This window comes from Lepidochelys kempii, chromosome 7 (genome assembly GCF_965140265.1).
Source record: "Lepidochelys kempii isolate rLepKem1 chromosome 7, rLepKem1.hap2, whole genome shotgun sequence".
NCBI lineage: Eukaryota > Metazoa > Chordata > Testudines > Cheloniidae > Lepidochelys > Lepidochelys kempii.
Genome location: NC_133262.1, coordinates 6,323,625 through 7,246,874, shown reverse-complemented (window position 1 = coordinate 7,246,874; position 923,250 = coordinate 6,323,625). Strand labels below are relative to the sequence as shown.

Below are 923,250 nucleotides of genomic sequence, written 5' to 3'. Positions count from 1 at the left end.
CGCCTCATAGACGCTGCTGTAACAGCTAAAATATGTATATAGGCCAAGGTTTTCTAAACCCACTAAACTGATTGTGGGGGCTCCATTTCTAGGTGCTCAACTTGAGATACCTTCAAGGGGCCTGATTTTCAGAAAGGGCCGAGTCTCCACTGTCTCAAAATCAGTGTCCTGCATGGTGCTTCAACCTGGGCACCTAAAAACTGGAGCACCGGTCAACATCACGAGACACTTTTGAAAAACTTGGTTACGACTCATTGAGCAGCTTGAATTTCCAAAGCAGGTTGTAACTGTTAACAATTCACTCACGCGAGGGAGATCAGTAGATAGGATTACCCCCACTTTACAGATGGGAAACTGAAGTGGGGAGGTTAAATGACTTTCCAGAGACCGAAAAGGGAGTCAATATTAGAACTCCAGTGGTCCCAGCCTCTAGTCTCATCTTCAGACCACCCCTGTATTTAGAGACATGGTGTAGTGCATAAATATGCACAAAACGGAGCACACCTTCCCTTTTGTGGGGAGAAGGGTATCCTGGGGCACCACAGTTTTGAGACAAATAGTTGATATCAATTGTCCAGCCACACCACATGGCACTGCTGAGGCAAATAAAGATGCTGCCGATTCTATGCAGACCACTTGTGGGCACTGAAAGGGCCTTATCAGCTTCCTGCTCCGGGAAGGGATGGGTTCTTAATGCTGCCTTGCTGTAGACAGCAATGGAGACTACACTGCTGTGCTGAGCTGCCTCTTATGTCTTGGATAACGGATCTGCACCCCTCCTAGATCATTACCGCGTTCGTCAATAGGCCATTGGACCCTCTGCAGCATCTTGTTGGCTCTGTTTACTTTGGTTCATGTGGCAGTAAAATACATAAAGTGTCCCATTCGCAGTCCCGTACAGCACAGCAATGTTTTTTTGGTGCTTCGTGTTCTTTGGTTAAATCCTCTAAGTTTGGTTTATGATGTACAAGTAGAAATGGAGAGTGTCCGGGAGTGACTTATAGCTTATTGCTAATTCAGGAATGAGCCCCTCTTTCAAAAGTGGGGGAGAGTGTGTCAATTTTCCTGCATCTTCTGAGTTTCAGGAACCTGATCACCCGTTTATTTTAACAGGGATAGCAAAATATTCCCTGGTAAATATAAGTCATTTGAGGGGTTCAAAGCATTAATGTACCACCTCTCAGGGGGAATATATGACAAGCATGTGCCACTGAGACTAAGCACCCAACTGTAGAACAATAATGTGCCCAGCAATGCTGTATGGGACAGAAGCATGGGTGGTAAAGAGACAGCTGGTTCGACACCTATGGGTGTTTGAGATGAGATGTCTTTCCACCATAAGAGAGGTTACACAAAGAGACAGATTTTAAAATGAAAGTGGTAGGATGAAAGGCGAAATGTGTGATGTGACTGACAAAATCCAGGAAGCATGACTTCGCTGGTTTGGGCAAAGGCAAGGGATGAATGAAGTGGACCTGGTGAATGAAGTGGACATGGCTGGAGCGGGTGGTAAGAAGGAGACCCCCCAGGAAAGCCGAGGAAGTGATGGATAGATTGCATCAAAGAAGATGGTAAGTGGGTGGACGGATGAAGATGGCCACCTCGGACAGATGAAAATAGCAGATGCTTCCACAACAACCTAACCCCAGCTGATGGGATAAGGGAAAGAAAAGAAGCAGCAGCAGCATTGTACAACCATTTAACATAGCATCACAGTTCCCTGGAGCTGAGATTTGTTTAAGGAATAGAAAGTAAATTAGACACAGGTGGTTTTGTGTTGACGGGAGAGAAAAGACTTATAAAATTACGAAAGGGTTTGTTTCAGTTATAAATGTTGTAGATAAAGGGATTGCCATGGAAATAAAAAGTAAATAGAGCTGACACATTCACACTTGGGACTTTTCATCAACCTTTCCAGTAAATAAAAATCATGAAAAACATGGTTGCTGCAAGGGATAATGGGCTAGCTGTTAAAGTTATTGTGCACTCATCCACTGGCTAAAGATAGAGGTTCCTTAGACCTCCATGTCTATTGTCCAGCCTCCACACTTGGCTAATAGGAGGGGAGAGGGGACAGGAAAACAAATGAAATCTTGCCTCTAAACTTGATTAAGTGCTGTTGCCCCGGTTTCTCAGGCATGTTGAAGTGGTGCCCCGGATTCACCCCAACCATTTCTAGCAATGGTGGGAACTCTCGTGTAGATAGGACTCCTTCCAGTCATGTAGCCCTGGACAGAGCAGGTCTGTACATTAAAATTAGGCAGGTCAACAAACTTCTGTCAAAACTGTTTGATTGAAAATTGGTTTATTGACTTAACATTTTCCATGAAAAGTGTTTTCCATGTAAAATTTCACTCTTTGTTGAAAAACTAATGCCCAAAACCTGAGACATTTTTGGTTTGGGGCCGAAAACCAAACTATTGGCTGAAAATCAAAGTATTTCAATTCAGCAGTGGTGCCACTTTTTGCACACAGGTCATTGTGGTGATTCATGTTCACATTCTCCGTCAGGGGCCAAGATCCCCAGCTGGACTTCATCTCTGTGATGCACTACAGCCAGGGGACTGCCATGGTGCACCGCTTCCCCTCACCGAGTGTGGGGACAGTGGCGTGTCGTAGAAGATGTAGTCTGAGCCGGGAGCCTGGTCATTTTCCAACCAGCTCTATTTAAAATGCTGACTGCCACTGTCTCTATGCTGATTCTCTTGTCTATTGTTATCACTGACAGAGCTGAATCAGCCATAGCAGTGGCAGGACCTCATGTAGACAGGACCTAAGTAAACCTAAATTGGCATAACTTGTACCTTCTTTGGGCCCCTTTATAGTGTTGGGTGCAGCAAGTTCTGTTCCATTTTAATTTAGATTATCACCCAGACCACCAATGTTTTGGTACTGTCGCCTCACAAACCGGATCGAGGACTTCAATAGCTCAGACATAGGTGAGAGGTTTTTCGCAGGAGTGGGTGGGTGAGATTCTGTGGCCTGCGTTGTGCAGGAGGTCGGACTAGATGATCATAATGGTCCCTTCTGACCTTAGTATCTATGAAAGAAGCCTTTTTCCATTGGATGTATACTACTACAAGGGACACAAGTCAAAAAATCACACATTTTGAAAACCAAATTTCTTTATCACCTCAAATCTCTAAAAGTGAACATTTGAAAAATTGTCAGGTTGATAAAAGGTGTCTTGGGACCAACAACGTATATAAGATTAGTTAAACCCTTGTTTTACTCATGTTAAGTTATTGCTGGCTTACACCCAGTGTAAGAACCATCATTAAAACTTGTTAAATTTTTACTAAACTCACAGAAAAACAATATCTAACTATAAAATGATGGGATCTAAATTAGCTGTTATCACTCAAGAAAGAGATCTTGGAGTTGTGGATAGTTTTCTGAAAACGTCCACTCAATGTGCAGCGGCATTCACAATACTGCGTGCAGATGTGTTGGGGATTGGTCATTAGTTGGGGATTGGTCCTACTTAGTTGGGGATTGGCCCTGCTTTGAGCAGGGGGTTGGACTAGATGACCTCCTGAGGTCCCTTCCAACCCTGATATTCTATGATTCTGTGTGGTTGCCCCATCTCAAAAAGTAAGCCAAACTGAGAAGTGATGTGGAAGAGGTGTAAGTTCCAATACACCCTGGCACGCCCATAGATGGCATCTATGTGGGTAGCCCACGGATGTAACTTACATGCTAAGGAAGATATAAGGGGTGACAGAAGAGCAATGCTGCCAGCTCTCATGATTTTATTGTGACTCTCTTGATAGTTGGTGTTTTTCGTAAAGCCCCAGCTCCTACGGATGGGTGATTTTGTAAGAATCTCAACTTTCATTAAAAAATGGATATTTGCAGAGAAAAAAATCCCCAAAAACATGAACCAAGGTTTAAAAATCAGAAGGCAAATAAAAATAAATAAGCATTTATTATTTTTTAAAATCTAAGGATTCTAATGAGCCAATCTCATGATTCTTGGGGGGGATTCATTTGTGATTTTTAAATGCATGGATTTGGCAATCCTGCCTAGATAGACAATATGAGATTTCATGGCATTCCGCTAGAATCACCTCTTGATTTTGGCTCACAAAACACCCTATCCTTTCACACAAAGTGTAATACTCCTCTTCAACACACTATGTCTGTCTATCTCTCTCTCCTCCAGTGCTTCCTTTACACATCAATCCCCAAGAAGGTCACTCAGTCCAAACAGGCCAAACTTGATTTAATCTTTGTGGAGTTCATTCAAGATAGCTTTGGTTTTGATTCCTAGAAGACTATGGAGATATAGTAAACATGTCATCTGTAAAATAGAGCAGAGGCTGCACTGTGGACAGATATTAGAATGAGACCAAAAACCTAACGGAGTGCCCGACTTTCAGAAACATCCCTGCTATTTTAACAAGAGAAGGAAATAAAAAAGGATCCAGCATCTGTCACTGTCAGCTCATGTTACAGTGAATAATGCAACAAGTGTATCAGTCCAAAGCTCCTCACTTTCCAAGTACCTGTCTGTCATTCAATTAGATACCAGAGAAGATGCTGGAAGGAAAAACCGTGCAATTGCAGCAGATGAAGCATACTCTGAAAGTTACTGTCATCCCTACACAATCCACTGATGGTAGCATTTAGAAGGATACTTTATTCTCCAGTTAGACCCCTGAGGCCCCATGATGTAAAGGTTCTTCAGGGTCTCAGCAGCCATTTTTCTCATTGTTCAATGTGAAGCTTTCCAAATATGCTCTGTGGCACTGTGGCTCTTTTTATTTATCACCTTCTGTCAAATGAACAGCAGTACTCTATTAGAGAGACCACAACCTTTTGTTCTTCTGAACCGTTGTCCTGCCGTAAATGAACAAGCTCTGTCTAATGCTACGGGCCTAACATTAATCTTCTTGATGCGTCCCACAGTGAACTCCCACCGAGTCTACAGAGGAAGTTGAGCAAAGAAAGAGGTTGGTTTTCTCGTGTCCTTTCTCCTTTGTGAGACAATGCTGTCGATGCTGCAGCAGCAAGCTAAGCAACAGGGCAGAGTCGAAAGGCTAGTGCGTTAATACAACTGTTGCACACTTTGTTCCCCTCTTAGTCACTAGTATCGACCAGCAAGGAGGTTAGCGTGTTTATTTGTCCACCAGCTGAAGCTGCTAGACTCACACCTGTGGCAAACAGGTGCCACCAGTCCTGCCCACAGAATTTACAATACAATGGAACATCGGTCCTGGATGATTTTGTCCTCCTTGCTCTGTGAAGGGGGCAAGTGTTCCCCACTCTATGGAAGACACTGCAGGGCCCACCCACACGTACTACAGCTACTCAGGAGACCAGGCACTCCTTGCAGAGGCTCGGTACGGGCTCTGAGGGTGTGTGTAGCCTGCAGTCACAGGGTATGATTGCAGTTCAAGTAGTCATACCCAAGCTAGCTTTAATCTAGCTAGTTTGGGTCCTAGACCAGTGAAGCCACAGCAGTGAGTCCTCCAGTGTACAAGCCTACCTGGAACCCTGGGTAATTACTTGTGGCTCCACTGGGAGTTAGGTGCCTTTACAAGTCTGGACCAGAGGCCCTAGGTTGTAAGATGTGCCTTTCAGAGGCTAAATCAACAAAGTTTCCAAACCATACCTTGCTAAAAGTAATGATCTCCCAATGGGAGTTAGGCACCTATAGTCCCTTTAAAAATTTGGCCCTGTGGGGATTAGGCACCTTAACACTTTTAAAAATCTGTTCCTATGTCCTTCCCAAATTTCAAGTTTGCACTGTTACCAGTTGAGACACTGGAGCTGTTCCAACTTAAAAAATTGGCTGGGAAAAAAACCCTTCTGTTTTCCATAAACGTCAGATGAACTAGATTTCTCTGGAAAAGAGAGTCACAGGGTGTTTCCAGCACTGAGGCTAAATGGTGATTCAGACCCGTGGTGGAAGGGACTAACTCAAGTGCTCATGAATTGCCCAGGACAGAGATAATAAACAGAATGAGGAGAGCAATTGCTTTAATAAATAAACTGGAACATGTGTGCAGCTGATACTGCCAGGGGCTGATATATGCCAAGTAGTCTGTTGTTAACATCTGCTCTTCAGCAGCCTTAATATGCTCTGACCAGATCAATATATCTTCGCTGCTGTGGCAGGCTTCCTTTAGCAAAGACCCGCAGGCTTGAAAAAAAACTGTCCCACGCTGAAAGAATTCATCATTCCGGTCAATAAGTAATGGGGCTGCAACAGCCCAGATATACAAGATCCATCGGTAGCGCTATTCACTCTATGTGATCTATCTATATTTACCAAGGTAGAGGCCCAGGATCAATATGCTGCTGGCATGTAATATTCCATTCAGCACATCTGGAGATATGATATGTCACGTGTCATGCTGGAGTTTAATGGCCTTTCATGCTTTGCCAAAGCCTTTGTGTGCAGCTCTGTGGGTATAATGGCCAGTTTCAAAGGTGTCCTTAATATCCTGCAGCCACATACAGTGAAAGAAAGACAGGCTAGGAGGAGGTTATTAACAAGGCAGGAGATGCGAGAAATGGGCTGAGTGGATGGACACTTCAGGGACTGAGAGGAAAAGAGAACCCTGTGTAGGCCAAAGGGGGAGGGATAGCTCAGTGGTTTGAGCCTTGGCCTGCTAAACCCAGGGTTGTGAGTTCAATCCTTGAGGGGGCCATTTAGGAATCTGGGGCAAAAATTGGGGATTGGTCCTGCTTTGGGGCAAAAATTGGAGACTGGTCCTGCTATGAGCAGGGGGTTGGACTAGATGACCTCCTATGGTCCCTTCCAACCCTGATATTCTGTGATTCTGTAAGTGCACAGGCTAAGTCAAGGTCCTTTACTTAGGAAGGAAAAATCAAAGGCACAACTACAAAATGGAGAATTAGTGGCTATTTGGGGGTACTGCTGAAAAGGACCTAGAAGATGTAGTGTATCTCACTCAACAATGTGATGCAGTTGTGAAAAAGGCTAACAACATTCCAGGATGCATCAACAGAAGTGTCGTACGTAAGACATGAGAGGTAATTGTCCTGTTCTATTCAGCACAGGTGAGGCCTCAGCTGGAGTCCTGAGTTCAGTTTGGGGCATCACACTTTAGGAAAGATGTGGACAAATTGGAGAGAGTCCAGAGGAGAGCAATAAAAAATGATCAAAGGTTTAGAAAACCTGACCTATGAGGAAAGGATAAAAAAACCAAGCATGTTTACTCCCAAGAAAAGACTGACACAGGGCCTGATAACTATCTTCAAATATGTTAAGGGCTGTTTACATAATCAATTGTTCTCCATGTCCACAGCAGGTAGAATAAGAATTAAATGGGCTTAGACTGCAGCAAGGGAGATTTAGGTTAAATATTAGAAAAAAGCTTTCTAACTCTAAGGGTAATAAAGCTCTGGAATTGGCTTCCAAGGGAGGCTGTGGAATCCCCATCATTGGAGGTTTTTAAGAACAGGTTGGACGAACACCTGCCAGGGATGGTCTAGGTTTACTTGGTTCTGCCTCAGCACATGGGTCTGGACTTGATGACTTCTTGAGGTCTGTGATGGGGTGTGTGTGTCCCCACAGGCCCTGAGGCGGTTAAGGTGGGCTTGAGAAGCCAATTATAGTACCTGGCTGCACCTTGAGGGAAAGCCAAGCTTAACTGACCATGAAGCCCAGCTGGGCAGGAGCGGGCTAGTTGGTATAAAGCCAGGAAGTTGAGTGCAGAAGAAGGCTGTAGGGAGTGAGTCTGCAGTCATGCTCTTGGAACAGAAGTGGTGAGGAGGACACCCAGGGGGGAGAATAAGCCATGGGATCCTAGCCCTGGAACAAAGGTCAACCCAGAGACGTTACAGGGAGGAAGGCCTGAGAAAGGCTGGGTAGGAAGAAGCCCAGGGAAATAGCTGTAAGGAGTAGGACTGTGCAGACCTTGGCTGCTGATTATAGAGTCCCTGGGCTGGAGCCCAGTGTAAAGGGAGGATGTAGGTTCCCCTACCAGCCACTGGGGAAGTGGCTCCGGACCTGGAGACGTAGAATGGAAGACCGTCTGAGGCAGCGTCTGGACAGCTTGTCCAATAGGGCTTAGTTACCCCAGAAAGGGGGCTATATAGCGATCTGGCTGGAGGGAGGTCACAGAGTGAGAGAGAGGAGCCAGAGCGCAAGTAACCGACAGCAGGATGTGCCAGACGGGGCAAGAGCGAATTCCCAGATTCAGCCAGAAGGAGGCACACCCTTCACAATCTTGCCCTTCCAGTCCTACACTTCTAGGATTCTGTTTGCCGTTTGAAGGCTATGTGATTGAAGTGACTGAAAAACACTTAAAGACCCTTTTGTTATTAGTATCACTGTTGTGCCTCAACTGAGATCTGGCCCCCACTGTGTTAAGCACTGTGCAGACACATAGTAAGAGACAGTCTGTGCCCCAGAGAGCTTACAGTTTAGGAAGAAAGGACTTCCCATTGGGAGTTTGGCTCCAAAATCCCTTTTAAAAACCTGGCCCAGAGTCCCTAGGCTGTAGATGTGCCTTTCAGGGGCCAATTCAGGTGTGATTTGGCTGAGTTATAAAGGTTCCAGAACCACACCTTGTTAAAACTAGTGATCTTCCAATGTTCAAGTGGCAACAGGTCATGTATGTGGATATAAACTGAGTGTTCATTTCCACTGAACAGTTGTTCTCTCGTGTAGAGGAGAGTTAACTGGATTTTGCAGGGGCTAGTGGGATATGCTGTGAAAGTGTGTAAGGAAGGGGACTGGGGTTTGAAGTACCTCTATCTCCTTCCAGACAACTGGGTTCAGCACTATTGCTTTCCTCCTTATACATCACATGGAAAGGTGTCTACGTACTGAGGCTAGGCTCCTGCCACATTCACTGCACATGTTGTTGGGACGCTTCTGCTATTTTTACAGAGAATTAGGCAAAGTTGCTCTGGACCAGAGCCTCATTCACAATACAACCCTGCCTCATTCACTGTCCATCGGGGGCATTGAATGAGGCAGGGGTCCTGTAGATAAAATAGCATGTAAAAGTGTATTTAAAGATAGTATCATAACATCTACCCACAAGGGAACTGAATTAAGGTTGCTGAGTCCAATTGCTTCACTTTTCAGCCTTTAACTTCTTTTAAGGGCTGGGGTAAGGTTGGTATAGAATCTGAATATGTTATGTCAGAGACCATAAGCTTCCCCATGCTGTTTACAATAGCTTGCCCCATTCCAAAGAAATCTGGCATTTTTAGAGAAATTTAGCTAAAACACTAATTGCAGTAAATATCATGGAAACAGATGGGGAAACCAGACAGCCAGAGATTTAATAACTCCTTCGAGTACTTAACAGTAGAAACACCTGTCCCAGAATTCATTAAGAAAAAATGATTAATGAAGATGTAGTTTTTGCATAATTATAGAAAGACCTGAACTGCACAACTTTTATTACCCTTATTTATTTTGGAATCCAGCCCTTATTGGCAACCTGGACAACCTAAGATGAGTGGGTTGGGAATGACATGAAATGCTCATTTTTATCCATTAAGCAGGGCTAGTGCAATGACTAATCTAATAGCAAGGCAAGCAGACGTGAAGGAGCTGTATGAAATGGCTAGAAATTAACCTGAAACCCCTACCTTTTATTCCTGGCTGAATCTGTTATTTCATTTGGCACACAAGAGAAGGGGAGAAAAATCTTACTTCCACCCACGCTTGTGCTTACAAGGCCCGTGTGGTGGGCTGGGTCACAGAGACCCCCTTGGGACTGCCACCTGATGTGTTGAGACTACCTCTGAGCCCATTTTCCATGGCAGTTTGGGACCTCAGTACCTTGCCTGGTTGTGCCAGACACGCTAACCTGCTACAAACACAGACCCAGGATCTGAACCACATCCCCAAAGCTGCAGACTTAACTGAAAACAGCTTAGCAAGTGCTCCTGTCTCCAACACCCAGAGACCCAGTTCCCAATGGCATACAAACCCCCAAATAAATCTGTTTTACTCTGTATAAAGTGTATAAGGTAAACTCATAAGTTGTTCAGCTTTTATAACACAGAGATATGCACAGGTGTTTGCTCCCCCAGGAATTAATTACTTGCTCTGGGTTAATTAATAAATAAAAAGTGATTGTATTAAATATAAAAAGTAGGATTAACATGGTTCTAAGTAATAACAGACAGAACAAAGTAAGTTACCAAGCAAAATAAAATAAAACACACAAGTCTAAGCCTAATACAGTAGGAAACTAAATGCAGGTAAATCTCACCCTCAGAGATGTTCCAATAAGCTTCTTTTACAGACTAGACTTCCTGCTAGTCTGGGTCCAGCAATCACTCACACCCCCGTAGTTACTGTCCTTTGTTCCAATTTCTTTCAGGCATCTCTTTGGTGGAGAGGCTATCTCTTGAGCCAGCTGAGGACAAAATGGAGTGGCTTCCAGTAGCTTATATAGTCTTTCTCTTGTGGATGGAAACCCCTCTCTCCACCTGTGTAAAATCCCCTCCACAAGATGAAGTTTTGCAGTCACCTGGGCCAGTCACCTGGGCAATTCACATGTGCATGAATGATTCAGCTTTTTGCAGGTCGACACCATTGTTTACATGTTAGTTTGAATGTTTCCAGGAAAGCTTAGATGTGGATTGGCGTCTTCCAAGGTCCATTGTTAGCTAAGTACTCCCAATTACTTGAATAACCCCTTCACACTATGTTGACCAAATCTGCCTTATGTGCTTCCTACAGCAAACACTTTAAATACAAGCACAGAGCCAACGCTCATAACTTCATGTATAAAAATGATATATGCATACGAATAAGATGAATACGTTCAGTAGAACATAACCTTTGCAAAGATATGTTACATGGCATATCTAGCATATAAAACATATTCCAGTTATGTCATATTTACACTCAGAAGCACATTTCTATAAAGCATTATGGGGTGCAATGTCACAGCCCGATCCTGCAAACACCTACATATGTGCTTAACTTTACTCACTTTATGAGTGGCCCCAGTAACTTCCATGGGACTCACTGAGTAGACCGGAGGAAGCGTTTGCAGCATCAGGGCACCAATTGCTCTCTCAGTTGCGTTTCTTGACATGATCAAACTATTCTGAAGGCTGACGACTGCCTGAAATGTTGCACGGGCAATATTTTCAATCATCAAACTGCTCAGGAAGGCTGTCTTTGTAGCTGTGGCTAAGAGTCAGGTGACTTGGGTTCGGTTGATAGCTCAGTCACTGCCTTCCTGAACCATGTCTGGTAAGTCAATTCCTCTATGTGTGACTCAGTTTCTTCATCTATAAAAAACCTGCCTTCCTCAAAAGGATGCTAGGAGAGTTAATTAACACACATTTGTAAAGTGTGCCGAGGGTAAAAGCTGCCAGGTATGTGCATGGGCAATATACTCCCCATGGTGGACAGAAGGTGTAGGAAGTGCTAAGATACTAAAAATGGGTCTGCACAGCCCAAATCGCTGATTCCCCCAGGATCCACATGGATCAGCAAGAGGTCAAAGCTCAGTGCCACCACTCAGGCTGAGTCCCTGTAGGGCTTCTGCGAGGAGGGACCCGGAGTCCTGCATAGATCTCAAAGATTCTTTGGATTTGGAGGATCCAACTCCATTGCTGTCCCACTGCAAATGAACTGTGGCTGTTCCTGTGCAGAGAAAGGGCATTTTTTTTAATGTTAGTTCACTGCAAATTGTCTGCTCAGCTCTGAGTAATATAGCAGCTGAATTCCTTCCCTGGACTCTGTCACGCACCATCTGATACTGCTAGCAATGACATAGAAAGCAGCCACTCCAGCTGAAAATACGGTTGCCAGGTGCATAGGCGCCAACTCCATGGGTGCTCCAGGGCTGGAGCACCCACGGGGAATAACTGGTGGGTGCTCTGCACCCACCCCCCTGCTCTGCCTCACTTCCCCTCCCCTCCGTCTCCGCTTCCTCCCCTGAGTGTGCCGTGTCCCTGCTTCTCCCACCGTTTGCCTCCGCAAAACAGCTGTTTTACATCGTAACAAGCTCTGGGAGGGAGAGGAGAGAAGCGGGAATGGGGCACGCTCAGGGGAGGAGGCGGGGAAGAGGCGGGGCTGGGGCGGGGATTTGGGGAAGGGGTTGGAATGGGGGCGGGGCCGGGGTCAAAGGTGGGTCAAGTACCCACCGGCACCAGCAGAAGTTGGCGCCTATGGCCAGGTGTCCGGTTTTTAACTGGAACGCCCAGTTGAAAAGGGACCCTGGCAGCTCCAGTCAGCACCGCTGACCGGGCCGTTAAAAGTCCAGTCAGCGGTGCTGTAGGGCTAAGGCAGGCTAGTCCCTACCAGTCCTGGCATCGGGCTGCACCCCGGAAGCAACCAGCAGGTCTGGATCCTAGGTGGGGAGTGCCTGCAGGTGACAGCAGTGCGTGTAGCCTCCTGGCCCCCCCACTTAGGAGCCAGACCTGTGGGCTGCTTCTGTGCCAGGGAGTGTGCCTTAGCCCTGCTGTGCTCCTGACTGGGAGCCACCCAAGGTAAGCCTGCCCCAACTCTGAGCCTCAACCTCCTGCCCCATCCCTGAGCCCCCCCAACCCAGAGCCCCCTCTACCACCCCAAACCCCTCATCCCCAGGCCCACCCCAGAGCCTGCACCCCCAGTCTGAGCACTCATCTCTCTTTCCCCCCAACCCCCTGCCCCAGATCAGAGCCCCCCCACACCCTGAACCCCTTATCCCCGGCCCTACCCCAGAGCCAATATCCCCAGCCTAGAGTGCTCACCCCCTCCCACAGCCCAACCCCCTGCCTCAACCCATAGCTTCCTTCTGCACTCCGAATCCCTCCATCCTACCCCTCAGCCTGGAGCCCCATCTTGCACCTCAAACCCCTCATACCCAGCCCCACCCCAGAGCCCATACCTCCAGCCTGAGCTCTCATCCCCTCCCTCACTCCAACTCCCTGCCCCAGCCCAAAGCACCCTCCCATACCCTGAACCCCTCATTTCTGGTCCCACCTCGGAGCCCGCACCCCCAGGTAGAGCCCTCACCTCTTCCCGCACCCCAACCCCCTGCCCCAGCCAAGTGAAAGTGAATGAGGGTGGGGGACAGCGAGCCAGAGAGGGAGGGGGAATGTAATGAGTGGGGATGAGGCCTTGAGGAAGGGGTGGGGCTAGGGTGTTCAGTTTTGTTCGATTAGAAAGTTGGCAACCCTAAGCTGAAACCATGCTCCTCCTGGAAGACACCACTGGATACAAGGGCCTGAGGGTTTATGTGAACAGCTGGATCTTGATGTGTGGACTATAGCTTTTTTTGTAGTTAGATTTAAATGACTGTACCGTCAACAAGAGAGCAAAATGTCGTTGCTGTAATTCATTCATAGCTTCATAGATGCTACGGCTAGAAGGGACCATTGTGATCATCTGGTCTGGCCTCCTGTAGAACACAGACCAGAGAACTGCCCTCAAAATAATTCCTAGAGCAGAGCTTTTAGGAAAACAGCCAACCTTGATTTAAAACTTGTCAGTGATGGAGAATCCGCCACCACCCTTGGGAAATTGTTCCAGTGGTTATTTACTCTCACTGTTAAAAATTGTATGCCTTATTTCCAGTCTGAATTTGTCTAGCTTCAACTTCCAGCTACTGGAATGCAAATAATAATAATACTCCCTGATTCTGAGCCCTCCGTCTAGCCAACTACACCCCTGGGTTTCTCCAAGGAGGATTATCTTAGTTTCCCACATGAAATACGCCAAGGAGAAAAGTTCCTTAACTCTTCAGTATATGCCAGGATGACGTACATTCACCATTCTTGGAATTCATATGCTCACCATGGGGAAAACGTTATTATGTGGACAAAGATATTACCTAAGGAAAATAAGAACATAAGAACGGCCATACTGGGTCAGGCCAAAGGTCCATCTAGCCCGGTATCCTGTGTTCCGACAGTGGCCAATGCCAGGTGCCCCAGAGGGAATGAACAGAACAGGTAATCATCAAGTGATCTGTCCCTGGGTACCTGGTCCATTGTGAGATGATGTGGGATGGAGATGCCTCACAATGACTGTGAAGTTGACAGATATTACTATTCTCTGTCTTATTAAAACATACCTAGTGCTGACCACTTACATGTCATCAATAGCCGCTGCTAACATGGAAGGACTCCCAAGTTAGGAAAGACCCTTACTGACAGTGTTATATAATGGCCTGATCATGCAGCCCTCATTCCTGTAAGGAGTCCAGTGATTTAATCTGGGTTACTTGCAAGACTCGGGCTATTTAGACAAATAAGGATTGTATTCCATATTGGATCAGACTGTTGCTTTATCTGAACTGGTATCCTCTCTCTGAGTGAACCTGCTCCTTCATTGGATGGAGACCATTTCCCAGCAAAATAACACAAAGATCCAGGGTTTGCAGGTCTGTAAAAAAGTGGTGACCTGGCTTTGGCCAAACCCGGCCGATGCCGCAAGGCATATTTTAATACTCTTCTAATATTGTCTTCAGCTTGTCTAGCTGAAAATATTATGGATGGTTCTAAAATTATGGACACCTCTTCAAATTCTAGCCTCTCTCTTTGCCTCCAGGCGCTTTAGCTTCAGGTGAGGCTGGATGTGTTTTATTTCTCCCACTCCCATTGGCACTGAATTCAAAGGGAGTTTTGCCAAACACTCTTGCCTGGAAGGAGTTAGTGACAAAAGCCCTGATTCCAAGCCCTTTTGGAGTCAACAGAAAGACTGCCATTGATCTCAATGGGCTTTTGATCAGGCCCTAACAGAGAATTTTACAACTTCTAGTTCTACTTACAAGTTGCAAGCCTAATTCTTAGTTATACGGACTTATTCTTGCAAGGGACCAATCCAAAAATTCAGATATTGTAATTAGTATATTTTTGTTATGGAGTAAGTACAAGAGTTGTTATTTTAAAGCCAACTCCGTCTTGTACTGTCATAAATCAATTTTGAAGTTCACACTCCAAATTATTATAATTTTGTTAATACTCATAATTTTTGCCCATGCCCCACATAGATATAGGGTCATTTTAACGAGCTCTAACCACCCACCATAGTTAGAAGTCAATATGGGCATAATAATCAAACTGGAGTTTCTGTGCTTAAGATGATTTGTATCAATCTACACCCCCCTCTCTCAGTCTAATTAACTGCTCTAATAGAATTAATCAGCACCCTAAATATGAGACTCTCTAGCGATTAAAAAAAACCCTGAATTATCTGTTCCAAAATACAATTACACTGACAAACTCAATTACATGCCTCAGTCACTTCTTAAATTACTAGCTGATATTGAATTGTGCACAGTTTGTTTCATTGTAGACAGAAATCATAAACACTTTCTAAATCATACAATGTTTACCAAAATACACAGAAATGCTGCTTTTATTACCCAGGCTGCAAAATTAATTTGACACGTTGAAAGCCAATGAGTGGAGCTGGAGAAATCTATTGATGCTGCATCCTTTCCACTGATACCATTTGCAGTAAAGAAACATTTAACTTATTAACCTCATTAGAATCTTAAGTTGGTAAATAGCTTTTCAAAGTAAAAGAGGTTATATAAGTCAAAATTCTATCTGCATTTGAACGTCAGCATCGATCACTGCATGCAGTGTTGTTGGAGCTGTGTTGGTCCCAGGATATTAGAGAGACAAGGTGGGTGAGGTAATATCTTTTACTGAAGCAACTTCTGTGGGTGAAAGAGACAAGCTCTTGAGCTACACAGCTCTTCTTCAGTCACCTGTATAAGCTTGAAAGGTTGGGTCTGTCACCAACAGAAGTTGGTCCAATGAAAGATATCACCTCACCCACCGTGTCTCTCTAGCATCAGTTACTGCATTCTAACCATTCATTTCTTCCAAAAAGACTTTTCACTAAGTAGATTTTTGCCCCAGAGTCAGTGAAATGTTTACAGCATGTGCAATTTATACTACTGTAACTATGAACTTGGGTTTAGTGTGAAGTCTGCAAGGAGTTTGGTGAATCTTTCGGCTGACAATAAACGCCAGTCAGATTTGATCATGGGAGTTGGTTTAAATTGTACTTCTGCTATGATCTAGCTGAAGCAAGACAGAAATGGTTAAGTTGGTCATAAAAGGTTAGTTTCAGAGTAACAGCCGTGTTAGTCTGTATTCGCAAAAAGAAAAGGAGGACTTGTGGCACCTTAGAGACTAACCAATTTATTTGAGCATAAGCTTCGTGAGCTACAGCTGAGCTGAGCTGTAGCTCACGAAAGCTTATGCTCAAATAAATTGGTTAGTCTCTAAGGTGCCACAAGTAATCCTTTTCTTTTTATAAAAGATTAGGCTTCTTGTGTGGGGGGCAGGCGGTGTATATTAACCCTTGTCTCTCAATTCCCTGTGCTAATTCCGAATACATCTTCCTCAGAGCAAGAATTGTATCAGCTGTACTGAAAAACTCCTGATGCAGTTGCTTCACCTGAAGGGCCTGAGAAGGCATCAGTATATTCAGCACACACACTAACTTCCTGATTAACCAGTTTTCTCAGTGTATGATCATAGGCCCTAATCCTGCAGTGAGCTCCATGTGCACAGACCCCTGAGTCTGCGCAGAGCTCTGTTAAGTTCAACGGGGCTCCCCGCAGAAGTCGGGGTCTCCAAGCATGGAGTTCATGCCAGGAGTGAGGCCAAAGGCAGTACTATGTGAACAGCTTTAAAAAGAGAGTGAGTCATGCCACCTCTCAAATCATGAATTGTTCTGGAGACGGGCAAAAGCAGTGAAATTTGGATCTCAGGATCCAGATTTCTAGCCCAGATGAAGTTCTGAATCACTTGGATCCAGGGCTTTGGTTCAGGCCCACTTCTGCTTTTATGCATACTCCAGACCTGTCTCCTTCTGTCCAAACTAAAATTTCAGCCTGTTTCTCTGACATCTCCTCCTAGATGTCTAACCATCAGCTCAGAAGCAACATGGCTAAAACAGAGCTCTTAATCTTCCCCCAGTCAAGCCGGCTACCTGTCTCTTGATAATTGCAGAGACCACCACCATCTTGCTTTTCATTCAGGCCCAGCGCCTGGGCATCATTTTTGACTTGGACCTCTCTGTAGGGTCCTGACATCCAGGCTATGTCTAAATCTTGCCAATTTCTTTCTACTGAATGTCTCTAAAATATGGCCTTTCCTATTCCTCCTCTCAGGTAAAACTCTCATCCAGGCATCTCAATGACCTTAACATCCTTCCCTCTAGCCTTGAAAAATGCAACCTTTCATATCCCTTTTGTATAACACTGCAAAGATCATGTCCCTAGCCCATTGCTCTGACCATGTCATCCCTCGCTTTGCATCCCTCCCATCGCTCCCGCTTCTCTATCCCATCAAGCATAAGCTGCTGTGGGTCTTCACTTTCAGAGCTGCATGACCTATCCCAATCCTCCCTGCCCTCTCATATCCACAACTGGGATGTTGACTCCTGCCTCCAATCTGCCCATGATGCCAGCCTCTGTTGCCCACTTGTTAAATTTTCAAACAAGCATCTTTGTGCTTTCTGCCATGCTGCCCCACACCCATGGGAGGAGCTGCCTGCAAACATCCACAAAGCTAACATATCATTTATCTTCAAAACCCTCCTTAAAACTTTCTTTGCCAGGATGCCTACTGGTGCATTGAGACAACTGCCCGTCGTGCCGAGCAATATTGTCTCCTTGCTTCCTTGTGCTATTCCAGCAGTCTGTATCCACCTGTTGTCTTCTTTCTTATACTTAGATTGTAAGCTGTCTGGGACAGGGACTTCCTTTTTTTATTCTGTTTTTGTACACCTAGCACAATGGGATCCCGGTCAATGACTGGGAGTCCTCGATGTGACATTAATATAAATGATAATCAGTCAAATGTGCATGATAAATGCAATTAATCACATGGATATCCTCATCAGGGATGTGCTTTGTAGACAGATTATGCACACACTTTACGTGCTATTAAATAATTATTTGCCTGGCAGATAGGATAATGCCAGCATTCACATTCATTCAGTCTCACTTAATATAGGTTGCCCAATGCGATGTATGAAGTTATTGAGGTATAGCAGAGTACATTTGTGCAGGTTGTCACTTCACTCTAACGCAGAATTCGGAAGTGTATTAAAATTAGATTCTCTTCTATTCAGACTTTGCATTCAATTTACCTATAAAATATTCCATGGCTGAAGCTGTATTTTAGGATAAAGGCAAATTTGAAGATGCTAATGGAGGACTAGTGCAAAAGAGTTACTCTGCTGAAACTCTAGGATAAGACTCATTTCATAAAACAACTAATACCTTTGATACTTTCCTCAGAGTTCAGCAAAATAAAATCATACATCAAACTGATAGCTTTCTTCAAAGCTGGAGTTGCTTGGGTGTTCCATGCAGAGGCACCATCCTTTATTAATTCTACACATGTTTCTCCGGTCAGCAATGATGCATTAGATGACACTTGCAAAGGGTTACAGAGCTGATACAATATTAGATAAAAATTACAAGTGAGAAGCTATTTTACTGCTATTTATTTTCATCAACTAAGTATCGCTCTCCTAAATGTCATTCTAGGTTAGTCGATATTGGCTTTTCAGTCTTCTGAAAAGTTTTGTAATTCTTTGTTTCACAGCTTATGTATAGAAATCAATACTATTCTGCAATTGGTTGAAACTGTGAAATGGCCAAGTTAGTGCTAATGTATTCCTGATTTCTCTTCGCGTTATTCCCAGTCACTCTCCGAATGCAAATAAGATTTTTTTTTAAAGTCAACCCCTGTTATCTTAAAATTGGGAAAAAAAACCCATTCCTTCCATGTTCATTAACATTTCCATTTTGGTCTAGTTCTAGAATTTATCATTAATAAAAGAAGCGATAACATGGTGATTGGTCTTGCTCAAGTCCCACTGAAGTCAATGTGAGTCTCTCCATTGATGTCGGTAGAAGCTGTATGGAACTTTCTTCGAAGCAGTACCGACGAAATTGCATTAATGTTGGTCATTTGGGGATACAGTCAAATTAGACTTTCTTTGCCGCTTCAGAACTACGATTAAATTTGCCTGTTCCTGCAAGTTTAATTCTGTACCTGATTTTTATTTTTTTTAAATCCATCAGCAATAATTGTAACTCATGGCTTAAAAATTCTGACCCCCTTAACTTTGTTTCCCTCCTGGGACCAAGCGCCGTTGTCTCGGAAGAAGAAAGATTTGCTGTAGTTGTCCTCTCCAGCTGCACGGATGGTTCAAATGTAGAAAAGTAGGGCTGGCCAGAAAACAAGAATTCCACTGCATGAAAAATGTCAAGATTTTGAAAGTTGTTTTCATTCCACATTGAAATAAGTGAGGGACCTTTCAAAAATTTTCACAAAAAATTCATACATGAGAGGACCCCCGCCCAGTACAGTTCAGTGTTTAGGACATTCATGTGGGAGGTGAGAAATCCAGGTTCAAATATCTGCTGTGGCAGGGTTCAGACCAGGAAGCTGAACCTGAGTCACTCCCATCCCAGGTGAGTATCCAAACCCCCAGGCTAGAGAACCTGTTTCTTGGCCTGATGAATATTTACTTATTTATACAAAGTGGAACCACTCCAATAGAGGGAAAAGGATACCCTCTATAGCAAGGGCTCTCAAACTGGGGGTTGTGACCCCTCCAGGGGTCACAAGGTTATTACCTGTGGGGGTCACAAGCTGTCAGCCTCCACCCCAAACCCCGCTTTGTTTTCAGCATTTATAGTGTGAAATATACAAAATGTGTTTTTAATTTATAAGAGGGCTTGCACTCATTGGCTTGCTGTTTGAAAAGGGTGACCAATACAAAAATTTGAGAACCACTGCTCTATAGCCTGGGAGTTCGGGCTGTAGGAAACCCAGCTTCCAATTCCTTGAGTCATGCCGAGCAGGGACTTGAACTTAGGTTTCCACATCCCAAAAGCCCCAGCCTGTGGGCTATTCTGGGATGACAGTCTCGTTTTCTGGTTTGGAGCAGAAATTCCAGCCGGGCCCTGAGAAATCTTCCTGCCCAGCCAGTTCTAGTTGTAAGCTTAACTCAGGAATAGCTTCCCCGATAAACAGTTCTTAAGACCTCAATCCTGCTCTCATAGAAATCTACTGGAGCTTTGTCGTGGGCGTCATATTTATGGCCTGATTCTGCTCTGACTGAAGAGTTCACTTGTTTGAAATAATGTTTCTACATGAAAGCTGACTTATCTCAAATCTAGCTGGTGTGGCCAGCTCACAGGGGGGAAAAAACCCATTTAAAAATAGATTTACTGTGACTGTGTGCAATGTCATATAGCCCATAGAAACTTCTCTGGACTGAGACTACCATCTAGTGTTCTAATGACAGACTGCTACTTTGGATGGGGGCAATGCCCAGCACTATAGCTTGATGACTATTGTAACTGGTTTCAGAGCAGCAGCCGTGTTAGTCTGTATTCGCAAAAAGAAAAGGAGTACTTGTGGCACCTTAGAGACTAACCAATTTATTTATTGTAACTGGATTGTTCATGATGACTGCCTACCTGTGGAATATGTTCAGGCTTGAGGGAGGATACAAAATACCATCTCTTTTGTGTTGTAGTCCAAGTACAAAAGTCTCCTAGCCCTCTTCTGATATTAGACATGCAGCTGTCATATCAGTTTAAGAATAGCTATTGTGAGAATGGAGCCAGTGATCCAGCTGATTTTCATCTTTATCTTCTGTGAGCCAATAAAATAGACAGTGCCCTGTTTTAAGTCTGCTTTACATCACTGACTGTTTGAAAAGCTCTGAAGGCGTGGTGCTTCGCAAGCTATTCCTGTATGGAGTGAGACTTGAGTGGCTTCTAAAACATTCTGTGGGCCAGCTTGCGTCCTTTGAACACCACCTTAGGAAGAGAAAAGGAGGACTTGTGGCACGTTAGAGACTAACAAATTTATTTGCGCATAAGCTTTCGTGAGCTACAGCTCACTTCATCGGACTTCATCGTGAGCTACAGCTCACTTCCGGAGGAAGGCTTACCAGGCTGCAGCAGCCAGCTGTGGGAGCCTGCAGGAAGGGTCAGAACAGGGATAGAATGAGGAAGAAAGGTGGACACTAAGACCCAGGGGTGCCCCAAATTTTTGGGTGCCCTACACAGCCGCGTATGCTGGGTATGCATAAGGACAGCCCTGCATGCAGCCTCGTAGGTCCCAGGGACTTGTAATTAACTGCTATCCTGTGCCATTAGTAAATTGCTACCCTTGATGCACCAGATCAATGGTGCTGGCCAGTGCATCGTGGAGGCGGAGCCAAGGAATAACCCATTCCCTGCCTGCTATTTGAGAAGAGAGGAGTAAGCAGGTGTGTCGCACACATTCTTCAGCTGGCCCAACTCCCACGGTCTTACTCCCACATCTCATTGTGGGAGGCGTGCACTGGGCCAAGCAGGCTAGCCCCAAATGAAAACAGGATCTCAGATTGGAGGAGAGACTCTTGTTTTAAAACCACTCCAAGTTATTAAAAGAACAATCACTCAGGTTAATTGCCCTCTTGGAGAAGAATTCTGATGGAGACACTGGAGCAGAAGCAGGAAGCCAGGTGTGTATCACCACTGACTTTTCAGATCAGCTGCAACATGGAACTGATTCCAAGCCCATCAAAGCCAATGGAAAGACGCCCACTGGTTTTATTTGGGTTTGGATCTGGGCTTAGCTATACCGTGTTTCTGATACTGCCCACCGCCTCTTTGAAGTCCTGCACAAAACTCAGCTTGGGTGCTGGGATGAAATGCCGCCAAGGAGAGGGTGTCAGTCAACAGAGATGCCGCTCTCCATGGTACAATTCCCTGGAGAGTCCAGGGATTGCTGCACAGAAACCCAGTGTGGAGATAATACTGTATTACCTCACTCTGGTCTCCTCCATGGCCTCCATGAAGCAGCTGGGGGAGACCCAGCTAATGACAGCCTGGCTCTTTCCAGTTCCCTAGTGCCCTGGGGTAGAGGACAAGTACCCTTTTGGCTTCCAAAACTCATGCTTACCTTCCCCCACACCATTACATTACACCTCTGCATTACAAAACATTGTGACGCTGAATTCTCCTGCCCCCAAAACTGGTCATTTTGCAACCCAGGAAAGGATTCAAATGAATATTGTCTAAAGGTGACATTCACCTGCCCGTTCCCACCATCCCTGTCAAAAATGTGGTGATTCCAAAAGCACAAGTAAGGAAGCCCCTACCTCCAGGAGAGCAATTGGATGCACCCCCCCCCCTACTCTCAGCAAGGGAGATGGCTAAGAAACTGCAACCGCTGAGAGATACAGGGGCATGTACAAACACAGAACAAAAAGACAGTCCCTTCCCCAAAGAGCTAACAATCCACTCGTAGAGCTGTTACCTGTGTCTTGAGTTTTTTACATAAAAAGCACTAGTGAAATCAATACAAACTAACTTTTCATACAATGACTTGATTATACTGCTCTATATACTATGCACTGAAATGGAAGTACAATATTTATATTCCAAGTGATTTATTTTATAATGATATGGTAAAAATGAGAAAGGAAGCCATTTGTCAGTAATAGTGTGGCCGTGACACTTTTGTATTTTTATGTCTGATTTTGTAAACAAGTAGTTTTTAAGTGAGGTGAAACATGGGGGTACACAAGACAAATCAGACTCCTGAAAGGGGGACTGTAGGCTGGAAAGGTTGAGAGCCACTGCTGTAGCCTGCGGTTAGGGCACGGTGACGCACATGAGAGGTAGCAGATCCTCGTTCAAATCCCTTCTCCTCAGGCAGAGAGAGACCTTGAACTGGGTGCTATCCATATCCCAGGTGAGCATCCTCACCCCCGGACTGAAAGTTACAAGGAAGCTGCTCCTCCGCCTCTGCTTTGTGTAAGGTTATCTATGGGGGCCCAATCCAGTAGGTGAAGTCTGAGCATGCTGACTCGATGGGGCCCTGCAGGTGAGTCAGGCCGAGGAACACCCATCTTTCCCCATTTTGTGCACTGCCCTGGGCTTTAGGAATCTGGGTGCCTGGCGTGGAGATGCAGCGTGCACGTGTAGAGGCAGAAACAGGTGCCTATAGAACCTTTACTGCAAAAACGTAGGTGCCAAGTGCTTTTTTTTGTTAGGCACCTACCGGGTTCAGGGGCAGCTGAAAGGGGGGTTGTGTGAATCCCAGAGGAGCCTGATTCTGGGATTGAGGCACCAAAGTCCTTTTGTGAATCTAGCCTGGGGGACATTTTCAGTCACTCTGAGGCTCTCTCATGGCTTTGTCACGGTGTCTAAACCCTGCAGGTGCTATCCTCCTGGATCTTATTGCTCACAAGTGCTTTTTTGAATGAGCTGTTAGCCCACTGACTGTCACTAAGCAGATTGGTCACAGTGAACTGAATCCCAGCATACAATGCTCAAAGGAGCCTAACTGAGTTAGGATTTTTTTCAATTGATATATGGGCATCTAATGCCCTAGGCCTCTGGGGAAAAAAATCCCAGTCTCATCAGAAAAGGCATCTGTGTGAAGGTGTTAAGTCTAGCAAGGTGGTATAGTCTAGTGCAGCAGGTAGTGGATTAGGTCTAGTATAACACAGGCCAGACCATGTCCCCAAAATAATTCCTAGATCAGACCTTTTTGAAAAGCATCCAATCCTGATTTTAAAATAGTTAGTGATGGAGATTCCATCTCAACCCTTGGTAGATTGTTCCAGTGGTTAATGACCCTCACTTTTAAAAATTTACACTTTATTTCCAGTCGGAATTTGTCTGGCTTCAACTTCCAGCCATTGGATCATGTTATACCTTTCACTGCTAGATGGAAGAGCCCATTATTTAAATATTTGTTCTCCTTGCAGATACTTATAGACTGTAATCAAGTTATTCTTTAATCTTCTCTTTATTAAGCTAAATAGATTGAGCTCTTTCAGTCTATCACTATAAGGCAGGTTTTCTAATCCTTCAATCTAATCGTAGTCCTTTTCTGAACCCTCTCCAATTTATCAACATCCTTCTTGAATCGTGAGCACCATTAGTGGACACAGCAATTCACCAGCAGTCACATTAGTGCCAATAACCTCTCTACTTCTACCTGAGATTCCCCTGTTTATGCATCCCAGGATCACATTAGCCCTTTTGACCACAGCATCACACTGGGAGCCCATGTTCAGCTGCCCCCCAAATCTTTTTCCGAGTCACTTCTTCCCAGGATAGAGTCCCCCATCCTGTAAGCATGGCCTATATTCTTTGTTCCTAGGTATAAACACTTAGTTGTATTAAAACACATATTGTTTTCTTGCACCCAGTGATGCATAGATCCTGTAATTGCTCTCTACCAGCAGAGTATTTCACTATCAGGAATTTTCTAAGACCAGAAAAGAAATCTGTGTCAAAGCAGGCATGACATCTCAAGAGCTCCCGGCTCCCAGTGCTGTGGTCAGACCAGGTCTTACACGAAGAAACATTCTTGACTTGCTTTCATTTGTGCTTTGTTAATGATTGTCAATCACCTGATTTTAAAGGCGCTGTTTGTAATTCACATACTTTGAATGGGTTTCCCCTTCCTCTCCACAAAACCTCTGGCTAGTAAGCCCTTTTGGTGAATTAAGCAGCACTGGTCCACCAAGGTACCTTTACCACGTTTGTTTGTTTGTTTGTTTGTTCCTTAAGCTCCAGGTACAGTGCAACAGTATAGCAGCAGTTGTGAGGAGACCTTTTCTGTTCCGTGGGTTAGCCTTTTATACTTCCCACTTCCTGGTTTCTCCAGCTGGTGAGCTCATGGCCTCATTACCTTGTCAGGCTACCAACAGATGTAAGTGCTTCCTTATGCCTTACCACACCCACTGCCCTGCATTTTCGAAGTGACCAGCGCGCTGGCTTCCATAGAGCCTAATTTGAAGCTGTTAACACCACTCTGTCACACATACATTTGCATCTTTGGTTTCCAACTTAATCATCATCTACTTGTAAGGAAAGATGGATCCAAACTGGAACATTGCATTTGAACACACACATACACACACACACAGTTTCAGAGTAACAGCCGTGTTAGTCTGTCTTTGCAAAAAGAAAAGGAGGACTTGTGGCACCTTAGAGACTAACCAATTTATTTGAGCATGAGCTTTCGTGAGCCACAGCTCACTTAGAATCATAGAATCATAGAATCATAGAATATCAGGGTTGGAAGGGACCCCAGAAGGTCATCTAGTCCAACCCCCTGCTCAAAGCAGGACCAATTCCCAGTTAAATCATCCCAGCCAGGGCTTTGTCAAGCCTGACCTTAAAAACCTCTAAGGAAGGAGATTCTACCACCTCCCTAGGTAACGCATTCCAGTGTTTCACCACCCTCTTAGTGAAAAAGTTTTTCCTAATATCCAATCTAAACCTCCCCCACTGCAACTTGAGACCATTACTCCTCGTTCTGTCATCTGCTACCATTGAGAACAGTCTAGAGCCATCCTCTTTGGAACCCCCTTTCAGGTAGTTGAAAGCAGCTATCAAATCCCCCCTCATTCTTCTCTTCTGCAGGCTAAACAATCCCAGCTCCCTCAGCCTCTCCTCATAACTCATGTGTTCCAGTCCCCTAATCATTTTTGTTGCCCTTCGCTGGACTCTCTCCAATTTATCCACATCCTTCTTGAAGTGTGGGGCCCAAAACTGGACACAGTACTCCAGATGAGGCCTCACCAATGTCGAATAGAGGGGAACGATCACGTCCCTCGATCTGCTCGCTATGCCCCTACTTATACATCCCAAAATGCCATTGGCCTTCTTGGCAACAAGGGCACACTGCTGACTCATATCCAGCTTCTCGTCCACTGTCACCCCTAGGTCCTTTTCCACAGAACTGCTGCCTAGCCATTCGGTCCCTAGTCTGTAGCTGTGCATTGGGTTCTTCCGTCCTAAGTGCAGGACCCTGCACTTATCCTTATTGAACCTCATCAGATTCCTTTTGGCCCAATTTTCCAATTGGTCTAGGTCCTTCTGTATCCTATCCCTCCCCTCCAGTGTATCTACCACTCCTCCCAGTTTAGTATCATCCGCAAATTTGCTGAGAGTGCAATCCACACCATCCTCCAGATCATTTATGAAGATATTGAATAAAACCGGCCCCAGGACCGACCCTTGGGGCACTCCACTTGATACCGGCTGCCAACTAGACATGGAGCCATTGATCACTACCCGTTGAGCCCGACAATTTAGCCAGCTTTCTACCCACCTTATAGTGCATTCATCCAGCCCATACTTCCTTAACTTGCTGACAAGAATACTATGGGAGACCGTGTCAAAAGCTTTGCTAAAGTCAAGAAACAATACATCCACTGCTTTCCCTTCATCCACAGAACCAGTAATCTCATCATAAAAGGTGATTAGATTAGTCAGGCATGACCTTCCCTTGGTGAATCCATGCTGGCTGTTCCTGATCACTTTCCTCTCATGCAAGTGCTTCAGGATTGATTCTTTGAGGACCTGCTCCATGATTTTTCCAGGGACTGAGGTGAGGCTGACTGGCCTGACATCTCTGGCTAGCTGCAGCTCCAGGTGCGATTTGGCCCTCCTGATAACATTCCTACATGCCCGAGCAATATTTTTATACTCTTCCCTGGTCATATGTCCAACCTTCCACTTCTTGTAAGCTTCTTTTTTATGTTTAAGATCCGCTAGGATTTCACCATTAAGCCAAGCTGGTCGCCTGCCATATTTACTATTCTTTCGACTCATCGGGATGGTTTGTCCCTGTAACCTCAACAGGGATTCCTTGAAATACAGCCAGCTCTCCTGGACTCCTTTCCCCTTCAAGTTAGTCCCCCAGGGGATCCTGGCCATCCGTTCCCTGAGGGAGTCGAAGTCTGCTTTCCTGAAGTCCAGGGTCCGTATCCTGCTGCTTACCTTTGTTCCCTGCGTCAGGATCCTGAACTCAACCAACTCATGGTCACTGCCTCCCAGATTCCCATCCACTTTTGCTTCCCCCACTAATTCTACCCGGTTTGTGAGCAGCAGGTCAAGAAAAGCACCCCCCCTAGTTGGCTCCTCTAGCACTTGCGTCAGGAAATTGTCCCCTACGCTTTCCAAAAACTTCCTGGATTGTCTATGCACCGCTGTATTGCTCTCCCAGCAGATATCAGGAAAATTAAAGTCACCCATGAGAATCAGGGCATGCGATCTAGTAGCTTCCGTGAGCTGCCGGAAGAAAGCCTCATCCACCTCATCCCCCTGGTCCGGTGGTCTATAGCAGACTCCCACCACTACATCACTCTTGTTGCACACACTTCTAAACTTAATCCAGAGACACTCAGGTTTTTCTGCAGTTTCGTACCGGAGCTCTGAGCAGTCATACTGCTCCCTTACATACAGTGCTACTCCCCCACCTTTTCTGCCCTGCCTGTCCTTCATCGGATGCATACCGTGGAAACTGCAGAAGACATTATATACACACAGAGACCATGAAACAATACCTCCTCCCACCCCACTGTCCTGCTGGTAATAGCTTATCTAAAGTGATCATCAAGTTGGGCCATTTCCAGCACAAATCCAGGTTTTCTCACCCTCCGCGCCCCCCCACACAAACTCACTCTCCTGCTGGTAATAGCCCATCCAAAGTGACCACTCTCTTCACAATGTGTATGATAATCAAGGTGGGTCATTTCCAGCACAAATCCAGGTTCTCTCACTCCCTCACCCCCCTCCAAAAAAACCACACACACAAACTCACTCTCCTGCTGGTAATAGCTTATCAAAAGTGACCACTCTCCCTACAATGTGCATGGTAATCAAGGTGGGCCATTTCCAGCACAAATCCAGGTTTTCTCACCCCCTCACCCCCATACACACACAAACTCACTCTCCTGCTGGTAATAGCTTATCTAAAGTGATCATTAAGTTGGGCCATTTCCAGCACAAATCCAGGTTTTCTCACCCTCCGCCCCCTCCCTCCCCCCCAAACTCACTCTCCTGCTGGTAATAGACAGTGGTCACTTTGGATGGGCTATTACCAGCAGGAGAGTGAGTTTGTGGGGGGGGGGGGCAGAGGGTGAGAAAACCTGGATTTGTGCTGGAAATGGCCCACCTTGATGATCACTTTAGATAAGCTATTACCAGCAGGAGAGTGGGGTGGGAGGAGGTATTGTTTCATGGTCTCTGTGTATATAATGTCTACTGCAGTTTCCACGGTATGCATCCGATGAAGTGAGCTGTAGCTCACGAAAGCTCATGCTCAAATAAATTGGTTAGTCTCTAAGGTGCCACAAGTACTCCTTTTCTTTTTACACACACTGTTGTAACTTCCTGTTGGGGAAGTTATATAGAACTTATACAGAATAGAATAGAAATTCAGATCCAATTTCAAATCCATAGTTCATGGTTCAGACATCTAAATCTGTAATGGGCTGATCCAGAATTTTGAATCCAAAACATCCCCAAGCTTTGGAGAAGTTTGAATTCTTACCTAGATCCAGACTTTATGCCTCATCTTTGTAAAGGAACAACCCAGAACTCTGAGTCTGAACACCAACAACTCTGGGAAGTTCAGATTTTGATCTGATTCCAGCTTGTTTCTATTAATAGGACAGCTCTTCATTTTGGATTTTTAGCTACTTCTCTACTCACATTACCTTCATGTTGGTCCCATATCCAGAGTCGATGTTAATTCGCTAAGAGTTGTGCAATGTATGGGCTGCCCCAAGGGCTGGATTTTTGGAGCTTACTGTTACTTAGCATTTTTCTGAAAGCCTTTAGAGAAGTTATTCTGGGGTTAAAGGGCCTGGCCATGCTCCCATGGAACTCCACAGGAGTTTCCCAATGACTGCACTGGGAGCAGAATCATGCCCTAGACATGTTAACGACAATGTGTAGGTATCAAGCCCATTGAAGCCAATAGCAAAGCTCCCATTAACTTCAATGGAAGCAGGATGAGTCCCTGGATTTTTCTACTCAAAGACTTTTGTCTGGGTTAGAAGACCAGGTCCACATTCTAAGGTCAGAGTTTGGTATTTTGACACCTTGTTTCCCCTATCACCTTATTTAATAATCCATTGCCTCCTAGTTATTTGCTTTCTCCTTTATTAGCCTGTATAAATCAAACTTGCATGGTTTTATCCTCAACACACCATCTATTTTGAAGCTAGAATAATGAATTGTGCTCCTGTTTTGGAAAAATTCCTGTGTCAAGGGCTCACCTTGGTTTTAGAATTCAGATGTCAGGATTTAGAGGGGAAACACTGAGAAGCATAATAATGTGCAGCCAATGATAACTTAGCCCTGCACAGAATGCAGAGTGATGAACAGGCAGTTGCAAAATACCAAGGACAAGGAAACAGCCCTGCCTGCTCTCTCTTTTCATTGGGTAAGAGCCCGACGTTGCTTCTACTGGAGGCCCAGCAGTGGAGTGGTTGATGAAAAACATTCTTCTCTTTCATGACAGTAAACGTTTTCTTGAGGGGCAGAATGAATTTCAGGATCAACATTGTTGGATCATATTAAAGAAGTTCTGTATTAAAATCACAAATGAGTTTGATTCCCCAGAGTTTAAATTCCAGGGTATTACTAATTAAGAGGTCTCTTGGTTTTTGGTGCTGTTTCTCTCCCTCTATGTGTGAAACTTGCAAGCTGCTAATTGTGTTAGTACATTCTAAGACAGTCTGTTCTCAAAGCAATTCACAGAGAGAGAGACTCAAAGCAATACTCTAACAACAGAAACAGCACCCAGAGACTCCCCGCCCTTTTGTTGTATTAACAATTGTGATTAAAATAGAGATAGAGGATGTATGTGGATGGATGCTTGGTGTGGATAATAACTGAATGATCAGGGAGGTGCCAGCCTAAGAATCCAGTGTCCCTCGGCTGAAGAAGGCGTCAAGTGGAAATAACCAGAGGACCCCCCGGAGGGCAGACTGGAATCCACCCAACAGCCTCAAGAATGGGAGAACCAAAGAACAAGATAACATCTTGGAGCCGTCAGGAATGTGCTATCTGCTGATTGATTCAGCAACAGCATGATGAAGCAATTCCCATAGACTGGCATAGGAAGAAATTCCTATAAAAATAGACTCTAAAAAGTGAGAACTTTGGGGTCTGATTCTGCAAACCAACTTCCAGGAGCATCAGATGAGCATCTGACAAGGCCCTGCTCCCTCCTCATGTCCAGGCCACCTGGCCAGTGGCTTGGCATGAGCAACTCTAAGGCTGGTAACTATGATAACAACCTTGCAGAACCTGTGTGTGTGTGTGTATGAATGAATGTGTGAATAAATATGAGATTGAATGGAATGTTATAACTATAACTAACTGCTTACTATGATTCTTTCTGTATTCACAATAAATGTGGTATTTTGCCTTTTTTTCCCTTTAATAAGATCCTGTGGGTTTTTATTTTATTGGTACAACAACATCACCAAGTATCTTAACCTGCCAAGATGCTCTGGACAGGAAGTTGGTTTCATGCTGTGAAAGTAAGGCTTTTTAAAAAAACACCGTAAGGCTATTGTCCCCAGGAAGACCCCAGGAGGGCATCCAAGGTCCACAAAGGCCATGAAGAGCAAAACTCACAGAGGAACTCCCATTTTTCCTCATTTTATTTGCTTTTCCATCACGGACTCACTGTGTGGCAAGTCACTTCTTCTTCTCTTGCCTCCATTTCCATCAGGTTGCTTTCATTTATACCCAGGGCACAACTTGCCCAGGAGCACAGGAGATGACTCAAAGGCACCTTTGCCCACCCCACCACAGCCCTGGATGCACTGCGTGCTCCTCATCCAAAGCCAAGGTTGTAGGCTGCAAAGCCTTCTTTAAGTTCTAGCAGTGTGGAGTCTGCTGGTTTCTGTATATAGTCTGCCCTTTCTAGGAACTGGATCGGCTATAATTGAAATGCCCTCCTATTATAATCTCCATAGCAAAATTTGTGCCATACAGTAACACTGCTCTCCTTGAAACTCCAAACTAGTTGATCGTGCTGTCCTCAACGGCTGCCTTGAGTTCCTTTCATTCAATTCTATTCTTGACCCATTCCAATGTAGCTTCTGTCCTCTCCACTCCAATGAAACTGCTCTCCCTAAAGTCTCTAATGACTTCCTCCTGCCCAAGTGTCATTGTTGCTACTTCATCCTCTTCTTTCTCGACATCTTTTGAAACAGTCAGACATTCACTAACTGAAACGCTCCTCTGTCTTCTATGAGTCTGCCCTGTCAATGTTGTGTGGATGTCCCCCAGGGCTACATAACTGACACCCTTATCTTCCCCCATCTGTAGGTGATCTTACCTGCTTGCATGGCTTTGACGGCCACCTTACTGCCAATGAGTCACATCTACCTCTCCATCCTGACCTACCTTCCTCCGTCCCATCTAACATCTCGGCCTGGCTCTGACATCTGCTTCTAGGCATCCTGCCACTCCTTGAATGAAACATGGCTAAAAATGAGCTTCTCATTTACCCTCCCTCTTCCTTCTTCCTCTGTCGCCTGTTTTGACAACACTGCTTTCCTTCCCGTGAGGATTTGGGGGGCGAGGGGGGTGTCTGTCTACATACAATTTATGAGTTCTGGCTGATTTTACAAAATTGCTGTACTACTGGATGCCTCAGTGGAATCAGCCATCTACTGTCAGGGCTGGTGTCACATCCCTCCCAGACCAGGGACAATGGCGAATCATTCACATGAACCATTTTCATTCAAATGGGAACACCTTAGGACAATGGGATGGCCCCATCCCAAGTGAAATCAGTTTTCTCCAACTTCTCTGCAAAGGGCTGGGGTTTGAAACAGTTGAATTTCCCCAGAAAGGGAAAACAAAGGAACTAGGTATTAGTGCTAGCCTTTAAAACCACAACGGCTGACAAAGAGGAATGCTTTCATAAGGGACAGGCCTTGTTTGACTGCAGGACCAGTCAAGAAAGAAGGAAGCTGACTTCAGGAGAGAGAAAGAAAGAGATGGAGATTCAATGATGTGGAAGAGAAGCCATGGCAGGAAGGGGATCCTGTCCTCCCAAGAGGACTCTGACCAAATCTCAAAGAATGTCCACGAACGGTGAGAAAACTGGGGCAGGGATGGTGTACAGCTGTTTTATTTTTGTCTAGATCTGTGCATTTCTTGTGCTAGCTAAAATAAAGAGTAATTAGGTTAGAAACCTTTGCAAATCCTGTGTGTTATATGCTTCTACAATCACCTGCCCCTGGAGAGACGAACTGTAACCCAGGAGCTCTGGGACAGGGTGTGTTTAAGCTATTGGAGAGCCTGGGTTCGGGGTCAGCACTAGTCCTGGAGACCTCAGGCAGCTGGACTGTAAAAGGTCCCATTTACATGAAGGGGTGACAGACAGACAAGGGAAGCTTAAGAGCCAATGTCATAGAATCAGAGATTCTATGACATTGGCTCTTTCATGCTGCTTTTCCCACCATAAACTCTCCAAGACTTTTCTTTCTGTCCAGAACATTAACCCCTCAAGCAGGCCGTCCTCATCTTGCACGTGGGTCACTGCAACCTCCCCAACAACTGGCCTTCCTAATGCTGCCCTTCCTTGCCTCACTCTCCTCTGTTCAGCTCACTGCTGCTAAAGTCATTGTCCTGGCTCATCGCTCGATACTGTTACCCCCTCATCAAGTCTTTTTGCTTGTTCCCCCACTTCCACTGTGTCCAACACAAACTCTGGTCCTAACCTCTCAGACCCTTTCCAGCTTAGCTCCTCCGTACTTCTTCAGGCTGTCCTCCCACTGGGCCTGGCTGCTTTGCTCTGCCAACATGGAGGACCTCCATTATCCACTGCCGCTGTGATTCTTCTACAAGCCCCTTCTTCCAGGCTGTCCCCTGTGTACATGGAGCCTCTTTCCCCAGATCAGTTCACACAGCCATTGCCCTGTCCTCCTTCATGTCCCTTCTTAAATTCCACCACTACTGCAACCTCCAGGATAAACTGCCTGATGATCACGGCTAGGCCAGTGATCTGATAATGATCCATTAATACCTCTTAGGTACACCAGATAGAAGACTGGAAGGGCGACTTCTGGAACATTAAGTCCAGTCCCCTTGCTCTTGCAGGCAAGCCCATCATATAATCTCATGTCTTAATTACTAAAAACCCTCCAAAGTGTACACACAACGAATATATGCAACTGCATTCTTGGCTTCCTCTCTCCCCACCCACTGCCTCTTGTTCTGTTTGGATTGTAAGACCTTTAGGGCAGGGGATGTGTGGTCTGCCCACTTAAAGGCCAGGAGGCATGGGGCTGGCCAACCCTGTTCAATTTGCTTTGCCTTGCCATGCCTGCATGAGTGTAGAAGTTAAAAAAAGAGAGGAAGCCCAACTGCGGAGGAGAGCAATGGAGCTGGGTTATGGCTGGAGAGCTGAGCCACAGGACTGCTGTGGGGGCCCCTGGAACAAGGGGCCTGGCTCCAGGGAGACAGTCCTGGGGCTGTTGTTCCACAAGGAATCTGGAGCTCAAGAGGGATGATGAGCCTAAAGAGGGGTGAAAGATGCTTCACAAGTCTTTCGTTTGTAGTTCTGAGCATAGGCGCAGATTCCGTGGGTGCTCCAGGGCTGGAAAAAAAAGAGTGGGTCTTCAGCACCCACTGGTAGCTCTGCCGATCAGGTCCTCCTGCATGCCCCCAGCACCTCCCACCCACTGGTGGGCCCCACGATCAGCTCCTCCGCCTCCCGCCTGCCAGTGATCAGCTGTTCAGCTGTATGCAGGAGATGCTAGGGGGGAAGGAGAGGAGTGGGGATGGGAAGATGCAGGGCAGGGGTGGGATTTGGGGGAAGGGGTGGAGTGGGGGGGGGGCCTGGAGTGGAGCAGAGGTTGAGCCCCCCGAGAACTCAGAAAATTGGAGCCTCTGGTTGTGAGTTCTACTGAAGGCCCCCAGGGTGAAGCCCTGGGACCATCTACTCTGGAAAGAAGAGTGAGGTTTTGTCAAGTTCTGTGGTGATTTAGAAGGGCTTTGCTGCCACCTGAAGGGACTTTGAAGAGGCCAGCTTGGGGCCTGACCAGTTACAGCTGGACTAGGATATCTCAGTAGGGGACTGAACTTTTATGTGGTCTGGCCAGAGGGCTTGATCATGGAAGACAGAGGTAACCAACAGAGGGAAGCAACCAAGGGGAAGGCCCAGCAATGCTGCACCTAACCACAAGGGGCTGTGACAAAGTGACTCAGCTAGGTGTGATGTTGCCGGGTTTTTCTCAATGACAGTTCTGCTGACTGGCCTGCCAGGCCTATTAATGGCCCCTTTGCTTTGTGACTAGGTCCTCCTCTGGCTAGGTCACTCTTGAGTCTCTCCTCTTCCAAGGTAATTCAGAGTCCAGTCCAAAAGCCAGGAAAAACCCAAAGTCTAGCTGTCTCCATGCCAGTCCCTCGGCCTGGATCTGGGGCTTGTTGTTCTTGACCTCTTTCAAGAACAAGTCTGCCCCTTCTCCTTTTGGACTCGGGGAGAAATAGGGAAACCCAGGCCCACCCTCTCCCCTGAGTTCCAGTCCAGGGACCCAGTTTTAGGCAGCTAAGGATTGTTCCTTCAGTTCCCTGCCACTCCCCTGGGCTTCTCCTACACTTCCTTGCTTGTCAGCATCTTCCCCAGGCCTGTGAATGCTGATATTCCCACAAAGCTTTGTGGCTTTTTCCCAGCTGGTTACTGAGGAGCTTCTGCCAAGCTGCTCCCAGCCTCTCCAGCTGTACCTGGGCTGTGTTTCAAACACTCCTTCTGGCACCCCCAGTACTCCTCCTGGAGCTGGGGTTGTGGTTCAGGCAGTCTCTCCATCTCTTCTCCCCAAGACAGGAGAGTCACAGCTCCCTTCCATGCAGCTAGACTTGTAATGTGGACCAGCTGTGGGGCCTCAGTTTGCTGCTCCTTCAGCTGACTCCTTTTTCCCCAGTTAGTCCCCAGGTTCAGGCGGTTCAGCAAGCCAGCCTCCTCCTACTGGTGTCTCCTTCCTAGTAGCTCGTGGGGAGAGGTCTGTCCACCTCTCAGGGTTGGGCCCCTAACTGGAGCGTCTCCCTTTCAAGGCTCCTCTTACAAGCCTGGCAGATGCCATGCAGATGTGATGGGGCAGGATTGCCTGCACCCACAGTTGTTCCTTCACCCCTTCTTGCCTGGGGCGGGGATTGTACACCCCGTCACAGGGGCACAGGCTGGTGAGTTGCTTCTGTGCATGTGGGGCTGACTCTGGGGCAGGGCTCTATAGCAGGATGCCTCTCACTCATCTTTTGCACAGCACAATGGGATTCTGATCCTCACTGACCCAGAGCTACTGAAAAGTCAATCAATAACATGGCCACGTATTATGTAAAAACAACATGTTCTGTGATGCACAATGTTGACCAAATGATGATTAACGAAAGGCCCAGAATGGTTCTGTTGTGATTTCCATGGTTGGAGAGAATGGTTATATAGCTTGGGGTGAGAGAACTAGCTTCAAGAGGAAGAGATCTAATATCAACTCTAAATGCTGTGGCCTTCCTGCTGCTGGAAAATACAAGTGGAAGTGCCTCCTAGGAGGGGAAAACTCCTCCAAACAGTACTCTGTTTTGCCACTAGATGAAGCTCATGCTGCATTCTAAATGACCCTGCGATGGATGCATTGTTTCTTCCAGCTAGAGTTTGCTGTTATAACACGAATTCCCCAGCCCAGGGTGTACGTGTGAGGAATGAGAGAATCTTTATCTTATACCCTCCTGTCCTTCTGCCTACTACACCTCTCCTGAATTTCCACCAGGCTCTGTAAGTTGCACCCATTTGGAATACCAAATCAGTGCTCTATATGTATTCAATCCTGATTTTTAGTTTCTCAAAAAAAAACAGGAGGACTTGTGGCACCTTAGAGACTAAGAAATTTATTTGAGCATAAGCTTTCATAGGCTACAGCCCACTTCATCAGATGCATGCTTATGCTCAAATAAATTTGTTAGTCTCTAAGGTGCCACAAGTACTCCTGTTCTTTTTGCGGATACAGACTAACACGGCTGCTACTCTGAAACCTTTATTTTTTCAGTGACCCTCCTCAGTGCTGATGGTGGAAGTGTTGGAAGGAAGCAAACCAGGTGGGTGAGGAACAAATCGCTTTTCAGCATCAAGTTGAATGCAATCGTTTGCAATGAGGTTTCTCTTAATTTTGTTTTTTTCAGATAGGTTTAACACCGTTTGCAGTGCATTGCATTGTTTGGAAATACTGGCTAGTGCGTCCAACAACATCGGTTCAGGGAATAGAGCCTTCAAGGGGTTGTAGGTGCAGGAAGGAAATCTCAGTGTAGGCCCCTCTGTTACGTAGTGATTTCAACAGGGAGCGGCACCGGTGGGTTTTCTGGATCTCTACCCTTGATTTTAGCATCCCATGTGCTTTTCAGGAGATAAATTCTGTCTAACAAAGCAGGATTAGGAGCAACAAGAAAATAAGTCTCTGGAAAGAATGAGAGGCAGAATCTACATCTGCTACATGTAAAGACAGTGCCATGTCCTGTATCTCCTCTAGTTTAATGTCTGAGAAGAAACAGACGCGCTCAAACTCAGGCTGCTGTTGCATGGATTGAAGGATGCAGCTGGAGGTAGATGGGGGGAAAGTAGTACCAAGATAGCGCTATGCCTCAGTGTGCAATTAGAATTCCCTAGACAAGAGCTGCTGTAGACTTTGGCAGACGATTGGTCAAAAAATCCTGCCCTTATGTTTTGGAGTTTTTTTTGCTGTGAATAAATAACATGAGTCATTCAGAGTTAGCTCTCAGTAGAGAGAAGCATTTGGGGGTTGATAGCATTTCCCAGGCACGTGCAAAAGGCAGGCCGATTTACGAGGGCTCCCAAGCAGAGCTGCACATCTTGGGAAAATACGAGTGCTCAAAGTCCAGGAAACCATCTTGCCTCCGTCACAACCTGCCCCTTCCTGGACACACACCATGTTCCACACCAGTGTTTCTGGGTCACTAACACTGCCTTTTTACCCCTCTCTGATTGGTCTGTGTCCCCTGGAAACTTAAGGGACCCGACTTTTCTATAGGCTGGGTAAATTCCCTTTATTCTTATTAGCATTGATGTACAACCTTTAATCTGTGGTTATGACACATGTCGGAGACAGGTGCACCTTTACAGTATTTTTATGATCTAATATTAATCTTCTGGGTAATTTTCGCAGTCTTACCACTTGGTACCTCTTTTCCCATAATCTTAGGGCATCGGGTTATTTTCCGATGACTTATGTCATCATTTCTTGTATCCAAGGCCTAAAATAGCTAAGCTAAAGTCTTGCAGGCCTCAACCTACAGGTTCTTTCATTTCAGCTGGTCTTACTCATGTCTAATACTTGGTTCCTCTAACTACTGATCAATCTTATATTTTTATAATCCTACAAATTAACTCTAATTAACATACAACAAATATATGTAATAACATGGATTAATCATAACATCACACAATAAATGAATACTAAACTAAAATCATTGGTTACAGAAGGCATATAAACAGATGTGACACTAGACATTATCGGCAGCATCTATATGTATTTCTGCGGAGAAACTCCCATAGCGTTAGGCCTGCCGTTTTAGTACCTTTATTTTTATTTGACGACAGTGTGATGCTCGTATTAAACAGCTACCTCTTGGGTTGAACAACAGGGTACCTACTTGATTAGCTTTTTTTAAAAAAAGAAACCTGAAACAGTCTCTTCATCGTGCAGTACATGAAAAAAAATTGCTCAGTCTTGCTGTGAAGGAAACATTAAGTAGTGCTTGCAATTTGTAATATTACTTTGAGCTTCTGCTTTTGTGCTGAAAAGGGGGCTTATCCCTATAAAAGCCTTTTAAATATCAGATTCACGCACTCTCATTCTCTATGGCTCCTTTCAATTACATAAACTTAAACTGGTCACCATGGCAACCCTTGGCTGTCCAGCCTGTCCACTTCTTTACGAATGGCACCAGGAATCATGTGTGAAGTATGATTATAAATAAAGAAATCAGATATAATTCAGTCTTCTTCCCCACAACAGCCATTCATTTTATCATCATGATTCTAGTTTTTCCATTAATATTGCCTTAGTTTAAACTACAATTGGATCTGACCCAAACCATATATTCAAACACTGAACTTTGCGGGATGTTCAGATCTGCATCCCAAAGGTGTGACTTGGGCCCATGTGTCTGTAGAAATGTGTTCAGAGCTAAGGGTTAGCATGCAAAGTGCCAGTCACTTTTAAAATGACTTGTGTACCCCATAGGGCTAGCTTGCCTTTATTATGCTCACTGCTTTGCATTATATTCAGCAGTAATGCAATGAACCTAGAGGCCCGTTATTAGCCATTGAGGGAAGAGAGAGGAAGCAGACTCCCCCACACCCTCCTGCCGCCATCTGCTTTTTCTTGGGACTTCTTTATGTAATTGTTGAAACTGTTTAAGGGGTTAATTATTTGTGGAGGGACGCCTGTACATATGTATAGTGTTACGTGCTAATTGTATCGTGTTAGAAATTTGGTATTAGGCTAGCTAGTAGAATTTAATTAAGCTCATTCAGAGTAGAAGTTGAAGGTGAGTAAAGTCAAGTTAGTCAAAATTTCTGCAAACCCAGTTGTGGTCGACCAAAACTCAGCATAAGTAGACTTAGACACAAACTCTGTCTCTCACACACACATATACACACACACACACAGGAGTACTCGTGGTCCTGACCATCAGACTTGGCATGCCTCATGGGTGACTACCCGTCTCCCACCATTAGGTCTCCACGGAAATTGTAACTGGGTAAGGATCCCTCATTCCACTCCAAGGGCATCCTCATTGGGTAATATTTACTAGTCATTGGGGTTTAGAATCTTTATACAAGTATCAAAGGAGTGTGAGTGTTGCAACTGTGCACATTGGGGTTCCCAACTACATAATAATTTGAATAATACTGGGCCTGATCTTGGGACAAGAACCTGACTACCCTCAAAGCGATAATTGGGGATTCTTAAGTAATCAATATAGTTAATACATAATCCGTAGATCAGGCTACAGATGTCTAGTAATTATACAGGCCCCATCACCACCATAGCGGAAGGCCTTTCAGTTATTTATTGATTTCTCCTTGCAAAATTACCCCTGCAAGATAGGGAAGTATTATCGTTACCCAGAGATTTCAAGATTTTTCAAAGTATTTAGTAAAGTTGGGGCGACTGGTTTCTTGGGAGCCCAGCTTGGCATTCACTGGGCTTGGTTTTCAGAAGCAACAAGCCCTCCATGCCACACCCTGACGTCAGAGGGAGCTATAGGTGCTGAGCACTTCTGAAAATCCTGCCCAAGCGTCTGCAGGTCAGTGCCCAAACGCAAACCACCCAAAATCAGAGGAGGCTCTTGAAAATTTGACCTTTACTGACCTGCCCAAGGCGTGAGGGGAAGTCTATGGCAGAACTGAGCGTTCATCCCAGTTCTCCTGAATGGCAGTCCGGTGCTTGCATCACAAGATCATCCTTCCTCCCCTCTTTAATGAGAATTTGGTTGGTTTTGTTCAGAGCAGTGTAAAACATGGGAGAAAAATAGAAGCAGACGTTTTTAGACAATTTCTCAGGCTCCTGCAGCTTCAAAGAGCTTTTGGTTACATTGGTTTTAAAAAACATAAAGGTTGGCCTAGGGCTTAGTGCTGCACTCCTCACTCGGGCAAAACTCCCATTGAAAATTGCCTTTGCAAGGACTGTAGGACTGAGCCAACCCAGAAAACTTGCTACTACTCATAAACCAGATTTAAAACCTTTGTAACTGGTTGGGTTTGGTTTTTTTCTTCATCTTCAACATGCTTCATTAGGAGCATATTTCTCCCTTTGATTTATGCCTGCATTAACCGTTAAGGTTAATGGAAGCTGGGTATACTCATGAGAAAGGAATTGTACCCGCTAGAAGAAATGTATACACGCCAGCGCATTGCAGTCTGTTGTGGCCACAGTTCTACTCCTGCTAAGCCTTTAACTAGGTTTAGACCAGATATGTGCACAGTTGAGGAAAGTAGTGAACAAGGTGATGTGAAAGTATAGAACTGGCAGCTCTAATTGTCGTTTGTCTTGATATTTCTACCTGTTCCTGTTAATCAGTTCCAGCAGCCCACCAAGAAACTACACAGGCTGAGGGGGAGTCCAGAGTCTTTGGAATCTGGTGGTATCTCCCATCTGAGTTACTTAGACGCTATTTCTATTATTGCTCCTTTGAGCAGCTTTTCTGACTTTTCATGTTCGGGTTTCATTGGCAGAACACCAGTGCAGCAACACTCCCATTGCCTGAATAAAGGCTGCAGGATTTGGCCTCTTGTTATTAGTGCAAAGGTTAGGGTCATGCAGAACGCAGAGGCATGCAGGTCTCTAAAGAGTGTAGAGTTCTGGGTAAACTCAGAAACCATAAAGCTATCACATCCTTGAACATTTTTCTCATAAAGGAATTATTTAAACCTGCTGTTACAAAGTGCCTTTCCATAACAATTCTGAGTACTTTCCCCCCGGTACCCAAAGAGATGACTGTGGATTCCTACATGCCTGTGAAATTCCCCTGATTGAAGGGAACAGGCAAACTATAGCACATTAAAGGCTCTATCCTGACACTCCTATTGACGGACACGGCCTGAATCCAAAGTCCATTGAAGTCCATGGGAATCCTTCCATTGATTTCAATGGACTCCAGATCAGGCCCATAGTTCTGCATACAGCCCCATTGAAAAGCCACATGCATGAATAAGGGTTGGAGAATTTGCTTTGTAAATTCCTGCTTTTCTGTTCTGGTAAAAGAGGGACATTTCTCCTTTAACTCCCGTAAGCCTGGGCTTCTTCCAAAGTTCAAGAAAACGGTATCTCTGCAAAGTTACCTTCAAAGGGTGAATTTTTTATTTTCTTTGTGATTAGGCTTGGAAGGTTAGATTTGTATCAGTAAATGTCAGTAAACATCAATTTCAGTGCACACACACACACAAACTGACAACATATTTCCATCATTAATAATCCAAACTTACAGCTAGGCAAAGTAAAATGCTGCTTGAATAGGCACCGACTCCGTGAGTGCTCCAGCCCTGGAGCACCCATGGAGAAAAATTAGTGGCCACCAGCAGCTAAGTCCTCCTCCCCATTCCCGCCCATTGGCGGTACCCGCTGATCAACTCCTCCCCCTTCTTCCCAGCGCCTCCTGCATGCTCAGGGAGTGGGTGGGAAGAGGCGGGGTGGGGGTGGGGTCTTGGGGGGAATGGATGGAGTGCAGGCGGGGACAGGGGCTGAGCCGGGGTTGAGCACCCCCTGGGAAAATTAGAAGCCAGAGCCTGTGGCTGCTTGAGAATTTATTAGAGTTCGATTTTACTGTGTATATTTTGCCATGTGATGTTGACAACAAAGCTATACTTTATAAAGCTTTAACTTTTTGAATCGCAACGTCTACAGTCATTAAATGATAATTGTCTGACCCCCCCATTGTCTGACTCCCCCATAATTTTCAGCAACTGTGAAAACTAAAAATGGAAAATATACTTAAAAATTAACTGATCTGATCTGTCAAAATTACAAAAAATATAAAAATCAAATTTTGCCAAGCCTATTTGTGACACAAGTTCTACCAAAATGAAGCGTGTTTCTTTCTTTCGCTCTCCTTTTCAGAGGCCTTGGAATTCTCATCTGCTCCTTTTTGAAAAAACTCTTGTGAAGCGTTGTGAGCACAGGAAAGATGTCTTTCATGAAAAATATTGCTAGCTTTGAGATAGCAGTAGTAAGCCTGTACTCCTGTTAAAGAACTGATTGTTTTTCTTTGTTCTGCTAGGGAAAAGTAAACCTAGATAGTACGGTTCTTATCTAAAGTCTGGGAGGAAGCAAGTTAGTCTGGCAGTTCTCTCTCTGGAGTACCATATTTCTCCACTGATAGATCCACTGGTGATATTTTAAGTGTTAAGATTGTCATGATGAGACCCGTTATTTAATGAATATAGTCACACCCTATAGTCAACTCTTGCCTCTGTGCACTGGTAGTAAAATGGCAGTAAATGGATGTGTGCAGTGTTGTTGTGGCTGTGTTGATCCCAGGAGATTAGAGAGACCAGGTGGGTGAGTTAATATCTTTTATTGGACCAACTTCTGTTGGTGAGAGAGACAAGCTGTCAGGCTTACACAGACCTCTTCTTCAGGAACGGGAAACATAGGCCAGGGACCGGAAAGACACGCCAGCAGCTCCTCCGGCTCGTCTCTACCACCCCCAGCCCCTCCCGCAGCCCCGTCCTCCAGCTGTACAGATGGAAGAGACCCTGCGTAGAAGGGCTGGGATGGTAGAACTGCAGCGGGGGAGCTGTGGGCATGGAGCCGCCCAACGGCCCCACATTCTGCTCCTTTCGCCGCTGCGGTTCCGAAGGCTCCAGAGCAGCGGGAGGAGGACAGAGCCCCCCCCCCCCAGGTAAGGGGGGAGGATCATAGAATCACAGAACTGGAAGCAACTTTGAGAGGTCATCTAGTCCAGTGCCTTGCACTCGTGGCAGGACTAAGTATTATTCTAGACCATATGGAGAGAGGACGGGGAGAGCATAGGGGCCCCAGGCTGGGGGCAGGGTGGGGAGAAATCACCCGGAGGGCCACATGAGGAGGTCATGTGCCCCCCCCGTTAGCTGCTGCTGCTGCCCTCCGCCCCCATACCAGTGAGAAATGGGTTCCACTTGCACCACTGCCTGCAGTGTGTAAATCAAACCAAAACCAAATCAGATTATTTGTTTGGAGGATTAGATGTAATTTCCCTCTCTCTATTGGGAAGGCTCTGGGGACAGAGATGAGCATCGTGATGAAATGAGAAAGAATTGCTTTGTTCAATCAGCGTATTGATGCACTAATGAATAATTCATGGGGACTCCCAGTTGAAAGTACTTTGGTCTTAATAAACAAACTTGATATTCAAAGTTGAAAAGGTCAGTTCCCGGTAGGGTGACCAGATAGCAACTGTGAAAAACAGGGCGGGGGTGGGCGGTAATAGGCGCCTATACAAAAACCAGGACTGTCCTTTTAAAAACGGGACATCTGGTCACCCTAGTTCCAGGTGACTTATACATTCCTCAGCCATCTGACCAGTATGCTCCTGTAGGTGGCAGTGTTTCAAGATGTGCTTTGAGGGGCTGATTCTCCATTCACTGGCGTTGATTTTACAGCCGTGTAATTTAAATTCAGTGGCATTATTCCAGATTGACATTGGTGTGAGTGTCACATCAAGCGCCACTCCTGCAAACACTGAGGCTATGTCTACACTACACTTTTGTCGGTACAACTTTTGTCGGTCAGGGGTGTGTTTTACCGACAAACAGCGCCAGTGTGGACAGCTCTGTGTCAGTGCGAGATGCTCTTCCGCCGACATAGCTACTGCCCCTCACTGGGAGTGGTTTTATTTTGCTGTCAGGAGTGGCTACACAGAAGACCTTACAGCAGCACAGCCTCCCCCGCACCCTCCTGCACCCCAAACCACAGCCCAGAGCACCCTCCTGCACCCAGCCCAGAGCACCCTCCTGCGCCCCAAACCACACATCGCTGGCCCCACCCCAGAGCCCGCACCCCCAGTCAGAGCCCTCACCCCCTTCTGCACCCTTCCCCCGAATTTTGTGAGCATTCATGGCCCACCATACAATTCCCATACCCCGATGTGGCCCTCAGGCCAAAAACTTTGCCCACCCCTGCACTGTAAGGTATGCAGTGTAGACATAGCCTTAGCCATGTGAGTAACTTGATGAATGGGAGTGGTCCTGTTGAGCTCAATGGAGTTACTCAAGTGCCTAAGTGTTTTCGGGATCTGGGCCTTCATCTCTAAAGGCCGAAACCCGTTCCTAACACAGTCTATGGGCTTCTTGCCCTTCGGCGGGGCTGAGCCCCAGCTGAGAACAAAGTGATGCAGTGCCACTCAGCCTATGAATAAGAGAACTGAAGGTAGGTAGTCCCCAAACGCGCCCAGGAGTTTGGCTCCTCCTCACAGTTAAGGTTCTATCTCTAGCCCTCTCGGGCAGCCTGACCGCTCTCCCACGGTTAGATTGAGCCACATAAGACCACGAGGCTACAATTTTAATATTTGTAGAGAAAATTATAGCAGAGAGCAATTTCTCAGAAGTGTAGTTTAATTTGCCTGCCTGCTGAGCTTCCTTCTGTGCAGTACAGAACAGGTGCAAACAATGAGCCCCCTGGACTTCACTTCTGACTTCCCCCAGCCTTCCACGCGCACGCCCTGGCTTTTGCGGGGGAGAGGAGGGTATATGTGTGTGTGTGAATAGAACAGCCCGTTATGAACCAGCTGTGAAGCCCAACCGTCAAGCCCAAATCTGAGCAGTGCAGAACTTGGGGGAAATTTGAATCCTGGTCACACGGTGGCCAGCTGTGCAGATGGTAGCCCCTTCTAGAGTCAGACTCGTGAAGATGCTACGAATTCCATCCCCCCACGCAATTTTTTTAGCCCTGCCCAGGAGAAACCCCCTGGGATTGGCTGCCTTCCCCGGTTTTCCCACTTCCTGAGGAAGATCAGCCAGTTATAACTGAAGCAGGCCGCAGAACTTTCCTGTGCCCCTCACTCTGAGAGGAGATTTAGGGTACGGGTGAGTGGGGAGCCCGTTGTGACATTATCTGATTAAAATATGACCACGTAGATCATTTTACTACCACTGTTATATCACTGCAACAAATCTTATATAAAGTTCAGAGTAACAGCCGTGTTAGTCTGTATTTCAAAAAAAAAAAGGGGGACTTGTGGCACCTTAGAGACTAACCCATTTATTTGAGCATAAGCTTTTGTGAGCTACAGCTCACTTCATCGGATGCATACTGTGGAAAGTACAGAAGACGTTTTTATACACACAAACCATGAAAAAATGGGTGATTATCACTACAAAAGGTTTTCTTTCCCCCCACCCCACTCTCCTGCTGGTAATAGCTTATGTAAAGTGATCACTCTCCTTACAATGTGTATGATAATCAAGGTGGGCCATTTCCAGAACAAATCCAGGGTTTAACAAGAACGCCTGAGGGGGGGGTAGGAAAAACAAGGGGAAATAGGTTACCTTGCATAATGACTTAGCCACTCCCAGTCTCTATTGAAGCCTAAGTTAATTGTATCCAATTTGCAAATGAATTCCAATTCAGCAGTCTCTCGCTGGAGTCTGGATTTGAAGTTTTTCTGTTCTAATATCGCAACTTTTATGTCTGTAATCGCGTGACCAGAGAGATTGAAGTGTTCTCCGACTGGTTTATGAATGTTATAATTCTTGACATCTGATTTGTGTCCATTTATTCTTTTGCGTAGAGATTGTCCAGTTTGGCCAGTGTACATGGCAGAGGGGCATTGCTGGCACATGATGGCATATATCACCTTGATAGATGTGTAGGTGAATGAGCCTCTGATAGTGTGGCTGATGTGATTAGGCCCTATGATGGTGTCCCCTGAATAGCTATGTGGGCACAGTTGGCAATGGGCTTTGTTGCAAGGCTAGGTTCCTGGGTTAGTGGTTCTGTTGTGTGATATGTGGTTGCTGGTGAGTATTCGCTTCAGGTTGGGGGGCTGTCTGTAGGCAAGGACTGGCCCATCCCCCAAGATTTGTGAGAGTGTTGGGTCGTCCTTCAGGATAGGTTGTAGATCCTTGATAATGCATTGGAGGGGTTTTAGTTGGGGGCTGAAGGTGACGGCTAGTGGCGTTCTGTTATTTTCTTTGTTAGGCCTGTCCTGTAGTAGGTGACTTCTGGGAACTCTTCTGGCTCTATCAATCTGTTTCTTCACTTCAGCAGGTGGGTATTGTAGTTGTAAGAATGCTTGATAGAGATCTTGTAGGTGTTTGTCTCTGTCTGAGGGGTTGGAGCAAATGCGGTTGTATTGCAGAGCTTGGCTGTAGACAATGGATCATGTGGTGTGGTCAGGGTGAAAGCTGGAGGCATGTAGGTAGGAATAGCAGTCAGTAGGTTTCAGGTATAGGGTATTGTTTATGTGACCATCGTTTTTAGCACTGTAGTGTCCAGGAAGTGGATCTCTTGTGTGGACTGGACCAGGCTGAGGTTGATGGTGGGATGGAAATTGTTGAAATCATGGTGGAATTCCTCAAGGGCTTCTTTTCCATGGGTCCAGATGATGAAGATGTCATCAATATAGTGCAAGTAGAGTAGGGGCATTAGGGGACGAGAGCTGAGGAAGCGTTGTTCTAAGTCAGCCACAAAAATGTTGGCATACTGTGGGGCCATGCAGGTACCCATAGCAGTGCCGCTGATTTGAAGGTATACATTGTCCCCAAATGTAAAATAGTTATGGGTAAGGACAAAGTCACAAAGTTCAGCCACCAGGTTAGCCGTGACATTATCGGGGATAGTGTTCTTGACCGTATTTTTTTTTTGTATTTGAAGTTATGAGTATTGGATCTATACCTGCATTTCAAATGTTTGCTCCTGTGAAAACACCAAAAAGGTGTTTAGCCAGCACATTGTGAAGGAACTATTCAAGTTAAATGGCCCATCAAAGAACACTTAACTCACAATGGACCATGGGAGATGCCTGTCTGCACTTAATGGACTATCCTGTGATGGCTTCTGCTATGACTAAGGGAAATCATGCATGGACATGTGACTTGCCCATGTGATTCCAAACACCATCTTGTTACCTGTAATTTTCCACAGTGAGAACAATGGGATTCCCTTCACTTGGCAGAAGCTATAAAAGGCCCTGGAGACATCTCCATTTTGCCTCTTTCCTGCTCAAACCTTTGGACTATGAATTTGTACTAATGGGAACATTCTAACCAAGGGACTAAGGATCTTCCAGTGATTTGGAAGCAACTAGAGACTTAACAAGCCAGCAGTATATTCCATCACAGCTACAAGCCTGAACCAAGAACTTTCCAATTATTATATATATTTGGTTCCTTTAACTGATTTTAACTCTCACCTTTCTTTCTTTCTTTCTTTCTTTCTTTCTTTCTTTCTTTCTTTCTTTCTTTCTTTCTTTCTTTCTTTCTTTCTTTCTTTCTTTCTTTCTTTCTTTCTTTCTTTCTTTTATAAAAAAAACATTAGATTTTAGATACTAAAGGATTGGCAACAACATGATTATTCGCAAAAAGAAAAGGAGTACTTGTGGCACCTTAGAGACTAACCAATTTATTTGAGCATAAGCTTTCGTGAGCTACAGCTCACTTCATTGGATGCATATTGAGCTGTAGCTCACGAAAGCTTATGCTCAAATGAATTGGTTAGTCTCTAAGGTGCCACAAGTACTCCTTTTCTTTTTGCGAATACAGACTAACATGGCTGTTACTCTGAAACCTGTCAACATGATTATTGGGTCAGATCTGAATACTATATTGACCTGTGTATGTGGCTGGTCCTTTGGGATCAGAAGAACCCTTTTATTCGATGAAATTGGTTTTAAATAACCACTCATCTTTAAGTCTAGTGCCTGGGTGTTAAATTCAGGACTGGAATGCCGAAGGAGACTGCTTTTCTGACTTCTTGTTACCCTGAGTGGTGAAACAGAACTTTACCCTTGTTACTGGCTTGGTATATCTTATAGGGAGAATAACCACCCATTTTGGGGTGTGTCTGCCCTATTTCTCAGCAGTTTGTCTTGAATTTGGTATTCTCAGTTGTGACCCCTGGGAGCACGGTGACACCCATACCATTTTCATAAGAGGGGAGGAAAGAGCCCAGCAGGAGCATCTCAGGCCAGCTCTGCTCCCTGCTCTCCCTGTGAGCAATGGGTCAGTCTCTCTCTGCTCCCTCCTGTTCTCACCATCCCTTCAGCACCCAGGCCTGGGAAGGGGGGAGAGGTGATGAAGAACCCCGGGAGCTGCCCCTCTCCCACACAGCTGATGTGAGGGAGACGAGGACCCTGTTGCAACTGACCTCCCAATCCTGGAAGAGTGGTGACGCGCCCCCCACAGCAGCAAGAGCAACCAGAGGTGCAAAGGCAGATGTGGGGGTTGTGGGGTGGGGGAAGCTGATGCGAGGGCTGGGGAGGTACAGAATGAATTGCTGGGATGGGCAAAGGTGGGGCTGAAAGGGGTGCGTCATTAATTAGACTGTTTGGGGGTTGGGGAGAAGGTGGAAGCCTTGGACCACCAGGCAGCTTTTTATACAAACCAGTGTAATTTGATCTTAGTTGGGTCCTCCCACCAGAGGTCCTGCATGGAGGACCAAAACCACCTCACTCTGTACAAGCAAGAGAGTTGGCATAACTGTGTAATTGTCGCAGGCAGCAAGAGTTCCAAAATGAAAGAGCAGACCAAAAAACCCATTTGATCATCTTAATTTAAAAAGCTCCTGATCTGGGGGGCCCCTGTTGCATGTTTTGGGGTCTGTCTCATAATTTTTGACCTTTTGGGGGTTGTCAATAGAGGGGTTGGAACTTGCATGACTTGCCCATAACGGCCCTGCTCTGATTTTCCATACACACACAGAGTTAGTTAACCAAACGCTTGTCAGAGAAGAAAAGCAAAACAAGAAAGAACAAAAGAAAAGTCTCCATGACAGAGTAAAAGCCCAGCGTGCATGTGCACCCGCTGCAGAAGGCAACACAAAAGCATCTGCCACTGAGGCAGGGAGGCAGGGGCTGCTCTGCATTTAAAGGAGCAGTATGAACAAACCAAAGCACCTCTGAGCTGCGTGAGAACCCCCAGCTCTGAGTATTCCTGAGTTCTGGGGCTAGTTAGATCAGATCTGAACTCTGCTGCTGGGACTGATCTCGACTCCTCACCAGGCCTATGCACCTAGCAGTTGCTCCCTGTCAATGTAAAGCCACCACTGGCTGCAGAGGAGTTATTCTGCTGGGGCAGAGTAGGGACCTGAGGTGAAGCATTACCGGAAGAAGGCAGATGTGATCTCTGCAGTGTCAGTTTAGCCTGAATTACTTTACATTTCTGAGCAGGGCGATTAGCCCCATGGCTGTGTGAAATAGTAGCAAAAGAACCTGAAACCCATTTTGATGTGACGCCAAAACACAGCCCAAACCGGTGTCCAGCTTCTAGTATTTGTTCCACATCCACCCCTTCTCTCCAACGGGTCTTAAGAATCCCCTATTTACAGCAGTCTCCCTAGAGTTGTGGGTTGGCCAGTGACTTCCAGTGCCAAGGTTTTGCTGTGATCGCCCTGGGTAACCCGCTCCAAATTCGGGATGAGTAGGTAGATCTGGTAGTCCTACCATTCTACTTCCACTACCACCCCACAACACTAACATCCACCCCACTGCTGAACTTATGGAGGGCAGGAGGCTGCTCACTCCCAGATGGGCACGAATGAGGCATTAGGGACACCTTAGAATGGTAAAGAATATATGGATCCACCAGCTACTAACTCCCACAGAGAAGGAATGCAGGGAGGGCAGCCGCTGCCACATCCCCAGAATAAAGGACATTCTGGTACTTCTGGGAATAGGGTGGGGTGGGCCCAGCCCACCCGTCCTTGCCCCCACTGGTGTGACCTCACATGCAAAACCATGTCTGGTTTTGTCTCAGAACCGGACCGGGGACAAACCACAGAAAAAGAGGACTAGCTGGTTTAAAACTGGATGCATGCCTGGAGTATGCACTGACTACAGCCCCATGACCTGGGTGGCAGGACATAGGCATCACCCTAAGGCATCAGACCAGTGCTCCTTCTAGCCTACTATAGGGTGTATGACAGGGGTTAGTACCAGATGCTTCCAGGAACATGCAGCAGCTTTGTAGGGGTTAAGGTGCCCTAGGGAAATTTTCATCTTAATCCATATTAGTCAGAGATTGGCCAGTGTCCTGAGGTAATTCCTGAAGGGGTGGGGATTCTCTCCTACACCCTGTGGGCAGAGAATGCCTGTGCAAGGCCTTTATCCACAGGCTTTGTTCAGGGGTCCAGATTTGGCCCTAACACCATGATTTCTGTGCATCATTTCATTTGTTTCACACAGCAGCCCCATGTGTCCCATAGGCTGTCAAGCCTCCTGCACATACTCACACTGAAGGGCTGGAGTTCCCTTTTAGTCTCTTTGGCCTGCAGTCAGACACACGCCGTGCCCAGAGAAACACACTCTTCCTCAAGGACGCTTGGCAGAGCTCTCCAAAAGACTGGGGGAGTACAACGAGATATATTTATAGTGACTGACAGCCAGTACAGTACACAAGGTGGTTAAAAAAACAAAAACAACCCTCCCTCCTTTCTATCTTTGCTTAACAAGCTGGAAAAGCCTGGCTCATTCTCATGGACTGTGCACTTTAATATCAGGCTGACGATGCTAATTTAATTATGTGCCAGCAGGTGGTGCACAAGGAGGAAAGGGAAACGATTTAACATTGTCCACTGGCCTAACGTGCAGTTACATTTTCAGATCAGAGCTGAGCCACGCTTCAGCCATTCTGCCTCAGCGATACCATTTATAATCCACAATGACTCAGACGCTGGTCTTTTTTCCTCGTTCCCTAAACCAACCCCAATGCCATTCACGCGATTCGAAAAGTGGGAAAGGCTAAAAATCATGACGCAAAGAAGCTAGATATTCTTATCTCCATGCTACGCAGCCCTCTGGCTTTCCTCACTGGCAGAGCCGGTGCAAGCCCATTGGGGGCTCTAAGCCGGGATATTTTTGCCCTGCCCAATACTAAAACAGGCACGTTCTTATAATAAAAATCGAATAGGGAGCCCCTTGAGCTGCTCGGGGCCCTAAGCAATTGTTTAGTCTGCTTATGCCTCGTGCCGGGTCTGCACACTGCCCTAGCCAACTTATCTAATGGTTTCCCTAGGAAAGTTTCCCTGGCCGTAGGAAATGACAACGTGCGTGATGTGAAGGAGGGAATGAGGGGGGAGCTACAGCAGTGGGAGTGAACTGGTGAAGCAGCACTCGCCGAGTAACAAACGGAGCCAAAACACTCCAGGGCCAATTGTCATCTGGTGTCAGGTGTCACAGCTCCATGAGTGGACCTGTGACAGTTTACACCAGATGGAGATATGGCAGTTTATACCAGCTGAGCATCTGCCCCGGAAGGATTATCGTAGGAGGGATCCTGCAGCAGGGTGGTTTGTTCCCTGGTTCCAAAGTGCTGAAGTACAAAGGCCAGCTTCATGTCTGTGTAAGGGGGCTGCTGGTCCCTTATGGAAACTTTCTCTTGACACCCAGAGAAAGGGGAAGAGCCAAAGAGGAACCAGGAGCCGGGGACTGATAGTCCCCACAGCCAATGGGGAGAGGCTAGCACTCCAAGTCAGTGGATTGACAGGGTGGGCAGGCCAGTGAAAAAAATTGAGAATCCAGGGCCTGCCCTCCATGGGAGCTGGGGCTGCCAGGGCTGAGGAGCAGAGAGCTGGGAAGAGAGCAGCAGCCCAGAACAGACCCGGAGAAGCAGCCCAGAGCTGGGTACTGGAGAAGCACAGACCAGCCACAATGATGGTGAGCCAGGACCAAGCTACAGTGGGGAGCCGCAGGACCAGAACCGGGATAGCAGACTGCCGGCCATGGTGCAAGTCAACTGGAGCGAGCATGGTGAGCAGCTAGGGAGAACGAGGTGGGGAACCTGGACAGAGAGGTGCCCAGTGCAGGGAGGTGTCGCCAGACAAGAGGGCCTTGAAGCCTAGACTCACAGGAGATGCAAACCCAATGGGAGGGCTGATGATAAGGAGAAGAGTCATGCCATCTGGAACCTGCAGGCGTGTAGCCACCACAGCGACAGCATCCTGCTCCTGGGAAAGAGGCCTGGGACACGTAAGGAATAGGCTGTGAATTTTATTGCATTCCAGAGATTATTGTTTATGGTGTCCCCATGCCCAGACTGCGGGACTCCCAGATCCTTTAAACCTTTTCTGTTTTTCCCTTATTTTATTCCCATTTTAATAAATGATGTGTGGTTTAAATTCAATGTAGTGATCAGTGGGCCAGGGAAGTGGCTGGTGTGAAGAGAGAACCTCAGAGTGAGGACACCCTAACCCCCGAGCAACCCACAAGAAGACTGAAGTGTTAAGCTCCCCAGAGATCCTGGGCCCAGCCTTATCAGGGTTACAAGGACTCCACTGCACGGAGGATCTGGCTAAAGGGAGTTGGGATGGGGACTCAGATCCTTTTGCCACCTGATTCCACTGGGATAGTACAGAAGCCAGGAAAATTCCCCGCAATAACGGGACCAGTCCCTGCTGACACCTGCTATAACTTTATTGAAGTTGATTAAGTTACATCAAGTGTTAATTTGGCCCTTAGGAACACAACTGAGAGAAGAGCTCTAAGAACCAGGCTAACAGTGTGTGTATCCCTCCAGCAGAATACTCCAGCATTCCCAAATGAGAGTCCTAAATTTTAGTAGGAACGTTACAGAAGTGCAGACCAGTGTGTGTATTTTATACGAATGAACAATGAAATACTGATGGGAAAACAGACATAGAGAAGTTAAAGGACTTGTTTGAAGTCACAAGTCAGTAGCAGAAGTTGGGACTGGAACCCAGGTATCCTGACTGCGGCCCCGTCTCACTTTCCACTCGATCATATTCCCTCCACATGATCTGTATAAAGTGAGGAAGCGTTCCATTTGTGGTAGAAGAGCAGACACAGGCATTTCCCCCTCTGCAGTCTATAGCAGCAGCTATTACTGTAATAGGTGGCTTAGAAATGCTGATAGAAAGGAGTCAATATCCTTCCATCCAGCAGAACATAAAGAAGATCAAAGGGGCTATGAAACGACTGAACTGAAGTCTGTTAAGTGGACAAAATAGTGACTACTATGGGAGGAAGCAGAGGAACACTGGATTTGGTACACTGTCGGGAACCACTGGTCAGGTAAGTCTAGTGTTGTGCTTTGGGAGGTGGCCAATACCAGATTCATCAGCCTGATCATTCAGTACTGCACGGTCCTGGGAGAAAAATCTTCTCCAGACCCCTGGAGTCAGCTTGCATTTCCAAATGTGATGCTGACCTTTATCTGAGTCTGCATGTGTAGCTACCAAAGGGTGTAAGGAAAGTGATCTAAATACACAATGAACCATTTGGACTAACAGGTGACTGTCTGGGAATTAGCAGAGGCAGGGCAAGTTAGCTGAGGAAGCTCTAAAATGCAGGGGCAGCATATTACAGGGTGGGAGAGAACAGGGAAGATTTGAAAGGACTGTTACCAAAATAGACTGAGCTGATTTGGGGATTAAAATCAGTGATTTAGAACAAATAAATCAGTACTTTGCACCTTTCACCTGAGGAGCTCAAAGCATGTCACACATCTTAAATATTTGCTTCATAGTTCCCCTATGAGATGGGCATTAAAATGCCACCCTGTTTTATCTGTCTGCCACCATAGAAACCAATAAATAATTTGGGTAAGTTGAGACACAGAATGGCTAAGCCACTTTACCCAAGGCCAGGGACAGAGCCAGGAATAGGCAGGACATGTCCTGAACCCCAGTCCCATGCACTACTTCACAATGCTCCTGTCCTGCAAACATAACGAAACACTTAACAGATAAGAGCAGAACCCATCCATGCCCATGGTGGCGCTTCCTGTGGAATAGGCTAACCACTCCTCTTCCTTCTCACATCACAGCTGTCTCAGTGAGGTCACCAGCATTCTCACTTCCGGCAAGCTAAGTCAGTCGAATGTGAATAGAGGAAGGAGGGAGAATCAGAGGGGAAATAAACAATGAGCTGCATACTGGTCTGGTAGTAAATGGCTTCCTACTGACCGCAGTGGTACAGGTGGGCTGAAAGCATTACTGCTCAGCAGGGTTCACTGCCCAACCAGGCTGCAATGGAGTCCATTCCTTTTAGGAGTTTTCTTTCAGAAGGTTCTGCTGCTTTATGCATCAGACTTGGGCCCAGAACTTAGACAATGTATAAATCTGTGAGGGGGTGTACTCCCCACACTGACCCAGAGAGGGTAAATGAGGCCCCGTTAACTGCCCTGGCTGCACCTGGTGTGTAGACAAGCACTCAAAGGTCATGAACATCCACTTTCCCTCTGCATCCGGGCTGGTGTTTGGGGTGGAGTATGAACCTAAGCTAGTTTTTCAAGGTGAAGCTTCACGTAGCTCTGCTCACCACTTCCAGAGACTTGGAGCAAGGCTACTCAAAATAATGAGCTTGATTCCTACTGAGTATTTTATACAGCAGGAAAGAGTCTGTGCTTAATCTCCTGCTTAAAATATAAGGAAAGCGACTGTATCTCTTTCTCTTTACACAGCCCCATAGATACTGCTGCTTTGGCTGGTGTCTGGGGGCTGCCAAAAACATAGAGCACAGGGAGGACTCACACACTATTTAAAGGAGCCCTGTCCATTACAGGAACGGATTGGTTTGATGTAAAAGAACTGACCTAAAGACAGAGGAGGCATCACTGGGTATGTCTATATTTGAGCTGGGAGGTGTGATTCTCAGCTTGCATAGACATACCAGCGCTAGCTCTGCTTGAACTATGACCTAAAAATAGCAGTGGTGGTATACGTTGTCGCTTGTACTAGCTGCCCCGAGTACAATCCCACCCACCCTCCGGTACATACTTGAGCAGCTAGCCCTAGCCACCATCCATGCTGCCTTAGACACACTACTGTCTCAAGCAGAGCTAGGGTAAGTATGTCTACACCCATCGGGAATCACATCTCCCAGCTCCAATGCAGACATACCTATAGAGGACTGGATGAGTGAAGAGTATGTGGAATAGGAACTTGCGACTAGAACTTTTTATTGTCATCCTCTCATGAATTTAAATTATGAAAATCGGCAGCTTAGCTCTATACTGTTGCAGTCTATAAACGTGATGTTACAATTAAGCTAACTAGATGGTGCCTAGAAGCAAGTTTTTCCTCTGATCTATGAGGGTAAAGGATTTGTACTGTCAGGGAAGAATCTGTGCAAGAATGAGATTTTCCTGAATGTGAGAAAGCAGAGTCTCTGTCCTCTGGTCTGGTTGAAATGCCCAACACGAACAGACAAGCCTTATTAGAATCTATATATACTGTTCCTTTAGGAGTAGAGAAGACAGGAAAGACTGTCAGGGAAGAAATTGCTTCCACTGGTAATTCAGGCAGTTACTCTCAATTTTTTCGCCCCTTGGTGAACATAAAATACTCTTGCTAGGGAAGAGATGAACCATTCCAATCAGCTTCAGAGACCACTGAACACTGATTGCTCAGATACCTTAAAGTAGGTGGAGAACTTTGGTAGCTATGCCATTACCTGCATATTAGTGATGAGCAAATCATTTTGCTAGGGATTCCAGCCATTCCACCCCCTAAACCCAATTTCATTGTTTCCAAATTCTCATCCAGAGAGGAGTGGGGGAGAATACAGATGTTAGGTGACATGCCTTTCCCCCCCTCCTTAGTAAGCTGGTTTCCTGACTCTAATTGAAAACATGCAGTGGTCTCAGGGGGCCAGAAATGGTTCACTTTAGTGTTTCCAGTAGTGACGCTCCTTCTCCATGTGTGCTCATGCTGACTGCCATCGAGCATTAAAGGACACAGGGAGAAGACCCCGTCTCTAATCTCGGATGCTGTTCTATGTCCTCTTATGTATCCGGGAACCAGACTAGGAGGAACAGAGAAAGATGGCGAGAGAAGAGTCGATGGGCCATGCTTTGTGATGTTTGTAGATATGCAGAGTTAGCATCCTTGCAAATTAGTCTCTTAGCATGCTAGTTCTGTGACCACCTGTTACTTTTATTTTGTAAATTGTAAGGAAACCAATACTAGCTATAGAAACAATATACAGGTATTAACAGAAAGGAATAACCAAGGGAAATTGATTACCTCTCTCCAAACAGTTTATGCCTAATCCAGGCTCTTTTACATCAGATGTTCCAGCTGGTGGAGCTAGAGAGCCAGAACAACCAGTTCATTGTCTCTTCTGCAGTAAAAAAGCATATTCCTGCAGTTCCTGGTGTCATTCTCCCACCAAAAGCCACGTAAAGGGCACCTTTCTAATTTACAGATACAATGGATCCACACTGAAGTGTTGAAGAGGATGGGGAAGAGAGCATTTTAGGGAGGGCCCATGTCTTTGGACTGGGCAGGGAAGTTTGGTTTGGTATTTTTTTTATAAATTGTCTTGGCAAAACAGCAATACAACAATACTATGTACAAAACCCATCTCTTGGACTCTCCAGCGACGAGTCAACTCCCACTGAAGTAAATAGGAGTCTTTCTCATAACAATGGAAATGATAACCCTTATAGCCCTCTCTTCAGAGGGGGCTTGTGGGTGTTTCCACTGAAGTCAATGATGAGACTCCAGTTAACATGAGTGAAAGCAAGATTAGGCCTTAACTGATCGCCATTATTTTAGGGGCAAAGAGTCCTGTGGCACCTTATAGACTAACAGACGTATTGGAGCATAAGCTTTCATGGGTGAATACCCACTTCTTCAGATTTTATTTTTGGGGCTGATCTACCCCTCCTGCCAGTGTTTAAATAGATAGTAACAACAGAAGGAGAAGGTAAGGTTTGGGAAGCATTGCTTACCCAAGCCAGGGAAAGGAGGGGCACCTGGACTCCCCCTCAGCACCTTACTAAACAAGAGTTTAGGATCTTCTCATACAACATTTTTCCTTGTGTTGCATTATTACAAGTCATCCGGTTCTCCCCATGCCAATAAAGTGCTTTAGTGAGGTTCCTTCTGGCAGAGAGGGGATATGCAACTCCCTTTGCCTCTTATCTTGCTTCTGCCTTCTATGTGGTCAAATTTCAATTTCTCTCTGAGGTACATAGGCAAGGGAACTAGGGATGTGAGGGGTGCTGCAGCACCCCCAGATTTTGCGCAGGGTCCCAGCCACCGGCCCCTCACCCAGGGCTCTGCACCCTTCCCCCCACAGCTGTGGTCCCAGCCTCAGCTCCCTTTATCTCTGTCTGCATCCACCCCCCCACTCCCGGAGCCACACCCCCATCCTGGCCTCAGCTCTGGGGAGAGCGAGCATGGACAGGGGTTAGGGGGGTGCAAGGTAAAACATTTGGGGACCACTGGCTTTCAGCATCCCCATTGTAAAAAGCATTCCAGCACCACTGCTGAAGTAACCCAAAGCTGTTATCCCCAACTCAAGTCTTCACATGCAATGCAGGCTGCTTTAAAGAAAAGCAGGTTTTAATGGGCAATTATTGCAATTTAAAAAGAATCCCAGAACAGTTAATAAATGGATTTTAATGCCTTTAACCAGATTCCACAAAAAGCACTGCTTGGCAGGCCCAAAGCTTGGATTGCAAAGTGCGACCCCGAACATCCAACGTGTCACAAGGATAAAAGCTATGTCCCTGATGCAGGGTGGGTCTGCGTTTTATAGTACAATTTTCCTTGTCTTCCCTAAAGCCCACTCCTTCATAACCCAGGCACAGAGTAAACATCATGTTGCCTTCCCGAAACTAGTTGTCTGACTTATGTGCATTCTTTTCTTCTCCAGTCTTGCATCATTTGCATGACAGTCCAACTCTTCCTTAGCTCCTCCAATCAAAATCAAATGCATGGTCATCGTTAGCTTTGATGATTTACCTGATTTGATTCTCAACCCAGTAAAGCCACCTGAACTTTGCTGGCTGCTTCACAGTTCTTTGTAGTGTAATCTGCTCTCCCATGTGTTAAATGGCAACACTTGTTTTGAATATAGTAAAGGGCTTGCTATCTGCCAGATGATCGTCTTCAAATCTTCTCTCAGATGCTATTGAGCACTGTGGTGACACTCAAATAATAGACACAAAGAAATAATTTAATCATATTAGATATTGTCCTTTCCAGTTTATATTGTTTCCCATAGAAACAGTGGCCTGTGGTTATTGCACAAGTCAAGACAACAGTACAGCGTCTTCTGCTTATCTGGAAGCTAACTTATCAACCTGCCAAGAGCTGCTTGTAATGAGACACAGAACAGAGAAAACCGAGTCCGTGGATGGCACATGCCCTCTTTACAAATGCTGATAGGATTTACTTGAGGCGGGGAAATGTATGAGAAATCTGACCAAACAGGTTGGACAATAACATTGAGTTAGTGTAAAGAACTAAATAATGCCAACTACACAGCTAGGGTTCTAGTCTATTCTTAACAGACCCCATACAAGTAGCCACTATGTGTTTAGCAATAGTTCGCTTGCATTCTCAATCATTAGAACCTCCATCAATGAAAGAAGAAATTTTGGCGAGGACATTGGCGTTACCTTGCTTTATTTCCAACAAGTGTCTGGAATCTTTAACTTTCACCTGGACAGTCAGAGACTGGATCCTAGTTTGCGGTCTCCTCTGACCCAAAGGAGAACTGTCAGCTGTCCCAAGAGGAATTCCTGCCTTGTAGGCTTTTATTATGAGCCCAGATGGTATGAGTTAACGAATGCTGACTAGACTTCTTGCTTATGAAATTATTAAAGAGGGACTAATGCTGAGCCCATTCTCATAAAGTCAAATCAATTGCTGACCCAACTGGTGCAAGAGAAATAAGAAGTTGTCTTAAAATGAGGGCAGTTTCAGAGCAGGGACCCTAACCAAACACTGACAACTTGAATTATTCCAATAAGCTTTGGCCACCAACCCTTGCTTTTCCCTCCTTCCCACAGGGGGTGGGGGTTTGAAAAGGTGCAGTGACTTCCCAAGGTTGTTTTAGCCAGCAGGAAACTAGGTGACACTCCTAAGGGTTGTAGCCATTCCTGTTCCTGCCTATACAGATAAATGACTCGGTACCTGAGAGCAGAGCTAGACAAAGCGGGGAACATGCCCAGGCTCTGACACACAGCCCCTGTCTGACAAAAGGGCAGATCTGTTCCTGACAGTGCCTCCACCTTCCCGAGGAGCAGCACAAAATGCGGTGTAGCAGGGTGCAGTTTGCTCCCGCCTTGTTTCACCCCAGAAACCGGCTCCAATTCCACTGGCGAGGTACACACACCCTGCACTGTGTTTCTTCCCTCCACCACCACCTTTACAGCAATGCTATTTACAGTGTTCCCTCAGTGCTTTCGGTCCCTTCCCCAAGGCCTGAGAGAAGACTTTAAAAAAGGGAAGAAGGAGGATCCTGGGAACTACAGGCCAGTCAGCCTCACCTCAGTCCCCGGAAAAATCATGGAGCAGGTCCTCAAAGAATCAATCCTGAAGCACTTACATGAGAGGAAAGTGATCAGGAATAGTCAGCATGGATTCACCAAGGGAAAGTCATGCCTGACTAATCTAATCGTCTTCTATGATGAGATTACTGGTTCTGTGGATGAAGGGAAAGCAGTGGATGTATTGTTTCTTGACTTTAGCAAAGCTTTTGACACGGTCTCCCACAGTATTCTTGTCAGCAAGTTAAAGAAGTATAGGCTGGATGAATGCACTATAAGGTGGGTAGAAAGCTGGCTAGATTGTCAGGCTCAATGGGTAGTGATCAATGGCTCCATGTCTAGTTGGCAGCCGGTGTCAAGTGGAGTGCCCCAGGGGTCGGTCCTGGGGCTGGTTTTGTTCAATATCTTCATAAATGATCTGGAGGATGGTGTGGATTGCACTCTCAGCAAATTTGCGGATGATACTAAACTGGGAGGAGTGGTAGATACGCTGGAGGGCAGGGATAGGATACAGAGGGACCTAGACAAATTGGAGGATTGGGCCAAAAGAAATCTGATGAGGTTCAATAAGGATAAATGCAGGGTCCTGCACTTAGGACGGAAGAACCCAATGCACCGCTACAGACTAGGGACCGAATGGCTAGGCAGCAGTTCTGCGGAAAAGGACCTAGGGGTGACAGTGGACGAGAAGCTGGATATGAGTCAGCAGTGTGCCCTTGTTGCCAAGAAGGCCAATGGCATTTTGGGATGTATAAGTAGGGGCATAGCGAGCAGATCGAGGGATGTGATTGTCCCCCTCTATCCGACATTGGTGAGGCCTCATCTGGAGTACTGTGTCCAGTTTTGGGCCCCACACTACAAGAAGGATGTGGATAAATTGGAGAGAGTCCAGCGAAGGGCAACAAAAATTATTAGGGGTCTGGAACACATGACTTATGAGGAGAGGCTGAGGGAACTGGGATTGTTTAGTCTGCAGAAGAGAAGAATGAGGGGGGATTTGATAGCTGCTTTCAACTACCTGAGAGGTGGTTCCAGAGAGGATGGTTCTAGACTATTCTCAGTGGTAGAAGAGGATAGGACAAGGAGTAATGGTCTCAAGTTGCAGTGGGGGAGGTTTAGGTTGGATATTAGGAAAAACTTTTTCACTAGGAGGGTGGTGAAACACTGGAATGCGTTATCTTGGGAGGTGGTAGAATCTCCTTCCTTAGAAGTTTTTAAGGTCAGGCTCGACAAAGCCCTGGCTGGGATGATTTAATTGGGGATTGGTCCTGCTTTGAGCAGGGGGTTGGACTAGATGACCTCCTGAGGTCCCTTCCAACCCTGATATTCTATGATTCTAAGATGGGGTCTCCCTTCCTAGAGCACTCTCTGCCCCTAGACTCAACTAGCCCTGCTCCTCCTCCTTGTACTTCCTTCTTATCGGGTTTGGGCTAACTGGCTCTTTGGCTCCCCAGCCTGCTATCCTGATTAGCTAATCACGTTTCATTCCCCAGTCATACCTCTCTAATTAGTGTCAGTGCTGGCTCGCCTGTTGCCTCTTGTGAGGGAGTGCCTGGAGTTCAGAATATGCAGTCCTGGAATTAGACTCTTCTGTAATGATACACACCAGGGGGCAGAGTTAAGGTCATTCAGGGCACCCTTAACTTTCACACTTCCAGACCTCTGAGTGCATAAATGTGCAACCTTGATATCAACTTTTTACAAATAAGACTTGTGGAAATAAGAGCCCTAATGATGAGCTCCTTTTCTATTTTTCGTTAAGAAGGAAATTATTTTCATTTATTACCATTGACTAAACTTTAAACCATGCTTCATTACAGCCTCCCGTTGCTCACAAAGAAATAAAGCTGAACATTAGCCATTATTTAACAACCTATTGCTGTAAATTGGAGTCCTGAAGGCAATTATTCCACAAAAACTAATCAATTTCTCCACCACATCTTCCTGCAGCAATGTTAGTCATTGTGTAGATGACCAATGGCTTCAGAAACTTTGAAAGCCGAACTGCATCAGGAGTCTCTGGATTTCATGTTCCCAATATACGTGCTCTGTAGATGTTTCACTTCAACTTTAAAGCAGTGCAGCCGCCTTTGTGAAAGGAGAGTTGTATATCTTTTCAAACCACTTTTTACCTTGCCCGTGACTACAACGTTAACATTGGCTGCCTTCCAAGCCTTTTCAACTTTCCAATTGTGAAGCTGGAATGAAAGGTTGCTGCTATAATTCTTTCTGGATCACCCCATTCGATTACAGGTTAGGTGGAATGACTGCTCAACTCACTGCTCCCTCACCTCTGAAGAGTTGGGGTCACATTTTCTAAAGAGCCAAACCAAACTCCTGTAGAATGATTTGCTTCTGGGCTGAGAACTTTGTGAAGAAAAATACTTTGTCATATGACCCACAATTAGTCTGTGAGTGTCTTGCCACAAGATATTGAGGTCAAGAATTTATCAGGATTCAAAAGAAAAAAAATGGACCGTTCTATAGATCACAAGAATATCAAGAGTTAAATAATACCTATCTGTCATATAGCACTTTTTGTCAGTAGCTGGTCAGTATCATTATCCCCATTTTACAGATGGGTAAGTTGAGGCACAGACAAGGCAAGTGAAATAAGCCAGTTACAGAGCTGGGGGGCAAAAACAGATCTCTGCGCTAATGCACTTGCCACTAGATCAAACGGCCTCCCCAGTGAAACCAAGAATTCTGGAAAGGACGAACTCTTATGCTTCAGTTGCTATTACTAAAACAGTACGTTAGTTTCAGTGTTAACTCCCATTGACTTCCGCAGGTCCAGTGCTACTGTCCCACTATAAATACTAATGGGGCTTAAGAATGCTTCTGTGGGGGCAGCACTGTATGTGGCAATTATTGTATTCTTTTTTTAAAAAAGAAGACCTTTTCTGTTAGAAGTTGTGCTACTACTGTATATTTAAAGTTTTCAGGTGAACTCCTGGCTTCGTTGAAGTCAATGGGAGTTTTGCCTTTGATTTCAGAGGAGGCAGAATTTCACTCCTCTTTTCTGACAGTTGAAGCAGGATTGCTACGCACTACCACTGTCCCCAGCATTCATTTTTCAGCAAGATGGAAGCTGCCAGCAGGAGGTTCAGAATTACCGTTCCTGGGGGAAAGTTTTTAATTCAAGTGTCGTTTAAAGTGTCTCTCACCGTGGGTGATTTCAAGATGCTGCAGTAGGCTAGAATGGAGCCCTGACTCCTCTTACATGATTGTCAGTATTCCAGTATTAGAGAGACCAGGTGGGCGAGGTAATATCTTTTACTGGACCAGCTTCTGTGGGTGAAAGAGACACGCTTTCGAGCTACAACAGCTCTGCTTCAGCATTGCAACATCACCCTCAGGCCGCAGTGCTCTGAAATATGTCCGGGAATGCTGCCTGCAACTGATGGCACCCACACAGGGTGAAGCGGTTCGTCACGAAGCAAAACATCTGAAAAATGAAAATCCTGTTTTTAAAATGGAGCTTGAGCGGGAAAGATGAGTAGCCAAAGCCAAGCTGTAGGTTTCCAGAATGGACCACGGCTTTCTTCATTTGCACGCGTGAATTGCAGCTAGTGACTGAAGAAGTCAGGGTAAGGATCCAGTGCTAGAGAGGAGAGTTGTTGTCCTTCAGTTAAGATCCCAGCAGGAATAAGGAGACAGGGTGGTGAAGGAACGCAGACAAAAGCGCTTTCGACCTTCAGGAACACCCACAGCTGCTGTGCTGAGAACTACAAAGCCAAAGACACCTCATAATTAAGCTTTAACATCAGTTCTAGGGGGAGGAACTTTGTCATACATTTCACTCAGCCAAGCAGCTCCTAGTTGTGTAGGGAGCATGTGCTTCATTTGGTTCTGGAGTAGCCAGCACAGCTGTATGATTCCCTCGTAGATAGTACCACACAAATCTGATGTCATGTCTGAAACTCACAAGGAAAAGGGATGGATTGAGGGCACTTGTCTTTTTTCTCCATAGGGGGGAAAAATCTGGCAATTGAGGTTTTGTTTTCTTTTGTTTACACACCCCTCCCAGCACAGAAAGTGGGGTGGGAAGCTGCGGACCTGCCTCTCCACCTTTGCGTGGCTTTATAGGGGCCACTCACAATCTGGATTGTTAGTGATGCAGCATAGATCTTTTCTTGCGCTAAAGGAGTAAAGGCCAGGCATTTAACACAAACTGATTTCAGTGGGGGTTAGGTGACTAAATACCTTTAGAGATCAGGTCCTACCTAGAAGCAGTAGTAGGTTTTTATCCTCTAGTGGTTCAACCACAAGATGAGAATGTGAAACATTTTGCCAGTGTTTTACATGTGCACCATTTAAATCCTACAAGAGACAGGCTGCATAGATCTTGTGCCCAGGAGTGGGTTTCACCCTAAGGGAACAATGTCCCCCACAATGGGCTCAATCACAAACCAGCAGTGTCTGTGCCAGGGAATAAGGGGGGGCATAAAGAGACTCCCTTATACAGGCTAGCCTCATCACTGAGCCCTGTGTGGTGTGGAGAGCAACTGCCACCAGGTTTCTACTCCATGTTCCCCATGCAGGTGGGTGGGCAGCAGAGGAGTGGGTGGAGTCTTATAGAATCATAGAATATCAGGGTTGGAAGGGACCCCAGAAGATCATCTAGTCCAACCCCCTGCTCGAAGCAGGACCAATTCCCAGTTAAATCATCCCAACCAGGGCTTTGTCAAGCCTGACCTTAAAAACCTCTAAGGAAGGAGATTCTACCACCTCCCTAGGTAACGCATTCCAGTGTTTCACCACCCTCCTAGTGAAAAAGTTTTTCCTAACATCCAATCTAAACCTCCCCCACTGCAACTTGTCTCTGCTCCTCCCCCCATTCACTAGTCAGTGCAGCTGACCTAGTGCAGGCTGAAATAAGTTGCAACACCATCAGGACTAGACCTGGGCAAACTTTTCTGGCCAAAACTTTTTTTTTCTTTCTCTTCTTTTTTTGGTGGTAAAAGATTCAGATTCAACATATGTGAAATGTTTGTGTCAATTTCACAGAATTGTTTTGACCAAAAACAGACAAAATTCCCCCAAAGTCAAAATGTTGTTTTGACATTTTCTAAACAAAATGCTTTGATTTTTTTATTTGAAATGATGCTTTGCTTCAGAATTTCCATCAATCGTATAAAAAGTGAAAAAAGCGGAAAAAACCCTTGAAGTCTAAATGAAACGTTTCATTCAACCCAAAATAGCTTCCTTCAATTTTGGGGGGAATTGCCAGTGAAGCAAAAAATCAGTTATTTGCTCATCTCCGGGCCCCCTGGAGCAATGGTGACGAAGGGACCAGATTATGACTCTAGGAATGCCTGGAGCTTTAGAGTTATGATTTCCAGCTCAGGTAGATATACCCCCACTAGCTCTGATTGACACAGTGCGCTAAAAATAGCAGCGTGGCCGTGGCTGCACAACAGTGCTTAATTCGTAATGAAAGGGGCTCAAGCAATTAGGTGCCGGCACTCAAGCAAATCTTTTACATTCATAACTGATGCAGCAAGTCCAGAGGTGCTGGGGCTTTGTACTGCCAAGCCCAGAGGTGCTGGGGCTCAGCCCTGGCACAAATTAAACACTGCTGCACAGATTAGCCACCCTGAGTGCAACCCCAGCCAAGACCCTCAGTCCATACTTGAAGCAGTCCATCCTGCCATGGCTACTCTGCTCTTTTTAGCATGCTAGCTCAATAAGAGCTAGCATGGGTCTGTCTACCCAAGCTGGAAATTACACCTCTAGAGCTCCAGCAGAGAACTAGGATGAGGATCTGCAGGATGAGACCATGGGTTTGCTGGTCCCCAGGTGACGGCTACATCCATGCCACAACCACAGTTCTGGCAGAGTAGTGATTGATAGGCTGTGAGCCTTGTGGCGCCCAGCACCCCAGAATGTGGCACTCCCTGATTTGTCCAGTCACACGACTTAAGCCTGGAGGAGACACCAGCAAGTTGTCTGCACAGCTAGGCGGATCCCTGCTTGCTGCTACAAACGGACCCTGCTGTGCCACCTGATACCTTGCTTTGCTCCTGGTTCTGGACACCGCCCTGGTCCTGATACCTGGCCTCATTTCTGGTTCCTGGTCCCCTGCTCCATTCCTGACACCTCACACTGCCTCTGTTCCACTAATCCTACTTTGGCGGTCACAGCTGGCTCTGAGCCGCTGTGGTTCCTCAACCTCGTTTTGACCTGATTCCATTGCATGACACTAGCACGAACGGCTGCTTCTGGCCTTGACCCCATTGAACTCAGACCAAGTCCCCTCCAGCCCTGGCCCCGGCCTCAGCCCATAGTCCTGTGGTGGCGTCCTGACATGTGCCCTCTGAGTTACAGGCTGATTGCTGTTGCAGCACAACCCTGTCCTCTCCTCAGGCTGGATTGGAAATTACAATCCAGGCCAGTGAGCGTTTTCATTTTCAGCAGTGAAAGGATTAAATCTATCTTGTAACCTTCCTAGAGGTCATTAACCCAAAATAAATGCCGTGTAATTACGAACACATTTGATATGTATTATAATAGTGCTGATGGTAAGGAATGAAGCCTGTATTCAGGTGAGTTATTTCCATAGATAATTTAGTGCAAGTTAAATTTTCCTTTACAAAATCTGTTTTAAACTTGATCTTTACTATAACTTTATCTTTAATGCCTGATGTATCACTTAATGACACGTTTTGGCTGTGCATTAATGAACTCTGGTAAGCACAATATTTCTTTCAGCTAATTTTCCTGGAAAAGGAAATATAATATTTCTACTGTGTTCCATGCCAGCTCTGAGGGGCTGAGAAGTTAGAAATGTATATAATGGGGAGAATATAACTCTCCATAGGTGAAGGATTAAGAGGGCCTTGGGAGCTCTTCCTTCTCCTTAGGCAGTTCTTTCAGTTCCCTTTCCTCGATGCCCTTGCCCATCAGTCTCTGTCTAGGCTATCAGCAAGTACATTAGTGCTATTTCTGGTCCAATGTTGGGCCTGTTTCACTGTTGACATAAGTTAGCACAGCTCCAGTGAAAACTGCTGGTGCCTGGGGGCCGGGGGGTGGATTTAGGCCTACTGCAAAGTCTTCGGAGCGTACCTGTGTTGCAGCAGCAAAAACCTTGACCAGCAAGCAGAAAAATGAGCTAAGGCCCAAGTTCTGAACGCCTTGGGTCAGATCCTCAACTGGTGTAAATCTGCATTGACCTGGTCCATTCATATTTTTTAACCTTATTAACATGGGTCTTGTGCCACCCCTGGGTCTTACCCTGCCCTTCTCAAGCTCCCAAAGCCATGGGTGATCTGCCCAAAGTGGATTCACTGTAGCTTACATGTCTCCTTCCCACTTCCAACCAATGCCAGCCCAATCGCAATCTTGCACTTCAGGGGGCACTGATCCAAGTATCTCCCATGGTCATGACGACACTCTGTCCCATCTACGTTTGAGTGCTAAGCTTCCACAACTGACAATCTGTTTCTTACATCCATTTCTACCTCTGTTATATTATAGGCAGCTGTCTATTCTGTGGTGCCTATTGTATCTGTTGTATCTTTTTACTCTGGTCTACAAATATACCCTTTCCTTCTTCCCAAAGTCAAATCCAACTTCCATCTGCCATTACACCATATGCACTGCACCATATGTAGGAGCAGGATTTTATATTTGTACTATAAGAATTACTGCATGTCTTGATTTCATCCTGCTAGCCCTCCGCATTTGTATAGCAGAAAGGAATGACCCTCTGGGACTATGAGATTCTGTTTTCCCTATGCATTACAATTAGGACCTGTTATAAAGTTTAGTTAATAAGAAACAGGATTTTGTATTGTGTCTACGTTAATTAGATTAAAGGAATGTTGAAGGCCTGAGCACGATGTAAGCTGTTTTTGACCACAAGATTTAGTGAAGTTTAATTTCTGTCTTCTCTGTGGGAGACTGTGTGAATGATGAATGCATGCATCAGGAAAAGATAAGGTGTGAAGGCCATTGTTATAGCCAGATGGTCAAGGAAGAAGGAATGAAGAAACTTAAGGACACCAGAAAATCATCAATGCGCATCCATAATGAAGGAAGGGCAGATTGACAACCCTGAGGGGAAGGCTAAAGACAATTGATTAGGGACAATTGATTAAATCGAAACCAGGACAGGATGACCCTCTCAAAGGTGTTTCAGAATGTTAACACCAATCAAGGAGTAACCGGTCAGAAACTGACAAAGCAAAATCCATAGACTTCAACAGAGAAAAAAGACTATAAGAACAGGGTGCTTGGGCATGAGACTTTGGGTTCATCTTGCCACACTCCAGGATCATCGGATTGCGACCGACAGAGCCCTGCTTCCCTCTGTGACTAATCTGGCTGGCCACTAGATTGATCCAGACTCTGGACTGGCAACTATAAAAATCAACTTGCAGGACTGTGTGCATAGGGGGTATGTGTGTGTGTGAGACTGAAAAGCATATGCTAACTGTTGTATTTACAATAAACGTAGCATTTTGCCTTATCCCTCTTATAAGATCCTATTGGTATTATTTTATTAGCGTAACACATATGCACAATGTGAGTCTCTGCAGACAGCTTTTTCTCTGCTGGCATGTAATCAGGGACCCTCCAGATTCAAAAGCAGTAGCTGTTCTCCTTGTGCGAAAGATGAATCCCTCTCAGTGCCACTTGTAATAGGGCTTATATTCTCTTTGCTGTCTTTTATCTTCTGGAGGATGACACCCTTACCAAGGTTTTGGTCAAGAAATGTTTAGGAGAGAGCGAGAGAAGAAGCAGGTTAAAGAAATAACGTGACCTTCCCGTGACAGAACTGGTTCAAGGTTAATCACCATATCCACAGCCATCTCAAGAGTAATGGGACTCGGTCAAAAGCAACACCCAGAAGTGATATGTCACTTAAAATATATGGTTAAAATAATTTGACCTCCATTGCTGAACTTGGTAAGACAGGGACAAGCACCATGTCAGCCCTAGCTACCGTACAGAAATAGAAATGAAAAGGTAAAGCTGAGTATCGTCATAGCAGTAATAAAGAAGGGTAAAGTGATTACAGTAAAAGCAGCAGCATCATAAACAAAGTACAAATCAACTGTCCCAGTATAAAGTCCTGGAAGGCCCCACACCATGGGATAACCTCTCTAACTTGTACTATAATATGGCATGATGATTTATTTTTGCAAAATAGAGCAGGAAAAAGGCATCTTTGTTGCCTTCTACAGTCCATTTTTTAAAAATGCTGATTTTGCATTACATTTTGTCCACTATTCACCAGTTTCTTCATATAAAAAGGGAATTTAGTTAAAATAAGCTGTTATATTGCAATTGTCTCTATTAAAAGTTTTAAAATCCAGTCTTTCTGGGAGAAAATCTTCAAACTTTGGAGCCCTTGAAACTCAAAGTCTACCTTTTCTAAATCAGATTGCTGGACACAGGAATGAAGCTAGCGGCATTTAGACTGGCACTTGTCATTGAAGAGAAATCAGTAAACACCATAATGGGTAACATATTTTCTTAGGACTCATGATAAGGATAATTTCTTTGAAAACCTGGGAAGTTCAAACGTGACATCATGAAACTCCCTGTCCTCTGTATGCAGGCAAATTGCTCTTTTCTGTCTCTGTCCTGAGGATCAGATACACTTTCACATTGCCCTGGGGGGCACAGCATTTTTGTAATATATTCTGGGATGTTATCGGCCCATTTAGATTCCATAGGGAACCACTGTGCATTCAGTCAGTCTCCTTTTCAACTGTATCTAATGTGTCATAAATACTATGAAAGATGCGTTTCAGAAATAGCTCATGATTCTAATACTTTGCACTTTTGTGTCGCTGGTCCATTTGTGGCTTCTAATCAGCTGTTGTCCTTGTTCAGTGCAGGAGGTAATTTCAATGTAGCATAGTAGCAGTAGGGGGTCTCTCTCTCCCACTCCTCACTGAGCTGGTAGGGGGCTGCAGCTGAGTTTCATGTCTATAGGCAGCTTTTCTTCCTCCCTACCTGGGCTTCTCTACCCACTCCAGGTGTCTCTTGGTATGTCTACACCTCAATAAAGGACTCATGGCACAACCATGGCTGGCGTGAGTCAGCTGCCTTGGGTTCACGGGACTTGGGCAGAGAGGCTAAAAATGGCAGTGTAGTTGTTTGGGCTCAGGCTGAAGCCTGGGGTCTGAAACCCATAGGGGGGGGTCTCAGAGACCTGGATCCAGCCCAAGCTTGAACATCTACACTGCTATTTTTAGCCTCACAGCCCAAGCCCTACTGATTGATCCAAGTTCTGAGACAGGCTTTTCACTGCAATGCAGACATACCCTCCGAGAGTCTGCAGTGGAGGAGCTAAAAATATCTCGCCAATGAAATATTTCGTAGATCATAGAAAGCTCTGCCCTGTTTGTAATATGTGGAATCACAGGCCCTCTGAGGCATTTAAAAACAAAAACAGCAACGGACACAAACAGCCGTCCACAGAGCTCGAGTTCCTGCTTTGTTTCCTGGTTTATTTGCTTTTTTTTTTTTAAACCAGGGATCATACCGGGTATGAAACAGCACACAGCAACATCGAGTGCCTGAGCAATATACTACAAGCAAATATGCCATTACACACCCTCCCTTTTATTTTGAGGCCTAAACTAGCCCCCTGAAAGCAAAAGCAAACAGCAGTACAATGGGGCACACCTGCATTACCATTATTTATTTGACATTAATGTTTCTAAGCAGAGTATAGGTCATGTTTAAATGTATATGGATCTCAGGGCTTTCTGCCAGTCATTGCAGTCTGAAGCGTTTTGGGGCAAATCAGTGCATGAGTGAATTGTATTTCCCTAAAGGAAACAATCGAATTATTTCTGACCTAGAACATTAGTTTTTTAGCAAACTAACAGATTTAAAATAATCTTGTCAGTAGTTTTCCTGCAATGCTTTGTGGGTAAAAATGAAGAGGGCTGGCTAGGGAAACAAATGAACATTTTTTAGGAGTGTAAAACATCTTGATTTTGCTACCAGAAAGAGCTCAGTGTGTTTAATGAAGGTGTGTGAGCTGGAAGAAGGCCAATCTTTCCTGTTCTATTAGATAAAATGACAAAAGATAGATGAAGTTTTTGTTTGTTTGTTTGCTTGCTTGCTTGTCACCAGTGGTAGGTAGGAAGCAAGTCCCTTCTTAGGAAATCAACTTTATGAAGGACCAGAACTAGATACAATTAACTGAAGACACAGTTGCATGCACTGCTATGTATGTTTATGTTCCAATCTACATTTCCCCAGTGAGAATATTTACAGAATGACTGCTTGTGCTAAAGTTTATAATTAAAGCTGTAAATCTTGGCTTCCCACTAAATTTTCCTGCATGAGAAGAGCGGGTAGGAGGGAAAGGGAGAGGAAGGAAATTCTCTCTCCCCCCAGAGAAACCTTGTTTACTAGTTTTTTGTACGTTTTATTATGCTGGTGGCATTTGTCAGGCTTGCAAAATATGGGGATTGATATCAACCCATAGCTTCTTTTTTATAAGATTGTTCTGGACCTCATAGCATCACAAACACTGATCAGCTTTCCTACTGAAGCTGAGGTTTGCAGTATATAGCTAATGATGTAAGCAACTGTCTCTTAATGTATGTTTGCATTTAGGTTTCCATCATGGCATGATATTTTGGGGCACACAGTTAGGACCTCAATAAATAGGACCTCTTACTTTCATGAAAAAACAGCAGAAAGGTTGACAAACTAAAATCTTCACTGTGAAATTAACTAATTACAATTAATGGTATTAGTCGTCTTACAATAGTGCCATGGAAACCACTAGTTAACAACCTGTCTCCTGTAAAGATTGTTAGGATATCAATGAATTCATCCATTCTTGTGAACTACTGCAGTTTAGTTCTGAACTGTAACTTGCTTCCCATAGTGAGATTCACAGGTTTATACATTTTCAGTTGAAATCAGGGATGTAAGGCCATATTCTCCTAATTTTCCATCCAGTGGTATCTTATTGCATAAGTAGTCTGTCTCCTTGATTTCTGCAGGACTATTTGCAGAGTGAGATACAATTGTGAGCCCTTAACTCCCAGTGGCTAACAATTACTCTCACAAGTAGGTAGCCCTGTTGATACCAATGGGACTGTCATATGCAAATAACTTCCCCCCAGTAGGTAGGATCCTGCCCAATATGACTAACGGTAGCAGAACTGGGCCCTAATTTATTCTGCCCACATTGTGGAGTTAGCTGAGTCACTGCTTGTTTTATACAATGCAATAGGAAACTATATTACAGTCGTGTAAATAGACAGATGACAAAATCAGTGTTTTATGATTAAGGATTCCACTGATGCTTGGTGAGGAGATGAGTCTTTTCTGCAATGGTGACCATTTATTACTATAAAACTAAGATAATTAGTGAAGTTTGGAAAGTAGTCCCAGTCATTCAAAAGCCTGCCTACCCATGTGATGAGTTTCACCAAGCATACAAATTCAGTAATATCTTACGAAAACAAAGCTCCCATGGGACAACATCAAATTCAAAGGTCATGTCCTGAGGGACGCTGCTGCATATGCCCAGTGGCAAAATTGATGCATGTAATCTAATGGTGTTTAAATGTGAAATACAATAGGGTTAACCAAAAAACATTTAAATAACCAAGAAGGATGCTGTGATCAAATAGAATTATATGGCTTCAATTGGCCATCTGCTGCACTGTGGTTTATAATGACCAAGATGAAAACTTTGGCATGCTATAAAAGGGGGGAATTACAATGTCATTTCTAGCTGACCATAAGGCAATGTCATGGGCAATGTCAGCTAACATAAGTAAGAAAAAATGACATATTTCATATTCTGAACAGGTCTCCGCATTTAGCATTAGTGCTAGAGCTTTCTATCAGGTGACGTTATAATGGAAGTGTTGGTCACCGTTTCATAGTTAAGGTTCAGTTGAGTTTTGCTCTTGAAGAAAGAATTCCCCTATTTGGTGTCATATGAAGAACATACCATATCCTCTTCACCACTACAGCGCTTACGCTTGGAAATTGAACTAATTTTCTGCACATTTTTAAGTAAATGGATTAAGGAGTTTAGGAGTTATTTGAAAAAGCTTCCTTTAAGAAAACTGGCATCCTGTGGCAGACCAATTTTAGTCCCAAATTATCTTAATAAGAGAAGAATGCAGACTCATGCAACTCCCTGTGTAGTTAAAAACTCACTAAAATCTCACTCATTAGCTACCTTCAAAGACATTTTTTGTAGGATAGAGTCTTTTTGTTTGTTGCCATTTTTCTTCATAACAGAAAATTTCTTCATCAGCCAAGGCAACCTCAGTGGCTGACAAACAATGTTCTTCTAGAAAATTCCACAGTTCAAAATGGCTGCCATCTCCTATTATTCTCACTGAGACTGAGGCCACAGGCACCTGCCATTAAGATGCCCACTTTCAAAATGACCGCTGCCTCCAATGGTTCCTAAAGGGAATGAAGCCACATGGACTTCAGCAAAAATAGTGGCCCCTGACTGTGACACCATGCAGTAACTGTACACGGATGATTAATGGATAATAGGGTTTATAATCCCAGATTAGATTAGCCCGATTTTTAAAGACATACTAGATTTTTTTTCCCCTCACTATGGCACTAGAAATTGGAGTAAAAGCTATTTGGGTGCTTTAACCGTGCAGTTTTTTTACCATACAGTGTTCTGGATTTCCATTAGGTTTCTATACTGACCATTCCCTAGGTTTGTAATGCTTGTTTGGGGGATACTTACAACATCCCTGTAATGTTTTTGCCCTTAAATAACTGATATATGCTCTCATCCTTAACTCCAGTTTAACATAGCTGTTGTCTCTGAATAAATCATGGTGAATTTATTGCATTCCAAAGGGAAATTTTTCTTCATTTTAATGAATTATATCCATGGACACAGCAGATCATGAATTTGTGTGAAGGCTCAGGCTAATTTTGAAGAACCGTCTTGTCCTTTTTCATATTCACTTTTAAAGCACACTGACAACTAGTCTGGTAACAGGTCACACAACCTAACATGCGCAAAAGGGTTTTTGTTATTGTAAACTGGTGGAATGACTCAGGGGAGGGAATGAATTCATGGCAGTTAGCAATGGGATTTCCTTAGGGTAGCTTGTGCCCATAGGCACAGCCCTGACCAAGGGGCGGCACACCATCCAAGATGTACCATCCAAGCTGCACCTGTCATAAATATAAAGGGAAGGGTAAACACCTTTAAAAGCCCTCCTGGCCAAAGGAAAAACCCTTTCACCTGTAAGGGTTAAGAAGCTAGGGTAACCTCGCTGGCACCTGACCAAAATGACCAATGAGGAGACAAGATACTTTCAAAAGCTGTGGGGGAAGGAAAAACAAAGCCTCTCTCTCTGTCTGTGTGATGCTTTTGCTAGGGACAGAACAGGAATAGAGTCTTAGAACTTAGTAAGTAATCTAGCTAGATATGCATTAGATTCTGATTCCTTTAAATGGCTGAGAAAACAAACTCTGCTGAATGGAATGGATATTCCTGCTTTTTGTAACTTAAGGTTTTGCCTAGAGGGATTCTCTATGCTTTGAATCTAATTACCCTGTAAGGTGTTTACCATCCTGATTTTACACAGGTGATCCTTTTTACTTTTTCTTCTATTAAAATTCTTCTTTTAAGAAACTGAATGTTTTTTCATTGTTCTTAAAATCCAAGGGTTTGGGTCTGTGGTCACCTATGCAAATTGGTGAGGATTTTTACCAAACCTTCCCAGAAAGGGTGGGGGGTAACGTTTGGGAGGATTTTGCGGGGGGAAAAGACGTTTCCAAACGGACTCTTTCCTAATAATAATACCAGTTAGACGTTTGGTGGTGGCAGCAAAAGTCCAAGGGCAAAAGGTAAAATAGTTTGTACCTTGGGGAAGTTTTAACCTAAGCTGGTGAAAGTAAGCTTAGGATGTTTTCATGCAGGTCCCCACATCTGTACCCTAGAGTTCAGAGTGGGGAAGGAACCTTGACAGCACCACCTAAGGAGCAGCACTGGGAGGCACTGGGGGGCAGAGACACCCCCCTGAGGTACCATTTTAACCCAGCTCCCTTTCGGAGGGGGATGTACAATGTTCCAGTCCAGTGCAGCTTCGGTCCCGTTTCCCTCACAGCCAGTAAGTGTGTGTGTGGGGAGGCCGGGGAATATAGAACCAGGCCTCTGCTCACTCCCCACCCCGCTGAACCTTGTCTCTACATCAGACCCAAGGCCCAGGTAGGCTGAGCAAGAGGATGGGGAAAGGCCTGCTTAGCCATCAAAGAAGGGCATAATCCAGCGTTTCTTACAAGAAGTCAACGGCACTGTAAGTAAAGGAGGCTAAAGGGAGAATTACAAAGCATAGGGGCTCGCCATGTCCTTCGAGCCCGGTTGCAGAGCCCTGACTTCCTATGGGTATTTATTCATCCCCCCTGCAGCTGAGCTGGAGTGAACCCTTTTGCTCCCCACAGATCAGACACTGCCCTGCACCCTTTTACAATGATCACTTGAAAGTAACTGAACTGAAAACACTTTTATTGTGAACTTTACTGCCAATCCTTCCAGCTGATGCACTTTTCCCCCCTGTGCCCGGGCCTCAGAGACATTAGAGAGAAAAAAGACTGATTAGGTTGGTTTCCCCCAGTCCTAATATATCTGTGGAGCAGAGATGGAGTAGTAGTAGTATTAATTTATTACTACTTTATTTACCAGCTGGACAGACTGAGCAGAGTAGGGGATTTCAGCAGCAAGCAGCTGCAAGAGCTGGTGAAAGGGCCATTCTGTAGCTAGCTCTGCAAAGGTGAGCAAGAACGTCCCTCCCTGAAAGTCTGAAGCCACTTGCAGCTCTCAGTAGCTAAGAGCAAGTTTTTAGGGATTTAAAAGTATGAAACTTCAGAAGGAATCAGTGACGTGCTTTCAGGGGCTAGGGAAAAAGCAGGCGGCCTATTGCCTTAGAGACACAAATATTTCCATAGACTTCTTCGGCCAAGTGACCTTTGCCATTTTCTGACGTGCCCCCAAAATACAAAGTGAATAGGTGTCTGCACACTGATGAATCGAGAAAATCAAGATTAATTTGATGAAGGGTTCAGTTGACTTTCAAAAGGGACAATGAAAAATCTGCAGCCCCGTGTTCAGGTTCATCTGGAGCCGAATCCAACATATTATTGGGATAAGTTTTATGAAGCAACCTTATTAAAATCCTGCCAAGCAAGTCCTAGAAGAGGACTGCTGTTTGTGCCAACCTCTCTGAGAGTGCTTTGTTATGAATGAATCTGAGCAAAACGCAGCAAACATCGAAGGCGCAACCTACCATCTTGCAGGGTTTGATTCCAATCAATGGGAGTCTTTGCCCCTGATTTTGGTGGGTGTTGTGTTGAGTCCATCATGGGAGCGAGTATCTGACAGGGGAAACCAGACAGCAGGAAGTTGATTTCAGAGAAGCAGTGTCATTGATGAGTCTTGTTCTAAAGTCCTGAAAATATAAGTGAAGTGCTGGGTACAAACGCACTCCGCTTTCTCAATTAAAAAAAAAAAAAATCGCTGCGTGCATTTCACCCTGATTAAAACCCTATGTAAATAAATATATTGTGATGGGTTGGACCCCGCTTCCTGGGGTGCCACCTGATGTGCTGGGGGTCTCACTGATTCTGCCCTTTCCACCAGCCTGGGTTTCCTCACTCTCTTCTTGCTGTTTTATGCTCTCAAGCCTTCTCCAGCACACACACAGGGAAGGCCACACCCAGCTGCAGACACAGATGAAAATCAGCGCTGTGTGGGAGGACTTAGCTAGGAGAATGGCCAGCACTCATGTGCACATCTCCTTTGGGGTATAAACCCAAAATAATATTGTCTTGCACTGTATAGAAAGATCTGCACAGCGCAAGCTAATAAAAATCGCCCGCTCCCTCAATGTAGAGAAAGAGATTTGCCCTCCCCGATATGAATTGCACAAACTGGGTTTTGAAATAAACATGAAATAAGTTTATTAACTACAAAAGGTAAATTTTAAGTGATTATAAGGGATAGCAAACAGAACAACGCAGATAACTGAGCAAATAAAACAAAACACGCAAACTAAGCTTAATACATTCAAGAAACAGGTCGCAAAATGTAATTTCTCACCCTAAATGTTGTTTTAGGCAGGTTTCAGATTTCCATAGCTTAGGGTTTCAGTTATTACTCTTCACAGACTGGACCCCTGGCTCATCCTGGAGTCAGCCCCTACCTTTCCCTTCAGGAGTTTTTAGCAATCTTCCTTCTTGAATAGGAAGGCAATGGAGAAGAGTCCTCATTGACTTACTTCCCAGCCTTAAATAGAATTTACATAAGGTGGGAATCTTTTGTTTCCTAGTCTGACCCCCCACCTCCTCTTAATGGAAAAACACTGAAAGTCCAAGATGGGGGTCTAGTACCAAGTGACCCAATCACCTGACCCTGTAGTGTCAAAGCAGCAACCCTGGGAGCTTCTCAGGAAGGCAGGAGATTATTATCTTCCAATTCTTATTGTTCTTCCTAATGGCCCTTTGAGGCTGATTGCCTACTGGCTGATGGGCCTTCCCTCAAATACACACAGAGTGGTAATTGTTACATTGTCAATATTTCTAACCTCAGTCAGATATATAAAAGATACAAGCATACAAACTGGATAAACACATTCAGTAGATCATAACCTTTCCAATGATACCTCAAGATTCATTTGCATTAAACAATCTTAGTTATGCCATATTCATATCATAAGACTATTTCTATGAAAATATGGGGTGCCAAGTCACATTTATATGCAAATAAAGTGAAAATCTTGGGCTACTGGTAAGATGCCAATACAGCCTACAATTCTGCAAAGATTATGCACTTTGGGGTTAAACCATTTCTGTAAGGAGGAAGTCTTATCCCTGGCTCATGAAGATACTTTAGAAAAGGAAATATTTTGCTTTTGGATTGCACCAAGGTGTGGATTTTCAAAGCACATACCACAGTCCCTCCTTAATAGGGTTTTGTCCCCTTTCTTCTGCAAATCACTCATCCTGGATGCTGTGCAATGTACACCGTTTGCAGGAAGGGAGATGCACGACCCCCTGTAATTGAGGAATAATGCAGTACTGGACAATGGGGAGACTCACTGATATTTTGAAGAAGGGTTATGATAGATAAGCTCTAGAGGCCTGATTCTGATCTCACTGGTGATTTCAGTGGTGCATCTCCTGATTTACACCAATGCTCATGAAATCAGAATGAGGCCATATACTAGGAACTCACACAGGCCAGGGTTTAACTGTCACTCCGGTGAGACATACAAATTAGCACTTTTAACCCTTCCTCAGCCATCCCTCCAATACCCTTCATCATCTTTATTGTGAGCCTCTGAGCCCCCTTCTATTTCTCAGTACTTTTCCAGTAATATGATGCTAGAAACAGAGGGCCAGTGCCTCAGAGGCATTTATTTAGGTTCCTAATTCCCACTTAAATTAATGGGAACCAGGTGCCTAAATACCATTAAAGATCTAGGCCTGGTCCAATGCCCATTCAAATCAACAAGAGCCTTTCCCTTTGCAGCAGCAGGTGTTGGAAGGAGCTCTGAATGCAGTACCCCAGGAAGTTGGCTACTATGATGACAGACACTTTTTAAAGAGCCTGATGCAGAGTAAATTAAAGGCAGATGCCGCAAAGACAGAGAGAGGGTCTGTTACCTCCATTAAAGGCGTTAGGCTTCCCGGCTGAGACTAATTAGCTGACTCCCAGAGATGGGTCTGATTTCTTTTATTGGTACACCCACAACCCTTCCAGTACAAGGCACTGACAGCATGCCCCAGGGTCTGTGCAACTGGAGAGGAAAAGGAGCCCCCAACCCCGATGTTTACAGCCTAACTGCAAAACACAAAGCTCACAAAACAAAGCACCTGCAATGCAAAGATGAGTGTAGCAGAGAACACTGATTCTGCACAGCTGCAGCCAATGGGAACCTGTATCCTGATGGGTGCACCAAGCAAGGCAGGTTCAGGCTTACCTGTGTATAATTAGCTACCTCCCAGGTCTGAGTCTGGGCATCAGGTTCTTAAATAAAAAGACTGGCTAGGAGCACTGTGCTTATCTCCTCTATGACCCAGGTCAGTGAATTTGTTCCTCCTATTAATTATTGTTTGAATTAGAGAGTCTTGATTTAAACCTTTCTAGGAATAGAACATCCCCAGCAGCTCTTCGTAAATTGGTCCAATGACTATTAACACTCCCTGTTAAAAAATGTATGCCTTGTTTCTAATCTGAATTTGTCTAACTTCAACCTCTAGCCATGGGTGTTATGCTCTTATCTGCTAGAGCCATGGGTGAGAGTCTGCAGACCCCTTGGCGCTCAGATAAAAGGCCAATGAGTACCTGGGGGAGATGGGGGCTGTAAGATGTGCAGGAAGTAGACAGGTTGTTGCAGGACACAGGAGCTGGTTCATCGCTTGGCTTTATTTGGAACAGTTTTGGGGTGGAGAAATAAAACTCAATGCTGAAGCAAAGGAATTGAAATCCTGGTATTGGTGGGAGTGCTATTTGATGTGAGTTGGCCTAAAAACGGCTGGCTTCATATTTCTGGGACACCATACCTTTGCATAGGAAATCTGGGTAAACTCCTTTAGGAAGTTGTCCATGCAACCCCCTTAGCTGCGTGGCTTTGCAGAACAAGCCTCTGCTTGGCCTCATGTAAAAATAATCATATGAGTAATCTCCCAACCCCAAGCTTTAATGACAGAGCTGGGTTTTTTTAATGATCCCCAGCACAGCAGATACTCCTTAAAGTGGATTTACATTATAGCCAGTTGCTATGAGGCTATTTTATTAGTATAGTAAATATAGAGAGGAAAGGGCAGTTTTATTCTTGTGGTTGTGTGCGCTTTGCTCCACTCTAATTCACAACCTGATTGGTGTCAAAGCCAGGGGGACTTGGCTCTTTCCTGGCTAGAGTTCCTGGGTGTCAGTCCTGGTGCCCTTTATTGCTCCTCTTAAAACAGGCCTCACTGCTTCGGGGAAAACTGGTGTGTGTCTTTGATGTGGGAGTGTGTGGATTTGAGCAGTATGAGAGAACTCGTGCGGGCCTCAGGGTGGGATGGGAATATTCACAGCCATACCTGTGCAATGGTTACTGTGGAGGCTGAGGGGTGGTAGCATCTGTCTCATTCACACACACCTCCTACGTTGTCCTCCATGTGCGCACACTCCACAAGGGCTGGCCTAAACTCCGTTCCTTGCTGCCCTAATCTCTAAGGATCTGTCTATACCCTAATTAGACACCCATGGCTGGCCCATGCCACCTGACTCAGGCTCATGGTGTTAGCCCGAGACAGTTGGAACTAGGCTTACTTTACAGAAGATGGTCTATCTGCAGTGTTCTACCCCATCCGCATCTATCATCGGTAATTGTGTGGTTAAGACAAAGGCAGACTGAGGTTGCAAACTGGTGATATTTAAGTCCAAGCTAGGACTCCCTGCAAACTAAGAACACAATAACAGCTCGGTTGTTAACACAAATGATGTAAATGGGGGTGAACCCTAGAGCCCCAAACCTTGTATACAATGGGGTACAGAGGACTAAACAAGAAGGACTATCCATATCTTGCAGACACTGGGCAGGAGAACAGGAACACAGGTGGGAACCAGGGTCTCAGGGACAGGTGCCAAGAACAAAACAGAAACCGGACCTCAGGAACTTCAGTGACAGTAAGTAGATCTTCAGAATGGTGTCTTCTGTCTTCTATTCTTGATCTCGTCGTCCTGCACGCTGAATGCGAAAGCTAGCTCATGTGATGATAGAACCAGTGAGTGGAGGTAAGTCAAGGGAACCTTGGTGTAGATGTTACTGGTGCACCTCAAGTCCTAATCTCTCAGGGCTCTAGCTAGCATTCTATGGGAGGCCTTCTGCACCTCACTGGGATGACCTGCTGTCACAGCATCCAGAGACACAGAGTGGTGACACTCCCTTATAGGTGTTCTCTGTTGCTAGGCAGATTCCACTGCCACGAGATGCTATCTTTCCCGCCTTTTCCTTGTTTCGGCGCCAAAAGTTGAAGGAGAAGGGATGCCAAGATGGAGGACGGGTTGCCCTTTTACCAATCCAAAAGGGTGACTATGTAACTTTTCCTACCCAACAACGGGGTTCAGCCTAAGAGGCTGTTCAACTGGAAGGTAGATGCTCGCCCAAGCCTTGGGACCCTCACACGGTCCCAGAGTCCAGGCTGCAGCCTAGCCTAAATGTCTACACTGCAATTGGACAGCCCCTTAGCCCAAGCCCTGTGAGCCCACGTCAGCTGGCATGGGCGTCTAACTGCAGTATAGACTTACCCTATGGGCAGGGCCGGTGCAACCACTAGGCAGACTAGGCGGTTGCCTAGGGCGCCAATGGTTGGGGGTGCCAAAAAGCGGTGCCCTGGCGAGGCAGGGAGGAGCTGCCTACCGGAGACCAAGAATATCGGCTTGCGGGGGCAGCGAGCCCCAGCCATGGAGGAGCCAGCACAGCGCAGGGAGGCAGTCAGGAAGCAGGGGAGGTTAGATGGGTTGGGAGTTCTGGGGGTCCTGTTCGAGGGCGGGGAGTGGTTGGATGGGGCGTGGGAGTCCCGAGTGTCTGTCTGGGGGCGGGGGTGTGGATAAGGATTGGGGCAGTCAGGGGATGGGTAGGGTCCTAGGGGGGCAGTTAGGGTTGGGGGGGGTCTCAGGAGGGGGCAGCCAGGGGACAAGGAACAGGGAGGCTTAGGTAGGGGGTGGGGTTCTGGGCGGGAGTTGGGGGCAGGGGTCCCAGGAGGGGGCAGTCAGGGGACAAGGAGCAGGGGGAGTGGGTTGGCGGTGCTGAGGGGGGCAGTCGGGGGTGGGGAGTGGATGGGGGCAGGGCTAGGACAGGGCTCTCCCCTGTCCTCTTTTTTGATTGTTGAAATATGGTAACCCTAGGTGAGGGGGGCACTGGGGGGCGCATGGGGGCTGGCACCCGCATGCATCCACTGCAGCCTGCAGGAGCCCCCGGGGGGGGCCAGGCCGCAGCCAGGGCAGGGTGTGCGGCTGCTCTCCCCTAGCGGCGTCACCGCCTTTTCAGGGCTGCTGCCCCTCTGTGCCATGACAGCTCCTCCATGGCTGGGGCTTGCCACCCTCACAAGCCGACGCTCTGGCTCTCCGGCGCCTCCAGAAGGCGGCTCCTCCCTGCTGAGCTGCTGCAGTGGCCCAAGCCTGGCAAAGCCAGTGAGTGGACTCAGGGCAGGGGCCGCCGGGGTAGGGTGGGGAGGGCTCATGGGGGGCCTTGCATCCTCCAGGGGAGTTCAGGGAGGGGGGAATCTGGTCTGGGGAGCAACCCCTAGGCACATCTGGGCAGGCTGGCCAGGGTCTATAAAGGCTCATTGGGATTTGCCCCTCAATGAACCAATGTGCAGGGGGCAAGGTGGAAGTTTTGCTTAGGATGCAAAACATCCTTGTACAGGCCCTGCCTATGGGGCTTGCAGCCGTGGTGAATGGGTGAGGCACAGTGCCCCAACCATGCCTCCTCATCTGGCCTCCATTCTACCCGTGAATATGACTATATCCTGGGGAGATACACCAGGCATAAATACAGGTCTGCACTATAAGGTCTGTTAAGTGGGTGAATGGGAGTTTATGGCCCTGGCACAACGGGGCTGTAGGGCAACTGTAAATTTGACCCAGTGCTTCAAGGAGCAGTGGGTAGACTGGCCCGTTAAACATCCTTCTGTGTTTGTCTAGGGAGGACATGTTAAAATAGCGGACGTGAGGGAGTGACAGTCAAGTTGTCTGGCCCCGAGGAATTCCTTCTGAGAGGCAGTGCTCCTTTTCTGCAGTACCAAGCAGCGTTTCTGAGCAGTGTATACACAAAATGCTATAAAACCCCACTCGAGAGAAAAATAAAGTTTAATGAAATGGGGGGGAAGGAAGAGCTCCTAGTGGACTGGGATGTATTGAGAGCAAAATACATTGCACTGATATAGGTACCCCGCCAAGTACCATTAGTCCCACCAACCCAACTAGTAACTCAAATGGTAACCGTACTGACAATGAAGCAATATAGTATGGGCCTAATTCTCTACTAGCTTAATGCTATTGAAATCAGCAGTCACAAACAGATAACGTGGGCTGGCGTATTTAGGGGAGATGGTAGGGGAAGCAGAACCAGGGTAGGTAATCAAGTAGTGTCATGGAGCCTCCACCTTTTATGTGGTCAGTGCCAAGGTGCAAAATCTAGTAATTTGCACAGGCAAGTCGCAAACAAGTGAAGCCGCATCTACGCTAGGAGCTAGGGAGGTGATTTCCCCTGCTCACGCAAGGTCTCGTCAAGCTAGCACAAGCCAGGGCCGGATTAACCTTTTGTGGGCCCAGTGGCAAACATATTTTTGGGCCCCCGTGGAGATAATGGAGCATGTCGATGGGCCAGCCCCTTGAGTGAGGGGCCAGCCCCTTGAGTGAGGGGCCAGCCCCTTGAGTGAGGGGCCAGCCAGAGGCAATGGGGCATGGCAGGGGCGGCCCCACTCTGCCTAAGGCGAGGGCACTATTTACAAACCAGCTGATTACAGAATGCTAAAATCAAAGAGCCAGGCTGCCTAAAGAAAGGGGCTGATGTACCTAGTCTTTGTTTTGGTTCTGAATAGAATTCGGGACTCCTGACTCCCAATCTCCTATTCGGTAAGTTACAACACCAATACATTGAAACTAGGCACCAGGATGATGTTTATTCTCTAAATTCAGCATTCTGTCCTCAGCCCTTGGGGCCATAGAAAGACCTTTGTCAATTAACCTTTTGCAAAATGTAACTATACAAAAGTATTCTACAAACAAATGATCTCCTCTCTGCACATGTGACCATGAAGAGGTTCACGGGAGGTACAAATCTACGGTCTTATAGTTTTTGAGTTTCCCTGGCTCTCTGCAAACTGTTGCCGAGCTATGCTGCTGCTTGCCTCCAATAGTAACAAATTTCAGAGTAACAGCCCTGTTAGTCTGTCTTTGCAAAAAGAAAAGGAGTACTTGTGGCACCTTAGAGACTAACCAATTTATTTGAGCATGAGCTTTTGTGAGCTACAGTTCACTTCATCGGATGCATACCGTGGAAACTGCAGTAGACATGATATACACACAGAGACCATGAAATAATACCCCCTCCCACCCCACTGTCCTGCTGGTAATAGCTTATCTAAAGTGATCATCAAGTTGGGCCATTTCCAGCACAAATCCAGGTTTTCTCACCCTCTGCCCCCCCACACACATACTCACTGCTGGTAATAGCCCATCCAAAGTGACCACTCTCTTCACAATGTGTATGATAATCAAGGTGGGTCATTTCCAGCACAAATCCAGGTTCTCTCACTCCCTCATCCCCCTCCAAAAACCACACACACAAACTCACTCTCCTGCTGGTAATAGCTTATCAAAAGTGACCACTCTCCCTACAATGCGCATGATAATCAAGGTGGGCCATTTCCAGCATAAATCCAGGTTTTCTCACCCGCCCCCCCGGGGGAACACACACACACACATAAACTCACTCTCCTGCTGGCAATAGCTCATCCAAACTGACCACTCTCCAAGTTTAAATCCAAGTTTAACCAGAATGTTTGGGGGGGGGGGTAGGAAAAAGCAAGGGGAAATAGGCTACCTTGCATAATGATTTAGCCACTCCCAGTCTCTATTTAAGCCTAAATTAATAGTATCCAATTTGCAAATGAATTCCAATTCAGCAGTTTCTCGCTGGAGTCTGGATTTGAGAAATACTGAGCAACCAAACTTCCCCGCTCATTTCTCCTTGTCCTCTAGGTGTTTCAGATGAATGAATGAATGAGAGAGGTGAGACTCAGACTATCATGTAAATTATCTGAAGCAAGCAACAGTCAAGTGGGGATTAAGAAGCCCTGCTCTGCTGAAAGGTTAGGCCGTATCCCTTACATAGGTACCTGAACTTATGCCAAATCCTTCTTCATACTAGAGAGAGAGCGAGTAATAAATATGTTGAACAGCCTGTTAGTGCCTCTGGATTTTTTGGGGGGGGTCATATCACTTTTGATAAAGCTGGAGGAGAAGGCCTATCGGGCCAGATTCCTCCCTGCTATAGCCCCACAGACTTCTGTAGAGGTATGGCGGGAATGGATTTTCCTTTTCCTGACATAAGCCTCTTAAAAATGAGTAAAATCTCTGACCAGAATCTCTACATTTGTATTATCCCCCTCCACCTCCCTCAGAACCCTATGTCGGGATTGGCATGGCCCCAACGGTCACCATCATATCAGGTCTCCTACAAACAGTAATACAGGTCCTCGTGTCACCTCGTATCATCCTCTTCATTTTACTAACAGGGAACTAATAGTCGGAGACATCAGACTTGATCCAGAGACTATCAAAGTCAATGGAAAGACTCCCATTGACTTAATGGCTTTGGATCAGGACCAAAGTGACTTGCTCAAAAAATCTCTGCACCAGTCAAGGCGTGAACCCAAATCTCCTGAAATAATGAATACGGCCTTGTTATTAGCCCTATCAAAGTTCAAAAAAGCCTTTGGTGTGACTAAAGGGGGAGGGATAGCTCAGTGGTTTGAGCATTGGCTTGCTAAACCCAGGGTTGTGAGTTCAATCCTTGAGGGGGCCATTTAGGGATCTGGGGCAAACTTGGGGATTGGTTCTGTTTTGAGCAGGGGTTTGGACTAGATGACCAACCTCCTGAGGTCCCTTCCAACCCTCATATTCTATGAAAATATGAAGCAGAACAGAGGCTGCGGAGCCTCGAAATACAGTGAATGATGACCATAAGCATGTCTGTATTAATTTAATTTTGCTACACCATTGTAGCAACTAGTGCCTAGCGGGTACCAGTTTTAAAATTATACATATAAAATGCAGTCCGCTACAGTATTGACCACATCGAATAGCCACACCACATTAGCTGTTAGATAACAGACCGCACTGCACCTTGTCTGGTGTTACAGGCTTGAAATTTCATCAAGGTGATCTCAAGATGCAATAAATTGTGCAAGTGAAGATCATGCATTTTAAACACACATAGCCACAGTCAGACTGCCAACTACCTATAGTGCCAATGGCAGGCAATGAAATTACAGCCCTATCACTGAAATAAGATGCTATTCTAGTATGTTGCTGTTCTCATTATAATCTTTGTTATGAGAATGGATAAATGTGCTTTGTTCCGTTCTTGGTACTAAAATAAAAAGGAGGGTTTTTTCTTTCATCTTCTGTTCTCATCCCCGGCGTTAGCTATCAGAATGAGTTATCACTCTGCTGGCAGGGCCTTGATAGATCTTCATTTTCACTGTAGGCTCTCACTCACTTTTGTGACTAAGATTACTAGAGTAGAAAATAGCATGCCATTAATCCATTCCTCAGGCGCTAGGAGTACTAAAATGGAATTAGGTTAATGGGGGGAAATGGCACAAAATGTGCCTGTCCCACGATCAAAGATAGTAACAAAAGGGAAGGAGATGGCACCAAATTAAGCAAGGTTGGGGCCAAAAGGTAGAACTCAAAGGTCAGGTGCCATCTCTGCTTAGCTGTACACGAGGATGTTTCTGTACTCCAGATCCTTTGGGGGAGCCCAAAGGCCAATTACAACAAAACATATAACAAAATTGTATCTGGCACCACCATGTTTGTTTGATTGTATGTTCTGACCCATTTTGTGCCCTGTGTCTGCTTTTGTGATGCTCAGGACAGTGGGGCTCCAGTCATGATTTGGCCTTTGGGTGCTACCATAACATAAATGTTAACGATAAATATGGGACTAATATTTCTATTTAGATTTTTCTTGCTACTAAGGGGGTCTTCCAACAGGCTCTATTGCCATTGGGCAATTGCGTCCTCCCACAAGCAACCCCACTCTACTAGTGCCACCAAATCAAGTGATCCAGTGCTCCCCAGTTCTTGTCTTGTTATAAATGAGTCCGGTGATCTGTTACCATAGTATTTCCCACTGCCCTTACCACTTCCACAGCTAGACTCTTTGGGTATGTCGACACTGCAATCGAAAACCCATGGCTGGCTGGCCTGTGCCAGCTGACTGGGGCTCGCAGGGCTTGGGCTAAGGGGATGTTTAATTGTCCTGTGGACGTTTGGGTTCAGGCTGCAGCGTGGGCTCTTGGACCTTGCAGGGTGGGATGTCCCAGAACTTGGGTTGCAGCCTCAGCCTGGACATCTAAACCACAATTAAACAGCCCCTTAGCCTGAGCCCTGGGAGCCTGAGTCAGCTCGGACGGGCCAGCTGCAGGGTTTTAATTGTTGGGTAGTAGACAGACCCTTAGAGGGCAGGAGGGGGGCATCCCAAACCCTGGGACCGTTGGCCCCGTAGACTATGTGGCTGGCTGGTCTGTTCTTCTACCAGTGTCGGTGGGAAGCTACAGAGGACACTGAAGCCGCATAGCACATGCGGCTTCAGACAAGTCACTTCATCTCTCCACTAGAACTGGTTGAACATTTGCTGTGGAAACACTTTATGACAAACGGCTTTTGACCAAACAGAGAATGTCTGACAAATGTTGAGAGTTTTCATTGAATTTTTATCAGCATGAAACTGAATTTTTTTTAAAATGGAAAATGTTTGATTTTAAAAAAAGGGAAACATTTCACTTTCACTGATTTTTTTTTTTTTTTTTTTGTGGCAAGAAAATATAATTTCCCACCCAGCTGTACTCCCTATGCCTCAGTTTATTTGTCTGTAAAATTGGGGGGAAAGACCTACCGCAGAGTTGGACCTTGCTTGTTTTGGAGAAAATATGAGAAGAGCATCTTCAATTTCTTTCTTCCCTCTATTTCACTGGGGGGCACCCACAACATTCTCAGCCCTTCCATCTTCCTGTTTAGAATAGGAACCTCGTTATTAGGGTCATGGATGCCCCGGCACTTCGACCTCTGTCAGGGCCCCATAAGGTACAGAGGCATCACATGGAAGTGTGACGTTTTGGACCAGCTCTGAGTGGTGTGTTGCACACGGAGCTAGTTGAAATATTTCGTATTTTGATTTAACAAAATAAAATAAGTTTGGGGTTTTTTTAGGAAAATGTTCCCTAAAAAGTCCTTCATTCCCAACCAGCTTTAATTGTGAGAATTGTTGCAAAGAACCTTGCAACTATAAAATGTCATAAGTGCTAAGTACTGAATTACGTTATCATCAGGTTTCAGAGTAACAGCCGTGTTAGTCTGTATTCGCAAAAAGAAAAGGAGTACTTTTGGCACCTTAGAGACTAACCAATTTATTTGAGCATAAGCTTTCGTGAGCTACAGCTCACTTCATCGGATGCATACTGTGGAAACTGCAGAAGACATTATATACACAGAGACCATGAAACAATACCTCCTCCCACCCCACTCTCCTGCTGGTAATAGCTTATCTAAAGTGATCACTCTCCTTACAATGACAGGTTTCAGAGTAACAGCCATGTTAGTCTGTATTCGCAAAAAGAAAAGGAGTACTTGTGGCACCTTAGAGACTAACCAATTTATTTGAGCATGAGCTTTCGTGAGCTACAGCTCACTTCATCAGATGAAGTGAGCTGTAGCTCACGAAAGCTCATGCTCAAATAAATTGGTTCGTCTCTAAGGTGCCACAAGTACTCCTTTTCTCCTTACAATGTGTATGATAATCAAGTTGGGCCATTTCCAGCACAAATCCAGGTTTTCTTACCCCCCCCCCTTTTTTCCAAAAACCACACACACAAACTCACTCTCCTGCTGGTAATACCAATTTATTTGAGCATAAGCTTTATCATCAGGCTGGTAGCTAACACTGCCATTGTCTTCCAGATCTTCCAGCCTTCCTCTCCTAAGGCATTCCATGCTCACTCAATCTATTGAGTGTTACAACACATTTAGAAAACTGGGAACTTTGTTTATGGGGAATAGATTTGCCTGAGCTATTAAGTTCACAGCAAACTCCAAACTTCACCAAGATCAGGGGCGTGTTTGGAGCTAGGGATGTGGTTTGGGCCCAATCTCTGTTACAGAGTGCAGAATTGCATAGCTCTGCAGCTTCAGTTCAGTTTTGAGGGCATCCCTGAGCTCTGCCCATTCAAGTTAATAGTCAACAACAGATTTAAATGGCCAGGTCTCCCTCCTGCTGTCATTATAAATGGTAATGAGGAGATAACGTGGCTGTCAGCTAATAGATCATTACTCTCTTAGTCTATACATTTATAGAAAACTGACCTTTAACGATTTAACAAGTCACTTAGTTGCTTACTTAGAAAATGTAGTGTCTGGACCAGATCTCCAGACCTGAGCAGCTCTAAACTATGAGGTGGATCCAAACTTCAGAGGAGACTCCTTTCTCTGAATGGGCCTCAGCCCCAAATGACCTCAAACACTGGGAACCTGGTGTGTGAGTCCAGATCCACCTCCAAACTGTACAAGTCTTATCCCCAGCTGCTTTTAACAGGTCTTGGGCTGGAGTCTGAGTTGGTGTCACTCCAACGAGGTCAGTGGATTCACCCTGATTTACACCATCTTGAGGATCTGCTCCCTGCTGCTTATATCTGCCATTCCTGTAAGATAACCCCATTGCAGAATGAAAGAGAGTGAGGCAGAGTCTACAGAGAAAATGTATTACTTGGACAAATCTCTTCATTGAATACATGAGCTCTGATTTCTCTTTTGCCTTTTGCTTGAGCGGGATCATCTTATAGATTCATAGATATTTAGGTCAGAAGGGACCATTATGATCATCTAGTCTGACCTCCTGCACAACGCAGGCCACATGAGGGTGTACGACTTATGCCATGGGAGGGGAGAGGCTATAACCTCATGAAGTCATTCCATTGTGGGGGAGTGTCTTCCCAGTAACCTCATGCATCTCCTAGTGTTCAAAAGTGGGCCAGGGCCATCTGTGCCTCTGAGACCACTCTCGGCCCCAGCATCACCCCCTTGCCACCCCACTTCCTGGTAGCAAGCCCCCAACTGAGCCACAATACCAAGGACTCCCTTGAAAAGGAAGGGGCTCCATGAAAACAGTAATACAGCTGGAGGTCTCTAACCCCACATAATTTCTAAGGAAATGATCTTATTGTCAGGGGAATGGGGGAGGAGATGTGTAGTTTCCTGGCCACACCCCATGCATACCCAGTCTTCACCCCCTCCCACCATGCTCGTTCCAACCTCACAGCTAGGCCTCTGTGCCCCTCTGCCACAGATCTTTTTGGGATAACACCTCCCTCTCCATGTTTGGTTTGATGCCCATAGGGTATTCCTCCACTATGGGTCCGATGCAAAGCCTATTGACATCAATAGGAATATTTCCCTAGACTTCAAGGGGCTTTGGCTCAAACAGCATGATGGTACAGTTTCTTCATAGGGAAGCAAAGTTGAGTTGAACCCTTTGTTCTAACAGCAAATCTCGAAAATTTGAATATTTCACACATTGAAATGATCAGAAATGTTTATATTGGACCAGTACACGCAGTCCTTGCTCAGAAAAAAACTCTCATTAAAGTGAGTAAGAATTTTACCAGAATGAGAATTAGAGAATTTGACTGTACGTCATATTTTTTCTGTTTTGCAAGATTTCTTGTGGCCTTCAGCATAGACAACCTTGAAATATATGTAAACATGTGTAACCCTTCTGCCCATCAGAGTCGGCAGCAATAAGGGCCAGGTTCAGTATCTAGGGGTTCCATTCCAATAACACAATGCAAAACCAGCTCGAGCCCCCACCCAGTGACCTGGGACAAATATATACCACCCCACTGGGCACCTCTACGAGGCAATACTTCCCCTCTCGCAAGCAGAGTCTGAGTGTAGCAGAAGCCTTTTAATAACAGAGAGAAACAATGTGGCATTATGTTGGGGAAACACCACCAACAGGATTCATAACACAACCCATGATTAAAAACCCACCCCAAGCAAACTGGGCCTTTGGTTCTTTAGTCCAGCAACCCAAAAGTCACCCAAAGTCCCAAAAGTCCAAAAACCCCAAAATCTCTGTCCCTGGTCAGTGCAGCCCCAGAGTTCAAAAGTTTATCTGCAGAGTTTTACCTCCCAATCTGGGTGGAAATAGGGGTGTTAAGGGGCACCTTACATGGTCCAAAGCCAATTGCCCCACCTCTCTGTGGGGGGCTCTGCTCTGCTCCACCAGCCATCCCATGAGTCGCTCTGCTTTGGCAGCCACTCCGCTCCAGCCCCACAAACTGCTCCGCTAACCGCCCCACAAGCTACTCCAGCCATCCCACGAACTGCTCCGCAATATAGCTTCTTAACTATATAGCTTCCCCACTACTTAACACAACGCTCAGTGATTTCAGCTCTTAGTCATTTTAGCTTGTAGTAGGGGAGCCTCAGTGCTGGTGGACCATTGGACCAAAGTCATTTCAGCTTAGCAGCCTGTAACTAGACTCCTATTCCACAATGGAAAGGCAACAGTACAACTAGCAGGTAGGACCCTCACCAGGGGCCACGCCACCAGATATTAATACCCAGCCTCTCTCCATTCACTGGGAATTGGAACCCATGACCCTTGCCTAGCGAGTGCTGCTTAGTTGATGGTGAGTCCCTCCATCATAACAAAAGGCCAAGTGCAGTTCCACTGTCCTTGATTCGCATAATCAGGATAATAATAGTTTATTCCTGCCCCAATAACAGAGAAACTGGGGCTCCTACAGCAGCCAAAGTGACCATCTAGGCAGGGTGGGTGTGCCTATGCAAATAAGATCAGCCCCTGAAGTTCTTTTCCACAACCCACCACGACTCGCCACCAGATGTCAGGGTAGAGCTCATCCTGACTCTGCTTACACATATATGGCAGATTGTTAAGAATGTGCATGAGTTACTTAAATCACTGAATCCTCACAAGAAAGTCAAACCAAAAATGTGGCAATTCTGACTGGGTATGCTATCCCTAACAGGCTTTATCAATGCCTGAGATAAAATGTATGTAATAGGCTGAATGCTGACAGCAGATCTGTCATAGAGAAATGGATTTAAAAGTTTGAAGGCACCTCTTCTGTATGGAAAACTCTCTCAGACCCTATCCACATTACAGAGCAATTGTTTTAATTATTTATTTTATTTGGTCACCTTGTTTATTTCTGTCACTCTGTTCATTAGAACTGTTGGTACTCAATTCCAACTAGAGCCAGCCTGGCTCTGTTAAGTCCTGCCTCCAACCTTTGTTACAGGTCCACATATTGAACTTCATTTTAGTAATCTATTAACAAGACATTGCTCACTGTAGTCTCTCCAGTTAATGTGCCAGAAAATGAATGGTTTTCACAGACAGTATGAATAAAAAAGGGTAAGTGAATCAAAAAAGCAGGGGACAGTGGAGCCACTTACTATGATTCAAATCCTTAAAGGAAACCAGAGTTCCTTACATTAAACTGCCCCCAAAGTAGTGCCAATGGGCTATGCATCTGTTCTTAACCAAAGGTGGGCAGTCCTGACACCTAATTGAGATGCAGAAGGGAACAGCAATGCAGACTTTTCTCAACCAAAGCTGAGAATCACCAGAGACTGCATTAAAAAAGTCTTTCCACTGCCAGGAACTCTGTTAAATAAACAGTGATCTCTTAGGGGCTTTTTCGGTGAAATCACAAGTCAGGGTTGTTTGTTCACCCCACTCCCATCCCAGCCAGTGGAGCAGCCGTCTGTCTTCCAGGTCACTGGTGAGATGTGAGGAGTAAATCACAAATCCAAGATCTCTAATGCAGCAGCCCCTTCAGTTGCAAACACGCAGACGGGGTTTGGGGTGAGCGCAGCACTAGGATAATAAAGCTGAGAGCTTCCCCTGCCAACCACAAAGCTACTCTTCTTTCATTAGCTGCATCAGACTCATTCTGGTTCCTTTCACCCTGGTGTACAAATGCATGCTGCCCTTTTCGCTATGTGTTTGTGAGCGGCGGTCCTAGTTACAAGTAGGCAGCAAGGCCGTGAGACTGTGTTTGTTTTAATGTTCCCTGCAGACAGTTGTTGTCCCCTCTCGTCCCTGCACAGCTACCATCACCTCTTGTCCTATAAGAGGAAGAGAGAAAGTCCATGATGGAAAGTAAGATTTGGGAAATGCGGGGGGACGGAACAGGTGGTGGGTAGGGAAGGGAATGGGTGTTGGGAAGTATCAGAAGATGGAAATGCCGGTAGAGAAGGTTAGAGGGGCAGTGAAAGTGCAGGGGAATGGGGCAGAAGAAATATGTTAAGTCTGACATATTGGTATCTTTTAGGAGCTATATGCCACTAGAAAGCTTTCTAATGAGAAACGCAGCACCTGCTTCCAGCCTTGGATTTTTCCAAAACATCAGACCTTTAAATCAGCACATTATTCTAATAATCTATTTAATATCAATTTTAGAGGTTTCTAAATGTTCTTAGTTAATTTTCTTTTCTCTCTGAGCCCTGTCCAGCTGGACCCAAAACTAAGGGAGCCTGGCTCTTCGGCAGGACTGACAGAAAAAAGTTCCAACAATCACTTTAAAAACTCTCTAAAAGGGGGAGGAGTGTTCTTCTGCCATATACATAGCCCCCCTAGGAGATGGGAGTGTGGAGGTGAGAGATAAATACTGTATTGGCTCTTATTTGGGATGACCATGCATAGCCAGCAGAACAAAGGAAGGGGCTTCAGTTCAAGTCACCTCTTTCTGAAAGAACAATGGTCTTCATCTCACCACCCAGGTGTGGGGTTGGAACAGTTACATCATCATTATTTTTTGTATTACAGTAGAACCTAGGGCCTCCAATATACAGTCACATAGTGAGAGATCGACCCCACTCTCGAGGGCTTACCATTTAATAGACAAGACCGACAAAGGATGGGAAGCGGAGCAGAAGCACAGAGAACAGAAGTGACTTACCCAAGTTCACACAGCAGGTTAACGGAATAGTTGGGAATAGGACCCGGGTTGAAATTCTTTGCTGTACCTCTAAGAGATGAAGCCCAAAATTCACAGCCCAGCTGGGAGTGGGAGCTAACGTGGGTTTCAGCCACTTTGCACACTCTCAATCCAGGGCTGCCCCAGGGATGGCGAGGGCCCCATAGCAACTTAGAAGCCCTCAGGGCTGTTACCCAAACAACATTCTCTGTTACACAATCTCGGGGCACCCACCTTTACCCAGTTCCTACAGCTCAAGGCATAACCCTCTTAATTTAGGCACCCCCACCCTTACCCTGTTCTAGGGCTCAGGTGTAACCCTGCGGGTTTGCAGGACCTTTTACCAGTGAAAGAGCCTTACACGGTAGTACCCTTATCCTATATTTATTAACAATCACCAAAAACAGACTGCACACGCTATACATACAGTGCTCGCCACTCCCAATAAGACACATGAACTTTCTTGATGGCCAGTCAAGATCAGGTCCATCTGGGGGACTCCAGTTTCTGCACGAAGTCATTGGCAGAGTGTTGAGGTCTGGCAGCTCTGATCTTTGGGGCTGTGTCCTGGAGTTGGTTCCCAAAGAACTTCCTTTCGGACCCCAGTTTATATAGTGAAATTTGAGTCCTTTTTAGCTATACCTTAACCAAATGTTATACTAAAATTTTACTAACCAATCCTAACACAGTGTAACAAAATTCTCTAACCAATCCTACCCCACCACCTTAATTAATTTACACCTAACAAAATTAATTATGTAACAGACAGAAACCATTAAAGAGCCAGACAGAGACCATATAGATAAACAATAGGGAAATGGGGACCATAATGACAAAACAATAAAGAAATGTGGATTTCACAACCACAACTATTGATGAGTTTCAGAGTAGCAGCCGTGTTAGTTTGTATCCGCAAAAAGAACAGGAGGACTTGTGGCACCTTAGAGACTAACCAATTTATTTGAGCATAAGCTTTCGTGAGCTACAGCTCACTTCATCGGATGCATTCAGTGGAAAATACAGTGGGGAGATTTATATACACAGAGAACATGAAACAATGGGTGTTACCGTACACACTGTAACGAGAGTGATCAGGTAAGGTGAGCTAATAGCTCACTCTCCTTACAGTGTGTATGATAACACCCATAGCTCACCTTACCTGATCACTCTTATTACGGTATGTATGGTAACACCCATTGTTTCATGTTCTCTGTGTATATAAATCTCCCCACTGTATTTTCCAGTAGCTCGCCCATAGCTCACAAAAGCTTATGCTCAAATAAATTTGTTAGTCTCTAAGGTGCCACAAGTCCTCCTTTTCTTTTAACTATTGATGTGTGATTTCTTGACAGACAGAATGCTGTCAAACTAAGTTTTCATTCACCATCTTAAGATCTGGTTCTTTATCTGGTGATAGGCGGTGCCATTCGGACGGGGTCTCCTTCTTAACAGCCGGATATGACATCGTTTTAATGTAGTTTAGATGGAATGTGAGGATGTGACTTCCTGCTTCTCAGCTAATGGCTGCTGCTTGGCTGCTCTTTTAATCTAGCTGCAGACAAAGGCCTTATGCTTACAGGGCTGTGTAACTGACAACAGTCTTCATCAAGCATGAAGATGTGAGGGGAACAATGGCTCTGCAGAAGTCGGGTCCATTGTTCCCTGCATCTGGCCCTGGGAAGAAAGAAACGGAGGTGACTGGAGTGACGGGTCACTGCTTTCAAGAAGGCATCTGATGTTCAGTGGCAGTAGAAGGATGAGGGAAGAGAGACGATTCCTCTGGCAAATGCCAATATACAGAGGCCACCTTGAAGAAGATGGCTAGAGATCCAAGCTTTTCAAGTCAGACACTCTAGCTTTAAAAGCTACGATTATCTCATAATCTTTGTATCTGGCTCTCAGCGGAATGTTTCACTTCGTATTCTTCTGCAGCTTGGCGAGAGCTCTGGCTCAGGCAACTTTCCCTGCATTGCTCTCCTCTTTGCCTTTTTTTTACTGCAGGAGATGTTTTCCTTCGGGTGGCAACAAAACTCTCAGGTGGTCCATAGATACCCAGCCTCCCTCCCTCAACTAATGGTTCAGATAACATGGCATGTATTTTTAGCACTTGAGTTAAAACCCCCTGGACTATTAACAGGGTTTTCCTTGTTATTTCCTGTGACCTTGATAGATGCTTTAGGGGCTGTGATGCTACCCGAATATTTCACAGCAACATTTTGTATCTCTTTGACAGGTTCTCATTCAGCAGCAGCTTTTCTAGCAAGAGTCTCAGCTCTCTGCCTCCTTTGTTCTCATTTTTGTTTCGTTTGATAAATTGCACTTTCCCACACTGTCGGCCTGTACTCCAGACTCCTTGGAAGGTGGATTGGAATGGCTATTCATTATTCCCTTTTACTCTTTCCCAATCACTCCCCACACTCCTTCAATGATGAGATTTTAAGATTGCAACCAGTGAGCCCTATCCTGTTGCCAATGCAGTGAATGGGAATTTTGCTTATGCCTTCAGTGAGAGTAGTTCTGGACCACTGGTCACATTTCTGCTTCTTGTTGCATCAACCACAAGTTAGCCCATACATGGAAGGCCACTGTCCTTAGTGACCAGGAGCTGAATCCTGCGAGACTGTCTGCCCAGTAAACGCTACAGGATATGGCATAATATTAGAGACGTTTTGCTGTTACTCCTCAGAGATCGTTGCAAATCTTGCATTTATTTCAGCATCTGAGCCAGGCTGTCAGCTGCACTAGAGAATCTCTGGAGCTGCCAACCTTTTCCCCTGTACACTGGGTAATGCAAAAAATGTTTTAAGACTCCAACGAGATTTGGATCAGGCACTAAAGGCCTAAATTCCAAAACCATTGTAATTAATGGGAGTCTTTCCCTGAGCTTCAAGGGACGTTAGATCAGGCTACCTATCCGCAAAAGCTCTCAACACACTGCCTACTTATATTTATCCACACACACAAAACACCTCAGCTATCAGTTTAATATTTGAGATGTGGCCAGACTATCTGCATCCTTATTTTTGTAGCCACGAAAATATGATGACTATTCAAAAAAAGAAAAGCCAGCCAGCGAGCCACATGCCATGAGAGACTGGCTGAGGAAACTGGGCAGTATTGCTTCCGAATTTCCTGGGTAACATATTGAATTATTATAGGATTTAACATCTGAAAGACTAAATTACCCTTGTAAGTGACCTCGAATGTAATAAAGAACCGAGACTAGTCAGTGTTATGGTTTTATTGCAGAAAATCACAAAGTGATGTGCTATAGCAGCACAAACATGTTGTAAATTACCAAGAGTAATAGACCATCCAAAATACTGGAGGAACATAGACTGTATATCTTTGTGTGGGCATATATAATAGATATGTGAGCTGTATAGGGAAACCATCTATGGACGTAATTAAGCCTGGTGAGTTAATGACTATTGTGATTTAAAATATATTGGGTGAAATCCTAGACTCATGGAAGTCCATGGCAAAATGCCCATAGACTTCAGTGGGATCAAGATTTCATCCATTATGCATAGGTATATATGACCTGTCTATTTCAATGAAAAAGGAAGAGCGCTGAGAAGAATTAAACAACTTTCCGTCCAAGCTATTTGGACCATGACTTTGCATGTTTACACAGCACCTAGTATAATGGGGCCCTGATCCGTATTGGGTCCTTTCTCCAGAAGACAGAACTATGCTCACAAAAACAATGTGTCCTTTAAACAGCTGTGGAAAATATATAAGGCCATATCCTCAGATGATGTAAATATGCATACTTCCAATGAGTTCAATGGAGCTGTGGTGACTGACACTAGCTAGGGACCCAGCTGACATAGCTTACCATATCTTAGAAGGTAATGTCATTTGTTCCAATTCTTCACTGGTGTGCATCATGTATAAACAATGCTGCCATTCTGATATTCTATTTGCTTTTCCCGGGGGTAAATGTCAATGTAGGTGCAAGTATGCAGTGTTCTTGTAGCTGTTTTGGTCCGAGGATATAAGAGAGAGAGACAGAAAGATGAGAATCAGACCCATGAGCTACCCAGTCTCTGGCCTCTGACCCTATCATTCCGCTTCATATATACTGCACAAGCAGCAGTACAAGCTGTGTTTGAGAGCTCTCACTGCTTTCACAAATCTCATGATGTATGGGGATTTTCTTAAAGCCTCAGCTCCTGGAGTCAGCTGATTTCATCACACTCTCAGCTTTCATTTAAAAAAAAAAAAGTTTCTATCCTTCATGGCTCTGGAGAAAAGCTTGAAAATGTGACTGCCTAAAGGCTCAAGAACTAAAAATAAAAATAACCCCACACTTTTTTCCAAAATCGTGATTTTTCAACCAATCTCATGAGCCCAGATCTTGGTTTTTGAATGGCAGTACTATGGAAGCTTATACCTTGACTGCGACTAGCCCTGCACCTGGTCCATTCAAACATTCTGTTCATACCAAAAGCAGAAGTAAAGGGTGAAACCCAGACCCCAGTGAAGTCAATGGGAGTTTTGCCAGTGACATTGGTGAGCCCAGGATTTCACCCAAAGTTTGTGGTAGGGCTGGGAAGTGAACTCAGATATTAAGGCTCAATAAGATCAGCGAACTGAGCAAAGCTCAGGCAAGATTCACACTTTTCACAGTGAAGGCAATTGGCCATTGGAATAGCTTATTAAGGGTTGTGGTAAATTCTCTGGCATTTGCTGTCTTTAGATACAGATTGGATGCCTTTCTAAAAGATATGATCTAGTTCATCCACAAACTATTGAATTACATGTGGGAATCACTTGGTAAAGTTTTGTGGTGTTATACAGGAGGCCAGATTAGGTAATCATAAAGGTCCCTTTTGGCTTTAAAAAGCTCTGAATCTTTTAAGTCCCTATGCAGTACCTTCACCCAACTGAACTTTGCCACAGTTGAAGGGTGTTTCAATCTTGGGTTTCGATTCAGGGCTGCCCCTAACAATAATCTGAGATAAACAAATGAGTCCCATTTCACCTGTTCCCAACAACAAAAGGAGAAAGAACCTGTTAACATTTGCAGTTTATGGATGAAGCCTCATCTCTAGAGTAACCATATGTCCTGTTTTGGTTGGGACAATTCCTTTTTTAAGCCCTGTTGTAGACACCCTGACTTTTTTGGCAAAACTGGGTATTTGTCCCATTGCCAACTGATCGGGAATGTTGGGCCGGTGTGAGCAACCACGCCAGACCCCGAGCCAGCCCCATGCTGAGAGGAGGGTCTCAGGTGAGCCCCCACGCGGGGGCAGGAGGGAACTCGCGCTGTCAGCCCTGGGCCTGGGCGGCAGAGCTCAGGAGAGCCCTGTGTGGTGTCCCATTTTCCCTTTGGGAAATACGGTCACCTGACTCATCTCTTTTGGGAAAGACGTGCAAGGAAAAAAGCCTCAGCTCCACCAATGCAGTGTTTATGTTTCATTGGCTTCCACTCATGCCAAGTGATTACCGCACACTGCCGCAAATGCAGAGTAAAGTTATGGATTTATCTTATCTTTGAACTTTACTCCATAAAGTTGAGGATGAACTATGGGGCCGGGGGAAGGGCACCAGGCACCGCAATGCTGATTGCATTCCAGAAAGCCATATAAGCATTCTTATTCATCTATCTAATCCCCACAGCACATGACAAATTGCCAGCATTCATCTATCTAGCCTTAGCAGGCTTCAGAACCCATGAGTCATATGTTCACGCTACCGCCTTTTGTAAACAAGAATTCTAAATATGCATTGATCTGGCAAACATCATTATTATTTATCAAAATGTTCTCTTGTCTCCTAACACTTAATAACAATAATGAAGAATAATGCTAAGTTCCAACGCTGCAAAAAAAATTCAGATCTGTATATTTATTTTGCAAGTTTAATTGAGGCTGTTTGTTGCCATAAAAATGAGCAGATTTGTTTTCCTATGTATTATGCGGCTAACAAAATTATCAGGATTCATATTGTAGCTTTTTTAAGTGACATTGGACTAAATATTAGTCATTGCAAGATGCATTTGTGTTTACAATTTTCAGTCCCTTATGAATTATTCAGCAACAAGCAACCATAGCTTTTACAGATTTGTATGGGGACTGAAAATCTGGTCTCCTGGGTTCTAGTCCTCACTCTGCCATTGACTCTTAGAAAAATCATTTATCCTCTCCATGCCTCAATTTACCTGTTTGTAACACAGCTATAATAATAACTCAACATTGATTCAAGGATTAATTAATATTGTAAAGGGCTTTTAGATTGTGAGATGAAAGACCATTTGCATGTAAATTAATTTCCTGTCGTTACACAAAAGAGAAATCTTGGCTGAGGAGTGGCTGAAAACAGCCATGTGATGATTCATTATATTTATACAATATTACCTTAACAATGCTGTGGTCAAGAGCAACGTTAACCAATCTAATTATTTATGCAAATGAGTGCAGCTTGACTAACTACTGTTGAGACAAATGGAAAACATTCATCTGAGTCAATCCAGTACTGTATTCAAATCTTTGCTTCTTGATTGACACATCAGAGGAGACTAGCATCCCCCTACCAGACATCTAACTTAATCTCCCCTTTAAAATGTTAGTTTATAAGGCAAAATGATGCTGATATAGGGTTGCCAATTTTGGTTGGACGTATTCTGGAGTTTTCATCACATGATATAATCTTTAATGAAAGATTAAACTTTAATTCCTGGGGACTCCAGGGCAATCCTGGAGGGTTGGCAACCCTATGCTGATAAGAGCTCAGTATTGTAATGATGACCACTACAATCAGGGTATTCATGAAGTAAGATTGGCATTGTGTGTGGTTATCTACTAGGGTGTCAGAATAGTGGCTGATCTTACACAGAGCCTGATCCTTCTCCCATTTACAGAGACGGGAGCAAGATTTAGCTGATACACTGCAGTACCCCTTGAGCTGCAATATATAGGCACAACTCTATGCTGTTGGTTAGGGCGTCCATGATTCCTTGCTATCAGTAACATCCTTGTATCTATAGCCTGGTGTTTGAGCGTTATTTTTAAGTAACGCTCTATATCTAATTTTGCAGACTATAGATCACAATAAGTATGAAAGCCAGTATATTTTTCAGCATGTCATTGGAACTGAATTCTTGTTTGGGTTTTATTCTGCAAGAAGCATATGGGCATATCCTGTTACTGCAAATGGGATTCCAAGTAAGATAGCACTAGCATGTATTTTTGATTTACTATCACAACACACTCACTTCAAACTGATATTAGTGTATCGGGTTGTAAAGAAGCAAGGACAGTCACATTTAGAGGACACCAGACACTGCCTGCTTCAATTTTTTAAAGCAGAAAAACTTTCATCTCTCTGACCTTTAGTTTTCTATACTTTTTTACAAGATTTTATTCCAGTGCTACAACTTAATCTTTTGCTCCTTCTCAAATCTGTATTTGTTTACATTGCAGAATATTTTGGAGATGTCTTATGGAGAATCCTGTTGGTTGTTTTTTTTTATAGTATTGGTATTAAATAGGTTTAGTTTTTTACAAAGATTCCTAGGATCTGTCACTAGAGACTGACTTAATCAGAAACATTTAAGCAGGTCTGATTTCATCCAGCAGAGGGCAAAGGTACACATCAGGAGCTAGTAATGTATAGATAGCAAAGAGAGACTAGTTCATTGCATAACGTGATTGCCTTCCCTTTCCCTGCCCCGCCCCGCAAAAAACCCAAAGCTTTGAAATGTTGAGCCACTTAAGTTACCTGTTCGGTTTAACAATTCTTTATAATTGTTTATGTAATTCTTATTTTTAAAAAAATCAATGAAGAGAATGTATTAAAATGCATTAATGAAGTTTAGAATGTCTCCTGCGGTATAGTGATAGATCAGTTCCTCTGAACATATGGGATGAGACAGCATTGTTCCTAACTCTGAAGATTTTTTTTCATATATCATTTTTAATGGGGGGGGGCATTGTTTGGTCTTTGTTTTTTCTTTATTACAATAACCAAACCAAGATTGAGGCCCCACTGTGCTCGGCACCCTACAAACACACTGAGAGATTGGCCCTGCCCCCAAAGAGCTTGCAATTCTGCAGTTTCCACGGTATGCATCCGATGAAATGAGCTGTAGCTCACGAAAGCTCATGCTCAAATAAATTGGATAGTCTCTATGGTGCCACAAGTACTCCTGTTCTTTTTGCGAATACAGACTAACACGGCTGTTACTCTGAAATAAAACACAGGGTAAGAGGAGAAAGAGAGCTTGAAGTGACTTGCCCAGTTCACACAGCAGCTCAGTGGCTGAGTCAGTTTCCTGACTCCCGATCCTACCTCAGGCTCCACCTCTGTATAAGAATAATTAAAGCTACAACAAACAATGATCTCTCCCTTACCCACTTTGTCTCCCACACTACAGGCATATCCTACAAGGTACTATTCACATTCATTTCCTATCAGCCCTTCCTGTCCCTTCACACTGCTCCTCATCTCAGGCCCCTTACGAGCAGGCTGTCATCACACGCTGTCCACTGTCTAGGTCATGGGTATAAATTAGTCTCCCTTCCATGCCAGAGGGCGCTGGTAGAATGCAGCTCTTTAAGGGCTAAAGTGTACCATTTAGTTACTGCCCGAGTTGGTGCACCAGAGATACTTAGAGCGATGCACTGCTTGCCATAAGGAATTGCCAGATTGGGTCAGACCCATGGCCCATCTGCTCCAGGACTCTGTCACTTACAGTGCCCGATGCCAGATGCTTTGGAGGAATGCGTGATAAACCTGCAATAGGCAGATAAATGGTGGGATAATTAGCCCCCATGAAAGTCTCATCCTTATGGTTAGAAATTGTCTTCAGGTTTTGATCCTTTCTAAAATTCTTTGTTTGCATTAACTGTTCTAACTGGATACTCTTGCCATGCAGACCCATGCCTTTGAGTTTTACTGAATCTTTGAATCCTCCTGTAGCAGTGAGTTCCACAGTATTATTATGCACTGAGTGAAGTAGTAGTTCCTTTAATCAGGTCTGAATCTGCTACTTCTTTGAATGTCTCATTCTTGTGTAGTGAGACAAGGAGAATAGAAGCTCCTAATCTATTTCTCTGTCCCATTTACTATTTTATACACTATTTATTTATCTCCTTTCTAAGGGAAATAATCAGAATCTTGCCAATCTCAATTAGTCTCATCCACCTTCTCTGAACTCCTTCTAATTCTACAGTATCCTGTCTGAAATGGGGTGACCAGAACTGCACTCGGAATCCAGACAAGGTCACACCAATGATTTATATAATGGCATTATGAGATTCCCCATAATATTCTCCATCCAATTCCTTATACATCCTAACGTTTTGTTCGCTATTAGACCACAACTGCAGGTGAGCCGAGGACTCCACTGACCTGTGTGCAGTGATGCCCAGCTTCCTTTGTTCAGTTGTATCAGTGGTGCCCAGTATTAGTAGTCTGGTGTATGAGTAATTCAGATTTTTCTCTCCAGTGTAAATTTACTTTGCATGTATCAATATTGAACTTCATCTGTCATCATGTTGTCCATTCACTTAGCTTAGTTAAGTTCCTCGGAGTCTTCTCTAGACTTGAGTAATCTACATCAGTAGTGCTCAACCTTTTTGGGCTCAGGACCCATTTGTAAATGTTTATGGCCTGTCGCAACCCAGTAAACTATCTGGGGGCAGAGGCCCTGGGGGGTTTCAGTTGGGTCTTGGGTCCTACCCTGCATCCATCCCACAGTGGTGGCTCCTGTGCTGTGGGGCTGGCTGGGATTGTCTCTCCGCTCCGGACATTGCAACCTCTGAAGTTGCAGCACTGCTCAGGTTGGGCCCCACCTCCATGACTGAACCAAATCTGTCTGAGTGGAGCTGTGACCTGGGTCGTGGGGTTGCAGGGCCACTCACTCAGATTTGGCCTACCCAGACTCCCGTCACCATGACGGCTGGGCCAAACCTGAGGGCTGCTGAGACCCCGGAGGTTGTAGTGCCTGGAGCAGGGGGCTCAGCCAGCCCCATGGGACCAGCGGTGTATTAACAAGGCCTAGGCCGAGGGCGGGAAATTTGCAGGGGCTGCAAATTTATAATAGCCGCCAGAGGCTGCTTCCCCCTGGTGCCGGTTCGCACCCTCCACCCCTGGCTCTGGCCCAACTCCACCCCTTCCCCGCCCCCATTCCCCACCCCCTCCCTGCCCGTATTGGTCCCCTTCCCCAAATCCCCGCCTCAGCCCCGCCTCCTCTCCTGAGCGCGCCGCGTTCCCCCTCTTCCCCCCTCCTTCTCGCACAAGCACTGGCGGGGAGTGGGGAGAAGCAGGACCCGGCGGCGCGCTCAGGGGAGGAGGCGGAGTCGGAGCGGAGGTGAGCTGGGGGCGGGGGGCGGCAATTATTTCTGGGCCTGGGGGTGGCAAAATCATTCACGCGCCACTGGGGCGTGGGACAGTAGCTGCAGAAGCTGCCACACAAGCCTTTGAAACATTCTGGGGACCCAATTTTGGATCCCAACCCATGGGTTGAGAGACCCTGGCCTAAATAACTCAGAGCTCCCCTGTGAATGGGGAGCAGAGACACCTGTCTCCCCTTCAAGGGGTGCCACACACTAATTCTGCCCCAGGCAGGCAGCCAGCTCCACTTGCCAGTATGGAGGGGATGGGGAGAAGGCGAAGCCAAGGTTCCACTGCCGGAGGAGAAAGCAGAGCCAGGCCAGGGCCTATTCTTCAACTTTCCTTGCCCTCTTTGACGCATCAACCTGAGGAGGCAGAGGAGTTCGGCTCCCCTGCACTCAGGGACCAAAATGCCACCTAATCATTTTTGTTTCCCTTTTCTGAACCTTTTCCAAGTCCAATATATCTTTTTTGAGATGGGTGACCACATCTGCACACAGTATTCAAGATGTAGGCACACCCTGGATTTATACAGAGGCAATATGATATTTTCTGTCTTATCATCTATCCCTTTCTTAACGATTCCCAACATTCTGTTCGCTTTTTTGGCTGCTGCTGCACACTGAGTGGATGTTTTCAGAGAACTATCCACAATGACTCCCAGATCTCTTTCTTGAGTGGTAACAGCTAATTTAGACCCCATCATTTTATACATTAGGTGGCCAGTAATTACTGCAGTGGCTGATTTCACATTATCCTCCTTCTGTCGGTGGAGCACGTCCTCACCAGGACCGCTTTCACCGACTGAAGAGGGGCAGCGCGGGGAGGGTGTGGGGTGCTCCGCATGCAGCTCCCCGCTGGGAGTCCAGCTGCCTGCAAGCTTCTCACCTCCCCATTCCCTGCTGGGAGCGGGGACCAGCTGCCCAGGCTTCTCGCCTCCCCATTCTCTGTCAGGAGCGAGAGGCAGCCACCCTGGCTTCACGGCTCCCTGAGTGGAGAGCCGGGCAGGGGCAGCCCAGCTCGGAGGGGGGGAGCCGGGTAGGCACAGCCTGGCTGGGAGTGGGGAGCTGGGGACAGACTGGCTGTAGCAGCCCGGCTTTCTTATCAATTTCACAGCTCCAGCATGTAGCCCTGAAACTGCCAAGGCAGCCAATGTAAGTAACACAGCATCTGCACAGACACTGCGTTTCCCTAACTACGCCGATGCCTGAGGTGGAGTTGTTATGTCAGTGTAGTAGGGCACTTAGGGCATGTCTACACTTACCAGTAGATCGGCATTGCTGCGCTCGATGTAGCAAGTGTCAATCTAGCAGGTCTGGTGAAGACACACTAAATCGATGGGAGAGCACTCTCCCATCGATTTGAGTACTCTGCCTCCCCAAGAATCGTAAGGGACACTCTCTCATTGACACAGCACAGTGTAGCCACTACGGTAAGTGGATCTAACTACATTGACTTCAGTTACATTATTCACATCACTGAAGTTGCATAAGTTAGATCGGTTTATCACGGTAGTGTTGACCAGCCCTTACATTGGCGGGACAAGGTTGTAGTGTGAACACTGACCTAATTAGGTCAATGTAAGGCAGCTTACATCGACCTACCTGGGTAGTGTAGACCAGGCCTTAGAGAGTGGAGACTTCTGAAAAAGCCAAGGAAGAGAAGGCGAAAACAATTAAACCAGGGAAACATCTGCAAAAGGTTTTCTCCTAGTTCAGAATTTCAGGAATGCCTGTATAATGGAGGGGCTCTCAAACTTTTTTCATAGTGCAGACCACATCTTAGGAAAGAGATTGCCATGCCATAGATGCCTTGTGTCCCGATCATGATGAGATAACCTCCCTGTGGCAACTCTAGCAACTGCTGACATGGAAAAGTAGTAATGGGGGAATGTATTGATGTAGCAGAGCTACCTTTTAACGGGCTTGAGCAACTGGAAATGAGAAGGAAATACAGCACAATGTGACTAGCCCATCCTCCATGTACCACCAGCAGCTGCTTTGCTGATCACTGTTTGAGAGCCCCAATACAATTAACTGCTCTCAGTTCATTTGAATTCAAGTGCACTGAATTATGTAGTGCTCAATAACCTAAAACTAAAACCCTTTAGGTACCTTTTAGGAAAACACCCATGGAACTGTGGTAACCTTATGTGTCTTGTTATAAAGTAATGCAAAAGGCTGGTCTCATTAAACTTTTAGCAGAAGTGCATTTTAGCTCCGTACATAAAGAAAGCTGAGTACTAATCTGATTCTTGAATTTGTTCAAATCTTGCTGAAAATGTAACAGGTGAAGTGCATTACATTTTAGGATAAAAGGCAGAAATTCAGTGGAATTGTTCTGATGCCATCATAAATGAATCATAACTTTGCTATTAAAATCCATACCACATCACGCCACTTACAACACATTGAAAAGCCTTATTTATTGATTCATGTTAAAAATATCAAAGCCAAAATAAAAAATGTCGCTAGGTTTCAATGAAATATCCTTGATGGTGCACGGCCCTGGGTACATTTTGGTGGTGGGATTGGAAAAGCCTGTCTGTTGGGCATACAGGGCATGACTGTAAAGGTGGAAGTATGACACATGGAGGAAAAGAATGCGGCGAGTGTTGGTAAGAAGCATCTTTTCTTTAAGCCCCAATTTGGAGAAGCATGTGAGCGCTTGCTTAGCCCTACCTTACACAGGCAAATACTTCATGCACATACTTAAATCCCATTGAGCTCAACGGGACTTAAGACCGTTAAGTACTGATCTTGCACCACCAAAGTCAATGAGACTTTTATCACTGATTTCAGGGGGACCACCGGAGCAGGATTAGGCTCATGGCTTGTTGAATAGGGAGGAGCATCAGCCCAGAGCTAAGGCTAAGCACATGTTTAAATGCTGTCCTGAATTGGCACCATATGTTATTTAAAAAAGCAATTCTGAACCGTCAAGAGAGGCCCTGTGTCCCAGATGAAAATGAGAAAGGTCGCTTTGGTCACAGTACTCAAAAAGTGCAAACAGCAACCACAGCTCTGCTGAGGAAAAGCCCCTGGTCCAGGAGAAGAGAGCTGAGGGATAAGACTGTGAGTATTCGTGGATTGTGGTAGTGTCCAGACTCCCCAGTCATAGTCCAGGACCCCCATGTGCTCCAAACACAGAACAAAAAGACTGTCCCTGCCCCAGGGGTACTGAAACAGGGGGGTCAGAGGGCCATGGCCCTATCACTTTTTACCCACAGTATAGTGTGGCCAACTTTCTCATTTGTGTAAACTGGTCACTGAGCGCCAGAACCTCCCCCACCCCCTGCTCCACCTCTTCTCCCGAGGCCCCGCCCCTTGTTCCACCTTTTCCCCTTGAGGCCCCGCCCTCCTACCTCCCCCAAACCGTCACCCGCTGCTCTCTCTCCATCACCCTCCCCCTGCCAGCCAAGCAGGGCTCTAGGGGTGGAGGGGTGACTGGGGCAAGACAGGGGGAGGAAGAGTTGTGCTCCGGGGGTGGGGGTGGGGGGACTGGGGCAGGGAGAGCCATGCTTGGGGCAGGATGGGGGAGCCACTGGTGCCTCTCTCTGCTGAAGCTCTTCCTGAGTGCTCCACAGCTCCTTCAGGCGTCAGCAGCGGCTGCTGCTCTTCCCACCCCCGCAGTGGTAGAGGCTGGTTACTGCCAGTAACTGGACTTTGTGTCCAGTCAGCAGTGCTCATCAGACATTGCCAGGTTCCCTTTTCGACAAAACTTTCAGGTCAAAAACTGGACACCTGAAAACCCTACTGCCATAAGGGTAAGTGACAGGGGGAGGGGCAGAGAGGAGCAAGCATGAGGGCGGATCCTGAGGGGAAGAGGTGGCGTGGGAGCTGGGCCTCAGGGGAAGGGGCAGCACGATAGTGGGGCCTTGGGGAGAAGGGGCAGTGCGGGGAGGCAGAGACATGTTTGGGGGCACTGGCAGCCTCCTCACTTTTAGGGAGCTTCTGTTGCCCCTGCCCCAGCCAGCTTTGCTAATGTGTAAAGAAAATAATGTCTGCAACACAATAATACACTAAGACCTTATAATACCCTTAATAATGTACACATAAACACCTAGCAGCTTGTAGCTAGGGTCATTTTCAACAGGAGGTAAGGTGTAGGTATGATTATTTTTGGTGCTTATGAAAGGCGGTAGACTCAGAGATCTGGAGCTTGAGGACTGCTCTGTTTGGTGGATAAACAGGAAGGACGCTGGCAATGCAAGCTTCCCCACATCATTAATGAGCCTCAGCCATCATGGGGCGAGACTGCCCCTAGCAGCAATTCAGTATGTCAGCTCAGTCGACCTCTCCGCTAATGCTGACCTTGCTGTCACTCATGGTGTGGACTCGGACGGAGAATACCAACTCATTTCAGACAGTTCACTGAACAGCATTCAGTCACTGCTGCCCCAGGCTGGATTTGAACCAGCGACCCACAGAGAACAGGGACTGAATCCTGTTACCCATCCCCTTAGAGTCACAGAGTTTAAGGCCAGAAGCAACAAATAGAGCATTCTAGTCTGATCTCTTATATATCACAAGCCACCAGAACCACCCACACACTAACCCCAACAACTCATCTTCGACTCCTGAGTATTACAGCCCACAGGAGACTAGGCTATTATGTCTTACAGGAAGAGAACAGGAGGGGCCAAGGTGCACCAGAGCTCTAGGCCTTCACAATGGCAGGGAAGTGATTAAGTGAGATATACCTGGAGAGACTCTGCCCACACACTGCAGAGGAAGGCGAAAACCCCTCCAGGGCACTGCCAATCTGACCAGGGGGAAAATTCTGTTCTGACTCCACATATGGTGATCAGTCAGACCCTGCTAGACCCCCATCACCCTCAAGCCTGTAATATATGTAATAAAACCCATCTTTTAACGAAAGATTTTTTTCTGGTTCAATCAAAAACATACGGTACTAACCTTCGGGGGGAAATACATCAAGATTTACATTTTGTCTTCAAGGAACGTAAGGAATTGATTTTAGGGAAGAATATACCATACACTACAGTAAGGGTAGATATCAAGTTACTCGTAGGGCAATCATCGTTTAGGTACCATACTAGCAGGCATGGTAGGAAAACCTTAAGCAGACAGTGACTATGTAAGCGAGAGCATATACATTTAGCATGGGAGTGGCTAAACTAACGAACACCTGGATTAACCCTAGGAGCATGCCTAGTGTGAACTAAAGGTTTCCTGAAGTTTGATTTTAATAAAGAGCATTGTACCATCTCACTAGAAAGCCTGTCTCCTTGCTACGCGTGACAGCTGCAGAGAAAGTCACGCGGTTCCTTCTTCTGAAAGGCTAAGGGCTGAGAGTTTACTGTACAAACAGTACTCATAAAGGGCAGCATTCTGGCCTGCTTGTCTTCCAGACAAGCGCAAAGTAACACAGTGGGTTCCTGGCCAAGGGCCCACCCTACAACTCAGCTCTGCAATTAGAGCTAAGAGACAGGCTACTGGCACTGGGCTTTCTGAGTGAGTGGGTTTTTCTATATTTTCTCTTCTCTCTGAAGGAGGCCAGTCACCGTATGTCTCCTTCCTTCTCCTCCTGGGAGGCAGGTTGCTCCTTCTATAGGATACTAGGCCAAGATATTTTAAAGTGACTAGCAATTCTAGGTGCTTCCGTTTCTCAATGCCAAGCTAGAGACACCTGACACAGGGCCACCTCTTCACATTTAGGGTTGCCATCTGTCTAATCACACAAACACAAACACCCTTGCCCTGCCCCTGCCCCTTCCCTGAGGCCCTGCCCCTGCCCCACCCCTTCTCCCAGGCCCCACCCTCCTCACTCCTGGGCTGAGGCAGGGGGTTGGGTTGTGAAGCAGGTGCAGGCTCTGGGCTGGAACCGAGGGGTTTGGGGTGTAGGAGGGGGCTCTGGGCTGAGCCTGGAGCAGGGGGTTGGGATGCAGGAGGGGTTATGGGGTGCAAGCTCTGGGAGGGAGTTTGGCAGGAGAGGGCTCAGGGCTGGGGCAGGGGATTAGGGTGCAGGAGGGGGTGGAGGATCTGGGAGGGAGTCTGGATGTGGGAAGGATCTCAGGGCTGGGGCCTGGGGTACGTGTTCTGGGAGAGAGTTTGGGTGCAAGAGGGGGCTCCGGGCTGGGGTTGGGATGCAGGAGGGGGTGAGGGCTCTGGCCAGGCGTCGCTTGCCTTGGGTGGCTCCCAGTCAGCAGTGCAGTGGGGCTAAGGCAGGCTCCCTACCTGCCCTGGCACCACGCTGCTCCCAGAAGAAGCTGGCACATCCCTGTGGGGAAAGGAGACAGGGGTCTCCGCGCACTGCCCCTGCCTGCAAGCACTGCCCCGCAGCTCCCATTGGCCTCAGTCCCAGCCAATGAGAACTGAGGGGGCAGTGCTTTCAGGCAGGGGCAGTGCGCAGAGACCATTTCCCGGAGCAGCACTGGGCCAGGGCAGGCAGGGAGCCTGCCTTAGCCCAGCTGTGCTGGCGGACTTTACGCAGACTAAAATCTCCTGGATTGGCTTGAGTAGTCTCTGGGAGATAGAGCCCGATTCTAGGAGACTCCCGGAAAAGCCAGGAGGGTTGGCAACCCTATTCATATGAGGAAAGTCCAGCCCTTTCAAGGTGTCTCCATTTATACACGCAAAATCTCTAGCCACTTTTGCAATTCTTCACCCTAGTTCAGACCCCATCCTGGGATCGTTGTTAAAGGGAACAAGAAAGGGTGGTCATTGCCATACGTAATCCAGCAGATGTGTATTAAGTTTGACAAAACTAAACAGGATTGAAACCCTGGGGGCTGACGTGTTTCAAAGCAGGGCCCTGATCCTGCATTCAGATCTGCATGGGCAAACATTTGTACCTCCACTGTACCCCTTTGCCTGCAGCTCCAGGACTGGGAGTGTAGTCTGCAGAAGGAAACATGCCTTGGTGGATGAGGGGAAGTGCGCTTGGCTCCTTCTATTGCAAAGCAGCCCCCTCATAGAATTGTGCGTGAAAATTAGGAAGTGAAAACAACCAGTCTCCTTTTATTGCCCAAGGTGACCGACATAAAGGGGTAAGTTTGGGTGTTATTGTCGCTGTGTTGATCCCAGGATATTAGAGACAAGATGGGTGTGGTAATATCTTTTATTGGCCCAACTTCTGTTGGAGAGAGAGACAAGCTTTCAAGTACACAAAGCTGTTCTTCCTGAAGAATAAATGTCTTAATAAAGACCCTAGATGTACGGCTTATTACAACAATCTGTAACCCACTAACCTTTTTGTCCTATGACTGCAGGTGTGTTAATGGGCCACTTCACCTTGTATAGCCGCCTAGAATATATGCTAACTACTTATGCTAAACTATCTGTTCCATCTTGTCTTTCGCTTGGACATTCTAAGTACTTTTCCCAGCCCTGAAGAAGAGCTCTGTGTGGCTTGGAAGCGTGTCTCTCTCCCCAACAGAATCTGAAACTTGTGTGTGTGTGTCTCTCAACCCCTCTGCCACACAGCTCAGATTCCTGATCACATGGCCTGTGTTTTAGGCCATGGTTCCCATTGTTTCAGCTATCTAGTCCTGAATATAGGGCAGTTGTCACACCCTCCAACTTCAGTGAGGTGTCACCCAGCCCCCAGACTAACACTCTATTAACTATAGGTTCTTATACCACATTCATCACTATTATGTCTGAGCACCTTCAAGTAACCCATTAAGCAATGTGACTAACATCTGTCTCTTATTGCCTTCCTGGGGGAAATGTGCTTTGGTTTTGGAATTTTTCTATAATATCTAGGTTAGAATAGCTGATTTTTCAGCTCGTTGATCAAACCAAAAGGCTCCGGGGTGGGGGAGGAGAAGGGAATTGTTTTGGGTCAGCTCAAAATGTTGTTTGTTTTTTTTTAAATCTTTGGTGAATGGAATAAACCTCAAAAAACTGAGTTCAAAGGAAATATATTTGCCCCATAATGAAACATTTTGTTTAGTTTTAGAGTTTAAGCTTTAAAAAAAAATAAATTTCAACAAAATGTATCAATCCACTCAAATGTGCATTTCTCAGCAAAGAAAAGTTTTGTCGGAGAAATGCTGCCAGGTCTTATGTGCACACACACACGTAGTTGCATGTTTATGCAAGAGAAGTATGCAGTGTAATTGGCGCCGTGTCCGTCCAAGGCTATGTAAGAGAAGGTCAAAGAAATGTGAATAGAATATAGTAACAAAGTAGTTACTTAGATCTATTGGATGAAATCCTGGACCTATTGAACTTAGTGGGAGTTTTGCCATTAACTTCTAGAGTGCCAGGATTTCACCCATTTTATTAATCTTGACAATGCTCCTTTTAAAATCAAAGCATATGCTAGGCTCGAGGAACAACTAGAAAGCATAAAAGAATACAAGTCTTACCTCTATGAAACATTACCCTGTATTTACTGGTCCCACACCCTAGCAGTCTTTACAAACATGTTCTGCTTTACATCAGAAAAAAAAAATAACCCAGATTTCTGCTTTCCTCTTTAAAAAGAAGGTTTGTGTGAGAAATGGGATCAGAAAGCATGCAGAGTCCTCTGATCAGTTCACCACTGCGGTTTGCTTGTGCTGGTTCTGAGCTCAAGCATCTTATTGGCATTTTTCTGATATCAGAGAAGAAATATCTGTCGGAGCCTGCAGGGCACTTGGAGGTTTATGGCCAAATTTCTTCAGCACCTGTGTTCTTTTCAACAGAGGGAAATTTTTAAGCAAATAGCTGGGTGCTGCTTTATTTAATATCCACCAAAATGTCATCTTTAGGTCCTTGATCCTACAGCCCTGCATACATATTGGTTTCAATGAGGGAGTCATGTGCAGCATTAGTCAGAATGTAGTTTAGGCCGTTATTTAAATACACTTGGGTTATTTATTATTTTCCTTTGAGAATTTATTTGAGTTCCAGTCTAAGGGTGGGGCAGGACTGGGAAACAGGCCACAAAATGGCACTGCAGCTCCACATAAATCAGCAGAGAGTGCATTTAACTGGGCAACTAAAAAAAATTTCTTGCAAAACAAATTCAAACAAGGGTAATGTAAAGCATTGGGATTGCAAGAGTAGCCTCCAAATGTGCTCCAGAGAGGCAGCCAGGAAGCCAAGCAATATGATAACAGTTGTTATCTGCATATACCATATATAGACTATGGGTTTTATCACTAACCTGTATAGTCACGTTCAGTAACAGCACAGTGAGAGACAGGGCTGTATATTTAGACTTGAGTGAGCTCTTAGACCAAACAAGAGATGTAAGAGATCAAGAATGAATTTAACTTTATACCAACTGTTTAAACTTGGACCTCCCTTAATTATTATTGATTTTCAGACTGATATTTCACTAGACCAGGATGGAAATTCAAGTTTGGTCATAAACAGGTGTATTCAAACTAACATAATAATTAATTTTATCCTTGAAACTTTACAAACACTTTTTGAATGGGAATGATCAAGACTGCATACAATATTATTGAACTAGCTAATCTAGCATATTCTGCTAAGGATAGAAATCATTAATCGTGTGAACACGAGTTTCCAAGTTCAAGTAATGGCAGGCGTTTTCCCCCCCCAGATGACTATTTAGACATTTTGTGGTGTTCATCAATAATATAGCAAATAGAAAGCAATTAAAGGTAGAAAGAAATAGATGGCCTGATTTGCAAGAATGGTGAGTTACCCGAATTGCAATTAAAGATATTAGAATGATGCAGGTGCTCTGGACCTCTGAAAAATTTCACCACAATCCCTGGGGAAAAAGAATCTAACTAATTATGCATTAAGATATTCTTCTGGACATTTAAATATAAAGAGGGCTCGTTTGATGGATGCGTTAATAAATTGATCCATTAATCCACAGGTTAAAGAACCAGTAAAATACACACTCAAAAGCATCTAACAGTTATCATTGCTATAGCATTTAAAACAGAATTTAATTTGCCTTTTAAATTATTGAAATAATTTGGTTTGTTTTGGATATAAACACAAGTCAATTTTTTGAGATTTTTCTCCCATCCCAAAAGCTTCCCTAGTTCCATTTTTAACTCACACTGTGCTGGCACTTTTCATAATGAGATGAGTGAAGTTCAGAGATGGGGTCTTAGTCTTAAACTTTGAATTTTCTGTCTTTTGTTGCTTTGTGTTCCTTAACATTATCTAATCCCTTCACTTCCACCTGCCATCACATCTCCCTATGCAGTGGCAATGTTCTATTTCTAGCATGTCAGATAGGATGTACCTCCTGTGTGGTTCAGCATTGAAGGATTAAAGTCTCTCTCTTTACATTGTGGACATGAAGTAGCTGCTTTTTCATTGTATATAAAATTGGAAGGTTAAATACAACAAAGGTCAGATTGTCTAGTCTGACCAAGCTGAGCTTGGCACAAGACTGCATGTAGAGGGGCAAAGATGGCTTTAGGTCACTGTTGTGTCACCCCTAATTCTGGCTGGCTCATCACTAGGTTGGTCTCTCAACAGAGATTAGAGCACCCTGAAGACTGCTCTACACTACACTGGCTTGTAACAGGCCCAGTGAACCTTTTGACAGCTAGGGATCTCCAGGGTGTTTGGACCATGCCCCCGTTTCCCAAGATATGACTCCTCCACTGAAGCAGGGGGTACTGTTGTGACAGCCACTTTGGCAGGTCTGCACTACCCAAGGATTTTCTTATCTGGGAGGATCTTCTGCTGGCTGGATCCACACCAGAGAATCTGGCCCAGAAATTATACAACCATATAAATTGACATTTGGTAAATTAGTGTCCTACTCTTCATTAGAGCATGTGAGAAATCTCTGTAATTAGACACTGTGAGGACAGTTCTCAGTGGCCCAAACCTTGACATCAATAGTTAGATTTTACTAAGCATAATAATAATGCTTAGCTCTTATATAGCACTTTTCAACAGTACATTTCAAAGTGCTTTATAAAGGAAGGAAGTATTATTATCCTAGTTTTACAGATGGGGAAATTGAGGCACAGGGAAGTGAAGTGACTTGCCCAACGTCAGCCAGTAGGCAGGTAGCAGAACTGGGACTAGAACTCAGTCTTCTGAGTCCCACTCTAGTGTTTTTGTGCCATAAAACCACACACAAATTGCTATATAAGAGCAGTCCCTCAGTCTATCTGACAGTGGCCAACACCAGATGCTTCGGTGAAGGTGCAAGAAACTTCCTAAACCCTTGTGGTGAGAGACTGGTTTACATCCTGAAGCATGAGGTTTAATATCTCTTCCAATATTTGTTACCCTTACTTAGTAATGCAGGATATACTTGTTATCCATAGTAAGTGTCCAATCCCTCTTTGAATCTTGCTGAGTTTTTGGCTGAAATAACATGCAGTGGCAATGAGTTCCACAGTCTAACTGCACATTTTGTGGAGAAGTATTTCCTTTTATCAGTTTTCAATTTGCTACATTTTAAATTGAGTTCATTGTTCTTAAGTTATGGGATAGAGAATAGAAGCTCCCCATCTATCTCCAGATTTTACATGTGACTGAGTAAAACTTGACAAAGGTACTCAAGCCTCTATGGAAGTTTTGTTTGAATAAGGAGTGAAAAATTAGGCCCTGTTATCAACATATAGGGACACAAAATATTGGGTAAAATTGTGTTTTTCTTCTTTTTGGTGCTATTAATGAACAAGATTGAATTTTGAGATTTAATATTTGTTACCCTTACTTAGTAATGCAGAATATACTTGTTATCCATATTAGATGCCCAAGCCCATTAGTCCATAGTGAGCATTAGGTTGCCTTAATAGTTGTATTATGATCACTTAAAAATCAGCTTTTCTTTCGTGTGGAAAGCAACTTTTTCTGAAACTGGAGGGTTTTTTAACTCTTACGCAATACAGATGGGATTTTCAAAACCCTTCCAGGCTGGCTTAACTCCCCTTTGAAATCCATAGGCGTTTCCCCATTGACTTTAATGGAAACAGTTAGGCCAGTGCTGAGCATTTCTGAAACCACATGAGAAACATTCAAATAGCTGTGTGACACAAGATAATTGATGCTTATTGCTTCGTACAAGGTATGTCAAAAATATACTTCAAAACCATTTCATACAGCCATAAGCCTTTTTAAAAGTGAAGCTCAAGATGCAAAATTCTCCTCTCAATGCAGCTTTCCATTCCTTAAATTCCAGGGTTGTAGAGAGCTGGGATTTTTGGGCTAGCCCATGATATAAGCAAGGTGCAGTTTCAGAATTTGAATCTCGGTTTGGATTTGGGACATCCCCAGCATGGAAGATGCTCAGATCTGGGGATCTGGTTTGAACCAATCTTTAAATGAAACGTTAGGCTTCCCTAACAGAGCCAGTACAGCCCATCCAGAAAATTATAGCCTTCACTTTGAGCTTCTTTGGTTTGGTGGGTCTAAGCCAGACCATTGATGTTACATGAATTTTGTCTTCTGTGACTTGATATTCATCTCGGAATTAGGAAGTTGGCAACCATAAGGCTTTCCAGTTTTAAACGCTGCTCTTGGGTAATAAAATGTTTCCTGCCTGTATCAGGAGCAGCATTACTTCTAGAGTGTCTATATCATTCATCTGTAATGGACCACAGGAGACAGAAGTATTTGGTTAAATACTATTGGGAAGGGAATCATTGCCTAGGCTCCAGAGCCAGGCTCCCTTCCTCCAAAGCTAATGCCCTAAGAAACAGCTAAATACACTGCTGCACTAGCTCAAAACCAGAGTGCTGTAGCTCACGAAAGCTCATGCTCAAATAAATTGGTTAGTCTCTAAGGTGCCACAAGTCCTCCTTTTCTTTTTACAGTTAATACAGCAATTCTCATACTGATGAATGACGTCACTATTGGTCGTTGGTCTCTCTGAAAGAATGAGATGGAACAAGGCTAAAAATATTAATTCGATGGGACCAACCATGCACTCCTTATTTGGGCAAAATTGCCATTGTGTTGTGACCCCATTTCAACAAACCGGGAGGGACTGTGGGGATGAACAAAGGACCAGACCCTCAGCTGGTGTGAATTGGTGTAACTCCACTAAAGTCAATAGCAATACTCAGATTTGCATCAACTGAGGATCTGGCCCATAGTGTGCAGTAGAAAATATATTGTAAAGAAACATCTAGCCATGGCTGGCTACGTAGGGGTGAAACAGGCTAATGTTTGCTACTTCCAAGTTCCTACAAATGTGAAGTTCAGGCTGAATTTGGCAAAAAGTTCACTGACCTTGGGCTGCTTAATTAAGCTCAAAATCCAGCTTCTGGAAGTGTGACCCTCTCCTCACGCAGCGTTTGCATGATTCCCTGTGAAACCAGACAATTAACTAACACAAGACTCCATTCACAAGTGAAAATTAGTTCAGTCTAATTCAGTCTAACATCCGGATCCCCTAAAGCTAATTGCCTTGGCATTGGAGAGGAAGGATAAAAATCAAAGTGAATGTTGTAACTAGCATCATTTTAAAGGTAATTTAGAAATTTTAATTTTTCATAGAATCACAGAATATCAGGGTTGGAAGGGACCTCAGGAGGTTATCTAGTCCAACTCCCTGCTCAAAGCAGGACTGATCCCCAACTAAATCATCCCAGACAGGGCTTTGTCAAGCCTGACCTTAAAAACTTCAAAGGAAGGAGATTCCACCACCTCCCTAGGTAACACATTCCAGTGCTTCACCACCCTCCTAGTGAAAAAGTTTTTCCTAATATCCAACCTAAACCTCCCCCACTGCAACTTGAGACCATTACTCCTCGTTCTGTCATCTGCTACCACTGAGAACAGTCTAGATCCATCCTTTTTGGAACCCCCTTTCAGGTAGTTGAAAGCAGCTATCAAATCCCCCCTCATTCTTCTCTTCCGCAGACTAAACAATTCCAGTTCCCTCAGCCTCTCCTCATAAGTCAGGTGTTCCAGTCCCTTATCCATTTTTGTTGCCCTCCGGTGGACATTTTCCCATTTTTCCACATCCTTCTTGTAGTGTGGGTCCCAAAACTGGATACAGTACTCCAGATGAGGCCTCACCAATGTCGAATAGAGGGGAATGATTACATCCCTCGATCTGCTGGCAATGCCCCTACTTATACATCCCAAAATGCCATTGGCCTTCTTGGCAACAAGGGCACACTGTTGACTCATATCCAGCTTCTCGTCCACTGTAACCCCTAGGTCTTTTTCTGCAGAACAGCTGCCTAGCCATTCAGTCCCTAGTCTGTAGCGGTGCATGGGATTCTTCCGTCCTAAGTGCAGGACTCTGCACTTGTCCTTGTTGAACCTCATCAGATTTCTAACCTCAACAGATTTTCTCCCTGTTATCACATGTCTTAAGAAAACCAGGTAGCCTCATAGCAGGGTATGATGATAATTTACATGTCTTATTTCTGAACTAAAAGTATGGCTTCTTTTATCCAGCTGCTGCAGACTTCTGACTAATGTGATATTTTCTTCTTGATGCTTCCATAGATTAGGATCAAAAGTACTGTCCACAGAAAGGTGGTTCTCCTTTTGTCTGCAAACAGAAATAACAGTTTGAGGCTTTAGTACAAACAACTTATTCTGAGATCACGGGTGAAAGTTGGATTGTGACTGTCCGTTGACTGTCAAGCAAAAAGTCATAGTGCTCTCCATCAGGCAAAGGAACTGGCTTGGAATTAGGCTCTTCCCTACAGAAGACGTCTTTTGGCCTTGCTTGTTTACCCAGAAATGTCTTACTCTGAAGTGTAGCAGATTTATGCTTGTGTTGTATTAGGAAGAACAAAATAGTCCTTTTCAGTTGTTAGTACAATGGGATAATTTACAGACAAAAATCATCCATCACTGTCAGATGATGCAGTGAAGCTAATTTGCTCTTATGAGCAGAGGAAATAAAGGCAGCTCAGTAAATAACAATTTCATAACCAGTTTTCTGAGGACTTGAGTCACTGCCCATGTTATTTCTCCTGAATACTAAACCCAGTTAGTTGCATGTGTACACTAGCATTTTGTCTTAGCAGCCTGGGTCAGTGCCCAGGGAGGCCTGTATTTGTTTATGTAAAACCATGTGTGCAAAACTGTATATTTGTGTATGCATGTATTTAGATACATGTATATCACGAATGGGCCTGGTCCTACAGCCCTTTCTTACCTGGAGGATCAGAACATAAATTGGAGGTGGGGGTGAGGATTTCTGCATGCATCTGATTGTGTGTGTAAAGTATGTGTGCATTGCATATGACTTCTTCCCTGCAAGAAACCCCTTTAGGTAGCTGTGAAAAATCTCACCCAGGATCTTGAGAGTCCCTGTCTGAGCTGTCCTTTTCAGGCAAATGATAGGCTGGCATGACTGAAATGCCGTACTACTTTCCTTATTTGGCAATAACCATGGTCAGTTACTGGGCATTTCCTGGGCCTGAGTGACAATTTGAATGCAAGAGAATGTCAATAGCCCTCCTTAAAGAAGGATTATCACATATATCTCTACTGGGCTTTCCCTTCTTACTGTGAGTTACACTCAGGGAGGGCAATGTCTACAGGCAAAGCAAACGGAATCCAAGGTGGATATTCGCAAAAAGAAAAGGAGTACTTGTGGCACCTTAGAGACTAACCAATTTATTTGAGCATGAGCTTTCGTGAGCTACAGCTCACTTCATCAGATGTTTACCGTGGAAACTGCAGCAGACTTTATATACACACAGAAATCATGAAACAATACCTCCTCCCACCCCACTGTCCTGCTGGTAATAGCTTATCTAAAGTGATCAACAGGTGGGCCATTTCCAGCACAAATCCAGGTTTTCTCACCCTCCACCCCCCCACACAAATTCACTCTCCTGCTGGTGCTAGCCCATCCAAAGTGACAACTCTTTACATAATCAAGTCGGGCTATTTCCTGCATAGATCAAGGTTTTCTCACATCCCCCCCCACCCCCATACACACACAAACTCACTCTCCTGCTGGTAATAGCTCATCTAAACTGACCATTCTCCAGGTTTAAATCCAAGTTAAACCAGAACATCTGGGGGGGGGGGGGTAGGAAAAAACAAGAGGAAACAGGCTACCTTGCATAATGACTTAGCCACTCCCAGTCTCTATTTAAGCCTAAATTAATAGTATCCAATTTGCAAATGAATTCCAATTCAGCAGTTTCTCGCTGGAGTCTGGATTTGAAGTTTTTTTGTTTTAAGATAGCGACCTTCATGTCTGTGATTGCGTGACCAGAGAGATTGAAGTGTTCTCCGACTGGTTTATGAATGTTATAATTCTTGACATCTGATTTGTGTCCATTTATTCTTTTACGTAGAGACTGTCCAGTTTGACCAATGTACATGGCAGAGGGGCATCGCCGGCACACGATGGCATAGATCACATTGGTGGATGTGCAGGTGAACGAGCCTCTGATAGTGTGGCTGATGTTATTAGGCCCTGTGATGGTGTCCCCTGAATAGATATGTGGGCACAATGGGCAACCTGAAGCAAATACTCACCAACAACCACATACCACACAACAGAACCACTAACCCAGGAACTTATCCTTGCAACAAAGCCCGTTGCCAATTGTGCCCACATATCTATTCAGGGGACACCATCACAGGGCCTAATAACATCAGCCACACTATCAGAGGCTCGTTCACCTGCACATCCACCAATGTGATCTATGCCATCGTGTGCCGGCGATGCCCCCTCTGCCATGTACATTGGTCAAACTGGACAGTCTCTACGTAAAAGAATAAATGGACACAAATCAGATGTCAAGAATTATAACATTCATAAACCAGTCGGAGAACACTTCAATCTCTCTGGTCACGCAATCACAGACATGAAGGTCGCTATCTTAAAACAAAAAAACTTCAAATCCAGACTCCAGCGAGAAACTGCTGAATTGGAATTCATTTGCAAATTGGATACTATTAATTTAGGCTTAAATAGAGACTGGGAGTGGCTAAGTCATTATGCAAGGTAGCCTGTTTCCTCTTGTTTTTTCCTACCCCCCCCCCAGATGTTCTGGTTTAACTTGGATTTAAACCTGGAAAATGGTCAGTTTAGATGAGCTATTACCAGCAGGAGAGTGAGTTTGTGTGTGTATGGGGGTGGGGGGGATGTGAGAAAACCTTGATCTATGCAGGAAATAGCCCGACTTGATTATGTAAAGAGTTGTCACTTTGGATGGGCTAGCACCAGCAGGAGAGTGAATTTGTGTGGGGGGGTGGAGGGTGAGAAAACCTGGATTTGTGCTGGAAATGGCCCACCTGTTGATCACTTTAGATAAGCTATTACCAGCAGGACAGTGGGGTGGGAGGAGGTATTGTTTCATGATTTCTGTGTGTATATAAAGTCTGCTGCAGTTTCCACGGTAAACATCTGATGAAGTGAGCTGTAGCTCACGAAAGCTCATGCTCAAATAAATTGGTTAGTCTCTAAGGTGCCACAAGTACTCCTTTTCTTTTTGCGAATACAGACTAACACGGCTGTTCCTCTGAAACCTGTCAAGGTGGATATTGTTCATCTCAAAACCATGGAGAGGAGCTCAGTTCTGGGAGATATAGAGAGACATTTTCAGGGCAGGCCTTGGAGAAAGGAAGGGAGAGTGAGTGTGTGTGTGTGTGAATTTCTGTTGTTTTGACCTGCAGTACAGCACAATGTTGAAGTTGCAACATCATAGCCATGACCATTGCAAATAGCCCTGTTGCATTAAAGTGACCTGGATGGAAGAAGACACTCATTAAAATCTTGACAGGTTTCAGAGTAGCCCGATGCCAACTCTGTCCACATATCTAGTCAAGTGACACCATCATAGGACCTAATCACATCGGCCACGCCATTAGGGGCACGTTCACCTGCACATCTACCAATGTGATATATGCCATCATGTGCCAGCAATGCCCCTCTGCCATGTACATTGGCCAAACCGAACAGACTTTATGCAAAAGAATAAATGGACACAAATCTGACATCAGGAACCATAACATTCAAAAACCAATAGGAGAACACTTCAACCCCTCTGTTCACTCAGTAAGAGACTTAAAGGTGGCAATTTTGCAACAGAAAAACTTCAAAAACAGACTCAACAAGAAACTGCTGAACTTGAATTGATATGCAAACTAGACACCATTAACTCAGGCTTGAATAGAGACTGGGAGTGGTTGGGTCATTACACTAATTGAATCTATTTCCCCATGTTAAGCATCTTCACACCTCTTGTCAACTGTCTGAAATGGCGGGTTTCAGAGTAGCAGCCGTGTTAGTCTGTATCCGCAAAAAGAAAAGGAGTACTTGTGGCACCTTAGAGACTAACAAACTCACGAAAGCTTATGCTCAAATAAGTTTGTTAGTCTCTAAGGTGCCACAAGTCCTCCTTTTCTTTTTGTCTGAAATGGGCCATCCTGACTATCACTACAAAAAAAATTTTCTCCTGCTGATAATAGCTCATCTTAATTAATTAGCCTCTTAGAGTTGGTCTGGCAACTTCCACCTTTTCATATTTTCTGTATGTATATATATCCTCTTACTATATGTTTCATTCTATGCATCTGATGAAGTGGGCTGTAGGCCACGAAAGTTATGCTCAAATAAATGTGTTAGTCTCTAAGGTGCCACAAGTCCTCCTGTTCTTTTTATTAAAATCTTGGTCCAGTCCAGGAAATGCACCATTATTATTGTTATACTTATGCTATTTGTTTCCAATTATACAGCTACCTGTGCCACATTATTATCCCCATTTAATAGATGAGGCAACTAAGGTCAAAAGATTAAGGGCCACATTTTTCAAGGAATTGGATTTCAATGGGAGTTAGGCACCTATGTACCTTTAAAAAAACTGTTCCAAAGTGACTTGACCAAGGCAAGTAGGATGTCAGTGTCAGAACCAGGATTAAAATGCAGGAATCCCACGTCATCTCTAAGGTGCCACAAGTCCTCCTTTTCTTTTTGCGAATACAGACTAACACGGCTGTTACTCTGAAACCTGTCATTATGCAAGGCACTGCATTTAGCCGTATGGAGCATCTGAAGAAGTGAGCTGTAGCTCACGAAAGCTTATGCTCTAATAAATTGGTTAGTCTCTAAGGTGCCACAAGTCCTCCTTTTCTTTTTGCGAATACAGACTAACACGGCTGTTACTCTGAAACCTGTCATTATGCAAGGCACTGCATTTAGCCGTATGGAGCATCTGAAGAAGTGAGCTGTAGCTCACGAAAGCTTATGCTCTAATAAATTGGTTAGTCTCTAAGGTGCCACAAGTCCTCCTTTTCTTTTTGCGAATACAGACTAACACGGCTGTTACTCTGAAACCTGTCATTAATCCTGTGCATTGTCCATGCTGCTGGTAGGAGCTTGCAGAAATCCTAGCAACATCAGTAGCATCCACAGGCTTTACAACCCCTAACAGCAATTCTATGGGGGACTCTAAATAACTCATGGGATTTAGGAGGAACCACTGAGAGAAACGTCTCACCCCAGTGATTGATTTACATTTCCAACATCATCGCTGCAAAAATTGCTAAGGATTCACTGATATTTAATGAATGTAAATCTAGATTATGCATGACAGTCTCAAAATTCAGGTCATCCTGAAGGTGCAGCCTCTGTGGACTGAAAGCCATTCCCTGTATTCATGTGATGGGCTATTGATTCCCTGTCTCATTCAGGATCCACACTTTCTTCATCAGTGGGTTGTTACCCTGAGTATCACTAAACAGATCAGCTAGTTAAAACAACCAGCATGAGATTATTGTGGCAACCCAAGTTTTTAATGCAGGAGTGCCTTTGCGTGTCAGTGTTTGCCGTTCTTGCGGTTTCTAATTGCTATTAGGATATACACCTGACATAACAGTAGACACCCCAATTTGCCCCTCCTGGCCTTGAGCCATAAATTCTTAGATTTACTTGCCACACATAAGGATAATATATGTGGGTACTTTACACAAGCGAATGTTTTCAGTATCTCTTTTTGTGTCCTATTCCGCACCCAGTCATTTGCTTTGACCTCATGCTCCCATGTCTCACGTAAAACATAAATCAGCTGGGCAAATTAATGATGCTGAGAGTGCACTAATGCTTCCAAGCCTTTAAATGTCTTCTTTAAATAGGTATTATATGAGTAACATCATGGCCAGCCATGTGAAATGCTTATTTAAGTCCTCTAATGAAATGGTCATGGGGCTCATTGTTTATTTATGTGATGGCAGGAGTCTGCCTTTAAATTCTAACTTTGTCTCCAGCCAGCCATTCATTGTAGGCCAGCAGCTTTAATGACTAGCAAAGAAATTTGCTCTGTTTCAGACAGAGCTATTAAAAGAAAATTATTCTAAAGTAATTCTTATCTTCTGATGGGGTGGCTGAATTACTCTATATTATGGGAAAGGAAAGTACAAACATGCCTGGCTTTTCTTTTGATTGGAACTATTGTTTTATCACAACTCTTATGTTAAACATACACCTATTTTTAAAGCTTTTATTTTAACTGCTCTGCATTACGAGCAATGGGAAGATAAAAGACAGCAAAACTAAAGAGTAAACCTCATTGACACCTCTGCAGGGGAAAGGCAAGCTCCTGATTTCCCCCTCTGTCCATGGACACAGGTCTTCGGAGAAACAAGTAACGAAAGGACACAGAGAGGGGTAAAAACCATCCCAAAATTCTGCAACTAGTAAGCTCCAGGGTGTGTCGGAGAGGATAATTTTACCCTTAAGAAATCTGATTCATACTTCAGGATACAATCCCAAACCAATAAAGACTCCTCATAGCAGTAGTCAGCTATCTTCCATGAAGATTAGTCACTAGAAGGGAAGTCACACACCCTGTACATGGTTTTACTCTGTCACAGTGGCAAAAGTTCTTCTTGTTCTAAGGAAAATCAGGATCTTTACAAAGAGAAAAACAGCTGATCTCTCCCCAAAGTAGATTCTTAGATGCAAAAATTCTCCCCTTGGACTCAACCTTAAAGCTCAGAAGGTCAGATCTCTCATTCCGGTTTGGGCTCACCTTTGGCTCTTTCTGACTCACCACCAGCCTGCTGCCGTTGAGGCTGAATTAACAACAGCTCTGTTAATGATGTGTGATACTCAGGTAACAATCAGCTGGCTCTCCCTCACCTGGGTTGGCTCTGTGGCACTAACAGGAGTGAGAACTTGCAGACATGACTGAATACACAGGGGGAGCAGCTCTGCTTAATAACAAGCCATTTTCACCTCTCTGGGCTTCTCATCAAAACACATTTACGTTTCAAAGCACCAAGAAGCTGGTGAGAATTTTTTAACTCATGTTTTAAAATCATCATAAAAATTAAAATTGGCTACTCAAGCCTTCTATGAAGCACTACATCTTCATCCTTCTTGGTTTCTTGTTATAATTTTGCACCACTCTGTTAATGAACTTCTTGAATGCAATACGTTCATCTTTGGTGGCTCTCGTGTGTCTAGTACTTTCATTCCTTCAACTGATATGCTCATTAGATCATTCACATGATCAGGCAGAAGGCGACTTCTTTCATAACACAAAATTCTATTCAATGAGGCAAAAGAACTCTCAACTGTAGCTGTTGTGACTGGGAGTAACAAGAAATGAATTTATATTTCTTTCATCCCAGGAAACATAGCACAAAGAGTTGGTCAAGCCACTAGTGATGATAAAAAAGAAGCTGAAGTCAAATCTTCGTTCATTTGTCGTATGATATTCCACTGAGTGTACAAATTCTCTATTCTGTCCTGAGCACATGGCAGCCCCATGGCTGGTAGTGCCTCACTCCACTCAACTGTCAGTGTTTTAGAGGACAGGGGTCTGTAAAAGCTACGTAGAATTTGAGTAGAATCTACAAGTTGCTGTTGTAGATTTTTAAGAATCAAGTCTGTGTACTTTTTCAGTTGTCTTAACAAACACTTCTTGTCCTCTTCACTTAACGATTCAATATAAATGCCTTCATTACTCACCTTATGGACTGAAGTCTTTGCTTTTTCCAGTACTTTTTCAGCAGATAGCTCTCTGATTGATCCAAATGTAGCTACTAATGCTGGACAAAGATCTACTACTGTTGTAGCAGATGCCTGGGTGGCCATTGTTTAATGACCCAAGTGGTTTCAACAGTAGACTTACAAGGGAGAGAATGGCAGTAGTCTTCTCTGAACGTAGTAGCAAAAGTAATCCACCAGCCTCACTACTTAGATCCATCCCATCTTGGTAGATACTTTCCAAAGCCAGTAATAATGACTGGCGTAATTTTAAGACAACAGCCAAGGATCGCTCATGAGAAAGCCAGAGGGTTTTCCCAGGTTGGACTAATTTGAACTTCAGTCCCCATGTATCTTCTATATTTTCCAAGATATTCAGTCTTTTTGGACTCTTGCTGAAAAAAGAATATAATGAAGACATTAAATTTATAGCTTTTTAATGTCTTTTGAAGAGTCTGCAGCTTGTACTAGCGCTAGTTGGAGTAGATGGCCTCTGCAGTGTGTATAGAAAAGATTAGGGTTACACTTTTCTCTGAGCAAAGCTTGTGCTCTACCATGTCTTCCAGAGAAGTTTGCAGCTCCATCAAACACACAAGCAGCCATCTGTCTGGGGTCCAGCTGACAAGCATTTAACTCTTCTAAGATGTGGGTTGTCACAGATGCAGCCAATGTGTCTTCTATTACTTGAACATCTAGAAATGCATCTACTGGCCTATCACTGACATCAAGCAAACATACACAATGACTTAATACTTGATGCCCATTTGCATTGGTGCATTCATCAGCCATGTATCCAAAAAAATTTTGTGGTGAGAGAGTTCTTCACTTTTTCAACTGTTGAGTCTTTCACTGTTGCACCAGATGCTTCTAGCTAGTCAGTTGAGTTTCTTGCAGAAAGACAGTGAGCATTTGCTGGTCTTGTTCAGAACCAGTGTCCAACTTCAGGATGAACAAGTGACCATGCACTTAACATTGGCCTCCAGTTTGTAGTGTGCGGTATCTCTTGCTTAAATAGAAAGACTGATGCGACAGCCATGTTTGTTCACATGAACTGTGTTGTGTCTCCAGCATTCTTAACAGCCTCATTGACACTCATTGATGTTCTCCGTGGTCAGTGGAGACTCAGAGTTCAGAGGTGCTTTCACATGAGTTCACCTCCCAGGTCGGGGGCAAGAAGGCACCTTGTTCGCTCCTCCAGCTGCTCACTGTTTGCTCTGGCCACTGTTGTTCGTTGTGCCACCGTTCACTCCATCGCTCTGTTGCTAAGGGCCCTGCGCATCACCTTCTGCTGCCACCTGCCACTGTGACCTCTGCGAGTTGGTCTCTTGAGGTTCCACCCAGCTCTCAGTGATTTTAGCTGAGCTCTCAGTGAGGGAACCTCACTGCTAGTACAGACTGGGCTGTCTCTTCCACAGAAACATGGTCCCACAGCAAGTCTAAGCACTTAGACCTGATTATCAGTGATTTCAGCTGTAGTGGTCACTTAACAGAACCAAGACTATCTATGGACCTAATCAGCTCTGTCTTTAAACAGAGGAGAGGGGCAGGTCAAATAGTACTTGTGACTCAGGCAGACCATCAAGCAAAACACCTGTCCCCACCCTCTCTCTTGATGCCCTCAGTCAGCACAGGCTCAGGACAGTTCTACTGCCCTTTACTCATACAATGAGAACAACAACATTTCATTCCCCCCCCACCCTCCACCCCGTATTCAAGTGATTTGTAACCCAACCCCAGCCAAAATCTATCACTTGGGCAACACAGCTCTGTTTGCTGGATACCTAGGTAGATTAGGTGTGAATGTAAATACAATCTGGTCCTGAAGCCTTTCCCCCCAGCCCCAGCTCATCACTAGTTGTCTGGGAGAGCTCATTTAGACTTTGCTTACAAATCATAATTTGAAATTATTAGGTTGGGCAACATCACCAAAATGAATGCACTGACATTGTCATAAAAAACAACAGCTGTATAAGGAAGCTAGTCTATGTTTATACGTTTCAAATCTATTATACTTTTTCAGATACACTTATTTTATCATACCCTGTATATGCTTTTAAAGTGTGTATTAATGTTTCAATTTTAATTCCCATTTCCAAACAATCACTAAACAGGTAACACGGCAGGTAACTAGTTCACAAAATTGGTGAGGGGGGTGGGGGGGATGGGGGTGTGGTGTGGTGGAGAAATTCAGGAGGGGTGTGGGGAAATCCGGTCTCTTCCTCCACCATTAAATTCCCTCTGCTAAATGCTTCCTGGTGACAGCGGTTTTGAAGCTGGGCAGGACACATGTCTGAGATCAGGAAACTGACCAATTTGCCCCAACTGACCAATTAATCAGCGGTCCCCATGGCCACTTTGGTGCCACTAACCCTTTCTCTTCCTCTTGTCTTTCTCTTCCAAAATCCTCTCGTTTGTGGGCTCAGCATTTGGGCCATTACTCTGAGTTCCTCCACTGGCCATCACCCTGCAACCCCTGATGGTGAGTCAGAACGAGGAAGCAATTCTCCACTGATACCTGCAAATGGGTGTGCCATGGGAAATTTTGCTGCCTGGAAACAAACAGGAAAAGAAAAGCTAAGGGTCACGTTGTCAGCTGGCACAACTCCCATGGCTTCAGTGGAGTTACCCCAGCTGAGAATTTAGCTTTAAGTGTCGTTCAGATAAATCCCCTGCTTATAAGCAGTCCTAAATAAAGGCAGAACGAGTTATTGGACCATACAAAATCCATAGTAGCAGAGGAAAATCCCCTTGAATTGTGGGTCAGTCTTCAATACAGTGTGAGCCTCCGGGTCTGTTGTTGTCTGAGCACCTTGATGAGGGAGCAGGAAAGGAGAACTTGTGGGATTAGTACAGGAAGCGTTAGGGGAGACTGAAGTCATTCGTGGGAGGAAGAGGTGGCTGAGAGAATGGAAGCCTGCAACAATAACCTCCCTGGTGGCCACAATATCTTGAATTGGGCCTTGGCCACTGGTATGTGGCATGTACAACAAATGAAGACTGTGCTCATGTGTCCACTGAATAAAGCGCCGGGAGCCCAATCCTGCAAGGTGCTGACTGTCCTCAGCTCCCACGGAGGTCAGTATTGTCAACCCCGTACATTCAGAAATCATGAGCCACGCCCGCAGAATCATTATCTCTCTCTATATAACATGGGTTCTTTCTCTTTGCCTTCTGGTTTCTCAGCTTTTGGGGGCACTCAGGTCACATTTTCAAGCTTTTTTCCACAATCACAAGGACTAGAAACTTTTTTTTCCTTTTTAAAAGTGAAAGCTGATATTGTGCAACATTTATATGACTCCAGGAGCTGGGGCTTTAAGAAAACCCTTAAAAATTGCCAGACTTGTCATAATTACCAGAGTTCCTGCAATAACCACGCCCTTAGAAAGCACATTCCCATAATTAAGGTAGAGATTCTGTCACAGGTATTTTTAGTAAAAGTCAGGGACAGATCATGAGCGATAAACAAAAATTCACGGAAGCCTGCAACCTGTCCCTGGGTTGGGGACAGACAGGGTGCTGTTGTGGCTTGCAGCTGCTCCAGCCCCACCACTGCTCCTGCGGCAGGGTCTGACTGCTGCTGCTCCAGCCTCAGGTGGGCTGACCCAACCCCAGTTGCTGCTCCGGCAGGCCAGGGAGAGGGGCTTTGGCAGAAGACCACCAGTCAGCTGTTTGGCAGCCCCAGGCTGACCGCTGGCCTGCTGTACCAACGGCTCCATGGTTGGCCTCTGGTCAGCTGTTCCGGTGGCCACTGCTTTTGGGCTGGCGTATGGTCAGCTGTTCCAGAGGCCCCAGGGCTGACCACCAGTCAGCTGTTCCTATGGCTGCTGCTCTGGCAGCCCAGGGGCGGACAGCTGCTCCAGCCGTGCCCCAGAAGAAGTCACAGAGGTCACGGAATCCGTGACCTCCCTGATAGAATCTTATCCTTACCCATAATTAAGAGTACATTAGCACTCTGATTCCACAGCAGTCCGTCTTGTGACTGGGCACAATCCTGTAAAATAATCTGCATCTGTAGCCACTTCCTATTGCATGGGGATAACTGGATGCTAAGTGCCTGATTCTCAGGGACTCTTTTCCTGTCCTGGGATAAGGATGGCGCATGGGGTACCTTCAAGACAACTTCATGCTCCCTGTATTCTGGGGCCACGCAGGGACCCACCCAGCACCAGGGTTAAGATAGAGCAGCATCACGGCCACTCTGATTTACACTCTGCTTTCCTACGGGCCATGGAAAGCAGAAGATAGCTGTAGTGCAGTGCATGCTAGCCAAACAATACACCTCCTGATCTGCTTAGGGCCAGTGTGGAATCCTTTGACCAGCTTGACAGCTGCCATGGTTATGAGAACAGATAGGGAGCCATTTGCACCACTTGAAGAGCATATTGTAACACAAAATCAAGTTCTACGCAGCTCAGAACACTTTGGTAATGTCTGGTAAGTAATCACTGCACGTGTTGTTGTTAATAATATTTATTAGTGCTGACAATATAATACTTTAGAATGGCTGAAATGCATACCACAAAGCACTGAGGGACTAAACTAGTCTTTTGAATTCACTCATTTATTCTTCAATTGTATAGCCACCTCCCACTGTCATATTTTTAACCATGCTTTTGTTTCTTCGTGGTTTAAATTACATAAGACAGCTAATGATTTTAATTTAAAGTATGCTGTGGAAGAATACAAATAATATTTCTGCCCAGTCAAGGGCAAATGTGAACTTTTTATTGTAAAGTAATTAATCATTGTGTTCTGCTGGAAGAGAAATGACTTAGAGAATGGGGGTTCTTTCTGTTATTTACTGTAGGTCATGTAGGAACAGCATGCCAAAGGTTATCAAGCCAGGATCTCGATGTTTAAATAGGAGCTGATGAGACTAAATTAATTTAGACATCTGGGTTTTTTCCCCTAAATTGTGGGAAGTCAGCTAAAGTCACTTTCAAAAGTGAGCTGCAACCACAGCAAAACATGTCAGTATAACATGTCTTGCTCCCCTTACATTAGCCTGGAAGGTTAGAATATCTAACCCAAACCAGACTTTCTACTAAATTTTTCCTTGAAGTGAATTTTTCATAATTAATCAAGTCAGATGTAGATTGCTCACCTAGATTTCAAGTTCTCTGGAACTGTGACATTCTTTTGTGGCTTGTTTGTCTAGTGCCTAGCCCAGGGGATTTTTCTAGACTAGTGTGTGCTGTCCTGTCTTAGCTCCAGTTGGTTGCCAATTAAACAAGGGTAGATGTGAGTCTAGAGTTAGACACTCCCCCGCAATGTTTCTTCCAGGACACAGATAAATCACAAACATGTATATCCTGGAACAAACAGGGAGTGTCTAGACTTGCATTTATAATTACATTTGTTAATGTCAGTTAACTGGCAATCAATAAATTGGAGTTAAAACAGGACCAAAAACTCTAGTCTCCACAAAACTACTTTGGTTGAGACACTGTAATATTAATACATGTACATTGAGACAGCTTTGGTGTTTGAAAATGCTGAGAATCTCCCAGACCACAGAAAATCAATAATTAACAGGTAAAACTCTTTTGACTTCCATGTTTCTCACCATAGTGACCTCAGTGGAACCCTTGCCTGCATGTAGCTGCTGGATTGAGCCGCCTGGTATTAGCTAGCACTATTTCAGCTTTTGTCTTCGTTTCTAGATTATTAATTGGCAATAGAGATGAGATGTCTTAATGGAATGCAATGGGATGAGTGCGAAGGCACATTAATAGGATACCATTACTCTTCATAAAAACAAGGAGTCCGGTGGCATCTTAAAGGCTAACAGATTTATTTGAGCATAAATGTCATAGACACATAACAAAGCCTTTCAGAATCTATGTAAGTGGTGTATATGAGATCCATTATTACTGGATATTATAGATAATTTAGTTGACAAAGTCCCACAACTCCTGAACATAAAGAGCTAGGTGTTCCCTGTTGCTGCATGAGTGTGCAAGAAGTATTCCTGCACACGGATTGAGCACAGTCACAATCCTTGTACTAGCAAGGCTAGGAGAGATGGCTAATTAGAAGATGTTACTGCCCTTGTGGGATTTACCTGAAATTGTAAAGCAATGTAAAGGTTTGATTAAATGTGAATATGGCCTGGGATGATCAGGATATTTTGAAGTAGTTCTTTGAGGTGTGTCCCATCTCTTAGAACAAGGGGAGATGTAGCTGGTTCAAACCTAAACACATTGGTAAATCCAGGACCTGCTTTTTCTCCATTGGCTACACAAGGGGAAGGTGTTTATACCAGTGCAAAGTGAGTAGACAGAGGGTGCAAAGTGCTACTAACTACCCTAGTACAGGGCAGCTGGGAATCGGGGCCCTTAATCCACTTTCCACTCTCTTGATTAGCCTTATGTGCTATTTCACCTGTCATCTGGATCAGAGCAGCTGTTGTATCTGTTACCAGCCAATCCTTTTATCTGTATCGAGCCACACTCGAAGCTCGGCTACAATAGGGTTGCCTGCATAGTTGTGTTATTATGGCAATACAAATATAATAAAAGGCAGCAGGGGTCAAGACAAGTTTCTTAAGTCAAAAAACCCCAAAACCTCTGAAGAGATGGGATTTTATGGGGGTTTTGCACAGCACACTGGAAGAAAATAAACCAATCTTAGTTCCATGAAAAGACAATGTCAGACCCAGTTTATAACAGTGCAACATTTGAAACTAATTTCTTTGCCAAGATCTGTGGGTCAGAGCAGGCTCAGGGTCCCTTTCTGAAGTTATGTGCTACCACAATTTCTGCCAGTAACATCCAGACTGATCAAGCTCTGATTATGGGTTGGCAAGACGTTGTTTGAAATCACTGTTTCTTCCCAGCCTTCACTCTTCCTGTCCCACAGGACTCTCTCGGCCAGATATTCTGCCTCTTTGTGCTCTGTCCCCTTGAAGCTAGGGCAGTAAGCCACAGAAGGGTTACCACAGTGCAGGGGATCTTCCAGTCATATGGACCTCACTGATCTACATCCCTCTGTCCTGCCATCATAGGGGGGCATGGTCAAGGTTTCCCTACTGATCCATGGCTACCATACAATCTCCTTTGGGTCATTGGCAGCCAGCGGAACTTAAAGTGGCTTTTTGGTTACACTCGGAGTCTGTCACAAAACACAGCCCACTCAGGATGGGGATGGGGGGATGCGCAAAGGACTTGCCCATGACTGAGCCACGCTATGTGCTCCACTCAGCCAAGCATCTGAGCTCTCATTTTTCTTTTTCTCTTTCTGGGTAGGATCCTCAGCTGGTGTGATGTCAATGCAGCCGCTGAGGATCTGGCTCTTTCTGCTGCGAGGTTATGTTATGCTTTTAAATGTAATTGTGACATAGTTACTGCACTGAGGAACGCACCAAAACATATAATGACATCTCACTACCTACTGGTACGGTCTGCATCACTGTAGTGTCTGAGCCACTTGCAATCTGGCTTTTACTGTGAGTGAATGGCTTTCCACAGCCATGTGCGGTTGGGAAGCATTGGCCTCATTTAGAGACGGGGGACTAAGGCATAGGGTAGATTAAGTGTCTTACTCAAGCTCAAACAGGAAATTTGTGGCTTTGCTGGGAATTGAACCCAGGTTGCCAGTGTCCCAATCGCCCCACGACTATCCTTCCTCACACGCTGCTAGTAACATTCTAGTATTTTCATGCAAACATTTCAAATACACAAGAAGGCATGTGTGACATTACGCCCCATATTCTTCATAGAAATAGTGTTATGATATGAATATGGCATAATGACATGTTTTATGCAAGATGGGTCATGTGAGGTATCATTGAAATCATTATGAGTTACTGAATGTGATTATCCAATCTGTATGCATGCATCATTCCTGTATCTGAAGTTAGGAATATTGACTATGTAACAACTACAACTATGTGTGTACCCGGGGAACGCCCCCCAGAAAGTATGCAATGAACCTGGATGGGCCATTAGGAAGGACAATGGGACTTTGAAAATACTAATCTTCCTCCTTCCTGAGAAGCTTCCTAGGATGCTGCTTTGACACTCCAAGGTCCTGTGATCATGTCACCTAATACAGGACATTATCTTGAGCTGGGATTTTTCCACTGGAAGCGGGTGGGGGTCAAACTAGGAAACAAAAGATTCCCATCAAATGTAAATCTTATTTAAGGCTGGGGAGTGAGTTAATCTAGGCTCTTCTCCACTGCCTCCCGCCCAAGAAGGAAGACTGCTGAAAACACCTAAAGGAACAAAGGAACTAAGCTGGGGGAGGCAGGGGCTGAGTCCAGCCGAGAAAAGTCAGCCTGTAAGAGGAATCCCTGGAGATCTAAACTGCAAGCAGTGCAGTTTACCTTCAAGAAACTCTGCAACCTGCTTGAAACAACATTTAGGGTGAGAAATCATTATTTGTAGCCAGTATTCCTTAGTGTATTAAGCTTAGTTTGCAAGTTTTGTTTTATTTGCTCAGTAATCTGCTTTGATCTGTTTTCTATCCCTTATAATCACTTAAAATTCACCTTTTGTAGTTAATAAACTTGTTCCTTGTTTATTCCAAAACCCAGTTTGCATAATTTGTAACAGGAGGGAGGGGGCAAAAAGCTGTGCATATCTTCCTCCACATTGAGGGAGGAAGCGAATTTCATGATCTTATGCTGTATAAATCTCTATACAGTGCAAGACAATATAATTTTGGGTTTACACCCCAGAGGGTGTGTGCACCAAAGTGCTGGGCAATAAGCTGGGCTGAGTCTTCCCACACAGAGCTGATTGCAGACCCTGTGTGATTCTGCAGTTGGGTGTGTCCCTACCTGTGTGTGTGCTAGAAGGGGCTTGAAAGCCTGTCACAGCAGCACAGAGTGAGGGGAACCCAGGCTGGTGGGACAGGTGGGCTCAGTAGGACCGCAGTGCAATAGGTGACACCCCAGAGAGGGGGTCCAACCTGTCACAGCATGGATAGCTTAGAAAATTGTGACCGGGTCCTGCAGACCTGATCCTTGGATGTAGTCCTATTATACTTGGTAACTGTGACATGATGGACTAGGCCTGGAGGTGCCCTACTGGAGGTCTCATGGCCCTGCCACACCCCACCCCAGAAAAGGGCAATAGACAGGTCCTCCATGCTGCCTAGAGCGGCTGTGTGGGACACAGCCAATCGGGGCCCAGCAGGCTAGTATAAGAAGACCTGCAGGAGCCAGCATGAGAGCAGTTCCTTGCTGGAGCTGGAAGAGAGTGGAGGGTGTGATCAGGCTGAGGAGCTACAGGACCTCGGACAGAACAATGCTTAGGGAACTTAAAGGCGCTCCGGGCTGGCTGCTGGGACTCCACCAGGACAAGGCCCTGAGGTAAGGGTGAAGAAGGTGCTGGAGCCATGGAGAAGTGGCCCAGGGAATTAGAGCAGCAGTCTAAAGGGACACGACACAGCCTGCCACAGGAGGTTGATCTGGATGGGGGCACCCCCTATGACAGAGAGTTTTATACCCTAACTCCTAAGTCTATTCCCTCTCCAGAGCTACATCGCTTTGTATTCTGCTCACATGCATCCACACACCTTATTTTGTATCTGTTATATCCTGTGTCTGGCAGCATGTCTCTCTCCTTATGATTTCCTCCCATTTAGGGCACGGTCTTCCTCAGAAGTAGCGCATGCCCTCGTCTCTTGTTGCCTACAGCGGGAATTGAGGCTGCTCAGCAGCCCCCAGGATCAGCCCCTAAGTAGCTCTGAAAACTTTTTAAAACCATCCCACCAATCATTCATATAAGACATGACTTGATGCTGATTTCTCTGGCTCTCTGTTGCAGTGTTCTAAGGGACTTGGCCGAGGCATAAAAGATCAGGAGGACTTAGTAAAAACTCATCAGTTTCTCATTCTTACCCAGTCCTGTAAGGTGAGAGGGGTCACTTGATTAAACTTAAAGGAATAAAAAGTCACTACCCCCTCATATAAGGCCTGATCCTGATTTGATGTCAGGGCAAAGATGGTCATTCATTTGGGCTTTGTAGGTGACCCATTATCTCTAATGGGACAGTGCAACTTAAAGGAGATCTCTCTTTTTATGTCCACTATAGCATCTGAGTTTTAAAAACTATGACAAACAGCTAACTCTCTTCATACTGTTATTTTATTTTGTGGTGTTATATTTTACTATAGATTACTTGATATCTTAAATTTAAAAGAGTCTGATGAAATTTCATGAACAATTTATATCTGCAATTAGCTGGGATATTCAAATATTGTGCTTTAGGGTGGAAGAGGATATCAGTAGGATTCATGAAGGAATTGCCTTCTATACCATCACGTGCAGCGCAGAACAATTGGCTACATGCATTATAGGGATTTCCCCTTTCTAGAGTACAGTACCAGTTTTTGGCCACTGCTGAAGGCAGAACAGTGGATAAGACAGGATAATGATCTAATTTGGGATAGCAAATCCTGTGTTTTTACTAATGACTGTTTCTTTTGTACCATTTGCAACAAACCTCCCCCCAAAACCACATCAAAAAAACCTAATAATCAACATGTGACAATCCATTCCTACCGCAGCCCCAGGTTTGTATTAACATTGCACGTTCCTGTAATATACAGCATACAAAGGAAAAGTCCTTATATTTTTGAGCTCTGTGGTTGTTACTTTTATTTGATAAATAAACAGTGGCTGTTGTAAACCAGTGAACAGAGTTAATGATAGCCCTAACACCCTGAGCTGCTCGCAAACAAATTGCTTAATGAAAATGGCTGGTAATGAGGGGTTTTTTTCAGGGATTATTGCTTAATTAACTCTCTGTTAAAATATGGCAGTTGAGTTTTTAGAGTCCAAGACAGAGCAATCGAGAAGAACATGCATTCTTGATGCAGACTGCAGTATGTTAATGGGGACGCTACATCATGTATCACTGCTAATTCCAAGCCAGGAAACAGGGTTGCTACTGATGTGCTTTGAGAGTCCCAAGGCACCATTTACAGCAGGATGCAATGTGACAGACGGAAATAAGGTAAAACAAGCCATCCGCATGGAAGGGAAGTACAGTTTTAATCATGGAGCAAAAGAGAATCGTGCCATTTAACAAACGCGATGACTCAAAGCTGGTTTCGGCTCGGACAGTCCACGGCAAGAGTTTTGGCTCTTTTGTGTTTGTCAGTATTGAGTTTGCTGGGGTGTTTATTGTTGCCCTTACTTTAAACACGCCAAGCAGTTCAGTTTCTCATGAAAGCATTCCCCGTTCACAGAGGAGCTGAAGAATGGTAAGTGCCTGAATAGCCTGTTGTGCCAGGCCATCTTATAGTATCCCACTCAATGGGATTTCTCTGGTACCTGTAATGACCCGTGATGCATCTGGGTGTCCTAGATGTCCATGTAGCAAGGTCTGCCGGAACTAAAGGAAAGTCTGTTTGGGGTTTCGCTTCTGTGTCCCTCTTTTTCTCAGGCACTGTCATCATTTTCAGGCACATCTGTTCCCATGTCTCCTTTCTGCTGCTGAATGATGGAAGTAGTGCACAGGTACCCGCATGGCCCCACAGTATGCCAACATTTTTATGGCTGATTTAGAACAACGCTTCCTCAGCTCTCGTCCCCTAAAGCCCCTACTCTACTTGCGCTATATTGATGACATCTTCATCATCTGGACCCATGGAAAAGAAGCCCTTGAGGAATTCCACCATGATTTCAACAATTTCCATCCCACCACCAACCTCAGCCTGGTCCAGTCCACACAAGAGATCCACTTCCTGGACACTACAGTGCTAATAAACAATGGTCACATAAACACCACCCTATACCGGAAACATACTGACCGCTATTCCTACCTGCATGCCTCCAGCTTTCACCCTGACCACACCACACGATCCATCGTCTACAGCCAAGCTCTGCGATACAACCGCATTTGCTCCAACCCCTCAGACAGAGACAAACACCTACAAGATCTCTGTCAAGCTTTCTTACAACTACAATACCCACCTGCAGAAGTAAAGAAACAGATTGATAGAGCCAGAAGAGTTCCCAGAAGTTACCTACTACAGGACAGGCCTAACAAAGAAAATAACAGAACGCCACTAGCCGTCACCTTCAGCCCCCAACTAAAACCCCTCCAACGCATTATTAAGGATCTACAACCTATCCTAAAGGATGACCCAACACTCTCACAAATCTTGGGAGACAGGCCAGTCCTTGCCTACAGACAGCCCCGCAACCTGAAGCAAATACTCACCAACAACCACATACCACACAACAGAACCACTAACCCAGGAACTTATCCTTGCAACAAAGCCCGTTGCCAATTGTGCCCACATATCTATTCAGGGGACACCATCACAGGGCCTAATAACATCAGCCACACTATCAGAGGCTCGTATACCTGCACATCCACCAATGTGATATATGCCATCATGTGCCAGCAATGCCCCTCTGCCATGTACATTGGTCAAACTGGACAGTCTCTACGTAAAAGAATAAATGGACACAAATCAGATGTCAAGAATTATAACATTCATAAACCAGTCGGAGAACACTTCAATCTCTCTGGTCACGCAATCACAGACATGAAGGTCGCTATCTTAAAACAAAAAAACTTCAAATCCAGACTCCAGTGAGAAACTGCTGAATTGGAATTCATTTGCAAATTGGATACTATTAATTTAGGCTTAAATAGAGACTGGGAGTGGCTAAGTCATTATGCAAGGTAGCCTATTTCCTCTTGTTTTTTCCTACCCCCCCCCCCCCAGATGTTCTGGTTTAACTTGGATTTAAACTTGGAGAGTGGTCAGTTTGGATGAGCTATTACCAGCAGGAGAGTGAGTTTGTGTGTGTATGGGGGTGGGGGGGATGTGAGAGAACCTGGATTTGTGCTGGAAATGGCCCAACTTGATTATCATGCACATTGTGTAAAGAGTTGTCACTTTGGATGGGCTATCACCAGCAGGAGAGTGAATTTGTGTGTGGGGGGGTGGAGGGTGAGAAAACCTGGATTTGTGCTGGAAATGGCCCACCTGATGATCACTTTAGATAAGCTATTACCAGCTGGACAGTGGGGTGGGAGGAGGTATTGTTTCATATTCTCTGTGTGTATATAAAGTCTGCTGCAGTTTCCACGGTATGCATCCGATGAAGTGAGCTGTAGCTCACGAAAGCTCATGCTCAAATAAATTGGTTAGTCTCTAAGGTGCCATAAGTACTCCTTTTCTTTTTGCGAATACAGACTAACACGGCTGTTACTCTGAAACACTTACCAGCTTGCTAGGTGAGTATGGGAGATAGAAAACCTGCAGCATGGTTGTGGTGGTGGTTCTTCCCCATATGTGTCTGCTGCCTAGATCCTTGCACTGAACAGAGATCAATAGCATGCAGATAAAATCCACAGTGGGAAAACATGGAATAAAAGTGTTATGCTGTAAATGCTTCAGTTTCAGCTGAGGCTTTCAATCTAAGTCTTGATATATGGATTTTAATATCTCACCCATTTTGGCTTGCACTGGGTGACATTTTAAATGGCTACCAGCTTGAATGTGAATGGGAGTTTTGTTGATAAAATAGCTTTTTTAAAACATGTGACTATTTTTTTCCTGGTTAAGGACATATAAAATGTCATGGTAGTCTTCCTTTTTTGCTGAGCTAAGGTCATTTTAGAGCAAATGTCTGAGCAGTTAGGCCATGTTGTAGCAGTATCTTCAGCTACGGCGGGGAAAAAAGATTTGAAATACTGACTCTAAGTATGAACTATTGTAGGGGTTCTCAGCCTGGAGGTATTGACCCCCTTGCCCTCCCATAATGCTAAGTGAGATGGAAGTCCCAGCTAGATGGGAGCAGAAGAGGTTTTGGGAGGCCCAGTATGGAAAAAGTTGAGAACCACTGCAAACTAGATACCATTAACTTGGATTTGAAGAGAGACTGGGAGTGGTTGGGTCATTTCACACATTGAATCTATTTCCCCATGTTAAGTATCCTCACACCTTCTTGTCAACTGTCTAAATGGGCCATCTTGATTATCACTACAAAAGTTTTTTTTCTCCTGCTGATAATAGCTCATCTTAATTAATTAGCCTCTTTCGGTTGGTATGGCAACTTCCACCTTCTCTTATGTGTGTGTGTGTGTATATATATATATATATAATCTTACTGTATGTTCCATTCTGTGCATCCATTTTGTGAAGGGGCTGTAGCCCACAAAAGCTTATGCACTAATAAATGTGTTAGTCTCTAAGGTGCCACAAGTACTCCTGTTCTTTTTGCATTATTTAATAACTCTTCTACTTCACTTTGCTAGTTGTTCACTCAAATGGAAGTGGGCCGAAGTCTGCTGTGTTATGCCAGTGTAAAGGAGCAGAATTTGACCCCAAGCTGCTGAAGCAATTGATTACAAATGTAATCGCAAGTCTTAGGAGACCATTCTTTGATCTTAGGATCCCAAAACACTGTACAGACCTAAATTTAGTAATGAGGTAGTAGTGTGAGGTAGGAGAGTAGTGTGAGGTAGGAGACTGTGGCTATTCTTAGTTTACACAAGAGTAAACTGAGGCAGAGTAACCCACAGGACTACACAGATTGATACCAGCTGAAGTCAGTTTACACCAGTTGAGGATTTGGACCTTGGTATGAGGCCTGTTATGAAAGAATTGTTAAAGGGATATTAATAAGTTGAAATATTTTATTGTTAACAACCTAGATCTCAAATGTAGTTGGTCAAATTGAAAGCCCAAGTCTGGTGTTTAGGCTGGTCTGCTAGTTGAGGCTGAGCGTTGTCATGGAAGATCAAGGAGCGCTTCAGTTCATTCTGCAGTCTACTTCTAAGGCTTGGCATTGATGTTTCTCTAATGTATGTATGAGTGGGATAGTTATTAGAGAGGGGTATGGCCAAAGGTGGTTAGGATCTACCTGTGTATTTATTCTGGGTTCATAGGCGCTGACTCTGTGGGTGCTCTAGGGCTGGAGCACCCACGGAAAAAAATTACTGGGTGCTCAGCACGCACTGGAAGCCAGCTCCTCCATTTCCCCCAGTGCCTCCCGCCCGCCGTGATCAGCTGTTCCGTGGCGTGCAGGAGGCTCTGGGGGAGAGGGGTGGAGCACGGACAAAGCACGCTCGGGGGAGGGGGTGGAACTTAGCGAGAAGAGACCGTGCGGAGATGGGGTCTTTCGGGAACAGGTGAAGTGGGGACAGGGCCCGGGGCTGAGTACTCCCAGGGAAAGGAGGAAACTGGTGCCTGTGACAGGGCTTATTACTTTTTTACTGAAACCCCTAAAATTAAAAGTAAGGAGGTCTAAGGGTCGAATTAATGGATCTCTTCTCTGTTTCAAACCCCGATGGCAAAAGCTAGGTTTTTGCAGCTGTGTTAGCCCCATGATATTAAAGAGAGAGAGGCTGGGTGAGGTAATATCTTTAATTGGACCAACTTCTGCTGGTGAAAGAGACACACTTCCGAGCTACACAGAACTCTTCTTCAGGACCTAAAGCTCAAAAGCAGTCTCTCTCACCAACAGAAGTTGGGTCCAACTAAAGATATTGCCTCCCCCCCCCCACCCCCTTGTCTCTCTAATATCCTGGGCAGGAGCCAACTAAAAAACAGGGGTCACGGGCACCCGAACTATGGCCCCACCCCCTGCACTGCCCCTTCTCCCCGAGGCACCACCCTTACACCACCTCTTCCCCCCCAAGACCCTGCCCCCACTCACTCCTCTCTGCCCCCTCCCCCTGTCGTTCATCCTTATAGCTGGTAAAAAGTGGTGCTGCCCCCCCCCCCCATTCCAGGGCCCCTCAACCTGGGACCAACGTGGCTACAATGCTACAAACAGATTTCAGACTGGTCACTTTCAGTTTATTCATCTAACGTCAACACACACGCATACACGCCCCTTCTGGGACTGGTCCTTGCAGTCTGGGACTGAAGTTGGTCCAACTAAAGATATTACCTCACCCATCTTGCCAATCTGGTCATTGCGACTCTGTCCCTGTTTCACATTGCACAGCTCTTCCCAGATAATGGAAAATGCTTTTGAGATCTATTACATTATAAAGACATCAATAAATGAGATCCTTGTGATGTTTAAAACTTTCTGCACAATGGAATACCCAGACACAGAAAAGCCAGTAATGTAATGAAAAACGTAATTAAAGTTTGAGTCACATTGAATCCATTATAACTCAACCATGTACCCAGCATTGATTTCACTCCTGACTCAAAGAATGTGTAGTTTGATACCTCCTGAATCCCATTAACAGAGGCCTATGCATGCCATTTGTGAGGTTTAAAAACAAGAGTACCCTTTTAATCAACTTTAAATCCACAGGATTCCTATTTTATTGAGTCTGAGTAAATGATAGTGAGCGAAAACTGTATCTGCCACAAGGCAGATGGCTTTTTAAATACAATCTCTAAATACAGTGGAAAAGGACATTTTAGCTATACTTCTGAACTGGCAGGAAACTTCAGTAGATTACTTTATTCAGTGGGTAATTTAATGTTCATACAGCCTGATAGCTAAAGGAAGAGAACCTCCAGTTTAATCATTTAGTAATACACTTACATTGCCCATTATAGATTTGTCAACAGTCATAAATGAACTGCAGTTTTATCCGTGAACTACATGTAGAATAACTATACTTATATTTTTTTCATCTACACCTTAAGCAATTTTTAGATGGGATACAAATGAAGGCCTATTCCATTCAGAGAATTCCTGAATGACTTTATGTAGTAGGATGCAACTTCTCCTTAGTGGGCTTTAGGTAGTGAACATATTCAATACTACAATGGCAGTTTTCAGAAAGCCACTTAAAGCAGCATGGGTAAAGGCAAGGAAAAGCTACATTTTAAAATATATATATATATATAAAGGCAAGGAAAAAATATATATAAAGACATACACTTTGTCTTTTTATATACAAATTCTAGCACTTCTCAAACAGAATATTCTTCCTTAGTGCCAAGTCACACTGCTTTCTCAGCTGTGTCTCTGAGCAATGTCACTCTAAATGATGCCCTGCACTAGAAAATGGATCACTGATTAATGTCGTTGCTGTGCCTTTTTTTTTTTTTTTTTGGTCAAACTGATTTGCTGCTACTGTGATCTTGAAGAAAGATTTTAATTTGTTTTCTTTTTTGAGGCTTGCACTTGAAAGAATTGGACTTAATAGGAACCTGAAGAAACCACAAGTGGTGATGGTGGTTATAAGTTTCAAGTATTCTTACTGTCCCATCTTGTAACTAAACTATTAGTTTATGTGGGGAACCTCCAGGGGGCTTTTTGACCATCTCCCCATTGTTGCACCTCCAAAATAATGATCAATGATTTTGAGAAGACCGGCCATGTTTTCATCTGCAGCATTTACCTCCAGAGTGAACGCTAATTTATACAGAAAATGCAGTCTATCCTTACTGCAGGATATGCTGATTTATAGACTGTGCATCTGTTTCACATAAAGTGCCCTGAGTGCAACAAAATCCTACATTCTAGCAAAACCCAGGGCATTCTTTAGTTTTTAATAAATCACGTTCCACTCATGGGATATTTGCTAATGAACATATAATGAATCCAGAAAGATTTCTCTACCCATCACTGCATATTCTGAGTTTCTGAGCCCTGTTCAGCATCCTTATTACTCAGGCAAAACTCCCACTCATTTCAAAGCGTTCGTAAGGACTGCAGCCTCAGAAAGCTCATTGTTAAAATATACATGGGTACCTACACACAACAGCTATTCAGGCCACAGTGACCAAGACTAACAAGCGAGCCCTGTAAGACCCTAAATGAAAATCCTCAATTTTGCTTTGTAGTTACCAGTTTTACCTTCATCTAGTAAATCTATACCATTTGGGATCTCATTTTCTAGATTGGCTATGCCAAACTGATTCCTGGCATGAATCCACTGATTTGTTTTGTGTACTAAAGGAACAACACATCTTATAGACATGTTACATTAGGGCAAGATTCCAGTACTCTACTCTGGGAGAAATCCCACTGAAATCTGAGGAGGGTGCTACTCAGGGTAAGGGTTTCAGAATCCATCCCTGTATACCTGTGGATGTGATAGGGTAGTTAACTTCTAAGTAGTCTATTTCTCAGACAGTTAGTTGAAGAGAGACTTGTGTTGAAGCAAGAATGTTCTCTTTCCCAGCAAGAGAACACTGTGCAGCTTTCTTCACAGAGAACGTGTATGTTTAAACAGGAAAGGTTTCTCAGAGGAGCCACCTGACATGACTGAGTGACTGGGGACACTGGGTAATCACTATATAGTCATCATATACTACAATAAACTACCTCGTTTTAAACATTTTGAGCATATGTCACCAGGCACATGGAGCTTCTGACAGTGAGGCCTAGTCCTGGAGCCATGTTTCGTCTTTGCTCAGCTAAACATTGGTGTGATGCTACATCCCATATTCTTCAAAGAAATATGGTTATGATGTGAATATGGCATAACTAAGATGTTTTATGCAAGATGGGCCTTGTGAGATATCATTGGAAAGGTTATGATTTACTGAACATAATTATCCAATTTGTATTGTGATGGGGTCAGGCCAAACGGCTATAGGAGAGTGATAAAAGGCAGGTGTATTCGCTCCAGGATAAGCAGGTCCCTTTTCCCCTGATAATTGAACAGGGGTTACTCCAGGTTAATTAGGACACCAAACCTAATAATGTTATGGAAAGTTCACAACTAGAATAAATTAAGCCCTTGACATTAGGTACCTGTAATGCAAAAAGCCACGTGTAGGTGCTCCTTGCTGCCATGAATTTCACCTGCTCCAATCAGGAGAGTTACACACATAACTCCCCATCAGTAGGACGTGAGCTCTTGGTCTCTGTTGCCATCTGTAATGGCATTATCATACTTAACTGTTTGCTAAATCAACTGCTTTCCTTTTATCAGAAATGTCGTTTCTTAATGATAACCCCTTTTCCCCGGCAGTATCCTTTTTTGTGTTTAGGCCTTTAATTAGTACACTGCTAAGCTTCTCTATAAAATGGCACCTACTGTGTTAGCAATCCGGCTATCTGTCTTGGCAGGTCTGCCCTGGGATGTGACAGAAGGCTGTGCCACAGGAAGAGAGGAAGGGCTTGCTTGGCATGCTGGTACATGTTTTAAATTGTTAGCTGTACCCAGGGGCTGTCGGAGTGCAGGGATCAGGTCTCAAGATCAGCCATGCAACCTGCTCATGAGATTCCCCTCCCAAAATCAGCTTTCTTCCTCAGAAGACTTGGCTGAGATGAAAATAAATGCCACTTGTATTTCCCCCGTTACGTTTTACGTAGCCGTAGGGCCAAATCCGGCACTGAGTTATGCCTTGTGCCATCCCAGTTAAGTCACTGGAGCCAAGGACAAGTCACTCAACTGTTCTTTGACCCCGAGTCATCTCCAATTCGGCCCTAACTTGCTCCCCTGTTATAAGAGCCCCTCTGGGGCTTTGGAGTGTTACAGAATTACCAGAGTACAAGGCCACCCTGACCATGCCCCTCTTTCCTCGTGTCCACACATGGCCTACCTCAGCCTTTTGCAGAATGCCCCTTGTGGCTGGCGCTACTGCAGAGGTAGCATACCATTCCCCAGAGGAGGTTAAAACTGCCTTATGCCCCAGCCTAGCTGGCACAAAGAGGCTTCAGGGTAACAATGAATTTGGCCCTTTGTCACAGCTTACACATCTTCTCCAGTGATGGAATACTTGTCTCCATTGCAGGGTTATTCAGAGGCCTAATTAAATTAATAGCTTCTAATTAAAGTGCTTTGAGATCTTGGAATGAAAAGTGCTTTGAAAGAAGGAAATATTATCCTTTCTTTAAAATGTTATGTTTTTTCCGCCAACTACCTTTTGTGGTAGGCTAATTTTAGCAAGTTGAAAGCAATAAAGTATGATTCACCCTTTCAAAGGCTTTCGTGACATTAGTTAAAGCATTTCCTAATTTACCTTAATCAAAGAAGCAATCAAAAATTGCTAATCACCTTTCTCAAGCCTCTTATGCCAGAGAAAGCTAGATAGTAATCAGGCATACAATAAAAAAAAAGTATATATTAGAAGGAAATAAAGGTGATGGGCCCAGGCATCATGGGAGACCTAGATTTGAATCCCAGCTTCCTATGGTAAAATTTTGGGTGAGGATGGAACACTGCTAACAGCAGTGACCCTCTGGATAATTAGCAAGTGGTGCTGATGGGCTCCAAAAGGGACTTTATTCAGACCTCTTTACCTGGGATGTTTGTAGGCTCTCTGGGGGAGGAGGGTATTAAAATAGACAACATGGAGGAGGAGCAAATTATGCACAAGAATCAGGGTGAGGTAAGAATTATTCTGATTCTGACCCTTACTCATGTTGAGCTGGACCCTGCTCCATGAGAACTCTTACTGAAGTCAATGAGGTTCCTTCTCAGTATAAGGTATTCCCTTCTGACCCTAAGGATAGCTACATTCAAAGAAATGGCCATTAAGAGCTGTATGACTGTGCATCTTCGCTCAGATGAAGTCTGCACTTTTCCATTTTGAGATGCTAAAAAACAATTCGGACATAATCAACCAAATCAAAATGCTTTCCAGAGCAGAGTCAATGAGATGTCTTTAGTGTTTCTCTGCTATTCCTACACCCTTCACATGATCCAAAATGACCAGTATTTTCCCTTTGCACAGCAAAGTCAATGTCAACATTAATAAATTCCAACCATTGTTTATTTTATGATTATATGCACAAGCGGACATTTATGGCTCTTCCATTAGATATGTCCTGATTTCTGGTCAAATTAGTTCCTGATTCTCCTTCATTATGTCATATGGTCCTCACCTCCAGGGGTTAACTGTTCACTCAGTTCACATGAAGTTTTTGTGGGTTAGGCAATCTTCTCATTTTATGAATCCTGCTTGTGTTACTCACTGCCTTTTGTAATCAGAAACTGAGTCACTCAATACCAGTTTTCAGAGTTGACTGAAATCCTATCTTCAGTCTGCCACTGCATGAGTGCTTTTTCAATCTTTTCTATTACTGTTATTTCACTTAGGGTATGTCTACACTATGAAATTAGGTCGAATTTATAGAAGTCGTTTTTTTAGAAATCGGTTTTATATAGTTGATTGTAGGTGTCCCCACACAAAATGCTCTAAGTGCATTAACTCAGTGGAGTGCTTCCACAGTACCAAGGCTAGCGTCGACTTCCGGAGCGTTGCACTGTGGCTAGCTATCCCACAGTTCCCGCAGTCTCCGCTGCCCATTGGAATTCTGGGTTGAGATCCCAATGCCTGATGGGGCAAAAAACATTGTCACGGGTGGTCCTGGGTACATGTCGTCAGGCCCTCCCTCTGTGAAAGCAAAGGCAGGCAATTGTTTCACGCCTTTTTTCCTGAGTTACCTGTGCAGACGCCATACCACGGCAAGCATGGAGCCAGCTCAGCTCACTATTACCGTATGTCTCCTCGGTGCTGGCAGATATGGTACTGCATTGCTACACAACAGCAGCAACCCATTGCCTTGTGGCAGCAGACGGTGCAATAGGCCTGAAAACCATCCTTATCATGTCCAAGGTGCTCCTGGCCACCTCGGTAAGGTCGGTCAGGAGCGCCTGGGCAGCCATGGGTGCAGGGACTAAATTAGGAGTGACTCGACCAGGTCAGTCTCTTTAGTCCTGCAGGCAGTCCTATTGTACCATCTTCTGCTGAGCAGCCAGGAGATGTGGATGGCTTTCAGTCCTACTGTACCTTCTGCTGCCAGCCAAAGATGTAAAAGATAGATGGAGTGGATCAAAACAAGAAATAGACCAGATTTGTTTTGTATTCATTTGCTCCCCCGTCCCTCCCTCCCTCCCTCCGTGAAATCAACGGCCGACAATCGTTTTGGTGAGGTCTGTCAGTGGCACCTTGAATACTTTAATGGAGATTCAGTCCTGCCTGAAATACCAGAGAGAGGGATAGCTTAGTGGGTTGAGCATTGGCCTGCTAAACCCAGGGGTTTGAGTTCAATCCATGAGGGGGCCATTCTGTGTGATAGTTGTTTTTGTTTCTCCTTGATGTAAAGCCACTCACTTTGTTGATTTTAATTCCCTGTAAGCCATGTTGTCAGTCGCCCCTCCCTCTGTCAGAGCAATGGCAGACAATCGTTCCGCGCCTTTTTTCTGTGCAGATGCCATACCACGGCAAGCATGGAGCCCGCTCAGATCACTTTGGCAATTAGGAGCACATTAAACACCACACGCATTATCCAGCAGTATATGCAGCACCAGAACCTGGCAAAGCAAAACCGGGTGAGTAGGCGACATCAGCGCGGTGACGAGAGTGATGATGACATGGACACAGACTTCTCTCAAAGCATGGGCCCTGGAAATATGGGCATCATGGTGCTAATGGGCCAGGTTCATGCAGTGGAACACCGATTCTGAGCCCGGGAAACAAGCACAGACTGGTGGGACCCCATAGTGTTGCCGGACTGGGACGATTCCCAGTGGCTGCAAAACTTTTGCATGCATAAGGGCACTTTCATGGAACTTTGTGACTTGCTTTCCCCTGCTCTGAAAAGCATGAATACCAAGATGAGAGCAGCCCTCACAGTTGAGAAGCGAGTGGCAATAGCCCTCTGGAAGCTTGCAACGCCAGACAGCTACCGGTCAGTCGGGAATCAATTTGGAGTGGGCAAATCTACTGTGGGGGCTGCTGGGATGCAAGTAGCCAACGCAATCAAAGATCTGGGTAGTGAGCCTGGGAAATGTGCAGGTCATAGTGGATGGCGTTGCTGCAATGGGATTCCCTAACTGTGGTGGGGCCATAGATGGAACCCATATCCCTATCTTGGCACCGGAGCACCAAGCCGCCGAGTACATAAACCGCAAGGGGTACTTTTCGATGGTGCTGCAAGCACTGGTGTATCACAAGGGACGTTTCACGAACATCAACGTGGGATGACCGTGAAAGGTACATGACGCTCACATCTTCAGGAACTCTGGTCTGTTTCAAAAGCTGCAGGAAGGGACATTATTTCCAGACCAGAAAATAACCGTTGGGGATGTTGAAATGCCTATATGTATCCTTGGGGACCCAGCCTACCCCTTAATGCCATGGCTCATGAAGCCATACACAGGCAGCCTGGACAGTAGTCAGGAGCTGTTCAGCTACAGGCTGAGCAAGTGCAGAATGGTGGTAGAATGTGCATTTGGACGTTTAAAGGCGCGCTGGCGCAGTTTACTGACTCGCTTAGACCTCAGCGAAACCAATATTCCCACTGTTATTACTGCTTGCTGTGTGCTCCACAATATTTGTGAGAGTAAGGGGGAGACGTTTGTGGCGGGGTGGGAGGTTGAGGCAAATCGCCTGGCCACTGGTTACGCGCAGCCAGACACCAGGGTGGTTAGAGGAGCACAGGAGGGTGCGGTGCGCATCAGAGAAGCTTTGAAAACCAGTTTCATGGCTGGCCAGGCTACGGTGTGAAAGTTCTGTTTGTTTCTCCTTGATGAAACCCCCCGCCCCTTGGTTCACTCTACTTCCCTGTAAGCTAACCACCCTCTCCTCCTCCCTTCCATCACCGCTTGCAGAGGCAATAAAGTCATTGTTGCTTCACATTCATGCATTCTTTATTAATTCATCACATAAGTAGGGGGATAACTGCCAAGGTAGCCCGGGAGGGGTGGTGGAGGAGAGAAGCACCAGGAGGGGTGGTGGAGGAGGGAAGGACAAGGCCACACAGCTCTTTAAAAGTTTAAAACTTTAAAACTTATTGAATGCCAGCCTTCTGTTGCTTGGGCAATCCTCGGGGGTGGAGTGGCTGGGTGGCCAGAGGCCCCCGCACCGCGTTCTTGGGCATCTGGGTGAGGAGGCTATGGAACTTGGGGAGGAGGGCGGTTGGTTACACAAGGGCTGTAGTGGCAGTCTGTGCTCCAGCTGCCTTTCCTGCAGCTCAACCATATGCTGGAGCATATTAGTTTGATCCTCCAGCAGCCTCAGCATTGAATCCTGCCTCCTCTCATCACACTGCTGCCACCTTTCAGCTTCAGCCGTCTCTTCAGCCCACCACTTACTCTCTTTAGCCTGCCACCTCTCCTCCCGGTCATTTTGTGCTTTCCTGCACTCTGACATGGTCTGCCTCCACACATTCGTCTGTGCTCTGTCAGTGTGGGAGGACAGCATGATGTCAGAGAACATTTCATCGTGAGTGCGTTTTTTTCGCCTTCTAATCTTCACTAGCCGCTGGGAAGGAGAAGATACTGTGATCCTTGAAACACATGCAGCTGGTGGAGGGAAAAAAAAGGGACAGCGGTATTTAAAAAGACACATTTTATAAAACAGTGGCTACACTCTTTCATAGTAAACCTTGCTGTTAACATTACATGCATAGCACATGTGCTTTCGTTACAAGGTCGCATTTTGCCTCCCCCCTCTCCATGGCTAACAGTGGGGAACATTTCTGTTCAGCCACAGGCAAACAGTCCAGCAGGAAAGGGCAGCTCTGAATGTCCCCTTAAGAAAAGCACCCTATTTCAACCAGGTGACCATGAATGATATCTCACTCTCCTGAGGATAACACAGAGAGATAAAGAACTGATGTTGTTTGAACGCCAGCAAACATACACTGCAATGCTTTGTTCTACAATGATTCCCAAGTACGTGCTACTGGCCTGGAGTGGTAACGTGTCCTACCATGGTGGACGGAATAAGGCTGCCCTCTCCAGAAACTTTTTGCAAAAGCTTTGGGAGTACATCCAGGAGAGCCACAAATGCCAGGGCAAAGTAATCCTTTCACATGCTTGCTTTTAAACCATGTATACTATTTTAAAAGGTACACTCAGCAGAGGTCCCTTCTCCACCTGGCGGGTCCGAGAGGCAGCCTTGGGTGGGTTCAGGGGGGACAGCCTCCAGGTCCAGGGTGAGAACCAGTTCCTGGCTGTCGGGAAAACCTGTTTCTCCGCTTGCTTGCTGCAAGCTATCTACAACCTCATCATCATCATCTTCCTTGTCCCCAAAACCTGCTTCCGTGTTGCCTCCATCTCCATTGAAGGAGTAAAACAACACGGCTGGGGTAGTGGTGGCTGAACCCCTAAAATGGCATGCAGCTCATCATAGAAGCAGCATGTTTGGGGCTCTGACCCGGAGCAGCCGTTTGCCTCTCTGGTTTTCTGGTAGGCTTGCCTCAGCTCCTTAAGTTTCATGCAGCACTGCTTCGGGTCCCTACTATGGCCTCTGTCCTTCATGCCCTGGGAGATTTTGACAAATGTTTTGGCATTTTGAAAACTGGAACGTAGTTCTGATAGCATGGATTCCTCTCTCCATATAGTGATCAGATCCCGTACCTCCCATTTGGTCCATGCTGGAGCTCTTTTGTGATTCTGGGAGTCCATCATAGTCACCTCTGCTGATGAGCTCTGCACTCACCTGGAGCTGCCATGCTGGCCAAACAGGAAATTGAAATTCAAAAGTTCGCGGGCCTTTTCCTGTCTACCTGGCCAGTGCATCTGAGTTGAGAGTGCTGTCCAGAGCGGTCACAATGGAGCACTCTGGGATAGCTCCCAGAGGCCAATACCATCTAATTGCATCCACAGTACCCCAAATTCAACCCGGTAAGGCCGATTTCAGCACTAATCTCATTCTTGGGGGTGGAGTAAGGAAATCGATTTTAAGAGCCCTTTAAGTCGAAAAAAAGGGTTTCGTCGTGTGGACAAGTGCAGGGTTAAATCGATTTAATGCTGCTAAATTCGCCCTCAACTCCTAGTGTAGACCAGGGCTTAATGTAACTGAAAGAGCTGTGACATCTCCCAAAGGAAAACAGTCTTAGAACTGGGCAATTTGTAATGCATAAGTTATTCCAAGAGTTGGTCAGGAATTTTTGACAAAACTATTTTTTCATCAAGAAGTGCTGAATCATTGAAACCAAAACATTTCATGAGGAAGGGTCAGTTCTGACAAATTTCTTAACGAAAAAAACTGTTTTCGAAAAAAAGTTTAGAATTATGGAAATGTCCTGTTTTTGTCAAAACAAAACATTTTGGTTTTCTGGTTCAAAACAATTCTAGTTGTGAGTAAATTTGCCCCTTTCCCAAGTTACAAACAGACTGCAATGATCTCAAATGTAATAATTCTTCCCATAATTCTTGGTCCATAGTTCATTCACAAACAGTTTGGCTTTGCTATTCAAATTTCTATGCTTGAGCTTTTTTACTTGGACATGTAAGTCACAACATCGTATGTTCCTGTCCCCTAATTGGACAAACTCTTACAATCAGGTTTCCTGCATAAATACTCGTATTTGAAAGTTCAAAATTTGCCAATTCTGCCCCTGAACTACTGTGCCCACGTATCTATGGACAGCAAACACAAAAGGGGTCTGAACCAGCTGGAGTGAATTGTTTAAAAATCTGAAAGAAAATTCACCAAAGCCTGTTGGCCACATTAACCCAGTTCGAAATGCTTTACACTTCTAACAGGCCCGATTCTGGCCCTGGTGTGCTGCTCTGGTTGTGTATAGAGGTCATTCAGGAATAGGGTTGCCAACTTTCTAATCACACAAAACCGACCACGCCTGCCCACTTCCCCGCCCCTTCCCCTTGGCCTTGCCCCTGCCCCTGCCCCACTGCTTTTCCAAGGCCCCTCCCCCACTTGCTCCATCCCTCCTCCCTCCGTCACTCACTCTCCCCCACCCTCACTCACTTTCATCAGGCTGGGGCAGGGGGTTGGAGTGCAAGGGGGGTGTGCGGCGGTGAGGGCTCCGGCTGGAGTTGTGGGCTCTGTGGTAAGGCCAGGGATGAGGGCTCCAGGCTGGGTCAGGATGTTGGGGGTGGGGTGGGAGGGAGTTTGGGTATGGGAGGGGGGCTCTGGGCTGGGGCAGGGGTTTGGGGTGCATGTTCCCGGCAGCGCTTACTGCAGCTCCCAGGAAGTGGCCGTCAGGTCCCTGCGGCCCCTAGACGCATGGGCAGTCAGTGAGGCTCCACACACCGCCCTCGCATCTGCAGGTGCCGTCTCTGCACCTCCCATTGGTTACGGTTCCCAGCCAATGAGAGCTGCAGAGCCGGCTCTTGGGGAAGGGGCAGCACGCAGAGCCTCCCTGGCCACCCATGTGCCTAGGGGTCACAGGGACCCAATGGCCACTTCCAGGAGCCACATGGAGCTAGGGCAGCCCCGGGCCCCTACTGCACTGCTGATTGGACTTTTAATGGCCCGTCGGCAGTGCCAACTGGAGCCACCAGTGTCCCTTTTCGACTGGGTGTTCGAGTCAAAATTCTAGTCCTGGCAACCCTAGGGAACTGGAAGGGGCCAAGGAGTATTCCACCAGCACAGAAACAGTGCAGGGCTGATGTAAGTGACCCAATGCAGCTACCGAGGCTGGGGTTGGGGTGGGACAGCACTGGGTATATCGGGAGCAGGAAGGCGATTAGCATGCCACTGCGTGGTATGGGGAGTCTGAGCTGCAGCATAGCCCATAGGCATGGGCGGCAGATATAATAGGCCAGGGGAAGCTAAGCCTCCCCAAACAGGATGCACCGCACCTCCCTTTGGAGGCGCACCACTGGCCTGCCACCTTTGGAACTCTGCCAAAAGGGTGCCCAGGCCGTGGCCCCTCCACACTCCTCCCTCAGGCCCCACTCCCACGTCTTGCTCTTCCCCCTTGGCCCTGCCCACGCTGCTTCTCTTCCCGTCCCCGCTCTGCCTCTCCCTCCTCAGCCCCCCACCCACCACTCCCACTTCTCCGCCACTTCCACTGCGGCCCCCCCCCACCTCTCATACTTCTCCGCCACTTCCACTGCGGCCCTCTCCGCCTGCCTCTCGCACCTCTTCGCAGCAGAGGTGCAAGCGGTGGGGGGTCCTCCTCCGGGGAGGGGGCAGAGAGGTGCGGGTGGGGGAGCCCCTCAGGGGAAGGGGCCAAGCGGAGGGAGTGGGGGTGAAGGGCGGGTGGAGCCTCGGAGGGAGGAGCCCGAGTGGGGGTGGGCCTTGGGGTGGAGCCGGGGTAGGGCCACAGTCCAGGTGACAGTGGCCCCTCACACTTCTAGGGGGCTTCCCGAGCTCAGGCCCAGGCTCTCCAAATGTGGAAGTCACGCCCCACCCTTGTCCCTAGGCAGCCCTTGTGAGGTTGCCATAAATCAGAGCAGTCCCTGGCACTTCTCTAATCTATGCTGGCAGTTGCACTGGCCCCATCCAGCAGCCAAAAAGGCATATGGCACAAAATTGGTAGAAAGCCACTTTTGCTCACCCCCTCTTCACCGTGAGCTGCCTTCTTTGCTGCATCTCCCCTGGGGGAGACAGCACAGAATTTGTCCATTCCTATTTATCACCATTTGAACATTCTGAATTTACAATTGATTGATAGCTTCCCAGGCCAGAAGGGGCCACTGTGATCAATTCTAGTCTGACCTCCTGTGTAACACAGGGAACAGAAGCTCCCTGAAAAAAATTTCTACAGCATATCTTTTGGAAGAACATCCAATCTTGATTTAAAAAACTTAAAAATGAAGGGAGACCAAAGTTAGCACCAACTCTCTGACACATAAAACCTTATGAAAAACAATTTCAAAATGTCCTTTCTTCAACTGAAAATGTTACCGTGTACATCAAACATTCTGGTATTACCTCACCCCCCGAGCACTGATGGCAAGCACACGTTAGATAAACGTCTGATACATAATAAGAGAGTCTTTCACAGTTGTCCCATGCCATTCCGAAGGACAGCGTGACAGACTGACTTGTTGTAGATCCTCCTTATGTAGATCCAGGTTCAGATTTTAAAAAATTAGTCCTGATTTGGGGTGGCTCAGTTGACGAACCTGAAAGGTGCCTCATTTATAGAGGATGGGCAATCAACACTCACTGAAAATCGGGCACCAAAAAGATGGATATCCCCATCATCACAAGCACTTGTGAAATTCTTAGCCCGAGCTACTTTGTTGATTTTGGTTCTGGATCAGGGTGATTTCCTCCCCGTGATAGTCAGTGATCAGTACCTAGATAGATTTAGTTGAAGTCCATTGCTTGCCATGTCTTGATTCCTTTGTTTTACCACTGGTAGCTGTGGGGATTCCTGCATCAAGGTACATCTTTGTTTTGCAAGCAGAAGTACCGCCTGGAGAAATGTTTCTAATCTGCATCAAGGGTTATGTTTGACAATATTCTCTGACAAGGTGAGGATGAAAGAACTTAAAGCCTGCTTTCTGCGTGTCCAAAAGCGTTCATTTTATTCTGTAAAATCCAGATCTAAGAGAAGGAAGTATTAATCCTTACCGTTTCATACATTCTAATACCAACTCAGCCAAATTCCCATTGCAGCTACTTCATTTCAACTGCGAAATTGGCAAGTACACTTGCGCACATTCAAAAATCTGCTTTTGTGCAGAATGGGTGATGCTATATGCAGGGGTGGTGCAGGGAAAGGATAAGATCGCATGGGCAAAGAGAGGTTTTTGTGTGCAATAAAGGAGACCTCCTGGAGATTTGACCCCAAAATACATCAATAAATAGATATGCAAAAGGTATTTAAAATAAATAAATAGTTGAAACACAAAGGCTTCAACTGTTTGCTGATTTACATCGCACTGAAATCAATAAGGTCACAGGGGATGTAAGCCAGCCCACAATTTGACTCATTTTCTGTCGCTAACTTTCACTACTGACCCACTGTTCCAGACAGAGAGGACCAACTCTTCAGCTGGTTAAAATCAGCATAGGTCTATTGAACTCGCTGGAACTATATGGCTGAAGGCCAAATTCAAACTCCACTTTTCTAGATTCTTTTGTGCTCAGTTCTCAGTTACTGTAAATAAAGCCAGATCAGCCAAAGTCATGACGTTCAGGGAATCTAAGCTTTATTTAAAACTACAAACCAATAGGGCGGTCTTACAAGAAACTATGTTGATATGAATCTACTCAAAGAGCAGAGTATATTACAATACAACAGCAGGATGTCCAGTCAATGACCAAACTAGAGCAGTCTGAGAAGTAAACAGCCCCAACTATAATTCCGTATGTCACTGAAACAGCAATAAAACCTTATCAAGAAGGAATTGCAAGTGCCTAATGAGAATCAGATGCAATGTAATATAGGCTACAGGCCATATTTTTATCCAGATGTACAGGGAATTATGTACATCAACAGAATATAATTTGGTTTCTTATTGTATTTTTCATACTCAGTGTCTCCCAAAGAGTTTTCAAAATAAATGAGTTAATTACTGGCTGCAGCAGGTAGGAAAACACAGCCATTATGTACTCAGCGCTCTTTCACACACAGCTTTGGATGGTAGAGAGTTGTCTTGAGAGTCGGTCACTTATTCCCGAATCCTGGCTCCTTGCAAAAAGTGCAGCGGGTCCTGTAACTTTTACCTGTACAGTCATTAGATGGGTGAAAGGAACTTAATCTTAATAATAATCTGTAAAGGCGGGGGTGGGAATGGGATTGGGCCCTCTTTTGTGTCTTTCTGATTGAGGGCATGTCTACACCGCCGCTGGGAAGGGTAATGCCCAGCTTGGGTAGATGTACATGGGCTAGCTCTTCTTGAGCTAGTGTGCTAAAAATAGCCGCGTGGGCAGGGGCTTAGGCTAGCAGCCCGAGTAGGTGCCTAGGATCTCAGGCAGGGTTGTACTTGGGCAACCAGCCTTAGCTACTGCCTGTGCCCTCGTTCTATTTTTAGTGTGTGCACGTCTACCAAAGCCAGTAATTACACCTCCCAGTTGCTGCATAAACAGAGCCGTATACAGAAGGCCTGGAAGAGGGAACTAGGTGGGTGGGTAGTTGTTTAAAGCGGTTCTTTTCTGAGGGGATCTCGTTTTTCTACTATGAGCTTTTCCCACACTTAGTCTGAAAGGGAGATGGCAGGTCAAGCACCCATTTCCATCTATTGGCGTTAACCCGGGGTGTGGCTGATGGTCTAAGGCCTATTAATAGCTCATTATTTCATGGTAAGGGAAAACTGAGACAAAAGATTTTTAAGTGGAGGCCAAGGGAAAACAGACAAAAGATTTTTAAGCAGAGGCCAATAAAAACTGGGCCCAGCCAGACCAAATGATCTGTGAAGGGCTGCATTTGAGTGTGGCATTTGAAAGAGAGTCATCCTGCATCCGTAAAGAACTTTTTATCTCCTCACTAGACCATCTCCTGGGGAAGGCTCCAACCCCTATGGGGTATTTAGAACTCTTTGGGGAAAATGAGGGATTCTGCAGTGCCCTGGATTGAAGGGGGTTCTTAGACTGTGAACTCTGTGGGGCAGGGGCTGTCTTTTTGTTCTGTGTTTGTACAGCACTTGGCCCTAGGAGCTCCTGGTTCAAGACAGGGGCTCCTAGGCATCCCTCCCCCGCCAATACACAAAAATAAGTTTTGTGTGGGTGTTTCACACAGACCACATCTAAAGAGAGGCAGAGACGGCAAAAGGAATTCTGGAGCCTAACCCTTACCCAGTCTTGGTCAAAGGAACATGGACAGAGATGTGTAGTGAAGAGCTATGGCAGGCATGCACAAGGGCAGAAGACGACTCTGAACTGCCTGGGAAGTGGGTGGGATGATGTTAACAAAATCAAAGAGTTATAAACAGTCATAATAATAAGAGTCAGCCCCTTCTCAGCTTGGGCCGGACCCAGCTCCCATCACAAGAAGGGGCACGTTTCTCAAGAACTGCAGTGGAAGTTGGTTCAAGTCCTTAATTAGCTTTTACTTGCTTGATCTGTACTATCTCAATCCTGCTCATTCTCCAAGACAGACTTCCAGGAAAGGAAACAAGGTACACAGGGCATGAATTCATCATGTAGAAAGACATGCAAAGGGGAAGGTTCCCAGTATTATGCCAGTGTCTCTCTATACCTTGTAATATAAATAATGAAGCTGTGAAATTCACTTATGTGCAGAGGGACCTGCCCAAAACCTATAGAATGCTCAAGTTCTGCTTAAGCTCGTTTTGACGGCTCTAGTGGTGCAGAGGCCTGATGCTAGGCCTTTATAGAGGGGTGATTTGCTCTCTGAGGTTGGTGGCTCTTGCGAAGACTTACACAGGTGCTGCAAGACATCTCACTGACTTCACTGCTAAAGGGAGGTGAATGAGAATTGAGCCTAAAATGCCTAACATAAGGCATGTGTTTAAGTCTGTGCAGGATTGGAGCCTTCACCCTAACGTCAAAGCTAGGGTGGCCATCTTTATAATTGCAGGTAACCAGACCCCTGAGGCCCTGCCCTCTGTCCTACCTCTTCTCTTGAGGCCCCACCCCTTCTCCACCTATTCCTAAGGAGGCTGCCTGCAGGTGGGAGGCAGCCCTGCCTGAGCAGGGGCTGGCGCGGGTTAATTTCCCCCGCCCCACAGTAACTGGACTTTTGGTGTCCAGTCAGTACATCTGACTGGACACTGACAGGTCCCCTTTTAGACCAGACTTTTGTCTAAAACCGGGCACAAGGCAACCCTTATTGGCACCCGGACACAGAAGCCAAAAAGCGGACTGTCAGGGTTAAATCCAGATGGGTGGCATCCCTGTCAAAGCCCTTAGCCAAAATCAGTTCAATCTCACAAGCCCTGGTGAGTTAAGAATCATTCTCCCCATTTTACAGGTGGCCAAACTTTAAGAGATGCTAAGTGACTTGCTCAAGGCCAGCGTGAGAGTGAGGGTACATCTCCACAGCAGCTGGGTGGTATAATTCTCAGTCCGGGTGGACAAACACCCTGCTCAAGCTAGTGCCTACAAATAGCAATGTAGCTGCATTGACACAGGGAGAGACTTGGGCTGGCCACCTGGGTACCAACCCACACAGCGCCACTGGGTATGCAGTTGGGTGTCTAGCCTAAGCTGCCGCCGATGCCACCCCAGTGCTAGCTGGAGCAGAGTTAGGGCATGTCTGTCTGCCCACACCGGGAATTACACCTCCCAGCTGCCATGCAGACATAGCCCATGGGTGAGAACCTTGCACCTGAAAATGAAAGTGTACTTCCTTTCTTGCACTATTTATGGATAATCCAAAGCTAGCCTGGCTCAAATGCGTGCACATTTAAAGCACACCATTGTTTTATGGCTAACGTACAGAACTGGGCGTCAGGAGAGCTGGGTTCTGTCCTCTGTTCAGCCACAGACTTTCCGTGCAGCCCTGGGCACCTTGCCTCTCACCTCTATGCCTCCAATTCTTCACTCGTACATTGGGGATGGGAGGAGACTTCACGGGAGAGTTGTAAGTGTCTGTTCAGCAAATGAAAAGGGCCTTGAGATGCTCAGACACAAGTGCAAATATCCACATTTCCCATGAATGAGAACCATGCTTCTTTCTCATTTACCACAAATTGGAGTTCAACGACCTTTTTTATTTTGTTTTTTTAAACAAGTAATGCACGTTTCGGTCACGGTTTAGGTTAATACGTATTGCTCAGAATCTTACCTGGAACCACCAATGTCTATTTTAGAGCTGTGCTGATTTACATCAGCGGGCAGTTCAGCCCTTCGAGTTCCCTGCATTTTTCATAAGAGGAGGGGGCTGCCCTGGTGTGCTTGATCAGAATCGCCTCTTCCTTCGCCAGCCTTCACTCCTTACTTTGTTCCCCCTTCAGCTCAGTGGTGAAGCAATTCATGTGTGAGCTCCTGCACTAAGGCCCCTCCCCTCTTCGCTCACTCGAACGAGAAGTGAGGGTACATTAGCAACTTGCAGCTTCAGGCCCCCATACAGCCAGCCCTTTAAAACAGTAGAAGCTATAAAAATGTCAGCGATTAGGATTAATTAACCACTCACCTGTGAAGATCCCGAGGCAGAGAATTGAGAAGGTTGAAACAACACCCAGGGGACCTTTTCAGGAGCAGAAAACCGGATAGTTTGTCTCCAAAGTCACTCTTTGCATTTAAAGTTCCCCGGTTTTGCCACTGGAAGTGTAAGGTTTTGTGAACTCCAGTTCAGCAACTGTAGGAAAGATGGTCATTGCTTTATTTATTTTTGTAATCAACACTTGAGCTTTTCTTCAGTGGCAAATAACATAGCACTGATGCCCACTCTGCTTCCCAAGGGAAGGCTAAATCTATGGGGAACCTTCTGATAATCTTCAGGTGTTCAGCTGGTTGGAGCCCCAGAGCTAACAGGAATATTTGTTTTGCTATTCAGAAAGGGCAGAGCCGAGCATACCAGGAGAAGATTGTCTCAGCTTCACTCTGTTGCATCTGCAGTCAAAGGGGCAGATGCTCTGGCTTGTTTTGTTCCCTTTGTGCTGCACTGGGAGGGGCATGTTGTGGGCACAAAGGGGTACTGGCCAGAGTATGCAACATCACAGCAAGCCCCAGTTGGTGGATGCTCTCTTAGGGACTGTTGCCAGCTGGCACAAGTAAGAGCAGTCCCTACACTGCTTTTGCCCTTGCTGGGGCAGAGAATCAGGAGGCTATTAGCAGTGAGCACTGGGCCCAGCAGAGACTGTCTCAAACAGGAAGAACGTACCTTACACTGGAAGCTGTTCAGGGCAGACACTGTGTCTCCATGTATATAGAGGTAGGATTGTCCTATGGTTAGAGCACTTAGCCTGCACTGTGGGAGACCTAGATTCAGTTCCTGCTCTGCCACAAACATCCTGTGTGACCCTGGGAAAGTCACTTAGTCTCTGTGCCCCGGTTCCCCATTTGTAACATGGGGATCAGAGTGCTTCCCTACTTCAGAGGGGTGTTGTGAGTATAAATACACTCAAGGCTGTGGGGCTCTAGGGTAATAAGGACTCAGAAGTTCCTAAGATAGATAGATATACAGACAGCTACTACCAGAATTCACATATGAAAGAGTAGAGGGACATGATTTGGATTCAGTTACTTTCCACTTACTATTGGTGTTGCCTTCAATTCAAATATGGGTTCTAAGCTCTCAGACTGAGGCAGGTATTATTGCTACCTGTAATGCTAATGTGTTGAAAGAGAGAAAGGTGAGCTGGCTTTGTACTCTGCTACTGCTCTGTGCCGTTTCCGCCTCCCAGCTCCTCATGAGCATGCTGTTACCGTTAGAGACCCTGAAGGCGATAGGATTTCAGCTAGTGCAGAACTTCATACAGGCTCTTCTTAAGGATGCCTATTAACTGTGCACAGTGAAATATCTACAGCAATAACCTGAGACACACAAATGATGCTATCTGAATGTGTGACGTGCCTCGCTTAAAGTAGATGCTTGTTTTATAGTGAGGTTTGTCACACATGAAAATAGCATCATTTGTTGCAAAATAACATCACTGACAGGTGTCTTTCTTACCCAGAGAAGAGCCATAAGGAAGCTGGATAAGAAATGAAGAGCATTCAGTGGGGTGGATGGGTACAAACAGATCAACCAATAAGCCTTCTTTGGGCAGTGAATGTATCTGTTGGTCACACTCAGCAGAGCTGAATTACTCAATCATAGATCCGCCCCTCGCTTCTGATCAGTTCAGAAAATATTGTTGTTTACTCCTGTTACCTTGGGTAACATGTATTTTTCAGGGGAGCCGAACTCAAGGGAACAAACGTGGAGTCAGCGGGAACTTGGCAATTTGGGGGTGAGAGGAGCATTCCCGATGTGGAAAGAATGTGTGCTCATCGAGCGTGTAACTTGTATTAGCGCGCTCGTGAAGAACACAGCACAAGCTCCCCGGGTTGGGGCGTGCTGTGCTCAGCACAGGAGCAGAGGGGAGAGGGATGGGGGTGGGAAAGAAGTTCTGAGACTTCTTTAATCTGCCCTGATCTTGGGGTCTGCTTTGAGCTGCTCTAATTTATGCGGGAACAATAGCTCCTACTAGCACAGGATTGCCAGAGCACAGCATGCTCTGACCACACCCCTTCCCACCTCACCACGCCCTGTATGCCAAGGGACCAGGAAGGGGCGGTGCTCGATAGCTAGGCTGGCTTTATGCCACCCTATGCAAAAGGAATCCCCAGGTGTCACATAGGACACCTTTCTGGCTGTCCGGGAGAGTGGTCTCTAGTATCTCTGGCCCATGCAATCCACATATATCTGAAATTTGGATGCATCCAGAATGCAAGCAGGGGCAACGAGGGTCAGAGAGAAACAGCCAAAATGAAGATGTCTTTTTTAAATTTCACAAAGCTGGATCTGAACCCAAATTCTGTCCTTGTCCCCCTCCTGTGTTTTTTTATATTACCACTCAGGAGAGACTTTGCAAACTAGAGATAAATCATATCAGTAAAATGTCAGCCTAATGCTTTCATTCTGTAATAACATCATGGGAAAACATATGTATGATGGGAAAGATTTTTTTCTCTCATCATCCACATTCTGAGGATTCATTCTATGATGCATATGAATTTGCAGCATTTTAGATTTGAGGAAACTAAATAATGACTAGAAAGTTTGTCTTTATTGCATCCATCTGCTGGTTAGGATAAGGAGCAGTTCCTTATGACATATGTATAATGACACATCTGCTGCCGGGAGTCCCAGTAGAGAGTGCTGGCCCTCTCTAGTTCCTTTCTATTAGGCAATAGAACAAAAAAATAATAACTCTGGTTGCCTCAAGTTCTCAGTGCTGCAGGCTAGATGAAAAATTCACACAATCATGGCACCATACAATATGTGTTTAAAAATATTACAATATTTATAATGGAGAGGTCACCGCTCGCTACCCAGAGGTTCCAGGGAGAAGACAGCAGCGAGCTATAGTACGAGCACACCTGACACAAAAGAAAAAGGAAGCAGAGAAACATAATTTAAAATGCTGAGCAGCAATTAAAACCATGAAGACTTCGATGCAGGGAATTTCAATAAACTGAGTCTGAGGGCCTGCACTGACTGCCATTGAAATCAGTGGCAAAACTCCCTCGCCTTCTGGAATACACAAATTGGGCCCATTCTGTGCTATGATACGCACCTGGTTTTCTCTCAGAAGGGGAGGAAATGACTGTTTCTGGAGAGGCATGTAGGAGATGCAGTAGCATGAATACAGCATTGTAGGAAAGGTAAAGGATGCAGGGATCTGATCCTGTTGGGGCCAAGCAGCAGGGCCACCCAGAGGTGGGGGGTCAAGTGGGGCAATTTGCCTCAGGCCCCCGGGCCCCACAGAATGCTATAGTATTGCAACTTTTTTTTATGGAAGGGGCCCCCAAAATTGCTTTGCCCCAGACCCCCTAAATCCTCTGGGCGGCACTGCCAAGCAGTGCCTATAAATTGTGCTGTGAAAATTAGCTCCTTGCCAGACACCAACTGGGAAACTAAAGAGATTGGGAAGGCAGGAAATTGGACTACCCAGCCAGGTGATCATTATGGCCCCTCCTGGCCTTAAAGTCTATGCACCTAAATCTATGAAATGGTCAGTTCAAGTCACCAGGCTCGCTCAGACCTGAGAGCAGAAGTGGGCATTGTGAGACTCAAATGACAAAAGATTGGGAGTGGGGAACATGCTGTCCCATGGAAAGTGCTTCCAGAAGAACCGAATCTTGACCAATAACAACACTCCCTTCAAGTTCATGCTGGTGCACTGCTTTTCTGATCATTCAAGCATTTTGCTGCTAGTCCCTCTTCATAGCCATCCTCTCTTTGAAATCCATTCAGAAAACCATTTATTATCCTGCACGAATGTTGATTTGTCTGTGCTGAACTTGCACAGAGGAAACAGCTCAATGTGGTGCCGAAACCAACATTTAGAGTAACGACTTGCAGGAGGTCAGGATGAATGATCAGATGAATGTTCCATCTTTGGGCTACCGAGAAACTAACTCATGTCGGACACGGGCATGGAATTGATACTTTTCTTCCTTTTACACAGTTTGGCCCTCATCCAACATGTGAGTGAGGCCGCATTGACTTGGGTTGGGGCCTTGGCTTTTTTCACTCTCAGCCAGGGACCAGCAGGTTGAACTCACTGCCATCTCTCTCATCACCTGTCCTCTATTTTGGGCCCTTTTAAACTAACCTTCCCATCCTTTTGAAATAATTATGGGCCTGATCCAGAACTAGTGAAGAATTTCCATTCACTTCAGTGGACTTTGGATCAGGCCCTAGGTTACTAGCACTTCTCATTGCACGGGTCACCTTCGCAACAGATGTTTAAGAGTTTCTTACAATGATTTTTCTAAAAACCAAATGGTTTTCAAGTTCCCCACCTTAATACCCCCAAGCCAAGAAGAGGGGCCCAATAAGCCCACAACCACTAGTCCCCTGATTTTTGTGTCTCCCACCCACACCAATTCTTGCCGGTAGAGGCTGTATTGGTTTTCCCACTACTGGAACTAGATCTGCTGTAAACTCCACCCTGACAGCCACTGCAAGAGGAACAACAGTGTTGGGCTGCCAGTATTTTGACAAGGGGTTTCCTCAAAGATATTCCACCCCGGTCACTGACATCAGACTCCTTCATCCCCTGCAAAAGGAACCCAGCAGCTGGATACTTCCCCACCCCCCTGTAAAAAAATAAAAGAAAAGAAGACCCATTAAGGCCTCCACAAAATGCACAAATTCCCTATTTTCCCCTGCCTCCCAGATCCACCCTTCTATTCCTCACCCCAGACTCCCATCCTCTAACCTCTCATGCTTCCCTCTCCCCGCATATGCTCAAACTCCTCTAGGAACACCCCCAGCTCTAAGTGGGCACTGGCAGCAGCTGCAGAGTTCTCCTTATGCTCCCACACAGGCTTGCAGTCAGAGGCACAGCCTAGCCCATAAAAATGACATAATGTCCGCGGCTTCGATCTATGAAGGCTCTGGAGCGAGGATCAAAACTCCAAGCACAAGAACATGCAGCTGGGTAACATTAAAGATGATGTCCTGTGGTGACTAGATATTAAAGGCTTGATCCTTAACTCTGAATTTCCATCCTTCCTTGGGCTCAGGCCTTTCTTTTAATGTAGAATTTTACTGGAATTTCCAGGGGGATTTTTCTGTTTATGTTTTATTTTAGTGCTGATGCGGAATCATCTAGGAACTGAGGCTTGGTTTGGGTATCAATGTGCTTTTATAAATTCTCCACATACTGAGATTGGATTCAGTTCAAAGTGAACCTTATACCTATTTTTAAATTATTATTATTTTTGGTTAATGTTCCTTCAATCCTATCCCAGTCATATTCAGTGGAACTAAAAGTATCTGGCACATCACGATTCTGAGCCATTCAGAGTTCCTTATTCTCTGTACCTCCTGATCTCCCTGCCACAGAAAGGTCCTTGTGGCTGATGTTCTTCATTTTACAGAGAGTCATACATCAGTTTGCCTTAATTTACCATTGCATGCTATGGTGTCTGGAACTAATAAAAGTTGCCATGCAAGGCAAATGGCTCCTGGTGGGCAGCTCGCCTCTGGACCTTTCCCATGTCTCTCCATCCTTTCTATACATTGGTGACCAAAACTGGACACAGTACTAGCTGAGGGCTAACCAGCACCAAGTAGAGTGGTACTAGCATCTCCTACAATTTGCAAGCTATGCCTCTGCTAATGCAACACAAAATTGCATTTTTGGGGGGGTTTTGCAACATCATCACATGGCTGATGTTGAGGTGGTGATGCACCACAACTCCCCTATCCTTCTCAGCTGTGCTGCTGCCAAGCCAGTTATCCCCTATTCCATATTTATGCATTTGGTTTTTCTTCCCTAAGTGTAGCACCTCACATTTGTCTTTGATGAATTTCATTTTGTTGTCTGTAGCCCAGTTCTCCAATGTATCAAGATCCTTTTGAAGTTTATCTCTATCCTCCCCTCTAGCTTTGTGTTATCTGCATATTTGACCAGTGGGCTCTCTATTCTTACATCCAGGTCCTTACTAGAGATGTTAAATAACACCGGACCCGGAATAGATCCCTGTGGAACCCCACTTGAGACCTCCCGCCAATCTGACATCATTCCATTAATAGTTACCGTTTGCTTACAATATAAACCATAAGACAAGAGACAACGGGCCGGGGGACACAAGGAAACAATGGGACAAAACTGGACAGCATGAAAAGCAGTGGTCACAGTACACCAGCTGCCTAACGACAAGGCATCAAAGTTGAGGAGAGCTTATAAATATTTCTTCACAGCAAGTAGACCAGAGGTCCCTTGTGGAGGAATGTTTGTGGGGGGCCGGGTAGGGCTTGGGCCAGCCCCAACAGGGAGTGGGAGCGGGGAGGGAGTGCCACTGAGCCCCACTCTGCCCCCAGCTCCGCTCCAGCCCCGACCCCAGCTCCTGGCCCTGCCTGAAGCTCAGCCCCCACCCTGGGGCATCAGCCCCTGGCTCCTGACCTCAGCCCGGCTTCCGGCCCAGCTGCTCCCAGCCCTAACCGCAGCCCCACTCCCCAGCTCCCAGCTGCGGCTCCCAGGAGGACACAGGCAAATTACATTATGGGCAAGGGGGGCGTAACTTAAAAAGTTTGGGGACCACTGAAATAGACTCATGCTTTGCTTGTGCTGTAATCCTTGAGTGCTCTGCTGCTACCACTTGTGTTTAATGCTCTTGTAACACCTCACTCTAGTCCATTCATTAATGTCTCTTCTTGACAGTCAAACTTAGCTTCCCGTAAATGCAGTGGTAGGGGCCAGAATACATCACGTTCATTTTGATACCTGCGTAACCTTGAACTGAAATGTGGAGTTAGATCCTCAGGTGCTGTAAATCAGTGTAATTTTAGGATCTGGCCAATAATATTGTTCATGATGCCAGGAAACTGTGAAACAAGCAATGCTGCAGCAATAAATTAGCTCACGTACAATGTACAAGCCCTATGACTGTTCCCATGATGTGTCCTTAAGTCTTCATTTAATTTAGAACACAGGATAGTCTGGCAGATTATGCAGAGAGGGACTTTATTTTGGGGTTATTTTTCATGGGAAAGAATTAAAAAACAGTTATGGAGACAACGTGATCTGCTGGCTAGGGCACTGGGCTGGGAAGCAAGAGTTCTGGAACGCATACTTTGGGTTTCAGACAGGACTGTCCTCATTCCTTTTCCTGTGCAGCTGCGACTCCACTGCTATTTTTAGCACGCTAGCTCTACCAAAGCCGGCACAGATATGTCTACCTGAGCTGGATATTACAACTCCAGCTCCAGTGTAGACATACTCTTAGACGCTGTCAGCTGTGTGTTTGAACCATGCTAGCATGATAAGCCACTGATCTCAGCCGGGGCGTCTAGGCATTAACATGTACTACCAGCCTATGTCAGTGATGCGGCTTTTGTTTGATCAAGATTGTATTTCCTGAAGAATTCTGTGGGAACAAGGAAGATAATTTTCTTTTCCACTGGATTAAGTTTGAGTGTGAAGGTTCTCCTATTCTGGGCCTGCAGTGGAAACAAGGCCAAAACAGAAATGTGCTGATCAAGTAAATTTTCCATGAAGACAGTAGCATCAGACAGTGGGATGTGTTTCCTCATTTCAGTGAATTAAAAAACAAACCCACATTAGTATAATTTCCAGATCGCAGAATGGTTTCTGAAGCTTTCCAAGTGTCTAAATAGGCCCCATCCTGCAAACGCTTTTGTATGTGGTTAACTTCACGCACATGCATAATCTCACTGAACTCAATGGCTCTACTCATGTGTGTCAAGCAGGTGAAGGAATGTTTTCAAGAACAGGGCCCTGAGGCATAGTGCTGCTGTAGTTGGAGAGACCCCTCCCAAGAGCTTATCAGTGTTAGTGTACAAAGAATGACAATGCTTTGGGGAATTCCTTCCTGATCTTTGTGCTTTGTCCCTTTGTTCTCTCATCATCGCTTTTCTTTTAATGTTACTTCTTTGTAATCAGGCCAGTGGTGCTGGGGCAAATTTTACTTACTGGGCATGCATTCATTCTTTAAGGGAACACAAAACATCTTCCCTCCACCCACAGTTCCTGGGTGGGGGAGGGAGGGAAGGGATTCCCATTCTTCATTCTCCATGATGTTTACCATTAATGTTCAAAAGAGTCATGGTACTAATGTACATAGTAATACACCACTGACTGCCAAAAAATGCACAATGGAGCTAGCGGACAAAGTACAGTGCTGTGCATTGTCCCAGAGGAGACTCACTGAATCCCAGCTGTCATTCTGATTTTACCCTTGGGAAGGCTAGCGTCTCTCCGGTCCATTTTATTTTCAATCAAAAACCATGAGGCCAAAGATCCTCAGCTGGCAGAAATCAGAGTAGCTCCTCAGAAGTCAATAGAACTACACTGAATTACACCCGCTGACGATTCGCACAATCATAGCAATGCAGGGCTGGAAGGGACCTCAAGAAGCCATCAAGTCCAGCCCCCCCGAGCTGAGGCAGGACCAAGTCAACTTAGATCATCCCTGACAGGTGTTTGTCCAACCTGTTCTTAAAAACCTTCACTGATGGTAATTCCACAACTGCCCTTGGACGCCTGCTCCAGTGCTTAACTCCCCTTGGAGTTAGATTTCCCTAGTACCTACCTACCCTCAATCTCCTTTGCTGCAGATTAAGCCCATTACTTCATGTTGTACCTTCACTGGACATGGAGAACAATTGATCTTCCTCCTCTTTATACCAGCCCTTAACAGATTTGAAGACTGCATCAGGTCCCCCCTCAGTCCCCTTTTCTCAAGACTAAATATGCCCAGTTTTTTAACCTTTTGTCACAGGTCAGGTTTTCTAAACCTTTGATCATTTTTGTCGCTCTCCTCTGGACTCTCTCCAATTTGTCCACATCTTTCCTAAAGTGTGGTACCCAGAACTGGACACAGGACTCCAGCTGAGGCCTCACCAGTGCCAAGCAGACCAGGACAGTTACCTCCCGTGTCTTACGTAGAATCGTAGGACTGGAAGGGACCTCGAGAGGTCATCTAGTCCAGTCCCCTGCACTCATGGTAGGACTAAGTATTATCTAGATCATCCCTGACAGGTGTTTGTCCCACCTGCTCTTAAAAATCTCCATGATGCAGACACCACAACCTCCCTGGGCTATTTATTCCAGTGCTTCACCACCCTGACAGTTAGGAAGTTTTTCCTAATGTCCAAACTAAACCACCCTTGCTGCAATTTAAGCCCATTGCTTCTCGTCCTATCCTCAAAGGTTAAGAAGAACAAATTTCCTCCCTCCTCCTTGTAACAACCTTTTATGTACTTGCAAAATGGTTATCATCTCCCTCCCCCGAGTCCTCTCTTCTCAGACTAAACAAACCCAGTTTTTTCAATCTTCCCTCACCGATCAGGTTTTCTAAACCTTTGATCATTTTTGTTGCTCTTTGCTGGACTTTCTCCAGTTTGTCCACATCTTTCCTGAAAGGTGGCGCACAGAACTGGACACAATACTCCAACTGAGGCCTAGTCAGCATGGAGTAGAGCAGAAGAATTACTTCTCGTGTCTTGCTTACAACACTCCTGCTAATACATCCCACAATGTATTTTCTTTTCTTTCACTGATGTTATGCTGTTGGCTTTTATTTAGCTTGTGATCCACTATGACCCCCAGATCCCTTGCCGCAGTACCCATTCCTAGGCAGTCATTTCCCATTTTTTATGGGTGCAACTGATTGTTCCTTCCTAAGTGGAGTATATTGCATTTCGTCCTTATTGAATTTCATCCTATTTACTTCAGAGCATTTCTCCAGTTTGCCCAGATCATTTTGAAATTTAATCCTATCCTCCAAAGCATTTGCAACCCCTCCCAGCTTGGTATCATCTGCAAACTTTATAAGTGTACTCTCTATGCCATTACCTAAATCACCTGATGAAGATGTTGAACAGAATTGGACCCAGAACTGATCCCTTCAGGACCCCACTCGTTATGTCCTTCCAACATGACTGTGAACCACTAATAGCTACTCTCTGGGAACGGTTTTCCAACCATTATGCACCCACTTCATAGTAGCTCCATCTAGGTTGTATTTCCCTAGTTTGTTTATGAGAAGGTCATGCGAGACAGTATCAAAAGCTTTACTAAAGTCAAGATATACCACATCTACTGCTTCCCCACTATCCACAAGGCTTGTTACCCTGTCAAAGAAAGCTATGAGGTTAGTCTGACCCAATTTGTTCTTGACAAATCCATACTGTTACTTATCACCTTATTATCTTCTAGGTGCTTGCAAATTGATTGATTGAATTGCAAATTGCTTAATTATTTGCTCCATTATCTTTCCGGCACTGAAGTTAAGGTGACTGGTCTGTAATTCCCCGGGTTATCCTTATTTCCCTTTTTATAGATGGGCACTGTATTTGCCCTTTTCCAGTCCTCTGGAATCTCTCCCATCTTCCATGACTTTTCAAAGATAATCCCTAATGGCCTCAGTCAACAATTTGAGTATTCTAGAATGTATTTCATCAGGCCCTGGTGACTTGAAAACATCTAACTTGTCTAGGTAATTTTTACCTTGTTCTTTCCCTATTTTAGCCTCTGATCCTGCCACATTTTCACTGGTGTTCACTGTGTTAGACATCTAATTGCTACTAACCTTTTTGGAGACATCTGAAACAAAAAAGTCGTTTAGCACGTCTGCCATTTTCATGTTTTTTGTTATTGTCGTGTGTGTCTCCCTCCCCCCCACCCCACCCCACTGAGTAACAGATGTACCATGGCTTTGGTCTTCCTCTTGCTTCTAATGTATTTACTGTTAATATACCCCAGAATTATATTAACCTTTCATGTAACTGCGTCACATTGCTGAGTCGTATTCTATTTGTCATCCACTATAACTCACGGATCCTTTTCAGTGGTACCACCTCCTAGCTAATTATTCCCCATTTTGTAGTTGTGCCTCTGATTTTTCCTTCCAAAGTAAAATATTTTGCATTTGCCTTTATTTTGCAGAGGTTCCCTGGAATATTTCCATTGCAAAACAGTATTTCCTCTAACCCTACCTATCGAAGAGGCCAGGGCTTCAGTGCTCTCAATCCACCAATGTCCCCAGGCAGTCAGGGTGGATCTTTAGTAATCCACTGGAAGACAGAGCCTTGCCTTTATGCTGCTGCCTGGCTTCCCTCTACTCGCTCCTTGCATCCCTTGACAGCACATCTCGACTGTCCTGATGTTCTTCAGCTGCCTCTAGAGCCGCAACAAGGGGAGCCTCGCGCTGTTCAGACCCAGATCCCCAGCTGGAATAAATGGACATAGGTCCCGTGACATCAGTAGAGTTATGCTCATTTACGCCTTCAGTCTGCAGAATCTTGCACTGTGGAGATCTGTGGATGAAGGGGGCCAGGGACATACAGTGAAACACAGATTGCTTCCCACGTTATCCCAGTGTCTGCAACCTGTGCAGCTCCCAGCCCCTGTTGCCTCTGCCATCAGGGATGAGTGCAAACCCCCACGCCCCCCGCCACCCCTGGAAGTGGAAGGCAGCATTTGGCTCAATAGTTAGCCACCCATAATTGATCAGCATTCATGGAACAGGATTGTTTTACCCCAGCAAAATAATATAGAAGGGGTCTCTTGCTCATATCTGCTGCTTCCAATCCAGGCAGCACATTAGAAACGCACCTAGGGCAGCCAGGGCTTCCATTCCCTTCAACACATGGTGGCTCAGTTCAGTCATTTTTATTTGCATTTCCTCTTTCCACCATCCCCTCCCCCCAGAACTCCCAGAAGCTATTCCTTGCATGCTGGCTGGGGTGTCATTTTTATGCAGAGGTTAGTGAAGCTCACTCCCAGCTAGGGCTTGGGCCCAGAGATCCTCTCTGAGCATCCCCCAGACAGCTTTCTATATGTAAGACAGGAATCTGTCACATTCCAGACAATGCTTTTGAAAGGATCGAACTTTGCATCTTCTTTGTGGCATGATTCTGGCTACTTAACAGCAAAAATACCCCAGGTTGACGATCATCCGTCTCCCACAGCTGATGTGCAGTGAAAATTATCTAGTTCAGCAGGCTTGCATTGTTTGTGGGGTTTTATTAGGGAGCAAGTGGTGGGTAGAAAAAGAGAGAAATGGCGGCAGGGCCAGAGGAAACAGCATTAACGTTCTCTTACCGAGATGCAGCAGAAGACAGAGGAGGCAAGGGTGAGACATGAGCCTGACCCTCTATAACTGAGTTCAGTGGAGTTGCATCGGGATAGACCTAGTGAAACAGAGTAGAGAGTCAGGCCCAGAGACTTGGGTGGCAAAGCTGTAGGGGCTAATGCTTACTGATAATGAGTCGTCCAGAGGAACCTTTATTATGGCAGCAGCACTGCTAATGTCCATCTCATAGGTTTGGAAGAAACAGCCTTCCTCCTTCTACCACTTGCAACCTGACGTGCCTCTCACTGCAGTGGCAGGTGCTGCAGCAAGCATGGGAGGCCTCGAGCCTCCTGGCTGGCCATATCCGTTCTGTTCCCTAAACCCACTGAGAGCGTTTGCTGCCAAGGTGGAACGTCTCACCCAAGTGCTAATAGCTCCCCTCTGGGGAAGGGAAGTGGCGGGTTGTAGGTGGGAAGACCCACAGGCAACCCCGTTGTGCTCCAGGCAGGATGATGTGCCATTAAAAAAACCAAACAAAACAGGGATGGTATTAATGGAGGCTGCTCGCCCAGACCCCAGGGGGTGAGATGGAGAAGAAGTACCCAGCATGGCTCTCTGGTCACGGTGTCCTACGTGTGTGTGTGTGTGTGTGTGAGAGAGAGAGAGAGAGAAACAGAAACACACACACACACACACACTGACTGACTGACTGACTACAAGGGGTAAGGCTTGGGGACTGGATGAGTGTGAGGCCCCTGGACAGTTGGCCCAGACCTCACTTTTCCCTGTCAGGTCTTCAGGGAACCAGACAGGCAGGAGTCAAGTAGCTCTGGTGGAGATGCAGCTGGGGCATCTTACCCTAGCAAGCCCAGCTTATTATGTATACAAGAAGGAAGGTCCAAAGAGCTAGCTGTGCTCAGATTGAAGGGAGGAGATGAGCATGTCAGCTAGTGTGGGCCCAGGAAAACAAGAGGAGGAGAGTTACATGCTCACCTGGAAAGGGTATTTGTTTATATCACAAGAAAGGGAGGAATTTGAACTTTGGGCTTTTCTCCTCTTTTGCGTGACTCCTCCTGACCCCGCTGATGATGGAACAGAACCTTCCGGGGTAGAAATGTCAAAATTATTTTTTTTTAATTTAAAAATGTATTTAAAAAAATAAGGTGGAAATGCTCCGTAGTGCTTCAGAGCCTCACTCGCATTCATAGTAGAACCCAGTAAACTTGAGTAGAAACCTACTGAGTGAAGCGCTCAGAGCCAGGCTGTCGTGAGAGAACTGTAATGCGAGGCACGCTTGCAAACTAAATCCAATCTTTACTGCAACCAATAGGCAGTGCCCTATCTCCACAATAGCTTTAAAATGTTAGAAACAGACTGAATTTTGTGGTTGCCTCTAAGGCCACACCCATGGTAATAATACGGCCGTTAAAGTCACACAGTTGTAAGGGGAAGACTAGTCAAAGTCAATGGACTTATGCTTCTAAATTCCTTAGGGATATTTAAAAATCTGTTCCTTAATAATAATAATAATAATTTCTATTTCACACCAGCTGTAAGACTTTTCAGGCACAGCATTCCTAGCAGATTATATCTGTTGCCAGCTGGCTACAACTCTTTGTTCTGTCGCCTTATATTTGCATGAGGCACTCAAGAACAACCCCAAAATACACTGCGTATTGTGTGTTATTTAAGCCATAAGACATGACAGGGTATGTTTTATGGAGCTATTAATTCATGCTGCCAACAACTTTAACCACCAAAGAAGTGTATTATTGGCCCCATAAAACACATCCTGGAGTGTCTTCATATGATTATGAGATTGATCTTCAACTTTAAATTCTGTTGTATACTTAATCACGGTCTGAAGGAGCTCTCCCCTGACATCTAACACACCAGGGGAGAAGACTTCAGGAGCAGACTGTATTTGCATAGACACACCTCCTCTGCCTAGGTATTCAGCAAACAGCTGCATTGCCCACATGATCAGTTTTTGGCTGGTTTGGGGTTACAATTCACATTGGTGTTGAATGCCGGGGTACTAGTAAAATGTTGTTATCCTTATTGTATTGACAAAGGGCAGCAGAACTGTACTTAGCCTGTCCTGATTGAGGGTGGCACCTCAACCTCACTTGCTAAGCAGTGGGGATGGATATCAAATCCCACTGATCACGCTAGGGGGTGTAGATGCTGTGTAAAGAGTTCTACACACCATGGGACCCTCCCCTTCCTAGTGTATAAAGACAGAGCTGGTTGGACTCACTTGAGCATCTGTGACAGGTTTCAGAGTAGCAGCCATGTTAGTCTGTATTCACAAAAAGAAAAGGAGGACTTGTGGCACCTTAGAGACTAACCAATTTATTTGAGCATAAGCTTTCATGAGCTACAGCTCACTTCATTGGATGCATTCAGTGGAAAATACAGTGGGGAGATTTATATACATAGAGAACATGAAACAATGGGTGTTACCGTACACACTGTAACGAGAGTGATCACTTAAGGTGAACTATTACCAGCAGGAGAGTGGGGGGGGGAGGGAGAACCTTTTGTAGTGATAATCAAGGTGGGCCATTTCCAGCAGTTGACAAGAACATCTGAGGAACAGACCTGAAGCAAATACTCACCAGCAACCGCAAACCACACAACAGAACCACTAACCCAGGAACCTAGCCTTGCAACAAAGCCCGTTGCCAACTGTGTCCACATATCTATTCAGGGGACACCATCATAAGGTCTAATCACATCAGCCACACTATCAGAGGCTCGTTCACCTGCACATCTACCAATGTGATATATGCCATCATGTGCCAGCAATGCCCCTCTGCCATGTACATTGGTCAAACTGGACAGTCTCTACGTAAAAGAATAAATGGACACAAATCAGACATCAAGAATTATAACATTCATAAACCAGTCGGAGAACACTTCAGTCTCTTTGGTCACTCAATTACAGACCTAAAAGTTGCAATTCTTCAACAAAAAAACTTCAAAAAGAGACTCCAAGGAGAGACTGCTGAATTGGAATTAACTTGCAAACTGGATACAATTAACTTAGGCTTGAATAGAGACTGGGAATGGATGTGTCATTACACAAAGTAAAACTATTTCCTCATGTTTATTCCCCCCCCCCCTCCACTGTTCCTCACATGTTCTTGTCAACTGCTGGAAATGGCCCACCTTGATTATCACTACAACAGGTGTCTCCCTGAGATTTTACATTATAAACAAACAGCCGGGTTTGTCAGAATAAAAGTTGGGGCCAGAATCGAGCAATTTACCCACGCTGGCACCGAAGCCAATGGGGCTCTGCACAAGGGTCAGCACAATTGGAACAAGCTGAGGCCATAGCTGGTTTGTGTCTTTCTCTAGCAAATTTGTTGTTATTACTATATTGCTTCTGTACATGTTTGGATGTAGGTAACTGTATGCCTTTCTGACACCGCTAAGAATCTGCTCTCTGATACAAGTTAGACAGGTTTCTATGGGGAGTGACTTTTGATTGGGAAGCATCTATTGGCTACTAGTAGTACCAGTGGAACAGAAATCATTGTATGAATGTCTCTGATGTGATGGCTGGACCTGCTAGAGAGCTTGGAAATCTCCCTTCACCCACTTTCCCTAAGGACCAGCTTCTGAAGACCCCAAAGGTGATGATAAGAGGGGAAATTAAAAATGAATCATGCTGGTACTAAATATCCTATATTTTGTTCATATAAATGATCACCGCTAAGCTTCTCCTTGATCTCCATTAACCTCTGTCCTGGGAGCTTAGAACATGAAGCAAAGCCTTTGGGGTTAATAGTTATTGGTAGAAACCATGAAAAATTCAGCAGCTGAACACAGTTTTCACCCCCAACACAAGCAAAGTGCAGTGGTTTTCTATCATTTTACTTTCAAACTTGGGGGGGAAATGATGTGGTTTTGGCTGAGTTTTGACTCTTTGGGTTCATTTAGACCCAAGATTATTCATGGGATGCTGATGTGGCTTGGACAGCATTTGCTAAAACGCTTGAACCATAGCCTGTTCAAGAGAACTGCTGTTTATTTCCAGTAGTGCCCACGGTGCATTTTAGAAACAGAGAAGAAAGCACAACCCCTGCCCAGCACAGATCACAGACTAAGGCCAGGCAGACAGACAAGAAATGGGTAAAGGTACATGGGGCAATAGGTAAATATAAAGTTGGGTTAAACATATCTAAGTGGGACGTGAAAATCATAACCTAGTTTGACAATGTTTAGGGGAATACCTGGCTGGGAGGTCCAAGACTAACTATGCGACCTTCTCCCTAACATCTGCCTGAAACCCCTGTGCAATACCACCACTGTAGGGAGGGAAAGGGCTGTGTAAAGAGCTGATACACATATAATTGGGGAAGAGCAGCTGTAGATTTCCTTACAGCTGGCAGTTCACTCAAGAAATGAGGAGCTGGCAGGAGCCTCCCTAGCTGTCTGGCTGGGGTGCTGAGAGACCCAGTTCAGATCTGTAAAGCTCTTTGAGAGCCTGTGCTGGAAGGAGCTATTGCAGTGCAACACAGTATTGCTACTCCATCCTAATTCCCCGAGATAATCAGGCTCCAATGATCACCGGAGAGCCCTGAGCCAGCGTGCAGCAGCTTGCATCCCACACCATGGGGCTCTTGAGCTTGTAAACAGTCCGCGAGCTTGTCAACTTGTCCCTGGTGGGGTGAGGCCTCAGTGGCTGCAGGTTTGGTAGCACGCTGGAACCAACCCTGAGACAAGAAACTGCTGAGCACCTCGCTGCCCCAGTGACATCATCAACTATCCCATGGGGACTGTGAAGCTTCACTAATTAATGTTTATCAGGGGCTTAATGTCCCTTGCAAGAAATAAAGTAGAATTAGAATTGTAGTAGTTAGAGATGGCAAAGGCCCATTAGATCACCGGGTCTGGTCTCCTGCAAAGGCAGGTTATGGTCTCTGTCATCACGCAGATCTGGCTGGAGCATCCTCCTGCAGCAAGCCCTGGCATGGCAGGCCTACCTGCCTCAGTTTCCCTCCTCCTTCTCCTCCTCCTCAATCATTTCACTTCAGGCTCTCTTGACACAATAATACCTTCCTTGGGGCTGGATTATTTTAAAACATTATGCAAATGGTCCAAGACATAAGCCCCAAACATGTAGTTCATTATCTCCCCAGTGCCAGCAGTCATTAAAACTCAAGACATCTTGTTCCTTTGATGCCCCACATATCACATGCTGGCACCTTCAACCACACCCAGACTCTGTCAGTCCTCCCATGTCCTTGTACCAGGACAGCCTCCCCAGCCCTTCCAAGTAGAGTGAAACCCCACGCTGCCCAGCAGGACCACTCACAGCCTCTCTCCGCTGGGGAGCATCCCTCCCTCCCTCTGATCCTCTCCTGGTTCCTCTGGGTCCAGCTCTCCAGTCCTGCATATGTCAGCGGGTAAGCTCTTCTGCTGCCCCCTTGCCTTCAACCCTCTCCTTGGCTCTGGCTTTCCATCTTACAGCCAGCAGGTACCTCCCTCTGCTCCTGCTGCCTCTCCTCTTCCTTCTCCGCTTTCAGCCCTCTCTGGCTGTCTGGCCCTGGCTGTCCAGCTTGGGATGCCAGTCAGAGAACCCCTCTTACTACTCTCCTGGCCGTCCACCAGGAAACACCTTGTACTTCCTTCTGGGAGCCTCTCCAATCCTCCTGATCTCTGCTCGTCACCTGCCCGACAGCCAGTCTCTGCTCTGACTCACTGGGATTCTCTCCACTGGGTGTCTCCCTGATCCTTTACAGCCCCTGGGTGCTGCCATGCCCTCTTAAAGGGCCAAATGGGAGCACCTATCCTGGTTCAGGAGCGTTGGACTTATTTCATTCACAGGAGCTAGCCACCCTTGGACAGTCTCCTGAAAGGGCATACTGGATATTTCAGTTCCACTTGCTCTTAGCCGCACTGCTAAGACGGGTTCTCATGCAACAGAGCGAACTGTATATTGTTTAAGTGATTTTGATGGACAACTTCAAAACTGCTCTACTGTGTGTCACGGGCTCCACGCTGTTAATAGCTGACAGAGATTTTCCTTCTGCTTAAATAGCAGGGGCTGACCATTTGGAGGGACCATTTGCAACAATGGATTTCTGAGTGTCTAGAATGAGAACAACATTAAAATCCTATTGGCTAGAATGGATGAGTTACACCTGATGTCAGCATTTAGGACTCGGCGGAGAGACCTATAACTAGTCTCCTGACTCATGCCGAGAGCCAGACCAAGTGAGCCTTATTGGTTCCAGCTAAGGAGGATAAAAGGCTTGGAAGTCACTCTGCAGCAGAGTGAATAGAGAAAGCTGAAGCTTTTGTCTACTCTATTGTCCTTTAAGTTAACAGTAAGTGCAGCCCTGAGAAAAGAGGGAATCCAGTGCACAAGTGTACTGTGTGAGGAGCAGAATGGGAACACCACCCGTTTACCTCACAGTATTATAGCACTAGTAGGAAAACAACCCCCGCCCCCAACGATCTGTCCTTGTGTCCTATACTATATAATATAGCAGCCGAATTGTTTCTTCATAGTTTTTTCAAAAATTTTCCAGGAGATATCAGTGGTTCTCTCAGATCCAGGCACCAACCGAGGGAAGAGCAGCCCCAACTCATGTGATATTCACATGGAGCCCAGATGAGTTTAGCTGGGGCAGGGCTGTCACAAAGCAAATCATGCGAACCAATGCTGGGAATAATCTACACCCTGTTCCCAGCAGAAACACAGTCTCTTCCCACTTGCAGACTCAGACTTGTTGCATGAATTCTATCAGTTGGATCTTATTTCTGATTAACAGCCATGCAGAAAATCCCACAAATAAACTATAAACCCTTCTCTCCTAGCTATGCTGCTGTGTCTCATGTTTAGCAGACAGACTGAGCGTTCGATCCCTGAGGAATTTAGTCAGCTTGGTCACTGATTCAGCTGTACTGCACAACCCACAAGACAGAGAGGCATGTTATGGCCCTCTGACTGGCAGGTTGGACAGCCAATTGGAGGGACAGATACAGCAGACTAGCAGATGCTAGGCAGTTGTTCTTGGAAGGCCAAGACACTGCCGTGCCACCAGCTTTCAGGTCAAACACAGAGCAGCGGCAGATCTTTGTAATAAAAATTCCAAGTTAGAAGAAGCAGGGAGAAAGCTTAAAGAGATGGAAATGGACAAACAAAAAAGTACTGGACTGAAAAGCCTTTGTGGTGATCTGAGGTTCTTTTTGGAAATTTGCTCACAACATTGACCCTCTGAACATTTCCACTCACCTGTTCCCATCTTCAGTCCATAGCAGGCCCATTCAGAGGTGTTTACATCCCGTATTTTGGTCTGGATCCCCAGTCCTCAGGAGAGGGTGAATATTGGCATTGAAAGGCCACTGGACCGGGACTCAGGAGACCTGGGTTTTATTCCTGGCCTTTCACGGCAACAGGAGCCAGCAAACTCCTCTGATGTCATAGAATCATAGACTATCAGGGTTGGAAGGGACCTCAGGAGGTCATCTAGTCCAACCCCCTGCTCAAAGCAGAAACCATCCCCAATTTTTGCCCCAGATTCCTAAATGGCCCCCTCAAGGATTGAACTCACAACCCTGGGTTTAGCAGGCCAATGCTCAAACCACTGAGCCATCCCTCCCCCCTGTCTTGCCTCAGGCAAGTTGTTTGGCCTCTTTCTTCTCCTACCCTTTGTCTGTCTGGTCTATTTAGATTATTATGCCATTCAGTACAGATTGTTTTTTATTTATGTGTCTGTACATCACCTAGCACAACGGGGGCCCCACCTCAGCAAGGGATTTAAACACTACTGTTATACAAATAACAGTAATCATGCTCCAAAGAGCATTTTTACCCCTTTTACAAAATGGCCGTACTCTAGGTCTCTATTTGGGGGAAAGGAGCAGAGCAATACCTTTTACCTGGACCAACGACAGCCTCCTGCATGTTGATACTAGAACACAAACATCATGTTGAAGCAGAGTTCATTGGGCTGTCTTTGGAGGTTAGTGAAACCAGTTTGGGTTCAGCTATTTCTAAGCAATTGCAGCCAGCCAACAGACAACTCTGCCGTAGGCACGGTCGTGATCTTCTGTCCATACCTGTCAGAACACTGGTTCCCACAGACCTTCTTATACTCCAGCTTCACAGGTCACCTTGGCATAGAAATAGCCAGAGGGAGATGAAGTGTGAGGGGGAGATAGCTAGAGGGCTGGTGGCAAACGTATGGCAGACTGTTAACGTGACATCTGACAGCTGGCTGTGCAGGAAGCAAAGAAGGGCTTATTTGTTTCAATTCCAGGATCCCAATCAGCAGCAATGTTGTGGGTGGTGTGTGCTCACGGTCTCAATTTAGGAACCAAATTGAGCATTTCTTGCTATTCCGGCTTCACCCATGGGTAAGACTGCTTGGATTGCTGAGGAAAAACCAGGTGTAGTTCGAAAGCTTGTCTCTCTCATCCAACAGAAGTTGGTCCAATAAAATATATTGTCTCACCCACTGCATCTCTCTGAATTCAAATAAGGCTTTCAGCTTCAGGGAGCGTGGAGCTCATCTGGGAAGGGATAACTGCCTTTTTTTTTTCTGCTCAAGTTTCAGCCTGGGACAGTTAATGACATTCTGGAGATGCTTGCAGAACTTTGGCCCATGGAAAGCATGTTAGGCCCATGTCCTTCTCAGTGGGAAAAATCTAGTAGGGAGATGTTGGTGTGGGATTATCAACGCCTTTCTGTGGAAGGGCAGGGTGCAGGCTTCTCTTTAGGAATTGGTTCAAGAAGCCATTTTTAATAATCTCTCAAACAATAAAAGTACATTGAAAAAACTATGTCAAAAGAACATTATTAAGGTTGTAAAGTCAGAAATACCAGAATTAAGGATTCCTGTGCAACCTTAATTCCCCCCCCATGTGTGTGTGCACCTTATGAAACAGTCTTTAATTACATGACTACATTGTATTTTTTCCATAGGATCCCTGCCTCATTTAGTCAGCCTTCAACAAACCTCTACCACACAGGTGTGAACTGTGATTTTCAGAGGCCACCAACTTAGCCTAATTTTGGTGGGCTTTCTCTAGGGCAGTAAAAGGCACACTTGTGACTCCAGGGCAAGAACCCTACCAAATTTCAGCTCTATAGCGTGGACATGTTTTAGCTTTGGTTAAAACATTTTAAATTTTTCCCTAAACTCATTCTGTGAAACAGCTGAGCTGTTTCTGCTAGAACTAAAATAAATCAAAAAACCAGCCAGAGGCAAACACCCAGCCTGGAAAACTTCAGCTTGAACAGTTAAAGTTTGGAAAAGTTATAAGCAACTGAAAACAGGGTCCTATAATGGAAAGAGTTAGGCAACCTTCCTACCAGCTCCACCTATTGTAACTAATGAAGGAAAGTATGAAATAGTTGCATTTGAGCAATTCAAAAAGGGAAAGACTTGGATCAGCTGTGGAAAAGATGGACATTGCCAAAAATATTGTCATGCACCCAGAAGGGATTTGCTCAGTTTCTCCCCCTGGCTGCCAGGTACTCTTGGGACAGCAGATAGCCAAGCTGCCTCTTCTTCCACTGTGGCTGATCCCCTGGCTGGATCCAAGTTAGCCTGGAGCAGTCAGGAGGGGAAGGTAGATGTGGCCAGCTGCCTCAATGCCCAAGAAAGGAAGGACAGGCAGGGGCAGAGTGGGATGAGTTGATTGGTGAATAGCAATGGGAAAAGAATAGGAGGGAAGAAGAAGGGAGGCTAATGGAGATGAAGAATAGAGGAGGCTGTTCTAGAAGCTTTTGTCTTAACCACCTATGGATCAGCTGAACAACCTCCTCTCAAGTTCTCTCCACCAGCTCCTCTCCGCACAGCAACCCCCCAGGCTCCCTCCACCTTCTCAGTTCCCACCTTAGCACCCCCAGACTCTTGTTGCACTCGGAAGTATCATCAACATGAACGCTATAATCCAGGGATTCTCAAACTGTGGGTCGGGATCCCAAGGTGGGCATGACCCCATTTTAATGGGATCACCAGGGCTGGTGTTAGACTTGCTGGGGCCCAGGACCAAAGCCGAAGCCCGAGTCTCACTGCCCGGGGCTGAAGCCGAAGCCCGAGGGCTTCAGCCCTGGGCTGCGGGGCTCAGGCTTCGGCTTCAGCTCTGGGCAGTGGGGCTCAGGTTACAGGCCCCCTGCCTGGAGCTGAAGCCCTTGGGGTTTGGCTTTGCCCCCTCCCTCCACAGGGTGGTGGGGCTCAGGCTTTGATCTCCCCCTTCTGGGGTTGTGTAGTAATTTTTGTTGTCCGAAGGGGGTCGTGATGCAATGAAGTTTGAGAACTGCTGCAAATCAGTGTGTGTGTGTGCTTCACGCCTGTGTGCTTCATGCCTTGGACGTCTTTCCCCTGTCCCTTTCCACCCAACACACAGGCAGCATCTCTCTCTAGCTCCCCCCCCCCAACAGTAATTTGTTCCCCAGCACCCAGGCACCATCAACGTGGACAGGATGTTTTCCTTCCCTCCACCTCACCCCGGAAAAAGTATCAGGCAGCTTTTTCTCCCCATCCCCCTTTCCCTGTGTTTCTTCCTCACCCTCTGCTCCCCCATCCCAGCTCATCCCCATCCCCCACCTCCCGGAGCTGTTCCTTGACCCGCTCCCTCAGCCCCCAGTCCAGCTCCTTTCACCTCCTTGCACCCCATCTTGGCTCCTTCCCCTCTATCGCAGCTCCTCACCATCCCCATCCTCCATCCCTCAGTGCAGCTCCTTGCCCCCTGCTCCCCCTGCAACGCTGGTCCTCTTCCCCCTGCACCCCCACTCCTTGCCCTCCTTTGTTCCCCCATCCCCCCCTCCAAGCCTGGTCCTGATCCCCCTGCACCCAACCCAGCTCCTTGACCTTTGCTCCCCCATCCTTCCTACTATCCCAACCCCTACTCCCCCATTCCCCCCTGCAACCCTGGTCCTCTTCCCCCTGCACCCCCACTCCCAACCCAGCTCCTTGCCCTTTGCTCCCCCATCCCCCACTGCAACCCTGGTCCTCTTCCCTCTGCACCCCAGATCCCAACTCGAATCCTTGCCCCGCCAGTTCCCCCTCTTGCCCACTCCACCCTGCAACTCTGGTCCTCTCCCCTCTGCACTCCTGCTCCCAACCCAGCTCCTTGTCCTTTGCTTCCCCCATCCCCCCCTACTCCCCCAATCCCCTCTGCAACTCTGGTCCTTTTCCCTCTGCACCCCCACTCCTTGCCCTTTGCTCCCCCATCCCCCCTCCAACCCTGGTTCTCTCCCCCCTGCACCCCAGATCCCAGCCCAGCTCCTTGCCCGCCCCCAGCTCCCCCTCTTCCCCCCTCCACCCTACAACTCTGGTCCTCTCCCCCTGCACTCCTGCTCCCAACCCGGCTCCTTGCCCTTTGCTTCCCCCCTCCCCCCCTGCTCCCCCAACCTAGCTCCCTCCACCCCGCAACTCTGCTCCCCGGCACCCTATTCCCCAACCCAGCTCCTCCTTCCCTTTCCCCCCCTCCCCATTCAGCTCCCCCCCGCCCTTGCACCCCGGCCCGTCCCGCCCCAGCCTGGCGGGCAGGCGCGCGCGCGCTCCGCGAGCCGGGGCAGCCGCCTGGGCGCTCCCGGCCCGGGAGAGGACGGGAGAGGAGGAGGGGGGGGGGGAGGGGGAGCGTGCTTAGGGCGCCTGCGCCGGCGGCTCCTCGGGCTCCCGGCTGGAACGGGACGGGCTGAAATGTAACCAAACAAGCGGCGTCTTTGTAGCGGCTTAAAGGGGCCGCGGCCGCTTCCTGCCGAGCGGGCTCCGCGCAGCCCGGGGGGGGGAGCTGCCGGGCGCTGTCCGGACGGGCGGACCGGACCGGACCGGAGCCAGGGGGGAGCCGGAGCCGGAGCATGGCTTGAGCGGCTGGGGAAAGTTGTGCGCCGAGCCAGGCTCGCCCCGCCGGGCCACCTGTTTTGCATCCGCTTGGTTGGCGGGGCGAGGGGAGCCGGAGCCGGAGCCACCATGTCCAAAGTGATCCAGAAGAAGAACCACTGGAGCAGCCGGGTGCACCAGTGCGCGGCCAGCCGGGCGGCCGGCGGCCGGCCGGGGCTGCCCCTGCTCGGGGGCGCGGAGCACGGGCAGTTCCCCTACGTGGGGACGGCGGAGGAGGGCGGCCCGCCGGTGCTGGCCGGGGGCGAAGACGGGGGGCTCAGCCCCGGGGAGCTGCTGCTGGAGGTGCAGGGGGTCCGCGTGTCCGGCTTGCCCCGCTACGACGTGCTGGAAGTGATCCGGAGCTGCCAGGAGCCCATCGCGGTCAAAGCCGTGAGACAAGGTAAGGGGGGGGGCGGCGGCAGGGGAGAGCCGGGGGGGGGCACTTGGGGTGCAAGGCAACCCCCCGACACCCCACCAGCCCCCGGTGTCATTGCTCTGGCTGGGCCACTAACTCCCCCTGCCTCTCCTCCTTCCCCTGGGTTTGCTGGGGGGTGTGTGTGTGAAGTTTTTCCAAGCGGGACCTAACTTCTGGGCTTTCCACCTGCCGGCTGAGCGGCCCCTCTCCCGGCCGGCTCCGGGCGCGCAGTGGCCGGGGGGGGCAGCGTGCGGACCGGAGGGGAGGCTGGGTCCAGCATGGGCGGGGGCACGGCTTCAACGCCGCCGGGGAAGCGTTGGGCTCTCTCCGGCTTCGCGAGCGCAGATCCGCACCCCCCGGGTTAACCTGGCATAGAGTCCGGCTGGGGCCAGTGGCAAACCCTGGGTCTCTCCCTCTGCCAGGCTTGCTGAGTGGCAAAACGCGGACTTCAGACGGTGATGAAATGTTTGCACCGGAGTTGTGCTTCTTCCTCCCCCCCCCCCCCATCATCAGAACATGCAACCAAGGTGACCAGCCCCTCTCTCTCCCTTCTTGGGGCAGTGTTTGATCACAGAGATCAAATGGAAAACGCCAGGCAGGCGCAGCTCATTGGTGTGGTTTAATGGTTGGCATACAAATGGTTCATTTTTATCTGTCATCAAGGGTCAGAACATGACCTTTGGAACACCTTGCTCTCTTCGAGGCAAAGCCTGTAATTGGGCGTCATTTAGGTTTCCCTGTGCATTCAGAGCCCTGCTTTCATGGGGAAATAAATCTTTTAAGTTTTACTGCCTTCAAGTCTGGCCTGCCTTGAGCACAATGAGCAATTCCCTTAAGACATTCTTTAAAGTGTCCTGAAACCTCTAGCTACAGGCAGTTCTGGAGGCTTAGCCTTTTGTGGAGTGAAATGCTTGGATCTGCTAGCTAATTCTATTAGGGAACAAAACAAATATTTCATTTCACTGGACCCGGAGGAATTTCCTGACAGATTTACTCCTGCAGCAGGGATGCATCCCATAGACTTGTAGCATTTGGTTGCACTGCTGGATAGACTTGTTAGTCTTGCTAGAAGCATGTGATTGGCAGCTCCCTTCCTTAGCTTGTCAAAGGGTTGGCATGGAGTGCCCACGAGGAAGGGAAAAGATGTAACTATCTTCCCCCTTGGAATGGTTAGTTTGGCCTTGCCTTCACTCTTAGCAGTAGGTCATTTCTGCATCACTTTGAGCCATGCGGAAGGGAGGTGAAGGGATTGTATGAGATATAGCTCTCAAATGAGGCAATGGAAGACAAAAGCAAGAGTCTTCCCATGTGCAAAGGCCGCTTCACATTTAACAGGTCAGCACAGCAGGCCTAGATAATAGGGTTGTAGTTTCCAGTGTGGGACTTGTTGCAGCAGCTGTTAAGGTTATTTGTATACCCAGGATTTTGAAATAAACAAGATTCTGTTGGAACACCTGTAGGTTTGCATGGTGGCCTAGCACACCAGAGTCATCTATAAATGGAGGCAGGAAGGGAAGTTCTGTTAGGATAATTCAGTAGACTCTTTAGGGGAAAGTTTATTACTGCACAAACATGTACACATCCCAAAGTGGAGGGATTTGCTGTGTTTGGCAAATGCAGCGATGTTTTGTGTAGTTGATGTGCAGGCAACAACCTATTTACTTGACCCAAAAGAGAATTAATCTTGTTTTTGTTGTTTGGCTGATGCCCTTCTTGTAAATCAGCAGAGCTCTCCTCTGAACTTCTGTCTGCTTAGCCCTATTAAAAGCTAGTTTTGTAGGTTCTATGCACTTGTTCTATGGACATTATTCACACTTCCATTGTCAGAGGAAATTATAGGAAGGGTAGTGTCTGTTCCATGTGGTACGTTTATGTAATAATGTGTAATCTTGAGTTGTCACTGCAAAAAACGTCTGCTTCCTTTTAAAAATGGCATGTCAGTTCAAAATTGCCCCACATGTTACATAAAGAAATATCAGAGCAAGATAACTTATAAAACCTAAAATCAATAGAAATGTCCCCCTTCCCTCCCACCCACCCCCCATTTTTTTTTCCCAACTGTAGTGGGAGCAATTGTTTTCTTTCTCCTGCTGTATTTGTAACACACAGACCTAGGCACTGAAAACATGGAAGTGAAATTGACTATGAACAATGTGAAACTGATTTTCATTTTCCTGGCTGAGTGAAATGCACAGAATAAATAAACATAAAGAAATGTAAATGTGATTTTAAGATTTTACATAAGAACTACTTGTTTTGATAATCACAATAATAAGTTGTGCAGAATTATGGGTTTTAAGCATTATTTTTTTACCAAATTTTATTTATTTAAATTTTCACAGTTGCAAGAAAATATGGGGGAGTGTCAGGCAATGGGGCGGAGGGGAATTGGACAATAGTTAATGACTGTAGACACTGAGATGCAAAAAGTTAAAGCTTTATAAAGCTTTAAAACACAAATTATCAACATCACATGTCAAAATACACAAAGTAAATATCCCTACATCAAACTCCAGTAACTTCTCAAGCAGCATTTTTCTTTCTATGCCTTTCTGTAAATGTCTGTTATTGATGGAAATAAAATGTCATTGGTTTGTGTCTGTATGGTGAAATGGATGTTTACCAACCTTTACTGATAAAAATCTACTCCTTCCAAGCCTATTTAAAATGCATGATTTCTATGTCAGTTTCCTGTAGCAGTTTCCCTTTTAATGTAATTTTAAGTGATCATATTCAGCAAGAGTTGCATGTTACTAAAACATGCTGCAAAATAGTGTTAAGTGAAGGAGTGTAAACATGTTTTAACTGTCTGATTCCATTTCCCCTCCCTCCTCCCGAGTCCTTAGTGCCTGCTGAACTGATGCTGAAGTTTTGTGACAAACTTAAACTGGAAACTTACATACTTTATTGGCTTGTCTGCTTTGTAGGACATTTACAAGGCTGGAAAAACAGGAAGTTTACTATAAATAAGTCAGTCATCTGCAGGCTTGAACAGAGAAAATAACTGATTTGATCTTGCAGTTAAAACAAACACACAAACAAAAAACAACTGTGAAATCAAGGTTTTATAGGTTAAACACACTCTTCATCATTAAAACCAAGCTTTATAGGATAACAATTCAAAATGCAAATGCTTGCTTTCTTTAATTATATTTCTTTTCTGTAGTGAGTATTCAGTTTGAATGGGCACTTGGATACTATGGTGATTGGTGGGGCACATGAGAATATAGCTAATTGGAGTAACTGTTTATAAGGGTTAATAGAAGTAACTGTTCATATGGGATTTATGTGTGCTTTAATTTCCCTTGTCCTTTTAATGTGGAATAAGTGAACAGCTTTACCCCATAGGTGCTTTTTTTTTTGTATTACTTGTTAAAAGCATAATTTTATAATCTTTTGCTTTGGGAGAAAAAGGGCCCCTGAAACTTGACTTAATACCTTTCAGTGCTGTCAGAGTTAGGCCAGTAAAGGTAAAAGTGAAAAATCAAAACAATGGAAAATGTTTTAAGTCTGAGGTGTAGTGTTTTTAAAACTGACCACTTTTCCTTTCTGTTGTTTCAGTTTCAAACAAATTGATGATCAGTTCTACTTGAATTAATAAATATAGTTGTATGGACCACTTAATTTCATCTAAGTAAAGAGTGCAAACCTGATGCTACTTCTCCGGAAGAAGAGCTCTGGGTGAGCTCGAAAGATTATCTCTGTTACCAACAGAAGTTGATCCAATAAAAGATATTACCTCACCCCCCCTTTTCTCTCCTTCTCCCAGGGCCGGCTCTAGGCACCAGCAAAACAAGCAGGTGCTTGGGGTGGCACATTTCTAGGGGTGGCATTCCAGCGCAGGCCATGCCGCCCCTAGAAATGTTCCCCCGCCGCCCCAGCTCACCTCCGCTCCGCCTCCGCCCGCTCCCCTGAGCGCCCCACCACCGCTCCGCTTCTCCCTCCCTCCCTCCCAGGCTTGCCGCACGCGAAACAACTGTTTCGCGCAGCAAGCCTGGGAGGAGGGAGGAGAAGCCGAGCGGCGGCGTGCTCTTGGGAGGTGGTGGTGGTGGAGTGGAGGTGAGCTGGGGCGGGAAGTGGTTCCCCTGCCTCCCCCCCCCCCCCCGTTACTTCCTGCACTCCCCACCCTCGCTCACCTCCGCTCCGCCTGCTCCCCTGAACGCTCTGCCTCTCCCTCGCCTGAGAAGGAGGGGGGAGAAATGGAGCGGAGGCGTGTTCAGGGGAGCAGGCAGAGCGGAGTTGAGCTAGGGCGGAGGGGTGCGGGGGGGGGGGAGCCGCAGGAAGCAATGTTGGGGGGGGAAATGCGGCACGCTCGGGGGAGGAGGCGGGGCCGGGGATTTGGGGAAGAGGTTGGGAAGGGGCAGAGTTAGGGCAGAGCCAGGGGTGGGGGGGGCATTAAAAAAAAAAGTGGGGGCAGCCAACATTTTTTTTGCTTGGGGCGGCAAAAATCCTAGAACCGGCCCTGCTTTCTCCCATTGATTTTAATATCACACATTTGATAGTGTAAGACTTGAATTAACATAATATCTTGATCTGTCCATGCTTAATATTGTAGCTTCCTGCAATAAACTTACAATTTTATCCATTGGATAAATAGACAATACTTGACAGAATGTTTTTTTTTTTAACATTTTTCTCTCTTGTTGTTGTATCCTGATTGAGAGAGCCTGGCACAACAAAAAACAGGGGTTTAACATGCTGTTCTTGACAATGGACAAGTTAACAACTTCTCCATAACAGATCAGTTGTGTGCCTTTCATTTAAAACAGGATGTCTTTTTCGTCTTTGTTTTTTCGTGAAATACAGAGATTGGGGGCTAGTTCAAGATTAGTCAGATTTTTTTTTAAACTCTTTGATTAGATGGCATAAGTCAAGTTGTACAAGTTCTCCTGGTCACTATAAATGAAAAGGTTGTTGAAGAAAACTAAGACCTCAGTGCACTTTTTTTTTAAAAAATTGTTTTTAATTTTTTTCTTTACTACTACCGGCTGAAGTTATGGTACATGAGGATCAGTTTACATGAGTGATGTTTTTGGGTTACTCTGAAGTCAGTATGGAGGAGGAAGGGGATTTTTTTTTTTTTTTTTAAAGTCAAGTATAAGGCAAACAAGGGCAAACATTCATTTCCAAATGGTAGTGACTATGGTTTATCATCTGCTGTCATGTATGTTTGTTTCTTTTTAAAACCTTACCTTGACCCTGGGAGAAATTCTAAAACATGGTGAGTGACAGTCCGTTTCTATGGAGCACTGGCATTAATTACATCTGACCTGCCATGAAGTGTTGGAATCTATTCATGTGAATAAAACAGCCCCTTTAAAAGTTTTCTGCATGAGCGTATATTCTAACATCATTTCCCTGAAAGGGGCCCGTGGGGGATGTGGTATCTTCTAATTATTTTTCATGTAAAACATCAACAAATATAAAAATAATTGATGTCTCTATGAATTCGTGTCCAGTAGTTTTACATAGGCTGGGAAAGCAGGGTGCCAGGTTGGTTAATAGGTAACGTTAAACATGTGATAGGTAGGTTACAGAACCCATGGCTGGCACTAAAACTGATCAAATTCGGACACTGATGCACAGTTCTGTGAAATGTAAAAATATTTGCATCCCATGTTTATTTTGGACTCCCATCTTCCTGGTTTAGGTAAATGCAAATGAGTTTATAAAACTCTTGCTGCTATTAAGAATTTACTTCCTTGGTATGTCACGTGATCTCTCCTTTTGGTTCTAATAAAGGATTGTGTTTTTTGTTTTGTTTCAACAAAAATATCAAACAAAACCACGTTGACAATTCCCTGTGCATTTCCAGTTTGACCCACATCCTTAACGTTTAGATAATAGAATCTGAAGTACGGATAACAACATAAATTTGTACTGATCAAAAATTTCATACTGGCATTTTTGAGGTCTGCATCTATTTTGGATTTAGAGATTATGTTCACCATTTATACTGCAATAATACCCACAATGTGCTAGCTGCTAGCCAAGCATCAAATCGGTGAAGATGCAGTCCCTGTCCGTGAGTTGTTCAGAAATTCTGTGCATCTAAAATATTACTGCTCTTAGCACACATGAAACATAGACTGTTGTATATTAAAGTATCATTGTCGTGAGGATCAGGTTTTTACCACAATCAAGCTTATACACTGTAAGCATTTGTTAGGATTTAGAATGTGAAAATTGACCCTACTTGTGGCAAAATGATTAGCTATGCATCCATGCAGATACCTTTATGTCCTCCTCTACCAAGAGTGGTTAGCGTCTCAGAGTTATTCAGTCACAGTCTTAATTTAACAGCCCTGCCATTATTAACATTTTAAAGAGTTAATATGAGCCTTTAATGTAAAAAAAATTGGATTGTTTTTCACAGTAAATTGAATCTTTCAGCCCATTATGTGATGAGACTCTAGGCTCTCTTTATGGGCTGTTGTATTGCAGTACATTTAAACCACAATTATAGCATAATTACAAGCAATGTTTCAAAATTATTGCAATGATAAGATATTAACACAGTTCTAGTGGATTTTTTAAACTGAATTTTTACTTTATGGCAAAAGTGCTTCAGGTCTGAGTTGCTAATCTGCTAAATGTGAAACATGAAATTCACCTGCTGTATAACTCTTTAATAACTTTAAGGACTCCATTCAGCAAGTTTGATGGCCAAAACGTGAGTGTCTTATTGCTAAAGGGATAAAATGTAGGGATATGTGTGATTGGGTGCTAATCTTGTCATACTTGAAGTTGCATCCGTTCTCAGACCTGGTTTGATCACATCCATATGCACTTCTCCACCCAGTTCCTCAAAACAAGGTCCTTAGGGCACACGTACCAAATTTGAAGCACTTCTGCTGAAGGGTAACTTTTTGGCCAAATTTAAGGTGCGTTTGCCAAGCCATTCCCAAGATGTGGCACTGATAACGAACTTTGAAAAACACTTCCTTCTTTTTTCAGTGGTAGACTATAGATCTCGGAAATCTTGGTATACAAAGTCCAAACTTATTTTATGATAGAGGCTATGAATAGACCCCGTGCGTAGGATTAGCTTGGGAAAGAATAGGGTGGTGGTTACTTGGAGTTTTGGTAATGTTTGGGGCCTGCTTCAGTTTCCAGCAGATTTCGCAAACTATTTATTAGACTTCAGCCCAGCAAACTTGGTGGTTTGCTGGCCAAGAACATCCTCTGTTAGAGAGCCAATGGAATTTACCAGCTGTGAGCATGGGCCTGAACACCTATGCTGGGGAGGGCAGTGTCGTTTACTGGGCTGAGCAGAACACTGGAATCAGGATCTCCTTAGGTCTTCTTCCAACTCTGTAACACTGAGGATGCATCTGCACTGCAATTAGACACCTGCGGCTGGCCCGTGCCAGCTGGCTTGGGCTAAAGGACTGCTTAATCGTAGTGTATGTGCTTGGGCTGGAGCTGCCCAGGCCTTAACATCTACGCTGCCATTAAGCAGTGTGAGTCCGAGTCAGCAGGCGTGGGCCAGCTGGGGATGTCTAACTGCAAGTGTAGACATATCCAGTGTAGCCTTAATAATGCTGCAGTGCCCTTAGGATACCTTTTTTCCAAGGATCACATAGTGTTTTACATGAATTAAGCTTCACAACTTGAACTCCTTGAGAGTCAGGCTTGTATTAACTCCATTCTACAGGTGGGAAAATTGAGGATTTAGAGTATATCGGGTGTCCGAGGCTACACGGTGAATCGGTGGCAGAGCAAGGGTTACAGCCTCGTTTTTTCACAGCCCGATACTAGACTCCCATTCAAGTCCCTTTAAACTCTCTCTGACTGCTTTTCCAGATGTGAAACAGGGTTAATATTTACCTGTGTCACAGGGAGCCAGTGACGTCTTGTGTAAATATTATGATTAGATACTTTCATCTGCCCCTGCTCTGGGTTGTGCTGCCTTTCACAGAGATAGGAGCAGCTAGAGAAAGCATTTTAAGCTCAAATAAATTGGTTAGTCTATAAGGTGCCACAAGTCCTCCTTTTCTTTTTGCGAATACAGACTAACACGGCTGTTACTCTGAAACCACTTTAACCAGGGATCAAAGAACACTACTGGTGTCCTCAGACTCCTTTCTGTAGTTCTCACTTCTTGCCCTTGTGCAGATTGGCTGTATGCTCCAGGCCCTCTCACCCCTTTCCTCCTGGTCTCCAGCTCTCTCTCTCCCTTTGTCTCTTCATCTAGCTAATCCCCTTTTAACATAACCCCATTGAAACGATTTAAATTACTAATTTGCCACCACTGCATTGATTTTTCTGCTTCGGTGTTCCCCTCCCCCCGAGTGCCTGCTTGTCTCTTCGGAATGATTGTCAGCTCTTTGGGGCAGGGATTGTCTCATGCTGTGTTTGTACAGTGCCTAGAATGGTGGGGTTGGATTCTCATCCCCTATGTAGTACTGTAATAGACATGACTTATGATAGACTATTTGCTTGAAGTAATGTCTCTTATTGGACGAAATTCTGTGGGGAAAGAGAAGTTTTTGAGCTCTTCTTTAGGGCTGGGAAAGGTGCTCTGGTGTCACAGCTAAATGCAAGGTGGGACAGATTGTTCAGCATAAGTAGTTGGCAGATATTGTAGAAAGAAAAGGAGGACTTGTGGCACCTTGGAGACTAACAAATTTCTTTGAGCAAAGCTTTCATGAGCTACAGCCCACTTCATCAGATGCATTCAGTGGAAAATACAGTGGGGAGATTTTATATACACAGAGAACATGAAACAATGGGTGTTACCATACACACTGTAACGAGAGTGATCAGGTAAGGTGAGCTATTACCAGCAAGAGAGAGGGGGAAAAAATAACAACCTTTTGCAAGTTAGGACATTTCCAGCAGTTGACAAGAACATGTGAGGAACAGTGGCAGGGGATGGTGGAAATAAACATGGGGAAATAGTTTTACTTTGTGTAACAACCCATCCACTCCCAGTCTTTATTCAAGCCTAAGTTAATGGTGTCCAGTTTGCAAATTAATTCCAATTCAGCAGTCTCTCCTTGGAGTCTCTTTTTGAAGTTTTTTTTGATTGACAAATTGCCACTTTTAGGTCTGTAATCGAGTGACCAGAGAGATTGAAGTGTTCTCCCACTGGTTTTTGAATGTTATAATTCTTGACGTCTGATTTGTGTCTATTTATTCTTTTGCGTAGAGACTGTCCGGTTTGGCCAGTGTACATGGCAGGGGGCATGGCTGGCACATGATGGCATATATCACCTTGGTAGATGTGCAGGTGAACGAGCCTCTGATAGCGTGGCTGATGTGATTAGGCCCTATGATGGTGTCCCCTGAATAGATATGTGGACACAGATGGCAATGGGCTTTGTTGCAAGGATAGGTTCCTGGGTTAGTGGTTCTGTTGTGTGGTGTGTGGTTGCTGGTGAGTATTTGCTTCAGGTTGGGGGGCTGTCTGTAAGCAAGGACTGGCCTGTCTCCAAGATCTGTGAGTGTGATGGGTCGTCCTTCAGGATAGGTTGTAGATCCTTGATGATGCGTTGGAGGGGTTTTAGTTGGGGGCTGAAGGTGACAGCTAGTGGCGTTCTGTTATTTTCTTTGTTGGGCCTGTCCTGTAGTAGGTGACTTCTGGGTACTCTTCTGGCTCTATCAATCTGTTTCTTCACTTCAGCAGGTGGGTATTGTAGTTGTAAGAATGCTTGATTAGAGATCTTGTAGATGTTTGTCTGAGGAGTTGGAGCAAATGCAGTTGTATCGTAGAGCTTGGCTGTAGACAATGGATCGTGTGGTGTGGTCAGGGTGAAAGCTGGAGGCATGCAGGTAAACATAGCGGTCAGTAGGTTTCCAGTATAGGGTGGTGTTTATGTGACCATCGCTTATTAGCATCGTTGTGTCCAGGAAGTGGATCTCTTGTGTGGACTGGTCCAGGCTGAGGTTGATGGTGGGATGGAAATTGTTGAAATCATGGTGGAATTCCTCAAGGGCTTCTTTTCCGTGGGTCCAGATGATGAAGATGTCATCAATATAGCACAAGTAGAGTAGGGGCATCAGGGGACGAGAGCTGAGGAAGCGTTGTTCTAAGTCAGCCATAAAAATGTTGGCATACTGTGGGGCCATGCGGGTACCCATAGCAGTGCCGCTGATTTGAAGGTACACATTGTCCCCAAATGTGAAATAGTTATGGGTGAGGACAAAGTCACAAAGTTCAGCCACCAGGTTTGCCGTGACATTATCGGGGAGACTGTTCCTGACGGCTTGTAGTCCATCTTTGTGTGGAATGTTGGTGCAGAGGGCTTCTACATCCGTAGTGGCCAGGATGGTGTTTTCAGGAAGATCACCAATGGACTGTAGTTTCCTCAGGAAGTCAGTGGTGTCTCGAAGATAGCTAGGAGTGCTGGTAGCATAGGACCTGAGGAGGGAGTCTACATAGCCAGACAATCCTGCTGTCAGGGTGCCAATGCCTGAGATGATGGGGCATCCAGGATTTCCAGGGTGGGAGTGGATGTGTCATTACACAAAGTAAAACTATTTCCCCATGTGTCCCCCCTCCCCTCCCCATTCCTCACACGTTCTTGTCAACTGCTGGAAATGGTTATCACTACAAAAGGTGATATCACTTGATTATCACTACAAAAGGTGTGTGTGTGTGTGTGTGTGTGTGTGTGTGTGTGTGTTTTGTTTTTTTTCCCCCCCCCCTCTCCTGCTGGTAATAGCTCACCTTACCTGATCACTCTTGTTACAGTGTGTATGGTAACACCCATTGTTTCATGTTTTCTGTGTATATAAAATCTCCCCACGGTATTTTCCACTACATGTATCCGATGAAGTGAGCTGTAGCTCACGAAAGCTTATGCTCAAACAAATTTGTTAGGTGCCACAAGTACTCCTTTTCTTTTTGCGGATACAGACTAACACGGCTGCTACTCTGAAACCAGGTATTGTAGGAGACCATTCAAGGTGAAGTGGCCAGTTAACACTGCTACAGGCATAGGGCAAAAAAGGGGGAGTTAGTGGGTTACAGATTGTTGTAATAAGCCATAAATCCAGTGTCTTCGTTAAGACTGTGATTTAATAATACAAGACCTCAGCGTGGACAGAATGGATGTAGTTTGACAGTTGTGATACATGCGGTGACAGGGCTGTGGGCAGAGCACACTCCATTTTTTCCTGTCTAGAAGGTGGGAATGACCAGGTTAGACCTTCTGAGCCAGAATGTCACCTGGAGCTGCTGCAGAGCTAAGGTGTCCGTAGTTAACAGGTCAACTACTAGCTGTCAGGTGGCCATTCATCTTCCCAGTCTTGACATGTCCGCCTTACAAAGAAGGGGGTGGGGATTGTTTAGGGTATGTGACCTGTGCACTGCCATGCTGCATTTCAATGGTTTTTCCTGACACGACACAATTTTAAGAGAAACTCTTAACATTGAATTTCCTGTCTTTTTGTTTGCTTATTTATTTATTTTTTTTTAAAAATTACAATGTTGTAATGTATTAACTTCTGGATACATATCTGCAGCCTTAATTCAGTTTAAAATATTGAACTCTGATGTAAAGGAAATAAAATTGTCCCTCAGAAGGTCTCATTCAGGCTAACGTGCACCTGGCCTAAATAGAGGCAACATTTGCATCAGTTGGATAGAATAGTGATAAACTGAGGACCTTTTATTCTAACTTGCATGAAATCAGCATTCAATTGTATTGTATTCTGCGGCTCAGCCATATGGCGGGTTGGGGGAGGGAGGAGAATGAACATGTCCCATAGCCTAATCTAAATCTGTAAATCAGTTAAGAAGTCAAGATTTTAAAATGGTTCTTGTCAAATAAGTTAGTTCTCTTATTATTGACACATGCTCTGCTTTCTTCCAGATGGAGGGTATGTTTGTTTTAACTCATTCCTTAAGATATAGAGGTAGTTTTATGCTTCCTCTGGTTTGCTGGAAGCTCCTACATTTGAGACGCATATGTTAAAGGAAATTCTCAGCTCTCATATTCAGAGCTAAATGGTTCGGGTCTCTCAGGTGAAAATGTGGAGAAATCTGGCCTGCGTGAGCAAGCTCCATGAATTTGCAGAAGCAAAATTAAGAAATGGAGAAAGTTCACTTTACCTAGGGTGCTGTAACTTCAGTGGCCAATGCTTAGAAAGTAGATACTCCAATACATGTGTGGAGAAGGGGGTTTCTTTTAGGCGTGCACATGCTGTCTCTGGGTAGGGATATACTGCATTCGCTCTGAGTTCATGCCTGCCGTTTCTTTAATTGTGTCTTTTGTTGCTAGCCAGAAGTTGTGTTCAGTGGCCACCGGCACCATGGATACTGGAATCGATTTGCCACCAGCGCGTCATGTGAAAATGTTGCATGTGCCCTTTGGCCTGCTGCTAGTAGCCTCAGGTGTACAGCAATAGCTTTCAGGGCTTCGAACACCCAGCATCACTGCACATGTGAGACCAGCTACTGCATACGCAGAAACATCAGTGTAAGCAATCCTCATCCCTTTTCCTCTCCCCCGCAAACGTTCCCCAAACTTGATGGCTTGGCTTTCACTTTGTTTCAGGCCTGATCTACAACTAAAACTTATTGACCTACCTACGTCACTCAGGGCTGTGACAAATGTCATGTCCTGTGCCATGTGGTTAGGTTGACCTAACCTCCACTGTAGAGGTGGCTAGTCTTCCATTGACTTAGCTACCTCCTCTCGGAGAGGTGTATTAATTCCACCGATGGAAAACCCCACCTAGGATGTGAGGAGTTTCTGCGGCTGTTGCAGCACGGAAATACTGCTCAGCTCTTCAGCCTTGGCGACTAGTCCATGGTATGTGAGGGAAACCCTGTGCCAGCTCTTTCAGGTGTTGCGTGCTGGGTTAGGCTATCCCTTCCCAAGAACGGAGAATCTGGATCGGCTGTTATTTTTTTTTCTTTTTGGGAAGAAGCATTAGGTGCTTCTCTAGGCTTCGGGAGTTTCTTGCTATCCAAACGTGGCATTTTAGCAACGCTTGGTGTCTGGAGTCTCGTGGTTCCCCTGCAGGGCTCCACTGAGTGGAGGCAAGCACTGCTGTTTCTAAATACTCCTGGTCTAAATATGAACACACCGATTTTGTCTGCACCTCATTAACTCATGGCCACAAATGAGCGAAGACAATCTGAGCTCTGCAGTAGCGCCTACGTGATTGGCAGCCTCTGACCAGGAGGGGAAGAAACAATCTGCCTTGAGAATGGTGGAAGGTTGGGGGGGATGGGCATGAGTTCTCTACTTCCAAATGACCTTGGTAGTTGTCTGCTGCTGAGCTGGTATGGTTTTATATTTATGGGCAGGCTAGGTGGGGAACATCCTTCACAGACTTCTGGGAGTTGCATGGCTCAGGGCAGCTGGGATATTTTCAGCCAGATCCGTCCTTCAGTCTCTAAAGGTCAGACACGCCATCTATCCTCTATGCATTGACACTTTAAATGGCTTCCTGAATTTTTCAGCAACATTTTTCAGAATTTTTCGGCAACATTCTCTGTGCTAGTTCCTGACTCTGCCTTTGTCAGCTTCTGCTCTGAAACGACTTCTTTCTTCTGCTTTGTGTTAGTAATAATGCAAATATTCTTAACCACCAGTCTTTGAAAGTTGCATTTAGTAGTTTTCTTTTTTTTGTTTTAAAAGAAACCAAATCAGTTTTTCCTGCAGATCCTGGCTTTCTTGGTTACATTTTCACAGACTTGTTGTTTGACTGAAAACAGTTCCTAGTTTGAGATGGCTTGTGTCACAATTTTTAAAAAAGCTCCGTAGTTAAAATTTTTGTTAGACGTGATGGAGGCTAGTCCATTAAACCAAGTAATACAGCTCACTGTAGGATGAGAAGATCATGCTAAATGTACGGTCTTCATACACTTTGACACACACATTCATGCCAGCCCTTTTATTTGAAACCTGGCTTTAGTCAGAACAGAAGCACATACAGTTGTAATGTATAGGAAGAAATGATCAGTTTTCCATGGTTTGCTAGCACTTGACAAAAGCGTACAGTGGTTTGGATTATTCTCCCACAATTTTGGAATCTTCAGCTTAGCATTTTACTATCACTTTTGAAGTTTCTTTATTTCCTTAATGCAAGTGACTCTTTTTTTTTTTTTTTTTTTTAAGTCTGCTTTGGATATTTAACGTAGACATTTATGAAAAGAAAATATTATTTAAAATAAATCCCTTTCTTCCCCTCCAAAATCCCCTACCTCCCCAAACAAATAGTGACTTGTACTTTACATGACATTGCTTTTCAACTTCTGCTTCTACGTTAGTATAGCTGCTAGCCTTAAATGGTCACAGGTGCAAATTTACGAGTATGTAAAATATCCAACATCTAAACCTTTGGGTGTAGGTATACCCCCCAATAAAGTGAGTGAGAGAGAGATGAGTGCCCAGATTTCAGAACGCCCTCCCCACTGAGATCCTTCTTGAGATTGTGAGGGATTGAGGGGAGAAGAGTGAGCGTATGTGTAACTTTCCTTGGGGTGAATTGCCCTTGATGGGGTTAAGGAACTTGAGATGGTTTTGTAGGATGGTGAAGGACGTTGCAGCAGGTCATAACTGGAGAGGAGCAGTTAACTGGGAGCGCAGTGGTAGGAAACGAATGGCTCGCAGAAGGACATATGACTGGGTGGCAGGTAATGGAGTAGTTTCCTAGAAGCATTGGAGTAGAGGAGAGGGATATATCTTCCAGACTCCTGAAATCCCTGACTCACTTACCTAGCCTTCCTGCTGCTAATTTTAGTCTGATACGGAGATGGAATCAGAAGAGGCAGCCACAGTGGAAGGGCAAGGAGCCCTGTGAAGGTGGACAGAAGTTGCTGGAGGGTCTCATTTTTGGCTCTACAGGAAACAAGGACACAGTTCTAATGAATGTCATTAGGACAGCCCCTCTGAACCCTAACAATCCAGGCGAACTGGGCTTATTGCTCAATGCAGGCATGCTAAATGAGTGTGTGTATTTCTATAGATAAGCTGTAAATCTGATTATTTCGCTATGAATATCATGCTTTATACTGTGTGTAAAATGAAACTGTAGCCGTATAAGCTGTTACAGAATGAGCTCTCCTACTTATCCACACCCGCCGTAAGGATTTGGCAAGAAGAGTTATTGTATCGTGGAGCAGGATTGGGGTGTGCCTGCTGTAATCCAGTGGGAGTTTTGCCATTGACTTGAGAGGGAGTGGGATTGGGGCTGTGACTGCTGAGGTGCTATTTCACACACTTTAGCAGAATGGGCCAAACGTAACTACAAAGGATGGCTTTGCAGAAGCAGAGATGGATATGAAGACAGCCCACATGTGACATCGAGCAGGGAATGTCCACAGCTCTCCCCTCTGCATACTGTATGTGCAGCCAAGGGGATTTTCAGCACTATGCCGCTGTAAAATAGCATGTCAGGAGCTGTGTTAGATAAATAGATGGCTTGTCCATATTTGGAGCTGTTGTCGGCCTCAGCAGAAACTCCTCTTGGTAATGTGTTGCTGTTGAGAATTCCTATTTGCTGGGTTGGGAGAATGCTACTTGTGTGACAGCTCTGTTTCAAGTTTATCCGTCCGCTACATAATCCAAGACGTGTGAGTTCCTCATTTTTGTTTTCCTCTGCCCTTTTCCTTTCCCAAAGAACTTTTTGGAGATCATAGAATCATAGAATATCAGGGTTGGAAGGGACCCCAGAAGGTCATCTAGTCCAACCCCCTGCTCGAAGCAGGACCAATTCCCAGTTAAATCATCCCAGCCAGGGCTTTGTCAAGCCTGACCTTAAAAACCTCTAAGGAAGGAGATTCAACCACCTCCCTAGGTAACGCATTCCAGTGTTTCACCACCCTCTTAGTGAGAGAGTTTTTCCTAATATCCAATCTAAACCTCCCCCACTGCAACTTGAGACCATTACTCCTGAGAGATCCTTGAGATCTGGGGATATGGGTCAAATATATATGCTTCTCTTTTCTCAACCAGAGATTTTATTTTCTTGTTCAGCTTGAACACTGAAGAGACTAATATGAAATACCTTGTTAATTTGCACTGATTCTTTGCAGCAGGACAGCAATGTAATTCTTAGGGTACAAGAGATTAAAAGCTACACATTTGGCTTGTGAATGCCTAATTGTTTTACTTTTAAAATTGAATTAGTTCTTTTATTTTTCCATGTCAAGTTGACTCTTACCCATGTAAAAAAAAAAAAAAAACTTGCAAGGACTACAAATTAGATTTTTGTGCAGAGACGTCAAACTTGTATAATAAGAGTGCATACAAACTTATTGATTAGCAATCCCGCCCCCTGCCCCTTCTCCCCAACACCTCCCAAGTGCTATATTATTAACGGAACTCTCTAAAAGCCTGAACTTTTTTTCTTCTCCTCCTGTGGATAATGATCATTTACTTGTATGTAGAAACGGTATTGTCTTCTTGCCTAATTTAGGGATTATTGGAGCGGATATAAAATATGAGCCTTGTGAACCTCTTGTGACACTGTAGAATCTTTCTATAATAGATACGGAGCTTGGAGTGCTAAATCCTAGTAACTTTCTCCCTTGCTTTGGTTTCTGTAAGTATGTGTGTGAGAGGCACGGAACTGCTCTGAGCAGGGTTACAAGACGCGGCTTTAAGACTCCCGGTACTCATGGGAGCCTTGCCTATGCTAGGGACCCCTTAGTGGTGCTGCAAAGGTGTTGGTAATGCAGGGCGACTATAGTATGGACCATACGTAGAATCCAGGAGTAGACGTGCCTATCCCAAATACTCAGTAATCATGAGTCTGACCCTTCCCCCCCCCCCCCCAACCTTCCCCATGAGATTATAAAAATAGTAAATTGAGTTCTTTTTATTCAGTGTTTGAGCCTTTAGGATTCAGGTTTTCAAACTTTTTTTCTGCGGCAATGAGTGCTAGAGACTTTTGGAAGGAAGGGTGAGATGTTGATAGGACTCCAAGAGTTGGGGGTTTTGAGGGCGACAAAATATCACAAGATCCACAATCAATGGCAGAAGTGGGCCACCCTGAAGTTGAAGCATTATTTAAAAAATGCAAGGAAATCAAATACCCTTATGAGCAAGCAAGAGTTTGTACCAGTGGTTCTCTACCCACAGCCCAGTCAGCACACAGCTGTGGCCTGTGAGACCTCCTTAGGGCCAGACAGGTAGTGTGTATATATATTGTGTGGATGCGGCTGTGGCCCACAATGGAAAATAGGTTGAGAACCACAGGTTTACACCCATGTTACTTTATATTGAGACTTGAGTGGTCCCTGGTCCTTTAAAGACATTTCAATACTGTACTTGCATGCGGGATTCTCTTGGCAAAACAGCTTTCATAACAATTAGCCTGTAGGTAATCGAAAGGATCACGTGACTTGTGAAAGGGCTGCACACGTGTTGGACTTCAGTCCTTTAAATGCACCTGACATTGTAAGCAGAGTTACGTGGCATGGTGCTGCTTGCTGATTAAGACAAGTTTCAGATTCTTTCTCTTTCTCACTGGTGCTATCAGGCAACTGTTAATGAGACCTTTTTATGATTCTTGTGAGTTGTTACTGGTAAGAGAGCACACCTATAAACGTGATCTTTTGACAGGTAACTAACTTCACTATACACACAAGTCTCTGGAATTTTAGAGGCCATAAAGTTAAGTGTAGTTATGTAATGGCAAACTTAGATGAAAGTTAAATTGTAACAGCTGTGTGTGGTGTGATGGGTATGTGTGTTTCTTGTTTTTTTTTTGTTTTTTTTAAAGGGTTGTGGTGTGGGAATGAAAAGGGGGTGAAATCATACTGGATGTTCTACGGCAGGCAGGGTTAAATTTGTATTACAGGAGCAGCGAGACCCCCTTGTGTGAGGTACTGTGCGTACACGTAGTAAGAATCAATCCTTGAACTGAGAGCTCACTACGGTAGAACCTCAGAGTTATGGACCCCTCGAGAATGGAGGTTGTTCGTAGCTCTGAAATGTTCGTACATCTGAACAAAACATTGAGTGTGTTCTTTCAAAAGTTTACAACTGAACGTTGACTTCACACAGCTTTGAAACTTTACTATCCAGAAGAAAAATGCTGCTTTCCCTTTTATATTGTTTTAGTAGTTTGTTGAACACAGTGCTATTTACTCTGTGTGTGTCTGCTACTGCCTGATTGTAAATGAGGTGTGTGGTTGACTGGTGAGTTCATAACTCTTGTGTTCATAATTCTGAGGTTCTGTGGGATCTAAATAGACAAGACAATGGCTGAAAGAAGGGAGGTGATGTTATCCCTGTCTTTTACATGGCGGGGGGGGAATGAGGCACAGAGGTTAAGTGACTTGACCGAGAAGCCTGTGGCTGAGCCAGGAATCCACAGAACCCTGCATAGAGACATGTAGTGTGGCTTAAGCTAAAGTGAAACGAGCCACTCTTTTTTGTCTGCTGAACAAAAAGTGGATATAGATCACAGCAAAGTAGCTGAGAGAAATACAGATATCCAGGGTTAGTCTAAGGACTGCAGAACAGGTGCTATTACATCAGGAAATATGACACACCATAACCATTGTTTACTCCATAACAATACAATAACTATGACAATAGTGACTCTTGTACATTAGTCCCTTTTTGTTCCCGGAGGAAGCAGTCGAAACATAACAATGTTGGCTACTTGACTAGCTTGTCACGGTGAGTGATTCTTCGTTCTCCTTCTGTATCTCTGTGCCTGATGTTTTTCTCTCATTTGTTATAACCTGATCTGTATTGGTGGCGGCCATCATGGTGTCTTCCCTTGGGCTGGGAATACAGTATTTATTTTTCCAGCGTTAACTGCAGTGGTGTATCAACTGTATGGTTAGAATCTTGTTCTTGGAAGATGTTTAGTTCAATTTTATAAAGCAATCTTTCAGCTAGCTGCAGATTCTTCCCTCTGCCCCAGACACCCCGTTCTCCCTCCGTCCCCCTTTATGGAAAGTTCCTGGGGAATGTAATAGAAATTGAAAACTTTCCATAGGTTTTTGAACAGACCTACTGAACTTAATAGAAAATTCTGTTCCTGCAGTAGAATTCTATGGGCTATTTCCAAAACCCTGCCGAGTACTGCCACCTGACAATGGCTAGGTAGGCGGAGAACTGAGACTTCTGTTTGGTGTGCAAAAATACACTCGTTTTATTGTAAATTTTATGGTGCCCTTTCCCCTTTCCTGTTTTAGCTCCCTGCTATGACTTGTCATAAGCCTGCATTGAAGGTTCTCTTGCGTAGGGACTGCACAAGATCCATGGGTCCCTGGTCCTGGGTTGGGATCTCTAGGTACTGCTATTGTGGGTCCCAGGTAATGAAATAATAAATATGGAAGTGCGATGGAACCACCACACACTAATCTGGGGGATCCCTGCTTTGGAGTTTCTAAGATACATGTTTTGAACACGTTAGAAAACCAACGTATCTGATAAATCCTTAGGGTGAAATTCTGGCCCCATTGTAGCTGATGTGAGTTTTGCCATTGATTTCATTAGGGCCAGGATTTTACCGTAACATCTAACCTGTGTGTGCAAAGTGGTAGTCTGTTCTTGGGGCCCTGTTGTCGGCTTTTATTTATTCAGTTTTTGAATCTCGCCTATCTAGATCTTGAGTAAGATAGATGCCACAAGTACTCCTTTTATTTAACAGGGAGAGATGAGACTGACCTTTCCTCTCCCGCCCCCCAGTTTCGTAACAATTCATGAAATAAAACATGATGGCTGCCCATGTAGTTGATCTTACTGCGTCAAGGGAACCAGTTGCAATACAGCAATCTTCTTAGAACGTAGTTTAGCCTGCAGTGAAGCTGGGAATGAACCACGTTTTAACAGTATCTGAAAGCATGCGGCAGACTTAATGACCCCCCTCCCCAAGGATATAGAATAGCTTATGTGAAACTCACGGCTGTATTTTTCTGGAGTAGAATGCTGCTTTATGCATTTAGCTGAGATTTAGGGTCTGCTTAAGTTCATTAAGCTAAACCTCAGGGGAGGTTTGAAAATGCCAAGTCTGGGAGCATATCTGTACTATTGCTTACCTTGAGTTAAAAACATCTTTTTAAATGCTAATTTATATACTCTACAAACAGTCTGTATTACCAAGCCCAAGCATTCAGAAATCATGAGACTGATTTAAAAGCCAGGAAATTTTAAATAAATAAATATGGGTTCTTTTTAATTGCCTTTTGGTTTTGAAGCCTTTAAAGTACCCTTAAATTCTTTTCAAGCTTTTCTCCATTACCAAGAGGGTAAGAAACTTTTAAAATTTTAAATGAAGGATGAGGTTATCATATAATTTACCTCCTGGAGCTGGGGATTGTGTGCAGAGCACATGTAACCCTTATCAGCGGAGAACTTACCACAGGGTCAATAAGTGCACATGAAGGAATATCTGAAGATGGGTTACTGTGAATTTTTTCTTCAAGGATCATTCATAACCCAGACAAATTTGGTGATTAAAAAGCTACAAGTGCCTACGTATTATTGGGATTCCTGGACATTTTGTGCAGGGATCAAGTTAGGTGATTAAAAATTGAAATATTCAAGCTTCACGTACAGCGCTGAAGTAATTAGTGGCTCTGCTAAAGTGACCAGCAGTTGAGTAGTTACCACTGTTGATCTGTTTAAATTGTCATCCATCATTTGGTTGAGCAGCACTCGGAGATGAATGAGTCCAGTTCACTTCACTTTCAGGCCCTGTCTATGCTAGGGAATTTGAGCAAGAACTTCCCAGTGGCATTAGCAATTGGCAGGAGGCCTAGCGTAGAGAAGACTCCTGTGGCTTAAATATGCCAGGCTCCTTCTGGCTTAAATGTGCTCTGACAATGCTGGATATTGCCAGAAACTTGTCTATACTACGGCTTCCAATGTGCAATTGAACCAGTAGTAGCAGCAATGGGGAGTATTTTTGCTCTATTTCACTAGTGTAAACAAGGCCTTAGAATTATTGTGAATGCAGCTAGCCAGCCTGAGACAAGCACTGCATCAATTTACATTCAGTTGACTTTCTTTGCAATCATAAGAACTGGAAACATTTGTTTGAAAGCTCAGATTCTGCAGAAGAGAAGTGCTCAGTCATTAACCTGTTGCTGGATGATCTTTCATCTGCCATGTCTGGTAATATCTTCTAGGCACAATGGGTTGTATTAAGTTCTAACTTTTGGGCCTTTGGAGAAAACGACAACATTTCTAAAGGATTTTTCTGTCACTAAGTAAATGACAAGTATTTGCACCTTTTAATTTGAGTTTGACCAACTCTTTTGCCTGGAATTTAGATTAAAAATGGAGTAGGGTGTTGGGGGGGTGGAGGGGGATGTCCTTTTCCATCTTCAAACTTGGCACTTCCTCCTAATAGGTTATGTCAAACTTTGAACAACTTTTCAAAGTCTTGCCTTATGGCTTAAATATAAATATTCTTTTATAAAGGGCCATGAGTGGTATTTGAGTATTGCATGCAGCAACTCTAGCAGGAAGTTGTTTAACTTGTCTAAATCTCTCTCTAGCTCCAAAGCTGCTATTGAAAATGACAAATTGCCCAAAGCAGTTCCATGTTTGTCTTTAAAAAATTCAGCTTCTTTCCATCCAGAACACGTGGAAGGCATTTGTGCACTTGACTTAGTGTTTCTCTGTCCTCAGGCTCACACTTAGCAGTTTCTGACTTAATTTTCACACACAGCTGCTTCTGTTTGTTTCCCTGAATTTTCTATTGGACTTTTTAAAAAAATGTGTGTAGTGTAGACATTAAAAGTCAAATTTCTATATGGTTCATTCTTCAGGAACCATAGGGAAAAGACAGCATAGAATTTCAAGGTCCTCCGTATTCAGCTGTGATGCTCAAAGTGATATGAAATCTAAAATTTAAACTGAAAAGTCTGTGTGTACGCCCGAATAGTTATAATGTCCCTTTAAAACATTTAAGTGATAAATGGCGTTAATATTTCTGAAAATGGCAACGATTCTTTTGCCTAAATATTTTCAGTTATTACCTGAAAGTTATCACTTACCAGAACTATATTTATTCGGACAGATATAATATGCAAAGCAATATAGGTTGCCATGATTATTATAATGATTAAAAACTACTGTTTAAAAGGTTTAAAAAAAAATTCTAGACATCCACTTACCCTGCTGTCTGATCTTCAGCAACCCACTTCCCTTTCTTGTGCCTGTTTCCTCTCTCACTCTTGTCTTACCTTGTCTCTACATTTCAAGCTTTGTGGGACTCTCTATCTCTATCTGTATGTACAGTACCTAACACCATGGTTCTTGAAAGGCAGTGGTGGTGGGTGGAGAGGATTTAGTGCGCCTAGTAGATAGATCAGTGAACTGGGACTCAAGACACCAGGGTTCCATTCTTGGCTCTGCCATTGGTCTGCCGGGCAAATCATTGTCTTTCTGCCTCAGTTTCCCCTTTTGTACAACAGGGATAATGATGCTGACCTCTTTGTACAGGGCTTTGAGCTCTATGGATGAAAAGGGTTATATAAGCGTTAAGCATTAATTAAAGCAGCATATTATGTGATCTGCATCCACTTAGGGATGGATTATAAAGCCCACCTTTCTAGGTTCACTGAAAGAAGGTGTTAGTGAGAATAAGGTGATAAATCGGGTATAAATTACACTTATGGTGAAAGGAGCCTGATTGTAATGGGGGAATCAGGCTTCTAGAGTCATTAATTTCAGGCAATATGAATTTTGCTTGTATATTCCCTTTGCATAAGTGCCACATGGATTATTTTTTAAGGGAATTCCTTCACTGTGGACAAGTAGAGGTTGATGTTACTTGTGTGCAGTGTCTTTACATTTTCACAGTTCTGGACAAATAATATTTAATTTGCACAACACACCTGTGAGGATGCAAAGTAGTAGTATCTTCCTTTTACATTGGGGAGAACAGCCCAATTCACCATTGCCCTATATCTTTGTGCTCAGGGGGGTGTAAATGATCCCTTGTGATTTGGCAGCATATTTTAGATCCACTGTGTACTCACAGTACAAGTGCTTGCACAAGGTACAGGACAGTGATGAACTGGGCACCGGGTATTTCTGCCAAAAGAATGCCCAGCAAGCTGGGAATGGGAGGCTGGGTTACAACTTGAGAGCTGCAGCTTCCAGTCCTAGTGTAGACGACTGGGAAACTATTCTAATGCGAGTAGCATAGCACTTCTGTCCATCTTCCAGTGTACCAGATGCCTATTGCTAAGTGTAAATCTTCAAATCTCTGCTCGTGCAGCCAAGTCTATGCTTCGTTTCAGGATCAAGACCTGAGTTCTACCCATGTTAATTGCAGGCACGAGGCCACATGCTGTTCCGAGCTTGCTGGCTACAAACTTGGTTAAAAGTTGTACTTTGGGCAGGGAGGGCCTACATCTGAGAAGATAAGGATTTAGATTTGTTCTTTTTTCTGACCTCCCGAATGGCATGAGAGTAAAATGAGTAGGCCGTACAGTCTTGTTCCCCTTGAAAATGCTTTTGCTCAAGAAGAATGAATACTCGGTCAGCAGTCAAGAGGGAATTTGAGAATGTTCCAGATGCCTCTTCTATAACTTGAAGGCTTGTTGTGTCCTGGCACGTCTATTTTTACCCATTTCTCTCTCAATATAGTTCTGTGCCTTTAGTGTGCTATGAGTCCTTTATTTGTGGCAGGATTGTTCAAAACAGCACATCAGAATTTCCTTTTTGCAGCTACTACTGTGCTGGTTTTAAAGGTTTTTTTCAGATTTTTTTTTTTTATTTTTAAATTGAATGGTGTTTAAACTCTCCTTAATGTTAATGAGTAATCCTGGAATCTAAATCATACCAGAATAATAATATTGCTTTCCATGATGTAGGAATTGTCTTATCGGATCAGCAGTCTATCTAGTTCAGTAACCTGTCACAGTCCCTGGCTAATAGGAAGGTGTGAAGGAATCCTGAATAAGGTTGGTATGAGAGAACCTATTCTAAGGAAAATTTTCCTCCTGATCCCTCCACTTGTTGAAGGCTGACTTATGCCCTGAAGCATGAGGGTTTTGTTTTTTAATATGTGATTATGCCTCTGGATATTCTGGTTATCTATATAAATGCCTAATCCTCTTCTGAATGCTGTGAAGCTCAATGATACCCGACATAAAATATTTTTAATGGATATTAAACCTGTCTTGCTCTCTGTGTGTCTGGCTAATACAGTTAGTGCATGCTGAATACCCTGCAGTTACCTATTATGAAACCAACTTCCCCTTTTATATAACCAACCAATAATTGCTTTTTCTTTCTCCGTGGACCTTGTTTGTGCCTCTCGCTGCTAATACGATGTCCAGCAGCATATGATCAGGAATGGATTGTTTTTGTTGCCCTTCATTTTCACTCTTGTGATTGAAGATGGAGACTGTCTTGCTGTAATGCAGTATTTACTCTGAAAGCACTTCTCATTTTTCCCCCTCCTTAATTGCATTCCAGACGAAATTACAGTACTCTGCTCCCGAGCAAAGCACTGAAGTTAATGTTCTACTCGAGATACAAATTCCTCTTTCCTGATACGAAGGGAACCCAGCACAGTGCATTTGTTTTAATTTTTTTAGGCCAGGCAAAAGCACCGAATTGTAGGAGAAGTGCCTGTAAAATGTGCAAGCAGCAAGCCGTAGCTGACGCTGGAATAGGTTCCTAAGCAGCACAGTTGACGGTAATGGGAAGAAGCAGTTAGAGCTGTGCTTGCAGTCGACATCTGATGTGACAGCACAAAGATTTTTGTCTTGCTGAGTCCTCCACAAGGTGGTATCTACTTTTTGTATCTGCAGCCATCGTTCCCTGCAGGGGGGGCTCTACCAATTTTGCCGCCCCAAGCAGCCGCCGCCGAATTGCCGCCACGCCCGGAAGAGCGGCGGAGCTGCTGCCGACTTGCCGACACGAGACACTGGCTGCCGCCCCGTTCTCAATGCCGCCCCAAGCACCTGCGTGGAAAGCTGGTGCCTGGAGCCAGCCCTGGTTCCCTGTGCTCCATAGAAAGACTGAGCATACTGGCCTCCGTATTAAAACCAGAATTTTCAAAGGAGCTCTGTGCCTATAGTGGATGACAGACTTTCGGAAGAGTTCAGCTCCCATTTAGGCACCAAAACAAGTGGCTGGATGTTTCTGAAGATCTCAGGATATTGGGTGCTGGTCTCCCTTGAAAAGCTGGTCACTAGTGTCACAAAGTGCACTTTGGAAACTCCAGCTCCAGTTGTGGGTGTTGAGAACCTGGCCTGGAGCTATCTTGAAAATCTGTCCCCACAGGCCTGCCCCGAAACCCAATGAAATGAATCAACATCTTCCCATTCATTTCAGTGGGCTTTGGGTCAGCCTTTAAGTTAGGGATACCTTTAGATTCCTTGCTACTGTCCCTTCAAGTCCCAGTAGACAGAATATGTACTCTGCAGGCCTATCTGGAGCCTACTTCTAGGCAGATTGCAATTGGTGCCGAAGTGACTTGAATAGTCTCCACTGATGATGTGTGGGGGATGTGTGTTTGATTATAAGGCAGGGTTCAGAGTGGTGGTCCCAGGCATGTATGAGCCAAAGCCGGTAGCATTTAAGTTTAAGGAAAACGCTCATAAAATTTTAAGTAGAATGAAAATTGTAGCAAAACGGAAATCTTGGTTAACACCAAACACTAATTTCCTTTGGGGGAAATGTTCATGGAGCCATTAAGATCCCAGCCCCCACGTTGTGCCTCCTTCAAAGATCCCATGTTTTGATTTACCTTTGCCCCATTTTCCACCCCTTATCAGAACTTTTCTGAGCCTTTTCGTAGGGGATCATTACAGTGTTGTGTGTTGCTACCTCATCTCCATTGGTCTATTACCATTGCATCTTAGCAGCTGCAAAGAGATGGGGCTAGAGTCTCAGCTGGTGTAAAAGCAAAGCTTCATCCAAGTCTGCGGTGCTACGCTAGCTGAGGATCCGGCCGCAAGCACGCAAAACCTCTAACTCTGGTTAATTGTATTGGCCAGCGTCACTCTGTGACAACTTCCTTCTAAGAGGGAAGAGGCCGGTACGCTTGTGACTCACCAGTTAAACCCCAGTTGCACATGCGTGGGCACCTGGGCTTTAGAGGGAAGGAGGCAGGGAGGGTCAGAGCCTGAGAGGAGTCAGATGCAAGGTGCAGGAGAGCTTCCCGAGATTCAGGGAGCAGCAAGGAAGAGGCAGCAGCGTTGCATGGGAGAGCTTCAGGAGACCCAGCAGAGAGAGCTGTGTTCAGATGTTGACCAGAGTTGGGGCTCTGTGATGAGCAGGAGGCTCGGGCTTTGGCCTCTAGGAAACAGAGGAAGATCCAGCGTGGTTGGGAATATGAGCCCCGAAGCAAGAGGGTTGATGCAGGGGAGTGGATCCCCTGAGCAGTGGCAGGACTCTTAGGCAGAGAGGCCTTGAGGAGCAGAGCGCTGCTGGAAAGGGGGAACCTACTGGGCAAAGAGCTGGATGAAGGGCAGTGGGTAGGCTGGGCACACAGGCTGGAGAGTGGGGACCTGAATCATGGCAAAAAGAGCTGGGAACCAAGAGCTGCTATTGACTCTGGGGTGGGTGATTTTGTAGGTGATGTCCCTGCAGAGGGAGACGGAAACCTGTTGTATCTCTGTTTTCCTGTGGAAATTGGAGAATTGTTCGACTACAAGGTTTTTGGGGAAGTACCGCACTGGTGTATGCGAATCAATAACGCCCAGAGGCGGGTGTCGTATCAGACACTGAGAGACTACATTCCTTTCACAGGCAAACTGAAAGGGAAACTGAGGCTGAGTGTACCTGTTGTGCTGTGACCTCATGCTGGAGGGTGCTCGAGGCAGACTCACCCTACAGCAGCAGTGCTTTCAGGTAGACCGCTGGACTGGTCCCACACTTCACTGGGTTAAGCTGATTGATATGTTTGATACCTGCACCTTGTTCTTCAGCTCGAAAGCATGAGTGTCTATAACTTGGCTCTGGAGGCTTCCATTTCAGTCCCTGGTGTTGACCAAGATGGCGGCATGTGAGTTCAATATGGCGTCCAAAATTTGAAAATGTGACCTATTGGATAACCTAGATCTTTCATCTGACTCCACAAGGGAAGTGTTTTAAGTGGATGGAAGTAGTGAGTGTCTAAGTATTACCTGCAGAATTAACCAACAACCTTTATTTAGATCAGCCTGAGCTACTTTCCTGAATTAAAAGATGCATATAAAATTTATAATGGGTTTTTACTCTGCACTATACATTTTTTGTTTTGTTTTGTTTTTATTTTTTTAGTCCGGAACATGGTAGTTCTAAGTACAGTATGTAAGTGAACTGTAAAACTTCCATTAACTATATCAAGTAATGGCAATGCACCAGTTGTAACCTTATGAAATACAACATCTTTAAAGTTCACTTTATGAGCCACAAAGCTTTTTGCATTTGGTGAAAGGAAGGCTTTGCTGTTACCGTCCTGTGCCTTACTAGTCTAAGGCTGTCCCCTAAATGCTTAGGACAGGTAGAAGTAAGCCATAAAATGTCTAGATCCTAAATATGAGAGAAGTTTGCTCTGTGTCTGGGTGGGTGTGAGAAAGATGTGAATTCTATATAACTCATATAAATGAAAACAACCAAGTGTCTAATAGAGACCGTTCAAGTAATTTAAGCTGGAATTTTTAAAAGACCTCAGGACCTGCAGTTCGGAGTCAGATTTTTCAAGCAGGGGTGCTGAGCTTTTTTCTCTAAATCGGCCACTGGGTCGCCAGTGTCAGTCTACCTAAAATTTACAATTGCAATTTATGTATTATTTATGTGCATTACCAGAGCACCTAGAAGCCCTAGGCAAGGACCCCACTGTGCTAGGCGCTGTACAAACACAGAATACTTATTCAGGATGTAGCGTGCTCCTAAGCAATGAAGTCATTGATGCAAGAGAAGCTAGAGTGACTTGTCACACCCTGTTTAGTTATCCTTCATATTGAAAGTGACCATGACAGAATTCTGAAACAGGATAAAAGCAAACAAAAGATGACTTTAAATCAGCCCAGTTGTAATATTGCCTTGCATGACCAGGCAAACCCCAGTTAATTCAGAAAGGTTCAAATTTGTTAAGGAAAAGCGTGCAAATGATGGTACTAATACAGCAGGGTTTCCCCCCACATGGAATGTTGAAGGATAAATGAAATATTTTAACCAATTACGATGAGACGAGATTTTTTTTTCTAAATTTCAAAATGAATTTTATTGGCATCTCTAGAACTAAATGATGAATAAAATGAAGAAATAAAACTTTTACTGTTTCAGTAAACAGGGTTGGAAATGGTCTTAGGAGGGCTAAGAACTTGAGGCCTGATCCTTTATTTCACGCTGTACAACTGGAAAATTGTTGCAAAGGCTTAATATCTACTACCTATGTGCAGTGCCAATAACTCGCTCTATTGGTTTACAGTGTCTAATATATATTTCTTTGGCGCTTCTGTAACTTGTGCGGGTATTGGACTGGTTTTGCGGTTTGACTGCACAACATAAAAGGTCAAAATTTCTAAGTATAGATGGAGATGAGCCAATCTTGCTGTCAATTTTATGACTTCTAAATGAATATTTTTTGGACCAGCTCCTTCAAATCTATGCTTATTGCAGCCTTTGTGGTTTGGAAGTGAAGTGTTCCTGTGTTTTCAATCATATAGTTTTACAGGATGTTGGTTTAGGCTAGAGCTTTGCAAAACTGAAACCTTATATTTTCCTCTTGTGTATGTGTGTGTTCGAGGGGGTAAGTAGGTGTGCAAAGAGAAATGTGCATAATAAAAAGGCAAATACATACACCTCTTTTCTCAAGGATACTGTAGCATTCTGCAGTCACCTTCTTTAAGATTGCATGAAATACAGTGGAAACTAACATGCCCAGCTGATGGCAAATGGGAATACTTCGTTCCAGCTGAAGTGTAAACTCTCACATGAAATAAATGAGTACAACCGTATGAAGTGATCACCCTTCATTCATGGCGCACATAGTCTTTTAATTCTTCAAACCCTTGATCTGCAAATAGATTGCACTTTGCCTCTGTTAGTCCATCTGAGGGAAGCTTCTGAGAAAAGAGAGGAGAATTCCAAAGGGAGGAAAGACACAGAAGAATGTGATCCTCTGGTCGCCTGGTGTTGACTGCTGTTTTAAAACTAACCTGAATTTTTAGCTCTTTATAAACAAATAGCTCATGCCAACTTTTCAAGCAGCTTCAAAGCCTACTGTCATGGCGGGTGCACTTCAGCTGTGGACTGCCATAGTTAGAAGTAATGTGACAGTCTAGCAATGGAGAGACAAGGTGGGAGAGGTAATATATTTTATTGGACCAGTATTGCCTCACCTATCTTGTCTCTCTGATATTCTGGGACCAACACAGCTACAGCTACACCAGGGATTCTCACCTCTCAGGGGGTGGTGAGGTTATTTACCTGGGGAGTCACGAGCTGTCAGCCTCCACTCCAAACCCCGCTTTGCCTCCAGCATTTATAATGGTGTTAAATACATTAAAAAGCCTTTTTAATTGATAAGGGGGGGTCGCACTCAGAGGCTTGCTGTGTGAAAGGGGTCACCAGTACAGAAGTTTGAGAACCCCTGAACTACACAGTCTACCAGTAGATGCATCCCAGGAAACAGTAACAGGATCGATCCTTTTATCAGCGCTTTCCAAATGATAACTGGTAGATCAGGACTGAAAAGTCCAATAACCATGTGATCTTGGCTACTGGTCCGTTAATGACTGCTGAAAATGACACAACCATGGTAATATCTAGTGTTGAGACAGACCGTGTAAGGCTTCTCTGATGCTGGTCTTTCTGAAGTCGCTAGTGGGATCTACTCCCCGCCATGTTCCTGCCAGTCAAATCTTCGTCTTTGGCCTGGAATCACAGAGGTCAGATTTTTGACAAGCAAGCAGCTGAAGCACTTAACTGTATTTTTCAAGAGAGGCTTGGGGATTTAGTCAGACTAAGTCCCATTTTGGCAATTTAGTTCTGATTAGCTTTAATGGGAGTCACACAGCTTCAGACCCTACGCAGTGCTGTGAAAATGTGCAGTTTGTTTGAAAAAGCATAGCTGATAGCTCTGGAGGGAGGCTACTGGGTCATGTTTAGACCACTCTGTCAAAGTGGAGGGGCTTTGCATTGTTCCGGCCCGCAGGCTTATCTCTCATCTTGCCTTGAACATCTCTAATAGTGCTATAATTGTCTCCCAGGTGAAAACCCCAGCTTATGGAGGGTGAGGGAAGGGCGTGATGAAATGAAGCCAAAGTGCCAGGGCTTTGTAATTATTCCACACTACAAGTAATGAATTTAATCCATTATTTGTATGCCTCCGTTAAAGCTCAGTGCCACAGGTCAGCAGAAATCGTTTATTATACTGTGCATCTCTTATGATCTCAGTGTCATAATAAATGTCTCTCTCCTTATGACTTAGATTGTGGTGTCTCATGTTAGAATTTTGGCTGCTCTGGCTCGCATTTAGGCCTGCTTTAGTGATTTAATCTTAGCCCTGCTCTGAGCAAAGCTAGGTTATGTGGCATTTTAAAATGGTGGCTGTCGCTAGGCTCCCTGTGTCTGCTAGAGCTCCCATCCTTGCCAGCAAGCACCCAGTGGAGCTGCCCCAGAGATAGTAACGTTGGGAAAGGTGTTTTTTGAGAACATTTCCCTGCTGGTGACTGGGCCCCACAATTCATGTAACACACAAACCTGTCAGACTGAATTGAGTGCTATTCAGCTAATCACCTTTTAAAAAGTCTGGTTTACTCTGAATTAGCTGAATCAGTCCTGGTCCAAACTGAAGTGTTATGTCTCAAAGACCAATGGGATTCCAGAAAAGAAAAGATAATATGGACTCACCAGGAGATGGGAGAGCAGAGGGAGATGACATGGTTTGGGGATGTCTGATGCTCAAAGATGCTATTAGAAATGGTCCTCTTTTAACAGATAACATGGCCCCAGGTTAAACAGATGCTGTGTGTGTTTCCAAGGAAATGACTTTACTGGGAATGGGTGCATCTAAGGAAATCTTTCTCTTCTGCACTTCTGTAGCAAGATCCCAAGCCTCTAAATATTAACTGAATCTCAGAAGCCCTCAAAGATTTTACTCATTATCCCCTATCTGTAAAATGGGGCAAGGGATCCGTGACTTCCAAAGACCTCTGTGACTTCAGCCAGTGCCAGCTGGGAGCTGCAGGGTCCCCTGTCGCCTCCGGAGGCAGGGAGCTGTGGGGTACTCCCTGCTACTCCAGGCAGGTGTGGCAGCAGGAGGGATCCCCGCAGCTCCCTGCGGGTGGCAGGGGGGATTTCTGTTGCTCCCGGCTGCTGTGGGTGGCAGGGGGAACCCATGGAGCAGAAGTGGGGACTCCTGCAGCTCCCAGCTGCCGTGGGCAGAGGGGGGGACCCTGGAGCTCCCAGCCTGCCCACCGCTGCCCAGGCTCCCTGTTTTGTCGAGAATGTTTTTAGTAAGTCAGGGACAGGTCACGGGCTTCTGTGAATTTTTCACTATTGCCCATGACCTGTCCGTGACTCTTACTAAAAATAGGCATGACACAAATCTTAGCCTTAATAATGCAGAATAAGTGACTCTCTCAAGGTCATGCAGGAAGCCTGTGGCAAAGTGGGGAATATGAAGAACTCCACTCTCCAAGTCCTGTGCCATAACCCCAAAGTGGTCCTTCCTCTCCGTTGCCTCCTCATGCATTCTCAAGAACTTCAGGGAAGTTGTCTGCATTCCAGGGAATGCTGTTTCTGGGAGGGACCATGTGCACAGGGTCTGAGGGGAGGTGATATCTTGAATCCCATCTCCTACAGCTAGCATGCTTTGTATTGTAATGATGATTAATACATCAGCTCCTGGACCCTTTGTGTAGGGAAATATTGTGTATTCTTAGTTCTACTCTACTTGTCGCTGTTTCTTTTCCTTGCTGCTGAACTTGCTCTTAAAAGCCCTTAATTTTCAGCATGAGATAAATAAAACACCGGAGATAAATAAAACACCGAAAGTGATGACTATTGACATGAACCCATTTGCAGGTGAAAGTGCTGTGGGTGACAGCCAGATGTGGGGTTGTCGTCTGGAATCCAATGAGGTGTTGGAGGGCAAAACGACTTGGAGGGAACTGACAATGTTTTACTGACTAAGGTACCTCCCATTAAAATGTTAATGACCCTCATGCACAACTTATAAGTGGTTCGAAAGTGTGAAATAATTTAAGGTGCCCTGCTCTGTTGGCTTAATGAGTTGTGGAAGTAGATGAGCTCAGATTCTGTTTTTTTTTTTTTTTTTTTTTTTGTACCAAGGGTCTAAAATTTGAGATAAACGAATGTGGAGACTAGGGAACATTTTTAGAGTGGGCTCTGCAAACAGCTGTAATATTGATTCCTGTAAATGTCAGCTTGCGACAGTCTTGTTGACTTCAAACTACAGGTTAAGCAGTGGATCTCTAGGTTTTAGGAGTAGGTGTGTATGTATGAAGAAGTGGACAAGATGGAAAGATGCCAAGGAAAGAGTTGCCATGCCTCTGTTATCCAGGAACTCCAGAGAGGTGAACCAAGCACTCTTTTTTTTTTTTTTGATGTTCCCAATCATCAGGTGCCACTTGGGACCCTTGATTGTGGGAGGAGCAAGGTGGAGGAGATAAAGATGGGAGGCAATTCTGTGCTCAGGTGCATCGTTGCCACAACAATTCATTATGAGACCAAACCGTGATATTATGTCTCAGATCTCCTGTCTTCCTGGGTTTAAGGAAACGGCTCTAACATTTGAAACTTGTAGAAGGTATTTGAGGACAAGACCGACTGCCTTGTTCTCTCGGTTTTTAGAGATTTCTGCCAAATATGGATGTTACAGAGCAGCTTTTTGGCAAGCCACCACGTTCCAGACTGATCGGCCTATTTATAATCAAACTTTTCGACAGGACCAGCTTTCACCAGTTGAGCTGGCTGATGGTTTTGGTTTACTTTTTTTTATTTTTAAACAAAACAGTCTCTGATGGGGCTGGTGTCCCTTCCTGTCTCTGTGACTGTGTGGAAAGGTTCTCTCTTAAACTGCAACTGAAGAATAATTTAAACACAACCATTTGAACAGAGGTGGTTGCAAAAACCACAAAGATCTGTTTCTGTACTTGGGAATCTTGGATTAAAGTGTGTTATAAGAAAATCCAGATGACAGATTTTATTTAGACTTGATGATTTATGCAGTGAATTACCTTTTAAGGCTCTGCAGAAATACGCCCCTTTTGTAGACTTACAATGAATAAACAAACAATACATGTTTATATCAAACACTTGAGGATTTACAGATGACTTTCATGTGGTTTGAAGGAATAATATATACAAAATACTGTAAATTATACCCTTTTTTGTATGTTGCCATTAAGTGTGAGGTTTAATACAAGAGTTTATGGGCTAAAATTTTCTTTGTGCATTCCAGCACTTGAATAGCCTATAATAAGGCTTTTACAGCGTATAGAATTTTTAAAGCAAATTTTTATTTCCCTAATATACTTCCAATCTAAAAGCCCATGTCCTGTGTTTTATTCGGTGTGCTGTTAGCTGCATTAACTAGCAAACAGCTGCAGGGTTCTAATGCTGGAACCATTCAGCAGCTGCTAATTAAAAATATATAATACTGCTCTGATTAGTTTATAATGATTATAATCCCCTTTAATTTGATTATTACAGCAGCGTGTTAACCTCAGCCACCCTCTGTTTCACTGTGGGGCCTGTAAGTCACAAAACTAGTCATTAAGTGCTGATAACTGGTTCCTAAAGGATTATTTCTCATACAGAATAGTGTGGATGAATAAAGATGTCAGTTTCCCATCTGCCATTGGACTCCTCAGAGCTGCACGGTTTTGTTTTTTCTTCTGCGCTGCTGCTGTTGTTGTTGTTTTTGGAAAAACCAATTGTGCCTTTTTATAGTCATGGTGATGGGCTTTCTTTCCCCCCCCCCGCCCCGCCCCTTTAAACAGGACATCTTCCACTAAGGGTGGCTAAGAGAATAAGAGGGAAACATAAATCTAGGAAAAAGAAAAGGAGTACTTGTGGCACCTTAGAGACTAACAAATTTATTCGAGCATAAACTTTTGTGAGCTACGGCTCACTTCATCGGATGCATTCGAGGAGTTCCCTTGTGTATAATATTAAGATTCCTTACCTAAAATTCAGGAACTGTGTGTGTGGGATGGGGGGTTGTTTGTTTAAAGCTGTCCCCCGCGCCACCCTCCGCTGCTTGCAAACAGTCTTTTTAAAACGTGTGAGGAGACTTTCAAAAGCGCCAGACTTTCAGTGGGACTTTTGCTCCTAAAAGCCTTAAGCTACATTTAAAAAAATCTCCCCTCATCGAGCCCATAGTTAAATAAATGTTGAGTCAGCTAGAGAAAATGGCTGGAGTCTATCTCCTCTCCCCCTCCCAACCCAAAGTACTGAGCACTCAGCGGCTCCTGTTGATTTCATCGGGGACAGTCCTTTCGCCTTTGCCGCCATCAGGGGAACTCTCAGCAACTACTGATGCTCAGAACAGGGCCCCGGGAAGGGAAGGCTTTTGGGTGGGTGGGGTTTGGATGGGAGAGTTCGGCTGGCAGCCCTGTGTCTGAAGCAGGCATGTGGATGGAGGTAAAACAATCCAAACAAAAAGACAAATGTTTCCTTTAAATATAATGGGGAATAATAATCAAATAAATAAAATGGTCTCTTTCCCTGCCCCCCGAACTCTTGAATAACGGGCCACGCCTATTATCACGCTGCTTGCGTGTCTTAACCTTTACCCCTCCCTTTGTCTGCTTGTCTTCGGAGGGTTAGCTTTTCAAGGCAGGGGCTGGCTCTTCTTTCATGATTGTGCAGCGCCCAGCACATTGGGGCCAAAGCTGAGAGGGGCCACTGAGTGCTATTGCCTTGTAAATCATGCTGCTTCCTGCCATGGAGCAGTTGAGAAGCCCTGAGTCCAGCATTGCAGGAGACAGGTTGCCGGAAGACTTAGAAGGGGGCTGTTTCAGACGCCGTGTCAAATAATGCCCTGCTCTGGCAGCATCATTCCTGACTAGCACGCAGAGCTCATTTAAGACCCGAGGACCTCATGTTAATGGAAGCTCTGCAGTAGGGATTTTAATAAATGCATGAGATAACAAAACCAGTAATTTAAAAAATCTACCAGGGATTAAAATAAGCACCTGCACCTCCAGGCTGCGGTTATTATTCATTTATTAAACATCTGTTCAAAGGAAAGCTGACATTGTCCCAGAACAATAAGTTTATGCAAACCCTGGCCAGCTTGGCAAAAATTAGCAAAAAAGAGCAGGAGATGATTACAAACTGTCAGGTGGTGATTACAGATCCCTGCTGCTGTATCTCAATTAACCTCCTGCTTACCAGCCAGCTGAAGAATCCAGGAGCTCTTAAAAATTCTGATTCATGTCTTAAAACAAGCTCTACTTCCCAAACCTGGGGATGGTTCTTCATGATCTTGCCCAAAGATGCTTGGTTCAGAATGATGTAGCCCAGCCACATCTAGTACCGGGTTCTCAAATGGCATGCACTAGAGTCACATTGGTTTACACCAACTGAGGATCTGGTCCATTGTCCCATTGTCTCATTGGTACTGGTTATAATTTTTCAAGATACACAGGCATGAATTGCCATGTATCTCTGAACTGAACAGAGCCCAGTTTCTTACAGTGTGTAACTTTTATGCTAAAAGAAAAGGAGGACTTGTGGCACCTTAGAGACTAACCAATTTATTTGAGCATAAGCTTTCGTGAGCTACAGCTCACTTCATCGGATGCATTCAGTCTCCACTCCATACGGCTAAATTCAATGCCTTGCATAATGACCGGTTTCAGAGTAGCAGCCGTGTTAGTCTGTATTCGCTGAAGTGAGCTGTAGCTCACGAAAGCTTATGCTCAAATAAATTGGTTAGTCTCTAAGGTGCCACAAGTCCTCCTTTTCTTTTTGTGAATATAGACTAACACGGCTGCTACCCTGAAACCTGTTGTTATGCTAAAGGGATCCTGTCAAGGCTGGGAGGTGTAAAATTAGATCTACCAGCTCTGCTTTGGGTCACAGGTGCCAGCAAGCGTGTCTTGCCATTCTTCTGGGAGGGAGGCTTCTTGTAAATTTCAATACCCTGCTGACTGCCAGGAACTTAGTATGCAGAAAGGACGGTGTGCTGTACTTATATCATATCCACGTGCCCTCAAGTGCCTTGGGTTTGTTTCTGAGAGGTTGCCTGGCTGAGAAGCTGGGTGTTCACCTCTTTTTACAGCCCTTGTGTTTTTTAGAGTGCTGATAAGATACTGGAAAAATAACTTTATTTTTAGTAGAGTTTCTGTCAGTATTGGCATTGACTTTATTTCATGGATATTATTTTTAAGCGAATGTATCATTTTATTTAAAATCTAGACACGTACAGAGATTTCCTCCCTTCTGAAGTGATAGGCTTCTGTGTTTTCAGACAATTGACACTTTTGTAGGTGCTGTATCAGTTCATTAGGAAAAGCCAGCTAATAAGGTGTGTGTTCAATTAAGATACTTCTGTGAGTGTCAAGGAAAAGGGATAATTGGCTAGGCTCTGAGAAGTGTGCCATTTCTTGTCGCTTCTAACTCTGGTCTCTAGGCTGAGAGTTCCAAGCCTACAACCAAACTGTTCTTTAGGGGTGGGGAAGGAAAGCGAATTTCGGTGTATGTGACTTTCACTTAGACCCCTTCTGGTGCTGTGAGATGGCTGAGTAATAAAGACTGAGCAACTGAGATTTATGATTCTCTTCAGGGAAGAGCCGGCTTGCACTGCTATGACATCCTGTATCTGCAAAGAAGTTAATCACAGCTTCTTCTGGGTTGCTGGGTTACGCTGCTTGGAGGAAAAACAGAAACTGCAATGAACAATAAGAATAGCTAAAACCACAAGTCCCAAAGAGATTACAGCCAGCTCCTCCTAAAGGAAACTGATTTCAACCACCAGCACCGTTTTTCATTAGGTGATGTTTTGATTAAACAAAATGCTCCTTTTATAGCATAATCTTTCCCTCTGAGACAAAGGGCTGAGTTGCAACTGAACTGGCAGAAAACACAATTGTTGAGTCAAAACATTGAGGTCATGAAGCATAAGCAAAATATGGCCAAGGGCTGTTTCTTGTGTCTGTTACATTATGGCAGGATAATTGGGTGGGTTTTAATTTTCAAAGTTTCCATGGGGTGGGTGGTGTGTATGTGTACGCCCGTTTTTGCATTTCAGAACAAATGGAAATCAAATGGGCAAAAGTCTGGGCTTGTTGGTCAAGCCTTGTAGTGGAGATTGAATTTCAGGACTCGTGCATTTACCACGGAAAGCAGTTGGTTGATTTGTGCTCTGACATGACGTTCTTGTACCATTTTAAATAAATCTACTTATGGTGAATGTAAAATTGTCCGTTTCTTTTTAAAAATAGCATTGGAACATTAAATCTAGCAAATGTAAAAATCCATTTGCAGGTAGCAAAAATTATAGTGAATATGATTACTACTTGATTTCACTTATTTAAAAGAACTGTTTTAAACATGTTCCAACGCTGACCATTATGCTTCTCCAACTAGGTTAAACCTGCGTATCAGTGACTCAAGGCAGGCAAACCAGTGGCCCAGCAAAGATTTTCTTGCTAATAAAACTAACTAGCAAATTGCTGAGTAAGCTGCAGTGTTGGGATATTAACGCTCGTCGGTAGGAGTTACAGCACTCTGCCCCAGTGAGTATTGCCATGATGGTTTCATGATGACTTCAGTAGTTTTGCTATTGACAGAATGTAGCAGTAACAAAACAAATTAATGCTGCTGACTCTCCAAGACGAACTAACGAGAGGCCACAGAAGAGCTGATAGAAAAGTGTATACAGCCAAAGTGTTCAGAAGTGACGAGTGATTTCCAGGGTCTTAATTTTTGACCGTTTGATGTGAGAAACTTTTTTAAAAGGGGCCTGATTTTCAGAGAGTGCTGAACTGAAAACCAGACCTTTTTAAGGTGTCAAGTTGGGCCCCCAGAACTGCCAGTCACTCTCTTCAAAATCTTGGCCAGATGTGCTCCCCAGCACCCCCCATCCCCGGCAATAGTGAAGAGCCCTGAAGTAGAGCTCTGTCTCCATCACCGACAGAAGCTGGTCCAGTAAAAGATATCACCTCACCTACCTTGTCTCTCTAAGAGTGGTATTTAGGAATTTCTAAGACATAAAAGTGGTGACTCGTCAGATATAGCCGGGCACTATTCTCATAGGATCTTTCTGTGCAGCTAAGCAGTAATTGTGAAGTGTCGTAACCGTATTTTCCTCCACTTTATCTGCCTCTCCTACTTAGCGTAAACGTGGTTCTTTGGTTAGTCCTTGTAACTTATTCTTCCCTGGACACTAAGGAAAGGGTGTTTCGACCTGCTGGTAAAGAACACTTACTGATAAATACCCCAATCCATTCTGAAAGCCATCTAGTGAAGATGTATGCCTTGCATACATTACATAGCTGTTTTCAAAGCCATCTTGGAGGCGAGTCCGAACTGTGAGTTACAGTAAAATCATGATATAAGGCCAGGACTTTCAAAAATGGGTGATTAAAGTGAAGTTCCTAAGCCCATATTTAGGCATCCCAGGAAGTGTCTTGGCTTTTGAAATGTTTGAGCTCCCAGCAGCTCCCATTGACTAAGTTCAGTTGAAACACACTGATATTCAACAGCTCCTGTTTGGCTTCAGCAGATACTGAGTGCCCTCCATTCTTCAAAATCAGGCCTCTGAGAAGCCACCCATCGCTGAGAACCGTGGCCCTGCATTCAAAAGGAAAGTGGGTCCAAAATGAAAATGGAATGGGCATTGCACCTGTCGCTTCAAGTATTTAAACTAGTGGCTCAAAAGGCCAGATGCAACATCCTCCTCTCTAGCCCCACACACGCACAACGCTCCTCTTGAGGCCATACGCAATGCTGATGCTAAATTCCTCTTCCATGCCCATTGGTTAGATCATGCACCTCCCCTTTTTGAATTCCTCCATTTGGCTTCTCCTCCAGTTCCATAACAAACTTTAATGCTCCTGTCACCACCTTCAACGATCTTACATAATTCTGCGCCTTCCTACCTATGTCATGCTGTTTTGTTTGTCTTCCCGTGCTGTCTACTCAGCCAGCCCGCCCAAACTCCTCTACCCATTCGCCAGTTTTTCATACCGTTGTCTGTGCCTCCGTCATTGCAGCCCCAATGCACGGTATGATCACCCTGAACTCCTCTGCAAGGCCCCTAAACTGTCCACATTTAAGTCCCCTTTAAAGACCCGCTTCTGCCTTACTGATTTGTATGGAAACTGTCTATTGTCTCCCTTCCCGACCTCTGTCTTTTAGACTGTGGACTCCAGGGAGCAGGCACTGTCCTCCGAAGAGCTTGGAAAGCAGCTTGGAAAGCAGCTTGGAAAGCTTGGAAACCTGGCATGCAGTGGATGCTGCGGCAAAAAATGCTGCTGCATTAATGCAACCAGAGCCAAAATGTTTTAAGTCACTCGGTTTTCTCCCCAGTGTCTTCAGGAAAAGCTCAGATCGGTTTTCAGTGCATCCAGGATCCAGCAATGAAAGCAGTTTAGCCTGTGCGTTTTGCATTGCTGAATGTGTGGTGGTAGGAAAGCCGCCAAATGGCTCCCGCACATGCGTTTCTTTGCCGAGGGCTTGATCAGTGGGAGTTTCGCCTGCCATCGAGCGCCGTTACTCCCTTGAAAGGTAGTACGGAAGGTACAAGTCCCAAAGAGGTGTAAACCACCGAGATACCACATGCACTTCAAAGGGAATACAATCTAATTAACTTCATCCATCACGAGGAAATGAATATGTTTTGAGCCTTACTCAGCAGAGGGAGTATATAGCCCACGATACTGATTTTAAATAAACGTAGTCTGAATTGTCCAGGAAATTTAATACAGAAATGTAATTAAAAACGTGAGAGCGTGCGTTTTAAATACAAGGCTTAATACAATTATATATAAAACTCCTCACACACGTAAGTAAAGAAATAGCTGTGAAAAACCAAACCAAAATGTAAACCAAGTACCAAAAGAGAGTTTCTTTCTTCTCAAAGTCTCCTGGCCAGATTTTCAAAAGTGTGCAGTGTCCACAGATGGGGCTAAATTTGAAAAGCAGCCCGCTCCCATCGCTCTCCATGGGAGGGAGCTGCTGGATGCTGGCTGTTTTTAGCAAATCTGACCCCTGGGTTGCTTAGTGATAAATGGCCCAAGGAAGGTGATTGGAGAAAAGCCAGCATCTTCAGGCTTCTGGCTGTGATTCAGTTTGGGTTGGTAGTGTATATTCTATCTCCTTTCCTTTCACAGAACTTCCTTTAGCTTCATGGAGCTTAAATGGAGAATATGCCCCCTCCGAGTTCTCTTAGCAGTGTCCAAATGAAGGGGAGTTTGATATTTTGCCTTTTTCCTCCACTGTAGTCATATTGGTATGCAGTCATCCCGAATCCAGGCTTAGTTAGATTTAAAAATTCTAGTTTTAGAGGCATCTTTTGAAGTTCAGCCTTGTCTACTCTTGCCTCAAGTAGGGAAACCATGTCACAATTTGAAGTAGCACAAGCTGGCAAGCTGTCTCTCAAGGACAGAAAGAGATAAAGGAGATAATTCCTATATACATGGAAACAATGTGTGTGTCTATATAAATAGAGCTCGCTGCAACTATGCAAAAACCGATAACACTCCCTTCAGCACTCTTCCCAGTCTGCAGACTTCTGTGCTTTGTTACGGCGAGGAGGAACACAATTTATTTATGTTTTTAACTACTGTAATAATGTGGTGTGGTGGGTGTATTAACTACTGCAAAGCAACCACGTAGGTCTAATCTGCTATCTAGCCGGCTTACCAATAGAGATGTGTGTGTTTCTCTTTAAAAACAAAACAAAAATTTAAACTCTCCAACTTTTGATAGTGTTGTCAAGGGGTTACAGATGTGCCCAGAAGGAGTTCCCTAGCAAGATACCCACTGCTGGGTTGGAGATCATTTCATTTCCACTTGGGTATCACTTAGTGGCAGGATGCCTTCAGAGAAGGAAAGCAGACCTGGCATGCAAATAAACACTCTGTGAGAATAAAGGAATTGGTATGACTGAGCCACCATTTTGGTTTGGCCATCAGATGACTGAACATTCAGGAATAGCATCAGTTTACAAAAACATGTCAAACTGGGCAGGCAAAGGGGTGAGTTACAGACCTAATGATGTCAGGTGACATAAGGAACGCAAAACGTGAGTGTGTGTGTCTGTATATTTTATATTTGTATTCCTGGTATCACCAAGATGTTTATTACATCATATGGCTCCAGGAAATGAGAGAGCTGACTGATTTGCATCAATAAGGAAATGTTAGAGCTCAGCGTATATATTCTGGACTATATTCATACGCTCCTTGGTGGCCAAATGCTTCTCTGCTTTCCTTTACGGGGAGGTATTTGTCCAAGTGAAGGTAACTACTATGTAGGTCCTGAAAGCCGTAAAAGTTGGGTCAGTGTGCTGGACTGCTCAGAATGTAATAAGACATATATCAGGATTGCAGGTGTTGGGTTCATTTTGGTTTTGTTTTCAGTTCTTCCTTGGCTGCATGTGACATGGTCTAGTACGGATGGTCGTCCAGACATAATGGTTTTGTAAATGTGCACTCTAGAAACGGGATGGACGGTACCTTGTAAAATCTGTATATGGCCTTTCAAGTCACAAAGGAGGTTAAAGGAGTCCATGTGGCTAGTCCCAAGTCAGAACCTGTCAGACAGCCATGTGAGGAACCCAAGCTGGATACCTCCTATTCCCCAGGAGTAGAGAGGTCTATGGGAGAATGCAGATTGCCCTGTTGTCAGATAGCTTGAGTGGCAGCATTCTCTGAGAAGGTGAATGACTGGAAAAAGCTTGTAGCTACAACGTATTCTATTAAAATCACTGTGTTCCTCCTAGGATGAATTTACTTGGTGCCACTTCTAGTACTCGGCAGCCCACTCCGGATGCTCCTAGTCATTGCCCTACAGCCTCAGACCCACGGTCTATCTAGTCCAGTATTCTATCCCTGAGTGTGGCTAGCTCTGGAAGCCTCAGGGGACCCTCAGATTCAAGAGCCCTGCAGTAGGGAAATGTGGGGTGACCTGCCCCAATGAATTGCCCATCTTGGCCTCTAGCAGTTAGAGGTTAGCTTAAGCACTGAAGCAGGAACGTTCGACCCTTTCTAAAGTTATGATGCTGTGCTAAGGGAGAACTCTATTCGCTCCAGCGGACTTGGATACAGGACTTACTCACTGAATGCAGCCGATGAAGTGAGCTATAGCTCACGAAAGCTTCTGCTCCAATAAATTGGTTCGTCTCTAAGGTGCCACAAGTCCTCCTTTTCTTTTTGCGAATACAGACTAACACGGCTGCTACTCTGAAACCTGTTCTTTGCCATGTATCCTGGCTTGCAGTACTTTTTTCCTGTTGGTGGATTGGATTTTTACAAGGTGATATTCATCTGCCTTGCCTCAGAGAGAAGTACGTTAATTTTGGGTACCTGCCAGTATTTAAGATAGCTGGGTTAGTTCAAAGCCGTCCTTTGTAATTTGCATACTGATGAAGTTGTGGTACCATCTCTCATTTAACACTGGGAAGTGAAATAATTGTTTTCGCGCCCAGTGACCTGACATGACATTTTCATTAGTTTCGTAATTGGTGAAACACACACTTCCTAATAACTCGGCTAGGGCAAAGCAATGTATTTACTGGCTGAAGTCTGCCTTTGACTGGAATAGACCGTTCCACCAGTTGAACATTGGCTAACTCATGGCACCCTGGAGCCTGCATGGTGAAATAATATTTAATGGGTTTGCACAGTTTACCCTAAAGTTGTTGACTATCTTCTTAACTACCTTCTACCTGAAAAACTGTTTGCAATAGCTAAAATTTAGATGATGATTAGAAGCTAATCTTTTTCTTTGTGAGTGAATTTTTATTCTTTTTTAGTTTGCAAACATTTCTTCCCCTTCCAGCTTTCTAATGAAGTTGTCTGTAGAATGGATGGAACTTTTTTTATCTTCCTGTGTCACAGGATACACTCACTGCTAGCACTCCTCCTTCTGGCTGCTCTGGGAATTAGCTTCTTCCATGTCCAAAGCCCCCTTCTGTTGCTCGTTCACATGCTCTGCAGCCTTTCTCTCCCTGAGACTCGGGGTGCTCCCTCCTCCTGGCTTGACCCTCTGGCCGGGTCACTATGTTCTCCCCCTTCTGGAGTATCAGTCTTGGCCATGGATTTGAAATCCTGCCTGTCTGTGCCACATCCCCAGTGGATGGTTGGGGAACTTAGGTCCGCCCTCTACTCCATCTTTCAGCTGAGGGACCTCTTCTAATCAGTGTCCAAGGTCTGCAAGATCCCACCTTGCTGCTGTTTTTTGGAGCCTTTTCTTATGCCGCTTCTTTCAGGCTTCTCTCCACCACCCTTCTGAATAAACTCTTCCTGCCTTCATAGCTTAGAAAATTTTCTCTGTTATGCCCCTGAAAAATTGAAGAATCTGTTCCTCCTCTTCTGGGATGCAGCAGAGAAGTTGTTGGTTGGAGCGTAACATAATTCAGTGATGGATGGCCTCTACAACAGATGAACAGAATGTGTTGTTAAGAATTTCCGGGTTAAGATAACAGCAGATAGAATGGGCAGAAAAGCAAAGCATTTAACAGTTTTTATTGAAAAGCACGTACTCTATTTGCTAGATAAACAATCTGGTGGAAAAAGTGGCACAGCTGATATCTCGGGTGGTTTCCAAACTTTCTGCTTCACTGACAGCTTCTGCTTGAAACTGCTCTCCTCTGCAGCATTCTTTCTCTTTCCCAAGAGGGAAAGCAAGGTCTATATTTAGAAGGAGGCTAAGGTGAAAGTGCTGATTATTAAAATGCTGATTTTGAACCATTTTGCTGCAAAGCCGAGCAAGTTGCTGCAGTGCTGAAATCCAGCATTGCTTCGTACTATAAACTGCATTGATTTACCATGCAACACTGTTTCCTTCTAATACGTCTCCTAAACGGTGTGGAAGAGCTGTCTGTCATGTGACTGGCTGTAGTGGTGTTTAGGGAAGGAGTTGTTGTTGTTAACCCAGACAATAGACTTGCTGTGTGCAGTGTCAGCAAAGATCAGAAACAGCTGTAGAACCAGTCTGCACAGCCAAAATATCAGAGTTCAAAAACTATATTCCTTTTGTGACGGGTCCAGCCCAAACCAGTGTTATCGTCCGCTTAAGAAGCTGCACTTCAGCGTGGGTCTGTACCTGGGCTAGAACATGGTTCCTTAACATGGAGGTGCAGACAATATGGCAGTAAAAGCACCTGTGCCCTGGCCAGGCTAGTTCTCCCGCTGCTGGTGCTTGAGCTGCTGAAAAAGGCTCTTGCAGACAAGTCTGTCAGCCAGGTCACTCCCATGCACGTACTCATCAGGCGTCAGTCATGAGCCACATCAGGTTGCTTTGTGAACCTGCTTGGCCCTGATCTAGGAAAGCATGTGGTAAAGGGCGTTGTTAGATTTAGGGCTCAAGGGCTTTTTTAGTTTTCAATCTTTATTCTCAAGGTCTGCTTTCAAGTGACTTAAATATGGAGCCGTTTGGCCTGTCAGGATCTGTTGTCCCTGCAGAGTTAGCCTAGCCCTGCTGTGAGCATCCACACTGAAAAGCCCTACCTGAGTCACTGCGTCTTCACTGGTGCCATGCTCCCCTGTGTGTCTCATTAAGACTCCTTGGTTCATCCCATGATTCTTAGTGCTGTGGTAAGCTGAGCCTCTCTGCTTCTTTCCAAGTGAACTGTGGGAGAATTTGTCTGCTTCTGGGCATGTGAGATCTGTGGGAAGGCATTGGAGAATTATCCATCACTGAAGTCTGCCTCCTCACTGCAAAGGGGCCGTCTGGCCTAGCGGTCATGGCCAAGCTGGTGTCTACTAGTGAAGGGTGGCCATGAGTTGGTGGTCAGCGAGCAGGAATCGGAGTAATGGCTAGAGCCGGGATCAAAAAGCAAGAGTCGGGCTGGGGCCAGAGACCGGAGGTCAGAGGTCGTATCGGGCTGGAATCAGGAAGCAAGAGTCAGGGCCAGAATCAAGCTGGGGTAAGAGACTGGAGGTGAGAAAGCAAGGTGCAGACCAGAGTCACAGTAGGACAAAAGTTGGTGTAGTTGCCCAGGCAACTTGCCAGGGTACCCTCCAGGGTTAAATAGCATGCATGGGCTGATCAGAGGACCACAGGGTGCTGTTGCTTTGGTCCCTTTGGTTGTACTTCCTGTAGCATCTAAATTCCACAGCGCTCTTTGGAAGTGGCTCTGTATGGCCTTCCCGGGGGCAATTTTGGGAACATCTGCTGTCCCAGGCTTCACAGACGCAGGTTCTAGTCCCACAGAGCCTTACAGTGGATAGGTTACCAGCCCCAGTGAAAGCAGAACCCTATACCCCGTGACGGGCCAGCTAGCCTGGGTTGAAAGCAGCACTAAACTAGCATAAGAGAGGGTTGGTGTGTGGATGGAAAGCCCGGCCTAACTCTATAGTTAATACAGACCCTAACTGAAGCATTGATCCTTCATGGAGATCTGACTTAAATTATTTAATGACCAAGTGTATGCAACCAGCACTGTGATACACCAGATTTGTGTGGGTGTGGAGAGAGAACATTCAAAGCCCCCAGCAGGAATATCTTGTATTTCTGGCCAAAGTGTGGGGAAATTCTTATGTGATCAGATGCTAATTTTTCAGTTGTGACAAGATGAATGTGAACCTGATGTGAGTGAAGAATATAGCATGCAGCTCTCTCATTGCATGTATTTATTACTAACACAGTTTCAACCACATAACCTGCCGGGGGGTTATTGTTAACATCCTTCGGTGCTGAGACTTTGCAGAGGTCTTCTAACGTTGGGTCCCATGTGTGTTTCAAAATCTAGGCTCGGGGGAAGAGTAATAGGCGATTCACTGATAATGCAGAATTTTCTTGTCTTTGAAGAGGGAGGTTAGATGTTTTGTTTCTTTGACTAGTGTTTGTGGCTTTATTTATAAAACTAAAATACCCCCAGTGTTATCCTTCAAGCCTTTTGCGGTCTTCGAGGTCTTAAATAAATAAAAAGCTGGAACTCATTACTGCAATTTCCACTTGCACTTAAAGTTTCATTTGCAGAACGGATTGAAGAAAAGTTGCATTGCTAAATTATAGGGGGGGGAAGGAGGGTTAATGGTAATACTAGTTACAGGTTTGGTTAGCTCTTTCTCTCCCAAGCAGAACACTTTCTTTCAGTGTAAACAGCAAGAAACTGAAGAGTGACCGTACACTTTTATTGATGAATAAATGTAGAATACAAGTAGCGTTTGTGTACTGAGATTCCAGTAAGCCCAGTCATTCCAGACTTCACTTCTGAAAAGTCTGTAAGAGCCACTCAAGAAATATGTTGAGAAACGTAACAAATCTGCTGTCTCCTGCTGAGGCATGGCTATGCGCTGTGGCATTCTTGGGAGCAATCCACGAAATGTGTGTGTATGTAGCATGAGTTTTTCTAGAGGAATTAACATTAAAGGAGTGGGTTGCAAGATGTCTTTAACAAGTTGATGCAGAGGACCTCTTCCCATTGCTTGGGAAACAGGGGTAGGCATGCTTGTGAAAACTCTGAGTCTAGCTTGTGTATCTTGTTCAGAATTTGCCCAAGATTATTCGTTCGGTGCACAAATTACAAAACTCTTATACCTGGCTGAAAAAGGCAGATATTCTCCGAAATATTATATGCAGTCTAATGAATGTACTGTCCAGCTTTATTATTGTGGTGTGCATTGTTGTAGCCATGTCGGTCCCAGGATATTAGAGAGACAAAGGGGGTGAGGTGTATTTTTTTTGACCAACTTCTGTGGGTGGGCAAGACACTTTTCAGCTACACAGAGCTCTTCTTCAGGTCACCCGAAGAAGCTGGAAATGTGAAAGTTAGTTTCTGCTGCTTTGTTAGCTCAGCTGTTAAACATCGTATGTGAAATTTATTGGCTGAGCATTCTCTCTCTCTCTCTCTCTTTCTGTGTAATCTATTTATTAATATACCAATTTAGCCAGATTAAAGAACATTAGTGGAAAATGCTGTGTGCGCCCAATGCAGCTTCTTTAATGTTGTTGCTGAACCATAATTCTTGCCTTCTTAGATTTTTGGTGCAACTGTGCAGCCTTAATGTTTTTCAGTGAGAGGGAGTAAATTTGAAAATAACAAGGAATGCTTTTTCACATATTAGTCTGTGGAACTCATTGTCACATGGTGATACTGAGCAGGATTCAAGAAGGGATTTGGACGCTTCCATGGCTAACAAGGACATCCAGAATTACAATAATAAAGATTAAAAAACAAAACTACCTGCTGAAGATTGTCAAAACCAGAGGACTACTGCTGGAACTGTACTGAGCCTTCTCTAGAGTGGCTGCTGTCAGGCAAACCTTAGTGCAGGGAACACTCAAACTGTGTCACCTTTGAAGACCCTGCTGGTAACTTGCCAAGAGCCCAAGGGATGCATCTACATTGTACAGGTTTACCTCATTTAAAAAAAAAAAAAAAAGCCATGAAAAGGTTCTTACTATCACGTTTGCTTGTATTTAATCTAGACTAATAGCAGAACAGTAAACAAGCAATTCCTAGTAATAAAAACCTGATGTTTCTTAGCACTGGCTGAAACCTTTTGTCGTGGAACCTGCATCTTACTTGATCTGGGGGATACGCTGGTGAATTTTCAGTGTGCCCCGGGTGGCTTGGGAGGCACTGATGTTTAAACTTCTGGTTGAGTTTTGCTTGGCGTTTTGGGTTCCTTGGAATGTAAAAGGTAGAGAAGGGGGGAGGAGAGGTGAAAATCCAAGTAAACGAAAAATAAGGTTTGAGACTACCACTGAATAGCACAATTTGGGCTTTCGCATATGTTCCCTGCTACTGGCTTGTTCTGACCTTGCTACTTTAGGGATGGTTGCGGCCTGCTGGATTCTCGGAGTACATCTACACCACGAATGAAGGTGTGATTGAAGGTAGGCATACTCCTGATCGCTTTAACCTAGCTAACAAGGGTAACAATAATAGTGAACATGTGGTGACACAGACTTCAGCGTAGGCTGGATGCCAGAATACAAATCTGCCAGGGCACGGTGAAGGCTGCGCTGCTATGTCTTCACTATTAATTGTTCTCTGTGTTAGCTAGATTAAAGCTAGTGTTTGGTATACTTAACTGTACCACAGTCAACCTTGTATTTGCTGTGTAGACATAGCCTAGTCTTCCTGGGCGCCATTTGGCCCTGGTGCCTTTCTTACTCTGCAGTAGCCCTTTTTGGTGGTTCTGATTTCCAAGAATACAATGGACTCTTTTCTCTGGCAAGAAAAGCTGAAGATGTCAATTAAATTGGTATGTTACATCTCTGAAATCTTCATGGCAGAGGTGCTTCCTAAGATGGGTTTTTAACGGACTAGGTGCTCCCTTTATAATATTTGAGGTAGAAATTTATCATCTGCCGAATCAGGAAAATTAGGGAAGAAAACCAACTAACTTAAAAATTGATTTGTATTGGGGGAGAAAATAAATGTGAATATTAAATGTACCGATGATTTAAATGAGTTTCTTTTCAGCTTCTTTTGGAAGCTCTAGGATTTATCGCACAATAGCTACAAAATCTTGGGATAAGCCTTCTACTCGTGAAAATGACGTTCAGCTAAATCAGGATCTTTTATACGTTTGCTTTGAATGTACATTTATTTTTCCTCTTTGCACAAACTGTGGATTTGAACCCAGGCATGAGTAATTCCAGCAAGTTAGGTGATGTAAACCTTCAGTGTTGGTGCAATAATAGCTTGTCTAAAGTAGGTATTTAACTACACCTCTGTGCATAGTAACTGGTCAGCATGCAATATCTGAGCAATCGCCCCAGTCTACCATTTAGTTATGTTGGCTTCTTTTATGTGAAATCTCCCCTTTCCCACAATACCGTCTCTGAAAACAGCTCTGGGAAACCGATGACTTCAGAGGTTTAAAAAACAAAAATGAAAGTTTAACAAATTTGGTCTTTGCCAAAAGCATTTAATACCAAGAATATTGCAAATGTTTTCTATTGGGATTATTCCCTGAAGGCTGCTAATCTGGGAGAAATCCAGGCGTTTTCTCTTGACTTTATCCCTCTCCTGGCAATTTCAGTGTTTTGTGGGGGGGAGAGGGCTGAGGTAGCAGTTGTTTCCCAGAGGAAATGAACTGTCAGGTTTTTATAGGAATTATTATAGGACTAAAACGCTGCTTCAGAGAAGGTGATGGTGCTCAGAAAGCAATAGCTGCCGACAGAATGAGAGATCTTAAAGGAGCATGGGAAGTTTACATGCATTATTGTGGCTCAGCAATTCAGGCATTTTGTTCTTGCTGTTCTCTGGTTTTCTCTTGTTAGAAGGAGTTTTAACTGGGGCTACTTGATTAATTCTTGTGGCTCTGAAGGCCTGATCCTGCAAGTGGCTAGACTTTCCTTCCCCCAGTGAATTCACTGAGCTGTGGTTGTGGGATCAGGACTACCTTTCTGTTTATCTGTACAGCGAAGAACAATGGAGCTCCTATTTTGATTAGGGCCTTTTGCGCTAGCTATTGTAATAGAAATACCAAATACTGATGTGTTTTTTTTATTTTTTTTTATTTTTAGTATTAGTTGCACAGGACCCCAGCTGCGATCAGGGCTCCATTGTTTGATGCTCTGTGTAAACTCACTTGTCTCCCTTTCTCCTATCCAATATTTTTCCATCCCGGGCCCAGGCTCTGTAGTTGCTTGCTTTTGAAATTGAACAAAGCAGTAAACTGTCCATTTTAAAAGCTGCTCCAAGGCCTGATCCAAAGCTCCTAACCTGAGTGGCGATTGGGGCGGGGGGTGCACAGCTGAAAGCAAGAGGCACCGGACACCTCACAAGGTCGAGCCCCCAGGATGCTATTGTTTTAGCAGGCTTATCTGATACCGGGAGTGAGAGAACCTGGATTTGTGCAGGAAATGGCCCACCTTGATTATCATACACATTGTGAAGAGAATGGTCACTTTGGATGGGCTATTACCAGCAGGAGAGTGAGTTTGTGTGGGGGGGGGGGGAAGGGAGGGGGGGGCGGAGGGTGAGAAAACCTGGATTTGTGCTGGAAATGGCCCAACTTGATGATCACTTTAGATAAGCTATTACCAGCAGGAGAGTGGGGTGGGAGGAGGTATTGTTTCATGGTCTCTGTGTATATAATGTCTTCTGCAGTTTCCACGGTATGCATCCGATGAAGTGAGCTGTAGCTCACGAAAGCTTATGCTCAAATAAATCGGTTAGTCTCTAAGATGCCACAAGTCCTCCTTTTCTTTCTGCGAATACAGACTAACACGGCTGTTACTCTGAAACCACTCATAACACTAAGGCTAGCCATGAACATCTGCTCTGGATCTCTTGCTCTTCCTCCTCCTCCTCCCCCCCTCGGCCTGTTTGACTAGTTTTCACCTGTGGAGCCCTATTGCTTCAGAGCTGTTCAAATAGGCAGAGTATTTAAAAAGCTTCCAGCCTTGGCAACCACATGTAAACAGTGCGTAAGCCAAAGAATGGCCTCCTAGAAGGACAGCTTGGGGAGTTGTCAGCCTTTGATATGTACAGCAGGTCTGCTTCATCTGCTGAGGGAACTTATTATTTAAGACTGGAATTTGAAACTTGCATGGGAGCACTTTTGTTCTACTATAGATGGCTTAGTTAGATAAGCGGGGAGAACGCCAGCAGGGCTGTCAGCTGCCTTTTAATGCACGTAAAGCTTCGATACCCAATCTGTTTGTTAAACTAGCCAGTGGGTGGTGTCCCCATTCCCCGGGCCCAGTGCAAATTTAACACATCCACATGCAGAAATGCAGCTATGTAGCCACAGTGGTCACGGGGGCCACAGAATGGAAGTGATTAGAAGTGAGTGTAAATCAAGTTGTGTTCACGGCATACAAGGTCTGTTGCTGTTCTCTTTTAAAACCTTTGCTCTGAATCAATAAAGATTCAGTAATGGTTTAGGTGAACACTTGAATTCTCTACATTTTTAGAGTGGTGTGTGTCCTGTAACCTATGAAACATGGATATCCTGAAATATATCATTCTGAAATAATCATACAAAGGTTAACAGAATTGTTAGTTTCAGTTTTGTTTAATTTTTTACCTCTTCCTGTCCTTCCTGTTCTCATTCTACAGCAAAGCTATAGGGAAAAAAAAAACACAAGAGTTTCCTTGCAATATTGGTTTGAATGTGGTGGAAAACAGGAATCGTGAGTCATAGGTTCCAAATTAACACTAATGTGTAAGGTTAAAATGACATGTAAAAGATGGGTCAGCTATAGAGACAGGAAGGTGTGCTATCGTGCTCATAAATCTCAAGGCTACAGATCAACTTGCTCTGGCGTCTCTTATAAACTTCTCACTTGTGGGGCTTGTAAACATGTCTGTGTGCGTTAGCCCTATGCTGTAACTGATGGCGTTAGCCTGGGAATAGCTGTCAAACACAAACAGCCCATTCTTGTTGCTCTGATGTTTAATTTTAAGAGCGTAAAAGTTTTTTTTTTTTAACTATATTTAGAGCTTTCAGAGATCAGCACTTTCTGGAAGAATTAATTTTGATGGATTCTTTTGAGAAACTGATCCAAGTCACAACTTTCAGATCAGGATCTAGGTTTCAGTTTGTGACTGTTTTTGGATCTAGGGTGCATGATTCTGGCGCATTTTTATTTTTGCATTAAGAGCTGGTGGCTTTTCGTGTTTGCAAATTCAATCAGATCTGTTCTTTTTATTAATACAGGACCTTCTTAGTCCACTTGCTCAACTCCAATAGAGAAGAGGAAGAACTCCAGGTTACATAACATGCTATTATTAACAAGGATTGTCAGTTTCAATTTTGTGTCTTAGTGATGTAGGAATGTGGCATGCTATACAGACCATTTCTGGTTTTCCTCTATTGGTATCCATGACCAGATCGTCATTTTCGATTGCCTCATCAGAGGTGAACTTCTGCATTGTGGCTTCCTTTGCTTTCATTTTTGGCAGCCCTACATGACTGAGGAGAAAGTTTCCTTTTAGATTGTCTTGAAGTTCTACGTGTGTGGGGGTTTTTTATTTAAAAGGGATGGGTGGGGGAGGGAGGAGGGAAGATGACCACCTAGTTTTAAATAAAAAGTACCTGGAGTGAAGGTGAAATTCCTTTTTTGCCTGAAAGGGTTTGGATAAATGTTCTCGTGCAGGGGTTCTCAATCTCTCTTTCTGAGGCCCCCCCACAACATACTATTAAAAACTCCAGGGCCCAGCAGAGGAGGGGGGGCTCTGGGCAGGGAGGGGGCTGGGGCATAGGCATAGTTTGACTTCTATTTTGGGTGGGTAGGGGCCAGCGGAGCTCCAGCCAGCTCTGCATGGTGGGATCCTGGGAGGGAGCGCCACCTCCACCCACCCTGACTCGCCTCAGCAGGCCACCCAGCCTGTCCGGGTGGTGGTTCGGGGTGGGGGAGCACAACCAAAAAATATAACTCAAAGGTAGGACAGCTCCACAGGGGGAGCTCAGGGTGCAGGGAGGGGGTAGCTAGGGGCTGTATGTGGGCAGGGGGGTAGCTCAGGGAGCAGGGAAGGGGTAGCTAGGGGCTGTATGTGGGCAGGGGGGTAGCTCAGGGTGCAGGGAAGGGGTAGCTAGGGCCTGTGCTGGGGAGGTTCCCCTGCAGTCCCTGTTCCCCCAGGGCTCTGCCAGCCACGGAGCCAGGTCCCCCTGCCCAGGTGGCTCTCACCGACTGACCTCTGTGGGAGCAAAGGGGGCTGGGAACTGAGGAGCAGCTTCAACCGCCTGGCACCAGTCAGAGAGCAGCAGCTGTCCCGCAGTCCCTGGCAGGCTTCCCGCCTCCGACCTGGCTCGGGGGTGGGGAGAGAAGGAGGTGGAGGGGTGTGTTTGTGTGTGGCTGCCCTGGGTTTGCCCTGTTCTTGCTCTGCAGCTTGTGGGGTGGGGGCGGATGACACCCCTGTGTCCCCCCTATTCTACCCTTGTGCTCAGGGCTTGTGCCCCCTGGGGAGCACCGGGGCTCGTGGCTCTGGAATTCTGCCCCGCTGCTCCCGGCTGGGGGTGCTGGGGCTTGGGGCCTCAATCCCTGTGGGAGGTGCTGCGGCTTGGGCTCTGGGTTTTAGCTGCAGGGCCACGCAGCCCCCATGAAAGGGTTCACAGACCCCCTGTTGAGAGCGGCTGTTCTAGGAAACACCCCCTTTCTAAATGTGCGCTCAGGTGTTAGGAAGTGGGTGGAGGCTGCCAAGCAACTTCTTAATGAACTTTAAAAGTTGGAAAGCTTTTTCAAGTTCTAGTCTTTAATTCCTTTGCAACCAGTACTCTCGCTAAAATGGGAACTGAGGTTTTTCTGAAATCAGAGCTACAAGAGCGATTGGCTCTGATTTTAATATACGTTGTTTTTTAAACTTGTGCAAACCCTGTCTGGATGTCCTTGTTTCAGTCTGAGTGGTTTATTTGAATGTGACTTAAACCTGTTCCCAATAGTGGATGAAACACTGGCCTGAAACTTGGGAGACCTGGGTTCATTTCCCAGCTCTGCCACTGGCATGCCATGGATAAGCCACTTCCCCTTTCTTTGCCTCAGTTTCCCCATCTGAAAAAGGGGATGATTATACTGACCTTTTTAAAGTGCTTTCAGATCTTCTGATGAAAAGTGCTGTCTAAGAGCTAGGCATTATTATGAAATAAGAGCATCCACACTGGACTTTGCACCAGCTTAACTAAAAAAATCCGTTTAAACTCATACCTTAAGTTAACTGGTACAACTTTACCATGTAGGGAAGGGCTAAGAGAGCCGGCTCTACATGCCTCAAATGCTCAGCATAAAGTAAAACGCTTCGAGTTTGCTGCTGTCTCTTCTTGGGTCAATTGCACTGTTTCTTCCTTTGCTTTTCTACCCTTCTCAGTCATTGTCATCATTTTGAAATCTGGTAGCATCGTCCTGTCTAATATTTCTGGCTATTGCTATTTGCTCTCCCTTCCTCTGCACTTTGAAACAGCACCTCCTGTCAATCATGCTGGAGTTGCCTCTTGTCCAAAGCAGTTCAACAGGCTATTGGCAATGGTAGGATGCTACCAGAAGAGGATATTGTGAAATTCTGTGACTACGAAAGGACCAGCAAAATTTATTTGGCTGCCAGAGACTGTCTTTAAGGGTCAAACAGAATTCTAGTTGAAGCCGCATGTGCGGACATTTAAGTGGTCACTTGGGGCGTGCCTACAACAAGCTGTTTCCAGAGAAAATTTGGGTCTAAACAGCTGTGAGTGATTTCACCTTGCAAAGAAAAACAATGGCTAGACTGGCTGCAATCCAGCCACTAGTTTGATGAGCCCTGCCCTGCCTCTTTCTTGGCAGGTCCACCACTGGCCCATTGTCCTTTGCTCTTGCCAGCACAAACCCAATGTCATCTCTCTCATTGTTCCAATTGGTTTCAGCAATCTGTTTTTCCCAACCGCAATTATCTGTCATTGTTTGTTTGTTCCCTCTGGACACAGCCCTCTTTCCGAAGGCAAGGAGGCAGTTAGGGAAAGCGTACAACCAGGTGGCCTGTGCTCCTAAATAAAGATGCCATCACAAACAGGACATGGGGATATTGGAATACATTAAACACAGGAAGCAAACAGAGAAATGGAGACCAGAGAAGAAATAAACAAGTTGGAAGGAGGAAGGTGGCTGGCAGATAAACAGAGCTCCTTTTTTTTTTTCCCCCAGCATGAGGCTTAAATGAAACAAACAGCTTTCATTCTCTGGGATTGTTGCACTTCAAGGAGGATAGAGATGTATAATTTCCCTCCCTCCTAGTGGGACAGCGGTGGATTTTGCTGCTGTCTGCCAAATACAGGGTTGAAAGTAAATGAAGTGCCAGCAAGGTACTTTATATGCAGAAGTGCTGCAATCCAGTCACTGAGAATGGGTGGCTGCTTGTCTGCAGCTTGTTCACTGTCCAATTCCTAGCCTAATCACTAGGGGTGAAAATGAGAGTGTGATCTTTTGTTTGCTCTCCTAGCTAGAGGAACCATGCTAGCTGAAAGCAGACACAACTTGGATTTGCTGTGAAATTGTAGTTTCCTTACATTAAAACTGACCTAAAAGGGGTTTGGTGCAAAAAGATATCTTTAATATTTGTAAATAATTGTGTTCCATGCAAATGGCTGCATTTTATTACCATAAACAAGTTAGTGTGGAAAAGTAAGAGATGGTGCAGAAATTCTGAATTTCTTGAGGGAGGAGTGGGTAGGCAGGCAGGCAATGAAATGAGGCAATAGTATCTCCTTCCTTAGGTCTGGATGAGATGGGGAGATTTCTGTGTGTGGACCTGGGAATTTCTTCCAATATAAATATCTGAGTCTGTGACTGACTGATTTAACTCCTCCTGCTCTTGGATAATGGGGGTTCAGACCTATGACGATGAAGGAGGAAGAGGAGTGTGTGCGAACTGGTGCCAAAGAGAAGGAAGATTGCCACATTCTATGAGTTTGCATTTGTATCTGCACAGGCATGGTGGAGAAGAACGCTCAAGTGCTGGTGAAACCAATGGCCTAAATTTCAAGTTCAAAGTGGTTAGTGATATTGATGTCCAGACATGAGATGCTTTTTAGAAGGGTCTGTTTTTTCAGAGGGTGGGTGATCAGCACTTTATGAAAACTAGGCCTCTTTAAAGGCGTCTTTAGTCAGGGACCCAAGTCGCTCCTCATATCTGAAAACTGAGGCTGATAGGCTTTCCTGACCGAAAGTATTTGATCTGCAGCTGAATTTTAGACTTTGAGGTGCATTTTAGGTACAACTGAGCTACATTTACTGTGGAAGATGTATACTTCAGTTGAGTCCAGGGACTTATGAAATATGGTATTTGCAATCTACTGTCAACGTAAACATGTTCTATGACCTATACGTTACCTTGTTGGGAAAATATTCCTCTCCTATCTGACAAATTCTCTGTCAAGGTGTAACGGAGAGAAAACCATATGAACTTTAAAAAGGCTTGTTGAGAAGGAGGAATGTTGTTTATTTCAGAAACTCACTCCTTCGCTGCCTTTTTTGAGGGGGAAAATACAAATTTATATTGACAACATTAGGCCCCTTGGATTATACTTTGTTTAAAATGCAACAAAATAAGTAATCCTATGAATTCAAAGAAGAAATATAAAGCATTATGTGCCCTAGTTTTTTTAATCTCTGATGCTGTTTCTGATCTATCCTGACTTTCCATTTTGTTTGATTTCATGTTGAGTGGGGAATGAAAATAGAGTAAAGATGTCCCCATTTACATCTATATTAACAAAACTCTATAGTGCCAAACATGATGTATGTGACAACTGCTCTCCAGTTATTTATCTTCTAAGAACTCTGACAGTCAAGAGAAAATACTCAATGCTCTAAGTTGCATAAAATGAACAAATATATTCAATTTAAAATAAAGATATTGAGGCTATAAAATTTCAAGTCAATAAGAAAGAAGAGATGGTGCTATATACTGCATATATAAAAAACAGAGAAACTATCCCAGGAAATGTGAGACCTTTTATTTTGTTTAATATGAATATATCCAGAATTCTAGCCACCGTGTTACCTTCTATGCACCGGAATATAAATTACAAAGGCTACTAGCCTGCTTCCAGTATGTTTCAGGGCATAAATGGATGGCTACTTGGGGAACGGAGACTAAACACACATGCATGCACATTACTCCTGGGAAGAAAAGGAGGACTTGTGGCACCTTAGAGACTAACCAATTTATTAGAGCATAAGCTTTCGTGAGCTACAGCTCACTTCCTCAGATGCATATCGTGGAAACTGCAGCAGGCTTTATATATACACAGAGAATATGAAACAATACCTATTCCCACCCCACTGTCCTGCTGGTAATAGCTTATCTAAAGTGATTTCCAGCACAAATCCAGGTTTTCTCACCCTCCACCCCCCCACACAAATTCACTCTCCTGCTGGTGATAGCCCATCCAAAGTGACAACTCTTTACACAATGTGCATGACAATCAAGCTGGGCTATTTCCTGCATAAATCCAGGTTCTCACATCCCCCCCACCCCCATACACACACAAACTCACTCTCCTGCTGGTAATAGCTCATCCAAACTGACCACTCTTCAAGTTAAAATCCAAGTTAAACCAGAACATCTGGGGGGGGGGGGGGGGTAGGAAAAAACAAGAGGAAACAGGCTACCTTGCATAATGACTTAGCCACTCCAAGTCTCTATTTAAGCCTAAATTAATAGTATCCAATTTGCAAATGAATTCCAATTCAGCAGTTTCTCGCTGGAGTCTGGATTTGAAGTTTTTTTGTTTTAAGATAGCGACCTTCATGTCTGTGATCGCGTGACCAGAGAGATTGAAGTGTTCTCCGACTGGTTTATGAATGTTACAATTCTTGACATCTGATTTGTGTCCATTTATTCTTTTACGTAGAGACTGTCCAGTTTGACCAATGTACATGGCAGAGGGGCATTGCTGGCACATGATGGCATATATCACATTGGTGGATGTGCAGGTGAATGAGCCTCTGATAGCGTGGCTGATGTTATTAGGCCCTGTGATGGTGTCCCCTGAATAGATATGTGGGCACAGTTGGCAACGGGCTTTGTTGCAAGGATAAGTTCCTGGGTTAGTGGTTCTGTTGTGTGGTATGTGGTTGTTGGTGAGTATTTGCTTCAGGTTGCGGGGCTGTCTGTAGGCAAGGACTGGCCTGTCTCCCAAGATTTGTGAGAGTGTTGGGTCATCCTTTAGGATAGGTTGTAGATCCTTAATAATGCGTTGGAGGGGTTTTAGTTGGGGGCTGAAGGTGACGGCTAGTGGCGTTCTGTTATTTTCTTTGTTAGGCCTGTCCTGTAGTAGGTAACTTCTGGGAACTCTTCTGGCTCTATCAATCTGTTTCTTTACTTCTGCAGGTGGGTATTGTAGTTGTAAGAAAGCTTGACAGAGATCTTGTAGGTGTTTGTCTCTGTCTGAGGGGTTGGAGCAAATGCGGTTGTATCGCAGAGCTTGGCTGTAGACGATGGATCGTGTGGTGTGGTCAGGGTGAAAGCTGGAGGCATGCAGGTAGGAATAGCGGTCAGTAGGTTTCCGGTATAGGGTGGTGTTTATGTGACCATTGTTTATTAGCACTGTAGTGTCCAGGAAGTGGATCTCTTGTGTGGACTGGACCAGGCTGAGGTTGGTGGTGGGATGGAAATTGTTGAAATCATGGTGGAATTCCTCAAGGGCTTCTTTTCCATGGGTCCAGATGATGAAGATGTCATCAATATAGCGCAAGTAGAGTAGGGGCTTTAGGGGACGAGAGCTGAGGAAGCGTTGTTCTAAATCAGCCATAAAAATGTTGGCATACTGTGGGGCCATGCGGGTACCCATAGCAGTGCCGCTGATCTGAAGGTATACATTGTCCCCAAATGTGAAGTAGTTATGGGTAAGGACAAAGTCACAAAGTTCAGCCACCAGGTTAGCCGTGACATTATCGGGGATAGTGTTCTTGACGGCTTGTAGTCCATCTTTGTGTGGAATGTTGGTGTAGAGGGCTTCTACATCCATAGTGGCCAGGATGGTGTTATCAGGAAGATCACCGATGGATTGTAGTTTCCTCAGGAAGTCAGTGGTGTCTCGAAGGTAGCTGGGAGTGCTGGTAGCGTAGGGCCTGAGGAGGGAGTCTACATAGCCAGACAATCCTGCTGTCAGGGTGCCAATGCCTGAGATGATGGGGCGCCCAGGATTTCCAGGTTTATGGATCTTGGGTAGTAGATAGAATATCCCAGGTCGGGGTTCCAGGGGTGTGTCTGTGCGGATTTGATCTTGTGCTTTTTCAGGAAGTTTCTTGAGCAAATGCTGTAGTTGCTTTTGGTAACTCTCAGTGGGATCAGAGGGTAATGGCTTGTAGAAACTCGTGTTGGAGAGCTGCTGAGCAGCCTCTTGTTCATATTCCGACCTATTCATGACGACAACAGCACCTCCTTTGTCAGCCTTTTTGATTATGATGTCAGAGTTGTTTCTGAGGCTGTGGATGGCATTGCGTTCCGCATGGCTGAGGTTATGGGGCAAGTGATGCTGCTTTTCCACAATTTCAGCCCGTGCACGTCGGCGGAAGCACTCTATGTAGAAGTCCAGTCTGCTGTTTCGACCTTCAGGAGGAGTCCACCTAGAATCCCTCTTTCTGTAGTGTTGGTAGGGAGACCTCTGTGGATTAGTATGCTGTTCAGAGGTATTTTGGAAATATTCCTTGAGTCGGAGACGTCGAAAATAGGATTCTAGGTCACCACAGAACTGTATCATGTTCGTGGGGGTGGAGGGGCAGAAGGAGAGGCCCCGAGATAGAACAGCTGCTTCTGCTGGGCTGAGAGTATAGTTGGATAGGTTAACAATATTGCTAGGTGGGTTGAGGGAACCATTGCTGTGGCCCCTTGTAGCATGTAGTAGTTTAGAAAGTTTAGTGTCCTTTTTCTTTTGTAGAGAAGCAAAGTGTGCGTTGTAAATGGCTTGTCTAGTTTTAGTAAAATCCAGCCACGAGGAAGTTTGTGTGGAAGGTTGGTTTTTTATGAGAGTATCCATTTTTGAGAGCTCATTCTTAATCTTTCCCTGTTTGCTGTAGAGGATGTTGATCAGGTGATTCCGCAGTTTCTTTGAGAGCGTGTGGCACAAGCTGTCAGCATAGTCTGTGTGGTATGTAGATTGTAATGGATTTTTTACCTTCAGTCCTTTTGGTACGATGTCCATCTGTTTGCATTTGGAAAGGAAGATGATGTCTGTCTGTATCTGTACAAGTTTTTTCATGGCGCCACTGCACAATGCATAATTTTGCAGAAATGTTTTTTGCGCAGAATTTCCTTTCCCCCACAGAAATGGGCTGCAGTGCTGCTGGCCGCCACTAGGGGCTGCTGGATTCAGCAGAGGCCAGCTTGCACATAGAAGACACTGGGGGCTGGGGGGAGAGGAGGAGCTAGAGGGTTCCCAGCAGCGGCCGTTCCCAGCATGCCTGGAGGGGAGGAGGCAGCGGTGTGCAGGACACTCTGTGCAAGCCTGGAACCCAGCATCAGTCTGTTTCTCCCTCTGGATTTCTGGGCTCTGGGGGGTGGGGGATCTGGGCTGGGGCGGGGGGGCCTGCAGCTGGGCTCCTGGAGGGAAGGGGGGTGCAGGTTTCTGGCCCCCTGGCTGGACCTGGGGGAGGAGGGGCAGAGAAACAGGAACTAGGTTGGCATAGGGTTTTTCTTTAACGCTATTCCTGGGGGAATTTTTGTGTGTGTCTGTATTGTTACAGACATACTTGCTGGCAGGTATTTGAAAATTGGTGTGATTCTGTAGTGTTATTTTGACAAATAAAATTTGCAGAATTTTTAATTTTTTGGCGCAGAATCCCCCCCAGGAGTAGCACATGCGGTACTTTCCCCTGTTCCCATAGTTGATCAGGTGTGTTATGTGAGTGTGGAAGTAAGAGCTGAGCTACCTCCTGAAGCTTCTCCATTAGTGTTGGCCATTGCTGGAGGAAGGACATTGGCAGTGTCCCATTTGGCCATTTAAGCACGGCAGTTCCTTTATTGTACCTTAAATAAATTGTATTTAAATTATCTTTTATAACGTACAGAGGTTTCTTTTCTACTTTCTAAGAAAATGTTGGAGACTGTTTTTGATGTATTAATATTCATACTCATTTTGCTTTAAAAACTATTTTTGTGCTTTGTAATAATATAAACCCTTCTATCTATAGATCCCCCAAGCACTCTGCAAATACTAATGAACTAAGGTGAACAACTACCTTGTGAAATTAGTATCGGCCCCATTTTACAGTTGAAGAAACTGGGTCATGGAGAGGTTTAGGCTGAGATTTTGGCTTTCCAGGCTTAGGTGCCTAATTCCCTTAGATCCCTAGGGACTTTTCTGGGGTCAGTGTGAGAACCAGGAATAAAATTTGATTCTCCTGTGTACTGGTCTAATGCATTAATCACTAATTTATGCACCGATTCCTTTCTTTGCAGATGGGGGGTGGGGAGGAAATTGATTTTTCTAGAATCTTACAAAGTAACCTCTCTTGATTGTTGTGTGACAAACTGCTGAATGAGGAGCAAACTAAGTTGTGGTGATTCTGATTCAGCTTCAAAGCTGCCCAGAGCTTTCGTTCATTATCATTGCCCCTAGTGCTTAGACTCCAGCGGTGTTGGCCACAGGTTCCCCTGTGACTAAAACATTTTCAGTCTTTCTCCTGATGAGACCACATACAGCTGATTCCAGACAGGCAGATGTTTCAGACGCTCGGTATATTTAAAAATGTGCTTTTTGGTGGGCAGCGTGTCATTCAGACAAGCACAGTGTTTTGCTTCAATTATTCAACTTCTTTGTAAGAAGAGAGCTTGCGCAGAGTCTTTCTGGTTGGTTTGCAGGTTTTTATATACTAAGGGGAGAGTGCCATGAAAGGACTAAAACACTAAGCCTTTGCTGGGCTGGTGTTACTAATCTGCTAGCTTCTCTGGCAGATTCTGCTATGCTTGTTATAAGGCGATCTGCTCAGAGATCTCCTGTTAAACAAAGCCTGTACTTTCTCCTGTCTTGTCACTGCTCATGGCAGACGTGTACCTGCAAAGCCATGTGTAGCAAACCTGTGTACCGGGCTTGTGAGGAAGGTGGAAGAAACTGTTGAGTTTGACTAAAGTTTTTGTACCTCAACAGCCATCAGCCTTCATGATTTAGCTCAGGACAAAACTGAGTAGGAGTTGAGGCCTGTGTACTGTGTGATTTGGCCCCTGAGGCCTGGTCTACACTACTAAGGTTATATTCATGTGGCTATGATTTTTGCTACTTATTATAGCTATACCGAAGTAAGCTGTAGTGTTGATGCAGTTATACTGGTAATCTTAGCCATATACTGGTATGGACCTTATGCCAGTTCCCAAACTTACATAAACTAGAGTGGTATAAGTACTTCCATATAGATACAAATATGCCCACGCTAGGAATTGGTATTACAGAAGTGCTAATGAGAACACGAGGGCTTATAATTATGGGAAAACAATTTTTTTAAATAGGCAACTTTATTTCTATAATAAACAGGAAAAAATTAAAAACAATGCTGGTTAAAATTGGAAAAGGTTTGCATAAGTGTGTGTATGTCTGTGTGTGTGTGTGTGTGTTAAGAGAATGGGTACCAATTAAGAAAGTGTCCTCCAAGCACGATAAACTAACCCATTGTTTGCATTTTTTTTCTCTTCTTCCTTTTTTGTCTGTCTTGTTTCTCTGCAGTCCCAAGCTCTGCAAATAGGTTTGTGCAGGTTGGTCTCTGAGTGCACATGGGACCCCATTACAGTTACGGTAGGCATAGAGGTCTGATTTTAATGGAGTCACTTGCAAGATCAGACTTTTGCATGCCAAGATGACTATTAGACCATAGAAATTAAAATCCATCTAAAGAACCTAGCATATCTTGGATGCTATTTATATTTTCATATATAATTGCTTGCCTCCCTCATGTTAATGTGCATTTTTAAAGTGGATCGAAGTTTTTGAAAGATAAGGTTTTATAAACATGCAAATTCAATCATTTTATAGATGTGTATAGAAAATATAGAATTCTGCATGTCCTCTATCTTGAAAGCAAAGAGCAAAACATGACTGGCCATTACAACACAGCATGAGAGCAAGTTGCAATTAGCTACTGTTTCCTTATTAGTACTATTCCTTGGCACACTTGCTCAGATGTCTTCTGCTTATGATCAGTCTGTGGGCGACAGAGGACTCTGGCTTTGTCCTCATGTATGGCTTGCCTATTATTATATGCATCTTTAGGTCGCGAGAAAATTGTGAAGTGCTTTGGTCATTCATTTATGACCGCATGTAATGAGTTTATTAAAAGAGAACTAGAAATAAATAGTCTCTCTCACACACACAAAGAGATGCTTCCTCAGGCCTCTGATAATTAGGATGTCCCACCTAAGCTAATTACAAGCTGTCTCTCTGTTCAAAACACCCTGTGGGTAACTGTTATATTTTTTCAGAGACCCAAGCAGACTCTTACCAGGTTAATGGATTTTCTGTACTCTGTGCCAGGTTGACCTTTATGATCCTGACGCAAAATGTACTGCCTGGCACACTGCAGCGGTTCTCAGCCCCTCCAGTTTGCCGTAAGTCTGTCGTTAGGTGTCCAGTCTTTCCCCTTTCTCTTCAGAGTGACTCTTTCCACTGCAGTCTCTGCTCTGCTCCTCTTCAACGTAGAGGAGAGAGCCAGTGTTTTCTGTCATGACCGGATACGAGCTACAATGGCTGGAATGGCAGGGACCCACTGTCCGCGCTGGGTTTGCTCTGTGTGCTGTTGTTTGTGGTTGAACCAAGCACGCGGCCTGCCAGTTGGAGGCAGGGTGTCTCCACTTTTACGCTTATTTCCCCCCCCCCCCCTCTTGGGACGTGCCTGTGAGCTGTGCTGAAGCAGCTCAGCTTAGCGCTAAGTGCACTGAAGGTGGCGTTGTCCCTTACTCACTGAGGAAGGGCCTGGTGGGGGGAAAAAAAAAGGAGCGGGGGGGGGGAGAGTAGTGACATCTAGTAACTGAAGGGAAGGTGGAAGCGATGGGAGCTCCTCTGGCGCGTGGGACCGCTTGGGCGATAGGGTCGGCATGTGGTGGGGCAGTAGGTGGAAGAAAATGCATGAGGTATGTGAGGGGAAGCTATAAGAAGGAGAAAATGGGGGGGGGTGTGTGTGTGTGGCGGGGGGGACGGACAAGAAAACAATATTCAGGAAGCGTGCCTTTTCACACTCCTCGCCAGCATGGCCATGCCAGCGATATTTTGTAGAGTAGATCAGGCCTTAGTTTTGTGGGAATGTCTGCAGACCCTCTCTCTCCAAGGGACTTAAACAACATTAAGCCCCCACTTAAGCCTATTCTACAGACAGATTTGTACCAGTTGAATTATGTCAGTTAAGGGTGACGTTCATTACCACTCCCCTCAGTCAATATAGTGACACTGGTACAACCCCCTAGTGTGGACATAGTTACAGTCATGTGAAGGTGCCTTATAGCAGTATAACTTATACCATTATAGCTATTCCCTAAGAGGGGAATAACAGGGCCTAAACTAGTATGCCTGCAGCCACTCTGAGGTTTTGTACTGCTTTTGTATACATGTAAGCCCTGAGGGAGCCTTTTAATGGGCCATCCAGTCCATATCCCTGTCAGGGTGGGACAGTTCCTTACCGTATATTTTGTAGTGGTGGTCTTAAATAAATGGAGACTTTTCTCAGCAGAGTCAAAGATCAGGAGACCATATTCTCCTTCCCGCTTTGCTGGTGTTCAGTTCATATTTCTGCTCTATAGCTTAATCTTAGCTTTGCTGAATACTTATGATGTAGATTTATCAATCCTCATGCTCTGGCTGTCCTGTATTACAGCGGACGTGTATTGTCTGAGATGGTAGCTACAAAAAAATCACAATGCTAGGGAGAATTACATTCCGACTTAAACCATCAAGTGCTCCCATTCAGAGATGCCAAATTCCCAGAGTTCCCTATGCTGCAGAGCTAACATAGTAAATGTTGTTTGGCTGATGAGAAGTCAGTGGCATTCCCCAGAGCTCAGCCTGCGTTCTCACTCTAAGAAACTCCCGTGAAGCCTTGCCAACTTTGGGGGAAAACTGCCTTCCAAATAATGCCCAGCTAGTACAGAAAGGGATTCCTTAACTCAGCACTCTGCATGTTATGTGGGATGGGCATATGGTGCAGGCTCAGGTGATATAGACAGAACTCTTCCTAAATGGAATTAGCTCAGAGGGAAGGGGTGAAACCTGTAAGAGAACTTGTGGGGTGCAAATACTTTGGAGCTTGTTGGCAACCAAAACAGGAGCTGTGTAAATTTTTTGACAACCCTTTTCAATGCGAGGTGGAAATGAGCCACTATATATATTTAAAGAAAGGAGGACTTGTGGCACCTTAGAGACTAACAAATTTATTTGAGGATAAGCTTTCGTGTAGCTCGCGCAAGCTTATGCTCAAATAAATTTGTTAGTCTCTAAGGTGCCACAAGTCTTCCTTTTCTTTTTGTGGATACAGACTAACACGGCTGCTACTCTGAAACCTATCTATGTTTAGGTTCTTTGCTAAATTAGATACTTCCCTGATATCTTTTTAAAGTATATCCAGTGTGCCGTCTGGCAACTATACCTACCTGGTTACCCTCCAGGAAAAAAAGTGTACTGGTTATTGCTTAATAGAAATTTTCACTCAAGCTGTCCCCGTCCCCGTCCCCCCCAGAGGGTTTCTTGTTTTGTTTTTTTTCTTTTGACAGATTGCGTTGTTTCACTTGGCTTTCATTTTTCACCCTGTCAGATGAATTTTACAGGTTTTTCCCTTGCTGTCTCTGTGGATCAGTGCACATGAGTAGTGATCCTTAAAGTCTCTGGATTGCGTATTTGTAGCCTGTCGTTGCTGCAGAAGTTTTGAAGCCTGTGGTTAACTTTCAAGATGGAAAGCTCAGGTCAAGCCTTGATGATCTTAGTGGAGAAAACTCGCTGCTGTGGAATGGCATTGTAACTGGATGGCTGAGAATGCTAAGAGTGATTGTGATGCTTTATAGGGGCAGGGTTCTCTCCACGGGGGAAACTTCATAAAGAATATGAAAATGCAGGTTTAAAATGATCTTATTCAAACTTCACCCAAACCTTGTTTTTCCAAACTCTCACAGGGAAATCTTTTGGCAGGGATGCATACTGATCTGTCACATCCAAAATGTTCACTCTCCTATGTGTGCCCCATCTGTAGAGGATGTGAGTTTGTTCCAGCCCTGCTATGTTGTAGCCTGGCTCTTTGACTCAAGCTGTAAAGGCTAATGCTTTTAGCTCTGGAGGTACCCACTTCAATCCCTGTGTTAGCCAAAGATGGCAGCTGTAACATAACTTGAACATTGTCTGCACTAGTAAAGTGCAGCAGTTTACATCAATTTAAAAATTGCTCTAGTTAAGCTGGTGCAAACCCTCGTGTAGACTCACTTAAACTGGTTTAACTCTTACTTATGTTGGTTTAACTTGCGTTGATAAGTTACTGTCTTGAGCTAAATTAAGTGCATCTACGTTATGGGTTTGATCCAGCTTATTTAAATCCATGTTTAAATCAATTTTATTTTATTTGTGTGTGCCAGGCATTGTAGGTTTTTGTTGTTGTTGTTGTTTTAAAAAAAGACCTGATTCCTGTCTCGGAGTTTATACTCTTAAAAAGATCAAAGACAGAGAGAGGATGATGTACTCATCTGATGATGATTGGTCGCATCCTATATGTGGACATCCATTATAAAGATAGGTTTCAGAGTAGCAGCCGTGTTAGTCTGTATTCGCAAAAAGAAAAGGAGGCCTTGTGGCACCTTAGAGACGAACCAATTTATTTGAGCATGAGCTTTCCTGAGCTACAGCTCACTTCATCGGATGCATTCCATTATAAAGAGGCAAAGACAATAAGTTGGAACTGCTAGAACACTAAGCAGAAACTGTCAGCTTCATATGTAAGTTGATGGGTGGCTTAAAATACACATCTGTGTTTATTTATCAAGTGTCAGTTTATAAAAAGGATTTTACTAAAGCTGGTTGAAACTTGGAATTTCAGTTCCATGGGAAATTCTGATATTCTGAAATTTGGGGGTGGTTCCAAATCAGAAGCATTTTTTTGTTAATTTTGTGTGAAAAAGATATTTTCTGGGGAGGGGGGAAATAATTTCAGGTTAATTGAAACATTCCATTTTGATAAATCGAAGATGTTTCATTCCAATTTTGACTTTATTATAATTTGCAACATAACATTGCAAAATAACAAATAGAAACATTGCATTCTGAGAAGGCAAAATGGGATGTTTCAACCTTATAGAAATGCTTTGTTTCCATTTCCCCCCTCCGCTAAATTAAATGTTGTCAGAATGTATATGTTCCTGCAGGAACAGTTTTACTGGAAAATGTCTGACCAGCTGTAGATTTTTACACGCAAACCACCCTTTATGAGGAGCCTGCTGTAGGTTGCCGTGCTTAACTGCAAGGGTTATTGTTCTAGTGGGGTGCCCTCTTCAGTGGGGTGCACTCCATCTGCTTTATTAGGTTCCTATTTTGAAAATGAAAACCTGCTGGTGCTTAGTCTGTGTGCTCTTACTCCAGTGCTCACATGAGAGCTGTCTAAAGTTCCTCTGGTTCTAAGTTTTAAGTCATTGAAGTGATCACAACTCTATATTGAAACATGACGTACACTTTTCGCATGGCATGAATTTATCTCTGATGATTCCATTTGCTTTTGGGAGGAACTGCATGCATCATTCCTGAATGGTGGGGAGCGGAGGAGGAGACTGTCTGAGTATAGGACCTTTTGAAACATTAAGCAGTTTGAGCTCAATAAAGGGCTTTAAGCACGTTCTGGTTAATCTGTAATTTTTAAAAGCTGTTGCAGTCAATGAACTGTAAATATGGCAACCATTTACATAACTGGTCAACTCCAGATTAGAGTGTGACATAAAATTTAAACACAGTACACGATACCCCCCTGGGTCACTTACCTTGCTCTTTTCATTACAAGATTCCATCTTCAGCCCAGGCTCTAGTCCCGTTAGCTGGACGATCCATCATCTTATCCTCAGTTAAATTTGGGGATTTTTAGAGAATTTCCTGAGCAAGACTACGGGTTGGCTCCTGAAAAATTATGGTGTCCTATAGAACACTGCTGGCTTGTAGTTCTGACACTCAAAAATATGCCCTTCATTGAGGCTTGAATCATTGAAGCAGGAGCAGGTGTATTTTCACAGTGACCAGTCTAATTGCTAGAGTAAGCTTGCAGTGCCCCAGATGACATTGAGGAGGAATGGTAGACTCGGGGGAGAGAATCGGGAGGAGAGCACAAAACAGATGCTTGAAGTGGAGAAGAGGAAGGGGAAAAAGTGGTGGGGCTATTTCTGACACAGAAATCCCTCCTCAAATTTCAGAGTAGCAGTCGTGTTAGTCTGCATTCGCAAAAAGAAAAGGAGTACTTGTGGCACCTTATTTGAGCATAAGCTTTCGTGAGCTACAGCTCACTTCATTGGATGCATTCCTCAAATTGTGACTTTTCCATGGGTATCACTTAAAGGGGTTGTTTTTTCCTTTTCATAACTAGGTAAGAGCTCAACTCTTCACAAGAGTGCATGCTAAAGTGCACACATCCTGTCCTGTTTGCCCAGGAAGCTTGCCAGTGGGGATTTGGTCACGCATATGTCGGGCAGTATTTGTGTGTATCTATGACTTGTGCATGACTTTTGAAAATGTGGGATATGGTGGTTGCTTTCCCTTCCTCTTCAATTAATAAACCAAGAAATCAACCAACATAACTCCAGGAACTCCACTGTGGTAATATCAGTGTGGGACTTACTCAGCAGTATGCAGAGTAGCTGGAAAGTACCTTTTTCTTTGTTGAATTAAAACATGACATTGTGCCCAGCCTTTAATTACTCTGCGTGTAAAACGTTTGTGGAGGCCTAAAGGGATTTGTATTGCCACTATAAAGGCAGTGACGTGCGACAGCAAGATGATAGAGAAAGAGCTAATGGGGTTTGCAACTGACATATTTATTACAGCCTTGAGAGAGAGAAATACACCAGTGGACAAAATTCCTATAATGTTTATATAAGCCTGTCAGGAATTGATTAAAGTTCAAATATGTTTTGTTGCACACGGCTGGTAAAAATAATAAATTTAACGCAACAAAGTTTTGAACATCATGTTTTTGACAGTCTGGTTTTGAAGGCCTCATTTGCCACAGTGGAAGGCTTAGATTTGTTATTCTTACCAGTGTGTTGGGATTTTCTTTAGTATTGCATATTGCTTTTTCTTCCTGAGTTCAGCTCGTTTTGGGAGCAGTTGTTTGGGGGATCCTCATCCTTTTTTCCTCAGACTTTATGAAAGGAATAGAATATGCACACATTTAAAAAAAAAATTCCCAACGTATGAGGGTAAAGACTAGAGGCTCCAACTGAGATGGAGGGCCCCCATAGTGAGCGGCGTTATAAATCCCCATGGTAAGAGACTGTCTGAGAGGAAGGATGACATCATGATCAGGGCACTAGCCTTGGATCCAAGAGATCCTGGTTCAGGGGTATGCAGGGATTTGGGTCTGTTTTCCCTCAACCCTACTCTGTCCCCGGGAAACCCTCGGTTGATATCAGTATTATGGGAATGTGGGGGACTTCCAGTGACAGCCTTAGCAACATCAACCCCTTAAAATGACCCATTCTTGCGGACTCAGCACAAGTGGAGGTAATGGAGCTCTTTAAGACTCATTTGAGTTTCAGAATTTCAGGCAAGACATTTTAGAGCCAAAAATTCCTCCTCTTTTCCCCCGATGGTCTCCCATGCCTCCAAGGCAATATGTAATAACTCTGTCTCTCTAAGGCCTGGTCTACACCCAAAATTTAGGCTGACCTAGCTACGTTGCTAAGGGGTGTGAAAAATTAAGCCACCCTAATCTCCGGCATAGGCGCTATGGAAGAATTATTCTGTGGTCCTAGCTACTGCATCTCATGGGAGTGGATTTGCTACAGTGATGGGAAAAACCTCTTCCATTGCTGTAGCAAGTATCTGTGTTGCAGCTAGGTTGCTGCAGCACTTGTAGTTTAGACCTGGCCTTAGTAGCCACAAACTACTGCTGGACTTTGCAGGTATAGGCCTGGTCTATGCTAGAAAATTAGATTGGCATAACTACATCGCTCGGGGACCTGAAAAATCCATACCCCCCTGAGCAGAGTAATTAAGCCACCCTAAGTCCCCGTGTAGACAGCACTAGGTTGACGGAAGAATTCTTCCATCAGCCCAGCTACAGCCTGTCAGAGAGGTGGGTTTCCGACATCGACAGGAGAATCTCTACTGCCAGCGTAGGTGCTGGTCTACGCTGAAGCTCGACAGCAGTGCTGCTGCAGCATTTTAAGTATAGACAAGCCCGTATTTATTCATTCACTTTCTGATACTTTTTTTTTTGTAATTGCACAAAACTGCATTTCTCTTGCATCTCCCCTAAAGTGCCTGCATGCTGCATTATTGACAGAACCACACAGTACAAATCCAGTAACACAACAAAAGCTATAGAAATATATGTGGTGGCCTTAACCCCTTTTAGCAGGGTGCAAAAGTGGCTACCTCTCTGTTGATTGCAAGCAAGTCTGTATCTTCAATGTAGCTAATCTGATATTTCACCCATGTGTCAGAGAAAACATGTAATAATCCGTTTGGAACTAGCAATAGCCAATTCTTTTGGAGGTTGATTTACGCCCTGTCAAGGTTCCTCCCCCACTCTGAACGCTAGGGTACAGATGTGGGGACCTGCATGAAAACCTCCTAAGCTTATCTTTACCAGCTTAGGTCAAAACTTCCCCAAGGTACAAAATATTCCACCCTTTGTCCTTGGATTGGCCGCTACCACCACCAAACAAATACTGGTTACTGGGGAAGAGCTGTTTGGAAACTTCTTTCCCCCCAAATACTTCCCAAAACCTTGCACCCCACTTCCTGGACAAGGTTTGGTAAAAAGCCTCACCAATTTGCATAGGTGACCACAGACCCAAACCCTTGGATCTGAGAACAATGAAAAAGCATTCAGTTTTCTTACAAGAAGACTTTTAATAGAAATAGAAGTAAATAGAAGTAAAGAAATCCCCTCTGTAAAATCAGGATGGTAGATACCTTACAGGGTAATTAGATTCAAAACATAGAGAATCCCTCTAGGCGAAACCTTAAGTTACAAAAAAGATACACAGACAGAAATAGTTATTCTATTCAGCACAATTCTTTTCTCAGCCATTTAAAGAAATCATAATCTAACACATACCTAGCTAGATTACTTACTAAAAGTTCTAAGACTCCATTCCTGGTCTATCCCCAACCAAAGCAGCATATAGACAGACACACAGACCCTTTGTTTCTCTCCCTCTTCCCAGCTTTTGAAAGTATCTTGTCTCCTCATTGGTCATTTTGGTCAGGTGCCAGCGAGGTTACCTTTAGCTTCTTAACCCTTTACAGGTGAGAGGAGCTTTCCCCTGGCCAGGAGGGATTTCAAAGGGGTTTACCCTTCCCTTTATATTTATGACACGCCCTCATCCCCCAAACACCTCTGTTGTAGAGTCGAGTTCTTGCCCCAATAGGCTGAGTCTTTTACGAGAACTTTTTGGAATATTTACAAGAGAGGATAGTTTAATGGTTATTCAGGATCACTCCAGCTCCTTGAAAAGATGCTAATGAATTTACAGAATGTGCTGGAGTTGAAACTAAGCATGCTGAGATTGGGAGCTTTTGAGGGCAGGGACTCTATTTCATATGCATCCAGTGTCTAGTGCTGATCCCCGACTGGGACCTTTATGAGCTGCTGTAACACACATCAATTCTGGTAGTAAGTCTATAAATTGGTGCCAGTCAGCCAATTAGGAGCCAGAAAGTAGATGTGTGTCTTCATTCTAATAGAAACCTTCGACCAGGGGTGGGCAAACTACAGCCCGTAGGCTGGATCTGGCCCACCCGCCATTTTAAGCTGGCCTCTGAGCTCCTGCTGTGGAGCGGGGTCTGAGGTTTGCCCCGCTGCAGCCAGGAAGCAGGGCCGGGGGCCGCTCCATGCAGCTTGCAAAAGCAGCTCTGTGGCTCCGCTCCATCTCCTATGTGCTCCAGTGGCCCCCTCCCGTGCTCCAATGGGAGCTGTAGGGGTGGTGCCTGTGGATGGAGCAGCATACGGAGCCACCTGGCCATACCTCCACGTAGGAGCCAGAGAAGGGATGTGCTGCTGCTTTCAGGAGCCGCTTGAGGTAAGCGCTGCCTAGAGCATGCACCCCAGAGCCTCTCCCCACGCCCCAGCCCCTTGCCCCAGCCATGATCCCCCTCCCGCCCTCCGAGCCCCTTGGTCCCAGCCCAAAGCCCCCTCCTATACCCCAAACTCCTCATTCCCAGCCTGTCAAGGTTCCTCCTCCACTCTGAACTCTAGGGTACAGATGTGGGGACCTGCATGAAAAACCTCCTAAGCTTATCTTTACCAGCTTAGGTCAAAACTTCCCCAAGGTACAAAATATTACACCCGTTGTCCTTGGACTGGCCGCTACCACCACCAAACAAATACTGGTTACTGGGGAAGAGCTGTTTGGAAACTTCTTTCCCCCCAAATACTTCCCAAAACCTTGCACCCCACTTCCTGGACAAGGTTTGGTAAAAAGCCTCACCAATTTGCCTAGGTGACTACAGACCCAGAGCCTTGGATCTTAAGAACAATGAACAATCCTCCCAATACTTGCACCCCCCCCTTCCTGGGAAATGTTGGATAAAAAGCCTCACCAATTTGCATAGGTGACCACAGACCCAAACCCTTGGATCTGAGAACAATGAAAAAGCATTCAGTTTCTTACAAGAAGACTTTTAATAAAAATAGAAGTAAATAGAAATAAAGAAATCCCCCCTGTAAAATCAGGATGGTAGATATCTTACAGGGTAATTGGATTCAAAAACCTAGAGAACCCCTCTAGGCGAAACCTTAAGTTACAAAAAAGATACACAGACAGAAATAGTTATTCTATTCAGCACAATTCTTTTCTCAGCCATTTAAAGAAATCATAATCTAACACATACCTAGCTAGATTACTTACTAAAAGTTCTAAGACTGCAGTCCTGGTCTATCCCCGGCAAAGACCAGCATATAGACAGACACACAGACCCTTTGTTTCTCTCCCTCCTCCCAGCTTTTGAAAGTATCTTGTCTCCTCATTGGTCATTTTGGTCAGGTGCCAGCGAGGTTACCTTTAGCTTCTTAACCCTTTACAGGTGAGAGGAGCTTTCCCCTGGCCAGGAGGGATTTCAAAGGGGTTTACCCTTCCCTTTATTTATGACACAGCCCCATCCCAGAGCCTGCACCCACTCCTGCACCCCAACCCCAATTTTGTGAGCTTTCATGGCCCGCCGTACAATTTCTATTCCCAGATGTGGCCCTTGGACCAAAAGGTTTGCCCACCCCTGCCTTAGACTGAGAACAGTAGAGAGCTTCACTTACTGTCATGCTGCTAATCTCATGGCTTGGGAACTCGAGTAGAAACTTTTTCTGGTGTAGTAATGTTGGTTAGGAGGGTGATTTTTCTCTACCGGGAAAACTTCTAGCATGGACCCAGGTATGTCAGCATACAAGGGCTTTGGGTGGTCTAGCTTATCTTGTCTGGGAAACCAGTATAAGCTACTGCACCAGGAGGGTTTGCTGGCAAATCTTGCTGTGTAGACTAGGCCTTAGTAGCACAGTGCTGTAGTGAGGGCTTCCCATCACTAAGACTTCAATACATATAGTCAGGTTTCAGAGTAGCAGCCGTGTTCATCTGTATTCGCAAAAAGAAAAGGAGTACTTGTGGCACCTTAGAGACTAACAAATATTTGAGCATAAGCTTTCATGAGCTACAGCTCACTTCATCGGATGCATCGATACGTATAGTATTACTCCTTTGAAGGGAAGCCTGTGAAACTGACAAAGCACCAAGAAACAGCTAAACACCCTTGAACTAATGTCTGACATATTATCCAGTTTTAAGCCCTCTTCCTTGTACCTGGTAAACACAGCTGCTCTTGGAGGGAGTTCATATTTTGGAAGAGAACTCGTTCTCGGTCAGTTCCCGTTAGTGGCTTCCATCAGTATTGCTTGTTTAGCTGTACAGAGGGGGTCCGATAATTATTAACTTGCTGATTTTGGGCATGTTGCATTCCCTTGTTCTTTGTCTCAGTGCAAGTGCGCTTTAGATTTTACCATGTAGTTGTGATTGGGCAACACCACAGAGAAAGATTTGGATGTCATTCTTAGTTTCATTGACTGGGAAGTTCTTTGGAATTGACATTCCTTTAAATCTAATCATCAGAAGATACCAGGGAGAGAGCGAGAGAGCAAAGTGCTGGATTCCATTTGTTTTGTTCCAAATGAAGAACGAAAGAAATCAATGGAAGCAAATCTAAAATAAAGAAGGGTAGAGGAAGCTCTGTAAAGAACAGAGCATGTGGGCGAAAAGCCTCCATCCTATTTATTTTGAAGCAGAGCTGAATGGGAGCGTGTGACCTGCCTTTCAAAGTGGAGACCACTCCAACTTTTTTTTTTTTTTTTCATGGTTTGTAGCAGTTAAGAATTAACCGACTTCTGACTTTATTTTCCACGTGACATTCTGGGACGTGGCACATGAGGACACTTCAAATGAAACTCAGGTTGCTAGAAGATGTAAGCTGTCACAGGGCCGACGGCTAGGACCAAGATTTTCACAAATGCGTGCCTACGAGTTTGGCTCTTAAATCCATATTTAGAAACTGAATGCAGGGTTTGATTTTCAATGGTTCTCCACACCAATGAATTCCCATCAGTTTTAGTGAGAGCGTCTGGATGCTCAGCACTTCTGAAAACCAGGCTGCTTATTTGGGTGCCTAAATATGGACGTAGGAGCCTAGGTGCCTGTTCTGAACACCTTGACTTCTATAATGGAGACTCTGTAGAGAAGCTAAGGATGACAAACACACACTTGCTCATCTGCTCCCGCTACTGCTTCTGTCCCGAGCCAAGGGGGTATCATGGAAGATGATTGCGTCACCTTTCCCCTCTTACCCAACCCTGTCTGAATAGATCTTGTCCCTTTCTGGTGTTCTCATCCTTCAGATGCCTTAATCGCGGCTTAGCCAAACCACACATATTTGGCTCTAACACTTCCTCCTAACCCTGTTGATCTTGTCTGTGCTGGCTTCGTTATGTCAACATGTCTCTGGTAATGGGGTCCCTGCGATGAGCCATGTGCAGTCTCAGAGCTTGTCTACATTGCGCTGCAGTTCGGACTACAGGGGTGTGAATAGCAGTGCACACCAAAGTACTGCGCCGTAACTCCCCCGGGCGGATGCTGTGGGTGTGACTTAAAGGGTCCCCAGTTCACATTAATGTAGTCCTGTGTGGATATAACCTTGGTGGTAGTCTACAGAGAGGCACCATCTTCTGCATGCCCTGCGCTGCACGCACCATTGGCAGCCTCCAGTGTAAGCTCAGCTTGTCATTTTCTGCTGTATCATGCATCGTTTCCAGAGACTTGAGCTTCTTGTATTTTAGGGTTGGAAAAACCCTCTTAACCAGCGCTGATAGAGGGGAGGGGAGAAAGGAAGCAGCAGCCCCAAAACAACAACAACCCATTTGTTAAAATGCATTCAATGCTGGAGGCTAGGTACGAAACAACAGTCCTGGGTTTCTCTTGTTGCATGCTACCTTTGAACTCCATTTAATAGCCTAAAGATCTGATTCATAACAATGTAGCTGTGCTAATCTACAAAAGTAAACACTTGCTAATGGGAGGAAACACCTGCACGGAACTATTTCATTGTCTTTCTTCTCCCACTAGCAAAAACCTTGGCTCTGTTTAAGCCAGGTCTCCCAGTTAGTGTACAAATGCTGTGTAAGAGACAGCCAACTCAGTGATGGGGGCCCAAACAAAACTCCGAGAGGTTGTAGATTGGGTCTGAATTTTGCAGGTTTCAGGACAGCACTGGGTGGGTTTGTTTGTGTTTAAATTTAATGTGCACTTTGCATGTACTGGAGAGCATTGACCCAAAAAGCAGTGATTTATAAAGTTACAGAAATTGGCAAGGGAAACTTGGGCAAAACTAATATTTAACACTTACGGGTTTTTTTAAAGGGTTAGACTACCAGCTGATGGTGTCTCCTTAAACAGTGCATCATGCAGTTGCATGCTTTGTAACATTATTACCTTCAATGATCAGATACAAGGCACTTGGCTAAGATGGGCTTGTGCAACTATATGTTTACTGCTATAGTCTCACCGTGAAGGTAGTAATACTTTCTAATGGCCAAAAACTGTTTCTCAGTAAGTAATTTGCTAAGGAGTCACATGACCTAGTTTTGGTCAATCTTGTATTGATATAAAAGATTCGATAAAGAACTACAAGAGTGATTTGAGGTTTGGAAAAGCTGCCTTAGAACAAGAGACTTCAGAAGCTCAATCTATTTAATTTACCAAGCCAGAAGGTCAAGAGGTAACTTGATTACAGTCTAAAAGTAGCTCCTGGGGAGAAGTTTTCTGATAGTGGAGGGCTCCTTTACGCTGGCAGACAAAGGCATGAGGAGATCAGTGACTTGAAACTGAAGCTAGACCAATTCATGATGGAAATAAGGTGCACTTTTTGCACTGGGAGCGATTAGCAACTGGGACATCTAACTGAGGGATATGATGGATTCTCTGTCGCTTTGGGTGTCTTTCTAAGAGCTGTGTTTTCACCCTTTTATGGTTATGGGCTTGATGCAAGAATTACTGGGTGAAATTCTCTGGCCTGTGGTAAAATAGTAGCTCACCCTAGATGATTATAGTGGTCCCTTCCATCCTTAAAATCTATGAATCTCTGTGTGTCAAAGGCATCTGATAGCATCACGGCACCTGAGGAGTTTGAACCCATGTCTAATGTAGGTTTATTTTGCTTTTGTTCCTCTAAGTTTATTGAATGGGGTTTGGTAAAATTGTAATGTTCATCTTAGTCATCCTTACAGTTGGATTTTCACTTTGGAGAAATTGTCTCTGTGCCCCCTAGTGGAGAAATAATTTATTTGAAGACTTCAGAGTTGCGGAACTAGTTGCAGGAACCCCTGTGAGTAGGATCCAGATTGTGTCGGGCTCATAAAGGGGCCCCGTTCTTAACTGGGAAGTTGTCTGTTAAGTCAGCCGTACTTCACCGGCGGCATTATTGGTTAGGTTTTATCCAGACTCCTGAGAAATACAGTGCTGTAATAGCACAGCTGTGAAGAACAGAGGGACTGATTTTTTTTTTTGTTTTGTTTCTGTTCTTGTTTAAATGGTGCTAAACTTTTAACAGGGCACTGGCACTGAGCGCTAGCATTGACTGTCAATGAGCTGCTGAGCAGTGATTATCAACCAGGGGAAATAACAGTAAGGTTGAGAACCTGTCTGGAGGGGCTGGTGATTCCACGGCAACCCTAAGCCGCGTAGCCGTGTTTTGATGGCGGTTTAGTAGTGTCTGTCGGCTGATGTCCCCTGGGGTTCCCTGTATGGCAGTGCAAGAGCTGAAATCCTTTGATTCCGTTATTCAGATGAGGACGTAAAGGGGGCTCCCTGTGCGTCTAATCTTCGTTAGCTGCTGGCTGACTTTTCTCACTCGGCTGCTTCCCTCCCCGCCCCCCGCAATCCGCCTGACACTCCCAGTATGTTGGTTTGGTGTGTGGTGTTCATTCGGTTCTGCAAGCTCGGCTGGTGTTGTCTGCTCCCACTAGGCTGCGGGTCTCTGGTCTCCATTACCATCAGTGCTCTTGGGGAGAGAGGTTCAAAGCCAATGACCTTATTTCAGGCTGTCTTATGGCTTTTAGATAAGAATTCCACCCCTAGGTTGGGCACTAAAACATCAGGGACGGATGCAGAGTGCAAGAAATTGCTGCTGTCTCAAACTTTCTTAAACTCTTGTTTGCACTTGTTGGGATATAACGTGAGCGATGTCTGTGAATGCATCTTAGCCTGTTTTACCCCCCACCCCGGGTGTTTCCCTCCCTTTGGTTGCTCTGGACTCGTGGTGGTGGTGGTTGTTTTTTATTAATAATTCTGAAAAATGTCTGATCTCAGTTTTGTTGTTGTCATGAATCACCATTTCTGTTTGTGCTTCCCTTCCCGTTCCCTCCTCCCCTTAAACTCCCAGTCAGATTCTCTGCTGCATGCACACAGTGGATACTGAGTAAATGTTTTTAACTACCCATGGTTGCATGGCACAGCACGTGGTGCAGATACAGGGGTGGGTGGTTTTGTTCTCTCCTTATTTTTGTTGAGTTTCTTCATCCCAATGAAAATCTTCCCTGGAGAGTCCCTTCCCAAGATCTCTGCTCTTAATTAGTCTCTCTCATAGCTCCACAAAGCAGCATAATCAATATTTTATTATCTGACTGGCAAACTTCAGGGAAGAATAAACTAGACTTCTTAGAGCTTTTTTTTGGGTCAGGAGAGCGCCACACGGTGCCGCTGTCTATATTGGCTGGGTTTAGCCCCTGCAGGTGCACCGGTTATGTTTGGAGGCGGTGAGCCAACCACCTTGCTTCAGGCCAAGGGACAGGACCGTAAATAATACTGACCTTCATACGGTGCTTGACACCTGCAGAGAGCTTCCCCGAGAATATCCGTTCCCCTGCTGCTCTTATGAGGTGCAGCCTTGTGCTCATTGCATAGATGGGGAAGCAGCGGATAGAGTGCCCAGGCCAACTGCAGGGGCTCCTCCTTAGTCTCCTTTGCTGTCCCCTATCTACTCTTCTTGCTCAGGAGTGGCCATAACATGGTGGTTGTGCCCTGAATAGGGAGGGGTGTTAATGCTGCTGGCAGCAATGAGTGTTCATCAGGGCAGAGGGGTGACTGGACTGCTGTGCACTGGGGACTTTTGTGCTGGGATGAGCATGACATTCTTCTGAAAGGTGTAGGAAGTGCGCTCCAGAGAACGATCCCCTGAACCCAGGCAGGTATCATGCCTCCAGGCATGGCTGCTTGGGCAATGCCCCTCCTGCACTCCACCAGCGTGGCTGCTTCTAGCAGCCTTCAGTTAGAGCGGCTTGGTATCAGCCTTCAGTCCTGTGCGTAGCCCCTGCCGAATTGTGCTTTGTTTGATCTGGTGGCCAGGGCCCCGGTTTGTTCTTGGACTTACCTACCAGTCCCTTTCTATCAGATCATCCCCTTCCTCTGCCCCCAATCCCACCACCTCTGCTAAAAGAGAAAGCTGAACCAGTCTGCCCTGACTGTAGCGGTCCATGTGGGATTTAACTTGTACCCTGTACCCCCAAATGTGCGGGGAGCCACAGACAGGGCCACAGTGGTACCATCCCCTGCTATGTGAAATGGAGGGAAGAAGAGCTGCTTGCAGACACAATAGAGAGGGCAGCGCCTGGGCGTGGAGACACTTGTGACCTCCCTCCACGTTTGCTTTTTTAATTGCAACCTGATGTGTCCCAAGCTTTGCATGTCAGAGTCTCTAATGCAACCAGTTTTGATGCCTTATCAGACCATTTATCTCTTGAGACAGTGCCTGAGAAACATGCAGGTAGCTACGCCTTTCAGTGTGAAAGGAAAGGCAAACCCATTCAGACGCCACATCTGTTTGTAAGATGGCCCATTCCAGCTCTTACAGAAAGGACGATGGCCTCCCTGGGAGGTACCTTGGAACAGCTGAATGGTCACTGGGCTGGGACTCAGGGCACGTTGGTTCTACCCCTGGCTCTGCCACTGGGCAACTTTGAACACATCACCGTACCTCAGTTTCCCCCTGTAAGAAGGACGCAATGGTGCCTCAACCCTGGCCAATCTGTCCCCTGCTGGAAACTTACTCAGTTGCTGTGTTAGGATCTCAACTCTGGACCCATATGCTTCTGGCTTGTTGAGTTCAGGCATTGCCTCTGGCTTTGGGTCTCTAGGCGCACTCTGGGGATGCAGCATTTCCGTCTAGTACCCCCTTCTGATGGCTGAGACTTTGCAGCCCAGCTGCCTAGGCCCTGAGGCTAGCGCTGGGCTCCTCCAGTAACTTAAGGGCATCCTTCCCGGAGCTCCAAAGTGGTTTACTGTGTATGCCTTCCGGGATATGTGATAGGTGACGCAGACAGACACAGGCCTTGCATAGGATTTCTAACACACACATCCTTGCCTCAGTTTGTCACCGCCACTCTTGAGCACTCGTTGGGGTTTGGGTCAGTGCCCTTTTGGGATTCTGCTCCCTCATGCTAGGCAGCTCTTCCGAGCCATGGGCGCTCTCTCTGACCTCTGCAGTCAGCTTCCGCTAGCCTTGGCTGGTCGGCAGACCAAAGGCTCCCGTGCTGTGAAAGCATGCACTTTTGTTCCTCTCCTCCACCCTGTGGGAGTTGTTAAACTGCTAGCACTAAAACCTGGTTCCTTTGTTCCCCTTCAGGGGGAAATTCCACTGTTCCAACCCCCCACCCCCGCAGACAAGCTTGGTGTAACTAGGCTTCCGCCATCTCACTGTTGTTGGTTTTGTGTTTATCATAGTACCTGGCAGCCTCAGCCATGGACTAGGACTCTGTTGTGCTAGGTGCTGTACGTACATACACAGGACAAAGAGGATCCCTGCCCCTGTAGAGAGTAGCTGGCCCAGCCTTCTTCTGACAGGCTTCACAAGGGGGAATGAGGCAGCTCTGGTTCCCTTGGACGTAGTTAACTTGCTGACACTGCAAGATGGAGGTTCCTAGGGTTGTCTCTGGGACCGGAGATATTGGCTAGTGTCATTCGGTTGCATAATCCAAGCAGCAGCTGGCCAAAAGTGCTCACTCACGTAGCTGTGCGTGAACAACCCAGGAGTGGGGGTTCTCACAGCAGAGCAGGGTAAGGCTGGCTCCCAGAGTCGAGGGTTGGAGTGACCTAGCAGATCACAGGTCCGGATAACGCCAGGAGAACGTCACAGTGGGCCTGGGTTCCCCTACCTACCCCAGCCAGGGCCTTTGTAGAGGAAGCTCCTAAATCTGGGAGACGTAGGGCTGAATAGCCCTTTTTAGAGCCACAGTCAGCCACCAGGTGTGCCCGGGAGGCGATGATGCTCTTCCTGCAGCCCCCACGAGCATTTCAATCTACGGCGAGGGATACAAACTGGTGCGGGACAAAGCTCTCTGCTCCATTTGCAATAGCTAGCTCAGCCAGTGCAGTTTCTGCCCTCTACCCACACCTATAGCTTGATATCCTGGGTTGGGATAATCTGTGGCCTAAAGGCCACTGCAGCTGTTTCGCCATAGCCACAGCTTGGAAATGTTGATGATCAGCCCCATATCATGTCTGTGAAAATGGGATAAGCAAAATTTGCAGGTGGGACCAAGCACGCTGTAAGGCCAGTGGGTGGGCTACGATTGGGAGTGGCACATTCTGTGCCTGTGACCTTGGGCATCTCTCTGTGCCTTGCTCTCCTCATCTGGAAAATGGGCATGACAAAGCTCTCCTCTCTGGTGAAGTGCTTTGACAGCTCTCCAGGAGATGTGCTCTGTCCAGCTACCCATCTTTGAAATCTGAAAGGTAGCCGCTTAGAAGTCACTGCATATTATTTATCAAGGAAAGACAGATTAGATATTCATGTGTCAGCTAATGCAGCCGTTGGATGCAGAGCCCTGTGTAGCATAATTAACTAGAAGTCTCTAGATTGCCTCAAGCCATCTAACAACTCAGCAAATGCCTGACTCAGGATCCACTGAAAAACTGGTTGACACTGGCTATGCTTCCCGCTTAGTGGATAGATTGGTGGATCTAAAACAAAGCAAATGCATTTCCAGGTAAGAGACCATCCCCCCCCTTGGCTCCTTGTTAAATATTTTCAGAAATAACTGGTGAACATAAGTGTTTGGTTTTTTGTTTACTGTATTTATAACTTAAACCTTCTGATTATCTCTGATTTACACACCCTTAGTTTTGGATTTGAGTACCATGAAGAAAATGCTCTGTTAATCATTTAGTGGCAAGTAATCAGTGTCAAAGAGAAAATGGATAATGGATAGCATATTTTCAATAGTTTAGCTTTCAGCATGTGGAATGTGTAATTTAAGTCACTTGTATTTAATCATCCTCTAGACCTTGAATTTCAGTCTCTGCTTGACTCTCTGGAAAGTTGACGGCCTTTTAATGCTGCCCCTTTAAAGGTAATATCGAAATTTCCTTTAAACTGCCATGACCTTGTGATGTGGTTATTTATCAGTCTGATCGTTCCATTCTTCTGCTTTGGTGTTGCTCAAGCAATCAGTTGCATTAGCCTTTGAACAGGGGAGGCTATACCTGAATTTACTATTCAGGCTCCACTCAGCATATTCCCCCTGTACTTTCTGAAGTCTTGCGTGTTTTATGTAGAGCTAGGGAGCCATAGATAAGTCACCTCTCTAATTTGCACAAAAACGGGGACAGCTAGAGAGGGTGAGATGGTAGATCTCAGTTTTGTGTGTAACGAGTAGGTGTATTTTTCGCAATTTGACAAGTGAAAACCTAAAGAGTAAGTACTTCTCCTCTAATATTATGCATGTTGTGTCCTGACCATAGGATTGTGCATAGTATATACATAGCAATGAACTTAGTTTTCATATGGTTGAGAAAACTGTAAAACTTAAGGTTCCTGGTTTTAACAACAAACAAAGGCAATAGCCCAGTAACACTCCTTCTCCCGTGGCGTGTCTAAGGCACCAATCCTGAGTGGGGGATCAGGCAGCCTGGATTCTTGCACCTGTGAGGAGTCCCACTGGCTTCAAGAGAGTCACTAATGCTTATTCAGGTCTTCTGAAGTTCTTACAAGTCCCAGGGGCGTCTTGAGAGTCATTCTCCATATCTTGGGTGCAAAAAGTAAACATACGGGCATAGAAATGTAGGGCTGGAAGGGACCTGACAAGGTCATCTAGTCCTGCCTCAGCACAGGGGGACCACGTCAACCTAGACCATCCCTGACAGGTGTTTGTTCAACCTGTTCTCACAAAACCTTCCATGATGAGGGTTCTGCAACCTTCCTTTGAAGCCTGTTCCATTCTCTAACCATCCAAGAGAAATGATCATGGGATCTTTTGTATAGAGCTCTGTTGTTTTAAACAGAGAAATTAAAGAGGGGAAAACTCCCATATGTGTTTAGGATCAGCTGTGATGTTGTTTCCCTTCCCTTCCTCCTCCCTCCTGAGGTATAGCCTAGCTGTACGAAATAATCCGTTTTGATACTTGCTCTGGGCAACTGGTTGATGGTGTCAGTGCAGGGAGTGGAATTTCATCCATGTAAATGCAACTTGATGGAATTCTCATGGGGCGTGAGTCCAAGCAGAAAGGGTTAGCGATGAAGAGAACCCATGTACCACACTGGGAAACAGAGGAATCCTGTGACTTTTTTATTCCAAATTGTACATTGAGTTGGGATTGTAATGGACTATGTTCCTACAGAGGCAATAGGTAATATTTATTGAGACTAGAAGTCAAATGATATACCGTTACATTAGAAGCTGCCATTGTTATTTAAAGCAAGATCTGCTTCGGTGTGTGAGCATTAATGCATGTCTGTCCCTCTGTAGATGTGTGCAGGATTTGCAAGGAGACCATTAGTGTTTGCTGTGGTTAACAACAAAAAGGGAACATCTTAATGAGGCTGGGTGAAGAGTTGACATGAGGACACTGACTGCTTGAAGCTATATTACGTTGCAGAAGGAGTAGAATCATGTATTCACTGGAGGAGGAGTAGCAAACCCATGTAATGGGGAAGACAGCTTAGATAGAATCCACAGTGCATCCCTAGAGCTGGGATGTCCATCCTGTGGCTCGAGTCTCTAAATTTGGGGCCCTCACGGAAAAAAGTGTGTGATTTTAAGAATTGGAAATGTGCTCTCCGAGCTGTGAGATTGATTATAGATATATATCTATAAATAGATATATATCTATATCAATCAAATATATTTAAACTGAAGGGGTTTTAGGATCAATCCTGTCACTATGGGGAGGAAGTAGGGGGTGCTGTTTTCCCAACTGCTTCCTGTTACTTCTCTTGCAGGCCCAGGGGCAGCTTTGATGTGGATTGGGAAGCATTCTGAAAGCTGCTAAGCAGCTCCCCCGCTGGCTGTGTGCTGTATTGCAGGGGAGGGAGGCGAGAGTAGTTCTGCTTTGGTCCCATGTCCTGCTCGCCTGCCAGGCTGTGGGAGACCCGTGGGAAGCAGGATAGGAGATTGAGTGGCTCTGCCTGTGCTAAGGGAAGCTCTGATCAACAGTAGCCCAGGAAAGGGAAGGACAAAAGAGGAGAAGATGAGAGCCAACAACCAGTTACAGTTTACAAATTCTTTGCCCCAACCAGATTAGAGCAGCCTGGGAGCTGCTCTAATTTGCACCACTTGGCAACGGTCCCATTGGACAAAGTGTTCCAGCAACTCTGCCTTCCTGCTCCTGATGTGCCTTTCGTGCTGGACCTATGAGAGGAGGGAGATATAGGGGATTGCTATGCTGGCCCTCTGCCTCCCATGGATTTTCGTCATGCCAGGAGAATCTCCAGTAGGGGACTTGTGGGAGGTTGCTAGTACGTCTGGTCCCTGAGCAGTGCAAAGGTAGCAAAATGGAGCAGAGATTGTGTCTTCTTGGCCTTTTGGAAATAACGTCTGGTCATCTGGCTGAAGAATCTGCCCTGGTGCTAAGCAGGATTGCAAGGGGTTGGCTGCAGATCTGAACACTAGTAGGGAGGGAAAGTAGCCAAATCTGTTGTTTTATTTGAGATTAATTGTGTTGCTGAGTATTTTTAATAGTGGTTCAGTTCCTGAGTGGGGCCCTGAAGTGGCAGCCATGTGCAGGCATAACTCCTGAAGTCTTTGCTCAAGCAAAACTGCTACTGGATGTTGCAGAATTGGGCATTTGGGACTTGCTTTTGGGGTGTTTGTGTTGGTAAATCCTATAGGCAGGAGCCAGCAAAGATGTCTTAAGGTGAAACATGGATTCTTTCCCCTCTGAACTTGTAGCTATCTGGCTTGTGTTCTGGGTTGAACACTTCATGGTGACAGGAGAAGCCTGGGGAATAATTTGTAACAAACCATTTATTCTGTGAATTTCTCCTCATCTTACGTTAGCAAATTTGGAAGCGGAGTGATTAGTTTGCTTGAATTTATTCACTTCTTTCATTTCTGCAAAAAGTTCTTAGCCTCAGGTATTCAGAAATCATGAGTTGGATCTGTCGAAATCGTGAGATTGTCTTTAAAGTCATGAGATTTTAAAAAAAACACTCCCTCCCCCCTTTTTTTGGTTTCCGAGCCGTTAGTAACCAGGACAACTATAACTACTTCTTCTTCTTTCTTTCTTTTTTTTTTTTTAAATGAAAGCACTACTCCAAGAGCTGGTGCTTTTAAGAAGCAGCATGCGGTTTGTAGCTCATTGGGGAGAAGCTCATTTGTTTCTCTGAATTGTAAGTGTTTGGAGTGGACACTGTCACACAGCTCTCATACCTTGACTACATGTCGGTGAAAGGCTTCTGCACCAGTAAGCATGATTATGGATTTGAAATTTGCTGTCTTCAACACTTGCAAAAACTTTATTCAATGTTACGGTTAAGATTTTAAAGGCAAAATTCTGGAGAGTTCAAAGTTGTTTCTTCCTGTAACTGTGTAAACTCTGTTCCTTTGCATGTTGCTAATATTTTTTGTCTTCGTGGGTGGTTTTTCGAAGTCCACTTTCTCTGTCTGATCTAGTGAGGCACTGAGTATGTTTGCCTCGTGTGCTCTCGTTCTCCCAGGAGGCTCATCATTTCTCTCCATTGGCCTTTCCAACAAAGATGCGCAGTTATAATCACGGTACTATATTTCCTGTCATGTAAGATCTAAATATCAACACTATAAATATGTTATCATAACACAAGTAGTTCAGACCCTTCTTGTCTTGTGAGCTGGTGCTCCAGAGTTCATCAGTCCCTAGAAAGTTGCAAAAAATGTGGAACTGTAGGTTCTAGGAGACTGGCTGAGTTCTGGTGTGGGGCCATTTTTAAGGCAGGTGGAGGAACTGGAGTTAAGGACAGTGTAAGGGGGAATGGCTGGGAGCAGAGAATGGTGAATAAGTTTGTACTTATTCAGGCCTCCATTCAGCAAGGCACTTAAGCAGTACAGTAGTCTGGGACTACTCATGTACTTAAAATTTGGCACATGACTAATTGGGCCATGAATCATAGAATATCAGGGTTGGAAGGGACCTCAGGAGGCCATCTAGTCCAACCCCCTGCTCAAAGCAGGACCGATCCCCAATTAAATCATCCCCGCCAGGGCTTTGTCAAGCCTGACCTTAAAAACTTCCAAGGAAGGAGATTCCACCACCTCCCTAGGTAATCAAGGTCTGGTGTACACTTTAAATTTTACCAGGATAACTATTTTCGAATTGAGATATTTTTATCAAAATAGTTATCCTGGTAAAAGCCTTAATATGGACAGAATTATATCTGTATAAAGGTGCATTATACCAGCACTGCTGATTTCCCTCCCTATATGGGAATAGCTATACTGGGATAAAGCACAGATACCCTTTACCCTGATATAACTGTGTCAGTAACAGAGACGTTGTACTGCTTAACTACACCAGTGCAGTGAAAGCAGTACCGTTTTCTAGTGTAGACCCTTAGCCTATGGTTTCTCATTTAAAATCAATGGGTACCGTATGCCGAGTCAGAGCCTTAATCAGTAGGGGAATGGGTACCCTGGGCCTGCACGGTGTGGTGTTTTCATTTGTTTACAACATAGCTTCCTTCTTTTACTGGTTTAAAAATCAAACTCTGCACACCAGGCAGTCCTCTTTGGAATGGGGTGTGTGCGAAGTCTGAAATTTTAAACTCCCCCAACATTTTTGGTTAGCGGAGTGTCAAAGGTAAGTGTCTGAATAACAACATTCTCAAACTGGAGAAGTCTGTAGTTTTCCTTTCCTTCTCCGATAGTCCAAATGGCTGAATGGATTTTCTTCAGACTTTCCACAAGAATTTCCCTTGGGGCTGATACTATCTGTTAGAAATTTTTCAAGCAAAAGGTAGTTTTTGCTGAAAAAATTGTAGGCCATTGAAAAGAGGAGCTAGGATGAAAAGGCCTTTTCAACCATGTCCTAGTGTGAGCTTGTAATAAAGAATAGTTGGCTCCTAATCCTTTTTAGTCTAGCAGTCTGAAAACTCAGCCCTGGCAAGCTGCTTGTTTTATCAAGTAAAGAGCAGTGGCAGAAACCTATCGCCCCATATGCTGTACAGTATTTAGAATTTATATCCAAACATTTTCAGGCTATTGACTCTGAAAAGATATTGGTCAATAATTGTTTTTTTCAAAGGCTTATGTGAGTCCTGTTTCAATCTAGTGAGCAGGCCTGATGTTTCTGCTACAGTTATTACTGGTAAGAAGTTTTCAGGGTTAACCCTGTGATGCTGGGAGGCAGGCCTCCGTAATGCACTTGCTTTTCCTGGTACTGCCCGTGCAGTGCTCAGGGTTTATCAGATGTATGTTGTCCACAGTAGCACATACGTCAATGTGCAGCTAGCTGGGGAAGGATTTGGATAGTGTTAGGGTTGCCAACTTGCTAATTGCACAAAACTGAACACCCTAGCCCCGCCCCTTCCCTGAGGCCCCACCCCCACTCACTACATCCCCCCCTCCCCCAGTGTCTTGCTCTCCCCCACCCTCACTCACTTTCACGGGGCTGGGGCAGGTGGCTGGGGATGCAGGCTGGGGATGAGGGCTCTGGCTGGGGATGCAGGCTGGGGATGAGGGCTGGGGCAGGAGGTGGGGGCTCGTGGTTGGGGTGCAGGCTTACCTTTGGCAGCTCCCAGGCAGTGGGGCTAAGACAGGCTTCCTTTCTGTCCTGGATCCGCGCTGCACCCCAGAAGTGGCCACCAGGTCTGGCTCCTAGGTGGGGTGCGGGGGGGGGGCAGGAGGCTCGGTGTCTGCTGTCACCTGCAGGCACTACCCCAGCTCCCATTGGCCACAGTTCCTGGCCAATGGGAGTTCAGAGCCGGTGCTCGGGGTGGGGGCGGTGCACAGAGCCCCATGGCCTCCCCTCCCCCGCCTAGGAGCCAGACCTGGTGGCCACTTCCGGGGCGCAGCGCGGTGAAGGGTCAGGTAGGGGCTAGCCTCCCTTAGACCCACAGCACCGCCGACCGGACTTCTAACAGCCTGGTCGGTGGTGCTGACCGGAGCTGCCAGGGCCCCTTTTCGACCTGGCTTTCCGGTAGAAAACCGGACACCTGGTAACCCTAGATAGCGTTGATAGCAGCTTACGTTAAAAACTGATGCAGTGTGATCCAGTAGGGAGGGCAGTAGTCTGGGACTCAGGTTCTAGTCCTGGCTCCACAATGTAGTCCTGCAATGTGAGCAACTGGTCTCACTCTCCCTGTTTCTCCCCTCCCCCCCCCCCCCCGCCTTGTTTGTCTTGTCTCTAGATTGAAAGCTTTTCAGGGCAAGGACGCTCTTGCTGTGTTTGTACAGTGCTTGGCACAATGAGACCTAGAAGGCAGTATGGCCTAGTGGACAGAGCACTGGACAAGAGTTAAAGGAAACTTGTGTTTTATTCCCAGCTCTGTCACTGGCCTGCTGGGTGACCCTGAACAAGTCACTTCACCCTCTGTGCCTTAGTTTCCCTATCTATAAAGTGGGGGTAATGACACTGACCTTTGTAAAGAGCTTTGATATCTACTGATGGTAAGGGCTATGTGTGAATATTATTAATCATTTTATAATCTCTGTTGTGGACTCCAGCTGCTACTGTAAATACAACAGCTAATATGGCTTTCATCAAGCAATGTGTCATCCTCCAGTTTAACAAACACTAAAATCCTAACAAACTGACCCAGCTCACAGAGCCTGGGGCTGCAACTCTGCTGAGCACGAGGGGAATCCTGAAGCTAACGGGTATATCATGAGTACCGGGCACATGCTGGCTAGAGTGACAATGGACCCTGGCTATAAATTTGCGGTGCCCTTCCCCCTGTAAATACAGTGCTCATTTCAATCTGGAGAGCCGCAGGGTTTTATGTGATTTCTGCTGTAGTATAACCGGGATCCAGACTGACAATGCCATTACTCTGTTTTGCATCGCTTCTTTCATGCACATCGTATCTCACCATGCCTTCTGCAATTAAATGGTGCCATTAAAGATTTAAATGATAGGAGAAGAGAGAATTATGGTTATGATATGGACAATGTGGAGAAGAGAGATTTCTTTAGCCAGGATATGAAGTTGGATTGAGTGGCAATGAGCCATAAACTTGTGTAAGATGCTAGCTCCTAGAGAGGAGGGTGTGCTTGACCCTACAAAAACCTTGGTCTAATTCCTAAATGTCTGGCCCAATTGGCACCAGGGCTGTAAATGAGTAAACAGAATGATTTTGAGAAATAAATTGATTTATTAGTTTATTAGTTCCAGTATATGACTTAGAAATGTCCCAGTGCCTCTGATGTCCTGGCAAAGCATGCCACTTGGTGCTCTGTTGCTTTGGGCAGGAGTACAAAGAACGGAATACTGTGTTGACTTGAGAAGGCATAGGGAACACAATCAGTTTCAGCTGTGAGCGTTCTTACACCACCGTGGGACTGGCTCTGAGAACCAATGGCTCCTGACAAAATGTAAGCTGACAGCTGGGTGAAAGCACCACATGGCTATGTGTGAAATGTCATGGGAAAATGTTCATCATTCTGTCCTGCCATTTCCCTATCAGGAAACTTTACTTCCTGTATCCAACTTCTTTGGTTCTGTTCCTTGGTATCTGATAGGGATGGCAGTCTCTTGATAACCTCTTGGGCACTCATCTTTATTCTTTATGTAGTTTTTCTAGGTTCTGTTTACTAGAATGTAAATAATACAATAAGGCAGTATCACCTCAGCATCCTAACTCGGGTCAGGTCCTCCTGGTACTCCATGCTGTACGTACACCTAGCAAGAGACAGAACCGGCCACAAAAAGTTTAGATTAGACTGGCGAAGGGAGGGATAAAGCAAGTATCATTCTCCCCATGAGGCACAGAGCAATTAAATGACTCCTAGGAGGTCAGGCAGGGAATTTGTGGCACACTGGAAATTGAACCCGGATCTCCCGAATCTTACTTTGCAACACAGGACCATCATTCTTTACATCAGCTTATTTCCCACCAGTCATTTAAATTAGATGTTGCTATATGCAGTTTACACGCTTTTTGGTTTGGAGTGTAACTCAGAGGTTCCCAAACTTTTCTTAGTGTACCCCCTTGCAGATCTACCACCTCCCTGCGTACCCTTACCCTTCTCATCCCTGATACTTTGTGTGTTCTTCTTAACACTACCTGTCTTTAGCCGTCTACCCATATTTCACTATTATGTACAGATATAGTGTGATGTATACAACACCCTGCCTAAGTTCTGTGCTCAGTTAGACTAGATAGTTACAGGGCGACTGAACCCACGCTGTACAGTGATTGGAGGTGAGGGATCCGTACATCAGCGTCTCTGTGTATCTGTGTTGTCATTGGTACATCTTGAAGTAAATTAAATACAGAGTTTTAAAGCTTCGTCTGTGTAGCCTATTATGAAAATGCAATAAATAAAATAACTAATAAAATCCACCATTATGCAATTTCTCCCGTGAATCCCCCTAGAGATGTGTCGCATAGCACTGTTTGGGAAGCCCTGGTGTAAACACTTTGAAATGGATAATGTGCACAGAATATCCAGTAAAGTGCCATCTCTAATCTGTTTACAGGGAAGGGATTCCCCCCCCCCCCCCCCTTTACTTTAAAAGCTGGCCAGTAAGTAACTTTTTGAGCATGCTCAGTGTCCCTCACACAGGTATGAAACAGATAGTTTTGTGATCACGCCCTCTTTCAGTAGTTTGTGTGCGCTCTGGCTGTGGATCTCAAAATGGAATAGGGGATGAGAAAACGAAACAGGTAAGGAGCGCTCAGGATTGCCTCTCAAGTTGTAACTAAGTAAAGGAGTGAGACCTTTGTTCCTCTGTGTAAGAAGAAAATAAAAACCTTGACTAGGAATGAATGAATCTAATGTTATTAAAGGTGTATTTTTCACTCTTTTTTTGAAGTGATTGTCATTCTCGGCTGAAAACTCTTCTGGGGCTGCTCTTTGTTCACTCTCTGTTTGGGCCCAATTGTTAGGGAGCCATCTTGGGCAGTCAGTTTATATATTTTGTAGTATTTGAAATTAAGTTCTTAATCCAGCCAGTTGTCAGGCTATAGACTTCCAATCAATCAGCCAGGCTTCTGAGCATGCCAGCCACGCTTGTGTCTAGTGTCGGCCTTAGCTTTAACTTGTTCTCTGTGAATGAAATTTACAGGGAGCAGATCTTGCCATGAGATGCTGTTTTCTTTTCCAGTCTCTTCAGTTTTTTGTGCTTTTCTGGGAGCAGTAAAATTGTAACCTCTGTTCTTGCTATGTAATCATTTGAAAGGGAGGCACACTGGGCTTTTGTTATATGGCAAATAAGGGGTGTGTGTGTGTGATTGCATCAAGTACATTGCTATTTAGATTACAGTTTTGTTTCCTCGCTATGACTCTCACGCTTGCTATAGACCATTATTGTTTGTGGCTCTTGAACTTTAAATACTGCCAAATAAAATGGAGTATGTGACTCCATAACAATAAAAAAAACTTTTTGGAGTATAAAACCATTTTATTACTTAAGATAATGTTTGCTTCTACCATTAGAGTTGTTTACAAGGCTTGGCTTTCTATGTTTCAAGCGTTTGTGTATCTTGAAGGAATTGCAATAAAATGTTGTGTATGTATCCAGTTTTCCTTTAAAATGCAAATTAACCCACTGGCCATATTTACTATAAATATTTTAGTTAGTTTCTTCTCTTTTCTTTAGGAGTGGATCATTTTGTTTTCTTGATGTAGTTTTTAAAGAGTCTGAGCAACTGCTGTTTTAAGCAGTATGTTATGATGATCTTTTAGCATTTTTGTGAAGATGACTATAACTAGATTCTAAAGTTTCTTTGTAATCATCTTTCACTTAGTGAATATTGACAGGTTTCAGAGTAGCAGCCGTGTTAGTCTGTATCCGCAAAAAGAACAGGAGGACTTGGGGCACCTTAGAGACGAACCAATTTATTTGAGCATAAGCTTTCGTGAGCTACAGGAATGCATCCGATGAAGTGAGCTGTAGCTCACAAAAGCTTATATGCTCAAATAAATTTGTTAGTCTGTAAGGTACCACAAGTCCTCCTTTTCTTTTAGTGAATATTCAAATGAGTGGATACTGTGTTTTTTTTTTAGACTTGATTATGCCATGATCATATTTAAAAGCACTTGTGATACCATATAATTTTAAAACCGATTTCTTGATGCAATATGGAGTAACTGAAGATAAGGTTTTTGTATCAAGGATTTTGATGGCATAGAAGTTAAAGGGAAGATTTGATAGGCTACGTGTGTTAAGAATTCCTGAATTCTACTCCTCGTTCTGATGTTACACCTTTCCATCTTCATAGGTCATTTCAATATATTGCTGAATGAAGCCATAAATACCTGCCTAATTTTAAGCAGATGAGTAAATTCCACTGAAGTTAATAGAATTACTTGTGCTTAAATAGGTTGCTGAACTGAGAGAGGAGGCAGGTGAGGTAATACCTTTTATTGAACCAACTTCTGCTGGTGAAAGACAAGTTTTCAAGCTACATAGCTCTTCTTGCTGAACTGTGACGTTAATCTCTCTCTCCCCCACATTTGTTTATGTTGTGTTGTGTGTTTTTTTTTTTCCCCTGAAGAGGCAGGGATGAATGATGACCTACCGGGAGGTGTTGATTGATTATATTTTGCATAGCCTTGGAAGAGTGGTTTATAAATGCTGGGGGGGGGGGGGGGGGAAATAAAGCTATCTTCTTGTAAAGCGTTGCAAACGATTCTCAAGTGACTAATGAGGAGAAGCTGTGCGTTCATAGTTTTGAATACAGCTGAAATTGTCTTAAAAAACAAACAGAAAAAAAGACGACTGTAACACCAGTGCATTTCGGCCACTTCCTTCATGATAGCTTCCAGACCTGGGGCAATCTGAAAACAAGAGCATCTGGCTCATGTGAGCGGAGCGGGCATTTTGCTGCAGCCATGCCTGACTGGGATAGAAATGTAATAAGGTGAGAGTGAAATAATGAGAGCTGTAGATCTTCCAGGATAAATGCTGATGCTGCAAGCCTTCCCTGTGATAACAGGGTAGAATACAGCACCTTGGTGTAAGGAAGGGAATGCAACGGAAGATAATTCTTGTGCACCAGCCTCTTTCTGCTAGGTGGCCTCTTTTTGTGGACCCTCCCACCACAGGAAGGAATGCAGGCTGGAAAGTTAGTTCTTAAGTAAGATTGAAGTGGTTGATCTGCATGTGTGTTCAGACAGTGCTGCCAAACCTGTCCCTAGGCCATGGAGGCTTCACCCCACCCTGGAAAGGTAGTCTGTTGTTAACTGTTCATGCCCCAGAGTCATCTTCAAGGGCTCTTGGGTAACCGTAACTTAAGCTGAATATAGCGACTTGTTTTCTAGTATTCTCCAATTCTTCCAGCATTGCTGGGCCTACTCGCACTGAAAGTGACCCTGTTGTGAGAGAAGTCCAGAAAATCCTGAGTGCAGCACAGCATTATGAATATAAAAAAACCTTCTTGGAGCCATGTCTTTGTACGGGTTCATGCAGCACCCAGCACGAGTTGCTGCAGAGTCGGGCACTTGTGTCCATTTATTATTATTGTATTTTGTCTTGCGGTAGTGCCTAGAGGCTTCAGTCCCATTGTGCCAGGCACTGTACAAATGCATAACACAGACAGTCCCTGCCCAGTCCCTGTAAGGAGAGCTTACAGTCAAGCAGTACAAATAACAGTGATGAATGAATCCTCCCGACACCTGAATGAGAGAATCCTTCTTACCTATCTCACAGTTTACCCCTGACTTGGCTTGTACAATGCAGATTTGTTCCCCCTTCTCCTGATTAAAAGGAAACCTCTCTTTCTCTCTCCTTCAAATTCCCTCTGCAAACACACAGTCTGGTTCTGGATATGTTTTCTGTGGGCCATACAGCCCCCCACCACCTCTTTACCTGGTCTAGGAATCTGATGCTGGTGGGTGGGGAGATGGTTACACACCGATGCCAAGGCCTCGCTGGTAGGTAGGTTAATTACATTACTTTGCAAAATTCTGTATTGTGCTGAACCCCAGATTTTCTTTTCTGTGATCTTCAGACAACAAAGCAACACAACTGTAGGGATGGGCCCCTATTCCACAATGCTCAGTGCAGCTCCCCCAGTAACCTGAAACCGCCCTAGTGTGTTGGCACGCAGGCAGAAGAGGAAAGGGTTTTGTTTTTGTTTTTTGTTTCTTTTCCAAGACCCATGTCATGTGCTGCCCATCTATGAATCTGGGCGTTGTTACTATCCAGAGAGAGCAGTAGAAAGTACAAAGCTTCTTTCCTTGACAGAGTAAATTGCCTCCCCTCTTGTGCTGTTAGCCATTCCCCAAACTCTGTTCTATAAATGAATTTAACGGTAAAAAAACCCTCTGTCCTCAAATTGTCTCCAAAAGTGCGTGACGGGGTTTCTACTTTTCTGCTGTTGCTGCCTATGTCTCTGTGCTGTTCTGACCTATTAGTGTCTGGAAGGTAGAGAATATATTAAGGATATGATGCATTTGTACATTCCTCATATAGTATAGTTAAGGGTCTAATTTGATGTGACACTTACTAATCTGCCCCGACGTCCAGTGATTTATTTCATATCAAGTTAAGTCTTATTTGCAATAGATCAATGGGTGAACACGCTTCAAATATATCAATGACAGAAGCCTAGACAATTCAGCTTTGCGTTCCACCCATTTTTTAAAAACTTGAGATGATTGCCCCTTTTGCCTGCTGGAAAGTTGCTAGTCTCACTCACATTGCAAAACGGGGAACAGTTTCAAGCTAGCTTTTTACTAATTACATTAGCTAATTAGCTTTTTATTTTAAAAATTGGCATTGTACTAATATTTGCTTGATACAGCATTGCTTTAGCCCACCAGTTAGAACAACAGTTTGATTCTATGAATCATCCTTGTATATCCAACCATTCATACTCCTTCACTCCTGGGACAGTTTTTAAAGCAACTTCTGTAGTGCACAGATTCTCTTAAATTTGGATGTGTGTTCATAATGCCCCTTGTACTGTGCTGAAAATATACATCGATCGTTAGAGGGAGTTTCAGTGTGTGTGTGTGAGTGTGTGTGTGTGTGTGTGTGTGAGAGATAATGATGCTATGGTCTCCTTGTTACTAAAGAAAGAAATGGGTCCAAAAGACACCCCACTTCAAGTAACACTAAATATTTGGGTTTAGAATCTAGACCTGGATCCAGAACCAAATTCTGGAGCTGCCTTTGTATTATGGACTAAACTGAAGTCCTGGATCTGAAAACCCCTGATTTTAAGCGGGCATTTGAAATCTAAATGCCATGGATCCTTTCTAGTCAACCCATCTTTAGTATGGTGCAGTAATCACAATAGTGCAAGCTGTGGTTAGGAAGAGTCTAAGCACATGCCAGGTTTTTTTAAAATATACTAAAAATAAGGAGATTTAAATTGATGTGCACTAGATGCTGTCAAAGATGCAGAATAGGGCATGACCGCTGTCCTGAGGAGGTGGGAATACAAATAAACAATTAGACACACATGCACAGGGATCCCAAGTGACGGTGCTACCTTGCAGCAACCCGTATGTTTGTTTTTGTTGTAATAACAGGTTGAGGGGAAGGATGGTCTTGTGGTTGCGGCATTGAACTAGGATTTATGGGTTCCCACATCTGCCAAAGACCTTGTGCAAGTTGCTCTGTGCCTCGTTTCCCCATCTGTAAAATGGGGCTGATAATTCCTGTATTTGGCTGTAAGCTAGTCAGGGCAGGGGCTGTCTCTTGCGATATATATGGACAACAGCCAGCACAGCAGGGTCGCTAGGTGTTCCTGTAATAATAATAGGTCTGTGATGGCATGTTTAGTTTTCATTGGCTCATGGAAGAAATAACCACAGCAAGGTAGACATGTTATCGGAGTTAAGTCTGTGAGAACGTAAAGGTGCGGAGGCAGCTTAGCTGGCTTCATGGCAGACTCCTCTGTGTCTTATGTTTTGTTTCTCTAGCTTGTACTGTATTAACCTTTTACCCCCATTTACATCCGGCAGACTAATTTCTGAATGAGCAACACTTGCAAAAGGGAGCTCTAGGTTTTTAGCACAACCAGTTCAGACTTGACCTTTGAAATGAATGCCCGTCTGCTGCCTAACAAAAGCCTTTGTAAGGTCATGCATTCCCCCACCCGCTGCTCGTGCAGCCCATGGCCGACAAACTCTGTACCTTCAGCATTTCTATCTGGGGTCAGAGAAGCGCTTTTTAAAGTGATACAGCACATTTTATGGCCCTGTAATCGGACAAGGATCAGTAAGGAATGTCTCTGGAGTTAGTGAAACATTAGTTGGCTGCTGGTGATTTGTTTTGGCCTGAAGTCAAGTACAATTACAGTATGCGTTCTCCGGTTTGACTGGCAAAAAGTATTTAGAAGAAAATGTATCTGACTCAAAGCTGAGTAGCAAATTTTTGTTTTTAACGTTAAAAGTGGAGGGTAATTTGGCAGAAGTCTTGATGAGATGTTTGCTAGCTAAATTACTCAATTTTGGTTTCAGCTATTAACTGCCTGCATTTTACAGTCCCAGTAAATTTGGATTAAGCAGTTCCACTGATAAGAGCAAGAGGGACTCTGAGGGGAGAGAGCATTTGTATCTAGACTCTTTGTTGGGATTTAAAAAAACCCCCTGCTATTATGGAGACAAAAAGCTTTCTTCATGCTCGGCCTCCTTCTTGGAGGAACTTTTAATAACTAACATAGTATTAGCCTCCTAAAATTGTGCGGAAGCTCTGAGCCTCCTCTCTGATCCTTAACTCCTTCTGTGCGATTGCAACTTGTGATGAGTGCTCACCAACGCCCATAATAAGGACGCTCCTGTTAAACTGAATATGAAAAACGTGGTGTTGGTTGGTTGGTTTGGGTTTTTTTTTTTGCTTTGGATAGAATACCCAACTTTTAAGATGGTTTCTTCCCCTGGTTCACCCAGCAGATGATTGTTTACATGTACATATTCTGATGAGACGACCGTATCTTTGGCTAGATACTGCATAATTCACTGCTCTGCCTCCACTGGGTGTCATGTGGTAAGTTTAGCAGATGCTGGACAGTGAGGGGAGGCCGGCTGTCTGAGGGATGACATGCTAAGTGTACTTCCACAGCGTAGTCTCAACAAACATCGTTAGATACAGAAATTTGAAAATAGTTCAGTGATTTTCATTTATTGGGATGCTCGGACATTTTTGGGGGGGTTTAATTTCAGTCACTTCTGTTAGTTAGGTGGACAGACAGACCAAAAATTAAAAAGGGGGCGGGGGTCAGTTAATGCTTCAGAGCTTAATCCAACCTAAGGGTTAGAAATTGTCCCACAGAGTAGGTTTCACCCCAATCTGCTCCCTGGAGTCTAGGGCTATTATACCTTCCTCTGAGGCAGACTGGACTATGGACCACGAGTCTGAACAAGTCTGGAAATTCCTGTATGTAAAAAAAAAACAAAATAAAAATGGACATGCTTGCTATCTATCTTGTGTTCTTTTAAGGAGTGTATCCCCTTATGGGGAAAGCATGTTAGAGCAGGAATTTGAAATGATGCAAGTTGCGGAAGCATGCAGTGGAGATGCCTTGTGAAACTGCAAAGGCTGCTCACCTATTAAGTCCCCCCCCCATCCCCCACATCCCTTTTAAGGGACTAGATTATGAAATCTTTAACGCAGTTGCCTCAGGCCCAGTCATCTTTATTTGCCAAGATCAAGGAGAATGAGTTTTTCATAAGTGTCAACAGAAGCTCGTATACCCTTGGCTTGCTTTATACTTTCAAAACATCGGAGATGCAAATAAAAATGAGCAAACTCTTCCTGCACTCAGATGGTTTGCCTAGAGGCCAGTACTGAGCTTTTTCAGCTTCCTTTGGGACAGTCACTGAAGACCGACTTCTGCAACTGGCAAAGTGGGAGTGGGACTGTGTTATAGGGCCCAGTTCAAACCCTTCTTTTGGTGAATGGGAGCTCTTCCATGAACTTAAATGGACTTAGGATAAGGCCTCCTGTGAAGAACTTAAAACAAACAAAAAGTGAAGGTGTTTAGTGTCTGTAGTTTTCCAGACTGTTGCATTTGTGCTAACTGGTATCTCTTGGGAAATGAGTTAACTTGGCCAATAGAATTATACGACTGCCTGACCATAAGGTCACTATGTTCAATGATGGACTTGATTGCCCTCTAACACCGTATTCTGTGCTTGTGTTTTAGCTTGGATATCTTGTGTGTCTAGCTGGCTAGAGGCCACTCGACCCCCCATTTGACAGAAAGTTTTGTGCCTTCTTGTAGATTTTTAGGTTAATTTTCCTGCGGTTAAATTTTTCAAAAGTGCTTAAGTGACTTATGTGCCCAAGACCCACTGATTTTCAGTGGGATGTAAGTGCTTTGGAAAATTTTACCCTGTCTTTTTTCCAGTTTCATAGCTGTGGGAGCTGCATTATTAAAGAGCCACGCCATCTCTGGCTGAAATGTATCGAGAGAGTCTGCCAGGGGAATGCAATAAAAGAGGAATGCTGATAATGTCCACAAGCCTTCAAAGTTGTGTGAACCTCTCTCTGCCTTTACACCCATCCCTGGTTCATTCTTGCTGCCTCCGACCACAGCTTGTTGCTCACCTTGCTCTTCCGGCTTCCTTGTCTGACGAGCAGGATTTCCTTTCCTGTCTGTCCGCATCCCCGAAGGCTGACTCACCCCATTCTTAGTTGTCTGCTTTTTTGGCTTTTTAGTTTTACGTTGCCTCTTTCCTTTCCCCTATTCTCTCTTTCCTCCTCTTAAAAGCGCACCACTCCACCTGTTGGTGCAGCCTTCTTTTCTAGGCTTGAAAGAGGGGAGAGACTGGGGTGCTGCTTTTTATCCGATCCCCATGTGGCCTCCATTCTCTCTCTCCTAACTGTGCTGCTGATGGTGAGAGAAGGCAAATAGCTCTCTCTGCAGTGTAACAGATGAACCAGCTCCTCTTGTTTCTCTGCCCTTCTTGTGGCCAGCAGCCAAACTGGCAGCTTAGTAGTGGAGTTGCAGGAGGCAGCTTGCGGTCAGTGCTCCACAGCTGAAGATTGATTTGAGGGTGAGGGCAGAGATTCCCCACAATGCTCCAGGTTTCACTGGCCTCACTGGGGCATATGTGCCAGGACCCAGATTTGTCACTGTAACAGGCACTCGGCCATAGCGACCTGTTCACATTTTGAAGGTGAACACGGCAATGGAAAAGGCTAAAATGGTCATTAAAGGGAGAGGGAAATAATGGGATGGGTATGGGGGTTACTGCCTCCCCCTTTATTCAATAGTGGGAGGCAGGGGGATGCAAGCGATCAGATGTCCTCCCTCTTCTCTCTGCACTTTTCCTGAAACATTCAAGTATTGTCCCAGCTTCCTGTTGATCCAGGACGGCCAGATCTGATAGTTTTCTGGTTTTGTACGTCTGTAGATTCCAGCCGGATACCAATCCCTCTATACCCTTAAACACCTGTCCATGCTCAGGTAGATTAAATGAGACTGGATACGCAACATATGGCAACCCCAGCTTTTGTTGTTTGGGTTTTTGTTGTTGTTTGGTTTGCATCCCTTTCTCAAACTCTCTCTGTGGGTAGAGAATACAGATATCCCAGAGGGTTTTGTCATTCAAGGGGTAATTTGGAATGAAAACACTTCAGCTTTGCCTGGCTGTGGCGGCAATATGAAAAACTTCAGTTGAGATGGCTTTAATTGTTCCTGGAGTACGTAGCTGACCACTTCAAGGAGACAAGTGCTTGTCTGTCTTCAGAGCAGTCTTTGTGATAGCATAGTTCAAGTTTATATATCAATCCGTACAATATTTAAGGAAAGACTGGATTCATAACACGAAGAATCACAGTCCAACTTGAAAATTAGATACCTCTGTCAAATTATGTGATTAGAGGCAGGGAAAAAACTTCCATGCAGGAGAGATTTGTTTAGAGAGGGAAACAAAGGGGCAAGGTAGAAGTTTATAATAGAATTTAATGGCAGGGAAGTTGTATGCTCGTATTTGCCCTTTCTCCTAATACAAAGGGACATTTTGACAAAAGTGAAGGGCAACAAATTTAAACCTAAAGAAAGGAAGCACTTCTTTACTCAATGCCTACTCAGCCAGGGGAACTCATTGCCACAGGCTATATAGAGGCTAAGCACATAGTAGGATCCTATATTACCACATCCCCTTCTGCGTTGGTCACTTGTCTTAAAGATTTTTTTTTTAAAGCTTTGCTTGAGTAAGGGAAACTGATACAATATTTTAAAATAGCAGTCTTTTATAACGGGCACGTACGGAAGAAGCTGGTGCCTGGAATGATATAGACGACCCTTCCTCAATGGGTATTAATCTTTTTTTTAAACGTTTTTCCCCATCACTTCAGGAAGCTAGCATTTCATCTTCATGGTTCCCTTGATCAAATATATAAATAGAATTCTTATTACCAAGTTCTTCTATAACTAAAGATTAAAAATGACTTTAATAGAAAAGTACTGTTTATTAATTGTATGAGTAATAGTGTGTCTGGAAATAGAGCACAATTTCTTAGGAGTGAAGGTAATTAATTAACCATCAAAACAATTTACAAAGAAATGTGTTGCACTCTGTCACTTGAAGTCTTTAAATCAAGAAGGGATGTCTTTCTGCAAAATGATGCTCTAGCCCAACCAGACATTATGGATTTCATGCAGGAATTATTGAGTGAAATTCTATGCCCTGTGTTACATAGGGGGAGGCCAGACTAGATTACTGCATTGCCCTTACATCTATATCAATCTGAGCTATAAATATTGGGAGAAGACTTAAACTGGAACATCCAAAATGGTCTTTAATGTCTTGGAAATGTGTTGGAGTGGTCAAGGACCTAAGGTTTTACATTGCCTCCTCCTGCTACTCAGTGCGTTGCTGGAACATTGCTCGGATACTGACTCTGACTGTCACCTTACAATTCAGTGTACACCTGTGTATCTATCCCCACCACCATATATCTGTACTGACCAGCCCTGATTTGGCTTAGCTTGCCAGAACTGACAAGTAGAGCCCTGCAAATCTGTGGATATCCGCTTCATATCAGTAGGCCATTTTGCGGATAGTGGATCGGGTGCAGATACAGCCACACAGGGCTCTATTCACCAACAGCGCCTGGCCCACGGCGTTGGGCTTGGGCAGGCCAGGAGGGCGCAATGTGCTCAGGCCTGGCGGCTAGCAGCCAGTCCAGCTGCTTCCCAGCCAGCAGCTCGGGCCCCTCGGACCCACCATGGCTATGCTCCCATTCCTGGCCTGGCCAGGCCTGCCGGCTCCTGGGCAGCAGGGTCCACACCCGACCACAGGGATTGGAGTGGGTGGGGCCCAGTGCCCCGCCCTGCCGTGATGCATCCCGCACTGCTGTTGCCATGTGTTATCACTTGTGAGCCCCCGGGATCAGCCCTTCTCCTCAAGGCCCCTCCCTTATGCTGTTCCTTCTCCTCGAGACCCTGCCCATGTGCTGTCCCTTACCCCTGGTCCCCACTCTTGCGCTGCCTCTTCCCTGCAAGACCCCACCTCCCCTTTCTCCCCCTCCATCCCCTTCCCCTCAGTCACGAGCCCTTGTGAGATGGTTTGCTGCTGCGGGTGCAGATTCAGGTAAAAGGTGGCTTGCCCATCGGGGGTCGGATCACGGGTTGATCCTGGCGGATGCGGATCCATGCAGGGCCTTGCTGGGAAGATCACAACCCTAGAGGTTGGAATACGTTGGTATGTCTACCCAGCAGCTGGGAGAGAGTCTCTCAGCCCGGGTAGACAGACGTGGGCTTGAGCTAACACTCACAAATAGCAGCATGGGCATTGTGAGCACGTGCATGTTGGCCCACTTGGGGTAGAAGGCTGGTTTCCAGCTGCGGTGTAAACACGCCCTCTGAGGAAAGACCAGAGTAAGAAAATCCATATCAGCTGAACGGAGAAGACTGAAGTAGTTGGGAAACACCTTATTTTCTAGCTTCTTAAGAACCACTCTCCAAGGAGGAGAGGATTATTAATAATCTAGATACTAAAAAAAAGAAGTGTTGGCAATATACTTTAAACATATAGTAAAAGAAACTTTAAAATTTCCTCCTTCTCAAGGGAAATGGGTAGTCTTTTAGTCTTTAATAACCCATTATATTTGAATTCTGCTCAATTTTGATTATAAAACTAATCCCCTGGGCACTGTATAATTGGATGACACTGGGAGGTATCTATAAACTGCAGTTCTCAGGACTTCCGCTTTTAATTTGGGGGATATTACAAAGTCTACATCGGAAAATCTTATTTTTTGTAGCACTACTGAATATCTGTTTAAGCAAATATTTCTCTGGTTGTGTTTCTCTATTAAAAATGCCATTAGATTCATTCTAGAGGGGTTTTTTCTTCTTCTTTAGTAGTAGTTTATTAGCTCACAAGTTTATTTGCGCTAAAGCCCATTTTAGAAAGTGATTACCCATTGCAAGTGACCAAGTCTCCCTTGTTCACGTGATAGGCACTAAACACTGAACACTCCAGATGCTTTCCTCTGCTTATAGTGCAAGGTATTTACAGCTTCATAGTTATAACTACATAGATAAATAGTGATTATGTGCTGCCCATCAAAGTAATATTGGTGTGCCTCATAAACTTGAATGCCTTTTTATTTGCAGGATCCCTGTGAGGTAGGGAAGTATTAGTCCTGTTTTACAGGTGAGAAAACTTAGTCATAGGGATGTAGGTTTTCCAGAAATGAGTGCCTAGACTTAAGTACCCAAATATGAACTTGTAAGCCTGTCATAATTTATCTGTATTATCATAGTGCCTAGGAGTTCTAGTCACAGACCAGAGCCTCACTGTGCTAGGTACGCTACAAAGACAGGACAAAAATACTGTCCCTGCCTGGAGGAGCTTAGAATTTAGTAAATTGCTTGATTTTTTTTTTTTTTTCAAAAGGTGTGAGCACACAACAGCTACCTCTGTAGCAGTGGAAATGCTGGGTGCCAACTGCTCTTGAAAATCTGGCTGCTTAGCTAGGTGCCTAAATATGGACTTAGGAGCCTAACTTGAGGTACACACATATATAAAAAAAGAAATCTTAGCCAGAGAAATTGTGACTTTTATTCCAGCTTATACAGCATGTAAGTGACTGAGTTTGGGACTAGAACCCAGGGCTTCAGAGTCCCAGCTCATTGCCCTGTCTGCTAGGTCATGCTTCCTCTCTAAATAATGTAGCTATTGAAATGCCACTCGTGGTGGTGGTGGTTGTTTTTTTTCCCCCTGGTAATACCCGTTTATGGATTGCAGAAGGTTCGGAGCTTACATAGCCCTTGTATAGGAGATGAAGTAGATGGTATAGTGGGTCACCTTGCCAAAACCATGTGGAAGTCTGACACCAATTGTACATTTTAAATAAGGCCAAAAGCAAAGCAGGTTTATCCTGACTGTCTTAGAGATGATTGAAAGTCTCCTTTTTTTGTGGCTTGATCAGCTGAGTCACCATGTACTGAATCACAGTCTCTCTTTGCGTGTTTGTCAGTCTGTTCTGCTCGTTTACGATTAGGATGAGGAGGTCTGGTAAAGGAAATTGAGGAAGGGGAGAAGGAGTAGAAGAATACAGTATTATCTTAGCTTTAATATCTGTTACAGTAGCTGGATCAGGTAAATAACTAGACCCGGACACTGTCTGCTAGACTGCAAATTTCTTTACCAATGAAATCGGAAGTCTGTCTCTGCTTTACTTTGAGAATTTATTTCCCTAGTATTTGTTTGACAGAGAGATTTTTTTTATCTTTTAATACCAGCTCAGCGGTCTACAGACAGGAAATTTAGAACCCGAGAGAGACTTCAAAGATTCTAGCAGAATTCTTGTTTTTCCTGGTACGGAGTTACAATGTCACAAGCTTTTATTTGATCTTATTATGTCATGGACATTTGCAGATAGCTGAAGAGCACTGGACTCCACATTTTATGTGCAAATACATCTCTGTTATCATGAAAAAAGATTGCTCAGTACTTCTGCTATCTGCAATTTGAAGAAAAATCCCAGAAAAGGAACCCTGGGAAAAAACCTGAAGTCAGTCCTGCCAAAAGTGGTGGCTGCAAAATGCAGAATATTTGGATGCCAGTGTGAAAATGCCTGTCTAAAATATTTGACCAAATCTAGAACATTCATAATTCAATCACTGATAAGGCTTCTTCTGTTAGAGAGGATAGCAGTTCTGCATTTCCACTGACAGCACAGTTCAGTGGCATATTGCCAGAGCTGCAGCGGTAATCCAGAAAGACTTAATTTCGTTATAATAGTTGCACAGAATTAAACAGTTATTACACTCTTACTCTCCTGATACATTTGCATGCCTTCTTGCCTTGAGATTACTTTGTAAATTGTGATTTTTTTCAGGTTGATTTTAAAGGTCATAATATACAAGAATTAAAGTCTGGTTCCTTTGCCTGTAAATGACTTGTGAATTCTCTGAGTCAGAGCACAGTGCTTCAGCCTAGTTCCGACTGGTTTTTAAGAGGCTGTGTTTATTGCTCCCTGTGCTGTTGTGAATTCTAAGAACGACCAAATGTAGCAAAAATAACTAGATTCATTTTTCTGAAGGTTCCATTAGGGATCGGCCATCTTTTTTCCTTCATAACCAGAAAGGGAAGATAAAAATTGCCTTTAAAAATGGTACAATATATGTGCCAGCAGGGGGTCTAAAATACTCTTTCCAGACACTGGTGATATCTCTGATAGTCTAGTCACTGATGAATGTGACTGAAAATGGAAAAGAAATTCGAGGATTTGGGCCTGTAATAGTCCAAAGCTTTGTGGGTGTGTGTTGGGGTACAACTAACAGGTCTGCTGGTGAATTGCCTAGTTACACACATTCAAGAATACAATACAGTCATAACTTTACCAGATCATTTTATTTACTGTTGAAGACTTATTTAAGGATATGGTGGTATCCAAATCTAATCCATTTGGTTGCCATTAATAATGAAAGGCCTGCTACCAAGTTCAGACAACTGAATGACAGAAATCCAGTTGTATTTTTCTTGCAAAACACAAAAGGTGTTTCAAACCTGCATTCTTAGATAGCTATTAAATACTTATTGATGTGTCTCAGTTGATTGTAGCCTGTGTAAGTAGTAATGAGAGCTTGCGTGGAAGAAAGGACTCTTACAAGGAAATATAACTGTTTGAACTGAATATATCGTCTGACTAATATCACCACAATAAAGGTGTGTGTGATTCATGACTCCAGTTTTGACAACTCAGAGCTGCAGCTTATGCAGCACTGGCAATGTATCATTTGTCTGTCTGTCTGTCTCTCCACCCATCATTTTACAAGTATGAGTTTTTCTGAATCAGCATTGAAAGGAGAAATTTGTGAAAGACATTCATATAGGATCAGGCACTAGGCACTGTAGAGGCATGTAAACAAACAGCAAGGCTTGGAAGGATTTGATTTTTGTCTGTAAATGTCGGGAAACATGTTTTGCTGGGCACACACAACCATGAAAAATTTCTGATCATGAAAACTGAAATTTACTCATAGGCAAAGTGAGAAAAATACTGCTTTGTTAGAGTTTGACTTAAGGATATTTCCTTTGCATATATTGACATGTGATGTTGACAATTTGTGTTTCAACGGTTATAAATCTCTAACTTTCTGAATCTCAATGTTTGTCATTAAAAAATTGTCTGATTTCCCCCCCCCACCCCCGCCATAATTTCTTGCAGCTCTGAACATTTAAATCCATAAAAGTAGAAAAAACTTCTTATAAATATACTGATATTTTCGGTCAACATGATGAAGAAAAAATCAAATTCTTCCAAGCCTGCAAACAGTCCTTGGCCCAGAAAGTTGATGTGTGTGTGTGTGTGTATAAATAATAGTGTGCATTCATACTTGTTAGTAGGCTTTCCCTTCACCCTGTCCCCTGATTCTTGTCACGTAGACTGAAAGCAGAAGACCAGAAGTCTGAAGTGCAAACAATGCGATGTTTATTGGGGTTGGTTTCCAAGCAAGCATATTCCAAAGCCATTCACACCAGTTGGGCTTACCTCTATACGCCGATAGTCTGTTCCCCGGTATCCCCCTTCCCAGCTCTGACACCGCAGAGCGTTTATCCGGTGTCCCCCTTCCTTGTTCCCTATTCTCCACCCTTGACAAACATGATTCCAATTTCCCTTCCATTTCCTGTTTGACCCCAGTTTATATAGCAATATTCTCAGCTATAACTTAACCAATCATTTTACTTAAATTTAACTAACCAGTCCTAACATTGTTACATAATTCTCTAACCGACTACCCTAATTAACTTACACCTAGCCAAATTAATTCTACACTAGATAGAAGATTAGTGAACCAGACAGATTAACAATTGAAAAGTTGCGGCCATAAAGATAAAACAATACAGAAGCGAGGGTTTCACAACCACAACCATGGATAAGTGATCTCTTACTAGACAGGATGCTATCAGACTAAGTTTTCTTTACCCGTCTTAAGATCTGTTTCTGTATCTGGTGGTGATGGGCACTGTCAGGACAGGATCGTACCAGGCCAATACCGCATTATTTCAATGTGACTGGTTTGGAATATGAGGATGTGACCATAGGCTTCCCGGCTTATGGCTGCTCCTCCTGCTTAGCCAAAGACCTTAGCCTAAGAACAAGGCCTCTGCCTCTCCTAGTGAGAGAAGGCCCATACACAGGCGGACTGTGATTTGGATTCTTTGTTTTTTTTATACCCGTGTATAACTAAGTGATAAAAATACACCTAAGTTCTTAAAGGGCAGGCCTGAATATCTATATTCTAACAGTACTGCTTTATGCTGTGATCCCATCGGCTCTCAAGCTAGCTAGGGTGGGGATGGGTGGGAAACACCCAAGGAACTCGTACAGTAGATACTGAGGGGAATTGTGTTGGCGATTCATTAAGGAGTGCTCTGAGTCTGTTCCAAACTGTTGCACCCGCACTGGAGAGGTCTGTTTTGGATGCACTGTTGCCATTGCCAAGTGGTTTGAAAATTATGGATCAGGGCCATGAAAACAATGAGATTTAAATTAAAAAATGTTGAGGGGTTTTGAGCTTTTAGGGTTCACGTATGGAAAAAGCTTAACAACCAGGAGAGCTAGGCATGTACAAAATATATATAATATAACGAAAGGAGGTAGTTATCATGGAATCACCTGATTCCATGATCTGAGGGTTTTTGGTTTTTTTTAAAAAGGGCAATACTTGTGCATGAGTTTGCAGCACTGTGGATGGGACATAAAAACAATGTCCAGGCCATTAGTGGAATAGGGTTGTTCATACAAATGTCCTATTCATTTTCCAACTGGATTGTTGTTACATTCCCCCTGCAGTTTCAGAAGGATATTCTTTTTCACCTCCTGCCTAGAATGGTTGCCTAATATTGCTGTATGCTGTTGAACCATTTGCACATTTCAACTTGGAGGAAGAGGCTGCTCGTCAGTGATGGGTGAAGTGATTTTTACAGCCTGTATTTCAGTTTAAGAGGCTGATTCTATACAAAACGTTTCCTGGAGAAGTTTCATTGAAGTCCATGGGATTACTGAGTAGAGTTTACCATGTATGTATTAATTTGCAGGGACTGGGCTATAACTTTGTAAAGGGTTTGTGGATTCTTCAGGGTGGAAGGAGGTAGGGAAATAGTGTTGCCTAGTAGATAGCGCATTAGCCTGGGACTTGGAAGACCTAGATTTTCTTTCTGGATTTGGCACTGACCTGCCGGTTGACCTTGGGAACGTCACCTCCCCTCTCTGCCTCAGTTTCCCCATCTGTGAAATGGCAACAATAATAACAATACTGTGATCTCCTTTGTAAAGTGCTTAGAGATCTGCTGAAAAGTGCTATGTGAGAGCTAGGTATTGTAATATTATGTAATTGCATGATGATGTTTGTTTGTTACAGCAGAGCCCTTTGTTTCTGAAAGAGAACTTTGTTTTATCTTAGCAATGTCTCCTAACATGCTCACCTTACATAAAAACTCTTCCTCCTCTCCACATAAATATATTGTACCTCCTAGTCTTCCCAAATAAACTGGGTTCTGCATCACAGAGGGCTGTGCTCAAAATCAAGGCCTAACAAAAATGCAGCTGTATTATTTGTGCTTTACTCCAAAAGTCTTCTGCTCTTATTACTCATTTTGGAACTAAAACTAGTACAAAATGACCAGAACAGAGGAGGGGAAAAAAATAATCCCCAGCCCATAGCTTGATTTTCATGTCCCGAGTGTTATCCCCTGGTTGGGGTACAATAGCCATGGTGCATTCCTTGGCAGTTATCCTAGAGGAAAAGCCGTCTTGGAAGTCCAAGGCTAACTGTATCCCATCAAATCCCTCCTTCCCCCTCCAATAAAATCTGGACCTTAATATTTATGAAGGTTTAGTAAAAACAAAAATAAATATGGACTATTTTACTGGAATTGAGACCCTCATAGAGTCATTCGTTATCCTTTAATTTCCTTTTCAGACTGGCTAATAGTTGCTTAGTGATTACATTTATTGGTGTGAAAGCTTTTTAGTTTTGATACCCTGTTTCTCCTGTCCTGTTTCCTTGATGCTTTCTATAAAGATGTTTACATTTTGGACAGAACTACAATTGGTCTCCTGTGTAATTGTGCAGAAAGCTAAATAGTTCCTATTCCTAGATGGCCATCCTTAATTCATTTTGGTACTGCTGCAGTTTGATACATTCCCTCTCACTCAGTCCACACGATTAAACTATTGATTGGTTTAACAAACTGTGGACCCATTTGATTTATTTCTTGGGAGTTAGTTTTATAACTTGCTAGCTTCACCAGTGCAGTCATTCTCTCTGCTTGGTGCTTCTGAGCATTTTATATCGTCTTTGAGGACAGATTAGATGGGGTGAGGTGATGGAGAAAACCTGAATAGGGAAAATAATTCACCATGGCCTACTCTGCATTAGAAAAAGTTTGCCAGGACAGCTTACGCTGGCAAGAGAGAATTTTTTGTATAACTTAAATCAGTTCCCCGAGCCAAATAAGCTATACTGGTGAAAGCCTTAGGACAGATGCACTTGTCTTGGCATCCACTCCAGAGCATTTGCCATAAAAATGCCATAAAAAGACACATCCCTAACTGAGATTACTACTTCTAAGGGTGTAACTTCTCAGTGTAGACCTAGCCCGGGTTGGAGAGAGTGTTCTCTGCATACGCTTACAAAGGATGTAGTGTAAATGATTAGTGAGTGTAGGCCTGGTCAGTTCAGTGAGATGGTTCCCAGTAGTGTTTACAGGATAGACCTGAAGTGGTTACATAATAGCAGTTATAAAAGTTGGTGTGTATTGTCTCTTTTGTTTTGTTTTTAAAAAAGACGCACAGAACATTTTATCTTGAAGAGTTAAAGGTTCATGAACCCCTCAGTTTTGTTTTTGTTTTGAGATTGCGAAACTGGTTTGAATACCCATGTCCTCCTTTTTGTTTTAAAGGGGATTCAAGTAGAAAAACTCTCTCTCTGAAAGGGTTTCCAGTCATTTGTGGCTCTAGGCTAGCAGAGCTCCGCATAAGCTAGGCTAGCCCAAGGGGGAGTTACCATAGGATTGAAAACCACCACAAACTATTCCATGCTGAGTTCAGAGTGCAAACCATGTTTCTTCCACCTCCTTTTGCAAAGCAAAGCATATGTACATAACACCTTTGTGGGTTTTTAATAAAATATTCTTATTGGCAAGAAGGAAGAGAGCTGGAAGGAAAGAACCATGTGGGAGAGGTGCCAAAGGTGCCACTAGAAGGTGCTCAGATACCATGGTAATGGGTGTAGTGTAAGTACCTGAATAGAACAGAATAAGTGTGTGCCCTAAGTAGAGTTTACATGTTATATTGTTTTAATTGTACCTATTCTCCCCTTGCTTCTCCTTCCCCCAGCCCGTCTGCATATGGTTCCCTTCATTTTACATGGAGAAAAACGGAGTCAGGAGAGGAATATCCCTGCTCTAAAGTAGGATGGCAACCCAGTGATGCTAGATTTTGTCAACCTTCTCTTCTATGATAGCTGGTGTTTGGGCCCTGGCCCTTTGAGTGGAGGCCAATGGTCTGTTCTTTGATTTACAGCATGTGGGCTAGTTTAGAGCTTGCATCATTTCAATTCAAAAAGCTTACACAGCCCTAACAGAGCTACTTCTACAAAATAGCTATTTTGCACTTACTGATAGCATAGTAGGATAGTCTCGCACAGGAATCATGAAAACTGAGTAGCGTAGGTACAAAATATACTTGCCTGCCCTTTGACCGGTTGGTGAGAATGGGAAAAGCTAATTTACTCCTCTAGCGAAAATATAAAACGATTTGTTCTGAGCAAATGAACAATTATAGTACAACGGTACTGATGCGGGCGTTTAAAAACGAGCAATGACTTTCTGTGCTAAGTAAGGTGTATGTAGTCACTGTAGAGTTAACAAGGGTGATCAGCATCTGGGTTAGCCTAATCCAGGTGTGATCAGTGACACTGCAAAACCACACTCCAGTTATTGTGTGCACACTGGTGCTGCACTCCCCCATGTGTGTCTCTGGGGCTTCTGGCGCATATTCATGGTTGCTTTGCTGTAAGCTGAGCTGCTCTGTTTTCTTTCCCAGTGAAATATGGAATAAATTGTCTGCTCTTCTGGGCACATGGGGGAATTATGGGAAGGCATTGGAGAACTATTTCCACTGGAGTGATCTGGCCTGTATCCTCACCATGAAGTGAGCGGGTTACCAGCCTGAGTGAAAGCCTCGCTCAGGGTTTAGCCTTTGCCACAGGCCGGGCCAGCTAGTCCAGGTTGGAAGCATCCCCAAATTGGGTCAGAGGGTTTTGTGTGCGGATGGGAGAAGGGATTAGGGGCGACTCGTGAATAAGAGCCCAGGTTAAATGTGCAGTGAAGACAGACCCTAATGTACCAGGGGCCTCTCTTATTTAAAGGCGAGATGTATTGAAAATCCATTACAGAAAGTATGAGTGAACAATACTATTTTAAAATGTTCTGAAACCACATTTACTTGAAAGCTTTTCTCTGCCTTTTCAGTTCTTGCACCAACAAGTTTGGAAACTTTAAAGAGGAATTCCAGTCTTGCTGTTCCTGGCGAATAGATCTCGCTGACTTATCGCCAATTAAACACTGTTCTGTTGGGGATAAAGCCTAGTTTCTAGAGGTGATGACTTTTTAAAAAAGGTTTTAGAAAAGGCAAAGCAGCGTGTGCTTTCATCATCACGTTTGCAATCCCAGCGATGGGAACCAAAGAAAATAAAAACTACGAAAGGTACTGATGGGAGTGAATAATGATCTGGTCTGAGGCCTCTGCGAGGTGAAAAATGTACAACTAGCGTCTATGCTGGTGTTGGGTTTGGTAGATAAATTCACTAGAAAGGAGAAGTATTGTAAATGCTGCTGCTGATAGGAACAGGCTATTAAATTGCTAAAGCCAACAACATTCCTCTGGGCTCTCGTCATAAGAGGAGCTGGCAACTCTCTTTGTAAACTTTCTGACAGCCAATAAGCAGAATGTAATAATGAAATTGTCAGAAAACTAATATGCACTTATTTTTGGAAAACACGTTATTTTCTGTTTCTCTTGGCTTCGAGGCTTTTTTTGTTACCGTTTGCTCACTGTTATTATTTTCTGTCTTTAAATACTATTGGTGTCGCACATGTGCTAATGAGGGACAAACGTGGCTGGTTGCAGTGGGTCAGTGTGCTCTAATTTGCCCCACACTGCTCTGCTGTTGACCTGTAATCACTAGGCCACTATACAAGTTCTTGGAATGGATTGGAAACAATTTTTTATTTCAGAAGGTGGAGAAAGCTACCAGGGGAGAGGCTGTTCTAGATTTGATTTTGACAAATAGGGAGGAGCTGGTTGAGAATTTGAAAGTGGAAGCAGCTTGGGTGAAAGTGATCATGGAAGGAGAGAGTTCATGATTTTAAGGAATGGTAGGAGGGAGAACAGCACAATAAAGACAAAGGATTTCAAGAAGGCAGACTTTACCAAACTCAGGGAGTTGGTAGGTAAGATCCCATGAGAAGCAAGTCTAAGGGGAAAAACAATTGAAGATAGCCGTTTTTCAAACAGACATTATTCCGGGCACAAGAGCAAACTATCCTACTGTGCAGGAAAGATAGGAAGTATGGCCAGAGACCACCCTGGCTGAACTAGGAGATCTTCAATCGTCTAAAAATCAAGAGAATCCTATAAAAACGCAGATGATAGAAAGAAAAGGAGTACTTATTGACCAAAGAGATTGAAGTGTTCTCCGACTGGTAATATATGCCATCATGTGCCAGCAATGCCCCTCTGCCATGTACCTTGGCCAAACTGGACAGTCTCTATGTAAAAGAATAAATGGACACAAATCAGACGTCAAGAATTATAACATTCAAAAACCAGTCGGAGAACACTTCAATCTCTCTGGTCACTCAATTACAGACCTAAAAGTTGCAATTCTTCAACAAAAAAACCTACAAAAAGAGACTCCAAGGAGAGACTGCTGAATTGGAATTAATTTGCAAACTGGATACAATTAACTTAGGCTTGAATAAAGACTGGGAGTGGATGGGTCATTACACAAAATAAAACTATTTCCCCATGTTTTTCCCCCGCTCCCCCCCCCCCCACTGTTCTTCAGACATTCTTGTCAACTGCTGGAAATGGCCCACCTTGATTATCACTACAAAAGTTTCTTCCCCCCCACCCTGCCCCCGCTCTCCTGCTGGTAATAGCTCACCTTACCTGATCACTCTCGTTACAGTGTGTATGGTAACACCCATTGTTTCATGTTCTTTATGTATATAAATCTCCCCACTGTATTTTCCACTACATGCATCCGATGAAGTGAGCTGTACCTCACAAAAGCTTATGCTCAAATAAATTTGTTAATCTCTAAGGTGCCACAAGTACTCCTTTTCTTTTTGCGGATACAGACGAACACGGCTGCTACTCTGTAACGGACCATAGAATTTCCCCAAAATAATTTGCAGAGTACATCTTTTTAAAACAGTACAGTCTTGATTTTAAATGGTCCGTGATGGAGAATCCACCATGATCCTTGGTAAATTGTTCCAGTGGTTATTTACATTCATAGTTTAAAAAATTATGCCTTATTTCCAGTCTGAATTTTTCTAGCTTCAACTTCCAGCCATTGGCTCATGTTATACCTTTCTTTGCTGATTGAAAAGCCCTTTAATAAATATTTGTTCCCCAGAAAACACTAATCCAATTTGGGCCGCCCAGCCACTCGGGATGTGCCTCCCTGGTCGGGGCCCTTAACCGCTAAAATGATCCACCACCGACTCCCAGGAGCGGTAGGGGACCCAACTCCTGACGGCACAGACGCCTTCCCAAGCTCCCCAGGTGCTGAGAGAGCAGAGGCTTCTGCCCGTGCCACCGGCACTGCACATGCCGCAGGAAACTGCAAAGGCTCTGACGCGGGTAAGCAGCCGTTAAGACCCCTTCGGGGCAGTGGAGCACTGCCGATCCCTTGAGACGGGGCAGTGCTCTCCACCTCCGTACCGCAGATCTCCAGAGTCACAGCCCAGATCCTCTGGGGCTCGCCCTCGGTCACGGGCACCGCAATTGTGGTCCCCGCCATCCTGATGCGGATTGCCTAGCGGGAGGCTCTGGTATCCGTGCTACCGGCACCGTTTGCCCTCTCGCTGGTCATCCTCTCGGCGCAGGTCTCGGTCGCCTGCCCCGTAGCAGTGCTCCCCGTCACTACTCCGTCCCCGCTCTTCCCCCACGACCCCCTCGATACAGGCACTGATCTTCTCACTCCATGCACCGGTCTCCGACGGCGATGGTCAGCGGGCAGATGCAGGCGTCGACGGCACCGCCGTGGTCACCGGAAGGGGATTCCTCCAGCACGGAAGGGCAGTTCAGCCCCTCGCCCAGACTCCACTGGCTCGATTGGGCACCCGAAGCCGCGTCGTCTTCTATGGCAGCACGGACAGTGGCCTTATTGGAGCCCCCTTCACACCGCACATCTGCCGCCACCTTGGAGCAACAGTTGGCGGCACTGCCTGCACCAGGCGTAGTGCGTGAGGTGTGCTTGGAGGCCCGGGTAGAGGGGACTGCACCCACCCCTAAACCTCCCTCCCCCAATGCCTTGGGGCCTCCCCCGTGGTACAGTCGTCTTCATCCCCGGACGAGGCAGTTGCAGTACCCTCGAGGGCCAGCCCGTTGAACAATTCGAAAGAACACCAGGCCCTGCTTTGACAGGTGGCGGAGAACTTCGGCCTAGAGGTAGAGGAGATGTCCGACCAGGCGGATGCCTTGTTCAACATCCTCTCAGTCTCTGCCCCTGCCTGTGTTGTGCTACCAGTCTGCACAGAAGCAGTTCCAGTCACCCCCGCTGCCAAGGCCTTGGCAGCCTCATGAGGCATCTCCAAGGAGAAGAGATAAAGACACGAGTTTTCGTCATTGCCATCCTTCCTCCTCCCTGTTACCCGCCCTCACAGTCTGTCCTGGCTAAGCATCCTGTGGGCCAGAAGTGCTCATTCTGAAGGTGCGCTCTAGAGCAACACCCCAGTTAATTTCCTGGATCCACCTTGTTCATTCCTCAACCGTCTTCGTCCTACCATTTGGCCTGGTTGTGGGTCACCTTGGACTGCTGGGTGCTGGACATTGTATCTTGGTGCTATACCCTGCGATTTTTGGCCTCCCCTCTCTCCCACCCTTCATCTCTGGCTTCCTGCTTCTCTCCTGTAAGGTTTCGTTCCTGGTCGCGTTAATGTCGGCCTGCAGGCTGTCCGAAATCAGGGCGCTTACTTCAGAGCCACCCTGTATGGTCTTCTACAATGTCCAGCTGTGACCTCACCTGGCATTTCTGCCCAAGGTCGTTTTCCAGTTTCATACTGGCCAGGACATATGCTTATCCGTTCTCTTTCCAAAGTCTCATGCGTCAGATGAGGAACGCAGGTTACACACCTTGGACATCAGGACGGCGCTGGCCTTCTACATAGGTAGAACAAAGCTGTTCCATGAGTCAACACAGTTTGTGGCAGACAGGTGTAAGGTTGCCCAGTGTCTGCTCAGAGGACGTTGTCCTGGATCATGGCCTGAATCCGCTACTGCTATGAGCTGGTGAAGGTGCCTCCAGGCGATTGTGACAGCACACTCAACTAGGGCACAAGTGTCATCAGCGGCCTTCCCTGCCACAGGTACCAGTCCAAGAGATCTGTAGAGTCGCCACCTGGTCGTCTGTCCATACGTTCACATCTTGTTATGCACTTACCCAGCAAGCTCGAGACGACGCACCTTGCAGCACTGCTCGGTCAAAGCCAGCAAGACCCTGAACTCTGAGCCAGCTTCCATTGATGCTGCTAGTGAGTCACCTAGAATGGAATCAACATGAGCAGGCACTTGAAGAAGAAAAAATGGTTCCCTACCTTTCGTAACTGTTGTTCTTTTGAGATGTGTTGCTCGTGTCCATTCCATTACCCGCCCTCCTGCCCCTCTCTTGGAGTTGCTGTCAGGAAGGAACTGACCGGGCATAGGGCTGGTGGTGCCTGGTACTGATGCATGAGCGCGGCACTCAAGGGGGCGCCGCAGCTGGCCCTATGGATACTGTGAAGACGAAAGTCTCCAACCGTGCGCGTGGGTGTGCTCGCACCTAGAATGGACTGGACGTGAGCAACACGTCTCAAAGAACAACAGTTACAAAAGGTAGGTAACTGTTTTTTTCCATTCAGAGCTACAACTTGTGTTAGCTGGAGGCCACTGAATGATGTGCATAATTGCCACTCAAGTATGGAGGAATATTTTATTTATCACGGTGCCCTGTCAGCATGTTAGAAATTAAACCCAAAGCCCGAAATACCAATCAGTGTTTTACCGATCATTATAGACATTTGTCAATATTATAGTCTGCTGTCTGTTGCCAGTAATAAATGCCTGGCATTCCTGCTAGAATAAATGGCTTTTTCCAAGAAGAGGTGTATTTAATGAAGAATGAATAGCACAAGCTGTAAAAGTGGCATGATCAGTTGCTTTTATAAAATGGTAGTAAATGATGTAGAGCGAAGTGGCATGGACCATAGAAAGATGCATCATAGCACAACTTGACAGGATGTTCTGTTCAGAATGAAAATGAACCTGGCTGGACAGTTCTGGTTTCTGGCAGTTGTCTTAGAGGATGCATTTTTAAAAATAATTGTTCATTATATAAACCAGGCTTATAAGGTTCTACTTGGATACCTGGTGTGCAGAATAAGCTGTTTGTCAGGCTACAGAGTGGGAAAGGGAGCGTGAGTTGGAGTTCAGTCAGTGTGGTTAGAATTAATGGCACCCAGGAGAATAGGTTTGGTCATAAGTCAAAACACTTATGCTTCCACTCATACCTATGCCCCCTTTTTATGTGAATGTATGGGAGTGAGAGAGACAGAGCATCTGCCAGTGATGATCAGCTGCTATTATGTAAACTGTTAAGATGTAATTGAAAAAGCAAGCACATGAAATGATGTCCATTAGGTCAAAACGTTGCTAGAAATAAAGACCGGTCTGACTGATGTTCTGTTGTACTTCCGCCTGGAAATTACTGATTATTTTCTTTATTAAAGGACAATTTTGGTGGTTATCAGCAGGTTGTCAGGTGTTACTGTTGCACACTGTGTCCCATGCGACATCCTGTACCCAGTGTTCACCTCGTTGTGTGATTGTGATATATTGTGTACGAACTGTGCTTTGTGAGAGATCATTTGAAAACTCATAATCTGCTGAACATTACTATCCTGGTAAAATGTGTGTGGCAACTTTGTAAAGTTATGAGGCTCTACTATATATCAATGATTTTACTGTGGCATGTTACAAGGTTAGAAAAGCAGGTCCAATTCTATAAATTGCCTGCAGCCTCTGGTGTGGTGAGAATGATTGCTTCAAATCTTATTTAGTTTGATCAAGTTTAGGAATTATTTTGCAGTTTTATCTTTTTTACTTCTTTTCTAACCAATTCCAACATTTTTGCCTTAACATTTATAATCACTTAAAACCTATCTTTTTTAGTTATTAAACTTGTTTGTTTTATCTAAACCAACGTATTTCATTAAAGTGTGTGGGAAGCCTCCACTTGAGACAACAAGGCAGGTGCATATTGGTGCCCTTTGTTGGAAGGACAAACTAATTATGAACTTGTCTGATCGTGTGGGCAACTGAACAGTACAAAATGCACATTTCTGCTGGGCAAGGCTGGGACTGAGGGATATGCAGGTGTTGTCCTGTGTCTACTCCTGGATGACTGGGCATAGCATTCATGTAATCAGCTGGGCGTGACTTTACACGCTGGTGGCTGTGAGCAACAGAACTTGGAGGGGTTGCTGTTCTGACCGTAAAGCAATGTAAAAGGCATCCCAGGCTGGAGAGCTAAGGGGACACAGCAGTTCAGATTGCACCCTGTGGAATGTCAGTTACATAAGGAAAAGTCTGAAAGTGGGGAAGAAAATAGAAGTTGGTGGACCAAACCATGTAAATACTGTAGTGTAGGCCCAAACTCTGATCTGTCTTTATAAATTACTATCATCTGCTGGGGGATGTCTTCTGGATTCTAAAATTGGGGGTTTTGGTAGTTCCTTTCTCTTTCTCTTTTTCTTTTTTTCTTTTCCAGCAGACTTGATCATATTGAACGTTAGCTATTCTGTGCATGACAGGTGGTATTTGATTTGAAAAATGGCACTAGTCAAAGGGCATGAGGTTGTCTAGTTCGTCTACGCCTGCTAGCCAACTTGAAAAAGTTGATGCAGTGCATCTATTTTTATTTAAATTATCCCCAAATGGTATATGTCTCCTTCCTGACATTTGGCATGCATCTTGGAAAGCTTGGCAGGTATGCAGCAGATGCACTGAGAATCAGAGGAAATTAGCAAGAGACATAAAGCTGAGATTTGACATAACCATACAACTGTGTGAAGTGCTATTTATTATTTGTATTATAGCCCTACTCATGGATCAGGAACCCATTGTATTAGGTGCTGTACAAACCTAGGACAAAAAGAGTCCCTGCCTCAAGGAATTTACAACCTGTGTATAAGTTAAGAGACTATAGATGGACACAGACCAATGGGGGAGTACGAGGATACAATGAATAATACTGGTCAGCATGATAGGTACTGGTCTCAGCACACCAGCAGTCTGGCCATAGTCAAGTTTCATTGCAAAGGAGACAGTCAGAAAAATACTAGTTATTATGAGAGTTGGTCACACTGAGGCACCTAGCACCCATCGAGCCTTTGGAAATCTCCCTTATATTGACCAGCAAAATAAATACTGATTGAGGCACAACCAAAGTCCATATTTTCCTCGAGGGATGAACAAATCTTGATTTCTGAAACAAGAAAACAACGGAATGTACTATTATTATTATTTTATTATTACGTTTCTGGGCATCTCTCCATCATAACCATTAATTTCAAAAAAAGTGTGTGTGTTTGAAAATAACACAAAATGGACTATTAACTTGACGTCTCTAAAACGGTATTGTTTACTTCAGTATGCACATGTTCTGTCTATGAAATCTTGACTGGTTAACGTGTTTCATTGATTTTTAAGGCCTGCTTGCACCATTAGATCATCTTGTGTGACTTCTTGCATAACACAAGCTGGATAGTTTCATCCAGTTTTTCCGGGTTTTCAGACATTTGTATTGACTTCTGAATTTAAAAAACAAACATACCAGTGTAATTGTCCACACCCCACCATGAGTCAGGGTTTTTCTCATGTGTAACAAAATAACTTGTTAGGAGTTCAGTGTTTGTAAATGCCTTGAGATCTCTGAAAATGCTCCAGAAGTGAAAATTATTACTTTATTCGGTAGTATTGAGTTGCGTCATTACTTTCAGATAAAATAGGGCTAGATTGATGGAGGTGATGCCTAGCACAAGATCGTCTGTTACATTAATCTGTCTTTATGCTCCATTTTGAAGGTGACCTTGCCAAACTCTGCAGCTGGGTGGTTCTGTACTGGGATAGCTATGTCAGACAGCACAGTTTTGTTTGAAATTAGATTACACATCCAAGTTCACCAGCTCAGTGCACTGATGCATTCTACATAATAGGGCCTATGGTGGTAATCAAGATACCACCATCTGCCATAAATAAAAATTTCCAGAACTTTGCAGTGAATTTCACAAAGCGGCGGGCACAGGATATGTTCATGGTCAGCTTAAGGGCTAAAAAGAAAAGATCAAAGAACCCAAAAGATCGGTGTTGGTTTTTTTAACTATGAAAATTGTGTCAGTTTTTAGAGCTCAGGATGTTGAGCTTGTTCAGTTCTGTTAGCTGAATTGAAAAAATTGAGGTAATTGTGAAATTTTACCTTACTTTGAAAACTGAACAGGCTAAGGGAAGATCTTCTGCAATTGAAAATGTGCCTTCATTTATCAGGTTTGGGTTTCAAAGGATAGTAGGGGAGTTGCAGCCTGTATTTTGCCCAACTCCCAATGCCTTTGAATAAGAGTTGAGTGTGTACCTGCCCATTACACCTTTGAAAATCTCCCCCTTTTTCACTAGCGAGAAAAGTTCAGGGCTGGTCAGGAGATTAACTAACTAATTTGACTGAATGCATCCGATGAAGTGAGTTGTAGCTCACAAAAATTTATGCTCAAATAAATTGGTTAGTCTCTAAGGTGCCCCAAGTCCTCCTTTTCTTTTTGCGAATACAGACGAACACTGCTGCTACTCTGTAATTTGAGCTAGTCTGTGGTGGTGTGTTCAAATGGGGGCCGAACAAGAGTGTGCAGAGTCCCTTTGTGGTCTCTGTCATTTGGAAAGCCAGGGGTGTGCCATAAATCAGCCTCTCTTGAAAAATTTCCTAGATGAAGAAGCCATAACCAAATTTCATTCAGTCTCATCAGTGAGTTAGAATCTGGCAAAGCTGAACTCAAAAGAACTGACGCACTGTACCGTCCAATTGGATTATGATTTCTGAGCAATACCACTTTCGCCTGGCAAAGTACAAATGAAATTCCATAGTCTTTGGGTGCTAATTTAAACTCGAGCTTTAAAAATAGACAACCTGTATCAATTAATAGAAAAGTTGGCTAGATTTATTAAGGAAAAACACCAATTTTCTTGTGTGGCTAACTGTGCCACTTTCAATTCATTTTAATTAGAGGGTGGCAATCAGACTTTTTGAAGTGTTCTATTATCATAAACTGCACAGTGATGGGTCCCTGGGGAGAGGAGTAAATGTGTTTCCTTACTAAAGTAGATTTGCAGTGCGTAGGAGATCAACTGAAGCATCCTAAGACTGCCTAGACCATTGCAGTAGTGACAGTAAAACCCAGGTAGGCTGGGGACTTGAATCAGTTTGTTTTTCTCATTTAGTCCTTTTCTTTTCTTTTAAAAAAAAAAAAAAAAAAAAAGCGTTGACATTGGATTCGGTACAGTGTTTAGTCGTCACAAACTCAGGATTTTAGTATATTCTGCCCACATGGCACTGCACGGAAAAAAGAGGAGAGGAAATCAGTTTTCGTAATGGATAACATGCGGTTGATTGCCACATATTTCACTGTGAGTGAATACTAAAAGTTTGGTTTGCTTTTTACTCTCACTTTCAGCCATATTGAGCACTTCGAATCGAATACTCGTTACTGCAAGTGTTCTAAAAGAGGGATACGCTACATGTTTAAAAATGTGCACACAGAGGTGCGTACTTTTGTGTGTGTGCCTCACTGTGTGACAAATTCCCACGGCAGCTCGCAACACTGCAGTTCTGTAGTGTAGACAGGGCTTCGGCATGCTGTTACCGATCTTTGTTGGCGTGTACAAATATCTGCCTCAGATTGTTCATGCTGTTAGCCTGACTGGGATGAGAGAGCCGCAAATCACACCTGGAGCTGCAGCTAGCAAGAGATGTTAAGAGTAACAAGAAGGGTTTCTTCAGGTATGTTAGCAACACGAATTAAGTCAAGGAAAGTGTGGACCCCTTACTGAATGAGGGAGGCAACCTAGTGACAGAGGATGTGGAAAAAGCTAATGTACTCAATGCTTTTTTTGCCTCTGTCTTCACAAACAAGGTCAGCTCCCAGACGACTGCACTGGGCAGCACAGCATGGGGAGGAGGTGACCACAGCCCTCTGTGGAGAAAGAAGTGGTTCGGGACTATTTAGAAAAGCTGGACGAGCACAAGTCCATGGGGCCGGATGCGCTGCATCCGAGAGTGCTAAAGGAATTGGCAGATGTGATTGCAGAGCCATGGGCCATTACCTTTGAAAACTCATGGCGATCGGGGGAAGTCCCGGACGACTGGAAAAAGGCTAATGTAGTGCCCATCTTTAAAAAAGGGAAGAAGGAGGATTCTGGGAACTCCAGGCCAGTCAGCCTCACTTCAGTCCCCAGAAAAATCATGGAGCAGGTCCTCAAGGAATCAATTCTGAAGCACTTAGAGGAGAGGAAAGTGATCAGGAACAGTCAGCATGGATTCACCAAGGGCAAGTCATGCCTGACTAATCTAATTACCTCCTATGATGAGATAACTGGCTCTGTGGATGAGGGGAAAGCAGTGGACGTGTTGTTCCTTGACTTTAGCAAAGCTTTTGACACGGTCTCCCACAGTATTCTTGCCAGCAAGTTAAAGAAGTACGGGCTGGATGAATGGACTATAAGGTGGATAGAAAGTTGGCTAGATTGTCAGGCTCAATGGGTAGTGATCAATGGCTCCATGTCTAGTTGGCAGCCAGTATCAAGTGGAGTGCCCCAAGGGTCGGTCCTGGGGCCGGTCTTGTTCAATATCCTTCATAAATGATCTGGAGGATGGTGTAAATTGTACCCTCAGCAAGTTTGCAGATGACACTAAACTGGGAGGAGAGGTAGATACACTGGAGGGTAGGGATAGGATACAGAGGGCCCTAGACAAATTAGAGGATTGGGCCAAAAGAAATCTGATGAGGTTCAACAAGGACAAGTGCAGAGTCCTGCACTTAGGATGGAAGAATCCCATGCACCGCTATAGACTAGGGACTGAATGGCTCAGCAGCAGTTCTGCAGAAAAGGACCTAGGGATTACAGTGGAAGAGAAGCTGGATATGAGTCAACAGTGTGCCCTTGTTGCCAAGAAGGCCAATGGCATTTTGGGCTGTATACGTAGGGGCATTGCCAGCAGATCAAGGGACGTGATCGTTCCCCTCTATTCGACATTGGTAAGGCCTCATCTGGAGTACTGTGTCCAGTTTTGGGTCCCACACTACAAGAAGGATGTGGAAAAATTGGAAAGAGTCCAGCAGAGGGCAACAAAAATGATTAGGGGACTGGAACACCTGACTTATGAGGAGAGGCTGAGGGAACTGGGATTGTTTAGTCTGCGGAAGAGAAGAATGAGGGGGGATTTGATAGCTGCTTTCAACTACCTGAAAGGGGGTTCCAAAGAGGATGGATCTAGACTATTCTCAGTGGTAGCTGCTGACAGAACAAGGAGTAATGGTCTCAAGTTGCAGTGGGGGAGGTTTAGGTTGGATATTAGGAAAAACTTTTTCACTAGGAGGTGGTGAAACACTGGAATGCGTTACCTAGGGAGGTGGTGGAATCTCCTTCCTTAGATATTTTTAAGGTCAGGCTTGACAAAGCTCTGTCTGGGATGATTTAGTTGGGGATTGGTCCTGCTTTGAGCTGGGGGTTGGACTAGATGACCTCCTGAGGTCCCTTCCAACCCTGATATTCTATGATTCTATGAAATCCTCCTCCTCCTCCTTCTCACTGTGATTTCAAAGTGTCGTGATATAATACAGGTTTCAGAGTAGCAGCCGTGTTAGTCTGTATTAGCAAAAAGAAAAGGAGTACTTGTGGCACCTTAGAGACTAACAGATTTAGTTGAGCATAAGCTTTCGTGAGCTACAGCTCACTTCATCGGATATAATTCGTGATATAAGTATTTGTTCCCTGGCTAGGGTGTGGTGTTTGTTACTGTTGAAACAGCTCATTATTGCATAATAATACTTACCAACAAAATCAAAGCCGATAATTCTAATATCTTGTGATTAAAAATCAGGAAGTAGTTGGTGTATTTTATCACAAAGATAATGTGATCAAGTAACTGTATGTTTTCGCTAATAAACTGTTGGGTTTTGCAAATGCACATTACCTTTAAGGTTTCAGAGTATCAGCCGTGTTAGTCTGTATCCGCAAAAAGAACAGGAGTACTTGTGGTACCTTTAAATTAAAGTTGCCACTTAGCTCTCTAGAGCAAAAGCTTTTTAATCAAGTATTTTAAATGTACTCTGAGTGATGATGGCTTGCATATGTAGCTAGGAAGCATGATGTGTATTCGGTATCTGAGATGCTGAAAGTAACTTGGGTTTTGCTGTCATGGTCTGAAATGCTGATTTCCTTTGCCCCAAACCCAGTGTTGGATGATGGGAGTTAAGAGGACAGAGTATTTATTTTTTAATTTTAAATGACTCACCTTGTGTATTATTATTATTGTTATTATTATTTATTTTTTTAAAGGTTAATCATTTTCATGGATTTCAGTTAAAGCTCCTGAGCACAGTTATGGAAACTTTCCTTTTAATAACATTGATTTATATTGGTCATTTAATAGCTGGGTCATAGGAACCCGCACATACAAATACATTATTTTTTAAAGGTCAGGTTAGCGTGTCTGTTGGCAGGTGTCTTGCTTATTGTTCTTTCCACAGTCTGTCCCAAATCTCTGAAATCTGGGCGTGGAAAATCCACTTGCTGCTGTTTTCTTGGAAGCATCCACTGGAGAACGTGGGGGAGGGGAGACTAAGCCATTCATTTCTGGAGAATTGAAGCTTTTGTTTTAACAATTGAGAAAGGCTTCTGTCCCTTATGGTGACGAAGGTCATTCCGTTCACGCTTGGAACATTTAGGCAGACAGTATACCTTCCTAGGCAGACGGGAAGGTCCAGTGTTGGGGCTGCTGCTCATAGCTTTATCAGAAGAGTAAACAGTGGACAACACTGAAATTGTCAAGAATCCAAGTTAGTTTCACATTGTAGCTCCTTGGGAAATCTCTGAGCAGCACCCCAAGGCCCTGGAGTTACTCCTGGAGAAGAAGGACCTACTGGATGGAGGCTGTTGGGGAGGCAGCGCAGAGGGTAGATCTCTTCTGTCCTCCTCATGACAGGAGTGGATGGTTAGCAGTCTGGATACCTCCCAACCCCGTCCAGGATATCAACTGCGGAGTCTCTGACGCTCCAGAAATGCTGCCTCAGCTAGGGGAAGTATGTAACCCATGCCTGCTTGGTGTGGTGCTCGATCCCCCTCTAGTGGCACCGCACCTAGCTAGAGATGGATGAGTCTGCTACAGCCTTGGTTCAGAGCCACGTGGCTTTTAGCTCCTGCAGTAGAGAGGCTCATGCACTAAGCTTCAGAGGTCCCAGGTTCGATCCCGCCCACTGACGACCGGGGTCTGTGGGCATTACAGTTTCACACCTGAGGATCAGAGGAGTGAAAACAGAGAATGCTTTGGCTGAAAATAAGGGGGAACAGCTGGTCGTGATGTGTCTTGGCCTGTTGGGAAGAAGAGAATTTAAAGGGAGCACTTTCTACTCTGGCCTGAATATTTCTCACAGTGAGCATCCTTGCAGCTTGAAGCTAAATGTTCAGGTCTCATCTACAATGAGTGTTTGAAATGCGTTTGCATCTTTCTATGGGGCATAGAAGCTGCTCAGAATGCTTCAGAAAACTAGTGTAGGCGATGGGGCCTCATACAAGAAGGTAAGAGATAGAAGCGTGAGTGTGAATTGTCCGTTTGAGGAAGCATGTACCCTGCCTCTCCTGTAGCACAGTTAAGGCTACTATAAAATGCACAAACTACTAAATGTTCCCTCCGCAGAGGAATTTGCTATTTCCCTGAACATACTGTGTGCCCTGTATTGAGCACCTCCTCCATAAATCAGTGCGTAATGAGTTGTTTTCCTGTCAGGCTGTGTATTTTCAGTTTGGCAGAGGCTGAGATGCAACAAACAGTCTTGCCATGGTAAAACCACTGAGTGAAAGTGGCAGCCCTTCTCTGGAAATGTACCAGTACCATCCATTGACCGTTATATGCCCTCTCTGCCCTTCCTCCTGCCCTGCTAGTTTGGTTTTGAATATTCAAAAATCAAATCAACTTTGATCTTTGAAAAGAGATGAGATTTCAGCTGAAAATTTATAATTGCTACCTCAGTGAAGACCGTATTGCTCAGTGTGTTGTTAAACATCTTGGCCTGTCTTTAATTGCCCTTTATTTATGTCTTTGTCAGCGTCCTCTCCTCAGTATCGTCTCAGGTAACCTCTCAGTAACCTCTCAGGTTACCGGTGATACTATGTCTTTAAACTATTCCAATTCTTCACCAGATTCAATTGCCTGTACGCTGGGAGGCATTCTGTCTCCAATTTGCCTCTCCTGGGGTTGTATAGCTTACTCAGGTCTGTGCTTAAGTTCAAAATAGAACCCTTAGACTTGATGCAGACAGTTTACTCAAATGCATGTATAGTTCCACCGAAAAGCCTAGCGGGGAAGGGTTACAATTTGAAAAATGTAGCGAAACCTGGTTCTGTGTTTGTGTCGCTGCCAACTCTTTTCATTGCAGCAACAATAGCTAAGATTGCTTTGTATTAGGAGGCAAATGGAGAAACTTTCTGAATTTCAGAATCATTTGAAAAAGGTATAGACGTAACTGGGGGCACATGTAAGCAACCACCACATGGTTAGTTTGGGAATAAATGTGGATTAATATTAATAAATTTACCTTTCTATGAAATTAAACAAAACAAACCAACATAAAACTTACTGCACTGATCATTCTTCTGTTTCGTTGCTCCTGCCACATAATTACTGTTGAATTACTTGTCTGCAAAAGCAGGACTACAGATTAAACGCTTTCTGCAAACATTGAAATAAACTCAAACAGTAAATCTTAATGCGTAGATCCCTGCTTCAGTGGGATTTCTTTGCACATCCTAAATATAAAATGGAAAGGACTTTTCACTGTGTTTTATGTGTGCAATTTAACATGCTGACTTTTGTGATGCAAAGGTAAAACTTCCTGCAGGAGTTGATGAATCTGAGTACCAGCTGTTCAGTGATAATGGTGGATTTCTCCCTTTAGCCATAGGATGCTGCCTTTAGTGGCAGAGGGCCTTTGCTGAGGGCTGATTTAATTCCCTTCCTGCATCATAATAAGATGGTGTGTGCTGCCCAGTGCTCCAGAAATTAAGTTTTCAGTCCTGCTGTGCCACAGATTATTGTCAACCACCACATGAAACATGAATTTAAAACCGATACAAACTGCACGCTGAAAATCAGAACACTGCAAACCAGCGTCTTGAGTTTCATGTGTCTGGCTTATCGCTGTGTTTATGGGTGGGAAATATAGCGTGTGTTCTGTATGTATGTCACTGTATTAACAAGTGCTACAAATATACCTGCATCTGGGTGATATTAATATGACAAAAAGAAAAGGAGTACTCCCTTCCTTTGTGCAAATACAGACTAACATGGCTGCTACTCTGAAACCTATTAATATGACATTGTGTGATATGCAGTTTGTTTAGGGTAACAATTAGCCTGTGGATTTATCCAGTCCTTAGTAATCACTGTCAATGGATGCAGTTTTGGTATCAGATTTGTGTCCTTGAGGAGTAAGCACATTTGGAGCACATCAACTTGTTAAACTGACACCTAGTGGGCTTCGTTACTAATGTGCATTAGATGAAGTGGTGTGGTCTGGATGAGGAACAGATGTGATAGCTAATTATGTGTAGAAAACACAGAGGTTTGGCTATTTTAAATATGTGAAGGAAAACAACAATAATATACATTGTTCCATCAAAGTAACATCTGTACATTTTAAGGCTGCTGCGAAAAGCAATAGATTAAAGAAATATGGGTTTGGAAGGGATTTATTTTGTGCTTGCAATTGGCTTGTGCCTTGACTGCCTATGCTAGGGAGTGGTTTGTTGAGCCAGCTGGAGGAGACAAAGCACATGGGCTTTTGGAGGCTGCTTTGAAATTCTCGACCAGGGGATGGAAATGCTCTTTCAACAGGAGGGGAAGATTGGAGCCAAGTGACAGAGAATACAGAACCATAAACACTTTTTTGAAAAGAGGAAAGTTAAAGCATAGCTACAAAACCTCGTCTTCTCTTTGACCTTCTTTTAGATGAGTGATGCCTTTGGTAAGCAACCAGTTGCAGATTCTGCTCCAAGGGTGGTGAATCTTGTGAAACTTACCGACTTCCAAATAAGTGACCAGCTGTTGAAATCAACAAGGCCTGCATTCCTATTCCAGTAGCTGAGCATGTTTAAACATAAATGGCCTATATATAATTTCATTGCTAGCATATGCACCCTTTGTCTGGTTTATCAATGTTTTAATTGACAAGCTTTAAATTTTTAAAGGGATGCCATCAACTTAGAAATCACATGATATGAAACTTTTTTTATGTACCTGCTCTCTTATTGTTACAGGTAGCACCTACGATGCGTATAGGTGACATTTTTTCTGTTTCTTCTTTTTGATTGAAGAATTGCCAACGTGTTTCATTGATTCTCTACAATATTATTATTTATTTGTTTTACTGTAGCACCTTGAGCCCTTGTCCTGGACCAGGACCCCATTGTGCTAGGTGCTGTATGAACACAGAATGAAAAGACCGTCATCTTCCCTGATTGTTTGTGTGGGTCTTTCACACAGCATCAGGAGGGAAAAACCATTCTTAAAAAACAGGGAAATGTGATTGTAAAACCACAACAACTGGCTGGGAGATGTTGTCTTAGGTACTACACCTGCTACTATTTGTGTAAATGGTTGAATTTAGGTGTCTAATCTCCCTCTTATAAAAGGCCATAATGTTAGGGAGCTTAAACAAAATTGCGTTTTCAAATCTTATATTTAACAGGCATACAGGATTTAATATAAAGCCAACCTGCTTGCTTCTAGAAGGTACTGTCCTAGGCATGATGCAAAAATGCTAAGCGTTTAGAAAGAATGTTGGCCTAATTCTGAAAATTCTATCCTTAAACATTGTCACGTGTTGTGCCTTTTCCTTGTGTCCAAGTTAAATTTTACTGTGTTTATTGACTTATCACCTGTTTAGTCCGTTTTTGCTTTGCCTACAAAGCCGAATTTATGTGAGTCTTCAGAGGTTTTGCCTGTTACCAGAACAATAACCTCAGGACAAATTGGTGGCCACACTATTTCTTGCAAATAAATGCTCATCAATCAATTGGCTTCTTAAACTGAAAAGACCTTATGATTGCCTTGGGACATTGACTCACACCTGGTGGTTGAACTGTTGCAAGTGGCTGGTTTCTGGAGGATTTTTATGTAATTAATCATGTCTTAAAAGAAGGACAGAAAACAGAAATTATGAAGAGTTCTTCATTACAGTTTCCTGGATAATGCATCAAAATCCATCAAGGTCTTTTTAAGTACCTATCAACATCTTCCAAAGTTATGGTATGATGATATGGTATGGTCTTCGCTCAGGCTAGCGTAAAGTCCACTGACTTCAAAACAATTGCCTCTGATTTACACTGCTATACAAAAAAAGTGAAATAGGCCCTTATATTAAACTCCCAGTATAAAATCTAATAATTAGGAAATGGGAAGGTGGTGCAGACCTAGTGTGTGCTATATGATTGTATAGTATACCCTCCCCACCCCTAAAATGGTCTTTATAAGGGGCCCCAAAGTATTGCTATATGTATAACGGAAACATCTTAATTAGAGCTCCTAGAAAAAATTTGCCATCGCATCCATCATACTTCTGAATGAGAGAACCTTATTGAAAAGTCCTATAAAATTTAGTATACATGAAGCGTGGTGTTTCCATAGGAAAATACTCTAAAACCTATAGAACTGAACAGGAAACGATGAACCTAGGTTTATTTTTTCAACCATTCTCTCGAGTTCTAGAGAATGGGTCGTATTCTATATTACATGCTACAGAATGGTTCAAGGGAACTTTATAGAAAAGTTTGTTTTTCTGTTTAATTCTAAAGGACTTTTCCTCGATTATTGGTTGGTGGGTTTGTGTTAGTGATCAGAATAAAAACTCTGATACAAAAACACCAAATATAGTATTTCAGTGTTGCGTGCTGGCTTCATTTTTCCTACCCCTAGATTTTTGTCAGCTTTTTGTGTTCCACTGATAAACTCGGAGGAGGCGCGATAGTGGGAGAGAATGAAAACCAGATAGCAAACTGGAACTTTAATCTGTAGTCGCTAAAGGCATAGCTTTCCCCTAAACTGTCTGAGCACTGTTCTAGTACAACAAACCTAAGAGAAATTTATTTTGACTCATAAAAATTAGTGACAATGATCTTCCTCAGACATCCCTTCATATAGCATTAAGTGGCGCTATTTCACCTGTATTTGTTGTTTGGTGTGTGTGTGTCTTTTCCATATTACAAGAATTCCAGCAGTAACCAAGGTCAGGGCTCTGTTGTACTAGATGCTGAACAAAATAACAGAGTAAGAGAGTGTCTGCCTTGAAGGGCTTTCAATCAATAGACAAGACAGGCAAAAGGGGAGAAGTGGCAGATGTGTCCTTCTTTGGAATAGTATTTGACAACGTTCTTGAGTCCGTGATCTGCCAACTCTGATATATTTAACTAGTTTACCTTGCCCATAAGTGCGGTGTGTTTGACTACACAACGTGTGCTTACTTTGGATCCCCAAGTCCTTAGAGAGGCTTCTTCATTTTGTTGGTAAAGTCGAGAGAAGATGAGGTTGAAGAGCTGGGTCTTGCATCTTGCACCGAGCTGCAGTATGTGTTCATTCTGATCTTTTTCTGAAGTGGATTTGCACGGTCTTGGGCCAGCTGCTGAGAAACCACTGTCTCCTGTTCTCACAAGTCTCCTGTGAATGGTCATGATTGCGGCGCAAGATGATCCTTTGGGAAATTTGGGACAGTCCCATGGAGGGCTTAGAAGAGGAGTACTGAAACCTCCAGCATGACACCTGTATTCAAGTGGGAGCCACCTCTGAGAGAGGTGCACTGGGATGATGTGCTCTTGGACACCTCTATTCGGCGGATGGGCTGCTGAACCATTTGGAACTCCACTAAGGTTGTAGGTGTCGCTCCCAGGAACGGTAAGTTATAGTGATGAAACCTGAAAGATAAGAGCAATGGGTGTAATCTCCTGACCAGCTGGAAGTAAAAAAAAAAGTAGGTTATTTTTTTTTATAGCCGTGTCTCTCTAGGTATTGAGAATCAGTGAGGAGTTCAGAAGGACACAGGGGCTTGGAAGATGCATTTCCACATGAAATACAGAGTAGATCACTTCTTTATCACTTCCAACTTTGAGTGGCTTTCTTCCTCCCACGCCCCACCCCCCGGGATGCATCAGATGTCATGCTGTGTCACACTCATCCTGTCCCAATATCCTATCTCAGTCAGTTGTCGCTATCAGGGGGGTCTGGGGATGCCCTGGCTGCCCAGGGATGTTAGTCCCAGCTGGGTGGGGTGGGAGGGGGGGAAGGAGGAGAAGAGGACTGAGATGGAGTTCCCCCTCCCCCCCTTCCCTTCCCTGCACCAAGTCCCCTGAGCTCCCACCCCACCGAGCCTCACCTCCCTGCATCAGGAGCCCCCTATGCCTGGACCCCCAACCCACTGAGCCCCAACCAGCTGCACCCTGACTCCCCGCCCCGAGCCCCATTCTCCCCACCCCCTCGCAATGAGCTGTAACCACCTTCACCTGGACTCCTCTGCAGCGTCCCATTCCCCCTGAACCCCACACCGAGCCCCCGTACATCCAGATTCCCACACACAGACCCCCCTCCGAGCTGTCCGCACCCAGGTTGTGCCCCACAGAGCCCTGGTACTCTGGAAGGAATTCTGCACCTAAAAATTTTAAAATTCTGCAAAGTTCTGCATATTTTATTTGTCAAAATAACAAAGTAACACAATAACAATATAGTCAAACCATTTTCAATTATTTTGGTAATTTATTTCAAAATACTTGTCAGCAAATAATTGAAAATGAAAATATTGTTTTATTGTGACAAAATGTTCAGAATTTTAAAATATTGTGAGCAGAATTTTTTTTATTTCTTGCTGCAGAATTCCTTCAGGAATACCCGATGCATGAGTGTGAAAACAGTCTGTACAGAATTAGTGAAATATAATCTATAACATGTAGTGCAACATCTGTAATTGGTGAGGATAGTAATGAAACTAAATTGTGCAGTTGTTGAAAATGGAAGAAGTGTGACTAAACGGATACTCTTCATCAACAAGCTGAGGATGACCAAATTGCTTGTTGTTTTTTAATGTATGGGTTACCCTGTGATATGAAAATTCCAAGCCATAGATTTATCTTTGTGATGCTCGTTAAATAATTTGGGGTTGGGTTTTGGAGTTATTTGAATGCTAATTATTATGGTACCGAGTATTCTTCTGAGTGGAGTTTTCCTTAAATCAGTTTTATCTGCTGATATCTGTGCACTAGAATGACTGAAAGATGGTATCATTTAATTAAAGCAGGAACAAACAAGAGGATTAATGTCATCTGGGGGAGGGGAAAAGGCAATTGGATGCTAGAGGATAGCGTATGCATTCTGCATGAATGCATGGTGAAGATATATATGGTTCAGTGGGTGCAAAAATGGGAAATAGAAATCTTTTAAATCATCTGCCAGACGCTGGACTATAAATACTTAATATCAAATATGAATGTTCTCATTTACATTTAAATGGTTGAGGTTTACTTGATCATATGTCTCTTGCAACATAAAAATGTCCTGTTGTTGCAAATATTTCTTTTAATGAAAGTAAATACCATAGTCAAAGATATTAATGTGCTTCATCCAGTGGTCTGTTTCCAGGTACTGAGTTCCTATAAATGACCTTTATCATAGTTATAAGCTTTTATTTGTAAAGTGTTTTGGCATTGGAGAGTAGAGACTTTCACTGTTGGTCTGGGTTGTATTTGCTATTAATAACCATTCCTATAGCACGGTCAGGCCTTGACGACATGGCACATTCCTCTCCCTCAAGAATTTACATTCTGTGATGAGTCAAAGGTGTAAGATGAGATAAGGGGCAAAAGTTCAGGGGAAGGAGGATTTGGGGAGTGGGAACTCGAAGCCAGGAATGAAAAGCTGCAAGACAAGTAGATGTGGTGCACTTCTTGGAACATAGATGTGGTCTTTAGCACAGTGATCACTAACCTATCTCTTTATAAAAAACACGTGAATCTCTGGTTTCAGAGTAGCAGCTGTGTTAGTCTGTACCCGCAAAAAGAAAAGGAGTACTTGTGGCATCTTAGAGACTAACCAATTTATTTGAGCATAAGCTTTCGTGAGCTACAGCTCACTTCGACGAAGTGAGCTGTAGCTCACGAAAGCTCATGCTCAAATAAATTGGTTAGTCTCTAAGATGCCACAAGTCCTCCTTTTCTTTTTGCTTGACTCTCTGCAGTCAGTTAACACACATGATCCTGCACAGCAGAACAGAATGAAATTCCTGCACTGTGCTTGTATCAGTTGGAAGGGTTTAACAGCTATCTGTTCAGTACTTGCTGCATATGTGTTTTTTTGCTGCCCAGAACAAGTTGCTTACAACTGGTAGAAATTATCTGGAATACTGTGTGGCCTTCTGCTGCTATATGCCTCATGCCTTTTGTCCTTTCAGCTTAGTATAGCAGTGTATGTCTTCACTGAGAGGTTGCAAATTGTTTCGTTCTCCCTCCATGCGGCTTTCTTTACTCTTTGCTCTAGCTATCCCTGTAACGCTTGGCTTCATGCAGAAGGCATTCGTGCAGTCCAGTGAGTCTGCCACAAGTCAGCCAGTAGGGGATGCTATAGGGACAGGGTGTCCTCCACTCTTCTTGCTGGGTAGTCGAATTTCATAAACACAAAGTATGGCAATGAGAGTATTAATTGTTCATTCATCTCAGTGAGTAGTATGACCTTGGGTATCCAGAAAGGCTCATCTGGAAGCACTGAGGTAGTAGCAGATTAATATGCTCCCAGCAAGATGTAAAGTGATATAAGCCATTTTATATTAAGTTGGTTACTTCATTATATCTGACTTAACTGCTTTAAGCTAAAATATACACCCTCTTGCAATGAAGATTTCAATAGTTTGATCACAAAACATTTGCTTAGTGGTAGTGGTTTTCACTGCCATGTGAGAGACCTGGTCTTGGTTCCTTGTCCTGGGAACTTGTCTTGAGTGTAGACTCAGCCTCAGGGGCGGAGGAGGAATGCCCCTCTCTCTGCACTAAAATTATTTTCTGATTAATTTAAAGGCAGCCTCCCCCATTCTCTGAGAAGCACAGAGGCCCTTTAGCGTTGCTCTGAGTCATGTGAGCATGTTTTATCTGATATATGCCCCACTCGAACTCAGTGTATTCAAAATTGGGAAGAGAGCTTCAACCTGTCAGGATTCTGTGTTTGTAAAACAATGGAGACTTGTCTGTTTCTTCTGTGAATACCCAAAGAGCCTTTCCCAGCTAATTGACCTATCCCTTATAATACAGCAGAGGAAACTGCCACTTAGCTGTCAGGTCATGCCTTGTCCAGAGCTAGCACAGTCAAAGTCAGGAGTTATTTCCCAGTTCATTTAGTAATGGTTCTCTCTTGCCAAGACCTCGGATATCAGGTTTCAGTTATAAACAACTTTCTTCATTTTAGTTGATGTGTGTTGAAACACTGCCACAGTTCAGAACTGTCTCAGAGTCATATTAAAACATTCCACGTAAGTTCCTTGCATTCTCCTCCACCTAATCCAGGTTTTTTCTGCAACCTTGGGAACAGTCATGACTGGCAGAAAGGACTTTCTATGTGCCCATGTACCTTCTTGAGCAAATGAAATGTGTACGTTTAAATCATCATTTGAGTTTACAGGAAGATGCTCAAGGCATGAAGCTAAAACCTTAGCCCAGGTGCTTTATTTGTAAGTTGAAGTAAAAGAAACACTAAATTTGCTTAAATCAGTCAAGAACTTTTAATAGACTTCAGTTCCTGGCATTTTTTTGTTCAGTAAAATGAAGGCAAATGCTATGTACTGCAGTGTTTTTAAAAAAGTGAAACCTAAGGCCCAGAACAGTTTAATTATATGCGCATGCTTGCTCTCTGTCTTATGTTGAGGTCTTTGGCATGGTTGTATCTTGGTTAAGTTCCAATTTTACAGCATTTGTGGTGTGCCAAAGTACGCAGCATTTTTATAGGTGAAGTGACTCATTTTGCTATGTGTTGGAAGAGGTCTTCAAAGGCAGGTTTCAGAGTAGCAGCCGTGTTAGTCTGTATTCGCAAAAAGAAAAGGAGTACTTGTGGCACCTTGTCTTTCTTCAAAGACAATGTCTTAGATTGGTGAGATCCCTACTTCTTTCTTTCAAGTATAGAATTCAAGGCTATTTTTTCCACCTTCCAACAGAAAGTGTGAGAGTTTTTCACTTACTTCAGTAGTGAGAATCTTACACTGAGAAGTTGTTCAAACAGATCTAGCTCTCGGGGTTCTGTCCCCTAGGCAAACAAGTGAATGTATCCCTGCCAGCCCACAATAACCCACACAGTTTCACGTCTTGGAGTGATATTACCTCTTCAGCCTGTGTGGCAAAGCAGGCCCCATATTCCAATAATGGAATGAGGAATTCTAAAATTCATCGCTAGTTAGTTCTCTCCGTGTTGTTAGATAATAATCAGAGTACATGAGACCTTCGTCTGTCATATTGACAGAATTCAGTAGTGCATGTTTGTGAACTTGCATCTTAAGGCTTGAAGAAAACTATCTGCATAAGTCTTCTCAATGGAATTTTATGACAGAAGAGCATATGATAGTTAGAATGTTATTCTGGAGCCAATGTGCTGGCCAGTGTTCCAGGGTTTGACTTGTATTGGCAGGGAATTATTACCAAAGAAGTGGATTGCATTCATTCTGGATTCCAGTTTTTTCAATGAAAGCTTTGATTGGGCATTGGTGATGCAATGTATTAGGCTGTGTACGCTTGTGTTTTTGTTTTTGTTTTAAAGCCATATAGTTATTCACACAGTGCACTTCCATTGAAATTTCTAAGTGAAGTGTGGGTTAGCTCAGCACCTTTTTGAATTTCAGAAGACAAAACCCCACTAGATGGGTTCACTGTCAAGGCAGGTTCAAATGTGTGGTCTGGGCTGGCAACCTTAATGTTATCCCTTTTAAATTAATGAGTGGATGTTCATTAAAGTTTATGGTGTAATAATTAACTTTCATGGTCTTGCAGAAAAACTGGCGTGGGGGACAGGGGCATTGTGTGTGGGGGACGGGGCGCCAGCCTTTGTTTAGGGTGTATAGGCCTGTGTTTATGGCTTGCAGCCGGAACAGTGTGTATATGGTACTCCGGAGATTAAGGCCTGTACATTTCAAACCTCTCTTGCTTTAAAAGAGCAGACCAGTCTGGCGCACCAAGGAGTCAAAGCAAAACCAGAGCTCAGGGTTTGTTTGCTTTTTAGATCACTGAGCAGCCGAGATTTTAAAATGTTGTTGCCCCCTTTTATAAACGAGGTGCTTGATGCAACCAAAACCACATTAGGTGGTTCATAAGGAGTACGGCATCAACAATTAAAAGTTTGTCAGCTGTCTGCCAGGAAGTACTTCTCAAAAATGATGAGGAACTCTACAGCTTGATTTTTCAGATGCAAACCAACCATGCAGAACAAGAATTGGCTTAAATTGACTTGAAACTCCTAGACTCTCCTGATGCCAGCATAGCAGATGTCCTGTTGTCACTGCAGACAAAAATTATGTTAATTAATATATTACAAAACCGACTCTAGTTGAACATTTATTTTTTTTATGAGCATGTGATTATCAGCTCTTTTGGAAGATGAAATTTGGGAACATTTGGACTGATTTATTTCTGACAGTAGAGAGAGACTCTCAAATAGCTTTCTGGATATTTAATATGCTGGGTTTTTTTTTGTGCTGTAGTAATTAAAAATGGTTCTAATTCATCCAGTTGGCAGGGTCACAGTTAAAGAACCTTGCATAACTTAATTTGAAGAGTTTGTAAATATATTGCCTAACTCTGTAGTGTTGTGTATATAAGAGGGTGCCAATAATAAAGGACCAGAGACCCTGTAGGATTGTTGGACCCCAAGCATTAAGCACATCAACTCACTTTTCCTAGAAGTATGAATATATTTAATGATTAGTTTAGTTACCCCATTAAATAGCTGGCGATCCTGGGTTCTACTCATTCAGCAGTATGAATTCTTGTGGACTACATTGTCTCCTTGTCAACTGGAGTTACCCATCCACATCCGGGATGCTTTTAGTTAGAGTTGTCTAAAGTCAGTAGGGTGTATCTAAAAAAATGTAATCCTTCTAACTGATGTTATGTAGCAGATTTTCAACATGGGGATTTAGTCGCACAGCTCCCTAGTACAAGCTCCAGCAAATGGCTAAATTCCGGTGCTGCGTGTTCAAAAATTTAATTTCTGAAAAGCATAGAATCATAGACTTTAAGGTCAGAAGGGACCATTATAATCGTCTAGTCTGGCCTCCTGCACAACGCAGGCCACGGAATCTCACTCACCAATTCCTGTAACAAACCCCTAATTTATATCGGAGCTATTGAAGTCCTCAAATCATGGTTTAAAGACTTGAAGGTGCAGAGAATCCTCCAGCAAGTGACCCGTGCCTCATGCTGCAGAGGAAGGTGAAAACCCTGCAGGGCTTCTGCCAGTCTGCCCTGGGGGAAAATCCCTTCCCAACCCCAAATATGGCGATCAGCTAAACCCTGAGCATGTGGGAAGGACTCACCAGCCAGACACCCGGGAAAGAATTCTCTGTCGTAACTCTGATCCCACCCCATCTAACATCCCATCACAGGCCATTGGGCATATCTACCGCTAATAGTCGAAGATCAGTTAATTGCCAAAATTAGGCTATCCCATCATATCATCTCCTCCATAAACTTATCAAGCTTTGTCTTGAAGCTAGATTTGTCTTTTGTCCCCACTGCTTCCATTGGAAGGCAGTTCTAGAACTTGACTCCTCTGATGGTTAGAAACCTTCGTCTAATTTCAAGTCTAAACTTCCTGATGGCCAGTTTATCTCCATTTGTTCTTGTGTCCACATTGGTACTGAGCTTAAATAATTCTTCTCCCTCTGTGGTATTTTTCCCTCTGATATATTTATAGAGAGCAATCATATCTCCTCTCAGCCTTCTTTTAGTTAGGCTAAACAAGCCAAGCTCTTTGAGTCTCCTTTCATAAGACAGGATTTCCATTTCTCGGATCATCTTAGTAGCCCTTCTCTGTACCTGTTCCAGTTTGAATTCATCCTTCTTAAAGGAAGAGCCATGTTTCAGTTCACTCATGTTGAATAATTAAGTCCTAGATTTTTCCCTTCCTACATGCAGGGGTCCTTTTGTACCCAGTTCCAGAGACCTGTTTTCCCACTCCTGGGAACAAAGTGGATTAGACCCAAGGTCTGTCTGGTTCAGTCTGACAGCGGCCAGTATCATTTGCTTCACAGGAAGATGTAAGATCCCTATGATAGGGAGATGTGGGATAATCTGCCCCCCGCCCATTAGCTCTCATCCTGATCTCTAATAGTTAGAGATTGGTTTAAACCCTGAAGCATGAGGTTTAATATCCCTTCCAAAATTCCACTCCTCATACTGGAGGCAACATCACAATTGCACCATATTTATTTTTCTTACATATGTGTTTGGTGTTTGGACATGAGGTTATTGCTTGCCTTCCAAAAGGCAAACTAATGTCTTTTGGAGCATCCTAAGGACTCTCTGAGAGTAACTTCTCCTTCATTACTTCATTAATGCATCCGATGAAGTGAGCTGTAGCTCACGAAAGCTCATGCTCAAATAAATTGGTTCGTCTCCAAGGTGCCACAAGCCCTCCTGTTCTTTTTTCATTACTTGTGTGGTTCTCCCAGCTTCCCTTTAAGCACTTCTGCCGGGTGCTGGTTTTGTGTAGCGGGCTTTGTTGATTTGTCAACTGTTCCTTCGCTTTGCAATGCTGATAACATCCCCTTCTTGAGTTTAGACAAGTTTTGAATAGTACCCCTCACCCAGCTTACAGTCAGCAATATGTAGAACCACAGTATCCACCGCTTTTTCTCACTTACTAACTTCACGAGGCTTTAATTTTCTTGTAGCATGTTTACTGGGTAGAGCAATGCACAGAACTTTCCTTTCTTTTATAGCCAAACCAACTTTGGTTGGCTGAAATCACTTTTCCTTCTTGGAGAGACACGTTTCACTCTACTGTAAACCAGCCCAGCACATGTTAACAATGGACCTTGAAAGAATCTTATCTGGGCGATAAAGGTTGGCTGCTTTCCCTGGGTTGATGCACGTCACACCTAAGTGAGATTTGCATACTTGGCAACTTCTCTTGGAGGGCATCTCACTACTCAGGCGATTGGAATGGATTGGAGAGATGACTTGAGTACAAGGTCTACGATGATGTGTTCTGGGGAAAGGAGCCAGCCATTGTCTGGAGCAGTGTTCCCTCTAATTGAATGAATTTTGTTATATGTACCAATATGGAGGTGATGAGCTATCATCTCCATGTTGGTGCACATAAAAAAAAAATCATATGGCGGGGGTGGAGCCGAGGGGTTTGGAGTGTGGGCGGGGGCTCAGGTCTGGGGCAGAGGGTTGGGATGCGGGGGGCGGTGGGGGGTGGGAGGGGGGCACAAGTGGATTGGCGCTGGAGGGAGGGGCACCTCTCTTGGGGCTGAAGCCAGGTGAGGGGCGCCTCTCCCCCAGCTGCGGCAGGTCTGGGCTGCGCTGGGTTGGGGTTGGGTGGGTGGGGGAACGCTTCTCCCCACTGCGGCAGGTCCAGGCTGGGGCTGTGGGCAGGCGGGAGGGGAGGAACGCCTCTCCTGCCACAGCCCTGAGCGCCTGTATGACACTTAGTAGGTTGCTGTGTGGCCGCGCAGCTTAGAGGGAATTTAGGCCTGGAGTACGGATGGGATTTGGTGGTGCTCTAATTCACTGTTATATATAGTTTGGTATGACGACAAAAGTATTACAAAAAGTAATACAAAAGTATTACAATATCAGGGGTCATTTGTTCTTCTCTAAGTTGTATCATAATAGAAAGAGCGTTCTAGATAATTGTAATGTCCTAGTCAATGGCTATATTGCCCAAGATATGTCCTAATATTTCTGTAGTTCAGTAAATTATCTTGATGGTAAATTTTTATGGTGCACCCAAGTTCCCACAGAGGTTTGAGGCCTTGTCATGCTGGATGCAGTAGTTATGAAAGTTAAACCTTGCTGACATGCTGAGGTCACTGAATCGGCATCTGAATGGGGGAGTGAGACTGGTCTCCATCTGATGGGGAAGATTGTGAGTAAGTTTCATACTGTAAAAGGGGTGTGAAGTCTCGTGATCAGCTCCCAGAGCGGGAGGTGTCATCTCAAAATGCACTGCCATATTTGGGAACTTTTGTTTGTCCAGTCTCAGCAAAGAGGCCAGCAATTGATTGGATATGGAGACTGTAGTGCCCTTTCATCTTCCAGGAGTTTTTCCCACATGCTGTCAGTGTGACTTCGGGCAAATTACTTAATCTATTCTGTGTCTTGTTCCCCCCATCTGTAAAATGGGATTGATGCTTCTCTACCTCATGGAGTATTTTTGTGGATAAAAGCCGTTACTTATTGATTGTGCCATGCTCAGGTACCACAGCAATGAGGGCCATATAGCTAGGCACGTTTACAGACAGAAGGATAATAGCCTCCAGGTGTACTGAGACGTAATTCATGAGTATTTGCAAAGTGCTTTGAGATCCTGGGTGGAACGTGGTATTCAAGCCATCTTTTTTATTTGCATTCTTATTTATCTTGTGGATTGAAAGCGAACTAGGAATTATATGAAATGTGGTGCTTATTTTAGAAAATCCTGAAGGGAGCAGTGAATTTGTGCCGAAGGTTTTGGCGTTTTCAAGGAAATGGATTTGTTTTGAGTAAACTATGAGGGACTATGAATGCCTGTGAGAGTTTTTTTTAATTGGTCTACAGCTGTTGCTATTTTTCTTCATGCTCTTGCTATTAACTTACTCTCCACTGTTTCCCAATTTAGCTGCTACTCTTGGTGCAAATTGGATCATGCATCTGCCTTGTGCATTGGAAAATAAAATAAATCAAAGTGCTTTCTGCCTCATACACATCTATTCTTGAGAAAAACTGTTGACTTGGGCAATAGCGGGTTGATACAGTGGGATTATTTTAAGGACTGAGCAGGTCTACATTGTGTCCTATTTTCTCCCCCATCCTTACAAACACACTGAATTGGAAATTAAATTGTTACTTAGGCTGGTAACAAATACTATAGTGTTAAATTCATGGTGATGCTTTGATTATAAACCTTTTGATCTCACTTGCTCATGACTTTCTGGGGGGAAAAATGCGTTCCTATCTTTGGCTGAAAATGCCCTTGCTTGGGATCAGTCCACAAATGAATTATTTTGGAGAGAAAGTCTGGACACGATCTGATCACCCTGTTTTGAATTGTGTTGAAATATGCCATCAGGCTTACTACTCAAGCTGTAGAGGCTAGGTTTGGTGTTGACCTCTACGCATCACTGGATGGCAGGGCAGAACAGTTTGGGTTAGTAACATTTTGTAATGGTTTACGTTACTGTGTGACACAATAGTTTTAGATCAGGGATTGGCAACCTTTGGCACGCGGCCCATCAGGGAAAGCCATGGGCGGGCCGGGATGGTTTGTTTACCTGCAGGGTCCACAGGTTCAGCTGATCACAGCTCCCATTGGCCGCAGTTCACCATTCCACCATTGGCCCCAGTTCGCCATTCTGGAAGGGCGTCCAGCTCGTCCCTCGGCCCACGCCGCTTCCCGCAGTCCCCATTGGCTTGGAGCAGTGAACCTCTGTAATCCGCTGAACCTGCGGATGCTGCAGGTAAACAAACCGTCCCGGCCAGCCAGCGGCTTTCCCTGACAGGCCGAGTGCCAAAGGTTGCCGAACGCTGTTTTAGATGGTGATGTAGTTTACCTAACTTATTTTTGGCTTCTAGTCCTTTTCCCACTGTACAGCAGTTAGGTATAATACCAGTGTGATCGGACTAGAGAGTATTTTCTTTGCAATATGAGGGTGAAACGGCATGGACTGAGCAAGAAGACAGTTGGACAGCAGGCCTGAATCACCATCTGAGCATTGCTCTGTTTGTGTACAAGATTGCTCTGCAGCCGGAGTGCTGGAACAATTTTTATAGTGGGAGTGCTGAGAGCCATTGAATCAAACTGTAAACCTTGTATATGATGGAAACCACTTCAAGCCAGCGAGCATCTCTAGTTCCAGCACGTATGTTTGCAGCTGAGAAGAGTTGAAGGATTCTGGGACAGAGAGATCTCAGACTGAAACTAAAGGGAATTAAGGACACATTAATGAAACGGGGAAATGAAACTGGAGCGGGTCAAAAAATTGTAGACTTTATGGAAAGCTCACTGGAATTTCTGTACTTTTGAAAGGGATTAATTTGTTTGTTTGGTTTTGGAAATTTGGGGATTGCATTTCCTCTCCTTCCCTCCCTCCCTCCCTTCTCATTCGGCCATTGGAAAGGGCGGCAAAGCATAACTGGAGGGGAAGAAAACAGGGGCCTGGAGAGTGTAAAATGTTTTGTTTTGGGATTTTGTAGAAAAAGGGAATTTTTTTTAAATGGTGGGTTTTTTTTATTAACGGAACAGGTTTTTTGACCAGCTGTAATGTGGTTGTTTCTTCTTCCCCAGAGTGTTTGCTCTGTCTCTCGAGGCCATATGTCTGTAGGCCATAGGTCTGTTTTCATCTCAAATGATGCTCACTCTTTTCTAACGTGTCCGAAAACCCCCATTGTGTGTGTGCCCCTGAGTGTGTTTGCTGGCTGGGTGCAGGTAGGAGCATTTTTCTTGCTGCTTGGTTACTTTTGTGACTCGGCTCAGCCTGGTAAGCCTGGTAACTGACCTGCAAGCTATGTTTTACATCCCAGTTGTTTGAGATGCACAGGTGAGATGCAAACAGCGGATGCTGTTCAAAGGCAGCACTTGCTCAGCTCACTCTCAGTGGTGTCTGATGTTACCATATCTTTTCCCCTCTGCCCTTAGAATAGCCGAGAACTGTATGGGATCAATTGGTAAATATTGACGTGTAGTAACTTCTGTTGTGTGATGTAGCACTTTCCTCTGACACCATTAGTTACATGAACTGGTGGTGGAATGAAGCGGACAAGAATCCTGAGGAGTGCACTCCAGCATTTTGCGACAGTCCCGATGAAACTAATTGCTGAGTTAACATTTCCGAGATTTGCCCTCCATTTTTATTGCTATTTAAGACCGCGATTCAACAAAGTGCTTAAGCAAATGCTTAAATTCTATTGAAATCCTTGTGACTACTCCCATCCTTAAAATTAGGCACTTGTTTGTGCTTTTCTGAATCAAGGGCTGAACATGCATGCATAAGCACAATAAAAACCATTTGTGGCCTCATGATTATCGTGTGAAATGCCTACTTGTCATGTTTGGTCCTGACATGTCACAGCAACAGGGAGGAGTTTGGGAAATCAAGAGTGAGGGTTTTGATTAAGGAGCAGTTGTTTGTGTATCTTTGTTTCTGTTTTCACTAACTGGTGGTTTAAACTAAATGTCTAATTTTTAATGTAGTTTACACAGCTAATGAATCCTTGTATTTCTCTGTGCCTCACTTTATAAGTGAGACACTGCCTTTTAGAGGTAGAGGCCTGAACTCGTGATCTGAGCATGGGAACACAGAATTATTGGATTGTAACTTGAGTTCTAACAGGGAGTCCCCTAACTTTCCCACCTGAAATGGGGATGGTCCTGTGTACTCTTCAGTCTCCAGGACTCTCGTTTGAGCTTCTCTCCAATAACCATGTTTTCATAGTGCCTGTGTCTGTGCTACTACCCGAAGTTCTTAAAAAGTGGCGAAGAGAATATGGTGCGAGAGTTGAGGTGGATGCGTAAGGATGTAAAAACAAACACGTACGTTGGCAGAGTAGTGCATTTCCTCAGAATGGCAGATAGACGTGCCCTTGCTAACAGGCATATTCATATGCAAGTCTGTTGTCAATTTCTGTGAGTGTCTGGTTTCCTTTTAGTGCGAGTCCTGAATGTGTGCTGGCTTTACTGTTGTAGGATCATAACTAACAGTAACTTTCCTGCGTTAACCTGACAGAACTGGCAGCTTGCCCTAATTAATGTGTTTGTTGAATTTTTAGTGGTGTACCTTCTATAGTGCACGCCCTTTGTTTTAACGAGGAAGGCAGTAGTAAAATACTACAGTTTATTTGCTTTGGACCTTGATAAGACCACATAAGCCCCAGATGAAATCTGAACGACATCAGCCCCAAAGTAAGAGTGGTTTTGGCTCGGGCTGGAAGTTCTCAGATGCAGGGAAACAAAACCGCTTCCGTTCCGCCATGGGTTGTGTTCTATCCGAGTCCTCATGCCATCTCAAAGTGCTCCAGTTGTAAGCTGCAAAAAGATACTACTATTCATTTAAAGCCACTTCTTTTGCTTTCAGGGTATTATGTTACCAGACTCCTGGCACTCCCTGAATTCTGGACAGTGGCCCAAAATGGTGAAGGGAATGAGTTTAGTATATTAACTGTCTTCTAGTTTTTGCCTTTTAGAAACAAAAGTCAGTTAATGTGGTATGTCCCCCACCCTGTGTACTTTTCTGACTGAAAAGTCTTGAGTTGGATTTAGTTGGGTGGGTTTTTTTTAAGGGGGAGGTAGACATATGTGAGAAGTTTCAGTGGTTTTCATTTGCATTTTGTGTCCGTATCTATGCATATCAGGTTCCAAGCTGTCAGTGCTGCAGAAGGACCAAGGGCAAAATACTATAGCAGTGACAGTGAGGGGAATGAAGAGATGTCACTGATGACAGCAGGAGGGTGAAACGTGCAGTTAGGAGGCTATTCTGTGGTCTCGGTGTTATTCTGCAATGACCTTGAGCCTGCTGCTTCCAGTCTTGGAGAAGAATAGCAATTAATGAGAAGGTTCATCTCTGCTGCTATTCTTTTCCCTCCAGTAACTTAGGTGAGGGGAGTTAGGTAGCTTTGAGCATCAAAAAGGGTCATAAATCTAAACAGATAGCGTGACTTACGGCAGTGACTCTCAACCTTTTCAAACGACTATCCCCCCTCTCAGGAGCCTGATTTGTCTTGTGTACCCCCAAGTTTCACCTCACTTAAAAACGACTTGCTTACAAAATCAGACATAAAAGTGTAAGTGTCACAGCACGCTATTACTGACAGATTGCTTCCTGTCTCATTTTTACTATATAATCATAAAATAGATAACTGGAATGTCAACATTGTACTTCCATTTCAGTATATAGTATAAACAAGTCATTGTATGAAATTTTAGTTTGTACTGACTTTGCTAGTGCCTTTTTAGGTAGCCCTGTTGCAAAACTAGGCAAATATCTAGATGAGTTGATGTACCCCCAGAAGACCTCTGTGTACCCCAGGGGTACACTTGAGAACCACTGACTTACAGTACTGAGCCCTTCTACCCTTCCTCCCCCCTCCCCCAAAGAGGTTAGTTTGGACCCTGTTCATATTTGCAGTCTATAAATCTCACAGATGGACTTAATAACTTGATGCTCATGGATGAGGAGTTTAAGGATCTATCTGTATTTTGTGGTTTCTTCTGTTGTCTCCATGTTGGAAATAATGTAGGTATTTAGCAAAGTACCTGTCATTCTTGGGCAGGCTGTGACTTCTAGTTCTTCTTAAACATAATTCTTTACCCTCTTCATTTTGTTTGTAATCATGGGGCCAAGCTTGTGTGGACTCTTGATCCAGGTTTCTCCTCTATTGCCCAGGAGGCAGTGGGGAGTAACTCTTGTTTGCCCATTTTTATCTTCATCTTGTAGTTGACTTCCCCCATTTTTGTCAAAGAAACTTTTGAAGAGGCAGAACACATGGCTTCCTCCAAAACCACCCTCTCTTGCTGTCCATCTGTTGGCTGGTTGGAAGCGTTCAACAGTAGAATTACAAGTTCCTTCCGAGTGCTCATTTTAACATCTAATGAGCACCTTGCAGAACCAGCTTGGTGAACTGGATTCTCAAGGTCATTCATAAGTCAAGGGCAACTAAACAAAGACATTACAGAAGCAGTGGACCAATGGGGAAACAAAAGTAAATGTTCAGATCTAGAAACTCTAGAAGTTTTTTTGGTTACTGTTGTAGGTCTTATCCTACAAAGTGTAGCACTTACTTACAATGGTTGTATAGAAAAATGCATTCTTCCCTCTACCATGTCACATGAGTAATAAAAATAAAAACCATGTTTTGTGAAGTGGCACGGACAGATTATCCAAGAAGAACAGCTTGTTTTTCACATAACTTTATTAGGCAGTCTCCTGTGCAAAGAAGAAATAAAGGGGCATTGCGCGCACACACATGTGAGTATGTATTAGAGTCACACATTAAGTCTAATGGCCACTTATGCAAACGATTAAGAAGAGAGCAAATGTAATAATAACTCCCACAGACAGGTAGGTTCCCATCATAAATATTTGTTTGGTGGAAGAGTCATTAAAGGTGAATTCGGTCTAGCTAAGAAATTGCATTCTTCCATGGTGGTAAATCATACTTCTATCCTGGGTCCTGGGGGGGAGGTGGGATGGTTGGAAGCATACAATGCATGGGTACAAAAATGTTCAGTACTGAAAAAGCACATCCTATAACTAATTATGGGGTAGGGTGCAAAATAAATGAGAACTGGATTGATGTCAGAGAAGAGAACTTTTGTGTGTAGATACTGTTCAAAACAAAGGTGATAGCTAGTGAAGGACTACAGAAATGAGTATTAGACATGGTTTGATTTGTATATCAGTGATATGGTTGAAGAAATGCTCAGGCCAATGAAGTGAAAGGAAGTGCCCCTGATAGCAGTTGCTGACCTGTGACAGATCTGGATCCCAGATTTCCCAGAAGTTATATTATCTGTATTTCATCACATTTATATTCATCATCTTTCCAAATGCTAAAACCAGCATTGTCACCGCCAATCCGTTAAGATTTCAGGGCAGTTAGCAATATATTGTCCAATCCAATGGCCCTTTCACTTTTGTCGTCTTATAGAGTCAAATCAAATGACTATAGCAGCAAAACATACCTATCCTCACCACTGCCGCTTCTTGCAGATCGGTAAATGCTGTGTGTTTGGCTTTCTTCTCTTTAAAGGGCACTAGAGGAACTCAGGGATTGCCTGAACTAGTTGCGTGCTGATGTACAGAAGATGCATTGCTGTTACTATTTACTTCTACCAGACTGTCTGTGGGCATCATGGCAATAAGGGGCATGCTTTTACACTGTTGGTTCAGAAAGTCTAGGGGGAGAGAGCGGTGGATCTTGGTGTTGGCTTTAAAGCATTAGAAGTTCTGGGGTGAATCCAGGGCTCTGTTACAGACTTCCTGCATAACTTTGGGCAAGTCACTTCATCTCTGTCTGCCTCATCTGTAAAATGGGGAAAACTATATTTCCTTCCTCCCACCTTTGTCTGGCTTGACTGTCTTGTAAGCTCTTCGATGCAGAGGGAGTGTGTGTGTGTGTGTGTGTGTGTGTGTGTGTGAGAGATGCCTAGCGCTGTGGTGCCCCAGTGTCAGGTGGGGATACTAGGTATTACCAGACAAAGAATGACCCAGAAGTTCTAGGTATTGTTTGTCGGATGTTCCATTAAATAATTGACAGTGGGAAGTTTTTCAAAGATGACTTCAAAAGTCACTGGAAATTGAGCACCTAGCTGGCCTTTTGTATCTTTGAAAAATCTTCACTGGATGGCCCTTACTGTTCACAGCGATCAGTGGTGTTAAGATTTCCTTGCTTTAAAAAAAAAAAAATGGAATCTGAAAATATGAGGAGGTCTGGTTTGCATTTCGTTTTACTGATTTGAAAGCAAAAGCTTCCATATCAAAGGCATCTGCATTCCACCTTTCTGCCAACTTTACATCGACGTTTACCACAAGGAAGAAATATGCTTGTGTTCTTGTTGCGTTACTTGCCACTTTTCGTAAGTGCGCTTCATTCAGATTGATTTTATTATACGGTTTTTTTTTGAGGAGGGCGGAAGAGATGTTGTTGGAACAAATAAGTAGTACAATCGTAGAGTGGTGACGATGCACTGTTATGAAGTATTTCAAAGTAGACACCTTAATGAGTTCAGAATATTGGCTTTCCCTTAGAAGTGGCCAGATACATGAAGGGAGATAGATCCAAAGATCAGCTGCCCCATAAGTCTCTATTTTTCAAGTTTCTGTATGTACCATAGCAGCATCTCCAATCAGAAATGCTGGTTTGTCAAGAGCCGGGGCCTGATTCTAATCACACAACAGTTTAAACTAGCGTAGCTCCATTCAGCCCCATTCTGTTCCATTCCAACTGCAGAGGGCATTATTGCAGGTTTCTAGGCGCATTTATAGCAAACTCCTTCAGTTCCATTTTTCCCCACCATTTTGAGTGCGTCTGAACACCTTTAACATTGCTTATTGATAATCCCCAGTATCTTGCAGGAGAATAAAATAAAGTACCCTTTTCTCTCCTGTAACTAGTCATCCACTGTCTTCCACAAATGTGTTTTTGATTAATGGTCCTCAAGGGAGGCTGGGGGAGCTGGGGCTACCAACACATCCTCTCTCAGAAGGAAGAGGTGTAGTGTCGCTACCCAGTGAACCTCACTGCCTGCTGGTTCAGATGGTTTCACAGTCATGAACACACACTGGGCTGTTTATCTTTCACCAAGGTGTGCCTGTATTCCCTTCTTATGTAGCAATACTGTGCAACACAGGCTTACAGGAAGGATAAGCTTCTCTGTAGCCCAAGCTCACCTTCTGAGCTGCCCCTTGCTTCCTGTTTCCTGCTCTGATATTCTCACCAGTTACCTTGTTAGTTCAGGTTTCAGAGTAGCAGCCGTGTTAGTCTGTATTCGCAAAAAGAAAAGGAGGACTTGTGGCACCTTAGAGACGAACCAATTTATTTGAGCATAAGCTTTTGTGAGCTACAGCTCACTTCATCGGATGCGTTGTTAGCTCAGTGATTGTCTCCCAGGTACTCATCATCCAGAAAGTATATAATTGCCCTCAGCTGGGCCTGCAGCTTTCTCCGGGCTGCAGCCATGTCAACAATCAAGGTGCTGCTGATCACGTCACACTTAGAAGAGGCATGCTCACACAATGTGAAACAGAAGCAAGAATATAATGTAAAGGTCTGGCGTTTTTCACTGGTAACTTCTGATGCGTTTATGTTTAGGATTCTTTCTTCAGCTGGAGCCATGAGTTTAATTTTTATTTTTCTACGTTCCCTTAAAAAATCCAGATGGATGTTGTGAGGGCTGCAGTAGAGACGCATAGATTTTGAATTTACTGTTGTGGTCTAGTTCCTGGGCTTTTAAAAAGAATGTGATAGTATTTATTTAAAAAAAAAACAACAAAAAATTGTCCGTGATACTTCACCATGAGGAAAGAATTAAGTCATTAGGCTTATGGTATTGTTGAGGCTTTTCCTCTCAGTGTATGAGTCTGGGTCAGACAGACTAAAATATGAGCCACATTTATTATACTGCTTATTTTTTTTTGTGGTGTACTGGCTCACATATCACTTACTATATATCTGTTTATACCTACATATAAAATAGACCTTTTATTTTGGGTGCTCTCCAGGATTTTAGTGGAAGACTATTATGGAAAGGGTCTCTTTCCCCCCCCCCCACCCCCCGCAATCTTTTTACCAGTCGTTTCTTAGCCTGGGCAAAATGATGACCTCTGCAAAATGCACTAAAATACTTGAGCTTGCACTTGTCAGATATTGCACCTTTCCTACTAGACGTTTTGTTTAATTTTTATTATCCTGCAAGAGAAGAGGATGTTGGTACCCTCCATGAAGGCTGCAAACAGATACAAACTGTGCATGTTCTACCGCATGACTTTTAACCCATAGCTATAGCAAACAGAAATCCCACAAAGATAAAGCTCGTTGAATCAAATGTCAAATGCCTTAGCTATTTAGGACCACTGATGGCTCTAGGTCAAAATTTTAAGCGGAGCAATGTAGCTTTCCTTAGTGCTACATGCATTCATTAACTAGACACTTCTGAACCCAGCTCTTTGCTCTCCAGAGTTGACTGAGAGGCTTTGCTCCTGTTTCGGAGCCCTTGACTGGAGTGTGTAGAGCCACTGACCCATGTGGATCCTTTGCCTGAAAGTGCTGTGAAATGCCACATTGCAACGGGCATGCAGGTGAATGTATTTCACTCTGCTTTCACCATGTTGTATTTCTGGGTAGGATAGTGCCCAAGAACAGAACTGTCTCTGCTATGCTTCTGGAACAGGTCTGAACCTGAGAAGGTTAGGTGTTCTTTCCATTGCAAGGAGCAAACCAGCTAAAGCGTGTAGAATATGTTTAGCTTCATGCCATAAAACTGTCTGAATCCGTTAGTTTAAGGTACTTTATAGCACAGAGAGAGTGGAGCCCACTGTGCTGGTCTCTATACAAAACATATAATAAGAGAAACTCCCTGCCCCAAAGACCTTACAGTCTTAAAGAGACGAGAAAAGGGATGGGAGGGAACCAGAAGCACAGAGCTGGGAACTGAGTTACCCCAGGTCACGCAGAATGGCAGAGGTGGGAATAGAACCCGGGTCTCCTCCTTCCCAGTCCACGTAAACTGGGCCCTTCTCTTCCAAAGGGTGAGCTGGTCCGCTAGCTCTTCATAATGGAATTGGTGCCACTGCCTTCCATCTCACCGATACCGTACCCGCAAATTGGAAGAGGCAGTTAATAAGAAAATGAGTTCCAGTTGTTTTGAGAATAGTTGGTTTGTCTGCCCTTTGGAGAGGGTTTTACTGCAGAGAATATGGCCTGCAGTGCAGACCTGTATCTGCAGACTTTTATAAAGGGAAAACTGGAATAAAGAGATACTGTATCCAGTCAGAATGGGAGTTAGTCTAGCCCTTAGTTTGTCCTAAGGAAGTCTTACTGTTTTCTCCATATGGTGAATTTCTCCTGCTTTTATCAATCCAGAACTGAAATGGTGATGAATCTGCCTTCAGGTGCAAATAACCATGTTCTAAGTGGGTTGAATCTGTTCAGCCTTCAAAAACACATGGCATGCATTCTGGAGTATGTTACAAATGAGAGAAATCAAACTGCCCCATGATCCTCTTCCAGACTACCCCTGCAGGCTCCTCCCCTCCCCCCACCCCATCTGCAAAAGATCGAATTTGGCACCTTTTCTCTGTAGACCTTACCGCAGAATCATTGCCCGAATGGTATGACTGAATGTTCTGGCCTTGATGAGGCTGAAGATGGAGTATACAGCATGTGAGGGATTTTAGCAGCCTGTGTGCCAATGGTCCTGGAAGTCAAAGTTGAATTGCATTGTCAGAGCACAATCAAGACTGCATTGCAGGAGATTTAAGCTTGCCTGACCTGTGTGTGACCTGCAAAGCAATGCTTGTAGGGGAAAACGTTCTCACTTGGATGCCTAAGGTTATGGCCCCATAACCTAGTTTCACACCACTAGTCCCGAAGGCTTATCAGCATTTTAATCAAAGGCGTCAGGAAGTGTTCCTCATATTTATGCCTCCTGTATATGCCTCGAATTGCAGTTTGCAAGCGGCCTAATGTGCAGCATAAACAAAGAGGAAAGTTTCTGTTTTTCATTTGTCTGGTACAATATAATGCAAGAGCAATCCTCTATCCAAATGAACAGACAAATGTTAATATTTAAAACAACCCGTTAGTTTTTTTCTTAAGTCTCTTTCTGCCTCCCTGTGTCAGCTAATTAACGATAAAGCTTTAAATAAGCAGACTACAGAGGTAGCAGTTGTCTTTACACATATTATTGTAATTTGAAAAGCTTTTCTGTAGCAGTTTTAATCCCAGATCCTTATAAAACAACATCCCGTTACCCCACTACAGGCTTTTTTCATAGCTTCATTAGTGCTAACTGTACCAGTGTTTATCTCTTTCAACTCTCTGTTCTGAAAACTTAGCAGAGGCTGTTAACATTGGGATTGTGTTGCACGGCTGTCCGCGTTCATTAGATTTTTCTAGGCTTAGTTTATGCCTCAGAGACGTGCTGCAGAGGAACAGATAAACAAAGAAAATTATTACCACCACTAGTGACTCCGTGCAGCATTGATTGTGAGGTAGGATGGGCTCATGCCAGTAGTGCGTGTCTGAGAGTCCAGAGATCTGGGTTCTGAAGGCGGCTGTGGTCATACTCCTGGCATGACCTTGAACGAGTCCTTTCAATTCCGTGCCTCAGTTTCTTTTTTGTGTAAAGTGAAGATAACAGCCCTGTGCTATATCACAAGGATGTTGCGAGGCTTAATCCATTCATGTTTGTAAAAATAAATGGTTTGAGATCTTCGACGCTGTAGAAGGACAAAGTTATTAGTATGGATCGTTGGCTCTCACCCTTGAAAATGCAGTTACAGTTAGAAAAGTGGATCTGTAGAAAAGACCTTGACTGAATCCGTATCTGTTCATCAGACTTACTGTGCTTGAAACTCAAAGGACAACTCTCCGGGATCCAAGTGCTGCAAATCTGGATGCCAGCCCTGCTTTCCCAGCATATTCAAAACTCCTATTAAGGTCCTTGATAATTTTGAGTAAGCAAGGAATGCAGGATTGGACCCCTAACTTGAGTCTGATCAAGCTTTGTCTTTTCTGCTCCTTAAATTAATGCCCCACGACAAGAATTCCTCTGTTCGAACTCAGCTGACGGTCTGGCTGATAATGCATGAGGCAGAATGCAATCCGTCTTTCTCCTACACAGCTGCATTGAGTCTAGTGGGAGCGAAGACCTGTTTTGGGCACAAGGCCTGCTAGAGCTCCCTGCAGGCAGTGCAGTTCTGGCTCGGTGCAGGGTTCTGCATATTGGATCCAGCAGCAAAGCCCACCGTCACAGTTTGATACACGTGGCTGAGAGCTTTCCCTTTAGGACCATGCTCCTTCATTTAAGGAGGAATGGTTGTGCCTAGCCTAGATAGCTGATTTGTCTGTCTTTGCACATTAAAACATTTTACCCTAGGGTTAGTGTGAATCTTAGTGCATTTAGACACAGGCGAGTTTTTATCTGTCTGTCTGTCACTTAGCATAATTATTTAAATGTATGAAAGAGGAGAATGAGTGCAAAGTTAAATATAATCCCAAAAGTGTGAACCGTCAATCAGAAGTCTGCTTTAATAAAAAGGCAGTTTTAAATGAAGGGTTGACTCAAACAGTACAGTGAGGAATCTCTCTTCTCCCCTCCCCCCCCCCGCTTCTCTCCCCCCATCACATTCACCCGCCACCCCCCAAATGCTGTCAGTCAGCCAATAAAATAACATTGTGGAAATTTACTGGCAGCCTAAGGCTCAGGCTTAGAATCTTTCAGACCTCATTTGCTTGTCTCAGGAGTATAGATGGTAAACCTCAGATGGGAGATGTGTTCCCTGTAGCAGCCTGTCATCTTGCAGCACCAGCAGTGAGATCTGAAACTGGATCCCTGCAGTGGAGGATTTCTCTTCTCTGTTTTGGTCCGTGGGCAGTTAAGCTTGGATGTCAGACATCCATTAGCCTGGAGGACAGGTGATTCATAGTTCTTACGCAGCTTTTTATGCTACCATCAAGTTAACACAGCTGATACAATAGTCAGATAAGATGGTATCTTATGTGTTGTTGCCATAACACACTGTAGTTTTGTCATACCTTTAAGTTCATGCCTAATAGCTCAGAGCAGGCTGCTGTCATAATAAGGCTTTCAAGAGCATTAACCCTTGGAGTGGATAACTAATCTGGCTCTTAATCAAGGAAGTAATATACACAGATCTATCAGAGGAAGGAGGAGACGCTTAATCAGATGCTGTTTTCGTAAAAATGCTGTGCTTTTGGCAGAAGTTGTGCTGTGCACATACTCTTCAGCCAGGACATGCACGGCTCTGTTGTATTCTTTTAGTTTTTTCTCTCCAAATGACAGTAAACACCATAATTAAGAAAGCAGCCAAGGTTAAAATGTCAAGTAAAGCTTTTTATATTTTTAGTCTCTGGACCACTTGATTGCCCTTAATTTTGCATATTTTATCTTTTATGGAGTGCAGGTTCTGCAGCACTTGGGTGGCAGAAGGAAAACTTGCTCTTAATCTGTATTTTGTTTCTAGAAACACTTTTTGTTGTACTTAAATGAGGGGAAATTATCTTTGCAAGCAGCCTTTCTTCTGCCAGTAATCTTGACATAACAGGCATGTACGAGGCATTAATAAAAGTTTTTTTTCCAAATGACCCTCCAGCCTAGCCATAAGGATTTGAGTTTTTATAATCACTCCTTCATTTACGTATTTTTTGTTGTCTGTAGCTAGATGGTTTATGCAAAAAATAGGTATTTATTGAAACATACACATGCACTTTTTTTGGTTTTCTCTGGTATCTAATGTTAAATAAATTCAGTGAGTTTTCCTTTGGTTTATCTTCTAAGAAAATTCTGCCGAAAACATTTATCATTATGTAATAAGTTTTGGTGCCCTCCCAGCCATCACCAACCAGCTGACATTTTTATTACAGAAGTGTTTTGAAATCAAGTATAATGGAGCTGTTGACAGATTTAAAAAAAAATAGGGAACTGTGAATTGAGCTTGTTCTCTTCGATGAACTTTATGCTGGCAGAAGGGACCTAAGGATGGGGGACTGGGCACGGGCACATAACATGTGCGTGCGGGGGAATAGTTGCTCATAGCATGCTTCTTTTGCTCCTGCAAAGACCAGAGGCCTCTGTGCGTATCTCTACCTCTGAAAAAGATAGCAGGCTGTGAGCGACTCACACTAAACCAACATTCACGTGAAACACGAAGTTGTGGATGGAGCCTACGGCGCAATCACTTCACATAACAGACAGGTTATAGAGAGACAAGTTGGGAGGGGAACGGAAGCCGGACCAGGGCAAGGCGTTTGAGGTGATGTGCAAGTGAGACGCCCGCAACCACTTCCTCCGTGGGGGCAGCTTCATCCGATTTGCTGATTGGAGGTTCATCCACAGGGCCTGGCTCAACTGCTGAACGGAGCCATCCACGGGAATTGGGACAAGTGATGCAGGAAGTGCGGCTATGCCAACAAGATGCTACCCCACATCCTGTGTAGCTGCAAGCCCCATTCTAGAGCCTGGCAGCTGCGAGACAACGCTATCCAGAATCGCCTAGTCAGAGTCATCCCGCCACCCATGGGGAAGGTAGCTGTCAACTCTGCCATCCCCGGCACCGACAGCCAACTGCAAACAGACATTGTCATCACCAACGAGGTCTGGAAGAGGATCACCATGGTAGACATCACAGTTCCCTTTGAAAACAGGACCCTGGCCTTCTTCAATGCCCGATCTCGAAAGCTGGAGAAATATGCCCCTCTGGCCGACACCTTGAGAGCTAGGGTCTACAGGTCCAAACTCCTGCGCTGATTGTCGGAACCCTGGGCGCATGGGATCCCAGTAATGAGCGAGTGCTGAGGGAATGCAGAATCGGTCAATGTTACACTCGGCTGATGCGGCAACTCATGGTGTCGGATGCCATCAGGTGGTCGAGAGGCATCTACATAGAACACAATACTGGACATCAGCAATACTAGGAGGGATGTGCTGGAGTGCCGATGAGACGCTCTGTAAGGAAAGTAACTGAAATACTTCCCTGATGGATTGTATTTTCTAAAGGAACAACCTACCCTAATTCTCAATTACTGAGGGACAATCTCCATTCATTGATATATTTTGCTTTCCACAACCAACTCTCTGTACAACTTTTCATGAGTGATGTACCCGAGTATTCAGATTCTAATATCTGAACTGTATTGTTAAATTTATTCACCTAAATTTGGGTTATTGCTGATTATGACTTTTAAAAGAAACTTTTTATTTGTGAATAATCTAAGCACTATACCCAGATGTACAGACACTCTTTTCTTAAGCTGTGTACTATATAATTTTTTAACATTAGCTTGAATAAAAATTTTAAATCTGTTACTGGACCAATGTCTGTTGGTGAGAGAGACAAGCTTCCCCTGCCAAAGAGATAATGCTGTTTCCTTCCCCCTAAGAGAAGGGAATATGATGTGGGCATGTGTTTTGGGGGGAAAGCCAGTGAGGTTGATTGGGCAAAGGGAGAACCAAATAGGGACTGGCTTCATGAAAGTGGAGCCTTGTTTTCCTTCCCAGGCCCCGGTTGCCCACCCGAGGCGGAAGAGAAAGACAGTAAGGGGGAATTTCTGGAGTTTTCAGCCGATGATTACTTCAAGGGGGTTTCCATGGGTGGAGACGGCTGGCTCCCTGGTTATCAAGTTTGCATATGTTCTCTCTGCTCCTCCACCCCACTTTTTTGTGTGTGTATTAATAAACCTCGGATAGAAACCAAAGTTCTGAATTTATTCAGAGGACCAGTGCTTAATTGGTAATGAAAGGGGTGCCAGGGTTCAAGCCATTAGGTGCTGGGACCCAAGAATTTTTTTTTACTTTCATAACTGATGTGGCAAGTCCAGAGGTGCCAGGGTTATGAACTGCCAAGTTTAGAGGTGTCAGGGCTCAGCCCTGGCACAGATTAACCAGTACAGAGGACACTTGCAGTGAAATATATATATATTTTTAAAAAGCTTTAAATAGCAAAAGCTCATTCTGTCCTCACTTATATGCGTGCAAGGGATGACTGCAAGCCTAGAGCATAGTGGATGGTCTGCCATCAAACAATCTTCAAGAGCTGATGTCGAGAACAGCATTTGCAGCTCACAAAAAGTTTTATTGGTCCTACAAAACCCAGGAACTATGCAACATATTCTTGAGAACCCCTTACTGCTACCTTGTCAGGTAACAATTTACATATATACAGACCTGGAGGCGTATTGGAACAATCTTGTTTATAAAATCCAGATACACTTGTTAGCCATTTCACATTCATAATTTGCCTGTAACCAGTCTCTGTGAGCGTCTCATCAGAATCAACTGCAACTTAATCATGTGCGTTTAATTTTTCTTTTACAGACCAGCTAGATTTACAGCAAAAACTCCCCCTAGCTTCCATCATATTGCTTTATTATCTACAAAACGTGCTCTCTTGCTGCACTGAAAGCTGTAGGCTTTGCCCCTCCTGGAAGGCCTGGCTTTGGGATTTGGATTCTACTCGCAAAGGCTGTCTGCTGCTATTCAGACAGAAAACCAAATAACTCAGATTTTATTTGGCAGTCCTTCTTGGACCACTGCAATAGAGGAAAAAATATTTGCATTGTGTCTGCTTGTAAACAGCTCAGGCTTCTGCATTTGACTCGTGAGAAGGGATGAAGAGAGACGCTCCTGTCTGCTTCAGATGTTATGGTTACAAGGAGCTACATTGTACCTTTTATGTGCACCCAGACGGAAGGACAATGAGCACTCCGCACCTCCCTACTAGGGGTTCTGGAAGCTACTGTGACTTGCTCACAACTCTGGGGCACAATTCCTCCAAAGGGAGACCAGGACGGGAAGTAATTACTTCCCTCCTTGTGCCTGGCCACCTATTCTGTCCAGCAACTAAGTGGGCAGACCCAGGTTTCTGATCACTCACTCTCCTGCCTGCTCATTCCCTGACCACTTACCGCCCCTGTGAGCATCAAGAGAGCAGGAGCTGTTCGCACAGGGCCCAAGATTTGGGTAGGTCAAGCAGATGGATGATGCGGACCGTACTCCCTTACATGGCTAAATAAAGTCATCCAACCGATTACATAGAATCAACTAGGGGCTGCTCTTGTCTTTTAGCCCCAGCTGTTTGCAAGTCTCCTTTTTCCCCACTCAATTGTCTTTTGTGGGAGATGTTTCCTTTACCATTTCTCTAGCCTGCTGCATCAGGAGTACGTTTACACTGCACCATACCCTGGCTGGGTTTTTTACTGTAGGAAATTTGCAGCAAGAGTTGGCTCTGTGTATCCCTTTCTGATACATGCTCTTTCATTTAAATCCCAGCAGAACAAAAGACACACTCGCTGCTGTCAGGGAAGTAGTTGTCATTATTATTCGAAGCGAAATTAAAAACCAACCAATCCCATCATACCCCTGTGCCTTTTAACCTGCAGCTTTTTAGCGGTAGAGCTGCTACTGTTGACCGCAGACGTGAGGCAGCGGCTCCCTCTGGAGCCAGTATCAACCTGGCTCCTGGGAATGAGGCTCTGTTGCTAAATCTGGCACCAACTTCAGCAGAGTACTTCACACCCTAACATTTGCTTTTGAGATGTAAGGATGCCTTTTCCCTGAATGACTGATCCGTCTCCCTCCATGCTGCTCTTTCCCCTCCTGAGAGAGAGGAGCTGGCGGTCCTTGCATTGTAACGAATAAGGTTACAAACAGGAAACTTGCTTGGAGTTCTATAAACATTTTTAATATACGTATGTTTTAAAATCATCTAGCATCCCAAAGCACTTTGCATAGAGCCTGATCTTTGAAAATATGTACTGTCTGGTGTAGTGCTTACTACCATGATCCCATTGAAAAGAATGAAATCATGTCTGCTACTAAGTATAACCGCCTATCCCCACACCACCACCATTCGCGCCCTAACATACCCTCCGTGGCTGGGCTAGAACACGGTAGCTGTTAAACAGAGCACGGGAGCACTACCGAACAATACGCAAACTGTTAAAGAAAAAAAAAAAGTGTTTGTTTATGCAATACATACACCAAATGAACCGACATGGTTATTGGCTCTGAAATGGCCAATACGTTTAGCATCCCTTTTCTACGTAAAGTAGTGATAGCAATTGCTTGCCAAGAAATTCCTTGCAAAGTTAACAAAATACTGTTAGGGAGTTTAAAAAAAAAACAAAAAAAAAACGAAAAGGAAAAGATTTATAATGCACGTAACATTTTTTTAAAATGGCGTTTTATAGATGAAATAAGTGATTGTGAGACGGAATAAATCAGAATTGGGAGCTGTTGGGCAGCATATGGTGAAAGCATTATTTTTGCTAGTATCAAAGGTAGGCACAAGCTGTAGAGCTGGATGCAGAGTTCAGCTCTCCCAGCGGTCAGTGATGTCGGGGGCAGAGGTTTTCAAATGGTAGTGGCATTATATTCAATGACAGAATTTAGTCCACGCGCGGAAGTGTTCTGCATACTCACACTTGTGGTCAAACCGTAACTTCGTGCGTCATCAAGTGAATATCCATTTTGTGTAATGTTAGAGAAACAGGAAACTCTTGTCACCATTTTAAAGGGGACAGGACAACTTAGAATAATTATATATAACAGTAGTGCCTAGAGGCCCTACCTGAGATGGGGCCCCATTGCACTAGGGACTGAAACACACATACCTGCCTGGAAGAGGTTACGTTTAAATAGACAGGGCAGACAAAGGGTGTGTGAGAGAAAACCGGTTCAGAGAGATGAAATGACTTGCCCAGGGTCACAGGACAGGTCAGTGGCAGAGCAGGGAACCAAAGAATTCCTCAAGGGCTGCTGCTTACGTCGAACTCACAAGGAGGCATCAGACCCAGCACTGCTGGGAACTGTGGATCCAGGGGGAGGTGTTTGGCCACATCTATGTCAACCAGCTCTGCCTCTGTGGCTGCACAATCACCCTCTCCACACTCCAGACTTTTCAAGCCCTCCGATGTCACTCTGTAACTTGTCAATACACTACAGTATTGTCAATACACTACAGTAGCCGTTAGCCCCCACTGCCTTTCAGTTCAAAGCCAAGAGACAGTCATATAAGCCTCCTGTTCTGTTTGCAGAAGCTGATTTGGTCAAGGTACTGGTTAGATACCACCTCAAAGGGATGGGGTTAGTATAAATTAGTTCATGGCCTAAACTCCTGCATTGGCAAGGAGTCTGGAGGACACTCCCTCTAGAGGTAGACAGGCCATGTTGCCACTGCTTCCCTGCCCACTGGTTCTGCTGCTCAATGGCAGCTTTTACCCTATACCCGGGCAAAATAGCCCAATAAGATGAGTCTGCAGTGAGGCTGTGCATCTGTGCTCTGATCCACTGAAGTCAGAAAAACTCCATGACTTTGGATTCAGTGGGCTTTGGATCAGACCACTACTTCCTACCAGGGCCATGCAGTGCCACACACTTCTAGGGCATTTACTGGCTGAGAACATGTACTTCCACCAGGGCCTTCTGTGGCTTCAGCCATTGTTGACTCTGATTGAGACTGGACCCGTTTGAAAACGTGGAAAACAAAAACACTACCAGTGCTAAATGCTATCCGTGCAGCAAAGTGGGGTGCGTGCCCATTTGGCTGTCAACCTGACATCTGCTGACTTTACGCCGAAATAGGATGTGATCAGTTAAATCTGAAAGGAAAGGGAAATGCTGGGAGTGCTTGACAGAAAATGAACGATGGTGAGGAAGTGGGAGGAAGCCAGGGAGTTTTGAGAAACTTGCTAAGGTTCACCTGGACTGCAGGGAGTTTTATGTAACACTTACCTCTGCAAATACAACAGACCAAATTATTTGAACTGAGTAATTTTAAACAGCCGGGTATGTTACTTGGATGGTTTGATGGGAAGGGGTGAAACTTTATTGATCTCCCTTGACTGCACATTATTATTTTTATTTATTCATTTATTTATTTATTATACGTTTCTAAGTTCCCATTACTGTGGTATCCAGGCACAGTTAGATTAATTTAAAAAAAAAAAAAAAAAAAGTATAGCAACAGCCTTTCAGGAAACAGAACCAATGGACTTTTCCATTTGTCAGTTGGTTATGATCTCGAGAACATCCTCCTATGATGGATCTCGAGAACATCCTCTGTGAGGATATATAGTCAGAACTCTTCCACAGCACAGCTATTCTGGGAATGACTGCTAAAAGAAGGAAGTCTTCCAGCATGTGCTGTGTCTGTTGCGAGAATTGGGTTGATCTGGATCTCTTTGGATAGCACGTTCCACAACCAAAGGTCTTCTACAAAGAACACACAACTCTGCCAGTCATGTTACAATGAATGTATAGGTTATGGGTATTATATCTGTACTTTCCTTCTGTTTGAAGGAAACTAGTTTGATTGAGCCAGTATCAGCTAGCCTTTGGTTCTCATATCTCTTGGCGGCTATATGATTTTAGCACGAGTGGGTCAGTTATACGTATTGATTAAGGGCGTGGTCCTGCACGCGTGCGTTTGAGTGACTGCACTTATGTGGATAGTCCGAGTGAATTCAGTACAGTTCCTCACATGCAGAAATGTTTGCAGGATGGGCTCTAATCATGATGGGTTTCCTTAGTGTTTTACATACAGTACTAGTATTTTGATACATAGAGAATGAGAGAGAGTGTAAGATTTTATATTCAGCAGTCTTTGTGGGGGAAGGGGAGAATAAGAAGCCCTTGTTAATTGTTTCATTATCAGAGTTCTAATGCCAGGCATGTTGAAATATGAGAGCAACTGAGGGTGGCAAGTTATCTTTGATGAAACATTCTCACATGGTTTAACAACAGGCAAATTGATTGGAGAAAAACAATAGGAAGAGCCAGGAGTCAGAAATAGGATGTTTCAGTCAATATGACTGTTCTTTTCCTGAAGGATGTGTTTGCAAGGGCAAAATTTCATTGTTTCCCCCTCATGAAAGTGGCACAACAGAAGCATAAGGACTGGAGCTATGTTTTAGTCATGTATGTTGTTTAAATGGCTGAAATGAAATATAGTCCCCATGCGTTGGCTAAGTCTGACTCCTTGTAGTCCCAAACAGCCTTTTACAATGTGTAATTTTATGCTGCATTGTAAAGAAATATGCTATTTTATTAGTTTTTTTTTTCATAAAGCTGAGAGGAAATGCCAGTATTTACACACTGATGTATTAAAATAATGTGTGTAAAGGGAAAGGAAAATTTTTTTTATCTTTCCGTGGTTGCAGTGCAATCCAATATTTATTGAAGCAGGTGATGGGCTTATTTTTATATAAAAATTGTTTTGAGTTAAATAGGCATAAAATCAATGGGATTAAATGGAACTGTTGCTCTCAGCCTTTCCAGACGACTGTAGCCCTTTCAGGAGTCTAATTTGTCTTGCGAACTCCAAATTTCACCTCACTTAGAAACTACTTGAGTACAAAATCAGACCTAAAAATTCAAAAGTGTCACGGCCACACTATTACTGAAAAATGGCTTGCTTGAATATAAATATTGTACTTCCATTTCAGTGTATTGTATATACACCCAGTGATGAGTTGCCAAAATCTTAATGGATGGTTCCCTCCTCCCCCCACGAGGGGGTCGTTGCCCACCCTCACCCCCTGGGACTCCTGCCCTATCCAACTCCCTGTGTTCCTTGACGCGCCCCCCCCCCCGACCTCTGCCCCATCCACCCCCCTCCTCTGTCCCCTGACTGCCCCCGTCTCGTGGGCCACCGTAGTGGGTGCCCACCCCACCCCTAAGAGCCAAAGGGACCTGCTGGGGGGCGAGGTGGGGAGATGCTTACCTGGGGCAGCAGGGAAAATTTGGTGGGTGCAGAGCACCCACTGGCAGCTCCCCGACCCGCGCCAGGCCCCAGCTCACCTCCGCTCCGTTCCGCCTCCTCCTCTGAACGCACCGCCCCGCTCTGCTTCTCCGCGCCCCCCTGCTTCCCGTGAATCAGCTGTTCGGCGGGAAGCCGGGGAGGGCTGAGAAGCAGGTGGCGGCTTCCCGTTCAGGCTGAGGGTGGCGGAGGTGAGCTTGGGCGAGGAGCGGTTCCCCTGCGCCCCCTCCGCCCCCCGGGGTTACCTGCTGCAGCGCGGGCGGCCCTCCTCGTGCCCCACCTCCGCTCCAGCTCACCTCCGCCTCCCTGGGTCTGAGTGCGAAGCTGCCGCCTGCTTCTCAGCCTGCCCCGGCTTCCCGCGCAAACAGCTGATTCGCGGGGGGCGGAGAAGGAGAGCGGGGAGGCACATTCAGGGGAGGAGGTGGAGGCGGAGCGGAGGTGAGCTGGGGCTGGGAGTGGGGTGGGGCTGCCGGTGGGTGCTCTGCACCTACCAGATTTTCCCCTTGGGTGCTCCAGGGCTGGAGCACCTGTGGAGTCGGCGTCTAAGGCGCCACTTTGGGCCGGTTAAATTTAGAAGCCCGTTTAGAACCGGTTCTCCCTCGTGGAACAACCGTTCTAAAAGGGCTTCTAAATTTAACAACCGGTTCTAGCGAACCAGTGCGAACTGGCTCCAGCTCATCACTGTATACAGCAGTATAAACAATTCATTGTATGAAATTTTAGTTTGTACTGACTTTGCTAGGGCTTTTTATGTAGCCTGTTGTAAAATTAGGCAAATATCTAGATGAGTTGATATAGCCCCTGGAAGACCTCTGTGTACCCCCAGGGGTACGTGTACCCCTTGTTGGGAACGACGGATACAACTGTTAATCTAAAGAGTTTAATTGAAAATATCTTGTGTCCACAATTTTTAAATCCGCCTACAGAATTTTAGAACAGAGATTTAATTCTGTATTAAATGTAGTTGGATTTCTCGAAGGGTTAATCTTGACTTTTTTTTGACTCTTAACCAATTCTGTATTTGGTCATAAGCCAAGCAATCAAAGGTCTGATATAGCTTGCCATCCACTCTACTTGTCCATGCTTTTAAAAGAAAAAAAAATGCATTCTTCTCTTGGGTGGAATAGGCTAGCTTCCTTAGTTTTGAGTGCAATTTGACCACTTAGAATGCACTCCCTCAAGGAGAGAGAAAAATGTAGGTTTTTGAAACTGTAACTGACCAGTCTTTTCATCATGAGTTGCTAGAAACTAATAGCACAGTTCTCAGATAACTAAATGCTTTGATGATACTGCATGAAATTTTGCATGTAGCCTGATATTGATTAAACAGAATGCTTAGATAAGGAAACCATAAACCTGTCAGATAAGTGTTCTGTGTTGTCTCTCTGACCTGAGTGCATATGTTTTTTGTGTTTTGCCAGCTAGGTCAGCATAAATTCTTCCACATACATTCTTCACTCCCCCGTCTCTCCTTTGTCCTCATGAATAGAGGCTGCTGTTATGGTACATGTTTGCAGCATTAGGCTTTTATAAAGTGCCCTCTTGTGGTGAACTGTAGCTTCTGCAAATTAATGCTGTATTCATATTACCTGTCTCTTACGTAATGTAGTTACTATGGGTTTCCTATGATTGCTTAAATGAGACCAATCTTGTGTTCATAATTTGAAAAAAAATTACATTTCCTTTTTTATGATTTTTGTCTCATAGCTCATCAAAAATACTCTTCTGTGCTCGCTGAAACGGTACACCTCCATCCTGATTTTATACTCTAAACTACGGTGTTTAAGGGGTAGGATTTTTGCGAGGGATTGAAAGAAGTACCAACAGCTTTGCAAGTAGCGGTGTTGAAGCATATTGCTTTGCTTTATGTTGCCAATTGTATTGTGTCAATGCCAACAAAGAATATATAGTATGTATATTCTGAGTGGTAGCTGAATTAATTGAACTGCAGAGAAACATTCATTTTCAGACGTGAAAGGGAAAAGAAAACAATTGTGTAAACACTGAAAATGTACAGTACCCTGCAGAGATGTGTGAGAGCAGTCATGATTGAGAAGCAGCTCATATCTAAATGTAGCATGCCAGATTTTGGTGATGTGTTTTGAGACTGGATTAGACTAGCATGGCACTGTGGAATCCCTCAGAAATGTGCGAACATCATTCACAGCTTCTGTGAAAATATGATTTAACAGCAAACTGACTAAGCCGTTTGAGGTTACGACAAGTGTCAGACAAGGATGTCTCGTGTCATCCATGATCTTTTTACTGGTGGTGATTTGGATAATGAGAGATCACTCCATCACTTAGAGATTTTAAATCAAGATTGGATGTTTGAAGAAGAGCTCTGTGTAGCTCAAGAACTTTGTCTCTCTCACCAACAGAAGTTGGTTCAGTGAAAGATAGTACCTCACCCACCTCATCTTTCTAAAAGGTATTTTTCTAGTTAACCAAGTTGTTGAGCTAGATGCAGGAATCAGTGGATAAAATTCTAGGGCCTTTTTATGTACAGGATGATCTTTCTTTCATATACAGACTAGATGATCACAATATAGACTCATCTGACCTTCAAACCTATGATTCTATGACTTCCTTGCTGCAGGTATAGCCAGAGTGTTTCTTGTTTAAAATTTTCAGGAAACGAGTAGAGATTTTCCTTTATGAAACTAAAGGTATTAAGCTGTGTCTCCAAAAGTCCATGCTGCTTGATCCCAGAAGGGAAAGCATTCATCCTACCAGGAACATTAGTACTGAAGAAGATTCTCAAAGATAGGAAGACAATATAGAAGGACTTTGATCTATGCTTAGAGCTTCTGGATATTACTGGAATGCAGGAAAAAATAATTCCCCATAGCCGTTGTGTAATTGTTGGTCTTGAAGACCCCAATTCAGTACAGCAAACAAGCATGTGCTTGAGTGTGGCGCATAAGTATCTGCCTAATTGCACTCCCTATTGATTAGGGATGGGATTCTAAAAATTTTAAAATTAAACATGTGCTCAAGTGCTTTACTAAATTGGTTCCAACAATCAAATTTAAGTGTATAGCTTCTGAAATCGGTGAGATTGCTTTCTTGTTCACCAGGCTGAGTGTGTAGCTATCCAGCAGCGACTGAGGTATGGAACTCTCATGCAAATGTAAGATGGGGAAAAAACATTGATCATTTCATCTTAGGACAACTTAAAAAACAAACCAAAAAAAAACCCCTTTCTCTGACCTTTATGCCTGGATCTAAACCTTTCCAGAGTAGCTAATTGGGACCTTCTTAAACCCGCTTGAAATGGTGAAATGAATCAATTTGTTCATATATAGTTGGAGAACAAGACTGATTGCACTAATAGTGGCAACGTCAATGGCTCATGGTAGAAGAGGTCACATCTGCAGTAATGTGTGCTGAAGCATAAATTTAATAGTTGAGATGCAAGAGAGGCTCAGAAACTTAGTACTCGTGTAGAATTTAAGAACTTTTATGCTGCTTAGTGCAATCCATTTAAAAGTCAGTGGCTAGAAACCAAATGACCACACATACAGTCTCTGGCCTTAAAAGTACCTTTGAGTAATTTTTTATTAAGTGATTAGTTGTGGGGGAGGTAAAAAGATTTTTGCTGCTTTATCTTATGAACTGCACTGGAAAGGCATAATTCAACCCCCAAATTCCCTTTTCAGTAGATGTAGTTTTAAATGTGGATAATGCAAATTATATAACTCTGGAATGTAAAAACACCTCACAAACTGAGGATAGAATAGGGGGTTGGGTTTTCTTTTAAATTGGTGGTAACAAGATCTATTTTGAGACTCTGGTTAGTTAGCATTTGAGGAGGGGTTTTGACAAGATTATAGTCATGAGTAATAGTACAGCACATTCTAGATTTGGGATTAACCTCATCTACATGCTCTGAATAAAGCAAAATTTACCACAGAGTGAATTATCACAGTTTCCCTCTACTTATCATATGAAATAAGGCCCTGATGCAACAAAGCTTCTAAGTATGTGCTAAAGTCCATCCCTAGTCACCAAAGCACTTTAGCATATGCCTAACTTTAGCACATGCTTAAAAGTCCTATTTTGAGGCATTTGCCTGAATAGGAATGGATTTAAGCACATGGTAAAAGCTTTAATTTGGGATAGCATGATCTTAAATCCCAGGAATGTGCTCAGATTTAGGTGCATGTTTATGTTCTTTGAATTAGGGAGCCTAAATATGGTCGCTTTTGTGATATTTTGGCAAATGCTAATTATTTTTATGGTTATTATTGTGCATCCTGGTAATGTTTTGATTTGTATTTGCTGGGTCTTCTGGTAGAAATCAAGGGAAATGTATGTGAATATAGATGGAACAGCCTGAGCTTTTTCTGGGAATGCAGACTTGCATGATCCGTACAGAATGATATTCACATACAAACAAGACAAACAAACATTGTGTAAGCAAAAGAACTTGAAGTGGAAAAGGGAGGCCTGTCAGATGAGATTAAATGACCACTTATTAACTAAATCGCGCAAGTGTCTTTCATTTGCTTCTGGCCGTAAGCAGCATTGAAACATGTTTTATATTAAATCTGTGGTTACACTGAGGAGCATCGGCTTTCATTGTTATCATAATTTTTGTTCCCATTCTGATGGACACAAGGTGGCTTCAGTTATTTTAGTGGGATGTGTGCCCAAAGCTCTTGCATCCCTGCCAACAAAATTAAAGATTCTTACAAAGTAATAGAATTGCCACAGATATGAGGGTTTATATATTTATTTTTGACATCAGCCCTTTATAAAAACGCCTTTAAAATAAACCATTGTATGGAAAATAAAATCGTTTCTGTCCAGACCCTGGTGTGAAATATTTATTAGTGTTGAACCAAAATGATGTTAGCTGATAATAAGATAACGTAGGTTATGTTTTAGGCTATTCTGCTAATCTCTCCGATGCATGTTTTCTATTACTAGGAGGCTGGTAGGACATTTAATTTATGTATATATCATGTGGTACTAAGATTTTATTTCCTGTTCATTTTGAGCTCCAAGAACAAAATGGCACACAAGTAATATTTTGATTTCGTCTCTACCCTGTCTCTTCAGGTTTCAGAGCTCTCATTTCATCTGTAATGCCTTCCTTGGGGGTTTGCTTTTGGATTTATGGTTCTAGCAAAAACCATCTCCAGCTGTACCAGCTGAGCAGTTTAATGGAGAATTTAGTTCCGCCAAAAAGCTTAGCTTCGTCAACAATATTATTGTACCGTTAACATTTTCAGAGGGTGGGTGAATTCCAAGGACACATCACTAAAGTGAAATGATAACCTCAAACATCCCACAGGCCATGCAAATGTGTCGTGCTGAATCCCTGTAGAAAGAATAAGGAAAGATTCAGGGACAATCCAGTCCAAGCCTCGCTTCTCTCAGGAACGTTCTATATTTGTCACCTGACATATTCTTATTTATTTGTATTACCATACTGCCTAGGAACTCTGATCATGGACCAAGACTTCATTGTTCAGTCCCACCCTAGTTTTCAAAAGACATGGTAAAGAAGCAAAGTTGTTGGTGTGTCTTTAACTGTAAATTAGAAATTGGCTAGTAGGTGTGAGGGAAAGAGGCACTTGGCTTTGAAAGTAGAAACCATTCTCTAAAACCTTTTTCTCTATACAGCGAATCGTCCAAAGATTAGCTGTGCTCAATAGGTCTGATTACCTTGGGCTCTGGTTCAACACACCATCTGAGCAAAGCATTTAAACATGTGATTAAGTCCCACTGAAGTCCATGATATTTAACATGAGCTTAAAGTTAAACATATGCTGAAGTGCGTTGCTGAATGGGGAGGGATTGTTGAATGGAGGACATGTTGCACACTTGTTGTATCTCCTACTCAGTGAATAGAGCTGTGTGGTGTAGAAGTTCACACACAATGTAAGCATCTTGGGCTTTGTCTAAACACACAAGTTGTGCTGCTTTAACTATAGTGCTTTAAGCTGGTACAGTTCCCCCTAGTGATATCACAATACCGGCAAAAAAACCTACCCCGTAACCAACATCATTATATGCTATTACTAAAATCAATGTGAAGGCTAGACCTTAAAATAAACCTCATACTGCACAGTCACAGGGGCTTGATGTCACCGGTACTGCCAGCTCCAAATGCTAAGAAAAACATGAGACAGGCCCCTCCTCCCCAAATTAGCTTGAAAAATCTTGAGTTTTAAAAATGAATATACATTTTGGGTTCTTTTTATTTGCCTTCTGGTTCTTAACCCCTTCAGCCACACTCCAGGCACATTTTCAAGCTTTTCTCCATAATCACTAAAGGCTAAAATCTTTCATTTAAAGAAAATAAAAAAGCAAGCTGAGATTCACACAACTCCAGCAAATTGGGCCTTTAAGGTCAGCATTAATTATAAAAATTGTGAGAGTCGGCAATACTACTGAAGCCAAGCTGGAGTTTCAGCATTTGAATGAGTTCTCTTTTTAAAGCCTATTTGTTATCTTGAGGGTTGTGATTACAGCTGGTCAAAACATTTCCATTCCGTGGTAGGTTCCAACATTTCAAAATTTGTTTTCATTCCAAATTGAAACGAAAAAAGTCAAAATTTCACACAAAATGAAATTTTCTTAAAAAGAAAAACTTGGGGCTTAACCCAAATGGTTCATTCAGTTTTTGCCTTTTTAAATTTTATATTTAAAATGTAATAGTTTTGAAACAAAAACATTCTGATAAGGTTGAAACATTCAGTTTTGACCTTATCAAAACACTGTTGAAATCAACTAGTTTACATGTAAAGTTTCAGTTTCTATTAAATGACATTTTCCAATGGAAAAACTTTATTGTACTTTATCTTTTTTAATTAGCTCTAATTGTGGCCTGCTTTGAAGTCTGAGTATCATTGAAACAGGTTACTCACTGTATGGTTCACTCATCCAGTTTCCTTCTCAAATTTCTACCTTCTAGTTTTGCAGGACGTGAAAGTTGAGTTTGCACCCACTTTATGGTGGGTGGGTGGGTGGGGGAATCGAAATGTACTTGATAGCTGTTGAGGTTTTTTCAGGAAGAGAGCTTACTGTCTTGGGGGACACAGTTGTAGCATTATTTTCTCAGCATAGTTTAATAAAATAAATTCACATTTCTCCTCAGCCTTCCTTTTCGAAGGGGGTCTTACATCTATAGCAGCAAGGCAGACCAAACGAAAAAGGAACAACCAAACTCTAGCGAGTGTTCCCTGTGTAGAATTCGCTTGCAAGTCTCGACGGGTGAGGAACTCTGTTCCTTCTGCTTATAAGAAATCAGCACCAGAAAGAAGCTGCCTGGCTTCAATCCTGAGCAAAAACAACCTCTTAGAAGGTCCCAGGGGTGTACGGGTGAGACCACCACCTCCTCATCAAATGTGCATTGAGGACCCTTGTGCCGGCCAGAGTGACTGTGGTTGATAGCATCATATGAGGCTTTGTAGAATAAAGTTACCCGATCTGGCTCAATCCTGTGAATCCGTGGGTGGTGCCGGGTAGCGTTAAGGTGTGCATCCCTTCACGTGTTGGTGGAGAGTTTGATAGCGCGGTGTTTTGGGGTGTTTTTGTCCATCCTGGCGATGTGGCCAGAGACGATGCAGTGTTTCTTTTGAATGTAGTGAGTGCCTGGAGGAAGGCCAGATCTCTATGAGATTATTGCGTTTTGCACAAAGTGGAACCACTCTATAGTTTATGAGGCCTCACCCAGGCTGATCAGAGACAAAACAAGTAGCCTTAAGTGTGTGGACAATCAAGGCCAGGAAAAGGGACCATCTGGAGGTCATTTTGTGGATGAGGCTTCCTATGAGAGCACCACAGTAGCTTATGTCGCTATGGCTTCGTGGACAGGATCCGGGCACAGTTGAATCATCGCAATGGTCAGATGTTCAGTCTCCGGAATGGGGGCAGGATGACTGAAATGCAATGGAGCTAGATCTCTAGTTCAGGGAGTTAAGGGAAACCCTAATGACAAGAAGGTGGGGTGAAGACCTGATGGGTTAGGAAGCTACCTTTTTATGAGGAAATGAGTGCATGTGAATGGGTCTACAGAGAGCAGCTGGTACAGCTCAGACCTACTGTCAGTCAGTATCTCAGCACAGCAAACCTGCCGCTGCTGGCAATTCAGGAAAAATACAGGGCTGTGACCTACCGGGCACAGCTTTCATAGCTGGGCAAACAAGGGAGCTTGAGGAGTTCATGGCTGTGACCAAAGCCTGTGCACCTCTTTTGTGGGAAGTAATGTGAAGGCAATGGGCTGCACGCTTCCATAATATCTATTGGGGAGGAGGAAATCTAAGTCGATCCCCTAGTATGAAAATAGTCCAGAGGAAATGTGAAAGTACATAAAGAGGGTAAGAATCAATCCCACTCATCCCCTGATAGAATAGTCTAGATAAAAGCTGAATCTCTTGCACGCTGAACCTAGTACTCATTATGCCCATAATTTAAAATGATAAAAGTCCTCTGTGTTTCAGTAATTCTGACAAGAGAGATTTCAGAGTGGCAGGCCTTATTGATTTATCTGTCTCTTGTGAAGAGGAAGCAATGCAGAGAAACTCACCAGGGTTTGTCTAAAGGTAAACTGTCATTTCCACAGGCATGAGAGAACTGATATTTACCTTCACTCTGCCCTGATCCTTCCCACAAAAGAGAAGTAGCTTGGCGCCATCTAGGTGTCTTGCAAATTGCAAACAATTTCATGATTAGAACAAAAGCTTTTAGAAAACCCTTGACGCTGCTTGCCATTTTTCTTCCAAAGCATGGTCTTGAAAGGAGCTCAATTTGTGAATAATCACGGAGCCAAAGAGGATTAAGGCCACAAGAATCGTGGCTGCCTTGTGCGGAGGGGGAAAAAAGGTGACACGCTGGATTGCTGTTATAACAGCTTATTAATTATCTTCATAACTTTCACAAGTTACTCTTAGATGGTCTTAAACATCCTCTGTCACTCTCAGTAGAAGGGTCCCTAAGTAATAGTAGAATGCTGAAATAGTGCAAACTATTTGTTTAGAGAGCACGTCCCATCTTTAAGACTCACATTTGCTTCTTTCCCACTCCTGTCTGGAGGAATACCTTTCCCTTTACCGCGTGCATTTTTGCAGTCATATCTTGGACAATGAAGCAAATTATAGGTAATGATTTCTGTCTTCCACCCTGGATTTTATGGTGGTAATGTTGGTAGGTCAAATAAAAAGCAAGTAGGTAAGATGGTCAGTAAATAAGAATATAAGAACGGCCATATTGGGTCAGACCAATGGTCCATCAAGACCAGCATCCTGTCTTCTGATAGTGGCCAATGCCAGGTGTTCGAGGGGATGAACACAACAGGTAATCATCAAATGATCCATCCCCTGTCACCCTTCTCAGCTTCTGGCAAACCGAGGCTAGGGATGCACAGAGCATGGGATTGCATTCCTGACCACCTTGACTAATAGCCATTGATGGACCTATCCTCCATCAACTTCCCTAGTTCTTTTTTGAACCCTATTATAATCTTGGCCTTCACAACATCCCCAGTAATGATTGTTCTAATAGTTAATTGGAGTTAAAGTTGCAAATGATTTGTGATCATTAGCAGTGACCAGCTTCAAAATAAGCCATGCCAGATGGAAACTCATGGATGGCCCTTATGGTAAGTCTCTGAGAGCTTTTGTTTCCCTTTCCCTTGGAGACTGAGAGGGAGGTCTGATCCTTCAGTCAGTAAGAACTCTCTGTACTTTTTGGTTGCTTAAAGATAATTCAAAAGTTTGTCTTTTAAGTTACTTTAAAGAATTAAACCATCATGCACTTGTCAGTGGAGTGAGGAAAGTTACTACAGGTGCAGAATGATACTTCATTGAATTTCAGATGACTATTGCTCAGGATTTGAAATCCTAAATGCAAAGCTCTTTAGTCTCTGATGCAGCAAGGTTTGTAAGCATGTACCAAACTGTTGCCTTGAATGGGATTACTCAGGTACTTAAAATTAGACATGTGCTTAAGTGCCTTGCTAAATTGGGACCTTCCCTCATGCATGTCCAACATTCTTTAGTGGAGACGAATAAAACAATATTGCTCATTACGTGTAACTCCAGGAGTGAGTCATTTTTCCAGAAACTGCTTTCACTCCCTGCAGTTTGATTAGGATGGGTGGTTTTATGTACAAATAGAGCAAACGCTACAACTTTATTAAGGCAAATAGGCTCATTACTGATGCTTTTCATGTGTCGTGGCAGGCCTGCTGGAGTTAGTGACTGCCTTGCATCTTCTTTTAAAAGGGTCTCTTTATGTGAAGGTGGTCACCTCGTCCCTCATTTCCACTTCATGTGACAGAAGGATATTGGGTAATTGTGTCTGCCCTTGAAGCAGTGACAGTTACAGTAGAAATTTGACAGTTAACGGCTTTCTAAACACCATGGTCTTTGCAAGATGAATGTTGAGCTGGCAGTAAGATAATGCTGCAGATTTTGGGAGAGCAGAGATTTTTGTTACTCTTATTCATTGCCTTTTATAATTTTTTATTTATTTGGAGGGGAGATATTGACGAGCATGGTATTGTAATGAACTGGACTGTATGGACTCAGGACTGCCAGGGGCCCTGAACAGATAGCAGAGTCTCGAGATTTCCTGTTAGGTCAGGTGACAGCTGCTTGTAATTTGGAGGAAGGGGGGCAGTACAGTACTGTAAAAGGTGTTGTTGTCTATTAACTTTAATGCAGATTAGATGCTACTATTGGATCGATGCAACTCCGTTAAACAACGTTGAAGGCACCCCAGCACTGGTACTGTAGTTAGAGTGAATTAAAGGCATTGTAACACTTCAGGTCTTTGTGGCATTTGTATCAGTGAAGTTTTTACCCTTCATGTAGCTCTGAAAATATTCCTTTTGCTAAAATGATGGCTTCCTCCTGTGAATTCAGCACTTTCCTCTCCTAGTATCTACAGCACTCTCATTTTCACCTGCCTTTTGTGCTGTTCTTGCACCGTAATGAGATTTGTGAGTGAAGCTAGTTAGTAGAGAATGAATGAGCCGCCACAGAGGTCACTTGCTGGTAAATGGGATGTCTTGACTTCAGTGTTCCTTAGCAGCTATTTTGAATTTCAGATTCCAAGGGTATGGGGAGGAGGGGAAGAGAGAGAAGAAATTCAGAGAGACTGCCAATACAAACCACCCACAGAGAGATGCATGATTTCTGTCTTAAAAGTAAAGTGAAATACTTTAGCACTGAGCTGCGACTGAAGCTTGCATTGCTAGCCTAACCCAGAGCACTCTGAAGTGCTGCTTACCCAACAATGCTAGTAGACTGCATTGATAAATAATGACATTTGGTACTTAGGTGTAAACTGTATAGTTATGGTTAAAAATTCCTTCATGGCTTTCATATTGACCTGTTAGGGACAGCATTCTAAATCTTGCTGGAAATCCAGTCGCTTGAGGAATACGGTGATGGGAGGCCATCAAGAAGATGGTGACTCTGTGACCAATTTTTTGGTGGTGGTTTTGGTCATCTTGCAAATGTTAAAGGAGAAAGGGCAGTTTCCGTTCATGTTCAGCCCATTGTTTATATGTTGCTTCTCCCTTTGTGTACACCTGAGTTGTATTCAGAAGTGGTTTGAAGACTAATGATCCATGAAGGGTGATGAAATAGAGCAAACAGATTGCAAATCCTACCTACTGCTATTTTGAGAAGGCAAAAGGCAACATCATCTTCAGTTATTGCTAGTCTCTTGGTTATTTCCATGTTGTTGTGCATTCTGGACTCATGTCCATCTAGTTAATGAGGGGACTGGCGATTTGGTGAGAGAGAAGAGGAGATTGTCTTGACACTATATTTCTTGGGCTGTTTTTTAAATATATAACCTGATGCTACGTGGTGGTGAGTGCTTTCTGTGAGGCGCTGAGAATGCTCATCAGTGCCCACCAAGCCTGCAACTTCTTTCAGTTAACTAAAACTCACTGGGCTTGATTAAAAATTAGTTCACCTAATTGGAAGTATATATATCCCCATATCAGTCCCTGGAGAGTGACCAGGTAAGAAGTGTCCTTTCTTAATAAGATAAGTTCTCCTGCCTCTAAGGAACATGCTGTGCGCTTAATGTAGTGAAACTTAAGCTAAGTTAGCACCCGAGGGACTACTGGAAATTAGATGCTTAGCAGAGATGATCTTTTGTGAAGATTGGAGAGGCTCCTTTATGGTTAAGCAGGGTAAGCTTTGCCTGCCTATTTGGAAATGGGAGTCAGTAAAGCTTGCATCTTTTTTTGTTCTATTCAGGTTCTTCCTGCTCTCATCGCCATGGATTCTGAGCACCACCTGTCTACTAAATAGTTCTGAATATGCCCAAGTGTCAGTTTTGTGTATCCTCTCTCAGACGTGACCTCCTAGCCCTAACAATTGCTCTCATCTGCAGCATACGTTGAGTGACAGACATGTTTTCCCAATGAGGAAACCCGACAACTCTCTGCTGTGGATCCATACTTCGATAAGTTAAAATCTCAAAAATGATTTTCCATCAGGCAAGAGGAGACTAGTGATGCCTGTCAAACTGTAAGAGGCTGTGAGTGAGGCTTTCTGCCATCTCCAGGCACAGAACTATATAAATTCTATTGACTACGGTTTCCCTCCTTTACAAGAGGAAAGCTGGAGTTTCCCAGTGACTGAGATGAGGACCGTATACCTTCTCTTATTGTGGTTCTTAATATGTTCAGATGAAGCTGAATTTGGTCTGAACTTTTGTTGCATTTTACCAATGGGCTATTTCTTTAGTATGTAATTGTCAGGCTAAAGATTTTATGTGGGCTGGGCTTCCTTTGAGCTGTGTTTCTTATTGTGTAGATGGATTGTGTGTGTTAGATGATGCTCAGGCTTTTTATATAGGCTGAGATAATTAGGTAAAAACAAATGTTGCCTTCCCATATGCATCACACTGTCCATTGTGTCTTGGCCAGCTAGCATCTGGAGGCGGAGCCATTTATCTTTAATATACAGTACAAGGCAGTAACCCCCAGCAAGTATGTGTTCCAGTTCCCCTGTGTCGATCTACAGAGTATATAAGTTGTTACAACCACAGTTGCAGAGCCTCGTCTGTTTTTAGCTCAAGCTATAGCAACACATGCTTTTAGCTCTGGAGGTCCCCAGTTCAATCCCCCATGTGGCCCCAGAGATGGCAGGTTATCCCATAAACCGTAGATTTATCTGCACTCTCTCATCAAATTGCCAGAGGTTTTCCACCTTCTTTTGCTTTATTCTACTTACACCTCTTGGAATAAAAGTCTGAAGTGTTATGCAAGCACTTTTCATTAAAGGCATAAGATGCTGAAGTTTTTAGTTCGATGAATTTTAACAAATGTTGCGTTAATGTTGCTCTTGTACAAATTGTTCTGCTGATAACTGTTCCATAAATACCATATTGTGCAGTGGTTTGCAAATGTTTTGTATTGGTGACCTCTTTCTTACAGCATGTCTCTGAGTGTGACACCCCCCTCCATTAAAAACAGGAGGTGGTGGTTTAATTTCATTTAATGGGGGATCGGGGCTGTCAGCCCCACAGAGCTGACAACTCACGACTCCCATGTAACCACCTTTCGACCCCCTGAGGGGTCATGACTCCCAGTTTGAGAACCCCTGGTATTGTGCCATTGTCAACCTAACATTCTCTATTGCAACCATTGGGTAACAGTTAGTGCAGTGTCGTTACTTTGTCAGAATTAAAAAAAAAAAAATAAAGGCCCCCCCCATTTTAAATCAGACCCCAAAAATGCAGTGGCTGGGAGAACATCTAAGTTAGGAAGAGAATCAACCAGAACAGAACTTGTTGGTGTTGTTTTGCATTATTGTTGTGACTATGAGCTCCAATCTTGCACCAAGACCCCGTTGAGCTAGTTGCTGTGTAAACACAGAACAAAAAGATGGTCCCTGCCCCCCCAAACTTGCAATCTAAGTATAAAATGAGACTAGCCAAGTCTGGGACAACAGCCTTCATTGCTGAGAGTTCAGAATTTAGTTTACGTTTTGTGCTCTACTTGAAAAATATACTCCACAAGTTTAAGGGTTAGACCAGAAGGCCTGACTAGGTGTCAAACATTCCGAGAGCTTTATGTTTGATGTAATCAATGAGTGAATAAAGCATGTATAAGTAGGATTAGTTGTTCTTTGTTCCCTTCCCAGGAGAAGCAGAGAGTAATTCCAACAGGGTTGTGTTTTACATCTGTTCTCTTTCGAGGCTCTTCTTTGGTTTTGTTCTGTGGGCACAAATTGCTGTAGAGTTTTTGTCCTGGTGAAGTTTTTCCCAGTGCTTTTTTCAAAAGAGATGCAAACAAGCCTGAAAAATTTATCCTCTCCATAAAAGATGTAATAAACTCAGTGAGTCCCCAGAATGAGTGAGCATGTGTTTTTCATTCAGAAAGTGTAAGCCATTTAATTAGGTGCCAGGGTAACAGAGACTTCAAAACTTTCTTTACTGATCTGAGGATCTGGGTGGTAAAATGTCAGAAGAATTGGTCCTTTAACTTGGTGCCTCAGTCCTCAGAGAAGATGGTTGCACAGAAGGGACAAGGTAAATTTTAGGATCAGAAGTCATCAGTGGAATTAAGAATCCACACTGGTATGAGATCAAAATCTGTGTCAGCATCTGCACTATAGATATTGCTTTTGAGAAACTTTTTTTGTTTTCTGAAGGGGCTTCATTGGCGTACCTGTCCCTTGCTGTAAAGTTTCATAAACAGGAGAATCCAAATATCTCTGGAATTTGAGTGGAACAGCAATGGAGAACAAAAATTCTGCTATGGGACTGCATGCTAGTGATTGGCCTAGCCACCTACTGGCACACCTTTTGTCTTCTGAGCCTTCCTCTTTGCAACAGACCTATATCCCCTTTCCCTTACGTAACCTTATTTCTGGTGAAGGTAGTGCCTTTGACGACCTCATGCTGCCTGACTTCTTCAGAGGCTGTCCAGATAGTTAGCTTCCATTCCTGGACAATTGGAGGTGGTAGAAGAAATGGTGAGTGAAAAGTTGCTTTTTCCAATGGGTGGGCACCCTGTCTTACTTTCAGTAACTGAGGGTTTGAAAACTTGCTGACTCTAGTCTACTGCTAGGGCTTGTTTATACTTGAAAATTTACCAAAATAGCTATTTCTGACTAGTGATGTGAACACTTACTCTAGAGTACCTTTTTTCCAATTTAGCTTAATCCATTTTGGATGTGGATTGTCCAAAGGGGGGTTTTATACCAAAATATTTCGTCCAGTAAATTCCCAAGAGTAGACAAACCTTTATTTCTTAATCCCAGGGGATGACAGATACCCTAGAAAGAAGTAGACCCAAACTCTGTAAATATCACTTTAATAATGGAGCGACAACAAATCATGTTATAATTTTATACCTACAATTTATATCCCTTATATTTTTGGACTCTGGACAAAAAAGTGTGATAACTGATGCCCGTTTAAATGAGGCCAGGTGGTAATCACGAACTCTGAAATAATTGATTGTGTCCTTCATGTACGTTGCAGATATATTCTCTGAAAGGTTATGCTGGTGTTTTAACTAGACAAGGATATTTTAGTATCTTCGCCTCCATAATTTCTCTCGTGCTATTTTCTCTATATTAATGTAATTATTATAGGTTAACACTGCTATCATTTTCTCTTTTTCATGGCTCTGTAACATGCCATTATTTTGAGATGGCAAAAAGTGGATGTCTTTAATAGTACCACTACTGTTCTTCAGCCTTTAAATTTCCTATAAAAACTGGTTAAAGGGCATGATCGTAGTGTTACAATTACTCTGTGCAGAATGCAATAAAAAGATTTGTAAGGTAAATATAAACCCTTAACGGGTACCCAGAATGGCAACCCTCAGAGATTTACTAGTGCCAGGACTTTGTTCTTGCTCACTTTGACAATATATTCTTAGATTTTTTTTTTTTTTGTAGCGAAGGGGATTTTTATACCTCTACCAGTGGATCTGAAGGCCTCGATTTGCTCATTCATATGTTGCTTCCTTAATTATGCATGCTAACTAGTTTTTGATAGAATGGAGATTCCCAGTTCTTTTTGCCTTTGGGTACTGGGTGGTTGGGTGAGGGTGGCAGTTCTAGAATTTTTTGTGTTGCCAGGGAGAATCCAGACCAGGTCAGACGCGGCCACAAGCTTGATTTAACATTGGATGGCTGAGCTGGGCTGTCTTATTGGACAGTAGTCCACATCACTAGAGCCCTGCAGATCTGTGGCCCGGATATCCATTTTATACCCGTGGACCATTTTTACGGACAGCAGCATGGTTGGGGACACAAATTTTGTATCTGCGCAGGGCTCTGACGGTAAGAGCTGGGTGGGCAGCTGTCAGGACCTGTGGCATGGACCCTCCACGGAGGAGAGGGATTGGGAGGGGACAGGGACGTCGGCCTGGGGCTGCTTGGGCCCCCCGCCCAGGGCAGGTGGAGGGACCCAGGATCCCCACAGCTGCCAGCGTGGCTCTCCCCAACCTGGTTCTCGCTGGAGTAGGGGCGGGTGGGGTTGGCGCCTCAGCCCAGCCGCGGTAAGTAGAGCTCTGCAAATCCACAGACCATTTTTGCGGCTCGCGGATCAGATGCAGTTACACATTTTTGTATCCGCGCAGGGCTCTACCCATCACAGAGCCCATCACCACAAGTGGCACAAATGGGCAGCTTAGCAAAGAGGCCTTGAGAAGAAAGCTTCTGGAGGCTGAACTCCCCTCTCAGCCCCAGAGATGGGTGACCCCTCCATGTTAGAGATGAAGGCCCCTGCTGACTCCTTTTGGTTGATTTGCAGTTGGCATGAATCTTCAGGGCTGTCACTTGGGCATCTTTCACTAGCCTTGAAAGTCACATGTAGTTTTTATTGCTTTGTCAAAACTTGGCTTAGTGCTGAGCAATTCCATTCCTGGCATCTTACATTCCACGCAGGACGGGGTGGGATTCGAAGGTGCCGTGTATTGTGCCAGTAGAGATGATTCTTCTGTCTCAATCTCTCTCTTTCTTTGCAATTCATGTCCGTAGAAAGATGGAGACTGCTGGCTGAATGGTGCTTAGGAGGGGTTACATATTTATTTGTTAGACTGGTCTCATCATTGCAGTGACAGACATTGCTGTAATACTGGCTTTGCACCTCCCCTGCTGCAACCCAGTGGCCACTCTGCTTCCTGATTTCCCACCCTCCTCTCTTCTCCTGTTAAAGGAGCAGTGCTTGAGCTATTCTGTTCCTTTCATCCTCCCGGCAGCTCCCTTCCCTTCAGGAAAAGCGGCAATGGCCTCATAGGCTTGACTTGAATGCTCACCTGGTCAACATTTCTCCTCTCTCTGGGCAAGGGATTTCCCCCCAAGTCCTGCCGTGGGCGGTAAATTAACCGTTGTGCACATACCCAATACACGTGAGCATTTCCCAACAGCGAAAGAAGCATTTGCTATGCCTTATACGTTTTTCAAGCCCTAATTTCCTAAGGGACTGAGCACCTCCTGGTGTGGTGGGGACAGGAGCAAGGATTCCACCAAGGGACATGCGGTTGAAACAGGGATAACTATTTCATTTGTAGCCACCTGAAGGTGACAAGTGTCTGGGCTGTTTGCTGCTGTGGTGAGATGTCCAGTAATTAACTCTTTAAGTGCCTTCCAGCATGGCCTCCCTAGACTTTGACCAGAGCTGTAGGTGCTTAGCAGATCTGAATGGTGCCCATCTTGGACAGTACTCAATTACCTCGTTAAACATCCAAGAGTTATTTGGAGCTGCAAGGGTGCTACTTGCTCTGCACAGTCTGGGCCTGAATGCTGAGGTCAGGGTGCATGGCACAGCATAGTAGTCTGGTGGCAATGAAACAAAGCGTGATTTCGCCAAACATTTGGAACTACTTAGTGTGGAAATTATCAATGCAAAATGTTTTCAGAGTTCGTAGGAAAACCCAGGTAATTGAAATCATTTGCTGGTCAATGTTGCAGTCAAACAGCTGAACAAACACTTGCTATCCAAAATGCCTGTTTAATCATTTGAAATGCATGTATGTGAAATTTGCTGCTCTCCTTGGACCTTTCTACATTTGTTTCCAGCCTTGTGAGTACGTTATTGGTCTAAGATTTTGGCATCCTCTGCTGAGGCTTAGTATTTTATCAGCACTAGTCCGCAGCTAAAGTTGCGATCAAGATTTATTTGGTCATGATATTTTTTGGCCTTGGGAAGAACTGGATGTTAGGAAACTCATTTCCTCCTGATGAGACTTTGTTCATAGAGCTGCTAGTATCAAGCTACTGCTGCTAAAATAACATGAGATTTTTAAATAAGTCCGGATACTGGTACACACTGTAGGTGTGGGGTGGGGAAGGTAAGATTTTGGAAAGATTGAAAGGTTTTTTTCATCTTCTATTACATTATATACCATTAATTCATAGAGATTTATAATTTTTGGCTATGGCACTAGTACTGCAACTAATTATTAGGGTGACAGTTACATAGAGAAACGATGGTGGCTGTTGTCCTGTGAACCTTTGAATACAAACATACTGCTGATTAATAATTCCGTTTTGGATCCCATTGCTATTACTAATGCTCATTTTTATCCCCCTGTCACGAATGTATCACAGTATTTTGTAAAAAGAAAAGGAGTACTTGTGGCACCTTAGAGACTAACCAATTTATTTGAGCATGAGCTTTCGTGAGCTACAGCTCACTTCATCTGATGAAGTGAGCTGTAGCTCACGAAAGCTCATGCTCAAATAAATTGGTTAGTCTCTAAGGTGCCACAAGTCCTCCTGTTCTTTTTGCGAATATAGACTAACACGGCTGTTACTCTGAAACCTGACAGTATTTTGTGTTCTTTTTATTGCTGAGTTTGTGGTATAAACACTAAATTCATCAGCAGGCTGGTTTTTGTGCCTTGTCACTCACCAAGGAACTAAAAAAGGCCTGGGAAAACACACCTTAAGCATTCAAATATACCTTTCGAATGATTTTTTTAATTTAATTTTTATGCAGTTTAAGCCAATGTATGTGGTGGTAAAAAAATAAATAAAAATCTAGTATGTGAGTGTTATCTTGATTATTCAATTCAAAACTACTGGGAAGCATTTTTTTAAAAAAAGAGCCACCATTTTTAACAGTTAAAAAGAGCCATATTAATGATTTGTATTATAGTAGCGCTCCAAGGTCCAAGAGAGATTAGGACTCTGCTAGGCAATGAAAGACCGTCCCTATCTCAGAGACCTAACAATGTAATCGGACAACTCAGGCAAAGATTTGGAGGGAAAACAGAGGAATGCAGTGACTTGCCCAAGTTCACACAGCAGGTCAGTGGCAAAACTGGGAATAGAAGCCAGGTTTTGGGACACCCAATCCAATGTCTTGCCTACTAGCCCATGTTACCACCCTGCTTTGTCCTCATCACCACCACTGCGACTCGTTGGAGCCCTAGTCATGAACCAGGATCCATTGTGTTAAGCACTGTACAAACCCAGAACAAGAAAAGATCCCTGCCCCAAGGAGTTTGCAGTCTGAATAGAAATGTTTTCCTCTTTTTCAGCAAATGTGGAATTTCCCTTCACATCAAAATTAGTGGTCTGAGATGCATTATGGGTAATGTTTAGTACCAGAATACCACCCTGGGTGGCTAGTAATGGGTCATTAGTAGAAACAGATTTCTATATTTCTCTTTGCTTCTTCACTGAAAAGATCAGACCTTAAATTCCTACATGGAGTCCCCCTGGCTGCGCCTCTGCCTAGGAGTCACAGGGAGATGTCACCGCTTTTTGGGAGGCGCCTGAGGTGAGCGCCACCCAGAGCCCGCACCCTGAACCCCCTCCCATGTCCCAACCCCCTGCCCCAGCTCAGCTGCCCAGCACCCGCCCCTCCCTCCCCGTGCCCCAGCGTGCCTGGGGCCAACTGGACTTCTAATAGATTGATCAGTGGAGCTGACCAGAGCTGCGAGGGTCCTCTTTCAACCTGATGTTCCGGTTCAAAACTGGATGCCTGGCAACCCTGGTGTGCTTGTGTGCACGCACACAAATGTAAATATGATTTTTGTGGTTCTGCACTTCTTTACAATTTTCTCTTCTCAGATCAGTGCACTTTGGACTTATAGTCAGAGGAATATGAAAAAACAGTATTCAGAAAAATTTAAAAGCTCTCTAAAATGCTCTTTCTGCAAAATATGTGGCATACACAGAATACATGCTGGTCTGGTGAGGTATTAAGACTTTATTAGTAGTACTCCTTGGAAGGGACCCCCATAATTCTCTTGCGGCTTTGCTGCTATGGGTAATGCTCCTGTCCAAACCTAACCTAGATCAATCCCACATAAACTGTGTTCCCCTATCCTATAACTTTACTGAAGCAATCACACAGATTTTCAGTGAATTTGTCGTGGAGTTGACCCAATGTGGTTCATGCACTACTGCATGTCTCCAAAGTGCATTAGATGGGCTGCCCGTGATATTCTCATGGTGCAGTATGAAGTCCCGCATTTCATCATCATGTGTTAGCAACACCTTTAATGGTGTCTGTGAAAACAGACAAATATGCTGCATTCCATATAGGTTACCAGATGTTCTTTGAGAAGGAATTTGCTTTTTTTTAAACTGGGGGAGGGCGGGGAGAGGCGAAAGGCCCCAATCTACACTAATGGCTAAAGGTATGATCTTGAGAGGTTCTGAGCATATTTAGCTCCCGTCAAGAGCTCAACATCTCATGGTCCAGCTCCATTGCTGTATGCCTGCCAGACCTCAGATTTTAAGTTCCTTCAGAAATCACCTGCAAACAGGAGGCAGAGATGGATGGTTGTTTTGCTCTTCACTTAACCCAGGGTCAAGTAAAACTTTGGGCTGACAGCGTGTCTGCCAAGATTCAGACATATTGTGGTTAAAACCCACCAATTTACACACCCCTGCATAACCCATAATAGAAACCAACACTTAACCTTAGTGAGAGCAGCCAGGCAGCAGTGATCTGTCATAATACTTTAATGAACTGGATAAAGAATGGACTTTCTGCCGTGACAATGCTTGATAGTTTATCGGATAATCTGTTTCTCTAGTTGTTTTGCTAACTGTATGGTAGTCTGATTATCAGTAGCAAGCAGCTGGCAGGGATGCGTCTGGGCCAAACCACCCCGAACTGGAGACTTGGTTGTCTGCTTCGTACGGTTAAGAACTTCAGCAGCTCTTGAGGGAATTATGCAAGGTGGTATAAAAAAAGAATATCTTGCAATGTGGAGCAGGAGGAGTATTTCACGATGGCATCTGAGGGAATTGCTGAGGAGTGGGCAACATTTGTGTATATAAAATACAGTAATTGTAGGTTGTAAGATTAGCAGGTGGGGAGAAGCAGCAGTTGCTCAGCAAACCAGTACAGCCCAGTATAAGTATTGCCAGCATGCAGCACAGCTGTGAATGGAGATGCTCATATTCCTTCTGGCCATAGTAGCCATTTTTTGTCATCTGTCCAAGCTCATAAAATGCTGCAGTCCCTGGCTTGAAGTGGTTTCCATTATATACAGGGTTTACAGTTTGGTTCAATGGCTCTCAACACCCCACACTATAAAAATAGTTCCAGCACCCCTGTCTCAGGCTGAACTGTAAAAATTTAGTGTGTATCTCTCCTGCTGAACGCAGTTTTGATAGCCTTGGTCTTGGGATGCATTTTAGAAAACCATTCCCTTTCTCCTTGAATGATTCTTACAGCAGGCATTAAGAACAGTTTAGAACTGTGCCAATTCTTCTGTTAAGGTCAGTGCAGAATCTTAAGCTGTGTCTTTGTTTGGAGCCTTGCACTGAAAGGCAGCGCATCCAAGCAGGGTTGTGAGATTTTTTCTGAAGCCAACACCTTCCTACAGTGATAGCCCTGCCCAAAGTCTGCAAATGTTTTTTCCTCTCCATCTGCTTATGCTCTCGTTGCCCAGCAGGGAGCACAACTGGTTTGTCGCAGCCACGAGCAACTGCTGTTTGACAAATACAACTGCTTTTCATCGCCTACTTCAGGCAACCACCAAAGGCAGTATATGTGACCTAACGTAAGGCAGCGCCAAAGATTGTGGTGTCATTTTTATACAGTTTATTATATTCCAGCTTTGTATTCTGCTGCAAACCTGCTGTGAAAACGAAAAGACGAGACCTCAGGATGTGCAATTGGCTTGAGCTTGATAGAAACGTTTAAGATCCAGTCATATGCGATATAATATAAGATTTGGTTGAAATGCCTCGTTTAATAAAGGGTCTTCCCCTGCTCCCCAAGTATAACAGGGAAAATTTGTCTTAAAAATGATCCCCAAGGAGAAGACAGCTAGTTAATTTCTTGCAGAGATACATGCGTCACCACTTACAAAGCTATCTAAAAACTGTCTCCAGTTTCATTTGCAATGTGGCTGAGTATTTTTAGTTTAATTAATAAATATGGGAAAGCTGCTGCACAAAGAGAAGGAAGATTAGATCCTACAGTGATAGGAGCCTTAGACATACCTTGGATAGATTGATAAGATCCATCTTTGTTTCAGTTTAAAGCAAAGCTCCTCGCCAGGAAGCCTGGCCACCTTTGCATAATTAAAAGACAAAATCCATATTTAAAAAAATTAAAGACAGGAGTCTGCACAGAGTTGAGGAGATAGGACACATTGTATGAAATACTTTCCAAGGAGAAAGTTCTACATATACTCATGTACTACTTGTTTCACGATTTCCCAGCTTTGGCATCTCCATTTATGGTGCAAACCATGAGATTGGTTACACGCCCATGTCTAAACTATAACTTTAAGCACCACCACAACAGTGTCTGAGGCGGGCACAATTCCTCCTGAGGTGCAAGGTAGTGTCTCCCATGCTTTGCAGGGTGTGCATCAGCTCTCATGCCCTGAGTGTACTCTATTGGCTTGTTAATAGAGTGGTGTTCCTTGTCCCTTTCAGGTGACTAGTGCCTCCAAGGTATCTAAAGCCTCCTGATCCTTGCACTGAGAACCTGATTCACAGCTCACTGAAGTTAAAAAGAGTTTTGCCTGCAGGTTTCCATAGGCTATGTTTCAGGCCCTAATTGTCAGGTGCAAGTCAGGTGGCAACGGCTCGTGTGGACCTGTGTAGGGGCAGACACCACCTGAACTGTGTCGATTTAATATTTCACCAGTTGCTCCTATTTAGTTTGGTTTTGCATTGTGTTACTTCTTGAAGGTCTTTCAGTGAAATGCCTTCATGTTGTATTGATTCTTCCTTTCTTTATGGTATTTATGGGTTAGGGATAAGTTCTTGTTGACATTTTACAAGATGGGTAAAAAATGTATTAATTTAACCACTCTATCTGCTGCTTTAGCTGTGGACTTTGTGGCAAGTTTATAGACTTCTGCTCCCCGCCCCCTGTGTCTCAAATCATTCCAGGCTTGTCAGCTTGCCCAGATTTATACTGAAAACTTTTTCACAGGTAGATCTTCAGTGGAGTTCATCTACAGCAGTTCATTAATCAGCCAAAGTTGCATTCATTCAAGAAGTTATACTGAGGAACTGCCAGAAGTGGGGAAAAACAGATGCTATGTATTTCATGTTAACGATAGCCTGTGATTTGGACCAGCTAGGTTGGCGTGGTTGGGTGAGGCTGGGGCATGGGCTGTACAAGTATATCCTGTTTTCTGATGGCTTCTAATGAAAATGCATAATTGTAGCCTCATTAATTGCAGGGAATTATGGGGAAAATGTTTTGCTACGAGTTCGTATCTTCAGTGAAAATGTTAATCACGTCTCCCCATTTGATATAAATATTTACATCTGAAACTGTTTTAATTAGAACCTACATGTTTAGAATGTTTTTTAAAATCAACAAGTGACACAGCCATCCCTGCATGCTTAGTAGAAAGAACTTACTCACATGTGGTTTAAGCTGCTAAATAAGACATTAATATATGCAGAATAAAATGTAAATGTATGTTGCTTATTTATGTTTTTCAGGTAAGAAATTGCATTCCGTTAAGCAAGACTGCCTAAGGGACTTGATGTGATGCTGTCTCCTTGCGTTCATTTGTAAGCTGCCAAATCATGCAAAGTATTCTAGCCTCCAAAATTAGGGGCTCTGATTGTAAGTAAGGTATTTTATTCCTTCTTAATGTGGTGAAGAATGTTTAGAAGACAGTCGGGCTGCGTTAGATGATTTGGTGAATGTCTCAACCTAGTTTGTGAATTTCAAATAGACTCAAACCCTTTTTCAGAAGCACTTAGGAGTTGGGATTAATTTTGCCAAATTCTTTGCCTAGTCCTTTAAGATTCTCCAAATGAGAACAGCAGTGTCACTGAGGGCTTGTCTGCACTACCGTGCAGGGTCGATCTAAGTTACGCAACTTCAGCTCCGTGAATAGTGTGGCTGAAGTCGACGTACTTAGATCTACTTACTGGGGTATCTTCGCTGTGGTAGGTCAACAGCTGACGCTTGCACGTTGACTCCGTTTGCGCTTCTCATTCTGGTGGAGTACCAGAGTCAATGGGAGAGCGCTCAGCGGTTGATTTATCGCGTCTACTAGATGTGATAAATCAACCCCTGCTGGATCAATCGCTCCTGCTGCCTCCGATCTGGTGGGTAATGTAGACAAGCCCTGAGTGTGGGTGTAACACCTCCTTGTTTCAAGAAGTAATACATTACGTTGCATCCAAGATATATCTTTGTTAATTACCATTGATGACATCACCTCATTCTAAATGCCAGGTTATGAGCCATCTCGTGTTTGGCTCAGGCATTGCTAACAAAGTCAAGAAAAGCTCCTTTATAATTTTTTTTTTTTTTAAACCCTATAGTATTAAGGTGTTACCATTGGAAGGACAGAAAACCATCTGGGTTACTGTATTTGATCCCTAATTGTGCGCTGGACACAATGCACATGGAAGTAAAACAATAGGACAATAACCTTTTTGGTAAAGTATAAAATTGAAAGAAGTCAAATAAATTGGAGTTGAACAGAGCAGTGGTTTGCTTTGTTTTATTAGGCATACTTCATGATCAGTTATATACCAGGAAAATCTAAATCTTTAAAAAATAAATATATCAGTAATGTGCAGTTATTAATAATACATTTCCTGTGTAGGTTTGTTAAATGGGAGAATACATGTTCCAGAAAACAGAGAATATTACCCCCTGAAAAATTAGTCTGAAATCCTGGGCCTTTTGAAATCAGTGACTGAATTCCCATTGACTTCAGCAAGGCCAGGAAGTAGTTACATGGGGCAGTTGTACCTTTTCATTTTCCTTTGGTTCTGATAATTTAATAGCATTGTTAAAAAATAAGAAAGGAGATCCAGGAGAAAGAGATGAATAGGAGCATTGTAGTAAAGCAAAGCATGTGTTAGCCAGGGCAGGTTGATTGTGTTTGTTCCCTTTATCCCAAGATGGCATATTACTCTGCTTCAGCATTAAGAATTTGGCTTCCTTGTCAGTATTACACTGATGGGATATGCATAGGTTACAGAAGCACAAGAAGCAGTGAGCCTTCAATTCTTCTTGTAGTGCAAATCGACCACTAGGTTATAAATTTACTCTTAAAAGGCAATTAGATGCATTTTAAAAAAAATGTATTTTGGCTGCAAGCAAAAAACTTAGCTGACGGCAGGAATATTTACAGTGGTTTGTGCCTTTTGATTAAACTCCTGTTCTGGCAGGTGACAGGATCCAGGAAGAAATGAGTAAACACATTTTTCCTGTAGCATTTTTCAAATGAAGAAACACACATGCTCTGAAAATATTCTCCTGCCTTCCACTGACCAATAACCACCTAGGCACCTCAAATTTCTACATGTTCTGTGTTGCATGACGATGATGATCTGAATTCATCTGAATTGTGAGCCATAAGCTGTCTCCATTCATGTGCATCTGTTTCTGTGTCTTTATACCTGAAAGATACAAAAAAAATCTACCAGAGGGAACCTACTTTGAAACTGACATTTTCTTAATCTAAAATTAACATGGCTTTGTGTGTTGGGGGGGAGGGAGGGAGGGGTGTGTGTGCAAATTACACAAAAGCCAAGCATTTTCAGTGTTCCCAACTCTTGCATTTATTTGGTGTTTTTTCTTAAAGCCCCAGCTCTTGGAGTCATGTGATTATGTGAGACTCTTACCTTGCATTTAATAAAAGGTTGTTTCTAGGCCTCATAAGTGCAGAAAAAATCTTGAAAACGTGAGCCTTAAAGGACTCCAAAACCATAAAGCAGATTAAAAGGTCCCTGTATATATTTTAAATCTCATAATTTTTAGGCCAATCTCATCATATGTTTTGGAGGATTGACCTGCAATTTTTGAATGCTTATGGTTGGCAATAGGATAGTTTGTTAAAAAGGAATACAAAATGTGTGTCACTTTCTTGAGTTAGCCATTGCTTTCTAAAACCAAGTTCAGAAATGCTGCTGAGTGTATGAAAAATACTTCAGCATTCTAGTCTTTCTAGAACAGTCATTGGTGCTTTGTACAAACCACCTAATGATTTCTCTCTACTTGTGATTCCTCTTGCAACTCAAAGCCAGCACATAGTGACACAGCCTGGGGTCAGAAAAATGTCTTTCAATTCTGAAAACTACATCTTGATAGCAGAGAAGAAAGGATGAACTTTTTAAGTCACCTTCAATCTATATTTAAATGGAGGACAAGCTTTTCTGTGACAGCTAGAATGGATATTTCTTTTGAACATAGCATAACCCGGACTACATACATGCGCTGGAATAGAATTGCTGGGGCAAAAGTGTTCCTGATCTGTGTAGCGTTTTGAGCCTGGAGTGCAAGGTTGAAGTAGCTTAACACAGAGAGATGAAATCGTGGCACCATAGAAATCAATGTGAGTTTTGCCATTGACTTCAGTGGGGCCAGGATCAGTAGATTGAAGATCAGTACAGGAACAAAAAGATGTGGTTTGGGAGCATGACTGTTTCCAAATAAAGAGAGGCACAGCAGGCATCCCCATCAACTGAGAAGCTTCTGGAAGTCCTGCCATGTCCCAGAAAGAGGCGGGCATGGACTGTGAGAACTGTTGGCCACACTTTAGGTGTGTGCAGGAAGTATTGAGAGAGGAGTCTGCAGTACTATTCTGACTGATCCTGTTTGAAAAGAGACCAGAAAGGGGCTGTGGTACTGAGGGATCTGAAGTGGAAAAAGCTGGTGGCCAGGGTATATTAATAGAACCAGTTCCTCAAAACTTTCAAGGACAGGACAGACTGTCACCTCAGATGTGCCAGGCCCTGGAATTCACCCAGGGGTTAGAGGGCCAGAAGGAGGTGGTATAGAGCCAGCTTTGAACCTCCGGAGGATTCTCCTGTTGTGCACACAGGACAGTGTGTGGGGCTGAGGATCTACACTTGTATGTTCTGGAGTTTTTCAGAGTTAATATGGATCTTGTCTTACAGCATTAGGCATTTGAATTTGAAATGCCATCCCACAACATAGCAGTTGGGTGTAGCTCACTCTCGTGTGTGTGTGTGGGCTTGAAGGTGGAAAAAAGAGAACATAGTTTTGTGAAAAACTGATTCTATCACAGCTGTTTAAATGATACTTCTGATACCGTGATTCACATTTTATAGATTTCTGTTATTTAGCATACAAGTGGTTATGTGACTGTTTCTCCAACTTCAGTACAACATACCTCAGAGGTCTCATTGTGTAACATCTAGGAAAACCCACCAACCTTGATCTTGCTTAGCATGCTACTCTCTTTTTTCACTTTACAGCTTCTTCCTATCCATCTGTGTGGTAAGTGACTCAAAAAAGAGTAAATGCTGTTTCCGGTTTCCTATTATTAGGAAGTCTATAGGCTGCAATCGATAAGACTGAATTTCTAGGCTAAATTAAATGAAGGCAATCTACATGATTTCCATTCATTACTCAGGAGAGGAATTGAACGCTCGAAATGTGATCTGCTTCTTGTAGCTATGCGATGGAAAAAGTAATAATCCTTTGTAGCAAGGCAGCTACTCGGAGTCTAAAACCAAGTCTTTTCATTGCGGCTCCTAGAGGAAGGGCTTGTGTAATGGGAGATTGACTTTTCCCCCCAAAAGTAGTTAAATTTTGGTAAAACAAGAAAATATTTTTTTTTGCCAGAAACAAATAAGCAAAAAAATCTTACTTCAGTAAATTCTAGGTTACCTCTTTTCTCCCTCCCTCTGTCTGTTGCTATGGTTACAGTGGGGCACAGATGCAGCAGAACTGATATCCGTATACAATAGCAATAGTAATACCTAGCGCTTTTTATCAGTAGCTCTCATAGCACTTCGCAAAGGAGGTTTGTATCAATATCCCCATTTTATGGATGGGGGAAAATGAGGCACGAAAAGGTGAGGTGACCTGCCCAATGTCCCCAGTAGCAGAGCAGGGATTAGAACCCAGTCCAGTGCGCCATCTACTGTGGGAGTACACGTATCCCTGGTTGAGAACCACTACTGTAGAGGTTGCAGAGATAAACTAGTGCTGGTGATTAATAAGAGAAAAACCCAGCTGCTCTCCTAAACTTAAAGCTCACGTGCAGGTTATGTTTCTCTTATCTTCTGGCCTAGGACGTGGGAGACTTGTGTTCAATTCTTTGTTCACTAAGGATTTCCTTCATTTAATCTCACTGGGCCTCAGTTCTCCATCTGTAAAATAGGGATAATAGCTCTGCCCTGATTCACAGGTTAAGGAGGATAAATATCATTAAAAAATTGTGAAGTGCTTCAGGATCTACTGATGAAAAGTACAGAAACAGGCATCATCGTTATTATGATCATTAATCATATTATTAGTGTCCCCCTCACCTCCACGTCCCTGTCTCCTCACCCAGGCCCCTGCTTCCACTCCCCCCTCCACTCTACCCAGGCACTTCATCTCTGTTCCAGTCTCCTTACCTAGACAGTTCCAGTCTTTCCACTGGCCTCCTCAATGAATCCCAGTCTTCCCCTCATGCCAGCTGCCAGTCCTGTTGTATCCTTCTATGCTCCTTGTGCCAGTCTCCTTGTTGACTGGTCCCAAATCACCCTCTCCCTGGCCCTCAGCCCATTTCAGTTTCCTCCACTGGCTCCCAATATGAGCCAGCCCCACTTCCCCTGCCCATACACCATCACCACTACTGCTGAAGCCTGGCTCCTCATCCCTCTGCATTTCTGGCATGCTGTTTCCTCCTTCCCCTCCACATTGCCTGGGCACCAGCTGGAGGAGAATGGAGAGTTTCTGGGGTCTTGGTTCCAGTGCCAGGTGATGCAGCAGCCTATAGAAGCTGGGAGCAGCAATTGCAGGGAAAGACCTGCTCAACCTCTGTAGCCTTGGAGCGGAGTCTGCTCAGTTGTGTTGTGGGGATGCCTCAGTGCGGTCCAGCTGGCTTGTGGCAGTTATTGGAGGCTGGAGCATGCTCAGTGCAGACAGAAAGTTCTGAGAATTTAGCAGCAAAACAACAACTCTTAATAGGTCTCTCTAGTGAGCATGTGCAAACTGAGATTTTTCCAATGGCTTATAAACTGGCCAGATTTGGGCTATTTTTCATGAAAACAGCAAAAGGCACCTCTCTGACACCATGGCAGCTCCCCCCCCCCCCCCACCAAATTTAAAGCCCTGCCTCCAACACATGGAGGTAGTAGTGCTTCTCAGTGAGATGGTTGTAAGAATTGTATTTAACGTGGGCCAAGTGTATTTTTCCCAAATCTCATTCTCTGTTTTTTTCCCTCCCCCTAAATTGATATTTTGAGATGTTTTCTTCGTGGTGACATTCCTGGTCTGTTCTAATGCACTGCCTGTCTAATCTACCCACTTCATGTTAACTAATCTAAACAATGGGAAATATAATGTGATGGTGTCCTGTTATCAAGGACATAACTTCCCATCTAGAATTTTTCTGCCCCAACTGTAGTTCCTTAACCGTTTTTTTTTTTTTTTTTGAGACCACACAAGTTATTCCTAAGTAATGATTCATGTTTAATGCATTATTTGCACTGCATCTCCACTAGGGCTGGAATGAATGCAGCCTGCTAAAAAGGTCATTTTATCCAAATAAAAGAAAAAGCTTTTCTCTTGGTGCCTTTGTTTTCTTAATTATTACCTGCTGAAGAGGTGAAGCCCAGCTGTTTGCTAACACCTACCTTTTCTGAAAGCAATTAGGAGTTTAGCTATAAACCAGCTTTCTAAAAAAAAGTCCCAGACTAGCAGATATACTGAGGGTTGAAGGTAGCCAAGTTTTTCATTAATCTTTGGCAACTCTACACTAAGAACAGAACATTTTTAATAGCACCTTTCTGTAGTCAAGGTACTCTGAAGCACTTTCTAGAAAGCAGTGAGTCAGCGTTTGGTGGTGGTGTGGGCAAAAGTTAACAGCTGTCTCGTTAGAGCAATTCTTCACACGCAACCTTGGATGTTAGAACTTTGTGTGTAGTGAAGAGGGACTATTGGCTAGGACACCAGGGTGTTCTCTTCCTCTTTTCAAAACATACTGTGGGACCTTAAATTTTTTCACCTGAGCAGTAAGATGGGACCACTGTATAGGCAATGTATCTGAATAAAAGGGGAGGGCTGTGTTTTCCTAAAGTGTTCTGCACCTCTTCCACATAATGATTTCTGAGCACTTCACAGAAGTTTGAGCTAATCCCATCAGCACTCTTCCAAGTAGGAGAGTATTGCCTGCATTTCACAGAGGGGGAACCTGAAACTGCATATGGGGTCCTGGGTAAATCCCTTCACCTCTGATCAGGTCTCGGTATAGAATGCAAGACAGTAATAGAATCTAGATGTGACTCCCACATGGTGCTTGAGTCATAAGACCATCTTGTGATAGTTTGGAACCCGCGTGCAGGTCTCCAGTTAATTTACTGCCCTCTCACTTCCCTCCCCCAATAAACAGCCTCCCTAAGACCGCAAAGCGCTAAATTTATTCTGTGATGCAAGGTTCCTTCTTCTTTCTGAGAGGCTGAATGCACCTGGATTTTTGAAGGGTTGAACCATGAGCTGATGTCTTGGATGGTGGTATATACTACGGCATCTCAACTTCGTGTCTCAGCAGTTCACTGTTGTGTGATCTGTGGGACCTCTTGCTTTAGTTCATACAGGAAGTCAGTACCAAGCTTTTGGCGCTTCGTTTTCCAACTTGTGCAGGAGGGATTTGATGTAGTGATCTCAAACCTTGCTGCCTTATAGGTCTCCTACTGCTAGTTGTATTCGGCGCTCCCTTTTAAGAGCCTGACTTTCATTGGACTCAATGCGAATTGTCCTTTACTTCCATAGCAAATAGATGGGGCCCTTAAACAGTACTTACCAGGTACATTCAGCATGACTGGAAGTGAATTTTGCCTTCTGTAACTTTTAACATCATAGAATGGTAGGACTGGAGGGGTCCTCGAGAGGTCTTCTAGTCCAGTCCCTGCACTCAAGGTAGAAGTAAATATTATCTTGGCGGGGGGGAAGCCCAAGGGCTTCAACCCCAGGTGGGTGCCCTGTAACCTGAGCCCCGCCGCCCAGGTCTGAAGGGGCTTGGGTTTCGGCCCTGGGCCCCAGAAGGTCGAATGCCAGCTCTGGCGACCCCATTAAAACGGGGTCCAGACCCACAGTTAGAGAACCACTGCTGTAGACCATCCCTGTAGCCCATCAGACAGCACTGTAAAGGTTATTGCAAGCAGGAGTTGTGATATGTGGCTCATGCCCTGTGTAATGCTTGGAAAATGTGCCCCGGAAGTTCGATTCTGCATACAAGCCAAAGTGAGAACCACATTTAATGAGAGGGACTCTGGATTTAGGGAGAAATAACTACTCTGGAAGCTTCAATGCAGAGGTGGTGGTTGTTGCTAAGGAAACCACCTCTCCTGGCTATCTGTTCAGGACACGCATTGATTTGCAGTGCATTGTGTGTGTAATTAACACCTCGTCCACAGCTTTTTTGTTTTAAAATGAGTTTGCTGTTGTGAGTAAGGGGGAGGCATTTGGCCTGGCCTGTATATAGGCAGCTGCATAAAACAATAATTTGTGTGTGTCCATGTCAGCCAAAATCTCTCTCCTGGAGATTTCACAGCCTCAGAGAGAGAGAGAATGCTCACAAGGCTGGGAGCTAGCAAGATCGGTAGTAGGAATTCCAGAATTCTAACCCCAGCTGTACCACGGGCTTGTGTGGCCTTGGGCAAGGTGTTCAGACTGTGTGTCACATCCTCAGCTCAGGATCTGATCCTGTGGGTCCATTTTCCCCATCCGTAGAGTGGGTATAAGTTTTCCTTCCATGTGGGATATTGAGGATTGATTGATTGAATGTTTGTGAAAGGCATTGAGCATGTAAAATGCTATTTAAGTGCTAAGTACTATCATAATTCTATAAAGGTTGTGTGTGTGTGTGTATGTTATGTGACGGGGCAAGGCCAGATGGCTATAGAAAAGTAGTGGGAGAGAGATATATTAGCTCCAGGCTAAACAAATCCCTGGTACCAGATTAGGTGAAATGGAAGCTGCTCCAGGTCAGTTAAGACACCTGGGGCCAATTAAGAACTTTCCAGAAGGCAGGGAGAAGGCTAGGTTGATTGGGACACCTGAAGCCCATCAGGGGCTGTCTGAAACTAGTTAAAAGCCTCTCAGTGAGTCAGGTGGGTGTGCATGTCAGGAGCTGTGGGAGGAGGTTACGCTGTTGGAGAGGCTGAGCAGTACACACCATATCAGGCACAAGGAAGGAGGTCCTGAGGTAAGGGTGAAGTGAAGCTTGAGGAATTGAGGGCTGCTGTGGGGGAAGTAGCCCAGGGAATTGTACATGTCATGTTTCTAAAAGGTCAGCTACCATAGCTGATACTATTAGGGTCCCTGGGCTGGAGCCCGAAGTAGAGGGTGGGCCCGGGCTCCCCCCCACCTTTGCCCCCTGATTAATCACTGAGACTGGGAGACAACAGAGACTGTGCAAGGAAGGATAACTTCTCCTCACTTGCCTTGCTGGCTTATGATGAAAATGGCTCAGTAGACTGTGACCCTTGTTTCTAGAGAAAGAAGGGTTACGTGGAGGGTCACAGTGAGCCTCTGAGGCTAGCGAAATCCGCCAGGAAACACGGGACCCACAGAGGCAAGGATAGAGCTTTGTCACAGTGTATAATATATATAGATTTGCATTTGTCCCCTTTCAAAACTTCTAAATATATACATTTCATTCCTGGGTTTTAGATTCCCATACTGCCTTTGTTAACTTAGTCCTATTATGGAGATTGCATTAACCTCTTTCCTTTTAATTGGTTTATATATTGCAGACAGCGGGAACACTTAAAATTCATTCTGTCTTAAGAGATAGTATCAGTTCCAGAAATATCCCTGGGGAATAACAGTAGAACCATTAAGATCTATAGAACTGGAAGGAACTCCATCATTTGTGGAAGTTTGTTTTGATATCTCTAAAGATGGTGGCTCATAAATATATTTTAGTAGGGATATTATTGTACTGAATTTGTTAGCAGGGAGATGATAAAGAAATTGTAACTAAAAGGTATTCAGGTTTTTATGCAACTTTTTCCAGGTGTACAAAAATACTACAGTGTTAGAGGGACCTTTTAAACACTCGGTTCACTAACTCCAGAGTGCTGCTTGCAGATTTGTGAAATACTCGAATATAATCAGAATTAATTTTTTTAATCTCTTGTTTGGAGGACTAGTCATTACGATGTGATGAAAAGGCTGCATTTTTGCTCTTAAAAAAAAGACAGGCTATTTATTTTAGAACACTTGCAGGTTTGCTTATGTTTATGGTGTTTTTTATGGGTTAAGTTGCAGTTTTTGCTTTTATTTTTAACCCTGGTTTTCTCAGTCACATAGTGCTGTGACTATCAGCTGCATTCTGTGGAGTGTGAGGGAATTTGTGATCTAATCCTGTCAGCTTCTGCCCCAGTGCTAAGTTTTCTAAGTTTTGCTGATCTTTCAAAGGCAATTTCTTTAATCTAAATCAAGGTGCCAAAAATGACTCAGCTGAGCCCACAGCAATGAGGACCTGAGATGTAATCACAGCTATCCCACTGCTTATTTATTACATCTCTTCGAAAAACAACAACAACAACAAATTCTTCATCTCATCCACCTCCATGACTTGGTATTGGCCTTTGCTCTTAGACACACCAATTGAGCAGATGCCACATATGTGGACCTTTTTATGGCCATGAGGGAAGCCAGACGTAATGGAGGAGCCCTTTGTGTACAAATTTAAAAGGACTGTCAGATAACCAGAGCAGATGGGACCAGTAAATGTCTGCACTATGGGTGGAGATACAGTGGGTTTGTTCTTCTCTCATGTGAGTGGGTGATCGTTATGATCTTCTTTTCCCAATACCATGGTTGGGTAAGGCCTGGATAGTTTTATATACTGTGTTGTACCACCGTTTCTTTGGACGTCCATGGCCTCTCTCACGATGCACTCTTTGAGAACGATTTTAGGCAGTTGGTGTGGGGTCTTTCTAACAACATGGCCAAACTGTCATCGTTGACGCCTTTTGAGGACTGTAGTCACACATTGCAGTTTCAGGCTTCTACAGATGTCGTCATTTCTTGGTCTGCCTCACCTTGCCATGCCCAGGATATGGTAAAGGAACCTCATTTCAAATGATTGTCGCTTTTGCCCCAGGTGCTTTTTCAGTACCCATGATTTGCAACTCTGCAATGAACATTCCATATAATCTGGTTTTCATAGATTCTAAGGCAGTAGTCCCCAAACTTTTTCCATTGCGCACGCCACCAGCCCCCCAATGAAACCTGTCTGCTCTTCCTCCCTCTCCCCACCAAGCTGTCAGGGGCTGTAGGCGGGGGTGAGGCTGAGTGCAGGGTGGGGCTGGGTGGTGCTCCATCCCCGCTGGCTCCCGTGGGGGGCTGGCCTGGGCAACGCCAGCTCCCCCCCACCCCCGAATGTTCCTCCACGCCCTCCCTATTGTGGTGCTCCCCACAGTTGGGGACCACTTTTCTGAGGCCAGAAGGGACCATTGTGATCATCTAGTCTGGCCTCCTGGATAACACAGGCCACAGAACTTCCCCAAAATAATTCCTAGAGCAGATTTTATAGATGAACATCCAATTTTGATTTAAAAATGGTCAGTGATGGAGAATCCACCACAACCCTTGGTAAAATGTTCCAGTGGTTAATCACTCTCACTGTTAAAAAGTACGCTTTATTTCCTGTCTGAATTTGTCTAGTTTCAAGTTCCAGGACCATGTTAGACCTTTTGCTGCTCGATTGAAGAGCCCATTATTAAATATTGGTTCCCCCCGTAGATATTTACAGGCTTACTAAGCTTCTCTTTGTTAAGCTGAATAGATTGAGCTCCTTGAGTCTATCACTGTTAGGCACATTTTTGAATCCCTTTTATCATTCCTGTGGCTCTTCTATGAATCCTCTCCAGTTCCTTATCATCCTTCTTGAATGTCATGCTGCTATCATAGCCTCTGATTTAAGGATCCAAATGTTTTTATTCAGGCATGTGAATGTTCTTCTGGACACAGCTGTCTGCTTTGTTGTCATCTTCATAGCGGTTCTCATGTGTTCTGATGAAACCCAAATCGTAGAAGTTTTCTTCAGTGTCTACTCTGTTAATGACTAGTTTAGCATGTTTGATATATTTACAGATATATGGGAGGGGAGCAATTGCATTTTAACAGGGTTGGGGGTGGAGCTAAAGAACTGCTGTTTGTGAAGGATGAACTTCATCTCGGTACAGAACGCAAGGACAAGGCCCTCCATGGCACTTAAGCCACTTGGCTGTTGTATGGGGTGGTGGTGGAGGGAGTATACTTGTATATTTCATACCTCACAGAGGAAAGCAGTAAGTTATTCGCATGACCAGGGATGAAAATCCATCAACAAATACCCTCTGATTCCTCATCCACTGCGTATCATTAGAGGACCACCTTGAGTTGGTTGGTGTGAAAGACTCCCTGGGGAGGCGCTGCATTTACTTTTGAAAATGTTGGCCCCCAAACCCTCACAGGTGCCGGAGCACAGCTGAGGTTGTTTTTCTACTCTGCAGCCACTTTGCTCAGCTGGCCTTAGGTGGGTACAGATGTGTGTGGAGAGAATAGTTTTCCGTTCCCTAAACCCTCTGCATTCTACTCACAGGGGATAATGATTACTTGGCCTCTCTGGGCATCGTTGGCATTTCATCCCAAGGTTCTAAAGTACTGTATGTAAATGTTCATGGAGAATAGGCCCATCAGTGGCTATTAGCCAACATGGTCAGGGATGCAACCCCACCCTCTGGGTGTCCCTAAGCTTCTGACTTGCCAGAAGATGTGACTGGACACCTCTTGATAAGTGCCCTATTCTGTTCTTTCCTTTTGAAGCATCTGGCATTAGCCAGTGTTGGAAGATGGGACCGGGCTAGATGACCATTGGGCTGACCCACTATGGCCATGCTTATGCAGAGTCCAGGCCGGTGAGAGCCTTATACTTCTCCCCTACCAGTTCTGTAGAGGTGTAACTCCTGATTTACACCAGTACAAGTGAGAGGAGAATGAGGCACTGAAAATTCTCGGTTTACAAGAGGAAAGAGCCCATACAGCGTCCTATGTAACCAGTAGCAACGTTCAATGTTATGAATGTTGATTCAATTAATGAATACACTAGTTCAATCAGAAATTAATATAGGGAAGTCCTATAGCAAGCATTATGCAGGAGGTCATGACAGATGATCCCAGTCATCTGTCATGACAAGGAATTCAGAACCGTTGCTCTCTATTTCCCTTTCCAAGCTACTTTAATGTAAATGAAAGAGTTATTTGTAATAGGCGGATGGAGGCTGGAGTGGGGGAAGAAGTTTCGCTCACCCTCTCTTTCTAGACCCTAATTTAATAATGCCACCTCCCACCTCACCACTCTACTAGCAGTGCCAAGCCATGCTCTGAATCTTGCTGTAAAGAAGCTGCTATTGCTCCAGGGTTCAGTCAGGGTAGCAGAGCACGCCAAGCATGTCCTCCTCACCATAAGGAGGAAGACTCCAAAAGTTGTCACGAACTGAGGTGTGGGTTTCAACAAGAAAGGCTGCGTTCTGGTGGTTTAATTTCCTAAACGAGTAAAGCTAAACTGGAATTATATATAAAGCCAAAACTTGATTTCTTTCTTTGTTTCATAAAATGCCCAAAATCCTGGGATAAAACCCAGTCTTTTGCCAAATGAATTTCCATAAATATTTCACTGATGTAATTATCTACTACTTGAAAGTATTCTCCTGCACGGCTTGTGCCTGATAAAAATGCTAAATCGGATTCATTTCTGAAGTGTCAATTTAAAGTGTAAGAGTGTGTGTGGTGTTTGTAAAACCCAAACGGAGGAAAAGAAATAAAAATACGAGTCATGCAGGAAACAAACATCTGATCTGTTTCCAGCACTCTAAGATGAAGTAGAAAAATGCCAGACCAAAATTGCAGAAATCTCAGCTGTTTGCTTGATTTAAAATTGTATTTCAGATTGTGAGCTGCTGGAACATATAAATAATAAGGAACAAATCAAGTCTGCATACTTTTTTTTTTTTAGATTGGTGCTAGAGAGCTGTCCAAATGTAATACTGCAATGGGTCTGAAAAATCTTTCTTAAACCACTACCAAAAATTACCATGCTCTCTCAGAATTTAGGGATTTTTGTGTCTGCATGTGCTCATGTGTTAAGTACTTTAAATTTCCTCAACTGTTTGTAAGTGATCTATGCTGCTGTCGAAAAGTCAACATTATTCTAATGATCTTGCCAGTGTGTCTCAGAGAACACATCTTCAGTGTGTGTCTATTTCAAGAGGCGTGTACAAAACAACGTTGTCTTGGCCACTTGCCCTCTCTCCCTCACTTTTATAAGTCTTTCCCGCTTTTATACTCTATCCCTTTTGGTTCTCGCATCCACAGTGTAAAAGGAAAAAAAAAAGATTTCCATGGAGATGTGCATAAAGTAGAATCTGGTATTTGTGATCACTGGCCAGTAACTGGGCATCATGTATCAACAAAGCAAGCTCTATGAAATCCTACAATTCCATTGAATGCATCCGATGAAGTGAGCTGTAGCTCATGAAAGCTTATGCTCCAATAAATTTGTTAGTCTCTAAGGTGCCACAAGTCCTCCTTTTCTTTTTGCGAATACAGACTAACACGGCTGCTACTCTGAAACCTAAAATCCTCTTGTATTCTTCATACCTTACAGAGGAAAGCAGTAAGTTATTGGCATGAGCAGGGATGAAAATCCATCAGCAAATTTCCTCTATTATTATATCAGTATGTTTTTTCCCAGATAGCCATCTCTGTTCTCTGGCAATGACTAAAGTCTTTTCAGACTGTGAAACAATGTATATCACATGAGTATATTGCTTGTTACACTTGCATGTAAACGTGAGATGTCTTATGTGTTTTAAAGGTAGCAAAGACAGGCTACGTGTATTAACTTTGAATTCCACAAATGTGATCTCAGTAGTGAAGCGAGAATGCTGCCAAATGAAGACAGAATAATTTGGACATGATAGATATATATATATTTAAAACTAAATGCAGCCAGCTCTAATGATGATTTGATTTGCTTGCATTAAGCATGGTCACTTTGTATTTTGACAGGTTTCAGAGGAACAGCCGTGTTAGTCTGTATTCGCAAAAAGAAAAGGAGTACTTGTGGCACCTTAGAGACTAACCAATTTATTTGAGCATGAGCTTTCGTGAGCTGAGCTCATGCTCAAATAAATTGGTTAGTCTCTAAGGTGCCACAAGTACTCCTTTTCTTTTTGTATTTTGAGACTTTCTATCCAAAATATCCAGTGGGTGGCAGTGTACTAGCTTTGGGCTGGGAATGTGGATTTTTTTTTTTATTCTCAGGCTAGTTTCCATGGTGATCACTGCAGCTTTCTTTCATGCTTGTACAAAAGTGGGGGGTGAGGGTGGGAAAAGGAAGAGGGTGATATTGAATTAAAACAGTAGAACAGCCCATGGAAGCCACTCTAGTTAAAAAAAAAAAAGCAGGCCTTGGCAATAAGAATGTAATAGAACCAGAAATCATAGATGTCAGAGGAGCAGTCTCTAGGAAACCTTTTCTCTAAAGCAGTTGAAACAGATTTGTGAACCTGAAGAATCTTGGGAAGGAAAACAGCAAATTTATCTGTTTAAACTAGGCTTCATGCACTTTAACTCTCCTGAGTTTCTAGGATTGACTTTCTTGCCTTAGATTAATAAAGTTAAGAACAGCCATATTGGGTCAGACCAGTGGTCCATCTAGCCCAGTATCCTGTGTCCAGCAGCAGCCAGTACCAGAGCTCCCGGGGAAGCGTACAGATCAGGACAGTTGGCGTGATCCACCCCTGTCTTTCCCTGCTGGCTTCTGGCAGTCAGAGGTTTAGGATTCCATCCCTGACCATCTTGCCTAATAGCCATTGATGGAGCTATCCTCTATGACTTTATCCAGTTCTTTTTTGAACCCAGTTATACTTTCGACCATCACAACATCCAATGGCAATGACACAGGTTGTTTGTGTGAAAAAGTACTTCCTCTAATTTGTATTAAACCTGCTGCCTATTAATTTCATCAGGTGACCTCAGTTCTTGTACTGAGAGAAAGGGTAAATAACACTTCGCTATTCACTTTTTCCCCACCAGCCATGATTTTATAACTTCTACCTCCTTAGTTGTCTCTTTTCTAAGCTGAATGGCCCTAATTGTTTTAGTCTCTCCTCATACGGAAGCCGTTCTGTAGCCTTGATCATCGTTGTTGTCCTTCTTTGAACCTTTTCTAGTTCCTCTGTCCTTTTAGATGGGAGTGAGCAAAACTGCATTCAGTATTCAAGGTGTGGGCATACTATGGATTCATATAGTGGCATTATGATATTTTCTGTCTTATCCATCTCATTCCTAATAGTTCCTATCATACACTGATACCATCCATCCTCTAGCCCTTTTCAGCCTGTATTTACTCTTCCAGTCTTCCCCCGCCCCCCAGTCTAACCCAACCTCCACACTCAGACCCCTCAATCGTACAACAAACTCACTCCCTTGAACATATGGCCACCCACAAAGAGCCTCTCCAGCTGTTCCAAATCATATTCAAATACCCAATGAAAACACCATCTCAGATTTGCAAAGTAGTAATAACAGACTTTGAGTAAAAGCACACACACCTCAAGATTGCTGTGGCTGGAGTAAAGATTGTATGTCTGAGTTTTGGAGAACCGGAAGTGTGCAGTGTGGGTGTAGTGAAAGGGAAAGTGTGGCGGTGGTAAAGTCTCTGGGGTGTTAGGAAGTTGGTGTGGCAAGGCTTGTGCATTGAGATCAGTTGGGATGTTAATGTTGCCTTTCCTAGATTTTTAATGTTTTTTCTATGATAAAAATATGTGCAGTGTTAACTCTAAAACGGTGGTGTGTGTAGAATATATGCTAATATTTCAAACAGATGACCATTTAACAAGTCTCAAAAGACAATGGCCTACTTAGTCATTTCCTATTTTTCTTTCCCTTTTTAGCCCTTCTCTGTGTGGGCGTGGGAGTGTTTGACCCTACTGGTTCCCTTGCACACACGCTTTTTAAAGAGCAGGCAGTGAGTCATCTTGCCACCTGAGAGCTGACAGGGTAACAGTTGTACAGGAGAGTTTCCTGAAGTGTCTTGTCTGTATAGAGGAGGAATGGTTACCTGTTACTGGCCACGGCTCCCTGAAGTACAAAGAAATTTGTTATACCAAACAGAGGTTCACCATCCCAGAATAAATAGCTTCCCTTTTACTATAGTTAATGTAGAGCAGATGAGGAGTCTATTTTGCTTCGTTAAATAAAGTCACATTTCAGGCATGCTGAGTAGTTCAGGTTAACTTCATCGGCATATGAAACCTTCCTGTCATAGCCAAAAGTATCTCATTCACATAACTTATTTTTTAGACCTGTTCAAGTTGTTACAAGCTGTTTGGGGACAGTAAAATATATTGCAGCCATGCGAAACTGTCAAGCGCCCATAGTCATCAATCCTCTAATAGCAGTTGCTTGACTTTATTACCTTTCAGAAATGAAGAGGAGAAAAATATTGTTTGATTTGGCGCAACCTGCTTTTCTACGTCTCTCTCTCTCTCTCTCAGGTTGTGGCAACAATTCTTACCACAATAAATGAATAGAATCTGACAAAAATATAACCTGCTTTCAGCCAAGATTAATGTTATGGTAACCTTCCTTAAACCTAGAATTGGTATGCTTCTTTCCTTGTTCATATACAACTCCTGTTTCCAAATAAATTAGATAGATTGAGACTCTGTTCTTGAGGATTAGCAGAGGACTTAATTAAAAATGATGCATGCCATCCCTAGGGGAATCAGAAATCCTAACACTTCTGCTGCTGAGCTCTATTCAAGCCTTATCTTTAAATCATACTTATCTTATTCACAGTGATCATCATAATGTTTCTCCTTTTACATGCATCAATTCACATGCAGTTGCTTATCAAAATATTATTTTTCAACATTATTATTGTTGCTGTTGTTTTGGCCTTAAGTATAGATTGTGACAGTGCATTAAGAATGTTTTTATATATCAGAGTTGAAGACTAAGAGAACTAAACAGCAATAAATCATTCAAGCAGATTCTCTGGGTTTGGTAATATTTCAGTCCTTTTAGAGATTCAAATTTCCCTGAAGGCATCTGGCATCGAGATTTCAGTTTGGATAGTCTGTGAAATAAGGTATAAGAAATAATTGCCATTCTTAAATACCAAACTTCATCACGAAGTTTCCTTTTTCATTTGTTAGCATCAAGCTTTCAGTGCTGCATCTTAGGACACTAAATGTGAAAAATACTGAGGATCCAACTGATTCGGGCCACTGATATGGGATGAAGAGGGTTCAGATACCAAAGTTATGGGCACAGTTCCAGTCCAGGTCCACAGAAACTGGAAGTTCTTACCATCTTATGGCTGGATGGCCCATATGAAATGAGTTTGGTGTCAGTGTAGTTCCCAGTGAACATATGCCCATATAACAGAAACCATCAACGCATCTGGCATGAACCCTGAGATAATTTTCTATCTCTTAGGTGATCCTTTTAGGTTTGGAGGCATGTGGTAAGGAGAGCATGTTTTTGGTGCTGCCTGCACTGCAATTGCTTCACGGAGAGAAACCTAGAGTCTGCTCTACTTTGGGCATCTTTCAGTACGTAGTCAACAAGTACAGAATGCAACTTGTAATTCATTCACACAGAAATCTGTGTCCGGGCACCTGCACATGTTTTTAAACTGGTGTTCAGCACACTTCCAAAGCTGGTGCTATTCTGTGCACAACATTGCTCAACTGTTGCGAATTGGAAGCGTGTAGATAAATATATGAATGTAGATGCAGAGGTGAAATATCTAAAACACATGTGCTCATCTTCCATTCTGCTTGGGCAGAAAACCCTGGCCAGGGGAAGAAAAAACCCAACTGAATGCATGTAATTTTTGTAAAATATAGCAGAAATGTCTGTCATTACTGGTATTTAGCTGCTAAGATGCCTCTGGAATCTAGAAGTCTAGATTCGTGGAATGACCCATAAGGCTTAGTAAGCATATCACACAAGGCAAATTGATATACATGAAAACTGTAGTATTATGCATTAAATCTGCAGAGGGAAAAGGTTTAAGATAAAGTTAACATTTTGATCTCTGTAAGATGATGTGATAAGTGAAATATACAGGAATTAAAACTTCCTTTAGTAACAAAAACCCATTTAATTAATAATGTCTTCTGCCACAGGGGGATATTGAATTAAATACCAATCGATATAACCTAAAGGTAATAATCTAAAATTTAAGGAAAACTTGTTCTAGTTTTTGTTTTCTTTTCAATACACGAATGATTTTTGTCTATTTTCCATAATAGCTGATGAGGATCTTCCTTTTCTAGGAGTTAGTTAAATATTTTGATTGATTCTAAGCCTCAACAAATAACTCTGTCAAGATTTCTCCTTTACCAATCACATCTTCACTTTGTAATCTCCATGCTTTGCGTGTGTGAGGAGTCATTGCAAATTTTAAACTGGACCTTCATAGGTGTGTTTTATTTATGAAGGCTGAAAATTTATCTTTAAAATGTGTCAAATGCATTTATAGTATTTTTATTTATTGTTGATTGTTCAATGTTCCTTTTATAAATATACTGAGCATACACGAAAGTAAGTGAGTATGTGTGAGTGAGAGAGAAGAGAGACTTCTGCTGTATGCTAGGAGCATGTGACTGAAAGATGAGACTTGACTCAGATTCCTTTAAATTTGTGTGGGAGATTCCTTACAAAACTGTGGGCTGGATTCTCCTTTCATTCAAACTTGTGTAAATTAGGATTAGCTCTATTAAAGTCAGTGGCTTTGCAGTAATGCAAATGATAGTATTAGACCCATTAGGTTCAGAGAATCCCAAGTTGATAGTACAGTAGAACCTCAGAGTTATGCCAGTCAACCACACGCCTCGTTTGGAACCAGAAGTACGCAATCAGGCTACAGCAGACACACACACAAAGACAAAGTAAGGAAATACTTTCTGTCTTGCTTCATTTAAATTAAGATGGTTAAAGAGCAGCATTTTTCTTCTGCAGAGTAAAGTTTCAAAGCTGTATTAAGTCAATGTTCAGTTGTACACTTTTGAACTGACAACCATAACGTTTTGTTCAGAGGTAGGAACATTTCGGAGTCACAAACAACCTCCATTCCTGAGCTGTTCGTAACTCTGAGCTCTACTGTACTACAGCTGGCAATGGAAATTCACATGGACTGATGCACAAATGTCATTTCAAGACTCTTCCGTACCAATGTAGCACAGTTCTTCTTGGCCACATGATTACCCTGAACATCCCAGACAAAATGACTTCCCCATGACTCTTAAGAAATTCCTAAGAATAGATATTCCGAGTGTCAGGTTTAAATGTCAGTATTGAAAATGTTGAATCACCTTGATTTTCTGTAATAAAAGTCTGTGCCGGAAATGCATGTCAGAGCAGGTTTGCAAATCTGTTGACCAGATGAAAGAGTGGAAGGAATTTCAACTCTTGGTCACTGAAATAGTTCTCTCCTTGAAGTTAAATAAGAATCTTCTTTCAGGGAGCCATGCTGCCAATTTGACTGCACAATTTAATTATTTACCAAGCATTCCCCTATATTTTATTTATTAGTACCAACCCTCAAGCTACCAGAACCAGGGTAATAATGTTAAGGAACAATTTAAGCCTGGATATGCAAATCAGCAATTTAATTTGCTGATTAGCCTTCTTAATCATGCTAATTGTAAATAAAAACCATAAATTCTGCCCACATTCTGAGTCCTGGCTATGTGTGCAGGCGAAAGAGTTTCTTGTAGCATCTACATTAATGTGCTCAAAACTGCTTAGTCGGATTTCTCATCATCATCCCCCCCTTTCCCCCCGAGCTGGCAGCAGAGGCCAGTTCACTTTAATCTGCACATTTAAATACACATTTTAAGGCATGTTTCTTTTGGGAAGGTGCTTTGCAATTTTTCATTTAAATCCAGACATATCGGTCCTGCTCCAAAGTTAATAGCATCTACTAAATTAACTGTTTCCACTGAACTTCAAGATGGACAAAGATTGTGGGGTTCAAAGATCTGCTATCTAAATGGGTCTAATTAAAGGCAAGGTAAAAGGAAGGGCAACTTTAAAAAAAAAAAAAAAAAAAAAAGGGAACATTAAGAGTTCAGCTTGGTTGGTTGAGCTTGGGCTAAATCCCTTCAAAATCTTTACTGTATTTCTCCCTTATTTTCGTATGCCACTAAGTTGTTCCATCTTACACTTTATTTAATGGCAGCATGCTTCTGCTTTAGTGCCCAGTTTCCTGCATAGTAAATAAAGATCATTTTATTACCATGCATTTTTCTGCTTGATAAGAATACATTTTACACTTATCCCAATTTCCACTGTCATGGGGATCTCTTGGGTCCTAATGTGTAATTATGTTTAGTACTCCGTGTTTATTATAAGAATTCGTACAGCTAGGTGTTAAGTTTTTAACGTAGGTTAGAAATGCACCACCTGTGTTAAAAACATAACATGTAGCTGTACGAATCCTCCTTGTCTTATGGACATCAGAGCAGGACACAGTATTCCAGTAGCAGTTATACCATGGCCAGATAATATATCCTCTCTACTCCCACTCTCTATTCCTCTGGGCTTTAGATGAGGCCTATAGACTGTCAGCTCCATCTCCCTTTTGAAATCAGTAAAGATATTGCTGTTGATTTCAGTGAGAGTGGGAACCAGTAGACACTGTGCGATCCATCACTGTGCAGCCAAGAGGACCAGAACGAATAACTAGCAGGCACCGAAATGTCAGATAGCAAGCCCTGCAGTCAGTAGAAAACCTTTAGCTTGCTCTAAATAGGGCCAAGTTTGGGCTAAGATGTAGGTCTAGTGGAACTGGATTTCTAGATGTGGGGGCCTAACTCTGAGCATTCCCTGTCTAGAATCTATAGCCTTGAGGGAGATGCTGAAGCTCCAGATCATTGCAGTGCTCTAGCCCTGTGGTAGCAAAGGCTTGGATTCTCATGGGGCTGTCAGCGTCTGAGGAAAATGGGCCTAGCCCCCAGGCTGGAAGAAGAGGTTTCTTCTGTCCACGCCTATCTGGAAGTCACGGGAGTCTAATAGGCCCTTGAAATCACAAATGGCTTTAATAACAGGTGGGCAAATGATATTCAACTGGTAGAGGTGTGGTAGTGATTACTAATTTGTCCAAATGCTTACCTGTGCTTGTCTTATGTGAGCTGAACTTAAGGCATCTGGTTTTCATCCAGATCCCTCTTGCGGCCAGGCATGCAGGAAGTACAGACACGGTTCTGCTCAGATGTGCAGAGCTGTATATCATTAGCATATTACTATTATTGGTATTAGTGTTGTTCATAGTCGCATTTGTATTATGCTAGTGTCTAGGGACTCCATTTATGACCCAAACCCCATTGTGTTTGGTGATATAGAAATACAGAACAAAGAGACACTCCCTGACCCAAGAAGCTGACAAGCTAAGAATAATGACATTGCAACTGCCACATCATATACTGCTGTCACTGGTGTCTTGGCCTCTGTATTTGAAGAGGAACCAATCCTTGTCACCTATAGGATGCCGCAGCTGGGAAGAGCATTTGCCCACCAGTAGACTCTGATCTATCTATGAGGAATAAGAGGAACTCACCTTTGCAAAATCCTGTAGTCAAGTTAGTAGCAACTATAAGAGCTAGGCATTATTAATGAGCAGTTGGAGGAGGTCTCTGATAGGTCTAGCGCCATTATCTGGACTACAGGCTTTCAGGGGTCCAACCAGGAAGTGGGATGGAAGTAGCATTTTTCTGTGTAATCAGCTGTCTCATGGCAGTCATGGGCTTCTGATCTCTATGTGGTGTCATGGGATATTCCAAGTTCTGTGTCAGTACCACATCTTGGCCAGAACACCAAATGATTGTGGTCTAAGTGTTCAGTGAGTGTCAGACGCTTCTAGAGTGACTGCTAAAGAGGTTGTATGTTGGTACCCGTTGTTTAAAACGCTTCCAAGCCAAATATCTGTCCTCATTAATACTGACGTATTCCATTGGTCCTTTTTTTCTTGATCTAATGACTCATGTAATTGTGATGGGTAGAACTGGTTGCAGTAGTGCATTATTAATTAATTAAACGTATAAAAACGCCTCTCAGTGAGACAGTCTGTCGGCGTTTTCCCATTCTGGAAATTGACTATGGCATCTGAGGTATTCTGGTGGCCAACCAAGAGCTGTTAATGTAGACCTTGCTTATTGGTGTCAGTAGTAGCTGAAGTCTGTAGTCTTCTGAAAGTAAACATTTTGGGCATTTCATGTAGGGCTTTCTATTTGTTGTTGCTTTTAATCTCTTTGTATATGCAAGGTGAATGCTGAGACATCTTGTTCTGCAATCTGCTGATAGCTTTTGGAAACATTGCAGGTACTGTTGTTTCCACTTGATTGATCAAGTGAGTTGGAGAGAAGTATAATTTCTCTGAGTTATTTTTCATGTTTAAAGCATTTTAACAAGAGCTGGAACATGCATTACCATAAACACAGTCCCCTTCTGTAAAAATTATCATACTTTGAACATCTGCACAATCTCAAAGGAATCTTATTTTTGTGTCAAGAAGGCAGAGTTTATTTTGTGTGTGGATTTTGGAAGAGTACAACTACCGGGTTTGATATAACCTCTGGCTTGCAACATTTATTTCCTCTCCAACTGGCAATTCTTAAGGGACTGCGTACATTCACTCTATCTGATGCAGGTGCAAGAAATGAGACTCATTTTTTAAAAAAAAATCTTAATTTATCTCCAGCTGTTTGAGAACACTCTGGGTCATAAAAAGTGTGTGAGAGAAGATTTTTTATGTGTGTGTGATATAAAATGTAATTTATACCCCAGGGAAATATAGTTAGAATGATTTTGCTGATAACAGAGGGACATATCTGAGTTCAAACCAAATTTTCTTCTTCCAATTTCAAACATTTGAAGCTTGGTGCTACGCCAGACAGCATTGGATTTCAGATTCAGCCGTCTTTGCACTGGTCTAAAGTTATGTCAGACTTGCTGTTTTAGGTAACTGGAAGAGCCAAAGATGAAATGAATGTATTATGTACCAGCTGTAACTGCGTCGTGGTTAGAGGATTTAACAGGGCCCATCTTTTGTACCATTTTGTCTCAAGATCGGATATGTTCTCTATCGAAATAAAATGGTCCATACTAGAATAAGCAGCAGGGGAGCTTTGAAGAGTCTTGGAAGCTTATTATATTAATTTCCAAACCACGTTTTGTTTTGTAGATGCTTTCAAAGTCCGAAATGTTAAACATAGATTTTATGTAGTCCTCTCAGAGTGTGTGTGTATGTGTGTATATGTGTGTGTGTGTGTGTATCTATCTATCTATCTATCTATCTATCTATCTATCTATCTATCTATCTATCTATCTATCTATCTATCTATCTATCTATCTATCTATCTATCTATCTATCTCAAGGTTTGTATGTCCGGGCCTGTGGGTGCATTTGCATCTCTTTAAACACAATCAATATCAAATGTTCACACGATCAGTTTGTTGTCTAAAGTGAGTAGTGATTTGGGTGCCCAGTATGAGACCCCTTACAGGGAAGAGATGAGCATCTACTCTCTGAAAATCAGTCCCCATCAAGATGCCTGAAGTTCATCAGAGTGAAGCACGCAAAATGACTAGTCGTCTTGGAAAATGTACTGTCTACAATTGGCAGCTGACACAGTTATTCCCTGACTGTAAATTACCAGCAGCCACCTAAAGAGGGAAAACTCCAGAACAGGTTTTGAGCCTTTAACTATCCAGTCATGAGTGCACGTCCCATCCAACCCCACACCATAGGCAAAAGGTATGACTGGCAGATGTACCATGCCACTGAGGTCGACAAACCTGGGTGAAAAGGGGAACTAGTTTTCACACTGAGGGTATGCCACCACTAGTCAGGAGGTGTGATTTGTAGCATGCGCAGAGAATTTGAGCTAGCTGTGGCAGAGGCAGATCGAAGTAACCATGACAGTGGGTCTGCAAGCAGGAGGGCGGCAGCATGGGCTAGCTTCCCATGTACAAGCCTGCCCAGCACCCTGGGCTACATACGCAGGAGGCTACCTCACGTACAGCAACTGCTCCCTGACCCCGCTCCCTGGCAGGAGCACTGGGTGGGCTGAGTGGGGAAGCCCCTGCACCCTGACACCATTTCCCCAGCAGTGGGGGTGCACAGGGAGGGGACTGCAGGCAGAAGGGGTGGGGAGGGGCCCCCACTTGATCTGGCCCAGGGCCACATAAAAGCTTAATCGGCCTCTGGGCAAACCTGTGCTGCCATCCCTGCACTGCTGCTGTTCCTTGATCTAGCTGTGAGCTCGCTAGACGAAAGGTACCGTGGATATGTCTGCGTGTGCCATATTCTTGATTGCCGTGTCCCCTGCATCAGCAAGGCCTGTCCTCTGTGCCGTCCCCTAAAGATTAAGAGCAAAGCTAAGCCCTGACTCTGGCTTGAAGGAAAGGACGATGTGACAATGGCAGTGAAGACTCTCCTCTCTCTTCCCACTACCCATTTTCCATCCCCAAATAAGACTGAAAGAAAGCCAGAAAGTGTGCAGACTTCCCGTCTCATGTGGTCGAGTAGGGCATGAGACCCCAAGCTGACTTACAAGAAGAATAGTCCGTCTATGCTGAAGTTGCGTAGGTGTTAAATAACCTTAGGTGACTCTGTTACATAATCTGCTCCGGTGGGAAACCGGAAAGGTAGAGAACTAGCGGGTGCTGTAAACCCATTCTCAAAACCAGGTGGACACTCCTGAGTTAAATTTTGGGGCGGACCGTCTCCTTTTGCCTGAGGTCAGGTACCAAAAGCTCTCTTCACTCTGCGAACCTGTCATACTTCTCCAGAGGAAGCTGTAAGAATATTGGGCCAGCTGAAGCAACCATATAGGTTCTGGCAGTTCAAGCAAAGTAGGGGCCTTATCCATGCATACATCATGGATGGGGGATACCCTTATTCATCACAATACAGCCATGACCCAGCCAAAACTTGGCTCGCTGCAAGAGGATGTACTTCACTCCTGGGAGAAGACTGCAAGTGAGGACCAGAAAAAGTCAACCACATGGTTGATGTCTACTCATTGGTTATCTCCTGCCTAGTCTCTACATCTGGTACGGACAGTCCTGAGCTTCCCAGGTTGTTGATCTTCCCAAATCTTCAGCTCCTGGCAGCAGTGTTTCAATTCTGGGCTTCCACACAGTGGCCATCAAAAGGTTGTCACTGCCAAATTTGGCAGCCATAATTTGAGACCTTCAAAATAGGGAGCAAAGGACACTGGAGATGATGCAATCAAATTGAAATAATTACATAAATTTCCTAAGTGGGTCAAGCTTGAGCATCAGTGATCGTTCAATATTTCTCCTGTATTAAAGCAGATCTGCTGCCAGGGATTAAGCTTCCTTTAGGGAGCCATAATATAGCCTACATTGATTTTTGTAAACCATTGCTCCTTTTTAGTGCCCTTGAAGGGACTCTGTCTTTTTAATTAAAAATACAGTAAATATCAAATGAGGGGTTTGGTGGGGAGTAAAGCAACTATATGTTACTCTTCTATCTTGAGGATGAATGAATGGAAACAGTTGTATGAGAAACTCCAGGACAGGAAAACATTGTACAATCAGTGATTAGCGGAATAATACCTATTTCTGCTTTTCATTAGTAGATCTCGAAGTGCCGACCTTTCTTTAATATATTTATCCTCACAACTTCCTCCTGAGGTAGGGAAGTGTTATGTCTATTTTACAGATGGGGAACTAAAACACAGTGAGACTTAAGGGAACTGAAACCAAGTCTCCCAGATCATAAGCTAGTTTCCTAACCAGGGGAGCATGTTAAAAAATAGAATCTATCTGTTCTATGGTGGCATTAAAGATCCCAGAGCACTCTCCTGTAGTGATGTCCATCTGGCCTAGCTTTCTGCATCTCTGTTGTGCATTTGAATGGGTGCTTATTGGCTGCCATCTTCTATTTCAGTAGTGGAGCGCGCGCGTGCTGTATGTTTGTGTTTTTAGTATGCTGTGATGGTGAGTGGAGTATGAGCCCCTGAATGAAATACATCATTTGGAAGTATGTTTTGGGAACCTTCAGGATGACAGCTGCTGTATAGTTAAAATTACATTTTTATTATTGCATTTTTCATCACACCAAGTGGCTATTTAAGTTGAAAGTATGTTTCTTTAAAGCCACAACAAACCAATGTAATGAAGTAAGATGTAGGAAATTAAAATAGCACATGAATATGTTGCATTATTGTGTTGTTACATACATTTCAATTGCAATAAAATCCACCTTTGATTTGGTTTGCATTGAACTTTAAATAAATGAATTATGAATAGTCCCTAGCATTGTGTGACGTCTCTCACGTTTTGACCATGTTGAACTCTACGGTCTCCAGTTCTGGGGGCCACATGTTTCCCTGAAAGTGGACAAATGAATCATAGAATCATAGAATATCAGGGTTGGAAGGGACCCCAGAAGGTCATCTAGTCCAACCCCCTGCTCAAAGCAGGACCAATTCCCAGTTAAATCATCCCAGCCAGGGCTTTGTCAAGCCTGACCTTAAAAACCTCTAAGGAAGGAGATTCTACCACCTCCCTAGGTAACGCATTCCAGTGTTTCACCACCCTCTTAGTGAAAAAGTTTTTCCTAATATCCAATCTAAACCTCCCCCACTGCAACTTGAGACCATTACTCCTCGTTCTGTCATCTGCTACCATTGAGAACAGTCTCGAGCCATCCTCTTTGGAACCCCCTTTCAGGTAGTTGAAAACAGCTATCAAATCCCCCCTCATTCTTCTCTTCTGCAGGCTAAACAATCCCAGCTCCCTCAGCCTCTCCTCATAACTCATGTGTTCCAGTCCCCTAATCATTTTTGTTGCCCTTCGCTGGACTCTCTCCAATTTATTCACATCCTTCTTGAAGTGTGGGGCCCAAAACTGGACACAGTACTCCAGATGAGGCCTCACCAATGTCGAATAGAGGGGAACGATCACGTCCCTCGATCTGCTCGCTATGCCCCTACTTATACATCCCAAAATGCCATTGGCCTTCTTGGCAACAAGGGCACACTGCTGACTCATATCCAGCTTCTCGTCCACTGTCACCCCTAGGTCCTTTTCCGCAGAACTGCTGCCTAGCCATTCGGTCCCTAGTCTGTAGCTGTGCATTGGGTTCTTCCGTCCTAAGTGCAGGACCCTGCACTTATCCTTATTGAACCTCATCAGATTCCTTTTGGCCCAATCTTCCAATTGGTCTAGGTCCTTCTGTATCCTATCCCTCCCCTCCAGCGTGAAGAGAGTCCAAAGGAGAGCAACAAAAATGATAAAAGGTTTAGAAAACCTGACCTATCAGGAAACGTTAAAACACACTGAGCATATTTAGTCTTGAGAAAAGAAGACTCAGGGAGGACCTGATAACAATCTGCAAATATTTTAAGGGCTGTTATAAAGAGGACAGGGATAAATTGTTCTCCATGTCCATTGTAGATAAGAAAAGAAATATGAGGCTTAATCTGCAGCAACAAAAGGGAGATCTAGGTTAGATATTAGAGGGGAAAAAACTTCTAACAATGAGGATAGTTAAGCACAAGAATAGGCTTCCAAGGGAGGTTGCGGAATCCCCATCATTGGAGGTTTTTAGGAACAGATTAGACAAACACCTGTCAGGGATGGTTGAGGTATACTTGGTCCTGCCTCAGTGCAGGAGGCTGAACTAGACGGTCTCTTGAGGTCCCTTCCAGCTCAACATTTCTGTGATTTCTGAGAGAATGTTAATTTACAAAATACTGTTACCTATCATGGAGAAGATTCAGGGCCAGATGTTTAATTCTCTACTTCCACCCTCTCAGGATTCAGGCCAGAGACCTTTTGGGCTGGGATGAGACAGCAAGGAGAGAAGTTCAAAAAAAAAAAAAAATAAAGAAGAAAAATCTTTGTGGAATAGGCTTTTGTATTTTACTGGAGGCATATCAATATTGGATGAACTCCTTTGGATCTACTGTACCCACAGCCACTGCATATCAAGTGCTACCGCAGCCAGTCTTCAAAGAGAATATTCTGTCATCATCTGAGTTGTAGCAAGAAGCAAGGTCAGTTTCAGATGAAAACAGATTGATGTGCCAGGCTCTTGCCAAAGATCCTTGAATGCCATGCTCCATTATTTATATGTAGTTGTTGCTGTTCTGTAATCCACATCATCACAACCTTCATTAGGTAAGAGGACCTTTAGACAATAAATACCACAGTACTCCATGGAGGCATTAAACACAACACAGAGGAGGCATATTGTCATTCAATAACAGGGCTGAGGTTGCTGATATTAGAACGGAATAGGCTTCATGCACAGAGTCTGCATTCCTCACAAGTGGTTCTACATTATAGTGTGTATGACTGGAAAATATAATTTGTAGAAAAATATATTTACTCCAACTCTATATCGGTGTCCACTGAACCATGGATTTATAGAGAAGTAGAAAACTGCATACAGCATAGAAAACAACAAGAGTACTGAATAACACTAAGATCAGGAACTGGAATTAAGAAGGCAATTCTCATTACTAGGGCCAGTATAAAATTTCCTTCTCTAAAAAAGCTTTAAGACTTGACCATATCCACCCCCCCGCCCCGCTCCCCTCCAAGATTTCTCAGGTATATGTAATCTGAGATTTCAAGTTTCCACTCGCGCAATGATAGAGGATTAAGGATGGAGATTCCACCACCTCCCTAGGTCATCCACTCCAGTGCTTCACCACCCTCCTAGTGAAATAGTTTTTCCCTAATATCCAACCTAGACCTCCCCCAGTGCAACTTCAGACCATTCCTTCTTGTTCTGTCATCTGCCACCACTGAGAACAGCTGAGCTCCATCCTCTTTGGAACCTCCCTTCGGGTAGTTGAAGGCTTCTGTCAAATCCCCCCTCACTCTCTTCTTCTGCAGACTAAACAAGTCCAGTTCCCTCAGAAGTCATGTGCCCCAGCCCCCTAATCATTTTTGTTGCCCTCCGCTGGACTATCTCCAATTTGTCCACATCCCTTCTGTAGTGAGGGGCGGGGGCCCAAAACTGGACGCACCACTCCGGATGTGGCCTCACCAGTGCCGAACAGAGGGGGACGATCACGTCCCTCGATCTGCACAGGCATGTCCTTTGCGGCAAGCTGGGGTGTGCATGTACCCATGGCTAGCCTGCTGCACACTTATTGTCCATGCAGCCGCTGCTGATGGGCACAAGCCGTTGGGTAGTGTGCTTCAATCTACTTTCATTTCAAAGCAGGGTAGATTAAAGAGCACCATCCAACTGTTAGTGTGCATCAGCAGGGTCCCACATGAACACCTTGTCTGCAGCAGGCTAGATTCACACCCCAGCTTGCACAAACTAAATGTTCATATAGACAAGCCCAGAGATTTCCCTTGCCCTTTATTACTTAGGTCAAGTCTACACAAGGGACATCTGCCGGCACAGCTATGTTGGCCAGTGCTGTGAAGGTGTGATCCCAGACCAGCACAGCTGACCTCACAGAAGTCCCCGGCGTAGACCCAGTTATATCAGCAGAATTGTGCTTTTACATCTTGCTTCACTCATGGCAGGTGGTTTTACTGTATCAACAGAAAGCACAGCTTTGATGATCTAAGTTGTATCTTTACGAGGGAGGCTTTGTCGGTCTAGTACACCAGATAGTTTTCCATTCTCTCCGACCCTATTGTGGCAAATGCAATGTGGGACTCACCCCCCGGCTGAAAGATGGGAAAATCAGTCCATTGACTTTTAGCTATCACACAAACTTCATAATGCAGGATGTAGTGAAACGGTATGCCTTGCCGCTAATCCCTGGAAAGCCTCTGGTTACTTCTGCAGTGAAAACCAATCATCAACAAAACTCTTCCATATGAAAATCTGAAATTCTTTTCCATGAAAATGTGTTTGTCCAACCTGTGAACTCTGTAGGAAGGCAGCTGTAGTCTGTGCAGTTGTAGCTGGAGTTCTGAAAGTTTCTTCCCTCATTAAGTCTGAAATGGTTCTTTCAAGAACTTCTAAGTCTTGAAACTAGTCGAATAAATTCTCTATAAATTAGATGGACTCATTCATAGCCCATCTTCCCCCATTTAACACAACACAGCACCACTGTCACCGCTCTAGACACATTGCAATACAATTCTAAGACACATTCTACTCAATGTCATTGAAATGTTGAAGCGTTGATCGTGTAATGTCACTTCCTTTTCTGAGCCTCATTTTCCCCATCTGTAAAACAGGCATGATACTAGAGTGACCAGATGCCCTGATTTTATAGGGGAAGTCCCGTTATTTGGGGCTTTGTCTTACATAGATGCCTCTTACCCCCCATCCCCTTTCCAATTTTTCACACTTACTGTCTGGTCACTCTAGATCAGGGGTGGGGAACCTACGGCCCGTTGCTTCATTTCATCCGGCCTGTGGCAAGCCTCCCTACCAGAGGCTGGAAGCCTCCCCTTGCCCCGTAGGGCTGGAGATGCAAGTGCCGGCTCGCCCCAGGGGAGCTGGGGTTGCCAGGCCATTAGAAGTCCAGTCGGCTTCGCGCAGCTCCTGGAAGCGACCAGCGTGTCCCTGAGGCCCCTAGGAGCAGAGCTGATCAGGGAAGCTCCATGCGTGCTCCCGCACCCAGTGTTGGCTCCGCAGCTCCCATTGGCTGAGAACCACTCTCTCTTCTTTGGAGCTGGAGTTGTAATTTAGGCCAGCTATCAAGCCTCTGCCAGTTTCTCCTCCAACTGGCCCTTTTCTCCCCAAACCACCCTCAGGCTAAGTGGGTTCAGCAGGCAGACCTTCTCCTGCTGGTGTCTCCCTTGTTTGGAGGGAAGGGACAGAATATGTACAGTCTTCTTCCCAGAGCTTGTCCTGATTGGCTGCGGGGGGGGGGGGCACTCAAGGTAGTTCCTGGTCCCATTCCCTTAAAGGAAGAGTAGTCTGTGTTTTCCACTCACCTTAACTATATTCGCCAGGGCCACCCTCCTCTCTCCCAATGCCTAGCTCCTCATTCCCTATGTCTTAAAGGGGGACACCACAGAACAGGTGTGGACTGACCATTACCCTTAAATGGACAGTCACCTTGTTGCAGTTGGTTAGGGAGGTGATTGTTTGTTTACACTCCTAACAGGCATAGTTATGCTGGCAAAACTTTTAAGAGTAGATGAGGCCTGAACAAAATAAGCTACACTGATAAAAGCGCTTCTGTGCCAGCATAACTATGCCCACACTAGTGCTCTGTATACACTTCAGAGCCTGTGTCCGCTGGCATGGTCCCCTAGTGCAGTGGCTCTCAACCAGGGGCCACATACCCATGGGGATACGCGGGGGTCTTCCGGGGGGTACATCAACACAGCTAGATATTTGCCTAGTTTTATAACAGGCTACATAAAAAGCACTAGCGAAGTCAGGGCTCTGGGGTGGGGCCAGGGATGAGGGTGCTCTGGGCTGGGACTGAGGGGTTCGGAGGGTGGGAAGGGGATCAGGGCTGGGGCGGGGGGTTGGGGTGTGGGCGAGGGCTCCGGCTGGGGGGGCGGGCTCTGGGGTGGGGCTGAGGATGAAGGGTTTGGGGTGCAGGAGGGTGCTCTGGGCTGGGATCAAGGGGTTTGGAGGGTGGGAAGGGGATTAGGGCTAGGGCTGGGGTTGGGGCCCAGGAGGGGGTCAAGGGTGCAGGCTCCAGGCAGAGTTTACCTCAAGCAGCTCCTGGAAGCAGCGACATGTCCCCCATCCGCCTCCTATGCAGAAGTGCGCCCAGGAGACTCTGTGCACGACGCTGCCAGGTCCATAGGTGCCTCCCCTGCAGCTCCCATTGGCAGCAGTTCCCAGCCAATGGAAGCTGCAGGCGCAGTGCAGAGCCCCCTGACTGCCCCTACGTATAGGAGCCGGAGGAGGGACATGCTGGCTGCTTCCTGGGAGCTGCAGGGCGTGGAGATTAGCAGGGAGCCAGCCAGCCCTGCTGCGTGGCACTGCCAACTGGACAGTCAACAGCCTGGTCAGCGATGCTGACCGGAGCTGCCAGGATCCCTTTTTGACCGAGTGTTCTGGTTGAAAGCAGGACACCTGGTCACCCTAACACTGACCGAAGGAGTTTTTTTGCAGTGTCGGAACACCCATCTCCCCAGACGTTAGCTATGTTGACAGAAGCTATGTCTGTACTGGGGCACTTGTTGGGGTAAGGTTGCAGATGTTTGCCTTTTTATTTCATACTTAGTTAACAAAAACATTAACTTCATTAAAACAAACAAAAAAAGTAATAATCTTTGAGGCAAACCTGCTCTCCCCCCCCCCCCCCCCCCTTCTCTCTGATATTTTACCTAATGACTGGAAGGCTTAGGGCCAAATTCTCTGCTAAAGTAACATCACTGAATTCAACAAAAAAAACTTAATTGTGACATCTTACATCCTTCAACAAATGTCTACACGTGTAATCCATGGATGTGTGTTGCTGAATATTTTTTTAATGTTGCTGATGTGGTAATGAAGGTTACGTATTGTCCTATGAGGGACATTAATGTTTTTATGTAGTGTTTCTTTATCTGTTGAAGTTAGAGGGAATTTCTTCATGAATATGTGGAGTCTCATAGGAAACTTTTTAGGTAGGGGTTGGGATTTGGTAAAGAGGTGTCTGATAACTTGGCATTTGCTTGCTCGGTTTGCACGCGGGTATGTCACACACAAACCAAACAAAATTCCTTTTTAAATTCCTCCATTTCACTCTGAGCAAGTGAAATCTGCCTGCTCCTGTAAAATCCTTCAACACTTTTCTTCATTGAAAGCCACTTCTCCCCCTTTCATCTCTCACTTCCGTTTATATCGCCCAGGCAGAGGTCTACTAGTTGAGGTAATCTTTGCATTTGCATTCCTGAGTCCAAACTCACCCATCTCCTTCTAAAAGTAGGCAAGTCCAACCAGCACTTGGAGTCTGAAACCTGAAGTTGCTCCTTAAGAAGCATCCCATTTCCACTGCATTGCCAGCCACAGACATTCTGATTAAAATTAATTGTGCTTCACAGAATTTCCTAATGAGAATCTATCAGATTTGTTTAGACCACCCAGTAAAGGACATTGTCTTTTTCTGGTATGCAGTAAAAGCTGCCTTTTCATTCAGTGTTTTTTTTTTTTTTTTTTTTTTTTAAATCTTGTAGCTGATGTTTCACATAACGTGTGTAAGTTTTTATGTATAGAACACAGCATGAAAATGTGAGATAACGAGGTTTATTCTGAAGAACTGCTGAAGCGCGTTGTTTGGTATTATAGTTTAATTTGTTGTTCATGGTTAATGCTGATCCAGAAAAGGTCCAGTAATTTTGCAGTGCAAACAAAGACAACATAGAAATAGGAATAGAGGTTGCTCTAAAATTCTCAAGTTTGCACCACAGAAAGTATGAGCAAATATGGTTTTTATTTTCAGTCTTCGTTATTAGATTTTCATATACAGTGTACTGTAGGAATATTCTGTATTTCAATTTATTATACAGCATAAAGCCTGCTTTCATAATTTTTCAGTGAGCTAATTCTGAATTGCAGCCTCTGATCCTGGAAGGTTATTAATTCTTAACTTTAATGGTGGTAATTTACTCTTGCATGAATGTAGCAGTCCATTTGGAGGTGATTTATTTTTGAGAGAAATATGTAGTGAAAAGTGGGTTTTTTTCCACCTCGTAGTAGCTGATTGATAAGATTGCAGGATTTATCCAGACCTGTGTATGGGTGTGTGACAAATTAAATGTATTTTTGATGGTAGTCTCTGTTTAGGTGAATGCCTGAGAAACTGAAAGTTAAAATAACTAACGTGAGAGGGTGTCCAAACTGAGGGAATTGTACAGAGTAAATACGTAATGCAAGTAGTGGGAAATAAATCAGTTTTTCCAAATGATTTCTGGTTTAGCAGGAGAGGATTGGGTTTTCAAAAGGATTGGCCCAACTGTGCCTCCATTGAAAACACCCACTAACTTCAACCGGTAAGCTTTTCGAAAACCACAGAGGCCTTTTTTGGACTAGGGCTTTGTCTACACTAGCACTTTGGTTGGCAAAACTTTAAAGTCACGCCCCTGACCGACATAAGTTTCCCCGACAAAAGTACCGGTCTGGATGGCGCTATGTTGGCGGGAGAGCGTTTCCTGCGAACTTAGCTACTGCCGCTTGTTGGGGGTGGTTTAATTATGCTGGTGGAAGAGCTCTCTCCCACCAGCATAGAGTGGCTGGACAGAAGACCTTACGTCGGTGCAGCGGTACAGCTGTGCCTCTGTGGGGTCCATAGTATAGACATAACCTAGGATTTGAAGATGTGATGTTAAATGTTATTTTTCTCACTTGATCTCATCAACACCTTGGCTAAAACTCTAGCCAAGACACAGTATTGTAGTGTACCATGCCCTAAAAGTGATCGTGTTAAACCTGAAGGCTCCTCCTTCAGGTTTAACTTGATCTGAAAGTCGGGGGATGAAGGGGCTTGTCTTCACTAGGCTTTTGTATGGTGAGTTAATTGACTGCCAGTTAACTAGAGGTAGTTTACACATTTGTAAAAGCTAATCCCTAGGGCCAAGAACCAACTTTTTTAGCCTGCCAATCAATTAACATTAAAATCTAGTGAACCATACTGTAGGGCAGCCTTGTACCTGCTCAGGGTGTTAAGGGCATAAGCTTCACAAATTAACATTGCTAGATTTAAACGGCATATTACAGGCTGTTCGGGTTCCACAGTCATGATATCCGGATTCTGCGTTAAACAGGACAGCCTTGCCCTTTAGCTCAGGTTCGATGTTTTAAACTTGCAAGTGGCTTAATTTGTCTTTTGCGTAAAATGATGTTTTCTTCTTGCTCACATCTCCCAGCCCTGATTGGCTGGCTGCAGCTCTTCCCAAGAAACCAGCAGATGCCCCAGTAGGAAAGGTTCTGTTTTTCCAGCACCTGGCAGTGGATATCCTGCACTCAAGCCACCTAACCTCAGTGTTCTCTGCTCTTAGCTCTGCTTCAGAGAGTGGTGGGCGCATTTCTGCCCCCTCAGAGGAATTGTTTGAAGCTGGCCATAAGTCTCTGCCGAGAGGCGTTATTGGGGAGAGGAGAGGAATACAAGGCTTTTGGGCTGGGCCCAGTGTACCTTCCGTGTTGGATGCAATGGTGTCTAAATAATGCAGAGAGCTGGGTGGTTCCAGTGGGAGCACCTAAGTCCCATGCTGGGGATATGCATGGGTTCCAGAACACAACAGGGAGGTCACATGCTAGCCCTGCATAGACTGGTGTGAAGGCTGCATTGGGGGTTGTCAGATGATTGGCCCCTTGAGGCCGGAGAAGAGTCTCAAGAATAAAGTGAACCGGGGAGCTCTCAGGTGGATGGTCTGGAGATCAGAGCTCTGGATAAGGGCAGAAAGAGTCTGGGAACAGATTGGAGGTGGACTCTCAGGTGGGTGAGCTGGAGATGACGTCCCAGGAGCGGGCATGGAAAGTTCCTGAACCGGTTGTGAATTGGGGAAAACAGTTTTATCATAAGGACTCTGGAGATTATTGAACATGTATAGGGCTAAATTATGCCCAGAGGCAGGCTTTCGACTTGGACATTGAGAGAGACTCTGTTCCTTTACTGGCTGGAGCAAGGGGAAACTGAGGCACAGGAGGACACTTCAGGAGGGATTGAGCAGAAGATCTGCCTTTATGTGATCCAGCGGTCCCAGTCCTCTGTGCAACAGACACTGATGGCCTGTGACCACCGTTCCCTTAAAGGGATAAGAGAGAGGTTGCTGCATGGCAGCCCCACTCCCTAGGCTCAGAGGTGTGGATTTAGTCTTCCCAGCTGCCCCATGCCCTGCTTTCATAGACTCCTATCATCTAGCCTTTCTGCGGACGCAGTGAATTTCCCCCTGAACGCCTCCATTATGAAAGAGGAAGAGCTGCCTACAAACAGTTGGGTGTCTCTAGCTGTCTTTCTCAGGTTAGTGTGCAGTACAACTTAGCTGTATGTTCTTCTTCGAGTGTTTGTGCATATACGTTCTGTTGTAGGTGTGTGTGGTCGGCACATGCATCGGTGCCGGAAGTTTTCCCCTCAGTGGTGTCCGTAGGGGACCGGCTCTGGATCCCCCTGGAGTGGTGTGTGTATTCACCGGCATAAGGGGCGCCACCGGCTCTCCCCCCCCCCCCCAGTTCCTTCTTACCGCCAGTGATTGTGCTGGAATGTCTCCTTGCCTCAGCTAGCTTTCCTGTCTCAACTGTGCCTACTCGCAAATTTGTTGTGTATAGTTGTTAAAAGTTGTATAGTTAATAGTTCCCTTAGCATTAAGTTAGAATTAGTCCTGTATGGGACTTAGCCTAGGGATGGGACATGCCCCGGTCCCTGGGCTTCAAGCCTTGTGACGGCTGCAAAAAACCTGTGCCAGTCAGTGATCCCCATAGAAGGTGCCTGAAGTGTTTAGGGGAAATCCATGTGAGTACCACGTGTCACATTTGCAAAAGCTTCAGGCTGCGGACCAAAAAGGAGCAGGACATTCGTCTCCAAGTGCCTCTTATGGAGTCGGCCCTCGGAGCTGACGAGATCGGACTCTGCTCGAAGCACCGCGGCCTTGGTGTGGAATGCGCCTCTGACACCGATCCCCGACTGGCGCTGATCCCCATCCCCGGTACCGGCTAAAAAGCAAAGAAAGGGTGGGGGAGGGCATTTTCCTATATCCCGTAAAGGGAGGGAGAGAGCTGGAGGAGAGCAAAGAAACACATGGGGCAGCTCCTCCCCTCCGGACAGTGGCCAGGCTCCAGCTTTTGTTGAGCTGTCAAGCCCTCTTCCTCATTTTCTTCCTGATTTGATTTCTTTGATGGCCTTTGTGGAGCCTGCAGGCTGCTTCTCTGATCCCCCAGCAACTTCCCCCAACACTGAAGCATCCTGCCACCGCATGGGATGAAGACAAAGAGCCATATAGAAAATTTGGGTCCAGAAGAAAAGGCCCCCACCAAGGCAAAGTTTAATTTCAGTGACACTTAGCCTGAGAGAGAGAAACTGAGTCCCAGGAAGCAGAAGAAGACAGAACGGTCTTGGCAGTTTGTTAAATGGGATCTCTGCTATTGTGTACAACTTTGTCAGACTCATAACTCCTCCAGGTTCAAAAATTGTTATTGGAGTACTTCCTTTGAGAGTAAATAGAGAGAAACCAAAGAATGCATCATGTCTCTGTCGAGTGGCCTTTCCCAACACTGTTTGGAAACACACAGACATTACGTGTGCTTTGCCATGGCTTTCAGCACCTGCTGAAAGAGGAAAAACTCTAGAGATGCTACCAAGTGAGGCTGGAGTTGGCAGTCGTTTCTTATGCAAAAGTTTCTAGCTAGTCCTCTGTCATGGCAGAGATGCCAGAAATGTTAGCCAGCCCTTGTGGTGCTGCTTCCTAGATAAGAGCTTCAAGCTGTCAGACCAGAGGAGAATGCCGCTTTCAGGTAAGCTGCCCACTCTTCTAATTTGATTTTGTGATATATGAGTTTTCTAGTTTGATGCTCAGTAGCAGCAACACCTTGCTTGTCCTAATTATGTGTCTACACACTGCAAATGAGCTGATCTAATATGAGCAAAATATCCCCTCCCATCTGCCACCTAATTATAGTGTGATCCACAACTGTGATGTGCATCATCTGATGCGTTGATTCAGGCCTGTTAGATTGCTTTATTTTAGTGAATGCGGAAGTCCAGTGATAAGCAAGGTAATAACTGAGAGCACTGTCTAAAAACCTAACACCGGAGCTGGAGCCTAAACATGGTTGAAATTTGTTGGTTAGAAGCCCATGTTGCTGAGTTTCTCAGTCTCTGAGAAGTTATTTATAAAGATGAATAATGGCAGGCTAGTTGAGAAGAAAACCCTTAATCAGCTATTTCTCTTTAGTTACAGATGTTTTTTCTTCAAAGCCTTGTACTCAGCAAGCGCACAGCTAACGTAGCTGAAATCCCAACAGAACAGCCAGTTAAACCTATCACAAGGTTCTGAACAAAGATTCATGTGTTTCTGGAAACTGAAGGGGGTTTTCTGCTAAAACCCGATGGCAATAAATTAAAAATTGCAGTGTACCTTTAAAACATGACTGGGGTCAGAGTGTTATCCCCACATCTGATCTCTGGGTGGAGAAGAGTAGAAAGTCTGTCTCTGCTGTAATTTCCCCAAAATTGGTAACAGCTAAGAAGAGTCAGCGTTATTTTGGTAATGAAGGGAATCTAACTATGTGTCAATTTGGAGAACTCAATTAAAATTGTTCAAATGATTTTCTGCTTAAAAGACCAATTTTTTCTTTTCTCCTCACTGAAGGCCTCTATCAGGGCGACTTGCTATTTCATTTGCCTACCAGTGTTTAGTCAGATGGATTTATCGGTATGAAAGAACTGGGTGGTTTTTAAAAGGGTACAGTAGTTGTCTGATAACATACAGAGTATGTTTACAAGAATCTTAAAAAAAATTGGTGCTTTAATATTTTTCAGCATTTGCCCATAACTCTTCAGGAGCCATATCTGTGTTTGTCTTTAGTCCTGTGAGGATTTGTCTTCTCCTTTTCAAATATTTGCCTTGTGCACTGTTGAGAGAACTAAGTAAGGGTTTTTTTTATTGTTGATGGGAAGATAATGGGTGAATAATCTTTTGTGGGCTTTTTGACTGGCAGTATTATGTTACCCTGTTGATGGAGGAAGTGATCACCTGGCACTGAGGACAGATTTCCTCAGCTGGAGGTATGTGCATATGATGTTGGATTTCCTCCACTTGTGGTATCTTTTGTGCGGTTAACGTATTGATTGAATCAGGGAATACTTTTGACATGAAAGGAAGAACTGCTTGTCTGCTATTGGCCAGAGGTTAGAGGTTACAAACTTTCCAGTCAATGAAAACCGTTTGTGCTCACATTGCACAAATTGCATTGTGTGAGTGTCTTATATTTTATGAGATTGGTAACAAAACAGAATACATTTCATGTGATGCAGGAAAAAGTCTTTTATCTAAAGCAAAACACACACATGCAAGCAAGTGGTACAGACTACCAGAGAAGAGGTTTGAGGGTGGCTGATTTTAGCAGTCAAGGATTTGGATTTTGTAAAGTTTTTCGTATGTATAATTTGATGCCATTGTTCCAAAAACCCGCAACTTCATAATAGTAGCGGTAGAAAGAATAATAGAAAGAAGGGATTTAATTGGGAATGACAGGTGAGATTGCAAGAAACCCAAGGTTTGTGACTAGCTTTAAATGCTACAGGGGAACACATGCAGCGCTGTGGCTGCATCTCTTTGGCGCTTCAGTGTAGCCACTCTCTGCAGTGCCAGGAGGGATTCCCCCATTGCTGTAGATAATCTACCTCCCCGAGAGGTGGTAGCTAGGTTAATGGAAAAATTCTCTTCCATCAACCTAGCACTGTCTGCACTGTGGGTTAAGTCAACATAGCGACATCTCTCGGGGATGTGAATTTTTCACACCCCTGAGATATGTAGCTATTCCAGTGTAAGTTTTCCACATAGGCCAACCTGTAATGACAAAGAAGCACAAATCCAATTGAAGGTCAATGCGAGTAGTGTGTCCAAATCACTTAAGTCCTTTTAAAAATCTGACTCTGTGAGTCCAAATCTCTTAGGCCTTGTCCTCACTAAGGGGAAAAAAAAGTTCTTAACTCGAGTTGGCCAAGTCAAGATCAAATCCTAGTGAAGACAAGGCACGTGATAGTTTCCACATGAGTTAACAGGTCAAGGTAAAGACTAGGGAGCCTAGAGTTCAATTGACTTCCTAACTGATGTGAAAACTACCACCTGCCTTGTCTTTACTAGGAGCTGAGCTTGAGTTAAGAGCACACCTTTTTTCTATTGAAGAGAGAGACTCAGTTGGGTTTGAAAAATCTCTGCCTAAAATACTAACACACAAAGTAGAGCCTAAAATGAATGGACAGGCAATATCCCTTGTGCACAATGAGATTTCTTCCTATTCCAATGTAAAGCCACTGGTAACTAAAGGAAGGATTTTCAAAAGCACTTTTCGCATTGGCCCTGCTGAAGTCAACAGGCCAACACTGAGTGCTTTTTGAGAACTGCTCCCTTAAAGCAATAGGAGAGAAGAATTCTAACCTGGATCTTAGAAAGGAAACAGAAATAAGGAAAAAACAGGAATATTTCATATTTCAGTGGATTAATATTTCTGTTTGAAATGGATTGGAAGAGAAACTGTAAATTATGTCAAGTATCAGAGGGGTTGCCGTGTTAGTCTGTATCCACAAACGCAACGAGGAGTCCGGTGGCACCTTAAAGACTAACAGATTTATTTGGGCATAAACTTTCATGGGTAAAAATCCCACTTCTTCAGATGCAACTGATGAAGTGGGTTTTTTACCCATGAAAGCTTATGCCCAAATAAATCTGTTAGTCTTTAAGGTGCCACCGGACTCCTCATTGTTTTTTTTATGTATGTCTATTCAAGCCATTATTGCTTAAAAATACAATTTTGGTATAGTTTTTAGTTACTACTGTGCATTTCAAATGTTGGGTTTTTTACTGTTCTAGAGAAACTACATCTAATTGTGTTCTATGTAGATCTAAATAGATGCCATTGTTACATGTTTTTTAATACATTCATAAATATTTAACCATTTTAGCAGCTTATTCACACATTTGCTTACACTTAACTTTCCCTTAAGCACCTCTAAATTTTTAGCAAGGTGCCACTTTTCCCTCCAACCACGCAGTTATGACTTCTTAATGATTACAGATATACCCTTCAGTGAAAGCAAAACAAACTAGTTTTGTAGTCCCTACCTTCAAACTAGTTCAGTCACCAGGCAAAATTTCTGACTTGCTTAAAGCAGTTGGAGGGGTGAAGGAGAAAGAGTTGATGGTTTTCACTTGTGTACTTATTATTTTTTTCATCCTTCTCAAGATGGGCCGCAGATCTAGAAATGTTCTGAATGAATTACCCTAGAAATGAACTTCCTGACACGTTACGATTGATTTTACAGCCGTGCCTAAGGAGCCTGACCGAGAGCGACGCATCATCGTTCTAGATGATCAGTGGATGCATAATGGGAGTACCTGCCCCAAAGAGCTTACGGTCTAAAACAGTCCTAATCTGGAAGAGATAGTGTTGTTCCCATTTTACATATGGGCAACTGAACCACAAAGAGATTAACTGTCCTGGCCAAGGTCATGCAAGAAGTTTCACAGAGCTGGAGATTGAATCCAGATTGACTGAGTCCCAGCCCAGTCCCTTAATCATGAGGCTACCTGTGATGGTTCTCGGGATACCTGCAGCCATGAGTTGCCTTGTGACCCTCTGCCTCCAATGTGAGGGCGTCTTGCTTGTGGTAGATGGGTATTAGCTCCCTAACACCACTAGCCTGTCAGCCACTCAAGCCCTCTCCTCTGGGCTATGCTAGCCCAGTCTTCACCTTGCAGGCTAACAATAGGTGCTCCCCAGTCTCCAAGTTCCTTTGAATCGTTCCCCGGGGGTATCCTGCCCCTGACTCTGGCTACTCACAGAAATCCCAGATCATCTGCCCCCAGAAGAGCAGGATACCCCAGCTTACCAGTTTTACCTTAAACCTCCACTCCTAGTACACACACACAGCATTTATAATGAAACACAAAAAGGTTTTATATAAAGGGAACACAGATTCTACTAGAAACAAGAAAGATTGGTGGAACCAAATGGTCTATTAGTAGTAGCTGATTAGTAGTTTCCTTTCGTTTCTAACAAAGTAAGATTTCCCCCCAAAGTTCAGTCTGTTGCCTGGCTGGCTGGCTTCCCAGGAACCAGTTGTTCATGACGACATCCACACACTCCAAGATGTCTCCCCAGCATAGACATAATCAGTCTTTTGTCTTTATTCATAGACATAGGAGTTGCTGAGCTCAGCATCTCAATGCATAGCTGATTTAGGAGCCTAAATCTCATTTCAGAATCATTTGAGGCAGTTGGGAGTTTAAATTCCATTAGTTGTTGTTGGAATTTAGAGATCTGGGTGCCTAAATCACACATGAAAATGAAATTTTGGATCCTAAATCAGCGAGGTGTTGTGATGCCGAGGGCAGCAGTGTCTAAATATTTTTTTTTAAAATCTGGGCCTATGAAGGCAGAATAGGGGTATAAATGGTAGTGTCAATTTCCTTGAAGACATTTGGTGCAAGTTAGTTTAATATCATGTGTATTCAAAAGTTGCTATATATGCAGGTGCAAAAACCACTATAGGCTTTTCTATCCCCTTCAATGTTCTAATGGTCTCTATTAACATGAAAATCATTTAACAATATATAAAGTTTAAATTACAGTAGGTAAATTACTGTTTTTCCTATGTGCAATTCTCATTACACAGTATAAGTGCAGTAGATAGGATATACAGCACATTAAAATTCATATTTCCAGTTTTAAAAACCTATTCATGGAGATGAATGTGTTCTTTGTTGATTACATCTCCTAAAATTCATGCTCAACGCACACACTCATTAGAGGGAAATTGCTATGTTAGTCCACAAGAATGTATGTAGCCAAGGAGAAATTAAACAACAAGATTAAGGTGGAAGGACTGCATGACCAGCGCATAAAGATAAAGATGAGCGGTTTCATTATTATTTGAATTGGTTATTTAGAGTGAAGTTCTGCTGATCTTCAGAAATGTGTCAGTGCAGATATAAAATGGTTTTGTTGTAATTAAAAGCTGCTAAATTGAAAAGAGCTGGGGATATGTGGGGTGTGGGTATGTTAAAGCTTCAAAAACTTTATTTAGTCACTTTTTAAAGGTAGAGATGAAATGATGCATTAACTTTTTCTTTAATAAGGAAAATGAGTATAATGAGGTAGAAGCACTGAAATCTAAAAGGAATATGCATAAAAAAGTTTTGTTTAAACAGCCAGTTGGATTCAGGAGGAGCATCAGAACATTTGACATTTTACTTTGCAAGTAAGTTTTCAGGCCAACATTTTCAAACATGTATCCAAAATCCTTATTTAGGCCCTCTGATTTTCAAAAGCATCGAACATGCAGCAGCTGAGACCTGCTGGGTGCACAGCTCTTCTGAAAACTTAGGCCACTTACTTAGAAAATCTGAAGCAGTGGTCCTCAACCTGTTTACCATGGTGGGCCACATGTGCAGCTCTCTGAGTTACGTAGGCCGCATCCATACGATATATATACTACTTGTATGGCCCTGAGGATGTCACATGGGCCGCAGCTGTGTGCTGATTGGGCTGAGAACCACTGCTCAAAAAGATCTGAAGGGAGGAAGTGTAGGGGCTTTAGTAATGAATGAGTCTAGTAAGGTCATTCCCGGCACAGAGGGCTACTTGCAAGAAATGAAGATCCGTTTGGAAGGAGAGGGAACTGGGCATGTGTAAGCAATTGTGATTTTTGATTCCCAAAGCAGAAGAAGAAGAGGTAGCACACGTGAAAATTTCAAAATGTTATTTGGCTTGGAAAGTGCTAAGGGATTCTTTGTTGGAAGGAGGGGTTAGGGTTAGAAATACATGGACTGAAGAAGATTCAGGTATAAAAGCAGAGGCATTTTGCACTTGCTACCTTTTTTGGACCAGAATATCCTCCTTGATGGCATTAACAATGCAGGGATGTTTTTCTGTCAAATATTTTCTGACAGTTCAGTTGCCAAAAACACTGAAGTGGCAGAATGTGCCTGCAATTACTAACAATATGCTTGCCATGGAGTCTGTGAACTCCCTCATGAAAGCCCTCAATAGCCCTCACGTTGTCTAGAAATAGCAGCAATAACCATGGTAATAAGCTCTTCTCTTTGCTGCAGAGGTTTGAACCCTTTTGCGGATAGGCTGCAGTATAGTCTGTTGATTTTTCTGTAGCTGCTGGCATTGCAAGTGACAATTCAGAGGAGATGGTGCTGCTGCAGCCTGCCCACCACCACTTTCCACCTTGTCTAGCCTCCTTCCCCACCAAACCCCTGCACGCCATCAAGCCGTTGCCCTCCAAGCCCCACTCACTTCCCATCATCCGAGACAAGGTCAAGCCTGATTTTGTGTGGCCTGGGGAGGGGTCCCACCCTAACAGTGCTCCCCGGGAACCGAAATGGGCATGGATGTTGCCTCAGTAGGAGACGATTTTGCCTAGTGCAGTGGCTCCCAACAGTTCCAGGCTACTGTACCCCTTTCAGGAGTCTGATTTGTCTTGTGTACTCCAAGTATCACCTCACTTAAACACTACTTGCTTACAAAGCCAGACATAAAAATGCACAAGTGTCGCAGCACACTACTACTGAAAAATTGCTCACTTTCTCCTTTTTACCATATCATTATAAAATAAATCAATTTGGAATAGAAATATTGTACTTATTTCAGTGTATAGTATATAGCCGGGGTGGCCAAACTTACTGATCCTCCGAGCTGCATATGATGATCTTCAGAAGTTCGAGAGCCGGGCACACCTGCTTGGGGCTTCTGCTCTGCGGCAGGTAGTGGGGCTCAGAACTTCAGCCCTGCGGGAGGTGCCTGCTGGTGCTCGGGGCTTCGGCAGGACCGGGGCTGAAGCCCCAAGCCCTGGCAGGCACCTCCCGCAGGGCTAAAGCCTGCAGTTCCCTACTGCACTAGGCAGAAACCCCTAGTCCCACCACCCTGCCGCAGGGCAGAAGCCCCGAGCTACCCCTTACCCCAGTCTGATCGGTGGAGAATTAGGGGAGGGGGCTCCGCGTGCCACACTTGAACTGTAAAAGAGCCGCACGTGGCTCGCAAGCCGCAGTTTGGCCGCTGCTGGTGTATAGAGCAGTATAAAGAAGTCATTGTCTGTACGAAATTTTAGTTTGTGCTGACTTCACTAGTGCTTTTTATGTAGCCTGTTCTAAAACTAGAGAAATATCTGGATGAGTAGATGTACCCCCTAGAAGACCTCTGCGTACCCCCAGGGGTATGTCTACCCTTGGTTGAGAACCATGGGCTTAGTGGATAGATCACTGGGGAGTGGATCAGGAGACCTGGGTTCTATTCCTGGCTCTGTCACTGGCCTGCTGGATGACCTTGGACAATTCACTGCTGCTGTGTGCCTCAGTTTCCCCATCTTTAAAATCAGGGGAATGAGACTGACTTCCTTTGCAAAGCACTTCGAGATCTCCTCTTGATGAAAAGACCTAGCTATTATTATTTACTCACTGACCAGTCTGGCTGAGGTCTACACTTTAAAAATTAGATCGACCTTCCTACATCGCTCAGAGCAGTGAAAAATTTCACCCCACACGTGACGTAGTTAGGTGGACCTAACCCCCGCTGAAGACACGACTAGGTCAACGGAAGAATTTTTCTTACCTAGCCACTGCCTCTCGGAGAGGTGGATTACCTACATTGATGGAAAAGCCCCTTCCTTCGATGTCGGAAGCATCTACACTGCAGCCGTGCAGCACTATAGCTGTCCCACTGGAGCTGCTGTTGTGTAGGCATCTGTCTAGTGAGCCCGGAGCGCAGACACCGTCAGCCATCTAGAGTGGTAGCTCTCTGCAGGTATCCTAGAGACAGGTGGATTTTCCTGCCTTCCACACTGCATCTACAAGGTGGACTTTTAATGACCGAGATTTTAGCCATCTGTGTTAAATGGGAAAGGCTTTATTGATTATCCATGGGTAATATGCCATATCTACTGGACGGGCATAAAAACAACTCATCCCTTGAAGACTTTAATGTGGAGAGAAGGGATTCCCAGGGGTTTGTTCTTTCCTGCCCTTGCCATCTTTATCTCTTAGCAAGGAAGAGTTATGCAGTTCCTATGGTGTTGGCTTTTATTAAAGCCATCACTTCAGCACTTTTGGCTTTTGGTGGTAGTTCAAAATGTAGGGAAAGGCTTCAGAGCTGTGAGAGAGCAGAAGTTAAGTGCTGCAAGCTTTTAAAATACATTTTCCCCCAAGATGGCTGCCAAAAGGTAATCCACTCACTTCCCTGAAGACTGTAAGGTCTTTGGGGAGTGGCCAAGTCTTTATGTATTTGAACCTTTTGGATGTTGCTGCAATGTAAACCAGAATAACAGCAGTGTATTGTTTTAAGTTTAGAAGACAGACAAAAGAGGAGACAACAGAGCACTTCTCCAAATAAGCATTTGTTTATTTGTATTAAAGTCACGCCTAGAGATTCCAACCAAATTACATACTAAGGCCTTGGTACACTACACAGTTAAGCTGACATAAACTACCTTGTATCGACCTAGCTTTGAAAGTGTCATCACTTAAATTTGGCTCCTGCCGACGTGAGTACCTCTGATTTAACAACACCACCTGCCCGAGCGGCATATGGTCAGTCCATGTAATTAGGTTGACACAGTGTCAGTTCAGACACTGTGTTGCTTATGTCGACTGTCACTGGCCTTCAGGAGCCGTCCCACAATGCCCCGCACTGACAATACAATCGATAGAATCGCACCTAGTGAGGATGCACACCCCCAACACAAGGAGCCGTGTGTGCGCACACACGACGTAATAACTGTGGTGGCTGTATGCTGACCTGAGTTAGGTCGACATAATTTTGTCGTGTAGACAGGGCCTAAGAGACCACCCTTTCCCAAAAGAGTTCATAGTCTAAAGGGACAAGATGAAGGATGGAAAATGACACAGAGGCACAGAGAAATGACGTGACTAGCCCCAGGTTGTGCAGCAGGTCAGTGTTCGAAGCAGACATAGAAACCCAGCTTCAAGACTCCCAGTCCAGTGTTCTCTCCACTAGATCACTCTGAAGTAATTGGGAATACAGACATGCTTAGAGTTAAATGTGTTTAGCATAAGTGTTCCACCTTGCATTTAGCAGTGACGCTCTTGAGTTAATTTCCCAGACCTGAAGAAGATCTCAGTGTAAGCTCGAAAGCTTCTCCCTCTCGCCAACAGAAATTGGTCCAATAAAAGATGTTCTCACCCACCTTGTCTCTCTAATATCCTGGGAACAATATGGCTACAGTAACACTGTATGCAACATTGGGTCACATTCAGCGTTGATGCTTATTAGGAGCAAGAAATTTAAATATAGACTTACTCCCCCAGTTAATAAAGATTCCTTTATCTTATAAAATTTTGTTTCATGGTGTGATTCTTGAGCACTTTACAGCTATTGCTTTAGAATATAAATGTCTTTGTTTCTGTAAGCCATGTGATTCAGAAGTGTTAAAGTTTTAACAGCTGTTTATATAAGATAGAATGATCCAAGTTTTTGTTTATATTACTTGCATTTCTGGGCCGCTCTAGGAGACAAATATTCAAAATGTAGATAATCTGCACAAACTCACAACTGATTTACAAATGAAAAAGTATTATTTTTGATGAGTGGCTGGAGAAATTTTGTGGAAAGACTTTACTTTGCTGTGACTGTTGTATTTGGAGAACACAAATGCAAACAGTGGGAGAACAGTTTTATGGTTATTAAATGTCTAAAATGGTGATTCTTTGCTTCAGAATACTACTTCTAAAGATTTGTCTATTTTTATTGAAATGAAAATTTTCTTTATTGATTTGAAGAATATTGATTTTTCTCTTTGTAACCTAGAAAAATAACAATTGATTCATTTTCTTATAATAAAACTCCACCCCCCCAAATCATTACATTGACCAAGTCCTGCAGATATATTCTTGTAAGCCTTAAATTTATTTAGTAAACAAATGCAACAAAAAATGTGTTTTATCACTTAAGCTATTGATGCACTGCCAGTTTTTTAAAATTTCCTATTTAAGTATTTACACCATCAAATACAGATACTTAAACTCCAAAGGTGTGCAAGCTGTTTTGTTAATTTCCATTAGATTTCTTGCACATCACACCAGATATTTGGCAAGAATATCCTTCTTGACCGGTTTCTTAATTGCAAATTGACAAAGCCACTTATTTTCAAACACAACCAAGCCATCTCAAAATGTTGATCTGAAGTGGAAGCAACTATTTTGTGCACTTATTATAATAATGCCACGTTGCCTATACCAAGTTCCGTGTATTGGGATAATTATTTAAGGCCTGTCAGGATTGGGCTATTAATTATGCTCCCACCCTTCCCCCCCTGTTCAAGGGGGATCAAAGGGAGACTATCTCTGAACTTCTGGGGCTGCAGTTGTGATGGGCTCATACATGGAGTCCATCTGTTTTAAAGGTGTATAATACTAAAGAAATACCAGCAGAAGTCCCAATATTGCTATGACGGTGAATGTCAATCACGAGAAATACTAAATTGACAGTTACTTTCAAGTTCATGCCATACCACCAATTCCCCGCTCCTCACACCGTGTGGTTTCATAGCTGTTCTTTTGTATCCAATTTATTGCAAATGAGCTTCATTTGTTGACAGATTGTGAGATTTTCATGGTCAACCTGTGCATTGCAATACACTTTCCTGTTCTTTGGTCTTGACATAATTTATTGCATAAATGAATCATTATCCTGTTGTCTGACAAAACCTCACCGAGCTGATGGTGTCCAAATGGAATAACATATTCACAGAATGCTACAGAAATGGTCTCTGCCCTTAACAGTTCCTAATTTATTGTGAGACTGACTGTATGGCTAGTCATGCCATTCACTGAGTTCTCTTTTGGCACAAAGAGTGGAAGGATGTTCTTGTGGTTAAGACGTTGGACAAGACTTGAGAGATCTGAGTTCTGTTTCCAGTTCTGCTTGTGAGACCTTGGGCAAGTCATTTAGTATGGCTTAGGTTCCCCATCTGTAAAATGGTGAGAATATTTTCCTCCTTAAGATGTATGTCAAGTACTCAGATGCTGTGATGCGGAATATCATAAACCAGCCTATAAATAAAAGATTGCTGGGACTTTAACTCAGTGCTGTAGCAGTTTTTTGCCAGTGCATAGATGTGATTTACATCCTGTGGCATGAACCAATTGTTTCAAACTTGTATTAATAATTTTCTACAACATTTGGTATAGTGGTGTGGGTATTTTTTTTTACTTTGATCTAAGACCTTGAATATGGTGTATGGGTTAGGACATAATCATATAAAGCTATTATAATTATAAAGCGTTGTTATAATGGATTGCGTTCTGTTTCTTGGGAGCAGTTTTGTTGGGGATCATAGGTTGTTTTTTTTTTGGTATGAGCTCCTGGGCGTATGGTTATGCTTTTTGCCCTTATAGTTTACTTTGTTTTTTGCTTCTACTTCATCATTTTAACAGATTGCTTTAATTGTAATGGTGCAACGTGTATTGAAAACTGTATCCCTAGAAATGTGCATCTTCATAACTGCCGACAGAGAATAATTTTGTTTTACACTTTACACAAGGTAATAGCGGTATCACTTGTTCTTGATTGTTATTTTAGGTTCCAGACAGCGAAGTGAATAGGTTATCAATCTGATACAAATAGTGACACGTGCACAATTAAATTGTTTCTGGCTAATCATGTGAGAACACATGCAGTAGGTTGTGTTTAGATGTCTGTTTACTTGTTTTGTTATGGATCATCTGGTTACCTTTTCAAGGCTTATTATGATAAAGACAAATCTGTGATTTTATTTGGGATCTAAAGTGGGGGTGGCAGTTTGTGTATGCGTTAAACATTTATGTATTGAATATTCTGTGCACTGCATTAGCTCCTTAAAGCCCAAACCAAGACCAGAGTCCTATATTGCTAGGCACTTTACAAATGTTGGTGAAAGACAGATCCTGCCCCAAAGTGCTTACAACTGAAATAGACAGTACAGCGTGGGAGGGGAAACAAAGGCATGTTGAGATGAACTAATATGGCCCAGGTCACAGCAGGTCAGTTGTCAAACCAGGATTAGAACCCTTGTCTTCTGAGGCCGTCTAGTGCTGAATCCATTAGGCAACACTGCCTTGAGTCTTACTTTTGTTGTGCGGTGGACTTCACCAACTGCTGGCTAGTGTGGGGAGAGCATTGAAAAAGTATTGCACTTGAAAGGTGGTGTTTCCCCTTCCTTTTAGAGTTTAACTCGAATAAATGTCCGATTGAAGCTACTCATGTAAAGTCTTGTTTCTTAAAGTACACTGTCTTTTTAAATTCTACTCAGGGTTTACAAATCTCTTAACAAATCACTTTACAAATCTCTACTCCAAGACTGCTAGACTGTATCTCAGTTCCATGTCCGGTGTATGTGTAAATTACAGTCTTTCATATTTCTAGAAGTGTTTTATGGCAGCTATCTTATAAACACATCCCTGGCCCTCTCTCTTAGGGAGATTTGTTAGCTTCATTTTAAGGTTGTTGAGAAAATTCTCACACATTGCTTTGCTTCTTAAGAGTGATATCACAGTATTTCTTATCTTTAAAGGTCATGCTTTGTCATTATCATACACCTCTGTTTCACAGTCACTCTTACCAACTCACTTTCCTTCTGATACTCGCCTCGCTCCAAAAACGGATGATCAATGAATGCCTAAATAAACAGAATTGTTTTTCTGAGCTGCAGACCACTTTATCACATGTTAACAAGGGCACACCACAGTGATAGTGGCATGGCAGTACTTTCTGAGATCTACAGTTATGGTCATAAAGACTGTAAGAACTGTAATCATTCACTTCATAGCTCTCTTGAACCTCGAATAACACAGCAGGCTACAGGGCAGGCTGCATTGCAAAAGCACCATGACATGAGTGAGATGCTGCTCATTTCCTTTTCCTGGTGATTTTGCCACTATCTTCTGTCATTCACAATATACGCTGAAGTCTGTTTCTAAAAACCCATTGGTTCATTCTTACATTTCACTTAAATGGAATGATTCTGTATTCATTAGGCCTGTTGATTAATCGCAGTTAACTCATGCAATTACCTCAAAAAATTAATTGTGATTAATTGCACTGTTAAACAATAGAGAATACCAATTGAAATGTATTAAATGTTTTTGATGTTTTCCTACATTTTCAAATATACTGATTTCTATTACAACACAGAATACAAAGTGTACAGTGCTCACTTTATATTATTATTTTTAATTACAAATATTTGCACTGTAAAAATGATAAAAGAAATTGTATTTTTCAATTCACCTCATACGAGTACAATAGTGCAATCTCTTTATCATAAAAGTGTAACTTACAAATGTAGATTGTGTTTGTTTTGTTTTTGAGAGCAGTTATGTAACAATGTAAAACTTTAGAGCCTACAAGTCCGCTCGGTCCTACTTCTTGTGCTGCCAATTGCTAAGACAAACAAGTTTGTTTACATTGATGGGAGATACTGCTGCCTGCTTCGTATTTACGATGTCACCTGAAAGTAAGAACAGGTATTCGCATGGCACTTTTGTAGCTGGCATTGCAAGGTATTTGTGCCAGAGATGCTAAACATTCCAGATGCCTCTTCATGCTGTGGCCACCATTCCAGAGGACATGCTTCTGATGCTCATTAAAAAAATAATGTGTTAATTAAAGTTATGACTGAACTCTTTCAAGGAGTATGGTATGTCTCCTCTTCTGTTTTACCTGCATTCTGCCATATACTTCATGTTATAGCAGTCTCAGATGATGACCCAGCACATGTTCATTTTAAGAACACTTTCACAGCAGATACGACAAAATGCAAAGAAGGTACTAATGTGAGATTTTGAAAAATAGCTGCAGCACTCAACCCAGGTTTAAGATTGTGAAGTGCCATCTAAAATATGAAAGGGACGAGGAGTAGAGCATGCTTTCAGAAGTCTTAAAAGAGCAACACTCTGATACGGAAACTACAGAATCTGAATCACCAAAAAAGAAAATCAGTGGCATCTGACTCAGATGATGAAAATGAACATGCATTGGTCCGCTCTGCTTTGAATCGTTATCAAGCAGAACCTGTCATCAGCATGGCTGAAACATGAAGGAACATATGAATCTTTAGCGCATCTGGCATATAAATATCTTGCGATGCCGGCTACAACAGTGCCAGGCAAACACCTGTTCTCACTTTCAGGTGACATTGTAAACAAGAAGTGGGCAGTATTATCTCCTGCAAATTGTAACCAAACTTGTTTGTCTGAGCGATTGGCTGAACAAGAAGTAGGACTGAGTGGACTTGTAGGCTCTAAAGTTTTACATTGTTTTCTTTTTGAATGCAGTTATTTTTTTTGTACATAATTCTACATTTGTTAGTTCAACTTTCATGATAAAGAGATTGCACTACAGTACTTGTATTAGGTGAATTAAAAATGCTATTTCTTTTGTGTTTTACAGTGGAAATGTTTGTAATAGAAAATAAAGTGAGCACTGTACGCTTTGTATTCTTTATTGTAATTGAAATCAGTATATTTAAAAATGTAAAATACATCCAAAATATTTACAAGACAGAAAAGAAGGGGGTGGAGTTAGAAGACTTTTCATAGTTTTAAGTTATAAAATTCAAAGGAGGGGGGAAATCCATTCTGAAGAATTGTCAGCAGAAGTTTAGGAAAGCTTTTTTCTTACTTTATAGCTGTAGCATGTTTTAGTGCAGACATCTTACACTATCTCCCCAGCTCTCCACTAGTTTATACAGAGACCATGACCAGGGCCAGCCCACAACATTTTGGCACCTGAGGTGGGGAGCTCAAATGATGCCCCCATGCCCCCTCACTTGGGCCAAAACTTTGAAACTCTGGGTCCTAGTGCCCCCCCCCCCCCCCCCCCCGAGTCTGGCACCTGAGGCGGCTGCCTCAGTTCACCTCATGATAAGGCCAGCCCTGACCATGATGTTAAGGAGTTACACTGATATAAATGAGAAGATAATCAAACCTTACATCTTTTAGGTATCTTTTACTGTTCTCCCTTTTGAAGACTGGAATTCCCCTCACTCCCAGATCACCTCCTGAAATGTTAAAGCAAATCCTAATTGTAAATTAACAGTGGACAACTATGTGTGTGTAATGTTCCAAGGTTAAATCTTTGTGATCATTAGGCAGCAGTAGAAATCGTGACTCCATCTAAGTGACTTCTTGACACGGTGTGTACTGGATTGTTCAGAGTACCAAAAGATTTTGCTCAAAGCAGTTGAGCTGAAATAAAGGGAGAACCCACAGTGCAGATCTTTGAATATAAGTTGTCCAATGTTTGTGTGAGTGTTAAAAGATCCTTCCAGCATTTAACCTGAGTCTTTTGTAATAAATATACCACAATCTGCCATGTCATTTGTGGAAACTGAAGTATTTCAAAAGCCAAGGTAGGTAGAAAGATGCATTTGGATCTGCTGAAGTACTTTGCCCCTGCAAAACGTTGGTAGGGTGGACTAAGACAAATGCACTGTTTTGTAAATCTTGCGTTAATTTGCATGCAGAATAAAGTAAGAGGAGAGTAATGGCATGTGCTCTGCACATTGTGATAGGTGCTCTACTTCATGTATTCCCATATAGTTTATTTAAGAATGGAGTTATTCACGTATGCAGGACAGTAAAGCTACTGAAATCCTTTCAAAATTAAATCTGATGGTTGAAATACTGGTGTTTTAACCAAACCAGTGACATTTTAACTTAACTTCAAGCACCATCAGCGCGGTAGTTATTTAAAAGTTTTATAGAGGAAGCTGTATGGGTCTCTTCAGAAACTATTTAACATATTTAATAGATAAGTAGTAGGGTTTGGCAACATTATTTGATGTTTAAAATGAGTTGTTCCATTTTGTCAAGAAGATTTATTTCTACTGGCCACCATATGCTGAAAGATGGATACAAACAACAGTTTTTGTGTGCTGTATTTCTCAAAGACTCTTGCTATGTTGGTTAAGGTTCATATTTCTCATATCTTTTCAGGAATGTCTGGTTCATTTTTCAGCATGTTAATGAGCTCTTTAGATCTGTATTTTGATTAGAAATCATAGACATGTAGGACTAGAAGGGACCTCAGTTGGACATCCTGTCCAGTCGCCTGCATTGAGGCAGGAAACGAAGATAGCAATGTAGCCCTTGTGTTTAGTATTCTGTTCTCTTCTTCTCATTGGTGGTCTCGTGTCAAGTGGGTCACTGTATCTACATTTCGGATAATTTCTGAACTCCACTTTTGTTTAGTACAAAAGAATTGTCATGGACAAGAAGGGTTTGCATAACTAGCTCATCATTTTATTAAGCTCTGATTTAGAGCTGTTGCACTGAAGGTTGTGTTTGAGCCTTATTTGACGTCTGACTAGCAGAATTACTGATCAACCAACCAGTACAGTGCTGTATGATGGGTTTATCAGAGACGGTCCCAGCAGTACCACCATAAACATCTAAGTCGTCATTTCTCCTAGCTTGGTTCCATGAGACCTATTCTTTTTTGGGAGGCTGGGGGTTTGATTGTTTTTTTGCGGGTGTTCTTTTAGGTGGAATAGATTTATCCTATGTAGCTGCTGTTATGTGGTGAGGGCAAACTTTATCAAACACACACTCTGTGTTTGGTGTGTGTGTGTCTATACTACACACCACTTATGGCGTCGTATAGAGTACATACATTGCACATCCCCCGGCATGGGTATAAATAGCAGTGTAGGTGAATAAAGACACACCAGAGCCTTAGGGTATATACCCTACATGGCTCTCTACACACCCAAGCAATGGCCCCCTGCCATTTTTAGCAGTGTTGTATCCTGCTGCCGGAGCCTTTCCCCACCATAGGGAAAGACTTTGGCAGCGGGGAAAGTCTGTGACAGCTCCGGGAGCTCCCTCCCTTTCCCTGCTTTCTTCCCCCACCAGAGCCTTTCGCTGCTGCATGTATCTACATACTGCAGTGTGAATGCAGCCTGCTTTTTACTGCAGCATGCAGCTACGCGTACCCTACACACCACCTTCAGTATGGACAAGGCATATACATGCGCATGTGTGTTTGCGTGTCTGGCCTACATAACGCAATCAATGTTCGGTACTCCTAGTAGGATCAACAATGGAAGTTCTTAGCACCTATCGCAAACTCATCTGGCGTCTCACAAGGTCTGATGCCTCTAAAATGCTCCCCACCCCATTTACAATTTGCAGTCTTGAAAAATGCCCATGATATTCCCTATGGTGATTGTGCCTTCATTACCTTTGTGATCATTACTTGATATTTATGTTGTCATAGCATCTGGAGGCCAATCAGATTGGGGGCCCCATTATGCTAGGTGCCCTACAAACATATGTAGCAAATGATAATCTGTGCCCGAAAGTTTGTCACTTGTGGGTTAATGTAGGCATATTTTAAAAAAATCTTGTTAATCTTCACTGCTCATCAATAAACTCTCTGCAGATTTGCCTTGCCTGTTAGAGACCCTAGGCTTATAAGAGATACAGACATTCGTTACACATGGTGAATGTTTTAATATCTTAAGCATTTCTTATGTGTGCAGAAAATTAATCTGCCCTGATCAGATTTTGAGCTGCAAATCCAAAATTATACATTCTGTTTGGAATGCAGTTATGAAAATGATTGCTAGTCTTCTGTGGGGTGGTTGTTGGAAGCATATGAATTTGGCTGTAGAATAAATATGACAGAAAACATGGTGCTGCCTTTGGTCTTCATGGGAAACCATACGGGTAACCTAAACAGAACAAAACCCAACCTGGAACATTGGCATCATTTGTTAAAGCAGACTTAAAATGCCTCAGAGGCAATGAAGTCTCAAAACCATAGCTGTATGTTTCAACCTTCCTATTAAAAACAAAATATTAAATCTCTTAATACACCACTCAGTGTCCCTTTTTTGATGTCTCTAGGTAACTTGAATTTGATGCCCATTTACAGAACTGCATTTATCTTCTCTATCGTATACTTACTTATCGTATACAGGACAGATTGTACTGAAATTTGAAATCAAAGTTCCAAAAGATGATGCCTTTTTCTGTGAGCTGTGATCTCCCCATTTTATTAGTTATTTTTTAAATCTTTAACCGTGGCTTCTGAGCAGACCAGAAGAAAGAGAAAAGCACCTCATTCTCTGTTTTAAAAGAAAAGTGGAAAAAATAAAGCTCAGTTCTGTTTTTGTTTGCAGAAGCCTGTACAATCAGTACTGATACTCCAGGATGGAATAGCTTGTGAATTAAAGTTCATCATTGCCACTGAACATTAGCGTTTTACAGTTCCTACCGATACTTTTGAAATAACTTCTGAGTGATTAGATCTGTTTTTTAGATTTGTTTTCATTAAAAATAAGTAGAGTGAACACACTTTTATTTTCCCCAATGCAGGGAAGTCACAGTTCTGTTTGCCACCATCTGGGAGACTTTTTTCTTTCTTTCTTTTTTTCTTCCTAGAGACGTGCACCGTTTTCTTCCCGATAGTGGGTTCTCTTGCTGTTAGAATGCAGATGAGTTGAATCATAGTGGAGAGACTCCACTGATCGTGCTTTCACGCTGGTATGAGACTATGCTATAGTCTAGGCAATAAAAGAGGCTTATAAAGAGCTTTAACAACAGCCTTGCATGCTGTTCTAAGCAGGAGACATTTTTTACTTTTTAGCAAATGACATAAAAGGAAAAGAGAGAAAGAAGTTTCCTATTCGAACACGGGAAATGTAGGCAAACTATGAAAGATTACTTTCTGCTGTCTTTACGGTACTTAAACACAGATTGAAAATAACTAAGTGGAATATAACCCATCAGACAGATGTATCATTTTAAGTATATGAGCAAAAAGGGAGTTTAATGTACATTTTGCTCTCACTTAAATAAGACATAAATATTCATTTTGTGGTGTAGCACTGTCTCATGCTCCAACCCTCTGGCTGATAATTAAGACAATAGGAGATATAGTTTTATAGTATACATAGTTATCTTCAGGCCTTAAAGAATAAGAGATTATTGTGTCCAGTAGTTGTCCCATCCTTACGGACAGATCCTAAAATGGAAAAGCTGTACTTTATAGAACATGTGAATACTTCTTTTTCATTATCTGTCCTGTTTATATGGAAAAAATAAATTGTTAGTTTAGACAGAACCTTGGCTTATGTTGCTTACAAGAATATTTTCCCACTGATCCTTAGAAAGTCTAGTTATTTCAAACAGGATGGCAAACTAATAGTAGTCAACAGCTTTTTGAATAGGCAAATCTGACAATCATGGGGCTGATGATGTACACACATCTGGACACATTGCTTATAGAGCAACTTCAAAAGCATCTGGCTTGGAAGAAACAATTGAGTCTGTATAGATGTTGAAAGAGAGAATGTTGCCTTGAATGGAGCTGCAGAGGAACAGTGTATTGCAAAAAGAATTGAACTGTCCAGTGTACCAAGCGTCCTTTAAAAACAATGTAATTATCCCAGAAGTCTCATGTCACACTTAAGAACAATAAGAAGGCACAGTTGGCATTGATAGCTGTCAAATAGGCTCTTGTATGAAATAAGACCGAAGAAAAATACCAGTCCAGTAAATTAAAAACCTAAGCAACAGACTTAACAGCTTGCAGTTCTGAAATGGGTTAAAACATGTTAAATATGGCAGGCTGGCAAAGGTGTTTCTATGTGTATCAGAATGTCATGACCTATGGTTCCCGCAGGGTTCATGGGAGCAGCCACGCTCCAACCCTCCACCTGGCAGCCTGCTGACAATAGCTTACCTGGGACCCATAAAGCCCAGCCCCTGTGTGAGGCCCCTCCCCTCATATCTGATGGGCAGAGTCCCAGAGTGGCTGATTAGCCTGCTGGCTCTACGTTAGCCAGCTGCCGGAACAGGAAGTTGTCCAAACAACATGGCTGCACCCTGCTCTGGACTGAGTGCCCTTGTGCTTCCTGGTCCCACTTCCCTGGCATCTGATTTGTGGTTCCTGCCTCTGACCTTCTGATATCCTGATCAAGTCTGGTTCTGGTTCCCAGTTCGTGGTTCTGATCTCCAGTTTGTCTCCTGCTTCTGACCTCCTGTTTTGAAGGCTGGAAAACAGTTTCTTGACTCGGCTTGATCTTCAAGTTTCCCGTGAGGGCATCCTTGGGACCTGGCTTTGATTAACTGACTGGAGGCCTGGATAGCTGACAGCGCGTTTCAGACTACGGATTGAGTGAATGGCCCATGTGACGAAAGTATTGTGAACGGAAAACTTGTGTGTCATGGAGTATTTCAGTGTTTGCAAGTTCTACAGTATCATCCCTCTGTGACAAGCCAAAGGCATTCTGGAAAAGAATTAGTAGTAGTATTTCCCAAATTAGGCTGAAAATCCCAAACTCAATATTAATAGTAGAACTGGAAGTCTGCAGAATTATGCTCCATGAGCTCCCGGGAGTTCTGGCTTCATAGCAGTCCACTGGATGAGCTGCCAGGGTACTTGGGACCCTGTAAGCCCCAGTCCATCAACCAGACTGCTGTGGATCTGGGGAGGTTGGCAAGCTGGCAGGAAAATATGTAGGTTTCCATAGACGCCTGCCTGGTCTCAGCAAAAGTTAAATTGCAATTAACACATTCTCACAAAACATTTGATTTCGGCAAATCAATGTTTTTAATTTCTGACCAACCCTATTCTTGTGTCATAGCCCAGTGCCTTAACCATAAGACCAAGCTTTCTCTCCATTAATCCACTGCAATGTTTTTATCAAAAGAGGCTATATCCTTATTCAGTTATGGACTTATCAGCTTTACATCTGAAAGAACTACTTGTACTTTGGTCAGCAACCCTGTTTCTTTGTAATTGGAGTCTTTAGCCACCACAAAATATTTTACCTTTAACAATTTCTTACTCTGCACTAATAAATGCAATGTGTCCATTGTCTTTAGAAATACATTTTTGTTCTATATCGCATAGAAGCCTTTATTTCCTTTTTGGAAATGATGTGGTGGTATCATTCGTAAAGTGAACATTTGTTGTGGAGGAAAGAGGTAGGATGACAGAAGCATGATACTGGGAGATCCAAAACCATTAAGAAAACGAGACCACAACACCAAGGGAAAAAGTAATTTGTTATAAAGTTTAATAAACTGTACGTGAAATGTTTTTTTCCCCACTGCCTTACATGGCTTGTTAGATTTATGTTGCATAGTAATAGCTTAATAGATTAACTTGATTTTTTACGAATGGATCAATGTTTCAGCGCTGAAAAGAGATTACATGGCTTTTAATATGGCGAAACATAGCCCTGGGTCACAATAGAGTGGAGGAATGAGAAATGGTCATAATCCAAGAGAATCTGAATGTTTTTGCTAAAATAATCAACAGCGAACTAGTTAACAGTGATGTTTACATTGTTGTCATAAACTTTTTTTGACAATTTGTTGTTCCAGTTGAATACATTAATAATGTATTAAAGTTCCTACAAGCTCATCCCTCCTGAACGCTTGGCAAGGATAGCAAGGTATTAATGTTTGGAAAAAATTTAGAATTCCATTCCTGTTGCCTGCAAACAGGGAGACCTATTGTGTCGTGTGTTGTTTTCAAACTTCCTACCAGTAATACCTTCACATGGAGGCTCCTCTTGATGTAATTACAGTTTCTAAAACTTTTGATCCATTGAACAATGGAAAAGATTTGCCAGGTTGATTTGTCTAGCTCAGGACTGTTCAACTTAGCATTCAGATCTCTGATTGACCATTCTTCTAGATACTGCACTTGTGCTGCCCAGTAATGTAATTTTCAGTTAGGGAGTTTGAAGTGTCCCATTTACTGTATGTTTAAATTTGCAGCTTTTGAAGCTAAAGGGACAGAATCAGGACTTTAAATTGTTTCCAGATTTTCATCGCAAGTCTTGTTGCTGGGTTTATTTTAATCACTAGCGCAGACCAGAACATTGTTTCCCTCTTCTCCCACTTCCACTTCTCTTTCTCCAACTTCCCACCCCCGAAAATCCCGTTTTTTGGCAAAACATCAAAAACTGAAAAATTTTCTTCTTTCTCTGGGGATCATCTGATCACAGTGTATCATGAGAGATGTAGTCCAGCCAGAGAGCCCAGCCCTTAGAGGAGAAGAGAGTCATGAAGCTCCTGAGCTGTAACTCTTCAGAGGCTCTGTGGGGACATTAGCAAATTGAAATTTTTCAGAGTTGGATATTGTTTTGTGTTTTTTGGGGGGGGGGGGGGGATGTGACAAAAAGTCAAAATTTCTGTGGAAAGCAGATACGTCTCCTGAAAAGATTTTGCTTAGGCAGAAACCCAGTTTTTAACCAGTCATATTAATAACCATATACATTTGCTGGCCTGATTTTTCAAAAGTTCTAAATGCCTGCGCTCCACTGGACTTCAGTGGGAGCTTCAGGTATCGAGCGTCTCTGAAAACCAGGCAATTAATGTTGATGCATACCCACGATCCAATGAGGACAGAAGGAACTACTATGAAGCTGTGGTTAGGCAGGCCAATCGTCTGGTTTTAAACCTGATAGCCCTCTTTTTGGGTGGGCTTCCCTCCATCCAGTACTGAGACAAAACAGGATGTGGTTTTGTCTGGTATTGGACAGGGGATGCCTTTTGGAAGAGCACGTCATTCCGTGCTTGCCGGCACGACCATGCTGGTGGGGCTGGAGCAGCACACTCACGACAATGGTTTCCTCCATGTAGTATGACCTCATGCGCACCATGCATGTGAGGTCACGCTGGTAGGGTAGGCCCATGCCATGCCCAGGAGTACCCAGAATATACAGGTATTCTGGGAATACGTGAGTGGCCACCCTGTCTCCAATTAGAATCCTAAAATGAGGAATCCCATATTGAGAGGGGATGGACTAGATCCCTTCCAGCCTCATGTTTCTATTTCCTGGCCAGGTTAACTCGCTCCAGCCAATCAAGGAGAAGTAGTAACTGACTTTTGGGAAGGGACTGACTGATGGTGCAAGGTTTGAGATGGAGCTGAAAAAAATGAAGCTCAGACTCTGATAATACTGGCACGTATCTCTTCCCTCCCTCCCCGCCATTTTCTGGAAGAATCGTATGCTATATTTGAGGGAAGGATAACAGATTTTGAAAATATTTTTCCATCTCTGTTTTGAAAAATGAGTTCTTTGGCATATTGTTATGTTAGGGCTTGTTCTGTTAAAGCTCAGTAATGCCTTCTGTCTCCCCAAGCTGATTTAGTTTTTGCGGCTCTCACATTATATCCTGGTTTTAGAAAATACGGTAACTTCTGTCAGGAGACGCACAGGCGTGTGTAGCTAATTCTCACAAACAGGTCATTTGTGTTAACTCAAAGACTAAAGCTATTTTTTTTTCAGCCTAATTTTTTTCCCTTTTGCATCTCTTGCCTTCCAGACCCTGTCTGGAGAACAGTCTCTTTTTCCAGACAAGCAAGGAAAGTAAACTGTAACTGGATCAAAACAAAGACAGTGGAACAATGCCTCCACCAGGTTTGCTTCGTGCTGAAAACTTGCTTGAGCTCCATGAAAACCATTACAAACTAGATATCTGTGAAAAATGCTCTGCGTGCATGGCTGGCTCTGATACAACCTGTTTTTTTTTCTGGAAAGGTGTTATCAGAAGCTACGGGCTCGTGGTGAAATGTTCATGTATTTTAGGAGGTGTCCACCGGTGGCATGGTTAATGATGGGGTCAAAGTGAAACGCTCAGCTAGAATTCTGCACAGTCTCTCGTGGAATGAGTCTACGTACTGGACTACAATATTGCAGAGATTTCATTCTGCACTCACTTTTGATGTGTAGGAGTTTTTATTAAACTCGCGTCGCAACATCAGCAACTCTTGCCACTAACGACTATTTCATACTAATTGCTTTTTCTTGTTAGACTGTACGGTAACAAATATCCCCTCTACAGCTGTGCCTTTGTGTGTCAGACAAAATGTATTCAAATGAGAAGTGGGCCTGCATTTCAAAGTTCAGATCTGGATATTAATTTCCTCAAAGTCTGGAAGGAGCATGGGTTTCTGAGCCAGGCTTTTGACTAGAGGATGTCTCCAGTAGGGCGTTCCTATGGACATGACTTGATGTTGCAGCTTGATTGGCATCAAATTGATTTCGGCCTATGGCCTGATTGCAGTAGGATCTTCTATAGTAATTGTCGGGGGTATAGCCCAATTCAAGTTGTAAACAATTCCAGAGGATCTTATAGTACTTCGGTCTCCCACAGCTGTCTCCTGAACATCGTAATGTGCGTGTAGCTCTTTCTGATTCCATAGTATGACTTGTCCTAGATATTTTCATTTCAATCCCAGCAGGCCCCTTTTCCTCACCTCTGCTCACCTCGCTCTTTTGTGTCAATTACAGCCAGAGATTGAAAGTCTAGCACACGCTCTGTCTGTCACTCACTCACACGCATGCCCCTCCCAAGTGGTTTGATGTGGATTCTTCCAAGAGAGAAAGGAAAAAGAAACTGTGCCAAATGCAGGTAACCTGCAACATTTTTCAGGAATTGGTGTGAGGGAGGAAAAGGTAGCTGAGTGCCACTGAAAGCCATTAAAATAAACGACATCATTAACCGCGCAACCCTTATGATGATTTTTATGTCCAGATAATTTAAGCTATCCTCAGGGAAAACCTCCTCGGGTAGTACTGAAAACTTGGCTCCACTATGCATAGCAGTGTCTCAAGGTGTAACAAATGTAGGTTACTTCTGTGATACAGGTGACATGAGCCCATAGTATGGGTGTCTCTCCATTCATGCCATTCAGGTAGCAGATGGCCAGTCCAGAGGCACCATCCCCTTGCTTGGCAGGAAATCTTACTTCAGTTCTCCTGTCTCTTGCTGGGACAATTGCAGCTGCCAACTTTTCTGGAGGAGCACCATCTTTATTCACCACCACCAGACCTCCAGAGCCTATATGGAGCTACAGGAGGCCCCAAATGCCCCTTCTCTTCTACCTCACTCACTCCTGCGATGTAGGATCAATTTGCATGGAAATCTCCTGCCACCTGGTGTGATAACTTTTTGTAGCCAGGATGAGTGGAAACCGGACCAGAGGCAGCACTGTACTGGATGTTTATGCCAGTTCCAACTCAGAAGGAGAATCCCAGGGCAAGTTGTAGGAGACAATCTATCTATTCCAGACGTCTCTACCTTTTCTTTGGGGAGGTCCTCCATCCGGGGTCATGGCTTTGATCAGCTGCTTCCTCTCAAATGAGGGGGATCCTTTCTGTCCCCATCCCCCCGGTCCAAGAAGTTACCAATAAAGGGTCCCATCCATTTCCCATTCTCTCTCCCTGTCCCCCGCCCTGGTTCCCTGGATACTTCCATTGTTTTTTTTTACTGGGACCTCTTCTCAGCCTTCTGGGTGAAAAATACTCCTTACTCTTTTCAGAGAATAACTTTGAGGACCCAGACTCTCATTCATCTCCTTCCCCTTGCTGCCTCGATTGCTCTTCCAGTAACCCCAGAATTCTGGGGTGAATTAGTCTCACACCCAACTTGGGGTTGTGTACAGGGGCAAAGGGGGATTTAGTCAAATGAAGTGCCTGACCACCTGGCACTCAACTAACACATTTTCTTAGGCTCTACCACCTGGATTTGGTTGATGTGGTCTTCGAGTGGCTGATGTCCTATCTTAATGCCTAGTTAAACCTTATGGTCTTGATTAGTTCCACCCTCCCACCCATTTCTCTTCTGCAGTCCCTCTGCCACTACTTCTGTTCAGATCCTCGCTCTTCTCCATTTTCTCTTTTCTTGTTGCAGTGTGGCTGCTGTTAGCAGACCCATCACACGTACTGTTGGAACCCACACTTCAGTGTGCTCTAGCAGATGAAAAGGCATGGCCAAATACTGAGGTTAGGGAGCGCAGGGGAGGCTAGCCGCAGTTTTTATCCAACTCTGAAAGCAATGTAGTGGGGATGGTCCACCGAGAGATCAGAATAGGGGTTGGCTGTGAGAAGCCCGGGTTTTCGATTGGCTGACCTGTGTCGTCATACGTACTGGAATGCCTCTGAAAACAGCTGGGATGAGAAATGTGTGTATCCAGACCCCTCAGATTGTCAAGCCAGCCGTGGCAACATTTGTGCTTTTCTACTTCTTACCTTGAAAGAGTGTGTGTTGTCTGGTGCTTTTAACTTGACTTTTTAAACTTTGGCTAGATATTGAACAAATCTTTAATGTGCATAGTATAAGGTGGGACACATTCTAAATGCAGTGCAGTGATGTAAAAGTGCATATGATGGATTTACTGTGGATTTATGAACTGTTAAGGAGTATTTCTGAAGCAGCAAATGCTGAATTACTATTCTAGTGCTGGGTCACTCATCCATACGTGCCTTACAGGTTAAGAGAGATACCAAAATATACTGTGCCAAGAAAACTATTGCCTGTTCTTGATTTTGAACAGTGTTGAAAAGTTTTGAGTGACTGGGTTTCCTTCAGATTCACAAACGACACCTAAAATAATATTTATAAAAAGTTATGCTAGTAATAAAGTAACAAGTGTTATTCATTCTCCAGTCAAAAATTATGATCTAGGCTGAAGTACTCTCTGCTGATTCAGCAGCTGTTGTGCTGTTGAAGACTTAACCATGCCTTCCAAGCTGTGTTGTATTTCTGCAGAGGTAGTTGATTCTGTTACTTTGTGTTCGTCTAAGTAGTACAGCTCTGTGGCTTATTATAGTTTTCAGTCGTAACAAATGTGCCATAGGAGATCATGAGCTACAAGGATTTTGAGGTGGATCTTTTTTAAATAAAAAGAGTAAGCATTGGGAAAAAAATTGTATGATTAGTTAACTTTCCCCAGGGAAAGGTAAGCAGGTATTTTAAATTAAACTGATTGTAGATATACATGTATTAAAATATATAGTAAGGGAGGCATGTAGGCTCTCGTCCTACAGTTCTCCTGTGCCCATACAGAGCCTGCCTGAATGTTCGAGCCTTTGGGATCGAGACCTTAGTTGGCTCATGGCATTTCCAACAGTGAACCAATATGAACTCACAGGTCAGGGCCTGTTGCCAATTTACTCTAGTCCATATGGCTACTGAAGCAAACACCTGCAATGATAGGTGATGATATGGGTGCACTGGTTTGTTTCCAGCACGGCATCCATCAATCTGGGGTTTGTGCAGGAGTGTGTTTGTGCACTGCAACCAAGATCTCACGTTAGCGCTTTAAGAAACAAACATGGATGCAATCAAATAAGATCCCTGTCAAGTTGTGTTAAATGTAAAGCCAACTCCCTCAGCAGGGTTCAGATAAATATTTCTTTAGTTATCCAAGGAATAAAAGACTGGTTTAAGTTTTCTTGCACTAATAAAATATAGCAGCAAACAGTTTACCAAAATATGGTGGATTTATATGATGCCTTTACTTTGTGGGTGGCTGACAGAAAGAACACAAATTATATTGACTTTAGGAAGCTACATTCAGGTGGCAGGTCTTTCGCTATGTGATCTTACTTAGGCTTTTGCAAATGGATGATGAAAGCAAGTGAGCCAGTGTATCAGACTCACCTCTTACTTTGACCTCAGTGGATACTCTAAATTAGGAAAGTAGAAAGGCACTGTTAGATTTATTTGATTCTTCTTTTGCTTAAAAATAACCAGTAGTGGTATATTTCATTTCTCTTGTCTCCATCTCTCTCTTTCTCTCTGTCCTACATGACAAATGGCTGTTAGAACAGTGTTAAGCTATGACCTTAAAGCCACATCAGTAACAAAACTCTGGGCTGGCAGATGTGGCATACTTGACTTACATAAATCACTCTCTTTTGTCATTGCTGGCATATGATCAGTGAGTGTTCTAATTATTGAATGGCTTTTATAGCCCCATTATTTATAATCACTTTTGGTTAGCAGCTGGAAGACCAGGATGGAGTAGAATGAAATGATATAGCACAAAATATTATCATTTGTCTAACAGCTACTGGGATTAGGAACATTTGATGATGATATGGTCAGGAGCATTCAGCCCTCATTCTGGGTCCTGAGATGGGTTGCTGCTTAGTGGAACTTGCTATGAGAATGAGCATTCATAGGTACGGAAGCAGAATATAAATTCCTGCAGAAACTAACAAAATATTTGTGCATCACAAACAACCTTAGCTCTAGAATATAGGCAAAAATCCACTATTCTAGGTCCCCACCATCAATTGATGGTGATTTCCATTTATTATTTGTGTTGTGGTAATGGCCTGGGACCCTACACATGGATCAGGATCCTATCCTGGTAGGTGCTGTACAAACCCATTTAAAAAAAATGGTCCCTGCCCCTCCAGGCTCTCTTCTCTTCCTCCCACCCCCCATTTTTAGCCAACTTGACTAATACCTTATCCTGCAAACCCAAAATGTAAACTTTGCCTCTTCTAAAAGTTTGCTTTCCCTCTCGATATAGCCATTAGGCTGTGAGAGAGAGATGACTTCATTGCACTGTTATCTCTGTAGTAAGGCCTTTTAAACTCCGCTTGCCTCATGGCACTGTTACTTTGAAACTGCCTTTGTGTGACCTCAGGAAATCCTCTTGCTATAGAGCTTCTTAAAAAAGAAATCTCGCTAAATAGTGGAATTGTGTTGTGATCTACAGATGAAATATGGACTTATCTAGTTCAGAGCCATTAACCAGTGTGAAACAGCAGTCAGTAGTCCTTACACTCCTGCTTAAAAATAAATTGAGAATATGTACTAGCATGTCAACCTGTTTATGTGAGGTACGTAATGTAGGTCAGAGACAACCGTACCCTGGCCGTGACCTATCCTAGTACAAATGGTATTAGGCTCTGTCAGAATACAGTTGATGACCTGGATTATCTATAGCCATCTTGTTGAATAAATGGGGAGAAAACATCTTCATACTATAAAAGTGCAAAGCAATTATAATATCACTTGGACCCCACATTGCATGAACATAAAATAATATTAAAAAACTTACTTAAGTGTCTACAGAATATAGATCACATGTTCGGAGTTTGGAATGTCTAAAGGATGGTGGGAACAGGTGCTCTCTGCTCTGGAATGGTAATGGTTGAAGTTTCTTCCCAAAGACTCGAATCTTTTCTGCAGTTTAGTCTCTTTGTTTTATTGCAACTACTCATGGGAGTAAGGTGAGCAGGATTTGGCCCCAACGTAATAGCACAAATTCTCATTGAGGCTGTTTGGAGTAGATGGATATTTTTATATAAGGAAAGAGAAGCTGGGTGATCCTTTACCTATTTGCTCCTATGTAGCAGTTTGGGACTGTGACTGGAATAGATCCAATGCTAATGTGAGGAAATTTATGGTTTTTGAAAGATCAATGTTTGTTAGTGACTCTGCTATTAAATAACTATTTGAGAAACACTGAGTGAGACAGGAAATCAGGATTGAAAAAAACGTGTTTAAAAGCAAGCACTATAGTGAATAGATAGCAGCATAGTAAGGACGGAGACAGACACACACACACAATAATTTATTGTTGCTGGGAACAAACGAGAATGAGCAATATTATTCCACCCACTGAGTTATTTTCTGTTTCACTGTTTGGGTTTGTTTTTCTCACTGAACAACTTGGCTTCCAAAGTGTAACAGCATTGGAAAGAAAACGGTTGGAGCTCTGGATGTACAAGAACACGAGTAACCAAACAAAACCCATAATGACATGTAACCCAAGTTTCCTTTGTTTAGTCCAAAGTTTAGGAAAACCTATTTTAAATCCCAGACCCTTGAGTTGAGTAGAAACTCAAGTTTCAAAATGTATATTAGGTGACAGCTTCCTGAAAGGAAAAGCAAGAATCTGAGAGTTTCATAGCATGATGGAAAGCTAGTCAAAAAATGAAGGAAAAAATTGCAAATTCCTCCCCCCCCCCAATTTAAATTTTTTTTCTCATTTTTGCAATACATTTTTAAATCTTTTTTGGTCAGTTTAGTCACATGGTGAAATTTTAAAATTCAAAGAATTCGTTTTTGAAAATGGCTTATTTCTGAAACCGAATACAATATGTTACGAATGAAAATTTTAAATACATTTCAGTGTAATTTTTGATAAAATAGAAATTACAAAAGTCAACATTTGGAAAAAAGGTATTTCTGTGGGAAAAAAGCATTCCAAAACTTTGACCAATTCTAGAAGGAAGGGTATCATGCATTCATTATAAGTTATATAGTTAGGAAGTCCTAGCAGAGCCTTGACTACTGCGACACAAATAACTGAATACATAATGCATGTCAGAAGACAACCTGTTTTTTTTAAATGCATGCAGTTCACAGCATTAATTTTCTCAGTGGAATACTTTCTTACATTATGTGCAAAATATGTTTGGGATGTTTGTTTCTTGCTTATGCATAACCTTGTTTAACATTGGCTTGTGAGGGAAAAATAAGGACTAGCTGTTGAATTAAAAGATGAAAAATTCAGTGATTCATCCTTTCAGGGTATGCCATTCTTTGACTCCTGCAAAATCTGCCTTTAGAAGTAAGAGAAGGAAATATCCCTTACTGTCACATACACAGAATTGAGAAGGTCACTTGTGAAGGTTGAATTGCCACAGTGAAAAAGTTAGCCAGCTCCAAGTGAGCCATCCCACAGGAAATCACTTTTAACATCCTATTCTAACTATTTTTGTTAGACACTTGGGTGGTGAGCCACTGCTCGGCATAGTGAGGGATGTTCCCAGAACAAGTAAGGAAAGTATAATGATGCAATGTAACCTTCATTAGTTTGGGCTTATTTCAGGTGCTTCTACAATGAGTATGTTTGATCTTTCCTGATGGTGAGATGGAAATAAACAAATGAGTATATGATAAAGCAGCGTATAAAAATGTTCTAAAACAAAAACAAAAACAAAAAATGGTATGAATTCAGAGTCCTGCTGGAAGCTCATTAGTGGGAACTCAACAGAATTAATAACAATGGCTGCTTTTCACTGTCCAGAGCAGTTATTAATACCACAATTCTCTGATAGAGTAGAGCTCCTTACAGCTGTAGAGGAGATGGTTGTTTCTAAATGAAGTGTTTCATAATCAGATTTAACTACAGTACGTTAAGTCCCTGCCGGTCTGTGAATGACTATATTACCAGAAAGTTTATACTTGTATTGATTTATAGTCATGTGTAGGCAAAAAAGCCATATCTGATTCATAGTCTTTATAAATGTGGTGTGCTGACACTACCTAATTTTCCTTGCTGTAATATCTCAGCTGCTTCCACCTTTTTAAAAACCATCAATGTTATTTGGAGAAGGTCACATGAAATTTTGTTTTAGTGAAAGAATTCTATTTAGAGTTTTAAAAACTATTCTGATGCTAACAATTCTGTTATAAAACGTTCTGGAACGGCATTATGCATATAGGATATTCCTATCCCCCCTGCTCATTCAGCTGTTTGGACCAATGGGGTTCCCTCTGTTGTTTCTGCTTGCTCGATAAAATCACCAGCTCCCAAGTTTTTTTCTCCCTGACCAACTGCAACGGGACAGTGGGCCATTTTCTAAGAGAAAAGTTCTGGGTTTTGACTCGAAATGACTCTTCTTTTAGAAATTTAAACGATAGTCAAATAAAACGTAAGTCTAAATTGAAACAAAATGTTTTGCTTGACCTGGACTGAATGTTTTTGTTTTGAAGATCGGTCAGCCAACAGTTTCAAGATTTTAATGTTTTATGCGGATTTGGGATGGGACGCATTTTCCCATGACTGGAAAGCCATTTCCTGCCCACCTCTAACTGCTACTGCCTGAATGAGCACCTCTTAGCTGTGCCCAGCAAGAAATAGATTTTCTTGTCATTTTTCTGTGTAGCTGGGAATAGAGCTGGTTAGGAACTTCCCATCAACTTTTTTTTTGTTTTGAGAGAGATTTTTTTTTTCTGTTCTATGTAGGTTTTTATTCCTTGTTCATCACCCTAGTATCTGAGCCCCTTCCAGTAACATATTAAACATCGTGACTTGACATCTGTCCCGTGGCATTGGTTCTCTCATCCTCTTCCCAGAGAGAGAAGCGTGTGTACTGGAGTGTCTTGTTTTGGTCATATATTGGGGGTGGTTGTTATTGTTTTTTTTAAATAGCTGTTTTCTCTTTGCAGGAAGTAGACTGAACAAAGATCTGAGGCATTATCTCAACCAGAGGTTTCAGAAAGGATCTCCAGATCACGAGCTGCAGCAGACAATTAGAGATAACCTTTATCGCCATGCTGTGCCTTGTAAGTAATGAAAAATTCCCCCAGTGGAGTTCATGAGATAAAATTAAATCCTTTTGGTGGTAAACTTTAAGTGGTGCTGTGCACTGCTATAGGAGAGATCTGATTTACAGCTATGGTGCTCTTGTATTGGTGACAGCGGGGAAGATGATATGCGTGGCTCCTTGCCGGCAAAGTAGTGTCTGTGCATTGGCTGAGATCAGGTGAAATGTGGATGGGTAGTTCCAGAATGGATTGCGATGGGTAAAGGTTTGAAAATAAATTTACAGTTGACGGGAAAGGAAGTGAGATGGTGGGGAATGAGCGAGGGAAAGAGCGGGTTTGGTACTGAAACCATTTCATCCTGGAGTTCTGATTTGCTGGTTAGTGCTTACTGCATTTCAGAGTTCCATCATGTAGCCACAATTTATATAGCATTTACAGGTTGGCTGATACCTTGCGTAAAGCTTGGACAAACATTTGATGTAGAAACAGTTCTGTGTTAACATCGGATAGTCTGGTTCCCCCCACCCCCACCCCCGCTCTACTTCTTGTATTGCTCAGTACCTTTGAATAAGAACAGGATCTTTCTTCTTCAAATTGATTTGCTCTTGATGCTTATTTGACTTGTGCAATTTCAAACCTTTTTAAGACATCATTGCTTGCTGCTGTAGAAATGGGATGATGCCATTAATGGGGGATCATAGAATATCAGGGTTGGAAGGGACCTCAGGAGGTCATCTAGTCCAACCCCCTGATCAAAGCAGGACCAATCCCCAACTAAATCATCCCAGACAGGGCTTTGTCAAGCCTGGCCTTAAAAATATCTAAGGAAGGAGATTCCACCACCTCCCTAGGTAATGCATTCCAGTGTTTCACCACCCTCCTAGTGAAAAAGTTTTTCCTAATATCCAACCTAAACCGCCCCCACTGCAACTTGAGACCATTACTCCTTGTTCTGTCAGCAGCTACCACTGAGAACAGTCTAGATCCATCCTCTTTGGAACCCCCTTTCAGGTGGTTGAAAGCAGCTATCAAATCCCCCCTCATTCTTCTCTTCCGCAGACTAAACAATCCCAGTTCCCTCAGCCTCGCCTCATAAGTCAGGTGTTCCAGTCCCCTAATCATTTTTGTTGCCCTCCGCTGGACGCTTTCCAATTTTTCCACATCCTTCTTGTAGTGTGGGGCCCAAAACTGGACACAGTACTCCAGATGAGGCCTCACCAGTGTCGAATAGAGGGGAACGATCACGTCCCTCGATCTGCTGGCAGTGCCCCTACGTATACATCCCAAAATGCCATTGGCCTTCTTGGCAACAAGGGCACACTGTTGACTCATATCCAGCTTCTCGTCCACTGTAACCCCTAGGTCCTTTTCTGCAGAACTGCTGCTGAGCCATTCGGTCCCTAGTCTGTAGTGGTGCATGGGGTTCTTCTGTCGTAAGTGCAGGACTCTGCACTTGTCCTTGTTGAACCTCATCAGATTTCTTTTGGCCCAATCCTCTAATTTGTCTAGGGCCCTCTGTATCCTATCATTTATGAAGATATTGAACAAAACTGGCCCGAGGACCGACCCTTGGGGCACTCCACTTGATACCGGCTGCCAACTAGACATGGAGCCATTGATCACTACCCATTGAGCCCGACAATCCAGCCAACTTTCTATCCACCTTATAGTCCATTCATCCAGCCCATACTTCTTTAACTTGCTGGCAAGAATACTATGGGAGACGGTGTCAAAAGCTTTGCTAAAGTCAAGGAACAACACGTCCACCGCTTTCCCCGCATCCACAGAGCCAGTTATCTCGTCATAGAAGGCAATTAGATTAGTCAGGCATGACTTGCCCTTGGTGAATCCATGCTGACTGTTCCTGATCACTTTCCTCTCCTCTAAGTGCTTCAGAATTGATTCCTTGAGGACCTGCTCCATGATTTTTCCAGGGACTGAGGTGAGGCTAACTGGCCTGTAGTTCCCAGGATCGTCCTTCTTCCCTTTTTTAAAGATGGGCACTACATCATCCTGAACTGAAGCATGAAATAGGCAACAGGAACAGACAAACTCTTTAGAAACAAACCTCCCTTTTCGTGTAATTGTCAAGCTGGATTAAAAAAAAAAAGTGAAGTCTTTTTTTAAAAAACCTACCTGAATTGAAAACTGTTTCCCCCTCAGTTCAGAAAGGTATTTTTTGCCCATTTAAGATTCAGGAGAACTGTGTAATAAATTACCTGAATCTTTGCTCCAAGCTCAAACTGAACCTGGCCTTTTTGGAGTTTGGGGAATCCCCCCCCCCCCCCCCCCCCCCAATGTGTCACTGCTTTGCACTTCCTGCCTTCATGCGGGGACCATATTAGAGCCAAAGATGCTCCCCATCAATCTGAGTACACTCAGGGCACACTGGAAAAGTAATGGCAGCTCTCCTAAGGGACGTGGTTAAAATTTAAGCAAACATCTAAATCTTGAAGTATTTAAATGAGTTGCCAAACATTTTGAGGCTTACCTATCTTTTACAGGAACAGCAGCTGATTTATCTACTGCAGAGGCTTACTGAAATATTGAGTGTAGTGGCTATCAAAAAGTCAACCCTTGCCAACAGTTCCCATGTAATGGTAGCTGGGATAACATGCCCATTTCTTCCTTGAGGACTATCTATTAAATACTTGGCTGGAGTAATGGATACCGTTGTGTGGCAAATGTTTGACACACTTCGACTCCTTTCATGACAATAGCTGTGTGTCATGGCTGCGTTAGTCTTATTTCATCAGTGGAAAGGAGGGACTGAAGTACTCTTTGAAATGCTTTGCGTAGGTATAATGAATAAACACGGATTCTATTGAACACTTCCCTTTTCCAGTTTGTCCGTCCAAAATGTGATGAGTCTTTATGCTTGTAACGTGCCTGGCTGCAGGTTTTAAAGAACGACTGAACAAGATGCCTTCTTGGAATGTGAATGACTGCAATTTGCGGCTCAGTGGCTGCAGAGTCCTGATGCTAATATCCTTCTGCCCATGTATTTCTTTTGCCTTGTATTCCAATTTCAGACAGCGCAAATAAAGAAAATGTGCAGAAGTTCTGTTGAAGCATTTTCTGTGTTGCCAAGGTTACGTTTGGAAATGCTTTCTGTTGATTTGTTTCTCAGATTTATTGAACTTGACTGTGAGTTAAACAGCTCGAATTTAAACTTGCCATGCTTTGATTTAGAATTGGGGTAGCAGGGAGGGAAGGGGCAGAGTGATTTCTGCCTTTTAAAAATAACAAGGAGAGAGATGTTTTCTTCTGGTGTTAATAAGAACATCTGTAATCATGTTCCAATTATGTAACAAGTAGAAAAATCTGCAAAGGGGAGGTTATTTATTACATACCCCTGTCCTTGCAGAGCTATACATTGGGTAACATTTTATTTTTCCTCTGTGTGCTGTGGAAAGGAGATCAGTCACAGCTTTTTGATATGACGTTTAACATGTACATGTGTGAATTTCAATGAACCCGCTCTAGGCATGGTGGTTTGGGATGGTTTTACAGGTCTAGAGATTAATCTAGTTGCATACTCATATACTTTTATTCCTTGGTACATGTGACCAGTAAATCCAGAGCTCTGGACCAATCTCTAGTGCAAATGGATTATGAAGTCTTGTATTTTGAAAATGGAATTCCCTGCTGATTATCTGGTAAACATGCCACAAGCACACAAGGTCACTCAGACTGAGCATGCTTGTACAGCTTGCTGCTTGTTGTTGCTGATATCGGAACTAAATGAAGTGATGGTTAATTAATGTACGATGGAGAAGGAGGTATAAACTGGCTTTTTCCCCCTTAAGTTCTAGGAGGTTAATACTAAACCCTTGTAGTTCAGCTGGCTTAGGCTGCAAGTTACGCTCTAAAGGAAAAATGAAGGGCTTTTATTTACCGCGTTGCTTGTCAAACAGCAGCTCGTAAAACTACTGCCAACTTTTCGGGTGACAAACCACCCAACAAAACTAAATGAAAGGCTTTGTCTTCAATAGGAGAAAAGGGGTGGTGTTATGAGCATTGCCTATCCCGCTGACCGGTATGGTCTCATTGTTTCGTTGTACTTCCCCATCTGCCTGTATCCATCTGTTGTCTCTTGTTTTGTACTTAGATTGTCAGTTCTTTGGGGGCAGGAACTGTCTGTCTGTTCTGTGTGTATATAGCACCTGATACAGTGGGGTCCTGGTCCATCACTGCGGCTCCTTGGGGCTACGGTAATACAAATAATCATAGTAAGTCGAGTCAATTAATTAGAGGTAAAACTCTAGTCAAGACAAGGCAGTTTGTAGTTTCCACATAAGTTAGCAAGTTGAGCTAAATCCTATGGGGAAGACTAGTCTTTAATTCCATCTGCTAGTCTTGTGAAAACTACGTTCTGTCTCGTCTTCCCAAGGAATGTACCACGAGTTAGCTAACTCCGGGTAAGACCACACCTCTTTTCCTCATAAAGACACAGGGACAGAGGAGTGGAGAGGTGCAGCTCTCGTTGCATTTTTTGGAACGTGAAATAACAATCGCACGTAAAGAGCGAAGCCAGAATTCAGAGATCGGATGGCTTTGCAAATGACCCACTGAGCACAGGGGCTACTTTGTAAAGAAACCAGACCTTGAAATAGTGAAATAAACTCAAATTTACCGTGCAATGTATAAAAGCAAACAAACACACACAGAGCCCATACAGTTATTTTTATTTTTAATGCTTAATAAAATATCCAGGGTGCCAACTGGGCTTTTAAACAGAAATCTGTAAATGCACGACTGCATGTTACCGCAGGAGCTGATGGTAAGGGCCAGGTAGGCATGACCCTTCCTGAAGCTATGCCAGATTTGTGGTCAACCCTTATAACAAAGACTCTGCTCTTTACTTCCTTTCCTGCCTCAGGCATTACAAGCCTCTCTCTCACAAGACCCCTGCCTGCAATTTCTTTCTACCTACACCAGCCTCTATCTTCTGCTAAGGTCATAGTGAATAGCAGATGTGATAAGCCTTCCTATGGGCCTTGGGCCTCTGAATTCAAATCTCATGAGATCTGAGGACTTTGATATTACTGGTACACCCAAACGTGCAAGATTAGCTTTCTAAAGACCCTGGGCCCAACTTAATCATCGAAGGCTAGGGCCAGACAGGATGCAGGAGACATGACACTTCACTTACTCTACACAAACCTTATAAAAAAAAATGCAGTTTAGAGACCGAGACTGTTCTCGTGTCAGTTGAACCCAAGGTTCATTCGTAATGCCAGTCGTTTATTTTTATACACCTCATTGCTGTATAGTATGACAGCTCTGAGGTGTTGGGGGGGAGGTTCTTCACATCTGAGAAGGCAGCACCTTAAGATACTCGAGGTAGGATGCTCTCTTCGCTCACTCAGATAAATAACCACACTCATCATTCCCTAGGCATAGTATCCATTGCCAAAGCTAGACTAGAGACCCCTGTTATGTTGGGTGATTCATGTGTCTAGAACGCTGACAGTCTCTGGTGGTTCCCGTAGCCCTGCCTGACTCTGAGGCATTGCATCATTTCTGGTTTCTGACCTGGTACGGGTTCATTAAGGCCATCAGAAGAAATGCAATATTTCTAGGCTAGTCAGTGACTTTATTGCTCCTGACACTGAATACTGTTCTGGAGGCAGTTCAGCAATTTTGGGCCAGGTCTGCGCTAGGAAGCCTTTGCTATTACACCAGAGGAGTCTTTCTAGTGTGGATGCAACTTACCCCTGCAATATTGTGCTTTTGTCGGTCTAAGCTTATTCCAGGTTCACCCACCCCCAAGCAAAACTATCTATACCAGTATATAACTGCATCTACACTAGGGAATTCTGCCAGCACAGCTGTGTCCATCAGAGATTTACACCTCCTCACACCCCTTACTGACATAGCTACGTCAGCGAAAGTCCATAGTGTAGACTTGGCTTTGGAATATCTCTGGGTTTGGAGGAGGCTAGAGGCCCTCAGGTTGGTTGGCCTCCTGTGCTATTTTTGACAGACTATTGTTCCTGGAAATATCACTCTTCCCACTAAAAGTAGCTTTGGGCTATGCTAATTGGTTAACATTATCACATCCTTTCTGAAAGGACAGCCATAAAGAGTTACTCTGTGGAAAACATGGCTGGTTGGGAGTAAACATGAGAACCTCCCCAGAACATTGCATTCCAAATTAGTGTTTCCAAGTAGGTTCGTCTGGAATATATTTGTACTATATCATTGACAATAATACCCAGTAGTGACCTACTTTAATGTTACAATAGGTGTGTGCAGTCCGTCGGTTCGACAATTACATGACAATAGGACAGCATGTCTAAATACAGGAGGCTGGGCAGACAAGGTCATCTCCATCTTAAAATGATGCTAAAATGGACCGGTTTAAAATAAACCAGTTGGACTGGCCATTTGTCCTAGTTGCTCATTCACAGAGATGTGACAGTAGCTCCCTTTTCACAGTGGACCAAGAAGAATAAGAAAGATGTTATTACCTCCAGACAGGCTTTGTTTGGTATTTGTGTCCTGGCCCCATTCATTTGATTCCTTTGCTACTCCCTGGGGGTCTTCTGTATCTTGAGAGTCATTCAGGCAGTGAGATCTACGTTTAGTGGGCCTGGCAGCTTGAATCTGCCTTGTTATTGTTTTGTTATTAGCTAGTACAACATGCCAAAGCAATGTACGTGATACAAAATTGAATAACACAGGTCAGCAATCACTTACCTCCCAGTTCATGTAAATTCTGCATTAGTTCCCATTCTGTTGCCCTTGGATTTAATAATGTCTGTCTTGTCCTTTTGGCCACAGACTTTAAAAAGAAGTCAGGCTGTAGAAGTTTTTGCTGTAGATAAAGAGACACCCAAGGTCAGTATCATGGCTTTCTTAGGGCAGAGATTTAGACCTAGGCTCTTTCTCTGCATAGCAAATTTTTTCCCTGAAGGTTTCCTTTAAGTCCTTCTGGGTTCTTTAACTGTGTTATGTAGTTGTCAGTTTCCCAAAATAAACACGTACTGGGGGGGATAAATTGGCTGGCTCACTTAAGGTTAGATAGGTCTGTTACATCTCTTCTAGTCATGTTCCCTGCAGCAGCCAAGTCCCCCAGAGTTCAGTTTTTTCCTGTGTTTTGAATCCCAGAGCACCAGCTCCATTTGCTACAGTTGACCTTGAAGGTGCCACATTGAGATGGAAAGCAACAGTTCAACAGACATTGAATAAGTGTTGGATGGAATTCTAAGGAGACTTGGAAAACCAGCACCATGTAACGTCCAGTCGTCTGGTTTGTTCAAGCTCTTACATTTTTGTGGAAAACTTGAGAAAGAGGGCCCCCATTCCAAGAGTTCCTCACATCTGTGAAAGGAAATTTTGAAGTTTTAAAGGAAGGCCAATAACACAAAGCAAGAAATTGTGATGTCACAGTATAGGAGAAAAATTATGAAATGGATATAAAGGACCACAATCAGTTCTGGGGTAAATGGGCTCAGTGGTAGTTGAATGTACTTATTTTAATAATTGCAACTCTGTGCATGTTCTTCCTTGTATGTCGTACATATTTCACTGGTAGAAACCCCGGGTTCAAGCCTGGATTTAAAATAATTTTAGAAGTGAAAATGGGTTTGGCACATTCTAATCCCCCATGTATATTTATTCCCGTCACAAAATAAATCACTACATTAGGCACCATTGGCTTTTTCTGATCAGTGGCGGGTAGAGCTAGATGGGCCAGGCTCTTGGCAGTCTGTTGGCAAAGCTTGCGGAGCAGCTGCCTGGTGATGTCTAGGGGTAACTGATGAAGTCCTTTGTATTCATTAGCACCAGAGAAACCTACAGTATTTCGGAAAAGAAGGCAAATAAAAATGAACTGGTAGAAATACATTCAAACCCTCTTGTAGGCTCTAATTAGTCTGGATTTAATGACAATTCAACTGATTTTTCTTAAAACGAATATTCATTATGATTTATAGGATGCCAGTTGTGTGCATCAGCTAATTCTTGGAATCTAATGAAAAGACCTGTATAATATGAGTAGACATATTTGTTGTATACTACGGTTCTTAGAATGGCACTTTCTGATTTAGTTGCTATTTTTTTTTAAGATAAACAGAATTGCTGACAGTCCCAAGTTATTTTCTTTCATAAGCAGTAAGTCAGAGGTTTATATAAGTAAATGTTCTTTGAATTATCAAAAGCCTTCAAGAAGTGAGGCATTGCTTATTATCTAAATGCCTTTTGGTACCTTTGCTATTGTATGTATACATGTAATTCTACAGTGTTTGTAGTAACAAAAGTTGCAGTGTCCAGGATTATGAAAGCATTCTTTTGAAAGCAGGGATGAATGCCAGTGTGAACAAGGTGCCCTAGCACAGAAAAGATAATTAATTATTTCACAGGATTTGTCCTAGCTATGAAGCAGTTTACAAAAAAGCATAAATTTTCACTGTATCCTTATCACCTATTAATAGTCTGAAAAGTTCAGTTTCATCCTATTGCATTCTCTAGAGAGTATTGTTCAGTCTGTTTTCAGAGCACTTTTTCGGTGTCCTTGAATATGTTCACTCAGCATGTATAAATTACAATGGGTTTTTTCTATACTATTGCACAATAGATATACCGGAAACCCCCCCAGTCCATTCAGAATACTCTTGTCACTGTATTTCTGAGAAGCGCATTGCAGGCACCCAAAATACTCTGCTGTAGACTAAAGTTTTCTGGGAGAGAATTATTGCAACTATTAACTTATAGGAAGCGCTAATGTACAATTTTGAGCAGCATGAGCAATATTTATGTAGGTTAGTTTATTTGTATATGCCATTGTCTCTGTTTAATCTGAGGGCCCTCAGACATCTTTCCATCTGGGCCCTACTTTTAAATCCGTATACATTTTAAACCCATGGAACTGTTGGAGGTTCTTTAGGTTTGGAAATAAGTCTGTAGGATGGCTAATATTTCTCCATCTATGTGCCTTTTTGTTTAGATGTAGCTTTCTTTATTTCAAAGAGACACAGGACTGAAACTGCAAGGGGCATCAAAACCAGTGCAGTCCAAAGCAGAAATGCAGACTCTACGTGGTTCAGCCTCATAGACTCTCCCATGCCACTTGCTAAGCAAGATCTGGGTAAGATGTGCAGGAAGAGGTCTCCTGTCTGCTTTCCTTTGTTTTCTTTATTAATACCTGGTATGCTTTGTGTTGCATTTTTCATTTTGGGTGCTGTAGTTTCTCGGGATTGCTTTGTTCATCTGTAGGACGTCTGAAGTGGCTGTTATACAGACAGAGATTAGACAGGTCCTCTAAATTCTAAAAGATTTTAAGGCTGTGAACCTGCAGAAAGGCACAGAGAGTCTGTAAATTCCGGCTCAGCTGCCATGGTTCCTTCAAACATGGGACATAGAGAGATCTGTGGTTTACCTTAGAAGGCATCTTGGTTGTCAATGAAGGTAGTCACATGTTTTTACCCACCTTCACAGTTTAAACAGTGGAAGAAAAGAACTACAACATGCCCAGCAAGGTACGAAGCCCAGCAATGGTAAATCTGAGCACTGTGTTGATTGGAGACATTGGGTCAGAGGTAATATAGCCAACCATTTCCTAAAGTGAACATACATCTAGGTTTTTCGTGTCATGTCTCCATGTCCCAAGTGTGTCTTTCATGCTGGCTGACATGTCCTGGTTTTTCATTTCGTCAAACAAAATGTTTGGTTTCTCTATTTTAACTACAAAACCTGCGTTGAAGGTTAATAGCTGTATTGAGTAGAATTTGCTCTGTGCTTTGCCACGATAAAACAATCCAATGGAATGAGTGGTCCGTGTTTAGAATAAAGGGAAAAGTCAAAAGAGGGTAGATATTCTTTAACGCTGTTCTTTAGTTCATCTTGAATGTTAGTGACAATTGAGTGGATCATGATAAACTTGTTCAGACACAGAATTATTGGAAAAGTCCCTCACTCCAAGAAATATGAATATACAGCTGTTGAGTCAGAAGGTGGCAGAAAACTCCAGCATGCAAGTTCTCTTTTGTACAACTGCTTAGTGACCTGAAAGATGTCACACAAAACTGTCCTGTTTCTTTATTTGGAAAATATTGTTGTAGAATACAGGAGTCACACAAACAGCTCTCTCATTTTACTTCTGAAGTCCAGTTTTGTAAATGAAATGCAAAATATGTAAGAATGTTTTCCTTCAAGAGGAAGTGCCCGAGTTGTGTTTATCAGCCACAGATTTGGCTACACTTGTACTCTGGCAGAATAGAAAGGGTACGACAGTTGCAGAGTCATGCTGAGTTTGAGGGTGCCCCTTCAAATTGACTTAAGCAAAAGATTGAAAAACCATTGTGAGTCTTTGGAAATGAACTGTGGCAAATCTACCAACAAAATAGTACCTTTCCTTGCTTCCTTGTGACTTGCACACTGTATTATTCTTGTAAAGTAGCGGTATTTTATTTCAGTGCAAAGGAAGCTAGCTACATATTCGTATGAAACAACTTTCAGGTTCCAAGGTAGTTTCTTTTTGGAGCCATACTGCGTACTAGAAATAATCTCTCTTTGTAAAATTAATTCTTTCTTTTTTTAATCCAAGTCAGTGAATATAGCCAGCCCCCTTCTCCCCCCCCCGCCCCCCCCCACCTTACAGGGAATATTTCTAGTTCTATCTCCATGGAAAGGGAAATAAATCTCTTATTAATCGTAATGATCTGGATATATCATGTCCTCCTGAATAATTAGGGCCTTGAGTTATGAAGTCGAGATTCCTGGGTGGTTGCCAGAGTAGATTTGTTTAAGGGGAACAGTAGAGTTCCCTGATATCTTTTTAAAGGGTTTTGTAATGTCCCAGATCACACCTAATTAGCAATTTAAGAGTGAACTCATCTATTTCACTGATGGTTGTGAAAATTACTATTTAAGTGAGAATGTGTAATAAATGGCTCTTAGAAGGGATAATATGTCTTGAAAATGAGATGTGTATTATTAAATAATTGGCTGGATACTGATGTCTTGCAGGTATCTGTGCCTATATTTCAGCATGGACCTGCTGTGTCTGTGCAGGCAAAAGGGGGAAAAGACAGCAGGGGATCCCTAGAGCTTCACTGGCCATAGGATTTTGATCTGCTTTTCATTCTTTATGATCTGCTGCACCTCAGGAGGTTTTAAACTTTTAACTCTGAGGAGTCCGGTGACACCTTAAAGACTAACAGATTTATTTGGGCATAAACCTTCGTGGGTAAAAAATCCACTTCTTCATATGTTAGTCTCTAAGGTGTCACCAGACTCCTCATTGTTTTTGTGGATACAGACGAACACGGATGCCCCTCTGATACTTGATTTTTAACTCTGTGTCAGAAATAAATTCACTTCAAATTTATGACTTGCAGACAAATGCTGGAGCTTTTCCCTTCACAGTCTAATAAAGAAATGTAGAATTTAGCTGTCTCACATACCATTATGTCTAAACTAGTTTGGAAAAAACTACATAATCATGCTTTGGAGTGACACGAGCTCTGATCCTGTGAAAACTTAGATGTCTACTTAACATTACACAACTAAGTGGAATAGTCACATGCTCAAAATTATGTAGAGGTTCTTTGCAGCATTTGGAGCCTGTTCTCGGTAGTATTTAAGAATCAGGGGGGAAATATTTCAAAACAAAGCAAGCCCTGCCCTCTAGACTTCTTTTCAAATTCTGGAGATTGACAGAAGAGATGGATATAAATGCAGCAGTGTCAGCCCCTAGCATGCAAAGATCACGAGTCAGCCCCCAAAATCATGACATTGGCTTAAAAGCCAGGGTTATTTTGAAAAAATATTGTGGGTTCTTTTTATTTGACTGCTAGTTTGAGCCTTTAGGGTGTGCTAGCTTTTTTTCTGCATGGAAACTTAAAAAAAAAAATAAAAATAAAAAAAATAGAAGCTGAGATTCTCATAGAATCTCCTGCTGCCAGCTGCTGAGGCTTTCAGAAAAACAGCAAATATTGTGAGTCTTGTGGTGGAATCCTGTTAATGGGAGCACTAAAATATGAAGACAAGACCCAACAGTGTGGGATAATAGAATGGAATCTTTGAGGAATGTACCACCCCCATAATGTTCATTAGTATTTTGCCCATTTTTTCACATCTATATTTTTTTAAAATAGTTTCACTGTAGTGGTTTCTAATATTAGCCTCCTCTTGTCCCGCTCCCAAAATGCTTAATGATGTGTAGAAAAACTTGCGGATAAGATCTTGTATAACTAACTGCACAAGAGAATTAGTTGGATAGACATTTTGTAATTTTCCAGCATTAAAGAACATTGAGAGTGCCATTAAAATGGTAAATTCAGTATTGTAACACTATTTGATTTCTCTCCCTCTTTTTAACTCTGATCTGATAAACAACTTTCAACATGTTTTGAAGGTGATAGCCATCTTTCAGGTACTACATGCCATCCAGTATGTCTTCACCTAGCATTTCAAGTTTCTATAGATCTGTTGTTCAAATCTTCATTTACCTCAGCTATGCTTATATTTTGTTTCTTCTGTAAATGAACTTCTCCTTACAAGTATTATTTCCTTCCTGAGAGAGACCTTGGCTTTCAGGTAGCACTTTATAGTGAGTGGGTAAAACATTATGAATTCCTTTGCTATTAATTGTGACTGCATTAATCAAACATTCATCTGGTGTTCATGCAAATACAGTCTGCAATTCCATGGGTATTCCAGTGGCTAGTGCTATATGATGCTTGGTGTGGGATGCAGTTCTTAGAGATAGTGGTGTTCTTGGCTTCTGCTAGCAGATGTAAGAGGCAGAAGGCTGTGAGGTCTGTCCGCTGGAGCATGTTGGGGATTTCAGTAACATAGATGAGACCCAAAGTTGACCTTATGGAATGAAATGTATATGACAGCTGCCCATTGGATAGAGCCTGATGGAATATAACAGCAGAAGGTAGCTCTTTAACTGTGACCCTACACACATAACATTTTGAGTGTAAAGAAACTTTTTCAGCTGTATCTTCCCATATAGCAACTACTTCTGTTCCCAAATGTTAATCGTAAAGGGGCACAAACCACAAGCAGCAATTTAGCACAGTAACTGTAGATTCTTGATTAGCATGGAGACTTACTTGGAGATATTGCTTGCCTGTGTGTTTTTCTTAGTGATTCATGGTTTAATTTGAGTCCTGTCTCAAGAAGGAGGTGATTGTTCTACACCACCTATCCGAATGGAAAAGTGGAAAGTGAGGTTAAAACACTGACCCTTAATCTAAAGTGCACCCATCTGTGTTTTATTTCCGCATCTTGCTGAGTTTACATTTATGTGAATTCACAGTTTGTTCCCCATTTGCTGTTCCCACCTGGTAAGTGAATTGGTTCCAAAATGTACTGCTGAAAAGACTAAAGGGGTCTGTCAAAGAAGTTTGTTCCTACCTAAGAGAATGGTCTATCTCACACTTCCAGTGCTATGTGAGTTAAAACCCAGCTGTAAAATCTCATCTCAAGATGCTCTTGTTACATGGTGAGAAGTTGGGGTTACCATAAGGACAAGATCCCTTTCCACATATTGAAATGATTTATAACTTGCCTTTGACTTTCTTCAGAAGAAAAGGTATAGAATTCTCTGGCATATGACAAAACAGTTACTATACTATCGGTGTAAATTTGGTGCTCATTAGTTATTTTGTTGGACTTTTGAGCACACGTATTAAATATTCCTGTCCCCATTAGTAGGCACAAAAACGTTTTGTTTTGTTTTTTAAAGTTTGGTGCTGAAAATAACACTTAGAAATAACAGACTGTGTACAAATATAAAGGGGGTGATGCGATGAATGTGGAATCTATGCCTCAGCTACTCGTTTTTGTTTTTTCTCTTTCGGCGATAAACGATACGTTTTGTGTACGAAATAATCACACAATGCAACTGCAAAAGGAAGGATGATATCATGTGTAAAGCTCATGACACGTTCTATTTAAAAGCTAACAATCAGAACACTAAGGGCCAAATAAACTTAGAAAACGTTCTCCAGCTTTTGTTGGAGACTACAGGAGTGCTGAGAAATTGATTACTTTGGATCTTGCTTTCATGGCACAGAAACAGAAGTTTTCATTCGGGGTGTGTGTGTGTGGTTTTCATTCGATTTTTGTGGGTGGGTGGTTTTGGTTGGGTGGGGAGGAGTTTAGGAGAAAAAAATTCTTCAAACCTCAGTTGAAAAATAAGCAATTCTATTGTTAAGGACTCTGTTTTTTCCTAATCAGATGGAAGAGTTTTCGTAGGTGATTAGGAAGCCGCCTTTATGAAAAAAAGTAAAATGTTCCATTTGTTTTTTTTATGAAAAGACTTTTTCACTGTGTTTCCACTTCGGTGCTGCCTCATTGAAGCATGATCTGCTGAGAGCATTTTAATTGGGCTTATGCAATAGTTTTCATTTTGTGTGTGTTGTGAGAGAAGGAATGAAAAAAGAAATGTTGCATTTTACTCTTAAATGTAGCATAGCTAGTATTCTAAATCCAGTCTAGTTCCAGATTTTGGATTTTTCTTGCTCCCAGAAGAGCTACTGCTACTCGCGAGAGATTTAACTGGGGGCAATTGTAATTTAGTGAGGCTGTGGTTGAAAGATATGAGAAATGAATCTTGAGGGAAGATTTTTTTTTTTTTTTCCCAACAAGAAACCCATAAAATGTCAGGAAACTGGCCCAGGTGGCCTCTTCAAGACTCTGAATTTTTTTTTATTTTCCTGTAAACCGAAAAAGACTTGAAAAATATATTTATAATCAAACCTTTCTCTCTGTCTCACTCTCTCTCCTTTTAATGTGTTTCTTAAAGTTGAGATAGGGCTCATTCTCGCAGTTGGTGACATTTTGCACTCCACCATCCTGCTTCGTGTAACAGTTCAAGTGCAGCTCGCGGTCAGGATACACATCATTCTGCAACTACCGTTAGTTAATGGTGTTGCCTTGCTGTTGTCTGTATGTCAGTAAAACAGTGAGATGAAGGGACGCTCTGTCCTGCTGACTTGCGCTTGCGTGCGCACACACATGGAATAGACGTGCAGGTCCCGGACTGAAAAGGTCAATAGCTGGCAAGTTACGTTGTGAATAGCGGATGGCAGATGTACATGTTGTTTAAAACGTTTACTTGCTAAAGCAGCTGGTTTTCCGATCGTATGCACCAGGCTTTATGGCTACGTGTAATTTGTGTAGCATAAGCTCTGCTCTAGGCTAGGGGTGTAATTGTCAGCAAAATGGAGTTTTCTTTGGAAGGAAGCAAGTATCCTCCTGCCTTGCTTATTTTCTTCTACCACTCTACACCCACAAAGCCCTCATATTGCAGCAGTTCTCTTGGCCAAAAGTTTGCCTGTCTGTCCTTGATTAAGCACCTGTCACTGTAGTATGGAGCTGGCCCATGGATGGAATGCTGTGTTTGCCCAGTGGGATTGCTTGAGGACACCATGCTTCCTTCTTGGAGGGACTTTGCACTCTGTTTCCATAGTACTCCAAATTCATGCCTGGCCCAGATGTGAGAGAGAACCTCAGCAATCCAAATTCGATCCCAGCGCAGGCCAGGGGTTAGCCTTGCAAAGCAGCCTGTGAACTGGTAGCAGGTAGACTTCTTTGTGAAGCTAAAATCCACTGGGATCTTTGTGTCACCCACGCAGTACTATGCCATGGGAAGTGCTGAGAGTCCCAGACATACCCCTACCTGCTGGCACTGAAGCAGTCAAAACAGTATCTCGTTCTCACCAAAATATCTTCTGGTCTCTATTCTTGATGTTTACTGTTTAAAATGTACAGACATATGCTTGGCTTAAAAGAGGGAAATCTTGGTGTTGCCATTGAAATTCCCTGCAGATTTCAGAGAGAGAGGAAAGTCAGTGCAGTAACAGACACTTGAGCCCACTGCAGAAAGAGATACACGCTCTGTATTTTGTCTTAGAATGCCTGTTGAAAACAAAGTGCTATAAGGAGGTAGATAGATTAGATATAATAATTTCCCCCCATTCCGGTGCCTTGCAAAGGAGGACAGTACCATTTCTCCACTTCCCAGGGCATGGTCTAGTGAAAGTGATAGACGAATCAAAAGGGGGAGAGAGGAAATCTGTTTACTGGTATTTAAGATTTCCAACATACACAGGTGCTTTTTAATCCCCCTGGCCTACATATTCCGCAGCCCCTCTGATCGAGGAGTCATGATGTAATGCTCTTTTCTCACACTCCCAGTTTAAATACAGATGGAAATTGTTGTCATGTGTTAGAAATGTCACCAGTAATATAAAAGGCAGGCTTCTGCATTTCCCCTTTTGCACTGTCACCTGCTTCTGCCAGCTTATTCTTCCCTCTCAAACCTTTTGTCATGTGGCAGAAACCCTGATGTAAGTAAGCCCTGTCCTCCCCCTGCTTCTGATCCCTGCATTTTTTATTCCCCTCTGCTGCAGTGCTGAGGATCATTACATAGCACGACTTTAAGACAAGACCTCACAAAGGAAGGATTAATCTTGTGGTTGTGCTTGTATTTCGAAGGACTCAGGCAAGTGAGAACACTCTAATGTGTGTGTGTGTGGTTTTTTTTTTTCCCCTGGATGCTAGCATAATAAATGTAAAGCGGCAAGTATGATGAGCTGTGTCAGTGTTTACTGTGCAAACCCAGAGGTTTATCAGCTTCGGGTGATGTGTATAAGGGAGCGGGTTAGCGAGGTTGGGGAGGCTGGTAGAGAGGGGAGTAGCGGCATAGTCTGAACCCAGCCCAAGAGGACAGATGGCTAGTGCTGCTTTTTAATTCATCAAGCAGGCTTTACGTGAGGCCCATTCGTGAACGGGTGTGCTATGAAAAGAGGGGTCAGTGGGCACAAATAGGCTGAGATCAGGACCAGATGCTTGCCGAACAATGGGACTTTTGAAAGAAATGCGGGAGGAAGCGTGGCGCTTGCTTTGCATTGCCACCGCATTGCAGGTTGGAATCGGGCAGCTACGTTTTAATGAAGTGCATTCCAAAATGTGAGCGTCCGTCCGTGCTTTTGAAAAAGGGACATGTCGAAAAAGGGGACTTGTTGTCGGGGGAGGGGGGAGGGAAGTGAGCCACTGATGGATTGCAAAGAACAATGCAGCCTTAGTGTTCAAGGGGGGAAAACAGCAATACATTCCTGTGCATATTAATGCGGTGCAGCAGGTGTTGCTAAAATGTATGTTCCAGCATTGTTCTGCCTTGCAGCTTAGCAAAAGGAGAAGGGGAAAACCTTCTCATGTGTGTATGCATGCGGTAATTGTGTTTATAAAAGCGGTTGTTCTACAGAGATCACTGCATGTTGAAAGTAAAAAAAACCAAAACAAAACACAAGAACAAAAAATTAGCACACATTTTTATTTCAGCCCTGAATGTACGGACAGAATGAGAGCCTGTTTTAATTGGGGGGGGGGAAGGTGGATGCTGACTGGTGCTTGCTGCCTACGAAAAGGAGCTTGCATCTACACTGTAGACAGCTGCACGCTGCGAGGGTGAGCGCCTGTTCTGAGTGCCTGACTGAGCTTTACCAGTTTGCTTGCCAAAGAGGCTGGGCACTCCTTAAAGGGGCAGCGAGGCCACGGTGCACCCTTTCTTTTCAAAATGTCCATGAATACCACTAAAATTGGCACATGCGAGAACCAGGAGGGGAACAGCTTTGGGAGACACTGGGTCAGTAGCATATAGCGTGCCACAGACTGAGGATGCCAGGAGAAGAGGAGGCAGGGTCTGTTATTGTTGGAAATTTGGTGATTAGAGCCTTAAAAGGGGCATATTTTAGCCTCCCTCAGGAATGTATCACTTGTGAATGAACTGATATAACTCTGTGCAGTCTGGACTAAACAAGACCTGCAAGGGTCTTATTAAATGGCAGATCTTTCTGTGCCTGTTTGATTCCTGTTACTATGCATTAGCTAAATACCCTGTGTTAAGGTATTTTTCTTTACTCCACCAGAAACCAAATAGCATCTCTAAGTAATTACAGACATGTAACACCTGGGGACATCAAGAGAAAAACCAAGTATGCCAAATAATTTGTTGCATTATATTTTGTTTAAAGGGAAATCCATTAAAATACCCCCATTTTATTCTGTTTTCTGCAAGGTTCTGTTCCTGTTTGTAACAGGGGATACCATATTTATCAGCACAGTGAAAAGGTCTTTGTTACTTATTCATAAAATGGCACACTACTACTTTCAGGGAAAATGGAATATTTGCTTTTAGAACTAATCTAACTGGTGACAAACACAGATTGTTAGATGCTGAAGGTTTTGTATTTCTTCTCAGGATTTGAGGCCCAGTGGAATTCACAGGTTAGGCTCCTGTTGTGTTTTTGTATTCGTGTGTAAGTATGTGGGGAGTGAAGTGCTCCATTTGCCCACAGGACTGGTAAAGGCATGGTCAGTGGCAGCTGCAGCTGCCCTTTCTTCTGTCTTTGTCCTGTGGATAAATGGATGACTCAGCCATGATCTGTATGTGTGAGAGAGAGAGGATTTAGGATTCATGGCTCTTCAGTCATGTGGATAAGTGTCCATTCCTAATAGGAGGCTGGCTGAGACCACAGATTCATTTCATTTAGGCTGCTGAGCAGCCAGCCATTGGTTAGTAGCTACTTTAGGTTATTTCTACCCGTCTAGGTTATTTTCAACCAACTGATGCAGAACTGGATTGGGTTACAGAGCATCATCCCACTCCCACCCATGTCATGTCATCAGTTCCTATTTACTTGTTCTGCCGAGGGTTAGCTACTTGAATATCAGTGTGTGTGACTTAACCGGGAGTCATTTGCAAGTTCAGTTATATATTTAACACCAAAAAAAGATCCCGGTCTAAAGCAGCAGCTTCTCAAGAGATTAATAAACCCTTGTTACACACATTCTGCATAAATTCAGCAAACACATGGAGCCCAGTTTAACATTGAGCTGATTTGCATCTGTTTTGAGGGTGCATATTCAGAGGAACAGCTTTATCTGCATATTGTCAAATACTGTATTTTATACCCCACAGTTGACGAGTAATAACTGGCAAAATCCAGAATCTAGACTCATCTCAGGACTTGTTTCTTCTGCTGCTGTCTTCACTATTATAGTTACGTTAATAAAGGCGCAGACTGCGAACCCCTTATTCGTGATGGTGCACTCATGTGACTTCGAGTGGACTACTCATGTGAGTAAGTATTCGCTGACATGAATAAGTCAAAACCTAACTCAGAGTAGGGTACATTTTTCTCGCTTACCAGCCGCGTGCATATTCCCACTAAATAGTTGTGCAGTACTCCTTCCCATGAAAAAAAGCAGTGCTGACTGTGTAGATTCACATTCATTCCTTTTTAATGTGTTCTGCTTTTGCAGGTAATCAGATCCATAATTTGAGTCCTAGCATGTCGCTTTCACCAGTACTGACAACCTCTGGCAATAGCAAAACTGTCATAGCATTCAAAGTGTCTTGGAAGGAAAAAGCAACCATGCAAGCCATTAATTCAGCAGCACAAGCTGATTAACTGGTGTAGGGCTCTTGACTCCACATCTGACAGTAATAAAGCTTACATTGGATTTCAGTCATTTAAAACTTCAAATACTATACGTAAGGCTCTTGCTTTCACTTTAAAGCTCATGCGTTGATGTCTTTTTGACAGCCTTCCATCCACTCAAGACATTACATCTGGAAAATAATTATGCATACACCCTCCTGAAAATAATGATCTTAAGTCTTTTTTGCTGAGGTCTATCGGATGCTGTTGTGTTCAAGAAAACATGTTCAAAATATGATGCCATTTTCAGTCAAATTTCACTAACTCTCCTCCTGGAATCCTCTGAATATTTTGCTCTTGAATATTCTCGTAAGCGTGATGGCTGGTTCACTGTGTTAATCCTGCATGGTCTGTCTGCAGCTAATCCTGAGCCGCTGTTGCTCTTCTGCATATATAAGCAAGATTTTTCCCCCCCCGATGTTAATACCTATTAGCATTTCATCAGACTGTCAGATTGGTGGGCCAAATAGAAAAGATTGCATGTCCTTTTTCCTCTCTCAAATACAAGTCTTTGATTTCTTCTTCCTGGAATATAGAACATGGATGAGTAAATTGAAGATTAAAAAAAAAAAACAACCCAACAACCACATTTGACCTGTTTTGCTTCATTTGTGCCTGGATCTGTCTGTGTCTGTGTGGCATATCTTCAGAACACGTTTACAGTTTTTTCCAGGTCTTCTGTGTTATTGTATACAGGTAACATTTTTTAAGGGAAACACTGACACCTACTCTCACCCTATTTGGAATTTTAAAAAAAGAAGAAATCGTAAGCATTCCACTAGAGTCCAAAAAATGTCACTTCCAATTCCCCATTAATTATAGGAGAACCTGGTAGTGGTGACTATAGTTACATAATAATGGCTATACTAGGCCCAACTAATGGTCCTTCTGTCCTGTTTTCCAAAAGTGGACAGTGCCAGATGTTTTAGAGGGAATGAAAATAACAGGGCAGATATCTAGTGATGCTGTCATCCAGTCCCAGCATGTGGTAGTCAGAGCCATAGGGACACCTAGAACATGGGTTAAAGTTGCCTTAATTAAGATATAATTCAGAGAAATTATTATACTGTGACTTTTAAATGGACTAAGGAAATGATATTCTACATAATTAGATTAGAATTTCCAGGTTTGGCCCTGTGAGACTTCCTATGGAAAAGAACAACGGGAGCTATTTTTGAAAATCTGGGCCCAGTTGTGGATGCTGACTTCTTCTGAAAAAAACTGGCCATAGATGATCTAAGAGAGGCAGGTTTTCATTTTTCCTTTGGACCAGTTAATCTCACAGCCAATTCCCGATTGGATCTTATTTCAGAACTGGTGGGAAGGGTGTGGTTTTGAATCACGCTAGAATAAGAGAGATTATGGAATCTTGGGTTGATTTCTCCCCTTCTTCACCCCTTTTCCCAGGACAGTCCCTGAATCATAGAATGAGAGAATACCATACTTACACTAAACAAACCCATTTGTGTATTACTTATAATATCTATGCATACTTCAATGAAAAGTTTTAAAGTTTATATACATGGGCCTGATAAAAGCCACAGGGTCAGCCCAGTGTGAGCTGTATTTCACTAAATTATGTATATACATTCTCACAACTTCCAGTATTGAAATGAGAAAAGAATACTAGGTTGACAATGTAGATGTCAATAATCAGAATGTTCCCTTATGTAGCCTACCTTAAATTGAGAAATTAGATTGTTCCTTTCTCTGCTCAGACAGGAAATTACACTTCTGTCGGTACCCTGTATGATGTAAGCACCATCAACTACTTTCTTATTTTCCTCTCCATTCACATCCCAGTGATTTCTTAAGTATCTGAATTTTATTAGATCTTTGTGATTTTATTAGTGCAACAGCATTGTCTATAACTGTTTAAAAGTAAGACGGGATTCAGGAAAAATGTCCCAAATCAAGACTTTGAAAGCTGATGTCACAGTTTATTGCCAATTAAAATTTTACTCTCTCTCTCTGTCTCTCCTATATAATGAGTCTTATCAGGAGCCTTTGGTCCCTTTACAAAGGCTCGGCATTCAGGACATTTTCTGGTGCTAATCTGTTACATTAATCTCCATGCATGGTGAGCTGTATATGGTACTAATGATCATGCAGTTTTTGTCAGCATTGCAGGACTACGTATTGATTAGAAGTCTGTCACTAAGTGGGTAGTGTGCGAATAATACCGCACTGGAATGTAAACTCTTGGTAAACCTGGCCAGCAATGGCTGAAAAAGGTCTTATCCTTTTCCCTTTACATTTGGTCCAGTGGAATCGAGTGTTTGTGAAATGTGCAACATGGAGTGTCTTGGAGACTAAAGCCCTTTCTCTGTCCATGGAATAGGCAGCTGCAGTGCAAGCTTCTGCCAGTGCTGCCATCAGTGGCCATGTCTGTACTACGGGAAAGGGTGTTTTAACACGTTAGCTAATGCAAGTTAACACATGTTGAAATCTTAGTGTAGACAAGATAAGTTGTAATTTTAACATGTTAGCTGTTCTAGGTAAACCCTACAGGGTAAATTATGATCAGTTACATGTGTAAATACTATAATTTGTCTTTTCTAACACTAGGATTTTAAAACCACATGTTAAAACCACACCTTTTTTCCTAGTGAATATAAGGCCAGTGTGTTTTGACCTCTGACTAGGAGTGTCTCACCTTTACAGTTGACAAGACAATTCAGACTCTGTTCATTAAATCCTTTTCTTCTCTCCTCAGACTGCCAACAAAGGTATCCCAAAATGCCCACTGTAGAGGTGTTTTCTGTGATAGGGCCAAATACCCCAGGGAACTAAATTGAGCTCATCAAAACAATTCACAAGCGGGACTGAGCCCACCAAACCACAACCTGGTTTGAAATCGAACAGCTGAGCAATGATAAAAGCTTTATTACCTGTCCCTTAAGCCAATTAGTTACCCAATTAGAAAGAGTTCATGATTTAAATATATCTGGGTAATTGAACATGAAACTTGAATGTACCGTTCTAATTACTTTGAAGTTTTATATTTTCTTTTTATTACTGTGGCATGGCACAAAACTTGTAATTCCATTTTATCTTCAGACTATCTGGTAATTATTTGATTGGCAGTGCTTTTATCAGATTTCTCTTCCCATGCCCCCACCCCTTTATCTCTCCAATACTGTCATTTGTATTATAGTTTGGTTAGTTCAGCAGTCTTTGATGTCTGCAAAGTCTTAGGGTATTCTGACTTTTTTTTAAAAGGTCTTGGTGAGTAAGCTTTAGTGATGTCTCTTTATTCATCTTTCTACTAGTTTATGGTTCTTCAATACAATCCAGGCCAAAGGACACCTCCTAGCTTTCTAATCGCTCTGCTTGCGCTCACACACTTTGCAGTAGCAGCTGCTTGTTATCACATAACCAATTAACCGCGCACTTCCCTACTGATAGATGTTTCCAGTCAATGCCTCTTGTGAGTAACTGCTTCAACATTTTGAGGGAAATGTGGCCATTGCAAATTGGTTTCTTCTCCCTCTTCTTTGAAGAGCTGTACCATCATAACTGAAATGAAGGAATGTCACAGGACTCCATTTAAAAACAAAGGCTGACTGATCTGGAGTCCTAAGAAGGACTAATGGACTCTAAGGGTTAATTTTTTGAAATTGCTCGGTCTAGGTCTGCATTTGCTCCTGTTAAAGTCAATGGGAACTTTTAGAATGGACTTCACTGAGAACAGAGTTGCAACATTTCCAGGGCTGTTGAAAATCCCGTCTTAAATCATTAGGGTACTCAACAATTGGTCCAGTTCCCCTTTGTTGTGGAATATTCCTTCACAAATCTCAATCAAAACGTTTCTCATTTAAAGTTAATGGATAGTGTCTGTGTGCAACTGTATGTTTACTAATATGAGTACTACCTCAAAGTTGAAGTAAACTTTCTTCTGTGGCAAGTAATTTTTGGATATTCCAATTAGAGAGAGAGAGAGAGAGAGTGTGTATATACATACACAGGACTGCCGAGAGACCGTTAAGGATCCAGAGTGTTGTGCACCAAAGTTAGGAAATACCATGCATAAGGTTGCCTCTTCAACTTCCCTCGAACGTATGCATTATGATAGACTTGCCCATCATCACATAGGAAGGCTCTATCAGAATCCAGCTCTCCTGAATACCCAGTCTAGTGCCTTAAACACAAGAGAACACCTTTCTCCTATGCCTCTTTTGTTTTCTATCTTGCACACTGTGTAAGATGAGGCTTGTAAAACAAATAGTATGTGGCCATGTAAGGATGGTATTGTAATACGTATATGCTCAAAGGGCACAAATTAAAGTTGCATGAGCAACCTTAATTCTGTCACTTTCTAACTTATGAGTGCTTGAATCTGTGACCACGACTTCATTTAAGTTTTTTGCCTGTAATATCCCTAAGGTTTTAAAAAAAAAAAAAACAAAAAAAAAAACTACTACTCCCTTGTGTGGACCCATATAAATCCTTTATATGAGTAATCCGCTAAACACGTGTATTTGGCACCTTTGTTCCAAAAGGCAGTGTGGATAAGTATACAAGGCTGAGGTCTGTCGTATCAAAGACTGGGTTCTATTCGCATTTCTGCAGGATCTCAGAGGTGACCCCACCCAGGGGAATGGTATGTGCCTGCCTTCTAAGGTAGGGATAGAACTGTGGGGCTTTGCTAAATAACCCTATACCTTTGCAAATTATCTAGTCCCTACCTCAAATAATAGAGGTATTTAAGTTCTTCAGTGAAATGCTTTACAATTGGCAATACTATCAATGTTCCCTAACCACATTCTTGGAAATCACTAGACTGTTTTCAATTAACTCCAAATAAATAAATGAAGCTTGAGGCAGAGAAAAAGCATGGAGGATTTCAGCAACAGTGGTTAGTTTGGCCGGGTTTTATAAGTGACTGGAAGCAGGGGCTTGTAATGGAAAGTGTTCAGGAACCTTTGCTTTAAGCATTGCTGATAGCTGCACCTTGGGCCTTAAATGTTTAAGATACATGGGATTTAAATGTTTAAGAAAGGGAAGATTCTGATGTCATCTTGGATGCTGTTATGTGTAGAGAGATCCTTACATCTTCAACTGCAAATGTCCTGCTGTCACTGTGGGGAGATCTTTAAATCGAAGGACTTTTATTAATGAAAGGTCCTTTTTCCCCTGAAAGAAGATACCCTAGCTCAGTGGCTCTCAACCTTTCCAGACTAGTGTACCCCTTTCCGGAGTCTGATTTCTCTTGCGTACCCCAAGTTTCACCTCACTTAAAAGCTACTTGCTTACAAAGTCGTATATAAAATTACAAAAGTGTCACAGCACCCTGTTACTGAAAAATTTCTTATTTTTACCATATAATTATAAAATAAAGCAATTAGAATATAAATATTGTACTTATCTTTCAGTGTATAGTATATAGAGCATTATAAACAATTCATTCTTTGTATGAAATTTTAATTTGTACAGACTTCGCTAGTGCTTTTTATGTAGCCTCTTGTAAAACTAGGCAAATATCTAGATGAGTTGACGTAGCCCCTAGCAGACCTTTTGCATAACCCCAGTTGAGAAACACTGCTCTAGCTTCTATTATCTTGAAGGGAAAACTGGTAAATGGGATATCATTATCTCAGTGGTGTTTTCTAAGTAAAATATTTAGAACTAACTCCTGGTGAATTATCTGCCGCCCTGTTTCTTTAGCAGCCGTACGATTTGCCCTTATTAAATAGCTGTCTGTTGTAACATTCTTTGTGAAGTTAACAAGTGGCCCACTGCACTAAGCCCTATTCCAGACATCACCATTGTAACAAAAACTCTTTATACACGAACACTCAAAACTGATGGCTCTCATGGGTACTTTCATTATGAGGTTTTATGGTAACTGTTCCCTAATACTTTTTCCTTCTACCGCTGCATCAGATTTGCTGTATCCCTCTCCTTAAAAGAAACAAAAAGCTTCAGGAATTTGCTTTACTAACATTTACGGTATGTCAAGTGGAAAGAATTTCCACAGTAGCATGAGTTTACTGAAATAACGAGAGGGTTCTTTTAAAAAAAAAACAAAAAAACCTCCCACTTATCTTTTGGGGGCAGAACAACACTTTTTCACCAGATGGTGTTCATGTTGGTATCTTGAGCATTATCTGCACCATGTAATACTGCTCGGTCAACCTTTTTGGCAAGAGGAGTAATAGGAGTAAAGTCACCCATTGGAATGATAGAGGAGCTATGTATTTTGGCCTTTTAAAATTTAACCCCTGATATTCTTGAATCGAGGTGTGGAGAGATTTTAAAATCAGAGTATGATCAATTCACATGATTTTTCCAGCCAGTGGTTGATACTTCACATGCATTTAAGATTCATAATAATTTCAGAGCGTATTGTGCTATGTTCTGTATATTATTTCCTAATCATCTCATTTTCTTGCTGATGCTTACAACACAACTATTCATCTGTTTTTCATTGTTTTGCCCATATAATTCTCCTGTTATTTAAAAAAAGATCTGACACGCATGGGCATAGTTTGGCGATGCGGGGGCAGGAAGGGTGTTGCCCCAACTTCAAGCCTTAGGCAGGAGTGGAATTTACCCTTCCCCCACGTGTGCCACGTTGGCCTGACCGGAGCTACCCCCCAAAATATAGAAGTCAGACTATGCCTATGCTTACAAGTACACATGCAAATGAATCTTGGGAGCACCATCGTATCTGAGCTCCTTTCCCATAAAATTGATAACAATAGCGAAGTCCCTAGTGGATTTCATGGTGTCTGTGGTATTTCTCCCCTTTGGGTAAAGTCTCTTTTCTTTTTGCGGATACAGACTAACATGGCTGCTACTCTGAAACCTTTATTAAATCAACAACTTGACCAGATGCTGGTGTCCTGAAGCACCAGTGTCCTCCCTCTGTATAGGCAGTGTGGCCTAGTGGAAAACCCCTAGACTCCAGATGCTTTGGTTCTGTTCCTAGCTCTTCCACTGGCATACTGGGTGATACTGGGCAAGTCAGTGCACCTTTTTGTGCCTCAGTTTCCCCATCTGTACATCTATAATGGGGGATAATGATACTGAGTTCCAGTGTGAAGTGCTTTGAGAGCCACTGATGAAAAATTGTGCTAGATTTTTAGTGCTAGATTCTTAGCCAAGGTAGGCTTGCAGCCCTCATCTCAGGCTCTGGTATTGTCTGTGGGGGACATATGGACTGCCCAACCCCCTTTTTAATGCAACAGCAGAACTAGAAAAGTTTCCATCTTCCAAACCTCACCAGTTTGGAGTTACATTAAGAAAGGTTTGCTCTCCCCTGCTTGTGAACTTGTAGGTACGGTGACAGGCTGACTGTGAGTTCTGAATCTAGGTAACTGAGTGCCAACATACTGTATCATAGTAGGTTTAATGGGCAATAAGCAGCCTAAATACTTCCCGATATTAAATAATGGGTATATCTTTCACAATGTGCTGCATCTGAGCCCTGCTAACAATGGCCACTGCAATTTAAGAATAGAAAATAGCTACAGGACAGACACCTCCTGGATTTTTTAATTGCTGAGTGGTACAGATCTGCAGTCTCTCCCAAAGACCCTAAGACGATAGGGTGGAGAGGGGTGGTATATGGTTAGGGAAGGTGTCAACCATTACTTTTTGTCTTATCCTCTGGACCTGGCAACAGTGGTGAGAGTTGTATTCTATTCCCAGCGCTCCCACTGGTGTAGACAAGTCATTTTAAGAGGAAGGAATATCTGTTTTGTTGCGCACTGGTATGAGTCTCGAGATCTGGGTTCAGTTCATGGCTCTGCCGCTGACTTCCTTTGCGACTTTAAGCAAGTCATTTAATCGCTCTATCCCGTAGCTGCCCGTGTAAAAAAAATCGAGAATTAACTTCCAGCCTTGCCTATTTAGGCCTCAACTAAGATCAGGTCTCCATTGTGCTAAGCACTGTACATACACACAGTAAAAGACCATCCTTGCTCCATCCAAAGAGTCTATTCTAAGGCTCCCAATGGTTCAAGCAGATCCTGTCTTCATGCTTAGCCCCGGTAAAGTCAGTGGCTCAGGGGTTCCATCCTCATTGTCAGTTACAGGATGGGGCCTTAGACTCTTTGGGGCAGGCCAGTGGAGGCAATGCATTATGTAGTGCATCTAATGCAATGGGGGCCTGTTCTCAGTTGGGATCTTCACGTATCACGGTAATACAAATAATACTGAGACTTCATCTTTCTCTGACGTACTGTCTCCCGCTGTAAAATGAAGATACTTGTCCTTTTTAAAGCTTGTTGAGATGTATGGATGAAAATCACTATGTAATTATTTGAGTGCAGCCTTTATTGGAGATTTCCTATGGGGGGAAGGCAAAAGAAATATGGGAAAATATGTCCTTTGCTGTTGACTGTATATGAGGCTTTGGAAACCTGACTTTCATTGTTGTGCATAAAATCAGAAGGCAGCTCTGTTGTGTATTCAGGTGTTGACACTAAGCCCGTGTGGGGACTGCAAAGAAGGTTTTCAACGAATGCAGTATGAAATTTTAAAAAAGCTAGTCAGAAATAAAATGAAATAAAACCAGTGATGCTTGTAAGTGCCATTTGTCTGTCGTAGGGACTTAGAGGTGCTTCGATAGCATAATATCAAGTTCTTGGCAGCGTATATGCTTCTGGCCACATCATTTTCATGGCCATTATGTTCAAATGCTTATCTCTTTCTGAGAAGAAAGAAGTGTGAGTTCTCTGTAAAAAGAAACCCAGAAATTATGAATAGGCTGCCTTTCTTGCCATTTGCCTTGGAACTTATCCCAAAAATATAGTTTGCCTGCCTTCAATAAATTGGAAGATGATCCAAATGCTTCATTGTTTCTTCCCAATATTTTCCCCCAGACAATATTTATCTGTGTGTGCATATAATTATATACATGGAAAATACCATGATAAGCAAATTAAGTGCCCTGATTTCAAAACAATGTAAAAGTCCACTCCCACGCCTACTAAATGTAATGGAAAGGCATTGAAGTCTTTCCATTTATTTAATTGAGAATTGGGTCAGGCCATGAATGAATACTGCTTCGTTATTCACTGGTTTATCAAGAACTCCTCATTCATTCATGCCACTGGCTCAGCGTGATGTGGCAGCATGTGGCTGGCTGTATGAGGTATAATTGAGTACTGTGTGGACATGCAAGATGATTTATTTAAGTACAAAAGGTGGACCTCATTAAAATCATGTCCAAGTGTTTTCTGCTGTTTTAGATCTGATAGTACTAACTCACTAAAGAATCCTTACTGAGTTGGCATTTTCTAATGGAGGATACCAGTATCCTTTTCCACAGTGGGGGATGTCTAGTGATTATCTGGAAGCGAAGAACCCAAACTGACAGACCAGGGGAGTCTGTATAGTCAACTTACAACATCACGTAAAGACTGCAACATAGTTGAGTAGGAAGAAATGTACCCGAAACCTACCTACCTAACATCAGCATTGCTAAGCACCTGACCTCATACAGCCGGTCACATGCTGCCACATCACGCTGAGCCAGTGACATGAATGAATGAGGAGTTTTTGATAAACCAGTGAATAATGATGCGGTCTTCATTCATGGCCTGACCCAATTCTCAGTTAAATAAATGGAAAGACTTCACTGTCTTTCCATTAAATTTAGTGGGCGTGGGAGTGGACTTTTACACTGTTTTGAAATCAAGGCACTTAATTTGGTCACCATGGTATTTTCCATTTCATGTTTCTTTTTGGGCAAACTGTGATGGAGAAGATTCTGCAAGATGTAGTGTAACTAACTATAGACTGTCTTTTGGCTACTGCTCCTGTCTGTCTTCTCTATCTAAAGGGGAAGGTTGATCCAGTGATTAAGGAACCAGTCTGGGATTTGAGAGATCCAGGCTAGATTCCCTGCTCTGCTATAAACTTGTGTGACCTTGGACAAGTCACATAGTCTGTCTATGCCTCAGTTCCCTGCTTGTAAAGTAGAAGTAATAGCTCTTCCCTACCCCATAGAGGGGCTGTCAGGATAAACACATTGTCAGATGCTCATTTACTATGATGATGTGGAGGCAAATAAATACCTATGATAGATGGGTAGGTACATATAAGATATAATGTAACTATGGTTTTCCAGAAGTACAAGTTAGAACCAGGAGAAAGTAAGTGGAATGAAGATTGTTTTCCAGGTGGTTTCTTACACAACATATTTGTCATCAAAATGGTGGAATCTTGACATTTTATAAATTTACCAGTTTTGAAAAACTTTCCAGATGTACCATTTTTTTTCCTGCAAAGTCTCAGCAAAGTGAAATTTCACCTTTGGAAAAAAATCTAGGAATTACAAGGGAAGCTTCCCATTATATCGTTTTTTGCTAGTGGTGGCCCCAAACTGTAAAGTATAGCTCTAGATCTAAATTTCGCTAACATGTAAGTGCATTCAGATCTTGGATTTGAGCTGAGGCCCAGCCAGTGTCTTACAAGCAAGTGCTTGGTAAGGGAAGAGAAACCTGACACACAGATATGAATCTCTTCCCAGTCCATCAAGTCATCGCAATTTGATAAGGACGTAAGGGCCCCATGCCTTCTACCGCAGCTGGTGGCAGTTTATACATAGTTAGAGAGAGTAGTCAAGACTGCCATGAAAATTATTTATCCATGCTACAAAAACAGGACTTCTGGTGTGTCACAGTTGTGGGATCCTTCAAACCCTGAAAAGGAAAGCTATGGCAGTCAATGATTTGTATAAGATTTAAAATGAATAAAAACATCCAGGAAAAGGACTTTGCCTTTTGCTCACTGCTTCTGTTTCTCCTTACTGTTTAATCTAGCAGCATTTGATACCACCATTGAGTCTGTGCATCCTGTTGAAAAACCTAATGTTCCAGGGTCCGCAGCTCAGCTGGTATTCAAATGGTCAGGCCACGTGACAACTTTTGAAATGACGATAAATTGGTTCTCTTTATAAGCTGGAGAACATTAAAAGCAATAGTTACTGAGTGGGGTCACTTGATGCTGAACTTTTCGTAATGATTTTGCTTTGGAACAGTTTACAATTACTTCATGATGTTTGTATTATTCATTTGTATACCCAGATGCATATATTCCTCCAAATAGGTCACAGATCATTAGAGCCATTTGTAAGTTGCAGAAGTGTGGCCATAAAAAGCCATATTCCTGCCAAAAAAGAAGATGGAGAGACACAAGGTGGGTGAGGTAATATGTTTTATTGGATCAACTTCTGTCGGTAAAAGAGACAAACTTTCAAGCTCCCCAATGCTCTTCAGGTCTGGTGCAAAAAAAAAAAAAAAAAAAAAATCCGGTAATTTAAAAGAATATAATTTTACAGTCAGTTAATTTTTAATGCAAACACATGTCTTTTTGGTTTGTCACACCTGTTTTTTATTGGGCAAGAGATATTAGTGTTGGAAAGATAGCTACAGAGAACATGCAGGAAACAGTTTCACAATCATTATAACTGCAGTTTTACCACAGAATATTTTTATTAGGTAGTTAACAGCTTTGATTTTGGGGAGGGGGACAATGCTGCCAGCTATTTTGAATTTTAGAGTACAGTCCTGGTGCAAATTTTTGATCCTAAATAATGTTAAATGGTGGAGATGTTTTTAATTTAGCCATGTTGGGGGACAGACATTCAGAATGTCAGGGAACCGCAAATGCAAACTATGTATGTGATGGAGATGTCACATACCTTTCTCTAGGTTGCTCCCATTGACTTCAAAGGGCATTGGATCAGTGCCTTATTGTCTAAGGTTGAGGTTTATAGCAGAGAGGACATTCTTAGTGGAAGATCCTCAGCTCTGAAGCCCCTTTACTCACAAGAGGGTGCATGTTTGTCAAATATAGAGCTTATTGCACAACTCTTTTATTGACTTGGGCATTTTCCAGACTGTGGGTTTTGCTTGTTGGGATGGGTTTTGTCTGTTAGCTGGGTGGAGTTGGAGCTAATTGGTTGGTTTATTAATAGTTTATTACCTGTTCCATTGATAGATTCATGTTACAATATTAGAAGTTGCTTATTTTGTTTCTCTTAGCTTTGTTACGCGTTTGGAGGTATCTTATGTGGAGTTATTTGTATGAGCAACAATGACTTGTGGTGTTTGTAACAGCCAGCAAACGATGAATAAACCACTCCACTTAATAACAAAGCGATTGTCATCTTTAAAGCACATCACCCTCATAAATACGGAATTCTCACAACACTACTCTTTTTGGATAAAATAAAATGAGGTAAAAATTATTTACCTGTTCATGAACCAAATCTGAATTTGAAAAAACTCGCACAACTTTCCAAGGAGTGTGGTGGGCTCTACATCACTTGAAAAATTTTAAATTAAGTTTGGATAGCTTTCTAAAAGATACACCATAGCCCAAACAGAGGTTATGATCTTAAAACAGGAATTACTGCATGACATTAATGGGCTGGTTAGACAGGAGGTCGGACTAGATGGTCATAATGATTACTTCAGTCCTTTAAATCTATACAATACATCTTAAGGCTTTGCGTAAACTGTTCGCTTGATTTTGGCTGGAGCCAAAAAAAACAAACAAAAAAACCACCCTTGTGTATCATAAGAGAAGCTACTCATAGTTCCAGATCCTCAGTTGGCAGAAATCAGTGTGGCTACACTGACGTCAGGTTACAAGCTTGGATAAACATACTTATACTTACCAAGCTGCTGGACAATTTCAGGTTTGCCTGGGACTAGGTGAAAAATCTTTAAAAAATAGACCAAATGTTTTTGAAATGGTTTGCTAGATAATATCCAATCCAAATAAATGTAATGTTCTCATTTACCCTATTACAACTGATTCATTTTAATGGATTTTCATCCTCTTTTCTTTCTCTGAGCAAAACAAATATAGCACACCTTTACTATCAGGATATTAGGATTCTGGGTGAAATTCATCAAGCCCCTTGCATCATTTTAGTTCCACTTTAGCTGTATTTTGAGGACTTGCATGGGATTTAACTCATGTATAAGTCTTCTGCATCCAGTGCACCAACTTGTTTAGGAAGAGTTAAGGCCAGTTCTCCATCATTCAGTCCCTGGGAGTTTTTGTACTGATTTCAGTGGGAGCAAGATTTGAGAGCCTCATTGGTACATGGAGGAATGGCTGTAGTCTCATAACAGAGGAGCGATGATAGTGGGGAACCAGGAGATGGAATCAGGACCAGTTTTCAGACCAAGGTATGGCAGATGTCCTGTTGAGCAATGCACTTAAACAGGTGACCAGCTGTAAGCACGTGTGTAGTCCAAGTCACTCTGCTCAATTGGGGCTATAGTGAGGGAGATTTGACTTACGTTGGCCGCTTCAAAGCATTGCGTGTGTTTTCATGAGGAGTCTTCAACCAGGATGCTCCTCGCAGAAATCTTGGCTTTGTGCCTGTTTATTGTTGATACAAACTAGCACCGATTCAAAATCTAGATAAACCAGTGTTTCCAATCAGCATTATTGCAAAACAATCTGAATTCTGTGTGAGGTGGAGGCTGGGTAATCCTTAAAAATGGAACTTCGCTGTTCCTTTTCAATTTTCAGGAAACGCAAGGGCCCCTTTGTAGTTCAATTTAGTTTGGATCTCATTCGTGAATCTAAAATGTTTTAAGGGGCTGAGATTGTTGGCCAGAAATTACATTCGTGAGAGTCATGCCATTTGATCTGTAAACTGAATTTATGCATGTCATTTATTTCTATATAGGCTGCTTGGATTTCAGCAGTGCACATGAGCTTGAAGAAGCTTGTTTTATTTTTAAAATTGTATTACATAACAAGCATGAAGCCATGTGAAGACTCGGGGCCACATTCACAGCTGGCATAAATCAGCATAGTCCCATTGACTTCAGTGGAGTTCTGGCAATTTCCGCTAGCTGAGATTCTTGCCCTTAATCTACGATCCATCTAATTTAATCTAGCCCTCTCTCATTACCATGGTATCTGGGTGTCTAATATCTTTTAGCAACATGTTAGTCTGAAATGATAAAGCTGAGTTCTATTCTGGAGGCCACACAAGTCAGTAAACGTAGTGTAGGATCTGCATTATACCACTTGTTCGCCCATTAAAAGTGAGGCTGGCCACAGGCCGGTTTTGTGTGGAAAAAGAGTGGGGCAGGAGTGAGACGGGGGAGGTGAGAGGAGCAACTAAAAATATGGCTAACATGAATTCTTTCTTCATTCCAGTGTATCAGAATAAGACAGGTTGTTGGCCGAATGAGAAGATGTCCTTTAAAATACCATATTTAGAAATTAAAACCAGAGCAAATTCAGTACCAGTAAACTCACTTTGCAAGGAATAAAGCTATAATAAAACGTTAAATCAAAGCGAAAAACAGTGGCTGAAATGCTACACCAGTTTGTGTGTGGGGGAAACACACCAAAGTGTCTATAAACTGAAACCATATCAATAGTTCCAGATGCTCACTAACTTTATGAAACCATTAAGTTTAATAGGGCTGACATAATGGACTTTATTTGCATGGAGAACAGGGTCTTGCTTTTCAGAGGAAGGCTTGGGCAGCACAGAGGCAGGAAAGAAAGTCTGAATAAAATGAGTCTGAGAGGTTCTCTTGTTTTTATTGTAACCATTCCGTTTTTTTAATGCATTTTGCAGGAATGGGTGGAAGGGCTATTGATTTCTGGCTATGACCTACTAGGTGGGCACAGAATTGAGGACTTTATTTTGATGGAAACTGCACGTTCATTTTTGTTTCCACCAAAGTACATCAACGTAATATTGCGTTTGAAATTCGGGGTGGAATTTTCAAATGCGCCCAGTGTTTTTTTAACTCTACTCCAGTTGACATCAATGGGAGTTGTATGAGTGGTACCAATGGGAGCAGAGGTAGCCCAATTCTGCACACTTTTGAAAATCCCACCCTTACATTTGTGAGGATTCCAGTTGAAAGAGTTCATTAAAAGCTACTTAATGTCTCTGCTATCAGCAATAGTCTGATTACTAATAACGAGAAATACTTTCCATATTGTAATTTTCACCAGTTCGCATCCCTTCCTGTCTTATCTGAATGAATCCATTTCATAGTCCACTTAAGCCATTAATTTAGTGTAGATAATGTAACTTATAAGTGTGACCATTTAGTATGTCTCCAGGTGCATATGTATTGTTTAATAGCATCACACCACTTCCAATAAACAAAACAAGAATCTGCCCTCCCCAGGAAAATAAGGATCTGCCCTCCCCAGACGGAGGTACCAACCCACAGCCAGAAGTTAACACATACAGGGCTTATATCTCCTTTGCAGTTGCAGCTGGAAATTAGTAGGAAACCAGTGTGCCTGTGGAGAGCTGGCATAGTATTGCTTTCTGCGAGTAATGCTGCCAAGCAATACAAGCTACGCTCTGCTTTTGAATCGCCTTGAGGTTGGCCACATGGAGTGAGTGCATTGCAGAATCTAAAAAATGGTGCCAAAGACAAGAGCGAGCCTAGCATGGTCAAGATCTGACGTAAATGGGCACAATTGCCTTCCTGGGGCAGAAGGCCACCAATACCACCTGTGGTTCTTGGGGCAGTATGAAATTACGAGAGTACTCTCTCCCCTAAATTGTGAATGTCTTGGAAGGAGAACGGAGAAACAGTCACTTTTTTTCCTGTACATACCTCCATTTTAATATAGCTCCATTTTATAGACATTGTTCTCTTGTTGCTGGAGAATATGAAGAGGACCATGATCTGAAATTAACTGCTATTGAGCATATGAGATAAGATGTGAACTAAAAAACAAACAAACAACAACAAAACGACACAAATCTAATTAAATGTTTCGGAAAATGAGACACTTACTGCTATTTTGTTTGCCTACCCTTGTGGTCCAAATGACGATGATTTGGCTACTTTCTGACCCATTGAACTTAAATATTCTGCAAAGTATTTTGGGAGTTATCATTCCTTGAGCACATTTTCACTTAAAGCCAAAAGTTGAGCATAAAAGTCTGGTTCATGTGCTGGCTGACAGAGCTGTGCTGTTTCATTTGGGATTACTGGAGAGTCTTCATTGCTTTTCAATGGGCTTTCAGTTTCAAATCGTGCGTTTAAATACATTTTACTCCATATTTGTTATGCTACATAGGCCTATAATGAACAGGTTTTCTAATGACAACAATGCAGCAAATTCTGCAATAGGGAGACATGTAGATTTTTGTGGTTATACACCCCGAGAATCCTTAGTGCAGAATTATAGAATCCATGGCTGTGAAAGCAGTGACTGGTCATGGAAAACCAGTGATGCTGGAACTAGGGGTGCTGGGGAAGCTGGTTTCAAGTAGTAATAACAAACACCAAATACATGGTTTCCATCAGCAGCATCCCCCACTACAAAAATTGTTCCAGCATCCCTGTAGAAGACTTTTATTCAACTCTTTCAGTTCTTGGATGTGCACGGTAGGTAGAATAAAATAAGGCCTAGTAGTTATTATTTGTTCTACCATAGTCTAAGCATGTTGTATATAGCTAGATATATGTTGCCTTGTAGATTTCACAATGGATTCTTGAAAACAACTGATTTTAAGTTGTTACTCTTCAAGGTCTTTCAGTTGAAATAGTTTGGCAGCATACTTAGGGTATTTATTCTATTTCAGTACTTCTGAAACTGGTGAAACACAGCAATTGGGCAGTGGTTCCTGTGAATCTCAGAACTACCACCTCCAAAGTCAGACATCCTAAAATAATGTTATCACATCAAAGATACTCTACCTGTAGACACATGACTTCACGGCAGTTCTTTTAAGCATATTTTTTTGTTTTCGTGGTATTCAGAATGGTATCACTGTATGGCAGGTCCAGCCAGTTGAGAGGTCCATTATTGAGAGGGACACACAAGGATACTTTCAGGTTCCATGTAGTTCTGTGCTACTCTTTCCGTTTTCGCTGTATTCCCTTTTATTTCCATTCAAAATCTTTGACTGTTTTCCATGATTATGTCACTTGGTCATTTTAGGCAGATGAGTTCATCTTCTAAAAGGTGCTTGGATTATGTTAAAATTATAGCATAATTTAAAAGCCTGTGACAGTCTTCTGTTTTAAAGCACTAAATTTTGCAATCACAATGAAAATCAAATAAAGCTTTTTGATTTGTCTGACAATTTTTACAAAACATGAGGAATTGCCTTGGATTCATGCAGTAGTGCCCATTTAATCTCAGAATGAAGTTCAGAGAGTTAATCTCCTTGGGTAGATAGCTAGTACTCAGTTTTGAGATCCATCACTCTATTTCTCAGGGTTCTGTGGTGAGATATTTATAAGGTATTTTATGCTTTCCATTTCATTCACCATAATGTCACTTAAATTGTCTAGAATGCTCCCAGAGTCTTATTTTGAAATATCAAACTAAATGTGAAAATAAACCCAAAATAATTGCACAGAATGGCAGTGGAAATAGACGTCTATGAATCATGCTTTGTTTCATGCAGACATGCAATATCACACAGGTGCTGCATCTTTCTTGAGTTTCTCTCCTCCCTCTTTATTTCACGTTCGAACATATGGGGAAAGGGGCATAAAATCTTCAGCTGGTGTGAATTGAAGTCAGTGGAGCTATGCTGATTTATGCCAGGCAAGGATCTGCCTCTGAGTGTTTTATTCTATGCCTACAAAGCCAAAAGCACTTTTAAACTTTCCTAAAGATGTGTGTGTTTCTGTATTCATAGCATGTTGGAATGTGTTGTCTGACCACAATGCGCCTTTGCCTCTGTATTTTAACTCTTCCTAATTGATGGGCTAGAAACAAGTTGGAAGACCTGGGAACGGTTTCTCTTCTGTGCATGGTTGCATTGCTTGCTGACATCTGCATAAAGCCTTTTAGGAGGGCAAATATGAACTAAGTGGAAACAGTGAGAAAAATGAACCCATTAATTTATAGCTTATTGGGTTGAACGCTCATCTGTGTGTTCCAAAGCTCTGTAATGAAACTGGTGCAGTAGGCTAGTTTTCACAGGTTAATAAGAGCTCTTCACCCACAAAACCCACCTGAGGTTTCAGTAGTATTTTGCTTTTGTGGTCTGAACACTCTGTGTTTGACGCTCTAGTCAAAATTTCCCTCTGCCATTCTAGGTAATTGTTCTTGTGCAGTAATTAATTCTCTAATGTGCTATGACAGAAAAATGAATGATTTTATTTTAATTTTCTGGTCATATCTGTGACAGAATTTCAATGTTACATAGGATTTTTCTGTGTACGATGGATGCTACAAACAGGCTAACCCAATAATTTATTATACCACAGGAACAATTGCCAAATATGAGTTGCCGCCTTAATTACTGCTTCAATCATGGCTATTCAGTATTGTAATGGCCAATCAATACAAGAATCAAGGCATAAGTAAGAATCCTAGAGTGTAGCAAAATTCATCGCCCTTATTTAGCTGTTGTAACAAAATCTACCATTTCCAATTTATTATATTCATTGTACATACAGTAAAACCTCTACAAGACACATCCTATGATGAGGGGTACAGCCTTTTGATGTCCTGTGGGTCCTCCCTAGGTGTGATGATGCCCCTTGCTGCTCTCCTTAGCCAGTCACAGTCACGGTGTTTTTTTTGGTGGGGGTGGGTGGGGGGGAGTTGCATCTAAATAGGGGTACCAGGCTGGGCTTTCTGACAGCCTTAGCTCAGGTTGGCACTTCCACATGGGAAACTGGGGAAAGACTATGGCTTCCTATTACCCTCTGAAATTACCAGGTAGAGCTGAGACTAGTTAAGCTCAAAGTCTACTAATTAGGCTCAGCAAAGGGTCTAATTCCTTTCAGGGGAGAAACAGATGAAGCTGCCCTGTCTAGAACCTCGGAAGGGAAGGTACTGAGAGACTAGAGGTTTTTGTGTTGGGGTTAAGACTGTTTCTGTGCATGAAGAGAATGTGGCCAAAGACTTTTCTAATCTCTTTATTTTGGTTGCACCAGATAAACTTACAAATAAACGTGGAAACCTACTTCTGTTTCACTCTGCAACTGTACAGCCATGATCAGGAGTGCTGGAACAATTTTTATAGTGGGGGTGCTGAGAGCCATTGAACCAAACTGTAAACCCTGGATATAACGGAAACCACTTCAAGCCGGGCTTCTATAGCACCCCCTGTACCTCTAGTTCCAGCATCTATGGTCGTGATCCAGCCACACGACTCTTACTAGACACCTGGCTTGAGAGACCACCCCAAAGTGCTCCTGGGTTCTCTCTGGGCCACGTCCTCAGCTGGTGAAAGCTGACACAGGTCCATTGACTTCATTGGTTAAGTGCCAGTTTAAACCATGTGAAGATCTGGCTCGCTACCCTCATAGTCCACTTCTATTCACACTGCAGCCAATCTAAGCTTCTTGTCCTCCTTGCCTATCTGCACACATAATTATTGCAACCCGCAACCTGTCTCATCCACGCTAGAATGATGCCACCCTGACCTTCTGTTTATTGGCACATTTGTACATTGTTCCATGCTGCCCTGTGTGCTTTGTAAACCCTCTTTGAACGAGTCAGTTAAGACATAACCCTGAACTTCAGATCCCTCCTCAAGGCCTACTTCAACCACGACACCTATGTGAAATTGCCCACAGTCAACACTTAGGAAGATGCCACAGGGACTGAGAACATCAATATTACTGTTTGCTTATATCTTAGAGTTATTATTTAAAATAAAGAAGAATGACTCGAAAGCATCTATATGTGTCCCTTGCTAGTCCACATATGTCCATGTCATTCTTAGCCTCATCCTCCTTCCCTATGTTGGTTTGCTTCATCCACTTGTTGCATCTTCTCTTCAATTAAATTGTAAGCTCTTTGGATCTGGGGCCATCAGTAACTGGGTGTTTGCACGCAGTGTAAAGTACAGGGATGTCCTGATACCGGGACACTCCGGATACTCCTGCAATACAACAAATAAATTATGAAGAATTATTAATAGAGGCATCACTGTGTTTGACCCTGATCTTTCAGAGGACCTGATCGGATTGAACCATGGGATTCCAAATAATGTTAAAGGAGGCAAACCACTCTTTGAAAATCTAGCCAAGATTAATAATGAATCTTTCTGTCAGCGCGTTTCTCCTGTTGTGTTTCCTTTGCCTGTAGTAAGTTATGTTTCTGTCAGACAAGCTGTAACATTCCACTAGCTTTTAATTATTATACATTACTTTACTTTTAACCCCATGATTGTTTTTGGACAATTGGAAGGTCGTTTCTTTATTTGGCTTTGGGGAAAATGCTGTGTTCTCCGGAAACTATTTCAGTTCCTCTCTCTCTTTCTTTGAAGAAAATATGAAGTGATCACTCTGCTTAAAAGTTCACTTATCCATGGTGGTGGAGCTACTATCAAACTGGTTCTCTACGTGGCCAATCAATATATATTAGCTTTCACTGTATGAACAGAAAAAATAAGTACAGAGATCCTCTTCTGTGGGAAGGATTTGTGCTATTTACCTGTGCTGGTTTTTTTATTCATATAATGAAAAGATAAAAAATACAAACACGTTTACTTCATTAATTTTAAACAGTGCTAGGAAGCCGGCAGACTTATTTTGATTTCAATTGTCTATGCTAATTATGATCAAAGTATTGCAATTTATGAAAGTTCTCACTGAGATTTCCAACGTCACTCCACGTTGCGAAAAGATGCTGTTAACTAAGGTTGGGATTTTCAAAGCGGCGTAAGGGAGTGAGACACCCCTTATTGAGCAGTGTGACTTAGTGGCTAGATCACTGGGCTGGGACTCAGGAGATCTGGTTTCTGTCCAGGCTACTAGCCTGCTGGCTGACCTTGGGCAAGCTACCGCATCACTCTGTGCCTCAGTTTCCCTATATGTAAAATGAGGAATAATCCTATGTGTAAAGTGCTTTGAGATGTACTGCGCCTTATGGAAGAGCTAAGTGGTGGCATTTATTTATTTATTGAATACTTCAAAGCAAACATCCCTCTGGAAGTGCCAACCTAAATGGTGAAGGGATTGCTGAAATGAGAACAGGTTACATTTCACGGCCCATTGTGATGCGCAAGAGTGACCGGGAACAAGGCAGGACTTCCTCATTAAGGGTATGTCCATACACGCAGCTGTGCCGCTGCAGCACACCTGGTGAAGACACTCTGTGCCGACAGGAGATGACGTATGCCGTTGGCATAAAAAAACCAAACCACCTCCGCGAGTTGTGCAAGTTCTCCTGGCGACATAGCACTGTGCACACACACGCTTATGCTGGTGTAATTTAGGTCGCTCAGGGGGTTGGAATATTCATACCCCTGAGCGACATAAGTTTTGACGACATAAGCGGTCATGTAGCTATAGCATATCTCCTTGTTGCACCAATTCTTCTGCAATGTGTTTTTTTGCTGTTTTTTCTTTGTTTGAAAAGTATATGGGCTCTGAAATAGTCCCTATACAGGTGCGAAAACAGATCTCTCTGACCGTTAATTAGCCAATAGGTTGAGAAAAACTATGAAAAGACAAGTGAAAGGTGACCTAGCTGTTATACAATATAATACCTAGCTGTTATACAACACTTTGTCAGTAGATCTCAAAGTGCTTTACAAAAGAGATCCATATCGTGATCCCCATTTTACAGATGGGGAAACTGAGGCATGGGTCTTGGTGACTTGCCTAAGGTCATTGAGTAAAGCCAGGAGCAGAGCTGGGAATAGACCCCGGGTCTCTTGAGAACTCCAGTGCTCTATTCACTAGGGCACACTGTGGAAAGAAAGCATACATTTTTATCAAGGCTCGTGGTGGATTTTCTTATCACTAACCATTTTAAAATCAAGATTGGATGTTTTTCTAAAATATATGCTCTAGGAATTATTTTGGGGACATTCTATGGCGTGTGTTATACAGAAGGTCAGACTAGATCACTGTGGTTCCTTCTAGGCTTTGAATCTATGCATATGACTCTATGCTTCCCCCCATACTTCTCTTTCAATCTGAATATAGTTACTGTATTTATAGTTGGCTTAAAAATCAAATTTAACAAAGCAAAAATACATTTGCCTTATTTATGTCACCGTAGATTGCCGTTTTAACAGTCTTTTAAAAAACTCTAATTTACTTTTCACTATGTATATTATTTGCTTTGTTAGTTTCGCTCTCCAAGTGGAGAGAAACAAAACGAGTCAGTTTGACCTTTGGTTTTTACTCAGTTTTAACTTCTAGCTATCAAACTCCGACCAAATGCTTCAAGATTTGGGTTGCAAATACCACCCAGGCTTTTCATCTTGGTTAAATTCTATGATTTTAGTGCTTGGATTGCTAGCCATAGCTCCTCAAAGTTTTGGTTTTAGTAAATTAAATCATATATCACTCTGCAGGTCTGACACAACAACGTAAGAACTGTATGTAGACATTGGTTAGTTTAATCACACTGGAGGTTTATTTTACACCTCTTTAGGAAGTGCACTTGTCAATAGGCTTTTAGCGCCCTACGGGTTCTGTTCTAGGCATTCTCATGATCATAATAGGTGAGGTAGAATTTGCTGTAACGTGTTGCCGGTGGGGTTTCTAGCACATGAATTAAGCAAGTGCCTTTCTGGTTTTAATGATGACAAAATGCAACAGTTCTAAATAGATAGAGGGTGTGGATTACTACAGGTTAGACTGTGAGCTCTTTGGAGCAGGGACCAGCTTTTTCTTTTGTGTTTCTACAGCACCTAACACAGTGGGATCCTGGTCCATGACGAAGGCTCCTAGGTGCTGGCACAGATCTAATAATAATATAAGCCTCGCTTTAGTTCCCTGCAACCACTTTTTCTATTATATGCAAGTAATCCGTTTCTGTTCCTGTACTAGAAGTGTACAGACGTGCTCTAATTTTTAAAATGACCATATGAAAGAGGCAGTCTTTGTTTTAAAAAAATAACCGTAGGGAAAACTTCTTGGGACTCAGTATTCGAACTCAAGTCACATTTGTTCTACAATATGACTGGCTTACTGAACCATACCTTGCAACGCATCCTGCGTTACTTAGGATGTCTGTTGTTTGATATAATCAGGTTGGACATGTTGCTGTCGACCAGCCTTCTTGTTTTTTGGTGTAGGTAGTGATAGTGTTAGCAGGCGTAACTGGTGGGAGGGTAGGATACCATCCTTTTAAAATATATTAATGGAGAGGTTCTTTCCTTAAAGATAATGCTGCCCTCAGGGTTTTATTTATTTATTTAATTATCTAAACAAACACAAGATGGCTCAGTTTTGCTCTCCTCTGCAGTTAATTGGATCTGTGATTGCCTAGCTGAGGGGAGAATTGGATCATACGCTTCTTGCCTTACTCCTAATCTTCGTATTTTTGTATATAGTTAAGCCGGGATTATTTCATGGGTTTGTATCTTAAAAAGAGAATTTCTAGGTGCGGGAGCAAGTTTCGAGGGCCTTATTCAATTCCCATTATACTGCATGGAAAGATTGTTGTTGGCATTATGGAGTTGAAACAGACCTTAAGTGCATCTTTATAATCCACATTTCACTTGTGCAGAACCTTCAACTCTTCAGTTTTATGCCCTCATATTACTGAAGAGAATGGCTGAGATTTTCTGTGGAGAGGCACTGTATTTTAGTGGATAGAACATTGAACAGAAATTCTAGAGACTGGGTTCGATTCCCAGTTCTGCCACTGGCCTGCTTGGACAAATCACTTAATGTTTTTTTGGCACTTCTGTTTCCTTGTGAATAATATTACTGAGCTCCTTTGTCAAGTGCTTTGAGATCTGTGGATTTAAATACTCTCTATAAGGGCTCAGCATTAGTAGTATTTCACCAAAGCTGGCTAAACCAGTGAGTAGAGCGCTGCGCGGTTACAAAATATGTATCCTCATCCGATCGACAAACCTGGATACAGATATCCACGGATATAAAGCAGATATCTGCAGATTTGCAGGCTCCACCAGTGAGCTCTTTAGTACATGATGCTCAGGATAGCAAACTGAACTGAGGATATGAAAAATGAAAGAAAAAATTTGATGTATTGAGTGATTAAACTGATCATACCTGTTCCTAATTCTGAACTTCAGACTGCTCTGTTCTGTTTCACTTAATGAAAAAAGCTTTAACTCAAGAGTCACTTTATTTTTTTTCTAAAGAATTTCAGCCAACTGTAGAGTACGTAATAATGATTAATAAAAATTGTATGACAGTAATAGGGTTGCCAACCCTTCCGGTTTGGCCAGGAGTCTCCTGGAATCGGGCTCGATCTCCTGGAGGCTACTGAAGCCAATCTGGGAGATTTTAGGCTGCTGAAAGTCTGGCGGCGCTGCAGTTCTAAAGCCGGCTCTCTACCCCACCCTGGCTCTGCACCGCTCCCGGAAGTGGCCAGCATGTCTGGCAGCAGCTCCTAGAAGGAGGCGCGGTCGGGGGGGCGGGGGAGGGTCTCTGCATGCTGCCCCCGCCCCGAGCACCTACTCCACAGCTCCCATTGGCTGGGAACAGGGAACCGTGGCCAATGGGAGCTGCAGGGGCAGCACGCAGAGCCGCCTGGCTGCCCATGAGCTCAGGGTCTGCTGCCGGACATGCTGCCACTTCCGGGAGCCACCCGAGGTAAGCGCCACTCGGTCGGAGCCTGTACCCTGAATCCCCTCCCACATCCCAACCCTCTCTGCCCCAGCCCCCTCCCGCACCCAAACTCCCTCCCAGAGCCTGCACCCTGAGCCCCCTCCTGCACTCCACCCCGCTACCCCAGCCTGGTGACAGTGAGTGAGGGTGGGAGAGAGCAAGCAGCAGAGGGACAGGAGCTGGATTGAGTGGGGGGTGGGGCATCGGAAAAGGAGTGGGGGGGGGCATGGGGAAGGGGCAGGGCAAGGGTATTTGGATTTGTGCGATTAGACAGTTGGCAACCCTACACAGTAGCACTTAGAGGTCAGGGCCCTATTGTGTTAGGCACCCTCGTCTGTAGACTCACAATCTAAGTGTAGAATGATAGACAACAGCTGGAGACAGCAAACTGATGGGATAGAGAAACAAGGAGATGATACTGGTGAGCACAAAAAGCAGTGGTCACAGCAAGCCAGTTACCCTAATATATTTTCAGTGAAGTATTGTGTTCTCGTCATAAATTAACTAAAAAATCCTCAGTAAACAGAATCCCATGCATAATTGGTGAAACCAGTCGGATTTTCCCTTCCATAAAGTCCTTGTTACCCATAAAGCTTCTGAGTTTCCTGTACTTGTAGAAAGAGCGATGATAATTACCCTTCAGGGGGGAGATATTCTGCTTGTCTCTGGGAATCCCATATTTCTGAAAGGCAATGACAGAATTTATTGCAATTTGGTGACTAGAATCAGATGTTGTTTTATTGTTATTAATTGAGCCTGCTGTGGATATATAGTTTACTGCCAGATGTCCTTCATTTTCAGCAGCACTACAGTGCAAAGTGAACGGGGTTATGGCTACAGGTTTACAACTATTCTGCATGGAAGCTCACATTCCTCCTATGAGCTTTTAAGTGGCAAATTGAATTGCAGGATGGTAGACTTAAGTCTGGTTCTTTCGTTTTAGGTACAACTTCATGGCTGTCCTTACTTTAGTAAGAGAGCTGTTTGATTGTGATGAGTTGTAAGTCTGAGAATGGATTAACAGATTGAACCTGAAGGTTAAAAATGGATGGGCTAAAATGTACCGAATACTTTAATGTCTTCTTGTCATTATGGAGTTTTTGCCCCGAAAAAAATTAAACCCCACGGTTATTTCTAAAGAAACATTGCACACCATCACTTGTTAGCTTTTAAAAATATGACCGTGTTTGCGCTTTGTACTTTAAAAAAAGGGGAAAAATTAACGAAGAGCTGAAGATGGAGGGGGAAAAGCCAGCTTTGTGTTCCTTTTGCGTTTGTCAGTTCATGTCTTTCTGCAAAGAAAATGTCAAACCACTTGGGCTTCTGTTTAACTTATTTTTAAAGTTGCACTTTACCACAAGAAATATGCCACTCATTCTATTTTCTGGACCTGTGCCTTTCCCCCTACAGTTTGTCTAATTTTGGTTGAAAGTAATGCCTTTTGGTAGGGCAGCAAATAAAACCACTAGGACCAGATCCTCAGTTGTTGTAAATCAGTGTAGCCCCGTTGATTTACACCAGCTGAAGGTGTTGCCCTTAACACGCTTGGAGTGTAGAGGCAGCGGTGTAGGGTAAGTGCCACATCTTTAGGGACTACTCGTTGTTGATTTAAAAAAACTTAAAGTATAAGGCCTAAATTCTGCCCTAAGATGTGTGCATGGGACTCTCAGTGGAGGTCTCACATGACATCATAGAGCAGCGTTTGGCCCCAAGCTGGAAGAAAAGTGCACGTGGTATCAGAGGATCCTCAGCTGGTGGGAGTCAGCATATCTCAATGGAGCCAGGCCAGTTTTACGCCTTAGATTTGAGTAATATTGGTTTGTGCATCAGCAGGGCTGGATTAACTCTCCTGTGGGCCCAGGGCTATTAGATTTTGTGGGGCCCCTGTGGGGGTTGGAGTGTGGGGGTGGGCTCAGGGCTGGGGCAGGGGATTGGGATGTGGGAGAGGGTGCAGCTCCAGCTGTGGGCAGGGATGGGACAGAGGATTGGGGTGCAGCAGGAGGTTCGGGGTGCGGGCTCTGGGTGGGAGTTTGGGAGCGGGAGAGGGCTCAGGGCTGGGACAGGGGGTTGGGATGCAGGTGGGGGTGCAGGGTCTGGGAGGGAGTTTGGGTGCAGGAGGGGGCTCCGGGCTGGGGTGCAGGCTCCGGCCCGGAGGCGCTTACCTCAGGCAGCTCCTGGTCGGCGGCGCAGTGGGGCTAACGCAGGATGCCTGGCTCCCCGAGGTAGCCGGCATGTCCAGACCCTAGGCGGAGGGGCTGCTCTGCGCAGTGCGTGCTGCCCGTGCCTGCAGGTGCTGCCCCCGCAGCTCCCATTGGCCACAGTTCCCGGCCAGTGGGAGCTGTGGAGCTGGTGCTGGGAGCGAGGGCAGCGCATAGAGATACCCTGAACACCCCTCACTTAGGGCAGCAGGGGCATGCCCCACGGGTGGGGCGGGAAGGCTCAGGGACCAGTGTCCGGGCAGTGTGGAGACTTGCCCTGGGCTGGATGAAAAGAAGCAGCGGGCTGCATCCGGCCTGTGGGGCCCCCCTGAGCGCGAGGCCCTGGGCTGCAGCCCCTAAGGCCCCTGTGTTAATCCGTCCCTGTGCATCAGTATGCCTATCATATTCTATTGTATCAGTTGGTATGCCTTAGTGTCATGTTTCCCCAATACATTAAAGTATGAACCACTATTAACATAACCACACGCGTCACTGAAGACTAATATACCTTCAAAGACATGTGATTGCTCGTCGGTGCCCCAGTTTAGTGCGAAGAGAGCAGTGCCCTCCAGCTAGTCAAAAACAAAAACATACATTAATAATGATAACGTCTGTGAATCACAGATGAAATCAGGCTTACTTTTAATCACTTTTTAGGGGTTTTCATGTTCTAAGGCTGATTGTTTATAGGGAAGGCATGACTGTGCCAAAAACTACTTAAAACAGGAAAACTGATGAGCCCTTTCCTGCTTTTCACCCTCTCTGATCATGTGAGAACAAGGAGACGGTCTGTAATATTAGACCAGTTTTCAGAGTAGCAGCCGTGTTAGTCTGTATCCGCAAAAAAAAAGGAGGACTTGTGGCACCTTAGAGACTAAGCAATTTATTTGAGCATAAGCTTTCGTGGGCTACAGCTCACTTCATCAGATGCATTAGACCAGCTCATTCAGAACAAACCAAATGATATACTTGATGCAACATAGTCACAATCTGAGAGAGGCTGGACCACAGTAGTAAATACTGAGACGAGGGGCCAGGATAATTTTAGGACTATTGATTACATTTACAGCAACACTGTGAGATCTAAAATCTATCCATTTTAATTACTTTACCACCTCAATCACCATGATATATGAACACCTAGATACTTAGGCTTCAGGGTTTAAGATGGCCTATGGGAGTCAGGAAGGAATTTTTGCCTATGTACAGTATTTCACAGTCAGCAAGGTACACACAGTCACAGTTAGCATGTGGGTGGGTGAGATGTGGATTGGGCTTGCTTTCGGATGATATATTAGCCATTGGCCACCGGACCAAGGTAGGTAGGCCAAATGCTGTGATCCAGTATGGCAAATTCTGTGCAGATATTGGGGAAAAAATTTAAAATACGATTTTGCACCTAGGGTCATACAAAAGTGTTAAAATACCCCCCCACACACACACGCACCCCCCCCCCCCCCCCACCACCACCCTGAATCTTCAGGTTCATTTGAGTAATTTTCACCCTGAAATATACAAAAAAATCCAGCTTTGGGAACATTTCTGAGCAAATTCATCTCCACATGCACAAAATTTAAATTTTCTAAATTCACCATTTCAAAAAGTGTAACTCAAAAGCACTCCTGTTTTAGGCCTGCCTTCAAGCAAAACCATCTTTATTAATTTTTTTTTAAAATGTGTACTTTCAGATCACTTTAGTAAAACCATGAAGTGGTGTGAAAGCTTTAAGTTTCCCAGTTTTCATATTTGGCTATAATTATTTTATAGTATCCTATTTGCATGCATATATTGAAGACAAATGTCTTGTCTAGTAGACATGTGTAGACATGTTTTTAAAGCTAATATTTGAAATATTTGTTTGAGCTCAATACAGGAATAACTGGCTGAAATTATCTCACCTGTGTTATACAAAAGGTCAGACTCGATGATCCAATTGTCCGTGTTGGCCTTAAAATCTATGAATATGAAAACGAAAGCAATATATAACCGTGAAGATACTTGCAATTTCTAGACCACTGTGAATATTGCTATTCAGAATTTTGCTTTAATTCAGGTAGCTCAGGTAATTATCATCTGAGAAAAACAAACTTTGCCCTCCAAAGATACTTTTTTGTGCTAACGAGAATATAGGTGCAAAAGAATAGTTAGCCAGTGATCTCATAAGCTGCAGTTTTTTAGAACTGTGGATACACGCTAACTTTTCCCCGAAACATAAGCTGAACAAAATGTCCAATTTTAAGTCTGAGAGTAGTTTGGAGTCCTCCCTGCTGTTAGCCAGCTCAAAGGATGAGGTTTTTGTTCCTGCTTCATCAACAGAGCTCCTTGGGGATGTGGGTTCCAATTGCTCCTTCCTGAACTCACATTTCCAGAGAGGTTTAATGGGAGCTTTTATGTTTTGCTCCTCCTTTGTGCCTTTTCACACAAATCTTGGCCAAGTCCAGGAATATGTGGTGAATATTAGTACCTGGGTAGAAAGATACTGTGAATGCAGAGGCACATCTGGTGTTTTGTACCAGTGTACCACCTCTAGTCATCCTTGATCTGAGAGTGCACTTCAGGGGTTCCACACTCTAGGACTTCTAACAATCCCTGTTGAGGAATGTCTCAGCGGGGATTTCTGAAGTATTGCAATGTGTTCCCAGCAGCAAGTGACCAGATAGGAAAGAATTTAAAATCAGTTTGTCTTTCCTCAAGGTGTTTTTAATACATGTATTTTAACTGAGATGCAAAGGATGCTGTTAGTTATCTTTCAGTAGAATTGCAGTGAAAGGAGTTAAAAATTTAGCAAATTGGATGGGTGGAAATTGATTTTTTCCTCATAGTGCACATAGTCCTGCCCCAATTGTTATCTGTGGAGCCAGGATTTGCCCCTATATCAAGACTAAATCCTGATTAAGCTTGAAAAATGGGTATTTGTGTGGAAATTGGTAGACTGCATTATATATCTTGAGGCTGGGAATCTGTGAGGAAATTTGAGAGCTTTTTGAATTCACCAGGAAAGGTACTCATATTGGCAAAGTGCAAAGATTATACAGAGATGATGGAAGGTGTGCACAGATTACTTATTCCAGGTTTAATCCAATGAATTTGTAAAGATAGTCGCTCATAAAGGCTATTGTATATTTCTTGTATGACCCTTATATCTGTGCGTCATGCATACTTGACCCCTGCTCTTTTATTTCTGCTGGCTTTCGAACAGGGCTGCACAAACACTGTGTGAGTCCCAACCAGGCACTGTGGGCTGTTGGAGTCCTAGGGCCAGATCCTGAGAGGTGCTGAGCACCTGGAATTTCTCTGAAGTAAATGAAAATTGCAGGTACTTAGGAGGGACCCAGTCTTGAGAGGTCTCAAGTAAAAGTCACTGGCAGTTGAGGGCATTAGCACCTCATCGGGTGCTCAGCATCTGGCAGGTCTGGGTACCTGTGCTTGACATTTCAGGGTTTGGCTTCTGCTGAGCAGAAACCTCAACTCTGTCTCTGTTCAGCTTTTTAACAAATGTGTGGGTATGATGGTTTATGGAGGGAAGGAAGGTGTTTCAAGCCCCATCTCCTCCAGCCTCAGTGTCCAAGCCTCTGCTCAAAACGGTTGCCTGAGAAGTCAGGGGTGGAGTCCTTTCCCTGTTATGTCCTGCTAATGGAGCTTGAGGTGTGCGAAGTGGCTTCAGTCCTATCTTCCCCTTCCTTTTACGTCAGCATGAGGAGGGCCCTACCAAATTTGCGGTCCATTTTGATCAATTTCACGGTCAGAGTATTGTAAAAACCATAAATTTCGTTTCAGCTGTTTAAAACTGAAATTTCATGGAATTGTCATTCTAGGGGTCCTGACCACCAAAGGAGTTATGGGAGGGTCGCAAGGTTATTGTAGGGGGGGTTGCGGTATTGCTAACCTTACTTCTGCGCTGCTGCTGGCAACGGCTCTGCCTTCAGAGCTGGGCAGCTGGAGAGCGGCGGCTGCTGGCCGGGAACCCAGTTCGGACGGCAGCAGCGCAGAAGTAAGGGTGGCAATACGGCAACCCCCCTAAAATAACCTTGCGACCCCCCCTCCCCGCAACTCCTTTTTGGGTCAGTACCCCCAATTTGAGAAACGCTGGTCTCCCATGTGAAATCTGTATAGTATTGGGGGTAAAAGCACACAAAAGACCAGATTTCATGGGAGGAGACCAGATTTCACTGTGTGTGACACGTTTTTCCTGGTCATGAATTTGGTAGGGCCCTAAGCATGAGGAAAGGAGGAGTCCAGTTTGCTTAGTGAATTCTTCTTTGGCCAATGAGGCTGGCAGTGGGTGGTTTGGGAGCTCAATGTGAGGCAAACAGCCACTGCTGAAAGGGAACGTATCTGAGTATCTGTCCATGTGGATCCCACTCTTGGGGTACATGTGCCCCATGCATGTGAGATCAGATCCTTTTGGCTATTAGTGTCAATTGGAGCCGGCCCCCTTTATGCTCTGTGGGCATAGAGAGAGGAACAGGCCCAACTGTCTTTCAGTTCCTTCTTACTGCCTGTGGTTTAGTGGGGGAGTGAGAGCAGTTAATGCTCTCTCTCGCTCTCTAAAAGAAAGAAAGGGGAAGTTGATGCTAATGAATATAAATCAGAAGCTGCAATTATAGACAACTAATAAGGGAAACAAAGGGATGCAAGGAGAAATCTGTGGCCAGTCCATTACTAGATAGAATTGGTAAAAATTATCAACAATAACGCAGAGAAGGCAGAAGTGTTCAATAAATACTTCCGTTCTGTAACTGGTGAAAAAACAGATAATGTAGTCTCATCACTGGATAACACTCTTTCCATTCTATCAGTATCTCAGGAGGATGTTAAACAACAGCTACTAAAGTAGACATTTTTAAATCAGCAGGTCTGGATAACTTTAATCCAGGAGTTTCAAAAGAGCTGGCTAAGGGTCTTGGTAGACCGTTAATGTTGATTTTCAATAAATCTGGTACACACAGGAAGTTCCACGAGACTGGAAGAAAGTTATTGTTGTGACAACTTTTAATAAGGGAAAACAGGATGACCCTGGTAATTATCAGCCTGTCCATCTGCCATCAATCCTGAGTAAAATAATGCGGTGGGTAGCACAGGAATCAATTAATAAAGAATTAAAGGAGGGTCAGTGCTAATCAACATGGGTTTTTGGAAAATAGACCTTGTCAAACTAACTTGATATCTTTTTTGATGAGATTACATGTATAGTTAATAATAGTAATGTAGTTGTTGTAATATACTTTGCCTTCAGTAAGGCATTTGACTTGGTACTGCACAACATTTTGAATAAAATAAAATTACAACAGTATAAAATTAACATAGCACACATTAAATGGATTAAAAGCTGGCTAACTGGTAGGTCTCAAAATAATTATAAACAGAGAATCATTAATGAGTGGCTGTGTTTCTAGTGGGGTCCCTCACAGATCAGTTCTTGGACCGATATTTAACATTTTCATCAATGACCTGCTAGAAAACAAAATCATCACTGATAAAGCTTGCAGATGACACAAAAATTGAAGGAGTGGTAAATAATAACGGGGTTTACTCAGTAATACAGAGTGATGTGGATTGCTTGATAAATTGGGTGCAAGCGAATAATATTTATTTTAATATGGTTAAATTTAAATATATGCATCTAGGGACAGAGAATATATGCCACACTTACCATATGAATGAATCTATCCTGAGAAGCAGTGACTCTCAAAAAGGATTTGGGGGTTGTGGTAGATAATCATATGAACAGTGCAATGCTGTGGCCAAATGGGGAGATGCAATCCTTGGATGCGTGAACAGGGGAGTCTCAAGTAGATGAAAGGAGGTTATTTTACCACTGTATTTGGCACTGGTGTGACCACTGCTGAAGTACTATGTCCAGTTCTAGTGTCTGCAGTTCAAGGATGATGTTGATAAATTGGAGAGGGTTCAGAGAAGAGCCAAGAGAATGATTAAAGGATTAGAAAACATGCATTATAATGATTGAGCTCTCTGAGTCTGTCTGTGTAGCTTAACAAAGAGAAGGGGAAAGCGTGACTTGATTACAGTCTATAAGTACCTACAGGGAGAACAAATTAACAATGCATTCTTCAGTCTAGCAGAGAAAGGTATAACACTGTCCGGAGGCTGGAAGTCGAAGCTAGACAAATTCAGCATTTGTCCCAGATTCCAAGTGGAACCTCTCTGCACCTACCCAAAGCTCAGGGATGGCACCACCCTCTTCCCGGTGGGAGGGGGGGTGAGGTGGCCCCTGTCGCCATGGGGCCCCGCCCCTTGCTCCTCCTTTCCCCCATGAAGCCCTGGCCAGGCCAGAAACCAGTGCTTAGCAATAGTAAGAGCCGCCCAGGGAGCTCGGGCTCCTGTGCGGAGTCCTGGAACATCCACCTGCCCTGTGCGGCGTGCCCTATGGGGCAGTGACATGGGCCGGGGGCTGCTCCTGGGCACCCCACCCCGGACAGGTGGAGGGTTCGGGTCTCCCCACAGCGGCCCGGGCTCTCTGGGTGGCTCCAGCCTGACCAGGAGGCAGGGCCTCGGAGGGAGGGGAAAGAGGAGGAGCAGGGGCAGGGCCACATAAGGGGGCGGGGCTCATGCATGTGTCCTGCTTTTTGAAAAGGTGATCACACTATTTTGTCAAGGCCAGGCCAAACCTGAGCAGCGTTGCAACCACATGCATCAGGTTGCAACACTGGAGATGGGAGCTGGCAAGGCCCAGTACCAGGGGACAAGAGCCGCAGGAACCGCTTCTATGGAGTGAGCTTTTCATTTTATTTTGTGGGATTTTTGCATTCACGAAAAACACAAGTTCCACTCATAAGCTTCCCCGTAGCTGGCTGTCACAGAGCAGTTAGTGTCGTTATTTTTAGTATTAGCTTTTTTTCCTATGTATTTTGATTATTTAATCCACTGGTGAAAAAAATATTAGGGCCTTTATTTTTTACCCCAAGTAAAATAATTTCATGTTTTCTTGAGAATGATGAGGGAAAAACCCATGGTTCAGTGCGAAGCTGCAGATACACTAAGGATGTGCTGGCTGCTGGTAAATATTTCTTACTATGTCAGATTACTCTGGCCTGCATCAGATTCATTGTTCACTAGGAATTCTAATTTTCTGGTTTTTTAGGAGAAGATTCCCCACAAAGTTAAAGGTGCAGAGAGTTTGGAAGAGGTTCGCCTTCTCCACACCTTTGCATTTCTTTTGTGACCCAGAGGAATTTTCTTTAAAGCAAACTGGTTTCTTTCCTTATGCTTTTCCTTCCTACCCTCATTTCTGTCTCTCACTCTGGGTAACGCCTTCAGGGTCCTAGTACACACACACACACACACATATATATATTTCCCCCAGACTGTTGATTGTCAGGATCATGTGATTTTCTCGGTGGGTGATGTGAAAGCCTTGTTTATCCAAAGGCCATGTGGAGGTGGGCGGGTGCTCACCAGGGGGACATAGGGACAGGAGAAGCTTGCCTCACACAAGAGCTGGAGTGTGAATAGCTCACATTGACTGAACTGTCTCACTGGGCAGGACAACTAATTTTCTGTGCTTGTGGGCTTGATAAAAGAAGCAGCTGCTGGTAAGTGCTTGCTCTGATGCATGTAGATGAGACTGTGGACTGCAAAAGGGATCCAAGCAGATTTCTTTTTTCTTTCTGCATTTCCTCCGGATTTTCTACCTCTTGCTCCCATGAAGTTGCACTGAATCAGGTAAACTATTTTAGTTCTTTTCCTATGTTTTGTCCTTCCTGGTCAGAATGATGGACAGACATATGGACGGATGGATGGATGAATGAATGAATGAATGGACTATTCTGTGAGGATGTCTTCAGGATCAGCTACCTTAAGAGCAGACAAATATTTTTGCTATTCTCTTCAAGCTGGCAGGCGTAATGGTTTTAAAACTGCAGCCATGTTACATGGGCACATTTTCTCCCCCTCCCTCCCCTTTAAATTTTTTTTTTCTGTGATCTAAATAAAGCTTAGTCCGGTATTTCTCGTTTGTATCTGTCGATGCACCAGCCAGCCATGTTTTTCATGTGATTATCTACACCGCGCTAGCTCTTGCTGAGAATAGTAGGGTGCTCCTTTCGGTGTCGGGCCCTTTGCAGCTTTTTCTGAAGGAAAGGAAAAATATATCGGCCATCTGCAGCTTGTATTTTGGTGGTGGGGGGGGGGAGGAGGAGCTATTTTAAAGGGTTTACTTGGAGGGGGGTGGGTGGGAAGATGAGGGTTGATTGCCCCCATCCCCCAAATTTGGCTGGTTCTGGTTAATGAGATGTTAGATTTCTCTTCCCCCCTCTTCCCCCCCCCCATTTGTTTATATTTTTTTTAAGTGTTGTTTGAATAAAGCCCTGCCTCAGCTGGAGAAAATGGAGAAGCAGAAAGGATGAAAAGGATGGCCTTTTGTGTCATGCTCTATTGTGCAGCTCTCCTCTCCCCCTCCCTCCCTTCTCCCCCCCAGCAGTTGTTAGTTAACTGCCCAGTGCCTGCAGAAACAGCCTCCCAGAATGGAGGGGCTAAAATGCAGCTGCTTACAATGTGAGAAAGATGTTAAATGGGATTCAGAATCTGCAGACTGGAAAATGTTGCACAATTTAACTGAATGTGTATTACCTGCAGGGATTAACCCTATTTACTGACAAGTCTCTCTTTCTCTGCCTCTCCAGTTCACTCTTGCTTGAAATAGCTCTGAGTTTCTGTAACAAATGACAAGTTTTGTAGAATGGCAGTGATCTGATCCAGTGTCTTTTTAAGAAATACTCGGCGTGCTTTACTTCTGCTTGAAGACAGTGTTAGAAGATGTTACATGAACCCTCACTGCAAGATTTGTTAATTACCAGGCTACGAATATCTTACGAATATCTGCCTGTAACTTCTGAATACAGTCACACTGAATATTTTTGCTACTTTCCAGGCCATGCTTCAAACCCAAATGCATCTTTGTTCCGCGTTTAAATTATTTGTGGAAGGATTGTTGTCACTAGGTGCCAAGGGTAGATTACAGTTCTGGCACAGTCGAGGAATGACTGTTAATTTTGGGTCTGTTGCTGCTGGCGGTGTATCTATGGAACAACTCTTTTAACCACAAATAAGGACAACGGTCTCATTGGGAGTGAAGCTTCTTTATGAGAAGCTGTTAACTTATCAGACAGAATTTTTTGGTGTGGCTAAATTTGGGGGATTTTAAGTCAGGTCTTTGCCTATAAGAAATTGTAGGTCCTCTCTTTATGAAGTCTAAGAAACTTGTGTTTCTAATGTCATACTGTGCTTTATAGATCTTGATTACTTTGGGGGGTTTTGCACCAGTATGAGCCCTTTCTGTCATTCTCTGCATGGGTATAAAACAGGGCTTGCACTCATGCTCCTTGCCTTGGTTTCAAGCCCCTCATCTTTAGTAGGAAGCTCACTCCTGAAAATGTAAATTAAGGTTTCAGGCATTTTACAGGTTGGTTGTCATCGTGCAGAGTGTGAGAACTTCATCATCTTTGGGTTTGTGGCTGTCTCCAAGAGCCAGTTTTGTAATTGGTGTGTTATTAGCTGTAAAGCCCTAAATAAATGGCTGGAGACGTGGCTTCCTGAGATAGATACCACCCCTCTCTGCGTGCTACCTGTTTCAGTTGTGGTCAGGTGATGGTCCAAGTCAAAGCCCTCCATTCCAAAGAGAATGGACTGGTGCCAAATATTTTCTGGGGAAGCGGGGGATCCTTGACTGTGACAACATCCTTTCTTCCCTTCTTCCATCAGTGCCCAGATTTTTTGACCTTCAGGGATGCTGCAGGACTACTATGTTTTCCTGTGCTCTGCTGAGGGAGTTGGCTGGGGATATGGTTTAATGAGAGAATGGAGGTTGTTATTTTGTTGGCTGACATTATTTTGTGGATTGGGGCTGATGGAGATGGGCAAGTGACTTTTTTTTTTAAAAAATCCTTAGTTTTATACACTTTAAAATATTTGTACAAGCAACTGAAATAGACATTTTTTAAAAAAAGAAATTTAATAAATTAATGAATGGAACTGAAAACTGGGTATGGATTGTCCAACGTAGAACACTGGATTCCTAGGTATGTGTAAGCAATTTGTATTTAGCTAATGCAATCTGCAGCTGAAAACACATCATTGTCTTGGTGGTTAATATAATTTTTAATTGACTATTAAAAAAATCCTATGTCTAATAGTTCTTGTGTTCAGTAGCAACTCTTGAGTTTTATTTCCCTTTTAAATTCCTTTAATTTTTGCACTTATTTTCTGCCTCCTTGTTTACCAAGAAGGAAACCAACTGGCAAGGCATGGGAAACAATGAAATTGACTATCCACAAATGCAAACGGAAAACGCCCAACAGAAAATAAAAAGTTGAGAAAAATAAATAAAATGAATGAAATATTCCTCTTCGCGAACTCTTTTCAGTTTTAGTAAGCATAGGTGTAATTAAAGTAGGCACCAGACTTTCAGACAGAGCAGTGATTTCTCATTTGACAACGTTGCTTTTAAAGTATTTCTCTTTTGTTTGCCTTACACATGTTTGTGTATGGATAACATGGTACACAAAACACTCTGTAAGCTGGTGTTCTGCTGATTAGGTGGACTCGGACCCCACGTGCAAGAAACTGGCCGCCAGAAGGCATCTCTTCCTGGGTCCTGTAGGGCAACATAGTCCTGGCACCATTCACCACAATTGCACTGTAACGAAAGATTGCTTTCCAAAAGGCTCTATTCAAGATTACCTGTTGATGCCTGAAAAAAAACAAAACAAAACCCTCCATAGATTTGCAGTTGTAACTGTACAAAAAGAAAGTCTTTTGTATAGCTTGCTGCTCTGCTTAAATTCCACAACTTAACCAGATAATGCGATACCATCTGTTACATTTCGCTGTCTACAAAAATGAGTTCCTTTCATAGAGTAAAACTCCATTAAGAGACTGAGGTTATCAGTATCCCCCTCCCTCCGAATGCACACAGTCCTCCTCCTCCTCCTCCATTTCCTTATGGCTGACTTCATGAAAGGATATCCCTTTTATCTGTTAGAGTGGGAGTTTTGAATCCTATGGTATCAAAGACATTAGAACAGAAACATGAGTGAGTCTAACCCTGCCTTGGAACAGAACAACAGCACTATCTGAGTTTCTTTATAACTCTGGTTTTAGAGAGCGATATTCTTTCCCATTGGATTTCTTTAAAGTAGCAGAGGTTGGTACTATGCTGGTATTTATATGGTATCTGGAGTATTCTTTGTATTCAATGGACTCTGATAGCCCCTCTACAGTATGTGGGAAAGATACACGCCTGCTGTTCTATGGTTGCCATAACTCTTCAAGTTAGTGCCAGTCACTTCTTTTCGGTAAAGTGTTTGTTCAGAGATCTGAGTGGAAAGGCATACTGTAGAGAAAACAATTAATTGCACATTCTGGATCAAGAAAACTGTGCTTTGCTCTCATCATGGATTTCCATTGATCACACTGTGTTTTAATGTCATTGTAACGTTAATGCATTGAACCAGTGCTGATGACCTGGAGATATAGATTGAGCAGGGATCCTGCTCCCTTGCTTGTATTTTAGCTGCCATAATAAAAAGACTTGATAAATAAACGTCACACAAGGGAAATCAGTTTCATTCTTCTCTAAAATGTTATTTATATGTAAATATCTGGTATTGTTTTTTCTTAAAAGGCCAAGTAGAAAAGCATTTCCAGTCCCTGTCTAATGGATGCTGCATTTGCGTTAGGTGAAGCAATGAGAGCTCAAAGAAAAGGAGTACTTGTGGCACCTTAGAGACTAACCAATTTATTGGAGCATATATGTATATGCTCCAATAAATTGGTTAGTCTCTAAGGTGCCACAAGTACTCCTTTTCTTTTTGCGAATACAGACTAACACGGCTGCTACTCTGAAATGAGAGCTCAGTCAGTCAGTGTTGTCTTGCTGGAACTAAACCATTTTTCCCCCCCCCATGAATCAATTGCGAACAACATTGAGGATTCAGGGAACGTAGGGCAGTGCAAGCCGTTAGAATTGCACTGCATACCCTGCAGATCGCTATCATAAAATATTAAACCAGGCCTTGCAGATCAGAGCTGCCTTCTCACACGGAACAAGCCCATTTTCCCCCTCTAAAACCTCTCCAAGTTTCTTGAATTAAAATATTTGCAAGCTGTGATTAATGAAGACAACTGGCTGGGCCCTTGTTAAAAGGAATGTTATCTCAGAATTTTGGATCAGGTTTCATGCTGAAAATTTAGTAATTTTGTATTCGCAGGAGCATGCTGGACACTGGTTTTCAGATGGTTTACAACATAATCAGCTTGCCCTTATATTTATGCTCACTGATAAGTACAGCCCTCTTCCATCTGACCAATTTAGTGGTTTAACTAGCACAGCAATTTTGTCCCATGATATTTTGACAATTTCTCTACACTGATAAATCTTTTAGCACTCAGTATTTCTCTTTATCCAGAGTGCGAACTCAAAAGAATTATCTTGGTGCATTGTAAGGTAAAGATCATTGTAAGGTAATTCAGATCTGACACCGTCTGTTTCAAATTGTCGTCTTGTAACCGCAGCTATTTTGCTCCAAGTTGGCAGGCTATGATAAATAACTCATCAGTATACAGAAACTTCTATTGTGATGCAGTCCCACAGAAAGATTTATTTAATAATTTACGCTATATCCCTTGGGCTTTGTATTGTCGTTCTGTCTTTTTGTTTATGGTGTGCCCATCCAATGTGGGTTTGCTAATTCCCGTTATGTATCCGAATATGTCCTGCAAATGCAGTATGATAAAAGCATATAATTTATTACATAAAAATAGCTACTTGGTACTTCATGATGCTGCTGTGTGGGTTGTGTGTGCTATGATGCTTGATGATCATGGCTAGACAGTTAACTGTGACTATTGCTCCCCTCTTTCTGTTCTTTTCCTGTTCCCATGTTCCCTCCCTCGACCCCTAAATAAATTTAAAAACATTACAATCCATGTAGCTAACAAAGCTGGGCCAGTTTTTTACCTGGTTCATTTCCTTGTGTTTTGTTGTCCCATCCCCTATCCTTTGTGTCTTTAAATGATGATCATTCAAGGATGGGAGTTGGCTTTTTGCTCTTTGTACTGTATCTACTATGGTGCAGCCCTGATCCCAGTTGGGGCTTTATGGTGCTCCATCATGTAAGTGTTAATTTGTTTAGTTATTTATTTAAGTACAACAGTTTGAGTTAACAATGGAATTTGTGCAATCGGAATTTCATCACTTTTTCCAGTTTCTGAGTCGACTGTTATTTTAACAGTAGTATGTTTAATTTCCTCTCTCCTTTATTAAGGAGGAAGCAGAAAGGTGTACTGAAATTGAATATAAAGTTAAACTGCTTTTTAGAGGGAGGGGTACAAATGTATCTCAAACAGTTCAAAATTTGTGGGTTCTTTTTTTTTTTTTAAAAGAAGCGTGGCCTAAAATCTTATCTGCCAAGTTTCATCCTGATGCAAAATGAAATGGCTAAACTTAAGTTCTCAAACTCCTTTGAGAGACCTTGACGAGAGAAGTCCCATTACAATAACGGGTGAAAGAGAGATGAAAATTCCATCACATTCACTGGTGGCACCATAAATGTCCTCTTTGCGGACCCAAGGAGAAATGGGAAACACCAGCAGTATCTTCCTGAGTTTGGGAATTGCCCCGTGTAATCCTAGCTTAGACAGAAATACAACACAAAAAGAAGCAATTGGGTACTGTAGAAGACACCGTGCTCTCTACCTTTTCATATAAAGCAAGCGCCGACTTGTTCTGTCTTGAAAATCTATGTTGAACTCCGTGAGCAATGAACACACCTCTGCAGTACATGTGGAGAGAAACTAAATTAGATTCTACTCTAGGTCAGTTGTCCTTTTAACGGGCCTTAGCCACACACTTACAGTTGGAAACTGTGCTGGTAGCAACCACATTTAAACACTTATTCTGTTAGCACAGTAATACCCCAATTCCCTGGTCCTAGACAGGGATTTCTTTAACAACCATGCTAGCCAAACCATGCTTGTCGGCTTCCCCGCTACACAATCTGTAGCTGTTTTAAAACTTGATTCGCAGCCAAAATAATCGCTGTCCATGACAGACAGGGACATTGCACTAAAATCCTGCAACCATGGCTATTGTTATCTTGGTTCCAAGGTGGGGCTAAGGCTGACACCTCACAGCACTGACAATTTAACCTCCTGTTTATGAATAAGCCAGTGGTAACCTGAGAAACTTAGAGCTGAAATAGAGTTGGAATCCTTGTGTCTGCCAGACCCAAACTTTTAATTTTCAAAGAGATCGGTAGGCTTTTGCGTACCCTTACAAGGGGCCATCTCTAGGAAAAGAGGTAATTAGAGTCAAGGACTGGAGCCCCCAGTCGTATTGGAGGTAGAAGTTCAATATTTCAGTAAGCACAGGAGAATGAGAAGGCAGCCAAGCAGTATGTCCAGAAAAATAGGAGCACAGGAGTCAAGGTGGCTGGAGAAGAATGCCCAGAGGAAAAAAGAACCAAATAGCAAGTGCATGGAGAGCAGAGGACCAAACAGGAACATGGGAGGAGGAAATGAAGTGAAAAAGCAATGGTGCATAGTGTGATTAGTATTTGTGCAATGGGAGATGGGCATTGGGACTTTCTACCTTCTACCAGAGATCCTGGGTATGGAGAAAAGAGGAGGATGTGTACATAGTGGTGGGACAAATGTCTGGCATCTGCTGACTGCCTCCTCCAAGAATCCAGATGAGGAGGATCCAGCAGCAGGCTCTACAATATTGGAAAGGCAGAGCAAGCTAGTTGGCTGCCTGGAAGACACTGGAGAGGGAGTTAGAGTAGAAGGCTGCTGGAGAGGCAGAGCTTGCTGTACAGAGGTTTCCAGCCTTAAGATTACAAAGGTTCATTTAACTCCAGTGAGCTTCAGATTCTAATGTTGCATAAGCATATTCCTATCTGATGGTTTCTGCCTTTAGTAGTAACTGATAACCTCTTAGGTGTCGTGTGCACATTTAGGTCTCAGTTCAAAGTATTTAAGCACATACTTAAGTATTTTGCTGAATGGGGGCCTTCGTGCTGTATACAAACATTAATAATTGTACAAGCTGATACCTAAAATTCAGTGGATGAAGATTGTAAAGAGAGTGTGTGGATAGCAAAGTGAGGTGTAACTACCCACATTCAGATAAGCTTTGCATAAAATGTGTTCAAAGTAATATTCTGCTTACGCTTGTGATTTAATTTTGTCCAGAGGTTCATTTAAAATGCCACTTGTGTTTCCAAAAGTTTGCTTAACTTAGTTCTGAATTTTAATTTAATATTTTATTTTTCTGGCATTGCTTTGAAAAGGCAATATTTAATTAAAAGAAAAAACTCTAAAATGCAGCCAAGTAATTATGAAACTCAGAGAGTTGGACGTAATAAAGATTAGTACACAACACCATTGTGGTACAATAAATCAAAACCTAGAGAGAGAGAGCGAGCCAGAGAGTTCATTACTGAGTACAGAGTTCAAGCAGACAGTGTTGTATCAAAGGTATCTAGTATATCAGTCAATTTAAATGAGTTTCTTGAGCAGTGGTTTTCAACCTGTGGAGGGTCCGCGGACTTTGTCTAAGGGGTCTGCGAAAGGTGACTCTGCAAATAAAGTTTCAGATCCCAGAAAAGGCATCCCTTTTTTCTGATCAATCAAAAGCATGTGAATACCCCCACCACCAGGTCACACCCCGGAAGTGGTGTCGTTACCATAGAAGCCCACAGTTTAGCGCCCTTTCTCCCGCATCAAATGCGGGGCAGAGCACATGCAACGTTTATAGCTGAATTCTGTTCAGTCAATTTGCAGTCTAAGGCTATGTCTACACTACAGCTTATGCTGCCATACCAGATGTCACTCCGTGTGAGTAAGACGCCCCTTCCCCCCAAGCGACATAGTTACACTGGCATAAGCGCGCGTGTGGCAGCATTGTGTCATGGGAGAGCTTTTCCGGCCAACATAGATTCTGCCGCTCACAGCGGTGGGTTTTTTCCATAACAGGAGCGCTCTCATAGCATGGTGTGGGTACAGCTGCACCACTGTACATATAGATGTGGCCTAAGACTTCTATGGTAGGGGTCCATGGACCACAGGTTGAATTTCCAAAGGGGTCCACACCTCTATTTGAAATTTTTTAGGGATGTAAAAATGTAAAAAGGGTGAAAACCACTTTTCTAGAGCAAGGTTATCCAGGTCCAGTGCTCCAAAGGTTGATGGAGAGAGAAATTTCCACATTAGCAGGATTATTAGTATTTATTTGTATTGGCGTAGTGCCTAGGAAGCCCAGTAATGGGCCAGCACCCCATTGTGCTAGATGCTCTACATTATTAATTTTGGATCCAAGGAAGCGCCACTCCTCTTTGTTTGTTAATCCTTTGAAAAATGGATCAGTCTTCCAGTATAAATAAGTGACACTCCCTAGTACGGAGGCAGAAATGAGGTGTCACCTCTTGTTAATGCAACCACACACACGCCCTTCCCAAAGTTGCTGTCCTGAACACTCCCAGAACAATGAGCTACAGCTCTAGCATTTATTCATAACTGGGTCTATTTTTGTGTAAGGTATGAATGTGCCAAAATGGGATTTGATTTTTTTTTTTTAGTTCTATACTCCAGTAAATTAAGAATTTGTTATTTTGAAAATGGATTTAGCTGGTTCTTCGTCCCAGTGGGGAAAAATCCACCACTGTGCACACAGGAAGATCACTTTATATATAGATATAGATACACACACTACGAATCTCTGTAGCAGAATAGGAATGAATTATCCATGCTGTGAATCAGCATGCTTTTTAAACAGCAATTTAAACAGTAAACTCTAACAGTCTCAAAGAAGTCCTTGGTGATTAAATGAGTCAGTAATGGGTTTTTATATGTATATTTTTTCATATATAATGGAGTCTTGGTAGTTATTTCATAGTCAAATTTATAAATTATAAAGTAGTTTTCCATTATAAGCAGTTCCCCCCCCTTTCCCATCGCAACTTTTGCAAAAACTGCTTTTTCACCTAATATTTCTCTCGTGCATTAATGTTACAGGATTTTTCTTTCAAAGTTCTGGTTTAATTGGACAAGGTGTTTTCCCCCTCTTGGAGGTGTGTTGGGGGTGGTGGTGGGGAATCGACTTTATTTTTGAGAAAGTATTGCAACTTTATTTTAAAAAGTGTAATATGTCAAAAACAGGTTGGTAATAAAACACCATATTTGTTTGTTCACTATGAAGCTTTGAAAATTTTGAGAGAGAATACTGTCAGATCTGGGTGAAAAGTGTACATTTTGGTTAATTCTTTGGACATTAGAGCATAAGTACATTTCTAGTTCTATTACTTCTAAAAATACAAACCAATCTCTTGGGATGAAAGTTTGTCCCATCATGACTCCATCCCTAGTCTAATGGACCTACTCAATCCTATCTCAAGTATACAGCAGTCCTTTCACATTGTGGTTCCTGAGAGATTTGCCAGCTTTCCTTGGTTGTCAATGGAAATGATATCATGAAGCAGAGGAATCACATCTTGGTTTTCTGCTGAGTGTTCCAAAAGTGGCTTGTGCTTAATAATTGTGAGAAGGAGCGTGCGTGAGTGTGTGTGGTTTTGAGTTTGTGGCGACTGATTGTTTAGCTATCAGAGTGCCAAAACCAAAACAAATGAGTCTGAGCAAAATTTCAGAAGTGACTGATTATTAGCTGTTTTCTCTGTAAACGTTAGTGACTGTTTTATTCATTCCAAAATAAAAGTAGTATAAAATTCAGTTTTCCCCTGAACAGTAATTGTGTTACATTTGGAGACTAAACTCAGTCAGTGAACTGTGAAATAGAGGGATTTAAAGCCTGCTGTAAGTGAAAAGCTCAGCGCAGCTGGGACTATGGAGTCTCTGACAAAAGTCTCCATAATGAACCTGGAATACATGAGTTCTGATTGTCTCTTGCTTTGAGCAAGTTGTGGATCCTACCTGACTTAGTTTCCCTCATCTGTAAAATGAGGATAAAAATGCTCACGGGATGTTGTGAGGGTTAATTATGTTTGTGCATATTAACTGCATTAAAGATGAAGAATGCTCCATACGTATTACCGCTGCTGTCATCTAGTTCTGCTGAACAGTAATAAAGCATTCATACAGAGTCTGATTTCCAGGGGTGTTGAATTCTTATCTAACTCTCTGAAGTCAGTGGACGCTGGGGTTGCTCAACACTTCCGAAAATCTGTCCCATAGCACATAGCATGTTCAGAGCACTTTATAGTGAAGAGCCAATTAATCCTTGTAACAGTGCTGTGAGATACATGGGTGAGTAGTAGTATCCCCATTTTACAGACGGGGAAACCGAGGAAGAGCAATGAAGTGACTAGCCCAAGGCCACAGCAAGATGCCTAGCCCTCTGGCTGTCAGAAGTCCCGAAAAAAAAACAAACAAACAGAACAAAAGAACTTTTTTAAACTAGAGTGTTTCTTCATGTCCAAACAATTCAGAAACTTTCTTTTGCCTCAGAGGTTCTCCCTGTCTGAGGTTATTTAAAAATACCTCTTCTGTTTAATGCCAAAGCTTGAAATACCTTTCTACCTACCGGCTTAAGTGGGCCCCATTGACATAGTATTTGAGGCTCCCAAAATTGAAATAAACAATAACATGACCATTCTCTACTTTGCCAGACTGTAAGAGAGAGAGTGGTGTCTGAGACATTTAATGATGTAGTCTTGGAAGTAATGGGATGCAACTCACCCCCCTTGCAAAAGACAAAATGCTCTGAACATTCAAAGAGGTAATGAGGGAGTGAGATTCAATGTCTGTATATAGAAACTCAGTTTGTATATATGTTACACAGCCTTTGTTAAAGAAAATAAGGTACTTATTTACCTGCATGGTCTTTCTTTCATGTGCTAAACAGCTGTAGGTTGACTGCTAGAGATACATGTAATCTGTTTCTCTGTATTAAGTAACTGTCTGGGAACACTTCCCTGTTCTTCATATACAGTATGTGGTTGTACATGTTTCCTTACAAGCTTTGTTATTAGCCACATAAGCCTTTGATAGTGTCCCAGGGCTCATAACGTTTAAACACTGGTTGCAAAAGCAAGAGGAAAGAAAACCTTTTGGTCCTGAGACCATTTGAGGTGACCCTGTGGAAACGTTCGTGATGGTTTTATGTCTGAAGGCAGACAGTAAGCAGACGTGATTTGGTCCAGAAAGGAAATCATATGAACTGCACAAAGCACAGTGAAAGGCAAGTGGCTGATTTATTGTGAAAATTTATAGCTTTCTGGCATTACCTCATTTTTATGTTTATCTTGTTAGGTGAAGTGTTTGTTTCGGATACTGGAGAATGATGCAAGGTTATAGTAGCTCTTTGAGGCCGAGCATTATCATCTTCATTATCTCAAGAATGTAAGTTACAGTTCAGATCAACAGCATGTCTGGATTTTTTTTTATGGTTACCTTGTTGTCCAGAAGTCCAGTTGCTCCAAGGTGTCTAATGAATAGATGAGGCGGAGTTCAGGACGAACCTGTCTGATATGCTGGGACGCTTTTCGGCTTTTCTTGGCCCTTTAAACTCCAAGGCTAATTTTCTATGCAGAAGAAGGAAAGGGGAGAGATGAGATTTAAAAACAAAAGTTGCAGCAGAACCCGCTTTATAATAAGTCCCAATGTAGTGGACGCCTCTTATAATGAAGTTAGAATAAGACACAGCTGCTTCAGACCTTTGTGCTGCAGAAACTGCAGTGGGAGAGCGGTACACTTTAACCAAAGTTTCGTCACAAAAAACCAGTATGGGGAAGCTGTTAGAGCACAGAACCGTGTGCCACTCACCAACTTAAATGAATCTGAGCAAGTCATTTTAATGTGTCTTGAAATATACAAAAATGTCTGCAAAATGGGTACAATGAGACTTACCTCACAGGAGTGTAATAAAGATTCATTACTATACTTTGAGATCCTTGACTAAATGCCCTAGAGGAGTGCAAAGTATTGTTATTAGAAATTTACTTGCTCTTTTTTATTATTTATCATTGTATTATGCTACTGCCTATGTGTCAACCAGGAATGGGGTCCATTGTACTATGGGCAAACACATAGTGATAGAGCGCTCTCGCTGTGAAGAGCTCACCACCTTATTAGAAAAGATAAAGGGTAGACAACTTAAATAGTTCTTTCCATTTCTAGCCTCTCCTAGAGAGGCTGGGATTGTCAAAGGAGTCTGAGACAATTAAGTGCTCAACTTCCATGGAATTTCAGTGGCAGCAGGGTATCTCCCTAATGTTGCTTTGATATGCCCTAATACGTTGGTATATTCTAAAGGTTTGCAGGTACACACATAGGGGTGGGCATGTAGTCACCACTTGGAAGATGTTGCCTGAAATTTGAGAAGTACTACTGTACTCAATGCTTTTTTTGCCTCTGTCTTCACTAACAAGGTCAGCTCCCAGACTGCTGTGCTGGGCATCACAAAATGGGGAAGAGATGGCCAGCCCTCTGTGGAGATAGAGGTGGTTAGGGACTATTTAGAAAAGCTGGACGTGCACAAGTCCATGGGGCCGGACGAGTTGCATCCGAGAGTGCTGAAGGAATTGGCGGCTGTGATTGCAGAGCCATTGGCCATTATCTTTGAAAACTCGTGGCGAACCGGGGAAGTCCCGGATGACTGGAAAAAGGCTAATGTAGTGCCAATCTTTAAAAAAGGGAAGAAGGAGGATCCTGGGAACTACAGGCCAGTCAGCCTCACTTCAGTCCCTGGAAAAATCATGGAGCAGGTCCTCAAAGAATCAATCCTGAAGCACTTGCATGAGAGGAAAGTGATCAGGAACAGCCAGCATGGATTCACCAAGGGAAGGTCATGCCTGACTAATCTAATCGCCTTTTATGATGAGATTACTGGTTCTGTGGATGAAGGGAAAGCAGTGGATGTATTGTTTCTTGACTTTAGCAAAGCTTTTGACACGGTCTCCCACAGTATTCTTGTCAGCAAGTTAAGGAAGTATGGGCTGGATGAATGCACTATAAGGTGGGTAGAAAGCTGGCTAGATTGTCGGGCTCAATGGGTAGTGATCAATGGCTCCATATCTAGTTGGCAGCCGGTATCAAGTGGAGTACCCCAAGGGTCGGTCCTGGGGCCGGTTTTGTTCAATATCTTCATAAATGATCTGGAGGATGGTGTGGATTGCACTCTCAGCAAATTTGCGGATGATACTAAACTGGGAGGAGTGGTAGATATGCTGGAGGGGAGGGATAGGATACAGAGGGACCTAGACAAATTGGAGGATTGGGCCAAAAGAAATCTGATGAGGTTCAATAAGGATAAGTGCAGGGTCCTGCACTTAGGACGGAAGAACCCAATGCACAGCTACAGACTAGGGACCGAATGGCTAGGCAGCAGTTCTGCGGAAAAGGACCTAGGGGTGACAGTGGATGAGAAGCTGGATATGAGTCAGCAGTGTGCCCTTGTTGCCAAGAAGGCCAATGGCATTTTGGGATGTATAAGTAGGGGCATAGCGAGCAGATCGAGGGACGTGATCGTTCCCCTCTATTCGACATTGGTGAGGCCTCATCTGGAGTACTGTGTCCAGTTTTGGGCCCCACACTTCAAGAAGGATATGGATAAATTGGAGAGAGTCCAGCGAAGGGCAACAAAAATGATTAGGGGACTGGAACACATGAGTTATGAGGAGAGGCTGAGGAAGCTGGGATTGTTTAGCCTGCAGAAGAGAAGAATGAGGGGGGATTTGATAGCTGCTTTCAACTACCTGAAAGGGGGTTCCAAAGAGGATGGCTCGAGACTGTTCTCAATGGTAGCAGATGACAGAACGAGGAGTAATGGTCTCAAGTTGCAGTGGGGGAGGTTTAGATTGGATATTAGGAAAAACTTTTTCACTAAGAGGGTGGTGAAACACTGGAATGCGTTACCTAGGGAGGTGGTAGAATCTCCTTCCTTAGAGGTTTTTAAGGTCAGGCTTGACAAAGCCCTGGCTGGGATGATTTAACTGGGAATTGGTCCTGCTTTGAGCAGGGGGTTGGACTAGATGACCTTCTGGGGTCCCTTCCAACCCTGATATTCTATGATTCTATGATTCTAAGTACAGGTGGCACGACCCATACAATCCTCGCATTTTTATGAAATTCACAGCATCCCTTGGTTGATTTTATTTTCCTTCCCCACTTTATCTGTTTAGTGGCAAATGAACAGTGTATCATTTGTGCTAAACAGAGCCATTGGCTTCCCTCCTGGTTCACTGGCGGCTTGAAACCCTCAGAACACTGAAGTGGCTACAGTGCTTTTGAAGAGTGAACTTTTTTTTTTAAGTGCTGTGGTGTGACGCAATCTATGTTGCATGGTTCTCAAAGCTAACTCTCTTCGTTGGCAAAAATTAACACTAAACATGGATAGAATATCAGTGACTCAGGTGTCAAAAGATGTGGCTTATATATACTGGCATTTGGATTCAGTGGAGGAGGAAGGAACAGTATACACTGTGGTATGTGTTGTATGCCACACAAGTGGAGGTGAAAGCCAATCTGATAAACACAGTTGAGGGCCCAGAGCCTAGCGAGGGGTGAGTTTTGGTGACTTCAGTGACAGGAGAGGGCAAAAAGGACATGAAGTCCAGCCCCCGCAGACCTTCCTGGGTTGGCTGGATGTCTCATGAGATTTGGCAGAAGATTAGGAACAACGATAAGAGCCCTGTGGCTCCCTGTGGTGACTTCCTGTTTACTGGTCAGCCCACCCCACCGCCCTTACCTAGGTTGCTGCAGGCTATACTAGTCACTGCTTAGGGGCTAGGAAGGACTTCTTCTCCCCACCTCCAGATTGGGTTTTTTTCACCTCTCCTCTCAGCCAAACCTAAGGGTTGGGTTTTGGGCAACTAGAGGATTGGAATTCTCCCCCTCCTGGAGGTCACAGTGTAGACCTAATGTGAGAGTTGTTTAGTTATCACAACTTTTGGCAGGTTCCCAGTGCAGGAACTTGCTGATTTAGGCTCCAGATCTAAAAAGGTAACAAAGTGGGCATTCTAGGGACTCTCCTTTTGAGGGCAATGTGTCTTCTCCTCTGGAGACAAATGGGAGCCAGGGACTGGGACACTACCCCACAGGTCTGCGCCAGCAATGCACTTGATGGCGGTATTGGATGGAGGTCAAGGTTCCCTCTCGCCTCAGCCCTCAAAATGGATGCTAGTGGTACCCAGAGAACCTCTTAGTGTGATTATTGGCTCCTCCTGTGGTGCCCCCAAAAATTGGCAAAGGATCAGTGGATTGCTAGTGACAGCACTGAGCTGTCCCCTGACAGGAACCTTGGAAGTAAAATTTGGCTTCTACAGCTGCATCCTCGTTAAAAGCCATACAACGCGTCCTTGCCTTCTTTTGTGTGGTGAGCCCACCAAATGCACTTTTGAACTGCGCACCTGCCCTCTGCCCAGTGACCCGTTTCCTCCAGTACGTGTTTTAATACTCGAGCCCTCTGAGAGCTTTTAAGCAGGCTCCCAGTGAAATCGTTCCTCTTCCTCCCTGCAGAATTACCCAGGCCTGGGTTAGGTGAAATTAACCCTGCACCAGGGACAACTTTGGCCTAAATATGGCAGAGGTTCAAAGTTCAGTTTCTCACAGGGTCTGGAGAAACAGGAGCCTTTCTCCACTGAATGGGGAGATGCTCAGCTTCCCAACGGGAGGGCCAGGTCTCTCGCCTTGAAAGGAGCCAAACTGTCAGATTTTCAAGTTGGTTGCTCTCTTTAAGCCTTTAACTCAGATGAAGGGATACAAAAACAAGTTTTGGTGTATTTTTGAAACTCGCTGAGATAATTCTAAAATATCTTTTCTGTAACACATTGGAGTATACAGAATCCACGGTGGTGGTTCAGATAACTGTTTCTCAGCACTTGCTGGGAATGACCTGTGTAATTCTGAGGCCGCTCAAGTGAATAAGGATTACCTGTGTGTGTGATGGTTGCAGGGTCAGGCGCATGTTTTGTATTGTTTCCATTAAAGGTGGTTTTAGCATGTTATAAATCTTAAGTTAGAGCAGGACATCTGCATATTGGAAAGCAGTTTTTAAAGCCCTCTCTAACCTGCATTATTATTATGTATTACTGTCCACCGAGGTCCACAGTTATGGACAAGGACCCCATTGTGTTAGGCCCTGTACAAACACAGAACAGAAAGGTTTCAGAGTAACAGCTGTGTTAGTCTGTATTCGCAAAAAGAAAAGGAGTACTTGTGGCACCTTAGAGACTGAGCTGTAGCTCACGAAAGCTTATGCTCAAATAAATTGGTTAGTCTCTAAAGTGCCACAAGTACTCCTTTTCTTTTTACGGAACAGAAAGATACTCCCTACCCCAAAGAATTTACAATCTAAGTATAAGACAGATTGGATACTGACAAGTGGGACCGACCAAGGTAACAGTGAGACATTACTGGTGAGCATGATCAGGCAGTGATCTCAGCATGCTAGCGGCCTACCTGTTGTGATTTTTTTTTTTTTTTTTGGGGTAGGGGAAAAAAAAAGTCCTGAGTAAAGTTGGGGAAAGGGATAATCACAGAATCTCATAAAGGTGTAGCTGGAAGGAAGCTTAAAAGGTCATCTAGCCCATCCCTGCCACCCACAAACTTCAGTAGGATTAAGTATACCTTATATTCTTAATGAGGTGGTTGTTGTCTTCGCAGCATAAATGCTTGATGACAAAATCATACTTCATCAATATGCTACAATTCTTTGAGGATGTCGTCAAGCATGTCAACAAGGGTGATCCAGTCAATATATTCTATTTGGACTATCAGAAAGTCTTTGATAAGGTCCCTCACCAAAGACTCGTAAGCAAACTAAATGGTTATGGGATAAGAGGGAAGGTCCTCTCATAGATCAGTAGCTGGTTAAAAGATAGGAAACAAAGGGTAGGCATAAATGGTCAGTTTCCACAAGGGGAGAGGTAAATAGGGAGGTCCCTGAAGGATCTGTACTGAGACCTATTGTGCTGTTCAACATATTCATAGATGATCTGGAAAAGGGGGTGAACCAGTGAGGTGGCAAAATTTGTAGACAATGCAAAATTAGTCAAGATTGTTAAGTCCAAAGCGGACTGTGAAGAGTTACAGAGGGATCTCATTAAACTGGATATTTAGGCAACAAAATGGCTGATGAAATTCAGGGTTGATAAGTGCAAAGTAGTGAACATTAGAAAAAATAATCCCAACTATGCATTCAAAATGGTGTGATCTAAATTAGTTGTTACTACTCAAGAAAGGGATCTTGGAGTCATCTTGGATAGTTCTGCTCACTGTACAGTAGCAGTCAAAAAAGCAAACAGAATGTTGGGAACCATTAGGAAAGGGATAGATAATATGACAGAAAATATCATAATGCCACTCTATAAATCCATAGTATGCCCACACCTTGAATACTGTGTGCAGTTCTGGTTGCCCCATCTCAAAAAAGACATATTCACACAACACACAGTCAACCTGTAGAACTCATTGCCAGGAGATGATGTGGAGGTCAAAATTATAACTGGGTTCCAAAAAGGATTAATTAGATAAGTTCATGGAGGGAGAGGTCCATCAATAGTTATTAGCCAAGATGGTGAGGGACGCAACCCCATGCTCTGTGTGTCCCTAAACCTCTGACTGCCAGATGCTGGGTCTGGATGACGAGATGGATTGCTCAATAAATTACCCTGTTCTGTTAATTCCCTCTGAAGCATTTGGCACTGGCTTCTGTCAGAAGACAGGATATTGGTCTGGATCAGTGGCTCTTAATCTTTCAGGAGTCTGATTTGTCTTGCGTACCCTCCTCCCCCAAATTTCACCTCACTTAAAAACTACTTGCTTACAAAACCAGACATAAAAATACAAAAGTGTCACAGCAAACTATTACTGAAAAATTGCTTCCTGTCTCATTTTTACCATATAATTATATAATAAATCAATTGGAATATAAATATTGTACTTTCATTTCAGTGTATAGCATATAGAGCAGTATAAATAAGTCATTGTCTGTATGAAACTTTAGTTTGTGCTGACTTTGCTAGTGCTTTTTAGGTGGCCTGTTGTAAAACTAGGCAAATATCTAGATGTTGCTGTACCCCCTAGAAGACCTCTAAGTACCCCCATGGGTACATGTACCCCTGTTGAGAACCACTGGTCTGGATGGAGCATTGATCTGAACCAGTATACCTGTTCTTATGATATCAGCACTCCTAGTGGAGGGGGAAAAAATAATGTACATGTTAGAAGGGTGAAGAGCCACCAGTAGTTGATGAATATATTAAAGTGTGAGCAGATATTACCTGATATGGAATAGCAATCTGTGTAATACAGGGTATTTGAGATAGTTAAGAGAGTGTATTGACTCTTTTGGGTCCCATACCAATTAGTGTTTAAAACTGCCTTACAGTTTGGTGGTAGGAATTTACAGATTCCCCTCTGGCTTCCTTGTCGTCGTGAGAGTAACGGGCACGTTCAGGCTCATGGTGAATTGAACTTATCATTGTCAGTCTGTCATCTCACAAGCAGCAAAATAAAAGGTACAAAGAAATGCTGCCCCACAGCAGGGCTTTGCTTTCTCATTTCTTGTGCTGTAGGGAGATTAGGGTTTTCCCTACCTCTTTACTCTTGGCATTTTTCCTTGTTGTTTTTTAATTGCAATACAATATGTTGCCTCCTCTCCTGTCTAGAGAACTGGCACATGGCATACTGGTGCTATAAAAGCTGCTGCATTAATCACCTCAAAAAGGGTACGGTGGAAGAGCAAAGCCTTTGCTTTTCCTCAGTGGCTAGCTTTGCACTGGGCCAACCCCTGGTAGCATGAGGAGTGGATTCCCCAAACCACTTTTCTGCTTGAGCTTGTATTGTTTGAAAAGCTGACTATATTAATCTCAGCTACAGTATAGTTGGTAATGTGGCATTGTTCGTAGGTACAGCTGTAGAGAAACCTCCTATTTTGCAAACCTGTAAGTAAATCCTCATTTACAGATCTATCTGAAAAACAGGTGAACTATTGACTGCCACTGATTGTTCTAGGACAGGGGTGGGCAACCTACGGCCCGCGGGACTGCCATTGCCCACCGCAGCTCCCATTGGCTGGGAACAGGGAACCTTGGCCAATGGGAGCTATAGGGATGTGGTGCCTGCAGGCAAAGGCACCGCGTGGAGCTCTCTGCCTCCCCCCCCCTCCCCCCCCCGGGTCACAGGGACGTGGTGCCGGCCGGTTCTGGGAGCTGCGCGAGGCCAGGGCAGGCAGGGAGGCGGCCCTGGCCCTGGTGCTTGCTGCTGCCACCCCGGAGCCGCTCCAGGTAAGCAGCGCCGGGCTGGATCCCGCACCCCGAACCCCTCCTGTATCTGTACCCCAACCCTCTGCCCTGAGTCCCCTGCTGCACTCGAACCCCCTGCCCTGAGCCCCGTCTCGCACTCCACACCCCTCCTGAACCCCAACCCCCTTCCCTGAGCCCCCTTGTACACCCCGCACCCCTCCTGCACCTCAACCCTTTTCCCTGAGCCCCTTCTTGTACACTGCACCCCTTCCCGCATCCCATCCCCCTGCCCCAGCCCTACATTCATGGCCCTGCATGTAATTTCCCCAGCCAGATGTGGCCCTCGGGCCAAAAAGTTTGCCCACCCCTGTTCTAGGATGATGTCACTTTCAATAGAATGCTGCTAATTTCTGGAAACACAGCATGGATGTAGGGTGACTAGCACCTGAAGGCTGAAAAGAAAATGAAATACGTGTCCCCTTCTGGAAAGGCTGGGATATGAAGAGTTAAAGAGCTGCCAGTCTTAGCTGAAGAAGTCAGATTTTTCTACAAATTCCTGTTTGCCCTGCAGTTGAGTGGGAGCTTTAAGCATGTGATACAAATACACTACAAATATGAAACAAAATTCTCACTTTACACCAGCCCACTTATACTCCAGCCCAGTTTTAGATGCAGACTAACACCTTAATTTAACTTGTTGAGGTCAATTTGAGGAGGGACCTAGATCAGGGTAAAAGGTGTTAATCTTCATCTAGAGTAGGAGAAAGGTCAAAGTTAGCTACAACATGTCAGCTAACCTCAACCTCATCCTAATAATTTATCCTGGTCTAGACATACTCCTAGGTCTCAGTCTGGGAGAGCACTTCAACACATGCTTAATTTTAAGCAGCTGTGTAATCCCACTGATTTCTGTGGAAATTCCAAGGTGTTGAAAATTGAGTTTGTGCTGACATGCCCTGCTGGATCAGGGCCTGGCTGCTACAGTGATAAAATTTGCATTTGATTTGGACAATTTCTAAGCCTTTGAAAATCACACTCATTCACGCACAACTTTTTTCTCTTGTGCAGTGTGCAGCTAGGAGAAGCCAGGCTTCTGTGTATAGCTAAATTTAGTTGCACAGACAATAACATAGAGGTCCAAATGATGCTTTGGTGCCCAGTTCCCACTGAAAGCCAATAGGAGTTGGGTGCCAAACTGCAATTTGTACCTCTGAAAAATCTTCCCCTTAGTGAAGGTGGACAATGAATGATGATGAATGGCCCCTGAAGAGCCATTCCTTCATTCACTCTGCTACTGTAGCTGGAGTATTTCATGCATCCATCGTGTAAAGTTTTCAACATTTGAAAACCATGGTATGCACTGTCTGCGTGAATTTTTTCCATGTGAAGTAGCAGGAGATTGATACAGCTTCAATTTTTTGCACTAGATACATCAACCATTTTGTGTCCTGGAGAACTTTGTGCCCAGGGTGCATAAATTTTTCCACGCGTACATCTGGATGTGTGGTAAGTTACTGCTTAGCACTTACAGTTCCCAGGAAAAGAGTTCCCTATTGCAGACTTTTGAAGATGCTCAGGAACAGGGATTACTCAGGCAAAGGACTGTGTGTTCCAACAGTGTCTAATGAACTACTTCTTTATCAAAAGCTTTCTTTCTTTAAGGGATAAGGCTAATTCTATAAAAAATTATGTCAAGCAAATGCTATGATTAAGCACTGAAAGTTCAGGAGATGACCACGTTTGGGCCCGGATTCTGCGAAAACTTAAGCATGTGCTCAACTTTCCCACTTCATTAGGACTGTTCGTAGTGCTTAAATTTAAATGTGACCTTAGCTTGCATGCACAACTTTAACTGTGTATATATACACTCCCGTGTGTATATATTACCATGTAGTTTTAATTACATAGTCATATTGTAACACCATTACAATGCAATATTTATACAATGTTATAAATATACAAGTACACCATCATCTGGTATTGTGTGCACTCTTCTATACATAACAGAAAGCCATTAAATTCATTTTTATAAAAAGTACCCGGTAAACTATTTTTACACAGCATACCATAAGTCAAGTCTAAATAGTGAAAACTTGCTGGCTTATATAGGCTGACTATGTTTTGAATCAGGTAAATTAGGTCTATAGTCAACTGTCTCAATCCTTGCATTGTATCTAAGAAAGGCTACGCTGCTGATCCTAAAGAAGTTGCCTGGTACTTGGCTGTTGGCATAATTATTAAACTGTGCAGCTGTAAGAGAGAAAGGAAGTAATGTTGGGGCATTAGTACAATAGAAGTGTGAGTATACAAAGATGAAATGAACATTGCAGGATGCTGCACATGTATCTAAGGTTGTAGAAAAAAATCATGATGATGATGATACCCAGTTTTCATCAGTCGATCTCAAAGCATTTTACAAAGGAGGTAAGTATCGTTACCCTCACTTTACAGATGGTGAAACTGAAGCATGGAGTGGGGAAGTGACTTGCCCCAGGTCATCCAGCAGGTCAGTAGAAGATCTAGGAATAGAGCCGAGGTCTCCTGAGTCCAGTGCGCTCTCCACTAGGCCACATGGCTTCCTATTTCTAATAAACGTTATCAGCTTTACATGTACCTTTCATCTGAGGATCTCAAAGCACTTTCAGAGTATTAGAGGAAGCCTCACAAAAGGCCATTGAGGGAGATGATGATTGTTCTACCTAAGCTAGAGGCAAGTAGGCTGATACACTAAGTAACCTTAGTCCCATTGGCCGCCGTTGGAATTACGGGTACTCCACAGTTCAGAAAATCAGATTAGCCCACAGCCAAATGAGTCGTGTGTGGAGCAGAACCCAGGTGGCCAGATGTCCACACAGCACTGCTTGCATGCTAGTTTGTTTCTGAAAATCTTTCAGAACCTCTTGTGATTGTTTTTCATTTCTGAAAGCAGGTGGGGTTTGCATGCAGTGTAAATTTCCCTGGTCTTTTTGAACATAAGTACCTTGGATATGAAACAAGGAAATAGCAGAGCAATTCTTCAGCCTAACAACCTTTGTTGTGTCCATGTGGCTGTTTCCTTTATAGGACTCTTGCAAACAGTGCACACATTAAGAATGCTTGAAAAGCAGAAAAAGGAATCATTTTATAGTAGAGGAGGCTGCTTCTTCCCCTGTGCGACAGGAAGCCCCTCAACTAATCAGCTGTTCTGCTCTTAAAAGGACATGCTCAAGGTTCTCAGGCCCTAGAAATGAGGTTACCTTGTCGATGGTTTCTTATGGAGGGTGTTGCTTTGAGGATACTTGGATATTTAATTTTCCAATCAGTCGGTGAAACTAGAGGGAGAATAAAACCATGAGTCACTTACTCTGACTCTTGTCAAGTCTCACACTACTGAAGTGGAGCCATTGCACTCTTAGTTTGGTATTGGCTTCTACATCTTACAGTGACTTTATTATGATGATCGTTTAATCGTGCTTTGCTCAGGGAGTGATAATGTTCCCAGTTGCAAAAACAAAGCTCTAACATGAGTCCCATAACCAGTGTGTCTTATAGAGTTTTTAAAACTTGGTAGCAGGGGTATTTAAGTCGTTGCATATTCCTAGATAGTTTACTGGGCAGGGAAACTGTGTTGGAACTGCACTGGAAACTGTTTAAATATGGTTGACAGCTGCATGATTTGGAGTCCAGTGTAACGAGGGATTTAGACAGATTTGCTCTGAGAGGAGCCTGCGTAGCTCTTACCCAGCCAGTTGGACAGCCAACATGGTGACTGGATCAAAGAATGATCCTGGTTTAAACCTTCTCGGTCTGTTTAACCATCATATTTGACCTAGTTTTTTAATTTTGAATAATTAATGTGTAGATGCATGAATAAGTGTTCAGAATGTGTCAGCTACAGGTATTTGCTTCACCTTCTGAAATCAGAGCACAAGAAAATTATATACCTGTGTATTTTTATTTTTAAAAAATAATTGTACATGTGTACAAAATCCAGAAGAGAATTCTTAGCACACAGCTCCATTAATATTCCCATCTAAGAAGTCATACCTTGCAGGTGCTTTCCGTGTTTCGGTTTCCAATTTATTATTGTAGTGATAGGGGAATTTTTTTTTAAATATAACAGACAATCGCATAATAACATGGCTGCAGAGTTATAGCAAGAGCTGTAGAGGGAGTTTTACTGGTCTGGAAGTAGAAATGGAGTGGACCATCAGTGCAGACCATTATAAATGGGGAACCTTTTGGTTGGGTGGCTTCTCTGTATATTCTAGGGGGCCCCTGTGACTGCTTGTCTGACCTCTCTGTGTATTTCCACTGCAGACACCTCCAGGGATTATGTTTTCTGGAAGAACATGGCAACCTGAGGTCTGACCTACCTGAGTATCTGCTGCCCATCACTATGGTATCTGAGTGCCTCCCATACAAAAAGATTGGCAATAGTGGACTTTTCATGGAGTATCTGGTGCTTCTGTCTGTTCAGGTTGTAGGAATGGAGCTATTTCTTTTAGTCAGGAGGAGAGTGGTTGTTACTGTGACTTACCATTCTGTCAGTAAAGTTGGGCAACGTTTCTTAAAGGTGATCAGATTCTGGATTCCTTTGCTCCCCTCTGGAAGTTCATTCCACAGCCAGATCCCCTCCAGTGACAATGTTTTGGCTCCAGTTCTCATGTGTTTCCCCCCTCCCTCCCCCCAAACTTTGTGATCTGTGTATTTTTGAGTAGCATTATTGTCTTGGTGGTTCAGAGAAGGAGACACTGTCTCCAGTGATGCAGGGACCTGATACATCAGTTGTTTTAAAGATTGTTAAGGCCTTAAGTTGCCAGTGGAAGCTGACTGAGAACCTGTGCAAGGACTAGAACAGAGGAGTGATGTGTTCACTGACCCTTAAATCATGGAGGAAGCAGAGCTCCTGCATTTTTGCATTGTTTTCACATTCCGTTTTAGATATGGGCCATTATAGAAAAACTGCCATTTTCTCACCTTACCCCAACCCGCTCTTTGTGTTATTCCTGTCCTACGGATCTCTGTTCTGTGACTCTACCAGGAACGTTACCTGGCTAAGCTAGTCATGTGAACTTCCACTTGTGCAACCACGTGTGCTATGGATGTAGCAAGGAACCCCTTTCTAGACCTAAGCGTTATACTCAGAATTGACCACGGGAAAGAGTTGATGCAACAAGGTAGGTTGCATACAGAAAAGGCAGGCTGCAACCAATGCCTATTTCCAACGTTCTTTAAATATCTGCAAATAAGTTATTAAGTTTTTTTTCAGTAAGGTTTTTATTTAAAGCCAAAGGCGAACTTCTAGACTATCCGGAGGTTCTGTTCACGTCCTCTTCTGAATGTGCCCTTTTAGAAAATGTCGATCAACTTCTGCAATTGGAGAATCAAACCTTTTTAAAAATAAAACCAAAAATCAGGGTTTCTTATAAGAGCCCAATACTTCCTGGTTTGGGCCATGTTGGCGTTACCTTCCTGTGTTGACCTAAACCATTATTGTGGGGTGGGGGGAGAGACATTTTTAAAATGAATGCCAAATTTATATTAACCTGGGAAATGCGTAAGGATTTGCTGTGCAAAATGACATAGTACATGATAGGAGGGAAAGGCATTCACTTGGGAGTTTGTTTTGAGCAACTAAAAAGATAGTGGTCCAACGTCTAAGCCAATATTAACTAATAGTTTTTATTTTTAATGGAAGGCTTACTATACAGTGCATTATGTGATGGATCTATTGGTTGCGATTCAAAATTTCCCATTTTTTTTCCTTACATAAATCAATAGTTTCCTTGGTAATTGTAGTCTCCCTTGTAGGGGGTAAGTATGGGAGATACGGCAGAAAGCTTATCTATTTATCTAAGGAAAACGCAGCAAATTGTTAAACAGCTATAAGAAAATGGCTGCCCTGAGATCTCTGCTGCCTATTAAAAGGAATGGTCTCTCTGTGTGGGGTTTATATGATACTGTAAAGGTACGGACCATAGTCTTAGGTTGTCAGCTTTATGGGGTGAATATGATCAAATGGTGGAAAAAGCCCTGAGGAGTTAGGAAGGTTTTATCTGAGGGCTACTTTATAAAATATTGATTTGTAATTTATCGTGAAAATATTAACAGGGAGAATCTGACCTACAGCAAACATTCAGTTTGCCTATATCAGCAGTTCTAAACTGGGGATCCAGGGGCCTAAGCTACCCCCTCCCTGCACCCTGAGCTCCCCCTCCCTGCACACTGCCCCAGCTACCCCCTCCCTGTGCCCTGAGCTCCCCTCTGCCCGCACACTGCCCCTAGCTACCCCCTCCCTGCTCCCTGAGCTCCCCTCTGCCCGCACACTGCCCGTAGCTAATCCCTCCCTGCGCCCTGAGCTCCCCTCTGCCTGCACACTGCCCCCAGCTACCCCCTGCCTGCGCCCTGAGCTCCCCTCTGCCCGCACACTGCCCCCAGCTACCCCCTCCCTGCCCCCTGAGCTCCCCTCTGCCCGCACACTGCCCCCAGCTACCCCCTCCCTGCCCCCTGAGCTCCCCTCTGCCCTCACACTGCCCCTAGCTACCCCCTGCCTGCGCCCTGAGCTCCCCTCTGCCCGCACACTGCCCCCAGCTACCCCCTCCCTGCCCCCTGAGCTCCCCTCTGCCCTCACACTGCCCCTAGCTACCCCCTCCCTGCGCCCTGAGCTGCCCTCTGCCCGCACACTGCCCCAGCTGAACAGTTTTCAAACTTTTTGAGTTGAAGGCCCCTCCACCCTTGAGTTACAATTTTTGGTTTTTTGCACCCCAACCAGACAGGCTGGGTGCTCGCTCCCCAAACCCCACCATGCGGAGCCAGCCCGAGCCCCACCAGACCCTGCCCTCCCCCGCCCCCCCTCCCCTTCCCAATAGAAGTCAAACTACACCTATGGAGGGTCCCGTGCCCAGTGCCCCGTGGGACAGAAGCCCTGAGCCCTGGCATCCCACGGGGCTCAAGCCCCTTGGGCCCTGCCACCAGGCCCTGGAGTTTTTGAGTTTGAAAAAGTTTGAGAACCCCTGGCCTATGGCATTCTAAATGGGATTGGTAGGATGGATTTTAGAGGCCAGATAGCGCTGAGGGTGAATTTGGAGAGCCCTGAATAGATGAAACACCAGTAGTAAATTGAAGATGCCTAGCCCATGTAAAGAGAGAGAAAAAAGATGTAGCGAATGGAAGGGCAGTGGGGATGGGGCGGAGCGGCGGAACTGATGCCGAAGACCCATAGTCGCTGGCGAAAAGATGATGGCTAGGTACCTAGAATCTAATCCACCCCATAGTGAAGCCAGAGGGAATTCTTCCACTGACTTCAATGATCGGTGGTCACAAGGAAATCCATATAGAAGAAAGATCTGTAGGACATGTTTCCATGTTGACAGTAGGAGCTGCTCAGGAAGCTGATGTTTCTGAGCACTTTTGAAATGTGGCCACTTCAGTGGGATTTTTAAAAGCGCCTGCGTGAGATAGGTGCACAATTCCCATTGCTTTCAGTAGAACTTATGTGCCTAAGTTGCTTGAATGCTTTTGAAAATCCCACCCAGAAACTAAACGGGAGCTGAGCTCTTGTGGAAATCCCGTCTGTATCGTATTATCTTCACCGGATGGCATCAGGGAATGCAGAGGGTTTTGTGGGTGGCTGTGGGTATATTCCGATCTTTCTTCTTTTCCCGCAAAAGCCAAGGTTGATTCCACCTTCTTTTCCATTGTTCTGCCAAAAACCCCTTCACATTATAGGTTGTATTGGCAGAAACAAAAGAAACCGTGTAAAGGGAGGAATTTAATTCCACTGCTTGCCTGATTCGCTGACTTGTTGATTCATGTGCTATGGTGTCAGGTTTTGCTTAACAATTAGTTGGTGCATCAGTGGAAGATAGCAAAACATGAAAATGAGAAGACACGCTCCTCAATCTTTTGATTGGTTTGTTGTATGGGCAGCTCATGTCTGTTTCTCGCCTTCTGATTCTAATTCAGTTTAACCCCTTCTTCACCTGGCACGTGGCTATTCTCAAACCTGGTTGCTTTACTGTATGATTCTGCTGTTAAATAATATACTTGAGGCTTTACTATAAATCCTGAAATTGGGGTCATCAAAATCGGTTAAGAAGAGTTTCCAAAATTATTTTCTAAGGATGTCTGAATGGAGCTGCTATCTGAACTCTGCACTTTGGGGTTTATAGCCTTGAGCTCTGAGAATAGAAAAAAATTCTAATTCTGGTTATAAGAAGGCAGATGGTGGATAGTGATAGATTAACCAGTTTAGATAAGAACAAAACTTTTTCATCCAAAAAGGAGTGGTTAGAGTAGGAGACTGTGGTACTTAGAACTCCTGGGATCTGTTGATGCCTCTGCCACTGATTTGTTTCTGTGGGAAGTCACTTTTAGCCTTTCTTGTTCTCAGTTTATCCATCTCTATAATGGGAATAAGAATAGTTCTCACCTACCTCACAATGGCTTTGTGAGGCTATATTGTTTGTAAATGGCCTGGAGATAATGAGATGAAAGATGTTATATGCATTAAATGCAAAGTATTAATAAAACTCTAGCCAAGCGCAATCTGAAACCTTTTATTGTGGTTAGAAAAACTTTCACTTTAAAAACAAAAATTGAAAATATGTTTAACTTCCACATTTCCTGGTTCCCTCTGGCAGCAGAAACTAAATATACCAGATGTTTCACTGGAAAGTATGATCTTCCACGATTCCCAACCCAATTTTTGTAGACCAGCTTGGAGAAGGTTCAGTTTGGACAGAATGTCCTGCGTTCAAGTCATTGGACTGTCCTGGGAAAGCGGAAATACCATGCAGCTTTAAAATGTGGCGGTGTGACCTGAAGTTATTAAAACCACTTCTAAAAGTGAAGCCCTCATTTGAGAGATGGCTGTAAATATTTATTTGAATGGTGAGGTCTGCCACTAATTTTTCTTGTTTATTTGTCAAAAAAGAAGTAAAACTACAGAGCTATTACTGAATATGTAATGAAAAAAGACTCCATAAAACAGGCACGGGGAAATTAGTCAAGTCCTATACTGATTTTATTTTTAGAGGCTAATTACTGTAAATCAGCTTTGCAGTGAATTGCATAATTCACTAGGAAACCAAATTGGAAAGGGTCTATAACCCCAAAACAACTGTGTCCTTATACGAACATTTCAAACGGCCCTGAGAACTGAAGGCAGATCTACCATTCAGGAGGCTGATGCATTATGAAATGTTGCTGCATGCATTACCAAAATGAGAGGATGCTACTCCCTGGATATTACAGCCCTGGAACACCACAGAGAGAGAGAGAGATTTCTGATATTGCATTCGCATTCTGTCCTAGCCCATTGGGAGAGCTCAGAATCGAATGATTGTGGAGGCGGGAAATGCTAACCTTTTCAAGAAAGAAATCATAACGTTGATGTGATTTAAATGCCCATTCACTGATCCCCCCCCCCCTAAAATTAAATATGTTTTTACTTTTGTTTATTTGTTTTTAATGGAAGATTGCAGATCTGGTGCATTTTCCCCTTCCGCTCCTTTTTCTGCCGTTTGTCTGTGGTGCTCACAGTAGCTAGTCAACAGCAGTTGATGATTGATGTCAAGGCTGGGAGCAAGCAGCTGCTGATTTGATTGACTGTTTCATCGCCTAACCTTTGGAGCATTATGGGAATATTTATTCACCTAGTCACGCTTAATGGCATTTGGCGCAGTACTTCCACAGGAACAATGAAGGAATGGTATTATACAGAGGTAGTTTAGAAATTCATATTCTTGTTCATGTATTTATTTAAAGATATGAGAAGAAGGGAAGCGTACAGGGTTTTGGCAGTATGGAAGGATGTGAATTTTGGCTATGCCTTTTTCTGTTTGGGAGCAATTACAGGCATTGATGAGTAGACAGAGAGATATGCATTATGTTAATAAAGTAATTGTACTATGTTGCAGTAAAAAGGATAGCTTCATTATAAAATTCTTGTTTTAATACTGTCATTATAGCAGACGTATAGCATATGAACTCTTTTGCATGCAGATAAGGAAGCCCTGACAGCTTGGTAGCATAATTACTTTAACATACAGTGCATTACTAGTAGGGGCTGAACCTTTTACTGGAGGTGTGCTCATGGGACTAATTACATTGGCTTTGTTAAATTTAAAAATGGTATGCAAGCAGGCAATAGTCATTTCTATGATGCTCTGTTATTTTATGTTCAAGAACTTATGGAAGACCTGAGCTTCTGCAGCCATTTTAAGCCCTGCAAATACAAAGATGTCAGCACCTTCTGCTACAGCCAGAGTAGCAGGCTTTTCTTTAGCCAAGTAATCTGCATTAGGAATTTATGTGAACAAGGTGTGATCTCCTTTAATGGTAAACCAAGTCATCCAATCACAGGTTAACAAAAAGAGAAGGGGGGGGGAGTGGTGGAGGGGTTTGAAATAAGGTTTTAAAAATTATGATATTGTGATTCTAGTAGTGGGTGGGAGAGGGGTTTCAGTCAGTGAACAAGACAGTAGTTACATTATCTTTTTCTCTTAGTATCTGGTAAGAGTAGATGCCAAACTTTTAAACAGTTTCATTCTTAGAATGGATTCCCCCACCTTCCCATCTGCATTGCTTTTTCTTACCATGTCTGTGTTCTGCTGATTGATTGGTGTCCACCTAGTTCCAGATATATTTCTGCTATAGGAGTTTCTTCTTGCTTTGCATGAGTTTGCACTTAAAAAAATAAACAAAGTACAGAGTATCTTTTATGTATTGGGAGGAGTTTGTTTATTTCATCAACAGACCATTATAAACTGTAAACTGCTTGCTTATTTATGTATTTATTTTCCTACAGAAATCAAATCAGTAGTGTGGCATATGGTTCCAGAGATGGAGTTAGAATTTGTGAATGATTGCGATTATCATGTAAGCTTGAAGCTGACATACATTATAGATTTATTTTAATTTCAGTAACTTTTAATATATATTGTGAATACCCTGAGAAGTTAGACAAATAGGAAGCCAACCAACAACTGCGTGTGTTTTTCTGAATCGTCACATGGTACAGGAAGTAGTATGCAGTTATTAACTGAAAAGAGCTGGGAGGGTCATATGGTATTCCAGGGTCACAGCCCTTCAAAACTGCTGCTTGTTAAAGGTAGTCTGAAAGGAACATTGTTTGGTTTGTGCCTCTTGGGCTGACAGGTGGTTAGGGTTTCTCCAAGGGCTCTTTGTGATTGATTGCAGATGGCTGGGAAAGACAGAAAGGAACACATGCCTATATTCTACCATCCTTTCTCACACTGAGTAGCCCTATTGAGGGATATGGGATTCTACTCACTGTAAGTGAGGGTGGTAGAATCCAGCCTGTAGCTAGCAGTTTGAACTTGTCGGTGAAATCCTGGCTTCCCTCAAGTCAATGGGAGTTTTGCCATTGACATCAGCGAGGCCAAGATTTCATTCCTAGCCTTCACTCTGCTGTTCTGGTTAATGTATTTTCATCTGTTTTCAATTCCATTAAAAGTTTCTTTACTAACGCTGAAGAAGATCAGGTTTGTATTAACACATGCGACGTCTCAGGTCCTAGCACGTAACTGTGCTCCTAGAAAGCATTCTGTTTGGTATTGCTAGGGGACAGCTGTCTGGAACTAAATCTGATCCATTTATCTTGTCATCTCTCCCAGTAAGTCAGTTTCATCCCTATGTGAAAAGCTGTATAGTGTTCCCTGTCTTTGTACATCAATTGTTTGCAGGGTATATGTTACAGAGTCTTTGTATTTATTTCCGTACTGCCCAGGAGTGTACAAATATTCACTTACACTTCTTTCTGTTGCATTAAATGTTGACTCATGTAGTTTGTTTTGACAAATTCCAAGCTCATCTGAGTGAGTTGCTTGCTTTTCCATAATCTAGGGAAAGGTATGCAAGAGCAATAACCTGTTGGCAGTGCTGCCAATTTAGAGCTTACTTATTTTATGGGATGGATATGATCGTGAAGTTTGAGAATGGTTTGTTAAGCTTATCAAAATCTGCTATGTATTTTTAATGGTAACTAGAGCTGGTTGGAGTTTTGCAATTGAAAATTTTTTTCTAACAAAAAAAAGTCCTTTTTACACTCTTTCTTTTCCTTTCTTTTCCCCTTTTTTACCACTGAAGAAAGGAAATTGAAAAAAATAAAAAAAAAAGGGAGAAAAAGGGAGGCGGAAAGAATTCCAAAACCTGAAAAAAAACTTTATTTTTAGATTTTTGCTTTTCTCCTCGAAGGTCAGAAAGCTTCAAGGACAACTACATTTTTTCACAAAACATGCTCACTGTTTTTCAACCAGCTCTAATGGTAACTAACAGCTCAGGTTTGGTTTGGTTTGGTTTTGGACGGCTCAGTTTTGGTGCTGAATTTGAGTAGGGTGACCAGATAGCGTGGGTGAAAAATTGAGACAGTTTTTTTTCCGAGCGTGAGGGGGGGGGGGGAAAGGAATATAGTTACGTATTATAAAACAAAGCCCCTAATATTGGGATATCTAGTCACCCTAAACTTGAGGCACCTTAAAGGGTCTTGATTTTCAGAGGGCAGAAAGGAGCACAGCTCTTTTGAAAATCAGATGCCTTTATGGCATCTCAGATTGGGTACCCAAATCAATTAGTCACTTTTAAAAGATCTTGGCCATCATTTTTATTGTATTAGCTTTATGGACATGAATGAACTTCTAGGTATCCGGTTGAGGACACAAATCCTAATTGGATTTTCTAGGTGTACTGCAATAAAAATAGATGCAGGTTTCAGAATGTAGTAAATGTGCCAAAATATACTTTATATTTACCAATTCTAAACAAAGTAATAACTCCTATAGAGCTGCTATAGCACATCAAGCATTTTAAAATATACAATTAACAAGCTAGTAACATTTTGTAAGAAGTCTTGCATGCATATTTATTCAGTTATGAACGTGGTGCCTAATTTCATGTGTAGTTGGAAGATTGGCTTTTTTTCACGGTTGTTTTCCTTTATTTTTGCCCTTTCCCATCTCTTTCACTCTTCCCCCAACCTCTGTATTTGCAACACCATGAATTGAGGGTGGGAGTTTGGCGTTAACTTAGAAATCTCTGGGATTTAGCAGTTTTGTCACCAGCCTGGTATTCTTTAAAGCATTCCTTTAATGTTTGATCCTCTCCTCTCTGGATAGCACCTACCCAGTCCCCCTAAAGTCTCAGATGGTGCCAAGCTTTCTCCCTCCCACCTCCACCTCCCTCCGGGCTCTGTTGGTTATCAAACTAATGCCAATGAAGCACCAAAGTGATGAATGTAATGGACTGAATTAATTTTGACACATTGGCTATGTTTCATTATCACCTCTGGTGCTTACAGTGGTTGCTATAATTAGAAGCAATAGATAACAGAGCCTTGAAGGGCTGATGTATTCATATTCCACCCAACTGCTCCTCGTTTGTATATTTATGGAAGCTAAACTAGTGCAACAATATCTTGTTTATTTCCACTGAGCTGGAGAGAATAAACGTTCTGAGGAAAAAGTGCCAGGTATGCATGTAATTTCACAAAGGTAATTATATATTATCCAGCCTGCTTTCTCTCAGGTAGATGCTTGAGGAGCGGAGCCTAGGGCAGGAGGAGATTTGTACAAGACCTTAATAAAAGCTACTGGTGCCTGGAAAATGATGACACAACTTTAGTGCTCTGCTGTCCCATAATGCACTCCCTATGCTTCTGGGCTTCAGCTGTAATTGAAACAAGAGACCCCATGTAAAAGAGCCCTCATTTATGTTACACAAAATCAGCATTGTGCCATCTGAAAGGCCCTGCAGCTCAGGGCAGGGAGAGGAGAGCTATGTATGGGAAGCAAGAGGTTACCTGCACTTACAACGAGGCTAAAATTGCTGAAGGAGAGTCTCTTTAAAGAGTTAATTTTTGTTTGTTTGTGTGGTTTTTGCAATGATGTGCCTAATGTGTGAGTATTCTACAATGCAGTCAACACCCAAGTTTGTTAACCCACCACAGCTATACATGATGTGTTCTGCTGTTTAATCCTTGTAGATAGCAGACGTTTTCAGCATACAAATCAAGTTAGCTTTCAGAGATGTGGAGAACTCAGATTACATATAGCAGCCTGGGCAGAGAAATCGAATCCCCTTGTGTTCTCTGTCAAACTTTGATTTGCAGATGTCTACTTTTTTCTCCCTTCATGTGTGTATATAAAGGAAAATAAACCCCTAACAAATTATATTCCTAATAATATCTAAGCATCTAGATGCCTCAGTGATTTGAGTTCTAGAAACCCCTAAAATAGATAAGTTTCCTAGCATTCCGATCTCAGGTGAGGCATCTGATGAGGCCCTGCAGACCCTAGCCTGTGTTGAGAGTGATGTAAGGTCCTTTTCTCCCAAAAGAATGTAAAACAAGTGGCACATTTAGTCTTCAGCAAAAAGTCACACAGTTTCTACATCGCTCTGAGTATTTGGGGAAAAACTGGTTCTTTCATTTGGGCAATTTACTGATTCCAAGGAGAGAGTTAAAAACAAAAAAACCTGCACAGAAACCCAACAAAAACAAACCAAACAATGACAGGTTTCAGAGTAACAGCCGTGTTAGTCTGTATTCGCAAAAAGAAAAGGAGTACTTGTGGCACCTTAGAGACTAACCAATTTATTTGAGCATGAGCTTTCGTGAGCTACAGCTCATGCTGTAAAAAAAAAAATAAAGCTCATGCTCAAATAAATTGGTTAGTCTCTAAGGTGCCACAAGTACTCCTTTTCTTTAAACCAAACAATGCCACTTCTCCTCCCATGACTACCTTCCCCACCCCCCAAACTGAGGCTGTTGGCTTTCAGAATTTATGTGGATCACAGGGTTAAGAATCTAAAATGTGGATCTGAACTTCCCTTCAAATTTCTGGTCACTGTAGAGCCATTTCATAACGATATGGGCGGGGGTAGTGCTTACTGCTCCATTGTGAAGGTCTGAAGCTAGCTTCCTAGAGACTGATTTTTCAAACATTTACTTCCTTAAATTCTCCAAAAAGAAGGCAATCCCCTGGAATTTCAGGTACAACATCTGATCAAGGGATTCTCAAACTTCATTGCACCACGACCCCTTTCTGACAACAAAAATTACTACATGACCCTGGGGGGGGGGGGGGGGAGGGGGAGGGGGAGGAATGGGGACTGAAGCCTGAGCCCACTTGAGCTCTGCAGCCTGGGGGTGCCAAATCCAAGGGCTTCAGGCCCAGAGAGAGGGCCTATAACCTGAGCCCCAAAGCCCTGAGGCTTGCTTCAGGCCCGGGCGGTGGGGCTAGGGCTTCAGCCCCAGACCCCAGCAAGTCTAAAGGCAGCTCTGGCAACCCCATTAAGATGGGTCACAACCCACTTTGGGGTCCCGACCCACAATTTGAGAACCACTGATCTAATCCCAAGGTAGAAAGAAAACAACAGAGCTTTACGTTATGGCAGTGTGAGTGAGGGTGGGAGGTTGTTAGTTGTAAATGTCCATATTGTTGATTTTAACCGGTTTCTAATGGTTCTTTCTTATCCTGTTTCCCACATGCCTTGGCCTATGAACTCCAAATTTGGGCCTTAATCTGCCAAATACATAACTGGCAGAAGAGGCTTTGTCTCCCAATACCTTGGGCCAGTTTTTGTTCCCTGGCTGTGTTCATACACAGCTGTTTCCAAAGGTATATGGAATGCCATTTAAAATAAGTTTGTTTAAATATAAAAAGAAAAGGAGTACTTGTGGCACCTTAGAGACTAACCAATTTATTTGAGCATAAGCTTTCGTGAGCTACAGCTCACTTCATCGGATCCACAGTATGCATCCGATGAAGTGAGCTGTAGCTCACGAAAGCTTGTGCTCAGATGAATTGGTTAGTCTCTAAGGTGCCACAAGTACTCCTTTTCTTTTTGCGAATACAGACTAACACGGCTGTTACTCTGGAACATGTTTAAATATAGACTCCTTTACTGCTGACTTTAGACTGTGTTGCTCTCGCTGCTGCTGTGAGGAGGAGCCAGAGGTGAGGAGGATTAAAGTGTGGGGGGGCGGGGGGGCAGAGGGAGCATTAGCAGAGTGGAAGGGGCATGTACTGGAGGTGGGGAACTAGGAGTCATACTGAAGTGTGTCAAACTTTGTGGAGTGGATATAAAGTCTTCAGGATAACATAAAGAAAAGGAGTACTTGTGGCACCTTAGAGACTAACCAATTTATTTGAGCATGAGCTTTCGTGAACTACAGCTCACTTCATCGGATGCATCCGATGAAGTGAGCTGTAGCTCACGAAAGCTCATGCTCAAATAAATTGGTTAGTCTCTAAGGTGCCACAAGTACTCCTTTTCTTTTTGCGAATACAGACTAACACGGCTGTTACTCTGAAACCTGTCATTATGCAGGATAACATAGAGGGCCTCAAGATCTGTCAGAGCAGAGTCCAGTCCTGTGCACTCTTAATACCAGAATGGTATTAACATCTGGTGCTCACTTTTATTTTAAGAAAAGGCATGGGAGGAATCCCTGAACCAGCTCTTTGCTTAAACACAAAAGCTGCAAGTGTGTTTCGCTGGAGACCAGCTGACAGCCAGTCTCCATATTTTCATCTTTACCAAAATTCTACACCTTACAAATATTTCAAACTTTAACCTGTCGTGTGTGACTCACTGTGAAATCCTGCATGTATAAATTACCACTTGCCAGAGTTAGTACAGCTTTTTAAAAAACAGACTTGCAAGGTCTGCCTTCGCTTACATAACCCCCCCCCCCCCATGACCTGTAATCAACACATTTCATAACTCTAAACAGATCAATCATTGCAGTTTGGTTTATTATTTCTTTGCTATTCTACCAGCACATCATACTGTGGTAAATAAAACGTGTAGACCTCCGACATAACACACTTTATCCTCCTTTATCAATTCCTATTACACAATTAGGATGTTGTTAACTTTCATTACTTTTTTGTGAGTTTCACAGTATTTGGTGTTTTTTTGTATTTGGTGAGTTTCTATTCCTCATGGTTAGAGAGAAAATGTTGAAAATGTGACCCAAGTCTACTCCAGCGGTTAAAACAGAAGTACCATTGAAATCATGATTAGCATAAAAATTTTTTTTTTTAAGAACATCTCATGATTTGGGTTGTGTGGGAGGAGAGCTGTCTCATGATTTTTAAATGCTTAGACTTGGCAACACTGCAACTGGGACCAGATTGAGGCACCGAAATAAGAAGATCCCTCAGCATTTTGGTTCTCTTAACAATTTGTCCATAGGTCGATGCTGGATGCTGGGCACCATTGGAAATCTGGCCCTTAGCTGTTTAAATGTAAGCCAAGTTCTTTTGGAAAATGTGGCTCTTTAATAAACCATACATAAAATCAATATTTGACAAACAACTTATTTTCAGTTGCGCAATAACTGGGTATAGTTTAAGATTTGGTGGATCGTCTGATCTAAGAAGAGAGAGAGTGTGTGCCGAAAGGTTGAGAAAACACTTATTTAAAATCTCCCATGGTTAGCAAACAAACAAAAACAACTCACAGATTTGATCCCTTATAGCCTGTTATGAATTTATATTGGCCCAATTTAATTACTTTTTTTCTCCTTTTCTCTTTTGTAAATTCAAATAATCTCAAAATTTGTAGCTACAGCTTCAAGACGTAACAGATACATAAGGTAAAAACCATATGAAATAGTATCTTAAAACAGCCCTCAGATATTTTTCAGCACTTGAGTATTATTGGGCATCTTCTCCCATCCACACCCCAAATCCCATTGACAACAATGGAAATTACACAAATGGCGGGGGGACGACAAGGCGAGCAGATCACCAAGTCTTTTTTTTTGTCCTCGAGGGACAAGGTATATTTTGCCACATGACAAGCAAGAGTCACTGCTGGCATCATTAACTGTGAACCCTCTTTTCTCAGTGACATTGATGCGGGCGGCAGAAAATATTTGCTTGTGTTTGTGATAATAAAAGATTTTCACTAACTAGAAAAGCATGTCACAAAGTTAGATGCTTAAAAATCTGGTTTTTGAAGTATAAATTCATATCTGGGCATTTTATGCTTTGTATAGTAAAATCCTGAAACTAGATTAAATCTTTGCTGATTGTTGCATTAATTATACACTATTCTTCCAGCCTTACTCCCATTGAGTACTACCACCCTCCGGGAGAGACTGAATTATACAGGTTGGACAAATTCACTTAAAGTCTGAATTTACACAAGATCTCAAGGGAAGATCCAGTTTCAATTCTTTTAAATAATAAATGAGAATCCCATTAAGCAACAAAGAAGAGGTATGATCCAGGAAATCAACTCCCATTCTCTGAATAATGGTTATGTAACTTCTGATAGAGGGGCGAGGAGAACTGATGGATTTAAGGTAGTGATGGCTCTCTCTCTCTCTCTCTCTCTCTCTCTCTCTCTCTCTCTCTCTCTGAATTACCCCTCTCCCAGTCCTGAATTTTTGGGGGACGGATAAAATGAAACTCAAATCACTCCTGGTTTTTTCCTTCTCTCTGGATAATTAAAATTATAAACATGGCTCCCTTCAATTAAAAAAAGAAAAGGGAAAAAAAAAAAACCTAGAAAACAATTAAGTTAATTAGTGAATAAATTTCAAAGAAAAGAATTACATATATGTATCTGGAATGTGTCAACCTAGCTCAGAGAGAATCACTATATTAGTAGTATTCATATCTAATACCAGAGCACCTAGGGGCCCCAATCATGGAGCAGTACTCCATTGTTATAGGCGCTATGGAAACACAGAACCATAAGATGGTCTCTGCACCAAGGAGCTTACAATCTAGAGTGTTAAAAATAAATAAGAGCTACAGTGTGTGAAAAGCACTGCTTAGTATTTGAATAACAAATGTCAGTCCAAAACATTTTCTATGGCTATCAGCAAAGTCTCTCTCTCCCTCCTCCCCCCAAATCGACATCTATTTTTTCCAGAGCAAATGTTTAGAGGCATTAATAATTGTGTTTTCCTCTTCACCTCTAAAAGCTGCCTAATTTGGCTTAACAGTCAGAGTGAAAAATAATAATTAATGTGACTCATCCATCTAGAAAGTGTAACACATGACACAAAATGAACTGAAATAGTGGCAAGAGAAATCCTGTAGATAATGTTTCATAGTACAATTTCCTGCAGAGGAATGAAGTGACCTGAATGAGGAGGATACCGGTTAATCAGCTGGATTTAGAATTTCTTTCAATATTATTTCATCAGTTCTTTCTTTTTGTATTTTACTAGTTTTCAATGGTAATTGCTAAAAATATAGGGAATAATGGAATATTACTGCAAAAGGCTGTAATTTATTTTACAGGCAAATTGCTGATGTCATCAATGGTGGAAGTGTGGCTTAGCTGGTTTGTGATCTGCAATATTGTCCCAAGAGCCGGTTTAGCTGATATATCTTTCTGCGTGGTGATCTGTTGTTTAGTGGTGGGTTTTTTCTCCTGTAAGTAAAGGCTGAGTTAGCAGTTCTATTATAAATTCCTTTTCTTGTGAATCCGTGACTGTGGCATGCCTACTGGGTTGAACCCACTTCTCACAGCAATAACTGCAGAGTCATGGGACTTGGGAGACTCGGGTTTAATTCCCTGCTCCTTCACAAACTTCCTGTGAGACTTTGGGTTTAGACTGTGTGTCTCTGTGCCTCAATTCCCCATCTGTAAAACGGACATAACAGCACTTCCCTACCTCCATGGGGAGGCGCAGATTTTGAGGTACTCGGATACTATGATAATGGGTGACAGATAGGTATCTAGGTAGGTAAGTAGATTTTTATATTTAACTACAAACACATAAGTGATACTGTAGCCCTAGGGCCATGCACATTCTGTTGTTCTGCAACTGTGGAATCCACCCCTTGGCATGGAATTTTGTGCCAGAATGGACATTTTCACTATTATAAAACACTTGCTTATTGAAATGTGTTTCTCAAGTAACAGAAATTTCCAGTTATTTATCTCATGAAGTGACATTTGACCAGTCATGTTGGTGAATGTTTGAGCTTTATTGTGTTTTGTTGTTGAATTCACTAAACATACACCAGCCTCTTGCCCAGAATTTCAAATCCAAGCAAACAGCTTTTCTGAGATGTTAGTTTGGGTACTAATTAGAGCAGAAACAAATTTTCTAACCTAGCCAAAATGTGCTTATTGCATATAGGCACTAATCCTGAAAATATTTAAGCATCTGTTTAACTTTAAGCATGTTAGTAGGCCCTTGAAGTCAATGGAACTATTCATGTGCTTAAAGTTAAACAAATGTGTTCAGGATTGTGCCCATAAAGGGTACCTTTTAACTCTTCTTATCAGCATCCACTTGGTAAAATGACTTCATCTGCATCAGTCATCTGGAGGACCAGAAATAGCTGTTGAGGGATAAATGTCTCCCACTTTGAAAATAAATGTCTGAGCTTAGCTTTAAAATGTATTTTTTGATGTGCCATAGGAGAGCCTAAAAGCTTTATATTCCACTAATAATCTCATTTAAGTCAGATACTGTTTTGGTATTTTAAAGAAATCTCATCTTAATGGTTTCAAGAAGCACAGGTATGACTTCCTATTTTCAGGGGAGCTTAGGTGAGGGCAGAGGAACGACTTTTAATTTTCTCAGTTTTGATAGCCTTGGAAGTTGGTTTCTGTTCAACCATCAGGCGCATTGTGCTCAGGCAAGCTTTTCTCGGAATACCTCTACCAAATGTGTTTTGATTCTAATTTGGAGGGGCTGTGTCTCAGCTGAGAAAATAATGGTGTTTGTGAAAATTAAATCCCTGCCTCTGTGACAGCACAGACAGCAGATAGGTCCTTCGACGCTATATTGGTTTTTGTAATGAGTGCATCTGTTCACTAAGCATTGGACTGGGACAAGCAGCAATTCATTTAAATTGGGTCCTGAAACCATCATTGCATAGTGATGATTTTTGTTACTATCTATTTGGGCTGGATTCAAACCCGTGACTACAGATGATCCTAAGCAACCTCATACCTATTCACAGAGCATACAAGTATTGGATGCACATGGCAAATGAGAGCCAACCTCTTCATGGCACCGGAGGGAGCTCGTGTGGAATATCATGTTCATTTCTGGGCACCCAAACAGAAAGAGATTGATATACTGGCAGGTATTTTGAGAATTGCATCTAATATTAAGGGATTTGAGAAGAATGTCTCATACGAAGATACTAAAAAGACTGTTTGTATGGCTTTGCCAAAGAATGATTTTGCTAAATGTCTGCAAACATTAGAAAAGTTTAATCAGAGAGAAGGGGTGCAACTAGGAGTAAAAGGATTAAATGAAGCAAAACTCTAAACATCATGTTGAATTTCCTAACACAGAGCTAAAGGGTTTTGCTGGATCAGTACAATGCTACAGAAATGCAAGGTAAACTATTTCATGGCTATCATCAAGTGAAATTCATGAGTCTCGCTGATTTCTGTTAATGTGTAACAAACAAATCTATAATAACCAGAAAAACCTATATCTGTTCCATACTATGATGGTTTACGTTGACTTGAAAAGAAACCTTGGAATTATAGGACATCTAACCAAAATGCTTCCTACATCAGAAAACTTTTCAATAAATGGAGGAAGTAGTGTAATTCAGGTTTTCTTCAGTGTCCTATTTCACACATCAGTAATAGGAAGATGAGGATTTCATCATGCTGAGGAAAAGGGATATTTAATTTACAATTAAGGAAATGTGTCTGGTTTCAGTAACTTTTATATCAGCTGAACAGTAAATGGATGAAGGGTTTCTCTCTCTCTCTCTCTCTCTTTTTTTAAAATGATTTAAAAGCTGCATGTGATAACCAGAGCTGGACCCTAAATCCAAACACCACTAAACTTCAGTATGTTCAAAATCCAGATTCACATTTTGCATCATCTTGAATTTTAACATGATCAGGTTGCTAGGCAAAGTGAACAAGAAAAAAATATAAAACCAACTAACATTGGAACCCATGAAGAAGTAAAACCATGCTACGCATAAAATGTACTGATAAATTATAGAAAGGGGGTAGGTAGTGTCAAATGAGATTAAAGCAGATATTGAGAATGAAATCCCAAATGGGTGTGTTACCGGCATGTTCTAACCCTCCCCTTGAATTTTAATGTAACTAACTCCAGATGGCTACATAACTGCATATGGCTGCACCCTTGTTATACTTAAAATGCATAATATCCCCCATTTGTTGGTCAGTTCCTTTAACTATTTTAAGTATGAAGCTGCAGAGCATCTAAGCTAAGCCACGATTTGTTTGTGAACAAGAGCCACCTGAAGGAAGGGACTGGTAGTGAGCAAACTTCTGTCTTGCTGAAAATTGGAGTGTCACAGGAGACACGTGGGTTTGTAAGAGCATGATGACATTATCATAGTTGGAAGTCCATTAAGTCTATAGTTTTTCACAGCTACAGGCTATGGGATAAAGTGTACCAGGGAGAAGATACTGCCAGCATTCACTACTCATTAAAAGGCCTGCTTTAAATAATAGCATTGAGGCCCTATAAAGACATATCAGGATGCTGTTGGGTAAAAAAATCTCCTCGTCAGAGAACATGAGGTCACCATATTAATCTTCAGGCAGTGTCTCAGTATTTAACCGAACATGTTTTACATTCATCCTTCCGGTTTCAGAGTAGCAGCCATGTTAGTCTGTATTCGCAAAAAGAAAAGGAGGACTTGTGGCACCTTAGAGACTAACCAATTTATTTGAGCATAAGCTTTCGTGAGCTACAGCTCACGTCATCGGATGCATTTATCCTTCCGTTTCTGATGGAACCTGACAGGGAAGAGACTCATGAATGGCTCCTGTTAGAGGTTCATACTTTTCGGTGAGCTGTTTTATGGAGACATTGGACAGCACATTAAGGGCCTGATACAAGCACAGTTGAAGTCGATGGGAATATTCTCTGCCACACCTGACAAAAAGTGGCCCATGTTCTGTTGAATATCTGAATTTATCTGAAAGTAGAAGAAAAAGAGCAAGAAGTAATGAGTAATGTTTGCTGAAGAGGCTGAAATCATTCAATTTTCTATTTATTACTACATCTTTTATATCCAGAATACTTCTGTGTGCGTGTGTGAGAGAGAGAGAGCATATGTATGTGTACATACGTGACCCAGGGACCCTTTTGGTGCCAGCTGGCAGAGGACACAGGGTGTGTACAGGGTGGGGATCAGATACATGCATGATAGTTCACCAAAGGATGGCATGTGATGTCCCTTCCGTGAGCCATTAGCCCACTGCATAATCACTGCAACATGTTTGTATGGGAAATAGTTTGAGAAACGTAAAAATATTAGGTTCCAAAGCATAAAGCTTGTCACCTGAGTTGAGGGGAGCCTCAGGGCTAACTCAATCAGTATATAGAACAATGGACGTCTGTGAGGATAGGCTGTATTTCCTTGCTGGGCCAGGTGTGGGTCTGAGGACAAAGACAAAGGTACTCCAAGTTAAGTCTCTGAAGAGGGGACTCCTGGGGTAAGAGATAATAGACTGTAATATGTAAAAAGAGGAAAGGGGACATGATTTTATCTTTCAGTGAGGAGGTAAGCTGACAGACTGGTTGTCTCATGAAAAGAAGGTCACAGCCAGCCTGGCTGTAAAGCGCTGGTGAGCGATGCTTTGAGATGTGGGAGTATCATGTTGAGTAAGTCTAGGCTCTGGAATGCATGTTATGTTTTTATTTTATATGTCACCATTGGTTTGCAATACTTGCTACTACTTTGAATCTCGATTTGTTAAATAAACCTCTTCGTTTCACTATGAGCATATCTAAATTCTGTGTGTTAAGTGGAGGGGTGATCGAAGGTAAGCTGGGGCATACTGTTTCTTTGGAAGTTGTGAGTCTCTGCATACAGCAAGGGTCCAGTGAAATAGGAGCTGAACACTATAGGAAGATGCTCATAGGGCTTGATGGTTGCAGTATGCCTATAGTAACCTGTAAAGAAACAGCAGGGGTGGCAAGGTCTAGAGGGGAGTGCTTGGGTTGCTCGGTGGAGCTGGGGAGCTGACCCGCAGTTGCCACAGACAAAGCTTCCTCACACTAAGGACTGGTGCTGGCGAAGTGCTTCATAGCCCTAGGTACCCTTGGGAAGTGTCACTGCATATAAACCCTAAAATTGTTTTTGAGTGAAATCTTAAGATAAAATTTTCTCAGAATGCCATCAAAAGAAATACTACAGTCACGTAACCTATTTTGGGCACTCTTTCAAGAGTGTGTTAAGTGCAGCATCAATTCTCAGGACATCTCTGAAGCCTTTGATTGATGTTGAGAATGAGATACCTTGGAGTTTTTTTGGGAAACCAACATGTTTTCACACCCAAGCTTGAGGGCCCCATTTTTCTGCAGCCTATATACCTGAAGAAGGGTCTTTCTCACTCCCCAAAATGGCATTGGCATGTGTACCTGTTCCATTTTTGAGGCGCCAGTTTCTGCTAAAATTAATGGAAAGACTCCCACTGATTTAACTGGTAGATGGAGAGAGCCTTATCATGGCTATGCAGTCACGTGCTACCCAAAGGGTTTAATAATATTTAATAGTTAAAATAAACCTGAGTTGTCACTCACTTGGCTTCCACCTCCAGATTCCATCTTGCATCTTCCCACAAATTGTGAAATACCTCCAGGACTTCATGTAGGATGAAAAGTGCTCTTAAATAACACACAGTCCTTTAAGTACTCCTGGAAAGCTAGTCACCTCGGCTTACCCGACCGATACTTGCACTACTTTGCCTTCTATCTCTGCCTTATGTCCTTGTGATTTCTTTACAAGAGTTTCCAGCACACACATCCTTCTGTTCTCTATCAAATGGAGTCTTGATACCCGTTCTGTCCCATTTCTAGACAGAGCCTCCACAGCTCTGAGGTTAAGTACAGGTTTTTTTGCTACACCATTGTCATGCTGCTCTATTACCCACTCTTACCTTAACCATGGTACCCAGCAGATAAAGATCTAATAGCTAGTGGGAAATTGGCTGGCTTCTGATACTGTGCCTCCTCAAGAGACCACTTATTTTCCTTGTTCTTTTGCTTCTGCTTACACTTAAGTTTAGTCATTCAGCACAGTGGGAACGAGAGCCGATGGATGTTTTATTTCTCACTTGTGGGATGACTCTAGTATGTATAACTAGTTTGTGGATCTCTTTCCCAATGAAACTGAGCTCATGAAACTGCCAGGCTTCATTTTTACTCTCTTTCTCTTTGGAGAGCTCTATGCATTATATGGAGGGGCAAATAGACATGTCCTTCAAATTTCTTTTGTGACTTACCTTCCTGAAAAAAGCTGATAATGACAAGAGATTCACTGCAGCTCTAGGTAATTTATTTTTTTTAATAGGAGGAAATAAAACATACTGGTTGTGGTGGGGTGTGTGTAAACAGGCAGTACCCAAAAGTGTCATAGGATTTGTCTACATGGCAAAAAACACCCCCACGGTGGCGAGTCTCAGAGCCCAGGTGTACAGACTCAGGCTCACGCTATGGCACTAAAAATAGTGGTGTAGACGGTCAGGCACTGGCTGGCGCTCAGGCTGTGAAGTCCGGGGAGATGGGTGGGTTTCAGAGCCCAAGCCGAAACATCGATGCTGCCGTTTTTAGCAGGGTAGCCCAAGCCCGAGTCTGTAGACCTGGGCACTGAGACTCGCTGCTGCGGATTGTTGTTTTTTGACTCTTGCTGTGCAGACATACACATAGGATTGGAAGGGACCTCCTGGGCCATTGAGTCCAGTCCCTTGGTATCACAGGCAACCCTGTCATATAATCCCATATAGTTATAAGGTGCCTAGAGTAAGGGGCAATATGCTGCCCCAAGAGTAGCTAGGAGGGTGATTCAGTCGCAGTCTCCTGTCCAGTTCCCCCTTAGGAAGTCCCTTAGGAAGTAAATAGCTCCAGGTCTATAAATGACTCAGAGTTGGCTCTCCACTCCCTTGACACTGCTATGCTGGCCAGTGCGCTTTTGGGGTTGGGGGGGGAGATGGATCATAGAATCATAGAATATCAGGGTTGGAAGGGACCTCAGGCTCCATGACTGCTTTCATTCCTTGCCCTTTCTAACTGTCCTTTTGCAATTGGTGGCAGGGATGTAGTAGCTCTGCAGACCCAGCATCCCTTACTGCAGTTCTACACAGGATACGAATAGCGGTTGCAGGGGTATAAAAGGGGAATGGCCACTTCTTGGTCTTTCGTGTTTAGGTTTGTATGGGGGGAGGTAAAAGCCCATATAATAAAATAATCAGCTTTATGTCTGTTTCTAGGAGTCAGTCCAGCCTTTTGCAGCCTATATCTGTGTGCACAGACAAGGACTGATATGACCAATGCATGGCAGTACATGTCAGAGGGGAGGACCTCAGAGTCTGACAGAACAAGGAGTAATGGTCTCAAGTTGCAGTGTGGGAGGTTTAGGTTTTATATTAGGAAAAACTTTTTCACTATGTGGGTGGTGAAGCACTGGAATGGGTAACCTAGGGATGTGGTGGAATCTCCTTCCTTAGAGGTTTTTAAGGCCAGGCTTGACAAAGCCCTGGCTGGGATGATTTAGTTGGGGATTGGTCCTGCTTTAAGCAGGGGGTTGGACTAGATGACCTCCTGAGGTCCCTTCCAACCCTGATATTCTATAATTCTATGATTCTATGACCTGAGAATTTTCAGTATTACAAATAACCAGATTCTGAAGCATATAGAGTGAATAATATTGTGGATGCTTAGCATGCTCATACATATATCTGTCTGCTGGATTTTTCCAAAATATATAGTTCTCACTTAAAAGAAAAAGAAAAAAATGCTGCACAGAAAAGATTTATTTCTGAAGAAAGTATTTCTTTGTTATAACTGTTGCATTGTCAAGAATGTTTAAGTTGTATGTATGAGAGAATACATGAAATATTCCCGCAGAGGTCTAAAGAATCGCCTTATTAATTCACATTTAGCTAATCCACTCGCCCCATAATTCATGCACACAAAAACTGCAATCTCTTCTTGCTTCCTAGCAAAGCCTTAATAACAAAGCACTGTAATGAGGTCCCATTACTAAGGCTTGATTGGTTATGAAAATATTCTCTAGTACATTAACTAGTGTATTATGGAGAATAACGTAAATAATGACAGCTAAACTCCACTTCCCAAGTGAATGAACAAAGTACATTTTGTGTTGCATTGTCCTTGCTTTTTCATCAACAGTGCCTGGTCATGCACCATTGAAATGAGCAGGTGCTATATTCTTGAGTTCAGTGGGCACAGGATTGGGCCCTTATTCACAAATTCATGAAATTCAGCCATTCCCCATGGGCGTCCTCATCATTAGTGTTAATTAACAAGATTCCCGCAAAGTATTTGAGATGGCTAGTATTTTACTCTCCATATTATCCAGCAGCCAACTCAGCCACAAAATGAACTCGGTAACAAAGGTTGCTAATAATGATCATTGGATGAAGGCAACATCCTACTGGAGTGTTTCTGCGTGAAGAGAGATGAGAATTACTTGTGTCATGAATCATAGTCTAATCTGTTTAGAGGAGAAAGTTTATGGAGGTTCTTGTGGCAGCATTTGTTGAGTCTACTGCAGTGTTGCCATGAACATTTGCACGTCACAAGTGAGACAACATTCAAGTGTTAAGGATGGAGGAGGGATGGTTCAGAGGTTAAAGGTCTACCTTGGAGACCTGGGTTCAGTTCCCTGCCTCTCTGTGTGACTTTGGGCAAGTTAGGATAGGTCTCGAGTAGAGTACAGATGCTGCATGCCCAGTAAGCACAGGTATAAATAGCAGCGTAGATGGTGAGGTGCAGCTGGGATGAGTAGAGTGCCCTACATGCCTGAATGCCGTGTGTCTATATCCTACACGGTTCTCTACACACCCAAGACTGGGAGTGGCTGAGTCATTATACAGAGTAAAACTATTTCCCCCGTTTATCTCCCCGCCACTGTTCCTCAGACGTTCTTGTTAACTTCTGGAAATGGCCCACCTTGATTATACTTCAAAAGGTTTTCTCTCCCCCCACCCCACTCTCCTGCTGGTAACAGCTCATCTTAAGTGATCACTCTCCTTACAATGTGTATGATAAACACCCATTTTTTCATGGTCTGTGTGTATATAAATCTCCTCACTGTATTTTCCACTTTATGCATCTGATGAAGTGAGCTGTAGCTCACGAAAGCTCATGCTCAAATAAATTGGTCAGTCTGTAAGGTGCCACAAGGCCTCCTTTTCTTTTGGCGGATACAGACTAACCCGGCTGCTGCTCTGAAACCTGCACACCCAAGGCCTCCTGCGGCTACACTGCCAATATTAGCTGTCCTGCTACCAGCTCCTTTCCTCTACAGCTACCCCCTTGACAGAGCCTTTTACTGTTGGGCAGAGCTACATGCTACAGCCTGCCTTTCACTGGGGTGTGTAGCTGCCCATACCCTGCACTCTGCCACAAGTGTAGATATGGCTTTAGTCTTCCTGTGCCTCAGTTTCCCATCTGTACAGTGGGAATAACAGCTCTTTCTTATCTCACAGAGGTGTAGGGAGGATAAATACATTAAAGATTGTGAGGCACTCGGATACGATGGTGATGGGGGACAAATAAATACCTAAAACAGATTAAAAGGGACAAAAATAATTTCTTACTTTGAGGGTTTGAACATTCTAAGCTGTTGCGTTTTTTCAGTTACGGTTGATGTCACCTTGGGGATGTGCAGCTTGGCTGGATAGTTGCTCAAAGATGGATTCAAAAGGTGGTACATTGGCCGTTGTAAAACACTTCGAGAGCCACTGATGAAAAGCACCGTACCAAAAGCTCTGTGGGTGGTGGTGGTTGTGATGGGTTTGGTCCCTTTGGGGTGTCACCGGATGTGCTGGGGTGCCACTGAGTCAACCTATTCTGCCAGCCTGGGTCCCCTTTACCCGGCCTTGCTGGGCTCGGGCTCACCAGCCTCTTCCAGCCATGCACACAGGCAGGGCCACGCCCAGCTGCACAGAGAGACAGAGATCCGCTCTAGAAAGATTCAGCCTTTGGGGGTCACCCCAACACTCGGGTGTCCACTCCTTTAAGGAGTACAAACCCAAAGGTTTTATGAAATTTGCCCCCTCCCTCAATGGGGAGGGAGATATGCACAACTTCTCTCTCTCCCCCCCCACCAGTTAGAAATTACATAAACGGGGTTATATTATAAACAAGCAATACATTTATTAACTACAGAAGATAAATGTTAAGTGAATATAAAAGATGGCAGACAGAACAAAGCAGATTACTGACCTAATAAAGCAAAATACACAAGCTAAGCTCAATATACTTAAGAAACATGTTACGAAATGTAAATTCTCACCCTAAATGTTATTTTAGGCAGGTTGCAAAGTTTCTGTGGTTCAGAGTTCCAGTTATATTGCTTTTCAGACTGGACCCCTGTCTCAGTCTGGAATCCCCCCCTTCAGGAGGTTTTAGCAATCTTTCTTTTAGGGCAGACAGGCCATGGAGAGGAGGAGTTCCTCCCCCACCCTTAAATAGGATTTACATAAGGTTTGTTTCTCAAACTTGACCCCCCTTTCCTTCCAGTGGAAAGTTACAAGAAGTCCCAGGTAATGTTTTGGTATCAGGTGATAAGATCACCTGACTTTATAGTATCACAGCGTCCATAAGTCAGTGGCAGTATGGAGTGTCCAAAGGAAGGCCAAACCTTTCGCAGCTCATTGTCCTCGCTGATGGGCCATCCGCCCTGTCTGGCTTTTCCAGTGTTGTACCTGAAGTGTTAGAAGTGGACGTCACCCAAAGTAGCATAGTTGAAATACAGATGCATAGTCAATATTCCTAACTTCAGATACAGAAATGATACATGCATACAAATTGCATAATCATATTCAGTAAATTATATCCTTTCCAATGATATCTTGCAAGACCCATCTTACGTAAAGTACATCTCAGTTATGGCATATTCATATCATAAGCATATTTCCGTAAAGAATATGTAGTGAAACATCACAGTGGTGGTATTATTACTTCTTTGGGAGGAAAGAAAAAGGAGTGATGTGATTGGATTCTGTCAAAAAGAAATTTACTGTAGTTTGTGAGAGGCTGATGATTGGCTTCATTCCTTTTCTTGTATATAACTAACAGTTGCTAAAATAAGGTGGGCTTTGCAAAAGCGCTCAGCATTGATCTAACTCTACTCGCATTAAAGCCAAAGAGTTTTGCTGTTGACTCCAATGAGAACAAGGTTAGGCCAGTGCTGAATGCTTCTGAAAATGCCAAGAGTGAGCTGGATTCTATTCCTGTTCTTGCGTCACTTTCAGAACTCTGAACTCATTTCTAAAATAAGCCCATATTCTTCCCTAACTCGCACCTCTGCTACTCCATTAAACATCTGACTTGTAACTTAACTGCATGTTTCATGCACCTCCGATTGGTTAGCATAATGGCTGATGATGCACAAAAAGGAAAGAGCTCAGCTTAACTTTCAAATCTCAGAATGAGTTTACTAAGCGGAGAGTTAGGAAAAAAAATCTGTTTATAAACTCTGTAAATTTGGTCTGTAACAAACATGTACCCTATAATGCCATTTTTACAGAGTAAATTGTCAGGGTACAACCATACACTGGTGAACAAAAGAATAAGGTGAATAGTGTGAATAAGATAAGACTGTCTGAGACTTAACTCCATGCGGACCTTCTTGAAGAAAATGCCAGGAGTGTCTACTTGGATAATACTTAAATTGGCCAAATTGAAAAGTACTGTGCCACAAAATTGCTAATAGAAGTGTTGCACTTAATTTTGTATTAATGTACTATTTATAGGTTAGGCTATTTCTAACTATATGCCATATATGAGCAATTCTTGTTCAAGCCTAGCCATGAATCGGGTGCCTTTTCTGGAGACAGAACAGGTTGTTTCTGTCTGTCTGTTTGCTTGTCTTGTTGCCATCAGCAGGCCTGCAGAGCTTGCCCTGCCCTTCGTTTATCTGGTGACTTAAATGACAGATGCAAAAGAGACAAAATAGACTTCCCAAATTATCTAATGACCTGAGAGAAGAGGGTGACCTTTAAACAACATTATTTTCCCCTGATTGTTGAAAATATTCCCAGGGGCCACCTCCTTCTCCAAATGCCAGAAAACCTTCTGGGATGCCTCCAGAACACACACTAGAATGATGACGCTGCTTCTAAGCAGACTCCGAAAGATATCTCATAAAACTCCAACCATAAAACTTAGCTTTTTTGTCTTTTCAATCTGATGCTACTGTTCATGCATCTTGCATCATAATTTTTGCTACAGACTGTTTGTTTGACAAGGTGCAAACATCCTTTGTATAACTATGGAGGAAAAATGTACAGCAACTGTGTTGTGAAACTTAATATCCAGTCTGAGTATGCAAGTCTCTAATTAGGTGTCAGCTCTGTGGTTTTAAATGAAGCCTGAGCGCAGCCTCTTCTTAGAAGGCAGTGAGTATAAAGATATTTTCCTGCAAATTATATAGTTTTAAGAAACACTGGTGTGTGTCCCTGTGCTCTGTTGGATTCTAAACAGCAACCAACAGGAGTAGGTGAGGAGATTACGAAAATTACAGCTGTCAATGGGAGGTGAGGGTGTTCAGCACCTTTGAAAATCAACCTCTAAATGATTTGCTGTTGACCGATTAGGTGCAATAATTGCATTACAATGCTAGAGAATTGTTTTCTTCTAACAAGATGGTAATTGAGGTGACTGACTATGGGCTCCTTGAAGTCTTATGCTTAGATTACAATAAGTAAGATTCTGATTAATTTAGCAGCAGGGTGTCAAAGGCTTTTAACAACTTAACATGAGGCTATGATAGAATGATAAGGAGATAAACAGCCTCTGAATCTCTTATTAACAATTTGGCCAGGCTATCCTTTAGGTCTATGTTGGATCATTGTCAGCACGGTTGTTTGATAGGCAATATAATGGCGATATCACTTTGTCTTTAAAGTGGACACTGTTCTATTACTGAATTCAGAACCATGGTAGGCAGATTCATGTTCTAGTATCCGTTTTCAGTACCCCTTCTTAGGAGAAGCTGATGGTGCAAATTGCAGTGCTGATGCAGTCTCTTTTTATGGCTGCAGGAGAAAAGGTACAAGTGGTTAGATTGTGAATGTAAGGTCACTAGCTACCTTCATACAACAGGGAGCACTTTTGCCAAACATCGTAAAAATTCATGAACCATAAAATGCACACGAGGAGTCCATAACCACCCAGCCTTTCCTTCGGTGCCTTCTTGTTGCAGCATTAGCAATTCTGAGCGAGTCTCACAGCAGGGCATAGCACAAATTAATTAGCTAAATTGCTATCTAATGGCAGTAACATTTGATGCTGCTAAATATTTCAGTGCAAATATGGCAGCCAGGTTAACATATTTAAATATGATTGGCTCCTGTTTTCAAGCTGAACATCTCTCTCCGGCCAGGGTAGCCGACAAAGCTTCGTGTGTTTAATTAGTTCTGCCATTAGCCATGTTCTAATTTGCCATTAGTGCTGCTCTGCTCTGATGAAGTGGACCATGATCCTCCGAGTCTTTTCTCAGCAAAGACCATCGTACTCTAAAGATGATGAAATGGAATTTAAAGAAAGGTCCTGTGCTGTGCACATAATTAAATCCCATTAATAACAAAGGACCTAATTACTATTTCAGATTCATCAGCAGAACATTACGGTGACAGGTTCCTGACTGGGAAGGTGTTGGGGGTGATCTCTAACATACATGCTACAAATTAGTCATGCATTTGTGTGTAGGCCATATCCGATCTCGGAATGGAAGACACTGGTTATTTTTAGCGTGCCCTTCCTGAGATAGGGAATAGAATTTGCTTGGCTTTTTTTTTTTTCTTTTTTTCCTGTTGAGAAGAAACCCTTCTGGCTTTGTTGTAAGTGTGGTTTGTAATCATTGTACACATCCCAGATGGTTCATGAAAACTCTTTGAAATGCCATCTGCCAGGCGTGTGTCCAGCCGGCAAGCCTATCATTCTGCTACAAGAAAGGAGGAGGCGGGGTTTCCCTTCCCTCTTTCTTCCTGAATCACAGTCAGTAACACTTGCTCAGATTCAAGGCAGGATGGATAGCAGCACAAGCATCTGAGAACAATCTTTGTGCTAGACAATAACATGGAAAGTTGTTGGTTGTTTTTTTTTAAACCTTCCCCCAGATAGGACACCCTAACGTGTTGTTTTATTTCCTTACGTTCGTTATTGGAGACTGATGCGAGGTGACAAATGTTATCTAGCTGATGTAATGTTTTCCTTTTTACGCTACGGCTCAGCATTTCTAATGCATTCAGGGTGAGTCACAGACAGTCCTGCTGATAACAAGCCCACCTGCGATTTTTTTTTTTTTTGACTTGAACATTTTCAGGAAATTAAGAACACTGAAATGAAACACACAGATCCATCCAAATGGCTCAGAGGAATTATGGCAAAGATATAATTGTCATGTGAAAAAGCCAGCCAGTACAGTAAACCACTAGCTGCAGTTTTGCCATTATAAAAAACAGAAGAAGGGAAAGAAAATGGTTAATAAATAGTCTCTGCAGGAAGGTAGGAATAAAGAAATTATGGGAAGGTTTGAAATGAATCCTGAAGTTCCCTGATCTTCATTTTATTAAATAATTTATTCCCCTTCTTATCTGTCTGTTTGTGTTTAATATGTAAGTTACACGATAAATCATGTCCTATGCGTTGTATTCATGAGTGTGCAATGGCCCCGGGTGACATTTGACGTTTACACTGGATGAGGAAAGACATAGGGTCTAATTCTCAGTTACATTTTAGCCCCTTTACACTGCTCCAGCAAAGTAAAGTAAAAGGTGACGGAAACAGGTCATTAGAAATACCCAGTGTGTAAGTTGGTTTCCAGTTTAGGTCTGTGCCATCCGTCTCCCCTACTGTCTGTCATAGCCCCTACTTCAGGTGTGCCGGGGGGGGAAGTAGGGTATGGCTGGCGCATGCTATGTTCTGGCTATTCTTAGCTGGCGGATGGTCTGTAAGGAGGGGGTCGTTGCAGCTAGAGCATCAGCAAGAGTGGCCCAGACAGCCCAAGAATACAAGGAGTGCAAAGGTGATGTAAAGTCAACATTGCTTCCCATCCTCTTTCCACCGTGCTTTCTCAGGAGTGACCTCTTGAACCATATTTCAAATGAATTTCTAAACCAACTTTCCCCCTTCCCTGGCACTCGAGAAAACACCTGCCAAGCTGTCGGTGGGACAGGAACATTATGCCCGAACAGCTTCTCTGGGCTTCAGTCTCCCCTGTAAATTCCCAAGATCCCCCACCTCTTTCCATATTCAGTCATGAAATTCAGGCTTTTCATGGAGGGCTGAGGCAGATGCCTGGGCTGGGGAGATTCTGCCTGTGGGAAGGAAGAGTGCTCCAATAATGAGCAGTCATGCTTGGTGCTACGGCTTTCTGCTGCTTTCAGGTTCTTCCTGAACCAGCAGATTGATTGTGGCCAAAAATGTCCACACCCCTCCAAGCATCTTACACTACACTTCCTTCTGAGGTGGAATGTGTTTTAATATCTGTGAATGTGTCGTCATATTTATTGTTAGACTGACAGAATGTGCGCATCCTGTGGCCTCAGGAGTCACTTAAAGAAAATAGGTTTCAGAGTAACAGCCGTGTTAGTCTGTATTTGCAAAAAGAAAAGGAGTACTTGTGGCACCTTAGAGACTAACCAATTTATTGAACATAAAACCAATCAGTATCAATTAAATGAACTGTGCCCTGTGATCTAAAACACAATGGAATATGCCACCACAATGAAAAGTTGTGAAAAGACTCATCTTACACCACACTCGCTGAACTTAAGCTGATGGGGAGAACAGAACAGATGATGCATCAGTGAGGAAGCCCTGTTTCCAGTCTTCTCATATTCATACCAAAGGGCTATGTTCCAGTTGCTCTGTCTCTGGGATGGTGCATTGAGAAACAGGCAGCCTCAGAAATAGTAGCCAGACCCCAAATCATACAGATTTTTATTGTAGATTGAAGTCAATACCTTGAATTGCATCCAGAAGCAAATTGGGAGCTGGAGTAGTCTCCGGGGGATCAGTAGGTGACAATTGTGAAGTCATGGGCCACCGCGTTCTACACTAGGTGAAGCTTCTGAGATACCGGTCACAGATAGGGTCTTCAAGGAGTTACTACAGTAATCTAATCTGGAGGTCACATCAACATGAATGTGGGGAGATCCAGTTCAGCGAGGAAGGGTTATATTATTCTATATCTAATATAAGTGATAAGGGCTTATCTGGCTAGCACCATTATCTGGAACTCCAGGAGCAGCCAGGAATCCTAGAGAACCACAAGGTTATGAGGTAGAAAAACAGGAAAATTTGTCTCCATTTTCCATTGAATTATTTCCGGGTTCGGGGTGTGTGTGTGTGTGTGGTTTTTGCCAACTCCAACTATGAGCCTCAATGGCAAATTATGGATATGCCCCTTGACAGAGAAAGCAATACCGCTCCCTGTCAACTACCATCACTGCCATTTTGTGTGAACTGAACTTTAGCCAACTCATTCAGTCATGGACAGGCACACAAATGGTTGGGTGCTGTATTCCTGTTTCTGATTCAATATATTCATGCTTATGTTATACATAGCCTTTGTGATGCAGAGATGGTGCAGAAGGGGCAAGGAGCTGTTTACCCAGAGAACCTTAACACACACATGTATTTTCAAACATTTTTTGAATGTTTAAACTTGTAATCTTTCCGTTACTAGAACAAATTGTGGATTCAATTTAAAAAAATCATTCTAGTTTTTAGAGATGATACAAGTTTGAGATAATTCTCTGTACTTAAAATAAGGGATACTCAGTAATATTTCTTGAACTGCAGTGAAGTTTTTAGGTGAACCTACTGTACCAGAAGTATGTGTGTGTCTGTGTGTGTGAGAGAGAGAGAGATTGAGATTTAACATATTTGTGTAACAGCTGTGCCCCACAACACTTTCTAGTGCTAAGTAAAAAGTAATAGCAAAAGTAGGGAGAAATTAACAGGTACGTGCAAGGGAGAAAAGATATTTTGAGCTGAGATGTGAAAGGAGAGAGTTTTGATGCATTGGAGACATATAAATAGAAGCTGCAAAGAAGCCTCCTTATCTAGAAACATACTTTATGTAGCATAAGGAATTTTCTTGCTGGCAACTCAAAGGACAGTCAGTAAAATAAGGTGTTAAACTAGCAGCAGGCACAGTTGTTGGTATGCTCCCAACACCAAATTCTGGCAGATGTCTTTTCTGCATACACCACAAGAGATCATTTGGCATAGCCCAGCGAATACAGGAGGGTAAAACAATTGGTTATACATGTCTGCAAAGGACAGAATTACTGCACCTATTCAGTATTTATGTTGGGCTGTAAATTCTAGAATTCGCGCTCACTGACTCTCAAGGTTTCTTTCCACATAGCTCACATGGGAGAATTAATTTCCTGATACTGTTATTTCCCTGGAAGATGTTTGAATGTCCCATTTAATTCCTGATAATATTGATGTTGCACTAACTTGTAGTTTTCTCCATTTAGGCACAACCCGTCCTCCGCGAGAAGGAGAAGTGCCTGGTGTGGACTATAACTTTCTGACTGTGCAGGAGTTTCTGGACCTTGAGCAGCGTGGAACTCTTCTTGAAGTAGGAACATATGAAGGTATGGCATAGTGGGGAACTGGTTCAGTAACATAAGATGAAGGAGACACTTACATAGTTGCTATAAAGATGTTTAGGCCGGTGACTTTATCAGCTTTTTAGGCTTTGTCTTCACTAAGGAAAAGATAGTCTGTTCTTAACTCTAGTTAGCTAACTCAAGATAAAATCCCAGTGAAGACAAGGCAGTACACAGTTTTCACACAAATTAGCAAGTCAAGTTAGGCTATGGGGGAAGCCTAATTTTTAACTTGACCTGGTAAATTGTGTGAAAACTACACACTGTGCTAGGATTTTGTCTCCAGTTGGTTAACTTGCGTTCACACACCTTTTATCCTAGCGAAGACACAGTCCATTTTCTTTGCATTAGTGACCAACCCTCATACACTTACTTTGAAATATAGAGAATTCCTACGTCACTGTGGTATTAAGTTTTTCTTCCAGCTGGTAGTCCAGTTACCTACCATACAAAATTACATTGGTAGCCATCCTCTTGTAGCGTTTGAAGTGCTTGCCGAGCCACCCAATAGCATTTTCATCACGAAGGCCACCATGAAATCTAGTCGCTTGACACTGGTCAACAACATGCACCATTGATTGACGAAGGCCACAGTGACAAAGTGGGTCGTTGTGCAGACCCCGTGTGTAGAGGTTGGCTGCACATATTCCTTGGCCAGTTTGGAATCTGTTCAGCAGGGCAAATCCTGGCAATCGAGCTGTCAGATCAGTGACAAGGAAACCAGTCCAGATGTTTTTATCTGACCACTCAGCACGCCATAGGGTTGCTGCTGACTGATTCCAATCTGGCAGTTGAGACCACAATGGATGCCTTGACATAGGCTGTGCTCTGGGGTGACAGAAAATGTCTGTGAATAGTCGGGGACCTGAACTGGCACATAGCTTTTCCATCAGTCTGGCAGCACGCTCTTTGCAATGAATGTGGCGGGGCCGAGGGGAAACTATGTTGCTCAGAACTGGTAGCCATGGGATAGGAGTGGGGCGCAGGGTGCCTGTGATGATATTCCTAGTTGAGTTCAGTTTGATGTCAGCCAATTTAGCGTCAGGCAAATGACACCACACACGGGCACAGGATTTCTCTGAGGAATAGCACAGTGCCAGAGCCAGAGTACGAAGTGTCTGTGCCTACACCCCATGTTGAGCTGGCTCATTTGCTGATTAGATTATTTCTGGTCCTGACTTTGGCAACAGTCTTTTCTAGATAGTTGTGGAAAGTCAAAAAGAGGTCCATTGTGACCCCAAGGTAGACCGGTTTTGCCTCGTGTTTGTCATTTTCCATTGAGGAAGACACTTGCACTTTGGAGTTGGAAGACGCTTAAAACTGTCTTAGTCACACTTGGTTGGAGGTGCAGACTGCTACAGTAGGCTGCCATCTTGGCCGGGTCGGTGTTCAAGATGTTCTCCAATTTGGTGAAAGAGCACAACGGGGCACTGCAGCAGACATCATCCGCATAGGTTCATGACTGAGTCAGTTACAGGTCATTTGTGTACAGATTGAACAGGGTGAGCAGAAGCATGGAGCTTTGGAGTAAGCCGCTTGATTGAACAAATGCATCGAGAAGACAATTTCCCATATATACCTGAACATGCCTATCACAAAGTAGAAGTTCACAGGTAGACATTCAAACCATGCTAAGGGAGTTCTTGACAATTTTACCAGAAGACCAGTGTGCCATATTGTATCGTAGGCTGCTGTCAGGTCCAAGAAAACAGCTCCTGTCTTCAAGTTTTGTTGCAGCCTGTTTTCTATATATGTAACAAGGGCTAGGACTTGATCTCATGTGCTTTGACTATTCTGGAAGCCAGCTTGGTCAACACTGAGAGCTGTCTCCACCTCTGGAGATATATACTGCAGGATAAGCTGCTCCAGACTTTGAAGAAGATAGATAGCAGAGAGATTGGTTGGTAGCTTGCAACATTGTGTGGGACCTTTCCACGTTTTAGAAGGGTGATCACTTTTGACATCCTCCAGATCCTTGGCAGGTTACCCTCATTAATAACCCGTATCAGGAATTTGGATAGCCATTGACAGGCATTGGTTCCAAGGTGTTTCAGGAACTCTGGTGAAATATTGTTGTATCCTGTCACCATTCCGGGTTTGATGTTGCGAAGTGCAGTGTCTGGTTCAGTGCTTGTGAATGTTCCTATACCCTGATGAAGTGGATTACATCATCTAAATTGCCGCCATTCATCGTGACTCTGCCATTTTACGAGCTTATTCAGGGGAACTTTTGCAGTCTGAAGCAAGTGGCTAACCACTTGGTTTGGGGTGACAGGAGGACAGGGCAGCACTGGTGGGGGTTGTGCTGTGCCAAGTCAACACAGAAGGTTCCAGGATTTCTGGCGGGAATGGGTGAAATTCATATTCCCTGTTGTTTCCTCCCATCTTGCTTGTCTCGTAGCAGCTAAGGACTCTATTAAGTGGTCAGCAATATCTGGCTCTCCAGACTGTTCATACCACTTCAATAGTTTGGAACATTTAGTATCTAAACAAGGAATCTAGACAGGGCTATAGCCTCACAGAATGGACACACACAGCCTTGAAGATGGCTCCACAGAAAAGGTTGTAGGCTTTGTTGATTAGGATGGAATGCCAGGGGATGGTAACAATACTTCATTCTAGAGTTTCACTGAACTTCTCCCAGTTAGGTTTCCTGAAAGTTCGTCTTTTCTTTAAGCTTCTAACAATGGGCAGCCAAAGGCTGACATGGACACATGATGGTCTATGTTGACTCTCTGGAAAGTTGTGCAGGAGCACCCACAATGCTGGTTGGGGTGACTGTCTAGTAATGTCACCCAGCATAGGTCAGGTGAGTAATCACATGACCATCTAGCCGAGTGAAATGTACCCTGTTGTTCTGGGTCATGGATGAAAATAAGGTCATTGTTTAATGCCCACTCCACCAGTCATTTGCCGTCTGGTTCTGAGTAACCCCAGTATAGTGTATAGTATAGTGGCTGTTGAAATCGCCCACATTGGTAGCCAGGAGAACACGCTGAAAATGAAACCATATGAGAAAATGAAATACTAATGGAAGATGACCAGAAAAGTTTACACACCACTGCCTCATTTTCCTAATGTCCTCTAGCCTCGTTCCTCCTTTTCGTTCATTTCTCTTCCTCCTGCTGTCTCCCTTTTTCTCTTTTCCTCACACTTGTGCATCCTTCATCATCCAGCCCCTGTTTGTTTCACTCTCTGCCCCTGTCCATTTAAAGACTTGTTCCTTTTCAGGGTGGTTTTCTGGAATTGATTTTATTTTCCTTCCCCAAGGAGACGTCACCCTCTCTCCAGGTCCTTTGACTAGACAAAAAAGCTGCTAAAGAGTGATTTGAGGTGCTCCCAATCCCCTGGAGTTTGAGAGTATTATTTCCAGAGTATTGGTCCACCCAGAGTTCTGTCCCACTCTTATATGTGCTGTCATAAAGCCACCGATGCACCTTACCAAACCCTTGTTTGTCAGTTTCCTTCCCCTCTCATCTCCATTTATGTGTGGCTCTCCCATCAAGTTCTCCATCAGGAACATACCTGATTATGCTCCTGAGGGTGATTTTCTACAATGGGACATAGTAGGGGAAGTTGTGTGGTTCCCCTGATCCTGTACTGACTTTCACTCCCAGAGTCCTGGGACTTAACTTTTACGAGACAATAGCAGTGAGAGGGAAAGCCTTCCAGATTCTCCTTGTGTATGTGCTGTCTACAATATAAGCATGATTCAATCCTAGAGAAATTCACAAATAAAAAGTGAGAGCCATTGTTTTGGCATGATGACCTAAGAACTGTGTGTAAATAACTTCCGTTTTCCGGCCATAAGTTAGTGTTCTAAACACTGGGCCTGATCCTCATGTACGCTGCCGTGCCTTTGCACCACTCTGACCACATAACAGGGCCTTGAAGGGGGCACGAGTTATATTTATACTTTCTGTAGTGCCCCTTTACACTTACAGAGCCGTGCAAAGGGGCCTTGGGATAAATGAGATGCATGCCATTATTTATAGAGCAGTGCTTCATCACCTTACAACACTGATGAAGGTGATGCGTCATCAAAGAAACTAAAGCAAGAAAAACAAGGAGATAAAACCACGCTCAAGCTACATTGCCATCTGCTGGGCGGATCAACACTACCAAATGGATCCTGATATAAGTAGAGAAGTGGGTGAAGACATGCTTATTTTGCAGCCCTTAAGGAACTAATACAAAATATGTGCAAAAGAAATCCAAAGTACAGCTAATTATCTGCTTAAAGATGGCCCGCAATGTGGGGTTTTTTGCATCTTTTTTGCTTCTTTATGATGTATAATAAAGTCCTGAATTTTTTTAAAACCCAATCTTTTTATACTCCTTTGTAGCGTCAACTTTAAACATTGCACTTGAATCCTCACCTACAGCTGCACCGGGCGGAATGATTGCAGTGTCAAATCTTTATGGGTTTAGCATTGCATGACGTTACTAATTTTATAGTTTGGCTTCGCTCTTCCGCTGCTATAAGTTGATTAGCATCACTGCTAATGTTCCAATAGCAAAACTACCCTGAAATGAGCGTTTTTTTTCTTTTCCTGTGTCTATCTATAACACTCAATTAGTTTTCCTTGTCATGATGCTCAAAATAGATCAGCTGAACTGCATCCCTATCACATCCCAGTCCTCTTTTGACCTTTCCCCTTTGAAAGGGAAAATGAGTATCTGTCTCTAAGCTGGCTCTTGGGACGGTCTGGAAATTAGTTTTCAGTTCATGGTGTGTTCAGCTGGGGCAGCTTAAATAAGGCCATTTCACAGTACACATGTTTATGAAACTGATTAAACATAATTATTTATATTTCAGATTTTTTTCCAGTTCGAAAGAATATTGCTCTTGATTTAATCATTTTCTGATGATACAGGGAAATTTAATATTGGTGGGTATAGTAGAGGCAAGTGAAATTTTGGCTTCTCATTTTCAGGAGTTTGAACAGCCTCATCTCCCATTGGTGTCAACTGGATTTTCTGGTGCTTGGCACACGTGGAAATCCATTGTACTCTCCAAAGGAAAATCCATGAGAATAAAGAAATAATTATGATAGTAGAGATGTATATGTGTGGATCTTGATACATACAATTTCATTGTAACATGCATTGTAACATGTAACATGCAGTCCAGGGAATGACTTTTCCAGCTTTGGGAGATTTGTTTAAGGGGTGGTGGTGGTGGTTGTTGTTAAACATACCTTACATTAGGTTTGACCGGTGTTGATCTTGATTATGATCCAGTCAGTGATGTAATTAAAAGTCAACATTGTGATTGTAACAGAGTCTGTTAAAAGAAATAGAGAAGACAAAGTTAAACCCTTCTGATACCTGGGTTATTCGTCCAGCTTTTCATTCTAAGCCAACTTTATTCTTTCTTTACTCCTCTTTACCTGCCCCAGTCCCGATTTGTATATATTATCAGTGTGGAGGTTAGAATTCTCCTGAAACTGCCACTAATGTTGTACTGTAAACAGGGTTCATAGAACTCAACTGCAATAATTTCTGCTACTCCCGATGTAGCCATTTGGCTCAATCAACTTCAGATGAAATTGTACTTGCTGCTCTACACAAGCCATACGAAAGAAGAAGGTAGAACTCAACAAAGTGAGAGTCTCACGTATGTCTACTGGAGACCAACATAGCTATCACCTTGATGCTCTTCGTTGTCTTACAATAATAAGAATGCATTGCTCTAGATAGTTTTCAGACAGGAAAAAGAGACTGAGCTCCTGCCCTGGGAAGTTTATAATCTAATTAGACAACCTAAACATAATGGAAGGGGGAATGGTATGCAATGAAGAACTGTGTGATTGACGTTCAATTAGCATGTTACTTCCGTGAGTTTGTTGGGTTTGATTAGAATCATAGAATATCAGGGTTGGAAGGGACCTCAGGATGTCATCTAGTCCAACCCCCTACTAACACTCCACTCCAGGCAGGGTTTACAGGACTTTTTGAAGAAACACACAAAGGTAGAAACATTCTAAATTAGTAAAAATGCTGTGTCTACTTGTGTTATGCATTTCCAGGTTATGTTTTGGTAGTTTCTCTGGTAGTTGAATCAAAGTACAGTCTAGGAAATATAGAGAGTGTTTTGACATTAGAAAGTGAGTTTGCCTTTTGAGGGTTTATCAAGGCACATACTGATGTGTTTATTGCTGGATACCGCTGCAAATCCCAATTTTACTTTTACATGCACATTATGCCTCCGCCCTGCTATATCTCAAGGGTCTTTATTTCAGAAATTGATGAGAAACCACTGCCACCCTCACTCCCCTTTGCTAAGTAGCACTTGGAAAGTAGACAGTGAGGGCAAGGCCAAAAGAAGCAGTGAAACCCTGTGAAAATTGACATTTTAAAAGCTCTCTTGCACTTAGCTTATTGAGGGAAAGGGTGGCGGGAAAGCAGGATTATAAAACAGTCCATGGGAGTGATCAGAGGAAGGGGAACACACAGGATATTGACTCCATCGTGGATACTGTGGATTCTGCTTTAAAAAGAGAAAAGAATTGAAATTGGAGCCACAAAAGGCTGGGAGATTGGATTGGGAAACATTGTATCAGGTGCTCCAAAACTTTGATTGAAAACTGTTGCTGATTGAATTTCCTAGAGTGCAGGGCAATGGATGCAACCTGTTATGAGAGTGTTCTGTTGGTATATATGTAAATAGTCAATAGATAATTGTCAGTAGATAGCACTCAAGAATATGTAGCCTAGCTCCTGAGTTAGGACCAATATAGCTTGTGGTTGTGTCCTGCAAATAGTTTCCTCTTTGAAGGCAGAGTGGGTATGGCAGTTACTTCCAAATGGCTCGGGGAAGTGGGGGGATGGTAAGTAAAACATCCAATACCATCAGACGCGCTTTAAAATGGTGAGAGTTGGTGGCACTGCTTTGATACTGGGAGATTCTATGGCGTGTGCCATAGGTGGAATGGTGGTCAAACGTAATGCCATCACCCCATGGGGATACGTTTAGCATGGCCCACCCCTCAGAAAGGAAAAGTCCATTTAGAGCATGCCTTATCTGAGCCCCTGTGGCAAATAGAACACAGTGATGATTGCAGTCGCAGGCTTTTGACTGATCCTGCCCTGCCCTGCATTCAGTTTGTAGAGTTCCTACTAATGCCATGGAAGTAATGCTATGGGTTACTCATTGCTTTTGCATATGAGTTGCAGCAGGAAGAGATCATGGCTCTCCCAGGTGCCATGAGTATCATGTGGGAATCTTGTTCAGTGGTTAGAACAGGATATTGAGTCACTGCTTATTCCCCTGGCTTGTTATGTGGATTTGAGTAAGTCAGATAACTGCTCTGTGCCTCGGTTTACTGATCTGGAGAAGAGAATAGTAACACCTATCGTAATCACCATTACAAACTCAACCGATACCGCAATGTGTCTACAGTTATTTTCTGTGACAAATACAGAGGTAAATCTCTGGTATCTCAGATTATAATGATTATCATCATTCCTTTGACCAAAGGCAGACTTCGGGTCCGCACCCCATTTGAAGTAGGTGCTGTACAAACACACAGGGTGATGAAATACGGTTGCTGTGATTTTTGAGTACTGTTTGCAAATGTCGAATGGTGACTGCTGAGTGTCATTCTGGTGTTATGAAGCTTCATTAATGAGTGCTTGTAAAGCACTTAGTGATCCTCAGATGAAAAAGTGCTGTAATGTGTAATATGTGAAGGGTTGTTAAATTATAGAGCATTATTGTCAAGGCATCATCTTTCATTCTTGGGACAGGCTTTGTGTGAGTGCCAAGAAAAGTAATAAGTAATCTGCATTAGTTTCATCACTTAAAAAGTAATGGGTGACTTATTAGCATCTATAATATCAAACTGGCTACTGTAGACAGGGACCCTGATTACAAGTACTTAATGATCGTAATCAGCTACCTTAACGGTCCAGCTCGAATAGCAGCAAAAGTCCCAGGATGCGTTCAGAAACCAGCACTTGAATTCCAAGAAACTTCCTTTTTGCCGAATATTTCTGATGTGTTTGTTCTGCTCATATTTCTGTCCACTGGCCCTCCTCCTCCATCCGTTTCTATAGAACGGCTGCTTTTCATTGTTCTAGTTTCTTTGTTGATTTGCATTCTATGGGTCTTGCCAACTTTGTACAGCCCTGAGTGAGTGCTGTGGCTATGGTATGAAAACATGAAGAGAAAGATCAGAAGACTGGGGGGTGGCAGATGCTGTAGATGCACACGTAGCGGAACAAACACGTTCCGCTTAATAAGATAAGATCCGCTTATTAACGTCTCTGTACTACAGATTGACTCAATAAATCATAATGATTCCTTTAGAGCCACTACAGTGTATCATGTCAAAGATCCACTTATTAATATCTATATATTGTGGAAAGATTTCCCCCCCCCCCCCGCCCCGACTTCATGGTTTTCTTTTCTTTTCTCTGGTAAAAAGGGTGTGTGAGAGAGACAGTGTTAGTCAGTTGCATTCTAAAATGGACATCAATTCCTATTTTTCTCAAAATATAGGTAGACAATTGGTGTGAAATTTCATAGAAGGGTAATTTTCATGCCCTTTAAATTTTCTATGGATTTTTTGACTGATTCATACATTTTTAATAGGACGACTTTGGCTCTGGCCAAACTTTTTCCTCAGTAGCACTCCTCTTCATTGTGGACAGATATCTCTTAAAATCATTGCCTGTCGACACAAAATTTGGTAGAGAAGTTGATCCTGAGGACTTCTAGCACAAAGGATGGGGTGGGGAGTGTCTTTTTTTGAGGGGTGCACTTGAATGTAAGATTTAGGGTTATTTTTGGCTGTTATGGACACAGTATGTGCTATGCACACAAGCCTGATCAATGGAGGTTGGACACATACAGGAGCAATTGATGATAGGAACTGGACACACACAAGCCTTGTTGACGGGCGCTGAGCACACATGAAATATTTTCAGTTGTGAGCTATGCTTTCTGTCACATTTTATCCTGCAGCAAGGAAGGGCTCACATGCGGCTACTAACAGATGAAATATTTTCTGCTGCAGCTGTACTTCTGTGTTTCAGAGGTCTGGCCCCTACCTCCACCTCATCCAACTCCCACCTTAAACTGAAGCATTCAAAAAAACCTGTATGAAATAATACACAAAAATCTTTGTTATGAAGCCGTTAGGGTCGTTATGCACACAACATACCTGAACTTAGCCCCAGCGGCAAGGCAGTGAAAGGGTAAGCCACCTAACAATGCGTACCTGCTACACTTCCATCCACGAGCATGCTCCTTACCTCTTTCCACTGCAATTACCACATACTACAGCCCATGTACTCTGTAACCTGCACTCTGGCCTCCTAGGACACCAGCCTTCTATCCCCCTCGGCGCCGCCTTGCACTCACAATCCTCCTCCAAACTACCCTCATCCAACATAACCACGTAGAGCACCAAACATGCACGACAATGTTGGGGAAATGCTCATTTCATACAGGGGTATGTGCGAAAAGGCTCAGCAGTAAGGCTGAGCTGAATAGTCTGTGGTGTATGGTCACTGTAATGCTAAGGGAAGTTTGTGGTGGGAGTAGTAGAACATATGCACGGTTAATTGTCTTTACTTTTCTGTTCCTTGCTTTTTGTGGGTTCACGTTAGATTTAGCATATGGTGTGTAAGGCAATCTTAACTACTTCACAGCCCTTTTGGGTGTGTATTTATATATTCCTATATGTATGCACCTGTGTTTGTATATACATACCAGACTCTGTGTGCACAACAGATACCCCAGTGTTATGTTAACATTAATGGTTCCTGCCTGACTGCAGGAAAGAGTCTTGAGTTCACAGAGTCAACCAGAGCCTGTGGTACCAAGATATCCCTGCTAGCCTGTTAAGATCAAATTCCACACACACCCCCCCTTCCCCACCCCCCACAAACTGTGTTGCAATGCTAAAGCATAACTGGGGAAGTGGAGGATATCGTAGTTGCCTTAGCTCGGTGAATATCTTTGTTTAATTTATTATAAGATAGACTGTTGTGTGCATTCAATCTGTTTGCATGCAGCTGTATATAGATTGAACAATAGCTGTGTGGTTGGGGTGATAGCCAATGATTTTCTGTTAGCTGCTGGTCACCGTAATGGTGGTGATTTTGATACATCCACTTGAGAGAAAACAATTTTGAAGTTATTTGTTATGTCTAGGGTTTTCATGGGGCCTAGGGGAGTTCAGTGTCCATATCCCCGTATTCTTTAAGCCCAAATGAAAATCTCAGCCTATTTGGCCAATGAGATCATAAGGCAAGATTCTTGGTTGTTACCCAAGAATTTAAACCGTAAATTAAAATATGCCTATTGTAACATTTTGGCTAATTCCCAACAAAAACATCCAGACTGAGTGTCAGCTAGCCCCTTTTGAACCACCTCAAGAGAATCAGAAATATAAAGGAGACTTGATTTACATATGTTGTAATTTAATTTCTCAGTGCTCTCTTTTATTGCCGACTGCAAAACTATGCTGTGCTTTGCCTCCCCTTCCAGATGCTAGATCCCTGGCCTCCTCTTGGTTGCCTGGATACTCTGAGTTTCCTCGAGGCAATTGCTAATCAATGTGGGTTGCAGTTAGGTGATTCCGGCAGCCAGCAGCCAGATCTGACATCTAAATGTAGAAACTGGTAGCCAAATTCAGTCTGGGAAGTAAACAGCTAAAACACTGTAACCCTGTCTCCACTTCCAGGAATCAATTAGTCTTGTGCTAATCAGACACCAGCACTCTGATTGGATTAGATGAACAGAGGCACTTTTAGTAAAATTAAAGTTCAATCATTTTGGCTCGTCTGGAGAGCAGACAAAAGAGGCACGGCTCAAAAAACAATTACATTAATAATTACATTTTGATTCTGCATGTCAAGACCTTGCTTAATTTTCGTATTTATCTACATTTCTTCCCCAGAATGCCATTTTGCATTAATATAGTATGCAATAGAGACTACTTTTTAAGATGTAAGCCATTAGTGGAAACATTGTCAAAGCACAGTATTGGAGCTTTGAAGATAGTATGCGTCCTCTGTAAGTGTTAGCTCCTCGGTGCAAAGAGAGGGCTTTTCATTTATCATTCCAAAATTATGCTTCGCTATAGGAGTCAGTGAATTCAGAACTGCAGACATAATTTTCAGAGGTGCTGTGGGCACTCCAGATCTCCTATTGACTTCTGTAGGAGCTCAGCACCTCTGAAAGTCAGGTCATAACTACTGTATGTCGCTTGTAAAATGCTTTAGGATCCTCTGGGATAATGGGTGTTGTGTGCTGTAAGGGTAAGATGATGTTAATAATGAGAGCTGAGTGGACTATTCAGTACAAATTATATTTGTTATGAATTTAGCCCCTTTTGTTTCATAAATTTCTCACAAACAAATTTAAGTTGCCTTTTCATGTATATGTTCTTTATGATTATTAGCAGGATACTGGAAACAAATAATTTCCAATTTAAGGGTGGTTCATAAACTCTTTGCTTTGACTGTTCTCTGTTTGTTATTCATTGTGCTGGCTGGGTTGCTAAGACACAGAGGGTGGTTTGCCTCTTCCTGTTTGGTTGATTGAAATAATTGATAGAGAAGTTGAAAAAACAACAAATTGCAAATACTCAAAATTCCAGTAGAAATTTCTGAATGGATGATCATTTGTACTAAGCTTTTGGAGGCCTTCAAGACTGGCAAACATTTTCCTGACTTCCTTATGGTTGTCCAAATACTCATTAATAGGAAATAATGTGACTTTCCACCCAAAGAACAGCAAACCAAACAGAAAGAACAGGAGTAGTGGGGCGGGGTGGGGGGGAGAGAATTCCCACTCCTCTGGACATAATTAAGTCTAGGCTTGAATGAAGACTGTGTGTGGATGTGTCATTGCACAAACTAAAACTATTTCCCCATGTTTATTCCTCCCCCTCGCCTATTGTTCCTCACCTGTTCTTGTCAACTGCTGGAAATGGCTCACCTTGATTATCACTACAAAAGATTTCTTTTCTCTCCTGCTGGTAATAGCTCACCTTACCTGATCACTCTCATTACAGTGTGTATGGTAACACCTGTTGTTTCATGTTCTCTCTGTATATAAAATCTCCCCACTGTATTTTCCACTGAATGCATCCGATGAAGTGCGCTGTAGCTCATGAAAGCTTATGCTCAAATAAATTGGTTAGTCTCTAAGGTGCCACAAGTCCTCCTGTTCTTTTTGCGGATACAGACTAACATGGCTGCTACTCTGAAACCAAACAGAAGTATTTTAAATTTTGATCATGAAATGAGGGATATTTTTAAAACTATTCAAACACCTCTGTAAAAAATTAACAGAAGAATTTTGAAAAGGGGACTCTCAGAGGATCAGAGAAACTACTTGACATAGATTCAAATATTTTTTAAAAAATGTGAGACCCGTGAGTAGATAAGAAAGAGCTACATTCAGTATTAACACATTGGTTTTTTGCATTGGTCAAAATCCAGACCAAACTGCTGCTAAATACCATCCGTGACAAAAGGCAATGTTTGTTTTGGGTTGTTGCTTGTTTGTGTTGGAAGTTAAATGGTGGCAGCCCAGCTTCAATGTTTACACACTTTCAGGAGATGACAATTATACCAAATGTTGCTGGTTTTGTTCGAAAAGAGAAAACCTGGCAGATGCCACAAAATAGCTCCCCCCCCCCCCCCCCAAATCAGCTGGTGTCTCCCTCTCAGCCCTTCTGCCTCTTGGTGCAGAGAGAACCCTTTCATTGACCACATATCTCCCCTGTCTGCTTCTGTACCCACGAGTCTGGAAGCTCTAGATGCCATTTCTTGTAGAGTACATGAGTGGGAGCAAATGTAAGCATTAGTTACAGCCTTTGGCTCTTTAATAATGGATGCTGTAATAGGAGCCCTGGGGCCCATTCATGCTCCAAAGGCCCAGTGCTCTGTTGCAGCACCTTCCAAATGAACTGAGCATCGAGGAGAAATATACTCATTTGTATGTAGTGAACACAAATTTTAGACACACAAGAACATTTCCATTGGGTCTAGTAGTCTCCGGTTGATGTCCTCGGAGCCGGGCTGTGGTATGGCATTTCCGCAATTTGAGGTTTTTATTCATGGTGAGTTTTTTATCTTCAGGGTGCCCTGGCAAAACACAGAAAAAGAATCAGTTCCTACCCCAAGGACCATCCATTTTAAGTTAAACAGACAGTCTAAATGAATTGCCACATTGAAACACATACAGTAGAACCTCAGAGTTAAAAACACCTCGGGAATGGAGGTTGTTCGTAACTCTGAAATGTTTGTATCTCTGAACAAGATGTTCTGGTTGTTCTTTCAAATGGTTACAATTAAACATGGATTTAATACAGCTTTGAAACTTTACTATGAAGAAGAAAAATGCTGCTTTACCTTTAATATTTTTAGTAGTTTACGTTTAACACAGTGCTTTTCTGTCTGTGCTTGATTGATGGGTGGGTGGGTGGGGGACTCCGTCGCTGCCTGATGGTGTACTTGCGGTTCCAAATGAGGTGTGTGGTTGACTGGTCAATTCGTAAATCTGGTGTTTGGAACTCTGAGGTTCTACTCCACGTACATTGAAACGTATAGCTTGACAAAAATATGAGTAGATGAGTAATCGGGCACAGTGTTCAGTTTGGATAATTGGAAGTAAGAGGGGAATTAAAGATGTTTTTAGGGAAGTTTGGTGATATTCTCCCTTGGGGGGGCGGGGAACAAAAAGTGTTGATTCAATATGATATATTCCAAAAGCAAAAATAATTTAAAAAAATACTGACCAAGTGACCTCGTGATTTTGGTTGTCAAACTTGAGGCATTTTTGCCTGATTTTTCAGAAAGTGATTGCCACTGTTCATGTTTTTATGAACTCACTCTCTAAATCAGTGGTTCTCAATCTATTTACCATTGTGGGCCTCATAAGCAGCTCCCTCTGTGTTATAAGAACAGGAGTACTTGTGGCACCTTAGAGACTTAACAAATTTATTTGAGCATAAGCTTTCGTGGGCTACAGCCCACTTCATCGGATGCATAGAATGGAACATATAGTAAGAAGATATATATATACACACACACAGATACAGAAAACATGAAAAAGTGGAGTAAGAGGTTAATTAATTAAGATGACAGGTTTCAGAGTAGCAGCCGTGTTAGTCTGTATTCGCAAAAAGAAAAGGAGTACTTGTGGCACCTTAGAGACTAACCATCTGATGAAGTGAGCTGTAGCTCACGAAAGCTTATGCTCTAATAAATTGGTTAGTCTCTAAGGTGCCACAAGTACTCCTTTTTTTTTTTTTAATTAAGATGAGCTATTATCAGCAGGAGAAAAAAATGTTTGTAGTGATAATCAAGATGGCCCGTTTAGATAGTTGACAAGAAGGTGTGAGGATACTTAACGTGGGGAAATAGATTCAATATGTGTACTGTGTTGTGGCCACATCCAAACCATTTATATACTACCTGCATGGCCCTGAGGATGTCACGTGGGCTGCAGCTGTGTGCTGAATGGGCCGCAGGTTGAGAACCATTCGTCTAAATCATGACTGGAAGAGATGAGGGGGTGAACCCATCAGAGTCAGGGAGAAATCGTCCTACCCTTTTCTTGAATTTGGTGGTGGAATTTTAACCAAGGTCCCCAGGAGACCTCTTAGCACATCTATGTTACATACTTACCACGATTATCAAAATTCTGCTCCAACTACACACCTATACACCCTTTGTTGAAAACTTTGTGTGTGTTACATATTTGTAGGTCTAACAACATATAAAATCACTGAAATAAATGCTGGACAAAGTATCTGTGTTCAGTGCCACACATGCAAGCTGAATTGCTACCCATGTATTCTATATACGCGTTGATCTTTGTAATCACCTGTTAGTATCTTTGTAAAATACACAGAGCTTAAAAAAGAAATAACCAAGTAATATTGAATCTCTGGAGAAGTACAAAATAGAGTAGGATAGATTATCTTCTCTTCCTACTTCTTTTATATTCCCCCTCCTTTCTCTCTCACATTCCTCCTCCTCCATAAAATACTCTTGCAGCATATAGAAAGTAAGAATCATTTCTCTAGCAGAGACTGCACCTGCTGTAAGATTCGACATCCCCATTAGGGGCTCTTTCCAGAGGAAGTCATTTCCTTCTCCTTATAAATTATGCATCTGTGTACATTTAAGATTCCGAAATGAAGAATAAAACAGAAAGGTATTGCTGAACATTGCTTTGCTCTACGGAGTTGACTCCTTGATCCTTTATAGACACTTGAATGGAGCTTACCGAGAATGAAGCTCTGTGTGTTGCTGTCATAGCGTTTCTACATTGCTAAATGCTCTGAGGAGGGAGTCCCTCTGATTTCTAGAAACCGTGAATTTTGAATCCCAGTCCTTGTACTCTAAGACAGACGGCAGTGCGATGGGTAAGATCTTTGTGCAGGGTAAGGCGGGAAGGCAAACTGGGATTTGCTTAGCAACAGAAGCTGGCTTTCCTTTCGCGGGCCCGCCTCAATGAACTCGCTTGATCCTTTCTCCTGGCTGGACTCTTTCTCACTCCCTGTTACCCAGTCTATCCCCATGCCCTTCACAGGGCCCACAGGTGTTAGCCTGGTTTTTCACTCTCCTTCCTGCACACAACCCTCAGACTGCTCAGGCATGATTCCTGTCTTAATTCACCCCGAAGGCCAATGGAAATAGAGCTTCAGGGATGGACTCGAGTAAAAGCTTGAAAGGAGAAGATTGATTCAACCACTCAAATGGCAGTTCAGATGAATGTTATGTTTTATGAATTAAAATTCATAATGTATGTGATTTGCACATTAAGCTCTAGTGAGCTGTAACTGGCGTTGTAAAATAACTGCCTGTTCTCCTGCAAACCTAAGGATTACTTCATTTGAGCAGTGCGTACAGCGGGTTTGTCTACATCTGTGTGTAACTCATTTATAAATTTTAAACATGTACAACACATTCTCCTATAGGCAGGGGTGTGTGTGTGTGTGTGTGTGTTTGTAATATTTATGACATATATACAGGACATGATGGTTTGGTGTGGTACATAGGTTTCATGTGTATTTATCTGGAATAATCTGCATTTTGTGTGTATATGTATATACACACACTGTATACTCTGAATGTCTGTATAGGATGGAGAGAATATATAGTACATATAGAATGGTATGGTGTCCTAAAAAGGTTTTACCAGCAAGAGTTGGATTCTGATGACACTTTTGTGCCAAATCATTCTCTCATTATTTCCTTATATGTAATCTAGTTAGCTGTAGATATAATGCATAATGTAATCAAATTTACCAGTGTGTTTTCTGAGTAGAATTTTGAAAAGAATTATGGCTGATATAAATAATGTTTATAGGGTATATATGTGCATATATAAACATGCACTTTTATATTGGGGGTGGAGAGGTAAAAATGTATTTTTGAAACTGCTTTGGGATCCCTGGGAATAAAATGCTATATTTAAATGGACAATATTTTAAGTCAATTTCTGTGGCCCAACGGCAGAAATTAAAATATGTAATAATTGTTGAAACTGGTATGAATAATTGATATTTTAAATATAGACTTGTTTGCTTATAATGTCAAATAATATAAACTGTATTCTGAATATCATAAATTTGCTTATATCATACATTCTATGGGACAGGGACTGTCTTTTTGCTCTGTGTTCGTACAGCACCTAGCACAATGGGGGTCTAAATGATGGGGGTTCATAAGTGCTACTGCAAAGTGAAGTAGATTGGAAATGCTGAAATATTTCATTGTGAAGATTGCTATCCTGGCTAGACTGAACCTGCACTTTTAGTGAATTTGCCATAAGATGGGATTTCCCTGAAAGGATCAAAATTGTCCCACAAATTGCATGTGATATTTGCCCCTAAGAGTCTTGCTTTAAAGATTTGGCTAGTTCACTTCTACTCTAACTGACCCCAACAGCTGAAATTCCTCTTTAAAGAAAGCAGGTGGCACTGGGTGTTTTCCTTTGACAAAGTGTTCCTTTAGAGAGAGATTACTTTTTCAGAAATGCAACAGCCACCCAAAAGAGCTCTTCTATTAAAGCAGGTCATCCCAGCTTTTCATCACCTATCTGGTGATAGCAGTAATGAATTTTTTATTTTCTGCAGGGTTCACTCTAAATCTGACACAGTATTGTGTGGTGCATACATATAAAAAGCCACTAATTGAAATTCAAATGTAATGAGATGAAGTTTTGCTATTCACCACAGCTGCCTTTGTTTTAGTCCTTGTACGCTCAGTGCACCTAAACAATGCAACCCTCACTTCTACTTTTAAATTCAACATGAATAAATTAAAAGGAAAGAAATCTTTCTAGTCTATTCCAGAAGTGAAATATAGTTAGAAAAACAAGAACCATTATTTTTGTCTTTTGCGGGGAGAAAGAGGTTTTGATGGAATAAGAAGAAGAATAAAAAATCTTGCGGCCTAAAATCTACTTTTTTGAACATGCAAATGTGTTTCTATTGCCTAGGTAACTATTATGGAACACCCAAGCCTCCCAGCCAACCCGTCAGTGGGAAAGTGATTACCACTGATGCTTTGCAAAACCTTCAGTCCAACTCCAAGCAGTCGACTCCAAAACGAACCAAGTCTTATAATGATATGCAAAATGCTGGAATAGTGCATACGGAGAATGAGGATGAGGATGACATCCCTGAAATGAACAGTAGCTTTACAGGTAAAGCAAAAAATATTCTTGTCCATATTATAGGATGCATTGCATTCTCCCCTCCCCCAATAGGAGCCCTGCAAAGCTGCCAGCTCTGGATTGAACCACATTGTAATCTGGGTTAGAAGTATTTCTACTGTCTTCTATTAACACATTTTCCCTAGCTCACAGAATAGTTTAAAAATGTCAGGGATTAACCTAGATGTGTATCTGTTTCCCATACAAAATTATATAGCCCATGATTCCATTTCCCCCCCCCTTAACCTATCACTATACTCAACAAAGCTAATTTGCTAAATGAAGGAGCATTATGGTTAATATAAAGCATTTCTTTCTTGAGAGTTCAGAGTAGAATTATGCCATAGACTCTTAGACTTTATCTGTGAAGGGCACATGAAATGAAGATAGATTAGAGAATTCTAAGAAAATTCACTGACTCTTTACCTTTTTGATATCTTATGTTAATGATGGTTAAAGTCTGATTAAACAGCACAGAGAGAAGCTGTATATTTTCTTCAGAACCTCCTGTAGTCACTTCGTTTTACAGTCTTACATAATCATAGATGCCTCTAAAATGGGAAGTAGCTGGGAATTCTGAGTAGACATCTCTTGCTGTGTAGAATAATTGAGAATTTCACATCTATTGTACAGGATGGGGCGTGTTTGTCATTTGAGGTACATTCATGTTCCTTTAAATAGTGTCCACTGAATTCAGTGGGCCAGATTTTGCCCTCAATTGCATTAGGATAGATCTATTGGTCCTGCTTTGAGCTGGGGGTTAGACTAGATGACCTCCTGAGGTCCCTTCCAACCCTGATATTCTATGACTCCATCAATTCCAAATGAGATGGAGCCCACTTGACAGGAGTGTATGTTCCAAATGATTGGACAGCACCTAGAGGAAAGTAAAATAAATTATTTTAAATCCTTATAAGCATCACACTAATCATTTTGCTCTTGGAGAGGCAGAAGCCGTTTTGTAAAAAGATGTGATGTAGTATTGGAGAGCATGTAAATATTCTGAACCTTTTCCTGTGGACAATTAAAAGCAGCTGCTATTGCAAAAGTTTTAATGAAAATCTGAAACTCTTTGTCATCTTGAAATATTTTGAACAATGTGTTATTTTGTTGGAAACTAAATCTGCGTTGATCCTCACTCCCACCTGTGACTTTTCCCTCTGCTGTTTTCGCTTGATTTTCAGCCAGGCCGCAAAAAATCAAGGAAGTGTTCATTACCACTGACACTTCTACCCATTGTAATCAGGGGTCTGTGGAGCAAGTTGGATGCATTTGAAACAAATTGTTCCCTCTTCACTCTCTCTCCCCACTGTTTTTCTTTTAATTGCTGGCCACGTATTTCTTACCTACACCAAAGCCTTCTCAAGCACGTATAGTTTACTCCTTCTGTTCCCTGTGGTACATCCCCCAGTGTGCTGGGGCTGGCCCACAGAGAGTCAATGAGATGTGAAAGCAAACTTGGTCTGCTTAAGAAGTCCTTGTGTTTCACTTTCTAAAATGTCCTGTGCCTGTCAACGGGTCTCACACTGATCTCTCTGATGTTAATTTGATCTCATGCTTCAGCCTGCAGGGGTCTTGAAGGAACTTTTTTTTTCTCTGATGCACAATCTGGGTCGGGGGTTCACCTAAAGCATCCAAGATCAGCCACAGCTGGAGATGGGATACTGGTTGGGGTGGACCAGTGCTCTGAGGTGGTACAGACAATCCACTGTTTGAGATGCCAGATGGATGTGTCTTGCTCACATGCTCAGGGTCTAGCTGATTGCCAGATTTTGAGTCACGAAGGAATTTTGCCCCAAGTGAGATTGGCAGGGATTTTGGTTTTGTTCTGCCTTTCTCTGCAGCCGGGGAATGGATCGCCTAGGCATATTTCACCTTACCAATTCCCTCCCATCACCGGCATCGCAGGGTGTCCAGTTCTCTGCCTATGGCACCCAAGAGTTTAGTCTCCTGAGGACTAAAATCCCTTCATTTTACTGAAGTGACTGGGCTCAACATGAGGGTATTTGGGTGAAATTTGGTGACTTGTGAATTGCAGGAGGTCAGACTACATGATCTAACAGTCCCTTCTGGCCTTAAACTGCATGAAACTATGGTGCTGCCCCTCTGGCCCAGAGACTAGGAGCATTGCGGGAAAGCTGTCGCCTGCCGGAAGCTGACCACTCCGCTGCTCAGTGCTGGCAGGCTCAGAGCAAGAGACTAAATGGCTCTGTCCAAATTCCACTGAGGTAAATGGGAACTGGTTCAAGCCCTTAGTCAGGATTTAAACACTGATCCTGTATCTTGGTAGCCCAGAACTTTCAAGTAGCGTCCTTATGATTTATATAGGGCTGCACATCTTTTCAGCTGCTGTGCAAGCATTAATTAAGCCTCACAATGCTCCCATGAGGCATGGAAGCAGTGAACGGTGTTGTTCTCATTTTCACAACCAGGAAACAGAGAGAAGTAAATTGCCTCATTTCGGAGATGGTTGAGCTCCATGTGCATTGCAAGCTGTCAGAGTCTCTGAAAATCAGGCCAGAAGTGATTGGCACAGGATTATGTAGCAGGTTGGTGAAAGAGCCAGGACTAGAACTCAGAAGCCCTTGGCTCACACTCCTCTGCTTAATCAACACCATTACCTAGTTTCTTTCCAAACTATGGGCAGGACTCTCAGTTGGTGTCAATTGGCCTTGCTCCTGTTATTTCAGTGGAGCTGTGCTGTTGATTTTCCTCTAAGGGCCAGATTTTCAAAGTTACTTAGGTGACGAAACATGTTCCTGGTGGGATTTTCAAAGCTATGCACCTAAATCTCATTGGTGGTAGCACTTCAGGTCCAGATTTTCAAAAGTATGTAAGTCTTTCTGCCAGCGCAGCACATTCCTTCCATGCGTAGAAGCCTGGTTGTCAGGTCTGCTGAAACATTTGCGCTTGCAGATAGATATCCGTGGAGGGACATGCCACTTTCTGTGTGAGATAGCAAGTGGTAGTCACTGGAGAGATGCCTGTGACCATTCTTTCCTTGATCTTTATTCAGCCTAATGTTGCATTTTAAAGCTGAGTCAGCAGCCACAGCATTACTGTAACAGATCAGAAACAGAGAAGCCAACTAAACATTTACGGTTGCTCTTGTTTCAGAAACACAGAAGTTAACTGAGGTTTTATAAATGCTCCTGCACTTTCTTTTCATTGTTTTCTTTTTGCTGTTAAGAGCAACCAAAGAAAGTAGCTGTCAGTATAATCAGAAATTATAGCATTTCCACACAGAACAGGAGGTTTTTCTGCTGTTATCACTCTCTCCGTGTTATTGGGTCAGGTCCTGATCCCACTAAGACCAGTGCACATCATGAGTCACTCCGTTGAAGTCACTAGAGTTACACCCGTGTGAAATGAGTTTCAGACCCATCCTCCACTCTGGCCCGTAGGCATTTCCTGTACATACATTGTATTGAAATTGCCAACTGTTATTCCCTTGTCCTCTGTCTGCTTGTGAGCTTCTTGGAGCAGGGACCATCCTCCTTAAGTGTTTGGAAAGCACATGAAGTGGGCACTAGAGCAAATGAACAGGAACAATAGTACTGGGGCAGACTACTGCCCTGGAAACAGCGAGCCTTATGGAGGAGGATTCTTTGATCGCGGCCCTTCTTGATCAAGAACCCCAAGACGTGGGAGAAGTCTCCAGACATTCTTTTCCCTTAATTCTCTCTCCCTTGAAGGGGCTTTCTCTTAGGCCTGGTTTGCGTGAAATATCCCCAAATCAACTGTCTAAGACCATGAAACACAAGATTAATTAAAAATAGGGAAGAAAGTTCAGATTAACAAAACAAGTGATATTCACAATTATTATTATTTATATTTCAGTAACATCTAGGAGCCCCAGTGATGCCGGGATGCTTTTATAGAAGGGGTGCTGAGAGCCACTGAACCAAACAGTAAATGCTGTATATAATGGAAACCACTTCAAGTCAGGGGGTGCTGCAGCACCCCCCGCACCCCTAGTTCCAGCACCTAAGCAGTGATGGACTGTGACCCCCTTGTGCTGGGCGCTGCACAAACACAGAACAAAAAGACCCCAAGGAGCTTACAATATGTCAGGCTTGGCATTTGACAGAGCCTCGTCTGTCTAGGTACAGAGGCTTACTCGTGGTGGACAGGAGTTCTCTGGCTCGTGTTACGTAGGGGATGAAACGAGATGCTCACAGTGGTCACGAGCAGATCTACACTTAAAACACTGCATCGGCTCTGCCACGCCGCTGTAGTGCTTCAGTGAAGACCCTCTATGCTGAAGGGAGAGAGCTCTCTTATCAGCGTAGTTAATCCACCTCCCTGAGAGGCAGTAACTATGCTGACTGGAAAGTTTCTCCAGCTGACCTAGCGATGTCTGCACTAAGGGTGGGGTGGGTGTAACCACATCGCACAGGGCCATGGATTTTTCACACCCTGGAGCGACATCGTTATACCAGTGTAAGTCTGTAGTGAGACCAGATCTTAAAGTCTATGTCTCTATAACAGCTTTTTTAGGAAAACCATCTCTTGTCGTCCATTTCCTTGGTCAACTTCTCAACCTGTTAGCCAGGCAGTATCTCAGAGACGTATCTCCTTGTCTATTTTTTTCCTTCGAGTCCTGTTGATTCTCTGAGTCTCTTTCCCAGCCCATTAAGTCCCTTTGATATGCCTGGCTCCTCCTTATACCAGGCATCCCCTTGTCCCTACTCCCCCCCAGGTGAAGCTCCCAGATTTTTTTCAGGATTGTGTTCAGTTTGTTTGTTCCATCTTTGCTTCTGACCACCCCCAAAAGTTACTTTGAAGGTAAATCCCCCTGAGGTTTGGAACCCTTATCGCAGCTCTGCACCCCTTTTGCAAAACTCCATATTGCTGAATATAAATCCTGAAACCTCACATCTTGTGACTTTGCAACTCCCACCCCACCCATCCATCCCTCACAGGACCTACTGCTGGGAAAAGGTCATTCTGAGATCTAATTAATCTCCTTTCTAATGGGAACTGGCCCTGATGAGAACAGTTAACTGTGAAACCAACACACAGTTTTGCCTTTTACAGAGACAGGAGGTATATATTCACTATAATTCCCTCTGACTCGTGTTTTCTACTCTGTGAGTTAATGAAGATACAAATAATCTGTCACCATGAGATCAGACTTCGGCCCCTTGTCTCCACCAACTGAGCACAAACATCTGGATAGAAGAGCATTGGCCCACGCAGGTCAAAAGACTTTTTCATGCTTATTTCATGCCAGGGATAACTCTGCTAACCATATTAAAATTCTCCGTGTTCTGCAGAGGACCTGTCTTAGACTTGTGTTTTCAAGCTTTGGCATGTTTACACTAATGATCTGACGAGTAAGGGAGGAATGAATCATATTTTAGTTTCTTAATCTTGCCAATCTCTACTTAAAAATATTTAAAGGTGCAAATGCAGGAAGCAGACAGTGGGGGTGTTGAACTAATCTTGATAATTTTTTTATTTTTCTGGTTTAGAAAATATTATATCAGTGCCTTTCCTGTTCACAGAAACAGCAGGCAGGGCTCCCCCATGGCAAGGAGTTGGGATTTAGACTGGCCAGTAACTCTTGCTTTGGAAGACTGTTGTGGATTTCCACCCCCTTCAAGAAGCAAAGCTCCCTTGCAGAGCGGTCCCCAGGGGATAGCGAATCAGGGTGACCGCTCTGGGCCCCGCATTTTGGGGGGGCCCTGCGGGTCAGCGCGATTGGCCAGTGCTGCATGGGCAGCAGGTGAACCGCTGGCTGGGGGAGGCTACCCTCAGGCCCGCCCCTTCCACCCAAGGGAGAGTGCACCCAGCCCCAGGAAGGCAGGCGACGTGGCCCCAGCCTCCTGGAGCCCAGCGGCACTGCCGAAGCGGGGCCGTGGGGGGGGGGGGGGGCAGTGCCATCAGGCCCATGCCTGGCTGTTTGGGGAGGCGCCGCCTCCACCAGCCTCCCCTACTCGCTCCCGGCGTGGTCGGTTCTGGAAGTGATGTCACTTCCGCCCCGGGCCCCGCACGCCCTAGGGGCGGCCGTGCTCCCTTTACTGAGCTATGTCTACACTTAGCAGCCTATTGCGGCCCAGCTTCAGGGCTGCAGCCGTGCCCCTGTAGCACTTCGGTGTAGACCAGTGGTTCTCACCCTGCAGGCCGCTTGTGGGCCAATCAGCGCACAGCTGCGGCCCATGTGACATCCTCAGGGTCATACAGATGGAATATATATTGTGTCGATGCGGCCCACAGAACGCATAGAGAGATGCATATGCAGCCTACCATGGTAAATAGGTTGAGGACTACTGGTGTAGACGCTCACTGCAACAGGAGGGGTTCTCCTGTCACTATAGTAACTCCAGCTTTCCGAGAGGTAGTAACTAGGTCAGCGGTTGACCTAGCGCTGTCTACATGGGGACATGGGTCAGCTTAAGTCTGTCACTCAGGGATGTGGATTTTTCACACCCCCGAGCATGACATAGCTGGGTCGATCTAATTTTCTCTTGTACCCCAGCCCCAAGACACAGCAGTGTTTAGAACATCTGTAAACTAAGGCCTGGTCTACACTGTAAAGTTATCTCCGTGATGCTATGTCAGCCGGGGTGTGAAAAAACTTATGCTGACCTAAACTCTCAGTGTAGATGCCAACAGAAGAGTTCCCTTGACATAGCTAACTTAGGCCTGGTCTGCACTTAAAATGTAGGCTGACCTAGCTGTGTCACTCAGGGCTGTGAAAATGTTTGTACCTCTGTAGACGCAGCTACTCTGTTGCTTATGTGTAGACATAGCCTTGCTCAGGGAGTTAGCGTTCGTACACTCACGGGAAACCCCCTTCTGTGGGGCAGGCCGAGCCTATGCTACCGGGCTATGCCAACGTAGCTATGTAATTAGAGTCTCCATCGTGTAATTAGGAGCAGAGATCCAGTTTGTGTGGAGCAGCTCCTAAGGTTTAAGGATGTGAGGAGATGCTACAGAGACCATACACTGTTGCCATTTTGGAGGGTGGGTTAGGGTCTGCAGGGATCCAATGACCCCATTCCCTCACTGTCCCCCACGCCCACCCCCTAAATACTGCAAGCAGAGATTTTTCCTCAAGAGAGAGGAGAACCATGCACCCATCACTAGGGACTATACTATTGCTAGGATTTTACATGGAAGGCACTTAGAGGCTCTGGAGATGAGTAGCATTGTAAAACCCCATGGATGGGGGCAGAACAGATTGTTGCAATCCTGTTACAGCAGGATCTCATGACTATTATAAAACATTGAAATAAATTATTTTCATTGCTTAATATGAAATTGTTTAATATGAAAAAACTCTACCACTTCATTGAATTTCTATGGCACTTGTGCTCCAAGGTACCTTAGGCAATTCTGAAACTCTCCCAATCGATCCTTCTGCTGAAAGGAATCTTATTCTCTTGGGCCCCAACCCCACAAGTTGTTCTTTGTGGGTGGGCCCTTGCACCCTTTCAGAGCCCCATTGAACTCAGTTACTTCAGCAGGCCCCAGTTTGCAGGATTGAGGCTTTAGAGGCAACAGCTACAGGAAAACTCACTATCAGTCTCCCAAGTCCTGTGCTTTGAAAGGTGAGTCGAGTCTTTGGAACCAATATCAATGCAGGTATGGACACAAACAAATGAACAAGGAAGAAAAAGTGGTACAAATATTTGAGTGTGTTTACCGATAATCCTTTTTGTGATTCTACAGCAGATTCTGGGGACCAAGACGAGCACAATATACATAGTATAAGAGAAACAACGCCACCACCTGTGAATAATAGCATCACCGCCGTTCCCACCACGGAACCATCTCAGAAGCTCCCTCAATACCTACCTCCTTCTGCAGAGGAAAACCTAGGTCCTCTACCTGAAAACTGGGAGATGGCCTATACCGAGAATGGAGAAGTCTATTTCATAGAGTAAAGCTCATATTTATTTTGTGTGTGTGTGTGTGTGTGTGTGTGTAATCTCTGTCTGCAAATGTACATACAAACCATGTGTATTTAATGTCTACAGTTGCTTTTGAGAACTAAAAGATCTTGACCAGTTGTAAGACGTTGCAGTGCTCCTACTTGTGCATTTCCTGAGTGGATCAAGCAGCCAAACTCTTCCAGAGTTCAGAGGTGTTGAAAATCCAATAAATTTCCGGAGCTACTGTAGTTTTTTACAAAGATAGTTACAAGAGCTACCGGCAGTTAAAAATATTGGTTAGTTTTCTAGTTTGGGATGAAAGCTTCTAATGGAAAGACGTTAAGAACTCTCTTTCAGAGCCTGCCTGTGTACATCAGAATGGTCGGGAAAATTCCTCCAACCCCATGCTCAATCAGTAGCAGAGCCCGGGAGCTAACTTGGTACACTGCTGTTCTCATTAAAGAGGAGGGTCCAAATTGGATGCTGACATGCTCCAGTGGGCTTGCACAGGGCATAACTCAGAGCCAAATTTGGCACACAGTATTTGGAAGAACCAGGAAGACATAGTGCTGTGGATACTTTTTGCTTGACAGCTCTGTAGTGTCAGCTGCTTTAAAGTGGTCTTAATATTGATTTTTTTTTGTACCATGAATAATAGTCTCTAATTGTACTTAAAAAGACTGATTAAGACTTGAGCAGCAGCTAAAACAGGACTGTCTAATATGAGAGGTTCCTCAGACAGAGTTAGCTAGTCATCAGAAGAGTGCAAATAGTGTTTGTAGCCTGAAAACAAGCTAAACAAATCTCATAGCTGTCTTTATGAGTATGGGGCAAGGAATTCGAATTTGGTTCTGAAGGTTAGTATACTGTAGTAATGGAAACTGAGGCCCTCTATCTACAGACCAAATACGGTGCATCCAGATACAAAGCTGGCTTTTCCTTTATATAGTACTTAGACCAGAACCTCAGCTTTGACATGTTAAAAATCCCTACTATTTTCTATGGGTGAGATAACTGCCAAACTGACTTTGATTTAAAGGAGTTATGCTACATTATTGTCTGGTGGAGTGACTATGATCCTCTAATGTCTAGAATTGAAGTTACCGTGTCCTTTGGGAGAGATTCTTGGGAGGTCACACCACCGGCAAGGGCAGACCAGCAATCCTCTGTGCAGCACGGCCTCGCATACACTGTGTGTGCAAGATTATTCTAATGGGGGTGGGGACAGGCCCAGACGGTTCCCAAAAGTACCAGAATACCAAGTATTTTGAGGATGCAGCGGTAGTCACCCTGTTTGTGCTTTAATTTGAATTGAGACAGGTCCATTATACTAATAATGGTGCTCTGCCCTCAGTTGTAACTGAATGGTGATTTTGTGCTACTACCTTCATTCTTTGAAACAGTTTTTGGAGGCAGAGTGATTTATTATGCATTTATGCAGTCTTTTAATGAGCTAAAGCCCTGAATTGCCAAATGATCTTTAAAGACTTGTTAGCTCTTTTGTGACAAAATTTAGGGAGGAGAAGGATGTTTCTGTTATCAAAATCATGTATGTGTCCACTAGAACTTACTTCTGGATCTATCCTTACTTCTATGTGCATACTTGATTCTTTAATACTGTTGCAAGTCATGCCGCAAAACAGGGAGAAGAGAGAGGATGGGTGTGATTCAGTTCATAACAAATAATAATGATCTCAGCTATTGCCCACAGATCAACTATGTTTCAGTGTAACTTTAGAAAAAGAAAACAAATCCCACCCAATGATTTTGTACACCTCGCTGGTTACAGGGTTGGGAGCAGAAATTCCATGTGAAAGGCTGCTTTTATAATATTCCCTGTCCAAACAAAACCAGGGAATATTGCAAATAGCACAAAAGTTCGTTCTCTTGAGTTTATCAGATGGAGGAGGCTTGGATAAATTTTGTATGCTTAAGCTAGCAAGACCTTATGGGGTTCTCCTGTCACTGGGAATGACCCACCGGACTGACAATTGCTAAAAATATGCAAATACTGTACCAATCCATATCACCACCATTTTCCCTAGCAAACCGCAAACCTTTTATACATTGGAGGAACCCCTTTGCTTTATTATTGATGATTTGTCTTGCTTTGCTAGAGTTCAATTTACTAGTCTGAGAAACCCAAACCACGACCAATGAATTCATCAGAAACTCTCTGAAGTGCACAAAAGAACTGAATGTGTTCCTTCTGCACTGGGAAGGCTGACTAATGAAATGGGTGAAACCAAGGACCTTTTACTACAGCACTCAGACACAAGAATAAATCAGACGTGGAGTCTTCTCCGAGTTTGCTGGTTGGCTGTTAGTCCTGAAAGTAACATAGTCCTCATTACATTATTTCTTAGTTCACAAGGGTTGTTGTGAGGTCTAGTTAAAATTTGTTAAACCTCTTTGAGAACTTTGAATGTGGAGTGAACAGTATCAATGTGATATTAGAACTAAGCACTATTAAACAGAGCCAAAGGCTAAGCTAGATAAATGATATTTCAGTTTTAGAAGAGGTTAGTCTCTTCAGGTTAGATAATATGCAGAAGAATGCATCAAGCACCAGGACTAGTTTATAGATTTAAGAGATTATATTACCCCTTGTCCTAAGACACAAACCAAAATAAGGAGAAAAGCATCCCTACAAAGTATATTTAAAGAGGATGTACACACAATCTTCATCCTTAGGACAGAAGTCAGGAGCTGGTCCATGGACTCGTGAATAGAAAGAGTTGAAAGTTGCGCTGGTCACGATTTCCATCACAGATTTTGATATAAAAGTTTTTCCTGTTAATAGAAACATTTTCATTGGAAATATCTGTTCTGATTGATGTTTTCTCTCAAAACCCAACAAATTTCGAAGAAAAATTTAGAGGAAATTAAAAAAAAAATTTAAAATTTCCTTGAGGAAATAACCCATTTCCCAGCCAGCTCTCGGTGGCAGATGAGTCCACGAATTAGCCTCCACATTAAAATGTGATCCAGAGTGTAAGTGAAAGTTTACCGGTCCCTGCTGTAGTTACCCCTGTGCCTTTCACATGAATTTCTGACTTCTAGTGCTGACTGTTTTTAAAATCTCAGATATTTTTTTCCTATCAATGCTGAAAGTCTCTTGACTTGCTAGCCGGTTTTATAAAACATAACGTTGTTATATTTCTTCTGAAATAAAAATATGCTTTCAGCTCAGTTGAATCATAGAGAGGGCACATGTTTTTCTGTCACTGGTACTTTAGCTCGGTTTATTAACAAAGGTCATATTTCCATTTCTGGTTTGCAGCCATAATACTAAAACAACATCTTGGCTAGACCCACGGTGCCTGAACAAACAGCAGAAGCCTCTAGAAGAATGTGAAGATGATGGTAAGGGACTGAAAACAGTGAACTAAAACTTAGTGTGTTTGCTCTAATTTAGGTAAATAGATCCCCCCCCCAACAATACTATGATTGCAAAATGTAAAATAAAGAACCAAGAGTGCACAGAGATAACCACTATGAACATGAGTTTGTTATACAATCACTACGCACATGTAAGGTGAATCATCATGATTTTCAAATGATCTTGAGTCAGACAATCACAGAAGTATTAGAACGAGGAGGCATCCATTTTTGCACAAAAGGATTTGAATGTTCATTGTTGCTGAAAGAGACCAAGGTCCTTTGAATGCATGCGCTAGCTAGCACGCCTGGGCAGGCATGGAGTAAATGGTGCTCTGCATGGCCCATTGCCTTATGCGGTGGTTAGTATGTTTTAAGTGGATCCAAAGGACATTATTATTTCCTCATTTGGGTAGAATTAAAAGGTTAATGTATTGCTTCACTTTTGAACGTTACATTCTGGTAGTCTGGTTAGCATTATGATTGCTAAAGAGAAATTATATTTGGAAATCATGGATTTTTATCACTTAATTTGCACCAATACCATTTTGCATTCCTTGAGATGTTGAAAATGCAAGCCAATGTTCAGTTTGAAGGCACATAAATAAATCAAGCATCCCAATCTGTGACTGGAAGAGGAGGTATTTCTCTTAAGTTTACCTTTAAAAAGGCACCAAAACAAAAAGTTCAGTACAAAAAAATTGCAAAAATAATAAGGGCCAGTAAAACATTTGTGAAAATATGCACACAAATTTTGGTCCTTTGAACTTTAACACATACACACAAAAAAAACCAAAACAGGAAAACAATGGCATTTTAACTGGCACAGTGCTAGGAATGAGCATTTTAGAGTGTCTGCATTATTATTCTAAAGCCAATTTGGGGATTATGATCAATCACCTTCTCGCTCAAGCTATTTGTGAGTCAGGCTCCTCTGCTTTAGGGGTATTATCTTACTTAGGAAAGGAATGGACCTGATTGTTTCAGAAGTCACATCTAAAGTTGCTGTTACAATCTTGTAATTTGTCAACCTTCATTTTTTTCACATCTGAGTTCTTTTTCACATGTAATGCCTGGATTTGACTGTAGAAACTGCTTTTTCATGAGAAAACCAGATAGTTGTACATGTGGCTAATGGACTTGAATGCTCTCAAAATACAAGATGTCTTGTGATTGCACAAATTTTAGACAAGACACTATGCATTCAGTTTTGAGAGGCCTACTTGAGAGCCCTTTGAAATGTTGGCCCCTTCTGTTGGAGACTAGATCCTGCAAAGTTTGTGGGACTCCAAGCACGGAGATCCTTGATCCAGGGTTGATCCCTTTGCAGGACTCGGGTCTGAAAATAGATATATCACTGGGAGCTCGGAGAAACAATTTAAAATAGAACATAAATTACACCTAAGCTTTCCCCTGGCTGAGGCTAGAGTTTTCCCTGAAGCATACCCTCTGTCCTAACTCTCTCTTCAGAGTGTGACTCCAGCTCCTGTTTATAGTCTCAGGTTTCAGAGTCGCAGCCGTGTTAGTCCGTATCCGCAAAAAGAAAAGGAGGACTTGTGGCACCTTAGAGACTAACCCATTTATTTTTTATAATCTGGTTGAAGTTAACAAGGTGCACCTGCCACTGTGACTCAGCGGGAAACACCCTGCGCTTTCATACAGGGTCAGGATACAAGAATCAGGGTGACTTACCAGAGGGTCCCCTACATTCTGGTACCATGCACCAGAGGCTGCCATTCTGTTATACCCTCATCCTTTTCAACTAAACAATAGGCACCTGAACAGCTTGTGTAATTGGGACAGTTAATTTATAATAGTGTGATATATTTTTTTAAAAAGTAGCTCCTTCCTTTCAGCTCATTTTATCGTTCCTGCCTATGTTTGCTAATGAATTATTCTTTTTCTATCAGCAAGTAGTAAAACTCATTACGTCCCAGGTGCATTTAGTGCACTGCACACTTCTACTTCGCTGTTCTAAGTCTGTCTCTATAGTTCGATAAAAGCTCCTAGGTGTGAAGAAAAGGTAAAATAACATTACAAATCCCAGATGACAGTCTGATCCAGCCGCTGTGGACATAAGGTTGCTCATGTGAGTAGCTCCACTGAAGGCTATGGGGGAACTCCCAGGAGTAAAGTTGCGTGTCTGTTTTCAGGCTTGGTCACATCATGTGTACTGTGGAAAAAGTAAATACTTTGAGTGTTAGACATCTTTTCAGACTTGTTTTGAATTTTATCTGTGTTGTATTCTTTCCATGGCGGAGTACAAATCCCTGAAAGTTTTCTGTTGTTTACTGTATATGAAGAAAATGCCTATTAGCATTTCACACACAAATATCTAACCAATTATTCTGGCATACTATAACACAAACAGCTCCTGGGTAAGTTAGAGCACATAACGTATTTCTTCAGTGTCATAGTTATCAACAGCAATCTGATGGTATTGTATCTCTTATGTGTGTCATTTATTAACATAGCTAATACTTTTCTGTTACGTCCCAGCTTGTTTTACCATCTGCATTCTAGTTGTCATCACCTTTCATTTTCTGACTGCAGTATTATTCATAAGCCAAGCAATACCATAATCATCTGTCATTGTTAACTGTTGAAAATGAGGTCTCTTTGAAGTTAATGCAGCTACATCTGGGTCTCAGGCTCTTTACTGGTGCATCTGTTTTGCAATATTGGAAATTTAGGCCCCAAATGAGCAAGGCACTTAAGCACATGCTTACCTTAAGTGCATAAGGTAGTCCCAATTAAGTCAGCAGAGCTACCTATGTATTCCAGTTTGAGGTGTTGAAACAAACATCTCTGAACTGGGTTCTAAGTGACATCCTATTTAAGGGCAAAGAGTTCCTCTCAGATCTGCACTCAGCTTTGGTCTCCTGATCAATATATAGCCTTTTGCATCTGAGTGTTTTCCCACAAAAATGATATGCAAATTTGTTTATCACTCAATCTAATCACATGTTGGCATGAAAGTAACTGGTGCACAATTGTTTTAACAGTGCAAGAACCTATTCTTTTATGACTCGCATCAAGGTCCGTAAATACTGTGATCACTAAGATGTGATAAACTGAGAGTTTGATCTGTGCAAAATTGGTGTTGGTTCTTCTGTTTACTATAGCAATATCTTGCTCGCTGCTGGTATCTGAAATTTTCTTTTAATTTTTTCTGTCTCATTTACTGCTCTTCCTTTGGAGAAGAAGGGGTACACACGGAGGAACTGGACAGTGAACTAGGTAAATCATCCATCTCTCATTTTGCTGTATGACTGACTGTACCATTTTTAGCCTCTCATTGCTTGACTTCTCCTTTGTGTCATTTTGCATCTTTCAAGTCTTTAATTTCAACAAAACCGAATTCAGTAACAAAATGTATCAGGGTTTTTGACACTGCAAATAGATTTTTTTTTTCCCCCCGTTATGTGGAATCTTAAGGCACAGTTCTTATGGTACTGGATCCCAAAGAAGAGAAACAAAGTAAGGCCTCAATCTTGAAAGGCTTGAGAACGTTTACTCTTATGCACAGTGGGTTTTAATTTTCACCCTGATGAAGTCAATGGAGTTTTGCCATTGACTTCAGTGGGGCCAGAATTTCACCCAGTGAGTAGGTCCATTGACTTCCAAGTTATGTGAAGAGTAGGCACATATATAAGACTTTTCAGGATTAGTACCCAGCATTCCAGATTAGAGAAACTGAGTGAAATTTGGAAAACTGGCTAAAAATATCCCACAGAATGTTTTTGCTGAATTTGTCAATGAAACAGCAGACATTTTGCCCTAGTAGCTGATGTTATAAATCAAGAATAAATTTATTTTAGATGGTGTGGTCCAGTGGTATTTTCTAAGTGTTTTTGAAGAATGCAATCATAATATATAATCTCATTTAGCATTAGTTAGTTCAGTCTGTAATTATAGTGCAGAAAACTATTAGACAATTATTTCTGCTCCACATTCTAGTCCATTTTGAGAGTTGAAAGGGATGAGTATGTTATATGTGACTGTATTTTCATTAGGTTGTTCATTGCTTTAAAGAAATTTATAACTTTCTATGGTAGCCGATTATATTACAGTGGAATTAATCTCTGGTTTCCTTAATTACTTGAAAGTGTAGACTGAGTCCCACTTCTGTGTGATGGATATGCGAGAAGCAGCCAATAAAAATTGACTGCTTTTCAAAATGCTATACAAGAAGCTGCTCTTGTGGTTAGTGTGGCTGGAATAATGTTAAGAACCTAACTCCTTTTAGTGCAACACTTGGAAAGAGATTACAGAAAGGAATAATTTCTCAATTCCTGTAGCAGGTGTTGGCACAATCCACAGCACTAAGGTTCCCATTGCGATGGCTGGTAATCTTTCACAGACTAAAATAACATCGAGAATAAGTGAATGAAGACAGCTGAACTGAAATGTATTTTTAATTAAAATGTCTCAAAACCAGTCAAGATGAAGTAGTAATATTATAAAATAACAAGATTATGAGTAACAACTACATTTAAATGCTTGCTCCTATCAGCTTCATATCAGATCTTTATTACCCGTCAGCACCCAGTGTAACTTCAAGGGAAGGATGGACAGAGGCAGTAGATCCAGGGAAGAGCATTGGTTGATAACCATAGCCCTGATCCTGTACCAACTTGCACATGTGCTTAACTGTACTAACATGAGTAGTTTAATATCCGGGCGACTCCTCACAATAGTAGAGACAAGTGTTTGTAAAATCGGGGTCCATGTAAGTACTACAGGGGTTTACAATATATGCATGTCAAGAAAGAAGTTTAACATTTGCAGTAGTTCAGTCAGTACCAGCAAGGTCAGTGAAGTATGGTCAAAACATACCATCAACATCTGCAGTACAATAGGAATACCAGTGGTTAGTATAAATTGGTTTGTGCTAGAGATTAACATCCTTAGTTTTAACTCAAGTTTAACATTTGTTTTCTGAATGTGAGAAAATTAAATGGAAATCAACTTGAAACTTTCACAATATTTTGTATTTATCTTATATTTTCTAAAGAAACAGATATAATAGGTAGTAATATATTATATATATATATATATTAGGATTTTAGGATAGAAATTAAACACTTAGGGAAAGATTTAACATTGTTCCACATGGACAACTCCTACTAGTCTTGTCTACACTGAGACACGTAATTCACTTCTGTGCAGCTCAATCAGTAGTAGCAATATCAGAGACTGCAGAATAAATTGCAGGCTGGTAAAAATCGCTGTGCCCAACCTCCAAAATGGCTGTGACCAGTCAAGCTGTAGTGAATTTCAGGGCTTAGTTTTCTCGTGTAGGTGCAACCATTGGCATTTGAGCTATGACTGTACAAGGATGGAATGCTCCAGCAAAAGGTTTTAGGGATAGATTCTTACATAGGTGCAGCGGGGCAAGCTAACTCTCAATCTGGCTGGGGTTTTCCTGATTTTCAGGGATTTATCACTCTTGTAGGCTGGAACACTGACCAGCAGGCTCTCAGCTAGGATCGTGTGTTGACACCAGGCTTAAAAATATAAGTTGGGCACTTAAAGCCAAATGCTCTTGCTCTGAGTTAATATTAGATTATAATCCTCCATGGGGGTCCACATGAGTGTGCCCTCATAGAACCACATGGGACTGCAGGAATAGGGATTCCTTTCCTGGGTCAAAGCTATATTCTATGATCTAATTGCTCTGGCTCATCTTGAAGATGGGTGGGAATCATTTAAAACAACCCAGATACTGGACTTTGCAAAGTGGGTGCTACTAATGAAGAGTAACTTCTTGCTTTAGAGCATTTCAAAAGACTTTTTATTAGATTCCTGGATGTGGATCTATATAATAGACTACTTATGGCTCCAAAGCACCAGTTCTTATCTTGTTCATTTTCAACACATGTAGAAATGTGTTTTGTTAAATTGAAAACTGCTTAAAGAAGTATTTATCCAATAGCCTGGAATGTCAGTGGAGCAATTCCAAGGTCCTTGTTTTGTGACCTTCCATAAATGTTCTTTTCTTTTACAGAAAAGAAAAATGAAATGTTAATACTAAAAACATTTTAAATAAAGATAAGGCAGTGACACTGGCCAAAAACAATAGTCTGAGATTTGAAAATAAAATAAACATTATTGAACGTTGTGACATAAAAAGCGTAGCCAACAAACTGAAGCATCACTCTCCAACTTTAACTCTTGTTTTGGTGGTCTACTTCCATCTCTCAATCCAACCTGGCCTCCACAGCCATCTGCTTCCACAGTGGAATAAGTTAAGAATGAAATGTCAGCCAAAACTTTTGACCCTTTTGATTCTTGTCTGTGTCAGATCTTTAATCGATTGAAACTTTTTGACTAAATCCCAGTCTTTTCATCATTCAAATCAGTGAGAGTTTCAAGTGAGGGAAGACTTCTAGGATTTGGCCTTTAGTTTTGCACTTCCATTTTAATATTGAGGTTACTTTTGTGCTTTGTAGAGGAATGTCAATTTCAAACCCGTTCATTTGCTAAGCATGCAAATAGGGTGACCAGATGTCCCAATTTTATAAGAACGGTCCTGATATTTGGGGCTTTTTCTTGCATAGGCACCTATTACCCCTCATACCCTGTCCTGATTTTTCACACATGCTATCTGGTCATCCTACATGCAAAAGAGATCTGCTCAGAAGATTGCAAAATGGTTTCATACTCAAAGGTTAGCACTGGCTTGCATTTGATTGCTTATGTCTCAAGGAATCCAAAGATGCTTAAATTGGGTAAAAATAAAGAATGGGGGGGAAACATGTCTTTTATTTTCAAACCAGGGACTTGTGGAGCAAAACCCATGAAATTAATTTCTTGTGATGTTCAGCCAATTCTGAATGCAAACATAAACTCGGAGTAGTTACCCCATATGTGTTTGTGTGGCTTCCCTTCATTTTAGGTCTGGAATTGTTTGTGCCTTTATGGCAGTGTAGCTGATGTCTATAAATACTGAACTGTACAGTTACATTATTCTGATTAATGGGCCACTGTTTGATTGTATTGGCTAAGCAACTGATACCATTAATAAAAATAAATCTTTGCATTCCATAATGAATAAACACAGATTATTTCCCATTGGTCTTGTCAACTTGGCAATAAGTGCTGTTTTTATGAGGAATTCTTTCTCATTGGGGTATTTTAATAGTCGTCTTATGCATGCGTATTGTATGGCGATTGTTCTTTCTTTAAAGTAACTTGTGTAGTACCTCAGGACTGAAAGCCATTGTGAGCTTTGTTTGATTCAGTGGGAGTAGGATCAGGCCCTTGAGTAATACATACAGTTCAAATAGCCCTCACTACTATGCTGAAGTGATCATAGAATCATAGAACTGGAAGGGACCTCGAGAGATCATTTAGTCCAGTCCCCTGAAACTCGTTGCAGGGCTAAGTATTATCTAGACCATCCCTGACAGATGTTTGGAGATTTTTAAGAGCAGGTTAGGCAATGATGGAGATCTCCACAACCTCCCTAGGCAATTTATTCCGGTGCTTAACCACCCTGACAGGAAGTTTTTCCTAATGACCAACCTAAACCTCCCTTACTACAGTTTAAGCCCATTGCTTCTTGTCCTATTGTCAGAGGTTAAGATGTTCACTACTTGTGGTTAAAGAAGTACCACATGCCTCCAGTCTAAAAATCTGCAGGCACAAAGTGGGGATAGGTTTCCAAATGCTAATTTCATCTTCAGAGCTTTTTTTAGTAATTGCTCTAATTAAAAAAAAAAATGAAAATGACTGTTACATGTGATTATGGCATTAAATGCTTTTGTATCAAGTGTTCTACAGTGAAGTACATTTGTGTTTGCATAGCATCTAACATAATGGGCCCCTGGTCCTGAGGGGGACACTCGGGTGCTAATATACAAATCATGGTAAATGCTGAAATTACAGTTACTGCAAATACTTAGCAGAGGGGAAAAAAAAGTGTACTTTCCCAAACCAAAACATCTACAGAGAGGCACCTCCTAGAGACTCTTAAACAAGGAATGCATGACTGTTCATTTAACCCAGGAATCTAAATAATAAACTGCAACAAAAAATTGACCTGATAAAACTATAGGCAATGGGCATGGTTTGTTAATCCCACTACTGGTAAGGTAACAGTAATATTTGTGCTCATTAGACTATGCACTGATACAGAAATGATGGCTGTGATTCTCTTTCCTGATAGTTATTCTGTAAGTGAGAGTATGAGCAGATGTGGAATTGTGTAAGCCAAGTGAAACTGGGATGCCTGTCTGAAAACTATATCTTTAAGGCCTTCATATACATTTTTTTTCCCGCCCCCAGAATTGCCTGCTGGTTGGGAAAAGATTGAAGATCCTGTATATGGAGTCTACTATGTAGAGTAAGTGTTGCTTGACGTTTCTGTTTTCAATGTCAAGTAGATAAGAACTTTTTCCATCTGAATTTGCTGTATCTTTGTATCATTCATTGCAACTGAATGGCTCACAGCTCGGGGCAGTGGTGTTTGCCTCCACCACCACCAAAAAAGAGTTACGAATAAGCTAAGAATGCTAGTCACGGTGTGATGCAAGGCAGTCACCCACCCTGATTGCTTTGTTTAAAGCCTGCAGTGCTATAGGAATGCACAGGCAACCTAAAGACTCAGACTCCTCCAGATACTGGAAGTGAAGCGTTAATATTCTTGGTCTCAGGAAGGAAGGCACATCATACTTTGCTCTTCTGCGCACCCCCTGGTGGCTGGCCGTGGCTCAGCATTACAGGATTTGAGCTAAACAGGAGTGCTGTACACTTAGGGCTTGCCGACACGAGCGTTTCGTTTGTGGCAAGCTATCCACCGTGTGCTACCCTGCTGTGGATTAACAGTCTGTTTGGCCCTGCTGAAGCGTATTAACAGTTGGTAATTGCACTTTGATTGAGTCCTCTTTGAAGCAGTACCAGATCAAAGCTTATGAATGAACTGTTCTCCACATGGAGCCGGCTTGAGGGGATATACTTCTACTAGCTATCAGCAAGCTAGTCCACTCAAAATAGCAACGTGGCTGCAGTAGTCAGTGGCAGCAGGGGCTAGCCATCCTGAGTCCAAATGCATCCAGACCTCATGGGTATGTACTCAGGCCCCAAGCCCAATCCGCTGCCTATGGCACGGCAGTTTACGCTACTACTGGTTTTGCGTGCGTATGTCTCCTTGAGCTGGAAATCACCCCTCCCCCCAGCTCCAAGTGTATGTATATCCTTAAAGGGCTTGTCCATCTGTATTACTGCAAGTGGTCTTATATAGGGAAGAGGCCTACTGGGATTGAAGTATTGGGAAACCTCAGAGTCTTAACACTCAGATGCCTGAATTCCTTAATGAATGCATAGCTAGAAGTAAAGGCAAGGAGGAGCACTCATCGCTAGGTGCCTGAGACACATTCTTGGCAAGGACAGAATTCTTTTTAGCTGAGATACCCATTCTAGCTTTGAATAACTGTATGTGATTAATTTAGCAATTTCCTTAGTATAGCAGTGTGATCAAAATGTGCTCTCATAAAGCAGATTACCAATTCAATTTAAAAAAAAACCCAAAGAATGAAACATGACAGTGCTTGTGTGATCAAATAGTAACCATAAAGGTTCCTGTATTGTATTGTAAAGAATTATGGGTTTAATGTAACTCTCTCCAGAATAAGAAGAGTTTCCTCTTTATCTAGATGACAGATCGTTCCCTTGGGAAATCGGAGAACCAAGTTTTGTTTCATCACTGACCCCATAAAATGAATTTTTAATTATGTGTACACTCCTGTCTGTTAGGATGGCTTAGGATAGCCTTCAGAATAGACGTGGAATACAGATTCTATCTGCTTTGGCTCATTTTTGACCCCACCATCTGTGCTTTGGGAAACAAGGTTTAGCAAACTGTATAATTAAGGTCTGACATTTATTTGCCAGAGATATCAGGGGTATTTTTCATCTATTAAATGTCATGCCAAGAGGTCTCTCTCCAGCATTTCAAATGCTACTTTGCATATGCATGCCCATTAATTTCAGGCCACTCCTCAGTGTGAGATTAAATAGGACTGTAACAACAATGTGACAGAACAGATCATTTTAATTAATATCTATCATCTACTAATACAGGTATAAAATAGATTTATCTCTTACACAAACACACTTTCATTTCATGAAAAACTTAAGTGATATCATTTTTTGGAAACCATTACATTCTTCTCAGCCTTCCACGGATACATGAAATTGACAGTCTCGTACAGGATTTATGAGTTTGTTTTCATATGCTTATTAGATTCATTAAATCAACAGTCTAGCATCAGGCTTATTTAAAAAAAAATTATCCTTTTTGTGAACCCAATGAAGACAATTCTGAGTGGGACTCTGTAGTGCATGTTTTGCAGTTATTTGCAAACAGTTGTTTTGAAGATAACTATGGAACTGTGGAAAGAACTTCTAGACAGCAAAACACACTTTCTTAATGGTAAACTTTTGAACTGGACTCTAGCTGAATTTTAACCAAATACAGTTAACACTGGCTAGATGCTTAATGCAGCTGATGCTTGAAATTCACCGATAAGCATTAGAGAAATTGGATATGAGTGTTTTGTCTCCGTATAGCAGGATTTTTAAGATGTTCATCTCAGTAAGTTTTATGCAAAGAGGTGCCATTGTGTAAAGAGTTACTGAAATCATCCCTATGACTTGTGTGAAAATTGCACCTGAATCAATATGTCCATGTACTGAAGTTTCTGATGTAGATTTTTCACGATTTTGTATTCACTCTTCAAATAGGTGTATTTTGCTAGTGCTTTACCTATCCGTTTCTCAGTAGAACCAATCAAGTGAAGATCAAGAACCAATCAAGTGATATGTCTCCACAATTGGCTAATGTTTTCATGCTGGTCAGACATGTTAAAAATCACCATACTTTTTCCTACCTTTGTAATCAGTTCTCCAAGTATTAAAACAACTGATGATCCAGCAGAGTGCAGCTCTGCAGGCAATTTCAGCTGGGCCTGTGATTCAGAATAAACCTGCAATATTGAGTCCATACCATGCCAGCCTCTTTTGAAATAGAACTTACTGAGGTTTTGATGGATGATTGATGCCTACAGTAAGTGCAAAACATCGTAGCTCAGTGTTGGATTGGTCTTTTTCACAGTTCTGTTCCCATTTTCATAAAATTGCCAATGACTGTTTGCAGTCCACACATCTTGCTAGGCTCACCTTGTGCCATCAAAGCAAAGGGCAGTTGAGAATTGCCCTAGTATAGGGAAATTATAGCCTATGATAAAACTGGGGTAGCTGGCTTTTCTGCCAGCCTCTCCTGGTCCCTTTCACCCTCACCATAGATTTTAAGGCCAGAAGGGACCATTGTGATCACCTAGTCTGATCTCCTGTAAAACACAGACCAGAAAATCACGCGGATTAATTTTTGTATCAAGCCCTTCTGTTTTGAGCTAGAACAGATCTCTTGAAAAGGTATCCATCCAGTCTTGATTGAAAGACTTCAAGTGATAGAGAATCTATCACATCCCTAATTAAGTTCCTCCAATGGTTGAGTACCCTCCCTGTTAAATATCTGCCCCTTGTTTCTAGTCTGAATGTGTAGATGTTATAGCTGGGGACGGGTATGTGTGTGTTCCTGGTCTGTGGAGGAACACAATGCACTCTGACCTGTAGAATTATGTCCCCCACATATTATAGAGGAAATTACAGCAGTTCTGTGGCTCTGCTAAATTGCATAGAAGGGGTATCTCAAGATCAGGAGCGCGATAAAGATGCCTCAGTTGCAGTGTGCTTGTAGGTGAGGGAGGGAGTTCAGCCCCCCTTGAATATTGTGTTCAATGCAATGGCTAATGCTTTTTCTACTGAATTTATGACTTCATTAAGAAGCTGTCTAATTCACAAGTCATGTAAATTCCAGCAGAACTTTAACGGCGCCAACAGATTAGCAATTCTTTTGCAATTTTGTGGTGGTGTCACTTTTTTCATGGGTTTCACAAAAGGTTTAACTCTATCCATCTGATGCAATGCATGATGCGTAGACATTAGTAGTTTCTACACACATCTACAGGTAAGTAAGCTTATTTTGTAGCAGTCTTGGATTGATTTATGTTGGTTTCAAACCAGCTTATTTAATGGTTGCTAATTCAAAATACTTCTTGTACCAAGGTCACACATTCCCCTTCATTCAATCTGTCTTGCTGCCCATATCTGCAGTGCAAAGCATTGCAAGTATTTTTCACCCACCATATTAATATTGTGCATTGATTAGATAGCTGACAGATGTTATCAGGTTCTTTTTTTAAACTTCACTGAGCCAGGGAATGACTGCACCTCTGGGAATCTGATTAAAGCAGGGATGATGTAGGTCTGTCTTTTAGCATGTAGTCAGGCAGGGCATCCTTTCTGCCTTCATCTCATTTTCACAGTTAAACTGCTTCTTATTGTAGTTGAAAAAATTAGCCATTCCTGCTCAAGGTGTCGCAGCAGATAAGTTGTGCTTGTTTTCCTAAATGAGGATTTGGCACAAGTTGGTGAGTGTTTCGCCATATGCCTGGCAGTTTGCTTTTTTGCCCCCTTTGTCTCAGGAATTTCAAGTCTGGCTGTCATTTTTGTTTGCCACACAAAATGTTTCCTAATTTATTGCTCTCTTTCTTCTCCAGCCACGTTAACAGGAAGACACAATATGAGAATCCAGTTCTGGAAGCGAAACGGAAAAAACAGCTTGAACAGCAGCAACAACAACCAGAAGGTTGGCACCCGTGGAGAGTATTATGCTTGAGAGATTTGTTAACAGAATATGCGCTCCCTTGAGTTTACTACCCCACGTGGACATATTTGTCCTTCATTAAAATACTTACATTGTGATCCCTGTGATTTTAAAAGATGGATTATACACACAAGGAGATATAAAGGGGCATGTAGTTTGTGCTCTTACTAGAAGACTGAATAGCACGAGGCGAAGGAGAAATGATAAAATATATTAGCACTGAATGGCTTTGAATCCCTGAAATGGGGAGAATTTTTTAACTACTTTTAACTTAATTATGAAACACTGATAGGTTACAAAGCAAGCTTGCTTGTTCCCCAGAAATTATAAAGATCAACTTGTGAGCCTAAACTATGATTTTTTTCAAAAGGTCATTTTTATATTTGGCCTGGTACTAATAAAACATAAAGAAAGACTAGGGAGTAGAATCAAATATGAATTAAACTCCTTTTTACATTATTGCTAAGAGTAGATTCTTGGGTGTTGCAAACATGTTCCACATCAGTCAGTTGTTTCATTATTTTGACACATTTTTGGATTATTAAAAATCATGTAATGCCGCGATAGCACTGAAATGAAATAGTCTCAGCCATTTAGAATGCAGGTATGCTGTGGAGTTTCTGCGTGACACTTCGATTGGCTACATCCCTCGGAACTCACAATGCAAATCCACGTAACCAACATGGCCTGCTCCACTTTTCAGTCCTCCTCCTCCTCCTTCAGTCCTCCGCACTTTTCTAGAAGGTTTAGCCCTACCCAGGTGGGTGATTTTGTTCTATTATAGTTATGTTTTGTATTTTTTCTATCTCTAGAATGGACAGAAGAGCATCCACCTCTTGGTCCACCGGCTCTTCCAAACCATGCGCCAAACACCCAAGAGCCAGTTCGAGAAGCACCAGTACAAGGTAACATCCAATACGGTTTTTCCATTATAATGAAACTAATTTTGCCACCACATTTCTTCAGAAACAGGACCTTCAATAGTAATGTAGAGAGGACACAAAACACCAATTCCCGGAATTTGTCTGGACTTTGAGAACTGTGGGTCTTATACAGAAGAGGACAAAAATGAAAGTGAATAGGGTGCCTCTTAGAGAGCGGATTTCTGCAAATCTCTCTCTGTTGCATTTCAGATCTTTCAAAAGATACTGAAAATATGAATTACACTCTTAATAGATTAAAAGCAAATTGTTTAAAGTACAATATAATGGGGATGTGCAAATGCATATAGAACTCAGCCCCTTCTTGCAATACTATGTGGTTAAACTATGTTAGAACGTGTTTGGCTGTTATTTTCTTGCCTGTATGGACAGGAAACAAATCTACCCAGGATAAAGTGTGGTTCTTACAATATGCTATAATGCAGGCTAACAATATTTTATGTTGTTATATGATCAGACCAGAAATGGGGTGGAGAGGGTGGTTGGATATTATTGGGGCCAAAGCTGGTGTATAATTATTACCCCTGTCAATCGCTAAACATGAGTGAGTAGGCTGAGAGTGTCATGCGAATTAAAATTGTTTGACACTATTGTCCTCCTAGAGCAAGTCAGTACTTTCTGGTGCCAAAACAATGCATGCTGTGTTTGCCACAGTTTTACAGCACACTGTTTCTGAAGTGCTCATTAGCTCTGTGACGCTTGCCCACATTCCTTCACAAACAGCCACCTGAGCATCTCATGTTTAGACTTGCCAGGAGTGGGTCCTGGCAGAGAGGTGACTCGGTCAGTGTTTCCTTTTACTTCTGTGTTGTGAAGCTTTCCATGCTAGAAATGTTTGGGGGAGACCATTGTAAGGTGGCTGATGAGGGAGCTGTGCTAGTCAGAGAGCGGGGCAGGGATACTGACCTCCACGTGAAAGCCCTGACACTCTAGAGGTCTCAGTAACTGAGGGCTTGGAAAGGAATATCACATCCTACCGCTGGGACGGTTAAGTGGAAACTCCATGAGATGAAATTCAATGAGTTCCTAGAGCCTCTATAAATTTTTCCTGTGTAGGCAACTATCATAATGCCTATCACAGCTGAAGCAAAGTGCTCTCCACAAAACACACAAACATCAGCTCCACTTCTGCAAATCCTCATGCATGTGCTTCCATTTAAAATGAAGAGAACTGCTGCTGTGCTTAAAGGGAAGCAAGTGCAAAAGTGTTTGCAGGGTCAGGACCTTATTTACTGATGCCATTTCAATGCTTGCACAACATTCTGTGTATGTCCCGCCACTCCTGGAAAAGTGGCTTGTCATAACCATCCCACCGGACAGGAAGATAAATGCTCGGAGCAGCATAAAGGACTGCATAGAAGTGCTGCAGCATGATCTAAAACTTGCTAGAGCACAAGGCAAGATCCCCAGGTGAGAGCCTTCTCCTTACACAGCCGGCCATGGATCCAAGTATCAACAGCCGGAGTCCCCTAGCAGCCTTCACTGTGCGTAAAGAGAGAGCTGGTCTCTCCAATCACTAGAGCTCAAGCCTTGCAGGTTTGTCGCTAGCCCCGTAAATCATTCTCTAACTCAAATAAATAGGGAGCGCAGTGTGCTGCAGGTGTGAGGTACTCGTCCCTGCAGAACAGGGTGAGCCATGTGCTGCTTAAGCCAAAGCAGATGCAACCCAAGGGCAGTTAGAATGTAATGCAGTCATCCAGACTGGCAGAGGGAAAGGCATTGGAGGGCTGAGGTGAGGTCTGCTGCAGCTTCCCGGTCAGTGGGAGATGGGAATCATCGTTCCTGCCCATCCAGGAGCAACAAGGGATCCAGCAGAACCACACGACTGCGAATCATGTTGGACAAGGGCGACCATGCCACCCGATAGAACCATCAATATCACATGCCTTATGCCTTAAGAACAAAGCAAAGGCTGTCCAAGCTGCTGCATACTGTAATGCAGGGGGACTGATCATGTGGAATGTAGTTGAGCCAACCAGGCTCCTTCATAAGAACATCCATTCTGGGTCAGACCAAGATTCATCTAGCCCAGTGTCCTGTCTTCCGACAGTGGCCAATGCCAGGTGCCCCAGAGGGAATGAACAGAGCAGGTAATCATCCAGTGATCCATCCCCTGTCGTTCATTCCCAGCTTCTGGCAAACAGAGGCTAGGTACCCCATCCCTGCCCATTTCTGAAGTTGATAGAAATCTTTCCCATGTCTGTGACAGTCTGTCAATATAATTGTTTCAGTAATTAATGCTCCCTGGCAGATTTTTAATTAAAATGTTAGCTTCAAACTTATTTAAATGTGGGGAGAAAATAAACAGGCAATTTGGAGCCATTGTTTCTGTGCTCTGCGGCTTATATTATACAACACCCTTATTTCATCAATGAGCAATAAGAGAATCTTTAATCTATAATGAGAACTGTATTTTTGTCATGATAAGGTTTTTGTTGTTTTTTTTTGACGACTAAATAGGGTGCATTTGTCAAAGCAAAAATATGAAGTCATGGAACGGGTAGAATGGATTCAAGTGAAAAGAGGAAACAACTCTACAACCGTTGGGATGGATTCTGTACTGCTTCTCATGGGTCGAGCCATGTGGCGGGAATTGCACCAGTTGAAGGCAGCCTTACTCTGGATCCCTATGCCCCGTGCTGCAGTCTGGGATAGCCCAGAATCTCACAGTCCCTTTTGTTCCGGGGGCTGTGGTGGGGAGCAACATAGGGCCATATCCAGTAGCATTGCCTCTCTCCTACTCCAGGGGAAGTTGTCCCCTGGCCCACGGCAGTGCCTTTACCCACCCTCTACACAGCTGGAGAGGCATAAAGTGCCCAAAATTGGACCCATTGTTTTAAAATATATATATATATATATATATTTTTAATACAGACTTTACCTCTCATGCTCCATGCGGGGAGGTGAATGCTTCGCTTTGACTCTGTATGTAGTCGGTTTTTAGCTCTTATCCTCTTAAATTTACTTTAAACGTAAGGGTTTATGGTTACTATGGGGACCTTTTCTCAGCTGATCAGCCCCTCCTGCTCTGACCGCCTTCCTTCATGGTGACATTACGTGAAAGCTCTAGTCTCCTGTCTACCGGTAGCTTGTCCAGATGTTCACCAGCACACTTTTCTCACAGTGTGTGCCCTCACTTGCACTTGCCTCCTCTCTCTCACTCGCTCACACCCATGCCTCCTCTCTCATTTGTGGCAATTATTTCGCTCTCACACTTGCTCACTTTCTTTGGGAGAGATCAGCTGAGTTGCCCCCTCTTTCATTTCAGGCTCTGCTATCTGGGAGTGTTGCACAAAGCCCGGAAGAGCAGCAGCTGCCATTCGGCAACTTGGTGTGTAGCTTTGTCTTTCAGCATCGACTTTCATTTAGCGTACTTACTCATTTAAAATGGAACCCCCTCACCCTCCATTGCAACCAAGAAGTAGCATAATAATGCTGCTATTAGCATGATGTCTTAGTGTACACAAGAATCATGTTCTTGTGTTTCAAAGAGGCTGTGAGACGAGTCGTTACCTCACATCCTACTAACATTTTCTGGTGGGAAAACACTTTTTGCACACCTGAAACACTTGGGGGAGGAAGGGGGACAAAGCGAGCAGCTCCCTAGAGATCTGCCTGTCGGAGCAAAAACTTGGCGATGAGTTTTTAAATGCAGGCCGAGCGTTCTGATTATAATGCCCATAGGGCCCTGTCAATCCTAGAGTTGTCACCGGGGGTCTCAGTGGTCGGTTTTTTCCCTCTAGGGACCTGGGTAAAAAACAGTCACAGGTGCAAAGATGTTTGATCTCCTGGCAGCAGAGTACGCAATGTGGCTAATTTTCAGAACCCATGCAGTGTCTTTTACATGGACCCTACCTCCACAGGACTTCTTATTTTATTTATTTTTTTAACTTTTAGAGCCCTCTGCACTCCATAGCATGCTCCCAGGGAGCACGGATAACACCCCTCCAGCACAGCCAGTCTGGTCCTGTGATTCCTTTTGTGAATACTGTTTCATGCACTTCAGGCAGAGTGTGGAGAGGAGCACAAGTCCGAGACAATGCTTTGGTTTAGCATGGCAGCATCTGTGCAGTTAATATAGAGAGGAGGCAGCAGGATGAAGGAAGCGAGATCCCCTCACAAAGCTTGCTTCACTTTTGGTGCAGTTGGGGATGAAAGACTGGGGTGGGGATGGGGGCATCAGGGGCTTTATGGACAGAGTAATATGGTCAACAACTTTCTTAGCTTTCCCTTCACTCAGAAATTCCCCCAGCAGCCTGCCCTAGCAGTCGTTTGCACAGTCTCTCAAACCCACGTGTTTCAGTAGACTGCTCAAGAAATTACCAGCACTGACATAGCGGAGGTGTTGCAAGTCAGGTTGGAAAACCACTGGCAGAGCCATGAAAGGCCACTTAGCACAGAACCTGCTCCCTGAGGCAAGTGTTGCAAGTGCCTCACTTTCACGAGCTCTCATTTTGTCCCTTGTCTTTTAAAGATACGACATTTGCCATTACACGCGTTTTTGTGCTTCCTAAACTGTCTCAGGAGAAAGAGCTAGTGAATATATCCAGATTGTTTGTGAATTCCATCTCCCGCCATCGATAGCCTGTGCACATTACTGCATCTGTTTTAAAAATTAAAATCTATACTCTGCCTTGAGATGGACACCCGCAATCAATAAGCAGAGGGCCACATTCTGATACCATTACTCACATATAGCACTTTACTCCGTGTGTGGTCCCAGTGAAGTCAGTGGAGTGGAGTAAGAAGCTAGTAAACCAGAGTAAAATTGCAAATCTGTCCCATTCTCTTCCGTGGATACACACAAGTGTGTCTGTCATTAAATAGCTAGCATGGGCTGGGGAAGGACAAAGGGATAGAATATTTTTCGAGCATATTTATGGACTTTCAAAACTTCCTAAACAGGAAAACCATTTTTCACGCGAAACCCTTCAGAGTTGAAAGGGAAGTTCATCCACACCAAGCTGAGGAAAAGCAGCCGGGGGTTCGGCTTCACTGTGGTCGGAGGGGACGAACCGGATGAATTTCTCCAAATCAAGAGTTTGGTGCTTGACGGCCCTGCTGCCCTGGATGGCAAAATGGAGACAGGTAATGACGCCCTGGGGACAAAAATTAAATAACACCCCACTTTGCGCTTAACAGCGTCTGTTATCTGAGGATCTCAAGGAGTTTTAAGACTCATCATAACTCTCTGAAATAGCTAAGTAGTATTGTCCCCATTTTGTAAACGGGGAAACTGAAACACAGACCAGCTGAGGAACTTTTTCAAGGTCTTGTAGCACGTTATTGGTAATGTGGATACTGGATCTCAAGAGCTGCCGTAGCCAGGGGTCTGCTCTGAGTGTTAAGCCATTGATGCCAAACAGTGGGGAAAATGAGCAACCGCCTCAGTTTCTAGTGCAACCACAGAGAGCCACCTGACACTGCATTGCAATAGTCACTTTGGGATGCATTGACAGCTCATAAGGAGGAAAACACCTCAAGGGTATTGTGTCACTTATTTTGCACCTCTCTGTGATTCCTTTTCATTTCGCCCCTTCTTTGTAGCTACTACCAAGAAATGGGGAAGGGGCTATTCTGCCCAATCCCTCCTGCTGCTCTTCATGTCTGGAGGCATCCTGAGCCGGGTCTGTTTCTGCAGTAGTGACATTAGTGCATTGCCTATGCCAAGCGCTAGAGGAAGCAATGGGGGTGGGGTTTTCACTCTGACTGGGACTAGGCAGAGCAGGGAGAGACCATTGTGACGTGGCCTGACGCCCATGGCTCTGGAGCCACTGGTTGAGCATCACTACTTAAGCAGCCCTGCCTTGCAGCTACAGTGTAAAACAAACCAGAACTTAATCAATGCTTAGGCTTGAGGACATCTACGGCTGAGACTCTACAGAATCATATTTATGCAGTCTGTTGCTGCAGTCCTTCTGTTTTTGTTCTTCATGTGATCTCCATTGTGTTTCTGTCGTATGTCAGCCGTATTAGAGTGTGTAATAGCAAGAGCTGAGCTTTGCAAAAACTGTTAAATGGGCCATATATTGTCATTTTGCTTGATTATATATATTTTAATAAGCCAAGTTCTATTTTCCTTTCCAAAGCACTTTTGTATGTAAAAACTATTCAGTGAATCTTTTGGATACAGATTGCTCTTGCTCACCTCAGCACAGCTACTCTTGTCTTTGGCTGAGAGGCAGGAGTATTTAGATAAAGTATCTGTGCAGATGTTTACGCCGGTACAAGTCTATCAGCATGGAAGCAGAGTGGTACCCATTGTTCAGTGCTGCTAAGAGTCCATTGTTAATGTTCTGAAAAGAGATTGGTGCATTAAAGCAACAAATTGAAAGTGTATGTTTTTTTGTTTGTTTGTTTCATCCACAGGAGATGTTATAGTCAGTGTGAATGATACCTGTGTGCTGGGACATACACACGCTCAAGTTGTAAAAATCTTCCAGTCCATTCCCATTGGTGCCAGTGTGGACCTTGAACTGTGTCGAGGTTACCCTCTGCCCTTTGACCCCGATGACCCCAACACAAGCCTGGTGACGTCTGTGGCAATTCTAGATAAAGAACCAATCATTGTGAACGGGCAGGAAAATTATGATTCTCCAGCAAGCCACAGTAGTAAAACAGGGAAAGTAAATGGCTTGAAGGAGCAAAGGCCAAGTAGTCCAGCTGAAGTCTCTTCAAATGGATCCCATGGTTACCCCAACGATACTGTCTCTTTGGCTTCTTCTATAGCAACACAGCCGGAACTCATAACTGTACATATAGTGAAAGGCCCCATGGGCTTTGGTTTTACTATAGCAGACAGTCCTGGTGGTGGGGGCCAAAGAGTGAAACAAATTGTAGACAGCCCCAGATGCCGAGGCCTAAAAGAAGGGGACCTTATCGTTGAAGTGAATAAGAAGAATGTGCAAAACCTCACTCACAACCAAGTCGTGGATATGCTGATTGAATGTCCTAAAGGAAGCGAAGTCACATTACTTGTGCAACGAGGAGGTACGTCTTAGGTTGTTTTGTTTTTTTTTAAAGTAGTTTTATCTGGAAGGGGAAAAAAATCTACATCATTAAAGGCTTGCGATCCTAAATCTTTGTAATCCACCCAAGTTATAAGATGTAGAAATTGACCATCCCTCACAATTTTCTCATATTACACGTCATATATTAAAAAAACATTATTTTAACCCATTTTTGTTGCAGAGGGAAATGTATGTATATAGGTACATTATACATAACATTTATATGTAATATTAATATCCATCTCTGCCTTTTGATAGCAAGTGTTCTGATTAAATCAGGATTTTCATTATAACCCGTTTTTACATACTGGTAAAAGTTTGCCTCTGGGACTGAAACTTTCTTTGGATTTCCAAAGAAATTGTGGGCAATCCTTTGGCTGTTTTTGGAAAGTGAAGAGAGCAGAAATAATCCATATTCTACTTCTTTTTTTTTTTTTTTTTTTTTTTTTTTAGCTCAACAGTAGCTCAAAAATATCCAGGGAAAATCACCCGCCGAACTTTGAATGTGTATAGTCCTCGTTGAAGGACCAGCCCTCCTCCAGATGTGGGATGGGCCAAAAAAAATTTTAAAAAATTAAAACAAAGTTTTAAGCAACGGAAAAATTACTTCTGAGCATGCTCAGTTGGCATCTGTGAGGAGTTTAGTGATCCTAATGTAGTTTCACCTCTTTTTTGCGGCTTTGCAAAGCACAGCGTCCCAGAAAGGCACTGGGACAACCTCCACGGAGTAGTAGTAAGTCACAAGCTCCTGCTGTGCTTATTTAAAAAAAAAAAAGATGGGGGAGCAACATGCGAGAGGAGAGGGGACGCGTGGGGTTTATGGATATATATGTACAACGCAAAGAGGGATGAGCAGGAGAAGATGATGGTGATGAGAGTGCTGTTTGATCACCAACTCACCGCTGCCTATTGGAAAGAATAAAGCATGGTAAAAATGGTTCTGGGTGTAGTGAGTGTGTATGGGAGAGCGTAGACTTGAGCTTCTAATTGCATAAGTGCAAGACAAAGCGTAATGAGGAGAGGTATGCTAATGAGGCATTCCCCTTGTAGGCTTCACTCCTGCTATGAGGCCAGAGTCGCTTGGTATCTGCATAGCAGCTGTTCCTGCCTTCTTAGGGGGGTTGTCTACATTGCAATCACCAGGGGGCTATTGAAGCTTGTGGAGACCTACCCAAGCTAGCTTTCATCTCGTTAGCTCAGGTCCTGGAGCAGCGAAGCTGCAGCAGTCTGGGCTTCAGTGGGGACTAGCTCTGTGTGGAATTACCCAGGGGTCCCGGCAGACTTGTACAGCCCATGCTGCTGCTCTTGAGCTAGGTGCTCATAGAAAGCCAGGGTCCTCTGTGCTCCCTGCCCTGCACACCACTTTTTACCATGTCCATGTCTGTGCCACCATTGACACCTGTACCGGTCAGGGTCAAGCTGTCGGAGATGAGCTGCAGAGCTAAAATAAGCACAGAGTTAAGACTGTAAATATGTGCTGAATGCTGCCTCCCAGCCAAGCTGTGGGGAACATTTGGCACAGGAATACTTCTCTACCGGCTTTCCAAATGGTTTTTAGTGGTGTCAGCATCAAGCCACAAGGGCTAGAGAATGTCAGTGGGGAACAAATAGTTGCCCAAAAAGGTATACTGGATGGCCCTGCGCGCGCGCGCGCACACACACACACACACACACACTCAGAGCGAGTGAGAGGGGGTGGCCAATGTGTGTTGCTATACTTGACTTCATTTGCATTTCAGCTTTCAGGTTGTTTCCCTTCAGTCAGCCCCCTGATAAAGAGCGGGCTTAAGATAAGGGTGTAAATTAAGGTCCCTGCTAACACACATAGTCCTTTCTTCCCCTTGCAAAGTCCCATTGGTTTGCAACATTGGGATCTTAATTTGCATGTTTTGAGGTTTTTTAGGGAACGGGGTGGAATGGTTATTAGCTGGACCTACATTTTTCCAAGGTGATTGGTGATTTTTGGGTTGCTTGTCTTACACCTTATGGGGGCCAGTGTTAAGATGGTAGTGGGTGCTTATCCATTTCTGAAAATCCCAGCACCTTTCAGGTGTCTCAGACTCGTCTCTTGTGAACGTAAACCAAGGATTCGAGTGCACAGATTTAGCAATGAATGAGGGATGTAGTAAAATGAATAGTTTCCTTCCCTTCCACCTCAAAAATTTTATTGAATTTTATATTTTTATAATAAATTAAAAAGTAAGGAACGGAATACATTAAGACGAGTTCTCTAGTTTTATTACTGGTATCTGCAGAACCTGAGTAATTTAAAATCACTCTAATATTGAGAGCCTTTAAAATACACCATAAGTCTCATGTTTGATTTATGTATTTGGTAGAAAGTTTCTCCAACTACAGTTGGAAAGGAAACAGCAGATATTATTAATCTTCCTGGAAAGAACATAAATATCTCTGTTACCACTGTACATTAGTTAGTCAAACTGTGGCTGACATTCAATCATCCTTCTTTTGCCATTGCCGCTGAGGTATAATGAGAAGGTTTGGTCAGGAAATCAAGGTATTGAGTTTTAATGAGAGAGTAAATGGTCAGTCTGCTGCTAATATTAATGAATCTCTTATCTGCCTTATCTTTCCCAGTATATGGATGGATCGATGAATTAAACATATATTGTCATGGTACAGAAGCTTGAATTTGTTGTGACCCTGGTGCCCAGTAAATAATTAAAATGAGCTTCTCTCCGCATCAAAATGAAGTTGCCCTGAGAGGTTGCTAATCATGGCTCATAAATTTAGCAAAATATATACGCCTGAGACAAGCTACAATGTGGAAAACAGGGTGTCTGGTTTAAAAGTTAGAGAACGTAGTTAGCTAGGATGCGCTGTGCCTATGCTGTGTAGATCCGATGTACTCAGACCCTCTCTGCAGTAATTTTACCTTGCATTACCTCTGCCAATTCATTTATCGGAAGTGCCTGCCCTAGACAAAGTGCCACTATTTATTTTGATCAGATTCCAGAAGTGTACTTGGCTCCATTCTGTGATAAGATTCTTCATGCCTGTTGAAGTGGTTCTTCTTTCAGTCTCTCTGCTGGCTGTCCTTTCCTCCTCCTCCCTCTGGTGTCCAGTGAAGAGAGTGCTAGGAGAGCTTGCTGTCAGGCATCCTTTTATTAACATAACATTTGCATTCAATCAGACTTTGCCAGATTCATCCCCATCACACTGAGGCTGGTGTTCAGAACTGTCCAAAGGATTTGTCAGTAGTGATTACTAATCAGGCAGAAAAATATCAGAAAGAAATATGTAATCTATGCGAAAAGCTCAGCCAGCTCCAAGCCACTGGTGCACTCCCGACAATTACGCTTAGTTGTTGAAATGTAAAGCGCATAGCCACTGAGAGCAGCCTGTAAAATATTTACTGTAATGTAGCTTCAGCAGAAGCTTTGACTTCCAGAAATTAGATAGGTTGTACCATCCAAGTCTGGCAGTTGTTTTGAGAGAGGAAATACAGGACACTTTGTAAAAAGTACAAAATTGAAACAACTATTCCCTTAGGATTTTAGCATTGTCTTGCAGTATTTGCACATTGCAGTATTATGCATAGTGCACAAGAATCTGAAAGTGAATCTACATAGAAACAAAAGTGAAATTCACTAGTCTCTTTTCACTTTTCATGCTTCCAGGAATTCAAAAACTAGACAGGTTTCAGAGTAACAGCCGTGTTAGTCTGTATTCGCAAAAAGAAAAGGAGTACTTGTGGCACCTTAGAGACTAACCAATTTATTTGAGCATAAGCTTTCGTGAGCTACAGCTCACTTCATCGGATGCATACTGTGGAAAGTGTAGAAGATCTTTTTATATACACACAAAGCATGAAAAAATACCTCCTCCCACCCCACTCTCCTGCTGGTAATAGCTTATCTAAAGTGATCACTCTCCTTACAATGTGTATGATAATCAAGTTGGGTCATTTCCAGCACAAATCCAGGTTTTCTCACCCTCCACCCCCCATTCCCTCCCCCACACACACAAACTCACTCTCCTGCTGGTAATAGCCCATCCAAAGTGACCACTCTCTTTACAATGTGTATGATAATCAAGTTGGGCCATTTCCAGCACAAATCCAGGTTTTCTGGATTTGTGCTGGAAATGACCCAACTTGATTATCATACACATTGTAAGGAGAGTGATCACTTTAGATAAGCTATTACCAGCAGGAGAGTGGGGTGGGAGGAGGTATTTTTTCATGCTTTGTGTGTATATAAAAAGATCTTCTACACTTTCCACAGTATGCATCCGATGAAGTGCGCTGTAGCTCACGAAAGCTTATGCTCAAATAAATTGGTTAGTCTCTAAGGTGCCACAAGTCCTCCTTTTCTTTTTAAAAACTAGACAAACACTATTACATACCAAGTACAAAGTCAAGTGTGAGTCTTTGGAGGTTCATGGCCTACAATTGCACACATTATTTCAGTTTCAATAATCTTGAAGTATTGTTAATAATCAAAGCAGTAAGTATAGGACATTTTTATTTTAAATGTTATTTATAACCTGACACTGTCCTATTAATATTGGAACTTTCAAACAAATGAAATTCTTACCTCATATTTGGTGCTTCAAAGTTGATTCAATACTAAAAATGGTCATTCCATGGAATCCCTTTCCATTAAGGCTTTGTCTACATGGGGAAATTGACTGGAATAAGCTATTCCGGAATAGCTCTCTGTGTGGACCCTCTATTCTGGAATAAAAGTGACTTTTATTCACCATGGGGACACACGGAAAAGTTTATGCCACAATAGTAGTTCTAGTTAATTTTCTGGTGCAAATAAGACCTAATATCTGACTGTGAGACAATATTTGTCTTATTTTTATTCCTAGTTTTAGAATGATCTCAGGTTAGGGGGCTCAAAGCAAGATAACAATCTTTCAATTTCAGATCATTGGTTCTAATACAGCCAGGTGTCTGTAGTTACCAAAAGTTGTTGCCATCTGCCTGGTATTCCACTGACTTACTGTTGGGTGGGTTTTTTGTAGTTCTGACAGAACAGGTGTCCACCTCACACAGCGGTCCCAACTGGCGTTCATCTGTACCCTGGTTGGTGTAAAAGCCAATGATAAAATGGGTCTGGAGTCTGATCTACATACTCCTCTCAAAGATGCATCCTTCTACCCTACTCCAAGACAAGGGTTAATGCTCAGCTTAACTTCAAGGGTAGATAAACAAAGATCTTTAGTTTCTAAATACTTTCTACTAGCACCAAATTCTAATTGGAGAGGGAGAACAGCCTGAGAAATGAAGACCAGTCTTTCGAGGCGGTCTGGCTGGGGTTTCAGAGCCAGCTGAGGGTAGGCAGAAGATTTAGAAGGTTTCAGCGGGGAACTGTATAAACAACCTGTATCCATCTATCTTTCTATCTTAGAGTTTTATACTGCCACCTATTACCACAATAGCTGAGTGCCTTCCATATAAAATCAATGGCAACAGCAAAGTCTTTGGCTAATGAATCCTCAAACAATAGTGCTACTCCTTTGGCCCGGGATTGTACAAGGCACTGAGTGCCCTCAGTTCCTGCTCACTTCCACAGGAGTTCAGGGTGTTTCGCACCATTTAGTTTCAGGCTTTTAAACCAAAGGGCTGGCTGGGTACATGTTGCTTAGCAAAAGTCCCCTCACAGAAGAAGAAATCTCTTCACCTTACCCAATTTATCACTAGCACTGCAGAAAGATCATTTAATGGAGCCAAACGAAAAGCAATATCTAATCTCACATCATTAGTATTATATCTGTGTTTTAGCTGCTTTCCCTAATGATGCAAAACCATTATAATTATAGCTGCCTGCAATTAGCTATTGCCGGAGACTTGAACTCTGTTGAACAAGCCGCTCACTTCTGTTTGCCCTTTAGGCTTGCAATGAAGAGTGATTTGAAAGTCATGCTGCTTAAGTGTCTAGCTGCCAGAAAATTTCAAACGGTTATAGCAGCTGCTGAATCGAGAGAGAATCCAGATCGCATTCAGGACAAGATCACAACCCGGGAACTATCTGACTGTTACCATAGCATGTCTATGCATGTGCCAGGGCTTCAGAAAGGAGAAGACAGGGTTCCTCTTTCAAACAGCAGGATAAGGGTATTTTTCTTTGTTGCAGGATAAGGGTATTTCACACAGACTTTGTCCTGCAGTTGCATCCTTTCAGGTGGACCTTTAGAGACAAATGGAGCCCGATTGAAGTCAATGTCAGCATAGCTTGTGCATGAATGGAAAGATCTGCCTGTGCTGGTCTGATTGCAGGATCAGGGCCTACGTTATGGTTGTCTCTGAATCTGCATTCCCACTGATTTATTTTTATTTTCTGGGCGGGGAGCAGGCTGATATATCTGACTTGTTGAACTCCCTGCTTTTATCAAATGTGTGGCCCTGAATACTTTTTGAAGTGGCAGTTTCTATCTTAGTGTACCTGACTATTTTGCTAATGGAAATAATTTTCTCCTGTGTTTTTTTGTTTTTTGTTTTAAATCCTGTGTGTTCATCACAATCCAGTAGTAAATATCACATTCTTCAAAACTCCCTACCTCATGTCTTCCCCCCCGGTCTCATCTTGAGTGTTGTAATGCCTTCGTTTATAATTGGTCTCCCTTACTTCCCAACTCACCAAACTTCCATTAGCCCAAACTGCGGCAGTTTCTTCCTTCATCCGAAACATACCTCATTCCTCGTCCTTGGAAATCAGCCTGCCGTTCTTGCCATACGGCGTGCCCGACTGACCCTAGCTCTTTTCAGATCCCATCTCAGGAGTCCTCTCTTCTCCTTAGCTTCTCTCTCCTCACCCTCTGTCATGGATAAAACATCCAGAGCTTCCCACTCAGTCATCTCCCTTGAAACCCGTTCATTGGATCCTTCACCAATACGTTATCATCTCTGTATAAGCTATTTGCAGATATACAAGGTAATGCTCCATGGTGCTTTACCATGAATAATGCTATCCATGAATAGATCAGATTGTGATGTCTTATCTTTGATAGTTTATAAATGCCAAAGATAAGGTGGAAAATGATGTAAGTATGTGTCAGAATTATAGCATGATTAAAAATAGAAGTAAACTAAACTGACTTTGATAGTTAAGATTCTGTATTACAATTCATTTAATTAGGACTCTTATTAGAAATCTTTAAAATATGTAATAAATCAGTTAACTTCATGTGCTATTTCAAGTTACTATTTCCTTTAGAGAAATTTGTATGGGAGCAAATCAAATGAGTGAAAATTAGAGCTGGTCTGAAAATTGCATTGGAAAATACACATTAAATTTCATGAACATTTTCTCACACTGGAATTTTTTCTCCATTTTCCAAAGAGAGAAAAAATAAATTAAGGGGCAAGTTAAAGCGCTGGCCCAAAGTTAATATAATTTTAACATACGCTTCCTGTTTTTCAAGGATGACTTGATTAGTGGAGAAGTACCAGTTCTGAAGGAACATCTAAATTTGGGAAAGGTGACTTCTCTTTCCCAAAGTATCTGGTCTTCTTTTGCCCGTTCTCTTCTCTCCATTGAGTGGAATTCAGTTCTAACAAGGCTCACAAACTTGGTGAGACTTTAAAGCAAGTTTAAAAATCACATTTTCTCAGTCTCTTACAGTGGTCATTCCACTTAGTGACTAGTTTACAGAGTAACAGAAACAGTAATTGGCTAAAATCAGAGGAATAGATTAAATGAAAGGTTGATATCTGTAAGGAAAAAGTTGAGAGTGAGTTAGGCTTGGAAGGATTAGATTTTTATCAATAAATGTTGGTAAACGTCTATTTCATGGTACACACACACAAACCAATGACAAAATGTTTCCATCAATGATGATAGTAATTTACAGCTACACAAAGTAAAAAAAAAATCTGTGTGAGAACTTATTAGCGTTTGACTTAAGAATAGCACAGGAGGACTTGTGGCACCTTAGAGACTAACAAATTTATTTGAGCATAAACTTTCATGGGCTACAGCCCACTTCATCAGATGCATAGAATGGAACATATAGTAAGAAGATATGTGTGTGTGTGTGTGTGTATATATATATATATATATATATATATATATATATATATATATATATATATATATATACACATACATACACACACACATCTATTTCCCCATGTTAAGTATCCTCACACCTTCTTGACAACTGTCTAAATGGGCCATCTTAGAATCATAGAATATCAGGGTTGGAAGGGACCTCAGGAGGTCATCTAGTCCAACCCCCTGCTCAAAGCAGGACCAATCCCGAATTAAATCATCCCAGCCAGGGCTTTGTCAAGCCTGACCTTAGAAACTTCTAAGGAAGAAGATTCCACCACCTCCCTAGGTAATGCATTCCAGTGTTTCACCACCCTCCTAGTGAAAAAGTTTTTCCTAATATCCAACCTAAATCTCCCCCACTGCAACTTGAGACCATTACTCCTTGTTCTGTCATCTGCCACCACTGAGAACAGTCTAGATCCATCCTCTTTGGAACCCCCTTTCAGGTAGTTGAAAGCAGCTATCAGATCCCCCCTCATTCTTCTCTTCCGCAGACTAAACAATCCCAGTTCCCTCAGCCTCTCCTCATAAGTCATGTGTTCCAGTTCCCTAACCATTTTTGTTGCCCTCCGCTGGACTCTTTCCAATTTTTCCACATCCTTCTTATAGTGTGGGCCCAAAACTGGACACAGTACTCCAGATGAGGCCTCACCAGTGTCGAATAGAGGGGAACGATCACGTCCCTCGATCTGCTGGCAATGCCCCTACTTATACATTCCAAAATGCCATTGGCCTTCTTGGCAACAAGGGCACACTGTTGACTCATATCCAGCTTCTCTTCCACTGTCACCCCTAGGTCCTTTTCTGCAGAACTGCTGCCGAGCCATTCGGTCCCTAGTCTGTAGCGGTGCATGGGATTCTTCCGTCCTAAGTGCAGGACTCTGCACTTGTCCTTGTTGAACCTCATCAGATTTCTTTTGGCCCAATCCTCTAATTTGTCTAGGGCCCTGTGTATCCTATCCCTACCCTCCAGCATATCTACCTCTCCTCCCAGTTTAGTGTCATCTGCAAACTTGCTGAGGGTGCAATCTACACCATCCTCCATATCATTTATGAAGATATTGAACAAAAGCGGCCCCAGGACCGACCCTTGGGGCACTCCACTTGATACCAGCTGCCAACTAGACATGGAGCCATTGATCACTGCCCGTTGAGCCCGACAATCTAGCCAGCTTTCTATCCACCTTATAGTCCATTCATCCAGCCCATACTTCCTTAACTTGCTGGCAAGAATACTGTGGGAGACAGTGTCAAAAGCTTTGCTAAAGTCAAGGAACAACACGTCCACTGCTTTCCCTTCATCCACAGAGCCAGCTATCTCATCATAGAAGGCAATTAGATTAGTCAGGCATGACTTGCACTTCGTGAATCCATGCTGACTGTTCCTGATCACTTTCCTCTCCTCTAAGTGCTTCAGAATTGATTCCTTGAGGACCTACTCCATGATCTTTCCAGGGACTGAGGTGAGGCTGACTGGCCTGTAGCTCCCAGGATCCTCCTTCTTCCCTTTTTTAAAGATGGGTACTACATTAGCCTTTTTCCAGTCATCCGGGACCTCCCCCGATCGCCATGAGTTTTCAAAGATAACGGCCAATGGCTCTGCAATCACATCCGCCAACTCCTTTAGCACTTGATTATCACTACAAAAGTTTTTTTCTCCTGCTGATAATAGCTCATCTTAACTAATTAGCCTCTTACAGTTGGTATGGCTACTTCCACCTTTTCACGTTCTCTGTATGTATATATATATATCTTCTTACTATATGTTCCATTCTATGCATCCAATGAAGTGGGCTGTAGCCCATGAAAGTTTATGCTCAAATAAATTTGTTAGTCTCTAAGGTGCCACAAGTACTCCTGTTCTTTTTGTAGATACAGACTAACACGGCTGCTACTCTGAAACCTGACTTAAGAATATTTACTTTGTGTATTTTGAAATGTGATGTTGACAGTTTGTGTTTTAATGGTTAGAAAGCTTTAACTTTTTGAATTTCAACACCTAGTGTCATTAAATAATTGTTGTCTGACCTCTCCCATCATTTCTCGTAACCATGAAACTTTCAAGAGATTAAAAAAAAGTTTAAAACCCATAATTTTGGCCAACTGTGACAACTGATAAAAATAAAAAACTTAAAAATAAACATCAGAGTATTATCCTTTGAAATTATTTTTAAAAAAAATTGAATTCTGCCAAGCCAGTTCATATTTCGTATGAACATTTTGGTATGGGTGTTTTTTTTATAGTCACAATGAAAGTTACCTCTTCTCTCTAAGCAGCAAGGGTGCGTCAGATGTGCCTTTTTGGGACAGTGCTCTATATTGCTATGCAGCATGATGCACTGATTTCTGGTTATTGGTTTGTAAAGCAGCCCGATAAAAACTTGTTTTCTCTTTGGGACAAAAATAAGCCTCGCTTAACTTCTAAAATCAGTTCTTCTCATTAATAATATTTATCCATTTTGTGGCCACAGCGTGCATCCACAGAAAACACAGAGGGTGAAATCCTGTCCCCACTGAATGGCAAAACTTCTGTTTACTTCAGGCCAGGATTTCACCCTGTCTTTGAATGCCTGCAGTGAAGTGTGTGTTGTGTATCAGATTCTCTTGATGTATAGTTACTAATATTTGCACTAAAAGGGCATTTGCAGGTGTAAATTAGGCCCACAAACAGAGACTGGGCCTCAGTTTAGATTAAAATTGTTGCTAATTCATTAATGTGTGTGAGAGAGAGAGTTTCTAAGTCATGTAACTTGACTTAGAAACTGTGAATGGCAAAATGAAAGTAATCCACATCAAATGGGAATCTAGTACTAGAAACAAATGTCAGTATTGCCAGCCATTGGCATTCTAAAATCATGAGCCAGGTCCCTACAAATCAAGAAATATACTTAATTTCATGAGATTTTAAAAATATTAAAGATGGGGATGCTTTTTTTGCTACATTTTGAAGGTTCTTATTTCCAAGATTTTTTTTCTGTAGACATGTCAGCTAGAAACTTTTTTTTGTAAAAGCTGAGAGTCTCAAGTAATCACCTGACTCCAGGAGCTTGAGCTTTGAGGGAATCACCAAATACCACAACACTCATGACAAAATTGTGAGAACTGGCAACACTGATGTGTATGCATTTTCATTGCCTGTAGGGCTCTCCCATTTCTGCTGGTATGGTGTATAAAAGTACGCAAGATTAATCCATTAGTCATTTAAAACATAACATTGTTTTCGTCTCCACTATCTATAATCAACTCTTCTTGTGTTGCATGAAGTGGAATGAAGCAAACTAATAAATGCCCATATAATCTGTATTTAGGGCAAATATTAGTGTTATATCGGTTGCTGTTCATTCTTACGCTAGTGTGACACATCTGTGTTACACTGTTTGTTCCTCATAGATGTGTAAGTCATCTGATCTCCACAGTCGCTTTGAATATTAGGGTAGGGTAAAAGGCAGTAACTGATACAGGTCATGGTGTTTCATCACAAAACTCTTTTTTTTTAAGGGCTAAAATGATTTCCTAAACTTGTATGTAGTAGTGTAGTGTATGTGAGACTCAGGAATGCAATTGTCACGGTGTATGGAAGAGTTCAGATCAGTTATAAATCATCAAGAAAAATCAAAGGATTTCTTAGCAGCAAATTGCCTGAAATCTTCTCACTGTGTGAACTATGTTAACTTTCAGAAGGGAATAGGCCCTTATCAGACAAAAAGATGGGGCTGGCTTCAGAAAAGAATTACTAAAGCTATGTCACTTTTAAGGGGTTTTTTAAGTTTGTGGGTTTTGAAAGTGTTTTTTCTTAATTGTTGAACTTGTTGCATAGGAGCAAGTCAAGCCGCGCACCGTTGATTTATATCAGATGTGATGCGATGTAACACAAGGTGGCACAGCAGAACCTTATACTATGCATGAAACGATGCTGGTTTAACTAGAGATGTGCCTCACGGTTCCCTCAACATTTCTCGCATACCAGCCAATCAGGCAGACTTGGAATAATGAGCGAGGGGAATGCAGCTCATTTTATTCTAGCTTCTAAAACCAAACCCTTTCCTCCCGCCCTTTTCATGCCGAGTTTGTGGGGCAGCTTCAGAGTCTGCACGTTTGGGGTTAACCTAGTTCTTGGCCACGTCCGGGCCGGGTGCACAGGCTGCGGTAAGACTGATTAAGCATCATAATATCAACAATAAGAGAATTAATGAGGTGCCTGGCTAAGGAAAAGGGCTCCGTTTATTGGTATAATTGATTAAATGGAGATTAACAGTGCCTTACCGGCAGTCGTGGGTCTGTAAAAGTTGACAGGGACGGTAAGTCTCTCCTAATGGTTTGAGTTTTATTTGATGGTGTTTTTATTTTGTGACCAATTATAATACACCAGCACTTGGCAATTCTCTACCTCTCCATTCTGAGTTTAACTCCCGATACACCTTCATGTTCTTAGTGTGATGCTTTTTTTTCCCCATCCAGAGCATGGTGCACCCTCTGTGTGTGTACTAAATTCTCTGAGACTGCTCTTAGTACCGTTATTTTTATTTCTTATTCTTTGTATGACAGTAACGCTTAGAGGCCCCAGTTGGGATCAGCGCCCCTTTGTGCTAGGTGCTGCAAAGACACACAAGCTGAAGTCCCACGGCATTACTAGAGCTTCAGAGGCATTTGAGCTCTAACCCACCCCCATGACAGGCCAGCTACCTCAAGCTCAGGATCCCACTTAACTCGAGCTAGGATTTTGGGATATGGATGGGAGTCGGGTTAGGTGCAAATTATCCCTCAAGGTAAGAATGCAGGGCAGACATACCCACAGTGAGAGCTCACCATCTCGATAAACAAGGCAGATGAAGCGTGGGAGGGGAAGCCGAGTTCCAGGGCGGAGAAGTGGCAGGTCCAAGGTCACACAAGAGGTCAGTCGCACTGGGTACATGGATATATTTTCAGTGATAGAATCACAGAACTGTAGACTAGAAGACAAACTCTGCTTTCTAGGACTAGTTAACTCCCCTCTGTGTCTCAAGGGTTAGGATTTTAGGGAATGCTTTGAATCAAATGATTGAAAGAGTTCAGTTTAGCCCCCCATTTATTTTGGAGTAAATGTATATTTGAATTTTAATACATTCAGCCCTCCTGAAAGTGGGTGTAACTCCATTGTGTTCAGTGACAATCTGCCTGCTTACCTTTCAATGGCTGGAATAGGCCTCTTACTTAAAATATCAGCTGATTATTGAAAACATTGTTTATTAGTACTAATATCATAGTTGTGCCCAGAGGCCCATTGTGCTGGCTGCTGTACTCACACAAAACAAGAGAGCTTGTCCCGTATTGAACATTATTGGGGTGTGAATTTATACCTTGTTAATATTGCTTTTAAAGCCCTGGAGATAAAAATTGCCTTTGATCAGAACAAATGCAACACTGACAACAGCAGAATGTTTTCTCTGCACTCCTTCACCCATGTGCCTCAATGCTTAACCCGGAGGGCATCCCTTCGAATGGTAGGGTGTAGGTCAGCCTCCATGTTCACTGAGTCCTTGGCCTTTCTGTTTGACCCGCCAGCAGGCGTGCCTGTTGTTATGGTGGTGGGACTTAGAGTCGGACAACTGTGCACTGGAAATTGGGTTGAGACGCTGAATTCATTGCAGTTCGTTCAGTGAAGAGCCTTCAGACAGCAACAACCTCAGGCAGCGTTGTCTGCCCCAAGTGATCAAAACATATGAGTCATGTGCCAAAAATCACAAGAACAGCCTACAAATCATCGTTTTTATTTTTTAAAAGGGCTCATTTTAGTTTACTTCTTGTATTGGAGGCTTTAAGGTTCATGTTCTCAGGCTTTTCTTCATAACCAGGACTAGAAATACTGGGTTTTTTAATGAATGCTCATGTAAACACATGAATCCAGAAGCTCAGGCTTTAAGAAAAAGACTTAATATAATGAGATTTGCAATAAAATCATAAGAATTGGTGAAACTACTTTGGTCATGAAATTGTGACTCTTTATGTAGTTACCAATCGTCAGAGCTATCTGATTACTGTAATGTCATCTTCATTAGTGGTTAACGACTACCTAAGTGATACATATCTTGTTACACAGTTACGTTGATATACTTGGAGTAATCAATTAGCATTTTATTAACATTTCACATCTTTCTTATTACTTCTAATTTAAGTTCGTATTTGAGACTTTGAAATTATGACCACAGAATCAAAATTCCAGTCATTGGTAATTTGTTTAGCATCCAAAACAGGAGCGAATAATTGAGGATGTGATTTAACTTCTTTTGGTTCACTGGGACTGAAACTCTTCTCGATGGCAATCATATACTTTGCATTGTGGTGTGGTTTGTTTGGGAACTCTGTTTGCTTGTGCCAGTGGGTTAATAATTACTACGTTTGGGCTCCTAAAAAACACGTTTCTCAAGCATTAGCATTTTAGAACTGAAGCATTGTTCATTTTGTTTGGTAGTCACCAACCTTTGATTTATAGCAGGCCTACATTCCTTCGGTGCAAATTATTCTTTGGCTTTAAGCTAGTATTGCATAGCTTATCTTTATGCTAGTACAGTCGCACTATTATAATGCAGATCACTGTGACAAGCAGAATTGGGTCTTTTGTTGCAGGACTGGGTCTTTTTCTTGGTGGTGCTGTTTATGGCTGTATGCAGACTTGTGCTCTCTTTTTTTTCCAGTAACTGTGTTGGTGGTTTTTTCCAATCTGGAAAAGAGCAACTCCCAGCAGGTTTTAAAAATAGTATGCATCCTTTATTAAAAATCTTTTGGCAATGGATTATACAGAATTATTATTTTTCCCAACAACGTTAATGGCCATTACTGTTAATCATTTAGAGCTCCTTGTTTTGCATTCAGAAAACATAGAGATTGATGTGTGTTGCTGGGTAAGTAGGCCTTTGCCTCTGGCTCAAGTATTTCCCCGCACCTCTTGCCAAATGTGTGTCTTGGTGGATGATAGCCTTTGGTTTTTATTCAGCACAGTGTAAAAAAAGCAGTATTCAGTGGCCTTATTATTTTTTTCATGCAGCTGTTTTCCCCCAGTAAATGTTAGCCCACTTTCACAATCCTTAATGTTTTCCTTGTGTTTTTATTAATTTCCTGCTAATTTTCTGCTGTCCTGCATTCTGTGCTTTAACCAAAATAATGGCAAAACCAACGAGTGACCTTTTCAACCCAGTTCACCTACCTTTTGCTTTGCTGCTACTTGGAAACATCTCTTAGGCTGTTCTGATTGGAAATGAAACCCAAACATGATGAACCAAGATCCAGGAACAGGGTAATTTACTCTGTCTTCTCCATCCCTGCCCGCTGATGCAAGGATATTTGAGGAGCTTAAGGAAATACGCTGAGCAATGGCTACAGATATTGCAATATCCTTTTGTGGCGTTCGATCCAAACCTGACTGCCAGACAATTTGCCACTTCTGGTTCGAAGACTCGATCCTGCAAAGTGCCAATGAGCACTCTCAGTATCAGTTGAAATCCTCTTAGGATTGAAGTCATTCAGTGCTTTGGACCCCCTCGGCTCTTACGCATGCGACTATGGCTTAGTATATGATCTTTCTGTAATATTACTCCTGAGGGCATTCTACGCCAAAAAGTTAAAAATTCTGTGCCAAAAAATTAAAAATTCTGTGCACAATATTTTAAGATTCTGCAAGTTTTATCTGTCAGTAAATAAATGCAGAGGCCCCAGCATGGCAGTGGGGAGCACAGGCCATGGGCTGTACGAAGGTGGGGATCACCCTGCAGCCTCCCCACACCTGAGACATGGACTCAGTAATGAGGCTGCCCCCAACCCTGACACAGCACAAGGCCTGGGCCTGCCCCAGAAACACCCTGGGGCTCTGCGCCAGGCGCACCAGGTATTCGGCAGGCAGGCTCAACCAGGTAGGATCCAAGTGTGTGTGGGGGAGCTCAGTGTGGGGTGAGAGGATTCTCTGTGGGACAATCTAGGTGCAGGCAGCTCAGTGGGGGGTCAGAGACTCGTTGAGGGTGTTCCAGGTGCAGGGACAATAGGACATTTCAGGAGCTTCTACGAGAAAGTGGTTGGGGCTCAGCGGAGGGGTCGTGGGGGTCTCGGCAGGGATGTCTGGGTGCTGGGGGACTGGACTTTGGTTGGGGGGGTTCTGAGTTCAGCTAGTTGGGGGTCAGTGGTATGGGGATCCAGATGTGGGGGTACAAGGGGGCTCGTCAGGGTGGGGGTTTGGGTGTAGGGAATTCAGTGGGGGGGTTGAGGGGGGCTCTGGGTGCCGGGAGGCTCCGATGCAGGGGTTGAGATTCAGTGGGGTAGGGTTTGGGTATGGAGGACTAGGGGGGTTCTGGGTGTATGGGGTGAGGCTTGTTGTGGGTGTCTGGGTATGGGAGGTCCAGATGCATGTGGGTTGGGCAGATGGGGGAGCTGCTCCCTGTACAGTGACCTCTCTGCCCGCAGCTGAGGAACAATGGGGGCAGGAAGTAGGGGAGGATGCTGAGCTTCCTACAGCTGCGGGAGGTTTCTGGGAGTGGGTCGGACACAGCCCCAGCCACTCTTTGCAGGGGAAGAGGCAGTCTCGTCCTCTCCTGCCTCCAGCCCAGCCAGGATTAGCAGCTGATGCCAGTTCAGTGTAGGAGCCACAGGGTGGGGTGTCCCACCTCTCCGTCGTCTGCCCTGGGTGCCTGAAAAAATGTACCTGCGCAGCTAGAGTGTGGTGTGTGATTGCTCTTGCAGCTTCCCTTTGCTTCCCTGTCAAAAAGCCATTTCTCTGCAGGGAAACAAAGAAATCTGTGGGGAACGTGAATTCTGTGCACGCACAGTGGCACAAAATTCCCCCAGAGGTAGTAATATACAGGAATTTGGTAGTGTCCCTTTAAATAGTTTGTGAGCTCTCTAGTGCTCCTCATTGTCTATTATGTTTCAGGGGACACCAGAACCCTGCCAGACTGCAGTGTGTGTACATAGCTAATCCTAGCATTTTAAATATGTTTAGTAAACATTGATATTTGGACTTTGGATACTTTATATACTAGAAACAGCAGAATTTGGGGTTGATGTCACACAGTGTATCCAGGTTTTGTGTGGCTCGCATAACTCTTTTTATCAGTGCTTTCTAGATTTGAAATTTACCAGAAAGACATTTAAAATGATGCAGTTTTAAAACAGAATAAACATACCAGCTAATATTAAATTAAAACTCTGTGGCTAATCCATGAGTTACAACGCCTCCTTCACAGTGTTTTATCGGAAGGTTGCTCTAGATAGAAAGCCATTGAAATAGTGAAATTGTGGTACAAAACTTGCTGAGCAATTTACATTTTCCCCTATGTTCCAAAATATAGTCTAGCAGATGGATGTGGCCAGCTGTATATAGAGCTTTAGGGAGTTCTGGGGAAGAAAATGAGAGCTTGTTATTAAGATAACTGTGATAATCTCACTGATAACTGGCTTAATTTAGATCCCTGCATTTGGTTAGTTTTTTACTAACCTTGTATGTACCCATTCTTGGCGACTCCGTGAATTTAGAATATAATCCCTTTTTGTATTTCAAGATTGCGCAGCGACCACTGGTATTTTGTCTTTAAGCACTTGCTTGATTACATTGGCTTTTTAGAGGGGAGTAATTTGTGTTTTCTGATTGATTTAATTGGCGTTGCCTTTGTAAGTATTCTCTGTGAGGATTCTTGCCCATTGGAGGGGCTCGAGGTCAGTGTTTCTCAACAACCGAGCTGTGGACCAGCACCGGTCCCTGAGATCTGTCTGACACACTTTAGGAAGGCAGCACGCCAGTTCCTGGGATATAAAAGGTTGAGAAACACTTACCTAGGTCATATGGAGAGTGCATCGCAGGTGTGCTGTTTTGTTTTAACCACCGCTAACTCGGAGGGCAACAGCCCCTCTTTTGCTATTGGAATGTGCTTTCCGCAAAAAGATTTTCATAGTGTATTGAGTCTTTTTAAATTAAATACATTTTAGGTGAATTTAGTGTGTGAGAAAGATGTCAGCCTCGTTGCCCAAGGGACAGATTTTAAAAGGTATTTGGATGTCTAGTGGGCTTTGAAATCAATGGCAGTTAGACACCTAGATGCTTTAGAAAATCTCCGGAGGGGCCTAAGTACCTTTTAAAAGTCTGGTCCGAAATTGCAAAATTTAACCACAGAGCTGGTACAACCTAGGCAGTGGCAGTACAGACCTGCTATGACCTCTGTAGAGAGAAACAGGTAGTTCATTCTTTGTGCCCATTAAGTCCTGGTCCTCTCTGCTGGGATTTCCATCCAAGATGCCAGTTTTAGCGATGTGTGAAAGTGATCAGGAATAGTCAGCATGGATTTATGCCTGACTAATCTAATTACCTCCTATGATGAGATAACTGGCTCTGTGGATGAGGGGAAAGCAGTGGACATGTTATTCCTTGACTTTAGCAAAGCTTTTGATACGGTCTCCCACAGTATTCTTGCCAGCAAGTTAAAGAAGTATGGGCTGGATGAATGGACTATAAGGTAGATAGAAAGCTGGCTAGATCGTCGGGCTCAATGGGTATTGATCAATGGCTCCATGTCTAGCTGGCAGCCGGTATCAAGTGGAGTGCCCCAAGGGTCAGTCCTGGGGCCGGTTTTGTTCAATATCTTCATTATTGATCGGGAGGAATGCGTGGATTGCACCCTCAGCAAGTTTGCAGATGACACTCAACTGGGAGGAGCGGTGGATACGCTGGGGGGTAGGGATAGCATACAGAGGAACCTAGACAAATTAGAGGATTGGGCCAAAAGAAATCTGATGAGGTTCAACAAGGACAAGTGCAGAGTCCTGCACTTAGGACGGAAGAATCCCATGCACCGCTACAGACTAGGGACCGAATGGCTTGGCAGCAGTTCTGCAGAAAAGGACCTAGGGGTGACAGTGGACGAGAAGCTGGATATGAGTCAACAGTGTGCTCTTGTTGCCAAGAAGGCCAATGGCATTTTGGAATGTATAAGTAGGGGCATTGTCAGCAGATCGAGGGATGTGATCGTTCCCCTCTATTCAACATTGGTGAGGCCTACTCTGGGTACTGTGTCCTGTTTTGGGCCCCACACTACAAGAAGAATGTGGAAAAATTGGAAAGCGTCCAGTGGAGGGCAACAAAAATGATTGGGGTCTGGAACACATGACTTATGAGGAGAGGCTGACAGAACTGGGATTGTTTATTCTGCAGAAGAGAAGAGTGAGGGGTGATTTGATGGCTGCTTTCAACCACCTGAAAGGGGGTTCTAAAGAGGATGGATCTAGACTGTTCTCAGTGGTGGCAGATGACAGAACAAGGAGTAATGGTCTCAAGTTGCAGTGGGGGAGATTTAGGTTGGATATTAGGAAAAACTTTTTCACTAGGAGGGTGGTGAAACACTGGAATGCATTACCTAGGGAGGTGGTGGAACCTCCTTCCTTTGAAGTTTTCAAGGTCAGGCTTGACAAAGCCCTGGCTGGGATGGTTTAGTTGGGGATTGGTCCTGCTTTGAGCAGAGAGTTGGGCTAGATGACCTCCTGAGGTCCCTTCCAACCCTGATATTCTATGATTCTGTGTGTTTCAGAGGCAGATGTATATCTGCTAGGGGTTGGAGACTATCACCATTTTTACATAAACCAGCCAGTAGCACCTTTGTCCTTACCATCCTGAATTTTGATGAGCAGTGGCAACTGGCCAAAAGTTATGCCGCCCATTACTTAGTGCCTTTAGTTTTCCCCTCAATGAGTGTGTTCTCACCAGTAACAGCCCCCGTAGGAGTTGTCTCTGCTTGCAGATGATGTGTCTTATTGCTCTATACTGTATCCTTTCCTTCAGCTGGGAATGCATATTAGAAACTGGGGTCTATTATCTCCAAGTTTGGCCCACAACAGCAGAAACTCTGATTTTAAATTACGTTTTGATTTACAATAAATACATTTTTACAGCAAAGTATTAACACAAGTTATCCCCTCATTTTGTCCCAACAAAAGTTACTGACGTGTTTTGAACATGTACAGTTGCTTGTTTTGGTAAGAAGTCAATTATTGTTTGCTCTGTAGCAAAGTCTGGCACAGAGCAGTGACACAGTAAGATTCATGAGCCTTTGGAGGGCCTGTCAAACAATGGCCTTGTGTGTATTTTTCCATCATTTTTCAGCCATTTTCGATCTTTTTGGATTGTAGCAGCTGCAATTAATGACAAATTTTAAAGGAAAGGCTTGTTCAGAAGTTCATATTTATTACATTTTAACATGTAATGACCCTGGTGCAATAAACTAAATATCGAGTTCACTTTGAACCTACAGCTCAGTTGCATCTACAGTTTTAACTTTTGGAGAACAACTGGATTGCTAACTCTGGATCTAACAACTGGATTGCTAACAACTAGAGTGCCAACTCTGCGGGGGGGTGGGGGGGTGATGGATCCATTTAATCAGAAAGAGTGTCTCTTGCAAAGAATGCAAATATATACTGTAATATGTGATAAACTGCCTGTTACAAATGTGACTTGTCATGAAAACTGTTGGTTGGTGCTTTATTCTTTGATTGTGTTACATGAATGCAGGCAATGTCTGCTTAAAACAAAGCTGCAATCTTATTTGTTTCGTATAAACAGTTTTGATATTCCACTACCCCACAATCAATCACTGCCCTAGAGGGTCTTAGTTATTTGCTGATAATGCACCAAACAGGATAATGTCTAGAGCACTAGTACTCCCCAATCGTTGAAAACAATTAATTTAAAATGAAACAACAGCATTTTGTCTTATGCAGTCTTATTTACATACAAGTCTGACAGCAGGCCGTAAGCGGGTACTGTTTATCATTTGTAATTGTAGATATTCCATATTTATAGATGATATCTTACAAATTACCGTAAGATGAGCTTCTTGCTATAACAATTCATATTTCAGTTGCATAACTTGTTTTACTTCCTGTATAAAAGTTAGACAGGAGCATGGTTTTTAGTGCAAACAAAGTGTATAAAGTAGGAAACATAATGCTGCATAAGTGCCACATAAATCGCATCCTAAAGATGAAAGCAGATTTTGAATGTCCGAATTACTGAGCACTTAATGTGCAGTGTAATCTGTGTTTTGTTTTTGTTTATTTTTTCTGGAATGCCACATAAGGAAAAAGGTTTGAGGCAAGAACCCTTTTTTTTTTTAATTGAAAATAGTTTATTTTTTTTCTTTAATCTATGTGCTCAGAATAGCTTTTCCTATATCGTAGGTCATGTCCAACAAGTTTACACCTCATTGCCATAGGCCATTACGCCACTGATAGAGGAAGTCAGCAAAAATCCATCTTGGGATCTCCCAGGTCTATGAGCTCATCATACCAATTAAGGAGCTGGCTTCAGTGGGCAAAATCACCCTTCTCTCTGCTACTGCGCGCTTTTAAATTGTTTCTTTCTTTGCATTTTGATCATGATCATTGAACATCCCCAAAAATTCCCATCATCCCGAACTACCTAAACCTTTCACCTCAGCCCACTACGTGCATATCAGAGTCAAGACATTCTTAGCATTTTATTTTCAAGTTACAGCAATCTGAAATTGATCATATTTATAGTTACGTATCTAGAGTGGACTTGAAGAAAACTTGTATGTTTTGTCAGTAATATCCATATTTGTAAATGATCCCTTTTAGGGATAAAGATTATCCCTCTTTGTGCTTTTGTTTTGCTTTGCCAGCCTGAGCCTCTCATCTAAAGCCAATACAAATTTGCTTTTAAAAATCTATTTCTAGAGAGACACTTTTTAAAAAATCAACCTGTTACTCTTCTGTGGTTCTGATTGGTCCGATAAAATTGACAAGCCGATCGCGTCAAAAGGAAATATCCTTGGCTTAATTGTAAGCTAAGTCTCTCTTAATCCAGGGGAGCATTTGAGATTCTGTCCAAGTGTTCAATTTCCCAGGCCGCTGAGGTCTGTGAATTTCTTTCTCCAGCCTCCAGGCTGCTGCAGCACAAGTCAGCATAGCTAATGCAGATCTCTCTCTCTCTCTCCCTCCTCTTTGATTCGATATGAACAGACTGGTAACTCTAATGCCAGAACAAAATCTGACATAACTCTGCAGATGTCTACATTCAGATGATACACCTAGGGATTTTTTTTTTAAGGAAAGTAACATTTATATGCTAATGTTTATTTTTTCATTGTTGCCTTTTTTCAGGATTGCCAGTCCCAAAGAAGAGCCCAAAGTCGGTAAGTACCTTCTCACCTGCTGTTTTTGTTTGTCTGTTTTGTGTGAGGGGGCTGGTGGTTTTGATCTGATTGATTGATGGATTGATTTTTTTTTTCATGTGGGGTGTTGATTGTTTTAAGTTGTCTGTCTGTTCCAACACGGATTGCCTTGCACAGCTTGTGCTGCATGGTGAATTGAGAGGAGAATTCAGAACAGAAAGGGAGCTTGTTGGCAAAAAAGGCTAGAGGTTTACTGATTCTCTTCCCCGCTGAGGGAGCTCTTCCTCCCTTACCTCCCTCCCTCCCTTCTCCCCCCCCCCCCCAGCCATTGTTTCCTTTTTGAAAGATGGGACACTCCACCTTCTTTCCAGCGAACAATTCCTATCAGTGGTGTGCATAGATTCCAACCTTTTGCATTTACTCCCTGATCTTTTTCATGCACCAGCTGCTGAATGATTTTATGAAATATTAAAGCATGTATATTTACAGAAAGACAAATCATGCATATTTACAGTTTCCAGCGGATACTGTTAGCTGCCCCAGCACTGGAAATATCTCAGTTGTTGTGTAGGGCATCTTTTGTTGTTTAGCTTGGCTTTAGCAGCATTGTACTGCAGGTGTGGGATCCTTTATTTAAAAAAAGGGGGGGGGGGGCAAGAGAAGAAAAAAATCAATATTTCCCTGTCCTTTCTAATCTTGTTTCCCTGTAGAACTGTTACCTGGTTGAAGTGTTGGCTAATTGCTTAGAAGCTACGGTCTAAAGTCTCATTAATGCTCAGCTCCTAGTATAGTGGAACAAAAATAACGTGATGTTTATGAGTCTGGGAAAGGATTGAATATTCTCCACGAAATGAGATATTTACAAGGTGAAAGTTTCCATTTATTTGAAGGGGTAGTGAAGAAGGTAGGCTTATTTCCAATAGCGTTGGGAAAGTCCCAAGAGTGAGGTCTTTGAAATACTATAAGACCCTGTGAAAGTTCACTGACGGTCCATTGTGGGTGCCGATAGCTGCAGCTGCTAACAGTCCACCTTTCTGTAAAGCTCGGTAAAAGGTTTGTTAAGAAGATGAGCAGAATCTCCTGCTTTTAATGCGAGTTCTCTGTTCATCCCAAAAGATAGCCCTGAAATAATTAATGTGATTCTGATGGCTTAGAGCAGTGCTGATTAAAGTCACATGACTTCAGGCCTATTCCATTGTCAGTTTGCATTAATGTTGAGAGGGAGAAGTGCAGTTTGTGCTCTCACTCAAATCACAGAAATGTCAGACCGTATGCGTTTACTTCTGTCATAGTCAATGATTAATTCAGCCTTTGGCAAAATAGAAACAAGTGTGTAAAATATGTACACGCCAAGCAGATTATTTTTTGCTGCTGCATTTTTTCCCCTGTCAGAGAAGGAATAGTTGAATTGATATAAGACATTTATAACCTTTATTCATTAAACTGTCATATGATGAATGAACTTTGATTTTTAAAAACAGGTGCCCTCACAGAATCAGGAAATGTAACATCATCTCCTTATTAATCTGATGCTATGTTAAACACCTGCCAAGTGAACAATGATTCATTAGAAGCATTTTAAATCTGTGAGACACCTAAATCCATGTAGGGATAATCCTCTCTATATGAACAAAGAGACTGTTTACAAACAGGTGTAGTTCTGGAGTCTTTAGTGAATTTACCAGCCCCCAGCTGTAGGGTTTTTTTTTCTTTTCCCCCCATGGGCTTTGCTTGCAGAGAAACCATTTCCTTCACTAAAAGCAACCAGATTCCTTGCATGTTACACTCCTGAAAGCTTTCTTACCTTTCTGCATAGCCCTTTGATATTTTTCACCACACCCCCAGGCAGTGCTGTTCCATCCAAAAAGGAAGAATCCAATAAAAACAGCCTTCCTCCTCTGCTTAGATATAAAATGGAGTGTTTGCACCAGCAATTAGTGGATAATACTATCTTATATTGATACATCGTGGCAACTATTTTAGAGTACATGGAAGTCGAACAGTCACACTCCTGAAAGGAAAAGGAGCAGAGTGACCAGCCCATAGAATACAATCTCTTTTAGTCTAAGTGAAAAGGATGAAAAAATTATCAATATTTTACTTTTATTTTTAATATAACTTCCTTTAACGTCCTTTATATAGTTAATTAAATACAGGTTCTGTGTTGAATTGTGTGATGTGGGGGTGGAGGAGGAATGGTTTCAGAATATAACTGCATTGGCGTTGAGTCCCAGCCATTCCAGTCGACACAGACCATTCCGCAACTGGGGTGGGAGGGAGGGGACTTGTCTGAGATTCTGCCTTGAAACTGCCCTGCAAGATTTTCAGGGCTTGACTCTTTGGCACACCTAGCGGTTGCCGGGGCAGTGTGGTGATGCAAACATCACAGCCTCGTGGTACAGATGCCAAGGCCCAAAGTCTTTTTCCCAGGTACCACTATGTGAGCTATTGTCGCTGCACCTGTGTAACATGCGGCATAGTATTCATGTAGCCCCTGTCGTCGTCTTCACCTTCACTGTTCTCCAAGAGGCCTTGGAAACAAAATTTACTTCTTGATTACTAAGTTAGCTGCTCTTAAATAAGCCACATGCAGTCAGCCCTTATGTTGGTAGACGGATCTTAAACCAAGGCCACATTCTGTTTGCTGTACTGCATTACAGAGTAAACTCAAGTTCAGATCTTCAATCCCCTCCTGTTCCTCCTTCGCCCAGCTCACTGCTCATCCCTTCCTTCTCTGCAGCCTAATGAAGCCCCTCTCCAATCCCAGATACATTCCCCCTCCCCCCCCAGCTAGCTAGTGCCCAGTGCCTGCTTCCTTCTCAGACATGCCCTGGCTTTGCAGCTGGTTCTATTAACCTACTCCCATCCTGCCATATCTGCCTAACTTTGCCAGACTCAGTATTGATAGAGAAATTTGTAGGGCCCTGGGAGTTTTGCTGTGGCCAGGACCATTGGTATTGCACATGCAGTGTCTGCAGGATTTGGCTCCAAGAGAATACGCTTGCAGACAGAGAAAAGCACAAATGCATTTCTGAAGGCGCACTGGAAGGCTTTTCATATCTCATTATTAGTTTTAAGTCTCACCTGATGTGTTGTAACCTGAGTTCAAGGTGCTTTGATTCTCTGCTGTAGCAGCTAATGTAATGACTAAGGGCTTGGCTACATGTGCGAGTTAGAGCGCATTAAAGCAGCCCCGGGCATCCTAGCTCACTTCCGTCCACACTAGCAAGGCACATAGAAGCGCTCTACATCTGCAAGTGTAGCCATGCCCTAAGACCACAACACAGGAGGGAGATGACTTCCTTACACTCCTTTAGATGAACTAATATTACTAGCTGTAGCAAGGGCGGGGAGGAGGCAGAGGGAGAGGGGAGAGGAGAGGAGGGGACATAGGCCTAGAGAGCCAGAACGTAGGTCTTGGTAGGTAAAGGAAGGAGGAAGTGACTTTGAATGATTTTATTTTAGAATATATGGCTGTGTAATATCTAACCATCTATATCTGTATTCTTTTCATGTATGGCGATTCTGGAATATTTTGTGTTTATTTGCCTTTTAGAGCGAGAGCTTTTCAGCTAAGCTTGAAGGGCCAAAGTTGTAAAAGCGCTGGGTGCCAGATTTAAAGTGCACTGCTCTAGGGCGAATTGAAGTTTCCAGTAAAAACTATATTTCAGCAGAATATTGGGTGTTGGAGTAAACGAAAATATTCACAGAAAATGTTTGCTTTCTTTGCCAATTTTTTGATTTTTCATCCAAGAACCCAAAAGTAAACATTTTCAGCCAAAAATATGAAACTGTTTCAGTTTTTGTCAGTGTGGGGCTTACATTTTTCTGTTTGGGGGTTCTTGATTTTTTTGGCTGAAAAATAAACAATTTCCCAGAAAACTTTGATGAGAGCTAACATTTTTTGGTTTGTATCAAAATGTCCCACATGGGAGAAAGGATCATTCTAGGCAGCTCTTCAACTGGGGCCAGATTTTCCAGAGAGACTTCAGTTCCAGTCTAGGCACCGAAATATATGATCTGTCCCCAGGACAGCTAAGCATTCTGGGCACTGAGCTCTTTTGAAAGTGTTACCATTGTTTAGGTGCCTAAATAGTAGCTGAGCTCTTTTGAATTTCCCAGCCTTAAAATTGTTCACGTTCACAACCTCTCCCCACAAACGAGTGCTCCCTTCTGGCCCAAGCAGCTAGCCAGTATTTAGGGGCTGGCCGGCCTCTTTCTGTTAGGAGGAGAAGTGGATGATATGAGTTAGGTGTTTCTTTGGCACAGTCTCGTTTGTTTACAAAGTATGTCCACGAAGTCCTGTTTCCCTGAACACAGTAGGAAAAAACATTATCAGGCTGTTTCCATGCTCACCGTTACCAAGCCTGCTTTTCCAGCAAGTCCTGTGCCCACAGGGCTCTACCTTTGCTCTCTCTCTCTCTGTCAGGCATAGGCACCGGGGCTGGTGCCCCCCCTCCAATTAGCTCCTTCCCCTCCCCCCAGCACCTCCCGCCTACCGGCGACCCCTCCAATCAGCACCCCCCCCCCCCGTGCCTCCTGCCCGCCATGATCAGCTGTTCCGCGGCGTGCAGGAGGTACTGTGGGGAAGGAACAAGGGTGGGGCGTGCTTGGGGGAAGGTGCGGAATGAGATGGAGTGGGGGTGGGAAGAGGCAGGATGGGGGTGGGAAGGGGTGGAGTGTGGGGGGGGGCCCTGGGGAAGAACTGGGGGTTGCTGCTCTCAGGGCCATGTTCGCCACCACTTCGCTCGCAGTCCGCTGGTCCCGGCCTTGCCACGTAGCTGCTGCCTTAGGCGGTGGCTTCTGTTGTTTCAGCAGTCACATTCCGCTTGAAGGAGTGGTGCTTAGTACATCAGGGCCTGTGTTTGGTGGCAGTTAACACCTTCCAGCTTAACGCTACTCTGTGAGATACTTACAATCCTATTTCCTCACCCTGGTTTTGCAGTATAATTGCTACAGACTCCCTTGAATGTATAGTTTTCCTCTGCTTCCGTTAATCATCGCACAGCCTTTTGCAAGGGAAGGTGTATCAACACATGAGCTTCCTCAGGTGACTAGCACTGTATTAACATTGCAGCCTCATTGAAGGCTGGCTCGACCCTGAGCTTCATGGGAAAGAGAGTGATTGTGGCAGGAAATGGTATTGCAGAAGGCTGAAAAATGAGCCCAGAATTCAGGCATGTGTATAACTACAAGAAGCCATATTCAGAATGGCTCTGCCTACTCTGTAGTTGCTACTCTGGGAAATTAAGTAACTTCTTGTTATTCATTTTTACCGGTGGTCTAAGTAAAAACAGTACAGTCAAAGGCATTTGCAGCACTTATACTGCAAACATTGGGAGGGGAAAATCTGATTGTAACTGTAACTGGGATCTATTTGGGTGAAGAAAGTCATGATAAAGGCCTAGGGATATTTACAGGCTGTGAGAATGTTGAGTCCACTTAATTCACTTCACCTATGTGGGTAAGGAATTCTGGTGTTACATAAATTTGGGGTTTATGTTTGACCTAGACGTTTCCCTCCAAACTCAGTGTTTTGCACATCAGTTGTCTAATGATGATCAAGTTCATACCCTCGGTGTAGCAACCTCTTGTCTACACTGCCTCTCAGCAATCTGATCCTCTTAGATTTGAACACCCATGGGCATTCGGAAGCTTGTCCAGAATAATCAGTCATAGTGAGGTCACTTTTAGAATCATAGAACCACAGGGTTAGAAGGAACCGCCAGGGTCATCAAGTCTAATCCCCTGCCAAGATGCAGAATTTGTTGTGTCTAAACCATCCAAGGAAGATGACGATCCAGCCTCTTTTTGAAAACCCTCCAGTGAAGGTGCTCCCGTGACTTCCCTAGGAAGCTTGTTCCATTGTCCTGCTGTCTGTACGTCTTTGTACTTACAGTTACCAAGTTTTCCCTGAGATTTAATCTAAATCTGCGATGCTGTAATTTGAACCCATTGCCTCTTGTCCTGCCCTCTGTGGCAAGCGAGAACAACTTTTCTCCATATTCTTTATGACAGCCTTTCAAGTATTTGAAGACAACTATCATGTGTGTCCCCCCCATCTCCTCTCTTCCAAACTAAACATACCCAGTTCCTTTGGACTTTGCTCATATGGCTTGCATTCTATCCCTTTGATCATACTTGTTGCTCAGCTCTGTATGCTTTCTAGTTTCTCTACATCCTTTCTATATATTGATGACCAAAACTGGACACAGTGCTCCAGCCGAGGCCTAACCAGCTTGGAGTAGAGCAGTACTATTGCATCCTGTGAATTGCATTCTGTGCCTCTCCGAGTGCAACCCAAAATTGCATTTGCTTTTTTTTTGGCAACAGCGTCAACTTTTTGAGTCAGGTTGAGGTTGTGATCATAATTGTGCATTTCCATACTTTTTATTTCTGTTTTATTTTAAAGAGCACCCTGAACGTAGAGATTCCTAGCTTTCTAAAGTTGTTTTGTTGTTGCAGAAGGACTTTTCCTTCTTACACAATTTGTGTACCTTTACAGCAGTAACTCCAGCTTAATGAAGGATTGGAGGGGGAAGAAGGGGTTGTTTTTGTTTTTTTGCTTGCTTGCTTATTTTGCCTAGGACATACAGAAAGTTTCAGTTAGATCCAAAATACAGATTCGAACTCTAGAACTTAATGCTAGTTTTAAATTGTTTACATTTCTCATATAATCTAAATGAGATTTATTTTTTTTAACTTCCTTGTCTAAAGAAAAGATTATTATCCAGGGAGATGATATTAGTGCCTTGTTCTTGTGTTTACAAGTGTTACCTAAGACTTGAATGCGATTTTCTATTGTAGTCCCTATGATCAAGGTTCTCTAAATCAACTATATTCAGTCACACTGGCTTGAAATCTGGGATACTGAGCTCACAAGGTGCTCTTGTTGTTTAATTATTTGCCACAAAATAAAACAACAGCAACAAAAAAAAAAACATGCTGCAAAAATGACATTTTTAGTTGTAAAACTGTTATTTAAGGGGTGGTCATCCACAGCTCAGAAGCTGTTTGCAGAACTCTGTCTTAAAATGGCTTACTTTAAAACCTGGGATTTTGTAGGCAAGTAAGGCTGTATGTGAATTAGCTTCTTTCGCCACGTAGGAAAAGGAAAAAATGTTTAAAATCGGTTAGGGTATTTGTGTTTGAAACCTGGTTGCTGAGCAAGTCACAGCAGACCTGCTTAGTTGAAAATGACTTTAAAGAACACAGTTTATTTAATATTCAAGTGAGTGGAGGCATTAGTGAAAGCCGGGGTTCTCAAACTTCATTGCACCGCGACCTCCCCCCCGTTCTGAAAACAAAACTGACTCCATGACCCCAGGAAGGGGGACCGAAGCCTGAGCCTGCCCGAGCCCCACTGCCCCAGGCAGAGGGGCCAAAACCTGAGCCCCGTCACCCAGGGCCGAAGCCCTTGCGTTTTGGTCCCAGGCAGTGGGGCTCGAGCTTTGGCTTCAGCCGCGGGGCCCCAACAAATCCGATCCCTGTGTATCTGTATACCATGGAAAGCCAGGAGGCCTTGATCTTGCTTAGGGACTCTGTGCGCTGCTGTGTTGCAAATAATGACACTATGATGGTCCCACACCCTGGACAGTATCGGTGTAATTTGGGTGGTTCTTTACAGACATGTGTATGCTGTGCATGTTGGGGGAGCACTGAAAGCATGTCTTTGTTTTGTTTTGTACAGTGAATTTATAGGGTCTGATCCAGTGCCTAATTTGTGCCTGAGCTGAGCCCCGGCACCTCCGGGCCTGGCAGTTCAGAGCCCCAGCACCTCTGGGCTCGCTGCGTCAGTTATGAACATAAAAAAATTATTTGAGCCCCAGCACCTCTTTCATTACACATGAAGCACTAGTCTGATCCAAAGCCAGTGTGGGTCTTTCTACTGACTTCAATGGGCTTTAGATCAGGCCCTTGGTGCCCAGAAAAGAAACCAGACAAATAGCATTAGAAATTAAAGGAGTCTGGTTAGATATAAAAGAAGCATACAAGACAGACAATGGCATTGCATGTTCCCTACATTGGTGCACCAATGTGCTTTAAAGTTGCACTTCTAGAAGAGAAAATAGCTCAGTTCCCATGCCTTTTGGTCTTTGATCTCTCTGGTGAAACCTTTCATAGGAATTGAACATAAATAGGAATTAACCTTTCACAGAATTAAAAGTGAAAATTGGCTTCACTTTTTAATGTGAGATTTGCCAATCAATTAATAGCAACAAGGCCCTTTTGTAATGTGGAAACAAGAGACTACAGTGAGCATTGTTTTAAACATATTTACTGCCCATTCTTGGTAACTCTTCAGAAACATTTTTAGTAGCATGAATTCTTGCAGTGCAAATGTGACTCTTGTTTATTTGCATACATTATTGCAGCCAATTATGTGAATGTGAGTTAAGAACAACATACTCAGTGTAGCTAGATATTGACAAGACAGGTCTTTTTGACATGCTGTGTAGAATAAGCCTTGAATGTAAGTAGAAACATTTTTCTTTGTTTTAATATACTTGCTTAAAACAAGGAAATCAAATAGCAAGTAAATATTTTTCGGTAATGTTAAGGATCTAATGAATGCTATGAGGTTCAAGTCTTGCATCTTAATTTCCTTGAACTCTGTTCCCAACCAACTCATTATGACTTGAGGATTGCAAAGATCTGTGAATGAGATGTGATTTTGCATATCAAGGTCTGAAATGCCTACATCCAGTAGCAGTTAAGAATGGCTTTTCAGTCTGATTGCCAAGATTTTTTGTCCTTGCTTTTGTGGGTTTATGTTAAACTCTTAAAGATATATGAATACAGATGTTTGTAGTTTAGCATAGAGGAAAAAAAGACATTGAAACTAGTATCCTATAATGAAATTTTGATTTTTTTTGTGGTGAGACACAGAAGGATGGATGTTTTTTGTGATTAATTTTTTTCCATTTTACATACTACTTCTGCCTGTCTGTCTGTCAAAGTGTGTCTTGGGGAAATTTTCTGCACTCAGCATTAACTGGAAATGATGGCCACCAAAATGTGATGTATATATTTATTTGTATGCACGCAGAAACAGTGATCAAAGAAGGGGGGGGGAAGGAGAATGATGGAAAACACCCACTCAGAGACCAATAACCTTCTGTTCTTTCTCTTCGCACTTGCTTTCTTACGTTCAGCAACCACTTGAAAGGAAAGACAGCCAAAACAGTTCCCAGCATAGCGTCTCTAGCCACCGTAGCACGCACACTGCTTCACCCATCCATACCACTCAGGTGCTTCCCGACTACCCTGCCACTGAAGCACCAGCTGGGGAGCAGCCGGACAACTCTGGACAGAAAAAGCCAGATCCATTCAAAATCTGGGCCCAGTCCAGGAGCATGTATGAAAGCCGACGTGAGTATTGAACAGGTGTGGTTGTTAAGACTACAGTTCTGGCAGCCACTCTTTATGATTTTCATCTATAGGAATTGAATCTCTTAAATTGTTATTGAAAATATTGGGCTTTCAGTTGGTTAAATTGATACATGTAAATGAAGTTCTGGGAAAAAGCTGTGAAGATCAGCAAATTATTTCTCGTTCATGTTAACAAAGAATCAATTTTGTCTTGGATGAAGAATGAGTTTTGATTGCCTCCGATAAGTGGGTTTAGACCATAACACTGTTCAAAACCCAGTAAAATATTTTAAATATTGAGGTCCTTCTTTTCATCCCTTTTTTAACTTATTTTCAAATCAGGCATTAAGGAGACTTTCAAAGACGTGAAGCAGAATTAGTTGCCCAACTGCCTCTGAAAATATCTCAAAGTTCTCATATCAAGTGAATGCTGCTTGGTTATGTAGCTTAGACAAATCCAAATTACTGTTTTATAAATAACAGGTTTATCATTCTAATGGCTACTTAAGAACATTTTATTCACGTTGAGTTTGAGATTGGTTGGGTATACACAGAGACCTAAAAATCTTAATCAAGAACCCAAACCATCCACAAATGAAAAATACAGAGCATTAACTAGAAGTAAAGTGCAAAGCAATCCACAGAGTTGACATATGCACAACATCATGGACATGAAAACAGAGACAGGGTAGGTCAGTCAGTGGCGGTCACCATCAGTGTCAGGGACAGTGACAGTTTTGGCTATTATGTCATTCCGATGAAGCTACCAGAAAACATACATGCATCAATTTTGATACCCCCTTTCTTTAAACATTAACATATCTGTTACCATATGTAATTAAGCCTTTGTCCTTTGCCTGTATGGGGCCTTCCAGGGAATCGTAACTGGTGGTCTGATTATTGACATAGCTATTTGTATCAATACATTTGTGAATAATTCCAATGCCTCAACCTGGTTAGCCACACGGGTACATGTTGCTCAAAGCCCCCCCCCCCCCCCCCCCACCAAATTCCATTAAGATTTCATTATTTCGTTTCCTCTGATTAACTTGTTTATGACAAAAACTTTTACTGCTTTTGCCATCGGTCACGTAATTATGCTTAAGACTTTATGCCTTCTTTGCTAATAAACCTATACCTACTAGGCCTCAGCCTGATGCCAACCCTGTCTTAATGTTAAATTTTTTTGGTATGTTTTCCTGTTTGCATTTCAACTATATTAGCATCACTCAGAGCAAATTAAACACACACACAAACACACACACACACGAGTAAGCTTGTCTTATAACCGTGGTAGGATCAGGTCAGGGGTCACAGGTCAACAGTTACTATAAAAGGGAGCTAAAGTCAGTGAAAGAAAAATTGGTTTGCCAAAACTCAGGTGAAATGCATTTCCATCTCACTCTTGGTGGCCGGGAACCCTGCTGAGCCATTCTGTCTTTACCAGCATATACTACCCTAAAATACACGACACCAAATGCATGCAGTAAGTGCATTTATTTTAATTATTAATACATGCACTCGCCTAATAGTTGAGCAGAGTTTGACTCCACTCCAAGAGTATAAAATTGGTTTCAATCAGTTCCTTCTCTGCAATGAAAATAAACGTTTGCCTTGTTTTAATCACAATGCCTTAGAGAGAAGAACCTCTAAAAAGTCTCAGAACAATATTTGAAGCATATTAGGCATACTTTCAGACAATATTATTCTTTTAATTAGGGACAAGAGAGCTTGAAATAGTTTGTGCTAAAGGAGCACATTCTAGATTTTGTTTTTATTTACGTAAAGGATGATCTTCTTGCACAAAAATTTCATAGCATGCAAAATGTAAGATTATACGGACAAAATATTTATACAAAGATACATTACCCCAGAACATACAGCAGTTCGTTGGTTTTTCCAACCAATTGAATCATTTTTAAATCTTATGGCATGAAAAAAAAACCCAAAAAACAAATCATGAGTGACAGGTTTCTTGGGTGCAGAAGTGTCTCTCTGGATTCGATGCCTCAGCAATGTGTCTCATGAGTTTGTGCTTCTCTGTCTTTCTCTCTTTCCCTTCTAAGGATTTGACATACTTTTTCTGGCTATGCAGGCCTGGTTCTTTCCTTGAGCCAGAGAGCCCTCTTCTTGGCCCACTTGAACAATGGGGCCCTAGGTGATTGAAATTATCTCAATGAGTATTCAAGAGATCATTAGGAAGGAGGGGTAAGATGGTTTTCCAGTCCTTTGGGGCCACCCTGCCAGAACTGCAGAGGTAGAAGCCACCCTGTAGGGACACTAGCCCTCCACCTGACTGCATTGGCTCCCCTCTTCTCCCTGCAGCCTGGCTAAATTGGGAACTGTGCTGTCATTGTCTTTGACCCCCTGCAGCTATTTAGATCATTTGTAATTAACTGAGTAGCTCATACTAATTACAGGTTTCAGGTTTCACGAAAGCTCATGCTCAAATAAATTGGTTAGTCTCTAAGGTGCCACAAGTACTCCTTTTCTTCATACTAATTAGTCATTGTTATTGGCTCAGCAGCATTAACACCTGCCTGGATCTCTAGGTTGAAATCTGAGGCTGAGCAGGGTAAGACCCTCCCTGTCCACCTGCAAATGGATGCAAGGAATTCTACCCTCATTCATTCACTCATTCCAACAAGGCCAGGGTATTTCCCAGTTTTGTTCTTCCATCTGTGTAACAGGAGGGGACAACACAGGCCTTTCAGAGGCCATTCCTCAACTCTCTCCATTGGCTTGTTTCTGAGGTTACCTCCTTGTTCGTTCTAGAATTCTCTCTTTTTCCCCTTTCTTCCTTCTGAGAGTACTTTCTGTACATGCGGCCTCCTGTCCCCGCATCATGCCCGTCCAGCTTCCGTGCTTAAGCTCTTCTGTCTGTCACAAACACCCATCTCAGTGGCTTCATGAGGCACTCTGATACCATGATAAGGAGAGCCATAGAAATACTCTGTTATATACATAAAATAATCCAGTCAGCCCAAGGTGACAGCATTCACCTAAGAATCTTAATTAGTTCCTTGGACCCGCTGGAGTGGGAATTGCGACTCTATTTAATACATATATGAATTAATGTTCTTATGTGAAGCCCACTTTACTCTCACTGACACTGGATATGGGTGATGAGTGCTCTGCTCCCGATTCAACAAAGCTTAACTTCAGATACTAAAGCCAATGGGGCTGTTCATAGGCTGTTCATGTTTGAGTATAAGGCTGAGCTTAAGTGCTTCTTTGCATCATGGCCTGAAGACAGGGCACTTTGGAGGATCAAGCCCTTAAAGAATGGAGAGTGAAGGAGTAAATCCTGAAACCAGATCGTTTAGTGGTTGTAATAATTTATCACTTAACTTCCACTAAGTTTTAGCAGCATGATCTCCTTTATGATTAAAACTCATTACTGCTAATGGGAGTTGTGTGTGTGTCCGAGGGGAGAATGTACCTTGAGTTTGAAAAATGGATCCTTTCCAAGATCCAGACATTATGTGGGTAGAGAGCACTCAATGGAAGGAGGAACAATTGAAGGGTTATCAGTGTCACAATTCTAACATCTTATGCCCTTTTATTGAAAATATATTTTTATAATATGCTTTTTATATTTCAATTTATTATTAAACTTCCTTGAAGATTAGCACAATCTGTTGTCACATTTTTCTCATGTGGCCTGATTGCTTTGCAAAATACCATATCCTACATATGGCCATCTGTCAAAACAGCAGTGACAAAATGAATTAATCTAAATTGCAGATGTGTTAATGAATCTCTTTGAAGGGCTTAAACATTTAATTAAAAATAAAGCAGAACACTATAGAATAATTTTAAAGCTTTTAAAATATTCTGCTTATCTTTAGTATTTGCATTTTGTTTTCAGGCAGATAATGTATAGTTTTTTTTCGAAATCTGATTAAAAAGAAACAACAAAGCTGACACAGTAAGAAGCATTCACTCGCCAACAATTAAATAGAATAAAAAAATATTAGCACAATAACATCCAACGTTACACCTCCCCCGCTATAAAACAATACACTCAGGAAATTGCCAACTCTCTTCTGATCAGACTGGCTTTAAAGACAGTAGTCTAGTAAAAGGGCCTTCTGTAGGGCTATGTTCTCTGTCATTATATTAATATGAAACAAACAGTTACATTCATACTCTTGGACACACAGATGTGCCCATACCCTTAGAGAATGTCTTGTTTAAAAGGATCTTAATATTTACAGCATGCCGTATGAACAGAAACGGCTGCAGAGCAAACCTATTTACAAAGCTGATTCATGGGTGCACTTTGCTAATGGTCATCTGTCACAAACGTAGTCCCTTGATAAGCAAGGTACTGAAGCACTTGACTGACTTTAAACACATAAGTAGCAGTGTTATTGCCAACCCCAAGCGTTCTAAAGTCACAAGTGTTTTGGGTTTTGTTTTTTAAAATAAACAGTCTCTTTGGGGTTCTTTTTGTCTGTCTTCTGGTTTGAGGAAGCACCCACGTCATGTTTTCAAGCTATTTTCCTTCACCAGGAGCTCTAGAAAATTAATGGAAAAAAACTCTGAGATTATAATATCATCACTTGTTTCAGCCTCTGGGGATTTAAGAAGAATATAAAGTATCATGAGATTTGCATCAAATCACAGTAGTTTTCAACACTGGAATAGTCCCTATTTACGTAGTGAAAGTTAGGTATATGCTTAAGTCACCTTGCTGAATCAGGGCCTTAAAACTTTTGTGGCTAGCCGAGTACATTATCATTACTAAGGGTGTTGACTCCTAGATGATCCAGCGACTTATGCACAGTAAACGGATTCTGCCAGGTGTATTTGCATGTCCATCATTTTATTTAAGTTGTTGTTGCAATGGATAATAGATTTTTACCCGAAGTGAAAGGACAGAGGTGAGAGCTTACAGAGTAACACTTAATTAAAAGGAACTCTAATAAAGCACCAGTGTATGAAAATGTTTTCAGTGTTCATTTTCATATGTTTATAGTCTTTTCTAATGCTGGAGATGAGATTTATATCCTGTAGAAATTGACTCCAGTAGCTGTCTCATGACAGTGGACGTTGTGTTACGTGAGCTGTAAAGGTGTTCTGTAAAAATCTGTTTTTAAAGTATTTCCAGACAGATGTGTACATTGTGACAAAAATTAGCATTCAGATATATCAAATTCAATAGACCAGCAGGTTCTGCTTTAATCCATAGCAGCTATGACCTTTGCAATAATATATGTGAAAGCCTAACTGAATCCATATCAGTCAAAAGTAAATTAAAATGAATTTAACAGGAAAGGGGATACATTAAGCTTTGCAAAATTGTAAAATTAATATTGCAGCTATGTCACCTTCGCCTGCAACTGGACTGAGCAAGGGTGAGAGAGAGAGAGAAATCAATTCTACGAATTTTGGAGAATGTAAGAATGAGCTGAGAACTTTATTTCTGTCTTGTCTTTCTTCTTGTTTGGTGTTCTTGCTACTCTGTGATTGGGAACAACTCATCACCAAGGGAGGCGATGGCTTAGCTCTCCATTGGCAAGCAGCAGATCTTAGATATTTGTGTTAAAACTACACACTCTCTGGTCATACTCCATACACCTACCCTGCTGTGTCTCGTTGGCAGAATGGAGTCACTCTAAACTGCTGGTTCAATTCCTTCTCATAATCCCTACACAACTCTTTTTACAACTTTTTCAGTGTTACTCAAAATGGTTGCCCTTAAAAGGAGACTTTAGCCATCTGAGCTAATGCTAAGGTCATTACTTTAGAAACACACTGGGGAATGAAGGCAGGACTGAGAGACAGAAGCCTCACAAATGCACCCACCAGGTCCTCATTGTTAAAATTTAAGAGAGTCAAAGGCCCAATGAAGCATTTGGTTTTGTTTTAATTTGTAAGGAAAATGGTTTCTCCTAAACCATAAGGAGAGGACTGGGGTTAGTTCTCCAAAACACAGTTGTGCTGTGTGTTAAAGTCATACATTAAGTATATTAAGCCATTGAGGTGGGCAGTTTTTTGTTAGCAGTCTGGACTATGCCAATAAGAAATCTAATTGGCAAGCTGATGCCAAAAGCTGTAAAAGGAGTTCTGTTTCTTTTGTATCCATCGTCTGTGTGTGTGGGGGGGGTGGTGGGTGGGGGGTGCTGGTGGTGGTTCATCTTCCTTTGGTCTTTTAAGATCTGTCACATTGAGTACATTACGGAAATGTGCTAGATACACTTCAGTTTTAGACTCAATATTTCACTGCTCTGATGTGGAGCTCTAGTTAAAACCTAGCCTTGCATTACCCGTGCTGGCCATTAATAGAGTAGACTGTATCTGAACGAGGAACATAAGGCAACAGTTGGTGACACTGTAGGTGAATAAATGTGAACATGTTAAGAGATGCTGAGAAAATGGGCCCATGTTGAAGATCTCTGTGGAAGCCATTTTGTTTCTGACAGGCAGGGTGTGCACTCTAATTGGCTTGGCCAGTCTCTGCCAAAAAGCTTGAGAAACATTGGAGAGAACCTTTCGTATGTGTCTGTGTTTTTCATGCCTGGATTAACAAAGACAGTGACAAACACCAATTAATTTATCGTCTAAATTCTGTTGTTATACAGAATGTCCTTCATAGAGCAAATAGCCTTCAGCCAGCTATTCTTAACTAATCAAAATTACTGACTTCCAGCATGTTTTTAGCTTTATTATTCTGTAATTATATTTACAGGAAAATTAGGTTATAGTTTAAAGTGAGATGATACATACAGGTCTAAAGCTTAATTTATAACCACAAAGCTGCTAAAATGAGATGCTATTGTGTAAAAAGAAGGTGTAGAAATCATTGGCTGTAAAATGGTGTGAATGGAAATGTCAAATCACACGTCTGACTTATGTTCACCTATTCATTTCATTTCCACTCTTCCAGTCTCTGTATTCATATTACATTTTAAATTTATTGTTGAGTCTTTGAAAGATAATATTATAGGTAATCTGAAGCCTAAGCAAAAAAGCACCATTTGATTAGAACCAACCCTTTTTGTACAACAGACACAGACAGCATAAAATGCAGTGAGGGCCCAACCCAAACCCTACTGAAGCCAAAGAAAAGATTCTCATTGACTTCAAGAGGCTTCGGCCACGGCCCTAAATGAAGACAACAAACGGTTCCCCTCCTCTTAGATATTGAATCCCACTTTAGTATGATTATAAACGTGCATCCTGCATATATGTATGTATTTAATACAATTAATTTTTATATTAGATATACTTATAGACTGTTAACAAAAAGAATCATTTTTGTAGCAGTAAAGATGAATAGCTCAAAAGAGGAAAATTGAAAGTGATTTCTTTACTTAGGATATAGACAGTTGGTCTATAAAGGAATAATATTATAAATTGGAGGGAGCATATTACAAAATTCATCTATGTTATAGTTACTAACCAGTAAATATTAAATGAACCTGAAGTTGTCTTCTGATATCATTCAGTGATAGCAATTAATTTCACATTTAAATCAAAAAGTAGGAAGAAAGCATGAATAACTTAATATAAAGCATCTGTGTTCAATTGCACTTCAAGGTTACCACTTCAGTGTATATAATATTCATTGTAAAAGTGTCGGTGGTGTTCCATACTAATGAGTAGTCATAGTTGGCTTCTTCTGCATTTCCACCTGTCTTTGTCTGGTTTACAGTTTTATATCATTTTACATATAGAGGGTCAGATCTGTAGCTGCTGTAAATCAGCTACCTTACTTTTCTGATGTACACCAACTGAGGATCTGACCCAAAGTTATTTAAAGCATTGTCAGCAGACCAAATAGGTAAGAAACTGTGCTGTAGAAAAGATAATTATGACTGCAGAAGTCATAGTACAGACCTCTTGTTTCTTTTTTCTCTTACAAAAACAAAAGCAATGGTATCATGTTGCTAATGGAGTTATTCTCTATTGTAGACAGTCGCTTAGCAGAGACAGAAGTGTATTTACCAGTGATTTGTAAAAGAGTTTGGGATTTATCACTGATGGTCATATTAATGAATTCTAATATCACAATGCTAAGCAAACAGTGATTCACAATTGGCTGCCTGCTATTAAAATAGAAGCCCTCAGATTCCTAGCAGTAATTTACAAATTAAACCTATGAACGTGTTTAGTTCTACCTTGAAGTCTGGAAACATCTGATTGGATGTTCCCAAACAAGGAGCCTCGTTAAAAAGCACGAGTGCCAGAGCAGCACAGCTAATAAATACAGCAGGCCTAATCACCACCTCCTGCAGTCAAACCAAGAGAAGGAGGCTGAGGGAGAAAGTCCCACAAGTTGGATCAGGTTCCATAGGTGTGTAATTTGAGCATTGATTTGGGAACTCTTTTGGAATGAGTTTGTTTTCATCCGAAGTCTCACGGTGATGCAGGTACTGTAGATCATTGTTTAGTTCATCATTGCAAAGCGACTGCAATCTGTTTTGCCTTGCAAAGCCCACTTGTGCCATCCTTACGGTGAGCTATACCTGACCACATGAGCTGTCAGTGGGACAGCGTATGGAGTAGGGTGCTAATGGCTGAGAGTCAGGAAGGTGCAACTGGGCTGTTAGTGCATCTTGTATCTCAAAGTTTTATCACTTCTAGTAGTACAAAATTGAGAGGTCTCGGGGGGACTTGGATGTAAATCTGTGCTTTTCTTATTAGAAGTAACAATAATTTCCTTTCCTCCTTTTCCTTCAGTTCCAGATTATCAAGAACAGGATATCTTCCTATGGCGAAAGGAAACGGGCTTTGGGTTTAGGATTCTAGGTGGAAATGAGCCTGGAGAACCTGTAAGTGCTTTTTAAAAAGTGGATTTATGTTAACCAGTGTTACCTTCCAGAATCACTGCAAAAACGCATGCAGTGCTATGCAAACAGCATCTCTGTTAAAATGAGAGATGGGTCTAAGCTAACACCACACATCCAAACACCCCTAAAATTTGAGGGGAGCTCTGAACTTCACTGTTGGTCCTTATCTGTATTTCAGGCCAAACCAAACCCCTAGATTTATCCACCCACCCCCATGCACCTAGATCGAGAGAGATCTTCCAATACAGCTTCTTTTATTGTTGTATTTGACCTTTGAGCAGTCTTCCCGCACCCGCAAACACACACATTCTCTGAGCCTCTTAAACATAAATCTAGTACCCATGAAAGGTGCCAGACTAAGAGCACCTAATGCTCCTGTCTATTCACTGAGCAGCAATATAAATTTCTACATATTGTCCTGTCACATTTCTGCCCATTTATGGAGCATGATTTTTCTCTCATGCCAGAGTAAATGCCCTGAACTCAGTAGGGCTAAACTGAAATTGATGTGCATGAGAGACGAATCAGGCTCAAGGACTTCACGGACAGGTCAGAGGATAATTCAGTCTCAGTTCACCTCTTGGCCTTCCTGGCAGGACTGACCATACTATTAATCATCTTTCTATTGTATTATAGAGCATTTTTTATAAAGCGTGTCTCTCAAAGTGCATTATCTGTAGAGGTTGAGGGATCTGATACAAAATTATGGAATAGTAACAGCAGAAACAGAATATGCCAGTAGTTTTTTGACGATTTCATGATGTGGACAGGTGTCTACTAACACCTGGACGGTTACTTACTAGAGGCCTCTGTACAGAACAACTGACACATGTTACTGTCATTTGGATGCTGTTGATTTGGGTCACACTCAGACCGAGGCTCCAAATCTCATTACTGCTCTCCTGTGATTTCCAGCTGTCGAATTGATTGTTGGGAACATGCTCATTCAACATCTCTCTCTCTCTCTCTCGCTGTTTTTAAATTAATCAGATTTACATTGGTCACATTGTACCAGTGGGTGCTGCTGATGCCGACGGTCGTCTGAGATCTGGAGATGAACTGATCTGTGTGGACGGAACACCTGTTGTCGGAAAATCTCACCAGCTTGTAGTCCAGCTTATGCAACAGGCTGCCAAGCAAGGTCATGTCAATCTAACTGTAAGGCGCAAAGTGGTATACACAGGTATGTTGTCATGTGACCACGTGGGCACAGCTCTTATTATTTTCAATCTGGGTCCAGTGATCTGCTTGCTAACAATCAAAAGCTCCTTCTCCTAATATTCTTGCAAAAATGGGAATGCCGATATGGATGCAGATATTATTTCAGCCTTTGTGTTGATTTTTATTTTATTTTCTATTTTGGCTGTTCAAATATTGTTTAAATATAGGTTTCTTTCTGGTTAAACATGAATCAAGATTCTCTGTTTGTATGCAGCCTGGGCCTTTTCGGTCCTTGTGCAGGTTTCTGTTAAAGCCGTTCACTAACACGAATCGTTGTTGTTGTCATTACTTGTATGTATATGGTAGCTTCATGATGCTCAGACACTCAGTAAGAGACTGTCCCTGCCCTGAGGAACTTACAATCTAAATAGACAAAACAGAACAGGGCGGAGGAGAGGGACAGAGGCACAGAGAGGGAAAATCACTTGCTCAGGTTCACACACAAGACTGCCATACAGGTCTCCAGAGGTCCAGTTCCCTAGCCTTTGGACCATGTTTCCTCTCAGCACATCCCTTCAGTTCTGTCCTTGAGTGACCATTGAAGACTGAGGCAAAGTACAATTGTTTGAAACTCTTCTCTCCTTTTTCATTGTGTGAGCACCATGTTCAAAAGCTAGGGTGTTCCCAAATTGATCCAAGATGAAAATATAACCATTCCTGCTGGTGAACATGGCTTGGTGAACATGAGGCAAAAAACAGAGACATTGTCAAAGAAAATGACAATGCAGCTAGCGAGCTCATGATGAAGAGCCTTCTGAATGATAGTTGATTTATGTATCCCTCCTGTTGACTGGTAGCACTGGGAAATTGCTTTATCTGCACCCAAATTTCAGGGAGTTTAGGTTTGGTATTTTGGTCTGGGGCCATTTCTAGACAGAGATGATGTGAAATAGATCTTCAAGGTGAGGGCTCAGCAGAAGAACAGGGAGTGAGGTATTTTAAGCTTAAAGGAGCATCAAAGTGATCTTCAGATTGAAAAATAAACACATACAAGTTGTTAAGGCTGTCACAGCCACTCTAAAACTGCCCCATGTTCTTACAGGTTGAACCACAGATGGGCTTCTTGCAGGCAATGTGAAATAAGTGCTTATTTCTTCACTTGTGCTACATTGTTGAAAGTATTAGTTAAGCATAAATTATTTGCCTAAACAGCCTGCAACCCTAGAGTAAATACTGTGGTGTTTTGACATTACTAGTGTAGAGCCTGAAATAGAGGGTGGGTTTTATAGAGGTGGGGATTTTTTGTTAATTTTTTTTAATCCAGGCTAGAAACTGGCTTAAAAAGATTTAGATCATATTGTGTCTGAGCTTTTGGTCCCCTACTGCTCCCCTTAGCCTTGTGTCAAGAGGGTTTGAGAATGTTAGAGTCTAGGATTTGCACAGGGCGATGTTTGCAGTTTTGCCTTTATATCCAATATTTGTGCAGTGCCTTTGTCTTCGTCTCTTGATGGGTAACGGCGTTCAAAAGCGCATTCTAAGCATTTTATATCTGCGTGGTCCACGGATGGCTTGACATTTTTCTGTCTGGCTTTATTCGTTAAGATGTTGTTTAATGGCCATTTGCTTTTGTTGTAACACCACCCACAACTTCTGTTGTTCATTGTCTGTACTGTTGTAGTGCCTAGACTACAGCCCTGTTGTACTAGGCACTGTACAAACATGAAACAGTGAGATGATCCCTTCCTGTGCCTGACTCGCTAAGCCTTACTATCCCTTACTATGGCCGATGTGCTCCGGAGCTATGTGCGTGTTAGCAAGACTCTAACTCTCCCCTAACTATGGGGGCAGCTTTATAATGTACAAGTGGTGCAATCTAGGTAAAAAGAAAAGGAGTACTTGTGGCACCTTAGAGACTAACCAATTTATTTGAGCCTCTAAGGTGCCACAAGTCCTCCTTTTCTTTTTTGCAAAGACAGACTAACACGGCTGTTACTCTGAAAGCAATCTAGGTAGTTAGTGGTACTTAACCCTGCGTCTTCTCTTAGGCCTGGAATGTGTACAAAGGTGCTCCAATTTAACTAAATGTGTAGTGTGGTGGTATTTAACGGGGACAAGCTGAACCAATGTAAACCAGATTTAAAACGGTGTAGAGCATCCACACACACACACACACAGTCGCACTGGTGTAACTCAGCGCAACGTCGCTCCTTCAGTTAAATCAGTGCAACTTCTCTGTGAAGACAAGGCCTTAGTTGTGCTACTGCACCCACATGCAAGCATTTGCACGCCTGCCACGCGTGTGTTTTCCGTCTTGTTTCAAACAGGTGGCAGCCGCTGCTAATGACTGAGTACAAGGTGCGCAGAGTAAATAGTTCCAGTCATCTGCACACAGTAAAATAGACCTGTTCTGCCATTTATCATAGGCACAAGTTTCTGTCGCCGAACGTTTGTAATACTAAAAACAGTGTGCTCTGCAGACAGTTCAGTGAGAATCCTGCATTTCTTCTGCAGTTCCAAAAGCAGAGAACGAAGTCCCTTCTCCAGCCTCCTCACACCACAGCAGCAACCAGCCAGCTTCCCTGACGGAGGAGAAGCGGACCCCGCAGGGAAGCCAGAACTCCTTGAACACTGTGAGCTCGGGCAGCGGCAGCACCAGCGGCATCGGCAGCGGCGGGGGCGGGGGAAGCGGTGTGGTCAGCACCGTGGTGCAGCCGTACGACGTCGAAATCCGCCGGGGAGAAAATGAAGGCTTTGGCTTTGTGATTGTGTCCTCCGTGAGCAGGCCCGAGGCAGGGACAACTTTTGGTAAGTCCTGGGAATTGTCCAAGCACCTCGAATGAGACAAGAGTTTGAATGGTGTTGGGCAGTCAAGAGTAGCTAGGATCTAAATCATTTAAAATTCATGAACAAGCCTTGATTTGTGTAATTAATAACTTCACTGAATGCTGAGCATTAGTAGGTGTGTGCCTCCTGGGTTTTGCTCAACAGTGAATTAAAAAACGCAGATGGATATTGTAAACAGCCCCACCGATGACTGGAACTCCTTGAGTGCACTCCAGAGCTAGTTTGCAGTGGTGTGTTAACCACGTGCCCTGGGTTGGATTTTGCTGTCCATCAAATAGCAGGGGGAACCTGTGAAGAAGGGGCACATGATACTGCAGGAGGGAAATAACTGAATGGTTGAAATTTTGCCCCCTGTTACCAGTGGAGATCCAGTTCATTTAAAAATAGCAGCTGTTACATGATTAGCTTTTCTTTGGGGTTCGTAGGGCTGCTCTTGGCTCACCGTAAGGGGATGAGCAAGCTGATATCTGGAAACTGCTAAAATGTTAGTGGTTGCCATAAAATCAAAAAGAAAGCTCATCTCGTTAAGTTCCTGCTGCCTCCCACCTCCCTCTCCCAAACACACACTTCATTTCAATAGCGGAAAATGAGCAGCTGACATGACGCTGTTGTCTGTATGCTGCTTTAATGAATTTGGTTACCTGTACTTTCTTAAGAGAGCCCGGTGTGGTACATGTGTCCGCGTAGGTGCACCTGCATGCATCTCTGAAGAACCCCCTCCGAGCCATTTAATTCTTGCCAGGAAGATGTAATTCTTTCTGCATAGCTAAAGAGGGTTTTTTTTGAAACAATAATTAATTAAAGGAATGACAGATAGTGGGGACGGCCTTTGTGCTGGGATATGGGTACGGTAGGAATGGAAGTAAGGTTGTGATGGGAATGAATACCCTGCATGAGGCCATATTGGCTTCTATGCTCAGGGGAGTATAGAAACTACCCGCCTCTGCGTATGCACTCCCAGGACACACATCCTCCAGAAAGACGAGGAGGGGAAAAGAGGAGGCAGAGCAGTAGCTCTCCTCCTTCCTGTGTAGCAGGTTGGGCACACCAGGCCAAGTAGACTGCACCATCCTATGCAACCTGCAATGTTCCTCAGGTGCGCTGGCAAGCTTGGGGAAGAAGTGCCTCTCGCTGGCTTTGTCTGTACTGGCCTTTTCTCCCTAAAATTTCTCACCATTGCTGTCGCTGGTGAGAGCATGAGCATAGTGATGGTGCTTTAACTGCCATGTCTTCGAGAGCAGTCATTCTTAGCACTGGTAGAGCTGCTACAGTGCAAATTTTAGGGGGAAAAGAGAGTTGTGAAGACAGTGTCTCAGGTACAGTCCATCCCCAAGCTCCTTCTGGAGGAGGGCAGTCCCACGTGTCCCTCAATACCTCAAAACTGCAAATTGGTCCTGGGTATGTTTATACGAAAGCACAGTGATCTATTAAAGTGTAAACTGAATATGAAGAGAGTTTTATGTACTTGAAAGTATTTAGTATATATGGTAAAATACACATTACAAGATGTGAGATATACTGTGCTTTTTTCTCCATAAAGGAACTTTGTCATAATGTGAAAAGTTGTTTACTTGAACCAGAAATGTTAGCTAAATGAAACTGCTGTAATATAATTTCTGTAGGATTTCCACGGTGATATGTTTTGACCTTTGACTGTTTTTCCTTGAATTTTGGAGTTTATTGAACTTTTTCCTAATGTTCTGCATGAGATGCTTGTCCTGAGCTATGCAGTGCTTGCCTCGAACCTGTAGTTTTTTGTACCTCTCACATGGGTGGTCTTTAGAGATGGGCCAAACTGATTCAAAAACTTCCCTGGTCACCTCATCATGAGGTCAGTCATCCGTGATCAGTAAATAGGTTAGATTGAAAATGAATTTCTGATTTTGATGCCCACAAAACATCCTCTGAAATGAGCAGTCCAATGGTTGTCTGTACGAGAGAGGAATTTGCTCGCTATTGAGAAATACCATCCCATTTCTAATCACCCTTTCTGCTGGTGATGAGCGTGTGTTTCCCACCTTGTCATATCCCGCTTTTTTTAGCCCTTTCTTCTTTATGGTCTTTCTGGTACTGTAACCCATGTAGCAGTGTGTATCTCTAAAACTACTAATAAAATAAATGATTACAGCATATACACAGAGCTGCCTTTTGGGGATGAATGTATTCCAGATGCAGAGCTGTCACTGTGTGCCTCACAATCTCATGCCCCACTTATCATGTGATGCATGTCTGGGCTTGACTGCAGTTTCAGGAAGCTAGATGGTTTGTTTGACCCGGGTTCTGTGTCCTCTAGACTCAGTTCTGCAAGGTGTTGAGCATCCTCCAGTCACATTGATTTCAGTGGTGCTCAGCCCCGTACAAGGTCAAGTGATTGTGTGCGGTGTGAAGACATTTCTGAGTCTGGAATGCATTCCTCACAAAATGCTCTTGCTATGTAGCTCTCTTAGATATTTGGATTGTTCTGCCTGTGGTTTTAGAGCTGTTTAAATCAGGAGTGCCTCATTTCCCCTCTCCTCCCCATCCCCCACCCCCAACCCTATGCCTTTTAAGATCATAAAATGGGAAGAGTTAACAAATGGTTATGAGGAGGTTGGTGGTACCAAGCAGGTCAGGTATGTCAGTCTTGGCCCATTTCTAGTAGTCCTGCGCCTTGCCTAGTGCTTCCTTTGTTCACTATGGAAGAAACAATGTCTTATTGCTTACCCATGCAGCATTGATAGAATAGATCTCTGTGGTTAAAAGGGGAGTCACACTCCTTATTAGGCATAGAGTGATTTATCTTTCTAAATTGAGAAAGAACAAAACATTGGCAGAAGCTTGAACAGCAGTTGGCTGAGATAAAGATGAGAGATGCTGACTGAAGTAACCTGCAAGCAGCAAGGTTGAGTTTTCTACCAGCAGTTTCAAGGTTGCAGTACAAAAATAAAACCTCATTTGGGTTATTTTTGGACTGTTGAGTGCAGTTGTAGCCTCTCAAAATCTCACCATTTGTAACCAAACGAGAGGGCAGAGTTTTGGTGGATTAGCCACCTGCAGGAAACACCTACTTGTAACGGTAGTAAGTTCAGGTGAAGCACTTTGCACTCGTATAGTTGATTGCCAATGTTTTGAACAGTGGCAGCAATGCTATCCTTTAATAACTTTTGCTTGGTGCATTAATTAATTAACCCTTAACCTTCTCTTTCCCTTTTCAACCCTTTTTCTCCTTTTCCCCTTCACCGCTGTCCCATGTATATAAACAATTAAACAAAAACAAAACCAATACAAAAGCAGGAAATGCATGTGTGGCCATGCCTCACAAAATAGGTCGGATAATTGAGGGGAGCCCCGCAGACCGCTGTGGCAAGCTGAAAGTAGGAGACCGGATCTTGGCTGTTAATGGATGTTCCATCACCAACAAATCGCATTCAGATATTGTCAACTTAATTAAAGAAGCAGGAAACACTGTTACGCTGCGCATCATTCCAGGGGATGGTAAAGTATATGCTCATTTCTGTCTCATCCAAATGTTTTATTTCTCTTTGGCTTTTCATGTCACTTTGAGCTGCACAGACTTGCAGGTTTCCATTCTCAACCCACCAGGCTGGAGTTAGCATTGAGAAGTTTTGCCACTGTCACACAACCATATTTCTTCCCACCCCCTTTCTCCCTTCACCCCCCCTATAACTGGAAATCAGTTTTTAAAAAAAAACTAGAAGCACTAAGTCTGGTCAGAAATTAAGATCCCCTCCCTCCTGTATTCCTCCATCTGTCCCTTCTGTAAATATGACCCACATCTCTATGGATTTTGAAACTTTATTTGATTTTTGCGGTGATAATACTGCATTAGAATATTTGGGAGAGGATGCATGCTCTGTAAGGCATGAAGTCCCTAAGGTTTTACATATACACAAGCAGTCTGTATAGCAAAAGGGATCACAGAAAGGGATAAACACATTGTCATGATTTAAGCTGTTTGAAAAGAAGCTTTGTTTTTATTCAGGGCAAGTTGCTTTAGGAATGATCTCAGTGCAGTTTGAAATGGTTTTGCTCGGTGACTTTGGTTCTTGAGGAGCTCACAACTGATTGGTTCAGGAGTTACACCTAGATGGGGTTTCACTGTCCCCAAATTTTATTGTCCCAGGGATTACTTTTAATATGCCTGATAGCTGGGGCCAGACATGGTCATAGAGTGCTTAAAAACAATTAATTGATCTTCACCGTGCCTAGGGGCTTAGCAACACAACCACTTAGTTTGTGGCAAGCTGTGATGTAAATCTACCCTGCTATGTGCTAAGGAACGGTTAGTGAGAAACAGCAGGGTCTATACAAGCACTTTGTGCATGGCAGGATAGAATGGGGTAGATTTACACCCCAGTTTGCTGCAAACTAAATGTTCATGCAGACAAGCCCTAGGATTGAATTGGGAAAAACTCTTTTCCCATACCTATCCCTGACTATACCATTAAGAACAAGGCATAAATGTTAGGGATATTTCTATAGTAGGATTAAATTGTTATGATTCTGAATCCCATATTTTGTATTGATTCTCTGTAAATTGTATGCTCTAGATTGGTCTGTAGTCTGAATTTGCTTTGTAGAAATTCTCTCCTGCTGTCCTGTTCGTGTCAAGCTGAATCAATGTTTATAGCATTTGACGGCCCTTATTCAATCCTAATGAGCATTTTGAGAATCGTGCAATATATTATTTGCAGTCCAGAAAACTCAATTAAATGAAGAAAGAGTGCAATTAAGGAAAAATTGGCTCAAATAAGATAGCCCATTGCAATGAAAACTATTAACATGAGGTTTTTTCACCCCACAGTCTGACTGGAAACATTTTGCTGTCACTTTTGCTTTGGTGTCCACCACACAAGCCATATTGTACTCTGAATCTATGAAACAGAGTTTATGGCAGTGAATGTTTTTAGAGAGCTGGAGAGAAACTATGAATTGAGCCATGGATTTTCAAAGGAGCAAAAGGAGTCGCATGTCCAATTTCCAGTGGAAAAATTCAGTGGTGCCTAATTCTCTAAGGGTATGTCTACAATGCAAAGAAAAACCCATAGCACTGAGTGTCACAGCCCAGGTCACAGTGCTTGGGCTGCAGGGCTAAAAACAGCTGAGTAGGTGTTCCCTATTGGGCTGGACCCTAGATTCCAGGACCCTTCCCGCTAATCAGATCTCAGAACCGAGGCTCCCAACTCCAGTGGGAATGTCTACACTGCTATTTTTAGCCATACAGCCCAAGTCCTGCGAGCCTGAGTCAGTTGACCCAGCCCCTCAGACTTAGCACCACAGGGTTTTCTTTGCAGTGTAGACGTACTCTCAGACTCCTTTGAAAATCACAACCTGAAACAAAAATTCATGCCTTACCCAAGAAGCCTGATTGCAGTGCTATTAGTTATAAAAATTTAAATTGATTAAGACCAGAAAATATCTGTCCTTATAAACCACTTATATTTAGGATGAGATGTTCTTTATGTTTCAGGGCTTGTTCCTTATGTTGCTAAGCAGCAGGTCAAACTCTGTGTGATCCTCTGCAGCTTCCAGTGAATTGAGTATTCATGAATAATGAAATGACTATAAATCGAATAGGCCAGAATCTGAACTGGCCTGTATGTGCCAATGTTGAATAGAGACCTAGAGAAAAGTCGTTCATTTCCTTGTTCCGGCAACTGAACAAAATTGAGAGACGTTGACATCTGAGTTATAAAAATCTTGAATGGTTTAAGCATCTTCACATAAGAGAGGATTTGCTCTCTCCCACACGTACTCTGCCAGTCAGTGTGTGTGTGTGTGTGTGTCGGAAGCATGCCAGTCTTGTGCACCCAAACACACACAACAGGATTATGGGAGACCCAACATACCACGTTAACTATATTTAAGCTGGGAGAAAGACATGCAGACAGTGGTGAGCTAAGGCTGTTCTGAAGGCATTCCACGCTGAAAGGAAAGAAAGGCAAAGGAGTGCCAAGTAAGAAGGGAATGATCTTTACACTAGTGTCACTCAGAATGCAGGCCTTTGTTTTCACTTGCACTTTGCAGTTCAAGGTGATTTTGTCAATTTTACTCAGCAAGCATTCAAAAGTCATAGTACAGCCCCCCTTCCCCCACCCCCCAAAAATATCAAGAGAGATTTGCTTTAAAATCATGAGGTTTTAAAAAAATCCATGTTGGGTTCTTTTCATCTGCCTTCTGGATTTGGAGCCTTTAGGGGTCATATTTTCAAGCTTTTCTCCACAGCCAAATATCATGAGAAGATCACAAGTGTGGCATCGCTTACTAATGAAACTAAAAAGTTTTTAAAAAGTTATTTTAACTGTGTGATACTCCTAGGGCCTCTGAGGGAGTCCTACAGTTTAAGGCCAGAAGGGCCAACAAGCCCATCTAGTCTGCCCACCTGGATATCACAGGCCACCAGCAACATCCAGCCCCTGCATACTAAGCCCAGCAACGGAAATGAGACCACAGTATCACCGCACACAGGGGAGCCTATATTACGCTGCACTGCAGGCAGAGAATAGGAGGAACCAAGGTGTACTAGTGTCCAAGCCAGGAAATGAATAAAAAGCATTTGTATGTATGTGTATATGTAGATAAGTTCTGTCCCATAAATATTTGTATAGTGCCCATTGAGGTCCATGGGAGTTGCACATATCTATCCAAGGGCACAATTTGGCCCATAGTGCCTTCAAATATTTTAGATAGTTATTTTGCTCTTTACTAATTTAGGCCCTGATCCTGCATGCACTTAACTTTACACCTTCCTGAGTACTCCCACTGAAGCTGTCTGTGAAAGCAGTGGGACTGCTACAGTACATCCAGTCAGTCGCATGCATAAATCTTTACAGGATATAGGAAAATGTGTAGTACACTGGGAATGAGTGTTTGGCATGGGAACAAAACTAGAAGCAATGTCTGTCTGTTTCATCCCTGAGCCTGAACTTGAAGTGTTGGTGAGTACCCACTCAGTTAGCTTGACTTAGCAAAGCTTTCTGATGGTGGCAGTGGAGAGAGCCATCTCTGTTGTTAAAGGTGGTTTGAGGCGATCTAAACTAAAGTAAAACGTTGCAAACAGCCTTTCAGCAAATGATATAGCGGTTCTTACAGAAGTTAGTAAATCTAGACAACCTTTAAGTCAATTAGATAGATGGCTCTTCTCATTTCAAAGCAGGGAGGACAGTAGAAATTATTCGGGGAGGCTGCTTGCCTTGTATCTCGAGCCTTTTTATAAAAAGTTAGTAAAAATACTGCACATCTGTTGACAATTACTAACTCTTATGCTAGGGTGGTCTAAAGATAGACCCAGAACCATGTCATGGAACTTCATCAGTACCTAAGATTGATATTCTTAGCATGACCTCCTAAGGAACAAGGTTATTGTATTCTGTTTATACCCAGTCTTCATGTCATACCAAAATGGCAATGGAAGGTTTATGTGGCTTGTGTGCTCTTTGAATTCAGTACAATTTAGAAACATTTTATTTTGGGAGCAGATTGTAGCCTCAGGGATGCCCAAGTGAATTAGACAAGACCATGTTGTCTTAAAATCCAACAGTTCTTGAATGCAGCCAGTGCCCACAAGCAGGAGTGCGTATCTCTGCACAAGGCTGGCTGGCTCCAGACAGCATCACCCCCAACAAGCACAGTTAATTTCACTTTCCTTTCCTCAGCCTCTCTCCAACCACACTCACCCAGTTAGTGGGGAAAGGAACATCTGTTACAAGGTGTCCTATAGTTTAAAATAAAATAAACCGATGCAATAAAATACAATCCCAGCATTAGATACATTTCCAGAAAAGCTTCCAGCCATCATCTTCAAATCACTCTTCTTTTACTTGAGACACATACCTTCCATTAATGCAAACTGGCATGATAGGGAACTTCCCTCAGAGTCACCAGGGAGAAATACCAGATGACAGAAGCGTAATGCAAACATGGTTAGGCAGGAAAGAAGACTTTAGAGTTACTGGAGAGCCAGGTGTTTTGTTTTGTGTGTTAACTTGGGCTGGAAGCAGAAGCTAGTCAAATTCGGACTAGAATTTTTATCACTACCTACACATTTTTTTAAAAGTGAAGATGATTAATCATCGGAACAACTTACCTAATGAGGTGGTGGATTCTGTGTCACTCAAATTCTTTATATCAAGTCTGAACGTCTATCTAAAGCTCTAGCTCAACCAGAAATGATGTAAGCTTGGGGAAGGAATTGCTGGATGAAATTCTCTGGCCTGTGTTTATGCAGGCGGTCAGACTGGATGACCATAATGGTCCCTTCTGGCCTTAACACTGACGAATCTATGAATGAAAGCCCATTCGCAAACTAAGAGTCAGTGCAGACAAGGCTAAAGTAATCAGTAAGCTCAGCCATGTTAGACTGTGGTTACTTCGGACTGTAGCCCTTCAGAGGAATGAAAATAGCCCTTAGGCCTCCTGTCCAGCAGGGGAAGGTATGCCATTTTTACAAGGGCACAGGATATGTCTACACAGCAAAAGCTACTCATGGGCTACCTGACCTGAGCTAGTGTGAATCCAACTAGTGCAGGCAACAATAGAAGTGATGACAGTGCAGCGTAGGCTTCAGAGCAGGATAGCGAACTCAGTGCATTCCCAGGGTCCGTGCTAGGCCCACACTGTTCTTCACCGGTATTGTTACCCACACCAACTGGATTCATGCTAATGATTTCAAAAGAATACCTCCATGGTATTCAGTGGACTTCACACTGCCAGCAAGGGGAAGGATGTGCCTTGGATAAAAATCACGCTATAAGCAGTGTTCCCTCTAATTTTCCCCACCACATGTGCGGAATGAATTTTGTTCTGTGCACCAATATGGAGGTGATGTGTGACACATCACGTTCATATTGGTGCACAGAACAAAATTCATGGGGTGGGGGTGGGGCCAGGGAAGAGGGGTTCATGGTGCAGGAAGGGGCTCAGGGCTGGGGCAGAGGGTTGGAGGGGGAGGGCTCCGGCTGGGGGTACTGGCTCTGGGGTGGGGCCAGGAATGAGGGGCACAGGGCTGGGGCAAGGGGTTGGGGTGCAGGAGATCTGGGCTCTGGGGGGTGGCCAGGGATGAGGGGTTTGGGGTGCAGGAGGTGCTCCAGGGCTATGGCAGGCAGAGAGGACTCCCCCGAGCTCCCTCACCCTGGCTGCAGCTGGTCCCAGCCAGGCAAGTTCCCTGAGCACCTGCGCAGTGCTAAATAGTCTGCCCTGTGGCCACGCAGCTTACAGGGAACGTAGTATATAAGTACTGCGTATTTATTTGATTATTTATTATTGGTAAGACACTGTAACTACCTACAGAAGGGGGTTAGTCTTTTCTAATGATCAAGATTTTCTGAAAAGGTAATCCTAGATATTACTGCTGTATTCACTGAGTCAACAGTTCTTACTGCTCTTGACTAGGGAACAGGCTTCCATTTGTACCTTGAATATCATGTGTTCCTGGTGCTTTTGGTGATTTCTGTTCTCAACATGTTTTGTTTAGATTAGCTTCAGAAATCATAATTATCATAAACGGTGGATGTATTTGTTTATTCTGATTTCCCAAGCAAATGTCATTGAAATTCTCAGCACTTCCTCTCACATAAACATAAATATTGAATGTCATCTTTAAGAGTGTGCAACTGGTTCCATCTATTATAACCATTTTAAAGATGACTTTTCCTCAAAAAACACTCACTTCTGAAGACTTCCAAGTGAGCACTTTCCTAAATGGCCAAGCAAGGAGGAGTTCAAAGATTTTCAAGTCCTTTAGTCCTTTCACTAAAAGTCCTTTCACTTATTGATGACTGTAATCCTGTAGATACATGGGAATTTCTCTCTGTGTATGAATGCTTTCTTGAGCTTATCCCTTAACTTTCATCGAGAGTGTATGCACTTAGTGCATTTTGTAGTTTCTAAAGCTGTCCAACACCACTTTCAATAAGGATCAGTATAACATATGCATACGGCGAGTGCATAGGATCATGGACACTTAACATTGCAAAGGGCCTAATTTCGATCCAGATTTCAAACACTCACAATGCTTCAAGAGTATTTGTATCTGGATATATGGTTTGGTTTCGTATGGCTCCCTCCTCCCCCTCTCTCCCCCCCCAGTCCTTCTCGTTCGTGCCTTGCCCAAAGCCTTTAAGAAAATCTGTAGCAGAGCAGGAGCCAAGTCTCTCATTTTTATGACTTAGCCACAAATCTATCTTTTCTCTCACTTGCAAAATTCATATCCCGGGCCTCTTCCCAAAATGGGCTCAGATTCCACCCCTTGCCCCCAGAAAATTTGTGGGAATTCAAATCAGGGTATTGGGTTAGATCACAATTGGCCTAACTGCTCCTACTGAAGTAATAGTAAAACCCCCATAAAACCCAAAACACCTGTCAGGGATGGTCTAAATCAGGGATTGGCAACCTTTGACATGTGGCCCATCAGGCTGGCGGGCTGAGACAGTTTGTTTACCTGCAGCGTCTGCAGGTTTGGCTGATCGCAGATCCCACAGGCCGCGGTTCACTGTTCCAGGCCAATGGGGGCTGCAGGAAGCGGCATAAGCCGAGGGATGTGCCAAAGGTTGCCGATCCCTGGTCTAAATAATACTTAGTCCTGCCATGAGTGCAGGGGACTGGACTATATGACCTCCTAAGGTCCCTTCCAGTTCTATGCTTCTATGATTCACTCGGAGCAGAGTTAGGCCAATGCTGAGGACTTTGAAAATCTCACCCTTCAGTTTTTGTGTGTGTCTGATACAAGTTATGCCACTCCAAGGGAGTGTGTATTACATTGAGCATAGAATGTGCAATAGACTGTATTTTAATGAACAGTAAGAATTTGAACAGCACAATTGGTTAACTATTAAAGAGAGATGTGGAAACCCATGTGTTTTTGATCATGTCCAAAGTGTTAAGTCAATAGAAAACTACCATTGCCATCAATAAGTTTTAGATTAGGCCTGTATTCAATACAACCCATAACAAAAACTTTAAAGGTATCTATTCAGATGGAGTCAGTATTGACTACGTTGTGGGTTATGGACTATTTTAGTGTTCTTATAAAAATAACCCAAATGATCTTCTGACTTTTGAAGTAATTAAGATTTGGCATATGTGTTGCTGCTCAAGCAACAAAACATTCTGTGAGCCTTAATTAGCCTATACTTTTTAAAAATTAACCTTAGCTCTCAATAGTGAAGTGGATAATGGAACACATCTAACCCAAACTTCCTAAATATTTTTCTGATCTACTTGTATGCCTTTTCTCGGAATTTCCTCAAGATTAATGAAAATGCTGATGAAATGTGGTTGCTGGAGAATAAATCCAATTTACATAAAAATATAATATTTATTACTTTAGTGGGACATCTTGCTGTACACAATTTACATTTACAATTTACAACGCTCTGGCATTATTTCTGATTGAGGCATCCCAACCCCTAATTAATTTTTCATTGGTAATGGATTTAGAGATAAAGTCTTGAACATTCAAGACTTTTCTTTGTTATTGAAGGAGCACAGAATACAGTAATAGCGGTGACAGGTTAGTGTTTAAAAGACTTCCGGTTAGAAGGATCACAGGGGCAGAAGCGAGGCTGTAGTGGAATTTTCTGTGTCTAACGACAACTACTAGAAAAAGTCAAGCAAGGACGACTGTCAGCATCATGTAAAATTCCAATGTGCCACTCTTGTTTAAAACGCCCTTCCAGATGCATAGCTGCAGTGCTGTTGCATGTGGCTGCATTTATAGAAGGCTGAGAGAAATTCTATCATCTTTATTTTCCTATTGTTTTTTTTTTTAATCAAAGGCTTTCTATATATATATATATATATATATATATAAAAGGGTTTTGGGGCAATCGTTGCACAGTGTGTGTTGAGATAAATACTTAATCGTTACCTAGTAACAAAATTCTCCTTTCAACTACTGGATTTATTAAAGATGAGCCAGTGCGCTTGCCTCTCAGGCACGTTCTTAAAAAATGTATTTGATGCTTCCCAGTGAAATCCCATTGCAAAGCATGCATTTGTCTTTGAATGAATTCTCTGATTTAAGATCTTTTCTCACAAGGAGCACCATTTTGTTTTACAGAATCCTCCAATGCTACTTTATTGACCAACGCTGAAAAAATTGCTACGATTACAACCACACATACTCCTCAGCAGATGCCCCAGGAACCCAGGTCTGCTAATTTTCTTTGAGGCGAGCATGTTGGTGTGCTATTTCTTTGGTTATTTCTGAGTCATCTTCATTTCCCATGAGTTGTTTTTTCCCCCTTTCTCCTCCTCTCTCTCATTCATTTCAATAGGAACAACACAAAACCAAAGCAGGAATCCCAGTTTGATTTCAAACCGCCCCAGGCAGCACAGGTAAGGGATGCCTTTCTGATTTGCTTGGTTTACCATGAAAATGTGGTTCTAGTCTGCTAAGGGTTGTGCTTAAAGTGTTCTCCCTCGAAAATTTATCTTGTGAGGCCAGATTCCCTCCTCCAGTTTGTCTGCGAAAGAGGGATCACTGATTAGAGTTTTAATATGCATTGATGTTGTTTCATATGACAAACACTTCAAACACAGAGCTGCATCAGGATTAAAAACAAAGACAATTAAATATCTTATGACAGTAATAATTTATGTGTTTGTTTACTGGAGTGTGTTCTTTGAGGGGGCTAGCCTGAAGGTGTTACTGTGCGCCAAATGACAGATTCAGAGGAGAAAAAAGAAAAGAAATCAAAGTTTGATAAGAGGGCTATAGCATGGGTTCTTCGGGTTTATCATAGTATAGGCCACAACTTAATAACAGAGAGATTATTTCATGGATTCTTCCCCTCCCACTGGCAACTGCAGTGATAACCACTCTCATTACTGATTGCTAAGCATCTTTGTGGTAATACAGCAATTACTCTGCTGTGTAGAGAAGAATAGCATGCCTTTTTAGTAGTCTTGAATAGAATGTGCCAGCAGCTAACAAGAAGGAGTAGCTAGCACCATGGGACCAACCAGCTCTTTGCAGACCATTAACAAACACTCTTTGAATCACAGGTCTTTAGGAGCAATGAGAAGCCTTTGTCTTTGTATGAAAACAAACCTTGTAGATATATATATATTTATTAAGATGATTTAATGTCCATTGTTAAATATTTGCCAGGCCCGGCAATAATACAGAGTTCAACTTCTTGTTCAGTTCTGTACAAATTGTCTTCCCAGGACCAAGATTTTTACACCGTTGAACTGGAAAGAGGAGCCAAAGGATTTGGCTTTAGCCTGCGAGGTGGCCGAGAGTATAATATGGATCTCTACGTGTTGCGGTTAGCTGAGGATGGTCCGGCTGAGAGGTGTGGAAAGATGAGGGTAAGTACAAAAAGAGAGTTGGGGAAAAAAATCTATTTGCAACAAAAGTGGTGGGTTTTTGTTTTGTTTTGTTTTTTTCAAAAACTTTTTCACCGTTTTTGGCTTGTTCCAATAATAAGAATAGATTTGAAGTGCCATTGTTGTACCAATTCCTGCTCCGAGAGTGCTGTGTTTGCCTCCCATTGAAGTCAGTAGAGGTTTGCACACATGCATCCCAAAGAGGGTGGGAGAGTAGGGAGGCAATCTTAAAAAACTGCTGCACCATTCAGAATTAATTGCAAGAACTTTTTGCAAAAAGGAGTACTAGTGGCACCTTAGAGACTAACCAATTTATTTGAGCATAAGCTTTCGTGAGCTACAACTCACTTCATCGGATGCATTCAGTGGAAAATACAGTGAGGAGGTGTTATACACACTGTAAGGAGAGTGATCACTTAAGATGAGCTATTACTTTTGTAGTGATAATCAAGGTGGGCCATTTCCAGCAGCTAACAGGAATGTCTGAGGAACGGCGGGGGGGAATAAACATGGGGAAATAGTTTTACTTTGTGTAATGACACATCCACTCCCAGTCTCTATTCAAGCCTAAGTTAATTGTATCCAGTTTGCAAATTAATTCCAATTCAGCAGTCTCTCGTTGGAATCTGTTTTTGAAGTCTTTTTGTTGTAATATTGCGACCTTTAGGTCTGTAATCGAGTGACCAGAGAGATTGAAGTGTTCTCCCACTGGTTTATGAATAATTCTTGACATCTGATTTATGTCCATTTATTCTTTTATGTAGAGACTGTCCAGTTTGACCAGTGTACATGGCAGAGGGGCATTGCTGGCACATGATGGCATATGTCACATTGGTGGATGTGCAGGTATACGAGCCTCTGATAGTGTGGCTGATGTGATTAGGCCCTGTGATGGTGTCCCCTGAATAAATATGTGGACACAGTTGGCAATTGGCTTTGTTGCAAGGATAGGTTCCTGGGTTAGTGGTTCTGTTGTGTGGTGTGTGGTTGCTGGTGAGTATTTGCTTCAGGTTGGGGGGCTGTCTGTAGGCAAGGACTGGCCTGTCTCCCAAGATTTGTGAGAGTGATGGGTTGTAGATCCTTGATGATGCGTTGGAGAGGCTTTAGTTGGGGGCTGAAAGTGATGGCTAGTGGCGTTCTGTTATTATCTTTGTTGGGCCTGTCCTGTAATAGGTGACTTCTGGGTACTCTTCTGGCTCTGTCAATTTGTTTCTTCACTTCAGCAGGTGGATATTGTAGTTGTAAGAATGCTTGTTAGAGATCTTGTAGGTGTTTGTCTCTGTCTGAGGGGTTGGAGCAAATGCGGTTGTACCGTAGAGCTTGGCTGTAGACGATGGATCGTGTGGTGTGGTCTGGGTGAAAGGTAGGAATAGCGGTCGGTAGGTTTCCGGTATAGGGTGGTGTTTATGCTTATGCTCAAATAAATTGGTTAGTCTCTAAGATGCCACTAGTACTCCTTTTCTTTTTGTGAATACAGACTAACACGGCTGCTACTCTGAAAAAAGAACTTTTTTGAAAATTGTAGGGACTCCTTCCTCACTGCCAATCCTATTGCCCTGCCAACTACCGTGAAATGAAATGACAAGAGAAAAAGGCATTTTCATAATCTCTGTTATCTTGCTTACCAACCTATCAATAGCTGGCTTCTGTCAGAAGCTGCACTTGCTCCATATGTTGGCTTCTATTTGACCCCCATCTTTTGAAGTTCAATCAGTTGCTGTCCCCACCCCAGCCCTTATTCCAGACATTATCCCCAAATGTTAATGTTTCAATTTTCTTTAAATAACTTAGCAAGGTTCATGCATGAAAGAAGGTCTGATAAGCTGCCATCTTGGCCAACACACTGGGGATTGAACCAGGAACCTCTAGAGCTGAAAGCATGAGCTGCTAGAGGTGGAGCTAAAATTTCCTAGCTGGGCCCTGTAACAGACTTATATGCTTTACAGTCAAGGTACAGAGAGGCGCTTATGTAACACACTCACTAGTGAGCTACTGAAGTATTGCATAATTTTTCCCTGTTGTAACCCGAGACGTCACGTGCTACCTCTACCTACCCTGTATATGCAATACCTTGCTGTGGCAGGTCTAATTTAACTTTAGGTATGTGAGTAGTCCCATTCACTCCAACAATTAAGCACATGCAAAAGTTTTTGTGGGATTGACTGAGAGGTTCTCGGAGAAGAGGTCTATCATTGTTTTATAGGTCTGTAGACAACATGCACACCTGCTATGCTGTTTATTTAATAACTTTATAACCAGTATATTCTCTTCTTTCCAAAAGTAATGCAAGAAATGTTAATATTTGGAAAGATTTTTTTTTTTTTAAGGATAAACTTACAGCACCAGACAGCTGATGTAACACAACATAGTTCCACTGTAGCCAGAGTGCTGATGGTCTATTCCACAACCTTTGTTTTCCTTTCCTGATCAATTCTTGAATTTCTAAACCAGGCTAACTGATTCATGCCATGCATGTACAATCAAGTGAGAAAAGTTCCTAAACATAAACCAATATGTTAAATACTATGTTCCCTTAAGTGACATACTCAAGGTGTGGCATTCTTCTGTTGAAGGCCTGATTTTAATCCTAGATTCTGCTCTTTCATCATGTTGACAGATTGGTGATGAAATTCTAGAGATCAATGGGGAAACCACCAAGAACATGAAGCATGCTCGGGCCATAGAACTGATTAAAAATGGTGGCCGCAGAGTCCGCCTGTTTCTGAAACGTGGAGATGGCTCTGTACCAGAATATGGTGGGTCAAACTATGAAAACATTCCTTTCTTTCCTGGCATCACTCCATGAATGATTTCTCAAGATCTGAAGCGGGGATGCTTTTTATTTTCCTTTCTCACCAGTGTCTTGCCAACCTTTGCAACATATGGTTAGTTGCCTCGCTTGTGCTGAATTTTCTACACATTTCATCCTTTGCTTGCTTCCACGGACTTGGGCGCAGTGTAAGGCAAGATCATCAAAGCAGTATTTTTGGTGATCAGAGAGAAAAAAACAAAAACCGCATTGTCTTGTCCAACCATACAAGGAGTATTACTGAGCTGTGCCAAACTGTCTCTCAGCAGTTGAACTGTTATCTCAAAATAACTCTTTTCCTCGAACCAACACCAAAAAAAGGGAATCCTGAATTATTTTGAATCAGTAGTTTATTGTTAGGCTTTTTCCTTAGTTTTTCTGTATCCTTGGGCATGAATGCCAAGAAAGCTAATGGGTTTTGCCTCCAACTAATGTGTAAATATTTATAAAGTTATTTCAAAATGTTTATGCAAAAATAGATGAATTTGGCCCTTCTGAGTCCTTTTTCCCCCTTACAATATCTGTTGGTGTCAAGTCATTAATTTGTAAATTCTGAAAAAGTTAGGAGGTTATGAAAAGGTTTCTAGAGTCTGTTTTGAGGGAAAAGTGCTACTTTTCCTTTTCTGCTGAGATTTGCAGTAGAAGTCCTTTTCTACACCTGCCTGTTGGAGCTGATTAGGGAGAGTAATGAGTGGCTTAGAATAGTGTTCTATTTAATATTATTATTATGCCTTATTTATTTGAGATAATTGTTGAAAACTATGCCCTCAATGCAGGGCTACTGCCAACCAAAGGTCTTTAAAGTTTCTATAGAAACTGATTTTGAAGGGATGCCCTTTATACTTTTTTCCCTTATCTGGGATTTTGTTGTGTCAGTAAGTTCTAAGTCTTTCACTCCATTACCTAAAAACAAAACAAAAGAACATTCTGCACAATTCATGAACTAGGTTTTTTTAATTTACTGTACCATGTTCAAGAGTTTCCACTATCTGCTTATAAATCAGAATTGAATCTAAATGTCTGACCAAATCAGAATATAGATTTCAAACAATTAAAATATTCGATAATATAGAAAGGAAACTGTGGGTTTACAACAATAGCACTAAAATTATGTAATGTTTTTTCTACTTCTGTCTTTTCCTACTCCTTTTGATGTACAGTACTGCTAGACTTCATAAATGTCCTGTAAATTGTGTGCTTCGCTTCTTAAAGCATATGTCTGCTGCACTGAGGATGAAAATCCAGTACCAGTTTTCTTTTGGCTAATAATACGTTGAACTGCTAAGCATATAGTTTTCAAGCAAGTATTTAACATGCAGGGGCTGCACTTGTTATAAATAAATATATATATAAAGTAAATATATATATTTACACACATACACATTTGTAACATTTTGGGCTTAATTTCTTCAGTCGCAAGTGGTTTCTCGGATAATGTTAAGTTCCAGTATTTTTCAGACTTGATTGGAACGTGCTCCTATCTGAGGTTGTATATTTTTGTAATGAGTTTTGTACTTATTTTTAATGTTGTGGTCTTTGGTGGACTTTATTTTTTTGTTATTGTTTGATTGTTAATCGTTTTTCTATGACATTCTGTGTCACTGTTCCAGTTGTCTTTTAAAATGGATGCATCTGTTGTCTGGGTTACTGAATCACCTTTTAGATGTCTAATTATGTCACTATAATAACAACTGCCGTCTTTCCAGTCTTACCCTTGGGTGATGCCTAGACAATCATACTGGAAAAATAAACTTTCTTTATCCTAAGATAAAATATGTAGATATTTTTTCTTTCATCTTTGTTATGGGGAATCTAAATTTTCTACTTTTCTCTTTCTCTCTCTCTCTCTTACTTTTCTTGGTGCTGGGCTCTTCCTTCCTCAGCGATGATACCTCCTAATATCGCTGCATGTATGAGAAATGACAAGCTCGGGGAGCCTTGCTTCTACCTTACGGGCCATAATCAAACTACGGTTTGTAGCTAAAATCAATATTAGGTGTTTCTGTGCTGTGGCCTAATTCCCTCATATTGCTTTCCGCTTTGCTATATTTTTATATGTACAGCAATTCATTCTGAGCCCCCTACATTCTTTGAATTGTAAGTACACTACCCGAACGTGTTTAAAGCCTCGCTCTTACCTTGTACAATAGCCAGATTGGAAGAAAGCTGGGGAAAAATGGGGTGGTCCTCCCACACCTTGATTTTAAAAATCAAACCAAATAAACTCCCATGAGTTGCCACGGTGTTTTTCATCTGTAAATCATAAAAATAATGGCCAGCGCACAAAAAAACAATGACGAGAGAAGTTTAAATAAAAGAGCTTGCACACAAGAAAAATGAAAATTTTGAGTATTTAGCATGTGTGTTGTGGAAGAGTGAAAAAAAGATTCCGGATTGCGAAGTGGTTTGTTGGCTATTCAGTCATTGTCATCAAGACCATCTACTTTACTTAAAGTAGGTGACTCTCCAAATTGGAATTCAGGACGTGTGCTAAGTACTTATTTAACGCCAGCAGAGTTCTCTTACGGAAGATACTTAAAAAAAAAAAAAAGAAAGAAAAAGAAATCTGCATCTCATGTTGTCAGTGCAACTGCTTTAATGTTTGCCATATATGTAATAAATCATTCATAAGCATCAGTTACGAATGATGTGAGTAATTTTAGCTTAGCTGCAGCACAGTGTCATTGCTTTGCAGTTTGGTTCTTGAAGGTAGTTCAGATCTGTTTTATGGCAGTGAGATAATTAACAGGAGAACAGGTGTTAAATCAAACTCATCCTACGTATTAGACTATCTTTCCATGTCTTTAATAAGGAAAGATCATAACTTCTATTGTCATCTAAATTGTGGTGAAAGCAAAACTATCCCACTACTATTTCATAATGTAATAGGACTAAATGAGATTTAGTAACATGTTTGAAGTTCTTGAAAAATGGAAATGACATTATTTATAGTCGAATTAAAATATTATGCTATAGGTTCAAAACATAGAGATCAGTTATATTATTTCATACTTTTAGTCATTTAAAATGAAACATCACACAAACTATAACTCTTTCTAAGAAGGCATGTCTTTAAAAATAATTTTAAAAGGTGATAATCATTTCCTAAAAGGCCCTTCTTTTTGGGAGCTATATCCTTTTAAAAACCGCAAACCTTCCTTTTTTTCACTAGAAACAACTTATTTTAATCTAAGCATTATAAATTGGACCAGGGGAAAAATATAAAATATCCCATGATGCGCAGAGCATAAAGATGAGAGCCACTTGGACTAAAATGGAGCTAATAAAGGGAAGCACCAATACTAATCAATAACTCATTGTTTGCAGTTACACTTAAATTAACAAAAGCTTCAGTTAGTCTTCTACTGACTGCTTTAACAGTTGTTTGCTTTTGGCACTAATGAACTCTGAAGAATCATAAATGGTGTCAGAACTGTAAAAAGCCATTTGTACCAAACAATATGCTCTTGTTGTTTTTCTTCCAGACCCCAGCAGTGACAGGAACAGTCCCGCCACAGGTTCACAAAATGTATCGGAAATGAAAAACATGCCATCTGACCGACGACAACACCCATCATTGGAGTCCAGTTATCCACCAGATCTTCACAAATCATCACAACATGGGGACAAGCGGATATATGTTAAAGATCCAAAAGGCAGCAGAGAGTTTAGCAGACAATCCAATGAACACCACACTTGGAATGGAACTTCTCAAAACAGTGGTAGTGTAACAGGCAGAAAAAAGGACAGATCACCAGGAAGGCGACGAGATAGACAACCAGAGAGAATGGTGGTAAATGGACAAAAAATGAAATCTCCTGAAAAAAGGAGGGAAGGGACAAGAAGTGCTGACAATACTTTGGAGAGGAGGGAGAGACACGAGAGGAGGAGAGACCTTTCTCCCGAAAGGCGAAGAGAAAGGTCACCGACTCACAGAAGGGATGGGTCGCCAAGCAGGCGAAGGAGGTCACTCGAAAGACTAATGGATCAAAGAAAATCACCAGAGAAGAGAAGAGAGAGCTCACCTGAACGGAGGGCAAAGTCAACTGACAGAAGAAGGGAGAGGTCACCAGACAAAAGGATCAAGGATGAGCGAGTCGGCCACAGAGAGAGGGAAGAACACAGTTTGAAATATGATACCAACAAAAGACACCCCCCTGAACAGAGAAGGAAACCCTACAAAGAGTGCAGCACTGATCTCAGCATCTGAGGTACTCGTCCGATGCACAGAGCCATATTCCAGCCTTTATAGTGCTGAAGGCTCTAAGAAGAGGGTAATAAAGCTGAAATTATCTTAGTTTCTTAAAATGATGAAATATCAGACACCTGCTGATCCTATGAATAGCAGCAAACGTTTTACGCAGATGAAATCTTATAACAAAAATATATACAAAGTGTTGTGCCTGATGTATAATATTAAAGAAAGTATTTTTAAGTGTATTCTTTTTTTTTAAGTTACTTGCCAAATGGTCCTAAAGGATTATAAAATTTTGTTTCTACATATTCTGTAGATTTCTTGAGAAAAATTCCTCTATCAGGCAACTTCCCCCTCCCCCCATAATTAAATGGGAACAGCCAATAATATAAGGTAGTCAGAGGATTTTTTTTTTATAAAGGGTGAAGGAGGAATTAAAATGTGCATATCAATAGGAATGGAGCACTCCTGCTGAAGGAATAAAAAAAGAAAAAAGTTCCTAAAATGACAAGTACTGTTTGAAGAGACTTATTGTTTCAATGAAGGATATTTATACAAAAACCTACACAGCACAAGATGACTTATGATAAGGAATTTATAGTTTGTTCCATGAACAGTTTATACTTTTAGGCCCCCTCTCAAGAATGCGTGAAGGCAAAAGACTGGTAGCGGCCATATCTGTGTAGCACACAAACGTTAACTCTCAGTCTCTCTCGCTAGTCTCAGCAACACTTACAATATTCCTTAAGAAAGTGGCCCCGGAGCCCTACTCAACTACTAGAAGTAATGGACAGAAATCTGAGCAAGTCCGGTATTGTTTGGTCTGCTTTGAAGAAGAGTAGTGCATTGGGATACTGGGATAAAGACACAGTGAAGTTTGAGGGGAATGAGTTCTCCCTTCACAGGGCAGGTATAGTCCTTCTGCTCAGTCTAAACCAGTGGGCTTTTCTTATTTTGCCAAATCGGAAATCTTTGTGTCTATACATAGATAGATAGAGATATTCAAGTTTTATTTTACTGGTTCATTCCTACTGAGACGAAAAAAGAGAGACCTGTCAAGGGCACATAAGGACACAGGCAATCAGTAGAAGGGTCTGGTTGTGAAAGCCTAGATGCTGGTTATGCTGTAATTTTGAATCTACAAACAGCAGGAAAAGAAAAAAAAATGCAAGATTCAAAGTTGTATTTTTAAATTTGCAAGTTGTGTGGTAAGTCTGCTGTAGCATTGGTATAGGATTTTAATGGATTACTGCCTAGCTGAGCCAAAATGTTTGCCGTTACTGTTGGACCACTAAAGTAAACTGCTGCTTTTTACAGTGCGTTGGTGTATACATGTATACTGTTTCACATTTTCCATACGAACACAAAAGCATTGCAAGTCTATCACTGTTGTTGCCATGGTACTGTAAAAAAAAAAAAAAAACAAAAACAAAAAAACAAAATGAAAAGATGGCCAATCATTGTGTGTACAGAGTTTAAATTGTAATTAATAGAGCCTGTTGAAAAAAAATAAAACTGTTGCCTTTTTCTTGTATAAAAGAGAATTTATGATGAAATTTAGCTGTGAGGAATGTGATAAGTGTTTATATTTCTGAAAATGGAACAAATTGATTCATGGGAATATATTTTAATGTAAACTGAATCAGGTATGTAAAGCTGTTTTAAAATGGGAGACTATATAAGTAATTCTAAAGCTTTTGTTGGTTTGGATATCATTTCTTTCTTCATGGTGGGCCTGCTTGTGTATTATTAAGCACTTGTATGCAGTCTGTTCTTCAATCATCATTTCTTGCAATGTGCTAGAGACATAATGCTCTTTCCTGTGTTGATGAAAAAGCAGTATGTGGGCCAATCTTTTTTATAAAACACTATGCATATATAAATACTACATTGTTCATAGCTTTATTTGAATTATTGGGTTTATACATAACATTAGTATAAGTAGATGGGGACTTACCCAGTACAAGCTTCTTTCCTTGGAACAGACACAATGTATATGATGTAGCAACAAAGAAGGAGAAAGTCTGTGAATGCTATTTTTATTATCAAATAAAGTTTTCCATACAAAGTATGCATATGAGTATAGTGGTAAGATTAAGAGAGCCACACCCCTATAGTTACCCAAAATTGTCTAAATTATTTAACTGTAGATGTCTATTTCCAAGGTTAACCCATTTTGACTTGTTGGCAAAAATGAAGTTATGATCCCAGTTGTACAAGATAAAATCTATTCCCCCAAATAATCAAGAGCTAAGATTTTAGATAAATGTGGCTTTGGTGTTTTCCTTGAGTTTGACGTCATCCATCATCATAATGCAGTGTCAAATGTAATACTGTAAAATCACAAAAATACAGATGCTACTCATGCCTGTGTCTGAATAGAGTCCTCTAAAATATAGTCATAATTTTTTCAACTCTTACTTAGTTGTGGAAATATTGTATAAAGACAGTTAAGTAAGTATTGCAAAACCAGATTTTATATTAAATACTGTATCATTAAGCCATCCCCTTACTGTACACTTCACCATACTTCAGCTAGCCTGCTGGTAGTGCAAATGTCTTGATCAGAGAATGACTAATATTTTTTGTATTTTCAATCGTATCATCTTCAGGCGGGTTTTGCAGCTGCATAATTGATGTCTAAAAGAATGTTAGGGTAGAAACAAAATACCCAAATCTGTGCGTGTTTTTTTAAGTTCAGATCTTTTGTGATTTTTTATGACTTTTTACTGTATAATTATATTGTAAATGTATGCATTCCGTAATTATTGCTTCTCGATTTGTATCTTTTATTGTTTCTACTGTATGTCTACAACATTTTTATGTAATAAGAAAGCTTAAATAACCTAAACGGAGCAGGTCAATATGATTGGTTCAAAGGCTACTTAGTACAGAAGTGTTAATAAATACCAGAATAATTAATTACCCATACATTTAGTCCTTGGCATTAGCATACTCTGAAATTCAATGGACAAAAGCTGGCTCTATATGTCTTGCTGTGGGTAGCACAGAGTGTGCCACTTCCATGAACCCGGGTGGGGATCAGATCCTCAGCTGCCATGTAGTGGTGTCACTCTATCACCGCTAATTGCCACCGGTTGAGTATCTGACCTTAAAATTCCTCCATTTTCAACAAAAACGAAGAGAAATCCTTTTTAGACTGTAAGTTATCAAAATGGGGGCAAAGACGCTAACAGTTTATTACAACTGGCTTTTGAATCTGCTCAAAGGATTAATTGGCGTGTGTTTCTTGCATGCTGAAAATCTGGAAAGTTTATGAAGCAGTGAGCAAAAAAGCACTGGAGACTGGGATTGTTCTTTCTTGTGCAGTTTGCCTCAGCGGTATTTTGTTGGTTTCCTGTGTCAATAATAGGTACCCCGCACTGGATTCAAGTCTACTACCCTTACTCGTGTTGATTCGTGTCTAATTCCATGAGTAGTACTATTGATTTCAGTGGGACCAAGTTAGGTAGTACTAAGTTATTGCTGAACTTTACTTTGCTGTTGCTAGCAACTTTTAGATTAGCTAAGCTTTTTTTTTGTTGCTTTTGTAAGGCTTGCCTTCTGAATTCATTCTCAGCTTGAACTTCCATCCCTACAAATGTCTGTTTTATTTAATCGTGGTCTTGTGTTCAGTCCATCTGCTGTGCTTTGCTTATTTTGTTACTAAAGTGGTAATTATAGGTCGTATTCCCCTCCTAACTGATATGCATTTTGTTAAAAGCAAGTTTTCAGTACTGGCTCCTGGCTGATTGGTCTGTTGAAGAGCGTTTATAAATGGCTTATAATGTATGTAATTTAATTGGCTTTCATAAATCTCACCAAGAAGAAGATGCTATTTATATCTTGCTGGTACCATCTGTAAATGTGTGGCTGTTAGGTATTCTGGGGTTCCATATTCTTAAGATTTGTAGGAAACGTTCTTAGGAACTAAAAACAAACCAAAAAAACAAAAACAAAACCCCACACCCAAAATGTATTTGTTGGACATTTGGTCTGAAAACTGAGAATTTGGATTTTATTCCAATGATTTTTGAACATGGTGTTAATTCCTTCGCATTATTTCCTATGTGCCCACTTAAGAGGCTGTGAAGTGCCATATTAAGCTATTTCATACACAAAAAACAGGACCCCTGGGCACACAGTGTGAAGTGTATTTTAGTGCGATGGCTGCTCTTTAATAGCACATGAATATTCCGTGGCTTGGGCTAGAGAAAGCAACAGTAGCAGCAGGGACACGGGTTTTAACTGTCGTATTTTTAGTAGCCCAGGAGTTGAAATTATAGGATCAAGTTGCCAGTATTTAAACGAATTCTTTTTCTGAGATTTTTGTTTGCCTGGTTTACCTGCACAGGATTTGGTATGCTTGTGCTTTCTGCTCCAAAGTTTATATACCGGGAATAATAACCAGAATACATATTGTACTGTGCTGCCTGAAGCTCGAAAAGTGATTTTAAAGAATGCTGTTGCTTATGGAAAGTATCCGTTTTGACAGCGTCGGAAGATGAAGTTCTCTCTGGGAAGCATGGGGTACACTGCGAGCTGAGCAAGTTTGGCTTTGAGAGAACCCTCTCTGGAGATGGCAAAATGGTTGGCCCCTAGTTCCCACGCAGTCATAATCTCCCCACTGAGATTGCAAATGAAGTTTGTATAAAATCATGACTGATGTGGAGAAACTAAATAAGGAAGAGTTATTTACTCCTTCTCATAACACAAGAACTAGGGGGCACCAAATTAATAGGCAGCAGGTTTAAAACAAACAGAAGGAAGTATTTCTTCACACAACACACAGTCAACCTGTGGAACTCCTTGCCAGAGGATGTTGTGAAGGCCAAGACTACAACAGGGTTCAAAAAAGAACTAGACAAATTCATGGAGGATAGGTCCATCAATGGCTAGTAGTCAGGATGGGCAGGGACAGAGTCCTTAGCCTCTGTTTGCCAGAACCTGGGAATGGGCGACATGGGATGGATCAATGGATGATTACCTGTTCTGTTCATTCCCTCTGGGGCACCTGGCATTGGGCACTGTTGGAAGACAAGATACTGAGCTAGATGGACCTTTGATCAGACCCAGTTTGGCCATTCTTATGTTTGTTTTGATGGTGGGGTTTGGGTGAGGTTCTGTGCTGCTTGTCTAAGAAGCACAGCACAGAACTGGCAGCTCAGGAGCAAGTTTATGCCCTCCCAATCCCAGACTGTTCTGCAGTCCCTAGTATATTTTAGGTTTCAGAGTGGTAGCCATGTTAGTCTGTATCAGCAAAAAGAAAAGGAGTACTTGTGGCACCTTAGAGACTAACAAATTTATTTGGGCACAAGCTTTCATGGGCTAAACCTACAGCCCTGAATTCCAGCACACACACACCTCCTCCAATGCCAGGGCTTTTGAGGGGTCCTTGGAGGATAGCCTTAGAGCTGTCTTCCTCAGTTCCTGCCCCGGAGGAACCCTACACCAGCCGGATACAGGGCTTTTGAAACCCTTTACGCTGCTCCAGCCCATTTTATTCTGAGTAAAGGGGCCGGAACTGGGCTGAGTAGTTCATCCTTTGAGTGGTGAAAACCTGTTCATGAGAAATTCGAGTCTCTTCCCCGTAGCAGTGACACGAGGGGAGAAGAATTGAAGAAAAGTATGACTATCTTTACAAATAAATGGAATCTAATCTGAGTCCATGAAGCACTTAAATGTCTTAATCGTAACTGCCAATGTCACTAAAAGGCATAATCAGTGTGGTTGGAGTGCCTTAACTGTGTGATTCTTAACTTGTGTGGATTTCTTCTAAGATGACCATAACTTGGAATTTCCTGGGTTTATACTTGGGGTTTTCTGGATAATTTACAACAACCCTGCCAATTTTTTTTACCATTAAATTACTAATGTATCTATTCTCCACCTTCAGGATATCTTAATTTATTTTTGTCTGCGAATAGGAATACAAGAATTGCCAGGCTGGCTCATACTGTGGCCCACTCTTCCAGTACCCTGTCTCTGACAGAGGCCGGCACCAGACAATTCAGAGGAAGGTGCAACACTCTTCCCCCCAAACACACACACACACCTACACAGCTGGGAGCATCCTTTCCACTGGGTTGTCAGACACGCATTAACACAGCTCAAGCTAGCGTGCTAAAAGTAGCCATGTGGCTGCCGCAGCATGACTGTCCACTCAGGCTAGCTACCCAATTGCAAACCTGCCTACGCCCCTGGATACATGCTTGTGTGGCTAGCCCAAATCACCACCCATGCGGAGCAGCCTCCCTGCTATTTTTAACACACCAGCTTGAGCAGAGCTATTGCGTATCTACCAGTGCAGATACAGTGGGCAGATGTGTGGTAATCTGCTTCTCGTTAAGGTTTCATTCTAATAGTGATTACCTTGAACCCTGAGACATGGCTTTTTATCTCCCTTCCAATACCCTTTTTTATGAGCATAGACGTTTATAACTAGATATTATCCACCAGCAGTTAAGGTCGTAATTCATCAAATCGCTTAAGCAAGTGCTTCGATCCCATTAAAGTCAATAAGGCTTAAGTATGTGCTTAGAATTTTGCTGATTAGGAATGATTTGCTGAATTGGAGACTAAAAGGGTTGGCAACTATGGCAAAGGATACTCTAGCCTAACATTCAGTCCATTTGTTGTATGTGATGTGAAATTACTTCGATCAGAATACTTGCATGAGCCATAAGACATAGGTGAAATCTAAAGGGATAGCTGTCTCATCTCTTGCATAGCTACAAAGATTTTGATGGACTTAGATCATACAGCAGATGCCGGCTTCTTATAAGAACTTTTTAGGATGTGTGATTCAGTGGGAAGTAGGACCAGGGACAGAGAGAGCTCTGGGGAGAAAACCGCAAACTGAAGTTCGCTGATATCTTGAACAAAAACAATGAAGTCAACGCTAAACCACAGGTGGGGTAAATTTGAACTACATCCTTGAGCCACATCCTTGGCTGATGTAAATCAGATTCACTCCATTGACTTCAGTTTATACCTGCTAAGCATCTGACCTGATGTGTGTAGACTCTAGTCAATGCAGGATGGGACTCCACCTACTTACTTGTTATGAAGTTATGTATCCCTGGGTCAAAGTCTTTTCCTCCTGAAGTCATCTCTGGCCTAGATGCTACATTTCCGTCGCTTGCTATTCCTTTCATTTCAGTCCATTTGTGTTTTCATATCATCCTTCTTTTTGCCCTACCCCTCCCTCTAGCCTTTCAGAATTAACCATGGTGTAACTGGTACCTTGTGCTGTTACCAGAGGATGTTTTGGTCCCTGCAAACCTGCTGGTGTTGACTTGGCTGTAGGTGTGAATAGGATTGCTTGAGTTGGCACTGGTCTTTCAGAGGGTAAGTGAGAACAGGGATAGATGTGGGAGTAAAGTTGGCTATGGCTCATTCCAGATGAGATGGAGGAAATACTGGTTGGTTGTGGAAGCAGCTAGAGAGTTGTTTGGGGGTGGTGCTTGTCCCCATTATTGTTAATTAAGTTCTTCCAGATCTCTGGGTGCTTCTGGAGTCTCCAGTTTGCTTTGGGGAGCAAAAAGCACCTTTCTTCTTCTCCACTTGATCCAGCAACAGCGATCATTTCTCTCTGTTGTGGTCCACAATTACCCACATCTCTGTGATCTCCAAACTGCACTACTGTAACATGCTCTGTGTGAAGTTACACTCTAAGAAAACCAGGAAGCTTCTGCTGTTTTTGAAGGCCGTGGACTTAGCCATAGGACATTATCACGCTGCCCTTCTCATGTTGCTCAGTTTGCTGTGTGTGGGAGGGATCAAGGGCCGGGAGGGGGAGTCCCAGCTAGATTAGAGGGGAATCTTGACGGGTCCTGATAAGAAAAAGGTTAACTACTGCCAGAGGATACGCTGCAGATTGTACTGGCATTCCATTAGCTTCTGGGTGTGACTCATGGTGCTGATATTGATCTATCAGTCTCTGTATGGTTTGGATCCTGTCTACATAAGAGACCAACTCTTTCCTTGTGCTCCATTGTTGAGTTGGAGGTCAGCCATCATGCTCCAGCTGGCAATCGCTCGATTTGAACCTGTGGGGCTTGGAGGCTGGGTGGCTTCAGCAAAATGGCCTTTATTCCCGAACGTGATTGCCTCTTTGATCAGCCCAAGTCTGATTTTAACCATCTGAAGGCTATTGTGTTTGTAATGAGGGCTTCCCCAATTACAAGAGCGGCCGAGAAGCAGCACAGCCACCCCTTCCCAGAGAGAGGAGTTGAGAGGGATTGCTCCCTCCGAGATGTAACCACAAACAGCACAGGAAGGTGTAATAATGGAAAACTAAATTGTATTGTACTCCACCACTAGGTGATGCTGTGTGTAAAATACCTCATTTAAACAAACCCCATACCAGGCAGGGCATTCAAGGATCTTATGATGAACATACCTGATGTGTATCTTGCTCAGAAGGAAGCACCGGGAACAGCCCATATCTGGTGGTAGAGAAGAACATGGCATGGCGTCAGGAGTAAACGAAGAACAGAAACAGAAGGAAAATGTCAACAAAGATGGCAGACAGAAGGAACAAAGCAAAAAAGGTTGTAGGATCTCATCAATATGGCACTCTTCAGTGCCCCAGAGAACTTCAGCTTTGACAAACCTTCCCAATGGAGAGGCTGGAAACAGTGTTTTGCAAGATTTTGTATTGCAAACAAACTCCACAAAGGAACTCGAGATATACAGGAATCTTCTTTAATTTATGATATGGAGAAGCAAGCAGAACATATCTTTAAAATCCTTTGATTTTACTGAAGACTGTTTCAAAGATGACCATGAAGGAGTTCTGGCTATGTTTGATGCATACTACGCCCTTGAGAAATGTGGTTTATGAAAAGGCATGTTTTCATCAGAGAGCTCAAGAACTAGGGGAAAATGTTGAATGTTTGCTAACACCTCTTAATACATTGGCTGAAAATTGTGATGTTTGAAAATGAAAACATAAACGTATCAGACAGTCTTGTTTTTCAGTTAGCAAATACAAACATTTCACAGCAGCTACAACTGAAGATAGATGTAACCCTAACCATAACTATACAGAGAGCAAAGCATTCTGAGCTGATGAGACAGGAAAACCTAGAGCAACTTGACAAACCTGAAAAATCAGAATCTAGCTTAGAAACTGTAAACAGACACTTGAGTATTAAAAGTCATTATCATAAAACACCTGAGGCAAAGAGAGAGAACTTCCAGATTAAGAGGGACAAATTCCAGCCTACATGTGCAAGGTGTGGAAAAAAGTCATATCCCAAGAGATGATGCATGTCCAGCCCAGAGGCACACGGTGTAACACATTCATGAAATATGGACATTTTGCAGCTGTTTGCTGCACCAAAGCTTTCAGGGAGTTGACTCCTTACAGACATGCAAAAGCCATTGTTTCTTGTGATGACATAGACTCTGCTCAGAGAGTGAAACTGACTATTTATGGTAAGAGAGACAAGCGTTCGAGCTGCACAGAGCTCCCGAAGAAGAGCTCTGTGTTTCTTCTTCAAGTGATTGCTCATGTGTGTTCCACAATAGGTGTGTGTGCGCTCACATGTGCACCAGTGTCCGAAGTTTTTCCCCTAGCAGTACCCTAGCTTCGCACTCCCCCCATCCTCACTTCCTTCTTGCCGCCAGTGAAGGTGCGTCGGAATTGCTCTGCTCCAGCTTTGCTGTAGCTTGTCCCCAGAACTCTTGTTCATTCAGTGTGTGACCTGTAGTCGGTTCACACTTTCACCTCGCTTTATGAGATTGTCTCTCAGACAAGGGAGGGCGCCGGGTTCGGCAGGGCCGTACTCCATCCCAGAAATTTGTGAACTCCTACCCACCTCCAACAGATATAGCTTGGAATCGCCTATTGTGGAATACACATGAGCAATCACTCTCAGAAAAGACAGTTACCTTTTCCGTAACTGGTGTTCTTCGAGATGTTGCTCATGTCTATTCCACATCCTGCCCTCCTTCCCCTCTGTCGGAGTTGTCTGGCAAGAAGGAACTGAGGGTGGGAGGAGCACAGAGTGCCTCTTATACTTCACCATGGAGGGGCCGCGAGGGGTGCTCCCCTACGGGTACTGCTAGGGGAAAAACTTCCGACACCGGTGCACGTGGTGAGCACGCACACCTATTGTGGAATAGACATGAGCAACACATCTCAAAGAACACCAGTTACGGAAAAGGTAACGGTCTTATGTCAAAAGCTTGTCTCTCTCACCGACAGAAGTTGGTCCAATAAAAAATATTACCTCACCCATCTTGTCTCTCTACTATCCTGGGACCGACATGGCTATAAGTACACTGAATATTCATGGCAAGACAATGACTTTAAAATTGACTCAGGAGCTAACATCACAGCCCTCTCAGAAGGGACTTAGAGTCACTTTCAACCTCTCCCAGAGTTTGTTACCTGACAGCTCTGACTAGCCCTAGAGGTATTCTGAGCTGCCTCGGTCGGTTGACGACAAAAAGAACTTACAAGGACAAAAGCTATGCATTCAGAGTGCATGTGATCAAAGGATCAAAGACCAACAACTTTCTCAGCTGCAGCATGGTGGCCACCAGGATGGGCCTAGTGGGAAAGGTGGAAGAACTCGAAAGAGGATTTGATGATATTGGACTCTTGAGATGAGATCCAGTACAAAACAACTTGAGACAATGCTGAGTCATACAGTGTACAAACACCTCTCTCAGAGAGACCTTGGAAGAGACTATCTGCAGATTTATGCAGATTCAGAGGACGACATTATCTGGTCACCCAGCTATATAGAAATAATGTACTTGAAAGACATAACATGTTGCAGTGTTACTGAGAAACTGAAGTGCACTTTGCTCACTTTAGTGTTCCAGGACAACTAGCGATGGACAATGGACCACAATTCACTGAATCAGAATTTAAGTCATTCTGAATGAAATATGATTTTGATCACGTTACTGGCAGCCCACATTATCCACAAGCAAATGAAGCTGGTGCGAGAGCTGTACGGACAGCCAAGAAAATCCTACAGTAGGAAGATCCATTCCTCACTCTTCTGAGTTACAGATTACTACCAGTAGCGGTTACTGGATATAGTCCAGTGCAACTCCTGATGGGAAGGCAACTCAGAACTACTGTTCCAAATTTGGAAAAGAACCTATTTCCAAAGTGGCCAGACATAAAGACAGTGGCCAAATCAGATAAAAAAGCTAAGAGAGTCTATGAACACTTTTACAACAGATATCACTCAGTTAAGGAAACTGGCAGGACCACCACGTTCATGTCAAATTGGACAAAGAAGAAGGATGGACAACTCCAGCTATGGTGAAGAATAAGAATTCAGTGCCCAGATCATATGTGATTGAAACTGACAGTGGAGAGTTCAGTGGAAACCGTTGACATCTACAGTTTTTTTCTCAGCAAGAACAATCAACGGAGCAAAGTCTCCAGATGGCAGATGCAGAACAAGAAGAAGATTCAAGGATTCCAGACAGACCGCAGCCAGTCGTAATTAATGGACAGCCAGATGACCAACTTATGTGTTTGGGTCATTTTAATTAGAAAACAAGTATGATTCAGAGACACTTCACAGACAGTGTGATAGTTTTAAATATTGTAAAAGGTCGGACTGTAGAACTTGGAGAGGTAATGGAATGCTAAACTGTATTATACTCTTCAGCCCCTAGGTGGCACTGTGTAAAATACCTTATTTAAATGAATCACAGCCATACCTGGCAGAGAGTTAAAATATCTTACGATGAACACGTCTGGTCTGGATAAGGAAGTTCTGTGACCAGTCCGTATCTGGTGCGGAAGAGCATGACAGAAAGTGAATCTGGGATGAAAGTAGCATCCACTCAAATATTTTTGCCCTGTACCCATGCATATTGTATAGATAAATAATTGTGTGATCTGCTTTAACCTTGATTTTATGCTTTTAGCTGTCTTGCACTACTTGTGATTTCTTGCAAAAGTTCATGGTGCTGATGTAGGACATCCATTCGCTGACCTGACTCTCCTTAGCCAAGTTATCAAGTATAACTTACCAACAGGAGATCCTTTTTCTGATGCTGCTCAGTGACATATATATGTTTATAATCAAAATTACCGGTGTGTAATTCTCATAAATTTTGCCTTAATATGTCTTCTTAAAAAAAGGGGGAGGGATTCTCTATTTTAGTAAGCCAAAAAAAGACATACACAGACATTGAACTTAGACCACATGCTTTACTTGTCTTTCCATTCATTTCATTTTCAAAAGAGATCTATCAAAATAAAAGTTTGGCGGAAGGCATGATTTTTTAAAATGAATTTCACAGCAAACTCATGTGGCCCTTATCACTGAGCGAACGTGAGGTTCACAGAAAACAACCGCATGTTTTGTTCTTATTTCTAGCCTGGAGAAGGGTTGGCTTTCTACATACGGTTTTATATATATTTTTTTCTGCTTTGTATATTTTAGTTCATCTGAGTACTTAATCTCCCATTGCTACTAACCTTTTGTGATTTTTTTTTTTTTTGGTCTTCTCTTTATATCCCTTTTGATAAAGTGTCATGCAGCCAATACCTTCATTAAAGACATTCTTTGTCTTTATCATTTTTTATTGCAAGCCATGATGATTCATTCTCTCAGAACCTCTCGTTTCTCCAAGGTCTCGTACTATGGCAGCATACTGAGAGACTTCGGGCTGCATTCATCAAAGCAGCATTATGTCAACAATTCTGCAGCACAATAAACCCCGTAAAACCTAGAAAATTGTAGAAAAGCTGAACTAGGCAGTTTCTATATTTCAAGTGATCAGAAACTAAAGCTAATTTCCAATTTTGTGAAAATTATGAAAAGGTTTTCATTAGCATGAAATTATGCCAAGTCTCATTAACACTTTTATTTTGTGTGCCTGTTTGAAGACTGACGGAAAATGCATTTGGGATAACTAGAAATCGAAGTCCTTTATGCAGAGAAGCCCTGCTTCAGAAGTGATTCCTATTTCAGAAAGCACTTAAGCATATTCCTAAATCCCATTGAAGCCAGTGGGAGTTAAGTATGTGCTTAAGTGCATTCCTGAATTTGAGCCAGAAGGTGAGCAGGAGCAGAGAATACTCTGTCTTTATGTCTCAACTTTATTCTAGTTGTACCACAACTAGGGGTTTGTGGTTAATGGTTTCTGTAGTTTTCCTTTCCTTGGCCCTGATCTTGGGTTGCCATATGCACACTTGCCCACTAAAAACTGAACTGAGACACACTACGTATGAGCTGTCAGATGTCAATGACTTCTGTGCACTGCTAACCTGAGCCAGATTTGAACCCTTGTTATAACTCTTAATACCATTTCTAAATTCTTCAGGCCCAAGAGGTGCCATTCTTGTAGTCTTTCCTGGGCTTCTTTGGCTGCACTTAACAGATTACATGTTCTATTGGATGGGAATTAGACTAACCTGAGGGAATTTATTTCCTTGTGTAACCTAATGTGTTGTTGAACTGACCTTCTCTTCCAGGTGGCTTCTACGTTTTGATTTTTATTCTGAATTCTACATGTGAATTTGAATTTCCTGGCCATCTCCCATAACTGCTGTGTGTATATAAGATGTTTTAATAACCGCTCACTGGTCTGCCTTTATCCTTTTGGCACATTCAGTAAAGGCCTTAATCCTATTTCGCACCACTCCAGGGAAGAAAAATCGCACCCACCTTGAGAAATGTTTTCAAAAAGGAAGCAGGCTGTTCCTTTCGTTGTTCGTTCTCCTGTGCTACTGGTCTGCCCTCATGGCCACTTGACCTCTCCGGGATGAATAATGAACTGAGAAAGAAGAACAGGATCCTGGCTCTCTCTCAGCACTGTGTAGCGATTACACAAGCCCTTGTTTCCCTTTAGAATGTTTCTCTTCAGAAACCTCTCGGCCTCATTAAAACGACTTTGACTGTGTTTTCTAAACCATATGATGGATCTCCACCTTAGACTTACCAGCTTGATGTAAAGAGTTGATTAATCCCTTACCCACTTGCATGACCACTGCAATGTCTTCCCTTCCCCTGCCTCTGGGGCTCGTTTAAGTCTGAATTTCATGGTGGGTGAAAGGTGCAGGGCGATATTGATCCTCAAAGCATTTGGCAGCAGTGCTGTAAATTCCCCACTGCCAGCTCCCCAATGTATCTCAACCCAGACCTGGAAACACCACTTTCATGGGGCGAGAAGGTAACTTAGTTTTCATGTCTATTCAATCTCTGGCCCTTTCAGCTGAGCCTGTCAGGTGCTATCTCTTTTTATAGGGTTGGCTTTGTGGTATGGATGGCTTTTTACTAAAAGCCAGATTGAGACTAACAAGTCCTTTCACTTAGTCCATCAAGGAACAAGCAGATGGGTAACCAGCTCTTGGGTCATTGCCATGTCAGGTACCGTAATATACTATGTTAGGGACGACTCAAGTCTATAGCACTCAGCAAACGTTGGTGATTAGCCCATTTCCAGTTGCGGAAAGCAAAATTTCCCAGTAGAACATCGAAATTAAGGTCTCAGCAAGATATAACAAGCATGTTCAGTGGCCCTGGAATTCTCTTTTCACAGAGAAGCAGATAATGTGTGTTCTGGCACAAAGGAAAGAAATCCGATATCTGAAAGAATCTAAAATGGTAAAAGGAAAAACCAAATATAAAATTGTGTGTAGTTCTAATATGGAGAAAGCAGTGAAATAACTCCCAAATGCTAATGGACTTGAAGATGTTGAAATGAGGGTAAAACTAATTAAGCAAGAAACATTTTTTTTTTCAATATCAGGGTAACATTTGGTCCCCTAAGACTAAGGTGAGAACACAAAGACAGGTACATTTTGAAAAACATTGACCACTCTCTAAGCTGGTTGGAAAACAGCAAATATGCAAATATTTTTTGTCAAAATTTTGAAATATTTTGGCATGCTCTAACTGTGACTTGGACTTTCTCTACACAGGAAAAGAGGGGCTAATAATCCCATGCCCCATTCCTCCCCCATACTTAGGACTGACGGTCCTTATGTAGGCTACTCATTCGATTACAACCTTTGGTGGAGCAAGAGTGTGAGGAATAGGCGGAGCCATGGCTCCACCTCCCCATCACTGGCCTGGGGATGTGAGCAATGTATTGATGGCATAAGTCAACCAGCAGAAAATCACTACCCTCTCCAAGGCAAGTGGGGAGCAGTGATCCCTTGAGCACAATGCCTTCCTTGAGTCGTCCCTGTGGGCGCACAGCCGCGTACCACCCTTTTCTGCAGGTTGGGCTCTTGTGATGGCACTTTAAATGCAATAGGAAAGAAATGGCGCTAAATATTAAGCAGTGACCCTGCTGATAAGAAGCACCAAGTATGATGGAGAAAAAACCCTGAACTGTCCCACTAATTTTGTTTGTTTGCTTATTCAGCAGGGTTAAAACTAGGTCAGACTCCACCAGTTGGGTGAGAACTGTGACGTTAGCCTGGAGCTGACTCTAGGCCTGCTCTCAATCAGGGAAGATGTAAGAGATCTTTGGTGTCATTTAAGGGCTTGAGCCTCCTTTTGCTTACAGTGGTGTAAATCAGGGGTGATTCTATTGAAGTCAGTGGGGTTACATTGATGTAAGGAGGAAAATAATCCACCCCCAAGTGTCTTTAAACACTGGGAGAAAGAGCATGAGAGTAACCTTGAAGGTGCTGCTAATAAGGTCCAGAAGGGTCCTTAATGTACGCAACTGAACTGTTATCCTAAAGGTAGTAGCTGATGAAGCGTGGGCTGGAGCACTAATACAGGATTTTGGAAAGAGAACTTCCATTGTTCATTTGTTAAAAAGGTTGCACGTGGCTTTGTTAAATGTAGAGATGGGGGTGAGGTCAATCATCTGGGATGCTGTATGCCTGGCAGACACTAATCAGTAGTATCTTTGCAAAACTACAGGCAAAAAGATAGTCGGGCCCTTAAATAAGAACATAAGAACGGCTGTACTGGGTCTGACCAAAGATCCATCTAGCCCAGTATCCTGTCTTCCGACAATGGCCAGTGCCAGGTGCCCCAGAGGGAATGAACAGAACAGGTAATCATCCAGTGATCCATCCCCTGTCGCCCATTCACAGCTTCTGGCAAACAGAGGCTAGGGATACCATTCCTGCTAATAGCCATGGATGGACCGATCCACCATTAACTTATCTAATTCTTTTTTGAACCCTATTGTAGACTTGGCCTTCACAACATCCTCTGGCAAGGAGTTCCACAGGTTGACTGTGCTTTGTATGAAATATCCCCATCTCTGCTTTTTGGAGTGAATAAAGAATATGTCTGATGACTGAAATAAACCTATCAATTCTGCTTGATGTGAAATACTGCAGGTCAGCTTGTTGTATTTCAAGGGCACTTCTACTCTAATGACCATGGTTAAAGGTTATTTACAGGCCAGAAAACCCCATTGTTTGGTTTAATATTAGATGAGACAAAACCCTGTATACTATGGGAAGGAATCCTGCACTGGCGAATACTTTTAATATCTTGTTTCAGTTATTCAGAGTTTTTGTAAAAGTACAGTCAAATGGGGTAGGAGCAAAGAGAGACTTTGATACAGCGTAGTGGGAAATTGTTTCTCTCTTACCATGGCTAGCACCGCATCTTTTACCATGATCCCCTGAACAAGAGCCACTTGCTCAGATTCTGATTCTGAACCATATTATCTGCTCATCAGGTGGTACATTCCTCTCCATAAGTAGTTGTTGTTAGTTGTTTCTATTACAGTAGTGCCTAGGGGTCAGGGAGCCATTGTGCCAAGGACTGTACAAACATGGCTCAGATTAGCAAGGTGCTGTGCCTATGGTCCTAATCTTGTAAAGTAGTTAGGCAGGTGCTTAATTTCCATTGCAGTGAGAGCCAGGTTGCTCAGCACCTTTCAGGATAGAGCCCTTAATCAGTAGCTCTGGTTTGGGAAGTTCACACATTTTCATGGCCAAAATGAACGAATCATCATGTGCTGACACCAACAGATAGTTACACTGATAAATGGCCCTTAAACAAGTAGTGGGAAACACTGACCAGGAGGAGAGTTTCAAAAAGACAAAGTCAATGAGAGCTGGGGCTTAAACTCACGTTTGTGCCTTTGAAAGTCTCCAACCAAATCAAAATGTGTGCCCGCATTTCAAAATTTCCAAAGATAAACAGGAGAACGCACTGACGCTGGGTACCAGGCTATCAAAAACACCAGCTCCACTTGTTTTTTCAAAGTGTCACATTTTCCCACGTCCCTTTCCCTTGCGGTTAGCAGATTCTGAGTTTTTCAATACTGTCACGCTGGACAAATTACTAGTCTGAAGACAGTTATGGCAATTTAACAACTGCGTGATCTGGGGGCACAGGGGAAGGAATTAAGCATGTGAGAGGATTTGTTTTGGCTGAGTGGAGCAGTAGAAGGAAGATAGTATATCAGTGAGTTCTGTCGTGTAAAAGAAGTAAGAATGCATCTGTTATGCTTCATAGGCTGCAAAGGCTGTTATCCTTTATGAAAGGCAAAACATTTCACTTAGAGGAAATACTTGAAACATCCATGATCTGTTGTATGCTGTTGAAATGAGCTCTTTCTCACCACCCGATCAGTCTCTTTGCCCTGAACTGAATCACTTGGTAGCCTGCAGATACAGTGGGGCAGTTCACACAGCAGAGTCACTCTCTGTGATATATATTTGAGGTATCCAGGCTTTGTTGTGGAGTGTGTGTGTGTGTTGGGCAGGGAAATTAGGATGACGTGGGAGAGCTCTGAAAGTGGCATTGATTTAGAGCTGAAGCTGCTGGCAAAACAGCCCAGGGTCTCCAGCCAGGGAAGGAGATGAAACAGCCGCAGGGAAGATGGTTAGAAACACTGTCTAAATGGCAAGTCAGATAATGACTGCACAAAATCCAGTGAAGCTTTACCACCCACATACTCAAAGCATTAGCACTGAAATACTCTCTAAGTGGTTAGTGCAAGACATGGCTAGTGTGACACTTGTGGTTATAGATTTTTGGATGATTGGTGCTCAGTATTACATTTTTAACAAACAGCAACCTTGCAAGTTTTTCACCTCAGTCAGTGATCTGTGATGTTTATTGGATAAAATAGTCTGTGTTCCCATTCACCAGCTTCTCATGACAAATAACCCCATCTATTTCATACGCACTCTTTCTTACATTCTTTCTCCCCAGTCAATTCCCTATCCTGTCACACTCCCCCACCTTAATAAATTAATTCCAGCCCCCCTTCCCCCAAAAGCAAATTTGTGCAGTTCATTCAAATCAAGAGCTGAACTAATCAGCTCTTCCCTATCCCCAGTTTATACCTGACCCACCCACCCCACACATGAACCCTATTCTAGTCCCACACACTCAAAATCCTTGGCAGTCCCTGCAGGTTTCACTTGGTATCTCTGCTTCCTGGCATCTGTTCCAGACAGTAACTTCAATGGCATCTAGCAGGCATTCTGGAGGCAGTGGTGGTCCCTGGTGTTAATGAGCTGGGTGGTCCGAGTGGGAAATGCAGTGCCGTTGGGTTTTGAGGTGGGTGGCTTTCCTAGATAGCTGCTGGTGGTCTCCTTTAAGGCGGAGGGAGCATGTCGTCTCTGGCTGGGTAGGAGTGGGGCAGGTTTCTCTGCCGGGGGTTAGGGGTCAGAAGAAATGGTCTCCAGGCTCCCTCGGTATAGCAGCTACTGACTCCAAGCTGAGAGTGAGGAAGGGGAAGACAGATGGGCTGCAGCAGGTGCAGGTCTTATGGCAGCATCATCTTGGCCTTTTCACCTCATGCACCACCGAAGCAGCCGGCAGGTGTGGGGGGGTGTGTGTGTATGGTGCATCCCTAAGTTGGAATCCCGGGGGTGCACAGAATACGTCAGCTACTGTGGCCTGTGTGAATGGCAGATTTGCATGCCGGAGTGTGGGGCGGCTAAGAGAAGACTGGAACCTTCAACAAGCAGAGCTGATCTTAGCGTTACGGGGCAGACCTGTGAACCAACGTAGCTGTCCACTATTGTAGCACCACCAGCACACACACTGGAACAGCCTAAGGGTTTGGGGAAGCATTAGCAAGGTGAATCTTTGGGATACACCCCAAACTTAATGGACTTGGGTGTAGAGGGCTCCTTAGGTCCCCCCCCCATTTCCTGCTGCAGAATTGGAATATCCAGCTGCTTGTTCCTTCCGGCCGTTGTCACCAGTTTACATTCCTTTACGTCCATTCGAGTTTTCAAGGCTCTTCGGAAGTGATAAGTCTAGACACGTATTTTTCCCAAATGAAAGTCGAGATTCTCCTTCATGGGGCTTCATGGCTCCGTCTGCCAACAAGGGACTCTCATGGGCCAGCTCCAGCTCATCAGGGCTTACCGCTCTGACATGTAAGGGTTAAAAATTTTTCCTTGGAGCCAGGAGCAGTGCGGGCAGCTTCTATGCAAACTCCACCATGCAGCTCAGCCCATGTACCTCTGAGGTCTGTACTGACCTGCAACACCCTGGCTACTCCCAACCTGACTGGCGTTCTGCACTTTTGTGAAATGGCCAAGCAACCAGTGTGTAGCAGGACAATGTAGAAACCATATTTTGTGAAGGAAGAGACCAAAAAGCAACAGGGCGAGTGTGCTAATAGGGGCACATCGTGCCTTTAACATGGGTAATTTACAAAGGAAAGAATTCAGTGTGAACTGTGCAATCACTGTGTAGCAAACCTAGTAGCTGCCATCCTAAGTTCTCCTGAGCCTTTGTTTGTAACACTAGAGAGTGATGGGGGGGGGGTGTGATCTCTGTCGTGGGGTTTGAATCTACTGTCACCGAATCTGACGCTTCCTGGAATGTTATAACCGAAATCCTTAATCAAGCATCAGACTGTTTATCTTGGGGAGCTAGAAAGAGGTCTGACTCTGCCAAGTGTGCATTAGGATGGGGTGCAGACTACAAGTACAATTATCACAGTTAAGGCAGGTAATATATTATAGCTGTCTTGCTGGTTTGAAAAGCAAGTGAGATTTCTCCTGACGTTTACCTTCTCGAGGAAAAAGCGTGTTTTGCTTGCTCAGGTGTTTTGAGTCTTTTAACTCTGTCTTTGTCTTGCTGTGCTTGAGAATTAGTTTCTAAAGGATTTGTGTATTCTTCTAACCTAAGCCTGAGGGTATCTGTGTGTTTGTTCAGAGTAAAACTGCCATGTTTGCTCTCAGAGATATTACTTTGCTCTGTTTGTTCTGGTGCTGTTGCAGTGGGAGAGAAAACCAGACACAAAGGGAACATGAGGAGTATTTCTGTTGGAGGGGTACAGAACGAAGAAGCGTGCTGTTTATTAAAGCAGTGTTTGCCGTGTTTATTAACTGGCCTGCTGATTTGTAGAAAACTTCTCTCTTACTGTAAGGGAAGAGGATGAAAAGAGGCCATTTCCAATTCTGTTAAGTGGCCCGCAGGAGAGAGGCCTCTGAGAGGAAGGTAGGATCTAGCATGTGGCAGCATTAGGAAGGTTGTATGGTGACAAAGTCTGGCGTTGCTTCTTGCAATAAAGTTCTGTGAATAGGTGGTAGAGGCCTGGCCCAACGTCACGGCTGGAGAAGGACCAATACAATGTCGGTGGTCTACCACAAAGGGTAGAGTATAATGCTTTACATTAGTGGTCTCTCAATATCTCCAAACCACAACCCCTCTTTCTATGCTGGAACCCTGTCCCATCTAGCTGGGACCCTGTCCCATTTACAATCTAGGGCAGGGTGGCCATGACATCATGACACCTGCTCCCATTGCCCAGCTGGAGAACCCTGCCGGGCATCTGTTAAGGCACTGACTCTGGTGAATTGTAAGAACGGTCGTTGTGGGTGGGAGCATATTTTTGACTTGGAGAGCGCAGCATGGAGCAACTAAGAAAGCACCTCTATGGAACTAGAACTGATTCGGAGTGGGATGTTAATGCCAAAAATACAGCTGGTAATAAGTCCCTGGGGAGTGTCCCGGGGTTTTGCACAGAGTCAGGAAAGGCTTTGGAGGATGTCACCGGAATCTTCTCCTGGAGAGAGAAGGAATTGTTCCATAATAATTCCCTTTAGATGTCATAAAGTATTAACGCCAGTGGGCCTGCACAGGTGCTGGTAGTTTTGTCTGTTAATTCACTGGGAATAATTTAGCAGCTGGCAACTGTATCTGTCAAGTGACTAGGTGCAGCCCTTTGAAGTGGTCCTGATGATCCGCTCAGCACCCAATTTGATTTCATTGCATCTGGGTGTGTGCGCTATCTGCCATGGAACCGCTGGGCAGCTGCCGGTGATCTGTGGATGTTCATTTGATTCCAGCTTCAGATGTAACAACCCACTGCCATCATTCCCACATTACAAAAGGATGCTGGGAACAGGCGGACACCGAGGCTTACAATCTAAATAAATCAGGGAGACACAGGGTTGGAGGGGGGCAAAGAGGTCTAACAGGCAGAGTGGACAGTGTCATGGCAGCAAACAGCACGTTCATTCCACGGTTTTATTTTTCTTTTTTGTTGTGGGGCTGGGTTTAGTGAGGTGGAGCTCTGCTGTAGAGAAAAGGAAGGGTTGAAGGGGACAGGGCAGAGGAGGAGCAGGGTAGGACTGGTGGGTCTGGAGTGAAGTTAAGATGAAGAGTCTGTGCAGGAGGGTCAGAGGGAGGGCTGGAGCAAACCACCAAGCAAGGCGGAGGGAGAGAATCAAAGGACGTCCCATAATTTGGACTGGAACGGCCACAGGCCCCTGCTTTGCCTGCCCTTGTTCCTACCACAAGGAGGCTCTGGCTGGATGTTCTCTTCAGTTGTATCTGAAGTCCACATGGTTGGGGAGAAGGAAGGTGCACTGCCTGGGTCTTAGTGCCCCCAGAGTGTGTGTGTATGGGGGGAGGGGCCTTCCCCGCACAGTTCTGGGCTGGAGGGGAGGGGTAAACCCCATTTTTAAATAGTCCCTGCTTTGGCTGCTTCTGGTCCTACTGGTCGGAGCCCCCCCAAATCTATCCTGTGCACTTGGAATAGGAAATGTATCCACGGAGCATTCCCCCCCAATTCCTTGTCTCTTTGCTGTTTCCTTTGTTGTTGCTGAGGATCTCCGTGTCAAAGCATAGGGAGCTGAATGGAAGACAAGGGGAGCAAAAGATTCTACACATCAAAGTCCGAATCAGAGTAGTAATAGTGACCTTCAACCCTTGGTGGGCTGTCCCTTTAAGGGCAGGCCAGGGCCACCACATCACTGCCCCAAAGGCTGGCCCTTTAGGGTAGGCATTCTGGGACTCGTAGTTCCCCAGAAGGATCATGTGACCAAACTGGAACAAACCCTACTGGGAAACAGTGCAGGACTATATAAGGCAAGCTCTGTGCTTGGTCCGGGAAAGACTTCAGAAGAGCCTGGGAACTGCTGCATGGTGACCCAGGGCAGATGCCTAAGATGGGCCATTGGAAAGAAGCCTGTGGGAGAGTTGGGGATAGAAAGCCTAGGCAGTTGGCACTGTTGCAAGTTGCCCCGAAAAACAGAGTTGCCTGGGGCTGCAGGTATAGGGTCCCAAGGACAAAGCCTGGAGTAAAGGTAGGGATTGGACTCACCTATGCTGCCACCTAGAGATGATGAGGGGGAAAACTCTGCAGCTAAGGAAGAGCACAGAGGCAAGAAGGTGGTGACCCAATGAGAGGTGTGGCCCAATGTTTCGCCCTAGAGAGGAGAGAAAAAAGAGAGGCCTTCGGTGAAGGGCTGAGACCAGCAAGAAGCTAGATGGGGAAGACTGTGGTTTTTCATTTGATTTGGACTTTTATGTGCCCCAGAAAGGGATGACTCTTATTGGCTTAGTTGGAAGGCTAAACTCCAAATCACCAGTGCACCCCTGTTGAATCCCCTGCACTAAGCTGAGGGATAAACGAGGCCCCATCTCCACACCAGACCCCATAAGATGATGTTGGGCTGCACGTTGTGACACATTTCAGCTTCTCCTGGCTAAGTAACTTGGATCTTCTAGAAAACAGAAAGGACCAAGTTCCTCCTAGGTGTAACTGCACTGATGAATGTTGGCCTGTAGTTACAAAATGGACAACTTTCTCAAAAGAACTACTTTCTCTCCACAAATGAGGGGAAAAAAGTGTTACCCAGATTGTCATAAATATAAAGGGAAGGGTAAACACCTTTAAATCCCTCCTCGCCAGAGGAAAAAACCCTTTCACCTGTTAAGAATCTAAGATAACCTCGCTGGCACCTGACCAAAATGACCATTGAGGAGACAGGATACTTTCAAAGCTGCGGGGGGGGGGGGGGGGGGGCAAAGGGTTCTCTCTGTCTATGTGATGCTTTTGCCGGGACCAGAGCAGGAATGCAGGTCAGAACTCCTGTAAAGCCGTCACCTTCAGCCCCCAACTAAAACCTCTCCAACGCATTACCAAGGATCTACAACCTATCCTGAAGGACGACTCATCACTCTCACAAATCTTAGGAAACAGGCCTGTCCTTGCCTACAGACAGCCCCCCAACCTGAAGCAAATACTCACCAGTAACCACACACCATACAACAGAACCACTAACCCAGGAACCTATCCTTGCAACAAAGCCAATTGCCAACTGTGTCCACATATCTATTCAGAGGACACCATCATAGGGCCTAATCACATCAGCCACACTATCAGAGGCTCGTTCACCTGCACATCTACCAATGTGATATATGCCATCATGTGCCAGTAATGCCCCTCTGCCATGTACATTGGTCAAACTGGACAGTCTCTACGTAAAAGAATAAATGGACACAAATCAGATGTCAAGAATTATAGCATTCATAAACCAGTTGGAGAACACTTCAATCTCCCTGGTCACGCGATTACAGACATGAAAGTTGCGATATTACAACAGAAAAACTTCAAAACCAGACTCCAGCGAGAAACTGCTGAATTGGAATTCATTTGCAAATTGGATACAATTAACTTAGGCTTGAATAGAGACTGGGAGTGGCTAAGTCATTATGCAAGGTAACCTATTTCACCTTGTTTTTTCCTAAATCCCCTCCCCCGCCGTTCCTTAGACATTCTTGTTAAACCCTGGATTTATGCTGGAAATGGCCCACCTTGATTATCATACACATTGTAAGGAGAGTGATCACTTTAGATAAGCTATTAGCAGCAGGAGAGTGGGGCGGGGGAAGAGAAAACCTTTTAAAGTGATAAACACCCATTTTTTCATGGTCTGTGTGTATAAAAATATCCTCACTGCATTTTCCACTTTTATGCATCCAATGAAGTGAGCTGTAGCTCACGAAAGCTTATGCTCAACTAAATTGGTTAGTCTCTAAGGTGCCACAAGTCCTCCTTTTCTTTTTGCGAATACAGACTAACACAGCTGCTACTCTGAAACCTGTAAAGAGTTAGTGAGCAATCTAGTTAGATATGCTTTAGATTCTGTTTTGTTTAAATGGCTGATAAAATAAACTGTGCTGAATGGAATGTATATTCCTGTTTGTGTCTTTTTGTAACTTAAGCTTTTGCTGAGAGGGATTCTCTATGTTTTGAATCTGATTACGCTGTAAGGTATTTACCGTCCTGTTTTTACAGAGGTGATTCTTTTACTTTTTCTTTAACGACAATTCTTCTTTTAAGAACCTGATTGCTTTTTCATTGTTCTTAAGATCCAAGGGTTTGGATCTGTGTTCACCTGTGCAAATTGGTGACGATTTTTATCAAGCCTTCCCCAGGAAAGGGGGTGTAGTGCTGGGGGGGGAGACGTTTCCAAGTGGGCACTTCCTCTGTTCTTTGTGTAACACTTTGGTGGTGGCAGCGTTTAACCTAAGCTGGTAAGAATAAGCTTAGGGGGTCTTTCATGCAGGTCCCCACATCTGTACCCTAGAGTTCAGAGTGGGGAAGGAACCTTGACACAGATATTTTTATCTATACTAATTAGGCTTTAAAAATGTGATGATTAACTCTGCAGCCCTTACCTAATTCGAAAGTTGGATAACTGCAGATCGAGATAATGTGTTTTTAATTTCCTACCTTTATCAGGCTGCTGGTATGCAAATATGTAGAAGACTGTTTAATAGCAGAGACTCACTCAGTGTTAAAGAAGAATTGAAGAGGAGATTAGGTAGAAAAGTACAATGATATAGCATCTGTCTAGCTGGTGTGTAGTTTGAATGCTCAAGGCAAGTGTTTGGTGGGTAAAGAATGGTTTTATGGTGAAGGCCCTGAATTGGGACTCAGCAGGCAGGGTTCAATTCCTAGCTCTGCAACAGATTTCTTGTGTGACTGTGGGCAAATCACTTAATCTCCCCATCTCAATTCCGCAGCAGTTGTATGAGAAAACTAATGCTTCCTTTGTGTGTCTTGTCCATTGATATGGTAAGCTTTTCCAGGGTCCAGATGTTCTCTCACTATGTATGTGTTCAGGCCTACCAGAGTGGAGCGGATGTCTCGCTTGGGACTGAAGAAGAGGTTGTGCTTCATAGGAGCAGACCAGGGGGGAAATAAGCTGTATTGGACCTTTGCTTGGTGCAGTTTACTCCCCCTCGGCATGCAGGATTCCCCCATTGCCCACCATCTTCTGCCCAGGAGGAGGAGGAGAAGGTGGAGTTGTGGTCCGGGAGCAGCTGCTTCCAAGATATAAGTAGCCTGCTGAAGGGAGTGAGGGGTTGCATTACGCCTGAATGGATTTCCTTTAAAACAAGAGAGAAATGCAGCTTTATCTTAGCAGTCTTCCAACTCCCTGGCACCCCTTGGATTTCCCATATTGTCCAAAAAGTCAATATCCCCCGTGGATAACACTCCCAGCCCCTCTCCTGTGCAAATATCACTGGATGGCTTGTTAGTCTTCAGATACTTAATTCCTTATATTTATCTTTTATTTGATCCTGCTGCGGCGCTGTTTTCTGCCCCTCTGGAAATGTTATTCAGTATGCTGAGGTCTTTGTGGAGATGTATGCAGTTCGCTAAAACAGCCTCTTTTGTGGGTAATTTTTTTTTAAGTTAATCACTTCTTAGAATGCAGCTCCTGAATCTAAGAGCAACGAGGGACTGTGCTTCAGCATGCTGCCTGATTAAATTTTAAAATAGCCTATTTCCACTTACATACATTACACTATGTGCAGTAAATGTGAAGTGTGTATATTTTGCCTTCCTGGTGTTTATACTCTGATTAAACACTCAAATAGCGCAGCATCTTTCATCATATTTCCTGGAGTCCTGACAAGTACTGGTTTGAGCTATAATTAGAAAGAAAGGTCCTTTATTTTTATCTGTGCCTTAAATGCATAATAAAGTCCATGCTGTCCATTTAATTGATGCTCAGCTAGAAGCAGAGCAAGTCGACTAGCAGTGGAGAATATGACATTTGACTCCATCAAATTGAAAAGTAATGATAAAAGGTGATTAATGATATAAAAATGCAATTACTGGTTGACATTAAGACTCCCAAGGAGGGGTTGGGGCTTTTCCTACTGCTGGGAAATGTGTATGGTATATAAATGCTGCTTGACATTGCTGGCATTGGTTGAACTGTAAATGTTTTATGTCTCTCACCTCAGAAAAGCTCACCGGCAAGCCAGTCACAGGAGCACACTCCGTTGCTCTTCGGCTACATTTTCATTGTCCTCAGAAAACACGCTGAGACCCCTTTCCCCAAAGCCCTTGACATTAAAAGCTAATGATGGGTGAGCTTGTTTTGACTAATTTTGTTTCTGCTTGAACATTGAGTTTGAAAGTTCAACTCCAATGTAACTGGATTCATGGGCTGAAGAAACAGAGCATACTGGGGGGGGGGGGGGGGGGGAAATCCGGTTGAAAAAATCAGAGTGCAAGCTGAAAGTGACAGGTGAGTAGGACTAAAAAGAGAGAGGGGGACTCAAGTGGGGGTTGAGAGAAAGGGAGAGAAATGAAAATTTGTGTCAGCTTGGCTTTTGGGCATCTGATCTGTTCTAATGTGGTATATAGCTAAGGCTTCCCTTCTGGCTTGAAAACCATGTTTTTGTTCTTAAAAATTGAACCCTCTTTCGCAGGAAAGAATATGGCTCTACATTGCGGAGGGGAATTAATGAACTTGGACTATACTTCAAACTTCAAGACCTCACTCAAGTCCTTCTGATTTGTGCAAGATCTCAACTCCACAAGGTTCTCTCTGCTCTGCTAACCTGCTGAGCACCCAGCAACAGGACAGAGATACCACTTACAATACTTGGTAAACGAGTAGCGTTCAACCTCCAGGGTCTTGGAAAATACAACCGAATTACACTGGGTCAGAAGCTGTGCAAGATTCAGCTGATTGCAAATAAACAGTCCTATCCTGCAAGGTGCTCTGTGCACTTTGCTCAGCACCTTGCAGGATCAGGCAAGAAAGTTTTAATATTTTGTTGCACGGGTGGAGTTAAGATTACATAAAGCAATGCTGCCGTGCTTCCAGCGACTCTTCCAGCATATAACGCCTCTTTCATCACTGTTTAAAAGAATGAATACCTGCTTAATTCATGGGATCACATTTGGATGGCTGACAGCATATAATAGAGGTCAAGAAGAATTGTATAGCTTGGTCTTCACTTCAGTGGCCAGGAGTTAGCTAGTATAGATGAAGGATACTTATAAAAAGATTATAATGGTAATTTATAAGCTTTCACTTGAAGCATCACCGTTGAATCTGTTGTACCGGTGAAGCCAGTGGCTACTCCCCAAACCTTTGAAAAATCACTTCATTGCTAGCCTAATGAGTTCTTCATGACCAGAAGATTTCTGCAGTGGGCCATTCAACATGCTATTTTCCATTCCAGTGGCCAGGACTGAAAAGGTGGTCCCACGCAAAACAATTGGGCAGCCAGCTTGAGACTTCAGCATAATTTGAGATGGGAGTCTAGCTGTTGAACACCAGATGTTCTATCTTTTATAAAAGGCTTGCGTGGACATGGCTTAATTTATCTTCACCTCATTAGCTGCGGAGGTCACTACAGCACCACCTGATTTGAAATAAGTGATAAGATTAATTTCATTGCCTTTCTGGGTGAGACGTGTCAGATTTTCAGTCAATCACAAACTTGGTCACCTTCTGTGAAATCTTTCACCGGCTTTGCCAGAATCTCTAGAATTATCTCACTGCGCCTATTTGTTTTTTTTCAAGGGGAAAAATGACATAAAAATTGAACCATTGGGGAGTTTCATAACAATAAGGTGGATTGCTAGAAGACTGCCGTCTACATATAGGAACAAATATGTCTGACTTTCTTTAAAAATCTTCTCAGGGTGAAATTCAGCCGTGTACAGAAGTCCATCACCTTATCCCTCAAAATAGGGCTTATCTAGATCGTAAGTAGTGCATATGTAACCCACTGATCAATGTGCATCACAGGATTCCCTCTGTGCCGGATCCACAGAGGATAAAAGTCTCTTACAGCCCCACTGAGAGCACCTTGGTTCTTCAGCTATTTATTTTTCTCAGCTATCCAGCAATGAGACTCCAGCCACAGGATTTATCACTTTTAAAAAATGGATTGTATCAAGATGGTGTTTTGTCCAAACCAAGGCCAAGACTAATAAAACAGAAGTCAAGATGGTGTTTTGTTTAGGGACAGAGTTGTGAATACAGTTGCTGTTGGCAGTTGTTGGCTGTGGGTGTGTGTGTTCTTGCTGTGTGTTGCACTCGCTCTGCGCCCATAGCGGATGCAGCAGACTTCGATCGAACTGCCCAAGAAGACCATAGATTCAGTTCAGTGTCAAAGGCGCCCGGACAGGTTTATTGCCAACAAAGCATGGTCCCAGCTCCCTGGATCGATGTCTACAGTTACACTAGTCCGTGACAATGGACCAGCTCAGGGAATGGCGGGACTTTCCACTCCCCCCCTCGATTGGACAAAGACACCCGTATGTGACCCCTCTTTTATACACTGATGCAAACAAGTTACGTATTGCCCCTCTGACAGGGGTAGTTACCACCCTTTACCTGGCACCTGTAGGTTTGATCAAAACATCTCTATCCATCATCCTGACCTCCTCTTTAGGAGGGGTGAAGTGCGCCTTTATCATCTTTGGGGCATGTGTTTATACCATAAGCTTGCACTGGGGTGTTCTGGTACCACCCTTCTGGAACGTGTCTACCTGAATACTTAGTGCCTAGGAGTGCTCGTGCTTTTGTAATGCTAGCCTTGTTCTTGCCAAGTTCATGTATGGGACAGTGAACCTGCAAGTAGGCAGGTTTTGAAAAAGGGCCTGATTTTTGCTCATAACTAGGGTTGCCAACTTTCTACTCGCACAAAACTAAACACCTTTGCCCCGCCCCTTGCCTGGCCCTCCTCTGAGGCCCTGCCCCTGTCCCTTCCCACTCACTCCATCCCCCGTCACTCAGTCGCTTGCTCACCATCCGTGCCTAGCTAATAGCCATTGATGGACCTATCCTTCATGAATTTATCTCATTCGTTCTTGAACCTTGTTATAGTCTTGGCCTTCACAACATCCTCTGGCAAGGAGTTCCACAGGTTGGAACTATCTGTATGGCCCTGAGGATGTCACATGGGCCACAGCTGCGTGCTGATTGGGCCACAAGTGGCCCGTGATCCGTGTTGAGAACCACTGATGTATATAGTGTCTAGCTCAATGGGGCCACTACGACATGTGGACACTACCACAATATAAACACTGAATAAGCACCAGGATTCTGAGCCAGATTCTCAGTGGCTGTAATTCAGCATAGCACTATTGACTTGTGGCGAACAAGTCCTGAGTGTCAAAGGCAATTAATGCAGTGAAAATTATACATTCACTGGTTGTAATTTAGAGTCACTTGGGATTCAAAATATTCCCTTCTCTCCTTTCAGGAAGTATACACAGATTCTTTTTACTTCACGTCCAGTAATAGGCATCCAATCGGTTATAAATGTTTTGTAATAGCTGCCACTTTAGAAAGTTTCTTCCACAAACCAGTCACAGCGACACATTCATTTTTGCCTTCCCTACATTTTCATTGTTATGCAAACAATGCGTTTGAAATATGTGTCTAAACAAAGGTTTATTGATGCTGCAGGCAGTGCTGGTGGGTGCTGGGATTTTTTTTTTTTTTTTGCAGCAGAAGCAAAGCGTAAAGCTAAATTGGTAGATTTCACACCACTCTCTCTTGCATGTGCAAAATAAAGGGGGATTTAATTCATCTACTTCTGTGTGGGTCTTTTCTGGGTTTTGATGTTGTTTGGCTTGTTCTTCTGAGTTTTAACCCTCTGGTAGCTGTAGCAACGGAAGCCAACACTGTAGACTTGTGTTGGCTGACTGATAGGAGCATTGTAAGGTTTAATCTGATAGGTGAGGGAAGGTGGTTCAGATTCATGGCAGTGGCAGTTATGCATCTAACTTGGTCCCGTTTTGAAAATCCCCAACGTCCATGCATTTAGAAGAACCCACAATACATTTTGTCTCCCATAGAAACATGCTGATGGAAAGCATCACTCAGCTGTCAGCTCCTTGCAATCTTTGCCATTTATTAGCATCAAAATCTCCATAATTTTTGTGTATTTTTGTTTTGTTTAAAACAGCTTTATTAGGTACCAGGTAGAAAGGATCATCAGAACCCACTCCAAGAGTTCACAAAATTCAATACAGAATTTCCCAGGACTGAATGTCAGGTTAACACATTTTTACCTATGGGAAAAATATCTATGTTGCATTCCAGTCACAAAGGACATTAGCCACCAAACTCCTGATTTCATGGTCACCTAAACTGTATGGGCTAGATCTTCATCAAATGTAAACTGGTACAACACCAGGGACTTCAATAGAGCTATGCACATTTACACCATTTGACAACCTGGCCTTATTTGTATTAAGTGTTCCCTCTTGTCTGCAGTATTCAGTCCCCCTAAATGGGAACTGCAGTTGGTTACAACCCTTCTACATTATCCTACCCACAAAACACAGGATGATAGACACCTTCTGGTTGGTAATGTGCGTGTAATTCAATTCATACTTTCTTCCTGCTGACTCCATTTTTCTAAACAGCAGGATATTTAAATGCATTGTTTTGGGGGCTGACAGCCACTACAATGTTCCTTTAAGAGTGCAAGATGTCCAAGTCCAGACAATGGGTCAGAGCCCCCTAAATTCCATAGTTAGGTATTGTGGAAATCATATTTCTGCGCCTACCTGTAAATGAGTATGGCAATATTGCAGCCGAAACCTCTTTGCATTCTAACTTTCCAAAGGATATATTTTTCTTCTGCAATATTGTGTATTGTTGCAATATTTCTCCATCAAAAGCCATCCTTTTATTCAGCCCTGTGTAGAGCATGGAATTTCATAGGAAAATTCAAATGAAAGATGGTGTTATGGTTACATCTCTTGAGTTGTAGTCCCAGTGAATTCCCACCTCTGCCACAGACTTTTGAGTGACCCTGGGCATGACACGTAATCTCTCCTCATCATTGTTCCCCAATAGGTAAAACTGGAACAATAATACTTCCTTTCTTCTTCCCTCTGTCTTGTCTGTCTAGATTGGAAGCTCTTTGAGACAGGTTTGTCTCTTGCCAGGTTTAGCGTGAGCACAATGGGGCCTTAATCTCAGTTGAGGCCTGTGTATGGAAAGCTACTGACAAAGATGGTATCCAAGGTCACAGGTCCGCCCCACGTGCCTTTATGTGTTTTGCTGAATTGCAGGGATGGCCATTGGTTCCTTGTTGTCTGAGGCATCCTCAGGAAGAGCTAACTGGAGAGTTGATTCTTCTTAATAGCCAATCAAGTTTGAATAGGCCGGTCACAATGGGCTGGCGAGACAGGATGTAAACTATCTTGTGGGTAGTGTCACCCCAAGAACAAACACATTTGAGATACAGATGCATAGCCAATATTCATAACTTCAGATACAGCGATGATACATGGGTTTAACCAGGATAATCATACTTGATTGTAACTTTTCCATTGACTCCTCACATGATATATTTTGTACAAGATTTGGTGTAATGAAACCGATATAATAATGGCATCAGTAACGTTATAAATGGTCACCCCTCTTTTATATGGTGTCACAGCATTGTTTAAATCAATGAGAGTGTTGCCATCATCTTCTATGGGACTGCTTCAGAGTTTGGTGTCTTATCTGGCAACCATCTTAGTGAGTGATGGCTTCATTTCCATCCATTTCCTGTTTGCTGCAGGAAGATGTTTCACAATGGACGGTTAGCAGGTATTAAATCTCTTTAGGGATCTTCAGCTGTTGTAAATCAACATAGCTCTATTGACTACACCGGTGCTGTGTGCCTGCTGAGGATCTCACCCATTTGATGTTTAGGTTCCTATCCTGGGTTAACTGGGTTTCCCAAGTCAAAGCTCTCCTGGTTTATTGGCTTTCTTGGAGATAGAAGTAGGGACAGAAACTAATCCTAAATCTGTGTTCCTCAACTAATCTGCTTTTTCCTATCTTTATAGGAGTGAGCTGTGCAATTTCCCTGCTAAGTTGGCTCCTCTTTGCATGCCAAATATTTTGAATCAGATATCTACATAGGGGATTTTTATATTAAAAACCTGAATGAGTCTTTCCTGTAAATTTATTGTCCGTTTCCCTTGGCTCAATAAATACTCATCTTCATATGTTTGTTTACACATAAGATGAAAAAGTGTATTTTCTAACAGGTCATCCTTTATGAAAGCTACAATAAAAATGAGGCATATAAGCTATCAGAGACATAGCTACAGGCAAAAAGCAAAGTGGGCTTAGTGACCTTGATGTGCATGCCATAGTTGTTATGGCAACAGAAGGCTTAAATCACTGTTGCTAAGGCACAGAGAAAGCAAGCAAGCTCCATCCCTTAACGATCATTGTTCTCCAATAACTTAATTTCAAGGCTGGTGCAAGCAAAAATGCAAAATGAGTCAGCAAACAAATCTAAAGCACTTAGATAAAATGCTGATGCATTTTGTGTCCCCTCTGCCCACATCCCCTCCTGTAATGTCGTTGAAGGGAAACTCCGAGGGTTTACAAAAACTGGGTAGAGCTCAGTGATCATTCACAGCAAAATTTATTAAGAGCTGGCGTGCATGTTTAGGCACAGCCCTGAGCAAGGCACAAGGAATAGCACCAGGAGTCAGCGTGACAAGGAGACACAGCTTTGAGGCAAAATTCCTCTTCTGCTTCCTCCTTGTGCCGGGGAGGTAATTTGCTTCTGGCCTAAACAAGCAACAGATTATGTTACCAACCCATGGTGACTCAGCTGCATTGGTCAATAAGTAGAGGGACTGAGTCATTTCTCCCTACTCCTACCCACACATGTACTCCATAAGGGAGCGAAGAGGTGCCACGACACCGTCCTGTTCCCTATATGGTCTGGGTAATCCAGGAAGAAGTAGAAAGAGAGTTGGTTATTATTCCTGTGCTCAGGCATACAGTCCAAATCACAACCTAGCCCTAAGTGGACGTAACCTTTCTTCCAGTTCACGAATTTCTGTGATGTTCAGATTTAGATTTTTCTCAGCTTTCTTCATTATTTGCAATTATTCACATTCTGTGAATGATCTACAGCCGGTTTATAAGTATTTGAGATGTGTTGGTTGGTTCATGGACTGTATGCTGGGTAATAATATGAAAGGACTCCAGCCTTGTAAAACTAAACTGACTCTTTATTAAGAGAACTATTTACACAGATGCTGCATTTTACATGTGCACACAGACTGACTTCTTGATGCCTCCCTCAAATGCTTCCCTCCTGCAACCTGTGAGCCTCCCTCCAAGTTCCATGCAGGTTGCTACATTTGTTAGTTCCTGTGGTATATTTCTCTTCCTTGATTGAGTGAAGATAAGTCTTAGAATCCATGTTTCCAGGGTGAATACTCCCATTTTGAGTTATATTTTTTGCTTAAAATTCGATTCAGATTTGTAATGTTAGCCTAAAATTTCTAATTTCAAGAATATTCACAGAGAGCAAATGCAGCTGAAGACAAATCCATTGTTTAAGTGACTATTTGCATCTCAGTCTCCGGGTTATTCACCCAACCACAATGTTCAGGTTTCCATCTTTGGTACACTTTCATAAATCTGTGTCTTAAGTGCAACAAAACATAAAAGGAAAGCCTGGCTTCCCAAACCAAATAACCTATTACACTGAGACATTGCAGTATCATTGTTGCAAACTTGTCCTTCTGTTCTGTCACTGTGGAGTACACACTGGAGTTTTTCAGAAGGCTAATCGGAGATCACCTTAAATTCTAATGTAATTTCCAAAAAGGCCAGTTTTCAACATATACTGAATTCACAGCTCAAACCTTCATTATTACTCCAGAAACAGCAGCGACACTGGCAGTCAAAAGCAGCCTTCCTGAGTCTGTTCTAGTGGCAGACGGAAGGCTAATCAAACTGAACAGCGAGTTGTACAGAGGTGAGAGGTTTTCCAGTGGTAAAAACATGCATCTCTACTTGAAAAGCAATTACTCTTGGAGGGCTGCAATAGGCGCAGATAAACATTTTATTGTCCAGCCAGACTGTTTGCTGGCTACAGATGATTAGGGGAGCTGGGTGGTGGTGGTGATAAGATTCTGGTCTAGGACTGGCGTAAATCAGGATGACCTTCAATGAAGTCAAAGGAGTGATATCAAGATACAACTGGTCTGAGATAGGATTCAAGCCTTAGGGTAAAATCCTGGTGTTACTGAAGTCAATAGGAATTTTTTCCATTGGCTTCAATGAGGCCAGGATATCGCCCCTAGTAATTCAATGTGGCACTAATGGGTGTAGCTGTAGATGGGATAGGTCAGTGACTGGCTGGACTGCAAACGTGGTTCTCTTCTCTATAGTTCTTTATATTGCACTCTTCACCATAGTACTTGAGTGCCTTCTAGAAGTGCATTAAGCCATTTGACTACACAGAAAACAAACATGGTTTGTTATCTCTCCCCCCCCCAACCCCTCCCACCTAGAGGGAGAAACATGCATCCAATGTCTTGTTGTGGTAGGGCAGTTTTAAAAAACTGTAAATATAACTGTTGTTATGTGTTTATATTAGAAAAGGTACAATCACAGAAAGGTTCCTTGCATGCTATGCAGAAGGTGATGAGGGCCATGAAAGTCCTTACTTGCTTGAGGAGTTCATTCTGCAGCTCCCGGAGAAAGTTCTGTTTCCTGGACAGACAAGCTTTAGTTTTATTGTTGAGCGCTCCACTGTGCCCGAGGAGCAAAGTTGTTGATCACGGTCTTTGCCCCGAAGCTTTGGACAATCTTCTAGATATCCTGGACCCAGGCCAGGCAGGGCTTTGAAGATGGTGCCTAATTTAGATGGTTTCTGGCTGCTTGTGTGAAGTCACTGGAGCTAGCTTTGCGTGGAGTCTGCTTAATAGCAACCCGCAGGTTGACAAACTTCCAGTTCATAGCAACATTTTGCCGGGAGCCAGTCCTGCCCCATTCACTTTCACGTTAATGGCGTTTGGATCTTGGCAATGGCATGCTGCTCATGAACAACATCGTGTGGGAGAAAGCGAAATGTCCTGTATATGTGAGTAGCTAAGAAATAAGGTGCCGGCAGGTGCTCAAGAATATACAGTGCAGTTCCTGGGGTTTGTAGGACCAGTGAAACCTGCTGTGCCATGCGGATGCAGGCTAAAACACTCCAGTGCTGCTAGTCCTCCAATGCCTTCCCACTGACGGCCCGGAAGGACAGCCAAACGCTCCCACAGTTCCCTGGGAAAGAATCGGGGAATGGCTCCGTTTACCGCTAAGAACTATGTGATGTGCCCCCAGAAGTCCTAGTGAGACACCCAGGTGAATGCAGCACCAGTCAGGACACAGTAACGTGAGTGTGGTTTTCCAGTGTGGCTGCTCAGCGCCAGGGTAGGCCAACCCGGGTGCCAATCGCCCCAGGTAATGCTGAAGTGAAGACGTACCCTTCATCTCCTTTGAAAAGCTTGACCTAAAGGTCTGTTCCTGAGAGCTGCTGAGCACGCACAATCAATGGGAGTTGTGGGTGCTCGGTATCGCTCAGGAACAGTGCACTATATCCATAACTCTTGCGCTTTCTACAAGCTACCAACATGGTATTTGCTTTGGGGATGTTCGAATGCCAGTCTTGGTTGCCTGATCAGCCATGTTTCTGGTCCACTTTTTTAAAAAATAATTTTGTTATGCTATCGGTCTCTTACCCCTCAGCAGTCATTGTTCCTAACCATGGACTCTCTTGCATGGGCTGATCCTCCGTATGAGTGCATTGCTGCTACTTGCATCTAGACTGACACAATCCCTTGGTCGCTGGGATTCAAAATCCTTTTTGTGGCACCACTTCAATGAAAAATGGGGGCTTAAGGCTTCCATCGGAATGAGTAAGCACAGCCAGCGGTTAACTGATTTCATTTGCATGTCTCATGAGGAAGGAATTATCCATTGTCAGTCCAAACCTGGTGACACTTTGGCCACTGCCTTATTAGTTGTGAATGCAAAATTAACTTACCAAAGAGCTCCCTCCCTTCCCAGATATTTGGACCACTTCTGGTTGTCGGGTTTTTTGTTGACATTTCAATATTGAAATGAATGTACAAGGAGCATCCTAGCTCAGCAGCTAGCAGAACTTCAGTTGTATTGGCTTAGGGACAGATTCTGCCTTCCTTACTTCGGCTGGGTAGTATCTTACTCCACAAGTAGAGCCATTGATTTCAGTGGGACTATTAAGACTGACTAAAGGAGGCAAAATCAGACCCTCCAGGCTTGTCTATCCAGCGAAGCAAAGCGGTCTGTAGGGCTGTGATTTGAGAATGCGCCAATGTGTTGTACTCTAACTGCCTCATGTAGACCCAGTTGGTGGGCTCTGAAAGGTACCTAGTTCACTTTAACAGGCCCTTTTAGAGCGCTCCGGCAGGGTCTACCTGGGGCAGTTAGAACCCAACCTGTTAGAACTCTCTGCATATCACGCCCCCCAGAGAGTGCTTTGCTGCACTGTGTAGACAAGCCCTTAGGGGTATAACAAAAAAGATTAGTCTCTCATATATCTTGAAACTAACCAAGGACTCCAAAGGGGTAGGAAGCCGTTTTGTTGATGTTGAAGATGCTTTATTGCTTGGTCCTCCTAGATGTAGTTGGCTACTGTATGTTAAGGCTGGAGTTTGAATGTAAACCAACCTCACAGTAGCCAATAAAAATACAAGAGCATTAAGTGAGGTGAGTCGTTGGAGACAAGTACTTACAAACACAGAATATATGAAAGAACTATCAATCTGACCAGTGAAATGTTAGAAATAGAGCAATGGGCTCTAGGAGTTTGTGTGGGACTGCCGGCCTTCCATTCAAGTGTTGTTTGCGCAGGTATTTACATTTGTGTCTTTGTTGTTAGAGTGTTTGACTTTCTTGGGCTCAGCTCCAGCACTGTAATTGGTCTGGATACTGCAGCTGCCCACGTGGAGCACAACGCGGGAGCAGGCCCTCAGGGGCGTTAGGGGTTTTTTAGTTTTGTTTGGCCTGTAAATGAATGGATAGTAGTGGTATCAGTAAGTGAGTTAGCATGTGTGTATGGGGGGAGGGTATGTATAAACACTTGTCAAACTCTTGTGAAAGGCTTTATCTTCACTGCAAAAAAAAAAAAAGGGTGTGTTTTTACCAGGGTTAACTAATGTGCGTTCCCTATCCTGCTGGAAAATCCTAGTGAAGACATGGCATTTGTAGTTTTACTACAGGGTAAACTAGACCAGCTCAAACCTGGCATGATTATGGAGCTCACCAAGCCTAGCTACCTTGGAGTTAAAAACTACAGATGCCTTGTCTCCACTGAGATTTCACAGCGAGATAACTAACGCATGATAGTTATCTCACTGTAAAAATGCCGAATTGTTTGGCAGTGAAGACAAAGCCTAAGAGAGAGATTGCAGGCTACAATATTTACAAGTGCCTGGCAGATCTGTAACTTGATGTCTTCAAATCATGATTTGAGGACTTCAGTATTTCAGCCAGAAGTTAGGGGTCTAATATAGGAGTCAAGGGGCTGAGGTTCTGTAGCTGCGATGTGCAGGAGGTCAGACTAGATGATCATGCTGGTCCCTTCTGGCCTGAAAGTTTGAGATCTGTAATAAAAGTATATGGATAGTTGAATTATTGGTACCTTCCTTCCTGTCCCCCGTCACTCCCTGGAGTGTTTTCCTGAAGAAAGGTGAGAGTAGCCCCAGTTCTATTAGGGAATCGCCTGTGTGTTTGGGAAAGGGAGGTTATAGGGATCTTGAAAATCATCCAGATGCTGCCTAAACCACCATCTTGTCCTTCTTCTGATATGGAGTCTTAAAAAGTAAAGGAGTAACAGCTTTCACCAGACAGTCTCTTGCTTCAAGACTGAATGTATTGTTGCTGATATCTGGAAATTTAACTATTAAAGACATTTTTTAATTGCAAATTGAGTTGTCTACTTGAAAGGTTAGTCTAGTGTTTTATGGCTGGCTAGTATATCTTTTAATTGACTGTCCATCAAATATCTTTGATCTGAAGAACAAGGGCTCATAAGAGGCAGAGTGCTGCTCTGTCTGGGTAATTCAGGGTAATCCAGATTGTCTCGTTCTGCAGGCTATAGTTAATGTGAATTGAGTCTGCAGACTGCTGTTAGGCTCCTGTCTCTGCTGAACTTGTTGATTTATATTCCAGCAGGATATCAAAAGAGATAATGGGATTTGTGAGGAAAGCTGATTTTACTTTGTTATCTGGTGGGGCATAACGTCATCCTCTGAACTAGAAATAATGGAAGTTGGTAATTACTCAGCACTATGGCAGATGGGGAAAAGGGAGGATTCCAAAGCTATTCAGTCTGACCAGGCTCTGGATCATCTCCTCCCTAGCAGTACCATCATAGAGTTTCCCTAAGTTATTCCCTTGGGGCAGAGAATGATAGCAAATCTTGTATAGCCAACTCCAGGAGCTCAAAAAAATCATGAATGAGGCCTTAAAAATTATAAAAAGTTTACATTAATGGAATTTTTTAAATAAAAAGTTTGGGATTCTTTTAAATCTGTCTTCTGGGCCTTTAACGGTATACTTGCAACTGTGAAAGCTAGACAATTTTTATTAGTAAAAGCTGAGACTCTTATGAATCACCGGACTCTGGAAGCTGGGACTCTGAATCAGGCAGAACCGGGACTTGAATGAGGGACTCCTACATCCCAGGTGAATGCCCTTACTATTGGGTTATTGGCTATTCTGGGGGCGGGCACTCTCTTTCTCTTCTCTCCACTCCCCTACATCCTGGACCCAAGAAAGTCTAATGGAAATCTGTTTTGTCAAAAACTTCCTGACCAGCTGTAGGTGTAAAAGTCCAACTATATTGCTTATAACCATCATTGACACGTCCTATGCGTGTTTGCAAAATGCTTATAACCTCTATTGATCATTGATAAACCCTTTCAATATTACACCTCTACCCCAATATAACGCTGTCCTCGGGAGCCAAAAAATCTTACCACATTATAGGTGAAACCGCGTTATATCGAACTTGATTAAAATTTTGAAGAGAGTCACCAATCCCACTTCTGTTCTGTATAGGTTCTTGTAACAACCTCATCATCATCACATGAGTGCCTTCCAATATGCTACTTCATCCCATAAAGTATGAATATCTAAAATATGATCTTTCCATAATTAAACTTCCCACCATTGCCTGGTTTTAGTCAAAATTAGCCCCAAACAAAACCACGATGGGAGGGGGAAAAAAAACAAAAAATGATCCTTTAGGAATTTTTCAGAAAGAATTTATCTAGTTTCTAAAATAATTTAATGGAGGTTGTGCTTGGCCTTTTCAATCATTTCACTTCAGAGTAAGGGAAATAGAGGCTTTTAAAAGTTTTCATGGTGCTCAGGGATTAGTGCTCTCTGTCATGTAGCCTTTCATCATAAGCTAATATTAAATGCTATTTATGATCATTATTGGTGTCAGAAGCTATATCAACATCTGTAATCACTTCAGCTTCATCCTGTGGATAAAAAGCTTTTAAGGTCTCAGCGTACAGTTTCAAGAAGCTCTGTGTTCAAACTTTCACCAGTTGATTATCATCAGTGCTGCAGTCCCACTGAAAATGTTCACCATAAACAAAAGCAATCCTATTGAATTCAATATGATTACTCTATTTGAGTGACTGCACACAGAAGAGGGGTTTAGGGGTTCACAAGCTCACCTCTAAAAAGGAGACTTCAGTACTAAAAATTGTTTAGAGTCAAGGCAGGCTAATTCAGCCGTGCAACACCCCATATAGTATCATTTTGCTGTTTAAGTATCTGCCTATCATTTGCTCATCAAATTACTATCCCATCCTGTAAAAGAGATTAGGAGCCCAGGAGAACAGCAAATTTAATTGTAGACTTCTCTATGCAAATTCTATGATAGCAAGGCTTGATCACCTGTTTGCATGAGCAAATACCCTGCACTTGTAAATGCACCTGCAAACGGATGCACTTGCAAAATATTGGCAGGCACAGTTAAGAAAATGCTCAGCATATTCTATTTCAGAAGTGAGCTCCAGGATAAGTACCACCATCACTTGGTTTTCCTCTGTGAATATCTGGCCTCCCATTACATGTGTGTATCTTTCAGACACTTCTTTAATAAATGCATGGACCAGGAGCCACCTGTACAGATTGTTACTAGACTAGGTGAATTTGTATTGAAGCCTAATGCTTTTTCTCAGCTGTGGGCCTTAGGAATGGTTGGGTATCGTAACTTAGCTCCTCTCTTGGTTGAATTGGTTTGAGGATCTGGACTTTCAGTTCTTTCACAGGGGACTAGGGTGACCAGATAGCAACTGTGAAAAAACGGGACAGGGGGTTGGCGGTAATAGGCGCCTATATAAGAAAAAGTCTCTAAAAACAGGACTGTACCTATAAAAATGGGACATCTGGTCACCCTACAGGGGACCAACATGGCTAACTTCTACAGATGATGCGTGAGTGGGTATACGATGACTGATTTTGTCTCGAGAGTCACCTTCCTAGCTTGTGGCTAGTTTTGTCCCATACAGTACAACCTCGCCTTTTGTTAAATGCTAAACTTGGCCACCAGCACCCTACGCTCCTCATCATAAAAAAAAAAAAAATCTTAAAACAGCTGTCACTCTTCCTATGGTGTAGCTGTTACACAGGTATATAGGAATTGCCAGACTGGGTCCATCTCATACAGACACTGGTTCCCAACAATGGCCAGTAACAGGTGCTTCTGTGGAAGGTGCAGGAATCCCTGCACTAGGTGGTTATGGGATAACTTACCCTTAGGGGACATTTCTTCATAAATCCCCTTAGTTAAGGGGGCTTGTGCTTTGAAGGGGTTTCTATCTTTAGTACAAAGTTCCTTTAGCAAGGAAAATAAAGCTGGCTGTGAATGCTATACATTTCAGCTGTATAATCATTGGAGGAGGGAAAGAGGGGTTTCTGTTCGGAAAGAGCTTGGCAAATTCAATGCAAACTCTAAAAAATAAAGGTTTCCAACCCTCTGAACTCTGCTCCCTTGTGAAGGACCCTTGAGAAGGTGAGAGACACGTTTGTTCTCCAGGCATTGATCACCTGCTGGATTCTATTCGAGCTATGCCAAATGGAGATCCTATCGTGCAGTTTGTGATTGAAAGATACTGCTAGCGGCAGGGACAGGCACTGTATTTGGAATGACACCCAGTAAGCTACAAGGCTCCTGTAGTCAAATGTTTGTCCACTTCTTCACAAATCCCATGTTATGTAAAGATGTTTAGCTTAGTCTAACTCAAGGCTTCCTTCCATAATTGAGTCAGCACTGTGCCGATTCCAAATGGTCACGTTGCGGATTACATCTGAGTTGGTATGTTACACTTCAAAGCCAGTGGCTCTAGCAGGCTGTGGGTAGTAGTGAGAAAGAACATAAGCTTTTTAGGTTCTGGTTTGATTAGCAGCAAGGTTTGATGGCAATTAGCTGGCGTGATGCTGAACAGGATTTGGCCTGTTCTAAATAGATTGGCCAACATCATGGTAGCGAACTCGATTCTTCACCCATGATCACATTCTAGTGCAGACAAGACTTTGGTAGCCATTCCCATCATCTTCGCTCCTTGCAAGCCTATAATGCAGTAGATACAATGATTATAAGTGGGGCATAAATTATTATAAATGGCTCTAGCTTTTCTAAGGTTCAAGATAAATACAAATGTGCTATGTTCAGTCCATCTCTTCTTTCTTCTGTTTCCCTGTAATGCTAGAACACTGCAGCTGCTGGGCCAGATTTTCAACAGTCCTCAGCCTCAAGCAGCCTCTGTTGAAAAGATAATGTGTTAGCTTGTCTTCAGATTCGGTCTGACCCATTATTCTCCGGGGGCGTTGTTGGTGTTGAGCATTTTTTAACCTCTGGGCCTCAAGTTTTTTATATACAATCATAAACGCTGACCTAAAACTTTCAGGATTTCTGTTTGAAACCCAGTCTTCTGGTGATGCCAGTGGCAGGATGTATAACTTGCTTTTCATTGGCAGGCATGTCCATGAAAAGGCAAACCTACACGATTGGATAGTTGTGTTAGCTAGAGCATTTTTGGTGATTACTTCCAACTCACTCTATCATAATTTAAATTACTGTAATCTAACCTGGCCCTCGGCTACTCAATCCATGGAAAGAGTATCACTGAACCCACTGTGCTACTAGGATAAAGTTATCGCTCTATATTGAATTTAGAAAACAATTACATTGGCTTTCTTTTGGCCAGTAAGCATGAGCTATACATTGTTACTGCATTTTGTCTTACAATTCTGTACATAATCTTTCTCCTCCCGATCTCAGTAGTAGACTCATGCGTAGGCAGATAGGACCAAATTTTTAAAGGTATTTAGGTGCCTAAAGATGCAGACAGGAGCCTATTAGGATTTGTCAATGGGAATTAGGTGGCTAAAATATCTTTAGGTATCTTAAATATCTTTAAAAATCTGGCCCTTAGTTCATACTTATAAAATGGGATTGAGCTCAGATGTAGATTTATTATCTACAGTACATGCTCTACATTTTGGCAAATCAATCACTGCCTTTCCTACTATGAAGTTCGAAAGCAGGCTGTCAACTGATATTAATCAGTCTTTGTCATTGCCCATTTCCAAAAAGCTATTTGCATTCTTGGCCTCACATTATATTCTGCAGCAAAAAATACCCAAACCAAACCAAAAAAACACATTGTACATTGTGATGAGTTACTGTAGATCTCTGACCTTATTGATTGCACATATGTAACGTAGGGTCTGTATTTCCTGAGTATGCCCAATTTATTGTATTTTTTTCCCTTTTCCCATTTTTCTGAATAGCTTTGTTTTTCTTAACAGACAAACCAGCTGTTCCAAGTTCATTCAGATACCTGAGAAGCTGATATAAATGTTATAAGTAACCATAGACACCAAAGAACATTTGACTGTCGGAACTCTTGCTGTACATCAGGAAATGATTAATGATCCTTTGAAAACATAAAAGTCTGCAAGTGTATATGCTTATTGCTATTGTCACGTAGCAAGACTTTAAACTGCTCCAACTGGGGTAATGTGGAGTTTGGAACATATGTGGTGTGAGTACGTCTATTTCTTTCAAAAAGAAAAGGAGGACTTGTGGCACCTTAGAGCCTAAAAAATTCATCCAAGGAAGTGAGCTGTAGCTCACGAAAGCTTATGCTTAAATAGATGTGTTAGTCTCTAAGGTGCCACAAATCCTCCTTTTCTTTTTGTGGATACAGACTAACACGGTTGCTACTCTGAAACCTATCATTATTTCTTTCAAGTAATCAAAGCTTTATAGATGGATCATTTCTCTTGCTGCAGTTAATGATACCTCCCCAGATTTGGTAGGCACAAGGATTGGATCTGAGCAGAACGATCTCTCTTATTTCAGATAAACCAACCAGTATAGGAAGACTTTTGCTGTAGGTGGAGCAACCTCTGGATGCATATGTTCCAGCCGAGCATTGGGAGGGCTGTAATTTTTTTCATTGCATAGTTTGTGATAATCTAGAGGCTTGTTTGTTTTGTTTTTAAATGCCAAATCGGGGAATCAGCCTGTCGACTGGCCTGGAATGCTGGATGCTCAGTGATCCAGAATGACATCTCTGATCCAATCCTTGTGCCTAGTGAATGGCCAAATGTCCCCCCAGGAAGTGCTGAGTAACTTCAGCCCCTGCCTTCCCAGTGAAGCTGAGGTTGCTCAGCCTCTCCCAGGAACAGCTCAGTAGTTTTCATGATCAGGCATTTACTCTTCCTAGAGCTTTCATACGTGCCGAACTTTCTAATATCATAGAAACATAGAATATCAGGGTTGGAAGGGACCTCAGGAGGTCATCTAGTCCACCCCCCCTGCTCAAAGCAGGACCAATCCCCAATTTTTGCCCCAGATCCCAAATGGCCCCCTCAAGGATTGAACTCACAACCCTGGGTTTAGCAGGCCAATGCTCAAACCACTGACCTATCCCTCCCCCCAAAATATATAGCTACCAATGTCATAGAATATGTTTAAGATAGACAACATAAAAAGAAGCCAACGTTGTGAGGACAGATACGAGGACCTCCAACCATGGGGCTGGTTTAGGAATCTTTGGCGAGGCTGGAGATTAACACCCATTCCTCTGTTACCAAAATGAACACGGGGAGTTCAGCAGGGAGTTTTTATCATTGAATCATTTGCCTTGCTGTCCCATCTGCAGGCCAGGGCCCCACTGAGTCCTGTACAAGGACGTAGTTGAGACTCATTCTCTACCCTAAAAGTATACTGTGAGGCCCCATGGGTCTAGAACCCAGGCCTGTAGAGCTACTGGGCAGCTGATAGCTCCAGGCTGCCACACCGCAGCAGCTACAACCAGCTGTCACTGTGCCTCAGTGGGTCGCAGCTGAGAATACCAGCTTCAGGACAAACTGCTGAGAAATAGGGCAGACTCTCCCTCAAACTGGTGGTTATTCTCTCATAAGAGATACCAAGCCAGCAACAAAAGTAAATTTCTGTCTCACCACACTGGCTAACAAGTAGTCAGAAATGCAGCCTCCTTAGGCATTCCAGCCCCTATTTCACCCCCCAGACACTAGACTTTACGATAAGTGGTTATTTAAAACCAATTTAATCAAACAAAGTGTTCTTCTGATCCCAAAAGATCAGCCATGTAGCCAGGTGAATATATAACTCAGATTTCACCCAATAATCATGCTGTTGCCAATCCTTTAGTATCTAATATCTAAAGGTTTCAGAGTAGCAGCCGTGTTAGTGTGTATCCGCAAAAAGAAAAGGAGGACTTGTGGCACCTTAGAGATTAACATATTTATTTGAGCAGAAGCTTTCGTGAGCTACACGAAAGCTTCTGCTCAAATAAATTTGTTAGTCTCTAAGGTGCCACAAGTCCTCCTTTTCTTTTTGCTAATATCTAAAGGTTTATTTATAAGAGAAAAGAAAGAGGCAAGAGTTATAATGGTCAAGGAAAACATACACACACTCATTGCAAAGTTCTTGTATCAGGTTTGAAGCAGTGATGTAATAAATTGCTGGCTTGTAAGGTCTCTGGTAACTTCCAGAAGATTGGAAGGTCCTCAGGCCATTAATTGCTTTTAGTGTAAGTCCATAGTCCAGAGATCAGAGCAGGAAAGAGGCAAAATGGAGATGCTTCCAGGGTCTTTTATACTTTCTCCCATGTGGAGGGAATGCCATCAGTCTTAGTTTGTGGAAAATTACAGGCACAAGAGGGAGTCCAGGGTCACATGAGCAAGTCACATGCCCTTGCATGCTTTGATGACTCTTAGGACTAGTTCATTCACAAGGTGCTGGCCTTGTGAGTGTTACCCCAGGAGAAAACACATTTGAAATATGGGTATATAGTCAATATTCATAACTTTAGAGACAAAGATGATACATGCATATAAATAGGATAATTATACTCAGCAAATCATAACTTTTCCATTGACGCCTTGCATGACTGACTTTTGTACAAGATTTGTTACAATTCTCTAACAGTGGCAATATTAATGATATCAGTTATTATATTTTGATCATACAGCATCACACCAACTTGAGCTCCACTTCCCATGGCCTGCAGTGAACACAGACCATGGGAAATTCCTCCTCAAGGGTTTGACAGACAGCAGCCCCATGGCTCCTAACTGGCTTTCTGCCCTATCATAAACACAATGGGTGTTCAGGCAACAGCTGCCATGACCGTTCCTGCTCCTTGCTCTTGAATTCCTGGCTTGACCTCAGCTTGATGTGGACTTTGCCTCCTGATTCAGCCTCTAACCCTGGCCTGGACCTGACTACGAGCTTCTTGGCTATTCCTAGCCTCAGGTTAGCCCCTGCTCTGACCCTTGGCCCTGACTGCCCTTGTTGGGATATTGAAACCTATAGTCTATCCTTTCCTTTAAATGGAGGGGACTCCAGTTTGGGGGCATTCACTGATGGCAACTACAACAGTGTGGTATGGAGAAAGATGTGGTCTCTCAAGTTAGGCAAGGCTTTCAGGGCTTCGCTCCGTAGGTCAAAAGTAACATTTTAGATTTCCCCTTGTAAACAAATAGACACCCAGTGCAGATAACTGAGCACTAGTGTCTTGTGCTTCCACTGGGGTGCGCTACATAATCATTACCATTTACTTGCATTACTATAGTGCCTACGAGTCCATTGTGCTAGGTGCTGTACAAACAGGTGTCTGTGGCCTCTACAGTCTGCCCTAGCTTTGGTTTCTGGGTGGTCTTAAAGGTGTAGTCCCATGAATTGCATTGCAATAATCTGGTTTTGCAGTGACAAAGGTATGGCCCATGGCAACATGGTCAGGATCTGAAAGAAACTCAAGCTCTGAGCTAGATGAAGAGGGGAAGGGCAAGGCAGGGGAAGCTTGCCTGGCCACTGGAGCTATATAATCCTCAACACCAGATGAGGACCTATTAAGACCCCAGACTGCAAACTGGTGGTAACATTCCCTCAATATGAGGGGTTGATATAATCCCAGTGATGACTTCCTGAAATCTACCAGTGTTCGCACAGTCTTGCTTGGATTGAGTTTCAGCTGGGTAGGTCACTTCCATGCCCCGTTCTCACCCAAACACTGGGCTATTTTTGCTTACACTGGTTTATCAGAAAAATGTATCTCTGTGTTGATCTGACAAGGGCCCCGGCAACTTTTGAAGGAACACTTACTTCCTGTTGGTGGAGAGGGTAAAATGCAGTCCACATTAGGCAACCTTTGGTTTTTAAATTGTGTCCATTAAAAGCCTTAAAATAAGGCTTGCTCTTCTTTCCTAGGGAGTCTTATTCTGTATATTTAGCAGAGATGTCAACACTAAAATATCAGTATCTTGCTCAAAATATACCTGTCCTTTCCCTTATGAATGTTTGATTTAGAAAAAATAGAGGCAGGAATGTGTGACATGCCATGTCTACCTTGAGCCATGGCCTGGGCCCAGTATATATACAAGCACCTAAAGCTCCATGGTTGACAACTTCACTCCACAGCTCGTCTGTGCAGAAGACAGAGTTTTATGGGGAGTTAGTTGATGACTGTGCAATGAACTCCCCCGGGAGCAAAGGCCCATCACAAACCTAGCCATCTTCCGCTCAGGGTGCCAGGGTCATTTCTTTGACCTTGCCTTCTCTAACATAAATATTAAATATATTAAAAAAATACCCCGAACTCTAAAGCCCAACCCAAATAACGCATTTCACTGCACACACTAAAACAAACAATATGTGAACGGATGTGCTGTCCCGTTGCTTAATACACCACTGAAAGGTGCTTCAATATTACAGTAATGTGTTGCATAAGAACCTATTTAGAATAGAACAGTGTTAGATAATTGCCAATAAATCACTCATTGTACTTGAATTCCTATTTGAAGGGGTTCCAAAATTTCCAGCTATTCCTTACCTTGGGGAAATTGTTAATGCTGGATCTAGATGAAGTCAGAGGAAGACTGCTGCTCTCTTCACACCAATTGCAGCTGTCCTAGTCCCTGGCGCGCAGAACAGTGAGAAAACGGGCGCAGTCAGAGGTGCAGATATCTGTTCTGATAATCTAAGCCTCTTCAGGCTGAAGTGTCTGATTCCTCATTTTGGGCTACTTTGTACTATTTTTTTTATTCCTTTTGCATTATTTTATTACAACAAATGTATGTGGGACCAGCTCCTCGGCTGCTGTAACTTAGCATAGTTCCATTGACTTCTGGCACACCAATGCATTGTAAAATTTCTGTAAAAATGCTCACGTGGTCCTTTCCCATTCTGAATGAAAGTCTGTGTCTTGGATGCTTCTACAAAGAATCCTGTCGTTCGACCAGTTTCAGCACAGCATTTGAGCATGTCCCTAAATCTGCCCTGGTTCATCAAAGCAGTTAAGCACATGGAGTCAAAGGGATTTAAGGGACTTGCTTAGAGTTGAGCAGATGCTTAAGTGCTCTGCTGGATAGCGATGCACTGCTGGGCTGAGCCCTGCCATGTAAATCTCAGACATGTAGCTACAGCATCAATTGATCTTTTCCTGCTTATCCTCTTTTCTAATCTCCATCTTTCTTTCTCTCTTCCTCTGCTTCTGCTCTTCCTCTCTTCCCTACTACTACCCACTTAAGTAACCCTGCTTAACAGCAATAGCCAAGACAGAGTCAGCGTGTGTGCTAGCAAAATAATCTTTTTATTGTATTCATATCAGTTCCCTTTCTCCTCTGCAGGTGGCATTCAATATTCTTCCGGTGTGTGCTGGGTGCATTTCGGCTTCCATGTCATTGTTCCTTCACTGATTTCTTAAAATAAGGTTTAAAACCCCACCCACCGTCCCTGTTGTATAGTAAACGCTGTCCAACCCAATACTGGAATGAAAGCAAAACTGATGTATGACATCTCTGGGGGAAAGATACAATCGTTGTCATTTGTACTGTGCCAGACATATGCAGGGTGCTTCTACAAATCAAATGCCCCGGCAGAGTTTACAGTCTGAGTGCTGGATTGTGCAAACGGGGCTGCATTCACCGGCCGTTACTCTTGCGCGTTCTCATTGAATTTAGTGGCACTCGGGGAGAGGAAGGGTCTGGGTCTAACGTGCTGCACCGTCTGTGCCAATCTCTAGTGGGGGAGAAGGGGCAGCATGCATGTGCCAAGGGGCAGCCATAGCTTGGCTGCATCTGCTGGTGATTGCAAAGGGGCAGTGTTGCTTAGTGCTGCCTCAACCAGCATCCTCAGAGTTTGGGCTGGCGGGGGGAAGGGGGGGGCATTGTTCTGCCCCCCTGCACCTTAGACAGTGTCGAGAGATGAATGCAGCTGGATGCTACTGGCTATTTTTTTCCAAGGCATAGCAGGTAGACCTGGAGGCATTATCTCTGTTGGAGGCGCTCCCTACCATGGCTTCTCTCTGCAGAAGTAGAATTAAACCCTAAATATACAGCTCCTCAGTAGCAAGCACATATTTATTCCTTATATTTTATTGAAAATGATTTACTGCATAGGGGGGAAACTCCAGACATCCTACTTCATGTGATTCCTGCACTCACCACAGTTATATCTAGAATCAACAGTAATCACGATGAAATAATTTCTTCTATGTGGCTAGGACATGCGGTTCCAAAGGAACTAAATTTTTAACAGAGCATTAATTAATGTCAGTTCTTGATTCTAATTCACATTAACCCGGGCTTCAAAAAAGCCCAGGGAGGAAAGCATGCTTTTGGTAGATGTTTCCCTTTCATTATCTCTTCCATTGTTTCCCACCTCAACTTCATTTCTATTTTTGTTACATTTTTTCCCTCCTGATGTTACTATTTTTGATCAGATTCTTGTCTACCTTTTTAAGTTCCCCCATTAAGGCTGAACTGGCTTCCGCTCCTGTAAGCCTCTCACTGACTGCAAGCAACAAGCCCAGAGAGAGAATTGGAGACTCCTCACCCCGTTGGTATAAAGGATCAGGGAAACTGTTCTCTGAAAGATTTAGACAGTTGGTTTTGTAGCTCCTTCCCCCTCCCTAGCAGTAATAATAAAAAAATAACCTAACTGCAAAGGCCCCTTATGTGATGAGCCACAAGAGGGCAATGTTATGCTGAATTAAGCCTCATAAAGTTCTCATTAGCATGACAGCACTCTATGGCTGATTAGATTTATTGTAATATTTGCGGTCAGACAGCTATGCTAGTGCCAGGGGAAAAAGCTAGCATCTCTCATCAGAATGAGTAATGGAAGAGGCAGGATGTTCCTTCTCATGACCTTCCTTGTCCACTGAGATTCTGTCTCTGCATTTTCGTGATATTAGCCATTGGGCAACTGTGTGTGTTTGGGCCCTGATCCCGCATGCTGCCCTATGTGGGTGGGTTCCTCCACCCACACTGAGGATCAGCCTGTTACCTGTAGAAAATATGCACTTCCTAAATATCAGATTATGCTGCTCTTCCTGTTGAGTTCTCTGTAACTGTCTAGCTGTGCGGTAGAGAATTTATAATACAAAGTCCATTGTATTGGCCATTGTCTCCTACAGGGAATTAGAACATTTACCACAGGGCAACATAAAAGACAAATTCATGTTTTAAAATGGTGAAGATGTTTATTTCCCACCCCGATTGAATTACCAGCATTGTATAACGTTATGTACAGGGTGGACAGAAGACATTTCCCTGTATCGTTGGCATGCTAGAAAAGAATATGAAATTAAAAAAAAAAGTAACTTCTTTTAGGAACATTGTATCTCAAATAAGCAGACAACTCATGCAGGTTTGAAATACATTAGCTGTGACTGTAAAAGATGCCCAATCAAACTGGTAGCAAGTAGCTGGGCATAACATGAAACCTAGAGGGATCCAATAGGGTTCTAGATCGTTGTTTCTAAAAACCTATATAATTTAACTCTATTGTATCCTCTTTAGGTGATCTTTTAACCATCCCATAGAATTCAATAGCAGGGACACACTGCTTATATTCCGTAGACCTTCTCCAGATGGGTAATTTCTTCTCTTATGGGTGGCTAGGTGGTCACCACATTGGGCTACCATGTGAAAAACCTGAGATTGGATTTCTGGCCCCTGTATCTCTCACCAGCACAATCAGCTCTTAGAGGTTTGTGTGGACTTCATCTTGCAATCATGAAGGGTCCCAATCAGCCATTATTTATGGATGGTCACCAAGATGCAAAGTCTAGAGAGGGCCAGTGAGCAGAAGGGGGTGAGAGTCCTCCATTAAGGGGTTAAATACTGTTCTGCTGAAAGGTGCTAATGGTTGGCCCTTTAGCGATCATAGAAGTACAAGCACCCAGACTCCCATTATGGAGACTGCAGGTTAAAGCTTTCTCCTTTGTCTGGCCATTAAAGAGCGGAGGCTCTTTTCGATTGTGAAGGGGCGGCACGAAAGGAGGGTAGCCTCAGATGAGGAACTTTGAGCTTGGGTGGTTTCTCAGGCGTGAAGCTTCAGGACTGGGGCAGGAGGAGATAATGGTTGATTTTGCTGTTAGAATTGCGCGAGGCCAGACAGCGAGACAGAGGCCCAAGATGGCGGCTCCTTGGGAGAGGACAACGGGACGGCGTTGGTTGTGTGCACTTTGGTGACACCTCTGTTCAAGGGAACTAGACTTGTGTAGATCATGCCAATGAATAAATTACATCAAGTAAACACTTGGACTCCACAGCACACCTGATTTCTGCTCTGAGTGGGCAACTGAGCTGTGATGCCCCAAATCTGTTTGTGCTTGGGGACGGAGCCCACGATTGGGCTGTAGGCATTCACAGAAAGGCTTTTTCACTCAGAAATGGGGCTGTTCTGGGGTTGCTGCGATTGCGAGAGCTGGTTGTTGCAGCTGCTGGTGCACAGTTCTATTCTGAGGGAAATCCTGGCCCAATAATGCTTTTAACAAAAGGCTGGGGGCGGGGGCGGGGAGGACTGCTGATTTTGCTGCTGAAGAAGGATCACTGCCTGGCCTTTCCCCTTCAAGCGCGGAAGTTGCTGCTGCAAGGGATGTCGCTGGGCCAAGACTTCCTTGACCTGTACTCTCCACTGGAGATAGCCAGGAAGGTAAGGGCTGCTGTGCCTAAATTTTTTTTTTTTAAGAGCCTTTGGCTCATTCAGGATGCAGAATCCGAGCCTGACTTCTCGTTAAATAAATATAGTGCGTCCATATTTCATTCTTTTCTTGGTGTGTTGATACATGGCTCAAGGGTCGGCGGTCCGAGATACGGTCTACACTTACAGCTTACACCGGTAGACCTTCGTTAGCTAGAGGTGTGATATTTTACTGACATAGCTATGCCAGTATAAGCCCTAGTGTAGACACAGTTATATAAGCCAAGAAGTGCTTTTGCTGGTGTAGTTTATTTTGCTTGGGAAACTGGTGAAAGCTGTATCGGGAAAAGCTGCATCTCGCCCGGTAGAGCTCGGTTGGTATGGCTGTACTGGCAAACCCTTTCTCGTGCAGACCAGGTCTGTTCTAGTCATCACAAGAAAGCAGAGGGGAGACAAAGAAACACTCAGGTTCAAATAAATAGGAATATCCATATCCAAACTTTTCTGGTCTCGTCACAACCAAATGGAACCTTCCCAACTGTAACTGGGCGCGGACGCACCTGCGGCACCTCCTGCTGGTCGTCCTTGGGAATTATTAGCTCACCAGCTCACACATCTCTTCTCTGCGGCCTCCCAGGCTCGGTACATCTCCCAGACCTGGGTCTCTGCCCTCTGGCGGGCCTATTCTGCGGCTTCCAGCCACGCCCATAGGTCGGCGTACCCACTGTTCTCTGCTCCACCATGGCCTGGATTCCCACGGCCCCTCTTTCTCCCACGACCTGGGTCCGGGCCTCTTGGAGGCCCCACTCAGTCTGAGCCTCCGCATTAGCGACCGGCTCCACGCTGATCTGGGTCCCGACCTCCTTTGGGGTCCCCGCCATCTCTGCTTCGGCCTCTGTTGCCTTCTTCAGTTCAGGCCTTCCTCGGCTTACAGGCACCTCCTCCTACTGCTGCTCAGTTCCCCTGAGAGAGACCCCAAATTTAACTGGTCCCTTAAGTCAGTCTTTAGTTTTGGCCCCAGATAACTTGTCTCAAGATAGTGCCTGGGACTTGAGTAGCTTATTAGATTAATTATACTTTGTATTTATATAGCAGCTTTCAGCCAACATGTTACAGATATCAGGAACTGAGGTGCAGAGGGAATGTGTTCATGACCAAGGCCACACAGGAAATGTGTGGCAGAGCAGAAAACTGATCAGACATCTCCCGAGTCCCAGTCCCTGAACCACAAGACCATCCTTCCTTTCAATATGTGACTCAATTCCCTGCCTTGTTTTGAGCATCTCAACCACAGGCTCTTGGCTGCTGCAGAAGCACAGGGCTGTCCTCCCAACTTAAATCTGTGGGGCCTGATTTTCCACCAGCCCATCTCTTGTGTAATCACTGACATCTGTGCACAGTGACTTGGAGGCATTTTAAATGCTCTTCACTCTCATTTTACACAGATATCGGTGGCTCCCCAAGGTAGGGAGTCAGGCCCGTTGGTGAAGGAACAGAGCTTTTGCAACCTTGGGTTGCACTAGGGATCCTTCTTGCTCAGCATCTTGTCTCTGCCAAGGCCCAATACCAGCTGCTTCAGAGGATGACGTAAGAATCCCTGCAGTGTAAAGTACTGGGCTACAGTGTTGCCAGAACTGGAGGGGGTCAGGAGGCCATGCCCCCCACTTTTTAACATGGGTATAGTTTGGGGGTCCAGGGCCAAGGTGCCGGTGGGGGCCCCCACTTCTACAAAGGTTCCAGCGCCCTTGCTGAGATAACCTGCCCCCAGGGAAAGTTTTTCTTCCTAAGCCTCATTTGTGAGAAGTTGGCTTACACCTTTGAAGCACATGCCCTGTGTGAGTGGGAGCTGTGCGATCTGGAATGACTTGGGTAAAAGCTGGCCTGAGGACATGCTGTCCTTCGTATTGTGGCAAATCTACCTTTCTTGGTGGCACTGTTACCGTTAACTTCCTTGCACCTTGGGGAAAACTAGGGGTGGCTATTTTAATGCTGTGTCCCAGTAAGATAGCAGGAGGCTGAAAATTGTAAAATGCCACCAGCCCCTTGGGGCCACGTGCTGTAAGACTGCTCAGTATAAAGTATCTCCTGAGCACCTACCTTTGCGATCCCCTGATGGGCACTTTGACTGGAACATCCCTTTCTTAACATGTCCGCTTGAGAATGGGTCTATAGATGTCTTGTTATAACCTAAAAAGAACAGGAGTACTTGTTGCACCTTAAAGACTAACAAATTTATTAAAGCATAAGCTTTTGTGGGCTACAGCCCACTTCATCGGATGCATAGAATGGAACATATAGTAAGAAGATATATACATACAGAGAAGGTGGAAGTTGCCATACAAACTGTAAAAGGCTAACTTCATAATGTCTCTGGAGACCGTTTCAGAGCTATTTTACCCCATTGTAGTTCATACTGCCGACGCTTACAAAATGTTCCACTTAAACCAGAAGCTTTGCATTTACAAATCACCCGGAGAAGTGGTCCCCGTGGTAGCTATCATATGTACTGTGCTTCGGAGATCAAATGCTACCCTCTGCCCCCCCTGGTGCAACATCCATTGGCTGTTTGCTTCCACTTTCTTAGAGGCATGTAATCACTGCAGCTTTAATAGTAGGGGAATCTGAACATGACTGCTATGCCCCTACCACTTCCAGAGAATCATGTTCCCTGGCCATGTTTTTCTGATGGTCTGTTGGCGGGAATTCAGTTCCGAGGTCGGCAGCTGGCATGCCAGGGAAAAAAATATAATCGGGGTTCACTTCCTGTATGGAATTTTCCCTCAGTGAGAAGTCCAGGACACTTTGGTGGTGGTGGTTTTTACAGGTCATGATATCATCATCCAAAGACAAAAGCTCGCGTTGCTTACAAACTAGGCTTGTGTTGCAGCTTCTGGTTCTATGCGAGACGTGCCTTTTTCTTGGAAGAGAAAATTATTTCTTCCAGTGATTTAGTGCTTAAATTGTTGGTAATGAAACCGTGAACGAGCATCATTAACATTTATGTTTGAGCAAGGCCACCTACCACCTCCACACCCCACAAGTGTTGACAGCATCTAGACTCATTCACCATTTTTCTTCGCTCCAAACACTGTTACATTGTTTGCTCATTTCGCTGGACTGTTCTCTCCCGGTAAACACAGCGCAAGTTCCACTTGGAAGAACAATGGATCAGGAGCTGACATTTGGTAATTATATAAAAACTCAAATGTTCTGCTGAATGAAATGCCCCCCCCCACCAGAAAACACATTTCAAATGTCAAAAGACATTCCCGAGATACCCTATGTTAAACCAGAATGTATGGTTAATGTTAACCTGTGCAATATCCCTGAAAGGTCAGCAGTGTTTATATTTCCCCTTTTACAAAACAGAAAACTGAGCCAGAAATGTTCAGTGATTTGCCCGGGGTGCACAGTAAATCAGTGGCAAACGGTGGGGATTAGACTCTGAGGGCTGCTAGCTAGTCAATAAAACAAGTCTGCAAAGGAGGTCCTAAAGTTCCTTCATTCTAGATAATCTTTTCTCCTGGCAGCAGCTGGGGATGTGGGAGGCAAGCAGCTCTGTGTGAGGCATAAGTCTGTTAACTCGCTCTTATGAGTTGGCAAAGACATGTTGTGCGTTGCAGACGTTCTGCCAGTAGAATGACAGTGCAACAGTGATGCCCACAGATGAATCTACAGCAGGGCAATATGTCTCACTATCCGTTACTGCACAGGGTAAATTGAGACACATTTTACTGTAGGTATAAACCAGTGATGGATGAACATCTAACTTCAGAGAGAGGGGCCTGGATAACTCAAGGGACTGATGATAGGAAACAAAGCCCATGAAAGCAGTTTAGTGATCTCGATATGGTTCCTAATGGAGCAGTTTTTACTTCACAAAAGCCATCACCTCTTCTGAGTGGTCACAGCAGAAAGGTGAAGGATTGAATGGGCATGCCAACGGACTTATCCTTCCACCTCCAGAGGAGGCTGTCCAGGTCAGTGCTGAAACCCGCTGACAGAGAATCCTGGAGAAATTTACTCTGCCGTTGCCCACGCATTAACTGTTTGAATGAACAAAGGCTTCATTTTCCAGACTTTGTCTTACTATAGCATCTCTCAACAGCAATAAAAACACTGCACATTAAAGAACGGGGCAAACAAATTACTCAAATTTGCGACGGCCACAGAAGACCGTCTTCTGCTCGCTTGCTTACTCTGTGCAAAGCCTGTGTGCCATTTGCTAGACTGGGGACTACTAAGACCACATCTACAGCTAATTTATTCATACACACTAGTCTCTGCTAGGCCCTTTTTATCCCATTCTCTTGCCCCAATCTCTCCCACCCCCACAGTGTGTCGCTATAGTGTTACCAACGGTCTGGATTTTACTTTGTGAACTCTTTGGTGTTTCTTTGTGGGTGTTTTGGGGTGGGGATTCAGTCCCTAGTACAATGGGATTCTATCCCTGATTGGGGTCTTTAGTTGCTAACATAAGAATAGACAGACAAAAACTGGTCAAACCAACGGTCCATCCAGCCCAGCATCCTGTCTTTTGACAGTGGCCAATGCCAGGTGCTTTAGAGGGGATGAATAGAACAAGGAAATCATTGAATGATCCATCCCCTGTTGTCCACTCCCTGCTTCTAGCAGTTAGCAGCTTAGGACACTCAGAGCATGGGTTTGCATCCCTGATCATCTTGGCTAATAGCCTTTGATGGACCTGTCCCTCATGAACTTATCTTTTTTTTTAATCCAGTTATAGTTTGGCCTTCACAACATCCCCTGGCAATGAGTTCCACAGGTTGACTGTGTGTTGTGTAAAGAATTGCTTCCTTGTGTTTGTTTTAAATCTGCTACCTATTAATTTCATGGAGTGACCCCGGGTTCTTGTGTTATATGAAGGGGTAAATAATACTTTTTCTCCACACCACTCAAGATTTTATAGACCTCTTTCATATCCCCCCTTAGTCGTCCCTTTTCCAAGCTGAAAAGTCCCAGTCTTTTTAATGGATCTTCATATGGAAGCTGGTCCATATCCGTAGTAATTTTTGTTGCCCTTCTCTGTACCTTTTCCAATCCTAATAAATTTTTTTTGAGATGGGGTGATGCATGCAATATTCAAGGTGTGGGTGTCCCATGGATTTATAGAGTGGCATTGTGATATTTTCTGTCTTATTAGCTATCCCTTTCCTAATGGTTCTTCACATTTTGTTCACCTTTTGACTGTCATTGCACATTGAGTGGATGTTTTCAGAGAACTATCCACAGTGGCTCCAAGATCTTTTTCTTGAGTGGTAACAGTTAAGTTAGACCCCACATATTTTGTATGTATAGTTAGGATTGTTTTCCAATGTGCATTACTTTGCATTTATCAACACTGAATTTCAGCTGTTATGTTGTTGCCCCACTCACCCGGTTTTGTGAGATCCTGTTGTAACTCTCCTCAATCTGATTTGGACTTAACTGTCTTGAGTAATTTTGTATCATCTGCCAATTGTGCCCTTTTTCCAGGTCATTGATTAATATCTTGAACAGCGCTGGCCCCAGTACAGATTCCTGGGGACACCACTATTTACCTCTCTCCATTCTGAAAACTGACCATTTATTCCTACCCTTTGTTTCCTTGTCTTTTAATGAGTTACTGATCCATGAGAGGACCTGCCCTCTTATCCCATGACTACTTATTTTGCTTAAGAGCCGTTGGTGAGGGACCTTGTCAAAGGCTTTCTGAAAGTCCAGGTATGCTATATCCACTGGATCACCCTTGTCCACGTGTCTCTTGACCCTCTCAAAGAATTCTAATAGATTAGTGAGGCATGATTTCCCTTTATGTGTTGATTCTTCCCCAACAAATCATGTTCATCTATGTGTCTGATAATTCTGTTCTTTGCTATCATTTCAACCAATTTGGCTGTGTCACAGGATGCAGACTCACCCGGCAGTGCCTCCTGCTGGTCGTCTCTGGGAATTAGCATCTAGCCTCTGGAGCGCTTCCTTCAGGCTGGTGTCTCGCCGCCTCTGGCCCCCGTGTCCCTCCTGGACCCCGGTGCCCTTGTGTTGGGTGCTGCCCCCTGGGAGTACTCGCACAGTTCTTGGTCTCCCCCTCCCGGGGAATCCCCACCCACTATCCCCACCTTGCCTCAGTCTTAGGTACTGCCAGTCACCAACTAGCCCTGCTCCCTGGGGCAGACTGCAGTATAAGTCACTCATCACAGGCGAGGGGGTTTGGACCTGCTGCCTCTGCCTACCCGGGGCTGCCCCTGCAACCCCTGTGCCTAATAGGCCTTCCCAGGCCTGCAGCCTGGGGCTTTCCATGCTGGAGCTCCCCAGCTCCCTTGCTCCAAACTAGGTCCTGCTTGGCACCTTGCAGCCAGGCCCTTCTCCCTCTAGACTTCTGGCTCACAGCCTTTATAGAGTCAGCTGGGCCCTGACAGGGGCATGGCCCCCAGCTGAGGCTGCTTCCCCAATCAGCTCCGCTGCCTTCCTTCTACAACAGCCCTCTCCTAGTGCTATCTTAAACCCCTCTGGGCCTGAGCGGGTGTCCACCGCACTACAGGCTGGTACTGAAATTAGGCTTACTGGCTTGTACTTGTCAGGATCACTTCTGGAACCTTTTTTTAAAAAATCGGTATCACATTAGCTATCCTCCAATGATCCAGTACAGAAGCTGATTTAAGCAGTAGGTTACATACCACAGTTAGTAGTTCTGCAATTTCGTATTTGAGTTGCTTCAGAACTCTTGGGTGAATACCAGCTGGTCTTGGTGACTTATTACTGTTTAATTTATCAATTTATTCCAAAACTGCTTCTATTGACATCTCAATCTGGGGCAGTTCCTCAGATTTGTCACATAAAAAGAATAGCTCAGGTATGGGAATCTCCCTCACATCCTTTGCAGTGAAGCCCGATGCAAAGAATTCATTTAGCTTCTCTGCAATGGCCTTGTCTTCCTTTAGCACCTTGATCATCCAGTGGCCCCACTGATTGTTTGGCAGGCTTCCTGCTTCTGATGTAAGTAATAATACAACTAATCAGCTGTCCCTAATGGAAACACGTCAATCCTAAGTAGAGCTGGGTGGGAACTGGAATTTCTGGTCCATAGGCAACCTTGCATTTCTAAAAAAGACTTTATTCTGATTCAGAATGAAAAATTGGAAATGCAGTATTTCCCACAAAACAGAAGTATTTTTTTTAAAACCCTGTTTCAGAAAAATATTAAGGGATTTATTTTTTGAAAAATTTCTGAGCCAGTTCCTTGGTTGTCTAGCCAGTAAGCCAGTCAGGCAGCCGGTGAACTGAGTAGCCCATTTGCCAGCTGGGCAGCAGTGCAAGGAGCCAGCCAGCTAGGGGAGCCAGGGAGTCTGCTAGCCAAGGAGCACAGCTGCCCTGGGGGACTTGGTAACTAGGCAAGAGCTGTGGGAGCCAAGCAGACCAAGGAGCCTGGAAAGCCAGGGACCCTGTCAGTGCGGGAGGGAGGCAGGCACGCTGGTAGGAGATCTGGTAGAAACCTGCCCGGTTTCTACTGAAAGTTTTGATGGAATTGCCATGTTCCCACAAAACATTTTGATTCTGTCTAATCAGCATTTTCTGACTGGGGAAAACTTCCGAAGCATAGATGTGCAGCTCATTTCCCCTCCAATGTTTAGCTTGCCCTGTTCCATGTTCAGTCTCACTTTATCATTTGCCCTGAGTGCTGAGACAGTGAAAACTATCTTTCTACCCAAAGCAATTCTTTAGTGTCTAAGGGAGAGAACTGGAACTGAGCCCAGCCTCAGATGAGGAAGTGAAATATACATTCCACTGGAAGATTTGCTTTCTCCAATTAAGTATTTAAACACCCGGCTTCCTGCTGTTCAGATACTCTACCCCTGCTGAGAGGCATTGACACCTTTGAAAAATGTGTGTGGTGGACTAGCCGCTGAGCATGGTGGGGAAAAGGCAGCTGGAGCTAATTAAGCTTTGTAACAGTAATGAGCAATCGTGGCACAGCAGAAGCTCAGGGGAGCCCAAACCATTAGTGGTTTTGACATGGTATTTTGGGTACAAATTCAATACCCACCACTGCAACAGCTGACAAAGAGGGTTGCGGGGTGGCTCCACGCACGGAATACAAAATGTCACATGCACACAGAACACATTAAACATAGGACGCTAACCCCTAAGGCCCTCGTTGCAGCATCTAATCTTTCCTTACAGTAAAATATTTTCATGGCATGTCCCTTCATTTTGTCAGAGAAGGCTGACTTTTCTGTCCTTGTGCTAAGAACCATGCTTCTTCCCTCGAAATCCAGGCTTGTCCAAGTTTACTCTGAAACTGCTCTTCAGGACAACGAGGCCAGCACGTTCACTTGACGAAGAGCGGCTACAACTAGGTGGAATTGCAGATAGAGCTCTTGAAACAGGCAGAGGGAATGAAAACGTTGATTGGTCAACTTTCCATGAAACCCGACTGCGTTCTGGTACATCGGATTCTGTACGTTTTACCTTGCAACAGCCCAGCTGTATCTCCGTAGCCTTATAAGTGTAGACTTGCCCTAAGAGAGAGAGAGAGATCCTCAAGACGGGCGTACGCCATTGACATCTCCCCGCTAACTTGATTTGGAGCTGCCTTCGGTTATACCCATGATGAATGCAGCCCATTGTTAATCCTCATGACAAGTCCCGAATAACCAATGGACATTTATTGAACTCTTCTTGTGAGCTGCCAGTGGGGCAATCAGAATGCGGAGCTACTTGTAAGGATTAACTTAAAGTGAGCCTGTAAACTCCCCAGAGCAGTGACCTGGTGTTTGCTCCACACATTCAGGAGGGCAGAGGGCTAACCTGAGACCCGCCCCTCACTGGATCCCACTGGTTCTCCAGGTCTCAGAGTGATAGCCGTGTTAGTCTGTATCCGCAAATAGAAAGGGGGGACTTGTGGCACCTTAGAGACGAACCAATTTATTGGAGCATGAGCTTTCGTGGGCTACAGCTCACTTCATCGGGTGCATTCAGCTCACAAAAGCTTATGCTCAAATAAATTGGTTCGTCTCTAAGGTGCCACTAGTACCCCTTTTCTTTTTGTGAATACAGACGAACACGGCTGCTACTCCGAAACCTAGATTTTAAATGGGTCCTGAAGTCCACCCTTATTGCACCCTTATCATTTAACCCTCTGCTGCAACCCATAAATGTCTCAGCTGTCCCTTTCTGCCGGCTTCTTCCCCAGTGTTAAGCCCCAAACACATTGAAATGAACTATAAACCCCCACCAACCAAAAAAATAAACCAGCCCCGTTCTGACTTTCCATTCTGCTCCTCCGGTTCTTATACTATACCCATCACTGTGGGAATATTGCCAATCTTGGGCGCTCAAAGCTCATGAGTCAGGGCACAAAAACCCAAAAGACTGACTTCAAAATCATGAGACTTTTAAGATTCATACCCTGTTGGTCTCTTCATTTGCCTTCTGGGTTTGGAGCCGTTGTTGTTGTTTTGAGCTGTTTCTCCTTCTGCTCTTCAGTCACCCGTTAGTACAGGGGGTCTCAACCTTTTTCGTTCTGAGCCCTCCCCCAAACACGCTATAAAAACTCCACAGCCCACCTGTGCCACAACAGCTGTTTTGCTGCATCTAAAAGCCAGGGCCCGCATTACAGGGTAGCAAGCAGGGCAATTGCCTGGGGCCCCTGTGAAGCCAAGTTGCTCAGGCTTCGACTTCAATCCTCGGTGGCAGGGCTCAGGGCCCCAGGCAGTGAGGGCTTCAGCTTTCTGCCGGGGGCTCCATTAAATCTAGTGCCAGCTCTGCTTGGTGGACCCCCTGAAACCTGATCACATCCCCCCCTCCTTCCCCCAGAGCCCTGGTTGAGAACCATTGCTCTGGTATTCAGCTGTGTTGTCAGTTTCAGGTCTCAGGACTTTCACTCAGGGAGCAAGGCCAGCTTCTGCAATTCCGTCTTTATCCATTTTCAAGCCGGATGATTGCCTTAGGAACAGAGCGCCCCGTCAGTCATCACTACAATGGAAGCCTTAGTAAGTTGATTATTTTTATGTTGTTTGAATACAAATTAATCATTAGAAACATTAATAGAGGCTGCTTGACTTTATAATTAGGCATGTGTTTATATTACAGACATGAGTTGTTAATCTTCGCCAAACACATTTGAAATAATCAATCTGCATTTAAATAAATTGACATGCAGTTGTATCTTAATCTACATTAAATTCTTATTTAGGAACTTCTAATTGCCAGCCATTATAAATGTTTCTGAGGCTAATAACAACTGGGTTTGATGGAGCACAATATTTGCTTGGAGGTCGAAGCTCAACATGTACTGAGTTGTAAGTACCCAGTAGTCATCTCCTTCTGCAGCTTTAATTTCAGCTGAATGTTGTTGAGAAACTCAGTCTCAAATTGTTACAGTGTGATGGTAGGTCCTATGGCACAGGGGTAGGTGAGCCAGTTCTAGATCCTGATGAGGATCCTTAGTAAGGCTTAGCTGGTGCTAGATTAAACTTCTCAGATATGATGATTTTAAGAATGAGCTAGTTTTCATATCTTCATCCAAAAAAACTAAAAATAAACTTACTGTCTAAAACATATTTTTGCCAGCCTTAGCATTTTTCCCTAGGTTGTTTAAATATTCATTTTTTAATTTGTTTGTTAAGACAAAAGCCATCTCCTATTATTGCCACATCTGATCACCCAAATCCCAGGAGATAGAAGTGTGGATGTTAAACTGAAAATTATGTCAGCTAACAAACTTTGTAGTGGCCAGCAAACATACGATATTATGCATATTGCTATATTTTCTTTAGTTAAGAGAAAGGGTGTTGTCGTTAGACAGCTTGAGAGTCAGGAACTCAAGGATCTGTCCTCTGAGATTATCTTCTCTTGAGAAGTCAAGGATCTGTCCTCTGAGATTATCTTCTTCTGGGCCTCTCTGGGAAGTCAAGTATCAGAGGGGTAGTTGTGTTAGTCTGGATCTGTAAAAGCGGCAAAGAGTCCTGTGGCACCTTATTGACTAACAGACATATTGGAGCATAAGCTTTTGTGGGTGAATACCCACTTTCTGGGAAGTCAGTTAATCATTCTGTGCATCAGTTTCCCCATCTGTAAAACGGAGGTAATAGTAATTGCCCACTTCCCAGGGCTGCTCTGAAAATTATTTTTGGTACCTTGAAATTTGTAGACTCTGCAATCCATCTTCTTGATTATTAATCAAATATTATAAAATGTTTTCTTTGCATTTGTCAATCATCTGACATTCATTAAAGACCTTTGGAGTTCTAGGAATTTAGAATTTGCTGAATTTATATATTGAGTTGGATGGACCAGCACATACCTTCCATGAAATCTGCGGTTCTGGGTAACACAGTTGTTTCACTCTCTAGTGGGAGGACAAACCCAATTTCTTGAACAAAAGTAGAAACTTACAAAAGTCATTTGCTATCTGACTGGATATTGAATTCTCTTTGGATTAACATTGTTTCCTTTCTCCTCCTTGGTAACCTCAGTGTTAGCACATTGTTTCTGTCAAGTATGGCAAACAAAGGTTTTCTTCAAATCACTGACATATACTTTGTCCACTGGCCAGGTTGTGGTGTTATCACCTTCCCTGTTGATATGGGATGGCTGAATGCTTTGACTTGCTGAGAAACTGATGTCTTGTGTTCTGATTTAAATGCTCTTTTTTTAGGAGCTGTATATCCTGTGGATGAAAAGAACCTAAATGTAAATTTCGCCTTTAGCTTCTGTGTATCATGGAAAATTTAGTGTTGACATGGCCGAACCACTTTTCTATCATAAGATCCTGCGTATATAAACTTATCCACATGATGTGGTATGCTCTGTAAGTGGATCTGAACTTGGATCTGGTACTCTGATAATATTCTTTCTGTATGGTGTGAACAGAAGATTCTCCCTGGTTTGTCACAGAATCACTCTCTCCTTTCAGCTTTATTAACACTGCTGTCTCGTAGTGCAAACTCTTTTAAGAAATTGATGAGAAACTATGTTAAGGGTTTTTTGTTTAGGGATGTCTTAAGGAAAGCTAACTAGTAAGCATTTGCTAGCCTGTGGACAATTCATACATCAGAAGTAATAACTGAGCTACAATTCTATTGACCTCCTCTTCGTAAATGTTTGGTTGTAAGTGAGTTAGGAATAGACCATTTTTGGTAAAGTCACTTCCAGCAGCACTTCATCAGGAAAAGACATTGCATTATTTTTCTTTGTCCCTTTAACTTTTGTTGTTCTGCATTTATTTGTGTGCTCTTGTAGTAGCAGAGCAATTTGTATTTTCCAGAGATTAAGGGCCAGATCATCAGCTGGTGTAAATTTGGTGTGACTCCTTTGGAGTCTACTTACACTAGTTGAGGATCTGGCAACTTGAGTACTTTGATTTCACAGATATTTTTTTTCACATTGGAAAAAGAAAGCTGGCCCTTTTCTTGCTGCTGACAAAGGACAACAAAAACACAGGGGAAATAGCTCTACCTTTTTCAGAGGGGAGGAGGTTGTTGTATTGTCTCCTGTGCTTTGGCGAACAACAATTTCCACAAGCAGCTTGAGTCCAAAGACTATTCCTCAAAGAAATCTAAACGGCAAATGCTGTTTTAAGCGGTTTTGCTATACATTCCCCTGCCTCCCCCCCCCCAAACATAAAATGCTCTAATGGATGCAATTAGCAGCACATCTTAGTTTACGCTGATCTTAGTTCCCTGCATCTTTTTTAAAATAAAAAATGACCAAGGATGTAAATGGAGGGTACTTGGCAATATTCGTATGATTGAAGTGGCTGGAGGCCCCAACAGAGATTTGGGGCACCATTGTGGTGAATGCTGTATGTACACATAGTAAGAGACAGCCCCTGTCCCAGTGAGCTTACAATCTAAGAAGATAAGACAAAGGAGGAAGGGTAAAGGAAGCCGCCAAGAACAGAATTCAGGTCACAGACCTAGGTCTAGAACTCAGGTCTTCTGAATCCCAGCACACTAACCACTGGAACATGCTGCCTCTCTAATGCTTATAAGTTAGAGTAAGAGCTAGGCACAAACACTGTGTATTTCACTTTTTCCTTTCCATCTCTTACATTGGATGCCATATGGGCTATCCGAGTTTCTTGCTTTCAACCCTATGCACCAAATTCAGCCTTGACTTGCACCATGCCCAACCCTGCTGAAGCCAACCTCCTGTCTTGCCCAGGTATAATCGAACATTCATGTCATTTCTGGCCGTTCGCTGCTGATTCTTTTCTTTTCTTTTTTTTTTTTCTATGGGTAAAGTGTCTCTTTTTTTCCTTTCCATTTGTCTTTGCCACTCGGAGGATTTTCCTTTTCAGTGACTTATTGGTATTGCTTGAACTCTCCTGTGTGTTGTGTGCCTTTACTGCAATGAAAGTCCCATTACATTCTCTAAATGCCCAATTCACCTCCCATTAACGTCAGTGAAAAGACTCCCGTTGGGATACAACGGGAGTTGAATTAGACCCTAAACTGTTGCTTACATTCATATTTCTCAGTGTGGTATTTTCCTCTTAGTAACCATCATTTGTAGCAGTGCTATGAAAATATTAATAATATGTTGCTTGTAGATAGCAGCTTCCATTCTAAAGGATCCTACAGCACTTGACAAACCTTGTACAGAATCAGTTCTAAACTCACAACTAAAATAAAGCCACTTCTGCGTGCACTCCACACACTAACAGTACTCAGCTTAGGAGAGGAAGCACAGGAGGGTACTGGGTCCAATTGAAACTAAAAGGGGGAGTTTAGTTACTGCTAAGAAACCAAGGTTCATATCACTTACTTGCAAAAAGTACCAGGAAGATATCTTAGCACCACAAGTGGTCAATGGGCAATCTTAGAATTTGTCCACGTCTGCCGCGTTTCATCTGAGACTCATAAATATCTACCTTTGCTCATTCCAGTTACATTCTTTATCATATCTCATCCTCCCACAGCTCATTTGGTACCTTTTTCCTTCTTACATTGCAGCAATCCATCAGAATATTTAACCGGTTCTACCTCGTATCTGATAACGGCCAGGATATAACTGAATGGCTGATATAAAACCTAGGTATTATGTTATTATTATTAGTTATTGATGTGATTATTTTAGACAGACAAGGTGGGTGAGGTGATATCTTTATTGGACCACCTTCTGTTGGTGAGAGAGACAAGCTTTCGAGCTTACCCAGAATAAGACCTGAAGAAGAGCTATGTAGTTTGAAAGCTTGCCTCTCTCACCAACAGAAGTTGGCCCAATAAAAGATATCACCTTACTCACCTGGTCTCTCTAATATCCTGGGATCAATATGGCTACAATACCACATACAAAAAACATAGAACAATGTGATTATTTTAGGCGTTTTCAGGAGGTTTTCAGACTGAGGGCAGCGGTTAGTACTCTGATTTGATTTCAGCATTTCGCTCAGTTTCTCAGTTGAGAGCTGTGGTTTTTTTGATTTTTGGCTTTCCCCCCATTTTGGGGTCTCTACTCGCTCTACAACGATAGATTTAATTCCTACAGAGACACTCTGCATTGCCTGGCATATATTTTCTCTTGGTGTGATGCTAAGTAAAGTATTTTTAAAGGCAAACTGATTTACAAAGCAGAAGTCCAAGCAGAATTGCAATCATTGCTGGTTGTCTGACCATTCTTGACTCCTGTCTCTCAACCCTACATACAGCCTCTCCTCTAGAAAATACCATTCATTGCTCTGCTCTTTTTTATTTAGCACTAATTCTTTTTTTTTTACAGGTGTTGGAATAATTACCTCCAGTCCTTTCAACGCCCCCCAAGTTTGTTTTCTCTCTTTGCACGATGATAATCCTGAAAAAGATGATCCATGTTTGATACACTGCAGGGTAGAGCCAACTGCATCCATATGTGATTGTTTTGAAAGCAACTGTAGGCTCCCTTATCTGCCGATAGCACCAGGATAAGGACTTTCTAAAGGGTTTGTACTGTTCTAGCTTCTATTCTGGTATATTCTGTTTGAAGATTACTCTTTCTTGGTAGCATGGTATGAGATCATAATATGAGATCTGAAGGACTTGTTGCTGCTCATGATATTTGGTTCTTCAAGCCTCAGCTTTCATTGTTTTCAAACGAAGGCATCTAGCCCTCCTGTTGGCAGAGAAACATTTGAAAATATTGCTCCCTATGTGCTCCAAATCCAGAAGGGAGATAAAAAGAAGCCAATATGCATTACTTTTTACATCTCATGGTTTTTTTTATTGTTTTTTGAGGCTCATGGCTTTTATAGCCAGTCTCTTGAATTTTTTGAGGCCTGACATGATTGTTTTTAACGCTTAGTGTTGGCACTACAGAGGACTTACCATTCAAAGCTACAGCAACTCTTTGAAACTTTCCCAGGCATACCTGGGAGACGAATGAGTGTGGTAGTGACCTGCATTTTGAACTTTATCTGATCATTCTTGCTGAGGAGGTCAAGATGGGCATATGAAGGTCATGGATGCATAGGTGCTGGAACGAAGGGTACTGGTCATAGTGCCACGGTCCCTGGCTTGGAGTGCTTTCCGTTATATAGGGTTTACAGTTTGGTTCCATGGCTCTCAGCACCCGCACTATAAAAATTGTTCCAGCACCCCACATGGATGTCTTTCCAGGAGGAAGAACAAGCAGAATGTCCATGTGTACACTGAATTTTACCAAGGATATTAACTGAAGAACCTTTAGGTCACCTTTCTGCACTTTTTATGCAAGAGGCACCTATGATTTCTAATGCTTATGTGTTTCTTGTGTCTAAATGTTTTTTAAAGTGTTGCTAAGAGCAACATTAAAATCTCATGCCATAATGAAAATACAATTTTAGTATATATACAGGACTTTTTAATCCGGGAAATACTCATAAATCTACCAAGCATTTTAGGGTTACCTTTAGAACATAAAACACTTATACAGCTGAGATTCTGGTTTCTATATTTAATTCAGTTTGTGCAGGTTTAATGTGAGATATTTTCATGGTAATTCACTGGAGCAGAAGGAATAGTTCCTAATGAATTATTTATTTACTGAGTCTTATCTCTTTCTGTTAATGGAATCTCCATGAACAAGTCACCCTTTTCTTGAATTTATTTGCCACTCGAATGAGCTGACAATTGCAGTAGTGCCTAGAAGTCCCAGTCATGGACCTTGGAGATTGTTCTAGGTGCTGTACAAACACAGAACAAAATGTTTTGAGAATTTCACTCACTTTGTATGGCTAAAGTAAATTTGCTCAAAGTTCACACCCACAGTGGCAGATGAATGTTTGTAGTATGTCTCCAGCTCTGACACTGGCAAGGGGCAGTTTCCATTAACAAAATGACCCTCTGATACAACAGTTATGCTGCAGATTTTATGGGAAAATGTCTTCCGTGGTGAAATTACAGACCAGCAATGTTTAGAAGGCTTGCAACTTAATCTGAGGTTAGAAATCTTGTGCATACCCTTGTCCCCCATGAAAAAGAACAGTAAAACTTTGTGAATATCAAACTGGGTGAATTGCAGTAACGTACAACAAGTTAAATGTCTTCTGGAATGTTACAATAACTTGACATGACTCTTCAGAACAGCACAATACCTTACACTTCCTTCCATCGCTTCCTGTACTGTTTTCAGAATACTTAGATGGTACAGGCTATATTGGTCCATCAAACGTAGGGCAACTTTAATCTTTTGTAGCAGTAGGTCTAGGTAATGAAGATCTTGCCTAGATCTAGGTCCTAGATCTTTCAGACAAACTTCTAATGAGGAGAGAGGAACAAAGGCAGTCAGTGAGGTTGATGACTGAGGGTTGGTGGAATGGGGTTACTGAGTAGAGCAAGGGAGACAACGCAATGGTGAAAGATGCACAGATACTACAGTGTTATAAAATCCTAAAATGGATAGAGTAATGTGTGTGCTGGGGGGCAGTGCCGGAAGAGGTAGCCAGATGGGCTACAGAGGTCAAGACTTCACTCAATCCATATCAAGTAGTTGGGTCACAAATCCAAGACTGGTATTTGCTGAAAACCCCAGGAAATTCAAAAGGAGTTCTGATCTCTGAACTTGTGAATGAAAAGGGAATGGAATTCTGAGTACTACAGGGTGATGCTGGATTATTCTAAATACAAACCATATGGATAGCCATAGATTAATCCAGGACACATGGTGCATAATCTAGAACACTTAATAAACTGCTAAGGTTCTTCAAACCAGCTGCAGTAGATTAAGGATTCACTGCCATAACAACAGCAATTGAACTAATCACAACTTGGTTGATCGAAACTCTACTTTCAGTACTCTGCTTTTTGGACATAACTCCCAATACGAAGTTGTAGAAGCTATTTAGGCTTTTTAGGGCCTTGCACCGGTATTGCTTATGAATCATCAGCTGGGGGAATAGGTCAGCAAGAGACATCTTTTACTAAGCTCAGTTTTTCTTCAAGGCTTTATTCCTGACTCACTGTGCAAGTTTTATTATTATTATTATTATTAATAATAATTAATAACTAATAAAAGTCCACCTGGTTTCCTCCATAAGCATGGAATTAAACAGAATATACCCTGGTTGGCCTACAGCCCCCGCCCTCTAGCACCTGGATGCAAAGCTCCATATCTTTAGGGGCTTGCCTCCCACTGTGCTTACCAGAGATGTAGACATTTTTGGAGTTTCCTGGGTTCCTTTGGAGCACCTGAATGAGTTGTAGTTCCACATAGCACCACCTTGCTCACTTGTGTGAGGTCTCCCGACATGCTTATGATTAGGCAGGGCCTCCGAAGCCGTGTCACTAGGCTGCAACAGCACACAACATTAAGGAAGTCAGGAAAACCATCTTTATAGCATCTGAACCTTTTTAAAGCAATATATTCTTTAGCCCCAATTTTATTTTATTTCGGCAGCCCTATAGCATATGCCTATAATAAGAGTTGTTCCAGGGATTCGGTTTCTATGGCAATACCAATTATTAGTGATTAGCCCACTTCATTGCAGTTGCCAGTTTCAGCTGTTGATCCAGCTGTGTATGTGTTGACTGACTGAAAGCTGCCATATGTTATGGACTATGCAATATATTGATGTACGATGTAACCATAACGTTAAGCCAGTTCAGCTGGTGTGTACCGTATTAATTATCTGGTACAAAGAAAATGACTGCAAAGAAAATGATATGATGATACACTGAAGTTTTTTTTTTTTTTTTAATGCTATCAATGAAACCCTGTTGTGCTGACTTGGAAGTTGAAAATGGATTACCGTTGCTTGTGAGGCCATGCAATACTGTTTAGTTGAAGGGCATAGTAACTTCTTATATTTGTATGACTGGGCGATCAGCTTTGCCTTTAAGATTTAGCCTAAAATTTCCTTGAACTAAAAGTTCAAATTTTCTTCTCTTGGATGGGGAAGTGCTCCAGGAAGCCTGCAAAAATGTTGGACTTTCTACTCATCTGATGTTGGTCTTCTGCCTTGGGCTTGATCAAAGGAAAGGGTTTTTGGATGGATCTAGTTCTGAGGCGCAGAGCTAGTCTTCGTCTCAGTTGTCTCTCTGAGGTCTTTCAAAGATGAGAGGTTGATGCACTAGCAGGCAGAAACTGAACTGGGGTGGTTGACAGAAGTCCCCTAATGTAGATGCTGCTTTCCCCTTGTCTCGAAAGTTAGGTAGAGCCAGAGGGAGAGCTCAAAGAGGCTTCATTTGAAGGCAGAACCAGTCTCCTCCGAGACAACACATTGATGGGCACCATGCGAACAACTGCTGTGACCAGAATGTAAGCTCCTTTATGTGTGGAGGGAGAATTCACATCTTTGCCATCAGGGACTCTTGCCCTTCATCTGACATCTTAAAGGCACAGGTTTCGGAGGGGTAGCAGTGTTAGTCTGTACCAACAAAAACAGTGAGGAGTCCTTGTGGCGCCTTAGAGACTAACACATTTATTTGGGCATAAGCTTTCGAAAGGCGCCACAAGGACTCCTCGTTGTTTTTGCTTAAAGGCACAGGTGATTACCCTGTAATAGAAAATACTATGGCATTATTCTCTCAGCTTTGTTATGAATTTCTTTGTGAAAAAACGGGAAATATCAGACACTATATTCCCATATATAACGTTTTAAACGATGACACGTTAATCTGACATTTAGTTTAGAGCAGTAACACTCCCTGCATTAGGGATTTTGGTTCTGCTGAGGAAATATGCTTGTGCAGCACCTGCATGGAATTATTTCCCATTGCCATTGACAGGGGTCTTCACACTGCAATGCTGTGACAAAAAGGGACCAATGCAATCCTCTGATGTACAAATCCGGCGGTAGGGAGGAGAAGTAGGGAAGTGATGTCACCTCTGAATAGGTCATTAGTGAGACCAATACAGGAGTATTGTGTGTAGTTCTGATGTCCGCATTTTTAAAAGGGCATTGAAAAACTGGAGAGAGTGCAGAAAAGATCCACCAAAATGATGGGAGGGCTGGACAATAGGCCTTACAGTGAGATACTTAAACTAAACAGATGAGCTTTATCAAATGGTCATTTGAATTTGATGAGTAAGTGCCTTTATGGGGAGTGATTTCTGGGTATTAATGGGCTTTTTAATCTGGTGGAGAAAGGCATAACCACCACCAATGTCTGGCAGTTAAAGCCAGACACATACATATTAGAAATTAGGCCCACATTGTTACCAGTGAAAGTGATTAACCTTTGGAACAAACTACAGTGGGAAGGGGGGATTCTCTGTCTCATGAATTCTTCTGGAAGATATGGTTGAGCCAAGCACAAATTATTGGTCTCAGTACAGGAGTAACTTGGATGAAGTTCCATGGCGTGAGGTCAGCCTAGATGACGTAATGGTCCTTTCTGGCCTTAAAATCTATGACAAAACATGCACAAGTGCATGTGAACAATCACACCTTCCTATTGCACTGTCGTGGGATCCAGCAGGGGGTGCTGCAAGCCAACAGTTTTGCCCTGCAGGGCTGACATTTCTTTTAGCATTTATCTCACTGTAAACAAAGATAAGTCCTACGAATGCCAGATTCCCAGTTAAAACTGCCTCTGACAAAAGAGAATTTGACTACACGGAACGTGCACACATTTTATGATCAAGCTTACGGGCTGTTATGCCTGAAAATTAAATTGCTTTCACATGAATGCGCCCCCTGTAGAAAGATGCATGACAGAAAATGTCTGTATAAAAACCATAATGGATAAAACTGCAAAATGAAAGGCTGTCTTTCTATAGCTGCAGTCCAAGGTCTCCTCTTTAGTCATTCTGGGCGGTTGCATGGGTCTCCTTCTGGATTCTGCTGTATGGTTTTGTATTGTAAAATGATCAGTGACATAAATAAATTGCGATAGCATTTCATGGTCCAATGCATTGGAAATTGTAATTCAGTATTCGTTCCCCTCCCACCCCCCCAAACCTGCAAGAGAGGACTTTGAAGTTAATGTCTGCCAGGACTCTCCTTCAAATACTGTGGTTTATGTTAAAAAAAAAAATTGTTGATGCTTTGGTTCGGAGTGACCTGTGACCAGTTCTCAGCTCTTTAGCTTCTTTATTTGGTCAGTCTCCTAATCTGAGAAATGTTACTGTTTTATGACAACACTCTCTGTTCTCAGCCTACAATACACACGGCTAATTTGTAGCTAATACTCCCTTTGTGGCTTCTTTAATAAGAGTGGAGAGTTTTGTTTTTCTTGTCTTCAGAATGAGATGCACATGTGGCTGCTAAGCCAGCACTTCTCTGTTTTGGATGACAAACTACACAAGATGCCCACAGCATGCATAATTTTTTATATAATCTTTTCTATTGATTTTGCGTGTGTGCAGCCTATTCCAAATCACTGCAAATCCAGGGCCTATCTCGCACACCCACCTAGGAGATAAAAGATGGTGGGAGGTGCTTACTTGATCTCCTGAGTTGGCTTTGGAGGGAGCAGTATGGAGGAGGGCGGGAGGAAGGTAATCCCTAACCAGGCATCTATTTCCCACCCTGGGCAGATGAGTGGGTGGAGTCTTGGTTCCACCCTCCACCTTAGTCCCCAAAGGCAGGGTTGTGCACTGCACAGTGGGACAGATGTCATGGCCAGGTATGGGACTGGTGCAGGGCATGTTCCTCTCCCAGAGCAGGGTGGGAACTAGGAGGCAGATTGTCACAATAGTGCAAAAACATGCTGCCTGCTGTCCTGGGGTTTGTGGCAAAGCCATGAATGAGCCATTTAAAAAAAAGACAAACCCAAACGCAGAAGAGAAATTGGGTGACAGCTAGCACTGGCTGGATCTAACAAGTGTTTAGTGGGTCATCTCAGATAAAGATTGACGTTTTGCCTGTTCATTGACTATATTGGGACGTCTTTAGGTGAGTCTATCAGTTGATCTTAAGTCTTGCTAGGACAAGCTTGCTGGGACAAGATCATGCTAGAAGAAGTTTACTAGGCCATGCTCAAGTATCTTCTGGCTTTGGCTGGGTCACAAATACTTTTTGGTGTTTGCACATTAGTACAAAAGCAGTTATGAATCAATTCATTTAGAAGGGTCATGATCTTGTACTTAATTAAGAATAATGCAAAAGTGCTCCACTAACTGATATACAAATTATACACTAAAATCCATTTCATACATCAGTGAAATGCCATCGTTGCTCAGGTGAAACAACGCAACTGTTCAATAGCACAAAGCAATACTGCATGGCAATCTAGAAAAGGAAACAAAGAATAATGGATTCAATTGAAATTGCAGGGAGAATTTACTTAGGCAGCAGGTAATTTCCAGAACTTGAGTTTGTTCAGAACACTGGAGTTAAGAGCCCGTCTATTACAAAAGGTGCCATGGAACTGTACAGTGACACTTCCGTCACATCCTGGACATTACTAACTCGTCTCCTGTGAAAGCACCCGGTGATTCCACCGCTGTTTAGCTTGAGAGATCTGATGGAATCACAGAAAAAGATACTAAGCAAGGGCTGAATGGATCAAGATGAAACAAAGCAAGTCAGTACTTGTAATCCATCAGTATCTATGTCTCCATATTAAAGATGAAGGGTTCCATATGAAAGATAAAGTTGAAACACTGCTATTGTTCTGAGCTGGGTGAAACCTTGTTATGGGTTGAGTTAAAACTGCACTGAGATTGGGAGGGAAGGCATCCTTCAATTATCATAACTGTTAATGAGTTAATCAGAGGACCCCCCCAGTGGAGATAAAAGGGGGTTGTGAACCTGCCAAGAAGTTTGGCCTGAGTGAGCAGAAAGCTTTTGCTGAGAGGGGTGTGTGTGTGTGTATAGATATGTAGGCAGAACACACAGAAACTGAGACCAGACAGAACAGAAGGAGAGGGTGAGGCAAAAAGCAAGAAAACCAAGCAGTAGCTGGTGAGCACAGTGATCCAGGAAAAACCGAGAGAGAGAGAGAGAGCTTTTGGGTCTGGTGTTGGCTAATGAGGCATGGAGCTATAAGCTAAGAAACTGCTTCTCTCTTTTTGCTTCCTCCTGCATTCAGAGAAGCAGGAGTTTGTAACTTCCTTGTAAATAAACAAGTCTGCATGAAAGAAAATATCAGACACCATCAATTGCTACTTTGAATGGTGTCATATATATAAAGGGAAGGGTAAACCCCTTTGAAATCCCTCCTGGCCAGGGGAAAGCTCCTCTCACCTGTAAAGGGTTAAGAAGCTAAAGGTAACCTCGCTGGCACCTGACCAAAATGACCAATGAGGAGACAAGATACTTTCAAAAGCTGGGAGGAGGGAGAGAAACAAAGGGTCTGTGTCTGTCTGTATGCTGCTCTTGCCAGGGACAGAACAGGAATGGAGTCTTAGAACTTTTAGTAAGTAATCTAACTAGGTATGTGTTAGATTATGATTTCTTTAAATGGCTGAGAAAAGAATTGTGCTGAATAGAATAACTATTTCTGTCTGTGTATCTTTTTTGTAACTTAAGGTTTTGCCTAGAGGGGTTCTCTATGTTTTTGAATCTAATTACCCTGTAAGATATCTACCATCCTGATTTTACAGGGGGGATTTCTTTATTTCTATTTACTTCTATTTTTTATTAAAAGTCTTCTTGTAAAAAACTGAATGCTTTTTCATTGTTCTCAGATCCAAGGGTTTGGGTCTGTGGTCACCTATGCAAATTGGTGAGGCTTTTTATCCAACATTTCCCAGGAAAGGGGGGGTGCAAGTGTTGGGAGGATTGTTCATTGTTCTTAAGATCCAAGGCTCTGGGTCTGTAGTCACCTAGGCAAATTGGTGAGGCTTTTTACCAAACCTTGTCCAGGAAGTGGGGTGCAAGGTTTTGGGAAGTATTTTGGGGGGAAGGACGCGTCCAAACAGCTCTTCCCCAGTAACCAGTATTAGTTTGGTGGTGGTAGCGGCCAGTCCAAGGACAACGGGTGTAATATTTTGTACCTTGGGGAAGTTTTGACCTAAGCTGGTAAAGATAAGCTTAGGAGGTTTTTCATGCAGGTCCCCACATCTGTACCGGGGTTGTGAACCTGCCAAGAAGTTTGGCCTGAGTGAACAGAAAGCTTTTGCTGAGAGGGGTGTGTGTGTGTGTATAGATATGTAGGCAGAACACACAGAAACTGAGACCAGACAGAACAGAAGGAGAGGGTGAGGCAAAAAGCAAGAAAACCAAGCAGTAGCTGGTGAGCACAGTGATCCAGGAAAAACTGAGAGAGAGAGAGAGCTTTTGGGTCTGGTGTTGGCTAATGAGGCATGGAGCTATAAGCTAAGAAACTGCTTCTCTCTTTTTGCTTCCTCCTGCATTCAGAGAAGCAGGAGTTTGTAACTTCCTTGTAAATAAACAAGTCTGCATGAAAGAAAATATCAGACACCATCAATTGCTACTTTGAATGGGAACAGCCCCAGGACTCCGAACTTCTTGGGACAAAAAGGCCAACACTGGGTGGGATCCAGTTTCCAAGGAGACAGACTGTGAGCTGGTATTCCTGTTGAGACAAGATGGACCAAATAGAGGAAATGCTTGCAGAAATCCAAGATGGTCAAAAGAAATTAAAGCAAAACCTAAAACAGGAGCTGGAGATTTCAGAACAGGAGTGAAGGAAAGTGTTCACACAAGAGCTGGAGGTTTTCCCAGAAAGGGCTCAAAGATGACTTGCAGGCTGAGATGAGATCCCTTTTGGTACAACAACTATAATGTGCCCAGACAGATTGGGAAGCCCCGCTGCAACACACCCAGGCTGCAATGGTAAAAGGGATGGATGAGGTGACCGCCAATCTGACTGCCACAGACCAGAAGTTTTTCCACAAAACGGAGGAGACCCACCAAGTTTTATCCATCTTGGAATTGGTAATAGAGATGAGCTATAGCAAAGAAATTAACGGGTCACAGATCACAGTGGAAGGCAACTGCCTGGATGAGGAACCGGGCCATCCAGAGGACTTGGGTAACACCAGACATTTACAACAGTTTTCTGTTCCATTTGTAACCCACCGAGGGTGAGAGGTTGGGCTGTCCCAGTTCAAATAATGCAAAAGCAATTATCTTTGAGGAACAAACTCCCTGGGAAGCTTATGTGGCTCCATAATCTCCACTCAACATTATAGATGAATGGCTGGGAAGATGGACAGAAAGAGTGGGGAGCGGTTCCTAGCCGTCTGCTTGAGTGGCCAGGCTCTGATGGTGCTGCAGAACCTACCACCAGAAAAGAGACTGAGTTGTCCAGACCTGGTACAAGACCTTGGCATGCAGTTTGGAGCTAGCCATCAATCTGAGGTAGCCAAGGCACATCTAAGAGCTAGAAGAAGAGGGAAAGAAGAAACCCCACCTGGTTTGGAGGAGGACCCATGGAAACTTGTGTTGCTAGCATACCCCGACACCACTGAGGCCTTCCATGATACACTGGCAATGGATCCATTTACAGATTTTCATCTGGACTTGGACCTTCAGATCAAGCTCAGTGAAAGACATTCCAAGCCTGTGGAATTTGCTATGGAACTTTAATCTTTCCCTGCAGCAGTGTCCCTGAAGAAGCAGCAGCCACTAGTGGGGAGGATGGAAGCTGATCGTCATGAGTCCTATAAGTACAGCTCTGTGTCTACTATGAAAGAGAGGGTTCTAATCTGGTACATGACCTTATTGTAAAATTAGAAAACCTGACACATTTTGGTTTGTAAAACAAGGGGAATTGGCAGTATCGCAAACATTAAAGGAAACAGTTCAGATAAATGCAGGTACTGTGACAAAATTGGCCACAAGAAGGATTGTTATAAATTTAAGGAAGACCAAGACAGACTATAGTTTAGGAAACTGGGGAGCACGAAGCTTAAGGGGCAATGTTTTGTGATGTTGCAAGGATCTGCCCCACAGCTTTTGTTTAGATCAAGGCAGTTGAACAACAATAAATGGGCATTTGGCTATTGAATCCATAATGGGACCTGTCAAATGTACAGTGGTGATTGACCCAGGTTCAAACATAACAGTTTTTAAATCAGACATGCTAAAAAGGCAACGGAATTGGGGATCCCAAATGGAACCACTTAATGGATTTTGAATGGAGACAAAGACTTGGGGCAAGGGCACCTGTTCAGAAATTGGGTTTGAAGACTGGACCTCTGAAATTCAAGGAAGAAGTTTGGGTGGCTGAAACTGTGGATGAGCTAACAATTAGTCTGGATTTCATTATGATTAAGGCTAAAATTTTGTCATGGGTATTTTTAGTAAATTCATGGACAAGACGTGGGCAATAAACAATAAATTACAGAAGCTAGAGCCTCACCACCCACGGCTGAAGTCATGGAGGTCACATAAAATCACAGAATCTGTGACCTCCATGTCTGATAGCCTTAATTATGGTCAACAACTGAGTGGTCAGTGCCTTATAAATTCAGTCTGGGGAAATTCCCTTGAAGGAGATGGCCCAGGTGAAACAAATGATTGTAGACAAGTGGTTTGCAATGAACTGCCCCCAAGGCACTATAACAGCTGCATGCTTTGGTACCTTTCCAGCAAGGTAAATTTGCGGAATGACTGAAACCAGTTTGGAGACCTACGGTTTGGGGGGAATATTAGGTGCTAATGCTCTTGTGGATCTGAAACAGGAGCTGATCCCTCTTCATTTGCTGAATATTTCTGATAAGCTGCAAATAGTAAAAGAAGGGAAACCATTTCAGCAAGATGTGATTCAGAACTGAAAAAGGCTCTTGGGACTGCTTCTAGCTTGGCCTATCCGTGTTTCAAAACCCCTTCCCATAACTGTCAGGATGAGTTAATCAGCAGACCTCCACCTGAGACAAAAGAGGGTTGTGAAATCCCCCAGGAGTTTGGACTGAGTGGACCAAGGGGTGTGCGTGTGTGTGTGTGCAGGCAGAACACACACAAACTGAGAACAGACCGAATGGAGAGAAAGGCAGAGGCAAAAAATCAAGAAAGCAAAGCAGTAGCCAGTGAGCAGTGTTCCCCTGCGAAAAGCTAGAGAGCCATCACCAGATCCCAAAAACTCTAATGAGGCTTTGGGCTATAAGCAAAGAAACTCCTTCTTTTCTTCTTGGTTCCTCCTGTGATCAGAAAAAACAGAACTTTGTACCTTCCTTATAAATAAGATTGCATCAAAGAAAATACCAGACGCCATCAGTTTCCACTTCCAATATCACCAGAGCCCTGAACTTTGATTAGCCACATGCATCAAAATGGGGCACCAGTATCTAATGTAACTCCATCAGTTTCAGGAATGAGTTTGGGGTTGTAGGTACTTCAACTGCTGGGCTATTGTGCAAATTAGGTGCCAACCTCAGGGTCCTGAAAAACTGACAGTATGCTTCTCTTGTGGGCTACATTTGGACACTGCTACCGCAAACCATGAATGGCTACATTCCTTGAGCAAGTTTGCACATGCTAAGCTTTTGAATGACATTATAAATGAAAATACCTGTTACTTCTGGTTGCATTTTAGGTGGGCAATGGACTTAAGGCAGTTGATCTAACTTTCTTACTGAATAAGTGAAAATAGGTTAGTTGCAGGATAAAATAAGTTGCATCATAAAGGACTATATTCTCCATTGTTTGGCATCTGTTTGGCGCTGGCTTAGATTGAGTGAGCTCCAGAAATGTCTTTGACCTGCGGGCTTGGGCTTTCACCAGCCATTCCACTGGCTTTTACTGGTAAACACAATCCTTACAGTTGTTTAATAACCAGAGCCATTTTCATTGGGATGTGTAAACTCTTCCAGCAACGGAGAGAAAAAGCAGAGATGCTGTTGTGTTGTGTTTTTTGAAGGAGAGAAGAAAATGGAAGTAAAGCCATCAAGGGGATCGGGGATCAAGCAATCAAAGGATCCAGGTGCACTGGGGAAGAGGCACTACTCCCCTGAGAGTACAGCAGGGACCAAATTGACACGCTGAGACCCAGTTAATCTCCGCTTCTTCTCTTGACATAGGTGTAATAAGCAGTGCCAGCTGTGGGGTTGTTTTGGGTAAAAATTTTAAATTTTTTTTACCAATCCTGAAACTTTTAATCTCTTAAAAGGCAGGGTGGTCAAAATTTGATATTGGTGCAAAGTTTCTCAAACCTGACTTTAGAAATGTTTAAAGTGGCTCTAATGTTCAAAGCCTTATTATTTTCTCAAGGCTGCTAAGAAGGGAAGACTTAGTAAACGGGATCAGCGTTGAGGCCAACACCATGGTATGTATTTAACTATTTTCAGAACAGAATCTGCCTTCTCATTCACACTTCGAACACTGAGAGTTACGAGTGAAATCCTAGTACGCGGTGCTTCAGCCTTGTAATTGTAAATCTTCCTAATAGAACCCAGCCATTTCACACCGTACACCTTAAATCAGTGCCCCTGATGAGTGGGCTTTGAATGCCTGGACAAAAAATAATTAATCAAGATTAAATCAATGCTGCATCTGAATCAGGTGTTAGTCAGGATGCATTCCTTTGAGGGGGAAAAAAATCACCTAAAAGTAACTTATAAATCCATGGCATGGTTCAGGTTGTGAGGAAATGTGAGTGATGTGGATTTCCAGGCTTTCTAGTGTGGAGATGCTTCATATGGTTGGAACTTGCTGCTCCTTGGCAGATCATCTGGTTCCAGAATACAGGTGTCTTGCAGCTTGCCACAAACAACAAGGGGCTGATCCTGATCTCACTCGCATCAGCTTTACAACCGATTTCAGTGGAGTTCTGCCTGGTTTGTGCCAGTAAATGCGAAAAGAATCGTGTGCAGCTGAGGAAACCTAGAGAGATGGAAGGGGTCGGATCAATCAGCATTTGTAACAGCAGTAAGAGGGTGAGGGAGAATGGGGGAAAAAAACAACCAGGGGATATAATTCTAATCTGTATTGACTGACTTTCTTGCTTTGTTGGTTGCAGTGGTTTTGTAGCCATGTTGGTCCTAGGATGTTCTAGAGAGAAGGTGGGCGAAGCAGTGTCTTTAATTGGACCAACTTCTATTGGTGAAAGAGACAAGTTTTTGAATTTACACAGAACTCTCCTTCAGGTTTAGGAACGCACTCGGAGTGTCACAGCTAAATACAAGGTGGAACACATCGTTAAGCATTAGGAGTTAACATATTGCAGGAGACCATTCAGGGTGAAGTGGGCAGTTAACTTCTGCAGTCCTAGGACAAAAGAGGGTTAGTAGGTTACAGATTCTTGTCATGAGCCAGAAATCAAGCGTCTTTATTGAATCCATGATTTTTAGTGTCATACAAAGTTATGAATTTAAGCTCCAAAGCTCATCTTTTGAAGGTGTTGTGCTGGTTTCCTTTAAGGATGAGGACTGAGAGCTCGGATATGGAGTGACCGTTTTGTGAAATGTGTTCACCCATGGGTGATGTCGTGTTTTTGTCTTTTATCATGTTTCTGTGTGAGTTCATTTGAGAGCTGTTGCATAGAAATGCAACATGATTTTTCATTCTTTAGCCATTTTTCCATTCCTGTAGTTTCAGCCATTAACAAATCAAATCTCATTTATAGTAGACAATTGCTTGAACCAAAGCTGTGTCTGCAATACCTGCAGGAGAACAACTCTTGAACAGATAAGAATACACCCTTGCCAGTATCAACAGACAAATTAACTATGTACCATATATGCTCTGTTTACTTATTATGAATTAATACTCTGGTGAAAATTCATTACTAATATTCTCTTAAACAATATTTTAATTTATCTTTTACATGTAACATTCCTCCCTGTCTGGAATAGTTTTGAGCATATTTTCCCCATTTCTTCTCCAGGGTATCAGCAATTTGCATAACATTAGGTCAAAAGTCCCTTGAGAATTTATTACTGACAGTTTTGTAAAACAGATTTATCCTTTTGCTGTGAATGGAAGCTAGACTTGTAGGATAACTTTACAAAGGCACAAAAACGCAAAACCCCTGGCTATTGGTTATTACCAACTACTTTGTAGAAAGTTTGAAAATGTAGATGAAGGCACCAAGCTGTCAATATGTCTGTCATTGTGGCACATAAAACAGACATTGCTGAGGCAATATAAACCACAATTCTCTCCAGAAGATTGATAAAGGTGGTTATGTGAAAAGTAATTATGATAAGAAGCTTATAGAAGTGGCAGGGCCGGCACTCAATTTCTCAGCATGGCATAGTCACCTTTTATACAACATCTATACGCCCAATACTCAGCAAAGAAACCTCATCTTTATCCTGGATTCTTGTCTCTCAGCATAGATACAAATATTTTGTTGGTAAAGCTTTTGACTTTGAAGAGAAAGTAATATACATAGTCTTGGAATTCTGCCTCTGAGCTAAGGAACAATAACCTTAACTTTTTTAATAGGCTCTATCACTCAGAGATCATTCCGATAAGATTAATAGTCATGGCTCTATTTCAGTATTTTTTTTATAGCGGGTTGTAACGAAAATGAATGTTAGTTTCTATGTCAGATGAAGGTCACCCTGACCCCCACTGGCGCTAGGGAGAACTTCACTGAACTGTTTTTTGTTGTAGTTCAACTTTGGTTACCAGAATTAATAAAAGAGGAAAAATAACCCCCCAAAACCTCACAATGCAGAATAACTCTGCAATCTCCAAATAAAACCGCCAGCAGAGCATGAAAGCTGGATGGGAAGCAAAATAACTGTTCTACTGGATTATTTGGAAATGAGTTACTCTGAGCCTACATTTTAGGTAAAAGGAAGATGAGATTTTTTTGCAGCTACGGTGGTGCAAACTGATCTTTTTGGACGGATCCCATCACCCAAAACATCCTAAACTCCTGAAAAAAGCCCAACCTGCCCCATCCCAGCTGCTTCTGTTCTTCTTACCTACCTCCGTGCTTCTGCCAGCCAACCTCCCACTGCTGTTTGTAGCTGATTCCCTCACTGACCCTACCTAGATACGCACTCCTGGCTGAACCAACAATTCCTTTGCCAGTTTCCAACCCACAGCTCAAGCTGAGAACAAGTAAATGGCATTAAGGCCTACCATGGGGAGGATAGGCCAGAAATCAGTAGAGCAATGAACAGTTGGGTCATGATTTGTTGTAGGCAGTAATCTGTTTGTTTCAGACTCACCTTCCTATTGCAGGGAAGTCTTCCTGACCTCCTGCAATATAGTGAGCCTACATTTGTATCAATCACCTAATGTATCTAAGCTAGAAATTTAAGCAACAACAGGAGAATTCCTGTGGTTTCTATTCAGGGCCCCATTTTCAACAATGCTGAACATTCATGGCTGCGAGTGAAGTCAAAGGGGACCACTGGTGCTCATCATCTCTTCCAATCAGACAGAAATGAGGGGCCAGACTTTTGAAAGAGCTTAGGGTCCGATTTTCCCAGAGTTCAACACCCATAACTGGTGCTAGATTTTTCAAAAGAACTCAGCTCCCAGGTAGCCCCCAAAATAGGCTGGCATGTCAGAAGTGCTCTGCACTCAGTAGGTCCTGGGTGTTGACTTCCTTTGAAAATCTGGGCCGAGTTGTAGGGCCTTGAACTTCCTAGATACGTGGTGTTTATTTAACGATAACTCGGACAATTTGGGGATCTTTAATATTCCTTACTAGATTCGGATGACAACAGCAAAATGTGACATGGACTAATACCATTTGGGGATCACAGAGAAATGTCTTCTCAAGATTTTTTTTTTTTCCCCCCCATTCACAGTAGAAGTGAGCAAAAATCCCACAGCTGGAATTTGGGTCTCCCATTCACATGCACAACAGCAGGTCCAATTCTTATTAAATTCCCTGGTCTATTGGCAGCTTGGTCTAGCTGCTTAATTGCTTTGGACATGCCCGAGAACTGGGGCGGGCTGTTCAACTGGCAATCAGGGTTGTGCGACAAAGAAGTTTGCTAGGATGTTTAAATTAGTCACACGTCCCCGGGGTAGGATGCTGTGCTGCAGTGCCCATTGAGACATACGCATGCTCTCTCACAAGCGTGAGTTAACCAGCTGCAAGGCTGCTCTATGCGTAAGTTTTACTGGTATAACTATGTTGGTTAGAGGTGTGGCGTCGTTATCCTGATAAAAGCCAGCATGTGTAGATGCAGTTATGCCAGTATAAATATGTTGGATACCAGCATGACTTCTTTTGGTTCCAAACCAGTAGAAACACCAATACAACTGTATCCACGCTGCTGCTTGAACTATAAAGTGGCAAAACCTTTCTAGTTTAGGCAATTGCTAAGAAGAAGGATCCCACTAGTTTAGGTGACAGCAATGCAAGCAGAGTCGGAATGAGCTCTACCCTGACACCTAGTAATAAGCTGAGGGGAAAAGATTTCAGGAACAGACCGTATTTGCATAAACACACCTACTCACATGAATGCTCCTCTGAACTCTGGGTCTTCGCTGACCAAGGATAGCAACTGTGAGTGGGCGGTTAAAGGAACGTTTGTTTGTCGGACTTTCATGCTGCAAGGTGAGAAACTGAGGCAAAGGATACTGCCCAACGTACTCTGGGGTGGGTATTTGCTTGTGGTCATATGCTTGCCAATCGTGGGTGTGGTGTTTTCACAAATAAATGCTGGGTTCTTTTTCCGTTGTTATTAAAAGTTTTCTTTGCTATATACAGACTCTGAGCTTGTGAGAGGGCAAGAAGGATGAATTCAAACTGGAACAGGTACAGAGAAGGGCTACGAGGATGATCCGAGGAATGGAAAACCTGACTTATGAAAGGAGACTCAAGGAGCTTGGCTTGTTTAGCCTAACCAAAAGAAGGTTGAGGGGAGATCTGATTGCTCTCTATAAATATATCAGAGGGATAAATACCGGAGAGGGAGAGGAATTATTTAAACTCAGTACCAGTGTGGACACAAGAACAAATGGCTATAAACTGGTCATCGGGAAGTTTAGACTTGAAATTAGACAAAGGTTTCTAACCATCAGAGGAGTGAAGTTTTGGAATAGCCTTCCAAGGGAAGCAGTGGGGGAAAAAGACCTATCTGGCTTTAAGATTAAATTTGATAAGTTTATGGAGGAGATGGTATGATGGGATAACATGATTCTGGCAATTAATTGATCTTTAAATATTCTTGGTAAATAGGCCCAATGGCCTGTGATGGGATGTTAGATGTGGTGGGATCTGAGTTACTACAGAGAATTCTTTCCTGAGTATCTGGCTGGTGAATCTTGCCCATATGCTCAGGGTTTAGCTGATCGCCATATTTGGGGTCAGGAAGGAATTTTCATCCAGGGCAGATTGGCAGAGGCCCTGGAGGTTTTTCGCCTTTCTCTGTAGCTTGGAGCATGGGTCACTTGCTGGAGGATTCTCTGCTCCTTGAAGTCTTCAGTCTTTAAACCATGATTTGAAGACTTCAATAGCTCAGAGATAGGTGAGATTTAGGTTTATCGCAGGAGTGGGTGGGTGAGATTCTGTGGCCTGCATTGTGCAGGAGATCAGACTAGATGATCATAATGGTCCCTTCTGACCTTAATATCTATGAATCTATGAAAAAGTATTGCCTCTTAGAGATGCCCAGGGTGGTGTTTAATTTTCCTAGATTACTGGGTGGAGGGCTTGAGTCAGTTCTGTTTTGTATTGTTAAGAGGAACCCCTAAATATTGAACCCAACCCTTGTTGCAGCCAACTCCACCTGGCAGAAGGGTTACACCAGCATCAGGAGTCGCTAGCTCAGTTCTTTATTTGCATTGAAAGGTTCTAAAGCATCCAGGATTTGGGGCTGAAGGACAGTAGAAATGGACATTTCTAGACACAGACTGAAGTTGTGAGACCAGTAAAGGGACTAAGGAAACACGAATTTAGGAGCTCGGGAAGTACTGCATCCTGTTTTTGGCTTCAGGGAATCAAGATCGGATTCTTTTCCTGAGCCAGAGAGAATGGAATTCTTGAGATCAGACTGTATATTTATCAACCAGAGGAGTTTATTGGACTATTATGCGACATGATGTATTCTACACTCACTGAAGTTCAAGCTTAAAGTTCTGGATTCGTAGTTTGTTAATTAAAAACATATTTGCAAAGGATATATGTGTGCTGCCGGGAGTGTGGAACCCTGGTGGTATGGGGCCCCTGGTGAGGCCCTTACATGCTAATTGCACTTCCACCTCTTTCCACTGTGGAATAGCAGAGCTAATTTTGATACCATGAGGAGTCTAGTTACAGGCAGCTGAATTCACTTTGGGCCAATGGTGCACTAGCACTGAGGTTCCCCTACTACGGGCTGAAATCACAAAAGAGCTAAATTTACTAAGAGCTGAAATCACTGAGTGTTGTGTTAAGTAGTGGGGGAGCCTGAAGATATATTGGGGAGCAGTTTGTGGGACAGCTGGCAGAGCAGAGCAGCTCATGGGACAGCTGGCAGAGCAGAGCGGCTGGTGGAGCGGAGCAGTTTGAATTCGGGGGAGGGATAGCTCAGTGGTTTGAGCATTGGCCTGCTAAACCCAGGGCTGTGAGTTCAATCCTTGAGAGGGCCATTTAAGGATCTGGGGCAAAAATTGCGGGATTGGCCCTGCTTTGAGCAGGGGGTTGGACTAGATGACCTCCTGAGGTCCCTTCCAACCCTGATATTCTATGACATTCTATATTCTATTCTAAACCAGCAGAAATAGGTCACTGCACCATTTTCCAGAAAATGTCTTAAGTATTTAATTGCCCATAGACAGCCTATTTTTGAAACATAGAAGCCATACATTAGATTAATGTCCAAACTGAGTAGCCAGTTTTCTCTAGTGCTTGTATCTATGTGATTTAAAAGAAAGAAGAGCTGAATAAGTTAATTCAGCTTTCTGGCAAATAGGGAGGAAATTCTGGTCACTGTGGGAAAAGTGGCTTACCATCCCATTGGGTGCGGGCACATGTTGCAAAAGCAAGCTGTCTGTTGTTGTTTATTCTTTGTCTTACCATAGCATGTAGGGATCAGGACCCCATTGTGCGAGGCACTGTCCAAACGTTAGAAAAAAGAGTCTCTGCCCTGAAGAACTCACACTGCAAGTGCGAGCAAAAGGCAAGAGACAACAAGTGAATACAACAGACAGACAGGAGGAGCATCAGAAAACAATAACACAGTATGAATTAGCATGAGCCATGGTCATAGACCACCAGCTGCCTAATCAGTGTGCATGCTTATCCTAACTTAAACACAACTCCATCATTCATTCCACTTGTGCCAAAAGCAGGAATCATATAGCTGGAGAGGCCCATCCTTCGGTACAAGGAGCAACATGTATGCTGACCACGTCTCCGTTAGCCATCCTCTTTGGCTCCTCTCATTGAAGGCCGGTGACATGTTTTCCCTGTGACTTTTTTGAACTGCTTTTTTCCAGCGAAGCCTGAAGGGGCAGAGTTTTAGGGGGTGGTTTTGGAACATGCCTACTTGCAGGCCTAGTCAGAATTTGGCCCCACATTTAATGTCCTCAGCTACAAAAGCAACATTTTGAATGCAGCACTTAGCTTAGGGTGGTGACGGGACAGGCCACAGAAAACGGAGCTTTCCCTGGAAATTTGTAGCATCTTTCCTGTTTCTTCTACGCTAGAAAAACCCCATACCTTCCCTGCTTCATTTCCATCCTAAACCAGGAAGTTCAGATGCAGTGAAAAAAAACAGGACACAAAATTTGGGCTCACCTTGACTTGATTCTATTTCATCACAATCATACTAATCAGCATTTACGTGTTCAATGTGCTAAGCAAGCTATTTAGTCATTGCAGATGGAGAAGCTCAGGTTCAGAGAGGTAATGAGCCAAATTCTTCCATCTGCGAAATTCACTTTGCAAAGCCCTTGTGGCTCAAAGAGGACTTAGGTTGGCCAGAAATGTCTAGCCGATAATTCCCCCGTGCACGGAAGCCTGCAACTGGCAGAGATCACTCTTGTATTAGCCAATACCTTCTCTTTCCACTCTCATTCAGCATAAGGGCATGCTGGTGGTAGGACTCTCCACTGGGTGAAGAATCCAGCCCAACTGGGTTTGCCCAAAGCCATGCCCTGGGTAAATGCCCAAAGTGGGTTTGAAACTCAGAAGTTCCTGACTGCCAGTGTCACTCTTTTTTTTCAAAAGACCATGCTTCCTTTTGCTTTTATCAAGACCTGCTTTGCCCATCCTGCTGCTAACTATTTTTATTAGTGTTACCAACATTGGCCAACCAGAGAAAGAACAGCAAAAACATTGTAAGTGAGGTACGAGAATAGAACAGAGAAAGTGCTTAAAATACATTGGCGTGTAGCAGATCAGAGCAGAAATAGATGGTAAATATCTTATCTATAGTTCTTCCCCACCCAAAATCAATCTTGAGAATCTTACTTTTTTCCCCCCCAAAATGAAGATCCTCTTTCACATCCAAACCACTCGGGAGTAATTTAATCTCCTGTTCAACTCCTGCCCAATCATTTTATCTTTCATTTCCTTCCATTGTATTCCATCTGGCACGTGGCCCATCTGTTATAAGTCCCAGATATCATAAAGTAATTTCGGAGATTTATGGAACGGGAAAATAAGAATCAGGTGGGTTGAAGCAAAAGTTGCTTATGGTGCGTGGACGTCTCGGGGGAATTGCACAGAGCCTGCAACAGCACAGAAGTGTCTCCGTGGAACAAAGCCAGAGAGATAAGGCAAAGAAACCCTAGTTTTCTGTAATAACTGTATTTGTGCCAAGTCACAGGTACTTACTCCTATTTAGGTTTCAGAGTAGCAGACGTGTCAGTCTGTATTCGCAAAAAGAACAGGAGTACTTGTGGCACCTTAGAGACTAACACATTTATTTGAGCATAAGCTTTCGTGAGCTACATCCGATGCATCCGATGAAGTGAGTTGTAGCTCACGAAAGCTTATGCTCAGATAAATTTGTTAGTCTCTAAGGTGCCACAAGTGCTCCTTTTCTTTTTACTCCTATTTAGGGGAATGGTGCTCTGCAGACTCAAAGGGACGAATTCAGCCAGATGACTAGTTCTCATAGGAGTTGGGCACCTTTGAAAATCTTCCTGTAATTGCAGTGCTGATAAAACTGACCAAAAAGTAACTTCAATGTGGTAAAAATTAAAGTTTTTAAACACTTGTTAGTTTTTGCCTTATGTTTGCACTTTCCATGACAACAAAAGCAGGATCTCGTTAGCAGAAAGTCTCTCTTTCAAATTCTCTGCTAGTCTCTAATAGCTGAACTGGAATGGGTATGTTTGTAGTAAGCTTGTTGTAAGTTGCCACATCTCTCAAAAGAGAGCCTGCTTCTGTTCTTGCCTAGTGTAAAAAGCCTGCATAAAATTGTTTCTGGAGCCCATGGGCATGAGGCAATCGGCAAAATCTCACTGAAAAATTGCAAAATAGGTCAGAACTTCATGAAATGAAAGCAAGTGTTGTGAAATTTTGCAATCGTGGGGGAATAATTGCTAAATTTTTCACTGCTACAAATTGTTGTGAATATTGATTAGTATTTAAAGTAGATGTGGATCTAGGCAGCCATATAAAGTGTTGTCTCAAAACGTCAATCATTATATTACCTAGTCCAATGACAAAACAACCCTTCCCTCCCACTGACCCGGGACTTTGGATTCCCCAGTTGACCTTAGGAAGCCAAAATAATGATCTCCTTCCCACCCCTTTAAATACTTTTTGTCCTGCATCCAGATGTGCAAGAGGGATGAAATAAAAAACATGCACATTCCATACTCCACATTACTAATTGACATAATATAGGGACAGGCAGTAAACCAGCCAATGACATTGCCAAAATATACATAGAGGAATGGTAGGAAGCCTCCCAGAATAGCCAAAATACAGATCAAGCACATAGGAAATCAGCTTTGAGCATTAAATCCTAGTGTGACATTGAGATGAAAAAGCTCCAACCATTGTCGGAGTATACGAAGGAGGACCAAGCAGATTAGTATACATACAGGAGCACATAACAAATATCCAGGTGCCTGGCATTGCCCCGAGCACGCACAGACACATGTGATAGCTCAGCCAAGATATATGCAGGAGCAGGTAGAAAACGAGTCCCTGCCTTGGCAAATAGTCCTTTGTGCTAGTTTGCTTCTGGTTCAATGCAGAAACGTGCAGGAAATGAGGCGCAACATTGCCAAAAGACCTCCTAATTGTAATCAACAGGAAGCCTCCAAAGGCTTGGAGCTGGTTCGGGAGAAGGATCCAGTGGTTCACCTGTTTCCTCGAGCTCGCTCGGCCTGCAGAGGTCCCCAGCGTCATCACAAGAATCATTCACCTTCTTCCAAAAAAGTGCCAGGGCAATGATAGGGTCTGGTTTACCATGTGCTCTAGTTTGCTGTGAGCTCTCCCCAGCCCTTGCCTAAAGAATGCCTTTCATCACTACTACCTCATGTTGCCTTCTGGCTGGAGGCCCAGGGATTCCTTACCCCCCCACTCCAACATCGTCAGCCATTGCAGTTTGGACATATGCAAGAGCGGCCCTGAAGGGTGTGCTTCAAAGGAACATGCAAGGAACATGGATAATTATGGAATTACCAATTCACTGGGGAAGTTCCTTCTCAATCCCCACCAGTGAGTGGCTGTCTTATACCCTGTAACACAAGTGTTTATACCTTCCCCCTTTTTTTTGTTAATCCTATTTAATGTGACAGTGGATGTTAGCTACAAGGCCCTGTTCCAGCAATGCAATTAGGCATGTGCATAGTCCCAATGACTTTAGAATCCCAGTAAGAGCTTGGAATCAATATTTGTGGCAATAATTTAACACACAAAACAAAAAATCCCCCCACTGCATTAAAAGTTCCATTCTATTGTACTTCAGCCTAGACACTAAAATATTTACACAGCTAAAATCATGAGGAAAATAAGTTTTAGGTTTCTCATGGATGAATTGTCAGTAGTTGTAGAAGAGTTTACTTTTTAATCATTGTTGAAGCCTCTTCTAACATCCTTCCTAAGGCGTACAGATTTCCCTTGTAATACATTGCAATCAGTTGCACAACAATAGCCATTGCTGTTGTACCCTGTTAATGGACATGGACACATGTATTTCCAGTGAATCCTGAGGAGACATTTGGCTGTTCTTAGTCCACGTTCTTGAGGGCAAAATCACATTTCACATCCTAAAACTCCCAGTGACTTCAACAGCAGTCTTGGGTGAGCGAGAGATGCAAGACTTGCCCCTTAAGTGTTAGGTTTCCAAAATGTTAGTTTTAAGGATTGTTATACAGCCTGTAACTGTTTGAATTTTAATGAATAGCTGTGATGATAACCAGATTCTCATGTTTTATAGAAAACCGACACTTCATAAATACTAAAAAGTGCTATTTTCTACATCTGTGCTGGTTTCCTACAACTCTGGAAATGAAATTATTGGCCAACGTCTTATAACTACCTATTGAATTACTATCACTAGCCTGTTCATTGTATGTCCAAAATATATAAATAACAAAGAGGAATTCCATATGCTCAGGAAAATTGGAAAACCCAACAAAAATATTACTCAAATCTGGCATAGTGTTTCTTAAAGAGCAGTCAAAGAAAAAGTGTTTTTTCTCTCCCGCACTAGTATTATTGCAATAGTAAAATAAAAAGTTTGCTGTCATCAGCTTTTTATCAGCTATTTGATATCCCAGAGCACTGTCCGCCAGAAGTGTTGGCTTTCTAGTGTGCTCATAGGCATCCATGAGATAGTAGCTACATGGGCTTATTGCTAATTATTTCCATAGCACCATATGCATAACATTTTGCAGTAGAAAATGGACACCATCCCTGCTTCTAGGCACTTAGTCTAATACTCATAACCTCAGAGTTCTATGACACTGCACTGCAATCATCTATGTTCTGTGAGAATGGGGATAACCATGAGGTTACCTTAACTTCAGTCTCTCCGCTCATAAAAGGATAAGGCAGGAGCGGGAAGCTAGACAACTGCACCTGGAATTTATAAATCTAGAAATATCTGTTGTCATTCCCATGTGTGGGTTTGCAGAGACTCAGAGGATGTAATGAGATACAGGGTACATCTGGGTACTGGTCCTTTCTAGGAGAACTTCTAGAGAATTTCTTATTAGCCAGATCTGAATGAAAGAGTAGTTGTCCTGCTCTCAGAGAGCGATTGCAACACGTAATGCACGCTTTTCTATCTCTTAGGTTTGATGGAGATGTTTTGGACCAAATCTGGCTCATGAGCACTGGTGTGAATTTGGAGTAATTTTCTTTACGCCAGTGGGCTTACATCAAATTTACAGCCGTGTAATTAACAGCTATATCCGGTGGCCCTTAACTGAGTAGAACTGTTCAAGCTACTTGAGAATGAGGCCCTGACAGCAGTGCAGACCCAGCACAGTCCTGTTCTCCGCTTCAGTTCAAAACAAGGGAATTCTGGGAGGAGTAGTTCCCACGGCTGATGGGAGTGTTAGGCCTCACAGCAAAGAATGCTGGGAAGGAGTGCCGGAGGATATAAAACAGCCCTTCCCCCACAAAGAAGGAAGGCTCAAGTCTTCTCTCCTGAGGGAGACATTAAGAAACGGGCAGTAGCTTTGGTCTGGGAAGGTCTTGGAGAAGGTTTTGAAGAAACCAATGAAAGGGGCTATGAAGAGGCCTAGAGAGGCAACTAGATGTCTGGGTAAATGACACCAAGGGTGTGTGTGTGTGTATATGGGAGGGGGGATGATGGTTTGGTGAGACAGCTCAGACCTGGGAGAGGAATTCATGGCCCATAACAGAGCAAAGGAAGAAGCCTTAAGGGGAGAGAAGTGGGGAGAGTTGGTGGTTGGCCCCGACACCTGTTTCTTTGTCTAGGGCACTGAGCCCCTAGCAAAGGGGGTAAGGAGAGAGCACACTGATCTCCAGCTATTCTCTGCTGTGGAAGAGCCCTGACGCTCCTTTAACTTGTGTCAGGAGCGGGGCAGGCCCAGGACTAGGCTCAGAATAGTGGTGGCACCAAGGTAGCTTAGAGCCACCTTTCTCTCCCTCTGGTGCCGCCCCGATGTCAGCTCACAGTGGTGTGCTGCTAGAATGAAGAACCCAGCCCCATGTATCTCTAGACTGTCAAAGAGTTAAACCCCCGCACCCGCAACCTCAGCAGCTGATATTTAGCATAGTGAATGAATGTTCCCACGGGCACCGGAGTGAGCGCCTGATTTCTCTAGTTCAGAACAAACACAGTGATGCAGTCCATGCTATTTTTAAGAGCAATGCTCTGCACCCAGTGTACTCATCCGTGTGTGTATAATTGCTGTGTGCATCATTTGAAGCTCTTATAAACAAGACCTTCGCTGAGGAGTCATACATTAGGCAGCGTCCTTGAGCAGTGACTAAGTCGTAAATGTTCACTGAGGTCCAAGTAGGGGCCGAATGTGCAGGGAAAACAAATTGTGTCAAGGAAGAATTACGGGACTTGGACGGCGGTCCGCATTAGTCTTGCCAGAGATGCAAAAGGAGGAGGAGGCACAAGGGAATATAACTGCTGGAACATATCCGAAGGGCTGTGCCAATCAAAACCTGAGCAGATCCCTGAGAAACTCCAGCTGATGGTAATGTATTTCTTCTGTTAATTGCGTCTGAGTAAGGAAACTAGAGGAACCTCTTCTGCAAACGTCAGGAGGGTGCCGTACAATGCAGAGAGGCGCTTGTTAAGCCTCTGTTTGCTGGTGGCACAAGGATCATTCAAATTGACAAGGAGGAAATGCAAAGAGCATCCGCTCTTCCTCTGCACCTGCAGGGTCGCTGCTTTTAATTTGTGAATTCGCATGATGGAAGGCCTGAGAATCTCGTTAGAGCTGCAGAGGGAGCCTCTTGTTTTTAAAGGGCGTTCTAACATGAATTGCCCAGGCTTTTAAAGGCTACTATCTTTCTCAGCATTAGAAGCAATTCAAAAGCTGAGTCCAGGGGTGCTGGAACAATTTGTATAGTGGGGGTTCTGGGAGCCATTGAACCAAACTGTAAATCCTGTATATGATGGAAACCGCTTCAAGCCAGGGGGTGAGGCAGCACCCCTACTTCCAGCACCCCTAGTTCAAGCACCCATGCCTGATCCTCCAGAGAGCAGTATATGAGCCTGATCTATGGCATTATGGGTAAAGGAGGGCTGGGGACTGGGGGTGAAGAGGGCTTGTATTTACTTGCATTCTTATGTATTATTTAAAAACAAAAATGCAAATAAAGCATCAAAGACTTGTCCAGTTGGTGTGAGGGCTCGAGTGATAGCCACAGCAGTAAGTTCTGTGGATACCATCGCTAAAAACACCTGTCAAAAACTTAACAGTTGTAGTTCTCCAAATCCGGCTATATCGTCGTCATTTCTGAGCCATCGGTTCAGACCTGCTCTGTTGCTAAGTTCAGGGCAGCAGGAATATGGGAAGGGGGCAGAGAAAGCTGGCTTTAAGTCCCCTTTGTGCTCCCAGGATTCCGAGTCTCTCCAGTGCAAGTTATAGCAACCTCAAGACCGCTCTTGGTTATGTCCTACTCAATATTGACCCTTATAGGTCGTTAGAAGCAGAGATAAGCTGGGGCACAGTGGAGAATCTGCCCCTCAACTCTAATCAAACCCTGACATAATTGCCAGGCTGGGTTTCTCTGTCCCAGTGCTATCATTATGCAGCCCCCTTCCTCATTTCAACTTGCAGAAGAGTGAGGGTCTAGTGCAAATATAAAACAGCTCTGCATGTTATAAAATTCACTTTCTCTGAGCAGAGACTGAGCTGCGTTGATGAGATGAAGTTCAGGCACTTCCGAACACTCGGGGACTTGCAGAGAAATGTTTGCAGGGAGAACCTGAAACTCCGGTGCAGGCAAATATAGTCAGGTGTCAGGGAGGTTTCCTTCTGTATCCTCTTACTGTTATCATAATTGTTTATGTTTAGCAACACCTATAGCCCCACTTGAGATGGGGCCCCATCCTGCTAGGGGCTCTACAGACACATGAAAGAAAGCCCCTGCCCTGAAACACCTACAACCTAAAGAGGCAAGACAGACAGAGAGCAGGAGGGGATACCGAGCAGAAAGAGGGGAAGTGGGTTGCCAAGGTCACACAGCAGTTCCGTGGCTGAGCTGGGAATAGAAGCCAGGTTTTGTGACTCCCAGGTCGGTGCTCTATTTGCTGGAGACCACTGCCTCCCTCAACTCAGTCCATATTCTCCAGAACTGATGAACCTCTTCGACAAAATTTTGTTCCCTCTGTCTCACAGGCCTGGTGGCAGTGGAGCCGTTCCCCGTGTTGCTTCAGCCAGCAGGTTCTGGAGTCCATTGAAGGCTGGATTCACTCCCGACTGCTTCCACCATTACTTTCTCCTCTCACAGGTTCAGCAATAGGAGAGCAGCTACAGCCACTCAGGAGAGCCCAGCAGCGCTTCAACTCGCCTAGACCCCAAAGCCTTGGAGGACAAGAATCATCTTTCTCGGAGCAGAGTCCCACGACTCTCTCCCACTAGATCAGGGACTGAATCTGCAATTCACTGTGATTATCTTACCAGGTCCGTGTTTAGTTCCACGCCCGCAGAGCTCCTCTCTTTCGGGGGCAATGACAGGGTTAACCAGTGACCAGCCAGCCTTCAGCAAGCAAAGTATTCAATATTCAGAACAAAAGCATTACAGAAAAAACAACAGATCTTAATAGTAACCAGCTTATAAGTAGGTCTTAGCTTACTGAGCAGTCACCCATTTCTCACCCAGAAATCCTGATAGGAACAAAATACTTCAATCTCTTTCCATAGGTTCTGTCCCTCTTTTTCACAGTGTCATGTCACTTCCTGGATTCCCTCCCTCTGTCAGGCTGGTCACTTTATATAGTTTTCAGTTCTCTGTTAGCCTTCATAAACCAGTCTATGCCAGTTCCCCCGGGAGAGAGGTTTCCTCAGACTTGATTACCTGCCTAGAGATTTGCATTAATTGCTGCCCCTTGCTTCAGTGATTTTATTCCTTCAGGAAACCCTTCTAGTTCCCCTAGGGAACTGGAATAGAATCCCCAGATCATAGCATTTAAAGGTTGATAACATAGTCTCTGAATATCCCTTGTGCCCATAAAATCTGTCTCAGACTCTGAGACATAAGTGGGGTGCCCTCATGGAAGTCAGAGGTGCACTTACCTTGGGATGTGTGACAGGAGCAAACGCTTTTTTATCCATATCTTTCCTGATCCTCTGCCTGGTTATAATCCCAGTAACTGAGTTAATCTGTTTTCTCTTCCCCATGATGCGGTCCAAAACTTCCCATCAGCTGAAACACTGAATTTGACACATTAATCGTTGGTCATTTCACAAATAGCTTTGTTTCTTTGCTGAGAAGGAAAGGGCATTCCCCACTCTAATCTATCCTTCTGGGAAAGCACATGTGCTTAGGAGCAAAGACGTAATCATTTTGATTGTTTAGTACTGTATATTCTGTTGCATTTTAGGCTCCAGCGTAAGCAGCCAACTGATCAGTGCCAGCTGGCGTAATCGAGAGAAATCCACTGGGAAAGTGTCACATTTTGTAGATCTTTTAAAATTCAAAGTGCATTGTGACTTTAAACCAAGTCCCTTTATCACTTTTAAAATTAAGAGTAAAAAGGAGTCAACTGAATGAAAATAAAATATAAAAATCTTCATATCAGGCAAGTTTTGCTCTGATTGGTCGGCTGCTTTTCTGCTGAGTACGGGATTGGGCTGCTTTAATGTTTCTTAGGTTTCTCATTTACATCTGCATGAGGTATTATGTGCCTGGGAAGTAATCATCTCAATATTGTTCTGTGTTCCTCCCCAAGTGGCCATTGCATCCACCTGTTGTCTCTTGTCACATGCTTCGACTGCAGGCTCTTTGGGGTAGGGAGAATCTATTTGTTATTTCATGTACAGAGCTTAGTACTCTGGGGCCGTGATCTCTGAATGAGCCTTTGAGGTACTATCATAGTACAAATAATGAAAAGCAGAATATGCAGCTGATCGCCAAAGTAGCATCATCCAGCATGTCTTAAATAATGCACTGAGGAAACACTGAATATACGTACAGACTAAGGCGGGGGGTGGGGAGAGGGGAAGAGAACTATGGGAGCTGTACTAAAAGGCCATTTAGATATGAGAGAGATTTATTAGCTCATCTAATCCACCATGCCAGTGCAGGATTGGTCTCTACGGTACATTCCCCAGTGCTTTTGCCATCATCTAGTGCATCAGTAGGGTGAGTACTTCATGGTTGTAATTCCCATGAACAGTGTGGTCGTACTGGAATTACACAGAGCCGTAAGGGACCTGGCCCTTGGTTCATCTTTTTCTCAGGATTCAGCAATGCTGTTCCCCTTTGGCAGCACGGCTTACGATGCTTGCTTGGTTCATGCGTTTGTTGAACTCTCATGTTTTGACATACCCTGTTCCGACTCCATCAAAGCTGGCAAATCACGTTGGAAAGAATCCATGACTTGGCATTAAGCAGTATGTAGCATATGGCAGAGTCACAGTTTTCCTTTGTTTCAGAGCGGTAGCTATGTTAGTTTGTATCTGCAAAAAAAATGAGGAGTCCTTGTGGCACCATAGAGATTAACACATTTATTTGGGTATAAGCTTTCGTGGGCTACAGCCCACTTCATCAGATGCATGCCGTGGAAAATACAGTAGGAAGATATATATATACACAGAGAACATGAGACAATGAGTGTTGCCATACCAACTGTAATGAGATCAATTAATGAAGGTGGGCTATTATCAGCAGGAGAAAAAAAATCTTTTGTAGTGATAATCGGGATGGCCTATTTCAAACAGTTGAGAAGAAAGTGTGAGTAACGGTAGGTGGAAAAATTAGCATGGGGGAAATAGTTTTTACTCTGTGTAATGACCCATCCACTCCCAGTCTTTATTCAAGACTAATTTAATGGTGTCCAGTTTGCAAATTAATTCCAGTTCTGCAGTTTCTTGTTGGAGTCTGTTTTTGAAGTTTTTTGTTGGAGAATTGCGACTTTTAGGTCTGAAATTGAGTGACCAGGGAGGTTGAAGTGTTCTCCGACTAGTTTTTGAATGTTATAATTCTTGATGTCTGATTTGTGTCCATGTATTCTTTTGCACAGAGATTGTCCAGTTTGGCCACTGTACATGACAGAGGGGCATTGCTGGCACATGATGGCATATATCACATTGGTAGATGTGCAGGTGAACAAGCCTCTTATAGTGTGGCTGATGTGATTAGGTTGTATGATGGTGTTCCTTGAATAGACTTGTGGACAGAGTTTGCAATGGGCTTTGTTGCAAGGATAGGTTCCTGGGTTATTGTTTTTATTGGGTGGTGTGTGGTTGCTGGTGACTGGCCTGTCTCCCAAGATTTGTGAGAGTGAGGGATCATCCTTCAGGATAGGTTGTAGATACTTGATGATGCTCTGGAGAGGTTTAAGTTGGGGGCTGAAGGTGATGGATAGTGGCGTTCTGTTACTTTCTTTGTTGGGCCTGTCCTGGAGTAGGTGACTTCTGGGAACTCTTCTGGCTCTGTCAATCTGTTTCTTCCCTTCAGCAGGTGCGTGTTGTAGTTTTAAGAACGCTTGATAGAGATCTTGTAGGTGTTTGTCTCTGTCTGAGGGATTGGAGCAAATGCGGTTGTATTGTAGAGCTTGGCTGTAGACAATGGTTCGTGTGGTGTGGTCTGGATGAAAGCCAGAGGCTCGCAGGTAAGCATAGCGGTCAGTAGGTTTCTGGTATAGGGTGGTGTTTATGTGACCATCGCTTATTAGCACTGTAGTGTCCAGGAAGTGGATCTCTTACGTGGACTGGTCCAGGCTGAGGTTGATGGTGGGATGGAAATTGTTGAAATCATGGTGGAATTCCTCAAGGGCTTCTTTTCCGTGGGTCCAGATGATGAAGATGTCATCAATGTAGCATAAGTAGAGTAGGGGCATTAGGGGACGAGAGCTGAGGAAGCGTTGTTCTAAGTTAGCCATAAAAATGTTGGCATACAGTGGGGCCATGCGGGTACCCATAGCAGTGCCGCTGACTTGAAGGTATACATTGTCCCCAGATGTGAAATAGTTATGGGTGAGGACAAAGTCACAAAGTTCAGCCACCAGGTTTGCCATGACATTATTGGGGATTCTGTTCTTGACGGCTCATAGTCCATTTTTGTGTGCAATTTTGGTGTAGAGGGCTTCTACATCCATAGTGGCCAGGATGGTGTTTTCAGGAAGATCACCGATGGATTGTAGTTTCCTCAGGAAGTCAGTGGTGTCTCAAAGATAGCTGGGAGTGCTGGTAGCGAAGGCCTGAGGAGAGAGTCTACATAGCCAAACAATCCTGCTGTCAGGGTGCCAATGCCTGAGATGATGGGGTGTCCAGGATTTCCAGGTTTATGGATCTTGGGTAGCAGATACAATACCCCTGGTCGTGGTTCTAGGGGTGTGTCAGTGCAGATTTGTTCTTGTGCTGTTTCAGGGAATTTCTTGAGCAAATGCTGTAGTTTCTTTTGGTAACCCTCAGTGAGATCAGAGGTTAATGGCCTGTGGTATGTGGTGTTAGAGAGCTGCCTAGCAGTCTCTCCTTCATGTTCTGACCTGTTCATGATGACGACAGCATCTCCTTTGTCAGCCTTTTTGATTATGATGTCAGAGTTGTTCCTGAGGCTGTAGATGGCGTTGCGTTTTACACGGCTGAGGTTATGAGGGAAGTGACTCAAACTGTGGGAGAAAATGCCACATTTAACTGAAAAAGTGATAAGCCCTTAAAAAGCTCACATTATAAAACTAACAAATGAATGAAGATGAGTGGACTTAAGTAAAACAACACAAGAAAGTCCAAGGGGAACAGAATAGAGAAATAAAGGAAGAAGCCCATATTCTTCTCTGATTTATACCCATGCAACCCTGTCAACATCTTTTGACGTTAATGGGGCTGTAGCTGAAAGTCAGGGTTGTAACTGTAACTGTTGGCCTAGAAACTTAAAGATCAAAAGCATAGACAGAGACCAAAACTAACATTGAAAAGAAGGCAATGAAGAAAAGAAGAAAATAGAAAATGGTCAATCAGTTGCAAACAGGAGGGAGAAATCAAAGCATAAAGGAAAAGGGGAAAAGAAAATGATAAAGAACTTGATCAAAGAAAGAGCAATGAAAATAAAAAACACAGAATAGCAAGCAAAGGGACCTCACAGAAGGGCAACACAAAACTGTCAAAGAAGAAAGAAAAGAAAGATGCAGAGATGAGAAAGGGTAAGCCAAAGGAGAGGGAAGGAAGGATGCCCTCAACAAAGGAAGGAAAGCTCTGAAACCTGAGGGTTCTGCAGGAGCAGAAGAAAAGTTGAAAGTTTCCTGCCTTTGTTCCCTCTACATCTCCGATTCCGTTGTTGCCCGGACTATGCTGAGCTGCTCTGCATAGGTGAGTGATAGCAATAGGGAGTAGTAGAGAAATTCGCTGAAAGGTAGCCCAGCCAATATATAGCAGCCCGAAAGGCTTCAGAGATCGGGATTTGCGTAGCTAGTGGGAAATGTTTTACTGACAGAGCTTTTCAGTGGCAAATGCCATTTGTGTCAAAAATGAAACATTTTGATGAAGTTTGATTTAGGAAAAAAATGAAAAAAGAGGTTTCAATAATTCCAAATGTCCCATTTCAATATTTTTGGAATGGAATGTTTCATGCTTTGAAGCAATTTTTCAAAAGGCAATTAATTGCATTTTTATATGAACAAATACAAACAGGTCAAAACTGGAACAATATGGTTGATTTAATCAAAATAAAATATCTTGATTGACGCCCAAATTATTTTTTTTTCAGAATTCCATTTCTTGAGAAATTTCAAAATGTGTTTTGTTGTGTTTTGGAACGGAATTTCCTGGCAAACGGAAAATCTGTTTCCTGCCCGGCTCTTGATTTGAGACAGTTTTACTGAACCTTGGCTACTGCTGGGTCATGGCAAGGACATAATAAGGAGGATCCGGAACTCCTCCAATTACATTGGCCTTCAACCAACAAAGCTCCATCAACTTCAATGCAGTTACTCTGTGCCAGTATACGAGGGAGGGAGGATCAGACCCAGGAATTAGCCCCAGTACAGGGGAAGGAGCACACACAGAGAGAGAGGGATAGCATGAAATGGAGGAGGAGGAGTGAAAGAAAGAGACAAAATTGAACAAGTAGACGGGAAGGAGGCCCAGTATAATGCAAATGAAGTTTCTTGCCAGGATCTGCACCATGGTTTTCATTCATCTACAACACTCTCCCTTCCTTTGCCTTCTCCACAGTAGGAAATTACATTGTGTTAACCAGTAGGATGTTAAACCCTGTATGCCCTTGTCTACACTATGGATATGTCTACACAGTAAAAACAAACAAAAAGCCATGGCAGTGTTCCTCAGAGCCTGGGTCAACCTGACCCAAACACCTGGGTCCAGCCTGAGCCCAAACATCTACACCGCTATTTTTAGCCCCACAGCGTAAGCACCGTGAGCCTGAGTCGGTTGACCCAGGCTTGGAGACTTACTGCTGCAGCCTTTTCTTTGCTTGGAAGAGACGCCCTGAGTGACAAGTCACATTTTAGCATCGCGTCTGTCAACACGACTCCATAAGGTTGTGTTTTAGCATGTCCCAAATTCCACAGTGTAGATAAGGCCCCAGTGTGCTTGTTCATCCTTTTCCATTTAGCTCCATGAGATGAAAATGATGAAAGGATAGTTCCCGTTCTGCTGTGGAATGGTGACTGTAGATGTATAATGGTGGGAACCATAGTAATTCTGTAATAATGTTGTTACTGTCCTCAAGTGATAGGGGAAGGGTTTTTTTCTGATTACAAACCTCAATGAAACATTGACACATACCAGCCTGAATCATTCACCGGTTGTCAAATTAGTGATGGATGTTAGGTTTCATACAGCTAATCCTTATGCTCTCTGTCATTTGCACATGTGCATCCCCTGCCCCCAAATATTGAGTTTAACAAACGTTTTTTTGGCGGTTTGGCCATTGCTTCTAAAAGGAAATTTTATAAATACAAACACAGCTGTGAATTTTTAACCCAATGGAAAGCTATGCATGCAAACTGTAAAGATTTGTGTTTTCACCGCGTCTGGGATTATTACTGAAATAACATTTTAAATATAAGGAGTAGCCAGGAACTCGCATGCAAAACCTGTGCCAAGTGGAATCTCAAAAGTGACAAGTTCTGTTCAAAATCTAGAAAGCACAGTTTTTCAATTGGTGCTAAATTTGGCAAAAAAACAAACAAAACCCAATTCCCCCCTGCTTAGCTGAAATACCCTTCAGTAGATGTGTCTTACAGGCCACTAGAAAGTGTGCAGTTATTTTGTCCCAAGTAAAAATGTCAACATTGCAAACTTTATTCGATCCTAAATATTGACAGACTAGAGCTGTTATGGTCGAAGGTTTGACGATAACATTTTACATCACTAAGTTTTACTCTCCTTTCTTTCATACCTTAAACTAGGCTACTGTTCCTAGTCCTTTGGTAGGAATCTGTACTTGATGGATATCATATCCTGAGTAGTTCCCAACCTGGATCTCCACATAAAACAATCCTAGTGGCAAACATAACTTGCACATATATCCTACATGCTATTAAAGGAACCATCTATCCCACTGGGAAATCTCTGAGTAGTTTCAGAGATGTTACTTTGTGCTCTGTAGATGCAAAATGTGAGCTTCACTAATTTTGTGCTCCCTAGAATAATAGGCAAAAGTATTTCTGCAGACCCTGCAATGAAAGAACAGCGCTGCCTGAATGTTCCTGATTCAGCTGAAATGGATCTTGCAGCGAGAGCATCAAAGCCAGGCCTGTTTTATCAGTTTACATATTTTTAAAGTGACAGTTTATTTCTTGCATAATCCCCCTTCAGGCACATTGGTAACTGAGCAGAACCATTCCCAGAGGCATCTGCTTTCTGGCCTGTGAATGTGATTCCTTGCATCCATTTTTAGAACCTGCTTCCAAGAGCCCTTCGTGTACTGAACCCTAGCTGAAGTTGGTGGAAGTTATACAACGAGGAAGGCTTGCAAGGACAGGGGCCACAATGATGGCTTCATTAAAACAAAGTCCTGAGGACCTGCTATATAGCCCAGATCAAAATCTTTGAGTCCTGTGTCATTCTGGAATTCATAAAAGCTAAATGCCTAGCCCCTAAACATTTCAGTTCATAATGCATCACACCATTTCTCCATTCTGCCCCCCCCCCCCCGGGCCACTGATGTGTCCTTCTCTCTCTCCTAGACATCAGGAGTCTTCTGTGCCAAGTCCCAAGTTACTGGGGAGCCTCTTGACTCAAGGCACTGAGACATAACAGTGAGGTACGTAAACAAACAGCATTGTTGATTATAGCCAGGCTTGAAATTCACTCCAGTGCAAAACCAAAGGCTCTGTGACCACTTAAAGCCTATCTGTGATCTATGCTAAGGCTGGAATAAAGTGTTTTAAGACATGCCATTTGTCTCTTTATAGAGGGGGTGAAATCCTGGCCCTACTTCAGTAGGGCTAGGATTCAACCAGTGGGGTATTTCATCCCATGGAAGTATTCACACAGCACTAGTAGGTCTCAGGAACCATTCTTAGCTGCATTGGAAAGTGCATTGGTGGGGAGAGTATCTCTTCTTTGGTTGTTATGAAGTCTTAGCTGGGAATCCAGAGGGGATACTGCATTATACGTTGTCATATCACGCTGGCTCCCAAGAAAACAGGGTTAGTATGCTGAGAAATGGCATGACGACTATGCTTGTGTCTGTGGTGAATGTTTGGAAATGGGGTCAGGAAATGTTATTTTACAGATGGGGCTGTCAGGGGTATAAAGCCTATGTTTGGACGTGATTTAGTGATGTAACATCTGAGGACACTCTAAAGGCCCTTTCGGTTGCCAGGAGCCACCCTGGAATATTCATTCAAATTTCAGCAGTTGGGTGAGAACTGTCGCGAAGGACAGGTGAGGCTGGCTGGTGGAGGGGGTGGGGGGCTGTTGGGGGACCTGGCAGAAGGCAGTGGAGAGGACTCTAAATGAGTTCATTCCTTTTAAGTATTCACGTAAGAGTTCATTAACCAAATCAGGAGAGAAGCTGTGGGGAGTGGGCTTTCCTGCAGTGGCCTTTGAAGAGCACTGATATTTCTCATTGCTCCTGGGGCAGAGCCCTTGGAATAAGGGAGCAGAGCAAAGGGTGAAAGGAGGTAACATTTCCAAGTGCAAAGCTTGGTGGTGGCAGCAGTTATCTGAGCCCAGGGCATAGGAAACCCAAGGTCATGACAGTGCCCATAACTATAAAGAAATACTGGGCCTGATTCTCTGCTCCATCATTCCAGTTTAAGCATAAAACTGGAAAATAATAGAAATTGTAGAAATGTACAACTGGAAGGGACCTTGATAGGTTGTCTGGTTGAGTCCCCTGCACTGGGACAGGACTATGTATTACATAAAGTACTCAATGCTTTTTTTTGCCTCTATCTTTACAGACAAGGTCAGCTCCCAGACTGCTGCACTGGGCAGCACAGCATGGGGAGGAGGGAGCAGCCCTCAGTGGTGAAAGAACAGGTTAAGGACTATTTAGAAAAGCTGGACATGCACAAGTCCATGGGTCCGAATCTAATGCATCCAAGGGTGCTGAGGGAGTTGGTGGATGTGATTGAAGAGCCGTTGGTCACTATTTTTGAAAACTCATGGCGATGGGGGGAGGTCTGGACAATTGGAAAAAGGCAAATATAGTGCCCATCTTTTAAAAAGGGAAGAAGGAGAATCTGGGAAACTACAGACTGGTCAGCCTCACCTCAGTCCCTGGAAAAATCATGCAGCAGGTCTTTAAAGAATCCATTTTGAAACACTTGGAGGAGAGGAAGGTGATCAGGAACAATCAACATGGATTCACCAAGGGCAAGTTATGCCTGACCAACCTGATAGTCTTCTATGATGAGATAACTGGTTCTGTGAATATGGGGAAAGCGGTGGATGTGATACACCTTGACTTTAGCAAAGCTTTTGACACGGTCTCCCACAGTATTCTTGCCAGCAAGTTAAAGAAGTATGGGCTGGATGAATGGACTATAAGGTGGATAGAAAGCTGGCTAGATGGTCAGGCTCAATGAGTAGTGATCAACGGCTTGATGTCTAGTTGGCAGCCGGTATCAAGCGGAGTGCCACAAAGGTTGGTTCTGGGGCCAGTTTTGTTCAACATCTTCATTAATGATCTGGATGATGGGATGGATTGCACCCTCAGCAAGTTTGTGGATGACACTAAGCTGGGGAGAGAGGTAGATATGCTGGAGGGTAGGGATAGGGTCCAGAGTGACCTAGACAAATTGGAGGATTGGGCCAAAAGAAATCTGACGAGGTTCAACAAGGACAAGTGCAGAGTCCTGCACTTGGGAAGGAAGAATCCCATGCACAGGTATAGGCTGGGGACCGACTGGCTAAGCAGAAGTTCTGCAGAAAAGGACCTGGGGATTACAGTGGATGAGAAGCTGGATACGAGTCAACAGTGTGCCCTTGTTGCCAAGAAGGCTAATGGCATATTGGGCTGCATTAGTAAGAGCATTGCCAGCAGATGGAGGGAAGTGATTAGTCCCCTCTATTTGGCACTGGCGAGGTCAGATCTGGAGTATTGCATCCAGTTTTGGGCCCCCCACAACAGAAAGGATGTGGACAAATTGGAGAGTCCAGCAGAGGGCAATGAAAATGGTTAGGGGGCTGGGGCACGTGACTTCCAAGAAGAGGTTGAGGGAACTGGGCTTATTTAGTCTGCAGAAGAGAAGAGTGAGGGGGGATTTGATAGCAGCCTTCAGCTACCTAAAGGGGGGTCCAAAGAGGATGGAGCTAGGCTGTTCTCAGTCGTGGCAGATGACAGAACAAGGAGCAATGGTCTCAAGTTGCAGTGCAGGAGGTCTAGGTTGGATATTAGGAAACACTATTTCACTAGGAGGGTGGTGAAGCACTGGAATGGGTTACCTAGGGAGGTGGTGGAATCTCCATCCTTAGAGGTTTTTAAGACCCGACTTGACAATGCCCTGGCTGGGATGATTTAGTTGGGGTTGGTCCTGCTTTGAGCAGGGGGTTAGATTAGATGACCTCCTGAGGTCTTTTCCAACCCTAATTTTCTGATTTAATGATGGAGATTCCACAACCTCCCTAGGTAATTTTTTTCCAGTGCTTAACTATCTTACAGTTTGGATGCTTTTCCTAATGGCTAAGCTAAATGTCCTTTGTTACAATTTAAGCCCATTACTACTTGTCCTGTCCTCAGTAGTTAAGGAGGACAATTTATCACCCTCCTCCTTGTAACAACGTTTACATTCTTGAAGACTGTTATCGTGTCCCCTCTCAGTTTTCTCTTCTCCAGACTAAACAAACCCATTTTTTTTCAATCTTTCCTTTTTGGTCATGTTTTCCAGACCTTTAATCATTTTTGTTGCTCTCCTCTGGACTTTCTCCAATTTGTCCACATTCTTCTCAAAGTGTGGTGCCTAGAACTGGACACAATACTCTAGTTGAGGCCTTATCCATGCTGAGTAGAGCAGAAGAATTACTACTCATGTCTTGCTTACTGCACTCCTGCTAATACATCCCAGAATGATGTGCACTTTTTTTGGAACAGTATTACATTGTTGACTCATTACTTCGTTTGAGGTCCACTATGACCCTCAGATCCTTTTCTGCAGTACTCCTTCACAGGCAGTTATTTCCCATTTTGTATTTATGCAATTGATTGTTCCTTTCTAAGTGTAGTACTTTGCATTTGTTGCTATAGAATTTCATTCTGTATATTTCAGACGATTTCTCCTGTTTGCCAAGATCATTTTGAATTCTAATCCTGTTTCCCAAAGTGTTTGCAACCCCTCTCAGCTTGGTATTATCCACAGACATTATAAGTGTACTCTTTATGCTCTTTATCTAAATCATTGATGAAGATATTGAACAGAATTGAACTAGGACAGATCCCGGCAGGACCTCACTTCATATGGCCTTCCAGCTTGATTGTGAACCGTTGATAACTACCCTCTGATTACGCTTTTCCAACCAGTTCTGCATCCACCTTATAGCAGGCTATATTTCTCTAGGTTTTTTTTATGAGAGGGTCACGTGAGACAGTATCAAAAGCCTTCCTAAAGTTTATATCTATCACATCTACAGCTTCCCCCCTTTCCTTAAGGCTTGTTACCCTGTCAAAGAAGGCTGTTTGGTTGGTTTAACATGATTTGGTCTTGACAAATCCATGTTGATTGTTACGTACCTTATTTTCTTCTAGATGCTTCCAAATTGATTGTTTGATTATTTGTTCCATTATCTTGGTACTGAAGTTAAGCTGACTTGCCTATAATTCCCTGAGTTGTCCTTATTCACCTTCTTATAAATAGCTACTATATTTGCCCTTTTCCAGTCCTCTGAAATCTCTCCCATCCTCCTTGAGTTCTCAAGGATAACAGCAAATGTCTCAGTTCCTTAAGTATTCTAGGATGTATTTCATCAGGCCCTGCTGACTTGTCTAAATATTTCTTAACTTGTTCTTTTCCTATATTAGTGCCAGATCCTACCCATTTATACTGATGATCACTTTATTAGTTGTCCAATCACTGCTAACTTTTTTGGTGAAAACTAAAACAAAACAGGCAATAACACTTTGGCCATTGCTATATTTTCTGTTATCTTTCCCTTTACATTGAGTAATGGGCCTACCCTGTCCTTGATCTTCCTCTTGCTTTTCAGGTTTTTGTAAAATATTTACTTGTTACCTTTTATGTCTCTAGCTAATTTAATTTTGTTTTTTTGTCTTGACCTTTCTACTTTTGTCCCTACATACTTGTGTTTTTTCTATTCAAACTTTGTAACTTGACTCTTTGTATGACTCTCTTTTTTGAGTTTCAGGATGTTAAAGATCTCCTGGTTAAGCCAGGGTGGTCTCTTACCATACTTCCTATCTTTCCTATGCATTGGTGTAGTTTGCTTTTGTGCCTGTAACAATGTCTCTTTAAAAAAACTGCCAACTTTCTTGAACTCTTTCTTCCCTTAGACTTGCTTCCCATGGGATCTTACCTACCAGTTCTCTGAGTTTGCTAAAGTCTGCCTTCTTGAAGTCCATTGTCTTTATTCTGCTGTTTTCCCTCCTACGTTTCCTTAGAATCATGAACTCTTATCTTTTCATCAGCTCTTTCACTCGAGCAGTCTTCCACCATCAAACTCTCAACCAGTTCCTCCCTGTTTCTCAGAATCAAATCTAGACTAGCCATTCCTCTAGTCACTTTCTCCATCTATGTAATCAAAAGTTGTCTCCAGTGCATTTCAAGAACTTGTTGGATAATCTGTGCCCTGCTGTGTTATTTCCCTGAGAGATGTCTCAATAGTTGAATTCCTACCTCATCACCAAGTGCTGTGTTTTGGATGATTTTGCTAGTTGTTTAAAAAAAGCCTCATTCACCTCTTCTTCTCGTTAGGTGGTAGACTTCTACCATGCCATCACCCTTGGTTTTTTTTTTCTTCTTTTTTTTAACCCTTGTACTTATTCCCCTTATTGTTGGCAAGGCATCCAGCAAGTCAGGTGGGATTTCATATACCCTCATTGTGGAGGACCTGGTAGATTTATTTTCCCTAGCCTTACTGTTAGGGTCAGGTTCTATTTTGGGTCCAACAGCCTTGATTGTTCTTCCTTGAAGAAGAATGGAAACACTACCTACTGCACTGCTAACGTTTTTGTTGTTCTTATGCAGTAAACATTACTGGATTGAATTATTTTCGTTTTGCTAACTAAGTACAATATGTGGCAGCACAATTAAGAGAAATATGAACAACTAATGAAGCATTTATTTTTCAGGGCACTTTGTTCCTAAACACAGGAAGTTGTAAAATCGCTGAGAACAAATTTTATTAGTTCATAGGCAATACCAGAAATGGCTGTCTTCTGTTGAGTCAGGATCTTAATGAAAAAGGGCTGAGGGATTAAGTAGAACAGTAAACTGTCAATTAAATTATGGTGACTGTTATTGGGCTTTGATGTTAGATAACTTCTCTCTATTGTGTCATTCACAGGGGATACTTTGCTTCTCAACTGAGCTGTGCACACATTTTTTTTAATTAACATCTTTTCCCCGCAGTCATCACTTTGTTATTGTTCTCACTGATCAAATGGTAAAGGTTATTTTCTTAAGATTATGCTATATTTGACATTTTTGCTGTACTGTTGATGTTAATTAAACTGCAACTGCTGAAAATCCCTTTTCATTTTTCTACGTGTTTCCAACGTGTACTGTAAATTACATGATCTACTTTCTTTTTGAATTGCAATACAGTATTTATTTGCCCACTCGAGAAAATGTCCCAGGACATTCCTTATTCCAGGAAACAATGAATTTTTTAGGATTTAATTTAAACCAAACCAGGCTCCAAGAGAGTGAATATATTTGTATTTATATTTCAACAACATCTTATTATAGTAAATGCACAAATAAAGAGAAAAATAACGGGCAATATTTATTTTCCTAAAGGGCTTCTTATTTTCCATATTTACGACATTTGTCAAAATAATTGAGGAGTGAGTTTTGGCATTTTAACATAATTTATATTTTATGCCTGCTGTTCCCCAAGATTATTGGAACATCAGATGTTTCACTCATGACTTCAAAGAATAATGTTCAGACTACATCTGGTGATGATAATGCAAACAATACAATATCATACAACAAACTAGAACATGAACAACTCGCAACTGGGACACATTGACCCAAAGTTGGTTAGATTTTGTAATAATTTTTTGTCTTGGAGAGGTTTTTCAGAAATGGCCCCTGCTGTAAACCTTTTCATTAGTTCATTCTCCAAGCCACTGCTTGGTTCCTCTACTGAGACTTCTAATAAAAGTGCTGATTAGAGTGGCTGAGAGGGTAAAAAAATGCGCCCATATCTTGGAAAGGTGGATGCATAAGGCAGGGGACCACTTGCAAGGTCTTGTGTCCTGCCATTGCCATTGTATTGGATAAGTGGTTATAGGGCAAGAAGAAATATTATGTGAGGCATGAACCCGAATCAAGATGTATAGTCTAAATTTCATTGGTTTGGCCTATAACTATATCTTGGATCATACTAATAAATGCAAGCTTTGTGGTCATTCAAGTTCCCAGCGTTCATGATTTGATGAAGTCTGATGCTCCTGGCTGCATGACACTGCAGGATGAATTTTGGCACAGTTAGTGCTGGCTGGGAATTTTGTTGAAGCATGAATCAAAGGGGTAATGTGATTGTGCTGTTGACTAGCTGGCTGTGGGCCCATCCAGATGAGACCCATGTGATGCTGCTTGGAGGAAGTGACAAGAAGATATAGTGAGGAAAATGTCTGCCCCTCTGATAAAGCATCTGTCCCCACATATTGTTTGAGTTCGCAATCCAGGGATCCAGTTAAATTCTCAGCTGCTACTATACCAATAGGTAACAACAAATGACCAGAACAGCTTTTCTTCGTTGATCTGTGGCCAAGAGGTTGTAATTTCCTTTGGGGACATGCAGACCTGGCTACCGCAACCCATGCCTTTGTCATCTTGAGATTAGTTCACTGACTTGCACTCTATATGTGGCTACTCCTTAAATCTATCCAGAAAGTGAAGCTGGTGCAGAATTCGATAGCTGGCTTGTTAAGCAATATCTCTTGCCAGGAGCATATTTCACCATTACTCTCTGATCTGTGTGGGCTGTCTATTGTTTTCTGGGTAGAATTCAAGGTGCTGGTTTTGCTTTGTAAAAAGCCCTACATGGCCTCGAACCTACTGGCCTCAGAGACCACTTCTTTTCCCTGCCTATACGGACACAATAGCAGTGAGGTGGAAGATATCGTCATCCTAGTGCCGTCTGTAATAGTGAGGTTTGAAATGAGACTGAAGTTTACTCATTCCACGTATGCCACGGTACAGCTGACAGAGGTTAAAAAAAGTATGCTCACGATCAGCCTCCTCTGGATATGAGCTAGCGGCTGAAAGGTAAAATGCTATGTGTCCTGTTCCCAATCCCCGCAAGCCAGCTCCCCCCTTCCAGCTTTCTGTCTTCTGTATCGTTATGTGCAATAAGTGCCATTCTCCTCCAAGACAGGCGGCAAGATACCCTGCCAACTGATTTAATGAAATACCATCAAAGTTCTTTTTAGTTAAAAAAAAAAATAGACACGTAGAAATTACCCTGATTACCATATGTTCCCTTTCCTTTGTGATAGTCTTATGCATTTCTACTCAAGAGAATCATAAATAATTATCAGTAGGCTTTCACACTGAGAGAGGATGATCTGAGATAGTGGTGCAGATATAGGGGTACATTTTAAAAGGCATGAAGGGCAGTTAAATGGAGGAGGGTGCCGACTTCCCTTGAAAGTCAGTGTGAATTAGGTGCTTAACTCCCATTTGTGCCTTTGAAAATCTCCCCTTTATAGTGCAACCAAAACAACACACACTGAGTCCCCTACGTTTGGTCCTGCGCAAAATACTTTTGGAGATGGCCTTCAGCACAGATCACATAGGAAACAGCCTAGGGTGGTGATTTTCATGGGGTACCCCCAGTGCACCTCCAGCCTGTGTACCCCTGCATTAGCACAGCTTCAGCAAGAGCAACTAGAATAAGTCTACAAGAGAAACTCCAAAGAGGGTTTCACCTCTCCACTTCCTTGGAATGCCATGGGCACTAAGTCTACGTCATTCTGAAGTGGTCATATGTATAGTACTGGCCCACTGGGATGAGAGGTTAGGATCTGATCTGGGTTCTTCATTCACAGCATGTCAGAGCACTGAAGGTAGCCCAGTCTGCCCTTACGGAAGGGTGCAGATGCCATCACTCCAGCCAACTCACGGCACAAGACTGAAAATGGCTCCAGGTCCCCCTGCAGCTCTCTTTATCTAGGTCCCTCAAGCTGGATCACACTTATCAACAGGAACACAACTACTCGGTGTGACAGAATGGTTCTGTGCCCTAAGAGTCCATCTGTACAGCTGAGGGTTGTTTGCTAGACACTGCCAGAGAACCTGTTTACGAAGGAAGACACACCAGTGAATGGGATTCAGTGATGAGGACAAGACCCAGGGATTCTCCTTCCCCATGAAAAATTCATCACAAGAGAGAGTGATGAACAACTGTCAACAATTCAGATCCCTCCAGCAACTGAATGACAGTGAGTCTGAGCCGCTACTGGTGAGTGAGTATGGTACGTGGTTTTTTGTAGTTGGCAGCGGTAGCTTTTGGGGTGGAGTTGTTGGAGATGCGGTGGGCAACTGTTAAGTGGTAAGCTGGTAGTATAAACCAGGTGCGGTGTTTTACACTGGTTGAGGAAATGGGAGGAGGATTATTTTATTTAGCCCTTTGTAGAAGAAGCTGAAACCCTCCAGAATGTGTCTTGCATCATTACAAAAAAGCAAACAAATAGGTATTTTAGAAAGTTGATGCATGATCACAAAAAAAAAATGCTAATCCATGTGCTTAAAAAAAACCCCCAACTCATAATGCTTAGATCTACTATATATTTAAAGGTTTCAGGGTAGCAGCCGTGTTAGTCTGTATCCGCAAAAAGAACAGGAGGACTTGTGGCACCTTAGCTCAAGTGAGCTGTAGCTCACGAAAGCTTATGCTCAAATAAATTGGTTAGTCTCTAAGGTGCCACAAGTCCTCCTGTTCTTTTTATATATTTAAAGTAATTATTGAGTGTAGGGCAGTAATAAGCTGATATAAATCTTGAATTTAGTGACAGCCATACACCCCGATTGTAAACATTGTGGTTGAATGGATGTGAATGAGAGTAGAGTTGGCTATATATAAATATATATGCAATGAGGAGAAGTTATTACACTCATATAAGAAAAGTTATTAAGTTAGGGAAATTGTTTTTGAAAGTAAAAGGCTGACATTTTCAAAGCGCTGCAGGTGACAGAGGCAGACATCTTCCATTAATGGAATGTGAAAGTGAAGTTGATGAGTAGTAGCTATCCAGAGGTACTCTATGATTTAGGAAATATTGCAAAGTAACTGATAAATCAGCAGCTGTGTGATCCATATATTAAAATATTTACTCTGTCAATTCACTAAATTTGTCAAGCCACTGGATTATTTAGAGCAGGTCTAGCGTTAGGAGTCAGATTTTTCTTTTTAAAGTGTATGGATTAGCATTGTCTTTGAGATTTTGGAGATTAACTGCAAATGCATTTTTTTTAAATGACGCAAGACACACAGTGGGAGGATTTCAGAGACTTAAATGAAGAATGAAAAAAACCCAACAACCTACCACTTCCTCGTTCCGTAAAAAATACTGCACAATGATCAGTCGTAAAGGAAGACGTGGCTAAATCTCTTGCACTGCTTTGAAAAGTGTTCAGTGCTACGTATTTGAATGTTTGCAATGCGCACGTAGAGTGAAATTAAATACTGAGTGGCCAAATGTAGTGCTGAAGTTGCATTGTAGTTTGAAGTCTTGTATGGAGAAGATTAAGCTGTAGATATTTCAGTCCATATGGAGTGTCACGCTTTTCAAGTGAGAGGTTGAAACATCCACCTTTTATTTTTATTTATTTTATTTATTATTTTGGATCAACTGCACTGATGTCAGGTTCATCTCAGATTTGTGATTTAGAGCTAACCCAAAAAGGCTTTGTATGAGAGGTTACTGGGGACATAATTCATACCATCTATTTATAGTGAAACTCTAATGCATTTATCATATAGTGAAACACATACGCTGCGTAATGAAATGCATACCTCGTAAACATCATAGTATAGGATGTTCCTATCCCACATACTGAAATGTACCATATAAATCATATCCAGAAACACCAAGTCTCCATCAGATATTGAAGAGAGGTATGGTCCGGTCATCCTAAACACAGGAATAGAAGCCATGGGCTTCTATCCCAACACTGACACCCTCTCTGCCTTGGACAAGTCGCATAATCTTCCTGCTGAATTTTCTCACTTGTAAAATGACACTTTCTTACCTAACTGTGGTGATGTAAGGATAAATCAGTTACACTTTGTAGAGTGCTTTGAAGAACAAAGGCCCTGCAAAAGACAAGCAGTATGGACTGAAATATATAACACTGGATATTTGAAACATATGCATCATTTATGATGGTGCAGCATATTCACTGTATTGAAGTGTCATCAATCAGATGACTTCGGTTTTGCCCCCAGTACAACCTATTTAATTCTGTTTGTACTCAATCTGGCAAAATGCTAGCCTGCCTTTTGGTTGTAAACACAGTCTGCTTAAAATAAAACATATGGCTGACAGTATGGTTGTGGTTAGAAATGTGACAATGTAAAAATGTCAATTTTTGACTCATCTGATCTGCTCCTCTCTGTTTTCAAGATTCTCTCTGGTTCTCTCTCTGACAGAGCTATGTTTTTTGCTCCCATTACCAATGCAGAGGCAATCCAAATATGAGAGCGTGAGTGAGAACGTGCATCACAGTGACGGGGTGTAAACACTCTTAGGCACTGAGAAGGTTTCCTGCTTTGAGCAGGGGGTTGGACTAGATACCTCCTGAGGTCCCTTCCAACCCTGATATCCTATGATTCTAAGGTTAAAGGAGGCTGGGAGTGCTAGTAATCTCCCTCTTTGCACCTGAGGATGGTGGTGTCAAGTGGAGGGGATAGACTTAAAAGAGGACACCAAAGGCCAGTCGGGAGAGGAGACCCAGAGGAAGGGATGTGGGGAGTTCCCTCTCTCTGAGCAGGGTCCTGGTAGAAGGCCAAGAATGCTAAAGGGGCAGAGAAGTAGACAGTGAGCCTGAAGCCTAAGGAAAGATCAGGAGCTGTTGAGGGATGACAGCCCGCCTGAACTCCTGGGAAGGTAGAGAACTGTGCCAGGCCGAGACTGCAGGGTGGAGTAAGGCAGAGGAGCCTGTGGACAGATGCAAAGACATTTGCATTATAGCTGAGGCTTGTATGCAAGGGAGAGGGGTAGCCAGCTGGGCCTGATTGGGGCTGAAGATTTAGTTGTCCCTATATTTCTGTCGGACTTGTTAAAGGACTTTGCGGCTCATTGTGTGTGGTGGGGGGGGAGGGCAGGCTCTTGAAGAGGTCTTGGCTGGAGGATCAGGCCATTCCTAGAGCTAGAATAGGTTGAAGAACACGAGGGAAACTGAGGTACAGCTGCTGCAATGCCACAATAAGCCACTAAGGGGTATGGTGGGGTGGCCACTTTTCCACAATCACCAATAGTTGTTACCTGAGATCTAGCCTAGGTAATGTGGTGATTGTTGCATTTTAAAACCCATAGAGGGCTGGACACACAATCTTCATGCCTGGCAATGAGCCAGAAAAACCTAGCTTGAATTTTAGATCCCAGGTTGAGCTCCCAGAGTTTCCAGTGAGGGAAAACAAATCTCTTTATTTATTAATGGAGTAAACTTGACAAGGAAGTTGCTGAATGACAGGAAGCACAGAACCAGCAATGCATTTTTATGGTTACTTTTCAGGCTCTCAGAGTAACATCTGATGAAGTGAGCTGTAGCTCACGAAAGCTCATGCTCAAATAAATTGGTTAGTCTCTAAGGTGCCACAAGTACTCCTTTTCTTTTTTCAGGCTCTAACACTTTTTAAAAATGATTAAATTATATCCCTTGTTTAAAGGTATGTTGTTCCCTGAAATATTTGCTCCCTCTTTGCCTCACTCTTTCCTGAATAAACAGGGGAGAAACGGTGACTGGTAGGAATATACAAGATGACTGTCTTGTTCTTGAGCATCAGTTTATCCAGGGGCTTATGCGGTCACAGTCATTGTAGAATCTCTCTGTGGTACTTATATGGACTCATTTCCACAGTATCTGAGCACCTCACAATCTTCTATTATTAATGTGTGTATCCTCACAACACACCTGTAAAGTAGGGACATGCTATTATGCCCATTTTATAGACTGGGAACCGACACACACAGAATATGTGACTTTTATGTGTTCACACAGGAAGTGTGTGAAGGACCAGGGAATCCTGGGACTCCTCCCAAGTCCAAAGTTAGCACCCTAACTACTAGCCCATTCTTCCCTGTCTAGTAGCTGATTGCCCAAGCTTCATCATGGTGGTAGCATAAAATTCTTTCCCCAAAGTACCTAGAACCACGAACGTGATAAAGACACCATGGGTCTGATTCTCATTAGAGTGGACTTTAGGGGCAGTGAGAATCAGAACCAGAGAATTTATCTTAAGCATTCAGGACCTGATCCAGAACCAACTGAACCCATAAGTGAAATTCAACTAATGTAAATCCATCTTCACTTTCCGGTTTAAAAATGAAAGCTGAACTCCCTGGGCAAATGGGTAGTGAATATATAAACAGACCTGAGTGATATTGCAGACACGTCATCTATTTTATAAAAGAAAACCAGCTGGAGAATTGGACTGACATTCTTGATAACCAAGAAGGAAGAAATATTAATAGAACTGGAGGTCCCGCTCAGGTGGGTAAGACAGGAAAGTTGATATGTCTCAAGACAGAAAGTATGGCGAGAAATAACTGGAAACAATACTGATTGTCCGTGCCCAGTGGTGAAATTCACCTGGCATATTAGGAGTTAAGAGCTCCCAAGACAGCAACAGCATGGCCTGAAGGGGGGAGAGCAGAAACACCCTCCTGCATGTGAAGGAGCTGATCTCAATGGAACAAGGAGAAGCACTGGGGACAGGGACTTTGCCAGTCATTCTGCATTCACAGGGATCAGTGGCCACAAATCCCTGTGTAGGGGAGTGCTCAATGGGTCATGGCCATTATTCCAGTTGTGGAGATGGAGCAAGTGTCAGAGAGAGACAGAGAGACTGTGGGCTGGCCAGTGCTTTGTCTGGGGTTAGGGTGGGTTCTATCCACTCCCCTCAATCCCCACACAAGGCCCATTTGCTCAGTGCTGAGCGGGGAGAAAGAGAATTTCATTCAGAATGTTTTATTTTCTAGGCATTACTACAAGAAGACGTAGAGACTCCACTGTGCATCCACGCAACTCTGCGGGTAGTGTGTGTAATGCGGAAACTGGGGGATCTCCAAACTCATCCAGCAACAAAAAAATCTCTGTCCTCCCATTAAAGAAAAAGAGAGAGAGCTCCCATCAATTACTGAAGAGCCAAGGCTGATGAAAATTCAAAATTTATATTTTATAAATTATATGAATTATAGCGGAACAAGGTGTTCATTTTACAGAGGAGCAATAATTAAAAATGAAACAACAAGACTCTGCTTGCCAACTGAACCAAGAAAAGAGAGGTGAAGAATAAGAGAAGGACATTGAAGAATATCTGCCAGAAAGCTTCATTTGAAATATATGTCTCTAGATGTAATTTATGTTATTCATTTTTCTTTTCTGCATCAGGTATATGACACAGATCTGGGCCGAAACCAAAATCCAATGTGCAGGCAGTGAGAGGCTTGTTGCCTTAGAGCAACCTCTAACCTGATACCATGGTGTTGCTAATCTACTGGGCTTTTCCCCTCAACAATGAGTCTAATGATGGGTGTTCCACTGCTATTTTCCACATTATAGGGGTGAACCCCTGTTGTTTCTGGCCCTTCTTGGATATGCAGCGGGGAAAGGAGAGAAGGCACTGTGAGAAGACTGGTTAGCGTTCCTCTCCACATGTGCCCCAGTTCTCACACTGAACAAGTGCATGGGCTCTAACTGACTGGGACATACAATAAAGTTGACAGGGCTAGACAGGCCAGCCCCTAGCCCTGTGCGTCTCCATGCAGGTCAACAGAACCAGCCTTGTGCAAGGGAGATATAGTGTATGTAGAGTTAGGCCATCTTTTTTTTTTTTTTTTAAAGTTCCTAATGATGGGGCCTGAGAGATCAGTCTGTAGGGAAAGCTACTGAAAGAAGGCTTAATTTCTCCATTCAGACTGAGCCAAAATTTAAAGAGCAGGTTGGGCTTGTTCTGATTGATGAATTGGAGCCATGATTGGAGTCAGTCAGATAATAATTTTCTCCCAACCAGTTTGTCCATCCCATGATACGAATGCCTCCCAGAGGCAACTGTGTTCGCTCATTTCTGTGATATTACAGACTAGACATTTCCATTTGATTGGAAGGAGTTAAATGGTGTGGTCACACTCATGGGTATTATATTAAAGTGCTGACAGATGTCCAAGTTCACTTTCTTTATAATTAAAGCACTCTTTGAACAGCACCTGAAGGGTTGTTGCCAGATCTTTTCTTTCAGCCTTTCTTCATTACATTTGAGATTCAGGTGTGGAATAAACCTAGGCAGAAACTTGAGAACCAAGGGTAAATCCAGGCAATATTCTGCAACGAGAGAAAGTAGTGTGACTGGTATTGTGGATGAATATATGGTTGAGTTTTGTGCCTTATTCTAAGTGACATTTTACTAATTCAATCAGATTTGCAGTTTTCTTTGGAGCGTAGCAAATTAGTCATATTCACATATTTTCCACATTAAGTTTAGCTTTTTTCTGTTGGCGAATACGCTTTTTGGAAAACTTTCATTCTTTGCAATTTTTCACCCAACTTTCATTGAAAACTTTGTCTGTTGGTTGCTTCATTTTCAGTTAGTTTTCGTTTTCCTGTTTATTGCCTCTTGTTTCTAAATGGTTGTTCTGAATTCTGCTGATCATTTTGATTGTGGACTCTCACACTAACAAAATCATAAAGAGTCCCAAGACACTCTGAAACATGACCGAATGTGGCAAGGACCCCTAGAATCAAAGATGAAACTCATTATGGTGATAGCAGAATCCATAGCATGTTTCCTAACTGTGATGCAATAGATATCAAGATCTCTCCTACCACAGTAAACAATTATCAGACATTCCTTTTATGTGGCTGATGTTATTAATGTATTCACAGCCTGCGTTTTACTGCTGTTGTCTTTTGTGCCATACTCTGTGAAGAATACTGAGCTTGCCACAGTTTCTAGTGCTACTTTGTTAACAGTCTGGAGTTTCCATCTGTAAGTGAATGCACAAGCTTGGAATGTCGTTAACGGAAAGTGTGAGTGAGGAGAAGGGATTAATTCTAGGCAGCCTTGTGATACAGCCTTGGGTAAAGTGGACACATCCACTGGCAGAAAACAGTCAGATTCTTCTTCAGTCTTGAAAGACACAGCAGTCCTGCTATTGACCTCACCAGAGAGGACTAACGTCACCTCAGAAAGATGAAGAGAAAAAAGCTTGGGCCAGCACTCTGTGTTCAATGGCCATCAACTCTTCATGATCTTCTTCCCCAAGGAGATTATCAGAGTCTGTCTGAGCCAAAGTGGATGGGCCTGATATCAATTGGAAGCATTTCTACATTGTTCTTAAGGGCAGCAGCTGGTCTATTTGCTGTAGACTGGAGAAGCTAATTTAGGGGACTATCTTGCACCTGTGTTTCTACAAATGCCTTAAATCTGAGGAAGGCTAAATTAGGTAGGAGGGACAGAAGAGGATAGTTTTAATAATGTTAAATATAGTGGGGACTAGAGATAGCGAACACAACAAAGAACAGCAGACATCTCAGAGTAGGGCTGATTGGAAATTTTCCTTCAAAAATTGTTTTGGGTGGAAAATGGTTTCCTTGATTATTTTCCCCCCAGAAAACTGTAAACCGAAAGAATCTTGTTCTGTGGGGGTTTTTTAAAGACAGTTTTTCCTGAAAATTTTGACAGAAACAAATGAAAAAGCAAACAAATTTCAACCAGCTCTGAAATTAAGTCACTTCCCCCTTTATCCAATTATGGATGATCAGGACAATATTTCTGTTGCTCACTGAGGGTAGAGCAAGAACTGGGAAAATCAGGAGAAATAGTGTTTTGGGGGTAAAAGTTGGGAAACGGAGTCACAAGTCCACCCAATTTAGGTTTAATCAGTTTTTGCCTTTATTTATACTATTTCAGACAGAATTATTATCACTTATAGTGTCTGGACACACATTTATACCTGACAAATAATAATGAGAAGACAGGATTATCGGTAAATGGGCCAAAGTTATCACATTCTGGGGCACCAGAAAATTCTTCCATTTTCCATGACCCCTAGGTCTGGTCCTTCAGTCCCGTTCTTCAGTTTCTGGTCCGGTGTTTCTCCAGTTTGGGCCTATGCTCACTTAGGTCTTTTCTATATTTCTACATTGCAGATTACTTAATTTTTATCCAAATGGCTTTCAGCACATCAACCCTTTGGATTTTAGGTAACCCAGACATTACGCATGCATGAACTTCAATTACCCAGCTTCTGGGTCATGTTGGTTTTGTCTCACCCTGCCCTGGGTCTTCCCAGAAAAAGGTAGTGTTTATTCATCATTACATGCTTGTGTCTCTTTTACTTACATCTTCCAACACGATAGGTTGCCTTTGTTCTATGGGCAATAACAGGTTAAGCAGATTAGCAATACTATTTAAAAGAAGAATTTGCAAAACCACACAGTAGCAAGGCGGAGTGGCTTCCCTCTGATACAGACAGGGAGGAACCACTCCTCTCCCTCTCGTGGGTGGAGCCAGGCTAGGCGTGCCCCTTGTGCCAGAAGTGGAGGGGCCAATCAGGAAATATAAAAGGTGGGACCTCCAGCTCAATTGATGGAAAGCCAGAGAAGGAGTCATATGCTTCTGCCTTGCTGCCGGTCCCTGAACCAGGAGTTGAGCTGTATCAACCCCTGCCTGTGGAGGAATACCTGGAGCTGCTGCCAGATGAGTACCCAGAGGAGCTTCTGGAACTGTCACCTGGCAAACATCCCGAGGAACTGCTGGCTGCCGAGTACCTTGAGGATTCTGCGGGCGCAAGAGTGACAAAGCCCTACAACCAGGTGGGAGTAGGAAGTAGCCCAGGGATCTGATTGTGTTTGCTGAAACCACGGTCAGCCTGTTTCGGCAGGACCCCCATTGACTCTGTGGTGGGATTCCCTGCCACTGTTAGGGCTGGGAGCTGGTGGAATAGGGTGGGCCCAGGGCCCGCTACCCCATGCTGCCAACCCCACCCCGGGGTGGCAGCCTATCAAGCTTAGGCTTCACAGCCTGTGTTTGTTTGCCTTCTGCTCCAGCCAGGGAGATATTGCTCAGATATTGCTTGATATGGCTTGGACCCGCCGAGAGGGCTGAGCCTGACTGTATTGCTGCCTGCCCCAGCTAGGGGGCTGGCTACAGACTGTTATTGGTGCTAATCCCTTGTTGATTGGCTCTCAGCCGCTAGATAGCATAGAGAGGCAGAGTGGCCTTCCTCTGCCACAGACAAGGAGGAACCCTTGGGGCAGGGTGAGGGATAGCTCAGTGGTTTGAGCATTGGCCTGCTAAACCCAGGGTTGTGAGTTCAATCCTTGAGGGGGCCATTTAGGGATCTGTGGCAAAAATTGGGGATTGGTCCTGCTTTGAGCAGGGGGTTAGACTAGATGACCTCCTGAGGTCCCTTCCAACCCTGATATTCTATGATTCTATGAACCCCTCCAAGCCACTACACATGCTTATTCCAGCAAGGACTTGTCCCAAATTTTACCTCATCTGTACTCCTTCATTAAATATAATTACAAATAATTAAAAATGTAGCTATCAAAGCTCTTAACCTTACCATTAGCAATTCTTCATTTTCTATTTCAGTGTTGTAAGTCAGTGTATGTTACTCTGTGCTACCCTTAATCTGTTAGAAAAGGGAGTGGGAGTTATGGAAAACATGAGGATTCTTTAATGTCAACATTTCTAAACTTCTCTAAACATGGGTTTCTCATTCCAAGTCCAGTTTTGTTTGTGAATCATACAAAGAAACTTCATTAGAAATTTTCCTGTGAATGCATTTTGAGGGGTGGCTCAGTTTTAGGGCTTTGATATTTTAGTTGCTTTTAATGATGCCCCAGCAAGGGCATTTCCAAGAGTCTATGGTACCAAAACTTGGGAACTAACTTGATTAGTGCTTCCTCTGACACTCTCATGTATAATGAGATCTACTGACCCATGCTCTTTGGAGTTATGTACCAAAGGCTGTGGAATTTATATCCTCCTAAAGTTGCTGTCTAATAGGTAATCTCTCTGCACTTTGGTTAACGACTCCAAAATTCTTGGATGTTGTCCCTTTTAGGAGGAATCACAGGGGTTGTATAAGGCTGCGTGGGATTTTTGATGAACTGTGGATTAGCTGTAGGAGGTCTCTTCTGGAGTGAGCTATTGGAAAAATTCATTCAGTTTACTCACTTGGAAGTTAAGTGACTCTAGTTCAAGTGTGGGTGCTGTACTCCCTCTAAAATATTCTGCGTGTATTGAAACTCTTCACTTTAGGAAGGTGTTTGGAATGTTTCTGTCCTGGATTTTGGTACCTAATGTATTTCTCATGGTTCCTCATGGGACCAGATGACATGACACCCCCAAAGGGAGGGGTAACTGAAATTAGGGAGCAAAGTTCTGTCTGTTGAACAGAAGGACATTAGAATAATGTTAATAATGTTAAATACACTGAAACCTAGAAGTTGTAGCCTGATCTAGAGATTATGTGTTAATTATATTGATTACTTAAGAATTCCCAGTTATCACTTTGAGGGTAGACAAGTTCTTGTCCAAAGATCAGGCCCAGTATTATTCAAATTATTGTATAGCTGGGAACCTCGATGTGCACAGCTGCAACACGCACACTATAGGAACTCTTCTGTATTTACAAATAGTTTATTAATACATTTACCACAATCACAAACACTCCAACTCAGTAAGGTATCTAGAGATACTACAGAATGTCCATCTGCACATCCATATACTCTCATCATCCCATACAGGACTACCTGAAATGTCAGCCATCGGCTTTTTCATTGCCATCACCTTCCCCATCACCATCATTCTGGTACCTCCCAAGGGCTACATCTCCTTCTCCTACCGCCCCTAGGCTGGGATGCAACATTTATAATATGTTACGCTGATGCCACTATATCTAATGCATATTCAGTTGGGGTTTTCCCTCTTTTCCTTATTTGTATATCCTCCTCTTACTAATGTTGGAGTGTCCTTCTTCTACAGGTTAATATATCAATGATCTCAACTTATTATCATAGACATCAATTAGTTGCCATGGCCCTCTTGTGGTTAGGTATCTGTGGATGTAACTGAGGTACCTGTCGTTATCATGTACATTGATTCATTGCCATGGCACTCTTGTGGTTGGACTCATGTTCCTGTGGTTGGAAATTCCCCTTAAACACTCTGTTTTCAGCTCCGCAATACCTAGGGTTTTCTGTTGGGCCATTTATCTATGCCAAAGTTCATAGGTCTCAAGCCTTCTGCTAAAACTGCTGACACAAATGTCTTATAGGGTCCAGGTTCCTTGCATTACAGCTTGTGACAAAGTTCCTCCTCTACCTTGGTGGGTCTTGCTCTTATTGGCGGATTTGCTCGCCTTGGAGATTCACAGCAGCTCTCAGCTTGGCTGTTTTTCTGAACCCCCAGTCCAGGTCAACTTTTCCTGGGTCTGACCAGGAGTTGGGAGGATTTGGGGGGAACCCGGGCCCACCCTCTACTCCAGGTTCCAGCTCAGGGCCCTGTGGATTGCAGCTGTCTAGAGTGCCTCCTGGAACAGCTGTGTGACAGCTACAACTCCCTGGGCTACTTGCCCATGGCCTCCTCCCAACCCCTTTCTTATCCTCACCATAGGACCTTCCTCCTGGTGTCTGATAATGCTTGTACTCTTCAGTCCTCCAACAGTCCGTGTTCTCACTCTCAGCTCCTAGCGCCTCTTGCTCCCAGCTCCCCAAACGCGCACCACAAACTGAAGTGAGCTCCTTTTTAAAACCCAGGTGCCCTGATTAGCCTGCCTTAATTGATTCTAGCAGCTTCTTGATTGGCTTCAGGTGTTCTAATCAGCCTGTCTTAATTGTTTCCAGAAGGTTCCTGATTGTTCTGGAGCCTTCCCTGTTACCTTACCCAGGGAAAAGGGACCTACTTAACCTGGGGATAATATATCTGCCTCCTATCACTGTCCTGTAACCATCTGGCTTGACCCTGTCACAAGCTGAATATAATGAAGGCAAGCTAGCCCGATGGGCTACAAAGTATAGTTACCCTACCACAGTACTTGGTCTCTTGTTAAGAAAAGCACACCTGGATATGTCTGGTGTTTTCCTACTGTTCTAAAAAAATCAAGTCAATGTATTGTATTGGATATTTAAGAGCTCCTGCCAAACAGGCAGAGTTGCACTGACCCTTCTCTTGCCATATTGTTGCAGTGCATGAATACGGACTTTCTGTACCTGTGTATCTAAATGTAGCCTGATGTTAAATCAGACCAGCTGTCTCCTCTTCTAGGATGAAATTCACCCCTCAGCAGAGAAACTGCACCTCTATTTTGAGGTCTTAAGTAGCTGGTGGAACTTTTACTGGTCCTCGGCACAGGGGTGCATTTTGCTGCTGGAGAGCACCCTTCTGGAGATGACATAAGGACAACCAGACCACTTTGTTTATTGCAGAGGGTGCTATTTTATGTGTGTAACATATTCCTACATTTTAGTATCACGCCAATTAGCATTTAACTCACATACCACCTGAGTTGTCCAGCTCATTTTCCCCATCGAGTTGCCAGTAGGTGGGCGGTGGCACACGTGCACGCTTTTATTTTCAGGGCTATCAGAGCAAAGCGCAAGCCTCTTCAGAGGGGCTGAGGACGTGAAGTGTCCCTTCTCCGGTTGTGATGGGGTGTACAAAGCCTCCATTGGTCAGGAAAGGGTTCATAAGCTGCTGTAGGCTCAGTCAGCCCCATCCTGTTTCACCTGCAAATACTGCCAGGCTTGGAAGTGGGGCAGAGTGGAAGGTTTAAGGAGAGGGTCAGCACCATTGAGAAGAGGCTGGGAGGGAGGGCAGGTCTCTCATACTGGCTCCTGGAAGGAAGTCTTAGCGGGGGCCAGGACTCAGCTGGAGACTGCTTGATACCAGAGCCACCCTGAAGGAAGATAGGTCTGGTGGAGGACAATGGTGTTTGCTTTGTTACCCAGGGCTAGGGTGTTCTCTTTTCTCTCCCGGGTATTGTGTGTACAGTTCTACCTGGGACCTTTATGGTCTGCATGTGACTTGTACAGACGAATGTATGTATTCAGCTTTCATCAATAAAATATTGTGTCCTCCCAGTGGTCCTAAAAATGAGATCACCTCTTCTAAGCCCAGGACGAAACTAACTGCAGAGTATTCCATGTCACATAATAAGATATCAGGTTACAAACTATACCATATAGAAACGTAACAGGCAGGCAACATTTGCCAGTAAGACCCCTCTTGTTAGCAGGTGTTGATCCTGCAGGGAGAAGAGTAAGTGGGTTCTGCTGATGCAGTGAGAGAGGTGGCTGATGACCCAACCTGGGGAGAAGAGAAGTGGAGGGTGGCTCTCTGGAGAGAGGAACTAGGTTGTAGCTAAGCAGGTGTATGAATCCTAGGAGCAGTCAGTCCAGGGAAGGAGGTCTGAGCTGAATTTTGTTATCTTATTACTTCAGGGACAAGGTGAGTTGTATTTTGTTTTTATGCTGCAGTGTTTGACCTGTCATGGAGCAGCTTGGGAAAGGTACATGCTCAAAATACGGCATCATTTTTCAGCTGTTTTTCTCTCCTATGTGGACCTCCATAGTGTAATATCCTTGCAGTGCAGAATGGATTGATCATTTCCACTTCTGCAGTAACAAATCATAGGGACGGGAACTGACATAATAGATCAGACCAGTGACTTGCCCAGTCCGGTATCCTGTATTTGTCAGTGGGCCATACCACCTGCTTCAGAAACCGTTACAAAAAACTCCACTGCGGCTGTTGTACAACTACCAAAGATTGTTCCGAACCCATGTCAGTTAAAGGTGGGCTCATGCCCTTGCGGATTACAGTTTGTATCCATTGTAACATTTTATCCTGTTTTTGTTACGTAAATGTTTCGTCCTCTTTTGAATCCAGCAGAGCTCTTCTTGCATCATAATAACTTGTGGCAGTGAGTTCCACAAGCTTAATTATGTGTCAAGTAAAAAAGGATTTCTCTTTATCAGGTTTAAATTTGCTGCTTTGCAATTTTATTTGCCTGTTACTTTTTATTAGTATTATGAAAGAGCATTAAGAGAAGAACTTGACTGCCCTTTTCTACAGCATTATTTTATCTCTCTCTGTTCCTTCCTTATTGTTTACTGAAGTGACTACTGAGTAATACAGGCAATAAAGAGGGGGTATATTTAAGTACAGGAACTACAGGTTTATGACAAACCCACATTATTGTTGATATATAAAGCAGTAAAATTTAGATTTTAAAAATAGCTTTTACTCTGAGTAAGTTTCTAAAACACATCTTAGCAAGCATATATTTTTAGGGCAATGACTGTTTCTGCTGATTGCTGTGGGTCTTGTGGTTAGATTAGAGAAATGCAGTGTCTTAGCTGTGGACAATTCCTCTTAGAAATGAAAAATACACAACAGCCATGTTTAACCTCTCATGGTTTGTGACTTTAGATAAGCAGCCTTAAATTTCTCACAAACTCAAGTACTGTTTCACCAATGCAATCATATTGCTATGGCTTAAAGTTATAAAATTAAATCTTAGAATAAATGAAAGATCCTAAGGTAAAATTCCCACCATTGCTGACAATCAGTGCTAGGCTTTAAGGGCCATAGAGACCCTATTTTCACAGTTTAATTGTGAATTAAGGGCTTAGACCTTGTGCTGAGCCCCTGCACAAGGGTGAATTTCACTCTCTAGTGAGTTATCGTTGGAAATGTTCAGATATCTAAATGGCTGATTTGCTTTAAAATGACATCTTCCTTTGGACAGTTCTGTGATAAATGGGAGAACAAGTCACAACTTGAATTTTAACATCAACATTTTGAAGAAGAGTTTCTATGTTTATTTTTCTAATGCATTGTTAAATTAAAAAAAAATCAAAGTTAAATTAAATGAGCTATGTGGGCTAAAAAACTGTAGATAATTCTAAAACAAGGCAAACGTCTATTGATTATGGGATATACTTCTACTTTCTATCTCCAACGGGTCAAGAATGCTTGAGAAAGAGAGACTTTTGCAAGTCATTTTCCTGTTCATCACCATTCACGTCCTTTTCATGCTGACAGTCGAATTTGCAGTTTCAGCTCATAAGGTCCCATGAGAATATTTTGTTTATTTTTCACTCATTTGTACCCTCATCTTGCATTTCACTCTGAGTTTTATCTGGTTGCTTCTGAGCCCTTACAAAAGCTTCTCAACATAAATATCCCATGATTTTCATGCAAAACCATAAATCGGCCCACATTTCACTTGAAGTAGGGCCTAGGTTTGTTTTGATGCTCCTGGTGTAAGTTTCAATTTTGTAACAAACCCAATTTGTGCAATTTCCAATTTTACTGAGAGCACTTCCAGTTATCTGGAGTGATATCAGAGTATTTTTGTCTTTTTGGGGGATAGAAGAGGCAATGATCACCTGCTGAAGGCCTCAGTTCAGCAAAGCATGTATACATGCTTAAAGTTAAGCACATGCTTAAGTCCAGTTGAAGTTAAGGGGGTGTGTGCTTAAGTGCTTTGCTGAATCAGGGTCTAAATGTCTTTAAGTTGCTAGTAAGATATATGGAACAGATGCATTGTGGATTGGTAACTCAGTGCAACACTCATCCATAACCTTGCCAACAAATAATCCGTATAGGACATACTTCATGTCAGGCCTATTTTGTATTTTACTATACACGGGTCCAACACTGACGCTAACTTATATTCAGTGGGATTACATACACAGTGTGCTACGAATCAACGTAAGAGTGGCAGAATTAGACCCACAGAGTCTGATCCAATGGGAGCTTTTCCATTGATTTCAATGAGTTTTGTATTCGGCCCATAGAGAGAGGAAGATGCTTACGGGCTAATTCAAGAGGAGTCTCTTGAGGCAACCTTCTGACTTGAATGTTTCTCCACACCATGGTTTAACTAAGTTGAAGGGTAGGTTTTTGATAATTGTTGATCTAGTGCAGTTCCTCCAAATTTACATTGGCATAGCTGAGAGCAGAATTTGGCCCAGACTCCTCCAGTGTATCCCTTTTTTGAGCAGAAGTACCATGTGATTAACAGAATTGTTTTCCTGCATTACTGATGACGGCCAAATGCCCCTGTCTCCTGACTTGCTTCAGCAATAGCAGTAGAGATGTATAGCCTCCTCATGCACTGTTGTTTCCATAACACGAGGATTGCAATCTGCTTTTCTGCTCCTGTCATTGTTGGCATTTCCCAGACCCCTTTCCAGGAACTGACTCACATTCTGAGTCTGAACAGTCCTATTTCTTAGGAGTGCTTTAAAGTGTCTGCTTTGGGTGGGAGATGATATACAGTAGTCTGCTTTATTTACAATAACCTCTTTTCCAGCGAGAAAATATATTCTACAATTTCCCTTTAAGAATGGATCTGTCGTTATGCCAACACAGATTCCATTCCCCAGGACATCTATGGCAATGACATATGGACATCTCACTTTTCCTGGTAAAATATGTTCTAGATAAATATAAATGCTCTTAAGTCCATAGGCACGTTGGAATCTCTGTCCTTTTGGAGGATTAGAGCTCTGGTCTCCCCTTTGCCTCTGAAATGGGATTTGATTTATTATAGTTCTCTGTGTAAATAGTAATATGTGATTTATGCCAGTGTTCAGCATGCAACAATGATTTCCCAAGTGATCATCTCAAAAGGGTGCAGAGAGAGGATTGAAGTGCCTATTAGATTCAAGGCGATCCTAGCCATGCACAAAATTATAAGCTTTAAAAATTCGTGTAAAGATGTGAAAGGCAGAGATGAGCCTGATCTGCAAAGTTCAGATCTAAATCAGAACTTTTACTAAGTTTATGTGTATGCTGAGGTTCTTGTTTGGCCCTTTACATATCTAGGGTCCAGCCAGGAAATTTGTATATGGTTAAAAACTTCTACCCAGTTCACAGGTTTCCTGTTTGGGCCTAACATCAACATAAAAACCATACAATATAGACAATAAAGACAATATAAAGGTCCAGCAAGGGCAATCCTCCTAATTTAAGGTAATTATTAATAAAAGCAGTGGTACATTAAATCTTAATATATTTAGAAATTCAACCTATTGTATCATCCAGCCCCTACAAAAATAATTATTTATGATTTAAAAAGTGAAGCTCATGCATGGACTTTCAATGGATTTCTAATCCCCAGTTTTTTATTAAACCGCCCCCTGCTGCTCTTCCACCACCCTGGAGTAGTGGGGAGGAGGTTGTGGTCACCAGAACCCCAAAGTGCTCTTTAAAATCTGCAGAGTGGTGGAATTAGGCCACTGGTTTTCCTTTCCCTACATTTTTATGTGGGAGGACAGCATAAGGCAGATACAGATTTAAACAAGACAGTAGTTGTTAAATGTGGATAGGTATCTTGATCCCATTCCTCATGCCATACTGAAACCTAAATGTGATTTTAAAAAATCTGTAAACATGGAAGGGATATTTTTTGTTCAATCAGACTTGGTCTGTTATGTGTCCTGTGTGTATGGTGGTGAGCTTTCAGGCTTCTCTCGTAAGTCTACCTGGTATCATCAATTTCATAGACTCCCAGAATTTAAAGTCAGAAGGTATCATCATGATCATCTAGTCTGACCTCCTGCACTTTGCAGGCCACAGACCCTCACCCACCTACTCCTGTAACACTCCTCTAACCTCTGGCTGAGTTACCGAAGTCCTCGGACCATGGTTTAAAGACTTCAAGTTACAGAGAATCTGCCATTTACACTTGTTTAAACCCGCAAGTGACCCATGTCCCATGCTGCAGAGGAAGGTGAAAAGCCCCCCCGGTCTCTGCCAATCTGACCTGGGGGAAAATTCCTTCCTGTCCCCAAATACGGTGATCATTTAGACCCTGAGCATGTGGACAAGACCCAGCATCCAGACATCTGGGAAAGAATTCTTTGTAGTAACTCAGAACCCTCCTCATCTAGTGTCCCATCACTGGCCATTGGAATATTTGCTACCAGCAGTCACAGATCAGACATGCTATTGTAGGCAGTCTCACACCCTCCATAAATGTACCAAAAATGTGGTCTTAATGTAATGTAGGCACATATAAAAGAGTGTTTGTGCACAAGCAACACTTCAAAGGGCAGTAAAGCTATAGAAACCAGAGGTGAAATTTTGACCCCATTAAAGTCAATGTCATTTTTGCCATTGACTTCAGTAGGGCCAGGATTTCACCCCAGATTATGTAAATCAGCATATCCCCCTGACTGCAGTGGTGCTATGCTGAATTACATCAATTGGAGAGGTGGCCCATAATACACTGAAGATGGTCACAGGGCTACATTTTGGATAAAACAAAACCATTTCTTAATTTCTCTGCTGCCAGGGATACAGCTTGAGTTCTAATTATTAGTTCAAATGGTTAGAATTACCAGCACTTTGCAAATTGGTTTGAGGCTGGTAAAATTCACTGGGCTTCACTCTCACACTCTATTGTAAATCAGTAGTAACTCCATTGATGCCTAGTCTGTAGAGTCACATCATTATAAAACAGCTTATGAGTAAGGGTAGAATCAGGCCCCTTGCATCTTTTTAAAAAAGATTTTCCCGTCCAGTTGTTACTCTCCTACTTGTTTACTTTCCTGCTTAGATCTTCTCCTTTTCTTTCTTCTGTTTCCTCTGAGTGAATTTTGTCCCTGTGAAGGGTGGTGTCAGAATGAAATTCACAGGTCTCTGTAATTTGGTCTCTTTCCTGCCCTCTCAGTTGACACTGGTGTGTCAGTAGATGAAAATGACCCTTTGGAGTCAATAAAAACTGATCTAGTAAAGTGAAAAGATACTTTACAGTTCCTGGTGCCAAAGAAGCATGTTGGCTAGAGAGACCTGCTGTCACCAACTGTTTACTCTTTCCGCCAGAGCCTCTTTGCCTGCCTTTTCCTGAAGGAGACCTCTGTGAAAGCTTGTCTCTCTCACCAGCAGAAGTTGGTCCAATAAAAGATATTACCTCACCCACCTTGTTTTCCCTAGGGGGTAATTTTGGCTTTGATGGTGTATGACTTCCAGAGAGAAAGAATTGTCAGAAATGACAGCAGGCCTCACAAGTGTGTCCCATTGAAGGTTTAGCCCGGAGTTCTTTAATCTACTTTCTTGTCATACCAATGTTCAGATGTGTCTTAAACTCATCTTCATCTGTTGGATTACTTGGCAATTTACCCTGTGTGCCTAATACCATGTTCCTGATCTGAAGGAATTCTGCTTGAATGCCCAGGTCTCTTGTAATGTTCTAGCTTGTAGTCTGCCTATCCTATTTTCACTGAAACCCTCTCTAGGGTGAGCAGGTCATTTGCTTCACTTCATCAAATGTTTCACACTTTACAGTGCTTTGGTTTAGTGGCAACCACATTACAATTAAACCCCGCCAGCATTACCCCATAAGCACATACAGTAGCTACAAAGTTGAAACCATCCTGGTGTTTTCTCTTGTTTTCTCCCTATCCAGAGAAGTGGTTCTCAATCTTTCACTTACTAGGGTTCCCTTTTCCATAATGGGAAACCCCTCAGCAGCCCTCTCCCATGTAGGGGGTTAGCTGAGACCCCACCCCACCCCAATTAGCAATATGGGAAAGGCAGGGTGGTTACAACTCTCTGACATCTGCTTGTGACCCCCCAAGTTAAGAGCCCTACTTCTAAGACAGTAGCATCCTTCCCAGGGCAATCAGAACTGAGCAACTTGTGGGTTGTAAAGCAGTTGTGTTACTTTGATTTGTATAACATCCCACATTAATACACCCTGTGCCCTGGTTGCCTTTGTAGATTGGTCTGAAGGTTTCAAACATTCCATTTTATACTGTAGAGTCTTTCCTGGTGCATGGCCCACAAACACGGTTTTGCACGTGCCTACAGTACATTAGGCCTACATGTTTCCATTTATTAACCACTTTTGGGTCTCATTGCAATCCTAGGAGGTCTTTTCTTCCTTAATCCTCTGTTTTATCTTCAGTTTTGAAATGATCAGCAAACTTTGGTGTCTGGTGTTTTATTTTCTTATCCTAACAAAGTACAAAGGATCTTATAACAAAGTCTTATCTCTCCCTAGTCACAACCTTTAGCTACGGTTGCTCCTACTTGTAACCACTCACTGTATCCTGTTTTTGAGACTGTTTTCTGTCTATCAGGTAATGTGACCTCTCTGCCATGATGACTTCTTACTTTGCTGGTGATGGGTCTGATCCTTCAGACTTCACTCAAATGAGCAATTGTGCACTTGATTTAGTCTAGGGGTCTCATGAAATCAGTGGGCTACTCAGGCAAGTAAGATTTAATCACGTCAGAGAGCATTTGTGCCTGGCAGCAGTTTTGAATCAAGCAGCAACTCAGTGAATGATAAGCATGTGCCTGCTACATCCTTCCACAGTGGAGACGTGCATTTCCTGAATCCTGGTGAGTCCTGCAGTGTTAACGGATTAGCCTTCCTTCTCATAAATCCACGTTTTCTGCATCTGACCCAAGTTCTATGTCTCTCCAAGTGTTTCCAAATACATCCTGAATATTTTCCACTTGTTAATTTCAATCTTATTGAGTATTCAATATATTTATAAATGGAAAAAGCAACAGATACAGAGAGTACAGTAAGTGATGCAAACATTCCGATGATGACTGCAAGCATAAATCACAGCATCAAGCCCTACCTCATCCTCCCAAACAGGAAAGGAAGACATTAAAGAAAAATGATAGGCAGGAGAATTAAGGAGCTTACAGCTCCTGATTGCTTAATATATGAGAGATAAGGACCTCAGATAGTCTCGGATTTCATTATTCTCCAGTCTGTCACTGACCATTTTGATATGAATCTGCATCCTGTTAATCATACACTCCATTTCTGCATTGCCAGTCTCCCAACTTTGGGTAATTTATTACTGTCTGAATGCTGATAATGTCCAAGTAAGTATGCTGTTCTTACAGAACTCATGGTTTCTGATGCATTGTATCTATACTACAGGATTGCACCATTGCTGACATCTTGGTCAGAGCAGGGAATAACCGTGCTTAGCTGAACATTTGCTAAATATGGTTTGTCCTTGTATGGACTAGCTGGACCATGTTCGACCCAAATTCAGCTGCAACCATGGTTAAAATCTGTTAACACCAATTCTGTGCTGGAGTGTAGACAAAGCTGTAGAGATCAAGGGTGAAATTCTAACCCTACTGAAGTCAATGTAATTTTTGTCATTGACCTCAGTAGGGCCAGGATTTCACCCGGGATTCTCTCCAGCAGTTACAATGCTAATCAAGCTGTAATTTCTCACAATGTACCGTGGGCTCCTTTGTGTCTGTCACTTCTTTCTCATGTAGTTTTGATAATCTAAGGGTTTAGCAGCCATGTGCCTTTTTGTCACCTTCCAATCCTCAGGGGTTTTACCCCCACTTAGACTGCTTCCAGAACTAAGGCCTGGTCTACAATTTTACATTAGATCGACCTAGCTATGTTGCTCAGGGCCGTAAAAAATTTTGTGCCCTGAACCCCTTTGTTAGGTTGACCACCCCCCCCCCCCAGCCCCTGATGCAGACACGGCTAAGCTGATGGAAGAATTCTTCTGTTGACCTTGCTCTAGCCTCTCGGAGGGGTAGAGTAACGACAGCGACAGAATAGCCCCTTTTGTCAACGAAGGAAGCGTAACTATGTGGATACAGTAAAATCCAGGTCACTTGAGAGGTCATGTGGTCTAATGGAATGAACACAAAGATGGGAGACATTCTGATTCTGATCCTGCTTCTGCCATCTGTGGCCTTGTTGAAGTCTTTTCACTGTTGATTTTCCTTGATTTTCCTATTGGTAAAACGGGTTTAATAATACCTACTTCAGAGAAGTGTTGTGAAAATTATTTAATTACTGTTTTAAAAGTGTTTCTAGCATATAGAACCTACTTATTCTGTTACATAAACATATGTTATACCACTATATTCTCTGTTACATAAACATATGTTATACCACCATAAATAATGTGCCACCCATGAAATAAATATGTCTCATAACCTTACTTAGCTCTTATATAGTGTTTTTCATGTGTACATCTCCAAGTGCTGTGCAAATGAAAGCATCGTTAGCACCATTTTACAGATGGGGAAACTGAGGCACAGAGATCAAGACGGTGGGCTGGAGGTAGAGCTAGGAGTAGAACCCATGTCTCCTGAGACTCAGTCCAATGCCCTCTCTCTTCCACTCTACTGCTTCCCATAATAAACTGCTAAATAACACTATTAGCTTGTCTGAATGCAGTAAGAGAAAGCTCAATTGTTTTCTGACCCATTCCCATTATTACCTACAACCTGTGCCATACTAAGAGATTTGGGCCTCAATTCAGTAAAGTATTTAAGCACCTGCTTAAAACTAAGCACCTGCTTACATGCTTTGCTGAATCAAGGCTTTGGGGCCTGATGCAAAGCCTGGGCTTTGGGTCAGGCCATTAATTCCCCTTTTAGACAGTGTTCTGTCCTTTTTCAATGGCAGAATGAAAATATCTCCATTTCTTACCTGGAGATCAAGGCATTCCCCCACTAAACACTCTTATCTGTACTTAAGAAAAATAAACAAACAAAAAAGAGCTCAGCTTTTTTTTATATATATTGGCAACAAAGCAGTTTGCTTGCATATGCAATCATAGCCTCTCTGATACTGCTGAGCAACACACCTCTCCCTATACCCCTTCCTGCCACCCACCTAAAGTACCCCATTATCTAAGAATCCCAGACTGATTGAGTCCAGTTGGCCAGGCTAATGTTTATTTCAGCTCCAGACCGTCTATGTCAGCTCTGCTCTGCTACATACAAACTGGTAACATACCATATATTACAATTCACCTTTCCTTTCTTTCAGTTTTCAGGTGAGGTACCTGGATCCTTTCTAAATACCTCTTTGGTTTTCTCTGATGTCCTTTGTTTTCATCCCGATTCTCCTGAGTAACCTCTCAGTGCTTTCTAGCCTGAATGTTTGCTCCCAATCAGCCTATTGTAATGGTACCAGCAAAATACCACACCATGTTTCCATCTAGCAAAATCTCCCCATCTTTCTTTTTGGCTCCGTAGCGTCTTCACTATTGTGCTTTCCCTCTCTTGACTAGTTCCACCTCACTGCAAAAATACAACCACCTAAAATCAGGATCTGACAGTATTTTGGATTCTTAAAGGGAGAGTGTCAACTTGATTTTTTTTTAAAATCTGCTATAAACAAATCCATTTCTGTGAGTGCATGTCCTGAATTTGTTTTTAAACAAATCTTTTAAACATTTGTGTACGCTTTTTTCCCTCCTTTCTGTTTAAGGGTTTTTCAGCAGGCGCAAAACTAATGTGACTTAGCAAGGGAAACGATAAAATTGGTAATACACAGAGTGCAGTGTCCACAAAGTGAAAAAGAAGAGCAACCTGAGGCATTGCTTGTATCTATAGCAGATACAAAATATACAGACAGAAATGTAATTTTCAAGTTCAGTGTCCCTTTAAATTTCATCTTCTATTAATTTTCAAAGCTGTGCAGTTCACCTTTTCCTTCAATTTTGCTCTGACTAGTGCTGTCCACAAATATTTCTTTTTATTTATAGCAAAACACCTATCCTTAGCTCTAGGTGCTTCAGTAGGAAATGAAATTTACAATTATCAGAAATGTCAAAGAAACCTTGTTTTGCCTCTTGCACAGCTCTGGCATTGGGATTTAGAATTTCTTGGTCACAATAGAGGCAACTTGGAAAAGAACATCTGCCACTGATGCTTCTAGCTATTGCTTCATCTGTGACGGGTCATTCGTAAACTCTGCTGGCCTATAAGAACAGTCAAAGACAGCAGACCTCTCTGACCTAGATTCTGGGCTTACACAAGTGAATGACATCACATATCTGAGCAGACCAAAGAAATTCATTAGGACTTTACTTATGTGTGCACACTTTGCAGGATTGAGGCCTAAAATTGTATCTGCACTTCACATCATCCTTACAGAGAGGTAACGGTTAATCCAGGAAATAGAAGCGGGAGCTTCTCAACGACTGTATGTTCTTTCCCAAAATGGCTCCTGAAAAGAAAATCGGATGATTCCTTTGAGCTTAGAATGGCATTACTCATTCTCTGGTTAATTCACATCTTTCTTTCAAGATTTCTTTAAAAAAAGAAACAGAAGACTTTATTTAAATAGGTCAGAGAGAGAGAGAGAGAGAGAGAGAGAGAGAGAGTTACAGTTTAAGATATCCCTACAAGCCGTTAGCAAGTAACACAAATATGAGAGTGCAAAATGAAAAACATGTTTTTTCCTGTGGATTTTCTATCTGGCGGTGACAAGACAGAATAGTGCTCCAGTATTCTGTTTCAAAGTAACTTTCAGTATTAACGAAAAATGCCTAAATTATGGCCATGGAAATTGAAGCCATGTATTTAGCATGCCTTTCTTAAAGGGCAGTAGCAATTAATATTTCCCCTCACTGCCCTGATCTGCTGAAACCCAATCCTGGTCACCTTTAGGGAGAAGAATATAGGTGAGTTTCTGTGTCCATTCATCCTTTCCAACTGGGCTGGGAAGCATTCCTTTCTGGAGCATCTGGCATTGGCCATTGTCGGAAGACAGGATGCTAGATGGACCTTTGGTCTGATCCAGTATGGCCCAGAGATAGAGCCATTATCTCCCCAGTGGCCTAAAACAAAGGCTTTATTTACTGTTCAAATTGGTGTGGAGAATCAGACCCTTTTCTCTTTGTTCACCTTCTCTTTCTCTCCCCAGCATGTGATCATTTCCTCTGTCTTAGGGCTAGGGCCAGACTAGAATGGAAATTCTGAATATATGGTTAGAGAAGGAGGTTTTCATAAGCAACCTCACTGTGATGGGAGCAACCAATTACTCTGTCTCTCCTTTAAATATGCCTTGGTCATTTTGAGGGAAAAAGGAGAGAATATGGGTTTGGTGCCTGGTATTTTCAAGTGGGTATATGTAGTGTGGGTATTTATTTCTCCACTCTGCCCCTGAGGTTGTGGGGAGCCATTCAATACTAGGTGGTGTATGGTGTTTCTTTACAAATAGCCCTTCCTCGAGCTGGAGTCATGTGGTACCCTGTCCCCACCATCTTTAAACATAGCAATGATGTGCCTAGTTCCTGACCACATCTGTCCTGCAGTATCCTTTGAAGTGCACATGACAGGCTGGGCAATTGTGATTATAGTTAAAGCTGGGACATCGTAATTTTAAGTAAAGCTACTAAGGTAGCAAAACCAGGCTGTGCAAACTGGGCTGTTGATAGCGAGGGTTGGCCTGAACCCCAACTCCCATTCCTTCTTCTCCAGGATCTTCCCTTGGCTTCATTTCCCTCCATCCCAACATCCTTCCAAGGGCCACTGGGACCTAACTCCTTCCCTTCCTACCTGCATCTTTTCCAAAAGATCCTCTCCTTGACAACTCACCCAATGGAAAAGCTAGTCTGTGCTCTGGAACAGCTGGTTATATCATGCACACCATACCAGGCGTCCAGCCCTGCACCCATTGCAGCCGGAGGGTTTCACTACTGACTCAAAAGGAGACAAGCTCTAATGTGTGTGATCTGCAGGGCCAGCTCCAGCTTTTTTGCCGCCCCAAGCGGCAAAGGGGAAAAAAAAAACCCCAACCCAGCCTGGTTGAGCTGCCGCTGAAGTGCCGCCAAAGAGGAAGAGAGGGACTGCAGGGCCCTGCCACCAAAGATCCAGACGTCCTGCCCCGATGACGGACGGAGTGCCGCCCCTTTCTATTGGCTGCCCTCGGCACCTGCTTCCTTCGCTGGTGCCTGGAGCTGGCCCTGGTGATCTGGGGAAAATATTTAAATGTTAACGAAACCCACACAGATCTGAAGACTTTATATTCCACAGACAGCAACACCAAAGCTCTCAGTGGTGTCCTAGCTCTGCTCCCATTGGAGTCAGTGGAAGTTTTACCATTGACTTTCACATGAGCAGAGCTAGGCCAATGTTGAGCACTTTTGAAAGTCCTACCTGTAACGCAGATGGTGTGGAAAAAGCAATAATATGCTGATACTAATGAACGGAATAATAAGCTATAGATCTGTGTGCATCACCTCTGCTCTCTGTGGGATACAGTATTAAGTGTTTACAACCTGTAGCGTAGCGATGACTCACCAGTGCGGTGCCTCCTGCTGGTCGTCTCAGGAATTAACTCTCCAGCGTATGGAGCGCCTCATCCTGGCCGGTGTCTCGCCAGCTGCTGGCCCCCATGTCCCTCCCGGACCCGGTGCCCCTTTACCTTGGTGTGCTGCCCCCGGCAGTGCCCCCACGCTCTGGGTCTCCCCTCCCAGGGAACCCTCAACCCTCTAAACCCACTTTGCCTCAGTGGCTACTGCCAGTCAGCATCTAGCCCCCGCTCACTGGGGCAGACTGCAGTGTAATGGCCACTCATCATTGGCAAGGGCGGGGGTTGGACCGACTGCCTTTGCCTATCTTTGGGCTGCCCCTCTGCAGCCCCAGTACCTTTTCATAGGTCTTCATCAAGGCCTTCTGCCTGGGGGTTGCCAGGCTGGAGCTCCCCAGCTCCCTTGCACTATTCCCCAGCACTGCTGTTCTCTAGTACCTTTTGTTCCCAGGCAGCTAGTTTCCACTCCAGGGCTAGAGTGACACTCTTCCAGCTTCTGGCCCACAGTCCTCTTCTCAGGGCTGGCTGGGCCCTAATTGAGCTGGCCACAGCTGTGGCTGCTTCCTCAATCAGCCTAGCTTAGCTGCTTTTAACCCTGTTCTCCAGGAGTGGGGCAGCCACCCCACTACACAGCCCATTGCCCCTGATGACCACATTTTACAGAGGATATATTGTTCTTCTCCTTCCATCCCTCCCTTTTCTCCTACCCCCTTGCATCCCTATGTTCAATAGGCACATCTACGTGAGCGCACTGTGTGGCAAGCTGGGGTGTGAATCTATGCCTGCTAACTGGCTTGTGGACCCTCAGAGTTCCCTCCGTGGGTGCTCCTGTAGATGTCCCCCATGTCTCCCCTCTCCCATCCTTAGTTCTTTTCTTTTAGCTAAACTTCTCCAAACAGACCCTCACCCGTTTAAAACAAAACAAAATACAAATTGTGGAACTAACATGACGCTTACAAACGATCACATTGTTCAATCTGCTTCTATGCTATCTATATCCTTTCCCGCCCTCATCCTTGTGTCTGCCTTGTCTCTTTAGATTGTAATTTCTTCAGGGCAGGGACTGTCCCTTTCTTTGTAGAGAGGAGGTCATGATCTCAGTTGGGACCTCTGGGTGCTATCCTAAAACAATAATAAACGAGAGTAACATAATAAATGATAAGCACTATTCCAATGAACTGTCGGCATGTGTCCCTCTTGGTTATTCAAGCACATTTTGTGTGGAATCAAGTAGTTCACCTTCATAGAAAAGCCCAGTAGAATTTAATAGCAATGTCTAAACTTTCCATAGAAAGACCTCCCCATAGAATTTAATAGAGACATATCCCTTCTATAGCCTATAAAATCATGTTCTCGGTTAGTTTCTGTATGTTTCTAGAGTGATTTCCATAGAAGCCTGTTACATTTTATAGAATTCTGTTTGTGTCATCCCTGTAAAATTCTGCAGGTCTTCATCATGGCAAAAGATCGGGTTTCCATTGTATTAGTTCGTAACAGTGAATATGACATGAATCACTGCCAGTAGTAAAATAAAACTCCTGCAAGCTACTGTGTTCCATAAAGTCCCCCCCACCCAAGCAGTGGAAATATGTTAAAGCCACATTTTTAAAATTGTATTTGGCCCATTCTATAACCTGTAAGAATGACTGTTGCAGCTCTGGTTAGCATGAGCAAGGCTAGACAGGGAGGAATGGCTACTTCCACATTTAAACAAAGAATTAGGGGAAAGATGCATGGATGCACATGGATGCAAACAAAGTCTCTCTGCTCTAATAAATGATCTGGAAAGAGTTTCATTGCATCTCGGTCCAAATGATGGTCTAGGGGCAGATTAACCAGACTGACTTTACTAAAGGTACCCTGAAGCAATCATTGTGGGTGAAACAAGCAGCCCAAATGTCAGCAGACTATTATAGATTCATAGATACTAAGGTCAGAAGGGACCATTATGATCATCTAGTCTGACCTCCTGCACAACGCAGGCCACAGAATTTCACCCACCCACTCCTGCAAAAAACCTCTCACCTGTGTCTGAGCTACTGAAGTCCTCAAATCGTGATTTAAAGACTTCAAGGAGCAGAGAATCCTCCAGCAAGTGAAAGTAGGTGAAATCAGATCTGTAGTTTGGGATGAAGGGGAATCTCAAAAATGCAAACCTGCCAGACAGGAAGGATGGTGTTATAACTAAGGCACTGGACTGGAACTCTGGACATCAGTGTTCAGTTCCCACCGCTGCCCTGGTGTCACCTTGGGCTAGTTTGTCACCATTGGCCCTGATTCAGTTTCCACTGAAGTTGAGTAAAACTCCCATAAATTCAATGGTGCAGGATCAAACCATTAATCTCTCTGTGCATCAGTACATATATAATCCTCCCTCTCTATCTGTCTTGTCTATTTAGTCGCTTGGGACCTCTAGGTGTTACTGTAATATAAATAATTTTACAATTAGGCAAACAGTAGAAAGACTGTGTTCCTTGTTGAGACTCTCTCCTGGGCTTGGTCACAAGTCTCCATCTACATGTGTTCTGTTACGGCAATCTTGGTAGACCATTTTACAAGTGACCACGGTTTACTTCTGGGATTCACTTAATGAATTGTTAAATTACATTTGCAGGTTAATTGAAGAATCTACATGACTTTATGCATGAGAATGATCTGAGTGCTAACCCTGTCCACAAATTTTGAATGCTCGATTCAAAGTCAGTAAGCATGCAATTGTATCTACTTTCCCCCCCCTTGGATAAGTCTTGCAAAGGCCCCAGCTTTTTTTAGGGTAGACAGAAACTCTTGGACTACATAGCAATGATCTCCCTCGGAGAAGGATAGGAAAGGGCTTAAATGTACCCAGTGGAAAATACTTTTACAGTGAATTGAATTAAAAACTGATCAGGTTGTAGAGAAAGCAAGCCTGTTTTTATATAATTAATTCATGTGTTTTATGGTTGACATTAGTGCAGGTATGTGCATATTTTTAACATGTGAGAGTTAGTCCTGCCTGCCAATTTATCCTTGTAAAAAAGAGACATTTATGCCTGAAATTGTTTTTCTCTTGGTTAGCATATCACCAGTAAACCAAATTACATTAGAGTGATGTGATGTGGGACTTCACTTAATCAGCAACGTCCATGGTAATAAAAATAATGACCTGGAACTTTGCTGTGTACTCACAGGATGCTGAGTCATTAACATCATTAGCCAAATGCTAATTTCTTTGGGAACGTTTCAGTCAGGGCTTCCTTGACCTGAAGGTCAAGGTCTGTGGTTGAAGGAGAAAAAAGAAAGGAAGGGATAAATTCATACAATGCTCAGGCCTGGGGTTACTAGATAGCAAGTGTGAAAAATCAGAAGCAGGGTGTGGAGGGGACCTAACAGTGCCGATATAAGACAGAGCCCCTAATAGTGGGACGGTCATGATTATATCAGGACATCTGGTCACCCTGCTTAGGCCTGGTCTGACCCTGGGACATGAGCACAGAAAATAAATCTATGGGAAAATAGGAAGGAGAACTGCAGGGCTGGATTAATTTTTCAATTAACACACACAGTTGCGGTGCATGGAATGTAATCGTTCTGCGGTAACTGTGTATAAATAAGGTGTTTGTGATGGTCTGGGTGCAAGTAGGAAGAAATACACATTTAGACAAAACATCTTAAATTCAAACCTCTTATTTGACTAGCCCTAATTAGCTAATTAGCCCTAAAATAATGCTATGACGTTAAGAATTTAGTTTCAGAAAAAGAAGCAGTTTTGCAATTAGATGGCAAGTTTTTCTATTCCAGATGTGATGGCAGCAATACTGTATGCGTTACATAATTGCAATTTGCATGCCATTATAGTCTGTAGAGTTATGATTAGAAACAAACCCACTAGAAAATGTCTTGTGAAGACTGACCCTGCATAGGTAGGGAGTTGGTCTGTATGATCTAAGGGACTCCTACACCTCTAATGTTGATAATTCATACTAAGAGCTTTGCTGAAAATGATCCAGATCCAGCAATATGTATTCAAATTGATTCAGGGGGTTAGGTACTGAGTTAGGAAGAAAGATTAATTGGACCTGTTCCATGTAGCCTAGGGGAGAAAAGCAACTACAATGGCATTTGCAGGGATGCATAAGATCAGATGTTGGACTTCCGTGTTTGTCATCTGCTGTAACCAGCCAATAGTTTCAACTGATTTAGTTTATGGGGACGCACAGAAAGTGACTAATAGTTAGAGTTCTGGCCACATTAAATTGTAACTTATTTCTTTAAGCTGTTTATTATATATTCGGAGCTATAGGCCCCAACTGAGGTGTGGGACAGAGACTGTTCTGTTCTGTTTGTACGGGACCTGGTACATGACAGGGGCCCCTAGGCGCCACTGCAATTACAAATCAGACATCATAATAACGATTTGGGGGATCCCTTGTGCTAGGTCCTGTACGTACAGCAGGAAGAGGCTCTCCCTGTTCTGAATGTTTGCAGCCCAGTGGCCTGCTAGAGGATTTCCATACGAAAGTACTCTGCCCATCACTTCCCCCAGGAGTGGAAAAGGCAGCATCTTTCTATGGCGGGTCAAAGGGAAAGCAGAAAATAGCACTTTTCTGACACTTCACAGACAATCGTTCTCGATGCCGTTCTGTTTGCTGCGACAAATCTCACTTATGTTCCTACCATAATGGAAGACTCCTTTGTACTCCAAGCGGCTGCTTTCAGAAATACTGTACAGTGCCTACTCTTCAGGTTTGTGCTGTAATCCAGCCTCTGAAAGTAACATGCATCAAAGGATCAGACTGTACTTGAAGCCTGCTTGCAAAGCTGGGAATAGAAAAAGCCATGGACCTGCCTCCCCCTTGGCAGATTAACGGGGCTGCAGCTGGTGAATCTTTAGATTAAAAAACTCTCCAGCTCCTGTTGTTTTATAAACGGGAAAGGAATGAGATCGATGTCAACAGCCATGAAGACCAGCCTGTCTGATCTGGCTGCAGAGACTGTGTTGAACTGAGCAATGGAAAAAGGAAGTCTTTCTTATTTCTGACGGGGGCTAAAAGGTTTTGCAAACCACGGGGCACCGTTTTATGTCTAAAGTGCGAAAAGGTAGGCTGACAAAAAAATTCATTTAGCTTATTTACTCACAATGGTGCTTAATATACAGCCCATGACAGTGAGAGGAGCAAAGCGAATAGGCAAAGGCTATACCTCAAGAAGCGTGACAAATTAAACTTAGTGATAACCACATGCCTGATAAATCAGTTGCCTGAAACATCACTACTTTGAGTGTATTAACATTGCGGGAAATCTTGTAAAAATGTAACTTCGCTCCCTGCTTATTTAACGTTGAAACCTTGTTAAAGACCATAAATGGGGCCATGGGAGGGCTGCTCAAACAAGTCAGGTCTTGCAGGTGCCACCTACTTACAACATTCCAATTAAAATCTACAGTTCACGGTAAGCTGAAAGAAGGTGGTGGCCTTTGACATGATATTTTGAACGCTCCAAAGGTCGCCCATGTATTATGCATACATATCTCAAGCGAAAGGCCATGTCAAGATCTATCCCCGGTGACCAGCTTCAATTTTGAACCCTCAAGCAGTAAAATGTAACCATTGGTCATGTTCCTTTTGTGCAATTTTGATTGTCGACATTTTGTGTTAGAGGCTAAAATAGTGGCTGAACTGCAAGGTGCTTTATTTCGTTACTAGACAGTAAAGGTAACCACTGGTAGAAGGGTAATTATAGGTAATGCAAGACTTTCAATTTATATACAATGGAATTCCACCATAAGGATCAGTTTGGGCAACCTTTCTTTTGAGCCACGTACTCTGTACTCCCTGCTGCTGTTCAGCAGTCAAGATGATCTGGGGGAGCTTTAGCTCGGCGGGTGGAGAAGGAAAGGCAGCTCTACCAGTCTGGATCTAGGTGTGGTGACCATTCGGTATGATGACCAAGGAGCCTGCTCCTTTCATTGTCAAAACATGCTGGAGCTCCCCCTGTGCCGGTGGGGAACTACAGGTACCCATGCTTGAACTCCAGCCAAAGTTCTTGCCCTTCCTCAACCAAGCTGCAAAGATATACTCTAAGAAGCACTGCTCTCCAGGAATAAGCTTTGAAATTAATTTGAAAGTGCAAGTGCAGATATTGAACCTGCTAGTGGTAGCAGTTATCTTGCGCCAATGTTACATCCTTTGTGACCGTGGTTGCACAAACGCTGAATATCCAAGGCAGGAAATTAGTTTCTAGCTGGATTTAGTATTACTGTTTACTATTTGTATTACTGTTCTGTGCCTCTATGCAGTGTTGCATAGAAATACCATTGTGCTGGGCACTGTACAAACATAGAAGAAAACCCCAAAGACTTTCTAATCCAAACAATGTTCTTAAACATTCATAACTTTAAAAAGTTGATTAAACAGTAGCAAATTTTGCATATAGCTTAGAATCATAGAATCATAGAATCATAGAATATCAGGGTTGGAAGGGACCCCAGAAGGTCATCTAGTCCAACCCCCTGCTCAAAGCAGGACCAATTCCCAGTTAAATCATCCCAGCCAGGGCTTTGTCAAGCCTGACCTTAAAAACCTCTAAGGAAGGAGATTCTACCACCTCCCTAGGTAACGCATTCCAGTGTTTCACCACCCTCTTAGTGAAAAAGTTTTTCCTAATATCCAATCTAAACCTCCCCCACTGCAACTTGAGACCATTACTCCTCGTTCTGTCATCTGCTACCATTGAGAACAGTCTAGAGCCATCCTCTTTGGAACCCCCTTTCAGGTAGTTGAAAGCAGCTATCAAATCCCCCTAATTCTCCATTTATAATGCTTCTCCATTTATAATGAGCTGAACCAGTATTCCAGATCCAACCATCCTGACATTTGGAGCGCTCGTGGCAGATGTGGAGGTTTGAGCCAATCTCTAGTATACAGTAAACTTGATTGTTTTTGTTTCATGAATCAGCAGAAAAGAGTACAGCACTTTCTAGCATAAGTATGTTCTTATTTTAAGCCTTACTGAACAAATGAGATATTGTTTTGCTCACGGGGTCTTTTGCATGTGATTTGTTACTCGTAAGCTCTCTGCTTTCTGTGGAGCAGGGAAAAGTTGATTGAAATCCATGACGACCAGATTACCACAATGGTGCTTAAAAAAAAAATCTGATAAGCGTTTAACATTTTGACAAAGTTCGGCATACGTTCCAACAATACCACCTCTATGTTTTCTTTAAAAAAGCATACAAAGTACTTATATAAATGCCACCTCCATAGAGAAAAGGGCAAGCATTCACTTTAATGCCTGTGAAATTATTCTGGAATTCAATCCATGGCAATGTATCTAAGTCAAGCAGTGTGGCATGTAGCCACATGCAGCTAATGCCCTATCAAAGGCAATCTTTAAATACATACACATATATACACAAATCCTTTATTTTTGCTGTAGTAATACAAATCGCCAACCTTGAGTCAAAACCAAACATATGAAAAAGAGAGAGGGAGGAACTTTGTGGCTAGTGGAAAAGAATCTTTAAAAAACAACTTGGAATTTTTTCAAAACATACATCACCACTTCTAGAACATTCTCTACAACTAAAATCTTCACTATGTTTTCTCGTCCCTCTTTATATTTCTCCTTTACATATTCAGTATGTTACATGCTGTACTAACTTATCTGGAAAGCTTTTATTGCCGTGTTGCAGAAGCCTATCTTGTGCTCCTGGGCTTGAGGCATTGGGCTGCGATCCAGGAGAGTTGGGTTCGATTCTTGCTTCTGCCACAAGTTTCCAGTGTGGACTTGGGTTAATCACTTAATCTCACTGTCTCTTGGTTCACCATCTGTAAAATGGGGCTGATAATCTTTCCTTTGTCCTGTCTATTTAGGTTACAAGCTATTTTGGACAAAGATTGTCTCCTCTTATTTCTAACAATGCCTCGCACAAGAGGCCTTGGCCTCCAGAAAGCATTACGGTACACATAACGAGTAATAATGCTGTACAAGAATGTAGAACCAACAAGGTGACAGGCAGTAGTCAGAGTGGGCTCCTATTTACTGTATTGTCTCAGAGCGAGATCCAAAGCAGGGCATGAGTATCCTTATGCAAAAATCAGGGTCATACCGAGCCCAGTGACAGAAAGGCACCAGAAGGCTGCTCAGTGGTCTGTGTGAAGTGAGTTGATGCTCTCAGCCCAGTTCAAAAATCATCAACATACTTGGTACCCAGCAAGGACCCATCAGAGACTCCAATCACTGAACTGGCATCCCTATTTATCCCTCCAAGTCTGCGGGAATCCACAATGACAAAGCAGTGCTGGGAAAGCTGTTTTGAGGATATAAAGTGGGCTTCAGTTTCCAGTCGGGTTGACACCTGTCCAGGTTTTCCCAGGATCTTCCCTGTTTTGAGGTACCTATCCTAGGAAATCTGTAAGAGTGCTCAGTACAGCGTGTTCACTGTCCAGTTTTATGGGCTCAGGATCATCCCAGATGTCTTGTGTTTTGTTTCTTTGTGTGTGCCTCTGAGGTGGCATTTCTAGTTTCCAGAATTACCCATCTTGGCATTCACAAGCACTAGCTCCACATAAGATATATTTTTAAGAACCTTTATTATTTGTGTTGTGGTAGCAAGTAAAGTCCCCAACTGCGATGAAGATGCTATTGTGCTAGATGCTGTACATATACGTGTTTTGAGGCAGTCCTTGCCTGTAACAGTTTACAGTCTAAGTAGACAAGGCAGACAAAGGGTGTGAGAGATGAAGGATTATTTATCCCTATTTTACAGGTAGGTAATGGGGGCACCGAGTAGTTAACTGACTTGCCCAAGGTTGGATGATTTCTGTGGCAGAGCTGGAAATGGAACGTGGTGCCAGGCCATAAAACCAACCCTTCCTCTCTGAGTCCAGCCACAGAATAAATAATAATACTTAGCTCCTACATAGAGCAGTTCAGCTGTAGATCTCAAGGCAGCAGATTCTCTGAGGGTTTTAGAGGAAAGAGCACTGGTGAACTGCCATGCAGCCCGATTTAGCAGTGGTTTGAACAACTGTTGTATTTGTTGGGTGCTTATTTTAAGATTTAGTATGATGTAAGATCTGCATCTGGCTTGGTTCCCTGAGGAACTGCCTTTCAAACATCAGTAAGAGTGAAGACTAAAGGCCAGATTCTGGGTATTTGCTTCACCGATCCCACAAGGAGCACACCTCAGCCCCTGCACATGATTGTAGTCCCAGAGCTTCCTAGAGTGCTGAGTCCATCGTCTCCATGCACACCCTGTGTGCTGGACCTCCTAAGTGGGTGGGGAGTAGGCAGGGCCATGCCGGAGAGGACCAGGCATATGTGAGAGGTGGGGATATTAATGCTGTACCCGCATTCCTATCAGACGTCTGGCTTGCTGCTCAAGCTCTGCACTGCCCACAGTGCAAGGTGTGTGGGAATGACCCAATGAGATTATGTGATTCGTGTGTGTGTGTGTGTGTCTAAAATCATACACATGTGCACACACTCAGGAATCATAACAGCCTTTAAGCAAAGCAATATATGCCTGCATGTTATTTAAACATTATAGTAAACTGACATTCTTGTCCCTAGAAAAGCTGCTTAAGATAATGTTTAGAGAGTTCTAAAACATATTAGTTATGTTTTCTCTGTCTCTGAGGCCTATGCAATCTAACTCGGGGAGCTTGGGTTTATAAAAAAGGGAATATGAAAAATAGTACTAATCCATTTTTAAATAAAAACATCTTTAAAATAGTGTTTTCTATTTAGAAAAACGTTTCCCCTTGTGAAAATGTGTTGGTGTAATATAAATACAGATTTTCAAATCATTTTTCTAAGTTGTAAATTCTATTAGTGTGTTAGAAAATATTTGCATTAAAAGCTGCAGTGGCCATTCTTGTCTCTGAGAAATTCACCATGCATTAATGTGCTTCATAACACAATGTAACAATGTATTTGGAACAGGTTTCAGAGTAACAGCCGTGTTAGTCTGTATTCGCAAAAAGAAAAGGAGTACTTGTGGCACCTTAGAGACTAACCAATTTATTTGAGCATAAGCTTTCGTGAGCTACAGAAGTGAGCTGTAGCTCACGAAAGCTTATGCTCAAATAAATTGGTTAGTCTCTAAGGTGCCACAAGTACTCCTTTTCTTTTTGTATTTGGAACATTTCTTTTAACTATTTCTAAACTCTGTCACTGCAATTTATGTCAAAATATATTGTCTCTAGCAGGGTTACCTCTGTTTGTCATGCTACTTATCCTTCTGGGAGATGGTGAAACCCTGGAATGTGTTAATAAACCTGTAGCTGTAAGGATACGAGATGTTCTCTTTCTGCTCCTTTGCAGGAATACTGTGTGTATTTATAGATTTGGAAAGCGTTCAGATTTTTTTTTATGCACTAGAGCCAAGACGTTCTCTCTGCATTGACGCCACTTCTTGTTTTGACCCGAACACCTGGGAGTTGGAGTTGCATTACACAGGAGAGTGAGTTTAATCAGTCATATAACTTTGGGCCAAATTCTGTTCATCATTATAATGGTGATAAGTCAAGAGTAACTACACAGAAATCAGGTTTTTATCTCCATTGCACCCATCGAGCTGGATGCTCAGTTCTTCCATTCCTGCACTTGGGGCAGGAATGGCGTGTGCAGGGAGGGAAGTAGTGATGGCTTTAAGCCACCTTTGTGCTCTCCATATTCTGGGCCATTCAGGCGCCTTCCTGGCCTTGGGTGGAAGAGCGGCTTTGTGACTGCTCTAACTTATGCTCTGTTTCCCTTGGCTCCCTATGGTCCTGCGAAGCAGAAACAGCCGGAGTGTGGAGCACTCCAGCCATGCCCCAACCCACTTCTGATTCATTCCCTCCATGGAAGGGAGCGACTGGGAGCAGAGCCAATGGAGATCCTTTACACCAGTTCTACACAGAGCAGGGAGGACTCTTGACCAGTAGCAGCATTTGTCCTGTAGGGGCCCTGCAAAGCTCAGTTCTGGGACCCCTGCCTAAAGCGACACCATTTGGCTCTACAAAATGGTGTCCTCCATGCAGTGTGACCTCACACGCACTGTCATGCTGCACGGAGGACGCCATTTTGTAGAGCAAAATGGTGCCTTCCACACAGGTAGGGCATGTTCCAGCTCCACTACAATTGACTTTGTCACTAGGGACAAGTAATGCTGTGCTGAAAATAAAGTCCTGTTGAAGCTTGTTAGTACCTTGCCTGGTTGATACAACATCAGCCTCCCTGTGATTGCATGGGTTGCAGGTGCCAAACGCCACTACTTTTCCTGACCAGGGGTTATTCTCCGTGGACCGTTTCCACACACATTAAATAGCCTTGGCATAACCGAGAGTTAGGCCCATTGATGTCCATGGCATTACTGTGGATTTGCACTGGTGTAACAGAACAGAAGGTGTCCCCCTCTCTTTAACAGAAGAGGAAGAGAGAATTTTATTAAAGGTAAAAGAATAATGATGAGAGAGAGGAGGCGTTTCTGTGAGGTTTTCTCCTATATTTACACAGAACTGATGGTGTTGGTAGAATCCTGTTGAAAAGTGTAGAACAAAAAAGCATATAAAAGCCTATCAGGGTCAAAAAGCAGCGTCAGGTGCAAAGAGAAACCGAGCTGGTAGAAAATTGGACCCCTTCCACCTTCTCTTACAAGGAGAACAGTGTTGGATGATACAGGGAAGAATAGAGGTCAGACAAATTGGACAATCAACAGGGAGACAGGTAATGAAATTTGTAGGAAGGGGAAATTTCTGTGAAGAGAGGAAAAATCCATCATGACAAAAAGAGGACAGTGTAAGTCATGAAATACAATCAATCATGGCGGGTCAGTATTGTCCTTTTGAGTTCCAGAGCTAAGACACGACAGAACTTCTAGAACTGGGGGTGGGAGGTGGGGGAAGTAGTCTATGCCCTTTAAGGAGAGAGGCAAAGTTTTAAGATATATAGTCTCTCGCCCATTCTTCATGTTGTTCTTTCAAACACAGTTGATATTTAAATTTTAAATTAAGTTTTAATGCCCAGGTCTAACTCAGGCAAAATCCCACTGGCTTCACTGGGAATTTTGCCTGAATCAAGACTACAGGATTGAGCCCCAAAGTTTTGTTTGTGTTCAGGAAAAAACAAATCAATAAAACATACCCAAGTGGGATGACAAATCATATAAAGCCTTCCAGAGTATTAAGTTTTACCTCTGTACTTTGCCTGAGGATGTTGTGTGGGTACAAAGAACTAAATGTGGCTATATCCTACAATAAATGGTCATATAACAGTTGGAAACTTATTTATTATATAATGTCCCTAATAAATTATATATGTCCTCTAGAGGAGGACGCAAACTAATTAGAAGCTGAGTATTGTTAGTTATAATGCCGGGTGAGTAGATTACAATTATTCCAATCTGCATTAAAACCAACAATTGAAAAAAGAAATGAATAAAATGTAAGAGAGAAAAATGAAAGAACATGGCTGTCATTGATCAGGTGGGGATAGCTGTGGGGCTCATCAGGCAGCTAAAGATATACACCTAGTGGGCCATTGAAAGCCGCCTTAGCAAGTTATGTCCCTCCTGGGAGTTTGAAAATCTGTCCCATGGAGTTTAGCAATGCTCTAAATATGACTGCTATGATTTATTTTTGCAATCTAGTTTATGTGGAAGGTCCTCTGGTACTAAGGTGCAGAAAACCCTAAGAGAGACTGGTTACAGATTTCAGAGTAGCAGCCGTGTTAGTCTGTATCCGCAAAAAGAAAAGGAGTACTTGTGGCACCTTAGAGACTAACCAATTTATTTGAGCATAAGCTTTCGTGAGCTACAGCTCACTTCATCGGATGCATTCAGTGGAAAATACAGTAGGGAGGTTTTATATACACAGAGAACATGAAACAATGGGTGTTACCGTACACACTGTAACAAGAGTAATCGGGTAAGGTGAGCTATTACCAGCAGGAGAGAGGGGGTGGGGAGGGGACCCTTTTGTAGTGATAATCAAGGTGGGCCATTTCCAGCAGTTGACAGAACCTCTGAGGAACAGTGGGGGGGAATATCACTGCAAAAGGCCCCTCCCACCCCTGCTCTCCTGCTGGTAATAGCTCACCTTAAGTGATCACTCTCGTTACAGTGTGTATGGTAACACCCATTGTTTCATGTTCTCTATGGATATAAATCTCCCCACTGTATTTTCCACTGAATGCATCCGATGAAGTGAGCTGTAGCTCACGAAAGCTCATGCTCAAATAAATTTGTTAGTCTCTAAGGTGCCACAAGTCCTCCTGTTCTTTTGGGTTACAGATTATGGTTTTCAGCCTTCGACTCCATGGGTTTTCCAGGGACAAATAAGTACCATTATCCCCATATTAGAGAAGTCATGAAACAGTTTCACTTGCCTGGGATCGTGCAGTGAGCCAGCGCAGAGCTACCTCTCCTGAACCCCAGGCTAGGGATTGATCCTGCAAGGTGCTGAGCACTCTGATCCAGCAACACCTTTATGCACATGCTTCTCTTTATCAAGTTGTGAGTTGTGCTATTGAAACCACTGTGGCTACTCCCATCCTTAAAGCTAAGCACGTACTTAAGTGCTTTGTTGGCTTGGGGTCAGTGTACTCAACGTCCCATCTTGCTGTCCCAGACTGTAGGGGGTTAGCTAAAATAAGTGCTGGGGCTAGATTGTGGCTTTTTTGCCCCAATGTGCGTGGTTCAGAAATACATGACCCCAAAAAGAGACTCTTACACATGACCAATGTGAAACTTGATTCATGTTTACTGCTATGGTAAGGCACAGTGACTCTGTGGACAGAGCAAAAGATTGCTGAAAAATGGCAATACAGTTATTCCTTTTGAGAGAGCACAAAGCAAAATTACCCTTTGTTCTCCCACAGGTACTCTTTAGCCAGGCTGTCCCAAAATACACAGACACGCACACACACTTTTATGTAAATAATAAATAAAATAACCCTTGCATGGTAACTGTCTCATTAGGCCATTCTTCGTAGCCCTCTCTCCCTGATGTCTGGGTATGCACTGCTCCTTGCCAGAGCTTTTTGTCTCGCATAATAATCTGGTCTCATCTTCTCCTCTAATGCTCTCTAGTGCTCAGCAAAATTCCTGAGCCCTGGCTGATCTACTGCAGTTCTTGTTCCTATGGTCATCCCTGGTCCTTAGTGACATCTTTTTGTGTGTCAAGTTGGCTGGCCCTGACATTGTGCCTTAAAACGGTTTCTTCGTCCATGATAGAAGTTGTGTCTCACGTTTCACTCCAATTCCCAACTCCTCCACCCTAAGGCCCCTTTTAATGCCCGTTTCTTTTGATAGTTCAGTCTCTACCCTTGCTAATCATGGTTCAGGGCGGAGTCATAATGGGGTCAAAGCAGCTCAACCCACTGTATGATAAAATGAATGTTTCTCTCTGTGTGTTGCATACAATCACATAGTCCTTAATGCTAATGTCTAGGACTCTCTGAAGTGGTTTCCCTTCATAATTCAGGCCTCGAGAACTGGTATGCACTGACCTCAGCCCTATTTACTGGTGTAGTCTCCATGGCAAAGGACAAGGGTTGCTTAAACCCAGTCCTCCCAGTACCCCTTTGTTCTCTCTTGAAGCTCTTTTTTTTCCCCCTGATTCTCAGGTTTGCTTCTGCGCCACTGGACTGTACAACTGCCCCTTTGATGTCCCAGTTCAACCTGTTTAATGGTAAGTATTTAACGTTCAGCCTGAAAGCCTTTCATAATTTAGCAGCCAACTTCACTTAACTTTAAGAAAGTGTCAGTGTAAGTAACAAATTAATCCAGATTATTTAACCATCTCCAAGCATCCGTTACATTAATAATTAGCAAAAGTAGTTGCAAGATAAGAGACTGAAGTTTGCCATTCCATCCTGCAGGTTTTGGGGGATAAATATTTGATTACTAAATCATACCTTCCCCCAACAGACATGCCGTTCTATTTAGTGGCACTTAAGTACAACACATGGAAGCGTAAGGCAAATGGCTTTGCAACAGTATTGCTTAGCTGACTGATTAATAATTATTTATGGTGTAACCTTAATGGTTTCATTAAAGAAAGGAAAAGCATTAGTGTGTTTTATTTTGGCAATGCTTACTGCGGATATTTAATTATTGACAAAAATGGGCAAGTACAAACACATTAATGCAGATCGTTGCCTGGGGGTTTGATTACAACACAGGACTAGAGTGTCCCTTGAGCCTTGCCTTGTGTGGTCACATAAAACGAGTGTCAACTGGACATAAATTAGGATAGTAGTGTTTCACAACTACTTTGCACTGGTGTCAATGATTGCCCAAGGTATAGGGCACTGGCGAATCTGTGTCTGAATGCTTGTATTCTTTTTCTTTTTTGCATACGGTGTCCACCAGTTTCTGCTATTTATTTTGGTCTTGTGCTAGCCTTTTCAGGCTTCTCAGTGTCATGTTGATGGATTTGACTTCTTTCTCCATTATTCTGCATAATGTTTCTGGAGGTTATCCATTTTTTTTCTCTTTCCATGTGTTGTCCACATTATCACTTGCTATGGAAGTTGTATTGGTGACATCCTTAAAGCATATCCAAAATATTATCATCATCTTCTCCTTACCATATTTGATGCTTTAGTCTACTTAGACTTTCTGATGCTGTCAGAAACTCTTTCCAATGGTCTCCGAAGTTCTTCCGCTGGCATTTACTTTAAAATGAGTTATCAATTCCTGTTGTAGATGTCCATGACTCTTCTCCATAAAGGAGGACAGACATAATGCTGGTGTTTAAAAATGTGTATTTTTGTGTTGGTGTCAATCATGCTACTTTTCCAAATCTTTTCAAGTTTAAGAAAGTTGTTTGCTGCTTTTGATATTCATTGCTTGAGATCTAACATGGTGGCACCATCATTCCACATCTCACTCCCTGGATAGGTAAAATGACTAACTTCTACTAGAGCTTTTTTTGTCCACTCTACCGGTTACTTTGTGGTCAAAGTAACAAAGGGGGGGGGGAGGAGCAATAGCTCAGTGGTTTGAGCATTGGCCTGCTAAACCCAGGGTTGAGAGTTCAATCCTTGAGGGGGGCCATTTAGGGATCTGGGGTAAAAACTGGGGATTGGTCCTTCTTTGAGCAGTGGGTTGGACTAGATGACCTTCTGACATCCCTTCCAACCCTGATATTCTATGACATTGGAAGACATATATTTTGTCTTCCCCTTGTTGATAAACAAACCAGCTTATTTTGCTGCATTTGCGAAAAGCTGGATCTTTTATTCCCTTAATTGATGTGTTGAACCAAGCTGGACAGTGGCATCAGCAAAAATGAAGTAATCAGTTGTGCTTTATCATTTGTCCATAAAATTCCTCAGTTGCCTTCTGTGGTTATTTTCCTCATGACATAGTCCATGATCAGTGCAAACAATACTGGGGGCATAATACATCCTTGCTTTAGTTCAGTTGTCACGACAAATCATTGGCTGATGTGATCACCAACTCTGAAGGTGCATTTGGCATTATCATCTAGATACTTGATTATTCTAATTAGTTTTGCCGGTATTCCATAATATTCCATAGCTCTCCAAAGACTGTCATGCTGTCCAAAGACTGTATGCTGCCAATAGCCTTCAGGAAATTTAGGACATTTATCATGGGGGCGGGGTTTGCCACTCCACGCTTTGGTCTAGAATATGTCTGAGAACAACAATATGGTCTGCACATGATCTCAATGGCCTAACACCTGCTAGTTCTTCCCTAAAGAGGTCTATTTGTTTCTTGATAGGTTCCAGGATGATGTTGCACATCTCCCAGGCTCTGAGAATAATGTGATTCCTCTTCAATTATTGCAGGAGATGGGGTCACCCTTCTTTGGCAATTTTACAAGTAGGCTTCTCTTTCACTGGGTTGGGTTGTTCCTTTCTTCATTCCATAGTCTATCCAAAAACACAGGGAAAGGCTGTTTCATCATGTGCTTGAATAATCACTTCAGTAATATTATCCTTTTCAGCTGCCTTCACAATTTTCATCTTACAGATAGGTTTTTCTAACTTGTTCCTAAGTCAATATACCTCTTGTGGTAGAGCTTCATCACATATTTCTAGTAGTTCCTTTGGATTTGATTGATTTAAAACAGCCTGAAAATGTTCCACTCATGTTTTCCTTTGTTCTTCTGCACTAAGAGTCTTTTCACTTGCATCTTGAATAGGGCCTCCAGTACTTCTAAAGTTTCCTTTTAGCTGTTTGATTGTCTTATACAAGGTTGTAAAATCACCTCTTTGGCAAGCATCTTCAGCCTGTGGACGTTTTCTGTCAATATATGCCCTTTTATCTCTTTTATCACTTCTTGTTACCTTTTACCTAGAGCTCTTTATTCCTCTTGCCACTTGTTTGTCTCTTCACATCTCAGCATCATGAGTTTTGCTTTACACTTCTCTTTTTCACTGCTGCACAAGCAGCATCACTAATCATTCTTCCCTTTTAGATTTCCTTGTTCTTGGAACTGTCTGCACTTTCTAGGTAGCACGCTCTACATTTTCCCATAAAGTATCAATATCTTGCTTTTCTTCAGTTAACCCCATTAGAACACGGAACCTGTTCTTCAGTTCAAGCTGAGAGGCACAATTTGTATTTGGGTCTTTAACTGTGTGCTTTTGATGCATGGGTTTCTTTTAACCTCTTTCACCCTCTTTAACTTAATCTTTGATTTAGCAATACAAAAATTATGGTCACTGCCAACATTTGTTCCCCTTTGTACATGTAGATCTGCCAATGAGCTGTGAAATGTTCTTGACAGTTTTGTTATCTATCTTATTCTTTGTAGTACAATCTGGGGGGGAGGGTGGTCCATGTGATAAGAACATAAGAATGGCCATACTGGGTCAGATCAAAGGTCCATCCAACCCAGTATCCTGTCTACCAACAGTGGCCAATGCCAGGTGCCCCAGAGGGAGTGAACCTAACAGGTAATGATCAAGTGCTCTCTCCTGCCATCCATCTCCACCCTCTGACAAACAGAGGCTAGGAACACCTTCCTTACCCATCCTGGCTAATGGAGCCATTAATTGACCTAACCTCCATGAATTTATCTCTTTTAAACCCTGTTATAGTCCTAGCCTTCACAACCTCCTCAGGGAAGGAGTTCCACAGGTTGACTGTGCGCTGTGTGAAGAACTTCCTTTTATTTGTTTTAAACCTGCTGCCCATTAATTTCATTTGGTGACCCCTAGTTCTTATATTATGGGAACAAGTAAATAACTTTTCCTTATTCACTTTCTCCACACTACTCATGATTTTATATACCTCTGTCATATCCCCCCTTAGTCTCCTCTTTTCCAAGCGGAAAAGTCCTTGCCTCTTTAATCTCCACTCTTATGGGACCAGTTCCAAACCCCTAATCATTTTAGTTGCCCTTTTCTGAACCTTTTCTAATGCCAATATATCTTTTTTGAGATGAGGGGACCACATCTGTACGCAGTATTCAAGATGTGGGCGTACTATGGATTTATATAAGGGCAATAAGATATTCTCTTTCTTATTCTCTCTCTCTTTTTAAACGATTCTTAACATCCAGTTTGCTTTCTTGACTGTCGCTGCACACTGGATGTCACTTTACGGATTTCTTTGTAAGGAAATATTGTTCCACTGAGCACTAGGTTGTTCACACTGCAAATTTCTACTCATCATTCACCATTTTGGTTCATGTCCAAACCCCTGCCACACTTGCTGATAGTTTTATCCAATCCATCATTGTTACTTCCAATCTTTGTGTTGAAATCATGTACAGTCACTTATGATATTGTGTTTTGGGAACTTGGTTAATACATCCTGAAACAAATTATGAAAATGATCCTCATCTGGCCTTTTGTTGATTAGGGACTCGCATGGTATGACTATTTGTTAGTTTGCAGACTCTAGTCTGAAAGTGAGCACCAGTAATTTGTTCATTGACTGATTCCCACTCAAACAGTGCTCAGGTTCATTTGAAATTAGGATTGCTACACCAGCTTTATGTCTACCACCACATTCCCAGAATAGAGGATGGTCTTATTTGTTTCTCTAAAGTGTAGTTTGTGTGAACCTGTCCATCTACACTCACTGATTCCAAGGACATCAGGATGGCATCTATCCATTTCTTGAAATACTTGAGCAGTTTTAGTAGCTTCATACATAGTTCTCACATTCCCCTATCCAATTTTCCTGACTAATCTGGCCTCGAGCAAAGGACTTCTCAGGACATAGTCTTGGTCAAACCTGTAAGGGAGCCTATCTCCTGTTCAACCCTGCTGCATACTGATATGGCTCCTGGTGTTTTTCTGCTGTAAGTTTATTTTTATGTGGTAGGGTTACCAGTTATATGCATAACCTTAAGTCCTCAGCTCCTTATTCATTATTCAGAGATGCCCACATGTGGACAATCTCCCATCCACCATCCAGGAGATGCACTTGGGAGCTTCAGAGGCAAGCAGCTATACATGACTGAAAATGGTTCTGGTACCAGGATTCATACTTTTGGGCCAGTGGTAGGGTTTGTGTGTTCTTGTGTGTGTGTGCTTGTGTGTGTGTTTGTGAAATAGAAAATTTCCTTTTTGTACATATTGTTTCCCCCTATTCCTTCCCTTGTGACCAGGCTTTGATCTAGCACCGCTTCCTCAGTCAAAAGGCCAGATTTGCAAGCATCAAAGGTGATCCTTGGCTGGTTTAAGAGAAAAAAAAATCATGCTGGTTTCTATTCCCAAGTAGAACCCAAATACCCTGGCCATTGTCTGTTATGATACATGCTGTTCTGTTGAAATCAGAACTCATTGTCCGCTTTAGAATGGTGATGACCTCGAAAAAGGTCCAGATGTACCCAAGCTGTAGGATTTGCCAGAGCAATACAACATTTTGAGTCTCTCCTCATATGACACACATTAATCTTGGAACCTCTTGAGTGACTTGAGCCTAAGGAAGCCATGAGAAGCACTAAGGATTGCGTTTCATCATGGAGGGGAACTATGGGTTTGTGCGGCAGATGGCAGCAGTGAAAAGATGCGAGAATCCAGACAGAAAGGTGTGGACAGGACAGTATTCTTCTTCCAGTATTTGGGGGATAGAAATAATGGACTCAGCAGGCTAGATCTTCAGCTGTCAACGCAGTCTTGGTCTGCTGTAAATTATACATAGCAGTCATGGCTCCGAGGGTCTGGTCCTGCAGCTGGGGATTGCTGAGGAGTGGGGGCAAAATAGCTATACCAGAAAATGGACTGGTGTACTAGGGATTCCTCACGCCAGGGGAATCCTCATGGAGCCAGTTACTTGGAAACAAACATTTGAAACAGGCCTAAATGAGGTGGGTGTAACTACGTCGGACAGGGGAGTGAAAAATCCATAGACGTGAGCAATGCAGTTAAACCTACCGAACCGCTGGTGTAGACACAGCTAGGTTGAGGGGAGAATTCTCCCGTTGACCTAATTATTGCCTCTTGGGGAGGTGGAGCGCTGACGCCGATGGGAGAACCTCTCCCATTGGCGTAGGTAGTGTCTTCACTGAAGCGCTACAGTGGTGCAGCTGCAGTGTTTTACATGTAGACAAGCCCTCAGGCCTGAGAGTCAGGCCCAGATAAGCTGAGCTAAGGAGAGGAGCTGAAGGTTGATTAGGAAGAAGGGGAAAGGCAATATGGAGTCAATAACCGTGCATTTCCTGAAAGCTCCAAGTGTATACAGAATGCATAATGTGGCCAAAGGTGAATGTCCCTCCACATGTACTTAGGAAATATAAGCAAGGAACTTCCTTCATTTCATTCACTTTGTAACTGGAAGATTTGGGAACTGTGTTCAACAGACTTGCCTACCGTGTCATAAATGCCTGCTCTCCCGCAGCTTACACAAACTCAGTATTTTCAATCGAGCCACCAAATTATAATTCTAAAAAACCGTACAAAACACCTCAGTGGAACACCAAGTACCACAATACCCCGAATAATAACTTGGCTCTAAATTCCCTCTCTGTGTGTGGCAAAAGACATCTGTGGGACTTTCTATGATGGGACCTGTGCTGCAGTAACGCTGAGGAATGGAGTATGAAAGGTGGAAAGGATTCTGTAACAACAATGGGGCGATGTCACTGACTGAAACTAGCCCTTTATATAACCCGGTGTTTGAGCAGTGCTCGTCTTGGGTATAGTTTACCTATTAAGGCCATTTAGTGCTCATGCCTGGTGGCAGATTGGAAGACCTGAGGTTTGGGTCCTCTCTTCATGGGTAGCACTGAATAAGCACCGCTCACTTCTGCACACTCTCTCATGGTGTGCCTCAACCCTCTCCCGGAGGGGACCGTCTCTGGGCTGAGAGAGGCGTACATTCATGCCCATTCATTCCTCAGCCTCCCTGCTGGGGCTGGGGAGAAGCTTTCCAATTGTTCCAGTCATGATGATGGTTTGTGTGAAGTTGGACACCTGGCTCTTAAGAAGGGGAATAAGCCCACTGCCTAATTAGGCCACCAACCAACCTTCAGGTGCGAATTACTTTCTGTCTACTACTAACCTGGGTCAGTTTCAAATAGTGGCTAAGTGGTAAAAAGCTCTGCATCTCAGTCCAGAAAGCAGGATACTGGTGAGAAGCTGTGTGTCAGTGTATGCATATATATATATATATATATATATACACACATATATAATGTGCGTGTGTGTAAATATATAACTCTATAGGTGTGTGTGGATGTGTCTCTGCATATGGACATTAAGATTCTACTTTGTCTAGCTAGTTGAAGTTCTTCATTTGAAAAATAGGGACACAGGAATTTAAACTGGTCAAATGATGGCTAAATTCACACACTTCTCCCTCGTCCCTGCACACACATGCATGCAACCCCCCTGCCATATGTATGTATGTTCTTTTGTCCCTCTGATTGGCTTCTCAGGGATACCTCAGACTTGCATGTAGCAAGGAGCACCAGTCCCCTTTCTTCTGCATAAGGGGTAGGGGCAAGCCAGTCTGTTTTGCCTAATTGTGAACTCACACCAATGTTGTTAGCTTCAAAGTTCAACCTGTGTGTTACTGGGTGAATTTTCCTGTTAGTAGAAATGAGAGGGAAATGGTGTAGAGAGACGGGGAAGTGGAAAAACGATAAAGGGACTGAGAACAGGTGTAAAATAGATTTCAGAGGAACAGCCGTGTTAGTCTGTATTCGCAAAAAGAAAAGGAGTACTTGTGGCACCTTAGAGACTAACCAATTTATTTGAGCATGAGCTTTCGTGAGCTACAGCTCACTTCATCAGATGTTTACCGTGGAAACTGCAGCAGACTTTATATACATTTCTGTGTGTATATAAAGTCTGCTGCAGTTTCCACGGTAAACATCTGATGAAGTGAGCTGTAGCTCACGAAAGCTCATGCTCAAATAAATTGGTTAGTCTCTAAGGTGCCACAAGTACTCCTTTTCTTTTTGGTGTAAAATAGAGGCACCAGATCAAGTGTTCATGTCATAGCCTAGCTGTGTGGGGGGAGGGAGGGAATTCTCAACCCTCCCTCTTAAGAGCAAACTGTTGATCTCCCATGGCACTAAGTGGTGAGATTGTGATGCTGCCAACGCTTCCTCCCGCGAATTGTCTTCACTTGCATATCTGGGCTCAGACGGTATAAATGATAGGAATCTGGGTTTGGGACATTATTGTTCTGGGAAGCCATGTGTTGTCCATGTTAATAGCCCCGTGTGGTGGCCTGTTGGAACGAGTGTGTCAGTTTGTCAGCAATCCGATGATAATTGGTTGCACCTTGCTTTACGTTTCAAAACGTGCCCTACAAAAATTCCAAAAAATTTAAATATTTGGTGGCGTGACCAACTCTTACCAGCATCCCTTTGGAAATATCCGAGAACTCCTCACAACCAGTAGATGTTTTGCCATTAACAAGAGGGAGATAATACAATATGTGCTCTTGGAATGCAGTATCCTCCCCCTGCACCTCTCCCCCACCTCCTGAACTACTTTACCTGTGGGAATTGATTACTCTAATTATGGTAATTAAAACTGAGACGTGCTCATTTTAGCAAGATGTTCTCTTCATGTTCGAGTACTGTGCCCGTTGTGATGGTGTGGGAGTATCAGGATTCCCTTAGAATGGGTTCTGTGCTGTCATTTGATTTTAGCTGTTTTTCAGAGCCCCTTATCAGTCCTTCCTGGTTTCCTGCCCTCTGTTCAGATACTGTGGAACCTGCAGCCATATAAATGGCTAGGGAGGTGGTAGAATACCTAGGGAGGTGGTAGAATCTCCTTCCTTAGAGGTTTTTAAGGTCAGGCTTGACAAAGCCCTGGCTGGGATGATTTAACTGGGAATTGGTCCTGCTTTGAGCAGGGGGTTGGACTAGATGACCTTCTGGGGTCCCTTCCAACCCTGATATTCTATGATTCTATGAAATGCTTCTGATATAGAAAGATGTGGACACGCTTCCGCCTCTCCCTCTGTCCCCCTCTCTCATTGCTTCCAGCTCCAATTCTCTCTCCTGTCCTTCCTCTCTCTCTCTCTCTCTCTCTCTCTCTCTTAATATTCAAGCAGGGAGGAAGAATGGTCTTGGGGTTGAGACACTTGCCTTGACTCCAAAAAGCTAAGTTTAATTCCTACTGCATAGTGCCTGTGAGAACTTGAGCATGATTTGTATTACAGTAGCACCTAGGGCTCCCAAGCAACCTAGATACCCCGTTGTGTGGTATGCAACAGGTAAGCAACAGTCTGCCCGCAGAAGAGGCTTGCCGTCTAAATACTAGTTATTATTTTTATTGTCCGAGCATGTAGGAGCCCCACTCATGGACAAGGACCTGCTTGTGCAAAACACTGTACAAACACAGTCCAAAAAGACAATGCCTACCCCACAGATCTTACAATCTGAGTAGACAAGACAGGCAACAGGTGAGGGAATGATGACTTACTAGGCTTTTCTACCTCTGTCTATGTTGTCATATTCTGTGACTCAGTTTCCCCATCTGTAAAATGGGCATCATACTTTCCTCCCTCACAGGTTTGTTTACAGGATAAATTCGCTGAGGTTTGTGATATGCTCTGATACTCTGGTGATGGGAGTCAGATAAACAGACATCTCTTCTGGCCCAATCTTGTTTTACTTTCTTTCTCCTGCTCTGTTCTTTTACATCCTCAAAACTTCCATGAATGATCATTTACACGTGTAGAAATGTCACCAAGCTCATGAAAGTTCGTTTAGAGTATGAGCTAATGCTCTATGTGTGTTTAGATAAAGCCATTTCAGCCAGCTTGCCAAATGTTTAAATGTGTGATCAAAAACCTGTGGTTTACCTCCCCATTTTGTTTATAGGAACCAAACTTAAACAGCATTGTTTTCTTTTCATTTTCAAGTGCTTTGTCATTAACATTGAGCTAGAATACCATAGTTTGAGACACTTTTGTTAAGTATTATTAATGTACTTACTGCAGTCTGAAGCAATGGGGATCTGGCAAAACAGGTCAAATAATACACTGGAATCACAAGTTATGCATTTCTACAGAAAGAGGCTTAACACTCAGCCAGTCTAGTGGTAGAGGGTATTTCATACCACAGAGCACAAAACCCAGTTGGTATATCTGATCATTTTTGCTCAGAGGTGTCTTAGAGCTTAGAAGGAATCAGTAGAGGGTGATTTTAGGGTAGACTTTAACTTGTGTGATAGTCTATTAGCAGTAGACTGAGACTGGGGATTAGTGATACAGATTAAAGGATAGATCCAATTGGGGTGCTGAGTACCTTCCACAAAGTGTTCAGCATCCTCTGCTCCAGAGAGCCCACTTGAACAAATTCAGCATCCTGAAGAATTGGGCCCTGATACGGACAATTCACAATTCTTATGTTGGCCATTTGCTGTATAGTAGTATAGGCCCACTGTCTTATATGTGGCTTTTGAAATTTAATTATAATGGACGATGAGCACTGATTAAGAACTTTATTGTGCAAGTGGAATTCAAACATATATTGTTGTCGACTTAGTAATGACCAATCAGAAAAAGAAATATGGGATCCTCCATTTCTGAAGGAATCTGCTTTGTAATAAACAAAAATCCTAGGGATTAAAATGATGTACCAAGTTAAATATTTAATAGTATGCTATAAATAAATGTGGCTAGCAGGCCAGAGAAGTCTTTAAAGAAATCAACTTAATCTTCCGTGTATTTGTATATTATCAACCAGTGCTAGTACAGGACCAACTTTTTCTGTTTGGGTCACAGTCAGAGTTTCTTGATTGTACTATGCTTGAGCGTAGCTAACATGAATCAGTGTATCTGCCTGCAGTAGTCACACATCTAGTGGGTTTGCTGTTACACCTGGCATCCACACTAGGGCTGCATTCAACCATGCTAACAGCAAACCCACTTGACATCGCAAGAGTGTATCATTCGGGAGCTCGGGGATGACCAGCACTAGCTGCAGAGCTTCCAGCCCGAAGCGTAATACCTCCCACGACTCTGTGATTGTATCATGGCAAGTGTGGGGTTGAAATCTGTTACTTCCCCAGAATAACTAGTCGGCTTGGCTGGTTGGCACATGGGAGTATGCAACAGTCATGGCCTACTCCCCATCCTCCCGGCCGTAAGGAGTACAACTCAGTTGAGTTGGGGTCATTCATCACCCATTCAGTGGAAATGGTATGTTACTTTCTAGAGGAAGTTAGTACATCTGGGCACAAGAGAGTCCTAATAGAATAGGTTGCAGTTGATTCAGGTACCATGAGGATGGGTGCAAGAGCAGAATGTAACAGAACCTGCATTCAAGGCAGTGGGAAAGGTGTGCCTAGCAGTTAAAGCTGATATGAATTGTTCTAAGATCCCAGAAAAGAGTTCCAATTTTTAGACTAACAAATCCTTGTTTAGAGAAATCATATATCCATAGTAGACCAAGTCAAAAGTCACCCAAATGCGGGAAAAAATTACGGAGTCATGGACTTGTTGGGTGATAAGAAACTGCTTTGTTTTTAATGGTTTTGTACAAGCCCAATACGCAGCATTGAAAATGCTGATATATTACTTTTTTTTGAGTACTGAAAAAACTTGCAACAGATCCAAGCAAACCAATTACCTTTCTATTTTGTTAGTGGTATTTCATTTAAAGGTTTACAAGTTGTAATTAATCACACCTGATTTAAACAGCATGTTGTAAATTCCCTGCTCTCGAACCTCGATTGATTTTTTACCCCTCAAAACGTCTCTTCACCAGGAGAACAAACACCACACAGTCCTTGTGCACAGGCATAGACCAGCCGCGTGCTGCATCTGATGCCAACCCTTAGAACTAGTTCTTTGATCTCCAAGGTGCTAATGGATCCAGTCACTTAAGTTTCCAGCCACCAAATTTAGTCTGTCATGTACACAACTCCTCCTGATGTCAATGGACGGGAATTTCTCAAGAATGTCTGTAGGCAGAATTTGGCCCTCATTGTAGTTGTTTTTGTGCATTGCTGAGAGCCTGAAAATATCCACACTTCACCATATTTTTGTCATTACTAACTTTTTTGCAATTTTGCAGAACACCGGGGGTTAACTCAAACGTACTCATTGAATTAGTTTGTAGGTGGGTGACTGTGACAGGGCTGCTTGCATGAGTAAGTGCTACTCACTGTGAATCAGAGTTACAGGATAGCAGGTGTGTTACTACAGGATTCCAGTGTATTTAGAAACTGAACTTTTCAAGATCTGTTGTGTGGTTATAAACACGTCATATTGTCTGATCACTATAATTAGGTCCTGTCTATACTGTTTTTCTTTTGCACAGGTGTGATAAGCCCGGTTTTATTTACATTGGAGGTTTGCACAAAGACACAATTATTATGGTGCAAATATATTGAGACTGGCCGAAAGCTTAGTGAATAACAGATTTTTGGGGTTGCTGGCAATTTCAGGCCAAAAACCCCTGAAATTGTTAATGTTTTTCTGCCAACTGAAAAGTTGGAAAAAATTTCATTTGGGATCAAATGAAACATTTCATTTGACCTGAAGCAAAACATTTCCAGGTGATTCTGATCATGTTTTAATTTTTAAAAATAAAATTAAAGGACATTTCTAAACCATAACAAGAGTCAACTGGACTTTGCCTTGGACATCAATAGGAAAAGGATCAGCCATCATAACAAACATGTCCCAAGTATAAACCATCAGGAAAATGTGAAGCCAGGTTCAGTTCCATCCTCTGCCACTTTGTGATCTTGGTCAAGTCACTTAGTGTCGCTGTGCCTCAAGCTGTCCTTTGGATAATATCACACTTTGCAAGGGTGTCATAAGGAAAAATACAATAATATATCAGAGATTGAGGGGTAAGGCTGATGGGAGCAATAGAAATATCTAGATAGATACAAATTGGTATTATTAATTAGAAGTATTTGTTCCTTCTTTAGTATTCACGTGCAAATCTTGCCAAAAATAATTGGTTTATAATGGTGGGACAATAGACCCCTTAATTATCAAGGATCACTCAAATTAACTTTGTAGTTGGCTGAAAAGTTCAGAATGCATGAGGTGAAAAAAATGATTCTGGTTTCTGAAGGTTTTAGACACTTCTGCTGTTAATATATTTATAGTATATGAGTAGTTCTGTCCTATATGTGGATGTTTAATAGTTCTTTGCAAACATATTGACATGTTATATAGCATTCCTGGGTAGGTTTTGATGGAGATTTTTTCAGGGGGGACAAGTGTGATTGAGAGGAGCTAGGAAAGTAGGAAGTCTGAGGGTTTGTATGATTATTTTTGTTTCCATGTAGGCCTTGTTCGTTGTGTCCTGTCTTGATCTTTTAATACAAATGGTTTTATGTCAGTTTGATGATGGGTACAGAGTTTAAGACAGGTGCAGTTATTAAATCAGAATAAATGAATATTTTTCATTGTTCATTTCAGATCTATCTCCGGTAGCATAAAAATGATTTGTAGCAATGCTATTATATTCCGTAGGTTTCCTCAAGGAGAGATGGAATAAGTCTTGCTCAGTGATAAACTGACTTACTGCATTTAGATTTTTCCTTCCTTCTTAGGAATAAGATCATGTAAGCAATGACTGCCTGGGTTTCATGTAAGTGATACATCTTTGGCAAACAGTAGTTTTTGTAAATAGTTTAAAGCAAGACATTCTTCACTGTTCAGTATAAGTCTGACACAGAGGACTTTTGTGCTTGAGTTGCATCAACTTGAACAGATCTTTAAACACCAATTAGAAGAATACACGTGATTGCATTCTAGAAGTCCCTCTATCTTTGTTCTTATATAAATAATTTAGGACACCATCACGTATTGAGTAGTATCTCACTTCATAAGCAGCCCTATTGAAGTCTGCCACTGGATAAGATACTACTCATCTGGGGTGAGAGTGGCAGAATTGTGCGCTACATAAAGAGTGATGCTAGAAACTAAAAGGAGCATTAATAACTACCAGGTAACCAAGTACCTGCCGGTGGCATAAAAATGAAAATCTTCTCTCTCCAAATAGATATGGGGAAGAAGTAAATTAGACTTGGCTTCGTCTGATTTTATTTTCCACTAAATAATTATGCAGTGTGTGCTTTACAGCTTATGTAATGCTTTTAATGAACCTAGCAAGAACACCCTGGTTTAAAAAAAACAAATGATAAAGTTCAAAGAATTAACATTCAATGCAAAATTAAAACCTATCCTTCTCCAGAATATTGCATTAACAATGCACACCTCATGTGCAAAAGGATTATTTATTCTCCAAAAAACAAAAGATAATTTGCGGTAAGCTGAGGTCTGTTTTGTTTGCTTGCTTGTTTGTTTGTTTTACAGTTACTTGCACTATGATGTGGTTGGTTTGGAAAAATATTAAAGCTAAATGCTTCCCTTTTTTACTGCGTGAAATGGTAGCTTGCAGGCCACGGTGAACAAACAAAGGCTACAGGGCTATCATCAGCATAGAATTTTTCTGGTAAAAGGGTGTTGAAGATGCAAATGGTGTGGCCTTATTGCTCTTCTTGACATGTTTGGCTCTCATCTGGATGGCCCAAATTTAAAGCAGTTACGGAAACAATGGGTGGGTTAATCCTATTCCATCTGAAATGAATGAGAACGCTGGTGCTGACTGCAGTGGTAGCAGGATTGGTCCCCTTGTGCTGTAAATTGATGTAGCCAGAGGGAAATACCAGGAATTTGGTAGCTTTGTCAGCGCTATCGTAACAATTGAAAAGCAAAAGGGTCCAAACGTCTTTTCCTCCAATGCAAAGAAATTAGAAAAAAATCCAGTATTCTCAGGGAAAATATGCTTGGATTTGGCATTGCAAAAGCTGAGCATAATGGGCCGAAATCTGTCCTCAATGACATGTGTAACCTAATGTAAAGATGCGTTAGAAAGACTCCCTACCCTAATAATTTGTCAAGCGGGGTTTGAATTTCTTGCACAACAAAGAGGGGTCTCTACCATCTGAGCTAAAGGAAGTAACTCCATTAATTGGCAGCAGTAGAAAGGCTCTTATCCTCTTTTTGGAGCAGCCAGTAGAAGGAGACTCATGAAATACTGAACTAATGAATTAAACATGTGTATTCCTTATGGAGTTGCACAGGTGTTTAGTGGGATGGAGTTTGCCCATTGTATTTTTCACTGAATCCATTCATTTTAGATTTTATTTTGTGTGCCTTTGGGAAACATCTCAGTTATATCAAATGTGAACACAAATCCAATTATTTGTCACACATTTGTCATAACTTTCCCTGCCATCAAAAAGGCTTCTCCCAGCCTACCTTCTCCTACTTGATCTTGCTATGAAATGCTGGATTTGTGACAGAACAGTCCGTTCCAGGGCCTCAGACTTGTGATTCCAAAATCGGAACTGTAACTTCACTGCAGGATCAAGTAGCAGAACAAGCTAGGCTGGGGAGAGAATTGGTTTAATTAAAACACAGATTTCCTAACAGTCAGCAGTCAGTGAGGAGGATACAGAACATCACAAAAGTAACAGGAATGCTCTAAGTTTGACAGACGAAATCTCTGTAAAATGTCCTTTATCTTTGGTTACTGTTGAATTGGGCTTGTGTTGCCAACATTTTAACAAAGGACTCCCACAAAAATGATCCCTCTTAGCTATCTTCCAGGGCAGCATGCACTTAAGCAGAGGAAGGGAGTGGAAATGGGGAACAGATTGTTTTCCCACTTAGTGACTTGCTATTCTAACCATAACCAAGGAGAGAGGTAGCATCACTTAGCTATCGGATGTCTACTAAGTGCGTTTGCTGGAAATGTTTATACTTTACCCTTCAAGTGTACTGATTCTATTAATATCAGAATGCAGGTTTTCCCAGAGTAATGTGGAACTGGAGGACAAGGGTCAGGAGCAGGGAGAGGGAGGCATATCCTCCTCCAAGAGTCCTTTTTATCAAATACCAGCCATTAGATGCATGCTGCTCCAATCCAAAGGTGCATTTATGAACTGCAGGGATAAGCCATCTCTGTAGGGATAAGTATAGAGAAAGGAGGGGAAATCCACCCAAGGCAAGGAAATCGCCCCAGCCTTCCTTTCCCTTTTATAGCAGAATTTTAACAATGGGTTCCCATCAATGTGCTGAATCACTTTGGACAATCCAGTGCTACAATTAGAGCAAAGCAGTCCTCCAGGAAGCAGGCTACCTGGATTATTTCCTCTCAATCAAGCAGCTTAATTTTTGAGTGGGAAGGGAAGTCCTCTTTCTCAGGGACTGAGTGTCCTTGTGGATTCCTGAAATCTATATGATGGCAACCAGCCAACTCCTGAACCCTTCTCCTATGGCCAGGTTCTGACACCCTGGCTCATTCTGAGTACTACCTTACTCCAGGCAGAGTCCCCTTGGAACCAACTGGATTACTGATGGAATTATCCAACATAAGTAAGGAGATTGGACACTGGCTCTTGGATTTTACTCAGGCCTCATTCTGGCAGATTTGCAAGGAAGTTAATGGGAAATGGCTCATTGAGCAAAAACAGAGGACCTGATTCTTCAGTCCAAATTAGTCACTTTAAGTGGTAGTTACTCACTTGAACAGTCCCATTGAATTCAAGGACCTCAGGATGTGGCTTGTTTCAGAGTAGCAGCCATGTTAGTCTGTATCCACAAAAAGAAAAGGAGGGCTTGTGGCACCTTAGAGACTAACAAATTTATTTGAGCATAAGCTTTCGTGAGCTACAGCTCACTTCATCGGATGCATTCAGTGGAAAATACAGTGGGGAGATCTATATACATAGAGAACATGAAACAATGGGTGTTACCATACACACTGTAAGGAGAGTGATCACTGAAGGTGAGCTATTACCAGCAGGGTGTGTGTGTGGGGGGGAGGGAAACTTTTGTAGTGATAATCAAGGTGGGCCATTTCCAGCAGTTGACAAGAATGTCTGAGGAACAGTGGGGGGTGGGGAGGAACCAGTTGGAGAACACTTCAATCTCTTCGGTCACTTGATTACAGACCTAAAAGTTGCAATTCTTCAACAAAAAAACTTCAAAAACAGACTGCAACGAGAAACTGCTGAATTGGAATTAATTTGCAAACTAGATACAATTAACTTAGGCTTGAATAAATACTGGGAGTGGATGGATCATTACACAAAGTAAAACTATTTCCCCAAGTTTATTCCCCACCCTCCACTGTTCCTCACACGTTCTTGTCAACTGCTGGAAATGGCCCCCCTTGATTATCACTACAAAAGGTCTCCCCCACCCCCCACTCTGCTGCTAGTAATAGCTCACCTTAAGTGATCACTCTCCTTACAGTTTTCAGAGTAGCAGCCGTGTTAGTCTGTATTCGCAAAAAGAAAAGGAGTACTTGTGGCACCTTAGAGACTAACCAATTTATTTGAGCATCCGATGAAGTGAGCTGTAGCTCACGAAAGCTTATCCTCAGATAAATTGGTTAGTCTCTAAGGTGCCACAAGTCCTCCTTTTCTTTCTCTTTACAGTGTGTATGGTAACACCCATTGTTTCATGTTCTCTATGTATATAAATCTCCCCACTGTATTTTCCACTGAATGCATCCGATGAAGTGAGCTGTAGCTCAGGAAAGCTCATGCTCAAATAAATTGGTTAGTCTCTAAGGTGCCACAAGTCCTCCTTTTCTTTTTGAGGATGTGGCTTGTAATATTATTACCTTTAGTTAGTTATGGATTACCATTAATTAACATAGAATCATAGGACTGGAAGGTCATAGGACTTGAGAGATCATCTAGTTCAGTATCCTTCACTCAAGGCAGGACTAAGTATTATCTACACCATGCTTGACAGGTGTTTGTCCAACCTGCTCTTAAAAATCTCCAGTGACGGAGATTCCACATCCCCCCCTAGTAAATTTATTCCAGTGGTAAACCATCCTGACAGGACGTTTTCCCTAATATCCAACCTAAACACCCCTTGCTGCAATTTAAGCCCATTGCTTCTTGTCCTATCCTCAGAGGTTAAGAAAAAGAATTTTTCTCCTTCCTCCTTGTAACAACCTTTTATGTATTTAAAAACTGTTATCATGTCCCCTGCACCCTCAGTCTTCTGTTCTCCAGACTAGACAAACCCCATTTTTTCAATCTTCCCTCCTAGGTCATGTTTTCTAGACCTTTAATCATTTTTTTGCTCTTCTCTGGGTTCCCTCCAGTTCATTCACATCTTTTCCGAAATGTGGGGCCCAGAATTGGGCACAATACTCCAGTTCAGGCCTAATCAGCATGGAGTAGAGTGGAAGAATTACTTCTCGTGTCTTGCTTATGGGGAAGAATTATTTCTCATGTCTTGCACCATCGGACTCGTTATCTTCTATTCTAGGTACAGAGAGATACCACAGTTGTGCCAGATACTGTAGGTACTGCACTGGGACAGTGAGTGTTGAGGGTCTACTTCTCCTCTTGCTCTCGCTAGTGTAACTCCATGGACCTATTCATTTACACCTACCATTTACTATTTACATAAGCGAGATCTGAGTGTTTCACAATACCACAGTGACACGCTTGGCCTGTGAAGCTGAACAGAGTAGATTGTCACATAGTGTACAGTATCACCCAGTTCTAATATTGCAAATGGTTCCCAGAGTTGACATGAAAACATCACAATGTATGTGGCCTAATGAGAGAGGATACATTTGTTTTATACAGCTCTGTGTTCTTCAATAATAATAATACACTCATGCCCTTTCGTTCAGTCATTACTTCTCATTGTTGCAAGACAGATATATACTGTATCATTCATGACCCTTTATAAAAGCAAGGAAGTACATTAACACGTCTTTTATTTTAGAGAAACTCAAGGCCTGTACCCATTTATAAATTCTTCCCTTTGTTCTTTTCTGTAGATCTATAAATATAACTACATTCACTTCAGTGCCCATTGGACATAAGTTTCAACTTGTTCACCCAAACTTTAGCTGTTTTCATATTAAAATAGTTTCTGAGGGGTGTTTCTAAGCCTGTAGCTGAGCTTCTGCCAAACTTATGTTCTCCCACAAAAAGGAAAGTGCTGAGCATTAATAAAAAAATGGCATTAGTCAGGAGATGATGATGATAAATAGTATATTGCTGCACGTGGCACAACAACATTTGACTTTGTATTTTAATGGATTTTAACCATGGCAACTTTGTAGTTTTAACCATGGCAAACCTGTGTAGTTTTAATAGAGGAAAATAGAAAGTATACCTCTTATGGGGGGAGGAGGGGGAAGACTCTCAGAGCTGAATTTTCAGTTGGGTTCCACAATTGCGCCTGCAAAATTTGCGTGCATCTCCATTTTGCACATTCAAAACCTGCATTTGTACATGTAGAATAGGTCACAATGCAAGTGAATCCATATTAGCCGTGTTGCCGTTGGCCTTTGCTTGCATATTTACCAGTGGTTGCACAGATGAATACAGGTGCTGCATACACAGAACTAGAGAGAGCCCAAACTGACTGACGTATCTGAATGTTCTGAGTTTTGAGAAGAAATTTGGATTCAAGTACCTAGATCTGAATCCACTCCTGTGATAGTCACTCCAGATTAAATCCCAAACTGGAAAGGACCTGCTTCTTGGATCTAGCTTGGTTTTTCAGATTGGAGGAAATCCCATGAGAATCTTGGTTCTCGTCACATCAGATCTCATAAATTGTGCTCTGCCACGTGGGGCCAAAATCTCACAGGAACAACATGTGATACTTTGGTAGTTGAATCCGACCCATAGACTAAAATACATCTAGAGTGTCTTTGCCCACCTGCAAACAAGATGGGTCTTTATAGATCCATCCATCGGTAACTCAACTTGATAAGGCCAAAACTGGACACTTAATCTTTCTCTCAAATACTCCTCATTCAGATTTTAAATACTGTCCCCAACCCCAAATCCAAACCCATCGCCATTCAACGAGTAATAGAATCACAGAATCTCAGGGTTGGAAGGGACCTCAGGAGGTCATCTCGTCCAACCCCCTGCTCAAAGCAGGACCAATCCCCTGATCCCTAAACGGCCCCCTCAAGGATTGAACTCACAACCCTGGGTTTAGCAGGCCAATGCTCAAACCACTGTGAATATACAATATTCATACAATCCATGAAAATAGAGTTTTATAGTAGTATCATGCAAGGGGTGCTCTTCAGCAATATTTATAGTTTAGTTTGGTTTCACTCACCATTTTTAATACCTCGTTAGAAATAACCTCTCTTTACCTTCCAACTTTCTCTTTTTCTATTTGACAAAGGCTGTTTTTAGTCTGTTCTGTACAGAACCATCCTGGCTTTTCCCTTTAACATCCTTATAAACATAAACACCATCACCGGTGATATCAATCATGTTAACAGCACAGTTCTGGGAGCAGCATTTATTAGTGGACATTCCTCCTTGGAACCATATGGTAGCACAGGAAAAATATTGCATGGTCAGGCCTTGAGAGTAGATATTTTTCCTGTGCTTTTTCTCAGAGGGGGATTTAAATTATATAGCATTCAGAGGAGATTTTCTGCTTCATTTAAATAAGTAAGATAGATGAAAACCCTAAAGGTGCCCAATCCTGCCAGGTGCCCTGAGCGCACTGAACTCCAACTCACGTGCCCTAAAGGAGGTGAGGGCATTCAGAATTGGAGAATTGGGCCTATACTTCTCCTTAGTTTTCTTTTAAGACTGCAGAAGGAGGCTAGCTAGAGAATAAATCATGATGACCCTGATCCAAAACTCACTGAAGCCAATGAGAATCTTTCCTTACCTTTGAATGGGAGTTGGATCAGGCTCTATAATATTCATCAATGAAGGAATATAAAAAACTAGAAGATAAAGGAAAGGGGAGGGGAGAAGCCAATGGTGGAAATTCACGCCTTCTGTAGGGCTAGTTAAAGACATTGGCCTCAAATAGGTCTTAAGTGGGACTTTAATCTTGGGTGAACCTGTAGCAATCAAACCCTGCAGTAGCAGGTCTCAGAGCTAGGGTTGCTAACTTGGTAATATTTAAAAACCGGCTACTCCAGCAGGAGTGCTGGAATCTCCCCTGCCCAGCCTCTTCCCCGTGAGGCTCCACCCTCATCCACTCTTCTTCTCCCATCCTCCCTATCACTCGCTGCTTTTCCCCTCCCATCCCTCCTGCCTGGGTCAGGAGGCCTCGCCTGTGGAGCCTCCTGCTGGGAGGTGCAGCTGCCCGATGCAGATAGGAGGTTGCCCCAGCTAAGTAGGGCCTGGCGCAGAGGATGACCCATTGCCCGCCCACCTGCAGTAACCAGACTTTGGGTTTCTAGTCAGAAGATCTGATCAGACACTGTCAGGGCCCCTTTTCAACCGGACTTTCCAGTCGAAAACCGAACATTGGCCACCCTACTCAGAGCCCAGGTCAACTGACTCAGGCTTGCCCTGTGGGGCTAAAAATAGCAGTGTAGACATTCAAGCTCAGGCTGGAGCCTAAGGTCCAAGACCTTCCCCAAATCTGCTAATAGCTGGTGCCCTTGACTGACGTCTCATCGGAGAGGCCCAGGAATGGAAGTCTCTGATACCTGCACTTTTCCCTTACCCCTGGGAACATAGGATTTGCTGTACCAGATCAGACCAATGAATCATCAAGTCTAGGGCTTAATTTCTTGGCAGAAGCTTATGTCTGAGGCTTCAAGAGGAGAATAATGAATTGCCCTAAATTTGTCCACCCCTCTTTTAATTCACTGAATGTTTGTTTTTAATTGGCCCTTTAGCAGGGGTGCTGGAACTAGGGGTTCTGGGGGTGCAGCAGTGTCCACTGCCATGATGTGGTTTCCATCATGTACAAGGTTTACAGTTTTGTTCAATGGCTTTCTGCACCCTCACAATAAACAGTGTTCCAATGTCACTGCCCCCTAGTGGTGGTCATGCAAAACAGGACAGGGCAATGTGGGGAAATGGACACTGTCTGAGCTGTGCCCTATTACATTAGATGAAAGGACCCAGTTCAGAACACTTCTTAAGAACGTGCTTGACTTCTGTGGGACTTAAAGTTGAGCACTTGCTTAAGTGCTGTTCTGAAGAGGGATACTGGCTGGAATTGGAGCCTAACGTCTTTCACAAGTGCTAAATCCGCTTCTAAAGCAACGACTGACTTTTATTTTTAACAAAGGATGAAGAAGCAGAGAACTACTCAAGGCAGTCACCGTAATTCCAGGGGTGGTAGTGGAGACTGCGGATAACAGTGAGAATGGTTATAAAAAGCATACAAAGGTTATAAATGGTTATAAAAAGCAAACAAATTCCCAGGTCTACAGAGCGTACACCCAGAAAATGAATAGGAAACAATACCACTGCGACAACTGGCAAACATAATACCACTCTTCATGAAAAGGACATGCTATAGCAAGTTGAGTCATTATGAAAAGGTTAGACTATATATCCACATGGGATAAATTATTAAAAGCCATTTTACAGGATTTTGAGTGGGCTGAGCGAAAAATATACCACTGTTTTTAAATGTAGGATCTGAACAATTTAATATCAGTTCTTAAAGGGTCATTTTAGACTATGGACTCTCCTGCTTCTCTCACAAAGGTGCTACGGGACATCTCATCACTCCAGTTGGTAGGATAAAAGCACCAAAACAGGCAAAGAAGAATACTGGTGATTCACCTTCAGAAATATTAAATATTTCCCAAGAGGTAATGATGAGGTCTACACACAGTTTGTACATCTGCACTCCAGCTTACTTTAAAGACGGAGTTTGGCTTCTTTCTTACCATTTGCTTCTTGGAAAATGTTTTAAACGTCAGTTTAAATAGATGTTAATTATATTGCATGTCTAAAGGTGCCATCTGAGACTGGGGTTCCATTGTGTTAGACACTGTACATGCACCAATCAATAGACAATGCCTGCCCCCAAATGCTTAAGTTCTAAATAAACAAAGCAAAGGGGGGGAAAGGGAAACAACTAACCGAAGGCCACACAGCAGATATGTGGTACAGCAGGGAATTGAACCCACATCTCTTGACTCCCACATCAGTCCCCTACCCACTAGACTACTGTCTGTCAGTGTCACTGCTATCTAACATTATGCATGAAATATCGACGTCTATATGCCAAATAAGATGTTTAAGAAGATTGTTCTTATATAGCCTTGTATTTGAAAGAGCTGAGACTAAGACAGCAAAATATATATGCATACTGTAATTGTCAGCTTTATGGTATGATACATATTAACCACATGATTATTGTTAAGGAAATCTTCCCCATGCTGCTCATCACTGCAATCTAGAAAGATTATTGAGATCAGCTCTGGGATTTATTTCTTACTCACAACCAGGTGTAGCAATTAAACAGATGTACAGTATTGTTTGCACCAGATGTGTACAGTGGAGCCTTCTAGACTGATTAACATTTACTTTTAATATTTCCTGTGGATTCATATAGCTTTCTGTTTTTATTTACGTGTTTATCATATTTGTATTAACTCCTGTGCAATGCTATTAATGGAAATAATAAATCTTTCCTGACCCCGAAGGCAATCAGCTTATTCCCTGAAGCGTGAGTATTGATTACTCTTATCTTAGAATGAATAGCTATAGATGTTGAGTAGCCTCGTCCAATGTGGCAGGTGCTGTTTCCATGTAGTACAAAATGCCAAAATACCATATCTACCCCAAGATTTCAAGCATTTATTAATTTATTATAATGCCATGATAGTGAATAGTAATATAGCCATCATACTGCAGAATTCTAACTCCAGAACTGTTTCTTGTAAAATATATTCAAACCATGGATCAGGTACAAGAATGATTTCATTTGCTGAGGATCAGCTGGAGATTAAAGCTCTTCTGAGATAAAAAGAAATGCTGTACTATTTCAACTATTCCAGTTTCCAAAAGAGAATAAAAAATGTAGGAATTCACAGGACAGTCAGCATAAATATTGAATAAGCAGTGCAATGGATTTTATAAATAAACAGGAGGAAAATAGATATTTGATTTAGTCATCCGATCCTGGGACCAGCAGGTTACAAGAATTAGTCTGTCTAATATAGTGTAGCTGATCAAATCATTGTTTTCCTGGGAAAAAGTAGGAGGAAGATTTGAATTACAAAGTAAAAGGGATGAAAACCTGTGCTTAAATTGTTCTCCTCTACTCTACATAAAGGGCCCAATCTGACCTGTGAGTAATTTTATGCATATAAGTATTCCTGGTGATTAAGATGTGATATGGATACTCACATGCATAAATCGTTACAGGATCAGGATCATAATGGTTAATATTATCAAGTTAATTAATTTGGTTAATAAAAATTTGATAAAAATTAATCCCTGCTGTCACTCCACTCACTTCAGCAAAGACACACCAGGAATGAATTTGGCCTCCTGTTACATGAATTAAGTTAGGTATCATTTAAGGAGGAGATTTCTAAAGGCACAAATGAGAGTTAGATGCCCAGTTCCCATTGACTGTCAGCAGGACATTGACTTGGGCACTAGTTCCCTAGGGTCCCTTAGAAAATCCTTGCCTAGATAATGTCCACCTAATGTTTTTATTATTATTTTTGATGGGATGAGGGTGGTTAGCAGGAGTTCCTACCGAAGTGACACCCTGCCCTTTATCATGAAGATAATTGAGCCTTACTAATGGGCAAGATCCAACAAAATGACCAAATCACCTTGGCCTGAGAGAAATATAACGCAAAGTTCATCTCCATTCCATCAGTGGAAAGACTCCTATTGACGTCAGTTGGCCTTGGGTCAGGACCCTCACTTAATGCAACCACAGTCTACTTCCTGATTTAGGGTCATTGTTCCAATGGGAATGAAATGGGCACATGAACCAAACTGGACGAAATGCAAAATCCTTCTTCTTACTCTCTCATCATTAGTAATTTTGGGGGTGGTTTTTTGCAGACTGTTAATTTGTTGGCCCACGTGTAGAAGAAATAAGGGCAGCTCTAATGTAGGCATTTTTTCATATAACAACTGAGTGAGTACAATCAGATGCTGAATAGATTTGGGTTGTCAACCTTTTGGGACTGTGAAAGGTTGTGGAAGACTTATGTCCCTGTCCCCCACAATGTATCTGTTCAAAATTATTCAATGATTTTTTATTCATGCTAACATATTTCAGACTCTGGTTTACCACTGCACCGTGCACTAGCAGGTACAGCTTTGAGAACATCCCACAAGAACTGGACTCCCTTGAGTTTTCTTCCTGGGGGCTGCCCTGAGCAACCCCCTATGGGGGATGGAGTTCAGTGTCGTGTGCATGGAGTGGGAAGGGTGAGAGGCCATATAAAGCAGTCATCTCTCTGGCCCTACCTCTTGCTGGCCTCATGACTTCTCTCACCCATCTCCTCCATACACTTGGAGACCCCACAAAAGGCTTCCATAGGATAGGGGGAAGGTAGGAATGAGGCCACCGACATGTGGTTTCCTCCTTCCATATCTCCAGGCTCCTGGGCTGGGTCCTCTTCAGTGATGGAAGCAAAGGGGATGATCCCAGCCCTCAATATTTAGTAGGTGAAAAGGCACATATCCTACCTACGTGCACTCAACTTTCACTGTCTTTGCATAGGAGAAGTGCAAAAATACCTGAGAGCAGAAGCTGCATCTAGTTGTATTTGATAGGAAATATATAAACCAGCTTATACTGTACTAATTCAGAAATACCTTTTATGCCCTTTTATGGAAAAAAAATCCTCCACTCTAAACTCTAGCTAACTAATTACCTGCTAAGTCTGAGGCTTGTGCTCTGAATTGTGCCAGCAAGAGAAGTTCTCTTTGGGCACCTCGCAGAAAAACGGGGAGATGTGAAAAGCCTTATGAAATTCCAAAAAACAACATTTGAGTGTTTGACCAATTGTGCCCAGCTGCTTCTGAACAAAGGGAAATGCTAGGAACATGCCAAGGAGAAAGAGACAAGAGGCGATCAGCCGGGGCGGGAGATTTTATTTGTATTGAACATTTTTCTTCCACCAAGACGAGGAGATATGCTGAACTACCTGCAGATGTGTCTGCCTTTACTAATGGATATTCCCAATTATACTTACATGCAGTTCAAGTGTTAACCTATCCCTACTTGATTGGCCAGCTCCTCAGTTGCCATAAACGGCCACTGCTTTGATTTCAATGGCGCTAGGCCCGTCTACTCCAGCTGAGGATCAAACACCAATTGTTTTGAAAAAGCTTCTAAACAATCAGTTGTGCCCCCCACCCCCCACACATACAAACTGCTTGTGCAGTAAAACCAAAATCCTTATTTTTTTCAGATCAGGTTTTCAGGGGCTAAGGTCTCTTTGTAAATCCAGGACACGCAGGCACTGGGGTGATCCATCACCTCATTACATCAATATGCAATGCTGTGCATTGTACTGAGGAGAAGGTTGTCTGGTCAGCATGGGAATCAGGCCAGGAATAAATAAAGAAGTTAGGCATCTGATTATTTCTGGGCCAGTTCTATATGTGCTACAGCTTCTCCATTTCCCTGCTGTCAGCTAGTTTTTCGTCTCTTCATTCCTCCATCCCACACATGAGGTGAAGTATCCAGCTAGCTGAGGCATCTTGATTAGTTCCAGCACCTTGCTGATTTCTTAACAATACACTTGTCAGGAGAGCTGAGCTGAATTGCAGATCAGGTTAGGATGAAATTTGACATTTTCAGTTCCAGATAAGCATTGACTGCTTTAATCTGGGCCTGGCTCCCTATAGCCCCTGAGGCTCATTACGGCAGCCAGGAATAGCTGGAGTGCAGTGGGACTCGGCGTGTTCCTCCTTTTCCCTGGCCATGTCCCCATACAGTTAGGCTCTGAAGAGGCTGGCATAGGGAGCTATTTTTTCAGCTTTGCACCCTGTAAGAATTCCTTCTACAAGGAGGGAATTCCCCGGTAGCCAGATACACTGGCACTGGAGCCAGCATAAAGGGGTCCTAGCAAGATGCTGATGAATACGGCTCACGGTTTCTATGTAAAACAAGTGGGGAGAAGAAATTAATGGGTGGACAATAGAACTATCTTTTTAGCTTGGTTCCTATTTTTTAAATCACTTCAAAATGATACCCTTACAGTGCAAGGCCAGAAGGGACAATGGCATCATCTAGTCTGACCTCCTGCGTAATGCAGACCATTACATTTCACCCAGTTACGCCTGTACTGAGCCACAATAATCTTTGACTAAAGCGTAACTTGTGTTTGGCAAAGGCATATCTTCCAGAAAGGCTTCCGGTTTTGATTTGAAGGCTGCAAGAGACGGAGAAATCCCCCGCTTGCCTGGCTAATTTCTTCCAGTAGTTAATCGTTCTCACTGTTTTTATAAACAATTGTGCCAAATTTGAATTTGTCTGGCTTAAACATCCAACCGTGGGTTTTTGAAATGCCTTTCTCAGCTAGATTAAAGAGCCCCTTAGTACCGTGTATTTTCTCCCGTGAAGCTACTTCCATGCTGAAATCAAGTCACCTCTCGATCTTCTTTTTGATAAGCTAAACAGACTGAGCTCTTTAAGTTTCTCATTGTGAGACATTTCCCCCAGCCCTCGAATTGTGTTTGTGGCTCTTTTCTGTGCTCTCTCCAGTTTTTTCAACATCTTTTTAAAATGTGGCACACAGAACTGTACACAGTATCCCAGTATTGGTCTCACCAATGCCATACACAGAGGTAAAAATCTTCTTACTACTTGCTCGTCCCCTGTTTATACAGCCAAGGGTTGCACGAGCTCCTTTTACCGCAGCATCACCTGGGAGCTCATGTTCCATTGTTTGGAAAGGATTTAGGGTCATAATGGACAGTCACTGCTTTCCAGGCTACGGTCCTGCATCCTGTCTGTATGGGCTGCATTCCTGATATAACTTTTTGCATTTGAGTGTATTCAACTACATTTTGTTTGAATGGGCCCAGGTTGCCAGGCAATTCAGATGGTTCTGTAGGACTGCCCTGTAATCATCATCCTGGACCATTCTGCCAATCTTTGTGTCACCTGCTAGAGCAATACCAGTCCGTGTGGAACCACATGACAAATGCTCCCATTCAACGACGATGCCACAAAACTACTTTTTGAAATCTGTCTGTGGGCCAGTTCCTAATCCATGTAACATGTGTTCTATCGATATTCTATTGAACTAATTCTTAATCAGAATGTCTTGTGGTATGCAGTGGAAATGCCTTATAGAAATCTTAGTAAATTACATCTATGCAGTTACATTATCAGCCCAACTTGTAATTTTGTCAAAGAATGAAACCAGGTATGTCAGACAAGAGCTATTTTCCATAAAACTATGTTGACTGGCAGTAATTATATCCCTGTCCTTTAATTCTTTATCAATTGAATCCCCTTTTAGCTTTCCTATTCTTTTATCTGCGATAGATATACATTTCCTGGGTCATCCTGCATGCCCTTTTTGAATATTGGCACAACGTTAGCATCCCTGTAGTCTTTTGGAATTTCCTCAGTGCTCCAAGATTTTTTGAAATAAAATAACATCAGCAACTGGTTTAGGACTCTGGGGTGCAAATTATCCAGGCCTGATCATTTTAAAATGTTTATTCCTACTAGATAACCCCTAGCACCCTCTTCAGTTGCTCATGGACTGAAAAGCACTTCACCATCCTCATATGAAATGCTTTCCAGATACAGAACATAAATATTTATGGAACACCTTTACTTTTTCTGTATCATCATTAGCAATGTTGCATCTCCATCTAGTAACAGGCCTATACTATAGAGAGACATTAAGTGTAAAGGGTTAGGGAGAAACAGAAGAGCAAATGAAAAAAAATCAGAGGCAGAACATCAGCTGATGTAAAGTGGTATAGCCCTTTTGACTATAACTGGGGTGAAACAGCCTGGCCACATTGGTCGCAGTCGGGGTAAAGTGCAGTAGCTACTGATTTGAAGTTAGAACTGTTCAGCAAAAATTTGAAAAATTTCAGCGGAAAACAAAAAGTTTTGATTCAGAAATACCACTACCTGATGCCTTATGGGAGTAGTAGTTTGGGTGCCTTGTGTCCTCATTCTCCTCTATGGGCAGGGCTCTCTGTTGGGACTACGTCTCCCATGACTCACCCGGGTCTGCCTTCTTGTTGAACCACTGTGGGGCATCATGGGACATATAGTCTGGCATAGCAATCCAGCCACTGAGGAGACTGGGGGCTTTTGTTTAAGAAAAAGTCAATTTTTTGTGTGGAAAGTAGATGCTTTTCAGAAAAAAATGTGTTTAGTCAAAAACCCCATATTGCCATTGAAAAACAGTTTCAACTGAAAATTTTCACCTAGTCCTACTTGAAGTCAAGGAAGCCTGTTTTTGCCTAAGGATCTGGCCTATAGTTTTGCCTCCACTTCCTCTAAGTGATCCGAGGAATGGAAAACTTGTCTTATGAAAGGAGACTCAGGGAGCTTGGCTTGTTTAGCCTAACTAAAAGAAGGTTGAGGGGAGATATGATTGCTCTCTATAAATATATCAGAGGGATAAATACCAGAGAGGGAGAGGAATTATTTAAACTCAGTACCAATGTGGACACAAGAACAAATGGATATAAACTGGCCACTAGGAAATTTAGATTAGAAATTAGACGAAGGTTTCTAACCATCAGAGGAGTGAAGTTTTGGAATAGCCTTCCGAGGGAAGTAGTGGGGGCAAAAGATCTATCTTGCTTTAAGATTAAACTCGATAAGTTTATGGAGGAGATGGTATGATGGGATAACATGGTTTTGGTAATTAAATATTCATGGTAAATAGGCCTAATGGCCTGTGATGGGTTTTTAGATGGGGTAAGATCCAAGTTACCCGGGAAAGAATTTTCTGTAGTATCTGGCTGATGAATCTTGCCCATATGCTCAGGGTTTAGCTGATCGCCATATTTGGGGTCGGGAAGGAATTTTCCTCCAGGGCAGATTGGAAGGCCCTGGAGGTTTTTCGCCTTCCTCTGTAGCATGGGGCACGGGTCACTTGCTGGAGGATTCTCTGCTCCTTGAGGTCTTCAAACTACAATTTGAGGACTTCAATAGCACAGATATAGGTGTGAGGTCTTTTTTAGGAGTGGTGGGTGAAATTCTGTGGCCTGCATTGTGCAGGAGGTCAGACTAGATGATCATAATGGTCCCTTCTGACCTAAATATCTATGAATCTATGAATCTAAGTGCCAACATATGACTTCAGCGGCAGTTTGTGGCTCTTTCAGCACTTTAACCCATTTTCCAATGTAAAAAATTAAAATGGAAACTCTCTTAAATAATCCCAGTTTTGTTTTCATAATAGAAAATGCCTTGAACATGGCTGCCAGGCTACAGACTGCAGGAGATGACTAAAGCAGGAACAGCCACTAGCAAGAACCCTCCATGAAGATGGTAACACCAGATTTTATTTGGCCTTCCTCTCTCATGGGCCTGCTTTGTTTCTACAGCTTTAGTTACCTTGCTCACGTCTGGATTTGTATGTATTTAGACTGTCCCATATTATTCTCAGTTAATTGACAAATTACAGGATATCCTCATGCCAGACCTAGTGAGTAGAACAGATCTAATTAGTCTATGGCTCCAGAATTCATGCTGATGTCTTTCAGAGGCCTTTCTTCATAGCAGAAAAAAACACACGCAGCACCCTGAGGTCCTGTCAGGATTCACCCTGGAGATGAACATTGTTGTGCAGTTAGTACTGGTTTTCCGTCCCTTTTGCTGCTAGCAGGGAGGGTAAATTAAGAGTAATTTTAGGTGTTTCAGTAAGAAACTAGAAAACATTTCTCATAAATGTAATCAGAAAGGACCAGACTTTTTTTTTTTCCCTATAACATTTGGATTTTGTTCTGGTCACGAGTATGTCATCCTACTATTGTGCCTTGTCACGAGTGTGTCGTCCTACTAAACTGTGCCTTGCAGTCAGCAATTTGTCTGAGAATGGATGGCGCATTTGTGAATGGAAATGGGTTGGTATATACTGACATGAGGAAAAGATCTCTGCTGTTGTATGCAATTGAGACAGTGGACATCAGGAATGTAAGACTCTCCATTGAACCATTCTTTGGATTTGAGTATGTTGGTTTTCAAATAATTTATGAACAACTCACCTGATGATTCAACAAGAGCATCAGAGAATCAACATTTAAAGAACAGAGAAACAAAGGGGTTTATGCATGATGACTTATGATGCAAGGTATGTATCTATTGGGTGCAAGTATTGTCTAGTGGCTGCAGATGGAGACTGAGAGACAGGCCCTTGAATTCTATTCATAGGTTTGCCACTGGCTTTGCAACATGACCTTGTGTCAGTCACGTAGGCACCTAATTCCTCCACGGTCTGATTTTCAAGTTTTTGTCAGAGAGTGGGTGGAAAATCTTCCAAATTTAGAATGAAAAATCCTCACTGGAACCCTTTGTGCTTCTGTTGTGTTTCCTCCCAAAATAGATTCAAAGGAATTCGTTCAGATCCTTTTCCTTTTGCTCTCTGTTCCTTAACACTTCACCTCGTATGTACGTTCATCATACAGAAGAATTGTTTTTCTTACAGGTCAGTTGTCTCTTTCTTCTGTTAACATATTTTTAGTAGGGCTGTCAAGCGATTAAAAAATGAATTGCGATTAATCACATGATTAAAAAAATTCATTGCGATTAATTGCACTGTTAAACAATAATAGCATACCATTTATTTAATCTTTAATTTTTGGATGTTTTCTACATTTTCAAATACATTGATTTCAACACAGAATACAAAGTGTACAGTGCTCACTTTATATTAATTTTTATTACAAGTATTTGCACTGTAAAAAACAAAAGAAATAGTATTTTTCAATTCACCTCATACAAGTACTGCAGTGCAATCTCTATCATAAAAGTTGAACCTACAGATGTTACAGAGTTATGTACAAAAGTTGAACCTACAGAGTTATGTACAAAAATCCTGCATTCAAAAATAAAACAACATTAAAATTTTAGAGCCTGCAAGTCCACTCAGTCCTGCTTCTTGTTCAGCCAATCGCTCAGACAAACAAGTTTGTTTAGATTTGCAGGAAATAGTGCTGCCCACTTCTTGTTTACAATGTCACCTGAAAGTGAGAACAGGCGTTTGCATGGCACTGTTGTAGCCAGCGTCGCAAGATATTTATGTGCCAGATGCGCTAAAGGCCCTTCATGCTTCCTCCACCATTCCACGGGACATGCGTCCATGCTGATGACGGGTTCTGCTCGATACCAATCCAGAGCAGTGTAGACTGACGCATGTTCATTTTCATTATCTGAGTCAGATGCCACCAGCAGAAGGTTGATTTTCTTTTCTGGTGGTTCAGGTTCTGTAGTTTCCGCATTGGAGTGTTGCTCTTTTAAAACTTCTGAAAGCATGCTCCACCCCTCGCCCCTCTCAGATTTTGGAAGCTACGTCAGATTCTTAAACCTGGGTCGAGTGCTGTAGCTATCTTCAGAAATCTCACATTGGTACCTTCTTTGCGTTTTCTCAAATCTGCAGTGAAAGTGTTCTGAAAATGAACAACATGCTCTGCATCATCATCCAAGACTTCTATAACATGAAATATATGACAGAATGCAGGTAAAACAGAGCAGGGGACATACAATTCTCCCCCAAGGAGTTCAGTCCCAAATTTAATTAACACATTATTTTTCTTAATGAGTGTCATCAGCATGGAAGCATGTGCTCTGGGATGGTGGCCGAAGCATGAAGGGGCATCTGGAATGTTTAGCATCTCTGGCACGTAAATACCTTGCAATGCCGGATACAAAAGTGCCCTGCGAATGCCTGTTCTCACTGTCAGGTGCCATTGTAACACTCTTTCTTTTGCTTATTTTCTTTCTTTTGTTTATCTTTTTTACAGTGCAAATATTTGTAATAAAAAAATACGCTTTGATTTCAATTTCAACACAGAATACAATATATATGAAAATGTAGAAAAACCTCCAAAATATTTAATAAATTTCAGTTGGTATTCTATTGTTTAACATGCAGTTAAAACTGCTATTAATTACGATTAATTTTTTAAATCATGATTAATTTTTTTGAGTTAATCGCGAGTTAACTGTGATTAATCGACAGCCCTCATTTTTAGATATTCATAGATTTTTAAATTCAGAGGGGAACTTTATGATTATCTCGTTTGATGCGTAACACTGGCCATAGAATTTCATCCAGTGATTCCTACATAACTTATGGTGGAACAAGAGTACAGTGTTTAGGAAAACATCCAATCCTGATTTAAAGACTTCAGCGATGGGGAAGCCACCACATTCTTGGTAAATGCTTCCAAAGTTTTAATCACCCTCACAGTTAAATATTTGCACTTTATTTCTAGTTTGAATTTGCCTAATTACAGCTTAAAGCCAGTGGATTTTTGTTATGCTTTTGTCTGGAAGATTAAAGAGCTCATTTGTATCTACTACAACAATTTTTTGTTTCTTTAACTTTGTTAATGGAGCCACTAGTAAGGTAACATTAGAATTCTTACTTCACTTGATTAATTTTATGAATGAGTCACTACAATTTATTTTGTGTGTGTCAATGACTATGATTAAGGACTCACTCCTGTGAGGTGCGGGATGTCCTCCACACCCAGAGGAGTGCTCAGGGCCTAGCAGGGCTGGTCCTTAATTGAGCCTGAGATAGCTAGAGGGCCACATGAACTGCATCCATGAGTAAAGCCATGCTAAATTAATCAGAAAAAAGTCATAACTCCAAACATGGAAATACAACATTCACTTAGGACCTGATCCAAAGTCCACTGAAGTCAATGGAAAGACTCTCAGGGGCTTTGGATCCGGCTCATAGAGAGAAAGGACAGTCTTTAGTGTTAAAACACTGGCTTGGGATTAAGTAAACCTCAGGTCAACTCCCAGGGTTATGGTGTGACTTTGGACAGATCACTTTCTCTCTGTGCCTTAGTTCCCCATCTGTAAAATGGAGATTATAATACTCCTTTTCTTCCACCTTTGTCTATTTAGACGTAACCATTCCAGGATAGCTACTGTCACCAGTGTCTCTTACTGTATGTTTGGCAGTGTCTAGCCTATGGGCCAAAGTCTTTATTGGGGCCTCCATGGCTATGTCTACACTGCAGTTGGGAGCAGCTGTTTCTGTGTCCTAGCTCAAACCTCGCTAGCATGAGCCTGCCTTCCTGGCCGGGAGGCTTGCTCCGAACAGATGCTGTATGCTGCTGTTGTACAAGTTATTAAGCGTGATGCTTGTGGTACGAGTGTTATCTCTCATAAAAGCCAATGTGATGTATCTGAACATTAGCCAACGTACAGAGGCCGTTCTGCTCCTGGGATGCCTGGGAGAACACTGCCCCACTCAAGAAAGTGAAATAAAAGCAAAAGAAATTAGCATCATGCTAATTCCCTGTGATCATTGCAGCTTTTCATTTAAAGGGGCACTGTAAAGGTTCATAGGCACTGAATTAGAGACACGTTGGTTGGCAGACCCATTTCATAAGTAAAATACATTCCTTTGCCTTCTTTCTCATATTGCTTTAGGGCACTGGACACCCCCAGTTTGTTTTCTCAGTGCTTATATGAGAAGGTGTTATTGTGGGGGAAATGCAATTTTCTTATCTGTTACAGTAGCTGAAGCTGTCTGATTATGCAGCTGAATGCATATTCATCTCAAATACAAGGCTGGAATATCCACTGGCCCTTTAAAATTCTTGATTCTTGTCAATATCGTTGTCCATTACAGTAATGGAGAGGGAAATGACAGTTACTCTTCATAGAGAATGATGACTTGAGAATGAGAATTCTCTCCCAAGTTCAGTAAGTAACAAGTTCATGCTAGTTTTAACTTTTGGATGTGGTGGTTGTGGATATCACTCAAGACTTAATAAACCAAGGAAGGGGATGGAACTTTTATTTAGCACAACAGCCTGGATCTGTGATTTTTAAAGCCAGTGAAGAATGGATTAACATTTATAAATGCTAGGTTGATGAGTAACACAAATAAGTAAGGCAAATTAACCTTTGCAGCACATCACATGGAGATAAACAGACAGCGGAAAGCCCTGAAAAAGGTTCCCATGTCCTTGAAGTAATTTGCAGCAAATCAGTATATAATCCACTGTAGTGCACGGTACTGTGGCAGGCAGCCTCTAGAATGTAAATTTCCAAGAAGTTAACGAAGATAAGTGAAAGTACAAGGGCACGTTGTGACTGGCAAGCCAGTGTTCTTGCTATAGTGGCTTTATGTCCTTTCATGCAGTTTCATATACTTTGGAACTAGGATTATAATGTTTACCGAGGGCCAAATATGCTTTATCAATATCTTCATTAGACATACCATAGAGTAGCCCGTCAATTAAAGCCCATATTTCCCACTTTTTTCCAAATTTCAAGAGATTTTCCTTATTTTATTTTTATTTCTTCAGTCCAAAACTTAGGGTCAAAAACATTACATTTGAGACATTTGTCCCCCACATATATATATTTTTCTTCTCAGGGACTGCCTGTCCAGTAATCCCTCACTGTGATTGGGTTCAGTCTACAGAAGCAATTCACTGCTGAATCAAGTAGGTTTCCCCCTCTTCTCACTGGGGCCCACCCACTGGGGAGGCCTCCAGAATGGACTGGGAAAGAACACACACACCTATTCTATAATAAGTACGTAGAGAACATGCTATCACAGAGCTATAACAATACTAGAGAAAACTATCATGAAAGCAATTTTACATCCCAGACTTTTCCATATGGAGGAAAGGAATCTAACTTCACAACCTGAGGTGAAGCCACCAAAAAGAATTACCTCTAAAACAAAGGTGGATCAGGACTGCTGGATATGCTGTCTTCAAGAAAAGAGACATTGTAGATGAGGAAGACAACTTTCTCATTCTTGAGTGAAAGCATGTGCGGCAGTCCCTTATGGCAGGATGTACATGGCAGTGAGCTCAGATAACTAAGAAGGTCTACCCACAGAAGAGAGAGTGCAACTTCTTTCCTGGTAGAGATGTTTGGGGATTTTTGAGCTTTAATGTGCCACCACTTGGAAGACTTCTGGCAGATGAAACATCGTCAATCTGATGAGTCCAGACCCAACTTGCAAGCCTTTCTGAAGGTCAGAATAATGGATGTGGTAGCTGCCTTACATACTTCTTCAGCAAATATAAGTGCTCTTCGCATGTTGGAAGTAACTGCTGAGTGACTGGAATGGGTCATAACATCTTCTGATGGCTCCATATTCTTGTATTTATAGAACTCTGCAGTGCAGCTGGTGTTCCCTTTGACAATATTCATGATCTTCTTGCATGTACCTCTAGAGCCACATAATATGAACAGCTGCTGTGATTTTCTGCAGAGCTTAATCCTTTTTCATATATTTAAATATGGCATTACATTATGTCTGTCCTATGTCAGGCTTTTTTCTGTTGGGTGGATTGCTGTGGAGCAGTAAGATGGTACTGCCAGCTCCTGAGCTTAGGGATTCAAGAGAATATAAAAAGGGAATCCACAGCAGTGTTTAGAAGTGTCTCTCTGTACATTAATTCTTCCATTGTTTTCCTAGCCAAGAGCTAAATAAACTAAAATAAAAATACAACTATGGCAATGTCAATGATCACAAATAACGAGGGAATTGAGTTCCAATTCACTGACTTTGAAACTCATGGACGTCCCTTAAAGTGTCCACATTTGAGCAATTTAGACACACAATGCCATTGTCCACGGGAGGGTAGGAATAAATTCTTAGTCACACTAATGAAAACCAGTTGAAAGCCACACCAGATACGACTCTTGGTGGTATTCCTAAATCACAAAGAGCCCTCTTTAGGGATAGCATACTCTTTCCTGTGTAAGCTATGTAGAAAACTCAGACATTTCCTGCACGTATGATGTGCATTTGTTTTCCACTAACATGCTTTTGTCATGATGGAGATGGTAAAGGAGGAAAAGGGCTGGGGCTGGTGCGAATAAGGAATTCTGAATAGTCAGCCAAATACTCTGAATATTCTCTGAAAGCTTGGGTAGACATTGCTTATTAAAATCCCAGCAAAGGTAACAGGTGTAACTACAACTTGTGCAGCAGATCACTCTAGCTGGTAATAATGGTTCCATTATTAAACAAATATTTTTTACCCAGATAAATGATTCCCTTAATATTTCTTCATTACATGATATGCAAAAGATATATAACTTACATTGGCATTCAGCTCTGCATGTTCCCGTTTGTCCCGTTCCCTAACTTTTCTTTTTCATGTAAATTTCAGTCTGTGCAAGAAATGCCCACTACTAATGGTACACCTTTTGCTGAGTACTTGAATTTGTCTCTTAAATAGAATCAAATAGTGCACATGGGCTTATTCCAAAGTCAAACCTACAATCTGGCCCTGCAATGTGACCTTGACCAAGTCATGTCACTTCTCTGTGCCTTTATTTCTCCCCTCCCTTGTTGTCTGTCTTGTCTGTTTAGATTGGAAGCTCTCTGGGGCAGGGACTCTCTTACTATGTGTATGTCCTGTGCCTAATACAATGGGTTCTTTTGGTGCTACCAAACTACAAATACTGATTTATTCTTGTTGGTTTCTTCAGCAGAAAGAGTTTTGCCAGAGCTGAAAAGTTTGTCTATTGGGACAGAGGCTTGGGTGAGACCATTGGTGTCTAGATCACACACAGAGACGTAACAGATAGAAAGGTGTTTTAATCAAGTGCCCAGCCTCCAATTAGATCCAAGTTAACACCTGTGGGAAATTACAGCAAGTAATTCAAGGAGACCATACGACTTCTTGAATTCGTTAGGAGCCCGCTGAGAATTAGAGAACATTACTAAAAATAATTACTTGGAAATTATAGAGTTCAAACAGAATGCTATGCCCTGTTCATACCAAGCTCTCAATGTATGCAGAATTTCAGAGGGGAAAATCAGACTTGATTAATAACATGTTTAGCTTTTTCTTTTTTATTAAGGTTTATATTAATTTTAACTTTTAAATGCAACTATTACAATGCAAGAAAGCAAAACAAAAATGAAACTAATACATTTAAAATGACCATCTAGAACATGTAGCGTAGTATTAACATACATATGCAAAAGCAATTTCTACTTAAACCATACAGTCAAAATAATGAGTGCTTTACAGTTAATGGGGGGAACCCCACAGACAAGGCAGTGTGGGGAAGTGTGAAAGAAGGTGGGGAAAAGGGGGAAGAGTCCAGGGGAAGGGGAAAGGTGGTCTTGAGCGGCCATTGGGTCTTTGGGTGTTCCTTAACCAAATGTTTCTAAAAATAGTTCTTCAGACTCATGTAGTTGATCCCCGTTGGAGAAGGTGATCCTCTCTCTGGCTCGAGAGGTCAGAATACCACTGTTGTAATATGTGCATTGATTTACTTTTCCACTTCTGTAAAATCATTTGCTTTGTGATCACAGGCTGTTCTCAGAAACCATGACTGCTGGGCAGATGAAAGGCCCAAATTCGTGGGTAAGTAGCCTAACATGTAGTTCTCAGCTGATGTTTGATTGCTAAAGCCCCAAATCATTTTAATTCTAGTATCAACTTCTTTCGGCAGATGTTCAACCCACATGTGCCTTTATAGCCAACACGTGTCTGAAGGAAGGGCTTTAATCTTCGTCTTTGCAGAGTCCAACACATTCTAAGTGCAATTTTTACTTGAATTACACACAAAACTACGTTGACCCTAGTGCAGCCTTTAAAGGATGCTCCCAGGTTTAGGTAATATCTTCAAGACTCAGGGGCCTATTTCATTGAAAAGGCAGAAAGAAATGGGTCTGGAGAGTTTGTGGAACATCTCTATTATGCCCTGTTCATCAGATGGGTCTGACAGTCCCATGGTGCGTGGGTCCAAGTGATAGGTCAAGAAAGGTTTTAGCTATATATGTTGTCGTATTGCTGTGGCCAGGAGGTTGTACTAATGATATAGGACGTGGCATGTACTGATGATATAGGACGCATCATCAAAAAGCTGAGAGAGGCATCTAATGCCTCCACACCTCCATTCCCTCTACACAATTAGCTGGTTGCCAATCTGCAAGTCACAGTTTTCCCGCATAGTGATTTTTATATGGTGTGGGGGGTGAAAATTAAATCTCTTGGCAGATATGGTCCAGGATGTCCAATCTAACTTGCTGCACTAGAAATGTCTGTGTGGATCCTGCTTAACAGTTTGTCAATGTAGACAATCTTTATCCTTAATCTTTATCAGGGAACTTTTGTATTAGGGTAGAAGTTTCAAATTTTATACACATGTTTAAGAGCAATTTATCCGCTTGATATGAACTGCTCAATCCTTAATCCATTGAAGTCAGTAAGAGTTGTGTCATTGACTGCATTGGGTATAGGACTGGGCCCTAAACAGAATTTAAACTAATTCTTTCCTGCTTACGAAGCAGTCATTAAAACTCATTTTATTATGAGGCAAAATCAGTACCTTGAGCAATGTTGCAGTAATGCAGACATCTCCATTAAACATGTCCCAGTTAAGTGGTGTATACCATACCCCCAGCTTTCCCTCTAATTTTTCCCACCCATGTGAGGAATGAAATTTGTTATGTGCACCAATATGGAGGTGATGTGCGGCGCATAACAAAATTCATGTGGTGGGGTGGGGCCAAGGGGTTCGGAGTGTGGGAGGGGGCTCAGGTCTGGGATGCGGTGGGGGGCTGAAGGCTCTGGCTGGGGGGGGGGCTCAGAGCTGGGGTTGGGGATGAGGGGCTCAGGGCTGGGGCAGAGAGTAGGGGTGCTGGGGGTGTAGGGGCTCCAGCTGGGGGTGCAGTCTCTGGGGTGGGGCTGGAGATGAGGGGTTTGGGGTGCAGTGGGGCTTCCCGGGACTAAGGTGGGGAGAGAGGATTCCCTCCCCCAGCTCTCTCTCCCTGCAGCAGCACTTGGGCTGCGGGGGGGAGGCGCCTCTCCCCCAGCTGTGGCAAATCCAGGCCAGCTTGGGTCAGGGCCAAGGGAGGGGCACCGATCCCCTGGCTGCAGCTGGTCCAGGGCTGGGCTGAGTCAGGGCCATGGGAGGGGCACCTGTCCCCCAGCCGAAGCAGGTTTGGGGCCGGGTGTGGTCGGGGCTGGGGGAGGAGCACCGCAGCAGGTCCGGGGCTCAGGGAGACACATCTCTCCCCTCCACAACCCTGAGAGCCTGCAGTTTAGAGGGAAATTAGCCCAGGGCCCCCATCAAGTTTGCTCTTATATAGATATTACCTTTCTTTTTTAACTTGGTGTGATAATCACTGCTATGACATGCTATACAGCTTTTACATATGCTAATATGTGAAGAATAATAGGTCCGGCTCCCATTGAAGTAGCAGGCTTGGGACTAATATATAATTTTTAAGAAATGTTGCTATTGATAGAAGAATCTGCTTATATTGTATTTAAGTGTTCAGGGGAGGTTTCATTTTTAAATGCCCTACTTAAAGCCAATTCAAAAGATTATTATACTCAGAAATGATCATCATTCTTTTAAGTATACTAACCTTAATTACGGGCCCAACTCTGCTCTCATTGAAGTTAATGGTAAAGGGTCTGATCCATAATATATGAAGCCAGATGCAGAATGCTCTCCTGGGTCTTGCACTGGACTGGGAATCTGGAGATCTGGGTTCTATTCTCAGCTCTGACGCTGACCTGCTATTGACTTCAGGCAAGTCACTTCCCTTCTCCATACATCCATTTCCGCTTGCGCCCTTTGTCTTGTCTATTTAGACTGTAAGCTCATTGGGGCAGGGACTGCCTCTTACTATGATGTTTGTACAGCACCTCGCACAATGCGGATCTCAGTGGAGGCCTTTCAGCACTACCTTAATAATTATGATAATAATGTTAAAGTCAAAGTGAGTCCATCCATTGACTTCAATGGGCTTTGAGTCAGGCCCAGAATTCACATTCTCTTCCATGGCAACAGGAACAGGTACTTAGTGAATCTCCAGAATCTACCTTTAATATTTCCCTCCACTTAAGCAGCACCTCTTGGATCCTTCATTATTCACCTTTTGCATATCAGAGGTCTGCACATGTCACAAGACATTTCCAGATCTACAAACATCAAGCAAAAGTCAGAAAAGGTTCAAGCCCAGAAACAAAGGAGTTAAACAAAACTCATTCCCCTGCCTGCTCTGTCTCCAAAGAGCCCAGCATTCCCATGTAAATTCCCTTTTCATTAATCTAATAATGCTCTACTTTGTTCCTAATTTACTACCCTTTTCAACAAGCATTGTAATATTTGTGCAAAGGATGTATATAAATCATTGCTGCCCTTCTGCACTTTCTTAGTTACCTAGTTCTTTCAAGGTCACTAACCTACCTTACAGCTTTCATCTGGTTTAAATAGTCTGCTATTACCTTTTACACTCTCTTCCTAGGCCATTCCTATTTAGTTTGCTGGAGCTGCATCTTCTCAAGCAGCTATTGATCCCATGTCTCCTTGCTAAAGGTTACTAACTTCATCAGCAGTAACGATAGAGATTACATCTGTATAAGGGATTGTCTACACTTGCCGGGGGATTGACGCGCGTTAATCGATGCATTGGCTATTGATTTAGTGGGTCTGACCCGCTAAATCAACAGCAGATTGCTCTCCCTTCGACTTCTATACTCCACTGGATTGAGAAGAGTAAGGGGAGTCGACAGAAGAGCGTCTCCCGTTGACATCGCGTAGTGTGGACGCTGCAGTAAATAGATCTAAGCTACGTCAACTTGAGTTACGCTATTCACGGAACTTAAATTGCGTAGCTAAGATCAACTTTTCCCCGTAGTGTAGACAAAGCCTAAGGTTCACTTTTATGCCTCTTGGTGATTGGAAAGGGGCTCGTGATTTCCAGTTTTAATGCTAGTCACCATCTTTTCAACCAACATTTCTAAAACACAAGTGGAGAACATATCTTCTGTACAGTATCCCTGTTCTGATGCCCCAAAACTCTCAGCTTCCAGATCATAAGGAAGAGGTTAATCAATCTCTATTGAACGCACAAAGACCTAAATACTACTAATTGTGTCAACAGCCAAATAAGGGCCAGCTTAACTACATACTTTATTTTCAGCACGTCCCATTTTGAGAGTGATTTTGTCATGAGAGGGTTTCAGAATTCGGTATCTCAGAGGCTGCTGACCTCCATAATTTTTACACGTGCTAGCTCAGATGTATGGTGTCAGGATAAACATCGAGCTGCCGTCTAAAGCACTATCTCTCTGAAGCCCCAGATTTTGTACTGGGGCCATGTAACTGTCTTGGAGTTGATTGCACAAAAGGAAAATCCCTCTCTTTTGCAGAAAGGTTCTGCAACATGGTCTATTTGCAGGCCCAATTAGCGTTTCAGAACATGAACTACTGTCCTTTAACACCCACACAGTCACAGTGCACGTTTTTGAGTTCCCTTCATTGGCCATAGAAGGGATAGTGAAATTATTTAGCAGTCAGCAAAATACTTGCCTGGGTCACGTACATGAGCTGGATGTGTAATTTGCACACTGTGACACTCCATTGCTCGTGAAACGGTGGGCTGAGTCCCCTTCCAGCAGGGTGAGTGGGAGAGAAACACAGGCACCGCAGAGGGTGTTTTACCCTGGCTGGAGTCACACTTGTGCAGTGGTGGTGAGAGACTAGAGCTGGGGGAGGGAGGGTAGATGTAAACTGGGCATGAACAAATTCAGGTTGGATATTAGAAGGTGTCTAACCATCACAGGGGTGAAGTTCTGGAACAGCCTCCCAGTAGGAGTGGTGGGGGCAAGCAATGTATTTTGTTTTAAGAGAGAGCTAGACAAACTTCTGAGTGTAGCTGTATGATGGGGTTGCTTGTGATAGTAGGAGGCAGGGCTCACTTCTGGTTTGTCTTATGTTCCTAAAGCTCATGCTTTCAGCCAGCCACTGGCAGGGGTCAGGAAGGAATTCCTCCCCCCCACCCTCCACACACAATGTATTTGGGGAGGGTTTTTTAATCTCCTTCCTCTCAAGTGTCAGAGGTGGCCATGGCTGGAGATGACACATTGGGCAGGGTGGGCTAGTGCTCTGAGATGGCACCGAGCATTGTCTCTCACAGGTGCTTGGCTGGCTGGTTCCTGCTCACATGCTTAGGGTCTAACCGGTCACCAAATGTGGTTTTGGGAAGGAATTTCCCCCCAGGTCAGATTAGCAGTGATCTTGAGGGGTTTTTTGTTTTTGTTTTTGCCTTCCTCTGCAGTGTGTGGGTGCAGGTCGCTTGCAAGCATTGTTGGGGTGTATCTCTGCCATTATCACTTGATCACTGGTGCACCTCAGCCCCTCCAGTTCTCTGCCTGTGACACACAATAGTCTAGTTTCCGGTGGGCTGTAATATGGTCTCATTTCGGTTGTTGAGTTTGGTGTGCGGGTTGGTGGACTGTGATATACAGGAGGTCAGACCAGATGATCTGGTGGTGCCTTCTGGCCTCAAATTATGTTGTGAAAAATTTCAGAATTTTGAAGTAGTTTTTGCCGGATTCAAAACAGACCTGTTAAAAATCTCCATAAAAATTTCAATCAAACGCGCTAATAGAATGGTAATCGAAATATTTTGTAACCACAAACCCAGTTTTCAGTAAAACCAAAAAAACCTCTGGTAATGTTTTAGATCATGGTTTCAATTAAAAATATTGTTTAAGCACGATGCAAAAGATAAAAAAGGTTGGAAAAAGTTGGCAATTTAGGGTGAGAAGTTTTGTTGTTTTGTTTTGATAAAAGGCTGTTTTGGAAGTTTTTGACCAGCTCTTTGTGAACATAAATGACCTCAGTGTCTGAATCATCGTATCCTGCCACCTCTAATTTAAATATAGTGTATTGGTGATTCCAGGCAGTGTGCAATATATGTATCGGCCCAGATAGCTCGATCGGACGTGATCGAATGCTGATCTCTGACCTGCTACTACGTGTGTCTCACACGTTGATTGCTGTTCAGGAAGCCTATAGATGGAATGGAAAAACTTCATACTCAATGTGATCCAAACTGCCCTGGAGCGTATTATGTTAATGTCTAATATATATTAGAAAATTGTATTTAGTACTCAGAGTGACTGTCTGTAACCATAACCGTGTTCTATCTGTTTTTAACATCAGAGTTACAGCACATATGCTCGCACATTTGTCCATATGCCTCTTGCAGCTGGGGGAAGAAAAAAATGAGTAACATTTTTCAAAGAGCTTACGTGGTTTAGGAGCTTAAATCCCATTTACTTTGACTTATGCATTTCGGAGCAATTGACTTTTGAGAATGGGACTTAGGCACCTTTTAAAATGTTACCCTTTATCTATCAGGGAGCCCAGCCCAGCTTTAAATAGTGCCCATCGAACTCTAATTGAAGGTGGATTTTTTTGCTTTCTTGGATTCTTGACTAGGTTATCAAAGAATCATATCAAGTACTTTCTAAGAACAAAAAAGGAGAATTCTGCGGTTGGTTCTTGCTGCTCTGACAACTCAAAGCTGTCTGTCAGAGCACCACAAACCTGCCCCAGTGAATCTACCCCAAAAGTCTACTTGCTCATCTGTTAGATGTTGGCAAGATTTCCCAGCTCTATTTGCAGTCAGTACCTTGGTAAATTAGGGTCTAGGGGACTTATTTTCTTCCTCCTCTTTTTATTCCTTTCTTATCCCACAGTCTGATGTTGGAGAGGACCTTTGTGTTTCTAAATTGAAACCACATTTGTCTAATGCACAAGTGTAGGGGTTAGTGGGGAAGTCCCTTTGTTCTTCTCTTGTTTGTTTCCCCTCACCTGCCATAGCCAAATTCTGAAGTAATTCCAGACAGCTGAGGTTAGTTTAGGACATCTAATCCCTGAAAGCTGGATCTGAATTCCAGGACCAGAACACAGCGTTTCAATTTCGTCACCAGCCTTTTATATCTAATTTCCAAAAATCTCTGAAAAAGTATGGGAAATGGCTTGTTTTTTAGTTGTTGTTTAATTTTATTGACAGGTTTCAGAGTAACAGCCGTGTTAGTCTGTCTTCGCAAAAAGAAAAGGAGTACTTGTGGCACCTTAGAGACTCATCAATTTATTTGAGCATGAGCTTTCGTGAGCTACAGCTCACTTCACTCATCCGATGAAGTGAGCTGTAGCTCACGAAAGCTCATGCTCAAATAAATTGGTTAGTCTCTAAGGTGCCACAAGTACTCCTTTTAATTTTATTGTTTGTCAATGGTACAGAACTGGGCCCTTGAGGTGAAATTCACACCTAACAAAAGCGACAGGAACAAGCCCTCCAAAAATTGGGTGTAAGTGATACTTCAGTAATGCGTAGGCCTTCTTGAGTGCAATGATGGGTGTTTGTAACTAGTGTGTGTTTGCACGAGTGAGGCTATAGTGAAGATTCTTGTGACGCTAACAGTGCAGAAACATCACATGGCCTTGGATGTAACAGATGTGTTGAGATGGAAAAACCTCACTGAGCCAGATGCTTTCTTTTTTTGGGGGGGGGGGCAATGATCTTTTAGAAGAGGAAACTGAGGCATGTGGATCTGTAGGTACTGGGTAATATCACTTCTTTCTTTCTCAGAGTGGCAATCTGCAGTTTTAACAAGCTGTTCTTTTGAAGAGGGGGGTCTATTTCTTCTGGACAATTCCCCTGTTAACCCTAAGTATTTCCCTCCCCGCCCATCCACCCCCGCAAAAAAACTAAGATTGCCTTGTCCTTTACCCAGTGAAAAACTTTTCATCTGCTCCAATTTCTATATCATCCAGGATAAAGGGGGGAGAAAGCCTGGTTCTTGCTACTTAGTAACTTGAATATGACCATGAAAATGTTATTTGTATGTGATGTGGGAAATATGTTCTTTAAAGCTGTATCATGTTACTAATGGATTACAATGGGGCTACTTGTGTGTGAGAGGCAAGCAGGATTTAGCCCTTATTGTTCATTATTACAACGTGTTATTAATAAGGTCTGATTCTGCACCCTCTGCTCAGACCAAACTCTCATTGACTTCAGCTGATCAGACCGAAATCCTTAAAAAGCAGGAAGCAAGTAACAAATACAAGGGCATTCAATCTTTATGGATAACTGCCCAATTGTCTCAAATGGGAACTTGGCAAGGTAAGGCTGCATGACCACATGCTGTAATAATTAACCATATGTATTCTCCATAATCAAACTTGGTTACAAAAATTCATTATTGTCCTGTCTCTGCTCAAGGAAAGCATTGCTAGCAGCTCTGACATGCCACATGTCAAACAGAACAAGAAAATCACCTTGCTGTTGGTGTAGGGATTTATTTAATTCAGTCACAATTCAGCCTTGGCTTCCTCCTGGCTCCGTTGATAGAATTAGCTACGCCCACCCTATTCCTGCCATAGCTTGCCTCTCACACTGTGCTGGCTCAGCTAAGTTGGACAGTGCAATGGGGGAGCAGGATCAAGTGTCGTCCTATTCTCTACCCTCACTTGCCTCTATTTCCTGCTCACCTATTCAGTGTGAGGGCCAGGCAGTAGGCAGTCTGGCCTACCAGTCACAATTGGACTGGTGTCCACATGTTCTTAAGTCCTTCCTCCATGGCACTGATCTGAGTAATTACTATAGCCGGGATCGATAAGCAAGAATCATGCTGGGGTCAAAGACCAGAGATCAGAGGTAGTACCGGGCTGGAATCAGAGGGCAAGGGTCACGGTCAGATGGGGGTTGGAAACCAGAGATTAGAAAGCAAGGTACCATCTGGAGCCACAGCAGGCCAGACATTCTTGCAACTTCCTGGGAGCACCCTCCAAGGTTAAGTCGTGCTCATGGGCCAATCAGAAGGCTGCAGGGCACTGTCCCTCTGGACCTTTTGGGCGGTACTTCCTGTGGTGCCTTATCTCCACAAGGCTCTTTGGAGAGGGCTGTATAGCACCTCATGGTGGCAGTGCGGGAATGTCAGCTATCCCAGGCACTGCCAACCTGAGTTCTAATCCTGCAGACCAGGATGCTTGTGTAAAGGACTAGCGAGGACATTTTATGCTCTAATACTTCCCCACACAGGCCCTTAGGCCAACTCACAATCCAGCAAAGCACTTAAGCACATGCTTAATTTGGTTGCATCGGGGCTTTAAAATAATGTGAAATAGGTATGTCATGATATCCCACCAAAATGCACGTAAATCAAAACTCAAGTTAAGAGATCACAGCAGAGACTCGAGCACCTTTCCCTTGGCGTTTTCATGTACAGGGAAAAATCAGGTGAAATAAAAATTATGAGCTGTTTCCATGAAAAGTGAAACATTAAAGAATATTGATTGCCTTAAAAATAGCCTGGAAGTCAGAAATATTTATCTAGAAGAGACTCAATCTTTCAAGCCCTGACATAAAATGTATATGTATATTCTGATTCGGCATGGACATCGCTGATAACCTGCTAACATGGAAAGTGCTTTAATTAATTTAATAAGAATTTAAAGCCAAAATGTATTTTAAATTAAATCGGAAGGGGAAATGATTAATTTAAAAGATGACAGTATTCTAGAATGATCTCTCCAAGATGGGAAAACATTTCATGTTTGAAAGTGACTTGAAGGACAATAATCTTCAAAATATTCAGGGCTGAAAAAGTTTCCTAAATGCAGTTTTTAAAATAGACGTCAGGGGACAGCTTCTATTTTCTGAGAGCATTCTGGAACCACAGCAACCGATGTTGCTTCACTTAAAGGCAAACAAGAATGAGAACTTGATAGAAAGGAAAGGAGGTGCTCTGAATATTTGCATGCTGGCCTTGCAAATTAGAAAGAGAAGGCTAAATAGCAAAGCTGGGAGAGTAATGGTAAGGGTTTGACTTTAATCTAAGGAAACAATTAAATTCAAAATGCACCCACTCATGCTTGCAACTCACATAGGGCTAAATTTTGCAGTCATTATCTAGTCCTTCCTCCATGGCTGTATGGGAGTTTTAGCTGATGAAGAACTACAGCATTTAGCTCAGGGTACAGCAAGGACAAACTGGCTTCTGCCTATCTTGTAGAATTATATGGCCCTTGAACCATATCATCTGAACACCTTACAGGCCATTTATCCTCACAACACCAGGTGAGGTAAGGCAGTGCTATTATCCCTATTGTACACATGGGGATTTGAGGTACAGGGGATATGTCTACACTGCATTGTCTCTGAGACCCAGGCTTGTGGACTCAGTGTTTCCAAGCCCGAGTGTTCATGCTGCATTGTAAACCTGATCTTATAGCTATTGTACCTGGGTGTCTCAGCCATGCTAATATGTCCAAACTGCACTACACAGATCTTCTGACTCTGGTCCCGTGGCTTGAGCTGCATCCACACTGCAAAATGTCAGGGTTTGGACATAAGTCACAGCAGGACTTGGGCTCTGATCCACTCTCCCAGCAGGATCCTAGCACCTGGGACCTGAGGGCTTGCTGACCAGGGTCAGACTGATGTGTGTGTGGATGGAAGGGTGGCTTGGATGCAAACCTGAGTCAGAGCCCAGGCTTAATGTGCAGTGTAGACATACCCAGAGTGAGTAAGTCTCACAAAACTGGATGACTGGGCAACAAAATGGCAGATGAAATTCAATGTTGACAAATGCAAAGTAATGCACATTGGAAAACATAATCTCAACTATATGTCCAAAATGATGGGGTCTAAATTAGCTATTACCACTCAAAGAAAGAGGTCTTGGATTCATTGTGGATAGTTCTCTGAACACATCCACTCAATGTGCAGCGGCAGCCAAAAAAGCAAACAGAATTTTGGGAATCATTAGAAAAGGGATAGATAATAAGACAGAAAATATCACATTGTCTCTATATAAAACCCTGTCTGCCTGCATCTTGAATAGTGCATGCAGATGTGATTGCCCTGTCTCAAAAAAGATATATTGGAAAAGGTATGGAAAAGGGCAACAGAAATGATTATGGGTAAGGAACAGTTTCCATATGAGGAGAGATTAGTAAGACTGGGACTTTTCAGCTTGGAAAAGAGAGGACTAAGGAGGGATATGATAGAGGTCTATAAAATCACGACTGGTGTGGAGAAAGTAAATAAGGAAGTGTTATTTACTCCTTCTCATAACACAAGAATTAGGGGTCACCCAATGAAATTAATAGGTAGCAGGTTTAAAACAAACAAAAGGAAATATTTCTTCTCACAACGCACAGTCAACCTGTGGAACTCTGTGCCAGAGGATGTTGGAAAGCAAAGACTATAAAACTGTTCAAAAAAAAACCTGGATAAATTCACAGAGGATAGGTCCATCAATGGCTATTAGCCAAGATGGGCAGGATGCAAAACCATGCTCTGAAGTGTCCCTACCCTCTGTTGCCAGAAGCTGAGGACAGGGGATGGATTACTTGATGATTCTCTGTTCTGTTCATTCCCTATGAAGCACCTGGCATTGGCCAAAGTTGGAAGACAAGATACTGGGCTAAATGGACCTTTGGTCTGACCCAGTCTGGCCATTCTTATGTTCACTGCAGCTGGGAGAGTACTTCCCAGCTCAGGTAGACACACACTAACTCTGCTTGAGCTAATGCACTAAAAATAGGTGTATAGCCAGGCTAGCCTGGGTCTGCAGGTAGGTATCTAGCCTGGTCTACCCAGGTCTAGCCTGGGTCTGCAGGTAGGTGTCTAACCTGAGTTACCGCCACCTACACTGTTATTTTTACCATGCTAGCTCAACTCTGTCTACCCATGCTGGGAAGCACACTCCCAGCTGCAGTGTTAGATATCCTGTATGTGATTTGCCCAAGGTCATATAGGCGGTTTATGGCAGAATAGGGAATTAAGCTGTGGTTTCCTAAGTCACAGACTGGCTCCTTAACAACTGGAGCCTCCTTCCTCTGAAGCCAGGGGTAGAATTAGATCCTCTAAATGTCACCCTTTGTTTGTTTGGTTTTGGAAGAATAAAACTCAGTCCAAACCCTTTCTTAGAATATTTTGTCTAGGTGCTTTCCCACTTTGGGTCCTTTTGGGGCTGGAACAGAAATTCCAGAATAGCACGAGAAAGGCAGCATCTGTGGTATTTCTGGTGTGGCTAGGATGGGAATTAGAAATACCAGAAATCTCATGCGAGAGCCTACCCAGTTTTGGTTCTGGTTTTACGTTGATGCAATTGCACCGATCTCAGTGGGGTCGCCCCCGATTTACATCGGTGAAAGGAAAGTCAGCATCAAGTCTATGGTTAAGTGCCTGCGCTGACTGAACAACAAACCTTTGGAAGTTCTCCTGTCTCTAGTTAAAACAATAGCAAGACAGAGGGGCACCAGGGAAGGGGGAAGTGGCAGACTTAAAGCCAAGTTTCCTGGCTGTTGCAGAGGTTGTCAAATTCTTAGGGTCGGATCCTCAGCTGGTTTGAATGCACTCAGGTCCTCTGGCTTCTGGCCCTTCAGAATCCTTAAGGGTGTTTTTGGTATTTAACGCCATGGGCCAATCTGTCTCCGAATAATGGAAAACAAAAGAGGATGGTGGCATCTGCTTTGGGATTCTGGAACCCAGAGGTGAAAGTAAGCCGGTACGCCCCGGTACGGTGTACCGGCAAGAGCCGGAGCACCGTACTGGGGCAGCCTGGCTTCCCCATGGAGCAATTTAAAGGGCCTGAGGATCCCAGCAGTGGCTGGAGCCCCAGGCCCTTTAAATTGCCTCCAGAGCCCCGCTGCTGGAGCCCTGGGGTAGCGGCTGCAGAGCTCTGACAGCTATTTAAAGGGCCTGGGGCTCCCCTGCTTCTACCGCCTGGGGCCTTTAAATAGCCACTGGAACCCTGCCGCCGCTACTCCAGGGCTCCCATGGCTATTTAAAGGGCCAGGGCGGTAGAAGAGGGCAGCCCTGGGCCCTTTAAATAGCCCCTGGAGCCCCGGGCTGCTGCTGCTACCCCAGGGGGGGACTTACCTTACAGGGTGGGCTGGGGCTGGCTCTGACCCCCTCAACCCTGCCCCTTCCGCCCTAGGCCCCGCCCCTTCCAGGGGCCAGAGCTGGCCCCAGAGTACCGGTAAATCACTCGACTTACTTTCATCCCTGCTGGAACCCAATAACCTCCTAAAACACACACACACACACCCGTCTCTTTCGAGTCGATTTTACGTTGTGCCAGTGGCCACTGAATTGCAGTCCTCCAGCATGGGTCAATGTACTTATCTAACCACTGCCATGAAATGCCTCACCTACACAGTTCTGCAACTGGCAAGAGAATAAGTTAGTTGATCGAGGTATAAGCTGAGAACTCTCCTTTAGCTGCTGTGCTGATGTACTCTTCATTCTGAGATAACTAGAGGCTTAAAAAGTAACTCAAGTGCCCACCATGCTTTGTCATTTAAACTGATGAGTCAGATGAGAACATGTGGATGGTACAACAGCGTACACAATGGGTTGGAGAAAAGTCAGTAGGTTTTTAGATGCCATGTGGCATGCAGTGAAATCTCTGCAAATACTGGAGGGTATCGTGAAGAACTTTGCTTAAATTGCCTAGGGAGGTTGTGGAATCTCCATCACTGGAGTTTTTTTTAAGAGCTGGTGAGACAAGCACCTATCAGGGATGGTCTAGATAATACTTAGTCCTGCCATGAGGCAGGGGACTGGACTAGATGACCTCTCCAGGTCCCTTCCAGTCCTATGATTCTATGGTTTTCAGCAAGCTACATGAGGTGCGCATAAACAACAAATGACAATATCAGTTGTAATTGTTTTACACTAAAATATCTGTAGGGCACGTTAAGGTCAGCCTGGGGAACTGTGAAAATTGTGGCATAATTAATTGCATAGTAGCTGCATCATTGCCTTGTTTCAGAAATGCCAAAGCCAGCTTTTTTTTTTAGCTCTGTTTTCTCCTTTCCCTAATGCACACAGGAAGATTCCTATTTTTGATGTGTTAATATTTAAAGAAGAACCAGGCAAAACTGGACTCAAGAAAATGAAACCTGACCCAGCCTTTTGGCCAAAGCTCTAAATAAACTCAAATCAAACCTATGGAAGTTTGAAAATGTTCAGTAACTTCCCCCTCCACCCCCCATACCAATTATCTTCTAGTTCTCGGTACTTCTGCACATCCTAGTTCTAACTTATGGCATGATGCAAAGGCCACTGAATTCACTGGAAAGATTCCCATTGATTTTTGGTAGCCTTTGCATCAGACCCCAGAGTGAGAAAATTATTTTCCCTCATTGAGAGCGCTTTTTACTTAGGGAAAACAAAACGTGAAAGAAGAAGGGAAAAATTGGAAGATAAATTCAATTTTCTAGCTCGTAGCCCATGGTCTAAATCACTCCTGTATAATTGGCATGGACATTGTTACCCCTGCCAAAACCATACAAAAACCTCCCCCTGGGAACAAATAGAGAACTACTGGGGTAAAAATTACAGTTACTACGCAAGCTGTTTGCAACAACTTGAAGGCTTAATATTGTTCCCCATCAGCTTGTGCTGTAGAAGAAAACTATCGTCGTTAACCAACATTAATACCAAGATGGCTGAAATTCCTTCTTTGCATGTTGGAGAACAGCAAATTCTTCTGTTTTCAACTAAAATGACAGCTGACTAGCTCCCATCATTAATCTACCATGGATACGAGTTTACATCCAGGGCTGACATTTTTCTGCTGAGAGTGGAAAATATAGTTGCACCAGGGGCCCTAAACAGAACTGAGGCCGTATTGAGACAGGTGCCATACAAACAGAATAGGAGACAATTCCTGCCTCGGAGCGCTTACAGCCTCGAAGACATAAGGAGAGATAGAGGGTGAGGAAGGAGGCCTAACATACAAGCTAAGGTACTTTGGAGTGACAGATACTTTTTATGTTTTAGTTGCATGTTGCTTTGTAGTTTTTGTTTGCTCGTAATTGTGTGTATATGTCAGCTTAGTCACACAATGGCCCTGTTTTTGTTGGAAATCCAGCATGTGTGAATTCATATCAAGTAATGACATGCCTAACTCTCTAATTTGCACATACAAATGTGGCTTTTGTGCACACAAACAGGCATGTCTGCAAATTTTGATGCACATGCATAGATGTAAGACCTTTTTAGAAATTTGGCTTGGTAGTGAATATGCATACACTATAAAACACAAGCACACCCTACCAAGCCAAATTTCTAAAAAGGTCTTACATCTCTCTCTCTCTCTCTCTTTGCTGATTTGCATATTCTATATATAGCACCATTTGTGTTTATGTATAGATTTCACATATATTTTGGCAAGATGTGTTGTGTTCTCTTTTTTAAAGAAGTAATTTATTGTGCTCCCTCTTTCAGTTCATTTTTGCCTTTCCCTTTGCTTCCCCAAGCGGTGTTCCTGAACTCTTCTGACACCCACTCCAGTATCATGTCTGGACAGTTTAGTCTCTGCCAAACAGGCTGTGTGACATCTCTAACAGACAGCCTGATGGCTGTCACTAAACCATCTCCGTGAGTGACCTCCAGCAGACCACTCTGAAAGGACTAATGGTCCCTGGACCTTTCACTGGGTGATTTTGTTATTTGTATTGTATTTAGGGCCAACAGTGTACTTGATATTGTTCAATGACTAAAGAGAGAGACAGTCCCTGCCCTGAGGTACTTGCCAGCTGAAACAGACAGTACAGTTCAAATGACCAGGCGAGGGTCCAAGCTTCAAATAACTCTGTTCTAGTAAGGTCCTAATGCTAGTTAGGTTCCTTATAATTCCTGAGGCCATTGAGTTGTGTACCATGCACCCTGATTTAGCTCTGCAAATCACCGTGGGCGTCAAATATCTGCCTCTTACTCCAACAGGGGGAATGGATCTGTTCCCCAGAACATTTAAGGTATGTCTACATTGCAAGTGAAGCTCTGAGTACAGCGTGGGTAGGCGTACCATGCTAGCTCTAATCCACCTAGCCTAGTTAACAAGAGTAGTGATGACAAGGCAGCATGGAGCTCAGAGCATGCTAACCACTTCATTATGTACCCAGGGTCCTTGGTGGGCTTGTACTGTGGGGACTAGCCTGTGCTGAAGCCCATGCCTCCACGTCTTCATATTTTTGCGAATACAGACTAACACGGCTGTTACTCTGAAACACGTCTTCGTATTGTTACCTTGCTCTCTTGCTACCTGTGCTACAATCACACCTCCGCTTGCAGTATAGACACACCCTTAAGGATGAATGGCCTGATCCTGCATGGGCCTGCACATCTGGGGAAGGGGTGCATTTGGGCCTGGTCTAAGAAAAGAAATGAATTATGCCCTAGGCCACGGCACAAAAATGTGTGTGCTACTGTGTGCCTGACTTCATAGAATCATAGAAGGTTAGGGTTGGAAGGGACCTCAGGAGGTCATCTAGTCCAACCCCCCTGCTTGAAGCAGGACCAATCCCCAATTTTTGCCCCAGATCCCTAAATGGCCCCCTCAAGGATTGAACTCACAACCCTGGGTTTAGCAGGCCAATGCTCAAACCACTGAGCTATGCCTCCCCCCTATGTTTATTGGTTAGGTGCTGCCTTTGTACAGAGGATAATCTCCAAGTGATCCAACGGATCTAGTAGTGGGCTCCTGTCATTGGTGATCTTCCACTGGGATGACTGTGAAACCATGTCAGAGACAGAAATCAGGAGGAAGAGAAGGAGTGTAAATCTATCTGTCATGCTACTAGCATGGGAGTGACTCTTTTAGAAAGATGATGTAATGTTCGTATTGGCGGAGCTAGGCTGTTACAGCTGTTAAGACTTTGAACATGCCTACTGTGTGTCTGTGGTCCAATTCCCCGCTTACACACACCAGGCTTACAGTATTGTAATTCTACTTACTTCATTCGAGTTGGTTCTGATTGACACCTGGGTAAATAAGAAGAGAATTAAATCCTCTATGCTGCCAGAAACTATAAAGCCCGCTCTGCATGATACGGTTATGTATTTTGGATGCCAGAGCAAACCCTTAGAGAAATGCTATGGTATTCGACAGCAGTCACCCCAAAGACCCCAGTAGCACTCTTACAAGATGTAGTTGTTTGGATAATTACTGTAGGATACTGTACTACAGTGCATTTTTTCCCTAAGGAAAGTCTGTTGATATATCCATTTTTAGTATTCATGCAACTTAGCATCTCTAGAAACAGAGCAAAACGTGAAACAGAAACAAAAAAGTCAATATATTATTTTGTCAATATGCCCTCCCAAGAGCCAGTTGTCCCTTTCTTCTTGTTTTATATTCCCACCTCTCCCCCCACCACTTCAGCTATGGCCCCATGTCTCTTCTTGCTAGTTAAACGTTTGTTATCTCAATGTTGGCCAAGTATCAGGGAAGACTTCCTGATGGTGAAATGGGGAATACTTTCCCAAGGGAAGAAGCAGTGACTACTCAGTCATTTCAGAGATTAGAAAATGAGACTGGCCAAAATACTAGAATATGTGGTGGCTGGAGCAAGCCTGAATTTGGCAGAGAGCCGGCGAGGGCTTTTTCATATGTAGCTTAGCTGATTCAAAAATTTTGCCATGTGGATCCCTAGTTACTTCAGTATTTAATGTTCTTTTCATATAGACCCACATAGCTCTGATTGCAGTCCTGGGGCCTTAGATTATATGTTCTTCAGGGCAGGGACCCTGTCTGACTTGTGTATGAAATGCCACACAAACTAATGATGCCACAGTCTTAAAACGAACCAATAAACCTTAATCTCTTCTCATTCTATGGAGTTTCCTAAACCACAGTCAAGACTGGATGGACCTAACTTCAGCCCCAATACACTTTTCTCACAAGCAGCTTACAGTTCCACTCAGGGCTTAACGTTGCTTTGGGATTTTCGGGATGTTGAGTTGCTTTCCGACTAGTTTGGCTACTTTTATTCTCCTGTTGTATACAGATTGTTTATTGATAAGCTGCTGCAATCATGTTCTAACTTCAGAGCAACCTAAGAAAAGGCATTTCCAGCTGCAGTTCAGAGGTTGCCAGAGACTGCTCTTATTGGCAGTTTTCCGTCAATCTTGTTACTACAAGTTCTAGCCCGAGCAGCAATTTTGGCAAACTTCAGAATTTGCATGACGTTCATATTAGTTCACTGCAGTTCAAGCTGCTGGCAGCTCAGTAGTTCCTTCAAACTACTTGAATCTCAGTCAAAAGATTTAACCTAATCTATCCATTTAACCTTTTAAGGAGGCATTTTAATATGCATAAACTTTTATTTTTCCCAAATATCATCACTGAAGCTGGTTTTATAATATCCTTCCACTGTGTAGAAGATTTAAAATCCAGTTGAATGTTTGTTTTCAATATCATATGTAATAGTTTCCAAAGTAACTGTGACAACGCATGGGGTATATACCAAGTAGATTTATAGGGATATTCCTTGATTTGCCAGTCATTTTCAGTAAGATCTTAGATAACAGCATTAAAATAAATATTTACAAAACTCCATTCTTTCAAATAATTTCACAAGCCATGACTTTATATTAGTCAGGCTTGTTATCAACAACCCAACAGCATCATTCTGAACCTACATTCAACCCAAACATTTCTCGAAAATCAACCCAAACCCAATTCAACCCAAACATTTCTCGAAAATCAGCCCAAGAAGCCTGCGGGCTCACCCGTAATTGGCTTCCACAACCTCCCACAAGTTTCTGCAGCTTGAAAGCCAGAAGCATTTCCTATTCAACCGGTCTGACAAAATCCTTTGTGGTCCCAAGCTGTGGCTTTTCTTTACATTCATCCCTAGTGTATGCTACGAATCACTTCTGCTAAAATTCCCTTTGGAGAGAGGAAGTAAAATGCCACATCTTTTTTGCTGCATAGAACAGAACAATGCTCTGTAATGAATTCTGGGGGAAGAGGCAGGCCACTGGGAATGAGAAACCAAACAAAGCGACGCCTTTCTGCGCTCAAACCTACAGCCCTATATGTGACACTTAAAGTATGTAAATAGTGGGAGGGCAGTGCTCAGTTTCCCTGCTGCCCTCCTTGAACATTGTTTGGAATAAATGTAAGCACTGCATTTGAATTTAAAGATGAACGTGTAGTGGTTTTTCACACCCCCAGAATTTCTTGGCATTGACATTTTCTGTGGCTTTAATACACCCCACTCCTCGGACTGATTTTTTTGGAGAGCTAAAGGCCTGTATTTTACCAATGTTTAAAATAGCATGCAAATTGGATTGCCCCACACTTCAAACAAGACATCTGTATCATACAGTGCTTTAATGTATCGGAATACAAACCTGAGGGCACATCCTCTGCTGTTGTTAACAGTCAGCGCTCCACTGAAGTCAGTGCAACTCTAACAATTTACACCAGCTGCGGGTCTGCCCTCAGTGGTATTGCCCAGCCTGGGTTTCTGCATATAGCATAGATCAGTTAGTGGCTGCTGTACACTACACCCAAGAGGTTGTGCACGGTCAAGGAAATGGGTGCATTAGAGTCAAAGAGGGGAGAAATGGGCAAAATGAATAATATGAATGTATTCAGCACCAGGGAAAATTGTGTATTATGTTAGACTTGATACCACCTAGTCAGTCTTCACCTTACACCCAACAGTGCTAGGGCAATTCCTTGTTTTTCATAAATGTTTTGCAAATTGACTAGAGCTGGATCAGCAATTACAGTCACACACACAGCAATGTACATGTTGTTGTCATTTGTTCCTGGTAATGCCCAAAATGTGCTGGGCATTTTCCAGACAGGAAGAAGAAACAAAGAAATCACAGAATCATAGAAGATTAGGGTTGGAAGAGACCTCAGGAGGTCATCTAGTCCAACCCCCTGCTCAAAGCAGGACCAACACCAACTCAATCATCCCAGCCAGGGCTTTGTCAAGCTGGGTCTTAAAAACCTCTAAGGATGGAGATTGCACCACCTCCCTAGGTAACCCTAGGAGCTTTTAAACTGAAGATAGTCAGAAGTTAGAGGGGAAAGATCCAACATTACAAGTAGAGTAGCCAAGGGAGAGAAGGTACAGTGTCAGTCACTCTCAAACTTTGACACAATAATGTCATTTGTGAATATTTCATGATCTCTCCTACAAATACCAACCTAAAATTCCCTAATTCTATTTATCTGCAACTTCACCCTAGCTTGCAGCTTCTTTGGCCCTTTCTTCTAATTGTAGGTCAGATGGTGAACAATAGCACTGGAATGACTTGCTGAGTAAAGTATGATTCTACACAAATAAAGGAATAGCTCACTTTCCTGTAGAGGTTATGCTGATCCAGTCAGAATAGAAACATACCATGTGATTCACATGACCAATCACAACTGAATAACAGCTTGAATTTTGAATACTGAGGATAGAATATTTGCAGTGAACAGTTCACAATCTCTCCACTGAGTAAATTAAAAAGCACACACAAATTGATAATTTAATTTAAAAATAAGCTAAATACACTGGGTACATTAATTGCTCACTCTATCTGTAACCGATATGAGGGGGGAGGAGAGAGAGAGAGAATTATCTTATTTGCTGTGTCTTTCTTCCACTTACTATACAACAGGAGAACTGCTGTTGGAAGCAATCCATGCAAAATAATGTTAACTGCTAGCAAACTTTATCTGAACAAAAATGCACTGGGTCTGACATTTTGCTTGGCTCAAGTTTTCAAAAGTAAGTAGTAAGTTAAAGAATAAAACAACTGAATAATTAAACATTGGTTTAAATGTTTATTGTGCTATGAGAAACTAATTTTTTATTGGAACTGAACTAACCATGGGTTTATATTTGCTTGTAGTCTCTGTGGACTTTTGTATTACTTAATAATATAGTAATATTCATAAATCATACCAGAGTTTTCAAATTTCCTCAGGAGTGACCTAGGCCAGGGACCCATAACAACTTGCTGAGAGACTAAAATTAAACTCAGCTGTAATAGCACTGTAACTAATTTATGGTTAGTTTGCTTCCTATGAGGATACATTTAAAGGAATGTATAGTAAGGGTAAGACAGAACTTTAATTTAGTAACCTGTAATTGTCACACTACCAAAATGTATCTACTGTTTTGCTGGTTTATTGCACAGTCTGTTTCCAAAGGAATAGGAAAATCAAATTGCATAATAAAATATGTAAATTCAACCAAACAAAATCAGGAAAATACCAGAGACAAAATGAAACGTATCAATTGTTGTTGCCATATTCTGTTTCTTTTGTATCCAGACTATATGTATTTTAAAAGTATCATATGTCATCCGCTTTAAAATGAAAAGATGTACAAGATTATCCATAGTCCGCTAAACTGATACGTTGTTTTATGTGCTTTGAACTGTGATTCTTAAAATATATGCTTCCTCGCTGGAAAACATTTTCATGTAAATGCAGCTTTAGAACTTCAGAAAAGATTGTTTACACTAAATAGAGAATAACGACAAAGCCCAACATTTTGAAGTTATTATAGGTATTTGTTTTTCCTTTAGTTTCTCTTACCACAGAATGAAAGGATAAAAATGATTTTTTGGTAATTACAGGCCTGACCTTTAGGTCCGTATGCAGGCAAAACTCCCACTGAACTCAGTTGGTATCTGGGCCCAGATCATACATATCCTTCCTTAATTCCACCCCTTCCTTCAACTCTGAGGGCTAGAGTTTAATCTCACGGACACCCAGTGGGGTTACATCATTGCCACTGAGATCAGGTATTGGACCTGAAATTCTGCAGTATTTGGTTAACTCCAGCCAGCGCTACTGATGACACAAATCAAAATGTATTTCCTTGAATTACTTTTCAAATTTAAGCTTATTTTTCATTTGCATGATCTGCAAAGAAAATACAAGTTTTAGTTCATTCCTGCTTTGTACCAAAATAACTCCTGTTTCCAATTATCATATCCTTTTGTACTCTACTTTTTTCAAATGATCATACCAAATACAAAATGTTAAATTGCCACCACAGCCCATAACTCATCCCTACACTCAACCAAGAAAGAAAAAAAGGAGGGCCGGTCATTTGTGGTTACAAGAATCACAATAAAATGTGGTACTTGATGATGATGTTCGTCTTTAACCATCATCTATATGTTATTCTAACCATTTGAACCTCAGTGTTCTCTCTGAACTAGTAATCAGCCTTTTATTTTTATGCTTATCACTCTTCTTGAGAATGACAGAATTTACTGAGCTCACCAACATGTGTTCTACAAATTGGTGCATGCTTCAGACGTTCATTTAATTTATATAGGAAAAGAAATTAGTCCCTGAGGTGACCTCTGAATATTTCCACTTGTTGGATGTGTTCCCCAGGGCTCTTGAGCTTCAGGAATCTTCTAGCTATGCAGTAATGACCAGGACCTCAGAAGTGATCTTATTAATCCCTCTTCTCATCAAACATTAGGTGATGTGGTTATAAGAAGTCACCCTGTCCCCAACCTCTTCAGTTCTTCCTATTCCAAAGCTGGCTATGAGCACAGGGACCCTTGCTCCATGACCACAGAATCTTTCTTGGTTTTCACCCAGAAATCTCCTGTTAGCTTTGTTCTTGTGGTTGAGACATTTTCAATAGATTCTTGGTAGCTGGGCAATTTTGGATAGCGACTTTGCCCTTGTGTAATCTGGATTTGTGGATCATTGTTGGATTGCTTCTGGGGTCATCACACTGAATACAAAAGGCCTGGAGAAAAAGAACATGTCTAAGTAGTGTGATTTGTGCCCTTCCATCCTTCCAAAGTTGGATGCACTTACCTGCTGCCTCAGAGAAGGCTATTCTCCAGATGGTTGTTTGGTATACTGGGCCTTTACACTGTTGGCCTGAAAGGTCATACTTGGTTCCAAGCCTTCCTTTTGTACTGAGACCATTTAAACCAGCTCTGTACAATTAGCCCTGCCTGCCACACCTGGGATGGAAACCCTGAGTTTTCAGGGGAAAGGGTTTCAGACAGAGAAAGTCTGGGAGACCCCCCAGTGGAAAGAGAGACAGAGTATGGATGTGGTGGGGATTTCTGAGAGTTTGATTTCAGGAATGATTTTAGTATGTTAATAAATACAGCCCCAAGGAGGGGTGCACTGCGCCAGAGAAGAGTTTGTTGCGGTAGTTTGATTGAGAGCCCTGAGAAGCGGGGAAATGGAGGCAGGGTGACTGTATATCCACACCTGGCCACAAGGGGGGTGTTTGGGAGCTGGCCTGCTCTGTGACAAAGAATCTGTCCAAATTCCTTGGTTCTGAAGACGTCTCTGTCTCCTCCATTGATACTGATCCCTAGGACTCCATCTTGCCTTTACCCTCTTTGCAAATATTTTGAGGCCCTCAGTGCTGATGCACTTCCAGCTTCTGCACAGGACCCATTCCTCATTGCAGGGATCTGAGGGAGTCCACTTTGGAGTCTGGGAGATGAATGAGTCTTCTGACTCAAGGTCTCTGTGTTGGAGCCTGCCCGCATTCTCCTCCATGCAATCCAGACTGGGCTTTGAGGTTCACTTAGATAGCCTTCATGACAAGGACATTGTAATTTCTAGAGGTTCACTTATCCGATGAAGTGAGCTATAGCTCATGAAAGCTTGTGCTCAAATAAATTGGTTAGTCAGTAAGGTGCCACAAGTCCTCCTTTTCTTTTTGCGAATACAGACTAACACGGCTGCTACTCTGAAACTTTTCCCCTCAGGTTTCTCTAAGAGCTTCTTCTATGCAGCCTCTCAAACTGTCTGGACTGAATCTGTGCAGGTGTCTTTTCCTTATTTCTCTTTCTTTAACCATGGATGATGTGTCCATATTGGCAGGAATCTCCTGTAGCAATTTCATAGTCAGGAGACCATAAGATGCTGACCGAGAAGCCTACTCCTTTAACTCAGTCTTCCATCTTTCCCAAAGGGGCTAAGGTGCAATTGCCACCTTTAGCAGCGTAACCTCTACCTCTTGAGCTACTTCTGGCCAGCATTCACAATGATTATCTCAGAACCATATGAAGAGGAAGCAAGGGATGGTGGCAACCAGTCCTCAGCAGCTGACCACATAGCTCCAGGATTTTCGCTTCCCCTAAGGGATACCATTATGTCTGTATCTGTGCCATCACCTTCTCTCTGCTGGCAGTTTCAGGAGTTACAGATTGAGATGGTACTTTTCAAATATCTTTTGAGCAACAAATACCGAGCAGCAATAAAAGCACACAACACTTACAGTATATATTCCAGCAAGCAGATGCTGCGGTATGAATTAATTTATTAGCCATTTAATATGGCAGCTGAAATGAATCACAGCTAAACTCATGGCCTACATGCATTACCTCAGAAAAGTATTAGTATTCCTGTATATTCGCCCAGGTCTTTATTCATTCGGGCTTTCAGGAATGGAGAAATATGCTTGTGGCTGGTGCAAATGAGTGCAATATAAAGTAATGAGACTATAACATAGTTCCTCTTAAAGTTATATTGTAATTACTTCTGGTCAGTAATTGCTGCCTTTGTGAAGTATTAACCCATGCGCAGTTACAACACACACATGTAACCAGAACTTGTAACTAATCAGCAACACTGACTAACCTTGAGTCTCTATCAAAGACCTAGAGCAAAAGAAATATACAGCATATTAACGTAATAAAATAAACTCCGGTGTGATTTGAGAAAGCTGTTCTGAAAGACAAAGATGTTGTATGTTTCTTTACAGCGCAAAGCATTTAGTGAAAAAACTTGGGAGCTGTTTTGCAGCAATATTCTCAAAGTAGTTAAAGTAACAGAACCAAAACGGTATTTGGTTTTGTTTGTTTGCTTGCTTTTCTCCTTGCAGCTGTCTGAGAAAAGCATCGGCATTCCTAGACTTTTTGAAGATTCCCTGTTATTTCAAACTAGTGCTCCAGAATTAGATGGTTAATTAAAATAATCTTTCCTATGGAAATCTGGAATTTGTCAAGCCTGAGCATGAGGGCGGCTCCCTAGTGGATCTGTTTGCTTCTTTGTTCATTTACACAAGCCCCTTCCCTTTAATCAGACATGTAGATGGATACCTAGAGGAGAGAAAAGGCCTGTAAAAACAACAAAAGTCATTCCTATTGATAGATGAACCTTGCAAGTGTCGGAAATCTGATGCAGATGATCATCTGAGTGTATCTGCACCTGTTTAGATTGGAAATCTCACCAAAAAAACCCCCAACCCTTTTCTTCCTCACTAAGATTTCCAAGGCTTGTTGGTTTCAGATGGGTCACAGATACCATGAGAGAATGGGTTTCATAGGGTTTCTTTCCTTCTGCCAGGAACCAAAAGTGCTCTGTTATACCATAAAAAATTGTTTCATTTGAAAATTAACCACATTTTATAAGCTGAAAAAATAATTCTGGTTTCATTCAGTCCCAATTCTGATAGAAGGGTTGGGTCAAATTATCAGAACTGGTTCACCCATCCCAACTTATTTCAGAGGAAATAGGTTTTGGTAGAATGATGCTGTGGAAATTGACAAGGAATCAACTTCTCTCAGTTATTCCGTGACTCACTGGAACTAAAGGTATGCTTACAATACCTTAAAATAATATAATGACACTGCTGTTACTGGAGAAGAGAGGATTGATTGTTACTGCTGTGACTGGACACAGCTGGTCACCTTCCATCCCATCCCATCCCCCGGTGTCCTGGCAGCTGAAGTTATAATAAAGCCAATCTGGATGAAAACTTGAAATCTACTGGTGACAGAAATATGCAGATTGCTGCTGCTGAGAGTTTGCTGTGGACTTTTATTCAGTGGTCTTTGGATGAAGCCTAGAAAGAGCATGAAATAATTGAAAGATGCCTATTCCTCCCCTCCCTATTGTCACATTAGGAGCATGAATAATGCAACTTTATTGCAGATGGTCTGATAATTTGGGGAGATTTTTGGGGAAGAGAGAAGTTTATTGCAAAGGAGAGTTTAATATGTGACATTGTTTTTTATTTGGCAGCAGTATATTTTTTAAATCTTCCTTAAAAAAAAAAAAGGTGGGGGTGGGGACACAGGTATATGAGAGAGAGAATTACATTTTATTTGGTCCTAGGTCACTCTGTTGGATTTTCCTTTGGTACCTGGCTGGATTACTAGAGATGACTCAGAACAAGAAATGGAAAAATGAATGTGAGTGACTGTAGTGACTCAAGCAGCCGACATCAGATGTTAATGAATCAATATCCTTTAGCTAGCCACCTACCTACAAAGAAAAATCCTCCCCCAGATCAAATTTAATACAGGGGACCATTGTGAGAAGAGGAACTTCAGAGAGTGATGATATATTTCCTAAAACAATTGAGTGACAATACTGATAATGGGCAACTGATTTTCAAATGTCTACATCTGTTGTCACCATTAGAGACACCGTTGAGGCTACAGCTGTGACCCGTAATGGGACAGATAGAAAATTAACAAATATAAACTTATCGTAATGAGCCTGAGCTAAGTGTGTCAGGTGTGGAGAAATCAGCATTGGCTCTTCAAGGAAAAAAAGATAAACCAATAAATTACATTGAAATCAGTGTAGCACCATTGAAGTCAATGGACGTTTTGCCTATTCAGTCCAGGTGAGGGTCAATCACTACATCTGCATGGATTCCGGCTTCTGTTGTTGTTCATGTCTGTTACACAAATGGTGAAAATTTGAGTTCTCATTTTGCTAACTTCAAAACATTTATTTTGGGAGAATGGAATTGTCCAATGTATCTCAAAATGTTTATTAGATATTTGAAAGCCACTTTATGGCTAGGTGAGAGCATACTTCCACCTGTGGCATTTGTATTTTTATATTCATTCATAGTTAACCTTTGTGTAAGAAGAATGCATTAATTTCTTCTATTGGCAGTGATTCTACTCCTGTTTCTTTTCCTATATCAGATGTTTCTGGTCAAAAACATACTCTGCTGATTAAATTGGTTGTTTTTGCCGACCTTGACTGGGTGCTCAGGGTATGTTACTAGCATCCAACGATCTGTTTAAGGAACACACCCTGCTTGTATTTCCAGATATCATGTTTAATCAGAGACCTTTTTATCTGGTTATTTCCAGAACACAGAGGTGCTTTTAATTTGCAGTAATCTATCTGTGCCAATATTTAGTTACGTAAAATAATAATTCATGGATTTTCCTGGTCAATTGCCACAATCTAATGAAGAACTAACAGGAAAAAACAGTGATGTGTCTTTTAATGATATGGAAATGGGTCTGATTACAGATTTGAAAGTCAAACTGCAAATGAAAATAATTCACTCCACTTTATATTTTTATTTAACAAGAATGACTTTATTTTTCTGGTAGCTGTTACTATGTGTATTACGGTAGCACCTAGGGGTCCCAGCTAAGACCAGGGTTCTAGGCACTGTACACATGTATAGCAAAAGACAGACCATGCCCCAAATTATTTACAATCTAGAGAAAGCGTGGGAGGGGAACCAGAGGCACTGGGTGGAGAAGTGCCTTGCCCAAGTTCACCTAGCAGGTTAGTGGCAAAGCCGGGAGGAGCACACTGGTCTCCTAACTCCCAGTCCAGTGCCATACCCACTAGATCAGTGTTTCTCAACCTTTTTGATACCAGGGACCAGCTTGCTGCCTTCCTAAACTGTGTCAGGGAGATCTCAGGGATCAGTGCTGGTCCACGGACCGGTTGTTGAGAAACATGGCACTAGATCATGCTGCCTTTCAGCTGATTTGGATTACCATTAGCTGTAACCCAGTCTGGAGATGGTAGGCAAATATTATAGCAAAAACTTACTGCTCTTTCTGTTTGGCCCTTCCTATTTCTACATTTTGGAGGACTTTATTTTAATGGAGGCACATCAGGAGCAGAATTGCTTTAAATTCCCTTGTTTTGTAAATCTGTTTTTGTTTTCAAAAGTACTGTAAGGAAAAGTTTGTCCTTCTCCCCCTCCCACCCCTCTTTTTTTATGGTTATGCTTATCAAGGGTCTCTGATTGGCATGCCTGAAATCTGCTAGTTATCCTTAATAGAGGCACAGCACTGGCAACCTCCATTCTGGCATTTCTTAACTTTTGAGTGTGCAACTTTGAAAACTTAATAATGTTATTTTAATGTAGGGGAGCTTTTTGTGTGTATTATGAGTCCTTATTGCCTGTTACACTCATGAATATATGAAAATTATATTTTGCAGTGATCAGGGTAAAGTAGCACCTGCTTTCTCTCAACTAAAGGAGAAAAGGGCTCCCCATTAAACTAGGGGCAGTTTTTAAAAGACACAAAAGGCTGTTAGGGACACAAGTCCCAGTAAATATCAATGGGATATGGGTGCCTATCTGTGCCTATGAAAATCTCCTGCTTAAATCTAAGTCCATACATATTGTCCACAAAATCTGGGTTTACTTTTTCTGTTTTCGTGCCTTTAATTTATACATCAGATTTACATTCTGGGGACTTTGCTGCTCTTGCAGAGACAATGTTACTGAAGCCACAAGTACTTGTGTAGATGTGCTATGCTTTGGCATAATTACGGTCCCACCTTTGTCACTTTTACCTAGCTTGCTCCACAAACAGTCCCCCTGGTTTACTCCCAGAGTAACTATTACTCAGCATGAGGAAGGGTGACACAAGCTTGGAATGTCGGGCCCAATAAAAGACGTTGGATCCGTTTGCTGTGTTTCCCACCCCGTGGAGCAGCTTGAACTGTTGACCTGGACTTTTAATTTCCATGTTTTTCACTGATGTTGTTTAAAATGCTCCCCATTATTGTAAATTCTCACCTATTTGTCACAGAGGGAAAAACTGGAATTAACCAGAGTATTTTGCTTTGTTGCTTCAGTTCCTCATTAGGGGGATTTATGGTCAGGGCCGAGTAAAGCCTCTCTTGAATTATACTGAAGTTCTAATGATAAAAACCTCAGAGAGGTCATGAACGTAGGAGCTTTAATACCTTTTCAGAACCATCTGGCATTAGATTACATGCAGGGAAAGAACAAAATCTGGCAGTAATATTCATCTCCATTAACCTAGAATACAGGCTGATATGATTATAGTGGAGAAAATACTCCCACTCTTTTGACAGAAAAGCTCTTAATAGTTGTGGGCTAAATTGGTTTATAAAATGGTAGACCTCTTGAAACATGGCTTTGCCCTTTTACTGTGTGTTTTTACTTTTGGTTGTCATGGTTTCGTTTATAGGTTTTAAAAATCTTGATAATGAATCTATGTAAAAACCAAATCTCAAACATTGTGAGCGTGAAAGACTGGATTGTAGCTACACACTGCTACATTGCAAAATCCTACATGAAGAGCACAAAGTGAGATGGTAGGATACAGTTACGGTTCCCTATGAGATTCATGTTAAGTTGCACTTCTGCATCTGGTAAAGAATGTGGGTGAAATCCAGGCTCCTCTGAACTCAAAGGCAAAAGTCCTCTGAAGTCCCAATCCAGCAAAGCGCTTAAGCGCGTGCTTAACTTTAACCACATTGACTCACACTTTGACTCCCATGGGACTTACTCCTGTGGGTTATAGTTAAGCGTGTGCATGGGTCCTTTTGCCGAGTTACTGTGTTAGAGGAAAACATACCAGTAAATGTGCAGACCACTCCTAACATCATAGAGGAGACCAGGGAATAGGGGAGCTGTTGGAGGGCATGAAAAGGGTGAGGACTGGGGAGAAATGCTGTGGGACCCACCCAGGCTGCTAAGCCCAGCATTCTATTGCCCCGTGGGCATACCTAGCAGCACTGAACGTTGCAAGGAGTAAGTTAGGGGCCACCAGTCCAAGAAAGACCTCCTTGGGCCCTCAGAAGCAGTCACTTCCCAGCCTGTTGACGTAACCCAAATCCTTCAGCTCTCAGACTGGAATCTTGGCTATTCTCATCACCCTCTGTGCTGCCCCTGACAGTTTGTTCCACCTGTATCCCACCCCTCCCTAGCCTGGCAACGGCTGCCCAAAAGCTTTGCCCCCATCCTCCCTCTCCTCTCCTCCCTCCTTGGCTTCTCTCCTTTTCTACTCTTATTCCCACACTGTCTGCCCCTTCTTGCCATCCCCTTGGTCACAGCAAACCCAGTGGGGCTGATCCTTTGCTCCTTTATACCCGTTTGACGCTGCTATTACTACTTGGATATCTGTGGAGTTACAGCAGCAAGAAACTGCTGGAGTGGAGAATCCAGCCCTGTGTGTGCCCACTTAAAAAAACATTCACTGCTAAGCTTGCATAGTGTATCTACTAATCGTTATAACAAAGGCATACAAAACAGTCCACTTAACTTAAAACCCAGTAGAGGTGTGCATCACTCACTAAGGGCCTGATTCAGCAAAGCACTTAAACACATGTTTAAATCTGTCCCTTTTCATCAGAGTAGGGATGGACAGTTGAATTGGAACCTAAACACCACAGAATCTTGTGGTAACTCACATGCCACTATTTAGAAAAGCTGGACGAGCACAAGTCCATGGAGCCGGATGCGTCGCATCCGAGAGTGCTAAAGGAGTTGGCAGATGTGATTGCAGAGCCATTGGCCATTATCTTTGAAAACTCATGGCGATCGGGGGAGGTCCCGGACGACTGGAAAAAGGCTAATGCCGTGCCCATCTTTAAAAAAGGGAAGAAGGAGGATCCTGGGAACTACAGGCCAGTCAGCCTCACCTCAGTCCCTGGAAAAATCATGGAGCAGGTCCTCAAGGAATCAATTCTGAAGTACTTAGAGGAGAGGAAAGTGATCAGGAACAGTCACCATGGATTCACCAAGGGCAAGTCATGCCTGACTAACCTAATTGCCTTCTATGACGAGACAACTGGCTCTGTGGATGAGGGGAAAGCAGTGGACATGTTGTTCCTTGACTTTAGCAAAGCTTTTGACTCGGTCTCCCACAGTATTCTTGCCAGCAAGTTAAAGAAGTATGGGCTGGATGAATGGACTATAAGGTGGATAGAAAGCTGGCTAGATTGTCGGGCTCAACGGGTAGTGATCAATGGCTCCATGTCTAGTTGGCAGCCGGTATCAAGTGGAGTGCCCCAAGAGTCTGTCCCGGGGCCGGTTTTGTTCAATATCTTCATTAATGTTCTGGAGGTATGGTGTGGATTGCACCTTCAGCAAGTTTGCAGATGACACTAAACTGGGAGGAGAGGTAAATACGCTGGAAGGTAGGGATAGGATACAGAGGGACCTAGACAAATTGGAGGATTGGGCCAAAAGAAATCTGATGGGGTTCAACAAGGATAAGTGCAGGGTCCTGCACTTAGGACGGAAGAACCCAATGCACCGCTACAGACTAGGGACCGAATGGCTAGGCAGCAGTTCTGCAGAAAAGGACCTAGGGATGACAGTGGACGAGAAGCTGGATATGAGTCAACAGTGTGCCCTTGTTGCCAAGAAGGCCAATGGCATTTTGGGATGTATAAGTAGGGGCATAGCGAGCAGATCGAGGGACGTGATCATTCCCCTCTATTCAACATTGGTGAGGCCTCATCTGGAGTACTGTGTCCAGTTTTGGGCCCCACACTACAAGAAGGATGTGGATAAATTGGAGAGAGTCCAGCGAAGGGCAACAAAAATGATTAGGGGTCTAGAACACATGACTTATGAGGAGAGGGAGCTGGGATTGTTTAGTCTACAGAAGAGAAGAATGAGGGGGGATTTGATAGCTGCTTTCAACTACCTGAAAGGGGGTTCCAAAGAGGATGGCTCTAGACTGTTCTCAATGGTAGCAGATGACAGAACGAGGAGTAATGGTCTCAAGTTGCAGTGGGGGAGGTTTAGATTGGATATTAGGAAAAACTTTTTCACTATGAGGGTGGTGAAACACTGGAATGCGTTACCTAGGGAGGTGGTAGAATCTCCTTCCTTAGAGGTTTTTAAGGTCAGGCTTGACAAAGCCCTGGCTGGGATGATTTAACTGGGAATTGGTCCTGCTTCGAGCAGGGGGTTGGACTAGATGACCTTCTGGGGTCCCTTCCAACCCTGATATTCTATGATTCTATGAAAACCATTTTCTTTTCCATACTCATATCAGAGCCAAATAGACACCTCAGGCCAAAGTGAGTCTGGTTTTTTTCCCCATAAAATGTGCATGCCCACAAGTTGTCATGTGCAAAACTCCAAAACATGCCTTTGCATGTACAAATGTTCATGTGCAGTGATCAGTTTGTTTGCTTTTCCAATTTAGGTGTGCAGTGACATGGATCTGTTCACTCTCATCCTTCTTTGCAAGTGGCAATGTCAGTTTCTGTGCACACCCAGATGTGTGTGCAAATTTGAAAAGTGATTTTTTTCTCCCAAAGCCTCTTTGGATATTGGGCCCTGAATGAATGTGATAGCATGATGCTAGCCAATTTATGATCCTTCTATTGGGTGGGAGACCCCGGCCAGATTCCCATCTACTCCATTCCTGCACTTGGTTCAGAGCCAGAGAAGCATGCCACAGCCCTCTCTTTATTCTGGGCCCTTAGAATCAGGCATTCCAACCAATACGCCCTAGCACGGGGTATTGAGAGCAGGGTCGTGTGTTGAGCCCTCACACCAGCACAACGCTGCCCACGGAGGCCCTTGTGTAGTGGGGATTCTCGGGGGCTGTTTCCCCATCCTATAAGGCCCCCGTCAGAGCATTTTTAACGGATCCGAGCCTCACTTGCCACTTCACTTTTGCAGTCCCAATCTACTGTGTGCCAAAACTATCTAAAAAGCAACAACTCCTGTTTCACGTCAGAGGGAAAACCTTCACTGCAGAATGAAGGCGATCGCTGAATCCTGTAAGATGTGGCTCTGGTGCTTGAACTGCCGCATCTGTGGTTATATTTCTGCTTTCTTCTCTGGAATGGTAACTTTTTTCCCCTGACTGATTTATGCTCTGGTTGGAAACCAGAACCCAGGACAGCCTGTTCCCTTGGTCTGTGCTATGACAGTAAATATGCACACGCAGCCATTTGTATCTGGTGCTTTCTATCTACAGAAGGGTTTTTATTATCTTTCTCTAAAGAAGCCCTGAAAGAGAGAGAGCGAGAGAGACTGGCAACAAAAGGAAGTGCTCTAACAGGAACAAGAATGAAAAGGGGCAAAGGGCAGGAAGTTGCTAAGAGACCATGTCAACCGAGAGCAGGGAATTAATGGCCAATATCAAAGTGACGACTGGAAACTGCATGTTTTCCTGCATGCGTTTAGTTACTAAATAAGAACTGCTAATGGAATGCTTCAGCTCCGTTTTAAACTGCATTTCTAATGAGTGGAAAACTCGTTTCCATTTCTTACCTCTCTAACTTTCCTACTTTGTAGAATCAAGTACTGAGCTAATGACAAGTCTTAAACATAGTTGTCATGTTGTAGAAACATAGCTAGCAATGTGAATAAAAGGCAAATAAGTACAGTTAAAAAAAACCCCACACAGAGTGCTATTAAAAGACATAGGAGATTTCAATATCTTTCCATTTAGGTGAAGAGGAGACCTTTACAAAATGACATGTCTGAATTTTATTTTGTAACTAATTGGAAACTGATTTTTTGGTGAAAGCCAGAATTTTCAAAAATGCCCAAGCGAATTAGGCACACCTACTTTATGCCCCATTGAAAATCGCAGTCAAAGTTCTTATTTTCTGACATTATTTTTGCCCATCGTACTCTAGATGCTTTCCAACTTCTGCAAAAGAAGTCATGGCCTCTGTCCCAAAGAGTTTACACTCTAAAAAAGAAAAAGCAAGCGTTCAGCAATAGGAGGGTAGGGGAAAAGGGAACATCAAACAAATAGGATGGCCAGGTGGTCATTAACTTTGTCCTGATCATGCCAAGTTTGCATTGACTCCAGAAAGCAGCTATGAACAGCTTGGTACTGATTTAGGCCCCAGCAGAGACTAAAAATAATTCACACATTCCGTAATGGAACCATAAGCACTGTTGGATAAGTGGGTTTACCTGGCCTTACTTGCACAAGCAAATTTATGATCATGATGACGGTCTTGCTTGTAATCTCTCAAATGACTTTCTCATTCTCCCCATGGCCATTAAGTTATCACCAGAAAGCAGCCTCTTCTATTGAGCAAGAGACTATTTTAATGATATCAAAAGGTGTGGAAGAACACCAGGTGACTGATAAAATCTCATGGCACAGTATGAATACACCTGGAAATGTGCCACTATTTCCATATCCTAGACAGAAATTATCTCAGGCTGAAAGAGATGGAAGTAGATTGATTCCTCTAGGGCAGGTTTCAGAGTAACAGCCGTGTTAGTCTGTATTCGCAAAAAGAAAAGGAGGACTTGTGGCACCTCAGAGACTAACCAATTTGAGCATAAGCTTTCGTGAGCTACAGCTCACTTCATCGGATGCATCCGATGAAGTGAGCTGTAGCTCACGAAAGCTTATGCTCAAATAAATTGGTTAGTCTCTGAGGTGCCACAAGTACTCCTTTTCTCCTCTAGGGCAGTGGTTCTTAACCTATTTATCGTTGTTACCTGTGCAGCAGGTTGAGAACCATAGCATGCCCATCTCCCTCACAGACCCCTATGCCCAGTGCCTCCCACCCAGAGACCCCTCCACAGAATGGAGCAAGGAGTGGAGCCCTGGACAGGGGGACGGGCAGCAGGGACCCCCAGACTCTGCTGGGCCGACTGGCAGCCCTGGATCCCACGGGGCCAGCTGGCAGCCCTGGTCTTTGCAGGGCCGGGCGACGACCCTGGACCCCACAGGGCCAGCCAGCCAGCAGCCCCAGACTTTGTGGGGCCAGGCGGCAGCCCCGACCCGGGTGGCCAGGAACCTGGACTCCAAGCAGCCTGGTGGCCTTTAGCACACAGCTGGGATGCAGCTGTGTGCTAATTGGGCTGCAGATTGAGAACCGCTGCTCTAGGGGAAGGCTATTGAGCTTAGACACAGGTAACTGGGCATTGCTTTTATTGATAAAGCTTCAGTCCGAATATGCAACGTATCAATATATAGAACAAGCTGCCAAACGAGAGATGGGTGCAAGCAGCGTAAAGGAATTTGAGGCTGTGATGGATAATCATTTAGGGGATACAAATAGATTTCTTTTGATTTATAAAACTATTTATCAAAAAGGGCCTCTCCTAGGCTACCTTGCCACAAGTTAAAATGACCAAACCAAGGGTTCCATTTCATTTCAGCCACCTTTGTGATGCAAAGGGTCTGATAAGCAGTTGAATTTCACCAGCTGAGAATTTCCCAGGAATAATAGAGCGGACACAGACCCAGCTTACCCACGTTCAGCCCTGGTGCAGGGGGCATGTCAGGGCTGGGGAGAAGACGTAAACTGCACTCACCCCCACTTTACAGAGTAGTGTAAGTGGGGCCTTAGTGCAAATGAGACTCACACCCGTCAGCTCAGTGCGTTGGTTAAATGTCAGATTTCTGCCTATATGTGGGTTCCCGATCACTACAACTTGTAAATCAGTCAGTGCCTTACAAATATTTGTCCTGCGTTGTGGTGCAATACACGGCACTGTAGCAAGCTGAACGTTTCTCAGGATCTTCAGATACAGTCTATTAGATGTTGCTACGCCCCTTGGTTTCTTGAATGCAATGCAAACCAGACATAGGCAGGGGCTTGACAGTACAATCACCCCATGTTTGTGATGAACAGCACCCTTAGGTAATTTGCTTTTAAAGTTAAAGCCATCCAAAGCAAAAAGAGAGGGAAAAAAAACCCCAACCCAAACAAAATCCTTCCAGATACCAAGCCCAGCCATAAGCTTGGCTGTGTACTGCATCTGGGAGCAGCTGTGTCAGTGTGCGGCACGTACTGTGTGCTTCTGCAGGACCACACAAGTTTACTGTACTTCGTAAATCCTAGCCTCGCAACAGTGAAGCTTCTGCCAAGTTGTTGGAGATAGTGGCACCCGGGAGGTGTTATGTGAGACGCCATGAGAACCCTATTTGCATTTACTTACACGTATTTGTTTCCCCCCCACATGTGACAAGCAAATTGGATTCCCTATCTCGAGAGTGAGAATGAAGCAAAAGGTTTGCAAGGAGAGTCTGGCAGACTGTGTGACTGAGCACAGAGTTCAGACATGGGCAAGGGATCCCCTTGCTGAGTTATAGCATTACACTAATTTCACTACATTTCAAGGTTTTCAGCCTTTTCCATAAAAACACCACCTCACCCCGAACTCCCTTCTTATCTACCGGGGGTCTAACCTAGCAATATGGAAAGGAGGGGGGCACAATCTCTTGACATCTTTTTGCACCCCGCCCCCTGGGGGCATGACCCCCAGCTTGAGAACCCATGCTTCAGCTATAACAAAACTTCTGCTGAGGTGTATTACCATAGTGCTGGTTATTACACAGGGCATGATAATGAGCTCAGCACGCCCAAAGCCTTGCAAGCATCAACCCATGAATCAGATTGGTGCAGCTGCACAATAGGCGTGAAAAGAAGATGGGGCTAGTTTGGAAGACAAAAATAATCTTGGGGCCCATAGTAATGTAACTACTGAGACTGATGATCACTAGTAAGAGAAGGGATATTGGCAGTGTCGCCACGTAATTACTTTGGAAAGCTTCTCTAAAGGGGCACAACTCCATCAAAGTCAATGGAGCCACACCCATGTACCCCACCTGAGGTTCTGCCCAATTTGTTTACTGTGCAGAAAATGACTGGCCCATGAAGACATGTCTGTTTGATGCTGAAACCACAATGTGGGATAAAGCATTCAAGAGAACCTCCCCCTTATCTAGAGCCTGTTCTTGTAATGCTCCTCCCTGTAAGTTCTGCTTCTGAAAGTTAAACCTCCCTGGGGGCAGCTCTAACATGGACAGCCGACTTTTTCAAAAATGTTTCTAAGTTTTTCATGTAGAATTGATGTGGTTTTGTTCTTTTGAGACGAATTCTACCTTTGATGCTCCCCATCATATCCTAGTCAAATGCCTTTGTCCTCCTCCATGAAATCCAGGGTAGGAAGTAGCCTTTCTGTGTAGCTTAGACAAATGGGTCACGTTTGGACACATTGCATTCAAATTAAAAGCGAATCAGATGTCCCTGCATAAAGCATGATTCTATTCTAATGGTCAGGCATATATGGGAGCCTCCTCATTGCATGCATTCTCCATCCACACAATGCTAGATTTTGAAAGAAAGCAAAGGCAGTTTTGCAATTCATCAGGAGATATAATGCAATGTGCATGAGCTAAATTTTTGTTCATCCTCGTCCTTCAGTTTTGCAGCTTTTATAACAGAGCGATTTGTGGGGGAAACGTTACATTTGCCTGAAGTAGTATATCCAAATAAAATAGAAGTATTGTAACCAAATAAAATGTACAAGGTACTATCCATAGCTGTTTCCCTGGCTCGATAACTATGCAAATAGTGAATATTGGCTTGGCTAAAGATGTACACCAGGTCCAGCTTCTGTATTGACTTAATCCCTATTCAGCTTTACTGGAATGAATGGAGTTGCAAGAGGTGTCATCAATGCAGAAGTTGCATCATAGGTTTTTTTACTGTACACTGCATATGCATAGATGCCTTTCATGCAGTGTCCAAAATGTTTCCATTTAACAAGTTGTGTGCCTAGACCAATCGCTTATTTAGGCATATTTTTGATTTAGAAATAGGAGGATGAATATTACCATAGTCAAATATAAACCATAAGACTGTTTTTGTGACTTATGATCACTTGTTTTTAGATATTAGATGAATTAACTCTTTGTAATAATCATTAAACTTAATTGCGGTACTGTGTAATGGCACAAGAACAAATATCAGGAGATTTTAAAGAAGGGCACTTTTTTAGAAGCTTTCATTTTTAATTAGATCAGTAAATGAAACATTTTCCCCCTCTAACTAAGCCAGCTGGTATCTTGCCTATTTGGCACAAACAGGAAATATACATGTCTAGCTTTGCAAGTAAGATGGTGAGTCATTGTTGCAACTTAAAACTTAAGTTTTTAGACAGAGGAACACTGTGTCTTTATATAACAAAAAGTGCTGTTTATACTGCAATATATATTTTATAGTGTTAAACATTAAAGTATGTCTTTAATTAAATTCTTAAAAACTTCCTCTCTGTAAAATAAGTTATTCCATTGTCACTTTTTTAAATGCGCTGTAGAATCTAATGACAGTGTGTTTTTCCATCAGTATTATTTGACCTGTGTACTTTAAAAAGTTAAAGTGGATTGATTCTGCTCCAGATCTTCTCTGTCACATGACCCATGATCAGGGTTCTTGGCAAAACAGTGGTTCAGTATTTATCCTGCACTGGGAAAAAGTAGACTAAGAGGATGATCTAGGATCATCATTTATGGTATTGTTTTTCAACCCCCTCTATAATATAGTAAATTAGACAGTAAGGGGATGTTTCCACTACTAAATTCATTTCACAATTAGAAATCTAGTATTTTTTTTTTCAGATTTCAAGATTTAATCTGCTCATGCGTCCTCTAGCTGTTTAATTAAAGATTTGGTACATTGGCCAAGGAATGTTAAATGGAATTCCCATAAAATAACTGTTGTATGACTAGGCTCCAACCCCAGGTATCTAGAATCAACAGTGCATTTGTCAGAACTGTCTCACAGTTTGCATCAAGCTTACTAAAATACATTAATATGGAAAGTAATAATTCAGCTGATAATGTCTGCAAGAGCAAATCACTTAACATTCATTACTGACCCAGGTCGGGGTCTCAAACTCAATTTACCTTAGGGCCAGTCCCACTCCTCAAATCCTCCCAGTAGGCCAATAATGTCACTCATGCCGCCCCGGCTGACTCTGCCCAGCGACTAGTGATGGTATCGCTGTCCCTCTCCCCTGCAGCCAATGGGGGCTGCGGAGGGTGGCACCTGCAGCAGACAGAGCCGGCAGCAAGGCTGCATGGGTCTCTCCTGCCCGCTCCCCTCCTGCACCCACGCTCGGCCGGCAGTCACAAAGGCTGGATGAAAAACTTAAAAAAAAAGTTTCCGAGGGCCGCACTGGAGGGGTTCTCGGGCCACAGATGGCCCGTGGGCTAGGACTTTGAGACCCCCTGCCCTAGGCTTTGTAGAGCCAAGTCCCAGGCAGTGCTTAGGATTTGGCCCTAAAACATAAGATTTACTAGACAAACGCTCATCCAGGATAGATCAGCTTTTATATAACCAGGTAAGAGGCAAAAATGAGAACTACTTTAGTAGATGCCGTGGATTGAGTCTTTATGGGAAACTGTTAGAATCATGTTGCAATTCAAACACCTAAGGTGTTTGCTTTTTAAACCAGACATCCATTGCAAATATTTATACATGTCTAAACTTACTGCTTTGTGCAAATATGAAATTTCAAAATAGTATTTTAGTTCCAGAATTAATATTTCCTGTTTGTGGCTCATTAAGCAAACAAGCAATTGTTGCGATTACTCCTGTGCTTAAAGTTACGTATGTACGTAAGGACTTTGCTGAATAGGAGCATCTGGGAATACATGTGCGTTGCCAGAGACCATCCAGGGACACAAATATTTCCACTTTTCTCTCCAGCAAAGCACACTTTGCTTTTGTCTATGAGGGCAACATATTCTCAAAAGGGAAAGACCTACGGTTACGCCGTAGACATGATATAGTTTGCAGAGCATTCCTCATGCGGGAGGCAACAGACCGTCAGATACCCATCAGAGAGCATGAGACAGTAGTAGTTCTTGTCTGGCTATAAGACAGATTTCCTGAGGCAGATAGATGACGCCCAGCTTTCTCGCTTTATGTGACATTCTGGCCACAGCTTGCGAGCCGCCGCTTCCAAAATGAGTTCTCTATCTGGAACAATGCAAAATAGCTTTCTTAAAAATAGTCCGGGGTATGTTCATTGCATGAGGCTAGATCCTAACTTTCTAGTCTCCTCTGAGCAACGCGCACCTTGTAGCGGCGTTGCTCTGGCAGCAGACCTGAGAATGAATTGTGACTCGTGGTCACCACTCCTACCCTGCTCCTCAGGTGCTCAAGGGAAGTGAGTAAATTACTTCACCCCTTTTTGGAGAGCAGCTTAATCCCGCCCCGCTACTCTGACTGGAGAGTGAGGTCAGAGCTCCTCACCCTTTCCCCACTTCCTTACCGTGGGGAGTACTGGGTTGTAACCCCACTCCCGCCACTGAAGCCAGAGTCCCAATCTGTGTGGAACCAAGCGAAGGAGTAAGGCCCAGACCCACAAAGTGAGTTGGGTGTTACAATGCTGAGCGTCACAACACCTAACTTTTAGGAGCCTAGAATATCACTGGAACAACACTGGGATCCACAAAGCCTGAGTTAGGTGCCTAGGCTTCCCCTGCACAATGAATGGAGAGAGAGACAGGAGCCTTGGCGTGTGAGCACAAATGCCAGCATGGTAGGTGGGGAACTGCCTGAGCTGGCCACTGGGAGAGGGGTGTGTCATGAGCCCCACCCCTCTCTTGAAGTGAGGCACCTCAGTCCAGGCTGGATGGAGTCCTCGAGCTCAGCAAGCACACCTCAGGTGAGAGCCCCTCGCTGGAGCCAGGCACAGACCCAGAGGGAGTTGATGCCGTCTGCTGGGCTCGCTTATCCTTCAGGCAGCTAAGGCTTTGCACTGGGGAGGGGAGAGTGCTCAGACGTTTAAAGGGGCAGGACATCGCGCTGATTGTCTCTGTTATCCCAGTGGGCAAGGTACTCACCAGGGGCTTGCTGGGTTCAGCTCCCCCTCTGCCCTATGAGGAGAAGGGATTTGAACAGGGATGAAGCAATTCTTAGGTGAGTGATGGAGTGATTCTCCATCTCCAGTATGGAGCAATTCTCCCTCTTTCTCTGGCCCAATCATTTAACTGAAGAACAACTGGTCTGGGCTCCATAGGTCAGACATTTCCACCGATCTTCCCCTGGCTTGTGGCCCACCCTGGGACATAGATGTCTGGACACCAGGAATGAAGCAACAGTGCACACCCCCAGAGGGAGAAATTTAGGCAGTTAGGGGGCTTCTGCAGTGGAAATTTAGGTATCAGGTGAGTTTAGGCACCTATAGGGTTAGGTGGCACCTGAGCAGGGATTCTGTGGATGACCGGGAGGCCTAAAAACAGGACTTAAGCATCTAAATCTGGGGTTAGGTGTCTAAGTACCTTGGTGGATCCAGGTCTATGGGGCTTTATTTCCCTGTAAGGGCAGGGACAACCTAACCGCTCATGAAGAAAAACAAGAATTCCCATTTATTCCCATAGTATGTTCACCGAAGTCAGCAAAGTTCATCACATGCCCTGAGCCTAGCTTACAAAGGATACCTGCTTCCTCCACATTCATTCAATTGTTGTTTTTTTCATGTCAGAAAAATGTCTCTCTTAAGCTTTTCACACTATGTGCTGGGTCTCACAGCAGATCCATGGAAGGGCTTTCTATAGCCTAAGGCCCCTAACCTGTAACTGGATCTATGCAGTGGACTCTTAAGCCTGCTTGGCGCTCCATTGATTTTGCACTAATTGCCTGGGCCCAAAGGCATCCAAATCCCCCATGGTTAGGTGGATCAAATGCTGTGTCACTGAAGCAGGGTCAGCTGTGGTTAAACCATTTCCAGAAGGGATCAGAGCCCGGGTTTCATGGTGGGTTACTAGATAGAAAGAGCATTAGCCACCCTAGAGGACAACATTTGTAAGCTGACTCCTGACTTAAGTGGTCAGATCTGGGGCCTAAAGTTGTACAACAGTTTCCATAGTAACCTGATAAAGTCCACAACCTCATCACTTTCTGAAAGTTTGACCTTTCAGGACTAAAATTGACTCTGCCTGGTGTCTACGTTAAAGTGAATTTTTCAGAAAAACTGAAGGGAAAATCTCTCTAATTAATGTTGACTTAAGGGAGAGTTTAATACCATTATTTTTACCCAGTTTAAGTATAAGCCAAACGTTCTGAAGAGCAAAAATAAGCTAAAATTTTTAACTTGCAACGTGGCATGGACACAGTCCTCATTAAGTACTAATGCCTTTGCAGACACCATGTGGTCACACTTACCTTTGTGCCTGCACATTTACCAATGCAAACTAAACTGCTGTAAGCCTGGTTTAAATCAGATTAGAAGTGTCCACACAGGGCTTTGCATTGGTTTAACTAGATCAGTTTTTTTTTATGTAGACCAGGTAAATTCTTTTTCTTTTTTCCTTTTTTTAAGGAAATTAAATTGAAAAAAATATGCATGTCCAAAGTTTCAAAAGGAGTTAAGAAATGCAAGGATCAGGCTTTCAAGTCAGCCACATTGTTGAATGTTTATAGCAATATCTGCCCTGGTTTTTTTTCCTGGTTAAATGTATAGCACAACGTGCTGTATTGTTTCTCGTAAAATATATAACTAAAATAAACAAAATGAGAAATATGGCCGAGTTAAATTGCTGTTGGAACCTTAATTTTTGCTTTTTCCTGTTTTTTAAACCATTCATTAATGTCAATGCTTATTTGCATTTTATATATTATATAAAAGTGTATTTCTAGTGTAGCTTCATTTGGATATTCTTTAATTTTCAACATAATCTGTTGTGTTGCTGTGCGGTGCTAAACAATTGCCACTAATCAGGTAGTTTAATCTGGATAGTTCAGAGGCTTTTTTATCTGGATAGTTCAGAGGCTTTCTAGTAATTCTACAAAAAAATATAGATAAATAGAATCAGGACAACTTGTCCATTGAGGGTTTCTGGAGACATTTTCAAAGTGCATGTTGATGTTTCTAAATGACCTATGACTGTTTCTTCAGTTTAAGTCCAGTGGGGTTTTCAGTATGATATGCTTTCTTTATTAAAATATTCTTGATAATGTGGTGTTCACCTCCAATGGGCAAGATTTATGTTAACTGCGTTAGGAAAATTCTCCTTTCATGACCTTTCCTCCACTGTGTGGCTTTATCATAATCAAAACAAACAATACCAAAATATTTGACAAGATTAGCAAAACAAACTAGTCTTGTGTTTTTAGGATAACAAATGCAAAATCCTTAATCGGAAACAAAAGTTAGTCAGATCCACTTTAACAGCCATGCCAGGCTAACGATGTCTCCAGCAGAGATGAAACATCAATCAGCAATGAGCCCAAGCCAGTAAATTCAGATATGGACTTGCTCAATATTTTGGGGATTTTAAGGTCAGGGTTTTGGTTTGGTTCATTACTGATGGCTTCAAAGTTGATGAATCCAAAGTTTTTTCAAGTTTGGGTGCTTAGGTCAGAGAACTTTGTTTTGGGCCCATCTCTATTTTTTATTTTGGTGAGAGCTGATCCTCCATATCACGTCTTAAATTTCCAAGTCCAGAGAATGGAAGGAAGATCTCTTCAGGCTCTGATCACCAATCGAATGTCACAGTCTTTCAAAATTAACATTGTAGGGCCAGATCCTCAGCTGCTGTAGCAGCCTAGTACCATTTAAGTCAATTGCAGCTGCAAGCCCCAAGAACATGATGAATTGATAAACTACACTTGAAACTTTCAGAGCATTTAAAAAACCCAAATGCTGTACTTAAGAAAGTGCTGTCAACAACCTGACCGAATCGCCCTCTTTGGATGGGCACTGCTCTGGTGGGAGCCAAGGGATTGATCCCATGTGTGTCTATGCCCCCTGTGGTGGGGTAGTAATTAGTCACTATTTTTTTAAGCTCCGTGTAAGGCCCCTACAGGTTTGGAACCCAGGCCTGCAGAGCGTCTAGGCAGCTGACCCCTCTAGGCTACCACCCAGCAACAGTTGTAACCAATTTGTGCTCCACTTCCCACGACCCACTGTGGACACAGACCATGGGAAGTTCCGCCTCAAGGCTTTGACAGACAGCAGCCCGATGGTTCCTGATTGGCTCCCTGCCCTATATAAACCCAAGGGGCATTCCAGGAAGTGTCTAGGCAACAGTGTGGATCTTCTGGAGTTGCCATGACCAGTTCTGCTCCTTGCTCTTGAATTTCTGCTTTGGACTCTGACCCTTGGTATCAACCCTGGCCAGGACCTGACTCTGAACTCCTCTGCTACTCCTAGCCTCAGGTTTACCCCTGCTCTAACCCTTGGCCCTGCATGCCCTTGTTGTGATCTTGACACTCTGCGGGTCCTAGGCACACTCCCAGGGGAATGGACAGGAAAAGCCTGTGTAGAGTTTGTTTAAGGAACCCCTGGATGATGACACTGATGCAAATTGCCTATGTGTTGCCTCACATTACATGATGGAGTGATCATTGGCAAAGTGTGCTGGGCATGGACCATTCACAAACAGTGGGAATGTAGCACGACCTCTGTCCTTCAGGTTGCCAGGAGGTTGGGAGCTGGATAAGCTCTGACTGGGAGTGGATATTGCAGGATCTGTTTATCTTCTGTGTGTACAAAATGGCAGTCCTCAAAAGCTGCTGCAATCTCAGACTAGCTCAAGTGGTTTGGCCCATAATTTGATGTAAACTTTGTCAACAGCATCACCGGTGAGATGCAAAACAAAGGCAATGCTATCGTATGAAACCTTTCCCCCCAGCCCTCTGGGCAGAAATGGATACTGCTCCCTCTCGCTTGCCAGCTACCCAAATTGTTTTGTAATTGTTTAACTTCATGCTGATGAATGAGTGGTAAAACTGAAACAGAGCTGCAGAACACAGTTCAAACAGCAAGATAAAAGGGCATGTATAATGCATAGATGTTTTCATCCAGGAATGAAATCCAGGGGTACTGACAAATGGGAGAAAAGTTTCCATTTGCAGGAAAAAAAGACAGCACATGGGATAGATAAAGGGGAAAAAATAGAGAAAATCTGGATAGCCACATGACCCCAATGGCTACATGTTGTGTTGCCATGTGGGAAGACCCAGGTAAAGACTCTGGCTTCCTGCACAGTGGAGTGATACAGCTCACTCAGAAGTGCTGGAACAATTTGTGTCGTGGGAGTGCTGAGAGCCATCGAACCAAACTGTAAACCCTGTATATGACGGAAACCACTTCAAGCCTGGGGGGTGCAGCAGCACCCCCACCACCCCTACTTCCAGCACCTATGAGCTCGCGGGAGGAGAGCAGAGACTGCTGGTTTTGCCATTATACACCATTGCTAGAGCCTCTTCTTGTGATGGGACCTCAGCTGGGGAACCAGCTTCTGCACTTGGTCTGAAATAGTCCAGGACTTGTGACTTTCAGAGTATGCTGCAAGTCCCATCTGTTTGCCTGAAGTTTTGAAAAGGGTGTGGCCTAGAGGGAAGTGGATTTCTGGAGACAGAGTTTGCGGGGGCTGGAATTGAAGTTTTGCTGGCTCTTCCTATCCATTTTGCTTTGGGTGACTTATTCTTTTTGAAATGGTGCCAAGGGCACCCGTGGCAGATGGATGCCTCTTTAATGTTGTTATAAATAAATTCTTGCTGAGGAAGGGTGTTAGAATTTGCTGCTTGGAACATGCTGAAGAGCTATTTTCAAACTTAATCCAATTAATATAATGTCTTTGAAGAATGAACAAAGGTGCTGAGTACACAATGGCAGTTCTCGTTGAAGCGCTGCTCTGGAGATATCGCAGATGCAGTGCAGCTATTGGTTCATCTTGTGGTTAGGAATAATAGTTTACAGCGGCTTTTTTGGTCAAGAAGAGGCAAATCCTGCCAGCTTCTGGTTGTGTAGGTCCCAATTTAGCCATCCTCACTCATGCGGCATAGTAGCTCTCCTCGCAGATACTTTGATTTCAATGTGGCTGCTTGTGGCCTATAGGATGATTCACTGGGAGTAAGGCTGGTAGACTCTGACACATAACCAACACTAGGGGAAAGATCTTAGGATATTTGTGTCATATGACGTTTCACAGTTCACAAAGCTGAAGGCCAGAAAGGACTGTTAGAATATCTATTCTGACCTCCCGAATGAGAGAGGACATTAAATTACTCCCAATTACCTCTGTGGTGAGCCCAGTAACTTGTGCTTGGCTGAAGCATGTCTTCCAGAAAGGCAGCCAGTCTGGATTTGAAGACTTCAAGGGGTGAAGGATCCACCATGTCGTGTTGGTTAACCACCCTCACCGGTAAAAACGGGTGCCTGATTTCTAATGTGAAGCTGTCTGGGTTCACCTTCCAGCCATTGGTTCTTGTTACATTTTTCTCAGCTAGAGTAAAGACTCCTTCGGTACCTGGGGATTTTCTTCCAGCCCTTGTATAATTTATGAGGCTCTCTTCTGCCCTCTCTCCAATTTGGCAACATTCTTTTTAGAGTGTGGCTGGCAGAACTGGATGTGGGACTCCAGTATCAGTCTCGCTGAAGTAAATCGCTTCCCTTCTCCCATTTGCTACTCCATGCATATACCTCCAAGGATTGTTTTAGCCCTTTGTGCCACAGCTTTGCACTAGGAGCTCATACTCAGCTGCTAAATCCTTTTCAGAGTCACTGCTTTCCGGGATACAGTCCCCCATTCGTAGGTATGGCCTGCCTTCCTTATTCCTAGAGGTGTAACTTTTGATTTGGCTGTATTCAAGCACGGTTTGAATGGGCCAAGCTAACCAAGCAATCCAGAGAGTTCTATGCAACTGTCCTGTCATCATCGTTATTTACCACTCTGCCAATCTTTTTGTCACCTGCAGATTTTACTAGCAGTGATTTTATTTTTACTTCTAACCAGAGGTTTCTAATAAGCTTTCTGGTTACCAGTCTTTGATCAGGGGTTATAGCTAAGCCATAAGTTCTGTATTCTTCCAGACTATGTTTTAGAAACAGAAAATTTCTTGCAAATCTGATGGCTTAGTTTTTACATTTCTAGTTATTCTCTATTTGTCAGTTGTGTCTTTATCTGTTCCACAGCCTATTGCACAGAGTGTAGCTCTACCTGGATCTGGGGCTGTCCAAGAGGTTATGGAAATTATTCATTGATTTGGTTTATGCACTGTAGCTCTCTTGAAATGGGCTGGTTTAGGAGTTTAATTACAGGAGATTAAATATATGCCAGCTAGGCTACAGTTGAACGTGATACCAATGCTCAGTTAAGCATGGCCCTGCATATGTCAACTTGCCCAGCAGAACCAGGTCCTATTCAGAGTCATCAGTTTTAACAAGGGAACTTTTAGCATGGTGTATTGTGTGGGTAGGGTATTACCCTTCCTGATGTACATGAACAACTTGTGGTGTTACATTAATGGTATTTCAGCACTCGGCTCCTCCACTCTGTTCTTGAAAAGTGCCCAGCTACCAAATAAGGTGGCATTAATACTATACACACAGCAACCCCTGCACACCACATGCTGTTCCATTCTTTTCTCACTAACAATGACCCCGATGCACCCACTCTCCCCCTTAGTGAAGTGCAAGAAATTACTGGAGCTGGTGGAGAAATGCATAAAAAACCCTGAGTTTTCAAAAGAATTCAAAAGCACGCAAAAAATTGCAAATCATTTTCATCAAGGATATAAAAAAAACTCAACCTGCTCAAGCAATAACTGATTTCTCCCCCTCACCCCCTCCCCCCCGACAGGTGGCCTGAACTATTAATTGACTCATGATAATCCAGGTACTCTTCACTTTACCTGAAGTCCTGGAGACTTTGGTAATTTGAGAGTGTTGAGAGAAGTAAAGAAAGAGACTAGATGCAGGGAAGGTGCTAGGACAGGAGGGCCAAGTACCTGAAGAGGCTGTCTGCATTTTTGTTGGGGTGCTGTCTTCTCCCTCTTCCTTCAGGGTGATTATAGTCCAAGAACACACACCCAGGAATCAGATTTTGTCATCAAGGGCCATCAATGACTGCAGTAGCTGAAGCAGGGTAGCCCATTAAGGCAGCAGGAAACTGTATAAGTGACATAAAGAGGAGACAAGAGTAAGAGGATGGGTTGGCTAGCCCTAGCCGGTAGGTACTGTCTGGGACTTGGCTAGTCACACTGTTAATGCTGAGAACTCCTGGGATGTAGTTTAGTTGGTTATTGTTGTTCTGGCCTTCCCCCCCAACCTGGAACAAGCATAGACTCAATAAAGAAACTTTAATCTTTACTTAGCTGACTGAAGCACCAGTGTTCTGAGGGTATGTCTACACTGTACATTAAGCCTGGGCCTCTGACTCAGGTTTGAGCTGAAGCCCCGCTTCCATCCACACATACACATCAGTCTGATTCAGGTCAGCAAGCCCTCAGGACCTGGGTTCTATGACCCTGAGATGTGAGTGGGGCAAAATCCGAGTCCTGCTGTGACTGAGGTCCAAGCCCTGTCATTTTTGCAGTGTGGACCCAGCTCAAGCCACAGACCTGAGTCACAAGGTCTGTACAGTGCAGTTATGGATGCATTAGCATGGCTGAGAGACCCAAGTCCAGCAACTGTTTACAATGCAGTGTGGATGCTCAAGTGCAGGATTGGAAACACTAAGTCCACAAATGCGGGTCTCACACACCCAGTTTTACAATGTAGTGTAGACATACCCTAAGTCAACCATCTTATTTAGGCCCTTTGACAGGGATTAGGCACTGTGACTTCTGACCAAATATACCCATTTTGCAGAACAGACAGCGCAGAGGTATTACGTTGCCAGATATTTACCCTTGTTCCATTTCTGCCTCTTTATTTTATTTCAATGCTTGAATTATGGCTACAAGTGGTTGACTTTCCTTCAAACCCGCTTCCCTTGGGGAAAAGTCCTGTAGGATTTAATAGAAAATGCTAGTCTTTGTATGAGGTATGTTTTTAACCATCCTAAAGAGTTTCAGATCCTTTCTATTGAATTAACAAAAACCCAAACAACCACCAAGTAGAAAGTGTATCATGGCCTGTTAAATGATAGGGGCTAGACTGTCATAGCCCAGAGATGACCCATGCCTGCTGATAGCGGGCAGGGGGGAGAGCAGAGAGAGGGCAGCCAGCATCAGCAGTGTTACTGAGCATGCTCAGTCCATGTGGGCATGATCACTACAGCCAAGCTACAAATCTGGGGAGACATGTGACCCCGCATGCCCCCACCCCGCCCCATGCATTACCTCTATCATAGACCTTACTCAGCTGTACAGAGAAATAAGGGGAAGTTCTATCCCTTCCTTACATTGTGGCTCCAACACGAAAAGCTGGCGCGACTCACCTGATATTCCCCACTGTGAGCAAATAGGAAAGGAGGAAGTGGGGAGCCGTAGTTCTGCTTGCTGGCCAACGTCGCAGACTGGCTTCACAGCTGGAAGGAAGCTGCTTCACGGAAACACTAAAAATAGATGTGGCGCCGTGGCCGTGCCGGCAGTGGGAGGGGTTAGCCACCCCAAGTGTGAGCTCGTCCTAGGGACGTACTCTGTGTTTAGCCCCTCCCACCACTCACCCCACCATGGCCACGCTTCTATTTTTAGTGCACTAGCTCAGTCAGAGCTAGCATAGGTATGTCTGCCCAAGCCAGAAATGATACCTTCCGCTCCAAGTGTAGATCCCTCCTGAGAGCAAGAGGAGGAATTGTGACTTAAAGTCACAAGATTCATTCTCTGATCTGCAGTGCAGCTACGCACCACCTCTGCGATAATAGAGACTGTGCCTTTGAGACCTCAGCCTCCCAGACAGACAGTCTGGGCAAAGTACTGAGAAGTTCTTGTTAGGCACAGCCAGCTGATACCAGACAGAATAAAGCTAAGTTCTTGCAAGCAACTTCCACTGATTTCAGTGGCAGTTAGGAGCCTACATACCCTTAAGGATCCTGGCTTCAGTTATCACTGAACACCACAGCCCTTGCTCAGAGCAGACTGTAAAGTTATGACCCAGTCCATAGATTTTGATAGTGCCTTCTCTGAAGACTCTTGATAGCTCTATTAGTGGCATCCCTCCCATGTTCTGTTGGACCTTTCCACCTCTGAAACTTGGAGAAAAGAGTAAAAAAACTGGTGGGAGCTTTGTAACATACTTTCTACTGTCCCTATTTTCTCTAATTGAGCACCACTTTATTATTTAAGTTTGACATCCCAGTTTCCCTATGTTCCCTAAAACCCACTCCGAATTAGTGCCAGATCCTCAGCAGGCATAAATTGGTGCAACTTCCCTGACTTCAGTAGAGCTGTGCTGATTTACACCTGCTGATGGTTTTTCATCTTTAAAAAATAAATTGGATTCAGTGTGCCATGGGAGCTGACATAGTCTGACACAAATCAGTCCTGGCATTGCACTGGATGAGAAACTGAAGGAACTGATGGCTACTTGCTGCTATTTTCTTTTCTTTTTGCTTTAAACTGGTGCCTCCACTCTCCCGCTTGGTGAAATATTCATGGAGTGCACATGCTGATTTGGAATGTGCATGTGTGCACGCAGGGTTTCTGAATGCAGAGTGTGTGGTTCTCTGGGTTTGTAACTATGAAATCCTGAGCGCTTCCAACAGCTTCCAGCCACTGAACGAACAAATCATTTTAAGAAGCACTGAATCAAATGGTGCCCTTCCAGAGGCCCAGTTTGGAACATCTCCCTTTGTGAGTGAGAGCTGTTTCTGGAGACAGTGGTCTTCTTCGGTCACTAGCTAAAATAAAAGCCAACAGAGGTATCCTCCCTGCAGCAGTAAGAGAATTCTTAATGCGGTGAGCTTGTGACTAAAACCAGCATGAGATAGGAGATCACATCCGATGCAAAGTGGTAAGTTAGGAAAGAATGGCTGAGTTTTCCCACATGTGCATTAATCTTCGTGTGTCTCTGTTTGCTCATCTGGTCTTGCTGCCTGGCACCATTCATTCTCTGCACACCTTCACCCAGACTCCTGCTGTCCTCTCTCTGCCTTGCTTAGCTTTCTCCACCCTGTGCTCTAACCTGTGCTTAGAACTGGCCCTGGAATGGGGGAGCTGCAACTCTACACCCTACCTTCCCCCCAGCACTTTCTAGGCTCAGCTGAGAATCGAGCTCAGGGGTTCGTGTGTATTTTATTTTCTAGTAGTTTGGGGCTCAAGCCTGGAAGGCTTGAGGTGATGGGCAACTTCAACTCAGCAGTGACTTTTGTGAGCACACTCCCTATTCCCACGAGTAAATCGCAGGGGCTGTTGGTGTGAGTAAGGATTACACAGATGAGTAAGGTTTGCAGAATTGGACCCAAGTGCTTTTACACAGTCGAGGCCTGAACCAGTGAGGTGCTGAGGATCACGTAAATAAAGGATGCAGGAGCTGATCCATGATTTATACATTTAAGGAGAAGATAATGTCATTACATAATTTTGGGACAGCTGGAAAACAATAGAGATTATAAATGAGCTGGTAAAACCTAATGCCTCCTTTGGAACGATTAGTTTATTGTGCAAATATGTATTGTAGGAGTTACATTCAAACACTGACCCCATGATCCCTGACAGTTTCCTTTAGAGCTTTCACGGTCTGTTATATAGCCATGTATTGAGCCAGTTTTTACACTCTCTATTGATATGCCAAGTATAACTTCCCAAACATAGTTACCACATCTGTGCAGTCGTTGGGTTTAAAAGTTAAACATCCCTGCTGGGTTTTTTTAGATGCCAGCAATGATTAGACATTACCATGGGCTAACAGCTTGTATAATTCCAATTTTTCAGTGCAGCTGCTTGAAATTGACACAAACAGGCTCAAACTTGCCCCACCCCCCACAAAAAATACAAATCAGTTTTTAAAAAATCCATTTTTTTGCCGCTGTTTAGCCAAACCCTGGAGAACTACTTACTTTGCATTTTTCTCAAATTAATAATAAACAGAAATAACCCCTGGGCAAGGCCCTTGTATAGCCAGAGTCAGTCCAGAACATGTTTCGGGCCAAGTCCTACAAAGCAAGTAGAGCATCTTTCAGGATTGAGCCTTCATGCAGGGACCTTACAAAGCCTTGGCAATACAGCCTGATAATGGATGCCCGGGGCAGATCCCAGCCCTGTAGTATTTTATATACGGCAAGTGGCTTCGCTGTCATATAAAGATTCACTTATAACCGAAGCCCTGATCCTGCAATGCACCTGCAGGTGTGTTGGCACCCAGCGTTGTAAATGTTTCCAGGCAGGGACTGACTCCTGCTATATATCTGCATAGCACCAAGCTGCTGCATTTAGGCATGACTGTATTATACTCATTTAACGTACTATATGGAAATAGTATTTAAAATTCCCATGTTGGATGAAACCTCTTTGGGGCAGTATTGCCCAAGGGATGTGCCTAGAAGGTCTCATTTTTCAGAAGGCTGATTTCACTATCAACTGAAATGTCCCTGCTAAGATGGAAAGAACCCATCTCGCTCTTTCTTTTCAAACTGCAGTGAGCCCCTCTTGGACTCAGCTGCAGAAAAAAAAGGGCTAATATCGAAGACTCTAAATCATTCCTAAAACCAGAGCTCTTCGCTAATCCCAAATTTTAGGGCCTTTCTGGTTTTACCCAAACATCAAAGCTCAAAGATCATTTTGGCGCAGCTAGGAAAATTACAAAGAGACATTACATGGCTGATAATGGACTGGGGTCTTTCACAGGAGTGAATGTTCGGTGGTGAAAATGAAAGTTGATATTATGAACAGTTTGGGACTTGAGACTGTTCCAGCATTCATTTATACCTAGCTGTCCATTTTTTCTATCTACATTTCCTCCGCCCTTCCCCCTCTGGAGAGAGAGAGAGAGAGTCCATCCAGTTTCCCTGGGGAAGACTTGTGTTCTGTGTTTTATTTTTTGTTCCTTCCCCCAATTAACATGTTTCCAGTGCTGGTGACCTTGGCTCCTTTGACACTAGGGAGCGTCTGCTCCATTAGCAACTCTTCATCTCGCATGATATTCATACGTAGGGTAAAGCAGTTTGTCTATATGCATTCTCCCTTTTTATGAGTTCAAATCCCCAAACGCAGAACAGTGCACACATGCAAATGCATGCACACATCACAATTTCTGTGGTGAAATGGAAAACTGGTGACTGACTTTATCACAGTCTCTGAACTAGTCCAAAGGCACCCTAGGAAAAATTGCTTTCTAAAGCTTTCATTTGATTAAATATAAATATATTTTGTAATGTCCGTTTCAATAGCTGATTCTATGAATAGCTTTCTACAAAATAGGATGGTTCTGTATACTAGACAGAGTGTAAGTTGCAACCTGAATAAGCAATGAATAGGATCGTTGGACAGCATGGTCTGATGTATAGAGATTGGGCGTTTTCTCTTGTGTGATCCTGCTCTCACCGATGAGAATTTTACCATTGTCGCCAGCAGGAGAAGGCTGTTGGTGGGACCTGTTTGTGATTGCTGGACCCAACAAGTTACCTAAGCTCAATTGTAAAAAGCGTGTGAAAGTTCATACGATGTTACAGTAACAATAAAAAATGGGGCAAGTTATTTACGACGATGAATGTTATGTGTGCAGGAAAACCAGACAAACTGGATTAGTCCAAACAACCATCATTCAAGGACTATGTGAGATGAAGATAATGTGGGAATGAAGTTACAGCCCTATGGAAAAGGATTGGTGGATGAAATAATGAGGGGATGGGCTGTTCCACCCATCACTCCCTTTTTGGGTCCTTATAGGAAGAGACTTGGGAGTGTGTGTGCAGGGGGTGGATCACAGAAAGAACAGATGGAGAGGAAGAACAGACAGGCTACTGAAGCAAGCTTCGCCATCATGTCTTCCTCCCTTTCCCTCTCCCCCACTGGGACTCAGGGCCTTTGCTGTTCTGATCCTGATAGATGTCGTGACCAAGCCAGAGAGAAGATCCAGATGACATCGCCATGTCTATCTGCTCCAGCTGAATCCCAAATACCTCCTGAGATGAAGCAGCAACAGCTTCAGCTTCAGAGCACCTCTCTTCCCTGGAGGACAGTTATTACCAACTTTGATACCATCTAAGAGACTGTCAAACAAGGGGGTTAAAAGGATTTTTAATGATGTGTTTGCCTTGGGACTAAGCAGGCCAAGGTCTCTGTACCAAACCCTGCACCTTATTTAACACTGTTTAATGTTGGACGGTGGCTGGCTTATGTTAACACTTTTGCCCATTTATCTCAACTAAACTAATACTTGGCCACTAGATTTGCACACAACTTGACTGTGCAACTTTGCACACCCTTTTTTATGTGCAGCCAAAAGCCCAGTTTTGGGCATGCAGTTGGCATTTGCATGAGCAAATTGGATAATAAGGCTGCACTGATTTGCATCTGAACTTACTTTATGACCTGGTAATACTATAAGAGGCATCCAATCTAATCCTTGGGCCTGCATGTGTAGCCTGCTGTGCCTTTTGAATACAAAAGTAAAACTATGCTTCCTTCTGTCCCTCATCCCTCTCCCTCTAAGTAAATAAGGCCAGGGTGTTGGAATATAACTCCTCCCCCTTCCAAAAAAGCCAGAGCAAGGAGTCAGGCCTAAAGATCCACAAACTCTGTCTGTGTCAGACCTCAAAGATAACTGATTCCAGAGCCAAGGACGCTCCATTGAGAGGGTCACATCCCTAGTTTCATACGTTCACATATTGGAACTCTTAGCTTGAGGGCCACAGGCTCATCTCTGCTGCAATAGCAGTACAGGCTGAGAGGCAGTCTCCCAGCCACGCCTTAAGCCGTAGGGTTCAGGGCTTGATCCAAACTCCCTTTGAAACCAGATAAGGCTCAGATAGGGGAAGATGTAGCAGTATCAAGTAGGGTCATTAGATACTGACCCCTGTCATGTGCTAGGAGTAACATTTATTTTACTGTGAACAATGTCACTTGACTGTGGCCAGGATCTGCTCCGACCTGCAATCTTGGGTTCTACCCTCTTGCTACACCTGTCCCCCGGCTCCAATCTCTGCCAAACAGGGGGAGAGTTGGTGGCTGGCTCAAATGAGAGAGAGAGAAAGCTGAACACTGTCATAAGACATGCTAGCACAAGGTGTGTTGTGTGCCCTCTGGTGGCTGCTCCACTACAGGATAATAGCCTACTACTGCTACCAGCTAATGGAATTATCCCCTTTAATCAAATGATTGAGCCCTGTGTTATGGTACAGATGGGCCTGGTTTCCACCCATGCAAGGGAGTTGTTTCATGAGCATTTTGAGAACACATGCTATTCTATATTAATGTGCCTTTTTTATGAATAAGTGTCCTTTCCCCCACTTACCTCATTAAGGGTCTAATAACTGCTAGCATATTTTTGGCATATAAAGTTGGCAAGAGTCAAGAATTAAAAAAAAAATGTCTGAACCATTTCAGCCTTGACAATAAAGGCTTTTTCTTTTTTTTTTGAAAGCTAAGAGGAGGGGATAAACGCTGTTCTGTAACCTCCAAAAAGTGGGATAATTAACTTTTTTTTACAATACGGAGAAATTAAAAAGCCTATATTTTTTCCAGCAGTGTTTTCTGGAGACCACATAACTGTGTGCCATTGGTGCAGCAGTGCACTAGGATTAGTCATTCGGTTGCTGATGGTTCATTGTTGTCTTCTCAAATTTCTGAGTAAGCAAAAAGCAACGAGGGGAAAACATGAGAATATCTTTGCATCAACCATTTTCCTTCCTTCCCAGTGCCAGCGGCTGTGCAAGAAGCCTGGGTAGGCAGGCGAAGAGTAACTGAAATATCTTGTTCTGGTCACAGGAGAAGGTGCACAGGGCTGAATGTTGATGGTCTTGCTTCGTGCAAAGCTCCCATTGGTTTCTATGGAACTGCTGCTGGAGTAAAGACTTGCGGGATTCAGAACGGGGCAGCAGAGTCCTTGAAATCAGATAGCCGGTCTGATGCTCCCCGTGCTAGAGAGGGCTTCAGTCCTGCTCCGATCATTTGTGGCAATCCTGGTTTTAATGCATTGGAACAGGGAAGTTTATAGTGTTAGCCATTTACAGGGATGATCCAACCAGGAATCCTGCAGCACAGAAGTAATAGGAACAGGCCATGGAGTGGGCACATTCGAAATGAACTGACTTTCTTTCTCCAAGCAAGTCCATGGGCAGGGGCAGAATCCATTCAGCTGGACAGCAAGCTCTTCAAGGCAGGGACCTCGGGCCCCAGTCACTGTTGTTCGGTGACTTGTCTGCACCAGCACAGATGGCACAGAAAGGTTGCAGAGCAGTCACACTGGCCCCCGCTGGGAACTGCAGGAGTCTCAAAGCTGGCAATGCCCTGCCCTTCCTTCCTTCACCTTCAAGAGGCATTCGAGGGTGGTTAGGTAGCAGGCGTGAGGTCGGAGTGCAATGTTCCACCAGAGCAGTGCAAGCTGCTTTCCCCATCTCTGGACTGGTGGGGCAGGCTGTGTTTATGTGGTTGTCTGCACAGTGCTCTGTGCCACTAAGTACCATGTAAACAACCATAGTAATTCCTAACAGGGGGCCCAGGTCAGCCCCTGGGTAATGCCCTGGAAGCCAGTGGAGTTCCACTGGGCATGAATCCAGGCTTGCGAGTTTTAGTATTTCTTCCATTCACAGTTGGTGGTCTCAGAAACTGTGGGTTAAAAGTTCCCATAACCCTGCACAGAACAGTGAATCTTTCGCTGCCCTCTGACCCTTCTGAACAATGTAGGTATTGCACATTCAGGAGGCCTCTCTTGATCTACTCTACCAACAGAGTTACGGACACCTTGTGAATGGGGGTTGTTCGTAACACTGAAATGCTCATAACTCTGAACAAAATCTTATGGTGGTTCTTCCAAAAGTTTGCAGCTGAACATTGACTTAGTACAGCTTTGAAACTTTACTGTGCAGAAGAAAAATGCTGCTTTCCCTTTCTTTTTAGAAGTTTACTCTTAACCCAGTGCTGACCTGTATTTTTTTTTTTTTTTTTTGGTCTCTGCTGCTGCCTGGTTATGCACTTCCAGTTCCAAATGAGGTGTGTGGTTGACCGGTCAGTTCATAACTCTGATTGTTCGTAACTCTGAGGTGCTCCTGTGTAATCGGAAAGAGGGGTTGCAACAACAAACGTGTCTAAGATTGGGCTGTGATGTGTTCACTTTTTCTAGGCATGGCATCATAGCTTGGCTGTTGTCAACATGGCTGTTGGCACTTTGGAGATACTGGCAGTGAGAGGGTCAAATTCTTCAGTTACAGTGGGGTAAATTCAGGATGAGTCCATTGACTTTAGTGGAATTACTCCCGATATAGTCTCATCAGGGCTAGCCTCCGACCGAATGGCACCCCAGGGAAGCGTCTTCGGTGCACCCCCTCTCCATTTGTTAAACTTTTAAATACCTTACCGCACCCCAGCCTGATGCCCCCAGGCCGTTGCCTCGGTCGCCTGCCCCTAAATCCGGCCCTGAGCCTCATGTTACTGAAAGCATAATCTGTCCTGGTGTATTTCCAACTCAGACCCATCTCTGAACGCATTAATTCTTTGAAACTGCAACATCTTTCTATACCAGAGTAAATCTCTTGTGACAGGTTGTGAGCTGGTGTCAATTTTGCCTTGATTTAACAATGCATTCTGGGAACGAGTTAAAAGTATGTGGCATCTGGCCTGGGGGACGGAGGAGGGGGAAAACGGGGCAGGAAGAACGTTGCTGACGTACTCCCTAGCCAAGCTAGCGTTCAGAACCCACTTCCTAAGACACTTGTATCTATCTCATCAGGAAATGACAGGGGGGTCTGAACAGCCCGCTCAGCTGTGCGCTGTCCCATCCAGGGCCTCCTTTCCTAAAGCAGCTACGGCTTTTTACAGCTACCATAGCCAGAATCAAAGGCGGCCGCTTCCAGCCTTCAGACTTGTCATTTTATTATTCAACTTAAATTAAAAATGTCAAACCAAGCAAAGGTGTCAACCGCTAACGGAAGCTGGAAAGTAACGCCCCACCTTAGCTGCTCCCTCCAAGCCAAGGATTACAGGAAGGGGGGGAAAGGCTGTGGTAAACTTGACAGCCACTCTCCTGGTGCTGGTTTGTGCAAAGGAAAACCATATTAAGTTGACAACGGTAGTGAGACTCAAGCCCTAGTGAGCTGCAAATATTTCTCCTCAGTTTATGTTCAACGAGACCCTCTCCTTGCTCCCCCACGCCCTTCTTTTTTGTGTGCGGTTGCTGCAAAGCCTGGTCATGCCCTGGTTCCATGAAGGAGGGGGGAGACATGTCTGAAATGTGTACAGGCTCTGTTGCCTGGAGACAGGAGGAGGCTCCTCAGGGCAGTGAGCCGAGCCTTTAGCGGCTTCCCATACAGGGAGTCGGACTCCGCAGCATAAGAACAGCTGTGCAGAGCGACAAGGCTGGAGCAGGCCTGCCACCGCACCACTAAGAGGAGGCTAGGATGCCATAGGCCCAGCGCTTATGCATCATAAGTCTAGGCAGAGTAAGCCAGAAAAAAAATGGCCAGAACGCTAGGTTATTGCTGACGGTGGGCAGCTTTACAGCCGGGAAGGTTTGTACAGCGTTGCCAACTCCCATGATTTTCGTGCAAGTCTCCCCCTATGTGGTGGCTTTCTCGAAATCCCAGCTCCTGATTTCAAGTAGTTCTCCTGATGATCACTTTAGATAAGCTATTACCAGCAGGACAGTGGGGTGGGAGGAGGTATTGTTTCATATTCTCTGTGTATATATAAAGCCTGCTGCAGTTTCCACGATATGCATCTGAGGAAGTGAGCTGTAGCTCACGAAAGCTTATGCTCTAATAAATTGGTTAGTCTCTAAGGTGCCACAAGTACTCCTTTTCTTTTTGCGAATACAGACTAACACGGCTGTTACTCTGAAACCTGTCGTGAGAATCTCGACTTTCATTTAAAAAAAAATAAATAAAAAAGAGCGAGTTTCTAGTCTTGGTGATTGTGGCGAAAAACTTGAAAACATCAACTCTAAAGGCTCAAAACCTGGAAAGTCCATATAAAGAATCCAAAGGATTTATTTTTTCAAAGATATTGTGATTTCGGGAGACCTGGCTCCTGTTGTTTGAAGACTAGGGGTTACCAAGACTGCATTATTTGTACAGCCCTGGAATCAAGGAGGAGCAGTAAAGGCAGCAAAACTCCTAGCTTTCCAAAGGAAAACGTTTTAAGATCACCCTTAAAAATAGGAAGAACAATACTGGTGTAAATGCAATTCAACAGAAAGGAGCCAAGGCTCAGATCCTCAAAGGTATTTAGGTGGCTAACTCCTGGGCATTAGGCATCTATATATCTTTGAGGATCTGGGCCCAACTCCTTGAAAGTTTTGCAGCTAATTACTGCAAGCAGAAAGACATAAAGATTAGCCAAGAGACCAATGAAGAGCGTAGAGTTGGCGCGGGGACATGTATGTGATTAGACTGCGCAAATATGTAGGAACTGCAGTCTTAGGGTTACAGGAATCTCCATTTTGATCTTCCTCTTCGGTGCAGAGGTAGCCAGTGTAATTGCCTGTATGAAGGAATGATCTTCAAGAGATTAGCAATGGGGAAAAAATGGTGCAGTTGTGTTTTTAATAGGCACACGCAGGGGGGAATAGCAATTTTGAAGTGTCAGGAGTTTGTTAGGAATCATTTGAAATGGCTGCAATCACTAGCATGATATGCTATTAAGGATGGTACGCAAAGGATCTGTCCCCTTTGAAAATGAAGGCAAAACTCTCATTGACTGAAAAGGGAAGAGGGGGCAACAGCAAATTTTGCTAGGAAATTGTTCTTTTCTTTCTAAATTCTTGTTCAACTTCCTGCAAACTCCCATGGAGAAGCGATTTTAGCTTTAAAAAAAATTCAGGGCTTTTTTTAGTAGACTCCATTGTCTTGCGTCTTCCTTGTTTTATCAAAGAGATCATTGTTTTGTTATTTTGAGCATTTTTTGTTTGCTGTCTCTTTCATGAGAAATCCTGCATAGTCTGTGTTGCGGACCCTCTCCTGCTCGCCAGGAGTCTGAATTCAGCTTACGGCAAGGTGACTCAGTGCTCCGCTACTATCTGTCAGCTCTGGCAGACTCTGCAATTTCCTTAATCTTCCAATAAGTTTCCTCCCGCAACAACTCTGGGTCCTTTACTGGAAGGTCAAGCAAACCAGAACCTAGAGAAGAAAGTCAACAAATTCTTCTGGTTTCTTAGGATATGACCTTCTTTTCCAGTCTATAGCCATTCTCTGTGGCTGTCACAGTTATGTTCTCAAATTACGTACAAATTCAAAGGAAGTGGCCTTCAAATTAATAGCTTCCTTCATACTGTACTTCCGCTACAACTATAGTGGGTCTAGCGTATTCTGTAACTACTCATGTTACAGAATACGCTAGAAATAGATAATTTAATAGATAATGTTACAGAATACGCTAGAAATAGATAATTAACTATTTGGACAACTGTAAAAATTTGCCCTTGAAGTATTCACCCAATCTTTGCTGACCACTTGTAGGTCATCCAGGATTTAACCAGCAATAACTCAGGTCCAAGAAAGAACAGCCAATTTCTCTTTTCAATGCATAGTGCCAAATGATGTATGCATGTGCTAGGAGGGAGAAAATGGTACAGAAAGTCCACTAGCATGAGTAGTTACAGCATACACTATGCCTGCTATAGGTGAAGTGAAGTATTAAGGAAACTATTTATTAATTTGAAGGCCATGGTCTTGTAACGTGGATGCATTGAATTATAATATGCAGTGGAGGGAATTTTAGTTTGTTTCCCAATATACTTATTAAAAATTATGTCCAAGTATTTGTTCAGAGCATAAAGACAGTGGGCTCAATTCATTCTACTGGGGCCAGCAGTGGAACCCAGAATTTGCACCCAGGGCAGCGGAAAGTCTGGTGGGAGAGAGGACTGTTGGTATAAGCTGAGCCCAACCTCTGCTTCTCTGGGGAGCAGGAAGCCAGCTGGCACAATCTCTGCACTGGCAGGCCCAGTGCTGGAAGGAGGAGGACAGGGCTGCCAGAGGTATGCTGATTTAGAGCCTCTCCAGGAAGCCCTTCTCTGCTGAACGTTTTCAGATCCCCGGCCAAAACTTCTCCAAGGAGAAGCCCTCAAGGAAGGGCTGGGGCAGTACTACCACTGATCTTCCTGATGGGTGAATTCCTCTCTCATGTGCAGCTGCCTCCGGTGGCATTGGAAGCATGGAGTTGGCAGCACCTTATTCTGCTGGGGGTGAATTGGGCCCTTTGTCATAATAAAGCCAGATCAGATCTGGGAGCATTCGCAACTGTCTGTTCTGGCTGCAGGTGGTGGTGATATTGTGCAATCCGCCGGCTGTTCATATAAACCCAGCACCTGACTTTGTGCTATTACATATTTTTTCTGGGCTGAATAAATTACCACTGGACATCTGTAAAACACATTTGTGTGACTAAAAGGTTGATAAAGACATGATGGGTTAGCTCCAGCTCCCCTCCCGCTTTAGCCCAAGGGTAAATTTCTGTGATGGATCCTCTCCAGTGACTAATGGCATTCCAGAATTAACAAAAGGGGAAAGAAGCATTTCTCTCTGTTTCAGAGTAGCAGCCGTGTTAGTCTGTAGCCGCAAAAAAAAACAGGAGTACTTGTGGCACCTTAGTGACTAACACATTTATTTCAGCAAAAGCTTTCGTGAGCTACAGCTCTGTGTTACCCATTAGTTTCTTGAAGTTTATGCCAAACAAATTCTCTCACTGTTAAAGTTGTTTTGTAAGTGGATATACCTCGGAGAACAAGGCAATTATGAGTGTGGGGAAACTGTCTCCAATGGTTTCCATTTTTATGGCCTTGTATATATCAGTGCAGTACACATTTATTAATAAATGTGCTTTCTGATTGCTAATCCCCATAGGGATGAATTTTTGTTTTCCCTCATTCCCTGTGTCTGCAAAACTTACTCACATGTTTAGTTTATGCACTGCAAATAACCCCATTGATGTCCATTGCACTACTCACATCGTATAACGTTACGCTCTGACATCTTTACAAAATTGGGACCTTATTTTTCAATTTTTAAAAATTGTGTGTAAGTAAAGAAAAGAGAGAATTTTATCCAAAGAATATATAACACATTCTGCTCTCCCTTTCACCAGAGTTAAATCTAGACTCACTCGATGGACGTCAGTGGAGTCACTCTGGTGTAACGGAATGACATCTGATTATGAGGTATCTGCCTAGCATCTGAACAGAAAAATAATACTTTGCCCACATAGATATCTCAGTACTAATGTAAGCTAAATCAAAACACACTGAACTGTGTCCATGCAAAGAGATTTCACGGATATAGTTAAAATTGGCTAATCTGTTAATTTCTTTTCCCATTTAAAAAAAAAAAAACGACCCTCCCATGTATGACCATAATCAAGAAGGGAAGCAGGCATTAGTTGACAAACCAACATGTACCAAGTAGATTTGCTGGCAATGTTTAGACTTTGTCAGTATCTCAAGTATATTTCTGGCATGATACTGTGCTCTATTGGGGTCACTTAAAGTCAGGGATAGAGACCTGGTAGGGAGGGAAGATGGAGGGTAAGATTCAGGCATATTAACTTCTAGGCCAGACCTTTTTTTTTTTTTTTAAATTAATCTGAGATTTGGTTCAATCTGGTCCAGTCCAAAAGAGCAGAGGAAAACAAAACTCTCAAGAACCCTCGTGTTAAACCCAGTAGCGGGAGAAGGATTGATGCCACCATAGGCAGGGAATTCAGCCCATCTTTCTCATCAGCGTTTTAACCTTTAATACCCTTCCAGAGTATCTGCGAGTTCCGATTTCTCCAACACTTAGGGAACTACAGTAACCCTGTTAAAACAAAGCACGAATGACATTTTTAGTTACTGACTTTTTGTTCCAGACATGCAGGATTTCCAGCAGTACAAGTTCCTTTCTTGGTTAGAGATGCGAGGGTGGCTGATGCGAAAGAGAGAGAAAGGCAGAGAGTGGAGTTGCTCTAGCTGAGGCAGGAAGGACACTTTTGTTGTTATAATAAGTTATAGCTAATGGGGATTCAGCCAGCTCATCTGTCCTCTAATAGCTCACTTGTTTGGACTCTTCAGCCATGTTTTTGAACGCCTGAAGATTGCCCTTAAAGGGGTCTGTGGCTAGTGCTGAGCTGAGATTGCTAATTGCCAATCAGGTTATATTGAAATACGTGGGGCCAGTATTGCTCCTGTGCTGGCTTTGAGACAGAGGGGAGCCAGTTAAGGGGGTGGGGGACTAGTATCGCTCTGTCACAGGCTAGGGCAGCCTCAGAGATTCCCTAAGCTACATCCATGCTGCACTTAAGATCATTTGTATTTCGGTAATATTGAGACGTCCTTGTCATCGGCCGTACTGAGTTTATGAGGCCCTGCAGGGTGCCAAATCACTGGTGGACAAGTCTGACTTGGCCACACCTCTCCCATTCCTTCCTACTCTGGCCTGTCCTGAACACCCGGTACAGCAAGGCTAGGGTGACCAGATAGCAAGTGTGAAAAATCGGGATGGGGGTTGGGGGTAATAGGCACCTATCTAAGGAAAAGACCCAAATATTGGGACTGTCCCTATAAAATCGGAACATCTGGTCACCCTAAGCAAGACGGTGGCCCTTAGCTGATGGAACACCCTCTGCCTCTGGGGGAAGGGGCCTGCTGCAGGAAGGATATTGCTTGGAGCGGGGGTGGTATCCTCTCTGCTCTACAGTCCCTTTGTGCTAGCTAAGGTGGGGCACAGGGCAATATTGATTTGACCCCTGGAGGCCTGATTCTGTTCTTACGCTGGTACAACTATTGGCTTCAGTCAGCAGTAACTCCACAAACCACTGGGTGTAATGGGGAGCAGAATCAGGCCTTGGATGCCAGTCTCTGTTGCATAGCTGTGAAACACATCTAAAACAATGAGAGCAAAAATAGAGACCAGAAATGTGTAATGTATCCAAGGAACTAAGCAGTGACACACTATATAAAATGTTATTGTTCAACAAACACTGTGTCTAGTAAACTCCATTGACTAGTGTTCAGCAGCTCGGGAACTTGGAAACCCCAATGCCTGCTAAGTAAAGAAACAAAAAGCAGAGCCACATGATGATACCAAGCAGTACAGCTGGTTTTATTTTATAAGATATTTGACTTTCCATATTAAACAAGGCTGCTTAGAGTGTATGAAACACATGGGTTTGGGGAAAAGGTGACCAAAGTTCCAAAATCAAATCTCCCTGGATATGTACAGTCATTAAAAGTAAGGGGTGTCCTTACGCTTCTAACTAGTTACTGTCGCATCAGAGCAGAACCCACCTCACTGGCTAGGGCAGCAGGGAAAGCTGTTATGATTATACCAGTTGCACAGCAAGGCCATGATCCTGAGAAGTGCTGTTAAGAGCCACACTGTGCCATGGACTTAAACCGGAGCTGAGCAGCTCTGAAGGTGCGTCCATAAGGATTCCTTTGGGGAAGGACATTTTGGGCCTGTGAAGTTCAGAACACTTTTATGGACTTCAATGGGAACTGAAGGTACTTAGCACCTTGCAGGATTAAGCCCTTAATCTTATGTAGCAAGCAGAACCGCTCTCCAATCTTTACCAATGCACATTGGCCAATGCAACGTGTTCCTGACCATATTCAAAGATCTCTGACCCAATCTCTTCTAGCATACCCCTAGGACACCTCAATAAACGTATACAATGGCTCGAATGAATGCTTCTTGCAGGGCAGATGTTTGAAACTGTCATCTTGTTAGATCTCTGATTCAGTTGCTAATAGCTACAGAAATCCCTGCTACTGGCTTTACCCTTTAGGCCATGCTTTCTTTTTGCATTTTTGGTATATTCGAGTGTCAGAAAACTCCCAAGATTTCTGGACTGCCTCCAGGACTGGATTTGGTCCATTGGCTTCTCAGTGGAAGCAGCTGAGAGTATGAGATCACAGCACTGGTCTACCCATGTTGTCAAAAGCTAGGACGTCACGTTTGGACAGACAAAGTTCAGAGGTGCAACTTCTAGGACTAGTGACGTGTGCGAAGGTGGCACCCTTAGTTATGTTGACAAGTTTGCTAGGAAAAAAAATCTGAATTCACAGGTGCCTCCTTGTTAAACCTGTACACACCCAATGTATCGTTGTGTATTCTGGAAATAGGCCCATGCTGCAAAATTTGGATTCTGTTGCAGCTTTTGTACACTCAGAAGTTTGGCTGTTTGTATGCAGGGGTGTGAGGTTGCCCATTATCCATATAGAGGGCTACTTGAAAAATTCCAGTCCTGCTCCAGTTGAGATTTTGAACAACCGCAAGGTTTGGGGAATGTTTGAATCCAAGGCTTTCGTTTCAAGTCTAGCGCTTCTAAGAATATCAGAATTCACAAAGGATGGATTGAGAATCATACCATTTTAGTCTCCAACCTATTGTTTCCTTCTGGTGACTTTTTCCTCTACGTGCAGCTGCGCTGGCAGCATCTGTCAACAGTTTTAAAAATACCTAAGTGATGTTTTATTGTAGGGGTTTTTTTTTGTCCTGAAAGTAGACCATGATTTTCTCTGGCAAACCCTGCTGTAAGTAGCCTTTGATGATTAACAAACCAATTTAAACAGCAGCAGTTGGCTTAAATTTTTGGAGAATTTTTGGCACACTGAATAGTTATAAGAAGAAAATCTTTTCTGTCTCTTGGACGTAAGTAATAACACATCCTTACAGATGTGGATTAATATGGCAGAGACAAAAATTAATTCCATGGAGAAAGTCTCACATACACAATGCCAATCAGTGTGTTAATTAGGCAGCATTTCTTGGTGCTAGTTTGAATGCTATACCAAAATGATCACAAGCTACTGCAGCAAACAGATTATTATTGATTCTGTGTTTAGAAACCACTGCTCTCCAGATAGCTGTCAACAGATTAAAGCCACAAACAGAACAGCTTGTTCAATAAGGTGAAGACATACGTGAATGACAATTGCTATTAAAACAAGGAATAATGAGTTAATACTTTCAGAAGATTAAATGTATTTTGGTGGTTTAGGAACAGGTGAGAGTGACAAGGTGGGTAATGTAATACTGTTTATTGGACCAACTTCGGTTGTGAAAGAGACAAGCTTTTGAGCTTACACAGAGCTCTTCTTCACTGCATATAGGAATAGTGAGATCAGTCAGACTGTGGGATATTAAGGTAATTATGGCTTGAACATTTGATGCATTTGAGCTAAAACGAGATCACTGCCAGTAAGGGGTGATGTATGTTCAAACAGTATAAAGCATGAGTAATTTCATCAAAGTCAACAGTTACATCTCTTCAGTCAAAACTGACTTCCAATATGAGTTGCCCCTCACCCCCATTAGGCACTCTTGAAAACCCCACCCTCAAAGGCATGTGGGATCAGAATCAGGCCCAGAAAGTATAATGTTGAGTCCATCTTGCTAAGCAAAGAGGACCTAGGAATTCCTTTCCAGTTCTATTGCATATGATGGTCTATATTGGAAGGCCTTCAATTTGTCCTAGGGTAAGCAGATGTCCCGATTTCATAGGGACAGTCCCGATATTTGGGGCTTTTTCTTGTATAGTGTCCTATTACCTTCTGCCCCCGTCCCAATTTTTCACACTTGCTGTCTGGTTGCCCTAATTTGTCCAGGGTACTCGGTATACTGTAATGGGACTTTTTTTTTAAAGCAAAATGTGACTATTATTTGTTTAAAAATTACCTTTATTTATTGACAGAAATACTTCTGTCAGGCCCTTAAAATACTTGCTTTGAAAGTCATGAAAGGCCAAAGAGAGATGCTCACAACCACTGAAAGTACGTGGCCCAGCTTCTCAGCTGGTGCTAATCTGTGGGAATGTGGAGTGGGTGTAGAGAGCTGCCATCTTGTTTTTAGGTGGCAGCTTTTCAACATCCTTCTGCACTCACTCTGCAGGTTACTGCAGGTGGGGCAGGCCCAGAACTTCTGAAAACTAATACCCTAGCCCATTGGCCAACAAAATAAAAGCCCTGTGGAGTTATTAGCCTGAGGTATCCTTCAGGTAATGACAGTAGATTCTGCTTATTAGCAACATGGGTTGCCAGCAAAAAGTTGCCATTATCCGGCAGTTGCTAATAAGCGGAAGGCAGGCTTGTGAGGCAGCAGCCAGGGAAGAAAGCCCTGGCAGCAGCCCTGCAAATCTACCTGAGGAGGGGGGCTCCAGTGGGGTGGGGGGCTCTCTATGGCGTTTAGGGGACCCATGGGGCTGCATCATACTACTTCCTGGACTCTTGTGACTTCAGGGTTCAGCCTGTTCCAGCGCTTCTGTTCCTGGTTGCAGCCCCCCTGGAGGGTGGAGAGCACAGGGAGAGGTACTAGGCAGCTCTGCCCACAACCTCCTTTCTCATCTGATGGCCCCTTACCTCCTGGTAAGTCCCCGTGCACAGGCAGAGACATCCCAGTGCTTCCTTTCCAGGCAGCTGCCTCGTGAACCTCCCTGTATGTGGGGCCTGTATCCCCCCCAAAAGTTGCTAATAAGTGGCCTGCTGCTGTCAAGAGCGGAATCCCGTAATGTTGGAGTTAATGGGAGGGGAGTGGTTCCCAACCATACGTTGCCATGAACCAGAAGTTGCTAATATCAGGACTGCTATTAAGCAGAATCTCCTGTATGTTGCAAAGGAAGGTAGGCAAATATTCACCTCAATTCTAGCACCCTACCCTCCCCCCTCATATCTCCCTAACACCTCATCTGATTTGCTTCCCTTTTGCAGAAGCACTGCATAATGTACTGTACTCCCCTTTAATCCTGCAGTCGAAAACAAGAAATCTCACATCTTTCCCCTCAGCTAATGCCTCATCTGTCAGCGTTGTCTATTCCTGGGTTTTGCAGCAGGAGATCCAAGAACGCTTTGAGGGATGCCTTTGACCATGATGTCACCCTGGGCTCTTAGGATCAGAACTCCCCTTTCAACTGCTTGGCAGGGCGGCTGGTAGGAGTCATTCCCCAAACAGACAGAGACCACAGAAGATCCTAAATGCAGAAATGCTTCTTAGAAAACTAAGACAAAAAACCCATTAAATAAAAATGAGTGTTATAAAAGCAAGTGTAGTTTAACCCAGGCTAGTGGCTTAGCTAGATAAATTCCAGGCTAGTAAATAATTCAGAGAATAAGACTCTTTTGTTCTGCATTCAGCCACGTCTGTTCTTCACCCTCTGATATGAACATCCCAGACTCTTCAGCATTACTCCCTTGTTTTCTCTCTGTCTCCCCCTGCTATCTCCCATTACCTACGCACCATGGCAACAGTTCCCACATCAGTTACCTTGCTTAACTGATTGCCTACCCCTTCCAAGAGACATGAAACTCCCCTCCGTTGTTGTATATCCCTTCCTGCACATGTAGATTGGAGCAATGTTTAATCTAATCATGCCATTCTCCTGTTTGCTTAGGCTGCCCTCCATATACAGTACTCAGGGTGTCATTGTCCAGAGATGTAAGGGCTCTGTCTCACTTCCCCACCTAGTAATCATAAGAACATAAAAATGGCCAAAGCGGGTCAGACCAAAGGTACATCCAGCCCAATATCCTGTCTTCCGACAGTGGCCAGTGCCAGGTGCCCCAGAGGGAGTGAACCTAACAGGTAACGATCAAGTGATCTCTCTCTCCTGCCATCCAGCTCCACCCTCTGACAAACAGAGGCTAGGGACACCATTCCTTACCCGTCCAGGCTAATAGCCATTAATGGACTTAACCTCCATGAATTTATCCAGTTCTCTTTTAAACCCTGTTATAGTCCTAGCCTTCTCAACCTCCTCAGGCAAGGAGTTCCACAGGTTGACTGTGCGCTGAGTGAAGAAGAACTTCCTTTTATTTGTTTTAAACCTACTGCCCATTAATTTCATTTGGTGGCCCCTAGTTCTTAGATTATGGGAACAAGTAAATAACTTTTCCTTATTCACTTTCTGCGCACCACTCATGATTTTATATACCTCTATCATATCCCTCCTTAGTCTCCTCTTTTTCAAGCGGAAAAGTCCTAGCCCTAATGCCAGTATATCCTTTGAGATGAGGAGACCACATCTGTATGCAGTATTCAAGATGTGGGTATACCATGGATTTATATAAGGGCAATAAGATATTCTCTGTCTTATTCTCTATCCCTTTTTTAATGATTCCTAACATCCCGTTTGCCTTTTTGACTGCCGCTGCACACTGTGTGGACATCTTCAGAGAACTATCCACGATGACTCCAAGATCTCTTTCCTGATTAGTTGTAGCTAAATTAGCCCCCATCATATTGTATGTATAGTTGGGGTTATTTTTTCCAATGTGCATTACTTTACATTTATCCACATTACATTTCATTTGCCATTTTGTTGCCCAATCACTTAGTTTTGTGAGATCTTTTTGAAGTTCTTCCCAGTCTGCTTTGATCTTAACTATCTTGAGCAGTTTACTATCGTCTACAAACTTTGCCACCTCACTGTTTACCCCTTTCTCCAGATCATTTATGAATAAGTTGAATAGGATTGGTCCTAGGACTGACCCTTGGGGAACACCACTAGTTACCCTTCTCCATTCTGAAAATTTACCATTTATTCCTACCCTTTGTGCCCTGTCTTTTAACCAGTTCTCAATCCATGAAAGGATCTTCCCTCTTATCCCATGACAACTTAATTTACGTAAGAGCCTTTGGTGAGGTACCTTGTCAAAGGCTTTCTGGAAATCTAAGTACACTATGTCCACTGGATCCCCCTTGTCCACATGTTTACTGACCCCTTCAAAGAACTCTAATAGATTAGTAAGACATGATTTCCCTTTACAGAAACCATGAGCTGAATTCCAGTACGATGGTATCACACACAAACAAAATTGTTTAGCCTCTCCCTGTCCAATAGATTTTCTTCAAATGTTATGCAATGAGACATCTCTTGCAGGCTATCTGCTCCAAAATTCCCTACACCATTCCCATGATCCATTACTACAGAGACCTGCAAAACACTGGGGATGGATTACACCCTTTTCTTTTTGCTTTAGAAAATCTACAGGTTAAACCTGTTAGGAGTATCTTATTGGCTAAACTGACTACTTGCTTCACTAGGTTAATAGAAGAACTGGCTCAGGAAAAAAATAGGAAATGGTCCAAAACCCAACCCATAATTCAAAAAGAACTGAACGCAAGTTCTTTGTAGGTCTGAAAAAGTCTATATGAACCTTTCCCAAACCCTCCAGAAAGCTCACTTCTGCTCTGAAATCCATCTGAGGGTTCCAGGTGGTCTTGGTTCCTGCTCTGCTAGACTGGCTAGTGTCTTCATATCTCACAAGTTCTGGGACTTCCCTGAGGTCAGAAGAGAAGCAATATATTTGGAAGCAGAGATCATTTAAGGAAGCCCTTGAGACTTTGAGGTTTGACTACAGCAACTGGCCCAAAGCCAGCAGAGAGAGGACCAGACCTGCAGAGACTCCCCAGTGCGACATCACCAAATGTAGCAGAACTGCTGAGCGCCAGAGAGTCTGCTAAGGATCAAAGAAAGACGTGTGGGGTGGAGGAGACAAGCAATATTGGGAAGAGGGAAAAGGAGCTGGTTGAACTGGGAGAGAGATTGGGGGTGGAGGGCAAAAGGGGGACTTTGAATGGGGATTGGGGTGTGCTTTCAAACATGTAGAGCTTGTCTGATCCAAAGCTCTATCACCGCCAAGTGACCCAATGTCTGGTTACCAGATTAAAGAGGATCAAATGTCAAGTTGACCTCATTTAGAAGATAATATGTATGTCTAGGTTTTCAGAAGGGTGGGCATGCAAAAGCAGGTATGCAATTTTGTGCTTAATTTTCACCTGAAGTTCAGCCCAGTTGCACGTACAATTCTGGTAACCGCATAAGCCAATTAAGCATCCAACTTTGGGTGCCAGTTTTGCTCATGCAATTGCACCCACAAACCCTCCTGAATGTCTGCTCCCCTCTGCCCTAGATCACGTTGTGTGTTACTGTAAAACGTCTTTCATCAATGCCCCAAAAACACCTTTCAAATAATTTCATCACTCAGTTGACATCCAACCCAATGCCAGTGTTGTGGGGGAGTGGTATTTGTTTCTTTGAGCAATGATCCGAATGACCTTTTTCTCTTACCAATCACTTGAACGTCCCTTCTCAGCTCTGGCATTACGAGGGAAAGGATATGCTAGGGTACCTTATCTGTGTAATGCTCTAACTATGTAGCATCTATTAGCATTAATAGGAGTAGGTGTAATTCTCTGCCCATGGTACACCATGACTAAAATACCACCCTATTGCCTGTGTGGAATGGAGAAAAATGGTGAATACCAGGTTTCTGGAGAATAGATTTGAGCATCTGAAACCTCTTTGATTCTTTGTCATCTGCACTTTCTGAGCCTACTGCCTTGCTTTTTCCAGTGTGTATTCTCTGCAGCATTCATTCTGTGATGCTGGCCCCATTGCATCGTCATTTGTATCTCAAAATAAAGGATCAGTTGGGTATTAAACTGTTGTTTGGAAGCTGATGTTTACACACATTGGTCTTTAAAACGCCAAAGATTCGTTTAGTTCAAAGCTTACACAGCAAATGGTGAATGTTGCTAATTAAGCCCTGTTTTAAAAATCAATATTAAGGCCCTGATTTAGAAAAGTAAATATGCATATGCTTAACACCCACTGACTTCAAGTGGGTGTTAAGCATATGCAACCCTCACGGCCAAATGTAGCGTGCAGTGAACGTCTCGGTTATTTTTCATAACCCAGCAACACTCTGGCCACCTTGACTCAAGCATAACATTTCTGCAGACCCCCAAAAAATCACAGAACACCTGCATGACTTTTTTTGGGGGGGTTATTGAATAGAGCTCTGTGTGCTAGTTTCTCTGTCTCCTCCTCAATGATACTGTCACGGATTAATTGGCACCAACACAGATGTTCACAGCTGTGTTCAAGATGTTGGTGAGTGCACCATGTCAGTCAGGCATGCTATCCCTGAAGAGATTCATTTCTTTCATTCTTTAGGAAGACAGTTTTGTAATATGACCTAATAAAATCTTTCAGCTAGATTTCAGCAAGAAAAAAATACCCATCAGTCTACCGCCATGGCTTAGACTAAGAAAGCCATGCTCGGGCTGCTATTGTTGTTATTTTAACTCTCTGGTGCTGAATTTTTAATCAGACAATCATGAGACAAACCCAGTTACCTAAAGGAAGCACGATGTCTATTAAAAATTACACTTAGGTGGAGTGTCTCATCCATATGTCTCAAAGACCGTTACAATAATGTGTGTGTTGTAACAAAATTATATAAAGGGATCTGTAAAGGCTTGGCCTCGCCCCTGCGGCAACTCCTGCTGGTAGTCGTCAGGAATTAGCTCTTTTCCAGCGGAGTGCCCTCTGCAGGCAGGTGATCTGCCTTACCACTGGCCCCCCGTGTCCCTTTCTCTGAGGTGCTGCCCCCCTTGCAGTACCCCCACACACAAACTCTCAGTTTCTAGGTCTCCTCTCCCAAGGGAACGCCACGCTCTAACCCCACCTCGCCTCAGTCTGGGCTACTGCCAGTCCCCACTTAGGCCCCTATATCGGGGGCAGACTGGAGTGTATACACCACTCATCCCAGGCAAGGGGGTTTGGACCTGCTGCCTCCGCCTACCCATGGGCTGCCCCTCTGCAACCCTGCGCCTATTCAGCCTGAGGCTTTCCAGGCCAGAGCTCCCAGCTCCTCTGGCCCTTCCCCAGCACTGCTTCAATCTAGGTGTCCTGCTCGGCACCTTGTAGCCAGCCCTTCTCCCTCTACAGGTAGAGAGAGAGTGACTGGGCTCCTGGCTCACAGCCTCTTAAAGGGGCCAGCTGGGCCTGATTGAGCTGGCCACAGCTGCGGCTGCTCCCTTAATCCGGCTGGGCTTTTTCCCACAGCTCCAGCCCTTTCCCAGGGCTGGCCTCAGCCTTGTCAGGGCCAGAGCAGGTAACCACCCCACTACAGGATCATTAGTGCCATTTTGCATACGGTTGCCCCCTTTCAAGCACTTAAGCCAACACGACTTTATCTTAAACGTATGCCTGTGTTTAAACGCCTTGCTGAATATGCATGCGCTGAGGGTGAAGCACCACTGCACTAC

General features: G+C 43.2%; 1 protein-coding gene and 2 long non-coding RNA genes across 31 annotated transcripts; 2 read left to right on the top strand and 1 right to left on the bottom strand.

Annotated features, from left to right (window-relative positions):
* Positions 1-182,007: 182,007 nt before the first annotated feature.
* On the top strand, positions 182,008-663,673 carry MAGI1 (membrane associated guanylate kinase, WW and PDZ domain containing 1). Of its 29 annotated transcripts, none has more exons than XM_073351025.1 (26): positions 182,008-182,584; positions 437,395-437,511; positions 547,329-547,448; positions 564,943-565,149; positions 572,839-573,049; positions 576,325-576,407; positions 579,624-579,662; positions 584,715-584,772; positions 589,049-589,137; positions 589,968-590,060; positions 593,365-593,427; positions 595,002-595,184; positions 596,466-597,086; positions 619,264-619,295; positions 628,430-628,646; positions 633,974-634,051; positions 637,338-637,429; positions 638,438-638,630; positions 641,120-641,413; positions 644,726-644,926; positions 653,511-653,601; positions 653,728-653,788; positions 654,623-654,766; positions 657,402-657,540; positions 659,477-659,565; positions 661,079-661,223. In XM_073351025.1, exons 1-26 carry the CDS (start codon positions 182,275-182,277, stop codon positions 661,133-661,135), a joined length of 3,882 nt encoding a protein of 1,293 aa, XP_073207126.1. In that variant the 5' UTR covers positions 182,008-182,274; the 3' UTR covers positions 661,136-661,223. The 29 variants fall into 29 exon arrangements, with proteins under 29 accessions (XP_073207126.1, XP_073207125.1, XP_073207138.1 ...); XM_073351024.1 differs by having other exon boundaries at positions 644,723-644,926; XM_073351037.1 differs by lacking the exon at positions 579,624-579,662 and having other exon boundaries at positions 644,723-644,926.
* A 60,946-nt stretch (positions 663,674-724,619) lies between these two features.
* Positions 724,620-756,585, bottom strand: LOC140914060 (uncharacterized). Its single transcript, XR_012159753.1, has 3 exons — positions 756,502-756,585; positions 731,173-731,319; positions 724,620-725,244 (listed from the first exon to the last, which is right to left on the bottom strand). It is a non-coding gene; the product is annotated as an uncharacterized lncRNA (long non-coding RNA).
* Positions 754,120-766,927, top strand: LOC140914059 (uncharacterized). The gene is made up of 3 exons (XR_012159752.1): positions 754,120-756,306; positions 763,998-764,700; positions 765,222-766,927. It is a non-coding gene; the product is annotated as an uncharacterized lncRNA (long non-coding RNA).
* The last annotated feature ends 156,323 nt before the right edge of the window (positions 766,928-923,250 follow it).

Coding starts and splice junctions, on each gene's coding strand:
- MAGI1 (XM_073351007.1), top strand. CDS start 182,275: ATGTCCAAAGTGATCCAGAAGAAGAACCACTGGAGCAGCCGGGTGCAC. Junction 576,408..579,623: donor AGAAGAATGTGAAGATGATG/GTAAGGGACTGA, acceptor CTTCCTTTGGAG/AAGAAGGGGTACACACGGAG. Junction 595,185..596,465: donor GGATGGCAAAATGGAGACAG/GTAATGACGCCC, acceptor TTTCATCCACAG/GAGATGTTATAGTCAGTGTG.